The 1,153,433-nt window shown below is 34.6% G+C and overlaps 1 protein-coding gene, 1 non-coding gene and 1 pseudogene across 2 annotated transcripts; 2 read left to right on the plus strand and 1 right to left on the minus strand.

The window, feature by feature from the left end:
• Nucleotides 1-94,844: 94,844 nt before the first annotated feature.
• Nucleotides 94,845-651,572, minus strand: KHDRBS2 (KH RNA binding domain containing, signal transduction associated 2). The gene is made up of 9 exons (XM_063097985.1): nt 651,482-651,572; nt 542,117-542,244; nt 439,155-439,271; nt 363,589-363,735; nt 293,506-293,633; nt 288,230-288,428; nt 145,230-145,312; nt 111,135-111,193; nt 94,845-94,942 (listed from the first exon to the last, which is right to left on the minus strand). Exons 1-9 carry the CDS (start codon nt 651,570-651,572, stop codon nt 94,845-94,847), a joined length of 1,050 nt encoding a protein of 349 aa, XP_062954055.1.
• On the plus strand, nt 435,974-436,099 carry LOC134379355 (small nucleolar RNA SNORD22). Its single transcript, XR_010023755.1, has one exon. It is a non-coding gene; the product is annotated as a small nucleolar RNA SNORD22 (small nucleolar RNA).
• Nucleotides 651,573-1,067,485: 415,913 nt separating the features above from the next.
• LOC134379412 (U2 spliceosomal RNA) lies at nt 1,067,486-1,067,648 on the plus strand (annotated as a pseudogene).
• The last annotated feature ends 85,785 nt before the right edge of the window (nt 1,067,649-1,153,433 follow it).

Genomic DNA, 1,153,433 nt, shown 5'->3' on the forward strand with positions numbered 1-1,153,433 from the left:
TCTCCAGTAATTTATCCAGGAATCTAGGAGCCACAGCTGTGAGGGGAATAAATGGGTCTTGATACTCACTTTTTCGAATCTGCATTAAAGATGTGCTAAACAAAGTTAAAGTAATGGCAAATGTGAAAGAAAAATTTCACTGGACCAGTTAAACAAGTAAGAGAGATTTTATTCACTGCTATTACAAAAGAGGAGAAAGATTTTGAACTGAACTCTGTTGCAACAAAAGGTGGGAGAATTTTAAATACTGGCATTAGCCAATGGCAAATTAGTGGAGGATGTTATGGGTGTGGTTGGTAAATGTGAGTAGGCCATCTGTGTTTGCTAGCTGTCTCTTATTAAAGTTAGGCACCTACCGTGCCACAGAGGCTGAATGAAGAGACACTTTCTCCTTCAACAATTACATTCCAAGGGATGGCTCCCAAGTTCCTGAGAAAGACAATCTTGGGTTGTAGAAGATTTATGTCTCAAAGGGGCAGAGAAAGAATTTACATCTGCAAGTTTTCTAAGGTAAATGCTCGAAGAAAAGGGAGGTCAGGGGCCTATAGTCAGGAAGAATTGTGTCCAAAGTTTAGTCAAGCTTGGGAAATGTTAAAGCTGTCTTGGTCACATAGATAAATGTGAAATATGTTAAAGGTTTTTTCTCTTTTTCTCTCTTCTTTCACCTTCTCTTCCCTGCCCCCACATATGATACTCTCTCTTTTTCTCTCTTTTTCTTTCTCTCTCATTCTTTCTCTCTCTTTCTTTACAACTTACAAAGCCAAGTCTTAGGATATCTAGTACATTAGTTTATTGATCTCTCTTTTTCTTTTAACTTTTATGATCTAATAATGGGCATTTGGACTAAGAGCAAATTCTTTTATTAATCATAGATTTAACGATAATCAATCAGAGAGTGATGAAATGTATTTATAACAACACTAAATATAATTGAGCTAATCATTCATGAGATATGTGAGATGTTTTGTGGAATATAAATAAAATCACCATTAGTGCATAGTATTTAAATGCCATAAACTAATTTCAGTTATTTTATACTATTGAAGGCTTGAAATAGAATGTAAATGATAATTTTTTAATTTTTGTAACATATAATTTGTGAAAGCTAATGTTATGGATATAGGTCTATTTTCCTGAATGCTATCTAGAATATTTTACATTTTCTTTGTTAATGTTAATATAAAAGACTAAAATATGTTTTAAAAGTATAAAAATGTGATTGAGATTCCAAATAAGATTTAATGGCAAAGCAATATTTCAATGCAGTACAATTCCAAGAAATTCATCATATCCCTGACTTCAACTCATTTTATTGTGTGACTAGCTCATTCAGATCCAGGTGCACATTCTGAAAGAACATGACTTTTACTTTTACATTTTAGAACAATTTCCAGTTTCCACTAATCTTCATAATTGGAAGATTTAATAATCCATGATCAGCCAGGACCTGGACAGTTATTAATCTGCTCTAGTTTCTGGGGCTAGCAAATATAAGCTGATTGCATATGATTCTCTTCTGGTTCTTACAGGACCAGTACTAGGTCATTTATTGCCTATTAATAAAGTTTTAACCAGGAGGAGTCCAAACAGAAATGTTATTGTCAAAAGCCAGGCAAATAATTTCACTTAAAAAGGCTGAGAAAAACAAGAAAGGATAAATCAACAACTGCAGATTAAAAAAAAAGAAAAAATCAGACTATGGATTAAGTATAGCTCCTGGTATAATAAGGCTTAAGTTTAGTGGGCCAGAATTTACTTCTGTAATCTATTAGTTGACAGAAGTAGGCATGTCAACTGTCCTCTGCGTCTCACCCAATTTCTTCTTAATATGGTCAGTTCCTTGGACCAATGCTGAGTGATATAATACAGTGCTCTTTTTAAAAAAATGACATCAGAGAAGATTCCAATACTTTTGCTTCCTAATTTTATCTTTTAGTTGGGTATTTGAGAGAGGATATAACATGGCGTATAAGAAGAGCAAAGGCTTTGGAGACAGCCTGCCTGAGCTTGAATTTTAGCCCTACTATTTACCACTTGTCATTGCCCACTCACCCACCATACTTAACCAGATTTCAAATATGTACTGCCCCCTAGAGGTGAATGCCTTTAGGTACTTTGTAAATTATAACTGGGCAAGTGACCTGGGAAAGTTACTTAACCTCAATTTCCTCATCTCTCAAAATAGAGATAAAGGTACTAACAGGACATGGTTTGTAAAAAGATTAAATGAAATAATAACAGCAATCGGATGTCAAATTACAAATTTCAACTGAGGCACCAAGAGAGAAAAGAAATGTTAAAGTGGTTTTGTAAGATAGAGCATTCTGTAGGAATATCAAAGCAGGTTTGATGATGACACGTTGTAGATATAGGAGTCAGATTATTGGAGATTAGGAGATTTATGAACAGAATCTCCTTGAAAAGAATAGGTGCAGTTTTTTATCTACCTGTATTAGTCCATTTCTGTTGCTGTAACAGAATATCTGAAACTGGGTAATTTACAAAAAAATGAAATTTATTTTTTATAGTTTCGGAGGCTAGGGAGTCCAAAGCCCAGGGAACGCATCCGGTGAGGGTCCTGTCCTTAGTGGTGATTCTCTATAGTAATGCAGGATCTCACATGGTGAATGGCAAAGCAAAAGACAGCTAACCTGCTCACTCACTCTCCTTATCAGGGCATCAGAACCACAACCATGACCACCCACTGAACCATCAATGGATTAATCCATTCACAAGCGTACAGTCCTCACTATCTAATCTAAGTTGAATGGCCTCAACTTTCAGTTACCATAAGAAGATTTCCCACAATCTTAACACTGTTACAGTGGAGATTAAGTTTCTAATACATGGACCTTTGGGGGACACATTTGACCCACAGCACTGCCCTTGCCCACCATGTCAAAGTATGAGTATAGATGCTTCCATATTTCCCTCAGGTCGGGGCAGAGGATTTCAATCAAAACACTCAAACAGCTCAATATACATCTTCTAACTTGAAAGATGCAGTAGGTTTGGTGTCTTATTCCTACTGTAGAAGTCTGGTGAACTTTGATAGCAGAGTGAAGTCAAATTGAGCTGCTTAGCTTTGCATTCCAATTCTGTGCTCATGTAGCTTATTCTAAAAACAAAAGCATGAATGTTTTCTGTGGATCAGATATGGACTAGATGTGTGCTGAGAGGCATGTCCAAAGGAGATGCTTGTAGGCCCATCAGGTGTCAATATGGGAGAAGGTAAATAAGGAACATGCTGAGGGGAGAGGAAATGATTTTATTATAGAGTCCCTTCTCCTGAAGACCAGAAAACTTAAGGGAGTAACCACTGACAGCTCTATGAGAAAATTATCATTTGTTGGACCCTACTAGGCACAGAGAGCAGGCATCTTTTTCTGTTCACCTAAGAACCTTCTTGCCCCTCTTATCTTTCCGTACCATCTCTCATCACTATCAAGTTGGGAAATTTGATTATTAAATAGAAGGGGGAATTATTTTATTTACTAAATGAGAGTGTGTTTATAATGTAAAGATATGGCAAGATTTTCTATTACCAGTGACAGAAATCTCACACGGCATACTCAAGTTTTCTTCCAGAGGAGAGGGAGAAATTCCTCTCATTGAGTACATTTCATGGAGAGAGGACATAAAAAATAAAGTTGCATACTGATTAAATCCCAGGAGTCAAATTTGTTCAATAAGTATATTACAAATGTAAAGCATTTAGAACTGTGGCTGGCATATGATAAGCATTCAATAAATATGAGAGCTTCTTTTTGTTACCTTGTTTTGTTTTGTTTTATCAATTCTACTTACAGGCTTCTGCCCTAACCTCTAAGGTTAACCGTGCCTGGGAATTTGTTTCAACTTTTGCACAAAGGGCATAAAAATTTCTTCTTAATTATAAGAGATCCATCTATTATATAGGTCTTCATATTTGGTTTCCTGCCTGCTTTGCCTTTACATTTTGGGTCTTGTAAATATCCTGGTCATTGATTATCTATAAAAAGTTTTGAAATCTCACTTTGCTTAATTCCTTCATATTGTAGGGGTGGACCCATCATGAGGGCCACGGCTGACACTCTTATAACATGAGACAGATTAACAAGAGAAAAGTTTTACCAATTTACTTACTCAGTTTTATGTGACACAGGAGCCTTCAGAAATGAAGACCTAAAGACCCAAGGAAAACTATCTATTGTAATGCTTAGGTTCAGTGAAAAATGTACAGTTGTGTAAAAATGTGATTGGACAAAAAGGGAATGATTAAATGATAATAGACTGTGAGGGGAAACCCTGCAAAGCCCATCTATTCAGATTTGTCTTGATCTCTGTAATATTTCTTCCTCTTGGGTATAAGGAAGGCACCCCTTATGGAATGAGGGTCTTATGACATACATCAGCCAACCAGAGAATTTTTTTTATGGCCAGCTTTTATAGAGAAAGTCGGGGGAGGGTTGGAGTAATATTTCTAGGTTTATGGCTGGCTTTGGGGGAGAGGGGTCCTAGTTTCTTTGGCCTGCCTTGGGGAAGAGGAATTCCAGTTACTGTGGATTGCCTGGAGAGAGAAAAGGGAGCGGAAAGAAGGCTAGGAGAATATCAGAAAGGGACTTTCATTCTGAGGCTCTTCCAATGTCCTTTAGTTCAAAGTACTCCGCGTGCTAAAGCACTGCAATTGGAGTACCATTTTCTGGTCCCCAACAGGATCACCATGGTTTCTGCCTGCCGGACTAGTTTATGATTCATGGCTGACTTCTGTGTTGGAGGGTTGATGTATCTCTGGGTCTCTTACTGTTTTAATCACATCTTTTGTAAACTCCTATGTGTGTGGGGCATCTGATCTCTGGACTAGACCACACTGCAGTGGCCTTCTTGGCTGCCACAGTGTTTCCCAGATGCCCATGGATGCAGCCATTCTGAGTAACCACTTTAATCATACAGTTGTATGGAATTCCTCTGCCGTCAGAAACTTTTGACATCTTTTGAGATCCTTTTCATGTTATAGGAGCCCAGTTCTACTACAGGTGAGTGTAAAGAGCATTCTTATATATGTTTTTTTTTTTTGCATGTGACTATATGTATTATTCTAAACTGTGGCTATGCTTATCTTTCCACATATATACACCCCAAACCTGGCAATAGAAGAAAATTCCTTGTGTTACTTACTAGTAGAAATTCAGCTATAACTTACTTTTTTTTTTTTTCCATCATGGAGAATTTAATGTGCCAACAGGGAGGAAGAAGGGCACAAGAATTGGAGGCATAAAGCACATAAATTGTAGCCTTGACTTTCAATGAAAACATGGAGCATAATAAAACTCTTCTTCCATCAGAAAGAAGAAAAGATGAATGTTCTTTCCCTTGTGTGAATTGCTGTACAGCGATTGCACTGGAAACCAAGTTTAAAACACACACACACACATACACTAGTAATCAAAGTGTGCGTGTTTCTTGATCCAGAGGAATTGCTTTAATAAAAAGAAATGGGGAAGACATGGAACCAAGGGTATGATAGAGCATGGTGTAATTATTGCTGACTTGAGTCGTACATACTTATACTGTGACTGGTAGTTACTCCCTTTGGGTCAGTTGCTTTCTCAGCCTGTTGATTTTATTCATGCTGACAGGAGTGCTGCTGACAAACTACATGTGGATCATCAAATATTTACTCATCATTGAAATGATATAACACCTCTTCTCTCTTAAGAGTTACTGTGCTCCACATGAAAACTTTAAATTGTACAACTATCTTTTAGATAGGTACTTAAGTATGGAAACAGTAGTGCACAGTATGGAGCGTGGGGGAAAAGGATGAGTAATGGAAAGTCAGGGCTAGTACTTGATTACCTGTGACCTTGGCCCAGCTGTGTTCTGCAAGAAATAATGAAAAGGATGTTCAGGCCAAATGCACACTCTAATTCCATGAACAGGACCACTGCCCAGAATTCTGTTTCAATCACTCAGGGAATGGGGGAGGGAAGTGAGAAGAAAATCTATTTTCTTACCCCACCTCCCCACCTTTACCTCCTAATGCAAGATTTGAGGAGATGCCCCTCAACTGTTTCTTCACTGGTTTTTCCTAACAGCCCAAATTTGAAGCTGGTGCCCAAATCTCCAGCTAATAGTGTACTTCTTCTGTCTTACCATAAAAACAGCACTCTCAGTAGTGGGAATACAGAAGGGAGAGGTAGGTGAAGCTTTTTAAATTCTCTGTAAACTTGGTAAACAAGATAGTCCCCCTTCCACCCTGTGATAGCCTCACGTGGGAGACAGGCATAAGGAAGACGTTATTTACTTCTGTGTCCCCAGGGCATTTCCAGTTCTATTCAGTGGTGCTTTCGAAGTCTCATCTTCAGAGAATGGCGGTTCTCCAAACCTAGATGGCTTCAGCAGCTGCCAGGCTAATGAAGGAGGACAGCTTCAAGTATAGTGGTGACGGTGGCAAAAGTGACATTATAAAAGAATCATCTCAACATAGGGGTTTTGCTAAAATCTTTCCAGTTTCTAACATGATGCCTAGCACACAATAGATGCTTAATAAATATTAGTCGAATGAATTAATAGAATACACAATGCATTTGTACATGCCCAAATACTAAATTGTTCTTTGTGATTATGTTCCTTCCATATGAGACTCATTTTTACAGATACTTTATGTTAAGTTGTTATTTTGTCTGATAATTTAAACATTTTGAAGAAGAAAATTCAGGACCCTCTCTGGCTCTGATATTTGCCTCCCTATTAATTACCAGACTTTTTTTTTTTGCTCACCATATTGGCCTGTGAGTTCTACCTTCTTTCCCAGAACATCTTTCTTTAGCTGCATTTTATCAAATTAGCCATCACAACAAATTAAAGATGTCATGTCCTTGGTCTATGAATGTTAAATGAAGCCCCTAACAATTCTAAGCCACCATATATGCAATTCGGTTTTCAGAAGATCAGAAAAGTTTGGACATTTGGTATCAGTACCTTCATATACTTATTTAAATTTAGATTTCATTACATTTTGGTTCAGTTGAAGAACAATGCCCCCTCACCATGTCTGTAGGACAATGTCTACACTCCCAAACCTGACAATTAGCTTTTCCTCTCTCAATTTCTAGAAAACGTTTCATGATTGTTTTAAAAAGCCCATTCTATTATGAGTTTTACAAACTATATTTTACTGTTGAATATGTGAATTTTATAGTAAGAAAAATAATTTTATTCATTTGTTATGTCTTAGTGAACATTATACAGAGTTAGTGTTTATGACTATCAAAAATCTCACACCTAAGATACCACATTTTGGGGAAAAAGGCTGAAAAAGTTAAAAGTATGTGGTAGCTATTATCACACTTAATAATGATCCCGTGATTTTAAATTGCTACGTGACCACTTAAAGCCTCTGTTAAGGTAAAAGGAAAAAGTAAGTGCTTATTTTTTTTGCTCAGGATTACTTTGTCTATTCCTGGTCTTTTGTTCTCCCATATAAATGCTAGGAATGTTTTTTTTACAATTCCAAGAAAAATGTCGTTGGAATTTTGATGGGGATTGCATTAAATCTGTAGATCACTTTCAGTTGTAATATCACCATTTTCATTTCTAATTTTTGTTATTTGTGTCTTCTCTCTTCTTTTTTTTTAGTTAGCCTTACTACTGGTTAGTCAATTTTATTCATCTTTTTTAAAAATACAACTTTTTGTTTCATTGATTTGTTGTATCATTTTTGGGGTTTCTACTTCATTTAGTTCTGCTCTAATCTTAATTATTTCTTTCTGTGTACTAATTTTGGGTTTGGATTGTTCTTGTTTTTCTAATTCTTTAAGGTGAAGTGTTAGGTTGTTCACTTGCCATCTTTCTATTCTTCTGAGGTAAGCATTTTGTGCAATAAATTTCCCCCTTAGTACTGCTTTTGCAGTATCCCACAGGTTTTGGTATGATGTGTCATCATTTTCAATACATTTTTGATTTCCTGTTTAATTTCTTCTTGGACTCATATGTCATTAAGCAGAATGTTTAATTTCCATGTATTTGTATAGTTTCCAGAGTTTTTTGTTATTGATTTCTAATTTTAACCCATTATGGTCAGAAAAAATACATGGAATAATTCCAATTTTTTTGAATTTGTTGAGAATTGATTTGTGGCCTAACATGTGGTCTATCCTGGAGACTGTTCCATGTGCTGAAGAGAAGAATGAATATTCTGACATTGTTGAATGAAATGTTCTATATATATATCTGCCAAGTCCAATGGGTCTAAAGTGTTATTTAGGTCTTGTGTTTCTCTGTTGATTTTTTGCCTAATTGATCTGTCCAATGTGGGGAGTGGGGTGTTCAGGTCCCCAACTATTATGGTATGAGTGTCTATCCCTTTCTTTAGGTCTAATAGTATTTGCTTTATAAATCTGGCTGCTCTGATGTTGGATGCATAAATATTTATAATTGTTATGTCTTCTGGTTGGATAGATCCTTTTATCATTGTATAGTGGCCTTCTTTATCTTTTTTTAGGTATTTTGTTTAAAGTCTATTTTATCTGATATAAGAATGGCTATTCCAGCTCTTTTTTCATTTCTATTTGCATGGTAGATCTTTTTCCACCCTTTCACTCTTAGTCTATGTGTGTCTTTACAGGTGAGGTGGGTCCCTGGAAGGCAGCATATTGTTGGGTCCAGCTTTTTAATCCAGTCAGTCAGTCTGTCTTTTGAGTGGGGAATTCAAACCTTTTACATTAAGAGTTATTATTGAAAGATATTGATTTACTCCTGGCATTATATTGATTTTTGTTTAGATGCCTTCAATACCTTTTGTTCCTTTCTTTCTGATTTACTGATTGTTTTCTGTGTTTGTTGGTTTCTTGGAATAGTGGATAAACTTTTTTTTTTCTCTTTATTGTTAATATTTTATTTTCTGATGTGTTTTGTTCTATCTTGAGTATTCATGGTAATGATAGTCATTTTTCAGGTACCAGACCCAGTACTCCCTTGAGAATTTCTTGTAAGGCTGATTGTGTAGTAGTGAACTCCCACAGTTTTTGATGTCTGGGAAATATACTATTTGTCCTTCATTTTGGAAGGATAGTCTTGCTGGGTATACTATTCTCAGCTGGTAATTTTTGTCTTTTAGTATTTTGAATATACCATCCCATTTTCTTCTGGCTTTTCTGATAAAAAGTCTGATGTTATTCTGATAGAGGTTCCCATATAATGGTGACTTGACACTTCTCTCTTGCAATTTTTAAGATTCTCTCTTTGTCTTTGTGTTTAACCAATCTGACTATAACATGTCTTGGAGAGGTACTTTTTGGGTTGAATATGTCAGGAGATCTTTGAGCTTCCTGAATTTGAAGATCTGTATCTCTCTTAAACTTGGGAAGTTTTCTGGTATTGTTTCACTGAATATGTTTTCAATGCCATTTCCTTTTTCCTACCCCTCTGGAATACCCATGATTCAGATATTGGAGCACTTGAGGTTGTCAGTTCTCTTAAATTTTCTTCAAGTTTTTAAATTCTTTTTTCTTTTTTTTTTTGTCAACATGTGTTATTTCAAACAAGCCATCCCCAAGGTCAGATATTCTCTATTCTGCTTGATCTAGCCTGCTGGTTAAGCTTTCTGTTGTGTTTTTTATTTTGCTGAATGAATCCTTCAGCTCCATAAGCTCTGCTACATTTTTTTTCAGGGCATGGGTTTCTTCGTACATTTCCTCTTTCAGGTATACTTTTTTTCATTTCATTGTATTGTCCAACTGAGTCTTCTTGCATCTCATTTAGTTTCCTAAGGATTGTTGCTCAAAATTCCTTGTCAGTCATTTCAAAGACTTCCTGTTCTATAGGGTCTAGAACTTGAAAACTGTTGTATTCCTTTGGAAGTGTCATACTTTTCCTGGTTTTTCATATTTCTTGCCTCTCTGCATTGTTTTTAGTAACTGTGGGTAAAAATACTGCAGTCTACTTGTTCCACCCTGGTGTCTGGAGCAATATCAGGGAGTTTTGTTGATGCTCAGCTTCCTGTTGCTGCTTTGGGTCATTGGGGGTTGTTGGTGGCTGTGGCCTCTCTTTGGGGCAGGTACTTGCCTGGCTGGTGGCCTGGGTGTCCCATACACATGGAGGGCACTGGGAAATCTGTGGCTCTGCTGCTGCCTTTGTCCTGGGAGCTCAGTCATGGCTGTGGCCTCACTTGGGGGCTCGAGGTACTTCTTTAGCAGCCTCCCACAAACTCTGATATGTTGTATTTTCATTTTCTTAAGTTTATTTCTAGATGTTTATAGTTGCATTACTTTTGTAAATATTGTCTTTTCTTCCCTTAATTTTTTACCTAGTTTCTGTTAAAGTAGTTACATGGTTATTACTAAGGCAAACACTGTGACACAAACTACCCTCCCTAACTACCTTATTCCTTGACTTCCTGTACTATAAAGGCTGTAAAAAGTAAATACTTGAGTTCTATGCCTCAGCTGGAGGAATAAACATGGATTCATTGCAGCCATCTGTGACCTTGAGGAAAAGGCCCAGAGAATGTCAGAGACATTAGCAATGTTATTGTAGAGTCACTAATCCAACACCAGCAAACGGCACCCCCACCCCTTGACCTCAGACTTTTGATATTGAGAAAAGAAGACAAACTGCTCGGAGGACTTTAAAAAGATTTTCTATGATTATGACTGATTTAAGCATTTTTCAGAAATCATATATTTAAAGACTTCCTTTCCAAAAGTATGACCTTTTAACGAGAATATACCAAGCAGATTAACAGTACTAAAATAAGAATTATACTAACAGCTGAAATGCTCTTTATACAATGGTTTTCATAGAATTAAGGACAAACTATGGAAACAGTATTCTTATAGCAAAATATCTGTTATTAACATTTTTAGAGTGACTGTTCTGGGGCAGCTAAAATAGTACATTCTTTTGTTTTTATAATCCCACTGTGTCAAACAAGAGAGTTGTAAAAATCTTACTCAAGGAATGAGAATATTTCCCCCAGAATTTTTAATTCAATGATAAATTTACAAAATTTAACTTGACAGCAAAATTAATATTATCAAACATAATAGGCAAACATTGAGAACTACTTACAAGAAAAGTCTTTCTTCACTTATAAAGCTCTTAATATTTTACTGAAAAAATATGTATTTTTGACCTTTGAATCATAAACAAACCTCAATTCATGAGAGTGGAAGACTCTGGGCTCCTGGACAAAAAGTTGACTGTGAAATGTTCTCGGTGAGTTTAAGCAGTGAGAGCAGGAGATGGCAGGGGTGAAGAGGTGAGGGGATGGATAGTGGTGGGGCCAGGTCACAAGGAGCATAGTTTATAGCTCAGTAATGGCACATTGCATCAATATTTTGTCAAGTTTTTGTGAAATTAATTGCTCTTTTCACTGAAGAATTCAGAGTGATCATTCAGAAAAACAGTATAGTAAGTCAAAAATATGTGTGAGAGATTTTAGTGACAATTACATGTCATGATTGCATTTGAAATTGAAAAGACAGTGCAGCTGTAAAATCCCTGACTTTTATAGAATGAATTTTGGAAGTCTCTGGTTTATTAGGTCAGCTGCTTGTATCTCCTTGGTAGTAAAGCTTTCAGTCAGACAAAGCATTCCAGATATCACTGCCCTTGCATTCTACAGTTCACCTGAAAGTGCTTTTATCTGCCAATAAAAATTTGCCTTATAAAACCCAAATTGGTTTCATCAAATAACAAGTTTGGTCGCTCCATTGCGTCTGTCACAGGAGTAGCGATAAGATATTGTTAATATGATAAAATTATCTTTTTACAGATTTGTCGGTAGTAAAGCGATTATAGTCAGATGCTTGGACAATGAAACTATCCTCGCTTGTTAAGTAAAGAAGACTCCAATTTACTGAGGGCAACGAGAGGAGGATTTTCTTTTTCTTTCCTCATTGTCCTCCTTCCCATTTACCTAGCACTTTCCGTTTGCATCTAATACCTCGTACTTTCCATGGGATTTACATGTTACCAGTAATTTCCTCTCACAGCCCAGGAGGAAGGTTGGTAATAGATTTATCCCTATTTAAACAAGCATGGAGTGTGGCAGCTTGTCACAAAGTGTTAGTTTTAATCAGCGCCTGAAACAGGAAGAGAGGGACTAAGTTTAAAGGCGGAATAAGGATGAGGTTGGGAAAGTGTCTGGAAAAGTATAAGCTCAGTCTCAGAACCAGCGGTAGTAAAAAGAACTGCTTTAACCACTGATAGAAACCTCCATCCATACATTCCCATCTTCAGAACTTCCTCCTTTAGGGTTTTAGTTCTGTGCCGAGCTCAGTTCTGCTCATGGAACTTTGACCTCAGCTCAACTCCTCTTGGGTAATGAAGGACAAACTATTTGAACTTCATGTTTGGAAGTGTTGGTATCTTCTTCTTACACAAACTGTTATGACCAGATTAAGACTATTAATGAACATGTGTGTAGAAGTACAGGGATATTGGGGAACCAAAGCAAACTTTTTCTCATAAAGGCTGCCACAAGGCGTGAAACACAAGTCTTAGCCTGAGACTCAAAGCCCGACCTCACGATTCCCATTTTCCACTCATCCCCAGCACAAACTCTCTGCTCTAGTCAAGCAGTTGAGCATGTACTTTCCAAACCATGTCACTTTCTTTTCTCCATGGCTTGTACAGTGTATACTGTGCCCTTGCATGGGATGTTTGCCTTCTCCTCCTGTGGGGTGGTGGTTCAATTCTTCTATGAGAAACCTCAGTATCATCTAATAAACTTTTCTCTTTCGAATTGTCTGGTTCAATCTGTGTTTCTGACCCCAGCAACTAAAATTTTAAAATAATCTATATGGCCAAATAGATAAAAGGCAGCAAAAATGGCAAAAGTAATGTAAAATGGAATTAAAGGCAAAGGCATTAAGGATAAGTAGTGAAGACATAAAACCTATGAAGAAGTGTATGAAATACAATAAAAATATAAAGCAACCATAGAATTAAAAGGAAAAATTGACAGAAGCACAATTGACGTCAGAAATCTGAAAACATCATTTTCCTTTTACAGCAGCTCAAGTAAACCAAAATGAATATATTGAAATGGAGAATCTGAATAACATTAAGAAGGCTGACTAAAGAGATATGTGGAAAGCTTACACCCAAGAATCAAAAAATGTATATATTATTTCTAAATGTCCATGGTCCTCAAAAATTTATTGTTTAAAAATTCAGAAGAAAAATTAGAAATTATAGTAATCACATTCTCTGATTCTAAATTTGGACATGAATAACAAAGGCACAGAGAGAAAATGTCCCCAGATTTAGAGATTTTTAAGAAAAGAATGTAGAAAAAAAGGATAAGCAATACTATAACTTACAATTATTTAGGTAAAAAAACAAGTGAAATACATATTGAATCAGTAGCAAATTCATGTGAAAATAAAAAGTGAAAATAAATGAGCTAGGCATTCAGCTAAAAGAATTAGACAAAAGAAACAGACCAAACATAAGAACAGTGTACAGAAGGAAACAAGAAGCAGAAAGCGGAAAGTAATGATTTAGAACAGACAGTGTAGTAAGATTGATAAATCCAAGAGGTTTTGTTTCTGTTTGTGTTTTTGTTTTCAAACCTAATACACACAAAAAAATCTAGAATGCCAATGCAGGTGAAGTAAATTAAAGACAACGATATGTCAAAAATAAAATAATATTCTTTTGGAAGCTAGAAATGACCTAAATTTACTCAGTAGAAAGTATAGTGTCTGAATAAACCATTAAGCAGCCAATTAACTAAAACAGTTTTCAACGTACCACTAATAAAATGATTCACAGAAGAGTTGGTTTTAATAGGCAAATTTCTTCAAATTATAAAGAACAAATTTCCTATATCATATAAGATGTCCCAGGACTTAGAAAAGGAGAAAAGAGTGCTTCTTTTTACAATTTTATAAAGTTTGCATAACATTCACAACTGATAGAGATAAATTTTTCACACTCTTTATGATAATTATTATGTAACTTGTTTTTTACTGGTCTTTTTAGAAGCACAAAGATAAATTTTAAGCTCAAAGATATATGTGGTGCATATTTGTAATCATATTTTCTTGGTTCTGTTTCTCTGTAGAACTTGTTTTACATTTTTAATTTACAATTTATTTTATGCATTCTTCTTGAATAATTATAATTTTGTATGTATTTTTTTTAAAAGTATTTATTTTACTTTTAATTGACACATATTAATTGTACATACTTATGGGGTACAGAGTTATATTTCAATACATATATGTCTTCTGTCGATGGACACCTAAGGTTGATTCCATATCTTGGCTATTGTGAATAGTGCTGCAATAAACATGGGGGTGGAGATATCTCTTCATTATGCTAATTTCCTTTCCTTTGGATAAATACCCAGCAGTAGGATGGCTGGATTACATGGTAGTTCTATTTTTAGTTTTTTGAGGAACCTCCATCCTGTTTTCCATAATGACTTTACTAATTTACATTCCCACCAACAGTGTATAACAGCTCCCATTTCTCTGCATCCTTGCCAGCGTTTGTTATTTTTTGTCTTTTTGATAATAACCATTCTAACTGGTGTGAGATAATATCTTACTGTGGTTTGGATTTGCATTTCCCTTATGATGAGTGATTTTGAGCGTTTCTGTATATCTCTTGGCCGTTGGTATGTCTTTTTCTGAGAAATGTCTATTCAGGTTATTTGCCCATTTTTTAATCAGATTATTTGTTTTCTTGCTGTTGACTTGTTAAGTTCCTTGAATATTCTGGATATTAATCCCTTATCAGGTGAATAATTTGCAAATATTTTTTCTCATTCTGCTGATTGTCTCTTCACTCTGTTGGCTGCTTCCTTTGCTGTGCAGAAGATTTTTAGTTTGATGTAATCCATTTTGTCTATTTTTGCTGCCTGTGCTTTAGAAGTCTTCTCATAAAATTTTTGCCCAGATCAATGTCTTGGAGTAATTCCCCTGTTTTTTTGTACTTTTATAATTTCATGTCTAACATTTCAGCCTTTAATCCATTTTGAGTTGATTTCGGTATATGATGAGAGACAGTGGTCTAGTTTCTTTGTCTATAGATATCCAATTTTCCCAGCACCATTTGCTGAAGAGGCTGTTCTTTCCCCAATACATGTTCTTGGCACCTTGGTCAAAAATCAGTAAGCTGTAAATACATGGATTTATTTCTGGGTTCTCTGTTGTGTTTCATTGGTCCATGCATGTGTTTTTATGCCAGTACCATGTCATTTTGATTACTATAGCTTTGGAGTATATTTGGAAGTGATGCCGACAGCTTTGTTCTTTTTGCTCAGGATTGCTTTGGCTATTGGGGGTCTTTTGTGGTTGTATCTGAATTTTAGAATTGTTTTTTCTATTTTTGTGCATATTCTCGCTATAAGTTTTTTGAAATCCTTTTAGGTTGAGGATTGGACATTAATTACTTTTTAAATTTTTATTTATTTATTTGTTTATATATTTATTTATTTTTGGTGGCTAGCAGGTACAGGGATCCAGACCCTTGAACTTGGTGTTATAACACCACACTCTAACCAACTGAATTAACTGGCCAGCCTAATTACTTTTTTCAAAAAATATTTTTACTTAAAACAAATTCCAAGACCACAGAAAAGTTATGAAAATAGTAATATGAACTTCCCATGCCCTTTATCTAGATTTACTTATTGTTAATATTTAGCCATATTAGTACTCTCTCTCACTTTCATATGAAAGTAGGTTTCATATCAAAAATCAGAAATTTTCTATCATCCCACAGAATTCTGTCATGTTCTTTTTCAATGAACCTACATCCCTGAGAAATAACCACTGATCTGATTTTTATTACCATTGGTTAATTTTACTTATTCTGGAATTTCATTGGACCAAACAGTACAAACTTTTTTGTGACTAGCTTTTTTCATTGAGCAAAATATTTTTGAGACTCATCTATGTCATTGTCTGTGTAAGTTGTTTGTTTTTCTTTATTGTTGATTAGTATGCTATTGCATAAAATTACAAAACTTATTACAAAGGATACATTCATCCTTTGATAAACATCTGGACTGTTTCCAGTTTTTGGGTATTATAGATATGAATTTTAAAATATTCTTTTTTAAAAATATGGATATCTAGTTGTTTGACTATCAATTATAATAAAGACATTTTTAAAATTGATGCAATATAATTGTATATATTTATGGGGTAGAATTTGATATTTTGATATATATGTTGTAATAATGATCCAATCAGGGTAATTAGTGTATTTATCACTTCATGCATTTATCAATTCTTTGTGGTGAGAGCATTCACAAGCTTCTCTTCTAGCTATTTTGTAATATACAATACTTTACTGTTAACCATAGTCACCCTATTGTGCGATAGAATATCTGAACTTATTCTTCCTATGTAATTGTAATTTTATATGCATAGACCAACCTCTCCCCACTTACCCTTCCTTTCTCCCTTCCCAGTTTCTGTATCATTTATTTAAGAGATCTTTATTTATCCCATGGAATTACTTTAACAACATTTTTGAAAATCATTTTACCATATATATGTAAGTTTATTTCTTTATTCTCTATTGTGTTCCATTTGTCTAATTGTCCGTCCTTTTGCTACACTTACTTGATTACTCCAGGTTTATAATAAGTCCATTATCAGGTAGAATAAGTCCTTCAATTTTGTTCTTCTTGTTCTAGATTGTTTAGATGATTCTAGTTCCTTGTCTTTCAAAATAAATCTTAAAATCAGCTTTTAAATCTCTAGAAAGAATCCTGCTAATATTTTGATTGAGACTGTAATGAATTTATACAGCAATCTGTGGAGAATTAATATATTAACAATATTGAGTCTTACAACCCATAAACACAGTGTGTCTTTCATTAATTTAAGTCCTCTTTAATTAAACTCAGAAATTTTTTATATTTTTAATGTAAATGTCTTACATATATATTCTGTTAAATTTATGCATAAGTATTTAATATTTTGAGTGCTATTGTAGTGGTTTTTAAAATTTCATCTTCAAATTTTTCATTGCTAGTATATATAAATACAGTTGATATTTGCATGCTGGTTTTTCACATTGTGACATTGCTAAATTTGCTTATTAATTTCAATATTTTTCTGGTAGATTTCTTGGGGCTTACCTAAGAAATCTACTGAAAAATTAAATAATCCATGTTATGAGCATGGCAAAGAAAGACAGTTTTAGTACTGTTTTTCCAATCTGAATGTCTTTTTTTTCTTTTTAAACATTTCTTGTCCTATTGCACTCAGTAGTACTCTAGCATAATGTTGAATAGGAGTGATAACAGTAGACATCCTTGTCTTATTCTTAATTTGGGGGAGAAAGAATTTAATATTTCTCTATTAAGTATTGCACTACCTTAACATTTTCATGGATGCCCTTTGTTTTCTTAGAAACAAAGAAGAATAGAAATTTTCTTCTATTTCTAGTTTGTGGAGAGTATTTAATAAAAATGGGTATTTATCAAAAGATCTACAGAAATTATTATATGACTTTTCTTCCTCAATCTGCTAAAGCAATAAATTGTGTTGGCTGACTTGCATACGTTAAGTTGACCTCACACAGGTGGGTTAAATCCCATTTAGTACATTTATCATTTTTTGTATATTAATGAATTAGATTTGCTAACATTTTGTTAAGGATCTTTGCATCTATAATTTCAGGGATATTTAGAAGAGTGAATGGCTTAATAAACATGCTGTCTAACAAAAGACATTTTAGATCATGAGAATAAGAATATGGCATCGATGTGGCATCGAGTGTATGCTGCTTGTTTGGCCACCTGAAGTAAGAGAATACCTCCTTTAGGCTTGCTTGATGACTTTCTGGGAACATAATCCAAAACAGAGATTGGGAATATATAGTGGTACCAGAGATCATAACATAAAAACTTGTTCTGAGTTGTGTTTTCTTTTTATGAAAACTTTGAATCAATTTTTATAATCCTGTTGAACATTTTCTTTTCATATTTACCTTTGGGATTTTTCCACTATTGCTGTGTGAATTTACGCCAGATTATAAATCTTCTTTGAAACTATTCTTGAACTCCTTTCATGGGAAAAATAAGTAATATAATGTAGAAATTATAATTCATGTGAGTTTATGGAGCATGCAAAAGAGTTGCAGCAAAACAGCTCTAATGCAATGTTATTCTGCCCATAACTAATCATTTTTTACTTAAAAGCCACTGTGGATTTGTTCCTAGGACCATCTTTCATCCAGTGCATAAAAGGGTGATGAAAAAATAGTCCAGTAAAACTAGAGAAACCATCGGACAGAACAGTGATTTGTTAAAAGTCCTCAAAAAACATAAAATAGAGAAAAACAGTACTCCATCATTTATAAGTCTTCATTCAGTGATGAAAACATTTTATAGTGTCACATAACTCATGCAATAATAATTCAGTAGTGCCGGCTACCTTCATGATAATGGGGAAAAATACAAGGAAACTTTGACCAAAATTATAATTATAGCATACATTAACTGTAGTTTTTGAGAAATCACTTCACCTTTCTGTAATTCTTATTTTCTAGAATTAGAGGCTTTAAAGATGTCATTTGTATGCTTTTTTCAAGTCTTCCTATGTATCACCACACCTTATAATAACTAATAATCATCGTAATGACTCTGAAGCATTCTAAAGTCCTGAAATGTCCGTGAGTCATCAAAGAAATTATATTCATAATTTTCACTGTGGACATTAACTGCTTTTGCCTAGCCAATATCTACTCCTTCTTCTCTTGGGAATAGCAGTCCAATATTTGCTTGGATATTCATTTTTCCCTCACATAGTCCATTGCTTCAGGGTTGATGCAAGGAACTCAAGCTTAAAATGATTGATACAACCCCATTCCCTTGATTTCAAAGATTTGTTGGATATAGGGGGAAAATACCTAACTGATTAAATCAGACTCAACCCCAGGTCTCTTATCTGGGAATTAGAGAAAGATTTATTTCTGTGTTTATCATTAATGAGAAAACATGAAACCCTGGGACCCATCTCCAGACCACAAAGGGGAAGCTTGCTGATAATGGAGCCAACACTGAGAAATGCTAATAAATGAGGAACCAGAATTGAGGTCATTGTCACTTTGAGTTTCCAAATCAAGCCTTACCAGAAGACACCAAAACCTTCGATTTTTAGTTATTTTTTTTCTAAGCTAGTTTGCTTTGAGTATTTGCTACTTATACCAAAAACATCCTGCTGATATTAATTGGGGAAATGCTCTGATTTAAAACATAGCTAGACAGGCTTCAAGGAGTGTCTGCTCGTATGTATATTGCCGCAGTATCAGTACATTGACCTTTTAGTGGTGATTTCTCTTTCTGCTCAGGCAGTACATTTTCCCATCCCCTATCTTTATGAAGCAGATTCATTTTCCTTAAGAATATCTTCCATGTTTCCCACCTCACTTCTTTTGGACCAGCTCTCATTTTCCTTAGGGGAACTCCCGAGTTCCCTCTATGTGGTTCTAATGGCCCCTGTACTGACAATGTCCAAGACTTCTATGCTAGCTTGGGTCAATCAAAGGATCCAAAGTTCTTGGTAGAGTGACTGGTACAGGGCTGGACATGTGGCTGTATAGAGGAACGAGAGGTTTTCTTGATATCAATCTATGGCATTTAGAAAGAGGAGCTTTTTTTCTGCTTGGGATTCTAGGCTAGGGAAATTTAAGTTTGGGGCTTCCAGTGGCTGTGTCCCCAGTCACTTGAACAAAATACATATGTAGCAGCAAAGAATAAAGCCAACCCAGAGAAAAGAAGGGATGGGAGAGAGAGGGAGCCCTGAAGACAGTGCTTAAGACCAATATTCCTGACATGTCTGAACTCGTCTGTTCTTTTGGTCAATAACTTCCTTTTTGGGGGAAGTCCTGACTAATTATACATAAGAAAACCTGTTCAAATTTCTTTGGGCGTAAAGATACCACCTGACTAATTTAGTTGCACACCTGCTCATTTCACTTTCTCCTTGCCTTTTTTATTCCCTTTTCTCTGCATTTGATGCTCTCATGGTGTTGGAGAAACTGATGGCACTCCCTACCCACTGCCTCCACTCTGTGCTGCTTATGACTCTCCTGGTTGCAGATCTCCTAATGAGGAAGCAGTCACAGCTGGCTTTTTTGAATCACAGTTTTGGCCTTGTATCAACTAGACTTAGCAGACACTTCTTTTGAAGCTGCCAAATCAAACCTACTGTCCTGCATATGAATAGATTAACTGAAATCTCACCATCATTTTGCTGACTGTGTGCCCAGTGGCAGTCAACTGGTGTTAGAGAGACAATGAAGTGGTAAAACTTTTAACTCTCTCTCTGCAAGTGGATTTCTGGGGCAGAGCCAGCACATACCCACATCAGTGGGAATACCCACCCTCAGTGATCACCTTGCATATGTCTAGCTTGATAATGTATTTTACTCTTATTTTTATTGTATTTTAATGGAAAATTTACATTTTCTCATTTTCAGATATTCGGAAATGACTCTAAGGTTGTCATGGGTGTCCCCACCTTCCTGAATCAGGGGTCAGTTTAATACTGTACTAGCACTTTTTTTTTCTCAGTTTTTTGTGGGTTTATTAGTTATATGAGCTCTTTGTATAGTACAAATGTTAATCCATATGTGTTTAAGTATTTTTTCTAATCTAAGTCCTGTTTTGTAAATTTGGTTTAGACTATGTTTTTCTTACAATTTTTTTTTTTTTTTTTTATTATAAGTACATTCTAAGATTTGTTGGAAAGGAAGGAGAAAGGGGGACAGGAGCTGGCCCATGGCTGGCTCCATTGCTGGCCTGGTTGTGGTTGGCAGTGGGTAGGGCTAAGACCCATTGCCTGCCACTTCAGGACCCTGAGGCTTCCGGATCTGGCTCCAGCTTCAGCCTGGTTGTGGTCAGCAATGGGTAAGGCCGAGGTCCACAGCCCTCCCTCTCAGGACCCTGGGGCTTCTGGCTCTGGCTCCAGCTGCAGCCTGGTTGCAGTCAGTGGTGGGCAGGGCCGAGGCCCATGGCCTGCTACCTCAGAACCCCAGGGACGTCTCCAATACTAGTACTTAATGGGTTAGAGTCGAGTCCAAAAGAACGGTACTTTTGATTTGACAGACTGTCGTTCTTTGTAGTATCAGAACAGTGGGTTGGTTAACTCTCAAAATGTTGTTAGTTACAGCAGATATCTTTCATATAAACTGTCTCAGTCTTCCTTAACTTTATAACTCTCCCAACTGTCCTTCCAGTCCCATGTACCTATGTCTTTTTAAATGACTAATCTCTCTCTTCTAGAGATCAGTGGTATTACCTAATTACAGGTGCTTAGAAAGATAATTATACGCATCTTTCTCATTCCTGCATTTATATCTATACTTAAGAAATAGCAAGGGACAGCTTTATCCTTTGTCATCTATTTCTAGCTCATTTAATCTACAGATATTTATGAAGTGCGTTTTCTGAGCCAGACATCATGACAAACAAGAAAAGTCCACACTGTATCATCTTCAAGCTAGCTGATACAAGTTGGGGAGTCCTTAGTTCTAATTCCATTTCGTTGAGTCCGTTTATTAGAGTTCTTTTTTTCTTGTTTTTTATTTTTGGACACAAAACAAGTCTATACAGGTGAAAGGACTAAGATCATATAAAATATATTCTCTGAACACAACAGAAGGAAATTTAGAAAATTCAGAAAGGTGTGAAAATTAAACATCACTCTCCTAAATCAACAATGGGTAAAAAGAAAAGTCACAGGGAAATTAGAGTACTTTGAGATAGAAACCAAAGCACAATATATCAAAATTTGTAGGATGCAGGGCTCATGCAGTGCTTAGAGGAAAATTTGTACTTGTAAACACCTATATTAAACATAAGAAAAATCTCAAATCTGTCATGTAAACTTCTTCCTTAATCGAAAGAGAAGAGCAAACTAAACCAAGAGCAAATATGAATAGGAAATAACAAAGATTACAACAGAAATTTATGAAATAAGAAATTAAAAAATAATAGAGAAAAATCAACAAAACCAAAAGTTGATTCTTTAAAAAGATCAACAAAATTTTCAAATCTTTATCTAGACTGACCAAGAAAAAAAGAGAGATGAAAATTACTAAAATCAGAAATAAAGTAGGGGGATTATTACATTATCACTATGGCTTTTTGTGGTGGTAAGATTCAGTTTGTTTTTCTTTCTTGTTTGCATTTTTGTAATTCCAGTGGGTTTTGTCTTTCTTGTGTATTCATGGAAGTGATGATCATTTTTCAGATTCCAGATGCAGGACTCCTTGAGGATTTCTTACAGGGCTGGTCTTTTGGTGGTGAACGAGAGTTTTTGTTGGTATAGAAAATACACTACTTTCCCCTCATATCTGAAGGATAGCCTTGATGGGTGTAGTATTCTTGGCTGACAGTTTTTTTTCTTTTAGTATTTTGAATATATCATCCCATTTTCTCCTGGCCTGTAGAGTTTCTATAAAGAAGTCTGCTCTTAGTCTGATAGGGACTCTCTTATATGTGACTTGATGCTTTTCTCTTGATTCTTTTTTTTTTTTTTTTTGTCTTTTTCCATGACCGGCACTCAGCCAGGTAGTGCACCGGCCATTCCTATATAGGATCTGAACCTGCGGCGGGAGCGTTGCGGCGCTCCCAGCGCCGCACTCTCCCGAGTGCACCACGGGGCTCGGCCCTTTCTCTTGATTCTTTTAAGATTCTCTCTTTGTCTTTGAGCTTTGCCAGTTTGACTATAGTGTGTCTTGGAGAGGATTATTGTGGGTTGAACTGTTTGGGAAACTTTGAGCCTCCTGGATCTGAAGGTTCATGTCTCTCCCTATACCTGGGAAGTTTTCTGTTATTATTTCATTGAATAAGTCTTCCATGTCTTTTCCTTTCTCCACACTTTCTGGGACACCCATGATTTGAATGTTTATGTGCTTGAGGTTTTCTGCTAGCTCTCTTAGACTTTCTTTTTCATTTTTTAAAATTCTTTTTTTCCTTTTTTTGGTCTGCCTAGATTATTTTGAAAAGGTTATCTTCAAGATCAGAAATTCTTTCTCCTGTTTGTTCTAGCCTTCTGCTTAAGTTATCAGTTGTGTTCTTTATTTTGTTGAGTGAATCTTTCAGCTCCATGAGTTCTGCTACATTCTCTTTTTAAGGTATTAATATCTTTGTAAATTTCTTCCTTTATGTACTAGATATTTTTTCTAATTTCATTGTGTTGTCTAACCTAGTCTTCTCTTAGCTCATTGAGTTTCCTTAAGATTGTTGCTCAGAATTCACTTTTCAGTCAAGGATTTCCTGCTCTATAGGGTTCTTGTATTTGAAAATTACTATATTCTTTTGGTGGTGTCATATTTTCCTAGGTTTTTGTATTTCTAAAATCTGTACATTGATGTCAGGTCATCTGGTAGAGCAGTTTCTTCTTCTATTTCTCTGGAGTGGGCTTTGAGGAGAGAGAAGTCCTCTTCTTTTTCTGGTCTCTGCTAGTGACTCTCCTTGTGTCAATGCTTATGAGTGTCTTGTGGCACCTGCGTGGTGATTCCTGCTGTGGCATCAAACTGTTCTTCTGGCAGCCATGGCTGTGACAGTGGCTGTGGTGGGCCACCTGTGTGGAAGTGGTGCTTTTGGCAAGCTCTCTTGCCTGCTTTCAGGAGGGAGTGCTGCCCTTGGCTCCTGCTTTAGCTCCCAGGAATGATCTCTTGTCTGCTTCTGGGCAGAGGGGGCTGCCTTTGTCTTCTCTAGAGTTTTTAATGCAGTATCTGAATTATGATCCATCTAACTACTGTTTGTGTACACTTTGTAAATTATAAAGCTGTGTGAAAATATAAGTGATTAATTATGTCAGTAACTCTAAAAGCAACCATAAGACATTCACTGCAGCTGCTGCTTTTTGTTTTATATTGTCTTCTCTTTCCCTTTCTCTTTGGAGCTTACACAAATTTAGCAAAAACTAGTTGTGATTGTGATTATTGTTGAATTGTCTGAGGATATGAGAGTGATCATTTATGGATCACTGTGATTTATATTGGGAGCCTCCACAATTATACTCAGATGTAATATTTTAAATAAATATTAAGGTTTTACAGATATCTGGTTAACTTTGTGATTGCAGTTATATGATTCAGATAATTCTAGCCTTGGACTTCTAGATTTTCAGAGAGAATGAAAGTCATTGGCGAGACCTCTGGGGAGACAGTTTGCCTCTCTCAGAATAGCACCTGAATATCCTCCTATAGTTGAGAATGAGCATGTGTTCCAGCAACTAAGTTTTAGTAAGTTTTCTTTCTTCATTTTCTCATCAATAATGATATTTTCTGTTCTTAGTGTACAAGTTTCTCAGGATAATGTGACCTGAAAACATTATTTAGCCACATCCATCAAATTTACTCAAAAGTGCCCTTTTACCATTTGGATATAATTTGACAGCAAACTATGAGCTTTGTAAGAAAAAATTAAGGAAGAAAGGATTCCCAACTCCAGAGTGGATAATGCCGTGATCCTGTGTCTTCCTTGCAGCTGGTATTTGGTAATGGGAGAAGAGAAATTTGTTTGCCAAAGAGAAAAGTTTGTGGAAATTGCAAAATAACTTTTTTAGTTACAGTTTGCCTTGAGTTTTATTTTCCCCACAGAAGACTACAAATAATTCCTCCCACACTCCCTGTGGGGGTTATAATCAGTTCAACCACAGAGGAAGGAGGCAAACTTAAGGTATCCCTTCAAATTCCCAAATGTTCAGCTGCTCAAAATAGCCCCACTATGGTAACAGAAAAGGATGTGCCTCCTTCTGGATGTGGTTAAGGCACTGTGTTTCCAAGAAACATCTGCCGATAAATGAAACAGCAGCCACAATAGAAACAAATAGCAGCTGAGAGAGCTCAACATTTTAATTTATTCATATTTTTTTTATTACCAACTTTTTTATGTTCCTGGGCTAGTTATTCTTGTCCCAAGGCCTGGAGGACTGGAATATGAAAATAAGTTGTGAGGATCGAAGAAAAAGATGGGAACTATTTAAAGTATAGAATGCCTGTAGATGCAGAATTTCTTGGTATTGAGTATGTACTCCAGAAATCTATGTACACTGAAAACTCGTTCATTACTAGATACATGGAGCTGTCTTGATATTGTCACATGGACATATGACAGGCTTGTGGTCTCACGAGAGATCAGGAGGGTGACATTTACCTTGGTGCATCTTTTCTCAAAGTCTTATATGAGGAAATAAATTCTGTGAGTTACTCTAAAATAAAAGATTTTAGGAGTCATATGTTTATCTATATATCATATCCCACTATTGAAGATGCAAACATATTGCACATAACATCTTGTGGGATCTGAGAAGCCATAAATTAAATAAACCTGCTCAACTTTGTTTCACACAGTATTTGTTTCCCATAGTAGGTGCCACTCTCTTCTTTGGTACAAATAATATCCTTTGGGTTTACATTGGAAAATGGGGTCTTATGTTATTTTTATTTCTTATGTTTTTTTGTCTGCACTTATGAAGTGCCATCTGTATGCCAAGCTGCTTTCTTAGATGAGTAAACTGAGCTATCAAGATAGTATAGTTACTAAGTGGTAGAGCTGAAATTCATGCTCAGGTAATTTGGTGGTGTCAAAGTCCAGACCTGTGATCACTACACATCCAAGGTTTGACCTTCAATCCTGAATTTTTATAAATTTAACTCTGATTATATGTTATGGGGTACATCATCTGTAGGGCTGGATGCAAATGACACAAAATTCAGAGCCTACTCTTTCTAACCAGAATGACTACTTTATAATTTACAGTGAAAAAATGGCCACCATCTATAGATTAGAATATTCAAAATGCATCATTATGCATTCTTCCCTTCTAATCAGATCTATATGGGAAGCCAGATCACATTTAAAATGTTGCTGGATGAGAATGGAATTAGAATAAAGGGGGTTAATTAGGTCACTGTTTCTCATCCTGTGGTTCAAGGACTTGCACTTGTGAGAAAATTATAAGTATTGGAAGTCCTTCATCATTAGCATAGTGAAGTTCAATTTTTTCCACAAAAACTGTCAGTAGCGGAGAGATTGCACCAAAATGAAAGACTGAGAATATGTGCCTGCTTACCTTCCCCTTATCTAAAAGCCACTGAATAAATCCATAAGTATGAAGATATAAAGAATGTCATTAGAAAGCCAAAACTATTATGAAGTTCTTTAAATATAAAAAACAAACATCAATAGATAATTAAAGGTAAAACTATAGAAAACAAAAGATTAAACATGATGCAGATACTTCCGAGGTGGTAGTATATTTCTTGTTGAATGGAACATGGCATGTGGTTAAGGATGATTTCATTGCTGAGCAGTATCTTGTACACCTGGAACAACTAAACTCCTTGTTCTCCCCTACTTGACCAAGATGTGTTTTGGGTCACAGGATAAAGCAGGATACCAGATCAGGGTTCACAGAACAGAACTGTAAAACCAACACAGAACACCAGGGAACTACTGGTCTCGAAGATAGACAGGGTTGCCTCTACTCGTAAGACAATTCAAGTCACATCCTAAATTCACCACAATCCTGCTCTCTTCTCCCTCTTAAGTGCCTGGGGCAAGCTATAGTAACCAAAGACATTAAAGGTATACAGTTTAAATATGATTAAATAGCTTAGACTCACTGATGGAGTTTGGATGTGTTGTCCCCTCCAAAACTCATGTGGAAATTTGATCCCCAGTGTGGCACTCTTGGAAACTAAGTCATGGGGGCACATCCCTCGTGAATGGACTAATGCTCTCCCTGGGGGAGGGGAGATTAATGAGTGAGTTCTCACTTGTTTAGTTCCTGCAAGAGCTCATTACTTAAAAAGACCCTAGCACCTCCTCTCTCTTGCTTCCTCTCACCATGTGATCTGCTCGTACCTGCTGGCTGCCTGCCACTTTCCACCATGAGTAGAAGCAGCCTGAGGCCCATGCCAGATGCAGCTGTCCCAGAATTGTGAGCCAAATAAACCTCTTTTCCTTATAAATTACCCAGTCTCAGGTATTTCTGTCATAGCAACACAAAATGGACTAAAACACTCACCAAATATATGAAGGAAATTAAAACCATGGAAGAGAGTTATCAAAGTAAACATAAGTACAAATACCACCTGACAAAATAGAGAAATAGAGAAAATAGGAGAAAACATTAGCATATATAGAAAAATAAGCATAATTAATACTTTCTGGAAGTGGGGAAGTTGCAATAGAATATCATGGTCATAGAAAAGGATGAAGTAGAGATTTTGAACATTAGAAGTTTGTTGAAATAAAAAATGACTATAAAGGAAATGGATGTGAAATAGGCATATCTCAATAGCATATTTGTGAATTGGGAGATTAGCCTAGGATTTTCCCCAAAGTTTCAACAAAAATTAAAAATAATGTAACATAATATATATAATATAATAATGTAGCACAATTAAATAAACTCATAAAAGAGGACAGAAGAAATTAATTCAGATAAAAATAATTATAATGTATAAAGCAAAATAAAAAAGCTTGTTTTTAAAAATTAATAAAATAGACTACCGCCACCCGACTCCATCCCCAGCGGGGTGAGTGTGTGTGGAGCAGGGAGACATCCAGCAGGGGAGGCAGAAGCTCTGCAGAGACCACATGCCCTGCAATGCCAGCATGCGACCCAGTGGGTAGGCCTCAACACTGCCACCTGACTCCATCCCAAGCAAAGCCGAGTGCATGCTGACCAGAGAGGTGGCTCTCTGGAGAGGCCCAAGACACAAGGCAACCACACACACAAGGCACTAGTGGCCAACTGAGCAGACACTGAGGTAGCCATACCAAATTGGCAGCCCCAGCAGCATCCTAGCCAGACAATAGTGTCAAACCAGTGGACTGTGAATCCCCCTGTCAATGACTAAACATCAAAGGAAAGATACCAGAAATATGAATAATCTAGAAAGTGCACCACCAAAGGGTAATAACTCTCAAGCTCTAGATCCTATAGAACAAGAAGCCCTTGAAATGTCTAATGAGGAATTTTGAGTGATAATTCTAAGGAAACTGAATGAGATACAAGAAAACTCAGCTAGACAACATGATGAAGTGAGGAAAAGTATACAGGACCTGAAAGAAGAAATATACAAGGATATCAATGCACTGAAAAAGAATGCAGCAGAGCTTGCCAAGCTGAAGAATTCATTCAACGAAATAAAAAACACAACAGAGAGTTTAACCAGCAGGCTTGCAGAAGTAGAAGAGAGAACTTCTAACCCTGAAGATGGGCTGTTTGAAATAACACAGGCATACAAAAAAAAAAAAAAAAAAGAATTAAAAGCATTGAAGAAAATCTAAGACAGATATCAGACAACCTTAAGCGCTCAAATATCCAAGTCATGGGTATTCCAGAAGGGAAGGAAAAATGAGATTGCATTGAAAACATATTCAAAAAATAGTGGCAGAAAACTTCCCAGTTATTGGAAAAGACACAGATCTTCAGATTCAGGAAGCTCAAAGATCCCCAGACATATTCAACCAAAAAGATCTTCTCCAAGACATGTTATAGTCAAATTGGCAAAACTCAGAGACAAAGAGAGAATCTTAAAAGCTGCCAGAGAGAAGCATCAAATCACCTATAAGGGAGCCCCAATCAGACTAACATCAGACTTTTCATCACAAACCCTAAAAGCCAGAAAGGAATGGGATGATATATTCAAAATACCAAAAGACAGAGATTGCCTGCTAAGAATACTCTACCCTGCAAGGCTATCCTTCCGAAATGAAGGGCAAATAGTATATTTCTCAGACAAACAAAAATTGTGGGAGTTCACTACCACACGACCACCCTTACAAGAAATTCTCAAGGGAGTACTTGGTTTGGTACCTGGAAAACAACTACCATAGCCATAAAAACCCAAGAAAAATCAAAACTCCCTAGTATAATAAAAATGGCATACATGAAGAGAAAACAAAGAAACCAAAAGGCTATCTACAACCCAAGGAACCAACAAACACAGAAAACAAACAGTACATCAGAAAGAAAGGAACAAAAGACACCTAAGACGTCCAAACAAAAATCAATAAAATGCTAGGATTAAATCAACACTTTTCAATAACAACTCTTAATGTAAAAGACTTAAATTCCCCAATCAAAAGACACAGACTGGCTGACTGGATTAAAAAGGAGGACCCAACTATATGCTGCCTTCAAGAGACCCACCTCACCCATAAAGACTCACATAGACTAAGAGTGAAAGGATGGAAAAAGATTTACCATGCAAACAGAAATGAAAAACGAGCTGGAGTAGCATTCTTATATCTGATAAAATAGACTTTAAACTAAAAACTATAAAAAGAGATAAAGAGGGCCACTACATAATGATAAAAGGATTCATCCATCAAGAAGACATAACAATCATAAATATATATGCACCCAATGTTGGAGCAGCCAGATTAATAAACCAAACTCTATTAGACCTATAGAAGAAAATAGACACTAATACCATAATAGCAGGGGACCTGAACACCCCACTGTCAATATTGTACTGATCATCTAGGCAAACAATCAGCAGAGAAACACAGGACCTAAACAACACTCTAGACCAATTGGACTTGGAAGCTATCTACAGAACATTCCATCCAACAACCTCAGAATATTCATTTTCTCAACAGCATGTGGATCATTCTCCAGTATAGATCACATGTTAGGTCACAAATCAAGTCTCAACAAATTTTTTAAAAAATGGAATTATCCCATGTATTTTTTTCAGACCACAATGGATTAAAATTAGAATTCAATAACGGACAAAATTCTGGAAACTATACAAACACATGGAAATTAAACAGCATTCTTCTTAATGACATATGGGTCCAAGAAGAAATCAAAAAGGAAATCAAAAAATTTATTGAAACTAATGAAAATAATGATACATCATACCAAAACCTGTGGGATACTGCAAAAGCAGTACTAAGGGGGAAATTTATCACATTAAATGCTTACTTCAGAAGAACAAAAAGATGGCAAGTGAACAACCTAACACTTCACCTTAAAGAACTAGAAAAACAAGAAAAATCCAAACCCAAAGTTAGCAGATGGAAAGAAGTCAGTAAGATCAGAGCAGAGCTTAAAGAAATTAAAACCCCAAAAAGCAATACAAAAGATCAATGAATCAAAAAGTTGGTTTCTTGAATAGATAAATAAAATTGACAAACCATTAGCATGGCTAACAAAAAAAAAAAAAAAAAAGAAGAAGAAGAGAGAAGATCCAAACAACAAAAATTAGAAATGAAAAAGGTGATATTACAACTGATACATCTGAAATACAAGGAATCATTAGAGACTAGTATAAACAACTATATGCCAAGAAATTTGAAAATATGGAGGAAATGGATAAATTTCTGGACACACACAGCTACCTAAACTGAGCCAAGAAGATGTAGAAAATCTGAACAGCCCAATAACAATAAAAAGGAGATTGAAGCTGTTATCAGAAGTCTCCCAACAAAGAAAAGCCCAGGACCAGATGGATTCACAGCAGAATTTTACCAAACATTCAAAGAGGAATTGACACCAATTCTTTACAAACTATTCCAAAAGATTGAAACAGAGGCAAATCTCCCAAACTCATTCTATGAAGCAAACATCATCCTGATACCAAAATCAGGTAAAGATATAACCAAAAAAGAAAACTACAGGCCGATATCCTTGATGAATATAGATGCGAAAATCCTCAATAAAATACTAGCTAACAGAATACAACAACACATACATAAAATTATACACCACGATCCAGTGGGATGCATCCCTGGGATGCAAGGTTGGCTCAACATATGCAAATCAATAAATGTGATACACCATATTAATAAAATCGAATACAAGGGCCATATGATCATCTCTATAGATGCTGAAAAAGCATTTGATAAAGTTCAGCACTCATTCATGACAAAGACCCTCTATAAATTAGGTATAGATGGAAAGTGTCTCAACATAATTAAAGCCATATATGATAAACCCACTGCCAATATCATCCTGAACGGGGAAAAGCTGAAAGTTTTTCCTTTAAGAACAGGAACTAGACAAGGATGCCCACTCTCACCACTCCTATTCAACATAGTGTTGGAAGTACTAGCCAGAGCAATCAGAGAAGAGAAGGCAATAAAGGACATCCAGATTGGAAAAGATGTAGATGACCTGATCCTATATATTGAACAGCCTAAAGCCTCTACAAAACAACTCTTGGAGTTGATAAATGATTTCAGCAAAGTAGCAGGATACAAAATCAACACACAAAAATCAGTAGCATTTCTATTCTCCCATAGTGAACATGCAGAAAGAGAAATCAAGAAAGCTTGCCCATTTACAATAGCCACCAAAAAAAATAAAATACTTAGGAATTGAGTTAACTATGGATGTGAAAAATCTCTATAATGAGAACTACAAACCACTGCTGAGAGAAATTAGAGAGGATACAAGAAGATGGAAAGATATCCTGTGCTCTTGGATTGGAAGAATCAACATTGTGAAAATGTCCATACTTCCCAAAGTGATGTAGAAATTCAATGCGATCCCCGTCAAAATTCCAAAGACATTTTTCTCAGAAATGGAAAAAACAATCCAGGCATTTATATGGAATAACAAAAGACCATGCATAGCCAAAGCAATGCTGAGCAAAAACAAAGCTGGAGGCATAACACTACCTGACTTTAAATTATACTACAAAGCTATAATAACCAAAACAGCATGGTACTGGCTTAAAAACAGACACACTGATCAATGCAATAGAATCGTGAATCCAGAAATCAACCCACACACCTACAACCATCTGATCTTTGACCAAAGGCACAAAGCCTATACACTGGGAAGGGACTGCCTCTTCAGCAAATGGTGCTGGAATAACTGGATATCAATATGCAGGAAAATGAAACTAGACCCATACCTCTCACCATATACTAAAATCAACTCAAAATGGGTTAAAGAATTAAGTGTACACCCTGAAACAATAAAACTTCTTAAAGAAAACATAGGAGAAACACTTCAGGAACTAGGACTGGACACAGACTTCATGAATATGACCCCAAAAGCACGGGCAACCAAAGGAAAAATAAACAAATGGGATTATATCAAACTAAAAAGCTTCTGCACAGCAAAAGAAATAATTAACAGAGTTAAAAGACAACCAAGAGAGTGGTTGAAAATATTTGCAAAATATACATCTGACAAAGGATTAATATCCAGAATACACAAGGAACTCAAACAACTTTACAAGAAAAAAACAAACAATGCAATTTAAAAATGTGCAAAAGAGCTAAACAGGCATTACTCAAACGAAGATATATGAATGGCCAACAAACATGAAAAAATGCTCAACATCGTTCAGCATTGGGGAAATGCAAATCAAAACCACACTGAGATACCATCTCACCCCAGTTAGGATGGCTAATATCCAAATGACTGTGAATGATAAATGCTGGCGAGGTTGTGGGGAAAAAGGAACTCTCATACACTGTTGGTGGGACTGCAAAATGGTGCAGCCTCTATGGAAAATGGTACGGAGGTTCCTCTTCCTCAAACAATTGCAGATAGATCTACCATATGACCCAGCTATCCCACTGCTGGGAATATGCCCAGAGGAATGGAAATCATTAAGTCGAAGGTATACTTGTTCCCCAATGTTCGTTGCAGCACTCTTTACAATAGCTAATATTTGGAACCAGCCCAAATGTCCATCATCAGATAAGTGGATACAGAAAATGTGGCATATCTACACAGTGGAATACTATTCTGCTATAAAAAAAAGAATGAAATACTGCCATTTGCAACAACATGGATGGACCTCGAGAGAATTATATTAAGTGAAACAAGTCAGGCACAGAAAGAGAAAAGTCACATGTTCTCACTTATTTGTGGGAGCTAAAAATAAATAAATAAATAAATACACAAAACCCTGGGGGGCGGGCAGGGAAGAAGACACAACAATTACAATTCCTTGAAGTTGATAGGACAAGTGAACAGATATGAGGTCGTTGGGAGGGAGTGGGGGAGAGGGTTGAGGTAGGGAGGTTTTGGTAATGGGCCCCAATAATCAACCACATTGTATATTGTCAAAATAAAATAAAATTTGGGAGAAAAAAAATAATGCAACAAACAAGCCTCTGAGATAATGAAGAAAAAGCGGAACTATGGAAATAAATTGTAGTTAGACATGAGGAAGAATACATAAATACAGATTCCGATGAAGTAAGAATATGTGAGAAATCCTGTGCAATTGTATTCTAAAGCATTTGAAAAATCTCCATAAAATGAATGACTTCTTAGAAGAATTTTTACTGAAATTAACTCAATAAGATGCAGAAATTATAAGTAGACCAATAACCATTGAAGAAATAAAAAACATAGCTACAATTTACTCAAAAATTGATATTTAAACTCAATCCAATCCTTACCTAAATCTCAACAAAGTGTTTTAATGCAACTTGACACACTGATTCTAAAGTCTACATGAGATACAAGAATTCCAGGAATAGCCTGGCCACTTTTCTTAAAGGAAAACTATCAGGGTAATACTGAACTATGAGTTATCAAATCATATTATAGATATAACAATCTAAACAAATTTCCATCATCTCTCTTCTCTCTCTCTATATATATACCTCTAAAAAGTAAAAGTAATAGAAATATTAGTAGAGTTTCTTTGAAAAAGTAATACTTTTGTGATAATGATAACTTTCTTAGGTAAGACACCAAATTTAGAAAGACATAAAAATTTTTAAAATTTTATGATAATAACCCCCACAAACATTGTTAAAAAACAACTGATAGACCAAAAAAAAAAAAAAAAAAGAAAAAGAAAAAGAAAATTTAACCATTTATTAAAAGCCAAATGTTTACCATCATAATATTTCAAGCTTTGCCAAAATTTATCGGAAGACAATTATCCCATTAGTAAAATGGGCCCTGCCTAGTCCTTTTCCTGTTATTTTTCTCCATTGTACCTGACATGCTATGTATATTACTTATTTACATTTTGGTGTCTCTCTTTTCCCCATCAAAATGTACATATCAAGACTGAAATAATTTTTTTTCCTGTTTTGATCAATTCTGTAACCCCCAGTTCCTAGGATACCATAAAAGTTCATAGCGAGTTCATAGCACCAAGATACAAATAACCAATAACCATATGACGGCACTCTTCAAGAATCAAGGAAAAGCAAATTAAAACAAGTTCTCAATTTTTGCCAATCACATTGACAAATCAGGAAAATAATGTTAATATGTGCTATTGAAAAGGATATGGGGAAATAAGTATTCTTTGTGGCATTTTTTAATAAAAAAGCAACTTTGGAAGGCAATCTGGAATTATTTATTGATATTTAAAATGCACAAACACTTTGACCATCAAGTTTTGCTTCTATGAACAAGTTCCAAGAAACACTTGTATATGTGCATAAGCTTTCTGAATAAGCAAGTGTTACTGCAGCATTGTTTTTAATAGCAAAAGACAAGAAATAAATCTGTTAGTCCATATGAAGTAGACGTGATACCAGAGGAGAGGGTCTGGGAAGGCCAACCTCAACCCTCCCCGTCCTCTACCAGGTTCTTGACTCCCCCAAAGGAAAGAATTCAAGAGCAGAGTCACAATAGAAAGTGAATACAAGTTTAATGTAAAGAGTAAGAAACACAGACTTCACAGGGAAATTACTGGTTGGCTCTAGAGAGTGGGCAGCAGCCACAGCAAGTTTAATACAAAAGTAAGAAATACACACCTCGCGGGTGAAGTGTGGGCTGACTTCAGAAAGAATGAGCAGCAGCCCCGCTTTCTTCCTGGATTGTACGTTTATAGTTTGGCTATCTATACATATTCATGCTATCTAATGAATATTCAGCTAAGGGGGTGGTTCCCAGTTAAGCAACAGGTTATGTAACATATTCTTGCTCTTTGTAGCATGCTCATTGGTCAAATTCTACCAAATACTCTTAAAATATGTTAGGTGCTCTCTAGCACCTCCAGTGGAAAGTATTTAAAGATAAACTCCTTTCTACTGAGCACGCTGAGCCACGGGAGTTACATAAGTCTGCCTCCTGCTGTCTCAGTGTCCACGTGTTGGTGCTGGAAATAGGTGCAAGAAGCAACAGTAGCTCAAAATTCAGAAAAGGGCTTGAGATCTAGGGGAGTGCTTTGAAACCCAGGGGCATGGCCCGAAACCTGACCCCAGGGAAGCTGAGCACCTCCTATCTCAGACATACGTATATTAATATAAAGATATCTACAAGATATACGGCTAAACTTTAAATAGCTTTTGAAAGATACTTACAGTACCATCCCTTTTATATAAATATGAAATAACTGCAGCAAAAGAGGATTGAAGGATGTATACACAGTGAAATTTTACTAAGATTACCTCCCATTAAAGGATGGGAGTTGAAACAGGATTTTAACATTCTTATGTGCACATTTCTGTACATTAAAACAAGAATGATTTACTGCATCACTACGTAGTTTTAAAAAAATTAGTAGTGGGATTCTTTAAGAGGCATTGCCAGAATTTTCTTAGAATTCACCGACAGATTTCTTTTTTCTTCCAAAAATAAAATTATTTTTAAAGCATGAAGTTCTTGTGGAAACATGAAAGGTATTTTGAAAAGCCTAACAGTAATATATGATCTGTCTACCTACCACTTTTATGTAGCTATTTGAGAATCCCTTTCCCAGGTTGTTTCTAATACATATAATTTTCACATTTTTGCAATTATAATATATTGGATTTCAGGCTTTAATAGTTTTTACATTATGTAGACTATAGACTTTATGGCTATAATTTGTAAATGTTATATGCTCTTACAATATTCTCTAAAACTAGCTAGTAACTGGTTTTAGGTAAGTTTTGGAGCCTGGTCAATGGAACTAGGAAAAGATTAATGAATTAGTTGATTTTAAGTTAGCTTTGGCTCTTCTGGGTAGGAGACATGTAAATACCCCTTAATAGCCAGAAGAAAGCTGGTGAATCGCCAAGCAGTCAGTTCTAACAGTGAAAGGAGAATAAATATGCTTTAAAATAGTTTTTCTCAGAATATTTTGAGGAATACCAGTCTTTCAGGACATTCTAGTTATAAATTTTTGAAAACAAGAATTCTGAAAAAATAATGGCTACTGTATTTTCTTATTAGAATTTCACAAATTGCATTAAAGTTCTAAAGAAAAAAATAATACCTACTTAAGATATTTTCCAAAATGTTTTCTTTCATGTATTTAACAGTTGTATTCATTTTCTATTGCTGTAAAACAAACTAAGTTGAAATTTTGGCAAGTTAAAACCATAAAAATTTATAATCTTACAGTTTCTTTGGGTCAGAAATTTGGGAGCAAAAAACCAAAACACTGAGTGTTTCTGGCTGTCTCCCTTGAGTTTGCAGTCAAGACATGGCTGAGGCTACAGTCACCTAGAGACTTAACTGGTCCTAGAAGATCTGCTTCCGAGATGGCTCTCCCACTTGCTGTCTGGAGGTATCAGTTCTTCACCAAGTGGACTTCTGCATGTGGACTACTTCAGTGTCCTCATGACATGGAGCTGGCTTCCCCTAGAGCAAAGAGTATTCAAAAGAGAGAGTGAGAAGGAAACCACAATGCCCCCTCCTTTGTTTCCTTCTGAGTGCCTTTTATGACCTTGTCTTAGAAGTTAAACATTTTTCAAGTCACTGAGTACAACCCATATCAAGGGGAGGGGACATAGGTCCTGCCTTTTGAAAAAAAGAGTATCAAATAGTTTTTGGACATACTTTAAAACTTCCATGAAATAGAATCCGTTTTTATTCCTTAGTAATACCTATTAACAGCTTAAGGACCACTTGGGAATACTTGGCTACTGGTCTTAACACTGAAGAAGTAGCCTTATGTTATTTCTCTGATGAAGAAGATAAGGGGCACTGGCTTGCTCTGTATTCACCTCTAGATGGAAACTGCATTTTGCATCTCTTTAGGAAAAATCTGTTTTAAGTAATTTATGAATGGGTTGCCTCTGATGCCTTTTTCAAACAAAGTACAGTAAGCACAAATCAAAACAATCAACAACATGGACCTTACACAAAATCAGGCAGTTGGGGACAAGACGTGTTATTGTATCTTGAACTTCTCTTTTATAGTCACTTATTCTTCCATCCACCCATTCATTTATCAACCTATTCTTTAGAGCTTACTGTTCACCAGAACTATTTTATTGTACTGGAATACAAAGTCTAGTGAAGAAAGTCCCACTCACCTTTTGAAAAACATCATGGTCTTGTGGAAGAAGACACATATGGAACCATTTGCAAAGAAAAAGTAAATAAAAAGAAGAGGTAAAGAAAAACTAAATACCCTCACAGAGATAAGACTGGGGGTTTGAAAACAAAGGGATGGAATAACTAAGTATGCCTGGGCAATATCTAGAATGAAACCTTACGCTTAATTTTTCTCTGCATTGTTACTTTTGTTTTAACATGTGAACCCTAGCATTGTAAACCTTTATTAGAAGTAGCCATCCAATGTGTGAGTAGTCTAGGTACGTGGTGGAATTTATTTGCCTAGTGAGTTCTGTATACACGTTTGAATCTATTTTCAAAAGCATTTTTAGTACCATTCTTCATTCAGGAACAATTTACCACATCAACCAGGTAGGAGAGAGGCAATAGAATCAGATCACATCAAATATGTGCCTTATATATGGTAACAAATGAGTCCTGTAGGATTCCTCTTCACCATCAACTAACATATGAGAGGTCAATTTAGGAAAATCCCTGACTGGTGTAGTTCTGAGTGCTCAGCGGTGTAGGATTACCAATCACACCTGCCAGACAGAACTTAAAGGAAAGGCTTTTTGTTTTGGAAGACGTCAACCTGGAGACAGAAGGTAAGGTCCCAACTGCCTCCCTGATTGACTGATGGCTGGGGTTTAAAGGTAAATGTACTGGGAAGACAGGATGTATGATCTTCAAGCATGATGGACAGCTGTTTTTGATACAATCTTAGTTCATCATTAAGGACTAGCTGTAAAGGGGAAAAAAGCTAGCTCTATAGTGTACACATGATTGTGAGGGGTTTTCAATGTTTATTTACATGTGTGTTTGTAAATTTGATACATAACATACATAGCATCTATCCTGTTGTGTTCATATGCAAAAGATGAAGGAAAAGAAAAGAAAAACAAACCTAAAAAACATCCTGAAGATTTCCTATGTGATTTCTTACTCAAAATTTGCTAGAGAGAAGGCACTTAATGTATGCTCACTATGTATACAAATTCTCTCACTGGCTTTTCTTTTAGGCTAATGAGGACACTTTTTGTAGACCCTCAGAATTTCATATTATTTCTTGTTGTTTAGCACTGACCAAAGAAAGCTCAGATAACAGATCTTGTTATGCAAGGCTTGAGTTGAAAGAAGAACATAAAGTCTAGGCTTTATGGAAGGATTTCAGGAAGGGAATGTAGTCTGTTAGAATAAATATGGGCTTTAGAGTCATTTCCCAACCAGCTAAATATTGCTGTTTGTGTGGTATCATTATTTAACCTCTGTGTCTCAGTTTTCTCAACTGTAAAATGGGTGAAATCATTACAACTTTCAGCATTGTTGGGGAAGGGCAAACAAAACAATGCCTCTAAATGCTTCCACAGTGCCTGGCACAAAAGAATTACTCAATAAATAATAATAATATTTGTTGAGCACCTGTTTTGTTACAGATACTGTGTCAAACACTTTATATACATCATTTTAAAAAATCCTATTAATTTACAGAGAAGAAAATGAGATTGAGAAAGGTTTAGAACCTTGCCTAAGTTATCAACCAGTAGTAAAGCAGACCAGCATTCAGACTCAGGTGCACCTGACCGCCACATAGTTAGTACCTTCTCCAGCCACTTTATTTAGAGCACAGTATCATGTCCATGAAATGTCTTTTATCCCCTGTCATGTTGGCAAATTTCTAGATAGAATAGGAAACATCCCTAAGTATTTCAAAATTGCCTTAGATATAGGGGCTTGTCAAATGGGGTCACACTCTTTTTTAAAAAAAATACATGTTTATTCATGATAATCAGGACAAGTTATTAGTGTCCCTATTACCAGCATCCCAGCCAAGCACCAAGGAGAGTCCCAATTATGGAGAAAGGAAAAGAGGACTTTTGCTGTCTTCCCTCAGTAATCTCTCAGAGATCTATTTTGACTTTCATCTCCCAGTAGTCACTTGTCTTTGCACTTTTCTGTCTCTGTCATCGTTTTATGAACATCTTGAACATTATGAACACCCCAAAATAATGTACAGCATAGAACAATATCTGATACATATTGGGGTCCAATGGGTGTCCAGTGTTCAGTGGAGTTCATTCACTTATTTGAATGGAGGATTGAATGGATAAATGAAAAAAGAAAGAATGGATGTCAGGCAGAGTGGGGAAAAGGAATGGGTTGAGAGTTGATTCTGACACTGGTCATGAGATATACCTTTCCTGAAATGCATTACTATCACCCAACTCACTGGTTATGGAGCTTTCAGAGTATATTCAAAAGCGCTCAACACTACTGTGTATTGCAGAACAGAAAAACCTATGGACAGTTCAGCAAAGCACCTCCAAATAGACAAAGTCAAATGCTCCTGTCATCCTCCAATGCTCATGATTTCCTATTCTTCCCATTTTTATGGACCTAAATATTACAGTTAAGCACCACCACATTATCTCCTCCTCACAGGCAAAACAGTCTAAAGCAATCTAAAATGTAACTTTTTACCTATTTGTTTATTGTTTCTTTTTACTCTTTCCTCCTCTATAATATGAGTCATGAAGACAGGAACCTTGTTTGACATATTTTCTATGATAACCTCTCTTCCTAAAATGGTGTCTGACACTTAATAGTTGCTCAATAAATACATCCTGAATACTTAGATGAATGAATGTCTATGTTTAGCAACATTTGATTGTACTGAAGATTTCTGTCAAAACTTTAGAATGCTTAAGACCTTGGGAATCAACCTAGTGAGTCTGTTACCTTCATTTTACAGATGTCTCCTGCAGCTCCGAGAGAGAGAACATTAGTTGTGTAAAATCACATACTAATTATTGCAATGCTTAGATGAGTAATTAGGAGTGAGGCATTTCTGGCTTATCCACATTTCTTCCTGCTTTACTTACACCCACTTCTTACTATATTACCTTTGTGCAGTTACTATAATCTCACTATTGTTAGCTATAAGAAACCCTCATTGTTTTTTTAGTGTTCATAACTATAAATAAAGATGTATATTGATTCTGACCAGTATCAACTCTTACCAAACAACATACGTTTGTGTCTCAAAGAACCTGAGAAAAGCTATTACTGTGTGTACCAAGCAATTGCTACCAGAAGATGTTTGGAATTCCAGAGGATTTGCAGTATAAACTCTTCCCTCCAACTTGCAAACAAACTGCTGTGGTGTAACTATTCCCCCAAATTCATGTTGGTGCTCAGTCCCCAATATAGTGTTTGAAAAGTGAGTCCTTTAAGAGGTGATTGAATTGTGAGGACTATGCCCTTGTGAATGGATTAATCCACTCATGAAGTAATGTGTTACTGGATGAATAAGTTATCATGAAAGTGTCACTAGGGGGTTTATAAGGAGAGGAAGCATGTTAACTTGTTCTTGCTCATCCCACACCATTTGCAATGGGACTCTGTAGAGAGTCCCCACCAAGAAGCCCCTCACCAGATGTATCTCCTGAACCATGAACTTTCAGCCTCCAAAACATTAAGAAATTTTTTTTTTCTGTATAAATTAACCAGTTCCAGGTATTCTGGTAAAAGCAACAAAAAACTAACATGCAAGCAAATAACAGCAATAGTTGGGCGTTTTTTACTCTAAGATCATATTTTTGGCCATCTCTCTGTTTCTTAGATTAACTGGCCAATCTCATAGCTAATTCATCATTTTGACCAAAAATAATAAAGAATTTATTTTGATTCAAATCAGAAGGACTTTAGCCCAGAAATGATGCTTGACACTTTCAGACATTATTTCATTCAGTTCTTCAATGGTACCCCATTTTGAACCCTATTTTAAACATGAGAGACTGAGGTTCCCAAATGATAACTTGCCCACAGTCACATATTAAGTAGTAAATCAGGATTTAAAACCAGTTTGCTGTGTTTGCCTACTAAACACTTTGTGGCTTCTCTTTCCTGTAATATCCCAAGATTGTGGGTATGGCGGGTGAGAAGCAGACAGACATCACTATTGATTCTGACAATAACATAAATAATCAGGCTGACTCAGCTGTTAATTCACCTGCCATAATTATTATCAGAATGGATTTATAATCTGCTAGTTTTTCCAAATTCCTTGCTAGGGATAACAATACTTCCAAAGATTTCCCAGTGTGAAAATCTCAAATCACTACAATATAAAGGAATTTTACCTTCATTTCCTCTTATTAAATTTAATGGTTTGGTCTGTGGAATGATAATAGTTTTTTCTTTTCAGTGCCTTCCTGTTCTGTCTTTTAGGATAGGACTTAAATGATCTTCCGCATTAACGACATTCTGGGCTACATCCAGTTAAAGGAAATGGTGAGATGTGGTCCACTCAGAACACTAACATTTTTCTTCTAAGTAGAAGCATCACCATGAGCAACAAATTCTTTTGTCTTCATGGAGCACAGTGAAATTTTTGCCTTGTTTTGTTTTAAAATTGTGAATTAGGGATTTTTCATCCATGTTAAAAGCTCAGGCTCCAAAGGCAACCTGACCTAAGTTTGGCTTTTAGCCCTGTGACTTGAGACCTCTGTAAATTTGAGCAAGTTAACCTTGAGGAACCTCAGTTTTCTTATCTTCAAAATGTGACTAACAATAATAATAATTTGTTTTATATGTTTAATATCAAGATTAAATTAGTTATTGAAGATAATTCTCTTAAAATAGTGTGTGGTTCATAGTAAGCATTCAATAAATGTTATTATTTGGTGAACTTTAGCTAGCAAAGACTCTGTTGAATCTTTTCTGTTTTTCTTTGCTCATAGTATTTGAGTTGTTGCAAGTGGATATTGTTCAGAATTTTGAAACATGATGATTAAGTTTAGTAATGATGAATATGCCAATTACCCTGATTTGCTCATCACATATTGTATAAGTGTATTGATAGTCAACTCTGTATCTTACAAATATGTATAATCAATACATTTCAATAAAAATAAATAAATAAAAATGAAAAATAAAAGTGACTAAATAAAAATATGAAAAATTAGAACTAAACAAAAGATGAAGAAATAAGCAGTAATGTCATTTTTTTTTCATACTCTGTCCACTCCCATCCCAAAGTCAGATACTCTCTTTTTTTTCTTTGGGAATCACTGAATTCCTAGATGTTATTGATTGAAAATATCCTATATGCATTACCTACCAGAGAGATATGGCCCACATCCATTCAGCTTTGTTGTCCTATCTTTACAAGCATTTGTAATGTCAGTTGGATAAATTCAAAGTTGACCAACCCATAAATGTCTATGAAAAGGACATTAGGGTTGTTCCAGGTATATTATAAAGGATAGCAATCATTTTTTCCTCAAAATGTCACTTTTTATTTCTGTTAAGAGGCAAAATCCTGAGTTGGATGGATTATAGTTCTGTCTGAAAATGGTGTTTCCTTTCTGAAAGGAACTGACTATAGACAAATGTTTATGGTCCTGTGTCCCCTGAACCAGCAGCAAAAGCATCGTTGAGTATCAATGGATAGAGTGAGGGTGGGACTTTAGTTGTAAAAAATTTATGACTGAAAGCGTGACTAAGTTTACTGTTTATTTTAAAATACACTAAAGCCTCCCCTATTTGAATGTCATTCTGGAAAATTAGGACATACTATGTATGTATAACTAAAACTATAATGTTATTGTTGTAGTTCAGGTTGAACTCAATGGTTGTGTGTGTGGGACTGAGGAAAGAATTATTGGGAAGTGTTTAGCTGGAAAAATGAAATGGGATGATCTTATAGTAAGAATGTTGTAACAAAATTTTATTGCAAGATGAAAGAATATGTATAAAACGTTGCTTTCTAAACTATCCATAGCATAAACTATTTTAATAATATTTGTAACTAATCAAGTGATTTAATTAATTTAATTGATGTATTATAATAGATCCTTGGCATTTGCCAAGGTCAAATATGAAATATAAATTTACATATATTGAACATGTAGACTGTTGCCTGTTACCTTATTTCCTTTTGCTCTATCCTAGCAACCCAGTTAAGAGGCTTATTAATGAGAAGACTAAGACTCAAAGGAGTCAAATGTATTGCAAAGTCCACTTAGCCAGTTAACACAAGGCATAGAATAGACCCAACTCCTTGCAGTCTCCAGTTGAGCATTCCTCTCCAACTTCCCAACTTAAGTGGAGAAAATCTAAAAATATTGAAGAAAAATCTCTTTCATAAGACTATATCTGAACCTGCTAGAACCATTAATGCTAGGAAGACTAACATATTCTGTTGAGTAGCTGTTTGTTTCTTTTTTATGTACCCAGAAAATTGGAATGAGATCACAACCAAAACTAAGTGCTAGTTGAGGCCAATTTCAAAACAAGAGAAATGAGAATGTAGATACAGATGCAAAGCAAGTAAGCATTTTGACCAGAAATAATTGAATCCAATTGGGATTTAAAAATATATTAAAAAACACAACCAATCTAGTTAGATACATGAAATTGTTAGATTTACCTTATATTTAGAAGCATTAAAGTGGCTCCACATCACATTTTAAATTGCACTCTCTCTACAGGTCTGTACACCTAGAATTTAAAGACTGATGCATGAAAAATCCATTTATTTTAGCCTTTTCAATGACCAATGTGGCTGTCTTCGTGTATTCTGGACATGGATTTTGAAGGATGGCTATGCTTTGATCCAGATTATCTGTCTCATTGTTCCAGTTATCATTTTATTTTGACGATATTCTTTCTGAAATACTGCTTATTATTAAACTAATTACCTGTGATTATTTTGTTGCAGCAGTGCTTTATAACATTCCAATATCTCACAAGTCACATTTATTTTGACATGTTAGGCAGCCAGAGTATGTGATTAGAATTAAATATTAAAAATACAAATTAAGAAGAATGTTAATTTGTTTTGTTCTGAAAGCTTATTAACTGAAGACTCTGGTTTTTTATCTATTTTGAGTATCTAGTGTCAACAATATCATGTTCATAGCACACCTCATTAAGTAAAGTAATTTAACAAAAAACTGTGTTCAAATGAATGCTAATAACCTATAAAAGCACAAATAAAACTGAATTTGAGTGAAGAAGTATTTGCCTATGTCTAGACACTAGGTAATCATTAATTTCCAGTATTCCCCTGAAATACTTAGACAATTTCATTAAGCTTTGCTCAGCCTTTGGATTTTCAAGAATACCATATAGAATTATTTTTTTTAAAAAATGTAATGCATTCTATCTTCCCCCCAAATTTCTATCATTTCCAAGAAAATTAGCACTATTTTAGATAAATTTGTCACATATCTCCTTATTCTTTCCATTATTCTCATATATGATTGTTCTCCACATTGATACAGATGAATTTTCTAAATTAGGAAGAAATTTAAACCTAAGCAGAAAGTCACAATAATAAGTTCTTTTTGTTTCTTTTTTCAGCAATGGCAGCACTTTTTAAGGCAAATCTTTCTGGATGCCCCTGAATCAATCAATCAACAAATGTTGACTCTGTCATTTCTGTGTCACAATTTTGAACCCAGTTGTGCACCAGGGGCTCTGTCTTTGGGAAATGGCTCTCTTTACTTTGTGATCTTCTAGTTACGCAGAAGTTCTAGCGTTCATTCTACCTCTATAAATGGAACATTCTTTAGGCCACGTGCATAACATGACTAATTTTCAGGGAGAAGAATGGTTTTTAAAGGAATTTTGAAACTACTTTAATTTTCACATTACATTTTTATGTTAGACAATAACTGGCCTTAATATAGATAAGACTTTTGAGTTGGAGCTCTTTTAGTGAGCATCTGGTGGTATCTATATAACTGATCCTGATCCTTTTCACATGTATTGTTCTTTCTGGAATCCCTTATTAATTTGTTCATCTGTTTCTTTGTTTACTGTTGGTTTCTCTTACTAGATTGTAAGCTCCATGAGGCAGAGGTTTTTATCTGTTTTGTTCTATGCTGTATTCCTCTGCAGCACGTTGAACAAAACATTTTCCCTGTCCTTGAGGAACTTGGCCATATTTTATAATATTGAAGGGTGAGTGAGATAAGTTTTGTAGAAGTTTAGAATTAAAAAAAATCTAAATTTTAATGAAAGTGAGTCATTTTGCATTAAGACCTCCAGCCTCTCCAATATGAGGCTGGAGGTCTTACATGTGCAAGGGTTGTAATGAGGATCATAGATATAATAGTTATGGATCACTTTGAATAATGCTTGCTACATGATAATCATTCCATTGCTGCTGGCTATTCCCTCAAAAACTCCATGTGCAGTTCTTCATTTGCCAGAATAATTCTCAGTTAAGAAAAAAGGCTTTATATTTTTAAAAAACAGAGCACTGTTCTATGATTCCAAAGGTGCAACTATAAAAATGTATACGTTGAGAAGCTTGCTTCCACTTCTGCCCTTTTGACTCATTCCTTCTCACCTACTTTGGTAATCATTTTTTAAAATTTCTCATTTAACTTATCAGTAATTCTTTAAGCAAAAAGACTCAAGGGGCATTTTAATTAGTTATTATTCATGATTATTTTGAGATTTTTTTTGGTATTTATATCTTATGTACTTAATATGGTATCTAAAAAGTTATGATCCCTTGCTCAGTTCCTGGACATGAAAAAATTTTTGGATATGAAATCCATTACTAAAGAGATGTGGGTTCCAGGAGGAAGGATGCTATAAAAATGCAGCAAGTATAGACTGTAAAGATTCCCACAGTCCTTGCAGCAGATCCTGTGGCATCAGAGATCAGTGGTAAGTAATGGTGCAGTATGGAGTTTATTAGTCCTAGTGGGAAAATTACCACACAGGTCCCTGGAGTTCTGGAGCAAGGCTGTGCCATCTGCAGCAGAGGATTATATGCCTTCTGAGAATCAGCTCCTGCTGTGTTACAGAGTCCTGGTAAAGACAGACTGTTGTCCATGGAGTGACAAGTGACCATGTATTCAGAACTGCCCATTATTAACTAAATTCTATTGGACCCACCAAATCTTAAAATTGAATGGGACCATCAGCATTCAATTAATTGTAAGATGGAAATGGTACATTGTGGATTGAGCCTGAGCAGGACCAGAAGGCATGAGTATGACAATCAGGTAGCCGAGACCATGTCACCCACTACAATTGCACTAGTGCCCCTCCCCCTGCTAGCACCTAAGGCCTGATAGAAAGGGGTCCCCTACGAACAGATGAAGAAGGAAAAAAAGGCTGAGTCTACTTATGGAAAGTTTTGCATGTGAGTATGAGCTGAAAATAGATGGCAGGCTACATTACAGTCACATTCAGAGCTGGTTTTGGAATATAGTGAAGAGGAAAATTCCCCCAGTTGGTGGAGCTTCAAGCATCTGGTTACCTACTTTATGGGAAAGGAAGGAAGAGTGGCCTGAAGTGAAAGCATATACAAATTTCTGAGCAGAGGCCATTGGCCTGGGATTGGAAAAGAAAAGGATTGGAGTACCAAAGACATGGAGGACAGGGGTAGAAGTTTGTGGAAAGACATACGGGAGGAGAAACAACATTCGCAGATTTTTGTATCATATTCAATGCCAACAAGGAACCATTCACTATTGCAGAGGTACTGAGTTACTAAGCAGACAAAATGATTTGTCCAATGACTTTAGCAGCCTCTTTCATTGATCACTCCAGAACTGGTATGATGGGCATATGAATAGAATGGCCACAGTGGCAGAGATGGGGGCTACACATTGGCTCTATGTCATGTATTGCCACTTAAGGCTGACCCAGATACTGACACCTCTGAATGTTCAACCTTCCAGCAAAGAACACCAAGAGAACAATTGCTGACAATTTGAATACATTGATGTTATTCCATTCTAGATGGGCCAGGAGTTCACAATCACAAGGATAGATAACTATGAATAATACTATGGCTTTGACTTTTCTTCCCACAGAGCTTTAGTCAGTGCCACTATCTAGAGGCTTACAAAAAGTCTGATCCATAGGCATGAAATCATAACATGGCATCTATTAAAGAGAATTACTTTATTACAAATGTGGTACAAAAGTGGGCCACTGATTGAATCACATGTTACTGCATCCAGAGGCAGCTGGTGTCACAGAATGCTGGAGTGGACTTCTAGTGGTACAGCTGGAGTGACACCTTGATAGCAATACTATGCATGGATTTGTTGCCATACTTCAGGACATAATTTATACACTAAGTCAGAGGTCTAAATAGGAAGACTATATGGGTTCCAGAACCGAGGAGTAGAGAAAGAGTGGCACCACTAACCATTACTCCTAGTGACCCATGTGGGGACTTTGTGCTTCCCATTAGAGGTCCTAGTTTATAAAGGGGACAAACTTGTGCCCAGGGAAACAGCAGAGGTCCCATTAAAGTACAAGCTACAGCTGCTACCTGGGCATTTTAGACTTTTTGTGTCCAGAAACAAGCAGGTAAGAAAAGGAGCCATCATCTTGGCAGGAGTACTTAAACTTAATCTCCAGAATGAAGTAAGGCTTCTTTTACCATGAGGGGGCAGAGAGGAATATGTGTGGAATCCAGGTGATCCACATTGATGCCTTGTGGTATTCCCTTGTTCAATTTTAATGGTGAATGGACATGTGCAACAATCCTAGTTTGAGCAAGGTATTATTATGTAGGGCTCAGACCGATCAGGAATCAGTGTTTGGGTCACATCACCAGGCAAACCAGCAGGACCTCTGAGACTATCTGCAGAGACAGGGATGTAATTTTTCTTCCTAACCTTCCTCTCAAAATTTCTCTCAGGAAGAGGGGCCCACAGGAATGAGGGACTACTTCCTGAAAATGTGTGGAGGAGAGACTCTATGAGACATATAAGGGGTGGACTGTGGTGGCCATGGGAGTGTACCACTCAGATATCCCTTCAGGTGAACCTGCTGCAAGAATAGTTGGAAAATAGCCTCCAGTTGCCACATTTTAGGGAAACACCAAAACTGATGCTCTTCCTAGGCTGTCCCTTGCCCATAACTAAACACAACAGAACTACTAGAGCCAGGCAAGTCCCATCTGACACAGCACTCAGTCTTTGTTTCGAGACCGTACTGATTTCTCTACCCAAGCTTTCCTTTCTTCTCTCCTTTCACAGATATCAAACTTGCATCAGAAACTAAAAGCCATTACTATGCAACTCTGTACCCCACAGGTATGTACAATCAACCATGTTACAAAAAATGAAGAAATACTACTACTAATAAAACTAAAGGCTTTTCCTGCTCCTTCTCCTTCCCTTTATCTTCTGTAGGCATTTTTCCTAGTAAATCACTTGTACATCTAATTCTGTCTTGGAATCTTCTTCTCACTGGATTCAAATTGACACATTAGATAATGCCAATGAAGTTTTCATCATTGTGATTAGAACTAAGCACTAATATGGTATAGAGACTGTTTTTTTTAATTTAAAAAAATTTTTCTGGTGCCTGGCTGGTAAGGGGATCTGAATCTGTGACCTTGGCATTACCAGGACCATATGAAATTGTTTATTTCTTAAGCCACTTTCTCATTCCTTCTAACCATGAAGCTATGAATATTTTGCATGCCCTTAAGTTTGGTTTTGTAAACAAAGTGATATAATTATATTGTATTTATTAATTTGAAATAAAAATATTTATCTATGCTATTTGCCATATGTCCAATATCTGTTATAGAAGTATAGAGGAGAAAAATTCAAATATAGTGTATTATAGTTAGTAATATAATATACCCGTTTTTGGCGTTTGTATATTATACTTTAGAGGAAGGTGAATATTTTTCTGGAATCCGTCTCTGATCATTTAAAAGTTAAACAGTAAACAGCCTAAATAGAAAAAAAATCTTTTACATAGTTTTCAATTGTGCCAAGGTTGACAAACAAGAAAAAAGGTGTTTTTAATTTGCATAAAATCATCTTCAAAGACAGATACATGTTGGTGTTGTTGCAGGTACAGAGGGTGGGTTGTTTGGTCTTCTACTGTTTCTTAGCTGACAACTGCAGTAATCTGTGATAATGAATTGAAATGAGAACATGTCAAAACAGAGTAATTACAGCTAAGTTTACACCTGTATAAATGCAGAAAATACAGGGTGCATTAGTAATGATGACCTTATCATTTCTGCATTTGTCTCACAAGAATAAAGTATTTAAGTCACTGCTATATCAACTTTGGGTTTACATTATTTTTTAGATCACACTTTCTTTAGTGATTGTATTACCTGCTCGTAAAGGACATATATTTCAGACACCTGCCTAAGAAAGAAGACGCAAAAAGAGTTATTTCTAATAAAACTAATGTTTGTATCAGACTAAGAGTTAATTAATTTAGAAAAATATGCTGTATATGTTTGAGTGGCTTTTCCTATGCGTAACTTCTCGTCAAAGACTCTGCCTCCAACTGCAGCCCTTGCTGAGTAGCTATGAATTATACCATGTGAGCTTTCACTTTGTGGCCAAAGCCACATCTCTCATCCTTTCTCTTGCTCTTCAGCTGGTTTTGGAGTTTCAACTGCCTGCTGGAGTTTCCACCTGAAAGGCCTAGAGTTATCTCAAATTTATTCTGCAGTGTAATAAAGAATTTGGCTGGCCTTTGTCTCTGGTCCTTGGGATGGAGCCTCTAATCCTTGGATTTCCCAAGTGATAGGAATGTTTGTTATTTATGGCAGCCCCAGTGGACCAGAACTGAGTTTATGCTAATAGCATAACTCATGGAGAGCCCCTAGATAGTTTATGCTGATGAGATGAGTGAGGATGGGGTCTGACCGCTCCAGAAAGACCTATCCTATGATTAGAGGGTTGGGGCCTGATGTCTGGGGAGGAGATGGGGGCTGGAGACTGAGTTCAACTTTGTAGCTAATGATTCACTAAATCATGCCTATATGGTGAAACTCCAATAAAAATGCTTTATAATGAAGCTCAGTTCAGTTTTCTGGTTAGTGATATTCATTGATGTACTAAGAGGATGATACATCCTGAAAACACAGACACTTCATGTTTGGGAGCCTTCCAGATCTTGTCCTATGCATTTTTTCATTTGGTTGGTCCTGATTTTTATCCTTCATATCAAAACTGTAATGTAAGTATAGCACTTTCCTGAATTCTGTGAGTTGTTCTAGCAAATTTTCAAACATGAGAGGTTAGCAGGAACCTCTAAGTTTGTAGCCAGTTGGTCCCAAGTGTGGGTGGCCTGGGAACCCCAGATCTTGTGACTGGAGTCTGAGATTAGGGTAATATTGTGGGTTCTGTGCCCTTAACTTGTGATGTCTGACCTAAGTTGGGCCATTAGCATCAGAACTACATTGCACATACTTTAAATCCTAAAGCATAATCCTTCCCCACAGCCAATCATTCTATATGCTGAACTTTCTGTTTCTCTTCCCACATTATTAGCCATTCAGTCAATTTCCTCGTCCTTCATAAGTCTCTCACATGCATCTCCTTCAGTTCACATCCACTGTCACGTGTGTAGCCCTTTTTTCCCTGGGCTGTTTAAATACTACTTAAACTGGGACATCTTTATTATAATCTGTTCTGTACTTCCAAGTCAAATTTATTTCATTTCCCCTTCCTCAAAGCTCAAATATCTTTTTGAGAGATGTCTGTTTAGTGCCCACTGCAACGTCTTTCAAGACACAGACATGAATTTACATTGAATAAATGTCTCCCTGCTGCTCAAACTCCATAGCTCCAAGAAACCTCCCATGATGACTCCTACACCTCTTCAACCCTACCTTCTCTCACTATCATAAATGAATCCTGTGCGCTATACCAATTACTTCTCATTACTTTGTTTACTACCCAACAAACAATAGGGGCCCATCTCCATTCATTTAGACAAACTGTGCATGTCTGAAAATGCTGTTTTGCTCTCTACTTGTCTAAGCTCCACCTTCTCTGAGAATCTTTTTGGGTTTACCCCTTCAGCAGAGATTGCTGTCCCCTCCAAATTCTTGTAGCACATATTGTATGCATTGTCATTCTCATTTGGCTTCTGGTATAAACCACCTGGGATTTTTGCTTATTTTTAATTATTCCAGGTTCTTTTGAAAACTATACCATGGATTTGTGAAAACTGGCAAATGTAATATAACATTTTATGATCTCAAGGACTAACATGTAAAAGGTACATAAACTTTTCAGTTTTGCTATAGATTTTCTCTTGTTCTGTCTAATCAGTACAGGCAGTCAAGTCTGATTTGCAAAAACAATGAAGGTGGGGAAAATACCTTAGCTACTAATTCTGAAGTGTTCTAATCAACACCGTAACTTAAATGTTCTTGACATTTTAGAAACTGTATTGTCCATACTGTCCTGCTTGTAGCCACAGTTACAGAGAAACTGACATTCATTTGCTGCTTTTTAATAGGGCATGTGTGATTTTTCTTTTATTTGTTTTAATTCAAACTTTTCTCACTTGACTGTCCAAAGACAACAGAGGCTCAAATCTCTCACCATAGAACCAAACCAATATGCACTTGTAATCATAATGGGGTGACCTTCACTCTTTTCAAATAGAGAAGGAACCATGTCCCAAACATTTTTTAAGCAATACAGTATTTTCAGTCAGTTTGGCATCCTTAATTTGGCATTTCTTCTTACACCCATATTACTGCATATAACTGAAGACTAAATATTGCATTCTTTAATTTCTCATCTTGTGGCAAAGAGAAGGAAAACAAGACTCCAGTCTCACTCATCAAGAGTAATACACAATTCGGCATTTATTTAATGGAGGCATGCCTTTGGCAGAAATGGCCTTTGTGGGAAAAAAACACCTTTTTAAAAAAATCAAATCCTGGAAGTCACTGCAGGGAATTTACCGAGCCTCTTGGGCAAATGGGTACTAGGGCATTATTAGGTTTACATTTACTTTAAAGAGGTTTTTATGTTCCAGATCTGAGTGATCAATAATACTACTAAAAACCTAGGGTGTTATAAAGCAGAAATTTTTAAGTGTGGAGCATCTAATCTACAAATAAAAATGAATGTGCTTGAAAATAAAGATAAAGTGAATAATGAAAATTTACTTCTCTGAAAAACCTTAACTGATAAATTTCAAATTTCTTTGTAAGAGTTCACATTACTTTTACTTACTGTCAATGGGAATACATTTTTACAGATCTTGCTTTGTCAAATATAATCTTATAGTTGTTCTATATTCCTACACCTGAGCTGATGATTTCTTTCAAGTAGTATTTCAACCATTTACAGGTTTCCAGGTCAATACACATTTTAAAATGCTTGGTGGGAAATTTTTAAATTAACTCCTATCAACTCAAGGGGATAGCAAAACTACGTATTGATATAATAGTCTATAAAATGACATGATGAGTGAAAAGTTCAATTATTTTTACTTTCTTATTTCTGCCTCTTGAATTACTTGTTAAGCATTATACTGAGCTGATAAGAAATCAGACTAGCAGAAAGAAATGTAGACATGTCCATATTTTAAATACTTATTTATTTTCAAATTTTACAGATATGTGATAGGGTCTGGTTACTGAAGACCATAGTTGGATCAAGTTGACTGCAGGAGTGAGCCAATGAACACTTGTTGTAGGTGGAACAAAAACATAGGTGACTGACTGCTTTTTGGTGAAGGCCCCCTCTTCCAACCACTGGAGGTTCCAACGTCTTCCATGTTGAACAGAATTGTCTTTGGGGAAAAGTACCTGAAACCAAACCAGATGCACATGGGTTGAGAAAAGCTTCGTGGGAAATTTTGCACATGCAGTAAAGGGTTATGTTATGGCAACAGTGTGTTGTATGCTTACAGAGCAGAGTAAATTCTGAAATAATGCCTGAAAGGAGAAAGTGTAGAATAGCTACCAGTGTTTCTTAGAGATCCTCATATATTGCGCTAGAGAAGACAGTGGCCAGGAGATAGTGGCAAGAGTGGTGAGCAGGGAATAGATTTTACTCTATCACCAAGGGCAGGTGTTTGGGCTGTAAGTACGGGAAATGTAAACTGCCCCAAAGATGACACCTGGAGTCTGGTGCATATTTCTAGGGCTGAGTTGAATAGTGAACCCTTATGTCAGGATTCTGCACACACTGCCCATTTGTCTTTTTTGATTCTGTGGCTTTCTGGACTCCTTTGTGAGAGCCAGGATTACTTTGGAAACAAATTGTTTTGAGTCTCAGATTGGGATTCCAAGTTACATCTCTCTCTTTCTTTGATGAACACCTGACCATTTCCAAGGAAGTTAAATTTGATTTAAATTTTGGAAGTGGGATGAAGATAAAGGAAGAGAAAAAGGAAAGGCAGCATTTTACCTAGAAGAGATACATCAGTAAGTTTTTCACATCAGAAACACATTGCCTAATTCAGGAAATATCATTCATTGAACAATCATTTTATGAGCATTTCCTACATGCTAATACAATGCTAAGTTCTTTAGAGCTATAAAGACAAATAGGACATGTTTCTGCCCTAAAGAAACTTACATCTTAATGGGGGACACACACAAATAAGCAAAAAATGACAATACAATGCATATACATGATCTGATGGGCTTGCTGGAGGTACCTGGGGGAGGAGACCTAACTTACTTCAGGTGGAAGAGGGAGGCGTCAGAAAATATTTTCAAAGAAATAGTGGCTAAGTCTCTACATTTTGAATATTTGTGTTTGCGAGTTTGTTTGTGTAAAGGGCTATCGTCATGACAAGTAATTATACTTGTAATTATAAAGACGAGTTAGTATTGGGTCTTGAATGTCAACTTAGGAATTCTGATTTGATAGAAATAAGATATTTAAATTTTTAAGCTGGGTGCAACAAAAAACTGAAATTGTTCTAAGGCTTTCAGTCAGTAGGGCAACCAGATGAAAGGGGACTGGAAGCAGGGATGTAAGTTAGTAATTTATTTATTTTTCAACATCTTAAGGGTGAGGCAGTGAAGACTTGAATCTAGGAGGGTAATTAATGGGAAAGTGCAAATTGCCAGAATGTGAGTCTGAATTCTGCTTGTCTCAAGTGGTTTTTCCTCAGGAACGGTCATTTGACTGAAGCTAGAGGAGAGAAAAAAGCCATAAATTAATCAGCAAGAGCACCCGACTGATAACTGGTTCAAAGACTGTGAAATTCTCATGAGATGTAAATACTCACATAGGTTTTGAAAGAGACACAGGAATAGATGTAAACAGAGAAGGTATAAGGTGCCCAGATGAAGGTATTATCTTCCACTTACTCATTTATTCCTTCATTTAACAATGCTGCCGCTGTTGTTTAAAAAGATAGAAATGACAATGTGAAAGGACTGTCACTAAATAATGTGAGTATGGCCAATAGAAATTTGTGAGTTAAGATACATTTTAATATGCCCAAATATTATTTTAATACTGAATGGTCTTTAGAAGAAAGTGATATGTGGCACTTAGGATAGTTCTAGTACGAGAATTGAGCCAACTCAAAATAATTTGTCATAATAAATGTCATGGAGAAAAAGAGGAAGAAAACATTCAATGAGCTCTTATATTCCAGACACTGTGCTAGGTGCTTTACTAGAACAAAAATATTTTTTGAATTAGAATCTGTACATATCACATTTTATCATTTTAGTTGAAAAATTTAATAAAATGGCATTAGTTAATTCTAATGTATAAGGTTAGAACATTAATAATTTTGAACAATAATTTAGAGTTCAATAAGTAAAAGTTCTGATTAAATTAAAAACTTTTAGGCAATTAGTTAAGAGTGGCATATTCTTCAGTACACATCTTTCTACCTCTGTTTATATGTAGTTTTGTTGGTGCCTATGGTTTAGATTCAATCCTATGAAGATGGTAATTTTTGATCTCCCTGCCGGTAGAAGCTACTTTCTGACAGGGCCATTTGCACATTTTTCTCAGGGATGGATCACCTCAAATTCATCACTGCCACAAGAAAATTAACAAAGCAGGTATCTTACAGATCTCAGGTCGCAATGATACATGAAGGGCAGTGTGCAATTGCACAGATATAAATGAAAACCAATATTTTCCTTCTTGAAACATTCTAATTTATCTCTCAGTTATCTTTTTTGAAGTATTCACGATTTGAGGTAAAGAAAAAAAAAACTGAGTAAAAGCCTATTTATAACAAAATAAATTACCCTTTGATATCCGGTGCAGAAACCTAGTATCTGAGAAAAACAGAACTCCACAAAGGCTTAATATATTCAGAATTCGACAAAGTGTGACCCATTTACCGAAGCAGAAAATGCACCACAGGTTTCTCAGTGTTTCTCTTTTTTTCCTTCCCAAAGCAGATAAATCATATGTATCAGGCAAGAAAAGAACTGCTTCTAAACTTACTTATTTAGGGTAAAATGGGGAGAGAAAAAAAGGGGAAAAACATAAGAATTTTGACTCAGAAAGACATTCTCAAAATATAAAATGTGGTGCATCTAAAAAGATTTCATAGAAATGTCAAAATATGGAAAACAAAACATTTGATGAATTTATGGAAAGAAAACCAACACTTACTATAGATCACCTCAGGCCCTTTACATATTGTGAAGATATTGAACAGTTTATAGAAACCACATGTTTATGTCGTAATTTTTCATAGGAAACTTCTAAAATTTTTGGCAGAATTTTAAATGTATTGGAAAAAAATAAACATTATAATGCAAAACACTCACTCTGGCTAGGTATTCTCCTAGGTGCTCGTTTCTACGGTAGCACCTTTTATATTTTTCTGCAGGTACCAGTTTAATTTTCTCTCTTAACTAGACTAGCAACTCCTCAAAAACGGGGAACTCTGTCCACCCTCATGTGTGCAGTCCCTTGTATTGCATTTACACAGCAGATGTATTAACAAGTGTTTGCCGAATGCAAAATCTATATTAAAGTATAGATTGAGATACCTTTATATTACTCAAGTGTTTACAATAGACCAATATGTTCACTGATTGTGTTTAAACTGTATCCTCCCAAAAAGGACATACATAAAAGAAAATTCATTTATTTCATTTAACAGCTTTATGAAATACCAAAGTAGCATGTTATTGTAATTAATATCAATTAATTAATATTAATTACTTAAAAAATTTCAAGTGGTGAACATTATGTTGAAAACTAGGACAAAGACTGAGAGATTTCATTTCTCAACCACATTTTAAGTTTCACACTGATTCATGCTTTAAGCCAAAGTCAGAGCCGGAACTCAAATTGAGTTTGCTAACAATTTAGGTGCTCAGTCTTTTTATTTACTTTAGTATAAATTCCATGTTATACAGAAGGATTTAAAAAGGCTTTCAAATGCAGTTCCTTTATTCATTGACAATCAGTCCCAATGGCCTGGTGGATCAGATCAGATATGGCTAGAATCAAGTATGGCAGATCAAATTAAGAAAAAGAAAAAAATTGGAAGTAGCTTTTGGGCTCCTTATAAACCACTTCCAGTCTAAAGCCACAAGGACAGAAATGATCAATAATGGCAGCCATTTGGTTTCATTTATTTCTTTTAATGAACATGCTCACAACTCACTAAAAGCATTCTTGCAGGACTGGAATGTATTTCAATTCTCCTGTGACTGACAGAAATAGAGGCTTTGATAAAACCTGAAGGGGCTGTGCTGCTCCCCACCGTCTCTCCCCTGCCCTCATCTTTAGTCCTTGGTGCTGTTTAACTCAGAAATTATGTCACCTTGGAACATACAGACTGAGAAGCAGTTGATTGGCAACTCTTAGATAAATTCTCGCCATGGTCCCTGATGCAACTTATTTTAGAAAAGCATCCCAAAACTGTGGATCAGTTTCAAATATGTAAAGTCTGGTAAATGTAGGCATAAAGTCCTGAAGAAAAAAATGGGCCGTGAGCTGGTTTAATCATTCTATTAATATTCAATAGGATAGTTTCCATTTCTGTAGTCACTGCCCTAGTTCAAGTAAGCATTAATTTGTATCTAATAAAGTTTCATTCATACTGTGGATACTTAAAAATTGCTTTTGATAAATAAACAACATCTGGATTATTGCAACGGCCTCTTAACTTGTCCTACTTATCCAGTTTCTTCCAATTATTATCCATTTTATATCTAACTACCAGAAAAGAAAAAAAAAATCAAAAACGCTCTTGATTTTTCACCATATTTAATTCCCTGCTTATGACACTAGTTTTCTTATTTAAAGAAATCAAAATTCCTGTGCCTGAGATTAAATTTTCTCCATCCGTTTTTCTAGGCTCTCATTTCTTTTTCTTTTTTTTGGCAGCTGGCCGGTATGGGGTAGGTTCTCATTTCTTACTATCTAATCAATCTTTTCTTACTTCACTGCATCTGTATTTTTATAAAAGTGTGTTTTAATTGTTTGTTATCTTCCAAGTATGGTCAAAATCTTAAAAATGCAATTTCAAAAATTTCAACACTAAATATACTAGCCCATTGGTAAACAAAGAATAGAAGAAGGTCTCTATGATTTCAGAAAAAGCTCCTTTCCTGGATCCAGGGGCAGGAATGGAAGAAGATATGGGGATGAAGGGGAAGTGAGAAATGTTTTCCAGTTTACTACCTGGGCCTCTTTCTTCGACAGCTGCTTCTTTTTATCCCTAGTTTTAAAACCATATCGTCTGTACGTGAGAGGTTTTAGTCTTCAAGTTCAAAGGGATCATAAATCTTTTTGGGGCAAATAAACAGTATAGTTATTGACCAAGAATAATTTACTTAATTGTTCATTTTAGTCTTTTAAATAAGGGTTCTCAAAGGTTCCAGTATATGGCTGCATATCATATGAAATTGAATTACGTCCTGCCCTGATGTTTCATGTTACAAATGGGGAAATAAAGATAGAACTGAGATTAAAACTCTCAAAAGGTATGGGATACGTGAGGAGACTTTCAGAAGTCTGCTTGCATGGTGACATCTTAATGTGGTAAATAGGTAAGTAGTGATTACTTTTTCTGTCCCAGGCCTTGGAACTTTATTTATTTATTTATGTTGGTTATGAATATTCATGAGATACAGAGCTGATTGTCACCCCTCGTACCCAAGATTCATACTGGCAGCATGCCCATTACAACAAATTGCATTTGCACCCTGTGTTCCCCACCCAATTATCCCCAACCTCCCTCCTACTCCCCTTCCCCTCCAACTCCACTTTGTATCCCAAGGTATGTTCTCTCCCTCTGCAAGACCAAATCACTACTGTGGTCTTTCCTTCCTTCTTTCTCTCTTAGCTACCATTTAAGAGTGAGCACATGCTGTATTTATCCCTCTGTGCTTTGCTTATTTCACTCAACATAAGTTTCTCTAGGTCCATCCATGTTGTTGCAAATGGGAGGATTTCATTCTTTTTTGTGGCAGAGTAGTATTCCATGGTGTATTTTTCTTCAACAAGATTATTAAAAAACCTACACTCATAGTTTCTGTGACACCGGAGAGTTATTACTGAAAATAACACTGCCTTTGGCTTCACCATTCCACAACATCACTTCATGGAGGGCCAGAGAATCTGAGCTGAGCAGCCAATCATCTCTATCATGAAGTGTCAACTCTATTCTAAGAAAACAATCTCAACAACTTACAAGATCAAAAAGAGAAGCAAATTGTAGAGTTTACTTCTTTTCTTGTTCTTCTTTTCACAACCTATGCTGAGAAATATATATCCCACAGATATATTCTCCAGTTTCTGCCAAATTATTTCCTTAACTGAATCCCATACTTAAAATAAACTTTCTCTTATGGTCAAATCATTCTGCCTAGAACCACCATAGTAACATTTCCAAAGTGGTGCTTTATTCATTTCACTTATATATTCAAAAGACATCTCTACAAAATGAAAAACATTCTCTTTATTTTATATTCAAGGACTTTCATAATTTGATTACTTTTTTCTCTATCAGGTTCTTTTTTTTTTTTTTTAACTAACCACCTTCCAAACACTGATTGCTATATGGCCCCTGCACATAATTTATATTTATCTACTTGCCTTAACCTATTTATATCAGCTCCCGCACCTCCATGAACTTTCCTTAATTTCCTCAACTGGAAGTTGTCTTCATTTGCAAAATGTATATAGGACTTTCCATTCAATCCAGTGGTTCAAAACCACAGGTGATTTTGCATTCAGTCCCCAGGAAACATTGGCAATATCTAGAGACATTTCTGGTTGACACAACTGAGGAGTTACTACTGGCATCTACTACATAGAGATCCGGGATGCTGCTAAATATCCCACAATATATAGGATGGCTCTCCACCACTAAGATGTATCTGACCCAAAATTTCCATTGTGGTGCTGTTGAGAAACCTTAACCTAATCCAATCCGACACCTCTATTTCAATCCTGACCATAGTTTTACTTCTATATGTTTGTATTTAATCATATGTACTAGAATACAAACCTCTGGAATACCAGGACCACATCTTATTCCCTCAAAATTTTATTCCTTGAAAAGCCTGGCACAAAGTCTGACATATGTGGGCACTCAAAAATATTTAAAAATCTACATGATATAGAATACCTGGATCACAATTTTATTAAAGAATAAACATGCAAGAATACTTACCAATAAAGCTACATTAAGTTCAATGTATACTTTCTTTGATGATTTTGATAATTCAGGTGTCATTTGAAGATTTTTTAATAATGAAAATCAATTAGCATTATTCTGGTAAAGAGAGAATTTATGGGTCAATATATATTTATAATTGATAGACAGAAAAACAGATGTATTATAAACCACTGTATTTTTATAATAGATGAAACATTTAGTTTGAGGTTTGCAGAGCTAGTATGTCTATCTGTAGTAGAGTCATTTTCTATCTTTCCCACGTTAATTTGCTGAGTTGTTTTATACTGCGCTACAATTAATCCTTGCTTTATGAAGTTCTCTCAGCTGCTGTGTAGTGGATGTTGGTTAAGTCAGCTCCAATTTATTTGCCTTCCTCTAAGTGGAGCATCTAGCTGTTGGGCAAAATAAAATATTAAATTACTTGCCAGTTTTCTATAAATATTTGAAAATGATTGCAATTAGAATGCATAAACAGTTTTTTAAATTCCCTTATGAAATGAGCTCATGCATTTTGCTTACTAATGAAACATCTATGTTTACATGATGTCCAAAAGTCTCCCATATATGGAGAAATGAATGAAGCTAGTGACTCCCTGCTCTAGAGGACAGTGTTCAAGTTATGTAGCCTGCTGCTCAATATCCTCCCAAACCTGCCCCCTACTTATCTTTTAGGCATATCCCTTTTACAAATGTTCTGTTCCTGCTGAATGATTTTACTTATAATCCCTTGAATATATCTCTCACTTTTCCCACCTCTAAGATTTATGTGTTTTTTTTTTCCTTCTCAAGTTTTTCAATCACAGAACAAACTTTTCTCTTTTTATGTCTCTGCCAACCTAACTTTCTCTTGAATTACTGGTCACTCTAACCCATCCATTTACCATGCCAACTTTTCCAAAAAGATTTTCCTCATCTTCCAAACCATAGTAACTACAATTTGAAACTATAGTATCTATACTACTTAATTAACTTCTACTGCCATGTTCTTGTCATTATATTTTTGTATTTTTATTTTTCCTTCTCCTCCAGATTGTAAAGTCTTGGAGGTAAGGACCATGATTTACAGACATCTGTGAGTTCCACTCAGCACCTAGTATACTGTCCTATACATGGTAATTGTTCATTATACAATAGTTGAATAAATGTTGGATGAGTTATTGTTTTGCTTTAGAAGTAGAAAATAGTGTTACAACCTGATTATACAACATGAAATGAAATGTGTTTTTCCAATAAATAAATGTCAAGAAAAAATGAGGGAGGACTGTTGTAGACATAATAATCAAATAATCAAATCATAATATGTGACAGACATAGTAACCAAAAATGATGTGTGGACCTTGTTCTGCTCCTGATTCTAACTAACTGTAAAGGGACATCTTTGACATAATTGGAGAAATGTGTATATGAAATGTGCGATAGAAGATATTAAGGATTTATGGTATGAAAAAGATATGCTCATTATGTCAAGAATAAGAATAGTTCTTACTAGTTAGAGATGCATACTGAATTATTTTCAAATAATGTGTTTGACATTTGCTTTAAAATATTTCAGTAAAAAAGTATGAGGGATAATAAAAAAGTTGGCAACATTTGACAAAATATTAATAATGAATGAAGCAGAGTGAACGGTATGAGGCGTTCACTTTACTCTACTGCTCTGCCTTAGTGTAGGACTAAATATTTCCATAGAAAGTTTAAATATATATAAAGACAAGTGCTATAGGGGAGCAATATTTCAGTCATTCTTACAGTAGGAGAGTAATCATCTAGTTATTTAAATTATTAACTATAAGAGACTCTAGTGACTTGAATAAATTTTCCTTTTACAGTGTGTAACCCAAAACCAAGAGCCAATACAACATGTGAAAACATTCCGTTATTGCATAAAGTTCTACTCCCTTGTATGTCACAGAAGACTAGTGAGTCTGGCTTCTTATCTTTTCTAAGGACCCCGTCCTTATTATTCATAGCTTTCTGGTTTGAAGGAAGTTAGAGTCAACACAATGGTAGTTGCTGACTCAAAATGACTTACTCTCTTTTCTGAGAATGATCAACAGCTCTATAAAAAGCAAAGAATTTTTTTTTTTCTGCATTAGCTGAACTGGATCCACTCATCCTCAATGTCAAGGAAGAGAAATGATGTAAGGACAGCCTTCCTTTAATAGACATACCAAGGATCAGGTAAGTTGAGATAAAAATTGTGGACATGACCAAGTAGCAAACACTAAAGAAAAATGTCATTCAAAGACAGAAACAGATAAATTGGTGATTTGAACCTTGAATTATTTATTGCCAAGTCATTGTCTCATAGTCATCCCCATCTTTCCATTTCTGTGGCCACTTTCCTAGGCATTTCCTCTTTAGGACTCCTTCAGTTGATCCAAAGACTAAACTTAGTTATCTCCATTAGCATGCTCAAGATCATCCCACAAAAGCATAAAATCTAAGTTATTTTTTGTGCTTGGTATGGAAGCACAATTTCCAAAGAAGTCCTCTACTCTCCCAGCCTTCAGCCACCACTGTGCCTTTCCTTCTGTGGACTGAAGCACACCTCCATTTCCTTGTGGATTACATCAGTGACATCACTATTGGTCTTTTTGCTTTCAATCTTTTCTCTTTCCAGTACACACTATGGGGTGCTTCCAGATTAGGCATCATAAAATAGAGCACTTACGATGCCACTCCCATATTCAAAAGCTTTCTCTGACTCACCATTGCCTATCAAAGGCCGTTCTTATTCACTCAATATTTCAGATCTCACAGATCTGTCCAGAGTTGACATTCTAATCATGACTTCCTTTAAGCACTTGAAACTGTAAACCAACTGAACCAACTGTACATCCCTGAAAATACTCTATACTTTTGGGTCTCCATTTTTTGGCTTATATTGTTCGTATTGTTTAAAGCACCTCTTTCTAAACATCTCTGCTTGTGACACTCTCCTCTTCTTTCTTCCATCATCCCTTAGCATGAAGCTTTTCCTGGTCCTTGTCAGAATTAGCTTTTCTCTCTGTAAGGTTCTACAGTTCCTCAAGTGTATCCTTCTTGGATATTTTTCTAATTGGTAGCATAACATGGTATGAGCTTCATTTCTCCAAACACCCCTAAGCTGTTTGAGGACACTACTTGCCTGTTTCATCTTTGTATCCCTAGTTTCTGGCACAGTGGTCTGTGCTTAGAATATGTTTAGTAAATATTGGTGAAAGGGCTGATAGAAGGAATATTAAAAGTTCCATGCAAAGGCAGTTAGATTTTGTGGCAAAGCAGTGCTTTCACAAATTAAAAATATTATTCTGTTTAAATTGTAGTCATGAAATAAATTATTACCATTTGCTTGGGGCTATGCCAGACATTGAGCTAGATACATTCTTTGTATTATCAAATTTAATCCTCTAAATTCTATAACTGTATAGATGAAGACACTGAGGATTGGAGCGATTAGGTAACTTGTCTGTACACGGTCTAGCTGAGATTCAAATCTGCATCTGACTGAAGTTAAACCTCCCACTTTTTTTTTTTATTATTTAATGTGTCTGGGAAGGCCTAGGGTTTTGAGGACCACCTCAAGGGAAAGCTCAGGAGATTAAAAAGAAAAAAAGAACTAAAACAGACGATATTCCCCTTCCCTGTTTCCTACTTAAATAACAGAAGCTTCTCTCTTTTTTTAATGCACTGGAATTTAAAAAATTTTTATCTCTAATACCTGAAAGGTAAAGAATTCACTTTCTTATTTGCCATTATTTATTTTAGTACCTACTGTTTATACCCAAAGATTTCACATATTTAAATTATTTGCTTAAATGCAAATGAAATATGTAACCTTTCACTTAATGTACCAAGAATAAGTTCCACATAATAATTACAAGTTGCATTTACTCCCTGAAAGTAGTCATGTCATAAGCCTATGTGCCTATCTAAACAATGCCACCATGTTCTAACACATGTTCTAATCCACCTTTGTAATTGTCCCCAGAACCAATTTCTATGTCTCACAAGGAAATCAATTTTGTTACTGGATACTTTTAATTCCAACTTTCCCCAAATAGTTTTGGTTCTGTCCAGAAACTTTCCACCCTAAAAGTATGAGACAATTGTAAGGATACTTAACACATAGTTCTTTGAAGCCAATTGCAAAAATAAATTTAAAAATTATTTGGGAGTTGCATGGCTCCCCAAGGTGGCCACTTAAGGGAGAGCTCATTTGAATGTGTAAATTTTGATATGTGTGTGTGCAAAAATATGTATATATTTTTCTGATATGTATACACATACACATACATGTGTATATATTCTGATGTATGTATATTCCTATTTTCCTATTTATAGCTTACATCATAATTATCAAGTAACTGCTGCATATCAGAACTTTCAAAAAATTTAAATAGATAAATTTCTTCTGGGAATGACAAATACAGGAACATTTTTATGAAGGAAATATGCTATTAGAGTAGTCCATGGAGTTTTAGCATAGGCAGATTGATAACCAAAGATAATTCAGGTTAGTATTTCCCAGGCTTTCCTGAAATGCTATCCCTAAAAGATTCTACTGTGTGCAGAAGGGGGTGGAGAGGGGATTGGTAATTAAATGTCTTGATCAAACATGTCTTAGAGACTTATGGAGCATAGTAGCACATTAAAGGCTCAAGACATTTGTCAAGAAAGTATATGTTTAACTTTATGTTTCCAACACATTTGATAATAGATCACATTTGTTTTCTTTACATAATCTTTAATTTCACCCAGAATATTCAGTCTAAGTAGAACTATGATATTTTGGCTGATGATTGGGATGGTGGTATGGATGGTGGTATGGTAGCATCCCCCATATTCCTTCCAATAAACATACATTTTTGTGCCTTGAACAGTTTCCTGTGCTTTCATTCAGTTTATCATTTACAAGTTGTAAAAATTTGGCAAGTATTTAATCTCTCTGAGCCTCAGTCTTTTTATTTGTAAAATAGGGATAACCTAATACCTATTCACCAGATTGTTTAAAAAATTAAATGAGTCAATCTCTGCAAAATACTTAGTACTATGCTTAGTCACTCTATGGTGTGATCTTGGACAATTCCTGTAGCTCTGCTAGAACACATTAGTGTTTGCACACAGTGGCATTCTTTACTTTTGTAGTTTCCAGTTACGGGAATATTATGTAAATGAAAACACAATGCTGTAAACAGAGGTATTTTTTTCTACCGTGAACACTAAATAAGCTCCCAGAGCACCAAGTGACTTAAAATAGTCTGTGTCCAGAGCCCTGGGCTCCCAGATCCAAAGGAGTAGGAAGATGCCATCAGGGCCATATTGCATAGTATGTGTCTGCCCCTCAAAGGACAACTACTTTTTTCTTCTACGTTGCTTTTTGTGAGTTAAAAAAAAATATGTGAATTCCTTTTCACTTCTAGATGATCATTTATTACATAAGTAGACAAAAAAATTATATGGGCATTGTTCTGGGTATGCAAAGAGAATACTGTTCGGTAGTTAGGGAGAGATCCCTCAATACATCTTACTGGTTTGTCCATTATTAAGAAAATGGTTATTCTTGTTTCTTGAACTTAAAAAGTTCTGAAGAATATGGCCATTATAACTTGGCACCTATGCAACGAGGAAAGTTTATTAGGTATTTGGGCTCTTCTGTATATAACTTTTTATCAAGAAAGAACAGGTAGAAAATGAATACATATGGTATGTATTTATATATGCAACTTCTATTGTTTTTATAACCTTTACTTTTATGATTCTAAGGATACAATAAGATCATTGAGAAATGACTGTGAAAGCATTTATATGTGGTAAATAATTAAGAAAATATGTTTGCTGATAGCAACAACAAATTGGTGTGTGAAGATTTTCATGCTTAGGTTTATAATTGTACTTGTCATATCTCAAAGGAGGGACCAACCTCAGTATTTTCACAAACAGATATCAATAAGCTAATAAAACATGGTGTTTATGTATGTTAATATGTAACTATCTATAACTATTTATAATTATAGACAATTATATAACATAAATACAGAACCTTAACATTTGTTAACCATTTCTCCCTGTTACAAAAAGGAATCCTGGTCAGTTACTAGTTGTGACACACAAAATTTCAAAAAATCAATTCTAAGATGCGCTTATGAAACTTTGAAATCAGGATGCTTCTCATAATCAGTATTGAAAAAAAATCTGATTATCTTTTATATTGAAAAGTTTTCATTAAATATGCAACATGTCTTACATATTAAAAAAATTTTTTTTTCCTAGTTAAAGAAGTAGAGGATATTGTGCCACTATGTGTCTAGAGACCTTTTGTGGATATGTTTATATTACTCAATTAACCTCCATGATCTTGTACACATTTCATTTATTTATTTTTTGTTATGAAGTATTTATGAACTCTTATTCTACCTTAGTCATTAAATGCCATGATGTAGAGGTCACAGACTTCTCTACTATTAGTTAGTTTTGTTTTCAAAGGCAAAATTGGGAATTATGAATAAATATCTTAGTAACAAATATATAGAAATGAAGGTCTAACACATAACATACTTGAACCAGCCTTGCTCCTTAAAATGAAAATCAAAAGATAACAGCACCGAAATCACAAAAAGTGGTTCTAATTAAGAACAGAAAATTGTCTCATAGGTGACTCAGATTCAGACCTTATGCACCTTGATCCAAAATGCCATTTTTCTTTATATTAAATTTCTTCTAAAGTAAAATAGTAAAACCAAATCAATACAATAATACCATAAGATATTCTTTAAACTAGCCCACAGTATTATGCTATCTTGAATTTTTACAGAACTAGCTGCCTTGCTCATTGCTTGAGATATTTTCATGTTATTCCATTATCTTTATACATAGTTCCTGTTGTACAATACGTGCGAACCCAATGTTCCAATGACTTTGTTGAGAATAAGAGTAACTTCAGACTGAGAAGGAAGAATGGATAGTAATACCATCATCATGAAAACAAGAGACGTCCTAACCTTCCCCAACCACCTGAAGTCCTTGCTCACTGCATTATCATCACCACCCTTTTCTATACCCATTGTAATACAGTCAGATTGCTCATTCATTCGCTCATTTATTCACTCAGTCATTCAGAAAATATTTAGTCAGCCCTCGATGTCATATGCCCTGTAAGATCCCTAGAATTTAGAGATGAACACATGTTCTGCCTTCAAGGACAGCCTCATGTGGAGACAGACAAATAACCAGATACTTTCAATAATATGTGGTAGAACCATAATACAGAAAAACCACAGGAGCAGAGAGAGAAAGCAGTCATTCTAATAGCCTGGCTGGGTAGGGGAGAAAGAAAGAGGGTTTTGTCCTAAAGGAGCCAATGGGTGGCCTGAGCGACAGACTATGGGCTGGAATTCTCTGGTTTTGTTCGTACATTTTTCCTCTTTACCAGATCTCAAATTTTGTTACTCTTCAGATTTAGTCCTGGGCCCTACTGCCTTATTTCTAAGTTCTCCTCCTGAAGTAGTACCATTGATTTTCATGGCCTTAATGTCATCCCTATGCTAATTGCTTCCAGATACACTCTTTGGGCTGATCTTTTCTTTGAGCTCCTGTAGGGGGTTTGAGGAATTTTGCAGCTGATCAAGGAAACAGACACACCCTTCATTGGGGGCTGTTTTGATAGTTTCTTATGTGGGGGGAAAGTCTCTCACAGCAGAAGTCTGCCCAGAGGCTAAGGTTCAGAGTCTCTACTACTAAGAAGGGGGGGACGGCAACTCCTAGGAGAGAGGAGATTTATGTGTCGAGGCAATGCTGCTCAGTAGCATGGTGGGGAGTCTGGGTCAAAGAGCTCCAAGGGCAGCTGGGATTTGGGTCTTTTTAACCTAGGATGGATGTGGGGTGAGGTTTTGCGGGGTATACAAAACAAGCAGACTTTAAATGGCTAAAAAATCTGCTTGTGTAGCTTATGTGAAAAATAAATGCATGAGTCAAAATTTTATTTTGTCCCCTGGTGGGCTTTTGAGCTAATGAGTCTCAGCCTGTGGTGAAGAAATAAACAACCTAGGGGACAGTACAGAGGCCATCTTTGGCTCATTTATACAATAGTTTCACATCAGTATAATCAAATGCTTATTGAACATCTCCTTTGGGATGCCACATAAGTATCATGAAATTAACCTGATCGAGACAGAACCCATGGTACTTCCCCATTTTTTCCTTCTCAGTAAATGGAACAATCAACAAATACCTGAGGCAGGAACTTAAAGGTCATACACGGCTCCTCCTTTTCCAATCAAATCCATCATGGAATCTTGTTGTTTCTACCTCCTAAGCATCTCTCATATCCAGTTCTAAGGGCTTTACATGACCTAACTTAATCCTAAAAAGAAGCCCTATGAGTTAGGTACTATTGTGTTCTCTATTTTACAAATAAGGAAACAGAAGCAAAGCAAAGTTACATAACTTGCCTATGATCTCACAGCTGGAAAATAGCGGAGCCAGGACTTAACACCAGGCTTGTCCTTAGCCTTCACAGTCTACTGCTTACTCCTCCAATTATGTCCCACTTTTTCTGTTTAGTCATCAGAATTTTTTATTTAGGAGAAGTGCATATGCTATAGGTATATTCAAAAGATATCAAGATTGTGCTGGTGGAGAAGAAACAAGAGGATGTAATGGTAAACATAGGAATGCCTCACTATTTGTAAATCATTAGCTTTCTTACTAATATATTTGTATTTTTTTTTTAGTGGGTAGCACAAATATAGATAGCAGAGATTTTCTCGTCTTCTCCTTTTTTCTTTTCAGATAAAAACAAACTAAGTCTGGAAAACTTTTTCTGGGAAGAGACAGATTATACTCCTAAAACCTGTGAAATTTTGGAGTAAAGAGAAGAAAATTGCCTCTGTTTTCCTGTACTTCTGGATCTCTCCTCTCTATACTTAATTGTTCAATAAAACTTGAGATCTGACATATTTAATGATTGGATAGAATTCTTTGCTCTCATACATTCATTCATTTATCTATTATTTGTTCAACAAATATTTATGAGTACCTACTATGTGACAGGCTCTGTGTGAGGCTTAAATGTTTAGTGGTGAAGCAAGTCGAGGTGAAGAAAATCTGTGGAATTAAAGAAAATGAAAACATAAAACACATGCATACACGTATGAACATTCACACAGATGGGTGTTTTTTTGTATATGGGGGTACTTCAACAAGTTTGTGGAAAAGCAAAATTAAAAGATAATACAAAGAATGTGTTTGTTCTGTAATGATGCATATGCTAATTATCCTGATTCCATCAAAAAAAATATGAATCTTTCCATAAGCTTTTTGAAGTACCCTCATATATTATTTATACATATACATGTATATATTTTATAATCTATTACATATTTTACATATTTATATAAACTTAAGCTTCCTTATTTACTCTATATGTTCATTCTATATATACTTTACATATGTATACAATTACAAATTATCATACATGCTATGAAGGAAATGAACAAGTTCTGTGACAGAGAACCAATTATCAGTGATGAGAACTACTAGGAGGGCAATAATGAGTCCCTGGCTTTGAAGGAAAGTGGCAAAGGGCTCTGAAAATCCCCCTGTCTTCCAGCCTGGGCCAGAGAATCTCTGGCCGGGAATAAAGGAAACACCCAGAGAGCTGTGTCTTGTGTGGGCAACCAAATGCTGGGGCATCCAGCAGCAGAGTGAGCACACCAGCGTGTTCCTTTGACAAGGGACCAAAAATACCAGCACAGATAATGGTGAAATTTAGAAGACATTTAGTTCACAAGCCTATGTTGTGAACATGCTGTGAGGAGATACAAAAAAAAAAAAGTACCTCTGACCACAGAGCTCTGAGTCTAATTGGGCAGAATAAACAGATGCAAGAGAAATGACACCAGAGGCAATGGACCAAAATGTGCAAATAGAGCCATTATAAATGGAATAAATAGGGCTTGGCTGAGCTCATCCTTTTTAAAGGAAATGAGTTAGAGACATGGCATTTACTTAATTGATGGTGGAAGCGGTGAGAATATATTTAGATGGACACTGAAAATAAGGGCTTAAATTTAGGAAGACAAACACAGAAAGAGGATGCAACTTCTAGTGAAGAAGAATATAAATAAGATAAAGATTGGAGAAACTTTGTCCTAAACTTATTAAAGTGCTGTGTTCCTTTTACGTGCATGTTTTCCATGTATAGCAATGTTGTTCAACAAAGATATAAGTACTTTTATGGGCAGGTACAAACACCAGGTAGTTTGTGAAATAACCTGCCCATTATATGTTTGTTAGTAAAATATTCTCAGTTAAAAAAAATTAAAAATAAAAACCTTCCATTCCAAGTTCTTAATATTAATCTTGTCCAGCATGAGAGGCCTCGGATTGTTCAGATTATTGTTCAGAAAGTTTAACAAATATGTTTTGAATGATTCCTAAGTGCCAAGGAAGTTACTGGGCACTAGGAATGCAAAGACGAATCACAGTCCTTTCCTTATGGACCTTAAAATCTAACGCAAAACAGAGAGAAAGGTAAACATATTTCATATGCCACACTATGCAGCTACAGGCAGTGTCACCCAGATGATGAGTGGGAGAGTTCAAGGAACACTCCTGGAAGGATAGTTATCTGGCTGAGAATTCATAACATATCAAAAGAAAATAAAAGGAAAAAGATCATTTCCGGAAGAGGGAGCAGAGCAATTGGATGGCATGTATAAAAAACTGTGGAAAACCTTTCTAAAATATCATTTTTAGAGACTCAGCATTAATGTATGTTTTAATGTTCAAAATTCAAAATAAGTTTAACAAATGCACGGGATGCCCAACCTTAGTCTGACACTTTTGGATTATGAATATATGTATAGATATAATTTGAACTTTTAAGATAAGGAATTGTTTGGTGGCCCAAATTTCTTCCATTGGAAAGAAAGCAGAAGGATTAGAATGGTAACAGCTAATGTCTCCATACTCCAATCCTGTCATTCACATATGTGGAAATAGATCTGGAGAGCCTGTCATCCTCTGTCACTCATAGGAAGAATATTAACATTTGAGAGACCAAGCATCTGTAAATGAGCTTCCTGCAGTGCATTTGAGGAGTGTGGCCTGAAGAGGGGACAGTCTATGTCGATGATCAAGTGTAATGGTTGAGTGTCTTGTGACACTAGTGTTAGCAGAAACAAAGAAAAATACTTTCTGCCTCTATCTCAGGGACATGACACAGAGCAAGCTTAAAGTAGAATCATCATTTTACTAAAGGAGAAGAGCTACGAAGGGAAAAGCAAGTGCAGGAGTTCATGCTCTCGACAGGTCTCTGAGCTCATTATGATGAATATAGAACTTTAATTCTAACAATGTTACTTGCCCAAGAATTCAGTGTGAGCAGGTGGCCTGTACCAGACCTTGGATCAATCAGGGTCCAATTAGGAAAATCAGAGTGTTTAAATGAAGGACTTTAATGCAGGGAATTGAGTAAAGCAGGAAACAGGTGAAGAAAGAGATGAAGCCAAACAGAAAAGTGAGGCAACTTAGAAATTAGCAACAGGAGCAAGCCATAACCAACCGTAGGTTGGAGGGACACAGGACGAGGAGAAGCCACTGTTACACGGAGCCTTGGGCTACCTGTTGGGCTTTGGAACCGTGGCAGTCTTGAGTGGTGAGAAGCAGAGCAGGGAAGAGACACAGCTGCTGCTAGAGAAGGTACAAGTGGCAAAGTGAATGTCAGGAGAAATGCTGTCTTCTCCCTTCTTCCCAATCTCCAGTCTCCTACCAGTGTCCGCACTCCCACACTTCTATTGGCAAAAGCCAGCTGCAAGCCAGCTGAGACAGCTCTCTGGGAAGGGAGGCCCTGGGGTCAGATCTCCTTCTCAGTCATTGAGCCAGAGGAAGGGCAAGGAATGGATTCAAGGGCAAACAGGCCCAGGAACAGCACAAAGCCCAATTAAGGGAGTTAAGTTATAGAAGTCACAGGACCATGATGAGAGAGAAAGTATGCATTCCAAAGACTGGGTTCTTAGAAAGTCTAAGAAAAATATATTTAAGATATATCTTTCTTAGAAAGTCTAAGAAAAATATATTTAAGATATATCTTCCCTTTTCTCTGCTTTGCTTGGCCAGAAGGTCAGAGGAAAATGGGAACATCTGCATGCACAAACAAAAAATTAGTTTTAATTTGGCTAGAAATGCTCATCAGAAAAGACAAACTGATTTTTCCATTCTTTAAGAGAAATTACATGTTAATATCCTATTTTGTAAAACTTAGTCTACATGTAAGATTTTCTGTTTGTTGTGCTAGTGCATTTTACACATCAGAAAATCCTTGAATTATCAAACAAAGGCTCGTTTGACTAAATTACCATGCTGGCTTGACACTGAGATGTGGGGTTTGTTTTGAGTCTTTGTACAGTTAGTGACCTGCGGTATATTTTGATAAATGCCATTGCCTAAAACTATTCAGTAGGAAGTTTGGGCACCATCTGTGTTTGTTTCTGTAGGAGCAGTAACTGCCTAGAGAAAAATCTGATGCTCATTTCAAAGATGCAGTATAAACAAAATTCAAGATTATGCTTTTAACATAATTATTCCACCTTTCATTTACATAGTGCTTTATGCATTTAAAGTGATTTGATGGGCTTTCATTTAACAGATCTCTACAAAACTTGTGGAAATTGGGTATGAGATTCTAAAAGATATAAAATTCAGCAAGGAAAATAACACTGAAATTAGGCAGTCTTTTTGAAGACTGTAAAAAACCATATAGTCTCATCTCCTGTTGATGAGAATACAATAAGTGTATTCTTTTTTTTTTTTTTTTTAAATATAATACACTTATTGAGCACCTTCTCTGTGCCAGGCACTTTTTAAAGTGCACCACATATATTTAATCACCAAAACAATCCTATGAAGTAGGTGCTATGATGTTCTCATTTAAAGGATAAAGAGACGAAAACACAGGGAAGTTAATTGACAGCTAATTAAAGATTTAAGCCTAGGCAGTCTAACAAAATACTGTCTCTCTTAAGCAGTGTCTTCTATAAATATTTACTCAGCAAGCAATATTCCTAATTAGAGATGTATATTTATATTTTTCTTTTTTTTCTTCAAAAATATGTATGTAATTCAGTGGCGTGCTGATAAACTAGCTCACTGGCTATCTAGAGAAGAAAAATAAAAGTCCCGATTGGCAGCATTTGCCACTTTCCAATGGTATGAGTAGACTAAGGTCCACTTCAAACTACTCAGGTGAAGTCCCCGAAGCCTAGTTGAGAAGAGACACACGTTCAGATCTCAGGAGCCTGTGTGAGCCGCTGCGGCACACCACCGGCCGATTAAAACTACTATTGTACTCGAAATGCATGTGTGCCATGATGAGATGGTTCTCTCTTGAAATATTCTTAAAACATGGATTCATTTGATTTTCAACTGTTTTATGCAATTGAATGTGAATTTACTGTTTTGGATATGTTCTTGTTCAATCACTGCTTATAAAGAATTATGTAATAATGTTTATTTTGGGTATGTTTTTCCCTGATTATAAACAGGCTTGTCTGGGGCAAGTAAATCACGAAGCACCTGGAGTGGGGAACGGGGCGGCCAGAAAGGAGCAAGAGCTCATTAGATGGCAGTAGGTACGTGCCATGAACTAGGTACCAACATTTTCCAAACCTTGGTCCCTAGGTTATTTTGCAGCCATTGTGGTTACTCAGATTCTACTTAGCAATTTGGAAGTCTTGGGGTTTGGTCCAGCTACAAATTCCATGTGTGTGTTATATCATATAGTCACCTCAAGAGTTCATTGCACAGTCCTTTAGGGTGGTGTGGCCACTTGTTTAAGCTCTTCTGTCACAGACCCATGTCAACAGAACCAGAACAATGGGGACTGACAACCAGGACTTCCCTTTGGGAACGAAGACTGAGCTCATGGGCATCTTGTACTGTGATGACAGCTTCCACCCAAACTCCATCCTCTGGATCTTACCCACCCCTTCCCTAATACCAAAATAAGTGGCTGTCTTTAGTGTCAAAGCTGCCTCACACTGAAAATGTTTTACAAATCCATATCCACAACTACACACTGTGTGATGTAGTCCACTTTCCCCCGTATTCTCCAAAGCACTGAACACATACACGAATGATAAAATCAAAGCTTTCTGTTATCAGCTCACCATCCTTTCCCATCCATGTTATGTTTTCTTTTCATTCTTCCTTCTTAAATTTTCCCTCTACGGAACAATTTCCAAAAGTATTATAAAATTCTACTGGGGGAATCTGAAAATCTGACATTTTTCCACAATGACAACAAAAAGAGAAGAAAGTTTGGCTTGACTGGTGCTGGGGAGACACAATGCAGAGTAAGATAAGGATTCTTTGTGATCTTTTTAGTTGTGTTTTTAAGGCTCTGTTAACAATCCACACCGAAACAGTGATGAAACAGCTCTGTCCTACAAAAAAGCAGGTCAGCAGAGAGAGCCTGGGAAAGCTTGTGGAAGCTTATTAAGCCTTCCTCCTGCCCACAGACCTGTGGAAGGACTTGTCTGAGAAGAGGGGTTTATCAGCTATTCCAGGCATAGATGTGGGAAGAGAACTCCTCTGCTGTTAAGATATTTGCAACTCCTTTGCCTTTTCCACTTTTCTTCCCTTCCCTTCAGTCTTTTTCCTGGTAAGAAAAATCCTTAAAGTTTACTCTTTACATGCTAATGATTGTGAAAGTCTTTGCTAGCCCATTGGTTTCAGGTCAGGAAACAAACAAGCAAACCAACCAAAACCTTCACAGCTAAAATACTTGATCCTTCAAATGGAGACCATTGACATTTACCCCACAAACAAGGTGGAATGAATAAACCAAGTAAATCCAAAAGTCTCATTCATTCAACAAATATATATTATGCATATCCTAGATACCAATCTCTATGCTAAAGACCTAAGAATCCAAATTTGAATAAAACATGGATCTTGCCTTGGTAGTTGGTAGTCTAAATTGCATTTACTAGCTGTGGTTAAGTTTCTTTGCTATGGACATTAATCTATAATAACATATAAGTTTTCAAGCAAGCTTTTAAATTTAATTTTCATGTAGATATATCATAGATATATTAGAAAATAATTGAGCATTTTCAGGCACTTATTGTTGTACATTTTCGTATCTATTCCAGACCAGTTAGTAATCTGAAATGCAGGAAAAAGTCTTAAGGACAAGATTTTATTTTAAGCTAAAAAAGTAAAAGAAAAAAAAAGTTATGTTTTACTTACTGTCTGTCCCCATTGATCTTCTGTTCAAATCTCGTCTCTTCTATAAAGCCATCTTTAAAAATCTCAGCCCAAATTAACTTTTTAAATCTGCATAATTAACATATTAATATGTCCCCCATATATTTTAATTCAGTGGTTGTTGACCACAGTGCATGTCGGTCTCAACCATGGAATTTAAAAATACACATTTCCAGGCTCCAATCTGAGAAAACATACCATACGTGATGTTGATATGCACACCCAGTTAAGAACCACTGTTCAAACTGACCTATATGATTTGGCATTTTATAATAGCAAGCAATCCATAGTTATGCATGTATATTCTTGTACTCCTAAGTGAACTGTAATCATCTGCTGGGTGCAAGCACAGACATATTTCTTTGTCCTCTGCAGCATACAGAACTTACTTTGCACTAGTAAGAATTTCTACACTTTTTGTTTGAAAAAATGACAAGGAATTTCCTTACAACAAACTCTATATAATATTATCATACCTGTTTTTATATTCAAATTCTTTACACAGTAGTAATGATTTGTTTATGAGAAAATATTATTTATTCATATTTATTTAATATTGCTTTTCGGAAAGGTTTCTAAATTAGTTCAATCCCTAGAGAGTTTCAGAGAAGGATGCTCTCTCTTGCATAGTAGAGTGAAACTTACGTTGGTTCAAATCCAAATTTTCTTCTTATTTGGCCTCTAGTAAGGAGAAAAACAAAAGAAAAGATAAAAAAGTATAAAAAGTGCATGTCCTTATTAAGCACTCAATGCACAATAGTTAATATAAATATGAGGTTACAGAAGTCCCTTTGCCCCCAGGAATTTTCCTTTGCATTCAGATTCTGTGTGTATATACTGATAACCAGTTGCTCCCAGAGACCTCTGGGCATAGAATGTCAGAGAGCTGTTGAAGCCTGTTGAAATGATTTAATCCATTAATCTTCATTTTTAACCTATGAACCAATTTAGGGCCAATAGCTAAAGCAATTCATATAATTCCTGGGGTTCAAATAATCTTCCTCACAGAGCTGTTTTAAGGGTCAGTGATATAACAAAGGGAAAGTCCCACATACAGTGTCTGGCATAAACTAGTTGCTCATTATTATAGTAATATTAATATCCTGTACTATAATCCGGATGAGTTTTAGTTCAGTTCAGTACTCTTTTCTTGTCTCTTAAGATGCACAGTCCTTATAAAAATACAGTTATAAAAGCTAGAAAGAATAACAAATTAGAACTATTGATAATTTGAATGTATTAAGTAAAATGGAGTTAATTATAGTGTATCAATGAGCAAATGGGAAGACAGTCTATCATCTTCTGGCATATGTTATTATAGAGTCAGACCTTTGCCTAGATTCAGGTTTGCCCACTATGAAAGTAGGCCACGCTATTTAACTTCTCTAACTTTCTTTCCTTAACTGTAAAATGGGGACAATAAAATACTTGCCTCACTGAGTTATTGGGAAGAATTCATGATACAAGCATTTCAAAATCTCTGACAAATAGCAAACTTCCAATAAAGATTATTTATTATCAATAGTATTAAGATTTCATTATTATTTATAGATAAGGTACCCATAATTTGTCTCCCATACTGGGACACATCTAAGAGTGAAAGGTAGTGCTAGCAATAATTACACTGGGACAACAGGTGTACAACAGGACACATGGTCAGTCTATCTGCCATGTATTTTCTAGCTGAAAGCAAATTCCTAAGGGAGTGTTATATTGTGCAGGAGAGATTACATGGAATTCTTTGGAAAAAGTTTTAGAAGGTGTTAAGTATGAGTCAGATTCAAGAAGGGCACAAAAATGAGGTGCTGCCTTCTTTCAAACTCCTCTGAGACAAAATAGAAAGAGGTGTGGTGTTTCCACAGTATTTATAATTCATCTCAAGTCTTTCTAAAGGTCAGGTCCTGGGAGATGCACTTTCATTTAAAAAAAATTTTATTTAAGCACTTTCAATAAAAACTTTCTGAACTATCTTACACAATTTCCTATCTCATTGAACAAACATATACCCTGTAATTTATTATCTCTAAATAAATTATTTTTTAATACAGAGGTGTATAGAGAATTTCAGGAGGGAACAAATAATCACCGTCTTAGTCTATTGTGTGCTGTTCCATTTGGCTCCCTTCCATCCCATTTCATCTTACAAACATTTATTGGAAGCCCCTATATATTGGCCCTCTCAGATAAAATTGAACTTTTCCTCTAATACAAAAAGGTGATATTTGGAATGACGACTACACAGGACAACTACAATAATGCTTTAGACAAAAGCTCTATAAAGACCCCTGGTGTACAGTGGATGACTTTGTTCTCTACAGGAACCTCGTGTCCCCCTTGCTCCTTATTACTGGAAATAGTTTGAACCTTCAACACATTCTCTCAACAAAATATATTTCCTTATTGATTTTTCTTTTGGTTTTTAGTCTGTAATACAGGAATTCATAACCTCAAGTTATGGTGATAAAAGACATATAAAAATCATGTGCATATGAAAATCAACATGTTATTGCTATTCTGCTACAGTGTAGAATAAAACCAAAAGTTTCTCACTTGTTTGACATTAATTTAATGTCCTACTTAGCTTCATCTGATGTGAAGAATTGCTTCATCCACTTAAGCATTTCTGTTCAGGCTCATAATGCAGTGTTCTTTACCTGTCTTGAAAGCAGAGTTCATAAATGAAATCACAAATGTATGATGGGACTCACCTCTATTGCTAAAAACATCGAACTTCCAAATAGCATCGGATTTATTCCAGTTTTTGTTTTTTTCTGTTGTATGTGTTTACCTGTGGTCCCAGACGAGCAGAACAATTTTAAAGCATATGCAGTCACACATATAGGCATCTATTAGGCATTCTCATATGGGATATCAATTTGCCTCAGGGCAAATTTAACAACAGTAGCTGTTGTCAGACATATTCAAAAGAAAATAAATTATCATCCAACATTTCGTATTTCAGTACTTTTTATTTCTGTGTTTTAGAAAAATAGTTTAACTTTAAGCAGCATTCTAGCTATGATCAGTCTCTCCTGAGGAAGTTTTTTATAAGACTGTATGAAGATAATGACAACTATTAGCCACTGTTGGAATAAGGCATGAGGCACATGAAAATATTTATAAGCAACTAAGGCGGGACAGTAAAAATATGACTTTCTATGACGTGGCCAGGCTTCTGACTACAGCTGACTGCTATTTTGTAAAGTAACACTGGTCTAAGTCTCCTAGTAGAATACTTAATGGCATGTGCATCATAGGGTCTAATTGTTTTCCACCACAGGGTATGAAGCTTTATGTCCTCTGTCAACCAAAAACAAACAGACATACTGCTTAATGGCTGTTCAATTAATGTTTATGTGCTACTTTTACACCCTGAATTATTTTGTGAATAAACTCTAAGAAGTCACTTAAGAGCTAAGTTTAGTGGAACATCAACTATTATTTAAAATTCACAGGATTCTTCTACTATCACATACTAATAGCTAGGGAATACAGAGCATGCATCAATATTCAAAAATCTTCTATTGTTCCATATAAATGTCTGAATAGTTTTTTCCATTTCTGAGAAAAATGTCTTTGGAATTTTGATGGGGATTGCATTGAATTTGTATATCACTTTGGGTAGTATGGACATTTTCACTATGTTGATTCTTCCAATCCAAGAGCATGGGATATCTTTCCATCTTCTTGTATCCTCTCTAATTTCTCTCAGCAGTGGTTTGTAGTTCTCATTATAGAGATTTTTCACCTCCTTGGTTAACTCAATTTCTAAGTATTTTATTTTTTTGGTGGCTATTGTAAATGGGCAGGCTTTCTTGATTTCTCCTTCTGCATGTTCACTATTGGAGAAAAGAAATGCTACTGATTTTTGTGTGTTGATTTTGTATCCTGCTACTGTGCTGAAATCATTTATCAATTCCAACATTTCAACATCATTCAGCATCCGGGAAATGCAAATCAAAACCACATTGAGATACCATCTAACCCCAGTTAGGATGGCTAAAATCCAAAAGACTATGAATGATAAATGCTGGCGAGGCTGCGGAGAAAAAGGAACTCTCATACATTGTTGGTGGGACTGCAAAATGGTGCAGCCTCTATGGAAAATGGTATGGAGGTTCCTCAAACAATTGCAGATAGATCTACCATACGACCCAGCTATCCCACTGTTGGGAATATACCCAGAGGAATGGAAATCATCAAGTCGAAGGTGTACCTGTTCCCCAATGTTCATCACAGCACTCTTTACAATAGCCAAGAGTTGGAACCAGCCCAAATGCTCATCATCAGATGAGTGGATATGGAAAATGTGGTACATCTACACAATGGAATACTACTCAGCTATAAAAACAAATGAAATACTGCCATTTGCAACAACATGGATGGACCTTGAGAGAATTATATTAAGTGAAACAAGTCAGGCACAGAAAGAGAAATACCACATGTTCTCACTGATTGGTGGGAGCTAAAAATTAATATATAAATTCACACACACACACACACACACACACACACACACACACACACACACACACACACACACACACACACACACACACACACAAACCGGGGGGGGGGGAAGAAGATATAACAACCACAATTATTTGAAGTTGATACAACAAGCAAACAGAAAGGACATTGTTGGGGGGGAGGGGGGGAGGGAGAAGGGAGGGAGGTTTTGGTGATGGGGAGCAATAATCAGCCACAATGTATATCGACAAAATAAAATTAAAAAAAATAAAAAATTAAAAATTAAAAAAAAAAAAAAAAAAACTTCTACTCTCCTGTAAGAATGAAAGAAAAGTTAAACATTTAGAAGGAAATGATCTATGTGGCGCGAGCCTTGCTGCCTTTAAATTGAAGATCAAAATAGGGTTGGAATAGAATTAACCAGCACAGACAAACTCAAAGGTGAAATGTTTTATTATACCAGAAAGGCTCAGCTTTTGTATTTCATTTGCTTTCTTAACTTATAACAACTCTTATTGATACTACTTCTTTTCTTATATAAAGCTTAGCACTTTTAAAGCACTAGTTGATTGGGTGTATTAATTCAACACACTTCCTTTGGTAGAATTTTTGTAATATTACTGAAAATGTATTTTCACTGAAAGATTATCATTTTTGAATTTATGACAAAAAAGGTTTTCTAACATTTGTAGTTATTTGCATATAGTAGTGTTATATTCATCCACTGCTACTCATTCTAGTATAAGAGCCCCGATGTCTCCAGCACTAGGGCAATTACTTAATAATATCCCTTATCACCCCAAATTAGTTGGTCATCATTAGACATAGAAAAAAAAAGGAACAAGAACTGAGGAAAAGAGAGTGCACATTTCCTTTCGGAAACTAAGAATCTTTTCACACACATGATTGCAAAGGTTGATGAATATATATTTTAATAGAACTGTAGCTGTCCTCTTCTTCCTGTCCTGTGGTTTAACATGTCATCATCAGGTTTATAAACAGGCAAATGAGAGGCAAGTTTAAGAGGTATCAAATGTTCTTGACAACTTCCCACTAAGAACACAAGAAATGACAAACTTATCATCTACCTGGTTGGTTGAAGTTTAAAGTTGACTGCTTTTGATTATAAGGCAATGAGCCTTTCATTTTTTAGTTAATTTTGAGTTTCATAAACACTATTTCACTGAAACACATGCAGTAGAATTGATTTGAGTTTGATTAGCTTAGCACTGCAGTTTTATTATTTATGATAAATTAAGGTGGTTCTGTGGTGTTAAAGCACATTAAGAAACATTTTAGCTGAGCAATTGACTTACTTTATCACAATTTTTAAATATATCATTATTTGAAATTAAAACAAAGTTTATTGTAACTTAACTGGATACACTTTTTCTAGTTCTATATATTGTTAGCTAATAAGTCATATTCTAGTTCATGTCTAGTCTATTTTTGAAGCTACTAAGCAAGTAACATGTGACATAAAAATTTGAATGTGCTCAGTGGACATTTTATGATTAGGAATGAAATGATAAATCTTTAGTTTGACTTTCAATTAAAAATCAATATAGTATGTTTCCTCAGTTATTTTATAGCTTGTTTTCATATGTCAAAAATTAAGGTAGAAAAAAACATTTTAGAAAATAGAGTATTGAGAATAAACTTTGGGTGTTGTTATGTGAATATAAGCCATAAATCACTAGTGTTAAATGTAGCCAGAACTATTGGGAAATCTTTGTATTTTATGTAACATGCTTTCTTTCTATTAATTCTAGTATAAGAGTATGTTTTGAGACATAAGAGGAATTGCATCACTTTTAAGTAATGCCTGCATTCTCCACAAAGGCAAAGTGGAAGAGAGTTTAGGCTGTTGGCTGATTTTGGCAAATGTCCTATTTTGAATAGACAATCAGTTCAGTAATACTTATTTCTAAATCTTACTTTTTTAAGGTAGGAAACAAACTTTTAAAACTGCCTAATCAACAAAATTAGAGGCTGGGTAAATATATACTATGTAAAATAGAAAATTTACACAAGCAATATTCCATTAAAGTCTGGATTAAGAATGTTACTCATTACTTGAGTTCTGCTAAGATTTGAATATCTCCTAAAGGAATAAGTATATCCAACATTAAAGATATTATAAAATTTGTATTCTATGCAATATAAGCAAGACCTTTTTTTGTTTTTATTTTTACTCATAAAGATTATTCATAGCTATTTTTTACTCCAATAATTTGATTTTGAAATTTAATTCCATCATCATGCTTAGTCATCAACAAATTAAAAGACTGTGCCTGGTCCTGAAATTTCTATTCTCAAATTCTATTTTCTTATCTATTTGTACATTGAAGGCATTAAAAATATAGAAAATAACTACTACACTTAGGAACCAACAGTCTGATATGCTGAATAATTATATTTTGATGTTGTTTATGGTCTTATTAAGAATAAAACATTTAGTTATATATACAAACCACTTGAGAACTGGGGTATGTGCCATTTCTACTACTTGATAAGTCTATAAAATTGAATGCAGCTGCAATACATTAACATTATCACTCTGGGTTATTTTGAGAAATAAGTTATACTTCTCCTGTAGTAAAATGAAGTCCAATTAGAAAGTAAATGAAATAAAGCATTTATAACATGTCTTTACATTTCTAAAAATAAATTTAGTCTCAGAAGAGAAGAAAATGATAACTAATTCGATATTTACCAAATATCATTAACAAATAGTTTATCTTTATAAATAAATACACACTCGAGAAATCCTGTAGTATGTTGAAATCTTATTATTTTTTGCTGTGGACATTGCAGACATGTTTAAAGTCATCTCTCATTTATACTATTTCTAGACCCCTCCATTTCCTAGATTGGGAGGTGGGTACAGGTGGTGGGGATCATCTCATCACCAAATATCTGTACTTGTTTCACCATTTATAACTTAGGTGTTACCTCTTCTTAAGGCAAAAGAGCATTTCCTGATCTTAACACTTAACCAGAAAACTGTGAGGTTCTGAGCCCACTAGACCCTGAAGTGTATAGCACAGTGGACCTATATGAAATTTTACAGTAGTAAAAATTCAGGAACTCATATCAAATTTAGGGGTGAAGTTTGACCTGGAAACTGAATATGCCTAAGACTCTCAAATATGTTGATTTTGTATTGGAAGAGTAGGCACTATGTTTTCCACATAGTGCAATACAGCAGAATAAGTGTAAAACAGGAAAATCTGTATTGATTTGCCACATATTGCTTCAACAGAGGGTTTGTGACAAATAGGTATTTCTGAATTCTTGCAATGCATTTTAGCAATAAAGGTAGACAGAGATAAATTGTACCAAATAGCAGAATCCTCCAGTTGATTACACAATTGCGGAAGAAGCCCAAGTCTCTGTACTGCTAAATGAAATTGTTTAGTAAATTAAATTAAGAGAAACTGCTGATCTGTTTAATTTAGACTCAAACCTTCTGGGATCTTTTCCTCAAAAGCAGGGTTCTTGGTTTAAAATTAGGAAACTGCTGTGAATTTTCTGGCTTTTGCAAATCTAGCTAAAATTCGATCTTAAAACTCTCAGGTAATTTAAAATTTCAATTATCCAATACTCATAAAGTGCTTTTATTTATTTGTTTATTTATTTTGAGATGGAAGGACTAATGTAAGTACAGAAAAAAAATGACCAAAGTTATGCCAATTCTTATCTAGTAATAGAATAACAACCCAATTTTCTTTCTTTTGAAATTCTTGTAACCATAGATGCTAAAGAAATGGAGTCACAATTTTGATATATTTAAAATCAAGATTAGGATGTTTCTATTTATTTCTTATTTAGTGTTTTACACATTTAATTAATTTCAATTTCATTCTCTCCCAGCTAAAATAGAAAAAATTATCACTTAATTTAGATATTAAAATTCAGTGTACACTTTTGAAATCTGAGGTTTTTGATTTTGAATAGTTTCATATACATCTGACACCAATATGCTATTTTTTAAAGTATTCAGTATTACAGCATGCCTGTAGTAAGCATGTAAATATCAGTTATTAAGCTTATGAATAAATGTTTACATATGAGAAAAAAATCTCAATAGTTTTGGTTAACTTGGAATGTGCTTTATTAAAAGATGTTTAAGAATTACTGTACATAGACAGTTTTCTCTTTCATACAACCTTGATTGTTCTCTCTTCCACTATTGCACACTATCAATTATAAAAATGAGAAGGTTAATTATCTTGAAGAGGATGTTTCAGCCCAGGTCCCACCATGTAGAATTCATGTCACTTTTGAACAAACCTCTTAACCTAGTAAAATTTTGTTACCTTATTTTTAAAATAAGGATAAGAAAATTTGCCTAATTTCTTTATAGAGCTGTTGTGATAATTAAATAAACTATTATCTTAAAAGTTTTTAAAAGTATCAAGGCATACATTTACATATATATGTATGTACATGTAATGTCATATAGAATAGTAGCATTCTCAAATACAAATCAACATGATAATTTGCATAAGTCATAGATAGTACATGAAAATAATATAAGACAAGAAAATGATGGAGGCAAATTGATAGATATTAATTCATTTAATTAAATTTGATAAATGCCTCCCATCACCCTGGACCAGTATACTAGTTAAGATAAAAAACATTAAGCCTTTCCCTAAGAGGCTCCGATTTTTGCTGTTAGAAAGGTAAAGCCTACCTGTTCTTTCCTAAAATATTTCCTGGGCATCTTTAAATGAAGATGCTGCACTTAATGCCATTTTTTCTTATGTGAAAGCTACCAATGTTTTTAGCTCAGGAAACTGTTTGGCATCCATCCACTGAATATTTTTTAGCTGTAAACTGTCACGAGGCCACTTTTTTTTTGAACCTACTTCATTTAGTCACAAGCTATCATTACTAGTGTCATCTACAGGTTAAGGTGTTTCCTTGGGTGATATGATGAAATGGTGGAATTGGTGATGGAAAACTATGTAAATCATTCAGTAAATCATTTGAATATTACTTAAGATATAAAAACACCCTAGATGTAAATCCTGAGAGAATTAATTAATGGCCCTCTCCTACTTCGGAGGAATCAAAGCAACTCATCACCAAATTTTACTTATTAATAGTTAACCTTTTACAATACCCTTTGTTAGATATTTCCTAATAATCTAAATACAACAAATAAACAGTAAATTTTTATTAAGAACTTTCATAGAGTTAATGCTTCCATAAGAGTCTATTTTTTACTCACAGTATATAGTAGACCAAACTATAGGACTACTAAAATACAGGTTAAAGGGAAGTCTGTCTCAAACATCAATATAATTCTAAAGCAGTGTGGTAAAATTACTTTGGTATATTCTTGGCATTCATAGATTTAGTATTCCTATTTTTAACGTCTCTGAAAACTTTATAATTTTCTGAAAGTGCAAATTTGAACAAACATACACTATGAGAGGCTGGTGCAAATTTTTGTTCTCTACTCAACATTGAACACATAGAATTTTTCAAAGTGGTTAAAAAAAAAAAAAGAAATCTACTGGTGGAAGTGAAGGGAAAGTGCACTGGTCTAAGAAAGTAATTATTCTCAGACGGACAGCAGAAGTTCCAGATATATTCAGTAGTGGAATGGTCTGCATTTGCCATCAACGCATATTTTTAATTTCTAAGTTTATTGATTTATGTGATAAATTGCACATCATGGGAATTTATGAGAATTTTTAGGCGATCTCAGGACATTATACTCCTTTGAGAATATAAGGAGTGGTCTATCTTTCATTTTTCATGTTGCTACCTATTTCATTTCAGCACTTGTAATGGATCTTTATCTGCCTTCTAGCTACATTCTTTTTCTTTCCAAACCTATTTTTTCCTTTGTTCTCATGTTCATCTGTATTTTGGTATCCTATTATTAAGTATAATAATGCATAAAATACATTTTGATAGTGTGTACCATCTGATAGGACAAGAGATAATAAATGGAAAACTCCATTTTATTTCTGCAGTCACAAAGATTGGGATAAATCAATTTAATAAAGCATGTTTTCAGTAAACAAACAAGTAACCATGACTATTTTTCTAGAAACATAATTGTTCAGTTTATTTCCATTTTTCATTGAAGTTTTATGTTATTTTTGTAATTTAGAATATCTTATCCTCCACGAAGACTAAATTCTATACTTAGCTTTCATTTAATCAGTGGTAGATGGGGAAATATATATATAGTCAGGCATAACTTATATGAAGATTTGGGTTATTATACAAGATTCAATATCTTGAGCCAATATCAACTTGTATCATACATTGGGTTATTGAGAAAATAAATGAAATAATTCTTAATAAGACTTAATACAGTGCTTGACATGTAGTATGCACTCCATTATTAAAAATGCCTTTTTATTCACATTATTATTGTTATTGAAATAATTGTAGCAAATTATTGTTAGTCTAATTTTCATTTTTAATCCTGACTATCTCAATTTAAACAATATATATGCAGCATTATTATAAAATTCTTGTGTATAAACATGTAATACCTGTTATGAAGACACTCAATATATATTTACTTATGAATATAATGATCACTTTTTAACAATTGTGTTCTAAAGCCTACATTAGCTGAATATTTCCATAAAGAATATTTTTAAATGTTAAGCTGCAAATTGATTTGTATAATATGAACATTTGTATGGATTAAACTTTTATTTACATGCATAATACACACCATGAAGATATTTTAAAGTTAAAATTTTTAGCCAAGAAAAAATAATTTGGGGAAAGATATACACACACCTGCATGGTTTCACTTTATATACCTCACAATTCTATGAGTAGGTGCTATCATTATCACCATTTTACCTATAAGAAAACCGAAGCTTGAAAAGTTAAAGTAACTTTGCTTACATTCTAGATCATGTATTATGGGTGAGTTCCACAGTGTATTAATGCAACTTTAATCCTTTACACACAAATCAACTTTATTGGAATGGGAATTAGCTTATTTGTTCACAAAGAAACAAAATTCAGCTGACTTCTGAAAATTAAAATTGCATTTACGTATACACCAGGATGCCATTTCAAATGAATACATAAGTAACAAACAGCTGAGGAATGGAGGAGAGAGTGAAGGAAAGAAAGACAAAGGAATTCAGAAGGTCTGTAAACCAATTAACAAAGTATCACTGAGGAGTAAAATTATAGATTTTTGATTTTTACATTACATGCTTACATTACACATTCTATTTTTTTTTACCGTGAGTATGAATTACTTTTGTAATAAAAAAGGCAATGTAAAAAAATCGAAACCCTCCAAAAAAAAAAAAAAAAAAAACCAATTCACTGTCAATTCTGCCATATTCTAAGACAATCACCACTTTTACCTGAATAATTTACTCACTAGAAATGAAAAACAGATCTTTAAGAAGTTAAAACAATTCACGCTTTTTTAACGAACTACAGAAATGATCCCTGAAAATATAGTCTTCAATTCATGCTTTTTTAGAGGTTATCAATGATAAACGTATTCCAGGGAAGTTTCTCTGATAAAATGTGATATTATTTATCTTAAAAATGATTGCTTTATAAGAAAGCATAAAGCCACCCAATATTTGTTCTAAATAATTATCTATCTGTCATAAATTTATTTATGTTCCAAAACTCCTAACAAGAAAGTTGAAAGAAACAGTTTAAAAATTCAACATTAATTCTATTATGAAGATTATCTTTAGGCAACATTAGATATAATCTTCCCAGTTTAGAGTCATTTAAAACTGCCTTCATTCCAGTACAAATTTTATGCACTAATCTCAGTGAACCCATAAATAAGCTGGTTTATTTCTGATTTTAAGGTTTATATTTAGAAATAATTGGGGAACTTAGCCTAAATGAATGTGTTTGCTCACTTACTGCATCCCCTTATGCTTTATAGAAGAAATCAAGATTTTTGTGACCAGTAGGTTATATATTAATGTTAACAGTTGTTATTTCTTTGTATTCATTAAATGTGTGTTTCTTTCCTTTCATATGGCTTACAATGGATGTGTATTAGTTTCATAATTAACCCAATAAACATTTCTCAGTGTAGGTGCTCTGTTGAATAGATTGGACATTGCTCCTTCCCACACAGCCACTGACTGCCTTTCTTTTTGTCCTCTCACCTCCCCATGTGCTCTTGGAAAATGACACAAGACACTGGGAATGGAGAGTCTAGAGAAGGTGTCAGAGAATTTTCAAAATGTCCTGGTGTCAAAAAAAGGCAGAATATGAGGTTAGAAGATAAGAAACATGGCATACTTGCTTGAGGGTGGACAAAGAATAAGACGGAGAGGAGAGAGCATTTTCTTACTAATAGAAGTCATTCTGTGAGGCATTATGGTGACAGGAAACCTGTGTCTAGTCGTGACACCTGCTTCCAGAGAGGTTCTAAGAAGAGGATCCAAGCATCTCTAAATTTCTCTTGGAGATAGATCATTCACTACATCCCACTGTGAAGTATGAATCATGGTGGAACACAAACTTGAACAAAATTAGTGTTCAGTAATTAGTTACCAACTGTTAGACGATTCATTCTGCATTTATTATTATTATTATTATTATTATTATTATTATTATTATTATTATTGGTAAGGGAAGGTAAGCCAGCTGTTGTTAAGGCATCAAGTTGTGTATAAATCAGACACTTCCTTTCTTGTTTTTCAATTCCTCTCATAATAAAGTATAAGAGACTGAAATGTAAAACAACACATCAAGTGGAGTGACCTCCTCCTCCCACTGTAAATAATCTTTCAAGTACCAATTAATATATTCCATACAAAGGGACTGGAAAATTAATCTTTGTGATGGATATGGAAGACAGGTGCCTGTCAGTCAGCAAGAATAGCTATTTTATTGTTAACTCAGATACTTAATAGGAAACTAGAATCTCCGGACAAATGTTACACATTATATTGGCAATAAGAAATGCTTTTTAAAAAATATTTCACATTGAATGGCACCTTCACTTGTGTTCTTAACAAATGACTGCATGGCATATATAGAGATATTTCTGGTTTGAAATTGACCCTTAGTCTTTAAAGCAGAGTTCTGATCTATAGATTAAAGAATAAAAGCCTGAGATTGCTTTCATGCTTATTTAATCATGTGAGTGTTTTTTTTTCAATGTCAAAATGGCATTTAGATTATAAATGAATCATTTGTTCTACAAAAGACTGTAGTTATGCTTTGTTATAAATGTGAGATACTTTCATTTATGTTTTTCTATGATGAAATCTGAACTTTGGGAAGGATCATAAATTTGGGGAAAGATCAAAGTTGCACTTCAAGTTAAAATATTTTATCATAATCTTTTTTTGTAAGTTAATATTCATTGTATTGTTACAGAATAAAAATTATATCAAGGCTATGTGTGATTTTGGATTCTCTTTTCAATTAAATTTATATAAAGTGGGACTCTCAATAGCATTTTGGAAAATGTGTGGGTTATCAAAAGTTTGTTATCAAACTTTTTATCAAACTAAATATTGGCATTGCTACGTATTACCAGTGTGAAATTATTTCATCTTCTGTAAAAAGAGGCTAATTGTACTTCCTTTTCATTCTTGTTGTAAGGATGACAGATGCTTCATGTAAGTTTGTATGTGAAAATTCTAGTAACTTGCCTGGTATGCGTGCTCAAAAACCAGAAGATTCCACTATTAATTACCATTGTTTTATTAGTGCTATCCCTCATATCAAACATAAATAATGTAATCAGTTATATAAAGTACCACACAATTGGATATTTTTAATCATTTACTACAATTTTTCTGCAATAAAAATTAAACCTTCCTGTGGAGCCTACAAGAGTGGCGAATGGAAGTTTTCAGTAATAGGCCACTTGATACTGAAACTTGATGCTTGATATCCAGTCAACTCAGATTGCTGATTACCATCTATTCACTTTAAAAACAAAACAAAAAAACTACAAACTTCCATATTACATGAACCAAGAGACAGAGATAAAGAGAGAAAGCTAGAGTTAAAGGCTTACATTTTTAAAGGGAAGCTGTCGTTTTCAAAATACCAGCCTATGTATTTGTAAGGAAAAAACTAAAAGAACAAGAGTCATAATAACATAGTTTAAAAAGTCATTTCCTTTCAAAGAATTCCTGAAAACCTTTCACATGCCATTCTGTGCCAATGTCACTTTAAAACTTAGTGCTCTAATAGTTATTAAGCAAAATGGCCTTAGTTCCATTAACATACTGAGAGTGAAAATTATCTAAATATTACAAAAAAGACCAAAAAGCACTATTTGGGTTCTTAAATGGCATCAAATTGATTCTGACTTAGTCATACTTGAGTGTAAGAAAACTTTTTGTTGGATAAATATTAGCAGGCACAAAAACTTTCTTTCTTATTAATGTTATTACTATTTAAAATCCTTTATATTTTATTTGTGTGTGTGTGTGTGTGCCATACTAGCTACCTTTGGTGTTTTAGTGAGTTTCTGGTTGTTATAGGATCATCAGTGTACCCACGGTATGAAAGAACGTATGGAATATGCATATGGCTAACTTCAAAATACACTTAGATAGAATGCGCTGTAATTAAAAAACCTTAATTTCCCATGGAAGTTCATATTACTTGCATGAAGTGGATGTCAGACATGAGAATGTTTGCCATCTGGGAGCCATCACTGTGAAATTTGTGAGAGCAAATGTGATGTCATGAAGTGTCCCAAATCGGACCCAGAATCGTTTTCTGATAATGACAAGAGAAGGCATCCTCTGACTATACACCTGTTTACCAGTTAGAACCACTTTCTCAACAGTTTTCATTCTAATAAAGATTTCCATTGTCAAGCCACTAATTTAGGGTAAGTCTCTTTCTCTGTTGCCAGAGAAACCTGCTGTATTCATTTCTTATTATCCTAAGTCAGGCAAGGTATGTAGTAAATGACTCTGCTATGTATATGAATATATAATTATATTTTTCTATACTTCTACTTGATTTCAAACTCAAGTTCCCATTTTGCCAGGTAGAGAAAAATAATCTCAGCCAGTTTAAATTAATTTGGGTCAGGAGTTCCTCTGTCAACTCAAGGATTTATCCCCTCCCCCTCCTTTTTCCTGGGTTGGATTTAAGTTCTGGAGGAGTTGGTGGCAGAGAGTAGCTGGTCTTCTCACTTTCCCATGTTGTTGTGTCCACTGATACACCTGGTCAGTGTTGGTCTATGCTAATGACACTGCACCCTCCCTGCCTTCCTGCAGAGGGGATCTCTCTGCTACACCTGCTCCACTCTTGCCAGCACGGGGAAACATTCTCTAGACACTTCCACAGGATCACATTTGGCACATACTGGTGTGGGGGACATCTGTGAGGCTTGTTAACTCTCCAGGTTCTACTTGAGACAAAGGTCTTCTCTGCATTCCAAATCTATCTGAGGCTTTTATTGGATAATTGACATGGAGTATAGAAATCATATTCAAGGCGACACTAATATTTTAAATATTGCTGCCCCTTGAGCTTTCTTCTTAGCCTAGACAACCTTCATCCTGTAGATGTGTGGAGGCAGGTGGATGGGAGTTTTCTAAATCTACTGTTCAGAACATAAACTTTATGTCCAAAGTCCACCAGGCTTATGTTACTCAAAATGCAGAGTTTTGAAATCCCCTTTCTTGCAAATCATTGTTGTTTTGATTTCTTTTTTGGAGGCTGACCAGTGCTGGAATCTGAACCCTTTATCTTGGTGTTGCAACACTGTGCTCTAACTAACTGAATAACCAGCCAGTCCTGCAAATCCTTGTTTTTGACCTTTAAGAACAATGTTCTCTTTTCTTACTCAGCACTGGTGTTTCTGTTGTAATAACCCTGCTGTGAGTTAATGCATGCAGTGATCTAGTCTGAATGGTGACAGAGCCATAGGGTTATAAAACCACCACAACAATCAAATAATTACAATGAACAAAAACTGTATGATTAATATATCAAAATAGTAACAACCTACAGCTTTTCTTTCATTGCTTTACCAGATCAAGCCTACTGTTTGAAAAGGATGAAGATGAAGCAACAGGATATCAGGATTAGAGATTCTTTCTCTCCTTGCTTTATAAATAGAGAAATATTTTAAATAGTCAAATCAAATATGAAATGTTTATTGATAAACGAAATTTCAGAATTTCACTCTGTAACTTTTGATGTTTGTTTCTGCAGATAAAGGGACTTTAGTTATAGCACATACGATATTAAATAATCATTTTAACAGTTTGAATTTTAGAAAAGTTATCTCAGATAAAGAGGTTAGTAATTATAAAATCGACTAAATGTGAGGTTTACATTGGTTCCTGAGGATAGCTCTTCACTTGAAACTCACCGTGGCTTCCTCTCAGTTTTCCTATAAAATCTAAACAATTCAACACTGCACTTAGTGACAACAGGGACCTGATTTGAACCTGTCTTTCAAGGCTTTGCTTCTGCTCAGTGCCTTCACAGAGGGGCCCTCAAGGCTCACTGACCTTCTGCTTTCCTCTCAAATGCTTCTTGAACTTTCCCAACCCCACCAGCTGAGACAGCCTATTCCCTTCACCAGTAGGGGCTCCCTCTACAGGGATGAGTGAGCCACTCCTCTCATTCCAGTCATTTTCATTCCAGGCAGGGCTCCCCCAGTCTCTGTCCCTCCACTAGTCATGAGGAATGTTCAGGCTCCCTAGGCCTCTCCCATGGCACTTCTCTAAGGCTAACCTGGATTATGGATATTAATGTAGTAAAAGAAGGACAAGATCCAGAAGGAGAAACTTGGGTTTTTTAATTCTGTTTCAAACATCGTGCAGGGTCATTTAAATTCTCTGAGCGTCAGGTCAGCCTGTGGATTTCATAATTCTCCTTGCACTTTTTCCAGCCTGAGGTTTGTTAGCTAAGGTTTTCAACTCCTTGTATACAGATTGTACTCAGTAATCATTTGCTAAATCAAATAAAATGGCAGACGAGAAACAAAAAGTTTACTGATTAACCCATTGGGATAAACAGGGAAAATAATGGTAATGTTGAACTATTTTATTTGACTTTTATTGGCAGGGGTAAGAGAGGGGTTGGTCATGGGAACCCTTTTCCTTCTCTTCATCTTAACCAACGATTATTAAGTTCCTTCTCTTATATCTACAGAGCAAAAGCTTTAATACCCTTTCTTTGTACAATTAAGGAGCAAAGAAAATGGCTGAAGATTAACTACTAATTCACGTTTCATTTGACAAGATTCTGAATAAACTCAGAAAGCTTTGCCAGGTAAATACCAAATCAGATCACTTTATTTCAAAGAAGATGAAAATAACTCGGCTCCTTGACAATCTAAGCCTTTTCACTGTTTCAACATATGGCATTTGGTGTTTTAGCTCCCTGCTACAGCTTCGTGTTATATCATGCTTTCACACTGCTGAAGATTATCTATTTCAAAGAAGACAAAAGATAGGCTTACCTCCATCTTTCTTATCCCATCACATCTGCTATTCAATTATGTGTTCTTTGCTTGTGGGTACCTGAAATAGTGAGAAAGAATAGAAAAAGAAAATTAAATATATCTCAACAGCATTTTGTGAAAGGCAAATATTTACAATTTTAATTGATGACAGACAACACACTTCATAAAACTATTAGCATGCAACTCCAGCTGCAAAAACTGAACAGCAATATGTCTAAGCTGGTTAGCAGCAAAAAAGTAAACCAATCACATCGACAAAAAGCCACCATAAACAAAAAAACTGTATTTAAAAGATTAAAAGTTTTGGCATTCATCCCTACCATCAAGTCTTTCACTTTCTTTTTTGCATCAAAATTTAGCTTACGTTTGATGTTAGCAAGAGTTGCATTACTATTATTGTTAATTTTAGTTCTGTTTATTACCTTGAGGGTTATATATTGTAAAATAATTTTGGTGCCTCTAGTTAATGTTAATTAGTTGTTTTAATAACCTATAGACCTATTTGTTATGTTTTTGTAGGTTTACTTTTTTAACTATCAGGAACTTAATAACTGAGAATATTTAACATTACTGTTGCATAGGCAAAATTACAGAGTTACTATTAGTGTTACCTGTTTAACGTTTAGTCATCCTTTGAGTCCTGCGACATATTTCCTTAATAATCATCAGCCATCAAGTCTGATAGTCTCAAAAGAAATATCAGCCCTCTAAACTGCCTTCAAGGGCGGTGATATTTAGCACTGAAAATTACAAATAAAGTTTTTGAGGTTGAATAGCAACAACTGGCCAGTGACACTAATGATTTGTTTGTCAAAACAAATTGTTATAAACTACGCAAATGAAGTCCACGCACTCCTTTGAGTGAAAACAATAAAGTGAATCTACGCAATGCTTACATGTTGAATGGGATATTTAATGTGCGGGGAAACTCAAAGGTTGAAGAACTAGGCATTTAGACAGTGGTAAGTGGTAATCTTACCTCTTTATACTCCATTACTCTTTCTCACGAGAGACATGCTAATGCAAACAAGTCAATCAGAATTTGTGTTTAGCAAGATAAAGCTTAGAGGATAGTTTAAAATCCATTTATTAGTCTAAATCCATTTTTTTCCATTAACATGTTGTACATTAGTGTTTACTAACCATGATTCATGTAACAGTTTAGTTTGTTAACTTTTAAATTATTTAACAACCATAAGTTATTAATACATTTTTAAGTATTACACAAATATCTTAAAACAGGCTTGGGTTCATTTTTGTAATTTTTAAATAGAAAACATTTTAGGCATGTCTTGAAGAAGAAATAAAGCAGGCATTTAAAGCTAGAAAACAAGTAATTCCAAATTTAGTTTTTACAAAAGTTTTCAGCTTTATTGACAAATTATGGCAAACATATTTGACAAATTGTGGTTTCCTATTTAGAGAAGCTTACACATGGAACTTTATGTGTTTTTTTTTCTTTTTTAACAAATAACAGGTTAAAACACTGAACAAATTCAGTTAGCTACATACATATGGTAGCTGCTTATTTTCAACTCCATTAAAACAGCATTTAAAATTAAATTTACAAACTTAATATCGAACATCTTCATCTAACTAACAGATATTAAAAGACAGGTTAAAACATCTTATCTACAACTTTATTATCAGCTAGTTCAAAAATCATATTACAATCTTTTAGCAACCCTAAACAAAGTTTCTGCTAGTTGGTTTGGACTCAAAATCTGTTAACAGATTCATGCTCTTTCTTAAAAAAAAGAAAGAAAAAAGAAAAAGAAAAGAAAAGATTACACACAACAATGAAAAACAACCAAGAGATTATCATCCTACTGAATGATTTATAGACTAGGCTTGCCAATGTCATTTTCAGTCTGTTTTGTAAAATAATACTAGTGTCAATGTCACGCCAACAGTATAGAGGGAAATACAAGAAATATATGGGAGTAATTATGAGCAATTATCCCTAGAATAGAAAAAAACAAACAAACAGAAAGACTATTACTTGTCTTGTTGCTGTTTATGTGGAGACCACAGGCTATGAATTGTCTTTGAGGTGAGGTCACAGGTGAGAAGGACCTTCAATATCTACCATAGGGATGCTCCCTGTATCCCCCTCTGGCTGACCTTGGCGGGGGTGCCTTCAAGCTGGAGCGGGTTGTGGCCCATTCTTCTGGTGCTATGAACAAGAGAAAGACAGTAGCACACACATGACTTCACAGTCATCAAAAACAGTCACGTAGGACACAATAGAAGGTCAGGAAAAAGAGAATTAAAAATCTCAACACTAAAAGCTAAAGCCTTACACTACTTTTTCCACATGGTGAGATGATCTAGAAAGAGAGAGAGAGAGAGAGAGAGAGAGAGTGTGTGTGTGTGTGTGTGTGTGTGTGTGTGTGTGTATGTATACACATATATATGTATGCAGCCACTTGGAATTAAACTTTCAGGGTAATTTTCCAAGAGGAGAAAGTTAGATCTTGGATGACTGCAGATTTATCATGAGTTAGATTTCAATGCCACAAAATAGAGGAGTATCAGTGTAAACCACTCCTCATTTAATCCTTTTATACAGAATGCTAAAAAAGTTGAATACAATAAATCACTGGTTATTAGCCCTTGATTAACTTGAGAATCACCTGGGAATCTTAAACAAACAAGCAAAATGGAAAATAACTAATGCCTGTTTTCTGTCCCCCAAACCAACTGATTAGAAAACTCTGTGGAGTAGGACATAGGGTTTTTTTTTTTTTTTTTTTTAAACCAAATGCTACCCAGATGATTCTTATGTGGTCCAGGGTTGAGATCACTATGAAAAACTGCACTAGACAACATTAGTGAGAGAGAAGCACGATACAACGTAGGGAACATTTTAAGCAGCAAAACCAGTAAAGAAGAAAACAAAACTTCTCATATCACTTTTTCTAAATAAACAACATGGAAAATAAAGAGGTGTTAGTACACTACGAAAACTCCACATTTACCTGTTAATCAGATTTCCATTAGCCTCAATGTTTTGGAACCTAGCCAAAAAATAAGAAACAAGCAACCAAGCTTTTGAGTACTGTGGAAAATGGCTATTGTAATGTCTATGTCCCCAGAAAAGAAATGTAGTCCTCCTTCAAAGGAGCTTAATATTGGGTTTACGGTAACAATTTATGTGATTTCAGAAAGTAGGTTATCTGGGTCTTTCAATTGAATTAAGTTCTTCACAGAGAGCAGATTTCATGCATGTCTGTGGTGAAAGGAGGTGTGGCCATAGGGAAATAAATTACTAGAAAGAGACATACTGATGCTGATAGCTGATTTAAAAGGTGGCAGTAATGGAAATACCGATTAGAGAATCACTGCAGACCGAGGGCAACTGATGTCGGGCATTTGCTCCTGGATAGTTCAAGTGCTCCTAGGAATTAGTTCATCAAGATTACACAAAAAGAATAAGAAAAATTTAAATTGTATTCACTACAATATAAAGCAAGTGAAAACCTTCTACAATGTAGCAAAACAATAAAAACTTAATAATGTTGGAAAAAATAGCACTTAAATGGATAAATATTAGTTTCCTTAGGATATCCTTCATCAGAACGTCATTATTACAAATAATATCTGATGATAAGTGAACAACTATATGTCTTTTACTGTTTAAGGAACATGCTTATGTTTATTTCAGTACATGATATGATATAAAATAGGAAAAACTAAATAAATATGAGAAATGCTATTATTACTCAGAATACAGGTTTATACAGATCAGGAGTTGGAAGCTATGGCCTGTGAGCCAAATTTGGCCAGCAGCCTGTTTTTGTAAATAAAGTTTTACTGGAACATAGGCATGCTTATTTATTTGCATATTGTATATGGCTGCTTTCATGTTATAAAGGCAGAGTAATTGTGACAGAGTACACTGTATGCAAAGCCAAAAATATTAATACTCTGGGATTTTGCAGAAAAGTTTAGACCTCTGCTGTAGAACCTGTCATTTTTGATGGGAGAATGTGGATGGTGGTTTTTCTGATGAGATCTTTTTGAGGTCAGGAATTTACTCTCCAAACTGCCTGAATTTCTCAACATAGACATTTTGGAGAATAATTCCATGTTTTTACTTGATTGAAATGAATTAAAACTGTCTTTGATGTACTAGAAAGGAAAACAGACTTAGCTTGTAAGCTTGAAAGTGTCTTCTCAACCTTATGAAAAATGAATGTTTATAGTCAATGTTCTTGACTGTGGAAGGTAAAATTTATCCCAATTTATTATTGTTCTTAACCAAAGAAATGTACCACTCTTTGCTCCAATTGTTCTAGAGTATTAGAATTCCTCCCTAGGTTCTACTCTATGGGATTTAAAGGTTTGAGATATTATGAAGACCCATTTTTGAAGATCCCTTGTATAGACTTAAGTTTTCCCAGGAAATAGAAGTCCTAGGTCCGTTTTCAAATTCTGAACATTCCTGGTAAATGTTCCTGCAAAATAGCTGAACAAGCAGGAGCAGAGTGACAGAAATACCTGCCACATTCACCCCCAAATTTTTCAGGATTTTAAACTGGCATAATCCTGGGGACTTGCCACACAGGACCTAGGTGTTTAATAAGAGCTCACTGACCTGGGTTTAGCTGACTTTGTCTAAAGCCCTAAAGCAGCTAATCGATAAACTAAAACTCATTTCCTAATTCTAGGCCAACATTAGAATAGGAGGTGTCACTGTTCACTGTTGTACCCCTAGCACCTGGAAAAAATGCATTACCTAGTAAGGGTTGATTGTAATGAAAGATTGCAGTAATGAAAGATTGCAGGAATGAAAGGTTGAATGATTGAACAAATGTGGGAACTATGAGGCAGAAAGAACTTCCAGTGACAACCTAACAGTATCAACTGAGCTGAAGAAATATGACATTAATTTAAAAATCTGTATAACCAGAAATTTGCTCTAGAGTTAAAGTCAGACTTCTTACTCCAAAGGGGTTAGTTAGCTAAGTGCCAAAAGGATTTCACTACTAAATTCAATGAAACATTCATAGTGGAGTCCCACTACAAAAAAGTGCAAAAACAGTATGTTTCATTACACAAAAATGTGCTCTTTTATAATTCTGTTTGTATGTGAGTTAATACTATGTTCTTTCTGCCCTGCTCAAGGCTAGGAAAATGGGAAATACTTAGTTTAAAATAACTGTAACTAGCAAGATAAATAGGAAGCCAAAATGAAATCCTACTCAGGCAAAAGTGAGTTTTAGATTTTCCAAAATTCCTCACCATTAGCAGAGGAAATCAAGAATTTATTTCACTTAATTCAGATCTCAGTTCCATTGCTTATGTGTTCTTAACAACAACAGTGAATTGAGATTAGGAAAAGTATTATTTGTACCAAATTTCCTTCATCTATATTTTTCCTAATATCAAAATGTTTACATATAGTCAATACAAACCAGTTTCTCTCGGTGAAATTGTGTTCTCTGGATTGGGCCCAGAGAGCACTGACTCAATGAATGTTTCTCCAGTGTCACCACATAGTGTGTCATTGAACTTTATATGGCTAGTCAATATCCTCATCACTCACTGCGATATTTAGGCTCCTGGATTTCTTTATTGCAAGTATTAGAGACAGTAGTAATTCTTAGGAATCCAAAGGGGTTCTAATATGAGCCTACCATGGAAACTTGATCATGGAAAAGACCCAAACTTCAGAAGAGACAGATCATTATAAGGACACTTATGGTGGGGTTTCTCTGAAACATGATGTTATAAGGGCCCAGGAATGGACTTAGAATTTAGGTCTTTCTCTGGGATTCTACTACTTAGGGCTTCCTACAAATTATGAAGTCCTGGCCAATTTTTTCTAGTCCCAAGGTGTGGCCTTGGATGTCACTTTAAAAAACCATCACAGACAATGAAAATTAGAAATTTCTTTGCCCTTTTGGAAAATGTCCTTTTGGAAATAAGATGCTCTCAATCTCAGGATTATCGTCATATGAGAAGCACTAGCTAGAGGATGAATGTGAATTGAGAAAATAACAAATTACTCCTCAGAGAAGGTGCTAAATAACTATCTGCAAAGTTGAAATCACTGGAATGAGTTACAGAATTGTGCGTCTGGAAATAGCAAATCAGGATATGAGAAATAGAGCTTAAGTGACTTGATAAAATTGCTATCATTTCTTGGCTTCCCAATTCATATTTTAAGGTACCATATAGTATATAAAACATGAAATAAGTTCATATTTATTATATGAATACTAAAGTATCATTAAATAATTTTTTCTTTTTTTCTTCCTTTATTGTAGATCTCCTATATGACAGTCACTGCATATGAGGACAGTTTAAGTAGTCTTAAGGAGATCATAGGAGAAAACTAACATGAAATTTAACAGATTGGAACACAATCATAATTGATATTTTAAGAAAATGTTGGGGAAAGCACAGAGGAGGAAGCTGCTAACTTTTATCATTCAGTTGAGCTTGGATTGAACTCTTAACATTTAATCATCTCATAGAAGGGGATTTCTGAGCAAATATGGTCAGTAAGAACAACACAGGTGCTATTTAACCTTCTAAGAGAATTCACTTTGTTTAAAGTCTTTCCTGTATTAATTATTTTGTATCATCTGGTCTTGTTTCTAAACTGGATTCTAAGATCTATGAGAGGAGAGACTTTCTATAGTGGTAGACACGTAGCAAGAGCACCATAAATATTTGTAAGCTACATATAAATAAATGATACAACTACATAAGGAAAGAAATTTTAAAATCAATTATGCAGAAAAAGTAAAACAAAACTATTCAAAAAGTCACTGTTACAATTAGGTTGTCACGTTGCATATGTTTAAAATATATCAATATTTCTTTTAAAAGTTACTCTATCTTTGCTTTTGTTTTCATTAACTCAGACTGATGTTTTTTACCCTGTGAGTCAAGTTTTACAGAATGCCTGGAGTTCATCTCTATTACATGCTAATAAGAATCACTGAGAAACATTTTACTTTGACAGAGGAGTGTAAATTACCCAGGTAACTCTTTGCGCATTAAATGTTACTCCAGTATCTTCAAAAGCTTATGCATCTCAAATACTGTGCTCTCAGCAAAATCAGATCTATTGAGTGGTGTGCATTTCTCAGTGTGCTCTCATTTCTGCAGTGGCACCAGATACTTTGGGGAGCATTCAGAGTGGAAAAGAAAAATCTGAATGATTTTTAAAGTTGCAAAACTGTGTTTTCTGATGTTTCAGAGATGCTTAAATAACCATTGAGCTTGTCTGGAAAATCATGCAGCATAGGAACAAGGTGCCAATTGAGAAAAAGTCAGCATTATTTAAGTACCTGGAAAGTAAATTTTAATGTTTATCTTTCAGGAAGTGGGTTTAAAACGCCATCTTCAGGGTAAATTAATTCTAGGATACCATGGAGATTATGGAGGGTACAGCCATCATGTTCACACTTTGCTGATCCTAGATAGCTATTTGTTTCTATTTCTGAAACCTGAAAAAGAATCTCAAAAGAACGTTTTTTAAACCCCCAACAACAAAAGAGAGCAGGTCATGCTATTTATTTCTGGTACGCTATAGCTCAATATGCAAAAACCACAACTAAAGTAGGAAACCTAAGTTAACCTCTATTATTACAAACTGTTAGTGTGTTTGGTTTGCAAATCTTATAAGAGCATTACAACATGGTTGATTAAAATTCAGCCTGGCTCTGAGCCACTTAGTCTTTTGGTCTTGGTTAAGTTTCTGATCTCTCTAAGGAATATCATTCTATTTAAGAGCACCTTTCAAATGTATACTTACAGGTTGTCTGAAGGCTATTTATTCTCGAAGAGAGTAGGTTAGGTTAGATATTTGGCTGATGTTGTAACTCATTATAATAATAACATCCATTTTATTTATTTATTTAATTTTTAATCAACACCCTATTAAAAAAAATGAAGAAACTCACGATATCACACCTTCTAAGGGCCAAGAACAGTGCTAAGCATATTATGCATATTATTAGCAAATACTCACAACTTTTCTACAAAAGTTAAGATTGCCTTTCTTTTAAAGAAGAGGAAACTATAGCTCAGAAAGTTTAACTGTTGGGAAGGTGCAGAATTTTTCTGTAGCTGTCATTTCTCCACCCTTTGCTTCTGAAAGAAGTTCCTGACTTCTGGTATCTTTTCCTCTACTTTTTTTGCCTAGACAACATGACAACTTATTTTACTCCTTTCAGATTACATAATAATTAGTGATTCCAACAACAATTAACTGGATAAATGAGTGAGATTATAGTTTTAACTTTTTAACAAAAATGTGGGCTGCTTCAGCTGAATTTCTTAAGGTGCAAATCTAGGTGTTCATTCATACAAAGGGGAAAGCAGGGTCATCTGCTCTGCTTTGAACATTTAAAAATATTAATGGAATTTTGGAACTGAATAGTCAACCATTTCATCAACACAATTTGTATTCCCACTACTTGTAATTGCAGAGTTTGTTGTTTCAAGATGCAGAGGATAACGTGATAGTACTGAAGGAGAAATATGGATGATCAGCATGTTTTCACAGATGAGCATAGCGAATTACGCTCCGAGAAGAAGGATTGTTAACTTTTAGTTCACCATCAGTTATGCTCTCAGAAAACTCAGTCAGCTACTGGGAAGCATATGCAGCTTTTATCACTTTTTCAAACTTTTAATTAGATATTCTCTGTTAGGAAAAAAGTATCGCTTGGGATAATCTATTTAGAGAGTAACAAAGGGCTGGCCCTTTCTAAGTGCTCAGTTCTCAACTCTACAATGTTATGCTATATATGGCAGGCAGTTGGTAATTTGTTGAATAAATTAGTTGTATTTTAATATTTTACATTTTCATTTTGAACGCACAGAAGAGGCCACAGGCTTCCTCAGACGTGTCCCTTCACTTTGAATGGTAGTCCCAGAAGTTTTGTAGACAGGTCTGTATTTGAATTCTGGTTCCACCTCTGTCTTGTTGAAAGACTCCTTGGGCAATCCTAGGGTCATTAATCTTAACTTTTCTCTATTTTTATACTCACCCTTGCTTCCTATGCCCAAATTTACTCTGTGTAATTTCCTAATTTCCACGTCATAACCTGGTTTCACAATTTTATCTTCTGTGCCTAAGCTTGGCTGGCTTGAATTACTGCTATTTCTGATTGTGAGCTCCAGAAAGGTAAAAACTTCAGGCTGCACCAAGAACAGCATTAGGTAGGTTAGTTTGTGACAGGTGATTTCTACAAGCTTCTTTGTTCCCAGGAGAGCCACTATGATATGGAATGTTAGAAAGAATCGCTATAATTCAAACCCATTGGTGGTGGTGTTTTAAAATCCTCTACTCTGTTTTCGCCCCTGTCCCATACATTTTATACATTATCATATTTAATTATAAGTTAATTTGATCGATACCATTTCATTTCTAATTACCATCCATTAATGACTGACAAATTACATATGCAGTTAAAATTTAAACTTACATTTTATTCTTGATTCTGCTTTCTATTATCTTGCAGCTATAGAAAAATACAGGCCAGTGATTCTGGATATTTTAAAATAAGTATATTTCTATATTCCTGCTTTGGAGTTAAGATCTCATCAGAGTAAGAAAGAGACAAAAAAGCCACCTGGAGAAAGGATTTCCAAAATGATAGGTACAGAAAAAAAATGGTGAATGATAATTGGACGTAATGTGGAAGTTTGTCTGACTGGAATCTAAAAAATACTTTCATTATTGAAAAGAAAATCCTGAATCAATCAAAAGCCTGCATTTTTTAGCCATAGACTTTCTGAAATGTACATAAGGACTTTATAATATGAGAAATAATAGAAGAGAGAATAAAAACGGTGACAAAGTAATATGTTATAATTCTCTTCTCAGAGAATTCCAGTAATTCTTTAATTCATTAAAGAAGGTAAGCTTCGTAACATAGCTTCACAGACAAAGAGATTAAATTCGTAGTTACCTGATTGTCTCATTCCCCCTACATTTCTATACCTGAGAACAGAATTTAGTCCAGTGTGTATTCTTAGACCAATGCTTCGTTATGGCAGTTAGAAAAAACAAGGCCTTAAGCTAGGCAAAATGTTAACTTTGCTGTATGACCTGGTCCACACATTGATGTGTGAGGAGGGTAACGTGGCCAGAAGATGTTGGAAGCTTCATGTTTGTGACCCTCCCAGACTTTGCCCTTACCCTATGTGTCTCTCCCTTTGGCTGGCTCTGATTTGTACCCTTTTGTTATAATAAAACTGTAATTGTAAGTGTAGCATTTTCCTTATTCTGTGAGTTGTTCTGGCAAATTATCAAACTGAAAAGGTAGTGGGAACCCCCAGATTTGTAGCCAGCTGGTCAGAAGTGAGAAAGGCCTGGAGTCTCCCAGACTTGTGACTGTACTGTGAAGTGAGAGTGATTTTGTGGAGAATTGTGCCCTTAATTTGTGAAGTTTGACTTAACTGTGGGCATACCCCTCGTCTCTTTGTTTTTTCTCTCTAATCTTCCCACCAGCCCGAATCAGAGCTCTTTGCCCATGACTGGACCTGTCTGTCTCAGAACTTCTGGATGCCAAAAGCCTCCTGGGGGATCTGTCTATCACCTGCTGCTGCACCCCCCAAGCGTGAGGGTGCTTTTCCTGAGATCTCCCTGGACAATAATCACAGGCTCCAGAGAGGCTAACCTAACTATTCTAGGTATTGTTTTTGTTTGTTTGTTTTCTGGTACATTTTGTTATCAACTGAGCTAAATGTTTGACAAGGTACCAGTATGGTTAAGTCATCTGTTCAATACAAAAAACACTTGTTGGAAGTCATCAATAATTATAAATACATTTTCAACTGACAATTTTTCAGCAATCCATATATATTTATCAGTTCTCATTGATATATATATCAATGGAAAATTATGGCATATTTGATAAATGAATTGCAGCACATTCATTTCAGAACAATGTATCTTAGTCTTTTTTTTTTCTTTAATCCACGCCCTCTTTTAATAAAAAAAAAAAACCTTCTTAAACTCGTGAAATTCTGTAAAGACCCCCTAAGGTGGCACATCACCTAGATATATTTTTTCTTAGATGGTGTACGTTTATGTGGGCGAGACTTTTTTCCCCAGCTTTATATTTTGTATTCTGTACTTTGTATTTTAAAAACAATTCCACCTATATCATATTGAATATACTTTTTTGTACATGATCTGTTCACCCCAAGATTCTGACAATAAATCACTCAACTCTCCCCTCTCCCTTAGTTAAAATGATTATGTCATTAACTCAACAAAAAGTGATTAAAAAAACCTTTCTTGTGGCTTGTTTTATTGTCTCAAGAAGAGAGTTAGATGCATGTGGACTATAATTTTTAGTGGATTTTCTATCTGTTGGGTAAATTATACAGAAAGTCAAGGTTGAGATTTAACTGTTCAACACACAATTGTTCAAAAGGGAGTAAATTATATTTCCACTACTTAAACTTTATAGTTAAATACAGTTTACATTTAAACTTATACTTTAAGTGGATTTAAAATGCCAGATTCTCTAACACAATGTTTGCTTACAAAATACCCAGTGTTACAAAAGTGTTGTGTGCATAAATTGTGTGTTACCTTCAGGAATTCAAATGACTGGCATAGTTTTGATCATTCATCCTTTCAGTACTTGTGCAAAACAGATATTGACAAGGAAAAGTGAGTTTCAGTAATAATTTGGTCCTATTATTGTGAGAGAAATTATAAAGATAATTATCAAAGGATGGATATTATGTATTAAGATGATAGGTTACTTTTTATAGTGCCCCATTTTTGTCTGTGTCTACAACTTTCTAAATCAACCGTAGTGTACGGCTGAACCACCAAGGGAGATTTTAAATAATCCTTGTGGCCAGTTCTTATTTCCAAAAATTGTGATAGAGCTGGTCTGAGGTACAAACTAGACCTGGCTCACCAGGTGATTCTAAAATGTGTAATCAAAGTTAATACTCTGTAGGATATGTAAAAGCAGGTTTTAGTTTCGTCTGAAATTGTTGAATTCAGGTGTGCATAATTCAAAACAAAATTTGAACTGTAAATACATCTAACCTAAAATTAGCAATACAAGCAGTGAAGTAGTGGTGGACTATTCTTTTTGAGCATTTCTTGCCTAAACAACATGATATGCATTTATTATCGAGACTAATGAATTAGCTTCCCATCTAACTACAACCTCTGAAATAGTAAAAAAGAGAAAGTTAGCTAATTTTAAAATTAATTTCATACCTGAATTTAAAATAGTTCAGAAGGGCAATTTCATTAGGCCTTCTTACTTTCAATTAAAAACAAAGTTTAAAATCCTATTTTAAAAACTAAATTAAATTACAGTGTTATTTTTCTCCATAAACTATCATTTAACAACTTTAATATTAATAAATCCCAGGAAAAAAATTATTTGCTTGCATTACTTTCTAAATGACTGACAAATTCTTGCCAATATTAAGAAAACTCATCTCCATGTGTAAAATCAATTTCCACAAATTATATTTTTATTTACTATTAAAAATAGTCTTTGTTCTTGGATCACATGGCTTGCAATTAGTTGGCTTCATTTTTCTTTGCTGTTTTCACAGATTAATCAATGCAAGGCTTATTTTCACACTGGGATAATAATCATTCTGGCTCCTCAACACAAAATGAATACATTCATGTTCTTCAATTGACTTGAAGTGAGGCACTCAAATGCCCTAGAATATGGCCCCCAAATTCCTTTTGCCTTCATTCATTTCAAGACAGTGTATTAATATTATCTTCCTTGCTTCCACACAGCTGTTATCTAAAATGTCACTAAAGAATGGATGCATAATTAGCTCTTCAGTTCACACATTAAATACATTTTAATAAACAGCTCTTTTTTTTTTCTGAGAAGAGAATATTGCTGTCCGTTCTTAGCTGTCAGTCTCATAGAGAATTTAGAGGATGTTTCTCATGTGAAGCATTGCTTAGACAAGCTAATGTATGCACTGTATTTAAAATACACCCTTACTGAATTATAAGCTATTCAGACTCATCCAAAACAATTATAGTGACTCTGATAAATTAGAAAATATTTTTAAAATGAAGAAACTGATTTGCAATTTCTGTAAGTCAAATATTCATGTTCCAGAAATAAATTCATTTTAGAAATGCAATATTTAAATATTAATTTAATAATAGTCAATTTAATATCAATTAAATGCTTAATAAAAACCAATGCACTAAATATTAAGTAATATTTATAACTATACTAATTACATTTTAATAATATTTATTTATAATTTTAATATTTAATATTTTAATTTAATATTTATATTTACAATGTTGAAAGAAAAATGGTTTAATACTTAATATTAAGTTGTCTGCAAATATCTTGAATAATTTAATTGTGATGAAACCCAAAGGAATATGTTATTTTCTTGAAGTCAACATATTTGTTACCTCAACAATGATATATGGGCCCCAAAGAGACAAATACAACTGCAGTCTGATGATACACAAAACACAATGTATGAAGATTCAGAGTGAAGTGTCCCACTGAAGGACTCGATTTTTTAAATTTTTGCTGTCTTATTTCAAACCATTTCTGGAGGAAGCCTGAGTGAGAGATTCTATCTGTGAGTCTTTTGAATGCAGGACCCTGTTATTCCAGAGAGTGTTCCTTGTTTCTCTCCCAGTGCCCTCACTTGCCCCCACAGTTCTCCTGCCACCGTGAGCAGAAGGAACCTGGGACAACTCACTGTGAGTCTTCTCACGTAACTGTCCAAGTCTGGAGGGTGGCCAGGAAACTGAGAACTGAAGCTATTTACTTTATTAAAATACAGACATTCCACTGGAATTTAGAATCCAAACCCATGATACAACCAAAATATGACAGAGAGAAGTTACTAGTTCAGAGTGAAAGTGAATGAATAAGTGGAGATACAAGATTTACATCTTGGAATAAGCCTTACTGATACAAAAGATTGTGTACAGCTCATTAAAGATAAGCTATAAATGGGTACTAGTTAATATGTGGGGTAAGGAAAATTAATGAAAAAACATCAATCTGTATTTGACTTGAGTGGGTCTTTGAATCACTGCTTCACATGTTTATTTAAATTTTCTCATCTGCAATTTTGGATATCATAGGATGAACAACCTATCACCAACTACCTAATATCTAATACCCCATTATATAATATGTAATACCAAAATCTGAGTGCTCATGATGCGTATTAATTTAAATGGGCTTCGAGGTTATGATGCTGAACTCTTACTACTTCACTTCGTTTGCCTTTGTCCTTGCTCTATTATATGTGACTATATAGGATATAAGAGCATGAGAATTCACAAAATGTAAACTTATCACCATATGGATTGACATGCAAATACTTTATTTTCTGGTTATGCATAAAAGGGAGTATCCCTTTTCACATGAACATATTAATGATTAATTCTGATAGCACCTGGGAAAGTATATTAAATTCTGCATTTTGTTAGGTATAATCCTGATGATTGAGAAATGAAAAAAAAAAAAAAAACTTTCTTCTATATTTTATAATAGGAAATTCTTAAAGGTATTTAATAAAACAGCCTATGTTGTGTTCTCTTTTTAAATAAAATGTGTATATTGATGAAATTAAAAATTGATAACATATATAACAAAAATTAAAGAAAGAATAAAGTAGTATAATTCAGGATGATTACAATTTCTTCTTTTTTTTAACTTACATTTTCTACAGTGTATGTGTATTATTTTCAGAGTAAGAATATAACTTACTGTTTTAGGTTAATCAGACTTATGTATCTGCTTAGATTTCTGAACACCCATGGCAAAAAGCAATTCTTGAAAAATAAAATTAATTTCAGGTGTGCATTGTTTAAAACATAAGTGCTTTTGTTCATAGTTTCCCAGCCCCTATTCTGTGGCCCAGTGAGTAACACAAATGGGCCGCAGTGAATCTAGAAGATTACGGGCAGTGGGTGGACCTTGGGCTGCTGCAATCCTGGCTTGGAAGCAGCCTTCTTCCTCAACTCCACTGTGCTGCACACATACCATTGTTTTCTATGAGATCTGCACCACAAAAAAAGTTGCAAAGCATTTGTTAGATTTCTTTGCCTCAGCGCCTGGAATATCATCCTCTGACCAAAGTGAAATAAGCAATTAAATTCTGTCCTGAATAATTATCCTTTTTACATGTAAACCAAGAAGATTTTCCCAGATTAGAGTGCATAGAGAACTTACATAACATTTCCAAACAAAGAATAAAAACCACCTGCAATGTGAGGTGTATTCTTGAACTAATGCTTACTCAATAATGTCAGAAAATGACAACAGATCCTAAAGGCCAAAGAAAAGATCATGGCTCTAAAGAATGGTCTGTTTTTATGCATATCTGTGCCTATTCTTTCAACATTGAAAATATGGCCAATTTGGCTGAAATTTTAGTTAGTAAAATAGGTAAATGAAAGTTAATAGGTAGAAATTGCGGCTTAACTAATATCTTCCTTACTCCACTCAGTCAAATCCCTTTCTACATTTTCCTCATTACTTTATTATGAACAATTTTTTGACTGCTTTCTGTATGCAGTGAATTGTAGTTGGTAAATTGTAATTTGACCCAGAATAAAATCTAGAGCTTACAGGTATGTATAGCTTTTAAAGTAAAATAGATCATTTCTCTCTAGACTACGACAGCAGGGGAACCAGACAACCAAGAAAGAGCAATGTAAAAACCCATAGGCATATAGAGATAAGCCTCGGCTTTCCTGATCATGACTCTTCATCTCCATTAGAAGGTTTGAGAAACAGTAGTTGGTACTCACACACTCTTCCCTGCTGACTTAGATGGTATTAACATTTCAAAATGCAAGTAATTGAGAAATAGAAATTTCATCTCTTCTCACCACCTACTCTATCAGAAATCATCAAACTCATCCCTTCCATTGTTTTCAGAGCATGTAATTCTGTAAAGTAAAGCTCCTAAGTTGAATTTTCCTCAAATTGTTGTGTCAAGTGTGAAAAATAATGACTGTACTTTGCAAATAAAAATTCCATTTTAAAAAGTGATTTATAAATAATTAGATGCCTTCTCATTAGCATGTGTGTTTCAAGAGATTGTTCACTACAATATCTCCAGGATTGAGAACAATGGTTCACACATGTTAGTCATTAAATAAATATTTGTTAAATGAATAATGTTCTCTGACCTTGTATAGAACTGTTGTATCACATTTTCTACATGCAGCCATAAGTTTCACAACAGTAAGCATAAAGAACCAGAAAGAGACAATGTCTATCTTGCACACCATCAAATTCTTGGAGCCTAGCTTTTAATAATGTGCTTGGAACAACAGAAATATAGTTATTGCTGTGTTGATCTCAGAAGATGTTGCAGTGGGAGGTGTGGATATTCTGGGATGCTGTCAATCTCGCAATTCATCCTGGCAGTTCCACTGCTGTGGCTTTGGAGAAGGCTTGATGTTTGGATTCCAGTGTTTTTATTAACCACTATCTGATACCTTTGGTCCCCTACTTCCAATAAGTGACAAATATATAAAGAACAAAATTAAAGCTGTTCTTTCTATGGCAGCTCACCAACTGAGCCAGACCTGGGCAAACTTGTCCATCACCTATTTTTCTGTGGAATAATTTCTGAAAATATTTTTAATTTGTTTTGGAGAATATCCCTGTCTCTTGTAGAAGCAAAAGATTAGGTCAATTTGATTAATGCTGGAGAAGATGGAATTTGGGAGAGAGTGAGCCTAGTGCTCATTTTGGATTAATTGTTTATTTTTTTCCTGTAAAATACTGCAGTATAAAAGGTCTCCTTCCCCTCAAATAGTGAAATAGCAGGTGGCAGGATTTAGAGAGATACCACTAAGTTGAACATCCTTCCTTTTAAACTAACTCAGGTTTGAAGTACCAGATTCTTTTCTTTCTTCCAGGGTCCACTGAACTCTGCTCCCACCTCAACAACAACAGCAACAAAAAACAATCAGACACACGTGGATTCCCATTCTTGCTCTGTCACTTCCTAATTGTTGAACTGGGGCAAGTTACCTAATTCTTTGAGCCTTAGGTCCTCATCTGTACAATGCAGATGACAATGTGAGTATGTTTCCCACAGAATTCTAATGAGGATTAGGTAATATAGATATACATATAATTTCTAATAAGGATTACTTCCATAATCTCAAATCCTCATTATAAATTGCTCAGTACAGAGCCACAATGGGTATTCCATATGTGGTAGCAGCAATTAATAGTATTCCAACCACTGGTGAGAATATAAAAACAGAAGTTGAGCGTGACAGCTATATTCTCAAATTGACTTTTCCTCTGTTGTTCAGTTTCATCATAAAAATGGAAATAAAGTACTTTATATTGCAATTAATTATGTAAGTAATCACCTTATGATCGGCAGTGGTTGTAGTGGTCATTTATTCTTCTTCTCTTACTTGTAGAGTCAGCCTTGTGATATTCTACCCAGAGAAATTAGTCAGTTTTTGCCCTGGTTCCAAAGAAGACACGCTTCCTCCTTTCCTCCCAACATCTGGACCTTTCATTTCTCTATGCTGACGCAGCACTACACTTATTTTATTATATGCAGCCCTAAACTCACAGATGACATTCATTGTCTCCTTTACCACTCCCCATAAAGAGGAACAGAGTGGCCTCAGTAGTATTTTAATAAAAATCCAGGACTGTAAACATCTAAATGAGTGTCATTTTTCAAGGTCAACTGGTGACACTGCACATGTATTTTAAAGAACCAGAAACTACCCCTTTAAAAATGATGTACTGTATCGATGTATCATTGGCACTCAATAAATCTTTACAAAATATAATTATGACTAATTTTAAGTGATACGTTATTAAAGGGTATATTTTAAAAATTAATTTTATAGACTAACAATTATAGACTATTTAATTGACTATTAATTTTTATGAGCCAAGCAGTATTTGGCACTTTTAAGAGCCATGCATACTCGAAAAAAAAACTCTGAAAGTTATTTTATAGTAACAATTTCTGCCCTTAAAAGTTTTAAAATATTTTAAACATATATTACATTGAAGATCTTTGTGACATCAGAAAAAACACAGTATTTTTGCCAAATCGATGAGTCAGACAATGGACACAGTGAAACATAAATGACATTATTCAGAATGCTCACTGTTGCAGTTGAAAATGATCTATGATTATGATTAATTGTTCGTGAAATTTTGATAAAAATCGATCTGTCCAATTTTCCGGCTCTGGCTCTGTAAGTCAAATCTCACCCTGGAATTACATAAATCAATTTAGTCTGGACTTCTGTAAAAACTGGGGAAAGAAAGATAGAAGTAATTTCTGAGTTGTCAGTGACTGATGGATGTTCTGATTTCACAGTTTTAGTAAAGAAAAGGTCTTACCGTAGCTGTCATAGGCATCCTCACTTACTCCATGACCGTAGTCATAATATTCAGGCACACTGCAACAGATTTAGACAGCAATCAATGTTACTGCAATCACGAGAAATCAACCCAGAAACTCACGTAGAATTTGAAGGCAAAATGTGTGCTAAGATAATACCGCAGGAACCTCTGGGCGTAAAATACAATCCTAAAGAAATATTCAGTAAGAAAAATACAGGTTATTGATAAGGAGTACTATGATTTTTTCATGCCACGTCAGTACTTCTTTATCTCTGTCTTCCAAGTTGATAAATCAAATTTGCGCTGAAACACAAGTATAATACTTCAAAATTTGTCAAGAGAAGAGTTATAAAGATCTATTTCCAAGAAAACAGTGCTATGTAAGATGACAATCTGGTCAATTGTGTATGACGTTCAATGCTGTTACCTTAAGAAATATGCACCAATTTCTTCACTTTCAAACACTAAAACTATGTTTATACTTTCCTCTATCCCTTTCACAGCATGTCTGTGCACTTCCCACATATATAAGCTATTTCTTTTCACTTGATATTTTGCTAGATGCTTCCACATTTCAATAACTGTCAAAAAGATGTTCATACTCCATTTCTTTCTCCAAGGATACTTAATGTCTCCACACACCCAATTGTCCTCACTTTGTCCTGCAGCATCAGGTCTACTAACATCCAAATATCTTTTATACCTCCCCTCCTTAAAAAGCCCTACCTCACCCACATAGCTCCATCTAGTGACTATTTCTTTTTCTGTCCCCTTGCAGCAAAATTTCTTGACAATGAACTTTTTCACTGACTCTCTTTCCATAAGCTTTTGCAGACATTCAATTGAGCTGCTGTTCTCGATGTGCCCTGAAACAGATCTTGTTAAGATCGTGACATTTTCAAATCCAATGGTCAAGAACTGGTCCTCTTTTTATCATAGTAGCACCATTTAACATGGCTGATTATCTCCTATTCCTTCAAACACTTCACTTGCTTCTGAGATCTCCCTCCTGGGTCTCTTAATTTCATTTCTTCATTCTTCTCTACCACTTAATCCTGGAGACCACTGGGCTCAATTGCTAGAATTTTCTCTTTTCTATTCATACTCACTCTGTAGGCAATCTCATCTAATATTATGGTGTTAATACGGTCTCTTCTCTGATGACTCCCAAATTATACCCCACTATTGGAGCATCTCTTCTACTCTGGCCTCATATATCCAACTGCCTCACGTACATTTCCATTTGGATATCGAACTTACTACCTTCCCAACTACAAAAAATTTGATTTTCTTTCCAACTCAAGTCTGTTTCTTTTGCATTCTTCCCATCTTTACCAATGACAACACCTTAATTGGTGTTATTCATGACAAAAACTGTGAAGTCCTCTCCTTGCTCTCACACTTAATGTTCAATCCAACAGCAAATTCTTTCACTTCTATTTGCGAAATATATCCAGAGTCTGTAAATTTCTAAACATCTCTAAAACTATGACTGTGGCTAAAGTTATTACCATCTCTCAATATTTTTCTAACCAGTCTCTGTGCCCTGCTTGCTCTGTTTTTATTATTCACATACCAGTCAAAGTTATTCTTTTAGAAATTAGTTAGGTAATATTAGTGCTCCAGTCAAAATCCATGAGTAACTTTCCATATCCTTTAGAAAAATAATAAAAAATTCTTATTTTTGCCTACACAATTTGACCCCTAAAACTTCTCAGACCTCATCCTTGATCACTTTTCCCTTTTCTCACTCTACTCAGGGCACACTGGGCTCCTAGGTGTTTCCCGAACATGACAAATAGATTACTGTCTCAGGGCCTTTTTATTTACTTTTTTCCACTACCTGGAACATACTTTTCCTAAATGTCTAATTTCCTTCTTTTCATTCTTTCAGAACTCACTCAAATGTCACTTATGAGAGATTTCTCTGGTCAAACTTTTTTTCTTTATTTTTATTTTTTATTGTAACATAGATGATTGTATATATCTATGGGGTACAGAGTTGAATATTAATAGCTGTGTAATATGTGATGCTCAGATCAGGACAATTATAGTATATTCCACATTATACAATGTAATCATTTTTTGTGGCCCTTTACCAATTCCTCCCTTACTCCCCGCCCCCTTTCCCATCTCTGGTAATCTCAGTTCTGTTCTCTCCTTTTGAAAGTTCAATGTATTATTGTGATTGTTGTATCTTTCTTTCTTTAAAATTTATTTCCTCACTTTTCAGCTTCCACTTATGAGTGAAGACATGTGGTATTTATCCTTTTGTACCTGGCTTATTTCACTTAACGTAACTTTCTCTAAGTTCATCCATGTTGCTGTGAGTGGAAGTATTTCATTTTTTTTTTCCCATTGTGTAAATATACCACATTTTCCTTATCCAGTCATCTGACAGTGGACATTTAGGTTGGTTACAACTCTTGGTTATCAATCTATTTAAAGTAGTACTCACCCATCTGTACTTTGCTTTGTTCTTAGCATTTATCATAACCACCATATGGATTATATAAACAAACACACAAACACACATTGTTTATTTTGCTCTTTCTCAGTTCCAGAATGTAAGCTCCTTGGTATAAAAACTTGGTCTCTCCTGTATTCACTTGTTCTAACTGTTTCAGGCTGATTTTTTAGAACAATGTTTGGCATATTATAGCTACTCTATAAATATTTATAGAACAAAAGAATGAACTGCTCACAGGAGATTAGACACCATTTAAATGAGTAGCTTAATGTAACCAAGTCATAATTTTAAAAAATACTGTACAATAAGTGAAAATTATTTTAACTTGAGTTAGTATTTGGAGAATGAATTTATACATTTTAGTCTTACCAAGGGATCTATAAGTATTTATAACATTTTATATTTTTCTTTCAAATAAGCTCCTTGGTTTAAAGTTAAGTATCGATCATTGTCCCTCGCCTGAATCTTAATTTATAAATTATCTCAAGATTACTAATTCCTTTTAAGTACATAAAATTGTGGCAAGAAAATGTCTTAATATCAAATACCAAATTGTATAAGAGCTGAGGACGGCGGATAGATGCCAAAGGTTGACAGGGAAGACAGAGGCCCCCAAATTATATATTCTTTGAAAATGTGGTTCTCATTATCCCTCAAGGCAATCCCATAGGTCTCATTATATTAAGTACTTGAAATTCCATTGATAGTAAGGAAGGAGAAGCAAAAAAAGAAAATACGAGACTATATGTCAAAGATGAAAAGAGAGGCAGAAAGAAGTTTGGTTATTTTTATCTTCGGAAGCAATTTATAATGCACTAACTTCAATTTTAGCTGAAAGAGGCTGAAAAAAGATTGCCTAGCTAGCTCAGTCCTCATTGCCCAGGATATTTACGTACAAAACACCTAGAAAAAATGTATGACAATGTGTTTTTCTCCTCATCCTTCTAGTGATTTGACATTATACAAAGCAAACACCATTGGCTGGAGGCTGGATGTTTATTTCTTCTTTCATATTTAATAGAAATGATACAACCCAATTTAGAATCCTCACATAGGTGTAGCAAATTCCTGAGAGTTGTTACATTGATTCCCTGGATGATCAAGAAGTAGCAGTCATGGGAAAATGATTTACAAGCAGCATTCCCATTTATATGGGTGTAGAGAAAAATGCTGGCTTTGACAGAAGCTTCTCCCTGGCTTTCTCACAATCAATAATTTTTCTGTGAGTAAACATCTGATTACATTTCCCAAAGTGCACTATATGAAGACCAGTAGCAGCAAACACTAGCTGGTGGCATTAATATGTTTCTCACTAGATTCCAATTTTAATTTAAATGATGAAGATAAGGGAGAAAAAAGGAACAGTAGTGAGAGAGACTACTCTTCTCATATTAAAGAAGCTGCAGTTATTGCCTATTTTAAATGATATATACACACCAAGAGGGAATTTTAACTTTCAGAACTCTAAAAAAGGGAAAATGAAACATACAAGACATTTGTAAAATGATGGATAATGTAAGATAATGGAAAAAATGATGGCTAATAATCATAATGGATTCTGCCAGAGTCCATACATTTGCTTATTAAAATATCACTTCTCATTTCTTTCACAGAAAAATTTTTACTTGTACAAATGGCTGCATGGGTAGTGGATACAATCCCCAGGTACCCTTCCAGCTAGACGTGTCCTTGTGACTAAGTTGTAAATGTGGGAGGTGTGCAGAAGTGAAGGTGGCCACCAAGGTCATTTCCAATCTAAAAACAAGCTCCTCATCTTGGACTTGCGCGTCTTCACCTTCTCAGCTGGTAGATGCACTCAGAGTGATGATCTAGCATCTACCATGCAAATGAAGACAATGCCTTAGGAAGTCATGGACTGCAACATGGGAGGTACTTCTGCCTGTGAATGGTCACATGGGGCAGAATTTACACTACTGCTTACCTCAGGGATTGTTAAGAGAAAAACAAATTTGTTTATAGTGTACAAGTCACTGAGTTCTGAATCTCTGTTACTGCAGTTTACTCGAACATAGAAATCCGTATGTAGAAGTGTGGATCTGCTGTTAAAATCCCAATCTATTGGGCATTAGCTTAGTGAGAGGATGGAGAGAATGAAGAAAAACATAACATGTGGTAGAAAGCTGATGGCCTTTGTTATGCCATTGCCAATGACAATTTGGAAGGCAGGCTATAGGCCTGTATGTACTTCAGTGTTAGGGACAAATACTGGAAAAAACCCAACTGTTAGTAGTCCTTGCTGCTTTTAGAAAGGTTTACTAAATGTAAGATTTCAAATAAGAATGCACCATTTTGCAAAAATAAGTGAAAGTGAATAGAACTTTGCTAAGAGAAGCTATCTCTGTCTTACTTATGTTAGTTCTACAATTTAAATTGATAGAGGGTTCAGAAATTTGGAATTTAACAAGATTAGAGAAGTCAGCTGCTTCTGTATTCCAATAGCAAGAGATAAGCGTTGTTCAAAGATGTCCTCACATCTTCCAATTAGACTTTGCTATAATCCCTAGAACAATCCTTAGGCTCCCAAACATTAACCAGCAGGAAGAATGATGCAAAAATTGTGAAGTCTCCAAGAAGGGCATACTCTACTGTAACCAATTCAGATATGACCATAGATAAGTTCATTTACCCATTAGGATAAGAAAGAACCTTCCAGGAAATCTGGCAGAACTCCCAGAAAAGAGAACCAAGGTTGCCAGATGCACTAATAAAAAAATTATTTCACTGATGTTGCCAGTTGTTTTTAAATCTCTGCTCGTAACTGTTATTGTCCACAGGGTATTCCGTGTGTCCTTCTTACACTTTTCTAAAGGCAGTTTCTATTGCAGTTATTCTGCTCCTTTTTGACCACTTTATATTGGGTGTTTCACATGGGGAGGAGGGTTGAAAGTGGAAGAGATAATCTGCCTAACATTTTACAACTTACCAGATTTCAAAATCTACTCAAGACCTAATGCAGAGGTTGGCATATTTCTAAGAGATCCTGTATTTTGAACTGTATTTTAAACTTAGATTTTCTTCGTTGAGGAGAAAGTGGTATTTTTTTGTTTGTTTTTGTTTTTGTGCCTAATGGGAAGAAGGATGTTCACTCATATTTGGATGACTAGAAGGTTGGGATATATAAGACTTCCAGTTGTTTCTCTCCAAAATCCATTTGTCCCTTCTTCCATGAGAGAGACTGACGGGCTCAAGACTTCAATTCCTAGTCTCCCTTACTGTTGAATGTGGCCACGTGCAGAGTGATGTCACAAATTCTCTGACTTGCATGAAAGTAAATTCCTTGTCCTTTACTTTCTTTCAGTTTTTATGAAACCTGCTGGAAATGGCAATGACTAGAGTCTCTTTGGAAGATTCATGTTAATGATGGCATCCCTCTAGCCTGGATCCCTGAATGGTGCCAAGGAGAAGAGCGCACCAATCTGCCCTAGTCTATTATGTATGAAAGAGATAAACTTTCTGTTGTTAGAGCCACTGAATTGTGGAACTTTCTTATAACGGAAGCTTAGCCCATACCCCAAATAATATAGTTGGCAATTAAAGCAATCCCTTCAAGACTAGCAGGCATTTAGAAAAAATTTGTTGAATGAACAAACAAATGACTGAATAACAAGAAGTCAAAGAGATCACTGTACTTGAACATGAATAATCTTAGAACATTTTGCTATAAATATCTTTATAGAATTTTGTGCATGCTTCAGAAGCAATGTCTATTCATATTGATAGCAAAGGGAACAGTAAAAAAAAGAAAAAAAATCACTCATTTCCTTTCCAAAATAAATGAAATTCAGATTAAAAGTTTAACAAATTTATGCCTCCTTTGTTTCTGCTGCCTTTGCTAAACTTATTTATTTATTACTTTTTTCGAAATATGTATTGGTGTTTAACATCTTGAAGCCAAAAAGCCAGAGTGTTGTGTAGCATTTTACCAATAATTAGATATTGTCTGAGTCAATGAAGCTAACATAGTATATCCTGATTTTATGTATGTGCCAGTTCCTAGGAAAATTATATCTGCTGTAACCACCAGAGTAATTATGTTCCAAATCACTGATAATTGTGATAACAATTATCACCTCCATAATTATGGAGGTTTAGAAACCTTGATCATTATATTTTCTAAAATGTAAGATGGAATAATAGTGAATTGAAAAATAAACAACCAGGTTGTGTATAATACAGAATTCATTTGTCCACTTATCCTTATATTTCAACATGATTAAACAATATGATAAATGAAATAAATGTGATGAAAGAATAGCTTCGTGAAATAATGAAATGAAAGTATAGAGCCAATACCATAGCCTACTTTTTCTAAACAATATCATATATTTAAAAAATTTGTTCTATCTTTTATTGTGTATATTTAAGGTGTTCAACATGACATTTTGATGTACTTAAATATAGTGAGATGGGTACTAATATCAAGCCAATTAACATATGCTAAAACATAATATAACAACATAAAAATCCCATGTGAAGGATCTATAACTACCCAACTATTCTTAGCATTTAAAAGGTATTCTTAACTTTTGTTCTCTTAAGCATTTACATTGAAAGCTTTTTGTATTGGCTATTAATACTATATTAACAGAGATATTTGTCAAGCAGAGATATATTTTCAGTCCAGCCCCCATCCTCAAATTGCAAATTGGTACTTACATGACTTTTATACCCATTTAAAAATAATATATAAGGATTTATATCAAATCCTTCTGTTAAGTTTTGTAAACCTCCCTGAAAGTGTAATTTACAAAGTAGTAAACATAGTGCGTATATAAATGAGTGCAACACACTGGTATATGTATCAGTTCTTACCACCAAGCACAACCCTCCCTTAAAGTCACTCAGGGCATTAACCAAACACTGTTGGGATAAAGAAATGGGAGACTTCACTAAACAGCTCAAGACTCCACAGCTTCCTTCCACATCACATCACTGTTGTGTTACCTCCTAATTCCGATGGTTATTCCTGAGTTTCCTCTTAGAAGGGGACATCTATTATTTCCAACACTGAAGGTGAAGTTTACCAACACAGCATCAACTTTATGCCTGTGTTGGGAAACCTACACCTATGAAATCCTACGTTGTCAAACCAATTTGCAAAGTTTTTTAAAAGTATTTTCATTCGTCTATTTCTTCTAAAGCAAATCATATCTTCCCACAGAAACTAGGTGCATGTACCTCTCCTCCCTCATCTCTCTCAACATATTCTTTCATTTTCATTATTCCTGACTACATAAAGTAATAGTCTAGTAACTATAAAAAACCCTAGCTGTTACATATGGATGCATTCAGTCTATTTTGTAAAACTTTAAAAATCAAACAGATTAGACTGAAAAGCCCTCATGAAAATTACAGACTAGCAGAAAAACCATTAAATAAGTGTTAAGGAGTCATTCATTTACTCTTTTTTTATCCTTCCATTCGTAAATGCTGAAATCCTAAAAGTAGGTAGTGATCACCCAGATAAGATGGAATGAAAGAGCCTTATACACAGGGGGTCAGCACCAGCCAAGGCTCAGAGGCAAGAAAAAGGGTGGCATCAGCAGCTCATCCTCCAGAGTGGCCAGGGGGGTAGTGTAAGGCAGAGAGGGGCTCAATATTCAATCTTGAGAAAGATGCAGGAAACACATCTTGAAGGACCTTGTTTTAGCCATGGTAAGGAGTGTGGATTTTATCTTAAGAGCCATCAAAGGCAATGAAGGATTTGAGAAGGGGACAGACATGATTACATTTTGCTTTAAACAAATCACTCTGTTGGTGGTGTCTTTCTTTTTCACTGCTGCATCATCAACACTTGACACAGTAAAAAACACATAGTAGATGTTCCACAAATACTTATGGATAATTTAGTGGAAAAGCAAATATTTGTAGAATGGATAGTTTTCACAATTGCTCTCTACCTTGTGTTTTTGCACTTATATTCCCTTTGTATCCATGAACTTGGGATTGTTTTGTTAAATTAAAATGTGTGAAAAATTTGCATATTAAGAGAAATTATTTGTGAACATAACTCATAATTATTTCATGTCATTAGGTGCTACATTCAAGATCTGCAGTTTGAACTGCTGAAAGTATTTTTTAAAATAATTTTGCAGAGATTAGAAAGCAAGGAAAAAGATAACAAAAGATAATTTTAGGCCAACTTCAATCAGCAATTGAAAAGAGCATTTTGGAAGATTTGGTGGATACTGTGAATTGATGGAGTTGTGTTCTCCAAAGTTCATATATTAGAAGCTCAGTTCCCACTGTAACTGTTTAGGGTGGGAAATCCTATTACAGTAATTGAATGGTGGGGCCTTAAAGAGGTGATTAGATTGTAGGACAATGCCGTAGTGAATGGATTAATAATGGTGGTCAGAGGTATGGTTCTGAGGGTTTTAAAAGGAGAGTGAATGAGGAACTATTGCTCTTTTTGTTCTGCCATTTCTGCCATGTGAGATCCCTGGGTCACTGTCTTTGGAGACTTTGGACTTCCCAGTCTCCAAAACAGTAGGCAATAAATTTCATTTTCTTTATAAATTACCCAGTTCCAGGCATTTCTTTATAAGCAACATAAATGAACTAATTCAGTGGATATTGAGAGCAATTCATAAATTAACAAGTCTGAAGTTTTGAATGCCCAAACTCAAATGCATGGATTCTCAAGAAGCAAAGTTTGCTTAATTTTCTTTCTGCTATATTTTAATAACAGCTACAGTGAAAGTCAGACCTACACCTATTAAACACTACTTCCTATTGATTTAAATCATCTTTCCTTACCACTTCTATCACCTGATCTTTAGAATTGAGAATTTTAAAATGGGAAGGGGCTTAAATAAGAAACCAAGCCATTTGTCTCTTTAAAATTCTTTTCTTCGTCCCTCCTAGAAGCAACAATAAACATAAAAATATGTATTTAATACTTATCTGGCACCTACTACACACCAAAAACTGCTAAGAGATTTATGTACCTTGTCTTATTTAATCATCATGAGAATTTTTGAGTCAATGTGGTATTAGCTCAAGTACAGAAGAGGAGGTTTACTTTTAGCTAGATTAAATTACCTGTCCTAAACTATTCAGCTCTTCAGTGATGGAGCTAGGATTTGAACCCTGGTGTATCTTATGAAAGAGCACACATGCAATCCATCTAGTCCTTTATACATGGGTACATCAAAAAGTTCATGGAAAATGAAGTTGAAAGACAATGGGAATCTTTTCATGAACTTTTTGAAGATCTCTCATACATATCCAAATAATCACCCTCAATTTTATTTGCATAGTACCAGACAAAAAGATGGGAAGTAACTTATTTAAAGTTAGTATGATCTTGGGCTAATTGTGATTAGGAAGATCAGATGAGCTGTGAGCTCCCCCCCACATTTACCTGTCTTCCTGCCCTCTCTCAGAAAAATCTCAGCTACTATCAAGAACAAGAGCCTGCCCCAAGCATACATACTTCTCAACACCCTCTCATCCCCTCCTCTATTATTTCCTCCTCTGGGAAGGTTTCTCGGATCCCAGAAAACCTTACAATGATATACACCTCCCACAAATAGCAGAGTCTTTGCTACAACCTCACCTTCAGATGTGCTATTATTTACTTGTCTGTCTTTCTGATTAAAGTATGATTTTCACAAGGTTATGGCTATTTGGATCATCATTATATTACCAGGTAGTAATCCAGAGACTGACACATAGCAGATGCTCAAGAAATATTGTATTGACCAAACGAATGAACTGAAGCCTTGGAACTGCTGAGTTTTATACTCATTTCAACTCTAAACAGCTACCTTCTAATCTGCAAGCAGCATCCAACCATTGATTGCATTGATTTCATCCAGACCTTCCTATGTACTCTCCTCTTGACTCCCCTTTTCATTTCGGGAACCTCATGGTATCTTATTCCATTGAGCTGTTAGCATTCAGTTATATTTGGAACAAGTTCCTTAATTTCCTTTACCACTTTTCTTGACTCTTGCATGACTTAACTTTAATAAGAGTCAATTTTCTGACCATTTATAAGAAATGTAAGGGAGGACCTAAGGGTTTTGAGATGTTTGTGCAGGAAAAGTAGATTTTGCTCTTATTTAGACAGCTCTTAAGTGACAGACAAAAGATGCTACTCAACTACAGAGGAATAGAACATGGGTTAGGAGATTTAGACAAAAGACTTAAAGCTATGCCAAGTAGTTTGAGGTTTTGGTTTTAAAGTAGGGGAATTTTTAGCTTATATTCCTTTACTACTTCTCATAGAACTGAAAATAAAAACCTTTCCATTCTATCTGCCTAGTTAATTGTGATCACATAAAAATTATTAAATAATTCAATAAACATTAAGTGCCAGTACTATTGTAGGGATAAAAGAGGAAAAGATACACATTGTTTAGATATGTTGGAATAAAATATATAAGTATTGCAAAGTAAGCATAAACAGATGAATATTGTGAATATTTTTAACCTACTTTATCTGATACATCCAACAAAATTTATTGAGAACCCATTATGTGCCAGAGACTATTGTAAATACTAGGGGATACAACAAAATAGACAAAGATGCCTGCTGTCATGGAATTCACAACTAAAATAATAAACAAGCAAAACAAACAAGAAAAATGTAGGCTAAGTTAAATAGTTATAAGTGCTAAGGAGAAAAACAAAAGCTGGAAGGGAAGCATAAAGTTTTGGAATTGGGGATAAAATTATAGTCAATGTGGGCAAGAAAGACTGTACTGATGATATTGGAAAAAGACCTGAAAAAGTTAAAGGAGAAACACATGGAAATTTAGGGTATTCAAGGAATGGCAAGAAAGCCAGTGTGTCAGAGCAAGGGCATGAGAGAGAGTTGCAGGAGATGAGGCTGGGGGTGGCAGGTGGGAGGCACAGGTTCTTCTCTGTGCCTACCCTAAGTGCAGTCTTTCCCTGGTTGCATCTTGAGCTCACTCCCCTCTCTCTACATTTTTCACCTTTACCATCATATCCATTCCCAACACTTTACTAACCACAAACTCTATAACTTCTATAAAGAGATTTACAATACAAAAATAGCACTTAGAATATTCACATTAATATCAAAGCAACATGACTGTTTGAAAGTATTAGCTGTAATACTGTCAAGGTAAACTATGTACATTTTCCATCCGAATATCAAAGGCTAATTATTTTAGTAAATGCAAAGAAACATATGAGGGTACATTGAAAAGTTCATGGAAAAATAGAACCAAAATATGTTACAAATCTTTCCATGAACTTTTTGAAGACCCCATAGAATAATATAGGAAAGCATTAATTTATTTAAAAGCAACCAAATTAAAGAAAGTTTGAATTATGATAACTAAATTATATAAGTGAGTGGTGACATATGAATCCACTGTTATGATTAATACTACAGTGTAAGTCAGTATTAATAATACTATAAGTAGACAGAAATGAAGACTCAATACTTTTTTATTTTTTTTCATTAGCTTTATTAAACTTAAATCAAGTTATCAGAGAAAATTCAACAGTAAAGTCTCATGAGACCTTTTTTGAACATGTCTTAACAATGCAGATAATGTTGGTTACACTGTAGATAAAGTGTTATATCTGTTGAAATTAATCTTGAAAAATTACCAGTATTACTAGAATACAACTGATAATAAATTTCTAAGGAACAAATCCTTACTACCAATAAGATGCAATTCATTATCCTCCTTCAACTCATAATAATATATCTTTATGTTTCTCTTAATTTATTAAAAAATCATTTTTATATAAAAGTATTGTCACTGAGAAATTCTTAATTTGGAAATTAGTGCACATGTCAATGTCAATACATATAACAAAATTCAGAAATGGGAAGAAAATTGTTTCACTTTTCTCTGAAAATTACCTTATATGAATATTTGTGAAACTATACATAAGGCAGAATTTTTGATAGAGAACATCTTCTATGAAAATAATATAATTGCTAAAATATCTGGCTAAAAAAACCTGCAAGAAAACTGTTTTACCTGGAAATTAGGATACCTGGACCAGTTGGTATGACTAAATTCATTGGGACATCAAAACAGAAGTTTTAGATAACCATCAAGAAGTTACAATAGTATGATAAAATTTTGTCAAGGGGTTCAAAAATATTCATTGAATTCAGATCAAAAATGATAAAATCCTAAGACACTGGCCAAGATATAGATGTACTTTATTACTGATTTAGACACCTTTTTCTTTCACTTTAAATTTTAAGTTGAGTGTGTTTTTGCTATTTTAGCTGATTAACACAACTTAAAAATCAGTTCCTTACTTAGCTCATTTACCTTGATGATAGCTTAATAATATCATGAGGCTCTCTCTCTCTCTCTCTCTCTCTCTCTCTCACACACGCACAAATAGTGACCTGAAAAGTTTGTCTAATACCTTTTTCTATTTACAAATTCAACTTCTTCTCCCCTGAAGTAATTTTTATTTCTTTTTGTTATCATTATAATCCAAAGAAGACCCGTAAAATTTATTGGGCTGCTGTTGATTAATTTCAAGAGTTTAGAAATGAAATATTCTGAATTATTAAAACAGGTGAATGCACAACACAAGTATGATACATCCAGTCATAAGGGGAAAGCATAAGAGATATAAACTACATGTAGTTACTAATTATGAATGAATCCATATGTATATATAGTTTAAAATTCTTAAGCAATCTCATTTTTTATAGACTAAAATTACAGATACCAATAGCATTAAAATGAATGAGATTTAAGTATAAAAATTCTATAGCCTAAATTATTTAGCCACATTTTGTATACATATATTATACATTTTGTTCTTCATTAAAAAATGAATTGACCTTTGAAAAGCCCTGAATAGCACTAACTCCTGACTGTGAAGAAGGCAAGAGGAGGGCTGTCACCAGGACAGGGAGGCCCCACACCACTTCCATGGAGGTGGTCTGTAACAGCCACAACCACAGCTTCTACCACCACAAGGATGGCTTGCTGCCAGAGTAGCAGCCACAAACACCATGCAGGTGGCCCACTGCATATTTGACTGCACTGACACAAGGAGACTCACCAGAAGAACCTGAAAAAAGAAGAGGAAGTCTTTCTCCTCCAAGTCCACTCCAAAGTAAATAGAAGAAGCAATTGATTTACCAGATAATCAGAAATCAACATAGAAATACAAAACAAACAAAAGAAAGTAAACAAACAAACAAACAAAAAACAAGAAAATATAACATCACCAAAGTAATGTAGTAATTTTCAAATACTAGACCCTACAGAATTGGAAACCCCTGAAATGACTGAAAAGGAATTCCAAGTAACAATCTTAAGGAAACTCAGTGAGTTATGAGAAGACTCAGTTAGACAACACAATGAAATAAAAAAAAAAAAATTCCAGGATATTAAGGAGGAATTTACAAAGAGATTAATACCTTAGAAAAGAATGTAGCAGAACTCCTGGAACTGAAGGATTCAGTCAATGAAATAAAAAAACACAACTGAGAGCTTAAGCAGCAGATTAGAGCAAGCAGAAGAAAGAATTTCTGATATCAAAGATGGACTTTACAATATAACCCAGGCAGACAAAGAAAAAGAAAAATAGAATTTAAAAAGATGAAGAAAGTCTAAAAGAGCTAGCAGAAAACCTTAAGTGCACAACTATCAGAATCATGGGTGTTCTAGAAGGGGAGGAGAAAGGTGAAGGCATTGAAAAATCTATTGAATGAAATAATAATGGAAAAATTCCCAGGTATAGGGAGAGACATGGACCTTCAGATCTAGGAAGCTCAAAGATTCCCAAACAGATTCAACCCAAAAAGGTCCTCTCTGTGACACATTATGGTCAAACTGGCAAAGCTCAAAGACAAAGAGAGAATCCTAAAAGCAGCAAGAGAAAATCATCAAGTCACTTATAAGTGAGCCCCTAGCAGACTAACAGCAGACTTCTCAACTGAAACTCTACAAGTGAGAAGAAAATGGGATGACATATTCGAAATACTGAAAGAAAAAAACTGCCAGCCAAGAATATACCTGGCAAGGATATCCTTCAGAAATGAGAGAGAAATAGTGCATTTCCCAGACAAACAAAAGCTGTAGGAGTTCACCACCACATGACTAGCCCTGCAAGAAATATTCTTGTGAGTCCTGCATCTAGAACCTGGAAAACAATAATCATTGCCAAATACACAAGAAAGAAGAAAATCTACTGGCAAAATACAGATGCAAAGGAGAAAGAAAAAAAGGCACTAAATCTTACCACCTCAGAAAAACCAACAGACATTGAAGATGAACAATAGAAGAGGAAGAAAGAAACAAAAGATATTTGTAACATCTGAAAAAAAGTGATAAAATGCCAGGAGTAAGACAATACCACTCAATAACAACCCTAATTGTAAACAGATTAAACTTCCCACTCAAAAGACACAGCCTTACAGATTGGATTAAAAAGGTAGATCCAACTATATGTTGTCTTCGAGAGACTCTCCTCACCTGTAAAGACACACACAGACTAATAGTGAAGGGATGGAAAAAGTTGTACCATGCAAATGGAAACCCAAAACAAGCAGGAGTAACTATTCTTATATCAGATAAAATAGCCCAAAACAAGCAGGAGTAACTATTCTTATATCAGATAAAATAGACTTTAAAACAAAATCCATAAAAAGAGACAAAGAAGCCACTACATAATGATAAAGGGATCGATCCAGCAAGAAGGCATAACAATCATAAATATATAATCACTCAACAGCAGAGCACACAGGTATATAAAGCAAACACTATTAGACCTAAGAAAGAGATAGACCTCAATGTGATAGAGTAGGGGAGCTGAACACCCCTCTCTCAGCACTGGACTGATCATCCAGGCAATAAACCAACAGAAAAACACAGGATTTAAAACATACTTTAGACCAGTTGGATCTGGCAGATATCTACAGAATATTTCATCCAACAACTACAGAAAATACATTCTTCTCATCAACACATGGAACATTATCCAGGATAGACTATATGTTCAGTCACAAATCAAGTTTCAACAAATTTTTAAAAAAACAAAATCATCTCAAGTATCTTTTCGGACCACAACAGATTAAAACTAGACGTTAATAAAAAGTGAAACTCAGGACACTATACAAATACATGGAAATTAAACAAAATGCTTTTGAATGACCTATGGGTCCAAAAAGAAATTGAACAGGATATTGAAAATTCCTTGAAACCAGTGAAAATAAAGACACATCATATCAAAACCTGTGGGATACTGCAAAAGCAGTAATAAGAGGGAAGTTTATTGAAATAAATGCTTACATCAAAAAAATAGAAAGACTTTAAATAAACAAACTAAATCTACACCTTGAAGATCTAGAAAAACAAGAACAATTCAATCCCAAAGTTAGTAGATGGAAAAAAAATAATTAAGATCAGAGAAGAACTAAATGATATAGAGACCTCCAAAATTATACAAAAGATCAATGAAACAAAAAAAATTTTTAAGGAAAACAAAATAGACAAACCATCAGACAGAATAACTAAAAAGAGAGAAGACCCAAATAACAAAAATTAGAAGTGAAAAAGGAGACATTACAACTGGTGCCACAGAAATACAAAGAATCATTAGAGACTATTACAAACAACTATACAGCAACAAATTTGAAAACCGGGAGTAAATGGATAAATTTCTGGACACATACAAACTAACAAATACTGAACCAAGAAGAAATAAAAAACCTGAACAGACAAATAACAAGCAAGGAGATTGAAGCAGTAATCAGCTGTCTCCCAACAAAGAAAAGCCTAGGACTGGCTGGCTTTACTCCTAATTTCAACCAAACCTAGAGGAATTAACACCAATTCTCTTAAAACTATTTTAAAAAAATGACACAAAGGCCATTCTTCCAAACTCATTCTATGAGGCCAGCATAACCTTGGTACAAAAACCAGACAAAGACACAGCAATAAAAGAAAACTATAGGTCAACATGTATGATGAATATAGATGTAAAAGTCCTGAACAAAGCACTAGTAATTAGAACCCAGTAACACATTAAAAAATTCTACACGGTGATCAAAGGGGATTCATACCCAGCAGACAAGGATGGTTCAACATATGCAAGTCAATAAATGTGATACACCATATCAACAAAATCAAGGACAAAAAACATATGATTATCTCAATAGATGCAGAAAAACATTTGACAAAATTCAACATACCTTCATGCTAAAGTCTTTCAGCCTGAAAGCCTTTCCCTTAAGAACAGGAAGAAAACAAGGATTCCCACTATCACCACTTCTATTTAACATAGTATGAGAAGAACTAGCCAGAGTAATTGGGCAAGAGAAAGAAATAAAGGGCATCCAGGTTGGAAAAGATGAAGTCAAACTGTCACTGTTTGCAGATAACATGATGCTATATATAGAAAAACATAAAGACTCTACCAAAATATTCTTAGAGCTGATTAGCAATTTCAGTAATGTTGCAGGATACAAAATCAACACTCCTAAATCAGTAGCATTTTTATTCTTGAATAATAAACTAACAGAAAAAGAAATAAACAAAGAAAGCCCATTTACAACAGTCACCAAAGAAACACAAAAAACAAACAAACAAAAACAAACCTAGGAAACAATTTAACCAAAGGGGTGAACAATCATTGCAAAGAGAACTACAAATCACTACTGAAATTAAAGAAGACACAAAAAGGTGGAAAGACATTCCATGATCTTGGATTGGAAGAATCAACATTGTGAAAAATGTCCATACTATGCAAAGCAACCTTTGTATTCAATGCAATCCCCATCAAAATACCAATGACATTCTTCACAGAAATAGAAAAAACAATCCTAACATTCATCTGTTTCAAGAAAAGACTCTGAATAGCCAAAGAAATCCTGAGTAAAAATTAAATAAATAAAGCTGGAGGCATAACACTACCTGACTTCAAATAATACTACAAACTTATAGTAACCAAAATAACATGGTACTGACAGAAAAATAGACACTTGGACCAATAGAACAGAATAGAAATTCCAGAAATCAACACATATACTTATAGCTAACTGACCTTTGGCAAAGGCAACAAGAACATACATAGGGGAGAAGATTCCCTCTTCAATAACAGTACTGGGAAAATGGAACATCCACATGCAGAAGAACGAAACCAGACCTACACCTCTCACTGTATACCAAAATCAACTCAAAATGGATTAAACACTTAAGTATAAGACCTAAAACTATAAAGCTACTAAAGGAAAACAAAGGGGAAATACTTCAGGAAGTAGGACTGGGAAAAGACTTTAGGAATAAGACCCCCAAAAAACAAACAACAAAAGAAAAAAAAAATGTAAATGGGATTATATCAAACTAAAAAGCTTCTGCACAGCAAAGGAAACAACCAACAGAATGAAAAGACAACCTACAGAATGGGAGAAAATATTTGAAAACTATACATCTGACAAAGGATTAATATCCAGAATATACAAGGAACTCACAACGACACAGTAAAACATGAAGTATCCCAATAAATGGGCAAAGGAGCTAAATAGACATTTTTTGATGAAGGAAGACATACAAATGACCAGCAGGTACATGAAAAACTGTTCAACATCATTAATCATTTCAGAAATGCAAATTAAAAGCACACTGAGATATCATCTCACCCCTGTGAGACTGGCTATAATCAAAAAGACTGAGAATAACAAATGCTGGCAAGTATATGGAGAAAGTAGAACTCTTCTGCAGTGTTGGTGGGACTGTAAATTAGTACAGCTACTATGGAAAATGATATGGAAGTTTTTCAAACAACTACACATAGATCTATCATATGATTTAGCAATTCCATTTCTGGTATATACCCAAAGGAATGGAAATCATCATGTTGAAGAGATACATGTATTTCCATGTTCATCGCAGCTTTATTTACAATAACCAAGATATGGAACCAACCTAAATGTACACCAATGGATGACTGAATAAGGGAAATGTGGTATATATATACACTATGGAATACTTACTCAGCTATCAAAACAAATGAAATTCTGCTATCTGTGGCAACATGGATAAGCTTGGAGAAAATTATGTTAAGTGAAATAATACAGGTACAAAAGGAAAAATATCACATTTCCTCACTCATAAGTGGGAGTTAAAAGAGAAAGAAGAAAGGAAAGAAAGACCACAGTGGTGGGTTGGACTTGCAGAAGGAGAGAACAGACTTAGGGGGAGAGGGGGAGGAGTGTTGAGGAGAGGTTGGATGGGGGACATGGGGAATAATTGCCATTTGTGGTAATGGCATGCTGATAGTATTGATCTGATCATCAGGTGCTGATGGTCAGCTCTGTCCCCATGAATATGCATAATCAATCAATCGATCGATATAAAAGGAATTCTGAGGACAACCAGAGAATTAAAATATACAAGTTAAACTTTCTGATATCAGAAATTAGTGTTTACATATCATTTGCTTTTTAAAGAATTTACTATCATTACATTCACATTGCTAGTAAATAAAAACATGGTATGAAAATAAACCATACCAAACCCTAAAAGTCTGTAAAAGTTTTATTTTAGATATTTTAAGCGTATAAATAATTGAAATAGATTTTAAAGAATGAAAGTCTCAATTTTTATTGAAAACTTGAAAAATTAATCATTTTGTGGCTCAAAAATGTTGAAGAAAATATACTGTATTTTTGCATGTATACTTTTCAACCAAAATGCAAATACCCTTCTCCATGTGTGAATATTAGCAGTTTTCACAGAGCTCTAACATGGAAAAGACTGATGCTTTAGATACTATATTTCTAATGTATTTTTGAAATTCTAGCAAGATTGCATAATAGTTTTTAAATGGTTTTGAAATTTTATTATTGTACTATTTATTTATTCATTGCATTCAGCCAATAGTGTTGCAAGGAAGGCATTTTGCTATAGAGCAGCCATGTTTGTGTATAAATAGAACATAAACCTGTATCTTTCAAAATTAACTAGTAAATTAAATACATTAAACATAGATACTCATGGAGGTATATTGACAGGTAGGTAGATAGATAACACAGTAACCTCCTGCAGTGTTTTTCTGGCCAGTTTGTTTTGAGAAAGTCATAGGTATATATTCCCACTCAAAGGAAACTCATTATGAGACAAGAAAAGTCCCTAATCTCAAGGGAGGAAAATAGTGAGGTCTGCATTCTCTGATCCATCGGGAGGAAAATCAGTATTTTTTCTAAAAATGATATACAGAACACAGAAAAAAAGGTATTTGAACTTAAAATTGAGAGCTGCTATTTTCTGTTTTAATGAGTGTGTTCATTTTGGACAAATTCAATCTCTCTGAAATTCAGTTTCCTCCCTTTTAATATGGTCAGCAATAATATTTATCTAAAATATTAATGAAATAACCTGTGAAAGCCCCATGATAAGTGCCTAGTGCCTATCAAGTGCACAATAACTATAAATAATAGGTGATCATCCAATAAATGAAGGCAGAGACATAAGGCTCCTCTTTCTCATATTCATAAAGGTTGTGGTGCTGAGAGAGGTTTCATCTTCCTGAAATATTCTAAAACATGAAATAACCACACATGCTCTCTTAATTTTTAGTTGATGGTGTTTAATGTTCACAGGATGAAATATAGACCGATTATTCATGAGGGAAGTGACATATTTGTTCTGCTCATAGATTAAGGATCAAGACAGATGATCTATTAAGGCATCTAGTGTAGAATTATGATCAGCTTTGCAATGATCTCCTTTATAGAAAATGGATATTTTTAGAGGACAACCTCATGCCTCAAACGAGGGAGAAATATGTTTATATATGCTTTTGTTTCTGGATTTAACACTATGCATACATTTATCAAAACAGTCTCCTTTTACAGTCTTTAATCATTTATTTTCAATTTTGCTTGTATTTTTTGCTTACTTTGACCCCTTATTACATAAATGAGGGGTGAGCAGTTTTATAACAAAAACATTAATCTTCTGTTTTATTGTGTGGAATTATCATTAGAACATAGCAATTATTTTCTATAAATAAGACCTTCAATGGTCTGATTAATTAGGCTCACTTGTACAAGACATTATTAAATGAACTGTAACATGCCTTTGGTGCAGATACACAGAAACTATTGAACCCTTTTTTGAAATGAACACAATTCTAACTGTATACACATATTTCTTTGGCTAAGTCATAATCCACGAGTATCAGCAGGATTTTAGTGCTGTAAACATCAGTATAATTTCTAATTATTTCAATGCTTTAATCAGTTGATTTTAAGATGGAATTTACTGGTGCAAGCTGCACTATGGCTATGTGTTAATAGTGATTTATATTCTTCCCCATTCAAATCACAAATGGAATCTCACCTGTGTTGCATAATGTTCCACAACCACTTGTTACTTATTAAAGGTTTATTTTCATGCACCAGACTTTGGAAATGTAAATAAATATGAGAGTCTGGGGAAAGAATATATGATGGATAACAATGATTTCATTTTGACAAAATGTTTCCTTGTGTGTGGAAGACCACATTCATCTAGAAATTCTTGGAGTGTAACTTAAGTCAGGTGAGGCTTTAACAGTTTTATGATTAGGAGCATCATGAAGCCTGCTTACTATTAAACATTAGTAGTAATGCTGAATTACTGTGAAGAGAAAGGAAATGAGAATTCTAGCTAGTTGTCTCTGTGCACCACCACTGTAGCATGCTTGGAACTGAACTGTAATTATGTATTTTTATGTCTCCCTTTTCTCTATGCCTCCAACTATGAGTAATATTTCCCTAGCAGAGAGCACAAGTCCCTTTCCTGTGTTCTAACCACCTACCCAGTCTTTTCCCTATCACTCCCCTCTTAACAAACCCTACACCCAGACAAGGTGTAGTGTCTCCCAAAGACACGAGTCCTTTCATGACCCCATGCCCTTGACCGTGGTAATATTTGTCTAGATGGAACTTCCTCTACTTCAACACCTAGGATGATATTCATCATCCCCCTGGGATCCAGCTCAATGGTCAGCTTCTTATTAAGGATTCACTCAGCATCCCAAGTAAGGTGCCACCCCTTCCCACTGCCTTCTGTAAGCCCTTGCTCACATCTTCATGTAGAACAGCTCTCATTGTACCAGAACTTTTTATTTTAAAAAACTCTGTCTCTTTCCCTAGCACAATGGTTCTCAATATCCAGTATGCACAAGCATCACAAAGATACTGTGCTAAAAATGAAGATTCCTGAGTCCCATTCTTCAGATTCTGATTCAATTGGTCTCAGCAGGAACTCAAATTTCATTTGTAGGGTTTCTGATGTAGAAGACCAGGATAATACTTTGTAGAAAACCATGAATAAATCAAATTCCAGGCTATGTCTTATTTGTTTCTGTATATATAGGTCCAGAATAGTGACATTTAGTGAATGTTTGCTGAATAAATGAACGAGTACTTTTAAAATCTACATAATTTCTAAGGGAAAAATTTGTAAGCTGCCTGACAGTACAGCCATGTAGATTTGTGGCTGCGTTTGCAACTGTTCTCATGGAATATTAATTAGTGGTCAATGTCAATTTAAAGGATGCTACTGAATTTTGTACTTGGTACTTTCTTGTCCTCAAAATCTTCTTGAAAAGTACTTGAATAAATAAATAAATATAAGATGTGCTAGAAAGTATACCTAGCATGTTTTAAGAATTAGTATTTTAAAAGATAGCTCAAAACCAACAATAAGAGGCCTAAACAACAAAGTGAAATGTCACAGAGATAAACGTACATTTCTGTGTCTAGGTTAAAAAAAATCAATTGCAAAGATGTAGGATGGTGTTAGAACTGGCTTGACAGCAGTTCATTTAGAGAGAACCTAGGTTTTCAGTTGAAAACAAGTTCGATAAAACCCAGTAATGTGACATAGCCACTTAAGAAAACCACACAGTTAGATCATGTTGAAGGGCTTTGAAGCAAGAAGCACAGAATGTAATAGTGTCATTTCTTTGTGCCAGTCAACTCTCATCTGATGTATCTCAAGATCACTTTGCCAAACTTTAAGACAGACACATGGACAACTGGAATGTTTTAGAAAAGAACAACTAGCAAACTTGGTGAAATGGAAACCATGAGATACTAAGAAAAGCTGAAGAAAACCATGTCTATGTGGGTATTTGCCCTGATACCAGTTTGTTCCTGGTACAATTATGGGGCATAAAAAACAACCACAAAAGATCAGCATCATACAAGAATAAGCAATTACTTAGCTCATGTGTTTTTGGTTTGGCTGGAGGTTGGCCGATCTAGGCCAGGCTTGCTGCGGGCTCTGTTCCAAGCTATGGATGGAGCTGGGCTTCGTCCTCCCTGAGGTTTGGGCTCCACATGTGTTCATTCTGGAGCTCAGACTAAGGGAGAGCAGCTACCTGGGGAAGCTCTTTTCACTGCAATGGCAAGAAGGCAAATGGGAAACACACACACCTTCTGAAGCCTAGGTTTATTATTATATTAGACAAAGCAAGATACATGGCAGTGAGTTGTCAGAAAAACATACCTCTGTTTTTGAGAGGTCCTGAAAAATCACACATAAAAGGGTGTGAACACAAGGAGAGGTAAAGAATTGTAGCCAAGGATGCTCTATCACATACTGAATTTATATTGAGAGAGGGATATTATCTTCTTTAAGAAAGGCTAGTATGCAGAAGAAAAAACAAGTTAGATTTATGTGTAGCTTCACAGGGCAGATTAAAGACTAATGCATACAAATGGAGATTACAGGGAGGGAGATGTTACTTCAGTTTAAGAGTTTTCTAACAAGCTGAGGTGTTCCAAAACGGAATGAAGTATTTGGGAAGCAATATGGTATTACTACAAAGAGCCCACTCTTTGGAATTGGATGGAAATCAGTTCAAAGTCCTGGGTGTGGTAAACATTCTGAATCCTAGGTTTTTTTATCCTAGGATAAAATAAACTATCTACCTCATTAGATAATGTTTATCAAGTAGCTACTAGAGGCATCTGGCACATTGCAAAGGCTCAGTGCTGTGGCTCTCATCATTATTACAAACTTACTACCTTTGGAACTGCTCGTGCTCTTTGTCTAGCCCTTCAAGCTTCTCTTTGGTCTCTTTCATGAAGCTCCTATATTTTAATCTTCCTGAATGATACATCATACAAGTCCACATTTGTCCTCAAATTCCAAATCCAAAGCTCTGAAACCAAAAGTTCTTTTTCTTAAATCGAGTGCCTGAAATAATTAGGCAACAAAATTCTGACCTAAAGTGATAAGAAGCTATTTATAGCTATGTGTGTCTTCCTTAATACAATAGTGCTGATATGTATTTTTGGCCCAGATGCCACTGGGGGTGATATGAGATATACAGTCTACGCATTTTTTTTGCCTTTCTAAAATCCAGACAATTCTTAATATGAAACATCTGGTCCACAGAATTGCAAGTGTAAGATTGTGAACCTGTACTTTAATGTACCATATTTGCTCACCATTCAATTTCCAGCACCTAGCAAATAGCAAGCCGTTAATAAACACTAATTTAATGAGACAACTAAAGATGTTGTTGAGGATATTATAAAGAGAATTGTAATTATGAAAAATGAATAATACCTATATCTTCTTTTGACTCTGTCTCACATTCATCTCAGGTAAATTCTATTCCCTTTTCTAAGGTGCTCACAGGATCTAAAGTGAGTCTTGTTTTTGGTTTTCCAACTCTACGATTTCAAGATCACAAAGGCCCATCTTTTCTGTCTTGACCATGTTGTCAGAAGAAAAATATCTCCCTTCTCTCTTTACCAGTGTGCAAGGGCAAAATAGCAATACCTGAAGGTTTTTAGTTTTTAACATGCAAATTGACTAAAAAACTAAAAAAGTAAAGCAATGGAAGCACAGAAAGATTATTCAGAAAACAGATTGAAAAGCAACTACTGAAAATCTTGAGCTCTGATGACCAAATTTGCCTGGTACAGAAAATAAAAAATGATTATAATTTTCTCCAAAGATGAATTTGGTTTTACCAACTTCTAGGTTTGATGAGAACCTCAAACTCTATCCAAATACCATTTTTTTTCTTATTTATGAGTGCTGTATCCAGATTTTCCTGTTTCTTTCCTATCACTTCAGCTAAATGCTCTACTACTCCCAAATATCTTATAATCTGATTTTCCTGAAGGACGTATGGTTCTTTATAATGAATTGTATTCTCATTTCTTTGTCTTTGCATGTAATGATACCCTTGCCTGGCTAAGTCTTACTTACCAGTCAAATCTCAGCTTGACATCAGCTCTTCTGTGGAGCCTTCTGGTATTTTCTCTTAACCCCCCTCTTACATAGCCTCCCATATTCTTTCATATCCTCTAACATCCTTGTAGTGTAATACAAGTACTTATCACATGCTATGTGTTTATTTTAATGTCTATCTTCTTCTCTAATTGTCCGCCGGATTTTAGGACATCCTTCGTAGACCATGTAGTATCCTCAAATAGCGTTTTTGAAGGACTCCTCGTTACTGTGCATTGGAACATTTTTTTTGCATACTGACTTCTCTATCCTAATTACTTTGTGTAGAGCAGAATTTAGAAAATAATGGCCACGACTATTTATAGGTATATTTGGTTTAATTGCCAAAGTGTTTAATTTCTTTAAATTAGTTGCCAGCATTTAAAAATCAGGACATTGCACTGAAAAACTGATGCAGCAGATTATATTTCCCAAGGATGGCCATAACAATACTTTCCATCCTTGAACCTGCCTGTCTCCCATTGTCTGGTGAGATTTAATAGCCATTCTCTTGAATCTGGCTGAACTTGTGACTTGCTTGTAACTAATAGAGGCCAAGTCATAAAAGGTAATGCAGCTTCTCTTTTGTTCTTCAGGATTCTCATTTCTGGTGCTCTGAGCTACCAGGCTGTGAAGAAGCCTAAGCGACATGGAGAGGACTACATGAGCATTTCAAACAACAGCCCCAATTATGGTAACTGCTGATAGCCAGTATCAGCTGCTGGATATCATAGAGAGAAGAATCTCCAGATGATCCCAGCCCCCAATCTTTGAGTTACCTCCTGCTTTTCAGCCTTCCTAGTTTAGGCCCCAGATACAAGAGTAGAAACAAGCCAGTCCCATTATGCCTTGTTAAAATTCCTCATGCACAAATCCATGAACATAATAAAAATGATTGTTTTATACCACTAAATTTTGGCACGGTTTCTTATTCAGAAATAGTAACTGGAAAACCTAGATGTCCAGCTTTTCTTTGGAGGGAAAAAAAAAAAAAAATGACTAGCACCACTGGGCCCTTTTCTTTGCAGAGACTACATGACTACAATATCCTAACGATGGTTGAAAGGTAGTTGTTTTTAGACAGGGCACATACTTTCCAGTTTGCCACAGTCTCACCACTCCTTATTTTATACCTTGTCAATCGTACACATTCAGGAAGATCCCTGACCCCTTAATCATGTTATTTACCTATATGTAAAATGTTTTGTTTTGTTTGGTGGAGACAGGCTTCTCTTCACCTACCATTGAGGCCAGAATTTTTACCTTAGGTTATCTGGACTTAATGCTGGGTTTTTTGCAACACATCAGGTTTTTTGAGAATTTAAGAAGATCTAATGTTTCCCATTTCTGAAGTGTATGGTTTGCCCAATACCTTCTTGTTTTCTGCCGAGAGGGGTCTCCAGTTCTAAAGTAACCTGGTGAGGAGAAATGACTGAAAACTGACATGTTCTGATCTCAATAAATTATGAAGCAGTTTCAGTTACTAACTGGGACACTTCCTTATATTCTCTTGGGAGACTCGTCATTCATATGACTAGAAAAATGATTTTTCTAGCTCCTCTTATTAGGATTTAATAAAGAGTACTTTCATGGTATATTTCTAAATACAAATTTACTGCTTTGGCAAGTAGTTTATTTATAAAAATTAACCTTAAATTAATAAAAAGTCAATTACAATGAATACATAATGAATAATTTGAAGAAACATATTATTCCCTTCCTAAAACTAATAGCACTTATCCTAAGTGCCTGCAATTAACACATCAAACAACTACTAAAAAAGAAAAACAAAATAGTGTATATCAAGAGGTAGATTCTCATTCTGTACAGGTAAATACTAACAATATCAAATGTACTGTTTATGCTTGTGCATGAAGAGGTCTGTAGATGGCATGAAAATACAACTAACTTGTAGAATAATTGTGGGAAAATACCTCTGTTAGGAAAATAGAATAATTTAATCAGGCCCCCTCACCTGCCCATCCAGTTGGGGGTGGTGCAGTGCATTCTTTGTAAGCAAATTGTATGTGGGGGTGCAGTTAGTTAGTGTGCATATGCAATGTTGCAACCTTGGCTGGCATTGCCTGCCTTGGGCGTCCAATCCGTGCAGCCATGCTCTCTGACCTACAATTTCCAATGACCTGTTTGCTGGTTACCGAGCTCATAGACCTGCATATGAGGGGTCTGGTGACCCAGACTGGTGTGGGAGGGGTCTGGTGACCTAGCCTGAAATGGGCTTGAGGAGTCTGTGAGTTCCAGACCCAGCCCTAGCTCAACAATTGGCCCAGTTGGCAGGATTATGGGCAAGTAAAATAGCCCGACAACCTCAAATCCAATAATCTGTAAATTCAATCACATCATTGGCTATAGTATCAAGACATAAAAGAATTAAATTACAAAATGAGGGCGAATCACTTTGTAGTGAATAGTTCCACTTAGATGAATAGGACAAGCTGTTATATACTTAATATAATAACTTTTATTAAATTACTGGGTAACTGCAGTGCCTCACACTTAAGTTTTCATTAGAAGGGTTTCCGTAGAGTCTTCGTATCAAATGCTAAGACTTATAGCCTAACAATAATAGGTAAATAGTTTCATTTTTTTCTTCCTAATTGTCCTTTGGTCAGAGCTTTTCGAAAAGCATGCAGTTAACTTCCTACATTCTTATATTAAATGCATATTTAATTTCTAAGATTCAGTTTTTCTCTACATGAAATGGGGAAAAATGGTACCTGCCTTGTGTGGTGTTGCAAGGATTAAATGAGATAAATTGCCCCCAAATACTCAGCATAGCATCTAGCACAAAACTACCATTACCTATCATGAACCATTAGTTCCTAGCAGCCTTCAAATGACAAAGCAGACATCCCCATCCTATGGGCGTCTGACCCTTGAGAAGCTAAGAAGTTGTGCAAGGGGGTCCGAGCACTCATTTGTCCACCAAATGTATATTTGTATTCACTGTCTATTTTGACTTTTTTCTTTTAGTATACAGATGCTTTTTCACAAATAAAATGCAAATTTATTTAAAAGCATTACTGTTCCTATAACAATTTCCTGTGTTATATCTTTAAGCAACTAACACTAATATGTACATTTACTAGTTGTTAAAGCTTGATAAAAATGGTGGATGTGGTGCTAGGTCTCTTTCATTTGCTTTCCCATGTACACTCTCCCCTCAGCCTACTCTCTGCCTAGGGGGATGACTACTGACAGCTCTGTCTATTGGGTCTCTTGTCCTCTGCTTCCTAATGGGTCCACCCAATGGGAGCAATGGTAGGAGACTGGAAGTAGGGAGGAGAATGGAGTTGGGGTATTAACTCCTGAGCTTCCTCCTCATGGGGTGGCTATGGCTGCCATTCTGGATCAGAGGTCTCAGCTCCTGTTAGGATGCCTCTCCTACAGCTTTCTTTGTCTCCCTTTCATTCTTACTTTTGGTAGTAGAAGACCTCATCCCAGGGAAAGTAGTCCCAGGGGACTGAATAGAGCCTTGTAGTATTCTGCCACTGAAAATAGTTTCCTTATTAAACCTCTCCCCAAATTACCCCAATTTAAGTTACAGATAGTCAAAAAAGATCTTCATTCTAGAAAGCTTTGGCAACTACTGCCTTATATTTCAGAGGGGGATAGAGCTTTGCTCTCCTAGCACATTCCTTCATTAATCCACAGAGGGGAGGCTTCTTTTCCTAGCTTGTGCGAGTTTCTTACCTCATTCATGCTTCAAGGAAAGCAAAGGCTTCTATTTTGATATTTTGTCTATTATACCAATATACAGTTAAAAATTTACACTGGAAAATTATAAATTCTTAACAGCTCATATGCAAATTAAATTAGTTAGAATCAAAGATGAGAACTGGTCTTTTGACTTTCATTTTCAGTATTACCATTTGTATCTAAGTGAATGAAAGTTCCTTTTTTCCCTACATCTATGATTTGGTTTGGTAAAATTTGGGCATTGGGAAATCTTGGCAAAACCTTGTGAATTTTTTCCTACATCTATGATTTGGTTTGGTATAAGATTTAGGCGTTAGGAAATCTTGGCAAAATTTTCTTATCTTCAGAAGGTGGATCTCTGAAAATGTTAATGTTTTTGAGGAGTACATAAAAAATAGGGTATTAGAGTATGAACAAAATTTAAATTTTTGGTCCAGTTAAAGATGTTAATCACAGGATGTAACTTGTCTTAATCCAAAGACTTCAAGTGTGTTCCCCTGGAAACTGTGATACTACTGCTTCAATTTGAAGCTTGCTAATGAACTCATAAATCTATTTCTTTACTTTTTCTCCTCATAGACACAGAGCAAGAGAAAAAGATGGTCAGAGACCCCTCATAGCTTTGTCATTTTTGTCAGTCATTAATATGTCAGTCAAGCTGCTTTCTGAGGAATCTTTAGTGAAGTACCTTTTCTGATCCATTTGAAATATTCCAGAATGAAAGATACCCTACAAGATAACTGGGGATTAATTAAAGTTGTTAAAGCTTCTGAACTTCAGGTGAACCTTCGAGGGATTGTTACCTTGTGAACTTCCCCTGGGTTCTCTATTGAGAATGATATAATTATTCCATTTAGGCACCTGCCAGATTCTACTTTATAATTTCCACAAATTCTGTATTCTTCTGTGCTAACTAGTCAATTAAAGACCATTTTCTCTACTGATTTTTGTCTTTTATCTCAGTTCTGCTAAGTCACACATATTGTACTGTTTTATCTCCAAGATTCTAAACCAGGGTTTCTTTTTTTCCATTTATTTATATTTTCATTATGAATATTCATAGATACAAATGACCAGAAATTGCTTTTGTACCCCATTTCTCCTCCCAATTATCACCCAAACACCCTCCCCCTGCTCCCCTCCACTTTGTAGCCCTAGGAATGTTCCCTCCCTCTGTAAGACCATTGCACTACTGTGGTCTTTCTTTCCTTCCTTCCTTTCTCTCTGAGCTCCCACATATGAGTAAGCCCATGCGGTATTTATCCCTCTGTGCTTTGCTTGTTTCACTCAACATAAGTTTCTCCAAGTTCATCCATGTTGTTGCAAATGGGAGTATTTCTTCTGATTTTGACTGCAACAATGCCAAAATAATATTCATACTGTCTGTGAATAGTGCTCATATATTTCCCTTTATTTTACTTCTTTAGAAAATATTTCTCTTCAGCAATCCAAATCTTACATTTCAAAATCCAACTAAAGAGCTATCACTTGAAAACAAAAACTATTCTTGACTGATTATTATAGAAAGTGGATTTTCTTTCACTCCTAATTCCTAATACTTGATTACCCTTTAATTGCCTGACTTACATTTATTATCATATATTTATACAGCTTGTGAATGATTCCTCAAACAAACTGTTAAAAGCAAATATTAAAATATATTAAAAAATTAAAAAAATAAGTATTGTCACTATGGTTAGTATACTATCTGGCACACACAATCACTTAAATAAGTGCTTATTTAACTGAACTGTTACTTTTACTTTCTGCTGGTACAGTTGGGCCAATAGAAATAATCTAAAGGAAGAGAGATAATACATTATCTAATAATCGTTCTAGTGTTTATCCATTCCTATTATAAATTGGTATTATATTTTAAGAATTCTTCCTCAGAATTTTCTGAAGTAATAGTTCATTTATTAACGCATATTGAAATTTTTTCATCCCTTTACAAGTATTTAATAAATATTTACTGAGAACCTCTAGTCTGCCAGACAATACACTAGTATTGAGGATATGATTTTGACTAAAATAGACATTTTATAATTATTGTAATATAGAATATTAGTATCACTGCAACAAATTCCATGACCTGTTTTCTTTATCCCTTTTGGTTTTAGCACTAAATTATCCGAGAAACACATATTTTGTCAGTAAATAGGATACACATAATTCTAAGTTTTATATATTTTTTGAGAAATATTTTGTATCCCCATAGTGTAGAGCATATTGGGCGGGAAACTCACATACGCAGTGATCACCATTTTAGCACGTACCACTCGAAAGACCCAATCTCTGGTGTGGCAAGGAACATGAGGGTATATCAGACAAGGAATCTGGGCAAGTAGTAAGTATGATAATGGACATGTACAGAAATAATCCCAACATAAGGCAGAGAAAGAAAGTGTCATAGAAAAGTTAAAAAAAAATAAAGCTGTGATGCTATTGCAATTCAGGATAGAAACAGATTATTCCCAAATAAAGAAAAGACTTTTTGGAAGAGTTGGCTTTGGAGCTGGGCCTAAAACAATGGGAAGAGTTTATCCATAGAAAATTGAGTGAGTAGGAAAGGAAAGAGAAGGCAGCAGAAGTGCATAGACAATGTCCTTTTACATGTAAAATATATTTTATAAAACAAGGTCAAATTTTTTTTCCAAAATTATTCTATATTGCCATCACTTTTTATACATATGTGTGTTCAGTAATTCCAGCATTCACTTTTCAACTATTTAAGGATAAATTATCCTAAATCTATATTTTTATTTTTCCTTGTCTCTTAGGGTCAGTTTTAAATATCGCCAAAAGAAAGATACAGAGTCCCTCATTTTCAGAAAATTATTCCAAAATCTCTATGATCTAAATGTAGCTCTACGTAGCTACATCAAGAAATTATTTTAGTCTATTCTAGGTGTATTTGTAGTGTACAGTAAGTATATTTATACCAATGGGTTTTTGAAACAAGTTATTGAACTTTATTATCACTATTTTTATGCATTACTGTGTAATCATGAACTAACAACTGGATTGAAAATATTGCCAGATGTTCTGAATATGTAGCCAGTTTGTATGCAATACTTTGTTGTCTGTGATGTGATGCAAAACTAATCCACATCCCAAATAACTGCTGTGTTCCAATATGCAATAGGGACAATAAAGATATTACTCTTGGCTCATGATCTATTTGACCTACACAAATTAACCAATTACTCAATGTTGAAAATGGTTATTTCATAGTGATATTTTAAGTCATACTTAGCTTTAAAGGTTCATAGCCATCTTTTTCTTAATTATCCACTGTATTACCTCTAAATAGAATTTTCCTTCGCCCCTTTCAATCTGCTATCCATCAGGCCATGGAAAATTCGAACGTCTGCAGTACATATAGATTTCTTCCACTTTATAATGACTTTAAAGTTGTTTCTTTCCTTGACAACTCCCTCTCTCAATATTAATTAACAAGTCCTAAAGGAGACATTAGTCTCCTTGGGTGTCAATACAGTTGATCAATAAATGATCAATGCTGTAATGATTTTGCCACAATTAGTTCTATTGGCACTTGTCAATCACATAGAGGAGAGAATAATTTAACTGTCATATGGATCCCTTGTATTTTCCTTTGAAATTTGTAATGTTTTCCAGAAAAATACTTTACGAACATGAGCCCAAAAGCACAAGCAGCAAAAGAAAAAATAAACAAATGGGACTATATCAAACTAAAAAGCTTCTGCAAAGCAAAGGAAACAATCAAGAGAGTGAAATGACAACGTACAGAGTGGGAGAAAATTTTTGCTAACTATGAATCTGACAAGAGATTAATATCCATAATATACAAGGAATTCAAGCAACTATACAGTAAAAGAACAAATAACCCAATTAAAAACTGGGCAAAGGAGCTGAATAGACATTTTTCAAAGGAAGACATACAAACGGACAAAAGGTACGTGAAAAAATGCTCAACATCAGTAGTCGTCAGGGAAATGCAAATTAAAACTACATTGTAATACCACCTCACTCCAGTTAGACTGGCTATAATCAAAAAGATGGTGAATAACAAAGACTGGTGAGGGTGTGGAGAGAAGGAAATGTTCCTACACCGTTGGTGGGACTGTAAATCAGTACAACCACTATGGAAAATAGTACGGAGTTTTCTCAAATGACTACAGATAGATCTTCCATACGATCCAGCAATCTCACTTCTGGGTATATTCCCAGAGGAATGGAAGTCATCATGTCAAAGGGATATCTGCATTCCCATGTTCCCACAGCTCTGTTTACAATAGCCAAGACATGGAACTAACCTAAATGTCCATCGATGGATGATTGGATAAGGAAACTGTGGTATATATACACCATGGACTACTACTCAGCCATAAAAAAGAATGAAATTCTCCCATTTGCAACAATACGGATGAGCCTGAGGAAACTTACGTTGAGTGAAATAAGCAAAGCACAGAGGGATAAATACCTCATGTACTCGTTCATATGTGGGAGCTAAGAGAGAAAGAAGGAAGGAAAGAAAGATCACAGTGTTGCATTGGACTTGCAGAGGGAGAGAACATTCTTTGGGCTACGAAGTGGAGTGGGTAGGAAAGGGGGAGAGAAAGGGGGAGGGAGGTTGGGGCTAATTGGGTATCTCATGAATACTCATAGCAACAACAATAAAAAAGTACTCAGGTGATTCATTTTTCTACAAATGCATTTGTAGTATACCAATTTTACTCATAATTGCCAAAAAATGGAAGCTACCCAAATGTCTTTCCACTGGTGAATGAAGAAACAAACTGATATGTCCATGCATTGAAACACTGCAGAGTAATAAAAAGTAACAAAATACTGATATGACATGAATAAATACTGACTGCATTATGCTAAGTAAAAAAGCCAGATTCCAAAGACTTCTACTTATATGATATTCTAGAAAAGGCAAAACTGTAGTGACAAAAAATAGATTATAGTTTCCAGGGCTTGGGGATGTGGAAGAAGTTAGTTACAAGGGGCTATGAAGAAACATTTTAGGGTGCTGAAAGTGCTCTATATCTTAATTTTTATGGTGGTTACATAGTTGTTTGCATTTGCCAAACTCATACAATTGTACCCTAAATGGGTACAATTTATTGTATGTAAATAACACCTCAATAAATCTAGCTTTAAAAAAGTAAAAAATCATTGATATCACAAATTTGGAGTCAATATGAAGAGATATATTCAACAATCATTAAGAGATCCATCAAAACATTATGGAATTTTTGATTCTATAAGTTGTTTTAAAATTTTTCCTCTTTACAAAGTACCAATAACTTTTCTTCATCTTCTGTTTTACAAATGAAAATTACATTTTAAGGAAAAATGCCACATTGAACAAGTGCCTTATAATTTCAAGTTCACTAAAATAATTCTAAAAATAACAGTATTCAGGTAAATATAAGCTTGTTTAATGAGTTGATTGGTTATAACAATCACCCGGTCTCAAAATAACACACTACTATTTCATTGTTTGCAATTGCAAGATTATATTTTACTGCTCACAGTCTAGTAAGTAATTTAATAATTCAGAAAGGTAATGAAGAAAAACTAGTGCTAGACATTCTCACATAACTGATATTCAGATTCAAGGAACAAAATAGCAGGATTAGAGACAATCCTGAGAAGTGTGCTTTAGAATGGCAGATGGCTTACCTTTGAGTCTGGGTCGCATAGGTGTTATCATAAGCCTCATAGGTCTGGTCATCATATTCACCCCCGTAGCCATCATCATACCCCTGAAACAGAAAATGGTAGAAAGACCTATTAGTGATCAATTTGATTAACTTTGATCTCTTTTTGGTTAATAAGATTTTATACAATGTGACCCTTGTTTAGTTTTTATATTTGGTTAGTGACCATACATCGTATTTTAGTAATTCCCACATAACCTTGAATAAGATTTCATGGATCAGGGACTAATGTTTATTAAACCCAGAATATCATTGAAGTAGCAATACCTACTCTAGGGTTTATTTATAATTTTGTGTGATACTAAATAAAGACAATTTTAAACTTTCAAAATAACTTTTTCTTTTGTTACAACCCTACTGGGAGTTTTTTCTTTTAATAATAGTAATCATAATTAAGATAGAAATGATAAAGTATGGGGTCCTTAAATTGTGGTCAACCTTCAGTAAAAAGATGAAGTTGTTCCTGCAAAAAATGAATAAAAGAAAGAAAGGAGAGAAGGGAGGAAGAAAGGGAAGGAAGGAGTGAAGGAAATAAAGACTTTTTATTTTGTTGCACATAATATTGTTTTTAAGTCTCATAAATAAAATGATGTTGTGTGGTGAATTTGATTGCCTGACTAAATTACGTAACAAAGCTGATGCAGATTTGTCATGGAAGAATGTGCAAGCAAGGTAGCAATTATACACTCCAGTTATCAATCACTCTGTGAGTGGTTTAGTTGAATTTCTCTTTGTGATCATTGCCTTTAAATCCTAGCCATCCACCTGAATTACACAGTACTTCTGGAAGAATCTTTAGCTTTTCTGCCTCTGGATCTTTGCTGGTGCCTCTCTTTGCTGGGAATGCAGCCCTTCCTCTTCATCCTCCCAATTCATAACTTCATTTCAGTGTGGAGGCTTATACATTTCTCTTTTTATCTGGTTCAGCAATTTAAACAGAAAACATCAATATGTGAAAGTTTCCACACTAATCTTGAGTAAGACATTTGAGATGGTTTAACCTGAAGACTAATTTTTTTAATCAATTTAAGAAAGTTTTTAAATTTTTATTTATTTATTTTTTCTTTTCCATCTCACTTACCCTTTATATAATGCTATTATTTACATATGAGGTTTTCTGAGTCTGACTTTCATTTCTTCTATTTTTTCATTTACAATTTCCATTTCATATTTTTAGGCTGTAATATGGGATAGTTTATCCATTTGATCTTTGAACACTCTAATTCCTATTGAATTAAAAATTTTAAAAATATTCTAAAGTTAATTTTACTATTTATAAAAGAATCACATGCAGATTATTTAAAAATAGTAGTAAAGGGTTTATGTCTAAAAACTAGCAGTTCCTTGTCTTGTTCTTCTGAAACCTCTAGTTCTCTGTCTTTTCATCTATTATTTTAGTATTTATTTTTTGTTTTATTAAGTAATATAGTTAAGTTAATGTTGCTGAATTTATGAATTTTAGTCATTTTATATTGACTGGCCATTCAGGTTGTTAAGGTTTAGTTCTATTATGATTCATCTATAATAGATGTATTTTTCTCCCTATACCTAGCTTTCTAATATAGTTTCATCATTTTTTTGTTAGTCAATGTCTACATTATAATTAAGTAATAATCCATAATTATTATTTACTAATGATCCAAATCAACTAATACAACTCTATTTTTATCCTCACACACCTTTTTATTTCTCCTAATAGCTCATTCATTTTATTATTTTTTGTTTTCTACTTACTTAGAATTATTTGTCTTCAAATTTCCCAAGTCATATTAAAGTAAAAATAATATTTACAAATATTCAAAAATATCAGATAATCCACCACTTCCTTTTGTGTTACATGGAGCTACCTTTCCAAGAACCATATCATTGCACTCTGTTCTAGAATGATGGATTTCTAGGCCTGAAGGCAGAGAGGATTTCCCAAGACCCCTTTCACCAACAACTCTCTGTACTGAATTTCCTTTTACCAGATTCCATGTTTTCCTTGGTCTTATTTCTTGCTAAAACATCTTTCAGTAATCTCTATTAAGAGGTGTACTGGAGAGAAATATTTTGATTCTCTCAATCTCTCTCTCTTGTTTAGCTTTACACTCTCTCTACTTCCTACCCCATCTTTATTATTTTTATTTTTGGGGTGAAAAATTTCAATGACACAGAAAAGTTGGAGTAATAGTATGATGGAAATTCATCTACCCTTCACCAGTTGCTGGGATTTTGTCCCATTTGCATTATTTTATAGATATATATTTTTAAAACCATTTGCAAATCAGTTCCAGAAACATGATATTTCATCTCTAAATACTTCAGCTTGCATCTCCTGAGTATAAGAACATTCTCCTACATAAATGTGATGCTATTATTACTCCTAAAAAGTCACAATAATTTTTAATACTATAAAATCCTTAGTCAAAGTTCTGCAATTTTCCCAAACACTTACAAATTTCACCACTATTTTGATCTGTTACAGCTATTTTTAAAAAATCAGAATCCAGTCAAGAGTTATGAATTGTATTTGGTGATTATCTCTGTTTAGTCTTTTTAGAACTAACATAGTTCTCCAGCCTTTTATTGCTTCCCACATTACTGACTTTGATGAATAGCCCAATTGTTTTGTAGATTATCCCACATTCTGAATTTGTCTTATTATTCTCATAAATACATTTAGATTCAATATTTTTGAAAGAATATTACATATTTAATACTGTGTTGAACATTCACATGACTGGAAATTTTTAATTTTTAGTCTCATACTTGATTGATTGAGTATAGAAGTGTAGGCTAAAAAATGATTTTCAATCAGAATTTCGAGAGCTTTGATCTGATGATTTCTACTATTACAGGTTGGTGTTGAGAATTCCTTTTTCTTGTATGTGACCTAGATTTGTTTGGTTTGTTCCATTTTTCCCCCCACCTTCTGGATACTTTTACAGGTTTTATCTCTGGTGTTCTCAAATTTAATAATGCTTTGCCTTCATGTGTGTATTTCTCTTTATTCATTGCGGGGTACTCAGTGAGGTCTTTCAATGTAGAGGCTTATATTCTTCAGTTCTGAGAAATGTCTCCCCATTTTTTTTTTCTCTCCTTCTAGACTTTTTACGAGTGGAATTGGATCTCTGGTTTGGTACATTAATTTTATCTTTTTGTCTTACGTGATGCCTATTTAAAAAAAAATACTTCATGGGAGAATCCTATAAATTAATCTTCCAACCATTCTATGAAATATGTAACTTCAGTTAAACACACATTAACTAGTAGGGTGAGGAGAGGATGTTTCCATGTTCTCAGCTGCAGTTCAAGTATCCCATTCTCAGCCCAAGGCTTCATCTCCCCTCACGGAACAAGAATTCACAAGCCAGGGTAGTCCAGCAGTCTGTCCTGGGGATCCACCTAGCTCAATAACTAAGGGATCGATGACATTTGTCATAGGTGCCTCAGAGGGTGCAAACCTCTTTTCAAGCATCCAGGCTCTAGGTCCTCTATCAAGATTATGAAAACATGACTTCACTAACCTTCATTTCTCATTCAGGGCTCAAGAGCTCTAGCTTCCAGCAGGAGTCAAATAAGTTTTAATTTGTTCTGTATTATTCCATTTTACTTTTGGTTTTGTGTCCTTTAGCAAGAAGCTGGAGGGGCTACATGTCTCCAGGGCCGCAAGTCCCCTGAATTCCCTACATTTCCCCCATTTCCATCTATTGAAATACTACTGATTCCTTATGTCATTTTATATGACACTATCTTCAGGAAGAGTTTACTGTCCTTACGAAGCATATAGTAATCCTTAGTCCTCTGAATTCCAATGACCTGTTGTTTTTTCTCACTGGTACCTAGAATGTCTAAACATGTACTGTACTTATTTTTAAAAATTTTTCTCTTCTTAGATTCTAAGCTTCTGAAAAGCAAGAACTATATCATAATTAATCACTTTTTTTTTGATGCCTTGGGGTACTTAGTACAGTATATTCCATAAAGTAATTGTTCAATAAATAGTGAATTATTAAATCAGCACAAAGGAGACTATTCTTAGCCAGTGTACATATGAATTGACTCAAATCAATCACTACTAAAAGAGAAATATTTCAAATGATAAGTATATAATACTATTGCCTCTATTTATTAAGAACAACTTAACTATTTGGTTTGAGATTATTACATTTTACTTCCTCACTTACACTTTTGTTTTTTTAAGTCTTACACAGAAAATTCACAGAATAGATAGAATTCTTTCCTGTTAATACACAATTTCATAAAGCACATAGAACAACGATCCCCAAATAATTGTACTTACTGTAAAAGATAAAGTCGATGGGGATACATATACATAGACTACTTTTGTTTTCTAATACTTGAAGTATTTTTCAAACCATAATTTTAATAATAAATATTTATAAATATAAATATTTGAAAATGTATATGTAGGCATGCAAATGTTTATAAATGCTTGATACTACAAATAGTATCAATATTTGTAATAATAGTAATAATAGAACTATTATTAGACCACAGTCACAGAACAAAAACATCACATTGTTTAGGATGCCAACACTGTATCCTAAATATTAAAAAAAAATTATTGATTGCATATCCTTATTGCATAAATTGATAGTTTTCTTAATGTTAACAGTAAGGGAGTAGGTCACTTTCTGAAGGAGAGGGAAGGAAGCAAGTGTATCCCAGAACCTAGGTCATGGAGAAATGATAGCATAGCCATGAAAGGCATGAATCTGGCTTTATTCTATTAATATTCAAATCCTGGATCCTAACAAGATTCCCAGATGTGCATCTTTGGCCAAGGTTTTAATCTTTCTGTACCTCAGTTTCCTCACTTGTAAAATGGGAATTATATCAACTACCTCATAAATTTATTATAGGAATTTAACCACATAGTATCCATAAAGCACACTCACCATGCCTGACATAGAGCAGTTGCTCAATAACTACTCACTATCATGGGGAAAGAAGCAGGCTTTGAAGAACCACATTATGGATACTTCACAGATTGTATGGAGCACTTGCAGGCAGAAGCAGAAAAGAAGTTAGAAAGAAGGAAGGAAGCCAGAGAATTCTGATCTACTCTGAAATTTTATCAAGAGTTAGACTCACCTCCTTTCTTGAGAATTTGGAAAGGGACCAAGATTCTGGTTCAATCTAGGTTCATTCATTCATTCCATAAACATTTGTGGAGCACCTACTACACACAAGGCACTGCTCTAGGAGGTAGAGATTTGGCAATAAAGAAAACAACAACAACAACAAAAACAAAGACAACAAAAAAGGAAAACCAGGAGAATTATATGGAAGAACATTACAGAGAAGGTGAATACCTACAAAACAAAACAAAACAAAACAAAACAAGAGTGATTAGGCTGGGGTTCTTCAGACATTTTGTTAAGGATAAGCTTCCTTTTGCTTTTCTAAGCCTGAAGATGAAGTGCTAGCAGTAAAGCTCCAGAGTAAAAGAGCAAAAGGAAACACACTGAGAAGCAAGAAGGGTGATGGCAACTGACCAGAGATCTCTCAGGTACATCTGAGAAAAACCAGCTGGGTCCTAATGTACTGATTAAAGTCACAGGGTTAGCAGAGCTTATGGAACTTCCTGAAGAATCTTGAAAACTCTTAAGAATTAGGGAAGAGTAGAGATAGCAGATGGAATCTTTTACATAATATAATTTTTGTTGAAGCCAACAAAGTTCTAGGAAAGGGGAAACCAGTGTTCTAGAAAAACATATTTATGTGGTATTCTTAAGACAAGGAAAAATATGAGTATGGATGGTGCTAGCGATGTTGTAAGATAAACCTCTTATGCTCCCTAAAAAGCAAGTCAGTATCTCCAAGAGATTGAAATTGAATATAAATATTCAACTAAGAAATCAAAACATAAAACATCAGAAATTCTAAAAATGATATTTTCCCTCCATTTTTGCTTAATTGTTTCTGCTGTTTCCTTTGGAGAAATTACTTTCTTATTATGTCCTGGCCTATTAGTACATTTTTACTAAAAAATTAAGACAACTTTAGATGCTACTTAAGTTATTGGAGTCTCAAAGTAGAATTTCCTAAAATATAAAGAGTACATCTGATGTCCCAGTAAAAGAAAAACCTCCTTAATCAATAAAGAGTTTTAACTTTATTTTCTTCTAGCTGTAGACAGATGATTTGGTATCTCTCACATAAAAGAAAATACTCAAGGAGATATGATTCATTCCTTCCTGGAGTGTGGTCATGAAGAATATCTTTTCTCTCTAGGATTTCTTTATATTTGTAAAGTTATAAATTCTCCAGTTGTCTATTCTTTGAGCCAAATAAAAACAAAATAAAAACGTAAGTTCTTTATGAACCACTATCTTGATTATTTTCAGAATATTTGCTAACTCCTCCATAATTTGCCTAAGATACAATATGAAGTATAGGCCTAAAATGAAAGCCTGAACAATAATGAAAGAAGACAATTTCTTTGTAGTTTCTATGAATTATTAATCACTTTATACATCTGAGTATTAGACAAAGCAGCATACAAGACAGATACGTATTACTATAAGAATACAGCTGTACTGAGCCAGCTCTTTCAAATCTACTTTGGAAAGTGTATTTTTCTTCTTTAATATGCTTACTAATTTTTCAATTTAAGGAAGTCACTTTGACTTAAACACTCATTTTTGAACTATGATTTCTACATCAATTTGGGGTTGTCCAATTATATAATAGTGGCTGTACACATAAGCTTAACATAATAGTAATTCATTGGACTTTATATTAACCAGTGAATTACCTATTATTCAGGCATTAGACATAAGAGAAGACTAAGACATAAATCCTGTCTTTGAGAAGTTCTTGTACAGTGGTATTCTGGTAAATGCTTAATAATACCCTTCAAAAAAAATTGTATGCATATACACAAAAAATCAATATACACATTACTGAATAAAGCACACAATTTACAAATAAAATACAGAATTTATTATAAATTTTATGCATGTAATATTTCAGTGTGACTTGCTATTTCTTGCAAAAAACACCACAAGTTTTTTTTTTTTTATTGTGTTTTTGGTTTTTTTGATAGGAATGAAGACAATCTAGCACCAGCATTTATTATTTATTTATTTTTCATTGTGTATGTTTATGGGGTATAGTTTGTTGTTTTTATACATGTATATGTTATATAATGATCCAATCAGAATAGTTAACATACCTATCACCAAAATATTTATCATTTCTTTGTGGTAATAATATTCAAAATCCTCTTTTCTGGCTATCTTGAAATATACGATACAATATTATTAGCTATTGTCACCAAGGGCACCAGAACTTTGTCTTCTATAAAACTCTAACTTTGTAACTTTGTACCAGTCTACTAACCTCTCCTGGTCCCTTGCTCCCCTCTCTTTCCCTGTGTTTGGTAACCACTTTTCTATTTCTCCTTTTTCCCCTCTCTATTTAGTTTATTTTTCTTTTCTTTTTTCTTTTTCTTCTTTATTTATTTAGTGCAAAAAGAACTCCCTGTCTCAGGACCCCTGGGCTTCTCAGGTGGCTTCTTTGCTGGCCTGGATGTGGGCAAGGACTTGGCCTATGCCTTAGGCCCATCTCAAGACCCCCAGGCATCTTGGCTGGCTCCTTATGCCATAAGTTTTTTATAATTCTATTGCCACAATATCCTACTAAGTCACAGCACAGAAAAATACTTGATTACTATTCAATTAAGCAAAGAAGATGCCCAGGTTATTCATGAACATGAGTGGTTCTGACATGAATGTCATTTGATATTTTCATTTATGTTAACAAGTAAAATGATAGTGAAATCTCAAATATGTATGTAAGAACTTGTTTGTTAGTAATATGAGCAACTTTGTTCTAGATTGGACAATGGTTTTCATATACTAGAAGGATATTTTTCCAATTTTGTGTTCTACTCGCAATGTAAAGGCTGTAGACATAAAAACTTTTAAGTTAAATCTGCATTATTAGCTATTTCTCCATAGTTTTCTTAAGTCTAGATAATGAACGAAACAAAATGTCAAGTCCTGGCTTTTAGCATTTGCCAACATCTGTGTTGTAAATATTCTTACCACGACTGCTTTCAAGTTATCAACATAATGCTATTAAAAACAGATTTGGGAAGAGATGAACAGTAGCACACCGTTATGTATTATTTCCACCACACAGATACAATGGATGTAAATAACCTAAAGAGCATAGATTGTAATAAAATAGATAATGACAAGTTTGTAAGTGTTTACTATCTTTAATATAATTTACTTAATTTTAAGTTTATATAATTTAATTTTTAATAAAGGCTGTGTTCACAATGAATTCACATCACTGCTCTTGGAGATCAACAAATGGACAGAAAATTAAAAACCAGTGGAAAGTGATCCAAGAGAGAATGGGAGTACTTTGGAGGAGTGCCTAAGTCTGTCCGAGAGTTTCAAGGAGAATTTCTCAGGGAAGGTCTTGTTCGAGATAGGTATTTGAGGATAAATAAATATTCTCCTAGTGGATGAGGAGGTAAAGAAACATTTCATTTCTATGTATACCAAGCGGCATAATGCGTGGCATAATGTGTGACATAATGAGTGGCATAATGAAAGAAAACACTGTGTTTTGTGAACTGCTAGTTGGTGGCTCTAACTAAAGCACAAAATACCTAAGAAATAACAGGCAGTGTGTTTAGTGAAACAGATAGGGATCAGTTCTGAAGCACTTCCTGTAACATGGTAAGGGATTTATCTACATCCAGTTGGTATGGAAACCATTGAAAGATTTCCAGCAGAATAATGACAAAATTTAAGTCTGCATTTTGTAATTTTTTTTTTGTCTTAAAATTTTTTTTCAGTTCTTTTGGGACTAGGCTAAATGTTTTTCTGCTCTTTTCTTGAACATGCTAATCACAGTTACTATAAAGTCCCTGAATGGTAACTCCAACATCTGTATCACTGGTGACTTTATTTATTCCTTTTGGTTTTTGTTAATTTAATATTGCTTTTTACATGCCTTGCAATTTTCACTGAACCCTTGATACTGTATACCAAAAAATTGGGAAGGCTTTGGCTGATGGTATTTTCTTCTAAAGAGGATTAAGTGTTTTTCTGGCACACTGCTGAATAGCAGCAGATAACCTTGATACCATTAAGAGGTGGTTTTAGGCAACTGGATAAAAGAGTTTGAAGCTTTTACACTCTGAGTTAGAGATATAGCTCTGGTAGTCATCAACATATGGATGACAGTCAAAATAACCACCACTGTGCACAGTGTCTACTGAAAAGAGAAGCTTGGTCTACACCATGCTGTACACGACTACAATATTACAAGCCCTATTTCACCTCTAGGAGAGGAAGGCACAAGCATCAGGTGTAATAAATATAATCATATTGTATGCAAGAAGACCCTACTCTATAAAGAAAATGTCTTCTATTTACCCAAAAGATTTTATTTCTTGAAAGGCCTTGTAAATCCCCATGTCAATGTATTATTATTATTATTATTTTTTCTTAAGATAGACCTGTGAAAATTTTTGGCTGTACTCTTGTGTACATTACCACCCCACAGACTCATATCAAAAAATTCTGAGAAAAAGGAAAAAAATGCAGAATATAAGAGGGTACCTCCAAAAACGTTTGTGGAAAAATAGAATTGAAAGATAATACAAATCTTCACATGAGCTTTTTGAAGTACCCCCTTTTTGAAATTGCATCTAGATAGAGTTAGAGTACTTCTAATTAGCACTAATTTACAAAGGCAAAGAGTTTTTGAAGAATTCTTATAACTCAGAAAAGGGAATCACACTAAATAGTTTAGAAATGTCTCTTATCATGTATTTTAGAAAACAAATACGTATCCAAGATATTACATTATTTCACTGACCCCTTGGCTAATGGTTTTTTGTATTGAATTTACCTATTTAAAAAAGTTGAGTTGGATCAGAGGAAACTGCCATTTTTGTAGGTCAAAAATGGTCAAATTTGGCAATTTCCTAAGGTCAACCTAACACTAATACTAGAAAGTATAAAACTGACATATTTTTGTAAACTAAAAAGAAAAAAAACGGTCTTGCAATGCTAGTAAGTTATTGTGGCTTCCAGAAGAAAATCGTTTGGAAATTAAAATGATGGAAAATGTCATCCTGACTCCGTTATATACCCACATTTTCTTCAAAGATGTTAAAATTTAACAGGCCTGGTGACAGATTTAGCATTTGGTCATTATTGTCATTTTGGGTTTTATTTTCTGTAAAAGGTCACTGGGTATTAAAAATATATAAAAAGAAATATTGTAGAATTTTTAAATACAATCCAGAGGAAAAAAATATAAAGTCAAGCACGCAGTAATAATCAAGAATCATAAAACATTCTAGAAATAAGTAATTTAATTATGAGGGTCAAGATCATAAATGTGTCCCCAAACGCTAAAATGCTTGGCACGGAAGCAATTTGCAAATGCTGCCCTTTAATATTATTGAATGTAATTAACAGGTCAGATAGGAACTTGACATTTAACTTTCTTTATGAAGTGTGCTTAATTCTTACAACATGTTCCTTTCTTAATTTAATGATTTAAATCATAAAATGCATAGAATGATCTCTTATTACTACAAAAGCACTTCATGCTAATGATTCAAATTTAAAAACATAAAATATTATTAAAAAAGAAACTAAACATGAAATATCAATGTTTTAATGGTCAATATTTCCTTAGGATATAAATTATCAATGCTTATGGAAAGTATCCTCTTGACCACAGGTTATACTTTTTCATGTTTCTTTTTAAAAAAGTTTTATATAAATGTCTCTCAACATCTTTATCATCTATTCTATCCTTGATATTGTATAGATGAGTTTCTTGTAAAATAGGAAAGACTTTAATATTATCTTCCATTCTCTTTTCCCCGTTGAAAGAATGGCTGCCTATCATGGCTGTTGGCTGGTTTGGAATAGCATGGCAATGGAAGCCCCCTCTGCCCCCTCTGTCCTGCCCCCCCCAATGTATAGCTTTTGTTATTTATGCAGTAGGTCAGCTCACTTACTGTGGGAAGTCATTACATATTCAAAACCTTCTAAAAGCATAAGGGTCCATACCATCAGTGGGGAGTCACTACACCTAACAGTCTAGCTCTGCAATGGATAATACTTACACTTTTGAAGTTTTCTATGAAATTCAGTGAATAAGTCCACAATAAGGAGAACGTATTCCATAATATCATCGTCTGCTATGTAGATTGTAGTTACTAAACAATTTTCCCATATATATATTTTATACATATATATATGTACACACATATATATATGTATAAAAATAAAGGCTGGGAATTGCATACTTCTGAAATCCAGCTTCTTTGGAAATTAAAAGCTCCCAAGGAACTGCAAGACCGACTCCACCAGCCACGCATGTGCAACCCAGTATTCTTCACTACCAAATTAATCTCTGGGGAGGCTAATTCTAATTTAAGTCAATCCAGTAAAATAAAATAACAAACCTCAAGAGGGGAATGTTAAGGTTACATGTATTTAAGGATGAAATGAATTATATTTCATTCAAGTGAACAACATTCATATGCAACAAGCATTTATTCGAGACCACGAAGTGCCAGTATGTGAAGTGCTTATACACATAGCATTTCATTAAAAGCCTAAATCAACTCTACTCAGTATGTTCTGCATCTTTACAAGCATTTAACAGATTAGAAAAATGAGAAATAATTTCATGAGGCCACAGTCTGCTAGGAAGTATCCTGGCTGGAATTCGAAGTCAGTTCCCTGACGCTGTCTAGTGCTTAATCTTTAGTTGCTTTACTAAAGGTCTGATACCATTAATGGCAAAATATAATTCTCACGACTATTTTCAGATCATTTGAAAATATAAGTTTATAATAATAATAAAAACACAGTTTGAGATTTTAGCTGTCAAAATGTGTACTGGGGAAATAATGAAAAAGCATTTTGGATAAATAATTTTGTATTATATTTTTAAAAAGTAGTGCTTTATCTCTAAATGGATATATAGTTTTGTGAGAATACAAAATGTCAAGAACTCTGTAAGGTCTGGAATTTTAAGGTACTTGTAAGTTAACAAGCTAGACTGTTACGGTTTCATGCAGGCTGGCAGAAGACATGAAACTCCTGGATTGGAAACAAGGGACTACTCACAGTAAAGTAAAATAGCCAGAGCTTCATCTTGGTTTGTGTTGGCTCCCCGTGTGCCCCACATCCCACAGGAGCAGTGCAGGCGGGGCAAAGTTGAATGCGTGTACACTCAGTGGGTCTCATTATAGGGGAAGAACAATGAGCTCAAGGAATTTTTAAGGTAAGCAGAAGTAAATCCTGCTCTTTGTTTAGGGTAGATATTTTCTCATTCCTGAATGTTGCCAGCTTCGAGCTTCCTAAGAAATAACACAGGTAAAGAGTAGTATGGCCGTGTATTCTTGGCATACCTAGCCAGAAAGTGCAGGAACTCTCTGTCCATGACAGATTGTGTCTCCCAACAATAGCTCAGAAAAAGACATAAAATCTAGGAGACCTACAAAAGTGATTTACAGTATTGAGGAAGAAAGGGCAGAATATTATAATTTTCTTGTTTATTTAATACCTGAAGTCTAGGTCAGCAGATGATACTAAGCAGCTTTAATTTTATCTCTTCAGTAAAATTTAATATGCTTTCAACTTTTTATTGTGCATTTCTTTTGTCTCCTAGATTTCTATAATGTTTTACCCAAGGGGAGTACCAGCCAGTAACCTTTTTCTATTAGTAGTAATAAGCATTGTCAATTGTGATGTGACTTTCTAAAACAGAGGGATATATTTTTAGCAAGGCTTGCCAGTTCCTGAAAAATATTAACGGTTTCAACTCTGCTTCCCTTTATTAAAAAGAATGACTGAAAATTAATTTCCAAAGTTTTAGAAGTTTCAAATCTCATCTATTTTTGTTGACGAATGCTATTTAATGTGATTTAGGTTTCCAAGTAGGTGATTCTTAATCATGAAGAGTTGTATTAATTTTCTATTCAAAAGGAAGCTATATAATAACAAAAGTACATCATAAAATCTAGATTAATAAAAATAATAAAACTTGGTGCTTGGTGGGATGGAGGAAAGCTTGGCTATTTATAGAATGCTTCCAGGCTAATTAAAATTAGATCTCCTGGAACATTTTAGTTATTTTTTCTGAGTATTCCATGTATTTTTTTGAAAGGATTTGTATTTTGTGAAAAGATCCATTTTCCGTAGGGTTTCCCCAACCCCATTTTTATAAATACCTTTTAACACTTTAGAAAAAAGACACCAATATGTTCAATCAAGTTAATGAATAGAAATATGTTTAATGAAACTGGAAGTTTGGAGTAATGCAGTGCTAGTTTGCTAATGTATCTATTTTAAATGTGTTAATGCTTCATGTACTTCACATTGTAGGATCATTACTGCTTCAGAATAGAACCCAAAGCAAATGCTTTAAAGTCATTGGTATAAGATTCTAATGCCTTCTAACTCACTCAACAGAAAAAAAGATAAAATAGGTGATATTGTCATGACTAAGAACAGGATGAAATTTTAGAAGACATCCCATGATTTTCACTTCTAAGTACCAAAAGGTTAAAGATGAATATGAGGGTGTTGACATATCTTAATATATTTCTAATCATAGGAATCTAATGAGCTAGCTATGCAAGAGGAGAGGTTTTTTGTTTGTTTGTTTATTAAGTTCTTTTTACCTTCAGTTATCTATCTAGTGCCTTGAGGTTGCTGCTGTGTGTTTTACATTGCTATTTTAGGCTATAAGAAACCAAAGCATAAAATATTATTGACATCATTGTAGCTGATCTGATTCAAATGATCTAATTCAGCCTGTATGTAGCAAGAAATGAATTAGGGGGAAAAAAAAAAAACAGGACACATACACAAAAATCCAACATCCCACAATGACTCCTGCCACACTTCTTGGCAAAAAGGATTTTATACCTTGATGATGGCATGATGGCATGATGTATCTATTTAATATTTTTCAATATTTATCCCCCCAAATACTTCAGTTCTGATCTTTAGTAACATTTATTTTCAATTAGAAAGCAATTTGAAAACCTATTACTTACATTAATAAATAAAGCAATTTTTAATGTTTTGTTTCATTCAACTATCACTTTCTAATAAATTATGCATGTCAAATGCACATCAAAATGAAATAACTAAGTTCATATAAACCAGCAAGGTAATCTTCATTTTTATGATGGCTATTTTTCTGTCATATGGAACCAAATATAAGAAAAATTCCTTTATTATCCTGAGAGGAAGGCATTTCTAATCTTTTTGGGATTCCTATGATTAGAAATACATTAAGATATGATAATGTCCTTGTATTCATCTATAACCTTTTGGTACTTAAAAGTGAGAAGTATGAGCTGTCTTCTAAAACTTCAGTCATGTTTTTAGTCATGACAGCATTACCAATTTTATTTTCCCAGAAGGTTGTTTTCTATTTCAGCAGAGCTGATTCAGGATAAAATGTAAATGTTCGAGTGAAATAAGTTTTTAATAATATTTTCACATTGTTTGAATAGGGAGGGACCTCACTGCTAAATTAGGTTTAACCCACTCTGGTCAGGTCCTTTTCTTTTTGAAAGATAGCTCAGGCCCTGCTTGGGGCTGGTGATTCAGGGCTACTCTGGAAACCAGCAGTCTTGGAGGCAGACTGTGCAAGCTGGCAGAGGCCCTCTATAGTTACTGCAATCTGACTGGCTCTATTTTCCATTTCACATGACATTTCTTTAAATAATTCCATTGAAAAATGCTTCAAATACATTGGTGTACAACATTCTGATTTATTAACCACTTTTGCATGTTCTATTGTAACTATCAAGTGTAAGGTGTCTGGGCTAAAAATATCCGTTTGCCATATAGAAACCCATATTTCCATCAAAGGACAATTCAAGTTGCTATATTATTCAATTAACTATTCATTTTCTGAGTAATGATTCATTTCTCTCTAATTTTAACACTGTGTTGACTTACAATTTTAGAATTCCTGTTTATATTTCATACTTGGAAAATTCACATATGCCAGTACAGTGCTGTCCAATAGATCCTTCTGTTATGATGAAAATTTTTTATGCTCTGTGCTGTCCAATGTGACATTCACTAGTTACATGTGGCTAATGAGCACTTAAATATGGCTAGTGTGGCCAAGGGACTGAATTTTTAATTTTATTTAATTTTAATTAATTTAATTTTAAATTTAAGTAGCTACAAGTGGCTACTGGCTACCATATTGGGCATGAAAGCACTAGTGAAAAGATATATATGAAAATATTCAGTTGATCAGAATTTTTTTAATATCTGTTTTTTTCTTCAGTTCAAACAATCATAGAAGGAGAAAAAGCCAAATGACTTAACTTTTATTAATAATGTCATTTTGATAGCAAAAAAATTATGTTTTCTAAATCTGCCACTCATTCCCTCTTCATTTTTTCTGTCCCACTGTAGAAATTACCATTAATTTTTCTATTTTGTGATTTTGGGTGAATCGGCTTTTCAATGAATGAGATGGACTGGGAGCTTGGATGGCATTTTCTATATGACTTCCTTCTTTGAGAGTATGCAAAAATAAATGAAGAAAACATTAATGGCATAATAATCTTGGATAGTTTTGAGAAAATTTCAATATGTAAACATCCAAACAACACCAAAGAGCATTGAGCTTAAGAAAAATGAAAAACACTTCCTGACTCAGTGCTTATCCTTCTTATAATCATTTTAAAGAATCAACAAAAGAGGGAAAAATAGATCCATATACCCAAATCTTTGATGATTTAAAGACTACTATTTTAAAGCAGTATCTTATGTTGTCAGTTCGGCTATCTTCCTTATTGTTTCTTTATAAACTAGTAGGTTGACCTCTAGAATTGCATGCTTAAGGAGGCTTTCAGCACTCACGAAATTGCTAAGGGATTATTTTTTTTTAAGATACATAAGATTACTGTGTGGAAAAGGGTAGAAGACACCAGAGATATTTTATGTTTAATATTACCCAATCTTTTCAGGCAGCAGCAACAATGATGAAACAACATTCTTGCCACAAGGAATGTCTTAAATATAGAAAGAAGAAAACAAAGGTCGTACAGAACATCAAAAGAGATGAAAGGTCGTTTTTTAAAAGTCTGTGATATGTTTAAATCTGAGGCCAATGAATAAAGGCTTCCTTTAATTCCAGTGATGAATGGCAACGAGATGAAATAAGCAGAATGATGGAGATGAGGCTTGTGCAAAGATTGGGAAAGGTAGGAAATAACAAGGGAGCAAGTCAGGCCAGCGTATAGGATGCAGATTCTTTCTGCCTGGGTTTCCCTTAAATCTCCTTGATTAAGACTCTTTTAGCCATGCAGCTTACAGTGGGCTTTGCTTTCTGAAATCCTGCTGTTCTTCTCCTACACACTACGTCTGGACTCCTGTGCAGGCACATCAGTTATGCCCATTTCATTTGCTGATCCACCAGTGGGACTTTGCTCCCACCTCTGCCCCACTTTAGAAAGCAACAAAGTGTTCCCAGACAAATCCATCTCCCAATTCTATGCCTCTCTATCTCCTTGCAACCTTTCCCATTACCCTGTTTCACATTTTACTTGTTTACCAGGGAGGAATTGCCTCTTTTCTTCTCATTTATGACCAAAAGAAAAAAAAAAAAGAACTAAATCATCAATCATAGTGATAGTCAAATTTGACAAATGTTTCAATCCCTTTTGAGGTTGAATTTCTATGTTTCTAATTTTATCTCGAGTAGCCTGCATGTAAAAGTGTTATAATACGTCTCTATCAAGAACAAGATAAACAAAGAGAGTAATTATCACGTTACTGCTATTATTACCACGTACCACCAAAAAACAGAAAGATGTAATTTTATATTACATTCTGTCATAGCAGTATAGTAAAAGAATTTTGAGTGACATTCTGGGATCTGTGCTAAACACTTTACATAGATTGTTCTATTTATTGTTATGAAGCTGCTACTTTCATCATCCCCATTTTACAACTGAGGATACCCTTGCATGATTTCAAAGGTAAAAATCATAACTACCTAAAGGAACAGTGGCTCATCATCTGATGTTCTTTAATATACCCCATAGTTTCCATCATATTTTTCTAAAATTTATGTCCCATTTTCTAACTGCTACAACTACTAAAGGCTTCTATGTTGATTCCTACATAAGGGATACTATGCATGCATTTTTAATCATCTGAGTTCCAGAGGGCTGGGACAAACTGGCCAAGGGGTTCATCCATGACAGAAATAGTAAGAATTGTGTGTGAAATAAACTTCTCAAAGGGTCATACACAGGAAGATATGTCCTTTTACAGGAGCCCAGACTGCATAATGTGACACAGAGAGAAAAAAGATGCTCAGAGAAAAGGGGACAAGCCATCAACCATATAACACAAGTCTGAACTATTCATGCTACAATTAACCTAGAGCCCCTCACATTTCTACAAAATAAACAGAACCCTCTAAATGCTGAGTGGTGCTGTATTTTATCTGGAAAAACAGGAAGGAGCTGCTACATCAATTCTAGGGATTAACCAAATTGGCATATTCTGATTGGTGGAGGGGCCTGCTGGCAGAAAGAATCTTGAGGAAGTAAATTAGTTTGCTAGAGCAGCCACAACAAAATACCACAGACTGGGTGGTTTAAACAACAGACATTTATTTTTTTACAGTTCTGGACACTAGAAGTCAAAGTTCAAGGTGATGGCATGTTTGGTTTCTTCTGAGGCCTCTCTCTTTGGCTTGCAAATGGCTGTCTTCTCTCTGTGTCTTCACATGGTCTTTCCTCTGTATGTGCACGTCTTTCTCTCTGTGTCCTAATCTCCTCTTTGTATGAGGACACAAGTCATAACGGATTAGGGCCCTCCCTAATGACCCTGTTTTAAATTAATTATCCCTTTAAGGCCCTTGTTTCCAAATACAGTCACATTCTGAGATACTGGGTGTTAGGGCTTTAACATATGAATATTAGGGGGACACATTACAGCCCATAACAGGAAGTAAGGCACCATAAATCACAGGAAAGGGTGAGAAGGCCCTGAGACATCACAGGACTGGAGACAGAGTCTGGGCCAAGTCTAGTCAGACTGCCATAGGTCAGAGTCCCGTTCAACATTTGGATGACACTTGGATTATTTTATAAGATAAAGATCTTTTCCCACTTTATAGGTGAGAAGGGTAAGGTTCACAGATTTTAAGTAACTTGCTCAAGATCTCACAGATTCATAAATAGTAGACACAAGATTTGTCCTAGCTTTATCTGATTCTAAATCCTAGTCTCTTTCTATCAAATCATGCTGCTAAATCTGCTTTTCTCTAGGGTCAAATATCCAACATAATTATAACTAGAATACAAAAAGTTGTGTTATTTAATTGTATTATTTAAAATTTGTATTTCATTAGCTTTTTCTAGTATTTATTTTTGATTGTAGACTTTAACAAAAAGCCAAAACCCTGATTATTTCACTTGAAAAATATATTTTGTGTGCCTGAAATGTGCCAGGCACTATTCTACTGATTGTAATATACAGGTAAATAGAACAAAAATCTTTGCACTCATTGAGGTCACGATTTTTAGTTAGTGGCTTAAGATGGAGACAGTGAATAACCAAAATAATTAGACTGAGTGTATATTAATGTATATGGAGGTAGACACTATGGAAAAAATCAATAGAGCCAAGGTTTGGGGGGAGGGGGATTCGGTATGTCAATTTTAAGAAAGTAGTCAGTCAGGGCAGGCTTTCCTAAGAGGCTGAGATTTATAGCACTCTCTGAATGAAAGGTTGTGTTCTGGATTAAAAAAATAATAATTAATAATAGCTTAAGAAGACTTGCAAAATTCTACAGTGACCCAAGCTCTTAGTTAACTTTGATTGGGTATTTTATTTATGTGTGTTATTTTATTCGTGACCATACGTGTGTCAGAAAACCAACTAGAATTACACCAGAGTTAGTAATTCACATAATGGAAGGAAGGGCAGCGTTAGGTACCCAATAAACATGCCCTTCCTGTTGCTCTTCTTACATGCCCTCTCTTTTCCTCTGTCTCTTACACTTTCTGTTTCTCATCTCTCTTTGTCTTTCAGGCACCTCTACCTGGCAGGGAACACAGTCACCTCTGTGGCCACTCCGTAGTCACATTACTTGGCAGCTAGTAACAGGGAGGAAAAAGCTTCTTTCTCAGCCTCAGTTTTCAAACTCATAAAAGAGGACTCTGATGAGCTTAGGTTCCATGCTTCCCTTTGTACCTATCATTACGGATAGGGGTCAAGAGATCATGGCACCCCCAAGCCATATGAGAATTTCTCAGACAAAAGAGGGTGATATTCTGGACAGATAAAAGTAACTGTTCAGTAGAATGGACATAAACATCTTTCTTTAAACAAAGAGAGGATTACAATTCACAGTCAGCTCCACCAAGTTAATCAATAAGGATCTTTTGTGGATCTTTTGCTCATGTGTATGTAGTGTTGAAATTTTTATTTTCTTCCTCAGGGCTACATGGAAATAGAAAAAAGGATGGGGTGGAAGGGAGGCTAGGGATGTGGCAGCCATGCATAAAAGGCTTCAAGTCTGTTGCCCACATCTGCAATTAATGTGTTATACTGTGGTGTGGCAGACTGAGAATGGCTAGCATGGTATGTCCACATCCCAATCTCAGGAATCCCTAAATGTTACTTTCTTTGGAAAAAGGTTTTTTTTTTTTTTTTTTGCAAATGTAATTAAGTTAAGGATATTGTGATGAGGAGATTATCCTGTACTATCCAGCTAGGTTCTAAAAACCATTGCAAATGTCTTGTAAGAGAGGGGCAGAGGGAGCTGAGACAAGCACACACCAAGGAAATGGCAAGGTGAAGATGGAAGCAGAGATTGCAGGGATGCAGCCACAGTCAAGAAACGTGGACAGCCACCAGAAATCAGAAGAAGCAAGGAAGAATTCTCCTCCAGAGCCTCCTGAGCAAACACAGCCCTGCTGATACCTTGATTTTGAACATCAGGCCTCCAGAACTGTGAGAGAACAGATTTTTGTTTTGATCAAGCCACCAAATTTGTGGCAATTTCTTACAGCAGCCATAGGTCACTAATACAGATACGGAAGAGTAAAAGGCAGCAATTCAACTGGAATTCTCAACAAGATGAGAAGTTAATGGCAATGTGCATTAAAACAAAACAACTGAGCCAGGCTTCTGGGAGGGGGCACAAAAAACGGAGCAATGATATGCCTCGTCATTCATGAGTGGGGCAAGAGAACATTACAGGTTTGAGAACTCACTGATCTTCAGTCTTTAACATTTAGTAAGTGAGCAAGTGAGCCTATTATTACTTCCCAGAACTTCTGATTCTCTCTAAATTGAGGTACAAGTTTGAGAATCAGGGGTTGCAAACCTGGACCACATTTAGAGCCAAATATACTATGTCTTATGCTTCCTCGCATCAGCCTTCCCCCTTGATGTGTACCTTACACAAGACTTTGCTCATGACTTTTACAAATCTTTGTATTAGAAAAAAAATGTAGCATTGAGTGTGGAGGCTACTTACTCACTGTGGAATGAGTTTAAACCAAGGGATAGATGTCGTAGAAAAAAGAAAAAGCTATCAGTGCATAGAGAAATCAGTAACAAATAAGCATGAATGTAAGGACATCTTTCTTAAACTATAGTTTTCAAGGCTGGGGTAAGGCATTGCTCTGCTAAAAGGAAAATGACAGCAGTGTTTTTCAACCCATAGAGTTAATAGTAGAACACTTTTAATGTCAGGTTTTTCCTCCAGAAATCTTCATCAAAATTTTGATGTCAATACCCAATTTATGATAGAATCCAGGGTATCATATCTGTTTGAGTTCAAGTTGTACACTTATCTGTTTTACCTCTAACAAATTAGTATTTCATGAAATTTTGCAAATGCTACTTTCAGGCACTCTCTTCTCTGAACAGTTTGACAAGTATGGGTTTATGTTATCCTATGTGCAAGATATTATTTTTTGAGTTCAAGAATGTGTGAAAATAGAACATCAATGGAGATGAACTATAAAGTCTTTTTGGAAATGGTTTCAAAATTAGACATTAAAATGAATTATTTAATGGAATCACTTGATATTTCGCCTGGTCCCCACCCCAACATTCTGGATAATTGTCTGTATTACGGACTGAGCACTGTTTAATTCCTAAAGTTCCCCAAGGTATAGAAATGAACGGCCAGGTTTGGAAGCCACTCCCTTGGAGCCTTATTAGGCCCGGACTATGGAGGAAGGCTCCTAATGAGGTTAAAAGTTCATCAAAACTAGTGTACAAGAAAACAGGACCTGTAAGAAAATTGAAGTGCCATGAGAAACTAGGCAGCTCCTGAGGTCATCAACTTGAACAAGTGCATAAAATGCAGTAGATTCTTTTTAAAATTTCACTACAATACTCAATTGAACAGAATGAGGGCCCAATAAAGGCTTACTGGGCCAGTAGGAGTTATAGACGACCAATGCTGTGATTTAAAAACTGTACTTGTTCTGAGGTCTTTCACTTTTCAGATGCTTAAGCAACATCTGGCTACTATATTGCTCTTAGGAAGAGTATTGGTAAGAGTGACACATTATTATGATTATAGTCCTCACTTAACATAACAACATCATTACTGACTAGCATATTACAGTGGCTTTTGTCAGGGAAAGTTTATTCAATGACCCATTTGCTAACCCAGACACATAGTTTTGACAGGCGTAATAGATTTATGGATACACAAATTCAATTAGGGTCTAATTTTTGCTCATTAAATATTTATGAAGTGCTTACTATATATCAAGTACATTATAACTCTTATATTTGTAGGTTTCAGAGTTGACATACGACTAGCCCTGGATACTCTTCATTTATAAATAACTCATGTTTGAAAATGCTGAACAGTAAATAAATAGCAGCACATTTTACTGAAATGTTAGACTCTAAAAAGTAATAGTTCAACTTACAGTAAGCTGGTAAACATTTTTCAAGTGGGCAGTTTGCCATAGGAATGCACCAGTGTTTTGACACAGGTATTCACCAGTGAAACTATCATCACAGCCAAGATGATGAACATATTTATCATCTCTAAAAGTTTTCTCATGCCACTTCGTAATTTCTCTCTCCCTCCCCTGTCCATACCAGCTCTCATCCCCAGGCAACCACCGATCTGCTTTCTCTTAGATTAGTTGGCATTTTGTAGAATTTTATATAAATGGAATAGTACAGTATGCACTCTTTTTCAGTTACCTCCTTTCACTCAGCATAATTATTTTGAGTTTCATCTATATTTTGGCTTTCATCAAGTTCATTCATTTTTATTGCTGAATAGTAGTCTGTGGCATGAGTTTTTTTATCAACTAATCTGCTCTATGTGCACTTGCAGAGAATATATGTATTCTGCTGTTGTTGGGTGGAGTGTTCTATAACTGTCAATTAGCCAGCTCGGTAGTATTGTTCACATCTTGTATATCCTTGCTGATTTTCTGTTTATTGGTTCTGTCAATTATTGAGAGAAGTACTGAAACTCTTACTATAATTTTTGATTTGCCCATTTCACATTGCAGTTCTATCAGTTTTTGCTTAAAGTATTTGAGGATCTGTTATTATAAGATTAACTATTTAAGATTGTTATGTTCTGTAATGTTATGTTATTGTTAATTGGCCACTTATCATAATGAAAAGATTCTCTTTACTAATATGCTTTGCTTTTAAACTTACTTTGATATTAATATTAACAAATGACTTTTTTAAACAGCTGTTCATAAGATATGATTTATGTATCATAAAGTTCAAGTTTAAAATATACAATTCACTGTTTTTTTAATATGTACAAAGTCATGCAACTATCACCATAATCTAATTTTTAGACATTTTTATCATTCCCCTGAAAAAGCTTGTACTCATTAGCAGTCACTCTCCATTCATCCCTCCCCCTGCAATCCCTCACTTGGCCTAGGCAACAATTACTCTAATTTCTGTCTCTCTATATTTGCCTTTTCTGAATGTTTTATATCAGTAGGACCAAACAACATAAGGTCTTTTGTAACTGGCTTCTTTCGCTTAGCACGATGTTTCTGAGGATCATCTATGTTGCAGCATGTATCAGTGCTTCATTCCTCTTATTGACAAATGATATTCTATTGTACAGATACCTATACTACATTTTGTATATGCATTTATCAAGTAATGAGTATGAATTGTTTCCACTTCTTGGTTATTATGAATAATGTTGCTTGGGTATTTGGGTACAAGTTTTGTGTGGACGTATTTTTCATTTCTTTGAATGCATTCCATGAAATGGAGAATTGCGAGATTATATGGTAACTTGGTTTAGCATTCTGTGGGAGTGTCAATTATTTTCCAAAGTGGATGTACCATCTCACATTCCCACCAGTAATGTATGAGGGTTTGAAATTTTTCAAATTCTTCCCATCATCTCTTTCTTGATTGGTGTTAGAACAGTATATATATTTTGCATCCATTTCCATTTAACTTATTTTTATCTTTATATTTAAAGTGTGATTTTTGTAGGCTGCATACACGTGGGCTTTTTATTATTTGGTGTGACAATCTCTGACTTTTAAATGCGTATTAAGAGCCATTTACATTTTGTGTAATTATTGACATAGGTATGAACTATCATCTCATTTCCCCCCTTTTTTTCTCTTTTTCTGTCTTCTTTTGGATTAATTCAATTTTTTTATTATTTAATTTTATCTTTTTTATTGTCTTGTTAGCAGTGACTCTTTGTCTTGTTTTTTTGGTGGTGGCTTTATAATTCATAAGTATAAATCTTTATGTCATTGCAGTCTTCTTTATGTGATATTATACTACTTAATTTATTGTATAAGAATATTACATTAATTTGTTTCTTCTTCTCCTCTCCTGGACTTTTAGGCCATTGTTTTCATACAATTTTCTTTCATGTATCTCTTATGTCCTACACTACATTGCTACTATTTTTGTCTACACAGTCAACTATCTTTTAAAATGATATAAATATTAAGAAAAAAATCTTTATTCCTTTGTGTAGATCTAGATTTTCATCTGCCATAACCATTTTCCTTCTGCCTAATGAATTACAATAAATATATTTTCTAATATGGGACTATTGCTGATAAATTATTTCAGCTTTTCTACATCTGAGTAAATGTTTATTTCATCTTCGTTCTTTGAAAGATTTTTTTTATCTAGGTATAGAATTCTAAGCCCACACACAGGCTTTTTGTTTTCTTTTCTTTCGGTACGCAAAAAATTGCTCCACTATTTTTCTGCACACATCATTTCTTATGAGAAATCTGTTACTACCTTTTTCTTTCTTTATTTAAAATTTTATTTTATTTTGTCAATATACAATGTGGTTGATTATTGTGGCCCATCACCGAAACCTCCCTCCCTCCTCCCTCTCCCCCTCCCTCCCAACAACCTCATATCTGTTCACTTGTCATATCAACTTCAAGGAATTGTAATTGTTGTGTGTCTTCTTCCCTGCCCCCCCCCCGGTTTTTTGTGTATTTATTTATTATTTTTAGCTTCCACAAATAAGTGAGAACATGTGATATTTCTCTTTCTTTGCCTGACTTGTTTCATTTAATATAATTCTCTCTAGCTCCATCCATGTTGTTGCAAATGGCAGTATTTCATTCTCTTTTATAACAGAGTAGTATTCCATTGTGTAGATATACCACATTTTCCGTATCCACTCACCTGATGATGGGCATTTGGGTTGTTTCCAACTCTTAGCCATTGTAAAGAGTGCTGCAATGAACATTGGGGAACAGGTATACCTTCGACTTGATGATTTCCATTCCTCTGAGTATATTCCCAGCATTGGAATAGCTGAGTCATATGGCTGATCTATCTGCAATTGTTTGAGGAAACTCCATACCATTTTCCATAAAGGCTGCAGTCCCACTAACAATGTATGAGAGGTCCTTTTTCTCCACAACCTCGCCAGGTTTTATCATTCACAGGCTTTTGGATATTAGCCATCCTAACTGGGGTGAGATGGTATCTCAGTGTGGTTTTAATTTGTATTTCCCGAATGCTGAGGGACGTGGAGCATTTTTTTCGTGTGTCTGCTGGCCATTCGTATGTCTTCCTTTGAGAAATGCTTATTTAGCTCTTTTGCTCATTTTTTTAATTGGGTTACCTGTTTTTTCTGTTGTAAAGCTACTTCAGTTCCTTGTATATTCTGGAAATTAATCTTTCTCAGATGTATATTTTGCAAATATTTTCTTCAACTCCGTTGATGGTCTTTTAACTCTGTTAATTGTTTCTTTTGCTGTGCAGAAGCTTTTTAGTTTGATATAATCCCATTTTTTAAAATTTTTCCTTTGGTTGCCCATGCTTTTGGGGTTGTATTCATGAAGTCTGTGCCCAGTCCTACTTCCTGAGGTGTTTCTCCTATGTTTTTTTAAGAAGTTTTTTTTTTTGTTTGTTTCAGGGTATATATTTAATTCTTTAATCCATTTTGAGTTGATTTTAGTATATGGTGAGAGGTATGTGTCTAGTTTCATTCTCCTGCATATGGATATCCAGTTATCACAGCACCATTTGCTGAAGAGGCAGTCTCTTCCCCAGTGTATTGGCTTGGTGCCTTTGTCAAATATCAGATGGTTGTAGGTGTGTGGGTTGATTTCTGGATTCTCTACTCTATTCCATTGATCAGTGTGTCTGTTTTTATGCCAGTACCATGCTGTTTGGGTTATTATAGCTTTGTAGTGTGGTTTAAAGTCAGGTAGTGTTATGCCTCCAGCTTTATTATTTTAGCTCAGCATTGCTTGGCTATGAGTGGTTTTTGTTATTCCATATAAATGTCTGTATAGTTTTTTCCATTTCTGAGAAAAATGTCACTGGAATTTTGATAGGGATTGCATTGAATTTGTATATCACTTTGGGTAGTATGGACATTTTCACAATCTTGATTCTTCCAATCCAAGAGCATGGGTTACCTTTCCATCTTCTGGTGTCCTCTTTAATTCCTCTCAACAGTGGTTTGTAGTTCTCATCATAGAGATTTTTCATGTACTTGGTTAACTCTATTCCTAAGTATTTTATATTTTGGTGGCTATTGTAAATCGCGCAAGCTTTCTTGATTTCTCTTTCTGCATGTTCACTATTGGAGAATAGAAATGCTACTGATTTTTGTGTGTTGATTTTGTATCCTGCAACTTTGCTGAAATCATTTATCAACTCCAAGAATTTTTTCTGTAGAGGCTTTAGGCTTTTTGATATATAGGACCATGTCATCTACACACAGGGACAGTCTGACTTCATTTTTACCAATCTGGATGTCCTTTATTTCCTTCTCTTCTCTGATTGCTCTGTCTAGTACTTCCAACACTATGTTGAATAGGAGTGGTGAGAGTGGGCATCCTTGTCTGGTTCCTGTTTTTAAAGGAAAAGCTTTCATCTTTTCCCCATTAAGGATGATATTCGCAGTGGGTTTATTATATACGGCTTTAATTATGTTGAGATACTTTCCATCCATAACCAACTTATAGAGAGTCTTTAGCATGAATGAATGTTGAATTTTATCAAATGCTTTTTGAGCATCTATAGATATGATCATATGGTCCTTGTGTTTGAGTTTATTAATATGGTGTATCACATTTATTGATTTGCATATGTTGAACCAACCTTGCATCCCTGGGATGAATCCCGCTTGATCATGGTGTACAATTTTGCATATGTGTTGCTGTATTCTGTTAGTTAGTATTTTATTGAGGATTTTTGCATCTATATTCATCAAGGATATTGGCCTGTAATATTCTTTTTTAGTTGTATCTTTACCTGGTTTTGGTATTAGAGTGATGTTTGCTTCATAGAATGAGTTTGGAAGAATTGCCTCTGTTTCAATCCTTCAGAATAGTTTGTAGAGAGTTGGTGTCAATTCCCTGTTGAATGTTTGGTAAAATTCTGCTGAGAATCCATCTGGTACTGGGCTTTTCTTTGTTGGGGGCCTTCTGATAACAGCTTCAATCTCTTTTATTGTTATTGGTCTGTTCAGATTTTCTACATCTTCTTGGCTCAGTTTAGGTAGCTGTGTGTGTCCAGAAATTTATCCATTTCCTCCAGATTTTCAAATTTATTGGCATACAGTTGTTTACAGTAGTTTTGAATGATTCCTTGTATTTCAGAGGTATCAGTTGTAATATCAGCTTTTTCATTTCTAATTTTTGTTATTTGGGTCTTCTCTCTTCTTTTTTTAGTTAGCCATTCTAATGGTTTCTCAATTTTATTTAACTTTTCAAAAAACCAACTTTTTGATTCATTGATCTTTTGTATTGTTTTTTAGATTTCAATTTCATTAAGTTCTGCTCTGATCTTAATGATTTCTTTCCATCTGCTAACTTTGGGTTTGGATTGTTCTTGTCTTTCTAGTTCTTTAAGGTGAAGTGTTAGGTTGTTCACTTGCCATCTTTCCATTCTTCTGAGGTGAGCATTTCATGCGATAAATTTCACCCTTAGTACTACTTTTGCAGTATCCCTCAGGTTTTGATATGATGTATCATTGTTTTCTTTAGTTTCAATAATTTTTTGATTTCCTGTTTAATTTCTTCTTGGACCCATATGCCATTAAGTAGAATGCAATTTAATTCCATGTGTTTGTATGGTTTTCAAAATTTCATTTGTTATTGATTTCTAATTTTAATCCATTGTTGTCTGAAAACATACATGAGATAATTCCAATTTTTATGAATTTGTTGAGACTTGATTTGTGACCTAACATGTGATCTATCCTGGAGGATGATCCACGTGCTGATGAGAAGAATGAATATTCTGAGATTGTTGGATGGAATGTTCTGTAGATATCTGCCAAGTCCAATTGGTCTAGAGTGTTGTTTAGATCCTTTGTTTAGATGATCTGTCCAATATTGACCATGGGGTGTTCAGGTCCCCTGCTCTTATGGTAGTAGCATCTATTTCCTTCTTTAGGTCTAATAAAGTTTGCTATATAAATCTGGCTGCTCCAACATTGAGTGCATATATATTTATGATTGTTCTGTCATCTTGATGGATCAATACTTTTATCGTTATATAGTGGCCCTCATTTCTGTTTGCATGGGAAATCATTTTCCATCCTCTCACTCTTAGTCTATGTGAGTCTTTATGGGTGAGGTGGGTCTCTTGAAGGCAGCATATAGTTGGGTCCTCCTTTTTAATCCAGTCAGCTAGTCTGTGTCTTTGAATTGGGGAATTTAATCCTTTTACATTAAGAGTTGTTATTGAAAAGTGTTGATTTGCTCCTAGTATTTTATTGATTTTTGTTTGGATGTCTTAAGTGTCTTTTGTTCTTTTCTTTCTGATTTACTGTTTGTTTTCTGTATTTGTTGGTTTCTTGGGCTGTAGATAAACTTTCATTTTCTCTTCATTTTTGCCATTTTTATTTTACTAATAGGTTTTGATTTTTCTTGAGTTTTTATGGCAGTGGTGGTTATTTTTCAGGTACAAAACCCAGTGCTCCCTTGAGAATTTCTTGCAAGAGTGGTCATGTGGTAGTGAACTCCCACAGTTTTTGTTTGTCTAAGAAATATATTATTTGCCCTTCATTTCAGAAAGATAGCCTTGCAGGATAGCGTATTCTTGGCTGGCAATGTCTGTCTTTCAGTATTTTGAATATGTCATTCCATTCCTTTCTGGGTTTTAGGGTTTATGATGAAAAGTCTGACGTTAGTCTGATTGGAGCTCTCTTATAGGTGATTTGATGCTTCTCTCTTGCAGCTTTTAAGATTCTCTGTCTTTGATTTTTGCCAATTTGAGTATGACAAGTCTTGGAGAAGACCTTTTTAGGTTAAATACATTTTGGGATCTTTGAGCTTCCTGAAACTGAAGATCTGTGTCTTTTCCTATACCCGGGAAGTTTTCTGCCACTATTTTGTTGAATATGTTTTCAATGCAATCTCTTTTTTCCTCCCCTTGTGGAATACCCATGAGTTGGATATTTGAGCGCTTAAAGTTGTCTGGTATCTCTCTTAGATTTTCTTCAATGTTTTTAATTCTTTTTTCTTTTTTTTTTCTGCCTGTGTTATTTCAAACAGCCCATCTTCAAGGTCAGAAGTTCTCTCTTCTGCAAGCCTGCTGGTTAAACTCTCTGCTGTGTTTTTTATTTCGTTGAATGAATTCTTCAGCTTGGCAAACTCTGCTACATTCTTTTTCAGAGCATTGATTTCTTTGTACATTTCTTATTTCAGTCCTGTATACTTTTCCTCATTTCCTCATGTCGTCTAGCTGAGTTTTCTTCTATCTCATTTAGTTTCCTTAGAATTATCACTCAAAATTCCTTTTCAGACATATCAAGGGCTTTTTGCTCTATAGAATCTAGAGCTTGAGAGTTATTGCCCTTTGGTGGTGTATTTTCTTGATTCTTCATATTTCTGGTATCTTTCCTTTGAATTTTAGTCATTGTGGCAGGGGATTTCATGGTCCACTGGCTTGACACTATTGTCTGGCTAGGATGCTGTTGGGGTGCCAATTTGGTATGGCTGCATCAGTGTCTGCTTGGTTGCCCACTAGTGCCTCAGGTGCGTGGTAGCCCTGGGTCTTGGGTCTTTCTGGGGAAGCACCTCCGTGGTCCGCATGCAATCAGCCAGGCTGGGGATGGAGTCGGGCAGTGGTGGCAAGGCCTACCTGCTGGGTTGTGCGCTGGCAATGCAGGGCACGTGGTCATTGCGGATCTTGGGTTTCTCCGGCTGGGTGCCTCTCTGATCAGTGCTCACTCCATTACCTTTTTCTTTGTACCCCTGCACATATATACTCCTCTCCTCTGTCTGGTACTGAAGATTTTCTGTTTATTAGTGTTTTGATTAGTTTGATTATGACAGTTTTCTTCATGTTTCTTGTGCTTAGGGTGGCTTGTACTTCTTGAATCTGAAGGTTTACTTTTCATAAAGAGCTGAGAGAATTCAGCCATAATTTTTTCAAATATTTTTCTGTCTCTCCCTTTTTTCTACTCCTAGAAAAGAGTAGAAAAAGATTGGCTTACTTGAAAACTTGGATTGCTTGAAAACTTGGCTGCTGGAAATTGTACCACAGCTCACTGGTGCTCTTTTTATTTATTTATTTATTTATTTTTCTGTGTGATTCATTGTGGATAATTTCTATTGTTACGTCTTCAGCTTCACTAAGATTTATTTCTGTAGTGTCTCATCTGCCATTAATCTAATCTTGTTTATTTTTCATTTTACATATTCTAATTTGCATCTTTAGAAGTTTGATTTGTGTCTTTTTAATATGTCTTTCATGTTTTTACCTAACATTTGAATAACCTGAATATAGTTATAACAACTGTTTTAGTGTCTTTGTTTACTAGTTCTAACATCTGTGTCAATTCTGGGTCAGTTTTGATTTACTGATTCTATCTTTATTATGTCATGTTTTCCTACTTTCTTGCATGGATATTTGCTTGGATGCCATACATTGTGAACTTGCTTTTTTGTATAAAGAATATTTTCTGTGTGTGTGTGTGTGTGTGTGTGTGTGTGTGTGTGTATGCATGTATATATGTATGTATGTATGTATGTATGCTCTAGGCTTTGTTTGGGGGTACAGTTTAATTATATGGAAATTATTTTTCCTTTCTAGTCTTGCTTGTAATATTTATTAGGTAGGACTACAGCAATGCCCAGTTTAGTGCTCATCATTCCCCACTATTTAGAAAGGCCTTTATACTCTACTCAATGTCACATTAATAGTAAATGATGTTTTCCAGTATGGCAATCGGGAACAAGCATTATTCCCAGCCCTGTGTGAATGCTGGGCATTTTTTCCTCTGATACTTTAGGCCGTATCTATTTTTTCCCTGAAATCAGTTATTTATTCATATATATTTGATGATCAATATCCTGCAGGTTTTTGGAATTCCCTCTCTCTGCATCTCTTTCCTGTCTTGATCTCCTGGGACTCTCAGTTCTGTATTCTCATTTCAAGGAGACTGCCAAGCTCCACCTGGGTTCTTCCTCACTACTTCATGGCCTGGAAACTCTCTCAAGGCCATTAGCTGGGGCAGTTGTAGGGCTCACCTCATTTGTTTCCTGTCTCTCAGAGATCACTGTCTTTCACTCCTAGATATACAGTGTCACAAAACAGTCATTTCATATATTTTGTGTATTTTTGGTTGTTTTAGGTGAAAGGGTAAAACCAGTTCATACTTACTCCACTTTGCCAGAAGCACTTGATATCTGAACTTTCATTCTGCTTATAAATACAGCTGTGTATCTGGCTCCTTCACTACATCATGAATTTTTGAAAGATAGGTTCTTTGTAGGTTTTCATCTTTATATGTGCCCTCATAGTTTGCACAATATTTGGTACATATTAAGCACTTACCAAATGTTTGCTGATTTGGAACAGCCAAACAAAAATCCAATTTGGGATTTGTTCAATGTTGTTCCTTGTTCTTTCCACAACTTAGAAACATGACAAGTTAGATTCCTGCCATCACCACTTCATTTTATAACTATACCAGATAAGATACACAAGAGTCAATAACTTTTCCAAAGTTGGAGTCCAACATAAAATGTAGTCCTTTTGCATGACTTTAAGCAAATTACTTAATCAACCTATGGCTTAGTTTTTGTATCAGCAAAATTAATATAATAATATTGGTTCTAACTAAATGATTATTGTATGGATAAAATAAAAGCACAGATTATACTAAATAGATAGTGTTCCCTTAGCAGCTATCTAAAATATTAATGAAAACAATGATTTGGAGAACTTCGAGAAAGATATGGACTAGAAGTGCCCAGAACACATTCTACACACAGAAGAAGATTTTAATGGGCCCACTGTCACTGACACCACAGTCACCAGAGCCACTGTCCAGTCCCAGAACCATCACCTATCACAGAGCAACTCCCCACAGAGCAGCAGTCCTGCAGGTTGCTGATCACTGCAGCCACAGATTGCATAGATATGAGGGAGGCAACTGTGACCACTGCTGCCATTGTTGCTGCCATGAGTTAATCCAGCTGCTGCCAAAGACACTGAAGATGTGAGAGAGGCTATTGCAGCTGCTAGTGCTGGTGCAGCCTCCACAAGGTAACCCCACTGCCACTGCAGACACTGCAGATGCAAGGGAGGCATTGCAGCCAAAGGATGCTAGAGATGTGAGGGAGACAGCTACAGCCACCAGCAGTGCTGCCACCTCCACAAAGTAACTCAGCTGCCACCAAGGACACTGCCAGGACACTGCAGATGTGAGGGAGACAGTTGCAGCCACTGGCTTGGCTGCCATCCCCACAAGGTAACCCCACTTCCATTGTGGACAATGCAGACATGGTGGAAGCAGTTATAGCCACTGGTGACCTTAATGCCCTCACAAGGTAGCCCTGCTGCTGCCAAAGACACTGCAGACACCAGGGAGGCAGTTGTAGTCACTGCCTCAGTGACACTACTGCTGCTGCCATGAGCTAACCCCAATGCTGCTGAAGACACCACAGCTGTATGGGCCACCACTGCAGACACTGAAGCCAAGCAGACTGCTGCTGTAACTGCCACTGCTGAAGTCACCACCACCACTGGCACTGCCAGGCAGCCACCACTGTCATGTGAGCAGTCCACCACTGATGCAGCCACTGCTACAATGTGGGCAGCCTGCCAAAGTCACCTCCACAAGCACCACCACAGCAAAGGTGACCTGCTACCACAGTTGCAGTCACAGCAGCTACTGCCACTGTTCAGGCAAACCACTGGCTACTCAACTGCATTGACACAAGGAGGATCACCAACGGAGTCCAGGGAAGTGAATAACAGAAACAACTGCTCTACCAAATGACTAGACATCAAAATAAAGAGACTAGAAATATGAAAAAACAAGAAAATTGAGTTCACCAAAGAAATACAATAACTCTCAAGTACCAGACTCCATTAAAATGATTGAAAAGAAATTTTGAGTAAAAATCTTAAGGAAACTCAATGAGATACAAGAGGATGTAGTTAGATGATACAATGAACTGAGGAAAACTATCAAGGATATGAAGAAGAAAATCTACAAACAGATTAACACTTTAAAAAGAATGTAGCAGAACACTTGGAAATGAAGAAGTCATTCAACGAAATCTGAAGCTCATCTGAGAGCTTGAGCAGTAGGCTAGAGAAAACAGAACAAAGAATTTCTGGTCTTGAAGACAGTATCTTTGAAATACTCAGGTGAACAAAAAAAATCTTTTAAATGAAGGAAATCTAAGGGAGAGACCACACGACTGCAACTGCACAAACATCTGAATCAGGGGTGTTCTTAAAGGAGAGAAGAAATGAGAAGTCACTGAGAACATATTCAATGAAATAATAGTGGAAAACTTCCCAGGTATAGGAAGAGAGATGGACCTTCAGATTCAGGAGGCTCAAAGATTCCCAAACAGATTCATTCCAAAAAGATCCTCTCTGAGGCACATTATAGTCAAACTGGCAAAACTCAAAGACAAAGAGAGAATCTAAAAAAAGTAAGGGAAAAGCATCAAATCACCTATAAGAGAGTCCCCCCTCAGATTAACATCAAAATTCTTAACAGAAACTCCACAGGCCAGAAGAAAATGAGGTGACACTAAAGGAAAAAAGCTGCCAGCCAAGAATACTATACCCAGCAAAGCTATCCTTCAGAAGTGAGGGGAAAATAGTGTATTTTCTAGATAAACAAAAACTGCAGGAGTTCACCACCACACAACCAGCCCTACAAGAAATCCTCAAGGGAGGTCTGCACTTGGATTCCAAAAAAATAATAATCACTACCATGAATGCACAAGAAAGAACTAAACCCACTGGAGAACAAGAATGCAAATGAGAAAGAGATAGAAACTGTGTCTTACCACTGCCAAATCTCAGCAAACACTAACGACAAATAATAAAAGGGAAAGAAACAAAAAAATATTTAAAACATCCAAATGAAAATTGATAAAATGCCAGAAATAAGACAGTACTTTTTAGTCACAAACTGAAATGTAAATGGGTTAATTCCACACTCAAAAGACACAGACTTACAGATTGGATTAAAAAGCTATATCCAACTATATGCTGTCTTCAAGAGAGTCTCCTCACCTGTAAAGACACATACAGACTAAGAGTGAAGGGATGGAAAAAGATATACCACACAAATGGAAATTAAAAATGAGCAGGAATAGCTATTCTTATATCAGATAAAATAGACTAAAAACCAAAAAGTATAAAAAGAGACAAAGAAGGCCACCATCAGATGACAAAGGGATCTATCTAGCAAGAATTCATAATAATCATAAATACACATGTACCCAACACCAGGGCACCCAGATATAAAAAGCAAACACTATTATACCTAAGGAAAGAGAGAGTTGGGGAACCTATCACCCCTCTCTTAACATTGGACAGATCATATTGGCAACAAATCAACAGATAAACACAGAATTTAAGCCACACTTCAGACCAATTGGACTTGACAGACATTTACAGAACATTTCATCCAACAACCACAGAATATACATTCTTCTCATCTGCACATGGAACATTCTCTAGGATAGACTACATGTTAGGTCACAAATCAAGTCTCAACAAATTTTTAAAAATTTGAATCATTTCAAGAATCTTCTTAGACCACAAGAGATTAAAACTAGAAATCAATAACGAGCAAAACACTGGAGATGGGACAAATGCATGGAAATCAAACAACATGCCTGTGAACAACATATGGGTACAAGAGGAAATTAAACAGGAAAACAAAAATTTCTTGACTAATGAAAATAAAGACACATCACACCAAAACTTGTGGGATGCTGCAAAACAATACTAACAGGGAAATTTATTGCAATAAACACTTACACCAAAAGAATAGAAAGATTTCGAATAAAAAAACCTCAAAGAACTAGAAAAACAAGAACAATACAATCCCCAAATTAGCAGATGGAAAGAAATAATTAAGATCAGAGTAGGACTAAATAAAATAGAAACCCAAAAATGATACAAAAGAACAATGAAACAAAAAATTGGCTTTTTGAGAAGATAATAGAAATGCAAATTGAAACCAAATTAAGATATCATCTCACCATAGTTAGTCTGGCTGTTATCAAAAAGATGGAGAACAACAAATGCTGGTGAGGAAAGGGGCACCCTCCTGCACTGTTGGTGGGACTGTAAATTGGTGCAGCCATTATGGAAAACAGTATGGAGGTTCCTCAAACAACTACAGATAGAACTGTGATATAATCCATCAATTGCATTGCTGTGTATATACCCGAAGGAATGGAAATCATCATGTTGAAGGATTACATGTATCCTCATGTTTATTGAAGCTGTATTTATAATAGCCAAGAGCTGGAACCAACCTAAATGTCCATTTTTGGATGACTGGATAAGAAAAATGTGGTATATATGTGAAACAGAGTAAGGCTAGGCCTGTGAACCAAACTGACTCCATTTTCCCTGCAGAGGACACTTTGTTACTTTTCCACTCCTCGGTCATGAGACCCGCAGGGCAAATGATTACCCCATGGGCTGCCCTGACAAAATAGACTGAGATAAGAGAGGAAACAGATATTTACTGAGCTGCAAACCCCCTCCCCAAGGCTTGTTTACCATAATTGTAAAAGTTACAGATTAACCTTAAGAGCCCTTTAGGAATTCCCACCTGTGCACAAGGCATCAAGGTGACTGTTACAATGATGGGGTGACAATGATGAACACTGCTGCCATTTTGGACCTACTAAGCATGTACCCATGACACAGCCAGGAAGAACAGAACAGACCACCTCCAGTGATGCTGGCCTACACTCCTTAACTCCTTTCCCTATAAAAGACCCTGAACAGCTCCCCTCAGGGGACTAGCTTTACTGTTGCTACCCACCTTATGCAGAAGTCTATCTTCTCTATTAATAAGGCAATGCTTGCTTTACTGTTAGGTACATTGTTCATTTCTATGACTTTGGAATCTGAGAGCCTGATTTAATCACTGGCAAAAATTGGAAAGCTTTGGGCACCAAATAAGACTCTAGGTGCAAGAGGCAAGTGGCCACTGGAACTATTTTGCTCCCATGTCTCTGCTGCAGGTAGATCTCTCCTGGAGTTCCTGGTCTAAATTCTGACAAGGCAATGCTTTATTCTCTTTACCTTTCTCTGATTTTCTGAGCCCTCTTCTGCTGTTTGGTTGGATTGTATCCACTACTATGTAGGTGCACCCTGGAGGGCTCCTGGCTATGCTTTGTTTTTCTGACTTAAATCTAGTTGATACTTTTCTTCTTTATGCTGAAAACAGTGGGGAGAACTGCTTTTATCAATTACTGTTAATGGAATAGTTTGGCCCTGCCGATTGGGACTAGGCTAAACTGCACACCACTGCTCCTGTTTTCTCTTTGTTTGTTTGCTTGGTTAGACATTTAGTTGAGTACCAGTAATCTGAACAAACTTTCCAATCCTTGCATCAACTTTTGGACTTTCAGGTCATTTGTTTAATGTGAGAGGGCAAGCCAAGCCTGGCCTGTCAGTAACATACGCACAATGGAATACTACTCTGACATAAAAAAAATGAAATACTTCCATTTGTAGCAACATGGAATAATTTAGGGAATATCATGTTAAGTGAAATAAGCCAGGCACAGAAAGAGAAATACCACATGTCATTACTCGTAAGTGGGAACTAATAAATAAACAAATAAATAAAGATACAACAATCACTATCATACACTAAACTTTCAAAAAGAAAAAACAGAACTGGGGTTACCAGAGTTGGGAAGGGATGGAGGGTAAGGGAGAAATTGGTAAAGGGTCATGAAAACTCATCACATAATATAATGTTGAGTATACTAATTATCCGGTTTTAAGCATCACATATTGCACACAGATAATGATATTCAACTCTGCACCCCACAGATAGGTATGATTAACTCTGTTATAATAAATAAAAAACAACCTATGTTCTATTTGTTGAATGTGGAACATGTTCTATATGGTGGATATAGAACATTTGATGTTCAAAAGACTCCAACCCTTTCAAAGAATTCAGTGAAAAAAGCATATGAGAATAGTCACTATTTCTTTGCTCAAAAGAAAACACAACATTCTTAACTAGACATCTGCCTGTGTATACAGGTTAGGAATGTTGTTAACTATGATGGATACCAACCCATGACTTACTTAACAATGAGCACCAAAAGTATTTATACTCACATATTGCTTTATTCATGGTTTTTATTCTTTTCCCTTTTTTTTTTTTGACATTTATTTGCTTCTTAAAAACACAAAAGTTAAAATGCTATGCCTATTCCTCTTGTATAGTACATTCCTAATGCATCTAAGGAAGTTTTAATAGTAATTTGAATTTGCTTGCATCTTATAATTTAAAATACCACAGAAATATTTTTAAAATGAACTTGCTGTTCTTAAATCTTTACTAAGTGTTTCTTTCTTTTGAGATTTAGTAATTTTGTTTTTTTCTGTTAGGTTTCAGGGGTACACCAAAAGTTAACCAGCTCTCCTTGAAGATGCAGTCAAGCTCACTTAGCCACTTGCTTCCATTAGGTAACTTATTCCTTGGCATTTGTAAAATACCAAACTTTTTGAAAAAGGTATGAGCTCTTTCATTTCCTCTGTTAGCGCAATTAGCCTCAAGTCATGGTGAGTAGGCAGGGCCTCTGATTCAATGATGGGCATCATAATGGTAGGATTTGGCTAACCAACAAACATTAAATAAACACAAGCAGCCTGAAGGAACTGGTATGTGTGAAAGGATTGTCTCTTTCAGCTTTAATTAACTTTTGTCTTTACCCAGAACATGCTGTCTTTTAAACCTGGCCAACTTTTTAAAAGATCTGTGCCTTTGGGCAGGCACTAAATGGCAAACTTGACTTACCAGAGAAGAATTCAGTTTGCTTGTCCTTGTTTACTTACTCACAAAATAATCATGAATAGATAACATGTTGAACCTCATCTAAAAAAAGGATAAACTATTTAAAATGAATGCTGTTTTATTTTTAATTGGGCAATTCAATTATGCATAGTCCTAAACATTCTGAAGATATTATAGGTGAGAGAAATTCAATAAAGTAGTAATTGTTTTTCTAAAAGCATTCGTATTGTTCTCTTAGAGAAGGTTTGCAAATAATTGTGGAAATAAAACAAAAACAAGGCCCCAAACTGTTCTTAATACCAGTAGACCAAGCAGAGTTCTGGAGAGGATGGTTTCTAAAAGAAAAGTGGTTACCAACAGAATAGAAAATCATACATTTTAGGAATATTTTATGACATTCTTGTTTTCAGCTTATTTGAAATGGAATCATGGAACTATATAGAAACCCAGTATTTGGCAAAGCACCAAGTATAAAATCTAAATATGTTGATAGATATAACAGAAATAAGCTTATTAAGTAACACTTTGGGAAATGCCATGAAGAAATGCTTGAGTAGTTTTGAAGATTCCTTTAATAACTGAGAGGCTAAGATTACTGATTTTTGTCTTACATGCTGTTGGGAAAATAGAATAGTTTGGTCAGGGCCTTTGCCTCGGGTCCAGTTGGGTGTAGTTTTAGCACATCCGTTGTAAGCAAATTGTGTGTGGAGTTAGTGCACATGCACGCCAATGTATCTTTTTAGTTTTGTTGCTATTCTTATGTGTGTGTGAGAGAGAGAGAGAAAGAGAGAGAGAGAGGTGTTTTAGTAGAGAGAGAGAGAGAGAGAGAGAGAGAGGGGTTTTAGTGAAGCAGGCTGGTGGGCCTCTGCCTTGGGTGTCCGCCTGCCTTGGGTGTCTGCACTGCAGGGCCATGCTTTCCAACCTACAGCTTCCAAGGACCTTTTGGCCAGTTACCTAGCTCATAGACCTGTGTTTAAGGGGTCTGGTGACATAGCCTGGTGTGTGAGGGGTCTGGGGACCCAGCCTGGCATGTGAACGGTTTGTGACCCGATCTGTGAATGGGCTTGAGGGGTCTGTGGGCTCCAGACCCACCCTTGCTCAACAATTGACCCAGTTGGTGCAGGATTACTGGTGGGTAAAAGAGGCCGACAACTGGTGTGGTCGCCTAGCTTTACAATTGGTGTCACGAACAGAATTAAGAGCACTAGAACTGGCGATATCAACAGGATTAAAGACATTAGTTGATGGCTCCACACATGCTGTTTATTAGTAGTATTAAAGGTATTTTGAGGGTTGAGATTCAGGCAAATAGTCAGGGTTGAAAGGCATTGTAGGTGAAATTTGCAGCAGCTTTGCTTTCAGAATCTCTTCCCCAGCTATCCTTTTGGACTGTTTTCATATGCTATAGGGAATAGCTATTTCAGTTGTCTTTTAGTTAAGGTTTCTGAGAGAAACTGTTTTTAAGCTTTAAAATGCAAGGATGGTGAAGAGATGTAATGCCTATATGATGCAAATCAGGATGCAGATTAGAGGAAGATGTTGTCAATCACAGGGGCTAGGCTCCTTTGGGTTTGAATTTAACTGACACTTTTGACTATTACATAGTTTAGAAAACAAGCACATGGCTACTTAGCAATTCTTATAAACACCTATTTGATTTTATGCCAGTGACACACAGTATTTGTTTATGTTTTCTATTATAATAATATGCTGGTGATATCAGCTTATAAAATTCTAATGGTTCATTTTAATCTAGGAGATTTTACACTCACCAACTAATATGTTCCTAAATATTTATGAAACAAAATTGCAAATCATTGCATTAAGGTATTCAGTACTAGATGTCTGAAGACTAACACCATAAATGTCAAATAAAGATTACCTAGCACAGGTTCCTTTAACCCACTGATAGAAAATCTACGAAATGTATATATATATATATGTACTAATATGTACATATATATATGTTCCTAAATATTTATGAAACAAAATTGCATATCATTGCATTAAGGTATTCAGTACTAGATGTCTGAAGACTAACACCATAAATGTCAAATAAAGATTACCTAGCACAGGTTCCTTTAACCCACTGATAGAAAATCTATGAAATATACATATATATATGTACTAAATGGAACTGTCATTAAAGTGTGATGCAGTAGAGAACTATGGAATTTGAAATAATATTAACCTTTACTTGAATTTTGGCTTTGATACTTTATTTTGTAAAATGGTGATACTAATATGTACACCATTGATAATACTATACTAATATGTACACCTCATGTATGTTATACATGAGGTGGGAGGGAGAAGTTAAGTTAATCTGCACAACTAAATAAGGATGCCATGGTAACATAAAACTACACAGAACCTAATTTTTCCTACATTTGATTTGTCCTATTAGGTCTTTAAAAAACTTTTGCTGTAATATTTGTTATTACTACTAAAAAGATAAGTTCAGTTACAATATCAAATAATGGAAATATAATAACAAAAAATATCATGTATTTCCCTCAGTCTAAGGGGTAATAAACAATAATGAAAACTCTTGGTGTTCTTCATTGCAAATGAGCAATTTGTAAATACCAATGTAAAGTGATTTAAACAGGCTGGCTATTAGCTCAGCTGGTTCGAGTGTGGAGCTGCTTGCACCAAGGTCCAGTTTCGATCCCTGTGCCGGCCAGCCAAAAAAAAAAAAAAAAGATTTAAACTGACAAAGGATAAATTTCACTGGTTATGTTTCATACAGTTCAGTGACTCAACCTAGCATAAATCGGGTATATAATAATCTTTAAGAATAAAGGAAATTGAGCAATTTGGGGAAATGCCCTAGAAAGATGAAATCCTGCAGAATCTCTCCATAATCATTTCTCAGATTTAGCTGTGAAGAAACTGGACACTTTTTCTTCTCCAATTTTTTGTCCTAGGAAGAGTCTTCCATGGACTTGTACATCCCAAACAAAACAGCGCTGACTCTTAGTGTCACAGAGAAAGAAGCTCCAATGCGATGCCAAAAGCCCTGAACACCAATCGGCATTTAAAGTCTCTCAAACATGTAGCAATGAAGGGTATAGCCCAGAGAAGAGTAACTCAACCAGTCAAGCCAGCAGCAGGATAAGCATGGGGAGGAGGGAGCTCTTCCGCCTACTTTTTGGATTCTACTCTTACCTCCTGACTCTATGGTCTGCCTTTGGGATAAATTCTATCAACTCTTCCATGAACAGCTCCATTTTCTTTTTAATATATATTAGTGTAATATATTACCTCCTTCCAATGGCCCAATTCTCCTTATCATCTGTAATGTCAGTCAGAATAAGAGAAAGCCTGGGAACTGAGCAGAGAAATCAAAGAAAACTAGAAGTGGGAGTAGAAAAGAAGATTGGAGACTCCAAGACGGCAACAGAGTTTGTCTGTTTTGCTCAGTATCATATTCTCCCATCTCTGGTAAAAAAGAAAGAGCTTGAAAATGTCATGAAATATATAAGTAATTGGACAAGCAATTGTTTACACATTAATATTTTGATCCCCAAAGCTCTTGTATCTCTAACTTTTAGGGTGTGGAGCCAATAGATGTAGGTCTCTCAGATTTTTATTGTGAAGATTTTGGAACAGTGTCTGCACAGAGATGGAAGAGGAGGGTAAAATGGAAGTCCAAGAGTTCCTGGAGTGTTTGTGCTGGCCAGCAGTAAACATGAGCTTATGATCAGGTTCAAAGATGAGATCATTAGGAGGCAAAAATGAGACCATTAGGAGCCATTTCAGAGTTGGAAATAGGCAAATTTCCAAAATAAAAACTTTAGAGGTATCTTTTTTTATAAATGAAAGTACACGAGTCATACAGTATTGAAATCAAACCAGTAACAACAGAGTATACCATTTTTTTAAAAGTATGTGGGGGACACTTACGATGTAACACTTATATGAGAACCTTAAGTTGTTTTATGATGTTCTTCCAAGACAAGTGCAAGTTGTGAATTTCTATATACAATTGAGTGGATAGGGACTATATTTTGGTTCATACTTCTACACCACATTTCAGATATGCCTTAATTTACTTTTTTTTAATTTTCAAAAATCGAAACCTACATTAAACCAATTTTTAAAATAAACTTGAGTAAATCTAGATTAATAAAATAGAGCTATTTTAATAAAATGAGTTTACATTACAAAAGTCATTTCTTAGTTGTCCACAGAAGAGTACAGGGAATTTAAAGTGGTGAACTCAGTGGTGTTAAAATTAGAACCAACTCACAGGGAATTTAGAAGGACCTACCTTGTTTTTAATTCAAAGAGTATCTGTATCATTTCCCTTGTAAGTGAATCATATTGCCAACTCTTTGACTTCTAGCCTTTCTTCAGTGTCTTTGGTAATTTTTACTTATAATGAAGCTAAATGTTCATATAACGAGCATGCTTTTTCAAACCATTTTTATAGTTTGATATGTTGCATTTGAAGCTGACGTTAACTGGAGGGTACCTAAAATATTTATTTTATTTAGTTATTTTTAAATTAAATTAAATTAAAAAATTTTAACAAGGATATACATATTTATTTGTTCAAATAAATTCATAAGCTGAATTAAAAAGTACTATGTAGAAAGTATGGCTTCAAATTTTCAAAAACCGGAGAGGTAAAACATTAAAATTTAAGTATTTCATTTTATAATCTCTACAATTATTTGAAAGAGCTCTCTAAAGTCTTCCAAAAGCATGCAAATATCAAATTAATTTCAACAGAGGAAGATGAATAAACTTTTCAAAGGCAAATTCATTTCTAAGTGAATCAACAAGTCCACTTAATAAAAAAAATCAAGAACAAATTGAATATCTAAATGTAGCAACATAAATTGCATAAAAACCAATAAAACAGACTATAAACACAAGGGCACTTCAAAAAGTTCCTGCAGAAATAGAATTGAAAGATTATGGAAATCTTTCCATGAATTTTTTTTCATTTTTTTAGTGACTAAGATTATAGAAAATATTTTCTTTGATCACATAACAGAAGGAAATTTAGAAAACTCACAAATGTGCGGAAATAAAAAAATACTCTTTTAAATAAATGATGGGTTAAAAAAAAATCACAGGGAAATTAGAGAGTACTTTGAAATAAAGATCAAAGCACAACATATCAAAACTTAAAGGATGCAGGGCTCATACAGTGCCAGGAGGAAGATTTATGCTTGAAAACACCTATCTTAAAATAAGAAAAATCTCAAATCAGTAATGTAAACTCCTACCTTAATAGAAAAATAAGAGAAAATGAAACCAAAAGCAAATATTAGTAGGAAGTAACAAAGATCACATCAGAAATATATGAAATAGGGAATTAAAAAACAGTAGAGAAAATCAACAAAACCAAAAGTTGATTCTTTAAAAAGATCAACAAACTTTGCAAACCTTTATCTAGACTGACCAAGAAAAAAGAGAGAAGACTGAAATTACTAAAACTAGAAATAAAGTAGAGACATTATTACATTGTCACTATGGCCTTTTGTGGTAAGATTTAGTTTCTTTTTATTGTTTGCATTTTTGTACTACCAGTAGGTTTTGTTCTTTCTTGTGTATTTGTAGTAGTGATTATCATTTTCTGGATTCCAGATGCAGGTCTTCCCTGAGGATTTCTTGTAGGGCTGGTCCTGTGGTGGTGAACTCCTGCAGTTTTTGTTTGTCTGGAAAATATGCTATTTCTCCCCCATATCTGAAGGATACCCTTTCTGAGTATAATTTTCTAAGCTGACAGGTTTTTTTGCATATTTTGAATATATCATCACATTTTCTTCTGGCCTGTAGAGTCTCTGTTAAGAAGTCTGCTGTTAGTCTGATAGGGGCTCCCTTCCAGGTGACTTGATGCTTTTCTCTTACTTCTTTTAAGATTCTCTCTTTGTCTTTGAGTTTTGCCAGTTTTACTATAAACCGTGTCTTGGAGAGGATCATTTCGTTTGAATCTGCTTGGGGATCTTTGAGTTTCCTGGATCTGAAGGCTCATGTCTTTCCCTGTACCTGGGAAGTTTTCCATTATTATTTCACTGAGTAGGTTTTGTGTGACTTTTCTTTTCTCCCCCCCTTCTAGAACACACGTTGTTGGAATGCTTGTGTGCTTAAGGTTTTCTGCTAGCTGTCTTAGATTTTCTTCATTTAAAATTTTTTCCCCCTGTTTTTGTGTCTGCCTGGGCTAATTTGAAAAAGTTATCTTCAAGATCAGAAGTTCTTTCTTCTGCTTATTCTAGTCTGCTGCTTAAGCTCTCGGTTGTGTTTTTTATTTCATGGAGTGAATCTTTCAGTTCCATGAGTTCTGCTAGGTTCTTTTTAAAGTTATTATTCTCTTTGTAAATTTCCTTTTTTCATATACTGGATTTTTTTCTTGTTTCATTATGTCATCTGAATCTTCTCGTATCTCAGTGAGTTTCTTTAAGATTGTTGCTTGGAATTCCTTTTCAGTCACTTTAAGGGTTTCCTGCTCTATAAGGTCTGGCATTTGAGAATTACTGTATTCTTTGGGTTGTGTCATATTTCCTTGGGTTTTTGTATTTCTAGTATCTCTATGTTCATGTCTGGCCATCTGGTAGAGCAGTTGCTTCTTCTACTACTCTGGAATGGGCTTTGAGGGGAGAGATGTCCTTTGCTTTTCACCCGTTTGGTGACTCCATTTGTGTCGATGCAGTTAAGTGTCCAGAGGGCTGCCTGCACAGTGGCTGTGGCTGCTGCTGTGGTGTTGAGCTGCTTTTTTTTTGGCAGCCATATCTGTGGCAGTGGCTGTGGTGGGTCATTTCCATGGAAGCAGTGTTTTTGGCATGCTCTCTTTCCTGCTTTTGGGCAAGGAGTACTGCTGTTGACTCCTTGCCTAGGACCCCAGGCATTATGCTCTTGCCTGGTTCTGGGCAGAGGGGGCTGCAGCCCTCGGCTCCTCACCTTGGACCCAGGGTGTGCTCTCTTGTCAGCTTCCAGGCAGAGCCTAAAATATTTATGATTAAAAAATTCATTTGGCTTAATAAAATATAAATTCCAAGCTTTATTTTTAGAAGAGGGCTCAAATAAAAGAGGCAAAAAGTGTTGTATGCTACTATGTGCTATCACCTATTGACAAAGAGGCTGCAATGCTAGAGGCTTCTGCCAACACAGATAAAGAGCAATGAAGTTATTTTGCTTTTCCTTTGCAAATAAATGTTGAACCAGAGAATGCCAAGAAATCTTGGGAAAATACAAAAAAAAAATTCTATTACTCATTTGGAATGGAAGCCTTCAGACATCCAAGTGTAGATGGTGAAAAAAATTACCTAGAATGTTTATATTCTCTGATGATAGAAACCTCAAACCACTTTTGGGAAAGAACATAACCACACATATTTGGTATCTTTCTAGGATTCCAGCACTCTTATCTTAAGGGTATGAAATAAATAATATCATAACCTCTGTAAAAAGGAAGATTGCAAGATTTTAATTTTAAATCAGTTGTCATACTGTTTAAGAAAAATCATTTACTAGAGTTCATCTCTGAAACAATGAGCATCTAATAAAATATATTAATAATACCTCCAAGAGTCAAACTTTTGAGGATGCATTTAACACCATGGACAAACACAGTATCTGGCACTAAGGCACGTAGGCCAAGTTGGCACTGCCTTTTACGCCTGGAATTGTGAAAGTGCCATGATCAGTCTTGATCTCAAGTGTAAACCCTTACCATGACTCAATGAAACAAGCATTTCTCCTCCAAATTATAGCTGAAGAAACTTAGAGAGGTGATGATAACTTACCCAAGACCACACAACTGGCTTATCTCACAGCAAATTCAATTCTCATGTGACTCTTCTATTAGAGGGCATAGCAAACACGACTCACAGAGGAAAATATGAGGGTACTTTCAAAAAGTTCGTGGAAAAATAGACTTAAAAGACAACAGGAATCTTTCCATGAACTTTCTGAAGTAGCCTCATATTATAAAATAAAATGGGCTGTTAAAAATAAAAATTAAATTAAAAGGCAAATTCTAAGGATAGAGGTGCCATGTGATAGCATGAAACTTTTCTAAAGTCTTACAAAGCACTGAAGATTCCTCTTTGCTGGGATGTAGAGCCACCATTCATCAAGTGCTTTTTCACACCTTTCTTTTCTCCTTCCTTCACTTCACCATTGGTCCTATATAACATATGCCACGAAGAGGCATTTGATTATATCTTTAATCTCTTTGTCCAGCCAGTTTAAAGGATGAAATGTCAGAAAGAATATATAGACTGTAGATGCGAGGCCAAATACATCTGCCTTGATTTCAGACTCTTAGCAATTTGGTTCCTCTTACTTCTGCAACCTTCTTGGTGCTTTGTTCACTGACAATCAACCACTCAACTCCTGCTTAACCCCTGGTAGTGTCTGACACATTTCCACACTGACATTTCCTTTCCCTCTGTTTAGCTCATTGCCCAAAATGTACTCCAGTTTCTAACTGCTTTAAGGAGGGGAAAGAGTGCACTTAGTTTACTTGGCAATTTGGGATATTGGTAGACATTTAAACTAAATATCCTGTCAACCTGCCATCCATCAGCAGGAGCAGAAAAATTTCCTTTTTGATAATAGTAATTTAAATATATAAATGCAATATAGTACACCTATTTTTATTTTATTTTAGTGACACCATAAATATTTATATAATCTTTCTTGGGTCCATTTCCTAGTATTCTACTAATATACAAAGTTCCCCAGCTCAGAAGCCTCCTGCCATGGGGACTTTAGGAAAAATACCCCTTAGAGTTTAAAACTTAAGATTTTCAGTTTTAAAGTTTTATTTTTACAGCTAGACTTTTGTCTTAATAAATGTAGCAGTAATATAAAGATGAAGATAGTATGGGAACAGTTAGTTTAATAGGGCTGATTTTTAGATGGGCATGTGGTTTAAAACATTTTTAATTAGTATCACAAAAAGAAAAAAGTAGGGTAATCTGTAAAATATGGTGGCAAATATACTTCTCTTAGATGGATTAACTTGGGAAAGAAATTCAAGAGCAACTGAGAACAACATTTGACTAGGAAGTGTATAAAATGCTTTATTTTTCAAACCACCCAATCAAAACAATGAAATTAGAAAATATAGCACTGTAAAACTGATATGTGTTATAATTAAACTTATATTAATACTAATAACTAATATTCAATGATGTGATGCTTCAGGTGCTGTGCTACATTTTTTATGTTAACTATTGCAATTTGTTCTAATTACATATAACCCCAAGACGTAGGTACTAGTCATCCCCATTTTACTGATGATAAAACTGAGGCACATAGTCCAATACCACACAGCTAGTACGTATCCAAGCTAGCAGTTAAACCCATGTCTTTCTTACTCTAAAACTGATTGCTTAGCATTCATGGATGGAACCCAAGTACAAAATACTATAAACACAGAAGAAACTTACTAAATTGCAGTGATTCACTTCCTCTCCTGAGTTAAGTTTCAGTACACTAACTCTTTGCATCTTATAAAAACAGGTAACATGTTAGAGGTATTTCTAAGTATATGATCTAGCCTCAGTACATTTTTATCCATGAAACAGAGAATTGTAACCAGTGATTTAAGAATAGTGGTCTGAATAATTAAATTCAGTTATATTTAAGATACTTTTTCTTCAATGAAAAATGTGGAAAAATACCTTCAGAACCAGAATGCAAAATACTTGTTAATTTTGAAAAATATTTAACACTGTATTTTATAATATGTCACTAATATTTCTCTTATTGAAATGACTGAATTTAGTCAGGATTACCCTCAACACAAATCCAGCTATGGTTCTCTAGTAATTTTCTTCTAACAGATAGTATTCATTTAAATCTAATTATGCAATCTTCTTTCTGAAACCTAGAATTTAGCTGTTTGGGAAAACAGTAAACCATTTAAAATAAATACATACCTCTCGTTATCCACCGTTGCCCTTGTGTGAAGCAGCTGCAGTCAGAGTGCCTGCCTTCGTTATTTCGACTTGGGCACACCTACTGAAACCCGTTTGTGTTTTCTCAGTAGCATCATCATGCATATGAGGCATCTGTCCCATTTAGCAAGCATATGGGCCTCTCCCTGTACCTCAGTTTCATTTATTACAGGAGATGACAGCCTTAAACTTTGAGGTGCCTGGTAAAGTTCCTAAAGTGACAATTGCGTAAGCCACTAGACAATATTTTAAAATAGAACATCCCAGACATATGTTTCAAATTTGAGAAAAATATGTTCGATCCTTTTTACATGATGCAATAACACAAAGACAGAAATTTAATTTTATTTACATCGATTACCTAACATGCCTTTCATTCCATCTCTACACAGCAGAGCAATATTTAAAATTTTAAGACAGAATTTTAGAATTTTATAATTTATTCTCACAGTAACTCTCAACTCAATGTGCATATAAAATAATTTCCCAAAACAAAGGATAAAGCAAAAACTAATAAAATGTGGATAATATTCACAATATACACTAAATCTCCCCTTTAAAAAAAAAACTTAAAAAAAATCCAGTGTTCAAAGCTCAGGCTAACTCTTTTTTACAAATTTGTTTTTGAATGTTATATTAAGTGTAGACACATCCATACCATTAATAAGACCTACAATTTAAAACAAGCAAGTAAAAATAAATAAATAAAATAAGTAAAGCTTGCATTTTCCCATTTAGAAATTCTCAAAATTTTTCTTTTCCAAACGTTTAAAACTGGAGGGTGGTTACTACTGATGAAACTCTGGGGAGAGAGACAAGGAACCCTGCTATGATCTGATTTTTCCCTCTCTTTAGAAACTTATACTGAAAACTTTTCCACAACAGGAAGAGAAATGAATTATGTCCTCAGAATACAAACATGATACTGAGCACTTATAATGATTCTTGTATGCCAAATTAAGAATTTTGAACAATTGTTGTGGAAGGGATATTATAAGGATCTATTTCCAGGAAGAAAATTAGGAAATCATTTTTTTTGGTTGGTTTTTGGGTTTTTTATTTGTTTGTTTGTTTGGTTGGTTTGGTTTGTTTTTTTAGAGTGGAAAATACTGAGTTTCTGTCATGTAATAGGAAATCAAAGTCTGGCTACAACAAATTGTGCTCGTTGGCTAGTGATATTTCTGCTGACTGATTAGGTACTGTGTGAAAAATGAGCTGTCTGTGCTTGTTTTTTCCAGGAAGTGGTCTTGCTGTATTAATGAGGTATCAGTTATCTTAATCCTTGTTTTTTCAGGAATTCAGATTTATACTCCTGAATGGCTTTCTGGTCAGCTAAGTTGGTTAGAGCAAGGTCGTGTAACACCAAGGTATAAGGGTTTGGATCCCAGTACTGGCCAGCCATCCAAAATAAATAAATTAATAAATAAAAACAGTTGGGTGGCCATGCCAGGACATGTCACTTCATGGGTTTAAGATCAATTGACTCGTTTGAGTTGCTAGTTTTATGCTCCTGTTATAGACTATAATGCCATTTCATTTTTGTTTTACATAAAACCATAATATGTGTAAGAGATTAATAATAATAGCCATTACCTATACAAGCTTGGGCTTGTAACATATGTAAACTACTGAATTGCTATATTAGAAGGAAAATACATTTAATTATTATGAATGGTTGTTAAGGATTACTTGACAATATCAAGCATCACCCTTTTAAATTATAAAACGTGAATCACTGAAGCAATTAAAGCACAGCACTCCATCTCATTAAAGTATGAAAACAAACCTTAAAAATGACTCTATCAAGTAAGTTTTCTTTTATTCAGTTAAAAAATAATAAACCATAAAATTAAATCTAGCAATAGGTATAGGCTTCCCAGCTAAGAATAATTTTTGAAAATAGTTATTCAAACCGGAATTATTTTAATATTTAGATTCAGATTTATTAAAATATGATTTATTTAATTTGAAAACACATGCATATCCCTAAAGAGTTTTTGTGCTTTAGCAATCTTAGCCTCATGTCCTGGGGTATAGTTTCTCATTAAGAATATGAAAAGTATTTATTACTCTAACCATTACAGTAATTAGATGATAACATTTAATAATAATTTATCTCATTTAATGACTTTGTCAAGAAATGCACTTTGTCATTCAATACTTCCATAAAGATTATTTCTTTTCAATTATTTTGAAGTGGTAAATAAAAAAATTCTAACCAAGAATTTAGTATGTGTGAGAAATAACTCAAAATATGGGTAAGAGAGCTTTCTTACAAAATATGACTCTTTTCATTGCATTTAAATTTTGCTTTATAAATTAATTTAATCTAGAAATCAGTATTGTATGTGATGCATCCATCAAGTAATAAATAGTGTGAATATTCAGCATAATTAAATACATAAATATGAACTGTTTCACATTAACACTTCATATAATTTTTGGTGAATATGTTAGGATGAACCACAAGAAATTGACAATATTTATTGCTTTTTAACCTATAAAATGATAATTTCACATGGTTCAACTTAATAAAAATGTTTATTGACAGAACACTACATATTTATGTGTATCCACAGAGTAATGTTCATGTTTCATTTGTAATTATTACCAATACTAGAATGTTTAAGTTAGTATACATTTTATATTTTTAAAAAGTATATGCATGAATATACAATTGAAGAAAATAAACAAGATACAAAACAGTACTAGACATGCTATTCGAGACCTAAAATTCAGAAAAGCGCAAATTTTATAAAATAAGAAACCATTTTATTTTGTCTCTCACCTCAACAAGAATTGCAAACAACCAGTATTATTCACAATGTGGGAAAAGTAGTATTCCTAGTCATTGTGAGAGTATAAATTTGTATAACCATTTCAAAGAGTAATTGGACATTTATAAAAATGCAGTGTGTGTATACCCCATAACCTAGCAATATATTTTTAGAACTCTATCCAACAAATTACTAAGGTGAAAGTGCAATTGGACACTTTTAAAAAAAAGTGTCTGTGTGTATGCATACAAAAATTGGAAAGTCTTAAAAGCTATTAAAAATAATTGCCTATGTGATTGGGATAATGAGGGAATTTTATTTTTTAAATTACATATTACAGCCACACTAGAAAGAAAAAGTATTGAGGTTACTTAGAATCTTACATTTTTGTGTATGTTTAAAAAACATTGTCTATATTAAAAATGTGTTGCTTTAGAATATATAAAAAAATTATACATCCCTCAACCACCACACCCAAAAGAGGGAAAGAGTATAAATTTTGTGACTGTGTAATAGCAGTAATTATATGGAATGAGCTTCCATTGTTCAGTGTGGTGAACTTATGTTTCATTTTTTTCCTTACAATTTCATTCAGTTGAACTTATTCAGGCAAAAATAGTGATTACTTATATCTGGTCACTTATATCTGTTTTCCTGCTGGCTAGATTCTTGTCTAAAATCAAACCAAGACACATATACACACAGAATCTCCCTCTCTCTTTCATTAATACACACACACACACACACACACACACACACACTCCTAATCTCTCATGTAATAGGTACCAAGTACTCCTTTAAGATAGTTTGAAAAATGTAAACAATGCTAGCTCTTAAGAGAGGAGATTGAGTGTTACTCATAAAATCATTGCACTCCTATGTTTATTGCACCTCTAATTACAATAGGTAGGCAATGGAACCAACCAAAATGTCAATGTCCATAGATGGATGACTGGATAAGGAAATTGTAGTATAAATGTGCAATGGAATACTACTCAGCCATAAAGAAAGAATGAAATTCTACCATTTGCATCAACGTGGATGAGCCTGGAGAAAATTATTCTAAGTGAAACAACCCACGTACAAAAAGAGAAATACCACATATTCTCACTCATAGCTGGGAGCTGAATGCGTAAATAAACAAATGAACAATAAGGAGAGACAGAGAGAAAGAAAGAAACAACAATCACAATAATAAGTTGAACTTTTAGAAAACTAGAGATGGAAAAAGGGAGTGGAAGGGGAGAGGGAGGGAAGCTAATGAGAAATTGGTCAACAGACACAAAGAATGATTGTGTATTGTAATGATGAATAAGCTAAATATACTGAAAATCAACATTGTACCCCACATGTATGTATAACAAAAATAAATAAATAAATAAATAAATAAATAAATAAATAAATAAATAAATAGAGAGGAGATCGAATGTCCTCAGAACAAAGAAATGATTAAGTTTTGTATTGATGAATAATGAAATTACCCTGATTTGATCATCATACATTTTTTATGTGTATTGATATTCAACTTTGTACTCCACAATATGTATAATTAATATGCTTGAATAAAAAAAAGTGAAGAAAAAGAGGGAAGAGACATAAAATTTGTGGGTGGAAGACACGAAAAAATCCTCAAAACAATGCTAGCTTTTAAATTACATTCATTTATTTAGTTCCTATAATCCAGTGATGAAAGGCAGAGAGAGAGAGAGAGAAGAAGAAGAGAGAGGAAGAAAGTAAACTGGAGAGTGGAGTGGAAAAATATGCTATTAAGTTAATTAAAATGTGTTGAAAAATATTCCACACCTCCCAAATATACGAGTTTATTTAAGTGAATCTCCTATAAAAGTCTTTTTCATGATTAGGGGTCATATTTAATAACTAAATAGAACATTTTATTTACCTAATAAAGATTTTTGATAAAATTAATATATATTCATTGGAGAAATTGGTAAAATATTTTTGAAAATTAAAATGATTAAAATTAAAATTAAAATGATTAATTCTATCAAGTCACTGCTAGAAAAGCAAAAAATCAAAGAATCTGCTAAATCAAACAAAGCTAAATTTATTAATGACTGTAAATGGGAAATTAGAACAGGGTTATGTATAGAATCTTAGAACATGAGCCGAGTAATTTTGAGGTGTGTCTCACAACTAATGAAATTAGTTGAGATCATGACAAATTTGTAACATTGTAACTCTAGCTTGGTGGGTATGAAAAAGTGGAGGTTCTGAACTCTGCCTTTATGAGTAAGCAGTTAAAGCAATTAGTCTTGGTAAGTAAACTGCTTAGTTGGTTCAGTCTTAATTTCTAGAAGCAGGAGCAATAATTTAGATATTCTTGCTGGTTCTCTTGCTTAGCAAACACACACACACGCATACGCACACGCACACGCACACGCACACACACACAAGCACGCATGCACACACACCAGGAATGTATTCTTTGCCACAGAAATGTTTATCACAGGAAGAGAAAATTATTTTAGTTTTGTCTTAATTCCAAATTCAAAAATAATCTCAATGAAATTTTAAAAATAATTTTATTTCCCATATTTTCCTTTACATAAATACCTGGATACATTTTTATATAATTGTAAGTGCTTTATATTTATAAATATATATTATAGAAGCAAGTTATTTTCATTATTCTTAAATATTTCTAAAAGTACACTATTTTGGGAGTCCCCACCCCCCCAGAGAGGTTGCAGCTTCTGCCGACCACCTGGGACCTGAGACAGCAGCAGAGCTGCAGAGTTCCTGCCACCCTCTGCACGCATTGGATCCTCAGGCCACCAGCCAGGCAAGTCCTCACCCTCTGAGAGACGCCACAGCCACTGCTGACCCCCCAGGACCAAGGCAGCAGTGGAACAGTGGAGTTCCCACCAACCTCCACATGCTGGGACCCCCAGGCCACCAGCCAGGCAAGTCCCCCTACCACTGAGAGAGGCTGCAGCCACCACCAACACCCTGGGACCGAGGCAGCAGTGGAGCTACAGAGTTCCTGCCACGCTCTGTGTGTGTGGGACCCCCAGACCTCCAGCCAGGTGAGTTCCTTCCCCCCCACAAGAGAGGCCACAGCCACTGAAGACTTCCAGCACTGAGGCAGAAACAGGCAGCTGAGCCCCAACAAAACTCCCTGGGTTTAACAAGTAGATTAGGATAGCCATACCTGCAATGACTAAACACCATCGGCGAGATACTAGAAGTATGAAAAACCAAGAAAGTATGACACCTCCAAAGGAATACAACAACTCTCAAGTTCTAGACCCTATAGAACAGGAAGTCCTTGAAATGGCTGAAAAGGAATTTCCAGCAACAATCCTTAGGAAACAAAATGAAGATACAAGAAGACTCAGTTAGACACTACAATGAAATGGAGAAAAGTATACAGGACCTGAAAGAGGAAATGTACAAAGAAATGAATACCCTGAAAAACAATGTAGCAGAGCTTGTGGAGCTGAAGGATTCATTCAATGAAATAAAAAACACAACAGAGAGCTTAACCAGCAGGCTAGATCAAGCAGAAGAGAGAATATCTGACCTTGAGGATGGCTTGTCCAAAATAATATGGGCAGACAAAAACAACAAATAAATAAAAAAGAAAAGAGAATTTAAAAACTTGAAGAAAATCTAAGAGAGATAACAGATAACCTCAAGTGCGCCAATATCCGAATCATAAGTATTCCAGAGTGGGAAGAAAAAAGAAATGGCATTGAAAACGTACTCAAAGAAATAATAGCAGAAAACTTCCCAGGTAGATGGAGAGATACGGATCTTTAGACACAGGAAGCTCAAAGATTTCCCACATATTCAACCCAAAAAGGACCTCTCCAAGACATGTTATCATCAAATTGGCAAAACTCAAAGACAAAGAGAGAATCTTAAAAGCTGTAAGAGAGAAGCATCAAGTCACCTGTAAGGGCATCCTTATCAGGCTAACATCAGACTTTTCATTGGAAACCCTAAAAGCCAGAAGAGGATGGGATAATATATTCAAAATACTAAAAGACAAAAATTGCCAGCCAAGAATAGTCTACAAAGCGAGGCTATCCTTCTGAAATGAAGGACAAATAGTATATCTTCCAGACAAACAAAAACTGTGGGAGTTCACTACCACACGACCAGTCTTACAAGAAATTCTCTAAGGAGTACTGAGGCTAGTACCTGAAAAACAACCATCACTACCATGAATGTTCAAGATAGAACAAAACCCACCAGTAAAATAAAATGTTAACAATAAAGAGAGAAAAAAAGTTTATCCACTATTCCAAGAAACCAACAAACACAGAGGACAATCAGTAAATCAGAAGGAAAGGAAAAAAAAGATATTTAAAACATCTAAACAAAAATCAGTATAATGCCAGGAGTAAATCAATATGTTTAAACAATAACTCTCAAAGTAAAAGGTTTGAATTCTCCACTTAAAAGACAAAGACTGAATGATTGGATTGAAAAGATGAACCCAACAATATGCTGCCTTCAAGAGATCCGCCTCACCTATAAAGACACACATAGACTAAGAGTGGAAGGATGGAAAAAGATATACCATGCAAATAGAAATATAAAAAGAGCTGCAGTAGCTATTCTTTTATCAGATAAAATAGACTTTAAACCAAAAACCATAAAAAATGATAAAGAAGGACAGTATATAATGATAAAAGGATCTATCCAAGAAGAAGACATAACAATTATAAATATTTATGCACCCAACTTTGGAGCAGCCAGATTTATAAAGCAAACACTATTAGACCTAAAGAAAGAGATAGACACTAATACCATAATAGCGGGGATGTGAACACCCCACTGTCCACATTGGACAGATCATCTAGGGAAAAAATCAATAGAAAATCACAAGACCTAAATAACACTTTAGACCAATTGGACTTGGCCAAAATATTCTGAACATTTCATCCAACAATGTCAGAATATTCATTCTTCTCTTCAGCACATGGAACATACTCCAGGATAGACCACATGTTAGGTCACAAATCAAGTCTCAAAAGTTTTTTTTAAAAAAATGAATTATTCCATGTATTTTTTCTGACCACAACAGTTTAGAACTAGAAATCAGTAACAATTGAAGCTCTGGGAACTATACAAATACATGGAAAATAAACAACATTCTACTTAATAACATATGGGTCCAACAAGAAATTAAACAGGAAATCAAAAAATTTATTGAAACTAATGAAAATAATGACACATCATATCAAAACTTGTGGGATACTGCAAAAGAAGTACTAAGGGGGAAATTCATTGCACTAAATGCTCACCTCAGAAGAATGGAAAGATGGGAAGTAAACAACCTAACACTTCACCTTAAAGAATTAGAAAAACAAGAACAACCCAAACCCAAAGTTAATAGACAGAAAGAAAGAATTAAGCTCAGAGCAGAACTAAATGAAATAGAACCCCCCAAAATGATAAAACAGATCAATGAAACAAAAAATTGGCTTTTTGAAAAGATAAACAAAATTGACAAACCATTAGCAAGGCTAACTAATAAAAGAAGAGAGAAGACACAAATAACAAAAATTAGAAATGAAAATGATGATATTACAACTGATACTTCAGAAATACAAGGAATCAGTAGAGACTACTATAACAACTATATGCCTACAAATTTGAAAATCTGGAGGAAATGGATATATTTTTGGACACACACAAACTACCAAGAGTGAGGTAAGAAGACATGGAAAATCTGAACAGACCAATAACAATTGAAGAGATTGAAGCAGTATCCCAACAAAGAAAAGCCCAGGACCAGATGGCTTCACTGCAGAATTCTACCAAATCTTTAAAGAAGAATTAATACCAATTCTCTACAAACTATTCCAAAAAACTAAAACAGAGGCCACTGTCCCAAACTCTTTCTATGAGGCAAACATCAACCTGATACCCAAACCAGACAAAGATACAACAAAAAAAGAAAACTATAGGCCAATATCATTGACGAATAGTGATGCAAAAATCCTCAATAAAATAGTTGCTGGTAGAATAGAGCAAAACATACATAAATTACACACCATGATCAAGTGGAATTCATCCCAGGGATGCAAGGTTGGTTCAACATACACAAATCAATAAATGTGATACACACATCAATAAAATCAAAGACAAAAACCATATGATCATCTATCTAGAAGCTGAAAAAGCATGTGACCAAATTCAACATTCATTCATGATAAAAACTCTCTACAAGTTAGGTATAGATGGAAAATATCTCAACACAATTAAAGCCGTATATGATAAGCCCAACTGCCAATATCATCCTGAATGGGGAAAAGCTGAAAGCCTTTCCCTTAAGAACAGGAAAAAGACAAGGATGCCCAATCTCACCACTCCTATTCAACATAGTATTGGAAGTACTAGCCAGAGCAATCAGGGAAGAGAAGGTAATAAAAGGCATCTAGATTGGAAAAGATGAGGTCAAACTGTCCCTGTTTGCAGATGACATGATCCTAAATATAGAACAGTGTAAAGACTCTACAAAAAACCTCTTAGAGTTAATAAATGATTTCAGCAAAGTTGCAGGATACAAAATCAACATGCAAAAATCAGTAGGATTTCTATATTCTAACATTGAACCAACAGAAAAAAGAAATAAGAAAGGTAGCCCATTTAAAATAGCCACCAAAAACATAAAATACCTAGGAATAAATTTAACCAAGGATGTGATAAATCTCTACAATGAGAACTACAAACCACTGCTGAAAGAAATTGAAGAGGACACAAGAAGATAGAAAGATATTCCATGTCCTTGGATTGGAAGAAATACCATTGTGAAAATGTCCATACTACCCAAAGTGATCTAGAGTTTCAATGCAATCCCCATCAAAATTTCTAAAGTCATTTTTCTCAGAAATGGCAAAAACAATCCTAACATTCATATGGAAAAACAAAAGAATACAAATAGCCAGAGCAGTCCTGAGCAATAATAATAATAATAATAATAATAACAATAAAGCTGGAGGCATAATACTACCAGACTTTAAACTATACTACAAATTGATAGTAACCAAAACAGCATGGTACTGGCATAAAAACAGACACATGGATCAATGGAACAGAATAGAGAATCTGGAAATCAACCCATGCACCTACAGCCATCTGATCTTTGACAAAGACACCAAGTCTACAGACTGGGGAAGAGACTGCCTCTTCAGCAAATTGTGCTGGGAAAATTGGAAATTCATATGTAGGAGAATGAAACTAGACCCATACCTCTCACCATATACCAAAATCAACTCAAAATGGATTAAAGAATTAAATATACATCCAGAAACAATAAAAGTCCTTAAAGAAAACATGGGAGAAACACTCCAGGAAGTAGGATTGGGTACAGACTTCATGATTTTGACCCCCAAAGCACAGGCAACCAAAGGAAAAATAAACAAATGGGATTATATCAAACTAAAAAGCTTTTGCACAGCAAAAGAAACAATTAACAGAGTGAAAAGTCAACCAGCAGAGTGGGAGAAAATATTTGCATAATATACATCTGAGAAAGGACTAATAACCAGAATATGCAAGGAACTCAAACAACTTAACAGTAAAAAAACAAGTAACCCAATTAACAAATGGGCTAAGGAGGTGAATTAGGCATGTCTCAAAGGAAGATATATGAATGGCCAACAGACATATGAAAAAATGCTCACCATTACTCAGCATTCGGGAAAAGCAAATCTAAACCATTTTGAGATACCATCTCACTTCAGTTAGGATGGCTAATATCCAAACGACTGAGAATGATAAATGCTGATGAGTATGCAGAGAAAAAGTAACCATCCTTCAGTGTTGGTGAGAGTGCAAAATTGTGCAGCCTTTATGGAAAATGGTATGCAGGTTCCTCAAACAACTACAGATAGATCTACCATATGACCCAGATATTCCACTGCTGCGTATATACCCAGAGTAATGGAAATCATCATGTCGAAGGAATACCTATACTCCCACTTTTATTGCAGCACTATTTACAATAGCCAAGAGGTGGAACCAGCCTAAATGCCCATCATCAGATGAGTGGATAAGGGAAATGTGGTATATCTACACAATGGAATACTACTCCGCTATGAAAAGAAATGAAATGCTACCATTCGCAGCAACATGGATGGACTTAGAGAGAATTATATTAAGTGAAATAAGGCAGGCACATAAAGAGAAATACTGCATGTTCTCACTTATTTGTGGGAGAGCATAAAAATAAATAAGTAAATAAACAAAGTAATGGGAGGTGGGTGGAGAAAAAAGACACAACAATCACAACAATTCCTTGATTGTGTTAAGACATGTGAACAGATACAATATTGATGGAAGGAAGGGGAAGAGGGAGGGAGGAAAAGGTGGAATTGATAAAGGGACAAGAAAATCAACTATATTGTATATTGATAAATTAAAATAAAATAAGAAATGAAGGAAATAATATGTTATTTTGGTGCACAGAGTTATGGTGTAGTTTGGAATGTATATTGATTTATTTACCTGGTCCCTTTTATTAGACATTTAGTTTGTTTGCAAAATTTGCCTATTATAAATAATATTTTAATCAACATCTGTGCACAGAAATCTTTGACCTCATTTCTCATTATCTCCTTAGTACAGATTTCTAGAAACAAAATTAATTGCCAGAGGGTGTCCATCCCTAATACAAAAATTATGAGTGAAATTATTTACAACTTTACCATGATCACAGTTTCAATTTTCTTGTAATTTTTGAGAATACTATATGACTGACACTATTCCAGACACTGAATAATTTACACATTTTACCTCTTATGGTTTTTTTTAAATCAGAGATGAAATCAGGAGTGATTTTCTTTAGAAAGTGATTACTCAGCCTTACCTTTGCTTCTCATTAAATGAATATCAAAGGTTTTGTATTAAGCACTTCATCCTTCCTCTTTTTAAGGTTTTTGTTTTGTTTTGTTCTCGTTTTTGTTTTTTAACTTTGTAAATTGCTATGACCTATTATGAATCCAAAAAGCTCTGGTATTCTTCACTACTATCAAGGACTTAACCTGTGTTCTGGCCCAATGCCAATTTGAGTAACTGCATATTTCCTGCTTTCTTCCAATCAGATTCACTAGGGAAAGTTATTCAAATAACAGTATAACTTTACTTTTACAGATGAATTTTTAAAAGCAGACTGGATTTTAACAATAAAAGTTAATTATAACCTCAGCTCAGCTCAGGAGACCTGCAAAATAAGGTGCATGCCTCTAAAAAGTTATTCTATGCATAGTGCCAAATAACACATAAATGCACATAACACATCATAATTATTACTGTTAGACACATTCTAATGTATTAGGTAAGTATTTTATTTTAGTGAAATTGCATTACACTAACACATTTGTTGGAAATATTTTTTTCTGAGTGTCCCAAATCAATGCTGGCCAACAATCTGAGGAGTTTTCTATTTACAGATAATGGGTAAAATAGTGATTTCATAAGTTATTACAAAACAAAGTCCTCTAATAGATATCATTGGTAAAGAAAATCTTACTCAGCCACTTTCATGGTCTGCAATATTGGTGTATTTTTGACTCCGGCCTGTGTTATCTATGACTAAAGAATGATATATCAGAGAACACAAATTACTGATCACTCCTACTACTTATAGCTGTTAGATGAGATTTCAGTGGTGATTATTTCTAGGCTTATTGTCATTTTAAACAAATTATTTGCTTAACACCATTGTATTTCAATGAGAGTAGGAGGATAGGTCTTTTCCACCTGGAGTTGAAGTGTTGCTTTATTTTATCATGTAAAATATCAGTGAGATCAATTTGTTGATATACATTTGACATCTAATTGTGAGATTTATGTTGTATCTAACACATATTCCTATTTGACTTTTGTAAAAGAGTTTTGCATATTTTATGCAAATGTATATTCACTTATCCTCAAAGATAGACAGCATATATCTAATTAAGTAAAACTTTTATAGAAATTCAAATAGGCTAATTTTATTTAAACTGATAACTTTCAAGGTTTTTTTTTTTCTTTCCTAAGCTAGCATGCTGATTCTAAGAGAATAATTTTCAATTACAAGTTTTACTGAAACAAAATTGACTGGTTTACATAGAATATGTCCATAGAATATGACCTATGTTAGAATATGTCTCAGAAAGTGAAATATTCATAGATTATATTTATAGAAATCATATATCATGATGTTCGAAAAGATGCACACAAAATTTTCCCTTAAATATGTTTTATCTATTAAGTCCAAGACACATGTAAAAATAGTGAAGATAAATTACAGATGCAGCAGCTTGCAGTTGTTAAGTGTGGGGTTTCTGAACTCAAAATCCTTGGGTTTGAATCACCCGTTTACCACTTAGTTATGTGAGCAAGTTTTTAACCTCTCTATGCCTCAATTTTCTCATCTGCAAAATGGTTATGAGTTGTTATCTTGTAATTTATATAAAACAGAATAGTGCTTGGCATATAATAACCTCTTAATACCACATTAGTAGTACCTTATTTCTAAAAGTTATATGTCTAATCGTTAGTTAATATTTGTTGAAAAGCCAACATATACAAAGCAGTATGTGTAGATATTAGGAATTTTCAAAGACAAATTATAAAAGAAAATCTTGAGTATTTAAGATAGAAGAAAGAGTAGTAGGAGAAAAGCATTGGACAAGTAAGAAGGTAAATAAAGTTACTAGAGAAACTGGCAGTAAAGGCAAAGATCAAAATTTTGTAACAGATTTATTAAATATAAAAGAAATTTAAAAAGTGAAATTACTAAGCACACAAGAATGGAAAGAAAAAAAACCTGTAGCATTAGCGTTTTGAAAAGAACTATTTGTATAGACAGGTAAAAAATGTTTTGAACACCTATATATAGGGATTAGCAGAAAGAAAACAACCAAATAAATTAGAGATCTTGCAAATTATGTTTTTAACATTTTGTTTTTACACACAAAGACCAGGCTTTTGGGCTGCTCTTATAGTGCTGGTTTGCCATAATTTCTTTACTTCTAAATTTCTTGTGACCAGAAGAATAATTTGTAAGATCTCTCCTTGGGGTTGAGTTTCAGAGTTTGGTTAGTAAACAGAGTAACTTGAATGGATGCATGCCACATCTGTACTGGTAACCAGTGAAAACCGACCTAAGTACATTTGTCTAACTTAATCCTCACAAGGATCAAGTAAAGTCATCATTAAGCTTACTTTACCTTCAAGAAAAAAAGTGCTTAATGACATAAAGCTCGTAAGTGGCAAAAGAATTATTTGAAGTCCTGCCCAACTTCTAAGTTTATCCTTTTCTCTGGAAATCACACTGCCTTAGTAAAACTCACAGGAGAGACTTTATGTAGCACAGAAATCATGGCTAATTAGAAAAAATGGGAAAAGGAAAACACTGAAGATATTAAAAACACTATTCATTTGAAACAAACACATTAAGATTAAAAAGCAGGTGACGAAGGCACATTTCTTTTCAAACTCTGAGAAGAGGAGGAGAGAGCTAAAACAAAAATTATGCAGCTAACAAAATACTTCAGTAACTATCCACTTACACACAGTGAAAGTGTAGTTTCCACTATTAATTAAGAATTGCAAAATTTGGGCCGAGCCCGTGGCGCACTTGGTAGAGTGCTGCGCTGGGAGCGCGGCGACGCTCCCGCCGCGGGTTCGGATCCTATATAGGACTGACCAGTGCACTCACTGGCTGAGTGCCGGTCACGAAAAAACGACAAAAAAAAAAAAAAAAAAAAAAAGAATTGCAAAATTTCATGAGATTATTATTATAAAGTTAATTGAAATTCTTGGGAAATAATGTTTTATAAAGGTGGAGTAGAAATAATTATCTGTTATTTATGTTGATTTGGGTGCTACTGAATTGATTCAAGCATATAACTTCTTGTAAAATCAATGACATTTAATACCCAGAACAAGATTATGGATTGTACTGACCAAAATTAGAAATGTGCTTTCTATTTAAGGGTGCTTTTCAAAAGATGTCTCTATTAGAAATAAAATAGTTATCCTTGTAAAAGTAAAGTACCCATACTAGCAGGATTTCCTCACTGAGCACTCACTGGAGTGCTCTTTTACCTTTTCCTCTACTTATTTTGAAGAACTTGCCCTTTAGTTTTATCAGGATATCCTATGCATTAGATTTGAAAGATGCTTAAGTGAGTGCAATTTAAAGCAGCAATTGCTAAAGAAATCAATCAAAGCTCTCACGGTACACCTTACTTGGGATTTTTTGAAAATAATGGCAGATCAACTTAAAATACTTCACCTAATCCTCAAAATAACCCCAGGTTAAAGAAAGACCACTTTCTCTTTTAGTCTGTTCTCGTGATGAGTTCATTCATTGATTTTTAAATTAAACTACCTTGTGTTCTTAGGATGAACCTAACTTTTCCATGATGTACTTTCTTTTGTTAGGTTATGATTATTCATTGATGTACACAGTTTACTAATATTTTGTTTAGGGCTTTTTTGCATCTGTGCTTATGAGTGACAGTGTTCGATAATTTACCTTTTATTCACTTGTCAGGTTTTGACATCCAATTTGTGTAACTTCAAAAAAATAAATCCTTAAATGGTCCTTCCTTTTCTATATTCTGGAATAGTTTGTGTAAACACTGGCATTTGTTCCTTTAATGTTTCTCCTAACATACTAGTGAAGTCATTAGGGTTAGGAATTTTCTCAGTAGAAGAGACTGTTAATTTGCAATGTCTCTTTAATAGTTACAGGATCACTTGCATTTTTAACTCTTCTTGAGCCAATTTTGTCATATTTTTCTGGAAAAATTTTCATTTAATCTAAATTTTAACATTTATGGGCATTAAGTTTTTAATATACTCATTCTTTTTATGATTATCATTTCATCTCCTTGGTGACTTTTGTTATTTGTGTTTTCCCTTTTTTCTTAATTATTTAAATCAGAGACGTGCCAAATGTATTACTTTTTAAAATTTATTTTAAAGAATCAACTTCTGGTTTTTTTTTTTTTTTTTTTTGAGCCTCACTCAAATATATTCTATTTAATCAATTTCTGTAATTATTCTTTTTCTCTTCTATTTTCATTGGAATAGTTTGATTTTCTTCCTCTTGTTTCTTGAAATACTTACTTGGTTCATTAAATTTTAGCCTATCTTCTTTACTAGTATATGCAAAGTTTATTTCTAGGTATTTGCTTTAACTACATTCCCAAGTTTTAATATGTAGCACTTTTATTACCATTGAATTACAAATATTTTCTAATATCCATTATGATTTCTTCCTTAAAGCATTGGTTATGTAAAACATTTTTCCTATTGCTTTATAGATGAAATACACTGAGGTCAGAAAAAAATTATCTGTATGCTTATAGTTCTCTGAAATAGAATGGATTTGCTTTGGAGTCTTTTCATAATAAATTTTTCTAAATGATTTCATGTGTTTGAGAAGAATAATTCTGCTGTTGTTGAGTGCAGAGCAAAAAATATTAAAATAATTACAACTTGCAGCGTATTGAAGCTTTTATCATTTTGAAATTACTCTGTCTCTAGTACAGCTTTTTTTGTTTACTGTTATTCTGCTCAGATATTAGCATAATTGTTTTATTTTTAAAAAATTTGCCTCATATATATTTCTTTTTACTTTACAATATGTCTTTTAAAGTAGTCTATTTATAATTATTGTAATTGTTGATATATTTGCACTTAATTACTACCATCCTATCTTGGTTTTGATAATCTATTTTTTTTCTTAGATATGTGAAAATTTTTTTTCTCATTTCATGCTTTGCTGTCTACTACAATGAAAATTATACTCTCTCTTTAAATTCCTTTTTTGTCTCCTGACCCATTAAAGTCCTTAATCTATCATAGATATCATACTCAATTTATCAAAGCCTAAAGTCTAAAGTTAATGTCTGTATGTATTTTTTGAAAAATAGGGCATTAAAACATTTTAATTCCATACATTCGTCCTCTTTTTTGATGTACGTACTACTGGTTTACATATAAATTTATATTTAAATTCTGTTACTTCAAATGAGATAAAACATAAGTATTTTGTTGATTTGTCTTTTGAAGCATATTTTAATGCTTGTATTCATTTTTGAAATTCATAATTTCCATCTGGAATCACTTTTTTCTATACCATTTGAAAATTTTCTTTAATGATAATCTGCCGGTGGATATATCAATTGGTTTCCTTTGATAATTCAGCTCTCATTTTTAAAAGATTGAGTTTGAAATTTCATATATGATTTCATAATTCTAGATTGCTAATTTTTTGTTTCTGGAACTTTGAAAATCTCATTTCTATCATCTTACTTCCATTTTTGCTGATGAAAATTCTGAACAACAATTACTTATTAGAAAATGCAAAAGACCTTTTAAACCCCTCCTCCCTCAATCTATAAGTTAGGTAGGAGTTGTAAAAGTGTGGAAGAATTTAATGTAGAATATTTCAAATGAAGAAATATATCATGCTCCTGAATAGAAAGACTTGATACCAGAAAGATGTCAGCCCTCCCCAAATCAATTTGCAATTTTAATCAAAATTCTAAAAGGTTTGTGGTTTGTGCATACATGTGTGTACATTCTGTAATTCAGATGGAGTTATGGTCAGCCACAAATATCCCAGAAAATATCACAGAATGTTAAGAACGGTAATATAAGGTTTTCTCTACACAATACCAAGACATTACAAAGCTCTGGTGATAGATATCTTTGACTTTATTTAGGAATAAAAGCTAAAAGAAGACAAAGCTCAGAAATGAATCCATGCACTTAGTACATGACAGTATAGACATTATAAATCAGTGGTAAAGCACTATTTAGTAATGTGTTAGGACACTAAACTTAAAACAGAAAAAAGTAAAATTTAAAATCTACCTTACAATATTTAAAAGTAAATTTTAGATAAAGATCTAAATCTAAAAAAGTGAAATGTAAAAGGTTGAAGAAGTAGATATAGGATGACATATGTAAATCATTATGTAGGGTCAGGCATTTTAAGTAAGATACAACATGGCCAAATCATTAAGGAATGCAATGTTTATGGATGCATGTAGATGCAGTAAAAGTGTAAAAACATAAACAAGAACTCACCAACTTAGGTAAACAAATTACTTCTATGAGGGGAGGCCAGGATAAAGAAATGTGGAAAGGGAGCTTCAACAAAACTGTAATGTTTTATTTCTTCAAAATGAATTGGCTAAATTAAATGCTGCAAAATGTTAATATTAGTTCAATGTGGTTGGCAAGTCCATGGAGGTTTGTTACACTATTTTGCATATCTCTCAGTGTGTAAAAAATATTTCATATTTTTAAAAAGTTGATTCAGAAATATAAACCTTCATTGCAAATTGCACCAGATGCCAAAAACCATATCAATTATTTTTTAATGGTAATGTGCAGACAATATTTTTGCTCCTAGGATATTCACACTGATTTTTCCAGATGTTACCTCACAAAAAAGTTGACAATCATAAACAACTGTAGTGTTATCTTTGAATTATGAGAGTTTTAAAGCCCTATATTATAAGAACTGTTCACAACGGCAATGGGCAATGGCAATTTACCAATTTACCTATGTGATGACAATTTCTGTACTGCTTTATAATTCTAATTCAGCATGCTTCCAAGACAGAAATACAGGTCAAAAAAGTACTAAATATATAAGATGCCAAAAGAAAAAAAAAAAACCCTCACAAAACAAGAATAATCAAAGTCTAAAGAGTTTGGGTACCACTAAGAAAAACTGAAATCTTTTTAATATCACATTAATATAAGCTCAAATTACTGAGCCCTCACGATGTGATGGGCAGTGTCAAGAATTTTACACACATTATATCATTTGATTATCATAACAAGCCTGGGAAGTACAATTATTATTCATTTCATTGATGGGGAAACAGAGCCTTAGTGATCCAACATCATGCCTGACATCACAGTAGGTAGCAGATCTCAGCAAATGCAGCCTAGTCTGGCTCCAAAGGCTTGTCCATTAAGGACAAATTTATAATTATCAAATTATCGGCTGTATTTTAAGCTGTTGAAGCAACTGTATGTACATTTTTGTGGCAAACAATTTTTATCTAGCATAGAATTTAAAAAGAATCAGTTAGATGTAATAGCTTTTTGCTTGACTGAACGAGAATTAACTAATAGAGCAAATATTTTTAGAATGAATGTCTTTTACATCAAAAATATTTAAAACTTTAACAAATGTTATGAGAATAACATAGAATCAGAATAGTAGAAGCTTTGTAAATGATGAGACCACTGAAAATTTGAAATATGGCCATGATTTCCTTATAAAGTACCAACCAAAGTAGTTCTTAAGATTTAGGAAGTTGTCATAGGCACAAAATACATGATTTCTTAAAACAGTATGTCCCTGAAGACTATTTGACCAGAGAGTTTTGGTAAATCTTACAAATTCTGCTAGGAATTAAGAAAAAAATTCATGTAGTTTTTCTTTGCTTATTTTCTATACTATCTTCTAATTATGTACGTATGTTGTAACTAAACACCAAGAATGTTGAACTCAAAGTATTAAAAAACATGCTAGTAGAAAACGCCAGGTAAAACAGAATGAATGATTGGACACGGCTTGTAATCCAGTGGAAACCCAACACAAAAAGGACTGAAAGGGCGGTGTGTCAACTTACATATGAGATTAAATCTCCTGCTGCAGAATATTTCTCAGACAATAACATCACGGGGACAACATACACTCAGAACTATGTTTGACATAAGCAAGTATTTGACATAAGCAAATCCTAGAAAAACAAAACACAAAACAAAACAAACCAAAACCAAAAATTGCTTTAGTTAAGGCATGCCAATTGAATCCACTGATATAAATTATATATATAATGTGCTCACTAATTTAAGGAGAAAAAGATGATTTTGATAACACTTTTCTTCCAATTTCATTTCTCTTCCCTTAGTTTCATGGCAGATTTTACTTGCCACAATTTTCTTTTCTGTGTATGCCCTCTTTAGATCAATGCAACTTATAGTTTGTTCTTCCCACGAAGATCATTTCTACATTTTACCTCTTTCTTCTTACTATAAAGCAAATATTTGAGCAATGGATAATATACTATATCCTTTTGTTTATTTTTGATCTGCTCCACTTCAATCATCTTATTTTTCCGTACACCTGAGTGCTTTTTTTGCTAAAATACTGAGAATTATCATCCTTTTACTATCATTGAGTCCCTTAACATTAGAATGTTCAAAGGGAAGTGAAGGAAAAAAGAAAGAACAAATGATACAGTCTAGCGGGTGAGAGCAGGGGATGTGGCAGGAGATGGAATGGGTGTGGGTCACAGATTTGCCACTTTAAGCTGTGTGACCTTGACAATTATCTTTCCTCATTTGTAAAATAAAAACATTAATTTTCCCTCTAAGATTAAATAGGATTTAAAATTCCATTTTCCAGAACATAGAAAATAACTAGGTTTTCATAATTTTACTTATTGATTGAGATCATCATAATTTGGCCTTATTATTATTCTGGAAGTGAATGTATGACAGATAATGAAGTTTGAAACATATCATTCAACTCTTTCCATCAGTATAAATCACTGAGAGTTGGCTTTCTTTGAAGAGCCTGAAGATTATGTAATAATGAAAGATTATGTAATTATTACATAATTATGGAAATTATGTAATAATTTTTAGTAGGTACACTTTAGCATTCAACATATATCTTTCAGCATTTTATTTATTCAACAAACATTAACTTAATGCCCATTATCCACCAAGCATGATTCAAACAGTGATAATTTGTTATTAAACAAAACAGGAATATTCTTATACTCACAAAGCTTACTTTTGAGTCTGTTCTTCTTAAAGTTTACATTATAAACTATTACTGATGGTTTTCTATAAATAAGTAAAATAATTATGTGATTGGAAAAATAAATAGTGCATAATGACAAAAGAATCTACATAAATGTTTAAAGAGTTTGAAAAATATTTAGTACCTAGCATGGCTATAATTTTGGTTATGTGTAAGATTCCCTTTATAATTAAAAAATATTTTGGTTTTTTCTAAAAGGGGACATATACTTGATTTTCACAGATTATCAAAGGATGCAATTTAACCCCACATATTGGATGCCACAGGAAGGATTTTTAAGAACAGATGGTCACATTTGAAAATATGTCATGGAATGTGAAGATTGTCCATTATTTAATGAGAGTTCTTTATTACTCTGTAAAATGCTGATAATACACTTGAATTTCCATGCTACCTGTATTTTGTTCTCATGCAAAATATGCAGAACAAATATAGCCTCAATTTTCTAAATTATATAAGTGATAATAGAAAATAAAACTAAGCAGTCTGGTCTTTTATAAAAACCAGTTTCTGCTTTAAAACAGCATCTTTAGATGTATAATTTCTTTGTTTAAATAATTTCTTTGTAAATAATAAAAAGAATCCAACTTTAAATATATACTAAGTAGCAATGAGGATACCTAACTGAACATATACACATACAGATTTTTGACCACAAAATGAAATAGGAAAAATGGGGATTCTGTTTCATTTAGCAGTTAGGGGAGGTAAAGAAGAAACCGAATGAAGGAAAAAATGATTGTTGAACATGATACAACATTCTATGCCAAACACACTGCTACATGATTTCCCACCTTTGCATAATGGTGTTCTAATAGCTCATTAGGTGTATCTGAGTTATATCTTATGTCATCTAATACTTATCACAACCCAGTCAGGTAGGCATTCATATCTCCATCTTTGCACCAAAGACACATAGAATCAGAGTCTTTAACTGCAAGAGCTTAGAGAAGCCTAAGTTTGTCTGATTACAAGGCAAAATCATAACTGATCATCAAGACTCAATCATTTTCATTCTACAGACATTTAAAAAGCCGTTTAGCAAGTATCAAGCCTTTCTCAAGTATATTAGTGCTCTTTCCCTCCTACTGCTGGCCTCTGGACTATCATGCATTCTCTGGGAAATGCCAAATGCCAAGTTCCACTTTCACTCATCGTACCTGACATGCATTGTATTCGTGCATTTCTGTTGCTTTATAGCAGAATACCTGAAACTGAATAATTTATAAAGAAATGAAATTTATTTCTCACAGTTTCAGAGGCAGGGAACACATCTGGTAAGAGCCTTGTTCTGGGTGGTGACTCTATAGTGATGTAGAATGTCACATGGAGAGAATGGGCTGAGTAAGAAAGAACTAACCTCCTCACTTCTCTCATAAAGCCATCATAACCATGCCCGTGACCACCCATTGAATCATCAGTTCATTACTCCATGAATCAGTCCTTCCCTAGGGCATTGTCCTTGGATCCAATCACCTCTCAAAGGCCCCACATTTCAAATACTATGATAGGATTTCCCACACTCTTAACAGTGTTTCCGTTGGGTCAAGTTTCCAATACACGAACTTTTGGGGGCACATTTAACCCATATCATGCATTAACCTAACACTGCCATATTTTGACATGATTGTCTCCTAAGTAAGCACAGCACAAAATAGCCTGATGATAGCTGATAGTGTGTCAGTATGATGTCTGTACTCATATATAGTATATATTATACAGATATGACGTATATATTTTTTCAGATAAAAATACATGCATTGGAAAAGGGACTTCAGTCTTTTGAGTCAAAGGGGAAATATTTCATGCCACGATTAGAGAAAATATATCCAAGCACAGTGGTCATTTTGATGAATCCATATTGTACTATTATGAGCATCTGCATGCTGCTTGTTCTGCATATGAGGAGAAACATAAAAATGCAAAAGCAGCAAAAAAAACCCTGCGGTTTGAATCACTTCACCTTAACACTCTTGAGCATGAAGTTGCTTCATTTGTGCTTTTACTGCCAAAGCAGCTGAGAAGATATCAGACCACATTCCATACCAATAAAATTTGTTCAAAGCCATGTAACACCACTAGAAAAGAGTAATTAGTTATGGTTAGTTTGGTGAAAAAATGCTATAGGTAGTTCGTAAGTATAAAACATAAAATTTTTCAGTACAATTGTATTTTATACTGTCTGTTAAAGTAATCTAAAAAAAGACAACTTTATGATATTAGAGTGATTTCTAGATTTAAAATTTTATAGTTATTCTGCTTGGTCACCAAAATCATTGTAAAAGCAAATAATTATTTTTTTTCTTCCTATTACATTCACGTCTTGGGTGATGAGGCATTTTAGCTTATTTAATATTTAAAAGATAAAATTAGAAACCATACTTATGTTTTTGAATGCTATTACCTTGTAGTTTTCTTTAAAAAAAACTATATATTTTTATAGTAGTATATACCTTCAGTATAGCTAGATATACACTGAAGTATACATATGGCAAAAAAAAAAGAAGAGCTGCTTAATATATTTAATTCTTTAATTAAATAGTTATATACTTAAAATGTTAAGTTGTTAAAATTCTCTGGACATGAATGAAAAACTACAGGAATTTGATGAGAAAGATGAAAACCTGAGCCTTGATTTTTGTGAACTATTTGGTAGCCAAAAAAAATAAAAAATGGAATAGAAGGAACAAGTGAGCAACTGCGTGGACTTGAAGCATCTTTTCTGAGGCTTGCTACTCTTTTACAAAGCTGTGCACATCGATCACGAATTTACAGTACAGTGAGTTTTTAATGCTTCAGTTCTTTGTCCTCAAGGTATCTGTTACAAAACACTACACTTAAAAAAAATAGGCATTAAATAGGCAGTCAGTGACATAAGCAGGCAGAGATATAAGCTACATAACGTGCCATTTTTTCTTTCTTTTCGTCATTTTGAATATCTTGAGGGCTTTCATTGAAGATTCCTACTGCTGTAATCTAAAAAGAAGTATTCTTATTCTAAGCTTACTAAGCCTTTTTCCTTTACATAGTTCATGATTTTGTTAATAATGTATATCTTTAATATAATAATAAAGACGTATTATTATCTTTACAACATCTTAATGAAACAAAGTAATGACTTCGAGTTTCTCATATGAAACCAAAATATTTTTAAGCACATGATCACAGATCTGCCTCTTTTAGAAGATAACTTTTCAGTTGTTCCTTTCCAATTAGAGCTTCTCAAATAAATCCCTTCACGTATGAAACAAAAACCTTCTATCAACACTACCATCACCCTGATTTTCTCCATATTATTGTATCTATTCAGGGTTGAAATGTACTAATATAATGCTTAGAAGACCAAAAAAAAAAAAAAAATGCTGGATGGGCAGTAAACAGGGGTTCGAGGGATGATCCTTAATTTATTCATCCTTCTACATTCACATCCTTCTACTTTCAACACTTAATAGTAATTCCACTGTGACTCAATAACTGCTAGGAAATATTATTTATGAGTATTGATGTTATGTGTAAAATAGTAAGTTATGCATATTAAAACACGTGCTAAGTTATGTATATGCTAATATATAAATATAATATGCACATAGGTGTATATATATGTATATACACACACATTTCTAAGTAGTAAGGCTTCTTAATAATATGCCTATAAAAATGATTGCAAAAGCTGTTCTTTACATACCAAGTTTGAATTCAGAATTGTAATAATGCTTCTTGGATTTGTCCTAGTGTCTGAGAGATTCTCTAACCTTTGAGCGGAAAATCAGAGTTCTTGGTCCCTAATTAATCTTGGTACAAAACTTGCACAAAGAGAATGATGACTAAGAACTTAATTTCATATTTTTGTGATTCAAATCCTGTACTGATAAAACTGCATCAGCATTGCTGCATATTGTGAGAACAGAAAGTCAGGTGGTCCAGCCTAAAAATATGTTTTAAAGGCAGTTTCTCTTATTAACATGGGGAGCTTTCAGGTGATCACAAATGCTCTTTTCTGCATTTGTGCCCTGGTTCCCCACTTTCCTCCCCATAAGCTACAAAGCAAAAACTTTGCTTGTGCCTCAGAGTCATCATACCCAAAACAACCTGGTTCTACATTAGATAGAGAGTATTTATGCAGTACTACAGGCAGTGTTATATTTACCTTCTGTGACATAAACTAATGGGGGAAAAAAAAATCTTTGATGTGCTTTTTTCAGGATCCCCCTGATTCTGGACCTTTTTCTACTTAACAACTGGATCTCCTTCCTTCAGATCTAAGTCCTCAAATCAGCTTACCTTAATATAGGAGCATTATCCAGGTGGTCCTGAACTAATCATATGAATCCTTTAAATCTGGGTCCACAGGTCAGAGACAGTAGTCAGAGACATCCAAAGCATGAGGAAGATTCGGTGCATCATTGCTGGCTTGGAAGATGGAGGGGGCCACGTGGCAAAAAAAAAATAGGTGGCCTTTAGAATCTGAGACTGACACGTGTTTAATTCACTCTGCCACGTCCTACTCATCCTTGTGCCTTTCCCAGATGGGAGGGTGGAAGCATGAAGGTAGTGTGTGCACAGGAAGGGAGAGACACAGAGACAGAGAGAGAGAATGGCAAAAGGACAGATATGGTGCTTCACCTTCTGATAAAAAGCAGATGTACACATCTAAGGCAATTATCTAAAAAATTTATGAGGATAAGAATGGGAAAATTAGATAGGTTTCCAAGCCTGAGCTTTTTTGACAACTACATTGATTTAATTTAAATATTGATTTTGTTTTCAGATTCAAAATGTATTTCCCGAATCATGTATTGAATCATGATGCCCTATTTCCTTTTCCTCCTCCTCCTCCTCCTAATCAATTCTTTAGCTGTTGTTCAATGTGAGTGTGAATTGGGAACAAAACAATTTGTCAATTGCTTGCAGATGCAAAGGCACAATTCTTTTGCCGGCAGCTCTGTACCCTATGGAAACAATAATTATTAAGCATGAGAATGGAAGTCATCCCAGCACCTCTTTTAGAGAGAGACTGAATGGTCATGGGCATCCTTTCAAGAAAAATTATTAAAAACCTATAACCCTCCTATCATATGTGTTGATAGCACTACCTGCTGTCAAGAATCCCAGAGTCTTGTATGTCCTTACACTTTCAAGCTTACTTGGAAAAATACAATTGAATAATAATAATAGCAGACACTTAATCATACTTACTATGTGCCAGGCATTCCTCATAGCACTTTTACACGTATCTCATTGAATCTTCATAACAGATCTGCAGGGTAGGAACCACTATTATCTCCATTTTTGAGATAAGAACATTGAGGCAGAGTGGTTAAATAATTTGTGCATAGTCACACAATTAATGAATGGTGGAACTGGGATATGAACCCAAGAATTGGCTTCAGAGTCTATGCTCTAACTATTGATGCTGTGGCAGATTTTATTTTCCAAAGATGTCTGCAACAATATTTCATATCCAATTTATTTTTCTTACAATGTGATACTGACATACTTCCCCTCAAAAGATGGGGTCTATGGTCTCCTTTTTCTTCCATCTGAGCAGGATTTGGGACTAAAAGATAATACAGTTTCCACATGATTCTCTGTTGGGATACTCATCCTTAGAGCCTGAGCTGCCTGACATTCCTGGGGCCACTACACCATGAAGAAATCCAAAGAGGTCCAGAAGAAGAGACCACACGAAAAGGCCCTGAGACTACACGAAGATTAAGAGATGCCCAGGAAGGCCCCAGGCACTTCAGCATCCCCACTATTCCAGCTTCCATTCACCATCTGACTCCAATAACATGAAAGACTTGAATCAGACCTGCCTAGCCATTCCCAAATTCCAATGGGTAATTGGAATACCCTTTCTACAAAAGATAAGTCAGCTCAGTTAAAAATTAAGCAATATAATTACTGTATCTACTAATCAAAAATGTACTATAATTATAAGTTTATATTTTGGTATATGTACTGGTTTCTCAAATACTAATATCCTTATTATGATATCATTCTGTTTGAATCTCAAAAGTTGATATAATCTAGTTATGTTTTGTCTTGCCTTCTATTATTTCAAAGGATGGCTTAGTTTCTATAGAAGCAATAGTAACTAGATTGTAGGAGTTTCAACTTTTCATTTTTATTTTTATTTTTTTTGTAACGGACAAATAAAAATTGTATACCTTTATGATGTAGGACACGATATTTTGATATATGTATACATTTCGGAGTGGCTAAATGAAGCTAATAATTTACTTATTGTCTTTCCTTCTGTCAAGTTATTTCTTCAGGATGAAAATACTCTATGTTCCTGCAAAATATTTCCTTTTTTTGGTGAAATATATTCTATTTTGTGAAGAAGAAACCACAGAGCACTATAAATAATCCATCCAGAAGACCCTTACCTGATAACAACATTATATCAACTGTCATATTAGGGGAAGATCTAAAGAACAAATTAAATTCCTATTCAGTCATTCAAATAAGGCAACTGCTTGGAAGTTCACCCAGGGGGCATCATCTAATCAATCAGTGGGCATTCTACTTGAGAAGAAATGTTTCCACTGGCAAACTTATTTACTTTGTGGTTTTAAGTATATACGTTGAGTAAAATGTTGGAATATGAGCTCAAATACTATTAGTAGTTTAAATCCATAAAATTGATTCATCTTAAATATCTGAAGGTTGAATTTTTTCCTAGGGGACAACCACATTAAATACCCACTTTTTATGTATGTCCTCTAGAGAGAGCCAGATATCGATACTAATCTATTAATATAAATGTGGTGTATTCAAATGTGCCCTAAAACAAAATATAAAAACTAGATTTTAATGTTAGGTTATAAAAATAAAACTATATCCAGAATTCTAGTTTTAGTTTCATAAACACGTTTTTTACTAGAAGTCAGTGTAATTACAATGAAATTGAGCTTCAGCAATAGGTTAGCATTCGTTTTCTGAAGAAGTATTGACTAAGGGCAAATGTGATTTCTCTCAGTGACATGATCCATTTTCTCCTAAATGTAACTCTGTAAAATGGCACCACAGGAGTCATTGTGAGAGTCATATTTTTGGAATGTGTGCTCATTAAGGATAAAACACTGGGAAAAAACAGATAAATGAGAAATACATTCTTTAGAAGGATTTTTAGGTTAGATTTGAATTACAGCCTAAATTTCTGTATTTCAATGGCTGGAAAAATTGGATATTTTAGGATTTGAAATGAGATAGACTATAGGAACATGAAAAAATATTCAGATTGTCACTTCATACATTTTTAGCTATTTTTAAAAATTAAATTCAGATTTTCTTTTTCCCTTTCTTGATAATATTTATGTGTATTGAAGAAACATACACATTCCTCTTCTCTAAAAAGAAAGTAGGGAAAAAAAGAAAATTAAATGAAATTTAAGTAAATTTGACATAAAAATGTGTTTAAAGCAATTTGTTAAATTCAACATCTATTTCTTTATTTCTAGGACTTAAATAACAATGATCTGTGATGATGATTTCATTAATGCAAGTTTCTTATCTAAGTTGTAGCCAGTGGCCTCCACTGGAAAAAAAAGTAAACTGTCAAGCAATGGGGTCACATTTAAGCACTAGCCTCTTTTTACTATATTTGCAGAAGTCAAAATGTACTAATATCAGACTAACGTTTTGTAGTCCCTTCATGTAGATGGTGGTAGAGCAGGCATAATAAATCAATAGGACAAATTGTCAGACCAGTAATGTGGCTTCTGTTGTTCTGCTTCTCATTAAAGGCAGTGGCAATTGAAGAAAAGTTATTACTGCAACCAGAATTCTTAATGAGGTCTGCTACCAATTAGTTTACTGCTCAAGTATATGCTTTGACTTTTGGTTAGCTAAAAACTTGGGCAACTTTTCATGCAAAAGTGTATTACTACATACAAGCCTGAAATGTGTAGTTAATCTAATGTCTGAGCTAGTTGTTAGACTCGGTCTTTGCAAAATACCTTAAGAAAACACTGACCTTCTGCTTCCTGCTATGCTGTTGTCAAATCAATAAAAAAAAAACCTAAAGCCAATGTTTTATTGATAACTGAACTAATGCGGTTTGCAAAATCTTTTTATTAAGCTTTGCAAACCAATGTCAGGTTAAACTATTGTGCCCAGAAAATGTCAGCCTCAAAAACTTACCTGACAAATGTGGTGGAGCTTCTTTGACATGTTCTAATCAAGACTCTACCTGACAACCACTTCTTTTCAATCACTTCAAGGCTATGAATAAATATTGCAGTAAATTTTATACTGTAACTAGGATTTAGCCATATAAATCATGGGGGAAATCCTGGTGCAGCAGCCATTGAGTATTTTTAGCTTTATTATGTCAAGAACGATTCATAATGTAAAGAAAATTTTGTAAAGTACCAGAGAAGAAAAATCTATAGCCATGTTACAGGATCTCAAGAAAATTAATGTTAAAAATAATACTCAGAATAGTACACATAAGTGATTTGGGATAGATTATTAAATAGATCCCACTTATTACAAATTTAAAAAGAATATGTGCTAGCCAGTTAGCACAGTTGGTTAGCGCATGTGCTGACAACACCAAGGTCCAGGATTCAATGCCTGTACCAACCAGCCACCAACAAAACAAAACAAAACAAACAAACAAACAAAAACCCAAAACATAAAACATAAAGACATGGCAAAAAAAATACTGACTTTAGGAACAAAAACCTTCTAAAACATTTAGAAAGTGTCTGAGAATTGAATAAAATAAGCAATGTCAATAAATAAGAACAGAGTAAAACAACGCATTACGATCTAAAGATCAATGACTGAGGGTTCTTTTGGGGATGCAGAGAGAAGGGACATCTAGAGACAATGTGTTTGCTGATACCTCAGCTTCAATATCATTTCCTCAATCTAGTTCTTCTCTACTTGGATGTCTTATTTATTCCCAAGTTTAAACACACTGAACGTTTTTCTCATTGCCTTTTGTATTCCTATCAGTTCAGATTCCCAAATGCCACAAAACTCCATCTTTTATTCTTTTGAGATTTACATTCACAATCAAATCTGATGTTTCTTCATGTACAACTTGGGTTACATTTCTTACTCCAGTTAGAATACAATTGAATCAGAAGTATTCTAGCTCCTGGATGAAAATACCTATATCATAGTCTCTATGTATTTTACATAAAGAAAAAAGTTATCTTCTTTAAGTATTATTTTGGAAAGTCAATGTTTATATCTTTATTTCATAGCATATGGAAAAAAATTTTTGTATCTTCCATGATTCTATATGGATTTGTTTTTCATTCTACTTTGATGCTGCTGGCTATGATGCTAATGCTAGTTTACCTTCCTATATTACCACAGTGACTAATTTCACTTGCCTTTAGAACTTTCTCTTATCTCCTTCCAAACTTGAACACAAACCAGACTTTCGGAACTCTCTAAAATAACCCATATGATTCTGTGTCCTCCAGATTATCAGGTCATGCACTGTTCATTACTAGAGTGTCCTAAATCATAGTCCAGTCTTTGAGTTTGAGTTTAGATAGTTTTTGCCTGTCATTTGCAAAATAGGTAGTCTTGCATGTCATTATTTGGCACAGTTCACCAGTTTTGCAAAAAAAAATCATAGTTCATTCTTGCAAGGTGTGGTTTCTATTTCAATTCTCAGTCCCCTACTCATCATCTAACTACTAGCAGAATTCTATCAGTATTAATGTAGTCAAATCCCATAATCAGTTAAATGGAATTAACTCATGTTCTGAAATGAATTAGACAGTAGTTAATTCTAACAAAGAAATATTTTTTTCCTCTTGGTAACCTTTTAGTGCATAGAGGTAGCACCATGGCACACATGTGGCACTTCACCTCCACTACTGCTTCCCTCTTTTCCTCACTTCCCATATCATCTCATTAATCACCCGCTCCCACGCCCACTCCAATGTCAGTCATAGGGTTTAGTCCTGGGTTTCGTCTGGCTGAACTACAACAAGATCAAAGAAAGAAAGCAAGGAATGTACTTATTCCTTTATGAAATTCTGGTTGAAAATTTACACTAGCTAACTTTCAACTCCCATTCAAATGACAGATTCTATGATTCTTTTAATCCTGTGGCAAAGAAATGTCAAATGGACTTTTCAGAGTGAAATAGTTGTTTACTTACTCAACAGACATCAGAACTTTGAGCTGCTGATGCCCTCTATCTTAGTATAATATAACAGTCTGTTGTGATTGAAATTAAAATGAATGAACACAATCTAGTCCATGAACTAATTAGCAATATTAATAATTATATGAATGACGTTAATACGGTTTTGCTTTACCTAAAATTCAGAATTGTGTGGGTTTGTTTGGGTTCAAGTGAATGTGGTGGGAGGTTAGCATAAATATTACACACAAAAATAGTAATGTTTTATCTTTCCAAGTGCTATCACTTGCCGATAAGCATTAGGTATATACTTCAATTTATAGTTTTAGCAAAATAATAGGCTTTTGCTGATCTTTTATACTTTTTACGGTGACCTGTGACTTACTCTGTATTTGCAAGAGGCTGGCTGGGATTCTCCTTAGGCTCAGTGGCAATGAACAAGATGGAAAGTAGCTGGTCCACGGAGTGTTCAATCTCATGACCTTGGTATGATTAGAGGACTGGTAGAGACATGGCCTTTTTGAACATTTCTATCCCTGATGTAATTAAGTTACTGAGGAAAAAAGTTTTCTCCCTTTGTTTTTAATAGAAAATGTGGAATTAATTTACCCAACTAAGTAAAAGAGTTCTGGACTCTGCTTTCACTTTGGGTGTAGTCAATCCCATCTTTGACCAGGCTTCATATAACTTGTCCCTGGACACCCACCATAGAACCATATGTTGATAATAATCAGTGGATGGAAAAACCCCAATAAGTGTATTTTATAAATATGTGCTACTAGAATGTTTGTTTGTGTTAAAGGTAAATCAATAAATAAAACACAGTATTTTATTATAGGAAAGGTTTTCAACCATCCTGCTCAACTTAACAAAGCTCTCATAAATATCAAAGTTCTTTAGTGGGCCAAACCTCACTCCTCCAAATCCAAAGGCACGCTGTTTTGAGATGAAATCATGCACCCTTCAGACTTCTCATCATTTGCCAAAACAATAGCTGAACTTGAGCTAGTTAATTATACATAATGCTTCTGATGTATAAAATACTTCCACAAAACAGTTGTTGTGGGTTGATCTGTGTTCCCCCAAAAGATATGTTTAAGTAACAATCTGTTAAACCTCTGAATGTGGCTTTCTTTGGACATAGGGTCTCTGTAGATGTTATCAAGTCGAGATGAGGTCATTAGGGTGAACCGTAATCCAAAATGTTGGTGCCCTTACCAGAAGAGAAAAGATTGTCATGTGAATATAGTGACATGCAGGGAGAACACATGTTGACAGAGGAAGATATTGGAGTGATTCAGCTGTAAGCCAAGGAACACCAAGGATTGACAGCCAACACCAGAAGCTAGGGAGGGGCAAGGAAGGTTTCTACCCAGGATCTCAGAGGGAGCATGGCCCTGCTGACACCTTGATTTCAGACATCAAGAACTGTGAGAAATAAATTTCTATTGTTTTAAGCCACCCAGTTGGAAAACAATACAATGGTATTATCTATTTCTAAAATCCAATTTCCCAAAGAAAGGCTAGTTTACTATTAAAAAATAAAGATATTAAAATGCAGAATGCCATGATATTATGCAATGAAATAAAATTAACTTACCATATTCATTTAAGGTGATATTCAGAACCCTCCCACATGAATTTTTTTATTCTAATATTTTTGGGTAAAAACATTCCTATTAAATCTATGGGAGTTGTCCTGATTTAAGCCATATATTTTCTATAACGTAAACAGTAGCTCTAAATTAGTTAGCAAATTTTAATTTTGGTGCTTCTATTTAAGACAATTTACCTGATGATATTTTGGCCACGGTATTCAGAAACAAGGAATATATGGTGGTTGCTGAAACATTAAATAGAAGCACAGAGGTATAAAAGCTATACTTGTAGATAATATGCAGCTTTTCTGAAAAATTTCCCCTCAAACAAACTGATTTCTCTTGTTTTTCTACAAAGAATGTAAATGTTGCCCCCTCGATGATGACTCTTTAGCAAAGTGATGATAATATTTCTTGAGAATTACATTTGACAGTAATGAAAAACAGCATCGCTGATGATGGTGTTCAAGTTTGAAAAAAAAGCACTTATTTTGGAAAATGATATGATGAAAATCACCACTTCATGATTTTCTTGTGCCCATGTAGTAGTCCAGAACTATTCCAATGCACATTAGCTTTCTTTGTTTAATCTCCCATTTGTCACTTATAGTGTCAAAATATCACATTAAATGCATTGCTGTACCATAGAAGGATGGCAATTACAGAAATGCTAAGCACTATATTAAAAAACTCATAGTGTGCCAGATATCCAATAATACACTAGCCTTTTTTTTTTTTTTGCTATAGGAATAATCTACATACCTCTTCCTGAAGAAAAATAAAATACATTAGATTTGAAAAATAAAATACTATGTTTTTAGATAGCCATTTAAATACATTTGGTTTGGAAGAAATTTTTAGTTCACAAAACCCCTCTCTATTTTTATCAGGCACTGCAGCTTTGGGTATTTATTAGTTATTAGCCATATTTGTACCAGGTCAAAGCTGCAGTTTTGTACACAATGCCCTGAAATGTCACCTTACTAAACTTTACATAGACTTACAAGTCATTGGTGCATTGGTAATAAGTATAGCCTCCTCTTAATGAAGCTAGATCTTTATATTTTTAACACTCATTTGGAAAACCAATTAACTCTGGCTCTATTGAACAAATTGAACAGGAAATAAATCAAGTGTTAAAACATTGATGACGGGCCAGGCTTTCTGTAATTAGGGTGCTGATATGCTCAAGGGTGTCTATGTAGAGTTCTATATTTTGATGGACAACTTCCACAGATTAAAGATATCAAATTTTTTAGCACTTCATCCCCACCACACATCTCAAAACCCAGAGGCTTGAATCTCAGGTAAAACCCCTAAGAGTGCCACCCACTTTACAATAGGAACCTCACTTACTATTTTGTATTCAACTTACCATGGTATATCTATTGTGATAAATAAGATGCAACACTATTGTTCTTCACATCAGTTCCAATTCAAAAAGGACATTTTGCTACCTCCATTTACAAAAAGACCTTTCAATTGTTAAAATCAGAATATCAGGCAGAGAAAACATCTTGAAGTAAAAGAAAGGGACAGCAGGCAATACAAGGATGGGGTGGGGAGCAGGTTAAGAAAGGGATGTTAGGGACACTTAAGAAGTTACTGAAATTTGATGTATTAGACTTAGGTGATAAGAAGAGGGAATGATTAAAAAGAGAAGAGGAAGCTCCCACAGTAAGAAATTAGGACTGTTAACTGCACTATTTCTGAGAGACTGAGGAATGAGGTCTACTGAGAGACCAGTGGATGGAGGACTGGTCTCTACAGGTGTACTTGGTTTAGGCTAGAGTGAGTTTGTTTGGTTTTACCAGGGTCTAGATGAAATGCACTTCAGGATTATATTGTTGTTACATGTTCACCAGATAATTTCGACCCTGGACAATGGAAACTACAAGAAGGTCACTGGAAACGTGTGCCCCTTTTGTAAATTGTTAAACTGATGTTTTATTATACTCATCCATTTCCTGTGGGTTTGGTTACTATAAGCTCCAGAACTTGAAAAGTCTAGAACGATAGTAAAGTTAGTTTCCCAGATCCCAAAAGTGAAGAAAATTAGCATAAAAGATTATACCATTTGGTCTTACCTTGCTCAATTTTTTTTTCTTAGTATTTTAAACAATGTTTTTCCTAGGATGTCTTCATAGTCTGATTTTTAGCTTAAAGAAAATACACAACCTTCTGTATGTTACTATGAATTGCTTTATTGAATTCCAAAAGGTTTGGGAAAATCTATAATATCTTCAGTAGTAAGTTTTGTGCATAATTGAATTAATTACTTCCTCAAAATTCTCTCTTCCCACTTAATTGTACCCAATATCTTTTTCTCTTAAAATTGTTTATTTGAACTGTAATATCTTAATGCATTTTAGTAATGAGAAGCTTTTAGCCCTTTTGAAAGGCAGGCAGTATTTAATTTGTAGAATATAAAATGATTTCATTCTTACAAATGATCTAAAGGAAATGAATGTTCAGATGAGACTATGGGAGGGCTTAAGAAAATAAGGGATTGAGGGAAAAGTTTTTCTTATGCAGTTTTAACGAATAATTTAAATGAAAGATTTTTTTATGTTAGTTTCTTTTCCTCAAAATATTGTACAATGTAACTTAAGGAAATAAAACAAAATGCCCGAGATCACTTTGTCCCTAATGAGATTTTCTTCCCTTCTCTGTCACCTTCCTGAGAGATATCCTAAATTCTGGAGTTGATACGTACCTTCTCTGTCCATGTTTTTATGCTGAATAAGATATATCTATAAACAATATCAACGTTGCATTTTCAACATTTTGTTTCTTGTTTTATTGATTAGTAACTGAGGGCACTGTTCTGAGATTACATGAAATACACAGTCTTGTTTTTTCCAAATAAGACCTTACAGTAAATTCAACTTCGGTTTATAGATATTGTTTTCAACGTTAAGGAAAGCAAAGTTTCCACTTTCCTAGAACTTATGTGAAGAAATACAGGAAAATAAACAAGTGAACATGACAATTGTTGATATTAAGAGATATGAGGGAAATAAGCAGAAGGACGAGGGAAGTTGTCCCCGAACAACTAACTTCCAACTGAAACCAACCGATAAGAATGAAATGGCCAAGCCAAGATCTGGGAATGAGCAGTTTGGGTACAGGAAGCAGCAGGTGTCAGAGTCCTGAACAACGAACAAATGTGAACTTTTCAACAAAAAGAAAGCACTGCCAAACACCCTCTGAAGTACATAACATTTTATCATTTATTTTCAGGTGAGGCACAGGAAGATTCATTAGCTTGTCCAAGCTAGAAAGCAGGAAAACCAATATGCAGGTCCAGGCAATCTGTTTCCAAAACCTTATGCTCAGTACAAATATAGCCATTTGGCTGAGCCAGCAGGAGAATTAATGGAAATATTTAGGAATGGAAGCAAGAGACCTCGGTTTGCTGTGAAAAGAGGTTGTGGTTTTTGGTTTATTTTTTCAAATTGCAATGGGATGACATTGAAGATCCGTAACCATTTGAGCGATACTTGATTAATATTCAAACAGGATGATTCCTGTTGCTGAGAATGGATTATTGGAGGTTAAGAGTGAAAGACTAGAAGACTTTCATGGGATTCAAGTCAGAGATGTTCAGAATGTGTCTTGTAAGCATAACTAACATGACTTTCTGATGGATTTGATGTTTTCTGATGTGAGGTTAAAAAAGAAAGGGGGAACATAGGATATCTCTACACCTTTGGCTTGAGCAATGAATAAATGGAGGTACTAGATAGAAGATGAAGAATATTGGAAAAGAGATGGGTTTGACAAGGCCTGAGGTATATAACAGAAATTCTGTTTTGGTTATATTAAGTAGGTAGTTGGATTAACAAATCTGGATCTTGGGGAGAGTTAATTTTGCAAATTTAATTTAGGATTGATGAAAGATAAATTAATTAGAGGGTCAAACCAATCCATGTTTCCCGTCAGGAATAATTCTTGCCCTTAGGTACTTTCGAGCAGTCATATTTTATCCGTAACCGCTTTAAGGGGAATTTGTATTTTACAGACTTATGCGACCCATCTATGCTGAAGGAATCTCATTTGCTCTCAGATTTCTTATGGCCCCTTCGGTGCATGTGGAACACATTTAGGCAAACTAGTAGGGCTGCAGTTTTTAATAACAATTTTTTGGAGATAAATTAAATGGCAATAAACATCATATAATTGGGAGAAAAAAAATGCTACGTGAATAGCCACATTTGTCTGGTGCCCCTTCCTCTCAAGTTTCTAACATCAACCCTGATGGGGCTGATCATATTCCTAATGACTGTGTAAAAAGAATTTTACTCAGAATATGTCAAATGACTACTTAAGCTGACTGAGTCAGGATTTAAAGCTGTTTGTCTATTATTTCTTTTCTTTTAGCTCTCTGAAATTAATCATTATTAGATAACTTTATATTTCCTTATCAATTAAACAAGTTCACCCCTAGGTAACTTGAATCACTTCTGTCTTGGAATACTTGGCTGTCAACTTTCCCGTACTTCAGAGGCTTTCAAAACATAGTTTGTGAATCACTTCTGTCACAAACTATGGGGGGTACTATTTAAGAAATATAAAAAACTAAGCCCTAGCAAGATCTCTTAAATCAGAAAGCCTACATTAAGAGTTTGGAAGGATGCATTTTTATTACTCCTCAAGATGATTCTTATTTATGCTAAAATTGGAGAACTGGTTTATTTAATCTGTCGAATTTGTGTAATTGTGTTGCATCATACGGGTATGGAAAATGAGTGAGGACTCAGTCCTATCCATCTGGAAACTTTTTAATGATAATGGACAGGTATCAATGACCTAAAATGCTGAGATCATATAAGAGGTAAGATGATACTTCCAACATCAATGATCTGAAATGAAGGTGAGAGCTTTATTGGCAAGCTAATTCTTTCCCTCTCTCCTTGGTATGCTCCCACTATCCCTCTGCAGTTTGCTACAGTGACGGGCAGTGGAATCTCTTTTACTGCTGAAATGAATGTTTTCCCCCCACTTATTAGCCTTGGAAACAATGGTTTTCTTTTTTAGGTTTTAGATGTCCTATAGATTGCTTCCAGTATTGGTGGGTAATCATATTGCTAAGATTTTTTTTTCTGCCAGACCAGTCTCCATCAACTCCATTACACAACTCCAGAACCACACCACACCACAATTAGGGACCAAGGAAGGGGATTACTGGTAGAGTAAGAACTCAATTCAGCATAGCCCAGAGGTGCCTGGAGTACTCTAAGGGTTGGACCTACTAGTAAGCTCACCCCAGATAAAACTTTCTCCATTTATAAAGTCAGAAGACACAGTTGGCTCATTGTGTCAAATTTTCCAAAAGATTTTCATAAATGCCCTTGAATGTTTTCATTATTTGATGTTCTTCTGTGTTTTTTCTTTTCTTAAAATACTCTCAGAACCAAAATGACCTCATTCATTTCAGTAACTTCAGTAACCATTTCTGTGAATAAATCCCAGTTGTAAGGTCCCAAATCAACTTTTTCTAATGAACTTTAGACCTGTATTTCCCACTGCCAATCAGTTAGTTTTTTCTTGGCTGACTCTATCCAAAACTGAGTTCATATTCTTTTCCCAAATTTGATCTTCATCATGTATGGCCCATCTCAGAAAATGATACAAACACACACCTAGTTTCCCAAGTCAGAAAGACAGGTGTCATCCTTGAACCCTCTGTCCTTCTCTCCACATGCAGTTGAATACTGAGTCCTGTCAAATCCATCCTCTAAGATCTCATGAATCTCTGAACTTCTCTTCATCTTCAGTACCACTGGCCTTATATCAAATCCCCATTTACTCCCACTTTGATCAGTGCTTCAGCCTCCTAATGTGATTTACCCTCCCATCTTCCTGTTCTCTCACTAATTCCCTTCAAAATGCAGGTCTTTTTCTAAAATATTTAAAAATCCCTTAATGGATTTCATTACTCTTAGGGTAAAGTCTAACTTCTTAAAACTTCCTAAAAAAAATCTTCTTTATGTGGCCCCAGATTAACTCTCCAGTCTAATCTGGGGCCACATAAATAAGAAATTTTTAGGTTATGTCCATAATAGCCCAAATCACTTCTACTGCAGTCCCTGAAACAGTCTACTGTAATTAGCTATCTGTTTTTGTAACTCTGCATTCCATCAGTTGGTCAGCTCTGTGAGGACGTGCACCATCCCCATCTGGGTTTTTGTTTGTTTTTTCACTACTGTATCTCCACTGACTGGTTCAATGCCTAGGTTAACATATATGTGCTAAATGATGAGTGATGTGGTAATTCTGATAGGTGTTGGTTGCTGGGCTTGCTGGGTTGAGGTAGATTCTAAGCCTCTGACTAGACTCAGCAGGAAAGGAGCCATGAGGATGGGTTAGCCATGTCTGCTATAGTCAAGAAGGCAGGATAGGTGAGATACACCACACTGTTGCCATCCCTTAGTTCTTGCTAATGGTTTCCCTTCACTCTTTAGGGAGGAGATATTAAAAATTTATATTAGAGCTCTTTACAAGAGTTGTATATAATTTTCATTAAGCTAAAATAATTTAAATACATTTTGTTCTGTTAATGTGGGTTCAGTCTATTGCAACATATCATTGCTATTTTTCATAAAATTTTTATTTAAAGAAGTCTTGTCTAGATGCAGAGGTTGGATAGAACTTATATGATGGTTAAAGATAACAGGCCAGTGTCTCAAATGAGCAAAGTCAGAAATAAAATATTCCTTTCAGAAGGTTGGTCTTAACATGGTAATTTTTCTCAGAATGTGATACACATTGTAAGCAACCGGTTTAGTGTTATGATTCTATTCATCAATGGAGTAATTGCTTCAAAACACTTTTCCAGTATTTCTTTTCCTGAGTGTTGAGAGGTATTGATGAATTGTCGCTTCCTTAGAACATACAATTTGTCTACTGTGTATTTATGTGAATTTAGGATGACTTTGTATTGAAAGTAAAGGTTGTTCAAATTTACAATTTTCAAAGATGTGTAGCTACTACAAAATCTGGAAATTACAAAATTAAAACTGAGAAACTTGGGATTAGAAAAACATGTATGTGGGTCTTCTAATAAAGAAACAGTGCCTGAAATAACACGTTCCAAAATATCAGATCTGGAATCCAAGTTAAATCAGGTAGAAATGTTTACTATCAATCCTTTCTTAATTTGGTGATGTGAAATCAAAATTTAGTTTTATCTTCAGAGTTTTCCTTGAAGACAGGTTTATTTTTTTTTCTTATTTTAATGATACAAGAGATGCATGACTTTAAAAGTTCAAAGCATACTTAAAGAACATTAAGAATTTGTGTTTACCATTGACAAAGCTCTAAATCTAGTAAAGCTTATGCTCCTATTTTTCTCTATCTTATGTAGTCAAAATCTATTGAAAACACAGAACTCGACTTTGTACTAAAATTGAAGTGCTGTGGGACATGCATTTTAGAATTTCCACTTTCAAATTCTTAGGAAAATTGAAGTACTTTGAAAATTCCATATAACATTCAACACTAGGAAGGAGGTTTTCAGTGTTATGAATATGACATTAAATTATTTCTGTTTCTTTTAGATGATAGTATGATGTGGCCCAAATTCAGTTGTTAAATAGATTGTTTGCAATTGCCTCCTTATTTACAATTGCCAGACCTTTACGGAAATCTGAACTTCATAAAAATCAAATTTGCTAAATATTTTTTAAATGAGAGTAGAGCATTAATCATAGGCATGTCATTCAAGTAGCTGATTGTCCATCATGGTCACATCATTCAAGTGGGTGATTGTGCATATTCACCAGTATTAAAACTGGGCAGATTTATTATGCTATAGGTTTTTTAAATCTTTAATTTCATAATTCTTATCTGAAAAATTTTCATAAAGACTCATCTTTTTATTATTAATTTAATTTAACCTTTTCTTTAATATTTATTTTATTTTTAGTTAAAATCAAGGGATAAATTATTTTGTTAGACAACAGCACATAGAAAAGGATATAATTTAGATTTTAAAAATGGAATTCATTTATGTTAAAAGGGTGTTTTTATAAAATGTCATTGAAGTCGTTAAAAATTATATTTATCAAAGAATTCCCATCTGACAATGTGCATATTTTCTGTCTTGTGAAACAAAATGAATTATCAATTTAAAATAGTGTTTCCACAGGGGAAACATGTTCTGAGTCTTTGGGATTGACAGTACATGCTGGACTTGCTCACATAAATAGCTGACATAATTCTGCATCAATTCACACTTAATCCTCTAATGTACATTTAAATCTCTACCTCTGAATAACACCCCAACCTGTGTGTACTTACACCAAAATAATCTTGTGTAGTTTTTGTAGTTGGTCTGATTTTGAGTAGAAAATGCATCTTCTCTAAAGGTCTTACAGGTAAATTAATACAACTAAAAGGGTTGTAAAAGTTCATGGAAGAAAAATCACTATCTCTGGATCTGTTGACATAGTAACAGTTTAAAATTTGTATGTGCTTGGAATTATGGTCATGCAACAAGTCCCCCATAAAAAAGGTACCACACTGTAGTGGCTAAGAATACAGAGGTTCAGTGTCTGGGTTCATCTGAACCCAAGAGCCTAGGTTCAGATGGTGGCTCCACCACCAGTTGCCTGTGTGAACTAGGGAAAGCCACTTCACGTCTTTGCGTCTGGGTGTCCTCAAATACCAAATGGAGAGGATGAGAATAGAAATTACTTCACATTACTGGAGAAGGATGAAATTAAATAAGTCAATATTTGTAAAATTTTTAGAGCAGTACCTGCCCCATCTTAATCAAAATTGATTGCTAAATAACTTTTTAAGAAACTGCTAGATTAGGATGTTATCACTTGGATGATTTCTCTTCCTTCCAAAAATTGGGGAAAGGACATCCTTAACCTGACAAAATAGATATAAGAATACCTCTGGGTTGCAAATAATCAAAGAAGGATTTTTTCCAAATTTTCTATTTTTCCCCTACTTTATTTTCAGAATGTGGCCCTGATATTCATACAAAGAATTGTGGCATTTGTAGGGGTTTTCCAATGGTTACTTTACTCTTGCCTTCCCCATTTGTGTGCCTTATCCCTCTGCTCTATGCCCCAGGGGCTGACCTCTGTAGGCTGCATCCCCAGGCTCTCTTGACAACCAGCTTTCTCTTAGTTTAGGCCATGGGGAGGCACTGAAAAATCAGAGGAAAGGAAGGGAAAGAGGTGAGGATGTTGATACCTCGCTGCCACCCCTGCTCTCTTCTGTTGGACCACGGTTTGATGGTAGCTCCTGTAGGACCCCCTCTCCCACTAAGGCTGTTTTCACAGATTCCTTAACAGTAGTGCCTCCTGCTTGCCCTTCTGAGTAGAGGTTTAAAGGCTTCCTGCTGTGATTGGGCCCTGGCTGACTCCCCATCCCTAGTTGAAATGGCTCCTCATTGATCTCTCTTCAGTTACTCCTGTGAGTGTGAGTGTGCCATTTGGTTAATGCTCATGTAAAAAAAAAAAAAAAAAAAAAAAAAAAAAAAAAAAAAATTCAGTGGTTCTTTGGGAAGACATTTTCTACTTGCTTACAAACTCTGAATTAAATTTGGCAAGTTTTTTGAAAGCAGAGTACTTTCATAATTTTTTAAATGTAAGTCACAGAACTTAAGCAATATTAAAAGTGAACCCATCATAACATGACATGGAAAAATTGACTGCTAGCTAGAAGGTACCAAAGCCTGTGTTCTTTTAATTACCCTGTATCTACCAGAACATAATTTCAGCAAGAAAATAGTTGAGATTACATAAAATTAAACCAATTGTTTGCTTTTTTAGAAAATACAGGACAACCAATTCAATGATGAATTCAATCACCAGGTGTTGGAAGGCAAGTATACTTCCTGGGGCTGCAGGAAAGCAAATGTAGAACAAACAAATGCAAGTTATAGTTTTACACAGCAGTTAATAAGCATCATTAGTTCACTCATTCTTTCAATAGCTCTGTGCTAAGCAATTTTCAAAGTGCTGGATAAACAGTGGTGATCAAAATGGACAAAGTCCCTGTCCTCCTCAAGGTCACAGCTGGGAGGAAGGTGTTAAAGCAGCCTTCCTGCTATGCCTTCAGTCTTTTTGTGGGGAGTAAGAGTGTGGGTTTCGCTTGCTGGGAAAAGAGAAGATGACAGAAAACTCAGGTTATTTTCCTGTCTAGTGGACTTCCAATTGAGGAGACACATGATACATGTCAGGAGGAAGAGCTTTTCCATATTGAAAATGCTAGGAAGGATGTCTTTGTTACAAGATTCCTTACAGTCAATAAACCCAGAACCTATGGATTTATAGGGCATAGTTCCTTGGACAATACATGTAACTTTGATAATTCTCTGGTATGTATTAACCTATTTGACTGCCATAATAAAATTCCATAGACTGGCTAGCTTAAATTACAGAAATTTATTTTCTCAGAGTTCTGGAGGGTGGTAGTCTGAGGTCAGGGTACCAGCACAGTTGAATTCTATGAGGACTTTCTTCCTGGTATGCAGACAGCACCTTCTTGCTATGTCCTCTCATGGCCAAGAGAAAGAGATAGTGAAGCCTGTTTTCTCTTCTTATTAAGGTACTAATCATTCATCATGAGGACTTCACCCTCATAACCTCATCTTAACGTAACTACATCCCAAAGGCCCCACCTCCAAACACTATCACATTGGGGGCTAGGACTTCAACATGTGAATTTGTGAAGGGACACAGTTATGTCCATAGTAGGTATAAAATGGAGATATTGCATAATTTAAATCCTCTCTGCTCTGTGAAGTTACTCTGTGGACCTCACCTACAGACACCACTGATCATTCTCTGTCTGACATGGGAAGATGAGGACCTGGGAGATATGTTTGATGCCCAGACCTTTCTGTCCTTTGCCCAAGCCTCTGGGTTTCCTGAATCCTTGGAATTCTTAGTAGACCTTCATGCTGGGTACAATCTCTGATCAATGGATATGACCTGACGATCTGATCCTGCAGTGCACAAATAATTACACAGATCACATCTAATCACAAATTTTAATAAGGGCTATAAAGAAAAAGTGCAGATGTCTTAAGAAAGTACAAAAAGAGGACCAAATTAAATTCAGGTGTCAAGGAAGCATTCTTCAAGATGACTTCAGGATTAAGGTCTGAATGTTAGGTTCAGACTGGCAGACAGGGTTATAGGATCGGGGTGGAGATGGAGGGTTACAAGTTCCCTTTCATTATTCTTTGTATGGTCAATTTTTATCTATTTTATTTTATTATTAACCCAGCATTTGATAAAACATGAAGAGTTCATCATAACTGATGCTTAAGTCATTAAAAAATATTTTTCATTCTTCAAGTTTTAGCTAAAAGATTTTCTTCTCTGTGCCTTGTCTGCATCCCTCAGGCAGCAGGGAGGTAACTATTTCCATGTTTACAGAAGTCCTTCCGTTTCGCTCTGCCCTTGCCCTGCCTTTGATGTGCTTCTGTGAGAGCATTTATCACACTGAAAATTTATCACATTTATCACATTGCTCGTCTATGAGAACCTCGATGGCAGATGCAATCTTTTATTTATCTTTGTATATTTTTGCTATTTTTCATTTGAACTTATGTATTTTTATTTATCTTGGTATACATAGCACATAGGTGATTCTCCACATATGTTTGCCTAATAAATAAGTAAACCTTAAGTTATAAGTGTTAAGTAAGCTTATCATCATTAGTATGCAATGGACTGAGATTATTAATATTTATCCTGGAAACCATTAAGTACAAGTAAAATGATTCTTTAAAAAATTTACATAGTTTTGACTCCAGAGAGGTCTACCGGGCTACCTTCTACTCACATTATGTTGGTAATATCTATTAATGTAACACAATGTGCTTTTTTGTGTGTGTATGTTGTTGAGATGTGTGTGTGTATGTGTATTTGTGCGTGTGCTGAGGATGAGAATTTTAAGTAGTTTGCTTTATTATTGACCTTACTTAGAAAAATAAACTGACTTGAGAAAAAGATATGCCCAAGAAGCTTAGAAAATCAAAAGGGTTTTAAAAAAGAAAATAAATACAGTAATCTTATTTATTAAAAACTATTTATCTACAGGTCTATTAAGCACTGAGGGAAGCATACTTACATAATTACATGACAGGTAAGGACAGAAGTAAAATTAAAAATGGTCCACATATACTCGTGTACCAAATCATTTTCATAAGAGCCAATAGCAGTGTATCAATTTAAAACTAGCATCATACATAATATTCAGTCTTTAGTGCAGTAAAAATGGTCAGGGCAAAGATCATGCCCATCGTCTGGGACCCAGAGGGAGCTCAGTAGAGTGAGAACAGAAGGTATTATGGATGAGCCCAGCTGGAAAGCAACGTGGAGATAAGGAGCCAAATTAAAAAACTTACTTTCATCTCTTTTTCCCCCTATGTTTCAGAATAATTGCAAGGGAATTACTTACAATTCCTACTCAAGTTGTCTAGTACACTGAATCTATTCTAGAATACGTTGAAGAAAAACAGATAAGTGCATGCTGCATATAGATAACATTCCAGAAACCTGAAGGAAAATAAATATGGAATATTTACAATGTGAAACCACACTGTCCATGTCCTCTCTAATTAAATTCTTGAAGCAGACAATAGTACAAGAGGTGGAAGGTATGTTGATGTCAGTGGAGCTGATTCTCCGAATAGAAGAATGTGAACTAACACTTAGCCTTGTCAAGTTTTGAGCAGTTTGTTTTTGTCATCTTTTCCCATTGAGTTCAAGTCCAGAGTGAATTTTGGGAATGATAAATTGAGAGCTATAAATTCAGGAGTTGGTATGAGAGCTCTTCTGTAATACCTGTCTGTGTCTTCTCCAAATTTCTCCTTATACAACTCACTGTCTATGAAAGAAAATTGGAAGGAATAATTAGTGAGCAATAGAAAATTTTGCAACCTATTTTCAACGTGTCCTAAAGTAATGGAGAGAGATGAATGTTGAAATCTCTGCCTATTCTTGAATTCTGCATTTCTGCATCCTTTATACAGAATTTATTTTTTGAAAACTTTTAATTCTCATTCCTCTCTCCTCTCACTGACAAAGAGACTGGTGGTCTAACGTATTCTCATCTAGTTGCCTGCTTTAATTTGGCATTTATATCTGTGGCTTCTCATTTGTAGGTCTACAGTCATGGCCCGGGTCCCAGTTAAAGCTAGCTTGCCATTCTACCTTTGAGCCAAATGGTAGAGTGGAAGTTGAAAGGCATGCTTGAGTTTATTGGCAACAAAATGCTCTAAAGCTTGTTATTAAACATGATAATAAAATAAAAATAATATTAGGGATGTGGATAATTTGGACACTTTATAACATTTTATTTTGTCAAATTTCAGACAGTCATAAGATAGACTATTATTTTATATACCATTAAGGAAAAATAGGTTCTCAACTAAATTCTTGACTCTAAGTTGTACCTCTTATGGACTTATTATCCTCTTAGGGATAATAAGTCATTAAATGAAGTGAATATTTTTGTATGCTAACAAAATAGGAAAGTATTTGATATTCTATATTATTTTTAAATACCACAATAAATAGATATTTCAGGGCTGGCTTTAGAAACAATGCCACTTATATCATGATTTAGAATATGGCCTGTATACTTTATCTATATCTCTCTTCCCTCTTGTCTTCCATGTGTGTCTCAAAAGCTTCAAATAAGTTCTAAAGTGTTAATAACATGATAAAGTAGGTAAGGTTGAAACTTGACATCAGAAAATCTGAATTCAGCTGCCACTCTGCCTTGGGAAAGCCCTGGCTTTGTTTTCCTCAAAGGAGATGATTAGAATACTTAACTCAAAGGATTGCTGGGAGGACCACATGACAAAATGCTGTAAGATCCTAGTTTAAACTGAAGTGCCATATTAGGCAGCTAGAACATGGTTAGGGAATTAGGAGCACTGACTGATAACCAAGCTCCTTAAGAATGGCCCAAATGGAGAAAGATGAAATGATTTAACCTCAGCCATGATCTGGCTGCTGCTGCTGATCCTTGGTGTGTTTGAAACTTAAACGGCATTGGAATGGGAGTCTTAAAGCCTTTGCGTCCAAATAGGCTTATATGATTGAATCATGACTTTTTGATTTTAAGTCTATAGCAAACAATATAATTCCTGAATGCTTTTGAAGGTGAGATTTAGGTTCCATATTTTTACCTTTATGAACATAGTAAATTGATCGAAGTTAAATTTCCATAAAAATCTTAGAATATAAATATCTTTTGGATCAGGCATACACAGTTTGTGCTGACCCTCGTTTATATGCACTAGTCACATTTATTTTTGTTACAACTTTCCTATAAAACACTATCTCTTTTTTATAATATTCCAATGGGTTTATCAGAATAGATGTTTAAAAGACAAAATGGGCAGGCTGTTTACATTAGATATCTCGGTTATCTATGAAATTACAGTTTATGGAGCTGTTATTGACATTGGTATGAAAGATGCCTGTAGCACAGAATCATGACAATTTGTTAGCAGTGCTTTCTGGCCTGAGTGACATTTTTCACATTACCTACATTCTTCGTCCTGGAGTCTTTTCAAAGCTCTTGCTGTTGATTAAATTCTAGGCCAGGCAATTGCTAACATCTCCAGAATGTAATATTTTTGAAATAGCTTTGAAAATGCTATTTCATTCACACATTCTGGAAGAGTTTCTTTTCCTATATAATACCATATGCTCAGCTTCTATCATATATTCCTAATTCAAAAAACCTTCTGTCTTATGATGTGTCACATCAATCAACAAGGTGTTTATTTGGAAGACATTTGGTCGTGAGCTATAACATTCCTTCCAGATACAAATTAAATGAAACCACAGCATATAGTTCTCCATCATTCATCATTCGAGGTAGTTGGACAAGACAGGCTTTAATGTTTTGAAAAGCTCTTTTCTTCCAAGGGCAAGTGCAGTTGCAGACATTTTGATGTGAAAAATACTATAGTTACACTGAACTTGTGCCCAGTTTCTCTCCAGTAAAAGATATTTCTGAAACTCTTTAAGGAAACGTATTGAAAGAGCATAATATCTCTGAGCAACTCTTTCAATTTATTTAAAATTAAAAAAATACATATTTCTCTCTCTCCCCCCCACCTCCCTGTTTTCTTCTACCCTTCATTTGAAACTTTTTCAAATGATCCTGTTACAAGTGTTACTATAAAATAACCATAGTTAGGCTGAAAGCTACACATGGACATAAAAGAGAAATGGACAAATATCTGATAAATACTGATGACTAGATCTGTGTCTGTTGGTAGATTTTTCTAAATGGGAAATCATTTTATTTTCATTTTCTGTGAAAACACAGCCTTCACCTATACTTCCATTAACTTCAGGGGTATTTCTGTTTTATTCTTTTAGCCCTATATATTATTTCTGCATACATTACTAAACAATAATAGCTTTAAAAAAAAAAAAAGAAAAAAAAGGAAATGTTCTTCAGGTAAAATTAATCAAATAAAGAGAACTACCTTGAGCTGCCAAAATGTTTTCTCATAATTTTTGAAAGCCAAAGACAAAAAAAGGCCTTTTCCCCACTTTCTTCAATATTGTTATTTAAAAATAAAAATAGGTTTTAATCAGCATATGAAATATACGATACAATGAAACTACATAATGAACTGAACATGTAAATGTAATCACTTAGCATTGTAAAACTAATTAACAGCAGAGAAGATGATTTCTTTCACCTTTGGTAGTTCTGATTCTGGTTTAATTTTCTTTATCATAATTGAAGTAAAGAATACACTCAAAAGCTAATTCCTTTTGGTTTAAGGGCATCTCTTGTATTTGCATTTTTTTATGTTTGTTCTTCTGGAAGAAAATGCAAAGATGTCACTATGCCAACATCCTCAGCAGATGGAGGTCACAAGGTAGAGACTTGGTTGCCTTTTTGTGGTTGTTAGTAGGGTTCATCATTTCATTCTTCTCATTAGAAAGGGTACACTGAAAATAAGTCTTATTTTCTAAGATAGTAACATAAAGCAGAAGAAATCTTAATGCATAGGTGTCTTTTATAAAATGGATAATTTAATATAAAAAGTACAATTTTATTTTAGTTTATTTACAACTTTGGGTCAAGTTTACTTATCACAGATTTATTTAAAAAATTGGTGTTACAAATTTTTGAATAATATATAATATGAGATTTGTTAATAGAAAAGTCATGTTATTTAATTCATATTTACTCTTTCCTTCCTTCCTGTCTTCTTTCCTTCCTTCCTTCTTTCCTTCTACCTTTCCTTCTTTCCTTCCTTCTCTCTACCCTTCCTTCCTTCCTTCTTCTTTCATCTCTCACTCTTTTTATGTCCATCTTTCTTTCTATCTTCCTTCCTGTCAAACATTAAATGCCAATAGTGAGCAAAGCAAAGGGATGCAAAGTGCATTTGCTGGAGTCCCTAAATGGAATTCTTTCTGCCAGAATGATGTCTTCACTTATCACAGATTTTACTTTGGTCAGATTTTTAGATTTTCCAATTAGATTAGGAGAGTGAGAAAAGCTTGGGGTTCATCGTTTGAATTTTGGATCTTTTAATTCTGAGAGATGCAGCCCAAATCCACTGCTCATGTTTCAACTAATGCACGTGGAGATGACAACTTCAGACTTTGTCAGCTGCTGAAGGTTTCCGAAAAACACTCTTCTCATGCCTATGTAGTACTTCTACATTAAATGTTTCTTATTAATGTATTTTAACATAATGGCAGTGAGGTATAAAAAGAATATATAATATAAGTGTCAGGAGGCCTTTTACTAATCAGTTGTTTCATGTGATCCCTGGACACAGTTTATTAATCATAGTGTTTCATTTCTCTCTTCCACAGCACAGGGACAATGTCATCAGCTACGGCCATTTTACAGTGCTGTTGCCAAGATCTACTGAGATAATGGATATGAAATAGCTTTGAACAGTACAAGGTAGTGTAGAAAAGCAAGGACTTATCATTTCAACATAGAATGTACATGATGCTTTCCCAAACCCTTGAGGGATTTGGCTTATGCCCCAAGAATAGAACAATATTTCATTAACATCATTTCTATACTTCAAAAATATAGACATATACCTAGTGCCTCAGTCACTGTACATTACACACACACACACACACACACACACACACACACACACACACACACACACAACACCTCTAAGACAAATTTCAACAGAAACAGTTAAGGTACAGTACTAAGAAAATTAGGAAGATGCTGCTTACAATCATATTAAAAAATTACCTAATCAGGCTTGCAAATCTGGTGACTATCATTATTTCCTCAGCTTTTCAGGCACATATAGAGAATTTAACATTTATTTTATTATTTTTAAAGTTGAGGATATTTCCCAGGATGACAAACATTGTGAGAAACTTAATAAACCGTCTATGTCAGACTGCTCTCCTTAATTTTTAAAGTGACAAACCTGAGGTTAAAGAGGGATTAAGTGCTATCCACAAGGTCACCTCACTCAGAAGGAGCAGATCTGGAAGCAAACATGTTCTGATTCTCAATCTAGTTTTCCTTTTACTATCTACCACATAGAAACCATTTTGGGGATTTATGTGTCTGGATAATGATAGCAACTAATACTGTCTCATCTATGACACCATATTGTTTGACACAAAGCAGCTATTCAGACTACTCTGTAGCCTTCTTTTCTTTATGTGGCTGTCCTGTCAGCCAATGCAGAAAACTTAGTTCAGAATTCCATGTACATAGCCAGGTTTCCCTTATACGCAGACTCCATATAAGTCAAGTTTCATATTTTTCCATATAAAAGGTACATGTATTATTGGATGAATCTAAAAAGCTGGCAAAATGACAGAAAGATCAGGCAGGCTGTCTTTTTTTTAACTTTATGAAATTTTTCATGTTTTATTATCTATCTACTCAGATAAAATTAGGTGGGAAACATTTTTAATGCTTCCAATAAATAAGAAAAATGTGCCTGCAGCATGAAAAATCCTTTGACTGCCTTGTGTTATTTGCAACACATAAATCTAATTCATATTCAGACATTGGTGCTATAACTAACTAGAGAAATAAAATTGATGTCTATGACCTCTCTTCAATTATTCAGTAAGGATGAAGTGTCAATTGGTTAAAAGTAATAATGCCATGGCTATACTTAGTGTTACACCTATTAGATAAAAATCTAAGATGGAATATGCACACATACATGCATATGTACAATAGATTAATAACACTGAAGATTAAGAAATTCAAAATCACTATTTTAGTTTAGGAGACAAAAGTATTTATACCCCAATTAGCTAGTGTCAACAAGACGCTTAAAATTCTATCTTATCATACAGATAGAATTCTATTTTTTCTTTATGCATTTGTATCTTGGAAAATAAATTATCTAAAGTATAGGAATTTGTCTATTGAGTAGTAGTAGGAGAATTCATTTATCTATGAAACAGTCCTTCTAGGCAGGGGATACAGGGTCATAAAAAGATTATAAATGTACAATAAAGTATACCAAGGAAACCTTACATGTAGAGCACCATTCTGGGTTTAACCCTAAATGATGTTAGGCTAATTCTATTGAAACTTTTAAAAAGCAAGAAGAAAATATAATTGACAATTCAAAACATGTCTAATTCTATCACTAACTAAAGACAAAGCATAACTATTTGAATGTCACGTAACGACTCAAAGTATACATTATCGTTCCACGTTTTAGTAGCTACTGAAATAATAGCGAATACGTGGGACATCATTTTAACACGATTCTGCATGGCTTTCTCCATCTGTTGCCACAAATCATTTTACTCTGGACACCATGCTTTCCTCAGGTACCAACAGCTAAATATGAGTTAGCTATTATTTTGGTGGCAAAGAGGGGTCACAATAAAGCCCCAAATTGAAGGCAATAGATTCATGAAGTAAAAACGCAGCCAGCCTTAGTGTAAGACTGAGCATTCAAATATTTCCTTTCAGAGGAAATAACCCTGCCCTACTTCCCCTTTCCTCCAATGACATGATGGATGGGAAAAGGTGATGAGGGATGACCACACAGACAGGAGTAGCACCTGACTCAAGGACTATAAGTGTCAAAAGACCACCTGCCATTTTTCACCAATACTAGGCATCACATGGAGACTGAGTTAGTCACCAGTTACCAGTTGTGTTTTTGTCTGCTAGTGACAAGCAAGTCTGCAGCAGACCATGCATTGCCTTATGCACAGGAATACCACTCCACTTCTGACCAACTTCTGTGAACAATACTCATTCAACAGCTCAGGAAACCTGTAGCACCTGCCTGCCATGCAAACAGAAGATACTCAAAGAACCTGGACATCTATAGGAGTGATATGAAACAGATGCCCCTTCAGCTGATGAAAGAGGAAAAATATATAACTGAGAACTCTCATTCATCCTAGAAAATGACAAAAAGATCCTCTTCTGGTACAGGTATGAAAGTGAGAAAGAATTTAAACACGGTGAACTTTTTTTTAGAACTTAAGAAAAGGGAAGGAGAACAAGTTGGAAAAGGCACAAAGGAAGTCCACTAATTTGATCAAATTCTTCCTAACCCTGTGTAGATTTTTCCATAGGGATTAATGAGATTGTCTTGGTGCAGTGCTGATATGGAATATGTCTCACACATATAGGTTACAAGTATTGCAAAGTTAAAAGTTAGGAGTGCATGCCCAACTTTTTAAAAAAAGCTTATGTTATTAAACATCTTTTGTAAATCTCAATTTCTGAGTTGTTAAAACTAAAAAATCCTTACATTAAGTTACATTTATATTTGAGTAATGTCTAAGGCCAAAGATACAAAAAATTGAAAAAAAATACCATCATATCACTAACCTATACGTGAAGGAGAAACATGCTAATGTTCGTATTATTCTTAATACTATTTCATTATCTTGGAAGTCTTTCTTCTATATACAGTTTACTTCAAAAATATTTATACGCACCATTGTCATAATACAATAATGAAAACACCTTATTGTTTCTTCTAAGAAATTACAGCTTACCTTCCTCAACCAGTATATAGTGTAGAATCCAGGAAAGATATAAAGGAGACACTAAAGCCCAGAAAAAATCTGTGATTTATCCAGGCTTCAGTGATAGATTGTAAACAGAAATATAACTGAATCCATTTATTTTTTTCCCCATCCTCAATATCACTACAGCAAGCCATGCTGCTATCATCTTTCACTTGGACTAGTAAATGGATTTCTAACTGGACCCTATTTCTTCCCCTGCTTACCTCCAATTCATTTTCTATACACAATTAGGGTGATATTTAAAAAATCCAAATGTGTTCATATATCCCCTTATTCAAAAAGTTCAAAGATTTTTCATTATATAAGGTCAAAAAATTACTCAACATGAGCTAAAAGTTGCAGAATAATCAATCTCTGCCTACCTCTCCAGGGTCATTTCTCACCACTCTCCTCCAGGATCATGTTGCTCCAGCGACTCTAGCTTTCTTTTAATAGGGCAACTCTTTGCCCATAGTTGGCCTATGGGATTTTGTAGATACCTTTCCTTTATCTGGAATAGTTTTCCCCCTGCCATAACTAGGTAATTTTTCCCATCCTCCAGATCTCATCTTAAGAAATGGGAAAAACAGAAAAACAAAAAATACTTCTTCTGGAAAAAGCTTCTCTGAGTCTCCAATCTGAAATAGTTGCTCATCTTATCTTATTTCATGGCGGTATCTACTTTTCTTACATAGGAAGTGAATTATAATTTGTAGTTATGTATTTATTTTTGATTATCTGTGTAATTCCTCTATCACCCCACCCTACTCCATGACTGTTTCTAGTTGCTTTGCATTGACTATCTTGTGCCTAGCAATGATATGGCTAGTAGCAAACCACTAAATGATAGATATTTGTGAGAGAGTGAATAAATGGCTGAAGAAATGGACAGGTGGATGAATGGATAGAGCCCAAGGCTAATAATATCCAAGGAGGCAAACGTATTTAATAGTCAAGTGTAAAGGGTCCACTGTTGGCTAGATTTAAATACAGCTTTGCTCTTTATTTTCTGCATGATATTGGACAAGTAAATAAACTTTCTTGGTCTTGTTTCTTACTTTATGGTTTTGGCCTTACAGTGTCCTCCTTTATCTGCATTTTTGCTTTCTACAGTTTCAGTTACCTGCAGTCATCTGTGATCCAAAAATAGGCGAGTACAATATAGTAAGATATTTTGAGAGAGAGAGACCACATTCACATAATTTTTATTATAGTATATTGTTATAATTGCTCTCTTTCATTATTAGCTATTTCTTTAATCTCTTACTGTTCCTAATTTATAAATTAAACTTTGTCATAGGTATGTATGCATAGAAAAAACATACTATAGTGTATATGGGATTTGGTACTATCTGCAGTTTCAGGCATCCACTGGAGGTCTTGGAACACATCCATCGAGGATAAGGGGGACTAGTATACTGTAACAGTAAAATTAAAATGATTCCTAGGATAAGAGAAGTTAAGAAAAAGGTGAAAAGTGAAGAGAATATAGGGAAAACTAACATGTTAGTTACAGGAAGCGGGTAAAAGATCAAGAACACAGGGGTTTTGATAACCCTAGCCTTAATGTGCCTTAGAATGAATGTAGATTAGAACGAATGAAGCATAAATGCTGCCTGAACAGAGAAAGAATATTGTATGAATATTGAGAAAAGAAAGTAAGGACAGGTGATAAAGAACATGGAGGAGAAAATGATAAGTGTAGAAGTTCATGACTGATGGCTTCTAGTTTCTTTCCCCATTGCAGTGAATATTTACCTTAGAATAAAAATATCCACATATTTGTGCATTAATGACTAAGAAAAATGTTTTCAGTAAAATAATCTATCCAGTTTTTTTGTTACCTTTATATAATAATATTTGTCTTCAATTATCACAAGGGCAAAAACATATTTCGCATGAGTAAAAAGAAGGGCCATTTTCAAAAGATTTTCAAAAGAGTTTTACAACATTACTTTTGATTCAAATGGGTAGAAACTTGAACATAAAATTTACCGGGATTTACATTGTAAGTTGATTAATTAAAATTGCATATATATTTAAAATACATAATTTTTGTCTATGTCAAACTAGTAGCAAAATTCTTTAAACATCATTAAAAATAATGACTTTTGACATTATAAACGCAGAAAATATAAGTATGACTTTGGTTGCTTTTAGCATCTCAGTTCATATATTCTAAGATTCAACACACAGCACCTCTCAATAACAGTAATTTTCTGTTAACAATCAATATAATGTAAACAATAGTTAAAATTACTTTAAGTTCTTTGGACAGGTGCACAGCACCCCTCCCCCCAAATAAACAAATAAAAAGAAAAGGGGAAAATTTGAAGCTTAAAATCCTTCACAACCAAGATGCCGATAAATAATAAGACTAGATGATTCTAATTATTCTATGGTAAGCTGGCTTCTAGAGACAAAAACAACTATGGATACTCACTGAGACAGGTGGAAGTCATCTTTCTCATCCAAGGTGGCATGTGATGTGTGATGACACATGCCAATGCTGGGCATAATTGGTGGCTCTGCTCTAGTAACATTCTCCTGTGAATCCACAGTGTTGGCATCCCAATTCAGCTCATTCAGCTCAGAGATTTGCATCAAGGAGAAATAAAATTCTTATCATGCTTCCACGTGGGAGCAGAAAAAATAGCTCTCTAACTCTGTCTAAGCCCCCATCTTTCATTCTCTAATTCACACAGAAAATGATCTTCATAGACTGAAATGGGGACATATTCAGTGACGACTCAGAGTCCTCTGCTTCACGTGTGTTTATTATATTCTGGAATTAAATTGGAGAGTTACATTTTTTATCAAAATGAATTTGAATTTGTAGTCTTACAGTGGCCCTTAAAACTACTGAAGTTTCTATAGTCTCAGTGCATTTTAGTCTGCTAGTACTAATTGAAACAAAAGGAAGTTTCCTTATTCTTAAGGTAAACCAAGCATCTAACAAGCTGTACCTGGAACCAATCAGCCTCAGTTTAAGCATTCTTTTTCAGCTTATTCTCTCTCACTGCTGTTTAAATACTCTGAAGATAGGTAAAAGAAATGCACTAAGGATTGTTTTGCACGGTCTACTAGATCCTAAGCTATTTGAGGGCAGGCTCTGTGTCTTTAAATTTACCTCTTCTTCTATAACTGTGCTTTCCATATGGGAAATGGTCAGTAAATACTTCCTGAATACATTTATAACATGAAAGAATTCAATCCTTTAAAATTTCATCATTATGTTTAAAATAAAGCAATAAAGTAGAAATAGAAAGTAAATAGGATCCAGAAGATTAATTTGGCTTTACGAAGATTAACGTTTCTCTTTGATTTTACTAGCAACTTCATTAATTAATATTTATTGGGTCCTTACTGATGACATGGCCCTGGTCTGAGTGCTGTGGATTAAACTCTTGTTATTTCCATACACTTAACTAAAACAGGATTGACTGCATTTTACAAAATGAGTTCCAGAATTGCATTTTCCTGGGAACGGTATGAATCATTTACAACAGTTTGCTTTGAAAAGCACAGTTGATGTGGTAGCATTTATTATAAAACATACTCATTTGAAGCAGTAATTGTTCTGCTACCAGGGCACAACCCTTTGTAACATCCCTTAAAGAGTTTTTTTATGAAGATGGAACTTTAATTTTTTTCAGTAGCTACGAAGTGCGATGCTTGAGTACCTTTCCTCATTTGTTTTTTATCATGTATCACTACCCAGAGGCAATCATTAGCTAATTTGCTGATTTATGGCTGCAGTTTATGAGCTTTAAAGAATGCTAAACCATTTTCATTCTTTCCTCAGTGCACTGACAGTTGAAGAATGTCTGTCCTTTATATTCTTAGCTGTGTAAAGAAAATGCACCTTACTCTGTGTGTTCTTGGCTTCTGTGACATCCACAATTGCTGCCTTATTACTTTCCTGTTGTATCTTAACTGAAAACAATGTTTATCTAGCGACCTAGTTTGAAAGCTGCTAAGGTTCTTTGTGCCACCACCTACGAGAAAACAAGGTCAGAATGACGATGCCAGTGTAGCACAAGAATCTAATAGCTATCACTTATGCAGTATTCTAGTGACAGAACAGACTGAAGAGCAAAATTGGTTACCGCTGTGTAGGTTAACAGGGCCTGGCATCCGAGCTGTGTGAGACATGTTTTCATTATTCAATGAGACACAAACATTCACATTCAAAACTTGTGATGAAAAATGACAGTCTATATTACCCTTGCATGTGTGACCCAGATTTTACACTAAAGAGGGAAAGAATTTTGAATGCTTCCTGGGGCTGACCTGGTAGCTGTGTCATAAGTGTCTAATGAGCGGCAAAGGCCACAGTATGAAACAGCATTAGTATGCTTCTAAATTTGCTGACCAAATACACATATTAGCCAGACAATAACAAGTGCTGGCAAGGATGTTGAGTAATTGGAACTCTCATACATTGCTAGTGGGAATATAAAATGGTGCAGCTGCTCTAGAAAAAGGCTGGCAGTTCGTCAAATAGTTAAACACAGTTATTATATGAACAGCAATTACACTCCTAGGTATATACCCAGAGAATTGAAAACATATGTCCATGCAAAAACTTGTATACAAATGCTCATAGCAGCATTATTCATAGCAGCCAAAAAGTGAAAGCAATCCAAATGTCTATCAACTGATGAGTGAGTAAACAAAATGTGTTATATTCATACAATAGAATAGTGTTCAGCCATTAAAAGGAATGCTGTTCTGATACACGCTGCAACATGGACGCCTTGGAAACATTATGCTAAATGGATGAAGCCAGACACAGAAGTCACAGATTATATGATTCCATTTATATTAAATGTTCAGAATAGGCAAATCTATAGATACAGAAAGAAGTTCTGTGTTGGCCGGGGACTGTGGCGGGGGGAGCAGGGGAGGAGGAATGAGGAATGACTGCTAATGGGCACAAGGTTTATTTTTGGGGTGATAAAAATATTCTGGAATTAAATTGTGGAGATGATTGCACAACTTTGTGAACATACTAAAAGCCACTGAATTTATACTTTAAAAGGATGAATGGTATGTTATGTATATCATATGAAAAAAAATTTACATTATTATTGGTGTCTTCATGCTATATGCATCTTTGTATTAGGCACTGTTAGGTCGTCATTTTTTCACTTGCACATAGAAAGCTTATTTGGATTCGTTTCTTATAAGAAGCACTTCAATGATATTAACCACTATTCTACATTTTTAAATCAAAAAGCCCAGAATTTAGGTTTTAAAATATAATTATGCATCTAATTATCATTTGACCTATCACATTCGATATTTCTCACCTCTTTTTATTGAACAAACCCCTAATTCTCTTTGAATTTCTTTAATATTCTTAATGTTGCAATCTTTTCTGTTTCACATTATGAGAATTGCTCCATTGCTAATATTTGCATTCATTTAAAATTTGAGCTATTTTTAAATTTATCCTATTGCCTTTGGGTGCCTTTGGGGTAGGGAGATGAAGGAGGAGGAGAATGCCATTTCTACTTTTTGATGGTGCTCTCAGGTCAAAATAAATATATTTTAAAAGCTTCAAATTAGCATATTTCTTAAAACCTATTATCACCTTTCCCTGGATTATAAAAAGGATCTCTTAACTGGCATTACCCAACCTCTGACCCCATATTTATCCTACATTTTATCCTACATTTATAATCTTCACTAAACTAAATGCTGTTACAGTATTCTTTTCCTCAAAAACCTTCAGCAAATACCACTTTTCTACTGATCATTTTCTGCCCCACCTTCCCCTAATTTCTATATGTTCCTTATATTCCAGTCAAATAGGTTCCTTATTTTTCCAATTTTCCTATATGTTCTTGCCATGAAGCCTGTGTCATACCACTGCCTGGAATGATTTCGCTTCTAGTACCCCTGTTGATACTCCATCCATTTCTTATGGCTCATGTCAATCACATGTAACATGGAAATAGCATGGAACCAAGAACTATGTCTTGTTCCCTAGTTTAACCCCAGTGACCGGAACAGTGCCTGGCACAAAGCAGGAATTCAATCAATAAATAAGTAAAGAAATAAACATTAATTAATAATTAAATTAAGTACTTACTAGCACCTATATATTCTTGACACTCCAATTCTCTCTCCTGCTTCTCAAATCATGTAAATTTACCTTTTCATTGTACTCATATCCTTCTGTGCATTTTAGTTATTTGAGTATTTACCTTTATTTTCCTTGTGATTCATTCATTTCTTATTTCCTAAATTTTATAATATAGCACCTTGCTCATGGTCTCTGTTCAGTCAATATTGGCTGAATTAAATTAATCAACAGAGCTCAATATGCTCACTTTGGAAATTGTATCTGCTTTGTATTGTTTTTCTTGCAGGCTGATTTTCATAAATATTACATGCTTAGAAAGAGAAAAACTTAACAAGATAAATTTTAGGCATTTTAATTATTTAGTTGTTATTTAAAATGGTATACGTCATTATAAATTTTGTCTGAGAATTTTGAATTTTTATAGAATGTATGTATCAAAAGTAAGTATGATTGACATATCAACCCACACAAATAAAAATCATTAAAATAAAAAATTGGCTTTTGAAGGCAGACATGTATTTTCCTACTTTGCCAATAGTTGATGATGGCAGAGGCTATCACTGCCCAATTTTGATTCAAAAAGAGGGATATAGTTTGGGGGATCAGAGTTGATGCTAATGGGACTTTAGAACATTTCTTACTAACTGCTACTGGGGGGTGTGGTGGTTGGTGGCAGATGTGGGGGGCTAAATCTAAGAAAGCCTCTTTGTCCATCATTCTTTTAAAAGAATAGTAATTTCATAGAATATGTGCATTTCTTATTTCCTTACTGTTCCTGTAACTACCATTTCTAGGCAAGGGTTATACAAACCAAATGATAGACTACTGATCAAAGTACATTCTCTGTGGAGAATACTTTGTATGCAAATTTATTAATGAATTTCTTATAGAAAATCTAAACTATGGTTGTTACTCTTATTTACTCCAAAGAGGCTGTAATTTCTAAAGGATGAGTCATATAGATGCGTTCTACGCATGTGTTACTTCTTTCTTGATTGGTTACTTAGTGCATGGCTGGTGTCTACCTGTTGGGAATGAGTTCAGAAAAGTCTGCCCTGAGCTGGATTTTGCCACCCAACTTACCCTATTTGAAAACATTTCCATCTGAGAAACTAGAGTGAATATTTTAAAAATACTAATGATAAATTATTTGCAAATACAATCTTCTCTCTCCACTAAAAAGTTTTGTAATAATTACAAAGATTCATAATTCGGTTTTTCTTAAAATCAGCAAACTTTCCTTGTAGGCTTTAAACAGTTGCATAAGGTAAAAACTCCAAAAAACAAAGACTGAGGAATTTGGTGGTTCTGAATACATAGACTGGCTTGTTAGCTTGGTTGGTTAGAGTGCAGTGTTAGAACATCAAGATCAAGGGTTTGGATCTCTGTACTGGCCAGCTGCCAGGAAAACAAGAATCCCCACAAAATAAAAGATAAGATACAGTCCTTGCAAAAAGGAAAAAACAAAAAAAAAACAACAAAAACCCCAAAACCAAACAAAAAAACAAACCTTATAAGCATAGGCCATTGTTGAGTAATTTGTGTAAAAACAGTAAAATGTCTTAAAAATTACATTTACAATAATTTTTCCATAAATGTCTTTTAAAAATAGAAAAAACGTGTCATTTTGTTCTAATAAAATGCTTATGTCAATTTATGTATGATGGTTTTCAGAGACAGTAAGTAAATTACAACTACTGTAAGTTTTCCTGAAAAAATGTACCTTAGTTTCAAACATTTACTGAGTAAAAATTTCATCTCATATAAAATATACTATGGTCATTTAATACAAACCACACAAATTTACCTAGATGAAGAAAGTGATTCTAATTTTATCTTCTGTTTTGCAAGGTTATACCGTGTTTCTCCGGATGTTTGCCTTCTACAGGGTAAGGAAAAATACATATTAAAAACAAGAGGCTAAATTCTCCTGGTTGAAAGTAAGGTAAGAGATTGCCCTCTCCTCCTTTTTCTCAGAGCGATTAGTTTAGAAAATTTGAGATTTCTAAAAAGAAATAAGTACTTTCTCCTCTCTTTGAAATGAACATAAATCTTTTTGAAGACTAAACGGGACTTTTTTCAGCTTTATGAACAGGCATTGTCTTTCTTAGGGACCTGGGAGCCATCTCTTTCAAATGTAAACATCAAGAGAAGAGGCGCCATTGTGTCCCAGTCTGGCCGGGTAGGAGCCTAACTTTGGTGGGTGCCATGCTCCAAGTTGCAAAACCACCTCTTGTCACAAAGCTATGAGAAGTTTTTATTTTTCCTTCTAGTTAAATCAATGAGCTAACACAGGCGGTCACCCCAGTTACCAAGTAAAGTTAAGATGAACTATGTTTGACAAATGGTGCTATTAAGTCCTCTTACTTGAGGACTAGTTATTGTTTACCTTAAAGACATGTGTGTAATGGGTCATATCTACTTGGTTATATACTAAAGAGTAAGTTTTCTTTCATCACATTCTGGTTTAAAGCTTATTCACTAATAAAAAAAAGTGTTTTCTTTCTCCAATGACTTTGTGGAGAGATTCCTGGGTTGGAAGAAGATTTTATTTTTAATTAATTATGTTTTCCCAACAATTTTTAAGTTATTAATATATATAGATATGTTATTTCAGAGCAATGAATATAAATTAGTTAATTATATTTTACAGGTCAGAATATTTCATTTTATTTTATCTTATTTTATTTTTATTGGTTATGAATATTCATGAGATACAAAGCTGATTGTCACCTGTCATGTCCAAGATGTGAAGGCCAGATCCATACTGGCAGCATGGCCATTACCACAAATTGCGATTGTACCCCGTGTCCCCCACCCAATTATCCCAGCCTCCCTCTGCCTCCGCCTTTCCCCCACTCCACGTTGTATCCCTAGATATGTTCTCTCCCTCTGCAAGACAAACACAACGCTGTGGTCTTTCTTTCCTTCCTTCTTTCTCTCTTAGCTACCACTTATGAGTGAGCATATGCAGTATTTATCCCTCTGTGCTTTGCTTATTTCACTCAACGTAAGTTTCTCCAAGCTCATCCATGCTGTTGCAAATGGGAGAATTTCATTCTTTTTTATGGCAGAGTAGTATTCCACGGCATATATATACCACAGTTTCCTTATCCAATCATCCATGCTATTGGTGGACATTTAGGTTGGTTCCATATTTCGCTATTGTAAACAGAGCTGTGATGAACATGGGGGTGCAAAATAAAATCTTTAAAAATGATTGCTTCTGCTTAATGTTATATACTGATATTATTGTTAAATTGAGAACTCACTGAGACATCTCCTGTGATTCAGTTTAGTAAGTAATTCCTTGAGTATAATTATGTGCCAGGCTATATAAATGGACTGACAGTACAAGACAAGGCAAGATGGTTCTGAGGAAGTGGTCTCAGGAAACTGCTTTTTCAATAACCCTCCTTATTCTGATGCAGGTGGCCTGCAACTCAGTTTTATAATAAACCTTTTATGAAATTGACCACCCTGCCTCTGTCTCCTTCAACATTCAAAATCCTAAAGCTTAACATATCTGTAGAAAATTGCTTAACATCTTATATGCAAGTGAACATCAGGCTGCAATATTGCATGTCCAATACTACCATGTATAACACTCCCCATCTGGAAATGAGGAAAGATGGAAATGCACAGAGGGTTATTTTTTGAGAGAGATGGAAGTATGAGGGTAATTCAAAGAGTTCATGGAAGGATTCATATTATGTTTTAATTCTATTTTTCCACAAACTTTTTGAAGTACCCTCATATATTTTCTTTTTACTTGATTCTAGGCTTTCCATACATCCTATCTGTTCTTCAGTGCACTATACCTCATGTCATCCAAGAAACTTTCCTGGTCACTGAAATATGAAATCCCCGACCCACCTCAAAATCCTACCATCACTCATTCATATCTCTTTTTATCATGTTAATACTTTCAAAAAATTTTCCCTTTTATACTGCAAGCTTTTTGAAGACAGGTAAATTTTTTTTATTTATATTTTCAACTGATGTTAAGTTGAAAAGCAGACACAAGATGTATAATTTTGAGTAGTTAAATCAATGTTTCTTCACACAAGTTAAAATTTAAGCATTTTGTTGTCAGAAAAATTACCTAAATCTTTGAAAGAAAGCAAAAAGATGGGCAGTACAACTTCACATATCACACAGGAGCAATAACTACCCAAGAATTTTCTAGGGATGAATTTGGTTGTTTCACTATTTTTTCTTGATTAAAGGTCCCACACTTTGCTTGCTAACTTGTAGATTTTCTCCAGTAGAGATGCAGATAATTCCTGTCTGGTGGAGGAGATAACCATAAAGACTGATGACCTGTTAGAGATCAACCAGTTTGTATGTAATTACTCATTTTGTATCTTATTCTAACATTTCTTTGTTAAATTGCCTATAAATATCCTAGATGCTTAAATGCTCCTTGAACTGATCATAATATCACTGTTTCCCTCATCAGTTACTGAGTTAAGTAGAATCTTTGACACAGGTTCTGTCATATTTTCCTGGAAGTAATAATTTTACCTTTTTGAAAATTATACTTTAACACTAATATTTTCTTCATTAAAAGAACTATTTCTGTTTTCAAACGTCACTTAGAAGTTGCTTACATGTACTAAAAGTCATGCTATTTTGAAACATCTCCCTTACAAAAAACACTGTAAAGTATGCAAATTTAAGTTCTATTCCAACTGAAAATCTCTTCATTGAAATCTAAAATAGGGAATTTAACATCTTTCTTTGGATTATCAATAATGCACTTATTTTAACTATTATCTTGCCATGTAATTATTTTAAATATTTATTATCTTTGTAAGTCTATGAGAGTATGTCTGTCCTTAGTTTTGACTTTGTATTTCAATGGTCTGACAAGTAATGTCCCTCAGAGAAAAGAGGTTTTTTTCCTATACTAAATTTTTCCCAAAGACACAGAAGGAGCTTTCAATGAGATTCATAAAACGCTATTAATATGAATCATAGACCATGATTAGGCCTCTTTCAAATTTTATAGTGGATAAAGACTTCTTAAGATCTCCCTTGTGCTTCGAAGTTTATTAAAACTAATTTTAACCTTATGGTAGAAACAGGAAATAGCATTTTGCACAGTTGTCCTTGTGGAAGAATCCTAAGCCTCACTTTATGGGATAAAAGTGACAGTTTCTATTGCCCATTTCAATTTAAATTAACTTACTAGTATCTCAGTTAACTTGATCTGTCTGAACTATGAAAAACAAAAGAATTTTTAGATAATAAATCCGAGGCCCATAAAAGCTTTCTAAAATCCAAGCTCTTCAGTGTAGTAGATTAGGCTTTGTCACCATGAGACGTGGGTCAAATCCAAGCCTTGACATTTATTAACTCTCCCTCCTTGGGTAACCTAGCAGAGCCACAATCTCCTATCAGGTAGAATGGAGATTTTAATCTATATTTTAATGGATCTGCTAGGTGGATAAAATGAGAATATTAATATAAATACCCAGTCCAAAACCCAGTAACTCAGGTCAGACAATGTTGTCATTTTAACAAACTCCTTTGGCATCTGCTTTTTGACTGGCCCTAAGTCACTATTAATCTTTACTAAGTGTGAATACCTAGTATTTGGGGGAAAAATAGTCATTTTTATTGTGCCATTGGGAAATACATTTGAATTTATTATGAGAAAATAATCAGCAAGGAGAAAAGTACTCCTGAAAAATTAGTTTATCTCAGCTAAAGTCTTCTGTTGATATTTCCAGCTTTATCTAGTCATGTGATGATTTAGTATCTAAGAAGTCTATTTAAAATAGCTTATTTATAATTTGCATCAATCACACTTCCAAAAAGGATTTTAGGCATCTGCTCTCTGAAAAGTTCAGAGTCAATCATCAGGGTCATTTGACACAAAGTTTATTTAAAATACATTTTTTTTCTTTCTTTTAAAAAGAAATTTGAATTTGAATTGTAATTTCCAGCACTAGTCTGAACTTCAAATTGTCAACAACCTAGCACAGAATTCATGTCACTTCAGCTGAGACAATGATGAGGGGAAGCTGAGGCAATACTTCTGAGGGGTGTGGTCATGAGTTCCATAGGGTTGGGGATTCAGAGCAACAGTGGCCTTCAGAAGCCTCCTGAGTCATTGCTGTCTCATACCATCATAACCAAAGGGATTTTGTTATAGCCTCCAGGCTTGTACCGATTGGAAGAAGGTTGTAAATCACTTTTCTAAGAAATAGAAAATGCCTCCTGAATGACACTCTCATCCAGAACCCTGGCCACAGCATGGTTGAGGACCTTAGGGTTTTCCTTCTATGCTATTGCAGCAGTTTCTCACCTGGTCACTCATCTCCATTTCTTCCCTATTCTGGTCTTGGATTAACTGTCCCCAAACAAATACAATTATTTCACTTCTTTGTATGAAAACCTCTGCTAGAAAGATTAACAAAAAAAATCCTACTCGCTTTAACACAATGTAATCCTGGTTTTTGACATTTATAAGTTGTTGTGGGCTGAAAGAAGGAGAAGTTAAGAATTAAGTTTTAGAACTTGCTATAGAACATTTTATATTGGCTGGATCTTAGTCACATGTCTCCACCTACTTAGCTGCAAGGGATTAAGGAAATCTAGTCTCTATTATGAATTTCCTTGGTCACAGTTATATATCTATTCCTATGAAAGATATAGAGAAGAATTATTGAAGAGAAAAGTCACCATTTCTGGCACTGTCTCAAGAATTCTGAATACTTTGAAATATAGTTGTAGAATTCAACTTATGGAATTTTGTTCTCTTCACGGCAATTTTAACATATACTCTAACTTTTTCTTATGCCTCCTTGCTCTGTTAAAATCTCCTTTGACTTATATAATTTTGCTTTGAATTTCTTAATTGTTTCATAATTTTATTCATTTTCTTTTTTCCATCTTTAATGTATGCTTTTTATAATGTAAATATTTTTTTCAGTACCAGGGCATAATCTATCCTTTTTATAGATTCATTTATTTAAAATAACTAAATATATGAATACTCTATAATTTAAAATTCCAGTTGGATACTTTAAAAAATAATACTCTACTACATTGCCAATAATCTTGAACTTTAAGTGTCATGAGGCCTTATTACTTTGATTTTATTATAAAATGTTAAAAAAAAACCTGAACATAGATTGAGCAAAAATTGGGCTATTAAGACAAAATAAAAACTTTCCCTTTTTTGGACTCATTCACATCTCACTGTTTTACTCTTAAAATTTGTTATCCAAACTTGATCTTCTGTCTTTTAAGAATTTTAAATCTTAGATGTTTAAACAGCCAATGCCAAAGTTGTTTAGTTGTTAGAGAATTGTTTGTTGTTCAAGATGAACTCAGAGTAAAATTAGCTGTGAAAATGTTTAGATGGAAAAAAAAATTGATCTTGGTAAAATAAAAAGGTAAAAGATATTCACCAAGACTTCAAAAACCATTATTCTCTCAGAGAAATTTGAACTAGTTGAATAAGCCTCTGGAGGCATATGGCAAGTTTTGAATTTAATGGTGCAAGAGACATTGAAAGACCACATATTTTCTGTGCTGTAAATTTGAAATGGAAAGAAACTATAGAAGGAATGATTCCCCATATCAATTAAGATATATTCACATGTAGGATTGAAAAAATCTCAAAAGCAATGACAATGAATTTTATCTCCACTAATATTCAAACTATTTAAGAATCAAAAAAGGATTATATTTATTAACAATATTGAATGAACCAAGTACTCATTTTGTTTTTCCTCATACAATTACTGTCTAAATGTCAGGGAGAAATTTGCTCTCCTCTTCTATCTTGACTTCTCCAGTAGGATTTATGAGGAGATATACCACCATATCTCCTTGGCTAAGTTAAGATTAATCCCACAAATGGTCCCACACTCTAAATTTAAATATGCTAACCCTGTTAAGATATTAGGAACATTTGGTTTCTGTCAATTTTTGAAAAGCAATTATGCAATGAGTAAGTACAGAGACTCTGAAAACAGAGTATTTTAGTTGAAATCTCATCCCTGTCAGTTACTAGCTGTTTTACCTTTGGCAATTTAGTTATGTGCTTTACCTTCCCCATCTGGAAAATAGTAATAATAACAATAATAATGGTATGTATCTCACAGGGTGATTCATTTGAATGTTGAAGCTTAATCTTCAATGTGGTATTACCCATTCATGAAGTAAGGGGTTAATGACTTAATGGGTTATCTACCACAGGAGTAGACTAGTGGCTTTATAAGGAGAGCAAATGAGCATGTAAAAATTCTCTTACTATTCTCACCATGTGATGTCCTGTATCACCTTGGGACTCTGCAGAGAATTCCCACCAAGAAGAAGGCTCTTACCAGATGCACCCTTTGGACCTTGAACTTCCCAGCCTCCAAAGGCAATTTTAGAAATAAATTTTGTTTTCTTAGAAATTACCCCTTTTCAGGTGTTCTGTTATAAGCAACATAAAATGAACTAATACACAGGGTTTCTTTGAGAACTAAGAAACTTTATGTGTGTATACATGTATGTATAGCTGACACTCATGACATATAGAACTATAACCCTTTGTTAACACCTGATTTCATTCCATCTGGAATTGATTATTCTAGACACATTGACAGGTTTAACATCAAGTGTGTGCCTGTTTGTTTGTTTGTTTTTCCTGAAGCCTGGGGAAGATACTCAGTTCACACAAGTGCAACCCAGGGATTCAAGAGCGCTCAATGCCCTGGGGGACAGCAATCCACAGATAACGTTCCAGCCTCTCTTTCCTTTGGTAGGACAATTCTAATGTGTCTTCCACGTGACTCCTTAGAGAGTCCCCAGTTAGAATAAGCCCCTATTTCCCATGGTAGTAACCAGTTCATTAGCACACCCTTTCTTGCTTTTTCTTCTTTCTTTTTTTCACTCAGCCCACTCCTTCAATTTTGTTTCTTGAGATCACCTTTTAAATAAATTACCTGCACCTAAATCCTTACTTCAGGCTCTGCTTTTGTCAGAACAGAAACTAAGACAGATATTACCATAATTATGTTCAATTTGAGTCACGCCTGTGATTACTATTCACTACCTTCTAGTCTCACTGCCTTTTCTTTTCTGTTTATGTATCATTTTCCCCAGTTTATTTTTTCCCATCTCCTAGATGTTTGATGTTGAAATTTCACTATGAGTCTTCCTTCTCCATTTAGTATTTTAATTTGTTGTGTCTGATCTTCCCTGCCCCTTGTATTATACCTGTATCAACTTTTGGACCCCTGTCACATGTCCTTACATTTTAGTGTCTATGCTTCACTGCTAGCATGATGGAGAACAAATAACACTGATTTGTATGAATCCTGCTGGCTCTTGTATTATCCTGCTAATAATAGAAACAAAATTTCCTTTATTTTTACTTCTTTGCCATAGTCATTTATTTATTTTTGCTCAGAGCAGATGGCTGAGTCTGAAGGAAGTTCCCCAAATCTTTATAAATTGTTTAAATATTTCATGTTTTTAATTTACCTGAAAATAAAAGAAAACTGTTGGATATGATTTTTTTTTTAAAAAAAAGCTTATATTACAGTTGCTTTATTTTGAAAGATATTTGTGAAGTATTTCTTATTTTTGAGGTAAGTGTATTTCACAGAGGTTTTTTTTTTTTCCCCCTCTGCTTCTTAGGTTTTGGAAGAAGATAGATTTAGAAGGTAGGTTTCTTTGCTTTTTTTCTGGAAGGTTTCTTCTAAGGTTACTGAGTTAGTGTGTTGTTTTGTAAAACCACCATATTTTGTCCTCTGCTTTTCCCTAGGTGTATAGGTGTATTTTCCTGCGAAGACTCCAATAGCAGTGACTTTTAAGACCTGCAGGCACTCAAAGAGGTCAAGACACACTCCTAGGATATCTGGAGGTAGAGTGAAGCCAGAAATATAATACAGTAGCTTTGTAAATCCTTCAGTTTTTACACATAATGCTGGTAGAACATCTTGAGAAGAAACAGTTATTCTGTCCAGAATATGAGAACAACTCTAAGAGGCAAGTCCCTAGCCTCCTTCAAATATTGTTCTGAAGAGCACAGCACTAATGTGAAGAACATATTTTTAAAAAGTATTCTTGCTTTGGGGCACACTAAATCTGGTAATCATATAGTAATTCCAGTAATGATAATAGTGACAAATAAACTTTCATTAAGTGGCTAGCTTTCCTGGAGGTCCTTTTCTTTTCTTTTTTTCTTTATGAATCATGGATTTCAGTAATGTTATAAATTACATATTTCAAAAAGAAATAGGAAAATTGTATATTGGATAAGTCTTGGATATAATCACATACTATATGACTAAAATATTTCAAAAAATAACTTTTACTATAAAAGTTGAAAGAATGATTAAACATCCCTCTTAAATTTCCATGACTTTATTATGATGTCTCTTTTTAGATATGTCATCCACTTTATAATTGTAGCTTAAAAAAGGGTCACAATTGATCAACTCTTTCATGATAGGGAATGCATGATGGAGAAATAAAAAAAAATCAAGGTGGCATACAGGCTTATTTTTTTCCCATGTCTCTTCAAAACAATTTTCTCTGGATTATAGGACGTGTAATCAATCTTTCCATAGAGAATGGAAAATATAATTATTTATTATGTATTCAAAAAATAACATTTGAAATTGTCTTAATGCCTTTTAAGAAAAAGCCGTATTATTAACATACTGATATTGTTGCCACAGTGAACCTTAGTGACTTATATACACAGAGCTTCCCTTTGTAGCTTTTAGAATTGAACTGAACAGTATGATCTCATCAACCTTGAGCAAGGCAATGCTGATGGGGCATACATCATTCGTAGCAACTATTGCTCTCTTTAATACCTTAAAATTCTTAGTATCCAATAACTTTTTTATTAAAAGATAGAATACAACATGATGGGGATGTTTTCGGGCAGTAAATGGTACACTTGTATGTATATGACAAATCTATTCAACTTGTTCAGTGTATCATTCAAAATTGATATGATAATGTTACATTATGGCACACTATTATATCATATTATATTATATTTGCATAACATCTGAAAAATGTTAAAGGTCAAGTACCATTGACTCACTGTGAAGAATGAAATGCATTGAAGATTGGCATCATGACATGGACTTATATTAGCCATAATGTCAAACAACTGGACTTACTTTTTTGATTTTTCTACCTTTAACACAACCAAATGAGCACTTCAGAAGCACTTATTTCTATTTTCCATTCTATGTTCCCTTTAATAGCTATTTTTTCCTAGGAGACTTAATATCTTTCTTCTAACTGTGTGTATCAGAATGACAAGTGATATATTTGTTTTGAATATGTTTACATAAATAGAAGAGGGCAATTGAGAAGAAGGAACATGAGGCAATAGAATTTGACTGAACTGGAATATGAAACTTTTAGAGTTAAAGGTATGATAATAAAGCAAGAAAATCAAATATCGAATTAAATGAAATAAAGTGGAAGACATATTTGAGAAATTACACAGAATCCTACAAATAACAAGAATATGGTACAGTAGTTAAGAGACATAGAGACAAGACTTAGAAAGTTCAATCTATCATAACAAATGTTTGAGAAGGAGATAGCTGGATTGGAAGAGGATATATTTGAAATTACAAAAGCTTCTAGAATTGACAAGAAAATGCTAGTCCACAAATTTGTAAATCTTAAAAATTCAGAGTAGAATAAATAAAAATAAACCCATACTTGGAAACTTTATGGTAAGAACAATGAATATCAAAGACAAAGAGAAGGTTTTAAAAGGAACCAGAGAGAAACAGATTCCCTATAAGCAGAGATTAGATTTATGGCTAACATCTAAAAAGCAAGTTGAATATTATCAACATAATGAGAGAAAATGTTTGGCAACATAAAATTCCATATACTGTGAATGTATCTTTTAGTAATAAGGCAAAATAAAAACACTTTAGACAAATAAAAACTGAGAAACATTATTAGCACACTGACAAAATGAGCTTCTAAAGGCTATATAGTTAGGTAGAAGAAAATTTATCCAAAGAAGGTTTGCAAGCAAGAAGACATGATGAAACAAAAAATAAAAAACAAATAAGTACATCTAAAGAAAAAATGTCATATAAAAAATAAATTTACTATCTAAATTCAGTAATAAGCTTAAAAATTGCTAAATAATAACATGAATTAAGAGAGACATTAGAATTAAAGCAATCTGAGTTCCTTGTGTTATTCAAGAGAGGGCTTAAAATACTGACAGGCTGTATATTTTGTTAAGTGTAATGCAGGCAGGTCCAAATTTATAGGCCCCAAAGAATCTTCAAATTATTAGAATTTGTAAGAAGTTTTAAAAATATTGCTAGAAATGATAGTAATATACAAAATTTAATTAAGTTATTGTACTAAAGCAAGAAAAAAATAAGACATCTAGACCTTATATGTGAAAGACATTACAAAATACATAAAACTTTATTGAAGGGAATTAAGAAGAACTAAGAAAATAGAGAGATATGCCATATACAAAGACAGGGAATTCAAAATCATAACAATGTTCTTTCCCAAATAATATATCAACTCAATTTATATGAAAGAAAACAAGATCAATGGAAGCTGAGATGGTCCTGAGGAGAAAGAGGAACCAAGATGTCTTGCAAGACCAGATATCAAGATTCAATTTAAAAACTATGAAAATTAAGTTGGTGTTACATTGGCTTGCACAAATAAAAAAGAGAACAGAAAGCCTTGGGAACCGATCTGCACATAAATAAAAGCCTGATATATAAAAAAGCTGGTTTCCCATATTTGTGGGGAAAGAATAGACTACTCAGTACATTGCACTGATGTAACTGGTAATCCATGAGTGGGAAAAATGAGACAAATCTCTTCACATACCGTACATAAAATCTGTTCCTTGTTAATTAATGTGGAAGAAAAAACAATACCATTTTTTTAAAAAAAGAACTTAAATGAAGATTTTCATAATCTCAAAATAGAAAAGGATTTCTTATATAAAACTCAAAAATACTACTTTGTAAAAGGAAAACTGATAAATTCTACCACATCTAATTGGTAGCCTCTAGTCACCCAACATCATAAAAAAATGTGAAAAGATGGATGCACCAATCAGTGAATGATTTTAAAAACAAATATAAATGAGAAAAGGTTAGTATCCAGAATATATAAAGAACGCTCATAAATAAATGCAAAAGACAGATAACCCAATAGAAAAACAGGCAAAAGTCACGTGCAAGCATTTCCCAGAAGAACAGCAGCCAATAAATATATTAAATCTCACTAGTAATCATAAAAATGCAGATTAAAACCACAATACAATTTGATTTCATATTTGATCAAATGGGAAGAATGTGGAGTAATAAGGGGTATAATAATAAACCGGGTAATTTAGAGTCTCTGCTTAGAAGAACAATTTATCTAAAAAAGTTGAGCATTCTTGTTCACTATGACTCAGCACCAGGAAAGCAAGCACAAGAATGTTCACGGCAGTGTTGTTCATAAAAGCAAAAAAATGAGAAATTATTCAAATGTTTATACATTCTGTTTACACAACAGAATGGCTTTTAAAAATTCTGGTATATTCATCAGTGAAAATGAAAAAGCTACAGCTACATGCATCAATATGAATAAACCTTAAAATTAAGAATATGCATATTTTGGGTATTTTTAAATAAAGTTTAAAAAGAACCAATCTAAACAATAATTGTTTAGAGATACATACTCATATAAGTGATAAAAGAAAAGCAAGGTGATGATTGTCATTCAGGTCAAGATATTCTATCTCAGGGGAAGAATGGAGGATATGATTGGAAAGGGATGTGTAGGGGATTTTCAGACTTGTAATGTTTTACTTTTTAATCTGTGTGTTTTCTTTGTGTTTATTTTATGACAATTATTATTCTTTAAACTGTAAACACTGTGATATAAACTTGTGTATGTATGAAGTTTTTCACAGTAATAAAGAATAATGAAAGCAATCGTTAGGCTAATTGTTATGTTTATTGCATTTTTAACTTTTGAAAATTGATTTTGATTATATAATATTTTTATATTAAATATCAAAGGAATTTATCCATTTGTATGACATATTTTTCAGACATGGAATAATAATGAACATTCATTATACATAGACACAAAAAATAACTTTAGTAATAAATGTCTTTATTGAAAATAAATGCTGAGAATTAATTTTTTTGTCAAGTCTAATACTTGACACCTTTTTTCACAAAGTGCCTCATAGAATATGTGTCACTATTGTATAAGAGCTCATACTGATTTTACAGAATAGCTAGCAGAATAAGCACAAAAGTAGTCTCTAATTTAGATCAGCAATTAATGAATGATATTTAGTCCTCTTCTTCCTAAATGTGTATATTTTCCCCCTCCTTCATCAAAACCAGTAATCACTACCACACAAATAGTTTATTTATCTAATCAATAACTAGTCAATACTTGCTTAGTTGCCTCTTTATTCTTTGTGTCTCCACAGCAACGTTGTCCCTGGTAAGAGAAAGCCGTCCTACAAGAATACACATCTCAGCATAGGTAATGAGACAGCGCTTCGTCTAAATGTGTCTGAAAAATTTCAGTGATGAGAGTCAAACAAATCTGAACAACCTAGGAAACTGGGTGGGGGTTAACATAGACATGTGTGGCACAGCCTGACCCTCACCCCCCATCCATACCACTATCACGATGTCAGTACTGGAGTTTAGTGAGACTAGTCAGAGACACCATGACTTAAAAGACCTGTTGGATTTCTTAAATCCTCCATACCATGGCAGGGGTTCCGCATCTTTTTTGAAATGGCTAGCTAGACTGATAAAAGTCATTCATTTAATTGATTTTTTGACCACTTATTGAAAAACAATGCAGAGAATAAAAAAGAATAAGCCATACACTGTCTTCAGTGAGGCTTACCATATAATCAGAGAGACAGGCAAATACATAACTTATTAAGCTTTTTAAGGCCTTTGCTAAGGAATGCTGGTGTGAATTCTGATTGGGAACCTGAGAAGATGAATAGATCCTGTATGTGCAAATGTGTGTATGCGTGACTGGGGTTGAGAAGTAGAAAGAAATACATAGAGTAAAAGCAGGGAGGTGTGGAAATGCATTGAATGTTCCAGGCACAGAAAATACATCAGGTTGAAGCTAGGGTTTATAGAATCAGGATGGGGGATGGGGGTGATGGAGCAGAAAGTCAAGCTTGCCCTTGAAAGCTTAGTTCTGGAGTAAACAAAAAAACCTATAATATAAGCATATTACGTGGGCCAATAAGTGAAGTCCTTTCAATCTGCCTCACTCAGACTCTACTCTTGCCTGAAGTTGACACTCTTCAGAAACTGAGCTACACTGTCAGGACAGATTCAGGTTTAACTCTGAGAAAGCAGTTGCAATTACATCTGTATAATTGCCTGTCCTTCACAGACCAGAAGAAGCCTGGAATGAGGAACTTCCCACATTTCCATGAAGTATTACATCTATCCTTCTACTGAACTATGTCATGACTGTAACACACGTCCTGCAAATCAACCTTCTAACAGGCATCAAAACCAAATAAGACTTTTCACCCTTTCCTCTTAACATGTCCATAATAGTTAAATCTATATTAATTACTTTATTTCTTAAGCCAAACAAGTAGAGTTGGTTATAGATCTCCAACTTTAAATTCAATGATAACCTTATTATATTTATTTTTTAAATTAGTATGTTGTATTTTTTTTTTTTTTGTCATTTGCTGCATGATTTTGATTTTACGCTGCAGAATTCTGTGAAGTTGGGATAATCTTAAAAGACTCAGGTCTATTACCCTCAGATTTTAAAAACTGCCAGAGAGGAAGACATTATTTATTTGTTTGTTTGTATACGTGGAGTATCCTGGAGCAGTAGTAGTTGACAAATAAATGACTAACTTGAAAGAGTAGGTTTTGCAATGTCTTCCAATTTCTCACTTTATGGCTTCCAAACCATTACCTTGAAATTCAGTTGTTCTCTCTCTGCCTTACAGATTGCTGAAGTCTCTAAGTGGCCTTAATGTCAAATCTAGGGTGCTAAATTTTATAACAAGATCAATTTCCACAACGTTTTTATTGCCAAATACATTTTTTAAAGGATGCATTAAATTTGAGTCTGTCTAAAGCATGATGGCTAACAGGTTCTTTCAGAAGAAAACAAGTAGTGCACTTGTGTGAATATTTATTTGACAGTAGCTTACAATACTAGATTATTACAAATGGCAGGGACATAGCACTACTAGTGAGGTGACACAGGAGAATTTATCATCAGAAGTAGGTAGTTTTATAGAATATTGGTATTACTGTACCTACATTCTTCTAAAAAAAAATATGAGGATCCAAGCTCATTTATCATTTAGCAAGACACCTGCACAGTACCTCTATCACCTAGCCTTCAGAAGCTCTGCTGAAAATGAGATTTTTTTCTTTAATGGCATTCAGTTGTTGCAGTGAGCAGTTTGCAGCACATATGTATCTTTAAATTAAAAGAATGGGAAAGGCTTGAAATAAAAGTAATTCTATGCAAACTGCCATCTCTGAGAACTGATGGAGTAAATTAAATGTGGTTTTATATGTTTGTCCCAGCCTTTGACAGGCAAGCTCTATGAGAAAAGAAAATAAGTGACTTCAGGTAATTCATCCAAGTTAAGATTACAGGGGCTTCTTTTTACCACCATTGCAGAAATATGTTTCTTGTAAATCTGATTCTGATATCTGTCATCCAAAATACTGTGGATGCTACACATTATGAACAGAGGTTGGCAAACTATGGCCCATGAGACAAATCTGGCCGTGCCACCTGTTTTCGTAAATAAAATTTCATCAGAACATAGTCTCATTTCTTTGCATATTGTGTATAGTTGCTTTTGTACTACAACAGAAGAGTTGAGTAGTCATGATAGAGACTGTATTGCCCATAAAGCCAGAACTATTTACTATCTGGTCTTTTATGGGCAGATTGCTGATCCTCGCATTCTCTCATACGCTCTAGATGGCCTGGTTCTGGTCTGGCTGAAGGAGCTGAAGGAATACAAGGAAAGGTAGGAAGCCAGAGGGAATAGAAATGCCTAGAAACTATATTGAGAAAGAGACAATTCCACAGTTCCTATAGAGTGTCTTTTAAATGCTTACCTGGGAGTGGAAATAGAAAATTCAGCGGAGGATTTAGGGAAAAGAAAGGAATTAGGAAGTTCTGGATTTTCTTCCCCTCTGCCTTACCCGCATTGCATGTGGGCCTTGTACATTTCCTCTCTTCCTCCTGTGACTCAGCCCGAGCATACAGACCCACACTGCTCTCCTGAGGAGCTGCAGAGTTTCTGCAAACAGAGAAGTAATTTCTGGCAAATAATAAAGATATAAAGTACTTAAAAAAAAAAAAAACCTGTTCCTCACTATTATGCAACTGGAGCAAGGGCTAAAATTGCCTTTGACAGATGGGTGTCTCTAAAAAGATAGTGTAAAAGCCACTGTTTTATAGTGATATTACATTTAAAATTTCTTTAAAATGTGGCTCAAGCATTTGGCTGAAAGGAAATCAGTAGTCATTATATAATTACATTATATTATTTTACTTAAGGTAAAGAAAATGAACATTATTTTTTCTCTTCTAAATCTATTTTTTTAAATCTCATTTAAGGACTGTGGTTTCATAAACAAATGTTTAAAATATTCCCTGACTGAAGATTTTATTATGATGTGGATGAATTGAGAAAGAAGACTTACAGTAAAAAGAAGTGTGCTAATAATAATATTGAATAGAATTCTATTTTTAGATTACCTAAAATGTCTTGCTCAATGGTTGAAATTCTGGAATTAGTTCCAGAGTTTGGCCCAATTAATGTACTATATCTTCCGTACTGTTGTCCAATGTTCCCTCTTTTCTATTCCACTCCTGTTTAGATTACTACAAAAAATTCCAATGGCACTTCCTGCCTCTGGTGTCTACCTGCTCTAGTCTCTGCTATCCTGTACAGATACATTAATCTTCATGCAGCACAACTTTTCTCTGATGTCTTGGGAACATTCAACCACTCCCCACTAACAACCATATTAATTATTAAATTCTCTCCCAGGCAACTTTTTTCTCCACAACTCATTTTATTACTTTTGCTCCAACTCATCTTTCAAGCTTCCCCCTCCAAAACCTTGTTTTCACTTGTTCACTGTAGTCCAGGTAGATTTAGTAGGTGGTTCCTTGAAGTATTTCACTCATTTCTTTTCCTTTGTATCATCTGCAACCAACTTACTGTCTAAATGATACATTTGCTGGCTTTTTCAGAGATAGCTGAGCAGTGCGGACTGGCGCAAGACTGCGTGGTTTAAAATTCCAGCTCTGCTGATTACCTGCATGATGTTGGCTGAGTTACTCACTCTCTCTCCGCATGCATGCTTTCTATCTAAGACAGTAAAAGTACTTAACTCATACACGTGCCAAGGAGATAATTTGAGTCTACATGTATAAAGCACTTAGACAGGCACCTGCTACGTGTTAAGTGCTATATTGTTATAGCATAGATGCTATGAGCACCACCTTTGAAATCAAACTTACGCACGTCGGCTCTGCTGCTTCCTGGCGAGGTAAATTTGAGCATATTACTTAACCTCTTTAAACCTCAGTTGCTTTACTTTTAAAATGGGAATAATATCAACATAATAAGGTTGTTGTGAAATTAAATTCTGAAGGTAAAATATTTTACATAGTGTGTGGATCATAATAGTACTCAATTATATTAGTTGCTTTTATCATCAGTACTGTTATTATTATTAATATTGTTGTTTTGTTTGCTACTTTTAATATTCTAGACTTCCAAAGAACTTGAGTATATATCTAATTGCCCCAATCTTGTCTATCCCAATCATTATAAAGCTGAAGGTTTTTGGTTGCTTTTTCCCAAATTCTTATATTTCCACTTTATCAAATAGATAGCATTAGATCTAATCAGTTCTGTGACCTTTCTGAATAGAAGCAAAGCAAACAAAAAACATTACAGGTATGTTTGGTTTAATGGGATTTCCAGTTGGTGCCATAAATACTTTACACCCAATTTATGAGGTAGCTCAGGAAAATATCAGTATATATTTAACAATAGAGCTTGGAGTTCACCCTCACAAATTATACACTGCCCGGTACCTGTGAGCTTTGTTTTTTGTCCGGGTGTCTTAATTGCCAGAGCCTTTGGCTTTTACATCATTATTTCCAACAAGGTATTAACTTTGAAGACAGACTTGTGTGGCTCTGCTATCAGGAACGTGACTGATACATTTACCTAATTCTTTGACCTTAAAACACCTTAATAGAAAAACAAGGGTTATACCTCTCATCTTTTATTATTGTTGTGAGATTATGTATGTAAAAGTCCTAACATATAATAAGCATCCAATAAAGATGACCACATTTTTTAACCTTTATTGCCTCTGCCTGTGGAAATTAGCATATTATAGAAATTAGCATCAGTAAATATTAAATAGAACTAAATCAAATGGCACAGTATATTTAATATACCAAGAACTATAAAGTTTCTGCTAATTATATTTATGGTAAAAATTCAAGATTTTTCTCTCTTGCTTGTTCATCTACTTTATTTTTATTCTTGGTCAAAATCTCACTTAAAAATGAAAAATATTAACAGTAAGTAAGCTCATAAAGCTAAAGCATTTATGTAAAAGTAAAAAGTTGGAACTTTATGTTTTAAACAGGGAAAGACTGATTGTTTTAACAATGAAGTGATATGATAAATTCAGCATTTTAGGAAAATGAATCTGAACTTAATATTTGAGACAAAATAACCAAAAGATGACTTTTACACTTCTGAGGTTCAACTAAACAGCAGGAGGCAAATCAGGAGGAATCCTAAATTGTGAGATGTTTAAAGAAATCAGGTTTAGATGCATGGGTGTAAGAAGAGAGGTACTCTTTGAATGAAAAGGTACACAAATAATTGGAGATTCTCGAATGAATAGGTCAACAGGAAGAGTCAAGATTTAAGATAGTTTTGGAGATGAAAGCTGAAACTGTGGAATTACGATAGCCTGTAATGAGTTTAGAATAGAAAGAGGGGAGTATGCCTTGATGAAACTTGTTAGTTTGGGAAGAAATTTTAATGGAGATTGTCTTCTGGGAGGGAGGGGATTCAGTAGATTTATTAAATTGCTGAGTAAGTTACACACAAAATCTATCATATTCTGTTGTCCAAATCCCATGAGTATATTTTATTATGTGAAATAAAATCTCTTTTGTGTGTGTGTATTTTTGTATTTTTATTTTTTAATTTAATATTATGATTATTTTTTAATTTATAAATACACAATGAAGTTGAGTTTCGTGTCTCTTTACAAATTCTTTCCCCCCCCTCCATTTCCCCCTCTCTCCCCATCTATTCACTCATTTTAACAAGTTCAAGGAATTACTGAGATTGTTGTCTTCTTCACCACCACCCACCCCTGCTTGTTTGTATATTTATCTATTTATCTATCTATTTATTTATTTATTTTTAGCTCCCACAAATAAGTGAGAACAAACAGTGGTTTGTAGTTCTCTTTGTAGAGATTTTTGAGATCCTTGGTTAACTTTATTCCTAAGTATTTTATTTTTTTGGTGGCTATTATAAATGGGCTAGCTTTCTTGATTCCCTTTTTCTGCATGTTCACTGCTGGAGTATAGAAATGCTACTGATTTCTGTGTGTTGATTTTGTATCTTGCAACTTTGCTGAAATCATTTATCAACTCGGAGGTTTTTTTTTTGTAGAGGCTTTATGCTGCTCATTATATAGGATTATGTCATCTGCAAACAGGGACAGTTTGATTTCGTCTTTTCCAATCTGGATGCCCTTTATTTCCTTCTCTTTTCTGATTGCTCTGGCTAGTACTTCCAACACAATGTTGAATAGGAGTGGTGAGAGTGGGTGTCCTTGTTTAGTTCCTGTTCTTAAAGGAAAAGCTTGCAGCTTTTCCTCACTCAGGATGATATTGACAGTGGGCTTATTATATACGCCTTTAATTATGTTAAGATACTTTCCGTCTATACCTAACTTGTAGAGAATCTTTATCATGAATGAATGTTGAATTTTGTCAAATGCTTTTTCAGCCTCTACAGAGATGATCAGATCATTTTGCCTTTGATTTTACTGATGTGGTGTATCACATTTACTGATTTGCGTAGTTGAACCAACTTTGCATCCCTGGATGAATCCCACTTGATCATGGTGTATAATTTTGTTTATGTGTTGCTGCATTCCGTTAGCTGGTATTTTATTGAGGATTTTTGCATCTATATTCATCAAGGATATTGGCCTGTAGTTTTCTTTTTTTGTTGTATCTTTGTCTGGTTTTGGTATCACGGTGATGTTTGCTTCATAGAATGAGTTTGAGAGAATGGCCTCTGTTTCAATCTTTTGGAATGGTTTGTAGAGAATTGGTATCAATTCCTCTTTGAAGGTTTGGTAGAATTCTGCTGTGAATCCATCTGGTCCTGGGCTTTTCTTTGTTGGTAGCCTTGTGATAACACCTTCAATCTCTTTGATTGTTATTGGTCTGTTCAGATTTCCTATATCTTCTTGGCTCAGTTTTTGTAGTTTGTGTGTGTCTAGAAATTTATCCATTTCCTCCAGTTTTTCACATATGTTGGCATATACTTGTTTACAGTAGTCTCTAATGATTCCTTGTATTTCAGATGAATCAGCTGTAATATCGCCTTTTTCATTTCTAGTTTTTGTTATTTGGGTCTTTTCTCTTCTTTTCTTAGTTAGCCTTGCTAATCGTTCACAATTTTCTTTCTTTTCAAAATACCAACTTTTTGATTCATTGATCTTTTGTATCAGTTTTTGGGTTTCTATTTCATTAAGTTCTGCTCTGATCTTAATTATTTTTTTCCATGTCCTAACTTTGGGTTTGGATTGTTCTTGTTTTTGTAGTTCTTTAAGGTGATGTGTTAAGTTGTTTACTTGCCATCTTTCCATTCTTCTGAACTAAGCATTTGATGATAAATTTCCCTCTCTGTGGAATATACCAATATTTATAAAGCAAATGTATTTCACAGGGCCTCCAAAGCCCTGCAGTTTCAGGTTTAGCTTAACTTCTTAAAAGTACATATAAAAATGTTAACCTGCAAAAGACAGGAAATTTTCCCCAGGCTAGTCTCTGTTGTAAGATAAAGAATTGTATCACAGCAAGGTTGCTGGCTCAAGGACAGACAAGTTACTGATTAATATGTAAAGATACCGGAAAATTGCTGTAGGGAGAAAGAATGTTTGCTAAGATCAACCTTTTGTTGGTGGATTGACTTAACCTATTGCAAATTGCATTATGGAATGTCACCTTGCTTGTTACCAGCCTCTATTGTTAAATGATTACCCCACATGTGTTCTTTTTCAGTAACTTCCTGGTCTGGAAAATTAATGTGGGTAGAGAACTCCAATTAGTGGTTAATTTCCCTAGGAAGGAATGCCTCACTCTTGAGGGTTCTGGGAGATTAATGCCTTCAGGGCCTCTCACTGCTCAGAAGAAATGGGCTTTGAGTAATTCTTTTGTGGGTCTGTCACCCAGGGGAAGAGGGGTGACAAATCCATAGGAGGCAAAGCAACACCTCTCAGTACTGCATTTGTAGTACCCCACAGGTTTTGGTATGATGTATCATTATTTTCATTAGTTCCAATAAATTTTTGATCTCCTGCTTAATTTCTTCATGGAGCCATATGTCATTAGGTAGAATGTTGTTTAATTTCCATGTGTTTGTATAGTTTCCAGAGTTTCATTTGTTATTGATTTCTAATTTTAGTCCATTGTGATCTGAAAAAAAAATATGGAATAGTTCCAGATTTTGAATTTGTTGAGACTTGATTTGTGACCTAACATGTGGTCTATCCTGGAGAATGTTCCATGTGCTGATGAGAAGAATGAATATTCTGACGTTATTGGATGGAATGTTCTATAGATATCTGCCAAGTCCAATTGGACTAAAGTGTTGTTTCGATCTTGTGTTTCTCTGTTGATTCTTTGCTTAGATGATCTGTCCAATACTGAGAGTGGGGTGTTCAGGTCCCCCGCTATTATGGTATTAGTGTTTATCTCCTTCTTTAGGTCTTTCAGGTCCCCTTTTATTATGGTATTAGTGTCTATCTCGCTCTTTAGGCCTAGTATTGTTTGCTTTATAAATCTGGCTGCTCCGACATTGGGTATGTACATGTTTATGATTATTATGTTTTCTTGATGGATAGATCCTTTTATCGTTATGTAGTTGCCTTCTTTATTTCTTTTTATGGTTTTTGGTTTAAAGTCTATTTTACCTGATATAAGAACAGCTATTCCAGCTCGTTTTTCATTTCTATTCACATGGTATATCTTTTTCCATCCTTTCACTCTTAGTCTATGTGTGTTTTTATAGGTGAGGTGTGTCTTTATAGGTGAGGTGAGTCTCTTGAAGGCAGCATATAGTTGGGTCCACCTTTTTAATCCAGTAGTCAGTCTGTGTCTTTTTTGTGTTGAATTTAATCCCTTTACTTTAAGAGTTATTATTGAAAGGTATTGATTTACTCCTAGCATTTTATTGATATTCATTTGGATTTCTTACGAATCTTTTGTTCCTTTCTTTCTGATTTACTGTTTGTCTTCTGTGTTTGTTTGTTTCTTGCAGTGGTAGATAAACTTTTTTATCTCTTTATTGTTAGCATTTTCATTTTACTAGTGTGTTTTATTCTTTTTTGAGTATTTATGGCAGTGGTGGTTATTTTTCAGGTACCAAATCCAGTACTCACTTGAGAGTTTCTTGTAAGGCTAGTCGTGTGGTAGTGAACTCCTGCAGTTTTTGTCTGAGAAATATTCTATTTGTCCTTCATTATGGAAGGATAACCTTACTGGGTAAAGTATTCTTGGCTGGCAATTTTTGTCTTTTAGTATTTTGAATATATCATTCCATTCTTTTCTGGTTTTTAGGATTTCTGATGAAAAGTATGATTTTAGTCTGATTGGGGCTCACTTATAGGTTACTTTAAGCTGCTCTCTTGCAGATTTTAAGATTCTCTCTTTGTCTTTGAGTTTTGCCAGTCTGACTATAAATAAGTCTTGGAGAAGATCTTTTTGGGTTGAATATGTTTGGGGATCTTTGAGTCTTCTGAATCTGTGTCTTTCCCTATAGCTGGGAAGTTTTATGCCATTATTTCATTGAATATGTTTTCAATGTCATTTCCTTTTTCCTCCCCTTCTAGAATACCCATGGATATTTAGATATTTGAGTGCTTAAGTTTGTCTGTTATCTCAGATTTCCTTCAATTTTTTAGATTCTTTTAAAAAAAATTTTTTTTTGTCTGTCTGTGTTATTTTGAACAGCCGATCTTCAAGGTCAGAAATTCTCTCTTCTGCTTGTTCTGTCTTGCTGGTTAAACTCTCTGTTGTGTTTTTTATTTTGTTGAATGAACTCTTTAGCTACACAAGCTCTGCTACATTTTTGGGGGGGCATTAATTTCCTTGTACATTTCTTCTTTCAGGTCTTTCTTTGTGTTGTCTGAGTTTTCTTGTATCTCTTTTAGTTTCCTTAGAATTGTTGCTTGAAATTCCTTGTCAGTCATTTCAAAGACTTCCTGTTGTATAGGATCTAGAGTTTGAGAGTCATTATTTTCCTTTGCTGGTGTCATACTTTCTTGATTTTTCATATTTCTGCTATCTTTTCTTTGGTGTTTATTCATTGTGGCAGGGGATTTCATGTTCCATTCATTCAACCCTAGTGTCTGGTGAGGATCCTGCAGGGACTGCCATTTTGGCCACAGCTGCCTTGGACCTGCGGGCCAGCAGCTCATGCATCTCTGGGCTGTGGGGACTGGCCTGGGCTGGTAGTCCTTTGGCGGTGTCTGCCTGTACCAGCATGGGTGGCTAAAGGTCCTGTGGGCCCAGTGGCTCTTGGGCCTCTTTTGGTGGTATAGACTGGCCTGGGCTGGGGTTACTGTGGTGTGGTGCCTACCCATTCTGGTGTGGGTGGTTCGGGGCCCTGTGGGCCCTGCAGTTCTTGGGCCTCTCTGGGCTGTGGGGACTGGCTTGGGCTGGGAGTCCCATGGCGAGTCCCATGGTCGCGACTGCCTGTTCCTACACAGGGGGCTCAAGGCTCTGTGGGCCTGGAGTCTCTCGGGCCTCTCTTGGTGGCGTGAACTCATGAAATAGAATCTTAAATGAGATCTAGATATGAACTGTAAAAATACATTTTTACTTCGTTATGTTTAGAGCTCTATGTATGTGTGTAATTCTGTTCTGTAGCGGATATATTGCTTAAAACACTTTAACTTATATTTGGAATATAAAAATGAATACATGCATTTGGTAAAGACCTGGTTTCAAATGCAGGAGGGGTCACTATCTGCTTAATAAGTAAGGAGCTATTTTTTCTTTACCTACTAAATCCCCAGAAATATATCCTAAAACTTTTTTCTACCTCCAGGTATGTTTGCTGTCTTCACTGTACCTCCTTACTTCTGAGTGCCAGCTTAGAAAGAAGTTAAAAGACAGAGTATGTGGGGAAAGGATATTTTTACTTAATTTCTATATATCCTATCCAAGAAAGAACTACTCTGATAAATAAAGGAAGAATAGGGCCTCCGTTTTGTTTATATTCTTGACAAACACTTGTTTCTATAGGAGTGTCAGAAAGTAAAAAATAAAATAGAAAACTGTGCATATGCATGTGTGTGTGTGTAACTTCTAGATAGCCATCATGTTTCCAGGACGGAAGACAAGATAACAAGAGAAGCAACTTGGGCCATGTAAACATCACTGGAAGATCTCATATGTTATCCTCTCAGCCTACTCCCTGTATGTTTTAGAAAAGCTTGGAACTCAGGTCCACACAGGTACCAAATGATCGGTCTAGTGACTTGGAAGACTGAGGAGTGAGTGCATCTGTGCTCTCTTCCTCTTCTTCTTGCAATATCCTTTAGAAAAAGTATTGCTGAGAAAGTCGGATGGCTTATGACTGGCATTGCCAGTTGTGTGACCTTAGTTCAGTCACTTACTCTCTTAACCTTAATTTCTTCAACACTTAGATAAAGTAGTGGACTGGATAAGACCTTTTATAACATTCAAAAGTGCATGATTGTCTTTTACATTCAGAAGATTTTGCATAAATGATGGAAAGAGGTAGATGAGGTCCATTAGATTATGTTCAACTCTCTGTACAGATGTGGGACACATTGAAAGACCAGGGAAGAGACTGTAAGGAAGTCAACTTGATGACAGGCATAGTATTGGGATTTCTGAAGTCACAAGTGTCATCAGCTCTAACTGTGACCACAAGAGGTTTTGGTGCAGTGCTGGTTTAGATAACTGCTCCAATGGCTTGATTAAGGAATCCTCCTAATCTCTAAATTTAGTTGATCTAATTTGTTTACTTGGGAAAATCTGTTATGTTGTGTTTCTGTCATAACACAACATAACAGATGTGTTATGTGTATAGAAGTAGTGCACTATTTAATAGCCAGTGTGGCTCAGGCACCAACGAATTGGATGTGAAGCCTCATCAACCAGAAGGGACACTAGTGGTGCTCCGTACTTGCTTTGTACTTGTGCAGACCAGCTGAATACATCACCGGTTACTATTATAGTATCACCAGTTATATGGACACCAGTTAGTATTTTGGCTGGTTATTTATTATTCTGCAAAGGTATAAATTTCAGTGATATTATTTAATCACAAATATTGCACTGTAAGTCACTGCCAGAAATTACAGCATGGGCTAAATTACAACAAAGGGCATTGGCTTTTATTTTCAAGTAATTTACAACATCTTGTACTGCTACACTAGAGGAAGAAAGCGAGAATATTAAAAGCAAAATATCTCATTTTCTATGATACATAATCCCAGTGATTCATATCATGTGAGGTTTCCCCCCCCCCCCACACCAAGAATAGAAAGAATGGGGAAGATTTCAGGTTTATTTGTAGATGCTGAGAAGCAGAAATAAAAGGCCACCTAAAAGAACAAATTGCTTATCCTCCAGCATCCTAATCTTTGTATTCAGCACTCACACCAGTGTATCTGCAGCTCTCCAATTCTGTTAGTATCCATGGGAATGTAAAATATGAACAACTTACTCTGCACGGATGCTTATAAGTCAGAGGTTCTAGAGAAGCATTAATGTAAACACTTGAAGAAATAAAAACAAATAAACAAACAAACAAAAACCATTAGTGGTATGTTCTCTACTTGGTTTCTAAGAAACATGAGACAGTGGGTTAAACAAGGGTCCTTCCTTTGTCCTTCCTCTGCCAAATTGATCCATAATATGGTTTCATATAAAGGGAAAGCATGGTTTTCCATTTTCAATAATGAAGAGAAATAGTCTTAATTCAATCTTGAGTTTATTAAAAGTTATTGCAAAGAACATTCGCAGCTTCTCTAGTAAAAGCCTTTGGCTCATAAGATATTATAGAAAATGATCACAAAGGTCTGTGTCTGATGGAAAGATTCAGCAGCCACGATTTTCCACTGAATGGGGAATCCACAATGGAATAGGGCCAAAATGTGAAAAAAGGACTCAATACTATTTAATCTTTTGTCTTTGGCTTTCTGCAAAGCCAGTGACAATCTAACTAATTAGGCAATTCGTATTTAATGAAGTTTTTCTTGCCAGAAAATTATAAGGATGGTGTTGTCAAAACATGTTGCACAATGCTCTTGAACCAGCAAAAGAGAACATGATTTTTAAAATTCTTAGGTATGATTAGTCACCTTACATAGGGTGATAATTCTTCAGTGGGGATACAATTGTCAAAATTATAATCAATTCAGAAGAAAAAGATGATATCAAAACTATTAATTTGTACCCAGCACACCTTTTAGAAACATGCCTATAAGTAGAGGCTAATTCTCTTTTGTTTTTAATTCTTAGGCCACGTGTATGAACTGAAGATAGAAAATACCATAATCTAAAATATACTGATAATGATACAAAAAAAAAAAAAAAAAAAATGGTAGAACACCGTAGGGCCAAGAAAGCAGCCCAGCATTTTGGCCACTGCTCTCCTCTCTGTGTCTATAGCAGTCACTGCAAAAAGATCATGCATTTTTTTTCCCCAACAGAACCTAGAAGAAACTTTAAAATACCAAACGATATAATTCTTTCCAGCAGCTAGAAGCCATCTCAAAAAGGCACGAAGAAGAAACCTATTTTCATCCTTGTGTTACAAAAGACATTAGTCATCATGGTAATTATAAGGCACAGGTTTGGATACAATCCTGAGTGTTGTGACCAACAGAAGAATCTGCATCTATTCTAAAATGACTTAGAAATCTAAAACATAGTGATAGAAGAAGAATAGTTTATTCAAACTTCAACTGCAGAAGAGGAATGCACACAATTTAAAAAGATAACATCTTCTATTATTTGTGGAAATAATTTAATATTTTAATAGTGCTTAAATACCACTAACTTTCTATGAACCACAATAGAATTATGCCCATCCTATAGTTTCACAACACATTTCATTAACCTTGCATGTTTCAGTTATTTTAAATATTAGTTACACTTCAAAAAACAAAACCCTGGCAATGCATTCTAGTAAATTAGTCTCTAATAAGAGGAGACTAGAGCATGAAACTCAAACAAGAATGTTTAATGGAATACAAATATTCAATCTAGAAACTCTAATAAAAATCTCCCTTCTTTGGGTGAAGCTCTTGGCTATTACACAAAAAACCATTACACATGGCTCCTTCAAAATGTATTATAGATCAGGCTCATAATCTTTTCTTCCACAAAAATGGCACGAGAATTGATTTCAATTATCATTTAATACTTATTTCCCTCTCCTGACAACAAATGTTCCATACACATGAAACTGAAGGTTGGCAGCCTGAACTCATTTATGGAACTTTTAAGGACTATTGATTTACCAGTGAATCTTCTAGTTCCCTCATTGTTATTGGAAGGATGCCTCAGAGTTTGAATTAGATGATACGATGGGCTGCAATGTCGATAGGCTTAGCTAAAACTGATGAAAAGAGAAGCTTCTCAAAAATTTGTCAAAATGTATTTTACAAATTGGGTTAACATGATTGATTGTAGTGGGCCCAAATTTCTCATGTAGTGTTGAACTGAATTTTAATTATAGCTCTTCTTGCTTTGTTGTACCCTGATACACCTCCTTGACATCTGGGTATTAACCACTGGAGAAAATATGAGGTAATTTAAAAGTAAATTGGACCTATGTCACTGGAAACTAGAAACTGTTTTAGGTACCTGAGATTTTTTTGGTTTTGTTTTTCTTTTTTTACCTGTTTTTTTTTTGTTTGTTTCTTTTAAGCTACACCAACATAACAGTTACAAGAGCACGCTTACTTAATAAGCAAAAATATATGTTATCAGTATATTTTTGCAGGGTGTGATGTTCTGATAGACACTTCCAGAAGCTGTGTACCTTTACCTGCACATTTAATTCTCCCACACAAAATTTGTTATAAAGACAACATTTCTGTGAGAAATAGATTAATTATTAACAGGACCTGCATGGTTTTAGCTAAGCATAGAAAAACAGACTTTCACTCACACCCAACTGCGAATTTTTAAAAGCTGAAAATACTGCAAATTTCATAGAATCCAGAAAACAATTATAGTATTTTTGTTATATTAGTTAGCATACCCCTATAATTTTTCCCTACTTTTTTGGAAGCCTAATCTTTGATTGACTTCTAATATGACAATGGCTTTATAATATTTTCTATACAGAGGAGAGAAAATTCAGGTTTTTTCCTCTAGCCTGGTTGATAGAAAAAAATTGTTGTTATTAATAGTTTTGAAACATTTCTTTCTTTTTCACAACTCATTACTGGTTATGTTATAGTCTGTTAGCAGTATTATCAAATCTGGGGAAACTCTATTAAGTTCCTTTCATAGTTGAGCTAAACGATACGGAAGAGTTTCCCACAGAACATATTTTGGTCCAGTGCAATTCGAACCTTGTTTCTCCCTTACTCATCACACACATCCTTTCTGCATCAGGGCTGTAGTTCACAATCAAACAGCAGTAAGACCTCTGTCTGTGACCTCTGTCACAACACCAGGTGAGATGATAAGAGCATTACTGGAATCATTTCTACAACAGAATGATAGCAATACCTAAATCGTACTAATAAAAATATTCCATTTTTGCAACAAAGAGAGCTGACCATGTGAGCACATTTATAAGGCCATTCACAGAGCTTTGGAAAGGAGCTTCTTTAGCTTCAAGTTCAATCCTTCACAGCCCACCTCTCCCCACTACAGCCTTCTCTCCTGTCCCCCTCCTATTACCCTCTTCCCATGCACACACGTTTCTTTCAGTTAGCCTTGACTGCGTTTTCTTACTCCTCCCACATGCACTTGTCATCAAACCCTATCGTTCTCATGTTTAGCTTTATCTTTGGCCTTGATAACTTTTAATCCCATTCCTAGCCTCACAGCTAAGGCCATATTTCAGTAAGCCTCATTATTGTTAATTTCCTAAATCTGCTCCCTTTCTTCTTTCTCTTCCCCCATACACCCTAAACAGTTGAGAATTACGAAATTCCAGCAAACCTTAGTTTATCTTCTGCTCAGAAACCTTCAGGTGGCTTTTTACTACAGTAAGTAAATTGACAACCTCAACCTTTGAGGTCATTTGCAACCCCACTCTATTTTCCCCTCTTATGATATTTCCAATGCTATCTTAAACAAACTCTCCGTTTCACCAAATTGTTCTCCCAGATTCTTTAGATTTGATTTGAAAGGTCTCTTTTCTTGTCTTTGCCCTTACCATCCCTCTTCCTTGGAGTGCCCTCCTCTTTTCTCTACTCTAAAAGTTATACCTATTATCCTGGTCTGCTGTGGTTGTTTTTGTTATCTTCTTAGTGGTATTCTAAAACATCCATACCCATTAGTGATAATTCCTTTTACTGGGGTATTCATAGTCTCTACTTGGCACCTAATATATGCTGTGCTCTATTGTACTTCATTTAATATTTGTATCAAATATGAATATGTATGTTAGTGTGCATATGTCTTTCCAAAAATATCCTAAGTAGGTTCAATTCAATTGCTGTTACTGAGCACTTCGCTTAGAACTGCAAAGATAAAATAAATTGAAAAACACTTTCCACCTGTAGGATGTATGAAATCTTGTAAGTGGGAGAAGATAAGAGCAAAAATGACTTTTAATAGACAGTAGAGCAAGATAGGAGCCTTTTACGGCAAATTCCTATTTTATGTCAGTTGTTGGACTAACTCTGTCTCGGCCACTAGATGGCATGCTTTTTAGAGGACAGACAGTACGTCTTTCTCCACAATTTTTATATTGCCAGCGCATAGCTTCTGGAGATATGGAGTTCTCCGTAGTTGGAGGTATTCATGCAGGAGCTGGATGATATCCTAAATATTGCTGAGGGGATTCAAACACTGGTGGTCTGAACGGGAGTATGAAGTGCAAAGATCTGTGTATACCTGCATGAGTTCTCCGTGAGATGAGTCCCATGTAGGATATTTTATGGTTCTTTTCTGAGAAGAACAATGTAATAAAGATAGAGGCTGTGGAGACAGAAAACTGGGTGCAAGCCTCAATTCCAAGCTTCAGTTTCCTTATCTACTAAAATAGTAAAATCAGTAACAATATTAGATGAATTAATTTACGGTTACTGGAACCTAGTCGGTAGTCAAAACTTTCAGTTTTTAATGTACTATTTCCACTGGTAATAAGCTTAATGTTCTGTTGTACCGGCATTTTTGTGGCAATCTACTTTACACTTCTCCAAATCTACTTCAGTGGTGGTGATGGATCTGTAAAATGTAAATGTACTCTTCTTAGCACAAGGTCAGTGAAAAGAAGCTTTAAAATATTTAAAGTCTAGATTAGGATGTGTAACAATTAAACTGAAATTCACATTTTTTTTAGACTCAGTTAACACTAATGATGGTTTCAAACAGCAGTCTTAATTACAGTAAGCTGTTTCATTCTGGCCAGCTGCAAGTACTGGATTTGATTACCTACGTACATCCTATGTGGTCAGAAACTTAATGCTGAAACTCAGCAGGGGAGAAAGAAGTCTGAAGAGTGAATTGACTCACAGTGTGATTTATAATAAAGGGAACCTTTTCTAAGAAATTTTATCTGAAAGTTAAGAACTCCTTTGAGATTTTCACCATCAGCTCAGCATGCTATTATTTTGTTATTGAGACAAACTTTTGTTTTTCTTACCCCTTACAGAGGAATCAATAGTCTAAAATTAGAGCACACGTAGCAGTTCTTGAGTGTTAATCTAGGGTTGCTTCTGGGGAGTTCAAAGATTGCGGCCAGCTGTTTATGTCACGTATTAAACTTTGTACACACTGAAATGTTTTTAGGAAAAAAAAATTAAAATATGATATGTGACAGGTTTTAATAAAATGTGATATAAAAGAGTTTTTAAGTTATTCAAAAACAGTACCTATACATTTTTTCCTGTTATCAACGATATGCTATTGTACATACATTTTGGGATGTCTGCCAAGCTCATAATACTTCTTTCTGGAAACTAGTGCTCCCTATATTATCCTGGGGATTGAGTCCCCAGTAACCATGTCTATATTGTGTGAACGTCTCCACAACCCTATCCTTGCCAGTGGTTGCTGATGAGAGGTAGGTATATCTCAGACCTAATTTTGAATAACTTCTTTCTTATAGTCACAGGTGACTGACCAGTGCTAGATACCTGACAAGCCTGACTGAATACAGTTCTCTCACCTGGGAATCGGGATTAGGACTGAGAGACAGCCAGCCAGTCCATGTCTGTTGGTATCTAGAGCTGAATGTGTAAATACGGCAGCCTGAGGGTGGCCATATTTTACTATGTGTTGAGTCACATGATCAGAGAAGCCAAAAAATTCAGTCTGTAGATAAAAATGAAATGTAAGGACATATGTGGAGAAAACAGAGATGAGACAGGGAGAGAGATTCCTTATAGTTTTCTAATCCCTGGGTCCAGATCTTTCTTAAGGTCTAAAGACATTTGCATTACTGGATTTCATGAGCCTAGTATCACATAACACTCCCTCCCCAACTATTTTTTTTTTAAATTTTACTAAAAGAAGCTCAAAATGCTGCTTCTATTTGCACTCAATAATGCCTGATTAATTCACAAAAAGTAGATAAACTTCTATGATTTCAATGGGTCCATAGCTTATTCAAAGCAGCAATTAAAGAATATTATATATGATGAAATTTCATATAATAGTTCTTTTATTGAATGCCTACAATGTTCTAGATACTTAAGCACACTTACAAGTGCTTATGAATATTTCTAATATTCAATGCAGTATTGCAAGGCTGAAATATTATTGTCATCATACAGATGATAAATCCAAACCTCAAAATGTTTAGAAAGTTACAGAGCTAGTGACACAGCAAAATTCAAACCTTGAGATGCTGCTGTCTGTTTCAAAAGTCCATATCCTGTCCACCCAGCAACACTACAGACTTTCCTGGAGGCCAAAACTCCTTCATTCAATAGGACCTAAAATGGAACTTTCAGCTTCCCCCATGGTACTTCTCATTTTAATAAATGGTACCTCAATTTAATGCAGTTGTTCAGTCCAAAAACCTTCACAAAAATCATCCTTTACTCCTCTCTCTTTCACACATCCCACATCTATTCCACCACCAAATCCTAACAGATTATTTTCATGCTACACTTAGAATCTGACTTTTTCTCCAAGCCATCATTTTGTCACTACAATGAGTTACCACTCATGTTTCCACTCCTGTGCCCATCTCCACCCCCATAGTCTATTCTCCATGATGTAGGCAAGATAAACCTTTAAAAATAATTGTATAAATCTGATCATGTCACTTTCCTGCTCAAAACCCTCCAATAGCACCATGAATTGGCCTGTTCATTCCTTTGGCTTTATTTCCTACCTCTTCCTCACACATTTTGTTCCAGCTTTCATGTGCTTCTTGCTGATCCTCAAATATATCAAGAAGGTTCGTTTCAGAGCAGTTACCCTTGCTGTTTCCTCTAGCAGGAATGGTATTTACCGAGGCAGCCCCTTGGCCTAGACCCTCGCTATATTTAGGAACTTACACAAGTTTCCACTTCACAGAGACTTTTCCTCACTGCCCACTTTATGGTAGTAAACTCCCTCCATCTCTCTCCAGAGCACTTATCTCTACCTGACTTCTTTATTCATTTATTTACATAGTTTGTTTTCTGTCTCCTCTCACTAAAACATAGAGCTTAACGAAAGCAGTCATTTGGTCTGCTTTGTTCACAGATATATCTCCAGGACCTCAGAACAGTGCCTGGAATAAGATAGAGGCTTAGTAAATGAGTGAGTGAATGAAAGAGATTCGATACTTTAAAATCTAAATACAAATTTCAGATTACATGACTTTAGCATTTTCTTTTACCTTTTGTAACAAACATCTCCCCTCTTAAATCTCCCTATTCAGAATATAACCTTTTCACCCATGTTTCCATAAATTGTTATGCTTTTGTTGTTTAGTCATTTGCCTCATATTCCAGTGATTTATTCACCATCTACTGGAGTGCACGTGAAAGGCTACAATTCTGTTTTGCCAATCTTGTTCTCTTTCATAGTGCCATATATGCTGTGTAAATGCTTTGATTAATAACAATGATGATTGCTATTACCTGAAAAGTTTTTCCATCTTTTTTAATTTTTGAAAAAAGGATCTGACTGTTTAAGCCTCTATTGGTAGGATGAAAACACCACAGTGTCAATGTCGATACGGACGGTGGAGCTAAAATGTTCCTCTGAGATAAAAGATAATCTCACCATCCTCATTGTGGATCTTCAATTCATTCATTTAACAAGTACTTATTTCACAAATATAGTGTCTCAGGCAAGAGATGGCAGAACCAGAGCTAGTTAGTTCCCATGTTTTCTGAGTTTTGGGCTAGATTACAGGGTAGAATATATTTTCTGTTTCTGATTTTGCAATTTTAAAATTGTCAAAGGTTTTAAATATTGCTACTCGAGGTATAAAAGATACTTCAGATGAACACATTTCACCTGTTCACACAGAAGTGGATTTCTACAGTTAATTTTTCTTCACTCTTGTAGACATTAGTAAATGTTTTACATTTAACCAGTAATATTATTCCTAAAAACTAATGTATGCTAAGTATTAACATATTCATAGTGACACCTTTTAAACTCTGTTCACTTTATTTTAGGATTAAGTTGTGATTGGTTTTGTGGAGTATACTAACATTTATAAAGCAAATGTATTTCACAGGGCCTAGCTTCCAAAGCCCTGTACTTTCAGGTATAACCTAACGTTTTAAAATTACATATAGAAATGTTAAGCTGCAAAAGACAGGAAACTTTCCCCAGGCTAAAGTCTCTGTTGTAGATAAAGAATTGTAACACAGCAAAGTTGTTGGCTCAAGGACAGATGCCCTTGGAGCCGGTTAACTTACTGATTGTATGTTAAGAAAGTTGCTTTATTGTTGTGTAAAAACACTAAGGAAATTGCTGTAAGAAAAGACAGTAGTTGCTGAGAAAAAGCTTTTGTTGGTGGATCGACTTAACCTTTTGCAAACTGCATTATGGAAAGTCACTTTGATATTTCTCTGATGTTACCAGGCTCTATTGTTAAACTATGCTTAGCCATAACTCCACCTATGTTCCTTTTCTTTAAATTTCTGGCCTGGCGAATAAATACTGGGAGAAGACCCCAGTCTGGTGTTATTTTTCCAAGAAGGAATGCCTCTCTCTTGAGGGTTCCTGGAAAATTAACCTCTTCAGGGCTGCTCAGAAGAAATGGGCTTTCAGTAGTCCTTTTGCATCTCCATCACCCAGGGGGGAAGAGGTGACAGGTTTTTAACCATTCCATAAAACATTTGTGTTTTGAGTGTCCAGCATGTGACAATCAGTGTCCTTTAAGAGTTTATATTTAATAAGCAACAATTCACAGAACATTTAAGAGGACAGCATGTTTGTGGGTGGTTGAATGAAGCAATCACCTAGATCAGGGAATGGGTATGCTGGAGAGGTTAAAGGTAAAATCAGTGTTTCATAGGAAGATAATCTGGCTTGCATCAATTCAGTTAAACATTTACAGTAGACTTCTATGGTTACACAAGCAATTAGGAAACTCCCTTTTTACAAGTTTCACAATCTCATAGGAGAAATGGACGCAAGGACTATAATACAGTGTGACTGGTGGAATACTGTCAACCTGGTCAAAGGATGTTCAGATTACATGATGACCGAGAGATAGTGGATGGGTAAGGAGGGGGATACTTAGAGACGTTGCATTCTTCTGTTCATTCTATATTTTTTTGCTTTTGCCAATCCCATATCTTTCATATAGTGATATAAGAAGTAAGAATATGTAAATGAAAGACTAGCCACATGGTCTTACATTATTATTAAAGATTATAATATAATCACATTATATTTGTCAAACATTTCTGAGTTTTATGCTAATCTTTATCACATCCCAGAAGAATTCTCTGAATATACGATGATTCACATTATGTTAATAATTATTTCCTGTTTGAAATCAGATCAAGCCTTTTAAAGATAGGGAAGCCTCAGGACAGTTTGAGTCTTAGAATGCAAGCTATTTAACTGGCACTCACAACAGTGATGACACCTGTAAAATGAAAGCTTTTCTTAAAATGCTGTCCTTTAAATGCACTGCTTAAATTCTGTTGCAAATCACATTTGTTTTCTGCAACAAACATTATCTGCTATATTCATGGCATATCAATGTTTTTGAGGCTTAGCTTATTAACCAATCAATTTAACTCTTCCTTACAACTGATTTCTCGAGGGTACTTACATATTCTTCATAAGCCTCATGAGCTGGAGGAGGGGGCGCCCTGTATCCTGGCACTGCTGGTGCCCCCCGGGCTCGAGGGGTAGGGACCCCTCTTGCTACAGGGGGCACTGGAAGAGCTCCACGAGTCACAGTAGTCCCTCGGGGGGTGAGAACACCTCGTCCAGGTGGTGGGGGAGGAGGAATGGCACCCCCACGGCCCCTAGGAGAAATTGGTCACAGGTACATGAGAAAGAAGTGATGAGAGAAAAGAGACTACAACAGATAAAGCTCTCATTTCACAGCCTCCATACAGTGGAAGAAATCCAAATTTGTCTGTGTATGTGTGTAATAGAGATTATTTAAGAGGTAATGTGTTTTGACCTCCACAGAACACATTTTGTAAATACTAACTATGACTTGGTTCTCATGAAAATCAGGTAAAATACTTTGATGTTGTCTTTTATATAACTAAAAAACCAAAGCAAAACAACCAAAAAAAAAAAAAAAAAAGCCAAAAACCCATTCTAACTGTATTTCAAATTTTCCAGAAAGACCCAAATCAGAGCATCTTCTGTGATATGACTCACTGGACCATCTATGAAAATGAGCTGCTATATGTCTGTGTCTGGGGGCTATTGACAGTGATGTGCAATGTTGTCATTCATGAAAAAAAGATCTGTCTGCACTTTAATAAAATGCGGAACTCTAACCATGGTGATTTCATCCTGTTTTTTTTAGTAGCTTAAGTTTGAGGTCACTTGAAATCACAACTCACTGTCATTGATTTATCATTAGGCATATATCCCCCTGAGCTGGTGCAGTCCCTGATGTAATAATTTTCCTGTGGTAACTATGGTGCTAGTGGAATACATAGTACTGTGCAATAAAAAGAATAGACTGAGTACTCCACACTGTAGTTCTTGACACAGAAGTAACTTGCACTAAAAATGTGAGATCAAATGGTTGCAGCCAACTTTTATGGTATTGAGGCCTTTTGAAAGGTTGAGCGTTTGCCTGAAATCTCTGGGCGAAAGCATGGTTATTTCACTTTTTATTATGTCTGAAAGGTTGGCCTCCAGAAAGCACTGCTTTCAGCAGGAACACTAAAGCTTTGGGGAAAATGATGATCATTGGATGTCAACAATCACACTGTTTGGCTGTGCCCACATATGGGGACGCAGGCTATGCTTTCTGCTATGAATAGCAGTCAGCTGGCTCTTTCTTGCTTGAAGAAAATGAGCTTTTAGGAGTGACGAGTGAGAATGCTGGTAAAGCTTTTAAAAATTTTAAATAGATTATAGAGCTGATGAATAGAGAAACTATCAGAGAACTTATTGTGAATCTAATGTATACAGAACACTCTCCTAGATCGGGGGGGAAGGTGAAATACAAAAGACTCAGAGGCCCAGTGCCAGCTTCAAGTACAACACAGCTGAGAATACAATATTCTATATTATCATGAGAATATAAAAACACATCTATAAAAATAGATGTGAAGAACAATTTTATCTTCACTGGGACTTCACGTACCTATCTATTTCTTCATAAGCAAGATGAACATACGTCCAGATTTTACAACTGTTGTCCTAGCTAGCTGTTCAGTTTAGCATTTTAACACTCTCAAAAGTGTCCGAGTGGGTTATAAATCACATTATATTATAAATATGATGGAGTAATCACGGGTAAGCATTATAACTATCTAGGTTTGAAAGAGATTTTTTTCTGAGTATAATTCAGGTTTCTGAATCTATAACAATTCTTCCTGTTCTAAAATTATATGGTGCTCATAGCAAACCTACTTTCTCATTCCATTCCTTCCTCATCTGACCTCTAGACACAGCCCTAGCACACCTGTCTCCTGAACCTGACTTAGTACCTCCTGTACATGGTGTCCTTTCCCTAGAATAGTGACCCCATTGCTCCCTTCTCCAATTCAACGCAATGCTCACATCACCCATTTTAGTACGCTGCCCCAAGGTACAGAAGCCATCCACACCACAGTATCCTTTCGTTTATTTTTGACTCCTTCAAAGAACAATTTCCGTGTTTAATTTTTCATTCCTGAGCCAAATTTAGTCAATCTAGTTGTTGCTTCTATACTGTGTTGAAAATTGGCTGAGATCACCAGTAGCCTAATTCTTTTATAGTTCCATGCCACTGCTCCTTTCCTATTATATTTAAGACTGTGGACTATTATCTGCAAAATGTTTCTTTGGGCTTTTATGACTCCGCCTTTCTCCACTTTTCCTTCTTCCTCTTTCTTACTCCTCAGCTTCGTTCATGACTTCTATTCCTGGGCCCACTTTGGAATATAGTGTCTCAATTTCTGTCCTTGATCTTCTTTCTTTCCTTCATGGTTACACCCTGCATTCCCTAACTCTAATGATGGCTACTGTCTGTTTCTTCCTAACATAATGCTTATTCTGGCTTATATTCCTTATATCAGAAGTTCCTTAACATGCCTACATATAAGTTACTTGAGGGTCTTTTAAAAATTCCAATTCCAGGCCATACCCCAGGCTAGTTAAATCAGAGTTTCTGGAGGCAGGGAGCCCCCAGTGACTCCAGTGTACGGGCCAATCTGGGAACCAGAACCTTATATGCATCACGTCATTTAAACATCTTGACAAGCTTGTCATGTAGGCAGTTCTAAGCTACTTGAAAAGCTGAAAAGCCAAGGCACAGAGAGCATGAGTCACCTGTTCGAGGTCACACTAGCAATCCATAGAGCTAGGACAAATTATAGGAATAATTATGTTCTTCATTTTACTTATTCTTCACCTAATCTTAATTGTTGGATGATAACTTACCAGGCTAGACATCAGAGAGCTACCTTTGTCTTGGGCCACGCTTCTCTTCTAAAATCTAATTCCTATAAATTTTAATTTCTAATCCAGCCTATCTTTCTGCATTGCAAATGCTTCTCTTTTTCTGTCTGTCTGGAATGAAGGACTAGACTTCTCCTTGGCTCCCCTTCCATGAGTCAGATTCTCTCTCTCTGTCTCTCTCTGTATCTGTCTCTCTTTCTTTTCTCTCCCAGTCACTTCAACTCTTCCCTATCACCCACAGTGATGACTGAGTAGTCTTTTTTAGAAACAAATGTGACTACTTCCCACTCTATTAGAGGCATGTATTAGTTCTCATTGTAGTAAACAAAAGCTTTCAAAATCTCCCCCTAATGGCTCATTTTCTGTGTCTGCTCTCACTGCAACATGTAGTGGTGATGTGTGTTAAAAATGTGATATATTTTCATTCTTCAATTATGTAAAATAAATTATGATTATAATACATACATGTAGTGCTTTGTTCTCTGGTATGCATTATTATTAGGAGATTAGACAGTTATCATAGATGTATTTGTTGAAATGTAAATTTCCTTAAATATATTTACAACAAATTATTATATAGGTTTTTAAAATGTTCTGGGCACAATTTTAAAAAATATAAGTATAATTGAATAACTTAATAAAGTTATAATTTCATAAATATATACAAATTAGTATCCATTAGCTCATATTTCCCGTACCTTTCTGATCAATATGATTTTCTGCTTTGTGAAGTTATTTCCTTATTCATCTAAAAATTTAGGCCATAACACACTCTCCTTTATTCAATTATTAAACAGATTAAAATATTAGAATAAATCTTTTCTAAAATTAAAATTTTAAATGGTCCACTCAAATGCAAATGCAGTGTCGTTTAATAGGATGATTTTATAATATCAAAATAGGTAAATGCATTATTTAAAAAAAAGGTTACCAGTTTCAAGGACTATAGAACAAACATGTGTCTTCTCTAGACATACAAAATATATACATAGGTTATACTATATAAAATTGCTAAAACTGCCATTTTTTAAACTACAATGGTGGCAATTTCACATGATTTATCCCAATGATTAAATCTATTTAATATGACATTCAATGACGTTATTTCACAAACCTATCAAGACGGGTTTAGAAATGTACAGGTTTTATAAAAGACCAATCCCATACTAAAAGGTATTGTGTTATGTCACATTAATTCTCAGTAATGAACAAATGATTCTGAATAGTACTAGAGAACTTTATTTTTAATATTTTAAAGAGTAAAATGTTAAAGTAATCTCCATACCATATTCAGAAGTTTTTCTTTCAGTTAAATCTAATTTCCAGAATTGCCACATTTTACCTATAGTCAGTTCCTTAATATTTTATTTGAAAATTTATCATTCTTAATGTTTTTTTTTTTTCTGACAAGTGTGAAACTTTTTGAGGTATGTATCATTTAAATGTTAAAATCAGTGGTATTTTGACAGTGGTGACTGAAAATATTTGGGGTGTAATTTAAGAAACAAATGGAATTTGCAAAGTAAGCATCTCTTAAGATAGTTTCTATATGACATATGAAATAATATTCTAGATCTATTTCCTTTAGAGATTTAAAGGCCAACTATAATAGGTGAAGAGAATGATTGAATCACATAGACTGTGTGTGAAGGCTATGAGTATTTTTTACTTTACCTCTTTGCAAACCAATGCTTTCTGTTGAAAGCTGGACAAATTCAGAATCCTGCAAAACAAATTCTAATACAGAAAGATTTCAATTTCTTTGCAAAGTGAACAAAATCAAATAAAATCACCAAGGACACTGTAATGTCAAATGTATCTGAACTTTAAATACCCTTACCATCAGCCATGCAAGAAATATGCTTCTGGCTTTGTAGGTTGATGGCATATATAGTATCTGTATCTATCTCTGTATCTCTCTCTATCTATCTATTTACCTACCTACCTATTGATCCATCTCCCTTCCTCCCTACCTGGTAAGACTATGTCAATTCAAGGACTATTTAAGGCATAGACAAAATTTATAGCTTTTGCTTCATGCAAGGTCATTCTGATTCAAAGAGGAAGTGACTGTATTATCATCTGTGTGCCCTAAGACTGGGGACAGAACAAGAAAGTAAAAATTCTCAGGTCTGCTGTCCTTATTTTCTCAGGGTAATTGTTAAGAGCTCAAATTGTGAATTCCAGAGTCAGACTGTCTGTGTAACCTTAGGTAAATTACACACAGTGTTCTGTACCCCAATTTCTCACCTGTGTATAGTAGTTGCCTCCTAGTATGGAGGATTTGATGGGTTAATGTATGTAAAGCTCTTATAACTATATAAACATTAGTTATTATTTTTGTTGTCATCATTATGATTGTTTTGATGTTGCTGTTTATTCCTAGTTGTGATCACAATGTAGAACAGGACAGCAAAGGCCTGCCATCATCCTTAACTGTCAACTTATTTAAAGTAAGAACTAATATACCTTGAAGGAGCTGTGGGAGCTACTCTGATCCCTCTGCCTCTAATACCTCTGCCACGACCAGAGTCCTCTGAGCCATTTAAGTAAGATAATTCACGTAGTTGTTCCTGACGAATTTCATCATTGTAGTCCTAGAAAAAAAAACAAAACATGACTTGATGAGTTAAGATGAGACAAGGGGTTCCTAAGCTGAAAAAAACACAATAAGAAAACAAAAAAAACAAAAACAAACAAAAAAAACACTTCATTTGTTTGCTGGAGCCTTGTACTCAGAAATCTAAAATGATATAAAAAGTGTATATACTTTAAATTCCTATTTTTATAAAGAAATTGAACTTGCTTCTTTTATCAAGGAAGTACTCAGCAGGACATCAGACTAGATTTGCTTAGACATTATTTGGTGTGTTAGCTAGAAAAGGGAAGATAGAAATATAGAACAGAAACTTGGAATGCACCAAGGTTATGATGGTTAACACAAGGATTACTGAAAAACAACTTCCCTTGGCTGAATGTGTGTGGATTATGAATGACTGCATGATATTCAAATAGCTCCTGATGTGTAAGCTGAAAAGGGATTCCCAAGGCCCAGAGTGTATTAAAACCATAAAGAAGTCCAATAATATGGCCCAGATTCAGAGAACTGGAAAGCTGTGGAATCTAAGCAAAGAACTTGATGTGCAACATTTAAAAACAAAGAATTTTCTATGTGTTCTATCACTGGGCTAATGGAGGGTGAGAGCCATAGTAGAAGGCAAATTTCATAATAACAACCAGATTCAGTTGAAGTCAAAGGGACTGTTTTCTCCATCAGTGTAGAAATTTATCAGTCATTTCAATAGGACCAAAGAGTGGATCTGGGTCATTAAAGATGAATGTTACCTTTAAAACACAAGGGCTGTACAAAAGTGAGTAGTTGGTGATTTGAGCCAAAAGGCCGATCTGATTAATTATTTTTCTCTAAACGTATGTTTAAGTGAAATCAGTCTCATATGTGTTATAGTAACATAAAGAGAAGACTATCTACAGTCACCCACACATCTCTGCCTACAAAATGGCAGGGATGCATATAGCCTGCAAAGATTTCCAATGCACGACTTTACCTCAGGCTCCAGAAACTGCCTTGACTACAAGAAAAATGCTAGTCACTCCAAAGCATTTTTTTAAAAAAAAGTTTTAACATGTTGCTTTCACATTTATCCTCTTCAGCACCTAATTATAGTGATAATAAACTCAACACAGTTAGCTGACAGAAGAACCATACAGTAGAAAATTATAGTTTCTAACAAGTCACATATTATTCAATTTCTACCTCCTAATTTTGATATTCAAGCAACAACTGAACTGAAGAATAAACACATCTATGCTTTTGTTAGGATCAGGTAATGAAATGAATTGCTGCTACTGAGTGAACTGACCAACCACTGTCAAAATGAAACATTAATCCCATAATTTTCCCATGTAATGTGCGGGATCATTGTAGCTTCTTCACTGAGGAAAACCCATAAAGCACTCAGGATCCTTATGAATTGTAGAAAGAGATGGATTGTCATTGTTGAAAACACTGAAGGTTGAGATAAAAATTAACAAATTGCAGATCAATTCAATATATGTAAAAGTGTACCTTAGAACATCAATACTTTTTATGCCAGAATCGGAAAATGTAAGAATGTAGATATGGTCTTATTCATTTGATAATCATAAAGAAGATGAAGAAGGAGGATGAGGAAGAGTAACATTGTAATCAGATGGTGTGATAGAAAAAGTCCCAATTTATTCAGGGATCCCTGCATCTATACCCTGAGATAGTTCCCACCACACTGACTCTGGGATTGGCCATGTGATTTGTCTTAGTGACAATAAAAAATGATGATAAAAAACATGATACAAGCAGAGACTTGAAAAGTGCTTGTGTATTGGGGCTTACCCTTTCTTGTCACTGGAAACCCTTATTCCACCAGGTAAAGGAACCCAGGTTAGCCTTCTAGAGGATGAGAGGCTGTGTAAAGAGAAGCTCCAGCCATCCCTGCCCTCCCTGCATCCCATCCGAATCCCCAGACACATGAGTGAGGCCATCCTACGCATCCAGTAGTAGTCCAACTGGCGAAGACCAGAAAAATCACCCAGCTAACCCCAGAACCAGGAGAAATAGATACTAAATTGGTGCTTTAAGCTACTAAGTATTTTGGCGGTTTGTTTTGTGCAAAAGCTAAAAAATACAGAGGGGACCAGTCAGCACAGGACATGAGAGACATACTTCAGAGGCTGACTTCAGCAGCTTATGTCCAGTCTTGCCCAGAGGGAGGGCTCTAGGGCACAGATGTGATCTCTATGTTCCTTGGGGCAGATGCAGACTTATCTAGAGATGAATATATCTGAATGTGATAGCTGGGTGTCATTAGAATTTGAATTATTCACTTAAATCTCTTTGTTCAGAATCCATGTTCACCAACCCAACTGCACTGGAGTTCAGCTCCTGAGAGAAATCTCCTAACATGGAGAGAATTTGCTAATCTTATTAATATAAATATTTGATACCACAGGATAAGTTAATTCTTAGTGTAAGCAAAACAGCTGTTAATATATAACCAAGTTTCTTATAAGCTTAGCTACGGAAGCTAAGAAATGTTTTAAGAAATGAATCATCTTCCAGGGTTGTAGTGGCCAAGAGAATGCAGACCAGCAACTACAGGTGTAATATCCCAAAACTCCAGTTGCTATGCTCTGAAATCCTGTTGCTCACAAGGCCATGGTACACAAGAGCTTCTCTCCTGGCTGATGATCAAATGTGGTTAGATGCTAAAATAGGTCCATTCCTGTAAACACAGAATTCCTCTAACTATGCCTCAAGGATGTCTTACCAGTGTGGCTGAACTTCCTTTGATTTCATTGCACCAGGGTAGTCTAGAAGGCTTCCACCTTCTTTCACTGGGGCCGAATGTTGTAGTGTGAGGGATCTACAGCCTTCCTCAGCGCTCTCCTTATTTTTTTGGTCACAAGAGCATTTTCCATAATAAAATTCTTACATGTTTAATCCCATTTTGGCATTTGCTTCTTGGAAGACTCTAACATACTGAATGCTGACAAAATCAAGTTCCTAAGATCACACAGCTGAGGGCTTTCATAAATAATGCTGGTGAAGCCTACTCTCTTCAACATACCTTACATTATAATTGAATTGGACAACTTGTCACTCTTACTTAAAAATGGTTATAGATAGGTTAAGCATGAAATTAATTACTGATTACCAAAGAGGGTAGTAATTAAAATCTTTAAGAAAATAAATTGTATGTTGCCAAATTTTTTTCAGCACTTCACTTAATAAAGAATATGAAAGGCTCCTGAAGTTGGGAAAACATGAACAATATTTTGGGCCAGAGATCAGAATAAGTTGGATGGCACAGGGAAATTGTGGCAATAATTAAAAGGCTAGTGTGTGCATTATGTGTGATAGGGTATGAAAGAGAAAATATGAGCAACCACAAGTAGTTTAAGAGTGCTGTAGTAGAAAGTGTAAGTATGATTGGGAAAAGTAGAAACAAAAGAGGTTTTTAGGGACAGAAATGGTTAGAAGTATAATGATACCATTAGCCAGAGAAAGGAAGAAAAGCAGAAAAAAGTTTGAAGGTGGAAAACTCATGTTTGGTCTTGACCACCTTAAGTTTAAAATGTCAGAGACATCTTAAGGGTTGTCTTAGAAATTCATTCTGGATTGAGGGAGTAAATCTGAGTGTAATCTGTACATATTTGTGATAAGCAAAGGGCAGAAACAGCATAAGAGAAGAGTAAAATAATGTACAGTGACAGGAAGTTCCTAATAATAATTTTAATGCAAATTTATATCACTGATGATAAACAGTTGATTTGTTAATTGCAATATTTGGATCATTAAATGTTAAATAATCAAGTCTTTTAATAAGCTCAGGTATTCCCAGTTAGACAACCAAAATATATGTACCAATTTATTTATAGCAATGAGGCATCTAAATGTTTCCAATAAACAAACATAACGTTTTTTAAATGTCCAAATGTAGGAATAGTTAAAAACCCTAAATATTCTCTAGACTGAGTATATCCTGTGCATTATTTTTATAACAAAAATATAATGTTATAAGTCTGTGATTTTATATTATAATGCATATTTCCAATCCTCTCTTAAGCACAGATCTAACTTTAAATTAATTTTTCATAATTAGTATATGAAAACTTAGCTGAAGCTAGAACATCCTGTTAAATTGTTCCATGTGTTGCTGATGCTTCAGTTACATAAAATCTTAAAGATATGAATAAACAAAATATTCCAAATTTACCTTGTAAATGTCATCTTACCAGAAATATGCCATATATTATTTTACTTGAGTAGTATTGAATTCTAAGATTCTGAAGTCATGCAATTAATTACACATATGAATGGGTGGTTGTAGTTGTATAGCATTCATAATTTTTATGCTCAATTTGCTAACACAGATGTTCATTGAAAAATAAAAATGTATGTTCATGAATAGTAATGATTATAATTTATATTTACATGATACTGTTTTAATATTATTTTATTTATTACTATAGTATTAAAACACCCTTGATAGATAAAGAGATAAAGATAGACAAATAATTATGTAGGTGAAAAAGTATGTGAAAAGCCTAAGTATGTGAAAAAATACATAGGAAACAAAGAAAGGTAAAATTATGGCAATTCAGGATGAGTAAAAATTAAAAAATTAATTTTCAATTATTTAGCATCAATAAATAATAAAAAGTCAATTTAGGTATCTAATTTGTATGGAAAACTAGCATATTACAAAATTTAAAAATAAGTCCTACTGATAGTATGAAGACAGTGCTCTTCTCATAAAAAAAATGAATGTTACACCTATGGATAAACTGTAATATTATGTTAGGTAAAATTCCAAATTACTAGGATTTCCCACTTCAAATAATAAAGAATGTGTTACTGTTTTGTGATTTACGTGCAGTAAATCAAACATACACACACTAAAAACACTCCTTGACCTGTAAGATGCGTATAAAGTTGCTTTAAAAATGCTGATTTTTTTGATCTGCTGCTTTGGTTTCAGACGGAAAGGATTCAGATAAGTTAACAGTGAACCTTTAAATGAATCTATTGAGTCTAAAATAATACATGCATATCAAACATAGATACTTTTAGAATTGATCTGAATTTTTTTCTGTAACGTCCAAAAATTTTGCTTTTTTGCTACCAAAATCAGGTTTTAAAATTTGCTACTTGAAATAACAAAGATATTTACAATATTTTTCATATGTTCTTCTTGCCCACAGTGAGGCAAATTCAGTCTATGAAACAATTTCCATGAAATTCATGAGTGCTTCTTCTTGCCTCTCTGACAAGGCCCTCCCACTGTGACGGCATATGGTGTAAACAGTATACACAAAAGCTCAGAGCAGACAGATGTTAGGATGTTCCTAGAAAGGACTTATGCTCATAGTTCGCATATTTAATGTATATGCACAATTTCCCAGTTATGTACACTCATGTCCATCTGTTGTGATGGCATTTTGCCCAAATACAAATTGGGAAGATTATTTCACTTGCATATAGATGCCAGGTAATGATAGGCTACCTGGGGGCACAGTGAGGGCCCATTTTCCTGCCAAATTCCTTCCTCCGAGACTCCCATGGGCACTGGTGCCACACATTTAAAACTGTGATTATAACCACTGGTATAACATGTAAATGTATACTTGGCTTTAGCAATGCCAAGACTATCGAATGACATCAGGGGAAAATGAAATGTAGTCTGTGTCCCTTCTGGGCCATGACAAAGAGATCTGGAATTTCCTCAGCCCCTACAAACAGTTAGGTTAGGACACTTTAACCAGAGTAATAAACAGAAGTGCAGGAAGTGTTGGGTCCTGTGCCAATATCAGACCTGTAACTGAGTTGGAATGGGTAGGAAACTATTTCAGAAAACAGCTATGCTGTGGTGGATATTATTCAGCAAAACAGCTCAAGCTATTAGATAACATTTCTTAGCCAACACAGGGTGAGTTTTAATCAGCCCAGGCTTGGGACCAGAAAAAACTCATTAACAAAATGTAGTCAAAGAACAGTCAATTAAGATTTATTAAGAATCTGCTTGGTTCATGACTCTGCATAAGGTTTACATAAAGGCTTTATAAAACGCAAAGGAGATTCAATATTACAAAGTCAAAATGTTGTGGACTTTGCATCTTAAACTGCTAGTGATGGTAATTTCTGTCACTAAAGAATATATTCTTTTCTTCCCTATTATTAAAGTCTATTGCCCACTATGCAAAAATCATCAGAGAATAAGAAAATATCAATAGAGATTTAATGTAGATGTTTTTCAGGATTATTTGAGAGGCTTATCTTCTATTTTGTTTTATTTGACTTTATTAAACATTGGCCACTGATACATAAGATCTAAGAGCCAAGACCTTGTGAATGACCAAAAAAAGACTCATGTATTTGGTGTTATACATTAACCCATTCTAGCATAAAAATCAGGGTAGATTCAGAGTAGTAGATAAATATTCATATAATACTAAATGACAGATTTGAGCTGTTATTCTAAATATTCCAAGTTCCGTTTGTTTAGATAAGGTCGAAATGACTATATTTTCTTCGGAAAATTACTGTACACACACACAGAAGCCTTATTGCATTTTACGTCAAAATAGGCATTAATTTAATACTTTGGCATCTTATCTACCTTAATTTACAAGTACATAAAATGAACATTTGGTTAACATAGAATTGATGGTTCTCAGTACATTGATCCAATGGGTTTGAATTCTTCTTAACCAAGAAATCTCCATGATAAGGACACATTGAGAAGTGTGTGTGCAAATTTTGTACATAAAAAGGGTTGATAGGATATGGCCCATGTGGATGACTGTGTTAAGTCAATAACCTAGCAATTCCAGGCCTTCCCCTGGACATGGAAAATTTATATATTCAGCATAGTCATCCATCTAACCCATCAGATTTTTAAAAGTGCTTAATGTTTTGCTGAAATGAATAATTATTTTATTTATTCAATGTACTTCTGAGCAGCAAGTAAGTGGCAGGCACTGATGTAGGTAATGGGGAAACAGTGGAGGAAATCCCCTGTTCCAGTGGAGCTCAAGTGCATGTAGATGACTAGATCCCTGCACTTGTTTGTGAAATGTAATGGCAAGCAGCAATGCAAGCAACATTTCAATAAAATATCGAGGCAAGATTAGAAGCCTTCTTAATAACTCTGAATCAGTGCATGTTTAACTCAACTTTGATCCTTTTTGTTGGTTTAAAATACTTTATTCCTACTATTATACTAATGTTTTTAGTGGCTGCTACTTTTTGTTTTATCTTAAAAATGTTAAATTCTACATTTGCTTAAGAAAAAAGGTATTTGTTATATTTCAGCATGGGAAAACTCCTCCGAGAAGTTCACTGTTTCCCTCCAAATAAAAAAGCTGTGATGAGTCCTTCTAACTGTATTTTTTCAATCATGAAAACAACAACCTGCCCTGACATGGTAATTTTCTTGAAACTCTTCAAGAAAAATTTAAAATATTGCTGTTTATGTCTTTTTATTTTTTAAATATACTTTTATTTGGTTGCAGCTTCTAGCTCCCTCCGAATTTAATCTTTAAAAACCCACACAAAACTTCATATAGAACTTTTTGTAAAGGAGCTGAGCCTCTTTAAGAGAGAATGTCAGTGCATATTTATTAAGAATTTAGTAAGCAAGGGATAGAGGGATACAGGCGTACCCGGGGACATTGCGGGTTTGGTTCCAGACTGCTGCAATAATGCAAATACAACAAGAAAGTCATACAAATTTTTTGGCTTCGCAGAGCATATAAAAGTTATGTTTACACTATACTGTAGTCTATTAAGTGTGCCAATAGCATTATGCCTAAAAAAGCACATACCTTAATTAAAAATACTTTATTTCTCAAAGTGCTAACAATCTTGTAAGCCTTCAATGAGTAGTAATTTTTTTGCTGGTGGAGGGTCTTGTCTTAATGCTGATGGCTGCTGACCGGTCAGGGTGGTGGGTGCCAAAGGTCAGGGTGGCTGTTTCTTAAAATAGGGCAACAATAAAGTTTATCTCGTTGACTCTTTCTTTCGTGAAAGTTTCTCTATTGCATGCAATGCTGTTTGATAGCACTTTACTCACAGTAAAACTTCTTTCCAAATTGGAGTCAATCCTCTCAATCCCTGTTACTGCTTTATCAACTAAGTTTATGTAATATTTTAAATCCTTTGTTGTCATTTCAACAATGTTCACAGCACCTTCACCAGGAATAGCTGCTGTCTCCAGAGACCACTTTCTTTGCTCATCTATAAGAAGCAAGTCCTCATCCATTCAAGTTTTATCATGAGACTGCAGTTAATTCAGTCATATCTTCAGACTCCACTTCTAATCCTACTTCTCCTGATATTTCTACCAGATCTGCAGTTATTTTCTCCACCACAGTCTTGAGACCTCAACATTTTCCATGACAATTGGAAGCTACTTCTTCCAAACTACTATTAATGTTGATATTGACCTCCGTCCATGACTTACAAATGTTTTTAATGAATCTAGAATGGTGAATCCTTTCCAGAAGGTTTTCAACTTACTTTGCCCAGATCCATGAGAGGAATCACTATCTATGGTAGCTATAGCCTTACGAAATGCATTTCTTAAGTAATAAGACTTGAAAGTCAAAATTACTCCTTGATTCATAAGCTGCAGAACGGATGTTGTGTCAATAGGCATGAAAAAACATGAATATCTTTATACATCTCCATCAGAGCACTTGGATGACTAGACTAGGTGCACTGTCAATGACCAGTAATATTTTGAAGTGAATTTTTTTTCTGGGCAGCAGGTCTCAACAGTGGGCTTAAAATATTCAGTAAACCATGCTGTTAACAGATATGCTGGCATCCATGCCTTGTTGTTCCATTGATAGAGCACAGCTAGAGTAGATTTAGTATAATTCTCAAGGGCCCTAGGATTTTCAGAATGGTAAATAAGCAATGACTTCACCTTTAAGTCACCAGCTGCATTATCCCCTAGCAAGAGAGATGGTTCTTTGAAGATCTGAAGCCAGGCATTGACTTCTTCTCTCTAGCTATCAAGGTCTTAGATGGTATGTTTTTCCAATATAAGGCTGTTTCATCCACATTAAAAACCTGTGGTTTAGTGTAGCCACCTTCATCAATGATTTTAGCCAGATCTTCCAGATCACTTGTTGCAGCATCTACATCAGCACTTGCTGCTTCACCTTGCACTTTTATGTTGTGTAGATAGCTCTTTCCTTAAACCTCATGAACCAACCTCTGTTAGGTTCAAACTTCTACAGCTTCCTCACCTCCCTCAGCCTTCACAGAATTGAAGAGAGTCAGGACCTTTCTCTTGGTTATGCTTTGGCCTAAGGAAATGTGTCTGGTTTGATCTTCTATCCAGACCACTAAAACTTTCTTTACATCACCAATAATGCTGTTTCACTTTCTTATCATTCATGTGTTCACTGGAATAGCACTTTTAACTTCCTTCAAGAACTTTTTCTTTGCATTCACAATTTGGCTCACTGTTTGACACAAGAGTCCTAGATTTTGGCCTGTCTTGGCTTTCAACAGTCCTTCTTAACTAAGCTTAATCATTTCTACTTTTAGATTTAAAGTGAGAGACAGGCAACTCTTCCTTTCACTTGAATACTCAGAGGCCAGTGTGTAGGGTTATTAATTGGCCTAATTTCAATATTATGTCTCAGGGAATAGGGAGGCTCAAGGAGAGAGAGAGAGAGAGACAGGTAAATGGCTAGTTGGTGGAACAGTCAGACCACACACAACATTTATAAATTAAATTCACCCTCTTACATGGGCACAGTTTGCGATGTCCCAAAACAATTACAGTACTAGCATCAAACACACTGTTAACACATCACCATAACAGATACAATAAGAATTAAAAAGCTTGAAATATTAGGAGAATTACGAAATGTGACACAGAGGCACAAAGTGAACACATGCTGTTGAAAAACCAGCACTATTTGATTTGCTCAAGGCAGGGCTCTCCCAAACCTTCAGTTTGTTAAAAAACGCAGTTATCTGCAATGTGCAATAAATGAGTTGTGCCTATATTAGGTCAGACAAGTAGGCACGAGCTAGATCATGGTGGCTCTTTTGGCTTTATTCTAAACATAATAGAAAGCCTGAGGAGTATTTAAACTGGACAGTAAAAGAACCAGTTTGATATCTTTAAGGGAATATTCTGGAATATTCTGTTGTAAGAAAAATGGATTGAAGTAGGACAAGAGTGGAAACACGGAGAGGGGCTAAGACACTATTGTAGCGGCACATGCACTAGCTACTGCAGTCATCTCTGCTATGATCGTGGAGAGTGGTGGAGAGGAACAGCCGTTGGTAATTGTGCACATATTTGGAGGCAGAATGGGCAGAGATTGCTGAAATTGCTGATAGATTAGATATGGGGAATGGTGAGAAAAGTGGACTTGAAAGTGACTCCCAGATTTTTGGTTTGTGCGGCTGATTGAATTGTGGTGCCATCACTGAGATGGAAAAATGTGAGTTGCCCTCTGGACTCACTCTATTCTTAAAAAGGGAAGCAAATATTATTTGTAAACCAAAAGCCCTTTTATATTGGGAATTTTGGGGGTGTGGCATGATTCTCCCTTTTGTAGGTAGGCTGTCCTCTGAGTAGACATACAAATCTTTAAGAATCCCGCTTAAGAAAAAAAAAATAGACGAAAGACATAGTCTGCCAATCATAAAAAGGAAAATAAATATCTTTACATGAAGGCATCTAGGAACCAATAAAAGAGAAGTGGAAACTTGTCAGTTAAAAGATAAAAAACAGAGATGGCAAGAGGAACATCACTCAGCATCTGGGAAATGCAAATCAAAACCACATTGAGATACCATCTAACCCCAGTTAGGATGGCTAAAATCCAAAAGACTATGAACGATAAATGCTGGCGAGGTTGCGGAGAAAAAGGAACTCTCATACATTGTTGGTGGGACTGCAAAATGGTGCAGCCTCTATGGAAAATGGTATGGAGGTTCCTCAAACAATTGCAGATAGATCTACCATATGACCCAGTTATCCCACTGTTGGGAATATACCCAGAGGAATGGAAATCATCAAGTCAAAGGTATACCTGTTCCCCAATGTTCATCGCAGCACTCTTTACAATAGCCAAGAGTTGGAACCAGCCCAAATGCCCATCATCAGATGAGTGGATACGGAAAATGTGGTACATCTACACAATGGAATACTACTCAGCCATAAAAACGAATGAAATACTGCCATTTGCAACAACATGGATGGACCTTGAGAGAATTATATTAAGTGAAACAAGTCAGGCACAGAAAGAGAAATACCACATGTTCTCACTTATTGGTGGGAGCTAAAAATTAATATATAAATTCACACACACACGCACACGCACACACACACACACACACACACACAAAATGGGGGGGGAAGAAGATATAACAACCACAATTACTTGAAGTCGATACGACAAGCAAACAGAAAGGACATTGTTGGGGGGGAGGGGGGGAGGGAGAAGGGAGGGAGGTTTTGGTGATGGGGAGCAATAATCAGCCACAATGTATATCGACAAAATAAAATTAAAAAAAAAAAGAAAGAAACATTTACAAAGTAGAAATTTAAAAGGATGAGGATATGAAATAAAGAATTTTTTTTAAAAAAAGATAAAAAACAGACAAACAAATAACAACAACAACAACAAAAACAATCCAGGCAGATTTCTATGTGTAAAGTCATAAAGCCATGACAGAAAAATGATAGAGTTAGGGAATAGTTAGTCATTTAATTTTCCTAAAGCATTATGTCTTGGGTGGACAACAGAAGGCTGTGTGGATGGAATTCAGGTTGGAGACTGGAGCCTTGTGTTCTCAAGGTAATGAGCACTCATAGAGTGGCACATGATCACGGACAGCCTATGGAAGGACCACTCTCAGCAATGTGAATGAGGGATTACAGATGGAGGGATCTCAATCAATTCTACAGAAACTCAATTATGATAGCAGTCCAGATGAGAGCAAATGAAAGCGGAAAAGAAGACAGATTTCAAGTTTTGCTCTTAACTATTTTCGTCTCTTTGAACAAAGTCGTTTCTGGCCTCACTTCCATATCTGAAAAATAGGAAGATGGTTGTAATGATCCAACTACATATATCCCATGGTATCTCCATAAGACCTTCTCATGAAGAAGGTTTCTGTGGATATCACGAGGAAAACATGCTACTGAATTTTTACTTTCCTACTATAGAATGTAAATACAAACGATGAGGGTGCCATGTACACACTGTAATATGGCTATACACCTGTCTGTTATTTATAAAACAATTTCTTTGCAAAACTCATACCCAAATAATTTGCTTTCCAAACCATCTCATTTCATGCATTTCTTTGCTAAAACGTCAGTTAGAGTAACAAAAAGAAAAAAAAAGATTTAAAAAATTCTATCAACAAACCCTCTTGAGGAGAAAGAGGATATTTTAAAGAGTTTTATGCTTAGGTTTGTTGGACCAGCTCTAATGCTGGTGTAGAATATAAACTGTGATTGGAGTCTCAGTATTCTAGTGGCTGTACAGGGATTTTGTGGTTATTAAACACCTCAACTTTACTGAGGCATTTAGCAAACCACAAAAGCCATTAATTGGGTGTTTTCGGCACTCTCACAGATATTGCTTCCAAAGCATCAGTAACTACAGAGCAGATCTATGATCAATTTCCTCTCTCACCATCTGGATAATTTATAGATTAGAAATATATATTCAGATTTTTCACTTTATAATGGACAAAACATTCTTCTAGGAGATTTGATTTCAATTGATTCTAAAACACACTTTTAATTTTAAACATAATTTTCCTGATGTTTGAAAATCAGCCACTCTGAGGTTTAAAATTCAGTTCGGAAGATTTTCAAATAGCCTTGTTCTGAAAAGGTCTGAAAAGGTAAAAAGAGATTTATAAAATATTGTTGGCTTAGGGCTTACAAATCTATATTGTTTTAAGCTATTGATTTTTACACAGGCAAAGTTGTGCATGTAAAGGCAGAGAATCCAATTCTCATAAAATTACTCTTGCTATTCCTCTAAGTTACTTCCAGTATAACTAGGGTTTTGAGACTTCTTCCAGACTTTCTAGATATCTCAATCTGTTTTAACTCTATTTAGAATATAACTGTAGCGTATTTATAAAAACAAATCAATATTAAAGAATTGTCATGTTCTTCCTAAGTATTACAAAAGGAATTTTATGTTCATCATTATTGTCAATGCAAGTACTGATTAGAAAGTTAAAAAAACAGTCTGAAAAATGATGCAGGACAAGTTTAAAACTCAATCAGAATTTCAGAAGAATGAGAAGACAAGCCACATACTTAGAAAAAAAAAATTATATGACACATCTAATAAAGGACTATTAAACCCAAATATACAAAGAATTCTTAAAAGTCAACAATAAGAAAAAGAACAAACCGATTAAAAATGATAGAAGATGTGAACAGACATTTCACCAAAGAAGATATACTGATGGAAAATAAACATATAAAAAGATACTCAACATCATACACAATTAGGGAATTGCAAATTAAAACAACTACGAGATACCACTACATTCCTATTTGAATTTGGAAAATCCAGAACACTGACAACACTAAATGCTAGTGAAGATGTAAAACAACACAAAATTTCATTTATTGCTGGTGGAAATTAAAAATGGTTGGTTCGGCCACTTTGGAAGACAATTTGACAGTTTCTGGCAGAACTAAACATACTCTTACCATATGATCCAGCAATCATCCTACTTGGTATTTACCCAAATTAGCTGAAAACTTATGTCTACACTACATCCTGCACACGGATGTTATAAGTAGCTTTATGCATAATTGCCAAAACTTGGAAGCAACTAAGATGTCCTTTAGAGGCGAATGGATAAATAAACTGTGGTACATCCAGACAATGTAATGTTTACTCAGTGCTAAAAATAAATGGACTATCAAGCCATGAAAGACAAGGAGGAATTGTAAATGCATTCTACTAAGCAAAGAAGACAAGCTGAAAAGGCTATGTATGTACAGTATGATCCCAACTAGGTGACATTCTGGAAAGAGAAAAACTGTAGAGACAGTACTGGGTTGGTGGTTGCCAGGGGTTGGGGGAGGAAGGAAAGAGTAAGTGAAGCACGTAGGATTTTAGAGTAGTGAAACTATTCTCTATAATACTATAAGGGTGGATACATGTCATACATTTGTCAAACCCATGGAATGTACAACACCATGAGTGAATCCTAATATAAACTATGGACTTTGGATGATAATGATGTATCAGTGTAGGTTCACTAATTGTAAAAATTGTACCACTCTTGTGCAGGATGTTGATAGTGGAGGAGGTTGTGCAGGAAGGGGAGGGGGCAGGAAATATGGGAAATCTCTTTACCTTCCTCTCAGTTTTGCTGTGAACCTGCTACTACTCTAAAAATAAAATTTATTAAAAATAAATTAGGATATGATTTTGATAGCCTTATGTTATGAAATGAAGACCATTTCATCAAGTTGAAACAACCTATTCAAGCTTAAAAAAACATGGTGCTAAAAACTTTGTTCATCATCAGAGATGGGAGGCTGCTAAAGCTTCCTCCATACACACTGCTGATCTCCAAGGAGCCCTAAGTACATCATGAACAGACCGAATTCATCTTACGGCACCTTGGTGAGTGATGAAGGGTTGGAGGATTATTACCCCCACTTATGGACTCAGAAGTTAAATGATGAATGTGAGGCAAAACATAAGCAGGGATTTTGTGGTAGAAAACATTTTAAATGCCTTACATTTCTCATCTTCATCCAAGTTCAGTTATTCCTTTTTTTATTTTTCCCTTGTTCTGACATCCTGTTAGCCTAGACCTATTCAGAAAGTAGGCATGCTGACATCAAAAGCTCACAGATGCCTGAATCAGAGCTTCAAGTCCCTTACCCTGTGCATATTGTAAGGGGCCATGCTATGGTGTGAATTGTATCCCCCCAAAATTCATATTGGAGCCCTAACCGCCAATGTCGTAGTATATGGAGATGGGCCCTTTGGAAGAAAATTAGGTTTAGATATGACCAGGAGGGCTGGGCCCTCATGATGGGATTAGCAGCCTCAAAGGGGAGACATCAGAATGTGTTCTCTCTCTTTCCCCCATGTGAGAACACAGTGAGAAGGCAGCCAGCTGCAAGTAGGTGCAAGCTAGGAAGAGGGCCTTCATCAGAATCCAACCATGCTGGCACCCTCATCTCAGACTTCCTGCCTCCGGAACATTGAGAAAATACATTTCTGTTGCTTAAGCCACCTGGTTTATGGTATTTTGTTATGGCAGCCCAAGCTGACTAAGACAGGTTGTGTGGGCACTGTCCTTCTGAATCAATGGGTTCTTTCTGAGAACAGAAAAAGCAATTAAAAACATAATATTGCGCATTTTGCTAAACTAGTACTATTGCTGCTATTGTTGTTGATGGTGTATGTGTATGTTTGACGTGTTTAAAAAATGTGCATTTTAGCTGTTTGTGAATTGAGACTAGGTTAAGTGCATGATATATGCAAATCTGACTGGCTGCATTCTAGGGCTGAGGATAGGAATTCTGAGCTCTAGTTTGGATTCTGCCTATGTGGCATTATGACAATCACCTTTCTTCACTCAACTACCTATTTTCTTATCTCTGAATGGAGTTAAATAAAACCTGACACCAATTCTGGAGACTTGAAGACAATTGAAACTATACAGTGAGTCTCTAGGTAACTATATACTATTCTAAAATATGTATATTCACATACATTTGTGTCTCTGTAGTACACATTTTTAGGTACATGACTGTATAAAATTGGAAAGAAAAAGAAAACTGAGGACAAGGATCTAGTAAATAGAAAAATTCAATACACAGGAGACTGGTGTTTCTATGAAATATGTGGTTGAGCAAAAATTTTATTTTATTTTTATTTTATTTATTTATTCATTTATTTACTTATTTATTTGTTTGTTTCTTTGTTTATTTATTTAGTTTGGGGTGGCTGGCTGGTATGGCTGGTATGGGGATCTCAACCCTTGAGCTTGACCTCAGTGTTATACCATCAAGCTCAAATCAACTGAGCTAACTAGTCAGCACCCAAATTTATTTAAATATATTTTTTTTGAGCAAAAATTTTAAAAAAATACAAAACACATCTTAAGGAATCAGAAGAGGGTTAGCAAAAGAAACAATAGTGTGACTAAGGGCATGAGAGAAACGGCATGAGAGAAATGGGGTTGAGGAGCTTGCAAAATGGGCAATAAATGATAGCATAGTCATTTGTAGGCATGTTGGAAATTGTGCAGAGCTTGATGAGTTCTAAATTCACAGTGTGATTAGATGAAACTGTAATGTCAAAATTATTCGTGTAAACCAGCTGCCTCATAAGACCTTTCTTTTTTTTCTTTGAGTTCTGATGTATTGGCTACTTTTTTGCATGACTTCTATTTGTAGGAACATGATTACAGCATAATCTTTCATTTAGTGTCTTCCTTCTCAAAGACGCTTTTTGTTTAATTTCTCCATTTCAAATTATTTCTGGTATGTTCGCTGTAATGTAAAATCTGCAAAGAATAACCATCAAGGCACAACAACTTTCTAATTTTAAAAACCACTGGCATACTTAAGCAATAAGAGAAGACCTGCCCTCTCTTTGTTGGGAGCTGTAAAATCTGGTATTCCACACGAGTTGCCCTTATCCCTGGATGTTTCAGAGGCACATGTGGGTGAAGTATCATTTCAGTACCTTTTTCTGCCCTCTACAATTCTAGGAGCAGTGTGAGAAAATCTATTTTTATGTGTTTTGACTTGAAGCAAGAATCAATTTCTTCTTTAAAAAAATGATACATGACCCTAGGGTTTAAAGGAGATAAAACAAGTGATTGTAGCATTATTGAACAAAGGTAACATTTAGATTGTTTAATTTCATGATAAAAAAATTTCAGGTGTCATGCCAACTTTCAGAAGAGTTAAGTTTTAAAATTGTGAGCTAAAATTACCTGTATTGGCCTCTGGAGAGGTGGTATCATGTTGCAATTTGGAATACCACTCTATGGTCCCACTGCCAGGTCAGAAGTAGTGACGCTTATCTGTGTGGCTTATGGTAAAACGCTAAACCATTCGGGGGTTAAATTTTCACAGCTATAAAATCGGATTGAGAATAGTCATAAGCAAGAGAGTATGGCTGTTGGGAGGATTAAATGAATCAACATATGTCAATTGCTTATGATTGTGTCTAGTACATACTGAGCACCTGATAAACATTAGCTATTATTTTCCCCATGGGGATTATAGGATTGTCTATTCTGATATATCCCCTGTGTGAAATGACAAGGCAAATCTGTTACATTCACCTTATTTCATTTCCTTGAAAAATTTTAGCTAAAAAGGGATTCATGAACTGTTAAATATATGTAAATACATTTTATACAGTATTTTTCTAAAATGGTAGAGAATCTTTGGACTATAGTAAACCATAAAATTTGAAAAAATTATTTCTGGTTATTTATCCTTGGAAGGTTAAGGCCTAGGATGAGAACACGTTACAAGTAAACCCTGATTTGATAAATTCAGAAAGATTAATAGCCATGAATCAGTTTTGGGCTGTTACTTCGTACAGTACGTTTAAACAACAGTCGACTCAGAAGCTATTCTTGACTAAGTAGTTGGAAAAGATCCAATCCTAAAAAAAGTCTGCAGCTAGAGACTATTTCAACTTAGTAATCATAATACCATTGGTATGAAATTAAGTTCTAAGGATAACCACCAATAAGACAAAAATACTAACTGAAAACTTAAAAGGATGTTTTGTAGAAATGTAGCTGGAAAGAAAGCAAAGTGGAACACTTAACAATGAAATAGAAGACTCATGCAAGTCACTCCATAAAAACAAAAATTAATACAATTACAAGTGAAAATAGTTATTCATGGATAGGAGGCAGGGGCATCACATTTCAAAAACAGACATTTCATAAGAGAAAAGAAAACTAAAAGGGCAAAGTAAAGTTTAAAAAACAGAAATGTTCAAGACAAAAACTTTAAATTCGATTCATTTTGGAGAAATGTATAAACAAGGAAAATGTAAAATATCAGTTCATTAGTTAAAATCAGTAGTCTCACTTTAAATTGCATGGTAATATCCTTGAGCAATGACCAACACAAGTCAAAATTACAGGACATGTCAAAGTATTTTAAATGCACCTGTCATTTAGTGCCTTGTTTTCAGAATAAATGCTGAATTGTACCAATCAGCAAGTGTTATATCATTCATCTACTGAGTAATTGCTCTTGCAATTCTAGATAAAAAGTATATTCTATTAACTCCCAAGTTACGTTACGTACACATTAAAGCAGCTCTTTTTATTGATTTCCTTTCTATATGTGAGTGAATATTTTAGCAAATTATATTGGACTTGAGTTGGCAACATTCTTCGAATTTTTAAACTGTTATTACACTTTTTTATTCCGTGAAAGCAATACCTGCTCAGTATAACAAGTAATATGACAGAAAGATAAATTTTAATAATATCCAATACACCCTTCGTGAAGGTAAAATAATAATAATAATAATAATATGACGGTGTTTATCTTTTCACTTTTTCTGTTGTTCTTTTCTTTTTTCTATTTTTTACACAAAAAGATTGTTTATGTTATTCAAATTGCTTGGCAAGTTTTTCTTTGATAATGGCCATTGTTCCAGGCCAGCAAGACAGAACTCACTCTTTTTAGTAGTTAACTAATTTTCCATAGCATACTTGCATGTATTAATTCACTAATACATTTGACTATTTATTTATGGATGTTTGAAAGTTTTCCACTGCTTTGCCATGACAACGCTATAATTATCATTCTATTGCATGGTTCCTTTTTATCCTGAGGTTAGATTCTCTAAAACAAAATTATTGTATAGAATGATACATTATTTTCTTAAATTGTAATAGACATTGCCACACTTTCCAAAATGGTTCTATTACTCACATTGCTATCAATAGGACATTGAGGAAAGTGCTTATTTCCTCAAAACTTTGCTAACAATGGTATCATCATTTCTTTTTATTTTCCATCCACATGGTTAAAAAGTGTATCTCACAATGAAAATCTTTTTATATTTATTAGCCATTTGGATTTTTTTTCTCTCTAAATTATTTGTTCATATTGGTTTATTTGTAATTTAAAAAAATCTTTTTGTAGAGATTTCTGCTTCCAATTAAGATGGAGAAACTTGGAACAGATTTACACTCCCATTTGAAACAAACAAAAATGTGGAAAAAAAAAAATTTTTTAAAAAAGCAGTTTCAAAGTACTGAAATTCAGGCACCTAAGGATAATGATCCCTAAGATATGGGAAACAATGAAGTAAGCCGTATCAATTCTTGCCTTGAGAAATTCTCCAAACCATGGCACAGAGAGAGAGAATACAGGCAGAGCCCAGCAAATTCCCTGAGTGGTGGAGACATTGCTGAGAGTCCAGGTAGACCAACGAGGCTAGAGTTCCCAGGAAAGAGTAATAAAAAGCTGAAGAAATAGACAACTCTGGAAATCTGAAGAGGATCCCTTTTGAGTATTCAACAGAGTCCTCTTCACTGCCTGTGTCAGAGGAAACTATCTAGGGAGAAGACTAGGGGAACAGTCCACTTCACTCACAAGAGACCAGGATTTGAGGAGAACCACCTTGTGTAGAAAACTTCACAATTCAAGAGGACATCAAGTAGGGTGTTTGGAAAGTTCTTGCATCAGTGATAGAGAATAATTATCTCCTGATTAAACATCTCTTAGGTGTTGCCTAACAAATCTTAAAAGCAAGACCCGAAAGGATCGAACAGTTTACAAATAAATTAACGGCATTCCAAAATAAAGTTTAAGAATATTTATAGGAATAAAAAATGTCCAGCTGTTAATAAGGTAAGATTCACAATGTGTGGCAATCAATCTAAAATTACAAGGCATACAAAGCAGTAGTAATATGTGATCCATAATGAGCAGACAGATCAATTAATTGAAACTGACCCAGAACCGACATAAATGTTAAAATTAGCTGTCAAAGATATTAAAACATTTGTTATAAAAATTATTGCATGCAATGATACAATTAAGCTGACATGAAGGATAAAGTTCACAATTGAATTCCTAGAGATGAAAACTATAATGTGTGACATAAAAAACGCACTAGATAGGATAATGACAGATTAGGCGTTGCAGAAAAGAGTTTTAATGAACTTGAAGACATAGCAACAGAAACTATCCAAAATGAACACCAGAGATAAATAAGAGTTAGAAAAAATAAGCAGAACAAGAGAAGACACGAGTTACTGAGATCAGAAATATGAAAGGTAACGTCACTATACGTATACAGATATTAAAAGTATAATAAGGAAATATGATCAACTTTATGCCAATAAATTCAACAATTCAGATGAAGTGGGAAATTTTTTTGAAAAGACAAACACTTCAAAGTTCACTTAAGAAGATACAGACAAAAGGTAATTCAAATAACACTTTTTCTACCAAAGATATTGAATTTATAGTAAAAAATTTTCCTACAAGTAAAAAAAACCAATCTCTAATGTCTTAATTGGTGAAGTTACAGAAGATATACTACAAATTCTCTACAAACTCTTTCGAAAATTGGAGGATAGGATATTTCCCAACTTAATCTATGAGGCCAAATGAGCTTTATTCCATGAATGAAAGGTTGGTTTAACACAAAAAAATCCATCAACATAATTTGTCATAACAAAAAATTAAAAATGAAAAATCATAATCTAAATAGAAGTGAGAAAAAACTTTGATAAAATCCAACATCCATTACTGCAAAAAACCAAAACAAAACAAAAACAAACCCAAAACACTCAGCAAAATAGGAATATAAGGGAACTTGTTCAATCTATAAAAAGCATCTACGAAAAACCTATAGCTAATATCACATTAGTGTGAAAGACTGAATCCTTCTCCCTAAGATCAGGAAAAAGGCACGTCTGCCCTCACCACTTTTATTCAACATTGTACTAAAGGTTCTGTCTAATGGAATATGGCAAGGAGAAGATAAAAGGTGTCAAAATTGTAAATTTAAATGATCTTTACCTTCATTTAGTTGAATAATCTAATGGAATCTTCTTAAAAGCTAATAGAAGCCATTAATAAGTTAATTCTGCAATAAGCATAAAATATGTACTAAAAATAAAGTGTATTTTTATATATTAGCAATAAATAATTAGAAATTAAAATCACAAAAACATATCCTCTACAATAACATAAACAATATAAAGTAATTAGAGATAATCTGGGAAAGACGTGAAAGACCTGTACACTGAGAATTACAAAACCTTGGTAAGAAAAATTAAATTAGACCTAAATCAAAGGTGACATACACCGTATTTATGGGTTGGAAGACTCAATATTGTTGTCAGTTCTCCTGAGATTGATTTATCCATTTAATGCAATTTAATCTATAGTGTCTTCCTGGAAATAGTAATCAGGCCATTGTGAAAGCTATAAGGAAGGGATTTTTACAAAGGGCCATAAGGAAATTTTGGACGGTGATGAAGATATGCACTAGTTTGACTATCATGATGGTTTCACAGATGCATATACATGCCAAAACATCAATTTGTCTGCTTTAAATAGCTGTAACTTTTATCAGTTATACTGTAATAAATACAATAAAAATCGGTTTTAGTTACTTCATTTGTATTATGAATACTAATCTTTAAACTGTGATGAGCATTATAACTTTTGGTCCTTTGATATTTTTTATGGTGTTTTTTTTTTTTTACTATATTAGTAATTATTTTTATTATAGTGTAAATAAAGGAGTACTTTAAAAAATTCATGGAAAGACTTATATCATCTTTTAATACTATTTTTTCACAAACTTTTTGAAGTACTCTGTATGTCTAGTCAGAAAAATATACCTAGTATTTTATTTATAGAATCTGGGATTCCTGGATTGCATGAACAGACCAATAACAATAAAGGAGATTGAAGCTGTTATCAGAAGGCTCCCAACAAAGAAAAGCCCAGGACCAGATGGATTCACAGCAGAATTTTACCAAACATTCAAAGAGGAATTGACACCGATTCTTTACAAACTATTCCAAAATATCGAAACAGATGCAAATCTCCCAAACTCATTCTATGAAGCAAATATCATCCTGATACCAAAACCAGGTAAAGATATAACCAAAAAAGAAAACTACAGGCCGATATCCTTGATGAATGTAGATGCAAAAATCCTCACTAAAATACTAGCAAACAGAATACAGCAACACATACGTAAAATTATTCACCACAATCAAGTGGGATTCATCCCAGGGATGCAAGGTTGGTTCAACATACACAAATCAATAAATGTGATACACCATATTAAAATACTCAAACACTAGGACCATATGATCATCTCTATAGATGCTGAAAAAGCATTTGATAAAGTTCAGCACTCATTCATGACAAAGACCCTCTATAAGTTAGGTATAGAGGGAAAGTATCTCAACATAATTAAAGCCATATATGACAAACCCACTGCCAATATCATCCTGAATGGGGAAAAGATGAAAGCTTTTCCTTTAAGAACAGGAACTAGACAAGGATGCCCACTCTCACCACTCCTATTCAACATAGTGTTGGAAGTACTAGCCAGAGCAATCAGAGAAGAGAAGGAAATAAAGGGCATCCAGATTGGAAAAGATGAAGTCAAACTGTCCCTGTTTGCAGATGACATGATCCTATATATCGAACAGCCTAAAACCTCTACAAAAAAACTCTTGGAATTGATAAATGATTTCAGCACAGTAGCAGGATACAAAATCAACACACAAAAATCAGTAGCATTTCTTTACTCCAATAGTGAACATGCAGAACGAGAAATCAAGAAAGCCTGCCCATTTACAATAGCCACCAAAAAAATAAAATACTTAGTGAAAAATCTCTATAATGAGAACTACAAACCACTGCTGAGAGAAATTAGAGAGGATACAAGAAGATGGAAAGATATCCCATGCTCTTGGATTGGAAGAATCAACATAGTGAAAATGTCCATACTACCCAAAGTGATATACAAATTCAATGCAATCCTCATCAAAATTCCAAAGACGTTTTTCTCAGAAATGGAAAGAACTATCCAGACATTTATATGGAATAATAAAAGACCACGCATAGCCAAAGCAATGCTGAGCAAAAAAAATAAAGCTGGAGGCATAACACTACCTGACTTTAAGCTATATTACAAAGCTATAATAACCAAAACACTATGGTACTGGCATAAAAACAGACACACTGACCAATGGAATAGAATAGAGAAACCAGAAATCAACCCACACACTTACTGCCATCTGATCTTTGACAAAGGCACCAAGCCTATTCACTGGGGAAGGGACTGCCTCTTCAGCAAATGGTGCTGGGATAACTGGATATCCATATGCAGGAGAATGAAACTAGATCCATACCTCTCACCGTATACTAAAATCAACTCAAAATGGATTAAGCATTTAAATATACACCCTGAAACAATAAAACTTCTTAAAGAAAACATAGGAGAAACACTTCAGGAGATAGGACTGGGCACAGACTTCATGAATACGACCCCAAAAGCATGGGCAACCAAAGGAAAAATAAACAACTGGGATTATATCAAAGTAAAAAGCTTCTGCACAGCAAAAGAAACAATTAACAGAGTTAAAAGACAACCAACAGTTTGGAGAAAATATTTGCAAAATATACATCTGACAAAGGATTAATATCCAGAATATATAAGGAACTCCAACAACTTTACAAGAAAAAAACAAGCAACCCAATTTAAAAATGGGCAAAAGAGCTAAGTAGGCATTTCCCTAAGGAAGATATACAAATGGCCAACAGACATATGAAAAAATGCTCAACATCACTCAGCATCCGGGAAATACAAATCAAAACCACACTGAGATACCATCTAACCCCAGTTAGGATGGCTAACATCCAAAAGACTCTGAACGATAAATGCTGGCGAGGTTGCGGAGAAAAAGGAACTCTCATACATTGTTGGTGGGACTGCAAAATGGTGCAGCCTCTATGGAAAATGGTATGGAGGTTCCTCAAATAATTGCAGATAGATCCACCATATGACCCAGCTATCCCACTGTTGGGAATATACCCAGAGGAATGGAAATCATCAAGTCGAAGGTATACCTGTTCCCCAATGTTCATCGCAGCACTCTTTACAATAGCCAAGAGTTGGAACCAGCCCAAATGTCCATCATCAGATGAGTGGATACGGAAAATGTGGTACATCTACACAATGGAATACTACTCAGCTATACAAACGAATGAAATACTGCCATTTGCAACAACATGGATGGACCTTGAGAGAATTATATTAAGTGAAACAAGTCAGGCACAGAAAGAGAAATACCACATGTTCTCACTTATTGGTGGGAGCTAAAAATTAATATATAAATTCACACACACACACAAAACCGGGGGGGGGGAAGAAGATATAACAACCACAATTACTTGAAGTTGATAAGACAAGCAAACAGAAAGGACATTGTTGGGGGGGAGGGGGGAGGGAGGAGGGAGGGAGGTTTTGGTGATGGGGAGCAATAATCAGCCACAATGTATATCGACAAAATAAAATTTAAAAAAAAAAAAAAAAGGAAAAAAAAATTTTGGCAAAAACTAAGGTCATATAAATATTCTCATATTCTATTTAATATCATATATTTTCTTTAATCTTTATTCAATTTAGAATTTATTAGTCTACTAATTCATTAATTCTAAATAAATATATATTAATTATTATACATCACTTATTATTACTACGAGTTGTACAAAATATGTAATAACTTAAAACTGGAAACATTTTAGTTAAGCTTAATTATGCTTGCATTTCCTTTTTTACTGAGTGATTAAATAATCTATTCGGTATTTATCGAGTGCCTATAATGTATCAGCACAGGGGACTCAGGAATGAACTAAGTTGACAAAAAAATCATGAGATTACTTGTGAGCTCAGTCTTAAGGGGGGTGAATGAGAAGATCTGAGTGAAGAGTTTTAAAGGAAGCAGAAACAGCAAAGGTGGAAGTGTTATAGTGGAAGTATGCATGCCATGTTTGTGAAACTTTAGAGAGGCTGGTGTGGCTGGGGAAGCCTTTGGTTTTCACTCCAATGAACTAGCATTCATTGGAAAACGTTGAACAGAGGAGTAACATGATATGATGTATGCTTTGAAAGGATCACTAGGGCTGCTCTGCTGAGAACTGGCTGTGGGCAGTACGGAGGCCCAGGGTGGAAGCAGACAGAGCAATTACTAGGTGATTGCAATAAGCTGTTTTAGGCCTAGCAACATGGTACCCAGACAAATCAGACACATGGAAATAACGCCAAACAAGGAGAACCCCTCTCCCTGTATCCAATAACCATTCTTCTTTTTGTTTTGTTTTGTTTTTTTATCTGTTTGGAATTAGCCCACTCTCCTTAGTTCCATATTGGTTATTGGGTATGGTAGTCAGACATTAATAGGATGAATTAATTAAAACCAAGGGTATATACCTTCACCATCACCTCCCCGTCACCTCTGCTACCTCCTCCACCACCTTTACTCCATCACCACCATGGCCATATCCATAATGGAACCTTCCTTTAGTCCTCTGTCCCTCTAAGTCAGTCAGACACTTCCCTGTTTCACGACAACCTTCTTGAGAGAGTAGTATGCCCTTGTTTTTTCCCTTTTGTCACTCTCATTTGTTGCTTAGACAATTTCAAACTGCTTTCTAGTCTCATCACTCAATTTAAATTATTTGAAAATGGCTTGGGTTTAAAACTAATACTAATACTAATACTAATGTAAATACTAATGTTAAGCCATTTAATTCTTTCATTTTCAGATGTCTTTTTTATAATGTGGTGCCTCAAACAAAATGTAGTCTTGTAACTGAATTGGTTGATATTGGTACCTGCAAACTTAGCTTGCTTGAAGAGTGATCACTCTAAGATTTCCAACAAAAGGTACAACAGTTGAATGGATACTCTGTTTCACAGGTACGTACTATGTGCAGTGGTTTGCAAAATGTTTTCAACCACTTCTTAATAGTGTTTATATTATCTAATTTTCATTGTTATATATACAATCCACACTTTTTGAAAGATAAAAGATTCAGAATTCCTGCCATAGAGGTGTTAAGGAATAGTAATTCACTAATTTGTGAAAATGCATCGAACACATACTATGGGCTGGTAATGACAGCATCTCTCACAGTTACAAAGATAAATAAGACATTATATTTTGATCAATAAATTTTAATTTCATGGGGTAATAACATTTCTAATAAAGAAAAACACATTATAATGTGGAACACTTATTGACTACTTACTATGTACTAAGATTTCATTTTGCATATATTATATTGTAACACTATTGGCGTCTGAAGAAGGAGAAAACTGACACTGAGATTAAATGCATGTCTATGATTATACAGGGAGTATACAGAATTATGAAAACTTTATTTGTGTAGAAATAATTATAAAAAGTGTTTAGTGTTATATAAAAATACCGTGGGTTTATAGAGGTAGATCCAAGGGCATGTAGGAACTAATGTAGAAGAAGGAAGTAACATGTGAGTAGGATTCTGGATGACATAAAAGGTGCAAAAGCATGATTGGAGGAACTATGTGTGCAAAGAAGCAATGTATTTTTTTTAAAAAAAGAACTGTGTAAGAAGTACATATCATGGTTGGATGGTGTGTGGGTGTGGGTGAGCTTAGAAGTGGTGGGAATGAGCTTGGTAAGGTAGTTTGGAAGCAGACTATGAAACGATCTTGTAGACAAGTTTGAAACTGATCGTGTAGGCAAGTGGATAACTAAGGTTTTTTAAGTAGAGGATTTTAGCAAAACAATGGATTGAAAAGGAGTAGAATTCTCTCCTAAGCTAGTAACTATACTCCTATAACTTGCTGGCAGATGAAAAGCAAGAAGGGCCAGGCCAGAGTGCAATTGTAGAGATACTAAACCGGGGAAGAGTGGCACTACCAGGCCGGTGTTCAAGTCCAAATCACAGCACTCAGTATGATCTGGGCCAGTGACATTCTTTAGGAGTCTTAGTGAGCAGCAGGAATTTAGGATTGTTGGTCATGGAAATTCTTGGTATTAAGTAGCATTAGGATAGGTATTGAGTCTGTGGGTTTGAAGCTCAGGAGAGAATTTGAAGCAAGATATTTTGGTGATATCAGCAAGTTGGTGAGAGTCAAAGCCAGGAGAGTGAGGGATATTGCCCATAAAAAAAAGCTTGAAAAAGACTAATAAGCCACAGACTAAATACCATTTTCCTGGATTTCTTAGCTTTTTTTATTTAAAGGAATTCTCTCATGTGTGTATAATAAAAAGGTATGGGAAAGATTTCAAACAAATCTCTGGCTTCCTGATTTCATGTACCACTTCCATTATACTTAGCAACCATCATCTAGGGCTTTTTCTAGGAGCAGTATCTGGCTGATATCAAATAAATCAGGAGAAACTGCTTAAGATTTGTAATATGGCTGTAGTGGATTGAATTATGTCCCCCCCAAACTCCAGAAAGCTTGAATTGTGTGTCCCCAAGTTTTATGTATTAGAAACTTAGCCCTCACTGTGACTGTTAAGAGGGTGGGAAATCCTATTATGGTAACTGAAAGGTGGAGCCTTAAAGAGATGATTGGATTGTAGGACCTTGCAGTAGTGAGTAGATTAATATATAATAACCCTGCCATCACTGTTGCCACCACCAAGACCTTCACCAACTGTGTTCTCTGGACTTTGGACTTCTCAGCTTCAGAAACTGCAAACAATAAATTTTGTTTCTTTATAAATTACCCAGTTCCATGTACTTTGTTGTAACCAACAGAAATGAACTAATTCAATAGCCAAATTTAGATTATTGACCTTGTCAGTGAGTAGCTGATGAACAGGAAAATTTGCTTAAATTTGCAGAGAGAACAGTAACAACAAGAATAAAATAATAATAAAATATCATCTAACTTACAAGATTGTTAGGAGGATAAATGATAATAAATGCAAAGAACTAGATTGGCATGTAGTAAATAGGTTTGTAAATTTATTTTACAAAAAAATTATGGAATCAGTTATATGCTAAGTATTGGGAATATTGTTATAAACAAGTAACCATTTTTACTCTCAGGAAGCATAAAAATTTAAATAATAAATTGTCCTACAAGGCATAAAAAAGTCACATCAATATTAGTCACTAAAATTTGAGAAGTACTGTCAGCTAGGTACCAACTACTTTAAAAGAATGGTGCTTGTTATCCAGAGCCTACAGAGAATAGAAACCATCTCCTTCCACTAAGTCCCAAGCCAGCTGTCATATACAGAGTAACATTCTGTAACCTCAAAAGTAAACTTTCCTTAAATGCCTAAGGTAAAGAATTGATTGCCTAAACTCCCCAATCTGTCCCTTGAACAAACTAAGAATTTGGTGGTCCAAGAGAGTCCTATGACCACATTCATTATTCATCACTTTGAAAACATAGATTGACTCAATTCACAATAAATGAATGAAAGTATGTTATAATGCATAATAGCACATAATGTATCTCTGTTGCATAAAAATGGGAAAACAAAGATGAGATATTTATTTTAAATCTTAAAGCTGAGTTTTTCAATCAGTTATATAATTGTAGCCTGTGAGAGTTCTGTATCTACAAATAAAATAGCTTATGAGAGCAGATACTGATGGTAGTTCTCTTTGCAGAAGTAGAGATTGACATGTGGACTCTTCCTTACCGAGCTCTGCCTAATCTTGAATACTCTACACTTGAAGCATCTTTCTGGTGTCAGAGGAAATACTGGCTGGGTTCTACTCACTGCTTGCATTGATGAGCAAATCATGGTCTTGTGTTTACCTCATTATATAAAATGCTAAGAATTTCCACAGAACAAGTGGAGGTTTCCCACAGAAAACAATGATTTTTATCAATTCACATTTTGATTTCCTATTCAAATTCAGTATATAATAACGGCAATTCTTTTTGGCTTCTACGTTCAAATTTATACTTTCTTAGTAATTATAGTCTCTGGAATTTATTTAGTGTAAAGTGCTAAGCAAAGCTGAATGAATCCTTTCTCCTCCTTATTTACAACTTCCAATCCTCAGAGGAGAAAAACACTATTTCATGATAAAATTATAAAATCACTGTGTGGAAACAGGTTAGCAAAGAAGAAATATGAGTCTGTTATTTATATAATTCTCATTCTGTTGAGGCACAAGTATTTTAAGTTCTAAGTTATTCATATTTTTATTCACAATGATAAAGTATCTCATACAAATTACTTCATTTTATTTAGTCTGACTCTACTCACAATATACTTTCCAGAATATTTTTAAATGATATAAACATAGCAAATATTCATTTTTGTGGGGTGGTACTATATGACATGAATTAAAAGAGGACTACATGTAAGGTATTACATCATAGAAGGAACAGTTATTAGTATAGGGTATACATGCTTTCTTAGGTTTTATCATGCTTGGGATACATGTTGAAAGCAAATTTATGCTATATACCATATTTATGGCTGAAAATTGGATTTCACGATGCTTTGGAAAGATTATAAACCTAGGATTGTTGGGTCATAAAATTTATATTCATTCTGATTCTCTTTTCCATTGTTACCATTATTTTTTAACACTATAGTCAGCTCTTCAGCAGTAAAATTTGAAAGCAAATACTACTATTTATTACAGAATGTCATACTTTAACAATTACAAAAAAATTACAAGTCTATTATAGCAAATTTCCTTCCTGTAAAGATGGCTGATAAAGGATCCAAATTAGGCAAGGTACGACATCAATCTATGGGAAGGTCGAATGTAGTGCAGTTTTGTGCCTGTGTGGTCATCATCACCAAAAAACAGAGCAGGAAGAAGTGCTGAAGTGGGAAGCCGTAAAGCAAATATCCATGAATGATTAGAATTATAACTTGGGAGTTTATTATTTTACTAGAATAACATGTGCTGGCTCTGCATTTGAATGTGTAAGAACTTTACCATTTACCATCAAACTATACCTTAATGAATGATAATGTTTTATTACATGTAGTTCTAGTAGTTCTACTTAAATATTCAATGAAAAAGTACCAGCCAACATTCTTCAACAGTCTTTTTTTTTTTTTTCTTCATTTTTTAAAAAAAATTGGGAACTGTTTGCTTCCAAAATATTCTGGAATAATTGTGTTTTACAGAGAGATGCAAATTCTAAGTGACAGTGACATTTATTTTCCATTGCTGTTTGAATGCCTTACACATACTTTTGCAATATCCAATCGTGTTTATTAATTTTTAAAACTGTTAATGCTAAGTTTTTAAAGCAATCTTTAATGTCAAAATAAATGTACTTGTTATTGATTAAATGCTTGTGTGCACCCCAAATTCATGTTGAAGCCTTAATCCCCAGTGTGATGGTATTTGGAGGTGTGGCCTTTGGGAGGTAATTAGGTTTAGATGAGGTCATGAAAGTGGAGCCCCGTGATGGGATTTGTGATCTTATAAGAGGATGAAGAGGACACATCTCTTTCTCTCAGGGCATGCACCGAGGAAAGGCCATGTGAGGACATAACCAGGAAGAGGACATTCACAAAGAACCTGACTGTGCTGACACCCTGATCACAGACTTCCAAACCTCTGGAACTATAAGAAATAAATGTTTGTTGTTTAAGCCACCTAGTCTATAGTATTCTGTTATAGCAGCCCAAGATGACTAAGACAATACCCAGTTGATATTATATTCTACCCAAACCAAATGGTTATAGAGTCTTCTGATTTCAAGTAATTATCAGAAAAGTAACTTAGGAAGAAGACTATAATTTTACTGATAGTTGCACCATAAAAACAAAATCCTCAGATTGATTTTTCATAGCTGTCTCTAACATGTGTGATGTAGGCCAAAATAAAAAGTGAACATCAGTTTTTCTACCTGTATGAATTTGGCTTAAGGAACATTTTATTATAGTAACCAATTTCCATCACTTAGTCACCTTAACAGCAATATAATGAGTCTGCCCAAAGGCCATTTTCTACCATCTGTATAACCAATGAGTTATTAAGACCTCTTCTGTCATTCACATTCAACTTACTGAGAAATGGGAGAAGCAATCCAGATACAAAGAATATTTTAGCAATTTGGAACATATAGGGAGAGATAAAATGGCTTACTCAAATTAATTTAGCAGGATTTCAGGATGTTATTAAGTTCTTGAATATCATCATGAAATATAAGAAAAAACACACTGCCAATCTGGATTCCATGACAAATGAAAAGCTAACAAGCTGAAAAGGACATAATTGTCCTTTAATAAGTGTTTATTTAACAGAGGAAAGTTAATCTACATTTACTATGGATAGATATACAATATCTTCAAAATTGTTAGATGAAGCTGTTGTTTGACGTAACTTTTTGCAGGAACTAAAACATCTCTGGGTTTCCTCAGTCTCCTCATCTATTAAATAAAAGATCAGAGCTATCTAATTTCTTAACCTCCCTCTCTGCTATAGTCTGAATGTGTCCCCCAAATTCATATGTTGTAACTTAATCACCAATGTCACAGTATTAAGATGTGGGACCTTTAAGAGATGATTAAGTCATGAGGTGGAGCCCTCATGAATGGGAACAGGGCCCAAATAAAAGGGCTTGAAGGAATGGGTTTATCCTCTTCCATCTTTTCTGTCATGTGAGGACACCGCATTCACACCCTCCAGAGGCTGCAGTAACAAGGTGCTAAAGAGGAGAGTAGCCCTCACCATACACCAAACCTGCTGGAGCCCTGATCTTAGACTTCCCAGCCTCCAGAACTGTGAGAAAGACATTTCTGTTCTTTACAAACTACCCAGTCTGTGGCATTTTGTTATAGCAGCACAAATAGGCTAAGACATTCCTCCAAAATCTAACATCTTATGACCTGCCATTTCTATCTGTAAAAGCAATGAAAACAGAAGGGTTATAAGAAAGGGCCAGTTTCCCATAACTGATAATTCTCATAGGAAATGCTAAAGGAGAGCAATTTCTAGTTATCATTGTGTGGCAATGGTAAACTTTCTGAATGTATTGGGAGGTGATAATGGACTCCATATAACCCCTAAGAAAGTTGACGAGGGACTGTAAGTATAATAAAAATATATGGAGAGAAAAAAAGGAGAATCATAATGGAAACAAATAAAGGGGAAGTTAACTAAGGCAAGTTAGTTCATGAGTTGCCTGAAGGAAGCTAAGTATCAGGCTTCTGTAGAGTTTTGTTTCATTTTAGTATCAAACCTAGTATCATAGTCTATACTCAAAGAAAGATACTTCAAAATATCACATTGCACTTTTACTGTTCAGGTGGATAAAAATAATCTGCTGACGATTTTTGTCTCAAACAAGCAATTCCTTTTGCATGTTTGAAGCACACACCCTCTGATTTTATATAATAATGTGAATCAACAAAGAATTAAATTATATTACACATACACAATAAAATATTTTTCCACACATCGTTCTAATTGTGAAAATGTATACTTATATTTTAGTAAAAATATAAGAAATTTTACCCAAAATATGCATCTTCACTGAAACTCACTACAATATGGTTTGATTCCTTATATACTATTACATAATACGGGCTAAATAAAGTAGATTTAGAGTATATGATCACAGATTCATAAACCTCTGAAAGTCATTTACTGAAACCTTCAGGTTTATAAAGGTCAGAAGTTTTATAAAGGCTGAAAGTGTAATACTGCCAAAAAAGAACCAAAAAATAAAAATCTGAAATATTGGATTTAAATACTGCTATTTGAAATGTTAAGTGTCTACACACACACATAGAAAATATTCAAAGAATAATTTATTTTAAATGGTTTTCTATGCTCACTTTTTTAAGTAATAAGAGCTTTAAATATAATTTCATGTTTTTGAGAGAACACTGCAGACTAGCCAATTCTTGAATTTAACAGAAAAGTGAGATATCAAACTGGTACAAGCCATCATAGAATATAAGTTTTGTCACAATCTCTTCTCCAGGATATATAGAAACATATCCAACAAGTATCATCTAATTAAAGAGGCAGGTTCTCTTTTCACTCTAAACTGTGTGATTCTGTGTGGCATGAATCTACTTATTGAAATTTATTTAGTCTTGACTTTAAAAGGTCAGTTTCCTTGATTAACAGAAAACTGGTTAATAATGCTAGAATTTATTGTATTAGAAACTAAAAGAAATCTAACTTCAAGTTGTCAAAAGTTTTATTACTATTACTTTCATGAATGAGAAGCTGAACTCAGAACTCCAAACTGATGTGATAGGAACTCAGAGTTTGGGAATTCTCTCAGACTTACTGGGGCAAAGATTCAGGAGACTGAGGATCAGCAAGGATGTGAAAATAGACACCTAGGATATTAAGGGAGGCACAGAATATGAAGTAAACTCATGAGTTTTCTTTAGAGAAACTAAAGAGGGATCTCAAATGCTTCATTATTGCTACTAACTGAGGCTTCTAATAGTTCTCATTTTCTCTGTCTCTCACAATTCAGTTTCTTTCTTCCATTCTCTCTCTCTGGTGAATCACAATACCCTTTGAAGTGCTCTGACATTTTTAGAGCTCTAGCAACAATGAGGAACAGTTGGGGGTGCAGGGGATTCAAACTCATATGGTCCCTTCTTTTCCTGTTTTCAAAGACCATATTTTTTTCATTAAGGGAATTTAGGTAGACTCCTGGAGGTTGACAATGCTGGACTGATCTCTAAAGAGGAGAGGGCAAAAATGGTAAATGTTGTCTGAGAGACATCATCCCTGGAACGTAGCAAATGTGTCAGTGGATTTTGAATGACAGATGTTTGACGTTCACTTACACTCTTTTGCCCTTTGCCATTGCCAGCCTCACATCTATCAGTTCTATTCTGGACTAGCAGTAGACAAAGCAGAAAGGGAGATCATGCTTTAGCAGTATCCAGGTAGCAAAGGCATGAATCAGTGGGGGTCAGCAAAAACTAGAGGTAAGAGCAAGCCTAGGGAGTTCTTCAGAGGTCATTCATGAAAAAGACATTGTGTTTGAGAGGTCAGAACAGGCAAGAATGCTTAACATTTTATTACCTAGAAGATAACAGTCACAGAGTTTATTAACTAAGGTTTCACAATACTATAACAGACATTATGCACATTATTCTGCAAATGGGGAGCAAATTTCCCTGAGTGAAATTGCTTTGCTCAATGCTGCTAAATCCTCAATATTATTTATATTCTACACAATGTATAAGTATTGAATGAGCCTTGTGAGACAACTTAGTGCAACCTACTCATTTTAAAGTTAATGAAATTTGAGGTAAGAAGCCATTTACCTGAGGCCAAAGACAGAACTAGAATGCATGGCTCCTCACCCATCTTTATTTTTGGAAACAAAATTTAACTACAGGGAACTTCAGAGAATAACAATCTTGTAATATTAACTTCAGTATTGTATACAGTAATGATGCTAATATGAAAATTTCTACCTCCTCAATTACATTTTACATCTTTCATTTCCAGAGGATAATTGGGTGTGCATCCTTCCAATTCATGTTTTTAGATTTTTAATCTATCGCTGCTTTATCATCTAAGTACTCATCAACAAGTAGCAATGTATTCTCTGCTAGTCTTTTAGCAACATGCTTTTTCTGTTTTCAGTCAATATGCTTCCTGAAGATTGATCTGTATTGACATATAATTATAGAATGTCCACACATTTTACCTTTTATTCTTTGCTTCCTCCCCAACTCCCTCATTTTTTGCCTTCCACTAGATTGATCATGTTGTATCTTTTTTCTCCTTGTAATCACTTGGAAACTTACACAAAGAATGAGTAAGTTTTGTAATGATGAGTATGCCAACTATCCTGATTTGATCATCACATATTGTACCCAAATAGTGATAGTCAACTCTGTACCCACAAATATGTGTAATCAATTATGTTACAATAAAAAAAGTAATTTGGAAATTTTTTAGTTTACTTTATACTGTAAACAAACAAAGTGACTTCAAAATGTTACAACAAATTACAAAATAATATCTTTAGTCTGCCCATAGGGACAGCTGCATAGTTCTTCCTCTTCCTAAATATACTTGTACTTTGCTTTGAACAGCCACTCCATTTTTATTTTTCATTTTAGTGTTATCCTCTCTCTTAATCTACATTGTTTTTAACTATTCCTCCCTATATTCTCATGATTATTTTTCAATTCAACAATTATTTAGATTTGACCATCATACTTTCTCAATTTTGGACTCATCTTTGCATCCTGCATTCCACTATTCTATTTTATGTTTATTTTCCTTTGGGTTGAAGTGTATCTTTTGTAGTTCTTTTGGTGAAGGTCTGTGGCTGGTGAACTCCTGCTTTTTAAGCCTGAAAAATATCGTTATTGTTCCCTAACTGTTTTTTCCTTTTATATAAGCTTATATTTTATTTTAAAAATATTTTTAGAAACTCTCATTTGTTATACATTAATTTTACTTTTTTAATTTTTTAAAATTTATTTTATTTTATTTTTAATTTTACTTTATCAACATATAATATAGTTGATTTTCATGTCCCTCTACCCATCAACATCATATCTGTTCACTTGTCTTAACAAGTTCAAGGAATTGTGCTGTGTCTTCTTCACCCCCATTTATTTGTTTGTATATTAATTAATTAATTGATTGATTGATTTATAGCTCCCACAAATAAGTGAGAACATGTGGTATTTCTCTTTCTGTGCCTGGCTTATTTCACTTAATACATTTTTCTTTAAGTCCATCCATCTTGCTGTGAATGGTAGTATTTCATTTTTTTTAATAGCACAGTAGCATTCCATTGTGTAAATAAACCACATTTTCCTTATCCACTCATCCGATGATGGACATAAACATGGGAGTACAGGTGTCCCTTTGGCATGATGATTTCCACTCATCTGGGTATATACGCAGCAGTGGAAATGCTGGGTCATATGGTAGATCTATCTGTAATTGTTTGAGGAACCTCCATACCATTTTTCCATAAAGGCTGCACCATTTTGCAGTCTCAACAACAGTGTATGAGGGTTCCTTTTCCTCCACAACCTTACTGGCATTTATCATTCTCAGTCTTTTGGATATTAGTCATCCAAAAGATGGAGTGAGATGGTATCTCAAAGTGGTTTTGATTTGCATTTCCCGAATGCTGAGTGATGTTGAGCATTTTTTCATGTGTCTGTTGGTCATTCATATACCTTCCTTTGAGAAATGCCTATTCGGCTCCTTTGCCCATTTTTTAACTGGGTTACTTGGTTTTTTTTACTGTTAAGTTATTTGTGTTCCTTGTGTATTCTGGATATTAATTCATTGTCATATGAATATTTTGCAAATATTTTCTCCCATTCTGTTGGTTGACTTTTCACTCTGTTGTTTCTTTTGCTGTGCAGAAGCTTTTTAGTTTGATATAATCCCATTTGTTTATTTTTCATTTGGTTGCCTGTGTTTTTGAGGTCGTATTCATAAAGTCCGTACCCAATCCTACTTCTTTAATCCATTTTGAGTTGTTTTTGGCTTATTTCACTTAATATAATTTTCTCATTCCCTAACTTTTGAATGACAATTTATCTTGATATCGAACTGAAAGTTGATAATTATTTTCTGTCAGAGCTTTGAGAATATTATTTCTTTATCTAGTTTTGCTGATGAGAAGATTACTGATGGGAAGTTTGGCTGTCAAATTTTTATTTCCTTGTGAATTTTTTTCCCTGAAAACTTTAAAAAATTTTATTTTTCTTTGATGTTCTGTAGTATGATGAACATGTGTCTAATTTACCCTTCTGGGGGATTTAAATTAGTTTCAGAACTTAATGTGCTTTCAGTTTTTTAAAAAACAAATTCATAAAATATGTTTTCAAACAATATATCTTCCCTATTTTGTTGATTCTCTCCATGAACTCCTATTAGACATATATAGAAACTTTTCCTTCCTCCCTCCATGATTTTCCCTTCATCTCATGATGCTGCATTCTGGTAATCAACTCAGACCCCTCTCTAGGTATATTAATATTCTCCTCAGTTGTACCTGGTTCATCTCTTTTACCTATTGAGTTTTTAATTGCAATTACTTTATTTCCTACAATTTACTTTTGGGTGTTTTGCAAAGCACCCTTTTCATTTCTTTTTTATTTTTTATAATGTCTTCTCTTGCCTTGTGAATCATATTTCTTCTTTTATTTATTAGACCATTTTCAACATTCTTATTTTAAAGTCTCTTTCAGATTCTTCTAATATCTATGGTGCTTTAGCTGTTATTAGTCTGACTACCACACAGTGTCATTAGGTTTCCTATTTTCTTGTGTGTTTTATAATATTTTATTGCTGACTTATCTTGGGTCTGATGATGTGCCTTATATTCTCTGAACTTATTGGGTGTTTTTGTTAATTTCCTCTTTGGAAGTTTCTACTATACGTGTATATGACAGGAATTTAGGTCACGCACCTACTTGTGTTATAAAGTTACAACTTGATTCTGTACTAACAATATTGGGCCAACAGGCTGAAGTTTTCCATTGGGACTTCTGAAATTTTCCATTGGGATTCTGTACTAATGATATCGTGCCAACGGACTGAAGTTTTCCATTGGGACTTCCTTTATTGTGCAACTAGATTTATAAAGGGGTTGTCTCCCTGCCACATGTCAGCTAGTTTTACCATCTTAACCAGAAGCTCCCAGAGCACTTTCTGCAATCCCAAGCAATCAATTCAAATTACTAATCACTTATTGCATATCTTGTGTTTGCAGCACTGGGGTCTAGGCATATATGTAAATGTGTCTCAGAATTTTTCTTAAAGGAGTTTATAATCTGGTGGTGATTTAAATGAGATGATCAACATTTACATTTTAATAAAAATAAAATATAAATATGTGCTAACAATATCAGGGTGTATTCAGGAGGAGTGGCATCACTTTGAGTGAATGACAAAAAGTTTCATGGATGAATTAAAACCTCAATTTGCTATTTAAAAAAGATAATTTTAGGAAAGCTATAGAGCTAGGAGAAGTGTTTCCAGTTAAAAGGAACAGGATGTACTATGGAGGTGAGGATGAGCAAAGAATATTGAGGGGATAATGATTATTACTGCCTGATTTTGTAGTTATTTTTCTTATTTTTAAAAGCTCACAATAAAAAGAACTATTATTTATTGAGTGTTTACTATGTGTCTGTAGTGGATTGGATTATGTCCCCCCAAAACTCCCAGAAGCTTGAATTTTGTCCCCCAAGTTTTATGTATTAGAAACTTAGTCCCCACTGTGACTGCTAGGAGGTGGGAAATCCTATTATGGCAATTGAAAGGTGGGGCCTTGAAGAGGTGATTAGATTGTAGTGAACTGATTAAAAATGGCGGTCATGGGCAAGGTTCTGAGTGCTTTAAAAGGACAGTGCATGAGGAACTCTCTCTCTATTCTCTCTGCTCCGCCATTCTCTGCAATGTGAGACCATTGGGTCACTGTTGCCACCACCAAAACCTTCACCAGTTGTGTTCCCTGGACTTTGGATTTCTGGCCTCTGAAACTGTGACTGTCCAATACAGAGCTTAGTGCCCTGCTTGAAAGAGCTAGTTCAGAGGCTGGCAAACTACACCTCTCAGCCAGATCCAGCCTCCTGCCAGCTTTTGTAAAGTTTTATTGAGACACAGCAACACCCACTTGTTTACCAATTGTCTTTCGTTGCTTTTAAGGTACGATGGAAGAGGTGAGTAGTTTCAATAATGACTGCATGGCTCAGAAAACCTAAAATTTTACTGTCTGGTTCTTTACAGAAAAAGTGTGATAACCTCTGACATTAGTCCAATAGAACTTTCTATGATGATGAAAATATTCTATATCTGCCTTTTCTTATATGGTAGCCACTATCTATACATGAGTACTAGAAATATGGCTAGTGTGACTGAGGAACTGAATTTCTAATCTGGTTTGATTTTGATTAATTAATTTTTTTACTTGATCATTTTTATTATATTTGAATATAAAATTTTATTTATTTAGAAGCATTTTTTTTTTTTTTTTTTTTTTTTTTTTTGCAACGTGTTGCTCCTCTCTGTCGTCCCCTGGGAATCACATTTGCATGGATTTAATTTTTTTTTTTTTTTTGGCATGGATTTAATTTTAAACATCTCTCCTTCATTTTAATTTTCTTTCTATTATTTTCATATAACACTAAGCCAAATAACACATTTCAAAATAAATAAAGATTTCTTAGGTGTAAATAAAAATAATCGAGACCATAAAGCATAAAATATGAAAAAATAAGGTAGGATGAAAAATATGAAAAACATGAAAAAATAAGATTCCTAGATGAAATACATATATCATCCATTAATAACAAACACTCGTTCATACAAAAGTGAGCTCCAACTTAGAAAAAGCACTTCAATTGCACTCAGAATGTCACAATTCCGGGAAATAAAGAATTAGTAGGTCTGTCTTTATAAATCATATTAATATTTTATGTGAATGTGTGTGCTTATGCATGCATGCATACATAAACTCAGTGAGAGAGAGCGGGGGAGAGATGATGCAGGAGTTATTTTTTTTTACACAAGTACACCATCTGTTTACACTAGTATTAGGAAATAAACTGGTTAGACATAAAATGCAATTCAGAAATCTACTTACAGCCACAGAATCAATGCTCTCTACCACATTTAAAACAATTGCACATTATAAACATGCCTCTATAACACCTCTGTACCTGTCATTATGATTGAGGTCCTCACTAATGCCCACTACGTCAATCATTCAGGTTAGATTTCTTCATTGATGTCATAATAGAAGAATTTCACATATAAAAAATATATCAAAACCACCTCTTAAAAATTACCTCTTTCTCCCTCTCCTTTTAAGTCTTAAGATAAAATGGTTAAGAGAAAAACAGGTTCTTAAAAGCAAATTGGCTTAAAGTCTCAGATCACCCATGCTGCTGTCTTGTTTCACACTAGACCTGTGTATAGGACAGTACTCTTTCTCAGTGGCTTTCAAATAGTGTGGAAAATTATCCTAAAGTCAAGTCTATCTAAAAATGTTTCGAGCCCACTTTTTTTGAGTTGCAGAGAAAAAATGCTATATCAGTCGAGTCCTGGCAAGAATAAAAAATTCACTCTGACGGTTCATATGAACATATTTTAAAGAAGGGGCTATTGGAGAAGTGTGAACTGAAGAGGATAATCCATCCTAAATCTAGCAATATGGCAAGATATGACCATTATTGGTTCTGAGGGGATAAGGAGAAGAAATAGAAGGTAAAGTGCTGGAACCATGGAGCACAGACTGCCCAGCGGAAGTTTAGTCCTGGGAGTATGTAGCTACTGTTAGAGACTTTGCTCTGAAGCAAGGAGGACATACAAATGAAGTATCCAGATCTCTCTTTCTTCTCATCTTCTGTACTCCTGCTATTTACTGTCTTTCATTGGCCAAACCCCAGCACTCCACCTAAGCCAGCAGGCTAGGAAGTAAGAGAGTACAAGATACAGGGGTCAGCTTTCTGGTCTTGGAGAAGAAAAGGAAGGAGAACGGATCTGAGGTGAGCAAATGGATAAAAATTCAACAGAGATTCTGTCTTTTAAAGTTGTATTCTTGTTTCAATCTAGAATCGTGTAGTAAACCAGTTAAAGAGATCAAGAATTAAGAAGTAATATTTTACCAAAGCTCTTATATAAAACAATGTCAATGTTGTCTTTTACAATCTTATCCATCGACGTTAGACAGCTGACCATTACCCATTTCCTTCTGTAACCACCATCCATTATAAGACATCTGCAAAGAAGAATCTTAACAGAGCACCACAGATCCCAAATAATAATTTTAAAAGGACTAAACAAAGTGATCTAATTTCACTATTAAAGTCACTGCCTAATTCATTATTCAGTTCCAGGGCACAGACATGGACATTCATTTCGATAGGTTCAGTTCCTGGAATAGTCCCCTCAAAAATGGAAAGCTCACTAAATATTTGGTAAATTGAATTCTGTAATACACAGTAGTGATATTATTAACAAAGAAATGAATTCTTTGGTAAAAGGAAACAAAACAGGAGTAGAAAGGTCAAGAGCTTCATAGCCAGGAGTTCCTATTAAAAATTGTGGTCTAAACACTGTGGGTCATGTCTCAGTAGTGGATCACAAAGTCAGTTTAGCAAGTCTTTACAAAGATTTCTAACAAAAGAAAAAATGAAAACAAAAGGGAATGTGAATTTTCAGTGTGCAGTGCAAATGGTAAGGATGTGTATGGTGAAACGTTTGTTTCACCCATATACATGAGTATATTGAGTCACAACACGAAACGCATATCTTACTGTGGCTCTCAGTTTAACACTTAGAAAACCACTGGCACATGGCAGCTAGACAAGCACCCCCACTGATTTCAGTTAGAGATAAAAATAAGAGGCACAACAACAGAGGCGTGACAAAAAACCAAAAAGCAGAGGGATGGCAAACCATGAGAAAATGAGGTCCAGGCTATCCGCAGAAAGACAGCATAAATATCTCAACAATATACACAGGGAAAGTAATTTGCTAATAATTCACCTTGCTGATAATTGTTAAGAAGAATATTTCAGAAACCAAAGCCTATGAAGGCTGGTATTTTAGTTAAATTTTACACTGCAAAGAAGCTATCTAGGGAGAAACTATTCTGGGAAGGCAAATGACTATAAGAAATGTAAATTCTATAAAATTCAAGCAGATATGAAGCAGATATCAGGACATTTGGACAAATAAATGAGCTAAATAAATGGCCCTTGAGCCCAGCTTCCCTTTTATTTTAATACTGATTTGTTATTTTATCTGTGTGATTTATATAATTGTATTTTTATAGCCAATAATAATTACACTGACAGGGTGATTTCAAACCAGAGTTCTCTTTTTTAGCTAAAGAAGAACTTAGTCAATTTTTAAAAAAATACATAGTACTTGTGCCATTTGATGGCCATTTCTTTAAATGACAGAAGTGTTCTCCTGGCAATTCAAGCACTGAAGGAATGAGTCTGGCATATCCAACCACCTGTGTGTCTCTGAGCAAGTTATCTAAATTCTCTGTCACCACATTTCCTTTTTCGTAAAATAGAGATTATAATGCTTGCCATAAAGTGTCACTGTGAGGACTCACTGGAAGTTGTTCATGGTAAGCAGTTTATATTTGACATATTCAGAAGCCTTACAGATCAGTGGCTTTGGTGGTAGTGTTGATGGTAGTGTTGAAAACAACTGCATGGTGAAGCCCTCTTCCCTGACTTTTTAGGTTCCATGTGGAAAGTTTTCAGCAAGATGAATACTCTTGCTTTCTCCATCCACTTGTGAGAGCGACAGTGACTTAGCTGATTTGTGTGAAGGAACTAGACTATTTGGCTCAGTCCCTTCTTTTCTCCCTTTTCTGGGAGGACATTCTCATCTTCTCCATGCTATAAACATACATCACCAGGTCCCTCGGGAGGGCTAAGTGATTGCCCTCGTGTCCCGCTGAATAGGTGGTAGTTCTGTTTAATTAGAGGTATTATTGAGCCCTTTTGCCTGAAGTTTAAAGCTACTCAATTTATCTTAAATGAAGCTGGTGATATTTTGACTTGTGACTTGATTTTCAATCTGTTTTGAACTCAGGAGGAGGAGAAAGGGAAGTTCATTAGCCTCCTACATACTTAAGACATAGTTATTAATATTTCTGTGCTCTTTTAAAAACATGTTGCATGTTTTTTAAGGTGGGCAAATGAGATGACCTTCCCCTATTAAAAGACACTGTCTTAAATGGGAAAGTTGAAATCAGTCTGATGTGAAGCTATAGGACGTATTGCACAACTATGCAGTTCTATGTATACTCTACAACTTAGATGGCATCCATCTCTGATTACACTAACACACATTACCACTTTAAGGTGCAATATAGTTTTTTGTTTGAACATTTTTGTTCAAAAACTCCTGTTGCTTCTCAAATTGTATGTTGGTTATGTATTTACAAATGGCAAATGTTAGAAATTTTACCCAAATTCATTTTAAAATTTACTATTAAATAAAATTTTATTAATAGATTTATGTTTATAGGCAAGATAAATAGTTTTTGCGTATTTATATAAAACTATCTGGACAAAATTTTAAAAGAATAATCCATACGCCCAACAATTTATTTATATTCTCAAGTGTAAATATTTTCCAGGTTTAAATATATCTTCCTAAAGGCAAAAACACCCATAAATTGTTTTATTTACCATTCTTATATCTCATGTTTTAAACTTGAAATAGAATTCAGCAATATTAGCTATAGCTAGTTTAATTGTGAAAAAGGAAATATTTTTCTTGAGTCAGCAGAAAGTTTATAAGCACACTTAAAACCAAAATGTGGCATTCTATTACAACTGAAAGTTCTGAAAACTGGTTGTTATTTTTTTTCAAAAAAGCTTAAGAACAGAATCGACGGGAAGGTGGTGGGTGGCTCTGTGACTGAAAGTTCCTGTACATTGGGGAATAGCTGTCTTTGGCAAGCTTATTGGGTGACAGCTGATATACTGTCTAAAAAGACTGTGTGAAAATGCTATTTTGTTGCATCTTAATTCTCTTCCTTGGATACAGTACAGCTCCAAGACTTGAATGACTTGCTATTTAACAGTAAGTGCTGATGTTGAAAATTCAATACATTACTTTCGTGTAAATGATCGTATAGTAATCACTACTGATATCACCAACTTCCTTCTGAAGCAGATGCTAGGAAATGAATTTTCTGGATTAAGATAGTAGAGTGTTGAAAAGCTCACTGAAAGTTAACATTCCAGATGTTCCAAGACTCTTTCAATTCCAAACTTTTTTTTCCCCCATATAGACAGACCTACCTTCTGTTTCTCTGATCAATCAATGACGTTGATGTGATTCTGGAGTTTGTGTTAATATACTTCACACTGAGTGCTATGAAAATGCATATTTTCTATGTAATTCTCTTATCTTGATGTACTTATTTCAATAATGCTAGCTTTTGGTTTATTGTCCTCCCTGGAGTAGGATTATTTGTCTTTACGAGACTTAGAATGAGTAAAACAAGATATCCCCTGAGAGTTTTAAGTGGTATTTCTTTTAGGTTGATTTTCTTTGAGGTGAGGCTGAATGTCAAATCAGAGCAGGGAAATAATCTGAGTTTTACTGACCCTTTCTTTGCATAGTTGCAATTCTTTGCTTACAGATATACAATAAGTTTAAATATGCTATTACTCAAATAAGTTCTAGTGATGTTTATAGTAATGAAAATTTCAATAGTATTATTCTCATGATTAGAAAATATTTGTCAGGTACAAATTTGGGATGACTGAAGTAATAAGTATCACAGGCACACATAAATGCCAAGAGGCAAGTAGTCTACATCTTTTGGATTTTTTCCCCCAGAGAATCATGAGGCATGAGCTGGCAGGCAGACTGGTGAAAATTTCATGTTATCTCTGCTCTGTTCTATGGTTCGTTTCTCTGAAAGTATAAGACAGTAAGCATCATTCAAAAATGGGCAAGAATGAGTATGAGAGAAACTTTGCTTGATACCAATGAACCTGTATTGGGGGTGGGTTTATCATTCCAAGATAATTACTTTAGACAAGGTGTCTCTAAGGTAGATTTGAAATTGACAAATGACAAACAGCTCCATGTGCAAACAGGGAGTAACTTCTGTTTTGAGAAGAGATCCTTGGAGTGACTTTAAAGTGGCTCAAATATATTGGGGGGTGTGAGAGTGACTGGATAATTTATAGTTATCAATCTACCAGTCATTTTTAATTGACATGCAAAACAGTACATTTTAGTTTTTAAAAACTAGCTTTTTTCTGTACTGGTGTTGTACTAGAAATGACCTAATATTGTTGCTGCCTTCTTTATCACAAGCATTTCTTAAGAAGATGCTTGAAAATCTGCCTCCTAATTTAATAGTCAGGAATATAGGGCATTTGTACAACACCCTGCCATGCTAATATGTCTTCATCGCTCACTCATCCAGTTCCTTTAAATGTATTAGTCTGATAGTAAAGGTACTTGAAAACATTCAGAGACAGGATTAGAAAAACCAGCACACAGTGTAAATTAGTGAACACTTCTAGGATGCACTAATCTTGGGTTAGTGGCCATAAAGTGACCTTGATAGAGCTATTTACCACCGTGTTTAAAATGCACAATTTAACCTGAAGTGAATAAAAGGTGTTCATCACATTTGTGTCTCTACAAGCACTCCCTCACTCTCTTGTTAAGGGTTGTTTTTTGTTTTGTTTTTTTGTTTTTTGGGTTTTTTTTTGCAGACTGTCAATGAAGATCAAAAAACACATTAGAGAGGTTCTATAATTATAGTTTTTGCAGTTTAAATAGACTCACTAAAGTGAAGTAAAACATTATCTGTATAATCAATGAAAACAACTCTTAGACCAAGTGCTAAACTGTTTACCAGAATTCTGTAATTATACCCAAACATTGGACTAATAGTGATGTAACTTCTATCAGTGATACTGTGTTTATTTGATGATCATGACTAAGGCAAGATTTGTAAGATTCCATAATCATTTTCCAGTTCATTTTTATTGACAACTAAACATAAGAATACACAGCAGAATACTTTGCTCCATTTCTCATATTTGAGCGAAGATTTGAAACTAGTTATTTTTAAAGGGTGGATTAGGAGAGCTTTTCAATGAAAAACTATACGAAAAGGTAAATTTGGAGGTACACAGGTTAGAAGCATCACAACGAGGGTGCCTTAACTGGGGACAATGGCTTTGGTGGCAATACACCATTGATTTACACTGAATACTAGAATCACAAAACATTTTTGGATCTTCCACCTATTTGTCTTTCTACAATCTTGCCATAATAATATTTTTATTTTCCAGTTTGGACTTTTAGGACTATTCATTGAGTGCACTGAACGTAAATTCAAAATTAAGTACCATACAGACATGTTTTTTATAAGTTCACGGATTATCCCATTGACTCACATCTATCTCCCTTACTCTGTACACTATATCTTCAAGTCATGTTCAATTTCCCATTTGGATGTCAATAAATGCTTGACATGGAACTACAAAGATTTTATAACAATTACTACAGCCTAATGTGTCAGGTTCATTACACATATTCCCAAAGTGTCACAATGACTTGCAATTGCCATTAATAAAACTAAACAAAACAAATACATCCAACAGTGCAGTCTCCCTATTAATCATTTGGCCGCATTTTAGCTCACCACATGTTTGTGGATATTCTGCTATCTTCTCCATTCACATATTGTCCAGGGGAACTGAGTTGCAGCAATAGGGTGTTTCCATGTCTAACTCCAAAGCATATTCTTTAGATGTTATTTCGTTTTGCTATATTTGTAAAGAATTTAAATATATTAATGACACTGACTCAAAGTTAAAATAACTCAAAGTTTAAAAAAACCTGTTCATATCTGACTTGACTTAGAAATTCCCCCAAATGTTATGTACTTTATGAATAATTAAATCTCATATTTACCTAGGATTTTCAAAGCACCTTCATATGTATTTGATAAATGGAGATTCACAATGACACAGTGAAAGGTAGGGAAGCTGTTATCATTTCTGGTTTTAAATATGAAGAAATCAGTGCTTAGGTAACGCCACTTCAAACTTCATATGTTCTCACCCCAGACAGTCCAGTGTGACTTTTCTAAAAATGGTGGAGGTTTTAAAAATTATAGTTAAGTCCTTGGCCTACATATTGATAAACACTAGAAAAATAAATATATGGATGACAAGTATTTTTGCAGTTGCTCCTATCCCTGTTATCAACTTAGAACCATCAAACTGAAAAAGGTAAATTGAAATTCAGAAACATTACAATTCTTAAAATTGTCTGGGGAAAACTTTTATTATGCCAGCTCAGCTTTGACAGAAAGTGCAGAATTTCACTTAATATTGCTAGCCTTTTGACATAGCTGTTTTCATGTCTGATGACAACGATACCCTTCAGCCACCAGCTGAAAAAGCAAACTACTAGGACAATTAAGTACAACTGTCAACCACAAAGTGGTAACAAATGAAGCTCTCTCTTCATGTTCATGAAAATTCATTTTTCTGTAGGAAAACAAAAAGCATCTGACCCACCCATGCTCTAGAAATCAAACAATTTGCTGATACAGCTGGAGAGACAGAGTGCCACGACCTCTCTATCTACTTAGAAGATATGAGTGCAGCTTGAGAGAGAACAAATTTAGAGGCTGACTCAGAAAGAGTGAGCGAAGGGCATGGGCCACAAGCAAATAATACCGAAGCAAGATATCACAGCTAACTTTGCAGTGAGCAGATAGGAAAGAACGTGTGAGCAACTGAAAGAAGACCTATGACAAGTTTCTAGGCTGAATAAAATGGGCCAGGAAAGGAAACAGATGGTGATAGAAACACCACAAATGAATAAACAAGACATAAGGACAATGCTGCCACAAAATCAAGGTCTGTCAAACAATAACAGAGAAATATTCTGGCAGAGGGAGGCTCCACAGGCATCTCAGAGTGCCACCAGGCATAACACTGAAAACATGCTTCAGTGATATGTCATGGTTTCTGGAAGCACCTGCCAAATTCTGGCACTTTTTTGAGTGCTTATTTTTTTATTGAAGTCTGAAAACTCATCCCATAGGGGTATGTGACTGTGTGTGTCTCTGTGTGTGTATACTTGCATATATATGTGTGTGTGTATATATATACTGATAGAGCCATAAAAATGTTAATAGTAATCACTAGCATTTGCTGATTGCTAGGTGCCAGTCACCTATCTAAATGCCCAGAAAGATCCTATGATATTAACACTGTAATTACCTTCTTATCTAATTACAGAGGATGAAGCTGAAGCACAAAAGTTAACTTTGCCCATAGTCATGGCTAGTAAACAAAGGAGCAAGGATTTGAATGTATGCAGTCTGGCTGAACATGTCGTGTTCTAACACGCTCTTACTATATGTTCAAACCATAGCACACCAATGTATATAATTTTACAGTACATGTAAATCTGATTTTCATGAACCAATGTTATTGACTTTTACTGAGTACCATCCACTAGTATATTTAGAAGATATTATAAGATGTAAACTGTTAAACATCATATGATTCACTGACAACTGGAATCAAAACAGTTTGACTCTCTTTTTATTTCTTTAATTTCCTGGGTCACATTTGTGATGCTGTTATTTAGTCATCTCATGCACCTTCAATTAGTACATCTTCTGTTACGTTTTCAGGCTGTAAACCACTACAGACATTATCAGAGCCACAGTAAGCACACAGGGAACAGATCACAGAACTCCCTCAATCCCCTTCCTGTCCTCTTCATTCATGCATACATAGAGAAAAGCCCACCAGGGGTTAATAAGGCAAGTATGTTTATATATATATATATTAAATACAGGACCAGGTAAATTCACCATTCTCCACATACTCCTATATTCTCGGTCACTAAACGAAGGTAATCTGCACCAATCTTACTGTCTTCTTCACATACTAGCTGTCCGAGCAAAGGCTCTAAAAACCTCTGTGCCTCAGTTCAATCACATTTTTAAACTCAAAATGAGAACACCTCACCTGATTGTTTTTAGGTTCTGAGTTGCCACTTAGAAGAGCATCTTACACACAGCAAGTATTCAACTGTCGCTGGTTTTCATGACCATCATTATTATTACAATCCACCTTTCCCCTCTACTTTCATTCATGATCTTATTGTTCTAGTCTCTAATCCAGCCTCTGATTTCTCTGTTCACCCCTAACCATTTCACTCTGTTCTCTGTACTTATATTCCACGGACTAACAAAAGTCACGACAGAACAAAATGCCCTATATTCCAATCTCTTGGTGGACACAATTTCCATTTTCTTAGCTGAAGCCTGGCTTCTCTGCTGTCCAGTTACTACTGTCCAGTTACAACCGTCCAGTTGTTTTTGTACCTCCTGCATCTTTCAGGCTCAAGAAGAGGAGTAGGTTTCCTGCATCTTCATCAATGTTGCTTTCGAACCATTGTTTTCCTGTTTGGGGAGTTAAAAAGTGCCTACACCCTTGAAGAGAAGGCCAGTTGGCAACTCTTGTTCATGCTGTTGTCTGTGAACTGCCTACGCACAATCACACCAATGGTGCTACTACAACTTCTCCTACTGCCACTCCGACAGCATCTGGTTCTTCAAACATTTTGGAGCTTACCTAGTCTCTCCTATTGTCTACACTGTCTTAAAAGTTTTTTACACCTCCCCAGCTTTCTGACCCAGCTCCCCACCTTCACACTTAGCAGATAACACTGCCTTCCACTTCATAGGGAGTTACTGAATGAGATCATTAAGAATGGAAAATAATGATTTAAATTAAAAATATAAAGGCACACTATTAGATAGCACATCACTCACCACCTGTATTTATGAACTGCCGATTGAAAAGAATACTTAAAGCTGTATTTAAAACTATTGGTAGTTTCTTTAAAAATTTAATCTTGGGCGTCATGAAATTTCAGTTAATGCAGATGGGAAACACTGACTTGTGAAACTTCTTGAATTTACATTTTATGGATACATCAGACACAAGTAAATCAAGCCTGGTAGTTCTTAATAAAGTCAGAGAATAAATTAAATGGAAAAACACACACGTTTCAGCCAGATTTCTTTTGGCATTAACAGGCAGTAAAATGATCCACCACACACTGCCAAGCTGCAGAATTTTGTAGACCAATTCTGAAACGTAGTATGTAGTTTGTGGCAACCATCTGCTGAAATCTCTTTACTTCCTGTCATTTGGCTCACATGAAATTAAAATATCGATAGAAACAATTTCTGCAGGGAAATTGAAAAAGTTAATAGGAAAGTCAGTTAAGGGTTTCATGAGATTATACAGTCGAGTTTCTTGATACTTCTACTATTCTTAATTATATAACAGTTCTAAGACTAAAATATAAATTGCAATAGAAAGTAGACTCTGCAAGTGAAAATATGAAGACACTTACGGGTTAGGTAAAATGCAATGTAATATTAGATTCACCACGAAAGTCAAGTCTGCATTCGATGGCAGCCATATTGGTAGAAAAATTCTAATAAAAAAGTAAATCTTAGTTCTATAACAAAATATTAAACCTGTTTAAATGCCACGGTCATAAATTCCTGGCTCCCTGCCTCTATGCTCCTATATTCCAGCTAGGTATATGTTTTTCCTTTTCAATTGACTCAAGACATGGTTCTAATTTCATTTAGAAAAATAGATAAATAAATAGGATCCCTTGTCTCAGAAAACACTATGTCACTATCAAGACTGGTTGATGAAATGTAAAGCTTAGAATCTGTGCTTCATTTCTTAACTCTTGTTGCCCAATATTTCTCTGCACTTTTCAGGTACCTAGCCTGGCTTCATGGCTCTCTGTGATGATCCCCTGGACTCAGAAGTCACCCTCCTTAAAACCCCCTATTAATGTATTTTCTATCTGAGCTAATCTCCTATACTCTGCAAGGGGTTTCCCCACCTGGGCTTATAGTACCTATTCTCTTTCCTTTAGTCTAGTAATCTTTCCTGACCACAGGTAGAGCTTAGGTCTACAAGCCCTGAATATCTTTCAGTTCCTCTACACTGGGCTCTCCAGACTTGTCTCTTTCTATTGATAGTGAGACAGCGAGAAAGAACTGTCCAATTCTAGAGGAGATTTATGGTGGTTTCACCTAAAAACTATTGCAATAGCTCAGAATAACCAACAGACAGCAGCTAAATTCTACATCGAGGTAAGACAAAAAGTTTGTAAGTTAGAATCATGTTTTTAGTTCATTTACAAGGTCAATTTAAGTCTTTTCTTTGTATTGAACCAATAAAATTCCAGAATAATAAAAATATATTTTATTTTCTTTTTAATCACACAGATAGAAGCTAGTCTAAGTCAGCATTTCAACTCCATATATTTTAAAATGCAATCCACACAAAGTTTTAGGCAAATAATGCATATATTCATATTAATATTATTAACAGTAACTCACTCCATTAATTTGCTGATTGTTATTTCATGCCACAAATATTAATTTACAAAGGAAGAATACATTAATGTATGCATTGGACATATAATATTGGACTGAATTCCTGAAGGTGATCTTTTAATTTTGAAAATAGCTTGATTGTTTATTGTAAGTCAAATTCGGAGTCAAAATAACATAAATATGGATATGTATTTTTAAAAGGAAACACTAAATTTAAATACATATTTGTTTAAAAATTTAAGATCTTTACAAGACTCACGTTTCCTCAAAAAAATCAAAGAGAGTCACCATGATAATTTTTATGTCTTAAAAGAATACAATACAAAAAAGAAAAGCAGAACCTTTGGAAACTGGTTCTGGCTCACTGTTACAAGAAAATGTTAAAGCCTAGATGTTTAAATGATATTAAAAAGGTCATAAACACTGATCCCTTTCTTCTGTTTTTTGGAAGAATTACAAATAAGAATATTAAAATGCTTTTCTAATTTATATTTGTGAACCAACGCAGAGGAAAACTGCTCCAATTGGATCAGGCGGAGTTTTTATGTTCAACAAACCAATTGTTAATAACAATTAGGTATGGTTTGATACTTTCTACAATATTGCTGTTAAATAAAGGATAATTCAGAAGCAATAGACATTTTGAATCTTAGATTAATAAAAATGTGACTAGCTTACAGTGGTGGGTTTCATAAAATAAACAGAAAAGGTCATATCTGTAACATTGAAACAAAAAGCACTATGTCTGTATAAACAAAACCCCAAATTCAGTTGCAGATAAATTATTCTAGGCATTTTAACAAACTTGCTGTATGAAAATCACCAATTTTATTCCCTCTACATAAATTAAGTTTTGATAAGAGTTATATACATTTGAGAGCAAATTTTCAGCCAGAAGGCTCAATCTTAATGAGTAAAGAGTAGGAGAAATACATCGAGAGCTTCTTGTTCAGAGTAAGATGGAGTAAGCGCACCCCACAATGTTTCGCCCACTGAATGCATGAAGCAGTTATGTGAAGACTCTAAAAGATAAATAGCCTCCTGCAGATTGGGAAAGAAGATCACAATCTGAAATACCACTGAACTGGTGGTAAGTTTATCACTTTTGCCTTTTCCTTATTCCCTGGCCTGAACTCAAGTCAGTCTTTAATTTGGAAGTAAGCATTGTCATGGATAAAAAGAAACCTGAGAGGAATTTTCCCTCTGAGTTTCCAAGAAGGTGAGCATTATACTATGCTAAGTTTTATTCAGTGATTCATCCAATAATTATTTACTGAGTGCTTACTATGGCCAGGCATTTTTCTTATCTATGGTGATAGTCAAGAAATAGCATAGACAGAGATCACTGGATTGTACATTCTAGTAGAGGAGACAGACGAGAAGCAGTAAATATAATAATTAGGCACATTATATGGTGGTTTAGATGTTGATGAATGCTTTATAAAATGATAAGACAATACAGCAGGGTAAGAGGAATCAGGAGTGCTGGCAGGGGGAACAAGATGTTTTAAGTAGAACCCATTGAAAAAAATGACACCTGAATGAGGATTTGAAAAAGGCGAGGAAGCCTACAGTGCTGAATCAGGGGAGGGGCAGGGAGGCTTTCCATACAGAGGATCAGCCCCTTCAAAGGCCCTAAGGCCCTAAGGAGGGAGCAAGCCTCACTTGCTCAAGGCAAAGTGAGCAGGTTAGAGTTGCTGGAGCAGAGGGAACAAAGAAAAGAGTCATAGGACATGAGGTCACAGAGAAATCCTATTGCCCACCCTACAGAGCATTGAAGGTTATTATAAATTCTTTAGCTTTTACTCAGCATGAAGCAGAGAGCCAGTGCAGGGCTTTGAGCATGTGATTGACATGATCTGGTTTACAGTTGAAAAGGGATCCTTCTGGCAACTGTATGGCAAATAGACTACATGGAGGCCATACAATAAATATAATAGCACATTTTATGGCTGTCTTATAAAACATTACTCAAGTAGGACAGTGTAATCACACACAAATATATGTGCGTATATGTATAGAGACACATATATACCTGTGTGTGTGTGTTTGCTCTTTACACAGAACCTACTAGGAGATGTGTTTCATGGAAATTACTCTAGGAAATGTAATTCATGGATTCATTCAAGTTCTAAAGGCAAGCATATCTTATAGGCAATCTTCAATAAACATTATGTCTCACAACTAAGTTTTGATAGGAATTGGGCAGCTGAGTGTCTGAGTTTATAATCTCTGGCAGGATCTGAAGAGCAGGTCTATGGAGTTGCCAGTCAAAAGTATAACTACATGCTTTGAAAGTTTATGGTTAAGTTAAAAATATCTGGTCTTTAGACTGACTGATACATGGCTAGTTTTGGTTATCACTGATTTACAGAAGCAATAGTGACAAAATAAGTAAGGGGATTCCCTAGGATGCCTGCCTTGGTAGAAAGAAACATGGCCTTTCCTTTTGACCAGCTTGTGATGAAGCATTTATTGCGGGCACATTCAAGATTATTCTCAAGAAAACTACTGCTCTAACACATGGACAAAATAGCATGTGTGGCCCCCAGTTCTGTGCTCAATCACGGTGGTTCCCAATGCATGGGCCACAGACCCTAAGGTATCAGATTTTTTTGTGGGAGTGGTCAAGGTTTCGCAAAGGTATTTGCACATCTATATCTGCATGTGAATTTTACCTTATAACTGATATGAAAGTACAACTACTACATTGTGGAAGATTCATTAAATTACCCAACATTAAACACGTTTAAAATTTGTGAGGCTCTTTTCATAGTTAGAGGCTACTCACAATCAATAAATTATGATATGTTTGGAGAATACCTCTCAAATACGATCATTTTCATAATTGATTTCATCTTTGCTTTCTGACAAAAATTACGTAGTAAAGATAGTTACCTAGGTCAGGTAACTCTTAGATTGTGACAATAAAATATCATGCCAATTTTATACAAATCAAATGCACAATCTATATCCTACCAGCTCTCAATGTGGAATATCAGCTCCAGAAGTCTAGATTTTCAATTTATGAAAAGGGAAGCTAATATACATTTTAAATATGATATCAAATTTGTGAATAAGTCTTCCTTTGGCTGGAATTATGACTGAAGAGAAATGACTTTTAGTGCTAAGCTTGTTTGTTGACCATTATGTTCTTATCTTTCCTAAAGGTAACCACAGACTTGTTAATGGCCAAACACCACTTCAGCTGGTTACTATTTAGTAGTGAAATAAAACATGGTAGTAAACATGGTCGTAGGGAGCACTGGTGCAGTCACTAACACATGCCAAGCAAGTAGTACTACACATGAATTTGGTTACCTAAGGCTATGTTCTCAGCATGAGATGAAGTTGTGGTTTAAGGTAATTACAAATTATGGGTATTGAGAGTTGCAGAATATGCTACCAAAACATCAGCAATGGCATTTTAATAATCTTAATGAACTCCTGGGAATACAGAAATTTCAGCATGAGGTAAATACCATCATTGTAAGAATTCACTTTCCAAAAGGTGAAATCTTGCTGTAACATAACATTTTCTGAATATGTTGAGAAAGAATGAGATCATTTCCTGAGCAAAGGGATATTGGCCAAATATTGTAAACACCGGGTTTTAAAAAATTCAGCTTTTTTTACAGTCGGATCTCTCAGAGCCTTTAAAATAGTCATTCAGGCTGTGAATCTCTAGGAGGGAAGTACTGAAGGCAGAATTTTCTAAACTTAATGGACCACAGGGACCCTCTGGCTTTTTCTTTTTCCACAGACCACTGTGTGGAATGAATGTGCCACAGAACATTTTGGGAAATGATACTCTAATCCAATCTAAATTAAAGAAAGTTCTCTAATACAGTCTTATAGGGACACATAAGCTGCAGAACCTTACAGGTTTCTCCTCATCCCCCACGTTTTGCTGTTAAAGCCTGTATATGGGCCTTGATAATTTCATGTGAAAGTTTTTCTTTCTTTAATAACTAAAGAAGATAACATATTCTGTGGTCTATAAATTAAAATAATTTCTTGGCAGTATTTTAAAAAGTAAGGCTCAGGAAAATATGGCTCTTCCTTTACCTAACTATAGAAGCTTATCCATTTAAAAAAAAAAAAAAAAAAAAAAAAAGACAACTTTTAAGAATCTCATTCTATGCCCTATGAAATGATCAATGTGAATTGTTTTCCAATTGAATTTATGCAGTGTAATGATACCTAAAGATAGACTATAGATCCATAAATGTACTTCTTTCCCCTTGATATATTGCAGTAAAAAATATTGAACCTCATTGTATTGCAGCTTATTACCACACAGATTCACTTACAGAAGAAAATCAGAGAGAAGCTAAAAGATCTATCATTATTTTTTATCAAAATTGGTGCTATAGAGGGACAATGCTAGTCTATAGGAACCCACACACATCATACATACATTCATTTATGTGGCAGAAGAATTTCTGGCAAATGCAAAACTTCAGTTAAATATTTTTAACCTGTTCACATTGTAAGAGGTTATTCCTATGGATCGATATATATTGAGGCTGATAGTGCATGTAGCAGAATCAGGCAGCCTGGGGCTTGTAAAGTATAATCTTGCTTTAATTTCTGACATAAGGGTGTTGGGTTTCTTAGGGAAGAAAGTACAGACATACTTGCAAACAGCATATCCACTGTCAATTCATACTTTTCCCTAACATATTAGATCTGCACTTGTATATTAGTCAGTCAAAGTTTTAATTTCTGAGAACAAACTGATTGATTTCTGAACAGTAAACATTTTATTCTCCTTGAAAACAACAGCTTATTATTACTCGTCATGATTGGATTTTTGATTTTTTTTAAAAAGTCCCTTCTTATGAATTTAATTAGCTAATGTGATTTACAGACATTGAGTTATCTAAAAAAATAAATTAAGGAATCATTGAATTGGTTTAGCTTTCAAGTGATTCTGACATTCTAGTTGTAACATAAATAGCAAATGAATGAGCTAAAGAGAAGTGGCAGAAATGTGCTTCAAAAGAAAACCATTTAAACAGATTTCCACACAGGTGTTTAGGCAAAAATAGAGTCTGTCAACATGATAAAAAATATCTTAAGTCAAATATCTGTACATTTTGTTCTGCACATGGGTAAACATCTGGATACCTAGAAATATTCAAATATTTAAATATTTTAATGTTTCACTTTATATTGCATTACACAGTACATGTAATTCATAAATACATGTATCGTGGAGAATTTGTGCATTTTGTGGAGAATTTGTTAATATTTGCACTTGGATGAGGGTAAGCTAAGTATTGTTGCTATTTGGAAAAGGGGAGTTTGATGTTGACTTCCTAAAGTTGAGATGAAAAAATAAAAGAGAAATGCTGCAATCAAGTGACAGGAACCCAAAGGGATTTTCCACTCCCCTCTGTGAGGGTTTTGGGTTTGCCACGTGCCAGGGGCCAGCTTAGGGGCACTTGAAACCTCTGCCCCCAAAATCAATCATAGCCTTTAAAGGTCTGGAAGCTTGAAGGTCATGAGAAGAGGTAAGAGGGACCAGATTCCGGACTGCTGCAGGTATGGCCCAGAGTGAGGCCTGGAAGGAGGACAGGAGAATTTTAGGCTTCCTGCTCTTTCCTGGTTTCTAAGTATTTGCAGCAGATCACAAAAGTCAAGTGCGGTTTGAAGAGATGTACTGTTTTCAGGTTAATATTACTTTCTGCAGTTATTATTATTATTTTTTTTACCCCCTAAAGCCCCATATTCAATGCAGGCAAATGGAGAGTAAAGAGCAAGGGAGGATTATTTTCCAAATTGTCTGGATGTGAGGTAGTGGACAATCTGATATTCTAAAGACAGTCACTCTGTACCAACACAGGCTATTTCTTCTTTCGTTATCATTTTTTACAATTTATTTTTATTTCCAAAGAATCAGAAATGAATGTATGATATACAGATATGGATATTCTATACAGAGGTAAAATTTTCCTATTTTAGAGCGTAGGTTAACGCATTTTCTTGCAGAGAAGAGAGCAATGGGACTACTGATATTTTGATGGATAATGTTTAGAGAATCACTTTAGTTGGAAGTGGAAGTTTGAGTGACTGCAATAAATTGATCTAAAATACAATAGACAGTCCATAGTCAAGTTTCTTCACCTTTATGTATAGCTTTTATAATGAGCTCCATTTCCAGATTTTATTACTTAGATAAGAAGTTTAGGGTCAGTAGGCAGAAGACATTAAAGCCTTATATTTATTCAGAGTGTACAGGTTTTTATTCCTGTTCCATCAGACTAAGTATTACGATTGATATTGGGGGAAAAGAAGTCTCTGGATGAAATACATTATAAATGTACTATAATTGATGTAGCATTTGTATCATGCTTAAAATGAAATTTGGAAATGAGAATTATATTGAAAGGCAATGAATTACAATCTGGTGGTAAAATTACCTCATTATAAGATAAAATATTCATTCATTTAAGAAGATAAACTGTAAGAAAACGTACTTTTCTATTATAACTATCTTCAGATTGTTTGCGGCAAAATGACCTGTGCTTTTCAATACAGAACATTTAATTTTCTAATATAGAATAAATTCAGCATTTTAATGCAGTTTTAGTCATGCATTTTTATATGTCCTTCTCTAATACTAAGACTTTGATGTTTCTAGTGGAAGGCCCCTTAATCTTGGATCCACGAATGTGAATGGACTTTTATGTACCGTGTAATGTGTATGTGCATTTTCCTAGGCAGAGTAAAGGTTTCCAGAAATTTCATCTGATTCGCAAAGTGATCTCAAAGTGATCAATAATCCACCTGGTAGTAGAAAATACAAATTACACAATATCTTATGAAGCCAAAGTCCTTAGGATATCATGTGATGTGACAGCCCAATTCTTAATACTGTCACTAGTCACATAGCAGTCAACAGTACCCTGTAACTATTCTAACTCTGACTTCATTTTTTTGAAATGTGGGTTTCAAGAGTCCTAAGATTCCATGAAACGATTGAAATAAGATGAGTATTCCTGGCTCAGAAATTTCATTTTTTTCTTGCTTCTTGCTTCTTCCTAGCCTGTATTTAAGGAAAACATTTCCCTAAATGGTATCATAGTCAGAAATGCTCATTTATTCACATATTTACAATTTGTAAAAAACAAGATGATTTAAACAGTGTTAAGAACATATTTGGGCAATTTATTAAACAATTCCTAATACATATTTATTAAATAGATGTGATAGTGTTATGAGGTATGATCTCTAAAAATTATGTACATTTTTTAATTGGGATGAATTTTAAAGGAAAATAGTGTTTGTTCTATTTTCTTTTAAAATTTTTAAATTATCCTGTTCAGTTAAAGTCACACAAATATGGCAAGTCACATGAAGTTACAATAGTGTGCCATATTTGAATTATTAGACTTAAGTAAGATTTCTTTCCCCTATATTTACAAAAAATATATAGGTAGATGGGTCCAATGACATTTAAGAAAGAAAAAGAAGGAAGGAAGAGAGGCAGGCAGGCAGGAAAAAGGAAAGGAAGAAAGGAATGAAGAAAGGAAGGTAAGGAGGGAGGAAGGGAAAAAAGTGAAAAAAGAAATACTTTATGATAACAGTAAATCATAGTACATCTGTGAAATGTGAGGCAGAAAAGAATAAGATTTATTTGAAAGTGCTTTACAATTTAAGCCAATTTTTCAAGCTATACGCCTTGAATCAGTAATCACAGATATATGCAAGAATGAGAACAAGAGGGAGCAGTGGGAGCTGAGGCTGAAAAGAGAGATTTCAAGGACCAGGAAGGAAAGGAGGGGACAAGAGCTGTCTGGAAAACCCAAGTTCAGAGGAGTCACTAAGCGTGAGTGAGTGGAAGTCGTGAAGCAGAGGAAGATGGGAGTGCAGGGAAGGAGGCAGCTGGGAAGGAGTTGAGAAGTGAACAGAGACACAGACAAAGTAGATCATTTGATGATGAAGATGCTTCTCAGATTCCCTACACTGCCCAGGACCCACAGTGCAGTCTGTGAGGTCCTGCATGTTACTATTTTTCCTGCTACTAAGATTTCCATGAGAATATGCCTCCTCTCTCCGAATACGTACACACACACATAGATGTGTACACACACACACACACATATTGAAAATACACCCCTTCCCTCTACCCCCTCCATAGTGTATGGAATACTAGTTAAATCTAAAACTTCGCTACTCAGGTAAAAAAACCCTGAAGCTACAGAATGGTAATTTCAAATAGATAGTATTTTTTTTTATTCCTGAGAATAACCAATGCTGTATATTTATTACTGTGTCAGTCCTTCTTTTCCTTCTGCAGTCTAGTTTCTAAATATATTTTAATACATCTTACTATTAGCCATTACTACTAATTGCGAGAATGACCACACTATAATGTAAGGAGGCATCAGCCTCCTTCTAGAGATGACAGGGTATTCCTTAGAGTGTCTGGAAATGTATGATTTCAACACAGTTATTTTCATGCTTGTACTCCTACCACAGAAGTTCTGTCACACACACCTCACCTATGTTTAAAATAACTGCAAAGTGCTTTCATCAAGGGGTACAATGTGTTTGTGCCATGAAAATGAGAAAGTGAAAACATGGAAGAGTTCCCCAAACCAAACAGATTTTTGAAATTGTTATTGAATTAAAAAATGTGCAGGAAAAACTGCACCTGCTTTACCACTAAAAATAATATTGGCAAATGCTTACTAAATGATAATAAGTCCAGAGTTGTCTACATGACAAGAAATAGGCATTATATGATGCTCTAAATATGGAGGAGCCTAATGCTAATTACATAACCATCACCACCTGCAAGTGATTTTTTTAGTCCTCTCCACTACAGTATGAACCGTCTTATAGCATCCGAGCCTTCATATTTTGATAATTTCCCTGATGAGGAGGCATCCAGTCCATCACCCTTTTGTGGCCTGACCTTGGGTAGTTCAGGTAACCACGCTGGTCTTTAGTATCCTCACTGGTAAAATGAGGGTTAGATTCCACGAATGGTTTTCAAAAGACCATCTTTGGAACACTATGTCTCTGAAAATCTTTTAGTGGATTGGCAAAAACTGAAGTATTTTCCAGTATTTTCTTCCCAACCATTAATGCTTAAATTGTTTTAGAAACCTATTAATTGTTCTGAGCTTATTCCTTCCAGCTCTACAATTATATGAATGAGTCTATATAGGCCTGGGGATAAATGCTCTTATATAGAAAATGTTTTCTATGACAAAGTGGGATGGACTTAATTCCAGTGTAGCAGGGCATCTAAATAAAGAATTTTTGGAAACAAGATTATCTTTGTTCATAGAACCTGAGGTTGATAAAGTCGTTCTTAAAGAGGTGATTTGTGTATTGCCATGCTTTGGTAGCACAGCTTTCTGACATCGATGGTTGCTTATAAATTATCTTTCTAAAGCTTCTCAAATTCCTCAAATAAAAAGTAGAGTAGGAATAAGAAGGAAAAGGGTAAAATGTTACTCATCTTAGGAAAATATGCTAATACCAGATGGTATGTTTTATCCCCCAGTTTGCCCTGCATAACAGACAAGACCAGTAAGATTTGGTGAGATTATTATAAGAATCTGTGTGCTCAAAATTTATTTGGACCTGAGCAAAGAAATACTAGTTGGAGAATGTAGAATCCTAGATGAGAGATCTGGTTGAAAGAAACATCATACAGAGTCTCTTAAAATTCTACTATATTTACTATATGATACATAAGATATTATATATAATATGTAATATACCATAAAATATTATTGTCTCATTATGTAATTCTATTATTATTGTCATAAGAGAGCAACTAAAATTTTTATATTACAGCAGACAAGCCCTAAAATTCCAAACCTCAGAACAGAGAAAATGAAGAAAGTGAACGAAGTCTATCTGAAAAGTGGCAGCAATCTAAAAGCGAGCAGGTTTTCAAAAATCACAACTGATTTGTTATGTAAATAGAAATACTATAAATGATAATTTTTATGCATTTATAGTACCATATAGTCTTTGCAATTGATTAACAAAAAATTACACTATTACCACCATCATACATCAGTAATTCATCAGTTCAATCCCACGTTACTTGATTGGGTAATTTGGAGGAAAATTTCTCGTTTGCATGAATAAAGTGAAGAGCTGATTAGTTAAAAATGACTGCATATTTTCAGTCTCTTTCAGACACATTTGAAACAATCTCACCATTTTACATATTCACTTTTGTAGGAACAGAAATATCCATCCTTCTTAATTAATGTTAGAAGCAACAACAAAAAGATTAGAGGTCCCTGAATTCCTTTAAGCAAATTAAATATTTTTTATTTTTATACTCTGCATGTCAGGGTATACTCTTGAATACCAGATATTTAATTAATTAAATGATAATAACTTTTAAACTCTCCTCTTTTGTTTTTGCCATTTTATGTGAAAAACTAAGAGCAGCTACAAACAAAATAAGGAAGAAGATGATCCATAAGAGAGATCTCTGCATAATATCAGGGCTTGAAGATAGACTTAAAAAGTCACCCTGTAATATCAGTATTCTTACAATAGTTAGTCATTATTCTCTGATAATTATTGATTGTTTATTTCCAAACAGATTAGAAACACAGAAAGCCAATAGTTAACACCCATTAGAATAGTTAATACCATTCTATTCTTCTATTACTTAATGTAGAAAACAATATGCTGTTTTAAGAACAGCTCTGCTTTGCTATGCCATGCTACTTAGGCTACTTATGTAGTTACACAATCTTGCTCAGCCTCAATCGTCTCATCTGTATAATAAACATTGTACATCCTTCTCAGACTTGTGAGGATGAGAAAAGATAATGTCTACAAGCCACCCACCAGAATGCTTAGCAGGTCATAGATTCTACATAAATGTCACTGTCCCTCCTCTGGAGAAAAATTGACAGGTAAAACGTACACAAAAAGAGTAGAAATAAACCATTAGTATTTTAATAACCTTGTAGGAGATATCTCTGAAATGCAAAGTTAGAATACTTAGAAGACAAGTGGGGAAAAGATTGAAGTGACTTGCCATAAGTAATAGGAGTTACAAGAGGAGAAAAAGGAAAATATAGAGAAAGGAAAATAGACAATAAGGAGAGAATTTCCCTGACAGAAAGACCTGATGTTGCCAACTGAAATAGCTCACTGATTTCCAGGATGGGTTGATGAGAAAAGAGGCAAACCTGAGAATATCTCGGTGGAATGCTTGAACTCTAGGGATGAGGTAAAATAATCTTATAGCTCTCAGAGAGGAAGACCAAATTAAGTACATAAGACCAAGCTCATATGCAACACTGGAAGCAGAAAGATGGTAGAATAGCATCTAGAGATCACAGAGAGAAGACTGCACTGTGAGAATCCCGAGCGCCTCCAAGAGTTCACTCAGCTGAAAGGAAGAAAACAAGTCATTTGAGCATCTGCACCAATTCTGCTAGTCTATCAGTCACATATCGTACCATAGGAAAGTATTTGAAATTAAGACTGGAACCAACCAGACTAACCATATTATCACTTCCCACTCCACCCTCCACAGCCATTCACAAAGCCCTGGGAGCAAGAGAAGCTGGACTATGGAGAAAGTAGGAGATGAACAGACAGATCATACTCCCTTCCTCACTGCTACTCCCCAAACTGAAACTTCAGTCTAAATTTGGGGGAGGAATAGTGCTTTGAACTGGATTTGAAATTGGCATTACAAATTAGAAATAACTGGGCTTCTTAAAACCCGAATTGCCTAAATTAAGACACTTCCTATAGAACAGTGAGTGGAAAGCTATGTTATTTGTTCAAGATGTGATTAAGAAAAAGAAAAAGAGAATGACAGCGGTTACAGAAAAATAAAACCAACTCTGGTTTGAACCACATTGAGTACAGATCATCAGTAAACTATGTGTGCTTTTATTTGAAGGCATCGTTGTACATGTATCCTTACATACGCTGTGCAGAGAGGTTGGAGAGAAGAAACAGGAAGGGAACAAACAAACCCAAACATTAGAGATGAAACAGATGATACATTTCTTTTTTTTTTTTTTTTTTTTTGTCTTTTTCGTGACCGGCACTCAGCCAGTGAGTGCACCGGCCATTTCTATATAGGATCCGAACCCCCGGCGGGAGTGTTGCTGCGCTCCCAGCGCTGCACTCTCCCGAGTGCGCCACGGGCTCGGCCCCAGATGATACATTTCTTAGAGGAAAAGGGATTCTTCCAAGTTCCCTGGGTATCTAGTTTAAATGCTGCTAGAGGAATCAATACATTTTCCATTGTGGCTTGCTAAAAGGAGTTTCAGAGTAGTAAAATGAGATCCGTTAATCAAGGAAGGGCAATTCAAAATAAGCTTACATTGTATCTTACGTAACTGCAAAATTTGCTGTTTAGAAAGTAAGAACTAATTTCTAGAACAAAAGTTGAAGACACATTTCAGAAATACGTTATTTTGCAAAAATAATCAGTTTTAAGATATGCTATTCTCTGTAAGTTTTTCTTGCTCCATTTAAAAAAAATTCAGTATGAAATAGAATCTTCGAGTGTGGCCCATCAACACCTTCAAAAAGCTAATCAAACTGTCTTCCCGTGGTCTCCCCTGCTGTTCTCTCTTTCCCTCTCCCCCTCTCTTTCTCTTTTGCTCTTTCTCATTAGATAACTTACCATTGTCTGTATGGTGGGGGTCTTTGCCAACAATTATTTTTCTGACCCTAAAACTATCATTTTCAGTTTGATCAGTATTGCCTGGTCTATCATTGCCATCACTGTTATTTAACCACATCATACCCAGTCTGGACTCCCATTTCCTACCTCTCTCAAATAAATTCTTTATAATCTTAATCATTTAAATTTTGTAAATAGTTTTCTGGTTCTTAAATTCTAGGAGGTCAGTGGCTGATTAACACAAATTCCTGGTATATAGAATCATGCCTGGCATATATTTGGTGCTTGGAAATATTTGTCGCATAACAGTACCATTTATATTACTTATTTCAAATTTTTTACTCAGTTAAAAATTATACACTAATTTAACAGATTGATTATTGAGCCACTTTTCTGCTTGTGATTCCTCTTTTGTACCAAATTCATCAATAATCATGAGTCTTTTTAGTTGCTTCCATCTATAAAGCTATTTGCAGGTCAGTGTTGGTATATATTTTTTATGCATTTATGTACAAGTGCAGAATTAACATTCAGTAGATGTTTCAAATATAATACAAAATTTATATTTAACCCTCTGAGACCTTTCTTATACTAGAATCTGATAATGTTAAAAGATGAGATTCTTGCCTTGTGGATGAAACTTTTATCCTTAGGGACTACACATCTTTGACAACACAGAGAAAGAACTTTTTTAGGAATACTACTAAGCCTTCATGTTAAGGACTACATATGGAATTTCAAAAGCTGTTCTTTTGTTTGTACTGCCAGCTGATAGGGAAGAAGTAACTCATCAAGACAGAATCAAGGTGCTAATAGAAACAGGAAAATGATGCTGGGCATCTAAAAAGCCATAAAAACTCATGAAAAGAGAGGCCTTGGAGACATCAGAGCTCTAGTATCAAATGAGAACAGAGATAATTAGTGAAATTGCTTCTTAAGATTAAGGGAAGCAGATTATCACATCCTAACTCTGTATTCAGAAATTGTCCCCATCACTATGCAGTGAGCATTTGATTATCTGCACTGATTGGGAGTAAGAAGATACTTGTATTAGGGTTTGTAGGGAAATCACACTCAAATAGTTATTCACTGCTTCTTTTACCTGCCTTTCAGGTTATGTCAATCAATTAGAAATGCTAAAGTGGTCTTAGATTTCAATAATAATAATAATAATAATAATAATAATAATAATAACTTACTACTACAGTTCTGTTCTAAGAACTAATAATGATTTTAGTTCTGTTCAAAGCAAGCCATAGGCCTGTATGATCTGTCACGATTTATCGGGTAAGACGAAATACTCAGTATTAACTGGTTATAAATTTCTCCAAAGAAAAAAAGAATATGATCATAGTGTATAGCAATACAGGAAATATTTCTGAGCGAGTAATAATTACATAACTACATGTGGCTTTGTGCTTACTGCCATTAGCTACCACACTATTAGAATACGGTTAATTAAAGGAAAGAAAAGGAAATTAATTGGTTTTGAAGATAGCAATATGAGGAAACGATCAACGACATTTTAACAACCACAACAATGAAGGAATGCTATCTAGATTGTGGATTCTGCTTCCTTCTCTACATTGAACTTTATTTTTTTATCCTGTACCTGATCATTCTCTTGCTGCCATAGGTAGGATGTTGCTGCCATAAATGCTGATCTACTGCCATCAGCCAGCCAGGATACAACTGTCATCTGCTACCTTTTAGGTCTTGCCATTTATCAATGCTACTTTTGCTGGCTGGTGAGTTTCTAATACATTGTTTTTCCTACATATTCACCTGCCTAAAAGACTGACCAAATTTTCACTTTTTCTCAAATTAAAGCATGAATTCAGGGACAAATTTTTATATTTATCATCTCCCAAAACTTTATAAAAACACTTCAGGGCATGAAAGTCTAGATCTTCCATCTCTTAGACTGAAAAATACCCTGCTTTGCTTTTCTTTTTTTTTTTCTTTTTAACATCTACTTACTTTCCTGTGTGATTGCTATTAGTAACCAGTGTCATTTTCCAATTTCAGAGCTCGGATTACAGTCTTTGAAGAACAGAAGGCAAGAATGTCTTCCATTTGCTTTTACCACAAAGAATAAAGTTTTACTTTTCCTCCATAGTAAGACCCTTGCTAGGTTTCCTATATGGGTTTCCAATATCTCAAACTTGAAATGAAGTAATATGCCCTAATTGCTCCATTTCAAGAATCATGGCTGTTACCAAGACACACATCCAATCTAATGCAGGAAAGAAATAGTCTGGAAAGATCTGTGTTTTTTTCTGTGTTGACTTTACTTAAAGTCTTACATGTAAGACCAGTAAAGGATAAACACACACACACATGCACAGAAAACTTTACATAGGTATAGAAGTTTTATATCCCTTTTCTTTAAATTATATAAACCTCTAGTGATGATTATTAGAGACTTAAGCCAGGCATGACAAATACTTTTCAAGTTCTGTCAACTCTGACAATGTATATTTAAGTGCTGTATGGCATGCTGTGTTGGGAAGATTCCAAGGCCATGACAGGGCTCAGTAGAAAGGAGTATTGCAATCTCTTAATTACATCAGTGACATAGTTATCAGAGAAGGTAACAAAGTAATTTATTTGTTGTCTGTGCCCTAAATCTAATTTCCTGTTTTTGTGAAAACTCCTTCTTTCATTTTTTTTAATGAAAGGTTATATGAACACACAATCAATGAGCAGAATTTTGCTGAATGCTTCATAATTTCTAATTATGAAATAATATGTTTCAACCATGAGTTAATAATTAAGCATTACTAAAACTGACTAATTCAATTTAATTAAAGGTGAGAGTCAGCCAATTTAGGAAAATGAAACACAGTGTCATTATGCTGGGATAACCTACCCACTAGGGTTAAAAAAAGGGCAGTTTGACTGGAAGCGGGGGTTCCCAATTCACAAATTATGATATAAATGTTGTCCCCTAGAGTTGCACAAGACATAACTTGCACAATCATATGTGTCAGTCCTGGCACCTGACCTATAAAAAAAAGGAACAGTATAAAATATAATAATGGCAATATTGACATCTTTACAGCATGTAAATCGAAGAGGAGTGCATTAACATTATTAAAGCATATATTAGTTTAGAATTTTATATCTTTTGTCATTATTCATCAAATAATTTATTTAAGAATCCTAATCTATAAGATAGGTCTTCAAAAAGTTCATGGAAAGACTTGTATTATCATTTAATTCTATTTTCCACTAACTTTTTGAAGTACTCTCATATTTTTAAGATGAATTAACAAATATAAGGAAAACTTTAGTACAGCACCTCTTCAAAGCATAAGAGATTTAAAATTAGAATGCTCAAATTATGATGTTTTACTGACCTGACACTTCTTGTTTTGATAAGACTACAGTATCTGAATGAAGACCAACAGGCTGGAAATTTTCCCCAGGGCAATAATAAATTCTTTTGTCTTTAACCATTCATTTAAAACACTGAAACTGGATTGTTTTCCAATATCCTAAAGCATTCAGACATTTCATGAGGAGTTCTATGTTCTAAAGCTGGGTAGTCTTAGATGATTATAGTCCCTGAACATAGGGCAAGTTCCATAAATCTTGGATAACCAGCAGGATAGAGAGGAAGGTAAACAGCTCTAACCATGGAAAGACACTTCATTTTGCAGAGAAATGATATGTTAGTGGAATTTCAGAGTCCTATCCTACAGTAGCCTTCTGTGTTGATCTAGCATGCCTCTTACTGGTTATAATTCTTCAGCATGATATTTGTAAGTGTCAATGTGCAGGTATGATAGCATTTCTGTGGACTTTAGCAACAAATGTTAAAAGAAACCTGGATCACCAAGTGATCTCATATAGGAAAAAATCAGCAGTTCATTTTTGTCCCTTCTGATTCTGCTGATTGTTGAAGTAGACAGATAAAATCCTTTGCTGGTGCTGAGGCAAGCGAGGCAAATGGGAAAAATGTATCAGGTAGAAGGACTTTCACTGATGGCAAAATGTTCTAATACAACACTGAGAGAGATATATAACGACAGCTCCCATGACATTTATATTCTAGCAGGAAAACCAACAATGAACATGTAAGTAAAATACATATAGTATACCTGAAGGTAATAAGACTTGTAAGGAAGAGAAATAAGTAAAGATCAGGTTGTTGGGGAAAAATTCCCTACAAAGCTAACATTTGAGCTGACACCTGAATGACAAGGAGACAGCTGTGTCAATATTTTGAAGATGAATCTCCAAAGGCCCTTAGTGAGCAGTGAGCCTGCAGTGTTGGATGAACAAAAGCCAGCATATCTGGAACACAATGAGTGAGCAGTTGGTGGTACAGAGATGAAATCACAGAGATAGGCAGGCACAGGTCACACCCACCGACATAAGACTTTCATTCTTCATCTGTGTCTGTATATATGGTGCATCTTGATTGTGGGGTACTACCCCCCAAATGTGACCAAGATGGGTATTATATCCTTCTTTATCACTCCTGATGCCTTTTATTTGGTCATTCCATCAGTCATACTGTCAAACAAATATTTATGGTGCCAGATATGATGCTAAATGATGGCACTACAGTGTTGACCAGGAAAGACAGGGCCTGCGCTGCCCTCATGCAGTATATATTTCAGTGGAGGGGATAAGACAAAACGATTACAAGTACTATGACACCTAAGAAGTGAGCAAGTGAAATGTACTACTGACACTTATAATGAAGGAAGGTTAACCTAGTTTACAACCTGGGTCCAATATATATGTGGTAATGGAATACTATTTTGTCTTACATATTTCACCTCAAAAAGTCATTCCTAGATCTTTCTTTTTACTCTAACAATAGATTAATAACATCCATTTATAGAGTGCTTTATAATTTTCCTAGTCTTCTTCTGTGCATTACTCCATTTAATATTCACAATAACTGTGATAGAGGTAGGTCAATTATAATTATCTTTATTTTGCAAATGAATAAGCTGAAGTTCTGAGAATTTAAATGACTTGTCTATAGTCATAAAATGAGTTAGTAATGTAATACTAGCTTATTCTATAGTATGCACGAAAGTACTTCAAAAAATTCATGGAAAGATTCATATTATGTTTTAATTTTATTTGTCCAGGAACTTTTTGAAGTACCCTCACATGTCACCAGAGATCTGATCTGAGCTAAAGATAGTAAAATTCTTTACTCAATATAGCATGAGGCATTTAGTTTGGAGGCAAAAGGAAGAGAGAACACAGCATCTAATTCTTAATAAATAAAAGATCTATTTACAGAGGTGTTCAGATGAGCACCAGATAATAAACTGCAGAAATTCTGCATGTATATGTAGTTGAAGAATGATCAGAATGATATGGAATTATTCTATAATCTTGTCAGGACAGAAATTATTTTTTAAACTGGTCATATAAATAGATTATGTGGCTAGATCTAGATGCTTTTACATTCTGGAAATTCTCATGTATTTTTCTGTTCCTATTCTTAAAATCACTACCAATCAATGTATCTTACCCTCTGAGTATATTGCTTAGTTTGGAAATCTACAGTTTTTTTTTTTTTTGTGTGTGTGTGTGTGTGTAGACTGATCTTAGCTACTTTCTCTCATTTCTGAAGACTTCTGCCCAGACCTCCAGAAAATTTTGCTCAGCGTTCTCCTCTAATTATCTTATTCCCAGCTGGAAGCCTGATGCCAAGATTTTTATTTGAATGAACTCTTCCTAGAATGCTAAATTACCAACCTTTAGGAAAGCTTCATTCATTTAACCTTCCTTTATTTCACATAAAATCAGTAGAGAATTCTACTCATTATATAACCCTGAATTAGCTGCCTTACTAAACGAATATTCTCTGTTGCCCTCACATAGCTCAGTGAGTTTATATTTTTCCAATTTTTGCTTGAAGTTAATAAATGTCTGGATCTATTAATAATGATTATTTTATACTACATGTTATAATGAGCCAGCACCTGGCATACGATCACATAAAATACATTTGATATTTTAAAATAATATCATTGTTTTATTGCAAATATTGTGGATCTAAATTGCCAACAATACATGTCAAGTGATTAAGACAGAAAAAAGTGTACAACTTTAATTATATATTTGTGTGTATATGTTTGTCTTATTCTACATGGCTATAAATTGGTGCATGGTACACAATGTACTGAAGACAAATACTGCTGGCAAACCATCGCTATTTGAAAACGTGCCAGGTCTTGTGCCAAATGTTTCTTGTATCCTACTTTATCTTAGCTTCATATTGACCCTATGGGTAGATAATTAGTTTGCAACACGAGTTCCTTTCAGAAACATCAGTGAAGATCAAAGGGAAACATTTTTTAAATAGAAACTGATGAGAAACATCTTTGTAAAAAATGAAAAACACTTACAGGAACCAGGAATTTTTTAATCTCTTCCAACGCATGACTCATACGTGAATAAGCTTCCCCAGGTGGAGCAAACACTTCAATTAATACGTGAAGTTCATCACTCAAGTGAGCATATTTGGCTTCCCCACTTTTCCTTAGTTCTTCTTCCTGTGAAAGAGGTTAATTTTAGAAACACAAATCCACTTATTTTGCATTGATTTAACATTTACTGAGCATATGACAAAAGGGCATAATCTAAGCAAATTTTCCAGAAGTAGTAAGAAACCCTTTGAAAATAAAAATCTGCTATGAGCCTTTTAAAGATTTAAAATCATTTTTGAGTGTTTGAAACATTAAAAAAAAAAAAACTGGCATAATTATCATTGACAACAGATTTTAATCAGCTAAGTGAAAACGCTAAACCTCTTTAAATAAGTCATAGAAATGCTATTAACTCTTTAGTGCAAACCACTACTTCCTAAAAGAAAAAGATTGTTTTGTGTCTGATGTGCAGTATTTTGCAGATAACAAGCAAAAGATTATTGCTGTGTTTTTTAAGAAAACCAGAACTTTCTTGCTCCTTTTTGAGAAGTTGTAAAAATGTTACTTGTTCCTGATAAAAGGTGAGCTAGGTATTCAAAACCAAGGCTCATCTCTCAGCCTATGTTCCTGCTGGCCTAGATTATTATCAAGCTTTATACCCACATCTTTTCTATCATTTGCTGCCTTATTTTGATTAATAGGGGTATGTTAAAGGGATGGTGGTTAAAAATTATGTTGGCATGGGTTGTGCATGAGCTACACAGCTTCTGCTTAACCAACAATCCATTTCTCTTCGATGAGATTTTTCGTAGTACTTTACCCAAGCCTTTATTGAAGCCTGATTAACTCAGTACAAGTGCAGAGCAAATCAACATGATACATATATTTTGTTAATGTGTGCTGAGTATTTTATACATATCACCTCTAGTCACAATAACTTGTGCTCATATTCACATATTTCAGATAAGGAAACTAAGGTTAAAGATTTCAATTTTGCTTCAGCAAAACTGGGATTCAAAATCAGCTCATTTTGCAACCAGATTTACATTTTTTTAAGAATTTCAAGGAAGCTTAATTTGGTTAAAAAGTTAACAAATAATATTAATTTAACTAATTAATATAAAATTAATAATAATTAATGTTTTATATTGTCTCCAACAGTTATCAGTGAAAACAGCTAGTAGTTATTTCACTGTATTTCAAAGGATAAAAATAAAGTAACACTTATTTTATGTGGAGATTAAATGGAACAGTGACACAAATAGATCTAAACTAGATAAATGAAAGCAAATTTGCTACTGCTTTTATGTGAGTCAACTGTATGACCTACATGAATGTGTGTGTTTTTCTGATTAGAAATGCCTGTCTCAAAACATGAAAGATCCATGAAGAAGATGGGAAGGTGCCCCTGCTTTCCTATATATACAAACTTCACATACTCAAATATCTCTAATTATAACACTATTCTGCCTGGGAATCTTCTCTTCACTTCTCTAAGCATATTTTCTATGTCTAGGACTTTTTACTTAAGGATTTTTCTTAGTGTCCAATTTTCAGTTTGGGAAGTAGAAGCGGCACTTGACTGAATGAAAATACACTCATGAAGCACAGCAAACATTTCTTTTCTCTTTGGGCCCTGCTGGGATGCAAACTTCTGTTAATTTGGGGCCAGATTGGTTTAGCATAAGTGCTGGATTAGTTAAATCAGAGGTTTCTTGATACTGCTCCTTTCTCATTGCCTCCTACCCCACTTTCCAAAGAGTTATTGAGAGCTACTTCCTAGCCAAATTTTACAAGGTCTGTGTACTTTGAGGTGTGGTATTCAAATGACAATTGGAAACACTTAAGCCTTCTTAGGTATTTCTGAAGTGGAGTCAACAGGCTGATGTTCATGAGTAAATGCAGATTGCCATTCTAAGACAAATTTGTCTTTTCCCAACCCCATCATCCTCTATATAAACAGTTCCGCCCCCATGGTGGAAACCTTAACTAAAGGGAAGCTGTTGACTTGATAGTTTATAAGCCTTTTCTTAAAAAAGACAACCAAACAAAAACAGCCCAGGATGATAGACTTTAATACCGGCATATTTCATGTGCTATCAAAACAAAAAGGAACACAACATGTTACATTAATGTATTTTACATTGGAAGTCTCTGATCCAGGCAGAGGGTTTTAAAACTCAAACAACACCAGGACTGATACGTTGGAGAATCTGAATGAGGGAGAAGTGTGTCTACAGTACCTGGCATGGTCAGGGAGGGATGTTCTCATCTCCAACACTCCGAAATTTGAGATTCTTCTAATGTAGAATGGTTTCTATATGTTTAACCCTCTTAAACATTCATGTAACTAATGCTTTGATATCCTTCAAAGAATAAATCTGCCTGCTTAGAAGTATTTAATGAGTTCTCATAGGTAGTAGTAGCTGATGTAGCAGATGTATCACCCAGTTTTGGTGCTTCAACACATCAAAAGTTTATTTCTTGCCCAGGTACAGTCCCAAACAGGTGTTTGTGATATTTGGACACCTGTTCTCCACAAAGAAACATAAGCATCTAGTCTCTTGACATCCTTTGGTTCCTCCATCTTCACTGTTTTGCAGCCAAGGCTGTTGACAGAGTAAAGAACATGGTGGACAAACTGTGGGAGGTTTCTATAAGACAGGCCTAAACGTAGCATACAGCAGTACTACCTGTGTTCCTCTGGTCATGAGACTGGTGAATGTGGTTGAATGACAATGACATGGGCTGGTGGGTGGCTAGCCAATCTGCCCCTTGAACAGACTGTTCTATAACACAGCAATGCACTGGAATGGCATGGTCAATGGAAATACCATGTGAGCCACATACATAATTCAAAGTATTAAAAATACAAAGAGGGCCGACCCTGTGGCTCACTCGGGAGAGTGCGGCGCTGGGAGTGCAGCAGTGCTGGGAGCGCCAAGGCCGTGGGTTCGGATCCTATATAGGGATGGCCAGTGTGCTCACTGGCTGAGCGTGGTGTGGACGACACCAAGCCAAGGGTTACGATCCCCTTACCGGTCACACACACACAAAAAAATACAAAGAAACTGGTAAAACTAATTTTAATGGTAGATTTTATAAAACAATATAAACAATATTATAGCATGCACAATTAATATAAATTAATGAGATATTTTAAATTCTCATTTCTCTCATGCTAAATCTTTGAATCTAGTGTGTATTTTGTACTTACAGCACATCAAGTTTGGGCTAACCACATTTCAAGTGCTCAAAAGTCACATGCAGCTGGTGACTACCATACTGGACAGCACATTTATAGATTTTTCAGAGGAAACAGGTAAAATATGACAAGAATATTGGCCTTCAGGAGCTTATGGTAAGTTTGGGTGATATAACCAACAAAGAAAATAATCAAAAGAATATATAACTATCCATTTTGCCTGTATCATGAGTAGGAAGCAATAAAAGGGGGAGGGAGTATTTTAAACATAAATTCAGAGAAATTATTTTTCAGGAAGAGTCAAACATTCCATATAAGCATCCTCATCCTCAGGTGAAGAAATTGAGGTCCTCAGATATTAAGCAATTTCCCAGGGGTCACAGAATTAATGAGGATTGGAGCCAGGACTCAGTAGAATAATGCAGTTTTCAAAGAAGAAAAATTAACCCAGAAGAATCTATCATGAGCAACCACTGGCTGTTTTCAAAACAAGATTTTTATATCTTTGAAAGTGTGTTATGTATGAACTCATCCATTGAGGTGACTCTTGACAAAGCAAAATTTCTTAAGATTTAGTGTCTCCATCTGTGAAATTAATATAATAATATATAGCTCACAGGATTTTGTGAGTTTTGAGAAAATTGAAGAACATTTTATATACTAGAAATTCTACACAAACGTATCATTATTGTTACTAGTAGTATCACTGTTATAATTTTTTATATTCTTAAGTAGTACTATTACGATATTGTTTGATTGTTTCAACAGAGACCAAAGTAAGTGAGACTTAAACAAGTAGCAGAGTTCTCTCTCTTGCAAGTGCAAGTCCAAGCTGACTGTAGCTAGAGGGGCAGGTGGCTCTTCTCTGTCTTCTGATCCAGGGATCCACATTCCCTCTCTCTTAAATCAAGTGGGCCCTAGGACGTCATCCTCATCTGTGTTGATGGAGGAGGCTGTTCACCAACATTTCTGAAACCACTCCATAGATTTTCCCCTTCCATGGGAAGGGGAAAGAAAAGTGGAAGGCAAAACAACTCCTTTTTAAGGATATACACCAGATGTTCTATTTATCGTTTCTGCTCACTTTTCTTTGGCACAGTGTAGTCACATTTGGCCCTGGACGTAATGCAGGCTATGAATGTGATCTCAGACTGAGTGGCTATGCATCTAACATGTAGGGGCTTTGCTTGAAGCAGAAAAAAGTAAGAATAAACAGTAGGTGGCAGTGAGCTGTCTTTGCCACGCAGCATTCATTTCATGCCAGTTAAAATGATACTTGATTGTCAAATCTAATTTATTTTCAAAAACAATACTGTATCCCTCAGTTCAATTTATTACATAAAGCTCCAAGTTTCATTTGAATATAGCCAGACATCATAGCCATCCTGAACAGCATAAGTGCCTGGACACCAGTAAATGTATTTGCAGTCATTCACTATAGTCCCTTGAAGTATTCCTTAAGGAAGGGTCCTTTTGGGAAAAACTTTTTATCATTGTAATAAATGCATTATCTGACAAGTTGATTTCTATTGGGACAGTAATGTTTTAATGTTTATGCCTGGCATTAAAACTAAAAATTTGTCTGATTATCTCCTGCATGTTTTATAACAAAGGTCATACTACCCTGGGAGGTTACACTAGATAGAGCAGGACATCTAATAACAAAAAGAGTAAAAAAGAAAGATACAGAAAATTAGAAATGTTAGAAAAATTTTGTGTGTAAATTGAAATGAACGGCTCCAAAGCTAACACTACGGAAGGTTGGATGTCCGTCTCAGAAAGGCACAGAGAAGAAAACAGCAAGTAAACAGAAAGAATGTAAGATGCATATATGAGAATCTGAATCTCCTTGACATGATTCAACATTCTGCTGAAAGGACTACACACTCAGCTGATATTTGATTTTACATGGAAAAGTTACACTTATTTTATTGAAGCTACTTGAACCATTGATCTTCAGAAAATGATTTGTGATATTCAGGTATTACAATGGGAAAAGAAGCACACGTGAATTATTTTGAGTGAAGTTATTAATTACTAAACATTACAGATTCTACACAAAGTCAGTAGAGAACATCATATCTAGTTTTACATATCCCCAGTCTACCCCCATGTTATACCCTAAGGTAAAATATAGGTGAAACATATCGGTTTTTATCAGATATTTTATAGAGGAAAAACATGGCACTAAATAAAGCCTAATGTGAATTGTATTAGAGTATTTAATTGTTAATTTTAAAGGAAATTTCTCTTAGGAATGATCATTTGTATTTTATCTTCTACAAAAGAATCTTCTAACTTGGAAATAATTTGACAATTAGAAAATTTTCCTCTTAATTCAAAACAGCATGTTCATTGAAGAAAAATTTTTTAAAAATCCCAAAAGTACAAATTTAAAAAAAAAATCCTATAATTATACAATTAAAGATAACTACTGTTAGCACTTTTAGTGTATTTTCTTAAAGTTTCTCTTTACATTAATAATAGTAATGGACTAGAAGTCATAATTTTGGTATTGCTTCTTAAGTGACTCTAATTTTATCTTCACAGCCACACTTTTGCCAGATAATGTTATGTCCTTCATTTTACAAATGAGGAACTTGTGGAACACAGAGAGAAACTTATCCAGAGTTACATAAACTATAAATCACAGAGTGGGATTACAATCTATATAATCTCATCTCGAAGATCAAGCCCTTAGTCACTAAGGACATGTTGCTGGTGGTTAAATGTAGTACACTTTTTATACATCCAGAATTACCCAAGGGTATCTTTATCTCTTCGAAGACCTTGGCCAATGGCCTCACAGTAATTTCCTCCTGTCTAGTCCTATGAAGCACTGTGGTCTGCAAAATATTCTATAGCAAAACATAGGTCCTATTCACCAAGCATACATGCCATAAACTTCCTTTCCCCTCCCCTCAAAGGTTCTGATTCCTTAATAGCTATGTGACCATCAGTGCTGGGTGAAACAATCATTTTCGCAGTTCTTACTCACCACCTACTTCATGAAGGACTTACCTAGAAATGCTAGTGAGTTTACATCACACTGTTTACACCTAACTCTCTGTTTGCAACATTCAGTTCCAAAGAGAGCATTTCTCCAAAGTATTTTAGATTGAGCTCAGAGTAGCATATATAACAACTGGGGGACAAGTGGGAGAGGGTGAAGCTTTGGACAAGTGGTGCCCTGGGTTATAGGCTTCTGATGTCTTTGTTTAAAGAATTTTAAGATTATACCATGGACTAAGTAAGAATTTCCAGAACTCTAGTAGAGAAGCTGAGGGGTTCGTAAAATGCCTTGTAAAATTAAGCAGAACAAGAATTAATTATTTGGACCAGAGTACACTGATTTAAAGGATAATTATAACTTTTTATGGTCTTTGTCTGGAACATTGCTGGTTCTTTAATGTTCTTTTTCTGGATAAAAGAAACACTTTTATCTTCTCTCAAGCTATCTGTAATTCCTAACAATTTAATAGATTATACTTTGTAAACATAAATGAAACAATTTTCCTTTTCCCCTAGTCTGATCCCTCCAGAATTTGGAAACTATTATTGAAAATTCTTAGCATAGAAATGCAGTTATTTGCATAAGTTTAATAAAAATCTGTTCCTCCTTGTAAAAGGACATAATTGGAAACACTGATTACATAACCATGGCTTTGATTGGGATGTCACATTTGAGAATGATGAACATAGAATCAGATATGATCAGTTTTGAGAAACTAAGGTTGACTTTATGAAGCCAATGCTTACAACGCCCTCTTGAAAAAACTGGCTTGATATCTAGGTTAAAGGGTTCCAAGCCTTCTAGTTAAATTACGAAGTTTACTTCCTAGCAGGCCCAGGAAATTTAGGATATTCTGTAGACCTTGGGAAGAGAGGGATTCATTAAAATCTACAGGTAATGTAGGTGAAGTTGGGTGGTGAGTTCTTGGTGTGGCTTCTGAGCCTTGAGCAGGCTTTTAAAAGTCCAATCTGAGATTCCTTGTGAAAAGTTCCAGAAAAGCAAACTTAAAAAGACCTATATGGCCGGTTATTCTTGCTCCACTTAGGTTATAATCATGCCAAATCAGACGAAACTGGATTCATTTTTCAAACAAGAATAATCTTACTTAGATTATGTTTAATGCAAAACGATGTTGATGATAGAGAAAAATTTTATTTGTCAATGGAAAACTACAACCCATCCTTATAGATTCTAGTCATGTTTATTGCCTTTGAGCTACTTTCACTACTTTGTAAAGTAGGTCCCCTCGTCTTGTGTATTTTGTCAATACAGTCATGTTTCACTTAATAACGGAGATCCATTCTGAGAAATGCATCAGGGAATTCATTGTTTTGTGAACATCACAGTGTACTTACACAAACCTAGATGTTATAGCCTACTACATGTCTCGTCTATATTGTACAGCCTATTGCTCCTAAGTTACAAACCTGTACATCATGCTATTATACTTAACACTGTAGGCAATTGTAATACAATGCCAACACGACAACACTAGACAATAGGTGTTTTTCAGCTCCATTATAATCTATAGGACCACTGTCATATATGTGGTCCGTGGTTGACCTAAACATCATTATGTAGGGCATATCTGTAATTAACATTTTCAATTTTTCTCCCACCCTCCTGACGTGGCATCACTGATAATAAAACTGCCCTTTACCCAGAGTCTTGCAAGCAAAAGCTTGATGACTTAATATAAATGTCAAAGTATTTATCACTGCAACAGTTTGGGCCACTCAGAAAGTTTACCACAACACCTTCATCTTCCATGTTCTACTTACTCCAGAAAATAACCATTGATGCAATACTACCAACCTCACATAGAAAGCTTTGAGCCCAATATCTGGAAATCTCAATGGGCTATCCTATGGACTCAAAATGTGGGTTTATAGTCTGCTCCAACCATTAATCTTTGTTCTTACGTTTGTTTCCTCATTCTAATTTATGCTTTTTTTTCCCTTTGCAGATATCTTACTGTGAAATTTTTATACTGAATCTTTTCTCCATACCAATCAGCCTAGTTTCTCTTTGTGAAACTTCTAGGGAAGCTAGCTTCAGGTAGGGAAAATATGGAGACTCATTTGGATCCCCAGGTTGGTATAAAGATAATTTTTTTTATTTTTTATTTTTTTATCAATACATTTATTTTTATTTTTTTTGTTTGTATACATTTCTTCTTAGATCATCTATGAATATTCTTATGTCTTCCTATTAGTTCACAAACAAAAAGTTACAAACTGAATTATGAAGACAAGAAAAAGACAGTGAATGTAAAGATTTGTCATAATTTTTAGGCATATGTATCATGGAACTCCAAATCTGAAGTAACTAATTAAGGACAAAAGGTAACTATGTACAGGGGAGAAGGCAAGCTCTACACTGCCTCTAACTTAGACTGACCAAAAAACAAAAACAAAAACAAAAACAAAAAAAGCCTACCAGGTTTTACTGCACATTAGTTTATTGGTACAATAGGATGTATTTCATTCCACATAGCTAGTAAAACTTCTGCAGTTCAGTACAGTGTCTGTATCCTGGCAGAGTACTTAGTTCACTATAGAGTGGCTTATGGATAACTTTAAGGTTTAGGCCCCCCAAAAATGGCAAATCAAAGCCTGAAAATGTACTGAATTGTTTTAAAATTACTCCAGTATCATATTTATTTATTCACCAAGAAGTAAGAATATACTGGTTTGAATCTGTAAAGATTAAATTACTAGATTTGAGCTAAAGAAGACCCAGAAAAAAATCTTACTTGAGTTTCCCTAATCTTACTAGAACAGGGCTTTACCACTGAAGCCCTAAGTCCACTCTTGCCCTTAAGTTTGGTATATAAACATTTTATCTCTGGCTATTCAGTGAGTTACTCATCACTAAACAACTGCCACATGCATGTTTAAATAAACCTTGTCTTTTCTTCTGTTAATCTGTTGATTGTCAGTTAATTTGCAAGCCTCCAACCAATTGGACCCAAGTTGGAAGAGGAAAAGTTTTCCTTTCAACAATATATATGCCTATTCAGTGTTAATTCATTTTATAATCAAGTAATTATGAAATTGAAATTTCCACTACATCAAGTGTTTGTTCTGCAAACCCAATCTATGCAGGTAAACAAACAATAGAAGCTTATAACCAGAAAGACTACTGTGGAGGTCATGAACAAGTTCTTCAGATATGTAACTTTTTTGACAATAGCCTCTCCGCCTAAACTCTCCTATGTTTGTTACCTTACCAGATAATGAAACTGGCACTTGCATCAGTTCTTATCAGGTATTCTAATTTGGGGAGAATAAATAGTTGTATAAATACAGTGCTTACTCTTTGTACCCAGGAATCAACTTTAGGAACATTTAAAGTCCAAACAGAAAGGTCTCGCTAACTGGAAACTTTATACTAATATGTTAGGAACAACCACCACTATCTTAAAGGCTAAAGTAATTTTTTGTAGTACTCTTTATGTATAGGAACAAATATTTGAAAACTGTGAGCAAATATGAACCAGTGTTTTCTTGTAGATTCTCTTAGGTGGTCCTGGGTCCAGGAAATGTCCTTGGACCAGTACTTAAAAGGTGCCTCGGAAGGACTAGCTGTACAAACTGCAGCAGATATTTTGCTCTTACAGTCCTCGATTACTTCATATACAAAAGGAGATGGGATAACCCAAGAGATAATTTTCAAATGTTGCTACAGGGAGCCGTGGGAGTCCAGAAAGGTGTTTCACAGACTACACTGGAGCAAAATAATGGTCCCCCCATCTATCCAACTGCATCAGTGCAACTTGGACCTCTTTATATATAAAAATTCTAGATAAGAGAATATTTTTCAGCAAGTTTAATAAACTAAAAACAGTAGACGACATTAGATATGATGATGTCTCAGGTTTCTCATAGCTTTAAAATGTTATGACTTACCATGTGACCTTCCTTCACAGGCATCCTGCTACTTAGAACTTTAGTATTAGAAAATACTTCTTTCCAAACAGTGTCTTCTATAATATATTACCAGGAAACTTAAAAATAAATTGCCACTTTTCATGTCAATCTTTAAGCATCTACAATGTGGAAATTCCTGCATATTTTATACACATATATAATTTAATCTTCTTAGGACTCTTGAGTGGGCTTTGGAAGCAACAGAGTACACTGGAAAGAAAAAAGGATTTTGCAGTCAAAGAAATCTAGACTTGAATTAACAGCTCTGATACTTAGTATCTATGGTATTTGAGGCAAGTTGCTTAACTTTAAAGCTTCAGCTTCTTAATCTACAAAACAGAGAAAGTCTAGACCTCTCACGTAAAGATGAAATGAGATAATGCACATAAATCACAAGTATAGTTCCTGGCAAACTATCAACACACAGAAAAAGTTTAAGTTTTTCTCCTAAAGGAGCTAAATAACTTGGCTGTGGTTATTCACTTAGTAAGGGATTTGAATTAGTATGGGATTTGAATTTGGTCTGCCCAACTCCAAATTCATGCTTATGTTAATGGGTGTTTATTATGTACGTTAAATTCACTTGAAAGAATATAATTACAAAGTTTCAAATTAAATCGTGCTTTGATGTAAACAAGAGTATATCAGTTTGATACTGGTTTAGTTATTGTTAAGTGAATTTAAATGTAAACTTTAAGGCAATGTATAGTTGAAAAAAATCCAAAAAGCTCAAGAGTTTTATAAAGATTAGGAAAAATTAACATCACCATGTATCTTAGTCTATTAGGGATGCTATAACAAAATACCATAAACTGGGTGGCTTAATCAACAGATGTTTATTTCTCACAGTTCTGGAGGCTGGGAAGTTCAAGATACCAGACAATTTGAAGTCCATCTTCCTGGCTAGCAGAACAGCCACCTTCTTATATCCTTGCGTAGCAGAAGAGACAGGGCTTTGGTTTCTTCCTGTTCTTATAATGGCACTAATTCTATTATGGGGACCTACCCGCATTACCTAAGCTACACCTAATTACCTCTCAAAGACCCCACCTCCAAATTCCATCATAATGGGAATTAGGACTTCAACATATGAATTTTGAAGGATGCAAACATTCAGTCCATAGCACCATGTGTGCTTTCTTGAATTTGCACCTTTCAAATAAATCATAAGATTATTGTCTACAATATGTTACATGGACCATAAAACATTTAAAGGCTATATATAATGGCAGTAAACAGTCCAGTTGTTGTTTTATAATGGCCAGGGCTAAAAAATCCTAGCTTTTCACTTAATAGTGTGTAAACTTGGGCAAATGACTTTACTATTTTGGCCTGCTAATTCCTCACCTGTAAAATGCGGATAGGATAACAATAACATAGCAGTAATCAAATATTAATTACTATTACTAAATATTATTAAAGTAAATATCTCAGATTCAAAACAATATACTAAATTATATATGAACCAAAAGAGTTAATGTATTCTAAGATCCCAATTAATCTTCCAGAAGCAGCTCTTTCAGTGACAGGAATAAACAAAATAATAAAAAAGTTAAAAATGCATGATAGACAGTATATGCAAGTTTTATACTTTGATCTTTGCATTAGCAATTATTATTGTCATATTTTATCCTCAGAGTTATAATTTACTAAAGCGCTTTTGTAGGCTTTTTCTTCTCAATGCCCCAGGGAACTTTCTTTTAACATAAATCATCTTCAGAAATAAATAAGTCTATTGTCTGCACAGCTTTCACTATCAAGAAATTCAAATAAACACACATTTATTATTTATACCTTGGCCTGAATGGGATTTGTCTGAATCCCCAATTTAAAAGCACTTTAAAACATGTATATGGAAGTTCTTTTATGCCAGCACAAATTGCTTGCCCAAAATTTATACACATGAAGAGGTTTTGTACAAATGGATGTACATACGTGCATGATAGAGAAGGAATGGCCAGATTCTAAAGATCATTTCAGACTCATGTCTTCTTCACTTCCAAAGTCCCACTGTCTTTGAATGGAATGTGGCAAAGATTCTTCCTGGTCCAGGCTTTCATACTTTAAATGGTGAGTTATATGAGGGGGTCTTTTTCCTGCTGCACACACATCCTAACACTGCTAAATTCATATTCTTCATTTACCAGAAGCCTCAGAGGAAATAAGGATGATATTTTAAAAAGATATCCATGATTTTGAGCACAGAGAAGTGGATAGTGTCAAACACAAGTTTAGTGTATGAACCTCAAATCATACACCCTAGATTACATCAAGGATGGTCTGACTCCTCAAACCAAAATAGTGTTGTCTGAAACAAGTGTCAATACAATAAAAAAGGCTATTTCACTATTCAAGAAAAAGACGGCAATTAATCTTGACCAAATAGAAACTACAGGAAGGTTTACAGGTCATTCCCCTGAATTAACATATGAAAGACTAGTTTTCCTACATTTTATTTACAAGTCAGTTGCTTAATAATTAGGATACTCACAAATATTCATTTTGTGGGAACAGAGCAAAATAGGAATACAATTATCTAAAGCGGCTTCCCTAACCTCTTCTTGATTACAACTGGTTGCAAATGGGCTTTGTTAGGGTTCAGTAGGGGAAACTGGTATGAGGCTGCAGAAGCACTTGGAGAACAGTGTTGGAACCCAATGAAGAGACACAGAGAGAGGAGAGTGGGTCCTGGGAAGAAGACGGCCCTCAGAGTGTGGGTAAGGACATATGAGTGTACTGGTTCTTTCCCACCATAAAAGCAGAGAAGAAACCAAGAAGGGATGGAGAACGCCTTATTTTTGAGTTTAGAAAAAAATCAGGAAAACCAAGGAGGAGAGGTCTCAGGAGATACATCACAGGCCTACAGGGGTAGGAATCTCTCTGCCTTCCACTATTTAAAGGATTTCATCATGATTATACTTCAACAGCTATATCTAAGCTAACAAATGAGAATAACAACCAATACCAGCAGCCATAAAGACGAAAATCAGGCAGAACGTCTGAACACATGCCATATGAACACATGCCAATTAAACTGGAGGAAGAAAAGATGAACACTTGAATAAAAATATTTTGTGAAGCAGTTGAGGAGATGAAATGCAGGCACAAAATTTTTATGGTGTTAAAAGACATAATTCCCATGTAAGGATAAATACAAATTAAAAATAATAGGCTAAATTCTCCCTGTTGAAAATAAGGGAAGATATTTCCCTTCCCTCCTTTTTATCAGAGCATTTACCTTAGAAAACTTGTAATTACAAGTGCTTTCTCCTCCTAATGTAGGTGTGCGCCTTGCTCCAACTTGCAAAACTACCTCCCGTCATAAAGATAGAAGTTTGTTCTTCCTGTGGACAAAGCCACTTATCTCATTCAATGGTGACCCCAATTACCAGGTAAAGTTAGGATGAATTATATGTGACAAATAGTGCTGTCAAGTCCTCTTACTTGAATCTAGTTATTGTTTATGGGTTGTATCTTCTTGGCTATGTAAAAGGGTGAGATTTCCTTCTGTTCTTATAATCTCTTTGTGGACTGCCTATAATGTGCATTACATTCTGGTTTAATGCTCATTCAATAATAAAAGTGTTTACTTTTTCCACTGTCTTTGTGGAGAGAATTTCAGGGCTGTTACCATTGAAACAAATGGTAACAGATGCTGTTGATACTCTGCCCAAATCCGTTTGCCTTACTACCTCCAAGCAACCAGCATTTATTTGTCTTTTTGCCTGAGGGCTTGCTTTGGCCTGGGGATAGCTCTTCCCAAACATATAGTAACGAGGAAATGCCTGGTTTAACCCCCTTTCCAACTGTGAATTAGTGACTGGGGTGGGGTGAGGAGGAGCTGGGGTATAAATATCCAAGTCTCAACCCTTAGATAGGCTGTCTTATCTGTTTTCCTTTCTCAGAGTTCCATGGGGGGATAATCTCCATTTGCCCACAATTTTTACTTGCTTGAGAATGCACCTTGTCCGGGTTTCATTCACTTCTTATTTTACTTTCTCATTCCTCTACTGGGGCTACCTGAGATCTTCCATTTAGACTTCACATAAAAAAATCTTGCCACAGTGCCTTTTCTGGGAGAACTCAAACCTAGACAATTTAGTAGATTAAATTAAGGATGGGATGACTGAAATAAGAATTTTTGTCCAGAAAGATTAAATACAAAGGAAATCCCATGAATACACAAAGATCATGATGGAAATTTGGAGCTCTTTTTCCCCTCTCCCCTTTTGTAAATTTCAGAAGGAGAAAAGAGAACATAAGGAAAAACAAAAATAAATAAAGAATCCACAGATTAGAAGGAGTCATTTAATTCCATCCTTGACTGAAGAGAAAAGACCCACGCTAGATTATATCTCAGAAAAATCTCTGAACTTTAAGTAAAACAAATACAAACAAAAAAATTCATATAACCTTCTAGAACTAGAACTACAAAGGGAAAACATCCAAATTTTCATCTACAAACATTTGAATTTAGAAATATGGAAATAAATAACATGTACTGAACACTTACCAGGTCCTATGCTGAATGCTTTTCACATATAATTCCATTTCTACTTCAGAAATGTCACCTAGCATTCGATAACCTTGCTCAAGCACTGAGGACTGTATGACTCCTGAGTTCCAGAGCCATGCATGCCTATCATACATAATAAGGAGATATTTCATTATTTTAAATATTCCACTGTAAATTATGAATTACTTACTGGAATTAATTCCATTAAAATTTTTCATTAATACAAATAGGCAAAGCCTACTTCCAAGAAGGCTCAGTAGTCTAGAATTAATGAAAATTTAAAATGCTCTGAGTATATGCCAACTAAAGCAATAAGCAAAACAAAAGATGTTTGTAAAGGTGGAAAGTATTTTGAAAACACTTTACTCAGCATGTTGATTCTTAGGGTAGCTGGATCCTGTTTTCTCTTTCAAGAAGAGTCATCCTAAAAGAAGAAAAGGCTTAATGACATCTGAGACGGGCATCTTTTACAGTTTGAAATAGGGCCCTGGAAGAAAGGTGTGCTGAAAAGAAATATATGAACTAATTAAGAAGTGAGGACAGCTAGTGAGCTGGGTAAGGGGATCTCACTAAAGCAATCTTTAACCTGATAGATATTGCCAGAATCTTCTGAGCCTTATGATACCAAAAGGACAAGTTGTTACTGCCAACCAATGATGGGAAAGCAAACACTTGTGAATTCCAGTTGGCAGGGAGCAACAGGCCAAATGCCTGGTTCTGAAAGAAAATTTAAAGGTGGAATATCAATTTCAGAGAGGACAACTTGTGCAACCCTGGTTACTGAAGTAGACTAAGCCATAGAAGGGAAAACAAGAACACAACAAAAGACTACAAAGTCTGCTGAAGAAGTTCTTACAGAGTTGAATAGATGCTGCCCACCAGGAAGGCAATGGAAGCAGACAGATCAATCTGGCCCTTGACAATGTGATATGGAGTGCTTTTTGTTGAACAAATGCATTATGCTATTCATCAGGCAACCAGACTGAGAAGCAAACACCATTAGGGCCTATAAAGTGGCTAACCACTGACTAGAATATACCTGGTGGAAGTGTGAAAGGGCATCCAGATTTACAGCCAGGACTCAAGGTCAATAAATGTCATGAGCAGAAGAATGTATACTGCTGCCTCTTTTACCTTTCTAAAAACAAACTTGATCACATTAGTTTCTGCTTACAAGCCTCCACTAACATCCTATTTATCTAAAATTAAACAATTTCAAAATGGCATTCCAGACCTTTTAAATTTGATGCTGGCTTAGCTCACCAGTTTCATCTTCTGTCACCCCCTTTGCAGACATCATTTTTTCAGTCTCAAGAACATCACTGACTTTCTCTGAAGTCACCATCCTCTTTCAAATCCCTGTGGACCTCTGTTCTTCTTGCAAGGTTCAAATCAGATATATTTGGCTAGACTCCACAGACTCAGTGATACAGAAATGATTGCTCCATAGGATCTAAATATAACATCTAAATAATATTTTACCATAAATACTTGGTATTATATTACTAATATTGATAGTATCCTGCATCAGAATATTTGGCTCCATGGATTTTTTTAACATATTTTTTTCTGTAGGCATATGAATTATATTCTGTGTGTGTGTGTGTGTGTGTGTGTGTGTGTGTGTGTATGTGTGTGTGTATGATGTAACCAGAGTGTGAGTGGATTAGAGGAAGAGTATAGTTAAATAAGGCTTTTTCAATCACATCCAAACAGTTAATATGATTATAATTTCCATATAAATTTGTATTAATTGTTTTAATTACAAAACAGTTAACCTTTCTGTTACCCAGATAACAAGAATTTTCCAAAGGAACCTAGGAATTTGATCTTTTAGACACTGTATTATATGTCTTATCACATGATCTTTTTCCTCTTTTAGCAAAAATATATGTGATAATGTTTAAGAGTAAAGTTTTTCTCATATACTTGACAAAAAGATGGGGGTAAGTGTAAAAATTTTTACATCTTCAGAGAAATTGATTACTTTAGAAAGAATATAGTTGTATTGAGTTTTAATTTTATAAGTATATATATTTTATTCTGACAAGTACATATCTGCTTTGTTTTTATCGATTTACTGAATGTTCTATCAATGCTTCAAAATGAAAACCCAGCACCAGAGATGCCTGAGAGTTACAGCACATGAAAGGAAGGATGCACCTGTGCTTTCTGTATTGAAGTTTCAAGCACTACTGCTTACCAGGAACCTGAACTTGGACATATGATGCTGGAGTTGACACAAAATTTCTCTTGGGCCTTAAAAGTTATTTTGCAGAAAGTTTTCTTGAAGTCTGTGAAATTGACTTTTGTTTGGGAAAAAGTGTAAGGTGGAGCATGGGAGGAGGACCTAAGGACCTAGTTCCTCTTGACATTTCATACCTGATGGTGCACGTCTGGCTGCATATGAGCCAGAAAGTACCTTTTCCAGGAGAGGCACTTTTCCTTACAAAACCTGAAAGTGTTATTTTTATGGCATCATCTAAAAATCTTTCATCACCACTTACCTATGTTTGCATGAGGTTTAGACTCACTCTTTTTTACTCCAGGGCAACAAGCATCTTCAGATGCTACAGATACAGGAAGGAAAAGCGGAATTATAATAGTTTAAAGTAACAGGTGTTTGTTCTCTAGCACTGATAATTAGAGGATGGATACAAAAATATTGAGTCTGCAGAGTTTTAATCCAATCTCTTCTCCACATATTTGCCTCCCTACCACTGCTCGCTCCAACAGCACGTGTGTCTACAGCAGTGGTGAATGTATCTAGAGAAAAAAGGTCAAGGACAGGAGGGCTACAGCTTCACTCCACTCCTTCGACACCATAAAACCACATACACAGGTTTTTGAGGTAAGCTTAAATATTAAGCTGCTTGCTCCTGGTCGAACATTGCTAGTTAAAGCTCTGAGAAGAAAACTAAACATATATTGGCTATCCACAATGTCCTAGAACTACACTAGGGATTTTCTCAGTTATGATCTTATTTAAACCTCAAAGGAGGTTAATATTATTGGCATTTTGACTTTTAAGGAAACCAAGGATTCTCTGAATTAAGCCACACAAAATTTTAGGAAATGAATTGACTTAAACATTTGGCTCAGTGCTGTCAAGCCCACAATAGGTAATCTTATCTGATCTCATATCACAAAAATAGAAAGTAAATTCAAGCCTGAGGCTGGATGCTGATCTGTTTTCTTTGCTGCTGGCTATTCGAGGAACTAGCTGGCAGGAATGCAGCTAGCATTAGCTAGCTGTTAGCGCACAAGGAACTCTCCTTATCTAAATGTAAGGTACCAGATTAATTACAAGTTCTCTGATCTCAGTGGTCAAAGGAATTCTAACAAAGCCTTCATTCTCAAGGGAGGATTTCTGCAAAGAGGAATAATCCACGATTACAGTGACCTCAATCTTAAAAAGCCTGTTTGGAACAAGAATAGGCATCAGGATAGAACTCAACTCTAAAAGAATGGAATGTCTTTCAGAGCCAGTATGGAGGGACAGGGGATTACTTTTATTCCAGAGGCTGACTCTGGTGAGAGAAGATCTAATCACTTACCTAAGAATTCTCTATCATTCCTCTTTTGAGACAACCTAGATAAATATGTGGAAAGATCGCCTTGATGATGCTGCTCTAAATAGTCACTACCATATGTTGATTTGTTAATGTAATTCATATTTAAATGAGCCTTCCTGTGAAGACTCTGTGTTATGAGCTTTGGAGGTAGACCCTGGAAGTTTGTTCATGGGTTTATGTACTCATTCAGCAATGTTTACTGAGTCTCTTTGCTGTGGGAGCACTGGTCCAATGTAGGGACATTCCCCTGAATGAAAGCTCTGCCTACTGAGCTTACATTCTAGTGGAAGGAGACAAATAATACGAGGATGAAAATATATCTATATCTATACCTCACATCTTCATAAGTGCAATAAAAGAAACAAAAAAGAGGGGTGGGAGAATCTGGAAAGGTGGTATATTATCTGGACAAGGTGGTCAGGGAGGTTTAGTGCTGAGTAATGAGAAGGTGTTTTACCTGCTAGGAGCACAGGCGTGGGTATGGGGGGAGCAGTACTGCAGGCACAGAAAAGAATAAGAGAAAATGTCTTAAGACCAGCAGGAAAAACATTGGAATGTCTCAGGAATAGGAAGAAAGCCAGTGTGGTTTGAGCATAGAGAATAAAATAGAAAGTGGAGGCAAGTGAGATGTGAAATAGAAGATACAGACAACTAATATAGGTCTTTGTAGGCCGTGGTGAAGAGCTCAAGCACAGGAAAGATGTTTTTGTAGTGGATAATGTATATATTGTCTATTTGTACCTGTGTTTGGTGGGTGGCGGAGGGTAACCTTTGTTCCTAAATTTTTAAAAATAGCCAAATGTATTGTGAAAGGTGCAATCAGTTGAGAGGAGTAGAATGGTAATAATTATTCAGTTTTCAAGCAATAAAATTGCTAATATAATATTTCAAGACATTAGAAAAACAATACTTCAGACTAGAAGTTACTATTTTTGTCTAACTTTCAACATATTTAATATCTACTTTTCTGTTATACAAAGTATTGTAGAATAGGTATTGGTTCAGCTGGGCTTTAAAGAATGGCTCGGACTTGAAGATAAGAAGGGAATGGGTCAAGAAGGAATATCACGAATGCAATCTCACCAATCTGTTTGCGTTCTAACGTCCAGGTTTACACCATTATTTTTGCCCAGTAATTAACGGTAGTTCCTTTCACTCACAAAAGTGTTCAGGTTTGGGCAATAAATTAGACGGTCAGCCTTAATCATGAACAAAGGCGTGGAGGCAGGAAAACATATGCTTGTATCAGGAACAGCAAAAGTTCCCACTAAGGTTTGCTGTGTCAAGCATACAAGGGGTGCAGTGTGATCCAGCATGCAAAAGTCAGGGCAAATCTGAGAGCAGAGGCCCTGCAACAGGCCCTGTAGCCACAACTGGGGAATTAGACTTTGAATCTTTAACCTGGGGAGGGAGGAGATATTGGTAATATGTGAGGAGGGTAATGTTAATGAGCACCATGTTTCAAAGTAAAAAAATCAGCTAGCAGTTTTTGAATCGATGCATCTGTTCCATGTCAAGTTGACTCACCACTTTTCTGCCCACCAATTATCTATCCAAAACAGAGAGATGACCTAAATTCCTGTCTTTCAAGTCTCACTTTACTAGGGGCTTTATCAGTTGCTCAACTTTAAATAAGAAATTACTGTTTGTAGAAGATACATTAGTCTATAAATACTTCCATTAATGCATGCTAACTTGAGATACTTATAGATCACCTAATAAGATTTGTTAAAAAAGAAAGGTGACAAAGAAAGAGAACATAAGTGTAATTATTTCTGGAGATATTACCTCCCAATGGACTATGTAAACAGTCTTTCAATGATTACTTTTAAAAGCAATACTATCATGTTTAATCTGCCTACACGGCAAATGTTAAAAATGTTTTAATGCTTTGTAAAAGGGTATCTATGATTTGGGATGATTTCCAATTAGAGCATCACATAGAGATTAAAAAAGTACTGCATCACAAATAACTTCCATGAAAATGAAAATTATATGCTAAGGAAGGCTTTTAAATGACCCAAAGATTGGCTGCAAAGATACTGATGTTAAGACTCTGATGAAGACATTAAATATATGAGATGAGTAGGGAAAAACACTATTTAAATGTATCTATCCAATTTAGTTAATATTATAAGTGGATATTTGGTTATTATATCTATATTCTTAAATGTCTTTATAATCAAGTTTGCTAAACATTTTTTTCTGGACCTTCTTATTAGAAATAAATTAGTTATTCACTTTGCATTCTGGATTGTATTACACCGAGGAATGGTTATTAGAGGACAAAATGGAAATGCTCCTCTTCTGAAAAAAAGCAACTTATGCCAATTCAGGGCTACCCTTTTTCTTATAAATTTCTCTAAACTGAGTTGAAATCTAGAACTTTTTATACTTCTATTTGCTCTTTTTGATCTCTTGAGTCACATAAAACTTTAGTATCTCTTCATTATGATAGCCATTTAAATATTAAATAAATAAACACATATTTTTAAAGCTAAAACACGTTCCATCATTTTTTTTTTTTTCTGGGTTAAACCACGTTTCACACCTATCACCATCCTGTATTCTTGTTCTGATGAATTCTACTTTGCTAATATTCCTCTTAAAAACTGTCTACAATTTTTTTGGTGTTGTTTTATCATAGCAGAGAGGAAATAATTATCACCCTATTGGTTCTGGGTGAAAATGTACATGAATAGCAGCTATGAGAGGATATTCCACTCTTGACTCCTCTTTAACTTGTAGTCAACAAAGACCTCTAGGACTACATCACACGTATTTCTGAATGCTTATAAGTAACATCATTGACCATTTTAAATTAGCTGTTAAAATTTTTAATTGAAAAAACTAGTCAAATGCAGCCCATTATTCAAGTTTATCTACACCTGTTTGTTCCAAACACCTCTCTCCCGAGTCCTTTCTCCTGCAAATTTGATGAGCATGTTATTGGCATTCCCATCTACATCCACTGATAAAATGATCCCGCCTCAATTTAGAACCTTCTTCCAATTTAATACCAATCCATTAAATTAGCATTTTGAGGATTCAACCAACTATGAGTCCTTCTAATCTTCAATAAAGCCCTTTAGGGTATAATGAGAAGAATCACAAATAACTGACGCTGGACTCTGGAGACTGTTCTTTCAAGGCCTTCCCAACCAATTCCCAGTCCAGGTTAGGTGTTCTTTTCCTAAGTTCCAATACCACTCTGTTGCCATGTTCCAGAAATGAATGGCACATTTCCATTAGACATGCACAGTGTTAAAGAGGATAGAAATGGCTGCAGCATATTCAGAAAGCAGTAGGTGTTCCAAAAGATGTCTAAGAAAAATGCTTTGGACGAAGAAGTTGGAGCCTAAAATCAACTGGAATTAATAGGTTTGGTTTACTAATATTTGTCAAAGTAACTGAAACAGTTTGAAAATACAGTAATTATTGTTAATTTTAAAACTCAATTACAGGTATAAATTAACATTAAATACTTTAATTATTGTGCATACAGAGGTACTAGAAATAAAATATTTTCTTTTTGATGTATTTAGTTACATTCAAAACCTGAATGAGATTTATTGAAAACCTCAAAGCATTCTGAAAGACCATGAGTGAAATAAAACATCATTAAGGCAGTTTAATTAAGGCAATTTTGAAGAGTGAAAAGCAATTGCATTAATTCACTGAACAAGTATTTCAATCGACCATCTTGTAATCATACTTCATTCACAAAATTTTACCCGTTTGATATTAAGTTGCTATTTCTTATGCTCCTGAAAAATTCTAGTCAAAAGTTTCTGGAAGGCATCCAATTCTCTCTAACAAAATGAGATTTTTTTTTTTTTTGTCGTAGAATCTACATTTTTGTTTTTCAGCACCGCACTCTCCCGAGTGAGCCACGGGCCGGCCCTACATTTTTGTTTTTAATAATATTTAATCTCTTCTATCTTATGAACAAAACCAAGTGGGACAAACATGCAAAATTTGTTGGAATTTTTTTTTCCAAAATTAGAAATGAATTCTTTATTGATATTTATTTTTTGAGGTCATAGTTTTAAACTGTAATTCATATACAGAAGTTATAAAAAATATTGTTTTGGTCTTCCTTTCTGACATATGTTTTTAATATATTTTTGTTTGTGTGTCTTCTTGTTTGTCTTGTGCTTCCCAAATTCATGCCAAGAATTAAACAGGTCACCTGGGTTAAAAATTAAAGGAAATAAAAATTTTGGTCCACTTGAATTGATCTGCAAGACCACAGGATGAAATGGACACCTTTCTCCTCCTCTTGACCTTTCCTACACCCTACACTAACCTCAAATTCCTACGTGATACTGTATGTTCATCTAAGTATAACTTTATCATATGATTATAAACAAGGGGTCTTCAAAATGTTCAAGGAAATTGCATATTATGAAAAAACCATGCATAGATTTGAAAAGCTTTTTTGCACCAAAATAAACTCAAACTAACTTGCTATAACATGTCTGAACAGCACCTACTCTGAGGCACTAAGAGGGATAAGACATCAGTTTGAAAAGAGCCACTACCAGAACCACATGAATTCTGCTAAAATTGAAGCAAGAACAAATATCAAATTTATGGTGAAGTGTGGGTGGAAGAATGGTGAAATCATTGATGCTTTACAAAAAATTTATGGGGAAAATGCTGCAAAGAAATCAGTGGTTTACAAATGGGTAATTCATTTTAGGAAGGGATGAAACAATGCTAAAAATGAAGGCTGCAGTGGCAGACCATCTACGATTTGAGAGGAAATAATTCACCTTGTTCATGTCCTAAATGAAGTGAACCAACAATTAACAGCAGGAACAAAAGCTAACATCACAGACATCTCAAATGGTTCAGCTTACACAATTCTGACTGAATAATTACAGTTCAGAAAACTTTCTGCTCGATAGGTGCCATAACTGTTGTGTCCAAATCAGCTGCAGACAAGAGCACAGTTCTCAACTGAAATTTTAAAGAAGTGGAATCAAGACCCTGAAGCATTTTTTTGAAGACCTGTAACAGGAGATGACACTTGGCTTTACCATTATGATACTGAAGGCAAAGCACAGTGAAAGCCATGGCTACCAAGAGGTGGAAGTGATCCACTCACAGCAAAAGCAAACCAGTCAAGAGCAAAGGTCATGGCAACAGTTTTTGGGATGCTCAAGGCATTTTGCTTCTTGACTTTCCCAAGGGTCAAAGAACCATAACATCCACTTTTAATGAGAGTGTTCTGAGATAGTTAGCCAAGCTTTAGAAGAAAATCTTTACCAGTGAGTCCTCCACCATGAGAATGCTCCTGCTCATTCGCTTCATCGTACAGGGACAATTTTGTTACAGTTTCAATGGGAAATCATTACGCATCCACCTTAAAGTCCTTGGCTTCTTCAGATCTCTTTGTTTTCTAATATTAAAAAAATATTTAAAGTGCACCCACTTTTCTTCAGTTAATCATATAAAAAAGACTGCACTGACATGGTTAAATTCCCAGGACCCTCAGTTCATTAGGAATGGACTAAATGGCACGAAACTATATGGAACTTTATGGTGCTTATGTTGAGAAATAAAGTTTATATTTTTTACTTTTATCTTTTAAATCCATTTTTCCATGAATATTTTGAAGTCCTATAGTAAATAAACATATACGTACATATATATTTTTAAGTATATCTAATAAGCTTTAGAATTTATGTTTTCTCTGCCTACATTTTCTCACTTGTTTTGTTTCTAAACTCCTTTTATGTATGTACAAGCTGATTAAAATTCTTTCTTCCGCTAAGTCAAATTATAGATCAATTTGAAAGTATTCAATAACTGAAAAAAAAAAAAGAAAGAAACTAAAGTAAACTTATAACTTAACCTGGAAAGTCACCTGACTTATTTACATTAGGAAAAATGTCTGGTCACCATTTTCTACAGTTTACTTCTCCATTACATCAACATCACCACCTCCAGCCCAAATAAAAGCATTTTCAAGTGACTTTTAAGTGCTACAGAAATGCAAACTTTTCTTTATGCTTTAGTAAACAAGCAACCTCAGAAAGAAATATTCTAATTAAATTTGTATAGTTACTGAAGTTGACATCTGTTATGTTAACACTGATGTGTGGAAACTCTTTTATAAATTAACATGTGGTCAAATATCACTATCAGGATCAACAATATCGATACGATTAAAAGTTGTCTTCAGTGTGTCCCTTTCCTTTATACACTGTATATACATGTTGCTTCTGTGAACCCAAAGGAATGACCCTTCTTTTTTTACTTATATTTTGTTTATTTATTTATTTTGCATTTATTTTTATTTTAACATTTACTTGTACATATTTGTGGGGTACAGTGTGTTGTTTCAATACATGTATTCCATTGTGTATATATACCAGTTGTTTTTTTTTAATCTTGTCATCTTTGATGGGTATGTAGGTTTATTCCATCTCTTGGCTATTGTGAATAGCGTGTTGCAGTGAACGTGGGAGTGCAGGTGTCTTGTTAATATATTGATTGCATTTCCTTTGAGTATATACCCAGTAGTGGTATAGCTAGGTCCTAAGGTAGATCTATTTTCAATTCACTGAGGAGCCTCCATACTGTTTTCCACAATGGCCGTACCAATTTATATTCTTACCAATAATGCAGGAGGGTTCCCTTTTCTCTGCATCCTCCCCAGCATTTATTTTCTGTCTTATTGATAATAGTCATTCTAACTGAGGTGAGATGATATCTCATTGTGGTTTTAATTTACATTTCCCTAATGATTAGTGATTTTGAGCATTTTTTTTTTTTCAAGTGCTTCTTGGACATTTGTATGTCTTCTTTTGTTAAATGTCTGCTCAGGTCCTTTGCCCATTTTCTAATTGGGTTATTTACTTTTTTGCTGTTGAGTTGTTTGAGTTCCTTATATATTCTAGACATTAGTCCCTTGTCTGATGTATAGTTTCCAAATGCTTTCTCCCATTTTCTAGGTTATTTCTTCACTTTGTGGATAGCGTCCCTTGCTGTGCAGAAGGTTTTCAGTTTACAGTAGTCTCATTGTGTATTTTTGGTTTAGTTGCCTGTGCCTGTGTAGTCTCACCCAAAAAAGCACTGCCCACTCCCATTTTGTGCAGCATTTCCCTTGTACTTTCTTCTAGTGGTTTCATAGTTTCAGGTCTTATATTTAGGTCTTTAATCCATTTTGAGTTGATTTTTGTGCATGGTGAGAAATAGGGGTCTAGTTTCAATCTTCTGCATGTGGACATACAGTTTTCCCAGTATCATTTATTCAAGAGGTTGTCCTTTCCTGCAGTACATTCTTTGCACCTTTGTCAAAAATCACGTGGCCGTAAGTGCGTGGGCTCTCTATTCTGGGATCTCTACTCTATTCTATTCTAGTCTAGTCCATTTGTATACTTTTATGCCAATACCATATTCTCTTTGGTTATTATAGATTTATAGTATATTCTGAAGGAAATAACTCTTCTTAAATCTCACATTTAGTCTCTACAGTGCTTAAAATTACAAATACTTTTATTATCCACAAATTACATCAATGTCAATCAACCAACTCAAATCAGATAGTAAATTATTAGCCCAAGAGGGTTTTGGTAATACTAGAACAAATTGAATTTTAAAGCCAATTAAAAGCTATATAGCTGTTCAATCATGAAAAGCTATATTTTCTTTTTTTCTCCACACCAAACTCACTGTGCCTATTTAATAAGCACTTCTACTAATAAAATAGAATATATTAGAACTTCATTATTAAAAACAGAAACAAAATTAAAGTTAGATATTTCTTATATTATTGCAGAAATCAAAGGATATTAAACATGTTATTTTTCCCTTAATAGCAAAGAAAAAAAACCAAGATAAACAATAAAATCATAGCTGAGCCCAAGTGGATAGCTGAAGTAAATCTAAATTGTAATAGAGGTAAAATACAAGTAAAAGCAAGAAAGAATAATAAAAATATCTATAAAGAAAGCAGTTTTGAATTATAACTAAAATAAATGATGTATGATTACTAGATTCGTGATCATTTTGCTCAACATTAGTCATTGTGTAGCATGGCTTCTGTGTAAATTAATACTTTAAAAATATTGTTTAATAAATAAATGCATCATTTGACCTAATGACTCAACTCAGAATACTTTATAGCACATGTGTTTGCAAAACTAGAAATGCAATTTTGAAAGTCCCTTCTCATAGGCAAAAATACTTAATGCTTGTGGTTCTTTCCTCCATATTCAAAGCATATCTCTCCAACCACTAATTCCACCTTGCATCTCCTGATTCCCTAGATGGGGTGCAGGACATGATGCCCCAAAATATGGCACCTTGGCATACTGAGTATTTTAAGCAGGAGGAAGTTGAGAAAACTGCACAGCAGGTCACAGAAACTAGAATTCCCCTTACCCTTTTCCCCAAAGCAGGCCATAAAACCCAGGAAGTTCACTCTCTGATCTTCTCTCTTCAGGCCTTTCTGCCCTGAAGATCCTCATGTGACAGATGTCCTGCCATACACCCAAAGGGAAGAAAGGTGACACAGAGACTTCAACAAGAATCTAAACAAATGGGCTTTGCTAAGTTCCCCCCAGTTTATTACCATTGGATCATAACCTTTTGTCCTCCACTCATACTTCTGCACCACTGTCCTAAAAATTAACAGTTTTCCCAGGGTCTTGGGTCTTCATTCTGAAGACTTTTATGTCATGTAAAACTTACATTAAATAAATTTGCTATGCTTTTTTCTTGTTAATCTTTATTTTGTTATAGGAGTCTTAGCCATGTACCTAGTAAGAAATTTTAAAAAGGTATTACATCATCTTTACATCTACTTTTTCTAACTCTGATCCCCCTGCCTCCCTCTTATGAGGACACTTGGGATTACATTGGGCCCATTTGAATATACACATATTCTTCTTATCCCAAGAACCTTAATTTATACCTGTAAAGGCTCTCTTACCACATCAGGTAATGTCTTTACAATCTCTGGGACTAGGATGTGGATATCTGTGGAGAGCCATTATTCAGCTTACCACAATTTTGTGTGTGTGTGCACAGATGCAGGTGCTGGGTCATGATATAAAGCATACTTCTTACTGTGAGTTCTGGTTTTAGAAAAACCCAGAAATTATCATCTATTTCAGTGATAGGCAGACATGCATCAAAAGTGCTACCTCTTCCCCAGCTACACAGCCAGAGTAAACATCACTAACTGATCTCAAATCTTTTTTTCTGCTAAACTCAAATGCAACCTCAAAATTCTTCTCAACTCAGATTCTAACAAATATTAGTTAATTAGATTTGATATGTAACATCCCTCATAATAACACTATTGTTAAAAGAATAAGCAACAATGGGCCCTAGAATTAAGCTGAAATACTACTTATTACAAACTTGCTGTTCGATGTAATGACAGGAAAGGGAGAAAAAAGTATCAAAAGAAGCACTGTACAGATTTGTGAGATTCAATCAGTGTCCTCATAAACGATTAGGTATAGGTTTAACAATTTTCAAATGATTTAAAATTGGAAAAGTATGTTCCTCCAATAGCAAAAATAAAAATAAACTTGGCTACTGTGAAAAACTGGCACTGTGAAATCAGTCTAAAATTCAGTAAAAACATGTTCAATTGACATACAAACATATCAAAAGAAAAAAAATTATCAACAAGAATATAGGGCTGCAAAAGTAACACAAAACATCTTTGACAAAAGTCACCATTTGGACAATGAATGAAGCAGCCCTTCACTGAAGCAGCCCTTCTTGGCATCAGTTACAATGTTATTAGAGTAGCTTATTGTGTTTTGGTCACCTTGCTTGAGAAGGACAATTTAAATGATTAGTGAAATGTGAAAGCAAATGAGCAACTCAAGAGCAAAGTCCTCAAAGAACATGTAAATTAGGTTTCAGACTAATTAGTGGAGTTAATGGGTCAGTAATCTCTGGTTTAATGTTTAAAAACCTTCAAGTAGACCCATAGCTTTATCAAACAAAATAGGCAACACACTATTTTCTATAAATAGAGGATCACTAAGAAAATCTGCTTTGCCAGGTGATAATGAAAAATTGAAAGCCTTATCATCCTGTGTTTATATATTCCCCAATATATGTTAAAAACACTGAATATATTAGAAGAATAAAAGTATTTTTTCAAAATAACAGATACTTCTGAGAACAGGAGTATAAAAATGTTAGAGACTGCTCAGAATGGAAAAAAAATATACAGAAAACCAAGACTTAACAAAAATAATATCACAGCAAGTTTCAGTGATAGTAGAATGGACCATAGTCTTACTGAGGTTAAATTAAAGTTTTAACAACTGGTAAATTTTTGAATGCTAATGCAACTCATTCATAGACTCTGCTGCTATTACTTTTGGGATTTTCCGAATATCAGTGGAATAATTCAGCCTTCACAGAAAATGTCACCAACAAGTTCTGTGCAAACATTAGTGACATATACAGAAGATGAACTAAAATGATACCAGGTGAACAAATCTCAGAGGTGAAAAGTTATTGGATTTTTGTTTCAATTTCTTTGTGCTTACTACTGACATATCTATTTCATGTTTAGGTTGAAGAAAGGTGGATTATCTTGCAGGCTTTTACTGAAAGAAGGTTATTTGACAAATTATTTGAAAGAAGCAAGTGAATTTGCAAGGCAGATCAAAAGCAGAATTAAATTTTAGCATGCTATGACACTGTACTTACTTTAGATGAAGCATAGAAAGTGTAATGTTCCCTGATCTCTATAAGGCTTTTACTGGATAGTTAGAGCACTTTCCTTGAGTAATCAGAAAATGAACACTTTTAAAACCATTCAATTTTGCCACTTTAAGCTTCCTTTAAGGGCATTAGGAAGCATAATCACCACAGGTTTTTTTTGTGTTTTTTCTTTTTTTAATTTAACTGAAGGTGATTGATATTTTCTTAATGAGTCTCGAAAATTTTCTGTTATTAAAGATGGCTCATGTGTGAAGCGAAATGATAATATTGGATGTGAGTACTTTTTTTGGTACATTGCTATTGCTAGAAATAATGAACAAAATAAGAATTAAGATTATGTTCTCTATTATATATCTGTTAATCTGCTAGCACTGGGAAACTTTTGTAATAAAAATGTGTTTTCAAATATATGTTAAATATCATAAATACCTGTCCTACTATTTCTGGTATCTATAATAATTATATTAATGATAGTTATAAGTAATTTAATTTTTTCTTTTATATAAACATCTCAGTTTTAACATGTTAAATACTACATCTATTCTGTGTAAAAATAAATTACTTATCTGGAAAATTAAATTATAATATATAATGAGCAATATAAAATCATTAAAATTATGCTAAAATTTCAAGGACTCAATAAAAAGTACAAAAAAAGGTAATATAAATGGTTATTTCTTAAAAGTCTCACCTAATGTATGTTTTTTTCTATAGTTATATTTCAGTCCCAAATGTTATCACACAAAGATAAAATATAGTATAAATAAAATTTATTATAATTTAATTTTCTTAATTTTTTAAAATTATTTTTATAACCCATATGTTAAAATGTGAGATTCTATAAAATAATTTTAAGATAATAACTCATACAAGTTGAAATACTGAGACAATTAAAATTTCATAAGTCTTCCATTTTAAAAAATAATTCTGAGAATTTAGTATATTTGCTTCTTTCTACCACCTACTCATATGTAAAACGTTTCATAGTTAAAACCTAATGCATATAAAATCTTCTCCATTTCTTTTTGGCTAAATTACACATATTTTTCCAATTGATTTTCCAACTTATTTTTATTTTGCTGATAGGCATACTCTTAATTTAGACAAGAGTCCTTGCCTGTCTTAATAACACTGTCTCAAAGTGGTGGGTTCCTCCAAATACTTGTAAAATTATTTTTAAATACATCAAATATACCAAAATGTAAAGACAACAAAAACAAAACAAAAATCACATTTAAAAATTCCCCAATTCAGGGAATAAAAGAATCAAGAAAATTAATGCGACAGAACACTTGATCGTTTTATTAGCTCACTAGTCTACTTCATTATATTAACATCTTTAAATAGTCTTCAGATGTTAGAACTTTGCTTACTTTGATGACATAAAGGATAACATATTAATTTAACCTAAAATTTCACCCTCATGGAAATAATTTTTTTTTCAGATGTTGTCAGTGAATAAAGTGATAGGCATTTTGGCAGGTTCACTGAGTTAACATTTATACTTATTAATATTGATTATCTATAACATAACATTCATAGCATTAATCCCATCCCCCTTTCTCCCTATCCCTCCATAACAAAATTATATTAAAATTTCTCATGTAACAATGGCAAAGCATTGATTTAAAATAATCCAACAATAAGTGATCTCAGCCCAACACAGTAAATGTTTATTGAATTAATCCTTACTGAATCTCTTCCATTTATCACAATCTGCCAGTTATTATGTTACTTGTTATTAGTAGAATATACACTTACTTGCATTTTTTATTAGTAGAATGTATACCTATTTCTTCCTAAAATACCATTCTATTATGTTTTTTGAGCTAACATTACCAAAGTAGAATCATTATCAACTCTAGACACTCTAGTTACTTCCAAATCAGTTAATAAAATCCATACCCATATAGATGGATTCTATACTGTAGAAAATGAAAAAAATCATCTTACAATTTAAATGAAATTCTTGTTAGCTAAACTTAAGAGTAGGAAATCTTTCAATTTCATGATTGAGAACTGTGGCTGACTTTCTCTTTAAACAGAAGCAAAACACACTAGTTTTTAAAGTTCACTTAAGAGATTTGAAGGTTTGATTATAATTTCTTGATGTTTTTGGCATGTAAATCTGTCATTAAATCAGTAGGGTTCTGTCTGCAAATATAGTGTTTTTTCAATTCACTCTTCTTTCTAATCAACAAAGTAACATTTGCAAAAGGGTTACTTCAAGGAAGAAAATCAGTTATACATGTAAACATAACTGTCATGCAAATACATTATTATTAACCTTGTCATTTTTATCACTATTACTACCATCATCATTTTGAAGGTACTACAATACTCTCTAAATTTTTAAAAAGGAAACATTAAAATTTATTTGTACTAATAGAAAGTAAAACCAAATTATCCCAATATGCTTTAGCTGTATAAAAGATTAGGTATTTTGAAGGGCTATTTACTAAAATATGAATTGCTCTTGTAGAAATTACAACCAACATAATATTTAATAGATTTATGGGCCTACTAGAAAGGAAGAAAATCTTTAAGGATCGAAAATCAAATTCAATTAAATATTAATGACATTATAAAAATAAGTTATTTCAAGTGAGTTTGAAAAAAATAAACAAGTACATATAGAAGCCAAAGTTTTTAAATCTTAAAATTGTCAATAAAAAAATAACTATGTATATATAAAGTTGTAAGTGTAAAATATAAAAATAAAAGCTATAGATATGGAATAAAAAATAAACAATGATAAGGAAGATTTTAAAAACATAAAATAGAACTTTTAGAAATAAGAAAATAAAACTGGTTAAATTTAAAAGTTAATTGGATAAATCTGTAGCTGGTACACAGTTTAAGAGATAACTAGACCTTGAAGAAATTGCTCCAAATGCAACACAGAGATACAAGGAGATGAAAAATTTGAAAGAAGGATTAAGAGAAACAAAATATAGAATGAGACTGTCCAACTTATGTTCTATTGCAGCCTCCAAAGGAGAAAAATAGAGGGAACTAAAGAATCTCTCAAGAATGAATCAGGAATCAAAATAAAGCACATGCAGGATAAATTTTAAAAATTCACCCTACTGGTACAGACTTAAAGACAACAATGGAAGACACAGAGAAATGTAATAACAATTTTGACATTCTGAGAGTAAATAATTGCCAATCTAAAATTATATATGTGAAACCTAATTTTGCAAGAAGCAGAACAAGATAAGGATTTTCAGGCAAATAAAAACTAAGTTTCTATCAAATATTTTTTAGGTTTAGAGGAAATTTACAAGAAATTGCTAAAAAAAATGTATTTCAAGAAGGAAGAAATTATCTCAAAGTGAAGGCCAGAGTTGCAAGGAGGAATAAGCAAAGAAATTTGTAAGCATACTGGCAAATCTAATTAAACACCGAGTGTATAACAGAACAATAACAATAAAAATAATATCTAAAATGTGGTTTAGAACACACACACACATATACACAGAACTAAAATACTAAAATCCATATCATTTAAATTCAGCAGGCAACATTAAAGTGTCCTTAATTCCAATTATTGCTTGTAGGTGGAGTTAAAATATTGATCAACTTTATCTTTTATCTTTGACCAACATTTTAAAGGTAACTAATAAAGTACAACATACAGTGTATAACTTTCAAATACATATATGGAAAAATTGAATAATAAAAAATTCCAATTAATTTAAAAGAAAACAAAACTGGAAAGAAATGTAATAAAGCAAAATAAATCAGGATATTAAAGAATGATGGTAGGAACATCAAAATATATCGATAAACATAAATTATATAAAGTCCCAAATTGCAGGTCAGGAGTTGCAGAATTGAATTAAAAGAAAAATCCAACTTTGCCTTATTTACATGAAGCACAACTAAAATCTAAGGGTACAATAACATTAAATGTAAAAAAGATGGAAGAAGTTATGATAGGCAATACTAACTAAAATAAAACTTGTATGTATATCTGCATAAATGTAAGACAAAACAGACATTGCTTCCTTAATCAGATAGGCTAGTTTTCTGCTGCCATTATAGCCTTGGGGATTGGGAAGCAACTTCAAACAAGAAAGCTACAAACACAAACCTTAATCCAGTTGCAGTTTCTCAAGAATTAACTCCCTTCCAGCTTCTGCTTACTTTTCGATGCTTCCCAGCACCTTTAAATAGTTTTTTTGTTTGTTTGAACATTTTGTCCATACTTTATAATTGGTATTTGTGGGACAGTTCTCAGGAATACTGCCACCATTATTCAAAGTGCTTGAGAGAGATTATTTAGTTGTTTACAGCTCTTCTACATTTTGATATTTTTCCGGTCATGCATATGTTTTATTTGTTTTTTAAAAATGCATGAATTTGCTTCTCTGCCTAACCCATTAGATGTATGAAAACCATAAAAACCTCCATTCTTAGGGAATATCAACTAAGATTCACCACTAGAAGTTCAGTGGCTAAAGAGCGGGCACACAGTCAATGTGGAAGCTTTTCTTTACGTCAAATCTTGAATACCATACGTTAAAAAAACCAAAAACCTGCCGCTGCACGTCCTATCTATGTCATATTTTTAAAGGGATATTTGACACTGGAGAAACAGTAAAACTAGAATACATATGTGGTCCTATACAATGACAAATACTGTAAAGAGAACCTACTAAAATAAATAGCAGGCATAAATGAATTCCTAATTTAGTATAAAAATGCTAAGCATTGACAATATGTTGACCTAAAGCTCCTCAAGTGAAAAAGCAGAAAAACTGAAACATCACACAACTTTACTGTTTGTTTTATCACAAAAGTTCTCATTAAAAACAAAATAATGCTAGCATTCAGGGCCACTTAAAGAAAATAAAATACAGATTTGTATACAGCTGGGTATAACCTGCCTCAGCAAAGTTTTTTTTTTTTTAAAGTATCAAATGCTTCATATTTTGCCACCTGAGATTTTTTTTAAGCCTAAAGTTAAACAAAAGACTCTGCCTATTCTTAGTCATGTGACTTTGAGTAGCTTATCTCATGTATTTCATAATGATTTTCATATTGAAAATAAGGATTGTTACAGTAATCATCTCACTGGAATTTTCTGAGGAATAACATAAATTTATGGATAGCATTTAGAATAGTGCTTAACAGTTAATTATCATATTTATCATTATTCTTATTACAATTGTACAAATTTTAACTATAATCAATACAGAGAGGAATTCAATTCCTAAGCAGTGTATAACATCTAATTTGGGGGATGGGATCATCAAACATTGACCCCTTAAAGTTGAAACTGCTAAGAGTGACCCTACATTTGATGGGGTGCTATGCTGAAAATTGTCCTTCAAACAAAAGCATAAGGTTTCTAAATGACAACAGTCTGGCAGAGATTATGCACCTGAAAATCTAAATTTCCCAATTTAAAATAATGAATTGCCATTCTGATTTATCAAACATTTTGCATCAGAAGAGAGGGCTCTCCTGATGACATAATAGTGGTTTAAGAACAAAAGCTCTGCAGTTAAAAACATCTGATTTTAAGTCTCAGATCTGCCACCCATAGTTAGAAGTTGACATGTAACAAGTTGTTTAACATTTCCAAAATCTCAAATTCTCCATCTCTGCAATAGGGCAATGATTCCCCCCTCATAGCTTCCTTGAGAGGATTAAAGAACATGAACTACACAATTACTTTATTGCAATTTCTGGAACACAGTAGGCATTAAACATGGTACTTATTCTTCTTATCATTATTATTATTCTTAACTTGAGAAAACATAAAAGTGGCAGGCCTCTGCATGAAATTGAAGACTGAATATTCTCTAACAGCCACTGATCTCATGACAGCCAAACTGAAATAGGGACTCTCTCTTCTTCCACACATTAATTACACCTTCTTGTTTGGGACTAATTGCTATAGAATGTACAAGTTTAAAGTATCATCTTCGTCATCTAGAAGCTACTAGCTTTACTTAAAAAATTATATGTAACCGTTAAGTGACAAAAAGGTTGTAACAAAGAATCTACTATGTGACAGTGTCTAAAGGTGATGAAAAATTTATACAAGGAAAAAGTCAAAGTAGGTAGAATGTTGGACAAGGCTTAATGGAGATATTCGGAATTTCAATGCTTTGGAAGAACTGGTAAGGTGTGGAGTGGGACCGTGGGGAAGGGCGAGAAACCAAGAGACATTAATTCAATAACTATGATCTACAAACTTTTTTTTTGGAGAATTTTGACTCCAAATAATTTTTCCTCAATTGTGGTCCAGATGAATTGTATCAATCATAGTGCATTAAAATAAAAGGCATGGTTTCATATAATAAGAAAGTAGAGGGTTGTTAACCTTCTATGCAATAATTAACTTTATATCGAATTTAGCAGTCCCTAGAACTCTAATAAAAAGTAATCCAAGAGTTTCTTGAAAATTAAGACAATATTTATAATATAGAAGATTTGGGGCCTTATGAAAAGTGGAAATGTTTTATTTAAAAAAATTACCAGGAAAATGCATATTTAAAATTTGAAAATTGTAAAACAACAAAACATATAGGAAGATATGACATAGGTCAAATAAATAATTTATATTAGTTTTCATTAAAGTGTTAACACATGAGTTTTTATTAAACTGTTAATTACACATTGGATATTCACAATGTTGGCTTTTTGAAATTCATTTTTTAAAAAATAAAGAGAAATCTACTAGCAAAAAAACTAAATAATTTTTTAAAAAGAGCTAAATACTCCACATCCCTGCTTCCAAAAATAAACATATCAGTCCCTCTTATTTCAGATTCTCACTCTAAGGTGTTGTGTTTTTTTATTTACCCACATAGGTTTACACTTTGTGGTTTCTAATCAAAAGCTCATTATTAAATGATAAGCAGGTATATAGTGACAGTAACATTTTGATAACTTGCATATCCGTCTAAAAATGTACAACCAGACTGTTGTGAAGGAAATTATTAGAATTGATTTAACAAGATTTTGCCATATGTTCAGAATCACAAATGCTGAACTCCCAGAGCACCTAGAATGCAGAATGAACCGGGTAGCAATGGGTTCTAAGATTCCTCCTCTAATGCTGACAAAACCTGTCATGAAAATGTAATGCTAACAAAACCTGTCAAGTGACAGTACTTGCAAACGTGAACATTATACTAAGAATCAACATTTTGAAGCAACAACACAATATACATGAAAATAAAAACCCCAAATAAACAATTATGCAACTTACTGACATTCGACCAATGACAAACATTTCATGATAGAGGGAATGCATTTTTTAATATAATTTTTCAAATGCAAAGTAAATTTATTTCCATTTCCATTAAAACTGAATGTTCAAATAAACATAATTTGAAACAATTAAAATGCGTTTTTCAGCCAACTCCTAAAATCTTCCTATTCCTCACATTATCATGCTATATTAAAATCAGATGAAGTAACTGATACCTTTTTACTTTAATACTGAATTCCATTCAACCATATGAAAAAGAATGTTGATGGTGAGGAGAGCATGTTAATTAATTAGTTAATTAATTTTAACAAATAGACAGATTGGATAATATGTACTATGCCTATGTTACGGGCCAAGTCCTTTCAATTCAGTGATATATATGAAGTAATCTCTGCCTTACAGGGGAAGAGATTCACACGGCAATGACATATTGTTTACTTATATGTAATATAAGGGTACGATCATCTGTAAGACCCAATTATATTTAATGTAATACTAAGAAAAAAACAAAATGCTGCAATTTAATTACAAAATATAGCTTTTTTCTCCCTTAAAATTTTCATTTTATATTACTGACAGTATCCTTTTTGGCTTATTTAGGTAGATTTTTAAAAATTATGTGTCTGACCCGTGCATATGTAGAACATGAAAATATTAGCAAAACAAACTGGTTCAGGTATTCCTAAAATGTTTTCATATTTGGAGCATAAATTTTCTGAACAATTTTTCTACTAGGAGTTGCTGGTGTCTGATTTAGTCTATATATATCAGTTAGCTCTTGCTGAGTAATAAACTGCCTAAAAGTTCAGTGGTATAAAATGTTAAACATTTATTGCTTATGCATCTGTAGTCAGCTGGGGGTTGGCTACTTAGCTTTGCTAACATTGGCTAGGTTCATTTACATGTCTGGGAGTTGGCTGGCTATCAGCTGATGAAGGCTGGTTTTGGTTATGTGTCTCATCTCCACATGTCTCATCTTCCAGCAGGCTAGCCTAGGAATGTTCTCATGTTGATGGCATATGTACAAGAGAACAAGCTCCTTTTCAAGCCTCTGCTTACATTATACTTACTAATTCCCCATCGGTCAAATCAAGGGCCCAGTGCCAAGGTGACGGGCAGACCAAGTCACCCGTCATAAGTGGCCACTGCAAAGTTACATTGTAAAGAGAGTGCCTACAGAGAATCATTAATACAGTCTACTCCACTACACAATATCTCTGTGCCATCAGGAACACTTGATGAATCAGCATTTCTTAAAAGATTGCTTCATTACTGTCCCCAGGGTTTTCTTCCAAACACATACCAGGGTACTCAAAAAGTTCATGGAAATGGTGGTATTATCTTTCAATACTTTTTTTCCACAAACTTTTTGAAGTCTCCTTGTATTCTGCAAATTTTGAAGTCCAAGGACAGGCAATGACAACTATGATTGCTTGGCTGCCGCTTGGTTTTTCATGATTGTAATTTTGATCGCAATTCCAGAAATGTAGAAATATAAAAAATATGCATGTTAAAATCAGCGAAATATGGCAGAACAAGTAAGTTCTGTAACTCAGTATTCCCTAAATAACATCCCATGTGAGAAAATCCTATCATTAAATAATACTAAGACAATATTTGTCTCCCTTAAAGAAGTAGTATGTCTTTTCCTTTTTGACCACAAGACTTGTGCCAAATGTACTACAAGAAATGTAGTTTCACATTGGGCTCAATAACAATGAAACCATTAATATTCTTGGCTAGCACACTTGCTTTCTTTATCTCCACAGTCTAGCTTTCCCGTTTTTATTAGTAGTAACATTTTAGAATTGCTGTGGTTAAATCTGATAGCAGAGTTCTCAAAATACTTGTAGCAATTCCTGACATATCATTACTGCTATTTGTTTTAGTTTATTATTTGCAATCCCTTTATTACAATCTTTCTCAGATGTACTATGAAAAAATGAGTTGAGAAAATATAAAGTGGTTAAAACTGTTTCTAGGAGTAGCACAGATTTTAAGTGACCAAATTTAGGAGCATATTTACATAAACAAGAAGAGAATGATAAGGGGTATTTACACAGAGTAAGCAAATGAAAAATGGCATATGATAAATGTTTCTTGACTTGAACCCAGGAACTGATTTCTCCCCAGCTATTTAGACTCATATAACCACACTTTTCTTGACACTTCCACGTGGATGTCAGCAAGACACCTAAAATTTGACTTTACCTGAGTACAGTCCCGAGAGCAGTTGTTCACATTTCCCCCAGAGTTAGGAGTTACCTTGATTATTCGCTCTCTCTCTCACTAACTACATCATGTCTATTAGTAAATCCTGCAGACTCCAATCTCAAAACACACTCCAAACCCATGCACGTCTTTCTCTCAGAGTTCTAGTCTCCTAGTCCAAGTTACCAGCATATGTTGCTTGCCCTTGTGGCAATTTCCTAACTAGTTATCCTGTTTCTACTCTTGTTCACCCACAATCTATTTTCACTAAACACAGAGAGTTATATTTTTAAAATATAAATCAGACTCGTTTTAAGTTCTTCCTATTTGACATAGAGTAAAATCTAAACTCTTCTTTCTGGCTTAAACATCCTATTCAGTCTAGATTTTGCTAATTAACGCCCCTGACCTTGTCTTGTGACACTTTCCTCCTTATCCATTACATTCAAGGAAAACTTATCTAAAGTGTCCCAAACACACCAGACAAGTGCCTTCCTTTTGGTCTTGGCATTAGCTCTTCCCTCTACCTAGAATGCTCTCCTCCTGACCCTCATGGGACTGTCTCCTTCCTGTTATTCAGCTGAGTATCTCACCTTCAATGTCACAGCCTCAGAGAGGTCCTTCTTGACAACCCTAACTAGAGCAGTCAACCAGGCACTGCTATCACACCATCCTATTTTAGTTACCTACATAGCACTTATTACAACCTGATATCTTAATACATTAATCTTTGTTTACTTGCTCATCTGTTTTTGTTTTGTTTTTTTCTCACTTCCACTGCACCATCAAATAGAATTCAGGGAAAGCAGAGAAGATGCTTTTCTTGTTCAGGTAACATCTTTAGCATCTAGATTCTAGAACATTGGTAGGACATGGTAAGTCCTTCATAATTACTGGCTGAGGAAATTAATGAATGATGATGTGGAAGGAAGAAGGACTGGGAACAGAGATGACACTAAGAGGAAAGTTCACATCATGAATCATGCTCCTAGCAACTTAATAGCTTCTTAACTGTAGAAAAGAGTCTGGTTGCAGAACCAAAAGGGTGACTTTAATTTATTTGGAATTCAAATGAGAGCCTATGGAGCAAAGCTGATTCATAAGATTTTTAAAACCCATTCACTGAGTGGAAGATTACAAGCATTTTATCCATACCTCTAGACAGCCAGCAGGGTAAGCTATAAGGCAAAAACCAAACCTAGGAAATATAATTTCTACCTAGTTATAAACTTGAGCAGAATTTACAGAAAGATTATTCCTGATTTTGAGTCTATTTGAAAAATAATTGTTGATAGTGTAGTTAAATTTCAAATATATTAGACCCTAAATTCATTAATTATAATCTATTGATACAATTTGACCAAACTGCAATGAAATCAGAATTTTATTTTATATTCCCAACATTTCAACCTCTTCATTAAAATTTAAAATCACAGAAGAGTCAAATTTTACTAAAATTTTTATCATTACTATATTATTATCCAAACATAATGTATTTAGTATAATTTAGAATACTAACAAACCAATTTTATCTAAATTACTATTTTTATTATTACATTGTTATTATACAAATGAAGCAGTATGGAATAAAAGTTCCACAGCATACTGCCTAGCTTCATATACATGTTCTACCATTTACCTGTTAGTAGCCATGTTTAACTTTCTTAACATTTTTAGGACTCAGTTTTTATATCTGTCGGATGGGAACCTTCATATAGGGTTATGAGGATTAAACTAGATTATACACACAAATTTACTAGTATAGTGCCCTGTACTATAATAAATGCATAATAAATGTTAGTTACTATTATTATTCCATTACTTAATGCATAGCTGTAGTTAATGATTCATGAAGTAAGCTTGTTTTTGAAAAACATATTAACATAATTTTAGAAGGAATTAATGGAAATGTAAAAATGAAACATCTAATGATTATTAACAAAGTAAAACAGATAATGGTGAGTTGCATATGCTCATAGATGTAGAGATAACCAAAAAAAAATGTAGTAAGAATGAACTAGAACTGGAGCTTAAAGTGGGGCACAGAATGGGAAAGCACATTAGGGAGGTGACAGGACAAAGAATAATTGGGGACCAAAAAAACCCATATCCTAAGAATTAATTATTTTCATCTGGACACATATCAGTTAGTTTTAAAGTCAAAGGAATTATTTAAACAACATGGATAACTCATATTAAAAGCAAACTCATTCCTAAAAGTATTTAAAGGAAAAACAAAAACATGATACAGATATTCAGCAGTTGAAATGAGTTTTCTCAACGTTTCTCATTAAGTTTGTTTGTAAGCTATTGTCACATATAGTGATTATCAAAACTAAATTCAATACTAAATGAAACCTTAATGAAGTCAGGTGTTAATTTTGGTTGAAAATTACTTTTATCACACAACTGCCTTAGTTTTAAATTGTCAACACAATCACATTCATACCTAAACATGATAGGTAGATAGATGACAACTGTCATCAGACTTCAATATCAGAGTTTCATGTGGCTTACTGACAGAGGGATTCATAAGCACTTGTTAGATAGTTCAGTGGTTCTCTAAAAGGGACAGAGAAAAAGTGAGGATCAAGCAGCCGGGAGCAATGTGCAGACAACCCTGCAGGACTGTTCTGGTGACAACCACTTAGCCCTGATCACTTGCAAAGAGTTGCCAGATGCTCTTCCACAGCCAGTGCTCAAAATCAGGTCCATCACTGCCGCTTGCCAGAACATCCACCCGCATGCACAAAGCCGCCTTCACTGGGAGCTCCTGCGGTGTGTCTGACCGGGGGAAGAGGCTCATGTGCTGCAGGGGAGTCTGTAAAAGGCAGGTCAGCTTTCTGGCCTCCACAGTAGAAGAGGCTTGAAATGGGTGTAGTCTGAGCCAACATATGCCATCTGCCGTATTTTCCCAATCTGCGTTTTCAAAACGATTTTCACAATAACAAAAAGCCCAAATCTCTGGTTTTTGCCTGTACTCACACCTACAAGATATCAGAGGCCCCTCCAGTTAAATTGGTCTTCCTCTTTCCTTATGAAAATATTTCAGAGAAATTCAAAAGTCACATCCCATATCTGACTAGTCCTATCTGTTCAAAGTTGCCACTCAAGAAGCTGCTTGAAGTCATTTTTACCTTGTCCCTTATCACAGGTACCCCATGGACTGCCCCTGCTATTTCCAGTATCTAAACTTCTCAGGATTACAATAACATTAACAATAATGGCACAACTTTTATTATAAACTGACACTCAGCCAGACACTGTTCTATGTACTTTTACAAATTTTATCTTGGCTATGCCTTGTGATAACTCAGTGAGGTTGGCACTGTCCGCTGGCAGTGCACTGCCTGCCACCGGGCACCCTTCACACAGAATCATCATACTGTTAATGCTTCCGTGTTTATGAACACAAAGACACAAATACTTCACCAAAGATCACTGATGTAACAAGTGGCAGGACAGGGTTTCAAAACCAGGAGCAGGTCAAAGAAGTGCTAGCAACCACAGGAGAGAAATATTTCCCACTCTCCAGTTCTGCTCCATGCTCGTTTCCTAGGTTACAAAGCTGTTATGTGTGCCCAGAGTCTGACTACAGAGTTTTGATTGAAAGGTCTGAAAATTAAGTGGATATAAATGACAAGATATAAATGACACTACTGATTAATATTTCTAAGAAAATATTGTTAAAACATGGGATTAAATGCATGGTGTAGGTACTAATTACAAACATATTTTAATAAAATAAGTATTACTTCTCCATCTAATTCTCAGATGATATATCTACTCTCAATGAGTTTCTGTATGTTTTTTCCCAGATTTCAACATATTAGTTCTAAATATGTTTGATAAGACTCAATTGTACTTAGCTTTTCTTTCTTATGGTTTTTCATAAATAAAGGATAATTGTACTGGAAGATCTTGCTTCATGTCCTTTCAGGGACAAAAAGGGGTTTTCTTTCTGACTTTTTAAATCCAATCTTTTAATTGAGGTTTTAGTTTTATCAAGGGAGTCCTACAGTCTGTCAAAATAAAAGCTCCAAATTGTTCTGTGAATAACTAAATGACAGTTAAGTTACTTGGAAGTCTAGACATAACAAATTGCTGTATCTTAGTCCTTCTGAACATCTTATAACATTATTGGCTGGTTAGAGCATGAGTGTCAGAATAAAAAAGAAGAAAAGATAACTCAATTCATATGGTAATGAAAGACCTAAAATTGTAATTTAAGAAACATGAAATCCAAATAATTTTACCAGCAGAACAAAGATTAACTGAATAATCTTTCATTATTAAATAATATTAAACAGTTAACCTGGATTCTAAAATTATTTTTTTCTTGAACTGAAAAATCTTAAATTTTACTTCTGTCTAGTCACATAATACATAAAATATTTTCCTGTGAATGTAATTAGTTCGACAGTTGGTCATGAAACTGTCATATATTTAATGAATGTATAAATCACATTATACAAGAAAACAATAAGACTCTGGTTTCATTTTAAAAGATTCCTAATAATATACACAAAGATGTATCTGCAAATATATTCTCCTCTGGTTTCCAACTTTGGTTTTCTTACTATGGTTTTTTTTTTTTTTTGCCTTGGAAAACCACACCTAGAATGCATTCAAGGAAAGGCTAGAAATATTTAAAATGAAAAATCATAATCATGAAAGGGGTTTAGGGTTGGGTGTGTCTGATGCTAACACGACAAGCAACACATTTAAAAGTGATGCTTTCCTGTTTTTTCACCACCCAAACTTATGTGATTGGATAATTATTATACTGCTAGTTCAATGATATTTTAAGCTGCCATAATCATAGAATAATATACACATAGAGTGCTATGGTGCTATGACATTACAGTGTTGCATGAATTTTTTGATTTATAAAACTTGACTTTTACAGATAAAGACACTGAAATATAGGGCTTAGGGCCATAATCCTGAAAGACACAGTCTCAAATGCCACAATCCCAAATGTTGAAATCCTAAAAGATTAAAATCCCTAATGTCTAAAATCCCAAAAATCAAAATCTCAAAAGTACAAAATCTTGAGAATATAATTCCAGGAAAAATAATTAAAAAAAAATTTTTTTTAAGACACTTATTTACATTTTTTAAAGGGGATTTATTTGAGAAAAATATAAAAACACAACAGAACACTTCAAAGTTCACTTTACAAAATAAAATAGGCAATAATATCATACATACTTTTGCAAGTACAAACATTCAGATATACTAATGACAGTCACATGGACATAACAGTTATGGGCAGATGAATGGAACTCATAAACAAATAGGTCAAAAGAGAAATGCATACATGCATTATCACCATCGCTGGTAATTGTGTGCACCCAGCTTTTTAACTATGGTCATTTGAAATATCGTGACGGACAACCTAAGTTTTTTGATGAAATCAATTAAAAACCACAATGGATCCCACCACATATGCAGTCGCCCAAAGAGCTGAGATCTTGAGAAATTTTATCTTTCACAAATGAAAATGTACAAGAAAAGACATCTTGAAAATCGATTACATTGTATAATGTTGAATATACAAATTATTCTGCTTTGAACATACATATTGTACACAGGTACACATTCAATGCTGTCCTCCACAGATATGTACAATCAACTATCTTCCAATATTTTTTTTAAAAGGACATCTCTTCATTTGTTAAGGAAGTTTCAATGTACACACACGATGCTTACACAGAGTCAGCATTGTGATAGTGCACTTTGGTGGAGTCAAGTTTACAAAAAATGCAAAAAATGAAGTAGAACTCTAAAAATCTTTACACTATTTATATCCAATACTGAAAATGATGTGAACATGAAATATTTAGTATAGCAGATTGTAAAAAATTATGCTGACAATTAAAAATAATGGGGGAAAAAAAAAAAGGAAAAGAAAGTGGGGAGGGGAAGCAAGGCTCTTTCCTTTTTCTTTCAATTTTTTCCCCCATAATTAGTTTGGTTTCCAGTGGTTCTATGTGCTTATACTGGGAATTTCAACTTCGGACCCTGGTATATATATAAAGGTAGAATGAGGTAGGATAACTAAATTAAACTAATCTAAAAAGATTCATCACATTTAATAATTTTTAGAAATAAACTGTGAGGCTCAATTGTTTGCACTCATGTGCTAGTGTAGAAAATTTAGGTCTGGTCATACTAGCAGAAATACAGGACAATTTAGCATATTGCTGACTATACAATAAATGTTCAGAAATATTTGATAACTGGTGACTTTGAAAAGGGCCTAATGAAGTATATGGGTGATAAGGAAATAAATAAATAAATATATGTGTGTATATATATGTACATACACATATATGCTATAAATGCATACTTACACATTTATGTATATAAATATTTATGTAAATATAAAATTAAATATATAAATGAATAAAGTATACGTATATTTATGTATACGTGTATAGAGTGCATATGTATGTGTACATTTATAGTATGGCTGACCCTTGAACAATGTGGGGGTTAAGGGCACTCACCTTTGTTCAGTACAAAATCCCCATAAAATTTTTGTCTCCCCCAACACTTAACTATTTAACTGCTTGACGACCTCTTAAGTAAGATGTCCTTACTTAAGTAGTGGTTAAGCATAGTATTTAGTACTTAATTAAGTACTTCAATACTTAACTACTAACTGTAGGCTACTTAACTGTTTGGTTAAGTGCATGCATTCATGACATATCTAACCCAAAATTTTCTAATATATTTACTGGAAATAATCTGCATATAAGAAGACCTGCGCAGTTCAAACTTGTGTTGTTCAAGGGTTTGCTGTGTATATAAGACAAGGTATATCTCCTCAAGAGTAACATTTAATTTAGTTAAGTGCCAGTATAGATGTGTACTGATCAAGTAGCAGTGTGTACTGAACAGACATTTCTGGACACTGAGCAATCCAAATAGATGCTGATCATGAACAGTGGCCTTAACCATGTTCCTTTCAAATGGCAGCCTTGCTTAGTATAACGTTACCACTTCTAAGGGCATCCCAACATTACATAAAGTCGGAGTAAAGCCTTTGTTCTCTACTCAGATTTCACTATTTGAAAGAATATATCCCAATAAAAAATATTAAACAAATCACAACAAAACAGTTCTGTGAATACAACTATATAGTGGTAGAAACAATTTATCTGCTTTTTTCCTATTAAATAATTTTCTTTCTCTTGTCTCTTTTCACTTTCTCATCACTGGTTTCGTTTTATAAGGTACAGCAAATAAACCAAACTAACACAAAACAAAGTAAAACCCGATAACATAGACAATGTTCTCTCTCTTTAATCTTTCAGTTGATGGACCACACCTGTAAGAAACTGTGCCTAGAGCCCCACAATGGATTGTCAGCAGCCCTCTGGAATCATCCCAGGAAGGTAAAGTCTGCTCTAGACAGTAATCAATTAAATGACAAGGTGAAATAATAATGGTAAAATCCCACAAGAGGAAGAGTAAAAGAAAGATGTATCATAAAATGGTAATGACAAACACAAAACTTCATGGTTGAAAGATGAATTTGAAATAAAGCACTCTTTGTCTTTTTTTTTTCATCTATCCTCAAATTTCAAATTAATAGCACTACTACCTGAGAAAAAAATAATGCTAGTAATTTATTATATCTGATATGTCTCTTCAAAAACTCTGAAAAATAAACTTATCCTATGAAAAAATGTCTTACAAAAATGTTTTATTCTGATAAGATGATATTTACAGCTATCAACACAGGTGACACAAATTCAAAAACCAAATGGGCTTATGCTATTTCTTTTCCATTTTACCAAAGGAAAATCCACAGAAGTCAGTACTAAATTTGCTTTATGTAGTGCAGCGTTCTTAAATCTTGAGTGCACTGCCTAAACATAATTTAGAACAGCAATTCTGGATAACAATTTAGACTGCAACCTTTTTCCTTCTAAAAGGTAAATAAATGGCAAACTAGCAAACACTTCTCAAGTGTAAGCGTGTTCAAACATTAATTTGATTTGAATTATATAATCATAGAGGGCAAAGTCATAGCTATTTTTAATACATCAATTTGCTTCTTATAAATGTGATATTAAAACTTCATTCCCCACAGCAAATTACTGAAGAGGGACAATTTTATTCCAGCACTTATTAATCCTAAAGATGAATCTATCTAAAATTCTAGTGCTCCGTTCCACTAGAAGCATCAGAGTTATAACAACTGAAAATAAATGCCGTTATGAATTAGCACTTTCAATGACCAAAATGTGATTTACATTAAAATGGATTATTTGTTACTACTTATTTAACATAAACTATCTTATTGTGTTTATGTTTTTAAAGTTCAGTAGTGTCAGAGATAAAAATTCTTTTCAATTTTAGAAAAGAACTTACATATAACTGACTAATAACATTAGAAAAATAATGCACATATGGCTAAAAAGTTATAACTTAGCAGCCTAACAAAGTATATAATATTAACTCAAACCTAGAAAGTCAGAGCCAGAACCTGAACCAACATGATAAGCACGTTTAGGATGCTCCACAATAAGACAAATGGTTGTGTGCTGGGCATCCAAATGGGTGCAGAAGCTTTCAGATTTGTCATTTGGGACCCACAGAGAGAAATATATTTTAGATCACAGACCAGCATATAAATAAAAAATTACATATTTAAATTACATATTACATACATATACAATTGGAGCACTACATGCTTTATGTGTGCAATCCATACTGTCAGTTTTCTCTTCTCTTTTATTTCTTCTCTTTTCTATTCTGTACTATCCCACTCTATTCCATCGAATCCTATCTTACTTATCCCATTCTATTATTATTCTCAGAGTGATGTTTATTTAGGAATGTAAGAGAAAATACTACCCCATACATTGAAAGACTCAGAAAATATGCCACTTAAGAACTTACTTAGGGATAGATTTTTCCCAAAATTAAAACTTAAGCATGGGCAACTTAGGGTCCCTTCTAAACTGATTTCAAGACTCACTAAGGGGTTCTAAACCACAGTTTCAAAACACTGCCCTAGAATAACTAATTCTATTTAAAAACAAAACAAAACAAAACATGCACACGCACACACACACACAAAACTGGCAACCAACAGAATTTAGGACAAACAAAAAATGTCTTTGAGCTGGATACAGTCCACAGACTGCCACTTTATGGCCTCTTTATTAAAATCTTGATATATTTAAAATAAAAAACAAAGCAGTCATTAGGTCTATACACATAAATAAATTTTAATAGTTTTTCAATATATACTACTTAATAAATTAGTGAATGATATGAAAATATTTTAGTAGTGGGAAAGTTTTAAAGTAATTTCAAATTAAGTTAATAACTTTTTCTTCTCTTCTCTACCTAGTCTTGTGTCTGTCAGTCTTTTGTTAGTATCTTAGCAGGGTTTGGCCTCCTTCCTCTTGAATATAAAAGTAGTAGTAAGTATAGTAGAAATAGTAATGGTAATAAAACAACAATGATAGCTAACACTTACACAAAGGTTACGATGTACCAAGTACTTTTCCAAATGCTTTACTTATATGAACTCATTTTATATTTTCAATAACTCTTTGAAGTGGTACTCTTATTAATTTCATTTTTCAGATAGGGAAACTGAGGCACCAAGAACTTTGGTAACACACTCAAGTTGACAGAACTAGTCAGTGAGGTATCTGGAATAAGAACTAAGATAGTCCAGTTCCAGAGTGTGTGGTCTTAATATAATGCTATCAGTGATCCAGAGTTTGGCTAATTTTTTTTTTCTGTCACTGAAGTTTATAAAATACAGACAGGCTTACTTGGCATGGAATAGTAAATATGATTTGTCTAATCTTGACACCAACACCATGCAGTCTTTATTACTGTAGTTTACCTGTCTTGAACTCAGACGGTGTTAGCCCTCCAACTTTGTTCTTTTTAGATATGTTTTGGCTGTTCTAGGTCCTTTGCATTCCCATATGAATTTTAGAATCAGCTCCTCATTTTTTTCAATGAAACACTTCTGAGATTTTGGTTGGGATTATGATGAATCTATAGGTCATTTTAGGGACAAATGACATCTTAACAATACTGAGTCTTCCTACCCATAAAATCTGTATATTTCTTGATTTATTTAGGTTTGTTTTAACTTTATTCAGCAATGTTTTATAATTTTTAGTATGCATCTCTTTTATTTTTTAAAGCCAGATTTAGTTCTAAGTATTTCCCATTTGTGATCCCATTGTAAATAGTATTTCCTAATTTGAATATCTGAATTTTTTTTGCAGATATAAAAAAATCTTTTGTATATTTGTGTATCTTACCATCTTGCTAAACTCATGTTAGCTTTAGTTGATTTTTAAAAAAGCATTGCAGTGAATTTTCTACATAGGAATTTATCATACTCTAAAGCATCCTTAGGTTTGCCAAAGGCTGTAAGAGTGTTTGAGTTAATCGACCTGCATTGCCCACTTCCAAAATGGTATATCTAGAGAGTATTTATCCTTCTGTGTTCCAGTTTCTCAAAAACCACAAATTAACACATCATCTTGGTCATCTTACTAGGCTAAGAAATTCTGGGCAAATTATGTGTGTGCTATATTCGAAAAAGACGATTTAGTTTATAAAGACTATTAAGATAATTATTTATATGCTGCTTTCTTTATTTTTATTTCTAATTTTTCATTAGAATTTTTTTTGCTATTATTGATTTCATCTTGATGAAATGTATAACATTTCTCTTTGGGTTACTACCTCAACTTTTAATTTCTAACTCACCATAAACAACAGTCAAATTTCAATAGAAAACTAACTTCAACAAATTTCTGAATTCTCATCTTGTCAGTGTAATCTTCCAATGCATGCAAAGTATACATTTTTCTCCTAGTTAATATTTGACTTATTGTAGAAGTCATGTTCTTTTTTTGTTGTTGTTTTTCTGTTATTTTGTTATGTCACATGGTAGTAAAAATATGTTGATAGCTCTCAGAAAACTGGAAGTAGCTTCTGAATTGAAGTAGCACAAAGCCATCATCAAAATTAAGGTTTAAAAAAGACACTAAACTTTTAAAAGCTTGGACAAAAGGGCAGGCTTGTATGGCCCTGGAAATATTGAAGAATGCTTAGCTTTCATCAGAAGCCTAAGAGGTCTAAGTAAGATTAGGATAACTTATTATTTTAATTATTTACTATTCCATGTGTAAGAAAGATCCATAAAAACTGAGTTTATTAAAATGTGTGTCAGATTGTCAAACAATATTAATTTCCATGCAACTTCTGCCTATCTCAAGAAACAATCTGGGCATGTTCTTATATATCTTTGTGGATTCATTACAGAATAATAAGGTCTGATAGTGAGAAAACTTATAGCAGTTTCCAGAATCAAATGGACTTCAGCTATTTGCTTTTGGCACCGATGTTCTCTAAAGCATCTTTTTATTTATTTATTTATTTATTTATTTTTTATTTTTTTTATTTTTATTTTTATTTTTATTTTTCTAATTTTATTTTGTCGATATACATTGTGGCTGATTATTGCTCCCCATCACCACAACCTCCCTCCCTTCTCCCTCCCCCCTCCCCCCCAACAATGTCCTTTCTGTTTGCTTGTCGTATCAACTTCAAATAATTGTGGTTGTTAACTGATCTTAAAGACAACTTTGTTTTCCAGCCTCTACTTTTCATACTGAATTGACATTATCTACGTTGTCATATCTTGCTTAACTGAAAAAATATAACCCCAAACAATATTTTATTGAGAAAAAGGGTTTTATTCAAAAATTATTGCTTCTGTGACTGCTCTTTTTGAAATGCCTAAATAAGATCTGATGTTCTTAGAGATTAAAGAGAAGCTATGTTTTACTATGATACATTTACCTAGAATATAAAGTCATAGCCAAAGCCATCAAAGGACACAAATTCATGATTTACACGATATTTGGGACACTTATGTGAACTAAATTTTCAGTCAGCAACTTATTTATAATATGAATGAAGTTGGAGAAGACTGTAATAACAAATTTGAGAATATTTCATAGAATCATTATTTTAAAAATTACTTAGATATGCAAAGAATTTACTCTGTAAAATATAAATATTGTTCAAAAAGAAAGCAAGAGGATTTTTTTAACCTTATTAACTATACCTTTTTTTTTTTAAGCATCTATGCAGTTATTTGCATCTTCAAGGCACTAGACCATTGTTTTCTGGAAGTTTTTTGATCATGAACCTCTATTAAAAACATTTGTTAAACATGCAATTCCAATATTTAAAAAATATGTTATATATGTATATAATACAAAAATATTATTTTATTAAATAATATATTTCTCATAAAACTTATAAACAGAATTTATAATATTTACTTTTCACTCCACCTGTTAATCATCTCATACAACTCTTAAGATCTGTACACATAATTGATCATTACTATAATAAATAAGTAATGACTTGTGACTGTAAAACACCAAGGAACTAAATCTTAATGTAGAGATAAAAGCAGAACAGTACAGTAAATATTATTTAATAATTTATTAACATTATTCTTATACCATTTAAGTGGAAAATATGCATTTTAGTTCTTTTGCAAAATTATTTTTCATTCTATTGCCAAGCATGTGCAAAGTAGCTGAAGCATAGACTGTAAAAGTTTCATTAAATATTTATTTTTTTAGGAAATCATAAATTACTGAAGTTTTGCCATATCTGTACCTAAAGCCATAACTTTAAAATTAAAATGATTCACCATAGATACATGTTGAAGGCAAACTATTACAATAGCAATTTATCAAAAGAAAATAATTTATAGACATCAATCTTTCTAAAAGAGAACACTAATCTTTAATGGTGATATTACAAACAAAATGATTTTGTTTAGTTATGCAAATGCTGTTTATCATCTTCTTGATTTGTTCATCAAGAAATCTAATTTCCCTGGGCTCTAAAGAATTGCTGCTTTGAGCTTTTATTTTTTCATCATTCTATTTAATTGTAATCCTGTAATTTAATTTAATGTAAATGCTGTCTCTATTGTGGAAATGCAAAATTTCTTATAACAATAACCCATTAAAGTATATTAAAAGTATTTATCATGATTCTCATGAGTAACAATAACACAGCAAATAGAAACCTGGGATACCTAATCAGCACAAATAATTCAGAATAATCTCTCTCCATTTGTTTCCATGTAAAACAGACAGAACCACAGCCATTAAAGTAATGAGTAAAATGAAAACTTATTTTTATAAAAATCAATAAGGTATTAAAAATTATTTCTATATCTAAAAATCAGAAGAAAATCATTCTAATGAATAGTAAATTTCTCTGAATTTGACAATATTATCAACTTCATATACTCAATAAAACTAAAATTTAATTTTGATAGGTGCCTATCCTAGTTTCCTTCCAAAGAGATAGTCTGGATATGGCATAAAATTCTTCTAAAAACCATGCAAATGGTGATTTACATTTCATTGTTTTAGAATATCAATTTTCAATTTTGCATGTTTCCCACAGTCTCTACTTTCTCAAATTTAAGAGTACCATTTGCTTACTAGCATCATGTTCATAATTTTAAGATTCCATGAAGGGAAATTTAAAGATGTTGGTGTCATTCTATCTCTGGGAGGAGTGTTTGGTTATTATTTTTAAATTAGAATTTGCTTCATTACCTATTTTGAGATTTAAAAAATTGTTTCTCCACATATCCATACATTTAAAAAAGGTATCTCTATTTCAGTATGTATTTCTAAAAGATAAGAATTTATTTAAAAAACATAAATTCAATAACATTATCACATATAAGAATAATAATAATCTTTTAACTTCAACAAGTATCAAGCTAATATTGATTTTTCCAATTATAATTTTTTATACTTTGTTTCTGAATATCAGGATTGAAATTAGGGGCATGGCTTGTATTTGGTTCATATGTTTCCTAAGTCTCTTTTAGTTTTTATGTTGGCTCAATCTCTTATTTTCTCACGTGTGTGTGTGTGTGCGTGTGTGTGTGTGTGTATACATATATTTATTTATATATATATATATTAGAAGATATTAAGACATTTTTTTCTCTGTAGTGTTGTGACAGTCCAGCTTTTGCTTATTATATCCCTGCTGTATTGCTTAACACACTCCTCCCTTTCCTGTACTGTCTATACACTTTTATTTACATCTAAAGGCTTGATAAAAATCAGATTCAGCTCTTTAACAAGGATTTTTCATAATGGCATGATATGCTTCTATCGTGGCATTAAAAATATTTGATGTGTTTCAATTCAATGGAATTATTACCCTTATTGATGTTCAAATTGTCCCATCTTTGAACAGAGGGTGTTACTTCATGTTGGCTCCTGACACCAATGAACCTAATTCTGAAATAAATAGATTTCTTAACTTTTACTATGACAAAATGTTTCAAGTTCAAAGCATCCATTTACTTATTTATATTTATACTTCCCCTTCCTTACATAAATGACAATTCTATACATACTTTCACCACTTAGCAATATGCCATGGGGATGACTCAATAAGCCCATTACTTTTGCTCTCTGCAGTAAATTACTCAGAACAGACTCATGGGAACAATACTCCCTTAGTTCTTACATATTACTAACCATATGAGGCTTTTATGTATAAAGGTTAGTATGGCTGAATAAAAAATTTCTGGTTCACTTTCTCTTTTCTTAAGCATCATATACAAGTTACTTAATTATCTCTGTCAAAGAAAAAAAAAGTTGTTGCTGAGATAGCGTGATTATTTATTTATTTCGACCTCTTAAAAGTGACCTTTTATTTTTGCCTACATGCACAAAAGACTTTTCTTAAGTCTAATTTTTTTACTAGAAGATTTCTAATACTTTCTGGTTAATATTTGTAGGTACAAAGTAAGCACTTTGTATGTCAAGTCTTGATTTTTGTTCCAGGAAATCCATAAATCCATTGTGGCTTTTTATTCTTGTTTCCTTTTTTTTTAGAATTCTTATTGTACATGGGGTGGGGATAGTCAGATGTTCTTTGCCTGTATTCTGTATCATTCCCTGGTGCTTAAGAAATAACCACTCATTTAGGAAATAAGAAATCTACTAAATATTTTTTTTCTACTGCAATTTGAGTCGAGTGAGGGATAAAAGCTGGATTGCAGTGGTTTGTGTAGTGGAGAGCATGTCAAGGAACACTGCCATCATAAAATTCGTAAAATCATAGGTAAAATGTAAGGTTTATTTTTTAGTGCTAATTGCATTCAAAAATTAAAAATTAAGTAAACAGTGGAATATGAAGGCAAATATGGGATATCATGATATAATGAGACATATATTTTGTCTTAATCCCTGTTCTTGTTTTCTAGAATCGAGCTCCTAAATCCCACGTATCTTCCTAAGTGACTAGAGCAATAACGGTGAAAGGAGCATCTCTTGTTATTCATAACAAATCCCATTCATCCACACCTGAATTTATGTTTATGAGATGACTTTCAGAAAGCTCCTAAGGATGGGGTGCTGATTGCACAGGAAACCTACCATGTGATTAGAGAGTTGGAACTTTCAGCCTTAGGGAGGGAAGAAGGGCGAGGGGCTGAGATTGACTTAACCATCAGCTGCCAGTGATTTAATAAAAAATAAATATAAGAGTCCAAAAGGATGGGGTTTGAAGAGCTTTCAGGTTGTCGGACACTTGGAGGTGCTGGGAGGGTGGTGCACTGGAAAGGGCCTGAAAGTTCCATGCCTCTTCCCCACACATTGCATTTCTTCCATCTGGCTCTTCCTGAGTTGCATCCTTTCAAAGCAAACCAGTAATCTAGTACATGAACTATTTTCCTGAGTTCCATGAGCCATTCTAGCAAATTATCAAAACTGAGGAGGTGTTTGTGGGAACCTCCAATTTGTAGCCAAGTCAGACAGCAGTTATTGGTAACATGGCAACCCAGAACTTCTGACTTGTGTTTTAAATCAGGGTTGGGGGGGCGGAGAGCAGTATTATAGTACTGAGTTAGTGTTAGAACTGAGTTAAAGTGTAGGACACCCAGTTGTTGTTGGAGAATTGGATAGTGCAGGAAATGGGAGGGGCTGACAGGAGTGAGGGGAACCCCACACATCTGGAGACAGAGGTGAAGTACTGAGAACAATAGTAGAGTAGAGAAGAAACAGAGTTTTTTTCTTTCAAAACTCAATGTATGCTCTATTTTTAAAATACACTATACACGGGCTGGCCCATGTCTCACTTGGGAGAGTGCGGTGCTGATGGCTCCAAGGCCATGGGTTCAGATCCCTGTATAGGGATGGCCGGTTGGTTCGCATGGGAGAGCGTGGTGCTGACAACACGTCAAGGGTTGGGATCCCCTTGTCAGTCATCTTTTAAAAAGGAAAAAACAAAACAGAATAAACACTGTACAAAACTGCAGATGTCAAAAAATATTGAGCTGAGCAGGACAAAATCTGGATAAAACTTAAGGCCAGTACTAACTCTATTGTACAGTGTATTTCAATGAAAATATTTGAGAACTCAACACCTTAAAATGTCATCTGTTTGCATGTTGACAGATTTGACCATTTGTTGGTTGGTTAACCTGAAAATGAACTACTTATTTCATATGGAATCTTTGTGCATACATATAGTAAATGTAATATTCTTCTGGGTAATATATGATTCATTATTTAAAGTAAAATCCATGTTTACTCTAAAGCCACTAGTTTCCATATAGGCTTACATTCTCCATATATCCATATATATCCACATATGTCCATATATTTTCATATATCTTTAGTAAATCTTCCATTCATATATTTTTCTCATATTTGCTTTTTATGTTAGAACATGTTTGTGTGCATGTAGGTTTATGTGTGGAATACCATAAACTAGTAACAGTCATTGGCAACTTGTTTTCTTAAAGATATTAGCAAATAAATTAATGATCAGTTTCAACTAATCAATTTGGCAGAATGTGAAAATTTACTTGTCAACACATGGGATGATTCACAAGACTCCTGGCCTTAAGCAGTATGTCTTTAAGATAACTAAGGATATATCAGAAGTGATAATATAAGTTTTGTTTTTTTTTCTTGTGCCTTGATGTTACTTTCTCCAACCTACAACTAGGATTCTCTTCTATTATTTAAGCAAACAATAGCAATGATAACATTCTTATATGCAAGTGGATCTGGTAAATTATATCCTTAAACCAATGAGTAAGACAAGACTTGAAAAAGTTAACTTTGGTTATAAATTATATTACAATTCACCTAAGTATGGGTAATGATTACTTATACTTACAAATTTTGTATAGTAATTATCTAAACATAATTTTTGTTAATATGTGCTTTAATAATTATAAATTATCAAAAATTCATAACTGAATTTTTAGTAACAGATATAATAAAATATTAAAATTATAGCAACAAGACTTATTTGTCAACATTAACATGACCAACTGACATATATTTCTTGACATCTGGGAGTGGGGAGTTTTTATTTTTTTAATGTGGATGATGCATAGGACTAAACAAAACCTTAGGCAACTTTTAAGATAAGCTCAATTTATCAAACTTCCTTGTTATAAAACTATTTTACAAAATGTATCAAATGCTCTCTAACTGAATAAGCTAAACCTACCATTTATTGTAATGTCCAAGAAATTTATGAATAAGTAACATTATCAGGAAACATAGCTAGGTTTAGGAATTAATTTTTAATTCCCATGCAATAGGCCATGGCAGACAAACATTTTCCACATTAATTATCCAAGCATGTCTATCCTCTGTTACATAACATAGCTGAGTGGTTCATCTGCATTCACTACCATTAACACAGCACAAAGGAGAAAATGATCTGAAATCTAAGCTACAAAGATAAAACAGAAGTGAATATGGCATATTAACAGGCTTGGAGATTTTCATAATAAATCCATCTCCAAGATTTCCGCAAGTAAAGCAATTATATGAGACATGAAACTCATGGATTTCAATGACATAGATAAAATTTTATTAATATTATATAAAGATATTGCATTTTATTTATTTTAAGTAAATGCAGATGTAAGATCCTTTACTAAGAAATAAAATTTTGGTGAGAAAAAAACAGATATTATCTGAAATAAGTCCTCCACCTTCCATTAGAGGAAAAGACTCCTTAGAGTCTCAAGGAAAAAGACATAGACTGAATTTAATGTCTAGAGTTTAATTTTACAATAGAGGAGAAAAGAAAAGAGAAAGCAGAGCCTTTTTGGAACAGCCACAAGAGATTCACCACTAAACTGTCAGAGCTGAGAAATGGGAAATCTGCTTTAACATCAGATGCGAGGGAGGAGATGAAGACTTCTAATATCACCACTCCAGTGCACCAGTAATAAGACAGAGCTCTTTCAGCATCTGTTCAAAGTCTGATGTAATTCTGTGATGAGTACTTCCTTAGAACAATATAATTTTCTAAAGCATCAAAGCAATAGTGTGCAAATCTTCAGAGAAGGTTAAACTTTCCTCTTGCTTACAGAGTTTGAAAATGCCACTATTAATTACATGGAAATATTAGACACTTCATGAATCAATTTGGTAGAATTCTTTAAATTGATGCAGATGGCTTCATTTATCTAACAAATCTAGTTTCTTTGACTAGGGAATCAGAATCTCCAGTTTACTTCTGAGTTCTGGTATCTTCATTTAGGGTATTGCTGGAAAAATATTCTCTTGAACCTTAATTTAGAAATAATCATTTGCAGAATGTAAAATGAATAACTATTAAAAGAGTCTTTCCTAGAATTAATAGATGCTACTAATGTCAAGTAAATTGTACTGAAAATCAGAGTACATATACAACCAATATATTAGAAGTAATTTGTAACTTTCTCAAAAATGTATAGTCCTTTGATAAATATATTAATGAAAAAGATTATATAAATATCTTGTGCTTTAACTTTTGATAAATAATTCCCAAATTTTCTATTGTGAAACATATGCCCACATGAAGACATATATAAATCTTCATAGCAGTCTTATTTATAATAGCCCAAACTGGAAACAACCTAAATTACCATTAAAGGAAGAATGGATAAACAAACTATGGTGTATCCACACAATGGACAACTTCTCAGTGATATAAAAGAGCAAACTATTAATACAAACAACTATAGTGATGATCTGCAAAAGCATTTTGGTAAGTGAAAGAATGCAGAAACAAGTTTATATACTATATAAGTCCATTTATGAAATTCTAGAAAAAGTCTACGCTATAGTAACAGAAAGCAGATCCGTGTTCATCAGGGGCCAGGAGTGGAGAAAGGCCCAGAGGAAATTTTTGAAGTGAAAGAATATTCTTTATTTTAATTGTGGTGATGCAAACATTATAGTACATGTTTGAATGCTTAAAAGTGGAAGATTTCAGTGTACGTAAATTATACCTTAATAAAAAAGATGCAAAAAGTGTAATGATCTGGCCCTGGTGGTTTTAATAAAACCAATGGTTAATGGAATACACTGCATTTACAATTTAAACAATAATTTATAGCAATGGAAAAGAAAGTCTTTATTAAATGTCTACTTAAGTATACTTGCACCAGTTTTCTAAACTATAAAACTTATAGGGATAATGAAGTGAGAGAAACTCTTTTCTCCTAAAAAGGAAACTCAGGCCTCCATGAATATGAAGGTTTTCCACAAGAGCCTATGCTGCTCCTGGTCTTCACCTGAGAATGTGTCTAGCGTTGCAGAGAAGTGGCTATATTCTCTCTGCCTGTGGGTCACTCAGTGCCAAGAGCTTTCAAACCCCAGTGCAGAGGCTGTTGACTCAGGCACCCAACTCAAGGTACTCCATTCCCCTTTTCCATACACCCTGTCTGTGATGAACAGGAGAAAGGATGAGTCAAAACGTTTTCATTAACAAGTCTTATCTAAATGACTCAGTTTTACAGAGGCCAGATCATGATGAAGAAATATGGTCAACTCAAACTTCTGTATCCTATAAGAAATTTTATGATAATTAAAGTAATTTGATTCATTTTCTACTTATTTATCTTGGGTTGCAATAGTTTAAGAAACATCAAGAGAAAACTTAGTAAGATCTACTTCTTTCAATGTCATGTTTTCTTGATGTTTATCTGCTAGTTAACAAGATAATTTCATAAAACTGGCCATCATGTTTATGTTTTGGGGTTTTTTTTACATCCAATAATTAAATATTTCCTAGTGATTACCCAGTAATCTCAGGCAAAATACCATATCTTGGATAAAAATGTATTATGGCTATACAAATGAATGAATTAAATTACAATTTAATGTTCTTTGCCAACTTTAAGATTGCATAAACCAATGTATTATGTGTATCATGATCTGGAAGCACATATGCTATACCTCAGATCACATGAATGAAAACTAACGCAACCCCACAGTCACCCTCACAATATTCTGAAACACATAAGGGTTGCTCAAGTTTAATTTGTATGCACCAGATTATTATGTTAAAGCTACAGATTTGCCAGCAAAAGAGTTTTGCCTTACTCATATTATGAAATCTTTCTTAAAGCAAATGATAACAATCAGAATAAAAGTTACCACATACTTTGTTTTAGATTATTATTATTAAATAATATGTGGATAAAACTTTTAAATCTAAAATTTATGGAATTGGAATCCTGAAAACATTAGCTCAGCACAGGGAGGATATGTGTTCAGTTTATGCCTTACCATCTTATTCTGCATCATTTACGCTCCTGGATCATGAGAGGTGGCTGTTGACTTAGACAAGTTTGATTTAAGTAAACATGATATTGGCGGTGTCGCTGAGAAAATAAACATCTCTTACACTTTCAAAAAAATAAAAATAAGAGCTATTTGGTGTTTCCAACTCTGAAAAAAAAGTCTGATTTTTAATTATTTAACTTTAACCTTTTTTTAAGGTAGATAGTTGAGAGGAAGAAAATTAAGACGAGGAAAACAACATTCCACAAAAGTGCCTAGTGATAGAAATAACAATAAGCCCTCTATTGAGGAAGAGGAAGCAGTAAATAAAGGGCGTTACAAACTTAGAAATGTGCACATTCAAGCTTCTGGAGATATTCCAAATTCTTTAAATCAAGGCCCACATTTTGTTTGCTTTTTTTTCCCCTCATAGTGATGCTAGAATTATAGATGCTAGCAGTTATATACCTATAACCCAAGATTCCTCATCTGGAAAATAACACATGAAAGAATACTGGTATAGTAGTTTAGAGTCCATCTCAAAACTCTGACTTCAAAAAGCAAAGAAATGTACTGTTAGTATTTTCAAAATTAAAGCAAAATGCTAAGTTTGCACAAAAAATATACAAAGAGTAAATTTCCTTTCAGATAACATTTTAAAAGTAAATATATTCATAAGGAGTCCTCGTGATTTTTAATATTTAAGAAAAAATAGGTAAATGTGTTTCCTTTATTGGCATTTGTTTCTGCAAATAGCTTAAGTGCCACAATTGGACAGCTTAGGAGTACTGTTCTCCTAGAACGCCTTGTGAATAGCATCCTTAGAAGTGCACAAAACACTGTCCTGCTGCAGAAAATCAAGTGTTGCATTTGATTGTGTTCATGGCAAAATATGTAAATTTTCATTTGTACTCTGGGAATTTCATTTTCCTCTGTCTTTTTGACTTTACCCTTGGTGAACCTATACACAGAGAAAAACAAAAGTGAACTCAGTAAGTTGTTATTCATTAGATTGAGAAGATGATAATTTCTTTGTCTTTCTTTGGGCTCTGTTTAGCATCATTAACTATAGCCAGAAAACAGACCTTTCTACTTTGCAACAAGGGATGTCAAGAGACCAAACCAATTTTTCAAGTATTCATGACAACTCTACTCAACTAAGGAATAATTGAGATATTTATGACTGACAAAACTAAATTACAACTCAATTTTTAAATGACTTGTGAAGTTAAAAACTAATAAGAAAACAGAATACTAAGTAAAATAAACACCACTGCAACTAATGAAATTCAGAATCTAAATTAGTGCTGATGACGCACTTGAGTTAAGTGCAGGATTTATCTCTTAGTATTTCCACTCTGGGCCCATTATCCTCTTAACTATACCCCAAATTCTCCAAGCTGTACTAGAACACAATGTCCGAGTTTCTCTTCAAAGAACATGGTTTATATTAGGGTCAAGTTTCAACTATTTATAACAGACATTTAGCAGCATTTTTCTAAAAACATACGAATAATAAAACAACCTTTTCTTCAACAGCTTTCCTAAGAGATTAAATATCATTATTATTTAACTTTTTAGATAACCATTCTCACTTGGTTTGATGATAAATTATCCATAAAAATAAAAATCTATTATATCTTACAATGAGCAAAGTAAAGCTATTTAAGAAGATTTTCTTTCTAATGTCCAATTCTCCTATTAGAGCAATAGCATGTTCAAAGGGGTCTATTGCTTTGGTTACTGGGTTTGTGAATAAAGCAAAGATAAGGTCTTTAATATTAAAAAATATATAAAATATACTGAAAAAAATGAATATAATATTTCCTAGTAATTGCCCAGTAATTTCAGGAAAATTACCATATCTTGGGTAACAATATATTATGACTATACAAATGAATGAATTAAAGTACAATATTACATATATATATGTATATATACATATACTTTAAATATGAAGCAAATTTTAATATTTTAAAAAGATGAAATATACAATATAGAACTTGAGAAATTACATATGTTCTTGATTTGTTCACCATACAACTATGGAGATTTTATGTGCTAATCAATGCTTGGTATTAAAGAAAACACACACATATCGTGTGTATGTAAGAGAAAGAGAGAGACAGACAGAGGGAGAGATTGTCCACTAAAGATATATGCATGTAGTACTAACAAACATAAAGTATACTAATAATATATAAATGATATGTAAATATGTATAACTAAACTGAATTGCCTTAGGATTCTGATTGGACATTCTTACCTAATATAGGAGACTGGTAAAAAGAAATAATGTCAATGGGTACATATATTGCAAGTAATATTGATAGTTCATGCATTGTATAATTCCACCTTCTGTAGAAAATGATAAGAAATGACTAATTGAATTAACAAAGTCAGTTAATGTTCTGAGCACAAAATTGCCTTATGGACATTTTCTTAGCCAAGACAAATCTTTAATCATCTTTCCCGGTCAAAACAAGAAACTAAGAAAGAAAACTGTCCTAGTCTTGGTCTGGGGCAGGACCTTCTATGTGGTGCCATTTACTTTTCCTCTGGGATCCATCTAGCATCTCTGATAAAATACTGGTGCACTTGTTTCGTCAAGTTGTAATAAAATTAAGAAGGCTAATGGAGAAATTGGAAGTACCTGCCCAATTAACCTTGAGTCTCATGACATGAAACGAGACATCCAAAAATGGAAAGACCTTGAACTAGATTATGACTAGCCTGATATTTTTTTAACTAGAGCTTTCTATTTTTGGTGTCCAATCTCCCATAAAAAGTCTTTACCAAGAAGAAATCTATGAATTTCTCCTGTCGGAAGCCTTTTCCCTTACTCTCAAGTTTGAAATAAGAGTTTAGCAAGTGCTTCAATTATTTGATGATGGGAGAAACAATTTCAAAGTTAAGTTGCAAGTAGAAATAATAAACCACTACTGAGTGCGTGCGCGCACACACACACACACACACACACACACACACACACACACACGCACACACCCAGAAATGATCAGTCCTTAGTAATGACTGTTAGAAGGTTGCAGAAACTCAAGAAGAGAAAAAAAACTAGTATTTGGAAAATTGCTAACAATGTTGGGAATCTTTTAATATTGTATATAAAGTAGTGGTAATGTGTTTCAGTTATCTATTGTTGCATACCGAACCATGCCAAATATAGTGGCCTAAAATAATAACCATTTTATTATTATTATGTGCATGAATTCTGTGAGTAAGAGATTTAGAGAAAGTGCGATGAAGATAGCTTGCATCTGCTCCAAAATTTCTGGTGCCAAAGAGAGGAGGACTTGAGCAGCTGGTGATTACATGAATGGCTAGGGACTGAGATCATCTGAAGAGTTCTTTACTTGTATGTGTAAAGGCTGGAATGAGATAACTTGAAGGTTGGACTCAACTTGGACTGCCTATTGATACCTATACATGATATTTCCATGTAATTTTGGCTTTCCTCATAGGAGGCTGCCTCGGGATTGTCAGAATCCTTGCAAGGCAGCTTTGAGCTCCAAGAGATGATGTTCCTATATATATGGTAGATTATGCACAGCTTTTTCTAAGGTAGCTTCAGGAATCACAAATCATTATTTCTTCTACATTCTATTGGTTACAGGCAAGTCACTTGTATTTGTCCATTTCTGTGGCTTATAACAAAACACAGGGAACTGGGTATTTTATAAAGAAAACAAAATTTATTGCTTACAGTTTTGGAGGCTGGGAAGTCCAAAATCCAGGGAACACATCTGATGAGGGTCTTGATGGTGACAAAAGTGACCCAAGGGTCTCAAATGGCAGAAAATGGCAGAGCAGAGAGAGACTAATCTCCTCACATGTTCTTTTAAAGCCCTTAGAACCACAGCCCTTACTATCCAGCCCTGACTATCATTATTAATCCATTCACTGTGGCATTTCCTACAATCTAATCAACTCTTCAAGACCCCATCTTTCAATTACCATGATAGGATTTCCCACCCTTGACAATTACAATAAGGATTAAACCTCAGTGAGGTTGGGGGGGAGTGGTATCCAATCTACAGCATCACTGAATCTATCCAAATTAAGGGGAAGAGAATTAGACTCTACTAGATCTTACTCATATCTCTCTAAAAAAAAAAAAAAATCAAAGAATTTGCTGCCATCTTTCAAACTGCCACAGAATGTGGAGTTTAAAGTTCCAGTCAAGATGGTGGAGTAGTTGGTTCCTGGTGTCACTCTCTCCCACAGAACCACCAATTTGCAAGTATTAAGGAGCATCAACAGGACACTTGAGATCTGCAGTGGAACAGGCAGGAACTGTGTGCCACGGGACCCCAGTTCAGGTTGCCCCCCACTGTACAGAGAGACTTTAGAGCTTCTGGGCCCATATGCCCCAAGCCTGCCAGGCTGGAGAAGGCAGGTGGGGAGGGACTTCCAGCCCAGGCTTGTCCCCATCACTGGGAGAGACTTAATAGACTCGGGGCACTCTCAACCTGAGCCAGTCATGCTGGAGAAGGCAGTCAGGGCAGAACCTCCAGCCCAGGCTGATCCCCACCCCCAGGAGAGACTTAAGAGCCTTGGGGCCCTCACACTCTGAGCCAGCTGTCCCAGAATAGGCAGGCACAGTGGCAATCCCAGCCAAGGCCAGTTCCTGCTGACCAGAAGTGGCAGTCCCTTCAGCATCCAAGCCAGATATCAGGGTGAAATGAGTAAACTGTGATACCCCTGGCCACAATGACAAAACACCAAAGGAAAGATACCAGAAATATGAAAAATCAAGAAAATACATCACCACCAAAGGAAAATAATACCTCTCAAGTGCTAGATCCTATAGAACAGGAAGTCTTTGAAATGACAGATAAGGAATTTAGAGTAACAATTCTAAGGAAACTAGATGAGATACAAGAAAATTCAGTTCAAAAACACAATGATGTGAGAAAAAATGTAATGGATTTGAAAGAAGAAATGTACAAAGAAATCAATGCCTTGAAAAAGAATGTAGCTGAGCTTGTGGAGCTGAAGGATTCATTCAATGAAATAAAAAACACAATACAGAGTTTAACCAGCAGACTTGAACAAGCAGAAGAGAGAATTTCTGACCTTGAAGACAGGCTGTTTGAATTAACACAGGCAGACCAGAAAAAAGAAAAAAGAAAAAAGAAAAAAAAATTGAAGAAAATCTAAAAGAAACTACAGACAACCGTAAGTGCTCAAATATCTGAATCATGGGTATTACAGAAGGGGAGGAAAAAGGAAATGGCATTGAAAACATATTCAATGAAATAATAGCAGAAAACTTCCCAGACATACGGAAAGTCACAGATCTCTAGAATCAGGAAGGCCAAAGATCCCCAAACACATTCACCCCAAAAAGATCCTTTTCAAGACATGTGATACTCAAACTGGCAAAACTCAAAGACAAAGAGAGAATCTTAAAAGCTGCAAGAGAGAAGTGGCAAGTCACCTATAAAGGAGCTTCAATCAGAATAACATCATATTTTTCATCGGAAACCCTAAAAGCCAGAAAAGAATGGGATGATATATTCAAAACACTAAAGGACAAAAATTGCCAGCCAAGAATACTTTATCTGGCAAAGCTATCCTTCCAAAATGAAGGACAAATAGTATATTTCTCAGACAAACAAAAACTGCGGGAGTTCACTACCACAAGACCAGCCTTACAAGAAATTCTCAAAGAAGTACTGGGTGTGAGACTACAAAAACAACTGTCACTGCCACGAATACTCAAGAAAGAACAATACCTACCAGCAAAACAAAAATGCTAAAAAAAATAGTTTGTCTATCACCCCAAGAAGCCAACAAATACAGAAGACAAACAGAAAATTAGAAAGAAAGGAACAAAAGATACTTAAGACATCCAAATAAAAATCAGTAAAATGCTAGGAGTAAATCAACACCTTTCAATAAAAACTCTAAATGTAAAGGGATTAAATTCCCCATTCAAAGAACACCAACTGACTCACTGAATTAAAAAGATGGACCCAACAATGTGCTGTCTTCAAGAGATTCAATTGACCTGTAAAGACACACATAGACTAAGAGTGAAAGGATGAAAAAAGATATATCATGCAAATAGAAATGAAAAGCGAGCTGGAGTAGCTATTCTTATGTCAGATAAAAGAGACTTTAAAGCAGAAACCATAAAAAGAGATAAAGAAGGCCACTATATAATGATAAAAGGATCTATCCATCAAGAAGACATAACAATCCTAAAAATATATGCACTCAATGTCGGAGCAGCCAGATTTACACAGCAAACACTACTAGATCTAAAGAAACAGACAGAAACTAACACCATAATAGCAGGGGACCTGAACACCCCACTCTCATCACTGGACAGATCATCTAGGCAAAAAATCAATAGAGAAACACAAGATCTAAACAATACTTTAGACCAACTAGACTTGGCAGGTATTTACAGAACATTCCATCCAACAACCTCAGAATATTCATTCTTCTCATCAGCACATGGAAAATTCTCCAGGAGAGACTGCATGTTAAGTCACAAAGCAAGTCTCAACAAATTCAAAAAATTGGAATTATTCCATATATTTTCTCTGATCACAATGGATTAAAATTAGAAATCAATAATAAATGAAACTCTGGAAACTATACAGACACATGGAAATTAAACAACATTCTATTTAATGACATATGGGTCGAAGAAGAAATTAAACAGGAAATCAAGAAAATTTATGGAAATTAATGAAAATAATGACACATCATAACAAAACCTATGGGATACTGTAAAGGCAGTATTAAGGGGGAAATTTATCACAATAAATGCTTACCTCAGAAGAATAGAAAGATGGCAAATAACCTAACACTTCACCTTAAAGATCTAGAAAAACAAGAAAAATCCAAACCTAAAGTTAGTAGATGAAAAGAAATAATTAAGGTCAGAGCAGAACTTAATGAAATTGAAACCCAGAAAATGATACAAAAGACCAATGAATCAAAAAGTTGGTTTTTTGAGAAAATAAATAAAATTGACAAACCATTAGCACGGCTAACTAAAAAAAGAAGAGAGAAGACCTAAATAACAAAAATTAGAAATGCAAAAGCTGATACCTCTGAAATACAAAGAATCATTAGAGACCACTATAAACAACTATGTGCCAACAAATTAGAAAATCTGGAGGAAATGGATAAATTTCTGGACACATGCAAGCTAACAAAACTGATCCAAGAAGATGTAGAAAATCTGAACAGACCAATAACAATAAAAGAGATTGAAGCTGTTCTCAGAAGGCTGCCAACAAAGAAAAGCCCAGGACCAGATGGATTCACAGCAGACTTCTACCATACATTCAAAGAGGAATTGACACCAATTCTCTACAAACTATTCCAAAAGATTGAAACAGAGGCAATTCTCCCAAACTCATTCTATGAAGCAAACATCACCCTGATACCAAAACCAGACAAAGATGCATCAAAAACAGGAAACTACAAGCCAATATTCTTGATGAATATAGATGCAAAAACCCTCAATAAAATACTCCTAACAGAATACAGTGACACATACACAAAATGATACACCATGATCAGGTGGGATTCATCCCAGGGATTCAAGGTTGGTTTACCATACGAAAATCATTAAATGTGATATACTACATCAATAAAAGCAAAACAAAAACCATATGATCATCTCTACAGATGCTGAAAAAGCATTTGACAAATTCAACATTCTTTTATTATTAAGACTCTCTAGAAGTTAGGCATAGATGGAAATTATCTCAACATAATTACAGCCATGTAGGATAAGCCCACTCCCAATATCATCCTGAACTAGACAAGGAACTATACAAAGAACTGAAAACAGGAACTAGACAAGGATGGCCCTCTCACCACTCCTATTCAACACAGTGTTTGTTGGAAGTACTAGCCAGAGCAATCAGAGAAGAGAAGGAAATAAAGGGCATAGAGATTGGAAAGGATGAAGTCAAGCTGTCCCTGTTTATGGATGATATGATCCTATACATTGAACAGCCTAAAGCTTCCATAAAAAAACTTCTAGAGTTGATAAATGATTTCAGCCAAGTTGCAGGATACAAAGTCTACACACAAAAATCAGTGGCATTTCTATACTCCAACAGTGAACATGCAGTAACAGAAATCAAGTAAGCTAGCCCACTTACAATAGCCACCATAAAAATAAAATGCTTAGGAATAAAGCTGACCAAGGATGTGAAAAATCTCTATGAAGAGAACTACAAACCACTACTGAGAGAAATTAAAGAGGACACAAGAAGATGGAACAATATCCCTTGTTCTTGGATTGGAAGAATTAACATTGTGAAAATGTCCATATTACCTAAAGTGATCTACAGATTCAATACAATCCTCATCAAAATTCCAATTACATTTTTCTCCGAGATGGAAAAAGCTATCCAGACATTTATATGGAACGACAAAAGACAACACATAGCAAAAGCAATCCTGAGCAAAAATAAAATAAAGCTGGAGGCATAACACTACCTGACTTGAAACTATATTACAAAGCTATATTAATCAAAACATCATGGTACTTGCATAAAAATAGACACACGGATCAATGGAATAGAATAGAAAAACCAGAAATCAATCCTTATGCCTACAGCCATCTGATCTTTGACAAAGAGAGCAAATCTACATACTGGGGAAGAGACTGCCTTTTCAACCGGTGGTGCTAGGAAAATTGGATAGTCATATATAGGAGAATGAAACTAGACCCATACCTCTCACCATATACCAAAATAAACTCAAAATGGATTAAAGAATTAAACATACATCCTGAAACAATAAAACTCCTTAGAGAAAACACAAGGGAAACACTCCAGGAAGTAGGAGTGGGTACAGACTTCATGAATGGGACCCAGAAAGCACAGGCAACTGAAGGTAAAATAAACAAATGGGATTATATCAAACTAAAAAGCTTCTGCACAGCAAAAGAAACAATCAACATAGTAAAAAGACAACCAACAGAATGGGAGAAAATATTTGCAAAGTATACATCTGACAAAGGATTAATATCTAGAATATATATGGAATTCAAACAGCTTTACAGCATAAAAAACAAAAACCCATGTAAAAAATGGGCAAAGGAGCTGAATAGGCATTTCTCAAAGGAAGATATATGAATGGCCAACAGAAACATGAAAAAATGCTCAACCTTACTCAGCATCGGGAAATGAAAATCAAGACCACTTTGAGATACCATCTCATTCTAGTTAGGATGGCTAACATCCAAAAGACTGAGAAAGATAAGTGCTGGAGAGATTACAGAGAAAAAAGAATTCTCATACACTGTTGGTGGGGCTATAAAATGGTGCAGCCTTTGTGGAAAATGGTATGGAGGTTCCTCAAACAATTACAGATAGATCTACCATATAAGCCAGCTATTCCACTGTTGGGAATATTCCAGGTGAATGGAAATCATCATGCTGATGGGATACCTGTACTCCAATGTTTATTGCAGCTCTATTTGCAATAGGCAAGAGTTGGAACCAGCCCAAATGTCCATCATCTGATGAGTGGATAAGGAGACTGTGGTATATCTATCTACACAATGGAATACTACTCTGCTATAAAAAAGAACAAAATACTGCCATTCACATCAACATGTATTGACTTAGCGAAAATTTTATTAAGTGAAACAAGTCAGGCACAGAAACAGAAATACCACACATTCTCACTTATTTGTGGGAGGTATAAATAAATAAATAAATAAATAAATAAATAAATAAATAAATAAATAAATAAATAAATAAATAAATAAACAAACACACAAACAAATCAAGGTGTGGCGGGGGAGACAATAGAATAACCACAAAAATTCCTTGAACTATTTAAGTCAAGTAAACAGATATCATGTGGCGGGGGGGAGGAAAGGGGATGGAGAGAAATGGGTAAAGGGACATGAAAATAAACTATAATGTATATTGAGAAGTAAAATAAAAAATAAAAATATAAATAAAAATAAAAAAGAATGTTGAATTTAAAATATTCCCAGGATATCCCTGGCCCCTTTCTATATTAGTTATATTGCATTTAAATATTTATTATATTTTGAGATGGACAGTAAAGCTCAAGACAAAAAATGATAGGCCTTCGTCAGTGGTGGAAAAGAACTACACCAGTACAGTTCTAGTTTACTAAATGTGAAATGTCTAGAAGTTTCTCTGCTTTCATACCTTCTATTTCTTTATTAGCTTAATAAAAATTCCTTGTGACATGGTGGGAGAGACTTTTATTCTTTGATTCCCTCGTTTCACTCCTCTTAGAAAACAAAGTGCAGTCTAAATAATGAGTACCAAGTGGCACTGGAGGAGAAGTTACTATATTGGTAGCATTTAAAAAAATCTTTTCTGTAAACAAACCTTGGTTTAAGGCTGAGACATGAGGTCTCTGAACATTTTCAAATAGCAGGTCTTAATTACAAAAATTACAGTGAATCTGTCTAGCCTTAAATAAAATCAGACTGCAGGAAATTCATGATTTAAGATAATATATAACTTTGATTCACGACACATAAAATATGACAACCTCACACTCTGTCATTGAAGCTTATAAAAAATTGAGCCTGAATATCTTTATGGCTTTTTTTTTTCATTCTAAGGTAATAGCACACTATAGTGAATGACAAATTATTCATACATAAAAAGGATGAAGACGGCAATGTGAAAAATTAACTCACAAATACGATATATTTCACTCTTCAACTCAAACCTAATTATTTTATTTATTTTGTCACTGCAAGTCCAAATATAACATAGATCGAAATAATCTACTGCCTTGACATTGAAACACAGGTTTCACTGTGTCACCGCAGGTTATATATACTTTTATACAATGGTCCTTGTCACATGTTCAGATTGGACTTTTCAATTTGTTACTCTAACTCTTTGAACTCAGATTAGAGAAACAGAAGAATGCAGTGAATGAAACAAAAATAAAATTCCACCTATCTGTAATTTATGATACTCTCCTTGTCCTTCAGAAACTCACGTGGTATCTAAGCAAGTTATTATGCTTGCTCCTCTAACTCTGCTGTAATGTAAGCTGAGATGAGCTAGGCATTCTTTTCTGCAGAAGGGAAGTTGTGAAAGAAATATTGTTGATGTACTGTGCAGTTTAATAGGGGCACAGCTAAAATTAAAGTCAGAGTGTCTGGGCTCTTGATTTTGTAGGATTACAAATTGCTTTGGTGTTCGGGATATTAAAGAGTTGAAACGGGAGTCTATGTAACCAATTGCAGCCTGACTGACAAGCAATGAGCATGGCTTCACTCCTTCAGGATTTGAGAGACTATCCTGCTGTTTGATCTTAGGCAGAGCCCAGAAACCAAATTAGAGAAGGATGGCTGGTACATGTTTCACACCCACATTGCCCACCAGGCAGCCTCATCCCTTTGAAGGTTTTCCGTTGATTTTATTGTTGATGAAAATCAATCTTGCTGTGAAATCAGAAGGGATTTACCAAAGTAGCCATCACCAAATACAGAAGATATATTATAAAATAGAAACTGCATATTATTAGCACATCAAAGACAGAAACACTTGCCTTGATAATTATCACACATTTTCAAACAAAACTCCACCAAACAGCATTTCACTTTTAACACATATTTATTAGCATGTTTTAAGGCCACATTTCATAATTTCAACCAAGCTTATAAATAACTTTCATTACATCATAATTTATTTGCAACATGGCCATTTGTGATTTACATTTAAGGATGATAGGGAAGTCTGCAGGAAATTTGCTTTCATGCTTTCCTGTTTTCTCATGTCTGGGTGTGTTCAGCCATTGTCTGGTTTTCTCTAACCTGTCTAACCTTTTTTTCTTGCGGATGATAGGCTTGTTCCTCACTCTTTTCAAAGATAAGCCTATAGAACCAATGCTTCCTCTGTTCTCCCTCACCAATCTGCCATCAGCAGCACTAAAAATAGCAACACTCTATCTGAAGCTACAGTAAGTTACCCTAAAGATTGCTCAGAAGCAACTGCTAGTGAAGTCGGCAGCTGCTTGGTTATTTAGAACCAGCTGGCCATATGGTATATGATGGACTTTGAATTTAAAGAATTTTCTGAACTGCTAGTTAATTTCCTGAAGTATTTTGAAATATTGCAAACATACTGTATATTTTACTTTCTAGATTCCTGTAAGAATACCTTTTATCCTTACAATTTAAAATTTATCTCTGTTCAAACATTCCTGGATGGTTTTAGGTAGAATGTGAGTACATATATTCTGGGATCTGACCAATATGGGAAAGAAATCACGACTATACAGTGGGATTTTGCTAATGCACTACCTTGAATATTACTACATTTTATTTTATTTTTGTTTTTGTTTTCTTTCTTTTTTGACAGAGTTGTTTGCTAGGTATAATTAAACAAAAAGGAATGTTTCCCCATCACTGCCAAAAATAAAATAACACAAAATGAAAATATTAAACTTGTTGAATCTTCTTACTACACAACACTGGAACTATTTTATATACCATGCAGTTAATTTCATAATGATCTGAGAACAAATATTACAACTTCATATGTTTCTATCTAAATATTTAGAAGTATTATTAGATACACACAAAAAAAATGAATGACAAACTTATTTAGTTTGTCACTCTTTTCACCTACTAATCCAAATGATCAATACTTCCTTACCTTTTTTTGAAAATGTCAAAAAAGCAGATGTGAAATAAATATTTTCCATTAGTTATTTTGTTCTGACCTAGGTAACTACCCAAATATCTCCTTTGATCATGAAGTAAAGATGAAGTCTAAGATAAACATTGTGTATCACTTTAACAGCATACCCAACATAGAAAAACAATCTGTATTATCATTTCTTACAAAAGTGAAACAAACAAGTTTATTAAACAATATTTTCTGCAGAGTTACCTGACTATGGGACCACACAGGGGACTGCTGACCCAGGGTTTGTCTGTGTGCACAAGAAGCACATTGTAATACTTCAGTCATTTATTATTGAATAAAATATGAAAAACAGATTTGCAGTTGCATGTTGATCTCCTTAATGCCTGCTGGTATAAACTTTAAAATAAACACAGCTAATCCTGTACAGCCTTACCTAGCTGAGAAAAGGGCTCAGAGGAGCCTAACTAAAGTTTGGTCAAGGAGAGGGTTTTTGGCAACATATATACATGTCTTTGTGTGTTTGTGTGTGTGTGTGTGTGTGTGTGTGTGTGTGTGTTTGCGTGGGTGTGTTTAGAGATACTACATTTCAATGCCTATTAGACATCCACAGTGATATGTTGAGTAAGTAAATGTATAGATCTAGGATGCAGAAATTTCCAAGTTAAGAAATATTCACACGTCTTACTTCCTGTCCTAGTCCTAGAGCCTGTAAAGGTGAACCCACTTGGGCTGGCTGGGGGAGAAGAGGAAAGTTTGTTCCAGAAGGAACTGTCTGAGGGATCATAAGGTTATCTGTACATGGGGAAAGGGAGAATCATCACTTATTGAAACATAAGTTGTTTGTCTTTTCCAGGTCTGAGGAAAGAACAAGGTGCATATAAATGGAATCCAAATCTCTTGGAGGTCATCAGAAAGGGAATTTTCAAATCTTTTATGTTACAGTCTAGCTGTTTAAGTTAATATACAATCATTTTAGTCTTCCTAATAAAGCTCTCATTTCTAACCTTTTATAAAAAAAAAGAAATTAAGGGAAAGATTGGGAGCTGAACATAAATTTCAAGTTTATAGCACATAGATGGTATGGGATCATGAAGGGAAGAAAGAAGTTTGTAGACTATGCCCTGGGCGTGGAGGTCTGAAAGGAGAGAATCCAGTCATGGGAACTGAGGAGAACAATAGAGAATGGAGAAAAGCCAGTGATTTTGAAATAAGTTTTCGGTGAGTTTTACTATAAAGGTGAGCTAAGAAATCAGGTGGTAGCCAAAGGGGCGTAAGTACAGTTACTAAACAGAGATATGGATGTGCTTTTCATAAAAGTTATAGACATAGACGGACATGGCTATAGATAGATGTACAAGTTCTCCCTTGGAGCCTCCACACTTGGCATTCGCTCTGATTTCTGATCTTTTTGTGCTTGGTTCCTTCTCATTATCCAGGATTCTACTTGATCACTGTATCAAAACATTGCTCCACCACTATTAACCTCTTTTCCCTTCTCCTGTTTTTATTTTAATCCATAACAATTATCAAAGCCTGAAAGTATTAAATTTAATCATTTACTTATTGTCTGTCTTTCCCACTGGAATGTAAATTCCAAGAGGGGAAAAACCTGTATTCATTACTATAAACTAGAACTATGAATGACAATAAATGTCAAAAAATGAACAAAAAAATGTTCAATAAATACCTCTTCAATTAATGCATAAAAATATGCCTGTTTGTGTGGCTGTACACACTTTCATTGCAGAATCATGAGTTTTATTTACTTGTTAGAAAAAGTAAAATCATATAAAATCTTCCTTCCTGTTCAGATCATGTTGCAGAGGGGCAAAATAGTGGCATAGTAATCAATGCTCACCAAGGATTTGTTTTATTAATCAAGTGTTTATTAAAGTGAATTTTTCCTGTCCATGCCTACGGTTTTATTTCAGCTGTGTGTCCAATACTGTTGACAGTTAAGGCCTTATCTAGATTCTAAAAACTGTATTTTATAGTGCAACCATTATTATTATTATTCTCATAATCATTAAATATTTTCTATTTAATTTTGTAGGGAACAATAAAAACACTCAAAGCATAGCTAAACATGATGGGTCACCCAAAAAGTATCAAGAAACAGGATTTTAAGTAACAGCTAATATCAGTAAATTAAACCTAATGGAAACTTAATAGAAGAAAATTTGTTTCCTATTGGATTTTCAAATACTTATACTGGTAACTAACATGCTCACAGGGAAAAAGAAATCCAATTTAAAACTTTATGAACAGGAAAAATGTCCTAATATATGTAAATGAAAAAATACACCCATGTGTTTTAAAAGATATGGAGAGACTACATGGACGTTCCAGGTATGCAAAGATGACTAACACATTTCTCCAGCCTGTGGAAGCTTACAGTTTAATGAGACAAACAGATAATTCAGTAAAATATGTTAAGTGATAAAAGAGGTCTTAGTCTATTGTAGGAGTTCAGGGAAGCCGTGCTGGGGCGACGATGCCTGACCTAAATTTTAGAGAATGTTTAAGAACATAAAATCACACAGTATGAAATGCATGGTGCAAGACTATGAGATATTTAGAGAATATACAATAAAAACAATATTAAGGAATATATGAAAATACAGGCATAGATTATTATGTTTCAATTTCTCCACAAATAAAAAGAAAATCTAAACTGGTTTGTGGCAGGGGGGAAAAGCTTATCTCATGACTAGATGCTGGTACTACCCCCTCTTATATATTTGTAATATTTCTCCTAAATGTAGTCAGAGAAACTAGGGGCAGGAGGATTGGCAAGAATGTAGTCATTTCAGAAATTATACACAGTATATAGTAACCAAAAGTTACCTCAAAGAAAAGGCTAGTAAGAATGATCTCTTTTACAGCTTTCTAGAGTTGACTATTGAGCCAATCTAAAAAAGCACCCACAATAAAGATAAAATATTTTATGCTTAATATATACACTAGTTCAGTGACATTTCTCATTATTAATTCCTTTGCTTAAGATGTCTCATTAATAGTTCAAAAACCGAACAGCTGAGCAATTTTCTAAGTATTCTCATAGACAGAAATAAATGTTTGAACATTTTATTTTCCACGATAACATAACATATCAAATCATAAAAGTATGTCCTGGTCAAATGATACTACTATATGTATCCACCCTTTCCCAATGAATTTTCAAAAATCCTTTATGAAAAAATCTCTACAAATAGTTATTTCTCCCAGACATTGAATTCTAACACACAGAAAATCACTATCACTTTATAAAATAGGAAATGATGTAGTACAGCTGTGAAATAAATCATTTCAAACATCAAACTTCATATATTTCTTAGTTTATTGTTCTTTCAGGGGTCAGGTGAGTTGTTTAATTTGAAGAAATGAGCAAGATTCTCTTAGACTTGTAGACAAGTATTTGAAATAACTTCAGTAAGAGGATCAAAGTGAAATAGCACAGAGAGATAAGAGAATGATATGATAGATGTGATTAATATGATTGAAAAAAGAAAAGGGATCCAGCCAGGGAATTAAAGAAAATGAACACAAAAAGAAACATCCTACAGAGGACACAGACAAAGTAAAAAGATATGATAGCGACCTACGCAAAGGACTAAAGAAAATGAAAATAAAAAATATATGTTCTAAAAAAGAAAGGGTATCAATAATTGATATTTATGAAGATAGAGGAGACATCAGAGAGTGCAACAGGGTAATTGCAGAAGGTAAAAATCATAGGAAATGGTGGAAGGCAGTTCAGGTGTGCTTGTAAATTTGGCCATCAGTGTTACAGGTAACCTCCTTATGTGTTAAATATCAAATTTAACGTTCAGTACCTTTGCTTTATCTCTCATTGATCCTTTGCCCAGGATAGACATTTTAGCACCTGTTTCTTCCTGTAGCCTCTTCAAAGAGTTTCCTCTTGGTCCAAGCAATTTCCCCACAAAATTGAACTAGAAAACAAAATCAATAGAATGTCCATTTTAAGGTAGAGTAAAGGAATGATTTGCACCAAGACTAATTGATGGGTTATGAATTTTTCAGACTTTATCATTGAGATGAGAGTTATGCCATAGACACACACACACACACATATACACATATACACATATCCACAACCATTTCAGACTTCTAATCTATGAGCCATTTTAAAAGGGACATCTCTTCCTAAAGGAATGCCAAAATCAATGTTGAATATACCATTTACTTATATAACCAAATAAAAAACTCATTAAGGAAAGAAATTAGGGATAATCAAAAGGGTTTACAAAATTTCTAAAGGCTTTTTCTATCCAACTAAATTATTGAAATAAACAGTGAATTTAACATGTCTATGGACCTTCAAAATTTCAAAAGTTAATATTTCAAATTGATTTTTAAAATAAAATTTAGTATTCACATTTGTTAAACATTGCCTGTGCCCATAATGTTCTATTCTTATTTTCATGATTGAGAATAAAGGAACTCAATTATTCTTCAATCTTACATTCTCTATGTTAAAAAGTTTTTCTTAAAATTAGCAAATCAAAGATGTGAACAAATAAAAGTTTAAAAACACTACAGATAAAACATATATTCAAAATGGTTTGTTTAAATGGAAAATTTCAGGCATCCATACAGTTTATTTATTCATCCTGAAATGTGGATAAAAACAGGTGAACTAAGAGCAGTTATCAGAGTACGCATGGCAGCTATTAAAAGGAACATTACCAAAACAAGTGACCAAGATTATCACTCATCCTATAATTCATTGATTAATTTAAAAAATCCAAGGAGCTTTAATTTAAGAAACACAAAAAGTCTTCTATGTTCTACCTCATACTTAGAAAACCCTTATTTTGAGATCAATCATAAATCTAAATGTAAAAGCTAAAAATATAAAAGTTCTAGGAAGAAAGTATACAAAAATATCCTTGCAAACTTAGACTAGAAAAAGATGACTTAATTAGGAAGAAAACAGCACTCACAAAAACACCCTGCTAATCTAAAAACCCATTAAAAACTGAGTAAACAAGCCACAGACTGGGAGAAAATACTGTTTATACACACATTTGAAAAATAACTGGTACCTAAAATCTATAAAGAACTCAGTTAACACAATAGTAAAACACACACACATGCGCACACCCTAAAATGGCTAAAACTTAAGGATGACTAATGCCAAATGTTGACAAAGATGTGGAATTACTGGAGCAATCACTACTGGCAGCTTAACTTGATATATCTAGTACTGAAAGAAGATGGGTGGTTATTAATAAAGTTTAATATAGAGCTCTACTAACCCAGCAATTCTACTTCTAAGTATTTATCCAAAGGAAATAAAAACATACGCTCACAAAACAACTTGCCCAAGGAAGTTATTACATTTTATTCACCATCATCATTAAACTAAAAATAGACCAATGCCCATCCTAGGAGAATGGACAAACAAGTTTATACATAAGTAGAAAGGAATTGGATACTGATTGACACAACAATGTGGATGGATCTCATAGACCCTTAGGTGAAAGAAGACAGATATAAAAGAGTCCATCAGGATAGATTCCATTATCACAAAATTCTACTGGTAAAAATAATTTACGGTGTTAGAATTCCATGAGTGATTGCCTTTTGAGAGGAGAAGGCTGGAGCTGGACTGGCTGAGAAGTGAAATGAAGGAAACATCTGGAGTGATAGAGTTGTTTCATCTATAGATCCAGTGCAGTTTTAATTATAATCACAATAGGGTTTGGTTCAATTTATGAACTGGCTGTAAAATTTGTTTGAAAAAGTGAAAGTCAAAGAATAACCGAAACATTCAGATGCAAGAAAATAAGTTGAGGGCTATTCCTACCACATACCAAGATTCATTGTAAACTTCAGTAATTATGATAGTGTGATACATGCAGTCCTGGGGCACAGACAGACAAGCAGAGAAATGGAATCCAGAATCAAAAAATAGATTCCTGTGTATGTGAAAATGATGTGAATACAGGTAGCATTACAGATCATTGAGTGAGATGGGCAGAATGATGGTCTCCTAAAGATGTCCACATCCTAATACCAAGAATTTGTAAATATGTGACTCTGCAAAAGGGACTTTTCAGATGTGAGTAAATTAGAGCTGTATAGATTGTCCTGGATTATCCAGCTATGCCCAATGTTCTTATAAGTGAAAGAGGGGGACAGCAGAGACAGGAAAAGGATGTGAGACAGAAACAGAGTCAGAGCACATAATTGCTGGCTTTGAAGATGGAAGAAGGCTATGAGCCAAAGAACATAGGCAGCTCCTGTTAGCTGGAAAAGTCAAGGAACAGATTCCACTCCAGAGCCTCTGGAAGAAATGCCACCTTGCAGACGCCTTGATTTTAGCCTCATAAGAACCATTTCTGACCTCCATACCTGTAAAATAATAAATTTGTTTTGTTTTAAGCCACTAAGTTTAGGCTAGTGGTAATTGTTGCAGTAGCAATAGGAAACTAACATACTAAGGAAAGGAGGAATTAATACATAACATAATTGGCTATCCATAGTAAGAAAAAAAAAATGAAATTACTTCCCATATAATAACAAAAAAGAACTAAATTCTAGATGATTTATACACAGGTGTAAAAGGCAAAACTTGAGAATTTCTAGAAGAAAATATAAATAAATAGTACTTAATTTTTAAAACATGAAAAAAATATTCTAATTGTAAAATAAAAGTTTTATTAAAATTAAGAATATCTGTTTATGGCATTTGGTTGATCAAGGTAAAGAAATTTAAAAAGAATATCTTTTCAACAAAATAAACTTACGTGAAAATAAATTTTAGTAATATGGAGTATATATATCTCAAAATTTACCAGCTCATTTTCTAAGCATAGAATATCCCAAAATGTCTTATCTGTAGTCTATCATTTTACCCTTTCCTCATGATTAAAAATAATTCATCAATTCTTGTATAAAACATGTCTTTTATTTATTTATTTTGCATATAGCATTTTTCTGGTCATGTTTATAAACTAATTCCAGCAACTCTGTCCATTCTCAAATAGGGTAGGCAAATACCTGCCCTTATTTCACTTTTTGTGGGCACTGAGCCTCCATCTGCTTTGTGATGAGAAGTCAGAGTTGCTCACTGGGGCCTCCTGTGAAGAATCCCTGAAAGGCCAGTCTCCGCTGCTTGCCTTATCTCATTCTCTCTCTTTCATATACCGCAACTGGATTTGAATTCTCTTCTTTCCTGGCCCTCAAATTCCTCTTGTCCTCACAACTTATAATATGTGAACCCTATTTTCCTGTCTATACACTTCCTGATTTGGGGATAAATCCCCTCCTTGATGAGTCGGAATTCATAGAGTTACTGTCTGTGCTTTGAGAAATCAACATTAAATTAACCCTTAGTACTCTACCCTTGTGTTTGTTGCTATAAAAACAAAGTAAAGCAATTTTGGGCAGACTGCACAAAGAGAGACCATAGTTGCAGATCAAAAAATATTCTTCTTGTATAAATAGGAAATGACAACGATTCACGGACTCACCTTAGCAACCATCAAAGAACACTGGTGAGCAAGGCAATATAGCTTTATTTGACTAGAACAGAATTGAACAGAGTTTTATTTTATTGCAAACATTATCAATCTATGCCTGTAGAATTAAATTATTTCATTTGGAATTTAGGGTCTCTACCAAAGAAAACCAACCACTTCCCATTTAACAAAGTAGATAACTATGAGTTTTCAAGAAGATAGGGAAGGAAAGTAGAATGTTTTAGAATAAACACTACTAAGTGAATATCAATATAATACTATAAACTGAATTTTATTCAATAAACATATTTATATAAAATCAAGGATGGAATCAATGCAGTCACTTACTAATGACATTTGTCTAGCACGTACAACTTGTGAAACGTAGGGAGAATACAAGGTGAACCAGACAAGCACTTCTTTCAGGAAACTTACAACTCCATTGAGGGAAAATAAACTATTATAATATAAACAAGAAACCAATAGTGCCTAAAAGAAGTACAGATTAAGTGCTATGAGAACTCAAGGGAAGAAGTGGTTTCCATATGGGAAAGTTAGGACGTTTTCTTTGCTGAGTATTGAACAGGGAGGCCAAAGCTGGGCATGGAAAAAGGCAGGGACATAGAGAAACTCCAAAAGAGGAGACACATTTGGGAAACAGGCAGTGGATCAGGGAAGAAGTAAAGATGGGGGAGCCTGTTAGAAGTTGTTTGGTGTAAACTTGATGAATGATAATGGGAGCATGAACTAGAACGGTGGAATGGCCACAAGAAAAAAGGAGACGAAATGAGAGGCTGAGGTGGTACCTTCAGTAAGACTAGGCAACTTGTTGAATGGGGGTTAGGATGAAATAGTAATTAACATATATTTTATACACAAATGAAAAGATAACATGCCATTAACAAAATTTTGGAATACAGGAACAAAAGGTCTGGAAGGAAATTTGGAACATTTAATTTGAGGTTATTAGGTTTCTCCATTGCCCTCAAAATGGAGAAACCTAATAGCCATATATGGGTAGACACTGAGAGAGAGATTTAACATAAAAATATACATCCAATAATTTTCTACTTAACATTGCTACTTAAAGTCATGCAATTGCTGAGGGAGAGATATAAGTAAGGAAAGCCCAGGAGAGAAACTTGAGGGACACATATTTAGAATAGAGAATAAGGAAGGACAAAGAACTAATTTCTGGAGCAATAGCAAAAAATCAGAAAAATAGGAGAAGAAAAATTTTGTTATAAATTAATTAATCTACAAATATTTATCAAATAACAATTATGTGCCAAGTACTGTGGTAGGAAAAGTTTAGGATTGCAGAGGAATAAATAACTGGAGTCAGCAGGAAACCTAATTTAAGCTGAGATGCGATGTATGGGAAGTTGGGGCAGGAGCAGGAGAGAAGGGCTCCGAAGAGACTTTCATGGCAGAAAGAACAACATGAGAAAACCCCAAGAGCATGACAAGTTTGGTAAATGGAGAGAAATTCACTTTGGAGGGGTGAGGAATGGGGCTGAAGGGGAGATACAGAGAAAATATTCAGGTACTTATTGACCATTGAGAATTTGGGTCTTTAAGTAAAAGTGAGGTAGTTCAACTGAAGGGTTTGAATGAGGCCATGGGCTGAGGGTGGTGGAAGTGGACTGTGGCATGATTAACGTTGACTTTAAAAGCATCTTGCTGACTGCAGTGTGAGGAATGGAAGGAGTACACAAAGAGGTAGAGCAATCAGGAACCAATCTGTTAGTGGAGGCTGTCAATAGAGGTAGCCTAGAATTTAAGAAAAACTGAAACAATTCATTGGATTTGGCAATTAGGGAGAATGATGATTCTGAGATAAAATATCCACCATTACAATATATTTAATCTCAGAATTTAAGTAACACTATAAAATAAAACAGTAAAGGTCAATACATATATAAACTGAAAGAGTTTAAAGAGAAAGACCTACCAAAAATATAAAAAGCAATTACTCTTGCTTGCCATAAGATTCAAAAATCCCACGTGGCATTGCTCTCTTCAGAGGGAAATACTTGAATTTGAAGAAAGCATACACAGATGGAGAATAAGAATCCATTTATACTAAGTGAATATATACATATATTTTAATAATAGTAGAGATTTATTTTGGGCTTTGCTATTATCTACAGTTTGTCTTTGCTGATTTTTAAATGTGGGTGGGTCTTTTGAAATGTGTTGATATAACCTGTGCTTAATCAAAATTTGCTTCAGTAGTTACCAAATAACGTTGTCTATGTTAAAATCATATTATATTTTTACAGAATGGTTCATGTTTTACAGAAATGGTACAGGAACTTGAGAATATGCTGATAAAAACAATTCAACATGAATTTTAACAATGTAAACATATATACAATTCGTGTACTATTCATTCTGCTATAAATAATTCTTTACTATGCTTCAGCAGTTTTGTATGTGTTAATCATATTTTCCTTTCACAGAGAGACAACTAAAGAGGCTTTGGCCATGTTTTAAATGTTTTTCATTCTGTGTAGAGCGCCCTAAACATCTTCTGAGTACTCAGTACAGTGACATGTGGCTACACAATTCTAAATACTTAACAGATATCTCTTGACCTTTCAAATAGTCATGAAAATAATGACTTAATATCAACGGCATTCTTATATTTTAGAATCTTAAATTTCCTTAACTAAACCATAACAGAGTCATCACATTTTTCATTATAGGCATCAGATAAAACCTTGACTTTCTAAAGTAAATCTTTTATTTAAATGTCACATAACATAAATCTCTTGTAAGCTATGTTTACATGTGCAAATTAGAGATGTTGTTCAGAGGACTTTTTTCTATGTCTACACAATGCCATGAAATAAATATATGTGCTTTTGTGTGATGAGGACATATTCTTCCATCAAGGAGAGCTTACTGAGCGTACACGATGTGCCGAATACTGCTCCAGGCAGTGAGGATACAGAGAGGAATGAAGCTCTCCGGAGTTTACATTCTAAATACGTATTTATTTCCATAAACATATTTACATAGCTAATTGGGTTTCTGTTTCCTTGATGGTATCTAGTTTTTCCAAGGTTTAGGCTGCTTAAGATCAACTATTACATTTTTTTAGCATTTTATTTTATACCACATGGATAGGATATCCAATAATTATTTAAAAAATTCTAAAAATTTATAAAAAACAACAACGGGTAGTTTCAACCATTATAAAAAGATTTGCCTTAATTTCCCAAGGTTAGATATTAATTCAATAGTGGAGTAAATAAAAAAAGTTATTTTTTATTATCTCCTACAATAACTATCAATCTGTTAAAGGATTGCAGACTGTGAGCAGAGACTACTCAGGTTTTTTTACAACTGCAGGTAGTATTCTTATCTGCTTTTCTGAACTCCTTAACTGAAACTGATATGGATCTTTTAGAGAAGAAGGGGGGAATCCAACTTTCAAGTTTTTTGTAATACCCACTTAGTGGTAATAGAAAATATTAAAGGTACAACATATTTGAAAGTAAGTTTCTTATACGCCAAACAAAAACACGCAATACTAAGCTTTTAAATCTTCTACTAGTTCATTACCCTTTTAAGGCAATGGACTCTGTTTAAACCAAAGACTGTCTTAAGAGCTCAGCTGATTAATTTGAAATTGCTATGGCTACTGAATCCTTATTATATGATATGCTCCCTTCAGGAAATCTCAGCTATTGTTTGAATATTTCAAATATGTTTATTGAGATATTATTTACGTATCATAAAATTCACCAATTAAAAATGTACAATTCAATTTTTTCAGTATATTCACAGGATTCTACAGTACAACCATTGTCAAAATCTAATTTTAGAACTTTAAAGTTCTCTGTAAAAGAAACCCTATACTTCGTAGTTACTCCCTATCCCATACCCAGGCCTAAACAACAAGTAATTCTCTTTCTGTTTCTATAGATTTGCCTAGTCTGCACATTCCATATAAATGGGGCCATATATTATGTGGTCTTTAATGACTTATTTCACCTAGCATTGTGTCTTTCAGGTTCATTTATGTTTTGGTACTTTATTTCTTTTTATTGCTTAATAATGTTCCATTGTATAGCTATACCCTATTTTGTTTATACATTCAACAGTTTATGGATATTTGAGTTTTGTTCACATTTTGGCTATTATGAATAACCCTGCTATGAAAATTCATGTACAAATTTTTGTGTTAGTGAATGTTTTAATTTAGGGGGGATATATTCAGGATTGAAATTGCTGGGTTACATGCTAACTAATTTTAAACTTAACATTTTGAGGAACAGCCAAATAGTTTTCCACAGTGGGTGCACCACTTTACATTCCCACCTGTAATGCATGATGACTCCAATTTCTCCAGATCCTTGCCAACACTTTGGTGTTGTCTGTCTCTTTGATTATAATCATCCTAGTGGATATGAAGTGGTATCCCATTGTGGCATTGTGGTTATGACTTGCAATTTCCTGATGGATAATGATGTTGAGCATCTTTTCATGTGTTTATTGACCATTTGTATATCTTCCTAGGAGAATGTCTGAGCAGATTATATGCCCATTTCTAAGTGGGTTGTCTTTTTATTATTGAATTATGAGAGTTATTTACATATTCTGGCTCCAAGACCCTAATGAGATATATGATATGCAGATATTTTCTTTCATTCTTTTCATTTTCTTTATGGCTGTCATTTCCATCTTCCTCATGCTCATTATTTGCAGCGCAAACATTTTTAACTGCAATATAATTTAACTTCTTTTTTTGTTTCTTGTGCTTTGGGTGTCATATCTAAAAAACCACTGTCTGACTCAAATTTACTCCTGTTTCCTTACAAGAATCTTACAGTTTTAACTCATATTAAGATTTCTGATCCATTTTGAGTTAAATTTGGTGTATGGTGTGAGATAGGGCTCCAACTTTATTGTTTTACATGTGGATATCCAATTGTCCCAGTACCATTTCTTGAAAAGACTATTCTTTCCCTATTGAATGGTCTTGTCAAAAATCAGTTGACCATAGATATAAGAGCATATTTCTGGAATCTCAATTCTATTTCATTGGTCTTTATTCCTATCTTTAAGCTAATACTTAATGTCTTGATTATTATAGCTTTCCAGTGTGTTGTGAAATTGACAGTTTGAGTTCTCCAAATTTGTTCTTAATTTTCAAGATTGTTTTGGCTATTTCCATATGAATTTTATAATCAGCTTGCTAATTTCTGGAAAAAAAGACAGCTGGGATTTTGATAGATATTGCAATGAAACTATGTTCTTAACAATGTTCATATTCAAGTATATGAACATTTATTTAGATCATTTTCAATTTCTTTAAACAATTTTTTTTAGTTTTTAATGCACAAGGCTTATACTTCTTTTGTTAAATTTATTTCTAGGAGCTTTATTCATATTGTTGCTATTACTGTAAATGAAATAGTTTTCTTAATTTAATTTTTGGAATATTCATTGCTTTCATATAGAAATACAATTGTTTTTTGTATAGTAATCTAGTGTTCTGCAAATTGGTTAGAATTTTATTAGTTCTAATAGCATTTTTAGTGGATTTCTTTGAATTTTCTATATACAAGATCATGTCATCTGCAAACAAATTATTTCATTTCTTCCTTTCTAATCTAATGCCTTTTATTTCTTTTTAAAATTTTTTAATTTGCTTTTTTTAACTGTACATGTTGATAGGGTACAGTGTGTTGTTTCAGTACACAAATATACTGTATAATGATCCCCACCAGGTAGTTAGCACATCCATCACATAAACATTTATCATTTCTTTGTAGTGATACCGTTCAAGATCCTCTTTTATAGCTATTTTGAAATATACAATACACTATTATTAGCTATAGTCACCTTAAAACACCAGAACATTATTCTTTCTATGCTTTTTACTTTTTTCTTGCCAAATTGCCCCAGTTAGAACATCCAGTACAAGGCTAAATAGAAATGGTAAAAGTTGACATTTTTGTCTTATTCCTGATCTTAGGGAGAAAGGCGCCAGTCTTTCATCATTGTGATATAAATTGTTGGTTTTTCATAGATGCCCTTTGTTAGACTGAGGGTACTCCTTTCTAGTTCTGGGCTTTTTTGATCATTTGTTTTTGTTTTTGTTTTATCACGAAAGGGTGTTGGATTTTGTCTGATGCTTTTCCTGCACCCCCACTCTCACAGTTGCTCACAGTCGATTTAGGGTTGGGAATGCTGTGAACATGTGCTACCTGCACCCATTCAGGAGCAGTCAGAGCAGAACATGTGGCAGACTGGAAAGTATTCCCCAATCCACACACAGACCTGCCAGTACGAAGCTGAATCTTCACTGACACAAGGGGCTTAAACATAATCTCTAACCAAACATGAATTAATTAATAAGCTATGTTCCATTTAAGCTATGTTTGGACCTCTAACCCACAGAAACTGTGAGACAAATGTGTGTTGTTTTAAGCCACTACATTTGTGGAAATTAGTTGTGCAGTGATGGGAAACTAGAATGTTACATATACAGACACTTGTTTTATGTCAAATTAACCACTTCATAATCTTAAAATAACAATTTTTTTACTATATGATCAGTATAATTACAACAAATAGATTTTTTTAAAAAAATCATATGTTCTTCCCCTTATCCTCACATTTTGGGAGCCTTCAGCTCAGGGTTACCCTCCTGTAATGCAACCCACTGCATGTGCAGTCATCCATATGGTCCCTTTCCTGTCACCTCTTGAGACTTGAGGACAAAGGGAACTGATGAAAATGGGCCAATGCTGATTCCTCTTGCTGTGCCAGGAATAATAAAGACCTTTGTCTCTGACCCAAGGGAGTCATGTATTTTTTCCATCCTCCATTTCACTGGCAGCCTAACATGTGAAATAAATGCAGTAAAATGCAGACCCTTCACAGTTCTTGCAATAACTCCATCTAAACTTACGTACTATTTTCTTTCATAATATTGTATACTGGTTTTAACTGTATTACTAGAGATCTGTTTTTTTGACAGTTTTTGTCCAAAAAATTTCCATTTGGTATTATTGATGCTTCCTATTGTTTCTTTTATTTTATTAGGTTCATTTCCGGTCATAAATTATTTTTTTACCTCCCACTTTATTTATATTAACTTTATTTTCTATCTTCTTGAGATGAATACTTGGGTAAATAATTTTCAGTTTTTTGTTTTCTAAAATATGCACTTATGTCTTTCTATCTTTATCATAACTTCCTAGTCATTATGTTTTCTGATATGCTTTTTATCCTCCTTCTACAATCCCTATCAGATATAAGCTAAATATTCTTCTTATATGTGCCAGGACTCTAAACATTTTGTCATAGTTTCAACATTTCTGTTTCTCTGAGGTACATCCTAAAAGATTTTCTTAGATTATCCAGTTAATTATTTATGTTCAAATATGTCAATTTTGCTATTTAACATCCCCACTAATTTTTGAGCTTCATTTTTAGAATCACTTTTCTAATATTTTTTTAAATTATGACTTTGATTACATATTTTATTTCTTTAATTACTTAAAATGAGCTTGTGTGTGTGAGACAGAGAAAAAGAGAGAGAGAGATTTAGAGAAAGTGAGACTCAGACGGATTTTGTAAATATCTTACAGAGTAGTTTAATATTTGCTTATGTATGAACTCTTGTGCTTATGGTCTGAATGTTGTGTCCTCCCAAAATTCATAGGTGGAAACATAACCCCCAATGTGATGGTATTAAGAGGTAGTCTTTGGGAGAAGATTAGGTCATGAGGGCCTTGTCCTCATTGGTGAGATTAGTGCCCTTATAAAGATGCCTAAGAAGCTTATTCACCCCTTCTGCCACAGCCAGAAGGCACCATCTATGAAGGAGCCCACTAGTCAAGCCCTCACTAGACATTAGATCTGCTGGTGCATTTATGTCAGACTTTCCAGTCACTAGAACGATGAGCAATAAATTCCTGTTGTTTGTAAATTATCCAGTCTAACATATATTGTTATAGCAGCCTGAATGGATTAAGACATCTTGGGATATCAATGGTCCTGGTTAAATTTACACAAATTTTAATGGCCTAAGGTTCATATAACACATGGATCCCCACTTGCTTTGGCCATGGGACCGGGGTTTCAATCTAACACAGGTGTCTTTTCCTCCAATCTAACCCCTGCCTGGATTAAAATCTTTCTTGGTACTTTCTTCATGCAGTTGGCATAAGTTTCTGCTGCCATTTTCATAGGTGGGTAACTCTTTATCATCCCAGGCTTTAAGCAATGAGCACAATTTCATGTTGACATCTTGAGTGCCTTTGATTGAGTGTCCCCCCAAAACTTGACCCCATTGTGACAGTTTTAAGAGGGTGGGAAATTCCATTATGGTAATTGAAAGGTCAGGCCTTGAAGAGGTGATTAGACTGTAGGACCATGCATTTCATGATGCAATACCCTGCCATCACTGAAGTCACCACCAAAGAATACCTTCACCCAATTTGTTCCCTGGACTTTAGACTTCCAGCCTCTGAAACTGTAAGCAATAAATTTTGTTTTCTTATAAATCACCCAGTTTAAGGTATTTTGTTATAAGCAACAGAAGTGGACTAATACAATAGTCATATTAAGATAACCTTAATTAAGAAAATCTATTACACCTCCCTACATAATACAGCCCCTGTTTTCAGACAAACCCAAAATCCTATCTATGGTCTGATGTCTGTGCACCAACATGCTGGTGGGCTGGCAATAATCTCTCTCTCTCTCTCTCTTTCTCTTTAATGGCATCAAGAGACTTGTTTTAGGGCCGACCCTGTGGCTCACTCAGGAGAGTGCGGCGCTGGGAGACCTGAAGCTGCAGGTTTGGATCCTATATAGAAATGGCCGGTGCGCTCCCTGGCTGAGCACGGCGACACCAAGCCAAGGGTTATGATTCCCTTACTGGTCACAAAAAAAAGAAAAAAAAAAAAGAGACTTGTTTTAGGTCAGTTTGTATATAGACTTTTATTGTTGTCATACTTTTACTCTCATTTCAATGTACATGTGGTGTGCTTGTGTTTGTGGGGGGCATCTTGTCCACACATCTTAATATGTCACGTTGGTGGAATTAATCTGGAATATGTAGGTTTACCTATCCTCATTCCCACCCCTCTATATTTCTGTTAGCTCTGGTGTGCACAAACTGATTTTCTGGTTAAAGTTTCCCCTATGTGTTAGTCCGTTTTCTGTTGCTTATAATAGAATATTTGAGACTGGGTGATTTATAATAAAATGGAATTTTTTTCTTACAGTTTAGGAGGCTGGGGAGTCCGAAGTCAAGGGGACACATGTGGTGAGGGTGTTCTTCTTGGTGGGGACTCTCAGCAGAGTCCCATATGGCACAGGGAATCACATGGCAAGGGGGTAAAAGTGCATGGGTTAACGTGCACGTTTACTTTCCTTATAAAGCCACCAGTGCCACTCCTGTGATAACTTACTCATCCATTAACCCATTAGCCCATTAATCCATAAATGGATTAATCCATTCATGAAGGCATAGCCCTCAGGATCCAATCACCTCCGAAAGGCTCCACTTTTCAACACTGCCACATTGGGGATTAAGTTCCTACATGAACTTTGGAAGGCACAAAGATTCAGATCATAGCACTCTATCTGCTAAAAATGGATTAGAAAACTATATTGAATTAAATCACATAGGTGCATATTATGTCCTTATTGTATACACAGCAAACATGCTATTTAGGATTCCACAAAAGAACTTATGTCATCTTAGAGGCTATGATTTCATATGTTCATAAGGTTAAAGCATAATTAACACAAAACACTTTACGATAAGTGCTAACAAGAGTTGCCTGAAGATAAAGAGGTGGCTCTAGATGGTGAGGTTGAGAATTAGGCAGATGCTCACGAAACATTCAGGGAAGTCAAAGTACATGAAATGGATCTCTAATTTGTGTTAGAAGTTCAGTAGATCATGTCAGTTGTGGTAGAATGTGGGGAACGTGTTCTCTTCCAGGGGCTCACTAAGAAACCTTTTTGGCTAGAAAGTTAGTTTAGAATTACATAATTAATTTGAATGCCATTCTTAAAAAAATTAATAACTCTTAATTTACTGAGTTATTCAGTAAATTATAGGGGCTTTAAAAGTGTATGCCTAGGGCAGAAGTCTGTTACGTTCACTGTCTCATCTCCAGGGCCTGAAACAGTGACTAGAATAGAGTGGGAACCCAATAACACTTGCTGAATAAAGAAATAATTAATAAAAATAAAACAAAGGAAAGATTCACTTCAAGGTCTTGCAGAACCTAACATCAGTTACAGAATTTATCATTGCAGAATACATTTTGATTTTGAAAAAAATGTATTTGACAAAATTTAATTTCTTGAAGAGCAAGCACCATATCAAATAAGTCCTTTTATTCTTACTAGTGCACATCATATGTGCACTGAGCAATCTGACTCCAGGCCAAAATACTATATATAATCTTTCCGGACTACCCACATGCAATTACAAGATTTTACCTGCTAGGCCTCATTGGGGCAATCTGCCCTTCCACACCAAACATGACCTATTTACTTGAATGCTGCAGTTTCTGGAAGGAACTGCAGTCTAGGACTCAGGCACCAGAGGCTAGCCATGCTCATCTGCACATCTGCATTCCTAGTCTCAGGCACCTCCACACAGACCTCCTTATCCTGAATGAGGCAATTTTCCCAGCTCTGATTAAGGACTTTTCTACTCCTAGCTCTTTCTCTTCTCCCCCTACCTTCCCACCCCACCCGCAGTCCAAAAAGGCAGGAGTCTTTTGTCAGGGCTCCTAACCAATGAGACAGTTCTCCTCATCCATGCTGCATCCATGTGACCCTTGCTTGGGGCCATCTCTTGTAGAGAAATGACCCATGCCACTTTTTTGCCTCTTGATTGCACTACCACAGTAAGTGAGGAGAGGCTTCATTGTTACCTTCAGTTTGACTCATTGTCCTAAGAGAAAAAAGTAATAATTGAAAAATAATAAATCAGCAAGTTAGATACTAGCTCACAAGGCAATATGGGATTGGGACACAGATGATATACATCAGAAATGCACAGTGTTGACAGACAAAGCCTCTCCTCTGACTAGAAAAAAACATTAAGAAATACAACATTTATTTTTCTAAGTATCTTTGCAACATAAGAGAGAAGGGATCTTACAATACATTTGAAAATGCACATGTAGCATCATTACAATGGCATTTTTGTTGTTTTCAGTAAAGTGACTTAAGAAATGCTGCTGACTAAGAATATTTGCACGACATCTTGCTTGCAAAATCACCTCGTCTCCAGCAGTTTTGCAATTCCTCTAACCATGTAACACCTTGACATATTTATGAACATAAAACTGCCTAAACATAATTGGGAAATCTAGAAATTTCTGACTGTGCTTTAGAATCCTATGATCAATATCATAAAATAATGTACAAGTAATGAACAATGATATAAAATAATATTATGTTGAGGGATGTGTGTGAATTATTTTCTCAAGTTTCTACAAATGTATCAAAGATGTAAAGCTTTATCAGAGAATTAGAACATACTTACATTATTAACTTTGTAAAGCAGTTTTGATTATTTAAATTAACAAGTTTTATATCCCACAAATATTGTGATTTTACCTCTAGGCAGTTAGAAAAATTTTATGATTCTTTTTCCTAAAACAAGATGAAACTGCTGATTAATTGACTTCCAAAAGCAAAGCACCTTAATTTATAATATAATCTGTATTAGAGGAACCAAGAGAATGACTACTTATTTGTGATTATTTATACCATAGGAGTTATGACAAGAATTGAAAGGAAAATGTACTAAATTCATGTAAGTGTGCATGAAATGTAACAATTATTCTATACCTAAGATCTAATATTCTGAAGAAAATTATACCACAGAAAGTACATTTAATGTACTTTAGTTTCTACTTCCGTGGTGTTAAAAGGTTTTAAAGTGCTTTGATGCAAAATGGCAAATGACATACTTCAGAGGCAATCAATATCTTTTGCATTTGCTACTAAAAGGGAACATTTCTGTGTGTCATTGTAGGGAGACTTGCTCTTAGAGAAGAAGCCAGCAATATATTTAAACAATTTCTATACAAAATCTTTATCATAATATCTTACTTTTGTATAGGCAAATTGCATTCCCAAGTGACTTGCAAAGGGATGATAATCAATATGGCAAAGCCTACCAGAAAAATTTAGTAAAGCATGTCTGAAAACAATTGCTTTAAATCATGGACTACGCACAACAATAACTCACCATGATCTATAACTGTCTGTCCACTGTGAATAAAGTAGGTCTTGGGTTCCTCTGCATAAGAATATATATTTCATTATGTTTTTATTTAGTATGCTATGTTTTGTCTCTCATTTTAAATGGAAAGTACTTTTTCCATGAATTTGATACACTATACTATGTACAGATTAACATGTTAACTATTATTATAAAATGCAACCATTAAAAAAGAATGGCTCTATTCAAATTAATAATCAGCAGAACATAAGTTAGAAATCTTGTAGGCACCTATGATCTATTTAGCTCTATTGTATAGCCTGGGATCATGTATCAGTATTTATCAAGAATTTGAGAAAAACAGCACACAACATTTGATTTTGTTAATGGTACTGAATTTGACTAAATTTCAAACAACCAAAAAAGGAATTTCACTAACAAAACAAAAGTCAAAATTTAATCCAACTTGTTTCAAATATTTGTTTCCATTTACTTAATCCTATGGAACTTTTAAAATATAGAATTAGCATCATGAACAGAGTAATATCTAAATCAATTTGACAAATACCAATTGTACCCCTACTGTCTGTGCTCAGAAAGATTATGAAGATAAAGATAGGACAGACATTGTCCCAAATTTGCAAGAAATAGTTTTTTATAAGAAGTATTCTTTGGCCTAGTCTGGGTAGAAAAAAAAAGGAAGATAAGGAATAAACATTATGAATGTCCAATGCATACACTTCTTCCTCCTTATTCTATGCTAAACCTCCCCTTCATCTGCCTGCCCACATTTAAATCATACAGGAGTAGACATGTGATCTAATCCATACAAGTTAGGGTCCTTTCTCAGTATTTTTAAAAATTGGAATTGGACAAGAGAGCCTACCCTCTGGTGCGAGTTCCAAACAGGAAATTCAGAGCTAAGAAGAGCCATGTTTCCTGCCATGTGTAGGAAGGATGTGTATAGTGGGAGACAGTGAAGCTGAAGCTTAAAGAAAAACAGATTGGAGGGGAAGAGTGAGCTCTCATGCCATTTGCTGATTACTGATCGGTCCTGAGGTCCACCTGGATCCTACCATGTCCCAGAATTTGAATAGTCAATCCCTCCTTCAAGTATGTGAGAAATGCCCAGAATCCACCTATGTATTGTCCCTATGATTGAGCTAGTCCAAGTTGAATCTCTATCACTTACAGGCAAAAGAATCCTGACAAAGCAGATTCAGTAGTAAACAATTTATTATGCAGACCCTTGTGTTTTACAGGCTTATGGCAAGCTATCTATAACCAATGCACTTCATCATAATAGTAATTTGCAAAATTTATTATTGTCCCACTGGAAGCAATTAGGAAGGCAATAATGGATATTATCAAGAAATGCAGAAATACGAAAAGTAATCATGGATCAAATACCATGGTAAATAGAATGCATTTCTAATTTTCATTTGTTAGAGAACATAAACTAAATATTTAGTTATTCCTTTCTTCTACCTCTCCAATTAGTAGAGATTTCTGTCAGGCCATATGATCCTATAAGGTACCATACTAAAGAGATATTGGATAATGCAGATTTCAAAGGCTTCCTGTCTAACTTTGGTATCTATTTGCATAATGTTTGACTGAAGGAGCAGGGGGAACTATTTGTGGAAAAGTAGAAGAAAATGAAAGACATAGTTTAATGTCTTCCCTGCTCGCCTTCATGGACTAGCTTTCACCCTCTGAAGAACAAGAAACTACATACAAAAGCCAAAGAAAATTTTGGAGATTCAACATTATCCGATGATGCTGAGGAGCTCTGGTGATAAAGCTCTAGCAAAATTGGTGACAGACATTTTCTCCATTTCTGGGTGGAATAAAGAAGAGCTCCCATGAGGGAGTCAGACAAAAGGAAAAGTCATGATACTCTGCTGTGTACCCATGATGGAGAATCTTGTGGAGGTTACCATTTTCCCAGAGAAACAATAGATAGCTAGGGAACTCAGAGTCTGATTCTAGAAATATGGAAGATGTTTATGTGATTATTTCCAAGGCATGATTAAAATCACAAGAAGTAGAAGTACCTTTATTTACTTAAAAGTTTCTCTGGGATCAGCACAATTACTCTAAACTAATACAAAGATTAAAGGAAAAAATGCATGAAATTATTCATGTTGTATCATTAAAAATGAAAAATGTGTTTTCTGTAAATAGTCTTAATGAAGTATTGTGTGGATTTATAATTACAGTTTCTCACATTTCTCAAAATATGTTTCGGCTGAGGAAAATACTCCTGTTAAATGGTTCATTAAATTTATTTCATCCATTACAGAAACATGATTTTCATGACAAATTAAATTACAACTATTTTCCTTTTTTTTCAAAACAGATAGGTGATTCAGTGAATTCTTAATTCTTATATCACAGGTAAATGAATATTAGTGCCTATAAAAATCATTACAACAAAATAGTCAACAGTGTATATTGAGGTAAACCTTAAATATCTGACAATAAAATTATCATATGGAGGGGAAGAAGAGGGGTTGGGGAATGATAGGTCAGGTGGAGGGCATGGTAAAGGATTACAATTTATAATGATGAATACAATAGTAATAAAAAAATTTTTAAATAAAATTATCTGCATAATATTAGAATTTTCAGAAACTAAATTTTAAGTATTACTCTACTATTTTGAATTCTAAAGGAGTACTGTGACACTGGTGTTGACAGTAGAAGAAGCAGCACTTCTTGGCTGCCTGGCAACTTCTGTCATGCTGGCATGGAGAGAGGTGCACCCCAGAGAGGCCCAAGATCCACAGACCACATGCCCTGTGGTGCCAGCATGTGACCCAGCAGGTAGGCCTTGCCGCTGCCACGTGACTCCATCCCTAGCCCAGCCGAGTGTGCACTGATCAGAGAGGAACCAGGCTGGAAAGGCCCAAGATCCATGGAGACCACATGCCTGAGGTGCCAGCATGCAACTGAGCAGGTAGGCCTTGCCACCACCCGACTCCATCTCCAGCCCAGCCGAGTGTGCTCCAAACAGAGAGGCGCCCTACCGGAGAGGCCCAAGATCCACAGAGACAACGCGCCCTGTGGTGCCGGCATGTGACCCAGCAGGTAGGCCTTGCCGCTGGTGCCTGACTCCATCCCCAGCCCAGCCGAGTGTGCGCTGATCAGAGAGGAGCCCTGCCAGAGAGGCCCAAGATCCATGGAGACCACGCACCTTACGGTGCCAGTGCATGACCCAGAAGGTAGGCCTCACTGCCGCCACCTAACTCCATTCCCAGCCTGGGCGAGCTCGTGCCAACCAGAGAGTTGCCTCCCTGGAGAGGCCCAACACCCAAGGTGACCACAAACACAAGGACCCAGTGGGTGACCAAGCAGACACTGAGGCAGCTGTGCCAAATTGGCAGCCCCAGCAGCATCCTTGCCAGACAATAGTGTCAAACCAGTGGACCGTGAAATCCCTTGCCACAATGACTAAACATCAAAGGAAAGATACCAGAAATATGAAAAATCAAGAAAGTACACCACCAAAGGGTAATAACTCTTAAGCTCTAGATGCTATAGAACAAGAAGCCCTTGAAATGTCTGACAAGGATAATTCTAAAGAAACTAAATGAGATACAAGAAAACTCACCTAGACAACACGATGAAGTGAGGAAAAGTATACAGGACCTGAAAGAAGGAATGTACAAGGAAATCAATGCCCTGAAAAAGAATGTAGCACAGCTTGCCGAGCTGAAGAATTCATTCAATGAAATAAAAAACACAACAGAGTTTAACCAGCAGGCTTGCAGAAGCAGAAGAGACAACTTATGACCGTGAAGATGGCCTGTTTGAAATAACACAGGCAGACAAAAAAAAAGAAAAAAGAATTAAAAACATTGAAGAAAATCTAAGTGAGATATCAGACAACCATAAGCCCTCAAATATCTGAGTCATGGGTATTCCAGAAGGGGAGGAAAAAGGAGATTGCATTGAAAATATATTCAACAACATAGTGGAAGAAAACTTTACAGGTATAGGTAAAGACACAGATCTTCAGATTCAGGAAGCTCAAAGATGCCCAACTGTATTCAACCCAAAAAGGTCTTCTCCAAGACATTTTATAGTCAAATTAGTAAAACTCAAAGACAAAGAGAGAATCTTAAAAGCTGCAAGAGAGAAACATCAAATCACCTATAAGGGAGCCCCAATCAGACTAACATCAGACTTTTCATCACAAACCCTAAAAGCCAGAAAAGAATGGGTTGTAATACTCAAAATACTAAAAGACAGAGATTGCCAGCCAAGAATACTCTACCGTGCAAGGCTATCTTTCCAAAATGAAGGACAAATTGTATATTTCTCAGACAAACAAAAACTGCGGGAGTTCACTACTACATGACCACCCTTACAAGAAATTCTCAAGGGAATACTGGGTTTCGTACCTGAAAAATAACTTCCACTGCCATAAAAACTCAAGAAAAATCAAAACCCACGAGTAAAATAAAACTGCCAACAATGAAGAGGAAAAAGAAAGTTTTCTAAAATCCAAGGAACAAACAAATACAGAAGACAAACAGTAAATGAGAAACCAAGGAACAAAAGAAACTTAAGACATCCAAACAAAAATCAATAAAATGCTAGGAGCAAATCAACACTTTTCGATAACAACTCTTAATGTAAAAGGATTAAATTCCCCAATCAAAAGACACAGACTGGCTGACTGGATTAAAAAGGAGGACCCAACTATGTGCTGCCTTCAAGAGACCCACCTCACCTATAAAAACTCAAATAGACTAAGAGTGAAAGGATGGAAAAAGATTTACCATGCAAACAGAAATGAAAAACGAGTTGGAGGAGCTATTCTTATATCTGATAAAATAGACTTTAAACTAAAAACCATAAAAAGAGATAATGAAGGCCACAACATAATGATAAAAGAATTGATCCATCAAGAAGACAGAACAATCATAAATATATATGCACCCAATGTCATAGCAGCCAGATTTACAAAGCAAACTCTATTAGACGTAAAGAAGGAAATAGACACTAATACCATAATAGCAGGGGACCTAAACACCACACTATCAATATTGGACACATCATCTAGGCAAAGAATCAGCAGAGAAACACAGGATCTAAACAACATTATAGACCAATTGGAATTGGCAGATATCTACAGAACATTCCATCCAACAACCTTAGAATATTCATTCTTCTCATCAGCACATGGATCATTCTCCAGGATAGATCACATATTAGGTCACAAATCAAGTCTCAACAAATTTTTAAAAAATTGGAATTATCCCATGTATTTTTTCAGATCACAATGGATTAAAATTAGAAATCAATAAAGAATGAAATTCTGGAAACTATACAAACACATGGAAATTAAACAGCAGTCTACTTAATGACATATGGTCCAAGAAGAAATCAAACAGGAAATCAAAAAATTTATTGAAACTAATGAAAACAATGATACATCATACCAAAACCTGTGGGATACTGCAAAAGCAATACTAAGGGGGAAATTTATCACATTAAATGCTTACTTCAGAAGAATGGAAAGATGCCAAGGGAACAAACTAATACTTCACCTTAAAGAACTAGAAAAACAAGAACAATCCAAACCCAGATTTAGCAGATGGAAAGAAATCAGTAAGATCAGAGCAGAACTTAATGAAATTGAAACCCAGAGAATGATACAAAAAATCAATGAATCAAAAAGTTGGTTTTTTGAAAAGATAAATAAAATTGACAAACCATTAGCATGGCTACCCAAAAACAGAGAGAGAAGACCCAAATAACAAAAATTAGAAATGAAAAAGCTGATATTACAACTGATACCTCTGATATACAAGGAATCAATAGAAACTAAACAACTATGTGCCAACAAATTTGAAAATCTGGAGGAAATGGATAAATTTCTGGACACACACAAGCTAACAAAACTGAGCCAAGAAGATGTAGAAAATCTGAAAAGACCAATAACAATAAAAGAGATTGAAGCTGTTATCAGAAGGTTCCCAACAAAGAAAAGCCCAGGACCAGATGGAGTCACAGCAGAATTCTACCAAACATTCAAAGAGGAATTGACACCAATTTTCTACACACTATTCCAAAAGACTGAAACAGAGGCAATTCTCCCAAACTCATTCTATGAAGCCAACATCACCCTGATACTCAAACCAAAGATGCATCAAAAATAAAAAACTATAGGCCAATATCCTTGATGAATATAGATGCATAAATCCTCAATAAAATACTAGCTAACACAATACAGCAACACATACAAAAAATTATATACCATGATCAAGTGGGATTCATTCCAGGGATGCAAGGTTGGTTCAACACATACGAAACAATAAATGTGATACACCATATCAATAAAATCAAACACAAGGACCGTATGATCATCTTTATACATGCTGAAAAAGCATTTGATAAAATTCAACACTCATTCATGATAAAGACTCTCTACAAGTTACGTATAGATGGAAAGCATCTCAACGTAATTAAAGCCATATATGATAAACCCACTGCCAATATCATCCTGAATGGGGAAAAGCTGAAAGCTTTTCCTTTAAGAACAGGAACTAGACAAGGATGCCCACTCTCACCACTCCTATTCAACATAGTGTTGGAAGTACTAGCCAGAGCAATCAGAGAATTGAAGGAAATAAAGGGCATCCATATTGGAAAAGATGAAGTCAAACTGTCCCTCTTTGCAGATGACATGATCCTATATATCGAACAGGTTAAAGTCTCTATATAAAAAGTCTTAGAGTTGTGAAATGATTTCATCAATGTTGCAGGACATAAAATCAACACAAAAAATCAGTAGCATTTCTATTCTCCAGTAGTGAACATGCAGAAAGAGAAATCAAGTAAGCTTGCCCATTTACAATAGTCACCAAAAAATAAAATACTTAGGAATTGAGTTAACCAAGGGTGTGAAAAATCTCTATAATGAGATTGACAAACCACTGCTGAGAGAAATTAAAGAGTACAAAAGAAAATGGAAAGATATCCCATGCTCTTGGATTGGAAGAACCAACATTGTGAAAATGTCCATACTACCCAAAGTGATATACAAATATAATGCAATCCCCATCAAAATTCCAATTTCATTTTTCTCAGAAATGGAAAAAACTATCCAGACATTTTTATGGAATAACAAAAGACCACACATAGCCAAAGCAATTCTGAGCCAAAACGATAAAGCTGGAGGCATAACACTACCTGACTTTAAACTATACTACAAAGCTATAATAACCACAACAGCATGGTACTGGCATAAAAACAGATGTACAGATAAATAGAATAGAATAGAGAATCCAGAAATCAACCCACAAACCTACAGCCATCTGATCTTTGACAAAGGCACCAAACCAATACACGGGGGAACAAACTGCCTCTTCAGCAAATGAAGCTGGGATACCTGGGTATCCATATGCAGGAGAATGAAACTAGACCAATACCTCTCACCATATACTAAAATCAACTCAAAAAGTATTGAAGAATTAAATATACACCCTGAAACAATAAAACTTCTTAAAGAAAACATAGGAGAAACACTTCAGGAAGTAGGATTGGGCACAGATTACATGAATATAACCCCCAAAGCATGGGCAACCAAAGGAAAAATAAATAAATGGGATTATATCAAACTAAAAAGCTTCTGCACAGCAAAAGAAATAATTAACAGAGTTAAAAGACCACCAACAGAGTGGGAGAAAATATTTGCAAAATATACATCTGAGAAAGGATTAATATCCAGAATATGAGGAACTGAAACAACTGTACAACAAAAAAAACAAGTAACCCAATTAAAAAATGGGCAAAAGAGCTAAGTAGGCATTTCTCATAGGAAGATATACGAATGGACAACAGACACATGATAAAATGATCAACATCACTCAGCATTCGGGAAAAGCAAATCAAAACCACACTGAGATACCATCTTTCCCCAGTTAGGATGGCTAAAATCCAAAAGACTATGAACGATAAATGCTGGCGAGGCTGCGGAGAAAAAGGAACTCTCATACATTGTTGGTGGAACTGCAAAATGGTGCAGCGTCTATGGAAAATGGTATGGAGGTTCCTTAAACAATTGCAAATAGATCTACCATACGACCCAGCCATCCCACTGTTGGGAATATACCCAGAGGAATGGAAATCATCAAGTCGAAGGTATACCTGTTCCCCAGTGTTCATCGCAGCACTCTTTACAATAGCCAAGAGTTGGAACCAGCCCAAATGCCCATCATCAGATGAGTGGATATGGAAAATGTGGTACATCTACACAATGGAATACTACTCAGCTATAAAAACGAATGAAATACTGCCATTTGCAACAACATGGATGGACCTTGAGAGAATTATATTAAGTGAAACAAGTCAGGCACAGAAAGAGAAATACCACATGTTCTCACTTATTGGAGGGAGCTAAAAATTAATATATAAATTCACACACACACACACACACACACACACACACACACACACACACACACACACAAACCGGGGGGGGGGGGAAGAAGATATAACAACCACAATTATTTGAAGTTGATACGACAAGCAAACAGAAAGGACATTGTTGGGGGGGAGGGGGGAGGGAGAAGGGAGGGAGGTTTTGGTGATGGGGAGCAATAATCAGCTACAATGTATATCGACAAAATAAAATTAAAAAAAAAAAAAGACTCTGAACGATAAATGCTGGCGAGGCTGTGGAGAAAAAGGAACTCTCATACATTGTTGGTGGGACTGCAAAATGGTGCAGCCTCTATGGAAATTGGTATGGAGGTTCCTCAAACAATTGCAGGTAGATCTGCGATATGACCCAGCTATCCCACTGCTGGGAATATACCCAGAGGAATGAAAATCATCAAGTCAAAGGTATACCTGTTCCCCAATGTTCACTGTAGCACTATTTACAATAGCTAAGAGCTGGAACCAGCCCAAATGTCCATCATTAGATGAGTGGCTGTGGAAAATGTGGTATATCTACACAATGCAATACTACTCTGCTATAAAAATGAATGAAATATTCTCATTCGCAGCAACATGGATGGATGTAGAGAGAATTATAATAAGTGAAACAAGTCAGGCAGAGAAAGAGAAATACCACATGTTCTCACTTATTTCTGGGAGCTAAAAATAAATAAACAAATACATAAATAAACTGGACGGGGGAGGGAAGAAGACATAACAATTGCAATTCCTTGAAGTTGATACGACAAGCAAACAGATAGGAGGTTGTTGGGAGGGAGTGAGGAGAGGGAGAAGGGAGGGAGGTTTCAGCAATGGGCCACAATAAGCTACCACACTGTGTAGCGTCAAAATAAAATACGGTGACCCTGCCCATGGCTCACTCGGAAGAGTGTGGTGCTGATAACACCAAGGCCACGGGTTCGGATCCCTATATAGGGATGGCCAGTTGCTCACAGTGGAGAGCATGGTGCTGACAACACCAAGTCAAGGGTTGAGATCCCCTTACCAGCCATCTTTAAAAGAAAATAATAAATAAATAGAATAAAATAAAATAAAATTTTAAAAAATAATAATAAAAAAATAAAGGAGTACTCTTTAGAACTTACTCATTCTGGTATTAAGGACCCATTATGTTTGAGATATCAAGAATATTAAGGTGCTTAAGAAATAGTTATATTATTTATTTTTGGTAGAAGAATTGAGTCTTGCTAAGTAAAACTGTATTAGCCAGATAAAATGAGGTTCTGAATTAAGGTAATGGAGAATGTGAACTGAAAATAAGGCATAAATTCAGTGAATGAACCAGGAAGAATATGTACAGAGAGAATAAAAAAGCATAGAAAATAAGGTTGAGAATCAGCAAAATATTGTGGGAAAGGGAGGGTAGGTAAGCAATGGAAAATAAGTATCATCAAAAAGAACTTGTGTTAAGGAAGCAAAGTGAGTTTTCAAAAAAAAGGAAAAGTCAACCAAAAAATATGCTATAGAAAATTCCAGGCTGTTCATATTTAATATACAGTTAAAATTACTAAATCTACAGAAGTAAAGAGTTTAATGCATAAGCAAAATAAAAGTTTGTATTAAACACAAACAAAATGTTGTGGAGAAAACAAGTCCACAAAACTTATTTCTTAAGAAATTAGGGGAGACACTGAAAAACGTATTTTTAGCAGAATGATGAAGGGAAAGCTCTTGTGGTAATATATTAAGAAATAAATAGAAAATGAACGTTGGGGTTAGGGTTAGGGTTAGCAGGAATTGTAAGGTTACAGAGTCATGGAATGTCATTACATATTGAAAACGAATGCAGGAGGCACTTAGGATTTGCTATGAAGACTTTGAAAGGATGCTAAGGGGAAATGAAAAAATTATGAATACATATTTAGAAACTCAACTCTTGCTGTTTGAAACAGTTTGAAAATTATGTCTCTAATTGTGTCCATCAACTCCATTTGTCAATTTTCAGTGGTGCTTGAGATATATATGTATAAGAACAAAGAAGCAAAAAATTAGCTTAAAATACAATGGAACTTTGACAGGAATTGTTCAGAAAAAAGAAAGACGACTAGGGAAATGACAGCACTATTGAGTACTTAAAAGGGATTGATTAATCCCAGGATTCTGACTGAATAGGAAAGGATTCATAGACTGAAAGAACAGGAAGGGGTGGAGAGACTTGAAGGCTTGGTGGAACTGAAGAAAAGGCTTACTTAAGTAAAATTAAGGGAGATCTAAAATTATAGGGAATGTGTAGTAGAAAATGGAAGAATTTGGGTTTTAGATATGAGACAGATCAGAGATTTTGGGGAAGGTGGAGGCAACAGTGATGGCATAGTGTTGAAACCTCCTTGAATGCTCTAAAAAATACACACTGAACAACTAGATAGCAAATCTAAAATGACAAACAACACAATAACAGAACTAGGTGTCAAGGACTCTCCACAAACCAGAAAACACAAATGACACTAACCTGTCCGGTATTAGCACCTGTTCAGGATGAAGGAGAGTGAAGCATAGGGTATCTGACAAACCTGGGAATAGGAAAGTCCCAAAATAGGCAAATGATGTTCACTGGAAAGCACAGTGGACCAACTTGAGACCAGCAGTTGAATATGAGAAGAGTTTTCTCCCAGCACAGTGGGAGGTGGGTACAGGTCATCCACTGTTAACTTCTGAAGACCAGTGGACTCCTATAACCTTTCTAAATTGACCAGTCAGGGATCCACTTCAGGGCAGAGCATCACACTGAGGAAAAATTACCAAGAGTGGAATCAAGATTAAAGTAGAACAATAATAATAAAAACTAAGAAAGAAAAGGAAAATATGTAAGTGAGAGAAAAGATGAGAGACAGAAAATCACAAAATCAATTTACCACATTGTTGAACTTGATACAAAAACAATAAAAGAGGGAACAATGTGAATTTAGGAAACATGTATGAACCATGCTTCCTTCTAGAAGTTCAGAAATAGATGAGTTCACATAGAAATTAACCACAGAAAAGCATCAAAATAAAATCTCAGGTAATTATAACTCAAAAAGAGAATATAGATCCGTGTAACATTCCTACAAACAATAAAAGCATGTCAGAAGGATATAGCCACAAAACACATGAAAATTGTATTTACTATTTTAAATAACCTAAAAGACACTAAGAAAATTATATTAGAGTTTAAGATAAATCAGAATTAGAAAGAATAATTTTTAGATTCTAAAATACTGGCTTTTAAAACTAAGGAGAGACTTATCAATAAAGGAAAAAGATCATTTCATAAATTTAGACCAATCTAGAACTAAAAGACAAATTATGAGAAATAGGAGGTAAAAACAAAAATTTAAAGGTTGAAGAGAAATGGAAAAATGAGAATGAATGATATTTAATAGAAAGTGATAAATATTGAAGATAAGTAAAGAAATTCCAAACAGAACGATAAGGTTCCCTGAAGAAGAAACCCAAAGCAACATAACAGAATAAATACTAACATTATAATTTAAGAAAATGTCCCTGAAATTAAAAAGAAAACAACTGATACTACACATTGAATGTGCATACCATGTACCTGAGAATATCGACCTAAAATAACCAACATTAAAAATGTCAAATAAAACTACAGCTATCCCACTGTTGGGAATATACCCAGAGGAATGGAAATCATCAAGTCGAAGGTATACCTGTTCCCCAATGTTCATCGCAGCACTCTTTACAATAGCCAAGAGTTGGAACCAGCCCAAATGCCCATCATCAGATGAGTGGATATGGAAAATGTGGTACATCTACACAATGGAATACTACTCAGCTATAAAAACGAATGAAATACTGCCATTTGCAACAACATGGATGGACCTTGAGAGAATTATATTAAGTGAAACAAGTCAGGCACAGAAAGAGAAATACCACATGTTCTCACTTATTGGTGGGAGCTAAAAATTAATATATAAATTCACACACACACACACACACACACACACACACACACACACACACACACACACACAAACCGGGGGGGGTCGGGAAGAAGATATAACAACCACAACTACTTGAAGTTGATACGACAAGCAAACAGAAAGGACATTGTTGGGGGGGAGGGGAGGAGGGAGAAGGGAGGGAGGTTTTGGTGATGGGGAGCAATAATCAGCCAAAATGTATATCGACAAAATAAAATTTAAAAAAATAAATAAATAAATAAATTTAAAAAAACTACAGAACTTTAAATAAAAAGGAAAAATGTCCTTTGAATATGTAGTCAAGAGTGACTTATAGGGAAAAGAGAATGAGATTATCATCAGATTTTTCTACAGAAACATTTTATACCTAAAGAAAATGTAGTAACACATTTAAGATATTCAAGAAAAGAAAACAAGAGCCAAGGATTTTGTACCCAGCAAAATTCCAAGTGTAAAGGAAACAATCAAACTGCAATCAATATGTAAGAACCAAGAAAATATTGTGTTCAGGAGTATTTCCTGAAGAATCCCAAGGAGTACTTTTGGATAACCGAAATGATTGAATCATTGAAATGAGAATTGGTAGTGAGTATTAAACAGATAACTACGTTTAGAATTTGGTCGTAATGAGAATTAAATGGTAGAAAGTATACTGTATAATGGCTTTATGCTCTGACAATGTAGGTACAGTTCTCCCCCCACCTTTTTTTTTTTAATGTGGGGATAAGAGTGAGAGCATATGATTAGTGGGTTGATTTCTCTCTTTTTTTCTTTTTACTGTTTACAATAATCATACTGGAGTGTAGCATTAGAACTGTTATTATAAGACTATTATGTGTGTAATTTGGGGTAAAATAAGTAAGTAAATATGGGTTGTATTCATTTTCTGTTGCCACAAAATCATAGTGGCTTGAAACAAGGGACATTTTTATTATCCCACAATTTCTGTGAGTCTGAAATCCAGGTACAGATTAACTGGATCCTCAGCTTATGGTCTTGCAAGCCTGCAGTTAAGAGGTTGCCCAGAGCTGGGTTCTGATTTTGAAGACTTGACTAGGGAAGGATCCTCTTATCTACTCACATGGTTGTTGGCAGCATTCGGTTCTTTGCAACTGTAATACTGGTAGCTTCAGGGTTTTGTTATTGTTGTTGATGACTATTGGCCAGAGGCCACACTCAGTTTCTAGAGGACACCTGCAGTTCCTAGGAACCACCTGGAGTTACTTGCCATGTTGCTTCTCTAACACAGTCACTTAAATCAAGCCAGCAAGAGAGTCTATAAGTCTGCTTACAGAATAGAACATATGTCATATGACATAATCACAGAAGTGACAACCTATCACCTTAGCCTTATTCTATTGATTAAAAGCAAGTCTTGCAGTTAAGGAAAAAGGATTACAAGAGGATGAATAACAGAAGGTAGGGTCATTGGGGGTCATGTTAGGGTCTCTCTCCATATGAGATACTCCTGGAGAACCAGGGTGTGTCATGTGGATGCTGTATAGATGTAATACAGAAGAAGTTAAGTAAAAATCATCCAACCCTAGTTTGGATTTACAGTATCAGTTGGAACTCATGAGATGTTTATACATCGGTATTCTGTGCTCTTTCCAATATTCAGTGTTCTGCTGAAAAGTCCCCAAAACAATGGTGGTCATATGGGTATCCCTGGCACTAAGATTGTAGTCTTGTATACCATCTTCCACTAGAATAAATTAGAACTCCTCGAATAAAAAGCATATTCTTGGGTAGGCAATCAACAAAATAAGTATGCAACACTGGCATTCTTGCCATAGCAGATTATGAGAAGTCTAGTAATGACTACTGAAGTCATGTCGAAAAATACTCAGAAACCAACTTAAAAATTCAAACAAAACTCCCACTGGCCAAAGATGGAATAATTTGAGCTTCAACAAGAATAAAAATTATAACATGCTTAAACCATTCAAACATATTTTAATCTGAGAATTTTTAAAAATACTTTAAAATAAATGAATCTTCCAACTTTGATGAATGGTAGAGATTTAATGTATTATCTTGAAAACTGTTACATACAGTGAAAGAATCAAGCATTTATTCTACCAAATAGTAGACAAGTAGAAGCATATCTTTATAATTCCAGCTAATAAATGAAAAGCAATGATAGATTTGAGAAATAATCAATGTGCATCCTGTAAAAAATTAATAGGTCCAGGCACTGGGTATCAACAACTGTTGACATCATAAAAACAGAAAGGCACACAACTACACAGGTTTTGTCCTGCCAAAGGACTTAAACCTGAGTGTGATCAAGTTTCTGGATTCAGCTGCTGTATTAGTCTGCCTCTGTTCCTTATAACAAAATACGCAGAAATGGGTGATTTAAAAAGAAAACTAAATTTATTGCTTATAGTTTCCAAGGCTGGAAAGTCCAAAGTCCATCTGGTGGTGGTGACACTGACACAGGGGTCTCACATTGCAAGATGGGGGAAGCAGAGAGGGCAGAGAGAGACAGACTCTCCTTTTCTTTTAAAGCCTTCAGAATCACACTCCTGACCACCATTTTGAATCCATTCACTTCGGCATGTTCCTAAAATCTAATCACCTCTCAAAAGCCCCACCTTTTAATTACCGTATAGGATTTCCTAACTTCCCAACAGTCACAGTGGGGGCCAAGTATCTAATACATAAAACTTTGGAGACACAATTCAAGCTTCAGTGAATTTGGAGGGGGACATAATTCAATCCACTACAGCTGCCAATGTGGAAGAATAGAGGGGTTGGAGGAACATGCTAAACTGTACAAGAAGCATTCAGCCAACAAAACTAAGTTGTGAGAAATTCTACAGATCAAATGGGGAAAACAGTAGATAATTGTGAAAAAAAAAACAGGAATGTAAAGGAAACAGAAAATGGTCAAGGCTACACTACAATGAGAATTGACATTTGAGTGATGAAACTATGAAGACTGAAAGAAAATAATAACTATAAAACAAATAGAATTTTCTATAAAAGTTAGGATAGTGGCTAGTTTTGGTGGAGGCAGTTAGTTTTCACTGGAATGGGCACATGGAGAGATTCTAAAAGAGTTCTACTTTTAAAGCTGAGTGGTAATACAAGGTTTCTGCCTTATAATAATAATTCATTAAGCATTACGTTTGTTTCATATGGTTTTCTGTATCTATGTACTATTTCATTCTGCAGTGATTATGTTTTTCAAAGACAATTGTGTGATGTGTGTGTAAAAGTTAAAAAAAAGAGGTAGAACAGTTCTAGGTTTAGGGAAAACCTAGAACTAGTAGTTTTCATAGTGAGGCCACACATAAAGTTTCTGACATTGAACAGCAGGGAAGGTCAAGGAACTGGGAAGCCTGCACATTGGCTGGAGCAACCACATGGATGAAAATGTTTCCCAGGTGACAGTGGCAGAACAAAACTTCTCCAAGTAGAAAAAGCCTTGGTACATGTGTGGAAGTTGCCTAGGGTTGGTAGATGATGGAGAAAGAGGTGAAGAAATGATAGCAGAGCAAAGACAATAACAAAAGAAAAATAACCAAAAAATCTTTTAAAAATAATCCACTTGTTGAGTGGATATCAACAAGTATTATTTAAGAAAACAACTCTTACACTGTACTCAAGAAATTAAACCTTGAAAAGCTTAGGAATTTTTAATGGGATCATATATTTCTACTCACAAATGCTAGTTTTAGGGCCCCAAGTGTGAATGGTTCTACAGATAGGCATAGTTTATCTATGTCAAGAAAGCAGAAGGAATTAACACTCATTATCAGCTAATATGCATTAGTCAACAACTCCGTGCATTAAGTGCATTACATTGGCAGATAATTCAGGGGCAAAGCAAATCCTCTTCTGGTGCATAAATTGTATAATGAAGCTGGGCTGTATCTGCCAGTAAACCCCAGTCACCACAAGAAAGCTGTTTGTTAACATTTATTGAGCACCAGTCACGCATGATGCTCCAAAATGAACTGAAAGTGTTTATGTGCCAGAGAGAACAGAGGTACCATTTTTATTATCCGAGAGTCTAATTTTAAAAGAAATAGAAGTTACTAAAATGAAATGTACACTACAAATGTTACCCTGCATTTAAATTGAAATATTTTCCAAGGAACTCAACATTCTATGTTACTGACTTCAATTTTGTTTCGAACTCTTCTAAATGAAGAAGGAAGCATCATTATATCATTGAGGTATATTTAGGTAGATGATTTTAGCAAGTATCACAAAGAATATTGACCAATGAGCATTTTAAGTATCACTCAGCATGGTTAGAATGGTAGGTCCTCTTATGAAAAATAAAGTTACCAGAGGCATAATATCATTCCCTCAACCTACGGATGACATAGTAATTGGCAATGGCAGAACCTGTCATATTGTTCATTGCAATCAAGCTACTGCTGTGCTGCCATGAGGAACTAAGCAGCAGTGCCATCTAGGTGAATGTTGGATGACTGTGGTGCACAGCACCCTCTGAAAGGGCAATCATCGCCATAGCCCCGATCCCACTGGACAGTATTTCTAAATTATCCTATCAGGGTGGGGACCTTATGAGTATGATTTTACATAGGGCTAGAATGGGCTTTTTAGGTTACTGAGTTCATACACATAGCTGCTAATAATATAATTGTATCATAGTACTCTTCATTTTTGAGTTAGGTTATATAATATCCATGCAGACTTCTAATTCTCTGATCATTCTTAGTATAAAATATCATTATTTATGTATTACCCTGCTGCTACTCATAAGGAAAATTGAGGTAATAGTAATTTGTTTGAAGCTATAACTCTCCTGGAATTTAACAGAAAGTTACCAAATTAATTCACTTAAATAAGGCACTCATTCCACAGTAATGGTAGTTGTTGACATTTTCATTTTCTTTTCAATAAACTGTATTTATCTATAATTACTTAAAAGTCCATGTGAATGCAATTCATGGTTGTAAGTCAGCTATCAGAATTACCAGTTAATAAATATACCAAATTTTCACTAGAAAAAGCACCAAAATTTATATTTCAGGTCATGAACATCAGGAAACAGAGCACACAGGTGAAAATTACAGATGCTAGAGCCAGATGGCCTAGCCCAGTCCTTGCTCTGTTTCATGAGTCCTTTGACAAATTACTTAACAGATATGCCATTTCTTCACCTAGATAGCAAGGTTGATAATAACACCATGATTTGTTGTGAGGATTATACATAAAGCATTTAGAGCAGTGCCTAACAATGTTCAATACATATTAATTATTAATTATAATTATAACTTAGGTTCTGAATTAATGAAATTTCAATATATCAAGTAGCCTCTAAGCAGATGCACCACGTTGAGTTTTTGTAGGGAGAACACTGCAAAGGTAGTATAAAATTACCTACTTGATAGCTAGACCTATTATTGCTATTCCCTAGTTATATCAACTACACATTTCCTAAAGTTGTGCTTCATGTGCTCTCCAGGATTTTTTGGTCTGCTGGTCTGTTTCCACCAGCCCTTTATGGTTTCCAACAATCTGAGACTGTCTTGTTCATTCTCATCCATGTCAGCCTCAGTGAACTGGGGGCTTGGCAATTGCCATCTTACTGCATAAGTCACCCAAATGGCACTTGCTAGTCTACAGTAACCACAAAGAAGTCTATAAAATCATATTATTGAAAATTATTTAATGAAAATGACCTGGAAATACATAATAACTTTAAGGAAATAAACATCTCCAAATAGATAATCAGCTTCAAATGTTTTCTCCCAGCTTTTAGTGACATCAGGAAGTATAGGAACAACAGTAAAAATGTTACAAAGAACAACTTACAAGATTCCAAAAAAATTTCCTATAAAGCTGTAATGATAAGAACTAATGTATAAGTTATTTCATTTTATTTCCCCTCTTGCCTCTGCTTGTGGGAAAAATATGTAATACCTCATGCTAATCAAAATTGCCTTCCCAATTGAAGCAAAAATAATATTTCACTGTAATTTTGCATCTTCTACGATAAGTTCTTCTAAAACCTTTTTTTCCCCCTGGAATAGATAAAAACTTATAAATAACCTTCATTTTCATCATTTTCTCTGACTGTAATATATAGGCAAAGTGCAGAAGGCACTGAACAACTGAGAGGGCAAGGTAACCATTTACTTTCACTTGCAGAAAAAGAAATTCTACTTTTAGTATCAATTAGCAGTTAATTTGTAAGGCATATGAATCCTGAATAAGGATAAAATAAGAACATCCAGAGCACTCCCTCTAGCTTTCATTGAGGTATTAATTTAAATAAAACCACCGGGAACCATCAGACAGGTTAATTTTTAAAGGGCTGATAGCAAGATTTGGAGTTTTATACTACTGGTTTATTTAATATTGGGGAACAAACGAAAAGATAAGCCATTTTATAGCCCTTATCTTTGTATAAGAATATGTTTACATATTTGTATATCCTATTTAACTAGGAACATTTGACAAATAAGGACCTCCACCTTTTATTCATTTAAATAGGCACACACTCATTAAAAAAAAAAATTGTAAAGCGTCATTCAACAATATGTATAATAAAACAGGATAAAAATAAGGAAGTGGAGAAATTGGCCTGACCTTAGGTAAAGTAAGATAAAGTCAAGACAAAGAATAATATGCAAAACATGCATCTCAGATGGCTTCACCAAATCCAAGACTAAAATTTAGAATTTCTAAATGAATAAGCTTCAGGCAATTGTCTATAAATACCATTTCCCCCAACTAAGCTTTTGGTAGGTATTAAATATCAATTAATTTTAAGGTTATATGACCGTGGAATGCAGACAGTCTAAGTTGCTGATTAAGGGTAGATCCACATTTTTAAACAGGGCTAACAGCAAAAAAAAAGATTGACATTCTCTTATTAAAAAAAAAAATACAAAATCTGAAGAAATGACCAGCTAACTTATTAGAAAAGTGGATGGAATAAGGAAAGTATCCCTGCATATTGCAAAGATTCAAAATCCATTTCAGTATAGAGTACTGACATTGTTAAGTTGTAGGCCATAGAATTATGGTTTTCTCCAAGGTACTCCCGCTCTCACCATGGTTGAAAAGGACAGATAAATGAAATAGTTGTGTTTACATAACTCTTTCTGCTGAAAGAGAATTGGACTAATTGTGTATTAAGGCACCTACGAAATTTTTATCAACAAACAACAAAAATGTAATATGAATACAAGAAAATGCATATGTATCTGGTGTCTATAGTGAATATGGGTAATAGAGGGTGGGAAATAAAGTAATTGTTCAGCTAACCAAAGATTAGGGTCAAGTCATTAAGGTTCAAATTCAAAAGAAGAGATGCTAAAACACACTTCGTTTTGTTTCTTTGAAAATTATAATTTTATTGACAACACCCTTACTCCTTCCCCTTCACCAAAATAAAATGCACAAAATTGTTCAGACTGTGACACTTACAGAGAATTATTTAACATTTTTACAAAGCAGGTGCTTATATCCAGTTTATATATCTCAGCCAAGTACCAATTCCTTTTCATACCTTAAAAACCCGGAAAAATTTAGTTACTAAACACAAAGAAGTCTGTGCTTCTCTTAAAACATTTCTCCCTGGGGTTGTCATGAGTATTGCACCAGTTAGTAACAGAATGGACATGTCCAGTGTCTGTCTGATCCTCACATAGGATATTATCTGGAAAGGCCAGACTTAACAAATCACTGAAAGAAAAAGTTTACACTCTTAAAACAGAATACAAATTAATACACTAAGCTCCTAATTTGGAAGGACAGTTTAGTGAGTCATTGTATTTAAAACAGAGCAAACTATAGTCTGGGCATCCTCTTTTTTCACTCAATAATACATTTCATCCATGCCAATGACATTAATTACTATCTATGTGCTGATGACATCAAATTTACATCTTTAGAAGAGACATCTACTCTGAACTCTGCCCATGAATTTCCACTTGTCAATGGTTGTCTCCAACTTCCATCTTAAAGGACCTAAATTCAATATGTCTAAACCATAACTCAAAACTGAAAAGTGGTTTCATAACTGAAAGTGATATCTTCCTAATATTCTATAATGCAGCAAAAGGTGGTCTTACATTCCACATGATTGTAAAAGTCCAAAACCTAGAAGTCCTTCTTGAAACATCTCTCTTTTTTGCAGCAATATTTAATCCCGCTGATTTTATCTCTTAAATACTTCTAATTTCTTTTTACTTTTATTCATCTCTACTGTTACCATCCTAGCCCAAGAACCAACAACTATTGCCTGGAACACTAGATGGGCCTTGTAATCAATTTCATTACCTTAATTTTCTCCCTTTTTCAATTTGTAATACACATGGCTTTGAGTGTGACTTCTTTTTTAAGAATAAATAATATATCAGTCCCTTATAAAAACCTTCAAGAAGGTGATTAGAATGAAGACCTTGATTCTTGATAGAATCTATGAGGTTTGTAGTCTCTATCATCTATCTATTTCCAACCTCTCCTTGTACCACCCCCTTCATTGCTCTTTGCCCCTCAGCCACACTAGCCTGTTTCTAGTTCTTTTGCATCTTGTTTCAGGACCTCCACTATTGCTGCTCTCAGTCTAACTCACACCTCCTAGGCTTTGCAGAGTTACATTCTTCTAATAACTCTGATCTCAATTCAAACCTCACTTCAAAGAATTTACCTATAACTTTTAAGATTTATCCTTGTGATAAACTTCCTTAAAGTCATCTTTACTTTTCTTCCTAACTCTGATCAAGATTTGTAATTAAATATTTGATTAATTAAATGTTTGATTATTGTCTTTATCACCTGCAACAATGTAAAGTATCTGGGGGCATGATTTTTATTTTGCTCCTCCAGCCTCTAGCTCAGTGCCTGACATGTAGTAGGCACAAAATAAATATTTGTAGACTAAAGAAAGGGATAAAGGCTATTGTGTCACAGCTGTAGATTTTTTTACAAAGATGAACAAATTGATGAGGATAAAAACTCACCACTCCGAGCGGGCCTCCAATAGTTTCATAGGCAGAAAATCTATCTCTTGTGTCTGAAAGAGCATGAATTTTAAACTCATTTCTACAGCAAGACAGGTACTATAGCTCATTCATAATGTGGTCTTGAGTTTAAAATGTTCAGGTAGTTGGGTTTTTTATTTATAATGTAGGGAAAATAAAACATGCAAGGTATAAAAACCTAGGCTTCTACAATCAAAATCACCAAATTTATACCTACGAAAACCCTGTTCTAAAATGTTCCTTCCTGCCTAGATGCAATGAACAATCTCAGGTTATACTACAAAATGTCAACAAGCACATTTTTGCAGCAATGGCCTCAAAGGAGAGGGGTGAGCTTGAAACAGATTATGCAGGGCTTTCTAAGCAATTGCAAGGACATATATTTTTATGGAGTAAAGTTGGAACCTCTGCAGGTTTCAGGCAGAGGCAGGAAACACTCCATTTTAACCGATCACTTTGACAGCTTTGTTAATAATACACGTAAAGGTACAAGGAGAGAAACAAGGAGATTATTATGAGGCCATTGTAATAATCCCAGCAAGAGATGACAGAGGCTCGGATAAGAGATTCAGCCATGGAAAAATAGTAGGATTCTGGATATGTACTAAAGGTAGAGCTAGCAGGATTTCCTGATTGATGGATTTCCTGATTGATGTGAGAGAAAGAGGGATTAAAGTTGTTTTTATTGAGTACATAGAAGAACCAAAAGTAAAGGAAATTTGGGGATGGTTAGAAGATCAGGAATTCAGTTTTGAACATTAAGTGTGGGAATATTAACTCACATATATGACAATTCATTCTTAAGAACCTAAAATTCAATGCAAAAACCACACGATTTGTCTTTGTTTCCGCATCACTGTTTCATTGCATGCATCTTCAAAAAGTCAAAGAAACAGTCATATTAACAAATATAGTCTCCTCACACTCTTTAAAAGCCATAAACAAGTACTATAACTCTACTGTGAAGTTTACTCATTTGAATGGAAATTTTCCCCATTTGTAAGACTGTAAGCAATGTAAGCAAATAAACTAGTTATGTCATTATTTCAGGTACTCGGCAAAACTCTTTAATTAAAATAAATTTGCCTATGTTTATTTTCCAACTATGTTTGTAAAATAATATTAATTAACCGTATTCTAAGAGTAATTACTTAATAGATCCTGAAAATGCAGAATCCTTTAACTTTATAAATTAATAAATCCACAAACCTTGAATTTAGTCAGAGGGATTCTCAAAAACCTTTTGCAATATTATAAATATTATAATTGAATGGTTAATATATATGTTCCTATTTCATTTTTTTGAAATTATATCATTAAGCAATAGATAATTTTGAAAAAATAAATATATATTTTTTTGGCTCAAACTTTTAAAATAATCATTAACCACTAGAAATAATAACTGGAACAAATAATAATCTAAGGATATCAGTTAACAGAATGACAACCAAGCAAAACGGCATAGATAACTAAGGGCAAAATAGTATTTGACCATTTGAACCAAATTTACACAGTTAAAATTTTTAACCTTTTTCAGTATAATTTAATGAGTTTGTACATAAAGATAGACTAGCAATGATATTTTGTTTTTCTACAAGGAAAAATAAAACTCCCCACTGCCTATGGTTGAAAGAAATGTAATTTTGAGATATGCCACTAGTAGCCAACCCAAACTAGTAACAGTGGGAAAATATTGAGCCATTGCATAACGTAAAGTGCATTAAAAAATAGTCACACAAATGAAAACATAAAAATAACGTACATTTTTTGGTGTCTCACATATAGGTTTTTTTACACACTGAATAAAATAATGTTAAAGGGGAAAAGTCCAGTGAAAAATCAGTTATACATAGGTGTTTTTTAGCTTCCAGGCAAGATGAAAAAAACTGGGATTGAATTTAACCTCCCGCCTGAAACAGCTGGAAATAAATTAGAAAAACTATGTGGAAAAAAATAAAATAAAACTTTTCAAGATACTGCTTATCAGGTAATGAAGGACAGTTCCCTGAGAGAAAGGAAACGAATGAGGTGAAACTAAGTCTACACCAGTTTACTGCTTGACAGGATTTTTAGGCAAATAGATTAAGTAGGGGGTTCCCAGGCAGAAAGCAATGTATTCTCTGAGTTTAAGAGACAAAACTAAAAGTTCATGGAGACCAAGGAAGATAGAATTCACCTGAGAGTATTGGAGAGGAGAGAACACCAGAGATCCGCAGAGAGCTCCCCTCCAGTGTTCAGCATAATATTAATTAGCAGATGACAATGAGGACACCATCTGTGGCCAGGAAAAGAATTACAAAAGGATTAAAGGGAACAGTGCCTAGCATTCACACAGGGCAGAGAATAGTGCTTGTTGCCATAAGTCAGCTTGAAAAAACTAAAAATTCACAAGCACTGACTATAGTACCCAGGAAGGCTGTGCCTCAGTAGCGGAGAATAATTAGACCTTGACTGAGCATTGCTCTGAAATTACTTAACATGTCATTAAAGTAAGACATGACAGAATCAAACTGTCTCCAAATAGCCCAGCTGCAGCTTAGAAAAAAGCTCAAGACTATTTAAAGCAACAGAAAATATCTGCACCCAACAAGGTTAAATTTACAATCTAGCATCCAATCAAAAATTACCAAGCATGCAAAAAAGCAAGAAACTATGATATATATTATGAGGAGAATTATAAATCAAAAGAAACGGATCCCAAACTAATACAGATGATAGAATCAATAGACCAGGAGTTGAAAATAGTCATCATACTGAATTCTATATGTTCCAAAAATTAGAGATATAGAAGAATTTTTAAAGTCCCAAAACAACATCTAGAAAAGAAACCTAAAATATTTGGAATGAAAAATACTCTATGGGATGAGCGACAGATTAAACACTGCAGAACAAAAAGAAATGGTGCACTTTGTAGATATTTTATGCTTCTTTTAGAAATTAAGGTATTTACATCACACCTAGAATTCACAAGTAGATTTGTATTTATTAGCATTTTAGGAAAAAATGTGAAATGTATTAACAGTTCCCTTAAATGTAGATAATAACATTCAAGTATGCCTCATGTTGGATCATTTAAAAATCCTGAAATTATTCTAGCACTGTAAAGTAGGTCTGCACAGAATCATTCATTCATTTTGACAAGTATTTTTGAATGTCTATTCTGTGTTGCCTTTGTCATGGTATACGTTATATGAAAGTATTTCATGGTGAGGTCTAGCAAGTATTCTGTAGAATTGGACAGTAGGCAATTTAGTTACTTTGGGTCTCATACCCAATTTTTCTTTGGTAAGTTTTACAGTGGTTCTCAAACTTTAACTGTATCAGAGTTAACTAGAGAGTTGGTTAAAAAACAGATTGCTGAGCCCCAACCAAAGAGTTTCTGATTCAGGAGAACTGTGTTGGATCCTGAATATTTGCATTTCTAATAAGTTTTCAAGTGAAGCTGATGGTACTGGTCCAGGAACCATATTTTGAAAAGCAGTGATTTATTAGAAGTCATTTTTAACTGCTATGTGAAAAAATTAAGAATATAGTTTAAAACTGGCAAGTAGTAAAGGGAAGTTGCCTCAATAGAAAAAAAGAAATATTTCCTAGGGAGCATCTATTATTCACTTTAAATCTCACCTTACATAATGTATTTCAATTACAAATTGAAAGTCTGTAGTCACACTGAGCCAGCACTCCTAAGGTTGGCATTTACACTTGCAAAATTTATTTCACAAGATTAGAAGAAAATTTCTATAATCCCCAAATCTGACTTATTTCCCCACTTAATGGGAGAGCCATATAGGGCAGCTCTGATGGAGCAAATGATTACTGTGTGGTTTAGCATCTTTGTGGCTTGAGCCATCTATATCTCTACCCTAAGAATATTAAATTATCACAGTAAAGTAACAGAACTGGAAGAAACACTTCAGGCACAAAAGGTTCAGGCAACACTGAATAAATAGGGCATCTCCACTGGGATTTATACACCAGCAGATCTGTTCACTGAGTGCCCATGAGGAAGAGAGGGAAGTGGAAGACTGAAACTTGAATAGAGAAAGGTAAAAAAATCAACCTCATATCTTCCCATAAATGAAAACAGTTATATAATGAAAAGTTGGTAGCAAAATCTAATATAGATGCTAAACTATTTTGTAATCTTCTTCTGATCTTTTCTTTCACTAAAATAGACTACTTTGTGTTAACAAACAGGACTATTGTTCACCAGAGTTTTCAGTGGCTTCCATGCCTTCGGCAAAATGGTGCAATAAAAATATTGTTAGAATGACAGAGCAGCTGGTGCATCAACATTAACTTTAGCCAATGATATTCCATGGAATTCCCATATAAGTGGAAATATTTCACTAAACTGACTCATATTTTAGGGAAACTAAAATATGAGCCAACGTTGTGATGGCCATCTTCATATCCATCCATTTTACCCATCATCCACCCACCCACCCACTCTATCTCTATAAGCTAGCTATCACTTTTTTAAAAGTACAATTTATTTCTAATATATGGCATACAAAATGTTTTGAGGTTATTTGGTTAAAGCCAATAAAGCTGTCCTGTGGATGGATTGCCTCATATATCTCATTTGGGATTTAAGCCAAGGGAATCGTGCCACTGTACGAGTGGTACATTACATACTGAAGCCTAGAAGAATCCTCTCATTAGGAATAGAAATTATTTAAGTACACATTATATACCATGTACCTATATTCAGACTCTGGATGAGCATATGCTTTGTGGAATATACTGACTTCTATATAAACTCAGGAAACCAATATCTAAAATTAAGAGGAGAAAACAAACACTGTTACAATCAGATTTGAATTGCTGCTCACAGTTGAGAACATAATTTTTAATGTGGTTAAAATATATCTATTATGAATCTCTGAGAAAACTGGAATTACAAAATGCTAATTTAGAAAAATTGTTTTAGAGTCACATTTAGGCTTAATATGAAGTATAAAAAATAAAATAAAGATGTTGCTTTGTTTTGCTCTACACTCAGAGAATCACGGCAAGTGATTTTTACGTGGAGATAACAAAGATCACCCTTTCGTATTTCTTCAAATGCTATTCTTAAAACAATTACACGACCTCTGTGTTCACAGCTGAGTAATATTGTGGACATTGACTCTCTGTAGTAGAGACTTTTTAAAATGTGTGAAATACCTTATATATTTGCTATTTATCAGTTGAGAAAAGCTATCTGATAAGTTAGCAGGAAGGATCAGAGATTTGACAAAATATATTCACTAACAGGTAATTTACAAATCCCAAACTCTAACATTATTGCAATTTACACACTTGGCAATGAGTCTCAAGAGCTGACAAAATAGAGGATTCCAATCTGTGGAATTAATCGAGGCCCATAACATGCTTCAGTGACCAAATAAAGTACCACCTGCACGAAACATTTACTTGCCATAAAGGAAAACAAATACGGGGAGTTAGTAGGCCTTTTACTTCTATTGTGAGTTGACTAAAAGGAGAAACAGCATGTTTTAATGATCTACTTCCACAATGAATAGTTCTGTGATGTTGAGCAGGTCGCTAAACCTTTCTGAGCCTATTTTGCTCTCGTTTCAGAAATGGGATGGCAATAATATCAATCATAAAGAGGATTAAATAGAATAAAATATGTAAACATTTAAAAAGACTACTCTGCAAATATTTCTCTCTCATTTTATTATGATCCAAGTGATGAAAGGTAGAAGTCTTGATATTATCAACAATGACAATGATAGCTTATAAATATGCATAATCATTCACTAGATATTCTTCCAAGCACTTTACGTATATTACCTAAATTGACTTAATAACAGTTCTGTTACACTCATTTTACAGACAAAAAATCAAGGGCATTAAACTAGTACATGTTAATGCCAGAGACTGAATTCTCAACCACTTCAATTTTATTAATTGTTTTTAAACCATCAAAAACACTACAATAAATGCATGTTGATTGCAATATGTAATAATATTAACTTTTAGTTAATTTATTTTTAGTTAATTTGTTTAGTTAATTTATTCATGTTAAAATTTGAATAAAGACTCATTATTGAGGAAACATGTATTCAATATTTAGTAAGTAATTTTGAAGTCTATGAATCCTTTTATTGGCATAAATATTTAATAGAAGAAATTCATATCTGTCTTTGAAACTATTTCTCCTTTGTCAATATCTTCGCAATCATTTGATTTAGGAGTGATTCAGTTGTAGTATTAAAATGATGCTGAATTTCTTTTAAAAAATCCATAAAAAAATGTAAATTCTCCATTCAAAAAATTAATATTTTGATTGCTGTCTGATTTCTTCCAAAAGTCAGTTTTATCCTAAAAGAGAATGGATAAAACTAAAAGAGAATGGATAAATATAAAGCACAATTACTTTTTATAATAAGGGTATCCACAACATTAGACTATGAAGAAGAGAGTCAAAGGAGAGCATGTTTATATTGTGCTCAGTAACTTACACAATAATAGCCCAGCTCACCCTGGGCTTACTACTCTTGATATGCTGCTGGATATAGGTACTGCCATTATCTCTATTTTACAGATAAAGATTTATTGATATGTAGAGAGGTCAAGCAACTTCTACAAGGTCACAAAGCCACATGGCAAAAGTAGGATGAAAGCCACATCCCAAGCTCTTAAGCACCTTGATGAACTTAGTTAATTGTAAATGAAATGGTCTTTCACCAAAAATAGAATAATGGCAGAATCAATTAGAGGGAAAAATATTTGTTTAGATATGTATTGACTTGCTTTTTGCAAGAGATTGGTAAAGGTACAACTTTCAAAAGTCTAGAGAAGTTTTTTCTTCTAATTAGAAAAGATCTCATTTTGTAAGGTTATCTCCATGTTCTAATAATATAGTCAATCTGTTCTTACTGTCAATGTTTTTCTTAAGGCATCATTGTCCATTCAGATGAATGGCATGCATTTTAAACATGACCAGTTTCATCAGAATCATCGAAGTACTTGCAGATAAACATTAGTCATATTTTTTTAAAAAAAATTTTCCTAAAACATGCCACAAATTTATCCTGCACTCTTACATCCTGACTACTGTTTTTTAAATATTATAACCAGACACCTAATACCCTAGAAATACTGACACCGTAAGTTTTTTTATAATGTACACCACTCAGTAAACTACATTTGCTCAAAGTTATGTTTAATTTTTCAGGGAGCATTAGGCCATAAATAAGAGAATGACTGAGACTTATCATTGATAGCACCACTCAGTGAGATGCATTTTATGTGCTTGTGTTTAAGCATGCAACTCCTATGGTGCTATTTAACAACATCAGATAGTCTGGAGCCTGTGGACGTTCATGAATGTTGCTCCTTTTGTTGTTGTTATGTTCTGTTTTGTTGGCAGATTTGCATTTATCAATTCAAATACAAACAAATGACATATGTCTCTTGTCAAACAAATGCCCTTTTGAGTCCTGATAACATGCACAGAAGATAAAACAGTATCACGCTGATTTATTGATTTTTCCCCCCTTGTAACTGCCCTTTTCATTGTATTTATTTAAACTGCTTTGGCAAAGGTTACAAGCGACTTCAAAATTGCTAAATTTGATGGACACTTTTCTGTTGTCATCTTACTTGACTGTTTTGTAAAGACTTGGAGACTCTAAATATCATTATCTCCAGGGGTCTAAGCATGACCTTTTCCTCTTCCTTGAGTAATCTTGTTCACCTCTTTGGTTTCAAGTGCCACATAGTAAAAGTTTACTTGTAACCTCGATCCTGAGCACCAATCTCAAGCAATTTATAACTTCCCACAAGAAGAAAGTTGCTATGTTTCTCCTCTACTCCCATAAGATAAAGTCCAAACTTTTTTGAGATAGATGCATGTTTCCTGCATGACCTGTTCTCATCTACCACTCTCTCAAGTTCCTCTCTACTTTGACCCATTTGCTGTGGGCTCACAAAAACACTTAGAGATTCTTATGATGCAAGCCTGTTTTAAGTCTGATTCATGTATTTCCCTTTTCCTGGAATGTCCTCTTCTTACCTAAGTTCCTTAATGGGAACTTGGTCAGTTTAAGAATTAGCTCTATTATGAAACCTTTCCTAAACTCTCCTCTTCTTCCCACTCTCCTGTGTTCCCCACAGCCACCACACTGGACTGCACTTGTAAGTTTGCATGTACGAGTATGTCTCCTCCTTCTAAATCTAGCAACTCTTTTAAGGACAGACATGGAACTTTTATTTTTTCTCATTATTGATAGTTCAGTATTATACATAGATGTTCAGTAATCAGAAAGAATATCCACTGTGGTTAATTCTAGCACTAATGTTTGAGTCTTTTAAACAGTGATATCCACATAAACTGTGATGTCTACAAAGAATCTGGTATGACTAAAAATGATTTTGTGTAAGTCTAGTCTATTACCTATAAATGCATTTGTCTTTATGGTTTATTTGGCACCCCTCCTTCTCTCTGATTCATAAACTTTATACCTCTAGTTCAAGAGTATTCATCATTATTACTCTATCCTGAACAACAGTCATCTAAGGTACTCACATATTTTTTCAAACGAATCACTATTTACAGATTTCTGGCATGTTATGCTTTCTTCCTAAGAAGGATACATCTTTTAGAGAAGACTTTACTTCTCTCACATCTCAAAGTTTTCCATTCTTCCTGAGCCAGACAAATTCCCTCACCTTCTATCATCTTTTTGGGATCTCTGAGGCTAACACTTTTATGGTTCCTCTTTCAGAGAGAGAAACTTCCAAACTTCAGTTTAGCTTTAGAACCACATTTCTTTACATTTACATTTGGGTTTTCCTAGCTGATCAACCAAGAAACATGCACACCCTTTATTAACTCAAGTTCCCCTGTCTCTATCCCTTCCTTTTGTCAAAGTGACCTTCCCGGCATGGCTGAATGCAAAGACTATGAAATAGGGTTGCATCATCTTTTATGATAAGGTAAGTAAGTAGGTGGTAATTAGGCTTACTTTCACCAGCTCTTAAATAGAAGAATTTCATTTGGTGTGATATAGAGTAGGGACATGATAGGGAGTAAGTCTTCTAACCTTGACACAATTTCAGATCTAATACCTAAGGTATTAAAATATAATACAAAAATATGCATAATGACCATGTGTATACTAGAAGTGTACACTGGAAGTGTATCAATACCTGTATACAATGTGTGATGATAATTAATATGTTCATCATCACAAAACAATCATTCTTCGGTTTCTTACATTTCATAAATTAAGATTCAAATGGAAACAATTCTTAGTTCTTTCTTATTTTATATCAGAATTAGCTCTGTTGTAATTTCTACTAATTTGTCCTAATTTTGCCCTCTAGAGCCACACAGAACAAATCTCTCCTGTCTTCAATTATCTGAAGGATTTTTACTAGTAAGAAGACTATGTTCATCTTTCAGGCCTAACATTTAAAGTTTCCATATAAGCTTTCAAGATTCTTTTAACACTCTGGTGATGATTTTCTGTAAAATTTCTCATTCACTGATTGATCAATTCATTGATCATTTGATTAATTCATTGATTCAATCATGCAATTATCAAATGCTTAGTATCTGCTAGGAACCATGGTTGTGTTAGGAAGCCTTTGACAATAGCTAGTCTTTAACTCTAAAACAACAGTTTCTGTCCCCTATTTTTCCCACCTTTTAGAGCATCAGCAACTTTTTCTTTTATTCTTTTATGTCAGCTTACATGAGTCTAACATAGAACCAGAAACTTTCCTACATTTAGACGGTTACAAATCTTTGCCTACAGTTTCTCCCAGGGCAGAGACTGTTAGTTGTTAATACAGAGTTGTGATTAAGAGCATGGACTCATGAGCCAGACTAGGTTCAAATTGTGGCTCTGCCCTTTACTCTCTATAGGACCTTGGGCATATGGCTCTGTGCTCATTTCCCCACCTGTAAAATGGGGAAACTCTCAGTAGCTACCCTAAAAGGTTGCTGTGAGAATTTCTGATTGATTTTTTTCAGTGTACTTCCATTGGCCTCGTAGATGATGTAAAGATCTCTGTGATTTCAGAAATAGATGGACTGCCAGTTCCAAATAGTCACCACGTGAACTTTTTCTCTTTAAGGATATGTTTTAATATGTATTTTAGAGGAAATAGAGGAGAGATGATTTTTGGGAACTGGACACTATCGAAGCCAGAGACTTCAAATTTCTCTTAATGATATTTCTCTCTCTCTCTCTCTCTCCCTCTCTCTCTCTCTCTCCCCCCCACCCTCTCTCTTTTTTCCTTAAATATTCTCTTTTATGGAGAATGTGGATGTAGCACAGTCTCTTAAAATAATAACTGCCTTTGAAATCTGTTATATGAGTCAACTGCATTAATTCTGTTTTTCATTCAGCATGATAAATTTAAGATTGATATTCTTAAAATATATCTTTAATACAAATATTTATAAGCATGACAGAATTACTGATTTTCTTTCTTCTAAATGAAAACAATTATAAGGACACATTAAATAAATCAATATATTAAAATCACATCCCAGCCAAGATACAGATTAATATAAAAATCTGAACTAGTCATATTCTGCTTACATGCCTAACATGATCATAATTACTTTGTGTTATATAATTCCCATGTAGTAACATAACAATGTTTTAAGAAATAACTTATTCCACTATAGAAATGATAAATATGATATATATGACTATTACTGCATGATAAATATGACCTTTTTTATTCATGAAGTTGGATGTCAGACTCAACTGAAAAATGTGTATCATATTCAATGTATTTATTCCAAGGCTTGTTAAAATTACTCCATTTGCTACAGATGGATAAAATAACAACTACTTTTCTATGTTTTATAGATTAAAACAGTGTGAAATGATGGCTTTAAATTTCCTATGTTCACAAGTTTATTAAAATCCCACAAGTTATATACTTGATGAAAGTCTTATGAAAGATACATTGGACTGCATTCTTATAGGTAAATGCCATGATTTCACTGGGTACTGCTCAAACATTGGAAGTACTCTGACAATATCCATCATAGCTACAGAGAAGTAAGTTCCAAGGTGGAAAAGATGCAGTCATGAAAAATGTAGCACAGAGATAAAAAGAATAAGTCATTAGACCCAGAATACATAAATGAAACTATATTTTTGATACACTGAGTAAATAAAAACAGTAATAAAGGGGAGCCTTTAATAAAGAAGACCTAAATCTTTTTATTGTAACCACTTCCAAGTTTAAAAGAACACAATTAGATTAAAAATATTCTTAAAATATGCCAAATAAAGAAGTAGTGACAAAAAGAATGCTCTTTAATGTCCTTTCTGGAAGTGCGCTGTCCAATAAGATGGCCACTAGTCATGTGGCTATTGAAATTCAATTAATTGAAATTAAATAGCATTAAAAATTCAGGTATTCAGTTGTACTAACCATATTACAATAGGTTAATAGCCATGCGTAGCTAATGACTGTACAGACAAAGCATTTCCATCAGCAAAGAAAATTTTACTGGAGAATGGTACAATAAGGTTTTAAGAAAACACTACTGTTTAGAATCAGGAATAGAGAACTAAATAGTTATTATCACCTGAAGGCAATGTTCTAGATGTTTAATATATTTCAAAACTGAGGAAAATTAACTGGAATTTTTTGTATATGATTAGCTGAAAAACACCTATGCATTTTTCAATTATTATATTATATTAATATATTAAAGATGTATGTATTCATATTAATTAATACATTAGAATTAACATATAATTATTTGTGTATAACTACTAAATATAAATTAAAAAAACTAGTTTCACAGCTTATGGTTTTTTAAAAATTCCAAAATGCTTAGAAGGAATACTACTCTGGCTATTAAAATTAACCAACCAACAAACAATACACAGGTGGTATCATTTATTTCACAGCCCTCGACATGAGAAAGTAAATGAGAAATATGAGGGCCACAATCACAGTAGAATCATCCTCTTTAAGGAAATGTGTGATATGGGGAGAAAATTGAGGCAATGATATTGAGGACCTTCTGACAGTTTGTTGCAGCTCACCAAGAATGGTCCAAAGGCCAGCTGCATAGTGTGATATTCAAGAGCAGGGGCTCTATAATCAGATACCTGAGACACTGAATTGAGGTATATAATCTTGGTAAAGTTACATACATTCTCTATTCATTAGTTTCTTCTTCTGTAAAAGAATAAAAACAGTATATTTTAGGGGTTATACATATTTTTATTATACATATATATATTTTAATTGATACATAATAATTGTACATATTTATGGGGCTCACTGTGATATTTCAAAACATGTACACAGTGTGTAATGATCAATTCAAGGTAATTAGCATATCCATCACCTCAAGCCTTTACTATTTCTCTGTGCTGGTAACATTCAAAATCCTCTTGTGTATGAGGAAAATGTGCTATATATACAGCATGGAATACTACTCAGCCATAAAAAAGAATGAAATTCTGCCATTCTCAGCAACATGGATGAGCTTGGATGAGAAAATTATGAGTGAGAAAATTATTGAGAGACAGAGAGAGAGAGAGAGAGAAGGAGGGAGGGAAGGTTGGAAGGAAGGGAAACAAAAGAAAGAGCAATCACAATATGACTTTGAACTTTCAAAAGGAGAGAACAGAACTGTAATTATTAAAGGTGGGAAAGGGGGAGGAGGAAGAAGGTTAGCAAGAAATTGGTTAAGGGTCACAAATAATGATTATATTTTGTAAAATGAGTATGCTAATTATCCCAATTTGTTTTTTTTGTTTTTTTTTTTTTTTTCTCGTGACCGGCACTCAGCCAGTGAGTGCACCAGTCATTCTTATATAGGATCCGAACCAGCGGCGGGAGCGTGCCGCGCTCCCAGCGCAGCACTCTACCAAGTGCGCCACGGGCTCGGCCCCTAATTATCCCAATTTGATCATCATATATTGTGCCAGGTATTGACATTCAACTCTGTACCCCACAAATACCATATCAATCATGTTAATAAATCATGTTTCAATAAAAAATCAACCATGTTTTGATAAAAAATTAATAAATAAAAATCCTCTTGTATTTGAAAAAATACCCTAAATTATTGTTTACTAGAGTAACCCTGCAAAGCTATGGAACACCAGGACTTATTCCCCTACCTAGCTGCAATTCTATATCTGTTGACCAACTTTTCCCTATCTTCCCCACCCTCTTCCCTTCCCAGCCTCTAGTAACCACTATTCTACTCTCACTTCTATGAGATCAATTTTTTTAGCTTTCACACATGAGTAAGAACATGTAGCATTTACCTTTCTGTGCCTGGCTTATTTCACATGACATAATGTCCTCCAGGCTCATCCACATTGTCGCCAATGTTAGGATTTTCTTTTCTTTTTTTAATGACAGAATAGTATTCCATTGTGTATATATACCATATTTTCTTTATCCATTCAGGTTGATTCCATATCTTGGCTATTATGAATCATGCTGCAATAAACATGGAGGTGTGGATATCTCTTCGACATACTTATTTCCTTTCCTCTGGCTATATATATCCAGTAGTGGGATTTGCTGGATTCATATGGTAGTTCTATTTTTAGCTTTTTAAGGAACTTCCATACTGTTTTTCATAATGGCTGTATTGATTTACATTCCCACCAACAGTGTATAAGAGTTCCCTTTTCTCTACATCCTCATCAGCATTTTTTTTTTTTTTCAGTCTGTCTGATAATAGCCAAGGAATAGCATATTTTTCCTTATGGTGATTATGAAGATAACTAGGTAATAGGCAATATAAGAAATGTTAGTTAGTAACGGCATTTATGGAAGTAATATTTTAACATTATTATAATATAGTATTAATATATTAAAGATTTATGTTAATATTAGTATCATTATATAATTATTATAAAAATATTATAAGAATTGATATTAACTTTATCATTTCCAGAAAAACCTGTGCCAACAAGTTCCACAGAAATTGCAATAATTCAAAGAGGCTTATTTTACAAAAAAGCTACTTATAAAGATTAGTGTGTAGGGTCAGTACAAGCAAACTTCCATGTGGAGCTATCAGCATCAAGCTGTACCTTCTTTATAACTAAAGATTCAGCATCATTCTATTACCATAAATACATTTTTTATCCATTATATTTTATTCAAGATTATTTTAATTTTGTATGACTGCTGCATGGAAAATAGTGTTTAAATTTTGTTTGTGTTTGCTTAGATGATAGGTTTGGTTTTTTAAAATTATGTTTTGTAATATTAAAGCTTTGTATTTTCCTTCCCTGTGACAAAAACATTAAAAAAAACCAATTACAACATTAGCATATCACTTCTGCTAACATGTCAATGAGTGGTTCATTCAGTCTTTCTACCACAGGGAACAGTCACAATCATGAGATTCCTGGCTTCTCTCTGGCAAACACTTGCCAACCACTTTAAAAGCATAGCCATTTAGACACAGTCACTTAGCCTGTTCCCTGAGGCAAAGCTCATAGCTCTTTGGTGACAAGTGTGAGGGCTCACTAGCAATAGTCACACCTGCAAAGTTGGCTTGGTCTCTCTATTTAAAATGCACTTCTCCCCATTCCCTACTGTTTGGTCTGAGTGGAATGCTAAACTTCATTTAATTGACCTTTAGCTTTTTTACTTAAATCAATGTCATGCTCAGATTCTGCATCAGATTGCTTTGTCTTTCAGATTTCTGTCATCTAAAGTAGACAATTCTGGGGATAACTCATTTTAGACCATTTCAAATTGGTTTTATTTAGAGCAGAATTGTAAATTCAAGATCTTCAGAGGCAATAATGAATATAAATGTCAGGTATAAATCAAAAAGCATTGCAAGATTTATATTAAATGACAACTGATAACTGGCCTTAGTGTCAGTGACCAACACAATAGAGAGTGGTGGAGACTTTGGCAAGCTGAAGAGGTCTTGTCCTGTCTAAAGGAAAGTCACTTTTTCCCACCAATTGATTAATAACCTTTGGCTGTAAAAGCCCAGTGTTACCCTCTTTTCCAGCTCTTTCATACCCAGCTTTTAAATGTTGTCCACTAATTCCTATTGTTTTAAACACGGTGAGGGTTAAACACACAGCTCATGAACTATGACTTTACAAATCTGATTCAAGGATTTATAAATTACTTAAAATATCTCAGTTCATATCCTGATATTCCCAAAGTTAAATGGATGAAGTTTTCTCTAAATGGCTAATTTATTGCTCAATGAGCTTCAGCACACTGTAATCTTAAATCACACCAAAAAGTTCTCAGTGTGTTGTCTTTCCATGTTTACTGTTTTTGTGTGGCTGTTTCGCAGTTGGTTCACTTGGGCATTTCCTACCCTTTCATTGCCCAAGTCCACAGTTGAAGGATGTTAATGACTAATTTGTGGGCTGACTCTACTATGGTGTAAGAGCACAACCACAATTGGTGACTATGCTCTGAATAAGACTTGGAGTTGAAGCAGTAGCATGCAAAGGCAGTCAATAACCTTCTGTTCTCTTGACTCCAAATACTGTATGTATAAAGGTTATCATATATTCCTCTTCAGCTAGCTAGGTTATCTTGACATTCTTCGATTATTCTGTAATTGCCACTGTTTTTCAACAGTTGTGCCCTTTGAATGCATTTGCTCTTTTGACTAATCAGATAACTAAAAGATGCAGTGCCACTTCTGCAATAAAACTAATATTGATAAGTCGTTTGGTATGTTAAAGGAGCCATGCTTCAGAAGAAAATTATACTATCAACTGTGATTTATGTGAATTCTTGTTATTTGTAAAGCAAGTAGGCCTCTAATTTTCTACTTATGAGAAATTTAACCAAAAATGTTCTCTCTTATTACTGTTACCAACTCAAAGGCTGATAAAAAAGTGATTCTACAGTGAGTTGCTCATATTGCATTTTCACTTAATCCTAAAATAGCAGTCTGTTGCCAAACAATAGAAATAACAGAATAACTGAAGCTTGTCTAGACCATCTAGGAGGTTGATTAAACCTAGAAATAGTTCCGTGTGAAATTGACTGTGAACTAGAATTTACGAACCCACTATACTTTGCAGATATGAATTCTATAGATTACTCCCTCAAGAAAATTTTAAAGAAAATAGAGATATGTCACCAAAAACTACATGTGTTGCTATTACAACAAAAGATAACATTAAATATAAACAAACCTGCATCTTTACTGTTTTATCTTATTAAACTGCCTGTGTGTTTTTACAAGAAGGGTACATAAGGAAAAAAACCATTTTTTTTTTATATTATTCCAAGGCAGTGTATAAAAAGGCCACTGGCAAGTCATACGTAATTGTCTGTAATACATTTTTCCCTTAGCAAATACAATGCTGTTTTTATTTTGAAGTGGGTAGTGCTGAAAACAAATCACTTTTTTTTAAAGAAGGAAAACAGTTTGAGAACATAGTATTTTTAAAAACTTTACTTTCAGATTTTATTACTTTTCAAAAAGCCATTGACAAAAAATTTCAGAAAAAAAAAATGTTTCACTAGATGCCAGTAGAAAGGCAAGAGAGGAAATATGTATTACTTTATAAAAATGACTTTGTTAATCTGAGTTCAAGAGTTTTTTATAATTCATATATAATGACAAATCTGGAAGAAATACATATGTATCCTGAGACTACCATTTATTGCCCCATCTCCTAAATGTTGATTCAATCTACATAGTTCTCATCATACAGCATCTTCTTCAGTACAATATACACTTAATCAGAGCTCTGTGATACTGATGAGAACAATGAAAAGGCCACTGACTTTTAAACCATTACAGTATCATGAGATAAGTCAAGCCATTCATTAAATGACAATCAAGCTTAAGGGCTGCTTTAACAGTGGGTAATTAACCCAGCTTCTCTACAGATGGTTTATGCTCTGCTACTGCCCCCTAATGCCAGTTCTACCTTTCACCTTTGCCACAAGAGATTTCACCTTGCAATCTCACTCTCTCTACACATCCCTTTTCATTTACTTTCAAATATTCATTTAGAATATTTAAAATGTCTTGATACAAATAAAAACTAATTTAAGCCCTATGGTCTATTAATATTATTTCATAATTACAAAGATCCAAATTTTCCAAGAAATCTTTTCCTTCAATATTACTTTCCTTCCATATTTCTCTTAAGCTACTAGCCTTCTGTAGTTTCCATTAAGAACTCCAAATCTCTTAGCAATACAGTTTTTAAAAGTGATACAATGTTTTTGAGATAAGATAAAATGATTGATATAATGTCTGGACCACTGCAAGCACTCCATTAAAAGTATTTACATGCAGGAGATGACAAGAGATGATGCAGGAGTGATAGGCAGTGGACAGATGGTGAGAAGCATCCTATACAATATTGTAGACCTTAGATTTTGCAAACAGATTTCCAAATTAGATAAACAATTCTGAAAGCTGTATGAAAGATGCATTTGTGGTAACAAGACTAAAAGCAGAGACAGTTGGAAGACTTTTGTAGTAAAATAAAGTGAAGTAACATAAATTTGGGGGTTACCAAAATTAACTGAGTTAAAGAGAGAAGATGATCAGGAGTTCTCAATCAAAAGTCCATTAAAAGGCTTCAGAGAATTCATAAACTCTCTGAAATATATGAGGATACTTCAAAAAGTTCATATTAAAATAGAATTAAAAGAGAATATGAATCTTCCCATGAACTTTATGAAGAACCCTTGCATGTATAACTCCCTGTGCTTGTGTGATACATGTTACCACCCACTCATCCCCTTTCTTAAGACAGAAAGTCCATAGCTATCAACAGATAGATTCTCAAAGAGATGTCCAAAAAGTCCAAAAAGTACTAAGAACCACTAGTGTAGAGTGTTACATGCGGTGGATTAAGAATGTAACTCTGGGTAACATTGATATTTAAGGGGAAGATCAAGGAAGAAAGGCAAAGCAAAAAATTACACAAGTGTAAGGAGAAACTGGTGTATGCATTGCTTTAGAATCAATGAAAATGCAAAGTTTCAAAAAGGAGAATGAGCTTAACTGTGTACAACATAGCATGGAAGTCTTGCGTGGAAAAAAAAATTCTATTGGTGTTTACACTTGAGTGCTACTGAGCACCTTAAAGTTTTGAAAGAACTGTGATTCATAATCAGGAATGATTCCATCTCATCAGGGGCATTTGGAAATATACGGAGTGTTTCTGACTGTCACAGATACTGAAATTTAATTCACAGGATTCAGGGATGTTAAACATTTTCAAAAGTGTGGAACCATCTTGAACAATGAAGAAATGAGCATGAAAGCTAGAATGAAGTGGACTTGGCAACTAGTGGCAGTGATGAAGTGAAAGCAGTGAGAATAGAAAGTATTTTGTTAAGCTAAAATGAGAAAGGGGAAAAGGTACTAGACAGCAGCTAGATGCATACCTTCATTGTAGAATTGGAAGATTTTAAATATTGACTAAGACTGTACAGAAGGTGGTATTGATAAATAATATTAATAGAACAAGTCTCTGGAGGGGATTGGCAGGCAATGTGAGAACTTGCAAAGGAAAGAAAAAGAAAAAGAAAATGGATGATTTGAATTTAGGTAGGAAAGAAGAAACTTCATCCTATGTGACAGAAGAAGGAAATGCCCGTAGGTTATGGGGGGAGCCGGGGGTGCAAAGCTGATAAGAGAGATCTTGCTTTATGGCCTCAATTTTCTCAAGAAAATAGATTTAGACGTCAGTGAAGCAGAAGAATTCTAATTTTTCTTCTGTTTACTTCAGTAAATCATTTTTCTCAAAATATCCTTTCTCTGTGCATAATGAATACAGTACTCCATTTTTAGTTGTTTGAAGAATTGTATCAGGCTCCACAATTTTTAGGGTCAGTCTTGATATATGTATGCAATTTATATATAATTGTTTTTTTCATTTCTGTCTTTTCTTTTTCTGAGTACCTAGTCTATCCTATGCATTACTCCTACATTTAATTATGTATAGGGTAAGTGGATTTCCTTTAGTGTTTTTCATTTGCATGAGTGCTAATATCATTCTACCCTCAGATCTTAAGCTAAAGGAGAGTTGATATGCAGATCTTTTAGTTAAATGTACTGTATCTAAAGCATATTTTCCTGTGTGATTTTCCTGGGCTTAAAAATTTGCCTTTCCCAATGCTTTATCAAACACTATATGGAGGGGGAGATATCCTTGAGTAATTTTAAATAGTTCATAAATCTTAACTCGCCAAAAGTAGAAGAAAAAAAAAAAAAGAAAAAAGAAAACTGACAACCACTAGTCCTAGAGCTCGTTACATCTATACTATTTCCTCTTCATTAAAACCTCTACATGTTTCTCCTGATTGTACTGAATTTGTCGGAACTTTAGAAAGAAGAGTATTGAGGAGGGCGAGCAATTGGGGTTGATCTGCCAAGATACTGTAAAACAGCTGTGGGTAAACTGTAGCTAGTCTGTGATTATCAAAGGCCCAGGCCTCAGCAAAGAGGATACAAAATTGCAATAAGATGAAAAACTTCAGCCTCCTTTCTGTCTGTTGTTGAGTTTTGTTTTGCTTTTTTTTTTTTAGGTCTCTGTTTGTGTTTTGAAGGGTAAAAATGTGTCTTGTAGCCTGAAATATTGCTGCTTAATATTCCCTGAATGTACAGCTGAACAATCTTGCATCTCCTTTGGGTAAATTTACACAGATTTCAATAAGAACTGTTGGGTGTCCATAAACATGATTAGCTCTTTTAAGTACCTAACCATCATGTTTGTTTACATATAAATATGGGTTTATTTTCCATCTAAAACTGTAATCAATGTAATAATTCCTAAGTAAACATTAGTAGCACTGTTTTCAGCTCTAGAACACTACAATGAAATAGACAGCATAGATATTTTAAGAAATTTTATGATAAAGAAGAAATGAGACTACTCTAAGTCAGTATGAATTATGTTCATGAATTGCCAAGGACAAGATGAGTGCTTCTATCAGTTATATGTTTATGCTTTTTGAAAGAGATGTATTTTAAAGTCCTGTAATTAAATATTACAAACAAGCAGGTGGTGAAATATACCTAGGCAAACATTATGTACATAGATAACTTTTGAATTGAGTATACATACCTGAGTTATGTATATAAACACACATACACACACACTCACATGAGGGTACTTCATAAAGTTCACGGAAATATATATATCATCTTTTAATTCTATTTTTCCATAAACTTTCTGAAGTACCTTTGTGTGTGTGTGTGTGTGTGTGTGTGTGTGTAATATAATGAAAGAGAGAGACAGAGACATAGAGGGACAGAAAGAGTGTATATATACACATACATATATATGGCTTATAATAATATTATATGTATTCCATTTTAAAATATTTGAATTGATTTGATTTATGCTTCAATGATTGATTAGTAATAAACTATTTATTCTACTTCATCACCATCTGAATAACAAATGTATCATATTTGTTGGAAAACATAGGTATTAAGTTTGTATAAATAATGAGTTTTATAATCACTTTCATTTCTACATTTATGAAATTTTAAGCTCAAATATAGGGTTATCTTAAAGCTAATTATCACATAATTGACTTATTCTGGTTTAAAAACTATGGGAAAATACATGAAAAACTTCAGCAAAGTTTCTGCATGCATTTGATGTTGCAGTCTTCCGATAATAAAATTTATTTGACACCATGATGATACAAATTTATTGTGACTAAGCTAATAGGTGTAATGCCTAACTCATCACACACTTCTCACAAAAGGTTTCCTTTTCTGAACAATTACTCATATTTTGTATTACATTGAACTGAAATGAATATGGCCTTTTGTTTTACATTACAAAACATTAGCTATTTTAACATTGATGAAAATTAATTTAAACACATTTATTTAATAGTTAAAGAGAGCAGTCAATATCATTCCCATCAATTTCCACTGGGTTGAAATGCCTTTTTGTATTTACCGCCATCTGATGTTTTATATACCACATGGACTTTATATAGTACATCTATTCCATGGCTGGGTACTACCTTTAAGTGTTTAAAGACTGCTCCATTTGTTCCCCTGGAGTCTTATTCTCTTTTCTTTCTTTCTCTCTCTCTCTTTTTTCTTTCCTTTTCTTTTTTCTTTCTTTCTTTCTTTTTTTTTTTTGGTGGCTAGCCTGTATGGGGATCCAAATCTGTGACCTTGGGGTTGGTTATAAGGCTGCACTTTAACCAACTTAGTTAACCAGCCAGCCCTAAGTCTTCTTTTTTCTAAGATAAATTTCCAGTTCTGTGTACTTTTCTTCACAGGAGATAATTTTTTCGAGCAACTCCCCGATTATAGTGGTTATTCTCTTCTGGTTAAGTCTGAGAGTATTATTTTCTCTCTACTTTGGAACGTCAGGCTTAGAACAGAATGTATTAAGAGACTGAGTAGTGCAGAATAGGATTACTGCCTCACTTATTCTGAACAGCTTGCTGCTCTTGAAGCTTTCCTATATTACAGATTCATATTGAACAGTACTTTTGGCATAAGTGTTGGGAACAAATTACAAGGTCTTATATTTATCCCTTTTGAAATGTATCCTTTTAAAGATACAAAATATATCTCTTAATTCAGTTATTCAATACAGCAGTCATCCTCTGCAGCTTGAAAGGAAAACAACAAAGTGTGACTAGCCTGCTCTCAGAGTCACCCAAGCCAGTGACGAAGTAGTGAGCATATCTCTGCAGCACACCAATAAACATGACTTTCAAATCTGACTATTTAAATCAGGCACACTATTTCATTCACGTACCATCTTCTTAGTTACATTTAGCTGTGTCCTGCATTTCTCTAACTATTATATCTTGGAGGAATTAGTAAAAATCTCTAAATAAAGATAAGGAATGTTAAATCTACATATTTTCTTGCCTAAAAAGCTAGTTTGACATGATTTATATTTAAAGATCCATGCTAATGACCCACAATCACCCATTTTTTTCCTGTTTTACATATTAACAAAACATGTATTTTTAAAATAAACTTTTTAAAAATTGCATTCAGGATTGAGAGCAAGCCAGCTAGTAAGGAGTACCTCTATTCTCAAATATTTTATAAAAATTAGTAGACAATTACCCAGATGGAGTCCCTCAAAATTCCTGCTAATATTCATGTTTCTTTCCCTTAACAAACATTGACAGTGGCTCAGTAATCTTGTCTGCAATCTCCTTTAATCCATTGATATTTAAGTTCTATGTTCAAGGAGTCTGGAGTCCATGTGAAACAGCTACGTGCTCTTTATGAATTTACACAACTATTTGGATCTCAATTTCATTTTACCAATCAATATTTGCTATGATTTTTTGAATGATAGGCACTATCTAATTTAGTTTAGAGGATTTAAGAAAGACCCCATTGCAAAAATATAACCTAATATTTCAAGGAAAAGCAGTTTTTAGGTAACAATAATTACAGTGGGAAAAATATCCCAGCAAGAAAGTGCAGGGTATGTGAAAGCTCTGACATGAGATTGTACATGGCGGGTAGTGCCATGTAAGAAAAAGAACGTGTAAGGAGACATTCACGCCCACATGGTTAGTAAGGAGAACATGTAATAGACCCTGTCAAGCACCTGGGATATCTTCTTAGTTCATTAGGAAGCCACCAATTTGTTTTAAGCAGGATTCATGATTGGATTTATATTTTTAAAAGGTCACCCTGACTGCTGGTTGAAATTTGGATGAGAACAGGGGTTAAGAGTGAAAGCTGGGAATCCAGCTGTTGCATTAGTTCAAGTAAGAAGGTGTTATCTCAGAATGGGTGGAGAGAAATGGACAAATTCAACTACAGTGAGGATGCAGAATCACTGTGAGGACTAAGAGAGAAGAAAATGTCAAGAGCAAAATCCAAATATCTAGATCCAGCAACTAGAAGGATAGATGCCATAATTAGACATAAAGGTAAATAAAGAGAAAGAATATTTATGAAGTCCACTGTTGTACATACAGTATGATGTTTGAAATGACTGAGCAATATCCAAAAAGAAATGAGAAACAAATAATGAAATCAATTTTTCTTGTGTTCATGGTCTATGTAAATGGTATATTTGCCCATAATAATAAATTGAATACCTTACATTAGAGCAAAGACAGAAAAATTGCAGACTTCAATAGGAGTGTTCAATTGCACTGAATTATTAACATAATTAAGTTTATTAATTATATTATTTGCTATAATATTTGTTAGTGATACAGTAATACTGAATATAAAAATACACAGACATTTTAAAATTACAAAATAAATATCAGGGGGTTTTTTTTGTTTTTTTTTTTTTTTGGTGTCAACTGTCACAGAATAAATGTGGTAACAAGGTTTCCTGAATGCCTGAAAAGCTCCATGTAAATTATTTTGTAACCTACTGTTTACATTTTAAAATACATTATCACCATCATATCTCAATAAATATAGACCTACAGTATTAATTTAATGAGTTCATAAAAATTTTTTTAGATGGTTATATCATAATTTATTAAATTAAATTTTTTAAACATCTTGAAATTTCTAAATTGTTTACTCATTTAAAAATAATTGCCTTCCCGGCTGATCTACATTGCTACAAATGACATGATTTCATTCTTTTTTTTATGGCCGAGTAGTATTTGATTGTGTATATATACCACATTTTCCTTATCCATTCATCTATTGATGAATGAGGGGGATGGGGAAGGTTGATTAACAGATATAGAATTACAGCTAGATAGGAAGAATAAGTTCTCGTATTCTACAGTAGTGCTGAGTGTCTATAATTAACAATAATTTATTGTATATTTTCAAATGGCTAGAAGAGAGGGGTTCTCATCACACAAAAAAAGATAAATATTGGTGGTGATATATATACTAATTGCCTGATTTCTTTTGTTGCTTGTGCTTTTGGGGTCTTATTCATAAAGTCTTTGCCTAGTCCTACATCCTGAAGTGTTTTCCGTTTTCTTCTAGGTGTTTTATAGTTTCAGGCCTTATATTTAAGTCTTTAAACCATTTTGAGTTGATTTTGGTATAGACTTCTACATATGGATATCCAGCTTTCCCAGCACCATTTACTGAAGAGGCAGTCTTTTCCCCAATGTACATTCTTGCATTATCTTGATTCTTAATGAGGCTAAACACTTTTTTTTCCTAAGCTAATAGGCTGCCTGTTTTCCAGTTGCCTGTACCATTTTTGTAGTGGTCATTAAAGTTGTTTAAAAATGGTGCAGTCCTCCTTTTAGACAAATGGTAGCATTCATTGTACTCAATGACTCCTTGGAAGTCAGGCTTGGCCTTGTGTTATACTTTGGACAATAACTGTGAGCAGAAGAAACACGTTGCTACTGGGCAGAAGCTTTAAGAACTGGTGTATGATTTACTACATTGCCTTCCTACCACCCTGACAATCATGGGATTGTAGGTCAGATGGAGCTTCAGTCACTCTGAGTTCCTGAGTGACCATAATAAGCAGATCCTCATGGTCTACCAATACAGATGCTCCTCAACTTAAGATGGGTTAGGTCCTGAAAAACCCATCATAAGCCAAAAATACCATTAGGTTAAAAATACATTTAACACACCTAACCTACTGAACATCATAGCTAGCTTAGCCTAGCCTCCCTTAAATGTGCCCAGAATGCTTACATTAGTCTAGACCTGGGCAAAATTAATTGGCAACACAATACACTGTAGAATATCCATTGTTTACCCTTACGATCACATGGCTGACTGGGAGCTGGGACTTGCTAAAGCTGCCCAGTATCATGCCACTTTCTATCGAATGCGTATTGCTTTCAAACTATCAAAAAACTGTGAGTTGGGGACATCTGTATTAGGTATGTAGTACAAATGAAAATAACCATTTACTGTTACTATACTGAGATTTGGGAGGTGTTTATTACTGCAGCATAATCTAATTTACACCAACTGATTTAAATTTCTTTCTTTTAGAATTGCAAAATACCTGATATTTTTATATCTAAATGTTCGATTTACTAAGATATTGGAGTAAGATAGGAAGCAAAATAACTAATTTTACTGCAGTGACATCATTTATTGAATCAAACATCTTTTATAAATGATTTGGCATGCCCAGTTGTTACATCATAAATTCTGACACACATCTGGGCCTTATTTCTTGACTTTCCAGTCTAATCCATCAGTGTGTGAAAGTATCACCATGGGTTTTAATTACCAAAATTTTCTAGGACTGTTACTGACAAGTAAGGTAAATTCCCCTCATTTTACTTCCCATTCAACATCTTTTTTTCTTTCAGATTACCTTTAATAAAATTTTGTCATGGTTAAAATCACATATATTTTGTTTAACCTCACATAAATTTATAGCTTACTTTCTATAATAATAGCCATTTGAAATACTGCTTACTTCAATCTAGAAATATGGTATGTTCCTCCATTGGCTTGTCTCTTTTTAAAAAATCCCTCTATAAAATTTTATAATTTGACCTAGAGTTGTATATACTTGTGAAATTTACTCTTAGGTAATATTTTGTAGTTGACAATGTAAACTTTTTAAAATTGGTTATGAATATTAATGAGATATAAAGCTGATTGTCACCCCTCATGCCCATGATGTGGGGGCCAGATTCATACTGGCTGTACACCCATTACCACAAATTGCATTTGTATCCCATGTCCCCCACCCATTAGCCCCAACCTCCCTACCCATCCCCCCTTCCCCCATACTCTACTTTGTAGCCCATAGAATGTTCTCTCCCTCTGCAAGTCCAACGCACTACTGTGGTCTTTCTTTCCTTCCTTCTTTTCTTAGTTCCCACATATGAGTGAGTACTTGTGGTATTTATCCCTCTGTGCTTTGCTTATTTCACTCAACATAAGTTTCTCCAGGCTTATCTATGTTGTTGCAAATGGGAGTATTTCATTCTTTATTATGGCAGAGTAGTAATGCTGGCGAGGGTGTGGGGAGAAGAGAACACTCCCACCCTGTTGGTGGGACTATATATTAGTACAACCACTACAGAAAACAGTATGAAGTTTTCTTAAACAACTACAGATAGATCTTCCATATGATACAGTAATCCCACTTCTTGGTATATACCCAGAGGCATGGAAATCATTATGTTGAAGGGACACTTGCACTCTCATGTTCATTGCACCTCTGTTTACAATAGCCAAGACATGGAACCAACCTAAATGTCCATCAATGGATGGTTGGATAAGAAAAATGTGGTATATATACACCATGGAATGCTACTTGGCAATGTACCCTTTTAACCACACTATCACTGAATTATTTTAGTTACAAAAACTTTTTACTTGATTCTCTCAGGTTCTCCAGGTAGACAGTGATGTGATATAAAAATCATGATAATTTTAACCACATATTATTTATCTTGTTTCAATAACTGGCAAAAAATTTCAAGACACATTGTTCCGATTTGGGGTGAAAAGGAATTTAATTCAGATATTCAAATTGAGTTTCAGTTAATATTTTATTTCCTTAAAATATTGTTGTTCAAGAATAAAGTTTTTCTGGTAAAAAATAAATCTAGGAAATGACTGGCATTATTAACTCCTAGAGCTATTGATTACTATGCAATTTAAAAATTCGAAATTTTGAGCAAATCTGTTGAACTGTGTTTAACTCAATATTTTATCAAATAACTGAGCTGCAAAATTCATTTTCTATTGAAGTGCTAATATTTCAAGCTTAATACTCTGACATGTTTACCATTAATATAGAATTTTTAAAGTTACATGAGGAGTCTTCTATTTATTCTTGAATTCTATTATCATTAATTTGCCCGATTTGTTCACTTTATAAAATAAACTGGGCAATTTTACATTATTTTTTCTAGTAAAAATAAATAAAATAAAATAGGATTATTGCTTACAATCCTTTGAATAGGAATCAGCTATAAAAATTTCTTGGCAGGCACCTTGAGGGGGTAAACTTCTGTGGTGAATTATTTATTTCATTCATGGTAATCGGTCTATTCTGATTTCTTTCCACATTTTAAACTTATCCTGCTAATTTATTGTTTCCTAGAACATTGGTTTTCAAACATACTTGCAAACTGTTCTTTGAAATGTATTTGCAAAAAGTTGTACACATTTCTTTTTAATTTTTATGTTTTCAGTTCTCAATAATTATTTGTTGAAATAAAAGTTATATCCCATTCATCATTCCTAATGCTTTTTCTCTTTCTCTTTCTTTTGGTAGGCTATATATTTTCAAAGTACTAGCTCATGAATTAGTCAATTTATTCTGTAGTTAATTATTTTTCTAATTTAAGATTTTAATTCATTATCTCTAAGCTTACTTTGTTTTTGCTTTTTTGAATTCATTTCTAATAATTTCCATTCTTATTCAATATAAATAATTTATGAATCTGTTTTCTATGAGAAAAAATTTGTCTGTATCGTATTTCTCTTTCTGTGTAGCATGTTTCCTGTGAAAGTATTTTCCAGCCAATAATTTTGTTTTATTTTGCTCTTGGACCAGTGATTATATTAAAGTTTTTTTTTCTTTCTTTTATTTTTAGTTTTACTACCAAGTGTTTAGGATTCAGAATTTTCCTTTAGCTACTAATTCATAGTTCATCATATTTTATTATAACAATGTGAACTGTATAATTTCTACTTCAACCTTATATAAAATTAGGTTTTGTTTGTTTTAGTGAATATTCAGGGATAATAAAAAGGATCTGTACCTTGCATTTGTATTATAGTTACTTTTTGCTTATATATATAAGGTGTATAATATATGTGTGTATATATATACACGTGTATAATATATGTGTGTATATATATACACATGTATAATATATATAATACATAAAATAGACTTAAATGTTTTTTTTTTAATTTTCCATGTTTTAATTTAATTATCTATGCTGGCAAATACTTTAGGAAGTATTAAAATGTCTCCCATCCATGGCTGTGTCTCTGTTTTGTCAATTTCTCTGATTTCTACAATATTTACTGCATATTTCTTAACAATATATTGCTCTGGGCATACAACTTTATAATAAATATCTATTTCTATTTTCAATTTGATTTTGATTTATATGTGGAACTCATGAACCACTGAATACTTTTATCCTTGAATTTTCTTTTCTCTAATAGTACTATAATTAAAACCTTATTTTTATTTCTGATATGTTAGGTTTTATGTTCCCAAGCCATGGTCTTTCTGGGTCAGCTTCCTCAGGTGCGCCTCGTAAAAAGGAAAACAACTGGTTTTTGTTTGTAGATACAACTTAAGATTCTATTTCTTTTAATAAGTGTATTTAATTTCTGTTATTTTTAGAGTTTTACTTGCTACTTTTTCCTATGGTGATAAATCCTACTCCTATTCTTCTAGTGGTAATTTTTAATTAAAAATTAAAATCAAAAGAGTGTGAGTTTTATTCTTACTCTATTCAAAGTAAGAATAAAACATGACCTGCAGATCTCTCTCATGCATTAATCTCATAATGTAAGAGAAATCACACATTTTCCTCTTCTCTCCTTATACTGCCCTCGGCCCTCCTCAATACGGATCAGAGTTTGTTGCATCAGTCTGTACTTCCTCTTGCTTACCATGCAGCATCTATGGTGTAGTGTTTCATTCTCTCTTCTCCCTTCCTGACTTTCAGATCTGGGAAGGAAGCTTTCCTCCCATTGTACCACTTTTGGTTCTTGAAGTCAGTTTTTCATTATTTCTTGCATTCTGTACAGAAACTCATTTTCCCTTCAGTTTCCATACTTGTAAGTCAGCAAATGATATTCATATGGGATTTGGCAATCATGTTGTTGAAATAATAAAACCATTGCCTGTTTTGTCTGGGTCTCTACCATAGCTCTTTTATCAGAGATTCCATAGGCATACTTCTCCCCTTGAGAATTATCCTGTAATTTCTCCTCCATTCTACCCACAGAGCAAAACTGCTTGGCTACTACCCTCACAGTATCATTGAGTATTATGAATTAATACCTCTCAGAAATAGAAAAAGAAATCCTTTATGTTTTTTTTTTTTTTTTAAGTTTTATTTTGTCGATATACATTGTGGCTGATTATTGCTCCCCATCACCAAAACCTCCCTCCCTTCTCCCTCCCCCCCCCAACAATGTCCTTTCTGTTTGCTTGTCGTATCAACTTCAAGTAGTTGTGGTTGTTATATCTTCTTCCCCCCCCCCCCAGTTTGTGTGTGTGTGTGTGTGTGTGTGTGTGTGTGTGTGTGTGTGAATTTATATATTAATTTTTAGCTCCCACCAATCAGTGAGAACATGTGGTATTTCTCTTTCTGTGCCTGACTTGTTTCACTTAATATAATTCTCTCAAGGTCCATCCATGTTGTTGCAAATGGCAGTATTTCATTCGTTTTTATAGCTGAGTAGTATACACCCTGAAACAATAAAACTTCTTAAAGAAAACATAGGAGAAACAATTCAGGAAAATAGGACTGGGCACAGACTTCATGAATACAACCCCAAAAGCACGGGCAACCAAAGGAAAAATAAACAAATGGGATTATATCAAACTAAAAAGCTTCTGCACAGCAAAAGAAACAATTAACAGAGTTAAAAGACAACCAACAGAGTGGTTGAAAATATTTGCAAAATATACATCTGACAAAGGATTAATATCCAGAATATATAAGGAACACATCCTTTATGGTTTTTAAATAATGGCTTCCATAATGTCTTAAGCTGGCATGGCATCCAAGGCTGTATCTTGGAAGACTGGTTTCCCAAATCAACTAAACAAAGAAAAATATTTTAAAATTCGCTAGTTGCTGTCTTCTTTCTCTGCTGTCCCATACTTCACTGAATCTTGCTCTTATGTAGCTACTATGTAGATGAATTTTAAAAATAAACAAATCAAAAGATTGTAAAATTCCCTTACACACCTTGCAACTTGAAAGTATGGCTTTTACATGAGTTTCTACAGACTTGATTCTGATCCCTGTAAAATAAATTCTCTACCACAATACTTTTCATCTAACTACTAAGGTCTCTTATCCACAGAGTAATAAATTTGTTTATTGAAAGAAAATAACAAAGGGGAGCATATGCATGCACAAAAACTCCATTTATGTGCCAACATGTGTAAAGAGATCAAAAGAAAGCTATCCCTTAAAACATATTTTTTCTTTCATAAGTATTTCCAAATTGATTACCATAATTAAGAACAGAAATGACCACAGCACTGTGCCCCAGTAGCAGAAAAGCAAGATTCATCTTTTCTGCTCCAGGTCAAAATCAAGGGTTAAAAATATGACAACTCTATACATCTATGGTAATGCTAATTTTTGAAACATCAACAGATGCACTCACATGCAGATATAAAAATATCTTTGCATAATGATGTGTGCATAGGCTCCTCCACTGATAAAGGGGTTCCAACTTTTGCCCTAGTGGATGTGGGCCTGAACAGCTCCCAATATAAGAAAGAGGCTACATTTTAATGCCCAGTTCTGCACCCTGAGCAGTTATTTAGATCTCTTATCATTAGGAATGCTTATCATATAAGATATAAAAAGGGACAGTCACATAAACTTATGCACATTTATTCAGACCTCAGATTAGTTTCTGTTCAGAAACTTCACTTTGGATGCTCACTAGTTATTCTTACGTATGGAGTAGCCAGTCTCAGGAGTTTAGAAATTTGCACTGTGTTGCCTCAATTTCCCTAGGATGATCAATCTTAGGGATTCAAAGACTTTGGAGATGGCCCAAACTGAAGTAAGAAAAGTCTTTTCTTTTTTTTCCCTATCCTTTCCCAGAAATAATCTACTAAGCAAAAGAACTTCCTTAAATCTGCCAGATAACAGCAATATGTTTAGTAAGATAATATTCTCTTATTTTATAAATTGCATTACCAATATATCTTCTAAAGATAGTGAGAAAGTGAAGACATCCTACTTCTTGTAAGTCACTGGGCACTGGGCACTGCCTTAATTTCACATTTCACTTTGTTCAGTTCTTTGGGGTTTCTTTTCTTTTCTTTTTTTTTTTGGCCAGAGAGGTTGTAGCTGTGACTCTTTTTGGATGCTGCTCCTCCAAGGCTCTTTAGAGTAATAACATGTTACAAGAGGCATGTGATGTAACAAAGAACTCAGATAATTCTGAAAATGTGACCTGGAATAATGTGGAAAGTACAGTGGCTGAAGGGGATGATAAATGTCATCATTAAACCACTTACAGTGTCTTGTTAAGAAGGGCTGTGTAAGTGTGTGATAATGCTGGTAACATTACCTTCTCTCTTCACACTGGGGTTCTTTGCTCTTCTCTATACTCGACACTGATGTCTGAGGAGGTCAGATAGCCAGTGACTAAGTAATTCATTTCAGCACTAAAAAGTCTGCTTATGCAAGGATAACACAAAGCTCTTACAAGTGTTATCCATTTTGGAACTAGAAACACACAAGGACAGACATGCTCCACAGAATGTAGAAAAAATCTTAAATGTTTTGAAGCAAGCAATCTGGAAGAATAAACACTATTCATGGCAAATGAGTTAAGATTCATTTTTATATTAACATTTATAGAGCAGATTGACTTCATGAATAGACTTTAGAAACTAATTAAAACATTTTGTAACTGGATTATCTTTGGTCATATTTCTTAATTGATTAGAACCCATAGACAAATAAAACAAAATTCATAGTGCTCTGGCCATAAACCAAACCTCTAGTGCTTAGTGCAGGTTGAGTATTCCTTATCTGAAATGTTTGGGATCAGTAGTCATTTGGATACTGGAGTTTTTTGGATTTGGGGATATTTGCAGAATATTTACATACTGATTGAGGATCTCTAATCTGAAAACCTGAAATCTGAAATGCTCTAATGAGCATTTCCTTTGAGTGTCATGTTATAGCACAAGAAATTCCAGATTTCGGAGGATTTTGGATTTCACATATTCAAATTAGGGATGCTCAACCTGTATTTATCAATAAAAATTAAAATTAAAAAAAACAAGGCCCATAATATGACATTTCAGAGTCTGCATTATTACCGGTTTAAAAGATTAAATGAGATAACAAATGTAAAGCTGACACAGAATACATCCTGAATTCAGGCTAATCTCTAACCTTCTCCATTATAATCCGTGGTTAAAATAGATCAGCATTAGGGGACTCTTAGAAAATCACCCAGCCAAGGGAAAATACTAGATTCAATCCAGCAGTATTGGGCTGGTACATTCATTGCCACATTCCAGTTTTATCATTTGGGGCAGAAATGTCTCTTTCAGCAATGGCCCTGAAAATATTTTTGCTGCCACCATGTGGTTGGTGACAGTTGATACAGGGATCATGCTTAAGAGATTATTTAAAATAAAATATATATACATTTTTAGAAACTATAGCATCATCAAGGGCTTGCTTACCATGGTCTGGAAGATGTTGTTAAGGATTTTATATGCGTTACCTAGTTTAATTTTAAGAAAAGAAATCCTGTTAGGTTGGTGCTATTTGTATCTTCATTTTGTAGTGGGCCACTTATCACTGAGGTAGGGAGAGACAGTACCTTGCCTGTGTCCACACAACCAGTCAGTGGTAAAATGGTATTTGAATTCAGAGCAGTCCCATTTCAGGGCCTAAAATCCAAACCATAATGTTGTCCTTTCTTTATAAATGGTGTTCCACTAAACATTGAAATCTGAATTATTTAGAAAAATATTTGATCCAAACACACAACTCTCAAAGCACCCAAATAAAAAATGCTGATTTCTCTCTCTTTACTTATTTGGATATTTTCCTTCAATATATAAATCACTTTTCCCACAAGTAGCTTATTACTTCTTGAGTATCTAGGACTGTGTGACAAAAGTCATTATATTCCCACAACTCAGTTAATATTTATAAAGGAGACATCAAATCAATGAGTTAATGATTTTAATTTATAGTTCTGTAAGTAACTGGCAGATCTCCATCTTGTTCTTACATCAGTTTAATAGCCAAAGGTAATCCCTCTTTAATAATTCATACTTGATCTTAATCTGATGTCAATTCTCTCAGGACAACCTTTCTTCTGGTTTGACTCGGTAACTTACATCCCTTTGCCTGTCTCACCACCTGGGCGTCCTTTGTTAGAAGGCAGCATGTATGGACTCTTGACTCAAGAGTCCTCAAAACCTGGCTTAGACACATACTGCTGATGTGATACCAAGACATTTAATAAATTTCCCTTAGTCTCAGTTTTCTCATCTCTAAATTGGATATAAGAACTTACTATGTCAGAACTGGCCCCTTATTTTGCAGTCAATAGATATCAGTCTTCCTTCCTTCTTCTACCACAAAACACAAACTGGATTCACAAACTGTCATGTAAAATCCATCTGTATCTATGTTCCACAATCAAAGCCCCAGAATTAATATTTTCCTCTTTGGGAATATTCCTAAAATGCTGCTTTTTTGAAAATATATTAAAAAAATAAGACTGCTTCTATATTTAAGATTTTCTTCTTTAGTGATAAATAGGGCTTCTTTAAAATTTATCTTAAGTAAGAAGAAGAAATATTTCTAAGATTTTAGAAGAGAAAAATGCAATTTAATTTTCTCCGGGCCTTTATAATCTAAGAGGGACAATGGCACACATCTTGCAAATAAAAGTACAGATTAACTAAAGAAACACTGAAGGAAGTGTCAGCAAGAGACTCAAGGTGTTAGGTGGTGAAGTGAAGTACCTATTAGTTTTAAGGTCAGTAGGGGATGCCCCAACCCCTACTGACCTTAACATTAGCACAAGAAGAAGAAAGAGGTTATGTATGCACACACGCACACACACACACACAGACACACACACACAACTCTGTAATGTAGCATAACTGAAAAATGTCAATAGATTGATTATCCTGAAAAAGAATTACCAATAGTGTGTAATTTGAAATAAAAATGGAGTTTAGCACATGAAGCAAAAAAGGCAGTATGTAAAAAAAGATATTTTATACAGCAAATATCAATCACTTGGTAAAAATTGTAAAGAAAACATGTAAAATATGGGCAATAGCTGCACTATAAAGCAGCTAAAATAAGTATATGGTCTGGAATCAGGTTGTCTGAGTTTAAACCTACATTCGTATCTTGATAGCTATGTGACTGGGCATTATACTTTACGTCTCTATGCCCTAGCATTTTCATCTGTTAGATGGCAATAATAATAGTATTTGCCACATGAGGTTTACACAGGAGAATACAAAAAAGCTTAATTAATTAAGACTTAATTGAGATAACACAAAAAGGCAGCTAGAACAGTGCTTGGCACTTAATAAGAATTAACTAAAGGTTAGTTCTTATGCATGTTAACACAAATGGGGTTGTATATCTTGCTTTAGAAAAGGCATTATTTTATTTACTTATTAATCCACTCATCACTCAGCAGAAGGCAGAAACATGCCTAGGGTACTAGGCAGGAAACAACAGAAGCCACCACCACCCAGAAGAAGGTATGAGCACACCTAGGATCCTAAGCAGGAAAGGAGGGCGGCCTCCACTGCCTGGCAGAAGGCAGGAGCATGCCTAGGACCCTAAGCAGGAGACGAGGGCAGCCCCCATCACCTGGTAGAAGGCAAGAGCCTGCTCAGGGTCCTAGGCATGAGCTGAAAACACCACTTCTATGTGGGTGATCCACCGCAGTCAGTGCCACAGCCACTGCCACTGCAAAGGCAACATTGCCATAGTGGCAACTTGTTGCCATAGTAGCTACCACAGCTACTGTGCAGGTGGCCCACCACCCACTCGACTGCATGGACACACAGAGACCAGAAAGAGAAGACAAATTCTTTCTTCTCAAATCCCACTTCAGAGTGGTAGAAGTCAATCAGATGATCACACATCAACATAGAGGTACTAGAAATATGAAAAACCAAGAAAATGACAACACCAAAGGAATACAATAACTCTCAATTACCAGACCCCATAGAGCAGGAACACCTTAACATGATAGAAAAGAAATTCCAAGCAACAATCTTCAAGAACCTCAATGAGATACAAGGAGACTCAGACAATATAATGAAAAGAGAAAAAAATATACAGGATATGAACAAGGAAATTTACAAAGAGACTAATACCTTAAAAACAATGTAGCAGAACTCCTGGAACAGAAGGACTCATTCAATGAAATAAAAAACACAATTGAGAGCTTAAGCAGCAGGTCAGAAAAAATAGAAGAAAGAATTTCTAATCTCAAAGATAATCTTTTTGAAATAACTCTGGTAGAAAAAAAAAGGAAAAAAATAATGTTTAAATAAAGAAAATCTAAGAGAGCTAGAAGACAACCTCAAATGCACAAACATTTGAATAATGGGTGTTCAAGAAGGGGAGGAGAAAGAAAAGGCATTGAAAACCTATTCAATGAAGTAATAACAAAAAATTCCCAGATACAGGGAGAGACACAGACCTTCAGATCCAGGATGCTAAAAGATACCCAAACAGATTCTTTCCAAAAAGATCCTCTTGGAGACACATTATATACAAACTGGCAAAGCTTAAAGACAAAGAGAGAATCCTAAAAGCAGCAAGAGAAAAGCATCAAGTCACCTACAAGGGACCCCCCATCGGAATAACAGCAGACTTCTCAACAGAAGCTCTACAGGCTGGAAGAAAATGGGAGGATGATAAATTCAAAATACTAAAACACTGCCACCCAAGAAGAGTACACCCAACAACGCTACACTTCAGAAATGAGGAAGAAATGGTGCATTTCTCAGACCAACAAAAACTGTGGGAGTTCACCAACACACAAACAGCCCCGCAAGAAGCCCTGCCTCAGGGATCCAAAAAATGATAATCACTAACCTGAATACACAAGAACAAAACCTACTGCTAAAACAAAAATGTGAAGGAGAAAGAGAAAGAAATTAATCTTACCACCTCAAAAAAGCAGTAAACATCAAAGACATTAAAAGGGGAAAAAAGGAACAAAAGATATTTAAAACATCTAAACAATAACAAATAAAATGCCAGGCATAAGATTATACCTTTCAATAACAACCCTAAACATAAATGGATTAAACTCCCCCCTCTAAAGACATAGACTGATTGAATTAAAAAGCTAGAACCAACTATACACTATCTTCAAGAGACTCACTCACCTTTAAAGAAACATACAGACTAATAGTGAAGGAATGGAAAAAGATATAACACTGAAATAGAAACCAAAATCAAGCAGGAGTAGCTATTTTTAAATTGGATAAAGTAGACTTTAAACCAAAAATGATAAAAAGAGACAAAGAAGGTCACTATGTAATGATAAAGGAAACTATCCATTAAGAAGACATAACAATCATAGATATAGATGCACCCAACACCAGAGAACACAGACATATAAAGCAAACACTAATATCCCAAAGAAAGAGATAGACCCCAAAATGGTAATAGTAGGGGACCTGACACACCTCTTTCAGCACTGGACAGATCATCTAGGCAACAAATCAACGAACAAACACAGGATTTAAACTACACTGTAAACAAATATGATCTGGCAGATATCTAAAGAACACTTTAATCAGCAACTACAGAACAGACATTCTTCTCATCAGCACATGGAATATTCTTCAGAAAAGACCACATGTTAGGTTAAAAATCAAGTCATAATAAATTTTGGAAAAACTGAAATCATCTCAAATATCATTTTAGACAACACCAGATTAAAACCAGAAATCAATAACAAGCAAAACTCTGGAAACTATACAAATACACGAAAATTAAAAAACATGCTCCTGAACAATCTATGGGTCCAAAAAGAAATTAAACAGTAAATCAAAAATTTTGTTGAAACTAATGAAAATAAAGACACATCATACCAAAACCTGTGGGATACTGCAAAAGCAGTACCAAGAGGGAAGTTTATTGCAATAAATATTTGTAACAAAAGAATAGAAAGATTTCAAATAAACAACCTAAAATTACATCACAAAGAACTAAAAAAACAAGAAAAATCCAATCCCAAAATTAGGAGACAGAAAAGCAATTTAGATCAGAGCACAACGAAATGAAATAGAGACCCAAGAAATGATAGAAAATATCAATGAAACAAGAAGTTTTTTTTTTTTTTTTTTGAGAAGATAAACAAAATAGACAAATTATTAGCTAGGCTAGTTAAAAAAAGAAGAAAGAAGACCCAAATAACAAAAATCAGAAATGAAAAAGGAAACATTATAACCAATACCACAGAAATACAAAGAATCATTACAGACTATTATTAAACAAGTATACAACAACAAATTTGAAAAACTGGAGGCAATGGATAAATTTCTGGACACAAGCAAACTACCTAGACTGAACCAAGAAGAAATATAATATGAACTGAACAATAACAAACTAAGAGATTGAAGCAGTAATTAGCAGTTTCCCAAGAAAGAAAAGCCTAGGAATGGATGGCTTTATTGATGAATTCTATCAAATATTTAATGATGAATTAATTCCAATTCTCTTCAAATTATTTCAGACAAATGACATACGAGCCAATCTCCCAAACTCATTCTATGAGGCCAGTATCAACCTGATACCAAAACCAGACAAAGACACACACACACACATACAAAATTACAGGCCAATATCTCTGACAAACATAGACACAAAAATCCTCAACAAAATATTACCAATCAGAATACAGCAGCACAACAAAAATATTATACATCATAATCAAGTGGGATTCATCTCAGGGATGCATGGATGGTTCAATATATGAAAGTCAATAAATGTGATACACCATATCAACAAATAAAGGAAAAAATATATATACGATTATCTCAATAAATGCAGAAAAAGCATTTGACAAAATTCAACATCCCATGATAAAGACTCAGAAAATTCGGTGTAAAAAGAAAATATCTAAACACAATAAAGGCCATATACAACAAACCAATTGCCAATATCATCCTGAATGGGGAAAAATTGAAAGCTTTTCCCTTAAGATCAGGAACAAGACAAGGGTATCCACTCTCACCACTCCTATTTAACATAATATTAGAAGTACTAGACAGAGCAATTAGTCAAGAGAAAGAAATAAAGGGCACCAAGATAGGAAAAGAGGAAGTCAAACTCTCCTTGTTTTCAGATGACATGATCATATACATAGAAAAGCCTAAAGACTAAAAAAAATCTTAAAGTTGATAAACAATTTCAGTAAAGTTGCAGGATACAAAATCAACACACAAAAATCGGTAGCGTTTTTATACTCCAATAACAAGCTATCAGAAAAAGAAATCAAAAATGCTTGATCATTTACAATAGTCACCAAAAATAAAAAATTAAAAAAAAAATAGGAATAAATTTAAGGTGAAAAGATTTCTACAATGAGAATTTCAAATCAGTGCTGAACAAAATTAAGGAGGATGGAATGGCTTTCCATCCTCTTGGACTGGAAGAATTAACATTGTGAAAATGTCCATATTACCTAAAGCAATCTACAGATTCAATGCAATTCCATCAAATTACCAATGACAACCTTCATAGAAATAGAAAAAATAATTTTAACATTCATATAGAACAACAACGATCCTGAATAACCAAGGTAATCCTGAGCAAATTAAAGAAAAAAAATATATATATATAGCTGGAGGCATTACAGTACTTAACTTCAAATTATACTAAAAACCTATAGTAACTAAAGTAGCTTGTTACTGGCAAAAAAAACCAGACACTTAGACCAAGGGAAGTGAAAAGAGAACCCAGAAGTCAACCCACATACTTAGAGCCAACTGATATTTGACAAGGACAATAGTAGCATACGTAGGAGAACGGATTGCTTCTTCAAGAAGTGGTGCTGGGAAAACTGGATATCCATATGTAGAAGAATAGAACTACACCTGTACTTCTCACCATATACCAAAATCAACTTAAAATGGATTGAAGACTTAAGTAGAAGACCCAAAACTATAAAACTATTAATGTAAAACATAGGGGAAACACTTCAGGAAGTAGGACTGGACAAAGACTTTATGAATAAGACCCTACAAGCATAGGCAACAAAAGAAAAAATACACAAATGGGAGCATATCAAACTAAAAAGCTTCTGCACAGCAAAAGAAACAGAGTGAAAAGACAACCTACAGATGGTAGAAAATATTCACAAATTATGCATCTGACAAGGGGTTAATATCCAGAATATATAAGGAACTCAAACAACTTAACAGTAAAAAAACACATAATCTAATTAAATAAGGGGGAAAGGAGCTGAATAAGCACTTCTGAAATGAAGAAATACAGACATACGAAAACATGCTCGGCATCACTAAGAATCAAGGAAATGCAAATCGAAGCCACAGTGAAATATCACCTCACCCCAATTAGACTGGCTATTATCAATAAAAGTAGACCGAGAGCAAAAAGTGCTGGTGAGGATGAGGAGAAAGGGGAACTGCCCTACAATGCTGGTGAGACTGTAAATTCGTTTCTCCATTATTGAAAACAGTATGGAGGTTCCTCAAATAACTACAGATAGAACTGCCACACAATCCAGCCATCTCACTGCTGGGGATATACCCAAAGGAATGGAAATCATCAAGTGGAAGGGATACCTGCACTCCCATGTTCATCCCAGCTTTATTTACAATAGCTGAGAGTTAGAACCAACCTAAACATCCATTGAAGGATGATGGATAAAGAAAATGTGGTATATGTATATACAATGAAATACTATTCTGCTTTTAAAAGGAATGAAATTCTGTCATTTGCAGCTACATGGATATACTTAGAGAAAATTATGTTAAGTGAAGTAAGCCAGGCACAGAAAGAGAAATAACCCCACATCCTCATTCATAAGTGGGACCTAAATAAAATAACAAACAAATGAAAAAAGAAAAAAAAAGATAGGACAACCACAATAATTCGCTAAACTTTCAAAAGGAGAGAATGGAACTGAAGCCACCAGAGGTGGGAAAGGGACAGGAGGAGGGGAGTAGACAGAAATTGGTGAAGTGCCACAAAAAATGAACACAATATGTAATGATAAATAAAGTAATTATCCAGGGGGAGGTGAAAAGAAAACAACATAACAAAATAATCCATTTACTCACAATAAAGTATATAATTGACATAAAAAACTTGTTAGTGTGACATACAACTACTCATTTAATCCATCAGATTATTCTTTTTGGCAGCTGGCTGGTACAGGGACCTGAACTCATGACCTTCATGTTATACATCTGTACTCTAACCAACTGAGCTATTTGGCCAGCCCCCCACTATCAAGTTATTTAAAAGGTTGAAGAGGTATAATTTGCATGGGAAACTGTCCAATCTAAAATATTGTTAAAGACAATGATGAGAAATCCATATTCAAATCTTGACTCGACTAAATTCCTCCTTGTGGTTCATTCATCCCTACCCACCTGCTTGCTCCAGAGATGGCTAGCATAAGTTGGTGCGGGCTGCTCTGTGGCTGTCATTCACACACACACACACGCTGCTCCTCAGGAATGACTTGTACATGATAAGCAACCTCAGGGAACATAACTCAGATCTGAAATAAACAAATTAATGTCTTCATCCTGTTAGTGGCTCTATACGTTGCCTTTTTAGATTCTATGAACACAGCAGGGTAAAGATACAGAGTCCTCAATGCACCTGATAGCATTAGGGATTTGGCTCATGTGAGGCTCACTGGTGATTATATATGTGAACGAAGGGCTTGGAGGGGAAACCCTGGATTCTGAAACTTTATTTCACAGTTTAAAGCATGCTCAATGGCAGAAACATTAAACTGCACATTATAAGGTCATATCTCAAGAATTCATTTCATTTTCTTCTGAAACTCAAATTCATTATCGTAAACCATGAATGAATTGAACATTAAGGAAAAACTTGCTTAGTATTTTAAACAGAACATGCTGCAGAGTCAAATTCCAGATCCAAATTTGCTTGTACAATTCTAATGCTTAGCAAACGATGAAATTATTTAATGCCTGTTTATTGTAAAATAAAATCCAGTTAGTAATAAAGATAAAAATGCAAGTATAGTGTTGGAGCCTATTCATATTCTATCTCAAATAGCAGATGAGCACCTTCTTTTCACATTGTACTGTGATTAGCATTATGGTAAAATGGGTAATGCATGGCTCTGGAAAAGATAAGAGGTTTTAACCTTTATATTGTTTTGTTCTAAAGCACGGAATAATAATCAAGAACAATGTTTTCCTCCTTTAAAAGAGCATGCATAAATACCACATGCGCTCACTCATATGTGGGAGCTAAGAGAGAAAGGAAGGAAGGAAAGAAAGACCACAGCAGTGTGGCGGTTTTACAGAGGGAGGGAATATTCCTAGGGCTACAAAGTGGAGTGGAGGGGAGAGGGGAAGGGGAGGGAGGTTGGGGGATAATTGGGTGGGGACATGGGGTACAAAAGCAATTTCTGGTAATTTGTATCTATGAATATTCATAATAAAAATAAATAAATGGAGAAAAAAGAGTATGCATTTAAAAAGAAATCATGTAAACATTAACTCTGATATTTATATTTATTGATATTCCTTTAAAGCATGGGGAGAAATGACAAATGATGATCAGGGCTTTCTTTCTACTAGAGTATGATGGTTAATTTTAGGTGTCAACTTGACTAGATTAAGGAACACATAGAAATCCGGTACAGGATTATTTTGGGGTGTGTCTATGAGGGCGTTTCCAGAAAAGATTAGCATGTAAGCATTAGTGGACAGGATGAGAAAGATCTGCCCTTAATATGGGCAGGCAGCATCCAATCCACTGGAGGCCCAGAGGGAACAAGAACAGAGGAAAAGGTAAATCTCTCTGTTTCCGCTGGAGCTGGGATACACTCTTCTCTCCTATTTGTGGACATCAGAATTCTGGATTCTTCACCTTCTTGGTTTCAGGACTTACACAGTGGAACCCTGCTTCTCAGACCTTTGGCTTCCAACTAAGAATCACACCATCAGCTTTCTTGGTTCTTTGGCTTCTGGACTTGGCTGAGCTACACTACTGGCAACCAGTTTGCATGCTGCCTCTCTCATGGGATTCCTCAGACTTCATAATCATGTGAGCCAATTCCCTAATAAATCCCCTCTCATATATTTGAGTACATATTTTATTGGTTCTGTCTCTTTGGAGAAGCTGACTAATGCATAGGGCCACACTCCCATGAAGGTGAGCTGGGAAAATAGCAGGACCTGAGAGCAGCTGCTGTCAGACCCCCTCAACCTTACCTGATGCCACATCTTTCTTTGTTCACAAAACCTTATGAGGAAACCCTTGCCTTTTTTTTTCTATATTCATCATAACAAATCATAATCGTTCCAAATGCCTTGCACCCGAACTGTCACTCTCCAACTCCCCTCTCTCCATCCCTCCCCATCTCTAGTATCCTTAGCTTTGTTTTTTCCTTCTGAAAGTTCAACGTATTATTATGGCCTTTTCTTTCGTCCTTCTTTCCTTCCTACATTCCTTCCTTCCTTCCTTCCTTCCTTCCTTCCTTCCTTCCTTCCTTCCTTCCTTCCTTCCTTCCATCCATCCATCTTTCTTAGAACCCAGTTATGAGTGAAAGCATGTGGTATTTCTCTTTCTGTCTTTGGCTTATTTCACTTAAGAAAATTTTCTCCAGGTTCATCCATGCTGCTGCAAATGGCAGAATTTCATTCTTTTTTATGCTGGTGGAGATTTGGGGAAAGGAGAAATCTACACCGTTGGTGGGACCATAAATTAGTATAGCCATTATGGAAAACAGTATGGAAGTTTCATAAACAACTACAGATAGAACTATCATATGATCCAGCAATCCCACTTCTGGGTATATACCCAGAGGAATGGAAATCATCATGTCAAAGGGATACCTGCAATCCCATGTTCATTGCAGCTCTATTTACAGTAGCCAAAATATGGAACCAGTCTAAATGTCTGTTAACAGTTGACTGGATAAGGAAAATGTATATATACAATGAAATACTACTTAGCCATAAACTCTTTTCTCTTTAAAAACGCCTGGCATAAAGTATTCTCAGTTTCTTGAACCATGAGTATAGTCTACGGAATATTCTTTCACTACCCCCAGAAGTCCTCCATCCTGACTGCCTAAAGCACTTCTAATATGATTTTAAAGGCAACAGTTTCAGACATTTCTAACAGGTATCCTGCTATGTCCTCCCACCACCCACCTGCCTGCAAGTCACAAAACAGGCCTCTTTTGAGAAGTTTGGGGTACTAGGACCCTGAGTACTTGGTTTCTTTTTTTTTTTTTTTCAGTAGCAGAAGATTTTTATCACAGGGTCAATCACCTTCATAGTGAAATGAAGTATTTACAAGACAGACTGGGAAAGGCCAGGCAGGGTGCTGATAGTGCATAGTGAAAAGCTGTAGGAGAAGTAATCAGAGAAGACTTTGCAGGAGATGCTGGCACAAGTGAGTGCTAGGTCAGGAAAGGTAGACATAGAAGTAGAACAAACATTCCTGGGATCCAGGGACACATACCAGCCAAGTATCCCTGGGATCCTGTCTGTGTCCTCTCTTGATATCTCCCTCTTCCATCCCTGTTTTCTTCTGCCTTATTTCTTTGGTTGCACTATTTCCTAACCTAGATTTGAATAGATGAAAAAGGGAATAAAAAAGCCCTAAAATTATTTCACCAAAGTGATTTTATAGGACTTCTAACCAGACTACTTCCAGATTATATCAAATTATAATCTTAAAAAAAAGTAGTAAACAATATAAGCCCTGGATTTTAGACTCTGTTGAAAAAAGAAGTAGGGTTCTGATTTACATGTCCTTTCAATCTCTGCTCATTTTCTCTGTGTGGAAGATTACTTCTTAAAATTCCCTCAGTTTCTCCTATTCATCCTATAGTTAAGAAGTAGAGAGAGAAAAAAATTGAAAAACAAATGAAGGATTCATAGATAAAGGGGTAAAAATAGGTAATAGAAAATAAAATAGTAAGAGTATCATAGATAATATTGAGGAGAAAAACATCAACTGAAGGATCACTTTATTAAATGTACTAGACCACATGCCTTTATTTTTATACAGGTTTTCATTACACAACTACACAAAAAATTTTAGTTCTGAGGATTATTCATGCCACAAATATACCAAAAGATGGAAATGATTAATGGCACAATTCAAGCAACGGTGGGATATTCAAATCATACAAGAAGTGTTGTGGAAATTGAATTTAGACAGTGGAGTAACATTAAAGGTTATTATGCCAAAGAATGACATTATCTTAAAATACTTACTCAAGATTCTTTGTGAAAAATAAATCAGGAGAAAGACTGAATCCTGCAAAACCAGTCAAAAGTCTACAGCAGAAATGTATGTAGCCTTTACAATGGTAGTCTGGAAAAAGGGAGTGGAAGTGGGGCTGAAGAAATGTGTATGAATTTGAGTTCTGTTTGGGAGGTAAAATGGACAGGATTTGGTGACTGTAAAGATGACACCTAGATTCTGTCTGTGCAACAAGGAAAATGATGTGCCATTCATTGACACAGGGGTAAAAGAGTAAGAGCAGATCATAATGAAAAGATAATCAACTGGGTTGATCTTGTTCAGCTGAGTTGCTTTAGGGACACCAGGTGAAGATGTTTACTAAGTTACTGAATACAAATCTGGAGATCAAGAAAAGATACTGGCTAAAGCCATGGGTTTGGGAGTCATTAGCAAATTCATGGTTCTAAAAATCATAGCAGGAGATGAGATGCCAGGGATTGGTATAGAGTAATATAGAAAACTTAGGCCATGACCCCATGGAGTATGCCTTCTGCCTTGTATGCTGTCTTTAAGGCCACTAGTTTTGGCTCTGTTCCCAACACTGCCCAGGACATAGCAAAGTATGCATGAATCACTTTATTCAACTTCATTGCTAAGCTATTGTTGTTCTTTAGTTCATGAATACTACTCATATAATCTAAAACAGTTTTCCTTATGTAGTTGTTTTTAAAATGCATCATACAAGCTATTTTCAGATCCATCTTCCACAGTTTATAAAAATACAAGAGTTCACATAAGTCATTTGCAAGGAGGATGAAAATGGGGTAAAAAAAAGAAAGTGTTTCTGCATAATCTTTCCATTTGTATGAAGACTGGAATGCTCTATCCCACTGGTATGATGGGGGAAATCCCATCATAATTTCAGAGTACACAATGGGCACATTCTTTTTCTCACATGTGTGAAATAAAATTGCAGCAATTTCTCTGTCTAGTTAGACAATATATTGTTTGGAAGCTGAATTTTGTATGTTAATTTAATGCATTTCCCCATACATTTCCCAGGGTGTAGTCAGAAACAATTTTTTATTCACTTAAAAATAAACGGATGTTAGCAATGTCATCAGTCCAATTTTACCTGATAGCTCAGGTACAGGATGCTGAGTGTAAAGAATCTTTTAATAACTTCAAACCATCTGTGATGAAAATAAAAAAAAAATAATGATGTAAAAATGCTTCCCAAGTTCTACTAAATTCAGTGCTTTTTGGTATATCTTGTACTACATATTTTTCATCAACCAAGAACTTACAAATGTCAAATCCAAAGAGAATTTTTGAAGACTACATTAAATCTTACAATAAAACATTTATTTGGCTAGTTAGTAGACTTAGATTGAACTAAAGCAAGATGAATAATGGGATACATGATCATGTGTCAGGAATAAAGTCAACTGCATGGTTAGTATGCAACTAATAGTCAAAAACTATTTCAAGACTGAAATTAGACCCCACCAGATAACTGAAACTATCAAAAGTGTTCATAAAATTGAAGTTGTTTTTTTTAATTTGATGAAAGTTAAGATGTGTATTGACAACTACAGAAATTAAACTTTCCTCATTAAAACTTTACCTTAAAACATAAATTCTATTTTTGAACTAACATTAGTACTGTATCTGAATTGCATTGAGACAGAGTATAGAAAGGAGAATACTTTTCTAAGCATTTTGTTAAATTTGATTTATTGCTAATAAGGTCATAAAACAAAACAAAAGTGTTCTTAGATTTTCCTCCCATTGAGTTAATATTCTAAAAAGTTAATTTTGTAGCTTTTAATGACACCATGAAATTAATCATTTTTCTATTAGGTTAAACATAATCCTTTATTACAAAAGAAGAAAACCAAAATGAGGTAAGATAAGCCCATATGGGTATAACTTATAATTTCAAATCAAACAACCTACCTATCATGTAAATCAAGCAAAGTTACCATGGCCACAAGTGATAATGAAAAACTTTGTGAAGCTTCAATATTTGTTGGATAGTTTTGGAACTATCCAACAAACTGTGAAATATGGAAAATTTCATTCTCATTTAGTTAGTAGATGTAATTAAAAATAAACTAGATTCTGGGATAACAAGCAGCAGCATCAATTACACCTCTGAGATGTGTCTTCAGATAGAAACATAAGAAGCAAACAAAATGTACTGTTGGAGTATGTACTCATATGTTCTAATACAAAGTGGCATATAACTAGGAGCCAAAGGTCTAATATATAAAATACAATAATAACAGTATGGTTTATGTAAACTTTCATTTATTTCAGAATTTAATATTATATGCAGAATATTTATTTTCTAATTTACAACATTTTACAAATTTTAATCTCAACTTCCAAGCATTTGAAGAAGGAGGCAGGGTAAAGATAAAACATGTTTTAGAATTATATCTAAATAAATATGGATAAAAAAATTAGTTTGTAAATAAAATTGTGGATATCAAAGATAACATTCAAGCCTAGCTTTCCCTTTTTCTTCAATCCTGATGCATTATAAAATTGTTCCTTTGTGTTGCTTTGCCTCCCATGGATTTGTCACCCCTCTTTCCCTGGGTGATGGAGACACAAAGGATTACTCAAAGCCCATCACTTCTGAGCAGTGAGAGACTCCAAAATGGTTAATTTTCCTGCTAGAACCCTCAAGCAAGGGGCATCCTTTCCTTGCGAAATTAACCCCAAATTGGGGTTCTCTTCCTGCATTTATTTTCCAGACCAGGAAGTTACAGGAAGAGAACATAGGTGGGATTATAGTTTAACAATATAGGCTGGTAACTTTCAGTGAAACAAGCCAGATAACATTCTAGTAGACAATTAAGTGATCTTACAGCAATTTCTCAGTATCTTTACATAACAATCAGTAACTAGTCTGACCTTGAGCCAGCAACCTTACTATGCCACAAATCTTTATCTTACACCAGCGACTTTATAGCCTGAGGAAAATTTCCTGTCCTCTGCAAGGTCAATATTTGAAACTGCAAGGCTTTGGAAAACCAGGCCCTGTGAGGTACATATGCTTTACAGTATATTCCACATAAAATATCTAAGTGAGTTTCAACAATTTAATTATCTGAGCCTCAATTTCCTCCTCTGTATAGTACTTATACCACAGAGCTATTGAGTGGATTAAATTAGATAAATGTATAAATCATAAAAAAAGTTCTTGATACCTAGTAAGCAGTTAACAAATAAAAACTTTTATTACCACTAATGTAATAATTATCTCCTTTCATCCATTTTATCATTTTTATTAAAGTCTTAATCATTTTGCAATTTGGGAATGGTATTGCAGAACTCTTAAAAAAATAATTCCAACTATCTGTTTTATCACACAAGCAGAGAACCTGGCACAGAATAAGTACTCCTTGAAAAAAGAGGGCTTTTAAATATTATTAAAACAGAAGAAACTAATATTTACTTAGTGGTTATGCATGTGCAACCTTACATTGTATGCTGACATCATGCCAAGCATGTACATATATTTTCATGTATCCTGATGCAACCTCACGGCATGTCTTCATGTTGCAACTGAAACAAACTGAGGATGAAGGTGTTTAAGGAACTTCCTAATAGTCATAGATGAATGACAGTGGAGCTGAGACTGACACTTTGGTCTATCTGGTTGAAAATTCTATTATTTTTCCATTGTATTACATTGTCTCTCCACAGCTCTCTTCTGCATCTCAAAAAGTCTACACCTTAATATATTCTTACAGATTTCTTTCCAGAATGAGAATTATTCTACAGGCAAAGAAAAAGACAAGACCTTAAAAAATTATGAAGTTACAAAAACATCCACATTAATTAACGTTCTCTCTTGAGAGGACTTGACAGTAAAATAAACATTACCTTGATCTTATGCTCCTGATCCTCTCAATCCTACATCCCAAATAACACCTACTCTCTTTCTCTTTTCTGCCAAGTTTTTCAAATAACAATCTTTTTATCCCCATATCCTTGCTTGCTTTTCATACACTAGCCTCTAACTTTTAAGGGAAACTAATTAAAACAATCTGACCTCAGGCTTTTATGCAAACTAATACAACCCTAAAGTTTCTGGATCCATCGTAGTTTTAGATCATATTAGGATAGTTGTTTAAATATACTACAGGACTTCTTGAGACCAATGATACTGTCTTTTTCATTTTCACATTTACACATTGAATGCCAAGTGAGTGTTGTACACATCCAATAAATATCTCTTGAATGACTGAATGAGTTAATTGGAATTAATATTTAGAATGATGATATGGAGGCTGTGTAAGCTCTTTTGTAAGAGGTCAAATAATGTTGAATATACTGCAATTACTAAAAATGAATAATTAAATAGTAAAACCATAATATGATACTCAGTAATGAGTTGAAAGTGATTCCTTAGTTAACCTTTTAACTTTATTTTAATTAGAGAATTTGGTTAAACAAAGTAATGCATTAGGTATCAGAGTCAGGAAAATTTTCACTGTAATTGCTTTATTCTTATACTTGGACTCTGCCAAGATTGAACTATCATTGAGTCTGCAAAGAAGACAGCGATCCTAGGTCTTTTTCAGAGTTCCTGTGATGTCATTGCTGCAACTGTGACAGATTCCCTGGAAATTCGGTAAAACAAGGCAAGAGGTGATCCTGTGATCCTTGTTCTGGATCCATTCTACAGTAACTGTGTTTCTTCCAGCGAGGGTGTCTTAGAGAAGAGTCTGTGTAATTGTTCTCTGTCCGTTTAGCAAATACTTATTCACCACCTACTATGTGTTAGACATTGTTCTAGGTGATTGGAATACATAACTGATTGAGAAAGACAAGGAACTTGACATTTTGCAAGCAAGAGTGCAGCTTATATTGTAATGTGGAGAGACCAAAACATAACAAGCAAATTACAACATACATTAAAAGGTGATTCAGCTATGGAGAAAGAAAACCTAGAGAAAGCTAAGGGGATTGCAGGTAATTGGGTAGAAGTAGATGAAGACTGCTGAATGTTCAGGTTAGGCTACACTGAGAAAGTGTTACTTAAAGAAAGAGTTGAATTAAGTGAGATAGTTCACTTTATAGATATGTGAGGGAAGTACTTTCTGGTCTGGGGAAGATCTACTGCAATGGTGTGCCAAGTTTTGGAACATCCAGCACACCAGGGCTACTATACAAAAGGAATAAACAAGGAAATTTAGAAGATGAGGTTGCGATGGTAAAGGGTAGCCAGACCATGAAAATCCTTACAGGCAATTGTAAGCCCCTGGCTTTTACTTTGAGTAAAAAAGAAGACTATTAGAGCTTTTTGAGCTGAGGAGTTACATGATCTGACTTGTTTTACAGAATGACTATGGCTGCTCTGTTAAGGATAGATTGTAAAGGGGCATGTGTAGAAGCAGAGAAACCAGTTAAGAGGGCACAGCCAAATCCAGGCAAGAAAAGATGATGGCTTAGGTTAAGGTAATAGCAGTGGAGGTAGCAGGTGCTATTTTTTTCCAGTGCTTTAAAATTTTGGTAAAATACACATAACAAAAATTTACCACTAAAACATTTAAGTGTAAAGTTAAATGGTATTAAATACATTCATAATGTTGTGCAATCATTACCACCATTCATCTCCATAACACTTTCCATCTTGTAAAACTGAAACTCTGTACCCATTAAACAACTACCCATTCCTCTCTCTCCTAAAACCCTGACAGCTATCATTTTACTTTCTGTCTTCATGATTTCAACTACTCTAAGTACTCATATAAGTGTCCTTTTATGAATAGCATACATCCCTTAGTGTAATGTCCACAGGTTCATTTCTGTTTTAGCAAATGATAGTACCTCCTTCCTTTCACTTTCAGTATGCTGTGTCTTGGATCTACAGTGAGTCTCATAAAAGCAGACACTCAAACCAGTGGAACAGAACAGAGAACCCAGAAATCAACCTACAGACTTACAGCCAACTCACATTTGAGAATGGCAACAAAAACACATTGGTGAAAAGACTGCCTCTTCAATAAATGGCGCTGGGAAAATTGGATCTCCATATGCAGAAGATTGAAACTAGGCCTGCACTTCTCACCATATACCAAGATCAACTTAAAATGGATTAAAAATTTAAGTATAAGACCTGAAACTGTAAAACTACCAGGGGAAAATAAAGGGAAACACTTCAGGAAGTAGGATTGGGCAAGGAGTTTTTGAACAAGAGCCCAAAAGCATAAGCAACATAAGAAAAAAATAAATAAGTGGAATTATATAAAACTAAAAAGATTCTGCATAGCAAAGAAAACAATCAATGGAACGAAACAAAAACCTACCAAATAGGAGAAAATACTTGCAAACTATACATCTGACAAGGGATTAATATCCAGAATATACAAGGAACTCAAGCAACTATACAGTAAAAAACCAAGTAATCCAATTAAAACATGGACAAAAGAGACAAATAGACATTTTTCAAAGAAAGACATATAAATGGCCAATAGGCATTTAAAAATGTTCAACATCAATAATCATCAGGGGAATGCAAGTTAAAACCACATTAAGATATCACCTCACCTCAGTTAGACTGGTTAAAATCAAAAAGATGGAGAATAACAAATACTGGCAAGGATGTGGAGAGAAGAGAACACTCTTACACTGTTGGTGGGATATTAAATTAGTAAAACCACTATAGAAAACAGTATGGAGATTTCTCAAACTACAGATAGATCTACCTTACAATCCAGCAATCCCTCTTCTAGGTATATACCCAAAGGAATGGAAATCATCTTGTCGAAGAGACACTGGCACTCCCATGTTCACTCTATCTATGATAGCCAGTCTTGAAGCAACCTAAATGCCCATTGACAGATGTCTGGATAAGGAAAATTTGGTATATATACACCATGGAATACTACTCTGCCACAGAAAAGAATGAAATTCTGCCATTACAGCAACATGGATGAGCTTGAGGAAAATTATGTTAAGTGAAATAAGCCAGGCACAGAAGGAAAAATACTGCATTTCCCCCATCATAAGTGGGAACTAAGAAAGGAAGAAGGTAGGAAAGGTAAGACTACAGTGGTGCATTGGACCACAGATGGGCGAAAGCATACATAGGGTTGCATGGTGGGGAGAGGTGGAGAGAGGTCGGTGTTTAATTGAGTGGGGGACATTAATAATCACAATTTGTGGTAATGGACATCCTGATACTATTTTTCTGACCATCACATCCAGGGAGCAGGTGGTGAAGGGCAGCTTTGTACCCCATGAATATGCATAATAAATAAATTAAATTAAAAAAATAAAGTGAGTCTCTTGTAAATAGCATACAGTTTGATCACATGTTTTTTTTTTACCTGTTCTGGCAGCTTCTGACTTTTGATTGCAGAGTTTAATCCATTTATATCTAAAGTAATTACCACTAAGTAAGAATTTCCTTCCATCATTTTCCTACTTGTTTTATACTTGCCATATAGATTTTTCTGTCCCTCATTTCCTGCTTACTGTCTTTTTTGTGTGTTTAGTTGATTTTTTTTTTGTAGTGAAATAACCAAAAAAAAAAAATTACAAATTAAATTCCTTTTCCATTTCCTTTTGTACATATTCTTTCATTTCAAGGGCATTACATTTAACATCCTAAAGTTATAACACTCTAGTTTGAATGTATACCAGCTTAACTTCAATAATATACAAAAACTTTGCTCCTTTACACCTGTCTACACCCCTTTCTGTTGTTGATGTCACAAAATTTCATCTTTATATTCTTTGTGCCACAAAACATGAATAATTCTTTTAAATGTATTCATTCATCTCTTTAATTATACAGTAAGCAAATCATGGAGTTACAAACCACTGTTATAGTAATACTAGATTTTATACATGTCCATTTATTTACCTATATTGAGATATTTACTCCTTTCTATGGCTTCAAGTTACTGTCTAGCATCCTTTCATTTCATTTTACCCTGAAGGACTCTCTTGAGCATTTCTTGCTGGAAAGGTAGGGTAATGAATTCCCTGAGTTTGGGTTTAACTGGGAATGTTTTAATTTCTCCCTCAGTTTTGAAGGACGGTTTTGCTGAATATAGGATTCTTGGTTGATTTTTTGTTGTTGTTTTTTTGTTCTTTTAGCACTTTGAATATATTTGCCCACTGACTTTGGCCTCCATAGTTTCTGATGAGAAATCTCCTTATAGTCTTATTAACAATCCTTTGTATGTGAGAAGTTGCTTCTCTCTTGATGTTTTCAGATTTTCTCTGTCTTTCAAAAGTTTAAGTATAATTTGTCTCAGATTGGGTCTTTTTGAGCTAATCTTACTTGGAGTTCATTGAGCTTCTTGGATGTTTATATTCATGTCTTTCTTCAAATTTGGAAACTTTTCAGCTCTTATTTCTTCAAAAATTATCTCTGCTCTTTTTTCTCTCTTCTTCTTCTAGGACTACAAAATGTATCCACTTGATGGTGTTCTACAAGTCCCTTAGAAGCTGTTCATTTTTCTTCAATCTTTTTTTTTCTGTTCCTCAGACTCAATAATTTCCATTGCCCTATGTTCAAGCTTACTGATTCTTTCTTTTGCCTGCTCAAATCTGCTTTAGAATCCATCTCATGCATTTTTCATTTCTGCTATTATACTTTTCATCAGCCATAGAATTTCTTTTTAGCTTCTTTTTAATTTCCTTATCTCTTTATTAATATTTCCATTTTATTCAAGCATTTTCTTGACTTTCTCCATGCCTTCCTTTAGTTCTTTGAGCATTTTTAAGACAGTTGTTTTAAAGTCTTTGTCTAGTATATCTGCCATTAGATCACTTTCAGGGCCAATATCTGCTGATTTTCCCCCCTGTGAATGGGCCATAGTTTCTTGTTTCTTTGTATTCCTTGTGGTTTTTGGTTTTTGTTCAAAACTGGATATTTAAAAATAATAACATGGTAAAAATAAAAATCAGACTTTTTCCTTTTCTACATAATTTGCTGTTTTTGCCTGTTGTTTTTGATCATTGTTTTTGTTTTTGATCATTGTAGGCTGTCTCTGTGCTGAGGATCAGCATGCTGTGTAAACTTAAGGTCTTCTTGGGTATATTCTGAACCTGTGCCTTTCCCTGGGCATATATGGTTAATTTCTAACTTCCTTGTAATGCAGTTCCTTTTAACTATCCTAGACTTTAGTGTCTGGTTCTCAAAAGAGGAAAAGAAGGAAAATAAAGGGGAAGGTGAGAAAATGCCAGCCCTTACATCCTCTGTAAGTGACTTTATCTGTAGGGGGAGGGGCTTGCAACAATGTTGGGAGTTGCAACAGCAATGGCCAACAACATCTTTGTCTACACCTCTGTTATCAGAAGTAGCAGTCAAAGATGAAAGCACAGATCACCAATATTTAGAGAACAGTTTCTTTCTTTTTATCCACCTTGGCTCCCACAAGCTGTATGCAAGCTGCTTCAGGAGCACATGCACAGCTGCCTGCCAGGATATATCATGAGTAGTGGATGGGTAGCTGCCACTGCGCTAAGTTAAAAAGTACCAAAATTAATGGCAATTTACCACCTAAGCACTCCCCCGGAAGCTGCAATTTTTCAAGACTTCACAATTACAAAATAGTTACATCAGAGATTCTGCCAGGACAATTGTTGTCTAGGTGGGGACACAGATTTCTAGTGCTTCCTCCTGCATCATCTTCCCACAGTCCTCTTTCTGATTCCTCATACAAAAGACTACTAGGTTTACTTGGAAGGTTGGATAGGATGTGCAGACGAAAGAGAGAAGTCAGAAGAGAAGTCAAGAGAGTCCACTGTTTTTGGCCTGACCAAATAAAAGATCAGGTATTGCCACCAGCTGAGACAGGGTAGATTACAGGTGAAGGAGAAATGGGGTGGAAAGATTACTAGATGAATCTGAGATGTTGAGATATCCATATGGTGATGTCAATTAGGCAGCTCTTATTTACGCCTTGGAGAGAGGTCTTGGCTGGATCATCACCTTATATGTTATATAAAGGCATGTCACAGGCAAAATCACAAAGGGAACATGAGTGTAGATAGAGAAGAGCACCATGGACAATTGCTGGGGAATGCCAACATTAAGAAGTTGTGTGGAAGAGGAGAAACCAGTAAACTAAGCCAATAAATGCAATCAGTTTTGTAAGTGGAGATAAAAATAAATTGTGTTGTCTTGGAAGCCAAATGAAGACAATGTAGTTCAAGACAAACCTGAGTACCAGTGAATTCTTTATTGCTGCAGAAGCTAAATTTAGGACCGACAGAAACTTACAGTGATAAGAATCGTAGCTCAGAGAAGGAGAAAAAAAATGAATAGCAATGTCTACTCAATATTGGATCCAGACATTTTATAATACAGTGAACTTTCTTTTAAATCACTGGTAGTATTCACAGACAGGCCGATGAATATCATAATTACTACAGAAATGATTCTTGATTGGGTAGAAGATTCAACCATATGACCTATGAGACACACTACAACTGAGTTGATTATTCCTGCCTCACTTAAAACCAGAGTGGAAATACATCTGCTTTCCCATCTGTGAGCCTTTGCAATTTTATCAATCTGTGTCCAGAATTATCTCTATCCCTCTTTGTACAAAAGAAGATTAATTATACAATAACTAACTGCAAAAAAGAGGGGCTTTGGTACCGACAGACCTGGGTTTGAATGTTAACACTATCACTGATAAATTGTGTGGCTTTAGGAATGTTCCTTAAATATTTTTAAATCTTAGCTTCCTTTTTCAAAACCATCAGTGTTCTTGAGGAAAGAAAAGAGTAGTTCACTGGGCTTTGCTCACTATCTGATATACAGTGGTTAGTCATAAAAACCTTAATTCTCTAAAAGTGAGGTCCCAGGTTTAAGAACTATTTTATGATGTTTTAAAGTTAGTTGTTCTTCTAAACTTGAGTTTCAGGCTACACTCTTCACTTAAGCACTATATCTACTCATAAACTAGAAATAGAAAAAATATGATTTTTTAAATAAAGACAACATCTCCATCTGGTTTTTCATTTCATAATAAATTTTGATGGGTTTGGGAGTCAAATTTTCTATGGTATGTTTTAAGATGTCATTTGCTTAAATTATAGTAAAGAATCATACAGTATATTGAGGTGAAAATAACAGGCTTTGAAATGTGAATGGCAGAGTATAAATCCTAAATTGGTCATTTCCAAATGATGTGATTTTGGCAACTCAGTTCTCTAAGAATCAGTTTCCTTAAATATAACACGGAGGGATAGTATTATTAGGATTTTTGTGACAATCAAATGAGTTGTTACATGTAAAAACTATAAGGTATCTGACATATAGGAAACACTCAATAATCCTTAGTTTTCATTATTTGTTCCTCTATTCTATGAAAAATGTCTATACAGAACTAATTTTTATATTTCAAATGTTTTCAGTTAGCCCAAACTACTTAAAAATACCTTAATCATTCACAAAATCGCATGTTAACAATAACTAATTGAAACAGCACAAAAAAACCTGTAATAAAAAAATGTCCCCTTTTAAACTTCTGTTTATCTATCTTACATCCACTTATATATATAAATGTTTGTGTATATATCCTTTTTATATGCTGAAAGGGAACATAATATAAACTCTTACATTTCACTTAACAGTACAGATGTGTGTAAATATATAATTCTAAAATAAATTGCTAGATATGCACCTACTTGCAAAAGTCTGTGCCTTTGTGATATTAATTGATTTTGCAAAATTATTCTCCAGTTGGTTGAATTCATATATCATAGCCAACTGGTTACAAAGTATAATTTTCCACATACCCTAAAAACATTACTGGTTATAACAAACTTTCTTATTTGTCAAACTGATAGAGAACAGATTGACTTGTATTTTAAATTCATCTTAACTTGTATTTTTCTAATAAGTGAGTTTTAGGATTTTTTATTACTTTCCTTAATCATACATGTGTGATGACTGTCTGATGATAACATTAGCTTCTTGTTCAATTAGAAAATTTTAAAATAATTTAAAAATTCAGTACGTTTGTTTAAATATTTTTACATAATAAACCAATCTTGCACTTCTGAAATAAACTATATTTGGGTGTACCTACTATGCTTAGAGTGTGCTACTGAAATACATTTGGTAATATTTTTCTAGCATTTTTAATTATGGTAAAATATTCACAACATAAAATTTACCGTTTTAACTATGTTTAAGTGCACAATTCAGTGGCATTAAGTGCATTCACAATGTTGTGCAACTATGACCACTATCCATTTCCAGAACTGTCTCATCATCTCAGACAGAAACTCTGTACCCATCAAACGATAATTTCTCATTCCTTACTCCCCAAAACCCCTTGTATCCTCTATTACACTTTCTGTCTCTATGAATTTCCCTATCCTTGGTACCTCATAAAAGCAGAATCATACAAAATAGTCCTTCTTCATCTAGCTTATTTTATTTAGCATAATGTGTTCAATGTTCATCCATATTGTAGAATATATTAAAATTTCATTGCTCTTTAATGCTGAATAATATTCCACTGTATGTATAAAATAACACATTCTATTCATCCATTCATCTGTTGAGGATTTTGAGGCTGTTTCCACATTTTGGCTATTATGCATGTGAATAATAGTGCTATGAACACTGATGTTCAACATTTGGTAATACTTTAAAGTTTGTGCACTGATATTGAGATTGTTCCAGAGCTTTATTTTTGTGATATCCTTGTGTAACCTACACAGTTTTAAGGAAATTACTTATAAAATGGTTTAAATCTAAACATACTATTCAAATTTCTTTTCACACTGACTTACATTTGAAAAAGAAAATAAAAGTCACTCACAATTTTTCTATATGGTCCTAAATTTCCTTCGAAAAGTTCTCTGCAGTCAAGTTCTAACTTAAAAGTAATGATAATCTTTTATCTAGATGTTTCTGGGGAAAATACATTAATTTTTATTTCCTTTGTCCCTTCTACAGAAAGTCTTTGTCTGTTAATCTCAAGAAATACAGTATTTGAATTTATATCAAATTTCCTTGCTTCTACATGCTCAAGAAGTCCTTGAAAGTCAATAATAAAAAAGAATCTGTTTTGGTGTACAAGATGAATCCATTAAATAGGTAATGTAGTGCCTTTAATAGTGATCTAACTATCATCTCTGACTCTTAAAGGTCTGTCTATGTATGCCATTCCTACCGCAACAAAAGAAATAGCAGAAGGATCCTCCGTGCTCTAATGGGTGGAGAGAAACTTACTCAAGGCTCACTGAGTTAAACAAACGAACAAGCAAATAAAGAATGGAAAGACTGGAGAAAGGGACATAGAATGAAAGAGATTTTGGTTCTCATAGGGTCTTTAAGTACAGATACAGGTTTAGACACATTCCAGAAAGTACTTGCAGTGTTGGTAGGTTACCTCAGTTGGTTAGAGTAAGGTGTAGTAACACCTAGGTTACCTAGGTCAAGGGTCTGGGTCCCAGTATCAGCTGCCAAAATAATAATAATAATAATAATAATAATAATAATAATAATAATAATAATAAAACAATTTTTAAAAAAAGCACTTGCATTTTAATGATCCTTTGAAGCAGTTTTCAGTCTTCCAGTTGAGGGCAAATGTGAAAATAAGAAACAATCCTCCCATTTGAGGTTGGAAATACTAGCATGAGGTATGAGAAAGAATGAGAGGAGAGAGACAGACAGGCAGATATAGGCATTGTGCCAGAATGAAAACAACTGGTTAAAACAGACTGAAGATCCTCCAGAAAGAAAACAAGGAAAAATTGGTACAATTTCAGGAAGTAAAAGTACATATTTTGTGATGATGTGCTGAGTCCATAAAAAGGATGTTGGGAGAAGAAGCACACAAAATTCAGAAGTAGGAATGCGTCAATGCATCAGTACAAGACGGACGGAAAAAATTGACAAAATACAAAATACGAAAGAATATTTAAAGTACATGAGGTGGGCATTAATTAAAAGAAAGGTTAATCAGAAAAGACAGGTACTAGATATAACACCACTGAAAATTTCTAAATTTTGCTAGAGAACAGGGTTATTTCATGTGCCATTCTACTGGAGAGAATGCAGTCTACAAGCTCTTTAAAATTTATTTTCCTCATAAAAAATGTGAATTTGGTGCCATATCATTTTCTCTACTGAGATTTAAATTCACAGGTGAGAGATTAGAAAATAGATATGAATGAAACTGAAATCATAAACCTCTCTTCCATTTGCTTTAGAAAAAATAGACAGCAATACTGTGCAGTGGTCTCTGTCTGGTAAGGATAAAACAGGTTTAAGTTGTAAGCTACAGAGAGGTTTCTGGAAAACCATATTGCTTAGAAAAACAGAAAGGTGTTTCTAAGATTGTAATTGATTATATTTGGCTTAGAAATGTGGTCATAGTTTCCACATTTAGTAACTCTGGATCTCTATAAACTATTATTAAATGATCTGATAATTATTCAAAAAGTTAGAAAAATAACACTTTAGATTTAGAGTTGGGTATTTCATCTTTCACAGTATAAAGAAGGGAACACAAGCTCTGAGAGGATATGGCAGGTTGCAACCACAAATGAAACTACTTTACTTCCAACCAGGCACAGAAGGTTGCCCATCTCTCCGGGACTGAGCAGAGTAAGAAGGAATATAGAGTAAGTGAGAAGCTTTTGAACATATTTTGGAACTTTAATTTTCTGCATTAATCTACATAAGGAATTGATTTGAAAATGAGCACAAGGAAATGTGACTGTGTTTGATCTTAAAAAGGGCCAACTTTGGGGCAGATTTGCACTCCTGGCAATATATTGCTTTTAAAATGTTGGCAGTGCCTCAAATCGAGAAATAAAAAATGAGCCTTGGAGCATATTTAATTGAAGAAAAGGTCTGATGCATTTCACAGGATTCTGAAAGCACATCAAAAAGCTATTTTTAAAAAGTGTTGGGGGCTGGATTGCCCAGGTGACAAATAGGTACAGTAGCAAGCAATATGTAGATACCCTCTTACAAGTTTAAGCAGAACTTTTCCAGTCCTCTAATCCTCTTTCAATTTTTGATAGGCATTTGGTTAGCATGTCTAGCAGAAACAAAACACACCACAGCTTCAGCCACTCACTCATATGTATATCGTGGTTTTTAAGGTCCTATAAGGCACTTGTTTGTTACAGTACAAGACAATATGGAATTTTTCTCACTCCACAAGGGTGATAATTGTCTTCATTAACATTAAAGTTATGCATCAAGCTATGTTTTTGTTCTTTTTTGTACGTGTAATAGCTTTGCATGTCAACACAAAATCATGATGTAATCTCATTGAAGACATTTCAAATTGCACCTAATCTCAATACTCATAGTTCCAACACTACAAACAACTCAATATAAAAAGCCAGGGCCAAGTTTACACGTGCACAGGCAGTAACAATGAGCTATGACCACTGCTTGCCTGATAGAGATTGTAAAATGATTTTGACTGTAATTTGCAAACTAATTGAGATGTTAAAATTTGAAAAAATACTGTGTATTGGACTCTGAAATATAGTGTACGTATATTTAGAAACAAAGAGCTAATGTTAGGTGACGGTGCATGGTTCTCTAGGGTCTTCTACATGAATCTCACAGAAATACAGAGGAACATGTTGACACATGCTGCCTCCTTAGAGGCTTAACTATCAAGAAATAATTGCTCTGATTCTAAAACATTTGTGAATGCAAACAATAAATTTACAATGTCTATTTCTCAAATAATAGTTTTCCATATAAATTTTATTGTGTATATTTAAGGTACACAACATGATGTCATACCTACATGTTTTAGTCCGTTTGTGTTGCTATAACAGAAATACCTGAGACTGGGTAATTAATAAAGAAAAGAGGTTTATTTGGCATATAATTCTGGCACGGACCTCAGGCTGTTTCTACTCATGGTGGAAAAGTGGCAGGCAGCCAGCAAGTACAAGCAGATCAATGGTGAGAAGAAGCGAGAGAGATAGAGAGAAGGTGCCAGGGTCCTATAAACAACAAGCTCCCGTGGGAACTAATAAGCGAGAACTTACTCATTACTCCCCCCTCCCCCAGGGAGAGCATTAATACATTCATAAGGGATCCACCCCCATGACTCAATCAGTTTCCAACACTGCCACATTGGGGATCAAATTTCCACATGTGTTTTGGAGGGGACAACACATCCAAACTCCATCACTACAGACAGTAAAAATGAAGCAAATTATCATATCCATCATCTCACATAGTTATCCATTTTTTTGTTTTTATGTCAAGAATAGCTAAAATCTACTCATTTAGCATGAATCCAAATACATCACTATTATTCCTGTTACAAAAATATTAAACAACAAAAACTGCTTTTAAAATAATTTGATATTCCATATTTTCTCCACATTAAATCAAAAGCATTAGAGCTAGATAAATCATTTTTAACATGCTTGAATGGCATTCTTGCAGTTTCTATAATTATAAAACCTTAAGTTTCTTTTAATTCCTTGTAGTATTTAACTAAGTCAGCAAATTAACTTCAAATTGGAGACTAACTGAAACAAAATCTATCCAAAAAAGGTCATGTGGTAAAGTTGTGATAAGGTCATTTCCCCTAGAATTCCCAGGGTTATTTATTGCCCTTTGTTTGAGTGGACTATGTCATCACCATGTTAATTACTGGTTCATATAGACAGCGGGCATCCAGGGGAGAGATGGTTCTGGGAGAAAGTTGTATAGAGCAGATCTGTCTCCAGTGTGCCTCCCCTCCTCGAGGGCTAAATCACTTTTTATTATATAAGATTAAACTTTAAATCCATTAACACTGCTGTGGTCTGCCCAACAGCTTATAGTGTCACACCACACCACAAATTTTACAGCTCATAACAGTACATCAAATATGGTTCAAATTTAGCAATCATAATCTTCACTCTATCTTATCAATATTTTTGTGAGAATTGGGCAATAAACACTCAGTAGGAGAGTGTATTAGTCCATTTTTGTGTTGCTATAACACAAATACCTGGTACTGGGTAATTTATAAGAAAATGAAATTTATTGCTTACAGTTTCTGAGGCTGGGAAGTCCAAAGTCCATCTGGTGGTGGCAACAGTGATCCAGGGGTCTCACCGTGCAAGATGGTGGACGCAGAGAGAGCAGAGTAAAAGAGACAGACTCTCCTCTTCTTTTAAAACACATTAAGGCAGTGACAGAACTGAACAAACCTCTCTTCTTTATAAATTACCCAGTCTCAGGTAATTCTGTTATAGCAACACAAAGCAGACTAATATAAAAAATTGGTACCGAGAAGTGGGGTGTTGCCATACAGATACTTGAAAATGTGGATGCAGCTTTGGTAATGGGCAAAGGTTGGAGAAGTTTGGAGGACTTACAAGAAGAGAAAAAGATGAGGGAAAGTTCAGAATGTCTTAGAGACTTATGTGGTGGCGAGCAGAATGCTTACAGAAATGAACTTATTGGGAATTGGACAAAAGATCACCCTTGCTAACCCAAAGCAAGGAACTGGGCTGCATTGTGTCCATGCCCTTCAACTTCGGGGAAGTTGGAACTTAAGAGTTATGAACCAGAGCATTTGGCCAAAGAAATTTCTAAGCAGCAAAGCATTAATTAAGCAAGCTGCATGGTTGCTTTTAAGAGCCTACGCTGAATTATGGTGGCAAAATCATGAAGTAAAACCAGAATTTAAAATGGAAGCAGAGTGTAAAGATTTGGAAAATTTGCAGCCTGGCCATGTGGTAGAGAAGTGGAGAGCAGGAGAAAAATGCAAGGATGAAGTACATAAACTGGTTGCTAAAGACATTATCTTGGTGGTGAGGCAGCCAGATGCTAATAACCACAACAATGGAAAAAATGCCCTAAAGGCATTTGAGAAATCTGGAAGGGTGTCCCACCCATCACAGGCCCTGAGGCCTAGCAGGACTGAGTTGTCCCTGAGGACAGACCTGGGGCAAGCTGCCCCTGGGAACCTGCTCCCTGCATCCCAGCTGCTGTGGCTGGAGTGGCCCCAAGTGTGGTTTGTGCAGCAGCTCTGGAGAGTAGAGGCCTGAAACCTCAGTGGCATCCACATTGTGCTAAGCCTGCAGGCCAGCAGGACATGAGAGCAGTGGAGGCATGGCAGCCTCCATCCAGATTCCAGAGGATGTATGGAAAAGCCTGGGGGCCCAGGCAGAGACCTGCCACAGGGGCAGAGCCACTGCAGAGGCCATCTACTAGAGCAATGCTGAGAAGGAAAGTGGGGTTGGAGCCCCTACAGGGAGCCCCAACCAGGGAAATGTCTAGTAGAGCCAAGGCAGTGGGACCACCATGGAGACCACAGACTTACAGAGCTACCAACCAGAGTAGAACACTGGCCTGAAAAAATTGCAGGTACCAGCACAGCCCACTGGGCTGCACCTGGCAGAGTTGTGGGAGTGAGGCTGCCTGATGCTTTGGGGGCCCAAATGCCCCATTGTGCCCAGCATGCAGGACTTGGAATCAAAAAAGGTTACTTTGGAGCTTTAAGATTTAATGTCTGTCCTGCTGGGTTTCGGAGTTGTTTGGGTCCTTTTTCTCCTTTCTTCTGGCCTATTCCTCCCTTTTGGAATGGGAACGTGTACCAAATGTCTGTTCCACCATTGTTTCTTGGCAGTAGTTAAATTTGGTTTTGACTTCTACAGGTTCACAGCTGGAAGGACTTTTGCTTTTGGTCTCAGAGGAGGCTTTGGATGTTGGACTTTTAAGCTGGTGCTGGAACAAGCTAAGACCTTTGGGATTGTTGGGATAGAATGATTGTATTTTGTATGTGAGAGTGACATGAGTTTTGGGGGGCCAGGGGCAGAATGATGGAGTTTGGATGTGTTGTCCCCTCCAAAATGCATGTGGAAATTTGATCTCCAATGTGGCAGTGTTGGAAAATGATTGAGTTATGGGGGAGGATCCCTTATGAATGGATTAGTGCTCTCCCTGGGGGAGGGGGGAGTAATGAGTGAGTTCTCACTCTATTAGTTCCCATGAGAGCTTGTTGTTTATAGGACCCTGGCACCTCCTCTCTGTCTCTCTCACTTCCTCTCGCCATGTAATCTCCTTGTACCCACTGGCTGCCTGCCACCTTCTGCCATGAGTAGAAACAGCCTGAGGCCCATGTCAGATGCAGCTGTCTTGGAATCGTAAGCCAATAAACCTCTTTTCCTTGTTAATTACCCAGTCTCAGGTATTTCTGTTATAGCAACACAAAATGGACTAATATAGAAAATTGGTACCAGAGAAGTGCGGTGTTGTCTATAACAAATACTTGAAAATGTGGAAGTAGCTTTCGAACTGGGTGTTAGGCAAAGGTTGGAGAAATTTGGAGGATTCAGAAGAAGTCAAAAAGATGGGGAAAATTTTCAAATGTTTTAGAGACTGGTTAAATGGTGGTGACTAGAATGCTTATGGAAATATGGACTATAAAGACCATTCTAAGGAGGTCTCAGAGAAAAGAAGGAATTTATTGGAAACTGGAGCAAAGATCAACCTTGCTATGAACTGGCAAGGAACTGGGCTGAATTATGTTCATGCCCTAGGACTTTTCTGAAGGTAGCATATAAGAATTGTGAAACAGAATAGAGAGAATCACCACTTTTGCAGCAATATATGGTTTGCTTTCAAAAGATTATAATTGTATTAACATTTGGTTTGGTAGGCTATTCATCAATTAAAGAAATAGTAAATATTCTCAAGCATGAATTGTTATTTGAGACTATTACATGAAACTTTTAATCATTAGGAGCTATCATTTTTCACATTTTTCTACATTTTATATGGAAAAGTAACAAATATGTGAGCATAATTGGTCAAGTTAAAAGTATAATGGTTCACAAAAAATGAAGTCTCTAATATAACATCAAACACACAAGAGATATCCACATGTTAACAAAGACAGGACCTTACGCAATTGATAATCTTCCAGTTACCTCATCTGTAAAATAAAAGTTTTATATAATCTGTGGTTTCCAAGATTAGTCCCAACTTAATCACTGTATAATTCTAAAAATTTTACAAGTTACAACAGTTTGCTAAAATAAGAATAGACACTTTTGTTGTTTGATCGTCTTCTTACAAATTATGAAATTAAGTCTCATACAAAAATTTGATACCATAGAATATTCTTGTTTCTGTATTCATAATTATGAGGCTGGCCAGTTAGCTCAGTTGGTTAGAGCATGGTGCTAATAACACTAAGGTCCAGGGTTTATTCCCTGTAGCGGCTAGCCACCAAAATATAGACTCTTGTAATACTCAGCGTAAAACAACTCATACTGGAATTTTAAAAGCCATCAGGACTTTAAATGCCTTTCATACTTTGCCTACTTATTTTGGTCAGAGACCATAGAGCTACATTTTCTTTAGAAGCAGATATCAAGTCTGTAATTGGCTTTCCCCAAATCAGAGAATAAGCAAATATTATTCTGTGAAACAGTACCAAGTTATATCATATTTAAATATATTATTTAAGAAAGAACCTTCTATTCAAGATTATAACTGGTTAGTTCACCAAGTTCCTTGAAAAAGACTACATTTTTCTTAATACCCCATCATATTTCTACCATATTTTACTTTTTTATGCAAAAATTTTCATGTACATTTTTATGACTGCCCAATTTAACATTCATAAGAACATGATTATAGAGTACATCTAATAAAGTTTATTTCAATAACGTATACCTATTGTACATATGTTCCTTTCTTGCAATAGAGTAAGTCTAGCTCAAAAAGCAAAATAAAACAATACAAAAAAAACCTCGCATGTCCTAAAGACCTCATTTGAAAGTTAAATTTTATGGTTTGTTGGGTTGTAACAGTTTTATCCCTGTCTGAAATAATTATAAATAAAACATTATACTTAATTATATTTATTAAAATTTATCATGTTAGAAGACAATTGGTAAACTACAGCATTTATTTCTGTAATCCTTATTATCAGGATAATTACATGGCTCTTGCTTCAGATTCAATCTTCAGAAAGTAAATTATGAGATTGAATCTTTGAGCTTCCATTTTTAGCTTCTTTCATTTATTTCATTTATTTTTTAAAAAGAGACTCTTTATTCTTTGAAATTTATGAATATAATTGACGAAACCATGCCACTGAATGCTATATTTTATAATCCATGATCTACTAGTGAAAAAGGAGTTTAGAACAATACATAATTATTTTAAAAATGAGTCTTAAATACAGAAGACTAGAGGTTATAATCCAAAAATCTAATAAAGATTATGTAGCTTTCCTGAATACAGTAATTCCCTGATGATTAGCTAATGTTACATATTTAGTATTATTAATTTTACTCAATTTTATAATAAGAATATACATTTTAACACGAACCAAAACATAATCAAGTGAGTGTGCATATTTGGTCAAACTGTTGTATTATTTATGTGTTAAATAAATGATCAAAATATCTAAGCATGCTTTCCACATTCACAAAACAAAAATGCTATAGCCTTCAGTTGAAAACTACCCTCATCATTGTACTTTCAAAGAGTTTTCCCTCCTCTATGTCAGTATCATGAGTTTGTGTAATGAAGCTTTAAATATTCATTTTATAAAAGGCAACAAATAAAACATCAAGTCTTATCTTTATCATTTTTTTCTTAATTCTATGAGAACAAAGTATATATTGTAGTACCTTTGGATATTGTTTGACAGGAATCAATACTCTTTCTGAAAGCTTTATATTTTTGTTGCTGATGACATCAAGATATTTCTTTTCTTCGTCTTCCTTTTTTCCATCAGAACCTTGAAATTTTTCAATTTCTAAAAAAAGAATCAGAAGAAAAAAACAAGCAAAATGAGACATAAAGTCATAAGTATACTGACTGCTCATATTACTCGTCTTCTCAAATAAGGTTTTGACGAATCTTGATAAAAGGCTTGAAACAACACCTTGTTAACAGCTATGTGAATGCTGCTTCTGTATGTAAGACCTCCGCCAACTAAGACAAAAAAGTGAAAATCGAAGATGTGACTGTGTCTTCTGTGAAAAAAATGATGCATTTAATACTTTTTAACTTCTTCAAACAAATAAAGGAAGAATATGTTTTTTGAATGTTTAAAATGTCTAAGCAAGTATAACTTTTCCGGGAGCAATGAACAGAACAAAATATATTTTAAGGTTATATTTTTTATTTTTACTCAGAATTATTCCCAAGAAAAATAAAAATAATTAAAAATAGTAATCATTCAGTTATCTAAAGTAGGTAGTAAAGAAAAAAAACTGCATGATATTTTACATTCTAACCAAACTTAGAAGCAATTAAAAAGGGGTCACAGAAAAGTCATATAAAAGATTAAATCTGTAAATGCTCTCATTCATATTCATCAACATGAAATTACCTGTCTGGATGCTTCAGAGGAACTATTCGTTTTGTCCAATGAGAATGTTCTCAAAATGGATATTTTTGAGCTTAGGTACACTATGTGTCCAGTCTATCATTTTTTAATTAATTTATTACATATAAAATTCTAAACCTCCACTATCAGTACTGGATATACAACAGAAAACAAAAAAAGATCTCTATTCTTATGGAATCTATACTCTAATGAGGAAAATGAACAATTAGAAAATAAATATTCGTGCACAAACATTTATGTGTAGGAGTAGAGAATAAACATAATAAAGCTATTAAGAATATAAAGGAGAATACATTTAAGGAGTGGGGTTATTAATTTAGATTGACAGGGTGAGATTTGAGCAAAACTCTGAATGTTGAGAAAGAGTAAGTCAGTAAGAATATCGATAGGTAGGGTTTTACAGTCTGATGAAGAAATAAGCTTGACTTGTTCTTGGAATACCAAGGAGAAAGAAAGCCTGTGGACTGAAGAACAGTGAATGTAGAAATGAGGTTTGATAGTTTACAGTACAGATCATGTAAGACCACGTCGGACACATGACTTTTTTGCCTTTTACTGTGACTGTTTCAGGAAACCACTGGACTGTTTTGAGTGAGGAAGGGAGGCAGTCACATTTAATTTTTATTTATAAACATAACACCACAGGTAATATGCAAAACCAATCATTGCAGAGAGCAAAAAAGAAGGAAATCAATTTACATTTGTCTAGCTGAACAGTGATACTGACTTGAAATAATAAGGTGTGAATGAGATGGTGAAAAGAATGTATTGTTCACTTCATGGAATTCACTATTTAAATAAATTTTTGGAGAATTATTGAAAAATTCATTTACTAACTTCCTTTATGTTTATTGGATAGTTGTTATTACTTTTTTTAATACCAAATTTATTTTATTTTATTGATTTATTTTTTATTGTAAATAGTTCATTGTACATATCTGTGGGGAACAGCTGGATATCAATACCTGTGTGCAATATGTGATGTTCAAATCAGAATAATTAGAATATTCAACAACATACAATGTAATAATTTTTCACGCCCTTTTACCAATTCTTCCCTTATAACCGCTCCCCCTCCCTCTTTCCCACCTCTGGTAACCTTGGTTCCGTCCTTTTCTTTTGAAAGTTCAACGTATTATTGTGATTGTTGTATCTTTTTCTTTTTAAAAAAATTTTATTTGTTTATTTATTTATTTTAGCTCCCACTTATGAGTGAGGTTATGTGGTATTTCTTTTTCTGTGCCTGGCTTATTTCACTTAACATAATTTACTGTTAGTTTATCCATGTTGCTGCAAATGGCAGAATTTCAATCTTTTTTTATGGCAGAATAGTATTCCAGTGTATATATATATGCTGCATTTTCCTTACCAAGTCATCTGTCAATGGACATTTAGGTTGGTTGCAACTCTTGGCTATTGTACATAGAGCTGTGATAAACATGGGAGTGCAGGTATCCCTTCGACATGATGATTTCCATTCCTTTGGGTAAACTTAACCCACCAGTGGGATTGCTGGATCATATGGCAGTTCTACCAGTAGTTGTCTGAGGAAACTACATACCATTTTCCATAATGGCTGCATCAATTTACAGTCCCACCAAAAGTGTAGGAAGGTTCCCATTTCTCTGCATAGTTGCAAGCATTTGTTTTTCTCTGTCTTTTTTATATTAGCCAGTCTAATTGGGGTGAAATGATATCTCAATGCAGTTTTGATTTGCATTTCCCTGATGCTAAGTGATGCTGAGCATGTTTTCATGTGTTTGTTGGACATTAGTATATCTTCATTTCAGAAATGCCTATTCAGTTCCATTGCCCATTTTTTTAATTGAATTGTTTGGTTATTTTTACTGTTAACCTGTTTGAATTCTTTGTATATTCAGGGTATTAATCCCTTGCTAGATGCATAGTTTGTGAATATTTTCTCCCATTCTGTAGGCTGTCTTTTCACTCTGTTTCTTTTCCTGTGCAGAAGCTTTTCAGTTTGACATACTCCCATTTCATTATTTTTCCTTTTGTTGTCTGTGCTTTGCTGTCATATTCATAAAGTCTTTGCCCAGTCCTGCTTCCTGTAGTATTTCACCTATGTTTTCTTTTAGGAGTGTAATAGTTTAAAGTCTTATACTTAAGTTTTTAAACCAGTTTGAGTTGATTTTGGTATAGGGTGTGAGATATGGGTCTAGTTTCATTCTTCTACATATGGATGTCCAGTTTTCCCAGCACACTAATTTAAGGGGCAGTTTTTTTCCCTAAAGTATGTTCTCAGTGCCTTTGTTGAAGACGAGTTAGTTGGCTGTAAGTTTGTGGGTTCTCAATTCTGTTCCACTGGTCTGAGCATTTATTTTTATGGCAGTACCAAGCTGTTTTGGTCACTTGGCTTTGCTGTATAATTTGAAGTCAGGTAGTGTTATGCCTCCGGCTTTACTTTTTTTCGCTCAGGATTGCTTTGGCTATTGAGTCTTCTTGTTCCATATGAATGTTAGGAGTGTCTTTTCTATTTCTGTAAAGAATGTCATTGGTATTTTGACAGGGATGGCATTGAATCTGCAGATCACTTTGGGTTGTATGGACACTTTCACAATGTTAATTCTTCCAATCCAAGAGTATAGAATGCCTTTCCATCTTTTTGTGTCCTCTTTAATTTCTTACAAGAGTGATTTTTAGTTCTTGTTGTAGAGATCTTTCACCTCTTTAGTTAAGTTTACTTCTAGGTATTTTATTTTTTGACGACTATTGTAAATGGGCTTGCTTTCTTCATTTCTTTTTCTATTAGTTTGTTGTAGGAATATAAAAATGCCACTGATTTTGGGTTTTGATTTTGTATCCTGCAATTTTACTGAAATTGTTTATCAACGCTAAGAATTTTTCAATCGTATCTTTAGGCTTTTCTATATAGGATCTTGTCATCTGCAAACAGGGACAATTTAACTTTGTCTTTTCCAATCTGGATGCCCTTTATTTATTTCTTTTGCCTGATTGCTCTGGCTAGTACTTCCAACACTATGTTCGGTAGGAATGATGATAGTGGGCATCCTTGTCTTGGTCCTGTTCTTCAGGGAAAAACTTTCAGCTTTTGCCCATTCAGGATGATATCAGCAGTGGGTTTGTTGTATATGGCTTTTATTCTGTTGAGATACCTTCCTTCTATACTCAATTTACAGAGAGTCTTTATCATGAAGGGATGTAGAATTTTGTCAAATGCTTTTCTGCATCTATTGAGATAGTCATATGATTTTTGTCCTTGCTTGTTGATGTAATGTATCACATTTATTGACTTGGGTATGTTGAAACATCCTTGAAGACATGGGATAAATCCCCCTTGATCATGGTATATAATTTTTTTGATGCATTGCTGTATTCTCTTTGGTAATGTCTTATTGAGGATTTTTGCATATCTGTTCATCAAAAATATTGGCCTGTAGTTTTCTTTTTTCATTGCGTCTTTGTCTGGTTTTGGTATCAGGGTGATGCTGGCCTCATAGAATGAGGCTGAGAGAATGTCTTCTGTTTAAATTTCTTGGAATAGTTTGAAGAGAATTGATATTAATTCTTCTTTAAAGGTTTGGCAGAATTCAGCTGTAAAGCAATCCAGTCCTGGGCTTTTCTTTGTTGGGAGACTGCTGATTATTGCTTCAATCTCATTGTTTGTTATTGGTCTATTCATGTTTTCTGTTTCTTCTTGGTTCAGTCTTGGTATTTTGTATGTGTCCAGAAATTTATCCATTTCCTCCATGATTTCAAATTTGTTGGCAACAAATTTGAAAACAGCTATAAACAACTATAATAGTCCCTAATAATTCCTTGTATTTCTGTGGTGTTGGTTGTAATGCCTCATTTTTTCTTTCTTTTATTTTTTATTTTTTCTTAAATGCTACAAGCATAGGATTTGGGGTCAGAGATTCTAGAAACCAAATTGGATTCTGTTGCTTACTCATCATGTGATTCAATGCAACCTGCCTAATCTCTCTCTGTCTCCAAAACTAAATGCAAATCACGTTCATCCTACTTTTTAATGTAAAGATTAAATATAATGTACATCAAGTGCTTGCCTTAGGTCCTGACACATAGTAAGCACTCAGTAAGTTAAAGATTTTTTTTATCTTTCTTTTGTTATTGATTATGCACATTAATGGAGTACGAGGCTGACCATCACCACCTGTGCCCAAGAAGTGATGATCAGATCAATACTATGGCATGCCCCTTAGCTCAAATTGCAATTATTTCTCATGTCCCCTACTCAATTATTTCTCAATTTCCCTCTCTCTTCCTCACTCCAACCTTGGCAACCCTCAGTATGCTCTCTCCCTGTGCAAGTCCAATGCACAACTGTGGTCTTACCTTTCCTTCCTTCTTTTTCTCTTAGCTCCCACTTATGAGTGAGGATATGTGGTATTTTTCCCTCTGTGCCTGGGAATTTCACTTAACATAATTTTCCCCAAGCTCATCCATGGTGCTGCAAATGGCAGAATTTCATTGTTTTTTATGATTGAGTAGTATTCCATTGTGTATATATACCACATTTTCCTTATCTAAGTCATCCATTGATGGACATTTAGGTTGGTTCCATATCTTGGCCATAGTAAGTAGAGCTGTGATGAACATGGGAATGCAGGTATTCTTTTGACAAGATGATTTCAATTCCTTTGAGTATATACCCAGAAGTGGGATTGATAGATCTTATGGTAGGTTTATCTGTAGTTGTTTAAGAAACCTCCATACTGTTTTCCATAGTGGTTGTACTAATTTACAGTCCCACCAACAGTGCAAGAGTGTTGCTATCTCTCCACATCCTCACCAGCATTTGTTATTCTCAGTATTTTTGATTGTAGCCAGTTTAACTGGGATGGGATGATATCTCAATGTGGTTTTAATTTGCATTTCTCTGATTATTAATGATGTTGAGTATTTTCTCCTGTTGGCCATTTGAAAAATGTCTATTCAGCTCCTTTGCTTTAATTGGGTTGTTTTCTAATTTTTGTTATTTGGGTCTTTTCTCCTCTTTTTCTAGCTAGACTATCTAATGGTTTGTCTATTTTTTCTTCTTGAAAATCCTACTTTTTGTTTCATTGCTCATTTTTATCATTTTTGGGGTATCTATTTCATTTAGTTCTGCTGTGATCTTAATTATTTCTTTCCATCTACTAATGTTGAGATTGGATTGTTCTTGTTTTTCTAGTTCCTTGAGTGTAGCATTAGGTGGTTTCTTTGAAATCTTTCTATACTTTTGGTGTAAACATTTATTGCAATAAATTCCCCTCTTAGAATTGCTCAGCAGTATCCCACAGGTTTTTGTATGATGTGTCTGAATTTTCATTAGTTTCTAGAAATTTTTTGATTTCCTGTTTAATTTCTTCTTGGACCTATATGTCATTCAGCAGCATGTTGTTTGTATAGTTTCCAGAGATTTTGCTTGTTACTGATTTCTAGTTTTTATCTGTTGTTGTCTGAGAAGATACTTGAAATGATTTCAATTTTTAAAATTTGTTGAGGCTTGATTTGTGACCTAACATGTGGTCTATACTGGAGATTGTTCCATGTGTTGAAGGGAAGAATGTATATTCTGCAGTTATTTGATGAAATATTCTCCTAAGTCCAACTGGCCTAAAATATGGTTTAAATCCTCTGTTTCTCTGTTGATTTCTTGCCTAGATTATGCATACAATGTTGAGTGAGGGGTGATCAGGTACCCAACTATTATTGTATTTTGGTCTCTTTCCTTAGGTCTAATAGTGTTTGCTCTGTATATCTGGGTGCTCTGATGTTGGTTGCATATATATTTATGATTGTTGTGTCCTCTTGCTGGATAGATCCCTTTATCATTAGTTGCCTTGTTTGTCTCTTCTTATGGTTTCTGGTCTAAAGTCTATTTTACCCAAAATAAGAATACCCTCTCCTCATTTTCAATTTCCATTTTTGTGATGTATCTTTTTCCATCCCTTTACTCTTAGTGTGTGTGTCTTTACAGATGAGGTGACACTTTTGTAGACAGCATATAATTGGGCCTAGCTTTTTAATCCAATCAACCAGTTTGTCTTTGAGTGGTGAATTTAACCCTTTTACATTGAGGACTATTACTGAAAGATGTTGTCTTACTTCTGGCATTTTATCATGTTTCATTTGAATGTTTAAATATCTTTTGTTCCTGTTCCTTTTATTTTTTGTCTTCAGTGTTTCTTTGGATTTTGAAGGTGGTGAGATACAGTTTCTTTCTCTTTCTTATTTGTATTTTTGTTCTACCCATGTGTTTTGTTCTTTCTTTTTTACCCATGGTAGTAATCATCACTTTTTGGATTCCAAATGCAGGACTCCCTTGAGGATTTCTTGTAGGGCTGGTCACATTGTGGTGAATTCCCACAGTTTTTGTTTGTCTGGAAAATACGCTACTTTTTCCTTTTTTCTGAAAGGTAGTTTTGCTGGGTATAGTATTCTTGGCTGGGTTTTTTTCTTTTGGTGTTTTGAATATATCATCCCACTCTCTTCTGGCCTGTACAGTTTGTGTTGAGAAGTCTGCTGGTAGTCTGGTGGGGACTCTCTTAGAGGTGACTTGAGGCTTTTCTCTTGCTGTTTTTAGGATTCTATCTTTGTCTTTGAATTTTGCCAGTTTGACTATAATGTGCCTCGAAGAGGACTCTTTTGGGATGAATCTGTTTGGGGATCTTTGAGACTTCTGAATGCGAAGGTCCACATCTCTCCCTATGCCTGGAAAGTTCTCCACCATTATTTCATTGAATATGTTCTCAATACCTTTTCATTTCTCCTCCTCTTCAGGAATACCCATGATTTGGAAGTTTGTGTACTTAAGGTTACTATAAAATCATCTGTAAATAGGTCTCCTTTTATTGCTCTTGATCAATTGTACTGTTTCAAAATTCTAACTAAAGACATAAATGTGACAGCATTTTAGTTTTGTTATGAATGGAACGAAAACATTCTGCTTCTGTTATTTTGGAGTAAAGTGTTGATAATTATTTAGTATGAAAATTTTCAGTTGATATTTCATATTAAAACAATTGTTTTAAAAAGTTTACTTCCACAGGTAAGAGGAATATGTATTGAATCTAACAGTTTTATTCATTGCTGTTCTATTTTTAAATAACATCTTTTTCAAAAAGATTTCACACAGTTTATAGAAAAATACAACATTCCAGGTAGCAATCTTTTATTTTTTATTTACTATTTATTTGGCCTATGTAGGATTTAAAACAATCTTTTTGAAGTAATATTACATTGTTTACCCAGATAACGCTTGAATAGAAACATAGCTTGTACAAAGTCATTTTTAACCATTTTGTCAGATATATGCTATAATTTCCCTAAAGACAAGTATCTTAAAAAAAAAAAAACTAAACTGTATGAAAATAAGTTATATATCTATAGTTTCTACTTAGTATAATGGCATCAGATTCCTACTTTCCTACCCTAAACTATTAACAAGTCAATTTAACTTCCTGCCTTTTTAAACTGAGAAGCACTCTTTATTCTGCCTTTCAATCCCTTATGCAATTATTACAACCAGAACTCTGACAACTGCAAAGAAAGAGTATTCATTATGTCTTCTGATTCTGACAATGAACTTTTGATCACTGCCCTTGGGGTATATGCACCTACCTGATGTCATACTTCCTATCTTGCTGAGGAAATTGTAAAGTCGGACACACTGAAGAAGCCTACTCAATTCCCAGTCTATTACATGTATGGTTTCTCACTTGTCAGTCTGTAATAAAAAGAAATTGAATTTGTCTGACATTATTTGCTCACCACAAAACTACTACCTAAGGCTTTTCTAGATATTTACAATTTGATAATCCATGATTAATTCTAATAACTTTCCCATCAATAAATGGAGCTGGATGAAATACCATTTCCATTGCTCTTTCTCTTCATTGCTGCAATTTCCTTTTAATTTCTTCAGTATTTCTTTTGACCTCGATACTTTCAGTCAGTTATCTTGTCTTTGACATATCTAAGTGACTAATAGCTCAGTCTGTCAACTGAATTGTCATAAAATGGTATATGCCAAATTTGCCTCGTTTTAAAACCAGAGAAAGCCAATTTATACAGCATCTTTCCTATTCTAATTTACAGTTTTAAATAATTTTTCATTCCATAATTAATGCATGTCCTTTGAGAAACATTTAGACAATATAGATATCCATAAAAATTCAAAGTTGTCCATAGTATTATCAACCTAACAATAACTGAGCAGTGTTGTGTGCAGGTAATCAAGTCATTTTTCTATACTTGTTTGTATGTTGTCAATTTAAATTTGGTTGCCATATTATTGAAAAACATATGCAATATATTAGGGAAGGTTTATCTATTTTTGACAAATGTTAAATTATGCAGATTTTATTGATTTTCTCCATTCACTGTTTACTTATTAATGCATAAATTTAGTTCAAGAATTTTAGTATTCATTCACTGTATTTGAAGTGGCTATTATAACAGTACAAGGATTATATATAAATTATAACCATTGCTCATGTCTATGTTCACCTTATACCAGTTCACCCACTGGTTTAAGTGAGATGAAGGCTACAAAAAGAAAGAATTATGAATAAAATTTTTAATTGTGCCCTTACCTCACCTCTCCTTCATTTTCCTTGTGGGCAAATAATTTTCTTCACTGTGCTTTCTCTTGGTTTATTTTCTAAAGCTTTTCAAGTGTGTATTTAATTTATTTCACTTCTTTTTACTATTTTATTGATAGTAATATTTAATGCTATGAATTTTCCTGAGAAGTTTTCTTTAGCTATATCTGTAGATTCTGATTAGTTGTGTTTTCTTTAAAATGTATTTGTAGAATTTTTGCTATTTTAAAACTTTGTTGAGCAGAATTTTAAAGAAATATCCAGGTGTCAGAGCCTGTCTTTTAATTTTTACATTAATTTCTTTATTTAATTGGATTGTTTGTACTACTTCTATGTTTTGGAATTCAAAGGGAGATTACTTAGTGGCTAAATTTTTGGAGAAGATGCATGAATATTTCATAAAAAGGATTGTATATTTTCTGTTGTTTGGGTTAAGAGTTAGATATAAATCAATGAGATCATTTTTCCACTACTGGATCAATCTTGGAATAAAAGAAGCATGTGAACATTTCTTTTTACTATGTATATGACAGTAAAATTTTGGTTCATAAATTAGGCACATGCATAAATTAACTAAGTTAATTAAATTAACTATACTTGGTTATTTTATTGTAAAAAATATGTAAGGCACATAATCACAAATAGAGCGTGAATGTACCTGTGAATTCCATTTCCCTCCAATGGCTTAGTATTTGAACCTTACCTCACTCTCTTATACAAACAGAACACCTAGGATAATAAAAGGAAGAAAAACACCAAACACTAAAAATAGCTTCATAATCTGAGTGACAATGGGTCTACAGGAACCCTATGATAAAAATAAGTTTTTTCAAAACTCTAGAAATAGTAGGTAAACTGCTGGGTCCTGTGTGGGTGAGCAATTGTGGGAAAATGGTGAAAGAAAAGAAAGAAAGAAAGAAATTTCTGATGAATCCAAGAATCCTAAACCATGGAAATTTCAAGGAAGTACTTCAACCCAAAAGGAGAAATGACCTTGCAAAGTATAATATCCACCAAGGTGATCCAAAAGCAATATGTAAAGTGAGACAAAACTACACAAGCTCCAATTTATGAATGATTTTGAAGTAGACCATGGAGACCATCTAATAATATGAGAAAAGAGCTCAAAGTACTAAGGGAACACAAGTGCTCCAGGATCTCAAAAAACAACAACAGCAGCAGCAATATTTTATCTTTATCTTTTCCTAGTGGGGAAAAACTACCTGAAGAAAAATTACAATAGAGTATGAAATAAAGAAAATAACCGAGGTAAACAGTTATTCATTTAGAAATCTTTTACAAGCAGAGACACACTTTCTCACTAAACCATAAATAAGAGACATAGATTATGTTGAACTCTACACAAGTACTCTATAAGAAACCAAAAAAGGAAAATGAACTAATAAATGTATTGAAGGATAATAAAAGGAAAAGAGAAAACTATGACAACAAATCAGAAAAACACTAAACTATAATACTAAAAATGAGGAAAAAAGAGTCAGTAAAAAAGCTGTAAAAGCTATGAAAAATGAATAAATACCAGAAATAGAAAAAAACCTGTTTAGGAAGTAATTAAATTACAGGAGAATATAGAAAGAGCTGTCAGCTCAGGGATGAAATAAACAAATTTATTTCAGATGTAAAGAATAAACTATAAGTAAAGTAAGTCTAAATAGACAAAGAACAGATATAGAAAAGAGGAAAGAATTAAAAAGTTTTGATAAAATCATAAAGAAATTATGAAATAAAAAGATTTGAAAGAAAATGACAGATACAGAAGATAGGCAAAGAAGGTCTAAGGTAAGTATAACTAGAGTTCCAGAAGCTGAAAAGTAAAGCAGTAGAACTAAAAAATATAATTCAAAAAAATGTTTCATATAAAAATTACATGACAATGTGACATGAAATGAGGAGTATCGTTAGTTCAGTTCTCTGATTTAAGGGCAAGAAAGAGAAAAGCAGAAGGAGAAGAAGGGAGGGACAGGGAGTAGGAAGTGGGAAAAACACAGAGAGAAGTGTAAACAATAAGATAAGACTCAACATACTGTAAGTAATTACTTCATAATAACAAGTTCCATTCAGTGACTACAACACAGGCTCTAGAATAGGGTTTGGTTAAAATCCTGGCTCCACCTATTACTTGCTATCTGATTTACCTAACATACTTGGATGTGTGCTTCAGTTTCATATCTGGAAATCAGAAAATAACACTTAGTGGTGTTGAGAAGATAAAATAAAATAATAATTAAATTAAATTAAATTAAAAAGGTACTTAGAAAAGTGCCTGGGAAAAGCACTGTTGTTATTTTTCTCACTATTTTTATACTAAACTTAAAAAGAGCAAGTGAACTTTGAACTAGATCCATAAGGGAAAATGTCACTAAAGAGGGAACAAGAAACTGATCCCCAGGCTAAGAAAGAGTTATAGAGCCCAGTAACAGATGAATTCATAGGTAAATTATACCAAATGTCTTAAAAAATAAATATTGCCAATTTTTCTTAAACTGTGTAAAAAAAAATACAAGAAGAAAGGACACTATTGAACTCATTTTCTGAGGCCAGAATCACCCTTATATCAAAGTCAGACAAAGAGCTCACAAGAAAATAAAAGTACAGGCCAATATCCATGATGAGCATACATGCAAAAATCCTCAACACAATATTAGTTAACGAAGTTCAACAGCATATTAAAAAGATCATACACCATGACAAAAAGGGATTTATCCCTGGGGTGCAAGCATGGTTCAAAATATGCAAATCAATCAGTGTGATACACCACACTAACAAAATGAAGTATAAAAAGAAATCACATGATCATCTCAATGGCTGCTGAAAAAGCAGATGACAAAGTTCAACACTCTTTCATGATTAAAAATTCTCAACAAATTAGGTACACATGGAACTGACCTTAAAACAATAAAGGTACTATATGAAAATCATACAGCTAACAATATATTCAGTAGTAAAAAACTGAAAGCTTGTTGTCTACTATCCAGAAAAAGATATGGATGCCCACTCACACTACTTCTATTCAATATACTGCTGAAATAGTACAGAGCAATAATCAGAGCAATTGTCAGCAATACTTAGCAATAGTCAGAGAAAGTAAGCAAGTAAAAGAATTAAAAGGAATCTAAATCAGAAAAGAAAAAGTAAAACTCTCTGCAGTTGACATGATCTTATATGTAGAAAACCCTAAAGCCTTCACATAAAGTCATTAGAACTAATAAATGAATTCAGTGAAGTTGCAGGATACAAAATCAACATCAGATGCATTTCTATACACTAAAAACAAATTACCCCCCAAAAAGAAATTAAGAAAACAATCATATTTATAAAGGATCAAAAAGAATAAAATACTCAGGGATAAACTCAACCAATGCAGTAAAAGTCTTGTATGCTGAAAATTATAAAAAATTGATGAAAAAATTAAAGAAGACAAAAATAAATAGAAAGATATTTTGTGTTTATGGATTGGAAGAAATAATATTGTTAAAATGTCCATACTACACAAGTGATCTACATTTTCTATGAAATCTCTATCAAAAGACCTCGAGAGAATTATATTAAGTGAAACAAGTCAGGCACAGAAAGAGAAATACCACATGTTCTCACTTATTGGTGGGAACTAAAAATTAATAAATAAATTCACACACACACACACAGACACACACACAAAACCGGGGGGGGGGGAAGAAGATATAACAACCACAGTTACTCAAAGTTGATACGACAAGCAAACAGAAAGGACATTGTTGGGGGGGGGGGAGGGAGAAGGGAGGGAGGTTTTGGTGATGGGGAGCAATAATCAGCCACAATGTATATTGACAAAATAAAATTTAAAAAAAAATCCTAATGACACTGTTATAAAAATAGAGAAGACAATCCTAAAACTGATATGGAAAGACAAAGGACCCCAAATAGCCAAAGCAGTTTTGAGAAAACAACAAATCTGGAGGCATTTCATTTCCTGATTTCAAAATATATTATAAAGCTACAGTAATCAAAACAGCATAATACTGGCAAATATATAAAACAGACATATAAACCAATGAAGTAGATTAGAGAAGCCAGAAATAAATCTACACATATACAGTCAACTGGTCTTCAACAAGGATACCAAGAATACACAATGGGGAAAGGACAGTCTCTTCAACAAATGGTGCTGGGAAAACTGGATATCCACATGCAAAATAATAAAACTGGACAAAAATCAACTCCAAGTGGATTAAAGACTTAAACATAAGACCTGATACCATAAACTCCTAGAAAAAAACATAGAATGCCATAGGTTAAATGTGTTCTGCAAAGGTCTACGTATCGAAAACTTAGTCTACCTTGTTACAGTGTTGTGTGGGTAGGAAATCCTATCACGGCAATTGAAAGGTGGGGCCACCAGTTTGTGAGGACTGCACCCTCATTAATGGATTAATCCACTAATGGTTTAATAAGTGGCAATGGGTGTGGTTATGATGGCTTTATGAGGAGAGCGAGTGAAAAGTTTAGCTCTCATTTGCTCAGCCCATTCTTGCCAAGTGATACCCTGGTCACTAAGAGACTCTCTAGATTTCCCACCAAGAAGAAGGCTCTCACCAGATATGTTCCCTGGACTTTGGACTTCCCATCCTCTGAAACTGTAAGAATTAAATTTCATTTCTTTTTTAATTACCCATTTTCAAGTATTCTGTTATAAGTCACAGAAATGGACTAATACATAAAATTGGTACCAAGAAGTGAGGTGCTGCTAATAACAAATACCTGAAAATGTAGAAGTGGATTTGGAACTGGGTGATAGCGAGAGACTGGAAGAATTTGGAGGAGCAGGCTAGAAAAAGCATAGATTCTGGTGAAGGATTAGAAGACAACAAGATCAGGGAAAGTTTGGAAATTCTTAGAGGTTGGATAAGTGGTGAAGACTAGAATGCTGATAAAAATATAGGCAGTAAAGGCGACTCTGAGAAGAGTTTTGATGTAAACGAGAAGCAAGAGAATGGAAGAAAGACTTAAAAGAAGGCATTTCAGAGACCTTCCATACATCCCCTCCCATCAAAGACCCACAGGCCTAGGAGGACAAAATGGTTTTGGAGAACAGGCTTGGGGAGCCCTCCACAGCCTTGCTGCCCAGGACCCCCTTGGGATGCTGCTCTCCCACTTTGGCTTCTCTAGTTGCTCCAGTAGAGGCAAATTGGCCCTATGAGTTGTTGGACCCGGAATGTACAATCTGGAAACTCTGGCAGAGTCCATGTGGTATTTAGTCTGAAGGCTCACAGAATGCAAGAGCTTGTGGAGGCATCACACCCAGATTTCAAAGGATGTATGGAAATGCCCAGGGGCCCAGGAAGAGATTTGTCACAGGGGCAGAGTCACTGCAGAGAACCTCCACTAGAGCAATGCCCAGTGGAGATCTGGGATCAGTGTGGCAAGAGAGAACCCCCACCAGGGCCATGCCTAGTGGAGCTGTAGGAACAAGACAGCCATGGATACTCCAATATTCTAGACTACCAGAGTGCAACATCAGCCTGGAAGAGCTGAAGCATGGGCTGAGCCCATGAAAGTCATAAGAGCAGGGCTGCACAAGGACTTGGAGGCCCCACCCCTTTAAGAAGTGATCAGATTATAAGGAGTGTATCCTCATGAATGGCTTAAGTCACTGATGGTTTGATGAAGTCATGAGTGTGGTTATGATAGTAGCTGTATAAGGAGAGTGAGCGAGAGGAGAAGTTTAGCTTCTTGCTCAGCCCATTCTCACCATGTGATATCCTGGTCACCATGGGACTCTATAGAGTGCCCACCAAGAGGAAGGGACCCTCACCAGATATACCCTCTGGAACTTGGACTTCCCAGCCTCCAGAACTGCAAGAAATAAATTTCACTTCTTTATAAATTACCCAGTTTCAGGTATTCTGCTATAAGCAAGAGAAATGGACTAATACATAGAGTAAAAGCTTATTGACTTTGGTGATGGCAATGATTTCTTAGATGTGACCCCAAAAGCACAGGCAACAAAGGCAAAAATAAACAAGTGTAATAACATCAAACAAACAAGCTTCTGCACAGCAAAGGAAACAATCAACAAAATGAAAAGGTAAGCTACAGAATGGGAGCAAATATTTGCAAACCCATGTATCTGATAAGAGACTAATATCCAAAATATATAAGGAACTCATACAACTCAGTAGCAACAAACCAAATAATGAATTAAAAAATGGGCAAAGGACTTGAATAGACATTTCTCCAAAAAAGATGTGCACATGGCCAAAAGGTATATGAAAGGTGCTCAACATCACTAATCATCAGAGGAATTCAAATCAAAGCCCCAAGGAGATATCACCTTACACCTGTTAGGATAGCTATCAAAAAAACAAAAGATAACAAGTGTTGGCAAAGATGCAGAGAAAAGGGAACCAACCCTTGCACACTGGTGCAAATTGGTGCAGCCACTATGGAAATAAGTATGAAGGTTCCTCAAAAAATTAAAAATAGAAATACCATATGATCTAGCTGTTATGGTATAAATATTTGTGTCTTCCCCAAATTCATCTGTTGAAATCTTAATCCCCAAGATGATGGTATCAGGAGGTTGGACCTTTGGGAGATAATTAGTTTATGAGGGTAGAAACTTCATTAATGAGATTAATGCTTTCATAAAAGAGGCCTGAAGCAGACTCCCGCCCCTTCCACAAGGTGAGGACACAGTTAAAAGGTACCATCTATGAAACAGAAAGCAGGCCCTCATCAGACACGAAAGTTACCAGCACCATGGACTTTCCAGTCTCCAGAACTGTGGGAAATACATTTCTGTTGTTTATAAGTCACCTATTAGCTTGAAAGGTCTAAGACACCAGCAAACCCACTTCTGAGCATATAACCAAAAGAACTAAAATCAGTTTCACAATGATATATTTGCACTCCCACATTCACTGCAGCACCACATACAATAGCCAAGACCTGGAAGCAACCTAAATGTCCATTGATGGGTGAATGGATAAAGAAATGTGGTATACAAGGGAACCTTATTCAGCCTTAACAAAAGAAGGAAGTCCTGCCATTTGCAACAACACAGATGAATGTGGAGGATATTAAGCTAAGGAAAATAAACCAGACAGAGAAGGACAAATACTACATGATTCCTCTTGCTTCTTGCTTCATCTGAATGTTTATGCCCCCTCCAAATTGATATGTTGAAATCCTATACTCCAAGGTGATGGTATTGGAAAGCGGAGCCTTTGGGATGTGATTAGGTTATAAGAGGACATGAGGAGGTGCTATCTATGAACAAGAAAAGAGGCCCTCACCAGACATCAAACTCATGGGAACACAAAGTAGAACGGTGGCTGATGGGCTGGAAAGAGGAGAAAATGGGAATTATTGATCAAAGCGTACAAAGTTTCAGTTATGAAAAACGAGTAAGTCCTAGAGATATACTGTACAACTTAGGTCTATAATTAACAATACTGTATTGTATACTTAAAATTATGCTAAGAGGGTAGATCTTATGTTAAGCATTTTCATCACAAAAAAAATAAATAAAGATGGTGGGAGAAAACTTTTGGAAGTGACAGATATATTTATAGTATTGGTTGTGGTGTTGTGGTGATGGCTTCACAGGTTTATACTTACCACTAAACTCATCATGTTCTATACATTGGCTACAACTGTACTACTTTTTGTATGCCAATCATATCTAAATAAAGTGAAGAGGTTTTTCTTGTCATTATTGTTGTTGCTGTTGAAAGAAAGAATTATAGAGAAATGGGACAAGCAACTGCCTGGACTGACAAGTCATACTTATAATTCCTACATATCAAGAATGGTTCTTCAATTTGCTGATAATATTTTTGAAACATTAGTTTAGCATAGTCTATAACTTCAAGAAAAAATAGTGTTAAACAGTTTAAAGTATTTTAAACTCATTCTGAAAATATGAGTGAAATTTCAGTGAAAGGGATTCTATTTGAATATACGAATCTGTGGCTTCATATTCAAGTCACTTTCTTAACTCATGTGATCTTTTCCGCAATCATAATTCACACTTCCTAAACTAGGTGTGCTGAATATTTAACAGTGGTTTCCCCCACAGTTCTATCTAATATTTATCTGATCTCCAGAATACAGTTTGCTTAAGATTTTGGAATCATTAATAGCTATAAAATTTATGTTAGGCTGTGTCTGTATCTTGATGTTTTACATAAATTATTTTATTGTGGTTATATTTATTTTTGCCACTGGCACATTATAGAGGCTAATATTTTTAAATATATGAGTTTTTGACATAATTGTACATACACAAACACAGAAATTACAATTATTTGCTTCCACTGAAAACTGATTATTCAACATAAATGGATTTTAAAATTATATATTTTCCTCTTAAAGTCAAATTTACCAGTTTCTCCCTTTCCCCTCTACTTCTACTCCTTTCCTACTTGACAATCTCAGTTCTATTCTGATAAGGGACCAAAAAAATAGATTACATTGTATAATAATGAATATACTAGTTATCCTGATTTGAACATCACATATTGCACACAGGTATTGATATCCAATGTTGTACAGATATGTATGATCAACTATGTTCCAGTGAAAAAATAAATAAAACAAAAAAAGGCAAATATAACATGAGATATTTACATACTTTAAGTAAATTTTTGTGAAATAAATTACTTATTCCCCAGTCACTTCAATGACAACATGCTTTGAATGATTCAGGGACTTTATGATAAATGTCAGTTATTCATTCATGCTAATTATGAGAGTAGTGCCTTTTTTCTTTCATTACTTCAATAAATATTACTGAATGGTAATCTACCTCAGGTGTGGATGATTTGCTACAGAAGTACAAAAGTAAAAACCAGGGAATAATGAGGGAAACAGCCTACGTGTAGCAGTTGAGGAGTCACCAGTAACCATATTTGTGACAAATTTTGTAGATAAGATACCTCATCCTAACTATATATAGGAACTGAAGGCAGAGCGAAAAAAGAATAGAAGTCAGTCCCTAGACAAGTGGTCCTAGCAACAAGGTGTGTGTGTATGTGTGCAAATGTATGAAATATTCATCTGATCACATATAAGCATTTTACAATAAATTATCCTTATTTTACTGTTTGTTTAATTTTGCCTGTTTCAGTCATTTTTTAGTTAACACTCTGCCCTGGTTACACTATATCTCCTCTATTTACACTAATTTATTTAAGCAAGAAATGATATAACCAATGTTAGGGTTAGGACTATATAGAATTATATACTAAATAACACTAAAAATGTTATTAGGGGGCCCAATTATCTTGAGCTCCTTATTATCAAGAAGACTTCAAACTAATTTCTCAATGCAATGTACAAGAAAAGAACATTTATATGCAAGCTATAATTTTAGAACATATTAAATCGAAGAACATGGAATTGGTCTGAGAAGATAAGTTTTTGTCAATAAAATGTAAATGACATTTAAATATAACAACAGGGAATAATGCCAGTATTTGGTGTCTTGGAATTTATGCTCATCTAAAACCAAAAGTCAATAAGATATTTAAAATATTCTAACTTTTATTTATGGACATTTTCAGAAGGGACTTTAACTACAATACAAATAATGCTTGACTGCCTGTTGATTAGAAGTCCTTAATATATATGGAACACGAACAACATATATTTACATAATATAACCAAGGAAAGGTTATTCTACTTCCACTCTCAAATTGTATCCTTTCTGTTTCTTCAAAAAGAAAAACATTTCAGCAAAAATGTTTTCTGCTCTTAATATATGAATACAGAACCAAACTTTTAATAATTAGTATTAAGAGAATGAAAGAGTGCAGCATAGTAGAATCATGTTCCTTTTAGAATCTCTCGTGAAATTTCAGAGATCAGTATACTATAGTACAGTAAGCCTTCATCATTTTCAAATCGAAATCCAGACTAAAAGGGCAAATATGCTGTAAATTGCAACTACTTGTCATGAAGAGAAAGTCTAACATTAATAAAAGAATATGAGGAAATGATTTTTCACAAATTTTACTTTATTGACATTGATGAGAAATAAATACATTTTCAAATTTCAGTCTAAAAAAGTGGATGAAGAAACATCAATGATACTTTGGCATATACATTGTTTTCTTTTTTGCATCACAACCCTGTGGGGTCAGTAGCAATTGTCCTACTTTTCAAATTAAAATCAGGAGTACAAAGAACAGATGTAATATATATTATAAGGACAAGAAAGAAAACAATAGGAAAAAAAGAATTTCAAAAATTGAGGACTCTTCAGTGTAGTCTTACTTTTAATACTGTCAACAAAAAAGTTAAGAAAAGGTGCCAGGCTTTGCTTAAAATAACCACTTAGAAACCTGTCCTCATATAAAATATTTTCCAGGGCAGGGCAATTCAGATTTTTGTTTTCTCTTCACAGCTTCTAGGAAGCTCAGAGCTAAGTCTGTCTTTAAATATTCCTAACTTATCTCAGATAGGGATTTCTTGTGTAATACTTTTTAATTTCACCATCTTTACAACTTTTTTGTTTGTTTTATCCTGTGATAATATTTTTATCCTTATTTTGTACCTGTGTTTATTGTAAGCTGCCTCAAATCCATCTCAGAAATAGGTAATAAAAATACCACTTAATTTTTAAAATACTTATTATTCTGCATTAACAATTAATTATTAATCCAGCAATCGCCACTAATCAAAATTTCTTTGAGTTCTGTTTGTGGTTTTTGGAGTTAAATCTGGGTGTTAAAAGCATTGTCACTTGCTAGCTACAGGATCTTAAGCAGCTAATTAGCCTCAATTTTTTTTTTTTTAGGAGAAACTAAATCTATCATATGATGATATTATGAAGATTAACATTTTGTGCATGAGCTTTTGGGCAATAATTATCACATTGTTTTGATATTATAACGCCTTGCATCTGTCTGCCTCTATTCTGTAATCTCTGAGCAGGAAGTTTATTTTACTTATCTTTATAGCCTCTGTACCTAGCCCAGCGACTAAAAAGGTAGAAGAAGAAATTATGCCCTAAATCTGTGTTTTCCATCATAGAAAAATGAAATGGGTGATTTTTTTACAAAACAGAACTTAAGTAAGAACAGAACTTATGTGTGAACAATGATGCTAGCAAAACAGAGGTCATGATCAAAAGATTTCTGATCCAAGGTGAGCAGGTAATAGTCTAGTGGATACTGGTCTAATTCCAAGAGAACACAAGGAATAGAAAGTTGCTCTTAAAACATGGAATAATATTTTCCTTTTTACTGAAGGCATGAAAATCTGTATCAGATCGATTAATGATAAATCAGTACTAAATAATTTGCAAGTAGTATTAAGGACCTACACAAGTAATGTTTCTTTCATGATTGAAATAGAAATAGAAATAGTACCTGCTAAACTTGATTTAAAAATAATCCAAGCATTTGTTTTCGACAAGATTAACCAAAAGACAATTGATATTAAATAATTCATTTTAATGCTCTGAGACTACTGAAATTGTGAAACTATCTGATACTCACTCTATCCCCATTTTCTGCCTTCTTACACAAATTCCAACTACTTCAAGGTTCTGCCCACAGATTCTCTCCCCCCATGGAGCTGTACAGAGTAACTCACAGGAATTTCACTGCCTATGAACTCCTATCACTTAATTTATATATTACATATTCAGGCTGTACTACCTTTCAGTCATAAAATAAGTTCACATTCTAACTTTGTGGCCTTGGACAATTCACTTAAGGTTTCTGGGCTTCTGCTGTTCTTTTCTACCTACTCACTCTAAAATGAAAATTAAATCTTATGAGGTGCATCTTAGTAGATTTTTAAGAACACAGATTTCTGATATAGTATTGTATCTGCCACTTGTTAGCTGTGTGACACTTGGCAACAAGAATAATGATGGCTATCACTTTCTAGGTATTTTCTATGTGCTAGGCAGTGATCTAATTCCTGCACATAGGCTACTTTGTTTAATCAGTTTACTTAAGTTTTCTTTGTCACGTTGCTTACTTGTAAAATAGAGATAATGTGCTTATAAAATTGCTGTAAGAATTAAATGAGCCAAGTTATCCAAAGCACTTCGAACAGTATTTGGCACATAATAAGAGCATGATAAATATTAGCTATTATCATTTTATTTACTCACATTTGGGGACTGGACATGAGATTTAATTGAAGTCTTTTGCATCATTAAAACCTAAGATCATGACAGCCAATGTTATTGTATTTCACAAGGTGCTTACACCTTGTCTTCAAGTAGATTGTTAGTTATTGAAGGCACACCCATGACTTATATTTCAATGTGTCCTTTAATAAATTTATATCATTATGCATATGTTAAGAATATTACACATATTCATTTAAACAAGTATAAGCCAAATGAAGAATGAGAAAAATGAGGCCATAGTGATAGCACGAATAAAGTGTAAAATAAATTTGTTGAAATCATCATTTAACACTCTAAGCACTGGTACTTCACAAAAGGCAGAAGGTCAATATTTATTATTTCACCTGTTTTAAGTGCCAGACACAAATTCTTAAGTTGTTAAGTTTTTTGTTTTTTGTTTTTTTAAAGAATAGAATGTTTTATTGATTCTCATTCCATATATACCTACATGCAGTCTTCCAGTTTGGGTCCCTTTTTCTGAACATATTCAATGTTTTGATTCCAGTCTTGCTAAGTTAAACACACATAAAGTTCCACACTACAAAACAACCCAGGACACATATTTCTGTTTGCTGAGCAACTATGATCATACTACATATGTAAAGTAGTAGAGATATATTACGGTGATATTCTACTTTGCAGGACATAATTCCACAGTGTATAGTTCTGACAAGGATCATATACTGGAACAAGCCTAAACAGGTTCTCATCCTGAGAGCCACTCATCCTGAGCTTCCTCAGTGTTGTATCTGATGCAAGGAATTGCCCAAGTTATTTATATGCATATATCATTCAATCCTCATATTAACCCAAGATAATATACACAATTATTACCTACACTATATGAAAGGGGAACCTGAAGATTAATCTCCACAAGTTGTAAAACTAGCAAAGTAACGGAGCAGGGATTTGAATTCCAAGGCTCAGGTACTTAGCCGTTACAGCAATCATTCATATTCTCACCCACTCACTCCTTCTTTCTATAAATATTTATTGAGAGCCTACTGTGTACTAAGCAATGCTCAAGGAACTCGAAACACCATGGTGACGCAGACAGACAAAATCCCTGCCCTCTTGATTCTTATAGTCTAGTGAGGTAGAAAGTAAAGAATAAGTAAATTATGACATAAGTCAGAAGGGAATAATTTTTTAAGTTTTATTGAGGTATAGTTGATATACAAAACACTGCACATATTTAATGTTACATAATCATGACTTTTAACATACATATACACCCGCGATACCATCACCACAATCAAGGTACTAAACATATTCGTCACCTCCAAAAATTTCCTTGCGATCTACTGTGTGTGCATTTTGGTTTGTTTTTTGGATTCTTTGCTTGTTTATTTTTGTGGTAAGAGTACTAAAGATGAGATCTATACTCTTAACATATTTTAAAGGGCACAATACCATATTGTTAACTACAGGTACTACATTGTACAACAGATCTCTAGAACTTACTCATCTTGTATAAGCAACTTTATATCCATTGAAATACACCCATTATACTCATTCCCCACTCCCCTCACTCTCCCACCCTCCCACCTCACCATGCCCTCTCAGCTAACAGCAACCTATTCTATTCTATTCTCTACTTTTATGAGTTTAACTATTTTAGATACCTCATATAAGTAGAATCATGCAATAATTGTCCTTCTGTGACCTGCCTATTTAACTAAGCATAATGTCCTCCAGGCCCAACTATGTTGTCACAAATGGAATAAATGTTTTGATGAGAAAGATGTGAGGTTTAGACAGAGGTTTAGAAAGGCTTCTTTGAGGAAGGAATACTTATTCAGAGACTTAAATTAAATATGGGTATAAATTCAAGAAGATATTGGGATATAGTTTTCTGGGTACAGGAAACAGAAAGTGCATAAAATCTGAAGCTAGAAAGAATTTGGCGTATTTGAGAAGCTGACAGAGGACACTGTGGCTAGAGTGGCATGAACATGGAGGAAGGTGGTAGAAGATCAGGTGACAGAAGTAGAAGGAGTGATGTCACCTAAGGCTTTGTAGTCTCTGTGTGGACGTAGTAACTTGCTTTTAATGAATAAAATACGGCAGAAGTGATGGTGTGTGACTGCTGAGACTAGGTCATAAGAAACATTGTGGTTTCCTCTTTGCTCTCTCTCTTGGATCCCCTGTTGGGGGAACTCAGATGCCATGTCCTCAGGACACTCAACCAGCCCTTTGTAGAAGTCCATGTTGTGAGGATCTAAGACCTTTTGTGAATAACAGTGTGAGGGAGTCACCTTGGAAGTGGATGCTCTATTGCTGCTAAAAATTTCACATCATTGTAACTTCTTCAGAGACCCTGAGCCAAACCATGTACCTAAGCTTCTCGCAAATTCCTTACCTACAGAAACTGAGATAATAAATGTTCATCATTTTAAGCTGTTATGTTTTGAGGTAATTTATTATGCCACAATAGATATCTAATACATAACGATACAAATGTTCTATTTTCTTTTAAGTGTGATGGTAAGATTTCGAAAAGCTTTACCACAGCTTTGATCTGATTTTTGTTTTTAAGAGATTATTCTGGCAGTCCTATGCAGGAGGGCCAAAGTGGAGGCAGGGAGACCAGGTGAGATATGACGAAGGCTGAGGTGTTAGAGGTGGAAGTCTAAAAATTGGTTGCACTATTTTGAAGGTAAAAGTTTGCTGTAGACTGCAATGGAGGGCTAAGAAAAAGTCAGGAATCAAAAACGATGCTCATGTTTTTCATGTTTTTGGCTTGAGCAAGTAGGTGAAGAATAGCAGCATGTATAGGCATAAAAGTGACTGGCAGAAGAGTAGGTGTGGTAGGGAAAATTATGAGTAGTACTTTTGTTATATTTTGGTGAGATCTAAGTTGAGATGTAGGATAAAGACTTGGGTATATAATTCTGGGGCCCAGGAAAAAGACTGGCGGTTGACATATAATTTTTAGAGTCTTCAGCATATGACATGCTCAAATTCATAGGAGTGAGTTGGGATAGAGAAAGAAAGATTGCCACAGATTGGGCCCAGCAATATCCTGACACATAGAAGCTCAGGAAGAGAATGAGGATTCCCTAGTGAAGAAAGAAGGGGCAACCAGCGAAGGACAAAGAAAACCAGGAAAATGTAGATCACAGAATTTAAGTGCTGAAAGTATCTTAAGATTCGGAAAGAAATCAACTGACTCATCCTACTGAGAAGTTTAGTTAAATAAATACTGAGTTTTGACCATTAGACTTTTCAAGGAGAAAGATCCTGGTTATCTTTATAAGAATGATATCAATCATTCATTGGAGTGGATTTATAAGAATAAGTGGAGAGGATGTGGACACAGTGAATATGAAGCTTCCTCCTACCTGAGTATAGCTACTCTGGCTCCTTGCCTTCCTGAACCCTGTTCTAAATTCTTGAGACCTACCTGTACTGCAGCTCCTTCAATCTGATAACATTTTCCTTTTTGCTTCATTGGAACTAAATTTCTTTTTTGAGGTGAACTGAGCTAAGTACCTTCCAGTTGACCTCATCTGTTCCCACAATCGACATCTACCATTTTTTGTCTTTCAGACATCAAGCCCAAACTACCTTCTTGGGTTTTATATCTTTTTCAATTTTTTTAAAAATTTTATTTTGTCAATATACAATGTAGTTGATTATTGTGGTCCATTACCAAAACCTCCCCCCCTCCTCCCGCTCCCCCCTCCTTCCAACAATCTCCTTTCTGATTGCTTGTTGTATCAACTTCAAGGAATTGTAATTGTTGTGTCTTCTCCCCCCAGCCCCAGGTTATTTTTATATTTACTTATTTATTTTTAGCTCCCACAAATAAGTGAGAACATGTGATATTTCTCTTTCTGTGCCTGACTTGTTTCACTTAATATAATTCTCTCTAGGTCCATCCATGTCATTGCAAATGGCAAGTATTTCATTCTTTTTTATAGCAGAGTAGTATTCCATTGTGTAGATATACTGCATTTTCCATATCCACTCATCGGATGATGGACGTTTGGGCTGGTTCCAACTCTTAGCTATCGTAAAGAGTGCTGCAGTGAACATACACACATGCATGATAAAGACCCTCTATAAGTTAGGTATAGATGGAAAGTATCTCAACATAATTAAAGCCATATATGATAAGCCCACTGCCAATATCATCCTGAATGGGGAAAAGCTCAAAGCTTTTCCTTTAAGAACAGGAACTAGACAAGGATGCCCACTCTCACCACTCCTATTCAACATAGGGTTGGAAGTACTAGCCAGAGCAATCAGAGAAAAGAAGGAAATAAAGGGCATCCAGATTGGAAAAGATGAAGTTAAGTTGTTCCTGTTTGCAGATGACATGATCCTATATATCAAACAGCCTAAAGCCTCTACAAAAAACTCTTGGAGTTAATAAATGATTTCAGCAAATTAGCAGGATACAAAATCAGCACACAAAAATCAGTAACATATTTTTTCAATTTTTTAATTCTACCTTTCCACTCTAAAATTTCCAAGACATATGAAACTTAGTATACCTCAAACTAAATCCACCTTAACTGTACAACCTATTCTCTCCCTGTCCTTCCTTCTACCACAGTATACTTAGTCACCCAAGAACAACAAAAACACAAATCTCAGCATTTAAACATTACTTCCTCCCTGGTCCTCCCCACTCGGCATGCAGTAGTCACAGAGTTCTGTTGATTCCATCTCTGGAGCTCCTCTCAAATCCATCTTCTTCCCTCCAGGTGCTCTGCCTCTGCTTTGATTCACTTTACCATCATTTCTATCTACAGCAGGAGCCTTTCAACTAGTTTCCCTGAAGACCCAAGTATAACTTATCTTTCATAGCTAAGCTGTCTTTTCAAACACAAATTTGAGCATTCCACATTCCCCTATTCTATTGGAATATAGTATTTGTATTGTGTTTACTCCCTGGCTGTCCTAAGCATTTAGATCTTTGTTGAATAAATGAGTGTCATTACCCTGACATGCACCTGCTTCTGACTGCCTAAAGGTCAAATTCTTAATTTTTCTCCAGTCACTAAAAATTGATTCACCATTCCAGGCTTGTCTCTTGCCACATTGTAGTCTTGTTCCTTGCCATCCTGAAGTAGATTCATTTTATTCCATCTTCACACAAAAACAAACTTTCAAAGTACATAGGCTTTTGATGTTGACCTCTCCTCCTTCCTCTGATCAATGGAGGATCTTCCTTTAAGGCAGGCCCAGCTTGAATACTCATTTCCCACGATCACCCCATCCCAGGTCTCGCTTAGTGCTTTGTACTCTAAATACAGCACTTCTACCACTTTCTAATGTGCTGTTTACGAGTGTCTGCCTCATTAGACTATGACTTCCTTGAAACCAGGGACCACATCACTCATTATTTTTCACTCCCAGCACTATTACAAATTTGAGTGTTAACTCAAAAGCCAGCCTTCCCATCAGCCTGTCTCTCTAAGTTTCTCTAGAAGAATGTCTCTTGGTTTTTAATGGAAAAATATCATGAAATAATAAAATGATTTTTAGATTGTTGTTGACATGAGAAAACTTAACATATATTTCCATAAAACAAAGTACTATGTTTTAAAATTCATTTGTACTTCCACAAATTGCAAAACAACATTTTTATAACCTGGATTGGTTTTACTATCATATATGTGTCTTGGAAAGCTTACAAAAAAGGGGTGTGACATCTAAGACAGGCAATATGCATTCAAAGCAACTTTTCTTTTATAACCTCATTGTTTAGTGATTGAAAAATAATATTTTAAATATTTTGCAATTTAAGATGATTTCCTGTTACTTATATGTTGATGCTTGAATGTAATTTTGGTTATATTTTGAGAAACTGAAAGTTTTGAGTTTACTTGTATGGCATTATATTTCCATGTAAAATAATAAAAAAAAAGCTCTCAGAGAGCATTTTTATTCAATATATCTGGTTTTCAATAATGAATTATTAATATTAAGTGGGAATAACCTGTAGTCATTACTAAATTATTTCTGATTTTCTCACATTCATATTCACTTGCACTTATTTCCAGAGCATGAGAAGAACATATGTTCTACATGTGTGGAAAAATGAGAGTTACTGTTGCCAAAGATATCTTGAAATAAACTATCTTAATAAAGAGAAAACAACACATTTAAAATCAGCAACTCAAGCTACGTTAGTCTGGTTCAAATTAAAAGACTTTCCTCTGAGCCTACTTTTACTGTGATAATGAAAAATGACACTTATTCACCATTTAGACTAAATTTACAAAAAATCTACTACCAGATGTGCTTGAATTTGTATTAATTTATTTTCAAGATGTTCAGAACCTAATTACATTAGGCATTTCTTCTGTTCAAAAATCAATTTTCCTGAGTTATATAAAGGTGAACCATTATTGATTGGAGATAAAAATTCCTAAAATGTCAATAGCACAGGGTATTTAAATAGAACCTGACATGACCCAGTTCACATTCATCATGCTCCAGCACACAATTCCTTCATCTAATACTTTCATTCACTCAGGTCATGTTATGGAGAGTGTCTTACTGTGTACAAGTCATTGGGAGGGAGGAGAAGATGAACACTCTCTCTTCGACTGCTAGTAATCTAGTGACCATTCATTGCAAGCATTACAATGAAACATTCCTTATTTTTTTGTTGCTAATACCACTCCTAATTTTTTATCTGTATGTTTCAAGAAGCCAAACTTATCTAAGGCAAATTGAGACGTTTTATTGGATATATTTGCAGCATTTATCAATGGCTTAGATATAAACAGGAAGCCCATTTTTCTTAGCCCATTTTTCAGTATTTTGGCTGAATATAATAAATGCAAATAATATCCAACTATGACACTAGCATACAGAAGGAATTAAGCGATTCTATTATATATATGTACATATGATTGATAGATATATACACACACGTGTTTATATATGATTGATTTCCAGGGAAAAAATACTTCACCAGAGATTGTTCCTCTGCTAAATTTAAGGTTTTTCTGAAATCTTACAAGGTCCTTTTGTTTAAAGTATGTAGGTCACCATTTTATAAACTGATTCTGTGCATGGAAACACTAAATGCAGGAAACAACAGCAAAGAGTTTTGAAGTCAGATTAATGCAAAGTGTATCCTAATTTTTATGGGCTCCCAAAATGTAAAATGGTCCTTATGCAAATGATGAAACCACCTTCTACCTTGTTGGGTTGTTCTGAAAATTAACATGGTATAACTTACAGGCATAGTGTTTGTCTTGATTTTTAATCTGTAGGAAAAGTTTGCCAACACTTTCCCTTTAATCCTACACTTTCACCCAACTCTAAAAAGGAAAGCTCCTCTAATGAATTATTCAGGCAGAATACTGCAATTGAATTAGTCATATAGTATAGCTATATTCTTAGCATTTTGAGGAACTGCCAAACTGTTTTCCAAAGTTACTGCACCATTTTATAATCCCAACCACAGTGTATGAGAGTTCCTGTTTCTCCACATATTCACCAGCACTTCTTACAGTCTGTCTGTATTTTAGCCACCCTAGTGTGTGTTAAGTGGCATCTCATTGTGGATTTGATTTGCATTTCTTTGAAGATTAATGATGCTGAGCCTCTTCTAATGTGATTATAGGAAATTTTCATATCTTTTATGAAGAAATATCTACTCAAATCTGTTGTCCATTTTTAATTGAATTGTCATGTTATTATCAAGCCATAGAAGTTCTACACACTTTTGGACAAAAAGTCCCTTATCAGAAAAATAACTTGCAAATATTTTCTCCTCTCTTTGTGTTATCTTTTTACTTCCTTGGTATTATTTCCATCACAAAAGTTTTACTTCTGATACAGTCCAATCAATTTTATTTATATCAATTTTCTTTTGTCACTTAACTTTTAATTTATATCAATTTTATTTCTTGTCACTTAACTTTTGTGTCATATCTAAAACACTATTGCTTAACTCAAGGTCTCAAAGATTTACTTATATGTTTTTTTTCCCAAGAGTTTCATAATTTCAGCTCTTACATTTAGGTCTTTGATCCATGCTCAGTTAATTTTTTGTGTATGGTGTGAGGTAGGAGTCTAACTTCAATCTTTTGCAAGTGGATATTGAGTTGTCCTACCACCATTTGTTAAAATTACTATTTTTTCCCCATGAATGCTTTGGCATGGTTGAAAAACAATCAAATTATTTGGAAGAGTAAGTAGTATTGCATTATTCTTCCAAATCAGAAAAGATTGTAATAAAATAAATTCAAGGAGGAAGCAATGTCTGAATGAGAAATTTCCTGGTCTTCAAACCATTGTTCTCACTTAGAAAAATAAACAAGTCTGTTATAAAGCATGGCTTAATATTTTTTATTCTTGTAAAATTGAAATTAATACTGTGAAATAATGATAGCACTCTGAGAATCTTTTATGAGCTAAAAAATGAATAAAAAATCCTTGGGCATTGGGCACTCAATAAATCTTCAGAGAGTGAATGTAAAAAAGAATTACGTGTATAAAAATAGATAAAGTGTGCATAGTCGAACTAAGAAAAATCAGTGAATTATTACCCCCAGAGAGAAGTGCCAGTGTGGAAAACTCAGTCCAAGCACTGATTTTTGGCTTAGGCTGGACAGTGAGGACACTGAACTTTATATCCTGTGAATGGAGAAAAAATAGGACTAAACATTAGAAATGATTTTTTTAAGTAAATCAATGAACTACCAACGTTCACACAATAGTGTATGTGTTTCAAGAAATTAATCTAGTCAAATTTTTGTAATAAAGTTGTTCATAATATCCTTTTAAAAATAAACATAATAAGCTTAAGTTAAACATCAAAAGAAAATAAGTCAATAAAACAATTGCACGCACCGCTTTGCAAGTTGCTGAGCTGTCTGTGTCTAAAAATATTAAAACAGAGGCAGAATAAGCATATATTACGGATTCCAGAAAGTGATTTTCCATTCTAGGTGGGCAAGTAGACCCAATGACCTCAAAGTTCCATTTAGGAGCTACAATTCTATAAATAGAGCTAAATTCTCTAATAAAAAGTGAATAGTGATTTTAGAAATAGAATTTGGAACTTCTCTCTAGACTAACTCCTAACATTTGCAGAACCTGAAGAAGTAGTGCATATGAAGTCCCTATATCATGTCTAAATATTTAGTTATAAACCAAGGTACAAAATGCTAAATAAAATAAGTTCTATTCTTCTATCATGAAAAAATAGACCTTCCTATTTAATATTTGTATTTGTATTCATTACTTCCTAATTGATATAGTTCTAATTAGGTGAATAGTCTGATGGGATTTAGATTTCTAGAACTCCTCTGAGTACCAGAACTGAATGGTATGAGAAGACCTAGACTCACTCTCAGCTCTGTACAGTACTGTAAGAAGCCCACATTTGTGTGGACATCTATCCCACAGCACCAAACTTCCTGCACAGAACCATGTCTTTTAATTTTTTAGGCCTCGAGTATGCATACTTGTGGTGGTGTGGTTTATTATTGGGAAGACAGACACCCAGCCTACGCCAACAAGTTTCAGTCATACATCCCCTGTACATGTTCACCCCTTGAAACCCTTCAGGACTAGATATTTATGCACTAGCAATGAAATCTGCTCTCAGGAAGATGGACCTGAGGAACAGAAGTGGGCTTGGGCCAAATGGGCAGGAACTTGAGGGTTTGTTCTAGAAAATGGTGAGGGGTGCTCTGGCTCTACATGGGCACAACTTGGTTGTATGAGACTCCTTGTCCTGTGGGGAGGATACAGCCAGAGGAGAACCACAGGGAGCTCCCATAAAGCATAGAGCTCAGGGTATGGCCCCTCCAGCCTAGGTCTAATAAGGGCAGTCCTATGGTGGTTATTCCATAATATACTTCGTTGTCCAGCATTTTATCATGCAAAATGAAAATCACAGTGACAAAAGAAGTTGCACAATAATTAAAGCAACTATTTAAACTTTTAATCTTATGGAAAAATTTCAGAACAAAGACTTAGAACATGAAGATTTCCCTCTCAAAATGGGGTAATAGATTACAATAAATAAATTTGTTATGTATAGGTAATTTCAAGTCCCCTTGAATACATGAGCAAATTTTACAGTCTTACATTGTTCCTAAAATTCCATCACAACCTGAAGTGAATGTGATAAAGATATGTACTGTAATAGCCAGTTAAAAATTGCAAACTCAATTTTGAACATAGATCAAATAGTATTTCTGAAAACGTGTATTTTACTGAAGAAAAACTGTGGTTACAATCAAATCAACATCAATTCTGTTATCACATACAATACATCACCAGTCATTTACAGAAACTGTTCCTTAAGATTACTCTAAGAATACCGCTTCTAAAGATAATGGGTCCTGAAGGACTTTACCTTCTCATAAGACACGTACTTGCCATTTCAAGTATTTATCACACTAAGCATTAAAAATGAGCTTTCTTGAGCCCAGTCTTTCAGACTAATAAACATGAAAGCCCTCTAGTGTGTCTAGTACAGACAAAGTCCATGAATTTATAAATACAGACTTTAGAGTAGGGATAAGAATTCTAATGCTTATACAAACAGATGAAAGCAGCTCATATAAAAATAGAACAGAAAAGGTACAATTAAAATGTGGCGGATGTGGCAGATGTTTGAAAGACATTTCAAAAGTTGTAAGAAAGGGTTGTGAATTTTTAAACATGCTTAGAATAGTGTGCACTTCATATCAAATGTCCAAAATACTTTAAGATGTCACATAAATGAAATCTAGCTAGTACATAATCACAGAGGACAAAAAGCTACACATCGAAAAATACACACTTCTAACAAAACTAAATTAATGGGCGAATTAAAACTTGCATTCTTGCTTTGGACAAACTGATTAGAAGGTTATAATATTCTGTCCCACAGCCTTAAAACACTATTAACTATTATAAAGTCATTTGTGCATTATGCTAATAGGGGGAGAAAACAACTTTTTAAAAAAATAGCTAATGCTCAGTCACATAGATTTTTACACATTGCAAAATTATGCACTTTCATAATATTAAAGACTTAAATGTTTAGGTGATTTGCAATTTATTTCCTTAATTTCAGTTATATTTTTTCTCATGGTTAGCTAAAAATTACCTTTAAATAAATTTTACTTATTTAAATAATGAATTAAATGCACATGCAATAAATATTTGTTTTTTTTAAGTTGTAGTTTTCAATCAATATGTGAAAATAATCTTATTTAGAGAGAAACTGGAACTAGATATAGGGTTTATGTTTATTCCTATTATACATGTCAAATTAATTTACAAATTCTATTTTAGTTGGAAATTGTATTTTCTGACACATTATACCACTTCTTAAATATGTATAATCAGTGAATAGGAATTTTGCCATTAATTCTTTAGCAACTGTGTTCTTCAAACTACCACACCAAACTTGACTAATAACTGACCTTCTAATTTAACTCATTATCTGTTGGAAGCCCAAAGACATAGAAACTTTATAATATCCCTGATCTTTTTAATATAGTTATCCTTATATATCTAAGACCTTACTCGATTTTCCCAGTTAAATTTTAAAATATTTGCAACATACATATACATATACACAACATATACACAAGCACATTCACATGATATATCATATTCGAGTATGAGACAAGAGGTGTTACACTATATTATACAGAGAGAGAGAGAGAGAGAGAGAGAGAGAGGTAGATAGATGGGTTTTTCCCCTACTGATTGACTATTCAAGGTGATTGGAACACATCACTGATAAAACAGAACAAAATTTCTGGCCTCGGGGAGCTTATTCTCACATGTTATTATTCCTAGACCCAGGACATATTATTGAAAAGAAACACCAAAGTGGCTCCTTACAGACTGCTGTGTAAACAAATACCAACCTATTAATTACACACATCAATATAAAGTCAAGATCATGATGAGTGCCACAAAATAAAAGTACATGGTTCTATAAGAGCTTATAATAGAATGGATGTAGTCTATGATTTCAGGGTAGGCTCTCTTGAGGAAGGGAGATAACTGTGTGAACAAGGTAAGACAATCCATTCCAGGAAGAGGAAACACTGTGTGCAATCTGCTTATGGCAGCAAGGATCATGGCAAATGTAACAGATTGTATTTTATTATTTTTCTCCTGTCTCCCTTCAAGAGAACATAAGCTCTGAGGACATGGATGTTTTCTGTCTTTGTCCACTGCTATAACCCTAGCACTTGGAATAGTACTTAGAATAAAACTATTGTTCAGTCAATATTTGTTGCAGAATGAATGAAGTATACCCAGAATAGAGGGAGTCAGGGGAAGCAAGTGTGAGATGAGAGTAGAGAGGTAGCAGGAGAAAGACCTTGCAGGTATTTGCAGGCCATGTTAAGGAGTTTTGTCTCTGTCCTCATGACAATGGGAAGTTAGAGAGGGTTTTTGAAAAATTAAGATGAGCATATTCATCCAGGCATAGTGAAATACATGTGGGGGTAGGGGGAAGATCAGGAATAACAGAAATAGACAGGAGGCCACAGCAGCTGTTCAGGTGAGAGAGGAGCTAAGTAAGGGTGGTCTGGACTAGGGAGCTAAAAGAGAGAAGTGAGAGAACTTGAGACCAACTTGGAAGATAAATTTTGAAATACCTAAAAATGGATCAGCCATGTGGGTAGAAAAGAGGAATATGTAACATATATATTCCCTTTTTGATTTGCACATGTGGTGGTTGTGTAAGTCACTCAGAATGGGAGCACTGTGAGAGGATGAGTGTGTATGTGGGGGCACCAGGCGATTTGGATGAGACATTTTGAGTTTGAGGTGTTTGAAGCATCCACATGAGGCTGTTCAATGCAGGTCTGGAGTTCAGAAGAGGCAGGCTACAGCTGGAAAGTGAAAGGCTTTATATAAAAGGTAAGTTATGAAGGAATATTGAAGGGATTAGCAAGATCGGATATTTAACTTAGAAACAACTATAACTATCATTTACTAGGCACTTCCTACATACCAGACACTATGAAATTATTGAGAACTTACTCATAGAGAGAAGTGATATCAAAGAAGGTCAGTTTGGAATGTATTATATTAGTATTTCAGCATTAAAATTAAGGCAGTAGGCTTGAGTTTGCTTAGCAAAGAGCTGATTCATGAACTTTTTTGGGAAGTAACATTATGGAATAAGGTGAAATGTGGATACTATTAGAATTAGTTATGAGATGGTTCTCTCACGTTTCTGTACATCTTGGGAGCAAAGACAGACTGCCTTACTTTCAGATTAACTTTTTAAAAATGTTTATATAGGGAACAGCCTCAGAAGACAGAAATAGTGTCTCCATTTGGAGCAAAGGGAAGGCTTGCTTATTAATCAATATAATGAAGATAATATCTCCTTTTGGGCAAAGCCAGTCAGTTTCATGCTCACTATAAAAGATTCAGGTCTTCTAAGCTTAGGATTCTCTCCCGTAACACAACACAACCCACTGCATGTGCAGGCATCATGTGGCCCTTTCATGACACCCTGTGGGAACTGGGACCCAGGAATCAAAACAAATACTGATACTCTGGCTACTAATATTGCTTTGAGTAATGAAGTCCTTCATTTCTGACCCAGAATCCATAAAAATATGGCAGACTAACTTGTTAGGATACAAGTAAGGTTCAATCTAAGACACTGACAGTTCCTCACAGTATTATGGCCAGAGGACCCAGAAACACCTCAATATAGCCTTACCCTAGCCACCATATCTTACCTATTAGATCCTCAAAGTCATAAGATGCAAAGACAAAAATGTAAGGTTCTACTTTATTATCAGCTGTGTTTGTGCCCCAAATAACAGCACAGCACTCCACTGAACTAGGAAGAAATCTCAGGTTGAGACCTAGTAAGGGGCTCTTTCTCTTCTGATAAGGCCAGATTTAACTTCAGGACCACCTGGCTGCAGGAGATGCAGGAAACAGGAGAGATGGCATCTGTAGATTAGAAAGAAAAGAATAGGGTAGAGATGCATGGTCATGGGAAATCAAATTTAAAAAAAAAAGCAATAGGATAAAGGTAGGTTTTCTTTCTCAACAAATTTCTACTTTCCACGTCTCAAATACAATCTGCAAGTCATAGTCATAGAATATGGGACATGGTAGAGAAGGTAGAGTCTAGGATCATATTGGTGTCTATCATGAATTACTGAACAGATTGTGATGATATTAACTGTGATTGGCAGTGAAAGAGGAAGAGCAGTTTGGTGGGGTGGGGGAAGTTATTTAACTTTGGAACACTTGATTTTGTCACAATAGGTGAATATGCTGCCCAGTAAGCCAGGAATACTTGTGTCCAGAGATCAGGAAAGGAATCTAGAATAAACAGGAGTCTGAGAGAGAACACATATAAATGAGCATCCAAGAAGTATGGTAAAAGCATAAAAGGGTCAATGGCAAAAAACTGGAAAATGCTGACTTTTAAAGAGAAAAGAAGCCAACTTAGTAAAGGAAATTTTTAAAAATGATCAGAGAAATAAAGTGATAATCTTGGAAACCAGGAGAGAGGATAAACTTCAAAAGAAGTTTCAGCGAGATCAAAGTAGGAAGGCAAAGATCATTAATGACTTTTATATCAGCTAGAGAAAACCGAGTGATAAGAATGACAACTAGACTGAAATGAATTAGAGAGTGAAAGGAGACTGTATTAGTCCTTTTCTGTTGCTTATAACAAAATACATGGAACTGGGTAATTATAAGAAAAACGAAATTTATTGCTTACAGTTTCTAAGGCTGGGAAATCCAAAGTCCGTCCGTTGGTGGCGACAGTGACCCAGGGATCTCACATTGCAAGATGGTGGAAGCAAAGAGAGTGGCAGACTCTCCTCTTCTTTGAAATCTCTCAGAACCATGCCCCTGACCACCATTTTTAATCCATTTACTAAGGCATGGTCCTACAATCTAATCACCTCTTCAAGGCTCCACCTTTCAATTACCATAATAGGATTTCCCACCCTCTCAACAGTCACAGTGAGGGCTAAGTTTCTAATACATAAAAGGGGGACACAGTTCAAGCGCCAGGGAGTTTTGGGGGGACATAATTCAATCCACTACAAAGACTGATGGAAAAGAGTTATCAGACAGAATCTAACATGTTTCATGGTGAGTAACAGCATGGTTCACATATTAGAAGCAATAATCCATTAATGTTCTTTAAGATATTTGTTGGAGACTGAGGAGTCCATATATAATGGGGACTCAAACTATAATTATCTTCATTAAAATCTTTATTTTATTTCTTGAAGTTATGCACAAATTTAGAAAATTATTAATGTGGCTTAAGTAAAATTCGTTAAGCATATCTACTTATGTTTCATTTTTCGGCCTAAATCTTTATGCACAAACATGTCATAAAACATCTAGCAAATGCTCACAAAGAGTATCTCTGACTGTAGCTTTTTTCCAAAATGTTCTTTGGTAAAATGAAACTTGGATAAACATACTGGTTGAATCACGCATGGATTGTAAATAGGAGGCATTCTCAGATGCCTTATTATCAGTACAAACCCCTTCTGCTTAGAGAATTCTAAACATCAATATTATGTTGAGTCTTATTTCTCTTGCCAAATATTCTCAATATGTTGTTATTCATTGATTTGCTTAAATGTTCAAGTACTTTCAGTAACATGGAAACATGGATGCTTTTGGATATTCCTGGTAAACATACATCTAAAACTATAATAAGAATTTCAAGTCAGTAATATTTTTGATAATATTTACATAATTAATTAGTTTTTCCAGTAATTTTCATTTCTTTTTGATTATTTATCTCTGTTTCCTTGTCCAAGATTTATGCTTTAATTCCATTATATGTCACATATACGTGTGGCAACGATGACTCTCACCTGGAAAGTATATGAGGACAAAGATTCATGGTAGAATATAATGAATGTTCTATATTTGCAGTGCTTGAGATGAAGAATACAGGTTGAGTTTACTGAAAACTCAGTTTGTTTAAATTTGCAATTCCAATCCTATGATTCATTCCCAAGAATGAAATAGATCATCACATCCTCTCTCTTCAAACTTACATGTATATGTGCATGTGCATGTGCACACACACACACACACACAGACACACACACACACACACACACACACGCTAATACATACACACACCCCCAAAGTATGATGTATGTGAGAAGCAACGAACTTTAATCTTGTGGTAGTTTAATCTTGTAGGTTTAAGTAGCTATCCTAGCTATGTCACTTCCTATCTGTGAGATGTTTTTTAAACCAGTTCAACATCTAAATCTATAAGCTATAAAACAGAATCATGCTTATGTTATGAAAATCAAGGAAGAAAAAGGTGTAAAGATTCTGCAAACCATAAAGCATAACTTAAAAATTGGACTACCACATATGTGAATATATAAACATACATTAATAAAATAAAAATTAATTATTATAACAGGTCTAATTTGCTATCCAGAGATATACTACAATATGTGTTGTCAATGTCTATTTTATCCACAAACTCAAAGGCCGATGTGGTTTATGTGTTTAACAAGACTCCTGGCTCTGCCAATTTAATCTGAGGAATTGTGAAAGAAATGGGAGCCAGTATCCTTACATTACAAAAATTGATACCTATTTAGCCTTGAAGGTAAGTGTGTAAAATCTACCAATTTATCTTATAAACTGACTAAAGCCAAAGTGAACATCCATGTGAATTAGAAATTTGAAAGACGATTTGAAACAAGTAAAAGATAACACAAAAAGATAGCACATAACACAAATCCAATGAAATTTAAAAGAAATCCACAAAGCTCTTTATTGTTATCTAAACATTATTACAAGAGGGCAACTTGGGTGACATCTGTCACCCCCATTAATTGTCATATGGCTTTAACATAATGCCATCTGTATATTTTGAGGAACATTCCAGGCAAAGGTCATTTTAAAAGATGCTGGATATTTTTAAAATAAGTTTTATTGTATATATTTGAAGTTTACAACATGATGTTACGGGATACATAGAGACAGTAAAATGGTTACTATAGTGAAGCAGATTAACATTATATATCATCTCACATAGTTACTTTTTCATGTGTGTGACAAGAGCAGCTAAAATCTACTTATCTAACAAAAATCCCTGATATAATACAATTTTTTCTAACTATAGTCTTCCTGTTGTTGTACATTAGATCTTTAGACTTGTTTATTCTACATATCTGCTACTTTGTATCCTTTGACCTAGACCTCCCCATTTCCCTCCTTCCACCTTCATCTCCCCATCCAAGGTAACCACTGTTTTATTCTCCATCTCTGTATATTTAACCTTCTTCTTTTTTTTTTCTTTAAAGATTTCACATATAAGTGAGATCATGCAGTATTTTTCTTTTTGTTTGTGACTTATTTCACTTAGCATATTATTTTCCAGCTCCATCCATGTTGTGGCAAATGGCAGGATCTCCTTTTTCAAGGCTGAACAATATTCTATTGTATATATACAGTACACCACACTTTCTTTATCTATTCATCCACTGACAGATACTTAGGTTGTTTCCATAACTTGGTTGTAGAGAAAAATGCTGCAATGAACCTGAATGTGCAATCTTTATGAGGTAGTGATTTCACATCTTTTGGGTATATACCCAGAAGAGGGATTGTTGGGTAATAAACTAGTTCTGTATTCAGTTTCTTCAGGAATCTCCAAATTGTTTTCCACAATGGCTGTACCAATTCACATTGCCACCGACAGAGTACTAGGGTTCCATTTTCTTCACACCCTTGCCAACATGTTATCTCTTCTCTTTTTGATAATAGCTATCCTAACAGGTGTGATATATCTCATAGTGGTTTTAATTTGCATTTCCCTGGTTATTATTAAAAGAGAATTTTTTCATCATATACACACATACATTTACATATATTATACCACATCATACGTGCACGTTTTCATATATCTGTTGGCCATTTTTATGTCTTCTTTGAAAAAGGTCCGATCAGGTTCTTTGCCCATATGGTAAAATCTCATTGACATAGATCTTCACAATGATTTTTAAAATATTATAGCAAAAGCTCAAGCTGCAAAAACAAAAATAAGTAGGACCACATCAAACTAAAATGTTTCTGCACAGCAAAGAAAACAATCAACAAGATGAAAAGGCAACGTACAGACTGGGAAAAAAATATTTGCAAACCACATATCTGATAAGGAGTTAATATCCAAAATTTATAAGGAACTCTTACAACTCAATAGCATAAAAAAAAATCCAATTAAAAGTAACTGAATTTTTGACAGGATGAAGTAGTAAATAATTCCTTAGAAAAGCCATGGTAGGAAGAACAAGCATACTTTTCAACATCTTCTACTCTTACTCCTACCATTCCTCTCTCTGTTATGTGGGAAACACAAGTCTTAAGGGGAGAAGATTTGAAAAGAAGAATCAAAGACAGAATGAGAACAAGGCAGATCATATTATTGTGTTCAAGTGCATGAGCTTAATTTTTGCAATTTACAACCCATTCCTCAGTGAACTATATAAGCTCTTTTACACCCCATATGTATATAGAGCTGTTCATATGAATGTACACACACACACACACACACATTCACTACTTTACTACCACACTACCTTTATAAATTGAGAATACTACATGAAGTGTCATTTAGGACTAATATCTCCTAAGCAAGGAAAACAAAATATATGTGCTCTTGTTTATCTGCTAAAGAAAATTATTATCAAAGAATCTCATACCACCTATTTTATCGAGCAGAAAAGTAGAAGAAAAGATGATGTTCTTAAGAGCTCTCTGGTTGAATAATACATTACTCTTAAACACTTACCACATGCTAGTCACTGTGGGAACATAAAAGGCATATTATTTTGGTATTCTTAAAATCACAAGAAAATAGATTATCTCTTTCCTAGAAATGTCATATTTCTTTATATGTTCCCAATTAAGAGTTAGTCATAGAACACATTTTATCAGAGAAATCTGATCATGAATAGTTAAATTAACACACTGATTCAATAAGCAAAAATAACATAAACATTAATTTTATTTCAATGATTTTTAAGAAGTTAAGAAACTCTCATAGGGTTATTCTCTAAAATAAAGATGAAGAGATAAGAAAACCCAGGTATAAATCACCAAACCAGTGAATTTTTCTTAATACTATAGTGTACACAGGTTCCATCTATAAGAAATAATCAAAACAAAATAAAGCTATGCAAATTTCAAAACCATCCTAAATTCTTTCTCTTTCTCTAAATACACATATGTGCAAATATCCACACAAATTTCCAAAGGATCTCCTTCAGTTTTTCTCTAATATTGGGGTATATCAGAAAAACAAAGTTACATCATAAATTAAGCATCTAAATTCTTATTGGTATTAGATCATCTTTATGAAAACAGATGTGTATTCCTTATCAAATAACATCATCCTAGAATATTTAATTCTTTTAAAAGCAGGATATTATATAAATAAAATGATCAAATCTAAAGTTTAGAAATTTGCCTAAGTTTAGCATTTAATCTCCCATGATACGCAAAAATAGTTCAAGTGGAAATATAATTGTCATATACTAATAATGCATTAATTAATACATATATAAATTCACAATTATTTGGAAAATAAACATGATATTTATCATGTAGAACCAAATTTTCTTTGATAACAGGATTTCTCTTGGATAAAAGATGAAATGTTTTACTCTGTTAAAGTAGAAATTATTTGTATATAAATCTTGTCAGTTGGATCAGTGTAGCATTACATGAGGATTAATGGCTGCCAAAGATCCTAAACTCTAGATTAATTACTTAATGATGATATTTTTTTTTTTTTTAATTTATTTATTTATTTATTTATTTTTTTTTTTTAATTTTATTTTGTCGATATACATTGTAGCTGATTAATGCTCCCCATCACCAAAACCTCCCTCCCTTCTCCCTCCCCCCCTCCCCCCCAACAATGTCCTTTCTGTTTGTTTGTTGTATCAACTTCAAATAATCGTGGTTGTTATATCTTCTTCCTCCCCGCCCCCCGGTTTGTGTGTGTATGTGTGTATGTGTGTGTGTGAATTTATATATTAATTTTTAGCTCCCTCCAATAAGTGAGAACATGTGGTATTTCTCTTTCTGTGCCTGACTTGTTTCACTTAATATAATTCTCTCAAGGTCCATCCATGTTGTTGCAAATGGCAGTATTTCATTCGTTTTTATAGCTGAGTAGTATTCCATTGTGTAGATGTACCACATTTTCCGTATCCACTCATCTGATGATGGGCATTTGGGCTGGTTCCAACTCTTGGCTATTGTAAAGAGTGCTGCGATGAACATTGGGGAACAGGTATACCTTCGACTTGATGATTTCCATTCCTCTGGGTATATTCCCAACAGTGGGATGGCTGGGTCGTATGGTAGATCTATTTGCAATTGTTTAAGGAACCTCCATACCATTTTCCATAGAGGCTGCACCATTTTGCAGTCCCACCAACAATGTATGAGAGTTCCTTTTTCTCCGCAGCCTCGCCAGCATTTATCGTTCATAGTCTTTTGGATTTTAGCCATCCTAACTGGGGTTAGATGGTATCTCAATGTGGTTTTGATTTGCATTTCCCGGATGCTGAGTGATGTTGAGCATTTTTTCATATGTCTGTTGGCCATTTGGATATCTTCCTTAGAGAAATGCCTACTTAGCTCTTTTGCCCATTTTTTAATTGGGTTGCTTGTTTTCTTCTTGTAAAGTTGTTTGAGTTCCTTATATATTCTGGATATTAATCCTTTGTCAGATGTATATTTTGCAAATATTTTCTCCCACTCTGTTGGTTGTCTTTTAACTCTTTTAATTGTTTCTTTTGCTGTGCAGAAGCTTTTTAGTTTGATATAATCCCATTTGTTTATTTTTCCTTTGGTTGCCCGTGCTTTTGGGGTCGTATTCATGAAGTCTGTGCCCAGTCCTATTTCCTGAAGTGTTTCCCCTATGTTTTCTTTAAGAAGTTTTATTGTCTCAGGGTGTATATTTAAATCCTTAATCCATTTTGAGTTGATTTTAGTATACGGTGAGAGGTATGGATCTAGTTTCATTCTCCTGCATATCGATATCCAGTTCTCCCAGCACCACTTGCTGAAGAGGCAGTCCCTTCCCCAGTGAATAGGCTTGGTGCCTTTGTCAAAGATCAGATGGCAGTAAGTGTGTGGGTTGATTTCTGGATTCTCTATTCTATTCCATTGGTCAGTGTGTCTGTTTTTATGCCAGTACCATACTGTTTTGGTTATTATAGCTTTGTAGTATAGCTTAAAGTCAGGTAGTGTTATGCCTCCAGCTTTATTTTTTTTGCTCAGCATTGCTTTGGCTATTCGTGGTCTTTTATTGTTCCATATAAATGTCTGAATAGTTTTTTCCATTTCTGAGAAAAATGTCTTTGGAATTTTGATGGGGATTGCATTGAATTTGTATATCACTTTGGGTAGTATGGACATTTTCACTATGTTGATTCTTCCAATCCAAGAGCATGGAATATCTTTCCATCTTCTTGTATCCTCTCTAATTTCTCTCAGCAGTGGTTTGTAGTTCTCATTATAGAGATTTTTCACCTCCTTGGTTAACTCAATTCCTAAGTATTTTATTTTTTTGGTGGCTATTGTAAATGGGCAGGCTTTCTTGATTTCTCGTTCTGCATGTTCACTATTGGAGAAAAGAAATGCTACTGATTTTTGTGTGTTGATTTTGTATCCTGCTACTGTGCTGAAATCATTTATCAATTCCAACAGTTTTTTTGTAGAGGTTTTAGGCTGTTCGATATATAGGATCATGTCATCTGCAAACAGGGACAGTTTGACTTCATCTTTTCCAATCTGGATGCCCTTTATTTCCTTCTCTTCTCTGATTGCTCTGGCTAGTACTTCCAACACTATGTTGAATAGGAGTGGTGAGAGTGGGCATCCTTGTCTAGTGCCTGTTCTTAAAGGAAAAGCTTTCAGCTTTTCCCCATTCAGGATGATATTGGCAGTGGGTTTGTCATATATGGCTTTAATTATGTTGAGATACTTTCCCTCTATACCTAACTTATAGAGGGTCTTTGTCATGAATGAGTGCTGAACTTTATCAAATGCTTTTTCAGCATCTATAGAGATGATCATATGGTCCTTGTGTTTGAGTTTATTAATATGGTGTATCACATTTATTGATTTGCGTATGTTGAACCAACCTTGCATCCCTGGGATGAATCCCACTTGATCGTGATGAATAATTTTTCGTATGTGTTGCTGTATTCTGTTTGCTAGTATTTTAGTGAGGATTTTTGCATCTATATTCATCAAGGATATCGGCCTGTTGTTTTCTTTTTTGGTTATATCTTTACCTGGTTTTGGTATCAGGATGATGTTTGCTTCATAGAATGAGTTTGGGAGATTTGCGTCCGTTTCAATCTTTTGGAATAGTTTGTAAAGAATCGGTGTCAATTCCTCTTTGAATGTTTGGTAAAATTCTGCTGTGAATCCATCTGGTCCTGGGCTTTTCTTTGTTGGGAGCCTTCTGATAACAGCTTCAATCTCCTTTATTGTTATTGGTCTGTTCAGATTTTCTACGTCTTCACGGTTCAGTTTTGGGAGCTTGTGTGTGTCCAGAAATTTATCCATTTCCTCCAGATTTTCAAATTTGTTGGCGTACAGTTGTTTATAGTAGTCTCGAATGATTCCTTGTATTTCAGATGAATCAGTTGTAATATCGCCTTTTTCATTTCTAATTTTTGTTATTTGAGTCTTCTCTCTTCTTTTTTTTGTTAGCCATGCTAATGGTTTGTCAATTTTATTTATCTTTTCAAAAAACCAACTTTTTGATTCGTTGATCTTTTGAATTGTTTTTTGGTTTTCAATTTCATTCAGTTCTGCTCTGATCTTAATGATTTCTTTCCGTCTGCTAACTTTAGGATTGGATTGTTCTTGTTTTTCTAGTTCTTTAAGGTGAAGTGTTAGGTTGTTCACTTGCCATCTTTCCATTCTTCTGAAGTGAGCATTTAATGCAATAAATTTTCCCCTCAATACTGCTTTTGCAGTATCCCACAGGTTTTGAATGATGATATTTTTTAATATTGGTTCAACTAACTCTTTCAAATCTATGCTACTGTGTGCTAATTTGCTCTAGACAAAAGCTAAGTCAAATGAAATGTGGGACTTCATGGTTGATACTGAAGCTAAGTGACCTTGAAATTGAACTAAAGACTAAAAATTATATTTGTTTTATCATATATTTATATATATATATATATAATTGACTAAAGACTGAAAAGTATTTTTTATCACATACATACTTTAACATATATTATATCGTATTGTAAGTACACATATATTACTTTTTAGTAACAGAGAGAGAGACAGAGAAAGAGAGAGACAGAGAGAGAGAGATGAGACAGAGAGGAGGAAGGCAAACAAGAAAGTGTTACAGGTTGTTGAACTGTGTTCCCCAAAAAGATATATTTAAGCCCTAACCCCGTATTACAGCAGAATATGACTTTATTTGTAAATAGGATTGTTGCAAATATAGTTAGTAAAGTTAAGATAAGGTCACATTGGAGTAGGAAACCTGTAACCAATACGACTGATGTCTTCATAAAAAGAGGACAGAGACAAAGAGGAGCTGGCATGTGAAGATGGAGGCTTGGGGTGATGCATCCACAAGCCAAGGAATATCTGAGACTATCAATAGAGTCATAGAAAAATTGATCCTTCCCTAGAGTCTTCAGAGGGAGCATGGCCCTGCCAGCACCTTGATTTCAGAGTTCTGGCCTCCAAACCATGCAGATTTTGGCAGTTTGTTACAGATGCCCTAGCAAACTAATACAGGAAGGTGGGAGGGAGAGGTAGGGGGAGATTCTTAATATGTACCAGAAACTGTGCTAGAAAATCAGTTACCAAAATATGTAGGTATATAAATAAAGTGGTTAAATATTTTAGTAAAATATGGAAGACTTGAAGACGGGAAACTGTAAAAAGGGCTAGTCCAGAGAAAAGCAATATTGCTAATTGGCTCATCCAAACCAGTAGAAGTAGCAAGTGAAAAGACCTGTAGGATTTCAGAGAAAATTAGAAGGTGGAATTTTAATCTTTTGGTAATAACAGCCAATACAATGCTAAAGGATGAAAAATATGAGTACAGGATAAGTATCATCTCAGTTTCAGTCTTTCTTGCCTTTTAGAAGGATGCTTCTTTGGAATAGAAAACTCAAGGTGAAAAGCAAGTTTGGGGGAGAATATGCTTAAGTATTTTTCATGTCTTGAGTTTGAGGCTGTTGTGGCATAGGAAGAAGATGAGGAAAAAGTTCTCTGAGAATAAAGGTCTGTGGAACCCCACCTAATTTATGGAGCCAGTAGAACAAGAGGGGATCATGAAGGTGAATGAAAAGATAAAAGTCTTAGAAATCAAAGGAAAACCAAAACACTCAAAATAAGAAAGACTTTAAGGAGTGACAGAATGTTGGAAGAACTGACTTTTGATAGAACAGATTTAGTACAATGATGGGGAAAGAAGAAGCTATATTGTAGTCATAAGATTTCAGAGATGAAACAAGTCTAGGGCATGGTATTATTAAAATAAAAAATGAAGTATCTAAAACTTCTTATTCTAATACGCATGTTTGTTTTCTCAAACAGATTTTATGGAAAGAGAAATACATGACATTTAAACACATGGTGATAAAATATTTTGGCATTTAATTGAAGTATAAACTGTACTCCGAAAATAACTATCAAACTGTAAGACTTTGTTCATGGCAAATTGGACACTTTTGTCTTCTATCTCTTGCAGGTCCTCCTCTCTGCATGCTCAAATCCTGCTTCATGCCTTTTGATGCTTCACTTGTTTACTTCTGAGATCTGATTTAAACTGCTGATAATAAATCCATGGCAAAATATCCTCATGTAAAATGCCTCTGCTGTGACTGCTGATATCCTTTATTTTTTAACCCCACCTATAGACATTTTGTACCATTCCATCATATGCAGAAAAGGATTATATATCAAATTAGAACCACCGTTCATGATTCTATAAATGCAGGTAAATGTAAGATTTTAATATGTTGGGCTTTTTAAAAATAATAAATAAGATTATGACCCTAGAAAACTAATAATATGACATTAAAGAGAATAAAATTTCCTAGAAATAGTAACCTTCATGAACTATATACCCATTTAAAAGTTGACCGTTTATAATGGCTGAGACCTTAGCAGACTAATCCTCTCTCAGATCACAAAAGTAAACTCTGGACATAATCAAGAAAAGCAGCTAACTAAAGGCATTGAAAAGTGAACAGAAGCAGGCCTGGAAATAGTCGACATCATTTTTACTCACATCCATTTGACCAGAACTCATTCATGCAACTGAAACTTATCTGAAAGGGAAACATAGAAAGGTAGTTTTTTTGTTTTGTTTTGTTTTTTCTGAGTGCTCAGAAAGAGGAAATGGGCTGAGCAGCATCCATCATGTCTCTGTCACAAACGAATTTCACCCACAGCAGCATAACTGAGCTGGACTTTAAGTATTTCTCACACATACTTTTCTTCCCTCCCCAACAAACTCCAGTAATCAATTTCCTCTTATTTTGATTCAATTCCTCTTCTTCCAAAGTTGAATGACTAAAAAGCTTTCATCAACAATCCCAACAGTACTTTTCTCTTCTTTTGATGCTCACAATTCTTATTCATTCAGATAATTTAAGGAAAGAGGTATACATACAAGTCATAAAAAAAAATTAGAAATAGAAAATCATAGCATTTAGTTGAATTTGTCATTGTTCTCTTTGAAAACTAATTAAGAGAGGTCTAATTGATAATAGTCCCTTTCCCTACAAAAATTCAGAACCCTTTGAGAAATAAAAGTAAGGCAGTAGAAAGACAAAAAAATCGTGTTATTACTATAAAAGCAGAAACTCAAAATATACCTTACATACAAAAGCAAGTGAATTTTCCAATTCTGTACTCTAGAATTCACCATATCTCAACCCCTCATCTAGCCACATGCAGTGCTATATACTCTCCTCACTTAGATGGAGTGTGTTGCTCATTACAGTCTAGGGCATAGAGGAGCAGAGCAAAATATATGCTTCCTGTGGGAGTGTAGTTTACTGTAGAAGAAAGGAGATAGAGGCTGGTTTATGATTGCTCAGTTCCTTCCTCCAACTCAACCATGGAAACTACTCCTCCTCCCAAGGAAGAGGGACTGAAGAATTGGAAAGCAGTCTGGAGCATTAAGACACTGAGGTTTTACACATGAAAAGAATAGCAGACGTCGGGAAGAAGCCAGCCTCAAACAAAGTAAAAAAGAAATGCCTCTTTAAAAAAATGATACATATGATATTCAAATTAGAAAATAAAACATTCTCCGGTTATTTAAACCATTCTCAGTTTTCAGATTTCAGCATAATTTTCTCAGCTCACTAGAATAAACATTAATATTTTCATGTTTTGGTTTCATAACTCCAGAATTTAAGTGATCAGCCCCAGATTTTGAAATGCAATCTTTAATAAATCTTAGGTTTTCAGGAGAAGCAAATACACATTATCTTCACTAAATTGGGATCTTACACAAAGCACAGATAATAAATTAAATCACTCAAGATTTTCACTTTGTTAATTAATACAGGGCATTTGAAAATAAAATTTGACTCTATGATCTTTTATATGCTATATTTCCATGAAGTTTGTATCTTATTCAGAAATAACACTAAAAAAAGAAAAATTTCTCATCTTACACTGTTTTTTAAAATTTTAAACATTTTGGACATCATAAATACATGATGGACATCATACATGTTGGATTGATCATATACCAGCTAGACTCAACATTTTAATCTTTGTTTAGCCAACCTATGTTAAAAATTTTGATTTAAGACTTTTTTAGATTTTACATTTAAATTCCAAATAAATTCAATAAAGCTGCCTTTCAAGTGTTACAATAACTGTACTTAAAAATATTACATTGCCACATAAAATATTCAATGACAATTTGGAATATTCAACAAAAGTTTGAATAATATGATCAACAATAAGGTTGTATAGCACTTCTAAATAAAACTTGCGACACAATGATGCATTTGGTGGACCTTTAAAATCTCGCAGCACAGATATCTAAACTGTGTGTTTTAAAAATGGAATCTAAAACTTCTTATGAAACATACAGAAATTTTTACTATGCCATAACAGAAATTACCCATTTAAAGGTTAAAGGACTGAAAGGGCTAAATAAGATAACCTCAGCATTTGAAATATATACATTCTAAAGGTCTCTGGGAAACTGAAGGTCCACAGGAGCATTGAGATGGTGGTGGTCTTGAGGAGCAAAGAAAAGAAAATCACATGACTAAGGTTTGATTCACTTTCTTCAAAGAATTTGAACATACTTCTTTTTCCTCCTTTTTTTCTTGTTTCTTATTCAGCACCTTGCTGTTTTTCCCCTGCAATGGAACTAGAGCAAGTTTCAAGTAGAACAGGGTAGACTTGTGAAAACTTAAATTCTAAATCCCTAAAGTTTGCCTGGACATAATGAGCCTGAAATATGCACCTGGAAAATTTTGTCCAGACATCTTTAATTTCAGGTCTCTGCAGAGCCAAGTATTACTAAAATACTTGAAATCAGGGGACCCAAAAAACAGTGGTTATAGAGGCTGCTATCACAAGGAAGTGTAATAACTATAAAAACACTTGGCCTAAAGGTCTTTATATCTTCTCAGAAAGAGATGATCTGATTAAAAAATAAGGTGCCAAAGAACAAAATTTGAGACTATTTTCTTGTTATCTCCAACATTTCTAACTACACTATTATTTATTCTAAACATTGAATCAATTCAAGGAGAATAATACAAGTACTCAAACAATGCAGGAGCAGAAATATCACTATGCCTTTTTCAAAAGAAAGCTGAATCTCTCTCACAAACCTAAAATCACACTGTTATTAAACCACATTCTTTCTGATCAATCAACTCTATATTCGAAAAAACATACACAAAAAAGGTTAAATTAATAAAGGAAACTTTAACAACTGGTTAGTGATTTGTTTTAATAAAAGGTGTATATACTAAATGTCATATAATTTATTGTTCTCAATCAACGTTACTGACTTAGGAGTAAACATATTTTAATTTATTTAACAATTATTGTGGACTTACTAAATTCCAGATGCTGTAGTAGGTTCTTCAGATACAAATATTTAGGATATTCAATCTTTATTGTTAAAGAACTGCTTTCCAAACATACAATTGGTAAAACAATGTGCTAGTGATAAGAATAAGCAAAGTACTAAGGGAACAGAGAATAAAAGATAATTAGAGTATTTACAGACAGGCTTGCAGAGAAATGATATTTAGACTATATTTTCTAGAAAAGTGACCAACTGACGTATTGATTACAACAGTTTGATTCTAAAAAGTTGTCAAATTGTCTTAAATACGTAATGTAGAAACACCATTTGCTTTTTATAATTATGAGGACTTATGTTGAAAGAGCTAAAGGAAAAACATAGCATTGTAAAGCATCAAAATGTAGAATCCTGAAAGTTTTAGTAAGTGAAGTTTTACAATCAATTATTGATCAGCATCAGGGGAGAGATTCTGCTTTCAAAAATGGCAGACTGGGTACTTTGGGCCAATCCTCCAAAAGGATTTAAAATCTTTGTAAAAGTAACAAAGGACTAAGGAGACAGAGGAATTGCTGGGCCAAGACTCAAGAGAAGAGTGAAATCTGGACAGGCAAGTCTAGCATTTGGGTTTGCTTTTGCCCTTGGGGCATCTGCCAGTACAAAAGAAATAGCAAAAGGATCATAAAGCATGCCAACTGTCCCTCAAGCTACAGGGACAAACTGTATAGTTAAGGGAAGCTAACTGGTGAAAAGAGTTAAGAGTATACTAAAAGAAAGCAGCCCTTAATGGATGGCAGCAAGGATGCTAGTCACCTCACCTGAGCAGTGCAGAACTATCTTAAGCCCTAAAATATGATTAAAAGTAATTTTTTAATATCTAGTGTTCCAAGCAAGTAACAGAGCAAAAGAATGTCCATTTTGGAATCAGATACCATCATCCTAGACAAATAATTATTTCTTCAGGTAATTTTCTTAATAACAATGTCCAGCACACAAAGAAAATCAGGTACACAGATAAAGATAATGGGATATGAAGAGAACCAACACAAACAACAGAAAATAGGCACACACTCACAGGAAACACAGAAGTGAAAAATTATGTAAAAAAGACTGACATCCAATATGTGAGATAAAATTTGAAACTAAAAAATCAGCCAGGAATTGGTAACATTTAAAGAGGTATGTTGTAGATTTGTAAAAAAAAAAAAAAAAAAAAAAAAACTGAATGTCCAGAATATAAATTTTCAATAAATGAAATTAAAAACTAAATGGACATATTTAACTGCAGATAAAATATAACTAAATTGGGAATTAATGACCTTGGAGACTTCTTAGATGAAAGCATGAAGACCAAAAAAGAAAAAAAATATATATATGGGTATAAGAGATATAGAAAACAGAGAAAAATGGTCTAACATAAATTTAATTAAATTACCAGAAGGAGAGAACAGAGAAAATAAAATAAAAGCAAAAAATGAAATAATAGCTTAGAGGTTCAAAACTGATGAAAGACATCAATCCACACATTCATGTGGTAATATGTTAAGTATTAACAATTATTAAATCTAGGTGAAAGGTATATAGTTACTTGTTGCTCTGTTTTTCAACTTTTCCATATGCTTGAAAATTATCAAAATAAAATGTTAGAAATAGAAAAAAGACAAAACATATGTAGGTAGAGTAAAGCAATTTTCTGAAGAGGAACATGAGATGTACTGATAGAAAACATCGCAATAACAGCAATGAAAGTCAGAATACAGTTGAATAATGTTTTCTAATACATCAAAAGAAAATAACCAGCAACCTAGAATTATATACCAAATAAACATATCTTTCAAAAATAAAAGTGAAATAAAGACCAATACAGTCAAACCAAAAGATTTGCCACCAACAAACTCAAGAAATTGAAATATTAAAATATTTCTTCTTCGGCAAAAGAAAAATGATCTCACATGAAAGTGCAAAGATGAAGGAACAAAGAAGTGCAATGAAATAGTAGCTACATGGGAAAATCTAAATGACTATTCCTTTTTAAAAATAATAAACAGACTTTATTGTGAATTATATATATAATATACATACATACACATACACACATATACACATATATACATATGTGTATGCATGCACGTATGCATACACACACATACACAAACGGTTAAAACTTACAATAAGAGTGGCAATTAAGCCCAGAGGTTTAAATGGGAATCAATGGAAGTAACATATTCTATGGGTTGATCAGGAGGAGGGTGGAATTAGCAATATTAGATGAATGCACGAATAGCATATGAATACATAGCTCTAAAATGGAGTAAAAATGGAATGATAAAATAACCAATATAAAAGAATGCAAGAAAAATATGTTAACAAAACATATTTAAGTGTAAGACCTGAAGCCATGAAACTACTAGAAGAAAACATAGGGGAAATGCTTCAGAACATTTGGCTGGGCAAAGACTTTATGAAGAGAACCTTGAAAGCACAGGAAACAAAACCAAAAATAGACAAATGGGATAACATCAAACTAAAAAGCTTCTGCACAGCAAAGGAAATCACCAGAGTGAAGAGGCAACCAGCAGAATGGGAGAAAATATTTGCAAACTATATATCTGATGTGATTAATATCCAAAATATACAAGGAACTCAACTCAACAGCACAAAAACAAATAATTGATCAGATAATAGGAAATTTTGTTGAATAGACATTTCTCAAAAGAAGACATACAAATGGCCAATAGGAATATTAAAAAACGCTCAACATTATTAATCATCAGGGAAGTGCACATCAAAACCACAATGAGATATCATCTCACTCCAGTTAGAATTGCTATTATCAGAAAGAAGGAAAATAACAAATGCTGGTAAGGATGTAGAGAAAGGGGAAATATTATACACTGGTAGTGGAAATGAAAATTAGTGCAGCCATTATGTAAAATGGTTTGGAAGTTCCTCAAAAACTACAAACAGAACTTCCATATGATCCAGCAATCTCATTCCTGGATATATATCTAAAGGAAAGGAAATCAATACATAGAAGAAATATTTGCACTCCTATGTTTATTGCAGCACTATTCACAATAGCCAACATATAGAATCAACCCAAGTGTCTACCAACAGATGAATGGATAAAGAAAATGTACTTTATATGCACAGTGGAATATTATTCAGCAATAATAAAGGATGAAATCCTGTCATTCACAGCAACATGGATGAGCTTGAAGGACATTAAGTGAAGCAAGCCACGAACAGAAAGAGAAATGCTAAATGTTCTCACTCATATGTGGAAGCTAAGAAAGTTGATCACATACTAGAGAGTAGATCAGCAGCTACCAGAGGCTGGAAAGGGTAGGAGAGTGGGGAGATAGTGAGAGATCTGTCTATGGATACAGAAGTACAGCTAGATAGGAAGAATAATACCTAGTGCTCCATAGGACTATAGGTGACTATAATTAACAACAATTTATGGTATAGTTTCAATTAACTAGAAGAGAGGATTTCAAGTGTTTCCAACTGAAAGAAATGATAATGTTTGAAGTAACAGAAAAAAAAAATCACCAGGGTTTCATGGGAGGAGTGAGGAGGAAAGGGGGGGATGAATAGGAGAAGCACGGAGGATATTTAGGGCAGCAAAGCTATCCTGTATGAGACTGTGATGATGAATACATGACATTAGGCATTGGCAAAACCCATGAACAGTATGACACAAACCTAATGTAAAATTAAATTAATAATAATATATCAATGCTGGTGCATAAATGTAACAAATGTACCACACTAATATATCATGTGAATAACGTGAGAAACTGTGTGTATGGGGAGAGCATAGCAACTATCTGTAAATAAACATTTTTTTAATTTATTGAAACATAATTGATTGTACATATCTGTGGGGTACAGTGTTCAATGTCAATATATGTGTGCATGCTATATGTGATGTTCAAATCGGGATAATTACTATATTCAACATTATACAATGTAATCATTTTTTGTGGCCCTTTACCAATTTCTAGCTAACCCTCCTCCCTTTCCCTTTCCCTTTTCCCATCACCGGTGGCCTCAACTCTGTTCCCTCCTTTTGAAAGTTCAATGAATTATTGTGATTGATGTATCTTTCTTTCTTTTTTTATTTATTTGTTTATTTGTTTTTAGCTCCCATTAGTGAGAACATGCAGTATTCTCTTTCTGTGCCTGTCTTATTTCACTTAATAAAATTTTTTTGGAGCTCCACTCAAGATGGCAGAATAGACAGAACCCAGCGTCACTCTCTCCCACAAAGCAACCAATCTGCAATTATAAAAATGTAACATCAGCTAAGTTGGGGCTTCTGGAGCTCAGAGGAAGAGGAGGAGAGACCTACAGAGTTCACAAAGGTGGGAGAAACCATGATGAGAGAAACAAAAAACTGCTCTGAGTGTTTCAGGTCACAGCCGCTTTAATACTGGAGCTGCTAAACTCACGGAGCAGAAGCCAGCAGAAACCACAGCTGTGCCCTTTAGATGGAGTTACTTGGAGATGGCAGGGGAGAAGAGGACTTTGGTGGCCTCCAGGACAGAAAGACCACTAATAGGGTTCCCTTGGACCCATGCAGGAGCAAGGGGACAGAACAGCTGAAAAAGGGGAGCCATTCAGAGGCCAGAGAGACATCACAGGGGACCAGTGCATGGCATGTCACTTGGGAAGTGTTTGGTGGGTGGTGGGGGAGACAGGCCCACTGGGAGAACACTAGGACACAGCAAGGATAGCCGATCCGCCCCCAATCAGTGCAGAACCACTCAGAGGAGACTGGTCAGGAATGCAGAATTGCATGGGGTGCAGTTTGATGAAAAATCTCAGGCCCAGATCAGAATTTCTACACAATTCAGGTGCAATGAGTCTCTGGAGAGGTGGAAGTAACTATAAGGTCAACCATTAAACCCTGAGCTGCACAAAAAGCCTTCCCTAGGGAAACAGCAGCAAAGCAGCAATTTAGCTCAACCACACAGCTCAAGTACTGGTTCCCACAGGAAGTTCCCCAGTTTTAGAAGTAAGCAAAGGACAAAAAATTAGTTCTGGCATAGGCACACCACTAGAACCTTGGGGCCCACCAGGGGATATGAGGCATGGAGCCGGAGACAGGACTCCCGCCCGAAACCACTCACACCACCAGCACCTCGGGGCCCGCCCAGGAACCTGAGGCTTGGAGCCAGGGACAGACCAGACACCCCACCCACAACCAGGCACACCATGACAGCACCTCAGGGCCTGCCCAGAGACCCGAGGCATGGATCTGGGGACCAAACACTTCCCACAACTAGGCACACTGCCAGCACCAAGGAGCACACCAGAAACATCACGTCTATGTGAATAGCCCACCACAGCCACCACAATAACCATGGCTGCCATGAAAGCAGCTAGATGCCACAACCACCACACAGATGGTCCACCAGCCACTGGAGTACATTGACACAAGGAGAGTGACCAGCAGAGATAAAGAAAAGAAAAGGATGTCTCTCTCCACAAAGCCCATTTCAGAATGACAGAAGAAGCATCTGCTCTATGATAATATTGGGGGACCTGATCACACCTCTCAGCACTGGACAGATTACCTAGGGAACAAATCAACAGAGTAACCATTATTCTTTCAGAAGGAGAGAAGGAATCTAGGGTAATTAGAGGGGGGAGAGAGGAGGGAAAGGGTGATGGAGAGAAATTGGACAAGGGGCATAAAGAATAATTATGATTTGTAACAATATATATGCTAGTAATATTGATTTAACATATCTCAATGTTGAACCCCAAAAATATATATATTCAGTTTTGATTCAATAAAAATTTTTAAAAAAATTTTTTTCTAAGTTCAGCCATGTTCCTGGAAATGGCAGAATTTCATTCTTTTTTATGGAAGTGTAATATTCCCTTGGGCCAATATACCACATTTTCCTTATCTAGTTGTATGTCTATGGACATTTTGGTAGTTTCCAATTCTGGGCTATTGTAAATAGAGCTGCGATAAACAAGGGAGTGCAGGTTAACAAAGGTACCAAGAACATACATTGAGGAAAGGAAAGCTTCTTCAATAAATGGTGCTGGGAAAACTAGACATACACATATAGAAGAATGAAACTAGACCCGTACCTCCCACCATATACCAAAATCACTCAAAATGGATTAAAGACTTAAGTATAAGACCAGAAACTATAAAAATCCTAAAGGAAAACATAGGAGAAACAGTTCAGTAAGCAGGACTGGGCAATGACTTTATGAATAACATCCCAAAGCACAGACAACAAAAGGAAAAATAAACAAATAGGATTATGTTAAACTAAAAAGCTTCTGCACAGCAAAGGATAACAAAGCAAAAAGACAACCTACAGAGTGGGAGAAAATACTTGCATACTATAAATCTGACAAGGGATCAATATCCAGAATATACAAGGAACTCAAACATCTTAACAGTAAAAAAAACCAACTTGATTTAAAAATGGGCAACAGAGCTGAATAGGCATTTCTCAAAGGAAGATATACAAATGGCCAACAGATACGTGAAAAAAATGCTCAACATTACTAAGAATCAGAGAAATTCAAGCCAAAACCACATTGAGATATCATCTCACCCCAGTTAGATTGGCCACTATCAAAAAGACAAAAAATACTAATGCTGGCGAGGACGTGGAGAAAGGGAAACCCTCCTATACTTTTGGTTGGGCTGTAAGTTAGTGCAGCCATTATGGAAAACAGTATGGAGGTTCCTCAAAAAACTACAGATAGAATGCCACACAATCCAGCAATCCCACTGCTGGGTATATACCCAAAGGAATGGAAATAAATAAATTTTTAACTCATTAGGGGAAAAAAAAAAAAGAAAAAGAAAATCAATTCTTTGAGCAAACCAGTTACAAATTCGAATCACAGACCACTAATTTTTATTGATATTACTGTTAATAATTTATTTATGAACACACTGAAGTTTACAAACTTTCAAAATTGACCATGAACCAAAAACTAATTTTAACAAATTTTAACAAATAGAAACAATACACAGTAATGCAATCTGTTGCTCTAATACAATTAAGATAAAAACAAATAGCAAAAATAAATAAATAAAATCACTGAAAACGTCTGCATATTTGGAAGTTAAGACCTGCAATTCTACATAAGCCATTGACCAAAGCACCACACTGGAAATTAGGAAATATTTTTAAATGAATAATAAAAAGTATAAAATTTCTAACTGTGTGAGGTCCATTTCTAATTGAGTGTGCCTCTCATGTATTAGTATTTTGCAGATCGGCATGGTGTGTGTGTGTGTGTGTGTGTGTGTGTGTGTGTGTGTGTGTGTGTGTGTGTGTGTGTGTGTGTGTGTAGAGTGTAAGTATGTGTAGGAATACAACTCCCTAAACACTACCATTTTACCTGGAATTCAGATGAGGAAATGGCTAAACTTCCCTAACATTGCTGGAAACAGTGGTTATGTAGGACTTACAGAGAGATTGAATATCATTTTTCAATCTGGCACCATCCTATGGATTTCAAGAATTATTTTAACATATATAATTTTCTCCTTACCTGTCGACTTTAGAATTTATCTCTATGTCATATTTAAACAGGAATTGTTCCAATACATCTTTGAAATATTATATGAAGTGTTTAGACTGCAGTGTTTACGAGCAAAATCATGGCTTAAGTTTCCACTGTTACTGACTAAAAATTAGCTAAGCATAAGTCTTTCATATGCCACTTTGTGGCTATCTGAGTTATATGGCCATGGAATAAAATGATGACTCACTATACAGATATCAATAGAAAGTTGCATGCTCAAAGACACTTCACATCTTATGTACAAGTATAAAAAGAACACATTTCCTGGTGCAAGATATCATCCTTGAGTTGGGCAAGTCTTGGTATTGACATTTCCTCATATATTGGCTATCCAGTAACTCTTAATTGGGGGTCAATTTTAGCACCAGGGAACATTTGGCACCGTTCGAAGATATTTATTTTTCATAAGTGAAGGAGATGCTACCAGTATCTAGTGGGTAGAAGTCAGGGGTGTTGCTAAACATCCTACAATACACAGAACAGACCCTCACAAAAATGAATTATCTAGCCCAATGTATCAATAGTGCTTGCTGCATTGAAAAATCCTGGTCTAATCTGATCAATCCAGGAGAGTTTTCATAAGCCACTGCCACTGAACTTTGTGTGACAGTAATCCTGCCTCATTTTGCTTCAGGTTTTCCAGATTGAACAAAGACCATCCTTAGTAAAAGAAATAAAAATCTGAAATTGGTCAAAAACCTAAGGTATAAAGATTAGTACATACTTATTTTCACCATCCATAGACTCAATACAGTGAACTCAACTTTAGTGAACTATTCACATTTCCTTGAAAGAATCTTCTAATCATATATCTGACAAAGTGGAAGAAACATGATTACTATATCAATTGGGGATGTGCTCTTTTAAATAGGGTTTCAAACACTAAAATTATCTTATTCATTGGCATTAGAAATACAATGGTCTTCATGAAACCTGGAGATTCCCTTTATGTATATCTAGTGACCATGATTCTGAAATTAGAATATTGATGGTGGACAAACTCATTCCTTGCTGAAAGTCTGAATGTACTATGTCCTTTAATATGAAGTATGCAGACCCGAAAGAGGCTAGCCTGCTCTATCTATATACAGAAAATTTATTTCAACTTACTTTTTAAATTTTTTTCAAGCCTATAAAATATTAAAGCAAAAAAAATATTAATTGGTAAAATAGTTTTGGTTTATTTTGAATCATATCCAGCAGGAAATTAAATGACAAACGTGATGACAGAGGAAGACCTCAAATGAAGTATCTTCAGTATTCTTTCACCATTAAGTGACTCACAGACTCTCTAAATTGATAGAAAGTTGTTGGAATTAAAATGTAGGTAAATTGTTAAAAAATTAAAACTCTTAGATTCACCTGGGACTTCTACTTCACAATAGAGCAATAATCTTTCTTCTTTTTAGAGATTATTTTGAACAGACTATATCAATATAACATAGTGGTGGCTATCACCGAATTTAGAAACAGATCGTCAGTGATCAAATCATGGCTTTGCCCCTTTAGAGTATACTAAGAGGATGTAATATGTAGAGAGTGATTAAATAGCTTTTAGCACTTAGAAGCAAATTCCTGATAACAATCATATTTTTTAATTAAAGTTTAAATATTATCCTGCCCAATCCACTATCTTCTAAAACCTTTGGAAAATTAAGGGAAAATTTTTCAATTCAGGATTCAAGGGTCAATTAAAAACCCAAACTATGTTATTTCAGCTTGACTAAATCAGACAAAACTGCTACTATCAGCAATTGAACAATCAGACATGTTAAAGTCTTAATGGTTTGATTATTTTGATTTTCCTGAATAACCTACAACCTCAGTCACCATATGATAACAGCTCACATTAATGTGTAATGATTGTAATTAACTAGGAGTTGTGTCAAAGCAAATTCAAAATGCTATTCTAGGTATTTTTAAAATATTTTATTATAATAGTATATGAATGTGTTATATTGATTTGGTTTAGTACTAAGTTTGAACATTGGTTAAGTATACATGTGAGCTTTTAAACACATGTATTGCTTTATCTTCAAGCTTGCTTTAAGCTTACTTAGGGAAGATCATAAATATGAAGATTTTCCGCTAATGTAATATTAGGAATAGCTTCTGTTTTTGTTTATAAACTCTCAAACAGGTCCAAATGTAAGCATAAATGTAAATATCCGCAGTAATATAAAACATGCTATGATTATTCAACAGCGAGGAAAATAAAATCACCAACAATACTCTGTCAAGCTTAATAAATTAGGCATATCTAGGTACAGCTGAAAACTAATTGACAAAATTTGTAAAATATTATTTGCACTACATTTTCAATTTCCAAAGAACATCTTTAATGTATTTCATTTTTCCTTTTGTTTATGCTTTCTCTGGAAATATTTACTCTCAGTTTATTTCTGATAAGGTGTTATAAATGGTCTAACTAGTTATGATATACTGCTCAAGACACCGATCTGTCTTGATTGCCTCCTGATGAATTCTTATGGAGTGCTTAAAATATTTCTTATAAACATTAATTTATCATATTTCGCAGAAATAAATTGATACAGGGTTTCCTAGATTAATATGTTTTGAAATAGTTTGCCTTTCTACTGTGCTTATTTGCTATATTCTATGAGGCTGGTATTAAATCCAGGTTACACTATCATTTTTAGTCTTGAAAAAGAAGTTATTGGAACACATGATTAATATTAGGATGAAGGGAACATTTTACTAATTACTTATACAAAATTTCAAACTGACATAAACAGTACAGACACAATAATATTATAATACGTGGAAATTTGTATGCACCCAAACTATAAGCTCCATGAAGTAAAAAGCTATCTATCTTGCTAAGATTTCTATTTTCAGTGCTCAAAATAGTGCTTGGTAAATAACAGTTGCTTAATAAATAGTTACTGAATGAATGATATCAGAAAATAAGTCTAATTGTCCTGTCCTCATGTAATTGAGAATGATATTCATCCTACCAATTCCAATGTGTGTAGAATGAAAAGTATTATATATTTTTTTACCAGGCCATTGACCTATTATGAAATAACAGTATAAGTCCAAAACAGGAAAAGATACCAGTAACTTTCCTGCTAAAACAAAAGATACATCTGAAACACATATACCTGAAACCTAGTAGCTATACTGTGCTTAATACTTTATTTAAACATACTCCTACAGACACCCAGGTAAACAGATCCCTACCTTCATTTGATCCTTTTTCCCTATTATGAAACTCTCTCAAAATGTCTTCACAAGAGTCAGTTAGATTGGTTTTAACTGCTAGCAACAGAAAACAAACTCAAATGGACTTTAATAAGGAAATTGATTATTTGACAATTTAAGAAGCCTAGAATTAAGCAAGACACCAGGGAACTATAGACCACCAACAGAGCAGAACTAGTTTACAGAGAACTTGATTCTTCCTCCTCTGCCATTCGATCAAAGAGCAGCACTGATGATCAGAGCTTCTGGCCACATCTTACCAGGAAAGAAAGAAACCCCTCTTTAAACCATGACCATAGTCTTTCCTTTCAGTATCACTGGGTCATATTAGATTGCCCACAGTAGCTAGGAAAATGTCATGTGATGATTGGCTGAGATCCACCCTTGAAGCTAGCAAGAGGGGCAGCTTCCTCTGAAGCACAGAGCTGTGTGACGGAGACTCACATACCAAAGCAAAATCTGGTTTCCATTGGAAAGAAAGACGGCAACATGGATAAGGAGGCAACATAGAGATCCAACAAATAGTCTCCTTCTCCCCACCTCCACCCATTATTTTCTCAATATTACTAGATTCTTGAAGGTGTGAAATGGAATTTTAACAAGTTTTTCTTAAAAGCTACCAATATTGCATTCATTTCACAGAAACTGAAGATTCAACTTTTCATATCTAACCAACACAATTAGTTGTTGAGCTTTTAACATATAAAGGAGATTAAATATAAGGCGTCATTAAGAAAAGCACAGTTAAAAAAAAAAAAAAAAAACCCACTAGTCAATAAAAGTGATATGCCCAGAAAACTAGGTTCTGGGTTGATAATTGCCTATAACAATCATGAAATCAAACCCTGGGGAGATCACTATGGCATCCTCAAAAATTAGCATCTTTCTTCTGTGCTCAGTTATAATCAAGGTGAAAACATCTCTAAACTAGCACCTGTGGTTTGAGAAAAAGAGTCTCAGACATAGATTGGATTTGAGTCCCAGTTTGCTAGTTGGGTGACCTTGGGCAAAGTCATCTAATCTCCCTCTGTCTGTGTGAAATGTAGGCTTATTACTAATTACAGCACATTTTGTTGTAAAGATTAAGTAATCTACATACACAAGGTCAACTTAAATGAATCAATTTATTCATTTTATTCATGCAGTTAAAAAACATTTAATGAGCCCTTTTTATATGCCAGGTACTACAAACATAATGATGAAAAAGAAAAGTATCACTACATTACATCCAATGATCCTCATCACATTTCAACTTGAAACTTAAAAAATAAACATTAGAGATGAAAATACTGTTTTAAAATGATTATATTGAAGTGAAAAGTGCTAGTTTGGAAAGTCTAACTCAATAGCCACAGAGTAGTCTGAGCAAGTTAGACAGAATAGGCATTAATGTCATCAACACCTTATGCCTATTGGGAGCTCATTTCCTCATTCCCCAATTTGGGCAGTGAAAGGTAACTAGTTCACAGGAGTACCTGAAAAGAAATCATCCAGTGAAGTTTCTGACACCACCACAGTATCATTATTTATTACCATCTCTCATGACTAAAATAGATTTGGCAAAATTAAAGCTGAGGTTCTAGGTCAGAATAAAGCCCCATGAGGTTCCCTTTTTACACCAAAACTCAACCAAAACAAAAAAATTTGAATTATAAAAATTATTACCCTTAAAAGTAACCTATTTTTAAAAGATTTGGTTGGTAATGATCAACACCTAATGGAAAGATTTCCAAAAAGTATGCCATGAAATTATAGAACACAATTTACAAACTGAGGATGTTTCTATTCACTTTAGGCATTTTGAGCCAACTCAAAATAAAAAATCAGAAAACACTGAACTAATGCTTAAGTGATCTCTTTCTACTTTAGGGTTTCAGTTTAAAGACGACCACATACTTGACATACTGGGTGGTAAACTGTTCAAGAAATGCTGCTTTTTCTACCTTCCAACCCTTGCCCATCTCTGATTTCTGTTTTATATTTAATCTCTCCATTGCTTCTTGATATTCTTATCCTGTTTACATATTAATGTTCAATTGACTGGTATCACAACCTTTCACATGTCCCTAGATACACATGTCCCTTTCTTCTCCCAACTGTTAGTTTTGTAACCTAACTATTTACTATTATACATTCTGTCTGTATTTTAGCAACCTTGAAACTGGAAGTCACATTATCTTCTCAAATCTTTCTGAGGATAATTATTACATGGAGTATTTTGGTTGTTTTAATTTTTTAAATTTTCCTCTGGCCTCAGATTTATATATTTTTTCCTCTGGGATCAGATATTACATGCACATATCTTGCGTTTTCTCACTGAATATTCCTAATGACAATCTCAGTAAGGGAGTGGAAATACAGAATTACCTCTGAGAACTTGGAATAATACAACATTTTCAGTGACATTTATTTAAAAGATGAAAATAGAAAAACATTCTCAGCCTATTTAAAATTTAACAAAATAAATGGTGAGATCAGCAAAGTATTTCTCCCCCATCACAATCTACCTTCCCAAAATAAACACCACATCACACCTCTTCTATGGTGCAATTTAAAGATTTATTAAATGTGAAAATCACATATATTACATTAAAAATAATTTGTGAGCCTATAGAAATGACAGATCAAACATTTTCATGTTCCATGAACTAGCACTATAATCTCAGGTAAATTACAATATCTATCTGTACTACTATTTCTTATTTTGACGGAGGAATATTATACCATTTTTATGGTCTTTCTACAGTCTATTTCTGTTTATGGAATTTGCTGAAGAGAAGCAATCATCAAAATTGTTCATTGTCTTGGCACATGCCACTAATTCATTTTTGAAGGAATTCTTGATTGCTAATTATTCTTAATATACTTTAAAAATACACCGTATAATACAATGCATGAGTGTTCTCTATGAATTGCTTATTGTACAGCACTCTCTAAACCTTAACACTAAAGGAGGGATTTTTTCTTTTAAAAGCTCCATTGATATCCTACGCACATACTCGGTTTTAGTAGAGAAAAAGTCTTCAGATTAATCAATAAACATTAATTATTTGTTCTCAACATGTTATCAGGTAGTGTACTAAAAAAGAGAGATATTAAAAAGAATTCATTAAAAAGTTCTCTATTTCTTGTTTTTAGGATTTACATCACAATTCTAATCAGAGAATTAGGGAATTTTAGGTACATGTGCATGTCTAAACTATTAAAAATATTCTAGTAATAAAATAATTTTACATATTTTTGAGAATAGGGAGCATCAAGACTTCCATGTAACAGATGGGAAACACAAATATTTTAAATAAGGACATTTCTTACAAAAATATTGTAAATATGATTTGTAATGTTGGTCTTATCATTTATAAGTATTTGTTTTCTGTGCCTCAGTTTCCTCATCAATAATAGTACCATTTACAAATGGTTATTCTTAAAATTTAAAAAAGCTAATACATGTAGAACATTCAAAAGTTGCCAAAGGAAAAGTACCCAATAAATTGTTAGGTATATTACTATATTGCTAACATTGCATGATGCTAAACATGGGCTTAGAATAATTTATAATGACAACAGATTTCTAAAAGTATAAACTAACAAATTAGTATAAACCAACAAAACTAAACCTATCAGTAAATCCTCAAGAAATCCATCACTTAGAATTTTTCTTAATTTTTTTTTAATATGAAAGAACACTTTTGAAAGAGTCTCATTATCCAAAAGGAGAATATATTATTTAATGACTCAGGGTCCACCTCTGAGCATCAATAATTATATTGTCCTGAATTACGATGCCACACTTGGACTCTATAGCTTGTACATGATGGCTTACTTCACTAAATGATGCAAGGTGGTTAACTTTTGTTTGTGTTTGTTTATTTTACAGATTGCAATTACCTTACTTTTAATGTGCAAGAGACTCTGAAGTCACATGAGCATAATTCTTTCTAAAGAATATGTTACAAAAATAGAGGTGTCGAGAGTTATTTTTCACTCAATTTCACAATCTGTACCTGGTATGAGGAATGTGTAATAGCCATGCAGCGGACTTACCACATCACAGTTACAGGTTTTGTTACAGATAGGTAAGTTTGCTGAAAAAGTGGTTTATTACAATGCTTAGTTTTGACAAGTTAGGGAAAAATAAGTCCAACAAATATTTTTTAATTTCAAAAAAATTAATTAAAAAAATCATCTAATCAAAGTCCTATTCTTATCAGTGTCCAAATGAAAAATTGGATTTGGAGGTGTCTAAGAGGGTTCCGGTTTGGATCAAAATGCGGAAATATGATGGGAGAAGGAAAATAAATGTCTGATTGATTTGGAAACCAGGTATTTTGCAAAAGAATAAAATTATTAGCCTGAGAAGATCACATAAATATTTCATAATATGCACAGGGTAATGTAAGGGAGAGAGAAAACATACCAATTGTTCCCACTAGAGGGAAAATGTTCGTCACATCTGGAAATCAACATTGTTGCATCATTGCTCTGTGTCACATCAAGAAAAATATCGGTATATTTTCTTGGTAAGGGCAAAGATAATAACATAAAAAAGTTGTCCAAATTTCTTAGATGTAAGTTTCATTTGGCATACATTAACTTATACACCGGTATGGTCTGGTATACATTATTTTGCACATTAGTTTATTAATGCCTAAGTACTAAAAGCTAAGTACAAGCATAAAAAAATGTACATCTCTATTTACAAGAATGTCAGTGCTGTTAGTTACTCCTACAAAAGGTCTTGGGAACAGATTGTGATTGCTGCGATTAGAGTGTGATTTCTGTGTCTTACGGTAAGTATATTTCTAACTTTATAGGAAACTTCCAAACTGTGTCCAGACAAATTTTGTAATTTAATCACCTTATTCATTTTGTTCCTGTCTTAGGTGATGACCTAATTATGTTTAATAAAATACTAAATATATAAAATCTAATATATAGTATATAAAATCTTTATAAAATTTATATAATATATAAAATCTAAGTATATTCCAGAATCCCCCAAAATCCAAAATTTGAAACACTTCTAGTCCCAAGCACTTTGTATAAGGCATACTCAACTGTATACACATGCATACACACACACACACACACATGTATAGCTAAATAAACGTGACTTCACACTGATGTCTTCAACTAGAATCCATTACCACAGGGATTATTCTAGCCTTCTCCCTTTGCTTGTCTGCAATCTCCCATTCCAGAAATGAGAAATGTGACTCCTAACACCCACCACAGATTTACCTGATTGTTCAGTTCCAGTGTACATATATAGCGGTTTCACAACTTTAATCCTTATCTCCACAGGACACAAGCTTATCAACAGAACACAATACTTATGTGCAGTCCCTTTTGACTTTACTCTTATACACTGCAGCCATTTCCAAGGTTACTTAGATCAGCACCTTTCCCCCCTGTGGGTGTGTTTGTTGTTTTTGTTATTACCCTTTTGTAGGTTTGAGTGTTTCAAAATAAAACAATGTGGAAAAATAAAGTAAAAAGCATCTTACATTGAAAATTTTACAAAAATATAAAACTATGAAAACACATGGATAAGAACTCTTCTAGTGCACTGAAGGGGGCATGTAAAAGAGACACCCCAAACCTTGAGCTTCATTAACTTCCTGGTAACTTCATGGTAACTTTATGAGAAAAAAACTGTAATGATGACGAGACTGACATCATACAGATGAAGGATGCAGAAGAAGGTGAAGATGATCAGAAAGAATTAATAGAAAAACCAATAACTATCTTTTTTTCTCTTCTCTCTCTCCTGCGCGCGCTTTTTTTTTTTGTTGTTGTTGTTGTTCCCCTATAACAAAAGTTACAAGGTCATACATTTGAAGTAAGAAGCCCAGGATAAACTTTAGGAAAGTGCTGAAGGCACTAAATAGTTTATTTGAAAATAGAAGGAAAAAATAAAATAAATTGATTAGTAAGCAAACCAACTGAGGATGGAAAATAAATCTACACATATACTAGTCCACATGGCTTTATGTGATATTTTCCAACAATGTTCAGTTATGCTGAATAATAGTATTAAAGATGTAGCACACCATCGAGGGTAAGAGCTTAGTTCTGGAACCAGATGGCTTAACTCTCAGTTCCACCATTAACTAAGACTATAACTTTAAATGAATTACTGAAATACCATATGCATATTTTTTAATTTGAAAACAGGGATAATGAAACAGTTGACACAGTGCCTGGCACATAGTTGTTGCTCAAAAAAATAAAATGTTCGCAATCATTATTGTGATCATCCAGGATCCCAGATTTGTACACCAAGTACTGCAGAAGGGCAAATGGGTATTATATATGCACAAAGTATAGCTGTGAGAATAATGCTTCACTAACTGAAGGCATCACACTACCTGACTTCAAAATATATTACAAAAGCAATAGTAACCAAAACAGCATGGTACTAACATTAAAAATAGACACATAAACCTATAGAACAGAACAGAGAACCCAGAAATAAATCCACAACTTACAGCCAACTGATATTTGACAAAGGCACCAAGAACACACATGGAGAAAGGACAGTCACTTCAATAAATGGTGCCGGAAAAACTGGATATCGGCACCCAGAAGAATGAAACTAGTCCCCTCCCTCTTAACACTTATAAAAATCAACTCAAAATGGGTTAAAGTCTTACATGTAAGACCTGAAACTATAAAAGTGTTAGGAGAAGACATAATGGAAATCCTTCATGACACTGGTCTCAGTTAAGATTTTTTTTAATAACACCTCAAAAGCAAAGGGAACAAAAGCAAAAACAGACAAATGAGATCACATCAAACTAAAAGGCTTCTGCACAACAAAGCAAACAATCAACAGAGTAAATGAATGACCTAGAGAATGGGAGAAAATATTGGCAAATGATGCATCTCATAGGGGGTTAATATCAGAATATATAATAAACTCAACTCAATAGCAAAAAAATAAATAATATGGTTAAAAAATGGTCAAAAGATATGAATAGACATTTCTTAAGAGAAGAAACACAAACGACCGACAGGTATATGAAAAAATGCTCACCATCACTAATCATCATGGAAATGCAAATCAAAACCACAATGAAATATCATCTCACCCAGCTAGAATGATTATTATCAAAAAGACAAGTTTTATTGTTTCAGGGTGTATATTTAATTCTTTATATTCTTTAATTCTTTATATTTAATAAAACTTCTTAAAGAAAACATAGGATAGAAACACTTCAGGAAGTAGGACTGGGCACAGATTTCATGAATATAACCCCCAAAGCACGGGAAACCAAAGGAAAAATAAACAAATGGGATTATATCAAACTAAAAAGCTTCTGCACAGCAAAAGAAATAATTAACAGAGTTAAAAGACCACCAACAGAGTGGGAGAAAATATTTGCAAAATATACATCTGACAAAGGATTAATATCCAGAATATACAAGGAACTGAAACAACTTTACAAGAAAAAAACAAGTAACCCAATCAAAAAATGGGCAAAAGAGCTAAATAGGCATTTCTCAAAAGAAGATATACGAATGGCCAACAGAAACATGAAAAAATGCTCAACATCACTCAGCATTTGGGAGATGCAAATCAAAACCACACTGAGATACCATCTCACCCCAGTTAGGATTGCTGATATCCAAAAGACTGTGAATGATAAATGCTGGCAAGGTTGCAGAGAAAAAGGAACTCTCATACACTGTTGGTGGGACTGCAAAATGGTCTGGAGGCTCCTCAATCAATTGCAGATAGATCTACCATATGACCCAGCTATCCCACTGCTGGTAATATACCCAGAGGAATGGAAATCATCAAGTCGAAGGTATACCTGTTCCCCAATGTTCATCGCAGCACTCTACAATAGCCAAGAGTTGGAATCATCCCAAATGTCCATCATCTGATCAGTGGATACGGAAAATGTGGTATATCTACACAATGGAATACTACTCTGTTATAAAAAAGAATGAAATACTGCCTGCCATTTGCAACAACATGAATGGACGTAGAGAGAATTAATATTAAGTGAAACAAGTCAGGCACAGAAAGAGAAATATCACATGTTCTAACTTATTTGTGGGATCTAAAAATAAATAAATAAGTACACAAACAACCTGGGGGGGTGTGGGGAGAGAAGACACAACAATTATAATTCCTTGAAGTTGATATGACAAGCAAACAGAAAGGAGATTGTTGGGAGGGAGGGGGGAGAGGGAGGAGGAAAGGAGGTTTGGGTAATGGGCCACAATAATCAACCACACATTGTATGACAAAATAAAATTAAATTAAAAAAAAGAAATAAGAAAATGAAAAAAATTAAAATTTAAAAAATTTTTTAAAAGACAAAATATAACAAATGCTGGCAAGGATGTGGAGAAAGGGGAACTCTTATAAACTGTTGGTGGGAATGTAAACTAGCACAGATTTTAAGGAAAAGTTTGGAGCCTCCTCAAAAAGTAAAAATAGAACTACCATATGATCCATCAATCTCACTACTGTGGATGTATCCAAAGGAAATGAAATGAATATGTTAAAGAGACATCTGCACACCCGTGTTTATTACAGGAGCATTCACAATAACCAAGATATGAAAGCAACCAACATACCTATCAATAGATGAATGGATAAAGAAAATGTTGCATATTTACAGGATAGAATACTATTCAGCCTTAAAAAAGAATGAAATCCTGTCATTTGCAGCAACATGGATGAGCCTGGTGGACATTAAATTCAGTGAAACAAGCCTGGCACAGAAAGACAAACATTGCATGATTTCATTTATATGTGGAATCTAAAAAAGTTGATCTCATAGAAGTAGAAAGTAGAACAGTGGTTACCAAAGGCTGGGCAGGGAGCAGTGTGGGAAGGGTGAGAAGTTGGTCAAAGGGCACAAAGTTACAGTTAGGTGGGAGGAATAAGTTCTGGTGTTTCATTGCACAATACAGTGACTATAGTTAACAATAATATATTGCATATTTCAAAATAGCAACAAGAAAGGATTTTGAATGTTTTTGCCACAAAGAATTGATAAATGTCTGAAGTGACAAATATGCTAATTATCCTAATTTGATTATTACATACTGTATACATGCACTAAAACATCACACTGTACCAGTAAATATGTACAATTATTATGTGTGAATTAAAAATAAATTAATTAATTTAAAGAAAAAAAAGAATGTTTTGTTGTATTGATCTTCTATTCTCTCTGAGTGGTGTTATTTTGTTTAATTAAAGACGGTGAGGAAAGATCTCCCAACATCAACTTGTAGCTTTTCAACATCAGGGAGTTTAGATTGTCCTAATGTACAGATTTTAACATGACAATTAAAAACTTCTACTTTGTAGCTTTTATTAAATGACTTTACAATCTTCTTCACTTTACTTCAAACAAGCAAAACACATTTAACATTCTATTACTAAAATTTAGGCAGAAACTGGTGATCCAAGAGAAAGATCATCACGGACAAAGAGAACGAAATGACATTTGTAGACTTAACCCAGTTAGAACATATCAACCATTCTCCACCAGCTGCATGAGCTTTAACTTTCAGAACATTTCAACCATATTGGCATAAAACAGTTCTGACTATCAAAATCTTAAACTCAAGTTAATCATTTTACTTGATGACTTATTTTTTTCCATTTACTGAAAACAAAAGTAAGGATACATTTTTGAGCAAGGTTTCTCAACTACTGACATTTTAGGACAGGTAATTTTTGCTATGGTGGTTATCCTGCACATTGCTGAATATTCAGCAGCATTCCTGGCATCTACCCACTAGATGCTAGTAGCACTCCCTGACTCATGACAAGCAAAATGGTCCCCAAACATGGCCAAATGTCCCTTGGAGGAATATCACCCTGGTTGATAACTAATAGTTTAGAGAAATGGTATCTACCAAATTTAAATAGGAGAACCTTTGATAGCACAGTAAACAAGAAAAGTCAGCTCAAAAGAGTGTTATTTTAGGAGTTAACCAAATTTTGTTCCAAAACAGAGTCAACCTCAGTAGCACTGAATAAAAAAATTCTACATGTATTACCTCTATAAGTTACATTCTTATAAGTAAAGACCTGAGGAACGCAATCTCTTTCAGGACCAATGTTTTTCTTGTTTCTTTGAAGATATCCGTCCTTATGACACTGACACAATTTAAAATCCAGTCCAAAACTTGCCCACATGTTACACCTGTAGAACGTGCTTTTTTGTTTTTATGTTCTTTGTCAGGTGCCACAACAATAACACTCACAGAATGACAAAAGATGTGGAAGAAACAGTGTATGCACTCAGATCATTTTTTTCAGAAACACCTTCCCATCCGGTGAGCTTTGTTTCAGTCTAGCCTCTGAGTCTGAAGTTAAAGGGACGTGACATAGTGGCCTAAATATAACTCAGTGCAATCTGTTTGGGTACAGTGCAAGTTGCTTTAACAATACAATACATACACAATAGGATATTTGCTGTGAAAATGTTAGCGTTTTATAGGCAGAAAACATGAGTTTCTATATGCTTCTATAATGGCCAGAGAAACTCTTGATAAAGACTGAAATGATACAGTTATATGCAGTTGTAGGTCAATTTCAAATTTATAATGTAAATGTCACTCCAGTACAGTGGATACACTAAGACTCAGTGGCCTCAACATGGAAATCTAAAATGAAAATGATCACACCACTAGTCAGGCTTGTAAACCAATTACAGACATGTGACATTTTGAGATGTCCACCCTCAAGGATGATTTTTTTACACTTCACTTTTACTTTGAAGTGTGGAGAAAAGGTACAGTATTCATCAGAGATGAAAATAAGGCATAATAACTACCTTAAAAAAATTCATTCTAATGGGACAAAAAATGTAAATAACAACAAGAAAACAGAATTGCTGTAATAAGGAACTAGTAGTAAAAGTATGGGTTTGGGAGTTAAACCACGTAGGTTCAAACCCCATCTCTCAGTTCATACTCCTTTGGGTCTTTGCCTATAAAGATGTCATCACCAACCTTGCAGAGCTGCTGGGAGGATGAGTCAAAAGTATATTAAATGCCTTGCCCAGAGCCTGATACAGCAGGTGTTCACTAAATGGTGACTGTGACCCTCAAAAAATTAAGGAAGTATCCTATGTACAGTGTACTGAGAATCTATTAGATTTTGTAATGTTTTTTTTTTTTTGTAGTTTTCAAGAGTATTTCATGTCTTCTTTTCCCCTTTCTTCAATTAGCATGATAAATTCTATGAATCATATTTCCAGTTATTGAATCATGCTGCCATTCCTGGAACAAAACAAAAACAAAACAAAATATTTCTATTTCCTGCTCCTGTCATCTGCTACTTTTAAAAAAATTGCTGAGTTTGCTAATAACTTATTTAGGGTTTTTGTATCTAAATTCACACACAAAATTATTTTATTTTTGCTTTATCAGCTTATTGTGCTGGGTTTTGCTACCTATCATGAATAGAACTTGAAATATATCCATATTTTTCTATATTCAGAAAAAGCATTTATATAAAATAAATATCATAAATTCCGTGAAAGTTGAATTGGACTTTCCTGTTTTAAAATGGATTTAAAAAGAATTTAAAGGAAGTTGAAATACAATGCCTATAATGTCTCCCCAGGGTCCCCTTAAAAAACAAAGAAGGTAGAGAAAGAAGCGAGAGGAGTAACAAGTGTCAACATTATGGGGTAATAAAGAAAGCACATGGGCATTGCCAAATAGCAATTAAAAGACTATTTTGAGGAACAATTAAAGACAATGGGCTAGACCTTTGCAGAAGCATAACTCAGAGATGAAGAAATTTCTTTTTTGTTTATTCACCACCCTTATCTGTGTAGGTTGGTGAACTGAGTCACCATGGTATCAATCCAGGGTCCCATTGTAGATTGGTAAATATAAATAGATTAAATAATAGATTTAGTCTGTTTCTAAAGATATTTCTCATAGATCTCTGAACTAAGCCTTTCTGCATCCACATCTCATGTCTTTAGAATGTAAACTCCTGGAACAGAGCAGTTTGCACTTGCCATGCAATGTTTCAGCACTTGCATCTGCAGCAGTTTGTGGCTATTAAGTAGAAGAATGGGCAGGGCTAGCCAGATGAACATCTGGACCTCACAACCTCAGGGCTGTGGTCCCCTGGGCCACACAGCAGCAAGTTCAACCCTTGGTTACATCAAGGAGGTAAAGGTGACTTTCTGCTCAGGAGGAGATGGGAATTATAGCACTTTATGAGTTCTACAGCTTATTCCCAAGAACACTATAAACTAGAAAAGTGAAAACAGAGCCAACATTTTCATGCAGCTGGAAGGGTTTTTGGAGACTCATTACTAAATACCTGAGCACAAGGTAGAAAGTGCAATTCAAAAATGCTCTTCATCATGTTAATGCTTACAAAAAGATATGCTACATTCTTTTTGTTTTTGCTATTCTCTGTTACTTTTAAACACTATTGGCAAAGATCAACCCAAATGTTTCTTTACCTCTTTAAAAGATTTGATCTATATTTTAGATACAAAATAGAAATTATGTGCCAAAGCCTATCTGTTGAGGAGAGTTTCTAGAAATATGACAGTCATGTTATTTACATATGAGTATACACATACATAGACTCATGCCAAAGAATAATATGTTCTAATTGAGAGTTTAGAAATCTTCATGTAATTAATTATTTAATATTTGCTATAAAAAGCAGTGTTAAAATCACCCCTATAAGATAATAGTAACCTTGTCTGATCTGTGGAACAGTTTCATAAAGTGGGGAATATATATTAAAATAAGAGGTTCTTATCATAGTGAACTACCTACAAAAAAAAGGACAAGGAAGATTATAACTGCCAGAAAATTAGCACAAAGGACCACAGACAGAATGAGGAGCTCCGTGATACAGACAAGGTCTTTTTGAATTATTCAACAAGTTATATTGGCTAGCCGAAGGTATATGATTTTTTACCTTAAAAACACATTTTCTCAACTAAAATAAACCTGAGATACCGCCACAAGAAAAATCTTCACTCCACTTTCTTTTCTACTGCTAACAGTTCACTTTTCAAGTGTGGTTTCCCAGATGTTCTTATCAGGTAGACTGGAAATGTGGATATCAGAAATTCTGTTCTTGTTCTTCACAATCTATAACACACAAACTTTAAATATCCTGCTTTACAAAATAAAAGGATTAAAAAACTTTTCAGTGCATAGCACATAGGATATTTAATCAAAGTCAGCTTTCAGAAGAAAGCTATAGAGCCGTTTTCAAATGCTGACAAAGTAGGAAAAGAAAAATGAACCCTCATGTATCTTTAATGAAGCTTTCAGGGAAATATGAGTATACTCTGATTTTTAAAGTATTTTTACTCACTTTGGTAAATCAAAATATTACTCTGTCATGACACCGTTCAATTGATTTCAATTTCAATCAAATATACTGCAGTGGACTGAATGCCCCCCCCCCAAAGTCACTGAAGTTTAATCCTCACTGTAACTGTTGAGGGTGGGAAATCCCATTATGGTAGTTGAAAGGTAGGGCCTTGAAGAGGTGATGAGATTGTGAGAACCATGCTCTTGTAAATGGAATAATAAGTTGATGGTTTAATGGTAGTTGTGGGCATGGTTTTGAGGGCTTTAAAAGGACAGTGCATGAGAATATCTCTCTCTGCTCCGCCATTCTACCAAGCAAGACACCTGCATCACTGTCACCATCAAGGCCTTCACCAGATGTGTTCCCTGGACTTTGGACTTCCCAGCCTCCAAAATTGTGAGGAATAAATACTGTTTCTTTAAAAATGACTCGGTTCCAGGTACTTGTTATAAGCAACAGAAATGAACTAACACATATTCGAATCCACTATAAGGCATATTATCTTTGTTTTTTGTAAAAGAAACTGAAATTTAGCAAGCAAGTCATGAAAGATGGCAAAACTGAGGAATTACCCGACAGTTAACTACTTTAAGTTTTTCTGAGGAAACCAGTAGACCACTGATCTTAGGTCAGAAGATATGGTTGAAAGAATTTTATGGGCAATTCATTATCAGATGAAGGCTATTTGATCAATTCCCAAACATATTCACACAAACTGTCTCCTGGGCAAGACAGGAGCAAGATTTCTTCTAAAAGCTTAGAGAAATGGCAACTCTCTTTGCTCTAATTCCTCTGGTAAGCAGTAATACTGTGGTTCAATTTTCTGGTGCATTTTTAAATCTACCTACTAGAGCCACAACTCTACTACAAAGTTTTAAGTTCTATTTCCACAGACAGTACAGTACAAGTTATACCAAAAAAGAATATAAGCTTATATCTGAAGTTAGTTAACACAAACAAGAAATTTTAGGTTTAAAAGAGAAAGAGGAGATTTTGCAGAATCGCCCTAAAATAACAGTGGTGCATCTCAAATAGAGAAACCAACTGTATTAGATATTTTACAAATATATGAGGGTACTTCAAAAAGTTCATGGAAATATTTGTATTATCTTTTAATTCTACTTATTCAAAAACTTTTTGAAGTACCCTCATATTATGTATATCAAAGTTATTTAGAATGTAGGCTTTTGGGGTCTGGCAAACTTGGATTCTAGATCTTGCTGTTCTACTCACTAACTCTTAGGTTCTCTAAGCCTTGTACCCCTCATTTGTAAAAGAGAGCAAATAATATCTCCTACTTCATGGTGCAATTGTCACCATGGAAAGGGATGAAAGACATAAGGATTTTGCACAGTAACTGGTACAAAATCAGTGCTTAAAAAAATTCAGTTAATACTACCAAACTATAGGTGATTAACTGATGTATCATTCCTCTTATCAATAAAGAGGCCATTGGTAGGATAACTTCCTATTTGAAGAATTCCACAGAGAATATCTCCTTTTTGCAAATCCAATAAAGTTTCAGTGGGGATAAAGAAGAGTTCTGATGAGTGTTAACAAAATGAGTCTTGCTTTATATTTTCTTTAATGAAATACTATTCTGAAACAAATACACCATTTCAAATCATTTTAATTCTCAGTTACTGGCCTACATTAGAGCTGTTAGCTCTGCTTCATAGCCGGTCTGTAATCACAAGATAAATTTAATCAAATCAACGTAAATTATGATTTTATCTATGCTGGCTTCCATTACCTCTATGATTGATTCCAAAAAAAGTGAGGCAGTTACTAATACAAGAGCATTGGTAATTAAATGAATTAGTTAAAATTACTAATACAATAAAGGGCCATGCTGTGTGCATGTTTTTAAAACTTGGGCCCAGCAAAATGTTTGATCCAGTTCCATTTTTATTGATGGCATTATGTCTTCAACTTCAAAAGACTGGAACAGAACTCAATTGAATTGCCTGATTTTACTTTGAGGAAAGCCTCAAAGGGCAAAACACATTACAAAATAATTACAAAGTAAACAAGCCACACCATTGCTACTGCAAGCAGGGAAAACAACCAAGGAGAATTAAAGTTTACAAAACTAGATCAGTAAAGATTGTGTTCAAAACAGACAGTGGGGGAATTCAATTTTAATGATCTGGGATGGAGTGAGAAGACAGACAAAATTGACTTAAATGCTATAATTCTTAAATGCAATATTTTTGGATAAATAATTCTTTACATTTTGACCATGTACATTTAGCAAAACGTCTATAGAAAAATAATGAGTCTCTTCAATCTTTTACAACTCAGTGCTAAAGAATCTGTTTTAAAAGATGCTTTAAACACGTCCCTTCAGTCATTCCTATATAAATTCTCTGAAGTAATTTATAGGCTAAATGTGTAAAATTTCTCAGTAAAGGTGTTCCACTATTGCTTAGATGCCATAATTATGTGTATATGTATGTGCTACTTCACATTTATTTGTAGTCATGATGATCAAAAATACAGAAAATCCATATTCTTAAGCAATGTCTCACCCTGTAGTCTTCCTTCAGTAGATTTTGTCAAGTATATTGTATGGCACATTTTACAAGATAATAAGAACACACCTTAACCTGAAAATTATTTTAAATGTGTTTCTAAGGAAATGTATTAAACATTAAAGGATATTTGTCATAAATCACACATATCAATGTACCAAAATCTTATCTAGATAATTATATAATTAGAGCCTACTTTAATTTTTCAAAAGAAAATACACAATATGGGGAAAATTTTAGTTTGTCTATTTTTCTCTTCCCCAACTCATAAATAAATATTAAGTAATGTAAGAAATATAAAAAAATAAACTATTCAAAAAAAGTTTAATTATCTCATTCACCTCCTATGCTTTGTGGGATGCAGGCTGCCATTTAACCTGAATTGAAAACTTCCAGCTTGCTGTCCATGTGAAAACCAATACGTCTGTATCTCTACAAAGGGCTTATTTTCCATGTAGAATAATTCAGAAAAGTGGCTTTCATATTTATGAAAAGAACATGCTCTTCCACTCTCAACTAATGATTAAGTCAGTGATATACATTTCCATAAAAATGCCTTGCTTCAAATAACTAATATAAATTTATTTAATTAAAGTTCACATTTCAAAATTTTAATTTTAAAGGTTAGCTTCCTCAGATGTTAAGAAGATCCACTGAGGTGCCAATTTTACCCCCATGTTGTCTCTTAATTATCTTCCTTATTAGCTGTAGCACTCTATTCCTGCATTGAGGACTAAAATTAAATTAGAGGAAAATACCTTCATATCATTTAAGATGATAAATGGAAACAGTTACAGGGGCAATGGCCTGCCATCCAGAAAACCTTCAAAAGTCAACCCTAGGGAACACAAAATGCACGTTGACTCTCCTGTCAGATGAATAAAGGTTCAGTTATAAAAGAGGACAAATTACTTCTTCTAGATCAGCAATTGTTAATGAAATACTGTAATTATAAGTCATTGTTTAGACAAATGTCTGCACTTGTATATAACATTCTCTCTTGATGATACTTCCTGTAAATAATACGATAAGATGCAAACTTCAGTACACAATGAGCCTTGATTGAGAAGGGTAATTAGACAGGCGTCTTCTAATAACGTTATTTCTATCAATTTGTCTGTTGTACTTAAATAGGTGACTTCGAATGAGGAATTCTATAAACTAATTTAGGAAATATACATGGCCTTTGATTTCAAATGTGGAAAAATAGAGCTCTTATCAAAAGAAAGAAAGGTAGGCAGGCAAGCAGGTAGGCAGGAAGGGAGGGAGAAAGTGAGGGATGGTTAGATGGAGGGAAGGAGGGTAGGAGGGAAGGAAGGAAGGAAAGAGGAAGAAAGGAAAGAGGGAGGAATGAAGGAAAAGGGAGAGCTCCAGCTTGCAGTAGAAAGCTGAAGGCTGGCTGGTATACGTGGAGGGAGTGCTAAAGTTGGAGAATAACCATTTTTTAATTCTCATAGTAAAGACTAGATCAGGCACAAATTATCAGTGGATGCTAAATGTAGGAGGAATTGGATATTTGCGTGGTCTTGACGTTCTCATCACATACTCATCAGTTGCAAGGGAAAAATATTAATTACAAAATAAGAAAGTTTCTTTAAAAAGGGGGGTGGGGAAGGGAGTGGTGTGACTGTATTCTTCAAAAATGTCAGTCATCAAAGACAAAGACAGGCTATGGAATTGTTCCAGATAAAGGAGGCTAAAGTGACATGACTCCTAACAGAACATTTAGGAACTGGATACTGTCAGAATGCGGTGGGGATGAGTTGGCAGTTTTAGTATCTTTGTGCATTTTTTTAGTTTGCTTAACAAACACACAGAGCATTTACCGTGTGCTCTATAAGTACTTATATAACTATTAACTCATTCTTAAAGCAAACCTTTGAGATATTTATCCTCTTTTTACAAATGAGAAAATTGAGGCACAGGGAGGTTAACAACTGACTTCATATCACACAGCTTATAACTGGCAGAGAAAAGATTTAAAACTAAGCAGTCTGAGTCCAAAGCCTTCATTCTTATGATAATTCTATGTTTCATTAAATAAACAGAATATTAGCTTTGTATAAATAGCAGAGGAAGCTCAGGAATTTTAATAAATGAAGATGACACTGAAGTAGTACAATTTTCCCCATGGATGGATTAGAGGATGCCTACCTAATAATAACTCCAGATTCTAGAACTCTTTCTTACATATATACCCAACACTTTATATTTGATATAATTGCACTTTGTGGAAATCATTTTCAAAATCAACCCAAGATATGATGTTCCTTGCAGACATGCATTGCATCACATTTTTTCCTCAAAATTCACAATTATTAAAAAAGAAAACAGTAAATATGGTTTTAAAGAGAAAGGAATAAATAATTAAAATTGTGAGAATAATAAAGATCTTACAGAACACTAAATGTTAAAAGTTTAAAGTCCAATTCCATAATCATTTATAACACCTCAAAATGGGGCATTTGTGAACAAGAAGAAATAGTTTACCTATTACCAAGGAGAATGTTCTTGTCATAGGACTTCACATAATTATATTTATTGGCTAAATTTACAAGAGGAGAGGTATAATAAATTTCTTAAAAATGTGTTCTTTCCCTCAAGTTTTGATATTTTTAATAGGTTTTGACAAACAATAAGTAGCATATTCATCGCCTTATAATACCACTCAGTATTATCAGTACTAGATTTACTCGAGAAGAACATTTCACAGTCCACTGGTTTGTAGCAGTGCTACATACTTTCGGGGTCTCTTTGCGTTCATTCTACCATCATGCCAGCAAATAACATCACTGCTCTTCTCTGTTCTTCCGATAAGATTAATTTTACCTCAGCTCTTTAAATAACACCTTTCCTGACTATTTCAGACTCAAAGGTTTTCATTTGTTTAGCAATATATATCATCTTCTATTATGCCTTCTCATGATTACTTCAACAGTTATTTAAATCTTTTTGTAGAAATTGGATTTTTTTTTTTACCTGTTCTATCATTTCTAATCAATTTCTACAATAAGATTTAAATAGCTGTCAGGAAAGGTTCCCTTTCCTCTAAAAAAAATTATTTATAATTGAGTGAATAAAATTGATATATAGAAGAAGGAGAAGGAAGAGGAGGAGAAGGGAAAGGAGGGAAAAATCACCTATTATTTTTGTAGTATATTTATAATAATTTTTACAAATAACAGTATTTTGTGATAAAAATTTAAATAATAGCCTGTGCTCCTGGAGCCCATATTTCCACTATTCCTGAGGCCAAAATGCCTTCTTACTTTTTCATAAATGATCTTAAAAGACTTGAATGTTGGACTTGCAGCCTATTGCAATTGGCATTATTATTCTAAAATTTAAAAAAAAAACAAAACCTTAGTATTTCTGGTATAACTGTGGGGAATATTTTTTCTCTATTTACATACCCTGGGACCAGATGCCCAAGTTCTTCTTTTATTTGAGGAATTCTCCCACTAGTCAGCAGCCATGCAGAATAGCACAAGTAAGAATTCTAACTTTTAACAAACACTGAAATGACTGACCCAGAACTTCACTGTTGACAGAAACTCATTCACATGGGAAGTAAAGGTGCAATAGGTAGTAATTCTTCCCTGCAGAAAGGCTGACAAAATAACACAAATGTCAGAAAGCGACTACATCATAACTTTTGTTTTTCAGTTTTGTTTCAGTTGCTGCTCATGCATTTTATATGTCCTATTGCCTCAGAGAACAGAAGGTTTTAAATTCAAATATTACTGAGTCCTGCTCTTACAAGCTCTAAGATGATGGACACATTTTGTAACCTTTCTAAACTGCACCCATTCACTCATCCAACAAATATTTGAATAGTTAATATATGCCACGTGCTTTTCTAGGTACCGTGAACCTGAGGGACAAAGGATCCTGCTGTCATGGAATTTACAATATGATCAAAAGGACAGAAGCAATAAGGATACACATAGTTAATACATTTAAGTTAGTAATAAATGTTTTGAATAAAAGAAAAGATGATAATGGGACAGAGAAGGGTGAGGAGACTACTTGATTTAAACTGGCCACAGAAGGCCACTCTGAGCTGAGACAAGAATGGTGAGATGGAATCAGCCATGCAAAGATCAAGGGGTGCTGTTTTCCCAGAAATGTAAATAGCTAATACAAAGGCCCAACACTGGAGAAAGCTGGTAGCTGGTCAGGAGAGAAAGGAAACCAGTACTGCTTGAACAAAATAGCTGTGGAATGAAAGTGGTGTGAAATTAGGTCATAAAAGGTCATAAAGATGGACAGCAGCCAGAAGGCGGGGGGGCAGAGGCCATGATACAGCTATTGCATTCCATTCTAATTGCAATGGGCAGTTAGGATTTGGAGAAGGTTGACTATGATGCTCTTACTTTTGAAACCTCTGAAGAGAGTTGAAGGAATTATAAAAGATTAATCATAGTACAATCATAAAATGATTGCTTAATTAAGATGATAATGCATGTAAAGTGTTAATAGAGTACTTGCTTGGCATACTGTATGTCTAAAATAAATGTTAGTCATAAAAAGTTATTGTTGTTATTTCCCCTATAAGTTCTGAAATTTGGGCTGTAAGTGAATACCTTATCCTCAGAGTCAAGCTAAGGTAAATTCTGCTCAAGGTCATGCAATTGTAATCACTGCAAATGGCCGCACTTTATAAAATAAGAAAATTAAGTTGGCAGTTTCTAATTTACAAATGGATCATCTTCCAAAAGTCCCCTCACACATTCATCATTGAAAATCCACAAAACACTTTCTCATAGAAACAATGAATATTACTTGTTTCCCCTGGGTAGACTGGAGAGTTCTATTTTATCTATAATATGTTAATACTAGTTTGGGTTTTGGAGTCATTGGTCCACATGATATATGAGGAAAATAACAATCACCTCCTCCACTGACTGGATGCTAAATGAGTGCCGACACATTATTCTATGCATTGATTAATTTAAACATGTTGCAATATCATGACATAGATACGATGGCTATCTTCATCTTAAGGATGAAACACAAGGAAACACAAATATTAACCACTAGCCCATGCAGTCAGTAGTTGCAGAGTTGGGAGTAAAACCCAGGCAGTTCAAAGCAAGCATCCATTCTTTTAAATCCTCTTATCCATGCAATACAAAGGGTCCCCATAAGGATGGCTCAAATTAACGACTTTGGCTTTATGATACTGTGAAAGCAATACACATTCAGTAGAAGCCATACTTCAAATTTCAAATTTTGATCTTTTCCTGGGCTACCCATATGTGCTATGACGCTCTCTTGTGATGCTGGGCAGACAAAGCAAGCAGCAGCTCCCAATCTCCCACGCTATCACGAACAAGCAACCAATACCTGATATCTTCCTGAAGAACACTACTCCTCCTAAACCATCAACAATTCCATGCCCCAGTGTCCTTTACCATCATCAGAAGAGAGAGAAATTGATGACCCTGCCGCTGTAGCATCCCCATCAGCCAGCAATTCCTTTTTTTTTTTCAGTGCTTCAAACATCCTTCAGGTTCAGTGTGCTTTCAGCTCTGTATGTTAATTGTGAGTACCCTACAACCATTCTGTTTTTCACTTTCAGTACAGTATTCAATAAATTGCATGAGCTATTCAACACTTTATTATAAAATAGGCTTTGTGTTACATGATTTAGCCCAACTGTAGGCTAATCTAAATGTTCTGAGCACATTTAAGGTAGGCTAGATTGAGCTATGATGTTTGGTAGATTAGATGTATTAAATGCATTTCTGAAATGATATTTTCCATTCACAATGGGTTTATCGGGATGTAACCCCATCATAAGGTGAGGTGCATCTGTACTGTGTTTACTCTGATTCCTCATGGTTTTAAACCCACGCCCCCCCCCCCCCCCCACACACACACAGTAGAAATAGTCATCATTTGCCTGTGAATCCTTACCAAACACTTTTTGGAATTTTATTCCTATATCCCTGTACTACATCTCAGAATACTAGATATCCTACTGTACTACCCTAGGTAAAATCATCCTTCAAATTTTATATGACATAAATTTTTAAACTGAATCTTTAATAAAATTCAACACTGACACAAATTAAAAAGCAAACCCAAAACAATAACCTTCATCTCAGGGTTAAGGAAACATTTTAGATTTTAAGAACCAGTTACAGGGGCCACCTCTGCTCAGATATCAGACTGTGGCTTGAATAATCCCAGGGAAATCTGTAACCTGTTACTGTTTTGCCCCGTTTCTTACTTGTATCTGCTTTGGAAGAATTTAAATTATTTTTCTCAAAAATTGCCAGAGGAGCAGCAATGATAACCCAGTAGTCAGAGGAAGGGGACCTCAGCAGTCATTTCTGTGGATGTGGGATGCACAGGAAGAGAAACAACGTGATAGATAAATGGGAACAGAGCCCCTTGGATTCATATAAACTGTGCAACTTTGAGCTAGTTACCTATGTTCTTTAATCCTCAGTCTCCCTGTATAGGGCTACAACATTATCTGCACCATAAGGTTGTTGTGCAGATGAATGAATAATAAGGTAGCAAGGGAGGAGAATCAGCAGCAGTTTTCTCACTAAGTGCTTCCTATATGTCATGCACTTTATTAGGGCTTCAAATGATCAGTCCTCAAAACCACCTTACATGTTAGGTCAAACAGCATTTCCGTTTTACAGAAGATGAGATTGAGGATTGCAGACTGATGAGAACTTTTTCCAAGATAACACAGATCGTAAGTATTGATACTGGTATTTGAACACTGGCAGTCTAGATTCTCAGTCTCAATCTCAACCACTAAATTTATCATTTCCTAGACATACAGTTAACAATAATATACATTGTTATGATGTTTTTTGCCATCCCTATTATCAGCCCTATTATTGGGTTGTTAGATGGATTTAAGAAAATGTAAGGCACTAGAATATTGACTAGCACATACCAATGCTTCATAGACTAATTTCTCTTTTCAACAAATTGTGTATTGTCTGATTGGCTTTATTAAAACCATCAAATGTGAGAATACTTGAAATAAATAATAAAACAGATTATTCTTTACAGCAATATGAGGCAACTACATCTCACATAGATACTTGAATCATTTATTACTAATTTTTATTTGCCCATTAATAACTTGTATTGATTTTGAAAAGTCACTATGAATATTAAGTTAGTGTCAGAAAATCTTCAGGCATTTATGTTCCTCAACCCTTGACTTATTTCCCCAGCTAAATAAGAGAAGGTTCACACTTTGCTTGCTTAAAAGTTGAACAGCTACAGTCAGCTGCATATTTCCCTCTTTTCTTGACCTGCTTTAAGAATTTCTAACCTCTCATTCAACCTGCTTCCCAATAAGTTATTCTTTGTGAATCACAAAAGCTATGGAGCAAGTACATTGCTTTTTCTCCAGAAGCATAAATTCGCATCCACCTTCTAGTCTTTACTAAATTACAGTAAACTTTTTTGCCCTGTGCTCCCTGGAATGACCTGGCTTGTCCTCAAGCCTGAAGCCTGGTTAACTAGTTAGCAATACATGGAAATAAGTCTCCGCTGGTGTCCCTTGGCAGGAGGCTCTAGGTCTGCACATGTCCTTATCAGGGTGACCTCTCAGATATGGCAGAATTCTGGAGAGCATCCAGTGTTAATGCAGAAATGGACTTCAGGTGATCAGGTGCAATGCCTTCATTTCACAGAGAAGAAAGTGAAGAAAGGGAAACTGGTCCTTTCCCAAGATCCTAGTTACCAAGGCACAGCCCAGGAGAAAAACTAGTCTTGTACTCCAATTGATGAAGAAGGTAAAAAGGATGTGTTCAATAAACAAAGAATTATGCCCACTAGAGGCACCAAGTCAAAACAGCAATAGAGTTTTCTTTTAATTATATTTTTCTGATTCTAAATGAAATATATGGCCATTGTAGAAAATTTGGAAATTACTAAAAATTTAACGAAAATAATGATGGATCGTTCCAGAGTTCAAAGAAAACTTTTGGCATATATATTCCAATATTTATGTCAAGATCATATGTCATACCTAATTTTTGTTCTATGATTTTATTTATCATTTAGTTCTTAAATATTCTTCAAATACAGTCATGTGCTGCATCCTGACGTTTCAGTCGATGACGGTGGTCCCATAAGATTATAAAGGTGATGAAAAATTCCTTTCTCCGAGTGGCACTGGTGCCATCATAATGTTGTAGCACAATGCATTACTCACATAGGATCAATAAATCATATAGCCTGGGTGTGTAGTAGGCTATACCACCTAGGTTTGAGTAAGTATACCGTTGAGCTCTTTTACCTGCTCGTAATACTGCCAAGTGGGCCAACTGTTGAGCTAAGGCCAGTTCTGGAGCTCACATACCCCTCAAGTCCATTGTCCAGACTGGGTCACAAACCCTTCACATGCCAGGCTGTATCACCAGACCCCTCACATGCCAGGCTAGGTCACCAGACCCCACACATGCAGGTCTATGAGCTCGGTAACTGGCAAAAAGGTCCTTGGAAGCCATAGGTAGGAGAGTATGGCCATGTGGTTGGAGCCCTGAGGCAGGCGCCAGCCAAATCACAGCACCACACAGGTGCACTAACTCCACACACACATACAGAGACACACACACACAGAAGCTGCTTACAAAGAATGCACCGCACCACCCGCAACCGGACGGGCAGGTGAACGGGCCTGATTAAATTATTCTATTTTCCCCACATATACCTATGATGCTCTCACAATGATGAAATCACCTAAAAATGCATTTCTCAGAATGTATCCCTCTCATTAAGCAACACACAACTGTACTATACGTGTTCAAAAAATTCATGAAAAGATTCATATTATCTTTAATTCCATTCTTTCACAAACTTTTTGAAGTACCTTTGTATTTCATTGTCTATATTTCATTAAAAGGTATATATCAATAGCATTTAGTTTTACAATTTTTTTAGATTTTTTTTGAACAGTATTATCTTTTTGAAGGTTGATCTCTTTTTTTATTGTTTATGAATATTCATGGAATACAAAGCTAATTGTCACCACTCACACCCAAGATGTGATGGCCAGATCCATACTGGCAGCATGCCCATTACCACAAATTGTATTTTTATCACTCCATTTCATCATTCCATCATTCCACTTACAATTTCATCATTTACCACTCTATTATATTCTTCTATGATGAACAAACACCCTTGTGTGTAACAGTTTTTTATTACTATTTACTTTGATTAATATAATCAGGAGAACAAAGGGGAATGGTTTGGATTACTTAGGTAAAAATCAGACAATAGAAAGTATTTCTTGATTGAAAACAATAACAAAATTGTTGCTCTAATAATATGATTAAATAACCAGCTTAATATTTTGTGATAACTTTTGTGATATTAAATCCTGGGACACAGAAAGGTAAAAGCTACCCCAAGGCAATTTTCTACTCACCATATTCACTGCCACATAGCCCTAAAAAATACTATTCTTCCTATCAATAAAGTCACAAATAAAAAGTTTTAATCAGAATTAGTTCTTAAAAATCTGTTTCTACTTATACTCTGATATGGAAAAGAAAATGTTCAATTTCCTTGCACAGTTCTGGAAATCTGATTTTCAAGGAAGCTTTAAGTGGTCAGCATTATTCAGCGTAGAATTTATCGCATGTCAGTGTGTGTTACATGATTAAGCCATTCAGCTGCTGACAGGAAGGCTACGTAGTACTGCACACGAAACCAGTAAGATCTGGAGTCCATGCTGGGCTTGGCCACTCTCTAGCTGCACAGACCTTGGATCTGTCATCAGTAAACAGGAAATACCACTTTGTATTTTATAAAGCTCTGTTTAAGGCTCAAATGAACTAATAAGTGTCAGATACCTTAATTTTATAAAATCTTATAGATTAATGTAGATTGTGCTTCAATATAAAAGGGCAGAATGGCCTTTTTTGTCAAATACAATTCTTAGTCCTATTATTGAAATCTGATTGTTGAAGTCTGAGCTACGCTGTGCATTTAAATTGAATAGAACACAGTAGCAGTCACCCTTCCACTCCTCCTAAACTAGCCCCATTTGTATATCACTCTTTGAGTCTTCAAAGAAAATAAAAATTCCACACTACTCCCAAGCAGTTATCCATCTAGTCTTTGATCTCCACTTCTCTCCTGTTCAAGTAAAAGCCATCTCAGAAATAGATCTGTTTTCATCAATAAAACGGTATTCATAAGTTTGGTTTTTTGCTTGTTTTTAAGCAAACTTGATTAACCTAGGATTTTTATTTTGAATGCCCAGTGACCTCTTTAAGACTGATAATTGTAAATAAACATATCAAATCTTGAAGCTACATTTTACAGAAAAATCACTTTAAGGACAGTTTCAATCTCCCTGTGGCAGGTTTAACCAAAACTGATTGTGGGAACAGTCTTCCTCAAATTTTAAGTATGAGCATTTCTATTTCTATTACTTTCTAATCTTTATTTTAATTATAACAAGTAAGCATAATACCTAAATAAAATTTTAAGAACCAGGCCAATTTAAGAAATACTATTTTATGAGAAAAATGTAATTTAATAACAATTCATAACAGAGTTAGTGTAGCCTTTGTTTTCCAGTACCCTTCATCAAAGACTTTGTTTTCTTTTCTCTGAGCCAGAATTCTCTCCTCCTGAAATCTAGTCACGGGCAGTATATCTAATTCTAGGCTACTACACAGATGTATTTGCTTTTATTAATCCATAATGATAGCTTTTATGTGAAAAATAGAAGGGATTCCAAATAAGTGTGCTAAAGTTGTTTAGTTAAGTGGCATTAAACAAATACAATTTTACTCCCTTAGTTAAGATCTAAAATTCCTCTTTATTATCAGAAGGATAAGTACGCAACTCATAAGGGCATAAATTTATTCATAATTTTGTCCTTGGTCTTCATGATTTTTCCAGTCTCAATTGTTCCACATGTGTCTATATTCTTGCACCATGGAACTACTTAACAGTTCTATGCTAGATTAGATTATCAGTACCACTGATTGTTTTTAATTCTGAGAGAAGCCCACCTGTCCCAATGAATTGGAACTAATCATACAGCCCCATTTTATAATAGGAGAAATGTGTTACCATACACTAAAATTATACCCAAGATCATTATATGCAATAACTTATGACTAAAGAGATGTACATATGTTCTTCATAGTCCTACTAATGCAGTTATAAAAGTGAGGAGAACTCTGACTGAAAGAGACAAATGAACCATTTCCCATCAGAGGCGATGTTAGTCAGCAAGTATTCTTGAAGCAGAAAGCAATGTCTTTTGTTACCATTTTAGTAAGCCAAAGTAGAACTTATGCTAGAAATTAGCTTTTTAAGATCATATATTACCCATCTGCTCCACAGGCATTTGGCAGGTAATATATGGAATTTGGGGAATTTACTAATTTTAACACAATAAGTATTAATTCTAAGGCTCATGATGACTCTCTTGTACTTGGGAGTAATAAATAGCTCACAAATTGAAGGCTAATTCTGAAAACACTTATGTAGCAATGAGACTTGTCTCATTCCAAAGTCCCCATAAACATTAGTTGTGAAAATGTATGCACACATACTAGTGGTTTTCATTTGAGGTTTTCACATTATAAAAACTGATACATTTGGGCAAAGTTCTAGACTACTCTTAAAACCGTAAGAAAATCAAGATAATTGCCACTGAGCTATTTCCTGGATTTAGGTTTATGTAGAATGTAAAATGCATCAGTTCATTAAGGTCATCTATCTTGTGCTATGGATTTGGTGCAATGTTATTTCACATTGTATAGCTATTCGCAGTCATTTTTTCCCCCTCTTACCTTTGAACTTCCCTAGATTTTGTTTATTCTATCAAGAAGTTGCAGTATTTGGATTCAAATATCTAAATAACTAGAAATACAACATTCTTTTAGCACAAGACCACAGAAATGAGGACTCAGGAATCCCTTGTGCATTTCCAGCACATAACCTCATCAATCACATTATTAAAAGATTCCAGTTTTGTATATGATTAGATGAAATTAACCTCAATTGAAATTCCACTAAAACAGAGCTGTCAGCCAAACCATTTGAGGTTATGACACAGAATGAATCATTTCTGTCACTATCAGTAAAATTAAGCATTTTTATATCAATCTACATTTTGAAATAATAAAAGTAGAAATAAATTTGAAGATTAAAAGCAGATATGTTAAGAATTTGAAATACAGGTTTTAAAAAACAAAGGTTTATTGAAATGTATCAAATCTCAACTGAAATCTAACCTAATGCTATCTGAAATTCTGACAAATTTCTTGGCAGTTGTAGGGTTTCTTTTTAGCAAATATTGCTTTTTCATCTTTATTTCCTAGCATCTAGAACAGTGCTTGAAACATGATTATTCTCCATAAATATCTGCTAAGTTGAGTTATTAGAATATGTTTAACACATAAAAGTATTTACAAGTATATACACTTCATTGCCAGAAATAAAATACCAAACTTCATAGAAAATTAAGGTACAAATATATAGAAATATGCTCCGAAATTTTTGTCTAGAGAGAAAATGTTCTTTCTAAAATCAAAAATACATAAAATTTGTGCCTTGGTCAGCTTAATTGTGTCACATCGACATTTAATCATGCCTACATTTAAAACATACAAGCAAGCAAGCAAAAAGAAAGAGATCAAAGTTTGGCTATGAGTATAAACATAAAAATTACATGAAACAAACCTGATATTCATACACTGCCATACACAGTTATTTGACAAGAAAATTCAAAGAAAGGACTCATTAGTAATTTAGAATTTTATATTTGCATTTCTATACCTCTTGCAGTAAGTATACTTGGTTCAACCTAACTTTACAAAGCACATTCAGTGCTACAAAATTTCCATAGAAAAAAATCCCATTCACTTTCTAGAGTAATTTCATAAATTATTTCATATAAATACGTAATTCACCAAAGGATGTGGAATGTTTTCAATGCTTAAAAACGCAGCATCTCTTTTTAGTATTTTTAGTATCTAGCAGCCATTGTAATGTCAATTTTTTCCTATTATTTAAGTTATCAACTAAATTTTCTAAAGTTATTTTTAAAAGAGTTACTGCATATTGTCTCAACCAATTACTGTACAATAATCACGTATTACTGGTACATGATTAAGGTCCACTGCAATAAAAATAAAACATTATTTTTGTTTAATAGAGTGGTAATCTGTAAAATCCAACGACAATAATTAATATCAACTATTTTCATATTTTATCATCCAAAAAAATTACTGCATCTCTCAAACCAGTGCAATTATGCACATATGATTCTTAACTATATTCTATAACATAAAAATCTGAGAATCCCTTTAAAAGTGTACATAACATAACCTGATCATTTTACTATATTTCCTTTATGTTCTGTATTTTAACATCAGTTTTGAAAATAATAATAATCGGTGTTTCAGGGAACTGCCAAAGTGTTTTCTTTATTGTGACATGTCATACTGAAAATGCTTATTACTCATCCATTCATCAAAAACTCTAAAACCCAAAGAAATTGATCCAAAACCCTTTTTTGATTCTGTGCACCCTAATATATCAGTTACATTCCCATCTCAGTAGGAAGCCAGATCATATTAACAATTCCAACTATCTAATATAAAAATAAATTCTAAAACGCAAATTGATCCAGAGCAGTAATAACAGGAAATTGCACTTTGGCTAATATCATTAAATTTTTTTTTTTTTAATGAGCTTGTGTTCAAAAACTATCAAGGGACTACTAAGCCGAAATTTTTACTTAAAATTTAACTAAGAGAGGCAATAAGGGCCCCTGAAAGTATTGGTGGTGCAATATATACTAAAATATTACTTATACAGAAAATGAGCTTATTTGATCTTGTCCATACAATAACTTATTAAATGATAAGAGGGAGAGATCAAACAGACCATGAAAAGACTGTCTCCTACATGCCACTCTTGCTGAAAAGAGCAGCTTTCCCCTCTCAATTACAAACCAAATTTGCTAATTAATTAGCTTCCCACCTCAATGGGCAGAAATAACGGGATTACCCTAACAGGAGTGTACGTGTGTGTGCATGTGTGTATTTGACGTACCATTAGTAGTAAAAGTAAATGCACTCCTCCAGATTTAACACATAAGGAAGGATATTAAAAGATGGAACGTTTAAAGAAATAAGGAAGTTAACTGAGGAAGGATTAAGAAAATGAATCAGCTAAGTGTAATATTTTCAATTACATTTAGTTTAACCAACCTGAAAGTCTATAAATATAACAATAGTAAAATAAGAGACCTTGTGACTGTTCCACAAAAATTCTTTTCTTATTTTCTTTCTCAATTAGGAGTGTCTTCTATTCACCGTTCACTGCAGGCTTTCAGCTCCCAGCAGCAAATGGAAAGGCAGAGCATGGCAATGGGCCTTTTGAAACTGAAAGAAAAGACTGTCACTCCTCACCTACCAGCTATTTCCCTTTTGTATACAAACATACTATTTGAAGTAATTCATTTAGCTTTTTCTAAAGGCACCTTGTGTAACCTTGCAAGTGGTGATATGTAATGTGGCAGGCTATTATCAGAGAGCTACAATATTTTACCTCAGCCCAATAAAGAGCAGCATTATTCTAAAGTTCATTCATACAGAAACACTGCAGGGAGGTACTCTCCAACTGGCTCATGATTATCCATTTGTTGTTTGAGGGGGCAGGAGGAGGTTGGGTAGACAAACAATCTTCCTCCTTACTTAGTTGACTCCTTTTCCACTCACAAAAGACTCTCAAATATTCTGTCTGTCCTACACAGTCAAAAAGGGATTAAAACTAGTCTTACATTATAGCACCCTATGCATCGCAGTGTCTGCGCTTGACTACTTTCCTCACCTTTTCGGCTTCGGTGCACATCTGCCCACCTTCCAACAGCCAAAGCCTATATATTTCTGGCCTGAGGGCTCACAGGATGTCAGAGCCTGCTCTTTTGTCCCTTAATGACAAGCATGAAATATCAGGGATAAATGCCCCCTAGGAGCTGCTCTCGACCTATGGCTGATGAAATTTGGTGTAAACACCCTAGCTCCTTCACCCTTCAACCTGTATATATTTTATACTGGCTTTCAAAATTTTCCAGTGTGATTAAGCACCAGTTGCTTATAGCAGTAACTTGCTTGAAAACAAACCTTTCATTGTCTGCCTTTCCTTTCCTTCAGGTCTAGCTTCCCCATTTCCTGAAATCACGTCCAAAATAAATGACATTTCAAGTCATATGTCTCAAGGTCTACCTCTGTAGAAAATGGTAACACACTATCCACCTCTTCCTGAATAAGTATGGGCCTAACTTCAGCCAAAATGAATAGAGGGCAAATCTGAGATACACATTTACCCTATCAAGTCAGCAAGAATGAAGATGTCAACTAGAGAATAACTGTATTCTTTGTCCTTCTTCCTTCCATCTCTTAGGATTAGTGGAATTTGAGAAGGAAAGTTTTAAGTAATGGTGTACATTATATATAGGTGCTTTTAATTTATACATAATTATAATTAGACTTACACACATTCAAACAAAGAAAAATGTCTACTTCTTAGAGATTAATGAAGCTTCTCTGACATTTTAGTTAGTTTTGGTACTGGTAATTAGTGGTAGTGCAAGTAAGTTTCTACACTCAAGTCCTTATCTAAATGTTTGCTTTTAGGGGAACCAAAACTAAAACATTATAAGAAATTGCTATTATCCTAGAACCAGTTCTGGTTTTCTCTTAGTCAAAGTTCTTTTGGTTACAAATAATATAAAACAATCGGAGCTATCTTTAATAACAATCAGAAAAGTACATACCCTGGAAAAATTCTGGGGTTTCTCACGAGATCAAGGTCAGCTTGGCCCCTTGGATGACTTTCTTGGAAGGCCACAGGAAGCCAAGGAAATTCTCTCTGATCTGTGACTTGGTCTGTACATCTGTTTTGTTCTATCTAAAGATTAGGCCTACACTCCAGAGTTTACATTTCCTCTATATTAGGAATCAGCTCAAACTGGTTGGCTTCCTCTCAAGTTTAATGCCAAATCCTCATCAAAGAGAGTCTGGTGGCCACTCTGATCCATGTGGCTACAGCCAGGTGAACAGGGTCCACAGTACAAGTGCCCAAAGAAGAAGGTTAGAGTTCTAAAGAAGTCGAAACAAACAGAGAATCCCCTAAAAAAATTGATATGCAATGTATCAGCTGTTTGGGACTAGAAAGTGAACTGCAACTGAGAAAGTTGTACTTATTTTTCATTTCTAACTGGGATGGACAAAATGAGCTACTAATGATAAACATTATATACACCAGAGACTTTACTCTCTCTTGTTCCCCACATGTGGATTTTAAAGTGACTACTATTGTAAAAGTTTGATACATATATAAAAATACACTTTCTTCCAAGGATTTAAATCTCTCTATCAACTACTGTTTAATATAAAATCATGCGTCCTAAAATTTTGTTCTTAGATAAATTTCAAAGTAGTTTTTCCTTCATAGCAACTTCAGGAATTATTATCCAATACTACGAAACTGCAAAAACATAAGATAAAATGGATATTCAAAAGTCATCTAATCAAAACTTCCATTTCTAAGAAAGTATCAATACATAGCTTTTGAAGAAAACAAAATATTTTTCCTTTTGTCATAACTTTCTGTAGAAAGTTCTAAATACTGTCATGAGAACACATTCCAATACTTGACAATTCTATATCACTTGCTGTCATTTAAATCCATTTTTCTTCCTGTCCTAAATTCAAACAACCCTACTTCTCAATCCCATAATATAAGTTCATTTTCCTTCAGGAGTAGTAGCCTTCCTGTTTGTACAAACACAATTCTCTGAGAATTACCTTGTCAGATGCCAGCACTGATGTATTCTGTCAGTCTGAATGATTGTTAAATCTACTTTTTGATCATTAGTGTTGACATGATGAGTAAATACGTGTTTACTAAATGATAGTGGTTTGCTACCTGTGCTTTAGGGGTAAGCATAAAGTCACCAGTTTCTCACTTATGCCTTTGGGCAATTTCAAAAACTTTATGTCACATTCCAAGGTGACAGTAATGCTAGCAGTTAATGTGCCAATGAAGGTCAAGAGATAAAGATGTGCTATCACTGTGGACACAGATGCAGGTCACGGTTGTTACCTTAGAAGCATATCTTCTTACTGAGGTTGGGGATGCCAATTCTGTTTCTGTACAATACATTTTTTTCTTACAAAAATAGAAAAAGCATGTAGCTTATTATCTAAAATTACATGATCTTTTTTAATGGGAATGTTTAATGTGTGTAGTATTTCCTGCTATTTTTTGATACTAGAACATATTTTGCTACTCAGGACAGTGCTATGCTCAGGTTTGACTAGACATGACTACTGCTATCGCAGCAAATACTTTATTTCTTTGTTGGTAGAAAGCTATACTTATCAGGTTCAGTGAACACCAAGGCCTCTAAGATAGCTACTGTTCTTCTTACTTATAATAGTAGAATGCATTCACATACCCCACAAAAGTTCTGTTCTAAATTCAGAAGAAATGGCAAAAATTTCATATAGTTATGTATGTTTAAAGTACAGTATAAAGCATGTTATGCTTAATAATTCCAAGGTAGTCAGTGTTTTCTTTAGTACTGAAACAGACATGTGCGAGGTCAATATTGGAAGATAGCTCACATATCCCTAAACACTATCATCTTTATTTTGCTACATTTTACATACTTAAGCATATACCTTTATTTTGTTTACACTATATCTTTGAACACTTTAAATATCGCATTGTGAAAAGAAAAATCTTTCCAACAAATGATACTAAAAAAACTGGATACTCAAATCTTAAAAACAACAACAACAAAGAACTTTGATCCTGTCTTAACACCATATACAGATGGTGACACCATATACTAGATGGGACATAACCCTATACTTAAAATCTAAAACCATAAAGACTCTAGAAGAAGACATTGAGAATACTTTTGTAACCTTGAGATAGGCAAAGATTTCTTAGAGAAGATACAAACAGCACTAAGTAAAAAGAAAAAATGATAAATTAAACTTCAGCAAAATAACTTCTGATCTTTAAAAGACACATTATAAAATTAAAGGCTGATCCATATATTGGGGGAAAATATTTGCAATACATATACTTTAAAAGGATGCAAATCCAGAAAATTTAAATAACTTCTACAATAATAAAAGACCAACAGTCCAATTAAAAATTTGTCAACATTCTAAGTAATCATTTCAAACAGAAACATACATATAGATGCATATATACAGCCCAAAATCTCAACCTCATTAATTATTAAGGAAATGCTAATTAAAACCACAATAATTGCCACTTCAAACCACTAGAATAGCTGTGTCAAAAAGATCGAGAACTTCAAACGTTGGCAAGGAAGTGCAACAACCAGAATTTTCACATATCATTGGTGAGAGAGTGACATAGTATAACCATTTTAGAAAAATGTTTGGCAATCCTATATAATATAAAGTTAATCATGTATATGCTCTAAGACCCAGCTACACCACTCCATGTAAAGAAAATATATGTCCACAAAATTCCTGTACGTGAACATTCATAACAGCTTATCCATAATAAGCTAACACTGAAATTAGTCCATATGTCCATCCACAAGAGACTGGATAAACAAACTGTGGCATATTTATACAATGGAATGCTTCTCAGCAATAAAAATAAACTATTGATACATACAACAACATGCATGACTGTCAAAGATATGTTGAACTTAAGGGAAAAAAAGTACATACTGCAGTACTCCATTATATAAAGTTGAAAACCAGTCAAAATGTTCTCTGATGATAGAAGTAAGAATAGTAATTACTAAAGGAAATAGGGGTTATGGAAAGGGGGTAGGAGAGAAGTCTCTGGACTGATGGAAATGTTCTCTATCTTGCCAAAGGCATTGCTTATATAATATTTTACAATTATCAAAATACATCAAATTTTATACCTAGAGGCTGCATCTCACTCTTCATAACTTTGTTAAAGTTAGAAATACAGACAAAGAAGAGTAGATAAAGAAAAGAATACTGCATGTCCTCACTCATAAGTGGGAGCTAAAATAATAAACAAATAGAAAAAGAAAGAAAGATACAACAATCACAATAATTTGTTGAGCGTTCAAAAAGAGAGAACAGAACAGAAGCCACCAGAGATGGAAAAGAGGTAATGAGAGGGGGCTAGCGAGAAATTGGTAGAGGGCCACAAAAAAATGACTACATTGTGTAATGTTTAATATACTAATTATTCTGATTTAAGCATCACGTATCACACACAGGTATTGATATTCAATGATGTATCCCACAGATATGTACAATCAATTATGTTTCAATAAAAAAAAATAAGAAGAAAGAAAAAGTATAAAAAAGAAAAAGAAAAAATCTTTATTCATTTCCACACATACACTTGCACAGTATTCATGAGATGATTGGTTGATCTATGAGATAGTAGGTAACAGCCTGTTTCATAGATGAGGAAATGAAGGTTCAAAGAGATTTACAAATTTACCCACAGTCACAAAGCAACCAGGTAACAAAGCTGGGATTCAAACACTAGTATTTTGACTTTACCTACCATGTTCTTTCTACTATAACAGTAGCTTTCAAACACTTTTGACCAAATTCCACAGTAAGAAATGCATATTACATAATGACCTAGTATATCTACAAACGAATTCTATACATACATACATACACACAAACTATGATAATTGTTTCATAATGTTTGACCTTAAATATCTATATATATTTGAAATGATACATAAACACATCCTTTCGCTTAGGTCCAACATAGTCATTACTTCCTCCAGAACTGAAACAGCCCTATGTTGAGGATTATGTTGAAGGATAATACATATATCTTTTCACACTATCATTTCAGTCAGTAAGGAGAAAAACTCATACTAGAAGAAGCTTTAAAGACCTAAACACGTATCAGATTCAGGTATCTCATCTCATGATCACTGCAGATGATAGCTTCACCAACCAGAATGCAGGCAGTAAATTTTTATACTGAGTATAGAATCACAAATCCAAGGAGGAAAGTATCAAGACTATGGCAGTGGTCAGCAAAGCTGTGCCAACAAGTCAATAAGAACTGTCAAAAGAAAATGTAGGTTTGGTACAGGAAAGTCAGAATTCCAAGGACAGTCCTAGAATAAGAGTAGGGACTAATTTTACTATTTTATGATATTATATGGGATTTCATAGAAGGATGTTCCTTATTACACTGAGAAAGTTAGCAAGGTGGAAAGCAGAGTGGATGGAGAAGAGGTATGGAGCTGTGTTATAAATTAAAGTGTACAAAAGAAACAATAATATTCCACTGTCACTGTCTTAATTTAGAATTTATAATATCCCCAGTTCCCAGAAGAGGAAAAAGAAGCATACAGAGGTTTAAGTAATTCAGTCAAAATAATAATATAGGACAAAAACTGTAACCTAGGAGTCCAGCTACAACATCTGTTCTTTCAACCATTACTCAAATACCTTTCTCATTCTACTGTCTATTTCTATAGGTAAAACCACACAAAATTGCTATTTCTGTAGGTTAAAATGATTAAATATTCTCAATTTCATACAGATCGACATATTTATTACTCCTAGCGCTCCTACCCTATGAAGTAGAAGTTCACTCTGAGGTTCTTAGGAGAGTTCTCCAACCTCATTCTCTCATGGCCTCACTTCCTATTCACTCCTTAACCTGCAGAAAAATGGGATTTTCTCCAACCTCTCTTTCAGTCTGTTCTTTGTTGCCAAATCCAGTAGAGGTTTGTAGTCCTTGTCTTACTTGATCTATATGCAACATTTGAAAATATTAACCATATCCTTCATTCTTAAAATACCCTATTTATAGAGCAGTGTTCTTCAAATAACCCTGTTACTGAACTTACTTGATGTTTCCTTCCTACATTCTAGGAAACTCCTTTTAGTCAACTTTGCAGTCTACTTTTCTTCTGTCTTTCCCTTAAACGCTGATGTTCCTCGGGGTTTTACCCTAAGCCTCCTCCCTATTGCACTTCACATGCTTTCCCGGGGTGATCTCGTCTGCTCCTAGGGTCAGTTATCACCTAGATGCTGATGAAACTTAAACCATCACCGGCAGCTCAGATCTTTCTTTCTCCAGACTTCTCCCAACTGCATTTTTTACTTCAACACTCTACAGGCTCTTCAATGTGTATCCCAACTGAACTCAACCCTCAATGTGTATCAACTAACCTCTTTTTAATTAATATCTCAGTAGCTGACGCCACCATTAAACCAATTACCAAGGAGAAACATATATAGCAACCTTGACCACACTTTATTTTTCATCCTCTCTATCCAATCCTATCCTCTACATTTTACTTGTCGATTTTTATTAGATCTATCCACTTTTCCCTGTCCGCACTTTCATTATTTGAATTGGGGTTACCATAACTTCTCTCTTGGATTGCTGCCCTCGCTACTTGATGGCCTGCCCATGTCTTGTATCTATCCAATCCAACTACCAACAATGCAGGCACATAATGCTTTAAAAGAAACTCTAATATCATGTTTGATCCCTTGGAGAGCCTTTCAATGATTTAACCATTGCTTTTAGCATAAAGTCCAAATTTCTTAATGTGGTTTATAAGTATGTGTGATAAGCCTCTACTATTCTGTTTAGACTCATTTTTCTTGATTCTTCCTTTTTTACTATATCTCTAAGCATGCTTAACTTCTACCTGTTTGAATAAATATTATTTCTTGTCAGGTTTTGGCAATGTTGTCAGCTATATATGTGTATAATTCTCTCCAGATTATAGCTCCTTCTTCACTGAATCCTGGCCATATTCTACTTATTTGTTAGTGAGCCCCTTCGTATTGAAGCTTTCTATGATCTCTGTCAACTTCTTTAGATGCCCTACCCTGGACTGCTAAAGCATCATCTACTTCCTTTATCATTGTACTTAAATTATTTAATTGTCTGTATCTCCCGCCTCCTCCTCAACCTAAATGTAAGTTTCAGATAGCAATGAAAAGCACAGCTAAGTAAGAACCAACTGGACCATGTCTGCATTTTCTCCTTGATTCTCTGTCTAGTATATACTTAGCATGCGCACACACATACAATAAATACTACATCTACGTGTATGTATATACATATATGTACATGCATATATATGTGTATGTATATATATATATATGCATGTACATATGTATTCTACTTGTTTTACTCAAAGGAAACCATTTGGTTTATTCCAACTCATTCCAAATACTTATCATTTCATCAAATTCCATTAAATCATTTTTAATTATCATAATGTTTTATTATACCAGATTTTCCTTATATAGTATGACATAATTTCCAATCTTTCACTAATTTCAGAATATTAGCTTAATGCATAGCCATCTATCATCCTGAAGTCCACTCCAAAGCAATATCATATAATAAAATGCCATCTGCCTCAGCATAACAAACGTTCTTTCATCTTCACACATTCCTTAAAGGCCTCTTTTTCTACCAGGTCTTGGATGGGTAAAAAGGCAGCTTCTATTTCTTGCCTTCCAGAAAAAGAAACTTAGATGGTCTGGAGACATGAATGATTCTTAATCCAATTGTACACTTAACTTAAATTTCCCCACTTATACCATTTACATGCCTAAACATATCATAATAAATGTATTCTATTACTTACTCATTCATCTACCATTTGAATTTTATAGCTTTCTTTTACACAATGAATGCATTGCTGCATGTAAATCAAGTTTCTAAAAATCGAATTCCTTGAATTTCCTGAAGAAAACTATTTGAAAGCAAATAAATTCCGCAGTAACATATTTAACCCTTCTAAAAGTTTCTCAAAGCAAGAGTTTGGTATTCCCTTAAACAAGTAATGTTCTTCAATATTGCTTAGTATTTCAATGTCTAATGCCTGCTTTTTGATACTTACACACTAATATTACACATTTACCGATCTTCTGATTTATCTCTTTTAAAAAACCCTAATTGATTATGCTACCTTCTATTCTGCTTCTTTATCTTTTCCCGTAAAATGGGGGACAATATTACCTGCCCTTCAGGATATAATGTAAGGACATGAACCAGAGTGTATGTTTAATAAAAGCAGCTATTACTTTAATCATTCTTTTCTTCTTCTCAAAATTAAACAAATTTCTTCTCCTTCAGCCTCTGTACTGTGTTTCCACCACAAAGGCTCCCTCTCCTGAGCTGCAGTCAGGGCCCATCATTATCTAACATACAATTCTATGAACCTACTAAAAATATCTACACTCTAGAGAAAACACACTTATTCTGCTATTCTATAAGAAGAGTAAAATCTAATCTTTAATGTTTTAAAGGAAATGGGCATCAATTGCACCATTTCTGATAACAGTACAATAACACTAGCCAATCTGTTTCAAACTTATTAAATCCTAAAACCTCAGAACCTACAGATAACATTTAAATCAAGCCATGTTGTCAAGTTATCTGTTTGACCAAATGTGAAATCTTCTCACTTCCAAATGATAATAAAACCCATACTGCCTCAAGACACAAGAAAGAACCTATATTTCGTTTCCAGAAGAATTCAGCAAATGTAAGCAGTTCTCTAAAAAACATGGAAAGGAAAATGTCAGTAAATCACACAAAGTTCTTTATCCCTTTTCTGAATCAAAAAGAGAGTCTGAAAAGTTCCCCTGTGCCCTGTCGCCACATCACTAAACTCTGTAGGAAACAACAGTCAGTGTAAGACATTCATAAAATGTAGGCTGTCTCAATGATCCTTAACCCAATTCTGTACTTAGATAAATTCCCCAATTTATAAATTTACTTGACTTTTACAATATTGTATAATAATTCATCCAATATGTACATCCAGGAACTTGTTTCAGAAGTTATATTAAGTGAAACAAGTCAGGCACAGAAAGAGAAATACCACATGTTCTCACTTATTGGTGGGAGCTAAAAATTAATATATAAATCACACACACACACACACACACAGACACACACACACACACACAAACCGGGGGGGGGGGGGAGAAGATATAACAACCACAATTATTTGAAGTTGATACGACAAGCAAACAGAAAGGACATTGTTGGGGGGTAGGGGGGGAGGGAGAAGGGAGGGAGGTTTTGGTGATGGGGAGCAATAATCAGCCACAATGTATATCGACAAAATAAAATTAAAAAAAAAAAAGAAGAAGAAGAAGTTAACGGCAGTAATGTTGCTCTTCCAGAAAAACTTTGCCTTACTTCAAAGCCTTCCAAAGGATGCAGTCTTGAGTAATTGTTAAACACGGCATCTGGGTGAAAAAGCATGGGTGTCGGCTCTCCAATTTATTTGCAGTATGACCTGAGATTAACTTCTCTAAGCCTTAATTCCTAAAGCTAATGCTCATAACCATCTCGTAGAATTGGTAGGTGGATTAATTGTGGCAATGCAGGCAAAGTATCTGGTACAGTGCCTGGCAAAAAGTAAACTCACAGTAAATGTTAACAGCAATGATGATGATCATGATAATGACAATAAATCTCTAAATACCATGACCAACAAGAGTTAGAACCTCTTCTAAATTCCTATGATATGATCAGTCTCTAAAATTCATGTAAAACCTAGCAGACCTTTCCATTATATATATATATATATATATATATATATATATAATCCCCAGCAGATTATAAACCTCCTAACTAAACATCTGATACCTCCTCATAAATTAATAGCACGTATTACAGACAGGTGTTACTATCGGGCATGTGTGATTGCATGGTCAAATGCAGTACAGCCCTAACCCAAAAGATTCATCACCCAAACTATAGTTAAACTATAAGTACATCACCTAAAACTTTTATCGCTCATGTGTTCTTGAATGTTTATCATCTCTCTCTATTTCAAAATATTTTTGGAAGTAGTGTTCATGAGGCAAAGGTAAGCAATGGTAGATGTGCTAAAAATGACTTCTTTCCTTTCCTCCCCCACTACAGGATGCTTGGCAATGACTTATCAAGTATTTGACAAATAAAAGATACAATCATGACAGAACTCTCCACTTGAGAAAATGAGTAAGTCATATAACATGGATATTTGTTAACATTAACTTCGAAGATCAGCTATTAACCAGTATTTTATCTTAAAAAAAATTTCAGATTATACTTATTTTATTGGAATTCACCATTTCGTGAGAAAAAGGACCATATTTCAATTTGTGAATATATTAAATCTTACATTCCTTTATAGCTTTAAAAGAAAAACTGGTATCAAAATACAATTCCAGTTAAGATACATTTCTTAAATACAGGCAAAAATAAAAAAGAGATTAAATCAAATGTTCAAACATATACATAAGGAAAGCTGATGATACCACACAGTTATTTCCAAGGGCTCCCAGTTCCAAAAACTACCTCTAAACCTCACTTCCTTCATTTCTACAGTTGCTATGGGAACAAAGAGCTTCACTCTGGACTGCGTACTTAAGAAGAAACTGAGAATAATGATCAATTTTGTACCCATTCTCAGGCAATGTGCCACAAAAAAACTTGAAATAAGATATAAAGAGAAAAAATATTGTGCCCGTTATCCAGATGGATGTATCCTGGTCATGCTCATTCTTATAAAACTAGTTAATGAAATATTAATGTATAAGGCCTAACATACATTCATAAGAAAAATTTGTACAGAAATAAATTACAACATACTAATGAAAGGGGACTGGACATTTTATACAAAATAAACACAAGTAGACTTTCTGGAAGGTGGAAAGAAGAAGACAGACTGACTGGGTACCACAAGACCCATGAATAACAGGTCAGTGGTTCCCTTAGATTTTCTTGTGCCTCACATATGCCAGACTGAGTGCTGAAAAGTTGTCAATACAGAAACACTAATAGAAGCAGATGAAAACAAAAACAAAACAAAACAAAACAAAACGCCTCAAAAAAACGTCTGTTCTCAAGCCAAAATATTAGAAAAAGGGCAACTTAGCAAAACAGAAAACTTTTAGATGACAAATATCCTTTTCCAGCCAAACAACACACACAAAAAATGTGGCTCATCCCTGTCAAGACGGTTAAGCAGAGAGCCCAGACTTCCAACTTCACCCAGCTTCCCAGGCACCCTTTCCCCCTCTGGGTGGTACTAGAGAACACTGAGTGGGGAAGTGGGACGTCATTTCCACCCAGCAGTGAAGAGGCCTTCTGCAGTGTCAGTGGAGGCCAAATGGAGATCTTGAAATTCACCCTCTTCAGCAATAACAACGCACCCTTCTCTTTCCAAGCCAGTGTGGCATGAGAAGAGGCCTCGTTCTTAATGGAACTTTCACCATTACCCAACAGGAATGAGGCCTCCCTGCTCCTCTTGGAGTCAGTATAGGCCACAAAAGGAGGAATAACTTGGTTCTCCTCTGTCACCCAGCCAGAGTGGTATCAGCAGATGCCTACTGAGGAGCCTGGATTTTCACCTCCACCCGGAAGGGTGCCCCCTCTCCCTTTGCTGACAATGCCAGAGAAGGTCTGCTAACAGAGAATGTTTAAATAATACCCAGAGTGTCATAATACCAGAAATGTCCAGGACACCATTGAAAATCACATGTCATGTATAAAAACCAAGGAAAATCTCAACATGAATGAGAAAAGACAACAGATGCCAACACCAAGATGATACACACACTGGAATTATGTGATAAGGATTTTAAAGCAGCCATCACAAAAATGCTTCCACAGGTCATCAGGAGCATGCCGAAAAGAAATGAAAAAATAGAGTCTTAGCAAAGTAATAGAAGGTATAAAGAAGAACTAAATGGAAAGTATAGAACTAAAAAAATACAGTAACTGAAATTTTAAAAATTTCAGTGGGATAGGCACAGCAGCAGCAGTGAGCGGGAAGAGGAAAGAATCAACTTAGAAAAAGAACAGAAATTACCCAATCAAAAAAACAAAGAAACAAATGGACAGATTCTCAGGGACTGTCAGAGCACATCAGGGCTTCTCTGTACTATCTTTGCAACATTCTGCAAATGTATAAATATTTCAAAATAAAAAGATTTAAAAAAAAAGAATGGAGACCTTCAAAGTGGTCCCTTGTGGTTTTGAATTGAGCAAAGATAGAATATGACTGAATTAAACAATCACAGAAATCTTGGAATTTTATTTCTGGAGATACCTTCTCAACACATAGTAGGAGAAAGGAAAGATATGAGGTCAGTATTATTCACTTAATAAACATTTATTAAATCATTCTATACATGAGAATTAAGGCAGGCATTAAGGATTCAGAGACAAAAGTCACAGTTCTGCCCCTCGAACTTAGAGACAGAGACAGACAAGGTAAAGCGGAATTGCATGTTGCAATGTTGTAGTAGTGGAAAGGTCAAGAAGAAAACCAGAAGTTCCCTTAATCCACAATGAATAGGATGAGGAAGCCATTATGAAAGGCTTCTTAGAAGAAGGGGCAACCAGACTCAGTTTTACTGAATAAGTAGAAATTATAATCACAGTGAGAAGCTAGGGAAAAGCATTTGGCAGGAAGGTCCTTTCAGGCATCTACCTAGTGCTGCTGTATGCCAGGCACTGTGATAAGCACTGCCAATACAAGGATGAATAAGACTTAGCTGTGCTCTTCAAAGGGCTCACACTCTAGTGAGAGAGACAGGCATAACCTGCTAATTTAAAATGATGTTAGTATAAACAGTCATCTAGAGTTGCTCATTATGGTAACATGGAAAAAGTAAACATTCCAGCTTTATATGAACAGGTAGGGGTGCAGGCATGAGGTGTAGAGAGTGAACTACAAGTAGTCTTCTGGTATATCTGAGATAAATTAAGCAGAAAATATCAAGGGATGAATCTAGAGAGTCTAAAGAGGTAGGTATGTTGTAAGAATGTCAAGCAGTATGGACTATACCCTGCAGGCAATAGAAATTAGTAAGAAGTGTGACATGGTCAGACTTCAATTTTGAATGAATCACTCTGACAGCATTGTGTGCGCTGGGGTGGGGAGGGAAGGGATCGAGGATGGTGAAGGAAAGAAACAGTCACAGAAAGAAGTAAAACCAGTATAGTGCTTAGAGGCCACGAGAGAAAGAAAGAAATGGGGAAAAGATCCCATTGGAAGGAGCAGCCAAGAGACCTGATGAGAGGTCAGAAAAGTTTTCTTAGATTTGGCAAATAAAAGATGTTTCTGTCATCAGGGTCATGGGTTTCAAGACAGTGATGAGGACAGAGGCCAGACTAAAGAGTTTTTAAGAGGTAAGTTGAGAAAGTGAGACAGCTATTACAGACTAATATTATCAGAAACTTGAAGGAAATGAGGGAGGATGTCAACAGAGATTACTTTCATTACTTTTGGTAAGTGAAACAATTTTCCTCTTTATTTCAAGTTACTTAGATTGGATCATGTTGACAGGCTGCTACAGAGAAATAGTAGATAGAGAAGAAGCTGGAGACACAGAAGAAGGGATATATCTATAGAACCAGTACAGAGAAGATGAAGAGCATTAGGATCAAGGATATGGGTGGCCAAGTCAACCTTGAACACAAAAGGAACATTTGATCTTCTGGGACTGGAAGACAGTGAGGACGGGTATAGAAAGTTTTAAGAGGCAGGAGGTTGAGGAACACCAGAAGAGATATAGTCATTCCCCTCAATAAAAGACATGGTGAAATCACCTGCTGAGAGTGAAGGATATGTGGGTTTAAGAGGAAGTCTCAGGAGGTCTTTGAAAGATATAGGATCAAGCTCATGGTAAAGACTGACAAGTGACCATTGACTAAGGGAACATGATATTTTAAAAACTCTCAAGGAATAATTTTCTATAATATAATTTATTTCATAGTTTGGTTTATGAGTTAAAATTTAACTCAGCAGTGATTCAAAGAATAAGGCAGTGCTTATTTTCCTTATTTTCTTACAAGGCTAGCTTCAGACTGAACTCAAATGTATAAAGATATTACATTGTTAAGGAAAATCTTAAAAGCATTTTTTACATTTGTATAATTTCTGCTTATATTTTTATTATATTTATATAAAGTACTGATTATATTATTATAAGCAGAATTTTTTTAATCCTAAAAGAACCCTGTCTGATAGGTACTACTTTCCCTGTGTTACAGACGAAGAAACTGAGTATCAAAAAAGAAAAAGAAAATGATATACCCTACATTTCATAGTAGGTATAAGTGCCAATACTCAATCCAAAGTTATTTGCTTGCTGAAGTAGAATTTTTTCACTATGTCACAAATTTGTTTTAATTGTAGATCAAAAATAACTTGAATTTAATTTTTTTGCCAGTGTATCTTTTTAAAAGAAACATAAATAAGAATCTACCAAATCTATTGGGAGAAAAAAGAAATACATTAATCAAAAGAAAAGTCTCTTTAAAGAGTCATATAAACACTATTTTTTATCAGAAGCTGGTTTTAGACATTATATAAATTACTTTCCTTAACTTAAAAACCTATCAAGCTTCATGTGAATCTAAATGTAGTTAAATCACTACAAATTATCATTTGTGTTGAATATTAGTCCCTATTTTTCTCATTTTTATGAGTTTCTCTACATCTGCAAAAAATGAAGGCCAATCCTAGATGGCAGGCCAATCTTTTCACCAAAATTTGAAATAGTACATTTGAACTACTGTAATATTTGACAATATTTGACTTCACCATATGATGAGTCAACCAAAACAGTGATGAATCTAGAAATGTTTGTGAAGAATTCAAGCTAGGAAGTCTTGCTCCAAACACTCTCAATTGGATGAGAATTTATTAATACTCCTAAAAGTATGCAATTACCATCACTGAATTTATAAATTTGAGCAGATCTGTGTCTGTGAGCAAATAGCCATACTCGACTGCAAAAAAGAATATTTCTATGTACATACATTTTTGGCCAGAAGTCTTGATAATAGTTCAATAGAATTAAGAACATAAATCTGTCTCCAGTGCTCAAAATAATGTAATGTATATGCCTCAAATTACATTAAGGTGCAATAAATGTATTATTAATCATTAAACTAGGAAGAATAAAAAAAGTTTCAAAAATGTGAAACCATTGATTTCTGTGTCCTGAATACACAAACATCACTCCTTTGCATCAGCAGTAGTCTGAGACTTAATTAGAATTGTAAATAAAAATACAGATGATCTAGTCCAACTCTTTAATTTGAAAGACTAGGAAACTAGGTCCCAGAAAGAGAACTTACCAAGATTTAGTTTAGGTAAAGGTGGAATTAAAACCAAGGTATCCGGATTCACAATTTATTGCACTTCCCAGAAGTAGCATAGATATAAATAACCTCATGTAATTTCATCTGGCAAGCAAATTCAGACGCTGAGTAGAACTTTAAGGATCATGCTGAGTTTGCTGTTTTATCATATCCAAGAGCACCTTGCATAACAAATGGATAACTAAACAACATTATAATCACAAGAGTAAAATTATTTTAATTAATCAAACATATTCTAAATACTCCTCAACCTGTTATTATTCAAGATCTGTTCTAAGTAACAATCAAATACATAAAATGCCTGGGCTTTCAGTAGCTTTCTCATAATTATTCCCACTGAAAGCACACAGCAGAAACAAGTGAAATTAAACAAACTACAGTACGACAAAATAACAAAATAACCAAGCTTGTATTTTTAACCCCACAGCCTTCAATTCTAAGTAAAGTGGTAGCAATTGAGCACTGATTTGCATCAATCCCCAATCAAAAAGCAAAATAAATCATTGTAAAAGTTCATTGGTTTATATCACTGCCCATATATACATATATATATATATATACACACACACACATATATGTTAGCTTCCAGAAAATCATTCTGAAGAACTGAATCGTCTGGATCATTTTTATTACTCACTCAGGCTTGACATTGTCTGCACAGTGCTGACTGAAATGTACTTCAGTGTGCACCTACTTTCCAAATGAACATCTATGTCAGTTTATTTATAGCCACTGCCTTCAGTCAGTGCATGCATTTCTAGGTATGAGAATTAAAATCATTTCAACAATACTCAACTATAGAGATCTGAAACAGAACCTGGAAATCTTGGCAAATGGCCATTGAAAAAGTAATGAACGATCTATTATGTAAAATGTACCTTAAGATTTACTGAGATTCCAAAGAAACCTCACCTCATACTCTTTAATAAAAGGACATAAGAAGAGTCTGAGGCACAATTAAAGTAATTTAAACACTATGCATCTTTCTGCATAACTCTTTATGTACTCTAAGATTATTATCACCTCCTCCATTATTTTTGCCTCATTATAATTTCTCTGAAATTTGGGCAAGCTCTTTGTTTCTTACTTAGATGCTTTTCACTCTGTTTAGGAGCTTTTCCTCCTTATTCTTTACAAAAGCAGGACATGCTTCCCCCTGCTGGGAAAAAATTAAATTACAAGGTATATCATAATGTGATCCTAAGTTTCAAGAAATCAAGTTCCTGGGAAAGATAAAATGTTAAGAAATCAGGTGCATAGCTTTCTTTGGCTGTTTTGCCAGCTACAGAAATACATAAGGACTCTATTGAGTTTCTCATATTCATTCCTTTAATTTGGCAGTTTTCAAGTACAATAAATCATATTAATGACTGATGAATTAATCATTGAGCTAGGTGTCCCAAAGAGAACTCCAATTAACAGGATAGAGAAAATGATCAATCCATAACTTTTTTGTACATTAAAGGCATTACCAACTAAACGAAGGCACTTCTGTAAAATATATTGAAGCAAACTATTCGAGAAGGCTTAATTGCATTTCTAATCATTTTGAACAATCTTAAGCATTTATTAACTCAGTATTTTCCAATATCCCTATTATTTTTATTCAGTTGTCTTTTTTAGCAAAGTAGATGCAATAATTTAATATTTTAGTTGACTTTACTCTTGCACTTAATTTCTTTTTTCCTTTTAGTAACCAGAAAAGTAGTAAGTATAATTGCATTTTACCTCCTCAATTACTCTACAAAACCAGCATTTTCCTTTTCCTAATTGTTTAGCATGCAAATATGGAAGAGCCACCTTATACTTTACTGTTATTTCTTTTATAAATAACAGTCCATTAACAAAATATTAAAATAAATCTAATGCCTACTTGAATCATATATGGAAGAGCAGCATTTTTCCTTCCATTTATAACTAAGTCTCAAACAATTTTTTTTGTTTGTCTTGATGCTAAAGGTCTTGGGTAGAAGAAGTTGTCACTTTTAGTTTTGCTGTGCATAAGTCCGTAACAACCCAAGCTACAAAACTGCATTGTAGCCAATTTGATGATAAAGCAATTCATTATTAATGAACCATTCATCCAAAAAATCTGCAGTTGTTTTTAAAAAGCTCGTGTAAATTACCGTGTGTGTCTTTAGTAGTCAGAGGACATTATTTCAACATAAGTGGAATAATTTGGTTAATATTTTTTTATACACAAGTTTGTGTGTGTCTTTTTTTAAAAAACAACCTTTCAAAGCAAAGAAAAGATAAGACATATATGTTACTCTGGGAATAGAATCTCCTCTAACATTACAGGTACACAAAAGAAAATGCACACTTGGTTAAACAGTTGATCAATTATGGAGTGTTCCCAGGGACCAATATCTCGCAGAGTACCCAATCATCACACTTCAAATAAATCTGTAAGCACTTTAGTTTCTGCTTACCACATTCACATACGTACAGAACATGCATAATTTAATCTAGGTTAATATTAAGACTTTCCACAGGAAAGACTATGATTAAAGGGTATCAACATCACTTCCCAAATGCAGCAAACGAACAAACAAACAAAAAATACTGATCTGTAGCTGAGAAGCTCTAGGAACACTAGATTGATCACGATTTACTTCTCAACTGATTTCCCTTCTCTCTGCGAAGTGAAAATCTCTCTGTAGATCGCGTTATACTTTATGGTGTCTTTTAGGCTTTCTCTATTAATGATCCGAACAGGTCACATCACCACTGCCATTAGATCTCGTAGCTTTGGTGTTCCCCAATTAAGACGTGGAGGAGAAGAAGCACTGCTGCCCGCCCTACGAACTGGCTCTGTCCGCTCAAGCTCTGAAGCAAGCATCTTCAGGGGACAGTTTCTGCGAAGGCGGAGACAGGCGTCCCTCCCCAACTTCACTACCCCAATCAAGCCGCGGGCGACATGAGCAGCCCGGGATTTTTACCCTTCGGTGGGGCAAGTCCTACCTTCCGCCAAAAGGCGCGATGCATGCACAAAAGATGGATCCAGGCTATCTTTCTCTGCCATCAGCTCAGGCAAATATTTCTCTTCTTCCATAGCGCGGACTTCGGACCGTCCCCGGGCGAAGCGCGAGGTTCCGCTCGCTCGGACGCAGGGTTGCCGGGCAGCGCCTTGCTCCGGTGCTGCTCCGCCTCCGCCGCGGCGAGGGGATCTCCGCGCGCCCTCACTGGCCCATGCACCGAGCGCCTGCCACTCCCGCCGTCTGGCTGCGCGGCCCCAGCCCACACCTGCCGGTGCCTTCCGTCGTCCCTCGCTCGCGCCGAGCTCCGGCTCACACCAGCGGCCTTAACTGGAAAGGCGGGAACAGGACTTGGCCCACCTCCGCCAACCACTCATTGGTGGTTGTGCCAGGAGAGGCGGGGCTCCCGCAAAGGCCCCGCGTCCTCATTGGGCCGTGCTGCACGTCGGGTCGCCTGACTGGCGGGAGGCAGCTGCAGAAGGGAGGGGAGCTGAGAAGGTGCAAACGCTTTCTTCTTGCTGCCCAAGCCTTCCCTGGTTGTTAGGCATGCCCAGTTCTGTGGGGCCCCTCTGTGTCTTCTGCCGAGGTGTGGAGGTGGGGAAAGAGCGGGAAAAGCACCCGTTAAACAGACAGGCCCGGGTCCAAGACGGCAAGGGGAGATGAGGATGAGGAATGAGTCGTTGAGGATGAGGAATGAGTCGTTGAGGGGGTGGGAAAGCTCCAAGTAAAGTCTCGGGAAGGTGGATGGGACTTCACCTGCGTCCCTAAGGCACAGGTGTCTCATTCGCTTCACGCAGCGCAGAAGCACTCCAGTTCTGCAGGAATCAGCAGCGCACCCAGTCTGGAAATACAATGAAGACCACATGTGACCGGCGGCTGGTTATTTCCGATGACCTACATCTCGGGGACGGGGACGCAGTAGGATGTTCATTGATAAACAAATAAAGCAGCTCCAGGGCGATACTGTTGTACAGCAACACGCTTCCAGTGTACAATCATAGGGGTATTGAATTAGTTCTGGTTACCCATCCATCCCTCCTTCCCCCAATCCCTCTCTGCGAAGGGGAGTGGGGGTGGGAGGCTGAATTTAAAAACAAAAAAGCAATATAATCAATTAGCCACAATTTGTGAAGGAATCGAGAAGACGTGAAAGAGGAAACTAGAAAATAGGTAACGACGGTTGCTCTAATTTTCCCCTCTCTCCTGATTTTGGATGAGACAGTCTCCTTCACCAGGTATTGTTGCTGATTTACTTTATATCTATCCCACCTCTGTTTAAAGGAGAATTAATCCCTCGCGGCATCACCAACAGTGAGGGCAGAACCTGTCCTTCTCTTACCATGGAGCCTTAAAATGTAATTTACGTACTTTAAACGCTGTGAAACAATCTTTCCCGTGGTCTTGGATTGTCTCTTCATCAACAGTCGTTTTCTGATTCCCATCTTCCTCACTATTGTGGATGTGGAAGAAAGGGAACCGACTTCTCTACAAATAAAATATGCTGAAACTTTTCCAAGTTCTCTAATTGTATTCAAACATTTTTCTTATTTATGTTTTAGATGAAGTTGGAAAATTATTTTGCATTTGTATAACATTTGGAAACTTTAACGTGCCTCACATTCATTATCTCAATTTGTCCTCATAAAAGCATCCTAAAAAAACATGACAAACTGTTACTTTCTCTGTTTTTATAGATGTGGAAACCGAGGCAAAGACAGAGAACCCAAATCTCATAAATAGTTAATGCTAAAGTTGAGACTAAAATTTGTCTATTGAGTATCATTTAGCTCCAGATTGTACTCCTTTAGCCTACCTTTCTGTATGTTAAATATTTAATTTATTTATGCATGTACACATTTAATAAATGTTTATTGGATATTGAAAAGAGTCTAGGGACTATACTTGAAATTGCAGAAACATTGATGAATGAATGAGATACATTCATTCCTTGTCATCAAAGAGATGTTTTCTTATGGGTGAGACAAATAAGACCAAGTACACAAAAGAAATGGTAGTTGTTGGCTGCAATTAGTCCAAGAGGGAACTAATCAAAGCAGTAAGAAAGAGAATACAAGGGAAGAACTACTTTTTTTTTTCCTTTTTTTGCCAGAGTAGATGTGCAGTCTTCCTAAGGAGCTGACATTTAAGGCAAAACCTAACCAAAACAAAGGAACTAGCTGTGTAAAATGTGCAGACAGACATTTCAGGCGGGGGAACTTGCCCATGCAAAAGCCCTATGATGGGAAAAAGCTTGGCCTATTCTTGGAATTGAATGGGGTCGATGTGTCTACAGTGATCTGGGAAAGAATGGGATAAATAAAGGTGGGTGATGGATGGGAACAACTACCCAGGATTTCATGGATGTAAAATGATTTCGATTTCATTCCAAGTGTAATGGGGACTATAAAGAGACCATAGAGAGATTCTTATCTCTCTATTTGGATGTGCTTCTCAAATGAATTCTTTCTGGGTCTTACATTATTTTGAAAGATGTTATAATGTAGAATTGAAAATATATACAGAGATCCTTTGCTATTTTATTTAATTACATGCAGGATGTAATAATTGAAGTTCATGCATTCTATACCTTGTTTGCAACAGTGATATGAAGTGAAAACACGCTGCCAATCTTCAGAGAGGTGGCCAGAACCTGCCATAGGAATGAAGAGTGGATAAGATGCCAATCACAGCAGATAAATTGTGAACATTTTAGAATAGTGGAAATTAGAAAAAAATTATTAAAGAATAATTCCAATCACATTTTTGCTTTGCAGTATGCCAAGAGATTAAAAGCATATGGTGCTGATGGGGAAATGCACTAACTCAGTTCCGTGAGTCAAAAAGATGCAGTAGCTTTTATTATGTCCAGCAACAGCAATTCAATTACATTACTATTTACAGTCCTCTTTTTTCCACGATTAAAGGTGCACTGAGAAGATACCATGGAGAGCTGTCCAAGTGCTGACTCTATAATACAATGTCTCTTTGAATATCCAGGTCATTATAAATATGATCAGCTGCCTAACTTTATTTTTTTCTAGTTATTAGCAAAACTAAAGATTAATTATTTACGCTTTCCCAAGTAAACTCTTCTGATCAAATGCCTAAAATGCATTGTAACAGAAACAATATATTTATGTACCTTTAAAAAATTAAAAGAAAATGAACATTAACCTAACCTTTAAGATAGTTTGTGTACTTAGTACATAACGGACATTATAAAATAAAATTATGTAAGCTACACTGACCCTTAGGAATCAGTATGCTTCAGAATTGGCTCACGAAATATTGCCTATTCCTAAACAGAATAAGGCTGAATAAAGGCAAACTCCAAGTGCCTTACACATGCACTCATCCAGTATCAGTATTGGATCCATGTGTTTTCAATAGATGGCTCTATGTCACCGTGTGTTCTCCACTGGTTTCACATATAAATATTTTATAGGTGCTACAATTATTTAGTGAATATTCTCAGAGGAACCTTGTGAATGCACATATTTTATAAAAATAAATGTAAATAACTTGAGGAACTTCAATAAATGATTGCTAAGTATAGAATACTACATGCCTATATATGAATAAATTATAAGTGCTGGTAAGCTTACCTCTTCTTCTAATGGTGTAAATAACTCAACCAAAAGCATCACCACATTGATTTGTCTAGCTTAAGTAAACATCTATCTTGTTTTAAACATGAATTCTAGTCTTTAAAAGTTTTTTTTTTTTTAAACTGGAATTCCATTTACTGTACATTATTTCAAAATTGGATATTATGGAAAATTTTGGCCCAACTAAATTTGGTTTCAAAAGATGAGTAAAGCATGTACTGTACAATATGTTCTGTGGTTAATGCACAAACTATGTATTCAGTATTTCACATACCCTTGTAAGAAAAAAACAGGCTAAAGGGCATTTAATCAGGCTTATCTTTGCACACTTGTAAAAAATACCCAAACTGCATTATCAATTAAAACATACAGTTTCTATTCTTTCAGAGTTCTTATCAACTTTAAGGATATCTAACTTGACCCCATACTCCAATGATTCAGTAAAATCCACTCACAATAAGAACCATGGAGTAACAAAATTGTTGCAGACCAATAATTTACGTAATGATAATGGAAACTGGTATTGTTAATAATTACTTAGCTTTCTAATGCCTTGGTGCCTAAGACAGGGTTTAATACAGGACCAAAATATTGACTGACACTTTCATATACTGAAGAGCCTGACAGAACGCATTACATATAAAGCACTGTTTAATATTTCAGTTTATTTTAGTTTCACTAACTACATAGGATAAATCAGTTCCAGTTTATTTTATAATTTCCGTAATCTACTTCAGGATTGTAAGATGTGAAAAGGGAATGAGGACTTGGCTCTGCTCACAACCAATGCTAGTATAGCATATGCAGTGAGAAATCTCTCATATGTGATATGTTCAGAGCCAAAGTTTATGCTATTTGCAAGTATACCAGAGCACAAAATGAAAATTCATCCATTATAAGCTGGCGTGTGTGTGTGTGTGTGTGTGTTTCTGGCTACAAAGTTTTTAAATTAGCGTATTATATTTAAGCTGATACAAGTGTCTAATTAAAGAATAGCAGAAGAGAAACAGAAAACAAAAGAGCCAACATTTGTTAAAAGTCTGCTATTATGTTTGGAACGCTGTTGTTCTGAATACTCAAAACTGATAGAAATGAAGGCAGGTCAAGGAAATAATTGTTCTTAATTCTAAAGTGGCCTAACAGCTAAAATAAACCATTTCTGATGTTAAAATTATCTGTGTTTGGGAAACTGACAAAGTTCATGTTATTGTATCTGTATGAACAATTACTTCACTGACACATTTTTGGTTGGCACTGCTAGCAGCTGAGGAGCAGTACTTCATTTTGGGAAAGGAAAATGAAGCTAGGTGAAAGTTATTGACTGTCTTCTTAAAATTAAATTCTTGAGTTGTTGAATTGTAGCTCAAGTATTGATTATTTCTGGAGATCAATATATTAAGGTAAAAAATCACATCAGTAAAATATAGTTTTTTTATACACAGCAAATGAAGATCTGATCTCTTTTGTATCCAGTATAAAACAAAGAGATGAAAACTAAGAGATGACTAAATAAAAACAGTCTTCAAGAACATTAAAAGTTTTACCACAGAGGCAGAGGTACAAGTAGTTGTTTTATTTTATGACTAACACACAAGAAAAAAGTTTGAATTAAATTAAAATTTAATTTAAAGACTATTTTAAAAAACACTCCTGGAAAGAATTAGTTATTATTGAAATCGTATTTTAAGAGAATATTATTCCATTCAAGTTTTAAATTGCTACAGACACTTTTTGGTATAATTTTTTTGACATTCTGGTCTCTCATATTTAAAGATATTGCAATATGTGAAATAATCATTATGAAATACTACTCTATAAAATAAACATGAAATAGTACTGTATAAAATAGTTCTTATAGAACAGGTACCAGGAATATGAAGAGAATGATAATGAAATTAGAAAACACAGTTCTGAATTCAAGAGTTTATCAGTTCCCTAGGGGAGAGACAACAAAATAAACAGCTAAAGACATAGACATGTATGAGATGCTGAGTGAAAGACTATCATGACCATCCAACCAAGACAGAGCTAATAAGTATCATGAAAATTATCCCAATACATGACAACTAAACATAAAGAATAATCCTGGACTAGATCCTAGACCAGATATTGTTTTTATTTTTATTTTCCATTGTGAAAGATGTTAGTGGTATAACGTGATATGTTAAGGTCTGTCATTTTAGTTTACTGATTTTGCTAATGTTAATAAGTGAATGTTCGTGATTTTGTAAATACACAATGAAGTATTCAAGGAGTAAAGGAGCATCATATCTGCTACTTACTCCCAAATGATTAAGGGAAAAAAGTGTATATACATACACAGAAAGAGGAAGGGAAAAATAGACAAACAAACAGACACAGAAAAAGGGACAAAGAGATGGAGATACCGAAAGAGAAAGAGAAAATGACAAGATGATACAGTAAATGTGGTAAAATAGTTACACATAGAGAAACCGGATAAGGGCTATTCCAAAGAAAGAATTCCAAAGAAATTGGAATTTTCTGTGTTATATTTGCAACTTTTCTGTAAGCCTGAAATTATCTAGGTATTAACAAAAATAACAGATAGTATCTTACCCACACCTCAATTTAAGTATCATATTTTACTAGACAGCCATGGAGAGCACAAGCTTATACTCACATCATATAGCCTTTGTTATAGTGGGCATTGAATTAACAAATTTGGCTAAAAAATTACAAATGTTTTAAAAGATAACTTTACAAATCTCATTTAAAAACACCAAGCACATATGTGTGAATTACCTATTTATCTCTTCTTACCACACAAAAAATAATTCAAATAATTGTGTTGGCTCAATTACTCCTTTTAAAAATCAGAATGGCATCAATTTATTAAAGAGTTAACCATTTTTTAATTTACTTTAAATAAATTATAGATAAAAATATACTTCTATTTTAAATTGATACTAAAAGTAACTACAGTTTTATTTTAGCAATAGATAAGAAGAAAGTCTCAGTTTGCATGCTTCTTGTATATGATCCTGGACTTTGAGTGTATCATGATATCCCTGCATCTCTGTTTTTACCCTACATCTTCTAAATGCTTTCATAAAGTTTATTGGACACCTTGTGCAAAGTTCAAGGTTTTTTTAAATCATAATGTGTTCTACATGTTTTCGAATGCATTTAATTGGATGATTCATAACCTAAGGAGAGGGATAGAAGTAATGGGGCATAGGAACAAAAGCTATTGTTGTCTTATTGTGACAAAAGTTTGGCATTATAGCAACAGTTTAGAAGCAGTAAATTCTTCTGTATTATAACAGCAAATGTTTGGAGAAGTCAACCCTTCATCATAAAAACACTGAGGAAACTAGGAATAGATAAAACTTCCTCAACATGGTAAAGGGTATTTATGGAAAACCCAGCTAACATCTTACTCAGTGGTGAAAAACTGAAAGTCTGGCCCTAAAATCAGCAATAAAACAAGTCTGCCTATTTCGCTACCATAAACATAGTATTGGAAGCTCTAGCCACAACACTTAGACAAGAAAAAGAAATAAATGACATCCAAATGGAAAAGGAAGAAATATATCTGTATCTACTCACTGATGACATAATCCTATAAGTAGAAAATCCCAAAGAATCTACAAAAAACTATAGGAGCAAATAAACAAATTCAGCAAATTTGCAGGTATAAGGTCATTACACAAAAAAACACTTGTGTTTCTATACAAGAGCAATAAACAATCTGAAAAGTAAATTAAGGTGAAAAAAGTTCATTTACAATACCATCTAAAAGGATAAAATATTTAAGAATGAATTTAACCAAGGAGATAAAACGTATACACTGAAAACTACAAAACATCACTAAAATAATTTAAAGAAGATCTAAATACATGAAAAGACACCATTTTCATGAATTGAAAGATTTCATATTGGTAAGAAGGCAGTACTACCCAAAACAATCTACAGAGTTAGTGTAATTCTTGTCAGTATCCCAAAAATGCAATGTAGAAATGCAAAAACCAATTCTCAAATTCATGTGGAATAGACCCCAAAAAGCCAAAACAGTATTGAAAAAGAAGAACAAAGTTAAAGGACTCACACTTTTTGATCTAAATACTTACTATAAAGCTACAATAAATCAAAACAGTGTGGTATGCATAAGGACAAACACATAGACCAATGGAATAGAATTGAGAGTCCAGAAGCAAATCAGTGTATCACAGCCAACTGATTCTTAACTATGGTGCCAAAATTATTTAATGGGGAAACAATAGACTCTTCAATAAATGTTGCTAGGACAACTAGATATCTACATGCAAAAGAGGAAGTAGGACCTCTGCTTCATATCATATACAAAAAAAAATTTCAAAAATGGGTTGACAACCTAAGTTTAAGTTGTAAAACCATAAAACTTTTAGAAGAAAACATAGGAGTAAACCTTCACGACCTTGAATTGGCAATAGATTTTTAGATATGAGACCAAAACCTAATGCTGATAACCAAAATGAGGAACCATTTTATGCCCACTACGATGGATATAATTTTTAAAAATAGGAATTAACAAGTTTTGACAAAAATATGGAGAAATTGGAATCCTCATGTGTTGCTGATGGGAGTGTATGATGCAGAGGCTATGGAAGAGTTTGGTAGCTCTTCAAAAAGGAGGCATGAAATTCCCATATGACCCAGCAATTCCACATCTAGTATATATCTGAAGGAATGGACAACTGGTACTCAAACTAATACATGTATTCACATATTCATAGCAGCACTATGCTCAATAGCCCAAATGTGGAAACAGCTCAAATGTCCATCACCCATTGGATGGACAAACAAAATGTGATATATATCCATACAAATGGATGTTTTTCAGTCCTAAAAAGGAATAAGGTACTTAGATGTAGAGGGTTAGAAATCTTGATTGTCATTTGATTTTTAGAATAGGGTTTTTAGGTAAATGCATGTATGGGGCAATAGTCCTTGGTTAAGAGACAGCAGTCTACAGATAGCATGACAACAGCCCTTCTAATCAAGTCTAATGACTTCTTAGGTATGGGATTGTATACTTTAATGATTTTAGAGCTAACAGGTGGTTGTCATAGTGATCCTGTTAAGAGATTTTAAGAATTGCTGAAGGGAAAGATGTGAAAAAATGTTTGCTAGGGGCAAGCTGTCTGTTGGTGGAAACTTTAAAGACAATTATACTTAGATTTAATCATAAGAATGTAACTTTGCTTAGATCATTTGAGAAGAGGTTATATTTTAGATAATGATCGCAGTCTGATAAACTTAGCTTTTCACAAATTGTACTTTGGAATGTCACGTTGTTAATTTTACTGCTGTTACTAGTTTTCCTCGTTTAAGCTATATTTAGCCATAGATAACTTCTGTCACACTGCCCATGTCTTTGTGTCCTTTTGAAATGATTGAATCAACTGATTTTTCTTGTGAAACTTCCTTGTCTTTACAATAAAAAACAGAAGCTGACTTTGAATCTGGGCTGTACCCAGTTTTCTCCTTCTAACAGAGCAGTTGCTGAGGTTCAGTCACTTTGGGCTTCTCATCTCACTCATGGTGTTTTGAGTAATCCTTTTTTCATCTCCATTACACAGTGAGAAGTGTAACACTTAGATATGCTATGTAGAGAAACCATGACATCATTACTCTAAGAAAAGCCAGACACTCAAAAATCACATGTTTTCTGAAGCTATTTACACGAAATATCCAGAATAGGTAAATACATAGAGATGGAATGCAGGTTGGTGGTTGCCAGAAGTTAGGAAGAGGGGGAAATGATGAGGCACTGTTTATTGGATATAAGGTTTCCTTTTGGATTGATAAAATGTTTTGGAACTAGATAGAGGTGGTGGCTGTACAGCATCATGAATCTACTAAATGTCTCTTAATTATTTACAAAATGACAGATTTTATGTTATGTGAATTTTATCCCAATAAAATTTAAAAAGTAGAATGAATTAATAAAAATATTCAGATGTAGAAGATGCTGCTATGAACCTCAAGCTTGGGAATATTCAGCATGCATCTTGGTTTATTCCATTTACTCAGAGGCATTCCAGAGCTTACAAGTCCCCCCACACTACTTAGTTATTTTTCTTGTTAAGTTGCTGTCCCCTATCTTTCATTCAGATTATTTTCTCAAAGTCACTAAGTAATGAAATAGTAGAATTGGTTTATTTAGCTGAAAGGTATTTATGCTTTTGTGTATGCAAGCAAACACACACCACACACACACACACACACACACACACACACACACACACACACACACACACACACACACACACACACACACACCACAAATAAGGAGCTTAACTTTATCCACTCATTATATCAGATTGTGCTTGCTAGTTATATGAGAGGGCTTGGAAAGTGTCAGAAATTCTTAAGCATTATAAAAACAAAGAGGATGGCAGAGTAAGCTGATTATTACCAGGGAACTGGGAATTTTAAAATTATAGATCAATCTCATATTCATGCTGAATTACATAACTTAAGACTTTTGTATTATCTAAATGAAAAACGAACATAACTAAAATTAATAAGGCAGTCAGCACTTTCAAATTTAATTCTCATTTGCTGAAAATTGAGAATAGACAAATACTTTTGGCCTGTAATATTTATTAAACATTGGATACTTACAAACCAAACCCATCAATAGTTATGTATTTGACAAATCAGAAACCAAGAATTTTTGAAATATACTTCACCACAATTAAACCTAAACTTGTCTCCCTGTTTCATTAATAAGTTCTCAAATTCTTTAGCTCTGAATGCAAATTCAGTAAGCCAGTTCATCACAAAATGTTGACTCCTTAGTACAATCACTCAGCATATACATACACACACCCCACATCCACAAACACATGTTCATATACACACACTTTACCTTCTCACTTATTAATTGTGAATACCCCCATCCAGCTGTCTATTGGCCTCATCTGCCCAGGTCCTAGCTGGTTAACGTGAACAATAATGATTTAACTCTGAAGGCAGAAGTCAGTAACTAGGAATGCGATCCTGGCCCTCTAAGAAGCAGACATGAGCAGAGGGCCAAGGAAATGCCAGAGACACCAATGAGCCCGTGCAAGCAGGAAGCCTCACTCTACAGTGACTAGGTTTGACTACTCAACTCTTCTTTTCCAATTTAGGAATCCCATTAGGGATGAGGTAGATGAGGTAAGACATATATATATATTCATTTACCCCTAACAGAAGAATACCAATACCAGTCGTTTATATAATGTCTACTATGTGTCACACTTATATCAATTCTTGTGTTAGTTATCCATTGTTTGGCAAATTACCACAGAATTGAGCAGCTTTTAAGAGTAAAAATGTAATATATTATACAATATCCAAGGTTCAGGAACTTGGATTGACTTAATCGGGTGGTTCTAGCTTAGGGTCTCTTATTTGTGGAAGCTAAAAACAAACAAACAAACAAACAAACAAACAAACAAATAAACAAACAAATAAAAGGTGGTGGGAAGGAAGAAGACAAAACAATCACAACAATTCCTTGAACTTGTTAAGACAAGTGAACAGATGATGTTGGGGGGGGAGGGAGGAGGAAAGAGGAATTGGTAAAGGGACACGAAAATTAACTTTGTATATTGATAAATTCGGGTCTCTTATGAGGTTTCAGTCAAGGTTTTGGCTAGTGTTATAGTCATCTGAAGGCTTGACTGAGATGTAGGAGTCATCAACATAGCTTAACAGCGAGATACTTAAGTTTTTGTTTTTTGTTTTTTATTTATTTTTTCATTGTACATGTTCATAGGGTACAGCTTGTTGATTCAATGTATGCATGTATTGTATAATGATCTACTCAGGATAGTTAGCATATCTATCACTGAAACAGTTATCATCTTTGTGGTTACAACATTCAAGATATTCTTTTCCATCTATCTTGAAATATACTATATGATATTACTAGCTAATGTCACTCTACTGCACTAGAACTTGTTCTTTCTGTCTAACTGTAACGTTTTAACTTTGTACTGGTCTACCAACCTTTCCCTGACTCTTTCTCTCCTTCTCTTTCCCTGCCTCTAGCAGACGCTATTCTACTCTCTATTTTTTTCTCTCTTTTTAAGTTCATTTTTCTTAATTTACCCATGACAACTGTGTATGTTTTAGAAGTACAATATGATATTTGGGTACATTCATACTGTGGGCAATGATCATATAACGGTGCTTGGTATATTCATCACCTCAAACATTTTGTCATTTCTTCCTATCTCTCTGCTATTTTGTATCCAGTGACCACCCTCCCCCCATATCCCCAACAAATTTCCAATAACCACTATTCTATTCTCTACTTCTGTGAGATGAACTTTTACAACTTGCGCATATGAATGAGAACATGTGGTATTTCTCTCTCCGTGCCTGGCTTATTTCACTTCACATAATTTTCTTCAAGCTCATCCATGTTGATGCAAATGATGGAATTTAATTTTAATGGCTCAGTAGTACTCTATTGTGCATATACACCACATTTTCTTCGTCCATTCATCTGCAGAAGGACATTTATTTCAGTTCCGACTTTTGGCTATGATGAATAGAGCTATGATAAACATGGGAATGCATATCCATTCGATATGTTGATTTGCTTTCCTTTGGATATATATCCAGTGGTAGAATTGTTGGATCATATGGTAGTTCTGTCTGTAGTTTTTTGAGTAACCTCCGTATTGTTTTCCATACGGGCTGTACTAATTTACATTTCCACCAGCAAAGTAAAGGGTTCCCCTATCTCTTCATCCTTGCCAGCATTTGTTATTTTCTGTCTTTTTGATAACAGCCATTCTAAGTGGGGTGAGATGATTTTATGGTTTTGATATGCATTTCTCTGATGATTAGTGATGTTGAGCATTTCTTCATATGCCTGTTGGTCATTTCTATGTTTTCTTTCAAAAAATGTCCATTCAGTTCCTTTGCCCAATTCTTAATAGGATTATTTGGGTTTTTCTACTACTGAGTTGTTTTGAGTACTTTGTATGTTATAGATATTAATCCCTTGTCAGATGCATAATTTGTAAATATTTTCTACCATTCTGCAGGTTGTCTTCTTGCTCTGTTGTTTCCTTTGCTGTACAGAAGCTTTTTAGTTATATATAATCCCATTTGTTAATTTTTGCTTTTGTTCCCTGTGCTTCTGATGTATTATTCATGAGATCTGTGCCCAGACTTCTGTCCTGAGATGTTTCCCCTGTGTTTTTTTAGAAGTTTTATTGTTTCTGGTCTTACCTTTCAATGTATAATCCATTCAGAGTTAATTTTGGCATATGGTGGGAGGAAGGTATCTAGTTTCTTTCTTTAGTATATGGATCTCCCATTTTCCCAGTGTCATTTATTGAAGAGACTGTCTTTCCTCAATGTGTGGTCTTGGCTCCTTTGTCAAAAATAAGTTAGCTGTAGGTACATGGATTTGTTTCTGAATTCAGTGTTCTATTCTATTGTTCTGTGCATCTATTTTTGTGCCAGTACCATGATGTTTTGATTACCGTAGCTTTGTAGTATATTTTGAAGTCAGGGAGTGTGATACCCAGGCTTTGTTCTTTTTGCTCGAGATTGCTTTGGCTATTCAAGGTCTCTTGTTTTTCCATGTAAACTTTTGAACTGCTTTTTATATTTCTGTGAAGTATGTCATTGGTAATTTGATGGGGATTGCCTCAAATCTATAGATCACATTGGCTAGTCATTTTATGATCATTTTAACAATATTGATTCTTCCAATCAATGAGCATGGGATGATTTTCCATTTTTGTGTGCCTTCTATTTCTTTGATGGTTGTTTCATGGTTTTCATTGTAGGGATCTTTCACCCCCTTGGTTAAATTTATTCCTAGGTATTTTATTATTTTTTGTCACTATTGTAAATGGGATAGATTTCTTGATTTTCTTTTTCTGCAAGTTCATTTTTGGTGTATAGAAATGCTACTGATTTTGGTATTTTGATTTTGTATCCTAAAGATTTACTGAATTTGTTTATTGGGTCTAGGAGTTTTTTGGTAACATCTTTAGGTTTCTCTCTATATAAAATCACATCATCTGCACACATGGAAAGTTTGACTTCCCCCTTTCCAATTTGGATCCCCTTTATTTCTTTCTCTTCCTTAATTGCATTGACTAGGACTTCCAGTATATGTTGCACAGAAGTGTTGAGAGCATCCTTGTCTTGTTCCAGTTCTTAGGGAGAAAACTTCAAACTCTTACCTGTTCAATATGATGTCAGCTTGTGGGTTTGTCACAAATAGCCTTTATTATATTAAGATACTTTCCTTCTATACCTAATTTGTTCAGGAATTCTCTCTTCAGATGCCAGAGCTACCTGAGTGGTCAAAGGAATAAGTGAAGCAACAAACATATTTTCACTATGCTCCATGTAAGTACACACCTGCCACAATCTGGATTATTATTTAAAATATATTATGAATTGCATGAAAAATATTATGATGTCATGTACCAACTAGTCTTCTATTTTTTAAAAAAGGCATCTATATTAGTTTTCTGTTGCTGGTATAACAGATGGCCACAAATTTAGTGGCTTAAAACAACAGCATGTTGTCTTACAGTTCTATAGGTCAGAAGTCTCACATGGGTCTTCTTGGGTAAAAATCAATGTGTCCTTAGGGCTGTTTTGTATTCCTTTATGGGAGATCTGACATTTCTAGCTTGTAGAGGTTGCCTGTGTTCCTTGGCTCATGGACACCTTTCTTCCTGTTCACAGCCAGCCACAGCTGATTGTGTCCTTCTTACATTCTGTCACTCTGGCCTCTTCTCCTGCCTCCGTCTTTCACTTTCAAGGATGCTTGTGATTTCATTGGGCCCACCTGTCTAATCCAGAGTAATCTCTCTATTTAAAGTTGGAAGATAATAAATCTTTATCCCATCTGCAACTTCAGTAGCCTGAATAATATCCCCTTCCAAATGTCCACATCCTAATCCCCAGAATTTTTGAATATGTTACCTTGCATAGCAAAGGGGACATTGAAGATGTGATTTTAAAAAGGACCTTGAAAAGAGAAGATTATCCTGAATTATCCAGTGGGGGCCCAATGCTATCACAAGGGTCCTAATAAGATGGAGGCAGGGGAGTCAAGGAAAGAAATAGAGAGTGGCTTGGGGTGAGAGGGAGGGAGGGAGAGAGAAAGAGAGAGAGAGAGAGAGAGAGAGAGAGAGAGAGAGAGAGAGAGAGAGAGATTTGAAGATTTTACTCTGTATGCTTTGAAGATAGAGAAAGGAGTCACGAGCCAAGAAATGCCTGTGGCCTCTAGAAATTAAAAATGGCAGGAAACAGATTGTCCCCTAGAGCCTTCAAAAGGAACACAGCCCTACCAACCCATTTGCCCATTTTAGACTTCCGAACTACTAGTTGTTTCTGAACTACAAAATATGTTGCAATCTCTTACAGCAGACATAGGAAACTCACATAATGCAACATCAGCCTATTCATCGATTCCTGAGATTAGGATGTGAATATCTTGGGGGGGGGGGGGCTTATATCGCCTACCACTACACATACATGTTTTTAGGTAAATGAATTATTCCATGAAGAATTATCTTCTACTTATGTGAAAATAATTTTTAGATATGATAATGACTATTGCATCAAAAATGTATTCACTTGCTGTTGGCAGGGTAATGGTTTTCACAAGCTTTTTTCCTTTTTAAAAATTATCTGATAATTCCTCCAGAAAAAGAAAAATTGTTTCTACAAAGCAGCCAAATGGAAATGTGACTGAGCTCAAAATATATAATATTCTCCCATGAATACTAATACATGCTTTCATTAAAAATAAAATATAGTTCAGCTAAAAGTATTGGCAGTACACTGTTTCACCAATGCAGCTTTCTTTGGCACAAGTTAAATAAAAAGGTACTAAAGTTTCAAAAATGACTGTGGAAACTAAAATGAAGGGAAATTTATATGTCTTACAAAACCACCCAAAAGAAGAAGTGAAACCAAATCAATGATGAAAAAAAAAAGAAAGAAAAATCCAAATGGTACACTAGCATTATATGACAGAAAAAAAAAAATCTTTAAATAAAACTAATCAAAGTACAGACTGGAATGGCTAAGAGTACTGAGAATAATCTAGTGATATTTAAGATATGTATTAGTTTCTATTAGTCTTTTATATTCATTAGTGAAGGCAAAACCAAGGGAAAGGAAAAACAAGTTACTACTATCGACAACTGAATGCAAAGCAAGTTTAAGAGAGATGTTAAGGACTTACAGACTTTCATAAGGTAGTCAGGGACACAATCCAATTGGATTGATTTCTAGGGAAAATAAATGATCTTGTATGTAGTAATACATTTTCATACTCATTACTGTATGGGCAAAAGGCCTTTTAGAGTATTTTTACTTCCTTACAAACAATTACAGCAGCAGACAGGGCACTTTATAAGACATTCATAAATTTAATTCCTATATTTTTGTGCCTGGACTTGCAGGGAGGCATGTTAGCCTTTATTCATAAGCATTATCCCAAAACTTATTCAAAGCACTTTCTTAGGAGGCAATGTCGAAACATGATTCAAAACTTTTGTATTCACCCTGTTCCATTTTCACTTGGAGAGTCAAATCCAGTGGATATGAATTTCATAACATTATTTCAAAACAGAACATTTTAAAATCAAGCTGATTATCTTTATATTTCAGATAAAATTACAACAGTACTTTTAAAATGTCATAGAAAGATTTGTATTATCTTTTAATTCTATTTTTCAATAAATGGTTTCAACTACCCTCATATTTACTCAGTGAGTGTTAGTTGAATTGCTTGTATCTTTTTCTGAATGTAACTGTGAGGAAAGAAAAATGGAAAATGTCCCACAGGAAGGTGAAAGCCAAACCATCAATCTTTCCGTAAAAGATAGTAACATCCCTGGGTTTTCCAAAAAAAATTATATTTTCTATATTCTTTCCTTTCTCCTTCTTTCTTCTCCTTTCCTCCCTCCCTTCCTTCCTTTTCTTTTTTTTTCTTTCTAATACCAAGAATTGCACACTGACAGCAAAGAAACATGGTCCATGCCCTCATACACCTTTTAGATGAGTGGATGAGGTAGACAGAAATCAAACAAGAAAAAGAAAAAACAAATAAATGAATGACATTGTTAATTATAATTATGAAGAAAAAATGGGTTGTCTGAGGGAAGGAACAGAGGGTTGATATGAGGTGACAATTTTTTATTGGATTTATTAGGGATGATCTAGCTGAAGAAGTTATATTAAAGTTAAGCCAGAGAGGTAAGGAGTTATCCAGGGGGTAAATGGACTTAGAATCTCCTAAGCAGAGAATATAGTGTGTGCTAGGACCATGAAGTGGGAGAAAATTTAGTATATACTTAGATGATTCAAACATAATGTTACCATACTGCAACATTATGTAGAGAGGTAGACAAGAACCACAGAAAAACAGAAGTGCAACTGTTAGCTAGTCACATTGACCTAAAGGTACTTTCAAGCTCTCTTGCAGCTACATGGGCCATGTGACTAATGTCTGGCTAATGTTAAGAAAATGTAAGTGTCATATGTCCTTTTAGTTGGTATCTTTAAAGAGAGGGAGCACAACCTTCTGCCTTCCTTCCTCCATACTGCTGCTGGTGATGGCTGGCTCTCTTGCAGGGATCATGGGCCATGATGTGAGCTTCAGAATCACACCTACATGGAGAGCTGGGAGGAACTTGGTTCTGTGACAGCTTCATAAAACTGTCATGCCAGTTCTGGGTTACTTAACTATTAATTTCCTTTATGTTAGGGAGTAAATAACTAACTTTTTAAAGCAATGATTATTTTGGGTGTTTCTGTTATTGCAGCTAATATCTAATTCAGGAGACTGATGTAGTAGTTAAAATGAGAGATGACATTGGCTTATACCATAACAATGGTAATGAAGAGAAGACAGTTCCAAGGTATATTTTGGAGATAGAGCAAAAAGGACGTAACGATAGATTGAATACAGATGGGTGAGGGAAACAAAAATTTAAAAAAATTAATCCAAAATGTGTAGCTTAAGCAACCATTTGGTAGATGGTGTTATCATGACCGAAGGGGGAGGAATTGAGAAGGCATAGATTTGAAGGGGAATGAAGACTTCACATGGGGATGCATTTAAAAACATGTCCCAGGAATGTGATATGCCACATTAATGGAAAGAAAGACATAAACAATGTGATCATTTCAACTGACACAGAAAAACCATTTGACATTAACATTAAACATTTCTTCATGATAAAAATTCTTAACAAACTTGGTATAGAAGATATGTACCTCAACACATTAAAGTTTGCCATATATGACCCATCTAACATTATACTGAATGGGGAAAAGCTGAAAGCTTTTCCTCTTAGGTCAGGAACAACACAAGTATGCCCACTTTTATCACTTCTTTTAAACATAGTACTGGAAGTCTTAGCCAGAGCAATTAGACAAGAGAAAGAAATAAAAGGCATACAAATTGGAAAGGAGGAAGTCAAATGGTCCCTGTTTGCAGATAACATGATTTTATATATTGAAAGCCCTAAAGACTCCACCACAAAAACTGTTAGAATAAATGTATTTAGTAAGGTTGCAAGATGCAAAATCGACATACAAAAGTCAGTAGCATTGCTATATACTAATGGTGATCAGAAAAAGAAATCAAGAAAACATTCCTTTTACAATAAGTACAAAAAATAATATACCTAGGAATAAACTTAACCAAGAATGTGAAAGACCTCTACAATGAAAACTAACACTTTGATGAAAGAAGTTAAAGAGGACACAAATAAATAGAAAGATATTCCGTGTTCATGGATTGGAAGAACTGATTGTTGAAATTGCCATTGTGCTAAAAGCAATCTACAAATTTAAGGCAATCACTGTCAAAATACCAGTGACATTTTCTACAGAAATAGAAAAAAAAATCCTAAAATCCCATGAAACCAAAAAAGACTCCAAATAGCAAAAAGAAATCCTGAGGAAAACTAACAAAGCTAGAGACATCACGCTACCTGATTTCAAATTATGCTACAACTCTAGTAAACAAAACTGCATGGTATGGGCATAAAAACACATAGTCCAATGGAACAGAATAGAGAGCCCGAGAATGATTTAAGCCACCTGATCTCTGACAAAGGTGCCAAGAATACATATTGGGGAAAAGACAGTTTCTTTAATAAATGGTGCTGGGAAAACTGGATATCTGTATGCAGAAGATTGAGACTAGACCCCTATCTCTCACCATATATAAAAATCAAATCAGGATTAAAGATTTGAATGTAAAACCCTAAATTATGAAACTACTAGAAGAAAACATAAGGGATACTATTCACAACATGGGAAGTGGGATTGCATACCAAAGGCAATTTAACAGAGTGTAGAGATAACCTACAGAATGAGAGAAAATATTTGCAAACTATACATCTGACAAGGTGTTAAGATCAAGAATATATAAGGAACTTAGGCAGCTCAAGATCAAAAAGACAAATAACCCAATTGAGAAGTGGGCAGAGGATCTTAATATACATTTCTCAAAAGAAGACTTATAAACGCCCGGACATATTTAAAAATGCTCAACATCACTTATCATCAGAGAAATGCAAATCAAAACAACAGTGAGATATCACCTCACTCCATTTAAAATGGCTATTATCAAAAAAAGAAAAAAAAAAGAAAGAAAGAAAACAAGTGGTGATGAGGATGTGGAGAAAAAGAAACACTTGCACACTGTTGGTGGGAGTGGAAACAAGTACAGCCATTGTAGAAAATAGTATGGAGTTTTCCTCAAAAAACTACAAATAGAACTACCATATGATCTAGTAACCCTACTACTGGGTATATACCCAAAGGAAATGAAATCAATATACTGAAGAGATATCTGCACTCTAATGTTTATTGCAGCACTATTTACAATAGCCAAGACATGGAATCAACCTAAGTGTCCAACAATGGATAAACTTATTTTTTTTAAATGTGGTGTATATACACAATGGAATACTATTCAGCCAGAAAAATAATGAAACCCTTCCATTTGCAGCAACATGACGGACCTGGAGGATGTTATGTTAAGTGAAGTTAGCCAGGCACAGAAAGACAAATACTACAAGATCTTACTTGTATGTAGAATCTTAAAAAAAAAAAAGAAAAAAAGTTGATACTATAGAAACAGAGAGTAGAATAGTTTTACCTGGGACTGGGGAGGGGAACAAGAAAGTGAGAACAGGTAGAGGCTGTACAATGGGTACAAAATTACAAGTAAGAGTAAGTTCTGGAGTTTATTGCACAGTAGAGTGACAATGGTTAACAGTTAACAGTTCCTTTTTTCATAATACATATGCTAACTACCCTGACTCAATTATTATAGAACATATATCTGTATCAAAACATCACATTGTACCCCATAAATATATACAATTGCAACATGTTGATTAAAATGAATTTCTTAAAAATGTTAAAAAAACCCAACTCCTTATTTCACATTTTTAAAAATATGTGCTAAATCCATCAAAACAAATGAACACATCTGCTAAATTCACTATAAAACTCATAGTTAATTATATATATAAAGACCTATAGCCAGCTTAAGAATTCTCATTGAATTTTAGTTAAAAATAAAAGACACCTTTTAGTTAAAAGACACCTGTAAAGATGAATTTGATGAACATAAATTCGAATTCCTTTATGTTACGAATAAGTAGATTACTCATATGTAGTTGCTAATTGCTTTCTGTTACTCATAAATTAAGTTGCTGTGCAAATATACCATTTTCTTTGGTTGTTGTATATTCTAGATGAAAAACCCACCACTAACAACAACCTATATTTAGACCAGTAGATTCTTTCATTTTTCTTTAAGGGGAATACCAATATTTTTGAAGGCTCTGTACCGTGCTAATAATTTACAGTGTTATCTAATTTGGACCTTAGTTGTAAGGCTTGTCATCATCATTTTCCAGATGGGTAAATCAGAGGAGTTAAGTAACACAGCTAGAAAAAGGAAGAATGAAAATTGAGAAGTAGATCTACCAAATCCCAAGTCTCGTGTTCTTATTGCTAAAAGTTGCTTCTATCTTGTATGTTCATCCTATAAATAAAACTAGACAAATTCCAAGACACTATCCTAATGGTAATTAGTTTTAATGATGAAAATTACTTTTGCAAATATGATTACATATTTATCCACATATATTCATGTATATTCACTCTGAAAATTTCTAATAAAAACAATATATAAGGAGTTAACTACAGTAGTGAGAAAACCTACATATCTGGATAGCCTCTAGCATTGATTAAATTGAAGTTTTAAAAAATTATAACTTAGTTCCATCTTCAGACAGTCCATTATCAAAGCATAATGCCTTTTAATGAGTTGAAAAAAAAAAAAAGCCCATAGGCAGTAAAAAGTAGTAAAATCAAGAATGGTAGTCTAGTGTGTGATATTTAAATGAGAAGTGAGGCGAGTAAATAAAAGGGCGCTGCCGGTTCTAGCCAGGAGAAATTTCAGTGCATCCACTGGGAGAAAGGCTGAAATAAATTTTTATAGAAAAATAATGATTTAGCAATACAGAGAGTTCTTTTCCCTAGCTTCCTCCTTTTTTAAATGTCCTCTTTTTCCTTTAGTATTTCATTACATAATGTCCTAGAATTCAGTTATTTCAGTATCTGTACAGAGTAAACCATCATGCAAATTGCTTCTGCCCTTAGTATTAGATTCAGATGTAAAGAGGTTATATAAAAACACAAATTATATCATGCTTACAGCCATTGCAAACCCATTATATGAAAGGATTTGTACTAGGTATGAGTGGATACAACAGAGAAATGAATAGTTTCTCATCTGAAAGAGTTCACCTCCCACTGAAAGTAACATGTATACACAAATAACGGTATTCAAGTGAAGGCTGTCATTATGTTGAATGCTGTATTTCTAAGGCAAAAAAACAAGCTTCGTTGATCATGAACCTGTTTACTATATAGTTCATAGCTAATAGTTATGTCAGAGGAATAAACAATAATTTAATACATAAATAAATTGTGCCTATAAAAGTAGCCTTAAATCTACACTCAATTGCCATATTTGAACATTGTATACTGCCAACCTAGTGATTTTTAACTCCAAATTATGACTTTTCAGCTGACTACTGAATAATTAGAGCAACAGCAAGTATTTACACACCTCTCTCCTATTCTGTAGTTATTTCCCCCCAGTGATGCTTCCTAATGTATTTTGGGCTTTCATAAGGTCATCCCTCTCCTACTCTATCCACTCCTTTGAATCAAGAAACTATGCACTTTAGTGATGTAGAAATACCTTTTCCACCAACAGCTTTCCTTGCTGTTCCCATATCACATGAAAGGCAAATTCCTCGCTGAGCTGCCTCTGGTGTTGAAGGAATATAAGGGGCTAAGCAAAGGTTAGACACTGCTGTGGGTCAAATGTGTCCCTAAATTTAAGCCAATTCCAGAGTGAAAGAAGCATCTGCTCTATGATAATAGCAGGGGACCTGAACACACCTCTCTCAGCATTGCACAGATCATCTAGGCAACAAATCAACAGAATAACGAGTTACTCTTTCAGAAGGAGAGAAGAAATCTAGGGCCACCAGAGGTGGGAGGTGGGAGGTGGGAGGGAGAGGGGGATTGAGAGAGATTGGACAAGGGGCATAAATAATAAGTATGATTTGTAATAGTATATATGATAACAATATTGATTTGATTAACAGATGTCAGTGTTGACCCCCCAAAATATATATAATCAATCATGATTCAATAAAAAAATAAAAGAAACTTGATCCTCATTGTAACGTGTGAAGGGAGAGGGAAATACAATTATGGTACTTGAAAGGTGGTGCCTTTAAGAGGTTATTGGACCATGAGGACTGTGCCCTCATGAATGGATTAATTCATTCATGGAGTAATAGGTTAGTAGCTTGATGGATTGTCATGTGTGTGAACTTGTGGTATTAGAAGGAGAGCACATGAAAGAGCTCTTGCCATTCTCACCATGTGTTTGCCTGGTCGCTACGTGACCCTATGGAGTTGGATAGTTGACTTCTCTGCATCCAAAACTGTAAGAAATAAATTCCGTTTCTTTATAAATTACCCAGTGACAGAAAACAGACCAATACAGACACACTGGGGTTGCTATACTTCCTATGCAAACAAAAAGTTAGCATCCTTACCCTCTTCCCAGTTTAATTCTTGTCTGACCAATCTTCAACCCAAAATATCCAGATAGGCATTGTATTACTTTTCTATATTTGAAGTTACTTATGTTTCTATTTGATGATTATTAAAAAATGTGTGGTCCTTCTAATATTTTTTCATAATTTTTCTCTCCATGTTTTCTTTTTTAAAAAATTTACATCTATTAATCCTTTTTCTTGAAAGAATTAAATCTTATTAGAACTTACTATTTTCATCAAAACAGAAATTACACTTTCTCAAATAAATAGAATAGAGTTCACTGCTATCTACTAGTATATTTTAATACATTGGGAAGTAAAACAAACTTTGAAAGACACCTGTAAAAGTGAATTTGATGGACATAATAAGGTGTTGTAAGTATGGTGGCTGTTTAATTTTAATAGATACTTTAAAAATTTTTTGCCTTAATTTTCTAACAATTGGATGTACTACCATTCCAGTGCTAAAGAAAATATACTTACTTGGAAGTATAGAAATGCTTTTAAAAACTCAATACACAGTAATTTTAATATGTACAAATCAAATTTTGCTTCACATATATGTAGTTTTAATGTAAAAATTTTAATACAGTAATATTATCTTACATGTTCATATAGAATACAAAGAAAAAATATTCTAGAAAGCTTAGATATATAAAGTAATCATTTTTATTATATGAAGAGTGAAAGCTTTCTTAAAATGGAACATTCTAGTCTCAATCTAGATATTCATTCAAATAAGTAAAGGTCAAGGCATAACACTACCTGACTTCAAATTATACTACAAAGCTATTGTAACCAAAACTGCATGGTACTGGCATAAAAATAAACACTCAAACCAGTGGAGCAGAATTGAGAACCCAGCAATCACCCTGTAGGCTTACAGCCATCTGATAACAGACAAAGGCAACAAAAATGTATATTGGTGAAAAGACTGCCTCTTTAACAAGTGGTGCTGGGAAAATTGGATTTCCATATCCAGAAGAGTAAAACTAGAAATGCACCTCTCACCATATGATAAAATCAACTCAAAATGGATTAAAGACTTAAGTATAAGACCTAAAACTGTAAAATTACTAAGGGAAAATATAGGGGAAACACTTCAGGAACCAGGTCTGGGCACAGAGTTTATGATCATGAGCCTGAAAGCACAAGCAGTAAAAGAAAAAGTAAACAAATAGGACTATATCAAACTAAACATCTTCTGCATGGTAAAGGAAATGATCAACAGAGTGAAATGACAATCTACAGAGTGAGAAGAAATTTTTTGCTTACTATGCATCTGACCAGGGATTAATATCCATTATATACAAGGAACTCAAACAATTGCACAGTACAAAAATAAATAACCCAATTAAAAAAATGGGCAAAGGGGCTGAATAGACACTTTTAAAAAGAAGACATACAAATGACCAACAGATACATGAAAAGATGCTCAACATCGCTAGTCATCAGGGGAATTCAAATTAAAACTACTGATGTCCTTTCACACTCATTCACTCACTCCCCTTTCCTTGGATTCAGATACCGCATATCAGACTTCTGCCATCATAAATTAGTATTGTCTTTTCCAAAATTTTATATACATGGGATCACACAACATAATCTATTGTCTTTGGCTTGTCGTGATCAACATGGAATTTGAAATTCTTCTATATGGTTGAATGCATCAGTAGTTTATTCTCCCCTGGCCCCTTTTATTTATTTATTTATTTTTTTGCTCTTATTTCATTATACCATAAATTGGTCATCTATCCATCTGTTGCTGTGTGGAGGATACCAACATTAATAAAGCAAATGTAGTTTTAGCAAGGCCAGAGCCCTTTAGTTTAAGGAATAGCCTAACTTTTTAGAACTGCATGTAGAAATACTAAGCTTGGGAAAAACAGAAAACTTTCCCAGGATTAAAGTCTCTGTTGTAGATTGTAACACAAAGGATTACTCCTTTTGTAATTGGAACACAGCAAATGTGATGGCTCTTAGGGCAGTTGTCCTTGGTGCAGTTAAACCTAATGATGGGAAAGTATGTGAGCTAAAAGCTTCAAGGCCACTGGTTGGGAGATGTTCCACAACTTGCCATCTTCTGTTTCTTTGAGATTCTTGGGGAACTAAGTATTGCCATGTTGATTATCTCATTGTTCTTTTTGTAACCACCTGTATTCCTTTTCTGTAACTTTCTTGCCTGGACAATAAAAACTGGGAGAAAACCTAATTTGGGGTTATTTCCTAGGAATTCTTCTTTCTTGAAGGAATTGCTTGGGATTAACCCCTTCTGGGCTTCTCAGTGCTCTGGAGAAATAGGCTTTGAGTAATCCTTTGTGCTCTGTCACCCTGGGAGAGGTGACATTGCTGGACACTGGGTTACTTACAGCATTTTATGATTATGTATATAGCTAGCATGAAATCCATTTACAAGTCTTAGTGTAGACATATACTTTCATTTCTATAGGGAAAAATCCTGAGTAGGATTTCTCAGGGAAATGGTAACTAAATATCTAATTTCATAAGAAATGGCAAACTTTTCTAAAGTGGTTTGGGTGATTTTACAATTGTACAATATTTATAAGAAGTGAAAACTTTTCTAAAGTTATTTTAAAAATTCCTAATAGCTATGTGTGAGAGTTTTAGCTGTTCCAAATCCTTACCAACACTTGATACTGCCATTCTTTTTAATTCTAGTCATTTTAGCGTAAGTGTAGCAGTATCTCATATGTCTAAATTTACATGTCTTGATCATAATTGCAAATTGTGTGTTGGGATGTAATTTTTTAAATTCCAATGATTTGTATTTTAATTCAAAATTCTCCTTCTACCCCCAAATTATATAAAAGCCTATTGTTGACATTCCAAATATTTTAAGATTACCTAAATATTTTCCTTCTTTCTAATGTAATTCTTTTCTGATAGAGAACATACTCTGATGTATGATTTTATTTTATTTTATTTATTTATTTATTTATTTTATTATTATTTTTTAAAATTTTACTTTGTCGATATACATTGTGGCTGATTATTGCTCCCCATCACCAAAACCTCCCTCCCTTCTCCCTCCCTCAGTCCCCCCCAACAATGTCCTTTCTGTTTGCTTGTCATATCAACTTCGAGTAATTGTGGTTGTTATATCTTCTCCCCCCTCCCGTTTTTATTTTGTGTGTGTGTGTGAATTTATATATTAATTTTTAGATCCCACCAATAAGTGAGAACATGTGGTATTTCTCTTTCTGTGCCTGACTTGTTTCACTTAATATAATTCTCTCAAGGTCCATCCATGTTGTTGCAAATGGCAGTATTTCATTCGTTTTTACAGCTGCGTAGTATTCCATTGTGTAGATGTATCACATTTTCCGTATCCACTCATCTGATGATGGACATTTGGGCTGGTTCCAACTCTTGGCTATTGTAAACAGTGCTGTGATGAACATTGGGTAACAGGTATACCTTCAACTTGATGATTTCCATTCCTCTGGGTATATTCCCAACAGTGGGATAGCTGGGTTGTATGGTAGATCTATCTGCAATTGTTTGAGGAACCTCCATAGCATTTTCCATAGAGGCTGCACCATTTTGCAGTCCCACCAACAGTGTATGAGAGTTCCTTTTTTTCCGCAACCTCGCCAGCATTTATCGTTCAGAGTCTCTTGGATGTTAGCCATTCTAACTGGGGTTAGATGGTACCTCAATGTGGTTTTGATTTGCATTTCCCAGATGCTGAGTGATGTTGAGCATTTTATCATATATCTGTTGGCCATTTGTATATGTTCCTTAGAGAAATGCCTACTTAGCTCTTTTGCCCATTTTTTAATTGGGATGCTTGTTTTCTTCTTGTAAAGTTGTTTGAGTTCCTTATATATTCTGGATATTAATCCTTTGTCAGATGTATATTTTGCAAATATTTTCTCCCACTCTGTTGGTTGTCTTTTAACTCTGTTAATTGTTTCTTTTGCTGTGCAGAAGCTTTTTAGTTTGATATAATCCCATTTGTTTATTTTTCCTTTGGTTGCCCGTACTTTTGGGGTCGTATTCATGAAGTCTGTGCCCAGTCCTTTTTCCTGAAGTGTTTCTCCTATGTTTTCTTTAAGAAGATTTATTGTTTCAGGGTGTATATTTAAATCCTTAATCCATTTTGAGTTGATTTTAGTATACAGTGAGAGGTATGGATCTAGTTTCATTCTCCTGCATATGGACATCCAGTTATCCCAGCACCATTTGCTGAAGAGGCAGTCCCTTCCCCAGTGAATAGGCTTGGTGCCTTTGTCGAAGATCAGATAGAGGTAAGTGTGTGGGTTGATTTCTGGATTCTCTATTCTATTCCATTGATCAGTGTGTCAGTTTTTATGCCAGTACCATACTGTTTTGGTTATTATAGCTTTGTAGTTTAGCTTAAAGTCAGGTAGTGTTATGCCTCCAGCTTTATTTTTTTTGCTCAGCATTGCTTTGGCAATGCATGGTCTTTTACTGTTCCATATAAATGTCTGGATAGATTTTTCCATTTCTGAGAAAAATGTCTTTGGAATTTTGATGGGGATTGCATTGAATTTGTATATCACTTTGGGTAGTATGGACATTTTCACTGTGTTGATTCTTCCAATCCAAGAGCATGGGATATCTTTCCATCTTCTTGTATCCTCTCTAATTTCTCTCAGCAGTGGTTTGTAGTTCTCATTATAGAGATTTTTCACCTCTTTGGTTAACTCAATTGCTAAGTATTTTATTTTTTTGGTGGCTATTGTAAATGGGCAGGCTTTCTTGATTTCTCTTTCTGCATGTTCACTATTTGAGAATAGAAATGCTACTGATTTTTGTGTGTTGATTTTGTATCCTGCTACTGTGCTGAAATCATTTATCAATTCCAGCAGTTTTTTTTGTAGAGGCTTTAGGCTGTTCGATATATAGGATCATGTCATCTGCAAACAGGGACAGTTTGACTTCCTCTTTTCCAATCTGGATGCCCTTCATTTCCTTCTCTTCTCTGATTGCTCTGGCTAGTACTTCCAAAACTATGTTGAATAGGAGTGGTGAGAGTGGGCATCCTTGTCTAGTTCCTGTTCTTAAAGGAAAAGCTTTCAGCTTTTCCCCATTCAGGATGATATTGGCAGTGGGTTTGGCATACATGGCTTTAATTATGTTGAGATACTTTCCCTCTATCCCTAACTTATAGAGGGTCTTTGTCATGAATGAGTGCTGAACTTTATCAAGTGCTTTTTCAGCATCTATAGAAATGATCATATGGTCCCTGTGTTTGAGTTTATTAATATGGTGTATCATATTTATTGATTTGCATATGTTGAACCAACCTTGCATCCCTGGGATGAATCCCACTTGATCGTGATGAATAATTTTTCGTATGTGTTGCTGTATTCTGTTTGCTAGTATTTTAGTGAGGATTTTTGCATCTATATTCATCAAGGATATCGGCCTGTAGTTTTCTTTTTTGGTTATATCTTTATCTGGTTTTGGTATCAGGATGATGTTTGCTTCATAGAATGAGTTTGGGAGATTTGCGTCCGTTTCAATCTTTTGGAATAGTTTGTAAAGAATCGGTGTCAATTCCTCTTTGAATGTTTGGTAAAATTCTGCTGTGAATCCATCTGGTCCTGGGCTTTTCTTTGTTGGGAGCCTTCTGATAACGGCTTCAATCTCCTTTATTGTTATTGGTCTGTTCAAATTTTCTACGTCTTCATGGTTCAGTTTTGGGAGTTTGTGTGTGTCCAGAAATTTATCCATTTCCTCCAGATTTTCAAATTTGTTGGCGTATAGTTGTTTATAGTAGTCTCGAATGATTCCTTGTATTTCAGATGAATCAGTTGTAATATCGCCTTTTTCATTTCTAATTTTTGTTATTTGAGTCTTCTCTCTTCTTTTTTTTGTTAGCCATGCTAATGGTTTGTCAATTTTATTTATCTTTTCAAAAAACCAACTTTTTGATTTGTTGATCTTTTGAATTGTTTTTTGGTTTTCAATTTCATTCAGTTCTGCTCTGATCTTAATGATTTCTTTCCGTCTGCTAACTTTAGGTTTGGATTGTTCTTGTTTTTCTAGTTCTTTAAGGTGAAGTGTTAGGTTGTTCACTTGCCATCTTTCTCTTCTTCTGAAGTGAGCGTTTAATGCAATAAAATTTCCCCTCAATACTGCTTTTGCTGTATCCCACAGGTTTTGGTATGATGTATCATTGTTTTCATTAGTTTCAATAAATTTTTTGATTTCCTGCTTGATTTCTTCTTGGACCCATATGTCATTAAGTAGAATGCTGTTTAATTTCCATGTGTTTTTACAGTTTCCAGAGTTTCGTTTTTTATTAATTTCTAGTTTTAATCCATTGTGGTCTGAGAAGATACATGGGATAATTCCAATTTTTTTGAATTTATTGAGACTTGATATGTGACCTAATATGTGATCTATCCTGGAGAATGATCCATGTGCTGATGAGAAGAATGAATATTCTGAGGTTGTTGGGTGGAATGTTCTGTAGATATCTGCCAATTCCAATTGGTCTAGAGTCTTGTTTAGATCTTGTGTTTCTCTACTGATTCTTTGCCTAGATCATCTGTCTAATATTGACAGTGGGGTGTTCAGGTCCCCTGCTACTATGGTATTAGTGTCTATTTCCTTCTTTAGGTCTAATAGAGTTTGTTTTATAAATCTGGCTGCTCCAACATTGGGTGTGTACATATTTATGATTGTTATGTCTTCTTGATGGATCAGTCCTTTTATCATTAAGTAGTGTCCCTCATTGTCTCATTTTATGGTTTTTAGTTTAAAGTCTATTTTGCCAGATATAAGAATACCTACTCCAGCTCGTTTTTCTTTTCTGTTTGCATGGTAAATCTTTTTCCATCCTTTCACTCTTAGTCTGTGTGAATCTTTATGGGTGAGGTGGGTCTCTTGTAGGCAGCATATAGTTGGGTCCTGCTTTTTGATCCAGTCAGCCAGTCTGTGTCTTTTGATTGGGGAATTTAAGCCTTTTACATTAAGAGTTGTTATTGAAAGGTGTTGATTTATTCCTAGAATTTTGTTGGTTGTTTGGTTGCCTTAGGTGTCTTTTGTTCCTTGCTTTCTGATTTACTGTTTGGTTTCTGTGTTTGTTGGTTCCTTAGGTTGTAGATAGCATTTTTGTTTGCTGGTTTTCTCTTCATGAATGCCATTTTTATTATACTAGTGGGTATTGATTTTTCTTGGTTTTTTATGGCAGTGGTAGTTATTTTTCAGGAACCAAACCCAGTACTCCCTTGAGGATTTCTTGTAAGGGTGGTCGTGTGGTAGTGAACTCCCGCAGTTTTTGTTTGTCTGAGAAATATACTATTTGCCCTTCATTTCGGAAGGATAGCCTTGCAGGGTAGAGTATTCTTGGCTGGCAATCTTTGTCTTTTAGTATTTTGAAAATATCATCCCATTCCTTTCTAGCTTTTAGGGTTTGTGATGAAAAGTCTGATGTTAGCCTGATTGGGGCTCCCTTATAGGTGATTTGACGCTTCTCTCTTGCAGCTTTTAAGATTCTCTCTTTGTCTCTGAGTTTTGCCAATTTGACTGACATGTCTTGGAGAAGGCCTTTTTGCGTTGAATACATTTGGAGATCGTTGAGCTTCCTGGATCTGAAAATCTGTGATTTTTCCTATACCTGGGAAGTTTTCTGCCACTATTTTGTTGAATATGTTTTCAATGGAATCTCCATTTTCCTCCCCTTCTGGAATACCCATGACTCGGATATTTGAGCGCTTGAGGTTGTCTGATATCTCTCTCAGATTTTCTTCAATGTCCTTGATTCTTTTTTCTTTCTTTTTGTCTGCTTGTGTTATTTCAAACAGCCCATCTTCAAGTTCAGAGGTTCTCTCTTCAACTTCGACAAGCCTGCTGGTTAAACTCTCCGTTGTGTTTTTTATTTCGCTGAATAACTTCTTCAGTTCAGCAAGTTCTGCTACATTTTTTTTCAGGACATTGATTTCCTTTTACATTTCCTCTTTCAGATCCTGTATACTTTTCCTCATTTCATCATGATGTCTAGCTGAGTTTTCTTGTATCTCATTCAGTTTCCTTAGAAATATCACTCGAAATTCCTTGTCAGTTATTTCAGTGGCTTCTTGTTCTATAGGATCTAGAGTTTGAGATTTATTAACTTTTGGTGGTGTACTTTCTTGATTTTTTGTATTTCTGGTTTCTTTTTTTTGATGTTTATTCATTGTGGCAGGGGGTTTCACAGACCACCGGTTTGAGACTAATGACTAACTAGGATGTTGCTGTGGTTGCCAATTTCGTATGGCTCCCTCCGTGACTGCTCAGTTGGCCTATAGTGCCTTGTGTGTGTGGTTGCCTCGGGTCTTGGGCTTCTCCGGGGAGCCACCTTTCTGGTCAGCTTGGACTCTGCTGGGTTGGTGGATCACGTACCACATGGTGTGTGATCGCTGTTGAGCTTTCACTTCCTGTGCAGGACTTCTCCCTGTTCCGTGTGCTCTGGCCGAGGCTGTTGGATCGTGCAGAAGCGACCCCACTGGGTGTGTGGTTTCTGTCGAGTCTCCGCCTCCCTGGCCGCAAGTCTCCCCACTCTGTGCGCACTGTGCTGGGCTGGGGTGTGTCTTCTGCCACCCTCGTCTATCAGCTGGGCCTTCAATACCCTGCTCGGCACCACCTCACCCAGGAAGTCTGCCAGGTTTCTGTTAGGCAAAGACGACCGGTCACTCTGGGTACCTTTGTAGCACTGTGTAGATCTTTCTCGGGACTTGTTCACCTTTGTATCCCCCTGGCATCGACCGAATCTAGCGCCCACCTGCAGCCAGCTATCCGGCAAGTTCAAGTGGACCTGGGAAAGCTCCTACCACACTGTTCCCAACCAGAAATTGGTTCGGCTTTTTCCTGAACTGGTGGCCGCAGAGATGGTATCTGCCTCCCAGTATCAGGAAGTTTACCGTGGGCTGGAGTCCAGGGTGTGGTGGAGTGACAGTCGGCCGCCCGTACTTCCTTGCTCTCCCAACACTGGCCGGGGACGCCCCTCGCCACCAGCCCCACCAGAGAACCGCGGAGGGAGTGGGAGGGGAGTCCGGCCCGCAGGCTCCAGAATGCCCCGCTCCGGGCCAAGCAAGTGGGAAGGCTCAGTGATGGCCGAGCTGGGTGGAGCTGCCAGCACCTGGGAAAATGGAGGCAGCCCCGGGGTGGTGAGTGGCCTGGTGATGCAGGCGGAAGCTGGGTGGGTGTCAGCCCCCCGAACAGGGCTTGGCCAGGGGTCACTCACAGTGCTGTGCGAGGTCGGGTACTCACTCTGCCTCTGGTTTGCCGCTTTTCCCGTTCTCGGCCGCTGCCGCCTCGGGCTGTTCAGTCGCGGCACAGCTCGGGCGCTCCCAGGAATCTTCTTTAATGCCGGCCTGAAACCTCGAATCCTGAATAGGGCAGCTGGCCGCCTTCAGCGTGGCCCCCACCTCTGGGATCCTGGCTGCATCCACTGCAGCCCTGGTGCCATGTTCCCTGTTTCAAGACTCGCTTTTGCAGCTAAGAAACAGTTCTTTCCCTGCTCCACACTTCAAAGCTGTTGCCTGTAAATGAGGCAGCCTCTCCTGCCAGGGGCAAAGTGGCGTTCAGCCCCCATCACCGGCCAGCAACTGTGGTCCTCCCTTAAGAGATGGCAAGAGGAAGGTCCACAAGTTTCCTGGGTGCCTGAGGCCCAGTGGCCGCCTTTTCCACCTCAGCTACTCCACGCCAGCCGCCGCAGCCACCGCCATCTTAAAACGCCTATGATTTTAAATTTATTGAGATAAATTTTATTTTTTAGTGTAATGTCTATCTCTGTTAAAGTTCCATGGATTGTTCTGATACATAGAGATAGATCAAGATAGAGATAGATGATAAATAGAAGTTACTAACATTATGGATTTTTTTTTACTTATCCTTTCAGGTCGACAAATTTTTCTTCAGTTATGTTAAATCTCAACTACTTGATGAGTTAACTCCTTTACCGTTATGAAATTCCTGTCTTTTTCCCTGTAATATTCTTCTATCTTATATAATTATTGCCACTATAGATTTATTATGGTTAAATTTACCATTTCCCAACTTTCCACTTTTAGCCTGTCCTTTTTTCATATAAATTTGGATTACTTCCAGACAGTATAAATTTGGGTCCTATGTTTTTATTCACTCTAACAATATCTTTTAAGTGGGATGATTACAAATTACACCATTTACATTTAATAAAGTCATCAACGCATTTGGATTTAAATTGACCTTTTTGAGAGTACTTCTCTATTTATCCATATTCTTTATGTTGTCTTTCCCTGCTATTTAAAAAAATAATTTTTTAGGTGATTCTGTAGCTTTGCTAAGTCTAGGACTGCTTTGTCTCCACTACTGGAGCAAGGCTTCCTGAATACTCTGCCCAGTACTCTGTAAATTTTACGTTTCCTGGGTTTTTTGTTTGTTTGTTTTGCTTTGTTTTGTTTTGCTTTGTTTTTTTCAGTTTGTTTGATTAGGACAGGTTCTATTCCTGGCCTTTTTGAGTGCTGGGCACTGTTCTCTTTAGTTATTACAGATGGTCCTTTCCCTTGGCCCTGGACAGTTTTCTCATACTCATGGGCCTACTAATTTTTTGTTGAATAGTTTGGTGGGGATCTTTTGTAGATCTTTGGAGGTCTCTCTCTAAGCAGCTCTCTTCTTTTTGTTACTCTATCTTGTTAACTCTAGCTTCCTTGTTCTCTCTGCACTCTCACTCCCATCTCCATTTGTGTTCTCCTCCTATGACTTGTCTTATAAACTTTCCAATGACATTTTTCTTTGAGATGGAAAAAGCTATCCAGACATTTATATGGAACAGCAAAAGATCATGCATAGCCAAAGCAATTCTGAGCAAAAAACTAAAGTTGGTGGCATAACACTACCTGACTTTAAACTATATTACAAAGCTATAATAACCAAAACAGCATGGTACTGGCATAAGTAGAGACACACGGATCAATGGAACAGAATAGAGAAGCCAGAAATTGACCCATATGCCTACAGCCATCTGGTCTTTGACAAAGGCAGCAAGTCTATATACTGGGGAAGAGACTGCCTTTTCAACAAGTGGTGCTGGGAAAACTGGATAATCATATGTAGGAGAATGAAACTAGACCTGTACCTTTCACCTATACCAAAATCAAATCAAAATGGATTAAAGAATTAAATATACACCCTGAAACAATAAAACTCCTTAAAAAAAACATAGGGGAAACACTCCAGGAAATAGGAGTGGGTATAGAATTCATGAATAGGACCCCAAAAGCACAGGCAATTAAGGCAAAAAAACCCCAAAACAAAACAAATAGGATTATATCAAACTAAAAACCTTCTGCACAGCAAAAGACACAATCAACAGAATAAAAAACAACCAACATAGTGGGAGAAAATATTTGCTAAATATACATCTGACAAAGGATTAATATCCAGAATATGAAAGGAACTCAAACAACTTTACAACAGAAAAAGAAATAACCCAATTACAAAATGGGCAAAGGAGTTGAACAGACATTTCTCAAAAGAAGATATACAAATGGCCAACAGACACAAGAAAAAGTGTTCAGTATCATTCAGCATCCAGGAAATGCAAATCAAAACCACACTGGGATACCATCTAACTCCAGTTAGGATAGCTAACATCCGAAAGACTGAAAATGATAAGTGCTGGAGAGGTTGAAGACAAAAAGGAACTCTTACACACTGTTGATGGGGCTACAAAATGGTGCAGCCTTTATGGAAAATGGTATGGAGGTTCCTCAAACAATTACAGATAGATCTAACATATGACCCAGCGATCCCACTCCTGGGAATATACCCAGAAGAAGGGCAATCATTATGCTGAAGGTTTACTTGTACTCCAATGTTTATTGCAGCTCTATGTACAAGAGCCAAGAGCTGGAGCCAGCCAAAATGTCCATCATCTGATGAGTGGATAAGGAAACTGTGTTACATTTACACAATGGAATACTACTCTGCTATAAAAAAGAATGAAATACTAACATTTGCAGCAACATGGATGGACTTATAAAATTATATTAAGTGAAACAAGTCAGGCACAGAAATAGAAATACCACATGTTCTCACTTATTCATGGGAGCTAAAAATAAATAAATAAATAAACATACAAATAAAGGGTGGGGGGAAGGAGGCAGAATGACCACAAAAATTCCTTGGCTATTTTAGCCAAGTGCATAGATATGATGTGGGGTGGGGTTGGAGAGGAATGAGTAAAGGGGCATGAAAATCAAGTACAATGTATTTTGAGAAGTAAAATAAAATAAAATTAAATTAAAAAAAATCTTTTCAGGATTCTCTGTCCATTATTACCTGATGTCCACTATTTTTTTTTATTATTTCAGGCATAAGGGTAAATCTATTACGTGTTTCTTCTTCCTGATGGAAAGTTGAAGTCTATAAAAAAATTTTGAAATAAAAACTGAACACACCTATTTCAGTCAGGGTCCCAATAGACAGCAAGCTCAAAATTCGAAGAAAAATTTTGAAGAAAATTTTGAAGAGGGTTTATATCTAAGGTGGGGGTGTTTACAGAGGTTTTGTGGTATATGGGGAAATACAAGAAACAATATAATAATCCTAGGCTTTTAGAAGCAGAGTTGTTACTAACTCTAGTGCTTTTACATCAGAGACCAAAAGGGCTTAATAAAACCTTGAAGGAAAGGGTCAAGTTGAAAAGGCTGTCTTGAGAGGACCATGATCCAAGGTGACACTGAGGAGAGGGAGCCAGGGAAATACATTGACCTCACTTGCTTCCATACCTATTTTCTTCTACCTATAGGCTAAATCCAAACCAGAAGCCAAAAGACAAGTAGGCATATGGAGCAATTCATATAGACCACCTTCTTAGAGAACAGAGCAGACGGTTTTGCAAGGGGAATGAAAGATACCCAGCACAATAAGTTTTCTGGCATTTCTCTAGCATTCAGTTCACAAACCAGTGACCTGATAGTCATATTTGATTCCTTCATGTCCCTTACCGCCCCATATCGAATTGGCTACCTTACTATAGCCACCAACTTAATACCATCACTATCTTTCCTTGCAAATTTCCATAACCTTTTATCTACTTTCCTAGACTCCTAGTTTTACTACCTACTCTTTAGTCTATCCATTGTTCAAAGATAGTATGATTTTTTTAAAAAATTCAAATCTGATCACATTATTTTTCACCTTTATATTTATCAGTTTTTTGAACTGCTCAACATGGGCTTCAAGACTATCCATTTTCTGGCTTCCACCAATGTCATTATTTTAAGGAACAGGCAGTCATGATAAAATACAAGATATAGAGCTGGTTGTTTATCATAAATATCTCCTGGCACCTCCTGATCTCCTAATCTTTCAATTGTCATCAATCTTTAGTTGCAGTCATTAGTAGGTTAATCTTTGTACACTAGCTTACTACATCAACCAGTTAATGCCTCTTTAGTGCTCATTAAACTAAGAATTACTTCCATTAATTTGTATATTATTTATTTTAAGAAAGCACTGCTTTTTATGAACAGCATACCCAGTATCAAGTTCAAGTGTGAATTAGTTTTTTATTTTTAAATTATTCAGGATCAATACTTAATTCACTTTATTGCTCAGCACACCATCAATTAATTCTGTTTCTAATCCAATATTTATTTTAAGTGCACAATAAAATACTTTGCCTCAGTACTTGGTATTGGTTATATGGGCTGAAATCCTTTTGGGGACTGGAATAAATGACCAAAACATGAATCCAGAACAAAATGGACAACCACATCAGTTTATAACTATACCAGGTCAGGTGGTATTGAAACCCAACCATGCTAAATAACAATTCAAGCGATGTATTTTACATATATATAACAGCTATTTAAAAGAATTATACAGTAATAAATGTAGGGTTATGATCCTTGACAGAAAGGAAGGAAACAAGTTGAGCAGTGCATATATTCTACATTTCAAATATTCCAAACTGTTCTGTCTGTATCTACTTTCGGCCTTCTACAGTATATCCACACCATAAATATATGGGTTTGCTGTGGATTGATTGGATTGTGTCCCCAAAAGTTCATATATTAGCTAAATTCCCATTGTCACTGTTGAGGGTGGGAAATCCCTTTATGGTAATTGAAAGGTGGGGGCTTAAAGAGGTGATTTGATTATATAACCACACAGTAGTGAATGGATTAATAATGGTGGTCAGGGGTGTGGATCTGAGGGCTTTAAAAAGAGATCATGTGAGAGACTCTCTCTTTTCAGCCATTTTCTGCCTTGTGAAACCCCTGCCTGTGAATCCGTCACCAAAGAAGACCCTCACCAGATGTGTTCCCTGAACTCTGAACCTCCCAGCCTCAGAAACTGTAAGCAATAAATTTCATTTTCTTATAAATTAGCCACTTCCAGGTATTTTGTTATAAGTAACAGAAACAGACTAATACAGAAAATTGGTATCAGAGAAATGAGATGTTGTTTATAATAGACACTTGAAAATGTGGAAGTGGCTTTGGAACTGGGTAATGGACATAGGCTAGAAGAATTTGAAAAAGCAGTTTAGAAAAAGCTCAACTGCTGGTGGGAGTTTAGAGGACAAGGAAACCAGGGAAAGTTGGAATGTTGTAGAGACTGGTTAAATGGTGGTGACCAGAATGTTTATGGAAATATGGACTATAAAGATCATTCTAAGGAGGTCTCAAATGTAAATGAGAAGGAACACATTGGGAACTGGGGCAAAGATCACCCTTGCTGTGAACTGGCAAGGAATTTGGCTGCATTCTCTTCACACCCAAAAGTATTATGGAATGTGGAACTTACAGGTGCTGACCCAGGGTATTTGGTGGAAGAAATTTCTAAGCAGCAAAACATTCAGAAAGCTACATGGCTACTTGCAACAGCCTATGCTGAGTTACAGCAGAAAAGGCATGACATAAAGCCAGAATGTATAATTGAAATGGAAGCAGAACGTAAAGATTTGGAAAATTTGCAGCCTGGCCACATGATAGAGAAGCAGAGAACATTTTCAGGAGAAATATGCAATCGTGCTAGGAAGGTAGTAAAAAAAAAAGGTATTATCACAAGGAGAGGGAAAAGGCCTTGAAGGTATTGTAGAAGCCTCTGGAGCCAACCTTTCCACTACAGGCCCAGAGGCCTAGGGAGATGGAAGGGTCTTGGGGAACAGACCTGAGGCAACCACCATGGGCTTGCTTCAAAGGACCACTTTGAGATGCTCTTTTCCATGCCAGCACTCCAGCTGTTTAAGCTGCTTCAGCTATGGCTGAATTGGCCCCAAAGCTGGACCTGCAGCTTTGGAAAATACAAGCCAGAAGCCTTGGTGGTGTCCACGTGGTGTTAAGTTTGCAGGCTCACAGAATGCCAGAGCTGTGGAAGCTTGAGAGCTTCAACTCCAATTTCAAAGGATATATGGAAAAGCCTGGGGGCCCAGGAAGAGATAGTGTCGCAGGTGCGGAGTCATTACATAGATTCTTCACTAGAGTGGTTCCAAGAGGAAATGTGGGGTCCGAGTTGAGGCAGAAGAACTCCACCTAAGCCATAGCTAGATGTTCTTCAATGGTAAAATGTTTAAACCAATTATGACAGTAATTCATTCTTTCTTTTTGCTGAGTAGTATTCCATATTTATATGTACCACATTTTCCTTATCCAGTTGTACTTCAATGGACATTTAGGTTGGTTCCTTGGCTGTTGTAAATAGAACTGTGAAAAACATGAGAGTGCAGGTATCCCTTTGACGTAATGATTTCCATTCCTTTGGGTACATACCCAGTAGTGGAAGAGCTAGATTGTATGGTAGTTCTATCCATAGTTGTTTGAGGAAACTACACACCAATTTCCATAATGACTGCACCAATGTATGGTGCCACCAACAGTGCCTTGCCAGAATTTGTTATTCTCTGTCTTTTTGATAACAGCCAGTCTAACTGAGATGAAATGATATCTCTTTCGGAGACCAGCTCCAGTCGAGCTGGGGGCCCTTGAAAAAGGGTTGAGGGGTTGGTGAAAATAACAAACACAGACAGAGGCCTCAATGTATCAATATGCACGTTCTCTCTCTGCGGGCTGTCAGTGTGTTACAGCTGGAGCACAGTAGAGCATGAGATAATGCCTTTTATTTAATTTTACAGCTCTGTAGGAGGGCTTTGGGTAATATTTTTATTACATCAGCAAGCTTGAGTCAATAATTCAAAAAGCACGGGGGAAACTTTTTTGGTGGTCAGCCAGTTTTTCCCTTTGTCAGCACGTCTCAGGTGATTAGCTCGTGCTTCCTCCTTTTGGTATCAGGTTATCAGATAGGGACCATCTTCCCGTTGTCCTGAAGTTAACCTGTGACCATTTCCTGTTGGCAAGCTGTGGTTAATATCTACCCTATTAACAGGGTGGGGATATTGCGGTTACAAAGTGATAGACAGTACTATCATATGACCCATGTCTATTGCTAACTGTAAGTACAAATTTGCTAAAAGGAAAAATGCTAACATTTAAATTTTAATGGGGGTCTAATGATCTTATGTTCTAATGGAATGAACCTACTGTTCATATGGAAAAAGAACAGTGGGTATTTGAGCAGCATTATGCACATTTTAAGGTTATGCATTAGCTGTGTCCCTGTAATCTTGATCTAAATGTCAAAGTGTCATTGTGCACAGCACCATCCCTCACAAAACCAGGTGTACTCTCTTATTCTTCTAAGATCTAATTTTGCAGGTTTAATAATTTTACAGAATATATTTTTATCCCAATACCTGATTTTTAATGATTTATTAAAACTGGACACCACCAAGTAAAGAGGGTTCTACGGTTTCATTCCCATATACCTAATTTGTCCCAATCATATAATTTCTCATTAATGCCAACCATTCTCTTGCCATTAATATAATTTCCAGTAAATGATGTTTGCCAACTTAGATCATACTTTGGACATCCCCTGGGAGGGTACCAAATTTTTCCCTTTCTAATATTATATCCCATGTAACCATTTACCCAGATGGTGGGAAGAGGGTGAGGACTTCTTTTATTTATTAATTTCTCTGGTAAAGGCAATTGCTCATGATTAATCGTAGCTGATGTTTTGGAAACATCCGTTGGCATAATTAATTGACTCAAAAGGGACAATTTGGAATTTTTCAATCTTCCCAGATCTTCGCTGGGACTATCTAATTTTATGACAACAACTGTTTATGTGTCACTTTCTGCATCTTTTGGAAACTCAGGAAACTGCCACGCTGACCAAAACATCAAAAGAGAGAGTAAAAGCAGTACCACTATGCCGAGGCAGAAATCCTTACAGTGAAAGCAAGTGCTCGTAGCCATGGCACTGCCAGCAGCTCTCCCTCCGGTGGCCTTGCCAACTCGGAGAGGGCAGCAAAAGCTATTGTTTTCAGGACTCCGCCATGGAGTGGACCACGCCATATCTCCACATGATTTGGATTTGCATTTCCCTGCTGCTAAATGATGTTGAGAATTTATTTTCATTTCATGTGTTTGTTGGCCATTTGTGCACCTTCCTTTGAGAAATGCCTATTCAGTTCTTTTGCCTTTTTTAAATCTAATTATTTGTTTTTTTACTGTTAAGTTATTTGAGTTCCTTGTATATTCTGGGTATTAATCCCTTGTCAGAGTCATAGTTTACAAAGATTTTCTCCCAGTTTGTAGGTTGTCTTTTCTCTCTGTTAACTGCTTCCTTTCCTGTGCAGAAGTTTTTTAGTTTGATATAATCCCATTTTTTTATTTTTCCTTTTGTTGCTTGTACTTTGGGGTCATATTCATAAAGTCTTTCCCAGTCCTACTTTCTAAAGCACTTCCCCTATATTTTCTTTTTGGAGTTTTACAGTTTCACATTTTGTGTTTAAACCTTTGATCCATTTTGAGTTGATTTTGGTATATAGCTGGAGATATGGGTCTAGTTTCATTCTTCTACATTTGGATGTCCAGTTTTCCCAGCAGCATTTATTGAAGAGGAAGTTTTTCCCCTAATATATGCTCTTGGTGCCTTTGTTGAAGATCAGTTTGCTGTAAGTATGTGGCTTGATTACTGGTTTCTCTATTCTGTTCCATTGGTACAAGTTTCTGCTTTTATGCCATTACCATGCTGTTTTGGTTACTATAGCATTGTAATACAATTTTAAGTCAGGTAGTGTTATGCCTCTGGTTGTTTATTTTATTTTATTTTATTTTATTTTATTTTATTTTAATCAGGATTTCTTCGGATATTCATAGTCTTTTGTTCTCTATGAATGTTAGGATGGTTTTTTCTACTTCTGTGAAGAATGTCATTAGTATTTTGATGGGGATTGTACTGAATCTGTAGATAGCTTTGGGTAGTATGGGTACTTTCACAATGTTAATTCTTCCAACCCAAGAGCATGGAATATCTTTCTGTCCTTTTGTATCCTCTTTAATTTCTTTCAACAGTGATTTGTAGCTCTTGTCATAGAGATCTTTCACATCCTTGGTTAAATTTATTCCTAGGTATTTTATTTTACTTTTTGGTGACTATTGTAAATGGATGGCTTTCATGATTTCTTTTTCTTCTAGTTCATCCTTGAAGTATAAAAATGCTACTGATTTTTGTGTGTTGATTTTGTATCCTGCACCTGTCCTGAAATCATCTGTCAACTATAAGAGTTTTTTTTCGTGGAGTCTTTAGGCTTTTCTATTCATAGGATTATGTCATGTACAAACAAGGACAATTTTACTTCATCTTTTCAATCTAGATGCCCTTTGTTTCTTTCTCTTCCCTGATTGCTCTGGCTAGTATTTCCAATACTATGTTAAATAGGAGTCATGAGAGTGGGCTTCCTTGTCTTGTTTCCATTCTTAAGTGCAAAGCTTTCAGCTTTTCCCCATTCAGGATGATATTGGTGGTGGGTTTGTCATATATGGCTTTTATTGTGTTGAGATACTTTCCTTCTATATCTAATTTGCTGAAATTCTAAAAAAATAAAATCACATTTAATGCAAAAAACAAAACAAAAGAAAACAAAAAACCCAAACCAACAATCCCTGACATTTTTTCCTTTGCTCCAGGCACATAAGCCTACTTTCTCCTCCATAAACAAAGCAAATTTATTGTCTACTTGGTAATTTGCTTAGTGTTCTCTGCATGGAAGGCTCTGATCAATATCTTCTTTCTTTCCCATCTTATCCCACTCAAATATACTTCTCAGTTAGTTATTTATAAGCCACCTGATGTCAATTAGCCTTCCTGACCAGAAATAACCTAAAACTATAGGAAATTATTAATTTTTCTTTATTTTACCCTTGTCTATCTCAATAAAATTGGGAAAAAAAAAGATTTGTCTTGCAATTGTATCCATAGAGACTAGAGGGTAAAACTAGACACTCAAAACTGTCTGTAAAATTTCAAGATAAGAAACAGACAAGGAAAAGGAAAAGATAGAGGGAGAGACAGAGGAAGAAAAGGATGAAATAGAAATGGTTTGGTCTAAAGAAAAAGATTTAACAGAAATTTACTTAAAATTGCAACTTTGCCTGTCTCATGTTTTTAATTCTGCTTTTCCCATGCACGTAGTGTTCCCGCCCCCCCCCCCGAGAGTACATCCTTATGTAATCACTTGCATATGAATTCTTGTTGAGGGACTACTTTTGCAGAAATTGATCTAAGTCAAATCCTAATATTAATCCAGTTTTGTTTTTTGTTAAAAAGGAAAAGTGAAAGATAAAACAAATTGCCAAGTTAATTCCATAATAATGTCTATGTGCTCTTGCATAAATAGCATCAGAGTAAAATCTAGGAACCCCATCATTTTTTGAACAAATTGGACCTTGAGAGATGAGTCTAAAATATGCTAGGACTGAAGAAATACTGGGGTTTCTGAGCCAGTCCTGAAAGAGAGGCAAGACCGAAATCAGTTGGTGGTCAATAGTAAGTACCCAGGATGAGTGTTCTAATGATGACTATCAGGCTACACTATATAAGCACATTGAAGTAGGCCATTGGAGTGGGTTACTTGATGGGTAGATTGTGGGACCTCAGTTGCAAACTTCACAACAGTCAAAACTCTAGTCTCTAGGTTGAGGAAGAAATATAGGCAAGCAAGTTTATAATATCAAGCAGATCTTTGACACTGGAAGACAATCTGTCTTATTAGTACCTCAAGGAAGGAGATCCCATATATCCTTGCTTTCCTAGTGCTTAGTTGAGTTACTATCATAGGGTGTGTACCAGTAAATATGTGCTGAATGAAAAGTTGGAAGCATTGATAACAGGTATGAAATTAGTCAAAAGAAACAGGACAGATATTTAGATAATGGAATTTGTGCCCAAGTTAGAATAGGATTAATATAACTTTGATTTTTAGCCTGAGTTACTGGACTCCAAAACTAGAAGACTTACTAATCTGCCCACTTAAAGATGGAATGGGGCAGGGCAGTTCTATATCCAATTAGAGCCATGATAAATAAGAGACAAGGGATGGCAGCCTGTAAGGTCATTTTGAATATAGATAACATTTATAGATGTTTACTTGATGGTGAAGAGAAAAGCTTAACAGCACCCCTGATTGTTGCATATATGGGTATTTGTTGTATATATGGGTGGGTGTTATTTAGGAGAAGAAATGTAACCATGTAATATAAAAAGATAATTTCATAAAACTTAAAGTACAAACAAATATCATTAGTTAGATTAAAAGAGGAAACACTGTGCAATATAGAAAATGAACAAGGGATCCATATTCAGGTGGAAATCATCATCATTCAGGTAGCTTTCATTCCAGAAAAATTGTAACATTTTGATCTATTTGAATGGTTATCTTCCTAGTCAAATATATTGTTTCATCAAAATCATTTGTATTTGAATGTTAACATAAAATTTTTTTAGAGAAAGAGCCATTTTATTATTTTCTCCCCTCATCTGTGTTCGGCATTTAGTTAATATATGCATATATTATGTTTAATTAAAATATATAATTTAAGTATTTTATATATTTAAATACTATATATCTATACACATATATGCCTTAACTCTATAAGATACACTATTTCTCAGAATTAAAAAAGATATGGTGCCAAAGTTGACTGAGTATGCATGCACACACACATACATACAATGTGTCAAAAATCTATGTTCAAACATAGTACACCATCTGAGAAATGTAAATTAAAACAACAATAAGATACCACTAAACAACTATTAGAATGGTGAAAATCCAATGCTGGTAAGGATATGGAGCAACAGGAAGTCTCATCCATTGTTGGTGGGAATGCAAAATGTTACAACCACCTTGGAAGAGAGTTTGTTAAAAACTAAACATACTTTTACCATATGATCCAGAAATTGCTCTCTGGAATTTACCCAAATGAGTTGAAAACTTAGGTCCACACAAAAACTTGTTCATAAATATTTACAGTAGCTTTATTCATAGTTACCAATACCTGAAAGCAATCAAGATGTCCTTCAGTAAGAATGGAGAAACAAACTGTGGTACATCTGTACTCATACAATGGAATAATATTCAGTGACACACAAAAATGAGCTATCAAGCCATGAATAGCCATGAAAAGACAAGGTGAAAGAAACCAATCTGAAAAGCCTATGTACTTTATGATTTCAATTATTATATGACCTTCTGGAAAAGGTAAAATTGTGGAGACGATAAATAGGCCAGTGGTTGTCAGGAGCTTGTGGGGAGGGAGAGAGGGATGAATAGGTAGAGCACGGAGGATTTTTAGGGCAGTGAAATTATTCTGTATGGTATATAATGGTGGGTACATGTCATTCATTATACATTTATCAAAACCCATGAAATGTAAAACACCAAGAATGGACTTAATGTAAACTATGGTCTTTGGGCATAAAAATGTGTCAGTATGTAGGTTCATCAATTGTAACAAATGCACCACTGATGCAGGATATTGATGGTGGGGAAAGCTGTATGTGTGTATACGAGAAATCTGTGTACTTTCCACTGAATTTTGCTGTGAACTTAAAACTGCTCTAAACAGAAAGAAAAAAAAATAAAAATCTGTATTTCATATTAACCATTTCTATGCAAATTTTTGATAGTGCTATATGTGAACCTATTGTTTTTTAATCGCCTGAACATCTAAGGTTTGTGGATAAAAATAAGAAAATTATGCTCACTGGTTTCACTATAATTTATACTACCTCCCTTCGCCTGGAGTCTTATCGCTGCCGGGCAACATTCTCATCTATTTCTGTTAGATTCTGTTTTCTTCTCTATCGGACACATTGTAAGAAGACATTGTTCTCCTTCAGTCATCAGCTTGCTATCTCTTTTTTTTCAATCTCAGAAGATAGCTTTGTTACTAATTTATTTATAAAATTGGGTCATCTAGTCTGAATCCATATATTTCTTTCCGCCCACCCCACCCCAACATCTCTGTCTTAATATTCTCTGTAGTGCCACAAAGAATCCTAAGAATTTTACCCATTATTTCCTATTTTCCTCCAGGCTACATTTGACATTGCCCATGACCCTTCCAGAATAGGGCTGTGTCTCTGATCCACTCATTCCTGTTTGGAGTCCACATGCCGCTATGACTCCACATTTCTTTAAACTTTGCTATTTTCTTTAGCCTTGTTGCTCTTCCACTCTGCTCAGTTATTTCCCACATTGATCATCTTTCCTTGACCCTTTTTGACCCAGTTCAGTTTAATTCAGCATACAGTTAACTAGCCAATTAATTAATCAATGTGTTAAAAAAAAAGGGGGGGTTATGTTAGTAGGACAAAGTTCCAATGTTAGGGGAATTTACTCTCTGGTAAATTTAATTACACCCATATGCAATGAACTATTGTGAGAGTAAGTTAAGGGGTTTAGTGATGTACAGATCAAGTACAATGGGTGACCAAGAGATATAATGCCCCACTGCAAAGGTCTGCTCGAGAATGTATCAATAATTAAGTCTTTATTTTGAATAATTTAAAGACAATTGGAAATGTATGTAGTGACAATCAAGGTGGAAGGAAGCATAGGAGATGAACTATGACATCAGAAAAATGACAGAGATTGTTTAGGAATTATCATGCAGGAAAAATAGAAGGAAATACAATGAGGACTGTACATTGTGGCTAAAATGTGTAAGGTGTGGAATTGTAGAGGGGAGAGTTTTACTTATTTTTGAAGACAATGGAGATCCATTAAAGGTTTTATGTGAGGCTGATATAATTTGCGTTTCATATTATCATAAATCTTTTCTGACAGCAGTGTTTATAAGAAATTAGCATTGAGAATGGCTATAAGTTGAAGAGAAAGATTCAGACAGGAATGTATTTAAGTTGTTCTTCTGCAAAGTAACAAATATCTCCATGGAAGGCAGATGAGTGTATGTGTAAGACTTTGGGCTTTGGAACTGCACTGCTGTTGGTTAACTCCTGCCTCCATTGTTTATTGCTTTGGTAACTTTAAGCAAATAATTAATTCTTTGAGGACTAATTTCCCTCATTTGGAAAACAGTAACTAAAATCTTGCATCCTTTTTATGTTTGTTATGAGGATTACATAATATAAGGCATAAAAGGCCCTTAGTGCACTGTAGGAACATAGGAAGCACACACCAAATAGTCACAGCTATTGTCATCAACAATAGTATTAACTAAAAAATTACTGTAGAAGTAAAAATGGAAAGTAGGATTTGGATGTAAAAGATAATTAAGGATTTTGCAACTTATCAGGTCTATGTGGAAAGGAGTCAAAAATGTCTCAGAGGTTTAATTCTGGATAAGTCAGAGTCTGCAAGTGCCATTAATCAAAATGTGCAAGTCAACAGGAGTTGCTGGTTTTGGAGCCTAAGTAATAAATTTGGGTTTGCTCAAGGTACAAGTAGGTTATCCAGGTAGAGCAGTTATTATGCAATTGAAAATGCATTTTACAAATCAGGGATAGAAACATAAATCCTAGAATTGCATGGACAGATTGAACAGCTGGAGAGGAAATGAAACCTCTAACAAAATAAATAGAAGTTCCAGGAATGAAGGAATTCCCCCACACCTTAACTGCCCTTAAGTCTTCCTTCTGGATGGCACTTCTCACATAGCTTTCATAACCAAATTCTCTTCATTTTCCTGCAGCGGTGTCACAATTTTCTGCCACATCTACTTTAGCTTATCCTCTTATAACTCATTTTTCTCTTCATACTAAAAAGACAGCCACTTGTCTCTGTGTGACTGTGTTTGTTCAAGTAGTTCAAGGAACTGTGGACACCGTTCTCTTTCATACTTGATGGTGTTGTGTCAGTGAAACACACTCAGACCAAATCTAAAAGAGTTTGACTGAAAAATAATTCACATGACAATCACTATGCTATAAAACTGTTTTTCTTGTGATGAATATTTTCCCAGGGGATTCTTTAGTCCATATTCTAATTCTTAATCTATCAATTCAAATACTTCCCCTTCCCAGTGCCAGTGGAATTTTTCCAGCATTTTCTTTTTCCTATTGCTTAATCATCTCCTTCTAGGAATGAGCTTCTATACCACTTACACACTCTCTGATAAAAGATTTATTTAAAATGTCACTGCTGTCAGAAAAGTTTTAAGATAATATGAAACCTAAATTATATCAGCCTCACATAATCTTCAATGGATCTCCATTGCTTTCATAACTAGGTAAAACTCTCCCTCCTAAATTCCAGACCTTTCACGTTTTAGCCACAACCTATAGTTCTAATCTTATTTTCCTCCTATTTTTCCTGCATCATAATCCCTAAACATCTCTGTCATTTTTTTGATGTCATAGTTCATCTACTGTACTTCCTTCCACCTGGATTGTCTAAGAATTTCTCTTTTTCTACCCTAAGGGTGTATTCTCAGGACTTCGGGCTGTCAAGAACTGCATTTGGTCCCTTTTCAATACTCTGGAAGTAGTCACTAGAAAAAATGTTGTTTCTTAAATGTGATGTTGAAAAAAATTATTTGATGAATTCTTTTTAGGACATTTTGTATTTGAGGAACTAGCAACATGGATACCAGCCAAAAAACTATCTTAGTAACCTTGGTGAGAGGCCAAAACAGCATTAAAAGTATGAAAATAAACAAAAAAAGGCATAAAAATTAGGAATATTTTGGGATCTTGTCTTCCTAAGAGATTAACTTAGCTATTTTTAAATAAAATTTACCAAAAACCCAGAGTTCACAAGTTTTGTTGGTATCTGCTTGAGGTATTAAATAGTTTTAGTTAGGAACTTTTCATATATTTAACATACTTTCTACTCCCCTTCTGCACAATTCCAGAGAGCATTACGTGATATAGGGATGTTGGAGTATTGGCCATCTTTGCTTTCTTTTTCTCTCTCTAAATATCAATTTAATTCACTTTCTTTCTAGCCCTAAAATGAGATATTTAATCAATGGGTAACCTGGGGTCAGCTCTTTCATTAGATGCTGTTGATATGTCTAAGGTAGGGGTCATCCCCAGCATAATGACTCCTTCTCATGGGTTTACAAAAAGCCTGTAGCTCCAATCAAACTTCAGCCTGAAGATGGAAACACAAAAAAGAGACATGACTCACCCATTGCTGGTATTTTGCCTAGTTCATTTTCAAAAAGTAAAACTCTGTGCCCAATATAAGTTTTTCCTTGCACATTCTGTTTGCTTCTCTTGAGATATGAGGGGGAGAAAAAAAACCGATTTTTTTAAAAAAGAAGCAGTATCAAATTCGACTAAAAAATTCCTCAGGAATAATTGAGTGAATCATAGTAATTAAGTGACACAAATACAGCCCTGGAATCTGAAAATAACTGATTTGTGTTTTTTTATTATTTGTAGCCAGTTCTGTTGAAAGGGTGTAACAGAAAAATTTTTTATTTATATTATGTTTAGCAAATGTCAAAACATCTGGTCAAATAAGTCTGTAAAGTAATCCAATATGCTTTGTTTTAAGATCATTATAAAATATTTCTTTCATTTTGTCTCCAAGTGTATGATTCAATTTTCTACACAGAATGGTGGCTCGATAAATGTCATAATGTATTGATTTACCTTTGATACATACAATATATGAAATTATGTAAACTGCAAAATTATCTGTATTAATATTTTTACCACTTTGATAGTCAACAAATATTTATTTAGTGTCTATTATGTGCCTATTATATATAAAACCTTGGGTGTATAATAGTGATGAAACAAATATCAAACCCTATCTTTTGGGAATTGTAGTCTAATGTGCAATTCATATGTGCTATTATGCTGATTAGTGATTTGTGGAGAAGAGTATTACTACAGGAGTGTAGTACATGGAAGCCTAGTCTGTACCTATAGATCAATCACAGTTCTCAGTATTAAAGTCTCACTGTCTACTGGGGAAAATAACATATAATGAAAATTTAATGAATCCTAGCTTTTCAATAGGATTTTACCATTTGCAGGTGATTTTCAAATTATGCCTTTAAAGGAAAGAAAAAGATTTGGACACATATAGCTATATATTGCAACCCATATTCTCTGATATTGTTTCTGAATTTATTTTTATCTGAAATGTTATAAGGCTTATAACCTAAAATCATACCTTTAACTTCTTGAATATGGTAATCATGGCCTTCAATTCAATTTATTAAGTGTTTATTTAATGTTTGCTATGTGCCAGGCATTGCATTCATTGCGACTATAGATATATCAAATATAAGGATTCCACTTAAAAGGAACTAACCACCTAATGCACACAGGGCCTTGTAAATATCTCTAAGTATTCTTGGTTTCAAAAACTAATATTTGGCCAGTCCTAAAATATGAGCGTACTTCAAAGAGTTTGTGGAAAAATAGAATTGAAAGATAGTATGAATCTTTCCATGAACCTTTTGAAGTATCCTTGTATAATGCTAAAACAAAATTTTAAGTTGTAATATCTAACGACCGAGTGCAAATAGCAAATTTACATTCTGTTTCTTATAATTAGATTTGTGGGCAAGGAAAAATCTTATAGTGCCTATAGTGATACATTATTAAAATTTAATTAAATCAATTTATACATTTTAATGACAGATTCAGAAAATTACTATAGCACCTATAAATTTTCGTGTACATATTGATTCTAAGCTGATTATTAATGCAGCTTACAGTTGAAGGCTGAAATTTTCACTAATTTACATTCAACCAAAACAGAGCAACAAAATCACACATACCATTAACTAATTACTTGAAGACTACCTTATGAAGCTGTCCCTAAACTTCAATATACCTTTGGCAGTTCCTTTAAAAAATTTAACATAGAGTTAGGAAATTCCATTGCCTTGGCAAGATTCTGTGTATATATTTGGTGCCTTTGAGGCCTGCACCAGGGCTATCTTCCTCAGACTTGTACCTTTATGTAATCCTAGAATATGAAACCAGAAAATGCCAATGGTAGTGAAGCTGTGGGACTCTTGCTGGTCCAGCAATGAACACAGCACATCTTCCTCTGTTCCTAATCTGCCTGCCGCTTGAAACAGCTGTGGTATTATGGACAGAGCACTGGATTTGGATTCAGTAAGACTTGCTTATTTATTTAGGAATCTTTGGCATATGAATTATATTGACTTGCAAAAGTATTAAAATAGTGTAATATTTATTTTGCCTTAGATTACAGGGCTATTGTGAAGATTAAATGAGCTCAGCTATGTGATTCTCATGTGGGTAATTTAACAAGCATAATATAAATTCAAGGTGATATTATTATTTATTTTCTCATGGAAACTCCATCACAGTTTTGTAATGTTGACTGTATATTAGATCATCTGTATTTTCAGTACGTGCCTTATAGAAATTAATGCAGATCTTTTACCACCAAAGTTTTACATTACCCTTATTTTCACTCCTAATGTATATATAGTACATTTTGAGAATAGGAACCCGGCAATGCAGTAAAATCTGTCAACCTGTAGGCTGAGCCGTCCTTTGCACCTAAGACGTATGCCAGAAACTTTAGGGCTGGGGTAGGGAGGTAATAAAGTTACTTTTAAAAAGCCCCACCTCATTCCCATCTCCACATCCCCTCTCCAGGGCCAGCCACTGTGGAAGACTGTGATGATTTGCTTTTGGATCCCTTCTATTCTCTTGGTATGACCAATTATCAGTACAAAAACATGACAGAATAAAATTGACTCCAGGTTTGCCTGTGTCTCATCTCTCTTCTGGAATTAGGAGCTGAGGGTATGATTGCAAGGTAATTTTGTATGAGCCTACTTGACTTGTATAATAATACTTGTTACCCAACTTTCAGTTTCTCCCAACCCTTTAGGTCCTATTGAGGTTTACTTTCTCTCTCTTAACTTGGGAAACAGAAGAGCTACCTCACATTCCTTTTTCTGTAGTCTACCCACCACCCCAAATTGAGCCAGAGAGTCAGTGCTCATAATCTGCCATTCTCTCCCTCTTTCTCTCTCTCTTTCCTTTTCTAAATAGTCCATGTCTGTCTTTGAAGAAAAGCTGGTAGATCATCTACGTCTCCAAACCTTTATTTTCCAACAAATGAAAGCAAGGGAGTCTATTATATTTTACCTAATGGGTGTAGTACTTTCAAACATTGCTTTGTATACAACTTCCCCCGAGTTGTATGGAATAAATCATCCCAAGGTTAAATCATCCCAAATCTAAATATTAGATATCCCCATTTCCGGTTCTTGCTATTCTGTTCTCAATATGCGACTCTTTAGTACTTTTTACCCCGATCATTCTGGGAGGAAATTTTATCTGTTATTGCAGAGGTTCCCTGCGAAATCCATCCCTTGTTCTTTTTAATATGTGTATTAGACAGCTCAGGCTGTCATAACAAAATACCATAGACTGGGAGGCTTAAACAACAGAAATTTGTTTTCTCAAAGTTCTGGGGACTGGAATTCTGATTAAGGTTTCAATAGGGTTTGGTCTCTGGTGAACACTCTCTTCTTGGCTTGAAGAAGACAGCCTCCTTCTCACTATTTTCTCACATGGTCTTTCCTTAGTGCATGTGCATGGACAGAGAGAGAGATCTCTCTCTTTCTCTTTTTATAAGGCCACCAATACTATCAGAATAGGATCTCACTCTTCTGACCTCATTTAACCTTAATTAAGCCCTAAGAGACCTATCTTCAAATTCAGTCTCATTGGGGGTGAGTGCTTGAACGTATTTTTTTTTTAAATTTTATTTTGTCGATATACATTGTGGCTGATTATTGCTCCCCATCACCAAAACCTCCCTCCCTTCCCCCCCCCCAACAATGTCCTTTCTGTTTGCTTGTCGTATCAACTTCAAATAATTGTGGTTGTTATATCTTCTCCCCCCCCCCGGTTTTGTGTGTGTTTGTGTGTGTGTGTGTGTGAATTTATATATTAATTTTTAGCTCCCACCAATAAGTGAGAACATGTGGTATTTCTCTTTCTGTGCCTGACTTGTTTCGCTTAATATAATTCTCTCAAGGTCCATCCATGTTGTTGCAAATGGCAGTATTTCATTCGTTTTTATAGCTGAGTAGTATTCCATTGTGTAGATGTACCACATTTTCCGTATCCACTCATCTGATGATGGGCATTTGGGCTGGTTCCAACTCTTGGCTATTGTAAAGAGTGCTGCGATGAACATTGGGGAACAGGTATACCTTCGACTTGATGATTTCCATTCCTCTGGGTATATTCCCAACGTATTAATTTGAGGGAAACACAATTCGGTCCATAGCAATGTTTCTACTAATGTGCTTATTCAGTGGGTCACAGTCACCCGGAAATGCCAGGGAGAGGGTAGGCAGACTATATCCTGGCTACTGACAGACTTCCACATCAGTGTATGTTGCAGCTAATGGCTGCATAGATTTCTCTGGCTTTTTCTGCTCAGTGCCTGCCTTCTAACACTGCTTCCCTGTCTCTTTCATTTCTATCTTCTCTTTCCCTTTTCAAATCTTTCTCTTTTTCTCTCTTTAATAAACACACACTCACACACGCACTTTCACACCTCCCAAGAACAAATATTAATTTTCAGAGATAACATGTTCTGAGCCTGGAGCCACAAATTGAAATGCTGATGGGGCCAGCTAGGCAATGTAAGTATAGAGTAAAAGAGATAACGTGAAATTTTAGTGGAGAACTGTATGTATGTATGCTCATCTAAACGCACCAAACTCAAATGTCATCTATAGCACTCTGCTCTGAAAGAAAAGTGTCAGCAGGCTGAATTCATCCTGTGAATTACTACTTTGTGACCATCGGTCTACGTGCATTAGAAGAAAGAGAAATAGCTTCCTAAATTACCCAGAATTGGTAAGGCTACCTTATTCGCTGTGGATTTGTACCTACCATTATAATGGAGAACTGACTGTGTTCTTTCTCTTCCTTTAACTCCCACCCCACATTCCTTTCAATTTCATCCCCCCTGGCTTTCATCCTCCCTTTCCACAGGGAAAGAATAAGTGAGAATTCCTGCTTCACTGGGTTCACCCTCACACCTCAATGTGGAAATGAGCACTTACTTGTGTTTTGACCACTTATAAGAGTTTTGTTACATTCTCAACAAGGACCATCCTCTGCCTTGTCTCAGTCTGGGGTGGTGGGGTGGTTTTCTTATTCCCGCAGGAATCCCTATCTGCTTTTAAAAACAAAGCACAAAGGGAGTTGACCAAATTTTGTTCTGCTTCAGAATAGAAGGGATGAGAAGACACTGTGGAGTTCCTTCTGGGCAGCAGCAAACACCCTCCCCACTGCTCCCCTGGCTCCGAGCCAGATTTAGCTTCACTAGGGCTCTAATCTTTGGAGTGGTGTGCAAATTTATTCCTTTTTCCTTTCTAGAAAGGAACATAGGAGAATCATCCTCCATAGAGCAGAATAATTTCTCCCAGACTCTGTTCCCAATGCCTTAACCTTTGGTCTACATGTATCCTATTCCCTAACCTACCTGATCCCACTCCCCTTATGTCACCACATAATCCCTGAACACTCACGTACACAGACACTGCCTTAACATTGGAGAGCTGGAAACAAAAGGACAAAGGGAGGCCACATACCACACGTCTAAATGTTTAGTTATAAATTCAACTAACAGTCTTAAATAAATGTGTCCCAGCTTCCTACTCCAACAGCCTGGATGTTCATGCTCAATTATAGAATTCCTGGACCTATCAGAACTCATGGTGGCAGTGTGGGGATCACCACCGCCCTCCACACTGTACCCCGACTCACCTTCTTGCCACCTCCCAACTCTGTCCCAAATGTGAGAGGCCCCACATACATGTGTGTGACCATTTTGGAAGGTAACAATACATTTTCATCTCAGTTTTTTCAGGTATAAAATTGGACCTATAATACTTGTGAGAGAGAATTGTTCAGAGGTTTAAATTATATAGAGTGTTTTAGCATTGGGTTTTGTACATAGTAGGCTGTGGGCAAATGGTTTCCCTCATTTTCCCTTTCTTATAAACAATGCGTTCACTACAAAATTGTAGTTATATAATTTGCATGTATTCATTATTCTTCCACGTCACAATTGAAGAAGTGGGAAAAAACATGGACAACGAGTGGGTTTCACTCTATATGGAGAGACCTGCCCTTTTTGGGTTAGGCATGTGCAGTGGTTTGAATGTGTCCCCCAACGTTCATGTGTTGAAAGTTTAATTCCCAATGTAGTAGTGTTTGGAGGTGGGGCCTGATAAAAGGTGATTAGGTCATGAAGATTCCACCCCCGTGAATGGATTAATGTTGTTATCATGGGAGTTCAGTTCCCGTCCTCTCTTGCTTTCATACTGTCTTGCCAATTTGCCTTATGCCATGTAATGACATAGCATAAAGCTTCTCACCGGATACAGGTTTGGTATTGCCAGCAGAGAAAAGTTACATGTCATAGAGATGGCTGTGAAGATAAATTCAAATAGCTATTCAGGACCTGCTGGTAATCCCAGCTGTCAGGAAGGCAGCTACTGAGGTGAAAGATCACAAAAGCTAACTTCCAGTGCCTACTGGGCCTTCTGAGATCCGGCCTTGTCTTCCCCACCAACTTCAATTTACATCACTCTGATTTACTCAAGCAGGGCATTCCTTCTGTTCCTTCCCAGGATATTTTTTAAAATAAAAAAAAGACAAACAAAAAATTGTTATTAAGTTATAATTCACATACCGTATAAATCACCTATTTAAAATATACAATTCCATGGTTTTTACTAAACTCACAAATATGTGCAGCTATAACCGTAGGCAATTTTAGAATATTTTCATCACCTCAAGAAAAGCCTGTATCCCTTTTGCTATCACTCCCCTATCCTCCTATTTTCCACCCCAGGCTTAAGCAAGAACTAATGTACTTTACATATGTGCATTTTTTCTTATTCTGGATTTTCACATAATGGAATCATATAACACTCTGTCTTTTGTGACTGACTCCTTTCACCATAGCGTTTTCAAGTTTCATCCATAATATAGCATGTACTAGTATTTCCTTTCTCTTTATGGCCAAATAATATTTTTTGTATGGGCATACCATATTTTGTTCATTTATTAGTCAGTTAATATACATTTGGGTTGTTTCAACCATTTGGCTATCATTAATAATGCCATTAGAAACATTTGTTTACAAATTTTTGAATGGATGTATGTTTTTATTTCTCTTGAGTATACTCCTAGTAGTAGGATTGCTGGGTCCTATGTTATATGTATGTTTCATTGTTTTAGGAAATATCAATCTGTTTTCCAAAGCAGCTGAACTATTTTACATTACCACCAGCACTGTATGACAGTTCCAATGTCTCCACATCCTCACCAACACTTCTTATTAAATGATTTTTTAATTATAGCTGTGCAGTAGACGCATTATTTATGTTCCACCAAAATTCATATGTTAAAATCCTATCCCCCTTTTAGGAGGTGGGGCCTTTGGGACATGATTAGGTCATGAGGACAGAGTCTTCATGATTGAGATTAGTGCCCTTATAAAAGAGACGCCAGAGAACTATCTTGCCCTTTCCATCATGTGAGGAGACAGAGAGAAGATGCTGTCTGTAAAGAAGCATGGGCTCACCAGATACCAAATCTTCTGGCACTTTGATCTTGAAATTTTCAGCCTCCAGAACTGAAAGAAATGAATTTCTGTGGTTTATAGCCTGTTTAGTTTAATGCATTTTTGTTATAGCATCCCAAAAGGACTAAGACACCATCCTACTGGATGTAAAGTGGTGTCTTATTGAGGTTTTGATTTTCATTTCCTTGATTATTAATGATGTAAAGCATCTTTTTATGTGCTTATTTGCCATTTGTATATTGTCTTTGGAGAAATGCCTATTCAGCATTGCCCATTTTTAACTGGGTTATCTGTCTTTTCATTTTTGAGTTGTTAGAGATCTTTATATATTCCAGACATGAATCTCTTATCAGATGTATGATTTGCAAATATTTACCCCCATACTTACTGTATGTTGTCTTTTTGTTTTTTTGATGGTGTCCTTTGAAACAAAATAGTTTTTAGTTTTGATAAAGTTCAATTTGTTTATTTTTGTTGTTGGTGATCTCAATTGCATTTCTAGTATTGTCTAGGAATCTTTTGCCAAATTTCAAGAAAATTTATCCCTATGTTTTCTTCTTAGAATTTTTTTTTTAAATTTTATAATCTTAGCCTTTCATTCTTATTTTCTCTGCCTTAGATACTATTCATCTGGCTCTGTATGGGTAGTGTTTTCATTTTTCAGGTCTTGTCTCAAAAGTCATGTCTTCAGAAAGTTCTTTGCTGACCATACCAGCAAATTTTGACTTTTCTCTCCACATATTTCTTAATTTTTAAAATAAAGTATAATATTTATTTTTTTATTTGAGCCACATAATATGCTTACTTTGACAGCATGAGAGTATTTCAGAAAGATTATGGAAAGATTGTATTATCTTTTAACTCCATATTTTTCATAAATTTTTATAGAGAAATTAATAAAGTGGCAGAAATGAAGTAACATTTCTCAATAACAATCCACATATTTCTTTATTACAATATCATAATTATTTCCTTCAAAGCAGCTTCCACAATCATAAATTACACTCGTTATTTATTTACTTATTTACTTACTGTCAGTTCCTTCCCACTGAAATATAATCTCCCAAATCGTGGTGTTACTGCTGAGTTCCTAGTGCTAGCACTTCTTAGATGCTTAATAAATAATACACTAATGAATGGTGAATGTTAGAAAGGAAAACGACTGCATGGTTCCAGATCAGAGACAGGAGGAAATTCCTGGTGAGCCTAATAGTGGGCGAAATCAATGGCTTGTGTTGATATATTCATCTACTAGTCCAGTATTTAAAAGTTCTATTGTGCCTGTATTCAAAGGTCACCTTATATGGGGGTCAGTATGCAAACAGAAGTTCAGGAAAAAAAGAAATATGTAACTAGCAGAGATCAAGATACAACAGGACTTCATTTTCTTAGATTAATTTTTTAACGGTTTATAAAAAAATAAAGTTGATTGAAAAGCTAAAAGTTTATATCCAGAAAATGAGGCTGATATTTAAAGATCACCTTGAAACTATTGATCTAGTCACAAAAGGTTGACTATTTGAATACATAAGTGATTTACACAAATTAAATGCATTGCAACCTGAAATAATCTTCACATTTTAATGCATGTGTAGTAGAATTTTAATTATAAAATAAATGATTATAAAACTACCCTTTGAATACTAAATCTTTTCTTTTTTTGAGAACTTGAGAAATTTTCTAGCTTGTATGACTATGAGTACTTTTCTTTTATCTTCTCCCTGAAAATTATACTATACCATAAGGACTATCAATCTCTAGGTCCATCATCCTTAAAATTTTAGAATAATCTTTCATTACATCTTGTCTGTACACCTCTCCATCCAGTATCGATTTTGGTATTATGGTTTCTTCCACAATATCTTTCACAATCATCTCCAGTTTTACTTCAACAATTACCAGCCTAGGCCATGACGTCGGCTGGATTACTACATATTTCAGCCAGTATTTTTGTCTCTAGATATTGTATACATTACAGTCTCTTCTCACTTTCATTCAAAACACCTTTCAGAAACACCATTTCATGTTTTTTCCCCTTCATCAAGGGCCGAGCATAGCTCTTCCAGATGTTTTAATTTAAATCCATCCACAGGCTGGAATGTCACGCTAAGAAATAAGCACAATTTCTGTCTCTCTGCTGATTAAGGTTAATGACTTTACCTTGGACTTGCCAGAACTCTTCTTTTTATTCCCATTTTCCCCCCTCAATCTGGAATATCCCTCTCCTTCCTTCTACTAATCTAAATCCCACTTTGCTTTGATGGCTTTTGCCAGTTTAGGCCTTATTTTCCCACACTCCGCTCTTAGCAGCTTTGCACAGCTGGGACCATGGATGTCTTCATCTAAAAGCTGAGTCTTCTTCCCACCAGCAATCCAGTCTTAAAAAGATTCAAAAAGTTTGTAAAAGAATATTATCAGTTTCAAAATGTCATTAAAAAATGAATGAGACATTTAAGCATGTTTTCATGTGGAAGAGAAGGAACGAGAGAAAAGAAAGCAATTAAATTTATCGGCAAGAAAGAGAAGGACTCAACACAAAGTGTATTAGAGGAGACAGAAGCAATAAAGAAATGGCGGGGTGCAGTGGTGGTAGTATTCAGTAGTGATAGGGAGAGAAAATACATTTTCCACTGTGGTAAAAAGAAAGAAAACTGCATATTTAAATTGAGGCACTGAGGTTGTGAGGAGAAAAGCTACAGAAACTCATGTCAAAGCTGTACCACACAGAAGACCTGACCTGAGAACTGCACAAAGGACTAAAGTGGAGAAGATAATGGGTATCAGGCAGAAATTAAAAATATTTTTAGTGTGGTGCCAGCTTCTGCAAGGTTTCTGACGTTAGGTTTGTCACACTGATTATAGAGATGGACAAACATGTATTTTATTCTTATAATTGCCTCTGCAGTCCTTGACAGACTGGGTCACTCCACGAGTTTCAGTGTCCTCATCTGTTGACTAGGTCTTTGGAGGACTGAATGAAGTAATGGGTGTAAAGTGCTGAGCACAATGTTTGGCACTTGGTAGGGGTACCATGGATTTTGCTGTTATTATTAATCAGACAGTGTTATCTGAAATGCTGACAATTTTCTAAAATGCTGCACAATTATTTTGATGAGGTCTAGAGCAATCCAGCAAACGTAATTAAAAATATACCAACGAAAAAATTTCCCACTTGACGAGAGGACAAATAAGAAAGGTACATGCTTTAGTTCACACTTTTGCAGTAATGTTTAAAATTGACTCAGAACTGTGTATCCTGACTACCATTACATGGTGACTATATGTATAGGACACTTTCATTTACAGTATTATTTGTCAGAGAAAATCTTTGTGGGTGAAATTCTAAACTTCTTGAATTAAAAAGAAAAACATATATGCAGGATTTATTTGTGACCAATGGCTCATATAGAAAACATCAAACCAAGGAAGAGGAGTTAAGTCTTAAAGCAGATGACTTCGAAATTTTATCATATTGTGAATTAATAGATCATGGGAATTACCAACAAGGATATCGGAAAGATAAAATTAATAGTTTCTCTCTCAAAGAGAGGAACACTACGAATTGATGAATAAGTTCTGCGAATTATCCAAATGCTGAAAGCAATGTGCTAAGGCTCAAAATTAGTTCTAATTGTGGAGTATACTAGAAAGCAAATATATTTCACAGGGCCTAGTTTCTTGTACTTTCAGGTTTATTCTAACTTCTTAAAAAAGTACATATAAAATGTTGACCTTGCAAAAACCAGAAAATTTTGCCCAGGTTATATAGTTTCTTCTGTAAGATAAAGAATTGTAACACACACAGCAAGGCTTCTGGTTCAAAGACAGACAAGTTACTGATTGATATGTAAGGATACTGGGAAGCTTTGTAGGGAGAAGGAATGTTTGCTAAGATCAAGCTTTTGTTGGTGGATACTGGGAAGCTTTGTAGGGAGAAGGAATGTTTGCTAAGATCAAGCTTTTGTTGGTGGATCACTTAAATTGCCTTATGGAATGCCATCTGGCTTGTTTTACTGAGTGTTACCAGTCTATATTGTTAAACTATAACCCCACCTATGCTCTCTTTCTGTAACTTCCTGGTCTGGAGAATAAATGTGGGAAGAGAACCCCAATTTGTGGTTAATTTCCCAAATGAAAGGAATGTCTCTCTCTTGAGGGTTCTGGGAGATTAACCCCTTCAGGGCTTCTCACTGCTCAGAAGAGATGGTCTTTGAGTAATCCTTTGCAGCTCCATCACCCAGGGGAAGGGGGTGACAAATCCGTGGGGGGGCAAAGCAACACTAATGTTACCAAAAATGCTGTAATAAGGTACATCAATTTGTTCAAAAGCAAGTAAATAAAAAGCTCAGTCTGGCAGAAGAAAGTGGGAGATATTGAAAGTCGGGAGCCTCATTCGGGAAGCTATGCTCCACTTTCAAATAATGAATTCTCAAATATCTGGTAGAAAGTTATTTTATTTTTTTTATCCTTTTGAAAAAAGCATTTCTCCAGCCACTCAGTGTCTATTCTAGCTTTATGAGTTGACCAAAGTTAATAAGGAGATAGATGTGTTTGCTTCTGAGAAATATTTAAAAATATTATATAATGACACAGATTTTCTACTGAACATGAAGTAGACAGACAGTGAGGATGATTTTATTGACTATTATCATACAAGCTAGGAGTGTGTCTGGACACCTTTTGTGAACCTCTTCACAACCTGTCTGCCCTACCTTTTACTGCAGCTACCACTCCAGCTGCCAGTTTCCCACAGGCTGAACTAGCTCCTTGTGGGTGCAATGCAACAGCACCTTCCCAGAGCCTGCTCAGGTCCTGTCTCTTCCTGCTCCAGTCTCTTAGAACCCACTTGGCACTCATGTAGAAGTATGGGGTATTATCCAGGGTGGCTACCTTAGACCAGTGGAAAATAGATGTTAATACTGAGGTGCATTTTATAAGATTCCTCAGAAGAGAATTACTTTGTTACTCATAGCATTGGCCACCTCAATAGACACATTTGTGTTCTTATTTCTTCCTGCCTTACTTTCTTTTTCCTTTTATGCTTACCTGTCCCTCACTCTTGCATCCTAGCCTTGCATTCCCAAATAAATTGTACAGAAACCTCTGTTTCAGGCTCTGGTTTGGGGGAAGCTTGGCTAAGATAGAGCAGTTGTTTCTGTCTATGACATAATAGTTTTTCTTTTTTATTCTTTTTACTTTTTCAGAAAATAAAGTTAGTTTGCCCAGGTCTACAGTAAGTCTACATTACAGTTCTACATATTTTGTTTGATTGGTTTATCTATTTCTTTATTTGAAAAGGCAAATGACAGGAAATAAAGTTATTTTGAGTTCACCTTAGAAAGAAAGAAAAAAAAAAACAACAAAAGCTAGCAGCAATGTCTTCCTTTGTGTCCATGCGAATTTAATTTGTAGCCCATATGTGAAGGTCAGTTTTATGGGTCAACTTGGCTAGGCTATAGTACCCAGTTATATAATTAAACACCAATCTAAGTGTTGCTGTGAAGGTATTTTGTAGATGTGGTTAACATCAATAAATCTGTTGATTTTAAGTCAAGGAGATTATCCTTGATAATTTGGGTGGACCTCAAAACAGAGTTTTCCCATTGAAGAAGTTATACAAGACTGCAGCATCAGCTCCTACCTGATAGCTTCCAGTCTGCTGGTCTGCCCAATTTCAGATTTGCTAGACCACACACTCACATGAGCCAATTCCTTGAAATCTCAATCTCTTTCTCTCTGAATACACACACACACACACACACACACACACACACACACACGTATGTGTATATTTATGCATACATATACATGTACATACACGTGTGTATACGTATATGTGTATTCTACCGATTCTGTTTCTCTAGAGAACCCTGACTGCTATACTATGTAATATTCTAAAGTTATATTTTAAAGTTATTATATTGTTTAACATATTAAAGGAATAAAATTTGCGTCATCAAGAAAATCTTTACATTGAATGAATAAATTAATAGAAAAGAAAATGCAAAATTTTCTTACAGAAGAATCCCAAGTCATACATACAGATGCATCCCTCTTCAGGAAGATCGGCTAGACTTAATGACACACTTTCAAAGAGTAGACTAGGGAAAGGGAAAAGTAGTAACTTTACAGTAGAGAAAGTTAGCAAACAGTACCTTACCCAAGTGATGAAGCTTAGCGTTATTAGTCATGTTATGTGGATAGTATATACCTCAACACAATGGGACGAGAAAAATAGTACCTCTGTGTTGTTCTTAACCAAAAGCCCCTAACTCCAGACTAAGCATGAAAAAAATATCACATAAACCCAGATTGGGGGACATTCTATAGGACACATGGGCAGTCCTCCTCGAAATTGCCCAAACCATGAAAAACAAAACAAAAAAATTCTGAGAAAATGCCACAGACTAGAGGAGACTAGAGGTGAGGTGGTGGGGGAGGGGGAATGAAGGGGCATAAAAATTTAACGCAGTGTGATACCCTGAATTGAATCCTGGAAAATAATGAGGAACTGACGAGAAATCTGGTGAAATCCAAATAATCTGGAGAGTATTTAATAATAATATACCAGTATTGTTTACTTAGTTTTGACAAATATAAGATGCCTGAGAGGTATAAGGCAACTATGTTTTATTATTTTTGGAAATTTTATGTGAATCTAAAATTATTACAAAATAAAGTTTGCTTTGAAAGATAAAATATTTGCTTACTTTTACTATTTACTATGTCATGGCAATATGTAACAAATTTGAGGAGCATTACTGACAAAAATGTTTTGAAAAAATGTAATGGTTAAGATATTTTTTAATAAAAATGCTAGTAACTTAATAATCATGAATGTTACATTATGCATACATAGAGAAAAACCTTTATATACAAGCCAAATTTGACATTAGCTGAGTCATAATTCCTCAATTATAGGGAAAAAAATTCTAAAGACATTAAAATCAGGAAGAATAGCATAGGATATATATCATAACTTTTATCCTCTCATTTTGTTGAAATTCACTGTGGAAAATAAGAACTAAATTGAAATTTTATGATGATAATATAAATTCTGTTATACTATTCAAAATAATACAAAAATGATCTATAAACAGATCTCTGATATTTTTTACATATTTGTGATAAATATTGGTTACAAAATATTGAGAATAAATCTATCTTGATATCAAAATCAGGCTATTTGAAATAAAGTAACAAAAACATAAAATTTAATAAAATTGTCTCTACATTTGCATCATTGATATTTCAACCTGCATTGGCAAAATATTATGTTCCACAAGGGAACTAAAAACATTATTTGAAACACTTTTTATTTTTTTCTTTATAAGACAGTAAGAGAAATAGCAAATTTTTACCAAGCTTAGTTCATTTCACATTTTGCTCACATTAGTACTAGAAATATGTAAAAATAGTATAGAAATAAATGATGTCAAGAAAAATCATTTCTGTTTCACTATCTTTTAAATTCACTGGTAAGACCAGATTCTACATCCACTCTCTCTTTTCTTGTGACAGACATTACTTGTTCCCTGATTAATATCTTGTCTGCTGGTTTTGTTTAGAGCAATGTGCCCAATGAAAATGCTTACACCTATAGACTCCCTTGCAGTTAGGTGTGGGTATGAGACTTTACTACATGCAACAAGATAAAGCAGATGTCTAGTGAGAAGGGAGTTCTAAGAACACATAGTTCTTCTAATAAAGAGGAAAGTCTTAGCTACCATGAGTCTTTTGCTCTTTGCCCTTTGTCCTTTCATTTTTGCTGTCCTGGATGTAGTCATCTTGTTACCACTGGGATAAAATGTGTCTAGGAAAGTGGAACAGGAAGCTTGAATAAACGAAAATACTTGCTTACTTCATCAATTTCATCAAATTCATCAGTTTCATCAAAGCAACTTCATCAGCTTTGGACAGCTACTTGCAGATTTCTTATAATTGATAAGTACAAACCAGTATTTAGTTAAAACACTATTGTTGAGTTTCCATTGCATGCAAATTCCATCATCCTGTATACTACCTTCTGTACCAGAAATTGATTATATATCAGCTGCTCAATATTAGTTTGAAAGTATAAACCATTTGAATATTGAATCCCTTGATTGTTAAAAAGGTAAGAAATAGTTTTGCAGGATCTTTCACTATGATTGGTAATTTGAGAACTATAGAGACAGCTCTCCAACACCATTTTAATGCAGTCTCTTGGTTAAAAGATGACTTTATTTTACATGGAGAAATTTTTCAAAATTACCACCCACATCTTAAGAGCATTTAATTGTTGATGTATGTGACTGCATTTTACCTCTACATTCTATGGTGGTGGTATCGGTCACCCTTATTTATTTATTTGTTCGTTTGTTTGTTTATACATAGCATTTTTACATTTAGATGGCTATCCTATAATTATGTAATTTCACCCAATCATAATAGCTGTCAATATTGGACAGATCATCCAGGCAAAGAATCAGCAGAGAAACACAAGATCTAAGTAATACTCTAGACCAATTGGAATTGGCAGATATCTAAAGAACATTCCATCCAACAACTTCAGAATATTTATTCTTCTCATCAGCACATGGATCATTCTCCAGGATAAATGACATATTAGGTCACAAATCAGGTCGCAACAAATTCAAAAAAATTGGAATTATCCTATGTATTTTCTCAGACCACAATGGATTAAAACTAGAAATCAATAACAAATGAAATACTGGAAACTATACAAACACATGGAAATTAAACAGCATTGTACTTAATGACATATGGGTCCAAGAAGAAATCAAGCAGGAAATCAAAAAATTTATTGAAACTAATGAAAACAATAATACATCATACCAAAACCTGTGGGATACTGCAAAAGCAGTATTAAGGGGGAAATTTATTGCATTAAATGCTCACCTCAGAAGAATGGAAAGATGGCAAGTGAACAACTCAACACTTCACCTTAAAGAACTAGAAAAACAAGAACAATCCAAACCTAAAGTTAGCAGACGGAAAGAAATCATTAAGATCAGAGCAGAACTCAATGAAATTGAAACCCAGAAAATGATACAAAAGATCAATGAATCAAAAAGTTGGTTTCTTGAATAGATAAATAAAATTGACAAACCATTAGCATGGCTAACAAAAAAAAAAGAAGAGAGAAGATTCAAATAACAAAAATTAGAAATGAAAAAGGTGATATTACAACTGATTCATCTGAAATACAAGGAATAATTCGAGACTACTGTAAACAACTACACTCCAACAAGTTTTAAAATCTGGAGGAAATAGATAAATTTCTGGACACACACAAGCTCCCAAAACTGAGCCATGAAGATGTAGAAAATCTGAACAGACCAATAACAATAAAGAAGATTGAAGCTATTATCAGAAAGCTCCCAATAAAGAAAAGCCCAGGACCAGATGGATTCACAGCAGAATTTTACCAAACATTCAAAGAGGAATTGACACCAATTCTTTACAAACTATTCCAAAAGATTGAAACAGACACAAATCTCCCAAACTCATTCTGTGAAGGAAACATCATCCTGATACCAAAACCAGGTAAAGATATAACTAAAAAAGAAAACTACAGACCTATATCCTTGATGAATATAGATGCAAAAATCCTCACTAAAATACTAGCAATCAGAATACAGCAACACATATGTAAAATTATTCACCACGATCAAGTGGGATTCATCCAAGAGATGCAAATCACTAAATGTGATACACCATATTAATAAAATCAAACACAAGGACCATATGATCATCTCTATAGATGCTGAAAAAGCATTTGATAAAATTCAGCACTCATTCATGACAAAGACCCTCTATAAGTTAGGGATAGAGGGAAAGTATCTCAACATAATTAAAGCCATATATGCCAAACCCACTGCCAATATCATCCTGAATGGCGAAAATCTGAAAGCTTTTCCTTTAGGAACAGGAACTAGACAAGGATGCACACTCTCACCACTCCTATTCAACATAGTGTTGGAAATACTAGCCAGAGCAATCAGAGAAGAGAAGGAAATAAAGGGCATCCAGATTGGACAAGATGAAGTCAAACTGTCCCTGTTTGCAGTTGGCATGATCCTATATATCGAACAGCCTAAAGCCTCTACAAAAACCTCTTGGAGGTAATAAATGATTTCAGCACAGTAGCAGGATACAAAATCACACATCAACACACAAAAATCAGTAGCATTTCTTTTCTCCAATAGTGAACATGCAGAAAGAGAAATCAAGAAAGCCTGCCCATTTACAATAGCCACCAAAAAAATAAAATACTTAGGAATTGAGTAAACCAAGGAGTTGAAAAATCTCTATAATGAGAACTACAAACCACTGCTGAGAGAAATTAGAGAGGATACAAGAAGATGGAAAGATATCCCATGCTCTTGGATTGGAAGAATCAACATAGTGAAAATGTCCATACTACTCAAAGTGATATACAAATTCAATGCAATCCCCATCAAAATTCCAATGACATTTTTCTCAGAAATGGAAAGAACTGTCCAGACATTTATATGGAATAACAAAAGACCACGCATAGCCAAAGCAACACTGAGCAAAAAAAAATAAAGCTGGAGGCATAACACTACCTGACTTTAAACTATACTACAAAGCTATAATAACCAAAACAGTATGGTACTGGCATAAAAACAGACACACTGATCAATGGAATAGAATAGAGAATCCAGAAATCAACCCACACACCTACAGCCATCTGATCTTTGACAAAGGCACCAAGCCTATACACTGGGGAAGAGACTGCCTCTTTAGCAAATGGTGCTGGGAGAACTGGATATCAATATGAAGGAGAATGAAATTAGACCCATACCTGTCATCATACACTAAAGTCAACCCAAAATGGATTAAAGAATTAAATATACACCTGAAACAATAAAACTTCTTAAAGAAAACATAGGAGGAACACTTCAGGAAATCGGACTGGACACAGACTTCATGAATATGACCCCAAAAGCACGGGCAACCAAAGGAAAAATAAACAAATGGGATTATATCAAACTAAAAAGCTTCTGCACAGCAAAAGAAACAATTAACAGAATTTAAAGACAACCAACAGAGTGGGAGAAAATATTTGTAAAATATACATCTGACAAAGGATTAATATCCAGAATATACAAGGAACTCAAACAACTTTACAAGAAGAAAACAAGCAACCCATTTCAAAAATGGGCAAAAGAGCTAAGTAGGCATTTCTCTAAGGAAGATATACAAATGGCCAACAGACATATGAAAAAATACTCAACATCACTGAACATCCGGGAAATGCAAATCAAAACTACACTGAGATACCATCTCACCCCAGTTAGGATGGCTATAATCCAAAAGACTCTGAACGATAAATGCTGGCGAGGTTGCGGAGAAAAAGGAACTCTCATACATTGTTGGTGGAACTGCAAAATGCTGCAGCCTCTATGCAAAATGGTATGGAGGTTTCTCATACAATTGCAGATAGATCTACCATATGACACAGCTATCCCACTGTTGGGAATATACCCAGAGGAATGGAAATCATCAAGTCGAAGGTATACCTGTTCCCCAATGTTCATTGCAGCACTCTTTACAATAGCCAAGAGTTGGAACCAGCCCAAATGTCCATCATCGGAGGAGTGGATATGGAAAATGTGGTATATCTACACAATGGAATACTACTCAGCTCTAAAAACAAATGAAATACTGCCATTTGCAACAACATGGATGGACCTTGAGAGAATTATATTAAGTGAAACTTGGGAGCTAAAAATAAATAAATAAATTCACACACACACACACACATACACACACACACACACACACACACACACACACACAATCCGGGGCGGGGGGGGGGGGACAACTACAATTCCTTGAAGTTGATAGACAAGCAAACAGAAAGGACATTGTCAGGAGGGAGTGGGGAGAGGAAGGAGGGAGGGAGGTTTCGGTAATGGGCCACAATAATCAATAATCAACCACATTGTATATTGACAAAATAAAATTAAGAAAAAAAAATATTGTCACACGGTGATGGGCAATTAACACCATTTGTTCAAAACTCCATGGGGCAAAACAGAAACAAAAACAATAAAACCAAACTCCATGGGGGAGGATAACTGAAATTTAAGAATCTAGATTCTGTGTTTGAAATTTCATGTGCTCTGCCCTATGTGCCTCTTACCTCGACTGTATTTAATATTCTAACTATATTGTACCATAACCATGTATATAACAACTTTCAGTGAGGTCTGTGAGTCCTTCTCGCATATTATCAAACCTAAGAGTGGTCTTGGGTTCTCCTGAGTTTGCAATTGGTGACCAAAGTGAGGGTGTTCTTGTGGAATGTTCTCTCTGACTTGGCAGAGAATCAGCTTCTATTTTTTGTTCTACTAAAACATATGGTTTCTATCTTCTAAGTTACTCTATGGTCCAAGATGGCTGCTATAATCTCAGATATTATTACATCATCATTGAAGACTGAAAGAAGTGTAAAAGATATAATGGCAAGTAACTGTCCTTCCAAGCTTAGTAAATTTGCTCTAAGCAGGCTTCCCAGAAATTCCAGCTAGTTACAACTCTTTGGCGGGGACTTAACCACATGGCCACACTTAGCTGCAGTGGAATTTGGGAAGCGTTTTGACTCAGATGACAGTATACCCAGTAAAAATCAAAATTCTGTTACTTAAGGAGGAAGAGAGCAAGCATAAAGGCTGGATTAGACAGCTAATGATCTCTGGCCCTTGTCTATAAATGGTATCCTGAATGTAACATAAGGAATACATGGAAATAAACTTACAATGGTACATTTTACAGTATATGAATTTTGCATTAATAAAATTATTTAAAATAAATTATATCAGCTTTCTAGGAAGATGTGTCAATGAGCTACCCTAGCAAGATGACAGCTTTGTAAAAGTGTGTTTTATAGCAGTCATATGCAGTGATCCTTAAATCTGATTGAGAACCCCCACTGTGTGTGTGTGTGTGTGTGTGTGTGTGTGTGTGTGTGTGTGTGTGTGTGTATATATATATATATATAATATAATGAAGTTTGCTACATATAAAGGTTCCTGTATCACGTTCTTCCATACAGATTGAAGCTAGATAATTTTCATCTTAATGAGTTATTCAAGTAACTATTTTCCATCTAACATTTGAGAATACCTGGTCAAAAAAGACCGATAATTTAGGTTATTGATATAGCACATTGATGATTTATTTGGTTTAGTAATAGATGGAGAGTTGAATATTTTTAAGTTCAACTAAGATTTCTTTTTTAACAACATAATGCTATGACTCATGTCAAATATTTTTTAAAAAATCATACTATGCTTACATTAATAGAAATAAATTACTTCCAAGTTTCAAAGCCAAAACACCTTATGAAATAATACAAACCTATAGCATAAGGTAAAAGTCTAGTGCATAATAAATATTTCTGATTCAATGAAGGAAAGATCAAGAAGCAGAAGAAAGGAATTTTGGTTGGGACTGAATGGGATTTAATTATAACAAATCAAATGGAAGTTGTTTAAGTTGTTGACAGTTCTCTCTGTAAGTGTCAGAAATATAATTTAAATTTTTTAAAGCTAGAAAAACAAGGGCAATACAAATGCATACTAACTTTTGTCTGCACTGAAGGGAGAAATACGATACTGGGCTGTTTCAAAATGGACAGTTTAATCAAGGATAAGGAGTCACAGTATTGATATTGTTCTTATACTGGATACATTATCTGCTTCAAAAAGCTGAAAAAGTGCATCCATTTTTGGAGAGAAACTTGCCAATTCAAAGAATAAAGAGAGGACAGATTTTAAAACATAATAAAAATGATCTAATCCTGAATATCTGAATGGATAATGGTAATTTGAAAAGTGATTTTAAAAAGTGAGGTAGAGAATTAAAGAGGTTTGGGGAGAAAAATAATTATTTTTCTAATAAAATTAGTGACAAATGGGATTGCTATTTTTTCTACTGAAAATTCAACATTATTCTAGAGAACAGAGCAAATGACAATCAATTCCTTAGAACTGAAAAGTTGTCACTTAATTTCTTTGCTTGAAATACTAATTAGTTAAAGATTAATTATTACCTAAAAATGATATGGAGAAACTACAAGTGTTCAGAGAAGGCACTTAAAATTATCTGGATTCTGATACTTGGTAACAATAAGAACTTGAACAAGTAAATTTATTTCTTTATTTTTAAATTTCTCATTCTGTAAAATGGAGCTTGTAATACTACTTTCTTCAAATGATTTTGTGAGGATAAAATTGTATGACAGATGCTAAGTACTTAGCCCACTGTCTGACATATAAGCCTTCGACAAAGGCTAGTCATTATTATACTTACTATGACTGTTCTAAAATACCAGGTTTTCTCTTTTTTTTTAAGACATCTAATTCAAAAGAAAAAGGAACCAAAAACAGCTTTATTCGCCAAATTCTAAAATATTAGAAATACTGCTTATTCCTTTAATGTCATTTTGAGAGTGGTTTATCTTTCAGCATCTTTGAACTTAGTTTCCAGCACTGCTGATTCATTCTGTCTGCTTTTAATGACACTTTCCCCTCTGTTATAATTTCCATTTCTTCCTACATCTCCCCACACTTCTAACTGCCTAGCTTTACCCCACGTTTTCTGATGGGCATGTAAACCTTCACTGGCACAAGTTGTTTTGCTCCTTTAGGATCCTAAAACTTTTTATGTAATATTACCGCTGTTTTACCACATTCTCTTATAACAACGTTTATGTTAGCCAACTTTCTTAAAAACAGAAGCAGCTGTCATTTCCTTGTTTACCATTGCTCAGAGTAGAGGCTGGTTTATCAAAGGCACTTGGTAAATATTATTTGCATTTAATAGATTTGAATCAGTATGTGGAATCTGTTATTTATTTGTTTATGAGATACGATGCTGATTGTCACCTCTCCTGGCATGAAGTGAGGGACAGATTCATACTGGAAGCATACCCACCACCGGAAATTGCTTTTGTACCCCGTGTCCCCCACCCAATTGTCCCCACCTCCAACCCGCTTCCTCTCCCCCATTCCCCCTCACTCCAGTTTGTAGCCCAAGTGTTCTCTCCCTCTGCAAGACCAACACACTACAAAGTGTATGGAATCTGTTAAAGGCGTGATACAAATTGAAACTGTTAATAGATTCAAGAAGTGTTTGAAAAATACATAGATGAAGAACTTATAAGAAGTGGATAAAGCAACACAGATGCATTTAAAGATCATTTTCATGGTGAACATTGCCCTCAAAGCAAATATCCCTGCCATCAGGTGGGCTTGGAATATTTAATTAGATAAATCATGGAACTCTTTCATTCTGGTATTTCTTAAATTCTGTTATATGCCTGTGCTCCTTTCCTTTCTCTCTACTAATTTCTCATGCATTAGCTATACCAGTAATATTCAAAAAAAGTACTTAGGATTGAATAACTATGGATTCTTTATAAAAATAAACATTTGCTTTGATAATGTTTTGTTACATCAGAAATTGTTCTCGCCCTTACAACTTTCAATCCTTCAATAATTTGAAATATAAATTGTGTCCAATGCAACATGAAATTACAAAGTGACTTATTACTCAAAGGATTTTATTTTTTAATACTAATTTGCATTGTAAACCTCAGGCTTTTTTCTTTCTTATAAAAATTCTTCTCAAAATATTTTCCATTTACTTGGTGTTAAAAACAATTCCATTTACATTACCTTTCAATACAACCAGTATATTTGTTGATTCAGACACAGATAGGTAACTGCCATGTGATCCCTGGCTTTTTGTAAAGTCCAACCTATAGGAAAAGAGATTTATTCATTGACATATTATTTTTATCGCTGAAAAACTAATTTGATGTGTTCTTCAATGGAAGACATCTATACTGAAAAAATAAATAACAATTGAAATAGATTCAAAGCAAGGGGGATATAAGGAAGCAATTAACCATTATGAAGGGGGAGAATGAAATAAAACAATGATATATTAGGTAGTCTTGGAGCACAGAACAGAAAATGTTTCTAACAAAGTAGAAAGAGATCAAGGAAGAGTTCTTGGAAGAGGTGGTATTTGAACTCGAATTTGATGGACAAGGACATTTATAAATGGAGAAAGGCATATCAGGTCAAGGGATATCTACAAAATCACAAAGTTGTTGCGCAATGAGCATCATGGTGTTGTGCATGTGTAGTGTACATAGTAAGGACGATGGTACAGTTCACATGTACAACAGAGGCATGTTTTCCAACAGAGAGAGGCTAACTAGAATCACATATTAGAGAATCTTGAAAAACATCCTAAGCAGTTGAGGACAGTGGAGAACCGTGGAAAAATTTTGAGCAGGATGTCATAAAAACTCAGGTGGCTTTAAAAAGGAAAGAGCTGGGTGAAGAATGAATAGTTGGTTAATTATTGTTAACAGTCAAGTTTGGGAAAGATGAGTCAGAGCTAGGTCAGTGGCAATATTCTTTAAAAGCAGGAGCTATATTTTTTATATTTCACAGCACCTAACAAACTGACTTGCATAAAATCAGTGATTAAAGATTATTTGTGGATGGATAGAAGAGTACAATTTTAAGGAATTTCCTTCTGTCACAGGTCTTTATTTTCTTTTCAATGTGTGAGAAAACTTACTCATGATGCTATGAATTCATCTTTAATCTCGTTATAGTTTTTAGAAACAAGGATATATTCCTAGAAAGTATGAATATATTAACTCATGTACATTATTGAAGGAAAGTGGATTTCCATTATAAATTTAAATGCAAAGTTTATAGATTGTAGACTTAATAAGCTTATGGTATTATAGAGGAGTCATTCACTCTACTTGCTAGATTTTTGGAAAGCCAAACTATCTAAGAGAATAATGGCAATAATATTTAAAATATTCCAAAAATATATATTAGCCTCATTCTTGCTAATTCTAAGAATTATAGAAATCACACTGCTGAATGATAGCAATTTTTTTTCCATGTATATAATACTGTACTATTTCCTTTTCCATTTCTGTTTTATCTATTTTTTCCTATTCTATCCATTATTTGAAAAAAAATCTTTGGAAGTATGGAAAATACAAGATTTTATTTCGAGCTCCATTTTCAATGTTGAGTTGATTTTCCTCTTAGACATTCGAGTGCAAAGATTATTCTCTGGAATTTCAAAAAATACCTTGGAGCAGTTATCAAGACCTAACCTCATAGTTTGAGTGACGTCCTTTGTCTGTCTGCTTACTGCCAACATCTCCTACTTGTCCATTGTAGATAAGAGCAACTGGGATTTTAGTTTGGATATTGGTGAATAGGAGCAGTTAGGCACTCCTGAAATGTAGTGTCATCCCCTCTTTCTAGACTTTATTATCTGTACTTCTCACATCCCCACGTTGGCATCTATGGCCATTTCTGAAGTACACTATCTCTGCTTCCTGTGAAGTTTATAGCTGCAGGAATAACATCCTTAATTCTGCTGCTACTCCCAGTATAATCTCTTCAACCGAGAACTCCTGTGAGCTTATTACTAAAGGGAAGTATAGAACTCTAGCTTTTATTTATTTTCACCCTTTTATCTTCTCCTCTAATTTTATTTTCTTCTTGATTTTTGTCAAGGTTGTGACTCTAAATCATTAAGCTTCTGCTACAAGGAGCTCTTTAAGATAAAGATCAAAGGCAAATATGAGAAAAACCCAACAGTGATCTGTCTCTTCAGTAGGGAACACAGAGTGTTGTAATATTAACATCTCATACATGGAAATAATTAATTACATTTAAAATGAAAAGTGGTAAATCCCTTGTCAATAAAACCTGAACTTGCATATTAAGTTCCTAGAGGAGCCATGGAGATTTTTAATCAGAGTAATGTATTTTCAGCATTTCTTAAAAAAATAAGTGAACGTTTCCTAAGCTTAAATATTCCTCTAAAAACAAGGCTCGGTTGCTTTGCCATCATTAATTGAAAGCCATCTTTAATATCTAGGTATGCTTTGCATAAAGGATAAATGCTGCATTATTTTGAGAAATATTTTCTTTACGTGGTCTGCAGTCATACCTGCTCTGTCCTCATGAAATTTGCAGTCTCAAGAGTGATAGAAGAGATGTATATCCTATTAAAATTTAAAACTCCAACATCATGAAAGTTATAGAAGACCCAAAGTACTGTTATTTTATATTCAAAAATTTGATATAAAAATACATTCAAGAATACCTATAGTGTACTTTATTTTTAAACATAAAATTATAAAAGAATAAAGGTTAATATATTGGATACATCAGTGTTCTTTGTTTTTCGTGGTCTTTACCAAGGAGACTCATATACTATAAGATCAAGTTGTTTCCAAAATGAAGAATTATTTTTTTTTATTTTTAAAATTTTTAAAATTTTTATTGACAAGTAAAAGTATATGTTTAAGGTACACAAAATTTATCTATTGAGAATAAAAAACTATAGTAATTTTAATTCAAAAAACAGTTTAAGTTTATGACAATTATTGTCATATGTAATGATGATGTTATCAAGTTTCTCATCTAGTTTTCTTCTTTATCTAATTAAACATGAATCAGATTTTGGGAAAAATAATTCTTAAAATATAGTGGCCCTTTGTCTTGCTAGATTTCTCTTTTAGGTTGAATTCTCCTATGTATATAAGTATAAATTTGTTTAGAAATATTGCATATTCTCACTCATACGTGGAAGCTAAATAAGTTGAACTCATAGAAGTAGAGAATAGAATTGTGGTTACTAGAGGTTTGGAAGGGTTGGCAGGGGAAGGATGAGATTAGTTAACATGCAAAATTACAGCTGGATAGGAGGAATAAGTCCTAGTGTTCTATTGCATTGTAAGGTAATAATTGTAAACAATAATTTATTGTTTCTAATTGATAGCAGAAAAAATTTTACCAATGCAAAGATTAACAATAATTTCCTTATTTTTTATATTTCACATTTATTAAAACAGTACAATATTAACTCTAAGTAGATCATTATGTTAAAGATTCAAATTGTAATAATTTATTGTGTATTTTCAAATGGCTAGAAGAGAGAAGCTCAAATGTTCTCATCACAAAGAAGTGGTAAGTGTTTGCAGTGATGGATGTTCTAATTAGACTTATCTGATCATTAAGCATTGTATACATGTATTGAAATATCACACTGTACCCCATAAATATGTATAATTATTGTGTTAATTAAACTTTATATATATATACACATATGTATGCATATATGCATGATGGTACTTCAAAGTGTTCATGGACAAATAGAATTAAAATATAATATGAATCTTTCTACTAACTTCTTGAAGTAACTTCATATTAAAAATTATTCGAGTTATTACAGCTCAAGGAAAGACTAATAAGACATATTTGTTCATGTGAGGTTTGTAAATTACTTTGAAATGTTTAAGAAATAGAGCAATAAAATCAGTTTTCAGTTCAGTCAAAGCGAAATAAAGATCACCTAATACAGAATACAGGGAGATTTAAGTTACTTATCTAAAGTTTGAAATAAAAAAGAGAGACCGTTATTTAGAATTGCTTTTCCATGATTAGCTGAAAGCCACAATTAATATTTAAGTTTACTCTGGATAAAAAATAAAAGCTGCATTATTTTAGAAAATAAATTTTCCATAAGACCTTTTTGAGACATATTCATGATGAATTTTTATTTTCTGATAGATATATACATATCTGCAATATCTATCTATACACAAACATACATACACACACAGTAGAAAGAAAGTCCGTCAGTGCCCACGAAGATTAGAAAAATGTTCCAATAGGTGTAGTACATGAATATATTTACTGAAAAAAGGAATTTTATCAAAATCTATGATTTGTCAGCCTGTAAATGTGGCAGATTCATAACTGATAGACTCAAGGCCCTTAATCTTTTTAATTTTGTATTTTAAAATTTTGATTTTTGAAGAATTTCATATACAGAGGTTTATGTCAATTGGTACTCTTCTCTGTGTTCCTACAACATTCACGTTTAAATTATGCTCTTAGTTTTGCTTAAATCCCCATTTGCAGCACTACTATTTTTTCTTGACTTCTTTGTTATCTTTCCCATAAACATTATGGATAATTACTAAGCACTATTGAAATATTTTGGATTTTGTGAGAATATTTATATTTGTATTTGAACCAGCCAAATATCACTCAGCTAATTTTCACATTACTTGTTTCAAAGTTCTCTTAATGCCCAGCTTTACCATTTGGAGTAGGAGAACACATTTTGGGTTGGCATTCTGTCCTTAGCTTGCCCCTATTTTCTTCAAAATTGCAGTGATACTACACTTTTAATCCTTCTTGTCTTCTGAAGGACTATTCTGTCACCCTTTCCTTGCTCTCGAACTTTCTCATTCACTCACTGCCTCCTTTCCTCCCGCTCTTCTGGCTTCTCTTTTGCCTTTAAAATTGTACAATTCTTGATCTAGATCGAATGCATCTTTCCTTCACGCGTAGTCAATTTGCACTGTTTTGCCTCTTTTCATCTCAAACTTCTGGAAAGCACGCTTTATAAACTCAGACACCACTTACTCACACCATTCTCTCCTTGATCTTCTCTAATGCTGATTTTGTGTGTGTAACTAAATCCAAACTGCTTTATCTCAAGTTTCACCTTCTCAAGTTCTCTGACTTGTGGAGCAATATACTCTTACTCTGAGAATTTGCTGAGCTTACTTTCCGTGCTTTTATTATAATTAGCTGTTTTGGAGGGGGGGGGAGCCCCAAATATAAAAAGAATAGATAAATTATATTTATATGTATATATTGCACATATGATGACACATCTGTTCTTAGGTTCCTTAATAAATAGAAATATTTCCAGTAACACTTTTTTTACACTATTAAAATTACATTTGTCCATTGGCATATCTCTGCTTGACTTTTCTCCTGCTTCTTTTGCATTTATTCTTCACATCTTTCTTGTGTATTCATGGCTTCAACTCATGCCTGTCAAATCTATTTTCTGGCTGGCCCGTACATGTCCTTGCATTCTTCTTTCTAGGAATTTTTTTAGTGCTTCAAACTTAATTAGGGCAAAATTAGTGCATTTCCTTCCTTCTCCAAACTGTCAATGTTCCTTTCTTCTCTATTTTGTTAAGAGCACCATCAAGTGAGAGGCACACTAACACACAAACTCTCAATTAAATCCTCCCTTTTTCTGTTTCCCAAGCAAAATCACCTACAAACCCTGTTGGATTTATTCCTGATCTTCAGATAATTCCCCACTTCTCCATTGCCACTTCTTTTGTTTAGAGACTTTTAAATTCTTGCTTGATATATTGTTAGGGTTTTTTTTCCTGATATATTTTCTCCCATTCTCTTTTGTTCATTAGAATCTCATATATAAAATTATCTTGATGAAAATATGATGCTATATTTTCTGATACAAATTTTGGACTATATAAACTAGTAAATATTTCTTCAGCACTTGAAATCCTTTCTGTAGGAGGAAAAACAAATTCTTAACTATTAAAAAATTAGAAAATTTCAGTATTTTATAGGAATGGCAACAGAACAACTGATATTAGGGATGTTTTAAAATATCTTTAAAAATATATCTTACTGGTGACTAGTACTCACTCAGTGCCACACATGTATTTGCCGTAGGGGCTAGATGTGTTCTATTACTATCCACACTTGTATCTGAGTAAACTTCAGCTTAAAGAAGTTAATAACTTTCCCACAGCTATTAAGCTGTGAAAAAAAGATTGTAAACAAATCACTCTAATTTCAGAGCCCTGACTTATGTCTGATCTTCTATAATCATGTTATTCAATAGATTTCTACTGAAGGAATTGAAATGCTACATTGAGGAATATCATAGGAGGGGCAGGCTTGTTAGGAAAGATCAGCAGTTCATATCTAGATTCATTAAGTGTGTGAATAGTTGCGCTATTATCATTAGGAAAATCTCTATCAATAAAAATAGATATCATGATATTATTCCATTAATATTACCATTTTACTTAATTTATCGTAGAATAAAACTGCTAAACATTGGGAAAAGCATAAACAATTAAACATGGACTATAGTGAATTCTGAAATGATAGAGTATGCAATATAAACAGTAAGGGAGTGAAGAAGTAAGAAGTGGCAATAGAATATATGAGTAGGAAAAGAAATGAAACACAAAGCTTAAGTCAACATGTATGCCATATAAAGCTCCCTACAAGTGTAAAAATAATGGAGGAGGAAAAGGAGCTTAAAAATCTAGTGGGTCCTCATGAAAAGATGTTCAACATCAGTAATTATTAGGGAAATACAATTAAAAAGTGGAGTGAGATAACACCTCATATCCATTAGGATGGCTACTTTCAATAAAACAGAAAATTACAAGTGTTAATGAGTATGTGGAGAAATTGGAACCCTGTGCATTGTTGATGAGCGTGTAAAATGGTGCAGCCACTGTGGAAAACAGTATGGCAGATTTTCAAAAAACTAAAAATAGAATTACTATATGATCCAGCAACCCCACCTCTGGATATATACTCAAACGAATTAAAAGCAGGGTCTCAGAGAGATATTAGTATACCCATGTTCATTGCAGTATTATTCACCACAGCCAGAAGGTGGAAACAACCCAAATGTAAATTGATGGATGAATTTGTAAAAGCAAAAATGTATTATGTACATACAAGGGCATATGATTCAGCCTAAAAAAAGGGAGAAAATTCCAGCACATGCTATAACATGGATGTACCTTAAGAATATTATGCTAAGTGAAATAAGCCAGTCTCATGCACACACACAAAATAAACACTGCATGATTTCACTTATATGAGGTATCTAGAATAGTCAAATTTATAGAGATAGAAAGTAAAATAATGGTTGCCAGGGGATTAGGAAAAGGAGGAAGGGGAGTTTTTGTTTAATGGGTAACAGAGTTCTAGTTTTCTTAGGTGAAAAGAGTTCTGGAGATGGACAGTGATAATGGCTGAACAACAATACAAATGTGCAAAATACTACTGAACTGTGCACTTTAAAATGGTTAAAATAATAAATTTTATGTTATGTTTATTTTATCACCATAAAAACATTTGGGAAATGTGTAGTGGGCAAATGTCTAATTCCTTAAACAAAGGAATTAGAAATGTCAGTCACAGAATATTTCTTGCCATATAAAATTCATTCCTTATGAGTCAATTACTTGTTACTCATTTGACAAATCAACGAAAGCAGTCTGTGTATATGGACCCAGACTTAAGTTGTCAATAAAAACTAGCTTACACTTAATGTTCCTAGAAAATAAAAATGGACATAGTAAAGAATGATTTTATTTTGATAGATGTTTTCCATTTTTAAGTGAATCTAGCAGGATCACATTTTTTTTTCCAGAATGGCAATTTTAAAGCTAAATAAACATTAGGTACTTAAAGGTATTAATAACCTTCCGTAACCTGCTTTTTAAAACCAATTATACATACAGAAAATTTCTATAAGATTCTCATAAATAATAACCATAGTTCCCCTCATAGGATCTGCTATATTTTTTCCTGAGCTCTGCTGAAATATAGTTGTGTGGTAGTATTAAGACATACTTCTGGGGGGAAAAAAAGGCTGCTATATGCCAAGACAGAAAACTGGAGATACTCTAATTATCTTCCTATTCCTTTCCAGGAACAGTATATCTGATAGATCATCACTTCTGAAAGACCCAGGGGTAAAAGCACCAGACAGTTTAAAGGAACTGTGGTGTATTCTCCAGGCACCAAAAGGATTTATTACATGCAAATTTCCATTAGTGCTAATGGAAGTTATTATAGGTGATTCATACTTTAAAGATGTAAATGAAAAGTTCTTTTCTATTTTGCCCACTTTGAATGAATCTCTCCTTTTGTTTTAAAAAATTCACAGTAAAAGATGAGGGATAAACATCAATACTTCAAACATTTAAAAGTAAGTATACCAATGCTCTTTATGGTTGATCAATTTCAAATATTAATTTTTGAATTCTCTTCAACGTTCCCATGGCACTCTTTTCTCAATTCTCCCAGTGTGTAGTGCAGACCAGTTTTAATATTAGGTTGATATGCTACTGTTATTAGTCAAATAATACATGAAAAAGCCAAATAAAAAGCAGGTTTTTTTGTCACCTGAATTTTGAGCATAATCAAAAGCAGATTATCTCTAGTAATCATACTATTACTTATTGGGAACCTTCAAGGTATTGAACTAGATTGGGATAAAAGCTTTCATTTCTTTTGGAGAAGCATATGATTTGGTAGAAAAAAATTGTTAGTTGAAATATAAATGCAGGTTTCCTTACCCCCTATCTCCAATATTGCCTTACATCCTATGGCCTTTCTCCTTTGAATCAGATAGGGCATTAAATGTCATTGTCTATAAGAAGAAATGATACAACAGAATACAGAACAAAAGGAGTTCATTTTCCTACTCTGAGTTTCAAAAGCCTAGACAGAACTTAAAAAGTGGACATAACAGGCCTATGAGCAGCGACTGTAAGTATGGGAAATTGATGGATGTATCAGAGCATGATTTTCTACCCCTGAGACTAGGTAACAGTCCTCAGGGGGATGAAAAGTGGAGGAAAGTGAAGAGCGTTAAATAATTACCTGCCACTGAGCACAGGATTTTTGCTATATCAAATCTCTGTCAAGATTGGGTCAAGAGAAAGCAAATCCTCACTTAGGTTTAGGAACTGGAGAGTGGATGGAATCTGTGCCTACTTCCCTTACAGAGCCTAGGAAGCAGGGCAGGTACTCAGAGAAGAAATAGTAGCTGGTGTTAGAATAAGAATTAGTCCACAGGATCTCCTTGGCTCAATACAATGCAATTTTGGAATGTTCCCGGAGTCCCTAAAGGAAGATTTAAAAGTACTGAAGAGAGAAGTCCTATGTTAAAAAAGGAGAGCTGAAACCACAATGAATTGAACTGACTTAAAGCAAAAGATCAAGTAGAAAAGAGAACTTCTCAAAGGATGTCAAAAAAAAGAGTATGTGACAAAATTTGACAAGGAGAAGCAGATTACTCCACCGCAAGGGGGTCGAATGGGAAACCCCTCAATTGATAGTGAGTTGTGTTATAGAGAAATGAAGAAAGCTGTACATCTCTGTGGACTGAGGAATCTATCTCCTTCATACGCCTACTACAAAGCCAAACGTGGTTACTCCATAGTAGAAGTAAAAAGTTAAACCTCATGGGAATTTGGAAGCATTATACAAGAAGTGTGCAGAGGAATGGAGATATTTCCACTTCAACTATTCATGTCCTTATTATAGCAAAGAAAAACAAAACAAGGCAACACAAAAAGAGTTTACAAATATTTCCAGTGTGTCAGAAACTGTGCTAAGCACTGTTGTTAAAGCATGAGTGAAATAAAGTTTCTGTTCTCAAAGCGCTTAAAATCTGGTAAGAGAGAAAGATAAATACATTATTAACTTCAATACCTGTAAACGTATCCTTTAAAGTTCTTTTCCAATGGGTTGTCATGGATGGAATAAAATTCCCATTATTGAATATCTTTTTACAGAATCTGAATAACTACTAACTGAAGATCTTGTAGAGGGCATTTTGCATGCTGTAGAAACTTGGATTAGTGTTTGCTAATATTTGTTTTAATGCTGATATTCTGTAGATTTATATGATAGAATCCTGAAAAATGAAGTTGAAATACTAGATAATTTATTGCATATATATTTATGTTTAAGGCCAACTTAAACACAAATCCTTCAGATTATGCTTACTGATTTTGAAGACTCATTCCCGTTCTATTTTGTTTTTAAAATTTTCTTACATACACTGGGCTACATTCTTCTATTGTTTTATTATGTTAACTCACAGAATGGAACTCATTCCCATTTACATTACTTCAGTAAATATTTTAATCCCAGGAATAAACAAATCTGTAGGAATTTTGCTTGTACAGTGGCATGATGCCAAGTTTATCGCTTAGTTGAGGAGTTCACACATGGCCTTTGTCTATGTGCAAATGAGCAAAGAAGCTTTTCAGAAAACCAATCACTCTCACTGACTGCACCTTGCAACATTTCATAACAAAACCTTAAGTAATGGTTCAAAATGCATGCTGGCCTTGATGACATATGCAAAGATGACTAAAATTAATTTTAGCACTACAGGTGCATGTCACAATTTCAGATCAGTAGCTAGTGTAACAAATTGGCTTTTTTGCACATTTTCTGCTTTGAGATCAGCATTTGTGATTTAACCATGAGATTTCAATATATGTTCATAAAAAATCAAAGAGGAGATTTTAGAGATAAGAAAAAGAGAAATAATATGTGTTCAAAAAATAAACAAATACGTGGTTTTCAGGTATAAAGATTAAAATGTCCAGTAAAGGTTGAAATATACTCTTGGTTTTGGCTTGAATATGCTTACATGTTTCATCAAAATTTATGTTTGCATCTTGATGGTGACTGAGATGAAGTCCTTATTAGAAATAATATGATTCAATTCAACAAATGTTTCTTTGTGTTTTTTCAAATATTCTGCTGGGCATGTAAAGATGAATGACAGAGTGCCTGCCCTTAAAGAGTTCATCGTTAAGAATGAAGTAGAATACAGACATAATCACACACGCACACACATATATTTATAAGACCAAGCACAGAAGCCATAAGTAACAAAGTGAAGTGGAAACCTTAAAAAAAAAAACAAAACACAAAATGGAGATAGGTAGTTGAATGTGGAATCCTGGATAAAACTTACCAATTTTGTAGGATATGCTTGAAAACTCTGGCTTTCTTGAAAATCTCTCTCTCTCTCTCAGTGAACATCTCACTGGTTACTCCTCTTAGACTCCTTGCTTAACTATATTACTTCTACATACAATCTAAGTGTTGGAGAATCCTAATGCCTCTTTCTTTACCTCCCATCCTTGCCTTTTATTGCCATCCATATTCTGATGACTACTGAAATTTTACCTCTATACGATTTCCCTCCTGTTAGATTCAAGCCAGCATATCCTACTTGGCAACTTCATATGGTTATTTTGTTAGCATCCCAAGTATATAAAAAATGCCAATTTGAAACTGTTTCTTCCCTCTACCAGCAAACATGTTGTCATCCCATTTTTTCCCTATGTTGTAGTTTCCACCATATTGTGTTACATGGATGGTTTCAGGAGGTTTTGAGGATTTTTTAGTTGTAAGATGAGCTGATTCACAGTAGTTTTAATACCACTAAAATTTACTTACTATATTTGTTTTGCAGTAAATTTGTTGAAGTAATTCATTCACATTTGGGACCTTAAGAAATCCTCAAATAATTAATTGAGCTTACTGATGAAAATTTATCGGAAGGCAGAAACTTACTCTTTCATTTTAAAGTCATTTTATTGAAGATATGCCCAAGACTTGTCATTGAAAATGCAAAAGACATTCTTATTTCTATATCAGGGAATATTAGAACAACTAGAAAATACTAAATTTTGGCTTGCTAGAGAAAAATAGATCATAATAAATAAAATATAAACTAAATATAAACATAGACAAATGAAAACAAATAGCTTGGCTAAAATATCTCAGCAATCTCCAAAGTTTGTTAGAATTATTCAATTCAATCAAAATATCTCTACACTTTATAAACAAGTAGTGTTTTTTAAACATTATTTATTCATAAAGTTTAGTGATATTTTGTAATTTGGTAAATTTGGCATATTGACCATTCAGCACATTGATCATTTAGCATATTTATGAATTATTTTTAAAGATTTAGTCATTTTATAATTGATGCATGTTTTCTCCTGGGCAAACTGAACTAAAATCATGTATTCATTGTATCTTCTTTGAAATATTACAATTCTTCCTAACTAGTTTCTCTTCTCCTTTTGTTCTTGGGCATTCTACCTATCCTCTCTCTATCCAGCAGTCAGAAATATTATTCTGAAATGGTATGAAGATCATGTTACTGCCTCTTTAGAGTCTATTAATAAAGCCCAAATTTACACAGTAAAATCTAAACTGTGTAAATTGGGACTTCATATACAGACCCTAAAAGAAGCCTTCAGGTCTTCTATGATCTCACTCCTGACTGTATCTACAACTTCATCTCATGCTAATCTCTCCCTTTTAAACACAGTTTAGTCTTCTGCATTTCTTTCCCACTCCAGAAAAGATAAAATATTTTCTGTCTAGTGACTTTGCATTGTTCCTCTGCCTAAAATGTCCTTTTATTGGGTCTTCACTAGCTGGCCCCTTTTAATAGAAAATATTACTCCCTTAGATTATCATTGCTATTTGTTTAAAACTGCCTCTGTTATTCTCTACCATAGTAATCTGTTTTTTTCCTTCGTAATACCACTTCCTTTTAGGTTTCCTATATTTATATATTAGGTGATATACTTATTGTCTGTCCAACTGCATAAATTATAAATTTCATTAGAAAGGGAAACTTGTATACCTAGTTCAATATTACAACATCACTGGGCTTAGCACATGGTAGGTGTACCACATACATTTATTATTTTATAGGATAAAAATAATAATATGATATTTGGGCCAAAGGCCTCCAATTAATCAAATGGAAATAATGGTAATGGACATTTAATAGAAAAAATACTGGATTCTAGAACCTATCATATCAAACAAATATGTTTGATATCAACATTAAAATTCCAGAATAGATTACTAAATAAATTTGCTCAGGTATACAAAAGTAATATCACTAATTACCATCCTTGCCAAATGACATAAAATAAAATCAGGTTGCCTTGCTATATATCCTGATTAGATCTTTAGACCAATGGATAAAGTGACTGCTCTATAAATAGCATATTTTTATTTTAGAGTCTGCCCTCAGCAAAATATTTTAATAGCGTTATGCATAAGGTAGAGAAATAGACACTAGATTACATAATAAGTATGTAGATTCATGGCTGATTGAGTAACTCTCACAAAAAATGAGTATTTGTTAATGAAATGTTAACCTGGAGAAATCACAGGATTATATTTTGGCCTTATTTTATCTAATTTTTTTTTTTTCAAATCAAACTATTTTTGAAGATACCTATAGTAATTAGAGCAATGTTACAAAGCAGAAAGAACTGTTAAAATATTAGAGGACAGGATTAGAAAAAAATGTGAAAATAGGCTAGAATAATGACCTAAAGCAAGGCAGATAAAGTTTATTAAGAATAAATGTAAAATTTTGTATTGATGTGTGCAATTTAAAAACAGGTTTTATGTTTTTAAGAAGAAAGATTGTTTAGCATCTCTTTGAGGGGTGGCAGGTTGGATGTTTCAGTGGAATTCAAGCTTAACCAGAAGCCTTCCTCTTGTGGTTGCAAGGATGAAAGTGAAAGTTGGAAAAGAGGTTCTACTAGTAGAAACATACTGTTCAGACAAAGAGAAACAAAAAGATACTCATTTTAATATTCACAAGTCCAATCACTTTAAGCATGGGATATCTAATCCTGGGATCCACATTTTGAATATAAAATGAAGAAACAAAAGCTTATCTAGAAGCTAAAAATGGCTGGAAACTGTTATTTAAGCTCAAGGTATGTGAAATTGTAAGCCAGAAGACTAAGCTGCCATATGATATGGAAAGAAAGTTTAGATCAATAACCTTTAAGCTTTTTTTAAGAAGATAAATTTTTAATTTTATTTAGCTAAAAGTAATTTTTAAATTAAGCAAAGAAATAAGAATGTTAACAATAGTTCCATGGGGAATGGTAGTCTTATGATGATAAACGCTGTCATTTATTAAGTGCTTATGTGCCATGTACTATAGAAATTAGTTTACATGCATTATTTTGTCACTCACACAAAAAATCTTGAAAAAATAAATATTACTGTCCTTGTCATATAATTAGAAAATTGAGACACAAAATAATTTAAAATAATGTTTCCCATAATTCAAAGTAAGAAATTAGCAGTATTGGAATTTGAGCCCAAATCTGTTGATCTCTGTATTCTTTTTCCAGTATAATCCATTATTTTTCCAGCATCTTTACATTTATTTATATTTTATGTTATTATAATGACTATAGTTTATTTTGACTAAGAGAAACATGTTTAAGCTAAAATAATAAAAATTCATATAGTATTGAGTCATGTTGAAAACTTGAAAGTACAAGCAGAAAATGTCTTGCAAATGGAGAGAGAAAAATTTTTGAAGAAAATATGTATTTTTCTCTAAAAATGGTTATATTTACTAACCTTGATTTCATATATTTTCTCCAGTTACTAAGAGACTATTTCTGATATATACAGTAAATAAATATGGTCTTGTGTTCTTGCAGAAAACAGTTTCAACTTTAGACTGCCTGCCATTCTCAGAAACCCATGAGATAAGGCACAACAACTATTAAATTAGCACTTCACACTTGTGTTATTACTTTACCGTTTAATTTTGTGTGAAATTTTTCCACATTTGATTCTCACAAAATGCCTTCTCATTTTACAGATAAGAAAACAAAAAATCAGGAAATTGAAGTAGCACATTTAAAACTACCGAGGAAGCAAGTGGAAGAATAACATTATAATCCAGTATTTCTGGCTTCAAATTTTATTTGCCACATAGACTCAGAAAAACAAAGACAGGTTCATCCATTTTGTTTCAAATGATAGGTTTCATTCTTTTTTATGGCTGAATAGTATTTTATTGTATACATGTAACATTTTCTTTACCCATTCATCCATTGATGGACACTTAGATTGATTCCATATCTTGGCTACTGTGAATAGTGCTGCAATAAACATGAGAGTGCACATATCCCTCGGACATACTGATTTCATTACCTTTGTATATATAGTCAGTAGTGGGATTGCTGGATCATATAGTAGTTTTATTTTTAATTTTTTGAGGAGACTCCGTACTGTTCTCTGTAATGGCTACACTAATTTACATTCTCACCAACAGTGTGTAGGGTTCACTTTTTTCCACATCCTCACCAATACCTGTTATCTTTTGTCTTTTTGATAATAGACCTCCTAACTGGAGTGAGGTGATATTTTATCATGGTTTTGATTTGTATTTCCCTGATGATTGGTGATGTTGAACATTTCTTCATATACCTGTGGGCCATTTTTATGTTTTCGTTTGAGAAATGTTTATTCTGATCTTTAGCCCATTTAAAAAATCAGATTATTTGAGTTGGCCCCGTGGCTCACTCGGGAGAGTGCGGCGCTGATAGCGCTGAGGCTGCAGGTTCGGATCCTATATAGGGATGGCCGGTGCACCCACTGGCTGAGCGTGGTGCGGAGCACACCGTGCTGAGGGTTGTGATCCCCTCACCATTAAAAAAAAAAAATCAGATTATTTGTGTTTTTACTATTATTTGAGTTTCTTATATATTCTGCATGTTAACCCCATGTCAGATGTATATTTTGCAAATATCTTCTCCCATTTTGTAGGTTGTTTCTTCACTCTGTTGATTGTTTCTTTTGCTGTGCAGAAGCTTTTTAGTTTGATGTAATCCCATTTGCCTATTTTTAATTTTGCTGCCTGTGCTTTTGAGATATTTTCCAAAAAATTCTTGCCCATAGCAGTGTCATGAAGCAGTTCCCCCATGTTTTCAAGTTTATGGTGCCAAGATACAGAATACATTTCGATTTAACTTAAATTTTAAGGTAACAGATAAAATTTGCTAATTTATTTAACTGTTATTGAACAGAATGAACTAGTTAGCTCATGGGTTGTCCTCTCAAATTACCTATGTCAAATGTGTAGCATCCTTTTAAAGCACTAATAATGAAGTTATATTTTCTAGTCATAGCTAAATCAAATAATATAGGAATTGTAATTTTGTCTCTCTACATCTAAAACTAGTCTTATAAATTTAATTAAAAGATGCATCTAGGGAGTGGCTGAGCATGATTTGGAGACAGAAGTAATTGAGAGAAAGAGAAATGTCTTAGCAGATCACTTTTTTAGTCTTCAACATGAATGTATATGTGTAGAGTATGTGACTATATAACTTCATACAATATTTAGTCATCTTACACAGATTAATCGTGCCATTGTTCAGCCTGAATTCATTTCCCTGTGTCCTTGTTTCGTCTTTCTCTTTATTTTCTATTACTAACAAGGTATTATGTAAAAATTAATTTGGGATACAAAAAAATAATCAAAAACAAATTAAATTATTTGATTTTAAAATCTAATTCAAGATTCCCCTCTTCTTATTTTGTACTTCTATTTCAAAAGATCTTACTTTAATGAATGTTTAATAACTGTTATTCAATGATATTGATAATGATAATCAGTCTAAAGTCTACCGAGGCAGGAGACTACATCATAGCATAAGACCATAAGATCTTTATTGGAGATGAAAAAATAAAAATTGATTATTAAATTTTACTCTTCTGGCAAAATACCATTAAACAGCATGCTGTCCAGTAAATGGAGAACAAAATAAAGAAAGTCAGCATGTTCCCAGAAAGCTAGCTAACAAAATATGACACCAGCAGAGCAAAATGCTCCTAGTCAAGCTAATAACCCATAGAATGGTGGTAGTATGCAATTTATAATTTTACTGTGAGGCCTAGGTTTTCACAAATGCTGCTCTAAATATCAGTACTTCCACCGTGTCACAATGGACAAAAGGTAAGCCTTTAGATGAAACCAACAGCTGTGCTGTGCCACCATTGAAACTCATAATAGGTAAATAGTATGTTGCAGATTCATGACAGCATTAAAATAGATTCATGAATCACACCATTTGTTCAAATCTGAGCATTACAGATCTTACAAGTCTAGGGTCCATCATTAAAAAGACAAGCTCCACTCGGTAGCGTGCTGCGCTAGCAGCGCGGCGTCGCTCCCGCCACCGCGGGTTCGGATCCTATATAAGGATGACCGGTGCACTCACTGGCTGAGCGCCGGTCACGGAAAAAAAAAAAAAAAAAAAAAGACAAGCTCCCATAAATTCTAAGCTAACTGAATCTTTGGGTCACATTCAATTTTGCTGTAATCAAATAAAGCCGGTATAAAAATGGATTACAAAGGATTGCTGAATAACAATCCATGCAAAAACTGAGAACATCTAAAAATATGGTAGAAAGATGAAATTCTATGATGACATGCCTAAGCATAATTTCAAGCGATACGGCATAGCCAATGACTGCTGGGAAACCATAGCAACAGGCAGACCAAGCTGGAATGTTAGCAATCTGAGATGAGATGGTTCTTGTGTAGGTAAGAAGCTGAGCTGTAAGCACAATCAAGCCTGTAAACAGAAAAGCATAGTTCCTCACAGTAAGGAATGTAGCCTTATTAGCTACAATGTTCTAATATATGTCAACAACAGTTGATCATCATTAAACAGGAGTCACACTGAAGCTTTCTATACCTTTAGAGTCCATGTATTGGGACTTCTTTATAATGAAACAATTTTAATAATTCAGTAATTTTGCCCCCTTGGATAAAATTTGAGGAAAATATTACATTTATATCAAAAACAATAATAATAAAACATACTAGAACAAGGCTCTAATATATGCTAAGTTAAAATGCCAAAGCATTTTATTTGGTAATCTAAATTTAGAAGTTGATGATGTACAAAAAATGCTATAAGTGATAGCTTTGTCAGATGTCTGGACATGGAGATTTAAACTATTTAAATAAGTTTGGTTTGTCAAAATTGAAACATTTTCTCAGTATAAATCCTGAGAACATGAGGAACATATAAATATTAATGTGTACAAATGGAAACTCTAGAATTTGATTTATATTTTTATAAAGGAAAATATTTTCTTCTTTGTCATGCCTACTATAAGGTATTTCATCTACAGAAAAATGTAAAAAGAACACTGACCACTAATAAGAGATAAAATATTCTGTATATTTCCTCCCCTTTTTACTGTCTTATGAAGCTGGACTACATTTTCCTGCATGAATTAGCTGTAAATCTCAAGTCATATTTTAGCCAAGTAAATACATCTTCAAGGAAAGACCTTTAAAGAAAGGAAAAATGGGACTTAAAGACAAATTTTAAGTACAACTCCCTAGATAGTATTTTATTTGAGACAACTTTGTTGTGCTATCAGTAAATATAGAAAATTACACTGAAGATGAACACTTTCATGAACTGAGATTGAAAAAAAATAGGTTCATAATTGTTTCAAAGAGGATAAAAAATAATTTGTGAAAATCTAAATATTACATATAATCATAATCAGATTAAGAAAATCTTAATAACTGATACCACTAAATAATTATAAATGGAGGTCTAAACTTGACAGTGTGAGATTATTTTAACTTTCTTTACTGCCACTGGATTCTATAAAATAGAACAAAATGAACAAAAATAGACAAAGAACTTCTTTTTTAATAAAGCAGAAAAAAGATCATAAGTATGATGCATAAATTATATCAGAAAGCTGTCAAGTACTCTGAAATTTGAACCAAAATATAGAGAGACATCGAGAGTTTACACGTATCTCCTTAGATATGGGGAGGTCGAGGAAGGCCTAAGGTGGTCCTGAAAGTACTAATCAGGTTACTAACAGGAATGTCTAATGATTCTCTAAAATAGAGAGAAGGGTGGTCGTAGAAGAAATATGGGTGTTTCTTCAGTTTGGCATATTATAAACTCAGGGTAACTTAAAACTGAAGAAGAGATTATAATAATCATCAGTTTTTACAATTTAAGTGAGTCTTTTAGCAAAGCAATGAACTAAATGAATTGCAACAAAGGAGCAAAGAAAAACAGTTATAACATAAAGTCCTCATGAATTAAGGGGATTTATTATAAGTCATATCACCCAGCTGAATGTAAAGAAGGGAGGCCATGTCCTGTAGGATAATGGATATAAAAAACTTAGTACTCCAGACAACAATCCTGAATTAAAGTTGTGGTTGTGCCCAAACGTCCTCCCTCCACACCATCCCCACACTAATATTCAGCAAATGGCTGGTTTGAGTTAAAGATGGTAATAAAAAGGAAGGAACCACTATGGCAACGATATATGCATATGATGAAAATTCAAGGGATAGAGAATGGGGATTCAATAAAATTAAGGTAAAGTAGTAAATCTTGAGAGAAAGAGGAATAATTTAATACTACACAATATGTTGTTCATAAAGAATGAATCCAACAACAGCAACAACACACACACACACACACACACACACACACAAATAAACAAAGAAAACAGAGCATAGCAGCTTGAGATAAAAGGTAAAAAATTGTAATTTAGGAAAGGCAAGACCTGATGGTAGCTGAGACTAATAATGGTGGATAGAGAGAGAAGTGCTTAGACTGGCGATAGATATTGAAGCAGAAGAGGGCAGAACTTTAATGATCCAAAAAGAAGGGAAAGAGAGTAACGTGATTCCTGTTGATAGCTCATAGCATGCACTTCATTTGTCCTCCTGAAGTTATAATGTTGCTTTGATTTATATAGTTATCTCTTCCCTAACTAGCCCATCTAACTCCCTTGAAGCTGGTTCCACTTTCAATTTTAGAGCTGAAGAACTGATGCTGATTAATCTGAATCATGTTAATACCATTCTCCTTCCCAGGTACAAGATTCCAATTAGTTTTTGCCATTTTCCTGGTTAATTATATTATTGGTTCAGAGGTGCATACATGACCAGTCATACTAAAGAAAAAAGACCAGCCTACTTTAATATCTAGATTAAAGACATTAAACTGAAGATGAATTACTTAAATGTAACTTGTATGCTGAATAAGAAGAACTCATGGGAATTATTTATAAAAGGAACTATATTTTATTTTTCAGTATCCCTTTACTTAGATACTATGACTTTTCTAATCAATCTTAGGCAATAAAAATACTGTAGTTATTTAAGACCCAACACAGTCTCAAAGCAGTAATTGCAAATGTGCACTCCCAATAATAATCAAAACTCTGAATTTGATTTAATGATGAATCTGCTACTCTCCTCCTCTTGCTTTCTGTCTGGCTAGATACTTATTGTGAGAGTGAGGGGTGTGATCCTACTTCTCTCTTTATCTCTGAGCGTGCTAACTATGGTTTCAAATCAGTTCCAATCCAGAAAGAGGGCATTAGGTGAAGAGGAACATTCTTACACAGATTGAGAAGTTGGCTTTCTGCTCTGTGGGTCTGGAGTATATTTTAAGTGACTTTTCTCTCTTGGAAACTTCCAAAGTTTCTCCAGGGGAATCCCCGTTGGTGATGTTTGACTGCACTTAATAAAACATGGACGTGCGTTTTCCTTGGATCCTCCTTTTTAACAATTTCACTCCACTCCTTCTTAGGTTCTCAATACTACTCAGTCTTCTTAGAGGATTTAAACTGGCCTCAGGTTATCTTTCTCTGATTCATCCCACAGCTCTGATCCATGGAAAACTCCCAGGTATTTTTGCCTAGACTATTTCCAGAAGTCAAGCCAATTACCATGTAGCAGTAACTCACCTTTACTTCCTTACTCAGCATCAAGCAAATCATCTTATCCTTAAAAATCGGTCCCTGAATGGGATTCAGGTGCCAGTCCACTCAGTCTTAACTTCACCAAACATATATGAAACTCCTAAACAGAACTAATGGAAAGCAACACTTCTCAGATTCAGAAACCCCAGCAAATATCAATCAGTAAAAATAAAAAGGAACACATAGCTAGATACAGCATGGTGAAACTTTTGATTACCTCTTTCATATGTCTGCACTTTTGTCTCAATATCCTGCATTGTATAAATTTTTTAGATTTAAGTTCCAAATAACTGATTAATTTCCAATGGCATTTAATGAAAGTGGAATATTATAGGAGTCAAGAGTACTCCTCTGGAGCTAGAATGAATGAATTAAATCCTAAATCTTATCTACTAATAATGAACTTGCAGCAAATACTTAACTTTTCTGGTTTTATCCTCTCCTGCTGTTTCTGACCTCATAAATGCTTTTCTTCTTTTTTCTACCAGTTCAGCACTGGAGACAGAGGGAGAGGGAGAGGGAGAGGGAGAGAGTTGGAGATTGATATATAAATTTAGGCCATAGGGGAGACCTAAAGATATATAATTAAATGGATAATATGATCTGAGTCACATGGAAGAAACGCTAACCCACAGGTAGTGTGTTGATTGCATTGGTGGGGTGAACACTGTGGCTGATGACTTCAGTAAGGATGTAGCCTATGCTTAGGAATATTTAAAAATCCAGAAAAGAGGTATTAGAAACTTGTTCTACATTCAAAAGCATGGGATTGAAAACGGAATGAGTTATTCAAAGAATATTATAAAAGGAATTACAACTATGGAGTGAGGGAAAAAAAAATATTAAGATTTGGGACAAAGTAACCTAAGAAAGAAAATGTAGTTAATTTGGTCACTTAGGTCAGTGTATCCAGCATGCCATTATTTATGTAGATCTATAGCTGAGAATCAGATAAAAATACACATAAAGGTAATAGCTAACACTTCTAAGGAAGAGAGTATGAAGAGAGAAGAGTGATGGACTAGAAGTACCCACATATGTCAAGAAGCTAATGAAGCTTAAGCTTCACATCTCCTCACCTGCACAGGTCCCTTTCAAAGCCGTGGGAGGGTCCCTAGGGATCTGTTCACATGGTCATGTTTTGTAAAATTTGCAAAACTAAGATAATTTTTTATTCTTTTAAGATAACATATATGTATGTGTGTATATATGCATATATATGTATGTTCATATATGTACGTGTGTATATATGTATATGTATATATGTATATGTACTTATTTTTTTGGTGTTTTTAGTTTTATCCAATATTGAAAATGGTGTATGGAAGTTTTCTCTAATTATGACAAATTGTATAAACACCAGGACACACAGATCACACATCTCCTTATCTTGGTTTGCATTCTCCTGAAAGCAAAGACTGAGACAAAAACTAATGCAGGTCATTTATTCAGAAGGTGAAACCAGGTAGTGGGAAGGAGGCAGCAGGAAAAGTTGAGCAGAGAAGATGAAGAAGTCAATATGAAGATGCATCATCAAGGTTGCTGGTGTAAACAATAGGATTCAGTCTACCAGGACTCATGAGAAGTATCAAAATTATTTTCTAGAATTATCCACCCCAAAGTCAGAGACCATAGTTTTTAGCCAGATCCCATATCTCATTGGCAGAGAATTGCCCTAAGAGGTTCATTTTTGCTGAATTTCAGAGCTGCTTGCTGACTGAACTGCTCATTTCAGAGAATACTCTGAGGTAGAATGCTGAAAGACATTCTAAAGAGAGACACTGACAGCCAAGGCGAGTCTGAGGTCACTCTGAGCTGTCTACCAGAAGGCAAGCTTGAGTCAGAGGAGGGCTGAGGACAAAGGACACATTTATGAAAGGTGCCTGCTTCAACCCTATGGGCCAAAACATAAACTTTAAAATAATATCCATATTTAAAGTACAAAAGAAGGAGAATTATAAAAAAATGAGAAGAGCTTAAATAGTACAAAGATAAGAAAAGAACTAAAAGCAATATTAGTGAAGCAAAGAAAGGAAATAATGTCAGAGTCTAGTCAAATCTTAAATTTTACAAAGTACTCAGAATTAGCATGCTTAAAAATATTCCATTGAATTGGGTTAATGAGAGAGGATAATTGACTTTACAAAGAGGAATTTCATTGAAGAAATGGGTCAGAAAGTCACATTAAAAGCCATAAATACTTTCTCTTCCTGAATTTGTAAGTTAATCCTTTTCCTGAAAATCCTTCTGCCCAAATACATTTAAGTTTCTGTGAGATTAAATGAATTAATACAAGTAAATTTCTTAGAACTATTTCTATTTCATTGTGGCCACTACGGAAGTATTATCTACTATAATTATTATCAAGATTGTAAAGACATTATGAACAATGTAATAGGAAGTCAAATAGAGATCAATTTAAGATTGTTCAGAAAATAGGGAAAATTATTTCACAGTGATCTCAAGTGTTGGGAGTTCAAGACCAAAGGGAGAAAACGACGATGGTGAAGAGAATCCATATTCTAGGGACAGAAGAAGTCAGGAAGGTCAAGAAGAGGGTAGAGATTAGAACAACATGTATGATAAAGTCTGCTTATAGCCGGTCAAAGAACAGACAGGCAATAAGTCAAGAATTGGAACATTGGAGATTGTTTTCAGAGATGTTGGAATTGAATATATTAGAAGTAAAACAATTCTAACATTCATAGGTGTAGCTAGATATGAGATATCCAAAGTGGAATGAACATTTAAAAATCAGAATAATGATAACAAAATTATACTGTACAGCTTACAGAACCTCACACTTTTCAAAGTAATGCACGCACACACACACACACATATGTATACATGCTCATTTATACACATGCAAAATGCACTGTGTATGGGAGGATATTTATTATCCTAAATTGTCAGGAAGCTAAAAGTTTGGAAGTATAATAATATAGTTTTAGCATATTTTTCTACCAGTAATTACACTAATGGTTGATCTTTCGATCCTGTATTCTAATTAATAAAACACGACAGTGATTTACAACTATCATTTTCCTATTAAAAGCAGTCTCTAACTGACCCATTTTAGAATTAAAAGCATTTTACTGAAGCATTTTTCATTTTATAAAATGAATCTCAATGTCCATGACTAGCAGTCTCTAACTGACACATTTTTAGAATTAGCTAGTTAATTTTCTCCTCATTCTGTTCATACGTACTGATGATGTATTTATAGTTTTAAATTCTCCAGAGACCTCTCTCAGGTTCCTCTTTCATAGACACACATTTGCTTTGTACTTTCAAATAAAGAGTGCCCCTCTGTCACAACCTACTCCCTTTACAATTTTTGCAGCAATCATTTTCATAATTCTCAGTTTCTACTTAAGAAATATATGTTACCTTTTTCCCCCATCAGTATGCAAATGTCAGAATATTGAAGATGTATTTTATTTTACTACACAGAATTTTTTTCAGACTATAAGCATAGGTCACTTACTTTTTTCATTAGCACAGAACATTACACTCAAAGCTACATTCACCTCAATGCCTTCAAGCTTTCTCAAAAGATTATTTCAAAGTGTAATTGTTTTATACAAAAGAGTGAACACTCATATGATACCATGGTATTGACTACTGCAAATCAATATGAAAATGCACTTACTATCTGAGCAGGTATATAGAGAAAAAGCACATTATACTTTCACGTGGGTAACAATTCCAGGATGAATCTTCACTGTGGAAGATTAATTTCATGTGATGAGCAGCCTTCTTTGAATTAGTATATGTATGAACTAGTTACTATCTTCTACTAATGCAGGATATTTTATGGAAACATTTCTTCCATGAACTTCGAGTATAAATTACCCAAGTGGAAATCAGAAAAAAGTCCATTTTATTTCACTAGGAAAAAAAAAAAAAAGAAAAAAGAAAAAGAAAACAAATTTTTCTTATCATTAAGGGAAATTTTTGACTAAACGTTTTAAAGACTTTTTTGGAAATTTATTGAATTTATTCTACTTGTCTCATCAAATAAGTACCAAAATAAACTGTACTGATAACAAAATACCTTACAACTTAGAGATGCAATGAGATGATCATCGTTTAATGGCTTTATAAGAAAGAAGTTCAGCATTAACGTCCTAAAAGGGTTGTAATTTGTATTCAAATTATTGGTAAAAGATCTTCCTCTAATTAAACACAAACAAATGTATCTTAATTCATGTCCCCAACAGAAATAATCCCTTTATATCACAGCCAGGTTCAATGTTTCCAATGGATTTAAATAACTGAGAAAGGTGCTTAATCAAAAACAGCTAGTTACTACAATTAACTTTCCATTAAACATGAATGATACTTTATTTCCAATATCCTTTGTTATAAATGGTGACAATTACTTTATTCATTTGTTTGTGGGTTAACCAACAAATACTGAATAACCATTACATGCATAGAACTGCTCAAAATTTTGGGAATGAAAAAAACTTTTCAGTAATAAAAGAATATAAAATCATATAGGAAATAAAAGGTGTATACACACAGTTAACTATAATAAAATATAGTAAAGGCTAAATTGATGATTATATTCAAAATTTAAAATATTATCTTAATTTCATGTCTTCTCTTCAAAATCATCACTCTGTACTATTGATACATCTTTAATTTGGAAATTTTATTTGACCTGTTCTATGACATATCATACTCATAATGATGATGGTAGTGGTGATGATGATGACTATGATGGTAATGATACTAGCTAACAATAATTGGACATCATATGCCAGTCACTGCTCTAAGTAGTGTACATGCATTAACTCAGTAAATCCTCACAATCTCTCCATGAAGCAGATGCTATTATAGACAGGATTTAAGGACAGAGAACATGGAAGATGCCCAATTGCACATGTATAGTATGGGCAGAGCCAGGAAGCAAAACTAGGCTATCTGATTCCAGAGGTTACATTGTCAACCACCCCACAATACTGTCTCTTCAATCATCATTGCATGTATCATAAAATATTATGTAATATGACCTATTCCAGAAAACTCATATATGGAACTATTCCTCTATAGCAGGATTTGACAAACTTTTCTGAAAAGGCTAGATAATAAATATTTTAGACTTTGTAGACCGCATAATCTCTGTTGCAAATATTAAACTCTACTGTAGTAATGCAAAGTAGACACAAAATTATGTAAATTAATGGGGGTGGGTGTGTTCCGATAAAACCTTATTTACAAAAGCAGGCAGTAGGTTGGATTTGGTCCGTGAGCTTTAGTGTGCTCACAAAACATCCAGTATTAGAATATGACAGTGTTATAATCAACTGAATACTTTTATTTCAAAGTTCAATTGCTGCTGAAATGTTTTCTTAAATTATGACAATTAATAAGACTTTAAAAGTAGCAATGCTTTAATTGAACTAGATATCCAAAAATCAATCTATACAAAATTGTAAAAAAACAATGTTTTCTATCCCTTCATATCTTCAATTTATTACTTGTATTTCTTTCCAGTAACTTCTAAGGACTTGATTAATTACTCTGTTCCACCTGCTGTGTGATCTTAGAGAAATTAAGGTTTTAAAAATATAGTAATTTTTCCAATATGTAAAATAGGTCTAATAATATAATTGTACTACCTAAGCTCGGATTTCCATGAGACTCCCATGTTTCCAGCATCTCCTTTATCAGGTTGACATTGTCCCTTAAATTGAATTCTTCTCAAATTGGTATTCTTTTCTTAAAATCAATTTTATAAAGAATAATTGAAATATACTGCAATGTACTTATATAAAGCACACATTTTGATGAATTTTGACAAGTTATACATCAATGTAAGTAGTATCACAGTCAAGACATGGAACATTTCCATCACTATGTGAAGTTATTTTGTGGTTCCAATCAGCACTCCTGCCCCCAACACTAGGCAACAATTGGTCTGCTTTCTTTCACTATAATTAGATTTTTCTTTCCTATGCTTTCATGTATTTGGGTACATACAGTGTGAATTCTTCCATGTTTGTTGCTTTCACTCTCCATAATATTGAAGTTCATTAATTTTATTGCATATATGAATATTCATTCTTTTTATTTTGAGTAACTAGTGTACAAGAACTTTTTAAACTATTCATGTGTTGGTGGAAATTGGGTTGCTTCCAGTTTAGGGCTTTTATGAATAAAACTGGTATGCATATTTATACATAAATCTTTACGTGAACATGTATTTCACTTCCCTAGATTAAAATTTGTGATGTCATGAAATGTGTGATTTTTTTTTATTGAATCAAAATTGATTAAACAAATATTTGGGGTTCAACACTGAGATATGTTGATCGAATCAATATTACTAGATATATCTTGTTACAAATCGTAATTATTCTTTATGCACGTTGTCCAATCTCTCCCCATACCCCTCTCCCTCCCCCCTCCGTGCTCTAATTACCTGAGATTTCTTCTCTCCTTCTGAAAGAATAATGGTTACTTTGTTGATTTGTTGCCTAGATGATCTGTCCAATGCTAAGAGGTGTGATCAGTTCCCCCAGTATTATCATAGAGCAGATGCTTCTTCTGCTGAAATGGGCTTTGTGGACAGAGATGTCCTCTCCTTTTCTTTATCTGTGCTGTTGACTCTCCTTGTGTCAATGTACTTCAGTGACTGGTGGACCATCCGCATGGTGGTTGTGGCATCTAGCTGGTTTTATGGCAGCCATGGTTATAGTGGTGGCTGTGGCGGGCCACCCACATGGAGGTGATGTTTTCGGAATGCTCCTTTGTGCTGGCAGTGTGCCTGGTTGTGGGAGGGGAGTCTGGTCCATGGCTGCATGTCCTGGGCCCCTGGATGGTCCCTGAGTTGTTGGGGGTATGCCTGGATGTGGGAGTGGCCTCCGGTCCTTGGCTCCAAGCCTCATTTTCCCAGGCAGACCCCAAGGTGCTGGCAGTGTGAGTGGTTGTGGGTAGGGCTCCAGTCCCCAGTTCCATACCTCAGTCCCCTGGCAGGCCCCAAGGTGCTGGTGGTGTGCCTGGGATGGGACTAATTTTTTGTCCTTTGCTTACTTCTAAAACAGGGGAACTTCCTGTGGGAACCAGTACTTGAGCTGTGTGGTTGAGCTAAATTGCTGCTTTGCTGCTGTTTCCCTTGGGAAGGCTTTTTCTGCAGCTCAGGGTTTAATGGTTAACCTTATAGTTACTTGCAGCTCTCCAGAGACTTGGTGCACCTGGGTTGTATAGAAACTCTGATCTGGGCCTGAGTTTTTTCATCAAACTGCACCCCATCCATTTCTACATTCCCGGCCAGTCTCCTCTGAGTGGTCCCATGCTGACTGGGGTGCAAATCAGCTGTCCTTGATGTGTCCCAGTGTTCTCCTTGTGGGCCCATCTCCCCCACTGCCCATGTTCCAAACACTTCCCATGGGATGGGCCCTGCACTGGTCCCCTGTGATGACTCATTGGCCTCTGAATGGTTCCCCTTTTTCAGTTGTTCTGGCTCTTTGCTCCTGTGTGGGTCTATGGGACCCTATTAATGGTCTTGCTGTCCTGAGGGCCACCAAGATCCTCTTCTCCCCTGCCACCTCCAAGTAACTCCATCTGAAGGGTACAGCTATGGCTTTTGCTGGCTCCTGCGCCATGTGCTCAGCAGCTCCAGCATTAAAGCAGCTGCCGCCTGAAACACTCAGAGCAGTTTTTTCTTTCTTTCATCATGGTTTCTCCCACATTCATGAACTCCATAGGTTTCTCCTCCTCTTCCCCTGAGGTCCAGTGGCGCCATCTTGGCTGATGTTACACTTTTCTAGTTGTAAATTGGTTGATTTCTGGGAGACAGTGATGCTGGGTACCATCTATTCCACCGTCTTGACCAGAACCAAAATGTGTGATTTAAACTTTAAAAGAAATGTTCAAACTCTTTTTGAAGTGGAAAACATTTCCATTAGCTATATATGAGTTCCAATTTGCTCTGCCTCTTCCCCAACAAGTGATATTATCAGGGAATTTTTAGCCATTTAAATGAGTGTGTAGTGATATCTCATTATAGCTTTAATTAATTTACATCACCCTAATTGCTAGTGAATCTTAAGCATCTTTTCATGTATTTATTTCCCATCCATGCATCTGAACGCCTGTTTGAACTTCTATTTTTAAAACTAGTTTTACTCACTTTTTATTGCATTTTCAGAGGTCTTTATATATTCTGAACCATCTCCATAGATATTTGTCTGTGTAGATTTAAGTTTTCTTCTCATGCATATCATATTTCTTCTTCCTGCAGAACTTCTTTTAACATTCTTGTAATACAGGTGTGTTGGTAATAAATACCTTTAGTTTTTGATTTTTTGAAAAAGTGTTTTCTGCTCTATTTTTGAAAGACATTGTCTCTGGGTATACAATTCAGAATTGAAATTTGTTTTTATTTCTGCACTTTAAAAGATGCCACTCTATTGTTTTCCAGCTTGTATACTTACTGGCACAATGTTTTATTTTTCTTTCTCTGTGTGTAATGTGTTTTTTCTCCCTCCAGGTCCCTTCAAGACTGTATTTACCTTTGTTTGTTAGCTGCTTGAATATAATGTATCTGTGTGTGTGTGTGTGTGTGTGTGTGTGTGTGTGTGTGCTCATGCGTGTGTGGTGTTTATACTCATCCTGTTTGGGATTCTCTGAGGTTAGATCTGTAGTCTGGCATCTTTCATTTTTTTGTATAATTCTTAGCCATTATCTCTTCAACTATTGACTATTATCACTTCAAATATTTCTTTTTCTCTGCTCTTTCTATCTCCTCCTGTTGGGAATTCTAATTATACACATGATAAACCACTTGATATTATTGTAAAGCTTTTGTATATTCTTTGGTATGCTCTATTCTCTTTCTTTCTCTTGTATTTGTGTTTCAGTTTGAGTCATTGCATTCATCTGTCGGGCTTTAAAAACTAACGCCACCTTAAGTGACATTACAAGTGGATTAATGTGGCAGCCTAAGACAGCACCGGGAGGAAGTAGGGTGGGAGTGTCTGCGGGAAACTTGCCTTAGCCCTTAATTGGCCACACTTGTGAACACTGCGTGATTGCAATAGAGAGGCATTGAGACAGGACCCTTAAGCTGATTGGAGGATGTAAAAAACCTGCCTTCCCCATTTGCCTTTAAAAGCAAGTGCTTGTGTGATAATAAACGGAACTGCTCGACAGAACCCCCGCTGCGTCTGAGTGTCCTTTAACGAGGCTGTTTTTGGGGCCGGCGGTGTGCTCACCTCTCTTCACGACTCTCTTGCCCATCTCCTTCCAAAGGGGACAGGAGGGAAAGAGGAATCCTGGGCCGTTTGCTCGCCCACCAAAAGGAACGAGGCTAGGGCTGTTCGGATCAGCCGGCTGGTGGCGGACCGGACATTCATCTTCCTGTAAGTTCACCTTTTCTGTCCAACTCTCTGTTGTATCTACTGATGAACCTATTGAGGTCATTCTTCATCTGTAACCATTTTTATGGCATTTTAAATGGACTCTTTCTTGTTGCTTTCCTCTCTCTCCTGACATTATCCTTTTGCTCTTGCATGTTCTATATCTTTTCCACCAGAGCCTTTAACACATTAATCTTAGTTATTTTAAATTCCTTTCCTGATGGTTCCAGCATCTTAGTGATCTCTGAATCTGATTTTGTTCATTGTTTTGCATTTTTACACTGGCTTGTTTATCTTTGCATTTTGTGTGTTTTATATTTTTTATTGAATTTCAGGCATTGTGTGCATAACAATAATGATGGAGAGAAATTGTCTTCTGGCCTGGAAATAAGCATACCTCTTTTTCTGCTTAGCATTTAAGTGTGAGAAACAGAATTAAATGTTGATTTGGGCTTGAATTTTGTTGTTGCTATAGTTATCCTCAGTGCACTTCCAGCTTCAAATTTCTTTACCCTTACCTTATAGTTAGAGGGAGGACTTGGTTGCCACAGAAATTTGATCCATCTTCCTATTCTACCCTAAGTTCTCATACCCTCTCTTCAGGCCTTTGTATCCCTAGGAGGAGGCAGACGATACCAGTTTCTTGGCCAGCCTGGTGATGCAAAGCATATGAGGTGCTCTGTTGTCTTGATCCAGCTTGCTTTAAGCAGACCCTGTGTCCTTTGTGTCTTGGTGGTGGGAATTTCAAAACAACATTGTCCATCCTCTAGCTGTAGAAAATTTCAACAATCTGGGTTCAGGCCTATTTTCTGTCCCTTTCCCAAGGGTAGAAGAATTTTTATTCTTTCTTTTCCCTACAAAAATGCAAAGTAAATGAAATAATATTCTATTATAATCCAGGAACTCGCCTAAATAGATGCAACTCTATGGAGTAGCAAAAAGTGAATATGTCAGCTTTTCTCCCACATTGTGCTGGTGATAATGAGAAATTAGACTTAACCAAAGAAGTGAGGCATAAATGCAGTATAACTGCATTTGTATAAAGATTGAGAATAGGAAATCTAAGGTGTAATAACATAAATGAAAACATTGGTAGACTCTGACAAGATGAAGTGGGTGGAGATTGAAAACAAAAGGCAGTTTTAATATATGATGATAATTTTATTTATATTGATTCTTATCGTTGTTAAATGGTCTACATTTTCTTTTCTTCCCATTATTTTTATTTTATTTTATTTTATTTTATTTTATTTTTGTATTGGTTATGAATATTCAGGGGGTAAAAAGCTGATTGCCAGCACTCGTGTCCAAAATGTGATGGCATACTGGCAGCACTCCCATTACCACAAATTGTGAATGTACTCTGTGTGCCCCACCCAATTACCTCCAATTTCCCTCCCCATCCCTCTTTCCCCCACTCCACTTTGTATCCCTAGGTAAGTTCTTTCCCTCTGGAAGTCAAATGCACAACTGTGGTCTTTCTTTCCTTTCTTCTTTCTCTCTTAGATCCCACTTACGAGTGAGTACATGAGGTATTTATCCCTCTATACTTTGCTTATTTCACTGAACATAAATTTCTCCAAGTTCACCCATGTTGTTGTGAATGGCAGAATTTCATTCGTTTTTATGGCAGAGTAGAATTCCATGGTGTATATATACCACAGTTTCCTGATCCAATCATCCATCAATGGGCATTTAGGCATATCCTGGCTATTGTGAACAGAGCAGCAATGAATATGGGAGTGGAAGTATCCCTCTGAGAGGATAATTTCCATTCTTCGGGGTATATAACCAGAAGTGGGATGGCTGTATCATATGGAAGATCTATCTGTAGTTGTTTGAGAAACATCCATAGTGTTTTCAGTAGTGGTTGTACTAATTTACAGCACCACCAACAGTGTGGGAGTGTTCCCTTCTCTCTACATCCTCACCAGCATTTGCTATTCTCTATCTTTTTGATTATAGCCAGGCTAACTGGGGTGAGGTGATATCTCAATGTGGTTTTAATTTGCATTTCCCTGATGACTAGTGATGTTGAGCATTTTTCATGTACCTATTGGCCATTCGTATGTCCTCCTGTGAAAAATGTCTATTCAACTCCTTTGCCCATTTTTTAATTGGATTACTTATTTTTTTCACTGTGTACTTTCTTGATTTCCTGGTATATTATGGATATTAATCCCTTGTCGGATGCATAGTTAGCAAAAATTTTCTTCCACTCTATAGGTTGGTTTCACTTTGTTGATTGTTTCCATTGCTGTGTAGAAGCTTATTTTGTAGTTGGATATACTTCCATTTGTTTATTTTTTCTTTTGTTCCTTGTGCTTTCAGGCTCATGTTCATAAAGTCTTTGCCCAGACCTAGTTCCTGAAGTGTTTCCCCTGTATATTCCCTTAGTAATTTTACAGTTTCAGATCTCATGCTTAAGTCTTTAATCCATTTTGAGCTCATTTTATGAGCACCACACTCTCCTGAGTGAGCCACAGGCCAACCCGAGCTCATTTTATTATATGATGAGAGATGCATGTCTAGTTTCCTTCTTCTACATATGGATAGCATATTTTCCCAGCACAGCTTTCTGAAGAGGCACTCTTTTCCCTAATGTATATTTTTGTTGCCTTTGTCAAATATGAAGTGTTTGTAAGCCTCAGGGGTGATTTGTGGTTCATGATTCTACTTCACTGGTCTGAGTGTCTATTTTTATGCCAGTACTGTGCTGTTTTGGTTATGATAGCTTTGTAGTATAATTTGAAGTCAGGTAGGGTTTTGCCTCTGGCTTTTATTTATTTATTTATTTATTTATTGGCTGAGGATTGCCTTGGCTATTCAGGGTAGTTTGTTGTTCCATATGAATGTTAAGATTGTTTTTTCTGTTTCTGTGTAGAATGTCATTGGTATTTTGATGGGATTGCATTGAATCTGTAGATCATGTTGGGTAGTATAGACATTTTCAGAATATTAATTCTTCCAATCCAAGGACCTGGAATGTCTTTCCATTTTTATGTGTCTTCTTTAATTTCTTTCAGTAGTATATTGTAGTTCTCGTTATAGACATCTTTCACCCCATGTTTTGTGGTCTGAATGTCCTTTATTTCTTTCTCCGGCCTTATTACTCTGGCTAGTACTTCCAGTATTATGTTAAATAGAAGTGGTGAGAGTGGGCATCTTTGTTTTTTTCCTGTTGTTATAGGAAAAGCCTTCAGTTTTTTCCCATTGAGGATGATGTTGGCAGTGGGCTTGTCATAGATGGCTTTTATTGTATTGAGATACTTTCCTTCTATACCTAATTTGTTGAGCATCTTTATCATGAAGGGATATTGAATTTTGTCAAATGCTTTTTCAGCTTCTATTGAAATAATCATATGGTTTTGTCCTTAAATTTGTTGATGAGATGTATCACCTTAATTGACTTTCTTATGTTGAACCATCCTTTCATCCCTGGGATGAATCCTACTTTATCATGGTGTATACTTTTTTTGATGTGTTGCTGTATTCTGATTGCTGTTATTTTGTTGAGGATTTTTGTCTCTATGTGCCTTAAGGATATTGGCCAGTAATTTTCTTTTTTTCTCATGTCTTTGTCTGGTTTTGGTATCAGAGTTATGTTGGCCTCACAGAATGAGTTTGGGAGAATGGCATCTGTTTCAATTGCTTGGAATGGTTTGAGGAGAATCGTTATTAATTCCTCTTTAAAAGTTTGATAGAATTCAGCTTTAAAGCCATCTGGACCTGGGCTTGTCTTAGTTGGAAGATTGCTGATTACTACTTCAATCTCAGTGCTTATTATTGGTCTGTTCAGGTTTTCAATCTCTTCTTGTTTCAATCTGTGTAATTTGTATGTATCTAGAAACTTCTCCATATCTTCCAGATTTTCAAATTTGTTGTCATACAGTTGTTAACAGTAGTCTCTAATGATTCTTGATATTTTTGTGGTATCGGTTATAATGTCTCCCTTTTCATTTCTGATTTTTGTTATTTGGGTCTACTATCTTGTTTTGTTAACTGAGCTAATGTTTGTCTATTTTATTTATCATCTCAAAAAAACATTTTTGTTTCATTGATCTTTTGTATCATTTTGTGGGTCTCTATTTTATTTAGTTCTGCTCTGATCTTAATTATTTCTTTCTGTCTACTACATTTAGAATTGGATTATTGTTGTTTTTCTAGTTCTTTGAGACACACTTTTAGGTCATTTATTTGAAGTCTTTCCATTCTTTTGATGTAAGCATTTGTTACAATAAATTTGCCTTTTAGTACTGATTTTGCAGTATCCCACATGTTTTGGTATGATGTATCTTTATTTTCATTAGTTTCAAGAAATTTTTTGATTTCCTGTTTAATTTCTTCATGGACACATAGGTCATTCAGGAGCCTATTGTTTAGTTTCCATGTATTTGTGTAGTTTCCAGGGTTTTTCTTGTTATTAATGTCCAGTTTTAGTCCATAGTGGTTTGAAAATAGACTTGGAATGATTTTAATTTTTTTTTAATTTTTAAAAAATTTTTAATTTCTTTACATTTTTAAATTTAAAAAAATTAAAATTTAAAAAATATTTTTAATTTTTAAAATTTTTAACTTTTTAATTAAAATTTTAAATTAAAAACAAATTTTTTTCAATTTTTTTTTTTGTGACCGTTAAGGGATCACAACCCTCAGCACGGTGTCATCTGCACCATGCTCAGCCAGTGAGCACACCAGCCATCCCTATATAGGATCCAAATCCACAGCCTCAGTGCTACCAGTGCCACACTCTCCCGAGTGAGCCACAGGGCTGGCCCTTTTTTCAATTTTTTTAATTTTAAGTTTTTTAATTTGCTGAGACTAGACCTAATATGTGGTCTATCCTAGAGAATTCCATGTGCTGATGAGAAGAAAGTATATTCTTGAGTTGTTTGGTGAAATGTTCTGTACATATCTGCCAGGTATAGTTGGTCTAAGGTGTAGTTTAAATCCTGTCTCTTTGTTGATTTGTTGTCTGGAAGATCTGTCCCATACTCAGAATGGGGTGTTTGGGTCACCCACTATTAATGTATTAGGGCCTATTTCTTTCTTTAGGTCTAAGACTGTTTGCTTTATGTATCTTGGTGCTCCAGTATTGGGTGAATACTTATTTATGATTGTTATGTCTTCTAGCTGTATCGATCCTTTTATCATTATACAGTGGCCTTCTTTGTCTCTATTTATGTTTTTTGGTTTAAAGTCTACTTTATCCAACATAAGAATAGCTACTCCTGCTCATTTTTGGTTTCCATTTGCATGGTACATCTTTTTCCATCTCTTCACTATTAGTTTGTGTGTGTCTCTACAGGGGAGGTGGGTCTCTTGAAGACACCATATATTTGGGTCTAGCTTTTTTTATTTTTTATTTATTTTATTTATTTATTTATTTATTTAAATTTTATTTTGTCGATATACATTGTGGCTGATTATTGCTCCCCATCACCAAAACCTTCCTCCCTTCTCCCTCCCCCCCTCCCCCCCCAACAATGTCCTTTCTGTTTGCTTGTCGTATCAACTTCAAGTAATTGTGGTGGTTATATCTTCTTCCCCCCCGCCCGGTTTTTTTAGCTCCCACCAATAAGTGAGAACATGTGGTATTTCTCTTTCTGTGCCTGACTCGTTTCACTTAATATAATTCTCTCAAGGTCCATCCATGTTGTTGCAAATGGCAGTATTTCATTCGTTTTTATAGCTGCGTTGTATTCCATTGTGTAGATGTACCACATTTTCCGTATCCACTCATCTGATGGGTCTAGCTTTTTAATCCAATCAGTCAGTCTCTGTCTTTTAAATAGGGAGTTTAATTTGTTCACATTTAGGGTAGTTATTGACAGGTATTGTTTAATTCTTGTCATTTAATTGCTTTTTGTTTAGATGTTTTAAATATCTTTTGATCATTACTTTCCCTTTTATTTATCCTCTTCAATGTTGGAAATTTGAGGTGGCATGATTTAGCTTCTTTCTCTTTCTCACTGGCATTTTCATTTCAACAGTGGGCTATGCTCTTTCTTTTGTATCCACAATAGTGATCATCATTATTCAGATTCCAGATGAAGTACTCCCTGGAGAATTTCTTGTAGGGCTGGTTGTGTGGTGGTGAACTCCCACATTTTTGTTTGTCTGGGAAATACACTATTTCTCTCATTTCTGAAGGAGAGCCTTGCCGGGTAAAGAATTTTGACTGGCATTTTTTTTCTTTTAGTCTTTTGAATTACCCTTTCTTCTGGCCTGTTGGGTTTCAGTTGAGAAGTCTGCTGTTATTCTGATGGGGGTTCCCTTTAGGTGACTGATGCCTTTCTCTTGCTGCTTTTAGAATTATCTCTTTTTCTTTGAGCTTTGCAAATTTGACTACGATGTGCTTTGGAGAGGATATTTTCAGATTGAATCCGTTTATGGACCTTTGAGCTTCCTGGATCTGAAGGTCCACATCTCTCCCTACACCTGTGAAGTTTTCTGTTATTATTTCCTTGAATAGGTTTTCAATACCTTTTCCTTTCTTCGTTGCTTCTGGAATACCCACAATTCTGATGTTAGAGCACTTGAGATTGTCTGCTATCTCTCTTAGATTTTCTTCATTATTTTTAATGCTTTTTTCTTTTTCTTTTTCTTTTTTTTTTTTTTTTTTTTGGTCTGACTGGGTTATTTTGAAAAGACCATCTTTGAGATCTGAAATTCTTTCTTCTACTTGCTCTAGCCTGCTATTCAAGCTATCTGTTGTGTTTTATTTCTTGAGTCAATCTTTCATTTCTAGGAGTTCTGCTACACTCTTTTTTAAAGATTTTTATCTCTTTAAATTTCCTCCTTCATATACTGGATATTTTTTCTTGTTTCCTTGTGTTCTCTAGTTGAGTCTTCTTTTATTTCTTCAAGCTTTCTTAAGATTATTTCTAGGAATTCCTTCTCAGACATTTCAAGGATTCCCTGTTCTATGGGATCTGGAATTTGAGCATTACTATATTCCTTCAGTGGTGTCATATCTTCTTGTTTGTTTGTAGTTCTAGTATTTTTTTGTTGATATTTGGTCATTGGTTAGAGGACTTGTTTCTTCTGTTACTCTGGGGTTGGGTATAAGGATAAAGATTTCTTCCTCTATTTGCAGGCTCTGCTGGTGACTCTTCTAATATCAGTGTAGTCGAGTGAGTGGCAGGTTGTCTACAGAGTGGCCTGGCTGCTCCTGTGGAGGCGAACTGCCCTTGTGGTGACAGTAGGTGTGGTGGTGGCTATATTACACCACCTCAGCTCCTGATTCAGCTTTCCATGTCTGTAGACTGGGCCCCTGGAACCGCATGGGGCTCAGCTCACCTCAGCACCTGCTGGGGCTGTGGGTGCTTCCCTCCTAAATGGTGTACATTTTCAAAACTCGTAGTACAGTGCTCAAAATCCGTGTAGTTTATTACATGTAAATTATGCTTCAATAAATTTCAGCTATGATCAGATAAAAAGAGAGATGTAATTATACATAGGGATTGATGGCCTCAGAAATATTGTGGGGTGAATAGAGGATTTTACTTTTATAATTAAAACTTATAGTTTAAAAATATTTTAATGTGCATTATTTTATTTAAACTTTACAGGGTGATGTGTTGCTATTATCTCTACTTTATGCATGAGGTCTTCTGACTTCAAGTTTGGTTCTGTTCAAATAGTTAGCTACCTCATGAGTCAGAAATGCTACAAAATGTAACGTAGTTGCAATAATATCTTCATGTAATCCAGAGTCACCTGGAAGGTTTGCAACTCTACCTGGAAGAAAAAAGAGAATGTATCTTCTTTTTTTCCATATTACCCAGGTAACAATAAGTCTCCCTATCTTCATCTTAGAAATCTCCACACCCCAAATGGGCATGGAAATATTTTCTTGAGTAAATATGGTAATAAGATGCATTGCTATCTTTTCCTTCTCTAGGTTAATTGACAGGAGCATTTTGGGGCAACTCAATTCATCCAGTGTTTCCAGAACACCTGTCAATCAATGGGCCCATCATGTTACTAGGATAATTAAAAATATTTGATTGTTTCTTTGTTCATTTGCATACCATCTATTACCAGAGTGCTTGGGAAACTTTAATAGTAATATATCTCCTCTCAAATTATAAGAAGGGCTAAACCTATATTATCAAAATAAAACATAGCATCAATAAAATTGAGATTATCAAATGAAGGTGGTTAGGAAATGCTTCAGAATTAAAAGGGCGTACTCAGTGTGTGCTGTAGTCACAGTTAATAATATGGCTCGAAGTCCTGTGCCCTCCATTCAGAGGAAGTGTTATTGCTTACTTATGTCCCCTCTGATTCAATGTTCATACAAAGAAGCACCAGCCCTTAAAAATGGCCTTACGTTCAAATATGGTAATGGATGTCCATTTGTAATTTCAAAGGTACAGGACCACATCCAAACACCCACATACTCACTGAATTACACATTGAATAATCCAAAAATTATCATTATCACTAAGTATTTTGTAAGTCTTACAACATTCCTTGCCCACTTGGAGGTGTATCTGTGTACAGAGGTGCTGTCTAATGATGGAAATGACTGACATGATTACTCAATTATTTAGACTTTCAGAGAATGACTTGTAATTTGCCTCATGGATGGCTAGATGATTTTGCTCAAACTGAACTTTTTCATCTCCAGTTGCTGCATACTAGTTCTGGTTCCTTCCTGTTATTGTTTCCTAATTATCACGTGCTCAAAATGTACTTCCTTTTACCAATTGCTCTTGTCTCTGCCTGCTGGGCTTGTGATTGGATCAAATGAAACAAAGCCAAGTGGGTTTGAGCATTTGTTTAGTGTCAGAATGTTGACTACTTCCCAGGACATCATTATTGAAGGATTTCCCTGGCATCTTATGTTGAATATAATACCCAGAACTACTGGAAAATTATTTTCAGAAGGACCACATGGACTTACTGTTTTATACCATATTTAGAAGATACTCTTAAAAAAATTACAGGACTGAAATGGCCAAATAGTTACCAGTTTCTTCTCTTACACTATTGTGTATATTTTATTGACTTTAAAAATATCTGTTTCCTATTGTGGTCACACAGTGAGAGAGAGAGAAAGAGAGAGAGAGAAAGAGAGAGAGAGAGAGAGAGGAAATTAAGATTTGGTTGTGACTCTTTTTTTATTTTTGACCAGCAAGGGGATCGCAACCCTTGGCACAGTGTGGTCTGCACCGCGGTCAGCCAGTGAGTGCTCCGGCCATCCCTATACAGGATTGGAACCGCGGCCTCGGCACTCTCAGCGCCGCACTCTCCCGAGTGAGCCATGGGGCTGACCCTGGTTGTGACTCTTGATGTTGGGAAGGGCCGGCCCTGGTTGGGACTCTTGATGTCAGGAAGTTGACATTCCCTCCTTGGTCACATAGCAAATAGTCAATGCTCATTTGAAAACCACACTCTTGTTTCTAACATTAGGTGACAACACTGTAAACCCGAATCATCTTTTGTTTTGAATTTCTTTTTTCTTTTCTTTTTTTTTTTTTTTTGTGACTGGTAAGGGGATCTCAACCCTTGGCTTGGTGTCGTCCGCACTGCGCTCAGCCAGTGAGCGCACCAGCCATCCCTCTACAGGATCCGAACCCACGGCCTCGGTGCTCCCAGCCCCGCACTCTCCCGAGTGAGCCACGGGGTCGGCCCTGTTTTGAATTTCTTGATTCCTATTTTTTCCTCCTCACCCATCAGTGCACTGCTGAGAATGCCATTGAAATAATAACTCAGATGAAAATGTTCCTTTCTCCCTTGCCAGCTTAGACTGCTACTTCTAAGAGCCTGGTTTTTGGTGTTCTCTATAGAGCTTGAATTACTTATTAAATCAAAGAAGAAAACTTAAGATTCTGCAAGCACCATGTATTTCCTTTGGTTTTCTAAAACATAATAGTCACATATTGCAGGTTATAATAAGCAATGACAGAAACAGAGTTGTCCTAAGAGAGACAAATGCACATCTGAAACCTGACCTTAGGTTGTACTTCAGTCTCAATTCCTATTCTAGGAAGTGAATAATAAAAGTGCACCTAGCACCCACCTGTCTGCCTGTTTCTGCCTGTAAGTAGTTCATATGTGTATTTTCACATGAAATTAATACATAATTTTAAATGTTCTCAAAACCAAACATTTCTTCAAAAGCCAACATATTAATTTTTTTCCAAAATTCAAGCCCTACATCCAAGATCAGGTGAAATCTTGAGAGGTATATCCTCCCACCATCTCACCCTTAGCCCATTCCATGCTGTGCAGACAACTATGATTTATTAGAAAAGACATTGATCTTGAAGTGGACCTAATTTCAAGTTCCATTCCTACCAGTTACTACTTATGTGGTCTGAAATATGGTAAATAACATTTGTGAGTCTCAATTCCTTCCTTGTAAAATGGAAAAACCATTTCCTCATAAGGTTATTTGGGGAATGGAATGAGGTGGGACAATGTGCTTTGTAATTATTTATATATTAGAGAAAGAGGAGGTCTGTTATAATAGAGTTTAATTTACAAATAATCTCACTAGAACAGTATTTTAGCAACAACTGTAGGGATGCACCTGATAATTAAGCGTATATTATCTGGTGAGTATAGATTTTCCTTTCTAAGAAAAGAAATGTAAACCATCTTTAGTAATCAAAAGTCTGTTTTATTTATTTATTTTTTGTATATAGTGATAATCAGGGTATTGTTGAAAAGTCCCCAAAATTCCTAGTGTTCAAAAGCTCCCATGCAGTCATCAAAAGAGAATTTCCAGCTTTGCTTCTCTCAGCAGTAAGCCATCAGTTCAGGGAATAGAGCTGACAGTAATGTAAGATAGTGTCACATCTCTGGTCCCACTTTTTTGAAAATTGTAAGCTATTGTGTTCCATTTGTGTCAAATTTGGTGTTAAGGAATGGCAGAGATGCTAGTGTGACTATCAGAAAACCACTTTTCTGCTATGTGACAATGAGGAAACCAACCATATTCTTTAGAGGCATAGGTGTGGTGATGAGAATCTGTCAATCTGGGAAGTTCAAAAAGTACTACAAAACCAAAAAGGGTATATTTTCCTTCACTTTGGTTTAAACTTCTGAAGACTTTTCCTTTGCTTAACCACTAAGCATGATTTATTCAAGAGTTACAGTAGATGGAATAAACTTTTAAATTTACTACACCTAAGTATTTCTAATTAGATAGTTACAACTACTAAAATATTCACATGGAGAGCAATCATTTTAAGAGCCTTCACAGGAAGCAATTGTAAGATGCTTAAATTTTGTGTAATTATATAGCTCATTCTTTGTCTTTCTCAAGAGAATTTTGTATGGGATAATAACTTCAGAAAGTGATATTAATATATCTGATGCTAGAGCTATTACCAATCTTAATTTGCACCTTTCACACTACTTCAAATATTTTATTTATGCTGAAATGTCAACTATGCAACTAAAAACGGCCCAAAAGGAACATTAGCCAGCCATCTCCTTGGGGAGAATGTTCCCATATCATCCCCGACAGTAGTAAATGCTCTAAGATACAGGTTTGCATATATTTTGTGCTTATAGATGATTGCAGAAGATCAAAAATCCTATATACAACATCCCTATTTTCATAAATGTCCAACACAAAGTTACCCTTATAATAGTGGTTGTGATGTATTAATTGAGGGCTAACTCACATAATGCCACAATTTAAGTGGAGATACAGAAAAGTTGCTAAATGCTCCACAATTGGAAGAACACCTCATTCTTCATATAAGATTCTCAGGCTCCCTGGTATAAGACAGAAGGTTAAAGTTTTGGAGTGAACTGTACTATTAAGAGATAATAGGTTGACAAGGAGTGAGAAAATGTGTTTTTTTTCTTTTTTTATAGCAATGACAATCCCATCTCTTTTCCTTCCAATTTCTTTGAAAGAAATTGACTGAAACATGCATTTCCTAATCTCTTAAAAGATGTCTCCTTATTAGGAAATTGCTGAGTCATTAAACAGCTGCATCTCTTCTGCTGCTAAGGCACAGAGGAGGCAGAAGAAAAATGGCAGAGCCAAAATTAGGGCCTAGATTCTCTCCACTTAATGTAGCAAAGGTAAGTATCTTTCAATGGGTCCAATGGATGCTTTGGATCATCACAAGGGCTTAAGCATTCTTACCAATATCTCCAATGGACGCTTTGGATCATCACAAGGGCTTAAGCATTCTTACCAATATCTCCCAAAGGGCCACCCACTGGAATAAGATACCCTACTGCACAAGGCTGTGAAGTGAATGGGCTGTGGCAAGGCTTGGAGTGAGGGAGAAAAGAAAGAGGTTGGACTTCAAGTGGTTCTCCCATGCAAAAGAGTATGCAAGAGGAGGAACCGATTATTTGACAAACCAAAAAATGCTTCACCAGGAGTGAGATGACATCAGGGCACAGGAAATGTGGGAGGAGGGGGAAGGGAGGGAAAAGAGGAGGAGGAGGAGAAGGAATAAAAGAAGAGGAAGTCTATTTACAAAAGCCAAGATAAAGAACTAACCTAAATTTCCATCGGTGGATGACTGGATAAGGAAAATATGATATACATATGCAATGCAATACCACTCAGCCATAGAAAAGAATGAAATTCTGCCATTCACAGCAACATGGATGAGCTTGGAGAAAATTATTTTAAGTGAAACAGGCCAGGCACAGAAAGAGAAATACCATGTCCTCACTCATAAGTGGGAGCTAAAAAAGAAAGAAAGAAACAAACAAACAAACAACCACCACAATAATACATATTGGTCTTCCAGGAGAGAACAGAACTGTGGTTACCAGAGGTGGGAAAGGTGGAGGGGGGTTAGAGAGAAATTGGATAAGGGACACAAGAATAATTACATTTTATAATGATGAGTATGCTAATAATCCTGATTTGATCATCACATATTGTGTACAAATAGTGATAGTCAACTCTGTACCCCGTGAATATATATAATCAATTATGTTTCAATTTTAAGAAAAGGAAAAGAAAAAGAAAAAAGTAAAGGAGGAGGATGAAGAGGAGGAGGAGGAGAAAAAGTAGAAAAGCTAGTCAATGTCAGGCAAAGAAAATGACAACTAGCAGCACTATAGCACCCTCACCATACTTGACATTAGGTTAGAGGCTACACACACTGTCCATCCAACAAGACCAAGCACATACTCTCCTGCCTGCTCCAAGATGCAAGCAAGAGTGTTGGGAGGAGTGTGGTATAGAAGGGCCGACCACTGTCCTCTCCAGTGCCACAGCTGGAGCTCTCAGCCTAACATCTCTGGGAATGGGGGCAAGAACTGTTTTGAATCAAATGTAAAATTGAAGTATTTAAATGAAAAAGACCAAGTTTTAATTACTGAAATGAGACTTTAAATAACTAAAACCAAAATTTTATGGGCTCAGGCTAAGATATCATTAAGAGACATGCCAAACACAGGAAAAGGGCAGTTACAGAAAGCTCAGTGGTAGCAGTTACTAGAAAAGTAAAACAATTATTTTTCATCAACCAGTTGAGATTTCTAAGTTAAGCTGGTAATAGATTTTTAATATGCCAGTTAGGAAGTTTGAAAGATTTTACAAAAGCAAAATTATGATTGTATTTTGGGGCATAAACCTTGAATATTTTTTCAAATTCCTTTTTTTTTACACTTATCTGTCCACAAGACATTTTCGAAGAGTTCAGTTCATTTAAAAACTTCATATTAATATGTTGTGAGATATAATTAAATTGTTTTAATCCATGAAATATAGGGGCAGTTTGCAATGAAGCAGTATTTTGGAATAATATTTTTTGTTTTGCCTCATTTTCCAAGTAATACAAGCCCTTTTTTTAACCTGGCAGTTGGGGTGACAGCTGGTCATTTTGATTCTTTCTCAATTCAACTTGAGCTGAGGTTGGAGTCAGTTCACCTATGCTCAACCCCAAACCTCCACCATCTTGTCAAAAAACAGCATTGATCTTACTGCTATTTCAGCTGGATGGTGTTGGGCAGCAGTTTGAGGTATTTTTGACCATCTTACATTTCAACTCTGGCAGACCATTGGAAGCAAGTAGCATGAGAATGCTTTCTAGCCCCCTGCCCAACTCCCCATGGCAATTTCTGGTGCATGTGTGTAGGAGAAGAATTGTTTACCTAGTTGATGTACTTTTACATTTGGGCTCTTCCTGATTTTACTCCATTCCGCCTGCCTCTACCTCACTGAAGAGTCGGTTAATTTCTGTTTGTCCCTGAGAAGGTTCTCTATGGCATGGCCACTCCTCTATTTGTCCCAGCCCAAAGGCCCACCTAAGAAACAAAATTTGTTGCCCCTGTTACTCACCTAAGAAAGGTTTATTTTTCCCTGAAACTATATTTTTCAAGGTTTTCTTGTGTCTACTGCTCTTTACCAGCCATGTAAAATAGTATAGTTATTATTTGCTCATATTTTTCTTATCATGGAAAAAATGTCTTTCACTTCTATGTTGTGACTGGAAGAAAACATCTATATATTTACAGATATGGCTATTGTTAGGTATTTCATGTTTTAATTCCCCTTAGAAAAATCACTTTTGCATTATTACTTCTAATAAATATAATATTAATTTTACCCCCTTTTTATTCCTTCTTTTACCTAGCTTTCATTAGAAAAGTTAAACCACTTATTTAGATTTTCTCTTTTTGCATTGGTTAGAATTTCTAAAATGGAACAAAACAAAACAAAGCAAAAAAACCTAACAAATAAAAACTATATTGGTGATGGTAATACCATCAAATTTTTACTATAAAATATGATGTTGGCTAATTTATGACAGAAAATTTTCATCATATTAAGGAAAGATCCTCCCGTTACTAATTCTGAGAGTCCTATACCACAAATACTTGTTAAATTTATACCACCATTTGAGAGGTTTATACAGTTTTTCTTTTTAGACCCATTGATGTGATAAATTATATTAATAGATTTCCCAAGATAATACCATTCTCTGATTCTTGGAGTGAGCATATCTTAATCTTAGGGAGTAATTTATTTTCCTACCATAGTTCTGAAATTGATTCTGAAGATGTTATATGGAAACTTGTATCTATGTTATTTCAAAATAGCTTCTTATAACAAGAATAGGAATTGCCGTCATCTGTAGAGCCAAATGTGTTTATGGCAGATATCATATTTGGTGAAAGCAAATGAGGTTAATGATTCATTATTTACACAGTACTTGTCAGCAGCTACTGCTAATGAATCAGACTTGAAATGAAACCTGAAACACTGTCATTGATCTATGTTTCTCATTTTTTATATTTTCATTGCCAGTTTTAGCACCAAGTTGCATATCATGCCCTCGTTTTGTATGTTTTACATGTGTCATACCATGTAAATAAGTTTTTTTAGTTCAAGAAAGTTTGAAATAATTTCTTGAATATGTCTGCCCCATAGCTATTTTAGTAGGTGATTCCTTAATAGTTTTTCAACATATCCTATGGTTGTTGATTTATTCAGGTTTTTACAAATTCCTAATTGGTTAATACTTAGTGAACATTTTACGTTCTCAAAATATAGTTTAAGTCATAGTTTTCCACCCTTTAATAAGAGATAGTAATTTTTTAATGTCATGAAAACTGAATTTATACTTACTACTATTAATTCTTACAGTTTATTTGTTTATACTTTCCTATTCTGGCTACATGTTGTCTTTTATAATTATTTCAAACAATCATATTTTATATTTTTAAAACTATTTTTAGATGTCTTGTATGTTCTTGAAAATGCTTTGTATTATTGGATTCTTAAATAGAATTTCATACATATCTGTTAGAGCAAGGTTGTATTGTGTTACATAATTCCTTTAAATTATTACTATTTTTTGTCCACTTAATCTGCCACTTATCACAAAAAGTATGTTAAAGTCTCACACCATATTGGTAAATTAACTATTTCTCCCCATAATTCTCTCAGTTTTTCATTTATGTGCTATATATTTTGGTTCTATGTTAAGGATTCATATATGTTTTGATTTCTTGTAATTTTCTGCTAAAACAAAAACTTTAAAAAATATTTTTGGTGATCACTTTATCTCTAATAAGGACTTGTTTAAAGTCTGTCTTGCTTAGGATTATTATAGTTATACAGCTTATTTTGAAGTTTATGTATTACCTGCTAAATTTAATTTTGAATCTTTTTAATATGAATCTTTTAGTACATTTATGTTTTATGTGTGTCATTTTGTTAAACAGCACATAGCTGAGCTAAACATCTTTGCTTTTAGCCAAAACACTTAGTCCTGTAAAAATAACCTGTCTTATTCTGTCTCATGTGTTCTGTTTGGGCCTATCTTTTCTCTTTTCTTGACATTTTTGGGATCAATTGAGTAGATTTTTGCTTCACCTTATTAACTATCAGTTCTCTTCTTTCTCTTCTCCTTCTGCCTAGTAGTAAGACTCGATAATTTCTAAATATTACAAAGGCCATGGGACAGTTTCTCATATACTGAGTCTTAGGCAACTGTAATAGAATTGTGGGGCTTGATGTTTTGGTTTTATGAACAGAGCACTCTGAAGGAAGTAAAATCTCGAATTTATGATTATTATTCTAGGAGAACTCTTATAGCTAGAGTAGCCAGATATATTAGTTAAAAATACAAGATTCTAATTTAAAATTGAAATTCAGATAAACAACCAATAATTTTTAGGATTATTATGTCTCAAATATTATATATATACATTTCCTGAAAAAATTACTTATTGTTATCTAAAAATCACATTTAAATGGACATTCTGTATTTTATCTGAAAATCCTACTTTCAGCACTCCTTTCAACCCAGTGATAGGATGAATCAAGAAAAGGTATGATCAGTGATGTAGGTTTGTAAAAAAAAAAAAAAAAAAAAAAAAAAAAAAAAGATGGTACATAAAAATGTTAAATAAAATATATTCCTTTACAGAGTGTTATTAGTTTTACAAAAGTTATGATAGGAATAAACTAACTACAGAATTGATTATTCCTTCAAAGACATACCAACTATGCAATAAGGCTAATTTAAACATTGATTCATTTCTACTACGATTTTTTAATGCCTGGATGAATAAGACAGTTTCAACATGTAAAGATTTCAAAAGTTGTCATTATTTTGAATTTCTCACAAATGTTTTTATTTTTCCTGTATTCTCCTAGAAGTACCCAACCCAATAAGCTTTTGATGATTAACGTGATGATTTAGTACTTCAATATCAAACAATATTCAATGTCTATGAGCTAATCTCTAGCCACTCTGTTTGATTTAAAATAATGCCTAGTTAATCTTATGCATAAGGTTAATGGATAGCTTCTTAAATAACATTGTGCTGTATTTTGAAACCTCACTGTGCTCAACTTCTATTTTATTGGGATCTACAGACAGAAACAAAAAAATAATTGTTGCATGTCCTCTGATAGTACCAATTAGTTAACATCACAAAGAAATAGCTGTAAACAAGAACTGTGTTTCAGCCTGAATCATACATTATAAATTTACAAATTGATTTTCTTATGCTTCTCCATGGACTTCAACCTTAAAAATGTGTCATTGATTAAATAGGTTCTCTATTGTGTATGATGATGAGAAAGAAACCTGAAAAGACTAAAATGACAAAAAATTATAGCAAAACATTTATCTTAACCAGAATGATTGGTTGGGGAATCTACTTATTCCCCATTTTTCTAAACAATCCAATTATTGAAACTCTTCCATTATACTAAGCCATAATACATGGCATGTTCCAGAAGACTTTGTAAAGTCAGGAAAAATCTTAAGAGGTAAAGGTGAGCCATAAATTAGTCTATTTTTATCCTTTGCAAAAATTATAGACACAAGAAGTGCTTAAAAATTGTCTTTCTAAATACTTTCTGTGAGAAATGTGGCTTTTAATTATTTTCTCCCTTTATACTCATGTCATTTACTTACTTCTTCATTTATTCGTTATTTCAAATATTGATTGAATTCTTAGTACAATACCACACAAAATGCTATGGTCTGACTACTTAGAGATGAATAAGCAACAATACCTTCTTTCATGAACTTACAAACTAGTGGAGAAAAATAGATGAGAAAATCAATTATTGCACCAAAATGGAAAAAGTGCTAAAATCAGAGAAATGCATCGTGAGAACAGAGGCAGGGAATTTTTCTTGGACTGTGTGTTAGTAAAAGATATGTTAGAAAACATTTCCACAAGGACTTTCATAAGCTAAGTAATGGTCCTTCATTCTTATTGAAAAGTATTTTTCTAAACATTTACCATGGAAGAGAATATTGGTGTGTAGAGTCTAAGCATGGGGTAGGAGAAAGGTGAGGGAAAGGAAAAAATATTTATGGGTGTTATAAATTCAACCCCAGATCTCAAAACATATGTAGAAAAAATAAACCAAACTTTAAAAATAGGCTAAAATAAAGGTCATAAAGTGAAACAAAGCAAAACAATATTTTGCATGTGATTTCTCAACTGCTCAAGTCTTGATACAAAAATATTTAATACCCATTCTTAAAATTCTCTTATTGGCTTATGTCTAGTAATGTTTTTCCATTTATTTATTGAAAAATTCAAATCAAAGCAAATAATCTTTGCTGCACTGGACTGCCTGTTACTGGAAACCTTGCTGCACATGGCCTTGAGTGCAGGTGCCCAGTGTGATAATGTGGTGCCAGGGGTGAAGAACTGCTGACCTGCTGGGGCCAAGTAGAATGCCCTTGGGTGTTTGGACCACTCTCAATCCAAACCGTGATTGCTGAAGTAGCCTAGGACCCAGGAGTTGGGGACAGCTCCACGTGTGTCTCTTCCTGGGCAAATATAGCCATGCATTCCTGCAATAGTCCCCAATACTAGGTGTGTGGCCACAGTGGCAACACAGATTCCCCCGTGTGTTGGACAGCTGGCCCACTCACCTCTTTCCTGCATGCTGAAACTCCTACTGGGTCCTTAATGCTCCTGGTGGGTGCATTGGGTGATGGTGGCCAGAAAGTATCTTTTGTTTTCTATGTGGTTATACTGAGTTTTTGCACTCACTATGTCTCTATTGTTTCTTTGATGTATTACAGCTTTCTTTTTTTGTGTGTGTGTTCAAGTGTAGTTTCATATTTGATGTATTCTCTGTCTTTGTGGGATAGATGAGTGATGTGTTCTTCTAGTTTGTCATCTTGCTTTCCCCTTCCTAAATGTCTTAGATACAACTTTTAAACAGAATATGTCAGAATATGTAACTTCTGTTTTCTACTACATATAATTGTATCTTATATGAACAAATGAAAAGGCATTTGGCATAAGCAATTACTCAATACACAATAATATATATTAAAATAAAATTTAGAATCCCTCCCAAAACAAAGAAAAATAATCAGTCCAAATAAATAAAAATTCTTTAAATGCTCATACGTTTCTTATTGTGTTCATCTATTTGTAAAATATTTTATAAACTATCTAAAATTTTAAAGTTCAACTTCAAATATTTATGTGAAACACATGGCAAGATAATTATGAACTACATATATTTTACAAAGGTTATAATTCATCTCCTGGAAATAGAATTGGAACAATTGTATATATTTTCCTCAATGCCATTCTTTTCTGCTGAATATTCAGTATTTTGGGTGGTGAAAATGACCATGTTAGGAAAAATAACATTGCAGTAATTTACGCACGTTACTTTTTTCTCATTTAACAGGCAGTTCTGGGTATAGTGATATGGTGAGGTTTAGGCTTGTTTTTCTTCTCAGAATATAAAGTGTGTAATTTGTAATGCATTTTTATGAGTGCCAAAAACTTACAACTGAAAAAATTAAGCACAATTTATAAACAAAATTAAAAGCAACACTACACACTTGCCCTTATGATTAATAATAGAATTTATGTCATACATATACATTCTCAGAATTTGTATTTTATAGAAAATTATTTATAGTTAAATGAATAATTAGTTCAGCTTAATGACCTATTATTAGTAAAACAAAAAAGAAAAAGAAAAGAAGGAATTTCTTAACATTTGATATATTTAGTTTTTAAAAATATCATGTGCATATAATTAAACTGAAATACATCTTGAAAATACTGGTAAGTTTGTATGTTTGGTATAAATGTTCCTCATGTATAAATGCCCTAGTTCCTAAATATCACAGCAAAGATCCCATTAATTTGAAGACCACAGCCATGGTATTTCCACTTATAGCACCTTTGCATTTGCTCCTGATTGATGACTTGGGCCTCAGCCTGGGAATCAAAGCCACCCAGCTCCTTCCCAGTATGCAGCAGTGACTTACAATATTACTATTTCTCCTGCCTCCAGGCCAGCTCCACTGGCTTCTTTTCTCCTACCCTCCTTAAGGCCTCTGCTCCTGGTACTACAAGGCATGTAGAATTATTTATTCCCATAGTAATTACACCTGTTTTTAAGGTTCACAGATGGAAGGCTGGCATTTTCAGAACTTAGAATATGCTTACTAGTGGTCATATTAGGTAGTAATTCAAGTAATTTGCTCATGCTGCAGTAAGCATTTTTCCTTCATGCTCAAGGCAAACTGCTGCTCCAAGTTAAGATTTATGTGTTTTTTTTTTTTAAATCTCACTTAAGATAAATTCCCTGCCTCTCTGAAATCTCCATGTTCTAGAAGTTGGCACAGCTTTCATTAACATTCTTTCTTTATGAGTGCTTATTAACATATATGAGAACCTAAAAATCAGCCCAAAAGATTAGTATGCAGACTGTATATTTTTTTGACATGCCGGTGCTCTGTCTTGATGTGTCAAACCTGTGATGGGCAAGTAATTTATCTCCACACAAAGAGACCCTCTGTACTGGACTGTATGTGGTTTTCTTCTTCACACATCTTATGACACCTTTCTGGCTGAAAGAATCTCTCTCATCTTTCTCTCATGAACTGAACCCTATTAAACATCACCTTATATTAGAAAGTGAATTGCATCCCTTTCACTAGTATGATAAATGGAAACAGAATGGGTGTTGAAAGTCCTAGATTGTGATCTAGATCCTGTAACTAATTGCCTGAGTGAGTTGATTAGTAGTTTATAAGATCTGGTCTTTGTTGAAGAATAAAAATGTTGAAGAGATTTTGTTTTGAAATGTTAACAAATATATGTATTAAATAAATGCCACTCTTTGTTCAGCTTCACTTTCATAATACCGTGACATGCCCAGCTCAGGAAGAGAATGAAAGATCTGATATCTTTAGCACTGACAGAAAAAGAAAAGTCAGAAACTCTGGGAGTGTATTAGTCAGGGCTCTCCAGAGAGATTAAACCAACCAGATAGGTAGATAGAGGATAGACAGACAGACAGACAGACAGACAGGCAGACAGATAGATAGATAGATGAGAGGGGGCCTGTTAAGAGAATTGACTCACACAATTATAGAGGCTGGGAAATCCCTCAGTAGGCTGTCTGAAAACTGGAGAACCAAAGAAGACAGCAGTGTGACTCAATCCAAGTCAGAAGTGCTGAGAACCAAGGAAGCTGATAATATAACTCTTAGTCCAAGACTGAAGGTGGGGAGAGAGCCCCAAGAGTGCAAGTCACAGAGTCCAAGGGCCAAAAACCTTAATGCTCTGATATCTGAGAACAGGAGAAAAGGGGAGTCCCACTAAGAAAGAGAGAAAAAATTTGCCCTTCTTCCACATTTTTCTTTTTTCCAAGTCCCACAAGGAAGGTGGATCTTCCCCACTCAGTCCACCAACTCACAGGCCAATCTCTGCCAAATACATCCTCACAGACATTTCCAGAAGCAATGCTTCACCAGCCATCTAGGCATTTCTATGTCCAGTCAAGTTGACACTTAAAATTAACCATCACAGGGGAGTAGACACACAAAGTTACTCTGAGAAAGTTGAGGACTCAAGAGACTTAGTTCATATTTTCATTTGTCCTATTAAACTGAAGCAAGATTTCACTTCTACCAAGCAATTACTTGATGAATCTAGTATTTTGGGAAGAGAGTTCTCCAATTTAAGAGTCAATAAGAATTTTTATATGTCAATAAGATGGTGAACTAGGAGGTCCCATCTCTCATCTTTCTACAAAAACACAATTTAACTATCCACAGACAAAAATAGTCCTGGGAGAGGTCTGCAGTACAATAAAGAGGCTGCAGCAAACCACTGGAGCACCTAACTGAGGATGGCCATATACAAAAGATTTGGAAGCATTTTACCTGTGTTGGCCCCTCTCTAAGGCCAGCACAGCTCAGTACCAAGAGGAATCCCACTGATTATGAATACCTCCATGGGGGAAAAAGAAAACAGGAAGGAAGGAATACCCCAGAAGTTTTCACCATTGAGGATTCCAGCAGCCCTTGTTGCTGCCATAGATCCTCACAGGCTTCAACACTGAGGACACCTGCAAGCTTCGTTCCTGTGGACCTTAGCTGTTGGCACTGCTGGCTCATGCTGCTGTGCCCCTCCCAAGATTCAGTGCCACTGCTTCTCCCAACACACAGCCACAGCTCCACCACACACAGACCACCACAACACATTCCCATGCCAGATCCTGTGACACAACACATCACTAAACCTGGTGTCCTTAAGGGTCCTCCATACATGTTATCTCCATACACCCCACTCATCCACCTACTTCATGCCCACTCCCTCATGAAAATCTTTCCCTGTCAAAGCCAGTTCTTAAAGTCTGGAGATGACTGCTTCTTGAAATGTGCAGACACCAATGCAAAGCTACAAAGAACATGAGGGAAATATGACTTCAGCCAAAGAACACAGTCAATTTCCAGTAACCTACCCTAAAGTAAAGGAGATCTATAAATTGTCTGGAAAAGAATTAATTGTTTTTAAAAAATCCAAGTGAGGTACAAGAGTAAATGGATATTTAACACAAAGATATTATGATGACAGCACACGAACAAAATGGGAAGTTCAAAAAAGATATAAATCATAAAAAATAACCAAACTGAAATTCTGGAGGTGAAGATTACAATAAATTAAATGAAAAAACACAACAGACAGCATCAACAACAAATGCATCTTAAAGAATATTATTCAGCCATTTTTTTTTATAAAAAGAAAATCTTGTCCTCTGTGACAGCATGGATGAACATGGGAAACATTATGTTTAGCACATAAGCCTGACAAAGGAAGACAAATATGGCATAACATAATTTACATGTGAACTATAAAATAATAAAACTCACAGAAGCAGTAGATTTGCCAAGGAAGGGAAGGGGGAAACGGGAAGATGTTAGTCAAAGGGTACAAAGTTCTGGAGATCTAATGGACCACATGTTGACTTGAGTTAATGATACTGTACCATATTCTTGAAATTGAAATTTTATAAGTGGGTACAGATTAAGTGTTCTTAATTATATATATACATATATATATATAAAGAAATGAAAAGGAAATGGTGAGATTAATATTTTAAATAGCTTGATTGTAGTGATCACTTTTCAATGTCTCTATATATTGAAGCATCAAATTGTACACCTTAAATATATACAATTTTTATTGTATATATTTATTGGCAATTGTACTTAAAGCTTGGAAAAAAGTTAATCAACCTAATAAACCTACATTTCAAGTCTTCGAACTTATCACATTTTCATCAAATTCTTACTGAATCCTTAAAAATAATTCCTATAAATTTAATTTTAGCCATCAAATAGATCATACAAAGAATTTGTGAATTTGAGGATAGGATTTTTTAATTAACCAATTTTACCACAAAAGACAAAAAAAAAAAAAAAAAAAAAACCAGAAAAAAGAATTTTTAAATGAAGAAAGCCTATTAGATCTATTGGACAACATAAGCATATAAACATTCATATCATGGGTGTTCTGGAAAGGGAAGAGAGAAGGAAAGGCATCGAAAAGCTATTTAATAAAATAATAACTGGAAACTTCATATCTAATGGAAAGATACAATCCCCAAGATCTAGGAAGCTCAAAGATCCCAAAAGAGATTCAAACCAAAAAGGTTCTCCTCTGGACACATTATAGTAAAACTGTGAAAAGTCAAAGAGAAAGAGAATTCTAAAAACTGTAAAAGAAAAAAGTCAAGTTTCCAATGTAGGAATCCGCATAAGACTACCAGCAGACTTCTTAACAGAAACCATATAGACAAGGAGGGTGTGGGTTGATATATTCAAATTGTCAAAAGAAAAAAACTGCCTGCCAAGTACACTATATCCAGCAAAGCTATCACTAAGGAATGAAAGAGAAACAGTGTCTTTCTTAGACAAACAAAAACTACAGAATTCACCACCACAAGACCAGCCATACAAAAATTCCTCAAAGGAACCCTATATCCGGAAGCAAAAGAGTGATAACTGTTATCATAAATACACGAGAAATAATAAAACTCAGTAGTAGAGCAGATACACAAATAAGAAAGAGAAAGAAAATGTATCTTATTACTCCAAGAATAAATCCAAACAGCAAAGACAAAAGAGAAAAAAAGAAAAGAAACACAAAACAAAAATTAAGAAAATGACAAAAATATGGTAATACCTTTCAATAACAACCCTGAACGTATATGTATTAAATTCTCCACTTAAAAGAAATAAATTGGCTGAATGAATTAAAAAGCTAGAGCCAACTATATGCTGCCTGTGAGAAACTTACTTCAACAGTAGAGACATACATAAACCAACAGTGAAGGGATGGAAAAGGACATTCCTTGTAAATGGAAACCAAAAATGGGCAGGACTAGCTATACTTATATCCAATAAAATAGACTTTAAACCAAAAACTATAAAATGAGACAAAGAAGAACATTCTATAATGATAAAGAGATCAATTCAGTGAAAGGATATAACAATCATAAATATATATGCACCTAACTTTAGAGCACCCAGATATGTAAAGCAATTATTGCTACATCTAAAATGAGAGATTGATCCCAATACAATAACAGCTGGAGACTTTAACAGCCCTCTCTCAGAAATGAACAGATCACTTAGACAAAAAATTAGCTTAGATAAGTTGGATTTAAACTACACTTTAGACCAAATGGACTTGTCAGACATTTACAGAACATTTCATCCAACAACTGCAGAATATACCTTCTTCTCATCAGTACATGGATCATCCTCCAGGACAGACCACCTGTTAGGCCATGAATCAAGTCTCAACAAATTTAAAAAAATGATATCATATCAAGCATTTTTTCAGACAACAATGGAATTAAACTAGAAATTAACAACCAATGAAACTCTGGAAACTATACAAATGTGAAAATTAAACAACACATTCCTAAATGATCAATGATTCAAAGACAAAATAAAGCAGGAAATCAAAAAATTCCCTGAAACAAGTGAAAATAAAGACACATCATACCCAAACCAATAGAATACTGCAAAGTCACTACTCAGAGGGAAACATATTGCAATAAGTGCTTACATCAAAAAAGTCAAAAGATCTCAAATAAATAATTGAATTTTATACCACAAGGAACTAGAAAAGCAAGTACAATTCAATACCAAAATTAGTAGATGAGAAGAAATAATGTAGATCATAGCAGAACTAAATAGAGACCAAAATCAACAAAACAAAAAGTTAGTTTTTTGAGAAGATAAAGAAAACTGACAAACTATTAGCTACACTAAGCAAAGGCCCAAATAACAAAAATCAGACATGAATAAGGAGCCATTACAACTGATACCACAGAAATACAATCATTAGAGATTATTATAAACAACTATTAGCCAACACACTGGAAAATCTAGAGAATATGGATAAATTTCTGGGCACATACAACCTACCAAGACTACAACAAGGAAAAATAGAAAGTCAGAACAGACCAATAGTGAACAATTTGATTGAATCAGTAGTAAAAAGTCTCCCAAAACAGAAAACTCCAGGACCAGATGGATTCACTGCTGAATTCTTCCAAACTTTTAAAGAAACTATAATACCAATCCTTCTTAATCTATTACAGAAATTTGAAAGAGAGGGTACTCTCCCAAACTCATTCTATGAGGACAGCATCATACTGATACCAAAACAACTAAGACACAATAAAAAAAGAAAACTACAGGCCAATATCTTTGATGAATTTTGATGCAAAAATTCTCAACAAAGTACTAGCAAACAAAATCCAACAGCATATCAAAAAGATTATACACCATGATCAAGTGGGATTCATTACAGGAATGCAAGGATAGTCCATCATATGCAAAACAATAAATGTGATATACTACATCAACAAAATGAAAGACATAAATCATATGATCATCTCAACAGATGACAAAAAAGCTTTTGATAAAATTCAAAATTACTGCATGATACATGCTCCCAACAAAATAAGTGTAGAAGGATAGTTTCTCAACATAATAAAAGCTATATATGATGAACCCACAGCTAACATCATTCTGAAAGGGGATAAGTTCTATAAGCAAAACAAGACAAAAATTCTCACCACTGTATTGACATAGTCCTGGAAATTCCAGCCAGAGCAATTAGGCAAGAGAAAGGAATAAAGTGCAATAAATTGGAAAAGATGAAATCAAATTGTCCATGTTTACAGATGACATGATCTTATATTTAGAAAAACCTAGTCTCCACAAAAAATCTTAGTACTAATCAATGATTTCAATAAAGTTGCAAGATATGAAATAAATATACAAAATAAGTAATGTTTCTATACACCAACAATGAACTAGCAGAAAAAGAAATTAAGACAGCAATTCCATGTACAATAGCTACAAAAAAAATAAATAAACTAGGAATAAACTTAACCAAGGAGATGTAATATCTGTACAATGAAAACTACAAAATACTGAAGAAGGAAATTAAAGGGGATGCAAGAAAATGGAAAGACATTCCATAATCAAAGATTGGTAGAGTTAGTGTTGTGAAAGTGACCATATTATTCAAAGCAATGGACAAATTCAATGCAATCCTTATCAAAATTTTATTGACATTCTTCACAGTAATAGAAAAAAAATCCTAAAATTCATGCAGAACAAGATACTTCAGAAAGCCAAAGCAATCCTCTGCAAAAAGAATAAAGTGGGATGTATTACACTTCAAAATATACTAAAAAGTGATAGTAGCCAAAACAGCCTGGCACTGGCTTAAAAGGAGACACATCAACCCATGGAACAGAATAGAGAACAAAGGTATTCAAAACATACTTGGGAAAAGGAAAGGACAGCATCTTTGATAAATGGTGTTGGAACAACTGGATACCCATGTGTAGAAGAAAGAAACTAGACCCCTATCTCTCACCATATAGAAAAACCAACTCAAAATGGACTAAAGACTTAAATATAAGACCCAAAACTATAAAACTGCTAACTCCTATTCAACATAGTGTTGGAAGTACTAGCCAGAGCAATCAGAGAAGAGAAGGAAATAAAGGGCATCCAGATTGGAAAAGATGAAGTCAAACTGTCCCTGTTTGCAGATGACATGATCCTATATATCGAACAGCCTAAAACCTCTACAAAAAAACTCTTGGAATTGATAAATGATTTCAGCACAGTAGCAGGATACAAAATCAACACACAAAAATCAGTAGCATTTCTTTTCTCCAATAGTGAACATGCAGAAGGAGAAATCAAGAAAGCCTGCCCATTTACAATAGCCACCAAAAAAATAAAATACTTAGGAATTGAGTTAACCAAGGAGGTGAAAAATCTCTATAATGAGAACTACAAACCACTGCTGAGAGAAATTAGAGAGGATACAAGAAGATGGAAAGATATTCCATGCTCTTGGATTGGAAGAATCAACATAGTGAAAATGTCCATACTACCCAAAGTGATATACAAATTCAATGCAATCCCCATCAAAATTCCAAAGACATTTTTCTCAGAAATGGAAAAAACTATTCAGACATTTATATGGAACAATAAAAGACCACGAATAGCCAAAGCAATGCTGAGCAAAAAAAATAAAGCTGGAGGCATAACACTACCTGACTTTAAGCTATACTACAAAGCTATAATAACCAAAACAGTATGGTACTGGCATAAAAACAGACACACTGACCAATGGAATAGAATAGAGAATCCAGAAATCAACCCACACACTTACTGCCATCTGATCTTTGACAAAGGCACCAAGCCTATTCACTGGGGAAGGGACTGCCTCTTCAGCAAGTGGTGCTGGGATAACTGGATATCGATATGCAGGAGAATGAAACTAGATCCATACCTCTCACCGTATACTAAAATCAACTCAAAATGGATTAAGGATTTAAATATACACCCTGAGACAATAAAACTTCTTAAAGAAAACATAGGGGAAACACTTCAGGAAATAGGACTGGGCACAGACTTCATGAATACGACCCCAAAAGCACGGGCAACCAAAGGAAAAATAAACAAATGGGATTATATCAAACTAAAAAGCTTCTGCACAGCAAAAGAAACAATTAAAAGAGTTAAAAGACAACCAACAGAGTGGGAGAAAATATTTGCAAAATATACATCTGACAAAGGATTAATATCCAGAATATATAAGGAACTCAAACAACTTTACAAGAAGAAAACAAGCAACCCAATTAAAAAATGGGCAAAAGAGCGAAATAGGCATTTCTCTAAGGAAGATATCCAAATGGCCAACAGACATATGAAAAAATGCTCAACATCACTCAGCATCCGGGAAATGCAAATCAAAACCACATTGAGATACCATCTAACCCCAGTTAGGATGGCTAAAATCCAAAAGACTATGAACGATAAATGCTGGCGAGGCTGCGGAGAAAAAGGAACTCTCATACATTGTTGGTGGGACTGCAAAATGGTGCAGCCTCTATGGAAAATGGTATGGAGGTTCCTTAAACAATTGCAAATAGATCTACCATACGACCCAGCCATCCCACTGTTGGGAATATACCCAGAGGAATGGAAATCATCAAGTCGAAGGTATACCTGTTCCCCAATGTTCATCGCAGCACTCTTTACAATAGCCAAGAGTTGGAACCAGCCCAAATGCCCATCATCAGATGAGTGGATATGGAAAATGTGGTACATCTACACAATGGAATACTACTCAGCTATAAAAACGAATGAAATACTGCCATTTGCAACAACATGGATGGACCTCGAGAGAATTATATTAAGTGAAACAAGTCAGGCACAGAAAGAGAAATACCACATGTTCTCACTTATTGGTGGGAGCTAAAAATTAATATATAAATTCACACACACACATACACACATACACACACAAACCGGGGGGGGGGGGAAGAAGATATAACAAGCACAATTATTTGAAGTTGATACAACAAACAAACAGAAAGGACATGGTTGGGGGGGAGGGGGGGAGGGAGAAGGGAGGGAGGTTTTGGTGATGGGGAGCATTAATCAGCTACAATGTATATCGACAAAATAAAATTTAAAAAAAAAAAAAAAGAAAAAAAAAAAAAAAAGAAAAAACAGGAGAAACACTCTAAGGTGTAGGTCTGGATAAAAATTTTATGAATAATACCCCAAAAGCACAGGAAATAAAAACAAAGGTAAAAAATAAATGGGATTTTATCAAATTTAAAAGCTCTGCACAGCAAAGGAAACAATAAACAGAGCAAAGAGACAACATGCAGAATGGGAGAAAGTATTTGTAAATTATGTATCTGACAAGGGACTAATATCCAGAATATGTGAGGAACTCAAACAACTTAATACTGGAAAAACAAATAACCCAATTTAAAAATGGGAAACGGGGCTGAATAGACATTTTTCAAAAGAAGACATACGAATGGCTAACAGGTATATGAAAAAATTCTCAACATTACTAAATATCAGGAAAATCAAAATCAAGACCACATTGAGATATCATCTCATTCTAGTTTGCCTGGCTATTATCAAATAGACAGAAAATAACAAATGCTGACAAGGACATGGAGAAAGGGGAACCCTTATACATTAATTGTCAGAAGGAAGTTAGTACAACTGTTATTGAAAACAGTATGGAGGTTTCTTGAAAAACTACAGATAGAACCAGCATATGACCCAGTAATCCCACTACTGAGTATATACTCAAAGGAATGTAAATCATCATATTGAAGGGATACCTGCCCTCCCATGTTTATCACAGCTCTATTCACAATAGACAAGATAGGCAACAAACCCAAAAGTCCATCAAAAGATGACTGGATAAAGAAAATGTGGTATATACACACAATTGAATACTATTCAACCATAAGAAAGGATGAAATTCTGCCATTTGCAGCAGCATGGATGAACTTGTGTAACTTTATGTTATGTGAAAAGGTGAGCACAGAAAGAGAAAAGTTCTCACTCATATGTGAAAGCTAAAACAAAAAACAACAATAACAAAAACAAATTAATAGTAGGTTGAACAGTTAAAAGGAGAGGAAAGAACTGAGGTTACTAGAGGTGGGAAAGGGGAAAGGGAGAGGGATAGTGAGAGGCTGCTTAATAGGCACAAAATTACAGGTAGAAAAAAAGTTCTATTGGTGTAAAGCTTTAACATAGGAATTAATAATGATTTACTGCATGTTATCAAACAATTAGAGAAAACTAGATCAAATATGCACATCACAAAGTAATGATTAAGTTATGCAATGATGGATATGCTAATTGCCCTCATTAGATCCTCACACAGTGTGCATATGTTGAAATATAACTCTGTACCCCATAAACATGTACAATCAACAAATTTCAATAAAAAATTAATTTAAAAAAGACCTTCCTGTGGGCATACCTTAAAAATTTAAAAATAAGTTAATAAATAAGTGTTTAAATGAAAACTGAAATTTATTTGGGGGTTTATAACGTATGTAGATGTAAGAAGTTTGACTACAAAAGCAAAAAGAATGGAAGACAATGTGAGTATACTGTTCTAAGGCTCTTACAATATATAGAGGGTAACAATGTTTTTCTTAAAGAGAGGTTGCAATAAGTTGTAGTTATATGTTTGGAACCCTAAGTCAACCACACAACTAAAAATTGTAAAAATGTAATACCAATAAACTAATATTTGGAAAAACATGCAATTATAAAAATAAATCAATCAAAACAAGGAAGGAAAAGGGAAAAAATAGAAAAAACTGACTAGAACAATAAGAAAACTATTAAGACACCATATTGATAACTACATTAAATATGACTGCTTCATACTGACTGGACGGCAGAGATTGTCAGATTTAATAAGCAAGTTCTAACTATTTGCTAATCTACATGAATCTGACTTAAATTGTAAAAGCACAGACATGTTAAAAGTGAGCAGTAAAGAAAATGAAACATATTGTAGACTTCCATTCAATGTCTAGTAATTATTTTTGTCTATTCACACCTAAGAATAGGCAAGAAGAAATCTTGTTTTATACAGTAAACTTAGTCTAAATATATTTATCTTTTCAATTCTCTCAGGAAATGTCTTCTTTTGTGAAACCAGAAAGGCTCTCTATTTGGAGACATTAAGCATGGAAAAACATAAAGGTGAGGTACGAGTTAAGCCAAAAAAAAAAAAATATATATATATATATATATAAATATATATATAAGCTGTGAGACTTATAAGTCCTTTCTCTTGCTCTTCTATAAAAAAGGCAGTTAGACAGGCATCACTATTCCATTTATACCTACCCCACCACAAAAGAAAAAAATAAAAGATTCTTTTCTAAGGGAGAAGAATATGTTCCAGAAGAAAAATTCCTACAAAAAAAGCTCTGCTCCCCAAATAAGGAAGACTATTATTTATCAGCCAAGAAATACTACATGTATTTATATGTATCCTATATAAAGAAATACCAGTAAGATTTTTACTATCTGTCTCTGAAATAAAAGAATAGAGTCAAGTGTCACCAGATGTTTGACAAAATCCTCTAATACAAAAGAAATCAAGAGAAATAGTAGAATGAAATAAACTTGGAAAATTTAAATCCAGTGCACAGAACTAAAAAACTCCATGGATTCAACCAACTGGATTTAAATTATAGGGGGAAAAAAAGCAACATAACAATTCAATGATAAAAAATAATACAAGTAAAGATATGGTATAACAACAATTTGCATAGTATTTATCTTGCATTGGGTAGTATAAGTAACTTAAAGATGATTTTAAACATATGAGAGTATGTGCATAGGTACATAATTTATATGCAAATGCCACACCATTTAAGGACTTGAGCATTGTGGCATTTGGTATCTGGGAAGGTAGTGGGTGGTAGTTCTGGAACCAACCCTGCCAAATACCTTGGACAACTGTATTATGAAAGTCCTCAGGGAAATTTTACATCCCTAAGAAAGAAAAACACACCATAAAATGAGCATTATAAGATAGTATATAAAAAAAAGGAAAAACATACTATACAACTTCTTACTGTAATAAAAACATACTATAAAATAAGAGGATAGACTGCACTCTTGAAAGTTATTCTTAATATATTAAAAATTGGGGCCAAGCCTGTGGCGCACTCGGGTGAGTGCGGCGCTGGGAGCACGGCGACGCTCCCGCCGCGGGTTCAGATCCTATATAGGAATGGCCGGTGCACTCACTGGCTGAGTGCCGGTCGTGAAAAAGACAAAAAAAAAAAAAAAAAAAAAAAAAAAAAATATATATATATATATATATATATATATATATATATATATATATATTAAAAATTGAGTATTCAATAGAAGAATTTGAAGACAAATTTCAGGTGGTCCCCCCCAAAAAATCCCAAAGAGAAAGATATTGAGAATAGAATAAAAATAAGAAAAATTAAGGATCAATAATACAGAGATTCAGTATCAAAATAGTTGTTAGAAGGAAATGGAAATAAGAAAATGGTGGGAAAGAAAATATCAGAAATAAATCATACAAAATCATTTATCAGAATTCAAAGTGGCCAAGAAATATACAGAGTAATAATGAAAAACAACCCACATCAAAGGCACATCATCATGAAATTTTGCAATACTAATAGTAAAGAAATACCTAAAAACTTTCAACAGGAAAATAGTTGGGGTCACATAAAACAAAATGAAAATAAAAATTATATCCATATTGACACCAAATACCATAGCTGAAAAATTGGGAGAAAAATATCTGAAAAATTCTGGAAGAAAATAATTTTCTGTCTTGAAATCTATAGCCTGTCAGACCATCATTTAAATATATCTTTAGAATTAAGATATTTTCAAATTCAAGGTCTCAGAAAACATGCCTCCCATTTACCATTTACTACAGACAGAAAACAATGTAGATGAAAAACACAACAAAACAAAACAATTTAAAAAGTTGAAAAATAAAAATATCTACAATCTTATTACACTATTTGGCTCATCAGTGAAATATTTCACATAGTAAAAATAAAATACATACTGACCAAACAAAAATACAATATAACTATATTAGGTATATTGGGAAGTAGTGTAGAGAGGAGTGGTGTAGGACAGCTAATTCTTTATAATTATTGAATTAAAAAATCAATAAACTCTATTTAAAATTTACAAATAAGAAATTTTGTTATTCAAATTATTTAGGCAAACTTCTTAGTAGTATTTGGTTTCCAAAAAATTTCTACAATTCTGATATAATTGGAAAAAAACTAAAAACAAAAGAATGGGAAAATTAGTACTTTTGTGTATTTGTCCAAAATGGACTAATACTATACTTTCTTGTAAATATACTAAATCTCATTATGAAGCAGAAATAAACACATATTAACAGTCTTTAAGCTTGATTTGGTAACAATCTTTTTTAACAGTCTCTGTATTTCTTTCCTTAAATTCATTCGATGAAAAAAATATTTAGTATGTACCAACTAAAGTGGTTTTACTCTACGCAACAATGAATGGAACTAAAAGCATTGTGTTAATAATGACACATTTGTAAATTAATTATAATAAAATGCAACGTTGTTTGTATACACTTGTCCTATATGTGCCTCTGTGTGTATGGATGGGGAACAGTTGGATGAAAGTGGGAGGTCAGAAAATTCAAGAAAGTGATTTTGACTAAATGATGTGGTATTACTGAAATTAGCCCATGTCTAAAAATTGGCCTACTTACATTTGAATCTGGAATCCTGAAATAGAGAAAGTGGAAAATTAAACCATTTTAGAACTGGAAATTTTGTACATTAAAGGTGTACTGCTAGATAATGATTATAAATGACAATCTTTTTTTTTCTTTGCTGAACGAAAGTTGATGTTTAAGGAGTTTTGTCCATGAGATTTTCCTAGAGAGCTAGGAATTTGTACTAGCTCCTTCATACACCCTCTCATCACAATCAAAAGTATTAATCACTGATGGAGTATGGATGTGTTGTCCCCTCCAGAACTCATGTGGAAATCTGATCCCCATCATGGCAGTGCTGGAAGCTGTTTGGGTCATGGGGGTCTCTCTCTTGATCTCTCTGCTTCCACCATCTTGCAACGTGAGACCCCTGGTTCACTGTTGCTGCCACCAGATGGACTTTGGACTTCCCAGCCTCAGAAACTGTGAGCAATAAATTTTGTTTTCTTTATAAATCACCCAGTTGCAGGTATTCTGTTATAGCAACACGAAATGGTCTAATACAGAAAATTGGTACTGAAGAGTGGGGTGCTACTATACAGATACCTGGAAATGTGGATGCAGCTTTGGAACTGGGTATTAGGCAAAGGTTGGAGGAGTTTGGAGGACTTAGAAGAAGAGAAAAAGAAGAGGGAAAGTTTGGAATGCCTGAGAGACTGGTTATGTCATGGCGAGCAGAATGCTGATAGAAATATGAACTGTAAAGACAATTCTAAGGAGGTCTTAGGTAGAAATCAGGAGGTTATTGGAAACTGGGGCACAGACCACCCTTGCTGTGAACTGGCAAAGAATTTGGCTGCATTTGGTCCATGCCCTAGGACTTTGTGGAAGTTGGAACTTAGGAGTTGTGAACCAGAGTATCTGGTGGAAGAAATTTCTAAGAAGCAAAGCATTAAGGATGCCACATGGCTTCTTCTAACAGCCTACTCTGAGTTATGGTAGCAAAGGCATAATGTAAAGCCAGAATTTAAAAGGGAAGCAGAGCATAAAGATTTGGAAAATTTGCAGCCTGGCCATGTGGTAGATAAGTGGAGAGCAGGAGAAAAATGCAAGGGTGAAGCAGATAAACTGGTTGATAAAGACATTGTCTTGGCATCTTGGTGGTGGGGCAACCAGATGCTAATAAAGAGGACAACGGAAAAATGCCCTAAAGGCATTTGAGAAGTCTGGAAGGGTGCCCTACCCATCACAGGCCCTGAGGCCTAGAAGGACTGAGTTGTCCCAGAGGACAGTCCTGGGTTGCAGCTGCCCTTGGGAACCTACTCCCTGCATCACAGCCACTCTGGCTGGAGCAGCCCTGCCTCAGGCAGCCGCAAGTGTGGTTCATACAGCAGCTCTGGAGAGTAGAAGCCTGAAACCTTGGTGGTGTTCCACATTGTGTTAAATCTCCAGGCCGGCAGGATGTGAGAGCAGTGGAGGTATGGCAGCCTTCACCCAGATTTCAGAGGATGTATGGAAAATCCTGGGGGCTCAGGCAGAGACCTGCTGCAGGAGCAGAGCCACCACAGAGGCCATCTACTAGAGCAATGCTAAGTAGGAAAGTGGGGTCAGAGCCCCCACAGAGAGCTCCCACCAGGGAAAAGTCTAGTAGAGCCAAGGCAGCAGGGCCAGTGGTAACATGCAACACAGGCCTGGAAAAGCTGCAGGCACTAGTGTGGCCCACTGGGCTGCGCCTGGCAGAGCTGTGGAAGCAAGGCTGCCTGAAGCTTTGGGGGCCCAGATGCCCAATTGTGCCCAGAATGCAGGACTTGGAGTCAAAGAAGATTATTTTGGAACTTTAAGACTTAATGTCTTCCCTGCTGGGTTTCGAACTTGTTTCTCCTTTCTTCTGGCCTATTCCTCTCTTTTGGAAGGGAAATGTATACCCAATGTCTGTTCCACCATTGTATCTTGGCAGTAGATAAATTTGGTTTTGATTTTTATAGGTTTACAGCTGGAAGGACTTTTGCTTTTGGTCTCAGATGACACTTCGGACTTTGGACTTTGGACTTTTAAGTTGGTGCTGGAACAAGCTAAGACTTTTGGGACTGTTGGGATGGAATAATTGTATTTTGTATGTGAGATGGACATGAGTTTTGGGGGCCAGGGGCAGAAGGATGGAGATTGGATGTGTTGTCCCCTCCAAAACTCATGTGGAAATCTGATCCCCATCATGGCAGTGCTGGAAGCTGTTTGGGCCACGGGGGCAGATCCCTCATGAATGGATTAATGCTCTCCCTCGGGGAGGAGGGGTAGTGAGTGAGTTCTTGCTCTTAGTTCCGAGGAGAGCTAATTGTTTAAAAGACCCTGGCACCTCCCCTCTCTCTCTTGCTTCCTCTCGCCATGTGATATGTTTGTACCTGCTGGCTGCTGCAACTTTCCACCATGAGTAGAAGCAGCCTGAGGCCCATGCCAGATGCAGCTGTCCCAGAATCGTAAGCCAAATAAACCCCTGTTCTTTATAAATTACAGTTTCAGGTATTTCTGTTATAGCAACCCAAAGGATTAAAACAATCACATTACTTATAATTAATGTGCCATAAGCTAATAAAGTGTTTTGTATGGATTGATTCATTATTCTCACCAAATAAATTACAAGATAGTTTAGTGTTATCATTGCTTTTCTTTTTGAAGAGATAAGGAAACCGGTATACAGATGCATTAAATACATTACAGAAGATTGCAAGGAAAGCCAGCATAAGAAATTACACCAAGGTCTTCCCATGTTGCCTTAAGCAGAGAAATGGTAAATTTTAAAAGCACAGAACCTTATGTTCCATCCATCCTTCCGTGTCTCACTGCCTTTGGGCTCATGTTTGAAACTGCTTGTTTTATATGAGTCCCAGCTTAATTTTCTTACTTAAGTTATTGTACTTTTCAGCTCTATAATTTCCCATTTGTTCTTATTATAGTTTCATTTCTGTACGGATATTTCTTATTTGTATCTTATTATTAGGACAGTTTTGTTCAATTCTTTGAATATATTTATAATAGCTGCTTTGATGTTTTAGTGAGCTAAAACTAACATCACAGCCTAATCAGAGTCAGTTTCTATTGAATGCATTTTAATTTTTCTGAACTTTGGTCACACTTTTTTATTTCTTTATATGTTTGCTAATTTTGGGTTGAAAACTATACATTATAGATAAGACAGTGTTACAGTATTACAGTGTCTTTAAATTTTGTGCTCTATTTCCAAGGGATTTATTTTTGTCTACTTGCCTGGACTTAAATTGTAGACCTATCTTCTTTACAATATATATACTATACTATGTCTACTTATAAATGCTATGTATGTGTGTGTGTATATATTATATATTTAAGTGTGTGTGTGTGTGTGTGTGTGTGTGTGTGTGTATTTAGGGCTCTTCTTTGTGTAGTTTAGTCTACTTGTCAGCCAGTGATTTCAGCCGAGGCTAAAATGGTATAATCAGATATCTAGAGCCTGTAAGACTTCTACCGTCTGCCACCTGAGCTGTATGTGTGTTGAAGTGTGTCGTGTAATGCAGTATCAAAAGGCATCAAAGATACTCCAAGTTCTGAAGTCTCACTTGGATTTCACTTTTTCCTTAGCACTTTTAGGTCTCCTTGTGTGTGTAGTTTAGCAAACACCCAGGATTTAGTGGAGTTTATGTCAGCCCTTCCAGGTCTTCCTCAGTTCCAGGACCTCTCTGTAAAATTCTGCCTGATCTGCCATTTGCGTGAACTAAGACAAACTCTTGTGCCTATAAACCTGGTTTTTCTTTTTTCCTTCCACGTGTGTGTGTATGTGTGTATGTGTGCGTGTGTGTGTGTGTGTTTCCTCCTGTTTTGAATTCACCACTTTTACCTAGTAATACTTCAAATTTTACCCCTGACTCAGAACTAGATCAACCACTTAGTATTGTAAAGCTGCTGGTTTCCACAGATAGCCTGAAACCCATTAGGACACCACATGCCTTTGACAAAGCTGCGTTTTTGTGTTCTGAGTTAGAGGGAAATAGAAAGCAAGAAGGCCAGAGACTCAACCTTTCTTGCCTGATACTGTGACAGTTTTACAAAAATACACTTCTCTTAGTTTGTTTCCATTGTGTTCTGTTGTATGCCCTGAAATGGTTGTTTTTGACAATGTTGTCCACTTTTATATGTTTCTTCTACAAAAGGAAATTCCCCAGCTTCCTCAGGACTCGATTACTAGAAATACGTGGGTATTTCAAAAAGTTCACGGAAAGATTTGTATTATCTTTTAATTACATTTTTCATGAACTTTTTGAAGTGCCCTTGTATGTTAGCCTGATTGCGTTTATACAAAGTTCCACAAAGCTTATATATGTGAATATGTGTGTGTGTGTGTGTGTGTGTGTGTGTGTGTGTGTGTGCGCGCGCATGTATATATATGTGTATGTGTGTAGACAAAATGGGGATGGAATTGAGTGGAAAAGAAATCAAGGTAACTTCTTGAGGAGAAAAATTTCTTCTTTATTGTGAGATGTGTCTGAGTTACACATCTTTAAATATTTTTTTCAAAGTTGAAGAGCTAAGATTTATACATCACCATATGTGCAGTGAAGAATTTGATTTTGCTCAAGAGAAGTCTGGTTTTTGTTCCTGGCTCCTGTGTCATCACCTCTAAACTCTTGGAATTTCCTAAGGAATAGGAATGTTTTGTTATTCATGGTGAGCCCCTTGGATAACAGCTGATAGTTTATGCTACTGTGGTGACTTATGGTGGGCCTCTCTGGCCACATAATTTCAGCCAGACCACCAGGGAAGGAGGGGAGGCTAGAGACTGAGTTCAGTTATGGACAATTAGTCAATCATGCCCACATAATAAAATCCTAATAAAATCTTTGGACACCGAAGCTTGGGTGAGTTTTCCAGTATTGGAAAATATTTCCAATATTCCGTTTGTACTGTTATGCATCAAAGCCAGAGTGCAATGTGTCCTGAGAACGATGGCGGTTTCGCAGGTGGAACCCTCCTTTACTGTTCCCTTGGCTGATTTTTAAGATATACTTTCCCTGTAATAAATCATAACTTCAAGTGTAATTGCTCAGTGAGTTCTGTGACTCCTTCTAGCAAATTATTGAGGCTGAGTGTGGTTTTGAGAGCCTGCCAAACTTGTATGATATATCTAAATTTTACCTGAAAAAGTAATGTAAAAACATAATAATAACCCTGTGGAATGGTGAGGTGTTTATAGATGGTATAAGAATAACAGAATCTTGATCATTGTTGAAACTAGGTAATAGAAATGGGGATGGGTGCTATTCTTTTACACAGATAAATTTATAATTTTATAAAATAAAAAGTTTTAAAAACCTTATTCTTTATAATTTTTCAATTTTGAGTAGGAAGATCCACAGGAACACAAAATTTAATTATGCTATCATTTATTTAGTCCTTCTACTACTTTAAATACAGTAATCAGCATTTTCTAAGACAATGACAGTAAAGGAAACACTACGAAATGAAATCATTAACTCTTTTTCAGTTTCTATAAGCTTTCTTTTATTTTTTAGTTCATATTTATTTAATATTAGATTTTTTGATTAATTTGCTTGATTTTCTCTCTATGTAGTATTTTTCTGAGCATCTCTAATCAATACATTCTATTTAAGTTTCTTTGGAGTGGTCAGTCTACCGTGAATGAACATAAACGAATGGACAGATTCTCTGAAATGCAGAATATAGACAGGAAAAGAAAAAAGCTCATTCAACATAAATTCAACTGGCCTCGTGAATAGTCACATACCCTGTACTACCCACCACCTGGAGAGGTGACTGTATAGGCACAAGCAATTGTCAAGGGACTGATAATGAATGAATGGTGCCCAAAGTATCTTCTCCATTCAGTAGATCAACAAAGCTTATCATGAACATTGCATGTATGGATCAAATCATAACAAAAGTGGTGCATTAGAATCACCTGGGGAACGTTTTCTTTCTTTTTTTTTTTTTTGTCTTTTTCGTGACCGGCACTCAGCCAGTGAGTGCACGGGCCATCCCCATATAGGATCCGAACCCGCGGCGGGAGCGTGGCCACACTCCCCGTGCAGCACTCTCCCGAGTGAGCCACGGGCTCGGCCCGGGACTGTTTTCAACACAGCGTTCTTGGACTTCACTGCACAGGTACTTTGAGGCAGTAGGTCTAGAGTGGGAGCCAGGTGTACATGCTTTAAATACCTTCCTAGGTGATTTTGATAGGCATGGCAATTTAAGAACACCTGACTCATGGTTATTGTTCACATTTGCTGACTGAAAACTACCTATGTTCCCCTTTTAAAAAATATAACAATAGATAATTTCTTTCTAATTTTCTATATATTTTAAGATAACATGATTTTTCAATTTATTGATTACACATTCGGGTACATTAATTGACGATATGATCAAAATGCCTGTTGCTATTACAATCACTATCCTTTCATTTATTGTCTTGAGTAAATCCTTACAATTTATTGCTATGTCACACACGAAAAACCTTTGCATTTCATCTCTAAAAAACATGCAGTTTCAGTTCTTTCAAATCTTTTCTTCTGCCATCTTTCAAATTTTCCTTCCCATCTATCTGTGGGCCTTCCCAACCTAATTATCGATCTAGTCTGAAGAGAATAGAGACTGTAATCTCTGGGATTGGAACTGGATCTTGCCAGTTTGTCAACAGTTACTCAATTCATAGTTCAAGGAATGTTTATCTCTTTGTACCTAAGTCAGAAAATATTCTACTTTTTTTTAACTGGCATTTTCACACGCAGAGAAAACTATGGTATTAGAGGCAACACAGCAGAAAGCATTTTGGACTACAAACAGAGATCTATGTTCAAGTTCTGGCATTGTCACCAACTCTGTGGCTATAAGCAAGACTTTTTTTTTTTTAATGAGCCTTGTTCTCCTCATATGAATGATGAAGATTTAATTAGATACTCTCTCTGATCCCATTTGCTCTAAAAATTTACACATTTTGTCATGCCAGGACCAAAATCTGTTTCTTTGTTTCTACTTTGTATCAGAAGATTTTGTCCTAAATCATTCTAATGTAACTTGCAGTCAAACTTATTAAGAATGGTTCTTCTAGGCATAGTAGGATAGAGTGATCAGATACCATCTATGGACTTAACCTTTAAAATCAGAAGGATTTAAGCAATCAAAGGTTCTGAAGTCATTCTGTCAACAGCCATGTAAAAACAATCAAAGCCATAGTATATTCAAATGAAACAAGATGAAGAAAACGCTATCGACTAGGATTGTTCTTAGGAAGAATATAAGGTTTCTTATTAATAATTATTTGCAAGCCTCCTTGGATAGAATGTGAGTCTCCAGGGCCTGAATGTGAAAAGAAATATTTTGTCATAGAAAAAAACAGAGGGCAAAGATGTGGTGGAGGAGGGGTGGGGTGGGGTAGATATGAGTGTAAACTTGGTGACATGACAGAAGATTGTTTTGCTCTATGATTTGATTTTCATGATTTCAAAATCTTCTGAAAACTTACTGGGAACATTTGTATGGAACCCATTGAAGGGGATAACTTCCCAAACAGAATGATAGTAAAATCAAGAGAATCTTATGTAAATTCAAAAAGATAAAGAGAAAATGAGGGAATAAAATCCCGAAAACTGTGTAAAGCCATAAAACACGTGAGCAGCCCTTTATACTCTCCAGGGCCATGGAATTAGGATTTGGCCCAGTTTAACCAGATCTCTAACGACAAGATTAATGATTTGTGAGTTATGCAAAGTAAACATTTTAAGGGTCTCTGTTCTCAGATTTTATATTATGGTGCCCTCAAAATTCAACTTAAGAGCAGAGACCATCTGTGAGAAAGGGAGAGTCCTGAGTCACGGCATCTACCCTAACTGGAAAAGCGTACAGATGTTTATTTCTCACTCTCTTCCAAGCCCCTCTGGTGAAACTTGTTAGATTCTGATAGTCTACTCTCTTCTAACCTCCTTCCTTTCCTGTCATCTTTATATAGCTAATCAATTCAGAAACTTCAAGAAAACAAAACTTCAAGGAACCAATTGGGATGCAGTAGGGAGGGGATGGCGTGGTGACTGTATATTGTTTTCTGGGAAGAGAAAAGCTTTCTAAGCAAAGGAAGTCTGGGGGAAAAAGGAATAAATGTGCATATGTTTTTATAGTGAAGGACTTCAAACATATACAAAATTAGAGAGAATAAGGTAATAAAACTCAATGTTTCATTACCCAACTCTGACAATTAATGCATGGACAATCTTGTTTTATCTACGTTCACTCTCTCTTTCCCATACCCCAGATTACATTAAAGGAATTTTGAGATATCACATCATTTTATCGGAAATATTTCAGAATCTATCTCTAAATTGAAAGATTCAAGATTCTACTATTACACACACAATATTAAAATTCTTTCTTCATATCATCTTTGTTCTTGTTTCCCCATTGTCTCATGATTTTTTAGACTTTGTTAAGTTCGTATCCACAAAGACCTATAAATTGTGATGGTTGATATAGGTTAATATTCCTCTTAAATATTTTTAACTTGTACTTTTATCTATAATTTTAAAATTTATAATCTATCATCATTTCCACTTGTTTAATTGCATTGGCTAAGATTTTCAGCTAAGTGTTAAGTAGCAAGATAGAAAATTTGAATCTTTATCTTTTTCTTGAGTTTAACAGAAACGACTCTGTTACTTCCCACTAAGTAGCATGCCAACAACTGTACTAAGTTAGGTAAATTTTATTATGTTAAGGGGGTATCCATAAATTTCTGTTACATAATGGGCGTTGAATTTTGTCAAACGCCTTTTCTAATATCTATAATGATAATATAATTTAGTCCCCCTATAGTGTCCCATAAATTCAAAACAATTCCAATCAAAGCACCGAGAGGATTATTGTGGAACCTGACAAATAATAGAAATTTATCTAAAAAATTTAACTTATGAGAAGATTCATTTATATGCTGTAAAAGAAAAAATAATGAGGTGGGACAAGTAAGCTCTAGAAAATCTGAGATTAAAAGGAGAATATTTAAAAATACATATTATTAAAAGAACTAGAAGAGTCAATAGAATTGAATGAGGAAGTACAAAAATAAATTAAGGTCAATTTTGGAATTTACTATATGAATAAGTTAGCATTTTTTCAGTTGACAAAAGATGAATAAAAAAATTGATGTTGGAGCAGCTGGTTAGATGTTTTAAAAAGAGTATAATTATTCGGTTATGCATATTTAGTAATGTTTTTCATATTAATCGCTGTTAATAATATTTATACTACTTAATATTTTATATACTATTTAGCTGAAAATAATGTGATTTTTTTCTTTCAGTAAATTCAGGGAATGATTGGTGGAAAACCTAATAAAATAAAGAATTAGGGACCAAAGAATGCTTTCCTTTTTAGTGCATGAGAGAGTAAAATGAGGAAAGTTAAAAATAAAAATAAAAAAAATTCTAGTGTAATATTCATGTTAATGCTAAACTATACAACTACCTCTTAAGGATGTCCAAGTGATTAGGCTGAGCTCCTCATGAGATTAATAACATAGTGAGAAACACAATGGATGGAGGATCACTTGGGGGAGGAAATGAAATGGAAGCATAATTGGGATGGAGTTTGGAAAAAAATTGTGCAGTGAACTATAAATGAGTTGCTGAAGAAATCCAATTGGGATCTAAACAAGTAAACAACTGAATGGGGCAGAACAACTTTAGGACTTATTGGTTAAAGCAGACCCATTTTATTGCTCCGTAACAGCTGTAGTCAATGTAAGCAAGCTAAACATTTCTGTGTCCTTATTGCTCGTCTTGTTCTGCTTGGGAGTGAGAACAGATAGAGATCTGGGTTTGTGTCACAATTGAGCTTTTTCTATGGAACAAAAGTTATTTACTTAAAGCAACAGCCATTTATTTAATTCATGATTATGTGGGATGGCAATTTGGGATGGACCCAGCTGGACAGTTCTTCTGATATCGGCTGTGGTTTGTGTGTCAAACCACAATGTTCACAGTCTCAAAACGTCTGTGAGAGAATATGAGGAGCAGTGTCTACCAGTCTGTCAGCTATCAATATCTCTTCCTCTTCCTCCTCCTTTGATTTTTATTTCTCCAGAGACTTTTTATTTTGTGGGTTTTTCTTGATTAATTTTTACTTTTATGTTTTCTTACTCAATTTGGTCTGCTATAACAAAAATACCGTATATTGGGTAGGTTAAACAACAAATAATTATTTCTTATAGTTCTGAACGCTGGCAAGTCCAAGATCAAGGTTGATTTGGTTCCTGTAGAGTTGAATCAGCCCTAATCTTGGACAAATTCTTGCTGCATCCTCACATAGTGGAGAGAGAGGAAGCAACTACTCTCACCTGTTGTTTTTTGTAGAGCATGAATCTCATCATAAGGGCTCTTTCCACCTCATGACCTAACTACTTCTGAAAGGCCTCATCTCCAGATACCACCACATTGGAGATTAGGATTTCAACATATGAATTTTGGAGGAATACAAGATATTGCATTCATAGCACTGTATTTATTTATTTATTGGGAAAAAGAATGTGCTTGTTCAGTGTGTCATACTTAAGATGAGTTTCAGAAAATACAATTTGAGTGGGATTCTATAATATCCCAGACATCTCTTTAATAACGCTACTATTTAATTAGGGCAACATAACTATAGCTTTAAAAAGACATTTAGCTTCTGATAGCAGACTTCAGTTATTTTTTAAGATTTAAAATATGAAATTCAATCTTTGCAAATGTTAAGATCAATTATTTAGTGAGAACAAAATAGGACCTTAAAGATTATATTATTTAACTTCATTTAATAGATGAGGGAATCAGACAACAATAAGGGAGTACAGCTTCTACAGGTGACTAATTGGTAACAATCACCTGATATTAGGGCACCATTTTTCTTTATTCTAAACCACAGTGTCTCAAAAAATAAGTTAACTTTACCAGTGACGAGGGGACCAGTTTCAGAAAGTGTGGACCAATCACATGGAGATCATTCTAACGGTAACAACTTGGAATTTTCAAAAATGTCAGAAAATTCTTCTTGATATGTTATCTCTACTCCACCAATTAATTACAGACTTATTCTGATTACTCACTTTCTATTTTCATATACATGTGCATTTTAACCTATTGAAGATAAAGCCTATAAATCATTGTCATTCCTCCCCCAAACTCACATACTGGCATGAAAATTTTAATTAATTGATGTATGCATTGTCACTTAATGAAAAAAATAAATTTTTGAGTGGGAGACTTTGCATCAGGATGGGATGGGGCGAGGTACACTAAAGAGATCTTTGACAGCTAGAAATTTGTATCAAGTATAATAGAGGCACTGTTAGAAGATGTAGGAAGTGTACATAAGTGCAAAAAAGAAGCTAACAAAGCATCACAGACAACATTGCCTGTATTGAAATTAAACTCTGGGTCTGAATGCATGCAAATATTTAGTGGTATTGTTGATACTTATTATGTGCACCAGCTTTGGAATAATAACCATTAATTGATTCCTGTTGTATTGGAACAGAAAATTTCAATTAGAGTGAATATGTAGCTAAGCCTCTTCATTCAGTACACACAAAAATGTGAAATAGTGGCAGACCCTTACTGGCACATATCAGCTGCACAAACCAGGACATAACGTAATTTTTTACTTGGCAAAAGTTACACAGATCATTCCTGGCAGCCAAGACTCCTTTAGCAATGCAATTACTAAGAGAGGAAGGTTACCCACTTCACTGTGGCTTAAGCGTTTTCATTTGTTTCATAAATTTAGCTTCTTAGTGTCTGCTGGACTGCCGAACAAAGGAATTATGGGTAGATGCCCCTGTGGTGGAGGGAAAAAAAAATCGCTAAAATGAGCACATTTATCTAACCTTATAGTGTTTTAAGTGGAGAAATTGTTTATTGTATTTAGATTTCTGTTAAATACCAACAGAAATGTCTTTATCTCACTGTCCTCAAGAAATAAACAAAATCAGAATTAGGCATTTTATACAGTTAGGGGGACTTTAAATTTTAAGAAGCACAGTAAATTCATTGTAGCTTTAATTAAAATGATCAAACGTAACTCCAGTTAGATGTGTTCTCACTAAAGTTCATCACGTTTACATAATATTCAGGAGAGTAATGAACACATTAACGTTTAGTACTTTTTAATTAAAATCTGTAAGATTTGGTAATTTAAATATTAACTGCTAACTGTATCAGGTAATCAAAATGATTAAATGTGTGGTAGGATTATAGACCCTTCTAGCTCAGTAATTCCCAGCATAAAAATTGTTTCATATTTCTCTCAGTTCCTACACTGTTTTAATTTTGCATATGCGTGTTTAAGTAAATTTTAATATCCATTTCACATTTTAGCCCCTTGAAGGTGAGGTTTACACATCACTGTTATATGTGAGATTCATAAACTCTAATTCTGTAAAAATATGTGGTTGCATTATTGAAAGTTTAAAGAAATGACTGGGAAAGTCTGCTGTAAATGATATGTGAAAATTGCAAATATTATATCTAATTTTGCATTATCACTCTCTTTTGCTGTTGTTGTTTTAAACAGGGAGTGGGCAAACTTTTTCTATACAAGGCCAGATAGTAAATATTTTTGGCTTTATGAGCCATACATGTCGTAACTATTCAGCTTTGCTGTTATATACAACATGAAAGCAACCATAGACAATACTTGAATAAAAGAGTGCAGCTGTGTTTTAGAAAACCTTTATTTATAAACACTACAATTTAAATTTTGTGTGTTTTTCAAATGTCATAAGGTACTCTTTTTCTGATTACCTTTTAACCTTTTAAAAGTGTAACAACCATTCTTAACTCAGTAATGCAAAAGCAGGCAGAGGGCTGGATTTGGCCTCCCAAAATAGCTTGCCTAACCTAATCATGTTTAACACTAATTTCCCTCTCTCTTACAACTTTGGAGTAAATTCACTAGAAATTTATAGCGAATTTATCAGATAGGTATAGTAATAAATATCCATGTGTAATATATTATTTTCTGCATTTACATGTTCACTCATTCAAGATATATTTATCTTTCATATGCAGAGTGTATACTAAATACAGCAAATGACACAGTATGACAGAGTTTCTAACCTCAAGAAGCTTACAATCTATTTGAAGTTCTGAGATATCTACTCTACACAAATAATCATAATGCAAGATTACTTGGGATGGCTGCTAAAATCTAAAGGTACATGAGTGCTTTAGGAATTCCCAACAGGAGATGGTTGCTAACATCTTGACAAATATTTTCATGATGTAGAATGCCTTTGTGCTAAGACCCAGTGGATAACACTATTTTTACAAGCAGATGGCCAAGAGGTAAAGAAACTAGAGAAATTCTAGGTGAAGAAAGGAGGAGGCAAGGCAGAAATATCAGCAAGTGTCTTACACATTGGTAATTTTTTCTCAAGAACAGAGATAGTGGGATTAGATAATTTACAATGGTGCCATTCTTAAGGAGAAATACTGTTCTCTTTAAGATTAAATTAATCCAATATTTTATACTATGTACCATTCAGTGGATTCAGTTTTGGGGTTATAAAAATCTATAAAGCAGGTTTCTGTCTTTGAGTGTTTTTCATTCTAGTGTAAGGTTATAAACTGTAACTCAATAATTATATCACAGCACAAGGAGTAGTAGCATATGATGTCTACAAAGTGATAAGAAATATTACAGATATTAATACCTAATTATTCTAATGGGAAAGTGGAGAGGTGAAGGAACACTTCACAGATGATGTGATTTTTTTCTGAAATTAATTAAAACAGGAGTTTTAAAGATGAGAATTTGTAAAGGGAGAATAGGATACCAAAGGAGAAAGCAGAATGTGCAAATTCACAGAGATATAAGAGAACAAGTTCTGTTTTCCAGTGTATAGAGACATAAAGGAAGGGAGAAAGGGATGGGTGGAGGAATAAAACAAATAAAGAATTCATTCACAAACTCACTATTGATTAGGTGATATTACTTTTTTAGGGCCTATGTTGAAAGTAAATGTATTAAAAAGCAAAATTATTCTATTCACCTTATTATTTTCTGGTAATGCCATCCCAAGCCTTCCAATCATATTAAATGTATTTTGCTGTTAGACTGCTATGGAGATTTAATCATAGAAGTAAATGAAAATTTAATTGTATTAGTAAATGAAGACACTGCCTCAGTTCACATTTATTTTTATTTTTTTTATTCTTCTTTAAATTTATTTATTTATTTATTTATTTATTTTTATTTTTTTTAAATTTTATTTTATTTCTCAGTTCACATTTAAAATGGGTAATGGGTCACAAAAATCTGCTACAATGTATATTGAGAAGTTAAAATAAAAAAAAGTACTAGAAAGTGTGCACTTTTCAGACAGACCTAAGTTCAAATTCTAGTCCAGTCACATGTTAGCTATATGATTTTGGATGTGTTACCAATATCTCTGTGTAAAAGGAGTATTAAAATAGTTGCTATCTTACAGGATTGTTGTGCAGATTAATTGAGATAATGTATAAAATATACAGCTTCATAAACACTAAAAAAATAATAAAATAAAATGATTGATATTTTCTACCCACATATGTAAGAATACAGGTAGGAAATCATCTGTGTGGGGCATACAATACTATCATAAGATTTTTCTATCTGAAAAAGAACAGTGGTCCAATTCTGGCTGGATTGATAGCAATTGTATTGTCTTCCGGATTTTGAGATATGACCATTCCCAATACCAACCCTGATTTTTTCCTAGACATTGAAAATAGGAGAGTATGACTATGACTATTTTTTATCTCATAATGTGAACAGAAAAATATGATCATAAGCTGGTCGTTTACATCATTTGAATTAATCTTTTTCAGTTGTCTTAATAAAATTGAAAGTGTGAAAAGTCAACCTTAAAATTTAATGCATATCAAGTTAAAAGGGGAAAGTTGGAGTCCAGGAATACGAGCCCACTTCAAGAACTTTGTTCTTCAGAGCAAAGAAGGGCTCTGTTGGAACTGATTTTCAGTGCACTGACACAACAGGTTCTCTAAGGAGTTTGAGTAGTTAAAATAAGTTAACAACCTGTTCTGACCTGAGTGTTGGTGTACTTTAGAATGTTTATTTTAGGAGAAAAGAAAAGTTCTGTTCAACTAATTATTCTAAACATATGTTACTTTTTCTTTGGGAACTTACCACTTTAATCTTTTTCTTTCCTAATATAAAATTTTCAGCCTGAAAATGAAAATGTTGATCAAACAAAGGTACCAAGCCTCAGGCTATGCAATCTGTTCAAAGTCATTAAACAAATAAGGGGATAAAATTCAATTCGAATCCAGATTTTGCTTACCCCCAGATCACTACATTGCATTACTGTTGAATATTTACTCCATGTAAAACCCTGTGCAGCAAATGTGGTTTGAGATACAAGAAACCAAGGGAAGATAAGGCATGGTGATAAGTTATAATTTTTTCCTTTCTCTGAGCTCTTCTCCTTTCCCTGACCCCTTGGTAATCATGCTGTTCTTTTCTTTGACAAATTTACTCTGCCTCTATTCTTCTCACTTGCTGTTTCCTCTGTTTGGATCACTCCTTCCTCAGAAAGTCTTGTACCCTCTGGGCACTCAGATCTCTGCTCATCTCTGTCTCCTCCAGAGAAGTTATTTATATAGCTTGCCATCACTCCTCATTCTTTTAGCCTGCTTTACATTTTCCATATATTACATATTCATATATTTGTACTTATTTGTAGCCTGCATTAGCTATGTTCTAGTGAACTTCCTGAAGGCAGGGATTTTTGTTTTGTTCACTATTTTTGAAGAATTCTGAGCTCATAGTTGGAATATAGAATATTCACAGTAGGTACTCATCAATGAATACTTGCAGGTATTCATCAAATGGATGAATAAATAATTCAATTAATCAATTGTCTGAGAGAAATGCATTTGGAACAAAACAGACTAATCGTAAAACAGAGAGAAATACATATGATAATATTATAATTAGACTTGTAAACAAAACCCTGTGAAAATTCAAATAAGGAAGCAATTGTTTTCAATCCAAGATTTATAGAAGGCATTATAAATGAGCTGGAATTTGACCCATCTTTAGAAAGGAGTATTTCAAACAAGAGGGCATGATGAATACAGATGCAGATAGAAATTTAGAGAATAGCATTTGTGAAGGATTCTTACGAGAAATGAGGCTAGAATGACAGGTTTGCCTACAGTGTATGGACAACCAGCTGGACACCTGTAAGCATGGGAAGCCAAGAAGTTTAATGGAGGAGTTGAATGGGCCCATCTCACCAACTGGCTCTATCTGGCAGCAATGGGCAATCTGTTAGTCTTCGAGACAAATTAAAAGAAGTAAGATCTTAATGAGTCTGGTTTCTTGTTTGTTTATCTAACTTCAGTATAAGTACCAGTTCTTCATCTTATTTGAACAATTATTACTTTAATTAATTTGAAGCTAACTGATTTAATTTAGCTGGTGTATAGTGTCATTTTTGACATTAAAAAATAGCACATTTTGCTGAGATATGAACTGATTGGACATAAAGATTTTAGCCTATTCAAGACTACATCACAAGAAAGCAGATAATTATAATAGTTCTGTCCTCTGTCAGGAATTCTAGTATAGTATCTATCAATAATTTAATATATGAAGTAAACTCTATGCTTGATTTTCTTTATCTTTAAAATAAAAATATTACTACTCCATATTTCTAATCCAAACAAAGGATATAAGGTATTTTATATAAACTATTACTGAAGGTAAGTATCAGTAAACAATACAGGCAATAAAATACATAGATGCTAGGGAAGTGCTTTTCTTGATGTTTGCTAAGAAATATATTTTATTTGTCCATCTATTTCAAAATGATCAATACCGTATTTGTTAAGATATACAGTAGACACTCTAGCTATGACAATAAATAAATATTGCCTAATCCTCAAAAAAAATCTCACTTCTAAGTATGGAAAATGCACTAGAGGTGGTAGGCTAAACTCTAAAATCCAAACTAGTTAAACAGTCAATAAAGGAGTATTTTTTTCAAAAATTCATTCGTTGATATAGTGAATAGATATGTAAACTAAACAGCACCTCTTAAAAGAGAAATTTAATCCAAGTCCATCTCCAGCATGATCTATATTCTTCATGAATAAAAATTAAGAAATGTTATGTAAGGGGTATGTACATATACACACATATGAGTGTATTATATATACATTCGTATATATAATTTGTATATGTGTGTGTATATATATATACTCGTATATATGTATATAGTCGTATGTATATAAATACTCAAAAAATTTTATATATTAAAATAAAATAAGTTGTTAAAATGCTAATGGCCGGATGGTAAAATGAAAACTAATTTTTATTAACTGAGAGATTGACTTTATTTCCATTGTTTCTATATACCTTCTGGTTCTAGCCCAATAAAGGGTTTATAAGCATTAATGTACAAACAGATAAACCTATGTATGGTTTAAGGATCCTTGACATTTCTTTAATGATTGCAGCCCATAAGTCCAAAATATATATCAACCTTATTATTTTTATCATTAATGGTATGTCTGCACAGAACAGGGACTCAGACTTGAATGGATACTGGTAGCATTCTAGTGACCATTCTGTTTAAGTGCAAAGACACCTTGTAGTAAAATAAATCAGAGCACATGGTACAAGATGTCCTTGAAAAGACAGTCTATACTCATGGACTGATATTTAATTTAATTCTATTATTCTTACAATGTACATAATTAAACTTACAATTAGTGTATTTATCTTCTTAATTTTCTTCTCTTTCAATGCTACATATTTTGGGGGACAACACTTGGGGGATATGGAAGTGCAAAGTGATTAAGGAGGTGGACAAATGTAAAGGTTGAAGACTTTGTTCAAGTTAAAGACCATAGACAGGCTAGTCTGAAATTTTTTTGAGGCTAGTATCGATTAGAATTTTAAATGAAGTTTTGGTGATGGGGAGCAATAATCAGCCACAATGTATATCGACAAAATAAAAATAAATAAATAAATAAAAGAATTTTAAATGAAGGCAGTTTAATAACTTTGTATATTTTTAGTTCAATCAACTTTGTGCCTCTATCAATTTTATTTGGCTGAGATGTATCCTCAAACTTATAAAGAAAAAAGTCAATTGAAGCGGACACCATCTATGGAACACCTGAAACTGTTTACCAAAGTTTTTATTTGACAACATATGTGATAATTGTAAGAATGGGGGAGGGGAAACAGGGGCTTTGGGGAATAGTACAAATTGTTCAAGGAATAGATTAGGGAAAAGCCATATTAAACATGAAAATAAATTAGATAGAAAGAATTCAGAGATAGAGACATGTCAATGAGAGTCCAGCTACAGAATAACTGTTTGAGAAAATCTATACATAGCTATCAAATCATATGTATATCTATCAAAAGAATACTTTTGGTTAACTTGTGATTGTTTTCTTTCATTTTACCAATGATTGACTTTGAAATTCCTGGGAAATAGTAATTCTAGAAAAATATGTTTTAAATAATTCATCAACTGAGAAAGTGCCATTCTTGCCATTTGATAAAAATTTGGTAATAAAATGTAAGCTGTCAATTGGGTAAATAAAATTATTTTCATATAAGATTAACTGTTTTCTTCAACAGAAATATGTGCATTAAAGTTGTACTTTACCTCACAAAAATATGCATATCTTTAAAAAATTCACTGGGCTGAAAAAAAAGAGCTCCAGAGGATGGATGTCAGAAAAAAGAACAGACAAAATTTTACTTTAAATAGTTTTACCTTCTCTCCATAGATCCAACTAAAAACATAGAAAGTTAAAAAAGATTAGTTTGAGCTGCAAGAATTTCCTTCGTTAGAAATGTCTACACACACACATGTACACGCACACACACACACACACGAAGGTGTGTGCACATACACAAATCAAATATTAAAACAATAATTCTAATGCCATTGTATTTGAGGGATTGAATCAAAGAGTCTTTTTCTGACATGTGGAAACAGTTTTGATGAGATACACACTGAAATGATCCCATACCTGAACAGTTCCTGAGTTTTTAAAAATATGTAATATAAATATAATATAAAATGCATGACTTAATTCTTTCCGTATAGATGCTAATATGCAAATAAATGGTTAAGGGAACAAAAGATTGAAATAAATGTGTCTTTATTAAGCTCAGTAATATTATTTTTGTCAACATTTATGTAAGCTCTGTCTATATGTGATTAGACAGACATAAAACTAATCAGGATATGTTTTAAAAAATAATCACTCAGTTTGGTTTCAGCACTCCTAAATAGGTGGAATTGGTTAGCTTTACTGGTTCACAATTTTTCTGTGGCAAATCATTGAATTTGGCTTAAAAGCGTACACACAAATTGTAATGATATATTTCAAACTCATCCATATTTGATATTCACCTTGTATTCAATTCTTTTTTAGAGTAAATAAAAACTTTGCTATTTAAAACGAATAAATTTCATGATTTTAAATCTCATGATTTAGATGATTAGATACTCCTTTTTTTCAAGAGAGGGAGTGGAAAAGTACCAGTGGGCAAAAGAGTTGCTAAAAGGCAAATGCTCATGTCAAAAAAAATTATTCTGAGTCTTGTTAAAAAAGTGAGGAAGACTTTATTGAATATTACTGCAAAATGTGTCAAGATTTTTGCAGTAGGGGAGAAATATCAGGCTGAACTTTGAATACAGCAAAGACAGCTAGGGATTTATAGCCAAAAAGCGAAGTGAGGGAATTAGTGGATGGAAAAGTACTAGGAGGGGATTCTTGCTAAACTGACTTAGCAGGATTTTTGCTACAACCAGGCTAGGTAGACTTGAGGACAAGGCCCAAGGACAAGGCCTCGTCAAAAAGAGGGCTAAGAGGAGTATATCTAAAGTTTGATCTAGGAGAGAGTCTTTGTCACTCAGAAAGTTATTTTGAAGGAGATTTAATTGCTATCATTAATTTCCATATGCTGAGTACTCAAAGCATGAGTTATACACATATTATTTACTTTCTTAAGGTACATAAAATGCATAATACCCTTTAATATTTATTATTATATTTAAAGGTTTTACATCTACTGTATTCTGTATAAATAATTTTATATTTATGTATGATATACTTAATTAGTATTTACATTGTGCTTTTAATTTCCAAGCCCTTTGTAATGACTGATTAGTTATTTCTCCCAATATACCATACACAATAAGCCCAAATATTAGTTCTTATAAAATGTTTTCAACTTCAGAGCTTTTAATAAACATCATCTAGTTAGTTTTGATATTACTCTTGAGGGCTGAGTATTATATAAGGAAAAGAAAAACAAGATGGTTAAACCACTTGACCAAACAGTTCAGGAAAATATAATATAATCTCTCAATATAATCGAATAGAAAAAAATATAACTTAAGAACCATATACCATTGTCAACTAACTGTAATGAAAATTTAGGCAAGTCACTTAAACTTACTTTGCTACATATTCTTTACTTGTAGAATGGCAATGGCTATATCTTACTGACTTTTTTGAGAATTATAGAGAAATTTATCAATTAATGCATGTGAAAAAATTTGTAAAAGCATAGTATGATTAGTAATGCCAGTTTTAGAACCCAAAGTTATATCAATATTGTGCTATTTATTGAATAACTCTATTAATTCACAAAAGCCTAAGTAGATGTCCAAATTCCACCTGCAAGACAATGTCTCAACTCTTTTTTATGGCTGGCCAGATTTTCCATGTGGTCTCAAAGTCTTGTATGATCTGTTCCCTGAATACCTTTCCAACTTCATTTCTTGCCAGTCTCTGTTCTTATTATGCTCCAGGCACTCTGACCTAACTATTTCCACGAAAAGCCCCTTTCAGATCCTTCACATGTACACTTTTTTTCATTCTGAATATCTCTTTCCGATTGCCTTCACCTGGCAATTAATCCTATGTTGTCTCCCACACCAGGCAAATTCTTTCTGCTGTATAATCACAAATTATTATATACTTTTTTTACATTATTTATCAGAGTTGTGACTATATAATGATTTATTTAGCATTTACTTTCTCCCTATAAACTGTGATCTCCATGAAAGTTGGTGTCATTTCTGTTGTGTTCAGTGCTGTAATCCTAGTCTCTGGCACAGGGTCTAATGTCTATAAGGTATTACCTGAATATTTGCTGAATCTATAAAGTTATACTGTACCTGTTAATCACCTTCACCTTTTAGAAACACAGATATTCCGTTCCAGTATACAGAAAGAACAAGTAGATTTGGGAGCAATAATTTGGTTAACACCAGGAAGAAAAATAAGAAAACTGCTGACTTTAGGCCCTGCTTATCTCAAGATACTGAGTTCCTTAATATGATGTCAATTTACCTTAGCCATCAAAATAGCTTAAATATGAGAAGAGGATCCTAAAAGCATGCACAGGAACAGTCTGAATTCAAGGAAACATCATGATTGAGAGTGGGATTTGAGGGAGAAATTAGGATGAATGGGCATTTTATCATTCAAGTCACAGACAACAGAAAAGAGAGGTCACTGGGGAAAAAAACATAGATTTTATGAGGAATGCAATGGAAGATAGTATGATAATTTTCTTTTACTGAGATAAAGTGCCATTTAAAAAGAAAGGTGAGTGAGTTAAGAAAAATTATGAGGAATTACAAATTATAACGGTATAATACAAAATTTCACTTGTACTGATAAAGGTAGAATTGACTTTTTAAACAATGTTTATTATACATATTTGTGGGGTAGAGTGTGTTGTTTCAATATATGCACACACTATACATTGTAGAAAACCAAATAATTAGTGTGGGAATAAACTTGGGCAAAGGATATAAAGAAAATGACAAATAGTTAAGACAGTTAAAGGTGATTGTTATGAAGAAGGGAGAAAAAAGATTTAATAGAGCTTCAATAAGCTTGAGAAAGATGTGAGAACAAATGAAACAGAAATAAAAAGCATGCCTATTAGAAAAATAAATTTTCCCTGCTGAAGAGAAACTTAATTCTATACATCTAATGAAGTCCTGAAAATATTACCAAATTCAGAAAAGAAGATAAATTTTTAAAATAAATCCTGGTGAAATTATTCAATTATAAGGTAAAAGAAAATACACTATATGAACCTACAAAAGGAACTTTTATTAAAGGAAAATGTTATCTGTCCTCACGTTTCCTTCCTGCTTTATTAAACAACAGAAGGTAATAGAGAGGTTAGTGGGAGAAACAGCCAAATTCACCTCCTCAACTATCTTGTAATGCCAAAGGGGAGACATTTTTGCATATGCGAGGAAGGGCTCAGGATGTACAGTGTCCACTGACTCCATTCAACTGAAAGATTGAAAAACAAAGAAAAACAACAAAACCCTAACCCTCAAGAATTCAAATTTGCTGCACAAAAGGAGTAAAGAAATTCTAAAATCCCAAATTGTACAAACAGAAATTCAACAATTTTAATTTCAATAATTAATTCTTAGAAAATAATCAAACACTTATATACAAAAAATATTTTTACATATCTATTTATTGCAAATTGATCATAGTAAAGGAAAATGGAAAAAATATGCTCTATTATACAGGAGTGGATTATATAAATTGTGTCATATCCTTAAAGGTCATGTTAATGTACCAGTAGGCCATATGTAGGTCTTCCTTTGAAAACTGACTATTCATCTCCTTTGCCCATTTTTTAATTGGATTATTTGTTTTTTAACTGTATAGTTGTTTGAGTTCTTTGTATATTCTGAATATTAATCCCTTGTCAGATGTATGGTTTGCAAATATTTTCTCCCACTCTGTAGGTTGTCTTTCCACTTTGTTAATTGTTTCCCTTGCTGTGCAGAAGCTTTTTAGTTTGATATAATACCATTTATTTATTTTTTCTTTTGTTGCTTGTGCTTTTGGGGTCTTATTCATAGCAATAGTCTTTGTCTGGTCCTACTTCCTGGAGTGTTTCCCTTATGTTTTCCTGTAGTAATTTTAAGTTTTTGGGTCTTGATTTAAGTTGTTAATCCATTTTGAGTTGATTTTGCTATATGGTGAGAGGCACAGGTCGAGTTTCATTCTTCTGCTACAGAAGTCCAATTTTACCAGCACCACTTGAAGAAGCAGTCTTTTCCCCAATGTATGTTCTTGTTGCTTTTTCAAAGATCAGTTGGCTGGAAGTATGAGGGCTGATTCCCAGGTTTTCCATTCTGTTCCATTGATCGAGTGTCTGTTTTTATGCCAGTACCATGCTGTTTTGGTTACAATAGCTTTGTAATATAATTTGAAGTCAGGTATTGTTGTGTTTCCACCTTTACTTATTTATTTTTTGCTCAGGATTGCATTGTATTTGGGGTCTTTTGTTGTTCCATATGAATGTTAGGATTGCTTTTTCTATTTCTGTGAAGAATGTTATTGGTATTTTGATGGAGATTGTATTGAATCTGTAGATTGCTTTGGGTAGAATAGAAATTTTCACAATGTTGATTCTTCCCATCCATGAGCATGGTATGCCTTTCCTTCTTTTTGTGTCCTCTTTAATATCTTTCAGTAGTATTTGTAGTTCTCATTGTAGAGATATTTTTCTTCCTTGGTTAAATTGATTCCTAGGGATTTTATTTTTTTGGTGACTATTGTAAATGGGCTTACTTTCTTGATTTCTTTTTCTGCTAGTTTGTCACTGCAGTATAAAATGCTGCTGATTTTGGGGTGTTAATTTTGTATCCTTCAACATTTCTGAAATTGTTTTTCAGCTCCAACAGTTTTTTAGTAGAGTCTATGAGTTTTTCTCTATATAAGATCATGCTATCTGCAAGCAGTGATAGGTTGACTTCATCATTTCCAATTTGGATGCCCTTTATTTCTTTCTCTTGCATGATTACTCTGGCCAGTACTTCCAATAGTATGTTAAATAGGAGTGGTGAGAGTAGACATCTTTGTCTTGTTCCTGATCTTAAGGGAAAAGATTTCAACTTTTTGTCATTTAGGATAATATCAAAATCAGTAGTCATCAGAGAAATGCAACAAGAAAACAAAAACAACAACAACAACAACAAAAACACATTGAGATATCATCTCACCCCAGTTAGACCGGCCATTACTAAAAAGATTGAACAACAAATGCTGGCAAGGATGAGGGGAAAGGGGATCTCTTCTACACTGTTCGTGGGGCTGTAAATTAGTGCAGCCATTGTGGAAAACAGTGTGGAGGTTCCTCACACAGGTACCAACAGAACTACCATATGATCTAGCTATCCCAGTACTGGGCATATATCCAAAGGAATGGAAATCATTATGCTGAAGTGATACGTACACTCTCATGTTCATCACAGCTCTGTTCACAATAACCAAAACATGGAACCAACCTAAGTGTCCATTGACAGATGACTGGATAAGGAAAATGTGATGTATATACACAATGCAGTACATCTCAGCCATGAAAAAGAATGAAATTCTGCCATTTGTAGCAACATGGATGAGTCTGGAAAAAATTATATTAAGTGAAATAAGCCACACAAGGAATGAGAAATACTGCATATTCTCATTCATAACTGGGTGCTAGGAAAGAAGGAAAGAAAGAACAAAAGACGGAAAGAAAGAAAGGAAGGAAGGAAAGAAAGAAGGAAGGAAGAAAAGACCAAAACAATATGTTGAATTTTCTGAAGGAGAAAACAAACCTAAGGATACTAGATACGGGGGGATGGCAGGGTGAGGGGTAGGGCAGGGATAGGTTGGTCAAAGGACATAAAGAAAAATCATGATTTGTAATAATATATTTATGATAAATAATAGAAAATTTATAAATTATGTGAAAAATCATGTTTTGTCAAAACATTTAATGAAATGTGAACATATTCATAACTGATTAATGACAAAGACAGAATACAATACAGCACACACACTATAATTATTTCAAATCATTTTACAATGCATCCTAGTACTTCTTACTAAGAAAAGCCAAAAACATTTTCAGAAATAAATTGTTGTAGCCATTTTGATGTGTCTGAAAGATATTCAGGGTTTGAAATGGGTTAGGTCAAATTTGAATATGTAGGAAAACTTGCAGGCTAAATTGCATATCTATATTTTTCAATTACATTCATTATTTAAAAAACAAAACAAAACAGGTAAATATGTCTACAAAATTAAAGCAAAATGACTGGAAATATAAGCCATAAAAGATCTTTGTTTATACATCTTTAAATACAAAATCAGGAAGCCATTTGAGATATATCATATTTCAGTAACTGGCAAACTTTGTATAGAGCTCGTAAGTGTATTTTCATGGATAAAGCTGGGGAAAACTTTAAATTAATGAATATGATTTTTCTTCAAGATTTCAAAACATATCCCTAGATGGGGTAAAAAAGGTAATCATGAAAAATATAGGTGTAAGTGTATATAGATAGAGTCAGAAAACAACATGTAATCTAACTATTGTGTATATATTTAAAATCATTATTTCAGTTTCCTCCTCAGACTTGGAATAACTACTGCTGATAAATAACTGAGATTACTGTTAAAATTTATAATATTATATAATCATTTTATATTCTGACTAATAAAAAATATTTAAAAGCCATAAATTAGGTAATTATGTCACCATCAAATAGTCTTAACCAAACAGGGAATATGACAATTTATAGAATTATGTATTAGTTATAAGAGTTGCTGTTTTCTGTTGCATGTATACTATATTAGGGAGAAAGGTTAACCTTGCAGATGAATAAATATTCAATCTCAAATTTCACTTTTCTCCACTTAAATTTATATTTTCAGTCTTCTACACTTCTAATTTTACTTTTGATAATATTTGAGTTTATTTGTTATTGTGTTATTGTATTTTTGTTTTTTAAGCTGTGGACAATGATTTCTATAGAGAAATACTAACATGACTGTCTTTCTTCCAAAAGAAACATAACACTTAAATAGAAAAGCTACAACTGTGAAGCAATATCTACCACAATCATAAAGGCAGATGTTTTACCCTCATGTAATCTTCAATGATCTCTTAGCTACCTATGCTCTCTATATATTATGGTGAAGGGTTGAGTGCCTTATATTCATTTCATACAAGCTTCACAGTGTTATAATTGCTTCACCTTTTTTGATTCATATCATTTTAGTTTGATGATGTTAGTTTTCTACTGAATAAAAAAACTTCTTTTGTTTGCAACAGATTCTTCAGGAAGAGAGAGTAAAAGAACTTTACTGACACAGGCTACTGGCTCTCTGCTTTCTTGGGGCTTTCTGGGTGAGCTCATGTGTATCAACCTACCTAAACCAAATTAAAATATAATTCTTAACAAATCTTAAAAATCCTTCATAGCAAGAGAAAGGGGGAAGGCCTTAGGGCTTTCCATAATGTTAACTAAAAGGAGCACCTAACTACTATACTCAATCCCAATCGTTCCTGACCCTATTTATCTCAGTTTGCAAATAATTTATTTTTGTGATTATTTGTTAAATATCAGCCTTCCCCATTATATTTTAAGTACCCCAAGAGCAAAGATCACATCCCTGTTGTTCATCCTTGTACTCCTAGCACCTGGGGTAGGGTCTGGTTGAAGAAAATTCAAAGACCAGAGCTGCAAAGGTAATGGAGCTTGTAAAGTTAATGGACTGACTCTTCATGGTCTTGTCAGTGGGCAAATCTGCTCTTACTAATCTGTGTTTTTGTGCCCTTCAACTCAAGATTAAAATGCCCAGAAAAAGACTCAAATTGTTCTGGCTTAAGTCCCTTACCTGCTTCTTGGCAAAAAGAACACAAGGCCCCTGAATTGATAGACAGTAAAGCTGTGTAAAATGGAAGAATAACAATTCTCTACAGAAAACCAGGTGCTGTTACAGACTGTGGTAAGGATGGATACCAGGAAAACAAATCTGAGAGATGCTCAGCCCAGAGAATAAACAAATAGTTCTACACTTTTGGTAACTTCCTCACAATAACAATACCAGAAGATTTGTAAGACCATTATTAAATTCCCTTCATAGTCAGTCTCCCCTTAGAATAACCAATAACAAGTTAATTCATCTTGCATTAGTATTTATTATGCCAGCAGATATTTTGGAAGGATTATCTTAGACTTGATACCAAGACGGTACATATCTGTAAAGTATTTTTAAAATATTGTGAAGTGTTTTTTTCTCTTATATTGCTACTCTATGAAGGCAGGAACCAGGTCTGTTTTGTGAATCTCTATATCCTTAGCACTCGCTCAGAGCCTGGCACAAAATATGCACTCAAATATTATTGAATGAATAAACCAAGGAAGGACTACAGAGTGTCTCTAACTGTATACAGTCCTTTCTAATCTCTTTCCCGTATGAGAACTGAAAAAACATTGTTTAAGGCTGAAATTATTTTAAGGAGTATTTATACAGAAATATGGAATCCAAAGAAGCGAACCTTAGTGTTTCAAGAAGAAAATACCTGTGTCACTTTTGGATTAAAGTCAACCTAAGATTCTCACAAAACATTTTAGAAACATAGAAAATGATATAAGTTGATCTTATGCTAGTATATCTCTGATGTAAGGCAGAGAAAGGGGTTTTCACAGACACGTGGAAGGGCTTAAATTCCTACAAAATGATTCTAAAAGTTTGTCAGCTAAATCTTGATACTAATTCATCCAATATAGTATTATTTTCTTAAAATAATCCTCCTTGGCAACTAACTAGTCATGATAATCTAACAGATGAACATATTTCTTCATCTTTTGAATCTTTCCTGTTTACAACTCCATTAAATGATATCACTCATTCTGATCAAAATTGTAATTCTTTCTCAGTTGTCTTGTCTATTGAGGGTTGAGATGATTTGTCTATTGCTCACATTTTAAATTATTTTTTGCTAAGTACAGAATGTGGTTTTCTTGAAAGCAAATAAGCTTCCTTACCCTAGTCTCTACTTGTACAGGCTTACTACCTTACAGGTACCTCTCCAGCAAGGAATTGTTTGATTGTGCTGCATCTCTGGTCAGATGAAGGCCTGTAGAACCATAGTACTGTCGATCATATAACAACTAGATAATAGAAAGAGCACTATGCTGAATTAAAACTTTAGCTCTGACATTTATTGGATGTATGCCCTTGGGAATGCTTTCTTTTCTAAATATTTGAATCATTGCCTGTAAAATGAGTGTAAGAATCTAAATAGCAAGCTGGTATGTCAAATAGAATAGCATGTAAGAATGGCTAGCAGGCTATCTGACTCATGACAAGTATTTGAAAGTGGTTATTTTCTTCCTTCATTTTCAAACAGAAAATGGTTATACTTTTTCTGACCCAGTAGGTTACTAATCACTGAAAAGTTTTTTTTTGCTTTAAGGTAGACACATATTGCTTAATAGAACCTAGTCTGCTAACCATTCAAACAGAGACTAAATGGAAGCCTAGGCAGAAATATTACAAAAATTTTACTTCTAGCTCCAGGCAAGCATCGACATGAGTTAGTAAATCTTTGTCTACAATATATCTGTAAGTGGTTATATTAGATAAGAAGTGTTTACTTTTTCCTTACCTGCTATATGATATCTTTGTAACTTTGTATTCATAACTGAAATGGCAAAATTAGAGACTATAGGTGTCAATCACCTAGATATTACTATTTTATTTAACCAGCATATGATCATATGACCATGAACTAAGACAGTGCCTAGCACCTACTGGATGGCCCATCAATATATACTGAAGAAATTTTAAAATGAATGAATGAATAAAATAACAATAAGAATGAGATGAATGATGAGGATTTTTCTGTGTCTGTAACAAAATATCCAAACATTCTTTTCAAACTATCCTTTAGAGAGGCTGTCATTGCCAATCACACATCAACAGATTATAAACTTTTCAATCCAATTCTTTATGCCCAGAATTAGATTGATAGTACTATATACTTTGTTCAGTAAAACCTATTGCTTAACAGAATATATCAATCATGCAAAGTAAATGTGACATTATAGCATGTTCTATGTGTATGTTGCTGTTTGTTTTCCCCATTGTGATTAAGGCAAAGACAGAGTGTAGCGACTTTAGATTTTTTTATGTAAGATGTTAAAACAAAACCAGAAGAAAATAAATTAGATCACTTCATGTTATCAGTAAGCTAATTTGGGGAAAATAAAACCTTTGTATCTATATTTAATATGATCTTGGGTCAATAGGGCTGTCAGCACATCTACTACACAGACAAATGCAAAATCCACAATGCAATCACAATGCCACAGAGCACAAAAAGAAAGGTTTGAGATTCAAACTAGTGGACAGGAATGTTGGAAGAATTGTCTGGATAAATATTATAGAAGAGACAAACTTTGAATTACGTGTAGGAATTTTCCCAGGGGAAATTGGGAGAAGGCATTCCAGGCAGAAGAAGCAACATGTACTAAAATAAAATAAATAAATAAATGAGAATGTGATGCATATCAGGAATGCAGGATGCTCAGTGTAGCTAAAGGGCAGCTGATTGATGAGCTAGGTCTGATTAGTGATGCTAAGACATTTGGAATGTGAAAAAGTTAAAGAGAAGATATTGGGAATTCTGAACAAAGAATGATCTATCAGATGTATATATTAGAAATATCATTCTGGCAGCAATGTAGAGAATGAACTTGTTGGTGGGAGAGGGGTGGAGCAGTAAGGTATCAGGTACAAGGAAAGAACTTAGAAGGTAAAAAATGAACTAAAGTACTAGAAGAGAAGATTGGGCAGATGAGAAGTATTACAGTAATATTAAGAAGCTATTATCTGGAGATAAATTGGTTGAATTGGAGAGAACAATAAGTGTCTTCTTTTCATAGACTAAATGAAATGAAGGAATATCATAGCAAACATGTTATTGCGATCTTGAACTTGAAGGAGTTCATGTAATGACCTCAATTTAACCCATTCACTTAGAGCCAGAGAAAAAAAGAAAGTCTATTGAAAATGAGTGTGTTGGGTGTTGTGAAAGATACTTTAAAAATAGTAAATGTTTGGAGAAATTATTGAAGATATAAAGTGATATGATTAACTAGGTAAGAAACAAAAGGATTTTTAAATGAACACTGGAGATTCAGATGAAGTTAAAGTCTCTAGATTTTCAATGGCATTAATCTTCGTGGTTATATGAATTTCCCTCCCAACATTTACTCAGTCTTTTAGGTATTACATATGTTGAAGGCTGACTATGGGGAGTTTAATCAAAAGAGTTTGTTAAGTGAGTACAGCAAGGTAAGTGTGCCAGGTAGGCAGGGTTTGAGGCATGAAAATGTATTGTGAAAGGGATCCAGGCAATAAGAGTAGGAAGTGAGAAAGGTGGATAAACTAGTGAAAAATAAAGAGGATCTGGAAGTCTATAGATCTGAGACAAACTAATGATGGTATACAATGGCTAAAAAATGGGAAATAGTGATTAGAGTGCAAAATATTTGAGTGTACTCTTTCAGACATGGAGAAGTGTGAAGCCATAAATATTAAATAAGCAGTCTGCTATTAATTTATAATGACTGGTTAAAAGTTGCAAGGGAAGAGGCAAAGGCAGCACCCACCACGTGGAAGCAGGCAAGGAGTATGCCCAGGGTCCTAGGCAGGAGCTGAGGGCAGCACCAACCACCCAGAAGCAGAACCACTGAAAGAACCACCACTGTACTACCACAGCCACAGCTGCCTCAAAAGTGGCTTGCTGCCACAGCAGTAGCCGTAGACACCATGCAGTTGGCCTGCCAGACACTTGACTGCATTGACCAAAGAGAGTCACCAGCAAAGAGAAGAAAAAGAAGAGAAAGTCTTGGTCCTTAAAGCTCACTCCAGAGTAATAGAAGAAGCAACTGCTCTACCAGATGAGCAGACATCAATGTAGAGATACTAGAAATATGAAAATCCAAGAAAATATTACACCACCAAAAAAATACAGCAATTCTCAAAAACCAGATCCTGTAAAACAGGAAACCCTTGAAATGACTGACATGGAATTCTGAGGAACAATCTTAAGGAAACTCACTGGGGTACAAGAAGACTCATTTAGACAGTATAATGAAACAAGAAAAAAAAAATCTAGGATATGAAGGAGGAAATTTACAATGAGATTAGCACCTTAGAAAAGAATGTAGCAGAACTCATGGAACTGAAAGATTCACTCAATGAAATAAAAAACATAATAGAGCTTAAGCAGCAGGCTAGAACAAGCAGAAAAAAGAATTTCTGATCTTGAAGAAAAGCTTTTTGAAATAACCCAGGTGGACAAAAAAGGAATTTTTTTTTTTTAAATTGATGGATATCTAAGAGAGCTCTCAGACAACCTTAAACACACAAATATTTGAATCATGGGTGTTCCACAAAGGGAGGTGAAAGGAAAAGGCATGGAAAACCTATTCAGTGAAATAATAATGGAAAACTTTCCAGGTATAGGGAGAGACACAGACCTTCAGATCCAGGAGCAAAAAGATCCCCAAGCAGATTCAACCCCAAAAAGATCTTCTCCAAGAAACATTATAGACATACTGGCAAAGCTCAAAGGCAAAGAGAGAATCCTAAAAGAAGCAAGAGAAAAGCATCAAGTCACCTATAAGAGAGCCCCTATCAGACAAAGTGCAGACTTCTTAACAATAACCCTACAGGCCAGAAAAGAATGGGATGATATTTTCAAACTACTGAAAGAAAAACAAACAAACAAACAAACTGTCAGCCAAGAATATTATACCCAGCAAGGTGATCCTTCAGGAACATGGGAAAAATACTGTATTTTCCAGACAAACAACAACTGTGGGTGTTCACCACTACATGACCAGCCCTGAAAGAAATTCTCAAGGAAGTCCTGCATCTGGAATCTGAAAAATGATAATCACTGCCACGAATATACAAAAAAGGTCAAAACCCACTGGCAGAACAAAAATGCTAATGAGAAAGAGAAAGAAACTAAGTCTTTACTGCTACCCACAAAAAACTCATAATGACAATGAAACAAAAGCAAACAAACTCTCAGTCTCTTTGGAAGATTATAGAGAAACAATTCATTTTTCTAAAACTAGTAAGTAAAAGGAAAGAGTCAAGCATTTATCCTGTCCTTCCTATATGAGTTTTTCTTCAGCGTAACCATGAATAGCTGAGGAGGGAATATTTCTGTCTAGTGAAGTATCCCAGCTAGTAAATAAAGAGGGAATAAAATAATTAGGATATGGTATTTTGCAAACCCCTATTGAAATAGTGGATCTAGCAAATGATCATCAATGTCTACTAATGTCACAGAGAGACAATCAGACGTAATGGCCCTCTTCCAGTAAGAACATATACGTCTGAAGCCAAATCTAACCTGAGTGAGACCAAGCTTCAGGATCCAGCAACCAATCATCAGGAAATGCAGGGGATGGTGGAACATGTTAAATGACAGTACTGGGATGGAGCCAGCAAATCCAGACCTTCAGAAACTTAATGGGGTGAAGTTGAAAAAAAAGTAGGAGAGGGGAGAACCTACAGATTAAAAGAAACTTGAGAGACAGCTGACATAGCGACCAATGCAACAACATTGGATCCTCATATAAACAAATCAATTGTAAGAAAGAAAGAGGGAGGGGGAGAGAATTGGAGAAATTTAAACGTTTAATGTTTGATTATATTAAAAAGTTACTATTGATTTTTTAATATGTGATTATATACTGCAGTTATGTCTTCTACAAAAGAGTTCTTATCAAAAATATAAATATATAAAGTAAAAACACCTGCTATGATTTTTTAAAATATCAATAATCATAAAAATATTTATGTATTTCAATCTCAAAATGAATCTTTTAATGATGTAATATATAACTTAAAAATTGGAAAATATGGCCATTGCTTTTTGATGTATATGGTACTTTTGTTAAATGAAAAAATGAGGTAAACAAATTCTGCTTGTCTAACATAACTAAGATAACTATAGGAGTAATTCTCAGAGGAGATCATTTTAATGGTGGTGTGTGAGGACGTTCATAAAATAAGCATATTGATGAATGACTAATGTGGCTCTGCTGGTTATAAGCTTATAAGTAATAAAAAATGGCCTATTTTATATTTTACTGGAAACATAACATTTGGGCCAATTATGACTGTGCTTCTGTTGTACTTGGACTTGCAGGATGACAGTTCATTGGTAGTGACTCCCATTTGACTGCAGTTAATTTAAGCACTTTGATGTACATTGTGCAACTGAACAAAAATTTGTGAGAAGTTTTTTAAAAAAACAACTTGTTAAAACATATTGCAAACCTCTGTAAAAAAATTGCAAGGGTTCAGAAAGGAAAGACACCTGAGCTGGGAGGAGACTTCATACTTATTTGGGCAGAAAAAAAAGAAAAAACAGGAGAGAGTATCTTTGCCTTTTCTACTTTCTCATGGAATTGCAAGAAAGAGTGGTGATGGCACATTTGTAGGACGAGAAGTTTTTATTAAAGCAGAATATCTTGAAAGGGAAATAGAAAATGAAATGGGAAGCACTGTTAAAGACAGAATGCACGAATTTGATTGCCAAGGCAAGGGGCTTGGACTTTCTTGCTTAGGCAGTGGTAATGTTCAGTTACAAACATTTAATTTGATTAATAAAATGCTTAACAAAAACTTGAATCTTTTTTTGTGCCCTTTGCTCAATCCCAAATAATTTCTAAAAATATACAACAGAATTATCAGTTCAAAGCATTAGATTTTCCAGAGTTTCTCAGGAACTAAATTTCACTGTCAATTGAATTCCTTTGTGCTATTTATAATAGACTCAGCATCAATGTGGCTTAAGGACCAATTGACAGTCTGTTAGTATCTATAGAACAAATTTATGTTCATTATATTTTAATTGGGAAATTTTCTTAAGAACACATTATCAATTTCATCTATTTAATTCTTTGGCAAAATGTGTAACTAAAGTTGCAATATGCTATAGGAATAACAGAGTATAGTTTTATTATCTAATATAAATTAAAATTTTTTAAAAAGTTAAATATTTTTGATTTTCTTATTTTATGAGTTCCACTGCAATATTTAAGACTACATTTGACTAAAATTTGTTTATAAAATAATATTTTAATATATTTAAAAAATGTTTTATGAAGATAAATATTACAAATATTTCATTTGTTTTGGCAAAAATTGTGGTAAAAAGATGTTGGGTTATATTTATTATCATGTGCTCTATCTTATCTTTTTAAAAAGTTCTTATATGTATAATGTTAAAATCACCAAATAACTCAAAATTAAAAGTACTGAACCTTTAAAATTAAAAGGCAGATTCTTTTTTTTTTTTTAATTTTATTTTGTCGATATACATTGTAGCTGATTAATGCTCCCCATCACCAAAACCTCCCTCCCTTCTCCCTCCCCCCCTCCCCCACAACAATGTCCTTTCTGTTTGCTTGTTGTATCAACATCAAATAATTGTGGTTGTTATATCTTCTTCCCGCCCCCCCGGTTTGTGTGTGTGTGTGTGTGTGTGTGTGTGAATTTATATATTAATTTTTAGCTCCCTCCAATAAGTGAGAACATGTGGTATTTCTCTTTCTGTGCCTGACTTCTTTCACTTAATATAATTCTCTCAAGGTCCATCCATGTTGTTGCAAATGGCAGTATTTCATTCGTTTTTATAGCTGAGTAGTATTCCATTGTGTAGATGTACCACATTTTCCGTATCCACTCATCTGATGATGGGCATTTGGGCTGGTTCCAACTCTTGGCTATTGTAAAGAGTGCTGCGATAAACATTGGGGAACAGGTATACCTTCGACTTGATGATTTCCATTCCTCTGGGTATATTCCCAACAGTGGGATGGCTGGGTCGTATGGTAGATCTATTTGCAATTGTTTAAGGAACCTCCATACCATTTTCCATAGAGGCTGCACCATTTTGCAGTCCCACCAACAATGTATGAGAGTTCCTTTTTCTCCGCAGCCTCGCCAGCATTTATTGTTCATAGTCTTTTGGATTTTAGCCATCCTAACTGGGGTTAGATGGTATCTCAATGTGGTTTTGATTTGCATTTCCCGGATGCTGAGTGATGTTGAGCATTTTTTCATATGTCTGTTGGCCATTTGGATATCTTCCTTAGAGAAATGCCTACTCAGCTCTTTTGCCCATTTTTTAATTGGGTTGCTTGTTTTCTTCTTGTAAAGTTGTTTGAGTTCCTTATATATTCTGGATATTAATCCTTTGTCAGATGTATATTTTGCAAATATTTTCTCCCACTCTGTTGGTTGTCTTTTAACTCTTTTAATTTTTTCTTTTGCTGTGCAGAAGCTTTTTAATTTGATATAATCCCATTTGTTTATTTTTCCTTTGGTTGCCCGTGCTTTTGGGGTCGTATTCATGAAGTCTGTGCCCAGTCCTATTTCCTGAAGTGTTTCCCCTATGTTTTCTTTAAGAAGTTTTATTGTCTCAGGGTGTATATTTAAATCCTTAATCCATTTTGAGTTGATTTTAGTATACGGTGAGAGGTATGGATCTAGTTTCATTCTCCTGCATATCGATATCCAGTTATCCCAGCACCACTTGCTGAAGAGGCAGTCCCTTCCCCAGTGAATAGGCTTGGTGCCTTTGTCAAAGATCAGATGGCAGTAAGTGTGTGGGTTGATTTCTGGATTCTCTATTCTATTCCATTGGTCAGTGTGTCTGTTTTTATGCCAGTACCATACTGTTTTGGTTATTATAGCTTTGTAGTATAGCTTAAAGTCAGGTAGTGTTATGCCTCCAGCTTTATTTTTTTTGCTGAGCATTGCTTTGGCTATTCGTGTTCTTTTATTGTTCCATATAAATGTCTGAATAGTTTTTTCCATTTCTGAGAAAAATGTCTTTGGAATTTTGATGGGGATTGCATTGAATTTGTATATCACTTTGGGTAGTATGGACATTTTCACTATGTTGATTCTTCCAATCCAAGAGCATGGAATATCTTTCCATCTTCTTGTATCCTCTCTAATTTATCTCAGCAGTGGTTTGTAGTTCTCATTATAGAGATTTTTCACCTCCTTGGTTAACTCAATTCCTAAGTATTTTATTTTTTTGGTGGCTATTGTAAATGGGCAGGCTTTCTTGATTTCTCCTTCTGCATGTTCACTATTGGAGAAAAGAAATGCTACTGATTTTTGTGTGTTGATTTTGTATCCTGCTACTGTGCTGAAATCATTTATCAATTCCAACAGTTTTTTTGTAGAGGTTTTAGGCTGTTCGATATATAGGATCATGTCATCTGCAAACAGGGACAGTTTGACTTCATCTTTTCCAATCTGGATGCCCTTTATTTCCTTCTCTTCTCTGATTGCTCTGGCTAGTATTTCCAACACTATGTTGAATAGGAGTGGTGAGAGTGGGCATCCTTGTCTAGTGCCTGTTCTTAAAGGAAAAGCTTTCAGCTTTTCCCCATTCAGGATGATATTGGCAGTGGGTTTGTCATATATGGCTTTAATTATGTTGAAATTCTTTCCCTCTATACCTAACTTATAGAGGGTCTTTGTCATGAATGAGTGCTGAACTTTATCAAATGCTTTTTCAGCATCTATAGAGATGATCATATGGTCCTTGTGTTTGAGTTTATTAATATGGTGTATCACATTTATTGATTTGCATATGTTGAACCAACCTTGCATCCCTGGGATGAATCCCACTTGATCGTGATGAATAATTTTTCGTATGTGTTGCTGTATTCTGTTTGCTAGTATTTTAGTGAGGATTTTTCCATCTATATTCATCAAGGATATCGGCCTGTAGTTTTCTTTTTTGGTTATATCTTTACCTGGTTTTGGTATCAGGATGATGTGTGCTTCATAGAATGAGTTTGGGAGATTTGCGTCCGTTTCAATCTTTTGGAATAGTTTGTAAAGAATCAGTGTCAATTCCTCTTTGAATGTTTGGTAAAATTCTGCTGTGAATCCATCTGGTCCTGGGCTTTTCTTTGTTGGGAGCCTTCTGATAACAGCTTCAATCTCCTTTATTGTTATTGGTCTGTTCAAATTTTCTACGTCTTCACGGTTCAGTTTTGGGAGCTTGTGTGTGTCCAGAAATTTATCCATTTCCTCCAGATTTTCAAATTTGTTGGCGTATAGTTGTTTATAGTAGTCTCGAATGATTCCTTGTATTTCAGATGAATCAGTTGTAATATCGCCTTTTTCATTTCTAATTTTTGTTATTTGAGTCTTCTCTCTCCTTTTTTTTGTTAGCCATGCTAATGGTTTGTCAATTTTATTTATCTTTTCAAAAAACCAACTTTTTGATTTGTTGATCTTTTGAATTGTTTTTTGGTTTTCAATTTCATTCAGTTCTGCTCTGATCTTAATGATTTCTTTCTGTCTGCTAACTTTAGGATTGGATTGTTCTTGTTTTTCTAGTTCTTTAAGGTGAAGTGTTAGGTTGTTCACTTGCCATCTTTCCATTCTTCTGAAGTGAGCATTTAATGCAATAAATTTTCCCCTCAATACTGCTTTTGCAGTATCCCACAGGTTTTGGTATGATGTATCATTGTTTTCATTAGTTTCAATAAACTTTTTGATTTCCTGCTTGATTTGTTCTTGGACCCATATGTCATTAAGTAGAATGCTGTTTAATTTCCATGTGTTTGTATAGTTTCCAGAGTTTTGTTTGTTATTAATTTCTAGTTTTAATCCATTGTGGTCTGAGCAAATACATGGGATAATTCCAATTTTTTTGAATTTATTGAGACTTGATTTGTGACCTAATATGTGATCTATCCTGGAGAATGATCCATGTGCTGCTGAGAAGAATGAATATTCTGAGGTTGTTGGGTGGAATGTTCCGTAGATATCTGCCAATTCCAATTGGTCTAGAGTCTTGTTTAGATCTTGTGTTTCTCTACTGATTCTTTGCCTAGATGATCTGTCTAATATTGACAGTGGAGTGTTCAGGTCCCCTGCTATTATGGTATTAGTGTCTATTTCCTTCTTTAGGTCTAATAGAGTTTGTTTTATAAATCTGGCTGCTCCAACATTGGGTGCGTACATATTTATGATTGTAATGTCTTCTTGATGGATCAGTCTTTTATCATTAAGTAGTGTCCCTCATTGTCTCTTTTTATGGTTTTTAGTTTAAAGTCTATTTTGTCAGATATAAGAATAGCCACTCCAGCTCGTTTTTCTTTTCTGTTTGCATGGTAAATCTTTTTCCATCCTTTCACTCTTAGTCTGTGTGAATCTTTATGGGTGAGGTGGGTCTCTTGTAGGCAGCATATAGTTGGGTCCTGCTTTTTGATCCAGTCAGCCAGTCTGTGTCTTTTAATTGGGGAATTTAACCAAAGGCAGATTCTAACCTAGAATAAATTTTCAAGTGACAATAGATATGTCAATAAAATAAAGAAACCAGTATTTTCTCAAATTAAATGCAAATATATAATCAACACTGAGTAACCAAAGACTAATTATTATCTTATTACCTTGGATCTAACCACACAAACAATGGGAACAATCGAATTATACTGATATCTTAATAATTATTTTTGAGTTCTCATTATTTGCAAAAAATTTTGGTGTCTTCCCTGTTTTCAATTAGTTTACACACTAATTTAGTTGATTTGACTTATAACTAAAATGCAACATAGGGAGCCATATACATTATGAGAAGTATGCAGTAATTGCTATGAGCACTGACTTCATTATATTTTTCTGGAAGGTAGTAGGGCACAATATGAAAAAGGGGAAAGGTGAGTTTTCCTGAGGAGTTGAAAACTTGGCTTTTATTTTGCCATTTTTTGGAAAATATAATATTAAGTAAATACAAGCATATGGTCTTGAATTGCCTTTGTCTGAAAAAGGGAACATTGACCATCTACTGTCAACTGGCTCCTAAATTAGCTACAGTAATTAGGAGAAGATATAAGAGGTTAATAAAAAAAATTCTTTCTAACCTGTCTGAATAATTTAAGCTTAATTCCAGGCATTTATAATGGAAATACTTAGAATTTTGGATGGGGTGAGATTTAACAGTGAACAACAAAGGTAACTTCAAATGTTCACCCCAGTTAAACGTTCATCCCTGGCCGCCCCTGAGAAACATGCCTCATAATCTGAACATTCTCCTTCTAGGGATTGCTGTAGAGCTACTGGGTTCTTCTGGACCTCAGATTATTTAATCCCAGGACTTTGGGAGTGTTGGCAACAAGCTGGGGGGACTTGGTCACAGAACAGTTAGAGCAAAAGATGTCACAGAAGATGGTCATGGAGCAGGAGATCTAGGTTTTGTGGAGTGTGAAGCTCTCTATATAATTTCCAATACTCTACTTAAGCAAAAGAACACAAAATTAAGCACAAAATTGAATATTTATTTAATTATTTATTTATTTATTTAATTTATTTTTTTTTAAATTTTATTTTGTCGATATACATTGTAGCTGATTATTGCTCCCAATCACCAAAACCTCCCTCCCTTCTCCCTCCCCCCTCCCCCCCAACAATGTCCTTTCTGTTTGCTTGTTGTATCAACTTCAAATAATTGTGGTTGTTATATCTTCTTCCCCCCCCCCCCGGTTTGTGTGTGTGTGTGTGTATGTGTGTGTGTGAATTTATATATTAATTTTTAGCTCCCTCCAATAAGTGAGAACATGTGGTATTTCTCTTTCTGTACCTGACTTGTTTCACTTAATATAATTCTCTCAAGGTCCATCCATGTTGTTGCAAATGGCAGTATTTCATTCGTTTTTATAGCTGAGTAGTATTCCATTGTGTAGATGTACCACATTTTCCGTATCCACTCATCCGATGATGGGCATTTGGGCTGGTTCCAACTCTTGGCTATTGTAAAGAGTGCTGCGATGAATATTGGGGAACAGGTATACCTTCGACTTGATGATTTCCATTCCTCTGGGTATATTCCCAACAGTGGGATGGCTGGGTCGTATGGTAGATCTATTTGCAATTGTTTAAGGAACCTCCATACCATTTTCCATAGAGGCTGCACCATTTTGCAGTCCCACCAACAATGTATGAGAGTTCCTTTTTCTCCGCAGCCTCGCCAGCATTTATCGTTCATAGTCTTTTGGATTTTAGCCATCCTAACTGGGGTTAGATGGTATCTCAATGTGGTTTTGATTTGCATTTCCCGGATGCTGAGTGATGTTGAGCATTTTTTCATATGTCTGTTGGCCATTTGGATATCTTCCTTAGAGAAATGCCTACTTAGCTCTTTTGCTAATTTTTTAATTGGGTTGCTTGTTTTCTTCTTGTAAAGTTGTTTGAGTTCCTTATATATTCTGGATATTAATCCTTTGTCAGATGTATATTTTGCAAATATTTTCTCCCACTCTGTTGGTTGTCTTTTAACTCTTTTAATTGTTTCTTTTGCTGTGCAGAAGCTTTTTAGTTTGATATAATCCCATTTGTTTATTTTTCCTTTGGTTGCCCGTGCTTTTGGGGTCGTATTCATGAAGTCTGTGCCCAGTCCTATTTCCTGAAGTGTTTCTCCTATGTTTTCTTTAAGAAGTTTTATTGTCTCAGGGTGTATATTTAAATCCTTAATCCATTTTGAGTTGATTTTAGTATACGGTGAGAGGTATGGATCTAGTTTCATTCTCCTGCATATCGATATCCAGTTATCCCAGCACCACTTGCTGAAGAGGCAGTCCCTTCCCCAGTGAATAGGCTTGGTGCCTTTGTCAAAGATCAGATGGCAGTAAGTGTGTGGGTTGATTTCTGGATTCTCTATTCTATTCCATTGGTCAGTGTGTCTGTTTTTATGCCAGTACCATACTGTTTTGGTTATTATAGCTTTGTAGTATAGCTTAAAGTCAGGTAGTGTTATGCCTCCAGCTTTATTTTTTTTGCTGAGCATTGCTTTGGCTATTCGTGTTCTTTTATTGTTCCATATAAATGTCTGAATAGTTTTTTCCATTTCTGAGAAAAATGTCTTTGGAATTTTGATGGGGATTGCATTGAATTTGTATATCACTTTGGGTAGTATGGACATTTTCACTATGTTGATTCTTCCAATCCAAGAGCATGGAATATCTTTCCATCTTCTTGTATCCTCTCTAATTTATCTCAGCAGTGGTTTGTAGTTCTCATTATAGAGATTTTTCACCTCCTTGGTTAACTCAATTCCTAAGTATTTTATTTTTTTGGTGGCTATTGTAAATGGGCAGGCTTTCTTGATTTCTCCTTCTGCATGTTCACTATTGGAGAAAAGAAATGCTACTGATTTTTGTGTGTTGATTTTGTATCCTGCTACTGTGCTGAAATCATTTATCAATTCCAACAGTTTTTTTGTAGAGGTTTTAGGCTGTTCGATATATAGGATCATGTCATCTGCAAACAGGGACAGTTTGACTTCATCTTTTCCAATCTGGATGCCCTTTATTTCCTTCTCTTCTCTGATTGCTCTGGCTAGTATTTCCAACACTATGTTGAATAGGAGTGGTGAGAGTGGGCATCCTTGTCTAGTGCCTGTTCTTAAAGGAAAAGCTTTCAGCTTTTCCCCATTCAGGATGATATTGGCAGTGGGTTTGTCATATATGGCTTTAATTATGTTGAAATTCTTTCCCTCTATACCTAACTTATAGAGGGTCTTTGTCATGAATGAGTGCTGAACTTTATCAAATGCTTTTTCAGCATCTATAGAGATGATCATATGGTCCTTGTGTTTGAGTTTATTAATATGGTGTATCACATTTATTGATTTGCATATGTTGAACCAACCTTGCATCCCTGGGATGAATCCCACTTGATCGTGATGAATAATTTTTCGTATGTGTTGCTGTATTCTGTTTGCTAGTATTTTAGTGAGGATTTTTCCATCTATATTCATCAAGGATATCGGCCTGTAGTTTTCTTTTTTGGTTATATCTTTACCTGGTTTTGGTATCAGGATGATGTGTGCTTCATAGAATGAGTTTGGGAGATTTGCGTCCGTTTCAATCTTTTGGAATAGTTTGTAAAGAATCAGTGTCAATTCCTCTTTGAATGTTTGGTAAAATTCTGCTGTGAATCCATCTGGTCCTGGGCTTTTCTTTGTTGGGAGCCTTCTGATAACAGCTTCAATCTCCTTTATTGTTATTGGTCTGTTCAAATTTTCTACGTCTTCACGGTTCAGTTTTGGGAGCTTGTGTGTGTCCAGAAATTTATCCATTTCCTCCAGATTTTCAAATTTGTTGGCGTATAGTTGTTTATAGTAGTCTCGAATGATTCCTTGTATTTCAGATGAATCAGTTGTAATATCGCCTTTTTCATTTCTAATTTTTGTTATTTGAGTCTTCTCTCTCCTTTTTTTTGTTAGCCATGCTAATGGTTTGTCAATTTTATTTATCTTTTCAAAAAACCAACTTTTTGATTTGTTGATCTTTTGAATTGTTTTTTGGTTTTCAATTTCATTCAGTTCTGCTCTGATCTTAATGATTTCTTTCTGTCTGCTAACTTTAGGATTGGATTGTTCTTGTTTTTCTAGTTCTTTAAGGTGAAGTGTTAGGTTGTTCACTTGCCATCTTTCCATTCTTCTGAAGTGAGCATTTAATGCAATAAATTTTCCCCTCAATACTGCTTTTGCAGTATCCCACAGGTTTTGGTATGATGTATCATTGTTTTCATTAGTTTCAATAAACTTTTTGATTTCCTGCTTGATTTGTTCTTGGACCCATATGTCATTAAGTAGAATGCTGTTTAATTTCCATGTGTTTGTATAGTTTCCAGAGTTTTGTTTGTTATTAATTTCTAGTTTTAATCCATTGTGGTCTGAGCAAATACATGGGATAATTCCAATTTTTTTGAATTTATTGAGACTTGATTTGTGACCTAATATGTGATCTATCCTGGAGAATGATCCATGTGCTGCTGAGAAGAATGAATATTCTGAGGTTGTTGGGTGGAATGTTCCGTAGATATCTGCCAATTCCAATTGGTCTAGAGTCTTGTTTAGATCTTGTGTTTCTCTACTGATTCTTTGCCTAGATGATCTGTCTAATATTGACAGTGGAGTGTTCAGGTCCCCTGCTATTATGGTATTAGTGTCTATTTCCTTCTTTAGGTCTAATAGAGTTTGTTTTATAAATCTGGCTGCTCCAACATTGGGTGCGTACATATTTATGATTGTAATGTCTTCTTGATGGATCAGTCTTTTATCATTAAGTAGTGTCCCTCATTGTCTCTTTTTATGGTTTTTAGTTTAAAGTCTATTTTGTCAGATATAAGAATAGCCACTCCAGCTCGTTTTTCTTTTCTGTTTGCATGGTAAATCTTTTTCCATCCTTTCACTCTTAGTCTGTGTGAATCTTTATGGGTGAGGTGGGTCTCTTGTAGGCAGCATATAGTTGGGTCCTGCTTTTTGATCCAGTCAGCCAGTCTGTGTCTTTTAATTGGGGAATTTAACCAAAGGCAGATTCTAACCTAGAATAAATTTTCAAGTGACAATAGATATGTCAATAAAATAAAGAAACCAGTATTTTCTCAAATTAAATGCAAATATATAATCAACACTGAGTAACCAAAGACTAATTATTATCTTATTACCTTGGATCTAACCACACAAACAATGGGAACAATCGAATTATACTGATATCTTAATAATTATTTTTGAGTTCTCATTATTTGCAAAAAATTTTGGTGTCTTCCCTGTTTTCAATTAGTTTACACACTAATTTAGTTGATTTGACTTATAACTAAAATGCAACATAGGGAGCCATATACATTATGAGAAGTATGCAGTAATTGCTATGAGCACTGACTTCATTATATTTTTCTGGAAGGTAGTAGGGCACAATATGAAAAAGGGGAAAGGTGAGTTTTCCTGAGGAGTTGAAAACTTGGCTTTTATTTTGCCATTTTTTGGAAAATATAATATTAAGTAAATACAAGCATATGGTCTTGAATTGCCTTTGTCTGAAAAAGGGAACATTGACCATCTACTGTCAACTGGCTCCTAAATTAGCTACAGTAATTAGGAGAAGATATAAGAGGTTAATAAAAAAAATTCTTTCTAACCTGTCTGAATAATTTAAGCTTAATTCCAGGCATTTATAATGGAAATACTTAGAATTTTGGATGGGGTGAGATTTAACAGTGAACAACAAAGGTAACTTCAAATGTTCACCCCAGTTAAACGTTCATCCCTGGCCGCCCCTGAGAAACATGCCTCATAATCTGAACATTCTCCTTCTAGGGATTGCTGTAGAGCTACTGGGTTCTTCTGGACCTCAGATTATTTAATCCCAGGACTTTGGGAGTGTTGGCAACAAGCTGGGGGGACTTGGTCACAGAACAGTTAGAGCAAAAGATGTCACAGAAGATGGTCATGGAGCAGGAGATCTAGGTTTTGTGGAGTGTGAAGCTCTCTATATAATTTCCAATACTCTACTTAAGCAAAAGAACACAAAATTAAGCACAAAATTGAATATTTATTTAATTATTTATTTATTTATTTAATTTATTTTTTTTTAAATTTTATTTTGTCGATATACATTGTAGCTGATTATTGCTCCCAATCACCAAAACCTCCCTCCCTTCTCCCTCCCCCCTCCCCCCCAACAATGTCCTTTCTGTTTGCTTGTTGTATCAACTTCAAATAATTGTGGTTGTTATATCTTCTTCCCCCCCCCCCCGGTTTGTGTGTGTGTGTGTGTATGTGTGTGTGTGAATTTATATATTAATTTTTAGCTCCCTCCAATAAGTGAGAACATGTGGTATTTCTCTTTCTGTACCTGACTTGTTTCACTTAATATAATTCTCTCAAGGTCCATCCATGTTGTTGCAAATGGCAGTATTTCATTCGTTTTTATAGCTGAGTAGTATTCCATTGTGTAGATGTACCACATTTTCCGTATCCACTCATCCGATGATGGGCATTTGGGCTGGTTCCAACTCTTGGCTATTGTAAAGAGTGCTGCGATGAATATTGGGGAACAGGTATACCTTCGACTTGATGATTTCCATTCCTCTGGGTATATTCCCAACAGTGGGATGGCTGGGTCGTATGGTAGATCTATTTGCAATTGTTTAAGGAACCTCCATACCATTTTCCATAGAGGCTGCACCATTTTGCAGTCCCACCAACAATGTATGAGAGTTCCTTTTTCTCCGCAGCCTCGCCAGCATTTATCGTTCATAGTCTTTTGGATTTTAGCCATCCTAACTGGGGTTAGATGGTATCTCAATGTGGTTTTGATTTGCATTTCCCGGATGCTGAGTGATGTTGAGCATTTTTTCATATGTCTGTTGGCCATTTGGATATCTTCCTTAGAGAAATGCCTACTTAGCTCTTTTGCTAATTTTTTAATTGGGTTGCTTGTTTTCTTCTTGTAAAGTTGTTTGAGTTCCTTATATATTCTGGATATTAATCCTTTGTCAGATGTATATTTTGCAAATATTTTCTCCCACTCTGTTGGTTGTCTTTTAACTCTTTTAATTGTTTCTTTTGCTGTGCAGAAGCTTTTTAGTTTGATATAATCCCATTTGTTTATTTTTCCTTTGGTTGCCCGTGCTTTTGGGGTCGTATTCATGAAGTCTGTGCCCAGTCCTATTTCCTGAAGTGTTTCTCCTATGTTTTCTTTAAGAAGTTTTATTGTCTCAGGGTGTATATTTAAATCCTTAATCCATTTTGAGTTGATTTTAGTATACGGTGAGAGGTATGGATCTAGTTTCATTCTCCTGCATATCGATATCCAGTTATCCCAGCACCACTTGCTGAAGAGGCAGTCCCTTCCCCAGTGAATAGGCTTGGTGCCTTTGTCAAAGATCAGATGGCAGTAAGTGTGTGGGTTGATTTCTGGATTCTCTATTCTATTCCATTGGTCAGTGTGTCTGTTTTTATGCCAGTACCATACTGTTTTGGTTATTATAGCTTTGTAGTATAGCTTAAAGTCAGGTAGTGTTATGCCTCCAGCTTTATTTTTTTTGCTGAGCATTGCTTTGGCTATTCGTGTTCTTTTATTGTTCCATATAAATGTCTGAATAGTTTTTTCCATTTCTGAGAAAAATGTCTTTGGAATTTTGATGGGGATTGCATTGAATTTGTATATCACTTTGGGTAGTATGGACATTTTCACTATGTTGATTCTTCCAATCCAAGAGCATGGAATATCTTTCCATCTTCTTGTATCCTCTCTAATTTATCTCAGCAGTGGTTTGTAGTTCTCATTATAGAGATTTTTCACCTCCTTGGTTAACTCAATTCCTAAGTATTTTATTTTTTTGGTGGCTATTGTAAATGGGCAGGCTTTCTTGATTTCTCCTTCTGCATGTTCACTATTGGAGAAAAGAAATGCTACTGATTTTTGTGTGTTGATTTTGTATCCTGCTACTGTGCTGAAATCATTTATCAATTCCAAGAGTTTTTTTGTAGAGGTTTTAGGCTGTTCGATATATAGGATCATGTCATCTGCAAACAGGGACAGTTTGACTTCATCTTTTCCAATCTGGATGCCCTTTATTTCCTTCTCTTCTCTGATTGCTCTGGCTAGTACTTCCAACACTATGTTGAATAGGAGTGGTGAGAGTGGGCATCCTTGTCTAGTGCCTGTTCTTAAAGGAAAAGCTTTCAGCTTTTCCCCATTCAGGATGATTTTGGCAATGGGTTTGTCATATATGGCTTTAATTATGTTGAGATACTTTCCCTCTATACCTAACTTATAGAGGGTCTTTGTCATGAATGAGTGCTGAACTTTATCAAATGCTTTTTCAGCATCTATAGAGATGATCATATGGTCCTTGTGTTTAAGTTTATTAATATGGTGTATCACATTTATTGATTTGCGTATGTTGAACCAACCTTGCATCCCTGGGATGAATCCCACTTGATTGTGATGAATAATTTTTCGTATGTGTTGCTGTATTCTGTTTGCTAGTATTTTAGTGAGGATTTTTCCATCTATATTCATCAAGGATATCGGCCTGTAGTTTTCTTTTTTGGTTATATCTTTACCTGGTTTTGGTATCAGGATGATGTTTGCTTCATAGAATGAGTTTGGGAGATTTGCGTCCGTTTCAATCTTTTGGAATAGTTTGTAAAGAATCAGTGTCAATTCCTCTTTGAATGTTTGGTAAAATTCTGCTGTGAATCCATCTGGTCCTGGGCTTTTCTTTGTTGGGAGCCTTCTGATAACAGCTTCAATCTCCTTTATTGTTATTGGTCTGTTCAAATTTTCTACGTCTTCACGGTTCAGTTTTGGGAGCTTGTGTGTGTCCAGAAATTTATCCATTTCCTCCAGATTTTCAAATTTGTTGGCGTATAGTTGTTTATAGTAGTCTCGAATGATTCCTTGTATTTCAGATGAATCAGTTGTAATATCGCCTTTTTCATTTCTAATTTTTGTTATTTGAGTCTTCTCTCTCCTTTTTTTTGTTAGCCATGCTAATGGTTTGTCAATTTTATTTATCTTTTCAAAAAACCAACTTTTTGATTTGTTGATCTTTTGAATTGTTTTTTGGTTTTCAATTTCATTCAGTTCTGCTCTGATCTTAATGATTTCTTTCTGTCTGCTAACTTTAGGATTGGATTGTTCTTGTTTTTCTAGTTCTTTAAGGTGAAGTGTTAGGTTGTTCACTTGCCATCTTTCCATTCTTCTGAAGTGAGCATTTAATGCAATAAATTTTCCCCTCAATACTGCTTTTGCAGTATCCCACAGGTTTTGGTATGATGTATCATTGTTTTCATTAGTTTCAATAAACTTTTTGATTTCCTGCTTGATTTGTTCTTGGACCCATATGTCATTAAGTAGAATGCTGTTTAATTTCCATGTGTTTGTATAGTTTCCAGAGTTTTGTTTGTTATTAATTTCTAGTTTTAATCCATTGTGGTCTGAGCAAATACATGGGATAATTCCAATTTTTTTGAATTTATTGAGACTTGATTTGTGACCTAATATGTGATCTATCCTGGAGAATGATCCATGTGCTGCTGAGAAGAATGAATATTCTGAGGTTGTTGGGTGGAATGTTCCGTAGATATCTGCCAATTCCAATTGGTCTAGAGTCTTGTTTAGATCTTGTGTTTCTCTACTGATTCTTTGCCTAGATGATCTGTCTAATATTGACAGTGGAGTGTTCAGGTCCCCTGCTATTATGGTATTAGTGTCTATTTCCTTCTTTAGGTCTAATAGAGTTTGTTTTATAAATCTGGCTGCTCCAACATTGGGTGCGTACATATTTATGATTGTAATGTCTTCTTGATGGATCAGTCCTTTTATCATTAAGTAGTGTCCCTCATTGTCTCTTTTTATGGTTTTTAGTTTAAAGTCTATTTTGTCAGATATAAGAATAGCCACTCCAGCTCGTTTTTCTTTTCTGTTTGCATGGTAAATCTTTTTCCATCCTTTCACTCTTAGTCTGTGTGAATCTTTATGGGTGAGGTGGGTCTCTTGTAGGCAGCATATAGTTGGGTCCTGCTTTTTGATCCAGTCAGCCAGTCTGTGTCTTTTAATTGGGGAATTTAAGCCTTTAACATTAAGAGTTGTTATTGAAAGGTGTTGATTTATTCCTAGCATTTTATTGGTTGTTTGGTTGTCTTAGGTGTCTTTTGTTCCTTGCTTTCTGATTTACTGTTTGGTTTCTTTGTTTGTTCGTTCCTTAGGTTGTAGATAGTGTTTTTGTTAGCTTGTTTTCTCTTCATGAATGCCATTTTTATTGTACTAGCGGGTTTAGATTTTTCTTAGGTTTTTATGGCAGTGGTAGTTATTTTTCAGGAACCAAACCCAGTACTCCCTTGAGGATTTCTTGTAAGGGTGGTCTTGTGGTAGTGAACTCCCGCAGTTTTTGTTTGTCTGAGAAATATACTATTTGCCCCTCATTTCGGAAGGATAGCCTTGCAGGGTAGAGTATTCTTGGCTGGCAATCTTTGTCTTTTAGTATTTTGAAAATATCATCCCATTCCTTTCTAGCTTTTAGGGTTTGTGATGAAAAGTCTGATGTTAACCTGATTGGGGCTCCCTTATAGGTGATTTGACGCTTCTCTCTTGCAGCTCTTAAGATTCTCTCTTTGTCTCTGAGTTTTGCCAATTTGACTATGACATGTCTTGGAGAAGGCCTTTTTGGGTTGAATACGTTTGGAGATCGTTGAGCTTCCTGGATCTGAAGATCTGTGATTTTTCCTATACCTGGGAAGTTTTCTGCCACTATTTTGTTGAATATGTTTTCAATGGAATCTCCATTTTCCTCCCCTTCTGGAATACCCATGACTCGGATATTTGAGCGCTTGAGGTTGTCTGATATCTCTCTCAGATTTTCTTCCATGTCCTTGATTCTTTTTTCTTTCTTTTTGTCTGCTTGTGTTATTTCAAACAGCCCATCTTCAAGTTCAGAGGTTCTCTCTTCAACTTCGACAAGCCTGCTGGTTAAACTCTCCGTTGTGTTTTTTATTTCGCTGAATAACTTCTTCAGTTCAGCAAGTTCTGCTACATTTTTTTTCAGGACATTGATTTCCTTGTATATTTCCTCTTTCAGATCCTGTATACTTTTCCTCATTTCATCATGATGTCTAGCTGAGTTTTCTTGTATCTCATTCAGTTTCCTTAGAATTATCACTCGAAATTCCTTGTCAGTTATTTCAAGGGCTTCTTGTTCTATAGGATCTAGAGTATGAGATTTATTAACTTTTGGTGGTGTACTTTCTTGATTTTTTGTATTTCTGGTGTCTTTTTTTTGGTGTTTATTCATTGTGGCAGGGGGTTTCACAGTCCACCGGTTTGAGACTAATGACTAACTAGGATGTTGCTGTGGTTGCCAATTTGGTATGGCTCCCTCCGTGACTGCTCAGTTGGCCTCTAGTGTCTTGTGTGTGTGGTTGCCTCGGGTCTTGGGCTTCTCCGGGGATCCACCTTTCTGGTCAGCTTGTACTCTGCTGGGCTGGTGGATCACATACCACAGGGTGTGTGATCTCTGTTGAGCTTTCACTTTCTGTACAGGACTTCTCCCCTTTCCGTGTGCTCTGGCCCAGGCTGTTAGATCGTGCAGTGGCGACCCCACCGGGTGTGTGGTTTCTGTCGAGTCTCCGCCTCCCTGGCCACACGTCTCCCCCCTCTGTGCACACTGTGCTGGGCTGGGGTGTGTCTTCTGCACCCCTCGTCTATCAGCTGGGCCTTCAAGACCCTGCTCAGCACCGCCTCGCCCAGGAAGTCTACCAGGTTTCTGCTAGGCACAGACGACCGGTCGCTCTGGGTGCCTTTGTAGCACTGTGTAGATCTTTCTCGGGTCTTGTTCACCTTTGTATCCCCCCGGTATAAACCGAGTCTAGTGCCCGCCTGCAGCCTGCTCTCCGGCAGGTTCAAGCGGACCTGGGAACTCTCCTACCACACTATTCCCAACCAGAAATTCGTTAGGCTTTTTTCCAAACTGGTGGTCGCAGAGATGGTATCTGCCTCCCAGTAACAGGAAGTTTACCGGGCCGGAGTCCAGGGTGTGGTGGAGTGACAGTCGGCCCGCCCGTACTTCCTAGCCCTCCCCACACTGGTCGGGACGCCCCACACCCCCAGCCCCGCCAGAGAACCGCGGAGGGAGTGGGAGAGGAGGCCGGCCCGCAGGGTCCGGAAAGCCCCGCGCCAGGCCAAGCAAATGGGCTCAGTGATGGCCGAGCAGGGCGGAGCTGCCCGCACCTGGGAAAATGGAGGCAGCACCGGGGCAGTGAGTGGCCTGGTGGTGCAGGCGGGAGCCGCGTGGGCATCCACCCCCCGAACAGAGCTGTGCCAGGGATCACTCACAGTGCTGTGCCAGGTCGGGCGCTCGCTCTGTCTCTGGTTTGTTGCCTTCCGTGTTCTCGGCGCTGCCGCCTCGGGCTGTTCAGTCGCGGCGCCGCTCGGGCGCTCCCAGGAATCTTCTTTAATGCCGGCCTGAAACCTCGAATCCTGAATAGGGCAGCTGGCTGCCTTCAGTGTGGCCCCAGCCTCCGGGATCCTGGCTGCATCCACAGCAGCCCTGACGCTGTGTTCCCTGTTTAGAGACTCGCTTTTGCAGCTAAGAATCAGTTCTTTTCCTGCTCCACACTTCAAAGCTGTTGCCTGTAAATGAGGCAGCCTCTCCTGCCGGGGGCAAAGTGGCGTTGAGCCCCCACGACCGGCCAGCAGCAGCAGTCCTCCCTTAAGAGATGGCCAGAGGAAGGTCCACAAGTTTCCCGGCTGCCTAAGGCCCAGTGGCTACCTTTTCCACCTCAGCTACTCCGCGCCAGCCGCCGCAGCCGCCGCCATCTTGAAACTCCTGCTCCTGAATATTTATTTAGAATTAGAAAATATTTCATGACTTTTCTAAATTATAAATTTAAAAAAGCTGACAAGTACAAAAGCCATCACAAAAATCTAGAAAAGCAGAAAGTTTTTATTTAACTGCCTCATCCAACCCCTTAATAATACTTGAATTTTTTTATAGTCTGTTGGCTGCAGACTTGATTGCTTTTTTGTGAGGTAACAAGTTGAGAGAATAAAAAATATTTTTTTCAGCATAACAGGTCAAATTTTTATTTTATTTCATTTTATTTAAATTGATAGTGGAGAAAGTTGCTTTCAGCTTCACAGCTCATTTTTGGTAATATCAGGCAAACATTTATAATTGTTATAAAATTACTTTCACGTATGAGCTGTAATGTTTGGAAGAACTTCTGCAGATCAGCTTGGAACTCCAAATGTGTCGAACCCTATTTCTCCTTCACTATCTACTTACTTGTACTTTCTTCCATAGGGCGTGTTAATGTCCCTGTTCCTAGCTCTGTGGGAGTCCCTGTGTCAGGACATTGATGTTAGGAAACACTGTAACCATTCCTCCACTAAGACACCTAGAAACAACTGAATTAAATGTGGGAGTGATCACAAATTGCCAAAGACTAAATGTTTTCCCTCTAAGATCAGTAACAAAACAAGGCTGTCTGCTCACATCATTCTATTCAATGTTTTAATGAATGTTCTAGCCAGGGAAATTTGGCCAAAAAAATTCATATTGTAAATAGAGAAATAAAACTATCTATATGTGTAGGTAAGTAACATGATCTTGATAGTACAGCAGGCAGAGAATGCTGCACCTGATAACTCCTGCCTCTGATCGTAGGGAAAAAGTTCCCCACCAGGCGGGGTGAGGCAAGAAGACTAGGTGCTGCTACCCTCCTCCAGCACCCACTTGTAGAGCAGGAGTGTCACTCTTGGAAAAGTGAGTCACTATCCCTGCTCCCAGGTCCTGTACATTCTGCAGAGGTTATGTCAGAAGGAGAGGCAGGTCATGAGAACTAAGAGCTCTGCAACATGACTGAGGAAATTGATTTTATTTAGAAAAGAGGGTGAAGAATTCTACACTGAAGAGCACCATTGAAAACAATGAAGATTTTGCTAGAGAGCAACTAAGAGGGCACTTATAACTCCATGATGCTTACAGAAATAAGCAAAATGTCAGAGCAGTCAGAAATTTATGACAGAGAGAAACAGGAAAACAGTCAGCCAAAAAGACCTCTGCCAGAATCATAATCAACACTGGAAATTGGGAAGGCTGTGCACAGGCACTAATTTGTACCTAATCTGGAACATTCAGAACAGGATTTGGTACAGAATCGATGACATTCCCTAAGCCAAACACAGATGCATCATAGAAGGGCAGAAGCTTATCCAACACAAGGAAGAGGTTTGAGCACAACCCCTGACCAAACACTGGCTATACAACAAACTACTCTGAACCATGCGCAATTCCTAGGGAACAAGTCTCAAAAACAAAATTACACTCATCCCTGGGAGTCTGGAAGACTGCATAAATGCCCAAGAATATGCCCTTTCAAGAAGTAGTGGAGAGGGAAAATTTAAACTACTAGTGTCTGATTGAATGCAGGACAAAAATTTCAAGTTTACTGAACTATGACAGCAGCTTCCAAGGCACGCACACATTCAAGGCAAGGGGTAAACATCTAACTGGCTAAGAGAGTTTAAGCACAATCTTTAACCAATAAATCACTCATACTGATGCAGGGGAGACCCTCAAGGTAGCCAGGCTAAAAGATATAAGCCAAAAAAAAAAAAAAAAAAAATTGAGCAGGGATATTAGAGGCTGAACACTGCGAGGAAAATCAGCTTCTGAGTTAGTTTATCTAAATCTCTAATCAACTAAATAAATGACCAAACAATCAACAGTATTACCTCAGGGGCCTGAGGAAATCAACATCCAGAGTCGCTAAAATATATTATGTAAAACGCCAGTTTTTAATATTGAGAATTGCAAAGAAACAGGAAAGAATGATCCATACATGAAGGGAAAAAGCAGGTAACAGAGATGTCTTTTGATGGGACCCATATGTTGGATATAGTGGATGGAGACTTCCAAGCAGTCATTGTAAATATGTTCAAGGAGCTAACAATTGTGAAATTGGCAATATTCTCCAAATTGATCTACAAATTCAACACAACCCCTATGAAAATTTCAGCTGTCTCTTCTTCCCTTAGAAATCAAAAAGCAGTTTTTAAAATTCATGTGGAAATTCCAGGGATCCACCAATGGACAAAACAACTTTCATCAAGAAAACCAAGTTTGTAGTACTAACGCTTTCTGAATTCAAAACTTACTACAAAAGTACAGTAATCTATATGGTGCGGTAGTGGCATAAGGATATACCTATAGATCAATGGGAATTAATTTAGTCCAGAAATAACCAAAATGTTTATGGTCAATTCATTTTTCGAAAGGGTGTCAAGACAATTCAGTGGGCATAGGGGGCTGCAGAGTAGATTTAAAAAATAGTCCTACATCTTGGCAATAAAAATACAGGTAATCCCATTAAATTCTTGACAAAGAATTTAAACAGGCATTTCTTGAAAGAATATATACAAATGGCCAGTAAGCACATGAAAAGAAAATAATGCTTAATATCTTTAGTCATTAAGGAAATGCAAATCAAACTATGATAAGATACTGCTCATTATACATTCAGATGGATAAAATAAAAAGACATACAGTAACATATTGGTGAGGATGTGGAGAAGCAAGCTATCATCTAGTAATTTCACTTCTAGGTATTTATCCAAGATAAATAGAAACTTGTGTCCACACAAAGATGTGTATGTAATGTTTATACCAGCATTATTCGTAATAACTAAAATGTAGAAAGAAGCCAAATGACCACCGTTTTGTGAATGGATTAACAATAATATGAAACAAATATTATTTGACAATAAAAAGGAATAAAGTTTTAATATATGCTACAACAAAGATCAAGCTTCAAAACATTATTTTAAGGGAAAGAAACCAGTTTTTTAAAAAAGACCACATATTTATAATTGCACTTATATGAAATATATTGTATTAAATGTATTGTATTGTATCACCTTGGCTTCATCTGTTTTCTGTTGCTATAACAGAGTACCACAGACTGGATAGTTTATAATAAACAGAAAGTTATTTAGCTTATAATTCTGGAGGCTGAGAAGTTCAATATCAAGGGCTGGCATCTGGTGTCGTTCAGATGGTGGAATAGAAGAACAGAAGGGGAAGTGGGCGTGTCCAAAAGAAAATGGTATTGGGGTGGCACTTGCTTTATAACAGCCCACTCTTATGATAACTAACCCACTCTCATGATAATGACATTAATCCATTTATGAGGGGTCTGCCCTTGTGACCAATCACCTCTTATTAGGCCCAGCTCTCAACACTGTTGCATTGGGGGTTAATTTCTCAATACATAAACTTTTGGTGAACACATTAAAATCATAGCATACTTATATTTCAAATGTATTGAAATATATACAGATAGAATGTAGAATAGTGGTTGCCTAGGACTGGGGTGGGGAGAAATGAAGAGTGATTGCTAATGAGTACATGGTTTATATTTGGGATGATGAAAATATTCTAAATTTAGATTGTGGTTATAATTGTACAACTCTGTGAATATGCAAAAAACTCAAAAACCAAAAAAACCCCAAACATTGAAATGTATACTTTCAGTAGGTAGATTTTATAATATGTGAATTATATATCAATGAAGGGGTTTAAAATAGTAATATGGTAGATTCTTGCCCCTGAGGAGAAAACGCTGATAAGATTTTTGGAGACTGTCAGTATCCCAGTCATGTGAATACCATTTTTCATAAGGAACTATAATGTTAAATAGAAACAAAGACAGAAAATCAATTGCATATTATGGCCAAATGTGGAGATGTGAGAGGAAGTTGTAATTTCTTGGCCCTTCATACAAGTAGGACTTGCTCTGAGTCAAAGCAATTGTACTAGACTGTTGCTTTGGTAGCACCCAGTAAACTAAACCTTCCGATATCTACACCATTGTGTAGTTCCATTCTCTTGAATCTGTGCTGGTCGTATGCCTGCTTTAATCAATACAGTGTAGGGTATAAGTAATGCTCAGCCAGTTCTGACCCTAAGGCTTACCAGGGTTTGGGAGGTTCTACTTTTACATGCTTGAAACCCAGCTGCCATGTCATGAGGTGGGAGTAGAACGCAGCAACCCTACTGACTTCCCAGACAAGTAAGTGAGCCACCTGAAACCAGGTCCGTCAGAGCATCTGGATAATAGCAGCCCCACTGACATCTTGTGGAAAACTGCCCAACTGAGCTCAGTCCATTCACAGAATCATGAAAGATAATAACATGATTGTTGCTTTAATTTACTAAGTTTTAGGGTGGTGGTCACACAGATAATTGAAATATGGAGCACGGTATATCTCAGATTGACTTGCTAGTGTGGGTGAGAAGGCTCCTATCTTATTCCCTGTTCTGGTCAAATGTGACAAGGAAAGGTGTGCAGTTGATACAATAGTTTGTTACTAGTTATCTGTTCAGTAACACATGGCATGTAACTCTGGATTCTAAATAAAATATTCACATAGTATTAAAAAGATTAAAAACCCACATTACCTTTGATAGAAACAAACGAAAAAAATATTGAATTCACCTGTATTCCTTCATTTACTTAGGTAATAAATATTTATGAAATTCTTATTTTGTTGTGGGCTATGTGCTAAGGACAGAACACAATCTTGAAAAAAAGAACAATTTCACTGACAACACGGAGATGTTGCTTTAGGAGGTTATGATAATTCATGTGAGATATGTGGTAGCCTGAATTAAATAGCATGAGGAAATTAACATGGAAGATGGAGAGAAGTGGATAAGATTAAGAGATAAGCTCTTTGGAGGTGATGTGAATGTTTCTAGTTAACTAGTTAGATGTGCCATGAGAGAAAGACAAATCAAAGTTATTTTGGGGGTTTCTAGCTTGAGAAAATAGTAGAATTAGAAACAAGTTGATTTGTTCTGTTTTGTTGACTTTTAAGATTTGCTTGGAATAGCTAAGGGAGATGTTTATAATGGAGTTGGAATTATGAGCCTAAAGCTTATGAAAAAAGGACCAGGGCCAGAACTGTAGTTGGTAGTCATCATAATATGGATGTGCATAACTCTAAGAGAAAGGCTAATATCGCCCAGAGAGTATTTCAAGTGAAAAGAGAAGAGGCTTTGAGAGAGGAACATGGGCATTTAAAGCACTGGCAGAGGAAGAAGAGGGTCCCAAAGAGGGTAAGAAGTAGACAGAAGTAACAGAAGATCCAGAGGCATATGCCATCACAGACTATCAAATGCTTCTGAGAGCGTCTACAAGATAAGGACTTTGAAATACCAATCCGATTTATAAATAAACCAATTATTGATGACTGAAAAAGGCAAATTCAGTGGGATAGTATGATTTTAATGAGTTTGGGAAGTGAACGGATGATAAATAATAGATGATAAGGAATACATTAAGCAGAGAAAACACATTCAAGGAGTTTGGTTGAAAAGGGAAAGCAAGATATAGGGAAGTAGAATCCATGGTGCAAAGAGGAGTGGGTGGAGAAGGTGGATGTTTTATGCATGGTAAGGCTGTGTTATCTGTAGAGAATTTTAAAACAATAAAATTGACTAAAGTCTACCCGTTTTTACCACTATGTTTATCAATTCAAGGATATAATGCTCCTCTCTGTCAGAGCAGACCACTCATCAGACCATTGCCTCCCAATACCACTGAGTAGGAAAAGGAAGGTGAGGAGTCAAAGAAGAACTTTTTGTTTTGTTTGTTACAAGAAGGGAAGTGCTTGTTAATGTTTAGACACTGATGCCACCAAGACAGCTGTAACATTTCCATTAGCTTGACTAAACTTTGGACAGGCTTCTTCCTGCCTCTGGGCCCTGAACTTCCTTACAGAATCCAGATATCTTAACCTCAGAGGTCTCTTTCCTCTCTTTCCTTAGAGCATTTACTTTAGAAAATTTATAATTGCAAATTCCTTCTCTGTACCTTTGAGATGTAAATCTTTTTAACGGCCTCTTGCTAGTTTTATGACCCAAGACTTCTTTCTCAAGGATATTGGAGCAATTCCTTTGAAATACAGTCATTAAGGAAGGCAGGGCTTCTATCTCTCTAACTTGGGTGGGCCTTGTTTCAATTTGTAAAACCACCTTCTGTGTGAAGATATGAGAAAGTGTACCTTTCCTTGGAAGGTCAATTAGCAAACACAGATAAACTATGATCCCCCAAACCCCAGTTCCTAGAATCTCCCATGTCCTTTGTTTTAGTGGAGTTAACACCATGTTCTGGTCTCTCTCCTTTATTGCACTAGCCTCCAATAAAGTTTTTCTCACCTGTTCTATTTTTTCAGTGCAATTTTACATGGACAGTTAGGAAGGAATGAGTAGATGTTGTAGATTCAGGACAGTGAAGAGATAAACATTAGAACAATGTTTCTAAAAATGAGGATAAAAGATACATAAAAAGATTTGCTTTAGCTTAGAGAACAGCCATTCCATGGTTTGTAATCTACCAGATAGCTTTCCAGTGACACCAGACTGAGGTGTATTGGCTTCCTGTTTGGGAGTAGGTAATGACACTCTGATTCTTTGACAAGAAAGTGACTACTTTGACATTGTTATGTTAGATACCTAAAATTAACCAACAGCACACATGGACATTCATTAAATTTTCAGTAACAATTTTTACTGTTATCATAAATCTCTTCAAATTTTATTTAAGTGAGATAGTATTTCAAGGGAAACAATAATTTACTGTTTCTGTTTTTACCATTCACTGTCAGCTCAATTGTTTTTGCATATTTCACAGCACTTTTTACATGGGCATGGATAGTGTTTATTTCATTGAATTGAGTCTCTACTTCAGTTGAAACATCATAAAGTACCAATACCATTATATGTCAGACCAGCAAATAAAATAATTAATTGAATTCTGATTTGACATTATATTCTTTATCTTTGAATAATAAAATAATAGACATTATTTAGACAACATTCCCACTCAATAAAAGTAGAAATTTCTAATAATTAGACTTTTCAGCCACAAAATTGTCTGCTTTTCAATGGAATGAAGTCTCTGGAACATCTTGGGACATCTGGGGAAAGATCAAGATGTGATAGAAACATCATTATATTAGTTCTGGTTCTGCTATTTTCTAAGCATATGAATTGTACATATAACCTAATTTTACTGGGCTTCATTTTTCTCACAGTTAATTCACTGGCATGTTATAAAATTCAAATAAGCTAACATATAGCTTGTTTTGAAAATTATAAATAAATGTATAAACAGTCAGTGTTTCATCAATAGTTATTATAAATTTGATATTTGCAAATAGAATATTTTATGTTATGATGTTAAGCAGTACTCTAATTGTGATATCTAGCTTCCAAAAGATACACCATGCTTATTTCTAACTACTATTTATGCCAGATATTTAGTATGGAGAGGTGATATTAAGCACTCATCCCCAACTTCTTTTTTCAGTGTTTTCTGAAAATTCAGAGAAAGTAGGGCTCTCAGAGTTGCCAGCTTCTGTCAATAATTGGTATTTCTACAATCTTACATGTGCTCATCAGGGTTGAATAAAAGCAAGAGGTGGTTATGTTGCATTTAGGAGCAAGTTTCACATTGCTGATAGTAAAGTGCTTCCTGAAGGCAATAAAAGCTTATGAAAACAATAATGGGTTCATGTGCTCCAATAATTTTTACTTTGAAAACATACCAGAATCTCTAATTAATTGAGTTTCCCAGCCGTGTCTTTGAATTAGGAATATGCAATTATGGTTGTAGAACATGAGCGGTGATTTACCTTCTATTAGTGTTGAAAGCATCTCATTCATAAATTATTTCTACTGAAGCTGTATACCTTTTTCATACAGATACAAAACATGATAAGACACTCAATTAAAAATAGGAATTGGTAGATTGTAGCCTCATGAAAACCCAGGTATTTTGTTTTAGACATGAAATAGTGGTGAAAGAGATAATCTAGTATAGTAAAGGATGAGAAAAATGACTTTCTGAAGGACAGTGTCCAAGGGGCCATTTTGTCCTTTAAGAGGAATGTAACCTTAAAAATTAATTATACTTTGGTGATCCAGGTGCATTAGATAACATATTTTAAAACTTGAGCTTGCAACTGTATTTAAAGCCTCCAAATGAAGATCAGTTGTCTCACCTTTTCTCCATCTTTTTCATCTCTAGAATTTTTCTAGAATTTGTGTGCTTGGCTGGTTTGGGTATTAAAATCATTAGAACTCCAAAATGAGGTCTGACATATTAACTGTGTCAAGGTAAATTCAGCTACATATCTCTAATGTAGTCATTTATAGACCATGTATGGCTATAAGCTCTTGTAGATGTTGTATTCTTCCCTGCAAAGAAGTCACTAAGTGTGGCCATCCACCCATTACAGTAATAACATTGCTCTCAAATTCTACCCATATACTCCTGCTTGGGAGGTGTTGGTAGGAGGGCTATAACGTCATGTGGCAAAAGCTAATGTTAACTTTGTAAAATAAATTCTGAGGCAGTTTTCCAAATCTAGAAAAGAAAGAAATAAGAACCTTAATATTGAGGGATTTCATGAAGAAACATTAAATAAATATTACAGAAGATTAGATTTGGGTTACCAGATCTTGCATCTGACATAGATCACCCACATATTTTCTCTTTTTCTTTCTGGATAGATGGCATATATACCTAAATATGTTTTATTTTTTGTGTGTAATATACAATTGTATATCCAGCTAGTATGTTATATTCACAATTATAATAAACTATCCATTCTTTCAGTGTTACCTATTCTTAGTTCTCTTTTATTTGGAAAACTAATCTCAAAATAAGAAACTGCTGAAGTTAAAGAAAATTAATATTGATATCAAGTAAAGAATTATTTTTCTTTTATTCCAATGATATAGCTATTTTAATTCTATTTCTACTGTGTTATGAATCTATTCTTGTAGGTATTTTTGATGGCCTATTTGCAAATATATATTGTAGGCTTGCTTTCTGCTGTATTTAAATGCATGATTGAATCATTTTATGGGTATACAAACACTTCCAAAACTTTATATTATGCTAATTTAAGACATTACTTTCTACTTAAATTATATAATTTGATACCAAACTGTCCTTGTCTTCTGCTTATTAGGGAAGAAACAAGTAAGGGATATAGGACAGAATTCAAACTGAGATATAGTACTCATACTCAAGAAAAATTTGAAACATTTTTAAATGAAGGCACAAATTTCAATCCAGTTCACTATTTAAATGGCCTCATGAGTTTTGGAAGAGTCATCTCATATTAGTCAAGAGAGAGAAGAACTATGAGAAGACTCTTGAATATGCAAATTAACCAGTATTAATTAGCTCCAGCAGCCATATATTTTAAGTTTAAGTGTTAGAACTTAGCTAAGGCAATAAGACCAAATCAGGTCTCAGTAATTTACATTTTTATAGTTCTTCCTAAAGCAATCTAGGATTGACTGTTATTGCCAAGAGAAGGGAATCAACTAGTATATAAAAGGTACTGCACACTAGGCTGTGCTTTTAAGTGTGATCCCTTGTTGGTTCTCAGGATTTCTGCTTAAACTGGTAATATTTTAATAAGGCATACTCTACTCTATGTCATTAAACTATGGTAAATAGGATCTCTGAAATCAAGTGACATTTAAGAGATGACAACAATATTTCATTTCTTTGGAATCTTCATTTTCTTTGTTTTCATTTTCATCCTTGCTGTCCCCTCAAGGCAGACACCAAAGTCTCCTTCGTAATCATTCACCCCAACATTAAAGCAAACAAGGAGCCAGGACTGAAACAGGCTTAAACGTGTCCTTGTATTTGATTTTTAGCCATGTTGCTCAAAAGTTCCTAGTGGGTCATACTCCATCATCTCTGATGTGATGTTTTCCTACACATACACAATTTGAAATTACTGAAAAACTATCTCACCCTCCACTTTGGGAATTTCAAGGATGTAAAGAGAACTTACTTGAAAAGTTTCATTTCAGGAAGGTAAGAAATTCTGCCTTGTACAGTCCTGTTTCATGATTGTAGAACAGTCATTTTCTTCTAGAGAATCCTGCTGATTATACAGGAGCAATTATCAGCAATTACCTATCTCAAAGGGATAGTGTGAAGAGTCTGCACTGCTGTGTTGCAGATAGTTATTTTCAGGAAGGTAAGTCCCTGGTGGAGATTTCTAAGAATGTAGTTTCTTAAACTGTATTGTGAAAAGGCTTATTTCATCTCACGTTATTTTCACTATACTTTATAAAGCAGACTTCTTACCTCCGAGGCCCCTAAAGTGTAGCATCATTTCCCACACATTCAGTCCAATTTACTGCTGATGGGATAAGGTTAAGCCAACCAGATTTCATATCAGTGGACTGTGCAGAATAAATATCAGTCATCAGAAAGGTAATGGGGTCACCAGAACCACAATTTAAAAGTGTTATGGAAACAGAATTAGCAATGAGCCATGACTTCAATGCCTTGCACTATGTAGATTGTGGATTACACTATTCTAGGTAATTTTTTTTTCAAACAAGCACATTTGAAGCCATAAAACGGAGACTTTTGCTACTCTCCATGACGTATCAGTGTTTTCAACATCATATTTCCCAAGAAGGGATTTGATTTTTTTAGTGGTCCACATTACCATTTCATCTGGTCCTGTCTTAATGAATATTGCTATCCTCCATCTTACAAAGGTAGGGCAGACTGTTGGAAACCTCCTAAGGTGTACCACAAAGTTGACAAAGCACAGAGAGAATACGAACTCGGAGGTCCATTATGATGATGAACTGCAGGGTTTGGAAGCTTTTCTTCTGTTGTCTGCTTTGGTAATCCAGAGTAGGAGGCATCATTACCTAAATCCAATCTTCGTAAAATTATTCATTTACTGGCTACTCTGAAACCAGTTTCAGTACTTCATTCCCAATTATTATCTTTAAATTAAAATGAACTAAGAGTTTTTGCTTAATCACAAAGAAAGCATGTCTGGTATTTCACCATAATGACAGTTAAATTAATAATCAAATGATGTCTCTTAATTTTCTTTTAACAAATATTCTGTCTGAAAGTCAGCAAGTTATTGGATTAAGAAAGAAGCATTGACCGTTATTTAGGAGAAATGACTCTGGGTACCAATCTCAAAATTCAGTAGCAGCTTTAAGTCCTAAATATACATTACCTTTTGGAGCAAACGTCTGCATATTATGCTCCAAACCGCAGAAGTTTCTGGATAGAAGCAATCAGTTTTTCCAAAAATTAAGAAAGCCTTAAGAGTTTTAATTATTAAACTGGGTTTAAAATACTTTGTCTGTAAATAGAACAATGTTTTTTATAAAGCAGGTGAAAGTTTTCTAAAATGATTAAAATAAAGAGGAAGAGTATCCATTTATCAGAATCCGGTAACTTCATTCACTTAAAAATACAATGAACCAGTTTCTAAATATTTCCCTTCTGCTGGTGTAAGATCAAAGACATAGGTGTGTCTTTAAAGAAAAAACCCTCTTTTAATTGTGAGCAGCAAGCACTAGCACCACTAGTGTACTGGTTTATGTCAAAAAGTTGAGCTGCCTTTTCAAATTTTTCATAGTTACTCTGTCAACCAGATTGGAATTCAATTTGACTGAATCATCTCTAGCTTAGAAAATAATTTGTTATATAATTCTCTGATAACATAAAACTTTAAAACTGACCCACATTCTAACACCAACACTCTAATTTGAGGTTTTTAGATCTCATACATAGTCCCAGATCATTCTGTCCACAGTCTCTCTGTACCTACCCACCTCATTTCACTGGCTTGTATTGTAAATAACTGAGTGCAAGCCTGCTCCAGTCACCAACTATAAATTCAGTTTGAGGCTGGATTCTTTTCCTTATTTACATACAGTAAAAATGACAGATTCGTGGTCTGACATGTGGAGGTCAACAGGGGCTGTAACATTCAACACAGTCTTGAATGCCAAGTTAGGGCTCCTAATATTTTTCCTCTTTTCATTTATAGACTTTTCCAGAAAAATCCCTTATTGTGCTTCCAACACTTCCTCCCCGCTTACTCATCTACTTTATAGTTCAACAGTGGAATTAATATTTGACAACTGAAAATGGTCTTTTCCAGCCAGTGATGATGGAAAATTGTCAATTTTCACACTTTTTCCAAGTAAGTGTCTACTGTTTATTTGCTAACTCTTTGCTGTTTTGGTTTGGATTTCCACAGAGTTGGATCCTGAGATAAAGATTCCAGTGCAAATTATTTATATGGGAAGTGAAGGAAAACACTGGTAAGGAAATGGAGAACTGTAATAGGGAAGGAAAGGCAGCCAATGAAGTGTACATTATTAAATACTATGGTAACAAGAAGTAAATCACATGAGAAAATGTTCGGAAGTAGTGTAGAATAATTCTAACACATGTTTTAGAATTATTCACTCAAGATGTGACAGAGCGAGGGTATTTATCCACCATCTCCCAAACAGTTATTGGTGGAGGGCCGATGGGTGACTAGAAAAGGTGTTGATTTTCCAGTACTTCAGCCTGTCATCAGCTCACACAGAGTGGTTAAGGCTGTGGCATTGGAAGTTTTCCAGCAGGCACTGAAATGGGTATGGCTCAAGGACTTGGGCAGGGCACCAGAAAGTTTGTGACATCTAAAACCGACACTAGTACCTCTCAAATGACATGTTTTCCTTCCACAAAAGAGTGTTCTATTCATTTTCTATTAATAACTTCTTTGGAACTTCTTAACGTTGAGATTATGCAAGTTTCCATGCTTGGCTATCTTCTTCTGCATGTACTCTTCTTTGGTAGGGTCCTAAGGCATATTTATCTATTCCCCACAGATGACTCCCCAAATTATATCAATGTGCCAGCTTGAATGCCACTTCCTGAACAACAATTTCTGTGATGTTAACTCTTCCCCATCAATAAACTCATGTTTTTCAGCTTGCAGAGGGCTTTGCTTTATTCCTCTCATGTAGGCCACTCTCTACGGTGATTTTTAAAACAGATCAATTTTAAAGTAAGATAAGTAGCATGAGCTTATTTTCTTGTGAAAAAAGTTATTTTCAGAAATGACATAAAGTAACCTTCAGTATTTATCATAAACAACCATTTAAACACATTAATTATTTTAGTTTTTAAAAAATCACTGAAATGTATTTTCATAATACCTTGCAGGTTGTTTTTTGTTTTTCTAAAATAAAATGATATTTATTTGGGAATTGGGCATTGCAATGGGGATATGCATGCTAGAATAAACTGCATGTATTCAGAGAGGTAAAGGAAGACAAAAGGTTTTAAAGGAAACATGACGAAGGATTGCATAATTATTTGGGGAACGTTATCTTTCGCTACAAGGATCAATAACAAGCGTGATGCCAGTTTGAGGTTGGACAGGCAGCTGCTGGGCAGATGACCTGGCAGAAGTGTTTTTTATTAAGGTTGCAATGGCCTCTGTGCAAGGTTGCGGTTTTGCAGAGTCCTTTGTAAAATTCTTGTTATTAGGCATAAGTGCATGAGAACTTCCCCCTTCATGATCTTTCCCTGGCTCTGTTAGGGTTTTTTTTTTTTTTTTTTTTTTTTTTAAAGCACAGGCAGCTCCATTTTGATTCTGAAAACTTTCACATTTCCCCCTTTTGATCAGTATTTTTCTCTGAAAGCATTTCTGATTAATTAGTAGTTATCCTGTAGTTAGGTTTTGATGTTCCTCAGCACCTGGATGGACTGGTCCTGTGCTTCCAGTCTGGTTCCAAGTTGGAGGGAGTGAATGGCAGCTAGGACTCAGTGACAGAACCCTTTTAGCCACATTTGAACAACAAGAGGTTTGAAGGGAGTGGCTTTCAAGCTAAGTCTACTTGAAGTTCATTATTAAGTTCAATTTTGTCTGTCTGGTAGGTGGGCTATCATCTTAAAGTTCTGAGCCCAAATTGTTTTTTAACTTATTTTTAATTTCGCATATTGAGGGGTACAGTTTGTTGTTTCAATACATGCATATATTGTACAATGATTCACTTAGGGCAGGTTGCATGTTCATCACCAAAACATTTATCTTTTTCTTTGTGGTGATTACATTCATGATCTTTTTTCCTAGCTATTTAAACATATATAATATAATGATATTAGCTATAGTCAGCCCAGAACAGCAGAACTTATTCTTTTTATCTACCTGTAACTTTGTACCCATTAATCCACTTCTTCCCCTCCCCCCCACTTCCCTTCCCAGCCTTATACTTTGCTTTCTATTTCTATGAAAATCACTTTAAAAAAAAAATAAGATTCCACATATGAGTGAGATCATGTAGTATTTGTCTTTCTGTGCCTGGCTTATTTCATGTAACATGATGGTCTCGAGTTTTATCTGTGTTGCTGCAAATAACAGAATTTCATTTTTTAAATAGCTGAATAGTATCTCATTGTGTATGTATCCCACATCTTAAAAATTCATTCATTCACTGATGGACATTTAGGTTGATCCCATCTCTTGGCTATTGTGAATAGTGCTGCCATGAACATGGGAGAGCAGGTGTCTCTATAATATACTGATTGCATTTCCTTGGATATATACCCTGTAATGGTTTTGCTGGGTCATAACTGACTTCAAAATATACTATAAAGCTATAGTAACTAAAAGTTCATGATGCTGGCATAAAAACAGGCAAGTAGACCAATGGAACAGAATAGATAGCCCAGAAATAAACCCACACATTTACAGCTAACTGATTTTGAGAAAAGTGCCAAGACTATACATTGGGGAAAGGACAGCCTCTTCAATAAATTGTGATGGGAAAACTGTCTATCCATATGCAGAAGACTGAAACTAGACCCCTACCATCTTTTTTATTACACAAAAATCAACTCAAAATGGATTAAACACTTATACTTAGATTTAAGACCAGAAACAATGAAACTGCAAGAAGAAAACATAAGGGAAATTCTACAGGAAATTGGACTGAGCAATACTTTTTTGAACAAGACTCCAAAGGCATAGACAACAAAAGCAAAAATAGGCAAATGGGATTACATCAAACTGAATAGCTTCTGTAAAGAAGGGAAAACAATCAACAAAGTAGAAAGACAACCTACAGAATGAGAGAAAGTATTTGCAATCTATGTGACTGAAAATGGGCTAATATCCAGAACATATAAAGAACTCAATCATCAAGAGCAAAAAACCAAATAACTAGATTAAAAATTGTGCAAAGAATCTGAACAGACATTTGTCAAAAGAAGACATATAAATGGCCAACAGGTATGTGAAATACTGCTTAGCATCACTAATGATCAGATAAATGCATATTAAAACCACAATGAGATATTACGTCACTCCAGTTAGAGTGGTTATTATCAAAAAGACAGAAAATAGAAAATTTTGGTGAGGATGTGGAGAAAAGGAAACTCACCTTCATTTTTGTTGAGAATGTAAATTAGCACAACCACTATGGAAAACAGTATAGAGTTTCTGAGTTTTCCTTTTTAACAGTGATATTATACCCATCTTCTAGTTTTGAATCATGTAAACAGTAAAAGTAAGTTATTGAAAAAATTGAATACATGAGGAAAATTGAATATATGAGGAAGAAAAAAAATCACCTGAAAACTTTAGTAACCTGAGATAATTGCCATTAACTTATCAAATTACTACAATGTTATATAGCTATTGATGTGTATAATCACATGCATTTAAATAATTGGCATCCATGCTGTCATATAACATGTGCTTTCTTTGATGGTATATTTTAAATAGTCTGTTTTCCCACTCTCAAAAGAATGTAATTATGCTTATATAAGATTTATAATTATTTTCATATACTCTGTTATAAATGGAATCCTATTATAATTATATTTTCTATCTGTTTGATTCTAAGTAAAAACACAACTGGTTTTTATACTTTTTTTCCCCCAGAAAACTTGTTCAGCTTTTAATTGCTCAATTATTTCCAATAATTTATTTATAGGTTTATTTTGATTTTATGTAAATAACCAAACATCTACAAATAATAGTCCTGTGTTTCTTCCTTAAAAAAAATTTTTTTTTCCTTGCACTGGCTAAGACTTCCCAGGGTAAGTAAAAATGGTGACAGCAGACTTCTGCTATTCCATTGATAAATATTTTCAAAGGTACTTATTATGTTCAATTCATCATATTTTTCTACTGTAATCTATTAGTGTGAGAATAACATTTCCTAATTTCCTGAATTACTGAATTCCCAGATTAAATTGAACTTTATCATAGAATACTATTTCTCTTAGACATGGGTGGGTCCTTTATCCTAATATTTTAGGATTTTTAAATTTATTTTCATTAGTCATATTTTTCTGTAGTTTTTCTATCTTGTACTCTTTTGTCTGATTTGGAACCAAGTTAAGATGAGTCATAGCCTCATAAGTCACAATGAATTGTGAGAGTAGTTGCGTGTTTGGTCCTGAGCAGGAAAAACTCCTGTGGTTTGGAATCCCTTTGAGAGTCGAATGAATTGTACCTATGCACCTATGAGGATGTGAAGAAACATAAATATCTTGCACATATTTGGAGAGTTTATTTCCCTGCTAGAGATCATCCATTGGACCCTGAGGGTGCCTATCATATTCCTAGAGAAATGGTTATGTTCAAGGATGTAAAAATAAACTCCTAGTCTAAATTTTCCAGATGTCATCATTATTATTAATGTCTAACAGTTAGTAAATATTGAACTTTAATTTTTCTTCATCCTTTAATGTTGCATATCATGGGCTCCAAAAATGATTTAGGAAAATAATCTAACTAAAGATTAAACTAAGACCTAAAACTTAAAACAATTTTTAAAAATCAATAAGAACAAAGGTAACATAGCAGAAAATGGTCTAAAAATAAAAACAAAAAATTTAGGAGAGAAAATGGCTGATGCAAATACTCAAAGAGGGGAAAATGCAAAGTAATACAAGACAATTATTATTGTTTCAGCTTTTAGGATACTGAACAGTTCTATAATAATCAGTGTTGCAAATGGCAAATGGTACCTCACATGCCATGATTATAAATCAGTAATCTTTTTGAACCAATTTTTAATATCCATCAAAGCCTTTGATCTAGTAATTTGTAGTCAAACATATACAAACAAACAGATTCACTGCATCCAGATTATAATGGTGAAAATTGTATGTAACTTAAATTTTCCTCAATAGGGAATGATAACACAAATATTACATTTATACTGTGGAATCTTGAGCAATAGTTTAAAGGCCAGCATATGGACGAGGAAAGATGTCATGGATATTGGGATATCTATGATAGAGATATATTATTAAGAAAGAAAGCAATACTTGAAAAAAGATTTATTAGTTTTTATTAAGAGAAAATATGTGAATATATACATATAAAAATATTTATAAAGCTTATAATAATTATAAGAATTAGAAAAATAAAAACAAACACGTTAACAGTGCTTACAGCTGGAGAAGAAAATGAAGTAGACTCAGGACTACAGTGAAGGAAAACTTTGTTCTATATTTTCTGGAAAATTTGACATTTTTAAGAAGTGTGTATAATTTGTTTAATTCAACACTTTAAAAAGCAGAAGAAATACATAAGCTGCACTTTACTAAATCATAAATTATTTTTTGCATTGCTCACATGTAGTCTTGCTTAGACTGTTACGTTGACTTATGTATAATCACACATACAAATAAATTTAAGCTAATGAGCCTATTAACATAACACTGTACAATACTACTACTATAGTTTTGATACTATTATCTTAAATTTACAAATTTTATTTTAAACTTACTTCTTATTAATATATAAATATTGTATATTAATTAATAATAATTAATATAATAAGTATATAACATATAATTAATATATAATAATTAAGTATAATAATTAAGTATTATATATTGATTATCTAATTAATATGTAATTAATTAGACACTAATAAAACATAACTGTCTAAATTAAGAGAAAGTATTATTTTTAACACTTTAAAGGTCTTCATTTTCTGTATATATTGTTAGAGAAAATAAATCTGCTAACTTCAAGAATATCATTTTTCTCTATCAGAACAACTTAACCTTTCTATTCAATTGCTCTGCAGTTGTATGTTTATATGTATGTGTGAGAGGGCATGACTCTGTGTGTGAACAAAGTATAAATTCAAGAAAAGCAAAGGACTCTGCTCTGCAGTATTCTTGAGCAACATGACCCAAATTCAGACTCTCAGCTCTCTTTAAATTAGCCAAACTCTCAGAGCAGGTTGCTATAAATCTCTAAAAATAAAAGCTTTAGGCCATTGACACACTGAAAATATATTTATTTAATATTGCTCAACAGAATAGTTTTCTGCCTTACAAATTAATTAGTAAATGCAGTTAATTTTTCAGAATCTATTTTTAAGACTTAATTAAATCTTTGTTTTCCATGTTACTCTGTCTTTGGAGAGAAAGTTATGGCAAGATTAGTCTCTCTCTAAGATTATTATGGATGTGAGCAATTGGCTCTGCCATCATGCATTATATACATGTTAGACTTTTTCTTAAATGAATTTTTAATCTTACTGTAAATACTCTAACTTAATTTTCTGGAAAGTGTCTTAGTAAATAGTCCGAAGGTGTTGACTTTTATAGAGGTGAATCAAATGTTCAAACTATGTTTTAATTTTAAAAAGAAATAAAAGCAGCATAATATATAGGCGTATTTTGCTTTTTAATGCTTTTTAGTTTTATTTAAGTTCAAATTTATGGAAAAATTGCAAGAAGAGAATGAGAAAATTGTAAATAACGTATACTCTAATTGACCAACTGTTAGGTTTTCTCCTATAAGGTATTCTCTCTCTTTCTCTCTCTCTCTCTTTCTCTCATCTTCATACTTTTGACTGTTGATGTTGTCTCACAGGTCACTGGGGCTCTATTCACTTTTAAAAACCTTTTTTTCCCCTATTCTTCAGATAGGATAAATTCTATTGCTTTTATCTTCAAGAATCACTTACCATTTTTGCTGCCATTGCCAACCTACTGTTAAGGCCATGGAGTAAGTTTTTCATTTCACATACTTTACTTTTTCATTTCAGAATTTTCATTAGTTTTTTTTTTTTTTTTTTTGATGGTTTACATTCTCTGCTGAGATTTCCAATCCGTTTATTCTTTGTGATAATATTTACCTTTAAGTTCAAACATTTTTATAATAGTTTCTTTGAAGTTCTTGTTCCCTAATTTCAACATCTGGGTAATTTCAGGTTTGATCAGTACTAATCACTTTTTCTCTTATCAAAGGATCATATTTTTCTTCTAATTTATATATTTAATGTGGTCTTTCGACTTAATGCAGAAGGAGAGGGTGAATATGCTAAGCAATGTGAATATTACACTTTGGAGACTCTGAGTTGTGTTAGCTTCCATTGAAGAATGTTAAATTTTGTACTATCAGGTAGTCCATTTGGCTGGACTAAAACTCTAAGCTCTGATTCCTCTGCAATGAGACAGCAGTTAACATCTCTGTTCAATTCCTTTAACCTTCCATCCATTGCTATGTGTAGGGTACTTCAGTAATCCTCTGTCAATGCATAGTTTGTGAGAGAACCAAGAGTGTAGGCAAAGTTATACACAAACTTTGGAGCTATTATCTCTGTTGATACTCCTTTTCACAATCTCCCCCTGATATCTCAATTCCCTTTGAGGAATCCTGATTAAAAATTACCCAAAGAAAATCCCTCTTTTGAGGATCATTTACCCTCCAGTTCTGCCTGCTTTAGGTTGTTTTCTGATTCTGTCATTGCTTTTCTTTCAGATTTTTCCAGCCTTTTAAACTGATATTTATAAGAGGATTAGACTCATACAAGTTTTTCATAATTGACACAACATAATCAGAAGTAGAAATGAATTGTCGTTAATAATAAAATTTGTTTTCAATTTCTTTTGTGCATGCATTGCAATTCGAAACACTGAAAACTTATTTTGTAAATATTTTTCAAAAGATTTTATCTCAGCATTTAAATCATAAAGAATTTGACTTTAGATCCTTGTACACCCCCTCCCCAAGTAATAAAATAGAAAATCAACATAGAAATCATCATTACAGTATATAGTTTCAAATTATTACCAAGATCCATATGAGGTGAATACTATTATTTTAATGATTAATAATAGAGGCTCAGAAATTGGGTACTTTACTCAAGGTCAAAAATTTGCTAGACCTTATCCAAAAAGGATTAATTCAGATACCCAGAACAACCAAAACACGCTAAAACTTCTGTTAAAAAGCAAATTTTGTTTTTTTCTTTTTTTTTTTTTTTTGAATTATAGCTCTATTCATTTTAAAGGAACTGTACTTCAAAACTGAAATCTGATGGAAACTCTAAATAAAAAGTTGTTAATGGCTAATAAATATAAAATCAATATGATTTCTTTTAATTAGAATACTATGGGAGCCATATGAAATATCCTTTGACATTAAAATGAATGACCAAAAGTAAGTTGTTTCACTGGGTAAAGCTTTTATTTATCTAAATTTAATCTAAAGCAGACTGAAATTTAAGCCATCTCTTTTAATGCTTATAATATTGTTATGAAAATGAATAAATTAATGAGATGACTCCTTATCTACCAATTCTTAGACCAATATTTATCAAAATTTTTCAAATTAATTATGACTTATTTGAAAAAAATGTTTTGTTGGACTTTTATACTGAATTTCTCCTTATCAGCTAATATGAGATCTGGTTAAAAATAATCTTTAGATTTCCACACTTGCTTATTACAGAAAAATTCCTAATCTAGTCATAATCACAGTCAAAAACTCAATGATACCCTATCAGAATGTAACATTACAACCTATCTCACATAAACAAAATTGTTTATAAATTGGGAAAGTTTATATTTGAGTATGTCCATCCCTAATCTCTTTTATTATATTGGAGACAAAGCCTCAATGGATTGATTATTTATTAATTTTATTATCTTTTTCTGTCTTCAATTCTCTCTTTCCCTTTTCTACACACCAACAACATAGTCTCATATGATATGGATTTAATTCTAGTATTATCAAAGAAATCAGAAGAGAGAGTGATTAATTTTACCTGTCAATATTACTAAAGTAACTTTTTTCCTTTTGCTTTTTAATAGTGAGCATCCAATGGTATGAAAGTTCCCCAAACAACTATCGATAGAACTGCCATATGATCCAGCAATTCCACTGCTGGGTATATACCCAAAGGAATGGAAATCATCATGTTAAAGAGATACCTCCACTCCCATGTTTAAACACAGCTCTATTTACAATAGCCAAGAGTTGGAACCAACCTAAATGTCCATCGTTGGACAACTAAATAAGGAAAATGTGGTATATTTACAGAGTGGAATACTACTCTCCATAAAAAGAATGGAATACTGCCATTCACAGCAAAATGGATGAATTAGAGAGTATGTTAAGTGAAATAAGCTAGGCACAGAAAGAGAAATACCACATGTCCTTACTCATAGTGGGAGCTAAAAAATAGAAAGAAAGAAAAAGAAAGAAAGAAAGAAAGAAAAAGAAAAACAATGATCATAGTAATACTTTGAACTTTCAAAAGGAGAGAACAGAACTGAGGTTACCGGAGGTGGGAAAGGAGGAAGGGGGTGAAGGGAGGAATTGTTAAAGCTCCATGAAAAAAATGATTACATTATATAATGTTGAATATATTAATTATCCTGATTTGAGCATCACATGTTGCACACAGGTATTGATATTGAACTCTGTACCCCATAGATATGTACAATCAACCATGTTTCAATAAAAAAATAAATAAAACAAAAAAAGCATAAACAAACAAGAAAGTAGTAAACTTTCTTTTTTATTGTTTTTTAGATTTTTCAATTTTAACATTTACTTCTACGATTTTGGTGGGGTATAATATGTTTTAATACATGCATATACTGCACCATGATTCATTAAGAATAGATAGCATAGGTCAAAACAAAACTAAGGTAACATTTAAACGAACTCTTAAAAATAGAGGGGTTCTTTGATAGTCAGTAAAGGAAAGGGCGTTTATTCTATGCAGAAGGGACAATAAGAAAAATGGCATGGGATTATCAATGAACTATGACAATCTGAAGTCATGAGTCTTTGCCTAAATTCAGGGAAGATAAGGATGATAAGACAGGAGCTAATGCCAGGAACACAACCAGGTATGGAATTGTGCAGAGCTTTCATTGCTACTTTAAGATGGTTAGAAATTTTTCCAGAGCCTATGAGAAACCATGTCAGTATAGTCTTTTAATTTTATTTTTAAATAGGAAAAGGTTTATAGTTGGTTTTTCCAATTGCAAATGTGATATATACTTTTGGTTAACAAGTAAAATGATACCATAAAGTATAAACAAGATATAAATGTACTCCCCCTAGACAGAGATAACAACAGCCAGTGCTTTGGTGTGTGCTTTCTATGTGTACTTGCACTTATAGGGAGTATCTAAATAGCATAAAACAGTTTTAAAAACCCTTTTAGTACTTATTAAATAGATGATAGGTTTTACAGGCACATGGTAAAAAATTTAAGAATAAAATAAGTCTCACAGCTACTTTTTTCCCCTATTTCCCCAAGTTCACTTTAAAAAAATCACAAGCGTAATACACAATTTCTGAAATAGCTATGCATATACGAGTATATGTGAATAATTATGTTCCCTTTTAAAAAAAATAAGTATCTTATACACATAGCAACATGAAACACTACAATACACTCTGCTTTTTCATTTAACAATTTGTCCTGAAAGGTAATATCTGTTAAAACATATGTTCTTAAGTAAAGGGAGAGAGATGAGAGGTAGATTATTAATAAATGATTCATTTTTGCTTGTCTTAGTAATTTTCTAACTAATTTGTTTTTTATTACATTATAAACAAAGTGTAAGTTTTCTACTGTTTTTACTGTTTTGATTTTACTGAGCTTTTCTTGTCAAATACTGTGACTGTTTTATGTGTACTTGGAAACTGTAAATTTTGTGTTCAATTGAGCCATATCAATTAGATCAATATAAGCAATAAGGTTATTTAGGTCTTCTTTTTTTCTTTTTTTCAATTCTGGGCTTAGGGTGGCCCATACTGATAAAATTTTCTTTATGATTTTAATGCAAATTTTTGTATAGAGATCATAACTATACAATTTTATTGTGGATCAATTCTTTACAAAGTACTTTTCTCTGATGCAGCTTTTAACCAGAATTATGTATTATCTGACATTAATAACTGATCTCTGAAAAATTTTTGATCTTCAATTTCCTTCTATGGTTTTGTGTACCCTTTTACTTAAAAACTTTCTGAGTTACTTCATTTCATGTTTTCTGTACATAACATGTAGTTCAATTTGCTTGATTATTCAATATGAATATCTTTTTATTCTTTTAATAGATAAGCAAATATTATTTATATTTATAGAGATAAAATTAATGCTTGGTCTTAATTTTGTCATCTTAATTTAGGATTTTTCCTAGTATTCACTTTTTATTTATTTTCTTTCTCAATGAGGTCTCTGTTTCCTTTATTGTGTATGTTTACCTCTGATAATTTTAAAAGTTTATAATCTTTTAAAGTTATTGTGGTCATTTATAACTGTGATTTATTTAATGGACTAAATCTATTTCTTTAACATTGCCTATTGATTTTCCTCTGCAAGTGAGGATAAAATTCCTATACATCTTCTTTCTTCTACCTCTGTAATCTCCATTGCTGCACTCTATGCTGCTGATTATATAATTCTTGTTTCTTCTAGGGGTTACCTTATTACATTTAAGCACACATATACCTCTTACTTGCTTTTCAAAATGTAAGCAATACATATTTCCCCCTAACATATATTTTTCCCTAGCTGAAAAGTGCTTCCCACCCATAGATGTTCTTCCACTCAGCCATACAGTTGCAAAGATGGTAGATTTCCTTAGTCATCTCTGCTTCCTGCACAATGTTCTGTATGAAATAATCATGCAGGAAATTTCGACAGCAATTCTCATTATTAGAACAAATCTGCTTTTCCAAGTAAGGGATCATTGACTCAGCCTCTCAGAGTGGTCTCTGCCTTTGAGATTCCAGTATATCAACATCTCTGCCTGAAATCTGCAGTAGCATTCATTCATTTTTAGGAATTCATTCTCATCTTTGGTTTATTTTTACTACAATGGGAAGTATATCTATATCTATCTTCTTGTCATCAAGATAGATTTCTATTTTTATTTCTCAATCCTCCTTTCATCCATTAGAGTCAGACAGGAAAAAAAGGAAGAGGTATCTCTATTCCAGCTTAACTACAGATATCCATTTCAGGATTCAAGGTTGAGAGTTGTCATAGTCATGACTGTATTTGGAAAGATAATCACAATAACACAAAGCCATTGCCACACATATTTATTCAGTTGTGATTTTTTAAAACATCTACAGCTATTTCAGATATCACCGAGTTTATGTAAAGGCTCTTCTGTTATGAGACACCTAATGGTTCGCAATCTAATTTGTGTATTTTATACAAGAAGTGATTCAAGAAATCCAGGCATGGCCTAAGAGCATAAAGCCCATGAAACCATCTTCATTTTTGTTAACATATGAACTTCTACTATTAGAACATAACCTATGCTGACTTATCATTTTTAATCTAAAAACACAACTGTTACTAATCACACTGTAACTGACAATTATTTCCTCACACCTTAATATTTTATTTATTTATATTGGTTATGAATATTCATGAGATACAAAGTTGATTGGCACTCCTTGCGCCCATGATGTGGGGGCCAGATCCATACTGGCTGTATACCCATCACCACAAATTGCATTTGTACTCCATGTCGCCCACCAAATTATCCTCAACCTCCCACCCCCTCCTCCGTTTCTCCCCCACTCAACTTTGTGGCCCATAGAATGTTCTCTCCCTCTGCAAGTCCAACACACTACTGTGGTCTTTCTTTCCTTCCTTCTTTCTCTCTTTGCTCCCACATATAAGTGAGTACATGTGTTATTTATCCCTCTGTGCTTTGCTTATTTCACTCAACATAAGTTTCTCCAGCCTCATCCATGTTGTTCCAAATGGGAGAATTTCATTCCTTTTTATGGCAGAGTAGTATTCCATGGTGTATATATACCACAGTTTCCTTATCCAATCATCCATCGATGGACATTTAGGTTGGTTCCATGTCTTGGCTATTGTAAACAGAGCTGCGATGAACATGGGAGTGCAGGTATCCCTTTGACATGATGATTTCCATTCCTCTGGGTATAAACCTAGAAGTGCGATTGCTAGATCATATGGAAGATCTATCTGTAGTTGTTTGAGAAACCTCCATACTGTTTTCTTTTTCTTTTTTTTTTTTTAAGTTTTATTTTGTCGATATACATTGTGGCTGATTATTGCTCCCCATCACCAAAACCTCCCTCCCTTCTCCCTCCCCCCCTCCCCCCCAACAATGTCCTTTCTGTTTGCTTGTCGTATCAACTTCAAATAATTGTAGTTGTTATATCTTCTTCCCCCCCCTCGGTTTGTGTGTGTGTGTGTGTGTGTGAATTTATATATTAATTTTTAGCTCCCACCAATAAGTGAGAACATGTGGTATTTCTCTTTCTGTGCCTGACTTGTTTCACTTAATATAATTCTCTCAAGGTCCATCCATGTTGTTGCAAATGGCAGTATTTCATTCGTTTTTATAGCTGAGTAGTATTCCATTGTGTAGATGTACCACATTTTCCGTATCCACTCATCCGATGATGGGCATTTGGGCTGGTTCCAACTCTTGGCTATTGTAAAGAGTGCTGCGATAAACATTGGGAAACAGGTATACCTTCGACTTGATGATTGTCCATACTGTTTTCCATAGTGGTTGTATTACTTTACAGTCCCACCAACAGTGCAGGAGTGTTCCCTTCTCCCCACACCCTCACCAGCATTTGCTATTCTCTATCTTTTTGATTACAGCTAGTCTAAGTGGGGTGAGGTGATATCTCAGTGGTTTTAAATTTGCATTTCCCTGATGCCTAGTGATTTTGAGCATTTTTTCATGTACCTGCTGGCCATTTGTATGTCTTTCTTTGAAAAATGTCTGCTCAGCTCCTTTGCCCATTTTTTAATTGGGTTATTTGTTTTTTTTTTTTTTACTATATAGTTGTTTGAGTTCCTTGTATATTATGGGTATTAGTTTCTTGTAAGATGCATAGTTAGCAAAAATTTTCTCCCACTCTGGAGGTTGTCATTTCACTTGTTGATTATATCCTTTGCTGTGCAGAAGCTTTTTAGTTTGAAATAGTCCCATTTGTTTATTTTTTCTTTTGCTGCTTGTCCTTTTGGGCTTGTGTTTATAAAGTCTGTGCCCAGACCTAGTTGCTGGAGTGTTTTGCCTATATTTTCCCTTAGTAATTTTACCTTAATATTTAGAAAATGTTGAGAAGTGCTTTTGAGAGGAAATTGAGTAAAAGCAAGAAAGATGTGGCTTCTAGGGAGTAGGAGACTTTAAGATGCAGAATGAAGTGCACATTCCATAAGTCCAAGTTTGAAGGAAATCACATGAGAACAACAACAACAAAAAGCTATGAGAACATGCAGAAATTGGAACCAGAATAATCAGAAGAAAAGTTCACTTTAGACATGATATTTTGATGTTAAAATTTTATCTTAATATGTTTAGACGTGTTAAGGCAAATTGGACATATTTATAGAAAGTGAATTTCAGGTAGAGAATGACATGCTCTGCCTCAGAGATAATTGGAAATGTGAAGTGATTTATCTGAGGACACTTAAATACAGTGCAAAAATGAGTGGTTAGGAAGACATGTGTTTAAATGGATTATTTGTCAAAAATCCTGAATATCAGTAACAGAAATTCAATTTTAATGAGGTTAGTCTTAATGGAGAATGTATCGTCTCTTGGATCCAAAGCAGAAGAAGGTCTGCTGTTACCTCAGGGTAAACAGAAAGAGCCCTCCTGGACATTTTATCTGTCTTGTACTCTAAACTCTGTATGGTGGGGAAAATGGTCCCTACAATCTCTGGATTTATATATTACAGATTTTTTTATGTGCCATTATTTCTCTCAGCTCTCTTAAGGAAGTATTATAATTCCTAGGGAAGTATTCTGGCTTTGCTTGGATCCCAGCTCTAAGCAAGTCACTGCAGCCATGAGTGTGAGTCACTATGACTGATACAACTTCCCCTGAGGTTAGACTGGAGAAATAAGTTACCAAAAGAAAAAGAGAAAGGTATGCCACAGATATAAACAGTTGATGCCCACTACGTTTCATCCCAGGGTAGACAATACACACACACACACACACACACACACACACACACACACACACACGTGTATTTTTCCCAACATAGATAACAAATATGCTGCTGGTTAATATTTGTCATCCATTGAAAGCAAAACATACTCACCCTTTTCCAAATGGAGACCATGAAACATTGGATCCATTTATAGACCCTGATCTGAATTCCGTTTCCCTCTCTAACATGTCCCTTCCTCTGGAGCAGATTTGGATGTGGCTCATCATAATTCTTCAAATGTGGCCTAAAACATCAGATTAAGTGCAATTGAAACTGGAGAAACAAATGCAATTAGGATTTTCTCCACCTTTCTCCTTTGCTCCCTTCTGCAGTTTCATTTTAACCTCTAGCTTTAGTTTCTCCATGAAGCAGAGTCATTGTCAGAGGCAACCAATAATTGCAAACAATTTTGTAACAGCAACAAAAAATGGAAGTCTGTCTCGCCATATATACTACAGAAATCCTGAAGATAGATGGACCTTCTGGCCAAACTTCAAACTTGTATAATCCCCATGCCTGAAGGATGGGCGTGAAACTGGTTAGTAGCGGGGGCCTGACCCTATGTCTATGGTGAGAGGGGTCCGTTACTAGGGAGTGGGCAAAGACGAGTATTGAGCAGATGATAAGAACTGATGTAAATTACATTAGGATATTGGAAAATTGAGGTAATTCATGTCTGTTGTAATTTTTTTTCCTCTAAATTAGACAACAGAAGGATTTGTCCATTTTTATAGAGTGGGTGGTGCTTAAAAAAACTGTTAGAATTGAGAAATATTTGCACAAGGGAATGAGAGATAAGATTCTTTGGTAAGAGTTTCTCTTCTGCAGCCTGAGATACTAGAAATGATTCAGACTTGTTGATTTTGTCTTAAAATTGTGTCTTTCTATAACAATCTTCTTTTCAAAGTTACATAAACACATGAAATACAATCTAAGAGACAGGAGTAAGGATTCAAAATAGTTCATTTGCTTTATCAGTATATATTCTGATGGAATGGGCTCAATGGCTACTCTTGTTTCGCCAACAAATTCCATCTCTGTTGCAAACATTCCCAATAATCTAAAACCTCCCATTCAAGCACACTTTTTTAATATCACTTTGGTTTCACAATCCATCATTTGAATTAGCTTCATAAAACTATCATAACAAAAAGAATCTTGCTTTCATCAGAGATATGAGTTGTAGTAATAGAAACAACTGGAAAGCATCTATTGTTCCCATTTTCTTCAGTGAAATAAGGATTTTCAATCTTATTTATGACCTAAAACAAACTCAAACAAACATTGGAGTTTTAATAAAAAAAAAAAGAAAACAATAATAACAGTATAAAGAATGTTGTCATTTTTCACATATTCATAAAATGCAGAGAAAAATCTATTAAAAATGAAATAACTAAAGTATCTTTTAGGGAAATATTTAAAAATTGTTAATGTCATAAAACCATTCTAAAATTACATTAATAAACTATTGCACCCAGGGAACTACAGAAAAATCACAGGAGGGCCAATGCTAAATGTGTTTAAATTTAAGACACTTTCATTTCCCTGATGTTTGCAAGGTATACTTTTGCAGTTGAAATTTGGCACTGACATTTGGTCTTGAATTATGTGATGGAAAGTTATAATATGAGAGTTATTTATAACACATTTTGGAAAACTATTTAGATAAATTTTAAAACTTATTGTTGCAAAGATTGCAGGCACGTTCCCTTTCCCCATTTGGTACTGAACTTAAATTCAGTGAAAAAGCAAGCAATTTGAAAATTTTTGTCAAGTAAAGTAAATTGACAACACTAATTTCCATTGTAATATTTCTCTTTGAAATAATTGCTAGTGCAAACTATTCATATAAGCAATGATCAAGATGTCAATTGAGTGAGTACAGCAGACCCAAGATTAGTTAAGCAAATTGCTTTAAACATATTTATTTTTAAACCAAGAATATATTACTTGTAACAGGAAAATAACTTCAGAATCTGTAACTAGGGTAGAAGAGACTAACATTTCCTGAGTACCTATTTTGTATTGGATACTTAAGTACTCTGAGAAATGGAAAGGTGGTGGTGAAAAATGGTGATGGGACATTTGCTGGGGGAAAAAGCAGTACTTTAAAAGCTTTTATTTTACTAGTATTATACCAGATAATTTTACTCGTAATGTCACTACCACTACTTTTATTTCTCCTGAGTTTTACAGTGTTTATAAAATAAACATCTAGACCTAATTCCTATTTGTGTATCTTTTCTATACCCATCCTAGTGATTTGTTTCTATCACACAGACTTTGTATCCCTCAGAACCAATTTCTGGCCTGAAACATTCAAATATTAGAGGAACAATCGTCAACTAATAATATATAAGTTTCCTATTGCTGCTGTAACAAATTGCCATAAACTTAGTGGCTTAAAATAATGCAAATTTGTCATCTAACAGCTTTGGAAGTAAGAATGCTGAAATGGATTTCGCTAAAGCAAAACCATCGTGTCAGCATGGCCACACTCCCTCCCTCTAGAAGGTTTAGGGGAGAATAAGGTTCTTTTCCTTTTTCAGCTTTCAGAGCTGAATTCCTTGCATTACTTGGCCCATGGCCCCATCCTCCATCTTTAAGGCCAGCAGGATAGTGTCTCAATTCTCTTTCTCCTTCTGTCTTCACATCACTTTGTGTCCCTCCATCCACTGCCTCTGTCTTATAAGGATCCCTATGAGTACATTAGGTCCACCTGGAAAAATCCGGGATAATCTCTCCATCTCAAGATCTTTATCCTAACCTTATCTACCATGTCTCTGTTGCTATATAAGGCAACATTCACAGGTCCTAGGAATTAGAACATGACAATTTGGGGACCATTATGCAGACTACCACACCTAGGTTATGCTTATATGCCATGTATAATACTGTAATAAATAAAGTTTGAGTCATTTTTCTTCAAAAAGATGTATTTCTAGTGAGTATGGATTGGAAACCTAAATGCAGCTTTGCAATCACCAAATATATGAAATATTAATTATTTGATTTCCTCAGAAATTAATTCTTTAGGTAGTCAACACAATGTAAATATCAATATATTGATTTGCCACTGATGCTTCTCAGTTACTAAAAATTTTATTCACTGTATTTAGAGTGGTTGGCACCCCAATTGTTATGTTGTAAATGTTTATGTCCCCCTGAAATTTATATTTTGAAATCCTCATCCCTACAGTGATGGCATTGGGAGGTGGGGCCTTTGAGAGGTGATTAGGTCATGTGGGTAAAGCTCTCATGAATGGGATTAGTGCCTTTAAAAAGGAAGCTATAGAGAACCCTAACCCCTTCAATCAAATGAAGACACAGAGAGAAGGCACCATTTATGAATCAGGAACAAGCCCTTGACACCAGATATGCTGCTGCCTTGATCTTGGACTTCCCAGGCTCCAGAACTGTGAAAAATGAGTTTATAAGTTTCTGTTGTTTAAAAGCCACCCAGTTCATATGCAGTATTTTGTTATAGCAGCCTGAGCAAACTAAGACACTGATATACTTTAAGATAGATTTTAAATATATTTTAAATACAGCATTTAAAAATGTTAAGCAAATTAATAGTTTTTATTTTGTTGTTAAGAAAATTACTGGTTAGGATGGCGGTTAGCAGGGTATGCTTGGTTCATGATTTCCTGCTCTTCTCTCAATGCAGAATAGGATGCAAAGCCTACAACACTGAAAAAAATATGCCAATTTCTAGAGGGAGATTCTTTTCACTAAAACATCGATGCAGAATTTATCAGCAAGCAAGTTATGACTAGAACACAAGTCAAACTTTCCAAGAAAAAGAATGTCAGCTTTTAAATAGCATTACCTAATAGTTCCTGAGATAGTCTATTGTGAATTCCTAAGAAAATTGTGAGATGGCACTGAAAATGGTAAGTGATAAAAAGCCACAGTACCAAAAACCGTGACTAATGGCCTTTTCCCAGAATCTAGGAAGAATTTCATTGCTTATGGACCAAAGATACTGGGTTGAGAAAATTATCAGGGATTACTTATGCTTTACTTCATGTCAAAAATTATGCTAACTCTCTGAATGAAGATAGGAAGGTGCACTATGAATTCTCTATTTCCTGATCCCTGACCTCAGCACAGTAAACATAGCATCCATCTCTCTGATACCTGTGATGAAACTTTTTGAGAAATTCAAAGTTTGTTAGTAACTTCATCAACTTTTATATTTTGCATTGTCTTGGAAAACAATTGCCAGGCAGTTGAGAGAGTGGTATAAGAAGTAAATCAGTGCTTCCTGAGCATAAAGCCAATGCTCGAAACAGAATTGCTAAAATAAATAAATAAAGAATGAATCAATGTATTTATTATCATTATAAGTAAAGCCCTAGGTGTAGAAAAAGGAATAAAAGAGTCTCTAAGCCATATCTAGCTATCAGGACTGCATTCAGCTTAAAATAAAAGAAAACACAACTTTAGTAGTTTCACTAGAGAAGGATTATGTTTCTTGTAAAAGAAAACATTCGAGAATTAGGCTGCAGTGCCACTGATGCCAGACACCAGCTTCATATAGCTTTCCAATCTTTCATTTTCATGTTTGTGGTGTTAATACTCATTACAATACAGCTATTGGACCTCTATTATTGCATCTACATTCAAGGGGAATGGGCAAAAGGCAGGACTAGTCCTAACTGGTCTTTTTATCAAGAAAGCAAAAGCTTTTCAATAAATCCTTGCAACAAACTTTCTACCAGGATTTATTGGTCAGAACTAGGTCTAAAGTTGGGTTGATTTTGCAAATAAATTTTAAGGCTCCCAATTAAATCTGAATCATAGGTAAACTATGAATAACTTTTTTACTATAAGTATGTTCAGTGCAATATTTGGGACATGAAAATTATTCATTATTTACCTGAGATTCAAATTTAACTGGATATCCTATATTTTGTTTGGCAGTCTTAACTGGGTCACACAGCTACCCTACTATGATTAAGTCATGACTGTCTTAAGCTAATTATGATACATCACATTTAGGCTTGAACATGCTGTCTGAAAAACAAAATAAAAAAAAATTTGCAAGAAAAAGAAGTGAGAAAGAAAAGGCAGTTAATAGTGGCTCCCAATGGCTGCTGAATTGTATATCTTGTCAGTTCTAGGAATTGGAATACCATAGAGGGTGAATTGCAGATAACTGAGAATCAGGTACTTCACCCTGTTGTCCAAATACAGATTTACAAAAATCCAAGTGTAAAATGACTAAAACATTGGGAAAAATTCCAGTAATCTACTTTTGATTTCTTATTGAAAATACAGATTTTTTTTTCAAAATAAAAATGTAGATGAATACAGATGAATATTTAACTGATGTTGAGGTCAGGAAGATCTGTCTCAAAATAAAATGAGTAAGAGTTACAAAGTACCAAAGCAACTAGTTTAACCAAAAAAGTATGAAGCTTCAACAAATTAAAAAAAAATCAAAATAGACAAACTGAGAAAGATGTTGCAATAAATAAAGTAGGCAAAAGGTTAATACTCTCATTTTTAAAAAATCTCTCCAAATTAATAATTAAAATATTACTAATATCCTAGAAAATATTAGCAAAAGACATAAATTGTTTATAGGAAAATGTGCATGACTAATGTGTTTAGAAAGAAATACAGTCAGATTCCTATACCAGCAAGCGGCCAAAAAAGAAAAAAAGACAAAAAGACAAAAAAAATCCAATAATTTGATAATAAAAAAACAAAAATAAAGCAAACAAAATGTTACTTTTACCTATTATATTTCTTTTTTTTTCTTTCCAGAAAATATCTTTATTAAGTGTCACATTGCCTCATTTGTTTTCTTTCTTTCTTTTTTTTTTTTTTTTGACCACAAAATAAGTCTAAGGAAATTTAGAAAATTTACGAATGTGTGGAAATTAAACAATGCTCTCCTAAATAAACAATGAACAAAAAGACAAATCACAGGGAAATTAGGGAGTACTTTGAGATAAAAGTCAAAGCACAATATATCAAAATTTATAGGATGAAGGGCTCATGCAGCCCCTAGAGGAAAAATTATACTTGTAAACACATATTAAAAATTAGAAAAATCTCAAATCAGTAATGTAAACTTCTACCTTAAGAAAATAGAAAAAGATGAGCAAACTAAACAAAAAGCAAATATAAGTATGAAATAACAAAGATTACAACAGAAATATATGAAATAGTGAATTAAAAAACAATAGAGGAAATCAACAAAACCAAAAGTTGATTATTTAAAAAGATCAACAAAATTTGCAGGACTTTATCTAGACTGACAAAGAGAAAAACAGGAGCAAAGTTTCTAAAATCAGAAATAAAACAGGGGCATTACTACATTCTCATGGATTTTTGTGGTGGTAAGATTTAGTTTCTTTCTCTTTCTCATGTGCATTTTTTGTTCTACCAGTGGGTTTTGTTCTTTCTCATGTGTTCATGGAAGAGATTATATTTTTCAGACTCCAGATGCAGGACTTCCTTGAGGATTTCTTTTAGGGCTAGTTGTGTGGTGGTGAACTCCTACAGTTTTTCTTTGGAAAATATATACTATTTTTCCCTCATTTCTGAGGGATAGCCTTGAGTATACTTGGCTGGCAGTTTCTTCTTTTAGTATTTTGCATATATCATCCCATTTTCTTCTGGCCTCTAGAGTTTTTGTTGGGAAGTCTGTTGTTAGTCTGCTAGGGACTCCCTCGTAGCTGACTTGACACTCTTCTGTTGCTTCATTTAAGATTCTCTCTTTGTCTTTGAGCTTTGCCAGTTTGACTATAATGTGTCTTGGATACAATCATTTTGGGTTGAATCTATTTGGGGATCTTTTTGCTCCTGGATCTGAGGGTTTGTGTCTCTCTCTATACCTGGAAAATTTTTAATAATTATTTCATTGAATAGGTTTTCCATGCCTTTTCCTATCTCCACACTTTCTGGAACACCCATGATTTGAATTATGTTTGTGTATTTAAGGTTGTCTGCTAGCTCTCTTAGATTTTCTGCATTTTTTAAAATGCTTTTTTCCTTTTTTTTTTTTTGTCTGCCTGGGTTATTTCGGAAAGACTATCTTCAAGATCAGAAATTCTTTCTTCTGCTTGTTCTAACCTGCTGCCTAAGCTATTAGTTGTGTTTTTATTTTGTTGAATGAATCATTCAATTCCATGAGTCTGCTACATGCTTTTTTATGGTATGAATCTCTGTAAATTTCCTCCTTTATATACTGGATTTTTTTCTCTTTTCATTATGTTGTCAAAGTAGGGTGTTATTTCTAAGTGAGTTTCCTTGAGATTTTTATTCAGAATTTCTTTTCAATCATTTCAATGGTTTCCTGCTCTATAGGGTATGGTGTTTGAGAATTATTGTATTCTTTTGGAGGTGTCATATTTTCTTGGGTTTTTGTATTTCTAGTATCTTTATGTTGAGGTCTGATTATCTGGTAGAGCAGTTTCTTCTTGTATTACTCTGGAGTGAGCTTTGAGGAGAGGAACATGCTCTTCTTTGTCTGGTCTCCACTGGTGACTTTTGTTGTGTTGAAGCAGTTGAATGTCTAGTGGGCCACTTGTATGGTGGCTACTGCTGTGGCATTGAGATGCTTTTGTGGCAGCCATGGCTGTGGCAGAGGCTGTCATGGGCCACCTGCATGGAAGTGGTATTTTCGGCATGTTCTCTTGCCTGCTTCCAGGCATAGGAGGCTACCCTCAACTCCTGTGCAGGACCCCAGGTGTGATCTCTACCATATTTTTAATCCATGACAACAAAACATTGTTAGAAGAGCAAACTTGTATACTAATTGTAGGGGCAAAGGTTGATTCAACTTCCCTGAAAAACAATTTGAAATATGTATGAAACAATTAAAGGACATGTTCATTGCATAAGTAATTCTGAACATAGGAATCACTACCTTAGCAAATAATCATTTTGTAGACAAATAATTCTTTAGAAACCCCATTTCTTAATATGAAACAATAAGAAAACATTTAAGATAGAAATAAAAATGTGTTCCCAGAATACCCATGCCAGGAAAAGAGAACGGATTAGAGGCTTTCAGGGATTAGGTCTAGGAAGAGGGTCTGACTACAAAAGGTTAGATTGCGGCAATTTTTTGGGTGTTGCAATAGTTCTGCAATTCTTTTGGTAATGGAGGTTACCAGAATCTACATATGCATTAAAACTTATAAGCAGTATAGCAAAAGAAGAAGAAAAAGGAAGAGGAGGAATAAAAGGAGGGGGAGAAGGAGGAAGAGGAAGAGAAGAAGAGTATAATTTTTCTATGAATCTATTTTTAAAAAATGTTGTTACCCACCAATGTAACATATGCATGTTGGGAAAAAATTTAAAAAGAAAATCATACAAAAATTTAAAAATTACTCAGTTCTTAGTAGTATCTCCTCAACATAGAACAATTAAGAACTAATAATAGCTAGATTAATTCTTTTATAAGCTTTATTGTATATGTGTATATATCTATAGATGAAGCAGATATATTGAATTATAATGTATTTAGTGCATATTGCTTTATCATGTATAAGATAAGCATTTTCTATATAATTACATATTTTATTACACATTATGTAATGACTGATTTCATCATTTATGAATATACTATAATTTAGCCATTTTTGTATGCTTAATAGTATAATAACTATGATCTCTATTGTATTTATATATATGCATATATATCTATTCTAGTCAGAAGGAGATATAAATATTTTCTAACAAAATGCATGACAAATATTTTTGGAGCATAGTTGCTATGGTGATTTTGTGTTAGCTATAAACAATCTTAGGTACTTGTTATATTCCCTTTTCACACCTGTCAAGCTACTGCAAAGACAGCCTGTCGGCATAAGCTGCCTTTTCTTTTCTTTTGCTATGAACTACAAATGTAGTGATTGCAAAATGGCCACTTTCTGTACTTTTTTTACATGCAGTGGATTTAGAAAGAATAATGAAATATCTGTTAAAGAAGATTGTTAGTCTTCAAACTTTATCAAAATGCTGAATCTGAAAGTTCCAATGTTTACATATATGATATGCTTTTATATAATTTAAACTCTGTGTTATATTTTTAAATTTCCCATGTTGCAACAATTACAAAGACATATAAGAACTGTTATGCTGTTTGAAGAAGCAGATCTTTGAAATTTATAGTGCACTTTATTATGACACCAAAGTAAGAAAGACTAAATAATCAATGGACTACATGTGTACAAAACTCAATAGTAGTCAAAGCTTGTTTAATTCAAGGTGATACTCAGATTGGGAAACAGAGATGATTCATCTCTGTGCATATATGCACAAATATTCCAGACAGTAATTCCAATGTCAGAGAAGATTAGTTTTCTGCAACACACCATCCTGCCTCTCCTCCAAGGAGTAGAACATGGTCAGAGATCCATCTTGTAATGGACCTCCAGGTGGGAAGGAGGTGTATCAGGGCTGGCTATTGCATGTTGGAGCATTCAGTTTAATTTCCATGACATTCAAAAAGTCTCCATTCTAGAGCCTGGAAGCCAAGTCCAAGCAGGCAGAAGGGAGAGGGTCTGGAAGGAGGGTAGCTTTCTTGCTAAGTGTAAAATGTCAAGCAATGAAGCAGCCTCTAGGCAGCAGCATGGTGACTAGCAGTGGTACAAGGAGCACTACTGCAGTTCATGGATTGCCTCACCACACTTTCATCAATTCAGTCAGTAAGGAGAATATGGCCCAAATGAATTCAGATAGTTTATTACTTACACAGACAGCAATAGCAAGATCAGCATGGTGTCAACTCCCCACATTCCGAGTCCCACATGAAGACACTAAATTGGAGGGACCAAATGACAGGTAGCATGGGTGCTGGGTCACTCTGACACTGAAGAGTAAACTTTAACCTACAGCCAAGTAGTTTAAAGTCTGCAGTTGTATCCTGAAAGAGGGTAAGGTAGAAAGTCTGTTCAACTGAATCTAGGGAGATGAAATAAAAACAGCCTTGTGGCAGTTTCCTCAGGATAGACAGGAATAAAATGGTCTTGTGGCAACTGGTCACCAGGCTGCTTATTTTTCTTTGCATCAGAGGAATCACAAGGCAATCTGCAAAGACTTGGGTTGGACTGCAGTCAAGCCTTGCCTACATGGTTTATGTGGATATGTGCCAAGTTACCAGGACTCCCGGGTGGAGCTGTTCCCCAGATTAGCATGACTCATGGAATGTTAAGCATAAAAACTACAACTAGCTATTTTGGTTACTATAGCTTTGTAGTATAATTTGAAGTCAGGTAGTGTTATGCCTTTGCTTTATTTTATTTTATTTTATTTTTGCTCAGGATTGCTTTGGCTATTTGGGGTCTTTTGTTGTTCCATATGAATGTTGAGATTGTTTTTTCCATTTCTGTGAAGAATGTCATTGACATTTTGATGGGAATTGCATTGAATCTGTAGATTGCTTTAGGTAGTTTGGACATTTTTCACAATGTCAGTTCTTCCAATCCAAGAGCATGGAATGTCTTTGCATCTTTCTGTGTCTTCTTCAATTTCTTTCAGTAGTGGTAGTTCATTGCAGAGATCTTTCACCTCCTTGGTTAAATTGATTCCTAGGTCTTTTATTTTTTTTATGACTGTTATAAATGGGCTTATTTTCTTGATATCACTTTCTGTTAGCTCATTATTGAAGAATATAAATGCAACTGATTTGGGGGCATTTATTTTGTATTCTGAAACATTACTGAAATTATTAACCAGCTCTAAGAGTTTTTTGATAGAGCTTTTAGGTTTTTCTATTTATGGTATCATGTCTTCTGCAAATAGGGGCAATTTGACTTCATCTTTTCCAATATGGATGCCCTTTATTTCTTCCTCTTGCCTCTTTACTCTGGCTAGTACCTTCAGTGTTTTGTTAAATAGGAGTGGTGAGAGTGGGCATCATTGTCATGGCACTGGCATAAAAATAGACACTTGAACCAGTGGAGCAGAATAGAGGACCCAGAAATCACCCCTCAGGATTACAGCCATCTGACATTTGACAAAGGCAACAAAACCGTATGCTGGGGAAAAGACTACGTCTTCAATAAATGGTGCTGGAAAAATTGGATATCCATATACAGAAGAATGAAACTAGAAATGCACCTCTCCCAATATACTAAAGTCAACTCAAAATGGATTCAAGACTTAGGTATAAAACCTGAAACTGTAAAACTACTAAGGGAAAATATAGGTGAAACACTTCAGGAACTAGGTCTAGTCACAGACTTTATGAACAAAAGCCTGAAAGCACCAGCAACAAAAGAAAAAAAAAGAGGGGGGGGGGACTACATCAAACTAAAAATCTTCTGCACAGCAAAGGAAACAATCAACAGAGTGAAATGACAACCTCCAGAGTGGGAGAAAATTTTTGTAAACTATACATTTGACAAGGGATTAATATCCAGAATATACAAGGAACTCAAGCAATTACACAGTAAAAAAACAAAATAACCCAATTAAAAAATGGGCAAAGGAGCTGAATAGACATTTTTCAAAGGAAGACATACAAATGGCCAGCAGGTACATGAAAAAATGCTCAAGAGCACTAATCATCAGGGAAATGTATATTAAAACCACATTGAGTAATCACCTCACCCCAGTTAGACTGGCTATAATCAAAAAGATGGAGAATAACAAATGCTGATGAGGATGTGGGGAGAAGGGAACACTCCCACACTTTTGGTGGTGCTGTAAATTAGTACAACCACTATGGAAAATAGTATGGGGATTTCTCAAACAACTACAGATAGATCTACCATATGATCCAGCAATCCCACTTCTGAGTATATACCCAAAGGAATGGAAATCATCATGTCGAAGGGAAACCTGCACTCCATGCTCATCGCAGCTCTGTTTACAATAGCCAAGATGTGGAACCAACATAACTGTCCATTGACGGATGATCGTACAAGGAAAATGTGGTATATATACACCATGGAATTCTACTCTGCCATAAAAAAGTATGAAATTCTGCCATTCACAGCAACATGGATGAGCTTGGAGAAACTTATGTTGAGTGAAATAAGCAAAGCACAGAGCGATAAATACAGCATGTGCTCACTCATAAGTGGGAGCTAAGAGAGAAAGAAGGAAGGACAGAAAGACCGCAGTGGTGCGTTGGAGTTGCAAAGAGAGAGAGCAAACCTAGAGATACAATGTGGAGTGGGGGAAAGCGGAATGGGGAAGGAGGCTGGGGATTAATTGGGTGGGGGACACAGGGTATAATTCCAATTTATGGTAATGGGCATGCTTCCAGTATTGTTATGTCCATCACGTCTTGGGCATGAGTGGTGACAGTCAGCTTTGTACCCCATGAATATAAATGACCAATTAAAAAAAAAAAACAAACCCAAAACCCACAACTAGCAAGAAGCTATAGGACCCTTGCCTATAATATCTTAAGCCACAGATACTATCATGTAGTAAGTTAGTGAGTTTTAAATTATGACACTGGTAAGTTTTTGCATTCCAGTAAATAATACAAAAAGAAAATAAATTTGCAAAAAACAACATATGGTTTTTAATTAAATGAACTCATGCTCTGAGCTGCTCTGTGTTTACCAGGCCCTGTTGACCTTAAGCCACAATTAATTTGCAAATAGACTGATAGATTAATCTGGTTTTTGTTACTTATCCCTTATCTGTGAACACACTATACCTTGGGTGCATTCAAGACTCAGAGTGTATAAGAGTTCTTGTCTACACACCAGATGTCTTATCTCTGCTTGAATACTTATGGGTCATGACTTAATAGATGGCATTGTTACATTGTTAAACAATTTTAGTAACCAGAAAGCTTTTGCCCTTTAGGTTAGGACCAATCTTGCAACTTTCAATTTACCTCTACTTGTTTTTTGTTTTTCTTTTTGTTTTTTTTTCCCCCTACTGGTGAACACTGGATTAACTCGCTACCTCTTTGACATGGTTCTTCTCAACAAACTAGCACACACTTATCTAATTTTCTGGTTATCAGTTCCCAGAGACCATGGAGGTCAGAGGAAAGAGTGCTCCAGGGTTGATAGCTTCCTACAGCACAGAAATATAATTCATTGCTCTGAGTTTCAAGAATTAAGTCCTGGATGACATCAGAGAACCTAAATAGACAGTAAAGAAATGCACATCTATTAAATCTATTATATTGCAGCTATATGAAGCAGCCATCCTAATAAGGTTTTAGTGATAAGTACTTGACAGGAGACATGGAATCTCTTTCCTATTCTGAGTTCTTTTTTTTTTTTTTTTGTCCTTTTCGTGACCGGTACTCAGCCAGTGAGCGCACCGGCCATTCCTATATAGGATCCGAACCTGCGGCGGGAGTGCCACTGCGCTCCCAGTGCCGCACTCTCCCGAGTGTGCCACGGGCTTGGCCCCCTATTCTGAGTTCTGACCTTGCCTCCTTTCCCTTCTTAAAATTTTCTACTTAAATTTATATCATGGATCCCTGAATCTATCTATTTGGTCAATACATATTTATTGATTGCTGAGCACTGCTGTAAATTTCTGCCTTCGTTAAATGTGCATTGTGTAGGAGACAAACAATAAACAAGTCAAGAGGACTTCCAATAGTCATAACTGTAATGAAGAAAATGAAATAGTTGATGTGACAGAGAACGACTGGACAGTTTCCATAAGGGCCTATTAGGTCTGTGGCATCGAGCTCTTCACCATCAACTTCTGAATCTCTTCACTGTGGAAGAGCAACCAAAATGAAGACACTTTGGTAAAAATAGGATTTTATGTGCTGCAATTTTCTATTGGAGTTACTAATTCAATGTATCAAAGATTCCACTTAGAAAATACTGTGAGGCTATTGCATATAAGAAAACTTACAGAATAGACTAATTCTACCTATTGGATCAAAACGTAAACCCATTTGAATTTGTGTATTTGTAATGTGTATTAACATTGCCTTCATTTTATAATCTTACAGAGGAAGAATGACCTTTTCCCTTTCAATAACCTAGCAAATTATCACTAGTTCTTCAAACTTCTGCTCAAATATCTAGCAAGAAAAGCCTTTCCTTTTCTTCTAGATCCATTTGAACTCCAATCTCCTTGTATGTTCCTCTCTGGCCCTACTCATCTCTGGGGACTCTGTGTCCCAGACTAGACTATGAGTTTTAAGAGCTCCATGAAGCCGGGCAGTGCCTAGTCCTCTGTGAGGAATAAACGAAAACATGAATCAATGATCGACTGGGCAGTATGGGAGGAAACAAGCCATGTCATCACTACGAATGGAACAATAAACCTTTAGAAAACTAGAGGTGGAAAAGGAGAGGGGAGGGGACAGGGAAGAGGGCTAATGAAGAATTGGTCAATGAACACAAAGAATGATTGTGTATTGTAATGATGAATAAGCTAACTATACTGATCTAACCACCACACATTGTACACAATTATTGAAAACCAACATTGTACCCCACATGTATGTATAATAAAAAAATCTAATTAATTAATTAATTAATATTGGAAGGAACTGCACATGTGACAAATGACTTTTCTTCCCAGTTACAAATACAGGTTGCAAGTCAAAAATTACATGTTGCTTACCTACATAAAAAATGTTTAAAAACATATTCTAGGAATAGCTTTCCTTCTCCTAAAGATCTGTTATGCTTTCTCCTCATAGATAGGAAAACTATGTAACTAAAAACATTTCCCTTTTTGCTTTGACTCCTAGGGATATCAGACACAAATTTATGTCTCAATTATAGCAACCACTTTGGATCTGATGTCTGCTTATCTGTGCTCTCTTTTCCCATTGGTCTGTTCCCTGTAGTCTAATTTATATTGTCCCTGGTCCTGATACTTTATTTATGTTTTGCTATTTTGTTGTGTGATGGAGTTTGGATGTGTTGTCCCCTCCAAAACTCATGTGGAAATTTGACCTCCAATGTGGCAGTGTTGGAAACTGATTGAGTCATGGGGGCGGATCCCTCATGAATGGATTAATGCTCTCCCTAGGGGAGAGGGGATTAATGAGTGAGTTCTCGCTCTATTAGTTCTCAAGAGCTCGTTGTTTAAAAGACCCTGGCACCTTCTCTCTCTTGCTTCTCTCTCTTGCTTTCTCTCGCCATGCGATCTGCTTGTACCGCCAGCTGTCTGCCACTTTCTGCCATGAGTAGCAGCAGCCTGAGGCCTGTGCCAGACACAGCTGTCCCAGAATCATAAGCCAAATAAACTTTTCTTCTTTATAAATTACTCAGTTCTGTTATAGCAACACAAAATGGACTAATACATTGTGTTTTTATAAGCCTTCCTAAATCCTTTGTGGATTAACTCAGGATATAAATAAGCTACTTGCTTAAAACCATTCCGAGTGCATTACCTAGACCATCTCTAAGCCATATGAATTCCCAGAAAAAATTTTTATCTTCCAGCTTTTAAATTTCTAACTTTTCTCTTGAATGTCTTTCTAAGATATAGTAAGACTTAAAAAAAAAAATCTTTGTAGATCATTTCATTCATGAAATACGAACTTAAGTTTTAGACACTACTAAATTTCATTGCCTTACTTCTAAGTTCCTCAACAAAGAACAAGGCTATTTTAAATGTTAGCAGGAATAATTCTTCCAGCAGCTTACTACTCGCATTTTATTTTCCTTTATGTTTGCATTTTTACATTTATGACCTTTATTCCTGGGTATGATTACAGAGTTCTTCACAATCTATGTGTACCATTCTTAACTGATAACTTCAGGATCTGGCTTGACTATAATGAAGTAATTTAAAACAAAACACAGGAAATGTGTAATAACTAGAAGATATTGATAAGTGTGCCTACATCAATTTTAATAGTTTGCCTACATCAATTTTAATCACCTATATAGAAAAAATATCATAAAGGAATTTTCAAATTCAAAAGAATATCTAGGAAAATTAATCAATTCACATGGCTAAGAAAGAAATTCTTTAATCCACAAACAGCTCTTCCAAATTACTAAGAAAAAGACTAATAACTCCAAAGAGAAATGGTCAAAATGTATGAACATGTAGGTCACAGAAACAGAAATAAAAACATGAGTGTAAATTTAAAGAATAATGAGATATCACTTTTTTTTTTTTTTATCAGATAGGCAGAGATTAAGTTGTTTGATAACAATGAGTTTTATCCAGGCTACTGAGAAATAACCCCTCTCACGTGCTTTTGATGAGAGTATATATTAGTGTGAATTCCAGAAGACGATGTTTATAATAAACATTTTCAAATCTATAAATTCCTTAATCCAGCCAATTGACTCCTGGAGAATCTTTAAACATATATATTTGAATTATACACATTTTAAAAGGCTATTAATGCCATATTATTTGTAATCCTGAGATAACTAGAAAAAATTACTTACCAAAAAAGTGACTAATTAAATTCAATCCTTTACTTAACAAATAATTATTATTCACTACATACCAGGCTTACTTCTAGGCTTTCTAGTCCAAAGTGAAAAAGATAAAAACTTACCTTGTAGGGAGGTCATAAAAATGAATGAGTAACAAATATACAGTTTTATGTATATTTTCATATATGTATTCAGATTGTTATACAAACTATGAAGAAGGCAAAACTAAGAAGAGTTCTGGGGGAGATGAGTGGCCTATGTTTACAATGTGGTCAAAAATGAACTTTGAGAAGGTGACATATGAAGTGTAACTAGAGAGACAAGACACAGCCATATGGAAACTAGGGGAAGGGAGTCATGGCACATTCATACAAACCTACCATTAAAAAATAAGAGGTAAATATAACTGTAACTGTTATATAACGCATTCTTTAATTCTTTCTTGTTAAACAATTGTTAACTGTTAAATGTTATGAAACAGTATATATTACATAACTTCTTTGTTTAAATGAATTTATGCATGTATGTCTGTGTTTCTCTTTCTCCACATGTGTGTATGCATATATATCCACAGAAATTTCTGGAAAATGCAGAAGCAACCATCAACAGTGGTTATCTCCATTGGTTACATTTAAACAGCAATTTCAATGTTAGTGTATAAAATATATTTAAGAAGTGAATAATAGGACTAGGAAGAAACAATCTTTAAACAGCTTTTTCTGAATACTGTTCCAGGTTTTCAGGTTTTTCTTAATCCTGATTTTATTAGTTATTGAAATTACCATCAGCCTATTTGTTCTGTCAGCTAAGGCTTGTATGACTGTATTTCTAAAATCAAACTGATAAATTTCACCATTCAATTTGCTAAAGCAATATTACACTTTATGTTATAAATAGCATATCATTATTGCCTAAGAATTCATTCTTATATTTAAATATGATATTAATGTGGGCGTGGTAAATGGATTGCTTCAATGAACTATAGCACTAAACTTGGATAAGATTAGCTATTTTAACTACCTATTAATTATCCATGTTTTGTTCAGAGGAGGGCCACCAGAAGGGTCTTTCTTCAGAATTTAATGTATTAAATACTTTATTGGTATACATATACTACCTTTTGCAAAGCACTTCTACATTTATTTCAGTTTGGATGTCAGTTCCTATGTGAGTCCATTTCTGACCCACCGAGCCAGAGTTAATTATTTTCTTATCTGGAAAAGCACATCATCTTGACTGTTATTGCCCTTGCTCTATTATTATAATTTATATTGATTGTGTAATTTGTCAGACTCCCCTATAACATCATGAGTGCCTAGAGAAAAATTGATATACCTCTCAAAGCAAAGACAAGTCATAAAAGGGTTTATTTCCTTAAGCCAAAAGTTCTTTGAGTCTAAAGAAGCAAAAAAAGAAAAAAAGGTATAATGTCACAATGAAAAATATTACTGCTATTATTTTTGCACTTTTAAAAATCTTTTTATACAACTATATGTTATACTCACATATACATAAAATATTTTTGAAAATATTACATTGTATTGCCTCTTACATAACCTGCAATTTTTTTTCACTAAAGGATATGTTATGAATATGCTTTTGTCATTAAACATTATTCTACAAAGGCATTTAATAGCTACACAATTTCATTGCATACACATCAATATTGTTTTAGTCAATCTTCAAACATTAGAATTTGGAGTTGTTTCTACTGTTTTTTTCCTGGAGAAAATGGCTGTTAGATAAATTAAAAAGATAAATCTAGAGAATAAAGTGAAAACATGTGTGGCAATATTTAAGACTGGTCCTTCCTTCATTTGATAACTTGCATTTTTTATACTCCGTCATCTACCCCCAACTCACCCAACCTACCCACCCCCTGGATGCTGTCAGCTCTGGAATGTCTTGAGCTGAAATCTACCTCACTTCTGTTCTTTCACCAGCATTGTGACACCAAAGCTGCCTCTTTTCCAGAATGCTATCAGGATGGGGCTTGTCAAAATTATGGCTATTCCAGCCTCTCTGGTTACAGCAATAGTCAGAATCCTGTTCACAGTGCCAATTGTATTGCTAAGTGACTATGCCAATTGTCTGGCTACACATTTCATTAACTAAGGACAAAACATTTCATTATTTTAGTTATACTAAGTTTCCATTTGTATTGTCAGGGCTAGGGCTCAGACCCTTCAAATCTATTACATAGAGTGGGTCACGAGATCCCTCACACGCAGTTCCATGCTAGGTAATTAGGAAAGATCCGGGGAGCCATTGGCAGACTACACAAGCTCAGTCCTCAGCAGTAGCAGTAGCAGCATCATCATCATTAGCAGCAGCAGCAGAAGCAGCAGCGGCGGTAACCTCTTGGGACATCCTGGGGGCACTGGCAGCAACAGCCTCCAGCAGCAGTAGTGGACTCCCCATGGCGAGGGGAGGGGACGCCCATGGATCAGAGCCACTTGTCCTTTATACTTAAGACCATAACCGAGGACACCTGGGTACAAATGTGCAATTACATTAGACAGCAACCAAGGAACACCTGGGTACATGTGAATATTTACATCAAATGCTCAGCAAGATTCTGAACATCTGAGGTGCCCTGACCATTTTCCTTCACTTTCCCTACAAAGCCATGCACAGAACAGTATTCAATTCCGCTGTTCTGTAGCTAGAGCAAGATCCTGGAGGAAATCTCTCTTGTCCTTGGATTTTCCCAGGTTTGAAGTATCAGGTAGTGTTTCTTCTTTCAAATGGATCACTGGTTAGTAAAACTCCATGGCAAGAAATGTGTAAACAATTTTGTTCCAATTATGAGAGTATGAATTAAGTTTGAAAGCTTTAAGATAATTGGGTATTGATGTAGCGTGCTCAGGTGTCTGGGCTTTTAATAAGAAGAACCTGGCTATTTTACCCAACTAAGAATGCCCTTCATCCCTCTCCTCACAGAGCTAGATGTGGCACGAACAGGTGCATTAGCTTCACCAATACCAAGCACCTGCAGAGATCCAATGACTTAAGAGACCAGATGAGGAAGGCCCCATACCTGGGGGCCCATTGGCTGTCAACTTAGCTGCGCCATCATGTTGTGCTGTTCTGGTACAGGCAATAAATTAACCTTGAATATATGTTTGTTCTTTGTAATTAGATAAAATTTAAAAACAAAGAAATGTTCAAATGGCTTCTGCTTACAAATCCAATTTATGCAAGTGCCAACCTCTGATTTAAAATGTTGGCTTGAGTGCCTCTTCATGCAAAATTTGCAATTGGTGGGGACATAACACAGCATTAAACAAGAGAACAATTTACTCTTACTGCACTACATCATCAGAAGTGATAAAGAGATTTGAAAAGTAGCAGAGGATCAGAGCCATATATTGCACCATCTGGAATGTTCAAGGAGAAGGAAAAGAGAGCAACCTTTCTGGACAGGTCAAGTTGAACTCATGTAGGGTCTGATGTAGGCACACACACACACACACACACACACACACACACACAAATCCTCCTATCTTCAACACCTGGACAGCCACTATTTTATCTTCATGCTCAGAACAACTAAAACTGATTCCTGGGATACAGAAGGCCTTTCTAATTAGTGGCTAAAAATCAAAGGCTGACATTTGACCGGGTTGTCAGACTCAGAGGTCACAAACAGAGGCTACATTATTTTGAGTGTTTATGTCATGGTTAAAGCACACATTTCCCCGAATGAGAAGCTCTGCTTAACATTGCATAGCTAGATAACGGCAGTTCTAATTTATTTTCGATTGGGAAACATGAACTTGTGTTGAAATAACCACTTCTTTATCCCCTCTCTCCTATTGAACCCAAATAAATACCTAAAGCAGATGTTCTGGCATTTATCCTCATGGACTGTCAAGACAAGTAGTAAAAAAATTTCAGGTGAGGCTTACTAGTATAAATGTTTTAAAAGTACACACACACACACACACACACACACACACACACACATACATACACACATATAATTATTATTTGCCCCCTCCCATGTATTAGTCCCCAAATTATGTCATTTACATATATTTACTTAGTAGACTTCATATTGACCTTATAGAGAAGATATTCCAACCTAAACTTATTGATTCTTAAGGTCCTCTTCTTGGAACAGTGTATCATTTACTATGCATTTCAGCATTTCAAAAATAGGAAGAATGCTACATTCCACATCTCTAACCCAAATTCTTCTGTTGGTGTTGGCGAGATTCCTCTTTCACAGTGTAACCAACACAACTTCCAGTTTCTTTTTAGCTGCTACTGTATCACTTTTACATGCTGTAATATTACTTTTACAGATTGAAAAAACATAAGGAGTGTTCACTTAAAATAAGAAGATGGGGTCAGTAAGCCTGGAAATGTTGTACTAAAGGAGGAGATGACCTTTTATCTCCTGAGATCCTGTTGTGATGAGATGTACTATCTCAGAAATTGTGTAATAGCAGAGGACTTTTTAGTGGTGAGGAAAATGCTTCATGTATAGACTCTTTTGTTCCTATTTCTATTTTTACTATTTTTCATCTGCCAACATATATTTATATGCTTATTTCCTTTTTAAAATGTTTTTCCTTCAGATGAAATATAGCTGTTTTAATTTTAAAGTCAATATATTTTAAAGAAATTGATATATTTGCATATCACATATTCAAACACTGTATTTAGAATGCAATCTGTCTTCAGCTTAATTCAACTCTAGAACAAACCAAAATTGAAAGGCAAAGAAGAAAACTTTCTCCACCCCAAGCAAAACTTCTTTCTGATAAATGAGGTTGTTCTTGGAGAATTTGATATGTCTTAGAATGTCCTCCTCTTGTTCATCTTCTTTTTAACATGTTACCCCCTTTGTAGACATTTTTTTCCTTCTCTGGAGTCATTGTTTTTTCATTCTGTGATCTTCCAGGAACTCTTCTCCCCAGAAGTCACTAAAAGCTTTCTATCTAAAAAAATGCATCTGTTAGAATCATGGTTCATGCATAAATCTTTCCTTTTCCACGAAGGGCTACCAAGAATAAAACAGTTTAACCCCAAGTACAGAACACATCATTTTTAAATATCAGATGCTGGGATGACTGGATATGTGAATATTTGGAGACAGGAAGTCCTTCTATTTATCTTGCAAATCCATACCACATTAGGCTAATTTATTTATTGATTTTTATTGTAACATTTACTTATAACATTTATTTTTAACATATTTGTGGGCTACAGTGTGTTGTTTCAACACATGCATATACTGCACAATGATTCACTTAGGGTTGGTACCCGTAGTCCTCCACTTCTCCCAGCCTCTGGTAACCATTATTCTACTCTATTTCTATGGAAGCCACCTTTTTACTTTTTTTTTTTTTTAAAGATGCCACATATGAGTGGGATCATGCAGTATTTGTCTTTCTGTACCTGTATTACTTCACTTAACATGATAGTTTCCAATTCCATCTACGTTGCTGCAAATGACAGGATATCATTTCTTTTCATAACTGAATCATATTCCATTATGTATACATCCCACAGCTTTTATATCCATTCATCCCTTGATGGACATTTAGAATGTTTCCATCTCATAGCTATTTTGAATAGTGTTGCAATGAACATGGGAATGCAGATGTCTTTTTGATATATTGATTTCATTTCCTTTGGGTATATACCCAGTAGTGGGATAGCTGAGAGGTAAGGTAGATCTATTTTTAGTTCTCAGAGGCACCTCCATACTTTTTTCCGCAATGGCTATACCTATATACATTCCCACCAACAATGTAGGAGGATTCCTTTTTCTCCACATCCTTGCCAGCATTTGTTATTTTCTGTCTTGTTGATAAAGTAGGCTGATATATTTTGAAGGCTCTATCTTTGTTAAAGCACACATATTGCCCAAGTAATAAGATTTGCTTAACATTGCATAGCTAGCTAATGAGAGAGCTGAGTTTCCCCTTTGATTAGACCATATTACCTCCTAAACATGAAATTTTATTGAAATAATTATTCTTTTATATCAAATTTTAATCATTTTGTTCTTCCTCTCTACATGTTTCTCTGTAAATTTTCACTAAAAATACATATCCAAGGCAGGTGCTTTGACGTCATGAATATTATTATTATTATTAGGTTATTTACTAGTTTCCAAATAAAGCAATTTATATATTTTCTTATTTAGTCTGCCTGTTAGCAATGCTGAATAGGTAAGCCTAAATATAGGTTTAAAACATCTGAAAAATAATAAAGATTCTTATTTCAATGTTAATATTTTCACTGTAAAATTATCAGTAACAGTTTTAAACAAGAATTCCAACTTTGCTCAGAAATCATACTCATTTATAGAATATTTGTAACTACAGTGAAAATTTTAATATGATGATCTTAGAAAAGATTAACATTCATTAATTCTCATGAACTGATTATTTTTTTCAAGCTCTTTTTGTATGTCAATACTAATCTATGAATATAATTTGACCCTGGTTATGTGCTTCTGTATGGTAGTAATTATGTCATAAAGGAAATCTTACTATAATAAATTTCTTCTTAGTAATAGCTTTATAAAAATTAACTCATTACTTTATAGTATTTCTTTCCGTGGTTTACGGTTTTACATAAAAAGAGAATTCTAATTTGAATACTAGTGAAGTATAAAGTTAAGTTGTGCTGTCACCATACGTTTGGGTTTGTTCTTGTTTTATGTTTTCTTTTTTATATATATTTATTACATCTCTAGTGTTTGCTGAATTTATCTAGCCAATTATTAGCTAGATAGTTATTATTTTCATTATTATCATTATTTTCTAGGGTAAATTTAGTATGGTGAGACAGTGTATTCTGAAAACGAAGACTGTGTCTTGGTGAACTTACAAGTTCAGGGTAATTTGTTAAAAGTTCAGAAGAAAACATCTCAATGAGACATCAGAAATGATTAAGGAGGTGTTTGGTAAACCCTTTTTGTTCTCATTAGTACTGGAAGTCAGTAAGTATTTTGGGGGGAAAAACCCCTGCTGACTAGAGTATTTTTTACTTAAGATATTTCTGCTAAATTAATGAGTGTAATTAGTTACTGTGTTTGAGGACTGCATCAGACTATAATTAAAGTGGCTGATATTTTTGTTTTTACCATTTGCAGGCAAATAATAAACACTAAAGTTTTAAGAACTATTTAACCCAGAAAACCACCATTATGGGAGTTAGAAGAAGCGGACCTGAATTCTCAACTAAGCTTTGCCACTAACAAGTTTGTTACCTTGGACAAATCATCGATTGCTCTGGCCTTCAAAATAGTTTTCTGTAAAATGAAGAGAACAGGCTAGGTGTTATTTTTACCTTACCTTTTTTAATAAGGTGCCTGAATTGAGTGCATGCAAATGGACACTAATGAAGACTAATTAATGTAAAAAATAACTCTAAAAACTGTGTATTCAAAAGTTGGGCAGGAAGAAGGTTTTCTTGTAGGATTACCCACCACCACGAGGCCCCTCATACCCAGATGGGCTTCTTCATGTTAGTTGAGCCAGCATAATGGTTGCTGGCAGGAACCATGCACTGTAAGAACATCAAAGTTCTTGCTTTATAAAGCAGTTACTGTGGCACAAGTGGAAAGAATTATAGTTTCCTAATAAATGTCAGCATAGATTGAATGATCAGTCTGTGTTTTCTAAAGAAGTCCATATCAGGCTTTTTCAGTCTGCCTTTTAGAATTCCGCAGGGAGTTCTGAAATATAGTGATGCCCAGGTCACACCACAGAACAAGGAGGTTGGAATCTCTGTGAGTGGGGCACAGGCAGAAGTGGTTTTTAGATGATTGTCAGGTGCTACTGGCAAACAGATAAGACTGAGAACCCTTCATCACAAGCAAGATTGGCAAATTCACTTCCATTTTAAATATTTATTTAATCTAATTTTTAATGGGAAAAGTAGTAGAGGTCTGAGTCAAGAGTGATTCTGAGACCATGATTCCATTCAGTAAGAAGAGCTTTGGTCAGTGATGGGTGTCATAGGCAGAGCGAACCGGGAGAGGGCAGACTGCCACATATTTGCCAACCCTGCATTAGAAGGTTGTTTTGTTTATATTGATTGGCTCATGTTTTTTTTTTTGTTTTGTTTGTTTGTTTGTTTGTTTTGGTTTTTTTCCTCCTGCAATAAAACTCTTCAGGGCAACAAATACTGTCTGCTCACTGAGAGTGTTTTGGAACAACCATGAGTTCTTTGGAACTTGTTTTCTTTTACCTATTATGATATATAATTAGGCTTCACATCTAAATAGTGAAGCCCAGGTTGTACATTTTGCCCTGGAAACCTCCCAGAAGAAGCCAAATATTAAGAATGCATTGAAAGAACACAGACTCAAAGTAAACAGTAAACTTTTCAGTTTTAGGTAGCTTTGTAGACATTGGTGCATTGATTCTTATGAAACATTTTAAAAATAAGAGTTATGCTCATTGTGAAAGGCTATAAATCAATGATCACAATATAAGTGACTTTTTACAGTGATGTTAAAAATTACCTTCCTTTTTTTTTTCAGATTCGCAGCACACATTTATCTTTCCAGTGTTAAAACAAACAAAAAGTGATTTGAACTTGCTACATTTCTTGCTTTATTTTTACTTCTCCTTTATACTTTTGTAATTATTCTTCAGAACGAAAAACAGCCTAACCTATTGACTTCATAGTTTTATTACTGAGTTCCTCAGGCTCTTGCAGCTGACTTTCAGCTACTACATTATGTAAACTATCAATTTAGGACTTCAATAACCACATGGTAGAGTAACACCATATTACAAAATCTTCAGAGTTAAGAATATTTTAAAACAAAAAGTTACTAGTATCAAACTAACAAGAATTTTAACTTTGTGCCGTAACCCTCAAAATGTGACAACCAAGAAAAGGACTGTTTATTTCTGGAGTAACACTATTCCTAACATACCCCTAACCCAACCTCAGAAGCTGTACGCTGAATAACTATGTCTGAGTAAACAAAATCATTATAATTCTCACTTCGCTTATCAAATGTGTAAATAGGCTTAAGGGTATCAATTATTTTTCTTTTCAGTTCAGGACTGAGGATTAGAAAAGTTATAAGGGTACAAGACGGTGGAATAAAAATAGAAATAGCTGCCAGAGAGGGTCTGGTTAAGTGGTGGGAATGAAAAACGGTACCTGACTCTCTTTGACAGAAATAGAGCCTCTAGGGTCCTTGGCAAATTAGGGGAGCCATCAGAATTCTTGCATCTCCTCACGGTAACTGGCTGCATTCCCTGCCAGGTTGACATATAGGTGGCACAGGACAGTTAAAACACTCTCAGAAAAAGAGTACAGTTATATGTAATTCCAGCTGAAATCACCTTAGTCTGGACAAAACTGCTTAAGTTAAACATGAATAAGATATAAATAAGAGCCATAGCTGTTACTGCAAAAACCTACTACTGTCAGAAGGAAATAAATTACAATAAAGAAACATAACTCATGAAAGAAAGATGAAATACTGATCTAGGGGAAGAAACTCAAAGGTGAAAATTTCTCCTGAATGTTTTGTTTTTCAGAAAACTCAACAAAACAAGAGCTCAAAGACCAATGATGAAACCCCATAACAAGGTGACTCCATATTTGATGCTGTCCTAGAATTACCGAATGATAGAGCCGATTGTCAGACTTACACCTCCAAATGAATATATGCGAAAGCTCTCAAAGTTAACCCGACCAAAGTTGAATTCTTCAATCCTAAATGTTCTTCTTCAGCGTTCTTCATCAAAATAAAAGCCAGGCAAACCACCAGTTTGCTCAGGAAAGAAATATACAATTTTTTTACTCCTTTTTTTCCTCATCCTTATGGCCAATTCATCATCAAATCTTAATTAGAGTTACCACAAAAAAAGCAAGGAATGAAATCCAACAAACCTCAACTCGCCAAAGTTTTTCTGAAACACAATTGCAAAACAGAAAAAAATGTAAGGCAACACTCCAAACTGAATAAATATATTTATTCAAGCATTGATCAACAGGAAAAAACCGTGTTGAATGAGAAATTCAAACACTGGAAACAGAAATGGCAAAGAAAAATAAGAAATAAAAATAATAATTGCTAGAAATCAGGAAACAAATGAAAATAAAAAAAATTATATAGGAAAGAAATTAAGTTACAAAGTGAGCATGAAAGGCTAAGCTCAAATAGTATTTAATAAGGGTCATTGAGAAAGTTAAAGAATCAACTAAGAGAGAAAAAGAGATAAAGCACCATTTAAGCAGAATAAATTTCAAGTGATAAGAAATTCACCTCTATGAAAATACATTTGAAAACATATTTGAAGCAAATATTTTTCTATAGAATTACAGATTGTCAAAAGCGATCCCATTGCATAGAGAAAATATAAACAGACTTATTTTTGTAGAAGAAATAGAGAAAGTAACCAAGCAACTTCCTCCGAAATAATGCTGGCCCAGATATTTTCACAGTAAAATTCTACCAAACCTATAAAGACCCAGATAGAATATAGATGGTTCCAGAAAATTGTTAATGAATTAAACTCCCTAATTCTTTTTATCAAGGAAGTGTAACATTGATAACTAAATCTGATAAATATAGAAACATTTTTCTAAATATTACTGCAAAAATACTAGATAACACATTAGAAGGTCAAATCCAACAGAACATTAATAAAATGATACAAGTGATCAGGTGAAATTTATTCCAGTATGATGGAAATTTGGTTGAATATAAGGAAATTATTTAATATTATAAACTATGATAATATATCAAAGGGAAAAATCATGTAAATATTTCCAGAGATGCTGAAAAGTCTGATGAAATTCAACATCTCTTTCTAATTAAAAAGAAAAAAATAAGGTCAAGAAAATAGAGAATATCTTAGTTCTAAAGCTAGTCTCTTATAGAATGAAAACACTAGGGACATTTTACTAAGATGAGGAACAAGGCAAGGATGCTCACAATCTCCACTGCTATTCAGCCTTCTACTATAAGCCAAGGAAATCAGAAAAAATAAACAGCTAGAGGCAAGATATTTGGTAAAATAAAAAAAAAAAAAAGAGGAAAGTATCTCTATTTGCAGATGGTATGATAGTGAATTTTGGAAACCCAAGTGAATCATTAATAAAACTAACAATTATATACTAATACCAATAATAAAAAAGTTTAAAACAATTCAGTAAGGACTATGAAATTAACATAAAAAAATCAATAGTCTTCATCTATGTAGACAATAACCAGCTCGAGGACATAATATTAGAGAAAACCCCATTTGCAATAGCAGCAAATATTAAATACTTAAAAAAAATTGACAACAAATATGTAAAGCCCATACGAGTAAAACTTTAAACACCTCTAAAATGCACTGAAGTGGACTTTAAAAAATAAGATTTCATCTGCTCTTGGATAGGATAACCCAACATCATAATCATATCAATTTTTCCTAACGTAACATAAAGTCAATGTAGTCCTAATAAAAATGCCAGCAAGGTTTTAAAGTTAGATAAGTTGATACAAATGTTCATATGGTAAAAATAAACATCAAAGATAGCCAGGAAAACACTGAAAAACAAACAACAAACAAAAAATTAGATGGGGTACTAGCCCTACTAGGCCTTCAGACTATTTTAGAGCTCTTAATAAAAGAGTGCTGTACTGGTGCATGACAAGTAGCACAGTGGAATAGAATGGAAGGCCAAGAAGTAAACCCAAATACTCATACACGTGGAAAATTAGTATACAAAAAAGGTGGCATCTCAAATCGCTAGAGCAAAAATGGACTTGAATAAATAGTGCAGGGGCTATTTGGTAGCCACTGGGAAACAGATAAAATTAAACCCATATATTAAATTAATAAACTCCTGGATCCAGATCTAAATATTGGAAAGGAGAGAATACAAACATTAGAAAAATACTAACCTTTGTGAGGGGAAGTATGTATAAACTGATTGGCTCATCTGTATAAGTGAATATAGCAAATTGCAAATACCACCTATACTATTCATTCAAGAAAGGAAATAGAAGAAAAATATACATAACTGTGTGAAAAAAAAGTACTAGAAGGATAAACAAGAAACTAATGAGATGATTGGTTACTTAGATTAGAGATTGGGTGGCTGGGAATAAGGTGAAGAGAATGAGGATATGAGAACTAAATAGAGGAATAAGGAGGAAGTGGCACTTCTGTGAGTATTACCTACATAATCACATCTGTACATATACATGTACAGTCATGCACCACATAACAACGTTTCAGTCAGTGACAGAATGCATATACAACAGTGGTCCCATAAGATTATAATGGATATACCATACTGCCTAGGTGTGTAGTAGGCTATACCCCTAGGTTTGTGTGAGTACACTGTATGATGTTCACACAACAATGAAATTGCATAATGATGCAGTTCGCAGAATGTGTTCCCATCATTAAGTGATGCATGACCGTATGTATATACATATACATATATGTATATATGTATACACACACTCATATATACAAACACACAGATATATGTAGAAATAGATAGAGATATGTGTATATATTCAATATTCCTAACTTTGAATGTTTAACTGGGAGACAAAACCTCTTCCAGTTGACTTTACAATATCAGTTCTAAATCCGCCCTTCATTGCCTGCTCTGACATCACAAGCTGGACCCTGTAAACATTTCCCTTTGGCCAGCTGGCATGACGTTGTGCTTGCTCTTCCTGGTTCTGGTTCTGGCATACTTCCTTTGGCGGGTTCCTGCATTGTGCACAGCTTCTTCAGTGCATAATCCTGCAGCATGCAGAGATCAGCGGCATTTGTTCCCCTTCAAGTGATTTCTCAAGTAGTGCCAATGGCTGACATCCCCCCATATACAGAGTCCCCAAAACCCTCCCAGGTGGCTTTGCAGCAGGTTCCATCATGTGATACATCCCCATTAACATCTTCCCTTGGAAACCCAAAAGGTATATATCTAGAAAATCCCACCAGCACAGATCTCAGTGAACTTCTCCACCACTTAGGAAGCCATGATAACACCCTCTCCAAAGAGATCTGGATCTCAGCCCTAAAAGATACCTCTTCCAGATATGTTCCTCCTTTGAGTGCTCTATATCAGTCCTAAGAGTATTGGCTGCTCTATCTGCTATTCTTGTATTCTTTAGCATTCTCTTTATCACTTACTAGCAATGTCCAATTACTGCAAACCACTGTTATAGTTAATATACTTTATAATAAACTTTCTCTGGTTAGACTATTATGTATTTTCTGTCTCCTGAATGGACTGTGACTGATATACCACCCTAAAGAAGTAATCCAAGTTAGTATCACTAGCAATAACACATATTGACCTCATGAGCCTCCTGATAGGTAGCCTCTCTCTTCTCAGGGCATCACACCACTTTTTAGATTCTTGCCAAAAAAGAATAACCTGAATTTATTTATGAGGAAACATCAAATAAGCCCAAAACAAGAGATTCCTCAAAAATAACTAGCCAATATTCTTCAAAAGTATGAAAGTTAAGAGACAACTATTTAAAGAAAAAAGAGTAATTTGAGCCTCCTAGTAATTTATTATCACTTTTAGAAATACCCCAAATACTTCTCCTGATTTACAGAGCTGTGTATGATCTTGCCTCTCTCTCTTATCTCTGACCTCATCTCATAGCACTCTTCCCTTCCTTCAGTACACTCCAGCTACCTGGCTTTATATTGGTTTATACACTATTGCATCACTCTCTATCCCTTTATCCTCTTTTACCCTCAATAACCCCACAATCAAACTGCATCTATTTCAAATATGCTCTCATTGAGAGCTACCCCTCCAAAATACAAACTCTGTGAAAGCAAATTTTCTCTACCTTGCTTCTTATTCCCTCTCTGGCTAGTACACTGCCTGGCATGTTCAAAGTACTAAATAAATATTTTCTGACATTGATTGATTGGCATTCATGACCTCAACCAGTGAATTCAAGTGTGTTTTTTTTTTTTGTGAGGGGGGCCTTACTATTTAATTATACTGTGGCTTTTGACTGTATCAATCATAAATTCTACTCTTCCTTGGCTTTTGTGCCCTGTGTCTCTAGTTTTCTTCTTACCTCTTACACTCCTTTCTTTTCTTCATGGCTTTCACATGCCCTCCACTTAAAGGCTTTCTGCAGAATTCTATTGGGCTAGAACACAGATCATAAGGAAAAATGACTAAAATTGAGAATATAATAAATGGATAAAATCCACAAATCTTGGAATGTGACATATTCAACCTTGTGCAGTGAATGGATGAAGAATGAGCATAAAGGGAGATATTACTCACAAGAGAGATATTTGTTTACAGGCTAGGCCTGTAAGTATTGTAAAACATGTGCTTACATGGCATTGACCAGAACTCAGCCACATGGCCAAAGTCACTTGCAAGGAGTCTGGGAAATACAGTCTATCTGTGGTCTCAGGAGGAAGAAGACACAGACCTCATGAACAGTCTCTGTCATACTCCATATGGAAAGATGGCAGAAATCTGTAAGACAAACATGATACCAGTCAGTAGTTAACCTGATATAAGAGAACGAAATAAAACATAAATTTTAAGAGCATGTTTTAGTGCTCAGGGAAAAATCTTTGATAAGACATAAATAACCCAAATGGAAGTTGTCAGATTCCTTAAGTATTGCTCAACTTGTCATTGAGCAGTACAGATAACTTACAGTCTGAATTGGGGATTTGAGAGCTACATTCATGGAGACAGTTTGCCTCCCACTTCGCATGGCCCCTTTGGCTTAGAAATGAGGTTTCCCAAATTTAGAGTGCTCCTGTGACTCCTTTCTCAGCTTGCAAGGCAAGTATATCTTACATGTTCCATCAACTTCTTCTCCAGCCATGCCCACGGTGCAGCTGTGGTCTGGGGTCCAGAACTACGAGACTCCTGTTAGCAGATTATCTTTGGTCTTCTTATTGCTCTCTCTTAGCAAATAGGTCCAGTTTTAAATATTCTATGTGCTCTCATGTCATGCAAGTTTATATCTACAGTTTCCTGAGCTTTGTATGAGTATGTACAGCTGTTTCTTCAATGCTCCATCTAGGTTGTTGTAGTTAAAGATATTCACCCTTAAATTAAGTAGACCCATCTTGGATCTCTCACCTGTGGTTAATAGCTGTGTGATCTTAGAGAATTTCCTTAATTCTTCACAGTTTCAGGTTCCTCATCTGAAAAAAAATGGAGATGTGATGGAAACCTATCATCGCTGATGTTAACATTATCCAATCATGATAAAACCCGTAGGTGACATTTTCTTTCTGTATTTTTTTGTTTTAATTAAATGACATAAGTACTAACTAAATTGCCTAAGTGAGAAATCTGCTTGTCATCCTGAACACCTTCCCTGTCACACTTCTCCATATCTAATTAATTGTCAAGATCTATTCATTTTATTCTTGTGACAGAGACTGCTGGCTGTTCAGGATAATTGATTCCTCCTCGTGGGCACCTGACTAGACTTCATTTCCCAGACCCACTTACAGTTAGGTGTGGTCCTGACATCTATCCAGGGCAAAATGCATAGAAGTAACTTGTGTCACTTCCAGGCTTGGCTTTTAAAGAATTGCAGTTTTGATTCACCATACTCCTACACTTCTATCTGCTGTGGTTAGACTCCCAGGGTGACCTTGGACGTATGTGTTGAAGACAGCAGAGCTTACATCACTCTGGGTCTGTGACTGACTATGTAAAGAACAGCACAGTCCCACTTCCGTCTTTCCAACCCTTTGTAACTTAGACCTGCCTTGGACTTTTCAACTGAACAAGAAACATACTTGTGTTGTATTTGAACTGTCAAATACATGGGAGACTATTTATTACAGTGGTTTGACTATTTAAATTTTTTTTTTTAAATTTGCTATTATCTACAGGATACAATTTATAGCCCAAGAGGCCTTTCATTATTGCTAACTTTCCTCTTCCTTTGAACTCAGCTCCCACTATCCTTACTATGCACAGTGTGTTATATATCTATACCCAAATATTTCACTGATAATGATGGAACATGTGCCATTTTCCCTTTGTAGGTTTTTTCTTATAGCTAAAATGTTACCGACTCCTTTATCAACATAAAGGATTCTCATTAATGTATGAAGACTCAATTCTGAAATCTCTTTCATTATTATTCTGTACCTCATCTCCACCTCCCACTTATAGTAAGACATGTTTTCATCTCTTCTCCTGTAATACTCTGTGCATTTCTCTAATATTGTTCTTAACAAATATTTTTGTAAACATTTGTTTACCTGTTTTTATTGTCAGTATTAGGCTTTTTTGTTGTTGTTGTTTGTTTTTGACTAGGGATTTTTTTCTGTGCTTTAATGTAGTCTTTTTGGTATCACCCAACATACAGTAAATTTTTGAAGATATTTATTGAATGAATGAATGTGTTGCTCCTCTATTGCTGCATAACAAGCCATCCCAACAATCAGTAGCTTAAAACAACCATTTAATTGTGTTTACAGTTTCAAAAGTCAGAAGTCTGTGAAGGAATTGGCACAGTTCAGTTTTGATCCTTGAGGAACCAGGCGGGGCAACTGGCTGCTGGAGGATCCTCCTTTGGGATGGCTGCTTTGTTTGCATTTCTGAACCTCAGAGCTCACCCCCACCCCACCCCCAACTATCACTCTCCATATGGTGTCTCATCCTCCTGAGAATGTTCAAGTTATTGTAGTCTGTGGTTCATTGCACTTCTTCATGGCACCTGGCTTCACAAGGAAGTATACAGAAGCAAGTGTTCCAAAACATCTGAATAGAGTCTGAAAGGCTTGTTATGATGTAGCCTTAGATTTCCAAGACATCACATCTTCTGCATCCTATTAGCCAAGAAAGTTATAAGGCTAGCCTGGTTTCAAGGGAAAGGGGATTAGACTGTATCTCTGAGTGAGAGGAGTAGAAAAGATTTTATAGCCATCTTTAATCTACCACAATAAATAAATAGATAGTCTACCTTAATGTTTGTGTCCCTCCAAAATTCGTATGTTGAAATCCTAATTCTCAAGGTGATGATATTAGGAGGCAAGGCATTTGAGGGATAATTAGGTCATAAAGGAAGAGTTCTCATGATTAGGATTACTGCCTTTATAAAAGGGACCCCAAAGAGCTAGCCTGCCCTGTCTGCCATGTAAGAACACAGTGAAAAGATGGCCATCTGTGAACCAGGAACTGGGGCTTGACCAGATGCTTAATCTGCGGATGTCTTTATCTTTTTTTTTTTTTTTTTTTTTTGCCTTGAACTTCCCAGCCTCCAGAACTGAGAGAAATAAATATCCATTGTGTATAAAGCACACAGTCTAAGGTATTTTGTTATAGCAACCTGAGCAGACTAAAAACAAGGTATATATCAGTATCTGAGAAATGAATATACCAATAACTAAAAATAAAACCTCAAAACAATTCCAGTATAAAGTTAAAACATGAAACACTCAAATGTACAAGGTGACAAATTAATTAGGCAAACTAAATGATCTGTGGGTTTGGGGAGTCAAAATCTGAAAGTAGATATGTATGTAAGTGGACCATAGTTTTATTCAACGTACAAAGAGAATATACTATTTTATGTGAAGTGAATTCAGTAAAAGACCAAAGTGAAAATATCCACAGAAACAAAAATTGATTTTAATGTTAGCTAATGAGTCTGGTTATTTAAGAAAAGAAGTAGCTTTTTAGAAATTGGTAGCTTTTTAAAACATGGAAACCACAGAAGGATAAGTGTATATAAAAGAAACGTCCACTTTTGTTCTATCGGTAAGTACTAAAATTTTTCTGGCTTAGAATTTTGCCAGCAAGTGTATGGCCATAATTGCAACTTGTTCTGATGTAATAATCACTGGTATTATAAAGTAAACAGAGATAACATAAAATGGATAATGTTTATTTAGGAATTGTGCACATGTCAGTGTCTATCATGATTATCTTGCAAACACAGGAAAACTTGTGAGTGGGGAGTTGGGTTTCAAATGAAAGGAATTGATACTGTCTTTGTCAACCATGCAGGGGAAGGTCACTTCTAGAACAATAAATGAAGTGGGCTTTTTGAACATGGTAGCTGTAGTATAGAACTTCCCTTTCTTTATAATCTGGAGCTAACAGATCTCTGATTATAAGATATTAAATACCCCAGAACTATTTTAGGAATATTTAAGTATTCCTTGCCATGTGAAAGCAGTTTGGGAATAAGGTTACTAAAATGAGTATAGCTTTTTATCAGTGATGGCAAAAGCTGCATATGTAGTGAAATAAAGCAGAAAAAAGTCTCTGAAGCAAGCTAGGTTTGGACAGCCATAAGTAAGACTCAAAATGAATATCTGTCATAGTTCAGTTGCATAAAACTACCATTCTAGATATTTTAAGAAAAAAGGGATTTAAAACAGGAAGTTGTTGTTATAAGAACTGTAGGCTGAACATTCAAGAATGAGCCCGAAAACACACTGTTTAACTGGCCTACCAGAAGAGCAGCTACCCCTGTCACAATAAGAATGGAGAGCATCAGGAGGCTGTCCCTTACACTTCAGGCTCAGGTACACACCACTATAGCAGGGATCCAGGAATCAGGGGGCTGCCACCAGTGTACTTGCTTCTCAGCAACCCCAAAGCTAGAGACTGGAACATGGACCCAGGAACACTCTCTACCTCCAAGACCAGTTTGCCAGCAGCAACAGTACAAGCAGCATCACTTCTGCCCTCTGGATCTCTTGGAATTGCATTTAATTGGCAGACTCTAATTTGCATCCATAACTTTGGCCACAGGGGAGTCTGTGAAAAGTACTTGTCAGCTTTCCAATCTTTGCAGTTCAGAAAGGCTAATAGAGGAGATTGAAATGGCTGATGGGTGCCACGTCACCTCATCCTCTGTAGGGTGCTCCCGAGCACCCAGGAGTAAGCAGCCAGAGTGACACTGTGTATGGAAGAAGGACATTGTCCTTTCGCCAAGACCTTACTGGGTCCACCAACATTCATTCTGCAGAAGCCAGCTCTCCTCACAGGGCCAGGCAGTTGTAGAAACTGCAGTCCAACAGTAAGGATGCAACTGCCAGACAGCTGAGAAAATTCTTTTCACATACAGCTGGAAAACACATCTGGGATAATTTTCCTCAATTAGGCTAGTGTAAGGCTCTTCCTCTAGAGATTTTCTATTATAGGGGAAATACAATTTGATTTTTTTGTTATAGATTGATGAAGCCAGAGATGTACTGGTTCGAACACAATTCCTACACTTATTAAAAAAGTCCAAAAAGCAGACCTTGAACCCAAACTTCTGCCTTTTCCAAACAAAACTGTAATACAATCTCCTCTAATCTATTTAAAGCTTTGGCCAAAACAGGGCTATAAACTGAGAGCTCAGAGTATTTTAAAACTCATTTCCAAATATTGAGAGAGTTATGCATCTTTATTAAAAAGATTATAAACTCTCTTTTTGGTGTTTTTGTAAAAGTAAATTTTTATGTCAAACTGGTATTGAAACTAAATGGCACAATTTTGCTAGCTTATGAGAGAGCATGTAACATATAATTTTTAAACTGGGCGACACTAGATTATCTTTTAAGTGTAGCATTTGAAGTAAATGAAAACAGATGATGAACCTGTACTGAGACTGATCTCGGTGGTGGTGGTTGAATGACTCACATCTACAACCAAAAAAATAAACCCACAGATTATGCTGCTTTGTGTGTAGGATTGAAAACAAATTGATAAATAAATCTGCCCTTGAAATAAGAATGTAGCTATGTTATTAGTTTTTCTTCTCATGAGAAACTAATACTTAAAATCTCTCTAATTTTCCTTAACTGTCATTACATTTAGTATAAATATTGCCTTAAAAATGAATAAGTTATTCTTAACATTGGTAAAACAGTGTACATAAATAAGCCTTATTACCAGTGAACTAGGGATTCTTTTACACAAATAAAGTTAATCATAATAATCACTATAGAACTGAAATTCAGCTTCTAGCCTCAAACCCTCTGTCAAGTTCTTACTAACACTACCTTTTACATAATCTTCCATGTTTTTATTGCATCTTATGTACTGTAATACTAATTGCCTTGAATTTTTACTTTTGGTGTGATTTTCTGACCACATTAATAAATTGTGCTCCATGAGGTCAATGCCTTTGTTTTATTCTGCTTTGCATCCCCAACAACAAAACCATACAATCTCATGGTGAGTAGGTGCTCAGTACATGTGGGCTGAATGAATATCTGCAAATCGCTTATGGCTTTAGCTTACTTGTATTCAATTCAGTCCCTTATGTTTCATTCAATAAACAAATATGGTTTAGATTCTACGGGAGGTTATTCAAGAACACAGCCAACGTTCCTGACTATAATTGTGTTGGACAAAAAAAAAAAAAAAAGACTAACATACCAAAAATAAATTTATATAAGATAGTAACAATGGGATACAGTCTGATATATGTTATAGATTAAGGGATTCAGTATAACAATTAAGATAATTCAAGGAAAGGAGAGACACCATGTGTGCAGATAAATGAGTAAATTATCTCTGCATGAAGAGGTCACACCTGACTGGAGATTTCTCAAATTTTTAAATTGGTAAATATTTTTCAGGCATGCACTGGGGAAGCATCATTTTTGTTTCCATAATTAACACCAAAATATGGAAACAATGATTCTCAACTTACAGGAGGTAACCTTCTAGAATTCACAGGGATAAAAGTAGGAAAGAAAATTGGAAATGTAGGTGTCCCTGAAGTACTATTTCAGTGTTTATTTTAGTAAAGGCCTGCCTCATGAATTATGTATTGTGCCTGAATAACATCCAGAAGAATACTAAGGTTATTACCAACACAAACAACTCTTATTCTGAAACCTAAGAAAACATTACTCCCTAGTTAAAAATGGATACCTGAAAAGCAAATAATAGGCTACAAAACATGAAGTAGGATCCAGGGTGGAAAAAGGGCTGGACATTAATACAAGATTGTCTAGTTGAATTGTAAGAAAATAATTTTAATATACGAACTAGATACTTTTCTTATTTGAAATTTAGTATTTGACTAACGTTAAAATTATTATAAATCTGCATGAGCTAAATTTTAGTTTGATTATTCTTCACTTCATCTTTCTTTCTACATCCTGAAATAACTTGAAAACAGTACTGAGGAACAACAAAAATAATTAACTTATTAAACATTGCATATTAAATCAAATAAATAACGTGGAATTGAGTACTTGCTTTCAGGTGGTTACTTTCCTCTGTTAATTTGGTATAATAGACTAATCTTAAGTAGCATCAATATCACCAATAATTGGTTGAACTACATGTAATATTTATGAGTTTGAACCAATTCAATACCTATTTGATAATTAAAGGAAAATAGTTGAAGAATCACTGGGAAGATACATAAGTTGCAAGCTATCCATAGAATCTGAAAAAAGTAAAAATATTAGACAGAAAACTCCTCTGGCAAAATTGCTCAATCTACATTTTCAAAGAGAATTAAAACTATACCTATACCTATACCAGATATTAATCACTAAAATGCTATTATACACAAGAGAATAAAATTTTATTCTTCCCACACCAGAGGCTCCATGTATTTGTTAGTTTGTAATACAATTTCCCAAATGAGCCAGTTTGAAAATGAACTAAATAAAATACAATGTGTTTATGGAAGGTATTCAAATTATTATAAACTATTTTGGGAGGATAATTTGAGTTTAATTTTATATTATCTAAGAAGTAAAATTCAGAATGTTGCAAAGACTGTACAGCATTTATGAACAGAATCCTATGTCCCATGAAATCGCTCAACACAAAGGACTATCTACTCACTTTTTTAAAAGGAAATAATTGGGCTTTGAGAAAAAAGAGTTTGTTGTTTTTATTTCCTAGAAGTATAGAAAATTTCCCTACTGATAGGTTGCTTTTCTTTTCTTCTTAGAGCATGTTAGTTTTGTCGTTGTGTTTGTTAGGAAAATAATACATAGTCACTAGAAAATGTAGAGTGAGTTGTTGGACTTCAGGGGTTAGTGAACCTTCTGAGACAGTGTGAGAAGTACTGCAGGTATCTGTCCATGTGCATTTTTCTGGTTTTGGTCCATATACTTAAACATTCTCAAACTACCTTGTACAGAAAAAAAAAGACTTGGTGGTTTTTAAGCCATTGATTAGTAAATATCTCTTAATGTTTGAGTATATATGCTTTTAGGATCTATCTTCTTCTTTGTATCTCTTTTCCTCTCCCTTTGTATATATGTATGTATGTGTGTATCTGTCTATCTAGTTATTAATATCAAGTATGGGTAGGTAACTATTTGCACAAAAGAGAATAGTAGTATCCACACATTTTTTTATTTGTGTATTTGTAATTTTAATGCATATTATATGGCAGAATGAAAAGAACCTTAGAAATGGCTAGGTCAACACCCTTTCTTTCCAAGTGAACAAAATGATAGCTCTGATAGTTATTTGTTAAAATTTAGAAGACTAGCTGGTGACAAACCGGGGACAAACATTTAGATTTCTAAATGTAATTGTGTATGTTGCTGTGAGTAGAGTGGTCAGGATAAAGGGCTTCTACTCCTCCGTAGGTAGGTTTAATTCTACAGGCACATTGACCTTGAAATCTTGCAATAGCACCAGGTCAGTAGAGGGAAGGTTGATGCCTTGGAAAATCCATGACTTTGGCATGGATTTTAGATTTATCCATTATCGACATCTACTGATTGTCTTTATTATTTAAATGGCACAGGGTAATTTCATAAATATGTGAAGTCTCTCATACTCAACAGATGCTGTTAGGTGATCTTGCTTCAGCTTTTAAGACCTTAACTATTATGTTAAACTTTATGAAATTGCTATTTTTAGGTCAAAAATTGTTAAATATCAGCAATTTCATATTACAATGTAATTAAAAAAGAGTTGGTATTCCCGTTAGATTTTTCTGATTTGAGAAAAATTCAAGAGATTGGAAACTCATCATATATCAAGAAGACTTTGCTAATATTATAAGTAGAAATTATTCTCTGAGATCTCTAAAGACCTCTTGATTTTCCGTTGGGAATGCCTCATTCTTAACACTTACTCCAGCATCCAATGACAGCCAATCAGTTCACTGATTATATAAAGCATTTTTGTATTGGATCATAATAATAGAGAATTCATTAAGGATATGAGTGGAAAAAGCACTTCAATTATATTGCCATTGGTACATATATTTTCTAAAATCCACTGTAGGACTTAAATAACTAGGCCATTGTATAGAATCAGACCTCATCAAAAATGACTGGTGGGGTAGTCCCTGAGGTGGACACCAATTTCCTGGAGCCAAAATCCCAGAGTTAAGGTAATTAGCAAAGTCAACAATTTATAATTTATATAACTTTTTCCCTACTTTTCAAATAAATAGGTTCATAAAGTAGAACTGCAAAGAAAATCTCCATTTCCCTTGAACTCCACTTTCTCTTCTCCCTACTCTTTTTTTTTTTTTGCTTTGAAAGAAGAGCTCTTCATCATAGATGATGTTAGATTTTGCAAATCTTTGTAACTGATAATATTTGAAAGGCAGACTGATCAGAAACTCTGAGAAAGTTTACTTGTTTAGTTGAATGTATCAGTGGAGATCAAGATACAGATAATTGTGTTCATTACAGTTCAGTCTAAATGGTGAACATGAATCTATCTGGTAGATAAATCTGTATTTGGACAGTCCATTAAAAAAGGCATTAACAATTTCAAATGCATCATTGAGCATTTTATTACTCTTACCTATTGGCTTGAAAACTCAATAAGTAGAGAAGAAAAATATCCGAATTAACACACATTTCTATTTGCAATGTATGTGTATTGATTTAATTTTAAACCAATTAATAAATTTTTTCAAATGTCAGGATCAGCAGTATAGAATTAGAATTATATGTCTCCAAGAATAAATACTGTATGTCTTTAACAATTAAACATGTTTTATAGGGTATAATTCCTTGTTCTTTCTTAACTCATCTTTTGCTGTGATTTAAGAACATGCTAATTAGAACTATAAGTTATAGAGAAAAGATATCTATAAAATTGATAATAATTTTAATAAATTAATTTAGGAAGTTTTTAGAAGAAATTTTAATATTTGTTTTTCCTGAAAGCTAGATATAAGAATAAAAGATATTATTTTATAAAACAAACTGGGTTTTTATGTTGTTTATAATAATCCTGTTATTTAGGGTACAGGCAGGTAGATAGAAACCACTTTAACTCTTCAAAACATAATAAATCAAATAAAAGAAATTAATTATTCAGATGCTGATGATGGGAAAACTTAGAAGCCAAAGAGAGTGCAGTGACTAAATCCAGAGATGCAGTCTCAGAGGAGACTGCAACCGTCTCCAGGGCAAAAGCGACAATGGGAGAAGCCCATTGAGAGCACAGAAACCAGACCCCCTAGTGCAGCCTGGAACATAGCAGGAACTTCCCAGAAATTTCTGTGACTACAGACAGAGGGGCTGTCTCATGGGAGATGAACAACACACAAAAAAGTTGCAGTTGCTGTTGGAGAATTAGCAAAAAGAGAAAGAGAGGGAATAATCCCCTAGCTTCTTCCTGTCTCTCTCCTACAAAAATCCCATCAGTTCTTGCATTGGGCTGAATTGGTAGCCAGTTGAAAAGGGGACCTGGGAAATGTGTGTGGTGGCTTTGCAAATGTGCACCTAGATCTCCAGATGGAAGGAGTGTAAGACTGATAACCTCACTCTTTCTTCTGGATCCATCCTGTGTTCGCACTACATTTCTGAAAGGCTGCACTTAGCAAATTAGCACAGCAGAGGTACTAATACAGGCTCATCCTGCAAGATGTGGGACTTTCCAACAGGTAACTACAGCTCAAGGACCTGCCCACTGGCTTGAGCAAAACTATCTTAGTACTGCATTACTATTTGACATTCTTCCTACCCAACGCTTCTCCCTTACCCATCTGGATCAAGCATGCACTACCATCTGAAAGCACTCCTCATCTTGTCTTGCTCCCTCCTTTTTTTCCCTTCACAGGCACTTCCCCAATAAATCTCTTTTGTTTGTCTCTGGTACATTACAAAAGAGCTTTTATCTCCTGCAGCGGAATAGCTGGTACAACTATGCTGGATGGAGGTTTTGATAATTAGTCACTGAGGTTTAGATAACTGAGGTTTTGACATTTAAAAGCTCATTCAAGGTAGATATCTTGTGCTATGGTCAAGGTCCTGGGTGAGAAAACCAGGACTCTAAATCACGGATGGAGATATTGACATGGATGCCCCTGAGCTTGTAAAGTCGATTCACCATTTCTATTAAGAGCTTGTATTTCCTACTTGATAGATAACTTCAGAGTCCTCTTCCTTGTAAGATAACAGGTATCTCCATTTAGGACAGGCTCCTACCTCATCTCCTGGATAACAGATCTATAACTACTGCAAAATCCCAATATAACCTGGATTAGAAGTTGCTGTCTTAATAAGGAAGGGAAAGTAGTATATACCAAAGGAGCTGTAAGAGCTACCTTGCATGTACTGATGGAATTCAGGAGAGTACTTGAAAATGCTTCATAGAGGGAGTTGGAACATAAAATTGAATAAGTGAGAATTCATTAACTTGGGGCCACTTTCTCATAATACAAAACTTAATACCCTAGGAAGTACAGCAGGGGATGGGACAAATTGCCTGATAGGTGGCTCTTAGAAGCCTGGAGAAACTGACAGCCAATGCTGAAATGCAAATGCCTGAGTTGCTCTGGCAGATAGCAGAAAAAGGAATAGAGGGGCTGAGGGGAGTGGGCATACTGGAATGAATATATTGTGTAAGGCCAGAAGACTCAGCAGAGGATTATATTCCACAGGAGGGCCCAGACTGTATACTTTTCACCAAGACCATCAGGAATGTGCTAGTGAGAACAGCACAGTTACCACTAAGTAGTTCAGTGGTGAATCTTCTCTGCAGGCCAGGGATGATGGTAGGAGAGATGATAACACAGCTGGGCTCATTAATATCCAGGGGAATGATGCCCCCTCCCCTCTCTTCACCCTCAGTAATAGAGCACAGGTGGTGACAATTAATCTAACCACTGGACACAAGGGGACCGGAAGTACTGTAAGAACTGGCAAGATCAGAAGGGCAGACAGGGGGCTCGACCAGCAAGGAGTTGTATAGATGGTTAAGAGAGCATGGCATGCCAAGGAATGATGTAGACAGGCATCGTGAAGATTGCCATTCAATATTTGCAGCCAGATGAAGGTAACATTGGAGGGGAAGAAGGTCCAGGAATGTCCTCAGTAAATGATCTCATTCTCCCTTTCACTTCCCAAACCTGAGCCAATTTCCAAATCCAGATCACATTTGTGGACCTACTGGTTGTCATTTAAAATTGTTGTTGCCATACTTGGCAGTTAGAATAATCCCTACATTGAATCCTTGACCAATGAGTTAAGACTTATCATGATAGGGAAGGTCAAGTAGAAACCTCTGGAAGTACCCTCATTCCCTTAGCCAAGGGGAAATTCAAAAACAATATTGCATCCCATCCCCCTGACTCTAGGCTCTGCATGTCTGGAGGTCCTGATACTCTAAAGACTGCATACTTGCAAGCAGAACAGCATTATGTTCAATTAAACTACAATTCATGGATGTCCCTAGAGTAATTTGAAAAGTTTGTGTCCAGGAATTAGCAGAGGAGAAAAGAAATCACCATCTTATAAGAGGTAATTTACTGGATCAGCAGAGGAGCGAAGGCTGCCATTACACAATAGAATTAGGGAGGAATGTGTGTGGATCCATTACAGAGCCTTCTGGTCTACCTGTGCCACATTACAACTGTAAATCAATACATACAGAAATCCCGTCTGCAAAATTTATTATTGTGAAAGTCTCAGAATCTGCAGGAATGACAGTTTGAGTCACATCACTAGGTAAGCCATTAAGACTTACTAAGGCAACAGCAAAGCCTGAAAGGAAATTAGAATGGACAGTGGAGGAGGGAGAGGATGAGCACCGTCTATGCTCTGCGACCAACCTCAGTGATGAGGATGGTGGTTCATCCCACTAATTGCCATCTCCTAAGTCTCTCCTCAAGGAAGAAAAACCCATTCAAAATGTGAGTGAACTGTTCTTGTGTAACTATTTGTATTAGTAGATGTGTATATTTCTGGGGCAGGACTGTGGCCGCCGTGAAAATGCTTCACACAGGTCTCCTGATGCAGGAGCATCACTGACTGGCAGTCCCAGCTTCTGCCTTCTGGACCCATCCCTGTCCCTGTTCGTGCCACATTTCATGTGGCAGCTTCAGGCTCATAACAGGGATACTAAAGCAGACTATTCCTGCAAATTTGGAATTCCATTACTGGGCAGTTTGGCTCAAGGTTCCACACTGTCTTGGACAAAGCTGTCATGTGTTGTGAGACCTTTCTTAGTCAATTTTCCTTCCTGTTCCCTCTTAATCCCAGAGGCCACATGCACAGTATGGTCTAAAGACTCTTTCCTCCCTCTCTGGCCACTTCTCCTTTCTCCTTCACAGCTGTTTCTCCCAATAAATCTCTTGCATGCCTAATCTTTTCTTGACAGATGCTTCTGAAAGAACCCAAACTAGAACACTTTTTTTGTACAATACAGATCATAGATGGGGGGGGGGGGCAGTGAATGGATCAAATAAGCAAACACGGCAGTTTCTAGAAAAAAAATTAAGAGAGGTTTTAGAATTTTTTGAAACCTAGCATTATTTGTAAACAATATTATTAAAGTCTTTATTTCCCCATTTTCTTCATGAAATATAATTAGGAAACCTGTATCATAACTATATATATATATATATATATATAAATCACTAAAATATAAAATTAAATATTCAACTTGAATGTTGTTAATTAAATGCTTTATTACCCAAGCTATAAATTTTGTTTCTATTTATATTTCAAACTCTTTCATCTATACGAAAATTTAAAATTTTCTAATTTTCTCCCGTGCTCTTAGAACATTATGACTCTGTTGTTAAATTATGTTAATAATTCAATTTGTGTATATATTGTGACTTAAATTGTTTTTTTAAAAAGGTTTACATAAATGAATCTGCTATATTAAAACAATGACCTGGACCATCATATTTCATGCTTAAAAGTAAATGGATAGAAATGACACAGATGTCTATCAAGAGTAGAATTGATAAATCAATAGATATTTACACAATGGAATAACAATAATAGAAAATGAACAAGTAACTGCTACATTCAATGACATGGATGGATCATAAACCTAACACTGAGTGAAAGAAGGCAGATACAGAAGAACATATTATAATTTCACTTACAGAGATTCAAAGAAGCAAGAGTTAGACCTCAGGACAGAAGTCAAATAGTAGCCACACACTGAGAGGAGGGAGGATGCAGTGATTAGGAAAGGGCATGAGAGGGGCCTCTGGGGCATTCTTGATGCTCTAATTCTTCATCTGGGTAGTAGCCACATGGGAGTATTCATTTTGTGAAAATTCATGGGACTATTTTTTTGTGATTTGTGTACTTTTCTGCATATGTGATGTATTTGGATAAAATGTTTAAAAACAGAATGTACAAAAAAAAGTTAGCATTGAGATTGTGTGCTACAAGTCTTTATTCACCTGAATTGACAAAAAATCATTGTGCCATGTAGACATGTCCAGTTAGCTAGTAAAAAAGAATATGCATATTTCCCTCAGGTTAATTAATTATCACATAATATGCAGACCATCCTAGAAGATTTCAGAGGCCTCTCATTGTGATTGGGACAAACTTAAAACTCTGTCATATCCTATGTGCCCTGCATTATCTGGTGCCCCATCCAGTATAGCATCTTTTTCCACTTTGCTTTGTACTCTGGATAAACTGAATTACTTTAAGCTCCTTATACTTGCCAAGATCTCTCATACCACAGGATCTTAGCATATGCTGTTCCCCCTGGCTGTCATGCCCTTCCTTCCCCTCTTCATTGATTATAGTTAACTATAATCAATGTCATGGCTTCCACAAGGATGTTTTCCCTGGTTTTCTAATTAGTGTACATCTTCATAAGACTTGTGTTTAAGTGTTCTGCTTCATAGGACGTGTTACAATTGAGATTTTTTAAATGCATTTTTTGTGATTGTTTGCTTAAATCCTGTCCCATTTTGTATACTGCAGCATCTGTGAGGACAGCCGTCATCTGTCTGTTCTTGTTTGTTTGTTTATATTACTTTTTCATAGTTTAACTCACAAGCAGTTGAAAGAATAGTGCAGTTTCTCTGTACCATTCACACAGCTTCCGTACACACTTTAGATAACCATAATACATTGTTAAAAATAAGAAATTAATATTAGTACAATATTATTAACGTAATGTATATAATGATATACAATGTATGACTTTTAAAATTATCATTGTATATCATTACTTTTTAGTAGAGCACCTGACACATAATTGATGCTACATAAATATTTTTAAATGAATATTGATTGGACGATAATATGGAGAAATCACATTTTAACTTAAATTTCCTCATCTCTGAGAGCATAAAGCTTTTTACAAAATACCCCCACTTCCAAATTCCATGAGTTACAAGATATTGCCTCTGTCTTCTTTAAAAAGAATGTACGTTTAGATTATTTTTCCCAAAGTTATCATAATTGTCTTTGATTTCTCTACTCAACGCCAATTCTCTGATGTTGGAGTTGAAGTTTTAGATTTCTAGAAACTCTTTTACTAGAGAAAGGAATCAGCATTCATTAACATTCTACTTTATAAAGCAGTTAAGGAGCTCTGTAGATGAACTAGAATTATATTTAGAAGAAGAAAATATTTGAGAGTCCTCGTTATATGAAAAAAATCTTGCAAGGCTACTTAATTCTAAGTTTTCCTGGGAGACAGAACAGGCCTGGGTACCATTAGACATTGTTATAGGAATGCAGAGAGGACATTTGTCTTTTGCCTTGATCCCCTAATATTTTATTCTCCACATTCCTATAACAACATCCAATGATGCCCAGGCCTGTTCTGTCTCCTAAGAAAACTCAAAATTAAATAATCCAGATTTAAGTGTTTGAAGTCTGGTTGTTTAGTCATGACCACTAAACTCTGGAGTGACACCTTGTGTTTACTTATTGTCAACAATATTTTAATTTCTCAAGGAACACACCTTAGACTTTGTGCTATTTCATAGTCATATTTACACACCACCACCACCACAATCCCCTAAACCTCTCTCTACCCAGACCTAGCACCAAATACACATCCTGTAATTACCTTTGTTTAAAGGACCAAAGGCCTGGACTTCTCACTAATTCTTCTGTATTCTTGCCCAGTTCTTACCTAGATATACTCAAATACCATGTGTAGGTTGAATATCTTTTCCCAAGACCTGATTTTGCCAGTCTTCTTTTAGGGAATGTAACCTAGCCCTATGCCCTAATCCAAGGCTGAAGGCGAGAAGTAAAATCTAGTTCTACTTGACAAATTCCTGTCTATTAACTATTGTAGGGGTACCGTGGTACTACTCTCCCTTATAATACTAAATATTATTGTTTTGAATAATCCTGGAATTAAAACTGAGATAGTTATGCCTCTTTAGAGATCGTGTTTAGTCTATAAAACTACTCTGAAAGTAGTTTTTGAAGTGGTTTAATTCCCTGTCTCTCTCCCATCATGATGTGCAGGTTTAGGAACAAATTCTCTCACAGATTCTCCATGGCTGCTCAGTGCCTCCATACTTTACAATCATAAATAACAAAAATAAGAAATTTGAAGAAAACTTATTTTTCCTGAAATGAAAATAAGGCTATTAATAATTGTATCCCATTAAGAAAATATCAATTTCTCACAAGTGCTAAATTTAAATAGCGATTAAGAAAATATCAATTTCTCACAAGTGCTAAATTTAAATAGCGATTTCAATACATGGCAGAGAGAAAAGTATATTCAATGCTAAATTATATTTAATCACCGTTTTATATCTCACAGCATGAACATGTTCATCACTGACTCTTTAAATGTGACTGAGGTAATTATCAGGAAAAAATTATTTCATTTTGATTACTAGAAAAGCATCTTTTAAATTATTAAAATCTTCAGGCAAATGCAAAACTTATAATTACGCATTTAAAAACAAGACAGCATCTCAAGCCACTAAAACACCTCTTCCCTGAAGGAAGTAAGCAATGTTACTTTTATTCAGGCTATAAAGCACAGTAGAGAGATAGGACCCGAGAACTCCAAGAATTGAACACTCACAAAAGGATTTTAGTATGTTCAATCAGAGTGTGGTCTAAATAGTTGATCCAGAGTCCCGCGTGGCTAATTGAATTGACATACAGTTAATATTAAAAAGGTAAAAGCATTCCAAATCATCCACACAAAAGTGGTATCAAAACTGAATCATTCAAGTTAAGTCAATTCTTTCTGAAGTTAAGTTAGGAGAGCAGAACGCCTCCCACATGTGGAATATTCTTATAATTTCATATTATATTTACTTTCAACACTTCTTCATCCTTTACATCATGTGCCAAAAATTATTTTTAATGTAGACAAATGGTATAGCATCCTGGGTATGCCATTTTCTAAAGGAGCATTTTTACAACTTTTGAATAGAGTGAACATTGTAGAGAAGTATTGTGACTCTGGTTGACCATATATATTTACAAATTAGAGAAAAACACACTGAAATATGTAACATATCTAGGAAATCTTTTAACACATAAACTAATATATTCAGAAATTTACTTCTTAAAATACAGTAGATAAAAACGATTTTTCAATAGCAGGGCTAACAGAGTTACGGAAGTACAAAAAAGCTTAGGTATATATGACATAATTTTAGTTTAAAAAATTGTGTACAGTCTTCCTGATACCAGCCATTCTTGTATTATTATCTAAGTGAAAAAATATAAAAAGACTTTTTTTCATGCCCTGGTTTAGTGGCCATCATTTAAATCCAGTCGCAAAATGAATATGATTCTACTGTATTTTGCTGTTTCTTGTTAAAATATTAGCAGCTTTAAAAAAAGAAAGAAGAGAAAAATTATTTCCACTTAGCCAATGTAACATATAAACAGTTAGTAGACATAATTTATTTCATAAACAGACAAACATTTTGACCACAGATTATGTTTTCATTCTTTTATACATTTGCCTGGGATCTGTTTGATTTTTCTGATCTATACTGTCCCATTTACTTGTGTTTTCTTTTCTTATTATTAGAAATCTTTTTTGAGGAATCAGACATAATGCAGAGTAGGACACTAAAAAAAATGGGATTGGCAGCAGGTATTGGGTGATGGGGGTTTGGGTAGGGGACACATTTGCTTGATTCACAGTTCTGTAAGGGGCTGCTGCTTAAAGCTTTCCAGGACTGAGAGAAGAGGTCATGACCAACTGGCAACTAAAGGAATATTCTATAAGGTGGTTGGTAATAAACAATTTAATTCTGTAAAGAAGATTTAAGTAAATATCTGAAAACAACTAAACCATATGACCTGAGAAAAATATATATGTTCAAAATCAAAAGTATTTTAATCTTGCTCCTTGTAAATGGCACTATATTGAGAGAGATAGTTTTTATTTTATAATAAGGATTGAGGTGTTTGTAATTTGCAATCTCATCTTAATTAGAAAATCTTATTGAAGAAGTTTCAATTGTGTATAACAAAAAGTAAAAGAGAATTGTTAATATTTCTTCTCCACAGGATATTTTATTGAGTCATAATATGGAAGAACAAGTTAATAGTCAGTTAATAACCTTTTCACATGAGCTAATTTAGAATCATATAAAATGGTATGGGTAAAAGTAGAAATTAGTCCTGGAATCTAAGAGCACAGAGTAACAAAAAAAAATTGTCAAACGGAAAGAAATTGCAACAAGTTAAACACACATACACACACATGAGCGTGTGGACATGCATATTAAAAAACCATGTTAAAAAGACAGCCTGAGAGAGCTGCTACATGGAATACAATATTTCTGATAAAATAAATCTATATCTCAATGCCATTTTTATGTTACAATAGAAGATACATAAAGTTGCAATCTCTAGGAATATATAAAGCGAATGCTTGATTCAATTTTTAAGATTGTTATCAGCTAATTATTTCTGAATATAAGTCTTTTATTGAGGTTAGCAAAGGGAATGTTGATTTCTGGATACATAAAGTTGAAAGCATATGGACTTCAGAGTCAGATACACTTATATTCAAATCTTAGCTCTACTGCAGCCTAGTTGTATGATCTTGGAGAAGATACTTTATTGCTCTGTGCCTGCATTGGCTTACCTACAAAATAGGGGTAATATTACCTATTTCAGGAACTGTTATAAAAATTAAGTAAAATAATGTTTGAAAAGGTTTGTTATTTAGATCTCTGTTACCTTCTGTATTGTGTATAAGTATACACAAAAATATATTATTTGTGCTTTTGAGAGCATATATAAAGACTTAAAAATAAAAGCATTGCAATATTTACTATGAAGCTGAATTTAGAATAAAGGGATTCTTCTTAAAACTCAGACATGATGAGGAAGGAGTGCTAAACATGATTGTGATTAACTCTCCACACTAAATTTTACTCCTCAATACTTTTCTTTATTGGCACATATGCATTTGTGCTGGTTTCTAAGGCTCCTGGACAATGAAGGACCTGCAGCTGTGCCTGAGGCAGCCACTGGTAGAACAGGATGAGAGTTGAGTTTTGAGCATTTGTATTCTCAGATAACTCAAAGTCAAGATGTCAGATAGAGAGTTATGAATGTGTGTCCACATCACAGAAAAGGGATTTGGGCAGATGAATTAAATTTGGAAAGCGTTACCATATGGTTATAATTAAAACCATTATTACAGATAAGTTGCCTAGGAGGAGAGTACAGAGCGAGAAGATTGGTTAATATCCATTTTGTCAAACCCACCACGAAGGCCAAATAGGGAAGAATGGACATGCAGGGAAGTCTGCACTAAGAGAGAATAACCAGAAAAGTGGGAGAATTCAGGACAGCATAAGGTCCAAGAAGACTTTATCACTACATAAAGACATCTGAAACTAAAGTTACCATGTAGCTGAGGTATCACCTTTTACAATTTGATAAAAGCATATCTCCTACACAATCCTTGATTTCATTCTTTGGTGCTTCAATCTACAGACCAAATTTCTTTCTCAGAGAACTTTCAACTGATTAGAACAGGCCCACCCAAATTATTGAGTTAATTATTTAGAGTCAATTGACTGTAGATGTTAATCACATGTACAAAATACCTTCACAGCAACTTCTAGATTAGTATGTAATTGAGTCACTGGGTACTGTAGCCTAGCCAAATTGACACATTAAACTGAGAAACTGACCATCACAACTGGCTTCTGGCTACCCACCCCCTGAACATTATACAGTCATCCCTAGGTATCCATTGGGAATTGGTTCCAGGACCTCCCAAAGACACCAAAATCCCCGGATGCTCAAGTCTTTGATATAAGATGGCTTAGTACTTGCATATAACCTACCCACATCCTCCCATATACTTTAAAGCAACCCTAGATTATTAGGTACTTATAATACCTAATACAATGTAAATGCTATGTAAATAATTGTTATACTGTATTGTTTAGGAATTAATGAGAAGAAAAAAGTCTGTATATTTTTAGTACAGATGCAACTTTTTTTCTGAATATTTTCAATCTGCAGTTAATTGAATTCACAGATGTGGAACCCACAGATATGGAAGTCAGACTGTATTAGCTAGGCCCATTTCTCCTGCTTACCAAAGGAAAGAGCCAGATTCTTCTGTTGCATAATAGGGAGCTATACATTTAGTATATTAGTTTTACATTATGTATATATCAGCTATACATAATCTTAATGTATCTTATCTTAATATTAAATATACATATAGTATATTATATATGATATACATTTAGTATATTAAATATGCCTTAGATGTCATATTGACAGATACACATAAAACTTCATTGAGTTGTATACACAAGGTTCGTACCCTTTGTGTGTATGCTAAACCTCAATAAAAAAGTTTTAAAATGCACCTGTGTACTCTCAGAATGGTTTTATTTTAAATTAGTTTTTCAGTACACATATGCACAACATTGAAAATTTTAATAAAATATTTTTTCAGATATCCTGAAAAATACTTCTCACAGGATACAAGTGTAGTTATTTTTCACCTATAGATTGAGAAAATCCACATTAATAATGAGTTGCAAAACACCATAAATAAACCAACCTCATTCATCTCAGCCCCCTGAAACTCAATACAAAAGACAAAACAACTGTACTTCACACTGAATGCTGCTTTGTGATGAACTCACCATACAGTAACCTTTAATAATATACTATCATATATAATAACATAACAATAGTTTGTAGGATTTAAAATAATAAATTCCTGTTTACAGTACCTATCATGTTCACTAATACACATAGATAACATAGTCCAGTGGTTACAAGGGCAATATTATCCATGATTCTTCTGAGACATCATGGTATGGATTCTAACTGAATATTAAATTCTGTAATGTTATTTCTTGCTATCAGATAGTGTAAAAAACAAAGGAAGAATCAACAGCGAATCCAAGGTGTGCAATTACAATGCACACCAACATTCTGTCATAACCTTAACTGTCAGGCTATTAGCAATGAAATGGATTTACAGGTTTCTTTCTTGATGTTTATTTTGTTTTCCAAAAACTCTGATCTTGAACATCAGCAAAAAAATTCACCTTGAGGGTGTGCTATTATTCTACAGTTGTACATAAAGAATATTGTAAGCATTTGGCCTTTGGTTCCAAACCACATAACACATCTCACCTTTATGACTCCAGGACAGTATTGCAAATCTCAAGGAGCCTGATGCCATAGCAGATGATTAAGTGGAAACCAAGTAGTATCTGCCAGTGTACTTTTTAAATGTCATTTGACAGAACGGGAAAATGTTTTATGTAATGGGTATAAATACTACCTTAGAATGAAACTTTCAGCATAATGTGATGTCATAAGTACATTTCTGCCTCCCAGAATCTCCTAGAAAAAACCTCAATAAAATTTCAAGGACTACAAATGTAGAAATACATTGTCAACACAATAGTCTGTAACACTTTGGTGTGTCTGAAGCAATCAACACTGGTAAAAATCAGTGAAAATAAAGAAAGATTCTGTGTTGACTGCACCAGAAGCATCAAAGTGCCAAACAGTTAAACTGCCATCAGGGTTTAAGAATAGCCAGATTCTAGCCCATAACTTGGGAAAAAAAGAATCATGTGTCTGAGCTTAGGTGCTGTGAAGTATTCTGCCAAATTTCAAGACATGTCTTTTTACACTGATTATGAAAAATATATTTACAAAAACATTTTCTTCAAAATTTATGGGACAGATAAATCAAGGCAATAATTAATAGATTTTCAGGCAAAAAAGCTCTACAATAAATAATTTTTTTACCTGTATTCCTGGCCTGTGATGATCATTGTCATAATTTCTAGCATGTTCTGAATTCCTTACAATAATTACACTTCAAAAAAGAAAGTTCACAGAAATAAAAAGAAATGTTCTAACTATCAATTTTTAAGTGTAGACATTTGAAATTTTCTTTTGTCCATAATTTACGTGCCATTCATCATATGTGAGAAGACATGAATAGCAGTCAGAAAAGATGTCTTATAAAAAAGATAGAGATATGTGCTGATCTGGTAATTTAAGACTCTGAAATCCATAGTTGGCCTACATGATTTATCCAGACTTTTTTGGTACTTGTAAAACTTGTAGAACAAGTGAAGACCTTTGTCCTACAAGATGTGTCTCACACTACAAGCTTATCTAGTGGTTGCCACACTCTCCAAAGAATGAGTTGTAATTTCTTTTTTTCTTAGAGCCAATCACAATACAAGATATAATAATATGTAGAGTGAAAGAACTCTTAAATGTAGAGTTTATATAATAACTGAAATGTTACAGCTTCAGAGAAACACAAAGCAATCCCTTATTTTCCTTATGACACTCTAAATAAAACTTTGCAGTTGTTCATAAGGGGGAAAAAAAAAATCAAACTTTGGGATTGTTTCCCAGGATGAAAAAGTTGTCACGAGCACCCAGGTTAGGAACAAATAATGGTTACGACAGGGAGGAAAGCATTCCTGAAGATGTGTTTTTATTTAGGTACTCCTTAATCTTCATGTCCTCACCCTTCTAAAGCCATCAGAGTTAAAAATAACTTACCTGTCAATTTATCAAGAGAAGCAGCCTGGCACAATGTCCTGGATCAAGAGTTAGAAGATCTGCTTTCTTTTTTGAACTCAGCCATTGTGTAATCTGGGCATGGCATTGCACATCAAGCACAGTCTGAACACTTCATGGTAGCTGTAAAACAAAGCACTTGCCAAGACAATGTCCCTTTTATCTCTAATATTCTCTAATCTAAGATATCAATGTATATTTAGCTTATTATGGTGTCTAGCATTATGGTAGTTTTTGTGTGAAGTTTAAAAAATAACACTACTAAGAAATAAATGAAATTGCCTTCAAAAATTTAAGTTAGCAAAGACATACTTGGAATAATTCTAGAATTTTCTAAATGTTTTGAAGTAGAATGAACAGAAATTGGTCACCTAGGGGATGGTTGTAGTAAAAGACAAGGAAATGAGGACGAGAGAGTCAGAGACCCTCCAGAATGGGTAAAATCCAAAAGACTAACACACTAAATACTGGCAAGGATATGGAGCCACTAGAATTCCTATATGTTGCTGGGAGGAGAAGAATAAAGGCAGAGGCATTTTGGATAACTCTTTGACTTTTCTTTAAAATTATGGCACAGCAATTCCACTTGTGTGGAATTACAATTTACTTAAGTAAATTCCATTTATTCAAAATAAATGAAAATACACATCTACACAAATACAAGAATATTCAGTTTCCTCATCCATAATAATCCCAAACTGGAAACAAGCCAAATGTTCATTAATAAGTGAATGAATAAGTGAATTGTATACATTCATAAAATGGAATACCACTCTGCAGTAAAAATGAATTAATTATGAAAACATGAAACAGCATGATTGGTCTCACAAGAATCTTGTTAATAAAAGCCAGACTTCTAAAAGTGCATATTGAATACTTACATTCAGATTATTTCTACGGAGAGGGAAAACCAATATTTCTTGATAAATATTGAAAAGTTGTTGCTTATAGGATTGGGGAAATTGCCTAACAGGTGATATAAGGGAACTTTATGAGGAGTGGTAATATTTTATCTCTTTGGAGTGGTGATATTTTCTCTCGTGCTTTGGGTATTGGTTACATGGGTAGATAAGATTGTCATAACTTTGCAAATAGAACATGTAAAAACTAAGTATTTTATAAGTGTAAATTATATCTCAATACAAAATTAAAGATTATTTGGTGAGCTAATACAGAAATTTAGTTTCTTCACTAAAAATTATACAAAGCAAAAAGAAAAATTGATAACCATGTTGAAGAAATATGCATATAAATACATACCACTACTCATAAAATGTGTCCAATTTGCACATGTAGGAGAATTAGGCAGGCGTGTGACCAAAGATTAAAGAAAAATAGGGTTTGTGAGTCAAATTAGGAAAAAAAGAATGCATTAGGATGTAAGAAGAGAAAAGAGAGGTTACGTGTGTGGCAGGGCAAGAGTACATGGTTTTATAAGCACAGGGAAGGAAAGAGAAAAAGGGAACCTAGAGTATGTACATTAAGACTTGGACGAAGGGCCCCTGTGTCTTGTACAGGGGCTAAGAGAAGAAGGGGCAAGGTCTTGCCACATTTGTATATATTCTAACATAAAGCTACCCTGATAATAGCTAGAAGGCATTTGGATAATATTACTTTATACAGAATAAAGGTAAGTGAGATAACAAAGGTTAATCTAAGCTTATCTCAATAACCCAAAATTTCTCCTATGTCTAGAACTATGTTAGAAGAAATTTGAGATTTCTTTTCTGGATTACTCTGCTCTTAATTGAACTTTATCACTGCTAACATCACAAAATATTTCAAAACAAATCAATTTAGGAATAATTTCTCTTAATTACTTAAATATGAGGCAAAATATGAGCATTCAACTTAACCTTTCATAGTATAATCAATCATCAATGTAAGCATTTATGTTTTTTGGGTTGTGTGAAATTCATACCCAAATCTAGTCCATTCAACCATAATAACGGACACCAATAATAGTTAAGGAAATATGTGAATCTTGTTTGATTTAAACATTGAACCACTAATAAACCCTATAAAAACAAGGAAATTGAGCCATTCCCTGTAAGAGTATGGTGGCTGTGAGACGTTTATTGTTCAGTGTGCTCAGGCTTTCATTATGGCTTTCGTATTTAGAATCCCTTGAAGTCATTAACAAAAAAGCATGAGTTAAACCAAAATATGTCAACATAAATAAATTGTTCAGAAATATACATAAACATATGAGGAGAACCCTCAGCATGCATTAGGGAGCCAAGATTTTATATGCCATACTCAGTGATGCTAATAGTTTGGCAATGATATGTACCTAATCCTACTGCAAATAGCTGCATTACTGCCACCTTCCTCTCTTTTCTCCCGCTTCCTTTCCTTCCATTTCCATCCCCAGTGACCTAATTCAGTCAGGCTTCCCTATGCTAAAGAGGCTAGAATAACCTTTGTTTTTCTATATTCCAGTAACTAAAAACTTTACATAAAACCAAACATACCAGCATGTGATTTTTTCTTGTGTTAATGATACGTATAAGTTAATGCAAACAATTAGCACATAATATATCAGTGGGCTTCCAAAACTGTATCTTTCCTTAATATTCATATTGTAGGGCAGAGACCCCAGAACATTAGCTACAGGCAATGATATTTTAATTCCCTAGGATATCTTTATTCCTTACCTTCTGAAAATAGCAATACTGTCTTTGTAATTTGCTGTAAACCAAACATCACTTGCTCTTTCTATTACTAATAAATGCTTACATAAGTAAGTACAGCTACTGCCCCCCTGCCCAGAGCCCCTTCTGCTCTTTATCCCGTGCATCTGGTCGTCTGCTTTATTTGTATCCTCATTTTTCAGTAAAGCTTTCAGAGCCACCTCACGTTGTTCTTTCCCAAATGTCTGAGTGTTACCTAAATGCCAAGTATAACTTCACTGCCCTCAAGCTCAGATTCTTTATTTCTTCTTTCTTCATACTGGGTTCATCCCAGTCATTTTCATCCTTTTTCTGCAACTAGAAACAAAATTGTTGGCACTCTAAGGATATCCCCATGACATTCTCCTCTAGAAGTTTACAAGAAATTTTTAAGAAATGGCCTGTAACTAATGACAATAGTTTCAACTACTGCACAGAAAGAAGCAATAGTTTGATAGTCTTAACTCTCGCCCAGATTTTCTGGGAGGTTTACGGTCTTAGTTACTGAACACTTTGTTTCTTTAGGTGTCACTCTTATTATCCCGGGGGTGAATTAATGCCACTAAACAATAACTTACTCTACTTCTGTCTATGACAAAGCAACCCATACAGATTAGAACTTTTGCTGTAAACAACTATAAAATGGGAAAAATGTATGAAAACAACTGTTTTCAGATACAGGATAACAGGCATTTCATGAACAATTCCTGAGAGATGGAAGATGAGCAGGTGAGCCACATGATCACTTCAACTTTGTGCTTAGGGACACTTTCAACTCTGACACAGTGATGAGTAATGCAAGAGCACGGATATCTCAGTAAGCTGCAAGCAAATTAAGTTAAATACCTGCCAAAACAAAGCTCAGTCTTCTGCAAGGCAATGACAAAGTCCAGACACTCAATGTCATAGTATTCACAATATTCAATGTTCAATAAAAAAAGACCTAGACATGAGAAGTAAAATGTGACCAATAGCTATGAGAAACATGAATGAATAAAAACAGACACAGAACTGGTAGAGATGGTGTAAGTAGCCAGCAAGGAATTTAAAAATGACAAATATGCTCAACGATCTAAATAAAAATACAAATACAACAGAGAGAGAAATGGAAGATGTAAAAAAGAGATTAATGAAAGTTCTAGAGCCCAAAAATATAATATCTGAATTAAAAAAAAAAAATACTGGATGGGCTGGCCAGTTAGCTGACTTGGGAGAATATGGTGCTGGTAACACCAAGGTCAAGGATTCAGATCCCCATACTGGTAAGCCACCAAAAGAAAAAAAAAAAAAAAATTACTTGATAGACTTAATAGCAGATTAGATTCTCTAGACAAAAGGCTCAGTGAACTTAAAGACATAGCAATAGAAACTATACAAACTGAAGAATAGAAGAAAAAATGCTGAGAAAAAATATAGATCCTTCATTGTCTGTGGGAAAATCAGTATAACATATATGTGATCAAATTTCCAGAAAGGAAAGAGAAGGGAGGAGAGGGGAAGACAAAATATTTGAAGGAACATTTGCTGAAAATGTTCCAAATTTCATATCAACCATAAATCCACAGAGCCAAGAAGCTCAACACACTCCAAGTGATATAAACACAAAGAATAATATACCATGGCTCATTATAATCACATTTCTGGAACCACTGATAAAAAAGAAAATCTTAAAGCAGCCAGAGGGGGAAGAAAAGGCATTACACAGAGTAGAACTGAAAATAAAAATTATCATTGACTTTTCGTCAGGAATAAATGCAAGCCATAACGAACTAGAAAAGCATATTAATAATTCTTAAAGAAAAAATATAGCTGTTAACCTAGGATTTTATAAAAAACAAAAATAACCTTCAAAAATATCAGTGAATGTGAGATGATGGTATGTTAATTTGCTTACTATATATATATATATATATATATATATATATATAATAACACCATGTTGTATTCCTTAAATATATACAATAACATTTATTAAAATAAAAAATATATAAAATAAATAAAGTGAATAAGTTAAGGCAAGCAAAGGCTGAGGGAATCAGCTTTCAGCAGACTTGCTGTATAATTGGGGATCCAAAGGAAAGTAAAAGAAACTGGTGAAAGTCAAAGTAAAGTGGAATAGAATTAAGGAAGATATAATAAGACAACACAGGAACCTGAGAATTCACATGCAGGGTAAAGATAAGCTGTCATTAGTCAAGCTATGTTATAATCTGAATAAAAGCGACCTGGAGCAAAAGTAATAACATGTGAGTCTAGTCCACATTATAACTAACTTACATATATGTAAATTTCTATGACCCCAAAGTTGAGTTGTAAAGGCATTGACCTACCCAGTGTAGTGAAATACGATTATGAAGGCCTTGATTTAACAAATAAATTCCTGTGCCTAATGTGACATCTGATGCGACAGGCACCTGCGGGTGGTGAAGCACTGAAGATAATATACTATAATCTGACCTGATATAACTATAACTACAGCCAGCCCTCTGTATCCACGGGTTTCACATCTGTGGATTTAACCAACCACTGATTGAAAATACGTGGGAAAAAAAAGATGGCTTCATCTGTAGTGAACACGTACAGACTTTTTTCCTTGTCATTATTCCCTAAACAATACAACAATTATGTACCTAGAATTTACATTGTATTAGGTATTATAAGTAATCTAGAGATGCCTTAAAGTACAGGAGAGGATGTACTTAGGTTATATGTAAACACTAGGCCATTTTATATCAGGAACTTGAACATCCACAGATTTTGGTATCCACAGTGGGTCCTGGAACCAATCTTCCACAGATACTGAGGGATGACTCCATATTACTATATTTAACTGTATATGATTGATACAACTATAACTATATAACTATACAATTATATATCTATTTCCAGCTATATCTATCTAACTATATGTGTATGTATGTCTATATATCTTTCAGCTCAGGAAGAGTTGGCTCTGATTGGCACATCATTCTTATTTGGATAATGCACTAAAACTCTATTTCTCTCCTTTGTGTTTTTTCTATATAAAAACAATCTTTGAAGGGTTCCAGAGCAATCAAGTCATAGTTTAAAAGAAATACTTATTAGTTATCAACAAAATGCATCCCAGAGGGGAATATTCCTTGAGAATATTCTGCCCAGGAAAACTGAAATAGGAAAGTAGGTGGTGGTAAATGGTGCTATTTTCTTCTAAGTTTATTTTACACAATAACTGTTTCCATTTCCTTTCTGAAGATTCTGGAATTGAGTGCTCAATAAAATAACTATTTATGATTGGGTTGTAGAGGGTCAGAATGAACTAAAGTGGAGAACATTTTGCAATGAATTCCAACCTCAAGTTTCTTTTACTGTATCCTTTGCTCCCCTATGGAGAGATTAGAATTTTGTAACTAGAAGGATTCATCTAGTTAGGCCAATTAATTTATAATTAAGAAAGATGGCATTGTCCTGGAATGTCAAATATGCAAGATCTTTTGTATAGACTTCTGCATAAAGGAGTTGACAGTAATTAGCTTAAATAACAGATTTATGACTTTCTCTTTTCAAACAGCAGGGCCTCTTAAAGAGGAAATGCATTAATTCCCAGCACTGTGTTAAGTTTCCTTCTGAACTAAAATATCAACTTTTGCTTAATAACATTCAGTATTCTTCATTTTTTTCTTCTGTGATAAAAATGAAGCTTCTTGAAATAACTCACATTCTTTTTGATTAAAAACTGGGGAGGATATTTTTCATGTTTCTTAGAAAACCTGTTCTAAATTAAGCCTCATATCTTCATAAAATATGGATCTCCTTCCTGTGCTATATCCTCCTCTATAATTTCACACCTCCTCTGTGCCAATTACCAAGCCATTGTCTCTCAGCTTTCCCTCAGCTTTAATCTTCTATTCCCCCTTCCACACTCTGGTTTGTAATCTTGGGGCTGGGAGTCAGCAAATCATATTTTGGCTTTCCTGTTAGATTCCACCTATAGGGGGTTCTAGAAGGAACTGGAATGTGAGGGGGGAGGGGAAGAAGCAGGAAGATGGGACCTTAGGGACCATCTTATTTGTTATCTCTCTGCTGCCTGTTCCTGTCAGTGTCACCTGAGCATTACTTCTTCATTAAGCAGCAGTGGATTCCCGTTTGCAGGTTTTTTCCACCACTTACGGATCCAGCCTTCTTGTGTTCTCTTCAGAGATTTCTGCCACCAGCTGGCTAGCATCTCCTCCTCAAACATCTGAGTCCCAGTCCCACAAGAACCCTCCTCCAAGCTTTTAAATTTTAATAATTCTAACCTCTCCTCCTTTTCCCTCAGTTCTAGGGTTTGTAGCTGCTTATTCCACTGCTGTTTTCATCATTTATCATTCCCCTTTTCCCTCTTAATTCTTTCCTTTTTAATTTCTTAAGAAGTTTAATGTATTAAATAATTATTCGCTAATGTTAGAATAAGTGGTTGGTTTTATGTCTTTTGACTAGACCCGAACTAATTTCACCTCTTCTAACTGCTATCTTTTAAACTCTACAATGTTTGTAGGGCTTAGAAGTGCTAAAGTCTAATATTGTGATAAAACTATGGTGTCTTCAAGGGGGCACAGATAAAACTCACTTAAAGTGGCACTCTTTTATCTCTGGAACCTGTTGTTTCAATGTTTCCAATTGTGAACCAAAATCACATCTCTGCAAAATAAAAGAACGTGAGGAAATTACTCAGTGAAAAGGAAATGGGTTCTTCATTATTTTTCCTTCCATATTCATAGCCCCTTCCCATGACCTCTTCTATCTTCAGGGATATACTGACTCTCTGATTCTTTCTCCTATATCATGAGATTTGAACAAACCTAACTTCTCTAACTTTCGTCCACTCAACTAATCCATTTCCTTTATTTTTCAAATTGAGTCATCTAAGTCCAAGACAGATTAAAATAACTCGTTCATAAACATGCAGCTGGTGACATTTTCCTTCTATCTGACACCCTAACACTATATTGTCCTCATTCTCGTGTGGGTAGAGAGGAAAATTTTAACATGTCAAAGATAATTTTTTTATTTCCTTAAGAAAATAATTTAATTCAATCAAGCCAATAGTAACACAATATCAGCTATTTGCAAATCATTTTGTGGGCATCGCAGGAGCTACAAAGGTGAGTACAAAATCCCTGCCTTCAAAGAGCTTACACTTTAATGAGAGCGTTTTGAAAGGTATCTACGTGACCAAAACAGAGGATGACCATAAAAGAAGTAGAAATAGAATACTGGGAAGAAGGAGAGGATGTCCAGTTTTACAGTGGCAAGACAGGACTTACAAAAAAGTGAAATGACATTTGATGTGTGCTTGGTGGGTTCAATGATATTTCAACAGAGCATAAATAAATGTGGGAAGAGGGGTGGCATTCAGGATGGATACGTAAGTGTCAGTAAACAAGAAGGGGACTTGGGGATGTTTGATCTCTCAGGTTCAGTTTAATTGGAGAAGGCTTTATGATTGCATGTTTCTTTATAGCCTTCTGGCACTTTTGAATGAGTAATATAAATATATTTATGCACATAAATCATCATTCCCATTCTGATAGGAGTGAAGTCACATATCCACTATGAGTTAAGCAAGAGGAAAAATATGGCATTAATCAATTGTCAATTGATAACTAAAAATAAATGTTAAATACAATGAAAGAGAAAAAAACTGATTATTTCATATTTCTGAAGCACCCAAATGTATGGCTGGATTCAGGAGCTCAAGTGGTATGGTTGGACTCTGTCCCTATCTCTTATACAGTTTTTCTCTGTATCATGGGACTAAATAGCTTTATCCTCTAGTCTGTCAACCATGAAAGAAAAAGACCATATTCCCTGACAACTGGAAAAAGAGTTTTCACAGAGGTCTCTGATTGGCCAGTTTGCATCACCTTTGCTGAGGCAATTCTAATTGGTAGGGACAGGCCAACATATCTTCAAAAATGATTAAAATTTGTGATTTAATTTCACACATTTTATCCCATTTGATTCCAATAATTCTGTGAATAAGTCTAGCTATTATGATTATAGCTATTCCAGTCGGGAAGAAACTGAGGCTCAAAAGATGACTGATATGGTAATTTAACTGAGATGTTCAAGTCAGCAGCGAGAAAAATTATTTTAAAAACCTATGTATGAGGACATGGAATAGGCTAAGGAACTATGAAATAGACTAGAAAGGTAAAAATAGTAGTCTAAAACCATGGAACAGAAGGTACAGGCAAACAATTTCAAGACAGAGAAAGTTGGAAAATGCTACGTAATGTTTGAAGAACAAAACTTAGAAAGGACCACCAGATTTTAAATGTGTGTGAGGGAAGGAAATTTCACTGCAATAGGGTATGTTGAGGAATCCTTGGCATGTTGGGAATTGACTTAAAAATGGTAGCAAGAAAAGCAATAGGATTATATCTCAAAGGGGTAGCAGGAATGAGGCATAAGAAAAGTTTTGTTTTAAGATAGCAGAGGTCAATTTTTATAATATATGAGCAATAAAAATAAACATATATTGAAAATATTTTAGAAATAGTAAGAAAAATATATTGAAAACAATTTAGAAATAAAACTTCATTGGAAAAATATATATTAATTCAAACATTTTTGAATGACTATATTCAATCCAATGTAAAAATTCTGATAACTTGTCAAAAATCCATCTCATTACTTTTTATTTGACTTCCACCATCCTTGTGACAAGCTGCTGACTAAAAACAGATTCAAAGTCTCCCATGCTCTGAGGTCTAAATAGCAGTGACCATGTCTTCATCTATTATTATTTCCTGATTGCAACAGAACAAATAGCTGCTAGAGGTTATCAAGGGTAAATCCTTTACCTTTTCTAAAGTGTCACAAGCTTGGCAATTTTAGCTACTTTGGTCAATAAGCTGTCTTCTCTTGAATTGCCCAGCAGTATTTCTGGTGTCAATTTGGGACATTCTCTTAAGATTTCTAGGCTCCAACATTCTAACTAGACCTTTTATTTTTGTTTTAAGTCTCTGACAGGTGCTGAGTGCTCTTAATTAATTTGAGTCTTTGGAAAGAATAAAAGCACAGTGAGACAGATTCATGGCTGCATTTAGCCAACTCTCTTTTTTGCTTTCCTTGATTCTGCCTTTGGGCCTGTAATAGAAGTATATTTAACTTCATAATGAATTTTTATAAAGGTGGTTTCCTTGAATATCCAATGAGATTGCGCCTTATTGGAAGCATTTTATTCTGGGATAATTTTGAGAGGCAGCACAAGGTTAAAAATGTTAACCTCTAAGGAAAGAGGAGTCCACTTTTGGACACAACTTTTATATTTCCATCCTTGTGTCATCTTTGGATGTGTCACTTTTTAAATGCACTGACTACAAAGAACAACTTATCTTGGGCCAAGTGAAAAATAGAAAATAGAAGAAACAACCGCTGATGCTCTCAGCCACAAAGGACTTTTCTAAGTTGGGAAAGCAATCTTAGTCTTTGATTTGTTTAAATACACAGCAATATAATGATGTAAGCTAGTGATTTCATACTTTTATAGAGCTCAGAGGTTTGTTTCAACTAAATCACCTGTAGATCACCAACCAGCTATTGATCAGATATGAGCTCCTTTTTCAAAGAGAAAGAGGGAGCCCACGGTCCTGCCTGACTATCCTTCATAGCCTGAAAACCATTGGACTGGGGAGATGGCATCTAAGAGAACTTTTATCTCCGAATTCTTAAGGGCAATGTACTGACAATGTTGGACTTGGATTTTAGGTAGGTTGTTGGGGGAGAATGTTCGGAGAGGAGAAATAATATGGTTTGAGCATTTATAATATAGTCAATGCTTTATTTTGTTGAATGGAGTAATAATTGACATTATCAGTAATACTAAAAATTTAAGGGGTATTTATTTGGAGACATATTCTTCACCCTCTTTTTATAAGTGTAAGAAAAACATCTTAGCTGGTCTGAGGCAAAGGTCACTGTGTGAGGGTAGCAGCAGTGATACTGCAGCCTCAGGGTTGGGGAAAGATATTATCTTCATGTGACATGAAAATTTCACTCTGAAGGTAGTCTATACTTTTTTTCTTGAGCGATTCTCTCTGTCCCTAATGTGGGTAACCTTTTCTCTAAAGAAGGGAAAAAGGTGGCATGGCAACTATAGTAACAAATAGGGCAGTCTTAGAAAGTAAAACATCCTGATTTAACACTTCTAGAAAACATGTTTGTATTCTGATAAAAATAGCTGCTGCTAAGCTATTAGTGGGGACATTTCTAGACTTATGTTTGTTAAGTAGAAGCACAAGTTTGTTGGTTTTTCCAAAGAACACAGTCTAAAGCAAATCTCTTAGTGTTCTGTCTTCTATTACTATAGGTTTTCATTCAAAGAACATATCACAATTTTTAGCATGTCTTTTTTGATTTATGTATTCAATGCCTCATTACCCCACTCTTTGGTTCACCCAGTACCAAACATTTAGAGGTGCTTAATAATTTTTTGAGTGAATGAGTAAATTAATGAATAAGAAGAGTGTCTATGAAGAGCTACAGAGCTATAGAAACTGTGAAGGAGACTGAAGAAGGTATAGATCAGTAGACAAATGGACCTACAATTTGTCTGAACGTTGAGATCAAAGGTTAATATATTCACCTACTTTTCTACTTTCAAATTGATGACCTCATTTAATTCAAGCTTTCCCTGGAGCAGGAATTTTTCCATGTCAACTTATTACAATAGACTTGAAAGTTCACGGCACATAATTAACTTTCGTTTCTGACGAGTCACCAATTTGAGACACATGGAGCAGCTGAAGAAAAGGAGCAAGAATATTTTTTTACTTTCATGAATTAGACTAGGCAACTCCTACTTTCTACACTGCAGTAGGGGTTGTTTTTCTATACTCATTGGTACAATCACATTAACTTTTATAATTTTTTTGTCTATATTATAAAGATAAGCCCAAAGAAGACAGAACTCTATGAAAATATGATTCAAGTGAAATGTTTTTAAATATATTTATAAGTGCCTTTCTTTCCATATAGGATCATTAAAGATTTAATGGGAAGCCTCAAACACTTTTCAATTGTAGTTTACCTTGTGGGGAAAAGTATTTACTATAGTGGTATTAAGGATTTTGAGAATTCCCAAACAATTAACATATATACGTCATAAATGTCAGTGATCTACTGAACAATTTCACAATTCAGGTTCATGAAGATACACTGAAATTACGTTCAAGTAATTCTCATTAGAAGAGCATATATGTGTATAGAAGAGAGAGTCATTTGCTGACAAGTGAACCCCATATTAAGCAATGATTTCTTGCTTTGTTTCAAAACCTGAATTTTCTAGTTGCTTTTACAACTTCTGTGCTTCATAATAAGTTTCCATAGCAATTTGGGAAGTGTTCATATTGGAAAAATATTCAATAGGGGAAGAAAAGTTTTGAGGACAGAAAAATGAATCTAACAATGTGCCTTGCAGCCTACAACGTAATTGCTTTAAAAACGAGGGAATGGAAAAACAGTTAAAGTGTTATACTGCCATACATCTTACAGGGATTAAAAGTTATCATTTTTCAGACGTGCACAGCGCAGTTTGTTTCAGCATGGCACTTTGCCACATGGTGATATATTTGCCTGCAGAGATCACACTGAGCTAGTATAATACCCGGTCCTGCTTTGGATTTTCCCTAAAGGCAGACACAATCACTATAATAATCGTGATAAATTGTGTGGCACTGTGTTGAACAGCAAGAGACTTCCCCCAATTTTGCAACAGTTTGAAGCAGATTGTCCATTCTGAATTTTTTTTTTCTTTTTTTAGTTTTTCAATTATGTTTTCCAAAGAAAATACTGGTACCAGGTTTAACTTTATGAATGCCAATAACATGAACATTTTGTTCCATGACCTTTAAAAATTTTTGCTGTGATTTCAGTTTTAAATCATGGTACAGTTAAGGCAAAATATAATTTATTTTCTTATTTTAGTAGAAACTGAATTTCTAGTTATGTTTATTTCTTAGTGAGCTGTAAGATGTTTGACTATCTCAGTTAATTTTAAACCACCCAAAATTCTGAGTGACTTCCACGTGCTGGAAGACTAATTGTTGAAGAAACTAAAATGAGTATGACATGTTCCTAGCCATCAAGAAATTTCCATTTTAGAGGGTACTGCTATGAACTCAACATGATCACACGCTATTCTTAACCTTTCAATGGCAATGCTCTTGAATAAATTTAGACTTCATCAAATTTTTTCTACCTTCTGTTTCTAACAGTCTCTTATATTTCTGTAGCAGAGGAACCATCAAAATCTTGTGACACCCAAGGGAAATTTCTTCATCTACATGTAGATCGACATGGAAAAAGTCTGAGACTGACCAGTGTATGCATTCAATTGGAGATAACATGTATTTCAATAATATAGCTTTATTAGACTAAACATTTATTTCAAAAACTCACAAGAAACATATAAAATGAATATATCTATAATAACAATCACAGATGACCATATAAAGAGAGAATAATGTGATGCCACAGAGAAGAAATTTGCTATCCAGACAGACAGACAATGAGGAGAACAGGATAGTTAATATCCTGAAAACCACAATCGATGAAGATTTGTGAAGCCATTGAGGTCAGAAGTGATAAAAGGAATTTTCCATAAAATGTCCAGTACTAGACTTTACGACAAACCATGCAGTTTGAATTTTAGCCAGCATTTGCAGAGAGGCCAGAAGCAGCAGAAAGAAAAATCTCAAAGGGTTTTTTTTTTCCCCTCTCTAAATACTCCCTTTGTTGGCATTTCCACCCTGTATTGGGGTTCCAATGATCGCTCTTAGGATGTGTATCTAAAATCACTCTTCCTTGAAATAGCTTGTGGAAATCTCCCCTGGATTTGTAGCAGTTTAAACTCATTTTGTCAAAAATTGACTTTATCACTTCTCCTTTTCATAGCACCAATCTTTTTCCTAATGACTCAAATTCAAAATTCCACATTCTTCCCCTTTTCTTTCTACATACAATATATTACAAAGTGAATTATCACACCCCCCCCTCCTCTCTGTTCCTCCTGCCACTATATTCTTTCAGATTCTGTCAGAAATTGATAATATAATGTTATAGAAAGACCATAGACAGACTTTTTTGGAACCTATTTTCTTCTGTCTGTTATATGATCCTGTGAAATAATTCCATCTCTCCAGGCCTCAATTTTACCATCTTTAAGAAGTACAAAGCACACCACAGTGTTAGAGAAAGAATTCTCCTGAATAGATGAGTCATCATCTCATTGGTCCGTGGGTTAACCTATTTATTCTTTAAAAATTTGCAATGGAAATCATCAAGTCGAAGGTATACCTGTTCCCCAATGTTCATCGCAGCACTCTTTACAATAGCCAAGAGTTGGAACCAGCCCAAATGTCCATCATCAGATGAGTGGATACGGAAAATGTGGTACATCTGCACAATGGAATACTACTCAGCTATAAAAACGAATGAAATACTGCCATTTGCAACAACATGGATGGACCTTGAGAGAATTATATTAAGCGAAACAAGTCAGGCACAGAAAGAGAAATACCACATGTTCTCACTTATTGGTGGGAGCTAAAAATTAATATATAAATTCACACACACACACACACACACACACACACACACACACACGCAAACGGTGGTGGGGGAGAAGATATAACAACCACAATTACTTGAAGTTGATACAACAAGCAAACAGAAAGGACATTGTTGGGGGGAGGGGGGAGGGAGAAGGGAGGGAGGTTTTGGTGATGGGGAGCAATAATCAGCCACAATGTATATCGACAAAAAAAAAAAAAAATATGCATTGAGTGCCTACTATAAACTAGAAACTATGTTAGGCACTAGAATTATTCCACCTGGGAACATAATGGTGCCATTAACTGGGATGGGAAGCACTGGAACATGCCCAAGTTGATGGTGGCATAAATCATGGGAGCAAAGAAGAGAAATATACTTATAAGATATTTTCTTACAGGTGGTATTTGAAACCAGAGATATAAGTGAGTTTTTTTATGGAGGTAGAATGCAGAGAAAGGAAAAAGAATGGTCTAGTATTACATGTAATAAACTTCAGCACTTCATAGATAGAAGAAAATAATTCTGCAGAGTGTATGACAGAGAAATCAAAGGAAAGAGACTATTGTGTCACAGAAGTTGAAAAGAAAAAATTCAAGAAGTGAATAAATAAACTGCCAATTGTTGATGTGAGATGCTATAAGGGGAGGATGGAAAAAATGCCCACTGAATTTAGATTCATGGACATGATCACCAACCTTAGAGTGAGTTATTTTGGAGGAGTGATGTAAATATAAAATAGGAGTATATGGCAGATTCTGCTCTATGTCCCCCAGTATCCATTCTATTCTCTGACAGAGTAATAGAACCTCCAATTTCTAGCTGTATACCTGCAAAATTAAGCCAACATTTCCAACTACCATCACAGCTAAACGTGATCATGTTGTTGATTTATAGATAATGTAATAGAACTTTTTCATAATATCTTTTCTTTTTCCCTTTCTCTTGACCAGTGACTGGAATGTGGACATGATAGTGGGTCATCTTTGACTATACACATAAAGGCAACACTCTGTAGATATCAGAGCAACAAGAGAGAAGGAACATGGGTATTGAAATTTTATCAGAAGTATGCTGCTACTCTGGCTTCAATTTTTATAGGAGAGTTAATTCACTTTCATTTCAGCCTTTGTTAATTTTGAATTTCTATTGTAGCAGCTGGAGCATCCTTACTAGAATATACAGAATAATGGAGTGAGAGCCAGTTCAAAAAATGGAGACAACATTTTAGAAAACAATATTGCCTAAGAAGGGGAATAGAAAGTAGCTGGAGAAGAATGAGGGGAAAAGTGACTATGGTGAGGTGTGTTTGTTTCCAATGATAAAGAGTTGACCATGTCTCAAAGCCAATGAGAAAAATCCAGGTGTCAGGTATAGGCTGAATATGAAGAGGGAAAAGTAAATTCAGTAATGGAATATTATTGAATAAGAAAGAGTATACTGGATTTACAAAACATTCAATAGTAAGGGCTTTCCTCTCTTGTAACAGGAGAGAAAAAGGATGAGGTTTACAGATATAAGTAATTTCGTATGATTGTATTGAGAAGTTCCTGGGCTATTTATTGTATATCTTCTATAAAGCAAGACTTGAGGTTTAATGAGAGGAGGAAAAGCCTGAGATTTAAGAAGACTATAGAACTTTTGAGTGTGTGCATATGCATACATGTGCCAATTACAAGGGTGAGTTATAGGAAAAGGACAGAGTAGAATTGCCGATTTGATTCCATTTGAATTTATTGATTGTAAACTTATAATTGAACTTATTTGACTTTCTCCAGCAGTGCTTGACTGTTGAAGTGCAGGCACAGAAAAATTGGATTGTTTAGTTATCCAGCAATGAACGTTTGCCGTATAAGTGTGATGAAAAGACAGCAGAGAAAGGGGCGTTATGGTATTGGTAAGACTGCTATTCAGACATGAGCAAGAGATCCAACTCAGACAGGATGACTCTCCCATCCTAGGAGGTGGTGCTGCAAAGCCTGCTGAATCCTGGCGTGTTTAAAATACATATGTATAAAAGACTGATCAAAATTCTGATACCACGTCCCTTTTTTTGCAGATTTCCCTTTCCTCTACAGAGTGTGAATTTTTTGGTATTGTTTTTTGCTATTTTGATAAATTCCAAAAAATCGTGTATAACGTAACAGTAGCTTAATGTATATTTTTTGAATGAATGAATGGATGTAAACCTATTCCACATAAACTCCACTGTTTTGGGCTTTCAGTACCTAGATATAAGTGCTAAGTACCATAAAACACAACTGTAATGGAAACACAGGCATATTTAAATAGGCAACACTATTATGACTTCCACATTATGATTTCTCTAGGGGAAATGTGCATGTGTTCCTGATCTATTTTATTATATTGTGTTCAGAATTGCCGTTGAGATTTTTGACCCATGTATCGCTAGTAAAAGTTGATGGAACTGGATTTGATGATTGTATTTTCTGTGCTTCTTCCAATATAATTATATTAGACAGTTTAAATCTATCACTGTTTTTTTCCTGCCTCATAATTAAAGTCAGGATTCTACTTGATCATGATCAGTGAGAGGTTTAGGCTGCAGGTAGATCTCTGTCAACTTGCATTTAAGTATTGGCTCCAGTCTTTCCTTTGGGAGTAACCTGTTCCCTGGCATTTCCATCAGCTGTGGCATTTCCTTTGCAATGAGTCTCTGGTGTAACTCGGCTGCATATGTTTCTTTATGTTGTCCTAGTAACTGACACAAAAGAAACACATCTTGAATGCAGCCTCTAATTGCCATTCAGTTTATCTTTTTTTTTTTTTTTTTTCTATTCTTGGATATTTTCACCCAAAAGAAATAAGTTTTTTTGAGCTACCTGAATTTTGTGACTTGTTTTTTAGAAATTAGAGCATTTGTACAAAGACAAAACTGAAATATAAAAATAAATCAACCAAATTTTTATGCTTTAAAAATATCTACACAGAGCTCTATAAATATCCATGGAGAAGCACCATGACAGAATAATAAACGTAAATATCCATGGTATAAGCACTACTTGACAGAATAATAAAATCAATTAACAAACCTCTGTAAACACTAGAAGCCCTGTTAACTCTTCCAAACCCAGGCTTTAGGATTCTTAACTTTTAAGTCCCAAAGCCATTGCAGAATTTAACACCTGCGAGCTAGAGATTCCAGCCCTTGTAAACAATTTTGAGAACCAATAATCAGAAAACAATGCTACTGAGTGCTTACACCACATTTTCTGTGCTTATGGGGAGAGACCAAAGAGATCAAAGGTGAGAACAATGAGTAGAAAGATACAAGCCTGTTATCATTTGTAAAGTTAGCTGTCCTTATGGTGCTGACTCCTGATCCCTTTAGAATTCAAGTTTCTTGGATTGCCTCTGAGGACCTCACCTATATGAACACTTTTACATTATGCAATATCACACCAGAAGCTGCAAACTGTTATAAAATCATCATCTCTTCAATGCCACCATATTACTTTTATGAATTTATGCTATTTTAATGGACACAATCCCAACTCTGACATTTGAGGTACTAACTTTAGTGTCTATCTTACTCTAACGATATACTCACAAGTGGAACAAAAGACTAAGTTTCGGGATAAAGAGGAAGGAAAAAAGTCAGAGAAAGTGAGAATAAAATGCAGAAAAATCAGGAAGAAAAAAAGGAAGGACTATGTGAAAATGGGAAATAACAATTGGAGGCACCTGATACACTGAATAGACGAATGAACATTCCCAGATGTTTAATTTTTCCTCAGTTGCGATGAACCCTTAATAATATCAATTCTCTTACCTCAGGGTTATTCTTTACTTATAGTTACCGTACTGGTCCAAGAACTGTTTAAGTGTTTCAGTGTTATCAGAGATGCCTAAATATTTATGGGGAAACCGTAATTACAGAAATTAATAGCACTGGAGTTTGAACTATTTAGACAACTAGAATGTATCATCCTTATGATTATCAAGTACTCTCCCTTAAATTCCATTTACATTTACATTTTTCAATTGTGTAAGCCTTGGAATAAAGTATAATCATGGGAAAACCTAGATGTAATTGATCTGAGAATCCTGGAAATGAAGTTTAAATTTGTATGGATGGATGTATACTATTTATATATACATTCATACATATACATACCACATGTAGATACGCATAAACATAACTTATGTAAATTAAGTACATAAACAAATTTAATAAAATTTTATGCCCAACAAGTAAAAAAAAAACCAACTTAACTGCACATTACCTTCCCTAAAATATATGTTAAATATTTTAAATAAAAATTGTATTCCTAAAATGGTATAGAGTTTCCTCAAACAATTACAGATAGATCTACCATATGACCCAGCTATTCCACTGCTGGGAATATACCCAGAGGAATGGAAATCATCAGGTCAAAGGGATACCTGTACTCCCATGTTTATTGCAGCACTATCTACAATAGCCAAGAGCTGGAACCAGCCCAGATGAGTGGACAAGAAAATGTGGTATATTTACACAATGGAATACTACTTTGCTATAACAAAGGATGAAATACTACCATTCGCAGCAACATGGATGGACTTAGAGAAAATTATATTAAGTGAAACAAGTCAGGCACAGAAAGAGAAATACCACATGTTCTCACCTATTTGTGGGAGCTATCAATAAATAAATAAATATAAAAACATATAAATGGTGGGGGGGGGAGAAGACACAACAATCACAACAATTTCTTGAACTTGTTAAGACAACTGAATAGATATGATGTTGATGGGGGAAGGGGGGTAAGAGGAACTGGTAAAGGGACAGGAAAATGAACTACATTGTATATTGACAAGTTAAAATAAAACAAAATTGCATTCCTGGATAGCTTTATTTTTGGTTTATTTCTGTATTTAGTCTAGGTTTCCCTATCTCTTAAGGTGGCTTACCTTTACCAACATAGAAAAACTTTCTGCCAGATGCCTCTGTAATAAAATATAGAACAATAGCTGCTAATGCCTATGCATATTGCTTTTGTTTTTCTAGAATTTCAGAAAATAGAGCAGGTCACTGGCTTTTAGTTTCTTAAAAACTGTATTATTGTTCATTGATTAGAATTTTAAAACTTCAATAGTAATTTATGTTATTATTATGTACTTTATGTGATTAACATTGTATGTGTAGCCCATTCTTTGTTGAAAAGGGAATCTTGGAGAAAAATGAGGGTAAAAAAGATCTTTAAAAATAAATATTAATATGAACTAATATTTCATATTGATTCACAACTACTTTTTTATTTTAAATAATCTAAATCCAGGCAGTCCTCCCTGTGCACACTAGTGTATTACAGTAAAAATGGCTGTGCAAGCTGAAAGAGTGATCTTAAGAGCCAATTAGAAATTTATGATTGCTTCATTATCTTCAACAATTTTTGCCAAAACACTAAAATATGCCAATTATAAGTGTACGCAGAAATGATAAGAAGTACTAAAAGTAATGTTTATTTTATATGCTATAATTGAAAACAGTAAGAACATTTAAATTAAAGTATTTTATATCTTTGTAAAAAATGCATATCAATAGTAGTGTGAACACAGTGTTTGGCTTTTTATTGTATACCTTACAATATGGAGTGAGAACTTTTTCTATGCCTTGTGAATTGTTATAGTCCTTTCTAAGTCTGGATTCACTTCCAGTATTTTATCTTTTTTTCTTTCAATGCCATAAAATACCTCTGAGAATTCTTTTAATGTTAAGATTTTTGCCTACATCACTTCTGGGACACCTTCATTTTTTCAACAAAACCACTGTTCATCACTTTTTAAATTTTTTTATCTTTTATTATACATACATGTGAGGTACAATGTTGATTTTCAATAATTGTGTGGAATGTGTGGTGGTTAGATCAGCATAGGTAGCTTATTCATCATTACAACACACAATCATTCTTTGTGTCCTTTGACCAATTTCTCATTAGCCCCCTCTCTCTCCCCCTCTCCTTCCCTTTTCCACCTCTGGTTTTCTAAAATTCATTGTTTTACTGTAATTGTTGTTTCTTTCTTTCTCTCTGTCTCTCTCTATTGTTCATTTGTTTATTTATGGATTCAGCTCCCACTTATGAGTGAGAACATGTGGTATTTCTCTTTCTAAGTGAAACATGGGTTTTTTCACTTAGGATAATTTTCTCCAGGCTCATCCATGTTGTTGCAAATGGTAGAATTTCATTCTTTTTTATGGCTGAGTAGTATTCCATTGTGTATATATACCACAATTTCCTTATCCAGTCATCCATCAATGGACATTCAGGTTGGTTCCATTGCCTAGCTATTGTAAATAGAGCTGCAATAAACATGGCAGTGCAGATAAGCCTTCAACCTGATGTTTCACAGTCCTCTGGATATATCCCCAGGAGTGGGATTGCTGGATCATATGGCAGTTCTATCTGCAGTTGTTTAAGGAACCTCCATACTGTTCTGCATAATGGCTGTTCTAATTTACAGTCCCACCAACAGTGCAGGAGGGTTCCTCTCTCTCCACATTCTCGCCAGCATTTGTTATTCTCTGTCTTTTTTATAATAGCCAGTCTGATTGGGGTGAGGTGATATCTCAGAGTGGTTTTGATTTGCATTTCCCTGATGATTAGTGATATTGAGCATTTTTTCATATACCTGTTGGCCATTTGTATGTCTTCCTTGAGAAATGTTTATTCAGCTTCTTTGCCCATTTTTTAATTGGATTATTTGGTTTTTTGCTGTAAAATTGTCTGAGCTCTTTGTATATTCTGGATATTAATCCCTTTTCAGATGCATGTTTTGAAAATATTTTCTCCCATTCTGTAAGATGTTTTTTCACTCTATTGATTGTTTCCTTTGCTGTGCAGAAGCTTTTTAGTTTGATGTAATCCCATTTGTTTATTTTTTCTTTTGTTGCTTATGCTTTTGGGGTGTTATTCATAAAGTCATTGCCCAGTCTTAAATCCTGGAGCACTTCCCTTTTGTTTTTTCTAGGAGTTTTAAAGTTTCAGGCCTTATATTTAGGTCTCTAATCCATCTTGAGTTGATTTTGGTATTTGGTGAAAGGTACGGATCAAGTTTCATTCTTCTACAAATGGATATGCAGTTTTCCCAGCACCGTTTATTGAAGAGGTAGTCTTTTTCCCACTGTGTCGTGCCTTTGTCAAAGATCAGTTGGCTGTAAATACGTGGGTTGATTTCTGAGTTCTCTATTCTGTTTCATTGTTCCATGTGTCTGTTTTTATGCCAGTACCATGTACCATGCTGTTTATGTTACTACAGATTTGTAATATAGTTTGAAGTCAGGAAGTGTAGTGCCTCCAGCTTTACTTTTCTTTGCTCAGGATTACTTTGGCTATTCAGGGTCTTTTGTTGTTCCTTATGAATAAGTTCACCTTCACTGTGTTCCTCTGGATGTGTGCCTAGTACCTCTCAAATAGCTGCATATCAATATTACCATGGCCAGCTATTTCTTTTATAACTTAATTTATGTTTGATTTTAAATCTGCAAAGTTAATTCACAAGGCAAAGTAAGAGTTGAAATATTGCATGTGTACTACCTCCTGTCACTTTCTGCCATCATGCTTGAATATTTTCCATTGCATGCTCTGTGTCACATTTTCTACAAAATTTAGCTAAAGAAATTGCAAGATCTTCCACTGCAGCATCAATAGCCTGTCCAAAAGTCTGTCTATAATGAAAGGCTTGAAAAGTTAGAATAAATTCTAGGTCTATTGTTGCATTGATAAAGTTGTACCTGGTGATAAAAATTAAATGTTCACATTTTCATTCATGTCCTAAAGAAAATCAGGATGACCTGGAGCATTATCCAAGAGTAAGTCATACCTGAAAAGTTAAATTATTTTGTTGACAGTATCTATCTCTGAAAGATGAAGCAACCCAACTACATACTCTGCTGTCTGTGTGTGTGAGGTGAATAACAGAAGTGTCAGTGACCTACCACAAACAGTTTTTGAGAGAAATTATGTGATCGGTTACTGATCATAAGTCACATTTGTTATTTAGGTAATGATTTGTATACTGAAGAGCTAGAAGCAAAGTCTATACTTGATAAAATTACTAACAGTTAATATACTGTGGTAACTGAAATTTGAATTGTGTTGTTGGGGGATTGGTGTTATTTAACTAAATGGCATGAACTGAAACGTGCGTACTGTTCTATGCAATGTGAGGACCGTTAGTATTTTAAATGTTGCCTACTGTTTCTAAAATTAAATCACTTTATTAAGTGTTGAAGCTTATTTTTCTTCTAATAATCTTTGAAACCAATATGATTTAATTTTTTTTCAAGCTGAGAGATCTGAAATAACAAATAGTTTCCTGAGCAATGAATAATCAGTGTGTTCCTAGAAGACAGTAATCGTATCTCACTCACCAATTCTCACCAGAATTTAATTGTGCTTGTGTGTGGTGCATGGTTTGAACAAATGAATGAATAATGAAAAGAAAATACTTTCCTCCAACATGTATAATATATCCAATAAGAATATTTTTATTTAATAAAATTAAAAAATATGATCTCTCATTTTTATATCAAACTATAAACACATAAAACCTATAATCACATGCATGTTATGAAACTGTGAGATTTGATAGAATTATAATAAACATAGTGAAACTAATTTTTCCCTTCCCTAGAAAAAAACAGAAGACACATTCATATATCATCTTTATTCCCTGGAATGTGGGCTGAACAACTATTCTTCCTATATTCGTTTCTTTCTGAGGAGTTTTTCTTGGAAATGAATGCACCCTAGATCTGAGAAAAGACATTTGTAACTATGACCCATGTTTGCATCCTGAAAGCTCAGTCAAGATTTTATAATTTTCATTTCAAATCAATTGTATATGTTGATAGTGGTCAGGATGTGTTTATTCTTACACTATGATGTTTTTGGACTAGTGACTGATATGTGTTCCTTGCTTCTCTAGAAATAAGAAACCAATATTGAGATTTTATTGATCTTATGCCTCCTACTTAGAAAATTATTGATGACCGTATCTAACAACAACAACAAAAAAAAAAATCAGTAAAATAAAAAGTAACGAAGCATAAAACAAGGAAACCAAATGCTATGGTGGATGTAATCTTCCTCCTAAGGAGGATGTGAATTATTCTTCATTTTGTTTACAACAGACGGGTGTGTGTGGAGATAACGTTTTACATTAAATAACAAGCAATGAGGCAAACTCTATGTTCAATGTTTATGGATAATTAGCAAGGAGACATACTTTTGAAAGTGAGCATTACTCTCTCAATACTACTTAATGTCAGTTGATGTCTTATCCATAGTAACTTCTTTGAAGTACACATATATTTCTGAAGCAGATGTCTAAATAAATAATTATAAATGTGTCTAAAATATTTTTTCAAGTAAAATACTAATATTGCTCAAAAAAAATAAATTAATTCCTGTTCAAATTAAAAGGTAGAAACTTCTTTAAAAACCTTATTTTATCTCTTCATTTCTAGTATTTATCGAACTTAGCCTGTTAGACAACAAAAATAGTGAAAATGGGTTCAATGGCCATTTCTGGCTTTTTATCATCTAGTTACTTTAAAACTGGTAAGGGAAAACCCTGTCCGGAGCCATAGAGCCTGGCTGTTGCCTAAGAGCCTGCCTGTCCGGAGCCATAGAGCCCAACTATTGCCTCGAGGCCTCAGAGCCTTGTTTGCTGTTATCTTCCGTCCCTCCCCGTCCTGTGCACTATGGGTATGGGTAACTTTGCAACTTGCATAGACAACAGGGGAATCTTCCATTTACTGGAACAACCCGTCCTGTGGTTTTCTCAGTAAACCATCTACTGCTCACTTCCTTATCTGCTGATTCCCTCCTGCTGGCTATATAAGCTGTGACCTTCTGGCTAATAAAAGAGACTTGATCAGAATACTGTCTTGTCTCCATTTCTCTCGTCTCTTGTCCCATCCAATTCCCACTCCCCTCTCCAGGGTCCCGGTTGTTATCCCCGCCGGTCGGGACATAAAACAAATGAATTTTTTTTATACTTCTCACAGGCAGCTAATATATTAAAGAAAATTAGAAAACAACCACTGAAATTCTAATAGTAAAATATATGTTATAAATTGTATTTTTTATTCATTTTTTAAAATTAAACCTAACTAAATTTCAACTATACACAATGGGGAAAATGTTTTTACATTCAAGGATTGTTTAAAAGACAAATTATTTTTTATTGCTATTATTTTAAAAAAATTTTAAAAATATTTTACACTTGAAACATAATTGATTATAAATATTTATGGGGTGCACAGTTGACTATGAGTATTTGTATGCAATATGGGATGATTGAATCAATATTACTAGCATGTTCATCATTACAAATCATAATAATTCTCTGTCCATGACCCAATTTCTCCCTAGCCTCCCCATCCGCCTTTCCCATCTCTATTGAACTTAGAGCTGTTCTTTCCTTCTGAAAGTTCAACATACTATTGAGATTCTTTCTTTCTTTTCTTCTTTCTTTTCTTCTTTCTTTCCTTCCTTCCTTCCTCCCTGCCTCCCATTCTTAGCTCCCACTTATGAGTGAGGACATGTGTTATTTCTCTTTCTGTGCCTGGCCTTGTTTCACCTGAACACGATTTTCTCCAAGGTCATCCATGTTGCTGCGAATGGTAGAATTTCATTCTTTTCTATGGCAGAATAGTATTCCATTGAGTATAAATAACACATTTTCCTTATCCAGTCATCCACTGGCAGCCATTTAGGTTGGTTCCTTATCCTGGTTATTGTAAATAGAGCTTCAATGAACATGGGAGTTCAGGTATCCCTTCGACATGATGATTTCCATTCTTTTGAGTATATACCCAATAGTGAGATCGCTGGATTATAGGTAGTTCCATCTGTAGTTGTCTGAGAAACCTCCCTACTGTTTTCCATAATGACTGTACTAAGTTATAGTCCCACAACAGGGTGAAAGAATTCCCGTTTCTCTGCATCCTTGCCAGCATTTGTTATTCTCTTTTTGAAAATAGCTAGTCGAACTGGGGTGAGATGATATCTCATCCTGGTTTCAATTTGCACTTCCTTGATGATTAGTGATGTTAAGCAGTTTTTCATATACCTGTTGGCCATTCCTTTGAGAAATGTCTACTCACCTCCCTTGGCCATTTTTTAAATTGGACTATTTGAATTTTCACTGCCAAACTTTTTGGATTCCTTGTATATTCTAGATATTAATCCCTTATCACTTGTATACTTTGAAAATATTTTCTTCCATTCTGCGGGTTGTCTTTTCACTCTGTTGATTGTTTTCATTGCCATGCAGAAGCTTTTTAACTTGATATAATCCCATTTGTTTATTTTTTCCTTTGTTGCTTATGCTTTTGGAGTCTTATTTATAAAGTCTTTGTCCAGTCCTACATTTTTAAGTGTTTCCCCTGTTTTCTTGTATGATTTTTATAGTTTCAGGTCTTATACTTAATTAAGTCTTTAATCCATTTTGAGTTGATTTTGGTATACAGTGAGAAGTATGGTTCTAGTTTCTTTTTTATACACATAGATAGCTATTTTCCCAGTGCCATTTACTGAAGAGGCTATCTTTTCCCCTCTTGGGGGGAAAAGATATGTTCTTGGTCCTTTTATCTAAGATCAGTTGGCTGCAAGTATATAAGTTGATTTCTGTGTTCTATATTCTCTATCCACGTGTCTGGTTTTATGCTAGTACCATTCTGTTTTGGTTACTATAGGCTTGTAGTGTAATTTGAAGTCAGGTAATGTAGTGCCTCTGGCTTTATTTATTTATTTTGCTCAGGATTGCTTTAGCTATTCAGGGTCTTTTGTTCTTCCATATGAATTTTAAGATTTTTTAATTCTTTTTCTGTGAAGATGCCATTGGTATTTTGATGGGGATTGCATTGACTATGTAGATTGCTTTGGGTAGTGTAGATATTTTCACAACATTAACTCTTCCAAGTCATGAAAATGGAATATCTTTCCATCTTTTTGTGTCCTCTTTAATTTATCTCAGCAGTGTTTATATTTCTTATTGTACAGATCTTTCACTTCTTTGGTTAAATTTAGTCCTACATCTTTTATTCTTTTGGTAGCTAACATAAATGGGCTTGCTTATTGATTTATTTATCTGCTTGTTTGTTGTTTGTATATAAGCTACTGGTTTTTGTGTATTGATTATGTATACTGCAACTTTACTCAATTTGTTCATGAGCTATAGGAGTTTTCTGGTAGAGGTTATGGGTTTTTTTACATGTACATTCATGTCATCTGTGGAAAAGTGAAAATTTGACTTTGTATTTTCCAATTTGGATGCCTATATTTCTTTCTCTTGCCTGATTACTATGGCTAAAATCTCAAATGCTATGTTGAATAGGACTGGTGAGAGTGGACATCCTTGTCTTGTTCCTGTTCTTAAAGAAAAAACTTTCATCTTTTCCCCATTCAGGAAGCTGTTGGTGGTGGGTTTGTCATATAGGACTTTTATTGTGTTATGATGTTTTTTGTGTTATGATACTTTTATTCTATACCAAATTTGTTGAGGGTCTTTATCATGAAGGGATACTGAATTCTGTCAAATGCTTTTTCTGCATCTTTTGAGATAATCATCTGGTTTTTGTCCTTGGTTTTGTTGATGTGATATACCACAATTATTGATCTGCATATGTGGAACCATCATTGTGATCTTGGGATGAATGCCACTTGATCATGGTGTATAACATTTCTGATGCACTGTTGTATTCTCTTTGCTTTTATTGAGGATTCTTGCATCAATGTTCATCAAAGATATTGGTGCATGGCTTTCTTTTCTGTTGTGTCTCTGTCTGATTTTGGTATCAGGGTGATGCTGGCCTCATAGAATTAATTTGGAATAATGGCTTCTGTTTCAATTTTTTTGGAATACTTTGAAAAAGATAGGTGTTAATTCTTCTTTAAAGGTTTGTTAGAATTCAGCAGTGAAGCCATCTGGTCTTGGGCTTCTTTGTTGGGAGACTGCTGATCACTGCTTCAGTATCGTTGCTTGTTATTGGTGTGTTAGGTTTTGTAATTCTTCTTGGTTCAGTCTCGGTAGTTTGTATGTGTCCAGAAATTTATCCATTTCCTCCAGGTTTTCAAAATTTTGGCATATTCTTGTTCATAAGTCTCTATTGATTCTTTATATTTCTGTGGTTTTAGTTGTAATGTCTCCTTTTTTATTTCTGAATTTTATTATTTGAGACCTCTCTCTCTCTCTCCCCCCCCTTCTCTCTCTCTCTCTCTCTTTGTTTTTACAGTTAGCCAGGCCAAGGGCTTGTCTATTTTTTTTTTTTTTTTTTTTACCTTCTCAAAAAACAGCATTTTGTTTCAACTATTTTTTGTACTGCTATTTTGGTCTCTTATTTCATTTAGTTCTGTTCTCATTTTAATTATTTCTTTCCATCTACTAGTTTTGGAATTAGATTGTTCTTGTTTTTCTAGTTCTTGAAGGTTTAATTTTAGGTTGTTTATTTGAAGACTTTTTCTGCTTTTGTAATATGCACTTATTGCAATAAAATTCCCTCTTAACTACTGCTTTTGCTGTACTCCATAGGTTTTGTTAGTTTGTGCTTGTATTTTCATTAGTTCCAAGGAATTTTTTGATTTCCTGCTTTATTTTTTCTTTGACTCATTGGTAGTTCAGGGACACATTGTTTTATATTTATGAATTTGTATATTTTCCAAAATTTTGTTTATTGTTAATTTCTAATTTTATTCCATTGTGGTTTGAAAACATAGTTGATACGATTTCTATATTTTTAAGTTTGTTTAGACTTAATTTGTTGCCTAACATGGGATCTATCCTAGAGAATGACCTATGTGCTGACGAGAAGAATGCATATTCTATCATTGAATGGCACGTTCTACATATGTCTTTCAAGTCCCTTTGATATAAAGTGCTGTTTAAGTTCAATATTTCTCTCCCATTTCTTTGTTTAGATGATTCATCCAGTGCTGAGAGTGGCCTATTAAAATCCCCAACTATTAATGTATTTGGGGTCTATGTCTCCCCCAGATCCAATAGCAGTTGCTTTACAATATCTAGGTGCTCTGATATTGGGTGCATATATACGTATGATTGTTATATCTTCTTGCTGTAGTGATCTGTTTATCATTATGTAGTGTCCTTCTTTGTCTCTTTTTATAGTTCTTGGCTTGAAGTCTATTTTATATGATGTAGGTATGGCAACTTCTACTCACTTTTGGTTTCCATTTGCATGGAATGTCTTTTTTCATCACTTCACTATTAGTCTATGTGTGTCTTTCTTGGTGAAGTGAGTTTCTTGCAGGCAGCATATAGTGGGGTCTAGTTTTTTAATTCATTCACCCAGTCTATGTCTTTTAAGTGGGGAATTTAGTTCATTTATATTCAGGGTTGTTAATGGAAGGTATTGAGTTATTCTTGCCATTGTATTAATTTCTTTATGGTCATCTTATTATTTTTTCTGTTTCTTTCAATCTCTTCTATGATTTGTCTTTGCTGTTGGGTATTTTTTCATGATAAAATACTTTTTCTTTCTCTTTCTCATTTGCCTATCTGTTCTACTAGTCGTTTTTATTCTCTCTCATGTGTTTATGGTGACATATCTCTCTCTTTAGATTCCAGATGTAGGACTTCCTTGAGGTTTTTTCGTAGGGCCAGTGTTGTGGTGGTGAATTCCCACAGTTTTTGTTTGGGAAAGACACTATTTCCCCTTTATTTCTGAAGAAAAGCTTTGCTGTATATAGTATTTGTGGTTGGCAGTTTTTTTCCTCTTAGAACTTTGAATATATCATTCCACTCTCTCCTGGCCTGTATAGTGTTTCTGTTGAAAACCACCATGGAAAACAGTATGGAGGTTTCTCAAACAACTACAAATACATCTTCTATATAATCCAGCAATCCCATTTCTAGGTATGTACCCAAGAAATGGAAATCATTATGTCGAAGGGATACCTGCACTCCATGTTTATTGCAGCTCTATTTACAATAGCCAAGATATGGAATCAACCTAAATGTCCATTGACAGATGATTGGATACGGAAAATGTGGTATATATACACCATGGAATACTACTTTGCCATAAAAAAGAATGAAATTCTCCCATTTGCGACAACGTAGATGAGCTTGGAGAAACTTATGTTGAGTGAAATAAGCAAAGCACAGAGGGATAAATACTGCATGTACTCACGCTTATGTAGGAGCTAAGAGAGAAAGAAGGAAGGAAAGAAAGACCACAGTGGTGTGTTGGACTTGCAGAGGGAGAGAACATACCTAGGGATACAAAGTGGAGTGGGGAAAGGAAGAAGGGGATGGAGGGTGGAGGTCAGGGATAATTCGGGAGATAATTGGGTGAAGGACACAGGGTCTAATCAGAACTTGTGGTAATGGGCATGCTGCCAGTATGGATCTTGCCATCACATCTTAGGCATGAATGGTGACAGTTTTCTTTGTACCCCATGAATATTGGGGATTTTCTTATAGGTGATTTGACACTTGACACTTTCCTCTTGCTGCTTTTAGAATTCTTTCTTTCACTTTGACTTTTGATAATTTGACTATAGTGTGTTTCAGGGAGGTCCCTTTTGGGTTGAATCAGTTTGGGGAAACTTTGAACATCTTGGATCTGTAAACAATGTCTTTCTCAATATTTGGGAAGTTTTCAGCTGTTATTTCATCACATAGGTCTTCAATCCCTTTTCCTTTCTCATTCTCTTTTGGTACACACATAACATGGATGTTTATATGCTTAAAGCTATCAGAAAGATTTCATAGGTTTTCTTTCTTTCTTTTATTTTTTAAATTTTTTTCTTTTCTTTTTTTTCTTTTTGGTCCATGTGCTTTGATTCAGAAAACCCATCCTCTAGTTCAGAGATTCTTTCTTCTGCTTGTTCTATCACACCACTTATGCTCTCGGTTGTATTTTTTATTTCTTTAAAAGAATACTTCAGTTCCAGAATTTCTGTTCGATTTTTTTAAATCATTTGTGTCTCTTTGTTGAATTTCTCATATATGTCCTTGAATTTCTTTTTGACTTAATTGTAATTTCTATTTTTTGATCCATCATTTTCAGTTTTCTTAGTCATTTTTCTTGCCTTTTAGTATTCCTCTTCAGGAAGCTCATCAATTTCTTGTTGTTTGGGGTTTGGTAATAGAGAATTGTAGTCTTCTTTTGGGGGAGTCATGTTTCCCCATTTTTTTCATGCTTCTCATATCTCTGCATTGATGTCTGGGCATCTGGTAGTATAGTCACTTCTTTTAACTCTAGGAGTGGCTTTTGAAAGGGGAGACTCTTTCCTGTAGAAGAATTGTATATTGACAGCTGGTTTGGGTGTTTTAAGTTTGTATCTGGGTCAGTGTGATAGTGCAGGCTTCATGTAACTTCCTCAACTGTATTCAAACTTAGAGTTGTCTGTGGGTGCCTTTGTGGCCTAGGCAGTAGGATCCTCAGATTCTTGTTGCGGTGGGTTCCCTGTTGAGTCGGTTTCTTGTTGGGGTGGGTGATCTGCTGTTGGTTAGTGAGTAGATATTTATTGTAGCAGGTCCTGGTAGATCTGAAAGAGCCACTGGCTCAGCTGTTGAGCCTGGAGCAAGCCTGTGTGTTTTCTACAGTACCCAGCAGCTTTCTAGAGGCATGCTATAGGGAGAAAAAGCTGCTATCCAAACAGCTGTTGATTTGGGAGTAAGCGTACACAGCTGTCACAGGGCCTGGCAGCTATGAAGATGGCCAGCTAATTAACTATTGAGCCTGATGCAAGCCTACAAGGGTTCAGCTGAGGCCAGCAACTCTGCAGAGGCCTGCCTTGGAGCTCCTGGTCTACTGTCCACATTGAAGCAGATATACACTGAGGCAAGAAGTATGGCTAGCTCTTCATAGGGCGATTGGTTCTGCTGTTAAGCCTGGAACAAGCCTGCATGGATGCTGCAGGACCCACTGGGTCTCTGGAGGTGTGCTGTAGGAAGGACAAGCTGCTATCCAATCAGCTGTTGGTCTGGGAGTAGGTATGCACAGCTGTCATGGGGCCTGGACACTCTGTAGGTGGCCTAAAAACAAATTCTTAAATTAATTCTTATTAGTTGGGAATTTCCCTTCTGCAGATAAAATTTTAATATCCCTGAATTCTCTTGTTTAAACTAAGTTGTACATAACATATATTGAGATTTAAGTGATGAAGAGGAGAAAAGTGAAAGCACTTGTCGAAGTTATATCGGATAAAGCAAAGCCCTGACCACAGTTTCCAATATCCAAGGTGGACATACCATTTGTCCTCCCACTGGGACACTCTTGTGAGTCAAAGGAAGTGCTATTACAGTTATATTAAAGAGGAAAAAGGCATAAACTAGTAATGTCTTTGCAAGTCTAGGTGTAAGGTTCTTCCTTTAGGCAGTAAGCTCTTATGGGTTACGGGCATGCATTTATCCATGCTTGATGCAGGTATTTTTCAATTTCTGACTTCTAGCATCTTTCAAGTATTCAGTGCATTAAAAAAATGAAATAGAAATAAAAGAGGAGTAAACATGGTAAAAAGAAAGAATGGAGAAAAAGAGGAGAGGTGAGTAGAAGAGAGGAGAAAAGAAAGGAAAGGGGAAAGTTTAATAGAAGAATCCACTTATCACTGACTCAGAAGAAGAGATTTAGGATATCTGTATTTGAAAAAGAAGGAAAGAAAAATTGAAGACATTTTAATTCCTAGATAACTCCACTTTCCATTAAGAAACAAATTGAGATATTTTAAATATGTGTGCAATGGGAGGCAGAGGACAGATGAAAAACACAACTCCCAGAACATGTAATTTGCTGGTGCAGAATACTATTAGTCAATCTGTTTTGCTCTCATCAAAAGTTCTTTATACCTTAACCACGGATTTTCAAAATCACATGCATAATCATGTGGCAATGTCCATTCTGGGGTACCTTATAAAATGCCTTTCCTAAAAGTCTGTGTGGACCAACATTATTTTTTCTAATTATTTTTTTTATGAAATTCTGCTAACATATCAAAACTCATGCAAGTATTTTTATAAAAGATAGATGGAAGTAAAGAGACAAAGGACATAGAAAAACTAAAAATAGTGTTGAATATAAAATCTTCTAAATAGCTCTTGTGAGTACAAATATTTTGTCTATTGAGTTACCTTTTCCCTGCAGTCATAGATTTATTTAGTTATTGCAACTAAATGTGTTTTATTCATTAATATTTCATATTCAGTTGCAATGATGCTCAAGTTTTGCCACAGGATTTTAAAATTACAGACAGTCATCAAATTGCATCTTACTCCAAAAAGATAAAATAGCTTCCCCATTAAGTGAAACCTGTTAAGTGTCATTTCCATAGCTTGCAAACCCCATAATTCTCATTACATATCTAGAAGTCTTCCTCCATTTCTCAGCAGCAAATCATTAGCTGAGAACTGGAGTGAGACCTCATTATTACTCACACTAAACTATTTTCACAAAATGTGTTAGAAGAAATTTACTAGTCTACCCTGAAGCATTATCAAAGAATTGGTACTGAACTACATTTGTCAAAATAAATGAACAAAGCACATTTCGTGATATGGATATAGTCTTTTTCATTTTTAATTTGCTGGCTTGTTCACTAATTCACAAAACTCAGTAATTAGCAGTAGATTTCTGTAATTGATGTAAATTTGGCCTGGCCTTCTATAACTTTAATATATCGATGAGCAAGATAACAATAAGTTCTATTTCAAAGCTATTTTTAATATTTAAAATGTGAATATAAACAATTTGCTTATTGAACAGTCTTTTGTTATCTATGACATAACATAGTACATTAGTAAAGGACATGTTTATAGTACTTAAGGGCAAACAAGCTGTCTATAAAAATATGTAGAATCTAAAAAAGTTAATGTCATAGAACTAGAGAGTAGAATAGTGGTTACCAGGGGCTGGGAACAGGGGAGAGGTTGTTCAATGGGTACAAAGTTACAGTTAGATATGAGAAATAGGTTCTAGTGCTCCATTGCACAGTAGGACAACTATAGTTAACAATAATATACTGTATAATTCAAAATAGAAAATGAGACGGTTTTAAATGTCCTCACCAGAAAGAATGAAAAATTTCTTAAGTGATGGACTTGCCATTTATTCTAAATTTATTATTACACACTTGTATTGGAACATCACACTGTGTACCACATTAATATGTACAATTATTATTTGTCAATTAAAAATAAATAAGTAAAAATGCTACTATCTTCCAAACTTGATTATATAAAGTTAAATTTTTCTAAATAAAATAATTACAGAAAAATCAAAGACAATCAAGAATCTGAGAAAAATATAAAAGCTAACTGGCTAAATTTATTAACATGAAGAGAACATATAAATCAATCAAATAAGAACTAAAAACTCAGTATACAATTGGGCAGAGAAAAAGCAAAATATAAATGAACAGTAAACTTCAAAAGATGTTGAATGTCATTATAATTAAATAATGCAAAACAAAATAACAATAAGGAATTATTATTTGTTTAAACAAAATTTTAAAATATACTCAGATTTGGTGATAATGAGAAGACCCCCAGACATTGTTAATGAGAGTATGAAATCATATACTATTTTTTGAAAAATATTTGGGAAAATACAAAGAAAAAAAGAATCCTAAATATTCTTTGTCATTAACCAAGCAAGTTTTTGTACATGTAAAAACACAAGGGATCTTCAAAAAGTTCATGGAAAGATTTGTATTATCTTTTAGTTCTATTTTTCCATGAACTTTTAGAAGTATCCTCATATAATGTTGAAAGTACAGTTGTCATCTGTGCATGTTTTTACGTGTGAATGGTTACTATGTGTTAGTATCGGCCCACAGTGCAGATTCAGATTCACATGGAATTCTTCTGTTTGAAGGGGAGAGCAATACCAGACATTTCAGTTTCACTTTAAACTCTTTTTTTTCTTTGTTGCAATATAAATAAATTACTTATTTGATATAAATGAAAAGGTACTGAAGGTAACGACAATGTTTAAATTGTCATCTTCCCATACAATGAGTTTTCGTGCTCTGATACCATTTGTACTTAATGATGAAAATACATTTAATCTGTGTTGTTCTAGTTCAAAGGGAAAGTGGCAAGATAAGGATGGGCTACTTTTTTCACCTGTAATGCCCAGAATGATTTCGTGTTTCTGTGATCTGTATTTTAACCTTTTAAAAAAATGTATAACATGGACATACAAAAGCATTTACTCCAAAGTCAAAATTGTGTCAATTCCTAGCCACAGGGAGAGAAATAATACCAAAACACTCTCTATCAAATAAGGTAATCCTTTGCAGGGATGTCCTTACAGTATGGCATGAATAAAGGGTAAACCATATTCTCCTGATCTCAAGCTATAAATGTAGAATCACCACCGGATGATCAAGATTATTATCAGGGAATATAATTAGACCTAATTATATCCCAAGACTTACTTTCCCTAATTTTTCATTCTCCTAGTACTCATGCATAATGATTACACCACATAATCATGGGCTTACTGATTTGCTGCCTTTTAATTGGTCTCTAGTGTTTCACTGATGTATATATTTCTCTTCCTAATATCACTGTGGGGTTTTTTGATAATGCTTTCCCCATATTCCTTAGAACAATTGACGATCAGGACATGGTTTTTTTTAATGAAAACATGGTGAAGCAGAAGCAGTTCAGCATGGACTATTAAATCACTTAATTATTGGAGAAATCCAATAGGGCAGGTGATATTTTGGTTGTCATTTGGATAACAGTAAAGGAAAATTAAGCAATAGTTGTACAGATAAGAAAGAACCAAGGAAAATATGTCCAATAAACAGGAAATGAGGGCATGGTTACAAAAAAATAATTTTAAATAAATTTTATATGTCTAGTCATAAGAGAGGGGCAAAATAATGCTACAAGCTCACATGGTTCATTTTTTAGCACTAGTTGCACATATTTTTATTGCTTTTAATAAAATACAAAAATATTATGAAATAATATTACTCTCATTAAAAGGACAACTTTGGTCAGATTCCATATTACTCTGTTGCTCTTATGTATTTTTCCATAATAATTTTTCTCTATCTCAAGAAATAATAGGGATAAATTTTCTAAATCACTTTTCATATTTTAATAACTGTGATAGTGTATATGATGATAAATCTTATATTGTGGCCTCGAACAGGAATAAAAAATAGTAAAATTTAGTTTCAAATAAAATTATATATATATATATATGTAAAGCTTTGTAAAATGCATTGAAAAATGTTACTCCATAGGCTATTCGTTCAAATATCCGAAAAGAATTGCATTATTTCTAAAACAATTTATTCAATCTTACTAAAAGTATTTGTCCACATCGAAGACTAGTTTCATGCCAAGATTAAAACTTTAACAGTTATTCTATGCATCAGCTAAAATACATTAAGAAAAGCTTCCAGGACTTCAGCAACACTCACTAAGAAATCATATTTTAAGTATTCCACCAAATCACTTTTGGCTATTGGACAATTGAACCTGCATCATACTTCCTTGTATGTGTAATAAATAGCAAAAACAATGCTTTTCTTGAAGTTGTTGAGATTGCAAATACCTTTTCCTTTCTTTATGAAAGCTGAATGTTAGTTATTCTTTTCAAATGCACTAAAATGTTGGTGTAATAAAGTCTGAGTCAATATCAATATCTTTGTGAGGAAAAGGATGCATCTTTGTGCCCTATATCTTATTCAAAACATTTATACTTCATTTGCTAAGTGTGAGGCACTATTACAGGAACATCATAATTATTAACTCATTTTAGTCTTCTCAACAATCCTATGATATACTTTGTACTGTACAGATAAGGAGAATGAGGCAGAGAGGTAAAGTGCCCAGGGTCCCACGACCAGTTAGTGGAAGCTTAAACAGTAATATTTGTATGCCAGATTTTGTGTTCTTAACCAACATGAAATGTTTTCTCTCTGTAAACTCTGGTAACATGTTTAATTGAATTGAAGTGAATATAACTGAATGGAACTCTTTAAAAAAAGAGTCCAGTATGTATATAAACCTAGGTTGAATCCCAAGTTTCTAGTTTTGCTAGGAATGCTACATATGACTTATTTATATATCGTGCTTTTTTTATTGAAACATAATTGATTGCAGATATTTATGGGGTATAGAGCTAATTATTGTATTTGTGTACAGTATGTAAAGATCAAATCAGGATAATTAGTTTATTCATCATTGCAAAATGTAATCATTTTTTGTGTCCATTAACCAATTTCTAATTCAGGACTATATATAGTTCAGTAAAATTTTTCTAGGGAAACATGCTTTGAGGATCTCTCTCTCTCTGTCTCTCTCTCTCTCTGTCTCTGTCTCTCTCTCTCTCTTTCTACGTACATGTATATATATATATATATGTGCATGTGTGTGTGTGAAGGTGTACGTGTATACACATAAACATACACACACACATACATACATGTAAAATGAAATTCACTATCCATTACTTATACAGTATTTTTTCATAAGAAATTATAATTATCTAATCAATGACTTCTTACTTTTTCCTGATGAGAGACAATATTATTTGACAAATACATTCACTGTGCTCAGATGTGGTCAGACTCCTTCTCAACACAAAATTTCAGTCACTGAGACCAATATATTAACAGTGCTACTATAAGAAATATATATTTGACGTTCCTGTGATGTAATCATCAAAATAACAATTGCTTCCAATATTTTAAAAGTTCTGCTATCAGTTATTGCACACATTTTATAGAAAGCTTTTGTAAGATTCTTTTCTTTTTAAATGTTTTTGAAATTTTAATTAGCTTTCAGATCATTTACTCTTTAAAAATTTCATATTACTTGGGGCAAATATATATTCAAGATGGTTATAACCATTATAAATAGTAATGGATAACAGCTTGTTTGTATCATTAAATGTTTTTGCACAAAAATCTGGCTTATCTGATAACAGAAAATTACACTTCCCTTTTTTTTGTTTACAGTTGCCTATATGCTTTTGCTCACCTGTTTATTTTAATATGTCAGAAGCAACTTGCTTAGGTGTATGTGTGTAGCACAGAAGTGGTTGTTGTTTTGAGATGGAGCCAATCTGGACAAATTTTTAATAGGTGAACCATTCTTATTTGCATTATTGATTCAATCAATATATGTGTAAATATTACTTTTGTTTTATCTAAATTTTAAATAATACATTTTTACGATGACATAACTAATATTTAATAAAGTTCACATTTTTATTATAGTGATTATTTTTATACTAGTACATATAATTTATTTATTATCTTGTTTTTAGACACTGTCTACTGGTTTCCTACTCTGAGCAAAAGGAAATTCACTTGTTACCTCTTTATCACTACCTTTCCTCTTTCTCTTGTATTATCCCATTTTATTCAGTGAAATTATATTACTTAATGTTTATCTTTTAGTATATTTAAGATTCTCCCTTTTGATTTAAGTGACACTTTGTCTCCCACCTATTACCTAGGAGGCAATAGCATGGATTATTCTATTTTCTATCATCTTTCTCTCTTTTCTCCCTTTTGAAAAGGAATAGTTGTATTATTTCTTCATCGAAGCATATGTTATATACATAGGAATATTTCATCTTTATACTTTCCTTTCTTTTAGTCTTATTTCCAAAAATGAATAATATTCTTAATGTTGAATGCATTCAATGTTTTCTACCTATTAAATATATCCAGTGTTCGCCAGCAGTCTCATTGTTGAGGTTTCCTAATCATCTTTGTTTGATGAAGTTCATCCTCTAACACAGTGCTCTTCACCACCACTTTCTGTGATAATGGAAATGTTATGTAGCTATTGAGTACTTGAAATCTGGCAGGTATGATGAGAAACTAAATTTTGAATTTTATTTAATTTTAATTAATTAAAGTTTAAATTTGTAGAGCTACATGTAGCTGGTAGCTACTGTATCACATAGCACAGCTCTAATACATTGTACAGAAATAGCTCATGGGAATAATATTTCTTATTTTCTTGCTTGTTCAATATGATTTGTCATTAACTTTTTACTTGACAGACTGCTTGGCTGAATGTAAAATTTTTTGCTCACACTTTGTCATACTAAAAATACTGCCAAAACATCAAAAAAATTGTAAAAGATTCAAGGTCGGTGGCCTTCATACTTTCTCTATCCAATTCCTATGTCTGGCCTCTGCAGAAAAACAAATATGTTTTAGTGGTTGAGAATGTAGCACTATAAATTTAGCCAACTAGCCCCAATTGCTGCTGCTGGGCTGTATTGGACATCTTCACTGGAGGAAATCAGCACACTGTCTGTTGTTTGATGGATGGCTGTTGAGCTTGCAAACGTGTTCTCAATACTCATCAATAAGTCTTTAACTTACCTGGTTAGGTTTACTGAGTATTTTGTTCTTTTTGATGTTATTGTAAATGGGATTGTTTTCTTAATTTCCTTTTCAGGTAGTTCATTGTTAGGCTATATTAATGCTACTGGGTTTTGTATGTTGCTTTTGTATCCTGTAACTTTACTAGGTTCATTTTATTAATTCTAACAGTTTGTTGTTGTTGTTGTTGAGCCCTTAGAGCGTTCTCCACATAGGATCATGTCACCTGCAAACAGAGATAATTTTACTTCTTCTTTTCTGATCTGAATTACTTTTCTTTGTTCTTGTTGTGTAATTGCTCTGGATAGAAAGTCTAGTATTTTGTTCAGTATGAGTGATGAGAGTGGGCATTCTTGTCTTGTTCCTGATTTTAGAGGAAAAGCTTTCAATTTTTTACTGTTGAGTGTTATGCTAGCTGTGGACTAGTCATGGTCTTTATGTTGTTAAGGTGCATTGCTTTATATATATTTTTAGTTATTGCACATTTTTGTCATGAAAGGGTGCTGAATTTTGTGATTTTTTTCCTTTATTTTGTTAATGTGGTATATCATGTTTATTGATTTGCCTATTTTGATCAATCCTTACATCCCAGGATAAATCCCACTTGATCATTGTGTATAACACTGTGCTTTAAATTCAGTTTGCTAGTATTTTACTAAGAAGTTTTGCTGCAGTTCATCACAGATACTGGCCTGTAATTTTCTTTTCCTGTGGTGTCCTGTGTAGCTTGTTATCGGGATAATGCTGGCCTCATAAAATGAGTTTGAAAGTGTTCTTTCCTCTTCAATTTTTTGGAAGAGTTTGGGAAGTATTTTTGTTAATTATTTGAATGTTTGGTAGAACTGAGGAGTGAAGCCATCTGATTTTAGGTTTTTCCTTGTTGAGAATCTTTTGGTTACTGACTGATTTGTTTGTTCAGATTTTCTATTTCCTCATGATTCAACATTTGTAGGTTGTATATATGTAGAAATTTGTTCATTTCTTCCAGGTTATACAATTAAAACTTTGATGAAAGAAATGAAAGGAGACATAAATAAATGAAAAAATAACATTCATTGTTCATAGATTGAAAGACTTAATATTGTTAAAATGTCTATACCACTCAAAGCAATCTAGAGAGTCAATGCTATACCCACCAACATCCCAATGGCATGTTGTTTTCTACGGAAGTGCAAAAAAACAATTCTAAAATTCAAATGAAGGAAAAAAAAGACCCAGAACAGGCAAAGCAATCTTGAGAAAAAAGAACAAAGCTCTGGCATCACACTTTCTGAGTTCAAATTTTCTGATTTCAAAATATATTATAAAGTTACAGTAATCAAAACATATAGCACTATATAGCACTGGCATTAAGATAGACATATAGACCAATGGAGCAGAATAAAAAGCCCAGAAATAAACAACCACATATACATCTAGGCATATCATTTTTGAGCTGCAGAAAATGAAAGATTAAAAAAAAAATGATGAAAGAAGCCAGAAGGGGGGAAAAGCATATTACCTATAGAGGAACAAAGATAAAAATTACACCTGATTTATCCTCAGAAACCATGCTAGCAAAAAAGAGAATGAACTGAAATATTTAAAGTGTTGAGAGAAAAAAACTACCAACCTAGAACTATGTATCCTACAAAATTATTCTTCAAAAGTGAAAGAGAAATGAGAAATAAAGAATTTTTCAGAAAAACAAAAATTTAGGGAATTTGTACTAGTAGACCTTCCTTGCAAGAAATGTTATAAGAAGTTCTTTAGAGAGAAGAAAAATGATATAGGTTAGAAAGTCAGATCTATTTATAGAACAGAAATATCAAAAAAAGAAATAAGTGAACTTAAAATGCATACCTTTTTCTTATTTTTAACATATCTAACATATGAAAGTTTGTTTAAAATAATAATAGTAACATTCAGATCCCTGTACTGGCCAGCTACACACACACAAAAAAGTAACAATATATTTGATGATTATGCATGCTTATGTAAATATCATATGTGTACACATACATGCTTATGTATGCTTATATATAAGTGAAATAAATGACAATGGCAAAAGGGATGGGAGGAGGAATTAGGGTTACTTGTTATTATAAGGTATTACCAGTACCTAGGAAGTATCGTTTGAAAGTGGACATGGATTAGTTGTAAATATGTTGCAAACTTTAGGGCCACAACTTAAAAATGTAAAATTAAAAGTGTAACTGATATGCTAAGAAAGGATAGAAAATAGAATCATCAAAAACAGTCAATTAAAACCACAAAGGTTTGAGAAAGAGTGAAAAGGCAAAAATAGGGAGCAGAGAACAAGGGCGACAAAGATAAAACAATTATAAATATGGTAGATATTAATCCAACTATACCAGTAATCACTTCAAATGTCTATTGTATAAATGCATGAATTAAAAGACAGAAACTGAAAGTTAATCAAAAAACAAGACCCAACTCTTTGTTGTCCACAAGGAACTCACTTTAATATAAAGACACATGTAGATTAAAAAGTAAATAGGTAGAAAAAGATATATCATGCTAGTCCCAATCAAAAGAATCTGGGAGTAGCTATATTAATTTCAAACGGAGCAGGAATAAAGAAGGGCATAACATAATAATAATAAGATATGTTCTCCAAGAAGATGTAAAAGTCCTTAATGTGTATGTGCTTAGAGAATCAAAATATGTGAGGCAAAAACTGATAGAAGTGCAAGGAGAAATAGATAAATAGACCACCATAGGTGGAGACTTCAACAACCCTCTAATAGAAATGGGACAGATCCAGTAGGCAGAAAATCAGTAAGAATATGGCTGAACTCAACAACACTGTCAATGAACTTTATATAATGAACATCTATAGACTACTTCATCCAACAACAACAGAACACTTATTTTTCTCTTGCTCACACGAAACATTCACCAAGTTAGATCACATTCTAAGCCATAAAACACATCTTAACAAATTTTAAAATCTGAAATTATAAAATGTCTGCTTTCAGACCACAGTGGAATTAAAATAGAAACAAATAACAGGAAGATAGCTAGAAAATCCCCAAATAATTGGAGGTTAAACAATACACTTTTAAATAACATGTGAGTCAAAGAGGAAACTTCAAGGAAAATTAAAATGTATTTTGAACTAAATGAAAATGAAAACAAAACATCAAAATTTGTGGGATACAGCAAAAGAAGTGCTTATAAGGAAATTTATAACATTAAATGCAGTATTAGAAAAGAAGAAAGCTCTAAAATAGTCATCTAAGCTTCCACCTCAGAGAACTAGAGAAAGAAGAGATTAAATTCTATGTGGAAGAAAAAATGATAAAAATTAGAGCAGAAATTAATAAAATTGAAAACAAGAAATCAATAGAAAAATCAATGAAACTGAAAGATGTTTCTTTATAAATATCAATAAAATTGATAAGCCTCTATTGAAGCTAATTATGAAAAAAGAGATGTCACAAACTACTAATATCAGGCACAAAGGAGAGAACATGACTACAAATCCCATGTACATTAAAAATATAATAAAGAAATATTATGAACAACTTTATGCCCACAAATTTGATAACCTATATGAAATGAACTAATTTTTTAAAAGGCACAGTCTGTCAAAACTCACACAAGAAGGAATAGACAATTTGGATAGGCCTATATATGTATACTATATATACTATATATATATATATATATATATACCTACATTGAGTCAATAATTAACCTTTCAAAACATAATACACCAGATCAAGATGGCTTTACTGGTGAATTCTACCAATCATTTAATGGAAAAATTATACCAGTTTTCTATAATCTTTTTCAGAAGAGATAAACAGAGAAAATGTTTCCTAACTCATTCTATGAGCCCAGCCTTATCCTGATACCAAAACCAGACAAAGATATTACAAGAAAAGAAGGGTGCAGACTGATATCTCCTTCCCACAATGTGCTTAGGAACAGAGTTGTAATGATGGTGGAGATTGATGCTATGTATGATCATGGGTATCTCTTCAAGACTGGTAGAAAAAATAATTTAAAAATTCCAAGTGACTACCTAGCAGGGAGAGAGACACTGAGCCCTCAGTCTGACACTATTTCTTGAGGAGATCATCCAATAATGTGGTGGAAAGGTGTTTTTATTACATTCTATCTTAGGTAGGGTAGTAATTTCTTGTTACTGGAATGTAGCTATTACAAATATGGGTGCGCTTTCCCCGGTTGCAATGTTTTCACTATTCTGTTTACTGAATGCCTTATCGATGATCATGGCATCCCCTCCAAGATTGTCTCAGATCATTGGGTCCACTTTTGGGGGGATAAAGTGAAAATGAGGGCAGAAAACCATATGATCCATTGTCTTAACATATACTCTATCACCCAGAGGTATCCAGCTGAATCCTAATAGAGTGATGGAATGCCCAGTTATGATGTAGTAGATGCATTGAGTGGACAACCACTATATGGTGCTGTGTTCCTAACAGAATGCACAGGTCCAGGGACAAAGGATTGGTTACTCTCCAGACCCAATTGTAACAGCGCTCCCATCCCACCTAAACTTAGCATCTTCCACATTAAAGGTCCTTGTTCTCAGGGTCATTACACTACTGTGAAAATAAACAGAAAATCTTCCACTGAACTTGAAGGTGCAATTGTCAATTTTGGGTTATTCATGCCTGTGGACCAAAAGAAAATAATTACTATATGGTGGTGAGGTAATTCACTCAGATCATCATGAGGAACTAGCACTGCTTTTATGCATTGGGTATGTATGGAACCTGTAGGAATTATTGGGCACTTCTGTGCCCATTGAGAATGGTGGCTGGGTAGTTAACACAGCCTGACAAGGACATGGCAACTAAAGGCTCAAACTAGTTGAAGTACTAACTGAGGATGGTGGAAATTTAGAATAAGAAGCAGTGACGTGAGATTTTCAATAGCATTTGTGCTCCTGGGACCCGCTCAAGCAGTAAGAATTGTAGCTTATTTCAATAACTGTAATGTAGTAAGTCTGCATAAGCTGCAGCCAGCTACCATCCTGAAAGAGACCATGGAATTACATGAGAAATTTTGAGTGGTACGAAGAGTGGACTTTACTAACATCCTTTATAAACATTTTGGATTCTCTTGGCTTAACTATTTTTTCTACTTCTGTGGAAATCAATTTTATGTGAATTCTTACCAGGATCACACAGTTACAACCTGACTTGACTTTGTCTCACTTCAGTCCTATTTTTGCACTCTTCTGGCTTGCTGTTCTGGAGATTTACAGTTGACACCATAATGGAGTACACCTTGGGAACAAGTCCAGAACTCATGAAGCTTTGGGAACTTAATGCCCTGTGGAGCAAAACTTTGATCAATAAGGAAGAGGAACTGATGGATTAATGCTTTCTCCTTTCTTCCTTGGATAAAGAATTATACAGTTCCTCAAATGGTCTCCAGGTATTGAGCAGGTAGGTACCCTAGCAGTGGCCTACTCAATAGCTCATCTTTATATTGGCTTTCAGTCCTTCCTGCTTAGTTCTCGTCTCATTCTTGCTCTTTGAATGATAAGTCCTAGTAAAATCCTTACACTTAACCATTTGTTTTATGTTCTAATTTCTGGGGAATCCAGGCACAGTCATATATGATCAAGGACGTTACTTGTATCAAAATTCTTAATTATAAAATAAATTAGAAACAGCTAGCAATAGAGACATAATTATAGGAGTTGAGTATGTTCTCATTATGGGATGTTATTCAACTAATTAAAAGACTAAGATAAATATTAATGAATCAGAAGACATATATAAATTATAGTAAAACAGATTAGCAGGATTCAGTTCCCACTTCAGAACCAAAACAAACTGTACATACATGTGCATATGATTGTATAAAATTATATAATAATGGAGAAACATGAGGAAGGCTAGACAACAGATTTTTAACAGTGGTTATCTCAGAAGATGAAATGGGGTGGTCATTAACTTTTCTTTCATTCATCTTTTATTTATTTGTTGTAAAAATCAAGTAATAATTTAGAATTTTAAAATATGAAACAGAGGAAATAATTGTGCCATGCTACTTCTAATTTTTATAGAATTTTGCATGGCAGTCATTGGAAGGAGTGTATCAGATGCAGATAAAGTCACAATAAGAATAGTCTGAGGAAAAAAACAAGAGGTGAGAATTTTTAAAAATGAGTGTAGTCTACACTTTTAAGGAATTTTGCTATAAAGGACAGTTGAAATGCAGTGCAGTTAGAGAGAGAAAGAGAGAGATAAATTCTAAGAAGGGAAGTGTTAAATTATTAAAATAACAATTTCTTTTGTATTTTTATAAGAAGCATCTTGATGAGGTGGGAAACTGACGATATGGGACGGAGAAGAGAATTATGAAGGAAATTCCTTAAGAAAGTCATTAGGTATGGGATCCAGTGCACAAGAAGAGGTGCTGGCCCTCAACAGGAGTGTGGTCAAGAAGGAAGGTTGGAAGTGGAATCACAGATGCAGTGGTAAGGCTGGCACTTTGTTATATTCTATTTTGTCAATGAAATTGAAAATAAGGACATCAGTCAAGAGTTAGAAGAGTGAAAATGGAGATGGAATTTTGAGGAGAGACAAGGAAGTGTGCAGTCTAGAAGAGAAAGAGAACAAACTGACTAGGGAAATAAGGAAGGGTTGCTGAGCAATTCTCAGCTTGAAGAATTTGGTTGTGATTTAACGTGAATCACTAGAATGAACATGGATTTGTTTTTTCAGCCAAGGTCCTCTGTTTGAGTCTAGGCAAGGTTAGGTTATGAAAATACAATCAAGAATGAGCTAAAATATAGACTTTTGTGCTCAATTATAGAGTTGAGCAACCACATTTCTATTGTCTTGTTATTGCTAGTTTCCCTTACTTTTTACTATAATCATCTACATATAGCAGAAATGATGAGAGGTGCCATTCCCTAGTGTAAAGGCTTCCAAGTGTCTGTGAGGGCTCCCTGTCCAGGAAACCTTTTATGATGCTGGAGGATGCTTCATAGGCATTTGCAAGTTTAAGTTAAAGATGAATGTCTTTGAGGCTAAGTACTGCCTGGAAGACTTAACTTCATAAAGTAAGACCCCCTCTGTGGTTTTTCATTTCTCATCATAAACTTCCCTATTGAAAAGGTACCTTTTGTCTTTAGGCTTTTGTAGTTCAATGAGACAGATGAAAGCAGTGTATTCCATCCTCACTATATGTGGCTTACGTTAATTAACAAAACATTTAACTAAAGCAGTGATTTGAGAATTCACCATGACATACTAATGGAAACAAATGTTTATTAATATAAAATGCTATCATGTACAATAAATAGTCTTTTGTACAAACTGCTTGACTACAGAAAAAAATAACTTCTTAATAACCAGTAGGATAAGTCTCTAGAACAACAGTTAAAATTTTACACCTATCTTAAGCGTGATGAAATATGTCATGTTACAGCGATCAAATTAGACTTATCTGAGGTATATATTTGTAGTGGTTTCTACTTTTGTCTATTTATATAATAGAGTATATGTATATATTAAATGTTTTAACCAGAAAATAAACAAAAAAACTAGTTAAGTTTTTGGATTTCTCAAATTTCATCATCTTACTCGTAGTCATTTAATAATAGTGGAAATTTGAAGAAAAAATTGCTTCTAGACATTTTTGCTATTGTTAATAACTTTCAGGAAGAAAGGACTTGTTTTACTAAGACAGTTCTAGAGGTTTTTAAATATTTAACATGATCAAAACAAAAAAGTACACTTAAAATTTTTCTATTTAGGAATTTCCTATTAAGTACAGAGTCTCTATCACCTCAGGAAAATACTTCATTACAACAATTAAAAACACTACTTCTTTTCACTTCCTCTTAAAAAATTCTGGTAAACTATATATAACAAAAAATTTACCACTTAACCATTTTTACATGTGCAGTTTAGTGGCATTAAGTACATTCATATTTTGTGCAACCATCACCACAATTCATCTCCAGAATTTTATTTATCTTCCAAACATGAAAGTCTACCCTTTTCTCCACTTCCAAGCTCCTGGCAACCATTATTCTAATTTTTGTCTCTATTAATTTAACTTATCCAAGTATCTCATGTAAGTAGAATTAAACATTATTTGTCCTTTTGACTTATTTAACTTAGCATAACATCTTCAAGTTTCAACCATGTTGTAAAAATGCATCGGAGTTTTCTTCCTTTAGAAGGCTGAATAATATTCCATTGCATGTACATACCACTTTTGCTTATTCATTTATCTGTCTTCATAGTCTTCTAAAGACAACAACATCATTTAATTTTTGTCACTGAAATGAAAACATTTGCAATTTTAAATGCATCTGGATCATATTGTTTGTTTCTTTAAATGGAATTATACTGAAGTAAGAACAGAGAAATAAATGGCCTAAGAGTACAGTAGATGAGAGAATCTGTGAATTTACATATCCATATTATTAATTTTATGTCTTTTCTTCAGTACAGACATCAATAGTAGTCAAAGTTTGCAACAGAATATCAAATAGCATTTTTGGAACCAAGACCTTTACATTTGATCCTCAGCCAAGAACACTATTTCTTCACAGCCTTACATATTTGGTTCCTATTCAGCAATCGGAACTCAACTCCAACATTGCCTTTTAGAGAGGGCTTTGTTGATCTATCTGTGTAAAATTCCTTATCACTCTTTACCCCATTCAGAGCCCAGTTGCCTTATTTTGTATTGCTGAATTTACAGTTGCATGAAATTACCTATGTATGTGCTTATTCAGGCATTTTCTCTTCTCTACACTCCAAACTGAATGTTTGCTCCACAGAAGGACCTTGTTTGTCTCACTCCCCTGGATCTCCAGTGCCTAGAAATAGTAGCTAGAATATAGTCGGTAATGAAAAAATATTTACAGAATAGATGAAATGAAACTGTGTTTATGCTAAGAATTCTAATGAAATCACATTCTGTCCTCAAATTACTGAAGTGAAATGAGCTTTTTATTAATTATTCAATCAAATATAAAACTTTTATGCTTGAGCCATATTTATTTTTATGAGAGCCATTTATGGGCCTGTTCATTCGTCCTTATGGGAAATACATTGTTCACATCTTACCTTTCACGGTGAATATATATCTTGCAATTATTTGTATCTTAGAGTCCAGGCAAAATGTTTACTTTCCTTACTTTCTTTTAGACCTTTTTCCACAGAAAATGTATCTTTCTCTCTGACACTGGGAAAAATATTTTGTAATTCCCTAAGCTTTTGAAAGTACCTTTATTTTCTCAATTTTCGGTTCTTTAATTCAGAAACATTCAGTAATAAATCAGTTTTTATTTCTAAGAACTGTGTATGAAACATAAATGAGACATTTAATAGCATGGTACCATTTTTCAAAATCTGCGCAACACTATTTTTAACATTACTAGGAAACCTTATGATTTAAGGAAATTGGCCATTAATTTGAGTCCTATTCTTTCCGAGTCTCTTAAAATACATAACATATATTAAATAATTAGCTTTTTTAAAAATCATAATTATAGAAGGCTGCTGCTTTTAATTTATCTCACAGTATATCAGTTTAAGGGAAAACTGACTGCTGTTGCTTCAACTGCTTAGACAATATTGAGATCTTTTTTCAATTTCTCATTTAGAAACACCTCAGGTTCTTCTTATTTTAAAAGCACTCTTTCATTTTAGCAGAATGATACATTGGAAACAATCTTTCCCGTCTTGAAATACTAAATACTAGAGTGATTATTGAATGATGGAGTCCTTCCATTATTTTTTGTCTTTCAGACTCTCTTTGTATCATTAATTTTTTAGTGCTGAAAGAGTATTGCAAAATTCTGAACTGCGACTCCTTTCCCAATGAATCTCATAAATCTTATGGCTACTGTAGTTACAAAGCTAGGGCTTTTTTATAATTGCAGATATTTCTGGTCCAAAGACAAGAACTTTCATGAGATTTGTTTTCATTTTTGTGATTATATAAAAGGAGACACTTCGGGAGTGATTGTATGGTATAGCAGGATGGGCTCTAGGTAAGTGGGTCTGCAAACATTGGTTCTGATTGAAGCTGGGTCACTGCTTGCCACATGAACTTGGAAATATCAATTTCTTCCAGTAGAGATTCACATTTATAAAGTGGGAATTCTGCTAATAATGCTGTTCTAACTTGTATGATGAAATTAAATTCATTGATACATTATGGTGATTTTCAAAAGAGATGAAGAAAGTTTTCAATAAAAGAAAGGCTTGACTTCTTAGAATGCCTCTTTCTAAACAAGTTTGTCATTTCTGACTAAAGTTAGCTCAATCTTATGGAGGTTTTTAGAAAATCTTTTTGGAAAAGAAGATAGAGTAACTACCAGATTGGCATTCTAATTTGAGATCCTCAGAATTATGTCTCCTGAATTGATAATACTTTGAGTATTCAGCATAAGCAGAGTAGATTGAGGCACCCAAATACAGATGCCTAAAGACTGAAAAATTTATTTTCAACCTGAAACAAAAGGTTCCACAAATAAAAACCAATGTCTTTGAAAGTACCCTGGGAAAGTGGCCTCAGGAAGATCTAACTACAAATGGTTAGCAATAGTTAATAATATCACTATCTTACTATATGCAGATTTCCACGTGTAAGAGTCAAGAGCTACTGGCAGTGTCATATTCAGCATGAAAATGTGCCCACCAACACTTTTGTAGAAACTGAAAATATTCAGGTAGGTTGTATGTGAGCATAAGATGTTTAGCAAGATCTTAAAAAAATTTGTGAAAACAGACAGAAGTCAAATAATTTGCTAGATAATCTTTTCGTAATAAATAACAGACATAATATAATTTAATTCACAAATCATACTTAGTTTTCCACCCTCTTAATTCAGGCTTGGATGAAAGATATATATTTAATAAATCTACTTAATTGAAGTAAATGACAGTCAATAACTGCTTTTATGAAAATAGACTAAAATCTTTTGGATAATATGTATTTTAAAAAGCTCATAATTTTGCTAAAAACATTGACATGCAAGCAATTGTTTGATACATATTTTTAAAAAACATATAAATGTAGTTTTATCAGGCACAGTCATTTTAAATTCTATACATTAACTCTAGATGTTGTACTTTTGGTAATTATCTTATTTTAGATATTTTCATTATTAACATAATTTTATTTACTTTATTAATGGTGATGCTTAAATGATTTATTCTTTCATATTCCTTTCAGGCAGCTATAACATAATAGCCATTTGTGCTGAAAATGGGTGAAGTATTCTGAGGACTTTAAAGTATAAATTTATTAGACATTTTTTCTAATGATTAAAATTTTTGCTACTAAAAACATCTACAAGGAGTGCCTAGGGTCTTAGTCAGGAGTAGAGGACAGCTAGCCCCCTCTGCCTGGAAGCAGGCAAGAGAGCACACTGAAAACACCACTTTCACACAAATGGCCCACCATAGCCACAGCCTCTGCAAAAGTGGCTTGATGCCACAGGAGTAGCCACAGCCAGCTTGCAGGTAGCCCACCAGAGACTCAACTGCATTGAAACAAGGAGAGTCACCAGCAGAGATCAGAAAAAGAGGATGTCTCTCTCCTCAAAGCCCACTCCAGAGTAATAGAAAAAGAACTGCTCTACTAGATGACCAGACATCAACATGGAGACACTAGAAATAAAAAACACAACTGAGAGTTTAAGCAGCAGGCTGGAACAAGCAGAAGAAAGAATTTCTGATCTTGAAGATAGACTTTTTTTTTTTTTTTTTGTCTTTTTGTGACCGGTAAGGGGATCGCAACCCTTGGCTTGGTGTCGCCCGCACTGCACTCAGCCAGTAAGCGCACCGGCCATTCCTATATAGGATCTGAACCTGCCGTGGGAGCGCCGCTGCGCTCCCAAGTGCCACGCTCTCCCAAGTGCGCCACGGGGCCGGCCCGAAGATAGACTTTTTAAAATAACCCAAGTGGACAGAAGAGGAAAAAATAATTTTTTAAAAATGAAGAAAATATAGTAGAGCTAGCAGACAACCTTAAGCACACAAATATTTGAATCATGAGTATTCCAGAAAGGAAGGAGAGAGGAAAAGCTGTGGAAAACCTATTCAATGAAATACTCATAGAAAACTTTCCAGGTATAGGGAGAGACATTTACCTTCATATCCAGGAAGCTTGAAGATTCCCAAATAGATTCAACCCCAAAAGATCCTCTCCAAGGCACATTATAGTCAAACTGGCAAAGCTCAAAGGTAAAGAATCTTAAAAGAAGCAAGAGAAAAGTGTCAAGTCACCTATAAGGGAGCCTCTATCAGACTGACAACAGACTTCTTAACAAAAATTGTACATGCCAGAAGAAAATAGGATGATATATGCAAAATACTAAAGGAAAAGAAGTGCTAGCCAAGTATACTTAGCAAGAAACTTCCAGAAATGAGTGACAAATAGTATATAGTCCAGACAAAGAAAAACTGTGGGAGTTCACCACCACATGACCAGCCCTACAAGAAATCCTCAAGGAAGTCCTGCATCTGGAGTCTAAGAAACAATAATCACTACCATGAATACACAAGGAAGAACAAAACCCACTAGTAGAATAAAAATGCACATGAGAAAGAGAAAGAAACTAAATCTTACCAACACACACACACACACACACACACAATGGCCCTATGATAATGACCTTGCTTTATTTCTGATTTTATTAATTTTGGTCTTCTCTCTTTTTTTCTTGGTCAGTCCAGATAAAGGTTTGCAAATTTTGTTGATCTTTGTAATGAATCAACTTTAGATTTTGTTGATTTTCTCTGTTGTTTTTTAATTCCATATTTTATGTGTTTCTATTGTAATCTTTATTTCCTACATATATTTGCTTTTTGTTTACTTTGTTCTTCTTTTTCTATTTTCCTAAAGTAGTTTACATTAAAGATTTGAGATTTTTCTTATTTTTAATACAGGTGTTTACAAGTATAAATTTTCCTCTAAACACTGCAGGAGCCCTGCATCCTATAAATTTGTATACATTGTACTTTGATTTTTATCTCAAAGTACTCTCTAATTTCCCTGTGACTTTTCTTTATGCTCATTGCTTAATTAGGACTATGTTGTTTAATTTCCACACATATGTGAATTTTCTAAATTTTCTTCTGTTATTATGGTAAGAGAACAAGTTTTCTATGATCTTAGTCTTTTTAAATGTATTAAGACTTGTTTTGTGGCAAAAACAAACTACATTTTACACTTTGTAATGATGAATATGCCAAGTATCCTGATTTGAACATTGCATACTGTACACAAATAGTCAACTCTGTACCCCACAAATATGTATGATTGGTTTTATTTCAAAAAAATATAAATAAATAAATAAATAAATAAATAAATAAATAAATAAATAAATAAATAGCATCTGTGAGAAGATGAGCACAACAGGCTACTATAGAGGTACAGATTTTTAATTATAAAATAATATAAACTGTTTATGTATAAAAAGAACAATACTTGAATGCCAGGAAAAAATAACGTACAATTGGCCCCCCAAAATGTATATCTCTGCATAAAAGCCGTCTGTTTCTGCACCAATTAAAATTTGTGATTTTATAATTTCTTTTTCCCCCTTTTAAAATTTATTTATTAATTGAAATATATTGATTATACATATTTATGAGGTACAGTGTGATATTCCAATACATATATACAATATATAGTGATCAAATCAGTGTAGTTAGCAAATTCATTATCACAAATTTAATCATTTTTTTGTGATAAAAGCATTTGAGCTCCTCTCTTCTAACCATTTGAGAATATACAATAAATCATTGTTGATTATTGATGCCTGACATTGCTGTATATCACTCCAAGTTATTTTCCCTATCTAGCTGTAATTTTGTATCCATCAACCAACCTCTTACTATCTCCCTCCTCTTTCCTCTTCCCAGCCTCTAGTAACCACACTGTGATACTCTACTTCTAACAGCTCAACTATTTATTTATAGTTCCCACATATAAGTGAGAACATAGGTATTTATTCTTCTGTGCCTAACTTATTTCACTTATCATACTTCTTCCAGACTCATCCATGTTGCCACAAATGACAGAATTTCATTCTTTTTCATGGCTGAGTAGTATTCCATTGTGTACACATACCACATTTACTTTGTATATTCAAATGTCAATAGATACCTACTTGACTGCTTTCAAGGCTCATCCATGTTGCCACAAATGACAGAATTTCATTCTTTTTCATGGCTGAGTAGTATTCCATTGTGTACACATACCACATTTACTTTGTATATTCAAATGTCAATAGATACCTACTTGACTGCTTTCAAGGCTCATCCATGTTGCCACAAATGACAGGATTTTATTCTTTCTTATGGCTGAGTATTTTTCATTGTGTATATATGCCACATTTTCTTAATACATTCATCTGTCAGTAGATGCCTATGTCAATTCCATATCCTGGCTATCGTGATTAGTGCTGCAATAAACATGGGGTGCAGATATCTCTTTGGTATGCAGATTCCCTTGCCTTTTGATGAATACCCAACAGCAGGATTGCTGGAACATACAGTAGTTCTATTTTTAGTTTTTTGAGGAACCTCCATAGTTTTCTAAAATAGCTATACTAATTTACAGTCCCATAAAGAGTTGCCTTTTTTCACCATCCTCACCAGCATTTGTCATTTTTTAAATCTAACTGTGTTGATTATAAGACACTTGATTCATTCCATTCAATATCCCAAACCTATTAGTATGCCCTGTCTCTGGAAGATTAGGTAAAAAATCTCTTCCTCTCTCCCTAAATTCAGTTAATCAGTGAATCCTATTAACTTGATTTCCAAAATATATCTTAAACATATATGCTCCTCTCTATCTCCACTGTCAACTCCTTGGTCCATCTCATTGTGAAATGCTGAAATTGCCACCTTATATTTACACATCTCTACACTTGTCCACTACTATCCATTCTTTGAAGAACAGACAGAGTAGTCTTAAAAATAAGTTGAATCAAATTGCTCCCTTCTTTGAAAGCTTCCTCTTATATATAGAATCAAATCCAGACTCTTTGCCATGGATCACATAGTCCTACATACTTAGTTCTTGTATCTATTTGGTATTATCTTCCAGACTTCTGCTTCTACCCACCTTCCAACCACACTGAATTTCTTTGTACTCACTGAACGTGCTAAGCTTGTTTCCGTCTCAGTATCTTTTTATTCATTGTTTCCTCCAACCTGGAATTCTCTTATTCAGACTTCTTACCATTCATTTTTTAGTCCCAATTTCACCTCCACGGAGAGGCTGTCTCTGCCTCACTTACTTATGTTGGCCACAGCCTCACTCTATTTCCTCCATTAGACAAGGTCCTTGTCTGTGGAGCTGGCTGCCTAGGATCGTGTCTGACATCCAGTTGTCACTCAATAAACATTGGTTGATCGATTCAGTAAAACTGTTATGTGAATGTTCTCAAAAAGTATTAAGAATGTATTGACACCAAATATAAACAACTGATCAGAGAAATATTTTAAACCTATTATTAAATTGTTGTGATTAAGAACTAAAAATTATTAAATTGTTTACTATTAAGGAGGAATTTGAGGCACCCTTTATCAGACGGTGGCAAAATTTGAAGGGGATGTCATATGCCATGCTGGGTACCAGAGGTAATATCTGGAAGCCATTCCTTTTGAGCTTCTCCACAAAAACATTCAGGAAAATTGTACTTGTATTTTCCATTATTTTAATTTTCCAATTTGCTTTATGTTTTTATGGCATTTTATCTGTTAATAAGTGGTTCACTTTTATCATATTAGGGTAAAAAATATTACATCAAGGAAAACAGCCTATACTACCAATACATAAATTGATTTAGAAATACTTGCATCTTTATGCTTTGTAAACATATTTTAAAAATACACTATGAAGTATGGGAGTTACAAACAGTTAACCATGAATTATAAAGTTATAATTCTGCTGATGAATTCTTGAGGCACAAAACCATGGGTCATATCCTATAGATTTTTAATATGAAACTGTTTTCACAGTTAGAGGAGCTCCACTTGAAAACTGAGAAGACAGGTTGTGAATTAATAGCCATAAAATGCATTGTTCTATGAACCCCATATTGAATTAATAAAAGAAATATGAGTCAAGCTAGTGAGAGAGGAAGGTATATTTTCTGGTTTAGTAAAAGAGTATACCAGCATCATTTTTTAGAGTTAGAAATGAATGCTGTAATTTTCTTCAGGCTATAATAACTGTTTTTGAAGAAAATATTTTTAGTCAAATGAGTAAAACCCGAGGCAGATAAAGTATTTTTGTGTTGCAAATTCTAGGAACTGGAATGTTACCAGAGATAGATGGACAATTTGTTTTACTGCTTTACTGATTGTGCTAATGTCACCTACAAATAATTTTAACTTAAACTTTTGATATTCCCTTGGTAGAATCTACAAAGTGACGTGAGTTGAAGGATTATCTGATCCAGACTCCTTATTTTACATATGACGATAACGAACTGAAATAAGTTAAATGACAAATTAAAAGAACTTGATTTTGGAATCAGACTACTTAGCTCAAATGTCAGCCATGACATTTACTAGCTGTGTGACCTTTTGCAAATTATTTGTTTCCTCATCTGTAAAGGGAAGAATAATACCTACTTTGCAGATCATTTTGTAAATAAATGAAATAATGTATATTATAATGTATATAAAGTGCATAGTACTATGGCTTATTATCTATTTACTAAGTGATATCTATTTTGGGGGGGGAGCAGAACCCACAAAGTAACCCAGGTCACTTAGTGCCTTACTTGGGTTCATTCTATATTATAATAATGCTGCTATGGGTCAAATGTGTCCCCCAAAAGATCATGTATTAGAAACTTGACCCCCATTGTAACAGTGTTAAGAGAGTGGGAAATCCAATTATGGTATTTGAAAGGTGAAGCCTTTATGAGGTGATTAGATTGTGAGGACCATGCCCTCGTGAATGGCTTGATCCATTCATGGAGTAATGGGGGTGGTTCTGATGACTTTAAAAGAAGAGCAAGTGAGCAGGTTAGCTCTCTAGCTCAGGCTGTTCTCTCCATGCTACTCCCTGTGTCACTGTAGAGAGACATCATCAAGAAGGACCTCATCAGATGCATTCCATGGACCTTGAACTTCCCAGCCTCCAAACTATAAGAAATAAATTTCATTTTCTTTATACATTACCCAGTTACAGGTATTCTGTTATAAGAAAACTGCTTAATATAAATTCCTTTCTGCCTATTTAATTATCAAATCTTCATTTGTTATTTTGTTGGAAGGTTTAGTTTTCTCCTACCCTCTTTTAATTTTTTACCTCTAGGAATTCTAATCACACTAAATTTTATCTAGAATGAAGCTGACATCAAGTTAAACTAGCACCAAAACAACAACTACACAACTATGAAAAGAATTAGGCTAAATACACACATTTTCAATTTTCTATTACTTGTATTTAATTATTTTATACTTTATTATTGCAGAACTATTTTCAGCAAGAAAAAAATATTTTTAATACTGCTTTGAAGCAATAACGTTCAGTGTTTGTTATTATTATTTTTAATTCTACCCCAAACAAGTTGTATGAACCATGAGTGTGAATCAGATTTTCTGAGACGCAGGTAAATAAATTACCCTACTGTTATGTAAACACTAATTTTTATATCAAACCTTTGGGGGTGTTTTTCGTTAGATGACAGTGTAACATGTTTAAGATTTAGGCTTACAACCCAGTGCATGTTAAAAATGGAAATGTTTTAAAAAGTAAGGAACCATAGCCCATACAATTGCCACAGCTAATAGATGCAGTGGAGTGGAATATTAAAGTAACTTTCCAGACAAGCCAGGCAAGAAAGTAGTCAATGTATGATCATCTCCTTAGAAGCCAGACTTTTGCTGATTTTCACTTTGTATCAAAGGAAGATCAAACTATTTATTATTTTCTATCACCTTACATACATACACTTAGAGAACTGAGCCAACCCTCAGGTTGTTACAGCAACACAAAAAGGACTAAAACAATCTGTGAGTTCATTTTCATGTCTATTCTATTTTTAACAATTTAGTTAGTAATTCATACAATGATGCTTCCAGTACACTCAACTAAGGGAGTTTAAGGGGTAGAATAAAAGATCAAGAGGTGATTTGATAAATAAAAATAAATGGTCAAGAATTTTAAATGCAAAAAAAAAAAAAAAAGAGGATTTATAAAGATCAAAAAACAAAGAAAAGGAAAAAGTAGTAATATATATTTTGGAAGCAATAACATTTAACCTTATTAGAAAATAATTATTTGATCTACACACTTTGGAAAGAACAAGAAGAATAACAAAAATCATCTTTCAAAAAGTCTTGTTCATAAAATCTTGTGCATTTTTCTGAAACCACCTTACTTATTCAAAGAAGCTTTTTCTTAATTAGGTCTTGGAATTTATGGACACAAAATGGGAGAGTAATTTTCTTATAAAATTATTTCTTAGCTAGATATTTGTACATACTACCTTACTGAGAATTTTTTTTTTAAATTTTAACTTCTCAATATATATTGTAGTTGATTTTTGTGACCCTTAACCCATTTCTCTTCCCTCCTACTGAGAAATTTTAATATCACACTGCAACATTTTTCTTGTCAGAAATGGTCTTTTCTCCTGTTCCCATAAATTTCACATAAAATTTATAATTGGAGGTTTCCATAGAACGTAATGCTGTTACTGTAGTATAACATCAGATGTAAGACATCTACAACCTCATTTTAATGATTAGCGAGTAGCTTGCATCTTTTCTTCTTAGCGTTTTTTTTCTTTCCCCTTTTCTGTTTTTCCTCCCATGAGCTCTTTATTTCAAACTTGAAAGTAATTCAATTTAGACCTTTTATTTCTGTTACTTTTCTCAAAATTCAGCTTTTGAGCATCATTTTCTTGAGCTTGAACTCCTGAACACCGAGTGAAGATGAAGGCTGTTATTCATTAAAACCATGATCTTTCTGTGGGCAATTGTCTTGACTTTGTTCTCAGACAATATGTTCACATATATAGGAAATCTGACGGAATCTACAAAAAAAAAAAAAAAAGTCGATGGTATAAAATCAATTTATAAGCATGAATTGTATTTTTATACTAGCAAAAAATTGGAAATTGAAATTAACGAAAAGTGCTGTTTTTGATAATGCCAAAAACATAAAATAATTAGGACATATACATCAAAATATGTGCAGCATGCTTACATTGAAAACTCCAAAAGATGTAAAAACACAGAAAGGTATAATATCTTCACGGATCAAAAGTTTTGATATTGTTAAATGCTGATTTTCTCCAAATTGATCTCTCGATTCAATGCAATCCCACTCCATTTTCCAGTAGGAATTTAGTAAAAATTGACGAGCTGATTCTAAAATGCATAAAGATAGACAAATAGATCAACATAACAGAATATTAGGACAATTGATTTCCTATAAAGCAAGGATTTAAAGGCATTTCAGTAGAGAAGGGATAGCCCTTTCCACAAATGGTGCTGGAACAATTGCTTATCCGTATGTTTAAAAAAAAAGGACTTGGATCCATACTGTGCACCATATATAAAAAGTTACTTAAAATAGATTACAGACCTAAATGTAAAATGTCAACTATAAAGTTTCTAAAATAGAACAACATATGAGAAAAAATTTATGAATATTTAATTAAAGATTTCTTAGCACAATCTATAAAAATTTACAATCCCTAGAAATGAATTGACAAATTGACTTCATTAAAATTAAAATCTTTGCTCTTTGAAAAACATTATTAAGAGAATGCAAAGACAAGCCACAGATGGGAATATGATATTTACACATCATAAATCAAATGGAGGACTTCTGTCCAGAATGTAAAATAATAGGAAATCAAACTAATTTTAAAAAGTGGGTAAAGACTTAGACATTCACTTCAAAGAATACAAATGGATGGTCAATAAGTCCATTAAAAAAAAAGTTTAATGTCTGTATTAGTCCATTTCTGTTGCTTATAACAAAATACACAGAACTGGGTAATTTATAAGAAAAACAAAATTTATTGTTTACAGTTTTTTGAGGCTGGAAAGTCCAAAGCCCATCTGGTGGTGGTGACAGTGACCCAGGGGTCTCACATTACAAGATGGTGCAAGCAGAGCGAGCAGAGAGAGAAAAATAGTCTGTCCTCTTCTTTTAAAGCCCTCAGAACCATACCCCTGACCACCATTTTTAATCCATTCACTACTGCAAGGTCCTACAATCCAATCACCTCTTCAAGGCTCCTCCTTTCTATTACCACAAATAGGATTTGCACCGTCTTAACAGTCACAGTGGGGGCTGTTTCTAATACATAAAACTTGGGGGACACAATTTAAGCTTCAGTGAGTTTGGGGGGGACATAATTTAATCTACTACAATGTCATTAACAATTAGGAAAACGCAAATGAAAACCACAGTGTGATACCATTACATACCCATTGTAATGTCTACAACTGAATAGACTAACCAGAATTTGGAGACACTGGAACGCTCATGCACTTCTGGTGGAAATGTTAAATGGTATAATACTTTTGGAAAAAAAAAATTTGGCAATTTTTAAAAATGTTTAATATTCACCTATCATATAGTCCAGCCATTTTACTTCTAGGTACATAAGTAAAAGATATAAAAGTGCATGTCTATACCAAAACTTGTAATAGCCCCAAACTGAAAACAGCACAAATGTTCATCAATAGGTGAATGAATGAACAATTGAGAGGACATCTATACAATGGACTACTATTCAGCAATAAAATGATTGAACTATTGATATACATATCTGCATGGATAAACTATAAAATAATTATGCTGAGTGAAAGAGGCCAGACAAAAGATCATATGCTATATTATTATACATTCATATACAATTCTAAAAATTGAAAACAAATTAATAGTGACAGAAAACAAATCAGTGTTTGCCTAGGGATGCAGATAGTGGAGTTGGAGGAAGTTTTGGAGGGAGGGATTCCTAAGGGGCATGAGAAAACATTTGCGGGTGATTGATAGGTTCACTTTATTAATTTTGGCAATGTTTTCACAAATACATAAGTGAAAACATCAAATTGTACACTTATGTGTGGTTTACTGTATGCCAATTACACCTTAATAAAGTTGTTAAGTATCAAATTGAAAAAATAGATATAAAGATATCATAAAGAAAAATTTCAGAAAGCAAATAAAATTTAGAATATAACTGATAAATATATTTTAAATGATATTTCTGTAGTCTTTCAACAAGGACCAGTGTCTAGAACTTTTTATTCTTACTTATATTCTTATTAATTTTTTTCTTCTCTCATTCAACCATGCTAATTTATTATTTATTTCAATATACTCAATAAAAGACACACACTCCTTTGAGATATATTCATTTCACAGTTAGATATGCCATCTTTCTAGTGAGCCAAATTTATTTTATTTTGATTTCTGTCCTTCTAGACACTAGAGTTATCTTCCTTTCCATAGATACATCTGAAAATAGTTGAAGGAGGCTATTATATACCCTTAAAGCCATCCCTTCTATGATAAAAAATATACACAGTTTATCTGGTCATTTTTGAGATGTATTATTTTACCATATTCAACTCATTCAGGATTCCCTTGAGTTTATTAGTGTCACTCTCAAAGTATGGAACCCAAAACTGGAAGCAATAACCTGGATTTAATATAATTAGTGTAGTGCACAAGGAGACGGTAATCTCCTTTGTTCTAAACCATACAACAGCCTCAGATTGCATTGCCTTTTTTAGGAACAGTGTCATGCTGTCAGTTCCTGTTGAACTTGAAGCTAAATAAAAATTATTGTTTTTCTTTTTTCAGTAGAACTGCTATAAATTCTGTTTTCTACTTTTTTTATTTATATAAAACCAACTGTTTGAACCTAAATGAAATTTGTATTTGCTCCAGTGAAATTACATCTTGTTTTATGCTTTTTGTTTCTGCCTATTGAGATCATTTTGAACCCAATCTTTCCATATACTATATTTATAGATCCTCTTAGCTTTAGGTAATTCACAAATCTCATACATAACATTTTATTTCATGTGCTTTCCTTCAATCTTATATTCCCCTCTAGCTACCAATTTACCTTTCACCTACACTTTACAATTACAGTAGACCTATATTATTTACTGCCCAATGTGCCTTTCTTTAAGGAATCATTTCTTCTCTTCTGTGGTGTGGAACTGGCAATTTTAGCAAAACACTTATCTTCCACTACAAAAAGTATGCTCTATACTGGTCAGCTTGAATCCTCTATTTCCAAGGCCTCAGTTACTGGTTCATGAATTGGCACATTACGTATATTAGGCCAATCGGAATCCCCTGCAAGAGTTGCATACTAACTCAAATATAAAGTTCACACTGAGGTCACAGTACTGATAGATTGTGATCATCCATCCTATTAAAGAAAATGTTGAAAATCTGTATTGATTAGGGTAGTATAAAACCAACTCATAGTCATAGGCAGTTGAAGAGAGGAAGAAAGCTGTGACAACTTTTTTTAACCTTTGGATCCAATAATAACTAAAGCCACAATCATTCCTTAACATCTTGCAATATTAGCTAGTTAATTCAGTTTTCATATGAACTACTTTGAGTTGAATGTTATAACTTTACTTTTTGCTGTTAATTAATAACAAGAGCAATATTTTTTATTGTAGGAAAATTATAATGTATGACAAAGCAACATTTATTTATATAAGGTACATAATACAATATTGTAAATATAGGCCTTACACGAACAATTACTTTTTGATTAATAACTCCACTCTATGGAGAGTCAATGGATGTCAAATGTAGTATCCAATGACAATGGTGTAATTCTGCCCTTCTAGAACCTAGAATTCCAGGCGTGCTTTAGAATTAGTATTATTCAGTCTATGGACTGAATATATATTTTTCTAATTTATTACTCAAGTAATCCCTTTCAGCATTCTTTTCTTTCTTCTAAAAAATAGTAATAAAAATTCATCACATCTGAATTATTTTACTATCAGCTATGCTTTTGAGGTTATTGGTATCCGTATGATGGAAATACTATATAGTTGTGCATCTCTTCCCAACTTTCATTCAGTGACTTTTTGGTACAGGTGTATTTGTCTGTTTTCTGTGGCTAAGCACAGAATACCTGAAACTGGGTAATTTATAAAGAAACCACACTTCTTACTGTTTTGGAGGCTGGGAAGTCCATGGTCCAGGAGATACATCTGGTGAGGGCCTTCTTCTGATGGTAACTCTCTACAGGATCCTGTGGCAATGCATGGTATCACATGGTGAGTATGGCATGAATAATGCTATCTAACATGCTCACTTATTCTCCTTATGAAGCCATCAGTGCCCCATCCTGTGACAGACCACTAAACAATTAACCCATTACTCCATGAATGGATTAACCCATTCATGAGAGCATGGTCCTCACTGTCCAATCATCTCTTAAAGGCCCCACCTTTAAGATACCAAAGTCGAATTTCCCATCTTCTTAACACTGTTACAATGGGGATCAAGCTTCAATGAATTTTGGGGGGACATTCAATCAACAGCACATGGCATTAGCCATGATGGGAGTATTTACACCATAGACACTACAGTTCAAGCCTCCTTCCCACCCACCTGGTTATTAATAACTTATCAGCATACCAAGGAGTAGAGCAATAGAAACAGAGAGCATTAAATGCTATTATGTACCATTTAGTCCTCATGTTTTAAATATTTTGACCCATTTAAGTCTCACAATAAACACTGTGAGCTAGGCACTGTTTTTAACTTTATTTTATAGGTGAGAAAACTAAGGTACAGAGAAGTTAAATAACTTCTTTGAGATCTCACATTTAGTAAGTTGCAAATTGTATCATTCCATTTCCGTTGCTTATAATGTAAATATCTGGAATTAGGTAATTTGTAAGAAAATGAAATTTATTGCCTACAGTTTCTGAGGCTAGAAAATCTCAAGTCCAGGGAACACATATAGTGAAGGCATTCCTTGGTGGTGGCTTCAGCAAAACAGGGTATCACATTGCAAGACAGCAGAAACAGAGAGAGAGAGACGCTCATGTGCTCCCAGAACTATACCCATGACCACCATTATTAATCTGTTCATTAGGTTATGGTCCTCAGAATCTAATCACCTCTTCCAGGCCCATCCTTTAAATTATCATAATAAAATTTCCCACCCTTTTAAGAGTTACACATGGGCTAAGCTTCCAACACATTAAACTTTGTGGGGGACATAATTTGGTCCTCTACATTCCACCTGGACCCCCAAAACTCATGTATTTTTCACATGCAAATATATTCAATTCATTCCCAAAGTCTTAACTTGTTTCAACTCAAAGATCCAAAGTCTTGCAGTCCCATCTGTGCAATCAAAACATGTTATCTATTTCCAAGATACAATGGTGGAACAAGCACAAGGTACATATTCCCATTCAAAAAGGGGGAAATGGGCCAAGAGAAAGGGGTTTCTGGTCCTAAGAAGGTCTGAAAGCCAGCAGGGCAGGCATTAACTCTCAAAGCTGGAGAATCGCATAACTTTACTCCATGTTTGAGATCCTCTGCACGCTGGTGCCATGATTGGGTCCCCAAGTCCTTGGGCAGCTTCAGTTCTATCACTTTCCTGGTCTGAGGTCATGCTTTAGCTCTCCCAGGCTGGTGCTGTATGCTGGTAGCTCCACAATTCTGGAGTCTCCATGGCAATCCTGCTATTATGGCTCCACTAGGCATGGAGCTGATGGGGTTTCTGTGCTGTTAGCTCTGACCCCCTATTTCCACTCAGCATCACTCTATGTGGTGAACCTACCTTGGTGACAGATCTCTTCCTGATCCCACAGGCTTTTCCATATATCCTTTGAAATCCGGATGGAGGCTCCCAAGTCTCCACAGCTCTGGCGTTTTGTGAGACTGGAGACATAACACCATGTGGACACCGCCAAGGCTTCCAGCTTGTACATTCCAAAGCTGCAGGTTCAGCTGCACCTGGGGCCACTTTAACCACAGCTGGAGCAACCAAAACAGGTGAGATTTTGGTGCAGTGACCAGCATCCCGAGGTGGCCCTGGGCAGCAAGCTCAGGCCTGTTCCCAGAGACCTTTCTCTCTCCTTAGGCCTCTGAGTATGTAATAGAAGAAGAAGCCTCAAATGCCTTCAAGGTCTTTTTTCCTTCTCTTGATAGTCCCTTTCTTCTGTATTCATCCCCTTAGCAAAGGGTCCCTGGGCTACACCATTGCTTTTGTGGCCAGGCTAAACCTTTCCCAATGTTTTGCCCTTTGCTTTCTTTAGAATTATGATTTCTGGCTTTACTGCATATCTTTTCTGCCATAACTCAGCACAGGCTGTTACAAGTAGCCATGCAGCTTTCTTAATGCTTTGCTACTTAGAAATTTCTTCCACCAAATACTCTGGTTCACAACTCTTAAGTTCTAACTTCCACAAAGTCCTAGGGTATGGACACAATGCAGCCAAGTTCCTTGCCAGTTCATAGGAAGGGTAATCTTTGCCTCAGTTTCCAAAAAGCTCCTTCTCGGGACTGGAACCCTTTCCCACAACCAGGCACATGGGACCAGAAGCATGGAGAAGGGGACCAAACACACCCCACAACCAGGCATACCGCCAGTGCCAAGAAGCATGCCAAAAACAGCACCTCCATGTGGGTGGCCCACCACAGCCACCACAATAACCATGGCTGCTGCAAAAGCGGCTAGATGCCACAGCCACCACGAAGATGGTCCGACATCCACTGGAGTGCATTCAAACAAGAAGAGTCACCATCAGAGAAAGAAAAGAAAAGGATGTCTCCTTCCACAAAACCCATTTCAGAGTGACAGAAGAAGCATCTACTCTTTGATAATATTGGGGGACCTGATCATACCTCTCAGCATTGGACAGATCATCTAGGCAACAAGTTAACCGAATAACCATTATTCTTTCAGAAAGAGAGAAGAAATCTAGGGCAATTAGAGTGGGGAGGAGGAGGGAATGGGGAAAGGGGAGAGATTGGACAAGGGGCATAAAGAATAATTACGATTTGTAACAATATATATGCTAGTAATATTGATTTAATCAACATATCTCAATTTTCAACCCCCAAAATATGTATAATCGATTTTGATTCAATAAATAAAATAAATTAACAATAAAAAAAAGCTCCTTCTCATTTATATCTGAGATTTTCTCAGAATGGCCTTTACTGTCTGTATTTCTATAATTATTCTGCTTACCACCATTTAACCAGTCTCTAAGAAGTTCAAAACCTAACCTGGTCTTCTAAACTCCCGCCAGCTTGGCTTTTTCTAGCCTGTTCCTTCAATTTCTTCCAGCCTCTCCTCAACACCCAGTTCTAAAGCCACTTCCACATTTTCAAATGTTTGTTATATCCAACACCCCACTTCTCTGGTACCAATTTTCTATATTATTCTGTTTCTGCTGCTTAAAAAATACCTGGAACTGTGTAATTTGTAAAGAAAACAAAATTTATTAACTTACAGTTTCAGAGGCTAGGATGTGAGAAGTCCAGGGAACACTTAATGGTGAGGGCATTCTTTGGTGATGACTTTGATGACACAGGGTCTAACACTGGAGATGACAGAAGCAGAGAGAGAAGGGAAGAGACTTTCATGTGGTCTTCTTTTAAAGCACTCAAAACCACATCCATGACCACCATTATATTAATCCATTCATTAGGTCATTAATCAGATGATAATCATGATTGTAATGATTGATCATGACAGCAACATGCCTTAAGTGCCTAAATTATATAGCAGATGCTATGTATATACTGTTGCTACTCATATCTGCAAATTTGGAGTGTATAAATCTGTCCCTAGGAGCCCAAATATTTTGAACTCAAGACTTAACAATCCATAAAAATATGTAATATTTTCTAGGTCCAACTCTGTGTCATGTTCATACAGTCATCCATTTGGAAATTTTGTATTAAATCACACATATGTGTGGAGGGATAGATGGATAGATAGATAGATAGATAGATAAATAGGTAGCCATGTAGATAGATAAATTCCAGTCCTTGGTACTTGATAGTTAAATTAGGAAAATATGCCTTACCATTCTAGATATACCAACGTATTATCATGCAAATCATTTTCAACTTACCGGCTAAGAAAATAGGAAAGAAAATGCACTCATCAAAGGAAAAAATTGTCATCTCTTTCACGGATAAGTATAATTTAAAGTAATCCAATACTAGCTGAAGACTGTTCATTACTGACTAGCATACTGCATGCTATGGTTTGAATGTGTCCCGAAAAGTTTACATGCTGGAAACCTAATTTCCAGTGTAACAGTGTTGACAGGTGGGGTCTAATGGAAAGTGTTTAGTTAATGAGGGATCCACCATCATAAATAAACTAATGCCAATTATAAAAGGGCTGAAGGCTGTGAATTTGATCTCTTGCTATCTCTTGCCCTCTCTCACCCTCTCATCTTCCGCCATAGGATGATGCAGCCAGAAGGCCCTCGCCAGATGCGAACCCCTTGACTTCGGACTTCCCAGCTTCCAGACTGTAAAAAGTAAATTCATTTTCTGTATAAATTACCCAGTCTGTAGTAATCTGTTATAGCAACATGAAACTAATAAGACACTAAACTAGATTTAAGCTGGATTAATTAGTTCACTCTACTTATTACAAATCTAATTTTTCATATTACTTCTAATAGCATTTTTAGGTTGTTAAATTGCCTGTGAATGCAGAACTTGAAATATCAACATTATTTTAAAATGTTAAATTTGTTGATTATGAAGGGAAATATAATAGTGTGTAAAGAACATGGGGCCTGGGGTCTAAAGACCATGGATCAAATCCTAAATCTGATGTTTACTCAATATAATGGGAAAATTATTTCATTTCTATGACTTAATTTCCTCTTCATTGAAGTTGTGGGAAATGATATTTCTAAATTTAGATTATGTGGGTGAAAGCACTTTAAGAGCTATAAAGTATTATGAAATAGAAAAGTAGCCACCATCCTGATTATTATCTAAGAAAAATTGAGCTGATGTTTAGCTTGGATGCTATTGAAATAAGCCCAAAAAGGATCTGCTGAAATTCTTACATATTTAATATAATTTAGGTTCATGTGTCCATATATAGGTAATTTGAAGCCAGTAGGATAATTAGTAACTTTGAGATTAAAAAATAATAATAATAATTAAGACAGCCAATATGAAACAAATTAAACCTTTTAGTAGGATAAATTTTTGAGAGAATAAAATATAAAATGTATAAAGTAAGTTATGGTGTTCCCTTTAAACACCTCTAAGAACCAATAATATTTAAACTACAAATTTAAGAAAATTACTACTAAAATTAAGAAAATTACTACTAAAATAAGAATAATTGCCAACATTTATCGAGTTCTCACTTTTTCAATCACTATTATAATCATTTTAGATACATTTATTTTTTTAACCCTAGAACCACCTTATGTATTATATAAACTGTTATAATTCCCATTTCACAGATTAAGAAATTGAAGCACAGAGAGATTAAGTAATTTACATAGGGTTGTGCAATAGTAATAATATCCAACATTTATTGAGCAGTTATTCCTCAGACTGCATGTATTAATTGAGTACATGTATTAACTCAGTTAATTCTCACTACAATACTGTGAGGTAGGTATTATTAGTATTTCCATTTCACAGATGTGGCCTGGAAGAATATATAACTTGCTTGAAGTCACATACCTAGTAAGTGACAGGACAACTGGTCCCAGAGGCCTCACTCTTAAGCACTGCAGCAAGCAGTTCCTCATCTGCATCCTATTGCAGATAAGTGATAGTGTCAGGATAAAAAGCTAGGCAGGCTACTCTGTGTCAGGTATTCTTAAAAGCTATACCATGTATATCTGTGAGGGCTTACTAGCTCTCAGCAGAGATGAGTCCCTACTCTACAGGAAGTCACATCAAATGGGAGAGACTGATCTGTTGTGGACATTTTATTTGGCCTCAAAGTTTTAAGATTTCTGCATCATACATCTCATTTAAGTGCTTTGGTTCCTTGCTATCCGAGATTTTATTCTGATTCCCAAATTTCTACAAATATTCATCTTTGCTCCCTCATCTTCATCAAAATTATCACAAGAATTTATTTAATCATGCTACATGGGAGGTGCTATATGTACATGATGGACACACATTATTTTATTCAGTTTTCTCCATGATACAATGAAGTACCAGAGTGTAGGTAAAAGGGGGAGATGACCTAGGTCCCAGTTGACCCTCTATGGGGCATGACAAAGATTACAGTCTTTGTGGGTTCTAATCAGTGGCAGGCAGAGGGGTTGGAAACACAGTGCATTGGTGCTGAGAGTTATTTAAATATCTAGGCCACTAGTGAAGGAAGTCATATTTTTTTCACCACTTTATAGGTAAGCAGCATGGGGCTTGGTGAGGCTAAATAACTTGGCCAAGTCGGGCTGAGGCATGATGAACCCAGGAATTGAACCCCTCGCACTCCGTGCAGTAATCCAGGATACTCCCATTCTTTCTCACTTTTCTGGTAGATCAATTTAGGTTTAACAGTTTGCTAGAGAAGACATCTGTAACTTCTATGTCCAGGTGATAACAGGAAGTTACTTTGGACCATATCTGATTGAATGTAACTTCTGTGATTTTTTGCTTCCCTTGGGGAAAGGCATGATAACATTTTTTAAATTTTCAAGTGGTTCCTCTATCCATACTTGTTGGCATGAAATGACTGTCACTATTGAGGATGTCTGCAGAGGAAGAAAAGAGACTGTTGAGAGCAATCAGTCCCAGATGACCTTAACTTCTTCATTTTTGTAGTTCAACATTAGCAAAACTTATCTGGTACATTACTGTCCACTGGCAGGAAATAGAACCAAAGGCAGCTAAGAAAACTCAATACAAAGAATCATAGTGTTAGTCTGGACTGGTTTCCTGAACTCCATAGAAATGTTATAAAGGTTCGTAGGGATAAATAATTATATTGATTAACTTTCCAAAACTTAGCATAAAACTCACCAAAAACTCAGTGGCTTAAGACAACAATCATTTGTGATCACTCATGAATCTATGGTTTAGCTGGGTGTTCTACTGATGTGGGCTAGAATTGGCTGACCTTAGCTTGGGCTTGCTCATGTTTCCCTGATTGGTTGGCTGGAGACTGGCTCATATGAAAGCCTTCACCCCCTGTGGGACATGGTGATGGGACTGATATGTCTTTATTAATTCATCTGGCTAGCAGGGACTTGTTCAAATGACAGCAGCAGGGTTCTAAGAGAATGAGAAATGGCTCAAGACCATCTGAGACCTAGGTTTGGAACTGGTATAGCATTACTTCTTCCATATTCTATTGGTCAAAAAGCAAGAGATAAGAACAGCCCAGATTCAAGGGATAGAAAAATAAACTTATCTCTTGATGGGAGGAGCTGTACAGTCACACAGCAAATGGAGTAGATATAGGGAAGCATGGAAAACTGTGTCTTTTGGGTGTCCATCTTATCATAGTGGGTATGCCTTAAAAAAAGTGGTTAAACAGGCCATTCCTGGTTAAAAAGCCGTAAACTTAGGAGCTAAATGTGTGGAACATGCTAAAATCTGTGAAGATGACTTTGCAAGGACAGTTTTGAGCAGTATTTCAATGATGTTTTGGCAGAAGCAATGGCAGTAAAACTGACCTTCTAATTACCTCTTCTCCTGATATTTGGAAACAGGACTAATAGTTTTTGACTGAAGAGTTCTCTGAGTTCTTTGGACAATTCAAGCCCAAGGCAGACTTCATGAGAGAGATCTGGATGCCTTGATATAATTTAATAGATAATGCTGGAGCAATTTATTTGAAAAATAATAAGGTTTGACAGTATTCATACCTGACAGTTGTTATAGCTGCTTATATCAGAGACACATATTTAAAATTTTGTGTTGTACTTTAGTTTTGAAATTACAGTGGGTTCTCTGTATCTGTGGGTTCCTCATCCTCAGATTCAACCAACTGTGGATCAAAAACATTTGGGAAATAAAACAATAAAAAATAACAATATAACAATAAAAAATAATACAAATGAAAAACAATACAGTATAACAAGTATTTACATTGCATTTACATTGCATTAGGTATCATAAGTAATCTAGAGATGATTTAAAATATATGGGAGGATGTGCATAAGTTAAATGCAAATGCTACCTCATTTTATGTCAAGGACCTGAGCATTGTGGATTTTGGTATCCATGGGGGTCCTGGAACCAATGCCCTACAGATACTGAGATATGACTGTATATCTGAGTCCCATTCTCCCACTTTCTCTCATCACATAAAAGCAAAAGAAATACGTCATTGGGTTAATACATTTTAGTTTTAATACTTTTAAAGTTATTTTATGAAAGCAGGACATATTATGGAGTATTTGGGAGAGGGCAGAAAAACACAAAGAAGACAATTAAAATTAACCATAAGTCAAATATTCAGAAAGCTGCTGTTAATATTTTGATGTGTCTCATTATTATATACAGAAAATTTTATTATTTTTAAAATAACACGTTTGCGGAAAAGAGAGTTAGTGCTCACCAGATGTACCCTTTACCTTTCCTAGGATCTCTTGCATGAGTGTGTGGGCCATGGGTCTACTTTTGGATGATGGACTGAGTGACAAAGAACATGGCTCATATTCTGGCCAAGCCATTTAAGAGCTGGTGTGGCTCCTTCATCTCTCCCTTCTCAGTCACTATGATCCTGGAGACCATGTGTGTCAGTGATTGGACCTCCAAGATGAGGGAAGACTCACTGACCTGCACAGGTCTTTACATATATGAATAAGCCAAGATTTCAGGCTCTATCTGTGACTGTAACATAGCTAGTCCTATCCTAACAAATATCATTTCACAGAAAGTGTGATCATTCTACATATTGACCTTGGATTCTGACTTTTCTCACTCAACATTGCATATTAATGCATATATGCAATATATACTTATTATATATAACACACCTCATGTTAATAAACATACTCAAAATAATAATTTAAATGACCATAAATAGTAATATATTCAAAACTACCTATTATCTGTCTGTCTATTACCTGTTTTGTTTCAGGCATCCAAACATAAATGTAACGTGTGTTCTGTTTTTGGTCATATAAATGGATGCATTTCAAGGGCCGCATAGCTTATATATTGTCAGAAAACACAATCATAACCTTCTGCAGCTAGGAAATTCATGGTTAGTTTCTTTTCTGTTGCAGAATGACTGTATTTTTAAATATTCCCCAAGGATAATAAAAGTGAATTTCACATGTACTGCATATAACAAACTATTCTAAATATGCTCTTCAAAATTTAGTTGAAAGCTTTTTATCATTTTGGAGCAATGCTGAAATAAATGGACAAAAATATTTTATCTTTGTGGATAATTAGATTAAATGATAATTTTTAGATTCAGAGTGTAAAGTACTGCTTTTTAATTTGCACATTACTCCAACTGCAAACTTTTAAATATCTCTTTTGTTAATTAAGATTTTCAAATATAACATTCTTTTATCAAAAAGAAAATATAGAACAAAGGAATATGAATAGTCAACAGTAAAGCTGTAAAATAACAAAAAAAAATGCCTTTTCTGACTCCTTAGTGTATTTCAGTAATATTTGCCAGCATCTATATTTTACGTAGTGCTTGTATATATTGAACTTTTACTCGGTATTCCAGAAAATAAGTTAATTTTAAATTTCATGTTTTTGTTTGCTTTATAGCAGTGATCCATGAGTCTCCTATCTATCTGTCTGTCTGTCTATCTATCTATCTATCTATCTATCTATCTATCTATCTATCTATCTATCTATCTATCTATCATCTATCTATCTATCTATTTCTCTACCTACCTATCTATAAACTTTGTAAACTAAGTAGTGGAAATAACTATATGTTATAGGCCCAAAGAACACAGGCTGGTGATCTATTCCTTCAAATAGAATAACTTCTTGTCAGTTACCTCTCCACTTCATCTTAGTATTTATGGTTCAGATAGTTTATGATAGGACTTTGTCTTTCCTCAGAAGCAGATCGTTGGCAATATAAAGATTTTACCTAAAGCGTTTCATTACCCTGAACAGGATATGTGAATTATTCTATCATTAAAGCAAACTTATATACATTTTGAGAAGCCATTTTTTTTTTTTTTTTAAAGAGACAAGCTTGTTTTTTTCTATTTTATCATGAGGCAGTTCGGAGATTTACCAATTCGCACAGAATGTATCTGGATGTATTTTATAATATATAAGCATGTACTCAGAGCTGCAAAAATTATTTCTTTGTGTTTCTAAAGTAGTGTTACAGTTCTCAATGTGTAATGGAGACACAAAAAAGGATTACTCCAAGCAACATGAATGCAATGAGAAGCCCAAAGGGACTGCACCTCAGCAACTGCTCTGTTAGAAAGAGAAAACTGGGTACAGCCCTGATTCAAAGTTAGTTTCTGTTTTTATTGTAAAGATGAGGAAGTTTCACAAGAAAAATCAGTTGATTCAATCATTTCAAAAGGACACAAAGACATGGGCAACGTGACAAAAGTCATCTATGGCTAAGTATAGCTTAAACAATGGAAACTAGTAACATCATTTAAATTAACAAGGTGACATTCCAAAGTACAATTTGTGAAAAGCTAAATTGATCAGACTGTGATTGTTATCTAACCCAAAATATAACCCCACCCCAAATTATTTAAGCAAAAGTTACATTCTTATGATAATTGTCTCTAAAGTTTCCACCAACAAACAGCTTGCCCTTAGCAAGTATTTTTTCATATTTTTCCCTACAGCAATTTTTTCAACATCTTTTAACAACAATCAGTATGTTAAATACTCAAAGTACATAATCTCATCCCTTAACAGTGATTAGAATTGATTAGAAGGGCTTTTGCCTCACTATCTGTGGCTTTTGTCCTTTAATTGAGGGCTTTTGCCCCATACATGCATTACCTAAAAACCCTATTCTAAAAATCAACTGCAAATCAACATATATTTGATTAGAATTAATTAGATGGGCTTTTGCCACATTATGTGTGGACTTTTGTCCCCTAAATAGAGGGCTTTGACCCATACATGCATTATCTAAAAACCCTATTCTAATAATCAAATGAGAATCAAGATTTCTAGCCCTCTACAAGGCAGAAAAATTCCAAAATCAAGTACACTCGTAAGAGGTGCATAGATTAACACGCTGCCTGATGAAATTACTGTGACATGAAGAGTGATATTTTACAGTAAGATAGAAGAGTTTGAGCCTGCAAGATATTCACCAGGGTTCTGGACATTTTAGACTAAGTTCCCATTGCCTTGGTATCCATTTCAGTTACCGAAGGATGTCTTGTGCTGTTAGTTTGCAATATAATTATTATTATAACATTTCATCCAGATGGAAGATCTGTAATATTTTATTAAGTCTAAGATCAGCCAAGAGTAGATAGGGTAGAAGGGATTGGTAGAGATCATTAAGGTAACATCTGGGAGGGAAGAAGAAAAATCAAGCAGGGCAAACTGCAAGAGTCAAGCCAACAATTTTAGGAAGGTAGTTTTAACTCTACTTTAGCTGGTAATTTTCAATAGTTTGCCAGCCAGGAGGAGGAGGAGGATGGAGAAATTTTCAAACTTCTTTGGAGTTTTGCTTTATTATTTAATTTAAACATGCGTAATTCACATAATATTAGGTATACAAAATAACTTAAAATACTTAAAACAAGAGTTGAAATTATTTGTCATTTATCCCAACCCTTGATGAAAGTGGTAGAACAAATTTAGATGCAAATAAGTCTCTCATTCTTCATTTACTCCCAATTAAGTTTACCAAGCGTTCATGTTTTCATCAACTATGTGTCAAAATTGCACTAGCTTTTCAGAAAACAAAGTGGGAAATTCTGTGGATTCTGTTCCTGAGGATCCTAAAAACTTATTTCCCCCTGGCTTACAGCCTGATTATGTCCTACAGTGCCAACTGTTGCACTTAAGAGTTCACTGAAATATTTGTTTTGACTGGTCTCAAGAATATTTTGGAAGTAAGTAGAGTAATAGGTAGACTGATAGATAGGTAGGTAGATATTTAGATAGATATGTAAATAGATACAGATAAACAGATAGAAAAAGCAAGGAAGAAGAAAGGGTATAATAATCATGGAAAAGTCAAAAGAAAAAAATCTGTACTTGATATTCATTACTGTAGATACTTATAGATAAACCACCCTGAATTGAGAATTATGTTTCCTAAAACATACAAAAAAATATATATATATATTTGAAAATATACTTTTCCTTATATGTAATTAATGAAGAGTAAATTTTTATGTGCTCTTTGTACCTGAGGCACTTAATCAATGGACCTAGCCCTGATGGCAGGGGTACTCTGAGTGTGTCCAATATGAATACATTTGAGAAACTTATTCTTTGGCTCAAAATATAAATGTTACTATTGAATATTAGACTTTTTTTCTTAAAATATTTTACTCTATATATGACATATTTGCATACTTTGGCATGCTCAGAAACAATAGCTTCTTGTGCTTTATATATATATATATATATATATATATATATATATATATAAATTAAGTTTTTAGCAATTTTAATATTTTCTGGTCATTGCAATAAAATTATAGTGTATAGGAAAACAGCCTCCAATGGGCCTAAGTAACTTGTCCATATAGAATGCTTAATAAATGTGTATAATTCTTTATATTTTTATGAGTTGGGAAAGAGACACAACTTTGATTAACTATTATCAAGGTCATGATTTTCTCCATAAGCTATACTTCTTTTTTAGAAAAGCAGCTACTCAATTCTATTTGTAATTCTTTATAAATGTATGACTTGTTAATTTTATTTGCGACTTTACCTTTTTCTATTGCATATAAGCAAGACAAATTACCCTGAGTAAAATTCTATTGAGAATTAACATTAATTGAGTACTTCAGTATGCTATCTCCTTACTTACTGGCACACCTAAAACTAAGTAATGCTAGAAAATAATTTTGCTCTTTTACCTTAAGCTTCCTAAAGCTTAACAAAATGTATTAGGTTTTAAAAACTGCTTCCCTTCATGATGATGTGTTAACCATTGAAACAGGGAAAGAATGAAAAAAAAAAATCAATCATGGCCACTTGAAAGAGGCCATAAACATATTTATAATGTTACACTCTTATTAACTTAGGTATGTGAAACTTCATAACAATATGTCTTTGGTGATTTTTAAAATTAGCCAACCATACTAAGAAGATGTAAAATGAGCCTAAATATGTTTTTAAAAATATTTCAGAAAGTTTAGAAGGTTTAAATTAACAGAAATGTCTCCTAAAAATTCTATTTAAAACTAAAATATTAAATTTAATTTCTTTAGCAATTTATATTTCAGAAGTGATTTGAGCAATTTATATTTCAGGAGTGACATGAGCAAGATGGTACAATAGGAAGCCTTAGGCCCACGTTTCTTCACAGAGACAACAACTTAATACATGGTCCAAACTGCCTTTCTGAGAACTCCAAAAATAAGTTTAAGAGGTTGCAGCACTGCAAGTAAATGCAAAGCAAAGAAGAACTGCATCAAAATGAGTGAGTAAGTGCACTGCATTTGCCTGCCCTAGCCCACTCCTCTCCCTGGCACAATGTGTCATGATCAGGAGAAAGCTGCCAACTCCTGGATTTTCTCTCCCCTCAGTAAAGAAACAGAAGAGTGGACTGTGATTTGAATGTTCTCACTTTTCAGGGGGATGCCCAAAGGACTGGCTTCTGTCTTGCCTGACTTGGACTGCTGATGAGATTGGTGGTCTGGACAACAGGTTGGGGTTGTTGAGAACAAAGACAAACACAATGATTTATTATAATACCAGAAAGGCTGTTGTACTGTAGTCAGACATCAAGAGAAGCAAGAGATTACAGTTTTAGAGAAAAAAGGGGAAAACCTCTTTAACTGGGAAATTACATGCATAAGCCCAGAGAATATGCATCCCCAGAAAAGGTTTGAGAGGCCACCAAAATCTAGTCTCTCAACCTGGCCAGGATAATTACTAAAGGTCTTCTTTTGAATGAAACCATTCCATAATGACTGAGTGAGGTGACTGTTTTTCAAATGCCCACACCTCAACAAAAGATCATAAAGCATGCAAAGAAACAGAGAAACACACTCCAAGCCAAGAAACAAAATACTTGTATATCCCTAGAACCTAATTCTAAAGAAGTGGAGATCTATAATTACCTGACAAAGAAATCAAAATAACCATCTTAAAGATGCTCCAAGAGCTAAAAACACGCTAAAAAACAAACACACACACAAAAACACAAAACATAAATATACAACTAAATGAAATGTTCAACTATGCATAAACAAAATATCAACAAAGAGACAGAAAGAATATAAAAGCATCAAACAAATTCCAGAGCTAAAGAATACAATACCTGAACTAAAAATTTTTTTGGAGAGATTTAATAGCAGAATTGATCAAGTAGAAGAAAGATTCAGTGAACTTAAGGAGAGTTACTTGAAATTATTAAATTAAAGGAGCAAAAGAAAAAAAATGAAGAAATGTGAAAAATGGAAGAGAGCTGAAAAATGGATTTGTGAGACACCATCAAGTTGACCAATATATGCATTATGCAAGCATGAGGAAAAGAAGAGAAAAGGAAAGGTGCTGCAGAGAGCTTATATTAAAAAGATAATCATCAAGTACTTCCCAAATTTGAGGAAGGTAATGGACATACAAATTCAAGAACCTCAATTAACTCTAACTAGGATAAATCCAAATATACCCACACAGAGACACATTATTATCAAACATTATAATCAAAAGTCACAAAGAAAGCAACATAAGATGAATGACTCATTAGATAAAAAACAGATCTCTTAATATAAGTCTTCCAGGCCAAAAGGGATTGGGATGATATATAAATAAATGGTACAGAGAAAACTGGATATCAACATGTAAAAGAATCAAGTTAAACCCTCACCTTACACTATATACAACAACCAACTCAAAATTGATTAAAGACCCAAACATAAGACCCCAAACCATAAAACTCCTAGAAGAAAATATAGGGGAAAACCTTTGTGACATTGAATTTGACATTGATTGCTTGGATTTTTGTGTCTATCCAATGATTGCTTGGATATACACAAACAGCAAAAGAAAAAATAGACAAATGGGACTGCATCAAACTTGAAAACTTCTGTGCAACAATCAGCAGAGTAAAATGGCAACCTACAGAGTAGGGGAAAATATTTGCAAATCATACACTTGATGAGGGATTAATCTCCAAAATATACAAAGAACTACACTCAACAACCAAAAACAAATAACTCAATTAAAAATGGGCACAGAATATGGATAGACATTTCTCAAACAAAACAAAACAAAACAAAACAAACAAACAAAAAACATGCAAATGGCCAACAAACATATGAAAATATGCTCTACCTCACTAACCATTAGAGAAATGTAAATCAAAACCACAATGAAATATCACCTCACATGCATTAGAATAGCCACTATGAAAAAATGATATAAGTATTTTTAACGTGAAGGAAACTGAACCCATATGAACTCTAGATGGGAATGTAAAATGGTAAAGCCACTATAGAAAACAGTATGAAGATTTCACAAATTAAAAATAAAATTATCATATGATCCAGCAATCCAGCTTCTGGGTATATATTCAAAATAATTGAAAGTAGGGAACTTGAAGAGATATTTGCACACCCATGTTCATTGTAGCATTATTTACAATAGTGAAGAGGTAGAAAACCAAATGTCTATTGAGCGATAAATGGATAGACAAAGTACATACGTATATACAATGAAATATTATTCAGCCTTTAAAAGGAAAGGAAATTCTGACATGTGCAATAACACAGATGAATCTGAAGGACATTTTGGTAAGTGAACTAAGCCAGTCACCAGAAGACAAGTACTGTATGATTCCACTTGCATGAAGTATTGAAAGTAGTCAAGCTCATGGAAACAAATTAGAATGATGGTTTCTGGGGACTGAGAGGGGAGGTAGAGCAGGGAAATAGGATTTGTTGTTCAGTGGGTATACAGTTTCAGTTTTGCAAGATGAAGTTTTAAGAGATCTGCTGCACAGCATCGTGAATATTAACAGCATTGTTAATACTACTAAACTGCACACTTAAAAATAGTTAAGAAGATAATTTTTATGTTATGTGACTTTACCAAAATTTTAAAAAATTTAAATTTTAAATAGTGATTTTCTGGTAACTACAATGTTTGGATGTTAAGCTTGGTCACTAGGAATTGAACAATGCTGTGCTCTAAACCAGTAGTTCTTAATGTCTTGTGTAGGGGCCCACAGATCCTCCCTTCAGAGAATCTGTGAGATCAAAATTATTTTTGAGTATTCTATGATGTTATTTGCCTTTTTAAAATGCTCATTGTTTTTCAAGTGCAGACTACATGACAAATCCACAATTCTCTGGAAAGGCTATTAATATACTCTTTTTTCTTTCAACTACACATCTGTGAGAAGCCAGAATTCCTTCATATATTTTCATCAATACGACATACTGCACTGTAATGAATGCAGAACCAAATATACAAATCCAACTGTCTTCTATTAAGCCACACATTAAAGAGGTATACAAAATGCAAAGCAATGACACTTTTTGCCTTTATAAAATATGGAGGGAAAACTATTTTCAAAAATAAATAAACATACAGCTATTTGCATGAAAATATATTGCCAAGTATAGTGTATATAATTGTTTATTATAATCAGCATTTCTTAATCATCATGCATAGTATTTATTATTGTCATTTAAAAATGAATCAATAAAACACAATGATGGGGATATACTTAAAACTGAATTACACACTTAAAAACAGTTAAGATGGTAAATTTTGCTATATGTATTTTACTACAATTAGAAATAAAAAAGAATTAATAAATATTTTTAAAGTTTCTCATTTTTTAGTTTTAATAATATAAATATCAGTAGATACAATCCACACAAACAAAAGCTCCTTGAAGTTCTTATTAATTTTTGATTGTGTGGAAGTATTCTAAGACCCAAACGTTTGAAAAATGCTACTCTAGTCATCCTTGATATTTTAGTTTATTATTAAATTGGAACTAAAAGTTACTGCAAAAACGGAAAGAGGCACAGTTGCTTCAGAAGAATTTAACAATAGTTCTACACTAACAAATGAAAATTACCTTTTTTGTTATTTATCAATTCAGTTTTGTAAACAAAGACTGCAACAGCTGTGACAGAAGCAACTGAAATAGCTGGCATGCTTAGCAATTTAAACTGGTGTTTCCATTGTCTCATTGCACGATTCAGGTTTTTCTCATCGGTTCATAAAGTGCTTTGTCCATCGAGTTTACATGAGTGAGATCGAAGAGATATAAAGCTCTTCTTCAAAAGAGAGAAAATTGGATGTTCCCCTCAATAAACTCAACAAATGTCAGTCTTTAAATAAATAATAATATATGTGGCATGTACTATAGATCAGAATTTCTCATCTCTTTTACCTTTACACAGTGATCTCAGCAAGTAGCAATTTTCTTTCATATAGTCTCAAAACAATACCACTGCTATTATAAAAAAGGGGGCTGGCAATGAGAAAATGACAACAGCCTATTTTTCACTGCCTTGGTAAAGAAACCTAATTGTTAACAATTGTTACATTGCATAATAGCTGTATTTGTATTAGTTTATTGTATAAAAATAAATATCTCTTCCTAAGGCAACCAAAAGGAATTACCATCATGGAATTTAGAAAAAATAATCTTCATTTTTATTTAAAAAATAAACAAAACATGGATAACTTGATTCTTTAAAACTGTACATGGTCAGTAGCACTCAAGAGCCTATGAGTTCTTTTACTGCTTTATCTCTGCCAATCACTTCTTCACCAGCTTCCTTTGCCCTCCATGAGCAGAATGTCTTTATCATCTTCCAGCGGCAGGGTTCTCACAGATGGTGGTTCTCTTAAAAAAGGATTGACGATTTTTTCCTGTAATAGGCCACTTAATAAGCATATTTGCTTTGCAGGCCAGGCAAACTATGTCAACTCTTCAACTCTGCAATTTTACAGTGAAAACAACCATGAATAAATATACAAATGAATGTGTGTTGCTGTGTTTCAATAAAGCTTTATTTAAAAAAGAGTCTGGGGTGGTGGTGGGGAACAGATTTGGCCCATGGGCTGTAGTTTGAGGTCCCCTGTCTCAGAACATTGCTTCCTGTTCCCTCTCCATCAGTAATTTCATGTGAGGTAATTAAACCATTGTATGCTTTCATGTCAGAATTGTCTCATTTAAGACAAAAACAACAAACTACTGTTGACGTGCATAAATCACTAAACACATGTTAAACATCTTTGAAATTCTACAGCTAATTGTTCACAAAGCTCTTTCCTATTCTCTTGATTTTTGGCCCCCAAACATGAACCTTTCCAGCTCACATATTTACGCTGATTTGAATTTCTATTAATTTAACCCTGCACTGACAGGAACAACCTAATTAATGGAAATTACTTGGTAAACTGGTCAAGGTTGAAAAGAATTTTCCTCCCATCTTCTATACCGCTAAAGATCTCTTACAGAAAATGGAATTTCACAGATCCCAACTCATCTTAAAGTATACCCTGTAGTAAGCAAATCCCCCACGGTCATAAAAACTGTTCTAGTGTTGCCATTTAGAAGTTTACTACATTTTGCAGTCCAATGGCTCAGTAAAAGCAATTTTTATTTTCACCTCCTGTATCAACCTGTGTGAAAGTCTTTCCATGTCATAGAGGCAGTAGGAGGCAAACATTAAAGTACTTTTTTATTTTACCATTAGAAAACCGGGCTTCAAAACACTGTATCTCAAAATGTTGACAGCTGAAAAACCAGTGGGAGGTAAACTAAAGAGCAGGTTACTATGCTGCAATAAATGTTAACACATTAAAACATTCTTCATAGTAAATTAATAGAAATTGTTGAAAAGCTACAGCTTTTCTCGTTTACTCAAATACGTTTTTAGTTTTCTATTTCTATGTCTCTTATCTTCCTTTAAACTTCTTACTTCCTATTGTCTTCTACTGTCTCAAACTACATTTCTTACATTATCATTATCAGTGGTTCTGGAAATGTATACATAATTACCCATGTTAATAAACCATGGCAAAAAATTCAAAATCCACTGAGGGCTAGAAATAGGAGTTTGATTTTTGAAACTGCTATAGAAATCAATTTTCTTTTTCACTCTCTGTTTTCATACTATCTATTCTCTTTCTCTGGTCTTTCTCCAATTTATTTGAACTTTGATGGTCAAAAGCTTCCAGGATTCCCTGTTTTATCTATCACATATAAGCTTCCTCTCATGTTTTTCTTGGCTTTCAGCAATTTAGTTCCACCATTCTTAGCTAGTCCAAGAATACATCCTCCATTCAAGACATGGTAGGCAGTTTATCCACAAAGACTCTAAAGTACTTCCTGCAATGTCTTTGCTCTTATTGAGGTATTTATCAATAATAAGGCACTAATTCAAAGACTATGCACTTGTCAAAATTCAGTGCCAATCTTAAATCCTGGAGGTAACTTTTCTTTCTACCCACTTTATGAATTCTGTCCCTTATCTCAAAACTTTCTCACTCCAAGTTAAAGCCAAAGTTTGCACAATTTTCTGCAGATCCCTACACAATCTGACTCCACATTATCTTTCTGACGTCATTACCTAGTGCCCTCTCTTCATTCACTCCACTCTCAGTACTGTGCTGCTTTCATCCTTTGACTTGCTCCTTGTTGGGAAAATACAATAATTCAATCAGGCCCCCTCAGTTTAGGTCCGGTTGGGGGTGGTGTGGCGCATTCTTTGTAAATGAGGTGTGTGTGAGTGGAGTTACTGCACATGGGCGGTGCTGCCACCTGGTTGGCATTTGCTACCTCGGTTGTCCACCTGGTGAGGTCATGCTCTCAAATCTATGGCTTCAAGGACCTGTTTGCCAGTTACATAGTTCATAGAACTGCATGTGAGGGGTCTGGTGAGCCAGCTTGGTGTGTGAAGGGTCTGGGAACACAGCCTGGCATGTAAAAGGTTTGTGATCCAGTCTGTGAATGGGCTTGAGGGATTTGTGAGCTCCAGACCCGGCCCAAGCTCGACAATTGGCCCAGTCAGCAGAATTAGGGGCATGTAAAAGACTTTGATAATTGGCATAGTTTGTGATAGGATTCTAGCAGCTACAGGAGCCAAAAGCCCTTGGAAGAAGTAGGAAACGTGGCTACTTTTTAATATGCTCTGCCCTATGGCCACTTTCCTGTCGGCCAGGATCTGATTGCTGCTCAATGTATTGCAAGGCAGCATAGACCAGGCATTACAATGGAAAACCCCTTGGGAGGGAGAGGAAATGTGCCTGTCCTTGAGCATATGGTGCCCAGTGGCCACTTTTCTATTGATCGGAGCCTGGCTGCTGCTCACTATGTTGTAAACTTTTCAAGATTTGCAACAGAAAGAAGAGTTGTTGGAAACACAGATAAATGTCCTGGAGGATGATGTGCAGCGACTGGCCACTCCTGCCTCTCACACCAGGGAAGATGACCAACCCAGTGGTGAGTTGGGGAAAACTGTGCATCTCCAGGCATGACCTGCTGTGCATTGGAAAATGAAGCATGAGCAGCCTTTGGGATTGGATGGACAACTGGTGGGTGATCCACAGGTGACCCAATTCACCACCTATGTCCCGTATACCCAGGCTGAACTGGTTGACTTGGGAAGACAGTTCAGGCAAAAACGTGGGGAGACCCTGGCTGCTTGGCTGTTGCAGTTATGGGACCTAGGGGTGGATAGTGTGATGTGCTCTGGTGAGGAGATGGAAAAATTGGCCTCCATCACCATATACCCATCCCTGAGACAGCAGCTGCAAAATAGCCACAGATATGCACAAGGGCAAGGTAATTACTCCTTGATGGACTGGGTGAATGCAGCTGCCTGAACTATGTCGGCACAAGCTGGAGAATTGCCTAAGATTGTTAATAAATGGCAAACATGTGCTGAGCTGGTCCAAATCATTCTGGAGCTGGGGATGCAGCAGTCCATGTTTAATCTGAACACCTGTGGGCCAGATGATGAAAATTTTAGAGGCAGCATGAGAGACATAGTGCTGCAAAATGCCTCATCACTGTCTTTTGGGTCACTGATGGCCAGACTGGCCCCATACATTGGTCATCCTATACATGAGGTAATAACCATAATAATCCTATACATGAGGTAATAACCATAATAGCCAGCTTCAGTGAAGTAGAGGATAGCAGACAAGCAAAAGGGGTCTGAAAAGTGGTGTTGAGCTCTTTTACTCACCTGTAAACTGCTGATTGGGCCAATTGTCGAGCTAGGGCTGGGTCTAGAGCACACAGACCCCCTCAGGCCTGTTGTCCAGATAGGGTCACAAACCGTTCACATGCAGGTCTATGAGCTAAATAACTGGCAAAAAGGTCCTTAGAGCCGCAGGTTTGAGAGCATGGCCGCACACGGCAGGCACCCAAAGCAGAAGCCAGACAAGTTGTGGTGCCATTCATGTGCACTAACTCCACCCACACACAACTTATTTACAAAGAATGTGATGCACCACCCCCAACTGGACCTTAGAAGAGGAGGCCTGATTAAATTATTCTATTTTCCCAATAATCCACCCCATCACAGTCCTTTGCTGTACAACCGACATGTTCAGCATCTTCTGCAATGTTCCCTTATTGAGGATAAATGACCCTTACATTTACATAGCCTATTGTCCATTCAATCCAACTTAAGGCTTGTGGTTCTGTCCTTTTAACTATTAGCTGCATATGTCTGGTTAGTAGTCACCATTGGTGTGATCCTCCATGCGAATCCTGCACTCACACTGATGGGAAGTTCAAGGCACATTCAGTAGGCTTACACACCAATCACACGACTCTGGTGCAGTGCCTGCAGCCAGAACACAAGGGCGAAAAGACAGAAGGGTTATTGGTACCAATAGATTATCTGAATAGCTTCTGGGATAACCCTCATCTTACCCGACCAGACCATTCCTAGGATTTTGACTGACAGCCCAGGTTCTTGCACTTTGGCTGTGTTCAAGGCCCACCCACATTGTTCCAAATAACTTAGCAGCTTTGGAGCTGCCTGGGTTAAATCTGCAAGAGAATCAGAAGTTAGTAACACATCATCAATGTAATGAAACATTGTAACCATGCTGGGCCTAGTCCACTTGGCTAGGTCCCCAGCCCCCAAACCGTGACAGATGTGTGGGCTATGCAGATAACCTTGGGGCAATACTTGAAAGGTCCACTGTCTTCCTTCCAAGGTGAAGGTGAACTGATCTTGGGTATCAGCCAAGACTGGAATAGGGAAAAAAGCATTTGCAAGGTCCAAAACATATGATAAGTTCCCAGCCAAGTCATCAGCTGATCCATCAAGTCGTGAACTGAAGGCACAGCTGCATGCAAAGCACTACTTTGTTCAGTTCTCGATAATCTACAGTCATTCTCCAGGTACCATCAGGCTTTTTCACTGGCCGTACCAGAGCATTAAATGGGCTCTGAGCTGGACAGAAAATGCCAACTTTCTCTAATTCCAATATAGTGGCACTTATCTTTGCATGTCCTCCTGGTAAGCGATACTGCTTTACATTAACTACATGTCTTTGCTTGGGTAACACCTGTAGGTCACTTTTAGCATATCTTTGTAACACAGGCTTTACTGTCTGTATTCGCAGCTGAAACTCTCCAACTATTGTTTGCAGGTGCAATCTGTAAAGTACATCCATACCCAAGATGTATTCAGCTACTGGGTCTGGGGACCCAGCCTGGCATATGAAGGGTTTTGTGACCCAGTCTGGACAACAGGCTTGAGGGGTCTGTGAGCTCCAGACCCAGCCCTAGCTCAACAATTGGCCCAGTAGGCAGGATTACGGGCACGTAAAAGAGCTCGACAATCCTGCTACAGGATCTTTCTACTTTACCTCCCCTCTGCCTAGAACATGCTTTCCTTGTTATCTGCATGGCCAATTTCAGAACTTCACTTCCTTCCATTCACTGGCCATTATCAAATTCTTCACCCCAACCCTGCTGACATTCCATATACCCCTTTCCTCCTCATTGTTTCTATTTAGCACTTTTAAAGTATTTACAGTAGTCTCCTTATCCATGGTTTTGCTTGTGTAGTTTCAGTTAGCCTGGTCAATGCTAGTCTAAAAAATATTAAGTGGAAAATTCCAGAAATAAACAATTCATAAATTCTAAATTGTGCATTGTTCTTAGCAGTGTGATGAAATCTCATGCTGTCTTACTCCATCCTGCCTGGGGCATGAATCATCCCTTTGTCCCAGTATCTCCAAGCTGTAGATGCCACCTGCCCCTCAGTCACTTAGTAGCCATCTCAGTTACCAGATCGAGAAAACATAGTATATATAAGATTTTGTACTGAGGTTTCAGGTATTCATGAGGAGTGTTGAAACATATCCCCTGCAGATAATGGGGAAATACTGCACTTATTTATCTTGCTTATTGTCTGTTGCATGACATTAAAAGCCATGTGAAAACAAGTATTTTTATTGTTTTAGTCAGTATTGTATGCACGACACCTAGAAGAGCACCTGAAATTTGAAGTGCTCCATAAATATTTGTTGAAAAATGAATATCAGGAGCATATGACTTAGTACTTCATATCTCAACTTGTTTCCCTGGCCCTTATTATTCCCTGCATGACATTAATCTGCCCCAATTAGACTGTAGGAACTTGAGGTCATGATTTAGGTTGCATCTTTGTTTATGTTCCCAAAATACCTAGAATACTGCAGAGCATATAAAAAAAAAAAATTCAACATATATATATATGCTTTTATTAAGATCTTAATACTATGAAAATGTATGTAAATTTGCCAAAAGTAGGGTAGGCTCATTGTATGGCTATGAGAGTTTCTGTTTATCATGAAAAAATAAAGAACCAAGTTCTACTTATTATCTTTCCTCAGTACTGCTCTACCCCTAAATAAACACTGAGTCTGGAAAACTCAGGATATCACAAAATTCAAGGAAGATAAAGGTAAGCAGATGGATAAAAACCTGAATGATGGCTGAGGGAATCTTTCCACACTCTTTAACAAAAATGTATGTCAATATTTGATCCAGAATGAAAGTAACTTCATGCAATATTAAAGAAAATATCTACTCACCACTTTCACAGCCTGTGAGTGTTACACTTTTATTGTACCCAAAATCACATTTTGTTTGTGTTAAATATTTTACTACACTTAGGAGCATTATTAACTAACAGAAGCCCTTAAATTGTACACAGTGACCTTGATCTAGCACTTAGAAGACTCTTTAGTTTAAATCATGTACAATAGCTAATGCAATAATAAATCAATTCAAATTAGTACAGTAGTGCCTAGCAAGCAGCTTCCAAAGTTAGAAATGTGTGGGTCACTCTCACAAAGCTCCTGCCGAGAATGTTGAATTATCTGCAATTTAGCTGTTAAGATCATTTTGTCTTCATATAGTTACCTTGTGTATGAGGGCCCACCTTTATTATCTAAGCTGAATCAACTATCCAAGGAACGTAGCTGTTTGCCAAGCAGGCCTCCCAAAATCGGTTCTCAGGTGGTGGCACTGATGCTGGGATGTGATTTTTTGTTTATGTTGTTAAGAGGAAAGCTCTGAAACTATAAGTAAAAAGCAAAATAATACAACATGTATTTTGGCAACAATTAGGATTAATACGCAAAAAAGTGGGATTCAGAACTGAAACAAAGTAACCTGACCTGAGAAGAAAAGCTAACACACATGCACACACACACACGCACACACACGCGCGCGCACACACACACACACACACACACACACACACTCACCTGCCCTTTTCCATCAGTTCTAATTGTTACGTATCAAATAACTCAATTTCATCTCACTATCTGACCACAACCTCCAGTTCTTCCACCTTTTGGACATGTGAATTCCTTTCTAATTTCATAGCTCCAACTCCTCTATCCTTCCATTTTCACTCCATATGCAAAATGATTCTTATCTTACTTTTCTGTGCTGACCCTACCCTTCAGAAATATTGCTAACTAACACTCTCAATAATCTTGTACCCCTGTCATTTCACTGCAACTGCCTGGCAAAATAGCAACTGCGATTCAATCCTACAGTCCTTTTCATCATACGTATGCAGTTTCCTAGCCTCTGTTAAGAAAACAAAAAACAAAAACAAGCAACCATGTAGATGCAAGACAACAAAAAATAATGATTTTCAGACAGAGCAGGACCCTCAGATCTACTCAGTAATACATTTATTTGTCCTTAGCTTGGTCATCTGTCCCCCTTACTAGCTATTCCATTTTTCAAACCTATCCTGCCTCACAATCTTTTGATAACTTCACTTCAAGTAAAAAATGAAGCAATTAAGAACAGATAATCTCAATTTTCTGTCACTTTTACTTACCTTTTCCTTTTTTCTTGTAGTCTCAGACGATGAAGAGTCCCTCCTAGTCTACCCCAGTTTTGCTAGATCAGAGAGATTCAGTCTTCTCCAAGGCAATGCCCCTGAGGTATCCCTTCCCCTCCGCCACCAACTCTCCCTGCTGGCTCTTTCTCCTCAGCCTATACACTTGCCCCTTTGACATTCTGTGCTACTCACCTAAGCATTTCCATCCCATAGCTAAATTTCATAAAGAAGTATGATCCACCTAAAGCCCCCATCTTCTCTCTTTCTCTTCCATTCATTCTTCAATCCACTGAAATTACTTTCTTCCTCCACCACTTCCCATTCCCTGAAAACTGATCTGGAAATGAATCTACCTTCTCTATGTGCCAAAGTCATTGGATACTTTAATGACCTGAATTCATCTGAGAATCTTTTTTTTTTTTTTGTCTCCCTTGGCTTCTGTGTTCCCACTGTGCCTTTCAGACCTCCAGTCCTGTCTTTCTACTGAATCCTTGTATGCAGGTCTCATTAAACCATCCCAAACCTCAAACCTCTCACAGAGCATGTCTTTCCTTGTTATTCCTTCCACTGCTTTGGCTATTGTCCATTCCTCATCCTAATTCTACACTGTGTCTACTGTATCACCTTTCCAGTAAAAAGTACTCTTTCTTTCCTGGTCTTTTACTTTATTATTACCTCTTGTATGCTATTTACTGCAATATTATATTAAAGATCTTTGAGTCTGTCTTCACCAGATAAATTATAAATACTTGGATGGCAGATATTTGGGGCATTTATCATATAATACATTGGACATAAACAGTACTCAATAAATTAAATGGAAGTTCATATACTCCTTGTGGTTTAGCCTACAGTTTTCAAAATCCAGGCATCACCTAAAAGTACAAAGAAAGATAGTAATTACATTACACGTCATTGCTATTCTTGGACACCCGGGATGTTATCAGGCAGTAAATCTTCCCTCTCAGATAAAGTGTTCTTCCTCTACATTCAGAAATTATCCAGTATATCTGTACTGAAAGAGTAGGAAGTTTAACATTCATCAATTCATCTGCTTAAAGGTTCTTGCTTTAGAACCCTACTTGCCTTTTACCTGCCTGCAGAGGACCTGGGAAGAAACTTCTCATGTTTTCCTTTACATTTCAAAAGAGAGGAAGAAAATTTGTGATTGAATGTCAATAAGAGGGCACATTTTCTGCCCTGTATATGCAATGGATAGGTTAGAACACTTCACCACAATTCCCACAGTGCTTTACAGAAAAATTACCCCACTGATCAGGGTATATATACCACTGTGTTCACCCCCAGTTCTGGCTGATTCACCTCAGTCAAGTAATTCACCTCGGTTCTGGCTGAAGAAATTCTTTTAAAACATCTTACAGTATGAGAAGTCTAGAATTTGGAATTTGAATACTGGTCATCAAACTTCAATTCCAGCTTTTCTTAGCCTTGTGCCTTCAAGCAAGTTAAATAACATTTCTTAACTTCATATGTGTCATGATAATAAAAATAATTCCTTTTTGATGGGAATTGTTAGATTAAATGAGATGATGCTCCTGAAAGTATTTTGCAAATATAATGCATTAGTCAACTATTGGTTATTATTTCCATTTCAAATTTACTGCCCCTTTGGATAACCTTCCCATTTACTCCTCTAAGCCATCCTGTTGCATCCAATTAGCATTTTTTTTCATTACACAGTTGTCAGAGTGCTATGTTAAATTTTCTATATATCAGCCCTGACAATGCTTCTTCATGTAGACAGATCCATGGATGTTAAGTTTTCCTGTTTAGAATCTACTACGTGGTTCATCCTCTGATAGATTTATTTTTCAGATTGATTCTTTATATCTTCTCTATGCTTTAGACCTCATCATTGGAAAATTACCTTGGGGAACATTTCTTATAAATTTACAAAGGACACCTCGGTGACTAATGCTCAACACAAATCAGTTGAGAAAAATAAGCATTCAGTGATGTAATGTAATTTGAATCCCCCGCCTTATTACAATGGCTCTAGGACCTAAAAAGTATTACATTCATATTTAGTTAAGTTGAGTAGTCTCGGATTAGGACAAATACCATTTTATTTATTAGAACTCAGAGTTTTAGGCGAGTTCTCTAGCTTCAGTGTTCAATGTCCAGTGGTAAAACATGGAGTTTATTATTGTCACTGTTAATGGCTTCTTCACATAAAACCTGTAATTGTGACATCCTATTATTTAAATTACCTTTGTTTGCAAAGACAGTAACAATATCACTGGAATCTTCAAAAGGCATCTAGTGAAATCTGGACACACCCTGTGCATTCAAGTATTTGAATTCATTATTGGTAAAATTTTAAAGAACATATTACTTACTAAACTAATGTCTAATAAATCCCTCATATGACAAGCACAAAATATTTTCTTTGACATATGCAAAAACCAAGTATACTTGTGGATATGAACATCAGAGCCCTTAAAAATAGACTCTACATTGAAAAAGTTGCTTTTCTTCTGGTTATATATACTATCACTGAAGAATCTGAGAACAAACCAAATTCTCTTTGCCAGTTTGAACACAGAAAATGCCTTGATATCATAATAGATGTATAGCTATCCATAGACAGTAGGGGTCTGTTTTACACTAGAGGAAAAGATCTTTTTGTTGTTATAGATTTAGGAATTTTAAATATCTACTACTAACTTTAGGATTTTAGGTGACAGGATTTTTGTTTGTTTGTTTTGCTTACTAATTTAATAAGAATATTTTCTACTACCTACATTAAAATGTATATACCACTTAAGTTCTTTTATATACCACTTAAGTTCTACCTTCTCCAGGAGTCCACCATGTACTCATTATACTGCTATAGGTTCTCCTCTCTGGTGTTCCTACAATATCCCATGCACATCTCTGCACTTGTATTTAATACATATTCTGTTTATGCAATTTTTTTCCTTCAGATATGAGCTCCTTAGGTGCAAAGCCATTCTTAATCATCTTCAAAACTATTGCACTCAGCCATAATGTTTGGTTCCTGTTATATACAGATCAAAACAAGAAGTGATTAAGTGAATGAATTAATATATAATCCATAGACGGTGTACCGTCTAAAGTTATGGCAGTATTATTGCTATTGATTTTGACTTATTCTTCTTATTTACTCCAATTACTACAATTCTGAATGCAAACATCACTATAATATCATATAAACCTAAATAAAATATATTTTAATCTTTATCAGGAACTTCTCAATCATAATTTGGATTCAGTGCTGTGCTCATAAATCTTTAAGAGCCTGATCTCCAGAGAAACAAAAATAAATAAATAAATAGACAGACAGACAGACAGACAGACAGACAGACAGACAGATAGATAGATAGATAGATAGATAGATAAAAAGTCTTAATTTGTAGCATCTGCTGATTTCTTCAGTGCAATACTCCCAACATGGCGGACTTCAGGCCCCAAGCAAGAAGTCAGGGACACAGAGCTGGGAAGAGACATGCGCAGTTTGCTCTCCTGAGTCCGTGAAAGCAGGGTCCAGTACATCATTGGCTGCTCCTCACATCCTGTCCCATATTACTCACTTCAATTGGCTTTGCTGAGTTGCCTTCTGCCACAGGCTTTTAGTATTCCTTTTAAAGACTGACTTATATGCAGGGAGATAATCAATCAAGAACATTAGAGTGGTGGACTGCCAGATTCTTTAGAAATGTTATTCTTAAATGCAATCCTAAACATCACCAAAAACCACGAGGAAAATTACATGTCCTCTTTTTCAGTAAGCATATTTAAAAACTCATATAAAAGCATGAAAAGTACAAGATGAATACGTTTAGAATCTATTTTGATTTGTGTTCAGCAAGGCTATATTAGAGTTAATAATTTATCCTTTTAGGTGGAAAAAAAGTAAACAATTATGTCTAAAAAATTCTGTATTGTATTATGTTAACTACTTCCTTCCTCATTTTTCAATTAATTTAAGCTTAGATTGTCTGTGCTAGTAAAACTCCAGGGCTTTAAACATTTGAGGTAAGCCACATGTTTACATATTGATGCATCTTAGTTATCTTGGTTTCTGGCTTACAGAATCAAAAAAGAAAAGATGAGCTCAGCAATTCTTTAAACATCCTACCAACTGAGGCTTTGAAAGAAATCAAGAGTAATGAGAGCTATTTCATTCATAACCTGACTTCTGGTAATTCATTGGATATTTTATTTATTTATTTATTTATTTGTTTGTTTGTTTGTTTATTTATTTATTTATATTTTTTTACCATGTGGGCTACAAATTCTAAAATATTTTATTAGTGACCAAATCTTGTGATTACTTTAAATCATTATAGAGGTTAATGTACAAGGGAGGAAAGAGATATCTTACAGACATTTAAAGATGTGTTTTCTACTTTTTCTAAATGAGAAAGCATTTGAGGTTGTTTCTTAAAAATCTTGAAATAGAAAAGTTTCAATAGTGAAAATTAAGCACATTGATGGCAATGTGTTTCTAATTACATTGTCTCCAAGTAACTTCTGGAGTTCATTAAACAGAATCATTATCTTCCAAGAGCTCAAACTCTGGATATCTTTTAAAGAAACAACATAATTTATTGAATTCTCAGTTTGTGTGTTCAGTTCAGAAGCTGTATCTCCTCTAAAGGAGTGAACAGAAATACACATTCTTGAGTGTGCGTCTTAGTTCATTCAGGCTGCTGTAATGAAATACCTTAGACTGGGTAATTTATAAACAATAGAAATTTATTTCTCACAGTTCTGGAGGCTGGAAAGTCCAAGATCAGGGTGCCAGCAGATTCAGTGTCTGGTGAGGGCTGCTCTCTGCTTGAAAGATGGCACCTTCTATCTGTTTCCTCACATGTCTGAAGGGGTGAACAAGCTCCCTCAGGCCTTCTTTATAAGGCATTAATTCTATTTATGAGAGCAGAACCTTCTAACCTAATCACCTCCTAAAGGCCCCACCTCTTCATACTATTGAGTTGAGTATTAATTTCAACATTTAAAATTTGAGAGAGATGCAAACACTCAGACCATAACAGCATGGGATATCACAAAGCTCTAATTCCAAAGACAGGCTGCTGTTACATTAGAATTACATATAAATTTAAAATGAAACAGTATATCTCTTGGTTGATTTGTATGAGATTACAAAAGATAAGAAGTTGTCAATATAAGGTGAAATAAAACCGATAATCAGAACATCCTAGGGCCCTTAAATGCATGAGCAACAGCCATGCTTACTTCTGCAGAATGATCAATCATCAGGGGAATGTTAATTATGATCAACACATTTTTTCATTAAACTTTATTGAGGCAGAAAATCATGCAATGTATTTAAATAATTGTATAGCCATATATACATTTATATAAATATGTATATATAAATGGTATAAGAGAAAATTTCACTAAAAAGCATTTTTATAACTCATGATAAATATTAATTTTATTTTCATTTTCTGAGGGCTACATTTTGCCAATTTGTACCAGTTGAAATATCTAAGGCATATGTTTCATTTGCCTTACTTTCAAGACCTGAATTACTTCTTCATAATATTGCTGGTGCTTAACATGTGAAAACTTTTCAAATCTCTTATTTTAATGTGAATCTGGCTCTTAATTAAATGCAAGAGATTATCTGGCTTTCTTTAATCCTAATGTGTCTAGACTTTAGCATTCCAATTATGCCTATTCCCAAACTTATACATAGAATTGATTAACTAAATGAAATTGTGTTCAATTAAAATGATACAGAGCTTTTTAAATACATTTTGAGTAACATACATAACAGAACTAAGGGGAAAAAAATCACTGAAAGTTATTGGCAACAAAAATTTTCAAATCAAAATTGCTCTTAAATAAATAATATCTGCGTGAGGTTTTCATCGCATAAATGACATTCCTTCTGAATTATGGAATATTTTATCTTAATGAGAAAAAAATGAATAGCAATAACTAGAAGCCATAGCCCCAACCACTGGAACTGTGGCCCAGGCAAATCCAGCCACGGCCACTGTGCAGCCCCTAGCCCCCAATGCTGGGGTGCCTCTGTGGCTTCTAGAGCCTCCACCCTGTGTGGCTTCCTTAGCAGGAGGCTGGAGGCAGTGAGTAGCAAATCCTGTAGCCCCTCCCCTTCAGGCTTTTTCAGACAATTCAAGGGCTTCTTATAGATTGGGATCTTGTGTTTGAGTGTTATTACATTCCTCTGGGGGTGTCCTAGTTTCTTGTTTTTTTCATATTTCTGGTATCTCTACATTAATGTTTGGTCATCTGGTGAAGCAGTTGCTTCTTCAGTTACTTGAGTTTCTTTTGGAGAGAAAGAATCTTTCCTGAAGGTTTGTTTTATGTTGCTTGTTGGGTAGGATGGTTCAGTTTTGATTCCACGTAGACTTCAGTTGGGAGGAGACTTCTGGGTCTGCTGTCCAGTGATTCACACCTCCTGGAGTGGGATTTGCAAGAGGTAAGACTTTGGGGGCTGGTTCTGAGCTTCTCAGGCCTCTCACAGGGAAAGCTGCAAGGGAAGAGGTTCCAAAAGCTGGTGCCAGACTGTTCAGGCCTCTCCTGGTGAATACTGTGAGGAGTGAAGCTCTCAGGCCTGGTGATGGCCTGCTGAGGCCTCTTCCAGCTCAAGCCACAGAAGGCAGGACTCCCAAGGCTGGTGTAGAGGTGCTCAAGTTACTCCCAGTAAGAGCCACAAGAGACAGGGCTCACGGGGCCCAAGCCAGACTGCTGGGGGCCCTCCTAGCAAAAGTTTTGCAGAGTGGGAATCCAGGTGCTATTGCTGGGGTGCTGAAGCCTCTCCTTGCAAGAGCTGTGGTGGTGGGGGGGTGTTCCTGGGGGTGGCCTAGGGGTACTCAAGACTACTGGCAAGAGCTGCAGGGGGAGGGCCTCCCGGGTTTGGTGTGAAATCTCTCAAGTCTCTCCCAATGAGAGCAGTGGGCAATGGTACTCTTGGTCAGGTGCCTAACTGCTGGGGCCTCTCCTTGCACAAACAGCAAGGGGCAGAGCTCCCAGTCTTGTTGCCACAGTGCTGAAGCTTCTTCCTGCAAGAGCCAAGGGATGTGGGGCTTCTGGGGCCAGTGTGAAAGAGCTGAAGTCGCTCCTGGCAGAAGTGCAGAGGGTGACGCTCTCAGGGTCGGCTTGGAGGTGCTCAAGTTGCTCCTGGTGGGAGTCATGAAGGGTGGGGTTCCTGGAGCTGGTGAAGGGTCTCTCAAGTCACTCCCAGTAAGAGCTGTAAGCAGCGGGGCGCTTGGGCTTGGTGCCGGACTGCTGGGGACCTCTCCCCGTGAGAACCGTGAGAGGCAGAACTTCCGGAGCTATTGCTGGGATGCTGAGGCCTCTCCCTGATGGAGTCACGGAATGTGGGGCCTCTGGGGCCGGCATGAAAGAGCCCGTCACTCCCGGCAAAAGTGAGGAGGGCGGGGCTCACAATGCCTGCATGAAGGAGCTGAAGTCACTCCCCTGGGAGCCGTGATCAGGGGCTTTTAGGTCAGCTGCAGAGCTGCTGCAGCCCTTCTCTGTAGGAACTGCGAGGAGCAGGGCACTCACAGCTGATGCCAAGCTGCTCGATTTCCAAGTAGTAAAAGCCTGAAGGGGAGGGGCTGCAGGATTTGCTACCCACCGCCTCCAGCCTCCTGCTAAGGAAGCCACACAGAGTGGGGGCTCTAGAAGCTGCGGCGGCACCCCAGCATTGGGGGCTAGGGGCTGCGCAGTGGCCGAGGCTGGATTTGCCTGGGCCACAGTTCCAGTGGTTGGGGCTGCGGCTTGTAGATGGCGCGAGCCACGCAGCGGTGAGCACAGGTGGCTGCTGCAGCGAGCAGGAGGAACTCCTGTAGAGAAAGATGGATCCCTGCCCGGGGGCCAGACAATGGCGCTGGCAACCTCCACGGTGGCGAGGGCCAGCTCGGGCAGGAGTCATCGGGGGTTACCACTAAGACGTGCTCCAGATGAGTAGACTCTTCATGTCTCCAGGGAGAATTTCTCCTGCTGCGGCTTCTGCTGTCCACTGTCTATTCTGGAACTGTCCAGCGGGAGAACTGCACGCTGGGCACCTCTAGTCTGCAGTCTTGCCTTTTTTCAATTTAAGAATTTAAAGCACAGAAAAGTTAAGTAAGTTGCCAAAAGTCATACAGCTGGATAAGTGCTGAAATGGGAATCAAGCCCAGGTCTGAGACGCCAAAGATCTGGGTTCCAAAACAACACAGTTTCCTCAGTGACATTTAATCACAATTTAAGTATACATCTACAAACGCTGTAGGTCAGGGATCAGCAAACTGTGGCCTGTGGGTCAAATCCAGCTTTCTGACTGTTTTGTAAGTCAAGTTTTGTGAGAATACAGTCACACCTGTTGGTTTACAAATTGTCTATCACTGTTTCATTACAACAGAATTTGGTAATAGCAACAGAGACGGCACGGCTTGCAAAGCCTAAAATATTCACTATCTGGTCCTTTATGAGAAAAGTTAGCTCACCTGTGCTTTAGACTTCTAATTTAAAATTTAAAATCGATATTCTATATTCTTAAATATTTACTGCATCTTCTGTTTATCTGAGTTTGGAAAAAGTTAATATGGTTAAAGCAATCATTGTATATTTAATAATTACATCAACATCGTATGATTAAAAACCTAAATCATAACAGTTGCCCTAAAGAAAAACAAAAAAGAATGCAAATCGTCACCACTTATCACAAAATGAGATCTCTTCCTATATATCCTATATAAGAATTGCTATTTTATATAAATTAAATATTTATTGTTACTGTGGCTCAACCTAAGAAAGTTTGTAGTCTAAAAGCATGCATATTAGGGCCAAAACATAGCTAGTATATGCCATAAAATTTATTACTGTAAAGAAAGCAAAAAAAGTGAGATACTGTTGGCTCTGTGTAAAATATATACTGGATCTCAAAGATTTGTATGAAAACAAAGAAAGTAAAATATCTCAGTAATAAATTTTATAATGACCATATATTGAGATAATATTTGGGATATATTGGATTAAAAATATATTATTAAATTAAGAAAATAAAAATAAAATAGTATAAAATAAACAACATTGACTGAAATTTTATGAATGTAGTAAGTTTCTTATAACGAAATAATTTTAGAAATAGCATTTGTTACTTGGAAAATAATGGACAAACTACTCTATTACAAAGGATACAGCACTGTAATCATTTTTACAGGTTTATATATTCAAAATTAAATTTATATTCGTCAGCAGATTCCCTTGCAGTAGATACTAGAGAAAAATTTTAACACAATGCAGTTTAAAGGATCATCTCCCAGAAAAAGCTAGCTGGGGGGGGGGGGGGCCTGGTCCAGCTGCATAGAGTGGCATTCTTTTGGTGAATTCACAATTTAAGTATCTGGTCTTTTAATTTGTAAAATTAATTTGATAGTCCAATGAGTACCTTCCGCTCTTGTGAGTCAGCACACATCAAGTTCACAGAAATGGATGCATAAAACTAAATTGATATTTTATTTGTGTCCAATGAAGAAACATAACTGCTGAATGGATGCGGCTCTAATTCATCTTCAATAGTTTAGGAAACTCTGCAGTTACATCATGATCTCCTGAAGCTGTGCACAGTGCAGACCACACTGCTTCCCATGCCTGTTGGACCTGTAGTATCCCTTCGTTCATTTTTTTCAAGGACTTACACATATATTCAAATTACTTGAGAGCACATTTGGGATGGTGGGGGAAGGAGTTTGATTCTTCTAACCAAGTGTATTGAAAAACTAGATCTTAACCAGATCTCCTCTAACACAATCTCACATAATCCCTCACATTATATAGGAGAGGGGGCAAAATAATTGTTGTCTTGTTCCTTCTAAAGTAACTGACCAGAATCCATTTTTTAAAAGATTGAGTATTGTTTAAATAGTCAGAATAATAGAGTCTGCCTAAATTCTAATATATTCTTGAAAGAATATTTGACTTTTCCCTGTGAGTAGAGAGCATCCTTAAAGTAACAAGCAAAGAAGGATATAGTTGCTCTTGTCCTTGGCCAGACCCATCTAATTGTATGCATCTCTGCATATCGCTTGAGGATATGCCCCTACTCACATGGTGAGATAAGACGGCTAACGAGAGCACAGACCAAGAAACCATTTTTAAGCCTATACATTCTGGATCTGGCAACACTATTTCACCAATTCCAGATACAACTCTGGAATGACCAAGCTGTTTCTTGGTCATCATTTCACTTGATTTTAACAGCATTTAATATTTTAAATCATCTTCGGAAAACATTGCTGCTTCCTAATTTCTGTGACAGTCTATTTTCCTGATTCTACCATCTTATTTTTATCTCGTTCTTCATTCTTATTTTTTTGACCTCTAACTGAAATTTGTATATTTAATTTCAAATTTCTCTTAAATTCTCATCCTCTAAGCTATGGATATGATCAGAGCACTGAGTTTATTTGTCCTGGCAAGTTGCGTTTTTGCATTGGTTTGGTAGGATGTAGGAATCAGATGGGGAACACATGGCCTCTTACTCATCTCCTTCTAAGAGGTGAGGAGCTGGAGACTGACAAAGTAAAATTCTGGGGATCCCAACTGCATACCAACATTTTAGCACCTTGGGCACAAGCAGTAGACCAATCTTGTTCTCATGAAGGGTGGGCCATTAATATAACATGACTCAGTTGCAAAGACCTCCTAGTCACTTGTGGTGATCCTTCATTATATCTGCTTGCCCAAGTATTCTAAGAAAGTGAAATCTTCTCCACTGAGGCCCAACTTCCTTAAGGTTGGCTGGTTTCTTATCCCCCTAGTCACCTTTAGGGAGCATCTCATGATTTCTTCCCATATTCAGAAATACAACCTTCCTTTTCTATAAGGACAGAAAGGACTTATGTCATATTCCTAGGAATGTGTTGTATTATTTCTGAATAACAAGGAGAAGGAAAAAAAGTGAAAACAAATTATTTTCATATCCAAACTATCTAAATGTTTACAATTCTTACCATATTACATTTATTTTTTATAACAACCTCATGAAGTAGGTATTTTTTCTCCATTTTATAGCACAGAATATTTAAGTAACATTCAATGTTGCACAGCGAGTAAAGATTGAGCAAAGAAGCAATTTTAGTTGTTACTGATTGTTAATTATATACTAGTAAACATTATTTTGAACATATATTCCTATAAATAAACACTATGGAGACATAAGACATGAAGTATTAAAAATTCCAGAAAAGCTTGCTTTGTTTTTTAATGTATTAAGGTTTTGAAGTAGAAGTGGCTTCTAAACATATCCATTCCAAAAAGAACTAGAAATTACAAGTTCTGGTGTGAATTGCTGCAAAATGGACCAGTGGGTAAAAAACAAATGAAGAATCACCCTTTTTCTGTAAAATCCCTTTCAACAAAACAGTGAGTCAAGAATCTGACTGCTTAAAAAATCAGCAGTACTACCTGGGAAAATAAGTAGCAATTTTCCTACCATAACCTAATCACTAGAATTTTTATTTGTGGTTTACAAGCAAGTGTCAAATGCATGGTCTTTCTGTACATTTTTAAAAAGTCATCTGGTAGCCTTTTATCCAATTATGATACAATTACATTCCTTTTTTTCTTTAAGGATGAAGCTATGAATAAAACATTTTCTCCTTTTCCTCTGGTGGATGTCAGAAAAGTCTTCACAGAAGAGATGACAGCAAAGCAGAATTTCAAAAGATGAATGGCAGTCAAATACAATTTTTACTATAAGCTGGGTGTGACTCAGGAAATAGATGTTTCCATGAATAACCTAATCAGCCCACTCAAGATCCTCCCCACAACCACCACCAAAAGGACTTGCTGAGTACTGTGCATGCCTGATACTTCATCAGCTCTCAAACAGAACTGATCAATGTCTCCTAACCTCCAATTATTTACAGAGTATGGGAGCATTTAATAGTCTTTGGAGAATAAAAAGGGAATATAACTTGAAAAGGAATGAGGAATTCTTTTGAGGTAAGTATCAAACACAGTAAAAGCTGATTTTTATATCCTATTTGGTCTCATCTGAGAATCTCTGTTAATTAGTTTTTTAATGTTCTTCAAAGCATCAATTTACGTTGCTATCAACCTGGAGGCACTTTAAAATACTTATGTGTAGTCAGAGTCAGCAAAAAGAAACTAAATAATGTTCAATAGAGTTTTAACCTTAATATATCTTATTATCTTTTAATGTCCTAATAACAATTAATCTGTTTTTGATAAAAGATACTCTAGTGCATGTAAATAGAGAGCCAAACTTCAGTTGTCAGTTGCGGGACTGCTCAAGACCACCTGTGACACACTGAGCAAGTCAGCTTTTCCTGAGCCTCGATTTCCTCATTTGTAACATAAGGGGCTTGTTTTACATGATTAGCAAGTTACTCCCCTATCATTAAAAAAACTACAATTTTCTAAAATTATTTCATAGGAAGAAAATTTTGCAAAGCTACTCTAGAAAGCATTGTCTGTTTCATAACTTACTATTTGGAATTAATGCTGCCCAGAGAAAGCCAACCTGCAGAATCATCTAGAGAACAATAAAAATCTGGATAAGGTTTATTAAATTATAAGAAATACTCGTCCTAAAGTCCAAAAAGAAGAGCAAAATACCAAGAAAAGTCAAGACACATTTCAATAACAGCTAATTAATGAGTGGTTACTGTTTTTTAGGCACCATGGTTTACATGAACAAGCACACTTAATTTTTTAAAGAACACAGTGGTATAGAGACCATTATTACCTTTATTTTGCAGGTGAAGAAACTGAGGGAGGAGGAGGGAGGAATGGGTAAATGGCCACAAATAGCAATGATAGTGTATATTATTAAATATAATAATTATGCTGATATGAGCATCACATATTGCATGAGTATTAAAAAAAACTGAGACACAGAGGCAAAGTGTCTTGCCAATGTCATATTGTTTAAAGAGGATAGAGCTAAAATTTGGACTCAGGTATGCTGGCTCCAAATACTACGTGATAAGCTAATACATTAAACAGCCCGATAGGTTCTGAACATAACTGGTGCCATTTTAGGAAAAGCCAAGCACAAAGTGGTAGCCAGCCCCTCCCTTTGTAAGAAAACTCATGATTTCTGAGAAACAGAAACCCTTTTGCTTCCACAAGGGTGCAATTCTCCTTGGTCGCATAGCTTCTGCCTCAGCACAAAACCCCTCCCCGATTGTATCAGCCAGCCCTGCAGCTTATATAAGCTCTTCCACCCCAACCCTTGGTGCTGCTCTCCACTCTGAGGGCAGCCCTGGCTGCTGCCCTCCATTTTGACTGCAGCCTGGCAGACTCTTTTCCTTTAATAAAGCTTGATTGGTACCTGGCATTTCAGCTCACTTTCTTTCACAGCCCATATAGAAAAATAAGAAGAGCAGACTTGACATACCAAATACTGAACAAGTTGAAATTAATATATTATAGTTTTGGCACAGGGATAAACAAACAGAGAAATGAAGGTGAAGAGATGGTCCAGAAGCAGATCTGTACAGATATGGAAGTTCAAAATGTACTAGAGGTTGTGGTCTTACAACTGTGTAACTGGAGAGATGATAGATTATTCAATACATGATCCTGTGAACACTGGCTGTTCAAATGGAAAAATAGGCACAAGTACTTTACCTTATATTATGCGTAAAAATGTAGCTTAGATGGAATAAATGTCTAATTTAAAAGAACAGCTATAGACCTCAGGGTAGAAGAATTTCTTGAAGAATTTCTTAAATAATACACACATAACAACAAATGAAAAGTATGATTCATTTCAGTAACATTGAAGTATACTTCTGTATGACAAATATATACTTCATAAAGTTAAAACATAAGCTCTAAACTGCAAAATTATATTTGTATTGCCTATAACTAACCAAGACTTAGTGTCTGAATGTGTTAAAAGTTTCTGTAAATAAATAATAACAAAAAATAAATAAAATGAGTCAAGGATTTGAACTGGAAAGTAACAGAAGGAAAATCTTAATTGCCCATTGCTGCAGATTGGATACCACTCCCCAACCTCATTGAAGCTTAAATTCCCACTATAACTGTTGAGGATGGGAAATCCTATTATGGCAATTGAAAGGTAGGGCCTTGAAGAGGCAATTAGACTTCAGGACAATGCCATAGTGAGTGGATTGGTAATGGTGGTCAGGAGTGTGGTTCCGAAGGCTTTAAGAGGAGAGCAGGTAATAATCTTTCCCTCTCTGCTTCTGCTATCTTGCAATGTGATACCCTGTGTCACTGAGGCCACCACCAAGAAAGATCCTCACCAGATGTGATCCCTAGACTTTGGGCTTCCCAGCCTCCAAAACTGTAAACAATAAATTTCATTTTCTTACAAATCACCCAGTTCCAGGCACTCTGTTACAACAACAGAAATGGACTAATACAGAAAATTGGTACCAGAGAAGAGGCGTGTTGCTTATTACAAATACTCAAAAATGTGGAAGCTGCTTTGGAACTGTGTGTTGGGCAAAGGTTGGAGGAGTTTGGAGGACTCAAACAAGAAAACCAGGGAAAATTTGGAATGTTTTAGAGACTGGTTAGATGGTGGTGACCAGAATGCTTATGGAAATAGGGACTATAAAGACTGCTCTAAGGGGGTCTCAGATGTAAATGAGAAGGGGCTTTTTGGAAACTGGGGCAAAGATCACACTGCTATGAACTTGGCTTCATTGTGTCCATGCCCTAGGACTTTGTGGAAGTTGGAACTTAAGAGGTGTGAACCAGAGTATTTGGCAGAAGAAATTCCAAAGCAACAAACATTCAGGAAGCTGCAAGGCAACCTGTAAAAGCCTATGCTGAGTTATGGCAGCAAAGGCATCACATAAAGCCAGAATTTAAAAAGAAAGCAGAGCACAAAGATTTGGAAAATTTGTAGCTTGGCCATGTGGTAAAGAAGCAGAGAACATTTTTGGGAGAAAAATGCAATGGTGCTAAGATCAGTACATAAGAAAGGAAGTATCAAGAGAAAGGGAAATGGCCCTGAAGGTATTGCAGAAGCCTCAGGGACCAACCCCTCCATTACAGGCCCAGAGGCAGAACAGTCTTGGGGAACAGGCCCTAGACACATTCCAAAGGCTCACTGCCTATGGCCACCTCATATACTGCTCCCCACACCAGCACCCCAGCTGCTTCTGCTACTCCAGCCATGGCTGAATTGGCCCCAGGTGCAGTTGGATCTGCAGCTTTGGAAAATACAAGCCTGGGAAGCATCCATGTGGTGTTAGGTCTACAGACTCACAGAATGCCAGAGCTCTGAAGGCTTGAGAAACTCCACCTGATTTCAAAAGATGAATGGAAAAGCCTGGAGGCCCAGGAAAAGATCTGTCACAGGGGTGGATTCACTGAGACAGCCTTCACTAGAACAATGGGGAATGGAAATGTGGGGTTGGAGTTGCAGCAGAAAAACCCCAACAGTGCCATGCATAGTGGAGTCATGGGAGTGGGACTGCCATAAAGACCCCAGATCTGTGGAGCTACCAGAGTGAAACACCAGCCTGGGAGAGCTGAAATGTGGCCTGAAACCAGGAAAGCCATAAGAGCATGGCTATTTGAGGACTTGGAGGCCAAACCCTCACACCAGTGTGCAAAGGATGTCGAACATGGAGTCAAGGTGCATGATTCTTCAGCTTTAAGATTTGATGCCTGCCCTGCTGGGTTTCAGACTTGCTTAGGACCTGTTGCCCCTTTCTTTTGGCCTATTTCTCCTTTTTTGAGGAGTGCTTGTCCTACCATCTTACCTTGGAAGCAGAGAACTTGTTTTGATTTTACAGATGGAACTTTGAACTTTGGACTTTTGAGTTGAAACAAGTTTAATACTTTAGGGATGAAATTACTGTATTTGTATGTGAAAAGAACATGAGTTTTGGGGGGTCGGGGCAGTATGGTGTAGATTGGATGCCCTCCCAACCTCACTGAAGCTTAAATATTCACTGTAACTGTTAAGGGTGGGAAATCCTATCATGTTAACTGAAAGATGGGGCCATGAGGAGGTGATTAGATTGTAGGACAATGCCATAGTGAATGGATTAGTAATAGTGGTCAGGGATGTGGTTCTGAGGCTTTAAAAGAAGAGCACATGAGAATCTCTCTCTTTCTCTGCTTCTGCCATCTCACAATGTGATACCCTGTGTTGCTGAAGACACCTCCAATGAAGACCATCACCAGATGTGTTCCCTGGACTTTGGACTTCCCAACCTCTGAAAATATAAGCAATAAATTTTATTTGCTTACAAATCACCCAGTTCCAGGTATCTTATCTTGGTGTTATAAGCACCATAAGTGGACTAATACACCAATAAATATAGTTTATAAACTCGATATTACTAGAGATTAGGGAACTGTTTATTAAAGCAATGAGTTAAAATTTCACATTGATCAAATTGGCAAAAGTGTGAATATTCATTTGTATTATATTCCCAAATAAGCATGGACTTGGGGAAGCAGAACCTTGCCTACATTGTTAATAGACATATGAGGGTACTTCAAAAAGTTTGTGGAAAGATTTGTATTACCTTTTAATTTCATTTTTCCACAAACTTTATGAAGTATCCTGGTATATATAATAAAAACTACTTTGGAGAAAAATTTAGCAATATCCACCAGAGTTAGGCATCTACATACACTGAAAGTTAGAAATTCCTGGGGCATGGATAGCAAGTAAAGAATTATTTTAATATTGAAAAACAAAACAATTTATATTTTGAGTAATAAAGAAATGAATTAATAGTCAATTATTCTATCTTTTTCTAATATCCAGAATATTGTATAATACATAGTTATTAAAACACTATATCTACATGTATTAACATAGATAAATCTTGAAAACTTAATACAGTTGAAAGAAAATTGAAAAGGAATATGTATAATATAATGCCATTGACATAAATTTGAAAAGCACATAAATTAATACTATGTTTGTGGGTATATGATTATGGATATGAACTCGGATATATGTGATAAAAAGAGAGCCTTCAGTTTTATACTATTTTAGTTCTTTTTAGAGTAACTTTACATTCTTTTAGAAAACTAATGTCATAAAAAACCAAACCCAGTGTTAAATGTAGTTGGTGGATACTCAGTGCCTGCTGTGGTATGCATTTGCTGTATCTTGTAAATATTTCACAATTTAAGCAAATTAAAATTTAAATAACTTTAAGTTAAATGGAAGTAATATAAATTTTATGGTTTTAGCCTTCCCCTGGCCCATCTGAAAAACTAAAAACAAACTTTTTAGCAACACCGTCATCACCTGGAGCAAAAAATTTGATTTCCACAAAGATATATGGAAATTTACATATTGAAAATGCAGATATTAAATGTATCACCAAAATCTGTAGAATATAGCATGTAAAAGGAAATTACTTGACTGGGAAATACACTGTAAAACAAAGGGGGAAAGCAATATAATTATCAATTAGGTTTTAACATATTACAAAATATTACATTTTTATTTATACATTTTAATTATATATATGCACACTTTGATTTTTTTAAATTTTGAAATGCAGTGCTGAAATCTTGGTATCTAAATATTATGGTGAGTTAAATAGTGTGCCCCCCAAATTCTTGCCTACGTGGAACACAGAATGTGCCCTTATTTGAGCAAGCCTTCTTGCTTTCTTTTCCTTCCTTCCTTCCTTCCTTCCTTCCTTCCTTCCTTCCATCCATCCATTCTTCCTTCCTTCTGTCTTTTTCAATGACATGCATTGACTGTACATATTTATAAGGTCCACAGTTATATGTCAATACATGTTTATATCAATGTGTGATGACCAAATCAAGGTAATTAGAATATTCATCATCAAAAACTGCATCATTTCTTTGTGATGAGAACATTCAAGCTCCTCTCTTCTAGACAACGGAGAACATACAATAATTTTTTAAAATTATAGATGCCTAGCACTACTGTAGACCACTAGAATTTATTCATCTTACCTAGCTGTGATTTTGTATCAGTTAACCAACTTCTCCCTATCCACTCCAACTCTCCCTTTCCCATCCTCAAGTAACCACAATTCTACTCTCTGCTTCTATAAGCTCGTTTTTTTTTCTTTAGCTTCCAAATAAGAGTGAGAACATGTGGTATTTATCTTTTAGTTACTGATTTATTTGACTTAACATAATGCTTTAGAGGCTCATCCGTGTTGCCACAAATGACAGGATTTTATTCTTTCTTATGGCTGAGTATTTTTCATTGTGTATATATACCACATTTTCTTAATACTTCCATCTGTCAGTAGATGTCTAGGTCAATTCCATATCCTGGCTATTGTGAATAGGGCTGCAATAAACTCAGGGGTGCAGATATCTCTTTGGTATGCTAATTTCTTTTCCTTTGGATAAGTACCTAGCAGTGAGATTCCTAGGTTATATGTAGTTATATTTTTAGTTTTTTGAGGACTCGCCATGCTGTTTTTATTTACTTGTGCTAATTTACATCCCCACAAACAGTATATAAGAGTTCTCTTTTCTCTGCATCCTTTCTAGCATTTGTCATTTTCTGTCTTTTTGATAATACCCATTGTAACTGAAGTGAGATGATATGAGATGATATCTCATTGTGGTTTTAATTTGCATTTTTCTGATGAATAGTGATGTTGAACATTTTTTCATATAGCTGTTGGTCATTTGTATGTCTTCTTTTGAGAAATGTCTTCTCAGATCTTTTGCCCATTTTTTTTTTCAGTATTTTTGACTTGTTTTTGCTGTTGTTTTTTTCGTTGGTTTTTGTTTGTTTATTTGTTTGTTTGTTTGTTTGTTTGTTTTTTCATGTATTCTGGTTGTTAATCCCTCCTTGGTCAAATAGTTTGCAAATATTTTTTCCCATTCAATTGGTTGCCTCTTTACTCTGTTGATTGTTTTCTTTGCTGGACAGAAGCTTTTTAGTTTGATGTAATATTATTTGTCAATTTTTGCTTTTGTTGGCTGTGTTTTAGAAGTCTTCTCTGTAAAATTTTTGCCCATACCAATGTCTTGAAGTGTTTCCCCTATGTTTTCTTCTAGTAATTTTATAGTTTCAGATCTTACATTTAAGTCTTTAATCTATTTTGAGTTGATTTTTGTATATGGTAAGGAATAGGGGGTCTAGTTTCTTCTATATATGGATAATCATTTTTCCCAGCACCATTTATTGAAGAGACTGTTCTTTCTCCAATGTATGTTTTGTAGTGCCTTTATAAAAAATCAGTTGGCTGTAGATATGCAGATTTATTTCTGTGTTCTCTGTTCTGTTCCATTGGTCCACATGTTTGTTTTTCTGCCAGTACCAAGCACGCTGCCTTGATTACTATAGTTTTGTGGTATATTTTGAAGACTGGTAGTGTAATATCTCCAGCTTTGTGCTCTTTGCTGATAACTTTGGCTATTTTAGGGTCTTTTGTGGTTCCATATGAATTTTAGGATTTTTTTTTTCTATTTCTGTGAAGAACATTATTGGTATTTTGATAGGGATTGCACAGAATTTATAGATTGTCTTGGGTAGTATGGTAATTTTGACAAAACTAGTTCTTCTAATCCATGAACATGACATGTATTTCCATTTTTTTCTGTGTCCTCTTTAATTTCTTTCATCAGTGTTTTGTAATTTTCGTTGTAGAGATCTTTTACCTCTTTGGTTAAATTTATTCCTACATTTATTTTTTATTTTTTACCTTTATGGTAAATATTTTAAATGGGATTGCTTTCTTGATTTCTTTTTGAGCTAGTTTGGTTTTGGTGTGTAGGGACACTGCTAATTTTTATGTGCTGATTTTTGTGTACTGCAACTTTGCTGAACTTGTTAATCTATTCTAAAGTTTTTCTTGTGGCGTCTTTAGGTTTTTCTATATGTAAGCTAATGTCTTCTGCAAACAAAGAAAATTTGAATTCCTCTCTTCCAATTTGGATGCCCTTTATTTCTCTCTCTTGCATAATTGCTCTGTCTAGGAGATCCAGTGCCATGTTGAATAAGAGTGGTCAAAGTGGGCATCCTTGTCTTGTTCTTATTCTTCGGGGAAAAGCTTTCAACTTTCAGGATGATGTTAGCTGTGGGTTTATCATATATTGCCCTTATTGTGTTGAGATACTTTGTATCTATATCTAATTTGTTGAATGTTTTTATCATGAAGGAATATTAAATTTTATCAAGTGCTTTCTCTGCAATAATCACATGAGATAATCTCATGAGATTATCACTGAGATAATCACATGGTTTTTGTCCTTCATTTCATTGATGTGATGTATCATATTTATTGATTTCTTTATGTTGAACCGTCCTTACATCCCTGGGATAAATCCCTCCTGATTTTGGAGTATAATCTTTTTAATGTGTTGTTGTATTTGGTTTGCTAATATTTTGTTGAGATTTTTTGCATCCATGTTCATCAAGGATATTAGCCTGTAGTTTTCTTTTTTGTTGTTGTGTCCTTGTCTGATTTTAGTATCAGAGTGATGCTGGCCTCATGAAATGAGTTTGGAAGAATTTTCTCTTTGATTTTTTGACATAGTTTGAGAAGAATTCGTATTAAATCTTCTTTAAAATTTTGGTATAATTCAGCAGTGAAGCTTTCTGTATTGGCCTGTTTCTTTTGCTTATAACATAAACACCTGGAACTGAATAATTTGTAAGAAAACATCTTTATTGCTTACAGCTTTGGAACTGGGAAGTCCAAAGTCCAGGGAACACATCTGGTGAAATGACTACAGCAATGCAGGGTGACACATGGAGAGATCTGTGGAGCAGACAGTAAGCTAACTCTTTTTTCTTCCTTTTAAAACTCTCTGACCACACCAATGACCACCATAAAACTATCAAATAGATTAATAATACATTCACAATCTAATAACCTCTTTAAGGCCCAGCGTTTCAATTACCATAATAGGATTTTACACCCTCAAAAGTTATAGTGGAGATTAAGCTTCAGTGAGTTTGGGGGTCCATTCAACCTACAGCAAAAGCCATCCAATCCTGGGCTTTTCTTTATTGGAAGAAAGCAGATTTCTACTCATTATTGGTCTGTTCACATTTTCTATTTATTCTTGTTTCAGTCTTCGTAGGTTGTGTGTGTCCAGAAATGTATCAGTTTCCTCTAGGTCTTCCAATTCATTGGCATATAGAGTTCATAGCAGTCTCTAATGATTCTTTGTATTTCTGTACTATCATTTGTAATTCTCCTTTTTCATTTCTGATGTTAATTATTTGGGTGTTCTTTCTTCTTTTCTTTGTCTAGCTAATGTTTTGTCAATTATTTCTTTGTTTTCAACAAACCATCTTACCATTTTATTGATCTTTTGTATCATTTTGGTCTTTATATCATTTAGTTCTTCTCTGATCTGCTAATTTTGGACTTGGATGGTTCTTGTTTTTCTAGTTCCTTGAGGTGCAATAATAGGTTGTTTGTTTGAAATCTTTCTAGTTTTTTTTTTTTTTTAATATAGGCACTTACTGCTATAAAATTCCCTCTTAGTTCTGCTGTAGCCATATACCATAGGTTTGGTATGTTGTGTTTCTATCGTTTGTTTTCTATATAAAGAAATATTTTTATTTCCTTCTAAATTTCTTCTTTGACCCATTTGTCATTCAGTAGAATGTTGTTTAATTTCCATGTATCTGTATAAGTTTCCAAAGTTTCTCTTGTTATTGATTTCCAGTTTTACTCTGTTGTGGTCTAAAAGATACTTGATATAATTTCAATTTTTAAAAATTTATTGAGACTTGATTTGTAGACTAACATGTCATCTATCCTGGAGAACGTTTTAGGTGCTGATGAGAAGAATGTGTGTTCTGCAGTTGTTCTATGGAATGTTCTGTAAATGTCTGTTATGTCCATTTGTTCTGTAGTACAAATATATCCAATGTTTCTTTGTTTATTTTCTTTTCAGATTATCTGTTCAATGTCAAAAGAAAGGTGTTAAACTATTAATGTATTGGGGACTATCCTTTCCTTTAGATCCATTAATATTTGCTTTATATACCTGGTTACTCCTATGTTGAGTGCATATATTTACAATTATTATATTCTCTTGTTGAATTGTTCCCTTTATTATTATATAATGACCTTTTTGTTTCTTTTTATAGATTTTGATTAAAAGTCTATTTTATCCAATATATGTATAGCTACTGCCACTCATTTTTGTTTCCATTTACATGGAGTATCTTTTCACAATCCTTTAACTTTTAACTTTTTAAAAATGCATAACTTTTTAGTCTATGTGTATCTTTACATGTAAAGTGAGCATCTTGAAGGCAATATGTAGTTAGGTCTTATGTTTTAATCCATTCAGCCAGTCTATATCTTTTAAATGGGAAATTTAATTTGTTTGCATTCATGGTCATTATTAAAAGGTGTGGTGTTACTCTTGATATTTTCTTAATTATATGAAAGTGGTTTTATATATGTTTTTATTCTTTTCTTTCTCTTTGATTGTTTGTCTTTTCTGTTTTGTGGTTTTCTGTTATGATTAGTTATCATTTCTTTTTTTTTTCTCCCTTTCATGTTTGTTCTACAGGTGAACTTTATTTTTTCATGCATTTTCATGATGGTAGTTATCACTCTTTCCTTTTCAGATACTGGACTCCCTCAAGGATTTCTTGTAAGGCTGGTCTAGTGGTGATGAATTTCCTCAGTTTTTGTTTGCCTGGGAAATCCACTATTTTTCCTTTATATGTGAATGACAGCTTTGCTGGGTATAGTATTCTTGGCTGCCAGTTTTTTTCTTTTAGTACTTTGAATATATCATCCAATTTTCTCCTGGTCTGTAAGGTTTCTGCTGATAAATTTGCCTGTAGTCTGATGGAGATTCTCTTATATGTGACTTGAAGCTTCTCTCTTGCTGTTTTTAGAATTCTCTCTTTGTGTTTGACTTTTGACAGTTTCACTACAATGTGTCTCAGACAGGGCATTTTTGAGTGAAATCTGTTTGGGAATCTTTGAGCCTTTCAGATCTGGAAGTCCATATCTCTTCTCAAATTTGGGAAGTTTTCACCTATTATTTTGTTAAATCGATTTCCAATTCCTTCCCCCTGCTCTTTCCTTCCTGGAACATCCACAATGTGAATGTTTTATGCTTAAAGTTGTTCCATAAATCTTATGGGCTTTCTTCATTCTTTTCCTTTTTCTTCTTCTTCTTTTTTTTGGTCTGACTGCATTATTTCAAAAGAATTTTCTTCAAGTTCAGAAATTCTTCATTATTTCCTTTGCTGCTCTTGCCTGTTGCTTAAGCTCTTGGTTATATATATATATATAATTTCATTTAATGACTTCCTCTGTTCCAAGATTCCTTCTTGGCTCTTTTTATGATAACATTATCTTGAATTTATCATTCAGATAACTAATTGTTTTTCTCATTTCATTGGATTGTCTATCTGCATTCTCTTGCATCTCTTTGAGTTTCTTTAAGATTCTTATGTTGAATTCCTTTTGGGGCATTTCATAGATTTCCTTTTCTTTGAGATCTGGTACTCAAGCATTACTCTATTTCTTTGGAAGTATCATGTGTCCTTGTATTTTAATGTTCCTTGTATCCATACGTTGATGTTTGAGCAACTGGTGGAACAGTCACTTTCTAATTTTCTGAAATAGCTTTTGAAGCGAGAGACTCTTTCCAGTAGATGTGTTCTATGCTTTCAGTTGGGTAGGGTGTTTCAGGTTTTGTTCTGGGTAAGCATGGTAGTGTAGTCTTCATGTGATTTTTTTCAACTTTATTTAAAGTCAAAGTTGAGAATGTGGCCTTATTTGGAAAAAAGGTGTTTACAGATATTATTATTAAGATGAGGTCATACTGGATTATGGTGGACCCTAAATGCAATGAGTATTGTTCTTTTAAGAATAGAAATGGTCACAGAGAGATACACAGGGTAGAAAGCCTAAGTAATAACACTGGCAAAGATTGGAGTGATGCAGCTACAATCCAATGAATGCCAAGGATTATTGGAAACTACCAGAATCTAGGAGAGAGTCATAAAACGGGTTCTTGTTCACAGCCTCCTGTGAAGGTTGGTTCCTTAGGAGGCTGTGAACATCTTTATTTTTGGACTTCTGGCCTCCTGAACTGTGAAAGAAAAATTTCCATTGTCACTAAGCCACCTAGTTTGTAATAGCTTATTATTTAAGTCCTAGGAAGCTAATACAAATATCATTGTTCAATAAAAGAAATTAGAGCCAAATAGCTGATTTTAGGACTGAGGCACAATGGAGTTTGGATGTGTTGTCCCCTCCAAAACTCATGTGGAAATTTGATCCCCAATGTGGCAGTGTTGGAAACTGATTGAGTCATGGGGGTGGATCCCTCATGAATGGATTAATGCTCTCCCTGTGGGAGGAGGGATTAATGAGTGAGTTCTCACTCTATTAGTTCCCATGAGAGCTCGTTACTTAAAAAAGACCCTGGCATCCTCTCTGTCTCTTGCTTCCTCTCACCATGTGATGTGCTTGTACCCACTGGCTGCCTGCCACTTTCTGCCATGAGTAGAAGCAGTCTGAGGCTCATGCCAGATGCAGCTGTCCCAGAATCATAAGCCAAATAAACATCTCTTCTTTATAAATTACCCAGTCTCAGGTATTTCTGTTATAGCAACACAAAACAGACTAAAACAGAAAATTGGTACCGAGGAGTGGGGTGTTACTATACAGATACCTGAAAATGTGGATGCAGCTTTGGAACTGGGTAATGGGCAATGGTTGGAGTAGTTTGGAGGACTTAGTAGAAGAGAAAAAGATGAGGGAAAGTTTGGAATGCCTTAGAGACTTATGTAGTGGCGAGCAGAATGCTGATAGAAATGTGGACAGTAAAGGCCATGCGGATGATGAGGTCTCAGATAGGAATGAGGAACTTATTGGGAACTGGACAAAAGATCACCCTTGCTACACTATAGCAAGGAACCTGGCCTCATTGTGTCCATGCCCTTGGACTTTGTGGAAGTTGGAACTTAAGAGTTGTGAACCAGAGCATTTGGCCAAAGAAATTTCTAAGCAGCAAAGCATTAAGAATGCTGCATGGCTACTTCTAACAGCCTACTCTGAATTATGGCGGCAAAGGCATGATGTAAAGCCAGAATTTAAAATGGAAGCAGAGCGTAAAGATTTGGAATATTGGCAGCCTGGCCATGTGGTAGAGAAATGGAGAGCAGGAGAAAAATGCAAGGGTGAAGCAGATAAACTGGTTGCTAAAGACATTATCTTGGCAGTGAAGCAGCCAGATGCTAAGAGCCAAGACCATGAGAGAAAAGCCCTGAAGGCATTTCAGAAGTCTGGAAGTGTGCCCCACCCATCACAGGCCCTGAGGCCTAGAAGGACTGAGTTGACCCAAAGGACAGACCTGAGGCACAGCTGCGCTCGGGATCCTGCTCCCTGCATCCCAGCTGCTCTGGCTGGAGCAGCCCCAAGTGTGGTTCGTGCAGCAGCCCTGGAGAGCAGAGGCCCAAAACCTCAGTGGCATCCATGTTATGTTAAGTCGGCAGGCTGGCAGTAGTGAGAGCAGTGGAGGCGTGGCAGCTTCCACCCAGATTCCAGAGGATATATGGAAAAGCCTGAAAGCTCAGGCAGAGAACAGCCACAGGGGTGGAGCCACCACAGAAGTCATCTACTACAGCAATGCTGAGCAGAAATTTGGGGTCAGAACCCCCACAGACAGCCACCACCAGAGAAATGTCTAGTAGAGCCAAGGCAGCGGGGCTGCCACCAGGACCTCAGAAATTCGGGGCCACTGGTAACATGCAACACAGGCTTGGAAAAGCCACAGGCACCAGCATGGCCCACTGGGCTGTGCCTGGTAGAGCTGTGGGAATAAGGCTGCCTAATGCTTTGGGGGCCCAGATGCCCCAGTGTGCCCAGGACACAGGACTTGGAGTCAAAGAACATTATTTTGGAGCTTTAAGACATAATGTCTGCCCTGCTGGGTTTCGGACTTGTTTGGGGCCTGTTTTTCCTTTCTTCTGGCCTATTCCTCCCTTTTGGAATGGGAATGTATACCCAATGCCTGTTCCACCATTGTATCTTGGCAGTAGATAAATTTGTTTTTGTTTATCAGGTTCATAGCTGGAAGGACTTTTGCTTTTGGTCTCAGATGAGACTTTGGACTTTGGACTTTTAAGTTGGTGCTGGAGCAAGCTAAGACTTTTAGGACAGTTGGGATAGAATGATTGTATTTTGTACGTGAGAGTGACATGAGTTTTGGGGGGCCAGGGGCGGAATGATGGAGTTTGGATGTGTTGTCCCCTCCAAAACTCATGTGGAAATTTGATCCCCAATGTGGCAGTGTTGGAAACTGATTGAGTCATGGGGGTGGATCCCTCATGAATGGATTAATGCTCTCCATGGGGTGGGGGGATTAATTAGTGAGTTCTCACTCTATTAGTTCCCGCGAGAGCTTGTTGCTTAAAAAGACCCTGGCACCCTCTCTGTCTCTTGCTTCCTCTCTCTTGCTTCCTCTTGCCATGTGATCTGCTTGTACCTGCTGGCTGCCTGCCACTTTCTGCCATGAGTAGTAGCAGTCTGAGGCCCATGCCACATGCCGCTGTCCCAGAATCATAAGCCAAATACACGTCTCTTCCTTATAAATTACCCAGTCTCAGGTATTTCTGTTATAGCAACACAAAACTGACTAAAACAAGGAATGAAAAATATAAGAGTAGCCTGGATGTAGTGAGCCCCCCAACACATAAAAAACAGTAATCTGGGATGAGTCATTTTGAATGGACCCAGAAGCCAATCTAAGAGACGTCCCAATGGCAATAGTTGGAATAACTTAAACAATAAATGATGGTGATATTAGACTAAAATGCAAAAAAAGGGCCAGCCCTGTGGGTCACTTGAGAGACTATGGCAGTGGTAGTGCGGAGACCGGGGGTTCAGGTCCTATATGGGGATGGCTGGTACGCTCACTGGCTGAGCATGGTGTGGGTGACACCAAGCCACGGGTTACGATCCCCTTACCAATCAAGGAAAAAATAAATAAATAAATAAATAAATAAATAAAATAAAAGTAGGAGAGGAGGAACAAATCTTTCTTGCAGAAGAATTCCAATTAATCTATGTAGAAGGGATTGCATTAGGCAATATCCATTGATAGATACTAAAATTAGTGGGTAAAAGAGTAAAAAAGAAGACTTTTACATTTGCTCAAATTTATTATGTATGTTTTGGTTTTAACATATTACCACTAATTCTTTGATACCCTTCCTTCTAGAAGGTGTATCTTCATTGCCCTCTTCTTGAATGTGGGCTGAACTTTGTGACTTGCTTCTAATAAATGGAGCATACAAAGAGAAAAACAGTAACTTGAGAGTAGAGAAACCTGACAGACACCACCTTAACCAGTGATCAAGTTAAAGAACATTACTGATAAATCATGCTGATATCATGTTACTCCAGATATGACTCAATGAGAAGGGTGTTCTTCCACCAAATCCCAAACCGCCATTAATTTATGAGAAAACATCAGACATATTCAAACTGGGAGACATTTAACAAAATGCCTGATTAATATCTTCAAAAGTATCCAGATTATGAAAGACAAGGAAAGACTGGGAAATTGTCATAGCTTGAAAGAGACTAGGAAGACATGGTAGCTAAATGCAGTGTGGGATTAGGGATTAGATCCTGAGACATAAAAAAAGCATTAGTAGAAAAACTGTTGAAATCCAATTAAGGTTGAATGTTTAATAATATTATGCTAATGTCAACTTCTTGGCTTTGATAAATATAGTAATGTAAGATATTAAAATTAAAGGAAGTTGACTGAATAGTATACAATATACAGTAGAGGAAACTCTACTGCATTTGCAACTAAATCTAAAATTACTTCAAAATAAAAAGTTAAAAAATGCATGGTACCAAAATTTTGATATAGTATTTCAGACTTAATAAAAGCTCAAACACTCATCATATTAATTATAAATGGGGTTAGTTAAAAGCTTAGTCAAGTAAATAATTTGTTCAAGGTTGTACAGCATATTAGAAATAGAGGAGAAATTTTGCTTAAGATTAAGAGCCTATTTCTAAAAGAGTAAAGAATAATTCCTTTGAAATAAAAGAACTAGAGTGATTAATAATACATACGTGGCAACACATCAGAAAGTCTTATCCAAAATGTTTTTGTGAGTGCTCTAGTAGTTTCCATACTCAACCTAGAGTTCCATTAAAAAATACAGTGTAGTTTTATTTCAAGACTTTAAAAAATTTAAAATTTTATATTTCTCTTCCATAGGATATAGTAGATTTGTGGATAATTTCAGAGGAAATGGCCCTTAGAATTGAGTAAATGAATTCATGCTGAAATATTTGATTAAAGTGAGAAAAAGGACTAACTACTCATTCAGTTGCTAAAGCTCACAAAAGGGTTTGGAATGGTCTGTAAATTATTCAAAATGGATTAAGGTGGCCCAGTTCTTATGGAACAATTTGAAAAATATTTCATTTAGAAACAATTCTATCTCTATGCCATAATTTCTTTTTATTAATCTTTTCATATTTTTATGATAGATTCCCTCATAGTCTTAATGGCTAGTGACTGTGCTCTGGATGAAAGATATCATCAAAATAAAAATTTAGTGATTGGTTTTCAATAAGGAAAAGTAAACTCTAACCAGATTGATATGTCGAGTCATAGCTGGGATTCTCAGATATTAATCTGCATACAGAAATAATTAAAAATGTTTCTTTGCAACTTATCTTTTCTATAGTTTATTTGGAAAAATATTATTACTCAAAACGTGAAACTAATTCTGTTTCAGTGAATGAGAAACATTCTAGGCTGTGAAAACTTTAGCTCTTCACTCATCCACAGCATTTTGTGATTTCCTTTAACATTTTTGGCTCCTTATATATTTTGATAGGTAGTTTCTTCTGTGATTTATAATTGAAAGTGACTTTTATGATGTATATTATGTTGCCAAATTATCTGTTCTTCACCTTCCCTTCTCATCCACCTCCAAACACATCCAATTTAGTACTTTTAGTATAGCATCATCTGGTGGTTTGCAGTGCACAGTATCTGACTCATAAGAGTTGTGTAAAAATGCCTCTTAAATGAAGAAAGGATGAGCATAGGTTTTATATTACTCTCTGAAAAACTCATGCTGACATAAAGAGAATGTTTCTTTACCTTGAAGTGCTGCTAGTTTTTCCTGTGCTGTGATATTCTCTTCCTACCTAACTTTACTTTGATTGAAATGGGTTTCTAAGTTTTACTATGACACATTTCTAATACTGTTCATCATCTAGTAATATAACACTCTCTGTGCTATTATTGCCTCATTATCCCCATAGAGGCTATAAGCTTCAGTTTTGTGTTCTGTTCTGAATCTCTCCCATTTTTGGAAATCTTTGGAAGTCTTTCCCATTTATTGGAAAGAGACTAAAGACATTTACTATGAAAATAAGGATTGCACACTCAAATGCTTACAGTGACCAAGTTGGTAACATAAGTGAGGTGGACCAGCAGGGGGTTCATTTAGTGCATCCTTTTCTACATGCAGCAGCAATACTGAGCTATAGCTGAGTGCTGCCATGATGAAAGGCATTCCTAACGTTGGCAGATGTTACAATTTATCAGATCATGCCAGAAATCAGCATTTTTATTCAAGATCTTCTGACTTTTCAATGCTGACTCACTGCTTCTTTTAAGCTGCTGTATTAGTCCTTTCCTGTTGCTTATAACAAAATACCTGAAAATGGGTAATTTATAAAGAAAAATGAAATTTATTGCTTACAGTTTCTGAGGCTAGGAAGTCCAAAGTCCATCTGGTGGTGGCGACAGAGATCCACGGGTCTCACACTGAGAGATGGTGGAAGCAGAGAGCAGAGAGAGAGCAAGATAGACTCTCCTCTTTTAAAGTCCTCAGATCCACAACCCTGACGACCATTTTTAATATATTCACTACTGCACGGTCCTACAATCCAATCACCTCTTCAAGGCTCCACCTTTCAATTACCATCATAGGATTTCCCACCTCTTAATCACAGTGGGGGCTAAGTTTCTAATACATAAAACTTGGGAAACACATTCAAGCTTCAGTTTTGGGGGGACATAATCCACTACAGCTGCTCAAGCCAAACTGTAACATATCTGCAGGTTGGAAGTGGCTAATCACCAATTCGAGCCCACTGATCATTTAGAATTATGTTTTATAGCAATTCTACATGATATATAGAGAATTGAAGCTGAGGAATACCCCCCAAAGCTTTTTTTTTTTTAAGTTAAAATAAAAATAAATTTGTTAAGGGCTAGTTCATATCAATGGAAAGACTTCTGAAAATCTGGAAGTAGATGAACTCTCTTACAGTATTTTTCATATTGTGTTTTGAAAACACTAGAGTTCAGAGATATGTTAATAGATGTTAAAAAACATAGATTCTGAAAACAGGTTTGTTTTGTTAAGCATGACTTTTTACTGTGCCGCCTTTCAGAATGTTTAATATGCTAATATTAGAATTTTTTCTGAATTCTCAGGCGTCATTTGAATTAAGATATCATTCAAAGGATATTTCATTTCAGTTTGCATAAGTATAGTCAACTACATTGAGAATTACAGATATATAAAGAAGGAAGATTTTCTCATATACTCATCAGAATATAGAATTTTAAAAATGAGACCAATAATATTACAAGCAAATAATCACACAAACTCTCCCTCACCAATTTTATTTTTTCTGAATAATCAATTCTTCTTTGCTTGATCTTTGGTTCTCTAGTAGTCTACTTTTGTGAACACATCTAGCTCTAGACTAAGAGTGCTAGAAATCCTGACTCAGGTCTTCAGAACAGACTGACAGGCAGGTGCTCATGGCAGTGCCATCTTCCACTGGGAAGCCTGTACCCATGAGGCTGCTACAAGCAGTTACTGATTATCAATATTGATTGCTGTTATCAAAGAGCACATGGTACAGTCCTTTATTGAGGCTATTATTCTTCAAGACTAAATAGTTCTAGCTAATTTACTATAATAATGAACAACATAAGAGTGAATGGTTACAGAATCATCTTTTGGGTATTATAATACTATTTAGTACATTTTTAGTTACTGATTACCCTGAGGACAAGAACATATTATGGATAATGAAGACATCAACAAATTTCTAGAGGTTTCTAACCTATCCAGTAAACTGTGTGTCACAAATGCCATTAATTGACAAAGTATTTTTAAACCATGAAACAATATATTCTAAATGTAAACTTAATGGTAGTCATTATGCCAGTTTTTGCACATGAATATATGCATCGATAGTATCCATCATGAAAAGTATATAATTGTTGAAATGTATTTATTTGAATAACATTTTACATTTGTGTAATAGACCTGGGGAACATTTAGCTCCTTGATTTAATTTGACAGACGTGTTGGTGTTCTACAGAAAAACAGAACTGAGAGTGAGAGAGAGAGAGAGAGATTATGAAGGATTGGCTGATACAATTATGGAGGTTGAGAAGTCCCATAATCTGCCATCTGCAAACTGAAGGCCCAGGAAAGCTTGTGTTGTAGTTCTTATCCAAGCACAAAGGCCTGAGAACCAGGGAAAACATTGGTATCAGTCCCAGTCCAAGTCTGAGGGCCCAAGAACTGGGAGCAGGAATGTCTGAGGGCAGGGAAAGATGCATGTTCCAGCTCGAGAAGAGGAAAAATTCATTCTTTCTCCACCTTTTTGTTTTATTCAGGCCCTCTATAGATTGGATAATGGCTCCCTGCATTGGTGAAGGTGATTTCCTTTACCCAGTCTACCAATGCAAATGCTAATCTCTCCCAGAAACCCCTTCACAGATGCAAACATACCCAGAAATAATGTTTTATCAGCTGTCTGGACATTTCAGCCCAGTTAAGATGACACATAAAATTAACCATCACAATAGACTTTTCCCATATTGTGACAATAAAAAGACAGCTCATAACCATTGTGAACTAATTAAAAGTACATGAAATACCAAACATATCTCTTTACTTCCAGCTTCCTTCCTTTTGAAGCTAAGCAGGTAATGCTTGGTGCTACCCAAATGCCACAAGTCAATCTCCAAAAATACTTTGCATGTAAAAAATAAAATAGCTGTGTTATGCTGAATTTAGGGCCTGAAAGTCATTGTTAGATGAAGCTTTGAGCATAAGTCTTAGGTACTCACCTGAAAACAAGAAATAGCTCATCTTTGTTTAGTGTAAAAATATTAAAATGGACACAGAAGCAAGTAATGACTATTAGGAGGTCTAGCTCTTTTCAGAACTGGGGGACTTTTGTTAAAAACAGCAAAAACAAAGTTAATAGGCTGTTGGGAAGTAAGATTGTCCTAGTGATAAACAGAATCTTTGCTCTCTGGGAAAATAAGTAGGCCTGGGATTCCTTTTGCTGCTGTTCGTTAACACAATACTCAGACCAGTTGTCTTCCAAACTGTTAAGTTTATGTTTTTATCATTCATAATCTTTGTTGAATAATAGTCTACATTTATGTTTGTGTTTAAATGTACATGCATTGACATACAAACACAAATATACAAATCTTGTCAGCGTAAGATAATATCTACCGTATTAAAGCTACTGTTGTCTTAATGGAGTTTTACAAATAGCAAAAATACTTTATATAAAAGTGGATGTATATGTTAAAACTAATCTTGGTGATCCAGATTGCTCACATTCTCTTTCATTGTAATTTTAAGCCTCTTAATCCCCATGCATTAAATCAATTTTACATTAGTCCAAAATCTTACAGTCAATAAGTTATATTGGAATTATAATTTAAAATGAAAATATCAAACAAAAAAAATACCGTTTAGATAAAACATTTTCAAAAAAATAGCATTTAAATTTTTGTATACTTATAAAAGCACAGAAACACTTGAGGTGAACATTGAGGTTTACAAGAGCAAGTTTTTATTTTTTCTTAAAGTTACTATAATTCAACTTATTTGAGTAAATATGTTTACATTTCCATGAATTTAAGTAGTTTGATCATTTACTTGACTCATAGAAGCAGTAAAGGAAATTTAGAAGTTCAAGGAAACTAAAAAAAAAAAAAGAAAGAAACCCAAACCAAACATAAAAGAAAATGTTGCATTGCATAGTATTTCACACAGTGGTAGTATAAAAGATCACAGAAAAACATACAGCTGTTCATACAGAAAATTATTAAACTAGTATTTACTGTTCAAGGATTTACCTTAACTAGTACCAGTACAGGAACTCAAATTCTTATAATTCTTTCTGTTCTTATTTTACCATATATTAAAATGTTTATGAATTTTTGTGCCATTTTATGCTATTGATTGCTCTTATTTCCTATTTTTTCTCTGTTCTTTAATTAGCAATCAGCCATTGTTATTATAGCTCAATTTTCCTAAACTGGTTATTTGTGCAACAGAAAATTTTCTTTTTACAAAGCAGATTTTTTTTGTCTTTAAGAAATTCTTAAGTTCCTTTATCTTAGATATATATGAGTACCCATCTTCATCAAAGAGCTTTTAAAACATGAGTGATTACATGAGTATATTAATCTCTTCCAGAGACAGACAAATGTATGTGAATCTTTTTCACTTAGAGAATACTTCTTATTATACAGCAGAAGAAGAATATTATCAAACTCTTTGGCAGGGTAGAGGTAGCCTTTTTCTGAAGATCATAAGTTATTTTCCCAAGGAATGAGCACTGAGAAGGAATCTTTGTCCACATAAACATCCAAAAGAAGGAGTTTATGGTCAAAGCATATTTTTCTTTGTTTCGTATTTGCTGTTTTCAGTAACCCTGTCAGATTGCGGATCAATCTAAGGGCTCAAATCTAAAATTTAACACTTTGTTACAACACATAAAGCTTTTGATCACATCTCGACTTCACTAATTTGTACATTTCTATGGAAATTACCTACTTTGTATGAAAGAAAAAGAGACAAAAGCACCCACTCAATGTTTTGTATATCTCAGCGTCAATAATGAGAGGTCATGAAGTTGCTGGAGGAGGCAGATACGAAAGGACACATGTCTGTTGACATCTAAGTGTTCAAGATTTAAAACATGCAGTGAAGCTGATTCATGCAATTGTTATATAAGCTAGACATTGCTTACATTTATATCAGAAATCTATCTCCAAATCCTGCAAACCCAGTTTTAAATCTTTAAACATTTACAGTTTTCTTTCTGATTGATATTGCCTCTGTAGGTTTTTTAATTACTTATTTTGAATTATATATCCCTATAGTGTACACGTCAGATTTATATGCCTAGGAGAGACTTCGTGGGATAATTGTACATAGATTTAAATGGACAGTGATTGCAAATAAGTCATTCACTTTGCTTAATAGTGTTCCTTATAAAGTGCAAGAAGAGATTTGGTATCATTTGGCAGTTCAGCCATGAGTCAAAAGTTAATACAGTCACCAGCACATATGCAAATAACTTCTTCAGGGAAGGCAGACAGACAAGTTGAAAATTACTTTTACAGCAAAATAAAAATATCAGTGATGCTGGACATGACATGAGGAACTTTTTCTCTCATGAAGTTGAGACTGGCTCATGATCTTTGTAAAATAACTGTCACCATGACATAGTTATAAAGGGGCAAGTATTTCAGTTGCAGGAGATATCCAGGAATCTTGTAAACACCCAACACAAATCTAAGGCAGGTATCAACTTCTCTGCCCTTGACATTACCAGAGAGGACCAGGTAGCCATTAAGACAGAAATAACCCAGATTGGCCTTAAACCAGATCTACCACAAACATAAACGACTTTGAACCCAGGAAATAAAAGTAAAAATTTTATTGCTGCATAGTGACACTAACCCCTTGTAGTCAAGAAAGGCAGGACTGTCAGGAAGGGTCTGTGAAATATACTTCTTGGGCAACACAATTTACTTAACCATGTTCAGTGTTTACAGTGAATAGTGCATGGGGATTTTTCATGTAAATTGTCCAAAATATATATCTCATAGACAATATTTTAAAAACCAACTGGAGTTTTACTCACAAAGATAAAATATAATGCAAAGGAGTTCAGCTTTCAGAAAAACTGAGATTCCAAAATAAAACTCCACCTATTGTTCAAATTAGTATAAGACAATAGAAAATTCCAATGGGATAATGTGTAGATAAATTTGGATAAAAAACAGAAGTTTTAGTCTCAGGTGGGGGAAAAACAGGATCCTGGCTTTTTCAGGGTATAACACTTTGCAGATGGCCCTGAAATTGATGTGTCATCTTTTGGAAAGCAGGGATTTTCTGAAAGGAAATCTTTTTGCAGACCATGATAATTAAAATGTTCCAGTTCAGAAAAGGGGAAAGGTAAAAGTGAAATATCAATTCCACTCTTTCAACTTGAAAATTTATTTAAGTTTGAGAATTTGGAGCTTGTGAAATCATTATTAAGTCTCATCTCCTAGATTAATTTAAAAACAAAATTGACACACATCCATGTTCATAGCAACATTATTCACAATAGGCAAAATGGTGAAGCAAAGTCTATCAACAGATGAACGGATAAACAAAATATGGTATACACGTACAATGGAATATTATTCACCCTTAAAAAGGAGAGTTAATTCAGACTCATACAACAACACGGATGAACCTTAATAACATTATACTAAGTGAAATAAACTAGCTATAAAAAGACAAATTATGTATGATTCCACTGATACGAAGTTTTTAAAGTGGTCAAACTCACAGACACAGAAAGTAGAATACTAATTGCTAGCAGTTGGGGGAAAAGGAAATGGGAGTAGTTTAATGGGTATATAGTTTCAATTTTGCAAGTTAAAAAAGTTCTGGAGATTGCACAACAAATTTGAATACACCTAACACTACTTAAATGTACACTTGGAAACGATTAAAATGATAAATTTTATAATATGTGTATTTAACCACAATTAAAAGAAACTCAATGGGCATTTTAACCATAAAATAGAACATTTTTATCATTGTTTTTTGATATTATGCACATACTGTGCAAAGTAAGTGCATTCGTAATTAGATTGCCTTTTCTAATTGGACCAAAATTAGGATATTAGGATATTTCTAAGTAGAACAACAATTTCCTAAGTGCAAATTCGATAAGTGGACACACATTTTCAGACAGAGCCCTTTTTAAACCATAGAAAAATTATACTCTGTTGCTTATCATCACAAGAGAGGAAAAATGAGAAACAGTAGTTCTATCCTGCACAGAGTGACACTTGAACAGCAGTTTTTTTGTGGAGTTAAAAGAAAAGCAAAGTTGTATTTTGAATATTGATGGTCATTGCGAATTAAATTACATGTTATTGAATCAGTTAGTTGGAAATTAAAGCATGAGAAAGCCTGATGATAGAAACTAACACCAGGCTTTTATCCTTCCTTTTTGCCTTCCTTCCTTGTTTGGTTGTTGCAATGTCTAGTACCAAAATGAGGGAATAAAATAAGTAAGACAATTTATTGTTGTTGGATTAAGAGTGAGAAAGTGATGGAAGATTTACTGAGCTTTTACAAGGTTCTTTATCCATTTTTATAGATAAATGACCAGTTTTATCAAAGTTTCTAATCCTAACCATCCTTGTTATGCCCCACCAAAACCCTTGGTAGCATCCCTTCCACATGTAATACATAATCACCTCATGAACGTGACTTTTAAGAAGGTAGCAAAATAAATATTTGAAAAGGAAGAGAACTAATTGCTTCTACAGAAATTTGCCTACCTTTCCCATTTTGTTCATCCAACCTTTGTTTAAGAAACCAATTGAAAAACACATGTGTGCACATGCCCACGCACATACACAATCCATTACTTTTGAATTCCCCCCAAAAAAGTCCTTTGATAGGTGCCAGGAATCTCTCTCATAAAGTTTCAGAATGTCAATTTTGTAACAGCATGTTAAAGAACTTAAGCCAAATCAGTACTCCTAGAATAAATAGAATAGAAAAAGAATATTACATGATTTAATTACTTATACGAACAATGAGATCTAATATTTAATATCTTCCCATTATATATTTGGCATCATCCTAAGTTCTTCACATGCGTTAAATTATTTGGGTCTTTTAATTTACACTTCAGATATATTTTTAGATTCATAGTAAAAAAAAAATAGATTTTTAAGTATATATGTATCCACGCTAAAATTTTTGCTTTATTTTTAAATAACTTTATAAAACACTATCAATTTTTGAAAAGTAATTAATCTTATTTAAGTCTACTGTCTCCTTATTGAGTTTCTGGATGATCTATCCATTGTTGAAAGTAGAATACTGAAGTTACCTGATATTATTTTATTGCAGTTTATTTCTTCCTTCAGTTCTGTTAATATTTGCTTTGTATTTTTAGGTATGCAAATGTTTGGTACACATGCATTTATAATTGTTATATCCTCTTAATAAACTAACACCTTTATCATTATACTGTGACTTTAATTGTCTCTTTTGACATTTTAACTGAAAGCATATTTTGTTAGATAAAAGTATACAACCCCTTCTGGTTACCATTTGTATGGATTATCTTTTTCCATTCCTTCACTTTCAGCCTATTTGTCCCTTAAAGATAATGTGAGTCTCTTGTAGGCAGGATGTTGCTGGACTTTTTTTCCCTAAATCCATTTAGCCATTCTGTATCTTTTGATAGAAGCAATTAACACATTTACTTTTAAAGGCATTATATATAGGTCAATACTCACTATTGCCATACTGATAATTGAGTTTTGTTTTTTGTTTTTTTTACTGTTTTGTAATTTCTTTATTTCTTTTTGTTTTTTTCTTGCTGTCTTCCTTTGTGATTAGTTATTTTATTTTTTTTTATTTTGGTAGTGGTATGTTTTGATCTTTCTTTTCATTTTTTGTGTATCTACTAGAAGTTTTATTTTTCTTTGTGGTTATCATAATGCTTATATAAAACATCCTATAGCTTTAACATTCTTTTTTAAGATAACAACTTAACTTCAGTTATAGAAACTCTACACTTTTGCTTCTCCCACCCCCAACTTTTTGTGCTATTGATGTTACAATTTACATCTTTTTGTATTATGTATCCATTAACAAATTATTGTAGCTACAGTTGTTTTTAGTACTTTTACCTTTTAACTTTCATGCTGGAGTTAAAAGTGATTTACCCACCACCAGTATAACATTACAGTATTCTGAATTTGACTATATTTTTTCCTTTAACAGTGAATTTTATAGTTTCACATGTTTTTATGTTTTAATTAGCACACCCTTTCATTTCAATTTGAAGAATCTTTTTATATTGTTTTTTTTAGGGAAGATTTATCTCACTTTCATTTCTGATGGACAGCTTTGCTAGATATAGTATTTTTGGTTGACAGTTGTTTTTCTTTCTGCCCTTTGTCTATATCATCCTACCCTTACTGGTGTGCAAGGTTTCTCCTGAGAAGTCTGCTGATAGTCCTATGAAGCTTCCCTTATATGTGATATGTGATGAGTCTCTTTTGCTGCTTTGAAGATTATCTCTTTGTCTTTGACTTCTGACAATTTGATTATAATGTGTCTCAGAGTATTTTTCTTTGTATAAATCTGCCTTGGGATCCATTTAGCTTCATTAACCTGGATTTTCCCATCCTCCCCCAAATTTGGGAAACTTTCAGACATTATTTCTTTAAGTAAGCTTTATGAAAAAATAAAGCTTTATGTAGTTCCATCTGGGGTATGGAGCCATTTCTGAGTCTGGAGCTGGGTCAGTGGTCAGCAAGCTTGACACCTGGGCACTGGTCTTCCTTCTCAAAACAGTTCTCATTGGTCTTCATCTGCACTAGGGTTTTACAACCTCCTACCTAAATCCCAAGGCTCCCTCAAGGGCACTTTTGCCCATGAGTGACTAGACTGTGAAATTGTTGCTGTTGGGGATGCGAGTGGGGGAACTCCTATTCTGTCATTTTATTGATGTCATGTGGAAAAGGAATTGATCTTAAACTTCTTCCTAAACACTGTTACTTGAAGTAGTAAAATGCCTCCCAATAGTATTTTGTATATTTTCTTTACATGCCTAATGCACAAATATTGAAATAATCACTTTTAAATATATAACCTTATAACACACGTTTTTTCCCCTAATCACAACCGTAAGGCTTTCAAATTTATTTCTTAGAACAATTCATGTCTTCTTAGCACTTTCTTTGCTCTCTCTACATTTGCTTATTTTTTATTTATTGTTTTATCTTTTTTCCTTTCTTCATTTGTTTATTCAATTTAAGTTCAGCTGTTCCCCAACTACTCTATTAATTTTCTTGTATGGATTTTGACAGTCCCCAACAATGTCTACTTCCTATATTCAAGTCCTGATAATAAGTGGTTCATTTTTCTGGAAACACAGAAAAACACTGTCACATCTCAAAGCTCTCTTTTTCTTGAGAAAATAAGAAAGATAATTAATAATAAAAATAATTTGATATAAACTGAATTGTTTAAGACCAAACTTTTCTCATTAACCACAAGTTTATCTCCAAGTATGTCATCTTAACCACATCCTTAATTCTGGCAAACACTTCTTTATTAACTGTTACCTTCTTAAAATATTCAGACTGTATGCTTAAATCTTTTAATTCTCTCATCTCAGAATCCTATAACTAATTCGCAGTTTCCTACTATAACTGAAAGCAAATTTATTTCAAATAAGATAGATATCAAATCACCATATTGAGTTAATTGAAAATTACATATTCCAATCATATCCCAGACTAAATAATTGACCAATTTTGAAAAAATTGTGGTAGATCTATACTAAGGAATACTACTCAGTAATTAAGGAGAGTAAACTATTGATACATACTACATGAATGAACCTCAAAAGCATTATGTTAAGTGAAAGAAACAGACCACAAGAGACTTCACAGTGTATGGCTTCATTTATATGAAACTCTATAAAAAGCAAAAAGTATATTGACAGGAAGCAGATTAGTTGTTGCCAAAGGCCAACTATGTGTGTGTGTGGAGGGAGTGGTGACTGCAAATATACATGAGAAAAGGTTTTGGAGTAATAGAAATTATCTGTCACAGTGGTATTGGCTATATGACTATTTACATTAGTCGAAAACTTATAAAATCATACCTATAATTAGTGAATTTTATTACAGATCAATTATATTTCAATAAAATTGATTTTAAAAAATTCAGTAACCAAACTGTTATAACAAGAAATTTAATGAATATAATTTACAACAGTTGAAAATCCTTTTTTCATCTAATAAGATAAATTTTATAATGTGACCATTATCATGCTTGATACAAAAAAAGTTAGTTTTTCATTCCACTAAAACAAAAGTTGCATACTAGTGGAATTGAGTCAGATTTAGCTATTTTGTTTGGTCCAATGTTTAAAAAATCTACTTACCATAAAACTTGTATGAACAATTTTTAACAAAGCCAAAAAGTGACTGAGCGACAAGACAATTTTATCAACCAATGGTATGAGTAAAATGGAAACATATACAGGAAAAGAAAATGAACTTAGGCTACTTTCATCTCATATAATTAAAACAATATTTTTTGAGATGGGTCATAATCCTAAATTCTACATCTTCTAAAAGAAAGCATAAAAAAGTATCTAAACATATTCGGGAAACATATTTTAGATAAAAGCACTACCTGTAAAAGAAAAAAATGATATATTGGACTTCATTAAAATTTAAAAAAACAATAAAAATTTCTGCTCATCAAAACATGTCTTTGAGAAAATGAACACGGAAGCCACAGATTGGGAGAAAATACTTGTAATGCATATAGCTGGCAAACAACTTATATCCAGAATATATAAGGTACTCCTAATTCCATAGTAAAAAGAGAAACAACCCAACTAAAAGTTGATAAAAAATTGTGTGAAAGGCCAATGAACACAGAAAAAAGTGTTCAAGATAATAGTCATCATAAAATGCAATTTAAGTTACATTTCACCCCAATTAGAGTGGCTAAAATTAAAATGCCTGGCTGTGCAAATACAGGTGAGAATGTGCCTCTTATGTAAAATGTTTTAACCACTTTGGAAAAGAGATTGTCAGTTTTCCTCTGACCCAGATATTTACTTCTATTTATTCAAGAGAAATGTAAGCATATACCCATAAGGCAAGAATATTTATAGCAGTTTTCTTCATAATGATCAAAGACTGGAAACAAACTAAATGTTCATTTTAAAAAGCAATGGATAAATCATAGTATGTTCATACAATGAATACTACTCAGCAATAAAAAGAAACAAACTGTTGATGCACACAACTACATGATTGAATCTAAAGTACCTTCCAATGAAAGAAAGCCAACCATATAAGGGTATACACTGAATGATTCCTTTTACATGAATTTCAACAAATAAAACTAATCTATAGAGCTACAAATCAGAATTTTAGTTTTCTCAGGGGGCAATTGACATGGCAGTGCCCAAGAGAACTTGCTGGAATGATGGAAATATTCTGTATCTACATGGAGTGTGAGTTAAATGGTTGTACATGTTGAAGTTCCAAGCAATTTTAAGTTTCTGTGAATTTTGCTTCAATTAAAAAATAGGAACCAACATAAAAGGTAGAATAGCTTAATTACAGTTAAGCTTAATTATATCATGACAAATATATATTTTTACATATATCTGGGTCTCCTTCAGAGATCTATGTTCTCAGCTTGACCTCCATATTCATATAAGTTTATGTTTCCAAAGTCTAAATTATATGAACTTAACTCTTTTTCTTCCCTGGTTCTTCACTGACCCTAGGACCATAATTCAAACATGTAAATGTTGTCAATGAAATATATTTGTTTAATTGAATGAAGAAATGAATGAGTAGAACCAAGAAACATATGTGTGAAAACAAATGTTAAGTTCGTACTTGCAAAATAAACTAGCTAATTGAGTGAGCAATCTTAGCAATTTAAAGAAATCATACAAATTTGTCTATATTAACAGATAACTGTAGCCAACATGAGTAAACCTTTTTTTTTTTTCTGATTATTGGCATGAGAATATTTTTTTATGTCTGTCTGCCTGAAATGATTGCCTTTGGTTGTAATTATGATTACTTACATTGAAGTTCCACTAAACATTTGAGAAGTAATCCACATTGTGACAAAGAATGTTGTAGATGAAAGAACAAAGCAGTAGGGTGGGTGGACTAGGCTCATTTCTATCACTGAGTGACTCCATAGCCTTACAAAAGTAATGTCAATTCACTAGGTCTTAGTTTTTGTATTTGTAAAAATGATTTTCTGTAGATTTGTAGATTGGATATTGAGTGATAATGTAAGGATTCTCTTTATTTATTTAGCAATTATATCCAGTTCTTTTTCCTCTAAAGAAATTTTCAAAAACAATAATGGCAGGAAATTTGGGGAAAATAAGAGCATCCAAAATTAATAATAATAATAAAACAACTATTACTTTCGGCTTACTATTTCCATATGTACATAAGACCATTTGTTGTACATAGAGAGACAAAAGTAACCTTCTTTAAGCTAGCTCAGTGGGAAAGCGAGTGATGCTAATGGGGCCAGGTCATGGATTGACCTATACTTTGGCCATAATCTGGATATATAAGCAATCATTGTAAAACTGTATTCCATTGTCATTGGAAGGGCAAAATAAGTCACCAACATTCAAGAAGATTCAATTTGATTAAACTAATATTTGTTTAAAATTTACTATTTGCCAGATAATATTTCAGTAGTTGGGATACAAGCATGAGCAGAAACACACACACATACATACATACACACACAATTTAAAAATTCCTGTTCTTGAGGAGCTTACATTTTATAAGGGATAAGCAAAAAATTACACAAATTATATGGTATGTTAGAAGGTAAATGCTAAAGTGAAAAATAAAGCATGTAAAATTGAGTCAGGAGTGTAATGAGTATTCGGACATTTATTGTAGCTTTTAATTGGGAGTTAAAATGAGGTGTCATTGAGAAGGAGATATTTGTAAAAAGCCTTAAAGAAAGTTTAAGAGTTATCTTTGTGGGATATCTGAAATGAGAATAATACAGCCAGAAGAAACAGGCAGTGTACAGATCCTAATATTTATTATGTTGAGAATGTTATTACATTATGTAAGAATAACAAGGAGATTAGTGTGACCAAAATCAATTGAAAAGAGTAGTAATAATAAATTCAAAGAGCAGAGGGGGAGGGAGAAAGAGCTTGTAGAAACCTGCAGTAAATACTTTAGCTTGCACCCTGAGTAAAATGGAAAGTCCTTTGAAGGTTTTCAGAAGACAAATGACACAATCAGAATCACTCTGGTTTCTAGTACAGAAAGCAAGGAGTCTCATATAATTATATCAGTACTCCAGACAATAGACAGTGACAGCAAGGACTAAGGTGTTAGCAGTGGACTGGGTGAGAAGTACTCAGATTCTATGTATATCTGTGTATATTTTTAAGATACAGCTGATAGGTTATCCTGACATATTGGATATGGAGGGAAGAGAGAGAGAAAGTATGTGGTAGGTAGAATAATACCCCCCCTGCCAAGATGTCCACATCTTACTCCCATATAAATATAGGGCATTATATGGCAAAAATGACCTTCCCAATGTGTTTAACTAAGAATCTAGTGATGATGATAATATCTAGATTATCCTGGTGTGCACAACGCAATCCCAAGGATTCTTATAAGAGGGAAACAAGAGAATCAGAGTCAGATATTGAGGTGTGACAATAGAAGCAGATGTTAGAAAGAGAGAGAAATTTGCCGATGTTATACTCTTGCTTTTGAGGATGGAAGAAGGGGCTATGAACCAAAGAATGTGGGGAACCTCTAGAAGTTGAATAATGCAAGAACACGATTGTCTCCTAGATTTTCCAGAAGGAATAAAGACTGCCAACACTTTGATTTTTGTCCAGTAAAAGCTATTTCAAACCTCTGAACTCTGGAACTGTAAAATAATATATTTGTGGAGCCAGCCCTGTGGCTCACTCGGGAGAGTGCGGCGCTGGTAGCACCAAGGCTGCTGGCTCGGATCCTATATAGGGATGGCCAATGCGCTCACTGGCTGAGCGTGGTGCAGACCACACTGTACCAAGGGTTGTGATCCCCTTACTGGTCAGAAAAAAAAAAATAATAATAATATATTTGTGCTATTTTAAGCCACTAAGTATGTGGTAATTTGTGAAATTTTGAATGTGGGGTATAGAGAGAGAACAAGCAAGAAGGGGATAAGTTTGAACAAATAAAAGAATGATATTATATCAGTTGAAATGGGGAAGATTATAGATTAAATTCTGGACAAGAAAACAGTTGTTTAATTTTTAACATGTTGAGTTCATGATGTCTCTAATTTATTGAAGTAGAGGCATACAATTTTCAGTTGGATAAACACATCCGGTGCTTCAGGAGAGAGGTCTGGATTGGATCCATAATTTGGAAGTTAGGAGCATGTAGATAGCATTTAAAACTATGAGACTGGGCAATATCACCAAAGGCTAGAGTAGAGGCCCAAAGACTGAGCCCTGGGGCACATCTCAAAGTATTAGAATTTAACTGAGAGGGCTATTGGTTCATCCACAAAAAAATCTAAAAGTGATTGACATTCAATGATAATCTTCAGAGATGACAGAAAAGATTTTTGGAGTAGGGGAAAATACATAAACTCTATCTTATTTGCTAGGGGAGTGTGGGAGAAAAAATAAATAGAATTTTTTGAGATTAGAAAGTAAAGCTCCCATGGATTTAGTGTTAAATGTTAATTGGTAAAGGATTATTACTTGATTGAAAAACTCTTTGAAAGGTTTAAACATTTTAGAAGCTCCTGATGATGAAAAATTATGAACAAAGTGACAACTGGAAACTGATTAATTCTAATTATTCATGCTCCCAATAAGAGATGAATGTGCACAACGGTGGTCAGTATTTTCTGTTCGGTTTTATTCATCAATAAGCAGGAAGTTGTTGTTTTAGAGTTGTGATAATATGTTCTAAAGTCAAGACCTTGTGGTTTAAGTAACCCCTGAGAAGCATTACCATACTGGTGGTGTTTTTATGTATAGGTTCAGTAAGGGAGGGGAGAACAAGGGAGACAGGAAACTGAGAAAATAAATCAAGTAAAAATGCCATTTGCAACAACATGGATGGACCTTGAGAGAATTATATTAAGTGAAACGAGTCAGGCACAGAAAGAGAAATACTACATGTTCTCACTTATTGGTGGGAGCTAAAAATTAATATATAAATTCACACACACACACATACAAAAAACCGGGGGAGGGGGGGAAGAAGATATAACAACTACAATTACTTGAAGTTGATACGACAAGCAAACAGAAAGGACATTGTTGGGGGGGAGGGAGGGAGGAGGGAGGGAGGTTTTGGTGATGGGGAGCAATAATCAGCCACAATGTATATCGACAAAATAAAAGTTAAAAAAAAATAAATAATAATATAAATTAATTAATTAATTAATTAAAAGATTATTTTTCCTGCAAATATTATTTTATGTGTAAATATAAACTGTAGAAGAGTAGAATATTTAATTAGTAGGCAAATAAACATAGGACAGTTAAAGAACACTTTCAGTGAAATTTGAAAAGACAGTATGATAACAAATATTGTAGTGCTAGATATTTTAAAGCATAATTTAAGTATAAATTTTTATGACTGAATAGTATTTCATTATGTACATATACTATATTTTACATTTTCTTTATCCAATCGTCTATTGATGGACATTTAGGTTGGTTCCAAACCTTGGTTATTGTGACTACAGCTGTGAAAATTAAATCACATATAAAGTAAATTATATTTTATTGACATATAGTAAAATCAAACATACATTTTGAGAATTATCTCTATTATTTTATTTACATACTGAGTTATGTATGAGTCTTTAATAAAATATATTTAAATAAAGTACAGTTTTTTGTACTTGATATGGTTTTTTTACAGTGTACGTGCTGCTTGTTAAAAGGAAATTTATTCATTAGACCAGTATTCATTAAGCACAGGGTATGTTCCAAGCACATTTAGGCACTGTTTTCCATAAGAGGGACAGAAAGTAAGTATGTAAAACATAATATGAAGTAAGTCAGTTGGTGATGGATGCCACAGGAAGAGGAGCTGGGGGGATCAATGTAAGGTAAATAGGAAATGAGAAAAATGTGGGTTGGATCACGGTGACTATTTTGCGTAGGGGATTAAGGCAAACCTCCCTATTAAGTTGACATCTGAAGCTAAAAGACATGAATGACAAACCTTTGTGGGTGATGTCTAGGAAAAATTCTTCCAAGAAGAGGAAATAGTAATTGCAGAGTACTTAAGATGTGCTTGTGCTTGCCACATTGAAAGAACAAGACTTCAGTGAATCTAGGACAGAGTATGAGGGATAGACTAGAGAGACAGGTCATGGATGGTTCCGGATTTCACTGTAAATGAGAAGCAAAATTTTTAAGTTCTTGAAGAGAGGAATAAAATCAATGACATCTTTTTAAAAGGATGATTCTGCTAGTCAGTGGGTCACATGGAAAGACTGAGCTGTGGAAAACTTGGATTGCAGTTAAATGTTCCATCCTAGAAGTTGCACAAGTCACTCATGTTCAAGCATCAAACACAGAATTTGAAATTTGGTGTACATCACCTTAATCATGTAATTAATCATGTAATTAAAGTTAATATCACCAATTATAGGACAGATTAACGTTGCATTTGCCTCATGATAAAATACATTGAGAAGAACACAGTATCACTTCTGTGGGTTCACAACAAAAATTTATAACCTGAATCTAATAATAAAGAAACATCATAAATACCCAAATTGTGAGAAAATATACAAGTAAATGATGCATATTTATCAAAAATTTCAATGGCACAAAAAAACAGTCTGAGGAGCTGTTTCAGGTTGAAAAATATTAAATAGTCATGAAAACTAAAAAATATTGCATTTTGTTTTGTTGCTATAAAGGACCTTATTGAACTTCAATATTAGAATGAGATCTCTGAGTTGTGGTAGTGTTGTAGCAATGTTAATTTCCTGAAATTGATGATTGTTTCAGTGGTGTATTGGTAAATCAGCTCTCCAGAGGTGGTGGTGGTGGGGAAGCCCTGATTTGTAACATTTACTGATTTCCATGTGTAAAAACTACTGAAGTGGCTCATTCCAAGATACTAATATGAAATCAGAGGAGTTTAGAGATGATGTGCATATTTGGCTCTTGCAAGCCCATTCAATTTGTAACACATCAACAAGTGTAAAAGTATACAAAAGTGTATTTGTCCTTTAGTGATAATGGGCATCATATCTGCACCTGATTCTCAATTGGTACAAAAAGTAATCATATAGGTTATATATATATATATATATATTTGTGTGTGTAAAAGATTTATATACAAATATGATGTATTATATATTTCTATAAATATAAAATAGATATATACCTCAATTTAAATATATATAACATTGAGAGATTAATAAGGCAAACAATATAAAATGGCACATGAGAATGTTTTCTAATATTCTTTCCATTTTCTGCTAGTTGGAGTTATTTCAAAATAAAAAGTTAAAAAATAGAAAACAGAAAAAGAATAATTTGTGATGATAAAACACTTCATTATTTTATTTAGAAAAATAGATAAAAACAAATACAACTATACACACCAGATACAAGTCCAACAAACAATTTAAAACTATAATATTTCCAGTATATATAATAACTTTTGTAACATAGAAAAGCAAATGAGTCCTAAGATATTGTGCTCTAATAACTAGATGTGATATTTTGTCAGTTTGAAATATTCCAATATTTCTATAGTCCACAAGCACTTCAAAATAATGAATAATCAGCCAATACCATATTCTCAAATTACATATTAAATGCACAAAGATAGATCAGAAATTTGGTAATACTAGAAACTTAGCAGTAAGTAAAATTGATTGAATGTACTTTGTGCATGAATAAAGGAGTTTTTGATTTATTGACACTCCGTAGATTAATCTGAGACCACCCTGATCAGTGAAGCAGAGTAGCAAGCAAGCTGGTGAAAAGTTAAAAAAATTGTTCATTCTTGTAAAATTTTTTTCACGGGGCCTCAAAAGAATATAGGAAAATGTGACTAATAACAAAAACGTTCTAAAAAACTTCCATGATGTAAATTAAAATTTTATAAGTGCATTTTTATGTCTGTATAAATAAGAAGAAAGTTAAGATCAATTGTTTTAGTGAGGTAGATTTTTAAATTTCTATTATTCCATGAGCCTTAACACCATCAACTGCAGAAAGATACAATCCATTTTAATGCAGATCCCTATTTTCTGAGCTTTTTGTGACCATGAAGCAGATGAGAAAAGTACACCAAAGTGTGAAAGTAAAATGGTTTCCATGTTCAAATATCAACTCTTCCAATGTTTTCTCCTGTGAGCAAGGAAGGGCTGTCAGGCCTGTTTTGAGTAATGTATTTTCCACTTGCTGTGTGGAGGCTTCTCTCTCTCTCTCTCTCTTTTTTTTTTTTTTTTTTTTTTTTTTGTCTTTTTCGTGACCGGTACTCAGCTAGTGAGTGCACCGGCCATTCCCATATAGGATCTTAACCCACGGCGGGAGCGTCGCTGCGCTCCCAGCACCGCACGCTCCCGAGTGTGCCACGGGCTCGGCCCATGTGTGGGGAGGCTTCTTATTCTATGTTAGCTTTTTTTCCCATCATATATATTAAAGTGATGTAGTCAGGACACTCCTCCAAAGCAACTAGAAAATTATCTGGCTGTCATTTTATGCTCAGGTTCAGCACTAACAAACATCATTCATTTTTTCCATTATGCAATAAAAAAATTGACTATAATAAGGAAATAAAATGACACTTCTGTGAACAAAAGCATAATAAAGAATCATCAATTAACCAGATCACTTTCTTGTTTTTCTTCCATGTTCAAATTTAGAGGTAAGAGTTTGATCACAAGACCTACAACCAAATAAATTTCTAGGTTTTGCCCTATAATTAGGATAGATCCATCCAATGTCCCATTCTTTTATATAAAATACTTTCCAGAGTTCATTGATATTCAGAAGGATGGTCCTGAAACTGGACAGGTCCTTTAATCATCAACAAAAGATTTAATTAAGATAAGTGCAATGCATTTTCTACAAAATATAATTCAATTTCCTGACTAAGAAATATTTTTAAAGTTTCATTGGCAATGCTAAATTAACTAGAACATCCATTTATTAAGTAGTCTAGTTACATTTACTATAAAATGTAACAATACTAGGGAACTCTCTGCATTCAGTGGATGTATCAAACCAATGACTACATTGTAATTCCTAATAATTTGTGGGTCTCTAACATCAACCCTGACAACAACAGACAAGAATATTCAAAGAAACTCACAAAATATACCAAAAAAAATATTAATTTTAAAATCTTTAGTATGTAAAAAAGAATTGAAAATATTAACTTCTATAAAGATTGATGCTATCAAAAGAAAGTCATTTGGATTATAAATCACATACTTGTATTCAAATTCAAGTTCTATAATTTCTGTACATTGTACTGCCACAAAAAATAATGAAATAGAAAAACTTAGCTTCCTTTCTAATAAAATAAAATTCTTATATTTTGGTATCTATAACTCTCATGCTAATCTTTCTAATATTATTAGTATAATTGTGTTATTGACAATAATTTGAAAAACATTTTATGAATGATACAGTTGACAAAGCAGAAAGGTATAAGTCATTTTTCAACTCTTGACATATTGGTTCAGATGAGGCTTTTGGGTTAAGTTTTAAAAAGTGTTGCAGCTCAAGTATCTGACAATGATATGTTGTTCTCTAAGGCAATTCTCTTGAAATGAATACCATAGAATACTTCCTTGTGATTTTTAAAATATTTGATAAGGACTTATTTTGCAACATATATTACTTATTCTTAAACAACAACAAAAAAATAAATTCACATTCAAATACATATGGAAAGTGTTGTATATCAAATTCTCTCTCAGAAAATTACACACTTGAAGTTCTGAGAAGTCTTGACTTTAAGAAACAGTGCTATCTGAAGAATATTCCAGTATACTTTAGCATTTTCTTGAATATAACTTTAAAAATTCAAAACAAAAATTAAGTAAAAATGCTAAAATTGAAAACAAGTAGCCTGGGCAGTTTGTACAGTGTGCAAAGAGCAAAGAAACTCACACAATTCAGTCTATTAAGATTGCATTAAATGGAATCACATATCTGGAATGGCTAGACTGAGGATCTGACTTGTAATCTCTAAACATTCTCTCAGTTCATAAAATTTTCAAGAGAAATACTGCCAAAAAAATAGCCACCCTTCTAACTCCACAACATTAACCACTATATGAAGTATATTCCATCCTAGTTAACAAGAAGAAGATAAGGAGAAAAAACAATGCAATATTTTAAGAAGAAAAGACATTTAGGAGAAGATATCAGGTCAAAATGACTCAATGGGGTTTACTGAGTTCAAACTATTAAAATGAATAGAAAGCAGCCAAGAATTTCCAGCCAAGACAGTGTAAGAGATTCTCTTTACTTACCTAACTAGAAAAATTTAAAAAATAAAATTAAAAAAAAATAACAAAACATAAAATACATGATACAATATCTCAAGACATTGGACAGAAGGCAATAAAGGATAGGATTTATTTCCCAAGAGATGGGAAATAAAGGAGGTAATCCCTAAGATATCCCCAGTTTACTGCCTGGATCATATTTCCAGGCAGCAGTGCAGGACGGGGAGATCAAAGCATAATTAGATGATCTCCCTGATTTCAGTAGATGAATCTGGAGTACAGGCAAGCCAAAGTACCCAGAGTTTTCAGAGAAAAGAGAGCAGCACAAAGAGAGAACTCCAGATATCAGCAAGGTTCCCACATCGGTATCATGCTGAGTGCTGAGCAGTGCACACTTTTGAAGAAACTAGCCAAAGCCAGGTAAGGAAGCACCTAAAAAGATTAGAAGAAATAATTCCTGAATTTCACAAATTGTCAGTGACTGTTTACTGACTCTTCCCCTTAGCCAGAGTGGAAAGTTTCATAATTTAAGAGGCAATTGGAAGAATACTTAGAGGGGTTTTGCCTCACAGTGGGGAATACGTAGCTCTAGAGTGAGACCTACTCCTGAACTGCTTAACTTATCATTAAATCAAGACACTAAAGTAGCAAATTACTTACAAGTAACTTAACCATGTACAGAACAACATTCCAAAATATATGTAGAAATACAAATTATCCAGCATTCAACATGGAAAAGTCCACAATGTTTAGCATCCAATTAAAAACTACCAGGCCTTCAAACAAGAAAAAAAAAAAAAAATACTACCCAAAGTTAAGAGGAAAAAAATCAAAATGAATCAAACCATGTCAAAAATGATAAATATATATAATAGATTTATTAGATAAGGAGGACATTAAAACAATTATCATAACTATTCCACATCTCAAGAAGCTAAAAGATATGTAAACATGTTAGGAGACATGAAAGATATAAAAGAGATCTAAATTATACTTCTGGAGATGAAAACTACAATAGCTAAAATGATAAATACACTAGATGGAATAAATAGCAGATTAGACATTGCAGGAGACATTGCTGAAGTCATAGTAAAGGAAACCATCCGAAATAAAACAGAGAGAAAAAGGAATAAAACACATTGAACACAGCATCCATCAGCTGTGGAAAAACCTTAAGCTGCCTGATATATAGACACACACACGTACACACACACACACACACACACACACACACACACACACACATTTGGAGTACTAGAAGGAAATGAGAAACATCAAGGATACAAAAGGTATTTGAAGAATTAATAGTCAAAATTTTCAAAATTTGATAGAAGGTGGAAACCTGTATGCCAAGATGATGAACAAACCCTGATGACAAAAAGTGAAGACAGCTACACCAAGGTGAAACACAATCAAATTACTTAAACAAGTAATAAAACTAAAATATAAAAGCAGTCAGAGGAAAAAAGACAAAAAATGTACAGATGAACAAAGATAGTAGTTTTTTTGCCATACACAATATAAGCTCAAATGGTGACCCAACATTTTTAAAGTATAAAAGAACAAAAAATCTGTCAACCTAAAATTCTTTGTCCAAGAAAAACATTCATCTTCTGTTTCAAAACAGAAGGTAAAGACAAGACTCTTTTAGTAATATTAAAAATGAAAAATTATCATCAATCGACCTGAGTACAAGAATGACAAAAGAAAATCTTCAGACTTAAAGAAAATAATACAAGATGAGGATATAGATCTATAAAAGAAGAAACTATATAAAATAAATATAAAATATATCCACATACACCTAGTAACTACATGGATACATATATTTTATTTTATTATTAAATCTCTTTAAAAGATAACTAACTGTTTAAAACAAGGTTAATAAAAAAGTGCTATGTTACTAGTTTCATAACATATGTCAACAATCTATTATATCTAACATATGTCAACATTATACATATATATATACATAAAACATATATCTAACCTATGTCAACATTAGCATGACCAGAAGGGGAAAAATGGAAGCAAACTACTATAAGGTTCTTATACCAAACATTAGCGGTACAACATCACTTTAAGGTAGGCAGCAATAAGCCAAAGATATATACTATAAAACCACAATAAGCCATTAATTGATAATAAAAATAGTGATAGCTAATAAGTCAACAAATAAAACAGTAAGAAATTATAAAATCCTGTCCAATTAAACAAATGAAAAAGCAGAAAAAGAGGGAAAAAAGAATAAAGAAAAGAGACAAATAAAAACAAGAATAATATGTTAGAATGAAACTCAAACATATCCATAATCATACTAAATGTAAATGTTAAAACAAACCAAATACAGAGATTAAATGAATAAATGATATGCAATTGCATTAAGGCTACAGGAAACCCACTTTAAATATAAACAGCAAAGAGGTACAATAAAAGAATAGAATAAAATACTTTGTTAACTAACACTAGTCAAAAGAAAGCTGGAGTGGCTATATTAATTTCAGGCAAAATAGGTTTTGGAGCAGCCTTTTACCTGGAATAAAGAGGATCATTTTATAATGATAAAGGGTTCAGTTTATCAAGATGACATAGGACAGGAAGCCAGCCCGATGTGCGGGGGATTGGGGGGGTGTCGTGGGAGTCAGGAGACAGGGCCCCTAGTCCTGCCGCTGCTGGATTTCCAGGCAGCAACGGAAAACACACCGACACCTGAAGGGTCCTGGGAGACAGGGGAGAGGCTGTGGGCCCTTGCCCTGTCCCCACCACTGTCACTGCCACTCCTGCACATCCCGGCTTGCAATAAAAGCCAGCCTGATGCCCGGGAGTCCTGGGAGACAGGGGCTATGGGTCCTAGTCCCGCCCCTGCCACCACTGCACACCCAGGCCAGCAACGGAACCAACCTGACACCTAAGATCCTGAGAGACTGAGTGGGACATCCCACTCCTGCCCACAACCACATCCTAGAAGACACTTATTAACCACATGTATTTCTTAGGGTGTGTGACTTACCTGCTTACGTCCTTCACCAAATTTCAGCTTAGATTTTTCTAATTCATTTTTAAGAGCTTTTTTTTTTTTTTTTTTTTTTCCAGTAAGGATATTAATCTTTGTGTGTTTTAACAAAGGTAGAGAATAGAATAATGGTTACCAGAGGCTTGGGGCGGGGGGGATAAGGGGTGAACTAATGGGGACAAAACTATGCTATCTACTCTAAGTGAATCATTGTGCAGGATATGCTTTATTGAAACAACACACTGTACTCCACAAAATAAATATAAATAAAATTGAATTTTAAAAAAGATGACATAATAACCCTAAATGCTTATGGCTCTAATAAAAGAGCTTTTAGATATATGAAACAACAACTAATAGAACTGAAAAACATAGACAAGTCTATAATTATAGCTGAAGATTTCAAAACCTCTAGTGCAGTAATTGATAGAGCAAGGAAACAGAAACTCAGTAAGAATATAAAAGTTAGCTCAGACTGCCATGGTAGAGATCATCACTGCACTTAATCTTAAGTTTGTGGAGCAGAAATTTATGAATGCTATAAAAAGGCTAGAAGAGGAAGATTACTTTATGGCTAAAGTTTGAATAGGGGTAGTTAGTTACACTTTTTTTTTTTTTTTTAGAAATTTATCTATAACTTTGGTGTAACACATACTCATATTATCTGTTTAAGTTTTTCCTTATCTATATCATAAAATTATTTAACCTGTACTGTTTTGAAGAATTAAGTAATATATTTGATAAAAAGTTTTCATAACGCAATTTTTTTTTTTTAGGTCTGTATCTCTCTCTTAAAAGAGAGAGTATTTTAAAGGAGAATTTCCAGACATGCCACAGAATCCTCCTAGTAAGTTACTGCACAGAGCTGGGTCATATGCTTACACCTGTAAAATCACTTAAGGAAAGATAAGCCTGAGCTAGTTCTAAAAGTCTCAACCAAGATGAATCCCTGCTTCATATGTGTATATGTGAGAAAAAATAAAAACAACAACAACAAATCAAGACTTCACCAAAAAGTGAGAGATGGCTTTTGGGTAGCCAGACAACAGTCTGTCATCACCTGCTCTCAATTTCTTATAAAGTTTGTAAAACATGACAACCCATACCTTCATAGCTACAGATTATATACTGTTTACCAGGTACCAGGTAATATCCAAATCATTTTAGTTATCTAATTTACTTCTCACAATAACCCCTTGAGGCAGGTTCTTATATTACTCCTTTATTTAACATAAAAAAACAGAAGCTCAGAGAGGTCAGTTCTAATGTCGTACACAACAAGTGGACCCAGAATTTACTGTGCTGCCCCTTGAGTTGCAAGACATACACATGGCACTCCAATACTGCAAATGGAAACATAAGACAACCTCAGTTACACATCACGTGGTGCACACACTGCTAAATATGAGGCTGTCACATTTAAAGAAATGAGAAACAGGAACAAAAGGGAAAATTTTTTCCAGAGATGCCTTTTCACTGACTAGAATGAAATGAGTTATATTGTTCACACCTGTTTAAATTAATTCAGACTCAAACAATCAACAGAGTAAAAAACAACCAACAGAGTGGGAGAAAATGTTTGCAAAACATACATCTGACAAAGGATTAATATCCAGAATGTACAAGGAACTCAAACAACTTTACAACAACAACAACACCAACAAAAACAAATAACCCAATTAAAAAATGGGCAAAGCAATTTTTACATACTTGCTGTAAAGAAAATAAAATATAATAGTAATTGTTAATTTTATAGTGAAAAAGGTACCAATATGCTTTCTAGTGCACATAACCCAAAAAGAGTATTTTTAAGTTAGAAAGAGCTTAAAACCTGATTAGTCCTACATGAAATTTCAGTTGATTATTAATAATATGTTTAGAGTAGAAACTCAGACTCTAATCAGATCTCTATTGACAAGAAAAATGATGATAAAATACAATCATGGAAAAAAACCCTTTTAGTGTACCCATTTCTTTTTATGAGAGTTTAACTTTAGTCTTAGTCATTTCTAAGTGAAAAATTCTAAAAATAAATTTTCAGTAAAATGTATTAGTGTCTGATGATCAGGTAAGTAATTCTTCCATTAGAACATACCTGCTTCATGATGTCTAAACTCCTAAAAATGGTATAAAGTTACTTTATCATGCTTAATTCATAGAAATCCATTCACTTTACACAGACAACAAATTTTCAAAATATCACAGGTAAGTAAATTCAAGCTAAGGAAAAGCAGTAAAGTAGATGCATTTGTCTGTCATACTCCACCACAGTTTTTGACAGAAAACCCAATACATGCATAATTTTTCTGGAGTCATTCTGGGGCACTGACCTGACTACTCTTACACCTTCTTCAACCTCCACACTAAGCAGTTTTCCTAAGATGTAAGAAATAGCCTTTATCTAGCAATTTACCTAAATTTACTTAACTCTTTGAATTTACTTTGAAATTGAATCTCTCTAGGTATCTGGAAGCTGTCAAGTTTCCTAAGAATATAATCTGATAGGAAGATGAAATTGGATATGCAGTTGGAGATCTATGTGAAAGAACTGATTCATTCTCCTTAATTTAAGGCATAGATTATGTCTTCTTTATATGAATGTTTTCTATGCCCTGAAAAAGAAATACTAAAGCAATTATAAAATAAAATAATAAAAGATGAAATTAATTTTTATTAATGTAAAATGTGTGAATGCATATTAACGCTAACATCATGGAATGAGATGCCTATCAACGGGTGTTACATGCAGTAAGTTGATGCTTTTGTAAACTTGATGTATTTACATACATAAAATTTTAAAGCCAGTATAAACCATAAAGACCAATTTGGAAAATTCCAGATGACCCAAAAAGTAGCAAGAAACTGCTGCCCTAAATCATGGCAATGGTAAAGATAATATATTATAAGAGCTAATCAAAAGGTGCTATTGGGCTATAAAACAAGATGATCCTTTTACTGTCTCAAAAGCTGAGCAGAAAGTGCAAAATCCTGAATGGGACAGAAGTTGTGGGGTGACTGTACTTCAATCTGGGAGCAGGGAGTGGGAGTCAGTGAAGCAGATTCTGTGGAGTGACCTAAACTCAAAGTGCTGCCATGCATGGCAGAAAGCCATGCTTACTATTAGTAACCAAAGTTAAAGTTTCCACTAGAGACTGAATATTTAAGCAATAGTTACCAGTCCACTGCAAGAAACTACAAGGAATCTATTTATAACGGAGGTCCGGGATTCTGGTTTAGACTGGGAGTGGGTTAGCGAGTTGTGTGATAAAGAAAACCTTAAAATTGTAAAATCACTGGACAGAGAGTATTAGGAAGAGAAAAACAAGACTAGCATAACATAAAAATAAAAACAAAGTAACTCTAATTTAAATTGCAAATGCAAAACAAAATTCTAAAACACATTGAAAAAATTTAATGCTAAGTAGATAATAACATATTATCTTTATTTTTATAAACATTTAGGGTAAAGCTAAGGAACAAAGCAAACAAACTAAGCTTATGAAGTTGAGAAAAACCTGATACCACACTTGACACTGGACCATGCCAGTAAAGAAAATAAAATCATAGATTGTATTGATCAAAATAGTCTAAACCCAAGCCGTTCAGTATGTTAGCCACAACCCCCATGTAACTACTGAGAACTGGAAATGTGGCTGGTCTAAATTAGGTTGCACTGTAAGTATAAAATACTTAGTATGAGAAAATAAATGTAAAATATATCAATAAGAATTTTATACTATCATATTGAGATAATAACAGCTTGGATATATTGGATTAAATAAAATATACCTTAAAACTAATTTCTCCTATTTCTTTTTTTGATTATTTTAATATATTAAATTTTAAATTATACTAATGTGAGGTTGCTCGCATTAGTGACTCAGATTTTATTTCTGTTGAACAGTGTTGTTTTAGGTTATTTTGCAGTAGGGTAGGCAGAATGACCCCTAAAGATGTCTACGTCCTAATCCCTGAAACCTGAGATTATGTCATACTACGTGGAAAAAGGACCATCACACGGGAAATTATCCTCAATGATGCAAATAGGCTATATGTAATCATATAAGCCCTTAAAAGAAGAATACTTTCTCCAGCTGGAGTCTGTGAGATGAAGCTGAAGAAGTTGGAGTCAGAACCTTCACCATTTGTGTTAACAAACCATGATTCCTGGGGTCGGTGGGCACCACATGGATAGTCATAACAGCAACACTCCTGCCCCTCCAAATAGGGTCATTTCGGCAGAGTCCTAACAGGGAGTCAGAACCCCACCTCACTCAGCAATAACAAAAACCCCTCTACTTCTTCCGTATCAATGTAGCTTAGGTGGGAATCTGGACTCCACATTCACATGGCAGAAAAAGGTAGGATTCCTGTTTATTCCCCTACTAGAGGGATATCAGAGGAAACCAGTTAAAATGGAATATTTAAAGAAGATCTGCACTCTTACAAGCCAATACCCAAAATGTCTAGATTTCAATGAAAAAACATCTCTCATTATACCAAGAAAAAGGAAAATTTTACTTGAAGGAGAAAAAAACAACAGATGCTAACCACAAAATGACATAAATGTTAGGATTATCTGTCAAAGCTTTATAAGTAGCTATGATAAAAACGTGTAATGAGCAATCATGAACATGCTTGAAACAAATGAAAAAATAAAGTCTCAGCACAGTAATAGAAAATTTAAGAAAGAAATAGAAGATACAAAGAAGAACCAAATGGAAACTAAAGCTGAAATAACAATACAAAAAAAATCCTTCAGTGGATGAGCTCAATAACTTAATCGAGAGTTCAGAGGAAAGAACGACAGAACTTGAAGATAAGACAATAGAAATTGCACAATCTGAACAGCAGAGAGAAAAAAGGAGAAAATAGAATGAAAAAAAAAAAATTGGACAGAGCATCAGGGACCTCTGTGACTATAACAAATGATTGAACCTTCATGTCAGGAGTCCTGGAAAGAAAGAAGAAAGAGGGTAGGTCCTAAAAAGTATTTAAAGAAATAATAACTGAAATCATCCTAAATTGGCAAAAGATATGAACATATAGATTCTAGAAGATGAGTAAGCCCCAGCCAAGGTAAACCCAAATAAATTTAAGCCAAGACACATTATAGTCAAACTACTGTGAACTAAAGAAAAAGAAAAAAAACAATCTTGAAAGTAGACAGAAAAAATACCTACAAGGGCAAAATGATTCGAATGACAGTGAATTTCTCATTAAAAACCTTGGAGGCCAAGGAAAGGGCACAACAGTTTTCAGGTGCTGAAAGAAACAAAACATCAAGTCAGAATCCTAAATCTTGCAAAAATGTCTTTCAGGAATGAAGGGGAAATAAATATACTCTCAAATGAAGGAAAACCAAGAGAATTTGTCACCACAAACCTCCCCTAAAAGTGAGTGATTTAAGCAGAAAGGAAATGATAAAAAAAGAAATCTTAGAATATCAGGAAGGTAGAACAAGAGAAAAGGTAAAATTATGAATATATGCAATAGACTTTCCTTCTTCTCCTGAGTTTTCTAAATAATTTTTGGAGATTGAAACAATCAATCATCAACAAATTACACATTGATTGAAAACAAATGTGAAAAGGAAACTTAAAATATCTTACAAGAAAAAGCATATCAAAACAAGTATTGATTTCTTAAATAAGGCCCAAAAAACAAACATGCAAGAGAATAGAAAATGATAAATGTGAGTGCATTTAAATCATTTCATCAAGTGGCAATGTAACAAAAATTAAAAGATAAATATCTAATTTGCATAATCTATTTGCAAGTATTTAGCAACAAAGGGTATCTGAAATTATAAAGACCTCTTACACATCAATATTTTTATAACTGAATAATTGCATAAAAAATGGCATGACTAGATACAGGCAATTTCTGGAGATGGGATGACAAATTAATAATAAGCAAAATTTGCTCAATTTAACTAGTAACCAGCAAAATGAAAGTTAAAATGTCATTGAAATTTTTCCCTCCCTTATGATTGGAAAACATTCATGAGTATCACAATAACATGTGTTCATGATGTAGGAGAAAATAAAAACTCTGTTATGCTTCTTGTATGAAGGTGAATTAGTACATTTTGGAAAGCATTTGGCAGTGCCTAGTAAAGTTAAAGCTGCACATAATTCACAGCCCAGCATTTGTATCCTGAAAAGGTGAAGAAGCACTTACCTACTGGAGAAACTCTTATACAATGCCCAAAAAAGATATCTATAATGAAGTTTATTGCAGCAGAGACTATAAGGGTGAAGACAAAACAAAAACAAAGAAACAAACAAAACACCAAAAACAAATGAAATGACTCTTAGCAGAGAGATGGATAAGTATCTTTGCTAAATTCACCTAATTATTAAAGGCTGCTTGGATTGGTATTGGATCCCTTGTGCTATACCAGAGAAGATAATTTTAACAACATAATTTCACAAAGACCTGAATTGCATGATATAGGGACCAGGCCTGAGGATCCATAAGCAAAAAGAGAATTAAGAAGGGCAAAATATGTAGCTAAAACTCAGTCTCAGACACAGTAAGATTAAATCTCTTACACCATCACTTATCTGTCCTTTTCTATTCTGTGCTGGCAACTCATCGATCTAGTACATATGTAGTGAATTCCTTGAACATTTTCAAATGTAACAAGTTCTGTGTTATCTGTTCCATTCTGTCTGGTAAAGAGTTGATCAAAACTATTCCTCATTAATTTTTTTCTCCTCAAGGCAACATAATATACCTAATTTCTAGAGTGTTACTAAGGTGGTATTTCTAGATATCATACCAGGTGAATAGGGGTTAAGAGCTAGTGGGTGAGCAATTTTGCTCTAGGGAAGCTGTCACCATTTCTCAAATTATACTTCAGAAGGACATATTCAGAAGCTAAATTTATATCGCATTTCTGTTGCTTTGTGTTGCTTCGCCCCCACCCCACGGATTTGTCACCCCATTTCCCCTGGGTGATGGAGATGAAAGGATTACTCAAAGCCCATCTCTTCTGAGCAGTGAGAGGCCCCAAAGTGGTGGTTAATCTCCCTTTGGGATGCTCAAGCAAGAGCCATCCCTTCCTTGGGAAAATTAACCCCAAATTGGGGTTCTCTTCCTTCATTTATTTTCCAGACCAGGAAGTTATAGGAAGAGAACAAAGGTAGGGTTATAGTTTAACAATATATATATATAACAATATATATATATATATATTATATATATCTATATATATATATTATATATATAACAATATATATTGTTAAATATATACTGGCTGGTAATTTTCAGTGAAACAAGCCAGATGACATTCCAGTAGACAATTAAGTGGTCTTATCAACAACAGTTTGATCTTAGCAAACATTCCTTCCTTCGTATAGCAATTCTCAGTATCTTTACATAACAATCAGTAACTAGTCTGTCTTTGAGCCAGCAGCCTGCTGTGCCACAACTCTTATCTTGCAACAGAGACTTATAGCCTGAGGGAAATTTCTAGTCCTCCACAAGGTCAATACTTGAAACTGCAAGGGTTTGGAAAACCAGGCCCTGTGAAGTGCATATGCTTTTTAGTATATTCCACACATTTCCATGTAGCAAACAGTTTGTGTGGGAATCTATATGTTGGCTCATATTCTTTCCTACAGAAAACAAGAACACAATGGCAGGACTTTGATCCAATGGTGTAATAATTTTTGTTCTGACATAGCTTTGGTCAGATCATCTATCTGTCTTATCCATATCAATTCACTTTATGTTAGGAATTCCTGTTCCAAAATGCCTACCCAAAATTACTTATCTATTAATTTTAAAGTTATGACTGAATTCTTTATACTTTTCCACAGTGTTAACTGAATCTCCATCCATATTTGTAGTCAAGATCAGATTAGGAGGTCTCCTACATCTTGATTTATTTTTCAATGTGAAAAGAAAAATAAATTCTCTTTTTCTCTTTCTTTAAGTGTCAACCTGCCTTAGAAATACCAAATCTGAGAAGAATGTCCCCTTTGTTTAATGTTTTACTTACAAGAGTTAACAACTTTATGGATATCAGCCCCAAGTGTTTGATACAATTTTATTTTAGAAACAGATGACCATTATTTCACTGTAAGGCATTTTCCAGATTTATAGAGTCATAAACCTGATGGCATTTTAGGCATGTTCACAATGGAGAGCAATGAGGAGCAGCAGTGTCACTGTAACAAATAAAAATGTTATCTTGCCAACAATTGTTTTATGTTTTAACAGTTTTAGGGTCCCCCCCTGCCTCAGTGAATTCACTTCAAGGAAGGGTTATTATGAATATTCTGCACTTTAATATTAAGTAGTCTTCAATGATTAGAAAAGTTAAAAAGTCTTGAACTGCTCAACTCTTATCAAAAGGTAAAATAGCAATTTCTTCTATCGCTTCTCGGCCTTTTGGCTAAGATCAAGTGTAGTATCTGTTCTTATTAGTTTAAAATAGCAATTTCTTCTTACTCAGGAGTGATTCTTGAAAGTCCTACAATGACTTTGTGAGTTCAATTGATTAAAAATAATTTTATGAAAGATAAGTAGTAATCCTCTTCACATTCAAATATCTTTCCTCTCCTCCCTGCTTAAATATTGATTTATAAATTCAATAAGCAATCTCTCAACTGAGTGCCATTGATTAACAAGGAGTAAATAAGCATAAATACATATATACTCCTTATAGGAAAAATACCTTAACAACAATGAATCAGTGATATAATCTGTTTGAAAAACAAAAGGTTATTATTGTTACTATTATCATTACTTCAAGCTAAAAATATTTTCACTTCTTCTAACAGTTTCATTCTTAAATCCTAAGGAGATATATGAGCATATCAATCTATCAATGCACGTCAGTCCTTTTTCATTTGAAATATAGTCAGCTTTCCATTATTCATGAGAATGAAAGGGAAGAGTAATATGGATAATTCAACAGTAAGTAAATGAAATTTCTCTCTATATTGGGATTGCATTATATAATAACTTATGCAGCAGATTTTCTTTTCTAACTCTTTTGATTACACTAAAATAAGTGAATTAATTTATTCCCCAAACACACATATGCCCATCAGATTAAAAACAAAAAAAAGGAAAAGAGTGCTTTCAAGGCATACTAGACAGATTCTCAAGTCCTGCTTGGAAGTTGTACCTTGCATATAATGAACAAAGAATTAATCTGGACCCAGCCTGTCCTTTGGTAATAATTTTCAAAAATATTTATTTTTAATATTTCTTACATTTTCTTCAGGTTTCTGCTGGTTCTAAAAAATACAGAAGAAGATACAAGTCTCAAAATTGAATATGGCCTAGATAAGGAGCTAACATATCTTTTCATCTTAAAGTTCTCTCTACTATGAGTCTACCACCAGCATTCAAACATATTCACTTTCTTACAGTATTAAAATCTTTCCACGTACCTGTATCTCCTCTATATAGCACTTTCTTCTTCTTTTTTTTTTTTCCCTACTGACTTAATAATCAACCTTTGTAAGAAGCCAATTATCCACTGTGTCTCTGTCTTGGTATTTGGGTTTTATACCAATGTCCCATCCATGTTATTAAATTTAATGGACAGTTTTCACTTGCTTGGCATTTAGAAGGTTGTAATACACTCTCTTTATTCAACTTTTTATTTATTTATTTTCTTATTCATTTTGCAAATTCTCAGAATTTTTATTTTTTAAAATTTTTTAAAATTTTCATTTTTATTGTAACATAATGATTGTACATATCTGTTGAGTACAGAGTTGAATATCAATACCTGCGGACAATATGTGATGCTCAAATCAGAATAATTTCTACAATCAACAATATACAATGTCATCGCTTTTCATGGCCCTTTACCAATTTCTCCTCACCCCTTCTCGCCTCTAGTAGCCTTTGGCTTCCATGATTCTACACCATGGTCCATTTGTTCTCCTTATCCACTTTGTACTGTTTAAATATTGATTAGTCTTTTTTCTGGCTTTGTTTCTAATTGATCTCTTTAGACAAATTCATTCATTCCTATGGCCTCAGTGAACATTTTTATGCCAGTGACTCCCAACTCTCCAGCCCAGGGTTTTCTCCTGACCTATTTATCTTACACTGCCTACAGAAATCCTTCCCTTTTACCTTTTCCAACCACCTCCGACTCAATATATCTAACAGTGAATATACTTTCCACTGACATACCTACTCCTTTTCTAGTGTTTTCTTTACTCAGCTGATGGCCCCATTGACCCCATTACTCAAATATGGATGATTCTTGACTCCTTGCTTTCTTTTTTCTCCTATGTTTAATTAATCACCAGTCCCACTGATTCATGTTCATAAACAACTCTTGCATCTGCCTTCTTCTCCTGGACCCTGCTATCACCCTAGTCCAAGCCATGCTCAACATTTTAAAAGCTTGAAACTTGGCTTCCACTCTGTATTCTTGTCCTTCTTTAGTCTATTCTACATTTTTCTATCACAGTCTACATGTCAGGCTTAAAATCTTTCAACCATTGTCATTGTTTTCATGATAATGTCTAAAATCTGTAACACATTTTGTAAATGGAGAGAAAAGGATTAACAGCAGACCTGAAACATATTCTCACACTTTATCATTAAATGTCCTGGAAATAGAAAAAAAGATGACTGGTTAAAGGTCCTTATAAACATGTTAATGACAGATCTACTGTCAAACACATTATTGGTATTTTCTAGTGGGAGAGTCTATTGCCTATAGAATGATTTCAGCACCATGTACTAGGTTTGTATAGGATTATTTATGGTAAACAAATATGGACTCTGGATTTATGGGGCATGGCTGTAGAAAAAATGTTACACAAACTAATGATTGGAATATATAATGGACAATTGTCATGGCCAAAGTACCTCCCTTTTGTGTAAATTATGGGCCCATGAATCCTTCAGATAGTTCATCTTTAAATGAGAACCAAACACATTTTAATGTAATAAGAACCACTTGTGGTACTGTATTGATCGTCTCAAGGTTCTGACTGTTTTGCCTAGGTCTTGAGATTATTTGTGTCTTTCATATTATTAGTAAAGCTTGGTACTGGCTAAGACTGATGATTCTTATGAGTTTGATTTGACAACATGATCCTTTGTGTTAACTCAATGAATCTTAATGTAAGTTGGTCCATTTTTAATTTTTGAGCTTCACCTTTTCTTCATCATAAACCTTATATTTCAGCTTCACTGGACTTCTTGGGCTTATTTTGGTTCCTTGAGTGCAGTCTGGTTTTTATTTGTCTCACTCTGAGTTGTTGAATGAGCTGTTGGAATACTTTCCTCTTCACATGCCTCTGCCCCTTTATTTGAGTCGGTATCCATACTCACTCACTTTAAGCCTTAGTTATCCTTTGATTTCCAGTTTAATATAATTTATTTAGTGAGAACTTTCTGACCTATATGTTATGATAATGTTTTTTACTATTGCTTCAGTAGCAATAACTATATTTATAATTACTTTTAAGACTTTAAACTCTTTAAAGGAATCTCGTCCTCCTTAATCACCATTCTATCCCATAGCTTACCACAGCTTGTTACATAATAGGTAGAGAAATACATGCTGAAAAAAGCTGATGATTTTGGAACATATCACAATTGTTGTCCTAAAACGGCTCATAGCAACTAAATGGATTTTAGAAAGCTCTATATTATATTTACAGCAGCATAAAAATATAAACAGGCCTGGAGCAAAAGTTTGAAAAAAACATCATTCTGTTTCCTTTTCCTCTCGTTTCACATTACCTGAGAACAAATCTTTTCCCAACCCAGTATGTAACCTCAGGAAACTCACATAAGCATTTAAATTTCTCACAATAAAATGAGAATGGTAATAATGCTCTTTAAAAATAATGGCTTTATGAATTGTTTGAATTTCTAAAAGACCATAAAATACATGTGTTATAATATTCATTTTAAATATAATTAACTTTACCATTGAACAAATGCCATTTTCCTAAAACATTTATTTTCTTTGTGCCTTACTTTCATTAAAAGCATAAATAGGATGCATTTCAACCATCAGTTTTTAACAGGAACTACACCTGGTTTTGTACAAACTTCTGTTTGCTTTACACACAACTACTCTTCATCTTATTTTGACACAGTGTTTAGAGGTATGACAGAAAGTTTAGTGATTTTTATGTGTGCTTCTTGCTACTAAACAATGCTGAAGGACCTCCAAAATATATTCCTGTTAATACACAAAAGGGCTAGGAAGAATATTAGAAATGCAAAATGTTACAATCAAACAATAATAACAATTTTTCTACCCTCCTAAAGGCACATTACTTCCATTATAAAAAAAAAAAAAAAGCCATACTGTATTATAAATTCTTTCCTGTATTACCAAAGTTACTCTATCATCATCTATACCCTTATCTGATTACCTAAATGTATAGAATGGACATCAATCAATACTACTGGAAAAATGTGATGCCTACCAGGCCTTATGATTTTAGAAACAAGATAAAAGCCTTATGACTCAAAAAAAGCAATCAAATGCATTTTGTAGCCACAAGCATCGTATTTACTTAAAGGATTGCGACTATAAAAGAAAAACTCTCTTACTGGAAGCTGGGACAAAAGCTGTCAGAGAACAGAGTAGTAAATAGCTTTGAAATTGTTTTCTCTCCTTTATTTCAAAAGCTTAGGGCTACCAGTGTTTGACCTTTTACAAATGGAATGGTTTCCTGCAGGTCTTGGTGTTGCACCGAATGCTGATGGTGGTCTGGGCTTGATGCGGTCATCAAAAATGGTAAATATGCTCATCACTGGTGCATTCTTCTGCATCAAGAATATTTCTCATTCAGTGACATTTGCCGGTTCCATCTAAGAAAAGGTAGAATGATTCTATTTTCTCCCAAACATTTTCCCTCTGGTATCTCTTGACCAAGCAGAGCAAGGAAAATTGTGTAATTGCCCAAAATGACTTTATATTGCTGAGAGGCCAAAGGAAAATAAAGTCAGGTTGAACAAAAAGGCATTTTACTGAGAACATCTGGATTCAACCTGTTATCATCTTTGCTATTTGGTGATGGAGAACATAAAAATATATTTGAGGATTATTGAGATTCCTGCATTTCTTATACTCCTTTTGTGGATTGTATATTAGCAATATTGTCAGTTTCTGGTGTTGGATACTGATCCTATAGTTGCAAATGCACAATGAAATATTAATGTAGGATGATCTGTGGACAGTTTTTAGAGTTAAGTATTTGTAACATAATTTTTTTTTGATATTAAAAAAAACCTGCGAATGACAAAATAAAGCTCTACCTTATATCTATTTATGTATGCTCTAGAAAATATAATGCCCTTTACCAGCCATCTGCCAAAAAATATATATATATATATGTATATGGCCATATTTTGCTTCTATAGTAACAATAAACCACAACATTTCTAACTTCTGAGTGCCTATCATGTGTTGAAAGACCTTTTTTTGTTTTCGACATACATCTCTGAAGTAGTGTTATTATTCCCTTATTTTTATAGTTGAGAAACTGTGGCTCATATAAAACATGCAATTACCTAGGCCAGATGAAACAGTTAATAAAGAAACTGGAGACCACATTGGAGACTGGGTCTCTCTGAATCCGAATCTTAGGCCAGAAATGTTTGCAACCATGTAAACTATGTGTGTGGGAACATCCTGAAAACTAAACATACATTTCTGAGTTCTATTTTGAAATAAGAGATTAATTACAAAAAAAAAACTGTTTTCACAAGTTAGGATTCCTCTGATCAGAGCCTCAGGAAACTATCCAAGAACACTTTAATACTTAAGTATTAACAATGTGCTAAGCGGTATGTTAAATGCTTTGCATCCATTATTTTACTCAAACCTCACAGCAAGTGTATAACAAGGATATGATTATAATTCCCAATTTATAGAAAGAGAAACTGAACATTAGGGAATATTTTTATTCTCTATTTCCCTCCAGACCTATTCTTCCTACTTTTCTGATTTGTTTTGCACCTTGAGAGTCTGACCTCTGAGGACTTTATCCCAGGCTCCATAGCCATCTGGCTCATGGTTGGGTTTAGATAGTTGGAAGAACTGGGAGGGGATGGAGTGTGGGAGAAGAGATAGAGATATTTACTCACCTTGCTGTGGTTCTGTTAGGCACTGCTGCCTTTTTCTGTGATGACAGCTCAAATGGGTGGTCCCACTTCTAAGACTCCAGCTGTCTCTATAATGTGGTAACACCTTTCTCTCTTCTTTCTTTTCCAAGCCTAAGGTGGAAACAGCTTCCTGCTGTTGCTAGTTCTTGCTCCTCCTTACCTCTTGTTTCTTTGTTTGTTTATTTATTTATTTATTTAAATTCTGTACACCCTTGTTATGTTCTCTTCAATTGCATCATTTGGAGTATGCCACCTGTTTACTGTCAAAAACCTCAACTGACAAAAACAAAAAAAAAAAAATTAAGTTGCTTTAGGACAATTTAGGATAGGCAGAGCTCATTTAGGATTTGGCATGATGGGTTTGATGACAACACCCTCAACCACTCTATGATTTCTATGATTTTGCCTCACAAGAATAATCAGAATGAATTGTACCTGAAACCCTACGGGCATTTTCATTCCTTTTCACAGTCTATTCTTTATCTGGAAAAGGTTCCTCTGACATGGAGAACATTGCTGTTGAGAAAACCTAACTGCAAGTCATCAGAAGCAATTCAAATCCTGAAGATTGAGCCAAGGAGAAAGCTACTGAGCAGGTAGACAAAGCTCAAAGTTAGAAGGTAGCACAATATTACTCTAGCAGTGTTTAGAGTAATTACTGCCAGAATCCTCTCCTGCCTGCCGTAACCACAAATCCAGGGGCTTCTGTACACTTATTACTATTTGACCTCAGTCCTAGATACCGCCCTATTAATTCCCCAAGCAGTATAAGACAAAGTTTTAGTCGTTCTTCTATCTCTTTGACGATTATGTATTAAATTCCTACTATAGGCTAGGCATTGTGCTAAAAGCATGGTACACATGAGTAAGACAAGGCTTCTACCCACAAAAAAATCACCAAGTAGATATGGAAACACATAGTCCAGAAGTCCAATAAGGGGTTATGGTACCTGTGATTAAAGCTTGTATAGGTTGCTGTGGAAGGGCAAAAGAATGAGTAGTTTTTCATTACTCTTTCTGCTGGCATCACCCAGTTGAGCCATCAAACCGCACACTACCTTACCTCTAGTGCCTAAAATTCATGACCCATACCCTAAGCTATAAAACCTTAGTTTTCACCATTATCTGGGGACTCATATGTAATAATAAGCACACATAGCATGCTGAAGTGCTTCTCAACAGCCCCTCAATCTTTTCATTTTCTAGCACTTCTCAAAATGATGACTAGAGTTTGATCATAATTTACAGACAAATTACAGACATACATAGCTTAATGATGAGGACACATTCTGAGAAATGCATTATTAGGTGATTTTGTTGTATGAATATCATAGAGTGTACTTACACAAACCTACGTGCTATAGCTTATTACACATGTAGCCGACATGGTTTAACCTATTGTGGAATATACTATAAAGCATATGTACCTCAAAGGGCCTGGTTTTCCAAAGCCTTGCAGTTTCAAATATTGACCTTGTGGAGGACTGGAAATTTTCCTCAGGCGATAAAGTCACTGGTGTAAGATAAAGATTTGTGGCACAGCAAGGTTGCTGGCTCAAGGAGAGACTAGTTACTGATTGTTATGTAAGACACTGAGAAATTGCTATAAGATCACTTAATTGTCTACTGGAATGTCATCTGGCTTGCTTCACTGAAAGTTACCAGCCTATATTGTTAAAGTATAAGCCCATGTATGTTCTCTTCCTGTAACTTGCTGGTCTGGAAAATAAATGCAGGAAGAGAACCCCAATTCGGGGTTAATTTCCCAAAGAAGGGATGCCTCTTGTTGGAGGGTTGTGGGAAATTTAACCACTTTGGGGTCTCTGACTACTAAGAAGTGATGGGCTTTTAGTACTCCTTTGCAGCTCCGTCACCCAGGGGGAGTGGGGTGACAAATCCATGGGGGGCAAAGCGACACAAAGCAACAAAATTGTGCCCCAAGTGAGGATGTTCTCCACAGATTGGAAACTGACCTGCCAAGCATTGGAGAGGAATAGCACATCCGTTTCATCCCGGCAAAGGAGTCCCTAATAAGGGAGACGCATCCAGGTAAGGGAAGCACAGGTGGCTTTCGATTAGTGACTGCATGCCTGCAGCAGGTCAAAGTTAGGTCTTTTCAACCCCGGAGATACTTTTTCCTTCTCTTTACTTTTAAAATATGGATAATTCTTTAACGAAAGGGGAGACTGAACATACATTACAACTCCAATGTCTCCTTAAAGCAGCAGACTGTAAGTAACTCAATGGCAGCTTGTAAAACTGTTAGTGGATATTAAACAACCATGTCTTTGATACCTCAAGGAAGGGGGCCTTAACATAAAAATTGGGGAACAAATTGGTCACTGGTTAATTATGCAATGGGTCTCGTTAAGGTTTCCCACCTAACAACTAGGAATCTATGTCAAGTCACTCTGAGACCTATCCAAGACCTTAACAAAAAACTAAGACATGTTTATGTCACCAAAAAAGGATAAAACTTAATCTTTACTAGTGACTGAAAAAACTTTAAATTGGACAATCTAAAGTAAAAGAAGTTAGTATTTCTTTACAGTGTTGGTATTGTTTGAGCATGCTTTTCTTTCTTATCTGCACAATGCTTCTGCCCTCTCTTAAAAGCAGTGGTCTTTTCTTAACTGCATGTGCTACTCTTTTTCTCTGAAGACTCTGGAGTTTTATGAAGAAAAGCAGCCATGGCACCAATCAGACCCCTTTTGGGTCTACTGCTCTTTTCCTAAAAACCTCAAGAGTCAAATGGTTTCATCTCTGATTGGTGGCTCAGCTCTTGAGCTCAGTAACTCATTTTAGAAACAAAAACTAACCTAAAATCTACCTGTTTAACTACATGGTCTCAAATTTTCTTGCATCCTCTCAGTTATCTGAAACAGACTTCTAAATTCTCTTCTAGTCTCATCTATGTATTTCTTCACAAAATCCTATGGTAGAATTCTATGCTATTTTCTTAAAAGGAAGAAAATATTCTCTGCATCTTCTTGTAAATGTTTGCATACTTTGCTTTACAATGTAAATTTTTATCTTGCTTTCCTTATGGCAGAGTGAGGCCTCACCAATAAGTCTTTTGGAAGAAACACAATCTAAACCTGACTGTCCTTTTCACTAGTGAGCTTTTATTACATCTTGAACAAAACCTATAAGATCTTTGTTTGTTCTTGTTGTTTTATGTCTGCATATATGCATGTGTAAGCTGTATGTTATGTCTATATGTTCATGTCTGTGTAATTGTGTTATGTGCAAGGTACCAAATTGGCTTATAATTAACACATGCTCATTAAATAAATAAGTATACTTTTCAAGTTCATGTTACTTAAATCTTCTAAAGTTCTGATAAATATATTTTAAAAATTTGATTCTAACCTTTTACCTAAATTTGTTTCTAGGTCAATATGTCTCCTTGTTATCTCAGCTCTGCCTCCTGGCCATGCTGGGAGAAACAATATCTTTTAGACATAGATAGGGAATACTGCCCTCTGCCTCTCTGGATTCCACTTGGCTCTAAATGCCACATGGAAACTTGGGTCCTGAAATGGCTGGTGAAAAGAAACCTATGCCAAATACTCACATAGGCCCCAGTTAGCATTAACTGATAAGGGTATAGATCTAATACACCAAGTTTTTGGCTGGGAAACCATAAATATGTATTTGGTAAATATATCTAAAACTCAAACTGGGCTTTACATAATTTGCTTTGGTAAATGGATGCCTATTTACTCATCTGAATGTATAAAAATGTTCTTATCAACACACATTGTTGTCTGGGTTTACTAATCAAACAGGACTACGTTTGTCTTTGCTAAAGGCTTTTAAGTTGTAAACCCTGCCAAAACCAAAAAAACTAAATGCAAAAAAAAACCCTTTTTATATATAATTTTTAGACAAATTAGGCCAATTTAACATTGATAAAAAAAGAAACAAGTATGTAAAAAGGAGGTGATTTAAAGAAGGCTATGGATGTGGGGATATGGTTATGGTTGGAGGGGCTAGAGAGAAAGAAAAATAATTTTTATGTAAGAACACATCTGGTATAGTGTATTTTTGTCCTAGAGTAAAATGACTGGGCATTTAGAAAGTAGGAAGTATAGGACAAAAACAGAATGTCTGAGTAAGTCTTGATAATGGTTTACGTAGATAAGTTTGTTAAAAGGATTTTACAGTAAAAAAAATTAACTGGATTTAAAAACAAATTATGTGTGAGTTTTTCTAAAAATTAATGTCAAAAGTATTCTAATACAGGGTTAGAATTTGCTCTCCTGCGATGGAACAAGCAGATTTTCTAAAAAAACACTTAACTGCTGTCATTAAAAAAGTGTAAAAAGTTTTCTTTATCTTTTAGATACCTGGCCTAGGGAGGTTATTTCATGTTTTATCATAAGTTCTTGTGCTCTCTGCCTTTAAAACCCTTTGTCATTTTGGTTTTACTTTTTGTAATAATTTGTGATTTTATTCAATTAAGTGTTTTAAGCCTTTTTTGTTATTTAATAAAGCTTTCCAACATGAAATTCTGAAAGTTTAAAATAACTTTGAGAAATTCCAAGGGCCCTGGAGTTTCTCAAGGGTATATAAAAATGTATCAAAACTAATTGGCTTATTAAATAAGTTGGACTATATGGGAAAGCATTGTCAGTATTGAAGGTGCTATGGATATGTGTTCCAAAATCTTATAAGGTTCTTAAATATCTGTGTCTTGATATAAATGCTACAGGTCATAATCTTGGTTTAATTATAATTTTAAAATGTTATGTCTTCAAATATTTCATGAAAAAACTCTGATAGTTACAGTTTCCCAACAAACTTAGAGTTCATAGCTTTAGACTGAAGTTCCAAAATTCTAATGAAGAAACTGATGGGTTTGTGAAATTGCTCACAAAGGCCAAAACAACAAAAGTTAATTGGTAAATTAATTAAAAATAATTATGGGTTTTTACCATTTCCTTATTTTAAAATACTGCTGGTTCTCCTAATGTTCTCCAGATATAAGAAAACTCTCTCTCTTAAGCTATCTATAACTAACAACAGTTTGGGTATATGTCATTTAAAACAGAGATAAAAGCATTTGTTTTCTCCCTATTTAATCCCCCCCCAAATTTAATAACTTTAAATATCCTTATGATTATTATGGCATTGTGGCTATTTTTATAATTCAATGAAAATTAACTCTCTCTCTTTATAACAGGATATAACTTAGAACTTTGGATATAATATAGCATGTCTCACTTCTAAGTTGCTGATCCCTCTTTCATGTTGCTATAATTTGGTCTAACTGCTGCTTCATCCTTCTGTTCATCTTTCCCCCCATCATGGGACAGATCTTCAACCAGGAAACAGCATTCACAGCAGCATGGGACTTATACAAAGAAAAGTAAGACCTTTTCAATCAAGATATTGATCATCAATGCTTTTATGAGGAATGCCTTGATCATAAAGGGGGAAATAACATCTTCTCTACAAAAGCAGTTCTCTAAATTTTCCTGGGCTTAAAGAGGGTGTTTGTAACTTGGATGAGACATCCTGTTCTTAAACAAAAGACTTGTAATTGATCAAAAATTTTACATAAGACTAGACACTCTGAAAGCAGTAATGTTCTGGACAGATTAACATTAACAAACTCTCTGGACTCAGAACCAACTATTCTATAGACAAAAATCCCTTTCTGGAGTTTCAACAATTGGTAATTACACCCAATTACAGCACCTGGAATGATGCCCCTGCAGTCACCCTGAGAGATGATGACATCATCAGTCCTCACCTGAAGTAAATTAAAAGGACTTGCCATGCTAAATGATACCAACTTTGCTTTAAATACTTTTATCTTAAATGTGCCAACCTGACCTATAGCTTTTGCTTTTTCTTTTAAATAAATAAGACAAGGGAGATGTGGAATATACTATAAAGCATATGTACCTCAAAGGGCCTGGTTTTCCAAAGCCTTGCAGTTTCAAACATTGACCTTGTGGAGGACTGGAATTTCTCTTCAGGCTGTAAAGTCACTGGTGTAAGATAAAGATTTGTGGCACAGCAAGGTTGCTGGCTCAAGGAGAGACTAGTTACTGATTGTTATGTAAAGGTACTGAGAAATTGCTATAAGATCACTTAATCGTCTACTGGAATGTCATCTGGCTTGCTTCACTGAAAGTTACCAGCCTATAGTGTTAAACTATAAGCCCATGTATGTTCTCTTCCTGTAACTTGCTGGTCTGGAAAATAAATGCAGGAAGAGAACCCCAATTCAGGGTTAATTTCTCAAGGAAGGGATGCCTCTTGTTGGAGGGTTATGGGAAATTTAACCACTTTGGGGTCTCTCACTGCTCAGAAGAGATGGGCTTTGAGTAATCCTTTGCAGCTCCGTCACCCAGGGGGAGTGGGGTGACAAATCCATGGGGGGTGAAGCAACCCAAAGCAACAGACTATGGCTCCTAGGCTACAAACCTGTACAGCATGTTACTGTACTAAATACTGTAGGCAATTGTAACACAATGGTTGTGATGTTTGTGTATCTAAACATCCCTAAACATAGGAAAGGTACAATGGAAATATGGTATTATAATCTCTTGGAACTACCATGGTATGTGGCAGTTCATTGTTGGCCAAAATACTGTTACGTAGCACATCACTGCACCTTGTATTTTTTATCTCTAAGTCTACATGAGAGTTGTTTAGATAGTATTTTAAATAATAAATGGCTAATTTGAAGTGCATAACTGAAGATAGACATCTTTATTCCTGCTCCACTTGATTGTAGATGATGTGAATATTATTGCACAAAACATTTTAATTCTACTCAAACACATAGATGTCTGTTTGGAAGTGGAAGGCCACATATAAGCAAAAGAAAGGTATTTTACTGTCAGGACACTTCTGCCTTATCTTCCCATCTTCCTTTTTCTTCCTGTCTTCATTCCCCATCATCTCTGGACATTTCACTTTCTTTTCCATGGCTCTCTGCTCTTCTCATGTCATCTTTCCTTCCCTTCCCATCTTCCTTTGCCCTTCTTTTCTCTCCCAGTCAGGCATCATAGATAGAGTTATTTCAGGTGAGATTCAACAATGGATTTTAAGACTGGTTTACAAAAGTCTGATGAGTAACCATGGAACATCTCCCACAAAATGCTAATCAATTAAAAGAAAAAAATAGAAAAAATATGATGAAAAAAACCTGGCAGACACCAAGGTTTTTGGTGAACAAGATTAACATCCCTAGTGATTGGATGATAACACGCTGCTTATGGTGCACTGAAGAGCTTACAGCATCATTTGAGTGGCATTATTGCTAAAACATGAAATTAAGCTGGTCATAAGGCAGCAAACACATAGATGCAGGCTGAGGGTCATCCAGCCTCACACAGAATGTAAGTGTTGTATTCTTTAAAGCTCTCAAGGACATAAAAGTGGGAAAAATCTGAGAATCTGTTTCATATTAAAGAATTCTGAAAAGAAATGGCAACTAAATATAACACATACTCCTGGATCAAGTCCTAGAAAAGAAATTTCAAGAAAACATTGTTGGTACAGTTGGTTGAATTATCAAGATTATTGATTGGAATTATTAATATACGGATAACTGATACTTTCTTAATTTCACAGATATAGGAGTATATTTCTCTAAAATAATAGTTTCTTATATAAAATAAAAAGGAGAAAACTTATTAGACAAAAACTTCTCTGACATTCTGTAAGCCCAGGAAAAGTGAAATTGTGTTTGTTTTGGAATTTGGCTGCAAGTAATAAATAATTCCACTAAAATTGCCTTAAAAAATAGTTTTATTTTTCTAACATGGAAATCTAGAACTGGGTAATTGCTGGGATCAGTTCAGTTGGTTAACAAATACCACCAAAGTTCCAACTCCTTTCCCTCCTTGACATTGTGGTTTTTAATTCCTAAGCTTTTTCCATTACTTAGAAGATAGAAACAGACTCACAGCCACCATTATTATTAAAACAAATGAACAAAAAGATCTTCACAAACATTCTACAGCTTATTTTCTTATTATGTGTTATTGCTAAAACTAGGCCACTCATAACAGCAACGAGTCTGGAAAAGTGAGCATTTTTAACTTCTAATAAAAGAAGATGAGCAGGAAGGAAAGGAAATGTGAATGGGTGGTGGTCAACCAACATCGTCAGTCATTGTGCTCTTTCTTCTGACTGTAGTATGTAAACCAGTGCATTTCATTTAATTTGTATTTATTGTATTCTCTCTCTCTTTTTTTTTTTTTTTTGAATAAAGACCGGATGTCTTAACCTTTTAATAAGAATTTCGCCAAAAATGCACTATTATTGCTATTTCTATTACTACTACTACTTCTACTATGACTACTCTACTACTGCTATTACTACTACTACTGAATATGTTTTATGAGGTATTTTTTATATGAGAAGTGTTTTCTAAGTGCTTTGCAAGAATTATCTCATTTAATTCTCACTAAACTTATGTCTGCTAGATATCATTGTTATACAAAATTTACATAAGAGGCACAGGTGAGTACCTTTAGCAAGAATATAACAGTTTCAGGTCAATCTTCCTACATATTTTTATTCTTATGCCTTCTTTCATTAAATAAGTAATTTTGCAGAAAAATTATTTCATTCTTTTAACAAATATTTTCTAAAAAATGCTATATGCTTGGCACTTTGCTTTCTCTCTTAAGGATAAATTCTCTGAATAAAGTGGCCTTGCTCAGTCCCTGTTCTATTGCTTCACTGATATAGGAGAACAAATTTAATTAGCTCTCTTGTTCCCAACAGTAAACTCCAGGGACCATATATGTCCTGTAAAACCCTTTCCCAACCTAGCGTTCTCGGACTGATCTTACACGAACCAATCAGTTTCCCTCTCCCAGGGATTTGAAACTTAGACAGAAATACATAAATACTTTCAATCTTTGAGTAATGTTGAAAGCAATGTTCTAGAAAGAAAGCCACAAAAGCTTAGTTGCCTGTGGATGCACCCAAAACTCACTTTACAAAATTTTATGATTTAGATCTTTTTGGGGGGGAGGGGGAAGTTTGCCTTAATAGTCTTCAAAATACTGTCTTATTCTGCATAAGAGGTCAGTTGATTTCTGGTGCTTGTTACTATAGTACTTGGAACTACAATGCCTTGCTTGCTACCTTGAATGCTGGAATTTGGACTGTAAACACTCATTTGTGCAGATATTTTTCTTTTACAATTATTGAAGCGATTATTTTATCCAGAAATAAATTAAACCAAAGAATCTCTTGAATATAAAAAAGGAAAATAAGCTATGTAGTTTTCCAAAAATTCAGTTTAAACATATGTAAGTGTGTATGATGTAACATATGATGTAAACATACATCACCAATCTTCACGTTTCTGCTGTGAAATAACAAAACTTTCAGTAGAAACTTGAAATAGAAACCTCTCAGTCCCAATTTAAGTTATTTTTGTTGTTGTTGTTCTTATTAAATGTTGACCTCCTGTGCTTTTCTGGGCACTATGCCAATTCACACCCACTCATTTGCTCCTGGGATCCAAGTAGATAGGTCAACTGCCAAGAAACACATTTAGCTTTGTTGTTTGTAATTACCATGTTAAGACTTTGAAGTCATCTTAGAGCTATATTTTAAATTATCATTTTTATAGTTCCAACAATTTCTATTCCTACTGTCAGTGAAAAAATATATAGAAATTTGATAAATCAAGAGTTTTACATTCAAGTATTTAAATTTTACCTTTAAAATCACCTGCCACTATAGCATAAAAGCAGTTTCTTTCCACTACAGCTCCAATGGATGTGGTGATATGGAATTTCCTGCTTTCCATGAGAAAAAACAAGGTTATGAGCCTCTTGCTGCTTTAAAAAGTTTGCCTATATTTTTATTTTTATTTAAAGGAATGATTAGATAGTCTCCTCTGTGTAGCAGTAGCTTGGGCAAAATAATCCACTTGTTTCCTTCCTCATTTTATTCTTTTTTGAAATTTTCTCTATGATGCTTTAATACTGACTATATGTATGGTGCATTAATGAATTAAAACAAACAAAAGAAAGTACATTCTCAAGAGAGTAATAAAAGTCATCATGATGAATTCAAAGCACCTCTCTTTGCCCCAGCTTTGCTTAGTCTTGAAACAGAGAAAGAGGCATGGCCTATTCTCTTCTGCCTTACATTTAACTTTCTGTCTTCCTTGTTCTTACCCTGTAGGGTTGAGGCCATGAGAAAGTATCTCCCGCGTGACTCTTTCTGACAAGGCTACGACCTTCTTTCTGTGTCTTCACCACTGCTTTAGCTCATTGTCTATGACTTATTGTGCATTGTTAAAGCTGCACAGGCCCTGCTGATGAGGGACTCCATTCTAAGCAGATTCCCTAGGCACTGAGGATTCTTTGGAAAACAATTACATCTTCCTGCTGTCCTCTGCGAGCAACCTCGAACTGCTTTCCTCTGATGCACACATCTTGACTCCTAGATCAGTGTGAAGCCTCCAATCTCATTTGCTCTCCTTGGACCCGATTCTAAGGCCTGTGGAAATAGGCAGGATCCACCTTTTGTTTTGCTGCAGAACTGGGAGGTCAAGGGAATTATCTTTTCCTCCTCTCTGCCTGATCATATCATTAAGCATCTTCTCTTCCATGTGCTCCTTCCCCTGCCTCCACTAATGTTGAGGAGGTCAATAAGCTCAGCACTAAACAGATGCCCAGTCAGGAATAACATATCAGCCTCTCTGGTTTGTGCAGAAATCTCCTTTTCTTAGCTTCAAGGAGAGGGAACCAATCAAGTGTAATTTCCCTTCACCTTCAACAATCTTTCCTTCTTCCTCCTCCCATTCTTATTCTTTTATCTCTTAAAAGACAGTAGACAAATAGTTCAGCTTCTCTTACTACTGCCAAAAGTATGGCAATTTCATGCTCTTGTGAAATCTCTGAGATTGTCCCTGGGGAATATATTAACTTGTTCTCACAGTGATCTACTTCTATAGTAATTCTTGAGACAGTTAGTAATTGCTTAGGGCAGAAAATGATCGTTATTTTCCACCATGCTACTACAAAAGGCAAGAGAATCTCAGGAGCTCATACAGGAACACAGGGACTGGGGAAACATCACCTAAGCCTTGCTAAGTGGATAAGGACTGTGATAGGTTTACCAAGCGAGACACTCACTCCTATGCATAATCTTAACGGTGAATAGGCTTTATAGGGCAAGTAAGGAGAAAGGCAGAGAATGAGACAGAATGAGCAAACGAGAGGAATGAGAATGACCATGGGTTATGCAAGGAACTTCAAGTAGTTCACCTACGTAGAAAATATCAGTGTTTTCCAAGCAGCAGGACCTAACGCATGTTTGAAAGTCCATGTATATATTGTGAGGCAAGTAGTAGCACAAAGTGTTTATGAACAGGTCAAAGAGATCCCTCTAAGTCATTTAGAAGAGTTTCAGTTACATTTTGTCTGGATGCATATCTGGAGGAGATTTTAGAAGCAAATTAAATAGAAATTCCTTTCAAGTCAAGGATGGAAACTTGGATCAACCAAAGCTTTTACCTTAAAAGGTTGAGTTATACGTACTTAAAGATTATGTCATTAGCTATTGATAATTTTTAGACTCCTGGATAAAAACCTACATTCTCAAAATTCTCAAACATTCTTTGTGGGCTTATTGTTATAGTTAAACTACCCTGTGTTTCTCTTAATCACAAAACTAAGCTTTCTGTAGAGAAAATTTCAATTGCCTATACAGGTGCTTTGGATGTTCTCAATATGTAAAGTGAGAGCCCAACATCAATAATCCTCAAAGCCGAACATCTTATGATGCAATTAAATTTGGGGAAAAAGCTGGCCACTGGAATCTTGAGAGGCACCCTTGAGGCTACTAAAGAACTTTTCTTCCTCCTCTTAATAAGAATTAACCAGCATAACTGCTGTCTGGAAAATGCCTTTAGTTTTTTCACCTAGTCCCAATATGTTATTAAGCTTGCTCTATGTTGTAGCTTTCTTTTTGTATTAGGGACAACATCTGCAAATTCTGCGCCATGGTGGTTATAAAGAAAGAAAACAAAGGTAGAAGTACACAAAAGCATAATCAATTCCAGAAAATCTTCAAAATCTCTGAAATTAATAAAAATCAAAATAGCCAAACTGTTAATTAAAGCCAGATTGAAAAGGCCTGTAATTTCCTGCATTATTAGTCCTGTATTTAAGGTCAATATTACTCTTTTTGAAATTAGCCAGAATACAGATTGTAAATCCTAAACAAATGCTTAGTGCTAGAATGCAGGTAGCTTTGAAGTTATTAGTATGGTATTCTTCTCAATGATGCTTCGGTTAGCCAAAAACATTTGACGGTTCATGTTATGTGTCAACTTGACTGGGCCACAGGGTGCCCAGGTATTTGGTCAAATATTATTCTGTGTCTTTAAAAGTGTTTTTGGATGTAAATAGCATTTGAATTAGTAGATGGAGTAAATCAGATTGCCCTTTCTAATATGGGTGGCCCCTGTTTAATCAGTTCAAGTTCTGTATAGAATAAAAAAGCTGACCCTTCCAGAAATAAGGGAGAACTCCTCTTGCCTGACAGTATGAGCTGAGACATCATTTTTCACCATGCCTTTGGACTCAAACTGAAACATTGACTTTTCTTGAGTATTGAGCCTGTGGCTTTGGACTGGAACTTACATCGTTGGCTCTCCTGGTTTTCAGGCCTTTGGACTCAGGCCAGAACTAAACGATCATTTCTCTTGGGTCTCCAGCTTGCTGACTGCAGATCTGGGGATTCTCAGCCTCCATAATCATGTGAGCCAATTCCTTATAACAACTCTCTCTCGCCCCCCCACCATATATATGTTGATTTTGTTTTTCTAGATAACCCTGACTAATACAAGCTATAAAGAAAGTTTTAGTCAACTGCAAAGCACACTTCCATTCAATTTCTCATTCTCTAGATCACATGATAGAAAAGATGAGAGAAATAATGATACTCTACCCAGTTGTCATTGAAAGAACTATTATTAGAATTATTGTTAAATAAAATAATAAAATTATTAGAAGTATTGTTAAATAAAAATGAAGAAAATACAGCATGAACGTATATTTCTTCTCCTCGATATTTGAACTTGAAATTAGTGACAACTCTTGTCAGAAAACTATGAATTGTGCATTCTTAATTAGTCTATTAGAATTTGGGAAATAACACATAACTTCTCAGTGATACAATTCACCACCAATGTATATACATGTATACATACACATACATACACATGCACATAGATTTATGTGTATGTGTGTGTATGAAAGAGTTCAATTAGAAAACGTTGGGACTGTGAGTTTTTAAAAAGGCTATTAGAAACCTGAAATTTGTCATAACTCTGTAATGTATTGTCCTCAAGGGGAACTCTATAGTACAGGAGTTATTGTTTGAAAGCTACATAAAGGGCAAGCAAGATATATTGCTCACAGTAGTTAAAATTTATAACAAAAAATATCTTGACAATAGAAGATAAATAACTATATTTTATATGCCAAATTAGTCAAGAAAATAGTAAATTTGGTTTTTGAGGCTATAATTCCTTTAAGGAGTATTTCAGTACATGATCGAGTCAGATTATATTTGACAGTGTCAACACCACATACAATATTGTGCACGACTAATCTTAAAACAAACACAGGTTTTATTATACCTATATTCTTAAATCACTCTCTTATTCTAACTATTCACAGTTTGTCCCAAGCATTGCATTTCTCAAACAGTAACTGAAGATTATAAACATTTTCAATAATATAATATTAAATCCTCAACTTGAACAACATAGTTGTTATAATAATATAGTTGAGTATTTGAATTTTAGAATGCTAACAAGTCAATGGGGCAGAAGGTAAAAAATCCTTCCCTATTAATTAATTGAGAAACTAAGAGAAGAAAGAATAGAACTTCACCTTGTGTAACATGCAGGGTATATGGGCTCAATGTTTCAGAGAAAAGGGTAGCACTCTACCAACCTGAGTAGAGTGCTTGAGGATAACACTAATGAGGTAGATTTGCATTACATAAAAATTTCATCAGTTTTTCATCACTTATGTGGTGCATATCCATTACTCCCTTACTCTCTTCAATTGTGGCTACACTATATCGATGACAATAGATGAAATTAATATTTCAATATTTTAAAGTTTCACTGTCCAGCTAGTATTTTGAGCTGGAAATTATTTTCTGAGATAAAATGACTCAACCTTTATAAAATGTTATTTTCCAAATGTCACGATACCTAAGAAAATTAAAAATATGCCTTACAGCTTTTAGGATTAGGCCATGTATTTTATTCTAAATAGTTTTTTATCTTTATTGTTTCTGTGTAAAGATCAGCCTAAACAATTTTACTTCATACATTATTTGTTCATTTCATCTTGTATAGATTAGGGAATCCATTTCATATTACACTATGGAAAATATTAATTCCATGTAATTTCACATATTTGCAAAGTCCACTGGTATTTTGTCTTGACCAAATAAATACAAAAATTGTAATTTTTTCCCATTAAGACCTTTATGAAATTTACAAATGTAATAATCAGATATACTGTTAGGTTTATTGCAAATCCTATTCTCATTCTTGACTTTCATAGTTATTTTTTACTATATAACAAAATCATAAAAAATTCCAAACTCCTTAGAAATAAAATTTTTTCTTCCACTTGTACTTCAAGTTTTTTATAGTATATAAAATTTATGCTACTTGAATGTAAGCATAGCATAAATGAACTTTTAAAATTTGCTGTTTTCTCTCAAGATCATATAAAATTATATTCCTACATTATTAATAATCTTCATGTTTATCATTTTAGTGGCTTAGAGCTATTGACTATTAAGTGTTTTGCAAATATTTCATTAAATTGTGTACATAAATTTTGTTATTAAATTAATCTTATACAAGAACTTTTCAATTGTTTGAAAATTTATTATAAGTAACATATCCATGAAGATCTTTATTTATATAGACTTATAGATATTTGACTTCTTTTAGGATATTTCTGAAAAAAAAGTTTTCAAAATTGAGATTATCTGGATAAAGTACGCAAACATTGTTCAGTGTTTTACTATTCACCAGTGTATATTGTCTTTCAAAATATTGTAGTAATTTCATTGTCATCCATGATGTATATTTATTTTATATACATTAATAAAAACTGTAATTACTTTTAAATCTTGTTAATTTAATAGGTATAGAATAATACTTCATTACTTTTAAAATAATTTGAAATTAAAATTGAGAAAAATCCATATTTTTTACTAACCCTTGTTTTGCATGAGTTATATTTACATGTTTTTCATATAATTTTAATAATAATTTCCTTACATAACATATTTATATTTTGCCATATATGTGTGTGTGTGTGTGTGTGTGTGTGTGTGTGTGTGTGTGTGTGTGTATACACACACACACACACACATCTGACATATGTTCAATAAAAATACATCAAAATGTTATATTTAATTTTATCTCTATTTTGTGGTATGGTTATCAGTACTTATCTTAATTTATTATATTTTCTTTAAATTTCCTTTATGGATTGATAAGTTAGATATTTATAATTTATCCAAAAAGTATAAATTATGATTTTAATTTCTACAAAGATGAATTCTGGTTCAATGTTAAATTCTGTCTTCTCAATTATTTTGAGTATATGTCATACACTGGTGTTAAGCACAGTAAGTGTAAGATAGCAAATTATACAAAAGGAATTTGAGCATTTGAACAAGAACACCATTTTACCAAATATTTTCTGGAGCACATAGAAGATAGATAGAAAGTAATACTCATTTTTAATTGAGTTTATGTTTGTGGAAGTTTTAAAAGCACTCCAGTTCTTGCTCACTTTCCAAACATCAGGACTGTTTCTTTTAAGAACAAATCATACGATGGAAAGAACAGCATTGCAATTGAAGTTTCGATTCAAAGCTCACATATTTGGTCCTTTCTGTCAATTTTTCTCCCTGAATAATCTACCAGTACAATTAGCAAATTTCAGTAACAAGGTAGCTACCAGAGAACAAATTCCCCTGCAACTCTGGTAGGAAATGTGTGTGAGGTGAGAGAAAATTTGATTTTGGCATCAACTAGTTTTCATTCAACACTCATTGCCTGAAAACCTTGAAGGGATAATAAACAAGGAAAATTCCATTTCTTCTCTGCCCTTCCCCAAGCTTGCAGAACTCAGTTAGCATCCCCTAATTCGGGATAAATATTGGAGACTGCTTTCTGTAACTTCTGACTGGGTTTAGAACCAACAGTGCATGAGAAAGCTCTTGAAATCCTTACGCACCGCCAGCACCCTGCATGGATGGTTCTTACTGAGGTAGGCAAGTTGAACAGGAATGTCTCTAAAGTGTCCAAAAAGACATAAAAGGGAGACTGTTTCTGGATGAAAAATTTGATTAATGTTTACAGTCTCTCGTAGAGTACTCCTTAGTTACCGATAAATATCTTCTTTCATAAAGGGATGAAATTAGAGGAAAATCATAAGAAAGTTCATTAGATCAAAGGAAAAAACTTCAGTGAAACACAGATCTTGTCGTTATTTGCTAATAATAAATTTAAAAGACTCATAGGCTTTTATTTTACCACTATGACTATGGGAGAAGAGGAAAGTGCCAAAGATCCCCTTCTGATTTAACAGAAAAAATCTTTAAGCATTTAAATAATTTAGCTGCTTAAGATGTCAATTTCCATATTGTTAATAGGTTAAAAAAACACAGCCAAATAAGAATCAATCTTTTCAACATTTTTCACAGGTTGTAGCAAGAATTTCTAAAGTCTTGGGAGACTTATAAACCATAATACCCCCTTTTTTGAAGTATATTATCATGGGCACATATACTTAATAGAGAACAGAGCAAGTTAGTAAAAGTTATTAATTATCACAAATGTATCCATTTTACACAGAAGAATAAAATTGATATTCTTGGGAAAATTTTCATTTTAACACCTTGCCGTATGCGATTATTTAAACAAATTTAATGATGCAACATATTCTCTCTCCCCCCAAATCTGCAAAGAAAGAATACATCTCCTTCATTTATTTCTTAGACTTATTTTGTTAGTTATGCGAACTTGAATTTTTAAGTGTCTGGAATGCCATTGTTTAGTATTATAGGAGGAAAAAAGTCTCTCTAGAGCTCAGTTTTCCTGAGGGAAATGAAGAAAAGGCTAAATAGGATTTTAAGAATTTTATTAAATGACTTTGCTTAATAAAGAGTCTGCAGCAGTTTTCTTCCATAAGAATCAATGTAAGTATTATGACAACTGGTGAAACAAAGTTCCTCAAAATTCCTCATAGGTGAAAGCATTATAAAACAATACAAACAGTATTTTTTATAAAACATTAGAGCATATTGCATTAATATATGATGATCATGCTTTCACAGAAAGGGAACAATTTGAGTAAGGAAAAAGTTATTTGAGATGCAAAATATAGCTATTAAACTAATTGCCTCAATGCAGGCATGAAGCAGCCAATTGGATACAGCAAGAAGCTAGATTTCTAAATTTAAAAACATGAAGAGGAATTTTCCCGGGAAAAAAAATTGAAAGATACACTAAAAAGCTCTATGAAATAGACATAGAAATGGATGTGGAGAGAAAAATCCAAGGTATTTCAATCTGTAAAGAGTAGCATTACCCAAAGAAATAAAAAATACTTGTTAGAAGCAATTATCAAAGAAATAATGATATACACTTGAATTTGGGGAAAAAAATCACCCTTAGTTTTCATGTTGAAAATTGTTCTAGTTTTCTTGTGTTACTAACAAACCACTTTAAAACTTAGTTGTGAATATCCATTATTGTATAGGAACAGGTCCAGTTTATCCCAAATCTTGAGAGACAAATCCGTCCAACTGGCCATTTTTCATATTACATTAAAATCTTCTTCAAAGATAGGCACCCATCTAACATATTTATTCCATATCAGTATAGGATAAAATTTACACCCTTTAATCAATATTGGTTTGGTTTTTAGTAGCTTTAACCCGCAAATGCAGAATTTCAACTTTTCTATCTATAACATGAGCAAACTTTTTACACCATCCTTTAACCTCTCCATAAATAGCACCATGCCCAATACCTTATTGTTCCTATAAGTAGGTAAAATTCTGTACTTCAGTACTAATAATTATACTTATATTTTTTGATAACTTATTGTTATAACATTATACAAGTGAGGGAGTGTGACAGTTCTTCAACCATATTTCGTTGCAACAAAATTTAATTCCAACCTGTCCAATTCCAAATGCTACCCCAACTCTATTCTAAATTTGCTGTTTCCACAAAATTTCACATTATGATTTCATCCTGTTTGCGTCTGAATTGCCCAAATGCACTAGTTTGTTAGTATTTCTATATCATAGGAATTTGCAATTTTGATAATGGATCCAATTTCTCCTAACACAGTATTAAGTAAGTCAGGTCATATTGGCCTGTCTTGTATATAGAAGAAAAACTTAATTATAGCCGCTAATTGTTGCTTTGTATTGAAACTATGAATGCTGTTTAATAGAAATAACCCCATGCAGGTTTTCCTGGTAAAATAAAGAATTAGATGTCTGGAAAGAAGGTTTTGTCTAAAAAGTGGCACGCTATGAGACTATTCTGACTAATTGGAAATAGAGTAACCCTCAGAAAGATTTATGCCCAGTATCAAATCATTCTCTGATTAAATTAATATGATTCTCTCCTAGTTTAACTTCCTTTTATAACAAAGTAAATTCTTACTAGAGGAATGCAACAATATCCAGAGCCTGAAATACCTCAATATTTGTAAACAATGGTAAATATTCAATAAAAAATACAGCCAGATATAAAAAAGGTGCAGGAAGGAGTAAAGAGTAACATATAGTGTAAATATGTGTATAATTCTAAGTGAATATTGTCTAGAAAAATGAAATAGTAATAATAATATCTTTAGGGTTTAAAGTACATAAAGGAATACAATACAAAAAATAGTAGTAAAGACAGGATGATATAAATGTACTTAAAGTGTTTTAAAGTCTTGCAGTGTCTGAGAGTAGTAAACGTCCAATACTTTAGTAAGTCAATAATACATGTTTTAATTGCTAATCTAATGAGTAAAAGAATAATAAAAGTATGTAACACCAACAAACTAATAGAAAAAATGAGAATATAAAAAGTTCTTATGCTAAAAGAAAGCAAGAAAGGAGAGAAAAAAATGATGCAACAAAAGAAGATGAGTATACTAATTATCCTGATTTGATCATCATATTGTACACAGGTATTTATATTCAACTCTGTACCTGACACATATGTGTAATCAATTAAGTTTCAGTAAAAAAAGAAAAGATAGAGTAAGATGGGAGATTTAAACATCAATTATACCAATATTATATTATATCTGAATGGAATAAATATTCAAAGACCAACATTTTAAAATTAAAAAAAAATGCTGTTCACAAAAGACATCTTAAATATACAAAAATATTGAATGTATAAGGGTAGAAAAGGATTTTCCATGCAGAAATTAATCAATTTGGGGCTTGTGTTTTTAGTATAAAAAGTAGGCTTTAAGATAAGAAAGCATTAATGAAGATAAAGAGGAATATTTCATCAAGATGAAAGATTTAACACACCAGGAAATATTACAGTCTTAAATTTGTTTTGACCTAGTAATATAACCTTGAAATGCATAAAGAAAGTAATAATAAACAGAAAGAGAAATAGACAAATTCACTCATTTAATGTGAAATATTCATCACACATTTTTCAGTAATTTGTAGAAGAAGCAACCTCCCAGATTTGAGAAACTTTACTAACAAAATTTGCCTAATTGACATATGTAAAACACTGTAATCAAAATTTTCAAAATGTTCATTTTTTCCATATGCACATAGAACACTAACAAAAGTTGATCATTTGAAGTCACGAAGCTTAAAGTTTTTGTTCTTTCATATTGGTCTATTGTTCTTTTCAAGTTAGTTTTGGAATATGGTAGAAAATAAGGTTCAAAGTTCATTTTTGGTATATAAATTTCTGTTATGTTCCTGTTGTATATTAACCGTGTTATATCTAGTGACCTGCTCTAATTAGGGACTTACTATATTCAGTGTCTGTAAACTTATTAGTTGTAGTAGTATTGGGGGGAAGATTTCTTGGGATTTTCCATACAGAAAATTGTGTCTCCTGCAAATGAAGACAGTTTCACTTTATCCTTTTCAAACTTGGCTTATTTCACTAACTAGTAATAGATTGGGCCTCCTAGCTTTGTTACCATACTTACAGGAAAGGCATTCAGTCTCACATCATAAAATATTACGTGAGTTGAGTTGAATGTTTTTCATAGATACCCCTTATGTGATTAAGAAAGTTCCATTTGTTCCTAGTTTATTGAATATTTTGATGTCATATTTTGTATAGTGCTATTTCTGTATATATTGAGGTCATTTTTTTTTTCTTTTTGGCTGTTGACACAGTGAATTATATTTATTGGTATTCTAATGTCAAGCTTTCCTTGCTTTCCTGGAATAAGGTATATTTGATTTTAGATAGTGCTGGATACAATTTTCTAGTATTTTTAAAACAATATTGCATGAGGTATATTTCTAATGAGTGATATTGTCTATAAGCATTTTTCCCTTGAGATGTCTTTGTGTTTGTATCAGAGTAATGTTTGCTTCATGAATTCAGTTGATACGTGCTCCATCCTCTTCTGTTTTTCATTAGATTTTATACAGAATTATTTCTTTAAATATTCGAGAGAGTTTACCATTAAAGCCATTTAGACCTGCAGACTGCACACATTCATGTTTGTATGTGTGTGTGTGTGTGTGTGTGTGTGTATTTTTATGATTGATTTTCTTTAATAAATACAAAGCTGTTCAGAAATCTGTCGGTTTTTATGTGAGCTTTTTTAGTTTGTGTCTTTCAAAGAATTTATTCATTCATTTAACTTATCAGACTTATTGACTTAAAGTTGTTCATGATATTCTCTTGCTATCTTTAAAGATCTGTAGAAATTATAATGATGTCCTCCATTTCATTTTTCATATTGGTAGTAATTTGTGTTTACTCTCATTCTTGCTTTTATCAGTCTGTCTATAGATTTATATATTCTATCTTTGCAACAATCTTTTGGTTTTATTGATTTTTTCTTTTGTTTCCTATTTCAGTGGTTTCTGCTTTATTGTTACTGTTTTCTTCATTCTCTTTTGAGTTCAATTTGCTTAGCTTTTTCTGGCTTTAAGGGTAAAAGTATAGATCATTGCCTTGAGTCTTCTCCACTTTTCTAATATAAGCGTTTAATTCTATAAATTATTTTCTAATCGTTGCTTCAATTTATCCTGCAATTTCTGATTTTTTTTTCCGGTTTTTAGATTCCACATGTAAGTGAGTTCATTCAGTTTTTTTTCTGTGTTTGGCTTATTTCACATAGCATATTGTCCTACAAATTCATTCATGTTGTCACAAATGGCAACATTTTTTTAAGGCTAAATATTCCATTGCATACACACACATACACACACACACATATGCACAAATACCACAGTTTGTTTATCCGTTTCCATATCTTAGCTAACGTGATAGTGCTGTAATGAATGTGGGAGTGCAGACATCTCTATGAGGTGCTGATTTCATTTTCTTTGGATATGTACCTAACAGAGAGATGGCTGAGTCACATGGTAGTTCTATTTTTCACTCTTGAGGATTGCTTGTATTGATTTTTGTAATGGCTGTACGAATTTACATTCTCACCAACACTGTATAAGAGTTTTCTTTTCTCCACACCCTCACCAATGCTTATCTCTTGTCTTTTTGATAACAGACGTACTAATAGGTCTGAAGTGATATCTTGTGGTTTTGATTTGCATTTCTCTGATGATTGGTGATATTGAGCACCTGTTCATATATCTGTTGAACATTTTTATGTCTTCTTTGGGAAAACATCTCTATTTGGGTTACATTTTTTATTTTAGTTTTTTGCTTTTTGCTATTGGGTTGTGTGAGTTCCTTGTGTATTTTGGCTATTAACCCATATCATAATAATAAAATCCGTAAATATTTCTTATTAATTAGCCAACATTAATCAATTAATGTTCCCAGTTAAGTATTCAAAAGTCATTTGCCTAAACTAAGTGGCAAAGAAAATAATTTTAAAGGATGGGTGGTGGAGAGGGGTTGCTTGAGTGTACTTACAGCCTTTGATTAAATAGATTTGAGAACCGCAACCAAATTAACAAAGACTGGCACACTTTACCCATTTTTCTTTCTTATTTTTCAGACATGAAAATTGCTCAGACTTCAAGTCTAGTCTGTGTGAAAGCATTAAGTGTTTCAGAAATCAACATGTCTTATCAATCTATTGTGCTCCGGGGAAAAAAAGCCAATTTGTGACATTATTTCCTTATATTCGGGAAACCTGATAATGCCTTATTGTACATCAAGAGTATAAGCAAATTTCATTGTAAAGAGGTTCTTGTGACAAGATCTGTGAAGAACATTATGTTATTAACTTAGACGTCTGCACTTACAATATAGCTTTTCCAAGACAATTTTTTGTTGGGCTACATTATTAATATCTTGCAAATATTTTCGTTCAATCTGTAAGCTGTATTTTTCATTTTGTTAATTGTTTCTTTGTTGTGCAGAAGCTTTTTAGTTTTATGTAGTACTGCTTGTTTATTTTTGCTATTGTTGCCTGTGATATCCCCAAAATATTGCAAGTTTTAATTTGTGGTGTTTCCACTAGCATTTAGTTCAAAATATTTTCTAATGTCCCTTGTTATTTCTTCCTCTTCACCAAATAGATTATTTAGGAATCTATTGTTTAATTAAAACTTAAGTTATATGAAAAACCTGTGCACTTGAGCATCAAAGATAGTATTTTTTCAGCATTAGTGCTCCTCCCTGACTTGAAGCCAAAGACTGCCTTCTATCAAGAGGAATGGGAGTTGGGGTGGCATTTTGTGACTTAGGGACTTTTCTGTCCCTCTTTCAGCAATGGCAAACTTCTTCTTTGCATCAGTAGAGAATGTTGAGCCTAAGGAAGTTTCCCACTTTTCTACACCTTTTGCCTTTCTGCTTTGTAAAATGACTTTTCCTTTGTATGAGAAGGGCTTGGTATGAGGAATGTCTTATGCTGGTCCCCAGTGGCAGTGGATGACCACCTGCATGCCTGCCTTTTTTTGGATCATTAAAATATTCTTCTACTGGTTTGAGAGTTATATATTATTTTTTTAGCCACATGATAGTTATTTAATTATCAGAACCCAAAATTATTTTTATTTGTCATTTTAAAATGTCTTACATTTAATCATTTATCCCACTTTCATCTTCCTTGCCCCCATCTGCAACCAGAACGAATACCTTCCTATGATTTCACCTTCCTCTTATCTCTAGTCCCCACCCTCATTCACATTCACTCCCCTACACCTGCCATGTTGGAATCATGTTATTTGCAGATTTTTAAATATAATTGTTTAAAGTACTTGCTTGGTTAGATAACAGGAAACTTAACTAATTTGTGTTCATCCTCCATTCCCATATATCTTTAGTACTCCTCAGTTTTAACACTCTTCTTCACAGAATATTTCCTTCATGGTTTCCTTTTTCTTTATTTTTTTCTTTTTTAATTCAAAGTAAATTTTTGTGTGATGATACTTCTGAGGTTTTTGTGTGCCTAAGATCATATAACCACTTATTTAAATACTATTTTAGCTACATATAAAATTCCAAGTTTGAAGTGATGTTTTTTCTTCAACTCTAAAGCCAAAAGTTCATTGTCTTTTTCCACCCAGTATTGCTGTTGAAAAGCCTGATGTCATATTTACTTACTCTTTTCATTTGAGTATCTGCTTTTTCCATCTGGAAATTTAGAATTTTGCTTTTTCTTTGATGTAAATTTTTATAAATTGTGCATGAGTTTTGTCATTGTTTTTTGTTCTCACTTTTGTTTTTTGTTTGTTTGTTTGTTTTGCCTGGTTTGGCACTACTCAGTTTGGATCAATCCAATTAGTCTTTAATTTGGAAAATTCTTCATCATTACTTATTATCATTACCACTTTCACTACATCGTTTTCTCCTCTTCTGGTGCTTTTATTATACACAAATTTTCCCTCTACTTTTATCTGTCATATCTCTGAAAATTTCTCTTATTCTCTGCTTTTCTTTATCCATTACTAATTCTTCTGGCAGGATTCATTGACATCATATCCTAGCTCCTTGCTCTAAAGTGCTCATAGTGAAGGCAATGGTCCTAAGAATGATCCTAGGAATTTGTGAGAACTCCATCTTTGGCACTCAGATTTTTTGTTTGCTATTTCCCTCTCTTTTCTCCAACTTCCTTTCTCCACAAGCTATTCTCATATGTAGTTTTGTTTTAGTTACTGGAATACATTAAATATCTCCTGATTCTATGGCATCCCTACATTGTGTTCAGTGAAGGAAGCTAGAAGCACTTCCTGTTTTGCCATCTCCTAAACAGGAACTCTAAAAGCATTTATTTTTTTTAGCCATTAATTTTTGTGCTATAGAGATTTTCTTGTGTGAATAACAAAATAAAATAAAATATACATAGTATATTTAGAGCTATTTAATTTGCAACTGCCATATCTCTTGTTTCAACTGCCAACTTTAATTTCAGACTGTTTGATTCTAATTTGGGATAAGTTTTTCTTTTCTAAAAGTGTATGTGAATTTTTATTAACTTATCTCAGTACTGAATAATTGGAGGCACTGTGTTCTTAACATAGAAAGGAGATACTAAATGTCTATCCAAATCTTTTCTGACATAATTTGCTTTCAACTCTACTCATAAAATGTCTCAAGATATATTTTTCCCCTGCTAGTAGTACCTTGGGAAACATTAATCTTAGAATAATTGAGAAACACTGGCCAAGCTGTTAATTTTAGATGACACATTAGTAACTGCCATTTAAATTGATAGAGCTATAATTGAGAGTAATAGTAATAAGGTAACTTTTTTATCACTGAATATTTAGTGATTGTTAAATTGCTTATCCAATGCAACCTTAAATCTCATTGTTCTTATCATAAGAAAATATTAGAATTCTATAAAAATAAAGACAGATTATTTGTTTGAAGAGTTTTTTACTCTTTCAGGGTTATACTTCATCTTTCTTGGTAAAGTGTTTGCATCCAACTTTAGAGGCTAAATGTCTTTCTGAACGATAGCATTAAGACAATGTAAATTGTCATGAAATCTACAGCTAGTGAATCATAGATACTGGAAAATCTGAAAAGAAAAAATACTCAAAAAGATATTAAAACATACACTGTTCTGCCCAGGTATTTGTTAAACAGGCTCTGTGTTTTCACATAAAAACAATTGTTTGAGTAATTCAAGTATTGTGGAGAGAGGTGTAGTTAACTTTCACTTATTTCATTAATCCAATAATGTAATTAGTTTATATTAAATAATAAATGTGTTTACGCCTATATCTGTGTGTGTGTTTGTGTAAAAGAGAAAGTATAATATTAAGAGACGATTTAAAATTAACTGGAAAAAAAACTGTATTAATTCAAGTTTTCTTACAGAATGACAAAAACTTTATTTTCAAAAGAGAAAGCACTCATTTGGTTGAAATTAAAAGAATATAATGATAATATTTCTAACATTCAAAAGGAAATTTTGAGTGAACAATTGTTATCTCCAAAAACTAAAACCATCTAAATATTATGTAGATCATGCCCTCAAATATATTCCTGAGATGATCTTTTTAATGCAAAATAACTAAAATTTCTGAAGGGATACATTGTAAATTGCCATTTCATTTCACCCTGTGTAAAGAGAACATCTTTCTCTTTTTAGGGGTGAAAACAGTAATGATTGCACAAGAATAACCTCGTGACTCCAGCAGCTCAGTAGACCTCATACATTAACAATTTTTTAAATTATAAGTCATTTAAGATTTCCAATCATTTGTAACATTGCAATATTTAATTGCATAACTGTAAGGGCTAATAATAATGATTGAATTGGTTCCTCAATACAAAGTGAATTTTATATTTGAGTCATTTTAATTTAAAGATCAAATGTGCCCAAAGTACTAATGGAGTGAAAATCAGTTTCATTTATAACTTGATTAATTGCTTCTTTGCTCTACTGTATTGCATTCATATCAATGTTTATTTTGTAATTTGAATAAAAATGTGTAGAATTATTTGTATAATTTAAATTATTGTTATTACAATTTAAAGAATTTCTGAAGTGCCATCTTCTTCCCTCAGAAAATTTCTTTGATCAGAGCAAAGCCACCTTCTTCTACAATGCTTTATGAGTATAAAACATAAGTAAATTATACACTTGAACATTATCCCTATTATACATTTTCCCATTATGAATATGATATACATAATTCAATTCAACAAACGTTTGGCAATTCCTTATTAAGTATAAAGCACTATTTAAGCACTGTAGTAGACACCAAAGTGTGACTGACAGAGATCCTGGTCTCAAGGGCAACAGCACACAGTAGAAGCTCCTGTTCCAGGTGGAATTGGCTTGTTAGCTTCACTTCTATTCTTTCTTTCTTTCTTTCTTTCTTTCTTTCTTTCTTTCTTTCTTTCTTTCTTTCTTTCTTTCTTTCTTTCTTTCTTTCTTTCTTTCTTTCTTTCTTTCTTTCTTTCTTTCTTTCTCCTTCCTTCCTTCCTTCCTTCCCTTTCCTTTCCTTTCCTTTCCCTTTCTTTCTTTCTTTCTTTCTTTCTTTCTTTCTTTCTTTCTTTCTTTCTTTCTTTCTTTCTTTCTTTCTTTCTTTCTTTCTTTCTTTTTCATTCTTTATGTTTAAAATAGAAGCTCTTAAATTGGACGAACATTTATGGACATTTTTCTTTGTGCAAGAAATCATCATAGAAAGTTTGAAGATGTTTGTTATGATGATTTTGGTACAAGTGCATTGGAGGAGGTATTATTAATTTCATTTTACAATTGAGTAAATGACACCCAAAGAGATACATAACTTTTAATATCCTCAAACAGTAAATAGAATACCTTATCACTTTCACCACACCATGATGAAAGGACCATCTGGTGTAATATAAGGTGAGGTAGTTTAATAAATGCTTGTAAGTGAAATAATAAAGGTCTGCACTGCTCAGTTTTTTTTAAAATGTCTAAATATATGTTACAATATTTCTACATTTGACATTTATAAATGGTTCAAAATATAAGTAATGCTCTGATTTATATGCACTTTGAATGGTATATTCCTCATTACAATGGGGAATAAGCATTTGACTCTAAAAAGATGCCTATGATTAAAGAAACACATCTAAGAATAGTGGAAACTAAATGTGAATTCATGTATATTTGATTTGAATCTGTATTCATTTCTAAGTAGGAGAAACAGCTAGTTGTCCACCAAAGACTTATGCTCCTTTTCCATAGTGTTGTTTATTGCTGCTAAGACAGGAACTGTAATTAATTCCCAGACTCCTTTGCAGCTAGATGGAGACATGTGACTAGTTTTCACCAATGAAATAAAAGAAGAGACATATCAGGTGTATCACCTCAAAGTTAAAATGAACAAGAAGCAGATGTGCTTTCTCCACTATCACTTCCCCTATGTGCTGGCTGGTAGAAAGTGACACTCTCTTGGTTTGATTCCTATATGACAGCTTAGGGCAGAAAACTTCCCACCCCCTGATGATGAGCACTTTCTTTGTAGTGTTGTGTAAGCAAGAAATCGATATTTTATTGTGAAAAGGCATTGACCTTTTAAGATGTGTTAGTTAAAAGAATTAACTTACCTAATACAAGTTGCTTGCTCTGCAAGCCATGTTGTCAACATTAACCTTCAATGTATATAAATGACTTATTACTTTGTTTATTGGTTTTATTGTTCAAAGTTTAACCACAAGTAATTAAGAATTATTCAACATAAGGGGAGAAGAGAGGGGTAAATAGTACTAGAAAAATTAAAAGAAATCATATAAGGAATGTTAGGAATTTGATAGAGTAGCTCCAATGAGTCAGTGAGAAACGGGTGGATAGAAAGAAGATTAGGTCTTTCTAAATGACAGACCCACATAACACTAATCAATTTAACATTCTCAGTGTCAAAACTTACAAACCTATAAACATGAGAAAAATACACCCAGTCTATATTGTCAAAACACAAATAAATATTAGGCATTATATTTTTTCCTGGCACATTAGTGTAATATTGAAATCCGGTAAAAGAAAGTATAGAAATACAGGGCTCACAGACATGAGTGGAATATTTCCAAAGCTCCACAAATACTATTTGGAAAATTGTTCACCTGAATCAACATATTTGGAATTCAGAAAATGCTCTCAGAAGACTAGTAATAGGAATTTAATTTCATCATGTAAAGGAAAGCAGGTGAAATGGCAGGAAATCGTGTTGTTCTGCAGCGAACAGCAAAGGAAGACATCCAAAGGCCACTTTCTGGAAAGCCAGGCAAATTCAATGAGACAATAATCCAGATTCTTTAGAGGGATCAAAGTAGTTATTTCAGTTGAGCTTTGATCCCACATGTATAAACTTCAACAGGCTATTAAAACCAAAGGACAGATTTGAGATCTCAGCTACAGAAGAAATCTTTCACAATAGATATAGAACATTTGATTATGAACTATGTGATAATACAAGTGCCATTCTGATTATTTAGTGCCTGAGCCATACCATTTATTTAATGTTTTTGAGAGATTTCCTGTGGCAACTCTATAGAGCATCACCATCACTTTCTTCATCTGTGATGTAAGGTGAAATCTAATGACATAGTGATAGAAAGGATGCAGAAGTTATTTTGTTATTAAATATTTGCATCCTTTTATTTCACAATCATCCCATTTATAATATGAACTAAATTTCAAGTGGATGCTTTACATAAAGTTCTTTTTCATAGATTCAGCATAAAAAAATCAATCCACATTTCTCAGATAACTGCTTCTGGAGAGAAAGAGCCCATGGCAAGCTGTGTTCCTTAAAAAAAATCTTGTACCATTCCTTAGTGACTATTCCAAAGTTATGGTGCCATATTTCTGGAAAAGCAACCAGATTCTGAAACTGTATTTCAAACTGATTCTAGAGGTAGCACAAGTGAAAGTTCTGTACTGATTAATGACGGTGCTCTTTCCCTTAAAATATTTTTATACATGTCTTCTTTCTAATTTCTACAAATTTGAAAGCATAGTAAATTTTGGAGCAATAATAGGTACAAAACTATGCTATCTACCCTAAATGAAGCATTGTGCAGTGTATGCATGTATTGAAACAGCACACTGTACCCCAGAAATATGTACAATTAAATGTTAAAATATTTTGAATAATTATTTTTTAAAATAGATGAGAATAAGAATTGACTATGTCCACATGTGCGATGGAATCTTTGCATCCCTTGAACCTAACATAGGACAAGCTCACATGATTCTTTATACTGGATTTCAATAGAATAATAACTGAAAGGCTCATCAGAAGTTATTTAGCTTAATATCTCATACTATAGTTGAGGAAAAAATACTAAAGCCTAGGAAAGGGAGGTGATTTACCCTATGTCAAATAATAAATTAGTGTCAGAGCTAGAATAAAAATTTTAATTTCATTCTCTTTTCCTTGTAAGACACTTTGTGGTTTGATAAAAGCAATAGAGGAATATCAAAGTACTCTTCTTTTGTTTATTACTCTCAAATATAAGGGAGTAAAACAGTCACCTGAGAAGTTTGTTTAAAATACAGTTTTCTTGGCTGCTATACCCAAATATTCCGAGTCAGAAAGTTTAGTGAGAAACCAAAGCACCTGTTTCAACGCAAAGGGCCTGTACACGGCTCTTTACAAACCAGTGCACATTAAATGAATAATAACTTGCTATACTGCCTTTTCCATTCTTGTTTCAATAAATATTGGGAAAATTAGGCTTACCATGTTAGTAATAGATCTGTTAACAGTAAGTAGTATACTTGGAATGCATTATAAATTTTACCAGTTAGTCGAAGATCCATGATTTTGAATATTTCTCAAATTGCATATTAGCATCATCTGATTTACTATAGCTTATGGAGTTATATTTATGAGTTACTTTAGATTTTTTATAACATGTAAGTTTTTTATTGGTAATTTTGTATTTATAATTTACATAAATAACCGTATAATACCCTTCATATTTTAGATCTGAGAAAGGCAGCTTCTCCGCTAATAAACAGTTATCTTTTCTATAGAAAATAAATCATTTAATTCTCCCCAAAAGAAGTATTTCATAGTCACTCAAAGAGCTAATTCAATCCTGTTAAATGTTCTTTTTTTAAATGGCAGAATCTATAATTACTTTTTTAATAGCAATATCATGACTAGTTAGAATTGAAATATTAATGCAAATCATTCAAGTGTTTCTCACATAAAAAATTATCATTCTCCATTAGAATCTGGATTCACAGGCATCATCTGGAAATGCAAATGTCAGCCTCTAGTTGTCATTTTCAGTTAGATATTGTGCCCTGTCAGGCTAGTATGTGTTCTCCAGGTTATGGTGGCACAAATTATTTTACTGACTGTGCGCAGGTACATTATTCTAAATCATTAACACCCAACAAATTTTATAGAATTAAGATATGAATTCCTGTGTGTAGGATAAGAAAATTATTTAGGTTTATTCAATGTGTCTTAAGAGTCAATTTTTAAAAAATATGGCTGTTATCTCTTAAAATAAAGCCCCATCTTAAAGTCAAACTGAAAATGTAATGTGTTATGTTGCAGAGTAGATTTACAGAAAGCATTTTTAAACCAAAACTACAAAGTTTTTTTTTTTTTAATGTTTACTGGTTTATTATAAAGGATGTTACAAAGGATATAGATTAAGAGATGCATATGGCCAGGTATGTTAGAAGAGGTGCAGAGCTTTCCTGTCCCACCTGGGTGTGCCGCCCTCCAGGAACCTCCTTGTGTTCAGCTATCTGAAAGCTTCGAATTACTAAGTTATTAAAGAGATAAAATGAGAATTAAGTTACCTGATACAACTCATATATGAAGAAAGACAATACTCTTATCTGAGATTTTTCTTTTTGGGTTTTTTAGTTTATTTAGAAGGATAAATGTTTGAATATCTGATGTAGTAAGTAGTTCCAGAAATATAATGTTATACATTTGGCATTCATGCTAATTTTCCCACAAAGGGTAGCATTATTTTAGACAACTTTTCACTCTATATTATGGATTTCATGTCACAATGAGGTAATTCCATTAGTAAGTGATTATTCTGTACATTAAAGACCTAATGCAGCTTTGTGACCAAATCAAGAAGCTACCTGTCTCTAGAAAAGTATCAGTTTGGGGCAAAACATTAAACCTAAATTACTCTCCTAAATTTTGCACTGTATTTTCAATTCTATATTAAACTACAATTGACGTTTTGTCTGTTGATACATCCAACTTACTACATTTTTATTATTTCTAACACCTACTCTGGGTATTAGAACCTTTTTCATGCTGACAATTGTATCATTTATAAATGTTATTTTTGTGTTTTTCTCCCCTTTTTGCACAATTTCAAAAATATTCTTTCTTCAAAAGTAGAAAACAGAATAATAAACCTCCATGTATGTATCATCCTTATACAGTGATAGTCAACTCATAACTGATCTTGTTTTAAAGCATACCCCAATACCATTAGTGCATTTTTTAAAAATTAAAAAATGATCCATTAATGTCTTCTAATGAACCATTGTTCAGATGTCCTCAGTTGTCACATATATTTATGTTTTCTAACAGCTTTATTGAGATATAATTTATATGCAATAAAATCCACCCATTTAAAGTGTACAGTTCAATCACTTTTAGTACATATGTAAAGTTGTGCAACAATAACCATTATCTAATTTTTGAATATTTTCATCAACCCAATAACAACCCCCCCCCTTGCCCCCTTGCAACTACTCATCTACTTTCTGTGCATGTGGACATTTCATATAAATGGAATCATGAAATGTGTGGTCTTTCATGTTGGCTTCTTTGATTTATCATATATTTGTATTTTCAAGGTGCATCCACATTGCATTAAGTATCAATACTTCATTCCCTTTTATGGTCAAATTATGTTTCATTTTATGGATATACCACTGTGATGGTTAATTTTAGTTGTCATTTTTACTAGATTAAGGAATACATACAAACCTGGTAAAACATTATTTGGGGGTATGTCTATGAGGGTGTTTCCAGAAGAGATTAGCCTGTAAGCCAGAGTGAACTGGGTGGGAAGATCTGCCCTCACTATGAGCGGGCACTATCCAACCCACTGGGAGCCCAGAGAGAGAACAAAAACAGAAGAAAAAGCCAATCTCTTGATCTATTTCCACTAGAGCTGAGACACACTTTTCTCTCCTGTCTGTGGAAATCAGAACTCAAGATTCTTCAGCCTTTGGGCTCTAGGATGTATATCTGTAGTACCCCTGGCTCTCAGGCCTTTGACCTTGGGCTGAGAATCAAATCATCATGTTCCCTGGTTCTGAGGCTCTCTGACTTGGACCGAGTCACACTACCAGCATCCGGTTTGCAGAGGCCTCTTGTGGGACTCCTCAGCCTTCATAATTTTGTGAGCCAATTCCCCTAATAAATCCCCTCTCATATATTTACATACGTGTCTCATTGGCTCTGTCTTTCTGAAGAATCCCAGCTAATACAACCACGTTTTTTATCCACTCGTCTGTTGATGGATATTTGGGTTATTCACACTTTTTGACTATTATAAATAGGGCTGCTGTGAACAAGGTTACAAGTTTTTGTGTGGACATGTTTTAACTCACTTGGGCATATACCTAAGAGTGGACTTGCTAGGTCATATGATAATGTTTAATATTCTGAGGGTCTGCCAACTGTTTTCTAAAGTTGCCATACATTTTACAACCCCGCTAGCGTGGTATGAGGGTTCCAATTTCTCTACATCATCACCAACACACGTTATTGTCTATCTTTTTGATTCTAGATAATCTGGTGGGTGTGAAGTGATATCTGGTGGTTTTGATTTGCATTTCCCTATTTCTAGTGATGTTGAGCATCTCTTCGTGTTCTTATTAGGTATTTAGGTATTTGCATATCTTTTTTTTTGGAAAAAAGTCTGTTCAAAACCTTTCCCAATTTTTAAATTGGGCTATTGGTCTTTTTATTGTTGAATTGTAAGAGTTTTTTTTTTCTTTAGTATATTATGGATGTAAATCTTACATCAGATATATGATTTGAAAGCATCATCTCTGTGGTTTCGTTTTCATTTTCTTGACTTTGTCTTTTGAAGTACAGTTCTTTTAATTTTGAAAGCATTTGATTTATCTGTTTTTTTCTTTTGTTGCTTGTGCTTTTGGTATTCAAAGCAGCCACTGTATAATCCAAGATTATGAACTTGTACTCCTAGATTTTCTTCTGTAAGTTTTACTTTGCTTCAGTTCTTACTTGTATGTATATAATACACTTAGTTAATTTTTGTGCATAGTGTGAGGTGTTATTCCAACTGCATTCTTTTGCATGTGAATATCCACATGTTTCAAAACCATTTGTTGAAAAGATAATTCTTTTTCCGTTATCTTGATTCCCTAGTCAAAAATCAGTTGACAATAAATGTGAGGGTTTATTTTGGACTCTCAATTTTATTCCATCAATCTACATGCCTGTTCTTATGTTAATACTATCCTGTTTTGATTATTGAACTTTGCAGTAAGTTCTGAAATCAGGAAGTCTTCTAACTTTGATTTTTTTTAAAGATTGTTTTCATTATTCTGGTTCTCTTGTATTTCCAAATGAATTTTAGGATCAGCTTGTCAATTACTACCAAAAAAAGTCATCTAGGATGTGACAGGGATTGACAAATATGTACAACAATTTTGGGAAGTATTGTGTTTCTGTGCACTAGTAGTGAACAAAAAATAAAATTAAGAAAATAATTTCACTTATAAAACCATCAAAAAGAATAAAATACTCAGAGATACTTTTTTCAAACTAAATTCAAAACTTATACTCTGAAATCCACAAAATTTGTTAAAAGAAGCTAAAGAAGACCTAAATAGGAAAGATATTTTATATTCACAGATCAGACAACTTAACGTTGTTAAGATGACAATACAATAGTTCCCACATTAATTGTAAAGACATATTTGCCAGGTACAAAATTCTAGATTGACATTTATTTTCTCTTATAAATGTTAAGATATTATTTTACTCTTTTCACACATTCTTTGGTTCTGTGGGGAAATTTTGGTCCGTTCAACATTCCTTTCTTTGTAGGTGAACTTTTTTTTCCCCTTTTTTTATCTGAAACAAGTTGTTTATATAGTTTTGTTACAAAGTTTTCATTTCTTTTTGCTTTAGTTTATCTTGTTCTCTTTATCCTATCCTCTGAAGACTCTCATTTGACTAATGTTAGACATTGTTTTCCTCCATGTTTTTAACTTTAAAAAAAAAGATTTTTCATCTCCTCTCTTTAAGTGGTGTATTTTGAATATTTATTTTCAGATCTTCAATTCACTAGTTTTCTTTAAGCTGTGTTTTACCTGCTATTACCAGTCTATCATATTTTGATTTATTTTAAATTTCAGATATCTTATATTTTATTTCTAAAGATTTCATTTGCTCTCTTTCAAATTTGCCTAGTCATTTCGATAAGTCTCTTATTGCACACTTTCGTTATCCCAACTTTCTCAATTTAGCAATTCCACGATTTACACATATTTGAAAGCATCATGTTGTACATGATAAACATATACAATGTTTATTTGTCAATTATAAGAAAATTTTAAAAATTTTTACTTAGTTATTTTATATTTTTCTTTTATTTCTTATTTCTGAATTTTCCTGAGGAATTTAAATCTGTTTTTCATGATGATTCTCATACATGGTTAAAGTTTTCTTCTGTGCTTGGTAATCTTTGACTCAAAGCTTTCATGTCATTACTTTTTATTAGTGGCAATCCTGAGGCCTTTACTTTAGAATGATTATGCAATTACTTTTGTCAGAAACCTGGACATGTTGCCAACCTTGGGCATTATAATCATTTTACAGGACTCATGCTTAAAGCAATATCAGGTTCAGCTCTAACAACCCAACCCTGACCCAAATCTACAAATCCAAATTACAGTTTGGGTATTGGCATTTGGATCATGCTGTTATTAGCATTTTCTTAGTGTTCAAGGCTTTTGTCTCCAGCTTTGTTTATTTGTTTGAGCAGGAGGGGTCTTTGCAATTTCCCTTACTTCTGCCAGCCTGGAAATGTTTTATCCAGATACCAGTTGTTTTGCTTAAGAGGCCTTTTTGTAGTATCTCATTTGCCAAGCTGACAAAAGCAGAAGTGTTGTTATATTCTTAATCTAATTAATTTTAAATTATTAATTTCATGCTTTTTAATAAACTTAAGATATATTTATTCATCCATAAAATAAGGTTAACAATAGGGCCCAAATATTATGAAGATTACCTGAGTTCATGTTTGCCAGATAAAATGTATTTAATAAATAGAAATTATTATCATTACAAGTGTTAATACTAATAAACGCATCATTCATATTATATGATACCTACAATTAAAATTCACAACTTCTCTGATAAAATCCAATGTTTCCAAGAGTTATATGTTAATTGAATGATCAAATGCAATTAAGGTATGTTTTTTGTAAATCACTAGAGTGCAAGTGCTATGACTTATTTTATTACATGTAAAAGCTGAGAAATACTAAAAGCATTTAGAAAATATAAGGCTCTCAGGTTAAATTGTTAATTAACCTATTTAAATAAAATAGTTCATATGATGTAAAGAGATGTTTACATTGAAGTATTATTCGGGAAAAGATCATAAGAGTTTTTTCTAATATAAAACATTGGTTGAGTAATTAATTCACTCAATACATATTCCTTGAGTCACAATTTGTAAAACAGTGCACTTCAGGATATGCAGAATCATTTATGTTTCTGAGTCAATAATACTTACAGGTATGATTCAGAAGAAGGCATGTCAGTGGCTTAGTTTTATTCCTAAAATAATAAAAATTGTAAAGAAATAAAAATGGGCATTCATGCCAGATACTGTGCAAAATATTTTACATGCATGATCTAATTTAATACTTAGAAAATTGATTCTATTAATATTCTTCGTTTTTCTGATTAGGAGACTAAGCCTAGAGATTAAGTAAATTCCCAAAGTCACCCTTTTAGGAGCAAACATGAATTTAATCCTAATTCTTTCAGATCCTAGAATTCATGCAACTAGCAACTGCTCTTCGTTGCTCTCTGTTAATAAATTAGATACAATAATTAAAGCATGTGGCATATGCTTGCAGAGAAAGTGAAGACTCAGGGTAGAATTGCATTTGAATTGGGCCTAGGAGGATGAGTTGAGTTAGAGCAGGTAAAGACTGGGAGAGGGCATTCCAGAGGGAGGGAATGGCCCAAATGAGGACACTGAGGTTTAAGAACATTAGGGTCTATTAAGGAAGTCAGAGAGTCTGATGTGATTTTCACTTTACCAAGAGCCACAGGAGGTGAATAAACGGGTTGAGATGAGTTCACTAAGGCTCTGAAACCACGCTATGAAACTTAGCTTATATGGGCATTTGAGAGCCACTAAATCTTTTGGAAAGAGTAGAAATGAAACACGGCTTGGACTTTGGTAAAATAATTATAGCAGCAGCCAAAAGATGGAGAGCTAAGATTTTATATGTAGGTAAAACATTAAAAGATTATTGAAATGATGTAGTCAGGAAACAAAGAGGTCGGAGCTATGGAAATGGAATTTTTAAGGCCATAAACGTATTATAAATGCCAACGCTCATTAACTTATCTCCAGGTTTCTCAAACTAAAGTATTCCACTTTATATCTAATTAAAATGTAACCAAATAATTAGATGATGTGCCATATTTACTTCTTCTGTGGCATTTTTATATTTAAATAGTTATAAATATCTGTGGAGTGACTATATTAACAAAATTTTTGTTACTTTTATAACTCTATTATAAATTTTACTTTTAAAAATAGCCTATGTTGTAATTTAATTGGTGGTGTAAATAAAGGATTTTTAACATACTATCAATAAGTATGCAGAAGTAGGAGGCCAACAGAAAGTGCGGACCGATGCTCACCACCCAGGAACTTTATAAGGAATGAAATGATATACAAATTATCGGACCCACATGTGGATAAAGTCACAAAATAACATTTCTATCTTGCCAACAAGCCACCAGTAACTATAAACACTATCAGAGTCTTTCATACTCATACACATAATGTGTAGTTAGAATTTTCATTCTTATTTTATACACAAGTAAATTATAAATATTAATTGGAAGCCAAAAGATTTGAAATATAATTGGTACTTTGTGTTTGGGGGTCTTTTCTGAGGTCTTTGTAGGATAATGTTGCAACTGCTGTACTGTCAACATTTCACAGAAATACTGAATATTATAATTGTGTGCATTAACAAAGCTCAGAGAATGATTACAGAAGACATTTTAATCGCTTCAATATTAAATTATAGGCTATGTAACACAGTCTCCAAATATGTATCCTGCAGTACAAAACAAATACAGTCATGCGTCGCTTAATGAATTGCTTAATGGGATACAGTCTAAGAAATGTGTAGTTAGGCAACTTCTTCACTTTGTGATCGTAGTAAAGTGTACTCAGACAAACCTGGATGGTATGGCCTGCTATGTGGTATATCCTACGTGGTATAGCCTATGGCTCCTAGGCTACAAACCTGTACAGCATGTTACTATACTGAATACTGTAGGCAATTGTAACACGATGGCATTTGTGTATCTAAACATATCTAAACATAGGAAAGGTACAGTACAAATACAATACTATAATCTTATGGGACCACCATCATATACATGGTCTGTCACTGACCAAGATGTCATTATGCAGGACATGACTGTACCTAAGTGTAGAAAAATGTCAAAACCATATGATAGTGTGCAAATATAGACAAGCAACAAATACAACAGAGCACCAGTGTGACGGGTATTGCTTTCTTTTTTAATTCTCTTCATTGTCATTCTGCTGTATCTCAGGAGGGATGTGGAAATATTCCTGAGACACAGACCAAACCCATAAAGCATACAAAGAAAAATCAGCATCTCCCAGAAGATCAATTTATTACGTTACCAAATTTCTTATTCATGAAGTTTGATCTAATTGCCTCAGCATAGAAATATATTATTTTTATGGATCATAATGATGCGTGAATGTAATTACATTAGTGATTTTCACATATTAGCAAAATAATGCCTGTCTTTAACAGTGAAATGGTATTTGATTTCTTTGAAATACAGCCTACAAATTACATACTTATTACAAATTATCATGTGCATTTCAGTAACTTATAATATTATGACAAGTATAAATTATAAACATTTTTATATTCTGTTTTCATCCTAAATGCATAGTTTCAATGCGTATAGGTGAATTTATAGTTCACATGATTTTTACTATCAACACAATTCTTATTTCCAAATAATTTTCTGGGTTACTATTTCTAGTTTATGAAGTGTTTAATATTTTTTGTCCATTTGTGCTAGGTCCAGGCATACAAATTAACAATAAATCAATATAGCATATTTTCAGTCAAATTGGAAAATGCCAATTCTTCCTAAAAAGTCTTTCAGAGTACTACTATCATCGATTGCTTTAGGATGATGGAATTTAAAAAAAAATAATCAGCTTTATTCTTTTGAATTATTTGACTAGTCTCTTCAAATTTTAAAATCTCATTAATTTTCCTGGCCAGTAAGCTCAAGCTATCAGGATCAGCTGATGGTGCAGCCAAACTGGAGGAACAGGTTCATGATCCTTTCTTAAGTTTTTTTTTTTTTTCTTTTGCTTTTGTAATTTAATGAAAATTTCTGAACATAGTTTAGTAACAAAAGTTTCAAAGCAGTTTCACCATGCTCACCATGCTGTTAGGTAGAAGAGACTACCACCAAAATTCTCAGCTCCTTAAAAATGCATGTGGCTAAAATATCTTAAACTTTTACAACTAGTATTTTCAACAGCTTTATCGATGTATAATTGATAAACACAAAACTGCACATATTTAATGTATTCAATTTGATGAGTTTAGAAAAATACATACGCCCATGAAACCGTTACCACAGTCAAGGTAACAGAGATAACCATCACCTCTAGAAATTTCCTTTTTTTCCCTTGTGTTTTTTATTTATTTGGATTTATTTATTTATTTGGTAAGAACACAAGGTAAGATTTTAAGCTATTTAAGATACGAGCAAGTTAAACAAACAAACAAAACCCTCCAGGTTGACTGAAGTACTTCTCAAGTAAGCCTTTTATTTTCACACTCACTTTTTGATTGACCTTCTGTGACCTTTTGAATCTGAATTTTCCCTTTGATAAAATCAAAGTACCGTGTTATGCATAAATAGGAGTCTGAGTGCTGAAATAAAAAACGGGACCTTGTTTTTAAGCTGATATTCTAAGAAGTAGTCTCATTAAGAAAATTCACATATGCAGTTGAAAGTTATTTCAAGCTGTGACTCAGAGGTTATAGGTTGTGCTGCCATGCATAATAGACATTGGGGTCATCTATCATGTCCCTGTCAGCTTCCACGCTTAGCCTGGAGAGGTTGTGATGCTAGACAGTAACATCCTAATCCCTCTGCGTTAGGAATGACATTGGAAGCCTTCTATCTTAATGGATAAGTTAGCATTCCTTCAGTACAGCTTTGAAAAACGTGACTAGGGTGCTCTGGGATTATTAAATGGGATGAAAGCCAGTGAGCTACACGAGTGGCTATGAACTGAATCAATAATACAACATGCAGAATGTACTTCTCAATCTACTTCTTTTCTTTCCCCTGTTTTTCAGCAGTTTTTAAGTTAAAAAATAAAATAGCCCTTTTAAATTAGAAACCAGTGTTTGATCCTAGACTGTAAATTACTAATGTTTAGCAAAAACTGATAAAGATTCTCCTAAGACATGCTGTTATAGTAGTAACTCAAATTATATTAATTCAAGGTATTATATTTTCCAGCCTGAAGTAATTTTTTAAATGATAACCAATTCTTTGATGCAGTTATAAACCACCAGAAGGGAATCCCCTCTGGATTTAAAATGATGAGAGGATCTATCTTCATCTACTCACAGAACAGCAGAAAGAGGGTTTTTTTCTTCCTTTCTTCTTCTTCTTCTTCTTTTTTTTTTTTTCTCTTTTATTTCAAATCTGATTCTCATTTTTCTTGGGACTCTACTGACATCATGACAAAATGAATTTTCAAATGGAATAATCACAGAGGGCATATTATTAAAATACCCATTTTTCCCCAAATGTAACTATGAAATTATGAGTGAACTTACATACAGAATTTAGTGAAGTGAATATACAGAATACAGTGAAGTGAGGGCCTATGATTTCTATATTAAAATGTAAATATGGATTTAACTATCTTTGGAATATGTAGATGTCTCTAGGGGTTGCTTTCAATATTAAGTGAGTTTTAATAAGGGATAAAGGAGAAAATTGGAAAGGATAATACTATCCTACCTCAGCAGGAAGACAACTAGGGGATAAACAGATGGTTAGTCAGTATGTGGATGGATTTAATTCAGTTTTTTTTTTTTTTTTTTTAAAGATGACTGGTAAGGGGATCTTAACCCTTGACTTGGTGTCAGCACCACGCTCACCCAGTGAGCTAACTGACCATCCCTATATGGGATCCGAACCCCGGGCCTTGGTGTTATTAGCACCACACTCTCCCAAGTGAGCCATGGGCTGGCCCAAACTTAGTAGTTTTATCAGCCAGTTAAGGTTACAGTAATACTGGAGAAACCAGGAAAAGTGGAAAAGAAGTTGAGAACCACGGGTAATTCTTTAGTTGGAAGATGTCTTCTGGCTTTAAGAAATAAGATATAACATATCTGTACCATGAAACCTAAATATCCCCATATATGTATAGCTTTCCTGGTAAAAGGAATACTAATTCATTACTTCAAATCCTGAACATATAAGACATGGTTAGCTGCTAAATTCAAGAGAGCATCCTCTTAGTAATAATAAGGCATGAATTTAGAATCAAAATACTAAATTATCATGCATAATGTTATGGTTAAATAACCACTACTCTGTTCCCCAAAAGAAAATTTGAAGAGCTAATATTTAAAAAATAAGAAGGCTGTTAAAAAACAATTTTTAACAAACAGGTAAATCATGAATGTCATATAAATGTATTAAATGAACGCCTGTTAAAAAATTTTATGTGACTCAGTAATGACTAAACTGATAAGGTGTTATAACCAAGTCAAAGGAGGATCCAAAGAGAAAATACATTACGAATCAAGAATATTGAAATGAATGGGTGAATGCTCATGGTCATAGAAGGAAGTCAATTGAGCCTCCGCTGGACAGAATTTCATGTCTATAGGCAATAATTATTTTTTATTGCTACCAGTTATCTAAAACTTAGAGAGTTATAAAATAACTTCCATAGAATTAGAATCAAATAACACAAAAGGCTATGTTCTAAACAGTGCATAGTTTTCCAATGAAACACAATTTTTTTACAGTCCAATTTTTTTTTAAGTATAATTGTTTCACAACATAAGGTATAGGCAAACAGATTAATGAATAAATGATTGGTAATGAAATAAAGAAATGGATAAATGAACTAGTAAACTATTCTACATGGGAAGTGTTTTCCATAACAGCTTATCACTCCCTCATTTCTTCTCAAATTAGGAACAAATTTTCATCTCAGTTTTCCTCCAGATTTTGTGTCCTTATCATGACTTCAATTCCCAATGTATTTTTCTGTAAGCCTTTCACCTGATTTAACTCTTTTCCTTCCATTTTCTTTTTTATTCAACTTCTTTATTTCCCCAGCTATACTTCTTTCCTGTGCTCATTTAAAGCAATCACTATTTTCCTGAATAATGATTCAATGGCTGAAAGTAGAAAAGTGAAGCTATCTTAAAATTCAGAATATAAATAGTAGAAACTCAAGCTTAAGGGGATATATTTTCTACTATCTAAATACTTTTAAATCTTGTTTTCATCTGTTGAATGTTAGACCAGGAGATCTGAGTTAAGAATAACTTAATTTTCAAACAAAAAAAAAAGTTAAATTTCATTTAAATGCCTTGTGTTGGGTTACCAGAGAATAAGAGAATAGAAGTGTGGGAGATGCAATTGATGGGAAAAAGCAAAGACTATAAATAGATGTCAAAATTTAAACTTCAGATTTAATGATTCAACTGAATTAATATAGACAATAATATGGTGATCATGTCAGATTGCTCACGATATACAACATACATTTCATCTCTAAAAATCATTTTGTAACTTTAATACAAAAACTCTACCACATCTTGTTGTAGGTTAGCATGTCTGGCTTTTCTAGAGGTGGGCAGGGATCAGTCCCAGCCCACTGCTTTCAGAGGTTCTGCTATGGTCGGAATGTTTGTTCCCTCCAAAGTTCATGTGGAAGCTTGATCCCCAATGTTGCAGTGTTGAAAGATGGGGCCTTCAGGAGGTGACTGGATCATGAGAAACTGACCTCATGAATGGCTTAATCCATTAATGGGTTAATGGATCAATTGATTAAAATGAGTATGGACTGATGGCTTTGTAAGGAGAGCACATGAGTATGCACTTGCTCAGCCCTCACCATGTGATACCCTGCGTTGTCACGCAACTCTATGGAGAGTCCCCACCAAAGAAGAAGGACCTCACCAAATGCCCCAAAGGACTGTGGACTTCCCAGCTTCCAGAACTGTAAGAAATAAATTTTGTTTCTTCATAAATTACCCAGTTTCAGGTATTCTGTTGTAAGCAACAAAAAACTGACTAATACAGGTTCTTTATAGATCCTTGATTATGACAAAGAGCATTTTTAAAAGTGATAATTGAACATATTCCTAAAAGGACATAAAACATTTTAATAATCTAATAAATGATTCAAACAACAGTTACTGATTTGGTTAAGGAGTTGTGGTCAGAGGAGAATATATAGAATATGGTGCTATGAACTGAATTCATGCAAGGGAAGAAGAGCCCCAACAGTGATTCGGAAATCATCAGGGCTGTCACTCCTAACAGGGGCCCAGACTGCACAGACCCCAGGGGCAAGGCTGCCTCCACCTAGCTTTAAAGAGCAGAACCATTGCCCAGTAGAGCTGTGTAGGTGGCTCTCCCAGAGAGCTGAGTGGGTGGGGCCACCCCACAGAGGTGAAGAGGCAGGGCCACCTCAGAAGAGTGGACGGGTCAGACTGCCACTCCAGTGGGCCTGGAGGACAGAGCTTCTAACCAAAGAGGGTTTTCTTGAGCCTTCAGATCTAATAGCATTTGCCTTGCTTCTTTCATATTTCTGCCTTTTAGAATGGAAATGTCTATCCTATGCCTCTTCTACCATTGAAATTTAAAAGCACGTAACTTGTCTGGTTTCATGGGTTCACAGCTGGAGAGAAATCTTGTCTAAAAGTGAATGTATCTTGAGTTTCACACATATATGATTTAGATGATATTTAGATAAAACTCCAAACTAAACTTCAAAACTAAAGACTTTAAAGTTGATGCTGGAAGAAGGGCTGTTGGGATGGAATTAATAAATTTTGCATGTGAAAAGAACAAGAATTTGAGAGGCCTGGGGCAGAATGTTGTGAACTGAATTGTGTTTCCCCAAACTCCTTCATATGTTGAAACCCTAGCCCCCAATGTGATAATATTTGGAGATGGATTATATTAGCTCATTTCTGTTGCTTATAATAGAATACCTGAAACTGGGTAATTTATAAAAATTGAAATTTATTTCTTACAGTTTTAGAGGCTGGGAAGTCCAAACTCCAGGAAACATACCTGGTGAGGGTCTTTTTCTTGGTGGTGTCTCTCTATAGCAATGCAGAGTGTCACTTGGGGAGAAAAATGGATTGAACAAGAGATAAACTTCTCACTCACTCATTTCCATTACTCCATGAATGGATTGATCTATTCATGAGGGCACAGTCCTCACGATCTAATCTCCTCTTAAAGGCCCCACCTTTCAAAAGCCGTAACTGGATTTCCCATCCTCTTAACACTGTTATGATGGAGATCAAGTTTCTAATACATGAACTTTTGGGAAACACATTTGATCCATAGCATCATGGGGCCTTTGGGAGGTAATCAGTTTGATAATGTGAGGGTGGGACCCTCATGATCGGGTTAGTACCCTTATAAAAAGAGACACCAGAGCAGAGAGGTTGCTCACTCTCTCCACCATGTGAGGACACAGAGAGAAGGTGGCTGTCTGAAAGCCAGGAAGAGAGCCCTCACCAGAACCCAGCCATACTGAGCTCTGATCTCAGACTTACAGCCAAGAACTGTGAGAAATAAGTTCCTATTGTTTAAGCCACCCAGTCTATGGAATTTTTTTTTAATGGCAGCCTGAGCAGACTAAGACAGATGTGATACCTTTCCTTAGGAATAAATCATAGAAAAAAAGATATTGAGGATAATAGGAGATATTGTTCGCTGACATGCTCTATGTCTCTAAATACATTCAAAGAAGAGGAAAATGGCAGTAAAATTAAAAAGCAGGTTTTAAAGCAGGGATATCAAGGAGGAATAAAAGGGAAGATAATTTTGTTAGGAATCCTGACTGAAATAAACAATGTAGGCAATCATTAGGAAGAGATGAGGTTTTAATAAAACATAACAATGGTGCTTCCTACTTCCCTTGTTTCCTATCTTATTTTCATATCATAGGTTTCAAAAATTTATAGCAACAAAAGGAAACATTGAAAGTGTCAAGTTATTTAACTTTATAATGAAATGAGAGAAAGGGTAAAAAGTACATATTACCTTGACCACACTGCACAACAGATTTTCAAGACTGTCAGAGTGGGGCTATAATAGTTTAATCAGCTAATTTATGGGAAGATGGTACTTTTGTGTACTTATAACAGTAAAAATTATTATTTGGACAGAGCTTTAGTGTGTACCAAGAGCACTTACACATACAACGTGCCATTATATTCTCACAATAAGCTTAAGAATTCAGTATTGCTATATGCATTTCACAAATGAAAAAACAGGTTTAGAGAATTTTTACAAATTAACCGCAAATGTATATCTAGTAAGTTTCAAAGTTAGTACTTAAATCTGAACTTCACCTCTTTATTCCTTTTTACTCCCTAGCATGTATACAATTAACAGTGCAAATATTCATCTCTAAGTAGGAAACTACTTTTGCCTTCCATATCAAGTGCTGTGTTTACCATGTAAATAATATCCATGACAAATAATACCATTATTTTATTATTTATCTATTACTATTTATAATTTATTAAATATCAGACCTTTTTGCTATGTCTTTTGTATATGTGTGTGTGTGTGTGTCAGTGTGTGTGTGTGTGTGTGTGTCTCTGTGTGTGTGTGTGTGTGTGTGTGTGTGTGTGTGTGTGTTAGCTCCATGAGGTAGATACTGCAGTGCACCTGGACACTGATTCTCTGCTACATCTCCAAAGTGATGATCATTTTCCCTAATATTCCCATTATTCCTGACATCGGACTAGTCCTAGTCTCGCTGATTAGGACACACATTTAGATGATCTTATCTGTTGCTCACCTATAATAAGATTTCAGTGCCAACTCTCTACCAATACAGACTTCACTGAGATTTTACTTGCACCAAGTATTCACTTTTTCCTTTAGCCTACATGTTACCTGAAAACCACCTATCAATATTGCAGTTGAGACAATTTTCATCTAACAGAAACTTTGTACCTTTTGACCAACATTTCCTCCCTCCCTCCCTGCCTCGACTCCAGCCTTTGATAACTATCATTCTTCTCTCTACTTCTATGATTTTGGCTTTTTAAAATTCCATGTATGAGTGAGATCAGGCAGTGTTTGTCTTTCTGTGCCCATAAATGTATGCAATTTTGATTTGACAGCTAAAAGTAGTATTAGGACTGGCCAATTAGCTCAGTTGGTTAGAGTGCAGTGTTATAAAACTGAGGTCAAGGGTTCAGATCTACCTACAGGCCAGCCACCAAAAAAACAAACAAACAAACCAGGCTTCTGAATTAAAAATAATGTTAATAAAAAGATAAATTTAGAAATTAACAGAAAACTATGTTCCACCTATTAGTGTGTGTGTGTGTGTGTGTGTGTGTAATCTGGCTACTACACCCACATCTCATTGATTACCAGGCTTGATGTTCTTTTTTGATGGAAAATGAAAACATTTCTTCTCCTCCTCACCACCATATTTTAATTCCTTCAGAAGCTGTGAACTGGATTAAAAAAAAAAAAAACTGAGAGACTTCCCAAATAGTTAAGAACATTTATTTGGTTATAATTTCTTAAGTAACTCAAACTTCCCGTGTGAATTTTTGATCTCAGTGTCTTCCACTAACCTAACCATGAGGGAGTACTGTAGCCTTAACATGTGCATTTCTATTATAGCCAGAATTGTTAAACTACATAAGTCTAAACAGCACTAAAAATATCAGGGAGAGAGAAGAGACTTCAAGTTTTAAAAACTTAATCTAAGATGACACTTCATAAACTTTTATGTCTTGAGTTTATAAAAATGGGCTGTTTTAAAAAAATATAGAGACTTTCTCATCAAAAAGCCTGTCTTGGTTGTCTCTAGTATCCATTCATTCCCCAAAGTAATGAATGGACACTAGAGAATGATGAAAGGACACTTTGTATCCTTCCCTTCATAACAAAGATGTGACAATCTGTTCCTCAGAGAATAGGATAAGGAAATAACACTACGTACTCTTAATGTTACATACTCTTATTCAAAATAAATACAAATATAAAAGAAATAAAATATGATAACAAATTCTAAGTGAAACCAAATTTTAAAAATTTATTATTCCAACTGAGCAGAATGAACTATCTATGAAATGTCTGTGTTTTATTTATTATTATCTTATCCCAGATGGAAGGTATCAGCATAAGTCAAAACCAACCATAAATTGTTTCTAACAAAACACAATCTCTTGTTTTAAACTAAGGGTAACAGATCTGATACCAGGCAGGTTAACAGTTTACAAATATCTAACAAAAATAAATTTTTTACAGAAGAAGGAAATTCTACATGTTTGGACCTAAATAATGTTTTGTAAATTGATCTAAACAATAAATGCTATTTTCACAATTAAACATTCAAGATAATACAAATAACTACCATGGCTGTATATGTACCCCTAAGAGAAATGGAGATTTCAGATAATTTACATAAAATATTATCCTGGTAATTCAATTTTTAAAAATTCACTTTTAGGTGTGTACGCACTTCAGTTCTAGCTTTACCTGAGAGAGTAAACAAAACTTATATACTATTCTACTGATTTTAGAATAAAGAAATTGGTTTTCTTGTTATGAATACATGAGTTGCATTTTATTTTACTGATGAGTTCCAGCTAATTATTCATGAGTTAAACTGAAGGATGATCTGCTTGGAAGGTTTTAAATGATATAATGATTCACTTGTACCCAGAGACTTACATAATCAGTATAGCTTGTAATTTTAGTAAATAATTAAACTTGTAGATTTAGTCCAAGAAAAGATATTGAAGTTCAACAATGCTCTACCCCTTGCCAAACTAGATGGTATATTTTTTTCTCTGCTGCTGTTTTAACATTCTTAAAATGATTGTTTAAATTATATATTTCCCTTTAGTGCGATAATGGTTGCATGAACTTTTATTAGATTGTTCCTTCATTTTAATAATGCAATTTCAATAGAGTTTATTTTTAAGAAAGTCTTAAAAATCTATTTTTACATAAAACATGTTTTTTAATATTTATATTCGTGTGTAAAATTATGCTAGATTTTCTCCAATTCTTCATAATGATGGGAGTCCAGTAGACAGAAAGATATAACCCTCCATCTATTTCTTCCTTACTGCTAACAGAAAAAAACTGAAGACTTGCATTACTGCAGGAGCCTATGGGGTGACTGACAGATGGGCTCTGTTGCATAAGTTTCACCAGGATTAGCTAGATCTAAGCTTAGACTCAGGGAGTTGAGGGGTATTCTGTGAGTGACAGAAAAAGAAATTTACATGGATGTGGCTGCCTGTTCATGCATTTTTTGGTTCTGTATGTTCTTGGCAAAGAAAAGCACCAAACCTATTTATGCAACATACCTGAAGTGTTTCTGTGCAAGGTGAGAGAAAGGGGAAAGGTTAGATGATAAAGCCTATGAGGTAAGGATGGGGACAGGGAGAGAGTGATGCATTTCTTTTCCTCCCACATAAAAATGTGGATGTGTCCCTAAGCGGCTTTCTACTTGCCTACTCTCCCCTCTTTTGTAGATGCTGTAAATAATGGTAGTGATCAATGTTGTTTTATTTCTTTTACAGCTCCACTTAATTGACTTTGCTCTAACAGGCCATACACAAATATCTGACTTCCTGCTAAGTGTCATCCTAGGATCACTTTCATTAGAGTTTACTCTCTTACAAGTGAATATTTTTTCACTGGATATAGGAACTGGAAGAAATATTCTCTTATATCACACTTCTTTTCAGAAATATTACATTTATGCAAACACAAAATGATAATTTAAAGGACTTCTCTTTTTGATAAAATGGTAAACATAGAGCAATAAAAAGACATCATGATAATTGTCCATTTTTTTGTGCAGTTAGTATTTATTTTGTATCCTGAGTATTAGAGATAAAACATTTAATTGATTTTATTTATCCTGTCAGCATCCTTAAGTTCAAAATATATTGATGCCATTGTATGACTCCCCCTGGTGTTTAATTTAACACCTGAAAACCCTTATTAATTTGGCCAAAGACAAATAGGCAAGAAAGTAAATAAGGAAAGAAGTTGCCTCTGGTGCAAAACATTTGAGGATAGATTAACTGGGATTGTGTTTCCATTAAAATGTCTTTATAATTGCGCTATATTAAGGAAGTTATTATTGAAAATTTCTGTCTTTCCTGGAAAGACAGAAAAGGCTCTTAGGTTGCACTGGGCATTTTGCTACCAGTTGGTGCTGTGGAGAGTGAACTATTATTGAGTTGGCCAGTGTGAACTGCAATCATACCAGCTTCATGGTTATCTAGCCCAATCTCTGTTGTGTCCTAATTACATTTAAACAGAAGATAAAAGAGTGGGAAAGATGGCAAATGATGGAAGGAGGAAAAAAAGAGAAACTCAAGAAAGAATTGAAAAAGAGCTATGTAGGGCTTCCACATGATAGTTTCTTCTTTTTTTTTTTTTTTTTTTTTACTTTTCATTTGTCTATTATAAATTAAATATTGTAACAGATCATAAAATTCATTTTGTGTTTATTGAAATGTATGGTACTTTCAGTGTGTGTATTGTTCTGCCTTTTACATATTCAGGATCAGTTCTATATCCTTTACATTCTATACTAAGTGTTAGTTCACTTAATCTGTCCACCAGTTTTATTCATCAGTTAATTGTTATTAATCCCATTTTCAGAAGAGGAAACTAAGTCTCACATAGGTCATTTAATTTCTCCAGGTCACACAGCTAGTAAATTAACATTGGATTCTAAATCAGTATAGTACCAGAGCCTATCCTTTTTCCACATACAACCCTTCCTGCTTCAAGTCTCAGGATTTATACACAAATATATTTTTTAATAGTTACAGCATGGTTGCTAGGAGTTTTTATTACCAATCACCTTATTTATTTTAGATGGCATAATTCATTGAAAGAACAGCTGGAAGTTTTTGTTATCATACTTTTCATTTTGTTAATCTATAAACTGCTTCAACTTGTAACAAAATATAGACTAGGAGGGTCCATGATGTCTCAAACGTACTTTTTATATAATTGAATAAAATTTTTTAAAAAAGAGGAAAAGATTACCCTCGTAAGAGGTTGGAGGCTGGGCTTTCATTTTGTATCAGATGCAAACTAAGAGCTGAAGAGGTAGCATATGAAGATCACAGGCCTTTCTCCAGCCTAGCTGCTTGAGTTTAAATTCCTACTGTTCCATTTAATAGCTAAGTGACATCCACAAGTTACTTACAACTTCAGGGTTTGAGATTTCTGGTCTTTAAAGTCAGCATCATGATACCACCTACATTTTAGCATTGTTTTGTGAATTAAATTACTTAATTGAGATAAAATGCTTGCAGTAATAATCTAAAACTTTGGAAATCTGCACTAAATATTCATATAAGGAATTGATATGTAACAATAAAATGTCTCCAAGGCCACAGAGCCAATTAAGTGGCAAAGGTAGGACTTGAACAAAAGGGGTCTGGATCTGGCATGTGAAGCTGAATTATTCTTCAACATCACTTCTTTTTAAGCCAATCATCATTTCAGAGTCTTGCTGTCTTGGTTAAAAGTGTATTTGAATAAACATAAACAGTTATTACTGTTTTGTTTTCTTTCAGTTATAAAGTTTACTCATTTTCACAATGGCTGGAATAAAAGTCTAAATTGTACTACAGACATTTTGAGGTCTGTGGAGATGTTTCCTACTCCTCAGTGGGAGTTCCTCAAACAGTTTCCCTCTGCATTCATATGAGTAATATTGTACATGATTGAAAGTAAATAAATGATGAAAATTTAGGTAGTCTTTAAGACACATTCAGAATGATTTTTTTTTTAAAATTTCAAGTAGATTCCAGAAGTGCTTCAGAGCAGCAACAAGTTTTTAACAAATGTTCATGCTGATTTTTAGCACCTCCAGCCATGTAGCGACACCCAAATCTGCGCATGACTGTTGGGATTTGAAAAAGGTAATGAAGGAAGTAAAACCCTGATAGTTACTTAACATTATTTCTTCTATCTAGTAAACTGAAAATGTGTGTATGTTTGTACATGGGGAAAAAATATGTTTAAAAGGCCTTTTCATCCTGCATCAGTTAGTCTCCAACAGTTGTTACAACATTAATCTTCATTGCCCTCTTTCCAATATCGTATCCATAGGCGACTGCTGAATATTTGGAAGATGGAGTCTCATAGGCACCTGAACACAGCTTTTAAGGTTTATAGACTTTAGGAAGTTCTGCCAAATGTATCATAAGCCCATTTTTGTAGCCCCAAAGTTAGACTTCAGTACAGTCTAAAAGATGTAAAGTTTTAGGAAAAGGAATTTTTGCATCTATGAAATATATTTCTGCCAGTGCATAAAAAATGATGTAGAACTGCCTCCGTACCTCTGCTATTTTCCTTGAAAAAAAGGATTTGAAAAGATGATGTGAAAGAACCCGATTTCTTTTCCCTTGTCTTTCCTATATTTAACATAGAGAACAATTGCCACGGTTGAAAAAGTGTGCATCCCAACATAAAACAATCTTCTCACATGGATACTACGCATACAGGGATATTAAGAAGGAATTTAAATTCAGATAATCTGCATTTGGGATAAAATGTTTAAGAATAATTCCTATTTTATGACCTAAGGAATAGTTCAAGAAGCAGACTTATGAGACTGACTCAGTACCTTTGTAATTGCGTTGGAAAAGTTATAATCATGTTTTAATTAAATGTTTCCTGATAGAAATCTGATTCATTAAGCCACTCTCAGATAGTTAACTGAGAGTTCAACTTACATAACAAATTTAACCTAAATATGACATAGAAAGTAGGAATCTTCACATTTTTATAGTGAAGAAATTTTTTTTTTTTTTTACCATTTTCTGCAAATGTTTAAGGAAAAGATCAACTCATGAAAACATCTGATTAGTTCTATGTACAGAAATCTAATTGTTATTCTAAGCATCTCTTTTTGTAGCATAGTATTAATAATCACAGTGCATGGACTTCTGAGTTAGGCCCACATTTTGCAAAACAAATAATTCAAAATGAAAGTAAACTTTAAATACTGATATTACAATGTCTTTGTGTTAAAATGTCCTTTTATGTCTTTTTCCTGTGCATATTTTATTTTTTATTTGAAACTCAGAAACAGGGACCACATTTTCATATAGAAACTTTCAGGTTAATGAGATTTAATGTTTGGAGTAGGTATCTAGAAGTTTAATTCTTGACCCTTTGTCCAGGCCTATCAGCCCACACACATACCTACTTTTCAGGGGCAGTTGAAATATACAGTTCTAAAAGAGTTTAGTTCTAATTTGGCTTAATCAAATCTAAGTGAAGAGAAGTAATTTCTAAATAGCAAAACTCTTGTACAAGGTTAAATAAGTAATTTAGTTCTGCTAGACATTCAGTATTATTTACTCTGAATTTATCCATGTTTGATTTATGTATATATTTTAATAGCATAATTGTATGCTTCACCACATCCTTCTAATAAGCCTCTAAAGGATTACAGATCACATAGAGCAAATTTTCTATAACATAGAAACCACAGGTGAGAACTGAGGAAACTGGTCTTCTGCAGGACTTTAATGCCTATAGCATAAGGACCCTACATACTGGGCAACATGGCATACTCTGGTTTAGACTCAGAAATGTGTGCATTTGAATCCCTGTTTCTAAACTTACTATGCAGCTCTGTTGAGTTACTTTATTTAAGACTCAGCTTCTCTGTCATTCAAATAGGGATAATGCCTATTCCAAATGGGATGATGATTAAATGAGATAAAACCCCTAAATTACAGAGCCCAGTATCTGTAATCAGAAAGATCTCATAAATGGCAGTTGTGACTATTAAGAGTTACACATCTTTGGATCTGCTGTGGTGCCAGTTTTAGTCCCTGATTTTACTAAATATTTTTCTGATTGATGCTTTTTATCTGTCCTGTATCTTCTTTGGGATGGGAATACAAAGAGAATGAGATAAATATCTAGTTCTTGAGCATTACCTAATAAGCAAGTGCTGACTGCATTGTAAATTGTGTATTTTACAATTTGATTTAATTTTGATTTTCATTAAATAGTATTTTTCCTGATATTTAGAATTTGCTATTGACATTATTAGCAATTAGAAAAAGTCACAGAATTCAAAATATTCATCACTCCTTTGATTATATTTATGCATTCGAAATGGAAGCTCCATTGCAGAATCCTTTGTCTGAGCAAGTCTTATAAGACCATCTCTTTCTTGGAGAAGTGTTTGTTTTATGCTTAACCAAGTTTAGATAGCTTTTTCTAGAATATCTTGTCTTTGATCTATGTTCAAATTTATCTTTGATTTGTATCTGCATTTCCTATAATAGATAATTTTTTAACAACATCCCACTGACAAATTTCACTTGAAGTTAGATTTGATATCAAGAAGAAACCTACAATATTTTCATTTTGTCTGAAATTTAATTTCTCATTTTTTACATTTATACTATTTGAGTTTATCAAATAAATAGATCAGGTAAATTAAATCTACATAATCAAACAAAATTATTTGAGGGAAGAACACTCACCTAAAGAAAGATATAATATTTTAGTTTTTCTCAAATATTATATTATTTTCAAAGATTGATATCTCCCTACCATAGAGATCCACACTTACCCTTCCCTATGTGTCAGTCAACTCTTTCAAAATAAATCCTGTAAACTAAAATGTTCAGCAGTATGAGAGATTTTAAAGTAAATCCAACATCTGAAATTGTTGGATAACTATGCAACCATAAGAATTATAATATGCATAATTACATAGAAAAATATTTGTAACATTCAAGTAAAAAATATCAGAACACAAAATTTTTGTTATGTCCACTCTAATTTCCAGGTTAGACTCAAGACTTTTATACTCTGTTATTCCTACAGGAAAGAAACATATTTTAAGACAAAATATTAAGCTCAAGTCACACACTTAGCATACTACTTATGATAGTAAAGAAATTAACTTTTTTGTTAGAGGAAAACACAGTTTTATAAAAAAGAGAACTGGAGAAGACAACTTCGTGTTTTTCAATTGATCTTAGAGCTGAAACTTCTCTTTCTTTCAAAGTAGCTCATGTTATAGAAACAATGTCTAGAATTTTCTCTTGTTTGGGTTGCAGTCTCATTCTTGGAAAGCTGAGAAAGGCCAGGTTTAAGCATGTATAATAGGTATGAACATGAAACCACAAGTTCGGATGTCAAGAAATACCACTTTTCTTTTTTTTAAGTCAATTCATATTATACTTCAAAGTCCATGACCTTTCACACAGAAGAGAAATTAGTATCAGTCATTATCCCCAACATGTCCCCTTTACATACCTACCCCAACTTTCTTCCATTTACAATTTCCATTTTCCTCAAAATACCAGGAAAAAAAACTAAAGCTGGAGAGACTATTGTTTTCAATGAGAGGAGGGAAAATACCAGGAGAATGAAGACAACCTAATATTTCTCTAAATTATCAATCCACATTAGAATAGAGTGGGAGGTGTAGTCACAATAAAAGAGGACAAAATTGTTCTTAGAGCCTCTCTGTGTAATACTCCTCTCTTTCCTTTCTATCTGGCTAGTGCAGTATGACTTTTGAAAGCCCAAACAAGACTTGGAAATGAAAATAATATAAGGAAATCTGCACATGATATTGAAAAAGCACATGATATTGAAAGAACTAAATCTCTTAAGATATATGCGATGCTTACCATAAAAAAAATACTGTGGTATAAAATAACGATTTGGTCACTAACACATTTATTAAATAAACATTATGCTACATTCATGGTAAATTAAGTACCAAGGTACACAAAGTTGAAAATATCTATTTGATAAGCTCCTTAAATATAGGCAGCCTCTAAAATGGCCCTGAATAATCCCACCTCCTGGTATCTATGCCCCTTGCTTCTAATGAATAGAGTACAGAAGAAGCTGTGGGATAAAACTTCATGGATTAGGTTACAGGAAGACTATGGCCTCTGTCTTGGGTGCACGTTTACTCTTTCTCTCTTGGGAAACTTGCCCTGGGAGAATCCAACTACCTTGTTATGAAGCAGCATTATGGAGAGACCCACTAGGCCAGGGACTAAGACTTGGCAATAATCACATGTTAAGCTTGGAAGTGGATCTTCCCTAAAGATCAGCCCCAGCCCCAGCCCTCAGCTCATCTGCAACTATATGACAGACCTAGAGAGAGGCACTCAGCTCAGCCATGCACAGATTCCTGACTCAGAGAAACAATGAGATGACAAATGTTTGTTAAGCTGCTGAGTTTTGGAGTAATGTATTAAACACAGTATTATCTAATACACAATGGCTTTCTTTTTTTCCAACAATGCTACCTTAGTGCTGGGCTCTCATAATGTTTTATTAAATGGGAGAAATGGGAGGAAGAAACCTTGAAGGTTAATATGGTCAAAATGCAAAACACAAATTTAAAATACAGAAGGATTTCAAAGCATGATGTCTCCGTATAGAACTGATTTTTTTTTCAAGTGATGAATTCTTCTCTTTTTGAGTAATATTTTCTTATTATGAGATATATACCAAGAATCCTTTTATAAACATGAATCAGGGGCCGAGCCCGTGGCAAACTCGGGAGAGTGCTACGCTGGGAGCGTGGCGACGCTCCCGCTGCAGGTTCGGATCCTATATAGGATTGGCCGGTGCACTCACTGGCTGAGTGCCGGTCATGAAAAAGACCAAAAAAAAAAAAAAAATATGAATCAGGAAGAAATGTTATAGTTCTATGTTGACATGGAATAATTTTTTCTAACTTTTAAATCTTTATTTCTCAAATGGAAAATTCTATGCTAACTTTATTTGATATTTGCTTGAAAGCAAATGGTTTGCTTTGTAACAGGAAATTAGAATGGTGTTGTCACACGTTGGTAGCAAACAATTTGTCCTTCTGGTACCATTGTACACATTAAACATTCTTAGAGTAGCTGTGATTTTTAGAGAGAAGCTAATAACTAAATGGTTCATTCTACATATTTATACAGATTTCCCTCCAGGAAAAAAAAAGTAATTCACTTACTATGCTAAATGACATTCCATTTATTTATGTGACAGCTACTATGTGAAAAACTCTGTGTTTTCATTAGATCAAACGGTGAAATAAAGGTGAACAAATACAAATAGAACCAGGAGCAAGGTAAAAATGGTACCAGAAATTGAATGTCAAAATTTTTCTATTCTTTTCAAACTGCTTAATGAGTGTACATAAAAGTTTACATTGATGACCATAAAATTAGTGGTAGGTGCCCAATCTATATCAGTAGATGTACTCATATATTTGCCTGTACTGAGACATTTGTCATTTAGGTAACATTTTATTCTTTATTGTGACCTCAATTCTTCAAAATCATACTGGTTGGAAACTATACAATTATAAATCTTATTTTTGCTTATTATTTTGCATTGCTGTTGCTCTCTAAAAATCATAAGAACTCCTAAGAATGACAGTTAAATCATGTGTTATAGCACTGTCGAGAGGATTTTGTAGATACTATCCTATGCATGATATATCCTAGAAATTATATACATGCCACCTCCTACTTAGCAGTGCACCTCCCATAGAGTAATGGAATAGGCTGGTTCATCTAGGCCACTGGCCTGTCATAGATGTTTCTTCTCTCATATTTTACCTATTAGTTAGGAAATGAACTAGATCCAGGGACAGAAAACTTCGCATTGTACTTATACAACTTTTTAACAGAACTTGAGAAACAAATAACCAAATGAAATTAAAAAATTGTTGAGGGGGAAATTTAATAATTACTTTAGCTGAGATATTTTACTTAATTATTTTGGTCTCATGAGATAAAACACAAACCGATTCTACAATTTTCATAGCCACTTAGAATATTTCCAAATTTTATAGTGATTTGATTAAAATTGATGAGATAGATAGTAATAAAGATTAAGCCAAAATTTATTGTTTAGCTATGACTTCTTTGGTAGTTGCAATAGGAAATTAATAGGTAAACCCAGACATCAGCAAGAAATTGATGAAATAGCTTAATCATGTAACCCGAAGCAGTTGTCTAACCTCAAATGAGATTCAAGTCATATATTGTTTCTTAATCTATTAAATAGTTTCACTTTTCAGAAGCTTAAATTCCTTGAATAATAAAAGTCAGTTGTATTGGATTAAACCTGGCACTTATAGCCTTTCTGCTAAGAAAAGAAACAGAAAACTGATTTTTTTCCTGAATATATGAATCAGATCACACTAGTCTAGTAATATCCATTTCATGTGTGATGTTTCATAAAAAAAATAAATAAGTTTCAATATAACATGCCTTCATTTTTCTAGCACTTATTTAGCAGAAGTTTGATTCTGGATAATATATAATATTGTGCTGATATCAGCATAAGAAATCACATATTGCTATCTAGAGTTTAATGCATTATTTAAAAATCCACCACGTGTTCTTTCAGTACTTGATGTAAATTAAGATTTATTAGTATTATCAATCAGTGGCCCACCAAGGAATTTTATATCAATAAAAGATCTATTTAAAAGATAATTAATAATCTATTAAAAATTGCTTCAAATAGACCTCAGTTTAACTTAAACCTACCTAAGCTTCTGAGGTGCCCTCAGTCGCATGTCTTATTTCTCCAAATTTATTATAAACAATCTCAGGACCCGCATGATCAAACAACAGAAAGTCTAGTCTCATCTCCATTGTCTGCCCTGTAAATAATACTTTCTAAGAACCCTAGGAGGATGGGGTTTCACAGAGCAAAGGGAGGACTGTCTAAAAATTGCTACGAAAAAAGGAAATCAATGGTGCCATTATAGAGATTATTTTTTCCTGCCGTTCATGGTCATTGTTTTGAATGGTCCTTTGGACACTGCTCTCTCTCTCAGCACAGCTGCTTTTCTGGTTTAGATTAGCAACCCAGTCCACTAATCACCTTTGAAGTGAAGGTAATATTAATTATAATGATTATAGATAATTTTATTGAGTGCTTTTAATGCATGATTGTACGTATATTACATACTTTACCTGACCTTACCCAATAGCAGATGATTTAAAATCAGTGTGTTCTTCTCTTAGGCTACATCAGTAGTATATTCAGCCAGGCTCCCTGTATTAGTTTGCTAGAACTGCCAAAACAAATACCACAGACTGAGTGACTTAAACAACAGAAATTTATTTTCTCACAATTCTGGAGGCTAGAAGTCAAAGATCAAGGTGAGATCAGGTTTGGTTTCTTCTGAGGCCTCTCTTTTTTTTGCAAATAGCTGCCTTCTCACTGTGTCCTCACGTTGTCGCCTCTTGGTCAGTGCATGCACCTCTTTGATGTCTTTGTATGCTAGTCTTCTTTTCTTATAAAGACACCAGTCATGTTGGATTGGGGCCAACCCTAACAACACCATTTAAAATTAATTACCTATTTAAATGTCCTATCTACAAATACAAGTCACATTCTGAGGTACTGGAGTTAGTGTTTCAACACAGTAACTTTGGAGGGGACACAATTCAGCCTATTCCTCAAGTCTACACATACCTCAGAATTTATTTTGGTCTCCTGTAGGCACAGAAGACAGTGACTATCTAGTGTTCCATACTCCGAGGTAAAGCTTTCCCTTTCAACCCTAGAAGCAAATAGGAAGAATTAATTAAATGTTTGTGTTCCAACAATGAAAATTTCTTTCTCTAACAGAACCTACACTGAAGAAACATATCTCCTGGAAGCAGGTGGATGAGTATGTTGATGTCAGAGATACCTCTGTGCTGTAGTGGTTATTCTTCCTGATAAGGATGACCAAGATATAACACCAGCAGGTCACCTCTCTACACTCCTGTGTATAATTGTTTTGTAACATCAAAGGATGGTGAGAATTATGAAATTAATGATGCAAAAGCAATGAAAAACTATTGGGGTATAATTTAGATGCTTTCTTTATGTATTAAAACAAAATAAATTCCAGAAATATTAAAGGGTTAAATATTTTTAAATCAGGAATAAAAATTTAGAATATACTTAAAAACAGTATTTATCAAATCTCCTTTGGTGGAAAATTTTCTAATCCACAGGGAAAAATGACAAAAAAGATTCAAGTATTTGGTATCTGCATATTTTTAAGACTATTTCTTAGAGCAGTGTAGTTTCACAGCAAAACTGAAGGGAAGTTACAGAAATTTCCCATATACCCCCTGTCCCCACAAATGCATAGCCTCCCCATTATCAACATTCCCCATCAGAGTGATACATTTGTTACAACTTGTTTACTTTGACAGATCATTATCACACAAATTCCATAGTTTATGTTTATTATGCTTCACTTATGGTGGTATACATTCTACGGGTTTGGACAAATGCATAAGGACACATATCTACCATTATAATATTATACAGATTATACAGAATAGTTTCACTGCTCAAAAAATACTCTGTCCTCCAACTATTTATTCCTCCCTTTAAGCTCTGGCAATCATTGATGTTTTTACTCTCTCCATAGTTTTACATTTTCCAGAATGTCCTATAGTTGAAACCATAGAGTATGTGGCCTTTTCACATTGTCTTGTTTCACCTAGAAATATGCACTGAAGTTTCCTCTATGTCTGTATGACTCAAAAACTCATTTCTTTTTAGCACTAAAACATGTTCTGTTTCCTGGATGTACAACAGTTTCTTTATCCATTCACCTACTGAAAGACATTTTGGTTCCTTCCAAATTTAGGAAATTATGAATAAAGCTATTATAACATCCTTGTACAGTTTTTAAAATGTGAACATAAACTTTCAACTCCTTGGTTAAATACCAAGGAGTTTGTTTGCTGGATGGTATGGTAAGAGTATGTTTTGCTTTGTAATAAACCATCTTCCAAAGCGGCTGTATCGTTTTTGCATTCTCAAGAGCGATGAATAAGGGTTCCTGTTGCTCCACATCATCAGCAGCATTTTGGTGTTGTCAATGTTCTGGATTTCAGCTATTCTAATAGGAATGTAATGGCATCTCATTGTTGCTTTAATTTGTACTTCCCTGATGACATATGAGGATACTTCAAAAGGGGAACTCTCCTACACTGTTGATGGGACTGTAAATTAGTACAGTCACTATGGAAACAGTATGGATGTTTCTCAAACAATTACAGATAGAACTGCCATACCATTCAGCAATCCCACTGCTGAGTATATACCCAAAGAAATGAAAATCATCATGTTGGAGGGATACATGCACTCCCATGTTCATTGCAGCTCTATTTACAACAGGCAAGACATGGAACCAATCTAAATATCCATTAGCAGATGACTGGATAAGGAAAATGTGGTACATATACACTGTAGAATACTACTTATGCATAATAAAGAACAAAATTCTGCCATTTCCAGCAACGTGGATGAGCTTGAAAAAAATTATAAGTGAAATAAGCCAGGCACAGACGGAAAAGTATTGGATGTTCTCACTTAAGTGGGAGCTAAGAGAGAAAGAAGGAGGGAAAGAAAGACCACAGTACTACACTGGACTTGCAGAGGCAGAGCACATACCTAGGGCTGCCAAGGTTGGAGGGGGGAGAGATCAGGGAGAGGTTGGGGAAAAACTATAATATAAATTGGATATTTCTACTAAATAAAAGTTTCATGGAAAATTATGGAATTAAAAGATAATACAAATCTCTCCATGAACTTGTTGAAGACCCCTTGTATGATGTGAAGCATCTTTTCATATGTTTACTTGCCAACGTGAGACTTCTTGGACTCACGTGTTACTTAGAAATGTGTTGTTTAATCATCAGGTTAATAATTTCAGTAATGTTGCAAGATATAAAATAAATTCCCCCAAATCAGTTGCATTTATATTCTCCAATAATAAACTGTTAGAAAGAGAAATCAAGAAAGTAAGCCCATTTACAACAGTCCTGAAAAAAATAAAATACTAAGAATCAATTTAACCAAGGAGGTGAAAGATCTCTACAATGAGAACCACAAACCACTACAGAAAGAAATTAAAGAAGACACAAAAAGATGTAAAGACATTCCATGCTCTTGGATTGGAAGAATTAACATACATTGTGAAAATGTCTATACTACCCAAAGCGATCTACAGATTCAATGCAATCCCCATCAAAACACCAATGACATTCTTCACAGAAATGGAAAAAAACAATCTTACCCTTTATAGAGAACAACAAAAGACCCTGAATACCCAAAGCAATCCTGAGCAAAAAAATAATGCTAGAGGCATAACACTACCTGACTTCAAATTATACTACAAAGCTATTGTAGCCAAAGAAGCATGGTACTGGTATAAAAATAAACATTCAGACCAATGGAGTAGAATTGAGAACCCAGAAACCAGCCCTCAGGCTTACAGCCAACTGATATTGCACAAAGGCAACAAAAATCTACATTGGGGAAAAGACTGCCTCTTCAACAAGTGGTGCTGGGAAAACTGGATATCCATATGCAGAAGAATGAAACTAGACATGCACCTCTCACCATACACTAAAATCAACTCAAAATAGTTTAAAAACATAAGTATAAACCTGAAACTGCAACATTACTAGGAGAAAATATCGGTGAAATACTTCAGCAACTAGGTCTGGGCACAGACTTCATGAACATGAGCCCAAAAGAACAAGCAGCAAAAGAAAAAAATAACTAAAAAGCTTCTGCACAGCAAAGGAAACAATCAACACAGTCAAACAACAACTTACAGACTGGAAGAAAATTTTTGCTAATTATGCACCTGACAAGGGACTAATATCCAGAATATACAAGGAACTCAAGCAATTACACAGTAAAAAAAACAAATAACCCAAATAAAAAAATAGGCAAAGGACCTGGATAGACATTTTTCAAAGGAAGACATACAAATGGCCAACAGGTACATGAAAAAATGCTCAACATCACTAGGCAAATGCAAATTAAAACTACACTGAGATACCACCTCACCCCAGTTAGACTGGCTATAATCAAAAACACAGTGAATAACAAATGCTGGCGAGAATGTGGAGAGAAAGGAACACTCCTACACTGTTGGTGGGACTGTAAATTAGTACAACCACTATGGAAAACAGTATGGAGGTTTCTCAAACCACCACAGATAGATCTACCATATGATCCATATGATCCAGCAATCCTATTTCTGGGTATATACCCAGAGGAATGGAAATCACCATGTTGAAGGGATACCTGCACTCCCATGTTCATCACAGCTCTATTTACAATAGCCAAGACAAGGAATCAACCTAAATGTCCATTGATGGATGATTGGATAAGGAAACTGTGGTATATATACACCATGGCATACTACTCTGCCAGAAAAAGGAATGAAATTCTCCCATTTGCAACAACATGGATGAGGCTGGAGAAACTTATGTTGAGTGAAATAAGTGAAGCACAGAGGGATAAATACCACATGCACTCATTCATATGTGGGAGCTACAAGAGAAAGAAGGAAGGAAAGAAAGACCACAGTAGTGCTGTGGTCTTATAGAGGGTGGGAACATTCTTCAGACTACAAAGTGGAGTGGGAGTGAAAGGGTGAGGGAGAGGGAGGTTGGGATAATTGAGTGGGGGACAGGGGGTTCAAATGCACTTTGTGGTAATGGGTATGCTGCCAATATGAATCTGGCCCTCACATCATGGGCATGAACAGTGACAATCAGCTTTGTATCTCATGAATATTCATAACCAATAAAAAAAAAGGTTGTACATGCAAAAATGAAACAATGTACTACAGTGTAATGGATTGAATTATTTCCCCCCAAACTCACTGAAGCTTAATTGTGCTCCCAAGTTTTATGTAGTAGAAACTTGTTCCCCATTGTGAATATTAAGAGGATGGGAAATCCTATTAAGGTAATTGAAAGGCAGAGCTTTAAAGAGGTGGTTAAATTGTAGAACCATGCTGTAGTAAATGGATTAAAAATGGTGATCAGGGGCATGGTTCTGAGGGCTTTAAAAGAAGAGGAGAGTCTGTCTCTCTTTGCTCTCTGCTCCCTCTGCTTCCACCATCTTGCAGTGTGAGACCCCTGGGTCACTGCCACCACCATCAGATGTACTTTGGACTTCCTGGCCTCAGAAACTGTTAGCAATACATTTTGTTTTCTTTATAAATCAAATAAATATATAAATAAATAAATAATAAATGGGCAAAGGAGCTGAATAGACATTTTTCTAAGGAAGACATACAAATGGCCAACAGGTACATGAAAAAATGCTTAACATCACTAGTCATCAGGGAAATGCAAATTAAAACTACATTGAGATTTTATCTCTCCCCAGCTAGACTAGCTATAATCAAAACGATGGAGAATAACAAATGCTGGTGAAGGTGTGGAGAGAAGGGAATGCTTCTCCAGTATTCTGGGATTTTCTAGCTATCTTTCTGTTATTTGATTCTAATTTAATTCCCCTCTGGTCAGAGAGCATACATTATATGATTTCTATTCTTTTAATGTGTTAAGGTGTGCTTTATGGCTCAGAATGTGGTCTATCTTGGTGAACACTCCATATGAGCTTGAGAAAAATGTACATTCTGCTGTCAGATAAAGTAGGCTATAGATGTCCATTAGATTCAGTTGATTGAAAGTGTTGAGTTCAGTTATGTCCTAACTTATTTTCTGAGGTGGGGGAAGGTTAGGGATGGTGTCAAATGCCAGGTCCCCCTTACCCCACTGGGGACAATTCTACATAAGTATCTTAGCTCCGGAGCTCCAACAGAATGCTGAAGCCTTTGTGCAGTCTGTGCTACAGCCTAACTTCTTACTCTGTCAAAACTTGCTTTCTGCTCTTCCCCCACAGTTACTGATCTCAAAATCTATCCCTAATAAATACTTTTAAAAAGCATATCTTTAAAACATATCTTAATCTCAAAGTCTGATTGTCACAGAATGCAACATGCAACAAATAATAATGAAAATTAAAACTGTAGCAGTCGGAGTTTAAAGAGAAAAAAAAATAGAAAAATAACAAGAGTCTAGAATAAAGCAGAAAGAATAATAATCAGAATAAGTAAAAGGAAGACCCAGTAGGTGCCATGTCTGGAAATCTTAGCAAAAGTACACAATACTTTATGACATTTGGCCAACAAACATAAATGAACTAGTATTAGTATCTATAAAGTTGCGGATAGGGCAGGAACAAGATGTCAGAAATTCAGAATGGAAGAAGTGTTAGAAAGTAAATAATTTTAAATTTGCTTGCTTATTTGTTTTTAGGAAAAAGGATTTCTAGAAATAGTTTTAAATGGTAGGATAGTGCAGCTGCAAATAAAAATAGTATAGATAAAGAGATGTCCCAGATGTGGTAATTAGAAAGAGAATTAGCTGTAGAACACAGGACAAATAGTGGATTTAAATAACAGTGAAGACGTCTGAGTTTTGCTTAGTGAAGAAGGAGCTGGAAAGGTCATTAGTCTCACTCTTGCTTCAAGAAAAAAGCTGAGAAAGATGCCTGTGCATGAAGTCTTTAAAAACTTTCAGGGAGGTGAAATTGTAAGACAAGCGACTGACCCAAAATCTTAGGAGAGACAGGTACCTGAAGGGAGAGACTAGATGAAAACACTGCTTATTTAGACAAAATATCCCTGTACACTGATAAGAAAAGTTAACCTAACGAGAAAGTCTCAGTACAGGTTGCTGGGAGAATGTGAAGCCCTTGGGAACCAAATATAGAGAACAGGTCACTCCCTTTTTCACCAAGAATCTCACCAGGTGCTCACAGGGAAACCTGGGAATAGTACTGAGAAATGTTGCCTCCTAGGATAGGCCTGGTGGAGGGGAATAGGAGCCACTCTGAGGTGGGGCATGAAACTCTGTCAAGACCTTTCTCCGTTTTCTCTCCTATGGATGAACTTTTTAATCTGTGATGGGAAAAGGCAACAAAAAAATTTCACCCTTGGGTATACTGGTGAGAATTCATTGCAGTTGGGTGAGGGAAGAGGGAGAACAAATAAAACTCCACCAGTGGGGTAGGGATGGGAGTATGTTTTGGACTTCAAACTAAATGGTTTTAGGGTAAAGGTAATAGGTAATATTAGTGAGAGAGCTGCAAGAGACAGATGCTCTCTGAGATGCAACAAAGGAAGCTCTGAAACTGTGGGTGGATCAGACATTGAGAAAAACCCTCTGGTGAACAACCCTCACACGAAACACAGTGTGCACTGTAGATAACCATAGCAACAGAATAACCTCAAACCACGGTCCATGTCCTGACTAGATTAACATAAATGCCTATACCCAGAAGAACAAAAGGCATGTCCATTTCTAGTCATAAAAACTGTTTACCTTAATTTCTGTAGTCTTATGTGATATGTACATCTTTCAAAAAAAGCATGCCAAATGGCTAGAAAAAATAAACACACTCCTAAGACAAAGCAATCAACAGAAACACACTCTTAAGACAAGGCAATCGACAGATGTGGGAAGTATTTGACAGGGAATTTAAGTAAACTGAGTCATTGTATTGGTTACCATATTAAAGTTTCTCATGGAAAATGTTTATACCATGCAAAACAGATAGGTAATTTTTAGCAGAAAAATGGAAAATTAAAAATAATCAAACAGAAATGCTACAGATAAAAAATACACTAAGGAATGTGTTCCAAAGGCATACAAGCAGACAACAGAGCTGAGGAATGAATCAGTAAAAATAAATACAGATCCAAAGTAATTCTCCGAACTGAACTACGAAGAGTGAAAAACAAGTTTAAAAAAATAGAAAAGAATATCCATGATCTCTGGGACAGAAGTGTTATTGGAACTTCAGAAGAGTGAATAAGGAAAATGGACAATGGGCAGAAAAAAATATTCAAACTCATAAAGGCTTAATAATTTTCCAAAAATAATGACAATAAACACATCAAAGTTTTAAGATGCTGAGAATCACCAAGTAGAATAAATACAAACGAACACATATACATATATGTGCCCACATACAGACCTAGGTATATGATATTTACTGAAAACAAAAATACAAAGATAAATTTCTAAGTGCTTCCAGAATAAAAAGATACATTATATGCAGGGAAGAATGATAAGCAGTAGAGCAGACTTCTTGTCTTGTATCAGAAGACAATGGAGTAAAATCTTCAAAATACAGAAAGAAAAATATTTATCAAACTAGAATTTTATACCCAGCAGATACAGTTTTCAAAAGTACAGGGGAAATAAAGAATTTCTCAAACAAAAACAAAGAATTCATCAGCAACAGACATACGTTATGAGAAATGTTAAAGTTCTTCGAGCAAAATGCATATACCAGACAGAAATATAATCAACACAAGAAAAGGGAGAGAGTTGTAAATATAAGTGAAAGTAAAAGAAAAATTTTTACTGTCTTATTTTTAGTTATTTTTTTTAAAAACTGTAAATCAAAAATAGTAGCAATATATACTGCATTTATGACATATGTAAAAGTAAAGCGTGTGGCAACAATAATAGAAAGGATGGTAGGGTAGATTGGGAATGTAATTTTTTAAGGTCCTACATAGCATGTGAAAAAATATATTAAAATTGAAGATAGAGTCTGATTAATCAAAGATGTATTTTGTAAACCTATCTGAATACAAAACATAGTATAAATAATATATTTAGAGGACATTAATCTGAATTATCTAAAAAAATGCCTAAATAAATTAGAGAAAGAAAACCAAGAAGAAAAAGGTAGCAAAGAGCAGAGAAAACAGATAGAATACAGCTAGCAAAACAATAAATTTAATCCAAATATATCAATAATCACTTAAATGTGAATGGTCTAGACACATGAATTAAAAAGTCTGTTAGTTGGAGAAAACAAGCAATGGTCATCCACATGTTGTCAACAAGAAGCCTAGTTTATACAAAAAGGCTTAGCCCTGTTATGTTGGATTGGAATCAGAGTTAACAGTATAAAGTCATGCTTAGATAAGTAGAAAGATGATAGATAAATGATGACAATACATAGATAGATGGATGATGGATACATGCATTTACCTAGCTACATAGTTGTGTGCGTATGCATAGATTGGCATACATTCATATATTTCTGAGTTCTGTTCACTGAGAGAGTCTGGAAGCAATTATACTCCAGTAGTCATAAGCACACCTAGCACCTAGATGTTGATATCCAAATACTAATCTTCAATAAAAAGAATCAGATCTCCTTTATGAGGTGCTTGATTCCAGGCCTGATTCAGGGGAAGTACAAGATGAGCCTGGAACACATAAGCACATGACCAATAAAGGATGGGAGCATATAAAATAGGCACAGAAGCTATCCTGAAAGAGCACTTATTAGCTAAGGCTGGAATAATTTCAACAACAAAATAAATAATAATACTATTGGGTTACAATCCATAAAATATATATCCATGAGACTATAGTGATATAAACATTTCTTTTTCTTTTTCTTTCTTTCTTTCTTTCTTTCTTTCCTTTCTTTCTTTCTTTCTTTCTTTCTTTCTTTCTTTCTTTCTTTCTTTCTTTCTTTCTTTCTTTCTTTCTTTCTTTCTTTCTTTCTTTCTTTCTTTCTTTTCAATTTATTTGAAAAAATAAAATAGGGCAAAGGGGCAGCTCTTCCTTACAGAATTCCAATGGTTAAATCTAAAATGAATAGAAATTTAAGAATCTGTCATTAGAAAACCACCGTATTACTTATTGTGGGCAAGATGTACCTCTGAAGTCTAAAATGTGAGGATGAAAATTTGAAGAGAAGCAAGATGTTTGTATAGCCTCACAGTATCTCCCTCAGGATAGCTATTAATTACAAAGGGAAAAATCAGTGGCTTTACAGTAGAGAAATCCAGCTGAGATTATCTTTACCAACTGATACCACCAATGTTAAGACATACTAATATTATGTACCCCTGATATAAAACACTGACAATGGCATAACGTTTCTGCAGTATTCATGTCGAAAATGCACAATCTCAATCCAATCATGAAAAGACATCAGACAAACCCGGACTGAGGGACACTGTACAAAATAATTGGCCAGTGCTCTTTAAAAGCATGCAAAACAAGATAAAACTGAAGAACTCTCAAAGATAGGAGAATACGGAGATATGATGGCTAAAGGCAATGTGGGACCTTCTGCCAGATTCTGGGCCCTCTACCAGACTCAGAAAAAGAACATTGGTGGAGAGAGTGGTGAAATCTGAAAAAAGTCTGTAGTTTAGTTAGTATGATTTTACCAATGTTAGCTTTTTTGGCTAGTAATTTTACCACAGTTGTGTGGAACATTGATGATAGAGAAAGCTGGGTGAGGGCTTGTAACACAGCTTTCTGCAAAATCTTTGACATTTCTTGTAAGTCTAAAATCATTTCAATATGGAAAGTTTTTTAAAAAGCACTAAAAAGGTAGTGAAAACTTCTGTGAGGCTGAAAACTATTAAAAAATATCATTTAATAAAATAAATTAAATTGAGAATTTTAGAAAATTCTTAAAGACTCTGACCTGCAGGGAACTGAGAACAAAGAAGTTAAACTATCGTTAACACAAACCTCCTCACCAATATTAACCTCCAATACTATTGAAAACCACAGAAAATAAAGAATAATCAAAGACCTAGTGGAATCCCTTAATAGGCATGAACCCGGTCTGCAACAACGTATTCTCCTTCACAATTGCCATCTTGTCTTTTAAACTCTCTGAAATCATATCTCATTATTTCCTGCTTGCCATTCCACAATCTTGATTTGATTTTATTGTTGCTTTATGCACGCTATCTTTTTCATTTCACATTTTATGCTTCACTTCCGATTCCAAACACATAAGCATTGACTTTAATTTGTCTTCTCACTCCACTACTTTTCCTCTGCCACAGCTCACCATACAAGAAGGGGAACTTGAACTGACAACAGAGCATTTAAGTTCATACCACTACACATCGAAGTAGTTACCTTGTGCTATGATGATTTGGAAATTTAAGCTATTGAGGTAAACATAACATAGTAAATAGGATTTAGGTGGAAAACAGTTGGGGCTAAGAGAAGAACAAAAGCAAACATAAGAACAAAAACATAAAAGGAAGAAGAAGGAAAATTTGTAGGTAATAAGATTTGGTAATAGCCTCGGGAAATGTCTGGAACAATCCTCTTATTTTACAAAGGGATATTTAGAGGATTAGAAACTTTCCCAAGTTCTCATAGAAACTAAGCTCCAGGTCTTCTTGCTTCCAAATTAATGTTCCTCCCGCTATCTCGTACTAACTAGTTCAGTTTGATGGAGAAAATGATCATAGTGTGAGATATCAAGAAGAAAATAAACAATAGCTATAACAAAAAAGTAGATTATGAAAAGATCTGAATTTCAGGCTAAGGAATTATAAATTTATATTGAAGATTTATTAATGTAGTAGGTTATTCATTTTATAAACATAGTTGTCAATATTCAAGAGTCCCAAATACACTTTTCTTTGGGTCCCATGTTTCTTATCTGTTGGCAATAGCAATACCCGTGTTCAGTTTATGGCCTATACAGTAAATCTATATAAATTACCTAATAATCATTAAGTAGCAGCCAGTAATATTATCTTTTTGATTTCTGTATATTTTAATGTATCAATATAAAGGTAAATTTTAGTTGTTGCCTTTCGTTCTCTATTTTATTCATGTTCTGTATTTTACCATTTACTATTTTTTGTTTGTTTGTTTACATAAGAAAACATAGGGATAAAGAGCAAACTTTATGAAATTAAGGAGATAAAAAGCTCTGTGCAAACATACAGTTGACCCTTGAACAAACGTTTGAACTGCTCGGGTCCACTTATACACAGATTTTTTTCAATAAATATATTGGAAAATTTTAGGTTAGGTATATTATGAATGCATGGCATACCTAACCACATTGTTAAGTACCCTACCTAACAGTAGGCTATTAGTAGGCTATTAGTAGTTAAGTAGTTTAATGGTTAAGTAGTTAAGCAGTTAACTACTTTGCTATTTAAGTAATGATGTGGTTACCTACTCCCCTACCTCTTTCCAGGGCTTGGGCTCACAGTGCAGCACAGCTGTAAACTGTCCTTAAGCAGTAGTTAATATTTAGGTAGTTAAGTTTTGGGGAAGTCAAAAGTTATAGGCAGATTTCTGTTGGTGTTGTTTTTTGTTTTGTTTTGTTTGCCGGCCGGCCTGTACAGGAATCCAAACCTGTGTGTTAGAAGACTGCGCTCTAACCAACTGGACTAACTGGCCAGTCCTAGAGGCAGACTTTTTACTGCATGGGTTGGAAACCCTAATCCCTGCATTGTTCAAGGGTCAAAATTACAATATAAGTAAAATTCAGATTTTAGCTTTTTACCTGAATACTATATCATAAAATAAGTTGATACACTGCTGGAATTTAGAACAGATAAATCGAAAGTTTTCAGGGAAGTCTCTCATATCATCGTTTGTTGAATATAAGGATAAGTATACAATGAAATTTTTTAGAGAGAAGATAATTAGGTATAACAAAGCAGTAGGCAAACACTGAGTTGATGTTAAAATAGCACACCCTGACTTAGCAATGGCTTTTTATAGTCATTCAATTGATTTATGCTTGGTGCCTCCTTGGCAATTATGTTACACTTATTCAAGTCAATAACTTACCCAGACCTTATTGAATGCCTACCATTTGTCAAAAACTGGGTTAAATCTAGGGACTAGAGAGAATAATAAAAATGATCTTGCTATGGCTGAAACGTGTCCCCGAAAATGTATGCATTAGAAACTTAATCCTCGATGCAACAGTGTTAGCAGTTGGGCCTTTTGGGAGGTGTTTCAATCATGAGATCTCCATTCTCACAAATGGATAATTGCTGCTATAAAAGGAGCATGCAGGAGTCAATTCACTCTTTTCTGCTCTTTGCCAAGTGAAGACATAGCATTTGTCCTCTCTTGCCCTTCTGTCTTCCTCCATATGAGGACACAGCAAGGCCTTCACCAGATACTGGCACCATGATCTTAGACTTTCCAGTCACCAGAATTGTGAGAAATAAATTTCTGTTTCTTCTGAACTACTTAGTCTGTGGTATTTTTTATAGCAGCACAAACTAAGTTAAATCTCTACTCAAGAAATTTAACTTGGCATAAATTGTGAAGATAAATAGGACAGGCACACCACATTTAAACTAGTATCTATAAATAGACAGTTTTGGCATACCTATGTGCACCCATGAGTCCAAAGAGGGTATTAAAGTTTGTTTGTAAAGAGAGATTGAACTGTATGCTAATATCACTTCTGTGAAGTTTGAAGTTAAGGCAATTTTTCAAACAGAGTTAGATGTCAAACAGGAAAAAAGAGTTAACAATAAAAATTGAGCTAAAATATCTTTGTGATTAAATTTATAATGGATTGCTGCTGTGATTATGAGAAAATTTATAATTATTAATTGATTAATTTTATTCTTTAATCACTAGCACATTAAAATATATTCATATTATAAAAAGGAAAATACACTATAAAATTGTTGATTTAAAGATTAGACTAACAATTCTTTCAATTTTTCAGCTTTGAGTGTCAACATTTATGTTTATTAACCTAGCAGCGACTAAAAATAAACTTGCTTTCAAGTAAGTTGTTTTTCAATGAACTGAAAAATCAATTCTTAACAATAGCAATATGTTTTAAATCCTCATTTATAAATACAGTAACAGAATTGTTTTATTGCCAAATAATTATTTAGTTAACAAACAGTAATTCTCAAAAATTCTAGATAAAGTCAAAATAAACATATTTGACAGATTAAGCAAAATGGCAAGAACGTCTGTTCATTAACACTAATTTCATTTAAATAAAATGAAATTCTTGGGAAAAAATCAATACTCAGAGTCTTTAGTCAAAACCTAAAAATTGATTACTTTGTTTTCTTCTTTTGTGATTCATTAAATGCAAAGTATTCTACATCAAAACTCCTTTACATATTAACTCTTTTAAATCATCAGCAATCAATAAATATTTGCTAACACACCTTAGAAATTACTTCTCTACAAGGTATTACCCTTAAGCATTTCATCAGAATAAGACTGTAAGAATAGCTAACTGCAGGAACATATCTGGGTCAATAACATTACCAATGGCTTCAAATTTATTAAAAGAGAACAAAGAATCTATTATGCATGCAGAATAATACTCTCACATTTGACTCCCTGCTAGCATCTTCTTCTGTTTGATCCTGTCCTTACAAGCCAGTAATCATCAAGTTTCAGGCAGCCAGTTCTTTAATGTGAAAATTGAAATAGGCTAAAAAGATTATTTCCAAAAGCAGGTAATACAGGATTGTGCCCTGCAGTGCTGTATGATACAATTCAGAGAGAGTTGTATTGCCACTTAAATTGTGGACATATGGAATGGGATCAAAACAGGCCAGCAGGCGTTATGGAATAGCTGCCAAGAAGGTCTTACAGAAAAGTGTTTCATTGTCACCTTCACTTCTTGGAGATAAAAGCGTAACAAGGAGCAAGTGATTCATTCTGTTGATGATTACAGAAAGTAAGATGAGTTTCTGGAGGGAAGCTATAAAAAGAATAGGACGGAAGTTTTAAGTGATGCATTGCTAATTTGGAAACTTCCATTCCTCCTAAATTTCATTAGTGATGGCACCACTGTGAGAAATGTGTTTGTGCAAGAAGTTGTAGGTGGCTGACTACAGAACACTAGACATTCAATTATTCTTTGTGTTATTATGGGCTGATCAGCTCGTGGCCTTCAATAGGGAGGCACCAGCCCTGGTCATTTTTAATAACACTTGGATGTCAGCACACAGACATGAAGGCAGTAAAGAGCCACACAGTGCCAAAAGCAACAAAGTATTTTCAACAGCAGTTTCCTTTAAAACAATTATTTATATATGAATATCAGTACATATGCCCAGTAAAGTCTCTTTACTTGATTTCTTTTGAACAGACCATCCAGCCCTCTGAAAACTCTTTTAAATATGAAACTAAGGGTTATATATTTTTTCTTACTTGAGAAGAGGTTATGGATATTAAGTCTGACTATAAAAGAAAATTTAAAATGTTAAATGTGTACATGACATATAAGAGGAGAAAAAAATTAAAGTTTGCATTTCTAGGAAAAATGGCAGAGTAAAAATGGATTACAGAACTTCCCTTTCCCAATATCAAAAACAAAAAGTAAGAAAGAAACAAGAATTTTAATGATGAACAAACAATTCATCAACAACAAACTAGGAATGGTGAAAATTTCATACATAATGTGTGATATCATATCGCTTAGCCTGATTTATAATCCTACCTCCACATCTAAGAAGCAGTATGGAAGTAGATAACAACCCCATCTTATCACCCTAGCGCTATTTGGAGAGAAACAGATTGAGGGATGAGCAATAATAATTACAACATTAGTGATTCACAGGGTTCCCTTGGAAACATAATAGTCCCGAGTCCTAGCTTTAACCATCTAGAGTATAAATTTATCTCACCAGTGCCTATATAAACCCAGTTTCTGGTTTTATAATACAGAGATATTTCCAAAGCCATGGACCTCATCACTCCTAGAAATGTAATCGCATACATCCAAAAGTTAACCTAGAAGTTTACCTCCTAAAATAATCATTCATTTCTTAAGGAGATAAGTTTTGTCTTTCTTTGGGTTTGCTGTATAAATGGTATGAAATTTTATCCTGACTTTGTAGTCACTTGCAGGCTACCTACATGCATGCACATTGATGAGTCAATTAAATAATAAATCAATTTTTTTCTTCCATATTTATTATGGAGAGCTCTCTCTTTTTTGACAGGACTTTTATTTTCCCACCTGATGAAATAGGTAGTTCTCATTCAGTATTGACTACATGGACACATTCAACATTTTTATGTTTGATGAGTGAGTCCTATTATTATTTCACTTTTACATATGAAGAAACTGAGTCAAGGGAAAGTGAAAACAATTGCTCAATATTATGCAGCTGAGGAATGAAGGACTGGAGATTAAAAAGAAATATTCCGACCTCTATTACTATAGCATTTCAGAAGATTAAAACAATAACAAATGAAGCCAAAAATGTTACCATACTTGAGAGCTCTCTCTTAACTGGGAAGACAATGTGACCTGTGAGGAGAGTCCTCCAGAAGTAGATTACCTGTAGAAGAAAGTGAACTTAAAAAAAAAAAATCCTAAAACAGAGTAGATCTTCCAATAGAGAATGCTAAAAACCACTGAGATTCTTCTGCCCACTATCTTTGACCTCAGGCTAAAAGGAAAAAGTAAATAGAACACAATAGCCTATCTTCAATCCCTTGCTTGTATGGGAAGACAAATAAGGCTGGAAAAAAGTAGAGATATTATCATTGACTTCATCACCACTAAATCAGATGAAAAAATGGATGAACCTATCCCATGAAATATGAGCAGGATAAAAAGAAATGGTATGAAAATCACGCATACCAACACAATTTGAGAAAGAAATGTAACATGCAAAATACTAGTCAAGAAGCCAGTCTAAAAGAAAACACAACTGCCAAAATGGTAAAGTAGAATCCTGTGTAGATATTTGTTCTAGACAAGCAGTTATAATAACTTGAAGAAATTTTATAAAGATCTCACAGATGAGAGAGTAAAGTGACAAAAAGCAATGAAAATAGGAACTGCTGAGCTATTTAGGGTACCCCTACAAAAATAACAAACTCAAATTGATAACACAGGCTAATTATTGATTATTAATTATTCTCAAAGAGAGAATTACTAGAATAGAAGAATGTGAGAAAATTACCATGAATGAATAATGAATGAATAATAAATGAATGAATAAAAAAGAGGCAAAAATTATCCTATAGAAGAATCATTTTCTCCCCAATTTAGAGAGATCAAAAATGGATCATAAAAAATCCAGAATCACATTTAGATGATGAAAATTTATTGAAAATAGAAAAAAATTGAAATCATGTTTCTAAAAAGCCCACTGCTAGTAGCTAATGCTGACTGCTGTAACACTAACAGAAAAATAGATGCTGAGATATGCCTGCATTAAGCTATTGAATTCCAGAGATTTTTTAAAAAATAAGTCTTAATATATTCAGGCAGGGAAACACAAGTCACATAGAAGATGAAATAATCAGAGTAAGTGGCTTAAGACTTTGATATACCAAAATTTAGTAACAAAAGACATTGCAACAACACCTTCAAAATTCCAAGAGAAAATAAATATTCTTCAAGTTCTTTTATTAACCCCCAAACATGGTCACTTGTGTATAAGTCCACAACTTTTTTCCTAAAACTCTTGAGAGATATGTTTTGTAATTCAGAATTTTCTGGATTTTAGGAAGGTTATGATTCCTATACTGTTATTCTGTAAGACTGACAGTGGACTAATATCCCATAATTATATATCATATGCATCAATATTTCTTTAGAAAAACTTACAAATATTCACCCTCAGAGAATAAATAGCCTTTCATCAGTTTATGTCACAATTTTATGCCAAATGACATTGGTTTAAAATTACACACACAAGCACACACATACCTTTTAATTTTCTAAGCTTTTGAATTTCAGAATTATTGATAAAGGCAACAGATATATACATACATATATATCAACCCGATAATTAAGGGCCCTGTAAAATGTGTTTAAAAATTATTGATGGCAAAACACAACCAATCAAAGATGAATTAAAATAAAGAATTTAAGGGAAAAAAGCAGCTATGGTAGAGGAGACCATAAAACATATTTGACGATAGAACTAGAATATAAATGGGAACTATAACCATGGGAAGAAGCTGTAAGACACATGCAGCAGGAGACAGCAAAAGCCACAGTTGAGCTCTTTGCATAAAGTTGCCTGGAGTCCGCGGGGAACAAGAAGACCTCGAAGCATACCCTGCCAGCCCTCAGGCCGGCAAGACCACTGACAGAACCCACATAGGAGCAAGGGGCCACAGTGGACCAAAGAAAGGAGCCGGAGGCTGGTGAGTCATCACAAGGGACTCACACATTGCCTACCCCATGGGAAACTTTTGGAGTGTGGGAGGAAGGCTGAACCACCAGGAGAACTTTGGGGTGCAGAGTGGGCAGCTGATCTGTCTTCTAATCAACACAGGTCCACTCAGTGGAAACTATTCATAGTGATAGAACTGTAGGGACACAGTTTGCTGGGAAGACCAGTATCAGGCCAGAATTTCCACACAGCCTAGATGTATCTGACCTTACAAGACCCAGAAGTGATTAAAAGGCCAACAATTAAAATTCAGTCTGAGCAAAGAGCCTTCTCCAAATAATCAGCAGCAAAGCAGCAATTTAGTGCAAGCACAGAGCTCAAGTGCTGGTTCCCACAGGAAAGTCCCCCAATTTTGGAGTTAATCTAAACCAGAAACCAGGAACAAAGCTCTGATATTAACCAGTAAATGTCTACCACCACTACCAAAAAAAGAAAAAAAAAAAAAAAAGCCTATAAAACCTAGAAGAGGTAGCAGCCTCCTCAAATGCCCAGGCATCAATGTAAAGACACAAAGATGGAGAAAGAAAGAACAGAGAAATATGACACCAACAAATGAAGCACCAGCAATGGACCTAGAGGAAAAGTAGATTTATCAAATATCTGACAGAGAATTCAGAATAACCTTCTTAAGGATGTTCAGGGAATCACAAGAAAATACAGATAAAAAAATTCCTGTGGATTGAATGTCACCCCCTCCAACTCACTGAAGGTTAATCCTTACTGTAACTGTTGAGTGTGGGAAATCCTGTTATGGTAATTGAAGGGTGGGGCCTCAAAAAGGTGATTAGATTGTTAGAACCATTCCCTAGTAAATGGATTAAACCACTGAGGGTTTAATGGTGGTCATGGGAGTGGACCCGAGGGCTTTCAAAAGAGAGCCAGTGAGGAGATTAGCTCTCTCTCCTCCTGCCTTATTTGCCATGTGGTACCCTGTGTCACTGTAGTCAACACCAAGGAAGGCTCTCACAAGATGTGTTCCCTAAACTTTGGACTTCCCAGCATCCAAAACTGTAAACAATAAATATTGTTTCTTTATAAATTACCCAGTTCCAGGTGTTTTGTTACAAGCAACAAAGATGGACTAATACAAAAATGAAATGATGTCTGGAAAACAATACAGGAGCAGAATGAGAAACTTCACAAAAGGATTGAATCAATTTAAAAACAAACAAACAACAAATGGAAATTCTAGAAATAAAAAATGCATTATCTGAACTGGAAAACCCGATAGAAAGCTCAAACAGCAGACTTAATCAAACAGAGGAAAGAATTAGTGAAACAGGACAGAACACATGAAATTATCCAAGCAGAGGAACAAAAAGAAAGAAGAATGAGAAAAATGAAACAGAAATACAGAAAATATGGGAATCCCTCAAGTGAAATAACCTCCCCATAATTGGTACACTCAAAGGAGAGGAAAAAGAAAGAGATATAGAAAGCATACTCAAGAAAATAATAGCTGAAAATCTCCCAAGTATGGAGAAAGATGACAGAATTCAGGAAAAGGAAGCTCAGATGTCACCAATCAAATTCAATCCAAGGAGAAACTCCCCAAGGCACATCATAACCAAATTATTAAAAACCAAATACAAAGAATGAATACTGAAAACAGAAAGAGAAAAGAAACACATAACATTCAATGGAGCCCCAGTATGTCTCAGTGGATTTCTCAGTAGAAACCCTACAACCAAAGGAGAATAGAATAATATATTAAGGGTGCTGAAGGAAAAAGACTGTCAGCCAAGAATTCTCTGCCCTGAAAAACTAGCCTTCAAGTATGAAAGAGAAATAAAGTCTTCCCCAGACAAACAAAAGTTAAGGGAATTCATCAACACCAGACCCGCATAACAAGAAATGCTAAAGGGAATTCTTCAATATGAGAAAAGATGATGGTAAGAGCAGCAAGAAAACATTTGAAAGTGCATAATGCATTAGTAAAATAAGTTCAGAGACAATCTCAGAATACTCCAGTATCATAAGGGTGGTGAATCCTTAGTATGAAGACTAAAAGACAAACCTAACAAGACACTAACATACACAACCATATAAGAGACAGGCAATATTAAAAGAGTTAACTTTAAACAACGAATTGTCCAAAAGCAGAAGGAATGACCCCAAAGTATAAAATTGGCTTTGGTGTTTTCTTTTTTCTTAGATACCAAAGTTAAGTTGTTATTAGTCTAAAATAATCTGTTACAACTATAATATGTTCTGTAAGCCTCTTAGTAACTATAGTGCAAAAATTTAGAACATACATACTAAAAATAAATAGCAAGAAATCAAAATCATAATACACTGCTAGAAAAAAACACTCAATCATAAAGGGAGACAGTAAGATTGGAAAAAAGGATCAGCAAAACAACTAAGTAAAAAAGAACACAATGGCAGTAGCAAGTCCTGATATATCAATAATAAGTCTAAATGTAAACAAATTAAATACTCCAATTAAAAAACACAGAACGGCAGAATGGATTGTAAAACAAGAGCAAAAAATGCACTGCCTACAAGAAACTCACTTAATGGATTAAGACACACACTGCCCGAAAGTGAAGGTATGGAAAAATTATTTCATGCAAATGGAAACCAAAAAAGAGCAGGATTAGCAATACTTATATCAGATAAAACAGACTTCAAGCCAAGGAAAATAAAAAATAAAAAAAGATAAGGAAGGTCATAAACATAAAGATAAAGTGAAGAATTCAACAAGAGTATATAACAATTCTAAATATATATGCACCCAACTCCAGAGCACCCAGTTATATAAAGCAATTACTATTAGAGGTAATGGGAGAGATTGATCCCAACACAATAATAGTTGAGGACTTTAGTACCCCACTTGCAGCAAAGGACAGATCATCCAAGCAGAAAATTAACCATGAAACATCAGAATTAATCTCTACTCTAGGATGATTGGAACTAACAAACATATATGGAGTATTTCATCCAATAGCAGCAGAATACACATTCTTTTGAGAAGCACATGGAACATTCTCTAGAACAGACCATATGTTAAATCACAAAACAAATATTAACATATTTTAAAAAACTGAAATCTTATCAACTACCTTGTCTGACTATAAGGGAATGAAATTAGAAATCAACAACAAAAGGGAAAGTAGAAACTGGACAAATACATGGAAATTAAACAACATTCTCCTAAACAATGAATGGGTCAAAAAAGAAATCAAATAGGAAATTTAAAAATTCCTGGAGACAAATGAAAATGAAAACACAACTATGAGAACCTAAGGGATACAGCAAAAGCAATTCTAAGAGGGAAGTTTATAGCAATAAATGCCTAAGTCAAAAAAGAAGAAAGCCTTCAAATAAGCAACCTAACATATCACCTGAAGGAGCAGGAAAAACAAGAACAATCCAAACCCAAAATCAGTAAAAGAAGAGAAATAGCAAAGACCACAGCAGAAATAAATGAATTAGAAATTAAAAAATAAATACAAAAGATCAATGAAACAAAGAGTTGCTTTTTCTAAGAGATAAACAAAATTCATAAACCTTTAGCTAGACTAACAAAGAAAAAAAGTGAGAAGACTCAAATAAAATCAGAAATGAAAAAGAAGACATTACAACTGATATCACACAAATACAAAGGATGATAAGATACTACTATGAACAACTATATGTGAGCAAACTGGAAAACCTAGAAGTGGATAAATTCCTGAACACATACAATTTACCAAGTTTGAATCATGAAAAAGTAGAAAACCTAAACAGACCAATAACAAGCATTGATATTGAAGTAGTAATAAAAATGTCTCCCACCAAAGAAAACCCCAGAACCAGATGGCTTCACTGCCAAATTCTACCAAGCATTCAAAGAACAGCTAATACCAGTTCTTCTCAAACTCTTCCAGAGAATTGAAGAGTATTCCTAAACTAACTTTACGAGGCCAACATTACCCTCATACCAAAACCAGAAAAAAACACAACAAAGAAAATTATGTACTGATATCCCTAATAAACATAGATGCAAAGATCCTCAATGAAATATTACTGAACAGAATCTAATAACACATTTAAAAAAAAAAAATCATTAACCATGATCTAGTGGGATTCATCCCAGAGGTGCAAGGATGGTTCAACATTTGCAAGTCAATAATGTGATACATCACATCAAGGGAATGAAGAGAAAAAAATGATCATTTCAATAGATGCAGAAAAATCATTAGATAAAATCCAACATTCCTTCATGACAAAAACACTCAACAGATTAGTTATAGGAGGAATGTAGCTCAACACAATAAATGCTACATGTGACAAACCCACAGCTAATATTGTACTGAATGGACAAAAATCGGAGGCTTTTCCTCTAAAACCTGGAACAAGACAAGGATGCCCACTTTCTCCACTCTTACTCAACATAGCACTATAAGTTCTAGCCTGTTCAATTATCAAGAGAAAGCAAAAAAGGGGATTCAAATCAGAAGGGAGGAAGTCAAACTATTCCTATCCGCAGGTGACATGATTCTATACATAGAAAACCCTAAAGACTCCACCAAGAAATTACTGGAACTAATAAATGAATTCAGTAAAAGTGACAAGATACAAAATCAACTAGCATTCCTATACGCCAACAAAAAAATAGCCAAAGAGTAACTCAGGAACGT

Source organism: Cynocephalus volans, chromosome 5 (assembly GCF_027409185.1).
Source record: "Cynocephalus volans isolate mCynVol1 chromosome 5, mCynVol1.pri, whole genome shotgun sequence".
In the NCBI taxonomy this organism is placed as follows: Eukaryota; Metazoa; Chordata; class Mammalia; order Dermoptera; family Cynocephalidae; genus Cynocephalus; species Cynocephalus volans.

Bases quoted from the DNA above. Each gene is read 5' to 3' on its own strand.
- KHDRBS2 (XM_063097985.1), bottom strand. From the start codon at position 651,572: ATGGAAGAAGAGAAATATTTGCCTGAGCTGATGGCAGAGAAAGATAGC. The intron at 293,634-363,588 runs GTAAGTGTTTTT...TTTTTTTTCTAG, and splicing joins TTAAAAAATTCCTGGTTCCT to GACTACAATGATGAAATTCG. The intron at 111,194-145,229 runs GTAAGCCATCTG...AATCTGTTGCAG, and splicing joins TATGCGACCCAGACTCAAAG to TGTGCCTGAATATTATGACT.